The 1,077,674-nt window shown below is 42.7% G+C and overlaps 10 protein-coding genes, 7 long non-coding RNA genes and 1 pseudogene across 38 annotated transcripts; 10 read left to right on the forward strand and 8 right to left on the reverse strand.

Annotated features, from left to right (window-relative positions):
• The first annotated feature begins 96,485 nt into the window (after nt 1-96,485).
• Nucleotides 96,486-128,312, forward strand: LOC133512338 (uncharacterized). The gene is made up of 3 exons (XR_009798169.1): nt 96,486-96,608; nt 122,317-122,519; nt 128,080-128,312. It is a non-coding gene; the product is annotated as an uncharacterized LOC133512338 (long non-coding RNA).
• A 70,798-nt stretch (nt 128,313-199,110) lies between these two features.
• On the forward strand, nt 199,111-219,430 carry LOC133512177 (uncharacterized). Its single transcript, XR_009798120.1, has 4 exons — nt 199,111-199,230; nt 217,874-217,931; nt 218,023-218,386; nt 218,456-219,430. It is a non-coding gene; the product is annotated as an uncharacterized LOC133512177 (long non-coding RNA).
• Nucleotides 219,431-225,861: 6,431 nt separating this feature from the next.
• Nucleotides 225,862-444,869, forward strand: LOC133512158 (contactin-associated protein-like 5). 4 transcript variants are annotated; one of them, XM_061841509.1, is made up of 25 exons: nt 274,078-274,119; nt 287,134-287,198; nt 288,298-288,408; nt 289,643-289,836; nt 320,280-320,427; nt 332,460-332,663; nt 335,918-336,102; nt 337,108-337,251; nt 348,461-348,734; nt 348,898-349,041; nt 350,043-350,196; nt 365,177-365,283; nt 376,460-376,579; nt 383,883-384,083; nt 391,819-391,975; nt 393,104-393,231; nt 394,397-394,567; nt 400,631-400,849; nt 405,559-405,798; nt 429,174-429,392; nt 431,413-431,546; nt 432,699-432,786; nt 432,870-433,070; nt 436,176-436,250; nt 443,937-444,869. In XM_061841509.1, exons 4-25 carry the CDS (start codon nt 289,711-289,713, stop codon nt 444,128-444,130), a joined length of 3,633 nt encoding a protein of 1,210 aa, XP_061697493.1. In that variant the 5' UTR covers nt 274,078-274,119; nt 287,134-287,198; nt 288,298-288,408; nt 289,643-289,710; the 3' UTR covers nt 444,131-444,869. The 4 variants fall into 4 exon arrangements, with proteins under 4 accessions (XP_061697491.1, XP_061697492.1, XP_061697494.1 ...); XM_061841507.1 differs by lacking the exons at nt 274,078-274,119; nt 287,134-287,198 and adding an exon at nt 225,862-226,066; XM_061841510.1 differs by lacking the exon at nt 287,134-287,198 and having other exon boundaries at nt 274,048-274,119.
• On the reverse strand, nt 371,839-375,837 carry LOC133512159 (uncharacterized). Its single transcript, XR_009798113.1, has 3 exons — nt 375,760-375,837; nt 375,380-375,526; nt 371,839-372,980 (listed from the first exon to the last, which is right to left on the reverse strand). It is a non-coding gene; the product is annotated as an uncharacterized LOC133512159 (long non-coding RNA).
• A 23,165-nt stretch (nt 444,870-468,034) lies between the features above and the next one.
• Nucleotides 468,035-468,153, reverse strand: LOC133512776 (5S ribosomal RNA; annotated as a pseudogene).
• A 4,304-nt stretch (nt 468,154-472,457) lies between these two features.
• ndufa10 (NADH:ubiquinone oxidoreductase subunit A10) lies at nt 472,458-489,958 on the reverse strand. Its single transcript, XM_061842253.1, has 10 exons — nt 489,794-489,958; nt 488,838-489,006; nt 482,152-482,367; nt 481,987-482,073; nt 481,792-481,913; nt 473,581-473,660; nt 473,324-473,378; nt 473,162-473,247; nt 472,718-472,826; nt 472,458-472,639 (listed from the first exon to the last, which is right to left on the reverse strand). Exons 1-10 carry the CDS (start codon nt 489,866-489,868, stop codon nt 472,571-472,573), a joined length of 1,068 nt encoding a protein of 355 aa, XP_061698237.1. The 5' UTR covers nt 489,869-489,958; the 3' UTR covers nt 472,458-472,570.
• A 14,459-nt stretch (nt 489,959-504,417) lies between these two features.
• LOC133511848 (uncharacterized) lies at nt 504,418-512,280 on the reverse strand. The gene is made up of 3 exons (XR_009798047.1): nt 512,142-512,280; nt 507,543-507,695; nt 504,418-504,817 (listed from the first exon to the last, which is right to left on the reverse strand). It is a non-coding gene; the product is annotated as an uncharacterized LOC133511848 (long non-coding RNA).
• On the forward strand, nt 512,143-602,133 carry LOC133511847 (aryl hydrocarbon receptor-like). 2 transcript variants are annotated; one of them, XM_061840833.1, is made up of 11 exons: nt 512,143-512,281; nt 527,724-527,914; nt 567,599-567,702; nt 569,848-569,937; nt 575,332-575,440; nt 577,542-577,669; nt 577,752-577,954; nt 580,881-580,990; nt 581,087-581,228; nt 587,657-589,124; nt 595,403-602,133. In XM_061840833.1, exons 1-10 carry the CDS (start codon nt 512,223-512,225, stop codon nt 589,113-589,115), a joined length of 2,595 nt encoding a protein of 864 aa, XP_061696817.1. In that variant the 5' UTR covers nt 512,143-512,222; the 3' UTR covers nt 589,116-589,124; nt 595,403-602,133. The 2 variants fall into 2 exon arrangements, with proteins under 2 accessions (XP_061696817.1, XP_061696818.1); XM_061840834.1 differs by lacking the exon at nt 595,403-602,133 and adding an exon at nt 594,437-595,329.
• A 20,943-nt stretch (nt 602,134-623,076) lies between these two features.
• On the forward strand, nt 623,077-676,919 carry LOC133512490 (aryl hydrocarbon receptor-like). Of its 3 annotated transcripts, XM_061842198.1 has the most exons (11): nt 623,077-623,466; nt 625,501-625,688; nt 648,349-648,458; nt 656,998-657,087; nt 657,673-657,805; nt 660,299-660,432; nt 668,967-669,169; nt 669,249-669,358; nt 670,427-670,568; nt 670,721-672,317; nt 674,794-676,919. In XM_061842198.1, exons 1-11 carry the CDS (start codon nt 623,228-623,230, stop codon nt 674,932-674,934), a joined length of 3,087 nt encoding a protein of 1,028 aa, XP_061698182.1. In that variant the 5' UTR covers nt 623,077-623,227; the 3' UTR covers nt 674,935-676,919. The 3 variants fall into 3 exon arrangements, with proteins under 3 accessions (XP_061698182.1, XP_061698184.1, XP_061698183.1); XM_061842200.1 differs by lacking the exons at nt 623,077-623,466; nt 625,501-625,688 and adding an exon at nt 625,744-625,879; XM_061842199.1 differs by lacking the exons at nt 623,077-623,466; nt 625,501-625,688 and adding an exon at nt 642,960-643,084.
• Nucleotides 676,920-699,289: 22,370 nt separating this feature from the next.
• On the forward strand, nt 699,290-700,862 carry LOC133512585 (uncharacterized). The gene is made up of 2 exons (XM_061842357.1): nt 699,290-699,572; nt 699,729-700,862. The coding sequence occupies exons 1-2, from the start codon at nt 699,518-699,520 to the stop codon at nt 700,688-700,690; spliced, it is 1,017 nt and encodes a 338-aa protein (XP_061698341.1). The 5' UTR covers nt 699,290-699,517; the 3' UTR covers nt 700,691-700,862.
• A 904-nt stretch (nt 700,863-701,766) lies between these two features.
• Nucleotides 701,767-944,263, forward strand: kalrna (kalirin RhoGEF kinase a). Of its 2 annotated transcripts, XM_061842646.1 has the most exons (68): nt 701,767-702,039; nt 739,918-739,992; nt 741,815-741,929; nt 743,074-743,266; nt 743,349-743,522; nt 745,325-745,408; nt 745,595-745,726; nt 747,391-747,513; nt 754,583-754,705; nt 754,781-754,972; nt 766,323-766,454; nt 775,338-775,436; nt 778,220-778,351; nt 788,413-788,535; nt 801,370-801,561; nt 814,197-814,366; nt 815,135-815,309; nt 816,915-817,176; nt 821,613-821,779; nt 823,090-823,209; nt 823,553-823,621; nt 824,253-824,402; nt 824,475-824,624; nt 825,320-825,434; nt 827,118-827,233; nt 827,457-827,579; nt 828,373-828,555; nt 828,649-828,770; nt 829,400-829,466; nt 830,009-830,118; nt 835,010-835,079; nt 835,155-835,244; nt 836,806-836,898; nt 836,990-837,101; nt 841,637-841,827; nt 847,149-847,468; nt 848,854-848,956; nt 874,186-874,264; nt 874,357-874,524; nt 891,400-891,606; nt 892,970-893,043; nt 894,049-894,195; nt 895,455-895,550; nt 899,148-899,266; nt 899,355-899,421; nt 899,706-899,809; nt 899,893-899,962; nt 900,050-900,136; nt 900,583-900,675; nt 900,748-900,798; nt 900,899-900,976; nt 901,310-901,495; nt 901,683-901,854; nt 901,946-902,154; nt 904,415-904,701; nt 912,646-912,811; nt 915,461-915,523; nt 915,675-915,702; nt 917,319-917,481; nt 917,557-917,678; nt 920,179-920,310; nt 920,371-920,532; nt 927,040-927,118; nt 927,221-927,272; nt 929,239-929,387; nt 935,598-935,736; nt 935,830-936,043; nt 936,132-936,269. In XM_061842646.1, the coding sequence occupies exons 1-68, from the start codon at nt 701,973-701,975 to the stop codon at nt 936,137-936,139; spliced, it is 8,805 nt and encodes a 2,934-aa protein (XP_061698630.1). In that variant the 5' UTR covers nt 701,767-701,972; the 3' UTR covers nt 936,140-936,269. The 2 variants fall into 2 exon arrangements, with proteins under 2 accessions (XP_061698630.1, XP_061698629.1); XM_061842645.1 differs by lacking the exon at nt 895,455-895,550 and having other exon boundaries at nt 935,830-944,263.
• LOC133512722 (uncharacterized) lies at nt 746,290-762,834 on the reverse strand. Its single transcript, XR_009798273.1, has 3 exons — nt 762,337-762,834; nt 752,636-752,777; nt 746,290-747,491 (listed from the first exon to the last, which is right to left on the reverse strand). It is a non-coding gene; the product is annotated as an uncharacterized LOC133512722 (long non-coding RNA).
• On the reverse strand, nt 841,037-842,620 carry LOC133512721 (uncharacterized). Its single transcript, XR_009798272.1, has 3 exons — nt 842,190-842,620; nt 841,633-841,764; nt 841,037-841,537 (listed from the first exon to the last, which is right to left on the reverse strand). It is a non-coding gene; the product is annotated as an uncharacterized LOC133512721 (long non-coding RNA).
• Nucleotides 862,280-864,657, reverse strand: LOC133512720 (uncharacterized). Its single transcript, XM_061842647.1, has 2 exons — nt 863,839-864,657; nt 862,280-863,696 (listed from the first exon to the last, which is right to left on the reverse strand). Exon 2 carries the CDS (start codon nt 863,477-863,479, stop codon nt 862,547-862,549), a length of 933 nt encoding a protein of 310 aa, XP_061698631.1. The 5' UTR covers nt 863,480-863,696; nt 863,839-864,657; the 3' UTR covers nt 862,280-862,546.
• Nucleotides 944,264-959,183: 14,920 nt separating the features above from the next.
• Nucleotides 959,184-970,464, forward strand: LOC133512176 (uncharacterized). Of its 2 annotated transcripts, XR_009798119.1 has the most exons (4): nt 959,184-959,504; nt 966,299-966,696; nt 966,800-966,913; nt 967,042-970,464. It is a non-coding gene; the product is annotated as an uncharacterized LOC133512176 (long non-coding RNA). The 2 variants fall into 2 exon arrangements; XR_009798118.1 differs by having other exon boundaries at nt 959,185-959,504; nt 966,800-970,464.
• Nucleotides 970,465-979,385: 8,921 nt separating this feature from the next.
• Nucleotides 979,386-992,197, reverse strand: si:ch211-67e16.11 (uncharacterized). 3 transcript variants are annotated; one of them, XM_061841851.1, is made up of 8 exons: nt 991,105-992,197; nt 986,631-986,819; nt 982,139-982,369; nt 981,887-982,057; nt 981,629-981,760; nt 981,379-981,545; nt 980,990-981,262; nt 979,386-980,227 (listed from the first exon to the last, which is right to left on the reverse strand). In XM_061841851.1, the coding sequence occupies exons 1-8, from the start codon at nt 991,439-991,441 to the stop codon at nt 980,051-980,053; spliced, it is 1,677 nt and encodes a 558-aa protein (XP_061697835.1). In that variant the 5' UTR covers nt 991,442-992,197; the 3' UTR covers nt 979,386-980,050. The 3 variants fall into 3 exon arrangements, with proteins under 3 accessions (XP_061697835.1, XP_061697834.1, XP_061697836.1); XM_061841850.1 differs by having other exon boundaries at nt 986,541-986,819; XM_061841852.1 differs by lacking the exon at nt 986,631-986,819.
• A 2,104-nt stretch (nt 992,198-994,301) lies between these two features.
• On the forward strand, nt 994,302-1,027,875 carry ttll4 (tubulin tyrosine ligase-like family, member 4). Of its 8 annotated transcripts, none has more exons than XM_061842589.1 (24): nt 994,302-994,475; nt 995,721-995,756; nt 998,710-998,809; nt 999,590-1,000,470; nt 1,001,534-1,001,951; nt 1,002,026-1,002,152; nt 1,005,923-1,006,002; nt 1,006,115-1,006,178; nt 1,007,627-1,007,745; nt 1,009,774-1,009,884; nt 1,011,388-1,011,464; nt 1,011,539-1,011,730; nt 1,011,811-1,011,893; nt 1,012,064-1,012,192; nt 1,012,297-1,012,419; nt 1,017,506-1,017,604; nt 1,017,701-1,017,835; nt 1,020,515-1,020,652; nt 1,020,778-1,020,874; nt 1,023,120-1,023,330; nt 1,025,426-1,025,493; nt 1,025,576-1,025,646; nt 1,025,729-1,025,875; nt 1,027,761-1,027,875. In XM_061842589.1, exons 4-24 carry the CDS (start codon nt 1,000,135-1,000,137, stop codon nt 1,027,873-1,027,875), a joined length of 2,940 nt encoding a protein of 979 aa, XP_061698573.1. In that variant the 5' UTR covers nt 994,302-994,475; nt 995,721-995,756; nt 998,710-998,809; nt 999,590-1,000,134. The 8 variants fall into 8 exon arrangements, with proteins under 8 accessions (XP_061698573.1, XP_061698577.1, XP_061698578.1 ...); XM_061842593.1 differs by having other exon boundaries at nt 999,871-1,000,470; XM_061842594.1 differs by lacking the exon at nt 995,721-995,756 and adding an exon at nt 999,147-999,165 and having other exon boundaries at nt 999,871-1,000,470.
• Nucleotides 1,027,796-1,072,963, forward strand: prkag3b (protein kinase, AMP-activated, gamma 3b non-catalytic subunit). 5 transcript variants are annotated; one of them, XR_009798261.1, is made up of 14 exons: nt 1,027,796-1,027,878; nt 1,044,093-1,044,150; nt 1,052,384-1,052,535; nt 1,052,648-1,052,729; nt 1,062,874-1,062,932; nt 1,063,097-1,063,142; nt 1,063,245-1,063,299; nt 1,063,375-1,063,501; nt 1,065,560-1,065,725; nt 1,066,857-1,066,894; nt 1,067,058-1,067,204; nt 1,070,501-1,070,594; nt 1,070,658-1,071,048; nt 1,072,081-1,072,963. XR_009798261.1 is itself a non-coding variant. In XM_061842597.1 (13 exons), the coding sequence occupies exons 1-13, from the start codon at nt 1,029,336-1,029,338 to the stop codon at nt 1,072,167-1,072,169; spliced, it is 1,131 nt and encodes a 376-aa protein (XP_061698581.1). In that variant the 5' UTR covers nt 1,028,874-1,029,335; the 3' UTR covers nt 1,072,170-1,072,963. The 5 variants fall into 5 exon arrangements, 2 of the variants coding, with proteins under 2 accessions (XP_061698581.1, XP_061698580.1); XR_009798262.1 differs by having other exon boundaries at nt 1,027,826-1,027,878; nt 1,052,429-1,052,535; XR_009798263.1 differs by lacking the exon at nt 1,027,796-1,027,878 and adding an exon at nt 1,046,074-1,046,126 and having other exon boundaries at nt 1,044,091-1,044,150.
• The last annotated feature ends 4,711 nt before the right edge of the window (nt 1,072,964-1,077,674 follow it).

Raw genomic sequence — 1,077,674 nt, forward strand, 5'->3', positions numbered from 1 at the left:
AGTGCAGCACAGTGAAGAAAATAAGCATTTGAACACCCTGCTATATTGCAAGTTCTCCCGCTTAGAAATGATGGATGGGTCTGAAATTTTCATCGTAGGAGCATGTCCACTATGAGAGAGATAATCTAAAAAGAAAAATCCAGAAATCACAATGTATGATTTTTTTTAACAGTTTGTGTGATACAGCTGCAAATAAGTATTTGCACACCTGTCTATCAGCTAGAATTCTGACCCTCAATGACGTGTTAGCCCACCTTTAAAAGTCCACCCCAACTCCATGTATTATCCTAAATCAGATGCACCTGTGTGAGGTCATTAGCTGGATAAAGGCACCTGTCCTCCCCATACAATCAGTAAGAATAAAACTTGTAACATGGCCAAGACCAAAGAGCTGTCCAAAGACACTAGAGACAAACTTGTACAACTCCACACAGCTGGAAAGGGCTACGGAGAAATTGCCAAGCAGCTCGCTGGAAAAAGTTCCACTGTTGGAGTAATCATTATACAATGGAAGAACTCTGACGTCATGGTTTGAAATCATGCATGGCACGAATGTTCCCCTGCTTAAACCAGCACATGTCAAGGCCCATCTTAAGTTTGCCAATGACCATTTGGATGATACAGAGGAGTCATGGGAAAAAGTTTTGTGGTCAGATGAGACCAAAATGGAACTTTCTGGTCATAATTCCACACATCGTGTTTGGAGGAAGACCACTCATGAGTTCCATCTCAAGAACACTATCCCTACTGTGAAGCATGGGGGTGGTAGCATCATGCTTTTGGGTGTGTTTTCTGCACATGGGACAGGACGACTACACTGTATTAAGGAAAGGATGACTGTGGCCATGTATTGTGAGATTTTGGGGAACAACCTCTTTCCCTCAGTCGGAGCATTGAAGATGGGTCGTGGCTGGGTCTTTCAACATAACAATGACCCGAAGCACACAGCCAGGAAAACCAAGGAGTGGCTCTGTAAGACGCATATCAAGGTTCTGGCATGGCCTAGCCAGTCTTTAGACCTAAACCCAATAGAAAATCTTTGGAGGCAGCTGAAACGCTGTGTTTTTCAGCGACAGTCCAGAAACCTGTCTGATCTAGAGAAGATCTGTGTGGAGGAGTGGGCCAAAATCCCTCCTGCAGTGTGTCCAAACCTGATGAACAACTACAGGAAACGTTTGACCTCTTTAATTTCAAACAAAGGCTTTAACATTGGTTTTCGTAGGTGTTCAAATACTTATTTGCAGCTGTATCACACAAATAAATCATGAAAAAAAATCATACATTGTAATTTCTGGATGTTTTTTTTAGATTATCTCTCTCACAGTGGACATGCACCTACGATGAAAATTTCAGACCCCTCCATGATTTCTAAGTGGGAGAATTTGCAATATAGCAGGGTGTTCAAATACTTATTTTCTTCATTGTAAATGTCCCGCAGCAAGGGTGGAGAAATTCCAAGGAGCTTCTCAGCTGCACTAAGTATGTGATGGAGAGTCTTATGGCAAGATGGGGTGCAGGCACCACACCACATGTTGATGGAGTTGGTCAGGATGCTCTCTAGATTCAGATTCAGATTCAAACAACTTTATATATCCTGTATACGGAATTTGTTTACTGCTTCCAGATCCAGGTGCACATTCAGCCACAACAAAAAACCCAGGACAAAGTAAATCCTTTGCAGGACCATTGCCGAGGATTCATAAATAAAGCGATAATGTAAGAATAATACAACATGTTAAAGTTACATGGGAAAAAAAGGCTTAATTTAAACAAAGAGGTTCTACTGTTGAAAAGCCTGCCAGCAGAAGGAATGAAGTACTTTTAATTTCTGTTTGTCCTTGTTTGGAACACTCATTAACGCTAACTGGAGGGCATCAGGATGAACTCTGTGGCACGATTATATTCTTTTACCTAAATAATTTCAATGGCTTTTTCAGCCACCTGATTCTCACAATGAGGTTCCAAATCCCTCTGTGTGATTCCAGTAGTTTTGGAACACACTTTAACAATACTGTTTATAGATTGTTCTTGTCCTTGACTGACAGCCCATTGAACCAATAGATAAAAGAGAAGGTGAAGAGGTTTTTGATAAAATAATTATAAAACATACATAAAACGGTATCACAGGAGTTGAGCTTTTGTAGGAGGTAAATTCTTTGTTGACCTCATTTTAACACTGCATCTGTTCAAGTCAAACTTTTAATTTGGACTTAGACTACCCTGGTACTTGTAAGATTGTGCGAGCTGAAATTCTTCATTATGCACAATACTTGGTTTTGGTATTTCAGTGTTCTATACAAAATCAATAATCATTTCCTTAGTTTTCAAAAGACTAAGATCCAAACAATTTTTGTCACACCATTGGAAAGAAGGTGGTAAAGCATGACCGTGATCATTAATTATTTGGACATTCAAGAAAGGACAGGAGGGAAGAATCATCAGTGAACTTCACCGTATAACTGCCCCCCTGTGATCCTCTACAACTGTCAGTATATATTTTCAAAACCAATGGTGACAGCACAGAGCCTGGAAGTGAACCTGTAAATGCATGGCTGGTGTTTGACAAAGATCCATTCACCCAAACTTGTTGGACTCTTATCAGTGAGAAAGATTAAAAGCAACAATAAAAGGTGAATAGGTAAAGTAAAATAAGATGCAAGACGCTCAATTAAAATATGGGGCTGCATCTTATTAAAAGCAGAAGAACAATCTGCAAATAAAATCTGAGCATAATCCTTGGCATTCTCAAGATGTTTGAATGGTTCATCCCCTCAAAGTATAGCATCTTACAAACATTTACCAGCTTGATAAACTGTAAAGGGTCTAATTTGCCATCTACTGTATAAGAGGGGCCGCCATACTTTTGTTTATTTTTTCAAACATATTCATTACCAGGGATGGAAGTGCAACTGGTTTAGAAATTGGTATAATAGTGACACATTGTGAACGACAGGTAAGGGCATCTTCCTCTCATTTCTGAGGACTGGGTCTCAAATCCTGGCCCCGCCTGTGTGGACTTTGCATGTTCTCTCTGTGCCTGCCTGGGTTTCTCTGGGCTCTCCAGTTTCCTCCCACATCCCCAAAACATGAATAGTAGGTTAATTGAATACTCTAAAATGCCCATTGGTGCAAATGTGTGAATGAATGGTTGTTTGATGAGATGTGCCATGCGATTGGCTGACAAACAGTTCAGGGTGTATCCTGCCTCCTGCCCAAAATAGCTGTTGTAGGCTCTAGCACGCCTACGAACCTGAGGCTTAACGACTCAGAAAATGGAGAGATAGATATAAAAGTGGTTGTTTTCCAAATTGTGGGTATTTTTCCCCGTTTCAAACACATTTGAAATAAATTTGTGAAAACGGCACTTAGTTGTATCACAGTTTGTGCCCACACATGGCATCAGGGTCTGCACATTTCCTTTTCTTGACCCGTTTGAGTCGATACAAGATTGTGTGTAATGTCTTTCAAGGATACAAGTGTATTTTTCAAGTTAGCCACATTATCAAGAAAATCATTCTTTTCAAACCCAGAAAAATTTTAAACGTGTCTTCCAATTCAACGTCGTCTACTCCTCTGATCTTAATTAGTTCCTTCCCTCATTTATGCTTTGATTTATGAATGCCATCATTTTGATTCCCTGCCATGCAGCAGGGAGATTCCCACTGCTGTACTATATCTTTTTTTTTCTTTAGACTTTAATTTAGCGTTCCCAATTTAATTTCTTACCTTCTGAGCAATAGTTTTTTTTCTCATCAGGATCTCTTATAAAATATGTACATTTATTTTTCTTGACTACTGCTTTCAGTTCTCTTGTTACCCAAGGCTTTTCTTCTGTTGACTTATAACCACAACATCAGTCTGTGGACTCCATACTGTCTATGCTTGGAGATCTGAGATCCTCAACCCAGACCAACACCAACATAATTTTCACCTGAACATGGATTCGAGAAACACACTTGAAAATTCTGACCTGATTGTGTGGCGTTTTCATGTTCTCCACATGGCTGTATGGGTTTCCTCTCTCTCCCACATCCCAAAGTCAACAACAACATTTGACTGGTTGAATCATTATACAAATTGGAAGAGGGCCGAGGAGAGTGGGAAGAGGGACTTGACATGGTGTATGACCAGCCACTCGAAGCACTTCATCAGGATGGTGGTGCGTTTGACGGGAAGGTATTCATTGATGCAGGAGGGAGACAATTTCTTCAGAACGGGGATGATGGTGGTGACTTTAAAGCATGTGGGGACAACAGTGACTCAAGGAGGCGTTGAAAACGTCTGTGAAGACTTCGGTGAGTTTAGCTGGACGGTCCTTCAAAACATGACCAGGTTTGTTATTTAGCCTTGGGGCTTCTTGTGTGTTGGTCCCAGTGAGAGAACTTTTCGAGCTGTCCCGAGTCAAAAACAGCACTTGATCACTTGTGTGGGGGGGTGCGGTTGTGTGCCTCAAAATAAGCAAAAAAGTCCTTCAGCTCATTTAGCAGGAAGGTAAAGCTGTTGCCATTCTATGCTAAGATTTTACAATCTGTAAATGGTCTGAACACCTCGCTACATACTCCTAGTGTCACCGCTGTCACTATAGCGGTGGGCGATTTTCCTCTCCTTTTAGCCTTGCTGACACCATGGGAAGGATTGGCCCTGGCTGTTCCTAGGCTCGCCTCATTCCCAGACCTAGAGTAAAAGCCACATTGCTGACCTGGAATAGTCTCTAAACCTCCCCTGACAGACGTGGCTTCTGATTGGCACGTACAGTGCTGAATTTAGTGTTGGTGAGATCATACATACACTTGCTGATTTAGGCAGTATTAATCTTTGTGTACTCCTGATGGGTTATGACAGAGTTGTAGGTGGCAGCCTGTTTGATTATGGTCCAGTCTGTGATAGCAAAAGTGTCTCAAGAGACCTTTCTGGCCTCATTCGTACCTGCTTCCCAACTGTTTAGGAGACTTTAACCAATGGTCTGTAAACCATTATAAACATAACAGTGAAATGGTGAGGGGTGCCAACGTTGGGGTGGGGAAGGGCCTTGTAGGCAGTGAATACCTTCAGTAAATAAAATGACCAGGACTTCAGAGCCATAAACTCCAGTTGCGGTGTGAAGTTTTGACTGACCAAGATAGAGACCCGTCACCAGGCCTCATTGATTAGTCTTTCCTCCAACGAGACCTTAATGGTGCTGTTTGAAATGCTGGCGTTAATACATTGTTCCACAAACACAGAAAACCACTGGACTCTACCAATGTTTTAAGAGGAGAGCACAGTAGCCAAATATAATCCACCATGTGGAGGTAATGGGGGGGGGGGTAGCAAGCTTGTGTGTTTTAGCCGCTAGGTTAGCTCAGAAACATCCGCACATGCCCAGTCAACGTCATTATTTATGTAGCCTGCCAAAGCAAATCAAGTGTATGAACTTCCATAACTGCTGCTGAAATAAGTATAAAGATGGAAAATATTAGTTACTGATGGTGTAATGGTACACTCACCTGACCGGGCAGCGTGGGTTCAGTTCTCACTCAGTGACAGTGTGAGCGTGAATGGTTGATCGTGTCTATACGTTCCCTGTGTATGACTGGTGACCAGTTCAGAGTGTAGTCAACCTTTCACCCCATGTCAGCTTGGATAGGCTCCACCCCATGACCATGACTATACATTATGACTAGACTTAGCGGTGTTGAAAATTGACGGATGGGTTTCAAATATGCGTTTGTATTATAAATATATAAGGTGCTAAATTGACCATAAATGTAAGTAAGAGTGTGAATGGTTGTTTGTTTATATGTGCCCTGTGATTAACTCCAGACCAGTTCAGGGTTTACCTCGCCTCTCATCCAAAAATAACTGGGATAGGTTGTAGCACACACCTGACCCTAGTGAGGTGAAGTGGTACAGGAAATGGATGGATGGATGGCATATATAATAAATGGTGTCAATGATGCCATCCACCATGGTGGAATGAAAACAAGTCTTCCTGATTGGCCTCTGGCTTGATAGTATAAGAGGACGTGAAAGGATATAGCTGAGCTTGCCTCGAAGATTACGTGTCACAACAAAAGCCGGGTGTTTGAGAGCTTAGTGAGAGCGATAGGTAGATGATAACTAAATAAGTACTTTGTTATCGTTTGGGGTTTTTTTCATCTCCCTGCCTTTCTTCGTTTAAAATATATGACAACAAAAACACATCATCCTCTGGTGAGTGTGATAATAAACGTGAACCTCAGGGCTGAATCATGAACTGAATCAGGAAGCCGTTGAATAATTCCATAAAAAAAGAATTGAATAATTCAGTGAATGAATCCTTTGGCTCGTTTTGGAAGGGACTGATCTCCCTCTGTCTTTTCCTCCAGCTGGGCCTCCCTCTTTGGTGATGCCCGTGGTTGGTACGGGGTTCTTCAACAGCCCCACCTGATACGCCACATTAGTTTTTGTAGGATGGTGCATCGTCTCACCCAGTGGTTGAAGAGCTTGGTAAACGAGGCCTTCCATCGCTCCAGGATGTAGACCCAAACTTGGGTGCTGACATCAAAGTCTTTCCCTCTGCAGTGAACGTCATCTGCCTTCTTCAGACGACAGCTGGCTTGGGTGAAGGTCTGTCGAACCAACTCAAGTACCCCCCAAAGTCGTTCCCACAGCTGACCGTAATAGTCCATGCTGGCTTTGCCCTTCACCTCTTGCTCGGGAAGGGTTTGGAACATAAGTTCAATGGGGGTCCGAAGCTCTCATCCAAACAAGACAGATGCTGTGGTGCATTTTGTGAACTTTTGGACCACCGTCCAGTATGCCCACATGACCAGAGGCAAATGCAGGTTCTAGTCATGTTGCTGGTAGCTGGTTAAGATGGCGGGGTGGGTGGCCAGGGTGTGGTTAAACTGTTCCATTAAGCCATTACTCTGGGGGTGTAGTTGCGTGGTGTGGGTCTTCATTATCCCAAGTCTTTCACAGACCTGGCCAAAGACCTTGATCTCGAAGTTCCACCCCTTGTTCCTGTGCAAGTCCTCTGGAGCAACAAACTGGCAGAACATCTTGTTTGCCAATTGCTCGGCGGCATTGGTTGAGCTTTGGTCAGGCACTGCAAATACTTCAAAAAGTCCATTGCCATCAGGACATAGTGGTTCCCTCGATCTGTGGTTGGGAATGATGTCAACGGCCGCTCCCTCTATGGGTGCCACCACCTAGTATTGCTGCATGGGGCATGCAAGCACTGGGTTGGCCATTCTCTGCTTTGGAGGTGTTTCCCAGTGACTGCAGAGTCTTTGTGCCACTGAAGTGACCAGTTCGAGCCAAGCCACTGACAAGTCAGGGCACTTGCATCCTCAGGTTACTGGGCAACAGGAGTTGAAGGACTTAGCGGGTCCCGCCCAGATTCTTCCGCCACCAGTAGAGAAGCTGGTCGTGGAGGACAAGGCTGGCCTACTGCAAGTCCTCAAAGATGGCAAGGTCGACCTCTGCCATGCCTGGAACCATTGCTGTCAATTGGTGGGTGGTGGTCGCTTCTCTCAGGGCCACTGCCACTGGTTCTCTTTCCTCCTGGGATTGTGCAGAGCCATCAATACAAAGCATCAGTGTTGGTGTGCTGGTGCCCTGGTTGATGTTGGACTTGGAAGTCATAGTCCCACAATGTCTCCATCCATCTGAGTATGAGTATCCATATGAGTCAAGGGGCCAGGGCCCTGATGGGGTCGAGGGTACCCCACCAGGTGCAGGGAGTCGGGCCAAAGGGGGCCGCCCCCAGCGTGGGTGGAGGGCCAACCACCTTTGACAGAAGGGGGGCACTCCCATTTTTGTCGATGAGGTGCCTAAGGAACTCGATGGAGGTCACCCCAAAAACACACTTCGAAGTGTTGCTGATCAGGCCTTGCCTCACGAGTTTCGCGAAGAGGTCCCGAGGGTGCTTCACATGTTCTTCCTCCGAGGACCTGGCGACAAGGATGTCGTTCAAATAGACGAACACAAAAGGCAAGTCTCTGAGCACCGAATCCATTAACCGTTGGAAAGACTGGGCCACATACATACGGCATCCTCAGAAACTCGAACAGGCCAAATGGTGTGACAACAGCCGTCTTGGGAACATCTGAGTGGTGAAAGGGGACCTGGTGATAACCGCGTACCAGGTCAACCTTGGAGAACAGGCATTTGCCCAACAGGTGGTCCGAGAAGTCCTGAATGTGGTGGACAGGGTAATGGTCGGGTGTAGTAGCGTCGTTAAGGTGGCGGTAGTCACCAAATGGTTGCCACGCGCCCTCTGGCCAAGGGACGAAGTGTAGCAGCGGGGCCCACAGGCTAACCGAGCGGTGGACGATGCCCAGGCGCTCCATGTTGGCAAACTCGGACTTAGTGACTGCTAGCTTCTCGGGCTCGAGCCGTCAGGCTTTAGCATGAATCGGGGGGGGCTTTGGTCTCAATGTGGTGCTTGACCCCATGTTTAGTTGCAGCAGAGGAGAAAGTGGGCTGTGTCAAACCGGGGAACTCACCAAAGAGGAGCTGATACTTGGTACCATCTGAGAGTGAACTGGAGAGACCCCCATAAGTCGCCTTGTTGCGGACACAGGCAACAGAGGAGAAAGTCAGTGCCTCCACCAGACGGCCCTTCTTCACATCCACTAGCAGCTCGTGGGCACAAAAAAAAATTTGCACCGAGGAGAGAGAACAAGACATCGGCAGTGACAAAGTCCCATTTAAAGCGCCAACCCCTGAAACACAAGTCCACAGTCTTTATGCCATACATGCGGATGGGGGAGCCATTAGCGGACAGTAGGGGTGGCCCCTGAGTCCCGCCAGCGGCATCATCCACAGCGGCAGTCAGGACACTCCTCTGGGCGCCGGTGTCACAAAGGAATTTGCGCCGGGAAAAGGTGTCCATGACGAAGAGCAGCCGGTTCTTCCCGCCCACACTCACGGCCGCTACAGAGCGCGGGCTTTGGTGTTTCCCCGCCCCGTCGTTTCACTCACAATGACAGATGTAAGCAAGTCATTATATGTATTCTCCATCACGGTGTCACATCCTTAGTGCCGCAAAGCATGCTGGGAGTGCCTCCAACCTCCCAGCACGGACATAGTTTTATTCCAAAATAATAGTTTAACAAATATAAAATCTGATTTGAATATTAGAAAACTGTCTGGTAGATTTAGTCACAACACAAAGTAAGTGTGTGGCGGTCGCATGTTCCCCCTGGAAATAAAAGCAGTACCGAATATTGTTCTTGTTACTTTAAAACGGCTTACTTTAATTAATATGAGGGCCTTCTTAACCAGGTTTCAGTGCCGAAAAATGTGCAACCTTGTGCTCTGCACTTCCAGCTTAATCAACAAAAAATGCTTCTGATTTTATTTGATATTACAGTAACAAAGCATTTATACTCCGTTACATTTACAAGACTAGTTGTAATCCAGCCCACTAAAGGACACAGGTGGTTGTGGGTCTGTATATGGAATTCCATTTACACTTCCCCAAGGCTCTTTTGTTGAGTTAGGCGGAATCAACCAAAAAAAAAAAAAAAGCAACTGTTCTTAAGCTGGGCAGTTACTGATGACTATTATTAACACTGCACAGAGATGATGTAAATAATGGAGGTTTGCCAGTGTCCCCGAATACTTCTCTGCTTTACGGACTTTTCTGAGGCTTCAAAGATTCATTTTCTTGTTTACATCACGTGTCTCTCCAGACGTGACATCAAGTGTTGTCACAGCACGTAGAGATCTTCATCAACAACTATCGAACGCTATGACCCTGCTTCGCATGCAGACGAGGGGATTTGTCGTAATTGCCTTACCGTGAGTTGTGTGATAACGCTGGCAAACATTGTGCTTTCTGGTGGCGTCCATCAGAGCGGTGGTCTATTTTGCCGCTTTGCTGTTTTTACACCAGGCAGGACAGAGGAGGTAAGAAGAAAAAAAGGGGAGCCCACTACTTTTCCTTTATTGTCAGTAGTGAAATATTTCGGTTGCTGGAAAAAATAGTAGGGATTTATTGCTGTTCATCCATTTTCTTTAACTCTTTCTGTTGGTGGTCATGGTGATCTGTAGCCAATCCCAGTTCACTTAAAACTAAATGCAGAGTACATCCAGGATTGGTTGGCAGTCAATCATAGAGCACGTGTAGTGATGGACAACCTCTCACACTAGCATTGACACTCAATCACTGAGATGTAATGGAATCTATTTCTGTCTACAACGGTCAGACAAGTGAACCTCTGGAAACCATGCATCTCTTGCTGCTTAAGCAGGAGTGCAGAACGACAGCTTGTGTAAAAACGTATATATGTATGTATGTATGCAAATGTTTTAGACCTGCACCCATAGTTAGCACATGCAAGTTAATGTAGACTGCCAAAATTACTACTTTTTTAAATTTTCTGTAATGGGTGCGTATGAGTCGGCATGGTGGCACCAGTGGTTAGTACATCTGCCTCTCAGTTCTGAGGACTGAGGTTTAAATCCGGCCATGCCTGTGTGGAGGTTGCATGTTCTCCCCCTACCTGCATGGGTTTTTTCTGGGTACTCCGGTTTCCTCCCACATCTCAAAAAGAGACATATCTTCATTTTATTTTTTGTGATGTTCCACTGTCAGGTCAAAGAGAACCAGGAACTCTATTATATCTATATGTGCCCAAAAGTGATTCGTGAGAAAAATATGTACAGTGAATTGTGAGAGTCTGTGCTTGATGAGTGATTAAGACCCATGGCTCCTGCAGGTTAGGTTCATCAAGCCGGACAATCACCGGCAAGGGGGGCTGCCCAAAGCACACCTACAACACCGAGCCTGGGACCCTCCCTCTCCACCCACATCCGTAACTGCCCCCAAGTATGAGAGATGGTTCCGCCCTCACAGAAGCCAGAATTGCTAAAGCAGGAACTAGGGAAGAAAGTCCATATTCCATGTATGTGCCCTTTCAACATGCAAACTGATCTGAAAGGTGTGGGAAAAGAACCATAACCAAGCAAATAGAATAATGATAAACAACAACAACTTTGACAACAAAGAATATAGACATCTGAAGTTTATTTTCCAACTTAAGAAAATATTTTTTTTATTGTCAGAAGGCCCCCTTCCTTGGCAAAGGAATCAAGAGTCTAGATTTAGCACATTGAGGAAAGGTGAAGAGCTCTCGTAAGTATTTATGTAATTGATTTCTTTCATTCTGCTGACCCTTTTTTGAAAGCAATATATTATATGATGAGATTTAGCCATTGATTTATATTGATAGCTAGTTTATTTAATCAGTTTCATAGAATTATTTTCTTAGCAATAGTTAACATGACAAGTAAGGATGGTTCATAGGAAGGTCTATAATCAGAATCAGAATCAACTTTATTGGCCAAGTGTGTAAAAACACACAAATAAAGTCGCACATGCACAATCTTGGGGAAACAGAATACTAAAATCCAAAATGTGAGTTTTTGTCTAACCAAGGACTAAAATCATTGAAGTGGCGTGCATTCTTTGATAGCATGAAAATAGTTGTATGGTGTATTTTTGTTGTGTTGCACTCATATATTAGATGGAGAAACCCCCATTTTATGCATAGTGTACTGAGTAAAGTGTTTGCTATGAAGCAACTTGTATTGTATAAGCATAGATTTGTATTTTTAGTCATTCTAAACTGTTTATTACATATCTGTATCCCATAGTTATAGTCAGCAGACATGGAATGGTCTTCTCGTTTGGTGATCGGTCGGTACATTGCATTAGAACATGATTTTTTTATTGCTGCTTTTAATTTACTGTATTGAAGACAATTTCTGCTGGTTATTTCGAATTTTTGTTGTATGTTTTTGGGATCTGGGAGGAAACCGGAGTACCCGGGGAAAGCTCATGCAGGCACGAGGCATGAGAACATGCATAATCCACACAGGCGGGGCCAGGATTTGAACCCCAGCCATCAGAACTGTGAGGCAGACGCTCTAACCAGTTGCCCCACCATTCTGCCTGTCCTAAAAACATTAAGAAATAGTTGTGGTAGAAGATCATTTCCATGTTGTTCCCATGTACTAAAATGCAGGCGTATATTGTTAATTTCAAAACAAGTGTTGTGCTAAATCAGGGAAACACATACTGGGAGCTAATTGAGATCGTGTGGATTCTGAACTTGGCCACTAAGCCATTAACGTGTATGCAATTATTGTATTTTTGAAGCATTTCTACCACTTAAGACTTATAGAAATAAATGCGAGTTTTGGGAGTTTGATGTCATTGTGGTTTATCTGCTTCAATTCTAACCAAAGATTAATTAATTATAAAATAAATATAATGGATTACAATATTTAGATGTAAATTGTGCTTCTACTGATGAAAATTTCATGATACGAAGCGACTTCCAGAACGGATTAATTCCGTAAGTAAAGGTAACACTCTATGTCATGAATGTCGGTACACCAGGGTTCATGATCAAGAACACGGGAGTGCAGCAATGGGGCATGAGTTGCAACGATCAGGATTTATCATAAGATTAAAATCACCTCCCATAATAATTATACAATTGGCTGAAAAGGTGAGTCACTGATGGTGTAGTGGGACACACGCCTGACTTCGGTGCAGGCAGTGTGATATCGATTCCCACTCAATAATAGTGTTGATATCTCCCCTGTGACTGACTAGCGACCAGTTGAGGGTGTAGTCCACCTTATGCTGGAAGCTAGCTGGGATAGGCTCAGGCTCTCCCGGGACTTTTCTGAGGATGAGCAGTTTGGATAATGGATGGATGGTTAACAAGTTTCACAGGTGTGAAAAGAGCATGTGGAAAAAGGCTAGATCATTTTTATTTGGAAGGTATACATTAACAATTGTGTAATGGTTGCTAATTACTGTGGCCTGTGTAATTATATATCGGCCTTCTGGATCTGCGACTGTAATATTTATTGTTAAAAGTCTTCTTTTATGGACCAATATTGAAATTCCTCTTTGTCTGCAATTATAAAAGGCCAACAAAACCTAACTGAAATTAGAGTCGAGTCATTTTTCTTCTAATTTAATAAAATGCGTTTCTTGTAAAAGGAGAAGGTCTGTTTTAAATTTAGTATTATAATCCATAATCTTAATTTTAATTAACATTCCAAGAAAAGAATGTTAAGTGTGACATTGATATTGATGTGTGTATCAGTTTAAATAGATTCGGTACCATGCATTCTTTGTTGTGTTTTTGACAGTTTTCGTTTTGGGGGAGTTGGTATTGTGTTAACAAATGTTTTTTTGAGAGACGGTGCTAATGATGCTGTATTTACGTAATGCAAAGTCAGGGCATATAGAAGTGTAAACACACAAACAATGAACATAGAAAACAACCAGTGATAAGGGGATATTATGATGTGTAGTGGTGATGGTTTGTGGTATGGAAAGATAATTTTGACCAAAATATTTGTCCATTGACATTATCTTGTCAACAATTTACCATGTTCTTGTGCCCTTGTCCAGGTAAATCCTCATCAAGGGGTATAAAATGTTCCCCTCTCATAGATTTCCTTTGTAAATTTATCATTCATTCCAAATGGAGTCACTTCGAGCTCTTGACTATTGGACTTCATAAACACTTTCTGCTGATAGTGTTGAAGCTTTCCAAGTGATAGCACATGGTCGGTTTCCTGGATGAGGCCCTCCCAATCGGTGACCACGATGAAAGGTAATCTTATCGACTGTACCTTGCTGTTCCTTGAGCGCAGACAGCATAGACATTTTAATCTGATCTTTGGGGTCTTCTGAAGTATTTTTTGCGATGCTGGAAAGAACAATGGTCGTGCAGGCTTCTTGATTGAATATTGAGTGTAGTTTCTTTCAAAATTTTATGTTCCAATGTAAGCATTTGTCGTTTTCATGTCGACAACATGCTTGAGTGGAGTGTGGTATTATCTAATCTTAGATTGTTCACTTGCTGCTCCATGAATTCCAAACTCTTCCTGAGTTTGGCTAACTCCTGGCAAAGCAAATCAAGTGAAATTGACAATTTCTTGTGTTGTATTTCTGTGGAGTCCCTGAAATCCTCTGTTTAAGTGGAAGAATGTTTTTTTTTCCTTCTTTTCAGCACCAACACGACACTTGAGGTTGATCCCTCCATGCTCTGAGACTTGTTGGTATCTGGCACGACTGCATAGGTGGCAAGTGGCTCTCTTACAACTTACCGCTGCAAGCAACGCTGGTGAAAGAAAAGAAAACAGAATAAAACGACTATCTGCCGACAAAATAAATTGTGAAAAAGTTTTTTTTTTTCCTGTTGTAGTTGATTTTCCAATCTACGTAAGAGGCACCGTCATATTCCATTATCTTAGCATGGTCCCAAGAAACGCATCTTAAAAACAACAGAAAGCGGCAGGCCCAGACTTTGTGACCCCCATCCTGCCTCATAGTCTGCACAGAAACCCCACTTCACTCTTCACAGAGATCTCCAATAGATCTCTGTAACTGTGCAAAGTACCATCCTGATTCAAATGCTCCACCCCCATCTCAGTCACCAAGAAACCTGCAATGTCGGGATTGAATGACGACAGACCTGTCCTCTTGACATCTGTGGTCATGAAGTCCTTTGAACATCTTGTGCTGGAGTACCTCAAGAGCATCACAGGTCACCTGCTGGACCTCCTGCAGTTAGGGTCTGTCAACATGGGATAGCACTTCATCATAGAGCATCTTGACACCGCGGGGACTGACGTGCTCATGAACTTCAATTCTGCATTAAACACCATCATCCTGAACTCCTCTCCTCCAAGCATCTCCATCTAAGCATCTTGTCTTTCATCTGCCAGTGAATTTAAAGCCGAACAGGACATAGCGGGTGATGCTGGAGGACACAATTTAGCCATACAAGCCATCAGCATTGAGGCACCCCATGAGTTGTGTGCGTTCAATCATTTCCCAGTCAATGTATAGTTTTTATATACACAATATTATACAATAAATAGAGTATAATATAGTAGTGTATTCCCTTGAACACCTGATCGACCTCAAACATGCGTATCTGTCAATTCACCAAATAAAGTGTATGCGTAAACGTCTGTAAATGTCTCAAATGAGTTTTGTTGCACGGAATGCAAGCAATACTTGACCGACAGTCAGGTCAGGACTACACACAGAATTCAGACACAGATATCAATTATAGAGTGCAGGTTTTGTTGTACACACCAATGAACTCTTAACTGTCATGCTCCTGGCTTCCTGCCCAGGCTGGGCAGGGCCAGCCAATCAGCCGGAGCACAGGTGCACCTTGTTACAACTGATGACGCCCAGTATATATAGGACTTGGGGGACGACTTGTCCTGCGCAAGATCGTCGTCCTTGATGCTTCGTTCCCTCACTCCTGTTCGCCTGACTGCTGCTCTCCGTGTACCGACTTCCGCCTGTTCCCTGACCCCGCTATTGAGCCTGCCGCATGAATACTTCTGCCTGGTTTGGACTGCCTAACTGAACACTGACCTTGGACTGAATAAAGGTTTCCTCTGCACCGTCTGCGTGCCTCTGGAGTTGTGCATTTGGGTCCGCCCTCGTACCCCGTTCGTGACAGAACGATCTAGCCATAACAACTCAGAAGCCCTCCGCCGTGTGCTGCAAGTTCAGGGCAAACGCCTGTTTGAGCAGGAGGCTGCTCTCCAGGTTACTGATCAACGGATCCATGAGCTCTGTGCCCAGCTGTAACCGTGTCTAGCTTCTCAAGCTAGCGCAGCTGCTACGCCAACGAGGGTCGTTCTGCCTGTTACGGAGCCTCCCCATGCCTGCATAACTCCGCTCTCCCGACCAGAGTGGTTCTCAGGCAACTCCGGCAACATCAAGCCCTTCCTGGCGCAGTGCGACCTCCATTTTGAACTGCAAGCGTCCGCTTTTCCCAAGGACCGCTCCCGTATCACCTTTGTCATTTCCCACATGACAGGGAGGGCGGAGGCATGGGCCACTGCCGAGTGGAGTCGTAACTCGGAGATCTGCCGTTTATGGTCGAGGTTCCTCTGCGCGCTCACCCAGGTTTTCCAATACGCGGCTCCGGAACGCCAGGCGGCGGTCTCGCTCATGACAATTTGTATCCGACTACGCGATTGCATTCCGGATCCGGGCTGCCGAGAGCTGTTGGAACGAGGAGGCCCTCCATGACGCGTTTTACCAGGGACTGTCCCCACAGATCCGTGGCCACTTCGTTGCCATGGATCTTCCGCCTTCGCTAGACTCCCTCATCGCATTGGCCCTCAAGGTGGATCAGCGCCTGACCCTGCAGGGGCAGATGGACGGCCTGAGGGAGGAGGAGACGGAAAGGCTCAGCCCGGTCGCTTCCCGGCCACCCACGTTGTCTTCCACATCGTAACCCATGCAAGTGGAGAGGCTCGACAGCCCAGCGGAGGAGCACTTACGTCGGCAACGAGAAGGGCGCTGTTTCTATTGTGGTCGTTTGGGACACGTAATTGCCCGCTGTCTGACTCGGCCGAAGCGCCCCGTCCTTGGGATCTCAACGCCGGTGAGTGTGCGGTATACTGGCGCTAAGTCGGGGCGATCGCTGTTGCACCTCACAGTCGGGACAGACGCTCATTCGTGCTTAGTGACCGCGTTCATTGACTCCGGTTCGGATGCGAACCTCATACATCCTCGGATAGTCGAAGTGTTGCGGGCGGCAACCTTCCCCACACAGCGTCCTCGTGTTGCTTACACCGCCAACGGCAAGTTCCTCTGCCACGTAACACACCACACGCAAACAATACGTATGGACTTTCTGGACATGCACACAGAGCGCATTAGTTTCCACGTTTTCAATTCTAGCAACAGTGACATAATCCTGGGGAGCCCGTGGCTCAAGAGACACAACCACCACATTGACTGGGTCACGGGTCGGATTAGGGCATGGAGTGAGGACTGTTGCAAGCAGTGTGGTGTCGCCAGGGAGGACGGAGGGATCCAAGTTGCCGAACTTAGCACCGCCGCCGAATTAGCCACAGTACCCTCTTGCTACCATGATTTGAAGGAGGTTTTTTTGGAGTCTAAAGCAAGATCTCTGCCGCCGCATCGGCCGTATGACTGTGCCATCAAACTCCTCCTGGGTATCTCACCCCCCAAAGGGAAACTGTTTTCTTTGCAGGACCGGAGCACCAGGCAATGAGGGAGTACATCGAGAAGTGCCTGGCGACCGGACTAATTCGACCGTCATCCTCACCAACCGGCGCGGGGTTTTTTTTCATTAAGAAAAATGATTCCACCTTGCGACCCTGCATCAACTACAGAGGATTGAATGACATCACGGTCAAGAACAGGTATCCCTTGCCCCTGAGAGCTACAGCCTTTGAACTCCTCCAAGGAGCCCGGATCGTCACCAAGCTGGACTTGCGCAGCGCGTATCATCCGGGAGGGCGACAAATGGAAGACGGCTTTCAACACTCCCAGGGGGCATTACGAGTATCTCGTGATGCCCTTCGGACTGACCAACGCCCCGGCCGTCTTTCAAAACTTCATTAACGACGTGCTTCGGGAGTTTCGGAATAAATCTGTCTTTGTATACCTGGATGACATTCTCATCTTTTCGCCAGATCTAACCTCTCACATTCGACAGGTCAGAGAAGTGCTCCGGCGTCTGCTGCAGCACCAATTGTACGTTAATATGGACAAGTGTGAGTTCCATCGGGCATCCGTATCCTTTCTGGGCTTCGTCCTGGCCGAGGGAGAGATACGTATGGACCCCGGGAAGGTCAACGTGGTGCTGCGGTGGCCTACACCCGCCAACAGGAAGGACGTACAGAGGTTTTTGGGATTCGCTAATTTCTATAGGAAGTTCATAAGGAACTTCAGTTCCGTGGCCGCTCCTCTGCATGTGCTCACCTCGCCACACACCACCCTCGTGTGGTCCAGGACCTGCCAGGAGGCCTTCAGCAGGCTAAAGGCAAGTTTCACTGCTGCACCCGTTCTCCTTGTTCCGGACCCAGATAACCAGTTTATGGTGGAGGTGGATGCATCTAATTCAGGAATCGGCGCCGTCTTGTCTCAGAGGAGTCCCAGGTCTAGGAAGCTGACCCCGGCAGAGAGGAACTACGACCTGGGAGATCGGGAACTGCTGGCGGTCAAGAGCGCGTTCGAGGAGTGGCAGCACTGGCTGGAGGGCTCGCAAGTACCGTTCGTTGTCTTCACGGACCATAAGAACCTTGAATACCTGAAGTCTGCGAAGAGGTTGAACGCCCGCCAGGCCAGGTGGGCCCTGTTTTTCACCCGCTTCTGCTTTATGCTGTCCTTCCGCCCAGGCTCCAAGAACGGCAAGCCGGACGCACTCTCGCGGAACCACGAGGGAGGGAGCACGGATTCAGAAGCCGCTACTATCCTGCCAGAGGCGTGCTTCGTGTCCGGCTTCACTTTGGGGGTCGAGTCGCGGGTAAAGGAGGCCCTGGGAGAGGTTCCGCCGCCCGCGGATTGTCCGTCGGACAGCCTTTTCGTTGTTCAGGCTCTGCGGGGAGAAGTTGTCAACTGGGCTGATACCAACAAGACGGTCTGCCATCCGGGTATGGCGAAGACCCACTCGGTGGTCGAACAGAGATTCTGGTGGCCTAGCCTGGGCAAGGACGTGTGGGACTTCGTCAATGCCTGTCCGGTATGTGCGGCCAATAAGTCGTCTCGCTTACGACCGCTAGGCGAGTTGCGGCCGCTGTCCATTCCCTTCCGCCCGTGGTCACACATTGCGCTGGACTTCGTTACCGGCCTGCCGCCCTCCCAAGGGAACACAGTTGTGCTGTCTGTAGTGGACCGTTTCTCCAAGATGGTCCACTTCGTGTCGCTTCCGAAGATCCCGTCGGCCAAGCAGACAGCCCAGTTGGTGTTGGACGAGGTCTGGAAGGAGTTCTGCAACCTCATCGGCGCCTCAGCTAGCCTGACATCGGGTCATCACCCGGAGTCTAATGGCCAGACGGAGAGGATAAATCAGGAGTTGGAGACCGGTCTTTGATGTCTGGCATCCAGGGACCAGAGCACGTGGAGTCAGCACATCAAGTGGGTAGAGTATGCCCACAATTCTCTACCCTCCGCTTCAACAGGTATGGCTCCACTCCATGTTGTGCATGGCTATCCTCCGTCCCTGTTTCCTCCACTGGCCACAAACTCCGCGGTCCCGTCGGCCCTGGCCGTGGTGCGACGCTGCAAACGGACCTGGGAAGCAGCTCGGAGGACACTGCTGCGGATGAGCAGCGCCTACAAGTCTGCAGCGGACCGCAAGAGAAGGGCTGCACCAGAGCTCAGGGTGGGACAGCGAGTGTGGCTTTCCACCAAAGATCTTCCGTTGTGGACGGAATCCCGCAAACTGGCTCCCAGGTTTGTTGGCCCGTTCCCGATTTCTAAGATCATTAACCCGGTCGCCGTCTCGCTGAAACTGCCCAGGTCGATGAGGGTGCACCCTACGTTCCACGTCAGCAGACTTCGTCCGAATCGCACTTCGGCGCTGGTTCCTGGGCAGTGCCAGCCAATCAGCCAGAGCGCACCTGCACCTTGTTACAACTGATGACGCCCAGTATATATAGGACTTGGGGGACGACTTGTCCTCTGCTAGATCGTCGTCCTTGATGCTTCATTCCCGCACTCCTGTTCGCCTAACTACTGCTCTTCGTGTACCGACCTCCGCCTGTTCCTTGACCCCGCTATTGAGCCTGCCACATGAATACTTCTCCCTGGTTTGGACTGCCTACCTGAACACTGACCTTGGACTTAATAAAGGTTTCCTCTGCACCGTCTGCGTGTCTCTGGAGTCGTGGATTTGGGTCCGTCCTCGTGACCCGTTCGTGACATTAACAAGATGACAAAACAGTCAGCTACAAAAGTACTCTAGAGGTCCCAGGGGGATGACCATGCTCTCAGAAGAGAGGGGTCTGTCATTGCATAAAAAGGAAAAAAAAAAAATAAATAGCAGAAAAACAAAAATCACTCCAGGAAGCGAAAAGGGGAAACAAAATCTAAGTACGGTTTAGCAAAGAGAAAATTGTTGCCAAGGGACAAAAAAACAAATGTCATGAAATAAATGACAAAATCAATATCACTCCAAAGCAATGTTCCCTCTATTTTTTATTTTTTTTTGTTTTTGTCTGAGCAAATACACTAACACCCTGAGTGGTCCATTTGACTACTATGAGGAACACCAGATGTGTCATCCATTGAAGTTACATGGTTTGTTAAAATAACCAGATTACAGCATTTACATTCCCATCAGAACACTTTTGTTAAGAACAATTTCATTTATATATTTGCAAACTTACAATGAAAATGTCAACAAACTTTGATTATTTTAAGTACACAAAAAATACATTTTAACCATACAAAGACAACTAAAAACTATAAATATGAAAGCCTGCTTCCAAATTTATTATTATTTTTTTTAATTTGTAATCATATCCTGATCTTTTTTTCTTGGTATAAACCCGAATTATTGCTTGCACAATATTCCTTTGTAGTGCATGCAGACAGCTGAATTATGGTCCCAAACAGTTTCATGCCGGATGTTATTTTGCTCCCTTTATTTAAAATACAGAACTAAGTGTTTGTGCAGTGCTGTGATGTTAACCCTGATGAAGGTGTGCCAAGGTGGAACATTATCATTACCAGTTGAATGATTAATTGATCAATTACATTGAGTAATTGAATTAAAAATGTCAAAGGCATAACTTTCGCTACGTCAGTTTTATGGTACTGTGAATTTGTTAAACTGACTGCATCCAGAACATGAGATTTTTAACTTGCTCTGGGTTCGATTTGTTTACGAGTGTCAGGTCATTCGTTTTCTCTTTGGCAGTCTCTCCCAATGAAATACCGATCCCGATTCCCAATTTACATCTGCATAAAATTCTAATTGCTTTCAAATGACTTGAGGTAATGCTTGAGGTAGTCCAGCTTCCATTCTATCTACAAGTTTTGCAACACATTTTTCAGACCAGACCTTTCTCGCTCAAAAAAGAGGAAATCTCATCTGGTTTGTTAGTTTTTTCATTCCGTCATTGCATCTTAAAATAAAAGCTTTTTTTTGCCTTTCACCACGACGTTAAACATAAGTAGCACGTCTCGCTCGTCTTCGCTCCACTATGCCCAGACCGCTTTGCTAGCTCAACAAAGGTGAATAAGGACACTGTCATTGCAAATGTAAGTTGACTGGCAGCACAAGAATGTATATGAATCCGATGCAGCCAATTATTCCTCACTCAGTGAAACACATTGCAAAATGGCACAGTTGTATGTTATATTGTAGAATCCAGAATCTCTGTGTGGAGAGACCACATCAGCAGTGCGTAATCCCGCTTAAGTGCAGCTAAGAGGGAACATTCCTCCAAAGTAGGAAAACCAAAGGCTATGTTATCAAAGACAGATGGCAAGAAAGAAACCAAGCTGTGTAAATTAAAAACTAAAAATCACTTGTTTCGAAATTAAAAGATGGATTTGCAACAAGGGCTGTGGGAATCGACCAAATGGATGAAGACACTCTGGGACCAGACAAGGGAGACACATACTTTTTAAGCACACGAGGGTAAATGTAAGGTGTCAAGTTGCGATAAAAAAAAAAAAAAAAAAAAAACGAGAGTTCAAACTATCTGCTTGGACCCGTTCTTCACTTCCATACCACACTTACCATTGCTCTGGATTGTTGACCCCAAGTTTTTAAAGTCATGTCATTTGCTATCTCTTCTCCATGGAGCCTCACTCTTCCTCCTCTGCCCATCTCATGGTGCAAGGGGATTTCAGTCTAACCTCGTCTGTCAGCCTATCCATTACCGCAGCAAACAGGAAGGCGCTCAGAACTGATCCCCAAGGCAAATAATGCATTTGCTGTACTCTTTATAGGCATGAAACCATACTGTTGTTTGCAGATACTTACTTCTGTACAGAGTCTAGCCTCCACTGCTCTTTCCCATAACTTCGTTGTGTGGGTCATCAACTTGATTCTTCAAAAGTTCTCACGCCTCTGCAAATCATCTTTGTTCTTGAAAATGGGAACTAACACACTTTTCCTCCATTCTTCAGGCATATTCTCGCCTGCTAGAATTCTGTTAAATACGTTGCTCAAAAGTTCCACAGCCATCTCTCCATATTGCTTTAATACCTCTACCGGTATGCCATCAGGACCAACTACCTTTCCATTTTTCATCCTCTTTAGTGCCTTCCTATCTCCCCCCTTACTAATCATTGCCACTTCCTGCTCCATCACATTTGCCTCTTCTACTCTTCCTTCTCTCATTTTCTTCGTTCATGAAATCCTCAAAGTATTCTTTCCATCTATTTAGCATACTATTAGCACCAGTCCACCCATTTCTATCTCTATCCTTAATCACCTTTACCTGCTGCACATCCTTTCTACCTTTGCCCTATGTCACGTCTCAATGTATTCCTTTTGCCTCTCTTCAGTCCTCTCAGTGTCCCACTTCTTCTTCACTCACCTCTTTCCTTGTATGACTTCCTGTGTTTTGGAGTTCCACCACCAAGTCTACTTCTCCCCTTTCCTACAAGAAGACATGCAAAGTACTCTCTCCTCTGTCTCCCTAGTAACCTTGGCTGGAGTAATCCCGTCTTCTGGGAGCACCTTCTGTCCATCGAGGGCCTGTCTCACTTCTTTCCAAAAGATCACAGAACATTGTTCCTTTCTCAGCTTCCACCCCATGGTTTTCTGCTCTACCTTTGTTTTTCTACACACCACCAACCTAAGCTGTTGAGCTACACTCTCTCCTACCACTACCTTACAGTCAGTAACCTCCTCGGATTACATCATCTGCATAAAATGTAAAGCACCTGCATGTTTCTACCTCTGCTCCTGTAGGTCACCCTATTTTCTTCCCTCTTGTGGAAAAAGGTGTTCACTAGTGCCATTTCCATCCTTTTTGCAATGTCCACCATCATCTGCTCCTCAAAGTTCCTTTCCTGGATGCTGTACTCATGCATCACTTCTTCATCGCCCCATGTCCATTACAATCTGCACCAATCACAACTTTCTCTTTGTCTGGGATGCTCAGAACTACTTCATCTAGTTCCTTCCTGAATTTCTCTTTCAACTCAAGGTTGCATTCTACCTGTGGGGCATAGCCGCTAATCACATGATACATACTACCCTCAATTTCAAATTTCAGCCTCATCACTCGATCTGATACTCTTTCACCTCCAAGACATTCTTAGCCAGCTCTTCATTTAAAATAACCCCTGCCCCAGTTATCTTCCCATCTACTCCATGGTAGAATAATTGAAAGCCTGCTCTTAAACATCTAGCCTTAGTACCTTTCCACATGCTCTCTTGGATGCAGAGTATATCAACCTTTCCCTAATCATCATGTCAACCAACTTGTGAACTTTTCCTGTCATAGTACCAACATTCAAAGTCCCGACACTCAGGTGTAGGCTCTGTACATTCCTCTTCTTCTTTCGCCGATGCGTCTGGTAAAACTGGAAGCAAGCAAAGCTCAGTTGGAACCATATGTATTTTGCAATTGTAGCTCAGTAGGAAACAAGCATAGCTGAGTGAAGAATCAAGAGCAAGAAAAACAGAAGTGAGTGTAGAAATCAGAATGTGAGAGGTATAAATCAAAAAGTGAGAGGTTGGATTGCAAAATTGAGCGAGCATTTTAATTGTGTGTGCCCTCCCGCTTTTTTGATGAGCCCATTCCATCGATGAGTTGCTGGTCAAACAAAGCTGTTCGGGATTCGGCTGAACCGGAGCACATTTTTCCCAATGCCCAACAGCTATTCTGCTGTTTGTTGTCACAATAGATGACACAGTTTTTCAAAGAGATCATACTATGGAATACCAGACGAGAAAAGATCGATGGATTTCGGCAATTAAACGGGATGGATGGTGCCCAACGAAATACACACGCCTGTGTAGTGATAATTTCCTTTCAGCTAGGAATTATTCTTCTCAATCTTGAATTATAAAGAAGTATTTATAATACCAAGTTCACTCATTTGAGAACAATGTGTATTTAAAAAAAAAAAAAAACATGACACAGAGAGGTTTACTTAGGTGAGTGTATGGCAGCAATATGCTTCCATGTACGGAGGTTAAATTTTGTTTCCAGTCATAGTTAATGAACGTGAACGAGTTTGTGTAAAACCAGGGGTCATTTATTTAAATATTGGTCTTTGTACTGAAAAAATCTGAATGTATCCATCACTATGTGGGATTTATTCTTGATTGAGAACAGAGCCAGCAACGAAGTATTTGTATGTGTCCAGACTTTTATAATTTTTCAAACTTTTTCGTGTAAATCTCAATGACTTACTCACCAGATACATGTGTATATCCAGTTGTCAAAGACAAGTGGAAGCGAATTAACAGTCTTTCAATTTCTTATCGGCGAAAACATCGACTTTTGCATTAAGTATGGATCCTGTCTGCCAAGTGTCTCTAATTTTTCCACGTACCTTTGTTTATTATCACCTTATAAATGTTTAACGGTATCGGACAAAACTCTAGGTGTCGTGCTGTAAGACATATTTTTGTTTCGTCTCAATGGAAGTAACTTGCAAGAATGCTTTGTTTGACCGGCAATATGGCGATTTCACGTGATTTTATGACGTAGGTGCACGAGCTCTATAAGACAGTCTGAAGGAGCTGAGCAAAGTGCAGACTGGGAATCCCAACTCTTTACACACACTTTGAATAAATTAGCAGCTCTCCCAGATACCACAGCCAAAATAAAAGACACAGGCCCATTTATTCCTTTTATCTGGGACAATGAATGGAGCACAGGTGACACCCGCAGGCGGGGAAGAGCTACTGCATCCAGGATTAACGAATTACAATCTTCACTGGACTGTATGTAATATTTTAAGAACTTTGCATGAACATCACTACTGTTTCCATCAGAATAGTTCCACTCGTGATTGTATTTCTGCAAATTTGAATGTCTGTCAAATCAGTTAAGAGATGTTTCCACCCACACAACACACACAACAATTATATCAGATATAATCATAAATATTTAATCAGAATCAGGTTTATTGGCCAAGTATGTAAACAACACACAAGGAATTTGAGTACTAAAAACAGTAGAAGGACCTTCAATTAACAATTTAGGTATAGATTAAAAATGAAAAGAAAATCACATTGTATAGTCTTATACATGTACATGGGTTGTTACAAATGTATACATTTATATTTCAATATGATATTCAATGTCTTATGTTACACATTTATAAGTATTACGGTAATGTCCACCGCAAACATGAGATTCCTGACCTGCTTTTGAGAGTTTGCCATTTTACGATTGTAAGCATAGCATATTAGTTGTAAATGCACCAAACATGACTTCCCGTGAATTTGTTTTAAACTAAGACAAAAAAAATATCGACTCCAAGGGCTAATTATGCAGCTGCTTTTAAAAGAAAAAAAATCATAATTTTTGCCGAAAAGTGAAAAACCGCGAAGAAGTGCAGAAGTTCAAAATGGCTGAATCGAATATGAGATTGTTGAGCCAGATAAAAGAGAAAATATTCCATCAAAAAGCACATGGAAGAGTTTTGGGATGTTGCAGTTCCCAGAGTTGGAAGAAGAGTTGCTGCAGATTGTAGCTGAACAAAGGGCAGGAGTCTTCCCTATTAGCACTGTGGAGCTTTGCCTCAAAGCGCTGACAATAATGCGGAATAAAGCGAACCAAGACTCTTGGGATTCAAAAATTGTTTCTTCACAAACCCCATTGATGCCACAGAAGATAACATGCTGTGAGAGGTAGATGGGATCACTGTTAATGATGCAATGCAGGAGGCACCGGAACTGGACCAAGTCATCAATGAGGAGTTCCACAGTGGTGCACCAAAGGTAGCTACTATGGATCTTTTTCAGATTGGATATGCGTCAGATGCTTCATTTGAAGGGTTGGCCAAGGATTTGTAATGTAGTGGATAAACTGCACTATTTACAAATATTTAAACCAAAAAAAAAAAAAGGTTCAGCATAAAGTTTAAGCTAAATAGTGTTAAATTGTTGATTAATTTAAGACTGTAATACATGTTAACAGTATGCATAAAATGTTATACAATCATTGAGCATTTATTTTAGTTGGTTGAGGGATTCTGTTCTGACAATTGCAGGGACCAGGACAAGCGTGTCCTGTGGCCTGTCCCGAGATATATATTACCGCTACATCAGCACAGATTATTATTAATGATTGTTGTTCAGAGATTTTTTTGAAAAATAATACAAGTACAAAAAATTTAAGTCCAAATTTAGCAAAACAGAAATACAGATAATTCCTAATATTTTGAGCATATGGATTGCAGAAAATTTTTGGTGGGCATTGTACATTGGCAGAAGGGTTTTCATTATTTTTTTAGGTTAACTTTGGGGTGCCCATGATATTTCAGGATGCATTATGCATGAAAAATTATGGTAATTAAGGACATAATTTACTTTAACTTGGTGGGAAAAATAAAACCAATTTTGAAATCTGAACAGGAATCTGAAAAAAACCCTCAAATTCCTTCATGCAAAAAGCATTTTCACCAAAATACGTGACTATGGAGTTTTGATAATGCAACACTCTACATCCAAGTCAAATACTCCTTAAATTTGTATTTGGTGTATGTCTTACATTTTCACCAAACTTAATGTTTTTCTATAACAGAAAAAAGTCAATACAAAAAAAAAAAAATCAGTGAGTGAGTTATAATGCATTCTGTGTGTGTAGATCAATCCCACGACAAATGGATTTGTTTGATTTGCATTTTGCTTCTCTGAGCATTCACACGCTAAAAACATCTGAATTTTTACTCTTTAAAATAATTAGCAATCAAATAATGGTTGCTATTGCAGTTGGACTTTGCATTGGTGTTGAGCTACACTGCATCAGATGCACATGTGGGAAGTTGAACAAGTAGAGGAACACTAAATTGGGGTGAGGCGCAAGTTCTGTGAAGGAACAGGTTCACATTAAATTATTGATAAGTTATGAATTAAAGTTTAACAACTGATCTCCCACGAGAGACGACGTGTCGCTTTGTTGAACCTACAGCCGCTAAAGAAGCGCTCTGCATGTTCATTGCTCAGGGTTTTGAAGATAAAAACACTGTTTTTTTTGCCATACAATGGCATCTTTTTAAAACTGTGGGGAAGATAAAGAAGCTCACGCTAGCAAGGTTGAGTTCAATATCTGAGGCACACACCGCAAGCAATTTCCAAAGTGGAAAAATGCGCTGTTGCAGTCTCTTGGATGCTACTGGATCTGATGTACGACACACAAAGAGCGATCAGGGGGCCTAGCCCACAATAATGGCAGCATTCGCTCTGTGTCGTGTCCTTCCACGCACAAGTCTGCTCATTATCAGCAACACTGTTGCCCTCCACATGTGAATTATTCAGCCACATTTCTTTTGACATGCTGCGCCCTCTGACTCCTTACATTACATCCATTCATTTTTAATTGTGCTAAATTAATCATACTGTAATTTTGCTCATTTACTTCACTTACCCTCATTAGGTCCATGAGGTAATCGATTACCATTAAGACTGTGGGGGGGGGGGGGGAACAGCACAACCACTTCATTATGTTTGCGTTATTTTTAGCCACAGCAACACATGCCCAAGCACAGAGTGAGGCTTCCTCACAGACTATCATTGTCTGTTTACACTATTCAAGAAAACACAAAGAGCCTGATTTACTAAAGATTTGCGCATGTAAAAATAGACACAAACTTAATTGCACAGATCGAAGATAATCTGCTAATGGGATGTACCCAGGATTGTGTCTTTCAAATTTCAGGGTTGTTCATTGTGTATTCTTTTTAATTTATTTATGTTTTTACTGATGTTCTGGGAGGAGAGTAAACAAATAAATTAAAGCTACCATATGATCAGAATCCCTCTTGTTCCTTTTTTTTTTAATGCATAATCAGTTAAAACCAGTCTGTGACCAAGTTTGATCTATGAATTGTCGATTGAATGCAAAAGGTAATAAATGGCATAAGGTTTACAACAAGTGTATCAGGTTTCCATGTTTGTGATATAAATAGTTGCTAATTGTTGAAGTACCTGCTCACTTTGTGGTTCGTACATACTGTACCCGCTCAACTTAATTGAACAGTTAAATGACACTTGAGGATTTAAGCAAGCAAGTCTGAGCCACCGCCAAGCTATAAAAAATACACTTTGTAAAGCATTCATGTTGTTTTAACACAATGCTTAACTATGTTTATAATTTATCAAGTAACTAAAGTAACTGTTGCCCAAATTTATGTGAGCAATGACCATACCACCCCAGTTATATTGAAGTGAGCGTAGCAGAGGACGACACTTTTATAAAGATATTCCTTGCGCCTTTTATTTTCACCCACATCTGTTTCAGCTCACATTTTGCATTAGTGGGCTGACTATACAACACTTGGTGATTTCTGCTTCAGAATCAGATTAAGACTCCACATCGAAGGATCTACAATGTCACCCTGAATACTTTACTACCACAAGATGAGGTGATTTCATCAAAGACCAATCAAAACAAAGTTGCTTCCGTCAGTTAAATTTAAAGTAACAGAAAGCCCATAAGAGCAATGTATATTTAAAATTTAATAATAATTGCAAATGTGGTCATCTCAGTTGCCAGGTTTAAAAGTCCAACAAAAATAAAATGAAATATAGCATCCTGGGCATTTCCAACCCAAATTATCATGTACATCAAAAGACATCAACATTTTCAACTCGAGACAGATTTTCGCCGAATGGCAGTCAACCAGCCCAATGCCCAAACATCCACACTGTGGCAAGTATGGCTCTTTAAATGATGATGATGGTGGTTCCACTCTTCTTTGTGACAACTTTACTGAAAGGTATGTAGAAAATAACTGGAACTTAGAGGAAAGTTTTTAGTTTGTTGTTTAGTTTTTTTATAAAATGTTCCTATCATGCATTGTAATATTCCTGGCGCCAGTGTTTGAGCGTTGCAGTGTAAATACGGAATTGAGTAAAAACTAGTGGCAAGAAAATATGATAAGAAAAGCAAGAGGATGATCACAAAATTCTATTGCATGGAAACACTGAATATTAACAATGTTGCACGTTTTCAGAAAAGCATTGTTGTATGCAGTATGGTCATAGTAGTAGTATATTTTCACTGCCAAAAGCTTTCTCTAGATGTTAAAATACAAGAAAATCTGTAAGCAGATCTCAAAAGGGATGTGAGAGCAAGGCAACCGACAAACTTGACTCAGTTAAACCAGTTCTGTCAGGAGGAATGGCCCAGGATTCCAGCAGAGTACTGTCAGAAGCTTGTGGAAGATTATCCAAAATGTGTCATACAGTTCAAAGGAAATGCTACTGGATACTTAGAAAATGTATGTAAACTTTTGACCCGAAAAAAATAATACAAAATTCTCTAAGAAATTATTTGTCATTATTGTGGCATTGAACAAAATTAGCTGATTTTGGTGATCCTGATTGACCCGAAATAGTAGAGGTTTAGTCTGATTTGACTTCATACAGTGTATCCATTATTTGATTTTCCTCACAAGGTTCCTGGGACCGCCAGAGCCTAGCCTAGGCAGACGGCAGGGTAGCGCCTGAATTGGTTGTCAGACAATCGCAGGTCTATCTATCTATCTATCTATCTATCTATATCTATCTATCTATCTATCTATCTATCTATCTATCTATCTATCTATCTATCTATCTATCTATCTATCTATCTATCTATCTCTATCTATCTATCTATCTATCTATCTATCTATCTATCTATCTATCTATCTATCTATCTATCTATCTGCATAAATATGTATATCTATAAATATGTATATGTATGTATAAATATGAATACATGTGGATATATTTTTTATTTCATTTTCATATACGTCGTATATCTAAAAAAAAAAAAAATAATGCAGCCCTATGGGGGCACAAACCAGTGCAATCTGTAGGCCGGTCCCAAGCCCGGATAAATGCAGAGGGTTGCGTCAGGAAGGGCATCCGGCGTAAAAACTGTGCCAAACAAATATGAGCGTTCATCTAAAGAATCCCATACCGGATCGGTCGTGGCCCGGGTTAACAACGCCCGCCCCCGGCACTGCTAACCTGCAGGGCGTCGGTGGAAATTCAGCTACTGTGGGTCGAAGACAAAGAAGAGGAGGAAACCGGATCCAGCGTCAGAAGAAAAAGAGGAATGCACAGAGCCTACAACTGAGTGTAGGGACTTTGAATGTTGGGACTATGACAGGAAAAGCACAGGAGTTGGTTGACATGATGATTAGGAGAAAGGTTGATATTCTGTGCATCCAAGAGAGCAGGTGGAAAGGTAGTAAGGCTAGAAGTTTGGGAGCAGGGTTTAAATTATTCTACCACGGAGTAGATGGGAAGAGAAATGGAGTCGGGGTTATTTTAAAGGAAGAGCTGGCTAAGAATGTCTTGGAGGTGAAAAGAGTATCAGATCGAGTGATGAGACTAAAATTTGAAATTGAGGGTGTTATGTATAATGTGGTTAGCGGCTATGCACCACAGGTAGGATGTGACCTAGAGTTGAAAGAGAAATTCTGGAAGGAACTAGATGAAGTAGTTCTGAGCATCCCAGACAGCGAGAGAGTTGTGATTGGTGCAGATTGTAATGGACATATTGGTAAAGGAAACAGGGGCGATGAAGAAGTGATGGGTAAGTACGGCATCCATGAAAGGAACTTTGAAGGGCAGATGGTGGTGGACTTTGCAAAAAGGATGGAGATGGCTGTAGTGAACACTTATTTCCAGAAGAGGGAGGAACATATAGTGACCTACAAGAGCGGAGGTAGAACCACGCAGGTAGATTATATTTTGTGCAGACGATGTAATCTGAAGGAGGTTACTGACTGTAAAGTAGTGGTAGGGGAGAGTGTAGCTCGACAGCATAGGATGGTAGTATGTAGGATGATTCTGGTGGTGGGTAGGAAGATTAAGAAGACAAAGGTAGAGCAGAGAACCATGTGGTGGAAGCTGAGAAAGGAAGAATGTTGTGCGGCCTTCCGGAAAGAGGTGAGACAGGCTCTCGATGGACAACCGAAGCTCCCGGAAGACTGGACGACGACAGCCAAGGTGATCAGAGAGACAGGCAGGAGAGTACTTGGTGTGTCATCTGGTAGGAAAGGGGAGAAGGAGACTTGGTGGTGGAACCCCAAAATACAGGGAGTCATACAAGGAAAGAGATTAGCGAAGAAGAAGTGGGATACTGAGAGGACTGAGGAGAGGCGAAAGGAGTACATCGAGATGCGACGTAGGGCAAAGGTAGAGGTGGCAAAGGCTAAACAAGAGGCATATGAAGACATGTACACCAGGTTGGACACGAAAGAAGGAGAAAAGGATCTCTACAGGTTGGCCAGACAGAGGGATAGAGATGGGAAGGATGTGCAGCAGGTAAGGGTGATTAAGGATAGAGATGGAAATGTGTTGACTGGTGCCGGTAGTGTACTAAATAGATGGAAAGAATACTTTGAGAAGTTGATGAATGAAGAAAATGAGAGAGAAGGAAGAGTTGAAGAGGCAAGAGTGAAGGACCAGGAAGTGGAAATGATTACTAAGGGGGAAGTCAGAAAGGCACTACAAAGGATGAAAAATGGAAAGGCAGTTGGTCCTGATGACATACCGGTAGAGGTATGGAAGCAATTTGGAGAGATGGCTGTGGAGTTTTTGACCAACTTATTCAACAGAATACTAGCGGGCGAAAAGATGCCTGAAGAATGGAGGAAAAGTGTTCTAGTTCCCATTTTTAAGAACAAAGGGGATGTTCAGAGCTGTGGGAACTATAGAGGAATAAAGTTGATGAGCCACACAATGAAGTTATGGGAAAGAGTAGTGGAGGCTAGACTCAGGACAGAAGTAAGTATCTGCGAGCAACAGTATGGTTTCATGCCTAGAAAGAGTACCACAGATGCATTATTTGCCTTGAGGATGCTCGTGGAAAAGTACAGAGAAGGTCAGAAGGAGCTACATTGTGTCTTTGTGGATCTAGAGAAAGCCTATGACAGAGTACCAAGAGAGGAACTGTGGTACTGCATGCGTAAGTCTGGTGTGGCAGAGAAGTATGTTAAAATAGTACAGGACATGTATGATGGCAGCAGAACAATGGTGAGGTGTGCCTTAGGTGTGACAGAGGAATTTAAGGTGGAGGTGGGACTGCATCAGGGATCAGCTCTGAGCCCCTTCCTGTTTGCAGTGGTAATGGATAGGTTGACAGATGAGGTTAGACTGGAATCCCCTTGGACCATGATGTTCGCAGATGATATTGTCATATGCAGTGAAAGCAGGGAGCATGCAGAGGAACAATTGGAAAGATGGAGACATGCACTGGAAAGGAGAGGAATGAAGATTAGCCGAAGTAAAACAGAATATATGTGCGTGAATGAGAAAAGTAGAGGGGGAAGAGTGAGGCTACACGGAGAAGAGATAGCGAGGGTGGACGACTTCAAATACTTGGGGTCAACAATACAGAGCAATGGAGAGTGTGGTCAGGAAGTGAAGAAACGGGTCCAAGCAGGTTGGAACAGCTGGAGAAAGGTGTCTGGTGTGTTATGTGACAGAAGAGTCTCTGCTAGGATGAAGGGCAAAGTTTACAAAACAGTGGTGAGGCCGGCCATGATGTACGGATTAGAGACGGTGGCACTGAAGAAACAACAGGAAGCAGAACTGGAGGTGGCAGAAATGAAGATGTTGAGGTTCTCGCTCGGAGTGACCAGGTTGGATAGGATTAGAAATGAGCTCATTCGAGGGACGGCCAAAGCTGGATGTTTTGGAGACAAGATTCGAGAGAGCAGACTTCGATGGTTTGGACATGTTCAGAGGCGAGAGAGTGAGTATATTGGTAGAAGGATGCTGAGGATGGAGCTCCCAGGCAAAAGGGCGAGAGGAAGACCAAAGAGAAGGTTTATGGATGTGGTGAGGGAAGACATGAGGGCAGTTGGGGTTAGAGAGGAAGATGCAGGAGATAGGCTAAGATGGCAAAAGATGACACGCTGTGGCGACCCCTAACGGGACAAGCCGAAAGGAAAAGAAGAAGAAGAAGTATATCTAAAAAAATAAGTCACTCCAGGTTGCCATAAAAATGCTATAATTACCACAGAAAATGTAATTTCATCAAAATGCAAAATTTTTTCATTTTATTACAACACAGCTGTACTGGGAATTTATTTCAAGAACTTAGGGTTCAACCATATTATTCTATGTATTTTAACGGTGAATAAAGTTGCTGCAGTTTTTCAATCAAACTCAAAAGTAGTGACTTTTCTACTCATGTGCGTGTTATTTTATTTATTTATTTTTTATATTAGAAGGGGCTTCAATAAGAGCATTTTTAAAATATTTGTGACCTCTCTTCAGTCTACAGAGATATACAACGTTCTTGTTTTATTTATCATGTGGAGTGCACAATATAAAAGTCCATCTGCCGAAGATTGCAAACACTGCTGGAGATTGAATGCATTGCTGTGAAATGAAAAAAATACTGAGAAAAAAGAAGTGCAAGTGAAGTTTTCCAATGAATGTTTCCAAGTCATGACGTCATTATGCACACTCTCAGTCACTTTCAAGATATATATTTACTTCGACTAGCCATATTCACCCTTAGAATAAGTTGTAAACAAATCAATAATTAAAGGTAAAGTAAGATTAATAATGTTTTATTATTTAGTTAACCATAGGAATTTCACCAGAGCTAAAAGCACTGCTTGACAGGCAGGAGACAGGGGGCAGGGGCAGGAAAACACAGATGCGAAAGAACTGCTAGTGGATAACCAGCAGCCTCAGTTTATCAAAATGACTTCGACTTCTTTTTCAGAGTGAACTGCAAGCAGCTCTCATGGAAAAAAGTTCAAGAGAATCTATTTCACGAACTAAACAAACTCGGGGTAGCAGATCAATGCTTTTACACTAACAAGCAAGCCAGAAAAAAAAAAAAAAAAAAACATCATCTACAGTATGGTAGTTATGTCGACAGTCGATTGTGGTGACACCATTTTAAATAGGTCACAGCTGGTGGACAGCAATCTGCGTTCAGATGCAGACGGAGTCCATTATGGACAAACACCATAACCACACAAGAAGTGGAGTAAAAGACAGAGAAAGACCAGAAAATGACAGATGAAGCCCGAGAATAAAACGAAAATAGAACCATCTGTCATTTTTGTTTGTACTTATGAAAAGTGCATCTATGGAATGTGAAATACCATTATAAACCGAAACAAAGGTTTTGAACAACATTTCTAAAACTGTAATGTCGTTAAGATTTATTCAATTAAAATATGTAATGTTTAAGGGTAGCGTCAAGATGCCAAGCAGAAAAGGTGAAGTTCCAACTTTTTCATTTTCCTGGAGTTAAACACTTTATTTGAACATGTAATGGTAGTACTTTTTCTTTTCATTTACTTGCCTATTGTGAAAAGCAGCCCTACTTTTATTTACTAAATCAGAGAACAGTTGTGCTCATGTGTTTGATTACCAGGGCAGAATTTTTTAAAATGTGTACAATTCTATCACAAGCATGCGACAAAAGATAGGACCCAAATGCAGGACTCCAAGGCAGGGACTATAGTCGCACAGACACGCTGGAACAGAGGAGATACACTACAAGGCGCTTGCATGCTCACACACAATGATGCAGAGTCAAACACAAGGAACTGACACCTGAAAGTGACAAACTCAAGGCTTATATGCCTGGCCTAATTAGCGTCCATACAGAGCAGGTGTGGGGCTTCTGCCAGAAGCAGCTCCACTCATGGCAGTGTCTTGGCCATGCCCCTGACACAATACTACATTATGCTGTAGTATTATCTTGGTGGCATACAAAAAAAAAAAAAAAAAACATCAACAATACTCCCCTTCTCGAACCGTCACCTTAACGTGGGGGAGGGGTTTGTGTGTCTTGATGAGCATAGGAGCTACATTGTCTGGGGCTTCATGCCCATGGTAGGGTCACCCATGGCAAACAGGTTCTTGGTGAGGGACCAGACAAAGTACGACTCCAAAACCCCTATGATGACTATAAAAATTGGATCTTGGTTTCCCTTGCCCGGGCACAGGTGACCGTGGCCCCCCTCTGGAGCCAGACCTAGAGGTGGGGCTCGAAGGAGAGTGCCTGGTGGCTGGGCCTGCACTCATGGGGCTCAGCCGGGCACAGTCCGAAAGGGTAACATGGGTCCCCCTTGCCATGGGCTCACCACCTGTGAGAGGGGCTGTAGGGGTTGGGTGCAACGTGAGCTGGGCAGTGGCCAAAGGCGGGGACCGATCCCCGGCTACAGAAACTAGCTCTAGGGACATGGAATGTCACCACTTTGACAGGGAAGGAGCCCGAGTTGGTGCGTGAGGTCGAGAAGTTCCGACAAGATATTGTCGGACACGCCTCTACGCATCACTTGGGCTCTGGCACCACTCCTCTTCAGAAGGGTTGGACTCTGTTCCACTCTGGAGTTGCCCAAGGGGAGGGACGCTGAGCAGGTGTGGGTATACTTATTGCCGTCTGGCTCAGGGCCTGTACGTTGGGGTTTACCCCAGTGGATGAGAGGGTAGCCTCCCTCCACCTGCAGGTAGGGGGACAGATCCTGACTGTTGTTTGTGCTTATGCACCAAACAGCAGGTAAGAGTACCCACCCGTTTTGGAGTCCTTAGAGGGAGTGCTGGAGAGTGCTCCCTGTGCAATGACAGCGAGACCTGGAAGGGCATGATTGGGAAGAACGGCCGCCCTGATCAGAACTCGAGTGTTGTTCTGTTATTGGACTTCTGTGCTCATCACAGATTGTCCATAACAAACACAATGTTCAGGCATGAGGGTGTTCACGTGTCTACTTGGCACCAGGACACCCTAGGTCACAGTTCGATGATCGACTTTGTGGTCGTCTCATCAGACTTGCCACCAAAATTCTTGGACACTCGGGTGAAGAGAGGGACGGAGCTGTCAACTGATCACCACCTGGTGGTGAGTTGGCTCCGATGGTTGGGGAAGATACCAGTCTGACGTGGCAGGCCCAAACGTATTGTTAGGGTCTGCTGGGAACAGCTAGCAGATTCCCCTGTCAGAAGAAATTTCAACTTTGCTCACGTCCCAGAGGAGGCGGGGGACATTGAATCCGAGTGGACGATGTTCCGTGCCTCCATTGCTGAGGCAGCTGACCAGAGCTGTGGCCATTAAGTGGTCGGTGCCTGTCATGGTGGCAACCCACGAACACATTGGTGGATACCAACAGTAAAGGATGCTGTCAAGCTGAAGAAGGAGTCCTATCAGGCATTTCTGGCCTGTGGGACTCCCGAGGCAGCTGATAGATATTGGCTGGCCAAGCGGAATGCAGCTTCGGTGGTTGCTGAGGCAATAACCCGGGATGAGCATGGGAGGAGTTGGTGAGGCCATGGAGAATGACTTCAGAACGGCTTCGAGGAAATCCTGGTCCACGGTCTGGCATCTCAGGAGGGGGAAGCAGTGCACCGTCAACACTGTGTATAGTGTGATGGGGCGCTGCTGTCCTCAAGTCGGGATGTTGTGAGTCGGTGGGGAGAATACTTGGAAGACCTCCTCAATTCCACCAACATACCTTCCCATAAGGAAGATGAGTCTGGGTTCTCTGAGGCGGGCTGAGGACAAAGCTACTTGGTGCCAGGGCCCCGGGGGTGGATGAGATTCGCCCGGAGTTCCTAAAGGCTCTGGCTGTTGTGCGCTGTCCTGATTGACACACCTCTGCAACATCGCGTGGACATCAAGGACAGTGCCTTTGGATTGGCAGACTGGTGTGGTGGTCCCCCTTTTCAAGAAGGGCGACCGGAGGTTGTGTTCCAACTATAGAGGGATCACACTCCTCAGCCTCCCTGGTAAGGTCTACTCAGGGGTACTGGAGAGGAGGGTCCGTCAGGAAGTTGAGTCTTGGATTCAAGAGGAGAAATGTGGTTTTCGTTCTGGCCGTGGAAAAGTGGTCCAGCTCTTCACCCTCAGCAGGATCCTCGTGGGTGCATGGGAGTTCACCCAACCAGTCTACATGTGTTTTGTGGACTTGGAGAAGGCATTCGAGTGTGTCCCTTGGGGAGTCCTGTGGGGGGGGTTCTTCGGGAGTATGGGGTACTGAATCCCCTGATACGAGCTGTTCGGTCCCTGTACGACCACTGTCAGAGTTTGGTCCGCATTGCCGGCAATAAGTCTGACTCATTTCCTGTGAGAGTTGGACTCTCCCAAGGCTGCCCTTTGTCACCGATTTTGTTCATAATTTTTATGGACAGATTTTGTAGGCGTAGCCGAGGTGTAGAGGTTGTCCGGTTTGCTGGCCTCAGCATCACATCTCTCCTCTTTGCAGATGATGTATTTCTGTTGGCTTCATCAAGCTGTGATCTCCATCTCTCACTGGAACAATTCGCATCCAAGTGTGAAGCGGCTGGCATGACAATCAGCACCTCCAAATCCGAGACTATGGTCCTCAGTCAGAAAAGGGTGGCATGCCTTCTCCAGGTTGGAGAAGAGATCCTTCTCCAAGTGGAGGAGTTCAAGTATCTTGGGGTCTTGTTCACGAGTGAGGGAAGAATGGAGCAGGACATCGATGGAGAGATCGATGCAGCATCTGCAGTGATGCGGACTTTGTATCGGTCCGTTGTGGTAAAGAGGGAGCTAAGTCGAAAGGTGACGCTCTGAATTTAACAGTCAATCTACGTTCCTACCCTCACCTATGGGCGTGAGCTGTGGGTCGTGACCGAAAGAACAAGATACCGGAGACAAGCGGCCAAAATGAGTTTCCTCCACAGGGTGTCCAGGCTCTCCCTTAGAGATAGGGTGAGAAGCTCCGTCATCCGGTAGGGCCTTAATGTTGAGCCACTACTCCTCTGCATTGAGAGGATCCAGATGAGGTGGCTGGGGCATCTAATTCGGATGCTTCCTGGATGCCTCCCTGGTGAGGTGTTCCAGGCATGTCCCACCGGAAAGAGACCCCGAAGATGACCCAGGACACGCTGGAGAGAGTATGTCTTGGGAACGCCTCGGGATCCCTCTGGAAGAGCTGGAAGAAGTGGCTGGGGAAAGGGAAGTCTGGGTATCCCTGCTGAAGCCACGTCCCCTGCCACTCGACCCGGAAAAGCAGTAGATAATGGATGGATGGATCAACAATACTATTGTGTATCATGAAAGTGTTTGGTAAAATAGATTATTCTAAATGTGCACACGTGATGTCAATATTTAGAGAAAAAGCAATACATAAAATTATTGTACAAATACAAATACCATTAAAAAAAGAGTAACAACTGCAATAAAAATCTCCAATTTAGCAGGACTGTGAAACACATAATGGAAGATTATTACGTCTGTATTCCATGATGAAAAGTTTCAGGGAATCATTGTTCCATTGACATGCACATACCAGGATCCACATAGTCTTGAGTGCAAAATGATCAATACACTAGCAACTATACTGCATCTGTCTTCATGCTGCCACACTGAAAAAGCTATATCCTTGGAATGTACATATTCAAAATGCAGCATCACTATTGTACATGAAGGAGCAATACTTGATAATGTAGCACTAATACAATAAAATTAATTAAAAGGACTGACAATGTTGCACATGTATAAATTGTTTGTAATCTTAGCCTGGTTTCCATAGAGCCTAATATTCTCATGAGAATCGGGTAAAGAACCCAAACTGAACAGAAATGTTCCAGCACTCCCGCGACCCTAGTGAGGATAAGCAGCTCAGAAAATGGATGGATGTCCAGCTGCACTATTAAGCGTACCGAGTAGACAACATAACAGCGTAACGATAACGCATGGGATGGTTGTCTAACAAACCTAGAAACAAATATTATGCACGGTATTACCGGGAGAGAGCGAGAAGCCACAACATAACAAGCAAGCCTGTGACGGAACTAATAGAAGTAATATCCATGCATTAATCCATCCATCCATCTTCTACCAGTTTTCCGGGTCAGCTCACGGGGGCACTAGCTTTAGCAGGGATGCCCAGACTTCCTTTTCCCCAGCTAATTAAATCAGCTCTTCCAGAGGGATCCCAAGTTGTTCCCAGGCCAGCCAATTGAGGTAGTCTCTATAGCGTGTCCTGGGTCATCCCTGAGGTCTCTTTATGGTGGGACGTGTGCAGAACACCTGACCAAGGAGGCGTCCAGGAGGTATCCGGATCATATGCCCCGGCCACCTCATCTGGCTCCTCTCAATGTGAACGAGGAGCAGCTTGACAGTGAGCCCCTCCCGGATGACCAAGCTTCTCACCCTATATCGAAAGGAGAGCCCGACACCCTGCAGAGGAAAGTCATTTTGGCCATTATATTTGGTTTATATAAAATAGAACATTTCCAAGACACAAGGGGACGATATTCTTTACCCTAAACATGCATCCATTTTCTTAGCCGCTTATCCTCACAAGGGTCATGGGGAGTGCTGGAGCCTATCCCATCTGTCAACGGGCAGGTACACCCTGAACAGGTTGCAAGCCAATCACAGGGCACATAGAGACAAACAGCCATGGTCACAATCAAATCTAGGGGCAATTTAGAGTGTCCAATTAATGTTGCATTTTTTTGGGATGTGGGAGGAAACCTGAGTGCCCGGAGAAAACCCAAACAGGCACGGGGAGAACATACAAACTCCAGACAGGGAGGGCTGGGATTGAACCCAGCTCCTCAGAACTGTGAGGCCAACGCTTTCCAGCTGAGTCATGAAGTATCTCTTATGCCCATATTTAATCATGACTCCATAATTTCCTCATGTCCTCACTGGAGCTCTGTAGCCAGATGTGTCCTCGAGCACATCTCTGCACATAGGCTGACCTTGATGAACTGCATACTGGACACTTTGTAATCACCCCTTTCCAGCTAGAACCGGTTGAGACAGAAACCCTTTGTCAAAGTGGAAAGCCCCGATCCCACAGGTTTGATACCACCCATAGTCCACCCTTCTGAGAAGATAAAGGGTATGTGCTTTCTCTATGTCTTCTCACTTCTGATCTGCTCTCTACAGCCATTGTCTGTAACTCATAAGTGCCCAGAATATTCTGTAAGTAAATTCTTCGAAGAAACTGTTAATCATCTCCAGCCTTTATTTGGATAACCAACATTCTCACTACCCGAAATTAAATGAACACGCGGAGGGAAAAAGCGTCCTCCAACAATTGGTGACCTCAACGTGATTTCAGACTGAGGTGTTGGTTGACAGACAGAACATCGGCCGGCCAACAATTGATAAGGTAAGAGGACATTTATCCTCCAAAAGTGATCTTCTGTCTGTTAAGTGGGGTTGAAGTGCATGTCACGTTTGAATTTGTGACATTGTGAAATTAGTCTCTGGCGGGTTGAACAGTAGGGGAAACTTTGGGTGGTATAGTCGTATGAGTAGAGGTTGAAAAGCCGTAGATTGTGTGGGCGTACCACTCTCGAAAGGGTTTAGACGAGCCCTGTGTTCGGAGGTTGTGCCGACACAAAAAGGTTGTAAATCCCATGACTGCCAGACACACCAGTAGGTTGAGGGCCAGTCCAAAACTTTCTGGACCGAGAGGTGTTCTTGTTCTTTTTGGAGAATCCCAGAGACTAGAATTCCTCATTCGAAATCAAAGGACTGTAAAATAGAGAGGCTCGAGCAATTTTTAAATAAATAAATAAATAATAATAATAATAATAATAATCCATCTGAGGGATGACATAAATTGTAGAAATTAAAGTGACCTTAAAAAAATGGCCTAAGATGGTATGACGATACCCAATGGTAGTTTAAAAAAAAAGGAGTGTCCTTCGGCATCTGCTGGCTCGCGGGTGAATGTCTTGCATGCACACACACACACGATTGTAGCGCAGTGAGGCAAGCCTGCGTGTGTGTATGTGTGTGTGAGTGCGAGATCAACGGAGGCACCACTGCTTGTACGTCTGCTGTTCTCATTCCTGTTTTTTTTATGTATTTGCAATTTTAAGGCTGAGTTCTTTGAGTTGTTGGCTGCGTGCGTGTGCAAGGTGGCCCACTCTCTCCGTTATTGTTGCTTTGTCACTTATCTGGCTCTCTGTTAGTAATAGAAAGACCTGTTGACTACAAAAAAAAAAAAAGAGAGAGAGAGGGGGGTTCGATTTAAAACAAAATGCAGGGACAGTTTGGTAGGGAAAGTGAATGAATGGTTCGATTTGCGGCAAATACCAAACCATTCTGAACAATTGTTGCTAAATGTACAAATGAGAAATGCATGTGATGTGTTGGAGGGTTGCCTGAAAAAGAACGAGATAGTGAGAAAGAATAGTTGAAAGAATGGATGAAATGTTGTGAGAATGTTTCCCTCCATTGTCTTCAACTGCGTGTTTGATGACATTAATGAAAGAAACGGAATAAGCTAATGTTAAAAGAGTGGCGGCTCTAAAGTTGGAAGTGGAAAAACTTAACAGGTTCTCTTCAAAACGTAGAAACGTGAGGGAGAATACTAAAAGTTGTGGAAATGAAAGCGAGAGCAAGAATGATGCAATGGGATGTGCGTTAAAGTTGTCACATTTGTCTGTCAAGGAAGAAAGTCTTGGTCTGGTACGGTCAACACCCAAACTGCCCTCCACGCCTCCTCCTTACTTGGAGGAGAAACGGCCTTGGGCGTTGTCTCCAATTAACCCATTTGTACCATCACCTTACCATAAACCAGGAAAGCTTTAAATGAATTTCAGGCTCCTGTCTTGAACGTAATTGCGGGCCAGCTCATAGTAGCTGTAGAAGATCAAAAGTCTCTCACTCATGCACAACAGACATCGAACATGAATACAGTTGCGGAAACTTTGACTGCTGGAGTGACCACCCCCATTAAGGAATTTGAAGGCAGATTGGAAAAAGTGGCCAATTTGAGAGCTGACCCATTCACACATTTGACTCAGCTAGGACTGTAGAAGGCAGAATTAAACGGACACCAACAGGTTCCATAAAATATCAGAAATCAACTTAAGAGAACCGGTACTAAACATGAAGATAGAGTGAACGTTGAAGCGGAAAAGCAAGACCCTGCCCTTCGCGCTAAACAAGAAGCAGTCCAACTGAAAGGAGTAGCAGGGAGTTGCTGTCTATGCTGTGGAACACGCAGCTCGAGGCTCTTCAAATGGGGAAGCAGTAAACAGGATGTATGTTGCTCAGTTACAATCAATGAGCAGAATTAAAGTCTCATGTCCAGAATCTTTCAGGTGCCCACCCTGACTCCATTTTGGATCGAACCAGAGGTCCTGAATACCCAGTTGAATCTTCCAAAAGTCCAGCTTTTCCTCCTCGTCGGTGTGTGACTCGTTCCCAAATCTTGCAGGCACCCATGTTAGCCAAAGTTGACCCAGCTACTGGTAACTCTGCTATGTTTTACAAATCTTTCTCTCCCACTGATGTGAGTATGTTGCTGCAGAAACTTCCACCCATGCAATCTGGTGGTGCCAATTGGCTTCAAGCACTGCAGAGATCGGTTACGGGACAAATATTAACAGTGGTGACATCTGTGTTCTCCTTACACAATCATGTCCGCTTTCACAGTTGAATATGATGATGCAAAATTCTGTTTTTTCTTCTCTCCCCGATCATCGGGCTCTTACACGAGCAAATTATTTGACCTTGTCTACAGTGTTAGATACTTTATTCCCGCTCCCTGAGTGTGTCATTCCAGATTTGGTTGCTCCCAAAACAGATGAGGAGGCTGCAGCTTTTCTTGACCGAGCCCTCACTGTTTGCACTCTGAAAACAGGAAACGCCCCTACAGCCTCCCCTTTGCATGCGCAAGTGTTCCGAGCAGCCATTTTGAAGGGTGTTCCCAAGTCTGTGGCGCAAACCATGGAGGCCAATCCGGACCTTCCTGCTGCTGAGGTTGACTGGTGGTAAACATCATTTGTGGAAACATGCTAAAGATAAGGTAAAGAAACAAAAACTTCAGAAACACAACTTGCCATGTTGCAGTTGCAAAATCTAAAAAGCAGGAAGAAGCCGCTCTTGCTCTGATCTCCTCTCCCTCTGTCGGTGCTGAGTGCATGATGTATCAAGCAGGTTCATTCATGGGTCGAGGTGCGCCCCTGGTGGCCGTAACGTGTACTTCAATTGTGGACAGCCTGGTCATTGGGCCCATGAGTGCAGACAGGGACCTCAAGCATCTGAATGGAGCATCTGGCTACAATCAAGGAGGTTACAACCAACCCCAAGAGAGTCAAACCAACAGTCACAGACTCTTTTGCCTTCTTTTGTGTTTGCATCTATCTGTCCAGTCAATCTTTTGGCCAGAGATCTCTTCATCGCCACATGCCCTCTCATCAAATGCAGCCTTGATGGACTCATCCTGGAATTTCCAGATGGTAACACCTAATGCTGCTCTGCCTCCAGTGCCACCTCCCAGTTCCCGCTTGTTGAACAATGCCCTGTGGCACGCGCCACTGCCAACAACTACTGGGAAAGAATAAATATTGACTCCTGTGGTTGGCTCGAAGCTGAACAATTTTGGACTCTCTGGTCACCTTGGGTTCTCAACCTCAGATTTTATGATATGGTAACTGATTGTATCCATTGCTCTCTGTACTATGACAGATCAGGGGATGAGATGTATAGTTAGGCATTTCAGGAAATTGAAAACAACATATGGGAATTGAACATGGGTGATTTGTTTGCAGGCAAGGCAGGTGTCACCTTTTTGGTGTTCCTGACTCCTGAACAACTCAAATGCTACAGGATGGCGGATCTCCTGGATCCTTCTATGCCTCCTTGTCACCCACATGTCTCTTTGATGGTCTCGCCTCACCACACAGCGAAGGATCTCGGTCTGTTTGTCCTGGCATGCACACAGTCCTCTGATTGGCAAAATTCATTTCACTCTCTGTTGCTCTATTCCCTGTCACTTGATGCTTATTGGATTCAGTCTAACATATTTTTACCCACTTCTGTTTTGGAGCACCAACTTCTGGATAGTGTTGGTGCCAAGAATTGTTGGATATTATTTTAGATCAATAATAGGCACCAAGGGCGTGAAACAACCGACAGCGATTTTGTTGGTCAATTTCATGATTCCCATCCCACATCGCTGTGGTCCTAACCCTAACCTAACCTAACCTAACCTAACCTAACCTAACCTAACCTAACCTAACCTAACCTAACCTAACCTAACCCTCCCACTGATGTTGGTCTCTGCAATGTATCACCTGTTTTGTTTCAGATGAAACCAGGACAAATATATGTTCCCCAATACTCTGTAAAAGAGGCTGGGATGATTGGCATTTCGGGAACAATTGACAGCCTGCTCAAAGCAGGGGTGTTATGTGAAATTCCTGAATCTGATTATAACACACCAATTTTACCCGTTGAAAAGAAAGACACTGGAAAGTTTTGCATGGTCCATGATCTGCGAGCAATTAATGCGGCTGTTTTAACTCCCACTTTGCCAGTCCCGAACCCTCACTCGACACTGTCCCAAATTACATCAGCCCACACTCATTTCACTTGCATTGAATTGGCTAATGCTTTCTTTTGCATCCGCTTCATCCTTCAATGAAGAATTTTTTTGCTTTCACTTGTAATGGTGTTTGCTATTCCTACAATCGCCTGCCTCAAGGCTTTATCATTTCACCTGGACTCTTCAATGACTGTCTTCGTCAGTTGCTGTCTCCGTTTGAATTGCCTCATGGGGTTGTCCTGGTGCAGTATGTGGATGACCTCTTGCTGGCGGCTCCATCTGAAACTTCCTGTCTTAAAGCCACTTGGTCTTTGCTTGCTCATTTGGCCTCTGTTGGACTGAAGTGTTCTAAGTCCAAACTCCAGATTGCAACTATTCCAGGCATCATGTTCCAAACATTGCTGAACTCACTCACCCACTCCGATGGATGGTCAATGAACAAGGTATGCGCAATCTTTCTAACACTCTTTGTTGGACTACGGAAGCAGATACTTCCTTCATCTCCTTGAAATAACATCTTTCCAGTGCCGCAGCTCTTGCAATTCCTGATTACAGTCGCATGTTCTATCTTGGTGTGTCTGAAAAGATCAGCAGTGTTTCTGCTGCTCCCTATCAGAAAGGGGAAGGAGGAAGTCGACAAGTTTGTCTCTCTGCACTGGACTCTAGGAAACACCTCTTGACAACCCGAACTTGATTCTTTTCACAGACGGATGTTGCTTCAAAGGCAACGATGGCCTACAATCTGGATTTGCAAGTAACCCAACCCACAGACACAGGTTTTGAAGAAGTGCAAGCAAAAAGAATTCCAGGCTCCCAGTCAGCACAAAGAGCAGAAATTTTGGCATTAACGGCAGCTCTCAAGTTGGCAAAAAATCAGTCAATTAACATTTACACAGATTCGGGGTATGCACACATGACACTTCATGTCGCATTCAAAGAATGGCAGCGAAACGATTTCCAAACTGAAACCGGTACACCTATTAAAAATCAGGACGATATTCTCGAATTGCGAGATGCTTTAATTCTCCCGACAGCGGTTGCAGTCCTTAAATGCAAAGGTCACTCTCGAACTAGTGATTTTGCATCAGCAGGAAATGAATCAGCAGATCCAGCAGCAAAAAACGTTGCGCGGTACCGACCAACACTCCCAGCTAACTGTAAGTGAGTCTGAATGTGACAATCAACAGGAGGTGACAGTAGAAACAGTTAAGTTGGAGCAGGAATAACCAAGTCCAGAAGAAAACAGTGTGTGGAAGTCAAAAGTTGAGGATGGCATATGGTGAAAAGAGGGTAAGTACATTCCATCTCAGACACAATTGAAAAATCTAATTTTTGAAGCCCATGGAACATGCCATGTAGGTGGGGATGAAACACTGAGACGACTCCAAACCTGGTGGCATCCTTTCATGAGACAAATTGTTATAGGTGAACTGCAGGACTGCAGCATTTGCCATAGGTATAACAGTATGCCTAAAACGAAATCACCACAGGGAGTCCACGATCCGGACGTGGACGCCTCTGGTCAGGTGATTTCAATAGGATTTCACTGACATGATTAAAACAGTGTCAGGTTACCGGTATTTCATGTCATAGTAGTTTTCTCTTTGGAATGGCCAGAGCCATATCCCTGCAAATCTGAAACAGCAAGCATAGTGTTAAAACATTTGGTTTATCACTTCAGTCACAACCAGACACTCCCCTCAAAATGAATATTTGGGAATCTGTGTTGTTAAAAGTAACTAAACGTAAATAGTCTGAACCTAGGTGAACAGGTCCCTTTCAGGTCAGAATGGTTGGGGTGCCTTCTGTCCGTACAGGCTCAATTTCATCTTACAGTAAATGACAAAGACTGTCATAAGCACACGACAAGGGATAGAACCCTGTGATAACCACAGCACGGAGTTGGACCCAAATACACGACTTGGGAAATGAGGAGGCAGTTTGGGAAATATCTTAATTCAGTCCAGCGTCGGTAACCAGGCAGGCAGTCCATGAGAGCAACAGTGATAATGACGTCAGGCTTACAGGGTAGGTTGGGAGACAGGCAGGGGTCGATACGCCGGGAGATGAGATCAGAGACGATGAAGTGCGGGAACGAGACATCAATGGCAATGATCTGGCAAAGCCAGAGCGTCCGCTGTGTACTGCAGGTAACTAATGGGGATGAGGTGCAAGTGTGCACCTCGTGATGACTGCAGGTGTGTTGGGGGACCTGCACAGCCAGGGCTAGGACCAGCAGGATCATTACAGATCCAAATACATATCTTCTTCTTCTTCTTTTCCTTTTGGCTTGTCCTGTTATGGGGCGCCACAGTGTGTCATCTTTTTCCATCTAAGCCTATCTTGTGCATCTTCTTCTCCAAGACCCACTCTCCTCATGTCCTCCCTCACAACATCCATCAGCCTTTTGGTCAGCACAGTATATATATATATATATATATATATATATATATATACACACACACAGTGAAGAAATTTGTATTTGAACACACTGCTATATTGCAAGGTCTCAAACTTAGAAATCATTGAAAGGTCTGAAATGTTCACTGTAGGTGCATGTCCACTGTGAGAGAGATAATCTAAAAAGAAAAATCCAGAAATCACAATTTATGATTTTTCTTAATTTATTTGTGAGATAAAAAGTCTATCAGCGAGAATTTTGACCCTCAAACACCTGTGAGTCCGCCTTTAAAAGTCCACCTCCCCTCCATGTATTATCCTGAATCAGATGCACCTGTGTGAGGTGGTTGGCTGAATAAAGACACCTGTCCACCCCATACAATCAGTAAGACTCAAACTTGTAACATGGCCAAGACCAAAGAGCTGTCCAAAGACACTAGAGACAAAATTCTACAACTCCACACGGCTGGAAAGGGCTACGGAGAAATTGCCAAGCAGCTCGGTGGAAAAAGGTCCACTGTTGGAGCAATCATTAGAAAATGGAAGAAGCTCAACATGACGGTCAGTCTCAATCGCAGTGGAGTCCAATGCAAGATATCACCTTGTGGGGTCTCAATGATCCTTAGAAAGGTGAGGAATCAGCCGAGGACTACACGCCAAGACTTGGTCAATGACCTGAAAAGAGCTGGGACCACCGTTTCCAAGGTTACTGGTAATACACTAAGACGTCATGGTTTGAAGTCGTCAATGAAATGGAAGGTTCCCTGCTTAAACCAGCACATGTCAAGGCCCGTCTTAAGTTTGCCAATGACTATTTAGATGATACAGAGGAGGCATGGGAGAAAGTTTTGTGGTCAGATGAGACCAAAATGGAACTTTTTCATCATAATTAACTAACCATGTTTGGAAGAAGATGAATGATGAGCTCCATCCCAAGAACACTATCCCTACTGTTCATCATCATGCTTTGGGGGTGTTTTTCTGCAGATGGGACAGGACGACTGCACTGTATTAAGGAGAGGATGACCGCGGCCATGTATTGTGAGATTTTGGGGAACAACCTCTTTCCCTCAGTCATAGCATTGAAGAGTGGACATGCACCTATGATGAAGATTTCAGACCCCTCCATGATTTCTTAGTGAGAGAACCTGCAATACAGCATGGTATTCAAATACTTATTTTCTTCACTGTATATCTATCCCCTAATGGGACAAGGTGAAAGAAATATCTATCTATCTATCTATCTATCTATCTATCTATCTATCTATCTATCTATCTATCTATCTCTATCTATCTATCTATCTATCTATCTATCTATCTCTATCTATCTATCTATCTATCTATCTATCTATCTATCTATCTATCTATCTATCTATCTATCTATCTATCTATCTATCTATCTATCAGGGTCGCGGGGAGTGTTGGAGCCTATCCCAGCTGTCAACGAGCAGGAGGCAGGGTACACCCTGAATTGGTTGCCAGCCAATCGCACGGCACATTGAGACAAACAGCCGCACCTACAATCACACCTAGGGGCAATTTAGAGTGACCAATTAATGTTGCATGTTTTTGGAATGTGGGAGGAAACCCGGGTCTTGGATTGAACACAGGACCTGCACATGGGCAGCAATATGGTAGATGTGGCCATTAGGCTTGACAAGGAGCATTACAGTTCAGATAATGGTGCTGATAAATTGTCAAGATACACTTCGCACCAATACCACATCATTCACCACACTGACATATACAGTATCTTCTGGTTATGAGTCAGTTGTATGTGTATGGAGATACTTAATGGACATGGATAGATGGTGTAGATATCTGCCCTATCGAAGGATCGAAGTGGAGGTCAAATTTGAAATTGAGCAAGTTGTTTCACTGGGAAAGGCTGAGGAGGACATTGATGAGTTGGTCCAGGAGCACCACAAGGATCTTTCAATGTTCAGGAGCACAATGAGGATCTTTCGACGGAGGAACTGGAGGCGATGCAACACATGGGAATGCAGGATCAATTTAGTGAGGATAACAGAGGAGGAGTCAGCCACTATTCCGTCACCTAGAATAAAATAAGTGTTGATGAAGTTATATGACATTTGCGAATTTATTCGAAGGAACTATCCAGAAAATGTATTAACAAGTTGGGCTAATACTCACTTCGATGACGTTTGCCTTGTACATTTCCACAAGGTTATTGAAAGCTGTCAAAGGCAAACATCCTTGGATTGGTATATCATGAAACATTGAAAGGTAATGTTAATGTTTGTTTTGAATTTGTAGTTTGTGGAGTTTATTGATTTTTAGTGGAGTTAAGTTGTGTTCATGCCTAAGCAAAGGAGTTGAGCATCCTGACTGCCTGATGGAAGAAATTGTCTTTACGCCTGCTACTTTTGGCCTGAAGGGTCTGCAGTGACCTCCGCAGCAGTCTAAAGAGGCAGTGGGATAGGTCACCTAGGAACTTGGAGGCCTTGAGGGTGAGGCAGGTGTGATAAATGTCCAGAAGGGAGGGGAGAGAGAAAATCTTTTCAGCTGCTCTTACTATGTGCTACTAGATCTTGTGGCAGGAGGCGGTGCAAGCGCAGTACTACACAGTGATGCTGTAAAAAGGATGCTCTAGATCGTCCCACTGAATGAAATCATGGTGGGTGATGGGGCTCTTGCTCTTTTCAGTTTCTACAGGAAGTAGAGCCACTGTTGAGCCTTCTTAGACAGTGCAGTGGTGTTCATGATCCAGGAAATGTCTTCTGAGAAATGAACACCCAAGAATTCGGCATTGCTCACCCACTCAACTGCAGCACCATTGATGGTTAGCGGGTATGATGAGTGCGGCCTCTCCTAAAGTCCACTATGATCTCCTTAGTCTTGTCCGCATTCAGGTGGAGACTGTTGTCCTTGCACCATCTTGTTGTTGATGAGACACACCACAGTCGTCTGTAAACTTGATGAAGAGTTTGAAGCTGCATGTGGGTGCACAGTCGTGGGTCAGCAGAGTGAAGAGGACGGGGCTCAGCACAAGCCCTTGGGGTGGGGGGTGTTCAGCATGATAGTGTTGGAGGTGTTCATGCTGCCCCGAGTTCCCTTCGGTCTTTCCATCAGAAAGTCACAGGAAAGTGTTGGGACCCAGCCAGTCTAGTTTGAAGATTAGCTCTTGGGTTGATGGTGTTGAATGCTGAGCTGAAGTCGAACAGCATTCTGACATTTGAGTCTTTGGGACCGATATACAAACTGGCAAAGATATGCAAACTGGTAGGGTTGCAGCATTTGATGAGATCCATGTCGAGTGGAGTCCCGGTACATGCTCCTCGGCAGTTGCGACCGACGCCTGTGCTGCTCCCCGACAGCTGCGACAGGCCTCCATGCCTGCTTGATCTGACAGTGCCGCCTTCGTAGTCTTCAAAACTATGGTTTTTACAGCTTGTATCATGCCGTAAAAACAATCGTATTTATTAAAAATATGATAGACTCTTTAAATGTCACTGGAAATTGAGTTTATACACCAAGTAATAACTTTTCTGCTGCATGCCCGTCAAAACCATTAAGATAAAACAATCCAATGAAAAACAGTACAGTGCTAGCTGACCAAGCCTTCATGTACCCCATGAAAACGTGTTCTTAACACATCTGTAACCTTAATGTATGTTGGTACCAACATGAACAAAAGACCCCCTGTATTTTTTTTTTATGATCTGTCCGACCCACCCAAAATGGCTCAACAACCCACTTTAGGGCTATCAGCCAGTTGAAAATCACTCCAAGTGTATGCCTAACAACAACTATCCTTGACTTGCGGCAACAATACTCTACATGTCGTAGCAATACCCAACATGTAGCAAAAATACTAGATGCCCAGGAAAAATACACAATACATTGCAACATTTACAAACAGTACTTTGTATGTACTGTAGCATGGCTCCTGTGTGGCCTACAGTAGATCAAGAAAGAGACACCTTAAACGCATCTCTGCTTTGCCTTTGAAAAACTAATTTTCATCCTTTTATCAGAATATGCAGGAAACTTTCACAAGTGCTCAAGCGCTTCCCCAAATTAAATTCTCACCACCGGCTGCACGCGACGATGACTCACCCTTGCTGGGCGCTATTCGCACGACCCAGACAAAGCTGCAATCAGAGAGGCGTCAAGAGATTACGCTGATCTGTGAGACCTAACCTCTAAAAAAGAATAGAAAGAAAGAAAGGGAAGCTTGTTCTTTGCTCTGTAGCATAACAAGTGCATCAAGAAGATAGCGGCTCGCAACTCCAGCACCGCAGCATTAATTAGAATCAACTTAAATTGGCCTAATTGGAGCCTAGCTCCCATTACAAGTCCTTTTTTAATTCTAACATAAATCTTGTATTGAAATTGTACAAAGCTGCTATCGTTAAAATAAATGTATCTGAATTTTCTCGTCTGGATTGAGCACCACAGTCTTAAATGTGACTAACACATTCATGAAACCAGCTTGCTAACGACGTTTCGTTACGTTGTACTGTATTAAACTTTTGCAATCATCATAAAACTGCATATTTGAAATGCTTTCTGATGTCATTGTAAGGTCCGCTTAGTGTTCAATGATACTCGTTCTAACTCTTTCCTATTTTATGTCACTGGTTCACTTCTGTGGTGGCAGTTCAAAAACTATAAAAGTGAAAAAAATATTGGAGTTTCTTTTGCATGCTCAGATAAGGGGACACACAACCTAATGCGGCTTTTTTGCAGGGCATTTTTATTAATATTTTGGTTGAACTCCAAACTCCAACTTTCATTTGACTTTGGAAGTTTCACTGTTTTCGAACGTCTTGGTTTTCGTACATATCGGTTCTCAAACGAAAATTTCGAGATTTCTTTGCTTTGGTTTTCGAACGAAAATCAATGCAGCCCTATGGGGGCACAAACCAGTGCAATCTATAGGCCGGTCCCAAGCCCGGATAAATGCAGAGAGTTGCTCAGGAAGGGCATCCGGCGTAAAAACTGTGCCAAACAAATATGAGCGTTCATCTAAAGAATCCCATACCGGTTTGGTCGTGGCCCGGGTGAACAACGCCCACCCCCGGCACTGCTAACCTGCAGGGTTTTGGTGGAAATTCAGCTACTGTGAGTTGAAGACAAAGAAGAGGAGGAAACCGGAGCCGCCGTCAGAAGAAAAAGAGGAATGCACAGAGCCTACGACTGAGTATAGGGGCTTTGAATGTTGGGACTATGACAGGAAAAGCTCAGGAGTTGGTTGACATGATGATTAAGAGAAAGGTTGATATTCTGTGCATCCAAGAAAGCAGGTGGAAAGGAAGTAAGGCTAGAAGTTTAGGAGAAGGGTTTAAATTATTCGATCACGATCAGTACCAACTTGAAATACAAGGATGCCCTCAAAGCAAGTGATGTTGCTAAAGAAGCAACCATGTTGACGAAGCAGAGGCCACAGATCTTGGAGGAAGTCGAAAAGTTGCTTCTTATTTTCGTGAATGAGCAGCAGTTAGCTCTGGATAGTGTTGGCGAGGAAGGGAGGAGATGTCATCTGAGGAGGGAAGGCAGAAAGGATGTCTCAAGTGCCGATATTAAAGCGATCTGCGCTAAATGGAACATCCATAATTTTGTAGATCATCATCACCTGAATAAAGCTGAATCTTGCAGAGCACTGCAAAATTTTAATGTTGTTATGAGCCACTTCAGAAAAGTGCTTAAAAGACAGCAGAAATAAACAGATTCATTCTTTGTGAAAAAAGGGGCAATTCACCCCCACTGAAGACACTTGAAACTGTTATTTTGCATTGCTTTTTTCTTTTGTTCCATTAACCCTACCTCTAGCTGAAAGTTGTTTTTTTTTCCCATTACGTACTTTCTGTGCAAATAAAAAACAATTTGTTCCCCCCCTCGTTGGTTTCTTTCAGCTTGTCCCTTTTTTTGGGGTCGCCAGAGCGTGTCATCTAAGATGAACGCACATATTTGTTTGGCACAATTTTTACACCGGATGCCCTTCCTGACGCAACCCTTCTCAGGGAGTGGAGGCCCCCAGTGGGATACAAACCCACAACCCCTGGTTTACCAAACCAACCCTCAACCCCTGGTGTACCAAACCAATGCTCTAACCACTGAGCTACGGCCCCTCATTATTGCTTGTTTAAAGATTCTGCACTTTTGTTAATAAAAAAAGGTTTACAAGGCTGGGGGCCGAGTCGCTACACATACGGCAATGCACTCCCAGCCTAGCATACTCTACTAGGCTCAAGCATACATTTTAAGCAAAAAATAAATATATTTCTTAAATGATTTAATTATGTAAAGTATTTAAACTATAGATGTATCTCTACTATCCAGTTTATTATCAGGAAAAGCAAAACAAATATCTTTAAAAGACTATTTATTTAGGCTTAGAATGCATTATTTCCTTTTGCATTCATTGTAATGGGAAAACATGCTTGGGTTTTTGAACGTTTTGGTTTTTAACCAGCCTTCTGGAACAGATTGTGTTCGAGAACCAAGGCACCACTGTATTTAGTCTGCTCCAAGATCAAACTTTACTTGGAAAAACTTAAAGAACAGCAAAGGCAATGTTTATAGAGACACATAAAATACTGATCTACTTAAAAGAGAGAGAGAAAGTGTGTGTAAGAGAGGAAGAGGAAGAGGAAGAGAGGAAGAGATCGAGAGATGACCAGAACAGGTTAAAAAGAACAAAAAACAACCTCAATCCAGAAATCACCTTATTTATTGTAAAATGTTTTATTTTGACACAAAAATCTACATCATTATTTTAAGTTTCGCATCATCTTTTTCAACTGTTCTGGAGGTCTAGAATCAAGCATATCATGTTGAAATTAGAATGTTAATCACTCCAAAAATAGCTTACGAACAATTTAAATTTCACATCATCTTAACATGATTTTTGGGAGATGGAATTTCAAAATTCTTGGCAAATAATAAAAATAACTTTCTGCATTAAAAAAGACAAGAGATTGTGGAATAAAGGACATCTACAGACCTTAAATAAACGTCCATCCATTTTCTGAACCACTTGCAGTAGTGGTCAAAATAATAGTAGTCCAATGTGACTAACGAGATTTCAGTAGATTTTTTTTATTGCTGCAAAAAAACAACAAGACCCAGCATTTATGATATACACACTTGAGGTTGTGTAATTGGACAATTTGTTGAAAGAGGTATGTAGGTATGTAGGAGATAGGCGAAACTCAAAACTATTTTGTACAAACTTTTTAGTTCATAGAATTTTGAAATTGTTTGAGTCACTAAACTAATATTTAGTTGTATGACCACAGTTATTTATTATTTTTTTTATAACTGCTTCACATCTGTGTGGCGTAAATCAACAAACTTGTGGCACCTTCCATCTGTTATTCCGATCCAAGATTCCATTACGACATTCCAAAGTTCAATTGGGCAATTTGTTGAAAGGCGTGTGTTAAAAAACAGCAGTCTGCCATTGACTTTACAAACTCAAAACTATTTTGTACAAACTTAGTTGTTTCTCGGATTTAACAATTTTATATTTCATGGTTTTTCTTCAGAAACAGCAATTTTGATGTCATCCCACAAATTCTCGATTGGATTAAGGTCCGGGGATTGGGCTGGCCACTCCATGACATTAACTTTGTTGGTTTGGAACCAAGACTTTGCATGTTTACTCGTGTGTTTGGGTCATTGTCTTGTTGAAACACCCATTTCAAGGGAATGTCCTCTTTAGCAAAAGGCAACATAACCTCTTCAAGTATTTTGACATATGCAAATCGATCAATGATTCTTTTTATGCGATAAATAGGCCCAACACCAGTGTAGAAGAAACATGCCCATATCATGATGCTTAGCACAACCATTCTTCACTGTCTTCACCGTGGGTTGAATTCATAGTTTCGAGGTTGTCTCACAAACTGTCTGGGGCCCCTGGACCCAAAAAGAACAATTTTACTCTCATCAGTCCACAACATGTTCCTCCATTACTTTTTTGGCCAGTTGATGTGTTCTTTGGCAAATTATAGCCTCTTCTGCACATGCCTTTTTTTTTTTTTTAACAGAGGGACTTTGCTGGGGATGCTTGTAAATAGATTAGTTTCACACAGACATCTTCTCACCATCACAGTACTTACAAGTAACTCCAAAATGTCTATGATCATCCTAGGTCTGATCATTGGGTGATCCTTTGTCATTCTGGTTATTCTGTGATCCATTTTGGTGGTTGTCTTTAATTTTATGCCACGTGTCTCCAGTTTTGCTCTCCATTTTAAGGCATTAGAGATCATTTTATCTCAACAACTTTTACTTTTCATCTCTTTATAAGGTTTCCCCTCTCGAATCAAACTTTAATAAAAGTACTCAGTTCTTCTGAACAATGTTATGAACGACCCATTTTCCTCAGGCTTTCAAGGAGAAATGCATGTTCAACAGGTGCTGGCTTCATTCTTAAATAGGGGCCACCTAATTCACAACTGTTTTTCACAAAATCGATGACCTCACTGATTGAATTCCACACTACTATTTTTTTCAACACACCCCTTTCAACAATTTGCCCAATTGCACTGCCTTAAAGGGCCACTGACATGCCGATAAACATTCTAAAATAGATATTGTAATGAAAAATACAAATAACATTATTCACTTCAATATCTATACGAAAAAATAAATATGAGCGGAGACCATGTCATCCATGCACAAAGTTGCAAAAGTCTCACTCGACATCCAAGTGGTAGTCATATTGCCTGCAACATCATCAGCAGATGTCACACTGGGACATTCGCCATTGAAAACATGGAGTGGGACCTGCTATGGGAGAGGAACAAAAGAGATTTTCTGATGTTTCCGACGCCCCTTCTGACACGGAAGCTCTTTTCAAAGAAGAGAACATCTCATAATCGAGTGAAGTGACCGGGGCAATATTATCCTATCATTTCGAGCCATATTTAGATGATACGCAGATCACTTCTCACGAACAATAGACTCCCCGACAGTATGTATGACAGTATGTAGCGTACTCAGGAGGACCCATGCTGAGTGAAACACCGGTGGCCGGTGAGGAGGGAGAGCTCCTTTCACCTCCCACACATGCCAAACCACCTCCCGCCCGATCCACCTTTGCGGCAGTGATGAACAATGGCACAGGCGAGCGACGATAATGAACGCCGCAAGCAACAACAATGAACGCCACGGCCGTGAGCGACGACAACGGAAGCCGTGACGAGCCACCCCGGCGATGCCGCGAACTTTTTCGTCGCTCGCTGACATAAGGATTATGTCTACCCCCAAACTATTTCTTTAATAGCTCTATACACACCTACCTGTCATTTGGAACCCATGAAGCTCTGGTCCTTTGCACCTGTACAATCAATTTTTCACGATGAACTGGGTCTTTTGGAAAAGTATGAAGAGCGAATCCATCCTCCCGAGTGTTCGAACAATGTCCACCAATACAACGAGCCAGCATTTTGGCTAACACGAAGGACAAAGACCTACCTTCCCGCAGATAATACTAGTATAGAGCTTGTGCACATGAGGGCAGCATATTGCCGTTAAAAAGAGCTGCTCAGAAATGTGGGGGACATTGAACCGGAGCAGAATATTTACAATGGCCGAGACTTGTTATTCTGTCGGTTACAACAGACGAGACAGATATTTAAAGAGGTCATTCTATAGAATACCAGCTGTAAAGACAAGAAAAGATTGATGGATTTCGGCAATTGAACGTGATGGATGGTGCCCAACTAAATACACACGCCTGCGTAGCGATCACCTCATTTCAGGTAGGAATTATTCTTCTCAATCTCAAATTCCCAAGAATTATTTATAATGCAAATTTGGCTCATTTGAGAACAATGTGTTTAAAAAAAAAATACGACAGGGAGTCATCTCCAATGTACACAGAAGTGTGTTGCGGCCACATGTTAAACTTCGGTAAACCTCTCCTCGACAGAAAGTAAATATGCATTGTTCTCAAATTAGTTCAATGCATTTTTAAAAAAAGAAAACAAAACGTCTGTCGCACAGAAGTTAAATAGGTCAACATGTGGCCGCAACATGTATCCGTGTACAGGGGCTGAAGCCTAGCCCAGCGTTTTTTGTTGTTTTTTTTATACGAATTGGACTCATTTGAGAACAATGCATATTTAAAAAAATGTCTGCCATGAATAGGTTTACCGAAGTTTAATGTGTGGCCGCAACACGCTTCGTGTACGCCGGAGCTGACTCGCTGTCTTTATTTTCCAATCATAGTTAATGAATGTGAGTTTGTGTAAAACGAGGGATCATTTATTTAAATATTGATTTTTGCATTGAAAAATCTGAGTGGCTCCATCACAATGTGAGATTTATTCTTGATTGAGCACAGATCCAGCAACAAAGTATTTTTATGCGTCCAGACTTTTATACGTTTTCAAACTTTTCCGTGTAAATCTCAATGACTTATTCACCTGTGCATGTCCAGTTGTTCAAGACAAGTGGAAGAAAATTAATAGTCCAATCTCTTATCGGCGAAAACATCGACTTCGGCATTAAATATGGATCCTCTATGTGTCTGTCATTTTTCCATGTACCTTCATTTATTATCTCCTTCTAAATGTTTCACGGTATCGGACAAAGCTCTGGGCGTCGTACTATAAGTCATTTTTTTGTTTCGTCTCAACGGACTGAGCATTGAACAATGCTTTGCTTGACCAGCAATATGGCCAGTCACGTGATTTCGGTGACGTAGGTGCACGAGCTCTATAAACACACGACCCCGCCTGAGTTGCCATCTGCTAATAACGTCACTTCCTGCTTCTTCTCCAAAACAAATCCCTTGAGAGCATTTTCATGGTGGGAGTTACAAAAAGCCATATACATCAAAATCATGTTGTGTGGTGAAAAAACGGATGGGCCCATTCCGGCTGCTTTTTTTTTTTTTTTTAAACATCCGAAAACTCATGCTTTTCATGTCTGTAGACCTTTAAAGACTGTGTATATCATGAATGTTGGGTCTTGTTAGTTTTCTTAGAATCTACTGGACCTACTGGTAACTGCAGAAAATTAAGAAATAAAAAATATACTGAAATTCTGGATTAATCTGGTTCGTCACATTGGACTTCTATTATTTTGAACACTCCTGTATCCTCACAAACGTTGCAGGTGTGCTGGAGCCTATCCCAGCTAAGTCTAGGCAAAAGGTAACATCCTGAACTGGTCGCCAGCCAATTGCAGGGCACATGCAAATATACGATTCGGACTCACATTGACAACTACGAGCAATTTAGTCTGTTCAATTAACATATGATTCATATTTTTGTGATGTGGGAAGAAATGGGAGTACCCAGAAATAACCCACACAAGCACAGGGAGAACATGCAAACTCTATACAGGCGTGGCCCACAATACAGAATCCAGGTCTTCAGAACTGTGAGGAAGCCATGCAAACTAGTCGACTATTGTGCCGTCCCATACATACACCATTGGAGAACATGAACAATTTAATTTTGGCAGTTTCCAGCAACTTGCATAACCTTACTTGGGATGCAGGTCTAGTACTTTTGTTAATCACTGAACATACACACAGAATATCCTACTTGATTTTATGAGCCAAAAAAAGAAGCACTGCTGCAAGCATTGTTGACTTGGGCATAATTACATCATTCATTTTCTGTGATAAAAAGCCTCTGATTTGAACGCAAGGAAGAATGGGAAGCTACCTCGTGAAGTGCTGAAAAAATAATTAAAGTTCGAGACGTGATTATCGTTGCGATCACTAGTACAACAAAGAAGTCACTCATCAAGCTGTCCACCCCACCACCCACACACACCAATTCATGATGTGTCTGATGCCACAAAGAGAAAAGGATTGTGTTCAAGACTATACTTTTGCTATATATTTTAGCTAGCCCAAAAAGGTTGATTTAACCAAAGTGTTATTTTTGGTCAGCACTATATATATATATATATATATATATATATATATCGGGGTTGAAATCCCAGCCACACCTGTGTGGAGTTGTGCCAAACAACAACAAATGTGCGTTCATCTGAGATGACACGCTGTGGCGACCCTAACAGGAAAAGCCGAAAGGAAAAGAAGAAGAATTTCTGTGATACAGCTGCAAATGAGTATTTGAACACTTGAGAAAACCAATGTTAATATTTGTTACCGTAGCCTTTGTTTCCAATTACAGAGGTCAAATGTTTCCTGTAATTATTCAACAGGTTTGCACACTCTGCTGGAGGGTTTTTGGTTCACTCCTCCACACAGATCTTCTCTAGATCAGACATGTTTCTGTGCTGTAGATGAGAAACACGGAGTTTCACCTCCCTCCAAAGATTTTCGATTGGGTTTAGGTCTGGAGAATGGCTAGGCCAACCCAGAACCTTGATATGCTTCTAACGGAGCCACTCCTTGGTTTTTCTGACTGTGTGCTTCGGGTCATTGTCATGTTGAAAGACCAACCCAACACTTAACTTCAATGCTCTGACTGAGGGAAAGAGGTTGTTCCCCAAAATCTCTCAATACATCGCGGCGGTCATCCTCTCCTTAATACAGTGAAGTCGTCCTGTCCCATGTGCAGAAAAACACCCCCAAAGCATGATCCTACCACCCCCATGCTTCATGGTAGGGATGGTGTTCTTGAGATGGAACTCATCATTCGTCTTCCTCCAAACACGGTTAGTGGAATTATGACCAAAAGGTTCCACTTTGGTCTCATCTGACCACAAAACTTTCTCCATGACTCTTCTGTATCATCCTCTGTATCATTGGCAAACTTGAGACGGGCTTGACATGTGCTGGTTTAAGCAGGGGAATCTTCAGTGCAATGCATGATTTCAAACCATGATGTCTTAATGTATTCCCAACAGTCACCTTGGAAATGGTGGTTCCAGCTCCTTTCAGGTCATTGACCAAGTCCTGTCGTGTAATCCTGTACTTATTCCCCACCTTTCTCAGGATCAATGAGACCCCACAAGGTGATATCTTGCAAGGGACTCCACTCCGATTGAGATTGACCATCATGTTTAGCTTTTTCCATTTTCTAATGATTGCTCCAACAGTGGACCTTTTTTCACAAAGCTGCTTGGCAATTTCTCTGTAGCCCTTTCCAGCTGTGTAGAGTTGTACAATTTTGTCTCTGGTGTCTTTGCACAGCTCTTTGGTCTTGGCCATGTTACAAAATTGAGTCTTACTGATTGTATGGGGTGGACAGGTGTCTTTATGCAGCGAACGACCTCACACAGGTGCATCTGATTAAGGATAATACATGGAGTGGAGGTGGACTTTTAAAGGCGGACTAACAGGTCTTTGAGGGTCAGAATTCTAGCTTATAGACAGGGGACCAAATACTTATTTGCAGCTGTATCACACAAATAAAGCATTAAAAAACCCTACATTGGAATTTCTGCATGTTTTTTTAGATTATCTCTCTCACAGTGTACATTCTTTTGGCTTGTCCCTTTCAGGGTCGCCACAGCCTGTCATCTCAGATGAACGCATATATTTGTTTGGCACAATTTTTATGCCTGATGCCCTTCCTGACACAACCCTTCTCAGAGAGTGGAGTGGAGGTCCCAGTGGGATACGAACACACAACCCCTGGTTTATCAAACCAGTGATCTAACCACTGAGCTATGGGACCTCTTGCAGAATTTAGACGTTTTAGTAACAGGTATTCTGCTTACCTTTTCGATGTGGCCACTCGAGGAAGGAAGGTCGGATTCGGGGTTTTCTTATTAGGTCGTCACCTGGTGTGGATGTGGGTCCCAACCCTGAGTCCCAGACTCTGTGGTTTTCGCTAAGTCCCAGACTTCTTTACCTTTCTTGCATCACGTCGGGGTCACCAAGAATTGTTGGATATTATTTTTAGATCAGTACAAAAGTCCGTTAATCATCTGACTCCAAATTGTGACCTTCCTTGACCACCACTCATCCAACAATTTGCGCGCTCGTTCTGCAAAGAAAGGACCAGGAAGCCGGCGTTTTCACACGCGAGTGGATTTATTCCTTCAACAAACACCTGGGTCTCGGGTCCCTCTCATTAAAACCCTGTACGTCTCTGTTCCCTCCAGCCGACGTACTCCACATCCGAGTTGCCCAGGACAATTCAAAAGTACAATCTACTAATTCACTATTGGTTATGTGTCTCCTGCAGTTATCCTCAGCGCTCTCTCATTGGTATTTCTTGGTCTGCAGGATGGTGGGCCGACTCCTCCCGCCTGCGGTTGTTGATGTTTTGTTGCTCCCGTCTCCCTCTAGGTCTGGGTCAAGCGTCGTCGCCTGGGTCAAGCGTCGCGTCGCGTCACACCTGCTGATTGTGGTCATCACCACCCAACCGTCGAGAACATTCCATTCTAGCACGCTATCTGCTGTAATCACTTTCTTGCCACATTCTCACACTGCAACATTTCATCCACAGATTTTCACACATTAAGCAGTATTGCAAATACATCACCTTGTTGATTAACTTTTATACATTTCATTTCCTTTAGTACAAAAAAAAGCTACACAATTCTAATCAATACATATTGGGAATACTAGAGTTCATTACAAAAAGTTGTGATTTACAACAAAAACACTACCCAGTAATTTGAATTTGGCATAAAAAATTTCAAATATCGATTGGCTGGCAACCAGTTCAGGATGTACCCTGCCTCCTGGCCGTTGACAGCTGGGATAGGCTCCAGGACTCCCCGGACCCTTAAGAGGATAAGTGGCTAAGAAAATGGATGGATGGATGGATGGATGGATGGATTTGATAAAAAAAAAAGAAAAAGGCATTTAAACACTGTAACGTGGACCCACAAATATTTGTGGTTCACCATTCAGGAATTCCCCTATTCACAGTGTGTAACATCAATAAAATTTATTTGAGAAAAAAAAATATAAATGAAACTAAGGCTCTGGCCCCAAAATTTCTACTTCAAGAAATATTAAATATTTAGCACAGATTTATAAACTGTCAGTAGACCGTATATTCCCTTAACTCAGAGGTGCTCAATGTGTTGATCGCGAGGAAGTTTTGGTCGATCGCAAGACGGCTAGCCGAAAACAATTTTTGGAACATTTTGGAGCACACGGAATATGCTACTCGGCCACACACTCTCCTGCCTAGTTGAAGCCACCCCCCTCCACTCTTAAAAGTTACACTTATAATTGCAAATGTTACAGTACTTACGCAGCCCGTCAATGTGACCCATCAGTGATAGCGTCCTTATGCGCCGCTCACCAAAAGTGCTTTAGTTAGCAACACAGTCTGGACAACGTAGAGCAAAGACAAGCTAGACATGCTGCTTCTGTTTACTCTCAATTATAATGGCAAAAGTAAAAAAAACAAAAAAGAAATGCTGTCGCTTTTAAATGGAATGAATGTCAGAGTATGTGAATAATCAAAGAAAAAGTGGTGAAACTGGATGAGATTTTCTCTTTTTTGAGTGAGAAAGGTCTGGTCTCAAGACAAAGTACAAAAAGTACAGGATGAGATGGTGTATAATGTTAAAATTCCACCTTGGCACAGCCTGATCCAGGATGAAAGCACAGACAATACAGTGCACAAAAAGCTAATTCTGTATTTCAAATATACGAGGCAACATAATATTAACCTTAAAACTGTTTGGAAGCATCATTCAGCTTTCAACATGCACTGCTAAAGCTATTCTACAATAATTCAGTTTTAAACTAAGAAAAAAAGACGGGGATATCATGGTTGATTAAAAAATGAAAAGTGGAATGGAAGCAAGCATAGTTCATAGTTGGTTTGGTTTGGTTTGATTAGCAATGTATTTTTTTGTCTGTTGACATTTTCATTGTAAGTTTCCAAAAAACACAAAATTGTTCTTAAAAATGTTCTGACGGGAATGTAAATGCTGTAATCTGAATCTTTTATTTATATAACCACAGTGCAGAAAATATAGGGTACATATGCAACTAAATAATCCCATTTTGTATGCCAGACACCCGTAACTATATGAAACCATAGCTCTGCATCTTAAAAGACAGTTTTATTGTACTTCATGTGTCTCTGCTCATTTTTGTGCACCTCTGATGTGGGACGCATCAAATACACTCCTAGAAATAAATTGAGATTCACAAAATTCCTATTTTTGGCTTGATATGCACATTTTACTTTCACAATTCTGACTTTAAAGTGATCAATGTTTTGTCATGTAAATGTCATACCTGTATTTGGCCCAAAGAAAGAACATTTTGCTCAAAATAACTTCTCACAAAAATATCGAATATGTATAACAGATATTTTGTGGGCATGTGTGTGTGTTTTCATATGTGCATATATGTTTGTGTTTCTCACCGACAATGTGCTGAAGAGTACAACTATCTGTCAAGTTTATCCCACAAGCATCGTTGGAAAAGTCACTTTTAGGGCATCTGGCATTGACAGGACACTGTAGCATTGTGTTATTGTAGCGGTCAATCTGACTGCTTAATGCTGAAAATAGACTGCTTGATGATATTCAGTTCAACATTCACGCACTCACACAGCACACATGCACACACAAAGACGCACACACCCCTTCTACATTTTATTTTTCTGTCAGATGTCATAAAATGTTTCAGGTGGCAGCAAGATGGTAGAGAGTGTTTTTGCAGTCATTTACCTGAGTGGATTGCATCGCACTACAATAAACACCTGTGCAACTGCCAGCTATAACGTCAATTCTCTTCTCAAAGAAATAGAGCATTATACTTGGTTTAACACATAACCTAGTGTAGAAAACTTCATGCAATACCACAAGAAGAGATTTGCATTGGAAAGTATTTTTTTGCTATCCTTCAAAATCTGTTATTGTCATCACAAAGTAGGCTTATACAGTGAGATAAAAAACAAAAACATTAGTCGATCACCGATTGGATCACAAGATGGCACAACGTGTACTTCATTTACTTTATATACTTGAGTACCTAAGTGGTAAAAAATATATATACTGTATATATGTATATATCATTTTCTTTTTCATTCGGTTTGTCCCCTTTGCTATCCTTCAAAATCTGTTATTGTCATCACAAAGTAGGCTTATACAGTGAGATAAAAAAACAAAAACATTAGTCGATCACCGATTGGATCACAAGATGGCACAACGTGTACTTCATTTACTTTATATACTTGAGTACCTAAGTGGTAAAAAATATATATACTGTATATATGTATATATCATTTTCTTTTTCATTCGGTTTGTCCCCTTATTGGTCGTCTTATCTTTTTCCACCTAAGCCTATCTCGTGAATCCTCCTCTCTAACACCCACTGTCCTCATGTCCTCCCTCAAAACATCCATCAACTTTTTCTTTGGTCTTCCTCTCACTCTTTTGCCAAGCAGCTCCATCCTCAGCAACCTTCTTCCAACATACTCACTCTCACCCCTGAACATGTCCAAACCATCGAAGTCTGCTCCCTCTAACCTTGTCATCAAAGCATCCAACTTTGGCTGTCCCTCTAATGAGCTCATTTCTAATCCTATCCAACCTGTTTACACGAAGCGAGAACCTCAGCATCTTCATTTTTGCTACCTCAAGTTCTGCTTCCTGTTGTTTGTCCAGAGACACTGTCTCTAATCTGTACATCATGGCCGCCTCACCACTGTTTTACAAATTTTGCCCTTCATCCTGGCGGATACGCTTCTGTCACATAGAACACCAGACACCTTCCGCCAACTGTTCCACCCTGCTTGGACACGTTTCTTCACTTCCTTACCACATCATTGCTCTGTATTGTTGACCCCAAGAAGAAGTCGTCCAACTTCGCTATCTCTTCTCCCTGGAGGTTCACTCTTCCTCCTCCGCCCCTCTCGTTCACACACATATATTCTGTTTTACTTCGGCTAATCTTTATTTCTCTCCTTTGCAGTGAGTACCTCGAAATTTCTAATTGTTCCTCCGCCTGCTCCCTGCTTTCACTGCAGATCACAATATCATCTGCAAACATCATGGTCCAAGGGGAATCTAGTTTAACCTCAGTTGTCAGCCTATCCATGACTACCGTGAACAGGAAGGGGCTCAGCGCGGATCCCTGATGCAGTCCCACCTCCACCTTAAATTCTTCTGATACATCAACGACACATCTCGCCACTGTTCTGCTGCCCTCATACATGTCCTGTACTATTCTAACATATTTCTCCACCACACCAGACTTGTGCATGCAGTACCACAGTTCCTCTCTTGGTACTCTGTCATATGATTTCTCTAGGTCTACAAAGATACAATGTAGCTCCTTCAGACCTTCTCTGTACTTTTCCACAAGCATCCTCAAGCCAAATAGTGCATCTGTGGTACTCTTTCTTGGCATGAAACCATATTGTTGCTCGCAGATACTTACTTCTGTCCTGACTCTAGCCTCCACTACTCTTTCCCATAACTTCATTGTGTCTCATCATTTCTCTCTCTCTCTTCTCTCTCTCTCTCTCCTCTCTCTCTCTCTCTCTCTCTCTCTCTCTCTCTCTCTCTCTCTCTCTCTATATATATATATATTATATATATATATATATATATATATATATATATATATATATATATATAGGTCACTGTGGCGACCCCTAATGTATAGGTCGCTGTGGTGACCCCTAATGGGACAAGCTGAAAGAAAAATAATGTTTTATATATATATATATATATATATATATATATATATAGGTCACTGTGGCGACCCCTAATGTATAGGTCGCTGTGGTGACCCCTAATGGGACAAGCTGAAAGAAAAATAATGTTTTATATATATATATATATATATATATATATATATATATATATATATATATATATCCATCCATCCATCCATTATCTGGGCCGCTTATCCTCCCGAGGGTGAAGGGAGAGTGGGAGCCTGTCCTTGTTAAAAAATTTAACTTTTTCAAAATTTCAGACAAACTTCCTCATCACAAGGTGGTGCTTTGAGGTCATTTGGAACACTGTATATTCACACACACACACCCATTTTCCATCCATCCATTTCTTTGCCGCTTATCCTCACAAGGGTTGCGGGGAGTGCTGGAGTCTATCCCAGCTGTCAACGGGCAGGAGGCAGGGTACACCCTGAACTCGTTGCCAGCCAATCGCAGGACGCATAGAGACAAATAACCACACTCACAATCACACCTATGGGCAGTTTAGATTGTCCAATTAATGGTGCATGTTTTTGGGATGTGGGAGGAAACTGGAGTGCCCCGAGGAAACCCACACAGGCACGGGGAGAACAGGCAAACTCCACACAGGTGGGTCCGAGATTGAACTCGGGACTTCAGAACTGTGAGGCCATTGCTTTACCAACTGATCCACCATGGCGCCAAGACCAAATTTTTAAATATTTTTTTTTTCATTAAACGGCACATTTTATAACATGAATGAGTATGTATTTTGAATGTTCTTCTCCAACACAATCGACACATTTTTTCAGGTTTTGCATGTTGCAGGGTTTTCATCTATTACTATTTGTAGAAGCCAGATGCTTTTTTTCTCACCCTTTGTCACAATTGACACAAACCTATTTCTTGTGAAAAGGAAACTAGTTGAGCAGTTCACTAAAAGCCATCAAGTCGATACTGATAAAACAGATACAAAAAAAATCTTCTTTTAATCTATGTTTTTCTTTCAGTTTCATCGCCTCATTTGGACATAGTTGAATTCTGCATGACACTTTCTATTTGCTCTATTAAGGACAGGAGAAAATTATTGTTATCTGCCACAACGGCGGAGGCAGGGGAGCACGCCGCACTGATCCAATCTGGTAATATATGACTGGCGCGCTCTCTTTGTGAGGGATATTTGTCATAATAGTGATGCCGACTGCAGAATGTGGCAGCGGACGCCTGTAAGAGCTCCTCCTCCCCCGCCACCTGGTGACCCTGTCAAACATGAAGGAAAATACTCTTCGTCATACTTGAACATTCCACATTACCCACACAGCAAGAGTGAGACCTTCCTGAACAATCACAGACTTTGTGTTCATATGGAGCCATCAAGGTACAAGAAAGGAATACTCTGGTTTGTGTTCATATCAGGAATCTGCTTACTTGTATATTAGCCCGAAAATGTTATAATTTGTCCGTCACTGGGGTTTTCCACCCAAAGCCGTTTGAATTCCCAGGTCACTGCTCCATCTGCCACCTTGCAAGGCTGTTTCACAGACCTAGCCATTCATCCAAAACAAGTTAAAAAGTTATTATTCCATAATACATCCACTTGAATGTTTTATTTTGCCAAAAAAGGGCTACATTTGATTTTCAGTCACAAAAATTATATATTTGATTGGAAAAGTGGAGTTCTCTCCCACAGAAATGTTATATTTTGGCATTGCAATGCTATGTGGAAACAGCAACGGAGGCCCTGTTTGCTCATGAAAATGTCATTTTGCCTGGAAAATCCCAAATGTATGTGTGTGTAAACCGTTAACATGTTGTGCTGACTCACATCATCGTGCAGAAACATTCTTTTTTTTTAATGCTATTGTGTGGGAATCATCATTAAGTGTGACACGATGAGCAATATAATCATCAACAATCATCGTGCCTTGATGCTTTCATCCTCTGAATCTTTGTGTATGTGTGCGCGCATGCACGCATGTGGACATTTAAGTGTAGTTGCTGTTGCCAGGCAACATAGCATCGACTATGTTTTAATCTGCTTTAAAAAAAAAAGAAAAAAGGGAGTAGCATCCCTTGAAGACACAAACTGATTGGTGTTGCTCTGATTTCAAGTCTTTGCTCTCCTAAGGTTCGGAATTTTAAAAAGCAATAGTAAGTCAAAGTAGAGTAAAAACATCAAGAGAAACAAAAAAGGCTATTTTAGGGCTCACGTTGCGCAAAGCCGTCTTAAAAGACGCAGCTGTCTTTTCATTAACGTCTCTCTGCCGCTACGTGAGGTCACGGTGACTGTGTTCGCCACTGACTGACAACACAACCAGCCTTTCAAACTTAGATGGTAATTGACGTCACACTGTCCATTTGATTTGTCCATCAATCACAGGCTTAAAAAAATAATAAATGAAAACTTCTTTGAAGTGCACCTCAATTCTTGACTTGTTCGCAACACTACTGCTTTATTGTTCATAATACAGCTGTCGAGCATGTAAAGTGGAGTGTATTTTTTTGTATTTGTATTTTTATTATTATAATTATTTTTATTATTCAAGTACAGTCATCACTCTATTACTGATTGTTTTTTAAGAGAGCCTAGGGACCTTTTCTGCCATTCATTTTTTTCTATTTTCAATGCATTATGTCGGATAAATAAGCATAGTCAAAATGGCTGGGACACAGGAGTCCAACTCAAGGCCCCAGCGCATGATCAAGCACCTTTTCTGACTAACCCCCTTTTAAAAACCATTTCAGCAATAATTGAGTTTAGTTTCTTGACGTCTGACTTTAAAACTACTTGTATGTATATGACAAAGGGATTAGACAATAACATGACAAGCCACCTCTTCAAAATCTTAAAGCCCAAGTGTCATCCCTATAAACATTCTAAAATAGATATTGTAATGAAAAATACATATAACATTATTCACTTCAATGTCCATACGAAAAAGTAAATGTGAGCGGAGAGGGCGTCATCCATGCACAAAGTTGCAGAAGTGCCTTATTGGCTGCATCCTCCGTCCGTGACATCACCCGGATATTCGCCAATGAAAACATGCGGTGCACCCTAACTATGGGAGACAAACACGCACCTTCTGACACAGAAGCTCTTTTCAAAAAGGAGAACACCACACAACCGATTGAAGTTACCGGGGCAATATTACACTATTGTTTCGAGCCCTCAGGGAAATATTACACGATTGTTTCAAGCCATATTCAGATGATTGGCGATCACGGCCAAACCGCATCCCCGTCCGATCCACTTCTGCGGCGGAGATGAGCCATCGCGGATGAGCCGGCCGGTGTGGCTTATGACAGAACCGAGCCGTCCTGCTTTAGGGGGGTGTTCACAGACGCTGCAGTACTGAGCAACACAGTCGAGCCGGGTCACTTTATGCGCACACGTGGGTGAGTGAGGCATTCTCGGCTGGGTTCTTCAGAGCTGCCCCCGTCCCCAAAGCCCAACGCGCAGCCTTCGCAGAAGCAGTGACCGCTGAACATGGCGCCTTAGCCACTGTGGCTTATTTTCTGCGCCGTGGTGGCATATAGTGGAGCAGAGCAATGCTTCTTTTAGGGGGATATTCATAGCCGCCGCAGTACTTGTTGAACACCGTCGAGCCGGGGCGCATTACTGCCTACCTGTTATTTGGAACCCACGAAGGTCTAGTCCTCTGCCCCCGTGCAAACCATTTTTCACAACGAACCGGGTCTCTTCCAAATTTATGAAGGCTAAATTGATTCTCCTGAGTGTTCAAGCAATGTCCAGCAATGCAATGAGCTGGCATTTTGGCTAAGACGAAGGAACAAAGAGCTACCTAAACTAATGGAAACAAACGAGTCCACTTGGGGGCGCCGCTGTCCTTTACGTTACTTCGTGCTTCTTCTCGAAAACAAATCCCTCGAAAGGATTTGCATGGCGGGAGTTACAAAAAGCTGTATACGTCAAAATCATGTTTTGTGATGAAAAAAACCGCATGGGCCCATACTGGCTGACGTTTTTTCATTAATAACATACTAAAAATTCCCCATTTCATGACAGGAGCCCTTTAAAGAATAAACCAGGAAAATCCAAATAATCTCTGGAGTTATCCTGTTATGGGTCTGAAAAGGTTTACAAATGATGAAATAGAAGACATAAAAGAGTCTTTCAATCCACTCGTCTACCGTTCTTTCTGCTGTTACGCTGCAGGAGAAAAATATTACTGGTTTGGTGGATGTTTATGGTAAGTGAAAAGCCCTATGGATACAAAATGCGTAAAAAGATAAATGACACCTATTCTTGGAAAACTGATTGTCTGACTTCGAGCAGTACACCAGGAAAAATACCAAAGGCCCACCGGAACTATTTCCATATGGTAAGACGACTTCACAAACAATGACACACAGCGAAATTGATCATTCATATGCACCTGGGAACAACACCCATATTACTCGGAGGATTAAGTAACAGATCACCCAGAATTGAACACATTTCCATAAACAGATCATAACACGGAAGACTTGAAATATGCAAGTAGACTCAGTGAATAATTTCTTCTCATCTCCAAGTGTTGCTATCAAAGCAATGGACAATTGCACAAAATATTTGGACGGAAGGGAAGTCAATTATTCAATTCAATAGCAGAAGTGACATTAGATGCAAGCTTTAATCCTATCAATAGCCATCACATTTTTCTACATTATTCAGTTTACTGTCATTGGCATATAAGAAATGTGGTTGAATAGAGATATCTGTAGATGGCAGAAATTTCAGATTCCAGAGGTTGTCAGCACTGTGACCCTGTCTTCAGTTTGCATGCTCTCCCTGTGTCTGTGTGGGGTTTTGCCAGGTACTTCGGTTTCTTCCCACATTCCAGATTCAGATATTGTGACTGTGAGTGTGAATTGTAGTTTGTTTGTACAGTATGTGCGCTTTGACTGGCTGGCGACAAGTTCAGAGTGTAACCTTCCTTCTTCCCAGTGTCAGTTGGAATGGGCTCCACTATGCCTGTGACCTAGAGAGCATAAGCGGCACGGATAAAGGATGGATAGAGGAGCTTAGGTTATGAGCAACACAAAACAAATATGATGAGGGAGTGGTTCTACATCGATCGATCCATCCATCCATTTTTCCATTATCTTCACAAGGGTCGCGGGAGTGCTGGAGCTTATCACAGCTATGTTCTGGTAGAAGGCAGAGTATACCCTGAACTTGCTGCCAGACAATCACAGGCCACATAGAGACAAACACCATTCACAGACACAATCACACCTAAGGACGAACCCTGCCTCCAATTAATGAATGTTTTGAGGATGTGGGACAAAATCGGAATGCCCGGAGAAAACCTCCGCAGCCATGCCAAGAACATACACATTCCACACAGGCGTGGCTGGTATTTGAACCCCCGATCTTCAGAACTGTGAGGCAGACGCTCTAACCAGTCGCATCACCATCCTGATGTGGTGTTGAACAAAAAAAAAACCTTAAATTCCAAGTGCTCCTCAATAAATAGCTGTAGTTGCTGGAAATGTGTCATAATTAGCAAGGGAAAAAAAGAATGTACTGTATAGCGCCTAGCTCCAGTATCAGTCAACCATGGCCCAATTTGTTAAAATCATCACCTGCCAGTGAAGGGACCAACGTTAAAGACCCCAACCGCACCATCCACTATCATCTCCCGGACTCACAGCTCTGGTGTCCTTGAGCAAGACACCGATAACCCGAACTACACTCCTTAAGTTGCCCACTGTTCCAATGTGTTTTACTAACAAGTCTGTCCGTTCACTGTGATTGTTAAAATGCAGACAACAAATTTTGTGTGTCTTGACAAAAAAGATGATTCGTCATTTTCTTTTGAGGCTTTTACCAGTTTGGTGGATGAATCACGAAACACTTTTTGTCCGTAGGAACTTTAAAATTGAAAAACCAGGCTATAGTCGAGACAGTGTGGACTTGTACCCTAAAATAATTAGCTCCGCCATAACCAGAGCTCACTTGATAATGTACAGACCAGTCATCAATCAACAACACAATAAATGGGATACTTGTGATATAATCAATCACCTACCTGTCTTTCCAGTCTATAATATTGGTTATAAAAATTATCATAAAAAGAAAAAAGAAAATATTGATTAAAATTTAGAGAATGATTTAATAATGACATCATGATTCGTGACTAGGTTGGTATATGCTCCAGAAAAGGTTTGTGAAGAATTTTGGGTTATCGATTACAATAAAATCATTCCTCTAAAAGAAATCAGTAGGAATGTTTAATAACCTGTGTCTGTAGATTACACAAGGCACACTGAATGCATGTAAAAATGAAAGTCCCTTTTACAAAGATTTTGTCACGGGGTTACTGAAAACACGGAAGGAAAGGTAAAAAAACATGGAATACCCAAGTGCAGGGAAACAGGGACGGGAGGCAAGAGTCTCAAAATTAGATTTAATTTACAAGAAAAGCCAACTAAACAAAGAAACAAATAAACAACTGGAAACAAAACATGACTGGTGATATAACTGACCTGACACACTAGTACACAAACAATGGACAGATGTTTGTTTGATTTTTTTTTTGAATGGTCGATCAAAACAGGACCCAAGAAGAACATAGCGCTAGACTCCCTTCCCAGCTCCCCGGCAGCTGCACCAGATTTCTGTCCTGGCGTCGTATCGATCAATTGCCACCACATGTCCCTGATCTGGCGGCGCTCATCCAGCGGATCATCATATTCATGTTCAGGCGGCTATCGTCCATTGGCTTCCACACGTCCCTGTTCCACCAACACCCGTCCAGCGCCCGCCACCCGTCCCTATTCTGGCACCACTCATCCCTGCTCTGGAGGCACTCATCTAGTGGCCACCACCCGTTGCTGTTCTGGCGGCGCTCAGCCGGCGGCCGCCACCCATACCTGTTCTGTTGCCCCTCAACTGGCAGCGCTCAACCAGAGGCTGCCAACCGGCCCTATTGCCTGGCCCCCACTTCACCATTGTGATTGTCATCAGAGACGTCTGCCTGAATGGACCACAAAGACCCTGATGCTTGGTGTACTGGCTGACTTCCTGAACTGTTTAGCCAAGCTCTACACTTTGGGCGTCCTGGAAGCCCACCAGAGTGACCCTGTTAGGTGGCTCTGTGCCTTCCTCTGGATCCCCTTCTGCCTGCCCTGGTTTTATGAGTTTTGTATGGACTATCTGGAGTATTGTCATGGTCTTTGTTTTGGTTTATTTACTTTTTACATTTTCCAATGTTCTCAAACCCCACTGTTAGAGATTTCATGAGAATGAAAACCAAAAATGCGTAAACAAATACATAGTATGTGAAAATATGGTAACCACTATCCAAAGACTCAGTAACTTTAAGTGCCAGATAATAACAGAAATTAACAACACTATAGGAATGTGGAAAACATAGATGAACACTCCAAAGGTAAGCCTACTAACTTTATTGTTGTTCATAAGGAAGTACATTTGTTGTATCGATGTAACAAATAAGATTAATCATTATTTTGCGGGATGGCACAATGGTGTAGCTGTAAAGCATCGGCCTCACAGTTCTGAGGCATCCCAAAAAACATGCATTAATTAGAGACTAAATTGTCTCAAGGTGTGATTGTGAGTGCAACTGTTGTCTGTCTCTATGAGCCCTGTGATTGACTTGGCAACCACTTTAGGGTTGACTCTGCCTCCTGCCCGATGACAGCTGGAATTGGCTCCACCACTCCCATGAACCTTGTGACGATTAGGGGCTTCGAAAATGAATGAATGGGTTATTTTGTGAATCTTGGACCTGTTCCTCTTCTTTTCCTTTTGGCTTGGGGTCTTAGGGGCTATTAGGGGTCACCACTGTGAGATAAACCTTTTCAATGTAATCTGATCTATATTTTTTTTTATTTAAACAAACAAATATGAAGCAGACAGTGACTTTGATGCAAATATTTTTGCCTTCATGACATCCCTAAGATCTGAACAGCAGTTTTATTCCATGACTCAGAAAAAACAACATAGCAAAGGCCTTTCATACCGACATAACAATGACAATTTACTGATACACATGCACCAATACACATGCACCAATATCATGTACATATCTCGGCCATATTATGGACATATTGTTTCGGGGCTGTTTATGTCACCCACAGCAGTGTTGCACCTGAATGAGTTCAATGGTCAAATGTTCATAAACTGGTTCATCCATCCATATTTTGGGTGAATTTAGTTAATTTCAGCCACATGAACGTGATTGAAAAGGCGTTCTTTCTGGCATTTATGAAGAGGTTTCAAATTAAAGTTCATTTCATTTAAGAGATCCAAGTTTTTTTTTACAGCCTCCCAGGACATAACCCATTTCAATACACTATAAACAATCCTTGATATTAAGGGGGATAAATGCTATATTTGCCAACTCATTTAATGGGGCCGCCATTCATGTTTATATGGGAGAGCTGCGTTCAGGGACACTCCATAAACACTGAGGAAAACCATAATTTATTTTACTTTGGAAAATAAATTACAAATATCACCTGCTTCTTAAAATGGCACATCTATAAACAACACATTTTTTATTATTCAAAATCATTATTCAAAATGTGTCCTATTGAGACTGCTAATAGAATCCATTAAGTTCATACTGTATTTACCTGTATACTGTATTTATCCCCCAGATGGTGTGTTTTTTTTTTCATTTAAACCATGCAGCAAAATGCCACCTTTTGCTTTCTGAAAGGGTACCTTAAAGCTAAAATGTGTGTGTTGCTATTGGTATCGGTTAATAGTGTGTACGTAAAAAGATAGCTGGTTTGTACATGTATGTGCTTGCGTCATTCATGTCAAAGTTTTCTTAAAGTTCACACTCTGTTATTACCTAATTCAATAACAAAGGCTTAAAATACCTGAAATGTAATTTATACTTTAATCAATATAGACCAGAATGATGGGGTAATTACTATTTATATGATGTTCAGAATTTTCATATTGGCTCCTGCCATTCCTTTGTACATTTTACATTCTTCCCGTGACTGCAGTGATTTTCTCCTGGTACACTGACTCCATCATTTCAAAAAATATGCATTTAGTTTAATGCATTTTAAATTGTCCAAAGGTATAAGTTGAGCTCGCTGGACTCGATGTTGATATCCTTCATAATCAGCACTTGTTGTTTGAGTGTGGAGCGGGGTAATCACTTAAAAAGGGTCATCAGGTGAGCACCCTCCTTCAATGTTTCATTGATGGGCCTATGACACCTCCTGATAACGATCATTTGAAGCCCAGTTGGAGTCCTTTCTCTTGATCTAGAGCCACCCTGAGCCTGGTTGTAGATTTACCTATGAACTATCTACAACCAAATTCCACATGTAGCACCTATGAATCCCAGTCTTTTCTATTGTGCCTCTGTAGTTATCTCAATGTATTTAAGTATTTTATTTCCATGTTGTCCAGCTTTCACATAAAGTTGTGACATTTTAAGAGAGGCAGGTCGTTGATGAATGTTTTATTTTTTCTTTTCATGTTCAGCTGTTAGATCAAGCAGAATGGAGAATCAGCATCCCCTTTATGGTGGAACAGTTTTACTGTGTCAAAGTGGAATTTTGAGCTTCCTCTGTGATTTCTCTGTACTTTAATACTGTCGATGTTTTATTGAGGATCACTGTCAATCAATCGAAAAGGACAGAATTTCGAGAGGGGTGAGAGAGACAAAGAAAGACAAGGCGCAAACTGTAAACAGAATGGGAAAAGCAAATCATTTCATATCTAAATCAAAGAAACAAATATGAATGTCCCTGCCTACCTCCCCCGAGGTCCCCCAACAACTGGCCATCGGGCAGTGGCACTGACCATTGACACTCTCTTCCAACTCCCCATTTTGAAGCTCTGATGACCATTTCCATACCCATCGTGAAAGAGAGAGCGTTAGAGAGATGGTGCGGGGTGGATTCTATACTGTGCCATGTCTGATGGTATCTCTCTTTGCTCGCCTTGGTAAATCCCCTCCAGGTGGCTGTTCATCTCTCTCTTTGCACCTAGAGAGACCCACTCTTTTCCCTTATGATGTTCCCTTTCACGAAATTGAAGGAAATATCATAGAAGAATGTTTTTGTCCTTGCCTTTCATCGACACTTAACTCGGATGTTTTCTACTCTCCACAGTCTTCCAAGGTTTCTCTTCAGCTTTACTTGCAGACCTGTCGCATTGCATTCTCTCTCCTCCCATGAAGATTTCTTACATCAATTTCTCAGATCTCTCCTCTCCTTCATAAGGTGGTAAATTTCTTGTTGCCTCCTTGACTTAGGAGGTGTTGGTGCTTGTTTGTTTTTTGGTTCTGAACCATTCTGCCCCATAATACTTGATCAGGTCACTTATTCATGATCACTTTTTCCAACTGATTCTTGGAAATTGACTTTGCCAACTTTACCAGATGTCTGAGGCATTGGATTTCCTTCTCAATAGCAGACTGCGGTGGGGTGGGTTCCAGATTGTCAGATGTGGTTGAATTACTTTCAGCCTCTGGATTAATGGTGCTCGTTGTGGGTTGATTCTGCCTGCTGAGCTGCTCACACCTGACTTGACCTTTCTCTTAAAAGATAATGGTTAATGTGAGGTCCTGGCCTTGTCTTATTAAGACCCTGACAGATGTTACATTGGATCTGCTGGAGTTGCTTGTCCTGCAGCTGATGATGTTAGTCTCATGCTGATTATTCTTTTTCTTGTTGTATTCTTTCCTAGGTTTGCCACCATGTAGTCAGTCATTGAGTCATCTTATCGTAAACTCATGTGGTATTTACCTCTAGGTTTCTGTAGCTTGAGTCGGGGGTTGACTCTGTTAGTTCAGCTCATTGGACCTGATGTTATTCTCCCTAATAATCATCACTTTGTCCAAAATAAGATGGTATGAGCTCCAGTTCACCAGCGACCCTAATGAGGATAATCGCAACGGAATATGGATGGATGGTTGGTTCTTCCTTGACCTCTGCCAATGGTGAAATTGTGTCTTGGATCCCAAAAGGGCAATAAGAAAAATGTTTCTTTTTGTGTCCTAGACTTATTGTCACAGTCTTTCCTGTAACAAAATGGCCCCAAGATATCTTTACTTAAATCCACCGCCCCAGCACCGATGTCTGGAATATCAGTGCAGGAGCCCAGAGGAATGTTTTGAAAGCATCAATATTTTGCAAGTTGGCATCATCGTTATTGGCCACGCTAGAGGGTATTAGCTGGTGTTGCCGTCGTCATGGAGGCAACTGATGTAAGATCTCACTAGGGTATTATTCAAAATAATTATGAATAGTGGCCTCATTTTCCTCTGGAACAAAAACCATTATTGGCTGAATAACGGTTTACATTTCAAAATGTCATGGGTTAAGATTTCACAAGCATGGTTTGTCATTTGACTTATAAAAAAAAATGCAGTCAAAATGAACAAAGGTCTTGAGAAAGCATGGAACAATAGAAGGTGCCAAAAATCAAAAACTGCCTGAGTTGTCATTCCACACATGGCTGCAACATTCTGGCACCCATCCAGGACAGCAATTGATAAAACATTTGTCCACTGGTACAATTAAACAAAATGAATAGTTGCACACTGGGAGGCATTGAGATATAAATCAACGTATTGATTAAGCAAACTTTAATGATGATGAACACACAACTAGCTTTTTTTTTTTTTTTTTTAGGATGATTCATTTCAGAGGCCCCTTAAAAGTAATATGTCTTAATTGAACTTTTCATTGCTTTTATTAAGCTACACATCTAGTCCACCAAATGAAAAGGCCATATAAATTTTTAATTATTACTCGATATATGTTTTAAATATATTAATTTAATTTTAAAATGTGTACAGACTTGGAAATTTTAACTGATGAAAGTCAGTCAGTTATTGGGTTCAAATCCGAACTCTGGCCAACATGTGTGGAATTGACATGTTTACCCTGTGCCTGTGTGGGTTTTCTCCAGGTATTCAGGTTATCTCTCATGTTCAAAAACATGCACGTGAGGTTGATTGAAAACTCTAAATCCAGTTTATATACTTTGTAGATATCTGGAAGTGTGAATTTGAAAAGTCTTTTGTCAATATGCGCCCTATGATGAGCTTGTGGTCAGTCCATGGTGTACCCTGTCTTGCAGAAAATCATCTTGGATAAGTCCAGGCTTACCCGTGACCCTATTGATTGATTGATTCATTCATCTTCTATTCCACATATCCTCACAAGGGTCACGGGAGTGCTGGAGCCCATCCCAGATATCTTCTGGCAAGAGGCGAGGTATACCCTGAACTGATAACATGCGCAAGAGAATATAAATGGATAAATGATTCCTGTTTTGGTGTTGTCACTCCACTATAACATATGTATTTAGTATTTGTTCTTGATGCACAAACTGAGAAATGCAATGATGGTGATGCATTGCATGAAAGTCCACATTTTCCCTCTGAAGATCTTACAACTTCCTTCTATGCTGCCAACTTATAAAAACTAATTTTCCACTCCTGATCAATCTTTGAGAATCAGCTGCTGTATCATAATCAAAGTTGCTTGCAAACTTCTTGCTGTTACACTTGTGTTGTATTGTCTTGCTGTTCAGGGCACTGTGACTCATTAGTTTCAAGAGGAGCAGTAAACAAAGCAAAGTGGCAGTGACAGCTCTGCAGGGCTGCTTGGCGTGGGCGAGGATGTCCCTTTCAATCAGGGCAACTGCCAGGGATCTCGCATAAAGTTGTTAATTGAAATCCTCACCTTCGTTTTCTTTGACCGGCACACAAGTCACACACTTTTTAACTTAACTACCTAAACTCACATCGTAGACGTATGATGTACGACCTCATACCCCCTGCTGATTTTGATAACCAGCAACATCAGATGAAGGTATTTGAACTTTGAACTCGGCTACCTCAGATAGCGTGCGTCAGATGCCATTGAATTAAGATCCATTAAAAACTATGAAGAGAAAAAAATAGACAGCAGACTTGGAAACATCCACACTTAAATAGATACTTCAACTATCTGCACTTTATTTGAGTAGTTTTGCATTTACTGCCTACTGTACATTTGTAAACATTAGTTGTGTGTGTGCGTGCATGTGTGTGTAGGTGTGTGTGTGTCTCTCTCTGCTGCGCTTTACACCACAATAGACAAAAGATAAAACCATCATGACATGGTTGCCACTTCAATGCCCCACATTTAACATATGCTAGTCTAGTCACAACAGCCGCCAATTCTGGAATTAACAGAAAAAAAAAAAAAAGAAAAATAGTTTGACATATTCCCACAGTAAAAAAAGTCCATTTCATCCGATATCCATTCTATCAGGGTTCCTATATCATTTTTTTATTTACTGAATGAATGAATTAATGAATGAATCAATGAATACATATTCTCACTTAAGTACTTATACAGCGCATCACTTTTACCTGTGTCATACTGTTATAAAGTAACTTTTGATTCAGTACAAGTTTGGGCTACTTTACACAGTCTTTACACATCGTAACCATCCAACTATCCATCCATCCATTTTATACCGCTTTTCTGGGTCGGTTTGTTACGGAAGTAGTTTCAGCAAGGAGACCCATACTTCCCTTTTCCCAGTCACTTCTTCCAGCTCTTCCGGAGGGATCTCGAGGCGTTCCCAAGGCACCCGAGAGACATATGCTCTTCAGTGTGTCCTGGGTCATCCCCGGGGTCTCTTTCTGGAGGGGCATTCCCGGAACGCCTCACCAGGAAGGTGTCCGGGAGGCATCCGAATCAGATGCCCCAGCAACCTGGCTCCTCTCAATGCGGAGGAGCAGCAGCCTGACACTGAACCCCTCCCAGATGACCGAGCTTCTCACCCTATCTCTAAGGGAGATACTGGACACCTTGCGGAGGAAACTCATTTCGGCCGCTTGTATTCCGGATCTTGTTCTTTTGGTCATGACCCACTGCTCGTGCCCATAGGTGAGGGTAGGAACGTAGATCGACTGGTAAATTGAGAGCTTCGCCTTTCGACTTATCTCCCTCTTTACCCAACCGACTGTTACAAAGTCCGCTTCACTGCACTTCACTCGATCTCCTGCTCCATTCTTCCTTCACTCGTGAACAAGATCCCCATATACTTGAACTCCTCCATTTGAATGAGGATCTCATCTCCGACCCAGAGAGAGCACGCCTCCTTTTTCAACTGGGGACCATGGTCTTTGATTTGGAGGTGCTGAATCTCATTCCAGTCGCTTCACACTCGGCTGTGAATTGCTACAGTGATAGCTGCAGATCACGGCTTGATGAAGCCAATAGAACAACAACATCTGCAAATATCAGAAATGCAATGCTGAGGCGAACAAACCGGGCACACTCTATGCCTCAGCTCCGCCTAGAGATTCTGTCCATAAAAGTTATGAACAAAATCAGTGACAAAGGGCAGCCTTGGCGGAGTCCAACTCTCACTGGCAATGCGGACCAAACTCTGACAACGGTCATACAAAGACGGAACAGCTCGTATCAGGGGGTTCGTGACCCCATACTCCCAAAGAACCCCCCACAAGACTCCCCGAGGTACATGATCGAACACCTTCTTCAAGTCCACAAAACACATGTAGACTGGTTGGGCGAACTCCCATGCACCCTCGAGGATCCTGCCAAGTGTGTAGAGCTGGTCCACTGTTCCACGGCCAGGACAAAAATCACGTTGTTCCTGCTGAATATGAGATTTGACTTCCCAACGGACCCTAATCTCCAGTACCCCTGAATAGACCTTACCAGAGAGGCTGAGGAGTGTGATCCCCCTATAGTTGGAACAAACTCTCCGGTCACCCTTCTTAAAAAGGGGGACCACCACCCCAGTCTGCCAATCCAGAGGCACTGTCCCAGATGTCCACGCGTTGTTGCACAGAAGTGTCAACCATGACAGCCCCACAACATTCAGAGCCTTTAGGAACTCATCCACTCCCGGGGCCCTGCCACCAAGGAGCTTTTTAACCACCTTGGTGACCTCAACCTCAAAGATAGAAGAGCCCAGAAGTCCAGTAACAGAACACCACTCGGGTTCTGATCAGGGGGTCCATTCTTCCCAATCACGCCCTTCCAGGCGTCACTGTCATTGCCCACATGCACATTTAAGTCCCCCAACAGAATGATGGAATCCCCAGAGGGGGCGCTCTCTAGCACTCCCTCTAGGGACTCAAAAAAGGGTAGGTACTCTGAACTGCTGTTTGTTGCATAAGCACAAACAACAGTCAGGGCCTCTCCCTTACCTGAAGGCAGAGGGAGGCTACCCTCTCATCCACCAGGGTAAACCCCAGCATACAGACCCCGAGGCAGGGTGCAATACGTATGCCCACACCTGCTCAGTGTCTTTCACCGTGGAAAACTCCAGGGTGGAACAGAGTCCAACCCCTCTCAAGAGGAGTGGTGCCAGAGCCCAAGCAGCGCGTAGAGGCGAGTCCGACTATATCTAGTTGGAACTTCTTGACCTCACGCACCAACTCGGGCTCCTTCCCTGCCAAAGTGATGACAGAGGTATCCCTAGAGCTAGTTTCTGTAGCCATGGATCGGATCGCCAAGGTCCCTTTGGCCACCGCCCAGCTCATATCGCACCCGATCCCTATGGCCACTCTCACAGGTGGTGAGCCCATGGGAAGGGGGACCCATGTTACCATTTTGCGCTGTGCCCGGCCGATCCTCATGGGTGCAGGCCCGGCCACCAGGCGCTCACCTTTGAGCCCCACCTCTAGGCCTGGTTCCAGAGGGGGGCCCCATTGTCCCCCATCCAGGCAAGGGAAACCAAGATCCAACATCTTCACTTGCCATAGGGGTTTTGGAGTCGTACTTTGTCTGGCCCCTCACCTAGGACCTTTTTGCCATTGGTGACTCTACCAGGGGCATGAAGCCCCTGACAACTTAGCTCCTAGGATCATTGAGACACACAAACGCCTCCACCATGATCAGGTGACAGCTCTGGGAGGGAATGAATAGCCATTCAGAGTATAATATCTCTCATGAAGAGACTATCAAACTTCATGAAGACTCAATACAGACTTTCAGAATCATTGCACTCAAAACATTTTAGCACTTTGAACAGGCAAGAGGAACCTCAACAGCAATTCACCTTCTTGTGCCCGAATTTGAGGGCAGCTATCTGGGTTACAAGCTTAATATAAATCTACTAAAACTATCCTGAAATACAATCTTCTATCCGGAAATAACATCTACAAATTCTTTGAGAATTTGTAACAGTAATAATTATAGTTTCACATTAGTTTGATAACTTCACTTGCTTACCCTGACCGCTCCATAAACTATGAGTTTTAGTGATTACCAAAGTCGTTGGCAAGCGCCTGAAAAATTAGTTTCATATATTTGGCAACCGCTGTACATTGCACATTTTCCAACTGCATGCCACATTGTGTTGCATAAAGCATGATTGCTGAAGTGCAGTACTACCATGTTGATTGTGCTGATGCATTTTAGTTAGATTCTGATTTCAGAGCACTGTGTTGATCTTGGTTTTTAATCAACAGTGTTACCAGTTATTTTCCAACAGAGCATTTTTCCCCTTTTTGCTGATTGTGTGCACTTTAATTATTGTGGTGAATCAAGAAGGATTGGGTGCCATTTGACTCTATAACCTCAGTGCCGATCTCAGCATGATGTTGACTTAGCCAAGCCCACCAAGAGACACAACTGGTCTAATTAATTCTGCGCGGCCTTTAAAATATACAACGAGGTCCGTGAGTACTAGTAGTGAGGACGTTGGACAAGTTGAAAGACTGACTTGAACTTGGCCCTCGGCCCAGACTACCTTTGCTTAGCTGGCTAACAAAGAAACACATTTTGTGATCAAACAGTTGAAGAAGCATCAAACGTGAGTTACTGCATAATCTTGTTCAACCAACACAATTTGGTGGAGGATTGTGAGGACAACTCAACCTGCAACTACTGGAGTTAGAGCCATTGGTTTGAATCTCTTTCATCCCCATATCCTTTAAAGCTACATATCCTTTACATTTTTTTTTCATACTTGAACCTTCTTTCCCATATACCCTTTTAACTTAACGCCCACCCCCCGCACTGTTAATCTGCAAGGCGTTGGTAGAAATGAAGATAATGTAGGTCAAAGGCAAAAAAGAGGAGGAACGCGGCATAGTCGGCAGAAAAAGAAAAGGAATGCACAGACCCTACAGCTGTGTGTAGGGACATTGAATGTTGGGACTATGACAGGAAAAGCTCAGGAGTTAGTTGACTTGATGATTAGCAGAAAAGTTGATATATTGTGCATACAGGAGAGCAAGTGGAAAGGGAGTAAGGCTAGAAGTTTAGGCGCAGGGTTTAAATTATTTTACCATGGAGTAGATGGGAAGGGAAATGGAGTAGGGGTTATTCTAAAGGAAGAGCTGGCTAAGAATGTCTTGGAGGTGAAAAGAGTATCAGATCGAATGATGAGGCTGAAATTTGAAATTTAGGCTATTATGTATAATGTGATTAGCGGCTATGCCCCACAGGTAGAAAGTGACTTTGAGTTGAAAGAGAAATTCTGGAAGAAACTAGACGAAGTAGTCCTGAGCATCCCAGTCAGAGAGAGAGTTGTGATTGGTGCAGATTTCAATAGACATGTCGGCGAAGGAAACAGGGGCAATGAAGAAGTGATGGGTAAGTATGGCATCCAGCAAAGGAATTTTGAGGGGCAGATGGTGGTGGACTTCACAAAAAGGATGGAATTGGCAGTGGTGAACACTTATTTTCAGAAGCGAGTATAACATAGAGTGACCTACAAGAGGGGAGGTAAAAGCACGAAGGTGGACTATATTTTATTATTTAGACAATGTAATTTGAAGGAGGTTACTGTAAGGTCGTGGTGGGTAGAGTGTAGATTGACAGCATAGGATAGCGGTGTGTAGAATGGCTCTGGTAGCGGGTAGGAAGATTAAGAAGGCAAAGGTAGAGCAGAGAATCAGGTGTGACCCCGGACTTGTGCATGCAGTAACACAGTTCCTCTCTTGGTACTCTGTCATGGGCTTTCTCTAGGTCTACAAAGACACAATGGAGCTCCTTCTGACCTTCTCTGTACTTTTCCACTAGCATCCTCAAGGCATCTGTGGTACTCTTTCTAGGCATGAAACCATACTGTTGATCGCAGATACTTACTTCGGTCCTGAGTCTAGCCTCCACTATTCTTTCCCATAACTTCATTGTGTGGCTCATCATCTTTATTCCTCGATAGTTTCCACAGTTCTGAACATCGCCTTTGTTCTTAAAAATGAGGACTACCACACTTTACCTCCATTCTTCAGGCATCTTTTCTCCCTCTAATATTCTGCTGAATAAGTTGGTCAGAAACTCAACAGCCAACTCACCAAATTGCTTCCATACCTCCACTGCTATGTCATTGGGAACAACTGTCTTTCCATTTTTCGTTCTGTTCAGTGCCTTTCTAACTTCTCCCTTACTAATGTCAAATAGGTTGCCATGCCACGTTAAGCAATGGAGCAATCAATACTAATTGGCTTGAGTAGCCAGGGTTCATGTATTGAAGAAGAACCAACTCTTAATTCAGACACTAGATGTCGCCAAACCAAATTATACTTTAACCAGGTCGCCAGCCTAGCAAAAGTCTTTCAAATCAACATTATTCTCCCACAAATTCTTACCACAATACATATACATACCGAGGTCAGGCACCTTAAAACCTGATTGATTTTATATCTTTGTATTCACAACTTATTTTTATAATAAAGATATCAGCAGGATGAATTTCAGCAGCTGTTCACACCCTGTGGTTTGTAGCGGTCAGAATGCTAAAGCAAATATGATGTTTGCAAGCGCCAAAAAAGATGCTTAGAGCACCGTTGAATTGCCAAACAGGATGCTTGCAACACCCTTGAATTGCCAAATAGGATGTTTGCAAGCGCTGATCTTACCTTTATTAAATACAGTTTTGACTTCCTGTTTCAATATACTATTATATTATCTCTCTTATAGTGAAGAAGATGATGCTTTGAAACTGCTTTGTGTAAAAGATATAACTTGTGTATGACTGTCTCTCTCAGACAAGGCAGCACATGATGTGCTACCAACAAGAACAAGCTTGTTGAATGCATGAGGGAATTGCATTCACAAGAATGTTTATCCATTTATTGTTTATTGCTTAGGAATTAAAGTGAAGCTAAAGAAAGATAGTGACTGTATCTACCAGATACAATTATTGCTTATTGTTTAGAGAATAAAGTTATGGAAAGTAATAGTTGCATTTGTGGGTGCCTTTGCCCCATTTTGAGTGAGCTGAAAATGGGCATGTCAAGACATCTCAGGGATGGCGACAGGTACTCGACATAAAAAAAAAAGTACTTCCCACTGGGTGTAGTAAAGCCAAAAACATTAGAATGTTCTCCCAAAAAGCTATAAAAGCCTTGTACACAGAAGTACGGGGCTCTCTGTTCATTTTACACCGACAGGGAGACAATAGGTCCTTCTTTTTGGTTATTATCAAAGGAACATGCTGACGTGAAGAAATCTTCAAGCAATTTAGGATGCTTATTTTTTTTTTTTTTCCTCTTTGATTGTGCACGAGTAAAAAGACTACTACAATAAGGAAATTGCAGTGTAATGCCATTGATATTACATGGATACTTAAGAAGGACAAGTTGGCTGTACAATTAATCCTGGTCGTTAAAATTCCTTATGACTAAAATGGGCTTCGAGCTTGGTAGGACTTGATCACCCCGAAAAGGCTCACTCAAAAACGTATACTTTCCTGATATCCTAATGCTTTTGAATACTTTTAACCTTACTTCATTTTTATTGCTTTTTATTACTTTTATCATTTACTCAATTCTATTTAATCTCAGTATCATCACATTAACATAGATTTTGCCTCAACATTGCAATTGTACCCAGCGTCTGGCAGGAGTAACTGTCGAGTAATGAATTTTATCTGAACAAATATTATCATTTTATTAGATACCTTAAATTCACTTTCATCTATCGTTGTTATTCTTATAATGAGTTGTCTCATTTTACCATAAAACCTCTTTAATGATTGATCGTCGAGGATGGTAATAACACCTTGTTATAATTCCATTATAAAAAAGTAACTTGTTGATAAACTCCGGCTTAATATAAGAACAAATCCGCATGATCCTAACAAGGATTGTTAAACATACTCGGTCAATGACAAGTGGAATCGATTTGAAGAGATGAAGCTACTGTAAAAGTGAAACTATCACTTTGTTATCCTTTTACTCTGTATGGTTACTCAATAAAGGCTAATTATTGAGGGCAGACTGGATTGGCTTTGCAAAACTAAAAGAAGTTAGTTGACCTAGACAAATTCATCTCCACACCGTCTCCCGTCCACCGGCGTATATGGTGTTAGAGCCGGCTGGGGTAAAGGGGTAGCTTAACCCTTTAAATGGAGAGTCGGTGAGGACATTTCTTCTGATTAGTCCTACGGATAAGCAGAATCTGATACCAATCAATGCCACTTCCCGGTCATTCACGCTTGCCTCTTCTACTCTACCTTCTCTCCCATTTTCTTCATTCATTAACTTATCAAAATACTCTTTCCATCTACTGAGCACGCTACTGGCACCAGTCAACATATTTCCATCACTATCCTTAATCACCTCAACTTGCTGCATATCCTTCCCATCTCTATTCCTCCGTCCGTCCAACCTGTAGAGCTCTTTTTCTCCTTCTTTCATATCCAACCTGGAGTACATGTCATGATATCCCTCTTGTTTAGCCTTCACCACCTCTACTTTTACCCTCCGATGCATCTCAATGTAGTCCTTACGCCTCTCCTCAGTCCTCTCGGTGTCCCACTTCTTCTTCGCTAATCTCTTACCTTGGATGACTTCTTGTATTTTGGGGTTCCACCACCAAATTTCCTTCTCCCCTTTCCTACCAGAAGAGACCCCAAGTACTCTCCTGCCTGTCTCTCTGAATACCTTGGCAGTAGTATTCCAGTCTTCTGGGAGCTCTTCCTGTCCATCTAGAGCCTGTCTCACCTCTTTCCAGAAGGCCACACAACATTCTTCCTTTCTCAACTTCCACCGCCTAATTCTCTGCTCTACCTTTGTCTTCTTAGTCTTCCTACCCGCTACCAGAGTCATCCTACACACCACCATCCTATGCTGTCGAGCTACACTCTCCCCACTACAACCTTACAGTCGGTAACCTCCTTCAGATTACACTGTCTGCACAAAATATAATCCACCTGTGTGCTTTTACCTCCCCTCTTGTAGGTCACTCTATGTTATACTCGCTTCTGAAAATAAGTGTTAACCACTGCCAATTCCATCCATTTTGCGAAATCCACCACCATCTGCCCCTCAAAATTCCTTTGCTGGATGCCATACTTACGCATCACTTCTTCATCGCCCCTGTTTCCTTTACCAATATGTCCATTACAATCTGCACTGATCACAACACTCTCACTGTCTGGGATGCCCAGAACTACTTCATCTAGTTCCTTCCAGAATTTCTCTTTCAACTCTAGGTCACATTCTACCTGTGGGGCATAGCCGCTAACCACATTATACATAACACCCTCAATTTCAAATTTCAGCCTCATCATTCGATCTGATACTCTTTTCACCTCCAAGACATTCTTAGCCAGGTCTTCTTTTAAAATAACCCTTACTCCATTTCTCTTCCCATCTACTCCATGGTAAAATAATTTAAACCCTGCACCTAAACTTCTAGCCTTACCCCCTTTTCACTTGCTCTCTTGGAGGCACAATATATCAACTTTTATCCTAATCATCAAGTCAACTAACTCCTGAGCTTTTCCTGTCATAGTCCCAACATTCAATGTCCCTACACACAGCTGTAGGGTTTGTCCGTTCCTCTTCTTCTTCTTCCAATTAAGCCACTTTCCTCTTCTCTTTTGTCTTTGACCTACATTATCTGAATTTCTACCTACACCTTGTAGATTACCATTTCTGGGTGCAGGTGTAGGAAGCCGGGGCTATGACCTAACTGTTGTAAAATGTGTACGATGAACGCTCATATATGTTTGGCACAGTTTTACGCCGGATGCCCTTCCTGATGCAACCCTCTGCATTTATCCGGGCTTTGGACTGACCGACAGGTAGCACAATAATGTACTGCCCAACGGGTTGGAGATAATCAAAAAGAAGCAATCAAAGTCAGCACAAATGATACACAACTTACATACTACCTAATCTATGTTAAAGTTAAGGTCAAATGAAAGCAATCACAATAAACACAGTGACCACATAAGGTACACAAATCACACACTACCTGTGTTAAAAATATAAAGGATATGGCGATTTAAGGGATACATGAATGGAGGGGATTCAAACCACAATGGCCCTTACTCTAGTAGTTCAAGGTTGAGTCGACGATTGATGTTTGGTCCTCATTGTATACATTGTAATAACGTTAGTTCTCTAGGCTTACTTGGACCGAGCAGCTTCAACGCGAACGATACGGCACCAATTTAGGTACTAAGATAAGACTTGTAAAATTTCCCAAGTCCTCACGGCCCTCGTCGTACAAGTTATGAAGTTACTCACGTTGGATGTTTCTTCAACATCCACGTGTGGCGGAGAAATATGTTAGAATAGTACAGGACATGTATGAGGACACCAGAACAGCGGTGAGATGTGCCGTAGGTGTGTCAGAAGAATTTAAGGTGGAGGTGGGACTCCATCAGGGATCCTCTATGAACCCCTTCTTGTTTGCGGTAGTAATGGATAGGCTGACAGATGAGGTTAGACTGGATTCCCCTTGGACCATGATTGTGATGGCCAGAACGACTCGGGAGGCGAAGAGGCAGTTCGAGAAAAGTGTTTATTTTGTCTAAGGTCGGGAGTCAGGCAGGCAATCAGCGGGAGGAGATGTAACCAGAACATCAGGCGTAGAAGGCAGGTCAGCAGGCAGGCAGGGATTGGTATATGTTAGATCAGGAACAGGATTCCGAGAGTGCGGGAACGAGGCATAAAGCAACGATCTGGTAAAAGCCAGACCGTACGTGTGGTCCTATATAACTGAGGCGTAACTACTAGAGAAGAGGTGCAGGTGTGTGTCTCCGCTGATTGCGGCAGGTGTGTGCCCCCTCGGGGACCGGTACAGCCAGGACAGGGACTGGCAGGGCCATGACAGTACCCCCCCCCCCACCTTTAACGGCCGGCCCCAGACAGCCCAGGCGCCTCGGGGTGAGAGTCATGACAGTCTCTGGTGAGAGAGGGATTAACTAAGAACCGGGACGGGATCCATATCGTTCTTCAGGACCGTAGCCCTCCAAGTCCACCACGTACTGGCCACCCCTTCCCCGACGGCGCACAGTGTAGACCAGGCCCCCATCCACCATGCAGGGGGGAGGAGTTCTCCTCTCCTTAACGTCACTTGAAGCAGAGACTGCGTCACCCGCGGCGTAATTCAGACTCACCTTCATGGATACCTTGTGTCCGGAGCGTGCAGGTTTGACTGGGCAGTGAGCCACGAGGTGGTGCACACCTCCGCAGTAGAAGCAGAGACCCTCTTGCCGGCATTGTTCTCATTCCTCTGGTGAGCCGCGGAGCCCCTCGACCTTCATGGGCCTGAATTGGTGGGTGGGCAGTCTGTGGCACAAAGCCCCTGTATTGCAAGCCTCTGGTCGACCCTCAGGGCAAGGCCGATAAATGAGTCCAAGTCTATGGACAGTTCCATTCCGAAGAGGTGACTTTGGATTCCGGGCGAGAGACCCTGAAAGAATAAGTCGAGAAGCACTCCCTCGTTCCACCGCCTCGGCGCCGCTCAGATGCAGAACTCGATGGCATAACCACGATGTGGGGTCGCCTCTTCCGGAGCAAGAACAAGGAAGCCACCGCCTCACATTCCGGAGAAGAATATTGGAACACCTGCGTCATTGCATGCACAAGGAGGTGCATGAGCAGAAGATTTTGGAACCGCGGCTCCATTCGACTGTGGCCCAGGCCTCTGCTCTCCATGTCAGGCGGGATATCATGAATGCTATCCAGGAGCGGTCAGTGGGGAAGGCAGAGGGCTGCAACTCAAAATGAAGATCACATTGGGCGAGCAAGGATTTAATGTTACCCGTGACTCCAGAGAACCACTCGGGTCGGGAGAGTAGTGTACAAACAGATCTCTGGGCTTCCACGCCTGGCAGGGGAGTGGGCGCGGAGAAACGTGGGCTCGGAGCAGTGGTGGCTGACGGCGGACTGGTGTCGTCTGCGCTGGACATGGACGCAAACCATGCATCCAACCGAGCACACATCTCCTGCAACTGGTGATTGGCTGCCTGGAGAAAGGCTTCCTGCTTGGCGATGCATCTGTCTTGGCGCTGCAGGGACTGGCGGAACGCAACTAGTCAACTGGGTCCATGTTATGGCCAGATTGGTCTGTCACAGCCAGAACATGGGGTTGGAGCCAAATGCACGACTCGGGAGGAGTAGAGGCAGTTCAGGAAAAGTGTTTATTCGGTCCAAGATCGGGGATTGGGCATGCAGTCAACTGGAGCAGCGGTTACCAGGACGTCAGGCATAGAAGGCAGGTCTGCGGGCAGGCAGGGATCGGTACAAGGGAGATCAGGAACAGAATTGCGAGAGTGTGGGAATGAGGCATTAAGCAACGATCTGGCAAAAGCCAGACTGTACATGTGGTTCCATATAACTGGGACGTAACTAGAGATGAGGCGCAGGTGTGCGCCTCCGCTGATTGCGGCAGGTGCGTGCCACCTCGGAGACTGGTACGACCGGCAGGACCATGACAATGATGTTTGCAGGTGATATTGCGATCTGCAGTGAAAGCAGGGAGCAGGTGGAGGAACAATTAGAAAGATGGAGGCACGCACTGGAAAGGAGAGGAATGAAGATTAGCTGAAGTAAAACAGAGTACATGTGCATAAATGAAAGGGGGTGGGGGAAGAGTGAAGATCCAGGGAGAAGAGATAGCAAGGGTGGACGATTTCAAATATTGGGGGTCAAAATTACAGAGCAATGGAGAGTGTGGTATGGAAGTGAAGAAACATATCCATGCGGGGTGGAACAGCTGGCGGAAGGTGTCTGGTGTTCTTTGTGACAGAAGAGTCTCCACTAAGATAAAGGGCAAAGATTATAAAAAAGTCATGAGGCCAGCCATGATGTACGGATTAGAGACAGTAGCACTGAAGAAACAACAGGAAGAAGAACTCAAGGTGGCAGAAATGAAGATGTTTAGATTCTTGCTCAGAGTGAGCAGGTTGGATAGGATTAGAAATGAGCTCATTAGAGTGACAGCCAAAGTTGGATGTTTTGGAGATAAGGTTAGAGAGAGGAGACTTTAAAGGTCCAGAGACAAGAGAGTGAGTATATTGGTAGAAGGGTGCTGAGGATGGAGCTCCCAGGCAAAAGAGCAAGAAGAAGAACAAAGAAAAGGTCAATGGACGTTGTGAGGGAGGACATGAAGACTGTGGGTGTTAGAGAGGAAGATGCACGAGATAGGCTTAGATGGAAAAAGATGACACGCTGTGGCGACCCCTAATCGGGATAAGCCACAAGGAAAAGAAGAAGAAGTATATATATGTTGTGAATTGTAATATCAATTAATCCAATGTTGTGAAAAGGGAGATATGTGATGTGATTTTCTCTCAGCCTGTTGGCAAATATTCGTGGGGGAAAAAACAAAAAACAACAGTAAAGATCACACTAAACTCTGAAAAAACAAGTTTGAAAATTTAAAAGTGGTGTACATACAGACTTACATACCTACATATTGTAGATACATTAAAAAAAAATACAAATAAAGCAAAGTTGCAATGAAGACGTCAATTCCAAGTATAATTTTAATTCAACATATTTTTAATTAAGTATCAATATGCCATCTTGAAAAATGTGGGAATGATACTCCCAGTTTTAGCCTTGAAAAATGCATTCTTTGACCCGCTCGAGTTATATTGACTATCAAGTCAATAATTAACATTTGTCGTCGGGATCAATGAGTATTCCCAAAAGTGTCATGATCCTGCCGCTTCAGCACGAGCTGTGCAGGTGTCCGCGCAGGTGCGCTGATTGGAAGGTGCACACCTGCGCCTCATGCAGCCTGATTACGCTGTGGATTTATATGACCGCGATGACAACTGGCCGGGGCCAGTTCGTATGATCTTCATGTCCCATTCATGTGCTCCGGTATCCCTGATCGAACCTGTGTGTACCGACCTTCGCCCGTTCTCCGACCACCCTTGTAAGCCTGACTCCTTTGATACTTCTGCCTGCTTTGATTGTTCCCCTGTGTACCGACTCCTGCTTGCCCGCTCACCTTCTCTCTTCGCCCGACGTCCCAACTACCGCTGCCGCACCGGACTGCCTGCTCGATCCCCTACCTCTGCATATAATAAACGTGTCTCTTCTTGAACTACCTTGCGTCTTCCGAGTTCCTGCATTTGGGTGCTACCCCCGATCCGATGGGACGTGACAGAATGAACTGGCCAAAACCTGACCCAGCAGGAAAGACCCGGCGTCGCCGGGACCGACGCAAGGTAGACCGTCTGCCGGAGGACCAAGCCTGTCCAATCCGGGTAGGCTCCCTGACGTCCTCCGCTCCCGTGTCTTAAACTCCGCCAAAGAGGTATGAATACGTCCCGAACACGACCCGTCCGGCTCCTCATATTCTTCTGGACTCTGACTTTTCGGAATATGAGGAGGCTTTTCATCCCAGTCAGTTTGCTCCGCCTCCCCGCGTTTCCAGCACCCGAGCGACTTCGCCCGGCAGATCCAAGTACACCAATCGGTACGAGGGAACCCGCTTGGCCATCTACCCGGGACCTCCGCGTGGCTGCCAGAGGAGACGCCCCGGCCGGGCGCTGCCTGGTGTCTCTCGCTGCGCGGCAACGAAGACACCGTCCTCCCACTCCTCGCCGGCACGTTCACGTTGCTGTGGAAACCGACCCGCCCCCTCGCCAAGTGCACGTCGCAGTGGGTACGGACTCGCCACCTCGCCCAGCACACGTAGCTGTGGAAACTGACCCGCCTCCTCGCCATTCCCACGTCGAGGTTTTGGCTGTTCCGAGCAGAGTTCACGTGGCAGTTGGAAATGACCCGCTCCCGAGACGCGCCCACGTGTCAGTTTCGACTGACTCTCTGCCGACTCTCGTTCACGTTGCCCTGGAAACGGATTCGCCACCGCGCCATGCCCACGTTGCTGTTCAGGAGGGGACGATGGTGTCGCCACCTTCTCACGTTGCTGTCCAGGAGGGGGCGATGGTGTCGCCGCCTTCTAACGTTCCTGTCCAGGAGGGAGCGATGGTGTCGCCGCCTCTCACGTTCTTGTCCAGGAGGGGGCGATGGTGTCGCCGCCTTCTAACGTTGCTGTCCAGGAGGTGGCGATGGCGATGGGCTCGCCGCCTTCTCACGTTGCTGTCCAGGAGGTGGCGATGGCGATGGGTTCGCCGCCTTCTCACGTTGCTGTCCAGGAGGTGGCGCTGGCGATGGGGTTGCCGCCTTCTCACGTTGCTGTCCAGGAGGTGGCGCTGGCGATGGGGTCCCCGCCTTCTCACGTTCCTGTCCAGGAGGGGGCGATGGTGTCGCCGCCTTCTCACATTCCTGTCCAGGAGGGGGCGATGGTGTCGCCGCCTTCTCATGTTCCTGTCCAGGAGGGGGCGATGGTGTCGCCGCCTTCTCACGTTCCTGTCCAGGAGGGGGCGATGGTGTCGCCGCCTTCTCACGTTCCTGTCCAGGAGGGGGCGATGGTGTCGCCGCCTTCTCACGTTGCTGTCCAGGAGGTGGCGATGGCGATGGGTTCGCCGCCTTCTCACGTTGCTGTCCAGGAGGTGGCACTGGCGATGGGGTTGCCGCCTTCTCACGTTGCTGTCCAGGAGGTGGCGCTGGCGATGGGGTCACCGCCTTCTCACGTTCCTGTCCAGGAGGGGGCGATGGTGTCGCCGCCTTCTCACGTTCCTGTCCAGGAGGGGGCGATGGTGTCGCCGCCTTCTCACGTTCCTGTCCAGGAGGGGGCGATGGTGTCGCCGCCTTCTCACGTTCCTGTCCAGGAGGAGCTGGGGAGTTCTGTGGAGCCACCCTGGAGCTGGAGAGACTTCGGGATGGTGGCGGTCATGGCTCTGGTCCTTCTCTCCATCATCCTATTTGCTCCAGATGGTTCCCAGCCGCTTCATGACCTGGCCTCGTTGGTGACCAATCCACGGCTGCCTACTGACCAAGCCTCGGTGGCGACCAATTCCTGGTCGTCTTGCAACGACGACGTGGGAGGTTCTCGTCCGGAGGAGTGGCCTGCCTCGTTCAGGTTCCTGCTTCGCCGTTTGGTTCCTCACAGAGGTCGTCCGCCCGAATCGCCCCTTGGGGACCCTGGTGCTTGGCGTCCGGGTCGTCCTCCTGACCTGTCCACCCGGACGCCTTGTGTCTGGTGGCCTGGATGGTTCGGGGGGGGGGGGGTTGCCCTCCTCCGGACACCCCTTCCGCCCACCCCTGTCTGTGTTAATTATTGTCTGTTTTTTTCGTTTAGGCACGTCTGGGACCCGTGCCTTTGAGGGGTGGGGGGTACTGTCATGATCCTGCCGCTTCAGCACGAGATGTGGGGGTGTCCGCGCAGGTGCGCTGATTGGAAGGTGCACACCTGCGCCTCATGCAGCCTGATTACGCTGTGGATCTATATGACCGCGATGACAACTGGTCAGGGCCAGTTCGTATGATCTTCATGTCCCATTCGTGTGCTCCGGTATCCCTGATCGAACCTGTGTGTACCGACCTTCATCCGTTCTCCGACCAACCTTGTAAGCCTGACTCCTTTGATACTTCTGCCTGCGTTGATTGTTCCCCTGTGTACCGACTCCTGCCTGTCCGCTCATCTGCTCTCTTCGCCCGACGTCCCAACTACCGCTGCTGCACCGGAGTGCCTGCTCGTTCCCCTACCTCTGCATATAATAAACGTGTCTCTTCTTGAACTACCTTGCGTCTTCCGAGTTCCTGCATTTGGGTCCTACTCTCGTTCCGATGGGACCTGACAAAAAGAATGTTTTTTTATTCAGCTTGCGAAGTCTCTGGAAGTCTTCTGGATATTTGTAACAAAAATAACAGCAGAAGCTGAAACAAGCTCAATTATCCTCTTGGGCAGTACAGTATTTGCAATGGAGGGGAAACATCACGGTGCCGGGTTGTCAATTTGGATTTTGGGCGACAACCAAACTGCCAGACACAACAAATATGCTGACTGACCAGATGTTATGTCGCTGGGATGTCTGGGAGGGCAGGCATTACGGTGAGGAAGCAGGGCTGACTTGGGTTGGCACAGCATACATGACAGTGACAAAGAGCTGCGACTGAAGGTTACCACGGTCATTGCCATCAAAGGCCACCATTCATCAATCGTCAAAGTAATCTCAAAAAAAAAAAAACACAATGGACATTTTCATCTCCAAGTTTGCACATAATTTGCACAATGAATCCTGGGAGCGTTTAATTAGGATTCTGTAATAGGCTGTGGAGCCTATTTTTCCCACTCACATTGGGATCAATGGGCTTTTGCTTATAAATCAACTGCTTCCTGCAGCGGATTGCCCGTGTCCCTCTCTCCCTCCCTTCCAAAAGCAAGGTGCTTACTCAAAATTCAATGCAAAGGACTTTTGTTATGTCCTTGCAAAGTGGATGAGAAGGCTACAGCTCAGATGGCAATGGAATGAGAGAATTCTTGGAAGATGGCAGGATTTGAAGTGGCACAATTTAGAGTTCAACCAAAAATGTTCTGGAAACCTTGTCAGCAAAGAAGTGAATTTAGGAGTTCAAACTATTATCATGTTTGACATGAAACTACACAGTGAGTAGTAGTTCGTAACCTAACCCTAACCTTAATACAAACACAAATCTTAAAGAGCCACTAAGAAATGTTCCAATGAGTCAAAGGTTATTGAGGTCAGTTAGGAGTTTTTATTAAAAAAAATAATAATAAAAATTAAAAAAAAAAAAAAAATATATATATATATATATATATATATAAATAAATAAATATATATATATATATTATATATATATATATATATATATATATATATATGACTTTTGTTCTTTTTTTTTAAATTTAAGTCTCACAATTCGATATATTACTTTACACTACCCAGCCACTGTAGGAGGGTTTAAGAAGGGAGAGAAAAAGAAAAACTGCATTACTGTACGAAGGTAAATCAAGCAACTTGGGATTTTCAAAACTAACATATATATGAAAAAGCAAAACAAATGCTCATTTTTTTTATGATTACTGTATATCACAATGCCTGGTGGAGCAGCTGGTTAGTCATATCCCGGCACCCACCTATGTGGAGTTTACATGTTCTCCCCGTGCCTGTGTGGGGTTTCTCCAAGCAGTTCAGTTTTCTCCCACTTCCCAAGATGCTCTAGACTCGCGACTTTAAATTGCCCTTAGGTGTGATTGTAAAAGTGACTGTTGTTTGTCTGTATATGTACTGCAATTGGCTGGCAACCAGTTCAGGGTGTACCCTACCTCCTGCCAGATGATAGCTGGGATAGGCTCCAGCACTCCGGCAACCCTTGTGGGGACAAGCGGATCAGAAAATGGATGGATAACAATACCTTATTTTCCTGACTGGAAATTCATGCTACTCCATGGAAGCACACTGTTGCTTTATATATTGTTGTTTCATAAAGTCCCAAGGTCCCCTGCTTGCAGATTGACTTCCAGTGCATATAATTTTGTTGTTCTCACCAGTGAATTTTGAGGAAATTTCTCATCAAAATTCCTGTGGTTCATCTGTTTTATGCTTAAGGTGTTCCAAATTAGAAGTCTTTCTCATACTTCACTGCTATTGTCTGCCATATCGTACACAAATTGGTCTTGTTCTGGTTGAAAAAAGACTGAATGGCAAATATTCGGCCCATCTTTGAAATGCCAATTTCACTGTCTACTTTGCATTAACCAGCAAACTTGAAACACAATATTTCCATGTAATTTAGGTTCTGACAACTTTAACTGTTTAAAAAAAAAACAAAAAGTAACATTTGCACTCACATTAATAGAATCTGAGGAACCCAGTAACAGATTGTCTGTGTATCATTGACATCATGACATGTCTGATATAGTTTAGTATTTGCTTCCTGAAAACAGGGACTACTTTTTTCACATAGGGAGCTGTTACGACCCGAGCAACAGATCAGCAAATCATATTTGGACAGCCTGTGTGAGAATTCACTGAACGAGGATGTTTCGATTCATATTCCCATGATTCAAATGAATCGATCTGTGCACGGCTAGCTATCCTCCTGGATGAAATTATGCTGCTTTGAATAGAGCGGCACAGTGGTGAAGCTATTGTCAAGTCAACTAGCAGGAAGAGCACCTGTCCCCCTCCAGACCTGCAGGGAGCAGAGTAACCTCAATCACACAACTCTTCAAACTTCCTGTCAGAGGCCAGGCGGGGCCATATTTCTCACAGACAGCGAGCTTGTGTGGAACAAAGAAAGCCTACCAGCAAAAGGAATAAATCACTAACAAACACCTGAAGCAACTAAAAAACTCAAAGGCACCCCTCAGTTTCCGGTCAGATGCAACTGGTAGGGAAAGGACTTGGATGATAATTGCTTAATTTGTTTCATTTCAGCTACAAGCTATGCTCTTTGTGGTTGTCTAACGTCTGAATTAATCTAAAGTATTCATGGAGACAAAGTCGATGATTTTGTTTGGTTTATTCAATCAGTTATGGTGCTTATTTACTTTTTACTTTGAGTTATGTGTTTGAAGACCAAAGCCCTTTTCAAGTTGGTACAAAGAACTGAGGGAGTTAAAGACAACTTGACAGCTATAAAGCGTTGGCATCACAGTTCCGAGGACCCGGGTTCAATCTGGGCCCCGCCAGTGTGGAGTTTATATGTTCTTCACGTGCCTCCGTGGGTTTTCTCCAGCCACTACGGTTTCCTCCTACATCCCAAAAACACGCAACATTAATTTGACACTCTCAATTGCTCCGAGGTGTGATTTTGAGTTGGACTGTTGTCCTGTCTCCATGTGCCCTGTGATTGGCTGGCAACCAGTTCAGCGTGTACCTCACCTCCTGCCCGATGACAGCTGGGATAGGCTCCAGCACTCCTGCGACCCTTGTGAGGACAAGCGGCAAAGAAAATGGATGGATGCTTTAAATATTTTTTAAAAGGTAATCGATTGTATCAATACTTGAAGGAAATGGATTGGATTTATGCCTGGTAGACATTATATAGTGGTGTGGATGTTTTGTTTCCAAGGAAAAGCATTTCATTCCGTTTACTTGCCATTATTTTTTTTTAGTTAGTACACAGCCATTAGAGTCCAGACCAGCGATAACTTCTTCCATTTGTTTTGTAATTTAAGTAAATAAATTATCTTAATATAGTCAACCAGAGAGGCAAAGATTGCTGAGTTATTAATGTCCTTTCACTATTGGTCCATTCATTCTGTTACGTGTTTTTGGTTGCACGTTATTAACAAAAGTCCCGTTACAGATGCACTCTATGTACAGGGTTCGCACGCGGCCCTAAAAGTCCCTAAAAGCCCTAAATTTACGAAGGTGCATTTAGGGGCTCCTGAAAGTCCTTAAAAATCTGCGAAAACCTGCCAAGCCCTAAAAAGGCCTTAAATTAAAAAAAATCAAAGGGAGGACCTCTACCGCCAAAATTCTCCCTAAAAAAATTATCTTTTATTTTAAAAAAACAGCGATCCGTCTGGCGTCCAAAACAGCCGGAAATTGTCAACGGAAGTCACCGTGTTGTCCATATTCCATTGTTTGTTTCCGTGAGTAGGCATTTCACTTAGTCTTCGTTACGACGTAGCGTAGTTCTTTCATCGATCCAACGTATATCATGGGGAAGTGCATTTTTCAATATGCTTGGGTTGAAAGTAAGGAGTTTGGGAGCTGGGTTCGTCGAGATCCAAAAGATCGGCACATGTTTTACTGCCATCTGTGCTAGCAGAGTTACAGGCTTGAAAAGATGGACGTCAAAGCGCTGGAGTCGCACTGGAAAAACAGGAGATAGCTGATTTGGCGAAGACTCTCTCATCTTTCGTTGGTATGAATCTGTTTCTAAAATATTAAGATAGTGAAGCATCAACTTTAGGCAGTGGTACTAGCAGTGCATGCACACCTACAGTTGTCCAGTCATCGACTTCAACCAGCCGGAAATCAGGCTTTATGAACGTAGTTCAATACACGAAGACGGACTCGTTAAAGGCAGAGATCGTGTGGACTTTAAAAGTGATCTACAGCCATTACAGTTACAAATCTTGTGAAAATAATTCGAAAGTGTTTGCAGTCATGTTCCCAGACAGTAAGATTGCTAAAAACTACCACTGTGGGGAAAGGAAGACTTCGTACCTGGCTACATTTGGCATTGCTGCCCACTTTTCATCTCTACTCCCTCAAAGCCAAAAAAGCCAGAATAGAGACTGACATATCTACGCTTATTGAGAAGGCTGACGGGCTGTGTGAGGAGGCAGAAGAAAACAGGGAATCTGAGGTTTATCACCGAGGCCAATGCACTCAGAGGCAGAGCAAAGGACGAAGAGAGCGAGAAAACCCACACAGGCACTGATGGTTAGAGCGTCTGCCTCACAGTTCTAAGCACCGGGGTTCAAATCCCAGCCCTGCCTGTTTGGAGTTTGCATGTTCTCTCCGTGCCTGTGTGGGTTTTCTTGGGAACACTGGTTCCTTCCATGATCCCAAAAAACATGGATTAATTGGAGACTCCAAATGGCCCCTAACTGTGATTGTGACTGTGACTGTTGTCTGTCTTCATGTGCCCTGCGTTTGGCCGGCAACCAGTTGAGGGTGTACACTGCCTCCTGCCCTTAGCTGAGATAGGCTCCAGCGCTCCCATGATCCTTGGCCTATGGGGAAACCCGGATGATGAGGTCATGGCTTTGGAAGCTCCTTGTAGATTAACTGACACCATGTGAGTTAATTGACAGGATGTATTTATAGCCATACCTCAAACACTCTGCTTCCTTGTTTGAAATGAAAAATCAAAAGAAATCATGCAGGAAATCAGACAAAGAATTCTGGAGTGCTACATCTGACTCATCCTTTGGTCCAGTCTCATGCAGATGCATGAAGGTGCCATGTTCATTTTTTCAAACAATCATACACAAGTATAAATATCATGGGAATGTCCAGCCATCATACCGCTCAGGAAGCAGACAGGCTCTGTGTCCCTGAGATGAACGTGCTTTTGTTTGAAATGTACAAATCACCCCCAGGACAAAAGGGAAAGACCTTGTGGAGATCCAGGACCAGCTGCTCCACCGAGCCGCGCCTTCCAGTAATCACTGTTTAATTTAAAATATTATTTTAAAACAATATAAGAAAAGCTGTGGCACAGTGGTACAGCTGTAAATCTTTGGCCTCAGAGTTCTGAGGTTCTGGGTTCAATCCTGGCCCCACTTGAGTGGAGTTTGCATGTTCTGCTTGTGCCTGCGTGGGTTTTATCTGGGAATTAGTTTCCTCCAACATCCCAAAACATGCAACATTAATTGGACACTCTAAATTGCCCCTTTGGTGTGATTTTCAGAGAATGGTTGTTTATTTTTATGTGCCTTGCGATTGGCTGGCATCCAGTTCACGATTTACCCTGCCTCTGGCCCTTTGACATTTAGGATAGGCTCCAGCACTCCTGCGACCCTTGTGAGGATAAGTGGATAAGAAAATGGAAGGCTGGATAAGAAAAGGCTCAGTCATGTTAATTTTTACCTGTGTTTTGATGTTAATTCCATATACTGTACAGATCTTATTTACTAAACTGAACAAATGTCACAAAGGAAGATGATTAGAACCTGGTGATCTGCAGCAACAACCGTGCTTTTGCATGTGGCCAAACCACCCCCGCTCATGACTGTGTCAGCTTGAGATGCTATGAGAGTCCGTTGTTTCGTAGGCTACCAGATCTTGCAGAGCTGGTCTTTGAAGGATGCAAGCGTCATCGTTACAAGCTCAAAGTCACTGGATGTTGTCATTTCTGCAAGTGCTGGCGATCCTACCCTAATTTACTGCACCTACTGACTATTTTTTGTAGTGTAAGGTGAATAATTTTGTTTGAAAATATCTTTCAGTGTACAAGGTCAATGCAAACAGCAGCCCCTAATATGGGTCTAGGGTTTTTTTTGAATTGGTAAGTGTGGGGTATTTTTTCCCCCAACATTGGGCCAGCAGTTATCATGCATTCCGAATTGGATTGGAAGATTATAAACAACTGCCCATCAACTAAGTGATTTGAAATATTTCCAGTATAAATACCAAAGCTAAGCATTCCTTCTTTCTCAAATGTAATTTAATTTAGATGTTGTTAAAAACAAAAACTTCTCTAAGATCTCTTTAAAACAAGCAATATTTATATCAAGTAAATAATCCATTTGAAAATGTTTGAACGACAAATATTCGTCAATCCATTTTCTGACCCATTTATCCCCAGAACGGTTGTGGGAGTGCGGAGCCTACCCCAGCTATTATCAAGCAGGAGGTGGGGTACACCGTGAACTGATTTCCTGTCAATTACAGGTAACATTGGGGAAAAACAACAGTCATTCTCACAATCACACCGAGGAGCAATTTAGAGTCTCTAACTAATGCATGTTTTGGGGATGTGGGAGGAGACTGGAGTGCCTAGAGAAAACCCACACAGGAACAGGGAGAAGATACAAATTCCACAAAGGCAGACTTGAGATTTGAACTGCGGTCCTCAGAGCTGTGAGGCCAAAGCTCTAACCAGTTGCGCCACCTTGCTGCCTGAACTATAACTTCTACTTTGCCTCCTTTTTTCCTCTCTCTTTCTACGAGCAGGGTATCATTCATTCTAATCAAGAAATATGCTCTTTATTTCATTAACAGGTAAGAATCAAGTACACATTTTTGCTGTGGTATACCGAATCCCACTTTATAGGACTCAATGTAAAAATGAATCCATCAGTGGTGACTAGCCCAAAATGCTGCTCCAGTTCAAACTGACACCAGGACACTTGGCCACAACATTTTTTACACTGGCTTACAATGAGTAAAAGAATAGATTTTAAAATCCAGCTACTGGTCTTCAAAGCTCACAATGGTTTTGGACGTACTGTATATAAATTTGAGTCGAAGGTCTACCTGAACTCCTGAAATTACTGCCAGTCTGAAATCTATTCAGACTGGCAGTAATCTGACCTGAAAACGTTATTGTTGATGTTTCTTTTTTTTCTTAATTTTTTTTTCAACATCTGTCTTACATTTCTTGATTTTACATTCTGCTTGTATTTTTTTACTTTTACATTTTACATTTAGTTTTCATCCTTAAGTTTGATTGTACTTATATTTTTTATCTTAATTTACATCTTTTGATGGACTATGAATTTTCCTTGTATACGAGTGGTGCGTTACAAAAAAATGTGCATTGCCTTTAGATTACAGGTGTCAAACTTAAAGCCCAGGGGCCAGATGTGCCCTGCCACGTGATTTTATGTGGCCCGCGAAGATATTACTGGAAAGTTGAGGTATTACAAATTATTAATATTTTGTTACCAAACATGACCAATAGTTGAAAAACTCACCCTCGATTTCTGATTCCAAAATTAGTTCCGAAATTTCATATGTAAAAATGATTAGGCAATTAAGTATTTTCACATTTTAAGACTCATAACTGCTCTCTGAGGGAAACTGTAACTACAATGTGGCCCGCGACAAAAAATAGTTTGACACACTTGATTTAGATTATTGTCAGGTTCACCAATCGGACATTCATTAAACAGGACAAAAAAGGAAGCAAAGACACCAGTTCAAGTCTCGCGAGGAGAGAGGAGAGGAACTGTCGCGTACAATTCACCATTGCATTCTCTGATTATCCTCTCCTCAGCACCTCTATTTATTTAGTTTTAAAACGCCCCTTATTTACATGGATGTTACAAAAAGGAGACGACAAGCAAAACAGTTTGAAACAAGGTGTACATGTTTGTTCATGTGCGTGTGCATGTGTGAAAGATTGCAGAATACATGTGTGGTCATCATTTCTTTAACAGGCAGCAGTTCTAACAGTTCTGATGATTAGATGTTTTTGTTCTTGCTATCTCCTGCGAGGAGGCTGCCATGTTATCTAGGGCAGAGGAAAGCATTTCTTTATTGGAAGCAAATGTATGATAATTATGATCACAATTATTCCTACATTTCCCCCCTGTTTATGCTACATTTGCTACCACATTTTCTAGAGCAGAGCAAAGCATTCTTCATTGCAGGCAGAGACCGTAACTGAATTGGAGCAGAGCAAAGCATTTCTTCATTGCTGGCAGAAAAAGTAACTGAATTTGAGCAGAGCAAAGCATTTCTTCATTGCATGCAGAAACAGTAACTGAATTGGAGCAGAGCAAGGCATTTCTTCATTGCAGTCAGAAGCAGTTACTTAATACTATCTACAATTATTTCTACATTATCCTCCTGTTTATCCTACATTTGCTCAAATCCTTAAATAATCTAATAGATCACCCTTTCTGCTTACAGTGGAGGAAAATATAGCACTAATTACTTGTAATCTTCTGGATCAGAGAACAGGTCTGGAAGAGAAGTCATAACATCATCATCGTGGTCAACAATATCACTGTCATTACTCTGTTGTGCCAATAGTGGATATATTTCTACCAATTTTGAATTTGTCGGCGCAATAGCAGTGGTTATAAGTTGGTTAAGTGATGCCTTTAGGCAGGGAATACAAAAACATCCACACAATGCAAGAATAGCTGCAAACAGCGATAGAAACTAGGACAGAGAACACCAAATTTTTAGATTTGCCAAACTTTTTTTTTTTTTTCACCACTCAGACCTGGCTGATGTGTTTGCACCAGAGTGCTCCTTCATCTTGTGGTTCAGGGTGCGGAGGCCTTGAATGGCCCTTGTGTGTGACCCATCAGGTGCTGTGATATTTGGAATAAACAACACTGGTCACCGAACATTGAGCAGTTGCCACCCTTCTCGGCCGGGAGCATGTCGACCGCTATGCGGTTCTGGAACGTCATGAGTGAGGTTGCAGCTTGTTGTTCCCTGATGGCAATAAAGTCTGCTTCCGTATAATTACCTAGTTTCTGTAAATTGTAATGTATGTAGTTGATTCTGTCAACGTTTTTATTTAGAGTTATCCAAAACAAGATGGATTCCCATCCTGCAGCAATCTCGTTAACCAATTTATACTCATCTGGTATGTAGTTGGAATGCCATTTGCATCAGTGTATGTCAGATCTCCATCTTTCCAAGAGGACCTTCGCCTTCGGGAGAACCCAAGTGGAGGTCCAAATTGTATATCCTCTGCTTTGGATGGAAACACAGTCACAGATAAGAGCAGTGATACTATTGTACACGTTCCTGCTGCCTTTATCAGTGTGTCATACAACTTTTGACCAACACACCACCACAACAAATTGCTGCATGGGAGAAGTGGGGCATTTTGCAGATGGATATCATGACACCACGTTTTGTTGAGACTTCCCACCTTAAAATCTGTCCCTGTAAAGCTAACACAGGAGAAATTAGCCAATGCGACATTAGTAGAAAACATCAGTTTATCATTTACTGCCTTAGTTGTTGGATAAACACCTTTTCCATTTCTGACAAGTGGTGTTAGGAGTTGTTTTAGTCATTACATCCAGGGTACATTGTGTTGGGATTTCTGTTGGAATTACACTCATTAGTGGCCCAGGGCCCATGCATGTGATGTAACTATAGTTTACCTTGTTAGCTGCCTTCTACATGAATAACAACCAGTTTTGTTTACCGTTTGTAAAATTGATAATCATAATAATGAAAAAATGTTCCTCAGGCTTTTTCGGTTAAAATACTCCCTCCATAGTATACGTACTCTTTTGTATGACATTTGGGTTTAAGGTAGCATTAAATTGGCAAATGATGAGAAGAAAGTGGGGGTTTCATTTAGGATAAGCCCAAGGATGGAATACCCAGCAGTTAGAGTCTGCCAAGGAATTGAAAAAGTGCTGAACTGATTCACTGGGAGGCACACATGGAGTCCTCCTCTCATGCCTCATGCCTCCCGCTTCGTTGTTTACCAAAGTTATTTGAAATGAGGTTGCGCCTCTTTATCTTATGTGTGGTAGGCATAGTTGACTGAGTATAATTATTGGTTCTGTTGTTATGTATTTTTGTCAGCTTTGCAGGTGTCCAAAAGTAACATATGAACAAAAATATCATTACGGCTGTCAATGTTGCAGCCCAACATGCTATCATATTATTTAGCCATTTTGAAGTCATGTCGACCAAGTCACCCCTAAATGAGTCAAGTGTCTTTTAAATCTTCACCAGCCTTCAGGTATTTTCAGATACTATAAATCTGCACCCACTGTATGCTGGTCTTTGCTCACCTTTGTCCTTGGGTGACTCAGCTGAGATGACCTTTTACAGTGTGTAAGGTGTATCCACGTGTTTCTTTCTGCTCTTTTGTCCATGTCATTCAGCTCTTGCTTAGTCTATGCCAGTGTTCGGATAAAACCATGTACAGTAGATGTTAATTCATAAACAGACATAGGATGAATAAACAAATGGCAGTAATAAGGTTATTCAAGCACAGTAACTTATTAGATTTTTTTTTTTTTTTTTTTTTTTTTTGGTGTAGTGCAGGGATGTCGAACTCAGTGATGGTGTTGACATCTGCACTGCGACTGTCTGGCGACTAGTTTGGGGTGTAGTCTGTAGTTATGTAGTATGTAGTTAGCTGGGACTGGATCCAGCTCTCTCTCTCTGAATAAATGCAGAAGGGTTGCATCAGGAAAGGCATACGGCGTAAAAAAATCAAAAAGACAGTTACTGCCGCACCACCATGACAATGGCACAAAAATGGCTTTACACATCAATGCTGATAAAATTCCCAATTTGTTTCTAGTCCTATCAAATTGATGCATGTGAAATTTCCTAGTGACACGCCATTAGAAAACAGTTTTTTTGTTTTTCAAGAGAAGTTAATGGATACACAGAATCCCCCAACTTTTTTATTTTTTTTTTTTTTTTGCATTCGTTATCAATTAATAGCATTAGTATTATCTCTGGCAGGTACCACTCGAAGAGAAAAATGAAAATAACTGGTAGCGTTTTCATTCAACACCCAACAGTAAAATTTAACTGTTTAGTTGCCATTATGACAGCAGTCTCACTCCCATGTGTAACCGGACTACAGCGACCTTGGCAGTGGGAATGAGAACAGCTATCTTACAAGTGGCCAATAAAAACAAATTAGTTTTGTTTGTGTTAACAATGGTTTAAAAAGCAAAAACTTTCCTACAATGAACAAATGAACTCAAGTACCCCTTTTTGCAATTTTTTAAGATGTTTGGGGTTGTTAATAACTCCTGAAAGGGACCCACTTGTGTTTTTTTTTTTTCCTTCATCATTTGTCTATCTCTCATTGTGTGGAAAATATTGGTAATTGGTATGGTCTCCCAAACAGTGTTTTGAATGGAATGAGACCCTTACGTGCTTGTAATGTATGTATAGTTAGACTAAATCCATCATTGTGTCCAAATTGCCCCTACGTGCGATTGTGAGTGTGGCTGTTTGTCTCCATGTGACCTGCAATTTGCTGGCAACCAGGTCAGGGTGTACCTTGCCTCCTGCCCGTTGACAGCTGGGACAGGCTCCAGCCCTCCCCGCGACCCTTGTGAGAATAAGCGGCTAAGAAAATGGATGGAGGGATGAATGGATGTGTATCTTGACGAAACTGACCACGTTTTGGATGCGCATTCCCTTGTGGATTATGTCGCACACAGATCAAACAAGCCCTACAAAAAAAGTTTTTTTGCATACAAGTTAAATCCATAGATCATGTAATGCCTTTGTACCAGGGCTACCATTCCCGCTGTTGAGACCTGAGACTTCCCATGGCTCAAGATTGCTGCCCACTTAAAAAATGTTTTTTGGTAGAATTTTTTTTTTCTATTTATTTAGTTTTAAGACGCCCCTTATTTACATGGATGTTGCAAAAAGGAGACGACAAGCAAAACAAACAAGGTGTACATGTTTGTTCATGTGCGTGTGCATGTGTGAAAGATTGCGGAATACATGTGTGGTCATTTCTTTAACAGGCAGCAGTTCTAACAGTTCTGATGATTAGATGTTTTGTTCTTGCTATCTCCTGCTAGGAGGCTGCCACGTTATCTAGGGCAGAGCAAAGCATTTCTTTATTGGAAGCAAATGTATGATAATTATGATCACAATTATTCCTACATTTATCCATACATCAAAACTTAATTTGTCATTTTTTTAAAGGATTGTATTTCCTGTATTCACTGGGTGTACCCCGCCTCTCATCTTAAAATATGTTGGATAGGCTCCAACACAGCCATGACCCTTGTGAGGATGAGTGGTGTGGAAGATGAATGAATGAATGTATTTCCTGTGTACAATGGTGGACAAGTGGTTTGCATGACCAGCTCAAAGTTCAGGGGTCATGGGCTCATATTCAGGCTCTGGCCTACTGTGTGGAGTTTCCATGTTCTCTCCATGCTTGAATGGGTTTTCTCCGGCTACTCCAGTTTGTTAATAAGTTAAGACCTGAGGTCTGAGATGTGATTGGGAGGAGGAAAGGATGGCCTCGCCGCCTCGGGCTAGCTTCCCCTGACTCTTCTATGGGCCCCACCTAAAATAGGTATGGAAAATTCAAAGAAGAAAACACCCCCTGAGCCTGTGAGAGCGGCGGCGAAAGATGGACCATCGGCAGATAACATGGTAACGAACACAGGAACAGAAAAGACTACAAGATTGTTTATCAGCATAAACGAAGCTCTGACAGCCAAAGCAGGACTTAAGCTCCATATCTGCATTTGTGGTTGGGCAAAGGATACCTCCACTAAGGGCCTGAAGATACACCAGGGCAGGAAACAGTGCCTAAAGAAGGGACAGTGGGTAGGTCGCATCAACAGCTACTTTTTGAGAAGCAGATCAAATCACTCGGCAGACGTTGAGCAGCAAGACACACTCTATAGTTTGCAGGACATCATTACCCTGTCCCAGTGGAGGAGGAACAAGTTAAACAGTGTAAAATTATTTAAGACTGTAATACGTGTTATCAACAGTATTAATAAAATGTTATGCCACCGTTGAACATTTATTTTAGTTGGTTGAGGGATTCTGTTCTAACAATTTCAGGGACCAGGACAAGGATGTCCTGTGACCTACCTCGAGATATATATTACCACTTCATCAGTAGATCCACAAAGATTATGAATGATTATTGTCCAGATGATTTTTTTCAAAAACAATACAAGTACAAACAATAAAACTACAAACTTAGCAAAATAGAAATACCGATAATTCCCAATATTTTGAGCATATGGATTGCAACAAATTGGTGGTGCACATTGTTTATTGGTAGAAGGATTTTCCTGATTTTTTTTTTTTTTTTTTTTTTTAGGTCAACTTTGGGGGTGCACATTATACTTCAGGACACATTATATTCAATAAATTACAGTAGATCGCCTGATCAAGGAGAGCAAGCAGCTGAAGACGCTGTGGAGGAAGGCCACAGAGCAGGAAGAGGAGGGCGTGTAGGCTGGCAGCACTGAGGAGAGCTGAAAACCTGTGAAAAAACACAGAAGGAAGGAGCGTACAAGATCACACTCCTATAACTATACCTACAGAATTGAGAAGTCTCTTTGCAAAGGAGAAAAGCAGAAGTCTCTCTCTGAAGAAAGCCATCCTGGAAGAACACCTGAAAAAATTTCTGCACGGATGACCGCAATCATGAAGAAATTATGCTCCCGCCGGATATGCCACCAATCGATCCGCCAAAGCACGACCTGGACATCAGTCCACCCAGTTGGGATGAGGTAATCCATATTCTGCATATCAAGCAAGAGCTGCATCAGCTCCTGGTGCCAATGGGGTTCCATACAGGCTCTACAAAAACACCAGATGTCCTGCGATTCCTCTATGAGGTTCGTGTGGCAGAAGAGGGAGATACCAACTGCCTGGCGTGGAGCTGGAGGAATTCCGACAGATCAGCCTCCTAAATGTCAAAGGGAAAATTTTCTTCAGCATACTTTCTCATAGGCTAGCAGAATACCTGCGAGCGAACAACCTGATTGCCATGTCAATCCAGAAAGCAGGAATCCCTGGCTTCTCCGGATGCATAAAACACACTAGTGTCATCTAGGATCAGATACAGGTTGCCAAAACAGAGGGAAGAGACCTTCATGTGGTTTTCCTGGACCAAGGAGCCTGTGAAGTTCAGGCTCTGATGCTTGCAGTACGGATTACTTCCATGACTCCTTTGGGCACAAACCCTCAATGAGATCCCACTCTCAAAGGTGGAACAGCTGAAGAGACTGGTCAGCTCATTTGTGAAGAAGTGGCTTGGCCTTCCCAGGTACCTCAGCAGCATTGGGCTCTACGCTAAGGGGATGTTACACCTGCCTATTTCTAGCCTGGGAGAGGAGTACAACTGCGCCAAAGTCAGACTGGAAATGATGCTACTGGAGTCCAGTGATATGCTTGTAGCCCAGATTGACCCCATCCTGCCCAATGGGAGGAGGTGAACTCCACTGGCTGCAGCTGAACAGGAAAAGGCAGCACTCAGGTACAATGACATAATTGGCTGAGTGCAGAAGGGGAGGAGTTGCTTTGGGCTGGAGGCCAGCAGACCAGTCTAGAGCAAAGCCACTATTGCTGAGAGGAGCAAGCTGGTGGACCAGGTAGTACATCGGGAAGAGTAAGCAAAAGGTGCACCCAAGCTGTCTTGCACGCCATGCAAAGCAGTGGTTGGCCTGCAGAGGAGTGGAAGCAAATAAGATTACCTGAAAATAGCTGTGGGAGATGGAGGCGTTCAGGGCAACCTAGGCCAAAGGCCTCTGCCACCATGAAGCTCAGCTAAAGGCCTCAGCCACCTGGAAGCCTGGCTCGCGGCCCGCCCCCAGAGCTCGCTCGTCAGACTCCGCGTTATTCCCGTCCGAAGAACCATCCACGGTTGCCGGCCCGGAGCACCCAGGGGCCTTTGTTTACGTACTTTGTTTACGCGTGTAGGCCTCCAAGTAATCAGACTCCACGTCATGCCGCCCGAAGAACCATGCGAATAGTCCACATTAATAACAGCCACAGATTTAAATCTGTATGGAAGTATTCTTCCGTCTTCCCGATTAACCGATACTGCTATTTCTTCATCAGATGAGGATAAATCCGAGAAATCAGCACTGGGCATAATGGTGTCCCATGTCATCGAGCATTTGGATCGGCACAGTACACGTCACATACACCCACATAGATCATGTGACTCGCGAAAATGGCAGCGCCCCTGAAAATTCGTAATTGTCGATAAAAATCTTCTCAAAACATCGTTAAATGAGAGGATTTAACATCATATTTTCAAAATAGGGTACATATTACATGACCTATTGTATACACTGTTCATGCAAAGGACTGGATTTCCCCTTTAAGAATGCTCCTCACATCATTTTATGAATAAAGGGACACTTTTTATTTCCCTTTGCTGTACAGAGGGAATATTTGACTGATTTTCATTTGTTTGTTGTTTGTTGATTGGAACCCAGTCCGGATTAGTGGAATCATACAGCTGTGTTGGCTTGACTGAAACAATAATCATAAAAAAACAAAATGTTAATATATTTATTTTTTGTTTGTCCAACTTACTTAATAAAACAGAACACATCATATTAAAATTTCAATAAGTTGTTGAAAGGATGTTGATGTTAAAACAAGTCCCTAGTCCTAAAATATTTCATAATTTAATTCATGCATCTGAGTAGAGTATCAAACAATAACCATATTATTCAGAGCGCACCAGAAAACGTTTCAAAACAGTTTCAGAACAGTATTCATTTAACATCATTATAAGTGGAAGCATGTTTTCCCGTTTAGTATTATTTTCAATGTTCAAATGTTCCAAGTGCCAACACACCATGCATCCATAAATGACCTACCATTGTCTGGGCTTGCAGATCTACGTCACCGGTTTACTTAAATGTATCACTCAACTGACAAAAAACACAAGTGACAAAATGATCTGAGCAGACACGAAACTGGGACAGATTAGCAGTGTTTACATTTGCTCTGGACACGATGAAGAAGTGATGGGTAAGTACGGCATCCATGAAAGGAACTTTGAAGGGCAGATGGTGGTGGACTTTGCAAAAAGGATGGAGATGGCTGTAGTGAACACTTATTTCCAGAAGAGGGAGGAACATATAGTGACCTACAAGAGTGGAGGTAGAACCACGCAGGTAGATTATATTTTGTGCAGACGATGTAATCTGAAGGAGGTTACTGACTGTAAAGTAGTGGTAGGGGAGAGTGTAGCTCGACAGCATAGGATGGTAGTATGTAGGATGATTCTGGTGGTGGGTAGGAAGATTAAGAAGACAAAGGTAGAGCAGAGAACCATGTGGTGGAAGCTGAGAAAGGAAGAATGTTGTGCGGCCTTCCGGAAAGAGGTGAGACAGGCTCTGGATGGACAACCGAAGCTCCCGGAAGACTGGACGACGACAGCCAAGGTGATCAGAGAGACAGGCAGGAGAGTACTTGGTGTGTCATCTGGTAGGAAAGGGGAGAAGGAGACTTGGTGGTGGAACCCCAAAATACAGGGAGTCATACAAGGAAAGAGATTAGCGAAGAAGAAGTGGGATACTGAGAGGACTGAGGAGAGGCGAAAGGAGTACATCGAGATGCGACGTAGGGCAAAGGTAGAGGTGGGAAAGGCTAAACAAGAGGCATATGAAGACATGTACACCAGGTTGGACACGAAAGAAGGAGAAAAGGATCTCTACAGGTTGGCCAGACAGAGGGATAGAGATGGGAAGGATGTGCAGCAGGTAAGGGTGATTAAGGATAGAGATGGAAATGTGTTGACTGGTGCCGGTAGTGTACTAAATAGATGGAAAGAATATTTTGAGAAGTTGATGAATGAAGAAAATGAGAGAGAAGGAAGAGTTGAAGAGGCAAGAGTGAAGGACCAGGAAGTGGAAATGATTACTAAGGGGGAAGTCAGAAAGGCACTACAAAGGATGAAAAATGGAAAGGCAGTTGGTCCTGATGACATACCGGTAGAGGTATGGAAGCAATTTGGAGAGATGGCTGTGGAGTTTTTGACCAACTTATTCAACAGAATACTAGCGGGCGAAAAGATGCCTGAAGAATGGAGGAAAAGTGTTCTAGTTCCCATTTTTAAGAACAAAGGGGATGTTCAGAGCTGTGGGAACTATAGAGGAATAAAGTTGATGAGCCACACAATGAAGTTATGGGAAAGAGTAGTGGAGGCTAGACTCAGGACAGAAGTAAGTATCTGCGAGCAACAGTATGGTTTCATGCCTAGAAAGAGTACCACAGATGCATTATTTGCCTTGAGGATGCTCGTGGAAAAGTACAGAGAAGGTCAGAAGGAGCTACATTGTGTCTTTGTGGATCTAGAGAAAGCCTATGACAGAGTACCAAGAGAGGAACTGTGGTACTGCATGCGTAAGTCTGGTGTGGCAGAGAAGTATGTTAAAATAGTACAGGACATGTATGATGGTAGCAGAACAATGGTGAGGTGTGCCTTAGGTGTGACAGAGGAATTTAAGGTGGAGGTGGGACTGCATCAGGGATCAGCTCTGAGCCCCTTCCTGTTTGCAGTGGTAATGGATAGGCTGACAGATGAGGTTAGACTGGAATCCCCTTGGACCATGATGTTCGCAGATGATATTGTCATATGCAGTGAAAGCAGGGAGCATGCAGAGGAACAATTGGAAAGATGGAGATATGCACTGGAAAGGAGAGGAATGAAGATTAGCCGAAGTAAAACAGAATATATGTGCGTGAATGAGAAAAGTGGAGAGGGAAGAGTGAGGCTACAGGGAGAAGAGATAGCGAGGGTGGACGACTTCAAATACTTGGGGTCAACAATACAGAGCAATGGAGAGTGTGGTCAGGAAGTGAAGAAACGGGTCCAAGCAGGTTGGAACAGCTGGCGAAAGGTGTCTGGTGTGTTATGTGACAGAAGAGTGTCTGCTAGGATGAAGGGCAAAGTTTACAAAACAGTGGTGAGGCCGGCCATGATGTACGGATTAGAGACGGTGGCACTGAAGAAACAACAGGAAGCTGAACTGGAGGTGGCAGAAATGAAGATGTTGAGGTTCTCGCTCAGAGTGACCAGGTTGGATAGGATTAGAAATGAGCTCATTCGAGGGACGGCCAAAGCTGGATGTTTTGGAGACAAGATTCGAGAGAGGAGACTTCGATGGTTTGGACATGTTCAGAGGCGAGAGAGTGAGTATATTGGTAGAAGGATGGTGAGGATGGCGCTCCCAGGCAAAAGAGCGAGAGGAAGACCAAAGAGAAGGTTTATGGATGTGGTGAGGGAAGACATGAGGGCAGTTGGGGTTAGAGAGGAAGATGCAGGAGATAGGCTAAGATGGCAAAAGATGACACGCTGTGGCGACCCCTAACGGGACAAGCCGAAAGGAAAAGAAGAAGAAGACATTTGCTCTGGACAATGCTGCCAGCCAATCCCTTTAACGCTAAGAAAAAAGTTTTTCAGTTTGTTCTCCCTCACTTGTTATAACAGTTGGAATCCTGAAGAATGATTTGTTTATGTCAGGCCATGCTCTGTTGGAGCAGCCAACCACATCACAGAAGTGAACCATACCTGATGGCTGGTTGGTTTGTGAAAGTTTTAAAAAATAATGAAGTCACAGGTGCATGGGGATACAGCCTCTGGTACACTTGTTTGGTTTCCATTATGGCGGACAATTAATGTGCATGCTGAGCAGTGACGTCGGTCGCAAGTCATCTATGTGCCCGCTACTTCATGCCACGTCACGTCACGTGACTAAGAAAGCGTAACAGGACTGGCTGTCTGCTGGGTGTTGGGTTCCGAAATCCTTTGCTAATGTCTGACCAAAAGTAACCCCTTCTTAACAACGAAGTTGTATTTTAACAACAAAGTTGAATTTTAACAACAAAGTTGAATTTCAGACAGCAAATTATTGAATTTAACATTTCAAATTCAAATCCTATTTCAAATTCAAATCTACTTACCATTTCAAATTCAAATCCTATTTCAAATTCAAATCCACATAACATTCCAAATTCAAATCCTACTTCAAATTCAACTGCACGTAACATTTCAAATTCAAATCCTATTCAAATTCAAATCCCGGTGGCTCTAGTCTACTTCCATAATTCCTCACCTTTCTTAGGATCAATGATACGCCACAAGGTGAGATTTTGCTTGGAGCCCTGGTCCGAGGGAGGTTTACAGTTATGTTTAGGTTCTTCCATTTTCCATTAATTTCTCCAACAGTTGATCTTTTTTCCCCAAGTAGCTTGGCCACTGGCCCGTAGCCCTTTCCAGCATTGTGAAGGTCTACCGTTTTGTCTCTGGTGTCTTTGGACAGCTCTTTGTTCTTATCCATGTTGGTAGTTGGAGTCTTACTGTTTGTGTTGGGTGGACAGGTATCTTTATCCAGCTAACGGTCTCAAAAGATGTTTCTAATTTAGAATAATAAATGGAGTGGAAGTTGACTTTTTCGAGGCAAACTAATAGGTCTTTGAGGGCCAGAATTTTTTATTAATGGCAGGTGCTCAAATAATAATTTGCAACAGTAACATCTAAAATACATTATTTTAAAAAAATTCCACTTTGTGATTTCTGGATAAATTTTTTTCTTAGATTATGTCTCTTACAGTGGACCTGCATCTAAAATGAAAATTTCAGACCCTACCATGATTTCAAAGTCAATGGAGTTCTACACATCTTACACATTCTGCCTTGGCAGGGAGGATAGTGGTGTGTGTTCTAATTTACTAAATAAAAGTAGGGCTGTGAATAAAAAAAAAAAAAAGCAAGTAAATAAAAAGAAAATATCACATGTTCAAATTAAGTGCTAAACTTCAATCAAATCAATAAAAAGCCTCTAATGTCATGCTGTGCATACAACGAAATGATGAGTGCTTCTCCACAAGATGCATACATGAATAAAATGGAATAAAAATAGAACATCATCTTTGGTAAAAATAACAGATAACATCAAGGCACAGTTATTGCTAAATAAATAAATGCACAAAAGTGCAGTTCCATAATATTACATTAGTGGTTTTGAGTTCAAGGAGTTGATGGCTCTGGGGAAAAAACTGCCTCTGAATCTGGTTGTCCGTGTTTTGTGGGACCTGTACCGCCTGCCAGAGGGCAGCAGGTTAAACAGGTGATGACCAGTATGTGAAGAGCCCTTTACAATATCAATCACTCACATTTGAAAAACATTTGTACGGGTGTGGTCAGTCGTGCCCGCAGATAAAGTTTTGGGTTTGATTAGCGATGGAATCTCAAAACCTTAAAATAACCTACTGAGTTGTTATACCCGAGTATGTAGTTATTACCTCATACCATAATCATAATTTATTGACATTGCACTGAGACAGACATTTTTAAAGAGGTCAATAGACATGTAATTTCAAAACTAAATATTCACATAATCATAATTTTTTTATTTCATCATGATGTATTGTTATAATCTAGCATAATTTATGGCAATATCTATTGTCAATGCATTGATGAAAGCTAGCAGTAGGTGATCTATCTCTTCCTAAAGCATGTAGAGGGGAAAAGTTTTCAACTTCAAGATAACGCGTACCACGGGGAAAATGACTGTTCACATTTAGATATTGGGAAAGACTAATCTAATGTTAGAACAAGTCAAACTAAATCACAATTTCATATTTATTACAGTTAGATCTTGAAACATTACCTGTGTTTTATCCCAGAATATCTTTACCAATGCATGTTGAAAGATGAATGATGCTCCCAAACAGTTTTAAGGTTAATGTTATGTTTCCACCTATATTTAAAATACAGAATTAGCTATTTGTACGATCAGGCTGTGCCAAGGTGGAATTTTAACATTATACACCATCTCATCCTGTACTGTCTACTTTGGCTTCAGACCAGACCTTTTTAACTCAAAAAGAGAAAATCTCGTCCAGTTTTGCCACTTTTTCTTCTATTATTCACATACCCCGACATTCAATAAAGCAACAGCACTTCTTTTTTTTTTTTTACCATTATTATTGAGAGAAAGCACAAGCAGCATGTCTCTCTTTTCTCTACATTGCCCAGACTGTGTGGGTGGAAGGTGTTTGTAATTACGACTGTACCCCTTTGAGAGCTGAAGGGAGGCGGAGTCAGGTAAACTATCAGGAGATCGAGTGCTTCCGTGTTGGGAAAAAAAAAGTCAGGCTGTGTTTCACTGCGCTGAATTGGTTTTCATGTGCGCTGAGAATGTCCATGTATTTCTACTCGTAACAATTTCTGCACGCGTGATTTTTCGTGCTCGACTGTGCAGATTTGCGAGTGTGATGGCGCGCCCGTCAAATCACAGTGACTGTAATATTAGTGGCTCTGCTGTGATATCGGGAGTTGGGAATGTCCCCTAGGGAGGCCAGAGAGCAGCCAGTGATCTTCTGGCCACTGTTGATCACTCTTTGCAGAGCTGTTCTGTCCCCTGCCGTGCATCCAACATACCACACTGTGATGCAGTATGTGAGCATGCTCTCCACGGTGGTTCTGTAGAAAGCCTGCAGCATCTTAGCTTCCAAGTTGTTCTTCCTGAGCATTCTCAGGAAGTGGAGTCGCTGCTGGGCGTTTTTCACCTCCGCGTGGTATTTACAGTCCAGGTGTGTTTGTCTGTGATGAAGACTCCCAGAAATTTGAAGGAGGACCCTCTCCATACAATCCCCATTGATGAACAGTGGGACCGGGTCGACGCCGCACTTCCGGAAGTTCAGCATGATTGCCTTTGTCTTTGTGGTGTTCAGTGTGAGGTTGTTTGCAGAACACCACTCTGACAATTTTCCAATTTCGTGTCGGTAGGCAGATTTTGTGATGAACCCGATCACAGTGGTATCATCGACAAACTTGATAATGGAGTTGCTGGGATGGGGTGGTATGCAGTCATATGTGTACAGAGAGTATAGCAGAGGGCTCAGTACACAGGCTTGAGGGGACCCGGTGTTGGGGGTGATCGAGAAAGAGAAGTGTGGGCCAAATCTGACAAACTATGGATAGTTTGTGAGGAAGTTTTAAATCAGCAGCATATGGAAGGAGATACTCCAAGGAGGGAGAGTTTTGCAACCAAAATGCCTGGGATGATGGTATTAACGGCTGAACTAAAGTCTATGAAAAGGATCCTGATGTAGTTCCCTTGGCATTCCAGGTGGCTCAGTGCCGTGTGGAGACCTAACCCTTATGGCATTCTTGGTGGACGACTTTCCTCTGTAGGCAAACTGGTACGGGTCGCGTGAGGGACGAGGTGAGCCCCTTTATGTGGCATGTAACCAGCCTCTCAAAGCACTTCATGCTCACGAGTGTGTGTGTGCAACAGGCTTGTAATCATTTTAACTATCAATGGCTGATTTTTTTTTTGGGATGGGGATGATTGTTGCAGATTTCAGGTGGGAGGGAATGGTTGATTGTTTCAGAGATTTGTTGAAGATTTTCGTGAAAACACCCATCAGCTGATCAGCACAGGCCTTCAGTACCTTCCCCGTCATTCCGTCAGGGCCAGCAGCTTTTCTGATGTTTACAATCCTGAGCACACCTCTCACTTCATGTTCTTGAAGTGTCAGTATGCTGCTGATGGGAGGTGGTTGTGATGAGCCTGGGTTTGATCTGTCCATCTCAAAATGGGCAAAGAAATGGTTTAGTTTCTCTGCCAGCGAGGAACACATCTTGTTCTTACTGTTGGTGTTGGTTATGTGTTGTAATCCCTCCCACATCTTTTTTGAGTTGTTTTCTGTGAAGCACTCCTCAATATTTCTTTTGTCGGCCACCTTGGCCACTCTGATGCCCCTCTTTAAATCAGCTTGAGCAGCACTGTACTGTGCCTTGCCTCCTGACCTGAAGGTGGTGTTGCAATGTCTCAGGAGTGCTCTCAGGCCTCTCAGGTCATCCAGGGTTTTTGGTTGGGGAAAACCCGTATCCGTTTTAACAGTCTCTGATGTAAGACAGAACAGTATTATGTGTACCTAAAGATTTTGGTGTTCAGATATTTCCCAAACAGTGCATGAAAAACAGTCCTGAAGCTGAGATTGTGCATTTTCAGGCCATGCTGTAATTGTCTTTGTATGAGGCCTTGTTTGTTTACGAAGGGGGATGTATGTGGGCGTGAGGGTGACACAGAGATGGTCGTATCCAGCAAGATGGGGAAGGGGGGAAGCCCTGTATGCATGTTTAGTGTTGGAGTAAACATGGTCCAGGGTTTTGTCTCCTCTGGCGGGACATGTCACGTACTGGACGAATTTGGGTCATCAGCAACAATCTTATGCCGGGATGCCGGCCGGACATAAACCCTACTACAATGACCAGTGTTAGCTCCCTCGGTAGATAAAAGGGTCTGCACGAGACTGCAAGGACCTCTACATCAGGAGGACAGTGGGTGTCAATGATCCTGCTGTTACAACACCATTCGTTGTGGACATAGACACAAAGCCCTCCCCCTCTGGATTTACCAAAGTCTTTGGTTCTACCTCCTGCCTGTTGAGAGCTCGGTTGGTTCCAACACTCCCATGACGCTTGTGAGGATAAGCGGCTACAAAAATAGATGGATTTGTTTTTAACTTGAGAAAGTGCAAGGCCTTCATGATGTGTTCCGCTTCCGGGTTGCTCATGGGTGAAGAGTAGAGAATTGCCTGTGCATGCAGTGAGTGGGAGAAGAAAGGGGACTGGCATCTGACCACATGGATGCGAAGAAATGTCTCTTGCATGGAAAATTACTAAATTGGACTAACCACTTGTGAATTTTTGGTCAGAAGGCACACACGGTATTTATTTTTTTGATTCTATGTTTTGGTTTCATATTTGTTTGTTTCACTATTGAAATTGTTTGTCTTTTCTTTAGTTTTTCAATGTGACTTCTTGGACATGCCCAGCGATATAAGATTTGCTATTTGCTGTGACAATAAATACCAAATAAAGCATCAGTTGAAGCATGGCTTTCTCTGAACCGAACGAAAAATTTTGTGAGCTGTTACACTAATTGTAAAAGTTGCTGTTTCGGCATAACAAAATCATTTTTAATACAGTAAACTGATTTACAAAACTTAAAAGACTGTCAAACTTAATTCCTCTGAGAGGCCCTTATTTGACAAAATACAAAACGTAAAGTCAATATTTAACTGTGGTGAATTTACACCAGTTGTTTGTGTAAGGTGAATCTCCCCTAGGCAGTAGTTTATGAAAAATAAGGAACATTCCAATTTCCCACCTGATACGATACTGTTGGACATATGAAAGACGAATCAATCGAGTTACAGTGACTACAAAGATAGACGACATAATTTAAGGCAATCAGCAAATCTCAAAATAGGCTCAAAGTTTGTTAATATTGGCAGTAAATTTGAATAACAAACATTAATACTGAAGTAATTCACCCACCCATCCATCCATTCTCAATATCGCTTATCCTGTTCAGGGTCACGGTGTGCTGAAGTCCAACCCGTCTGACTTAAGGCGAACGTCAGACTACACATTCAGCTGTTCACCAGTCGCAGGGTACACATAGACAGCCAGTGACACTCACATTCTCCCCAAGACTGAGTGTACTCAGGCTGGCTGCACCTAAGTCAGGCGAATGCACCATTACAGCATCACAAACTTACTGTAGTACTGTCATCGTGTAATCATCAGAGAGCAATGTCGTTCTGCTAGTTCAACAATTTTCAAGCCTGAAATATTTTTGGAATTCATTCATTCATTTGATTATCTTCTGGACCGCTTATCCTCATTAGTGTCCCAAGCATGGTGGCCTATTTCAGCTATCTTTGGGCGAGAGGTGGGGTACACCCCGAACTGGTCATCACAGGTTATTTTTTTTATTTTTATTTTTGGCATATTTGTTGATTCCATCCATCCATCCATTTTCTGAGCTGCTTATCCTCACAAAGGTCACAGGAGTGCTGAAGCCTATCCCAGCTGTCACTGGGCAGGAGGCGGGGCAACAGGAGACACACAACAGTTGCATTTACTATCACACCTAGGGGCAATTTATAATTTAGAGCAATTTAGATAAATGCATGTTTTTGGAGCTGTGGGAGGAAACCAGAGTCCCTGGAGAAAACCCATGCAGGCATGGGGAGAACATGCAAACCCCACATAGGTGGGGCTGGTATTTGAATCACAGTCCTCAGAACTGTGAGGCCAACGCTCTAACCATTTGAGTGACTGTGCCACCAGTTTGTTGATTTTATAATTTATATTGAAAACAATGCTTTTGGCTCTCACTGTCTTTATGAGAGTTGCTTCATCATAACGTCTTTCAATAGTCATTCCTACCTGTATATTAAATGGAACCTTAAAGTGTTAGATTGAAATTTGTATTCCTTTTATTTCCCAATGCATTGTGAAAAACAGACAATTATTTATCAAATACATTGACACAGTGAGATAACCAACCCCATCACAGAGATGCTTGTCACACACTATTGAGATGGTTGGATGTAAAAAAAAAAATAAATGGAAATTTTGCAGAACTAATTCGAAAGTATAATTGCAATGACAAGTTCACAAACACAATGCACCTTAAACACAATGAACAAGGAAAAGGAACAGAACAACACAACAAACAAAATAACCTCCCTGACTGTCCTCATCTGGTGAAGTCAGGCACTCATCATATTCTGTGTTAATTTTCAGCCTATAACTTCTTATTTGAAAAGAAGAAAATCTGAGCAAAAGTAGTAGTAATGTCACCACATTTGATTTTGCCAACCTGTGATGACTAATCCAAACCCCAGCCAAGGTTAACAACTAGGGCTACATGATATTGGAAAAAAATGACATTGTGATTTTCCTTATCGCAGCAAGATACATTATGCTGTTACAAAAAACACATGATCACATCAACACAATGTGAAAACACAATTCTTTTTCCTTCTCTAGAAAAACTATGGTAAGTTGAGCACAAAAGTATAATGAGTCATTTGTATGAAATCTATCTGTATTCAAACAAACTGCAGTATTGAGCAAAGGCCCAGCCATACAAATCAAAATCACTTCTTTTTAGCCCATTTATACTGTGGTCATGAGCACATTCCTAACACTCACTTTGTTTTGAATCCATCTCTTTTGTGTACGCCTATGTTTTAACATCCGTCCATTTACTGAGCTACTTATCCTCACAACGGTCGTCTGGGTGCTGGAGCCAGCTACAGTATATATGGTTAGGTGGCGGGGTACACCCAGAACTGGTTGCTAGCCAATGACATGGCACATCGAGACAAACAATCGCAGTCACACCGAATGATTATTTAGGGTCTCCAATGAATGCATGTTTTTCGGATGTGGGATGAAACCGGAGTGCCCAGAGAAAATCCAAAGAGGTACAGGGAGAACGTGCAAACTCCACACAGGAGGGGCCAGGATTTCAACCCCAGTCCTCAGAATTGTGAAGTATATGCTCTAACCAGCTGCTCCAACATGCTGCTGATTACATATCAGTGCACTCATATTGTGCCGGACCCCGCGATATGACACTATTGCGCAAACATACATTATGATGACATTGCTTAAACGATATATTGTTAGCCCAACTAAAAACTGTCAGACAACAAATTAGTTAGCTAATAACAATCTTCAATTTAGGTCGCTCCATACTTTTTAAGGTGAACAATTCTTTTATTATAAACCCGTTGTGTTCAAACCTAGAAGTAAAATACTGAGGAGCTGAATGTTTATAAATCAACATTAAAAACACGAAAAGTACTCTCATCTCATCTTCATCAATTCCAGAAAAGACTGTAAGTTCTGTCCGATCACTCTTCTTGGCCATGCTATCCAATAATAAGCTAATAGAAAATAATTTGTACAAATGAAACAGTAACAATGGTGTATTTAGTGAAGGGGGATTCATAAACCCAAAATCAATTACAGAAGGAGATAATGTTCATGATGCCGTTCTACAAAGTAGAGCAATTTTTGTTGTCTAAAAATGCTCAAAAGGTTTCTAAGCATTTGTGCATATCATAAAGGCACGAGACTGCTTGAAGTTCTGGTGCCACTTTGTGAGACTACGTACAACAAATTACTTGGCGCCATCTGTCCTGTGTTTTGTTCTTTCCTTCGAGTGTTTTGCTGTTTAATGAAGCTTAGCAAGATAACTTAACAGCATTCAGAAAAGAGGAGGTTATTGAAAACGAAGGAACCAAATGACATTCTGGACCAAGAAGAGTTCAAATGTTGCAATATGAGAGTTTTTGAGAATGAAGTTGTGTCTCTTTCAAGAAAAATGTTCAATGTTAAATGTATTCATAATAAATAAATGTATAATTTTGGTGCAGGCAACATGGGTTCAATATTCCTATCAGTGATGGTATTGATATTTGCCCTGCGACTGACTGGCGACCAGTTCAGGGTGTAGTCAACCTTTTGCCCGATGTTAGCTAGGAAGGCTCCAGCAGTCCCACGATCCTTGTGAGGATATGTGCCTTGGAAAATGGATGGATAAAAATGGCAATTACGTTTTCATTAAGTTTCTCAATGAATGTGTACAGAATCTTGGAAAAACAATGCTGCAACTTTTTTTAATGTTATGAGACGAAAGAGCAACTAAGATTTTTCAAGAGAAAAATTCTGATGTTACGACTAAGGTCAAATTAAACACGTGGAACAAAACAGTTGCATTTGATTTTCTCAATCCATTTTTGAGAAGCTTTGAAATTCACATACTGTAAGATTCACAAGCACAAAACGTTTTCCTCCACTCACATTCACTATTTTTGTAACACCATATGCTCTTACTTTGATGATCGAGCCTTATTCTCATAACATTTGAGATTTAAAAAAAAAAGGTAGTTCTTCCCCAATTAAAAATGTTGGTTTTGGTTAAAAAAAAATACAACTTTATCTTCCTAAGATTGGTCAGTGGCTGTCAGTAGAATTCTGTTTTGTGACAAGTAAGAACATTATCGGCAAATGGCCACAAACTCATCTTTAAAATTAGAATTGGCCTACAAATGAGGATGTTGGTATCCATGGCAACGCAAAATCATCTCAGTCCATTATGATAAATGAGCACAGTGTTTACAGCTGACATGTGATGAGGAAAACGAGCATCTCTCCCTCTCTCTCCTCTCTCCTCTCTCCTCTCTCTCTCTCTCTCTCTCTCCTCTCTCTCTCTCTCTCTCTCTCTCTCTCTCTCTCTCTCTCTCCTCTCTCTCCTCTCTCTCTCTCTGTCTCTTTCTGTCTCTGGAGGACTTTGCTCTATTTTTATTACATATATTTTTTTTGTATGTTTGTTTATTGGCAGCTCTCAGCCTCTCTGCACTTCCAGTGGTGATAGATGAGCCAGGTGGCACGCTATCATCCCATGGAGGGGGGAAAGAGGCAGAATTGCTGTTCCATCATTTCTGGTGACCTTACATGCCTGATTATGCTGCTGCACATCCCCTTGCGCCTTCTTTCCACCACCTTCATTTGCATAAATGTGCTTAATGATCACATTCTCTCAAGGTATGATTGCAAAGTGCAAATTTGGCACGACTTAACATGGCCATATACTGTATGAAATATTGGAGCGCTTTGTACACAAATTTACCAGACAGCATATGGGTCGTTCTCCATTGTAATTTTTTTCAAATTATCCATCCACAAAACACACAAACATCTATTATAGTGATCTGTTAACAAAATGTTGCAGTCACTATGGCAGAAGTAATTACTTGGTCAAGCTAGTTGGCACCAGGTTTTTCTGCGCTGGACTACGCAAGGAAGTTAGAGGGTGGGCGGCTACGGGCGTGGAGTGTCCGTGCACCAAAGTCCACTGGCAGACCAAAACCATCCTTAAACCTTTTAGAGTTCCAGATAGGAAGTTTGACTATGTGAATGTGGGCCTGGTAGGGTCTTACGCATCTGCTTACTATGGTGACCCATACCATAAGGTGGCCAGAAGCAGTTTGGTTATCCTCCACAATCTCTGTGGACGTGACGCACGCGTTCCTATCGATATGGGTTTCAGGTTTTGGCTTGCTCTTGAACATCACCTCAGAGAGACAGAAGATCCCTTTTTGTGTCAGAACTCCAGTCGGCCTTGACAGATTCTGTATGTGTGCAGGGAAACCGCAATACTTTGTGTTGTGGACACAAAGATGATGGCACTCGGGCAGCCATGTGGGGGTGTCTGAAAACTGTTTTGGCACTCATGTTTGGTTTGGTGCAATCATGTTTTGTTGAGCAGTGTTCTTTGGCAGTCAAAAAATAAAGATGTGTTTGATCCAAGTACTTGCATCCTTCTATGCTGCCACAATATGACAATTAAAATATCTTATGAAAAGTGTACAACTAATGGTTTGAGCTGGAAGTATTCCACCTTTTCATGAACTTCCAGCCTTTCTTGAACATGTAGATATTTAGGCATTGAATAGGAATTGGTCACTTGGACCAGCAGTGTTAATCTTTCCAATAATGAACTGAATTGATGCCCCCTATAGGCAACACTTTGTTCTGCAAGGAGTGTTGCGCTTTTACCCAAAGAGATTTTCACTCCATGAACCCCAGTTTATTTAAAAAAAAATAAGCCCGGCTTTGCTTCGTTGGTAACGTAAAACTACGGCCACTCCAACGAACTGGAAATGTGCTTTAATTTCACACTGCATCATTATCAGCGCTAGAAATTCTAACTCACACAAATGCATCACAGTGTCTGTGGCCCTCTCGAAGTGGGGGCATGATTGAGTTTAAATCCACTGAGTGATCTAAGGGCTTAACAGCAGCTGCAGAATAATAATAAGAGGAAAAATGAATATTTTGGACACGCGTTAGAATTTTAGTGAAGCCTTCTCTTTCACCAATGCACAATAATGAAGTATTACATTCCCTGTCAGTCGGAATTCTCGCAAGGTCGGAGCAATGACAATTTGCCTTCTTGTCACACTTTTCACCGACTTCTGGATTTCTACCAGACACTATTCTCTATTATTTTCAGAAAAACTCACTTATTTCACAAACTGAATAAGAATCAGATTTAGCGGCCAAGTATGTAAACAACACACAAGGAATTTGTCTCTGGTCGTCACTGTTCACTCATTTAATGGGTAGTTAAGTTCCAAAAAATACCCGCATGAAGTGAAATCTGTGTAATAGAAGTTGATTTTATTTTTCATTTCTTGTTTTTTCATTTGCAGGATTTTTTATTTCATTTACAGTAGTGCATGTTTTTTTTCATCTCATATTTGATTTAAGGCTGTTAAACCCCTAACCACCCTCTACCCCCCTCCCCCCCCCACACACACTTTTCTCAGACAGGCATTAACATGTTGTCACATTTTTCTTATATAAACATTCCCAAAGATCAAACCTTTGCAACACTATGGGAGCACAAGCCAGTGCAATCTGTAGGCCGGTACCAAGCTCGGATAAATGCAGAGGGTTGTGTCGGGAAGATCCGGCTTAAAATTTTGCCAAACAAATATAAGCGTTCATCTATAGAATCCCATACCGGATCGGTACAATGTTCGCCCCCGGCACCGTTAACCTGCTGGGTGTTGGTAGAAATTCAGCTACTGTGGGTTGAAGACAAGGAAGAGAAGCTAAACTGCTTCGTCGGCAGAAGAAGTAGTAAGTCTGATTCATTTCCTGAAGGCTGCCCTTTGTCACTGATTTTGTTCATAACCATGATTGACAATATTTGTAGGAATGGCTAAGGTGTTGATGGGGTCCAGTTTGGTCTGACAGTCGTATTTACTCATTTTTTTGCAGTTAATTTAGTTCTGTTGGCCTCATCAAGCTGCAAATTTTAACTCTCACAGGAGCGATTCGCAGCCAGGAGGAGTCAAAGTATTTTGGGGTCATCTTCATGATTGAAGGAAGAATGGACTGGGAGAAGGATAGGTGGATTGGTGCGGTGTCAGTGTACAGAAGAAGGAGCTGACCTGAACGATTTAGTCTATTTAAGTTCCTACCCTCACCTAATGCCATGAGCTGTGGGTCATGACCAAATAAATAAGATCACAATCCACACTAGTGAAATGAGTTTCCGCCGTATGGTGTCGGCGCTCTCCCTTTGGGATAGAGTGAGAAACTCGGGCATTAAGAGGCATTGAAAGTTGAGCTGCTGGTCTTCCATGTAGAGAGGAGTCAGACGAGGTGCCAAGGTCGATTGTTGGGTTTGATGGATAGTATGAAGACTATTGTCAACGATGGAGTCCAACCCAGACCACGCCAAGATCTTCCTCCCATCCCCCCTCGCCTGAAACCACCGTCCACTAAAAAGCAAAAGGCCCCTCCTGCACCCATGAAGACTATCTGTAAATCTGACTGATATTTAACGGGTCTTTTCCAGAATAACTCAGACCCCTATGGACATCACAGATTTTTCATCCTTGTAATTACAAGGGACAGAAAGTTGGTCAAAAAGATTTGGCACCAAAAAAGTAGAACTTCCAACTTAGTGAGGATAAAATGTGAGTCTATCGAACCATTCTCTCCAGCCATCTCTGCGAGGCTAGCTCTTTTTAATATCAGGTCACTGGGTAACAAACTAATGTTGATCAATGACATAATTACAACCTATGGTCTGGATTTTTTATTATTAAATGAAACATGGTTAACTGAAAGTAGCTGTAATACCATTTTAAATGAGGCAACAACAGCAGATTTTAATTTTATGAACAAGTGTCAAACAGGGAAAAAAAGTGGTGGTATTGCTATTTTCAAATCATTATTTCAATGTAAGGAAATTATACTAGATGATTTTAGCTCTTTTGAATATCTATGTTTTTTAGTCAAGGGTGACCCAAAGGTTATCATTTTAATAATTTATAGACCTCCAAGATACAATGTGAAATTTATGGAGGATTTTTAAAAACTGCTGTCAGTTATTTGTACAGAGTACAACTATTTCGTCATAACAGGGGACTTTAACATTCATGTTGACAATAAAATGGAAAAAGCATCCAAAAAAAGTTCTGCAATACTAGACATATTTGAGAATTATTACTATTAAGAGTCCAACTCACACTCAAGGTCACATCTTAGACCTGGTCATTTCTAAGGATGTTGAAATTCTATTGATTGACATTAGGGATATGGGTATTTCTGACCATTTTTGTGTATTTTTGGAATTACAGATTCTTCCAAAAGTTCAGATCTCCGTTATCTCTGTTAGGAAAAGGTACATAAATGAGAGTACTGCCACTAAGTTTATGGAGATTGTGGCTGTGCTACTGACTGTGAATGCTGAGACAGTTGATGAACTTTTGGACAATTTCACCTCAAAAATCACAAATCCCATGAATGCTGTTGCTCCTGTTAAAACAAAGACCATCATGAGGTGACCTAAAACACCGTCGAGGAGCACAATGGTGGTCAAGAGATCTAAATCGGAGTGTAGGAAGGCGGAAATGTTTTCTCCAAATTGACAATGACCTCTACAGACAGTGTCTTTGTAATTTTAACCAAGAGTTAGTTAGAGCTAGACAGCAACACTTTTCTGAAATAATCAGTAAGAATCTCAACAATACTCGTGCTCTATTTGCTGTGGTTGACAAGCTTACAACCCCCCGAATCAGATAGATGCAGAACTTGTAACAGTTGACCAATGCAATGAGTTTGCCTGATATTTTAGTAAAAAAAAATACAATCCATCAGGTCAAATGTCAGCACAAATCAGCAAAAAGATACAATGATCTCACATCTGAGGCCACCCAGAGAAAACTCTATTAACTTGTCTGAATTTGTGATATAAGGTTGAATACTGACTCAGGAAAGGTGTCAATTTTGGTCTTGTTGGATCTCAGCGCGGCTTTTGATATGATATATTACAATATACTGCTAAACAGGTTGGAAACGTGGGTAGGACTAAATGGAATGGTCTTTAAAGAGTTTAGGTCCTACTTGGAGTAAAGGAGCTACTTTGTGACCATTGGAGGTGCTCAGTCTCAGTGAATGGCAATGACCTATGGGGTCCCTCAAGGGTCAGTTCTTTGACCTCTGCTGTTCAGCCTGTATATCCTACTCTCGGGTCAAATTCTTCAAAGCTTTTATTTTGACTACCATAGCTATGCAGATGACACACAGTTACATTTAGCAGTGTCTCCAGATGACTACACTTCAATTGAGGTATTGTGCCACTGTCTAAATCAGATAAACAACTGTATGAGCTTTTTTTCTTCAACTAAATCACACCAAAACTGAGACAATTGTTTTTGGCAATAAAGAAAAGAGAATTTCTGTTAGGCAACACCTGGACTCTCTATCTCTAAAAACCAAAGACCTAGTCCGAAACCTTGGTGTTCTGATTGATTCCGACTTGACTTTAAATAATCATATCAAATCAATCACAAAAACTGCCTTCTACCATCTGAAGAACATATCCAGAGTGAACTCTTGTTTGTGTCAAGCAGACCAGGAAAAGCTCATCCATGCTTTCATCTCAAGTAGACTTGACTACTGTAATGGTCTTCTTACTGCACTCCCCCAAAAAAGAGTATTAAACAGCTGCAGCTCACGTTCTGACCAAAACAAAGTGGTCAGAGCATATAACTCCAATCCTAAAGTCCTTGCACTGGCTTCCAATCAGCTTTAGGATAGATTTTAAAGTTATGCTACTGGTCTATAAATCACAAAATGATTTAGGTCCTGAATACATGAAAGAAATGCTTATGGAATACAAACCCAGTAGAGTTCTGAGATCGACTGAGTCAGGTCAAACAGTGGAGTCCAAAGCAAACATGGTGAAGCAGCACTTAGTTATTATACTGCACACAAATGGAATAAGTTGCCAACAGAGGTGAGGTCAGCCCCAAGTATGAATGTATTTAAATCCAGGTTGAAAAATCTTCTTTTTTCTCATGCTTTTTAGACTATATGTACTTTTTTATATTACTTGCACTCTATGTGGTTTTAAGTGTCATTTTTTAAAATATTTTGTTTGTCATTCTATTGTTTTCATCCCATTTTAAATGTTTTATCTCTGTGTTTTCAAATGCCTTTAATCATGTGAAGAACATTGGGTTCTCGTGTATAAAATGCGCTATATAAAAAAAATTTGCTTTGCTTTGCTTTATTTTGTCAGAATGCCTGCTGAACACTTCCCCAGTGAGGTGTTCTGTGCATGTCCCACCAGGAAGAGACCCCGTGGATGACCCAAGACATAGTGAAGAGATTTTGTTCCGTAAACACTTTGTGAACTCCCCAGAAAAGATGGATGAAGTCCTGGATACCAGAAGTGAATGAATGGATTTTTAAAATGAAAATGTGATGGGCTCCACGACTCCCGCTAAGAAAATGGATGGATGGATGGATGGATGGATGATGGATGGATGGATGGATGGATGATGGATGGATGGACGTTCGTATGGAATTGCCATGTTCTCACTGTGAGTGTGTGGGTTTTCTTCGGGTACTGCGGTTTTCTCCCACATCCCAAAAACATGCATTCATTGGACACTCCAACTTGCCCCTAGGTGTGATTGTGAGCATATCTGTCTTCATATGCCCTGCGATTGGCTGGCAACCAGTTTAAGGTCTACCCTGGCTCCTTTTGATGACACTGGGATCGGCTCCAGCACCTCCATGACCCTCGTGAGGATAACCGGCTAAGAAAATGGATCCCAAACGGATGAATGGATACCACCCACTATGATAATCGGGTTTTAAACTGTCAAATAAAGAAATTACACCTAACCCTAATCAAATTTTCATTTTGTGAAATTACTGAAAATAGTGTTCTAAATTCTTAATCCCAATAGTTAAAATGAAACACTCTAAATGTCCCATAGGTGGGATTTTGAATGTGACTGTTGTCTGTCTCCATGTGCCCTGTGATTGGCTGGCAACCAGTTCAGGGATGTTCTGCCTGATGACAGCTGGGATAGGCTCCAACACTCCTGTGACCCTTGTGAGGATGAGCAGTTGAGAAAATGGATGGATGGATGGATGGATGGATGTATATGTACTTGCAATCTCCCCGTTTAATGTACAGTTGGAGCCCATCTTTGAAATTGCCACAACAACTTTTTCATCCTTCAAACTTTTTAAGTCCATGGATAGTTTTTGCCTTTGTCTCCATTGAGGATGGAATAATCATTTTACATAGATATTGCATCCTCATAAGTCATTCTTTTTAAGATGTTCTACGGGTTTTCACAAGGTTCGAGATCAGGTGAGGCTAGTCATGCCTTTAATTTTTTTTCCCCAAGATGTATAATTTTAACAGCTAAATCTTTCGAGGTGTTTTCTGGCTGTAAATGGTCAGTTAACACACCACATATTTTGCAGAGGTCATGTTAACAAAATCAGATGACCTAAATGGGCCTATTCATCTTTTTTCTCCATTATTTCAGCCCAAGGTGTACATGGTGGCCATTCTCCATCCACTGAGGACTCCATCCACTTGGACCATCCAAAGTAGCATAACATTTCAACTTCTTCATATTTTCTGAGTTCGCTGTGAATGTTTCTCCTTATGAAACAGGTTAGCGGTGGCCAAAATGCAGCTTTATGAGTCACTGCAAGTTTTTATAGGAACCTGTATTGAAACGTTGTTGTGAATCTAGAGACGACATAAACATGATGCATTTGCCTGGCAGAAACTGTAATGTCTTTAAATGAGTGAATTCATTTGCTCTCTGAAACATTCCAGGATTCTTTTTCACGGTAAAATGCTTGTCTACACATTGCCTTTCATAAGGCATTGGACAATTCCATTATTTTCATCAGGAAGCACAAAGATCCTTCATTTGAAACTGTGATATGGTCAATGTGAAACAAACAACCTGAAGTAAATGTTCCTTTAATTTAATAATTTAACCCTAATAACTTATCAATCATGTATGAGATGTGTTATTTAATGATGTAGTTGACAACTTCAATTATTTCATTTAACTTAAATCCCATGTTCATAATAATTTGGAGCACAGTGTAGTATTCAATTGACTTTCCTTCTTGTTATTCTAACTTTGGTTATTTGAAGTATACCTCTTACAATATGAGGCAATTATATATAGTACATAACCACCAGAAATGCACAGGCACCTTTATGAGATGACACTATTTCATGACAATATAAGGAATCTCAGCAGCCTTTTCTGACAAGTACATTTATTCTTTCTGCCTACAAAGATCTATACTGTTTACATGCTGCCCTTTAAAGTTCACTCTGTATTTATATTCCAAGCACTGTCAACAAATGTGTCCCCCTCCTTCTTTATAGTTTTGTTTTTAACTTTGTTTTTATTTCTAGCTTTTCTGCATTCGCTGCTCTGGTTTATGGGGGATGTAATTGTGTCTTTGGCTAATATGGCTGAAATGCAAATAGTGTGCCGTTGACAACAAGCGTGTTGGTGCTCCATTGGCATGTAAAGCTTTGGCTCTATGGGGTCGATGAACAAAAGCAAAATCACCTTTCTTCTCGTCTTCCCATTTGGTCGTCTTTGAAGCTAACAAGCCAATTATTTTATTGGCATCCCACTTTCGTCTACCCACCGAAGCCTTGGCGGCTGATTCTTTTCAATGTATGCTACTATTCACCAAGATTTAAGATGCACACACAGTATTTACTCAAAATCCAATATCTTATGTCCTAAATAGTGGTTAGTATTTTTATTATGTGGGCCTACACAAAGCTCATCTACTGGGATCAGAGCACACTAATTGTTTTTACTTCACAAATCAATTTTACCATTTTTGTTAATGTGTGCAAACACATCAATGCTTCTTGTTAGGTTGTTTTGACCAGCATATAGTACATAGGATGCATGGCATTCAAATAATAAGGCATTGCACCCCTTTAATTTTACCCATGACGAGTCTTGCAGTGTGCAGCACACAAAACAAAAGTCTGATTGAACTACAAAGCAAAAAAAAAAAAAAAACATTTGCTTTAACAATAACCTGAAAAAAACAAAGCAAACAAAGTACCGGCAGTGTTTGGCAAAGTACGGCCAACCCACTTCCACAAGTGGGAAGACAAACACTAAAACCACTGAATTAGGCTGTGAAGCACTTGCCACACCGGCACCAGCAGTCTAAAAGGAAGACTTTTTCGAAAAAAATAGGAATGGGAGCACACATTAAAAGTAGATGAGGGTTCAGTGTTTCTTTTAATGTCAAAATTATCCACAGATTTCATCGAGAAACATCTCTAAATTGGAAAAGTATTATAGAAATTCCTCTCTCGTTCAGACATTCCAATGACCCCTGCTGGAAAACTGACAGCCAATCAGCATTTGCCACGTCTGCAGTGCTTCCTGTTCTTACCTCGCATTGCTTGTGGATACATTTCACCAAACAGAGAATGTCAAGTATCCGGTATTTTGTGTCTTGTTTTTTTGTGAAAAATAATTCCAAAAAAACAAGACAAAATAACATAATGTACAATTTTCAAGCCTATGCATTTGAGCCACAATAAACACAGCCAGAAATTGATGTGTTGGAAAGGGAGCGTGATGCTTTCGAAGGAGCACAGCAATCACAAAATATGGACCTCAGAGATTTTCCAGACAGGCTCATTTTGAAAGAGGTGTTCGTGCTCTCTTTGTGACCTAATGCCAACTGTGGTGGAATGCCAGTGTTGTTGTGAGTTTGAAAATGTCGAACAAAAAATTTTGCGTATCGGAATGAACCTGGATCATGATCAGCATGTCTCCATAACTTCCTAAGATTTATACGTCGTTGTTTGTTTGGACGAACACATGTTACATATCAATTTACTCATGATCCATGACAGTTTGATGAAAGGACCACTTATACATCCAGTGGAAAATCAGTGAGTACACATTTTTAACCGTGCTGCCTCATAAACTATGATGTTGCTTATACAGTACCAGAACGAGAGGCAATAGCTAGGTGGCTAATAACCAGTAATAGTGATGTAAGCATCTATTGTCCCCCACATAACACATGCACAAATACAACTTCTCTTTTCTTCTGCATTTCTTTTGTCTGTTTATCGATACTTCTTTTGCAGTTCGCTGTTTTTTATGTTAAAAAATAGTAGTATAGGCATCCTCTGTTAGTGTTTTCTTCTGTTTGCTGTAAAGATGTGGTGCAATGGAAAATTTAGGGTCATGTTGCAAAAACCGTCCTTCGAAGTGATCGCTGCAGATGCGTGCAAATTTCGCCGGCTGATGAACGAGCCTCAAATGTGACAGCCACAGCTTTATCCTGTCAGGTTGACCCCATGGGAGGTTAAAAAAGGACAAATTTGGGTGTGTTTTCTCAATTTTGTTGCAGTTTGGTGCACAACATGTCAGCATCTTGGCCTAGTTAGAACAAATTGTCTGTAATGCTAAGCACCAGCAATGTAACAGGGCGGGGTCAAGGATGTTTCTTCCGGGTCTGGCTGTGAAAGCAGGCACATATCCAGTTAATGCATGGATTTTAAAATGTTATTTATTTTCAATTTTGTTTTCAATTAATGTTCAAAATATATGTAATAATAATATCACTTCAGGTTTGAGGGTTTATTGTACATATGAATTTTGGGCAAAGTCCTCCTTTAAGGCGTAGCAAGTTAGATCATACAAGCACTGTCTGTAATTCGTTATATCTTCTTCATATTAAAGGGTTGCACTGACGAGGACATCACAAGGAAAAGACATGGTATTACATTTTAGTCATACAGTATTTAAAATGTTGAATACGAGCAGTTGTGATCAACACACAAAACCAGAAGACGACAGCCATCATAATAGCAAGCTCGCAATCACTGTTGGTAAGGTTACCTTGAAAAATAAATTGGTTTGATGAGAAGCTGTTGTGGCACACAGGCCTGACTTTGGTGCGGGCAGCGTGGGATCGATTCCGCTCAGTGATGGTGTCAGTATCTGCCCTGCGACTGACTGGCGACCAGTTAGGTGTGTAATCCGCATTTCGCCCGAAGCTAGCTGGGATAGGCTCCAGCTTTCCCGTGACCCTTGTGAGGATAAGTGGCTTGGATGATGGATGGATGGATGGATGGAAGGATGGATGGATGGATGGATGGATGGATGGATGGATGGATGGATGGAGGAGAAGCTCGGTGATGGTGTCGATATGTGCCCTGTGACTGATTGGCGGCCAGTTCAGGATGTAGTCAGCGTTTCGCCCAATGTCACGTGAGATAGGCTTCACCTCTCCCATGACCCTTGTGAGGATAAGGGGCTTGGACGATGGATGGTTGGATGGAGGAGAAGCTCAGTGATGGTGTCGATATGTGCCCTGTGACTGATTGGCGGCCAGTTCAGGATGTAGTCAGCGTTTCGCCCAATGTTACGTGAGATAGGCTCCACCTCTCCCGTGACCCTTGTGAGGATAAGTGGCTTGGAAATGTAAATTGACATGGGCATTCAAAGCTTTAAATAAATAAATAGCAATTCCCTAAGACACCAAGTGAACTCATTCATTCAATCATTCCTCACTAGGGGCGTGGGTGTGTTGGAGCCTATCCCAACTATGTTTGGGTGAGAGGCTGGGTATACCTTGATCTGGTTGCCAGCCAATCACAGAGAACATATACACCTACGGGTAATTTAGAGTCTTCATTTTATCTACTGTGAATATTTTTGGGGGTTAGGAGGAATCCAAAATACCGGGAGAGAAAACCCCAAGCAGGTACAGGGAACGGGGATTTGAACCACAGTCTTCAGAACAGTGAAGGAGAGGCTCAAACCAGTCATCCAATGTGCTGTTGTAGGCAACATGCTCAAACAAAAGAATTTTTTTTTTTTTTGTCATCACATTTTGGTAGCAATGATGCAAGACAAAGACACTAAATACAGTATTATCAAATCAGATTCGCACCGTAAAGATTTACCGAAACCTTTTGAAATTGCAAACATGATGAAGGCTTTGGCGGCACGGTAGTTCAGCTGGAAACCATTAACCTCACAGTTCTGATGTCTGATGTTCAATCCTGGACCCACCTGTGTGGAGTTTGTATGTTCTCCCTGTGCCTGCGTGGGTTTTCTCCAGGAACTCTGGTTTCCTCGCACATCCCAAAAACATGCAACATTAATTGGACACTCAAAATTGCCCCGAGGTGTGATTGTGAGTAAGGTTGTTTGTCGCAATGTGCCCTGCAATTGGTTGGCAACCAGTTCAGGGTGTACCCCACCTCCTGCCCATTGACAGCTGGGATGGGCTTCAGCACTCCCGTGACACTTTTGAGCATAAGCGGCCAAGAAAATAGATGGATGTATGAAGGCTTTTGCAGGGAAGCAGGGAGGCAAGGCAGGAGTCCAGGAATCTCAACAAAACATTTCATTTTCCATAAAGGCAAACAAGGTACATGGAAAATAGAATCGACAGCTGTATTCCAATTTGTGTTTTTGCTATGTTTTTATGTCCTATGCTGTCTGTTTAACTGCCCAAATCATTTTCTCTTCCTTTCGCTTTGTTCCCTGAGGGGTCCGCCACAGCGCGTCATCTATTTCCATGGAAGACTATCTCCTGCATCTTCCTCTCTAACACCAACTGCCCTCATCTCTTCCTTCACAACATCCATCAAACCTCTCTTTGGTCTTCCGTTCAGTCTTTTGCCTGGTATCTCCATCCTCAGCACCCTTCTACCAATATACTCACTCCCTCGCCTCTGGACATGTCCAGGCCATCAAATTCTGTGCTCTCGAAACTTTTTTCCAAAACATCAAACGTTGGTTGTTCCTCTAATGAGCTAATTTCTTATCCTATCTGACTTTCTCACTCCTCGAGAGAACCTCAACATCTTCATTCCTGCCCCCTCCAGCTCTGCTTCCCCTTGTCTGTTCAGTGTCACTGTCTCTAACCCGTGCATCATGGCTGGCCTCACCATTGTTTTATAAACTTTGTCCTTCATGCTAGTAGAGACACTTCTGTCACATAACACATCAGACACGTTCCGCCAGCTCTTCCAACCTGCTTGGACGCGTTTCTTCACTTCTTACCACACTCACCTTTGCTCTGGATTGTTGACACCAAGTATTTGAAGTCGCCTGCCAGGGGTGGACGTTGTTAACCCGGGCCACGACTGATACTGTATGGGATTCTTTAGATGAACGCTCATATTTGTTTGGTAAAGTTTTAAGATGGATACCCTATATATGATAACTGGGACACACACTAGGACATTCGACATTGAAAATGCGCTGTTCCACCTACTATGGGAGACGAACACGCCCTTCTGACACAGAGGCTCTTTTTGAAGAAGAGAACATCTCACAACCGAGTGAAGTGACCGGGGCAATATTACCCCATCGTTTTGAGCCACATTTAGATGATATGCAGATCACAGCCAAACCGCATGCAGGCAAACTACCTCCCCGTCCAATTCACCTTCGCGCAGCGGTGATAAAAACCACGCTGCCCACGAGAGACGACGACGATGCCACGGCCAAACCGCCTCCCAGTCTGATCCACCTCCGCACGGCGGTGATAAATCAACGTTGCCCGTGGGCGACGACAAAAACGCAGCCAAACCGCCTCCCCGTTCGATCCATCTACGCACAACGGTGATAAAAAAAAAACACCGCCTGCAAGCGCCGATGATGCCGGGGCCAAACCACCTCCATATCCAATCCACTGCGACGAGCCACCCCGGCCGAAGCCGTGATGACAAGGCCGCCGGCAATCCACAAGGCTAGCTCGGCCCTGTCGACAAGTCCGGGAGTGATCCACAAGGCCGGCGGTGATCCGCAAGGCCGGCGCAGGCCGTCCTTCAGCGGCTGTTGCACAGAAGCCTCCCAATGCGCAAATCGGCACATTTAACACCCTGACTTACCGATTACGTCCCCCCCCAACTATTTATTTTTGTAGCTGTATACACACTGACCTGTCATTTCGAACCCACAAAGCTCTCGTCCTTTGCACCTGTGCAATCCATTTTTCATAACGAACTGGGTCTTTTGAAAAAGTATGAAGAGTGAATCCATCTTCCCAAGTGTTTAAGCAATATCCAGCAATACAACGAGGCGGCATTTTGCCTAACAAGAGGGAACAACGAGCTACCTTCCAGCAAGTAAAACAAGTATAAACAGATGAGACAGCTTGAGTGCGCTACTGACCTGTACGTCACTCCTGCTTCTTCTCGAAAACAAATCCGTCGAGAGGATTTTCATGGCAGGAGTTACAAAAAGCCATATACGTCAAAGTCATGTTTTGTCGTGAAAAAACGGCTGGGTACATACCGGCTGCCGTTTTTTCATTAATAACATATTAAAAATCATGCATTTCATGACAGCGGACCTTTAAGTTAAAACAATAAACTGTGTTGCACACTATATGCAATGGTGAGCAACGTGTTGGAATATGAGGATTTTGAAATACATGAGAAAACCATACATCAAACCATACATTTGAGCCAGGAGGAGGCCAGAACCTGACACTGATGACGATGAACACCCAAGTAACATCGCACGGGCAATAATATGCATCATAAAAGTAGAGATAAGATCACCTATTGCATTCAAATGTCAAGATCTTTCCTTTTGTTACAATAAAATGTAACGGGCATGCACATGGTGGCAGAGAGTTGAGGGGCATCAGAGAGGAAGGCACGTCTTTTTATACAGGAGTGCCAATATTTTTTAGCACGACTATAGGCACTATATATTCATATATCTTGCAATGACGTGATACAAACTGTTACATAGCATACAGTATTCCTTTATATTATGTGTCCCTTGCTTGAATATCTTATAATTTGGAATGGAATGGAATGCTTGCCAAGCACCCAAAGCTGACCATGTTTCTTCCCGTCGAATGACTATCCTTATCTTCAGCCACATAATAATTTTTAACTTGGAAAGCCCCTCCAAAAAACTCTTGCCGCTGCCTGATCCATTTGTACAATCAACACAATAAACAATCGTGAAATCATTAAATCATATGACTTTCAATAACGGGAACAACAGTATGGAACAATAGCACATAACACCAAATGAGCAGGCTGTTTGTGTCATGTGACGTCACAATGCCAGAAAGATCAAGATTGGCATGCGCTAGATGCCAAAAGCAGCAGCAGCAGGCAGAAGCCTCACATTTATCAATTTAACTGCTGTCTATCTTCCATATAATTCCTTCAAAATGGCAGACGTGGGTTGTAAAGGGGTTCTTGAGTAATCAAGTACATTTTTAACATTCTTGTCCTCTGACCGTTGTAGATTAAAAAAAAAAGTGTAGGGTCATGCCTTCACGAACTAACTGGAACCGGGACTATCATTCTGGTTCACCTGAAGTCATTTAAACTAAGATATTTCAATTCCCGATGGCACAGTGGTGAAGTTCCAGGGTTCAAATCCCGACCCCCCCTCTGTGGAGTTTGCATGTTTTCCCTGTGTTTTCCTTGTGCCTGTGTGGGTTTTCTCCGGGCACTCCGGTTTCCTCCCGCATCCTAAAATTATCCATTGATTGGAGACTCTAAATTAATTCTAGGTCTAATTGTGAGTGTCTGTCTTTGCCCTGTAAATCATATCAAAGTTCTGTTTTCAATGTGCGTGCACGCTTTGCTTGAGGTCATTAAGGTAGTTGCATGTGCGCTTTGCTTTCGTTTATTACGGTATTTCACTTGCACTTTGCTCGAGTCTATTACAGTTGTTACAGGTATTGTAACAAGTCCAGTGTGTGTGGGCATATGTATCGATGTGTGAGTGAGACGGGACTCTGCAGGCGTGACAACGTGAAATGACAAGGGAAAAAATGACCCAGTGCAGGTGAAAAGAGTACAAGGTTTAGTGATGGTGACCAGGGAAGAGTAGCGGAATATCAATTAGAGGAGTACACGTTGATCTCAAATGTGCAAAGGAGCCAATCAAGCCATTGGACCAGCAAATCAGTGCTTTATTGTTCCTGACACCCAGTTGAGCTGTGCAAAGGGAAAAGGGAGTGAACCCCAAAGAGGACAACCTCGACCCAGGAAAAAACATCTCCCCTGTGTCTCCCGACCATAGTCAAGTGACCATACCAGGAAAAACTAACAGGATATTTTTGCCAAACTGGCATGCATATTGAATGAAAATAGCTCGTTTCCCAGTCAGATCGTGATCTTTGGAGAAAATGAATTTTCAAATTCACTCTCAAAATGTCAGGGGAATATTCACTGTTAAATCAAAATGTGGATGAACCCAGCACATTTTTCCCAGTGGGACAGCTCATATTTTTTTTGTTGAGGGCAACGGCATGCCACTCTGCCTTTTGTGTCAGACATCTTTATCACATTTTACAGTTTTATATCTTCACTTCAGCTCACTCCATGCTAACATCGATCTGGAACTTAGAGTAACAAGTTAGTCACTTTGAAAAATAAGACAGAAAAGCAGATGAAGTTAAAAAAAAAAAAATCCAGAGACTAACGCTTGCATCTTATTAACTGTCTTGGACCATTGCAAGGGCCAAAAAAAACGTAAAATGAAGGGAAATTTGTAAAAAAAAAAAAAAAAATTGTGATGTCACTGAAATATTGTGTCTTGAAAACAACATTTTCAATTAAACGGTATCAGACCTTCAACTGTCCCGCCACACCATTTAACAGAGAATATCGAACATTAGCATGGCTATTCATTCTCAGTTGCACTCAGACCACTAATCATGTGAGTATTTTATTGTTGAGTGTTGGGACCTACAAGACAAGACTTGGTTGATCTGATCGTGTGTGTTAGAATTATTGTAAATACATTTATCATGCATTTGCTACAAAGCCAGACAAATTATTATGCTTGCTCTGGACAATTCTCCATGTGAGGGGGAAGTGTCACCCAGCCGCATCTTGGAAGGAGATGCACCCTGATAACTCGAGCAAATTGGCCAGGATACACCATAAACGCGCTCGGTAGGAGATGCCCCCTGCTGACTGTTGAAGGACTGTTGTTTTTTGCAAGAATCTGCTTGCGTTGCAATCTGTTAGCACTATTACCCCATTTGGTTCTAGTGACCTAGTGACCTTGTGACATGAGAAAAGCAATAAAAAGAGACAGAATGGAGAGGCTCATTCAGAGAGGGGTTGGAGATTTTAGCTTGTCAGCCAATCCCGTTCTCCTCATGAGTATTTGAAAAGACATTTGTCTTTTTCACTTGTGTGTTCTTCCAGCAGTGAGGTGATAAACCTTACAGTTTGTCTGTGTGACACAGATCCTACAATTTTTTTTTAATTACTAGCATGTGGTTTTGGTAGTCTGTAGGTGTCGATTTTTCTTGTTATCATGTTGGTGTCTGATATTTACAATAAATCTGTCCGAGCAAAGGTATGTGTGTGAAGAGGGAATGATATTCATGTCTATGGTGTGGGGCGGCAGGGTGGGGCAAGTGTAAAGTATCTGTCTCACAGTTCTGAGGTCCAGGGTTCAATCCCAGCCCCGCCTGTTTGGGATGTACATATTCTCCCTGTGCCAGCGTGGGTTTTCTCGGGGTACTCCAGTTTCCTCCCACATCCCAAAAACATCCAAAATTAATTGGACAAATTGCCCATAGTCCGGTGATTGCGAGTGCAACTGTTGTCTGTCTCCATTTGCCCTGTGAGTGGCTGGTAACCATTTCAGGGTGGACCCCGCCTCCTGCCAGATGACATCTAGGATTGGGTCCAGCAATCCTGCGACCCTTGTGAGGATAAGCAGCTAAGAAAATTGTCATGGCCGTGCCGGTCCCTGTCAAGGGTGTGCCGGTCCCCGATGTGGTGCCCACCTGCCTCAAACAGCAGATGCGCACAATGGTGCCTCGTCCCAGTAATTACAATTCACAGATACATGGCCACGTGTGCAGTCTGGTCTTTGGCAGATTATTGTGCTTATGCCACGTTCCTGCAACTCCTTGTCCATACATTATACAATGTATGTGGTCAAGCCTTGCTCATGACAGTCCATGGTCTTGCTACCCCGTTTACCGAACCCTGCCTTGCTCTTGACCTTCCTCTCATGACTGCCAATTCTGCTACTGCTGTCTCCGTGGACTGCTTGCTGGTGTTTTGACCTTGGACTGAATAAAGAGGCTTCCCAAACTGCTCCTAAGCCTCGTGAGTCGTGCATTTTGGTTCAGCCATGAGTTCTGGCCACGACAGAACGATCTGGCCATAACATGGACCCAGCCGACTAGGATCTGGTGTACCATGCTCTCCAGCTTCAAGGTCAACGTCTCGCCGAACTTGAAGGAGCTCTCCAGATGGTTGGCCACCAGCTACAGGAGGTAATGACCCAGCTCGCATCCTTGTCCACATCCTCGTCCAGTGGAGCTGGCGCCAGTCCGGATCCAGCAGGTGCTGGGGCACTTTCACGTACCCCCGAGCCAGCTCCGTCACTGGTGTCCAACGCTCAGAGAGCCTTCTGCTCACTGCTCTCCCGCCTTGAACGGTTTTCCGGGGACCCGGGCCATATTAAGCCCCTCATTGTCCAAGATGAGCTGCACTTTAAGTTGCAGTCTGCCGCCTTTTCCGCTAACTGGTCCAAAGTTGTGTTCGTGATCAGAAGCCTGGGCTACCGCGGAATGGAGCTGCACCACAGACACGTGCTGAACGTGGGCGTCCTTCGTCACGACCATGGCATAGGTCTTTCAGTATGCATCCCCTCACGCGTGGCAGGTTCGACGCAGAGTCTCCAATTAGGTGAACAAGATGGAGAGGGAGGGAGGACCTCTGTTTCTACTGCGGTCAGTCGGGGTGCACTGTGACCCGCTGTCCAGTCAAACTAGCTCGAACCTCACCCGGAACCTGGATGAGGGTGCGTTTCAACCTCAATCAGGACAGTCACTCAAGACGACGGCATGCATAGACTCGGGTTTGGATGCCAATAGATACTTTTCAGTGACGTCGCGCCGAACACGTGTTTTTTGTTTACAACGGTATTTTGGACGGCAAGATCGTGTCTACTTATCATAGCGGACTAGTCATCATCGGACCTAACTCGACAGTTTTATCAGATATTGCACAACCGTTGGACAGTTATCACAAACAATGATATACAGAAAAGATACAATCCCCCTAATCCCCTCACCACCACCACCACCAACATACATATGTACAGAACATATACCTAGCAGAAATGAGATGCTTTGCACAAAGCATGCTGGGAGTGCCACTGAGAGCATGTAAATTGCAATTAAAGTGCATGTTTTGTGACTTTGGTGTAGAAGAAAAACAATCAGCGAAAAAAACAGAAAAAAAATAATTTGTCAGTTTGAAAAAGAGTCAGAAAGACGGTGAATTGGGACCATCTTCAAAATCCGACCATTTCAGAATCTAGAAGTTAGTGGAGATGAAACAAAAGACTAATATGGAACATGAGCATGAGTGGAGGACACCATTGAAAAGGACAGTGAGGAAATAATGATGGCCCTTATTTGATGAGGGTAAGTTTAGTCGGCAGGCTTAGGCTGATAACAAGCAGACTGGCGGCGTGCAGGGCAACGCTATGTGCCTCCCGCTCGGTCCGTCTTTGGTCATTTCATTCTGTCAGAATTGTACATCTTGGTCGTGATGCAGTGCAGGCAAAAGTTCAACTCAGATGTGGGGAAGCAGGAGATAAAGAGCAGGCATAATTTCCCAAACATTTCTCTTGAAAAAAAAAAAAAGGCAAACAAGGTTCATGGAAAAATTTAAATACTAAATTTACATAGTTGCCCACAAAAAAAAAAAATCAGTCAGTCAAGAGTCAAGATAAAAAAAAAAAAAAAAAAAAACTTTAATTCATTCATCGATCCAATTTCTGAGCCGCTTATCCTCACAAGGGGTTGTGGAAGTGCTGGAGCTTCTTCTAGCTGTCATCGGGCAGGAGGCAGGGTACACCCTGAATTGGTTGCCCGCCAATTGCAGGGCACATAGAGACTCAGAATCACATCTAAGGGCAATTTAGAGTCTCTAATCGATGCATTTTTTGGGGGGATGTGGGAGTAAACCGGAGTGTACCGAAAAAATCCACGCAGGCAGACATCACAAAACAAAGAAAAAAAAACAACTAGTTGACAAAACACTCATTACTGCCAAAATATATGACAGGCCTAAGAAAGCATAATGTATGACAAGAACAACAATGGACTGACACAGACTGAAAGAAAGCAGGAAACTGAATACAAAAACTGCAGAGGCAAAGTTGCACACCAGGACTGGACACAAGCGGCAGGAAGGGGCTGATTGGTTGACATTGGGAACAGAGCTAACAAGGACAGGTGAAAGTGAAAACCCAACAAGTAGACGAGAGATGAACAAGTGACACAGAAAAACATGAGATAACATGAAACAAAACAATTTAAATTTACAGAAACAGAAACAAAACAAACAAAAAAACAATCATGACAAGAAAATTATATATATATGTATATATATGTGCACATATGTGTGTGTGTGTGTGTGTGTGTGTGTGTGTGTGCGTGTGTGTGTGTGTGTGGTGTGTGAATGTGTGTGTGTGTTATTTTTGTCAATGATGAGATGTTTCCACAGAGAAACTCATCATTTGTTTCAAGACAAAGGACTTACTTGTACTTGTGGGCTAGACTATCTGATGGTGACTTGTGTGATGGTTAATATAGCCTTGGCAGCCCAGATTTGGCAGTGGATTTCCTTCTTGTAAATGAAAGTGTTGATAAAGCAGATAAATCAACACTAATCTCGACATGCACATCAGCAAACAGTGATAAGATGCCCACATGCCAGATGAGAACCAGGTTTTCAGGTACATCTCTCAGAGTTGAATTCCGGGATTGAACCCAGAACCTCAGAGCTGTGAGGCCAACGCTTTACCAGCTGAGTGACCGTGTCGCCCCTTTTAAAACATCTCCACAAAATTTGGTTCAATAATGTAACCACATTAAGACAAATGACTCTGTTTTATGAAAAGCAGTAATATGGTACTATTTTCCAAAAACATAAATTCCTGTATACCAACCAATCATTTCATAAGAATGGGAAAATAGCTGTCATGTACTGCCCTGCTAAATCTATTAAACAAATATATGTTATATTACCTAAAATAAATCTATTAGTGTAATCGCGGTGGAATGGTGAAGCAGCTGTAGGGTGTTGGCTTCACAGTTCTGGGGACCGAGGTTCAAATCCAGGCCCCGCCTCTGGAGAGTTTACATGTTCTCCCCATGCCTGCATAGGTTTTCTCTGTGCACTGGTCTCATCTCAAGAAGTGAGTGTGAAGGATTGTTTATTTGTGTCCTGCGATTGGCTGGGGTCCTATTCAGAGTGCTTCTCGTCCAGAATTAGCGAGAATAGGCTCCAACACGCCTGGAACTATCGTGAGGATAAGTGGTATGGAAAATGCATGAAAGAATGACTTCAATAGCACACCGTGTGATTCATTGGAAAACAGTCCAGAGTGGAACAAAATCAGCTGAGAGAGGCTTCAACCGTAAGCCTTAATGTGGACAAGTGCTTGATGGATGAACTTCAATAACCGAGACATAATGCAAATGTACGTCACTTGTAATAAATTAAAACATTTTAAATCCAACTAAAAGTTATTGAAGCCATCATCACAAGGAAGAGTCCACTAAATGGCATTCATTCATTCATCTTCCATTACACTTATCCTCACTAGGGTCACAGGGATGCTGGAGCCTATCCCATCCATGTTCGATGGAGAGGCAGGCTACACTCTGAATTGGTTGCCACCCAGTCGCATGGCACATACTGTCCTATAAACCATTCACACCAACATTTACACCTATGGGCAATTTAGAGTCTTAATTTATCCTACACTGCATATTGTGGGGATCTGGGATGAAACCCGAGTACCTGGAGAAAATCTATGCATGGGAAGGCATGCATACTCCACACAGGCAGGGTCGAGATTCGAGTTCCAGTCCTTAGAACTGTGAGATAGATGTGCTAACCTGTCATTCAGTATGCCATCTGCTAGATTACAAAGAAACAAAACCTCAAAAATTGTACATACAAGTTAGAAACACAGAAATTTGTATCTCAGACGAAATACAATCTTATATACATAAATGAAAACTGGTAAAAAAAAATAAGTTAAACTATTCATGTTGGCAGAAGTAAACTACGGTACTGAGTAAAAAAGGTATGGAGCCAGTGCTGGAGGGTGGTGCTCACTAATGAAACAGAATGGGCCTTCAAAATCTTCGTTTGCCGACACTGTTTTGCCATTGGACTCAGGGTATGAACCAGAGGAAAGGCTGTAATAGGTACACATAGCTTTGAAGAATACCCTCTACACCATGAACTGTTGTCCAATGTACGAGACCAGGTAGAACAGAATGCAACATCCACCCATTCATCCATTTTCTTTTCTCCTTATCCTCAAGAGGTTCGGGGGAATGTTGGAGCTCATCCCAGATGTCAACGGGCAGGAGGTGGGATACACCCTGAACTGTTTGCCAGCCAATCGCAGGGCACATTGATACAAACAGCCACACTCACAATCACAAATAGGATCAATTTAGAGTGTCCAATTAATGTTGCATGTTTTTGGGATGTGGGAGGAAACCGAAGTGCGCAGAGAAAAACCACGTAGGCATGGGGAGAACATGCAAACTCCACACAGGCGGGGCCTGGATCAAACCCAGGTCCTCAGAACTGTGAGGCCAACGCTTTACCAGCTGAATCACCATGCCGCCCAGATTGCAACAGAAGTGAAAAATGTATTTCACAAGGATTTAAGATGTCTCCAAGGTGGAAGCCAACTTTGGAGAAACTGTGTAGTGTGCCACAATGGAAACACTGTCCACTACATTGAAGAGGATTCAGTTGCCACATGACAAAGGAAGACTGGTGATAAAATTGAGGAAAATATGGGACAAGGGGTGGGTAGGGAGGAGATTTGGTTGTAAAAGACTAACTGTGGGACAATGAGTGGCACAGACAAAGCCAGCGGCAATTAATTCTCTAATGTCCTTATTTAGACCCCAGTTTCAACCGACGTCCCTATGGTAGCACTTCAGCACGTAAATCCACAGGGACAAAAGTTAGTTGTTCAGAACAACGCTGTAGACCCTGTAAAAGCTGTCTCGAGTTTCTGTGGGGATGGTCTGTAGGTAATAGCAAAATGAAAACTGTCAAGAATCGATAGCTTTCTATTCCCACCGTCATAATTATACTCTGTTAAACTACTTTTGATTGACTTGGGGTGGCTGGAGTGGAACCACTCTCACTCCTCTATCAAAGTTGTCAACCTCTACAAAATATTAGCGACCTGGATCACGGTCAGTAAGAACAACTGAAGTGGTAAACAACCACTTAAGCAGCACAAAGGCAGATTCAATTTCTGAGGTCTGGACAAAAGGAAATTTTGTGGATTTTAACAGTGTCAAAAGTTCAATTTTAATACTGTAATTATAGATTAATCACCTGTAGAAATTGGTGAAACCCAGACACCTGAGAGCTTGAGTAAGACAAATGTACTGCTGAGCTGACGGGTTCATCTGCTGCTGGAGTGACACCCCCAACCCCCTCACAACCATGCTAGTCACTGGGTCTGTAGCGAAGATGCGAAAAATGGTTAGGACTTGGTGGTTGATGGCTCCTTAAATTCCCACGGACCAGTGACCAATCTGATAGATGGCTTGGTTATGCCTGTGAATATTCTCATTCATCCAGGTCATTTAATTCTGAGGGGATTCAATAGAGTCCAATTGGATTGTTCAGGTTGTTGTCCAATTAGTTTCTCCACACTCGTCTCATCTTGTGAGGCCAGTTTGTCCTTCATTTGGGAATGTCATCTAATTCACTCTAAGTTACTAAGTCATGGAATGAGAAGGCGTGTAAGGAAACCAACTCAAGTCTTTTTGTGACAAGTTCTAAAGAAGACTCGATCTTCCTTGCATTTGATCAGGTAATAGAAAACCTTCTTCAGTTTTATGAGGAAAGAAGGGAGTGTAAAATGTTCTGCGGGTCCATGATTACTAACCTCCATTGCACAAACTGTTATGAGTGAATAAACTCATGATAGATGCCTCGTTACATTTATCACGATAATAAGTAAGTAGTTGTTGATCGAAGATTAGGGAGCACTAATAAAAAAAAATGATGACAAAAGCAGAGTAGCATCACGAGAGGGATGAGGAATATGAGGTTTATGATTATTAAACACAATTACACTTACTCCACATGGAGCAACTCAACCAAACGCCACTGAACCTTTGTTGAATGTGCAGTTCTTCATCTAGTTTTCATGAGTCGCTAACCATTTGACATGATTCTGTATATCTGCCATCATGATCTGTTTTTTTGTCATTCTTTCTGCAGTCACCTTAGAGATGTGGCGGCTGGAGTACTCTGGCCTTGCACCTGCCAGCGATTACAATTGGCAGGGCATTTAGACACTGAGGAGACGGAAGGAAGATGCCAAATTATTGGTGTGCTCATTCTCATTGCCACGGCATTCATTTAGCTCTTACTTGTACTTCCATGTTACCGTTTAACATTGTGTCTGAATGGTATTTCTAACAGTCTCTATGGTTTTATAAATATTGTACTAGTGTGACATTCTGTTTCCCGCATATCTGCCTTGTTCAGTTCAGTTTTTTATTTATTAGTATTTTATTTTATTTATTTATTTATTTTACAATTTGGCATTTTACCACCCTGACACCCTTGGCCATTATTATTGCCCAAGTTTGGAATTCTCACTCCCTGCCTTTCTTTGTTTAAATATTTGGTCATTTACAGCATATAAAAAGGAAGTCTCACATTCACGGCACATTAATTTTTGTGCATTTATTTTATACTACACAAAGTAAAGCTTGTGAATGACTGTCTACTAATATCTGTGAATGCACTGGCCCTGGATCAGTGAATGCATTACAGAGTTATTGTGAACCCTAGGCCTGAATCATGAACTCAATAACCAACAAAAGAATGATTTGTTGAATGAAGGTTTTGACGCAATCATTATATTGAGCTGATTCTATTGGTTCAATTTAGTCAAATGAGCCACCACTCCTCCCATCACTTCAGTCGAAAGTAGATAACTTTTCATGATTTGTTAATAAAAATGCAATAAAATACTCAATCTTGACTTGAATAATGTGCTCTGTGGTTGACTAGAAAACAGTCCATTGTGTACTGCCTAACACTCTGATCACCTGCAACTCTAATGAGAACCACTGTCAAGAAGGGATTGATGACCCTCAGCAACAAAGACAATATGTGAATGTCAGTGGTCATTTTCTTAAATTAATTCTCATGAAACATTATCCATCCATTTTCTACACCACTTACAGTAAACCATTATAGGTTGCGGGGCACTGGAGCCTATTCCAGCTGATTGTGACCCAAAAGCAGATCAAATCATTAGTCAATAACATCCATCCATCCATCCATACATCCATACATACATCAATTTTCTCTGCCTCTTATCCTCCCGAGGGTCATGGGAGTGTGGGAGTCCGTCCCAGCTATCAACGGACAGAATGTGGGGTAAACCCTGAACTGGTTGCTAGGCGATCGTAGGGCACATAGAGACAGACAACAGTCGCAACACAATCTCACCTCAGGGCAATTTAGCGTGTCCAATTAATTTGCATGTTTTTGGGATGTGGGTGGAAACTGTATGCCCGGAGAAAACCGACGCAGGCACGGGAAGAACATGTAAACTCCACACAGGTCAGGCTGGAATTTCAACCCTGGTCCTCAGAACTGTGAGGCCAGTGCTCTACAGCTGCGACGCCGTGCTGCTTAGCCAATAACAGAGCATATATAGATAGATAGATAGATAGATAGATAGATAGATAGATAGATAGATAGATAGATAGATAGATAGATAGATAGATAGATAGATAGATAGATAGATAGATAGATAGATAGATAGATATAGATAGATAGATAGATAGATAGATAGATAGATAGATAGATAGATAGATAGATAGATAGATAGATAGATAGATAGATAGATAGATAGACAGCTATTTCTTTCACCTTGTCCCATTAGGGGTTGCCACAGCATGTCATTTTTTCCATGTAAGCCTATCTCGTGCATCTTCCTCTCTAACACCAACTGTCCTTATGTCTTCCCTCACAACATCCATCAACCTTCTCTCTAGTCTTCCTCTTGCTATTTTGCCTAGCAGCTCCATCCTCAGCACCTTTCTACCAATATACTCACTCTCTCGGATCTGGACATGTCCAAACCGTTGAAGTCTGCTCTCTCGAACCTTGTCTCCAAAACATCCAACGTTGTCTGTCCTTCTAATGTGCTCATTTCTGATCCTGCCCAACCTGCTCACTCCTAGCAAGAACCTCAACATCTTCATTTCTGCCACCTCCAGTTCTGTATATATATCCGGAATTTGTGCCCTGCTGCACATGACCAGTCTATGAAATATATATATATGTACCCTGAACTGGTTGCCAGCCAATTGGAGGGCACAAACAAATAACCATTTGCACTCCTAAGGGCAATTTAGAGTTTCCAATTAATGTATTACAACATCCATCCATTCTCTGAACCACGAGGGTCACGGGAGTGCTGGAGCCCATTCCCAGTCGGGATCGGGCAGGATGCAGGGTACACCCTGGACTGGTTTCCAGCCAATCGCAGGGCTGTAATACAACATGTAAATGAAAAATATGTCAGATATGAAAGGGTTCTCATGTAAAGATGTAAAAGAGTTACTATTTTCAATTAATCTTAAACAAATGTGACTTCATCCCAACCCCCTGCTCTACCTTCCCAATTATGGTTATGTAAAATGGACGCATACAGATGATACGCAAAATGAGAATAAATACGTGGTGTCATCTTTCCTGCTAACTTTCTGAGAGGGTATGAAACAAAAGTGTCTTCACGCTGCAGAGGATTTCCTTGTTGTTCAGGTCAAGGCTGAATGAATCTCCATGAATCTCAATTACAAGAGCGACGCTTGTCAGCTTCTCTTTCATTCGCCATGTTTAACGCCGGATGCTCGGAGGGCGCTGAGGAAGGTTAGCCGGAGCTCAGTGCTGTCACGCGCTATTTCTGTCAATGTGAAAGTCGCAATTACTGATCCAATTAAGTAGAAAAGGACATCACCCCCCCATTATTTATTTATGGAAGGCCTAAAACCTTTTTATACGCATGTTAATCTAAAACTTCCAGACTATTCTCTTCGTAGGACTTTTTCATAAGGTGTCCAGACTTTGTCCTTTAAATTAGACCTTTAATTTTCTCATGGATTAAATCAAACTGGGAATTTAGCTTAATTGTGGGAGAAGGTTTCATTGCAAAGCAGCTTGCAATGGGAGCATATTATTTTTAATGATAAAAACATTTTTTTGGGCAATTGTTGGAATTATAGTCCAAGAAAAAAGTAGATTTTGAAAAAAATAACAATTACAAAATTAAAAGGTCATGAGAATTTTCTTCAATGTGTTCGTACAAATGTTTTTCTGAAATGTTAAATTGTCACAATAAATGGCCCTCAATTTGGCCAGACAGATTCTTGGGTATTGATAAAATTAGACCTTTTTTTCACATTTTTAAACAGCTCCGAGGGTGTCTTAGCATGTGGAGAACTTTATGTGATGTGCATTCAGGAAATGAGCTAAAAGATAATCATGTTTTACACCCTATTACTTTCCTGCAAAATTCAAGCCGTGTTGTCTCACACAAATTAGCGAGCCTTCATTCTGCCCCACATAGTGCAAGCCCAATGGCGATCCCGACTTCCATTAAATTGACAACCGATAAGGTGGATCTGGTGTGCCATCTCCTCTTCCACCTCGCTGATGACTCTTCGCTTTAGTTGGCTTTTGCTCTCTTCAAGCCAAAGCAAAGCCCCAACTGTGGCAAAAAAAAAAGTTAGTGCCCTTAGCTTTTAAAAGAATGAAAGCACTTGAATTTGTGGAGGCAGGGATATCTGTCTGAAATATTCATCCATCCATCCATCCATTTTCTTGGGCGCTTATCCTCACAAAGGTCGCGGGAGTTCTGGAACTTTTTACAGCTGTCAACAGGCAGGAGGCAGACTAAACCCTGGACTGGTTTCCAGGCAATCACAGAGCACATGCAGACAGACAACAGTCCCACTCACAATCACACCTAGGGGCAATTGAGAGTGTCCAATTAATTGTGCATGTTTTCGGGGTGTGGGAGGAAACCAGAGTGCCTGGAGAAAACCCACGCAGGCATGAGAAGAACATGCAAATTCTATAGAGGTGGGGCTGGGATTGAACCTGGCTCCTCAGAACTGTGAGGCAAATGCCTTCCAGCTGCGCCATTGTTCCGCCAGCATTCAAATATATGATTTTAAAAAACTTTGAAAGCTTTTTGAGTAAAGAGTGAAATATCACAGGATGTGAAACATTTTTTCAGAGAGAACACCTAGTACAGAGTTAACAGAAATAGCTGTAATGCCATTCTAAATGGCACAACCAGAACAAATTTTAATTTTATGAACAAGTGTTGAATAGGGGGAAAAAGGCAGTGGGTTGTATCGCTGTTATTTTCGAGTCATTATTTCAGTGTAAATAAATTATACTGACTGATTTTAACTCTTTTAATATTGTTTTTTTTTAAAGGTCACACAAAGGTTATTGTTTTAATCATAGACTTTCTAGATACAGTAGAACATTTATGGAGGATTTTTCAGAACTTCTGTCAGTTATTTGTACTGTTTACTATTTTTATCATAACAGGAGACTTTGACATTCAAGTTGACAACATGGAAATAAAATCGAAAGAAGTCTCTGCTACACTGTAATAGTTGACCTCTCTAAAGTCAGTAGTACCATTGTAAAAGCCTGGGTGGTGCCTTGCGCCCTCTTGCCCCCCACTCCTCCCAGCACCTTCCTCAAGCGACGCACCTGTCAGCAATCGTTACCACCTGCCATAAGCCTGCCTGTTCCAGGAATTCCTCACCAAAGTGTTGCAGCTTCTCCAAGCGGTACCATGGCCAACCTGCCACACATGAGCCACACTATTCCTCGTCCACTATAATGACTCATGTGTCCCTCCTTCTTATCAGTGAATCCCCCATGTTCTTGATCTACGTCATTCCTGCCACACCACTGCCAAGCCAGCTCACCACTGCCTGCCACCTGTCCTTGCCACTGCCTGCCAAGGCAAGTAGGACCACCTCTATTACCTTCCATTATAAACTGTTCATCATAACCGATCTGCCTCTGCCTGCTCTTAGGTCCATCGTTCTCTCCATTTGCGACATTAAGAGTCCAACTCAAGGTCACATCTTAGACCTGGTCATCTGTAAGGATGTTGACATTCTCTCAGCTGACCTTAAGGATATGGCTTTTTCTGACCATTTTTTTGTGTATTTAGCACAAGCAGACAATTATGTGATTAGCTGGTATACGTGTAAGCACTTCAGTTGTTAGATTTTACGTTGTGTAATTATTCACATGATTCCTTCAACTGTTACTGGTCAATGGATTTATTCAAATATTGATAGTTAATATTGATATTTCTTGATAACAATTTATGAGAATGACTTATTAGTAGGGCGGCACAGTGGTGCCGCTGTAAAGCATTGGCCTCACATTTCTGAGGACTGGGGTTCAAATCCCAGCCTTGCCTGTGTGAAGTTTGTATGTTCTCCCCATGCTTATTTGGGTTTTCTCCAGGCAGGCCGGTTTCCTCCCACATCCCAAAAACATGCAACATTAATCAGACCTCTGTATTGCCCCTCGGTGTGATTCTGAGTGCAGCTGTTGTCTGTCTCCACGTGCCCGCTAATTGGCAGTTCAGGGTGTACCCTCCCTCTTGCCCATGGACAGCTGGGACAGGCTCCAGCACTCCCGCGACCCTTGTGAGGATAAGCGTGAAGGAAACAGATGGATGGATGGACTTATTACTACTGAACACTGAATGAGTTCATTCATATTTTGCAATTTGATGGTGCATCCACTTTAATTATGAAAAAGTTGTGACAATACTTGCCCTGTACTGTATTTACATATTTGATTGATACAAAATTTCACAATATTTAACACCTTTTAACCTTCCTCTTCATAGTGCAAGTATTATGATTTTTGCACCTCAATTCATCACACACTGGTTCAGGTGTGATACCTGTTAAAGTAAAATGGAATTTTCTATAGTCATTGTCTGGGATCCGGTACAAACAAATGATTATTTTCGATGCAATGCGTGAGAGCACTTAATGAGTTGTCTCTAATTGGTATGAAGTTTCACATGGCTGCAATGTGGTTTAACCAACACGAGCTTTTTTTAAGCAACCCTTCTAATTATTCAGGGGGTGTTTATAGCACTGTAATTTGCAGATACTGATACGCATAAAACATTTCACACAGCCAGCGATAAGTCTCTTTCTTTAATTAAACTCCTCGGAAAAACTCCCTCGGGAGCCTCCTGTGTACGCATGCAAAACAACGGTAAAGAAGCGTGGCCGGCTGAGCATGACAACATTGTAATAGCCTTGATAGGGGAAGAAAGAAATTGCCCGCTTTATAATTTTATTGTATTTACATTTCCAGGAAACAATAAATGAGATGCATGTTTTGTGGTGAATTGCCTCAATCAGTTGTGTTTTTTGTCGTAACAAATTTCAGTTAGTAAACACATAAAGACAGTGCATTAGCACATTACTTAGAACCTCTTTGTTTCCCTTTTATTCCAGCGAGACACTTAAATTATACTCTGATTACTTCTTAATAAAAATAAGCAAGAAAAAAAATTGTTGGATTTTCAGTGACTTTTCTGTTTTCATCATAATAATAAATTTGTTGAAGAAACTTATTCTATGATGAAAATTTTAAAAAAATCACAAACTTTATATACAGACTGATCTGGTATCGAGGACCAGTGGAGTGACTGGTTAGAGTGTTAGCCTTGCAGCTGTGAGGACTGGGTTCAAATCCCGCCCCCACCTGTTTGGACTTTGCATGTTCTCACCGTGCCTGCGTAGGTTTTCTCCACGCACTCCGGTTTCCTCCCACACCCCAATGACATCCATTAAGTGGAGTCTCTAAATTGCCCTTAGGTGTGAATGTGAATGGTTGTTTATTTCTATGTGCAATTCAGAGTGAACTCACCTCCTTCCTGAAGATACCTGGGATAGGCTCCAGCACTCCCCTGACCCTTGTGAGGATAACCGGCTCAGAAAATGGATGCATAGATGATCCAGTGATAACAACTGACGACAAAAATATGTCCATGAAACTATGCATCCATCCACCTGTACACTGATGAAATTCACAAAAAAACACATTCAAGTAGCTGTGCCGGAAGTTAGATGTGGTCTGAGCTGGCCTAGGTTTAGACTGACCTGTCACTAAATCAGAATCCGCTGGAATTTGCGCCCTGCTGTATATGACCAATCTATGAAAATAGAGCCATTTCTATCAAAACAACTAATGACTCCATCTTAAGTCCTCTGTCCATAAAAACATATTTCACTAAAGATGGCACTACCATGTTAACTTGATTCTAAATTGATCAAAACAAGACTAAAGACTAAAGCAAAACTAACTACAAAGTACAGTATCATTATGATTTTTTACATAACCAAACTGCCAAAATCGGCAAAAATCAATGCACTGATTTGAGCTGATGGCATCAGTTGCTGTTTAATGTGAATTGTTATAATAATTATTTAGAACTTCTGAACTGCTTCTGGTTAATATGATTAAATGCAACTTAAAAAATGAATTGTTCTTGCACGTATTTGCTAACAAATGAATTACACCAGCCTTTAATACATGGTAAATGCTACAGCTGCCTGAAATTAAAATCATCTATTACCCGATTTCATTTAATCCACTGGCACGGGAAAACAATATAGTTATTGGACAATGCAAATATGAAAATTGATAACACACAAATTGTACTGAGCATGAATAAAAAGTATGCCTTATACCCAATTATATGATATTGGAAAGAGTCAATGTGGAGAAAGTGTTTCCAATAATCAAGCAGTGTCTTTGTGTGGGAGGTATCTCTTATTAGAAGATGCGATTAGGTAGTCAAGCGCATGCTGAAAAAGCAAAAGCGCGCACAATTTCATGTGATTTGAAACCCCTGCTGTCGCTGGCTCGGTCCCCTGTGACGCCGGATCAAGGATTTAATATTCTGTTGGCATAATGGCAAGAGAATATTTTTGTATTCTCACAGAGATTGCCTCTCTTTTTAAATATATGTAAGATGTACTGGCCCTTGAGAGTGAAAAGACTGATTGACTGCTGCAGTTTCAACTGGATAGCTTCAATCATTGTAAATGGATTTCCTTAATGCCCAAGTAGCTACTTCATAGATTTGCCTTCCGAAGAGGCGCAGCAAACCCATTTAGCCGAAATGTTGCTGACTGCCAAGACACCTCCATGCATTAACACACAATTTCCCCGCATCCCGCCCATGAGCCGGCAATCTTTGACATATTATTTCACAGGCGTGTTGATGCAGCTCAATTACCGTTACTGTTGGAGTAAACTTTCTTTTTCATGACCTACCAACGTGCCACCTTTCTTCTCCTGTGTGTGGAGATTCCCACAGAGGGAAGGCTAATTGCATATTGGAGCCAGATGTTGCTCTTTGATTTCCATCTTTGTAACTCACCAATGGTGGCAGGTTATGAGAGGAAAAGATTTGTTACTCATCACAGATTTGTTTGTTAGCCATCAATTTACCTTTTATTTTTTTTTTGTCCATAAAATCCATCTGTTTATCCACTTAATTATACATGCCATATACATTTGTTATTTAATTATACATGTCATACACAGGTGGCACAGTGGAGCAACTGTAGAGCGTTGGCATCACGGTTTTGAGGACCAAGTTTAAAGCCTGTGTGGAGTTTGCATGTTCTCCAGGTGCCTGCGAGGGTTTCCTCCCAAATCCCAAAGCCATGCTTAATTGGAGACTCTAAATTGCCCCTAGGTTTGACAGTGGATGTGAATGGGTGTTTACTTATATGTGGCCTGTGTCACGGCCCTGCCGGTCCAGCCCTGGCTGTGCGGGTCCCTGCATACTTGCACTGATTATGAGACGCACACCTGCACCTCATCGACAGTGTCACGTCCCATCGGAACGAGAGGTAGGACCCAAATGCAGGAACTCGGAAGACGCAAGGTAGTTCAAGAAGAGACACGTTTATTGTATGGAGAGTTCGGGGATCGAGCAGGCAGTCCGGTGCACGGGGAAACAATGCAGGCAGAAGTGTCAATGAGTCAGGCTTACAAGGTTGGTCAGAGAACCGACGGAGGTCGGTGCACACAGGTTCAGTCAGGAGTACGAGAGTGCTGGAACGGGACATAAAGCTCAACGAACTGGCGGAGGACCAGTCGTCACCGGGTCCTATATATACGGGGGATGATCAGGCCGCATGAGGCACAGGTGTGTGCCTCCCAATCAGCGCAACTGCGCAGCTCGTGCTGAAGCGGCAGGATCATGACAGTACCCCCCCCCCCTCAAAGGCACGGCTCCCAGAAAAAAAAAAAACAGACACTAATTAACACAGGCAGGGGTGGGCGGAAGGGGATCCGGAGGAGGGCACGCCCCCCCCGAACCCCAGACTGGTGGCCATCCAGGCCACCAAACACGAGGCGTCCGGGTGGACAGGTCAGGCGGACGACCCGGACGCCAAGCACCAGGGTCCCCACGGGGCGATTCGGGCGGACGACCTCTGTGAGGAACAAAACTGCGAAGCAGGAACCAGAACGAGGCAGGCCACTGCTCCGGACGAGAACCTCCCACGCCGTCGTTGCAAGATGACCAGGGATTGGTCGCCAACAAGGCCAGGTCCTGAAGCAGCTGGGCGAACTCAGGAGCGAAGAATATGATGGAGAGCAGGACCAGAGCCATGACCGCCACCCCGAAGTCTCTCCAGCTCCTGGGTGGCTCCACAGAACTCCCCAGTGCCTGCTGGACAGGAACGTGAGAAGGCGGCGCCGTCGCCGCCCCCTCCTGGACAGGAACGTGAGGGCGTGCCCGTCGCCGACAGAGCAGGAGTGTGGAGCGTCCGCGGGCCGGTCGCCACTGCCACTCCAGAGCACGGACGAGAAGCGGCTGTGGAGACGTCGCCACCTTCTGGACAGCAACGTGAGGCGGCATCGGGTCGGTCCCCACTGCCACGTGAGCTTGCAGTGCATCCGTAGAAACAGCAACGTGGGCATGGCGCGGTGGCAAATCCGTTTCCAGGGCAACGTGAACCTGAGTAGGCGGAGAGTCAGTCGAAACTGACACGTGGGCGTGTCTGGGAGCGGCTCAGTTCCAACTGCCGCATGAGCTCTGCTCGGAACGGCCAACACTGCGACGTGCACTTGAGGTGCCGAGTCTGTTCCCACTGTGGCGTCCACTTGGCAAGGGGACGAGTCGGTTTCCATGGCAACGTGAACCTGAGCAGGCGGAGAGTCAGTCGAAACTGACACGTGGGCGTGTCTCGGGAGCGGGTCAGTTCCAACTGCCACGTGAACCTGAGTCAGCAGCGAGTCCGTCGCCGTTGCGACGTCAGCGTAGGTCGGCTGGTTCGCCAATCCTTGACGGACCTGGGCCGTGAGAGCCGCCAATTCGGCGCTCTGCCGCTCTATCTCTGCCCGCATTTCGCGGCGGAACGCCTCGTGATTAGGCGGCTCCTCCTCCCTCTGGGCTTGAGGCTTCGCCACCAGCTGCGAGTCTGCCGGTCTCACCGTTGCCGGCGAGGAGTGGGAGGACGGTGTCTTCGTTGCCGCGCAGCGAGAGGCACCAGGGAGCGATGATTAGGCCGCATGAGGCACAGGTGTGTGCCTCCCAATCAGCGCAGCTGCACAGCTCGTGCTGAAGCGGCAGGATCATGACAGACAGTAATTACCCCCTTGTATATATAGGACCCAGCGGACCAATGGGCAGACTGAGAGGATAAACCAAGACCTGGAGACCGACCTACACTGCTTGGCATCGCACGACCACAGCACATGGAGCCAGCACTTCGGAGAGGTGGAGTATGCCCACAACTCCCTGCCCTCCACCTCCACGGGTATGGCTCCATTCCACATAGTGCACGGGTATCCTCCCTCTCTTCTCCATGGTACCATCCGCTTTGGCGGTAGTGAGACGCTGCAAGCGGACCTGGGAAATAGCTCGTAAGACGTTGGTGCGTATGGGCATCTCCTACAAGTCCGCAGTGGATCTCAAGAGGAGAAGGGCACCAGCGTTCAAGGTGGGACAATGTGTGTGGTTGTCCACAAAGGAACTTCCGCTGCGGACGGAATCGCGCAAGCTAGCTCGTGGGTCCGTTTCCCATCAACAAAATCATTAACCTTGTCGCTGTCTCACTGAAGCTCCCCAGATCGATGAGGGTCCACCCCACCTTCCATGTGAGCAGGCTCCGTCCAGCTCGTCCGTCACCACTGCTTCCCCCGGTCAGCCACACCCCGCCCCCCCTCGGGCATGATCGACGGTGGCCCAGTGTACTTGGTACACCGTCTGTTGTCATCTCGTCGTAGAGGGAGGGGGGTTCAGTACCTGGTGGATTGGGAGCTGTACGGCCCAGAGGAGCGTTCCTGGATCCTGTCCTGCTTCATTGTTGACCCCAGCCTCAACAGAGATTTCCACGCATCTCATCCTGAAGCCCCTGGGCCATCTGGAGCCGGCCATTAAGGGGGCGGGGGGGGTGTACTGTCATGGGCCTGCCGGTCCAGCCCTGGCTGTGCGGGTTTCCGCACACCTACGCCTCATCGACGGTAATTACCCCTGGTATATATAGGACCCAGCGGACGCTCTGTCTTTGCCAGATCGTCGCAACCCATTCCTCGTTCCCGCACTTCCGAATTCCTGACACCAACCTCCCGTGTACCGACCTCTGCCTGTTTCCTGACCAACCCCGTAAGCCTGTCGCTCCTGTTCCTGCTGCTTGTTCTGACTGACTCCCCGGCTACCGACATTGGAACAAATAAAGATTTCTCCTAACCGCCTTCCTGTCCACCGAGTCGTGCATTCGGGTCCGCCCTCGAGTTCTGGTTATGACAGACTGCAATTGGTAGGCAACCAGTTCAGGGTATACCCCGCCTCCTGTCCGAAAGATAGCTGGGATTGGCTTCAGGTGAGGATAAGCGGCTGAGAAAATTGGATGGATGGATGTTTGTCATATACAGTACATGCCTGTCAGTCATCTATTAAGCCATGTCTATCTGTTCATTTATTGTCCCATTTATTGATCCATTTTTTTGTCCATCATTGCCTCAATCCATCCAACAATCAGTCATCAGCATCGAACAGTCTGGCATTCCAACTGTCTTTCCATCTATCATTTACCATCCAACTGTACATGAGTCCATCTGTTCAGCCACCCATCTATTATATGACATACAATTAACCAAAACCTGACTCCGAAGAGCAAAAAAAAAAAAAAAAAACACACAGGAATTGTCGCCCAGCCATTTAATTATGTTAAAATCATTCCATGACCAAACCAAACTGTATTTGCTCTAAGATCATGTACCTATTACACATTAAAATGAATCGCTTGCATCTACCAAAAAAGAACACCACAATATTTGTTTTTGTTTAAAAATCCCATTTCATAGCACTATATTGTATGCAAAAACAGGAAAACATAATATAGGAGAACAAAAAGAAATAAACTGGTTTAGATGTGTCTCGACAAGCTGAGCAACAGCAGTAGTTTTATATGGTGTTAAGTAGTGTCTGCTTTTAAGGGGGCATTACAAAATGGCTGATGTTAGGAACATGATGGGTAAGTGTTTGTGAGGGCATCTCAACATGAGTTGTAGCCTACTTAATCATGCATTTTTATTTTGTATTTGTGTTGTAATGTTTCAGGTGTTTGTGGTGGAGTGAAAAAACATGAGAGGGAGAAAACCACATTCACAAGAGTGCTGGGATTTGAAAAAAAAAATAAAAACAGACAAACTTGTTTTCAGTATTCTAGCTGCAAGCAACTTATTTGACTGTAGAGTGACAACAGTTCCCAAAATTGAGACCAAACGTTATGAAAACCTGTGAATCCATCTATGTATGTGTGCAGGTCAACTGACTCAAAGCTATGGAAAGGTGCTGCCCGAAATTGTGTCACATTCACACCAGACTCAAAACCATCGTTGACCTTACGTTACTTCCGTGAGTTTGATCATGAGAGTTGTGTATACACTAAACGTGAATTTGCTTGATTCACATCACACGTAACTAATTCACAGTAAAGTACACCCAACAACAGAAAAAGAAATATGGTAAGAAAAATATAGTTACGAGTTATGTCAACTTCCTTGCTCACCATTCTCCAGGCCTGCTTTTTTTTTCGTACATTTTGGTGGTGTACGTACTTGTATTGGTAGCAGGAGTTATCCAAAGGGTACCCACAAACAGCAACAATAATTAATTTCTTTGATGATTAATGAAAATGTAAATGTGATTTCGATTTTGGCTTCTGACGATTATTAAAACATTAGAATTGAATAAAATCAATTCATGTCCCAAATGGAGCATTGTGTTTCTGCAAGTTCCTGCATTGTAAAGCCACCCTGAATTCAGCTGTTTCCTGCAGCAAGTGTCGTACATGATTTTCTGCTTGACGTTAGCTTGCTTTAAACTTTTCTCTGGCACTTTACGGTAAAGTTAAGCACAACAAGAATAATTACACACACGATATATTTGAATACAAGACAGTTAATTTTTGAAACATCAACAGCTTAATGCTAGCACTCGCTGGAAAACCCTGTTGACCATGAGCAAAAATTTGCATTTGACGTCATGTTGGGTTAGCGAGATGTACCTTCAATTAACTATTCACACACATGTGCTGTAAGTAACACATTCTTACAATATAACAATAGGCTCACAAACATTTATTTTCCCTAATGAGAACAAGAGTCCCAGGGAAAGATTCTTTTAAGGTCCAGCATGCTTGCGACCCTAGTGAGGATAAGCTGTACAGAAAATAGCTGGATGTAAATTGCAGCTTTAGCAGCACTAAAGTGAAAATAATGCCTTTGTAAGGTTAGTAAATCTTGATTGGGCACTAAAGAGTTGGTTGCAGCCCACCCACCACCAGCGTTGTATGATTTATTCCTTCTGATGTTCTCTTTTATTTCTGGCGCAATTAGTTTAATTGTTCAGAAAATAAATGTGAGCCCTAGCTGCATTGCAATTTTTTTTCCAGACACGTCAAAGACTAAGAAGGACCCTGCTATGTGAATAATATGAAATCTTGAGACTCTGAAACATTTCTCCTCCATCAATATTGCCTTTCACCTTTCCAAACAATCATCTGACTTTGTTAGTGTCGTCCCCTTTATTGATTGAAATGTTTTCAAGTATCAAGCTTTCCTGCTCCTGGCAGATTGATGACAAACTAGCTGCACACATGAATTCATTGGCCCATTTTCTCCATGCATTAGGAATGATGCCGGCATGTGTTTGCACAATACGTTTGAGCCAGAAACAACAAACCTAGTGTGACTCTCAGGAAGCACTCACACGCAGCCATTTCTCAAATGCAATTTCCTCTTAATAGCGTCAGCCTCTCTGATATCTGGGGAGAAGCAAACATCATTTTAGGGCAGCTCAGTTACACTTGATTAATTGTTATGGGAAGGGGTAGTGATATGACAATCTCCCAGTGCGGGAACAAGCGAGGTTTATTTTTAGAACATGCAGCTGCCAGGAGTCACATTTTACAGAGACTCTGCAACTCAGTGGCAGATGTTGCCAATGATATATTTTAATCTAGCGCACCCCAGAGTTGCACCAGCCTGTTGAGGAAGGGTCAGCCAATGCAGCGGGTTCTCATTAATGCACACTTAGAAGTATCACAATTAAAATGACAGTGTCCAGACGATTAGCTTCCAATATGGTAAGTATCAATAATAGACTGAGTGTAATCAAATTATGCAAATGAGCATGCGAGGTTAAAAGTCTTTCCTGCAGGATTGTGGCTAAAGTCCTGTGTTAAATTAGTCACGCGACTGAATTATTTAAGGTCGCAGGGAGTGCAGACATTGGTACCTCAACTCAGCATTAAAGGAAAATTGTACCAGTTTTACTGGGCCTTTTGACAGATGTTAAATGTAACAATTAAATACTAATGAGACTGAAGAGCCAAATCTTCCCTTAACAAACAAAATGTAGCCGTGCCTCAGCTCAATGAACAGGCGATACGTTCTCTGAAGGGTGCGTCACTCTATTTGGAGATTGGTCACATCACACACTGTGCACCCATCTACACCATGAAAATTTAATCCAAATAAACATCTTTTTCAAGATCTGGACAAAATATACTGACGAAAATGCAAAAGCCTTTTATTATCACAGAAAATTACCTGTTTCCGCTTGCTAAGGACTCTCATCAAAGATGCGAAATTCCCGGCCCAGTTTTTATGACTGAGGTAAATCCACCACAGTGAACGGCGGAACTGTGCATCAGGGCTAGATTGCACTGACGTTAATTTCGTACAGTAGCACAGCATGGTGAATCACTGTACTTGTGATCACGACTAACTTCGTTCACCACCAACCAACGCAGCTCCTCATTTCCTCTAATTTTGTCGACTGTGCCATCTCTGTGTCGAAGAGGACGATGTGGAATTTCAGTGATCCATACGTGAGTGGAGAATTGTCACCGCTCTTGGGTGGTCTGGTAACAGACAATAAGAGCAGGTACCCTTACTGTACTATGTGCTGAGCTGGTGATAACTGCTATTGACTTAAAGGTCAAGTGTCATCCCTACAAACATTCTAAAAGAGATATTGTTATGAAAAACACATATAACATTATTCACTTCAATGTCTATACGAAAAAGTTAATGTGAGCAGAGAGTGTGTCATCCATGCGCAAAGTTGCAGAAGTGTCATTCTACGACTACTATGGGAGACGAATACGCCCCTTCTGACACGGAAGCTCTTTTCGAAAAGGAGAACATCACAGTACCGAATTAAGTTACCGGGGCAATATTACACCATTGTTTTGAGCCATATTCAGATTATATGCCAAACTGCCTCCCTGTCCGATCCACCTCCGTGGCGGAGAGGAGCCATCGCGGCTCATCGCAGCCGGCCAGTGTGGCTCATCTTCGGCGCCGAGGTGGCTTATACCGGAGCCGAGCCGGACTGCTTTAGGGGGTTGTTCATAGCCGCTGCAGTTCGCGATGAACAACACCGCCGAGCCAGGGCGCTTTACTGCGTTGTCGTCGCACGCGGCTGAGTGAGGCATTGTCAGCTGCGTTCTTCAGAGCCGCCGCTGTCCGCAAGCCTGACGCGCAGCCTTCACTGGCAAAGCGACGCAGCAGCCCAACGCCGTCCGACGCGCACATCGACACATTTTGCACGCCTGTCATACGTACGCGGATCTTTTGTTATGTTATGAGTGACCGATTACGTGGTCCGGCCCAAACTATTATTTTTTTTAGTAGCTGTATACACACCTACCAGCCATTTGGAACCCACAAAGCTCTCGTCCTCTGCACCTGTACAATAAATTTTTCACGACGAACCGAGTCTCTTGCAAACTGATGAAAGGTAAATCCATCCTCCCGAGTGTTCAAGCAATGTCCAGCAATGCAACGAGTCGGTATTTTAGCTAACATGAAGGAACAACGATCTACCTTCCCGGAGGTAAAACTAATAGAAATAAAGGAGTCCACTTGAAGGCGTTCCCGCCCTGTACGTCACTTCCTGCTTCTTCTCGAAAAGAAATCCTCGAGAGGATTTTCATGGCGGGAGTTCCAAAAAGCCGAAAAAACGGCTGCCATTTTTTCATTAATAACATACTAAAAATAATTCATTTCATGACAGTGGCCCTTTAAATACTGTACATCTGTGAACCTCAGTATCTGTCTGCCTGCTCACCAAAATCGCGTTAATGCATTCTATCTTGCACTAGTATTAACATGTGGTCTGATCAAGTGTAAGTTTAGACCCCAATTTTTCACTCCATCAAGTGCATCTTCAAGGACACACTCTGACTGCCCTGCCCAGCTTGGGACAAACAAACCTCACTGACAAAAGTACTGCGAGCCTGGCACAAAAATCAGAATCCACTTGCATTTGCACCCTGTCGCTGATGAAACGGTGTATGAAAATGGAGCTCTAAAACTCTATTTCTTTTTGTATCACTGGTCTGTCCTTGATATTGTCTTGAGATTCAGGACTTACCTTTGCTTTGTGTCCTGAAACAGCTTATTTGATGTTGGTCTGTCTCTGTCCTCTACAATGTCATGACATTAAGGACTTGTGCTTTTCTGCTTTTGGGTACTGAACTTTCTCTAGCTTTGGTCTGTCCTGTACAATTTTATTCTGATTCATGACTCCAGGACTCCCGCAACCATTGTAAAGGAGAAAATGGACATGGATGGATGGATGGATGGATGGATGGATGGACTTGTATTTCTTTACTTTGTGTCCTGAATGGCTTTCTGTAGCTTTTGTCTGTCCTTGACATCTCCTTGAGATTCAGGACTCACATTTCTCTGCTTTTTGTCACAAAACCTTTTTTCCAGCATCTCAGAGAAACAAACATTTTAATCTCTTAATCGAATTTATGTGACATTTTCTTAAAAAAGTTTTTTTTTTTACTAAAATCTTTGCAACGTGAATGACGATCTGATAGTGAATGTTACACAATTGTATTAATTTTACACAAAATATTGCTCACTGACAGATCTTTACATTATGTGTGTGTAAATGGGCAAAACCATAACTATATTATAGGATGTAATTGTGCACATCTGTACACTTTTTTTTTATTCACGTATACACCTATAATGGTTTGTCCATTTCCCTACATACATACATGGAAACTATAAACCTATGTATGTCCATTCATTTACTTACACATGTAAATAGTCCGCTCTGCCAGTTTACATAAACACAGTGTGAGCATCCTAATAAAATAAAGGTAAGTCCATTCACACACACACAATGGAAACATCAGTCTCTCCATTCACTTGTACAAGCATCCATCCAAGACATAAACAATGTGTGTTGTCTGTCTTGTTCACTTATATGGTGTTAAGTAGTGTCTGCTTTTAAGGGGGCATTATATATATATATATATATATATATATATATATAATTCAAATATCCATGTCAGTAAAATTCATTGGTTTTCAAAAGGAATTGTGTCTTTACCATTATAGATCAAATTATATGAAAATGACCCATAAATACATATTTGTAAAATCTTCATTTCCTTTCATATACACGTATACGGTATAATATAAATGACTGCCCATTCACATTAACACACATTGTAATTAATTTAGTGTGTGTGTGTGTGTCAATGCCCATCCCACACATTGTAAACATCATAATAAAAAGATTGGCCTTTCCTTTTACACATATACACACGCACACAGATGCATGCACACACGCACGCACACACGCACGCAATCACACGCACGCACACTAAGTTCAGAGTGGATTTTAAGATAAACGTTTTTGTTGTTGTTGTTTTACTAAAAACAGGATTCGAATCCGAGATCTTATTTCCAGTGCTTTACAAGCAAATACAACAAGACTGTTGTGCTTTACACTTCCATCCAGACAGACTTGGAAGGTGACAACTCTTGCTTCGAAAAATGATCTACAGTATAGTCATGAATTATGGACCCTTTCTCACATATGGACCCATCACCGTTGCGATAAAACCCACCTCAAGGGTATACATTCATGGTGACAGATGAAAGCTCGTTGTGATTGCACTCGTGTTGTTTCGAGGCCTTCAGAGCTGCCAGGAGGCCGCCAAGACATGAATTGCGTCTCGTCTGGTGCCAGCCACGTGGAGCCCGTTGGCCATCAGGCCCGTCTTTTTATGAAGGCTCCTCCTTTTCCTCTCTTCTTCTTCCGCCGCAGGCTCATGAAGGAGGAGTAGATTTGTGCAGCACTCGCTATTCTTGGCTCATTTAATTGAATGTAGTGCTCATTGTCATTGTTTTGACGCATAATTATCTTCAAAGAAGAACAGCATTTATTTGAATTTTTTTTTTTATAAAACGGCCAAAATCAAAGGACAAAAGTTAGCTTTTTTTTGTGTCAGGGCTTGTCTGTTCCAACCAATCATCTTTAAACACCAGCTGTGTTTTGTGCTAAATTGCTTAAAGCTATTCAGTAAAATAATTTAGTTCAAACTGATTGTTCATAGAAGCGCTGGTAAACAAATGAGGCTAGCAAAACCTCATCTGGCTGAAGAAACTCTGCTCAGAAACTGCCCTCCATTTTACATGCTAAATTCTAAGTGAAATTGTATTCATTTATTATCAAGAGTCAATTGTCTTCATTTCGAAGTGTTTCTCTTGGTTGCACTGCTACCAGTACAATTTTATTTTATTCATTTTTTTCCCCAGTTTTCCAGTTGGGCTAGGATGTCTGTAGTGATCACGAAACATTCATAAATTTTATGATACACATCTCTAGTAAATATGAGGTATTTTATTTAAATTAGTTTTCGTCTTGTTATTAACCTGAATATCAACTGTTCCAGGGATGTATTCCAGGAAGATCATGGGAAAAGTAAACAACAAAATTATTAATTCCCATTTAAAATGTGGCGGCACGGTGGTCCAGCTGGAAAAGCGTCACAGTTCTGAGTTCAATCCCGCACTCGCATGTGTGGAGTTTGCATGTTCTCCCCATGGCTGCGTGGGTTTTCTCTGGGCACTCCGGTTTCCTCCCACATCCCAAAAACATGCAACATTAATTGGACACTCTAATTTGGCCCTAGGTTTGATTGTTGAGCGCAGATGTTTGTCTCGATGTGCCCTGCGATTGGCTGGCTAACAGTTCAGGGTATACCCCGCCTCCTGCCCGTTTAAAGCTGGGATAGGCTCCAGCACTCCCCGTGACCCTTGTGAGGATAAGCGGCAAAGAAAACGGATGGGCAGATTTTAAAATGCTCTTATTTCTAATTAGTTTCACGATTATTAATTAGTGGCAGGTTGGGGCAGCTGTAAAGCATTGGCCTCACAGTTCCTATGACCCGGGTTCAATCCTGGCCCCGCCTGTGTGGAGTTTGCATGTTCTCCCCATACCTGCGTGGGTTTTCTCTGGGCACTGCGTTTTCCTCCCACATGCCAAAACATGCCGACCTTAAATTGCGCAAACGTGTGATTGTGAGTGCGACTGTTGTGTGTCTCCATGTGCCTGTCTCCATGCGCTTGGCTGGCAACCAGTTTAGGGTGTACCCTGCCTCATGCCCGTTGACAACTGGAATAGTCTACAGCACTCCCGTGACCCTCGTGAGGATAAGCAGCTAAGAAAATGGATGGATGGAAATGTAATTAATTAATTAACCTAAGTATTTAGAACAAAGCTAAATTACCAGCGGAAACGTCGTTGCTATAATTTGCACAAATGTCAGCAAAACAAAGCATTTTTTGTAATTAGAAGTTAAGTAGAGACTACTATCATATCATTTTAGATTGATGGCATGTTGGAATATTCAATGCAATACTTTAATGTTCAGAGAGTCAGAGCACACTCCATTTTCTATAAATTTACAAACAAGCGTGTTGGACTTTGGAAGGGATTCGTCACGGGATTCACAATATTGAATGTGTCAGTTGTGCCTATCAACATCTCTTCAGTCCGAGCAGAGGGAACATATTCGGCACTTCCACACTGGTGCTCTGAATAACCGAACGGCACACTCTAAAATATTTTTGAGTTTCCGAAGTTTCTGGAGTGAATAGAGTGTGCTTTGAGTGAATTTTCCAATGTTCACTTAGTTGTGCCTCAATATCAATGGCCGCGTTGACTGAGACAGATTTTCTCTTCCTTAGCTCTTTGAAACGGAATAATCAGGCTTTCTCTGATCTGAGGGTCAACCTCCCCTGGGTTTTCATGCAACTTGCTCACTGAAATAACCCCCATCCCAACTGTACATTTTAAAAACCTAATGCAACCTGTGATTGGAAAGGTTTGCCCCCTTCTGGTCTCACTCGGTGTCATTTTGGTTTTCAAAGGTTCACAGCTATTGCAGAAAATGTGTTCGGCAAGTACATCTCATGTCAATCTTTTCTTTTAATCTTTTTAAATTTTATTCATTCATCCATTCAATCATTAATTTTCTGTATCGTTCATCCTCACTGGAGTCGGAGCCTATCCCAACTATTTTCAGGCAAGTGGTGCAGTACTTCATTAAATGGTCGCTAGCCAATCACAGGACACCATTTTTCTCACAAAATGTATTTCCAAATGTTTTATAGACGTGAAAATTTTATGTTAGGAATAACCTAAATAATCCTTACATGAAAAAAAGTAAAACATAAACTCAGAAATTACTTTGTGTGTAAAAATGTGAAATCCTTCCATCTATTTTCCAAGCTGCTTATCCTCACAAGGGTTACTGGATGCTAGCGCCAATCCCAGCTAACTATGGGCGAAAGGCAGACCAGGCCCTGAACTGGTCGCCAGTTAGTCGCATTGCACATAACGACACCACCACTGAGCAGCCCGGTAGTGCAGCCCGCACCAAAGTCAGGGATGTGTACTACTACACCATAGGTGTCAAACTCTGGGGTAGTTATATTTGGCCCGCGAGGCAATTTCAAATTTATATTAGAGCAGGGCCGCCAGTATTACAAGTATTACACACTTGTTTGGTTCCATATTATAAGGTTCATTTGTTCAACCTTGGCCCGCGGCTTTGTTCTATTTAAAATTTTGGAACCACTGTGAGTTTGAGTTTGACACCCCTGTACTATACCATCATTGACTGAAAAAATATGAAATGACGGGGAAAAATTACTGAACACATGAAGAAAGGGACATGCAAAAAGGAATGCTAAGACAACACCTAAAATCTATAAGTAATCCAACAGCAATCCAGCCCCTTGTCGGTGCAAATGAATATCTATACTAAATGATAGCCTACACAAAGGTCTCCTGCCAAGGTGTAAGTCAAGACACATCTCATGACAGGTAAGAGCACAGAGCTGTCTCAAAACCATGTATCCATCCATTCATCCATTTTCTGAGCCGACTATCCTCACAAGTGTTGCGGCAGTGCTGGAGCCTATTCCAGTTGTCTTCGGGCAGAAGGCAGCGTATACACTGAACTGGTTGCCAGCCAAGAGCAGGGCACATTGAAACAAACAACCACTTGCACTCACAATCACACCTATGGGCAATTTAGAGTCTCTAATTAATGAATGTTTTTGGATTGTGGGAGGAAACCGGAGTACCCAGAGAAAACAGACACGGGGTGAACATGCAAACTTCACACAGACGGTGCACAACTGTGACGCAGATACTCTAACCAGTCGACCACCGTGGTGCCTATTTGAATAATGTTTTGCATATCTTATTTTTAATAGCTTCAGAGAATTCATCTCAGACGCCAGGATTCATCTAGATGAAAATCAGAAGAAATTCAATACAATACCCTTTCACCTCTATGTTGTGATTTGAATGGGAGTTGAATTGGTCAGTGAATCAAATCGACTTGCATTCAAACTTTCACATTCACTCATGCATCAGTTTGCTCCTATGCTGCTTCGCATTCATTCTCTGCCACAGTGCTCAATTCTTTTTTTCCCCCATGAATACATTTTCATAGTCACTATACACCCCCAATATCACCTCCAATTACAAGGGAGAAGAAAGTAACTATCTGTTTTTCTTTCTGTTGCCATTCTGAATCAACATATCAGTACTTCATTGATGATGTGTTTTTGTTGCGGTTAGTGTCGGCCTCAGAACACATCCAGGATGGGGGCATTAGGTCAAATGTGGGGCGAGGAAAGGGGGGTTTACATTGTGCCACTCAATGTATGGATTGTGCGCAGTGGCATATGCAAAGCTCACTTGCTGCCCAGAAACAAATTTACTGTGTTTTTATTCCCTCAAAAACCAGAACACCTCAATGAAGATAGGATTGCCTGGTAAAATGTATAAAGGGTTTCTGGGGTTTAACCCTCAACCCTAACCCTTTTGATTCCCGAAAAACATAGTTTGGGGGTCCCCTGGCATGCCCCAGATTTGTGCTGTTTTATTGTGTTTTGTATTATATTGATGGTGTCTGTGAACATGACATGATAGCAGTGGTATTAATGTAACCTCTCACTCGCGCTACAATGCCTCGGCAAGTAATATTTTCTACGACAATTGTTGTAGATAATGCTAATGTCACCATACAGTGTCTGTAGCATACTTACAACATAACCATTGATGAGAATAATTAAGATTAGGGCAACAGCTTTAAATATTTGAACCGTCATTGTTTCAGAGTTTCTTTCCATATCATTTTATTTTGCATAAAGTACATACATCAATTTCCCTATGTCCTAATTATTTAAACGGTCAATGAACCCAACACAAAGGTGCAGTATGTGTACTCACCAAGTTATTTGTATTAAGTGACACAACAGAGAACAGAATTATCAAAATACGTGGTTAAAAACTGTGTTTAAGTTATTACTATGCGTACAGTATTCTAATTATGCTCAATATCATACTGATGGTGTGGTGGTACACAGGCCTGACTTTGGTGTGGACAGCGTGGGTTTGATTCCCGCTCGGTGATGGTGTCAATATGTGCCCTGCAACTGGCAACCAGTTCTGGGTGTTGCTGCCTTTCACTCAATGTTAGCTTGGATGGACTTTGGCACTCCCGTCATCCTTGTGAGGGTTAAAGGCTTGGGAAATAGGTATCATGGCCATATCAAATTCAAAAAGACAAGATCATCAGCCTACAGAAAATGATTCAAAAACTTAATTCCAACGCTACACCTGACACTTAATTCTGAAAATTTCATCACCATAGACAAAATTACAGAGGAGGAAAAATGCTTCTTTGTCTAACCCTAATTGACACTGTGAAAAGGAAGGCTACAATTGAGCACCGCTTGACACATTAGGTCTGGAATCGATACCACACTATAAAATAAGTCTTACCACTACTGGAGGGACCCCAAGTTTTATATGTTACTTTAATAATTCCCTATAATTAACACAGTGAAGTGCTTTATAACCATCCAGCAAACAGATAAGCGTGGAGATGAATTATTCCCGTCAGTATTATCTTTAACAATAAAAATACTCTATCCTGTTTATTTTGCCTTAATGCCAAAGTGGGCTAGTTAGACATTCCAAAGTATTTTATTAAAAATATATTGACATTTTATAGCAATATATAGCTAGACCGCTCCCCCCATCCCAAAAAAAAAACAGGCCGAATTAATATGATTGCCTCATTATATTATAAGACACAGTGAAAAGTCAATTTTTGTTGGCCCTTGCTTTTTATATAATTCGTTTACTTGACATTTTGTTTGACAGAAGTTTTTCCAAGTTTTCGTACAGTTGAAAATGGCTCAAATGTTAGCGGATGCCTACCATTCTCATTTTAAAATGCCTGGCATTTCACATTATGAAAGAATTTACCTTTTACTATATAGCATTTTGCTGTATTTTGAGGTCTCTTATGTTTGGTGATACAATATTGATTTTTCCAGAGTCGAGAATAAATCCTAATGCGGTCATTCAAGTCAACGTTGCTTTTGTGTGATTGAAAAAGATTGTTAAAGCCTTAAATGAGACATAAATGCCCATTGTGACTTTTAGCTGCCACAATAAAAGCCAGCACATCTATTTTATTAGCCTCTTGCGTGCCTGGCTCATCCATCTATGAAGTCTGTCCTAACGGAGCCATACATAAAGTATAAAAAACTATTCCCTACAAAAACTATTCCTCACTTGTTCTTTGTGAAATGCTGCCGTTGCATTTTGTAGCCTCTTGCTCTATTTGCCTTTAAGAGACTTTATTGTGTGGACTTTGGTTGTTTCCTTGACATAAGGCATTTATTTTTATTATTTTTTAGACCTAAAGCAAGAGTGCAAAGAGAATGACTAATTCTGTGTGGTTGTACAATAAATGCCCTCACCAAATTGACGAGGACTTCATAATAAAAACACTCAGCACCTTTGTTTTCGCCACCAGCCTTACAATAACATCCACTTGTCTAAATGCACTTACATGTGTAACCAGTTACACAGTTTGTTTTTTTTTTGATTGCGGAGTGGAAGGGGGGGGTAACTTAAAAAGTGTTTATTATTATACTGAATTCGGTTTTAAAAATTGTGGAAAAGGAATATTATTGCCAACATATCGCTCTTTTCTTTCTAAATATAGAATTTAATGGCCAAATAAAACTTGTTTTGGTCCCAATGATATGTCTCAACAAAGCATTGTTATGACAGAAAAAAGGGCTTGGTTTACTGTGCAAAAATACTTTAAAGACATACTGTATTGCATGTTTGTGGCAAAATATATAATTTTAAAATCTCCACACGGTAGATTTTTTTTCATTAGAGTGCCTCTGTGTGTATTTTCTGCTAGAAGTTACACTGAAAAAAACCCTTGGAATTTACTTACTTTGAATATGTACATTGGTTGCATATAGTTACAAATGTTAAAGTTACAACTATTATTTGGTATTTTGAGGAAAAGCCGTGGAATGTACACCAGGTTACCACAATTGAATCATGCAACTGAAAATTAAGGATTTATTTTTTTCCAGTAGATTTTCATGCTGGTTTTGAGTCACTGACAGTGAAGTGGTTGCGGTTCAATTGCCTGATTTCCTTGCAGGGAGCTTGGTTTCTCTTCCCACGCAGTGACGGTGTGAGTTTCTGTCTGTCTCAATACTGTATAGATACTGTGATTGGCAGCCAGTCGTGGGTGTAGTCTGCCTTTTGCCGGAAGTCAACTGGGATATGCGGTGTTGAAAATGATTTTTGTTCATGCAAAAAACGTTCTAATTTTAACTTTTAATTCCATGCCAAAAGTAGGATTTGAAAGCCAGGTGTGTTTTCAAATATTCATAAAAGCATTTACATTTAAAAAGGCAATGTTTTCAGTCATTTTCTGTGATGACTACCCAAAACTGTCAGTAAACCAACGCAGGTTTTTAGTTTTATGCGAACCCTTTAATGTCAAATGTAAAATAAATTATGATTTTCTTCTGATCACAGGAATAAAATAGTCTGTTTAAACCAATACCACATAAACAATTATGTTTTCATATTTTGGTAGGCAATGAAATTGCACAAGGTAGGGAGGGGAAAAAAAGGGACCCCTTGAATTTAATAACTGGTTGACCCTACTTTGGTAGCAATAACCTCTGGATGGCTGCTGAGAATGGGGTGGGGGGGGGCTCTCATCTTCTTGGCTTCTCTCCAGGTTTTTCCCCTTTATTGTCCCCCTGTTTAGCCTGCACTTGAGTCCACCTGGCGTGAGTCACCATCTCACCCTCCCCTCATGGCTTGGTGGGTTGAGGTGCATCGGCCCCCATTGTCTGAGGACAGCAAGATCTCTGACGATGATTGTGCATGTGAGAAGGCATCAATTCACTTGCATGTGTCCACAGACACACAACCCTGAGACTCAATATCTGGGTGAGGGCTACACCCAAATTGTTATACTGTAAATGACTCTTATGACCTGAAAAACTTGTTGGGATGTCCCTCTCACTTGCAGTCTGTTTCTATAGATGTTTAGAATTTACATAACATCTGCCACCACACGAGTGTTCACTATCTTTGTTCTGCTCTCTTCCCCTCCTGTCCTGTCCAATACTATCAAAAATCGTCCTGTTATTCGCTCTCATTCCATGTTATACTAAGCAATGCATATACAGGGTTCCCTCAATACTTCGTGCTTCACTAGTTTGCGGCTTCAGTGCTTCACGTATTCGCCCTCCCCGAAAAAAAACAGCCAAATCGACATATTGCGGGAAGACGCATTGATACAAGGCACGTTATTGGTCCATGGCGGGAAATCAATCAATTTGAGCATGTGTGGATTTATCATTGAAGCCTCGCCCAGCAACTACAATCCCACCCTCTCCTTTGTTCTTCCTTTCTGACATTTTCTTTGCTGTTGGCTTTCTGTGCGATAACCTCTCGTGTTTACACTGCCACCAAAGCACTGTGTCGATCCCCAAGCTTCATCCGAAGCATCCAAGAAGAAGAAGAAGATGTATATAGCCACTTATTCTCACAAGAGTCGTGGGAACACTGAAGCCTATCCCAGATATGATCGGGCAGGAGGCAAGATACACCTTCAACTTGTTGCGAGCCATTCGCTGGGCACACAGAAAAAGACAACAGTCACACTCCCCCGGTCATACCTACAAGCAATTTAGAGTCTCCAATTAATGCATGGTGGCTAAAGCCCAAGTGTCACCCCATAAACATTGTAAAATAGATATTGTAATGAAAAATACATGTAACATTATTCGCTTCAACGTCTATACAAAAAAATGAATGTGAGCGGAGAGTCATCCATGCGCAAAGTTGCAGAAGTTTCATTCTACGATATCCAAGTGGTCGCCATATTGGCTGCGTCCTCCGTCCGTGACGTCACCTGGACATTCACCAATGAAAACATGCGGTGAAACCCTAACTATGGGAGACAAACGCATCCCTTCTCACACGGAAGCTCTTTTCGAAAAGGAGAACACCACACAACCGAGTGAAGTAACCAGAGCAACATTACACTATTGTTTCGAGCCCTCGGGGCAATATTACACTATTGTTTCGAGCCCTCGGGGCAATATTACACTATTGTTTTGAGCCATATTCAGATAATATGCGATCACGGCCAAACCACATCCCCGTCCGATCCACTTCGGCAGTGGAGATGAGCCATCGTGGCTCATTGCAGCTGGCCGGTGTGGCTTATGACGGAGCCGAGTGGTGCTGCTTTAGTGGATGGTTCATAGACGCCGCAGTACGCGATCAACAACACAGTCGAGCAGGGGCGCTTTACTACGCACACGCGGCTGAGTGAGACTCTTCAGAGCCGCCCCCGTTCGCAAAGCCCGACGCGGAGCCTTCGCAGAAGCCGTGAACACCGAACGCAGCGAGTCAGCCGGTGTGGCTGATTTTCAGCGCCATGGTGGCATATAATGGAGCCGAGCCATGCTGTTTTTAGGGAATGTTCATAGTCCGCTGAAGTACTCGATGAACACCGTCAAGCGGGGGCGCATTTCTGCATGCACGCGGCTGAGTGAGGCATTCTAGGCTGGGTTCTTCAGATTCACCACCGTCCGCATAGCAGCCTGACGCTGTCCGACGCACACATCGACATATTTCGTACGCAGATCTTTTGTTATGTTATGAGTGACCGATTACGTGGTCCGCCCCAAACTATTATTTTTTTTTAGTAGCTATATACACACCTACCTGTTATTTGGAACCCACGAAGTTCTCGTCCTCTGCACCCGTGCAATCCATTTTTCACAACGAACTGGGTCTCTTGCAAACTTATGAAGGGTAAATCCATTCTCCCGGGTGTTCAAGCAATGTCCAGCAATGCAACGAGCCAACATTTTGGCTAACACGAAGGAACAACGAGCTTTCCTTCCCGGAGGTAAAACTAATGGAAACTAACGAGTCCACTTGGGGACGCCGCTGCATTTTACATCACTTCCTGCTTCTTCTCGAAAACAAATCCCTCGAGAGGATTTTCATGGCGAGAGTTACAAAAAGCTATATATGTCAAAATCATGTTTTATTATATTATATTATTTATATATTATATTTTATATTGGCTGACATTTTTTTTCATTAATAACATACTAAAAATCATCCATTTCATCACAGTAGCCCTTTAAGTAGCAACTACCTCAATCAAACGTTTCATGTAGATCAGACGTGCACATTGATCCAGATGAATTTTGGGCCATTTCTCGTTACCAAACACTTGTATTTCAGGAAGATTTCTGGATATCTGATGTGAATAGCTTTCTTGGGGTAATGCCATACCATCTCTATCGGGATGGGAAACTCTGACTAGACCACGCCAAAACATTTTCTTCTTCTGTTGACATTGTTGATTTGCTTCTGCGTCTTGGACCATTGTCCTGTTGCAACACCCATCCTCTTTTAAGCTTCAACTGTTGGACAGATTGGTTTAAGTACTTCTGGACAATGTCTTGATAAACTTCGTTATTAAGTACTTGAGTAATTTTCCCACTGATGATAGGAGGCTGTCCAGGCCCTGAAGTAACAAGCTTGCCCATACCGTGATGCTCCCTCCACCATGCTTCGCAATTGGGACAAGATGTTAATGCTGGTGTGATGTGGTATTTTCCCTCCACACATGGCGTTATGTGTTTTTCCCAAACAATTCTACTTTGCATATGCAAAACTCTTCAGCTAACACTCTTTTATTTACCTCATTAGAGAAAAGTCAGGCATACAGTGAAGAAAATGAGTATTTGAACACCCTGATATATGGCAAGTTCTCCCACTTAGAAATCATGGAGGGGTCTGAAATTTTCATCGTAGGTGCATGTCCACTGTGAGAGAGATAACCCCAAAAGAAAAATCCAGAAATCACAATATATGATTTTTAACGATTTATTTGTGTGATACAGCTGCAAATAAGTATTCGAACACTTGTCTATCAGCTAGAAGAAGCTAAACATGACGTCAGTCTCATTCGGAGTGGAGCGCCATGCAAGTTATCACCTCGTGGGGTCTCAATGATCCTTAGAAAGGTGAAGAATCAGCCCAGAAGTACACGACAGGATTTGGTCAATGACCTGAAAAGAGCTGAAACAATCGTTTCCCAGGTGACTGTTAGTAATACACGAAGACGTCATGGTTTGAAATCATGCATGACACGGAAGGGTCCCTTGCTTAAACCAGCACATGTCAAGGCCCGTCTTAGGTCTACCAATGACCATTTCGATGATGCAGAGGAGTCATTGGAGAATGTTTTGTGGTCAGATGAGACCAAAATGGAAATATTTGGTCATAATTCCACTAACCATGTTTGGAGGAAGACGAATGATGAGTTCCATCCCAAAAACACCATCCCTACCGTGAAGCATGGGGGTGGTAGCATCATGCTTTGGCGGTGTTTTTCTTCACATGGGACAGGACGACTGCCATGCATTAAGGAGAGGATGTATTGTGAGATTTTGGGGAACAACCTCTTCCCCTAAGTCAGAGCATTGAAGATGGGTCGTGGTTGGGTCTTTCAACATGACAATGACCCAAAGCACACAGCCAGGAAAACCAAGGAGTGGCTCCATATGAAGCAAATCAAGGTTCTGGCGTGTCCTAGCCAGTCTCGCGACCTAAACCCAATAGAAAATCTTTGGAGGGAGCTGAAACTCCGTGATTCTCAGTGACAGCCCAGAAACCTGTCTAATTTAGAGAAGATCTGTGTGGAGGAGTGGGCCAAAATCCATCCTGCAGTGTGTGCAAACCTGGTGAACAGCTACAGGAAACGTTTGACCTCTGTAATTGCAAACAAAGGCTACTGTACTAAATATTAACATTGGCTTTCTCAGGTGTACAAATACTTATTTGCAGCTCTATCACACAAATAAATCATTAAAAAAAATAATACATTGTGATTTCTAGATTTTTCTTGTTAGATTATCTCTCTCACAGTGGACATGCACCTACGATGAAAATTTCAGACCCCTCCATGATTTCAAAGTGGGAGAACTTGCCATATAGCAGAGTGTTCAAATACTTAATTTCTTCACTGTATTTTAGGGATCTGGGGAAAAAACAGCGCTCAGTTGAAATAGTGAAAAGAAAATAGTTTGTGTGGTATTTGTTTAGGCAGATTCAGTTTGTTTATCCAAGATTTAAAAGAAGATCAGAATACATTTTACGGCAAATTCATCCAGAAAATTTATAAAATCTTAAGAGTTCAAAACTTCACATACATTTTCCACTGTATTTAGTGATGAAATAAATATATGGCATAAATTTCATTTTGACTCTTTCAGTTTGCAAGTATACATGGTTCCTGATTTGATATATTGTTGATGCAAATACTGTGCATTTTGCTTCATTTCTGTGCTGTTTTAAAAATGTTTGTATGTGAGTGTGATATGGAGTGCCCTGTGAAAGTATTCGGCCCTTTTGAACATCTCAACCTTTTGCCACATTTCAGGCTTCAAATATAAAGATATGAAATTAAAAACATTTTGTCATGAATCAACAACAAGTGGGACACAATCGTGAAGTGAAACAAAACTTATTGGAGATTTTAAACTTTTTTTACAAATAAAAACCCGAAAAGTGGGGCATGCAATATTATTCGGTCCTCTTGCATTAATACTTTATGGCGCCACCTTTTGCTGAAATTACAGCTGCAAGTTGTCATGACCCATCGAAACGGATGTAGGACCCAAATGCAGGAGTTGGGAGACGCAGAGATAATTCGGGAAAACGTTTATTGTTCCATGGTCGGGGATCGGGCAGGCAGTCAAGTGCAGCAGCGGTAGTCAGGACGTCGGGCGCAGAGAGCAGGTCAGCGGGCAGGCAGGAGTCGGTACACGGGAGATCAATCAAGGAAGGCAGAAGTGTCAAAGGATTAAGGCTTACGGGGTCGGTCGGAGAACAGGCGGAGGTCGGTACACACGGGTTGTCGATCAGAGATACAGGAATGCTGGAATGGGCATGAGTTGCAACGATCTGGTGCCGGACCAGTTGTCCCCATGGTCCTATATACACCAGGGCCGATCAGCCAGGATGAGGCGCAGGTGTGCGCCTCCCAATTCACGCGCCCGCGCGGGCACCCGCACGGCCAGGGTTGGACCGGCAGGACCATGACACAAGTGGTTTGGGGTATGTTTTTCACATCAAAGAATGTAATTCTTCCCCATTCTTCCTTGCAAAACAGCTCAAGCTCAGTGAGGTTGGACAGAGAGCATTTGTGAACAGCAGTCTTCGGCTCTTCCCACAGATTCTAGATTGGATTCAGGTCTGGACTTTGACTTGGCCATTCTAACACCTGGATATGTTTATTTGTGAACCATTTATGTTTTGGATCATTGTCCTGTTGGAAGATAAATCTCTGTCCCAGTCTCAGGTCTTTTGCAGACTCCAACAGATTTTCTTCAAGAATGGTCCTGTATCTGGCTCCATTCATCTTCCCATCAATTTTAACCATCTTCCCTGTCCCTGATGAAGAAAAGCAGGCCCTAACCATGAGGCTTCCACCACCATGTTTGACAGTGGGGATGGTGTGTTCAGGGTGATGAGCTGAGTTGCTTTTACGCCAAACATATCGTTTTACATTTTGGCCAAAAAGTTCAATTTTGGTTTCATCTGACCAGATCACCTTCCACATGTTTGGAGAGTCTCCCAGGTGCCTTGTGGCAAACTTTAAGCGAGACTTTTTATCCATGTCTTTGAAAAATGTCTTTCCTCTTGCCACTTTTCCATAAAGGCCAGATTTCTGCAGTGTACAACTGATTGCTGTCCGATGGACAGACTTTCCCACCTCAACTGTAGAACTCTGCTGTTCATCCAGAGTGATCATGTGCCTATTGGCTGCATCTCTGATCAGTCTTCTCCTTGATTGAGGTGAAGGTTTAGAGGGACGGCTGGGTCTTGGTAGATTTGCTGTGGTCTGATACTCCTTCCATCTCAATACGATTGCTTGCACACTGCTCCTTGATATGTTTAAAATTTGGGAAATCTTTTTGTATCCAAATCCAGCTTTAAAGTTCTTCACAACAGTATCTCGGACGTGCCTGGTGTGTTCCTTGGTCTTCATGATGCTCTCTGCACTTTAAACAGAACCCTAAGACTATCACAGAGCAGGTGCATTTTTACGGAGACTTGATTACACAGAGGTGGATTCTATTTATCATCATCAGTCAACATTGGATCATGCAGAGGTCCTCACTGAATTTCTGGAGTGAGTTTGCTGTACTGAAAGTAAAGGGGCCGAATAGTATTGCACGCCCCACTTTTCAGTTTTTTTTTATTTGTTAAAAAAGTATAAAACAGCCAATAAAATTCGTTCCACTTCATGGTTGTGTCCCACTAGTTGATTCATGAGAAAAAAAATGAACATTTTATATCTTTATATTTGAAGCCTGGAAAGTGGCAAAAGGTTGAAAAGTTCAAGGGGGCCGAATACTTTCACAAGGCATTGTATATCATCATTAGAATGGTGATATGAATGAATGCAGTTGGATGTGCTTTGATAGTTATTGGTGGTTCGAGGGACCAGAGCTGCAGAATGGCAGCCATGTTTCTTTCAGACATTCAAAGGCAACAGTAGGGTGTGACTGTGGAATGACTGAATCATGTTTGCAATTGCAAAGCACTTTGAATGCCTTCCCCCCAAAAATATGAACATATAATGTATTATTATGATTATTGTTATGATTATAATTTAGTGGAATTTTCATACTCTTTCACATCTCTAGTTTTTAGGTAATGCCAGCACATTAGCTCTGTATTAGGTCCATTATTTTCTGCTATTTTTAGGGCAGGAAAAGCAAGGACTCCAATGCAATTCCATGTCAGCTAGAGGCCGCAACCTTTTTCTTTTTTTAAAATTATTATTTCAGCAAAGAAAAGAATTTTAAATTAAACTCTTAATACACTCAAATCCAGCAGAGCCCGGCAGAATATGTGATGTGTCACTCTCTTTCTTTTCTTTTTCTTGTGTTGGCGCGGCCAACATCTCAAAGGGTGTTTCATCAAGAACGAGCATGAATAATGCATTCATTCTGTACAATTGACGCTTATGATTGGAGTGAAGCCATGAACCATTTTTTGCATTCTTCGCGGTCACTCAAGGTCAAAGCGTATGAAAGCTAAGTGTGTTGTTTCGTCATTTGGCTGATGAGCTCGGCAAAGTCACATGGACTGATGGATTATGTAGCTTTTCAAACCAAACAAAAGCATTTTTTGTGAACTTGTCTTCATACTACAAATTGCTTTTCCGATAATAATGAAATATGAACACCAGCCCCCAAACATCAATAAAGCGATGGAGAGTGGTGAATTTGTGTTGAGTTATCAGGCATGATAATTGCTCACTTTGAGTTTTATTACTCTCTGACCTGATTCATTTATAATTGTCACAATTTTTGTTGGCCCCATACAAAAGTTCTTATTGCTACAAAGTGAGAAGACTGAGGACAAAAATAGAGGAATGAGCGAACTCAATTTGACATGGTGTCTATGTTTCCATGGAAATCAGTCATCAAATTATATACAAATGAAATCACACTTCAGTGCCATGGTGGATGATCACATCTGCTTCATAGTTCTAAGGACCGGGTCCAAATCAGGCATTGCTTGTGTTCTCATTTGTCTGTGCTGGTTTTCTCCAGGTACTCCAGTTTCCTCTCACATTCCAAAAACATGCATCATAAAGATTAAAAATTGCCCACGAGTGTAAATGTGAGTGTGAATGGTTGTTTGTTAATATATGCCCTGCCAGGAGCTAGCGACCTATTCAGGGATAGCTGAACTGGTCGCAGAACTCTGGCATAGGTTCCAACACGCCCATGACACAAGCAAGGAGAAACAGTACAGGAAAATTAATTAATTAATTCACACATTATATTGTATACAGGACATGCTCCTTTTCCCATTAAGTGGTACTTGTTAAAAAATGTTCCACATATCCTTGATCAAACCAGGTACTTACACCCCGACTGAACCGCGTATCACTCGAAGGTAGCCAATGGGAATTTTTTATTTTTGTTCTTAAAAAGTATTACGTCTCTATCAAATACTGTATGGTTTTGCACATATCAAGCTTGTTTTAACAGGACACACACAAATTTTAGGGGTGCTTGGATTCAATTTCCGGGTGCTTGAGCACTCCCAAAAACGGTCAAAAAAATGCCCGTGAGAATGGTTAAACAATGGTGAGCTCTTCTCTTCTGAGCTTTTCTTCTGAATGCCCAGTCACTTACAGTACCAACAAAGTAAATCTACTCTTTGATCTCAAGTTTGATTTTCTCTGCCTGACTGTGAGTTGATATCAATTCAAGGAACGAAACATTCACAACTTAAGTGTCCACTCCACAGTCTGAGTGCAACAGACCACGTCTCATTTGAGTTGCGCTGCAATTTATAACCAAACAGAGAACCTACCATAATTTCTCAGTGTATAATGCATCCTGAAGCATAATGCCCATCCCCAAAGTTGACCTAAAAAAAAAAAAATCAGGTAAACCATTCTACCAATGTACAATGCGCACCACTAATTTGCTGCTATCCATATGCTCAAAATATTGGGAATTATCTGTATTTCTATTTTGCTAGGTTAGTACTTTTATTATTTGTGCTTGTATTGTTTTTCAAAAAAATTGTCTGTACAACAATTATTAATCATAATCTTTGTGCCTGTACTGATGCAGCGGTAATATATATATATATATATATATATATATATATATATATATATATATATATATATAGCCAATATGGCGACCACTTGGATATCGTAGAATGACACTTCTGGAACTTTGCGCATGGATGACGCGCTCTTCGCTCACATATATTTTTTTGTATAGACGTTGAAGTGAATAATGTTATATGTATTTTTCATTACAATATCTATTTTAGAATGTTCATAGGGATGACACTTGGGCATTTAAAATTCTACAGGGGTGGCCAACCCTCTCGAGCTGCATGTGGCTCTTTGCTTCCTTTTTATGCGGCTCTCGTGAAAGCATGAAACCATATCGAAGTTGTGTTTATCTGTATGCACAGGCTTTGTTTTAGTTCATCACAGTAGTTGCGAGTGAGCATTGCTTGCATTTACAGTGAAGAAAATAAGTATTTGAACACCCTGCTATATTGCAAGTTCTCCCACTTAGAAATCATGGAGGGGTCTGAAATTTTCATCGTAGGTGCATGTCTACTGTGAGAGAGATAATCTAAAGGGAAAAATCCAGAAATCACAAGGTATGATTTTTTTAACGATTTATTTGCGTGATACAGCTGCAAATAATAATTTGAACACCTGTCTATCAGCTAGAATTCTGGCCCTAAAAGACCTGTTAGTCCGCCTTTAAAAGTCCACCTCCACTCCATGTATTATCCTGAATCAGATGCACCTGCGTGAGGTCGTTAGCTGCATGAAGACACCTGTCCACCCCATACAATGAGTAAGACTCAAACTTGTAACATGGCCAAGACCAAAGACTTGTCCAAAGACACCAGAGACAAAATTGTACAACTCCACACGGCTAGAAAGGGCGACGGGAAAATTGCCAAGCAGCTTGGTGAAAAAAAGTCCACTGTTGGAACAATCATTAGAAAATAGAAGAAGCTAAACACGACTGTCAATATCAATCAGAGTGGAACCCCATTCAAGATATCACCTCGTGGGGTGTAAATGATCCTTAGAAAGGTGAGGAATCAGCCCAGGACTACATGACAGGACTTGGTCAATGACCTGAAAAGAGGTGGGACCAACGTTTCCAAGGTGACTGTTGGTAATACACTAAGATGTCATGCTTTGAAATCATACATGGCACGGACGGTTCCCTTGCTTAAACCAGCACATGCCAAGGCCCGTCTTAAGTTTGCCAATGACCATTTGAATGGTACGGAGGAGTCATGGGAGAAAGTTTTGTGGTCAGATGAGACCAAAATGGAACTTTTTGGTCATAATTCCACTAACCGTGTTTGGAGGAAGACGAATGATGAGTTCCATCCCAAGAACACCATCCCTACTGTGAAGCAGGGGGGTGGTAGCATCATGCTTTTGGAGTGTTTTTCTGCACATGGGATAGGACGACTGCACTGTATTAACGAGAGGATGACCGTGGCCATGTATTGTGAGATTTTGGGGAACAACCTCGTTCCCTCAGTCGGAGCATTGAAGATGGGTCGTGGCTGGGTCTTTCAACATGACAATGACCCGAAGCACACCGCCGGGAAAACCAAGGAGTAGCTCCGTAAGAAGAATATCAAGGTTCTGGCGTGGCCTAGCCAGTCTCCAGACCTAAACCCAATAGAAAATATTTGGAGGGAGCTGAAACTCCGTGTTTCTCAGCGACAGCACAGTAACCTATCTGATCTAGAGAAGATGTGGGAACCAAAGTGGGCCAAAATCGCACCTGCAGTGTGTGCAAACCTGGTGAACAACTACAGGAAATGTTTGACCTCTTTAAATGCAAACAAAGGCTACTGTACAAAATATTAACATTGGTTTTCTCAGGTGTTCAAATAATTATTTTCAGCTGTGTCACACAAATAAATAATTGAAAAAATCATACATTGTGATTTCTGGATTTTTCTCTTCATATTATCTCTCTCACAGTGGACATGCAGCTACAACGAAAATTTCAGACCCCTCCACGATTTCTAACTGGGAGAACTTGCAATATAGCAAGGGGTTCAAATACTTATTTTCTTCAATGTATTATGGGTTTTCTATGCGCGCTTTGCTGGAATTTATTATGCTTGTTACAGGACTGCGCATCAGGAGGGTGACTAGGACAAAAAGCACAATGGCAACCGGGGAAGTGTGCTTTTACTGTTGCCGCGACCCAGATCAGCTGTGCAACGAGAGAAGGAAGAGTTAACTCTGAGCAGGACTACCCTAGCACGGAGAATACGTCTCCCCTGCGTCTCCTGACCATGGTCACATGACCACAGCAGGAAAGGTTAGCACAGTTAGTTTTCACAAAACTGGCATGTCCATTGAATGAAAATACCTCACATTTCCCAGTCGGATTGTGAGCTTTGGAGAAAATAATTGCTCAATTTCGCTCTCAAAATGCCAGGGAAAATGCATTTAAATGAAAACTTGTACAGGACATTTTTACCAGAGTAGGAGAGTTGTTGTTGTTCAGCACAACAGCAAGCCACTCTCTGCCTTTTCTGTCAGGCGTCTATTGCATTTCATAGCTTCAAATCTTCACTTCTTCATATATGTTTTTTTATATGGGCACTTACCTGTATGCTAACATGGAAAAAGAAAGGCAGTGGGATATGCTTTTGTCTCAACGAAAAATGGTGCACGGACGTTACAGAGCTCAGCACACACTGCAGTAATTTTCGTTAGCTATAACAACCTAACTATAAAAAACAAAATAGCCATTTACGAAGTGTCTTGAGCAGACAAATGTCTGATCACACTCCACCTCCTTCGTGTTTTTTGTCACATAGAATAAAAGATCAAGGGCACAATACTGCACCTTTGTGACACAGTCTTGAGTCCCATGAAATGTGTATGCCAGTTAGCCTAGTCAGTTTGGGCTTAATGTGCTGTCGGTCGCGTTTTCAATAAATGCAGTTAGAAACAGAATGTCATCCACCTTGCGTATGTATGGTAACTGAGCTCAGGGATAAAAAATGGCCACCGTTCGAGGCAGCACAACGGGTGACGTCACTTGAAAACAACCCATTTTCCCACCAGTAGAGAATAACATCATCACATTCTGCAACAGCAAAGCTGAAACCATCTACCAAAGCCTGCCCTCTGTCAAACGCTTTACATCCAGCCTGTCCCACTCGGCATTTATTAGCCCACACTCCTCTACATTGTCTAATTTCCAACTTCCACAACAGTGTAACTGACATTCGCCATCTCATTAAAAAAATCCAATCCTTTCACCTGTCAGTTTAATTCTCTGCCCACCCACATTGTCAAAGCCCCCTTGTCATCCATCATCACCAATTTAATCTGCTCTTCTCTCATCAGTGGCCTTGTACCATCAGCTCTTAAAACAGATGCAATGACGGACTCTATCAACCTTGAAAAGTCACGGACATTCTCCACTGACCCAATTGTATCCTGAATCCTTGAAAAATAGTTGACAACCAGCGCACCAACTTTTCCACCAACAATTTGTTTGAAGAACTAACATCACTGATACATTAGCACTCAGCTAGCAACTGTTCGACATAAAACTACATTCCTCGGCGTGTCCTTTGCTTCCTTTTCTTCTTCACCTTATTTTGATGTAATAGTGCGTCCTAGAGATCCAACTGAGATACCAGAGTTGGATACGACTTTTCCAAGATGAAAAAGAAAAACGTGTGTTCCTCTTTTTTTTTTAATGAATCGCTTATGTTTTTGACGTTGAAAAGAAATGCCAATTTTAAACTGAACTCTGTTTGAAATTTTGTCACTACAAATGTTTGTAGACAAGAAAATGCAGCTTGCTGCTATTGGGAGTTTGGGAATTTAGGTAAAATAGAGTTGATTTTCTAAAACAGGAAACAATCTGTCATTTATTATGAAGTAAACTGTCTATTTTCTCTTGTGTATTCGTATTTGGTCTTTAACCAAGCAAAATATATATGTTATCCTTAGACTGAATAATTCCAAAAGAATTGTCAGTAGGGTACATGATTTGTAAATACACCAAAACTGAATGCAAATTCTCATTTATGATACTGTAAGAGATTTTAATGTCACTCAGGACTAAAGTGAGAAAAAGGAAGCATACAATTTTCCTAGAATAACTGAAAATTGATTTTGATCACCCCCCTTGTTTTCTTATAAAGGTTCAATGCATTTTTCTTTTATTATTAAATAAAAAAAGATTTTAAAATATCCATGCATCCATCTATTTTCTGAGTCACTTATCCTCCCGAGGGTCACGGGTGTACTGGAGCCAATCCCAGCTGTCGTCGGGCTGGAGGTGGGGTACACCCTGAACTGGTTGCCAGTTCAATCACAAGGCACATGGAGACAGACAACAGTCGCACTCACAATAACACCTCGGAGCAATTTGGAGTCTGCAATTAATGCATGTTTTTGGGTTGTGGGAGGAAATCCTAGAAAACCCGTGCAGGTGCGGGGAGAACATGCAAATTTCACAGTTGGGCATTTGGGCGGGATTTTAGGCCATTAGTGGAAAACAAAAGAAATTGCGCAAGGCATAAATAAGTAACTTTTTTTGGTGAATATTTACTCAGGTCATCTGTTAAAAATATTTTCCTAACTAACAAACAGACAAGCAATTCCCGATATAATGCTTGCTGATTTTTTTTTTATTATTCTTTTAGTTCATCCTTGGTGCAGGTGCCTATTGGAATTATTTGATTACTTCAGTCTGCGTGCATTCTTTGACTGGCTGTGACTTGATGTAGAATGCATTCCAATTTCCTGCATGATCTCACTGTACTGTCCTTGGCTGGCTTCCTTTTTTTCTTCACAAAGTCATCGGTTGGTCACACAGTAAATGTCATTCACGATAGCACCATTACTAATTGGCCGAGTTTGCGTTTTCATGCTCACCAGTCAGCATCCAGCACCTTGCAGCCACTTATGTAACAAAAACCCAACAAATCACCCAGGACCTGACTCTAAGGTGCAGTGGCCATCTGCCTCTATCAGGAAACTGTTATGTTAAGGTATGAAGTGACCTTGACTATGTCTGAAGCTCTGCTGCATTTGATGCCGGTGGTGGCTCCTGAATGTCAGCCAGAGAAGTCCAGTCAGCCTTCAGGGGATCCATCATGCCCGTTGGGTGGGTCGGTTTGTCATGCATCAGAGGGAGGGGGTCATCTGCCTTGCTGACCCCCCACACACTTCAGGGGAGGAAATGACAGTGAATGGGGTGGAGAACCTGCACTGTACACACTACACTGTTTATTTCTTCTCAAAATGAGATATCATTTGGTTTATTACCTTTTTATACAATACAAGGCTACTTTTCTTCATTAAATATGTAAAAAGCTTATTTTTAGGGGAGTAAAACAGATTTTTTAGTTGAGCTACTTTGAATGGTAAAAACTAATTTAATATGTACAAGTAAATTGAGTTACAATCTTTTCAAGGTTTTCAAACTTGTACGTGAAAGGTACCACTGTTCAGATCCGTGAAAAAGTATTTCCCTCTGTTTTTCACCCACAAATTCCTTACTTTCTTTCAAATCAAACACATTTAATTGATTTATTCATCTTCCATTTTGCTTATCGTCACAAGGGTCGTGGGAGTCCAGGAGCCTATCCCAGCAATGGCAGGGTACACTCTGAACTGATTGCCAGGCAGTTCAGGACACGTAGAAACAAACAACCACCTAAAGGCAATTTAGAGGTCTAGTGTCATCCCTATTAACATTCTAAAATAGATATTGAAATTAAAAATACATATAAGATTATTGACTTCAATGTCTACATGAAAAAATAAATATGAGCGGAGAGCGCATCATCCATGCGCAAAGTTGCAGAAGTGTCATTCGACGACATCCAAGTGGTCTTCATATGGCTGCATCCCCTGTCCGTGATGTGACCCTGGACATTCGCCACTGAAAACACACTGTGCCACCTACTATGGGAGACGAATACGTCCCTTCAGACACGGAAGCTTTTTTTGAAAAAAAAAACATCTCACAACCGAGTGAAGTTACCGGGGCAATATTACCCTATTGTTTCTAACCATATTTAGATGACATGCAGTATGCAGTAACGGCCAAACCACCTCCCTGCCCTATCCACCTCTGCGCAGCGGTGATAAACGCCCACTTCCGCGGTGGACATGAGCCACCGTGGCAACAAGCCACCCGCCCAACAGGGCCAGCAGCAGGCTGCTGCATGGAAGCCTTCCGATGCGCACATCGACACATTTAGCAACCTATGATTTTTTTTAGTAGCTGTATACACACCTGCCAGTCATTTGGAACCCAGGAATCTCTGGTCCTTTGCACCCATGCAATCCATTTTTCACGACGAACCGGGTCTCTTGCAAACTTATGAAGGGTAAATCCATCCTCCTGAGTGTTCAAGCAACGTCCAGCAATGCAACTAGCCAGCATTTTGGCTAATACGAAGGAACAACGAGCTACCTTCCCACAGGTAAAACTAACAGAAACAAATGATTCCACTTGAGGGCAGTCCTGCCATGTACGTCACTTCCTGCTTCTTCTCGAAAACAAATCCCTCGAGAGGATTTTCGTGGTGCTAGTTACAAAAAGCTGTATACGTCAAAATCATGTTTTGTGGTGAAAAAACGCATGGGTCCATGTCAGCTGCTGTGTTTCCATTAATAACATACTAAAAATCATGCATTTCATGACAGTGGCACTTTAAATTCTCCAATTAATCCATGTTTTTGGGCTGTTGGAGGAAGCTGCAGTGCCTGGAGAAAATTTAAAAGTAAGCAAGTTAGTAAACATAAATGAGCCACCGTGGCAACGAGCCACCCGGCCAACAGGGCCAGCAGCAGGCTGCTGCATGGAAGCATTCCGATGAGCATATCGACACATTTAGCAAACTATTATTTTTTTAGTAGCTGTATGTACACCTCATTTGGAACCCACAAAGCTCTCGTCCTCTGCACCTCTACAATAAATTTATAAGTAAGCAAGTTAGTAAACATAAAATGCAGCTTTTAAATGGTGATGTTATTTCTTAAGGAAAAAGATATCCAAAGCTACCTGGGCATGTGAGAAAGTAACTGCACCCCACTAACTATGGCTAATCATATTTTTGGAAAGCACGAGTTCATTTTGATTGACCATGGCCAAGCATTAGAGTTAGTTAGCGTAAGGGTTAGTTACCTCTAGATCTGTTACTTAAGAAATGTCTTAAATAGAACCTATTTGATGAAACCATACAATATTCAGGCCACTTATCCTCACAAGGGTCACGGGAGAGTCGGATTGATGAAACCAAGAGGGCCAAAAAATCTCAAAATGCTGCAACAAAATTCCATGATCCAAAGAAATTCTACAACAAAATAATTCCCCTTAGTAAATAAAACAACCAATTTAAAACTGTTTTTTGTCAGGTAGTGACATTTATTTGACTTCAAATATGTAACTGGCAGAAAACAAAAAAAAGACAAAAGTTGAAAAGATTGGCAAATACTTCCTCACACCACTGTGTCACTCAAAATGAACTCAGATGCCATATCTACCATTTCTGGTTTTACAGTTTTTGTCTTTTTCATCACTGACACTCTTCTGTGGTGGCATCAGCGAAAAACGAAACAGAAAAAGCAACTTGGACGTTAATCATTAAGAGACCCATTTTTTTCAGAAATCATAGGTTTAAAATTTGAATACTTTATGGAGTAAACCCCTAACCCAGTCTCTCCGGTGGCCGTTGAGACCAACGAAAGCAGGGTGTTTGGTTGAGCACTTCAAAAGATTGGCAAGTACAGAAAGCACAAGGTTCACTATGGGGCTCTCTTGGGCAGGCGTCTGCGAGAAGTGTGCCAATGGTAAAGTAGCAACCAAACAGGAGCAGGTGACAGCTGCAGGTGAAGCACCACAAAGGCAAGCATGAGAAGCAGTGGCTGGTGCTGAGGCATGGTCGAGATGTAGCTGCTGTTGCTGATCAAGCACTGCCGAGGCATGAGCAGGAGGGGGGCTTCGGGTCAGGCACCGCTGAGGCAGGAGCAAGCGGCGGTTTCCGGTCATGACGTAGAATAAAAACTGGAACGCGCACTCTGCATCCATCACTGGTTCCGCCATGGTCATCAGGCTCTGACAACTGGTCAGGGCAAAAAGTATGGTAATAAAACGGACTTTATGGAAAATTATGCGATTAATATATAACTAATTATGAAGGTTAAGATGAAACACACTTACTGGTGAAAAGTTACTTCTTTGTGACCACCTGCACAGTTTTGACAGCCAACAGCATAACAAAAAAGTTAAACCTCACGAATTCCAATTAAATTCGATGTTATGTTTCACAATTTACAATTGTAAGGATGTCAAAGGACGTCAACTTTTATGTAAAATAGTACCAAAAGCAATGTTTTGCCCTGACCGGGAGTTGATCACGTGAAAGAGGCCTGTGCGAAGTCCAATTTTTATTCTTCATCATTGGGTCATGCACTGCTGAGGGTAGGAGCGAGAGCCGCCTCGGGGTCAGGAACCACCGAGGTACAAGTGAGAGGTGACTGCGGGTCAGGCACTGCCGAAGCATAAGCAAGAGGCGGCTCAGGGTCTGCAGATGCATCCTTAGCCTTCTCCCATCGAGGCTTGGTAGAAGTGGATACAAGAGGGGCAGATTGCACAGGGACTCGGAAAAAGTGAACTAGGAAACCTAGGTGGTATAGAACAAGTTGACTCATAGGCAAATTTTGTGTGGTGTGGCTTGAGCAGAGTGAAGCCGGAGGCATAAAGCTGAGCTCTACTTGAACACTTCCACTGGCCACCACGTGGGGGTCCAGGATAAATGGCCAAACGGGTGTCCCAGAAGAGGACATGGACTTAGACACACATAGGCTAGAGACGGGGAGAGATGACAAATTCACTTGGACAAAAAATCGTGAGGGAAAAAAATAAATCTACATTAAAGTCAGAATCAGGCAGGTGGTTATATAAGTCAAGGTCCTCCTCAAAAATATGAAAAATTCGAGTCTAATAAAACATTATGGAGTTGACCTAGAGTTAACTAGACTTGGCTGTGGTGACACAGGAACGCTGTCTGTGACAACGAGGCAAATGCACAACAACAAGCTTGTATACTCACACAGACTAATGCAGCCTCATACAACGAACTAGCAACTATTGATACGTAGATGCGTAGATAGATGCCGTAATTAGAGCCAATGAAGCGTAGGTGAGGAGCTGCTACTGGAGGCCTGGCCACGCCCCTGACACCCATCAACTTCTCCTGCTCTTCATACCAAAAATATGGTGTTGGGAGCAGTGATGCTTACTTACTTACTTTCACATATTCATACAAGTACACACAAACACACGCACACACACACCCACACACACACAGCTGCCTTCATAGAGCACAATCCATATCCATCTGTCTGTCAGTAAGAGCCTTCAGAGAAGTGTACAGTACTGGGAATAGTGTGCTTGTTTATGTTTAGATACTTACTGTATTGTGTTGTCATGTCAATTCTGCACTTGCAAGTTGCTGATTTTGTCATGACGCATCGAGATGGAGCTAGAACCCAAATGCAGGAGTACACGGGAAACGCAGAGGTAATTTGGGAAAAACGTTTATTGTTCCACGGTCGGGGATCGGGCAGTCAGTCAGGTGCAACAGCGGTAGTCAGGACGTCGGGCGTAGAGAGCAGGTCAGCGGCCAAGCAGGAGTCGTTACACGGGAGATCGATCAAAGCAGGCAGGAGTATCAAAGGAGTCAGGCTTACGGGTTTGGTCGGATGACAGGCAGAGGTCGGTACAAACGGGAATACGATCAGGGATACGGGAGTGCTGGAAAGGGGCATGAACCGCAACGATCTGGCACCAGACCAGTCGTCCCCATGGTCCTTTATACACCGGGGCCAATCAGCCAGCATGAGGCGCAAGTGTGTGCCTCCCACGACCACGTGGGCACCCGCGCAGCCAGGGCTGGACCGGCAGGATCATGACAGATTTAACATTAATATTTACCATAAGTAATTAGTTCATGTTGATGTAACTCTAATCTGTCTGGTGTACATGACCAAGTAACGTGTATGGTTTAGTTTTTTTTTTTTGTTGTTTTTTTTTTTGTAACGTATAACTGCCAACATATAACAACTACCACTTGGCAGCTGCTGTTCCGAAAATTGCTACAGCAAAAATGAAACCAGACATTCGCACTTCACAGACTTCACAGACACCCCCCCCCCAAAAAAAAAAGACAACAACACACTTCCCATTATAAGTAAGTCTATAAATAAACACAAGATAGATCAGTGGTTAGAGCGTTGGTTTGGTAAACCAGCGGTTGTGAGTTCATGTCCAACTCGGGCCTCCACTCCCCGAGAGGGGTTGCGTCAGGAAGGGCATCAGGTGTAAAAACTGTGCCAGCTGTGGCGACCCTCAAAGGACAACCTGAAAGAAACTCTCTCATATATTAATGCTACAATGCTTTTTTTGGTTGTTTATTTTTCATATGTAAGCATCCACTTTTGACTTGGCCCACCAGTCAAAGTTTAAACTTCAATGTGGCCCCTGAGCCAAAAGGTTTGCCTACCCTTTTTCTAGGAGCGAGAATTTGTCTGGGACTTCACGTCCTTGGTAAGGTCACCCATGGCAAGCAAGTCCTCGGTAAGGGGCCAGACAAAACACGGTTGAAACAAACCTACGATGAAAAATATTAACAGATCGAGCTTTCCCTTGCCTGGACACAGGTCACTAGGGGCCCCTGTGGAGCCAGGCCTGGAAGCGGGCTTGAAGGTCGGTTGGTCCCCCTTTCCATGGGCTCACTACCTGTAGGAGGGGTCATAGCACTTGGGTGGAGTGTGAGCTGGGTGAGTCCCAAAGGCAGGGACCTTGGCGATTCGATCCTCAGCTACAGAAGGCGGTTCTAGGGATGTGGACTGTCACGTCTCTGGGAGAAAAGGAACCCAAGCTTGTGTGTGAGGTAGATATAGTCGGGTTGCCTGCACACAGGGCTCAGGCTCTCGTACCAGTTTTTCTTGGGAGGCGTCAGACTCTCTTCCACTCTGGAGTTACCTGCAATAAAACTTATTGACCCCTGCCACAGCACCAGTACATTGGGGTTTACCCCGGTGGAGGACAGGGCAGCCTCCATCCGCCTTCGGGTCCTGACTGTTGTTTGTGCCTGCACCAAACAGCAGTTCAGAGTACCCAGCATTTTTGGTATCCTTACAGAGGATGCTGGAGAGCATTTTGGCTGGACACTCCATCCTTCTGCTGGTGGACTTCAATGCTCAGGTGGGTAATTTTAGTGAGACCTCAAAAAGCATGATTGGGAGGAAGAGACCCCTAAATCAGAGCCTGAGCAGCATTCTGTTGTTGGACCTCTGTGCTCGTCACAGATTAAGCAAAACAAACACCATGTTCAAGCATAACGGTGTCCACACATGTACTTGGGACCAGGACACCAAAGGCCGCAGTTTGATATTTGACTTTGTGGTCATGTCATTGAACTTGTGTATGCATATCCTGGACACTTGGGCGAATAGATGGCGGCGCTGTCAACTGATCACCACCCGGTGGTGAGTTGGCTCCAATGGTGGGGGAAGATGCCAGTCTGATGTGGCATGCCCAAACCTATTGTGAGGATCTGCTACAAATATCTGGAAGAATCCCCTGTCCGAAGAACTTTCAACTCCCACCTCTAACGGAACTTTGCTCATGTTCCAGGGAAGGTGGAGAACCTTGACTCTGAGTGAACCATGTTCCACCCTCCATTGCTGAGGCGGTTAACCAGAGCTGTGGCCATCATTACGTATCATGGACTTTTGGCCCATGGGACACCTGAGGCAGCTGGATCTTGGCTGGCCAAGCGGAATACAGCTTTAGTGGTCATTAAGACAAAACCACAGCCATTGGAGGATTTTGGTGAGGCCATGGACAAATACTTCCCGGAGGCGTCAAAGAACTTGTGGTTCACCATCCTGCATTTCATGAGGTTGAAGCAATCCATCATCAACACTGTGTCGAGTAAGGATGGAGTTCTGCTGACTTTGACTTGGGATGTCGTGGGGATGATACTTTGAAGACCTCCTCAATTCCTCTGACATGCCATCGCAAGAAGAATTGGAGTTTGGGGTCTCTGAGGTGGGCTCTCTTATCTTTGAGGTTGAGATCACTGAGGTCGTTGGAAACGTCTTTGGTGCCAAGGTTCTGGGATGAAGTAGATTTTCCACGAGTTTCCAAAAGGCTCTGGAAGTTGTGGTGTTGGGGTTGTTGACACATCTCTCCTATATTAAAGAGACACTGAGGACTGTGGCTCTGGATTAGCATTCTGGAGTGGTGATCCCCTTTTTCAAGAATGGGGACCACAAGGTCTGTGCCAACTACAGGGGATCACACTCCTCAGCATCCCTTGTAAAGTCTATTCAGGGGTGCTGGAAAGCAAGGTCCATTGAAACATTGAATCTCAGATTCAGAAGAAGCAGTGTGGTTTTTGTCCTAGCCCTTAATCTATGAAACAGTACTACACCCGCAGCAGGGATTTGGAGGGCACATGGGAGTTCGCTGAAACAGTCTACATGTGTTTTGTGGAATTGGAGATGTATGACTGTGTCTCTCTGGGAGTTCTGAGGGGCAATGCTTTGGGAGTATGGCATACCAAACCCCCAAATGGGCTGTTCAGTCTCTGTGTCCGAATTTGGTCAACATTGCTGGCAGTAAATCTTTATCATTTCCAGTCAGGGTTGGACTGAGCCAAGGCTGCCCCTGTCACCGATTCTCTCCATAACTTTTATGGTCAGAAATTCTAGGTGCAGTCGAGCCATAGCGGACGTCCGTTTTGGGGGCCACAGTATTGCATCCCTGCTTTTTTCAGATGATATTGTTCTGTTGGCTTCAGCAGGCTTTGATTTCCAACTCCCACTGGAGCGCTTCACAGCCAAGTGTGAAATGGCTGGGATTAGAATTAGCACCCCTAAATCTAAGACTATGGTCCTCAGTCAGTCAGTGTGTACTCTCTCCAGGTCAGGGATGAGATCCTGCCCCTACTGGAGGAGTTCAAATGTTAGGCTGTTGTTCACAATTGAAGGAAGAACGCAACGGGACTTCAATAAATGGATCGGTGCAGTGGCTCCAGTTATATCTTCTTTGTATCAGTCCAGTGTGGTAAAGAAGGAGCTATAAGAAAGGCGAAGACCTCAATTTATTGGGCGATCTATGGGCCCCTCTCCTTCACCTGTCGCCTTATTGTGGTGAAGGAGTTTGTGTGTCCTAATGATGATGATGAGTTGAGTTATCTGTGGGTTATTGGCCCCGGTAGGGTCACTCTTGACAAACACGTCCTAGGCGAGGGACCAGACAAAGGATGGATCCAAAAATCCCATATGATAAAAGTTATGAGATCCCGTTTTCACTTGCCCGGGTCTCTGGGTCCAGTTCGGTCGACATTCTTACCCTCATCTACAGTGCCTTGTGAAAGTATTCAGCCCCCTTGAACTTTCAACCTTTCACCGCATTTCAGGCTTCAAACATAAAGATATATATATATTTTTTTTTTTTTTTCAAGAATCAACAACAAGTTGGACACAATCGTCAAGTGGAACAAAATTTATTGGATATTTTAAACTTTTTAACAAATAAGAACCTGAAAAGTGGGGCGTGCAATATTATTTGACCCCCTTGCATTAATACTTTATAGTGCCACCTTTTGCTGCAATTAGAGCTGCAAGTGGCTTGGGGGTATGTCTCTATCAGTTTTGGACATCGAGAGATTGAAATTATTCCCTATTCTTCCTTGCAAAACAGCTCAAGCTCAGTGAGGTTGGATGGAGAGCATTTGTGAACAGCAGTCTTCAGCTCTGCCCACAGATTCTCGATTGGATTCAGGTCTGGACTTTGACTTGGCCATTCTAACAACTGGAAACATTTATTTGTGAACCATTCCATTGTAGATTTGGCTTTATGTTTTGGATCATTGTCCTCTTGGAAGATGAATCTTGTCCCAGTCTCAAGTTTTTTGCAGACTCCAAACGTTTTCTTCCAGAATGGTCCTGTATTTGGCTCCTTTCGTTTTCCCATCGATTTTAACCATCTTCCCTGTCCCTGCTGAAGAAAAACAGGCCCAAACCATGAGGCTGCTACCACCATGCCAAGCATATTGTTTTGCATTGTGGCCAAAAGGTTCGATTTGGGTTTCAGCTGACCAGAGCACCTTCTTCCACACATTTGGTGTGTCTCCCAGGTGACTTGTGGCAAACTTTAAACGAGACTTTTTACGGACTCTCCCACCTCAGCTGTAAATCTCTGTAGTTCACCCAGAGTGATCATGGGCCTCTTGGCTGCATCTTTGACCAGTCTTCTCCTTGTTTGAGGTCAAAGTTTAGAGGGCCAGCCAGGTTTTGGTAGATTTGCAGTGGTCCGATACTCCTTCCATTTCAATATGATTATTTGCACAGGGTTCCTTGAGATGTTTAAAACTTATCAAATCTTTTTTGTATCCAAATCCGGGTTTAAAGTTCTTCACAACAGTATCTCGGACCTGCCTGGTCTGTTCGTTGGGCTCCAGGAACATTTCTGCACTTTACACAGAACCCTGAGATTATCATAGAGCAGGTGCATGTCTTCGGAGACATTACACACAGGTGGATTCTGTTTATCATCATCAGTCAACATTGGATCATTCAGAAATCCTCACTGAACTTCTGGAGTGAGTTTGCTGCACTGAAAGTAAATGGGCCAAATAATATTGCACGCCCCACTTTTCAGTTTTTTTACTTGTTAAAAAAGTATATATATATATATATATATATATATTATATATATATATATCCCCACAGGAGGTTAAAGAACAACAAATTTGGGGGAAAACACGTCGGCATCTTGGTCTAGAAAGAATGGTCTGGAATGCTAAGCCCTGGTGATGTTTCAAAGATGTTTCTTCCAGGTCTGGCTGTGAAAGCTGGCACACATCCAGATATTGTGTGGATTTCAAAAATGTTCTTTATTTTCATTTTTTATCAATTAATATCCAAAATATATGTAACAATAATAATACTTCAGATGGGAGGGTTTATCGTACATAGAAATTCTGGATAAAGTCTTCCTTTCAAAGAGCAGTTATCATTACCAAAGCCCAGTTCGCTTCAAATACAGTCAAGCTAGAATGACCTGTCAGTGAGCAACTATGAGATAAAATTACTGTAAATGCTTAATTTAATTTAAACTCTGAATGACATCCACACAACAGATTGCATGAAAAAATGTTGTTCCTCGTCTGGAATAAAGCAAATTTGAATTGCATGTGTTCTCCACTGCCCCCTGTTCTCTATGCACACAAACAAAGAAAGAAAAAAAATGAAAATAATGGAGTCTGATTTAAGATCACAGAACTCCAACATGGCTTGACTGATGTGAGCAACCAGCGTGAGGGGAGAGGGTGTACTTAAAGTTGCCGAAAGTGCCTGCAGGTCTAGTTTACAGCGATATGTGCCAACTGTCTCTGTTGCCAAAACAGCTTTTGTCCAATTACTGTGATATTTTAAAGGGGAAACACATTTTACTTACTTCACTATGTATTAAAGAAGTTATGGTGTGTTTTGCGCTGGGTGAAACCTGACAGATGAAAAATCAATTTCTTATTTACTTGCATGGCGAAGAAACAAGATCTGAGTCTTCTAAGTTTTGGGAGTAACATCAGTGAAAATAAATCCATACACATATTACTTGTAATGTAGTTATCTCATGATGCAGTGTCACACCTTGGTTGTGTCAAAACCATGCCAAAACCATGTGATGAAAAAAATGCAAAATAAACATTTTGTTTTAAACAGTCCTTTTTCACTCCTACTTTTTAAAAGAAAAACCAGATCACAAGAGATAATTCTTTTATTCTCACTGAACTGAACCTGTGTGATGTCATGCCTGACGGTCACTTTGAATTTCAATTTTAGATAAGTAAAGTGCAGTGAGGTTCATGGCTGGTGAATCACTGACATTGGAGTGAGATTTATTAATTTTTGAGCCAAAATAGCCTATTGAGTGACCTATTTTCTATGAACATCACAGATTGACATTAAAATCTAATAAATTCATGCAATGTACGAAGCCGATCTTGAAGCTCTGGAATTGGACTTTATTGATTAGATGCTATTTACAAAATAAATTCAGTTTTGAGAAAAAATAAGGCTATATACAATGTCTTCCATGATTGGCTTTCATTCAGAGCAACATTGTAAAATCCATGGACTGTAGCTGCCAGATCATTTTGCTCATAACCTCATTAACAAGCTTTTATCAGCATCAAAACCCGAGCCTGCAGATGGCGTGGAACATGGAAAATTCCTTTGCACGGAAAACCAATTGCTATAAAACAAAGACAATTATGAATCTTTAATCATTTAACGAGATATTTAGGGGCCCCTTCAAAACCTTCCGTCCCAGGGAATTGTTAACGTTAACCATTTTCCTCACCTCATGCTTATTTCTCCTGTTTTATGCAATTAGCAAAACTAGAATTTGAACCACACAAATATTAGATAGATTACCCTGTATGTGAAATTAGACACTGTTGGTGTCGTGGCACACACGACTGACTTTGTTGTGGGTTTGGGTTAGTGATGCTGTCGATAGGTGCCCTGTGAGTGACTGGTGACCAGTTCAGAGTGTAGTCCGCCACTCGCCTGAAGTTAGCTGGGATTGGTTCCAACACTTCTGTGACCCTTGCGACTATAAGTGGCTTGCAAAATGGACATGGGAAATTAGAGTGCACATTGAAAACAGTTTCACAGCTTTATATTGGAGGCATGGGGAAAGACAAACAGAGATGCTAACAAATTACAAGCCTCCACAACTCTGCAAGGGATTTTACAATCTGTGGGAGGCTCAGCCACACTGGCACATTGCACATCTTGCCCGTGTATTTGAACAGAAAATTAACAACTTCAGCAATTTCGACGATACATTATGGAGATAATTGGATTTTAAAACATAAATAAAAAGCAATGTGACAAATTGATTGATTGATTGATTGATTGATTGATTGATTGATTGATTGTGGTCAAATATAGGCTCCAGATAGTTGACATTTTCCGTGGTCAGACAGCTTTTTCCAATGAATACTGAGTCCAGCTGTGATTCCAATCTCAGGAGATTGCTGTCATGCAGTCCAACATCTCTTGAAGGGAACAATTCAGGTGCTGTACGATCACAGCTCTGGAAGGAAACACTTGCAGTGCATTGATGCAATGAACATAGAAAAATGTCCTTGTAAGCAAGACGAGAAGTATTTATGATGTCACATGACTGTTGGACTGCATTGGAATTGGAACATGACTCAATCAATTTGTGATTGGCCCAACAAAAGTGCTGGCCCCGTGTCTTAATTATCATATTTGTTTGGATTTTTCTGGGAATGCTTTCTCATCTCCTTCCCTTGGGATCAATAGGCTGCCTGGGGAAAATGAGAGAGGTGGAGATGAGGGGAATTAAAACATCTTTTAAAGAGAATGAGACAACCTACTTTGGGAGAAAACACGACAACCTGGACAAGGCAGACTGCAGCCACCCTGCCAAGGGTGAGGAGATGGCCTCAAACAGGGTTGTGTCTTTATAGGTTTACAGGACAGTAACCAATGAGCTTGCCAAAGTCGACCAAGGCTTTTCTTTGGGAAGGACAAATTCCATTTTTACTTGGAGGGGGAGGGACAAATTCCCGTAGAAACACAGATTTGGCCTTAGGGAATAGAGTAGAACAATTAACGTGTAAAGAAGACTCTGTTGCATCCGTTGTTTTTTGAAGCACAGAGACTCATCATGAAAGCCCTTAAAAGTTCCAAGTACCACTTGGTGCCATCCACTTTTTCTTCCAAGACATTTTGGCTCTGTTGAATACATTATGTATAGTACTAAATTACCCTGACATATGAGTGCCTCAACTCATGTGTTTTGGGGATTTACAAGCCTTCAATTGGCAGATTTTTTGTTTTTTGTACGTTTGCTTTGTGTTGCGCGCCCAGTGAGCCTCAGATAGACCAATGATCGGGCGAAGAGGGTAAATTTTTTGGGAGTAGTTGCTGCACTTTATTGCCTGGGTGCTGTTAGTGATTAAGTTTGCTGTGTCTATGGTATCTGCACAGAAACGGAGCTGATCATATTTCTTTTTTAGGGTATTTTTTCAAAATAATTTCCGGTGAGCACGAAATTATTTGGAGAAGTATGAAGATCCAAACAATGATGTGCAACAGTTGTAGTAATATATACCAGGCCTGAAGTGGCGCTGTAACACTGCCACTGGAAGTCACCAAAAATAGAGAACAAGAAAGTTGGGCAAAAGGAAGAGGAAAGGAGATATTTGTGTGGACTGACAATATAAAACTTTTGCTTCAGAATACAAGTCCCGATGATGCCAAGGTAAAGAAAACTCAATACTGAGGGTCACTATTTTTTTTCATGTTGCCAGAGATAGCGCACTGTTTCCTTGAGAACTGGGATGACCATGCTATTGTCAGTAAAGATGTACATGTGTTTTCCAAAGGGGTTTGCAAAGGAAGCATTTTCAAATGTACTCACTCTGGGACACAGTATCAAAAATTATACTATTAAGACTCCCCAAACGCTGCCTGTGTGGAGTAAACAATGAAACAATAAAATATCTTTGTGGATACACTTTAACAGTTTTGTATGGATGGGGTCTTCTGATCAGCTCAGCGCTACTACTTAGAAGAAGGGGCTTCCCTTGGCTCTGTGTCATCTGTGGTCGCAGAGTGCTATTTGTGACATTGCTGGTAGTCAGTAATAAATCATGGTGAGTATTTACGTGCGTGGGCTCCTCTTGTTGAACAGATGTTTAGCGAGTTTAGGAGAGTTTGGCTGTTTGGTGTCTGTCATCCCAAGCAGTATATCATTTTCAAATGTGTTCTGCTAGTCTGAGGAGGCTGGGGGATGGAGGCGCAGCAGCTGTAAGGGCTTGCAGCTGGATAGTCTAGCAGCTGAAGACCACAACAGCTTGGGAGCTAGCGGCAATTCTGTAAATCTTCGACTGACATGTTTCAATGGTGGTCAACTGGAAACTGTGATAACAGTTGAAAGGTAACCAGTAAATTACCAGCGATATAGGACAAGAGTAGACAGAGTAGAGCAGGTTCAATAAGAATGAATAACATAAGACACAATTTTTGTTACTTCCATTTTGTCCAGATACAGTAGTACCTCTACTTATAAATGGGAATGCGAAATGCCTCCTCGGAAAAATATTGTCTCTAGCTATGAAGGAAAATTCAGGATACAAAAGGCAAAAATAGGCACCGGATTCGCAGCCCCCAAATTCCACCGAACGTACACATCCTGTATCTTGGTTTGAAGTGGTGTGATGAAACTGCTCGCCCATTGGCTATTGCCCTAACATCTTCCTGGCATCCCATTGGCTAGGATGGTTGTCAATCTTTACCCATAATGCTTTTCCTTTCCCTTGGACACTCGAGTTTCACCGAATCACACGCTAACACTTTCACATGCTGTCACACTCTAGCGGACATATAACTTTTTCGTTTGTGTTTATTGCAAGTTTATTCATCTTTGTTCACCATGGGCCGCAAGAAACGTTAGTGGTATTATGTTATCTGCATGCGTATGTAGACAACACCAGGACGACTCTCAAACAGCCAGGAAAGGCTGAGGAGGACATCGACGAGGATAGTGTCCCCACCCCAGTTTGTATGGTGGCTATCCAGGCCACCAAAAGTGAGGAGTTTGGATGAGTAGTTCAGGAGGTCTGCTGGGACGCCAAGCGCCAAGGTCCCTACAGTGCGACTCAGGCGGACGTCCACAGGATGGGTCCCAATGGCAATGCAGGAACCAAACAGGAGCAGGTGACAGCTGAGGATGAAGCCCCGCTGCAGTGTGGTTGAGAGCCAGCTGCTGACGCTGGTCGAGCACCCCCGAGCAGTGGTTGGTAGACGGCGGCTGCTGATGATTAAGCACCGCCGAGGCTTGGGTGAGAGTTGGGTCAGTGTCGAGGGCCGCCGAGGCATGGGCGGGAGGCGGCTGTGGTTCAGGCGCTCCCGAGACAGGACCAAGAGGCGGCTGGGGGTCGGTCGCCACCGAGACAGGACCAAGAGGCGATTGTGGGTCGCTCGCCATGGAGACAGGAGCAAGAGACGGATGGGGCTCGGTCACCGCCGAGACAGTAGCTTGAGGTGGCAGGGACTCGGTCGCCACGGAGACAGGCGCAAGAGGTGGCTGGGACTCTATCGCTGCCGAAACAGGAGCAAGAGGAAATTGGTTGCCGCTTACCACCGAGGCATCAGCCAGAGGCAGCTTGGGGTCAGGCATCACCAAGACAGGAGCAAGATGCGGCTGGGGTCAGCAGGTGCCTTCTCAGCCTGCTGTCAACCAGGCTTGGTAGGCATGGATACGAGGGTGGCAGAGTTTACACGGACTGGGAAACTGGTGAACTGGGAAACATGGGTGGTATCGAATGAGTTGACAGACTGGCAGATTTTGCTTGGTGTGGCTTGGATGGAGTGAAGGAGGAGGCATAAAGCTCTGCTCTACTTGGCCGCCTCTTCTGGCCACCATGCGGGGCCCCCGGACAAACGGCTAAACAGATGCCCCAGAAAAGGTCAGAGGAAGAGGACTTAGGCTTAGGCACACAGGGGCTGGAAATTGGGGGAGGTGGAACAAATTGACTGGGACTAAAAATAGGGAGGGAAAAACAAAATCAGCATCCAAGTCAGAATCGGGCAGATGGTCATATACTATAAGTGCAGGTGCTCCAAAAAATCTTGAGTCGAGCAAAACGTAGTGGTGAACTGGCCAGGTGTGGAGAATAATCATAACACATGGTTGGTGCAGATGGCAAGGTAGGAGAGGACAAAAAGAAAGAGCCCACTCGGCTAGGGGACGCTTGGTCTTCAGGGTGAGTGCACTGGGAGGCAGACCAGTGGTGTGACCGGCGGCGGGACTGGCGACGCCGCGTTTTACCTGCTGGGTCCTGTTCTGGCCAGTTCGTTCTGTCACGAACATACGACATGGGGCTAGATCCAAATGAAGGACTCAGAGGTAGTGACATGATGTTGTGGAAGGGTTTATTCCAGGCAAAGGTCATGCACAGGTAAGCTGTCCAAAAAAGGCAGAGGCACAAAAAGACGAGGCAAAAGGCAAGGTCCAAAAACATGAAAATGTGGTCGAATTACTTTTAAGCACAAAACAAAACTTGACTTAGCTGTGGTGGCACATGAACACTGGCTGTGACAACGAGGCTAATACATAACAGGAGGCTCGTATACTCATGCAGACTACTGTAGTTTCAAACACAATGAACTGGACACTGAGAATGACAAACTCGATGAAATTCCATGACATTTCCGAATTGATTCAAAATAATCATCTGGAAAATGTCTTAACTAGTCGGGCTATTACTCACTTCGATGACGTTTGCCTTGCCCGTTTCCACAAGATTATTAAAAGCTGTCAAAGGCAAATATCCTTGGATTGGTACTTCACAAAAATTGAAAGTTAATGTCAATGTTTTTTTTAATTAATAGTCTGTGGAATTTGTGGAATTTATTAATTTTAGTGGAATTAAGTTGTGTGCGCGCCTCCTGCTCTGTCCCCCATGATGCCTCGTCTCGCACCCTTCTCTTCGCATTGTTGCTCAATGCCAAAGGTAAATGAACATAATTTTTTATCATTCTTTACATTATGTACACTTTGAATGTTTATTTTTAAGGTAAATGAACATAATATTTTATGATTTATGTTACGTATGTACACTTTTATTGGTTATTTTGGAGGCCGGAGGGGGGTCAGGAGGCTTAGAACGCATTAGGCCATTTTCATATAAAATGCGTTTCTATTCACGAAAAATTAAAGTTATGAAATGATTTCCATAATGAATTAATTTCGTAAGTAGAGGTACCACTGTAAGTAATAATTACCGTAATTTCTCAAAAATAATGTACATATTTTTCCCAAAATATTTTCAAAAAGTTAGTAGGAAAGGTATGAATGAAAGATAAAAAATACAATAACATTGTATAGTTGGATACAGGTACATAGAGTGGTTAAAAGAAAGGTTGTACATAAACATTTCGATGTGATATTCAATGTCTTGTGCTACACATTTATATTTATTACGGTAATGTGTGCCCCCAACCGGAACTCTGTGACCTCCTCAGAGAGCTTGGATTTTACGATCGCTAGCATAGCATGTTTGTTGTTACTGCACCAAAGATCAGAAACGACTGTCCACGAGTTTGTTTTAACTTAAACCAAGACAAACAATGTCGACTACAAAGACTAGTTGTGCAGCCGCTTTTAAAAGAAATGTGTCATCATTCGTGCCAATAATGCCGCCAACCCGGAAGTAGCACTGTAGTCCGAAAAAACAATAGATCGCCTCAATGGCTTCAGGTGAGTATAAAATAATGTGTGTGCAAACTACATAATACGAGCATCATGGGCACATTAAAAAAAAAACGCTCACTTTTTTTTATGTGCCGATTACCCTCGTTTCTATGTAGTCTGAGCTCACATTGTTTTGATAGCCACCTCACGCCAACGGAAAGCTATGGCGTCAAGTGGGCGAGAGGCTGCACTGCGGAACCAAAACTCTCAGGATTCAAAAAATGTTTCCCCACAAACGCCATGGATGCCACAGAGGATGACATGCCGTGGGAGTAAAATTGGATCAATGTTCATGAATTCAGGAGGAACTGGACCAAGTCACCAAAGGTAGCTACGATGGATATTTTTCAGATTGTAGATCAGCCAAATGTTGCTTTTCTTTTGAGATCTTGGCCAAGGATGTGTCATGTAGAGGATAAACTGCACTACGCACAAACGTATTATGAACAAATATTTAATGGAAAAAATGTTTTTGTGAAACAGTGTTAAATATGTATTTGAGACTGTAATATGTGTTATCACCAGTATTAATAAAGTGTTGTGCCATCATTGAGCATTTATTTTAGTTGGTTTAGGGGTTCTGTTCTGACAATTACAGGGACCAGGACAAGCGTGTCCTGTGGCCTGTCCTGAGATTATATTATAGCTAAATCTGTCACGACCCATAGAAACGGAGGTAGGACCCAAATGCAGGAGTCGGGAGACACAGGGGTAATTCGGGAAAAACGTTTATTATTCCAAGGTCGGGGATCAGGCAGGCAGTCAGGTATAGCAGCAGTAGTGAGGACGTCGGGTGTGGAGGGCAGGTCCGCGGGCAGGCAGGAATTGGTACACGGGAGATCGATCAAGGAAGGCAGAAGTGTCAAAGGAGTCAGGCTTACGGGGTCGGTCAGAGAACAGGCGGAGGTTGGTACACACGGGAATACGATCAGAGATACGGGAGTGCTGGTAAGGGGCATGAACCGCAACGATCTGGCACCGGACCAGTCGTCCCCATGGTCCTATATACACCGGGGCCAATCAGCCAGCATGAGGCACAGGTGTGCGCCTCCCAATCAGCGCAGCCGTGCGGGAACCCCCACAGCCAGCGCTGGACCATGACAAAACCAGCACATGCAAAATGATTATGATTAATGATTGTTGTGCAGACAGTTTTTTGAAAAACAATACAAGTACAAACCTAACAAAACATAAATACAAATAATTCCCAATATTTTGATTATATGGGTGGCAGCAAATTGTTGGTGCGCATTGTACATTAGTCGACGGGTTTTAATGATTTTTTTTTTTTAGGTCAACTTTGGGGTGCATATTATACTTCAGGACGCATTATACTCGAGAAATTACAATACACTTTTTTCTGTACATTTTACCACCAGCTGGAGTGCCTGGAGAACACCCACACAGTGACGGGGGAGAACATGCAAATTCCACAGAGGTGCCCCACTGTGGTCCAGGTTTTTATACATCCATCCATTTCCATGTCAACGGGAAGGAGGCGGGATACACCCTGAACTGGTTGCCAGCCAATCGCAGGGCACATCGAGACAAACAACCACACTCACAATCACACCTAGGGGCAATTTAGAGTGTCCAATTAATGTTGCATGTTTTTGGTATATGGGAGGAAGCTGGAGTGCCTGGAGAACACCCACACAGTGACGGGGGAGAACATGCAAATTCCACAGAGGTGCCCCACTGTGGTCCAGGTTTTTATACATCCATCCATTTCCATGTCAACGGGAAGGAGGCGGGATACACCCTGAACTGGTTGCCAGCCAATCGCAGGGCACATCGAGACAAACAACCACACTCACAATCACACCTAGGGGCAATTTAGAGTGTCCAATTAATGTTGCATGTTTTGGGGATGTGGGAGGAAACCGCAGTGCGCAGAGAAAACCCACGTAGGCACGGGGAGAACATGCAAACTCCACACAGGCGGGGCCGGGATGGAACCCGAGTCCTCAGAACTGTGAGGCCAACGCTTTATCAGCTGATCCAGCATGCTACCCGTGGTTTTTATACAATGAAGTATTAGTTTAATTTATTTAAAACAACTTAATTTTTGGAGGGCTGGAATGATCTTATGGCATGTCAATTCATTTGAATACAGGAATTTATTTTTCAGTTGATTTTATTCCTTTATTTATTTTCATAGTGTTGTGCCATATGCTTTAACCAGCCTAAAATGCCAAGGCTTATTAAAAGTCCCCAACTGATTTATGAGTATTTTTTTTTGCTGAAGGAGTTATTTGAACAAAATAGTATCACTGTATTTCATCAAGATCAAGCTGAGTTAAATATCACGTGCCTGAAAGCATAATGGCTTATCACTAGCATGAAACGAACCAGAGAAACTTGCCAACCAACAGCATGTTTTTAACTGTGCTGAAAACGTGGTTTTGTTTTATATCACAGGCGACCAGGTTGATTATTAATTATTTAAACAGTACATGTCGACGAAGCAACCACAAAGACCAAGACCAAGATGTGTTCTGAGAGACAAACAGACAGGCAGACAGGGATGCGCAGTCAGAGAGTCAGACACACAGGCACACACATGCCACAGATATATATATATATATATACACAGCATTAATTCCAGCAATACCCATTAAACACCACTAGGTAACAGTGGGTCCCTGCAAAAAACCTTCTTGAAATGAAAACTACAGGTGCAAAATAATTCTAAACATAGTGTTAAATTATTGTCTTTTTGTTTCCTTTAAAATTTATTATTATATTTTTAAAGTAGGATATTTGTATAAAGCTCTTTACCTACCTATCAAATTGGATGGAGCAAAATATTTTGTTGTATTACAATTCATGATGCTCCTGTCAGCATGGCAACAGTTTTTTTTTCTTTCGTACACCAGGAATAAAAAAATATTTCATTTAATTCTTAATGTCCAATGTGACTATATTTCTTTCCAATGCATTGGTTACTTTAGTATCGAGCTACACTGATCTATGACATCTATAGTATCGATCTATAGTATCATAGATCTGTGGTATTCATTGGATCACAATGTTACTTGTTTCATAACAATAGCTATAAATCAGTATCAAATACCTGTACACCCACACAAGCACACACACACACACACACAGGTATGTATCTAAGGTTACAATGTAGTATAATATAGAGATACTGGTCCATGGAGAAGAGATTGGTAATTTTTTTTCCCCTAAGTGTCTATGTCAGATCCTAAAATGGTTGTCAAGGGCCACGCCAACATGCTAATCCATCCATTCATCTATCCATTATCTGATCCGTTCATCCTAACATGGGTCACGGGAGTGCTGGAGCCTATCCCAGCTATCTTTGGGCCGAAGGCAGGATATGTCGCAGGGCACATAGAAACAAACAACCATTTGCATTCACAATCACACACAATTTCAAGTCTCAAATTAATGCATTATGGAAGTAAATATGTGCCACCTGGATTTGAATTAAAAGTGCCACTGAAAATTGTATGTGGTGAAATCCACATTGTTATTGCAAAGTGATTACAGTCACGTGACGTCACATACTAGGAAAGTGTAACTGTATTGGCTGGGTGTTAGGTTCTGACCTGAAGTAACCCTGCCTTCTTAACACTGAATTTAGACGGTGAATTGCAGACAGCGAATTGTAGCCAGTAGCCTCAAAATATTGCATTTAAATTTTAAAGGTTGAATTATTTTATATGGCAAATTTGTTAACATTGAATGTTTAAAACTGAAATACAGCTATTCAAAATGTGATCACTTTGAAATAAAAATGAATTTTACAACGTAAAATTTTCAGTGGCATTTTTAATTCAAATCCTGGTGGCACATATTTACTCATAATGCATGTTTTTGGAATGTGGGAGGAAACTGGAATGCCCAAATAAAACCCATGCACGCATAGGGAGAAGATCCAAAGTCCACACAGGAAGGCTGGGACTTGAATTCCGGTCCTCAGAACTGTGGGGGAGATGCTTTAACCAGTTGCACACCGTGCCATCCTGAGCAATACAACAGAACGGATTCATCTAAATGACAAAATGTTGACATCCAGAAAAAAAGGTACAATGAGGGAACAGAGTGAGGCCACTGACATGCTAATCTCACCTGTATTCCATATTCATATAATAAAGAAGAAATTATTTGAAGACTTAAATTGGCCTAAAGTGTGAATGTGTGCACAAATAGTTCTTAGTATGTGCCCTGCGATTGGCTGGCAACCACTTCAGAGTGGATGGAAGAATAGAATAGAAAATACAAAGCTTTATTGTAACTTTCACAGGAACAGTGCTCATCAGTTTGGCATCTCCCAATTTGCAGCATCCATCCATCCATCCACTTAGCCGCTTATCCTCACGAGGGTTGCGGGAGTGCTGGAGCCTATCCCATCTGTCTTTGGGCAGGTTGCGGGGTACACCCTGAAGTGGTTGCCAGGCAATCACAGGGCACATCAACACAAACAGCCGCACACACAATAACACCTAGGAACAATTTATAGTGTCCAATTAATGTTGCATGTTTTTGGGATGTGGGAGGAAACCGGAGTGCCCGGAGGAAGCCTATGCAAGCATGGGGAGAACATGTAAGCTCCACACAGGCGAACCCAGGACCTCAGAATGGTGAGGCCAACACTTTCCATCTTATTCACCATGCCGCCCCAATTTGCAGCATTGAGGTACAAAAGAAAAAAAAAAAAGAAGTAGGCAAACGATTATGAAAAAACACTTTTTTACAGAACATACATTGTTCACATTTTGGAGGACCATATTATGATATGGTATTCGGTTATTACATAGATAATGATCAAACAATATTGTAAACTCTTTAATTAGATTGCAGTGTGTGAAGAGGGTGATTAGGCAGGAGTGTATCGGGGAGCACATGGTTCTCGACTGTTATTGGCATTATCCAGAGGAGATGGGGGAGAAAAGTGACTGTCCAGGGTGAAAGGGGCCTTTTATGATTCCAGTGTCTTTTTGCATTAGTCTGCCAGTTTTTGTGTCCTTGAGGGTGAGTAGTGTTCCACTAGTCACCCACTGCATTGCTTTCACCACCCGCTGCGGGTTTTTCCTGTCCTTCACAGTACAGTTCCTGAACCAAATTGCAAGCAGAAAGGTCAGGAGATGGTCCATTGTGGATCAATAAGTTTACCACCAGGTGTTGGGGTATCTGAACTTGGTACAGTTTCTTGAAGTACACTTTTTAACATGCTTTCCTCAAATGATGGGAGATTAGTCAACCAGGTGAGGTCTTGCGAGACACCAAAGAACTTGTCTCCATCAATGTGGAGGATGGTGTTTTCAGTTCTTTTGTATTTTCTAAAGGCCATGATCATCTTCTACATCTTGGTTGTGTTCATGTTCTGGTAAATGATTTGACACCAAAGCCTGAGATGTCAGACCTCCTCTTTGTAGTCTGACTCATCATTGTCCTTCATTAGTCTCTACAAGCCCTTCGACTGATTGACGACCAGTTCAGAGGGTCGCCTGATGCTAGCTGGGATAGGCAAAAGGCTCTTCCGTGACCCTTGCGATGATAAGTGGCTTGGATCATGGATGGATGGATGGATGGATGGATGGATGGATGGATGGATGGATGGATGGTCTTTACAATTGGCAGTGGTTTTGTTGTTGGGCTAATTTAGAGAGGAGTCATAGAAATAGGGAAGTAGCAAATGGGGATGAGGACACACCCTTGTGGCATTCACATGTTCAGGATGAGAATGCATTGGGTCTTGTTTCCCACCCTGACATTCTGGGGTCTATTACTGAGGAAGTCTAATATCAGTGTGCACAGTGAGCTGCTAATACCCAGGTGGCTAAGCTTTATAGCCATTTTGTGGGGTGCAACTCTATTAAATGCAGAGCTGAATTCCACAAACAGCATCCTCACATAGGTGTCAGCATTGTGTGAGGGCTGTGTGAAGTGCTGTGCTGATTGTATCTTCTGTTGACCTGACTGGCCTGTACGCAAACTGGTGGAGTTCAAGGTTACAGGGGAAAATGTCCTTGGTGTGAGACAGGATGAGTCTCTCCAGGCATTTAGTGACATGTGTGTTAGAGCAACTGGGCAACATTCATGCGGGCACCTTAATGTGCGCTTCTTAGGTTCTGGGACAATGGAAGTTGATTGAAGACAGGAGGGGACTACAGACTGCTGTAGCATGTGGTTAAATATGGCAATGAAGAATTCTGCTAGCTAGTCTGCACATACTTTTAGAACTTGTAGTGTCAGATTGTCTGGACCAGCTGCTTTCCTTGCACTGACTTTGTAAAGTGTGGCTCCTTCACAGTGTCAATTATTGAATGCATTTATTTAATGCATTATATTTCTATTGTTTTGAATATTTGCTACCGTGTATAAGGTTACTGTTGTTACAATTGGGAAATAAAAAGGTGAAATGTCAAAGCAGTCATGAAAATTACATTAACATACAGTATCACTCATCAAGTGTTATAGACATTGAATGGACAGAGATCCTGAATACCACATATGCATCATAAATCTATCTGGTCGAATAACCCTGTCCATTCACCGATAGGAATTGTATGTAGATACACTGATAAAGTACCACTACATGAATATTATTACTAGATAATGTGTCTATATATATACATTGGAGGGAAAAACAGTATTTGGAGAGCCATTGATTGTGCAAGTTGTCGCACTAAAAAGGATGAGAGAAGTCTGTAATTTTCAATTGTGAGAGATCAATGTGAAAAAAAGTCCAGGAAATCACAGGATTTTGTATCAATGTATTTATTTGTATATTGCTCCAGAGAATATGTAATAAGTTCATCTAACTAAGTTGTAATGAAAAATGTGTTTGCAATTAATGGAGTCAAATGTTTGGTTTAGGTTAGGTTACCAGGTTTCTACACGCTGTAGCAGGTATTTGGGCCGATTTTCCATGAAACTCTCTCCATCCGTCATATTCTGGCGACATTGAAATGCTTCTTACTGGGCCACTTTTTATTTGCTTGGGCTGTGTGTTTATAGTTCCATCTTCAATAACCTTATGTAGGGAAGGAGGTATTTGCCCAAAATCTCCCAATACATGAATTCTCTCCTGAATTCAGATCAGTTGTCCTGTCCCCTTGGTTAAAAAAAAAAAAAAAAAAAGCAGCCCTAAAGCATAATGTTTCCACCCACTACTTCAAAGCGAGTATGGTGTTCTTGGGATGCCTCTCAACATCCCTCTTAATTCAAAAACAGTGAATGATTTTTATGCCATAAACATCGATATTGATTTCATTTGACCACATGCCATTCTCTCAGTCCTACTCTGAATCATCCAGATGGTCACTGGCAAACTTTATACAGGCCTGGAAATGTGCTGGCTTTAACTTTGCGGGCAGTGCAGGATTTCAATCCAAGTTAATTTAGTGTGTTACCAATGGTAACCTTTGTAGTTGTGGTCCCAGCTGTCTTCCGGTCATTAACAAGGTCCACCCATGCAGTTTTGCACTTTTTCCGCACTATTCAGTAGATCACTGAAACCCCATGAGGTGGATTGTCAAATTGTGTGTCGTCATATATTTTGTCCTTCTTTTAATAATCACACCAACAGTTGATCACTTCTCACCAAGTTGCTTGTCTACTATGGAGTACCTTATACCAGCCTTGTGCAGGTCTACAATTTTGTACCTGGTGTCCTGGGACACCTCTCTGGTCTTTGCCGTGGTGGAGAGGTTGGAGTCTGACTGTTTGAGAGTGAGGAGAGGTGTCTTCTCAACAGATTGAGTTAAAACGTGCCATAAATAAGAGTAACATGTGGAGGATAGAAGAGCTTCTACAAGATGAAGGAGCAGGTCTGTGAGAGCCGGACTTAGTGGTTGCTGTTAGTGTCATGATCCTGCCAATCCAGCCCTGGCTGTGCGGGTTCCCACTGATTAACCCCGGTATATATAGGACCCTGGGGACAACTGTTCTTCGCCAGATCGTCGCAACTCATGCCCCGTTCCTGCACTCCCGTATCTCCGATCGTAAACCCATGTGTACCGACCTCCGCCTGTTCTCCGACCGACCCCGTAAGCCTGACTCCTTTGACACTCCTGCCTTCTCTGATCGATCTCCTGTGTACCGACCCCTGCCTGCCCGCGGACCTGCTCTCTTCGCCCAACGTCCTGACTACCGCTGCTCCACTTTGACTGTCTACCTGATCCCCGACCTTGGAACGAATAAACACTTTTCCCAAAATGCCTCTGCATCTCCGGAGTCCTGCTTTTGGGTCCTCCTCCGTCTCGATGGGTCGTGACAGGTGTCTAAGTATTTTTTTGCATTTTTGCACCTTCTCTCTCCAGAAGTTGAAGTATGCCTGTGATGAAAATTACAGATGCCCATCTTTTTAGGTGGGACAACTTAAACAGTTGGTGGCTAGACGAATAACACACACACACACACACACATGCTGATATATAGACATACATGGGGTATGGAAAGTTTTTAGACCCCATTAAAATTTTCACTTTGTTATATTGCAGCCATTTGTTAAAATTAGCAATCCATCCATTCATTTTCTGAGCCCTTTATCCTCACTAGGTTCGTGGGAGTGGTGGAGCCAATCCCAGCTGTCATTGAGCAGGAGGCGGGGTACACCTCAGTGTGCTAGAGACGACAACAGTCACACTCACATTCACACCAATGGGCAATTTAGAGTCTCCGATTAATACATGTTGTTGGGGATGTGGGAGGAAACCGGAGTGCTCGGAGAAAACCCGCACTGGGAGACAATGCAAACACCACACAGACAGATCCAGGATTTGAACCCCGGTCCTCCTTTACTGTGAAACCAATGCTCTAACACTTTGATCCACCATGCTACCTTAAAATAATTTAGATTAATTTTCCCCCCTCATTAATAGGACCCTATATTGAAGGAAAAAAGTAATTGTTGAAATTTTTGCCAGTTTATTAAAAAAGAAAAACTGAAATATCATACAGCCAAAAATTTTCCATGCACTTTTCTGTGACACTCATATATTTAACTAAGGTGCCGTTTGTTTCTTTTGCTCACCCTTAAGATGGATCCACACACCCATTGGAGTGCATCTGTGTTTGATTATACTCAATGTACTTGATTAGGAAAACCACACCCCTTAAGGTCACAGTGCATGTCAGACCAAATAAGAATCTTGAGGTCAACAGAACTGCCTGAAGACCTCAGAGACAATTGTGGCAAGACACAGATCGAGCTAAGGTTACAAAAAAAAAAATTATACTGCACTTAATGTTCCTAAGAGCACAGTGACAGCTATAATCCTTAAATGGAAGACGTTTTGGAAGACCAGAGCCCTTCCTGTCCCGTCTGCCCTAACTGAGCAATCGGGGAGAAGAGCCTTGACGAGAGAGGTAATGAAGAACCCAAAGATCACTGTGGCTGACCTCCAGAGATGCAGTCGGGAGATGTGAGAAAGTTCTAGAAAGTCAACTATCACTACAGCCCTCCATCAGCCAGGGCAGAGTAGCTCAGCTCTCTTTAGTGCAAGACCCATGAAACCCCGCATGGAGTTTGCTAAATAAAAAACGCGAGAAGGACTCCAAGCTAGTGAGGAATAAAATGTTCTTGTCTGATGAAACCAAAATTGAAATTTATCCATCAATATTCTGAGCTACTTTTCCTCACAAGGGTTGCAGGAGTGCTGGAGCCTATCACAGCTATCATGAGGCAGGAGAGGTGCTACACCCTGAATTTGTTGGTAGCCACTCAGAGTACAATTAAAACTGTTGGTTTTAATTCTTAATGGGATATGCGGAGAAAACAAGGCAATGCTCATCAGTTGTCTTATACATTCCCAACAGTGACCCTAAAAGCACACAACTAAAATACCGAAGGATTGGCTTCAGAACAAATCTGTGACTGTTTTTGAATGTCCCAGCCAGAGCCCTGACATAAGCCCAATTGAGAATCTCTGGAAAGACAGGAAAATGGCAAGTCAACCAATGTTCACCATGCAACCTGACAGAACTGGACAGGATCTGCAAGGATGAATGGCAGATGATCCCCAAATCCAGGTGTGGAAAAACTTGTTGCATCAATCCCCAAAACACTCAAGCCTGCCTAGCTCAAAGTGGTTCTTATACTAAATACTGAGTAAAAGGTTTGAATGCTTATGGCTGTGTGAGATATCAATTTTTTTCTGATTTAAATAAATTAGCAAAAATAACAATTTTACCATCAACATGGGGAGCTGTGTGTACAGTAAGGAAGAAAACAAATAACCTGAACAAATAATTTTAGCAAATGGCTGCATTATAACAGTGAAAAATTTAAGGGGTCTGAAAACTTTATGTTCCCCCTGTGTGTGTGTGATTGCGTGTGTGTGCGTAAACACCACAGCACAAAAGATTATACAGCGGTCTACAAAGCCATGGAGTTTTCTACTAGCACAGGCCACCCCAGAGAGTCAGGACAAACGAGGTAACTAGTTGTATATTCCTCTGCCGTGAAATGTGCACTGCTACAGTATTTATTATTGTTACTTTCATTTATGACTGTGTATCGTTATCAGAATAGTTGACGTAAGCACAGGTAAAGTTCTAGTTGGGAGAGTGGGAGTAGTGGGGTTTTTTTTTTTCGTCTTGGTAGCTGTTCAATTCCTTCTTTTTAACTTTAATTTTTTACCGGTGCAAGTGATAGCTTAGGTGCTTTATAAATGGGAGTGCTTGCCTAATGATTGACAGAGTCTTTGGTCACATCTGTTTCTACAGTCTTTGATTGGCTGTTCTTTTAGCACCATGGCAAGTTATTAGATAACAATTTAAGTTAAATTACCCCTCTTTGAGCCGTCACCTTATCATAGTAGAGGGGTTTGTGTGTTCCAATGATCATAGGAGCTAAGTTGTCTGGGGCTTCGAGCCCCTGAGACAGTCACCATTGGCAAACAAGTCCTAGGTGAATGACCAGAAAAAGCTCCAAAAACTCCTATGATTGACAGAATTAATGGATTTGGATTTCCCTTGCCTGAACATGGGTCACTGGGGACCCCTCTGGAGCCCGTCTTGGTGGTGAGGCTCGAAGGCAAGCGTCTGGTGTTAGGGCCTGCACCCACTGGTCGGGCTTACCACAGCCCAGAAGAGTAACGTTGGTCCTCATTCCCACGCAATCACCACCTATGTGAGTGGTGATTGGGAGCAGTGGGAGCTGGGCGGTTGCCGAAAGCGGAGACCTGGGCAAGCCGATCCCTGGCTACAGAAACTGGCTCTCGGGACGTGGAGTGTCACCTCTTTGGTATGGAATGACCCCCAGTTGGTGTGTGAGGTTGAGAAGTTCTGACTAGATGTAGTTCAACTCGCCTCAACACACAGCTTGGGAGGGGTTGGACTCTTTTCCACAGTTGCTTATGGTTAGACATGCTCAGCAGGTATGGGTTTACTTATTGACCCTTGTCTAGGTGCCTGTATGTTGGGGTTCACGCCGCTGGATAAGAGGGTAGCCTCCCTCCACCTTTGGGTGGGGGATGGGTCCTGTTTTTTGTGCCTATGCACTAAACAGAACTTCAGATACTCCACCCTTTTTCTGTTCTTTGGATCAGGTGCTGGAGAGTGCTCCCACAGGGAACACCATAGTTCTGCAGAGAGACTTCAACCCTCAAATGGACAATGGCAGTGAGAATTCTGGCTTTACCACAGATTGTTCAAATACCATTTTCAAGCACAAGGGTGTCCACTTTTGCACTTGGGACCAGAACACCCAAGGTTACAGTTAGATGAATGACTTTGTGGTTTTGTCATTAGACTTGCACACGCATGTCATGGACACTCGGCTGAAGAGAGTGGCGGAGGGTTCAAATGATCACAACCTGGCGGTAACTTGGCTCCGATAATGGAGAAGATGGTGATAATGGGAATTCCTAGGCGGACTCTCCCATCTCTGGGGTTGTGATCATTGAAATGGTTAAAAAGCTCCCCAGTGGCAATGCCCCAGGGATGGAGTCCTGTGGTGGGCGCTTTGGGAGTATTAGGTCCTGAAGCCCCTCATACGGGCTCTTTGGTCCCTGTATGACTGGTGTCAGAGTTTGGTCCACATAGCCAGCAGTAAGTCTGACTCCTTTCTGGTGAGTGTTGGACTCTGCTAAGGTTGCCCTTTGTCCCCAATTCTCTTCATAGCCTTTATTAACAGAATGTAGCAGTCTAGAATGTAGAACAGGTGTAGAGGGGGTCCGATTTGGTGGCCTCAGTATTGTACCTTTGCTTTTGCAGGTGATTTCTTTCCGTTGGTTTCATCAGTATGGAAATAAATGGGCCATCAGGATTTGAATTAAAAATGCCACTGAAAATTTTATGTTGTAAAATTCACAGTTATTTCGGTGATCACATTTTCAATAGCTGTATTTCAGTTTAACTTTTCCATGTTAGCAAATTCGCGTTATAACAAAATTCAACCTTAAAAATTTAAACCCAATATGTTCTTCTCTCCTGAGATTCAACTGACTACAACTTGCTGTCTGCAATTCAACTGGCTACAATTCGCTGTCTGAAATTCACCGTCTAAATTCAGTGTTCAGTGTTAAGAAAACCTGAAATTACCCTGCCTTCTTCACACTGAATTTAGACGATTAATTGCAGACAGCGAATTGGAGCCAGTTGAACCTTCAAAATGCAATTTAACTGTTAACTGTTAAAAGTTAAATTGAAATACAGGGATTGAAAATGTGATCACTCTGAAATTACAATGTAAATTTTTACAACATTACATTTTCAGTGGCTTTTTAATTTAAATCCTGGCAGCACATATTTACTTACATCAGGCTTTGATCTCCAAATTTCAAGCAGCACCTCCAAATCTGTTATCATGGTCTTCACTCAAAAAATCTAGTTCAGAGATGATATCCTTTCCCATGTAGAGGATTTCATTTATTTTGGGGTCTTGTTCTTGAGTGAGAAAAGACTGGAACAGGAGATCGACAGGGGTATTTATGCAGCACCTGCAGTGATGCTGTCTTTATCTTGGTCTGATGTTCTGAAGAAGTAGCTCAGGCAAAAGGTGAAAATCACTCTTTTCCATTTGTACTTCATTCCTACCCTCATCTATGGGTCCAACCTGTGGGTCATGGCTGAAAGAACAAGATCCCAGATTGAAGCAGATGAATTAGATTTCCTCTGCAGGGTGTCCGGGTGCTCCCTTTGAGAAAGGGTGAGAAGGTCAGCCATCTGGGAGCACCTCAGAGCAGAACCGGTGCTCCTCCATATTGAGAGGAGCTAGATGAGGTGGCTCGGGTATCTGTTTATGATGCCCCATGGTCCAGGCACATGCCACCGAGAGGAGACCCGAGGGATGACCCAGGTACGCTGGTGGTTTGCCTGGGAACGTCTCTCACGATCCCCTCGGAAGAGCTTGAGGAAGTGTCTGAGGAGAAGGAGAACTGCCCCCACGACCAGACCTCAGATCAGCAGAAGGGAATGGCTCTATGAAATGATAAATTAGAGGGATTAGATGAAGTAATAGAGTTGTAGCACAGTGCTAAGTCATGGTACTTAAAATCTTGCAGACCTTACTGGGTTAATATGAACTCCTTTATCACCCTTCTACATACTGTTTGATGTAAGTGGATTTGTAGTGACGTAAAATGTGTCTGACGTTTTGATCTTAAGCGGACATTTTATACTAAAGGGAATTCTGTTGATTAACATATTCTAAAACATATTCTAAAACATATTCTAAAACTGAGATCTGAGTTCTCTTCCTGTGATAAATGTTCATATTGGTGTACATTGTTGGATGTAGTATGAGCTGAAGAGATGAGAAAATGTGTTTTGTCTCACAAGAAGAAATGAGGGATGAGATAGATGTGACCAGCAAGAGGAGTTGTGGAGGAGGTGACCAGGATGGACATTCAAAAAAGTTGAGAAACAAAGTGCCCGAGAGAAGGACAGAGCCATCGAAACAGAAGTTTATTCAGAGAACTTCGTCAAATACTGCTTAGTTACCCTTTGAAGGAGTTCGTGTGTAAATCCAGAAGCGTCCCCGAAGGACTTTTTCCTGACACAAAATGTCACCGTTAGGTATGCCAAACGCTAGGCTGTAGCATAGGCACATGGTACGGCTAAAGGTACGAGATAGCATTGCTTGAGAGGAGTGAGACATCAGGATTCCAGTGTTCTCAAGCGTCGGAAAGGATTGTTTCAATATACACAAGCTTCAGAGCAGGATTTTATAATACACTCAGTTTCTTCAACAAGAGTTTATTCAATTCCACGTCTTGAGTTCTGGACCGTGAGTTCTGTGAATGGGTGTAAGAGTGTGATATGAGGCCACCACTGTAAAAAAAAAACAACAACAACAAAAAAAAAACCTGTATGCTATTTAAAAATATTGTGTAACTTTTGTCTACTTAGTTCATTTTTTGTTTTAAATATATTTATATGGTGTGTTGACTCAGAGGTTTTATGTTTTATTCTGGTTTTAACCAATAAAAGCTTGAATCCAAAACAAATTGGGATTCACAACCCACCAAAAAAGCTACTTTAGAGACTTTGTTTTATTCATGAAATATTTTTGTTATCATAATGTTGGATGAACATATTCATGTTCGGAACTTTAAGGGGGGTATGACTGTGGTTTTACCAAAAAGTTACATCATCTCTGGGTCTCATCATTGCTAATTAGGCTGTTTAGTTTGGTATTGTTATTTAGATGTATGCTTTTAAATAGGTGGACCGGCATGGTATCCCCCTGACACCAAACAAACTCAACCGCCTGCCATTCTTCTGTAAGTTCTAACAACACTGAGCACCTGCTCAACACAGAGCAGTGTGCTAAGCCCACTTTTTTTTTTTCTGTCTCTACACCTTCAACTGCAGCCCAGCCCACAAAAATAACATCATCGTCAAATTCGCTGATGACACAACAGTGGTCAGTCTGATCACAAAAGGATCACCCTAGAAGAGAGGAGGTCCAGAAGCTCACAACCTGGTGTACAGACAACAATCTGGCACTGAACACTCTAAAAACAAAAATCATTGTGGACTTCAGGAGGAACAGAAGTATACCAGCTGCGCTCCTCATTAACGCCAAGCATGTGGAGAGAGTTCGCACATTCAGGTTCCTGGGACTCCTGATTTTTGAGGACCTCTCCTGAACAGACAACATCACAGCAGCCATTAAAAAGCTTCAACAGCATCATCACTTCCTGAGAGTCCACAGGAAGAATAACCAGGACACAAGGTTGCAGCTGGTCTTCTACCGCTAATCTATCGAGAGCCTGCTGACATTTTGTGTGTCCGTTTGGTACAGGAGCTGCATTGAGGCAGACAGAGCAACGCTTCAGGGCTCAATCAAAGCAGCACAGAAGATCGTTGGCTGCCCTCTGCCCTACATGCCAGACATTTATTCCTCTCAGTGCCTCAGCAGAGCTCAGAACATTATTAAGGACACTACACATCCTGGCTATCAACTGTTTGAGCTCCTGCCGTCTGGAAGGTATTACAGATGTGCAAAAACAAGGACCAATAGACTAAGTATTTTCCGAGAGCCATTTTCTACCTCGATCTCTCATCTTTCCTCTAGCCACACTATTAATGCAAAGGTACACTGATCTCGATATCTTGAGCAATGCTTTTTATGCACTGTTTTACTCGTGTATTTTTATTTATTTGTGTTATTTTTATTCTTACTTTTATATTGACTTTATATATACACTGACACAGGAGAGGCTCTCCTGTTTTGTTGTACACTCATATAATGACAATAAATGGCATTAATTAATTAATTAATTAATTCATTCATTCATTCATTTATACATACATACACCATGGTATCATGGGTGCTCCAGAGGAACGATTGTTCAGATTTGAATTTTATCCTCCTGTTGAGTCGTACAGAAAGTTTTAACGTGTGACATGTTTTTTTAACTAAAGAATCCACATTTGTGTCATTCGGATTTTCTTATTCTTTGTTTAGTAGTTTTCTCTCTCTTTCTCTCTTTGAGGTAGTTTGTACTGTTACTTTGACCATCGTCATCATATCTTTGTGTTAGTATGTCACATTTTCGTCCTCTTTCTGTTCAGCAAATCTGTCAATTCTTCAATCTTTTGTATGCATGTCAAATATTGCGCGTGTCTGCCTGACTACAGTTTGGAAGTGTTTGAAATGCTATTAAAGTGTTTTGGGATCATAGTTTGGGGTATGTTTATGGTTTAATCAATTGATATAAAAAATTGTATGTGCTTTTAGGGGACTGTCAATCATTTGCGGAAATTCACGTTTTACATTGAGAATCATCCCTATCCCCTGCTAGCAGCAAATTATTTTCAAAGGTAAAGCAATGAAGATGTCTGTAGGTGTTTCAAACACTATTAAACTGTTTTAGCATCATAGTGTGTAGTATAGTTATTTTTTTAACTGTCAACCTAAGCAATCATAATCATCTTTTGGACAGCACCAATTAGTCACAGAATTCTTTATTCTTGGATAGGCTCAGCTATATCCCTCGTGCATAGCAGCGTCAACTCTTCCATTTCACTTCTTGTTAGATCTATATTATGAAAGTGCCACTGTCATGAAATGGATGATTTTTAGTACGTTATTAATGAAAAAACAACAGCCGGTATGGAACCATCCATTTTTTCTCCACAAAACATGATTTTGACATACATGGCTTTTTGTAATTCCCGCCATGAAAATCCTCTAGAGGGTTTTGATTTCAACAAGAAGCAGGACGTGACGTTGGAGGCAGTAGCGTGCTCAAGCGGACTTGGTGTTAGCCAAAATGCCGGGTCGTTGCATTGCTGGATATTGCTAACACTCGGGAGAATGGATTTACCCCTAATAAGTTTCCAAGAGACCCGGTTTGTCATGAAAAATTAATCGCATGGGTGCAAAGAATGAGAGCTTTGTGGGTTCCAAATGACAGGTAGGCGTGTATACAGCTACTAAAAAAAAAAAAAAAAAAAAAAAAAACAATAGTTGGGGCGGTGGGGGCATAATCCGTAAATTAGATGTGCGAAATGTGTCGATGTGCGCACTGGAAGGCTTCCGTGCAGAAGCCGCTGAAGGATGGCCTCTGCAGGCCTTGTGAATCCCTACCGGCCTTGTGAATCGCCACTGGCCTTGTGAATCGCCACTGGGCTTGTCAGCCAGGGTGGCTCATCGCGGCTGGGCCGTGGTGGCTCATCTCCGCCACGGAAGTGGATGGGACGGGGAGGTGGATTAGCCACAGCGTCGTCGTCGCTCGCGGGCGCTTTGTTTTCATCACCGCCGCGCAGAGGTGGATTGGCCGTGATCCACATATCATCTAAATATGGCTCGGAACAATAGGGTAATATTGCCCCGTGTTGGGATTTGCGAGTTAGACCCTACGTGTGGTCACGGATTAAGGAAGAGATGACCAATGATTATACGAGTTAACAGCAAATGGATTTATTACAAAGGAATGTGCAATACAGACGTCTGGGTCTTAGTTAGGCATCTGCTGATCACGAGACGTGTGTCTTCTGACAAGATGGCCTAAGAGGAAGACAAAGTTGCCTGGTAACACAAAGTTGTTTGGATGTATGGGTCCATGGTAGAAGTGGTTGCCGCCCCCAAGTCTGATCCCGAGCCGGAATAGTAACTTTCCACTCCTTATATGGTGTTGTTTGTCTCCTTCACTTGCAGGCGCAGCACGGCAACGCCAGGGCGAGGAGGATGTCAGATCAAGGACAACCATCACGTTGCATAACACATTCTTGTATGATGAGCAAATGGACAACGCCTTATCTGTTGTTTAAATGTATAAGGTCATATTTAAGCATTTATGTAAGTACAATAAAAGTAGAATAGTCTTCAGTGGTGACTCATTAACCCCAATTGGGTGTGAGATGTTCTCTTCTTCAAAAAGAGCTTCCGTGTCTGAAGGGATGTGTTCCATCGTCGGGGCCACAGCGTGTTTTCAATGGCGTATGTCCAGTGTGACGTCACGGACAGTAGATGCAGCCAATATATGTTGGATGTTGAATGACACTTCCGTAAATTTGCGCATGGATGACACGCTTTACACTCATATTTATTATTTCGTATAGACATTGAAGTGAATAATGTTATGTGTATTTTTCATTTCAATATTTACTTTAGGATGTTTATAGGGGTGGCACTTGACTTTTAAGCATGGGACAAAAAAAACCTCTGAACTTAATTTTGCTATCAACCTTAGTTTAGCAGAATCCACCATCTGTTTGGGGGTACAGCCATCCCACCAACCTCCTCAGTGCCTCAATGTGATGAGCTCCTGGGAACAAAATAACACAATAAAGGGTTCAGCCATCCAAAAATTTTCAATACCACTTACTCTGTTCAGGGTCACGTCGTGCTGGAGCCTATCCCAGCTGAGTTTGGACGAAAGACGGACGACATTCTGAAGCAGAGGTGGACAGGAATGTGCTATATTCACTCCATTACACTTACTCAAGTAACATTTTGGATAAATAATACATGTCAAAATAGTTTTAATTAAGCATACATTTTACTTTTAGTTGAGTATTTCTGTACAGAAGAAATGATGTGTTTACTCTTAATATAGTCTACATGGCATTCATTACTTCTATCAATAATTGCAGATGCAATCTACAGTGTTTTTAGACTTAAATTTTCAATTTCTGCATCTGGTGCCATTGCTCGAATCTACCGTGCTTACCACAGTGATGGTATGACTCAAGTTCAAATGACACAAGAAAGTTACATGTCCACTTCTGCTGGGCTTTTTGGGCCAATCAAAGTGAGTTGTGACAGTTGTGCATGAGTCATGTTTACATTACAGACTACAAAAAAAATAACTGCTTTTACATGCAGCATAGCGTTGTTACTGCCCAAATCTCCTTGAGGTATGTTGGAGATGTCTATCCTGTTGTTTTGGCTCTGCATATGCCAACATTAGTTCTTTTATTTATTCACAGGTCAGTGTATGTATCTTCTGCAGTATGTTCTGTTCCCGCTCGCTCCCTCTGTCACACATGATCACTCAGTATGGTCAGAAAACAGGTTCTCCTTTCAGTGATTTTAGTGGATAAAGGAAACAAAGGTAGGTTTCTGTAAGGCCCAATGCATGTGTTGTCCCCCTCCACATAAACATCAAAATGGTGGCAGGTGTGTGTGGACTTCCATTGAGGATGACTTTGAATGTGAACTGTTACTTCTGGACAAAGCCATCTGGCAGTTATAAGAAGGAGTGCATCCTTGTGCAACCAGATGTATTTGTATTTATTTTATTTAAACTTGAGTCAACCAGGTAAAATGCAAACTAAAACAGAGCATGTTTTTTGCAGATACTCTACCCACCTCTGCTCTGAAGCGATCACCAGAGAGTCGCAGACATATAGACACAGACAACCATTCGCTCTCGCAGCCACACTGTCATGGAGTGGGAATTGAACTCATGATGCCTGCACTGCAGTCAGGTGAATTCACCACTACGCAATCAGTGTAAAAGGTTGATTTAATTCGCTATTTGTTTTTAACTAAACTCATAAAAACAAGGGAAACATTCCTTCAGTTCACAAACAGTCTCTCTTTTAGAATGACTAAAGTTCATGATTCCTCTCATCTCGTTTCTCTCTTGTCTGTCTACAACCCACTTAATTGTCAATCTATCATATTGTTAACCGTATTGCTGCCTCTTCTTCAATGTGCCAACTCAACCTCTCTGTACACCAGTTGACTAACGTGCATGTGGTATGGCGTCTATTCACTAATAAGTTCCTTAGACACGCTATAGTCTTGAATTGTTTATGCTGGGACAATTTAAAAAAAAAAAAAATCCCCAAAACATGCGTTTATTGTATATAGACAAAATTTCCCCTAGGTGTGATTGTGAGTGTGACTGTTGTCTGTCTCCATGTGCCATGTGATTGGCTGGCAACCAGTTCAGGGTGTATCCTGCCTCCTGCCCAATGACGGCTGGGATTGGCTCTAGCACTCCCGCAAACCTCGTGAAGATAAGCAGCTCAGAAAATGGATGGATGTTATGCTCTGAGGCAGCTCGGTAGAGCGACTGAATAGATCATTACCCTTACAGTTCTGAGGACAGGGTTCAAATCCCAACCGTGCCTGTGTGGAGTCTCCCCATGGCTTTGTGGGTTTTTTCCCTAGGCACTGTGGTTTCCTCCCACAACCCAAAAACTTGTATCAATTTGTGACTCGAATGGGCTTATGAGAGAGTGAATGGTTGTTTGTTTCTGCAACTGCTGCCCAAAGATACTGAAGCACTCCTGTGACTCTTGTAAGGATAAGCAATTCGAATAATGGAAGAATGTTCTCCTGTGGTTTTTACCTGTATTCCCTTGTCCATTCTGTTCCTTCTTCTTCCACTAAAACCTTTTTCTCTCTGGCTGCATTTTCAATAAACATGAAAGTATAAACAAATAAATAAATACATATGTAAATGAATAAATGAAAAAAAATTAGATAAGCAGAGTAATTCTAACTCCCCTTTTTCACAATGAAACTGTTCCAGAAATAAAGGATACACACTGACCATTACGCACTGCTTTCGATCTGAACACGACAGGTTTACAAAAAAGCCAACATATCAAATAATGTATTATTGCTGTCTGATGTTACACTTTTACAACTGAAACCAGATGTTTACATACAACATATATGAAGGCAAGGCTATTTTGTTCCACTGTCTGTTGAGAAATCAGACTAAAATTTTCCTGTTTTAGGTCACTTGGATTACCAAAATTATTTTATTCGCGAAAGGCTAGAATAATGGTATTATTTTTTCTTTCTTTGTTTTTTTAGACAATGTTACCATTGTCTTTAAACTGTATGAAGTGTACTTCCACAAGCTTCTCACAATTGCTCAGTTTGGGCTCATTCCACCAGACAAAACTTCTAATTGAGCAAAGTTTGTAGCCCGATTGCACGCACACCGACTTTCCAGGTCTGTCCAGAAATGTTTAATAGGACTCGATCAAGACTTTGCGATGCTCACTCAAAAATATTTGACTTTGTTATCCTTCAGGCAGTACACATACTTTGTGTCATTGCCCATTTGGAAGAGCCATATCAGGTCAAGGTTCAACTTTCTGTCTGATGTTAATCAAACTTTTATTTCTTTCTGTTGGAGTAATGCCTTCTTCCTGGCAGTGGGTTTTCAGCTCCTGTCTGTATGATACTTGTTTCAACTATGTATAATGACACACTCTTATCGGTTTCAGCCAGCATTCTTTTCTTCTCGGGTTGATATGGACATTTTGGACCAAAGTGTATTCATCTCTGAAGGACTGTATGCTTGCTAAACATTCCCATGGTGTTTATACTTGTGTATAATTGTTTGAACAGGTGAGCATGGCACCCCATTAAGTTGGAAATTGCACCTAGGGTTGAACCAGACTTGTGAAAATCCACTGCTCTTTGAATCCTTGGCTGTTTTTTATTTTTACTTTCCCACAATATTTTACAATAAAGTGGTGTGTTTCAAGTGTGCTTGGTTTGAATATATCCAGAGGTGTGTCTTTAATTAACTTAATTTCTGTAAAAAGAAAAAAAAAAACAGAAGCTTCCAAAGGAACAACACCATCCACTGTTTTTCCCAAAATCTCCCAAATCAGACTTTGAACAAATTAATGCAAAATGGCCTTTAAAAACATTATCCATTCTGACATTTAGGAAATAAATAAAACAAAACACGCTGGAAATGGATATAAATGTTGGTAATGAACATAAAAAAGGAAAGATTACTCTAGTTTAATGGCATTGAAAGTATTTTTAGTATATGTATGCATCCATCCATTTCTGAGCTGCTTATCCTCACAATGTTTGTCAGAGAGCTGGAGCCTATACCAGCTGCTATCTTTGGGCAGGAGGAAGGATATTCCCTGTAGTGGTTTCCAGCCAATCGCAAGGCACAAAAAAACAACAAACAAAGAAAAAAACAGTCACTCCCTAGTCACACCTTCAGGCAATTGAGTTTTCAATTAGCTCAGGATGAAACTTGGAGTCCCCAGAGAAAACATGGAAACTCCACTCCTTTGCTATTGATCTATAAATATATGGTTATATCCAGTAATATGATGCAGTATTTATAAACCAGCATCAAATATTGATCTATGTATTGATCAGTATATCTGTAGTCTCTGTCATCTATCAATCAATTGTATCAGATCATTGTCATGCATAGGTGGAAAGCACATATTTATGTATTTGATAACGATATCATTCTATGGCATCTGTGCCATCTGTGGCATTAATCTTTTTATGGTCTGTAAGTTATCTTTACAGTATACAGTATTCATAAATTCAAATCAGATACTGTATCTATATGATCACTATCTACGGTGGCTTTGTATGGAATATGATACACACTATATTGCATGTCGGTAAAAGTGATTGATCTGATAGTTGTTGTGGTATCCATACTAACACTACAATATCCATCTGTTTAAAATTGAGGGTCTATAAAAAAAAAATGTGTGCTGCAAGCAGGCGTAGCCCCTTCCTCACGGTGGGTGGGTGTTTTTTTTATGGTGGGAGGAGGCAGGAGGAGGATAGAGGCGGGAGAGGAGAGAGATGCAGGGATGCTGCTGCGTGAGTGAGTGAGTGAGTGAGTAAATGAGTGAGTGAGTAAGAGCGGATGTTGGCTGCCTCAAATCGCTGTCGTTGTTGTGGAGAAAGAGGAGGAGTGTGCAGCCTGTCATCGTCGTGGGATCAGTTTGCTCTCCAACGTCACACTCCTCTCCGTGGACAGAGGAAGATGAGGAGCCTCTCTGCTCCTCCTCACCAAACGCTCACCAACTCACAGAGGATAAAATAACATGTCAAAGAAGGGGAAGACAACAGAAGAACAAGGAAAGATGACCAGGCTGGCTCACATGCTTGCCTTCTGGGTGACTTTCTGCGCCTTACCCGGAGCTTCTGCTGCCAACAACTGTGAGTAATTGCCTCCCATTAAGAAGAAGGGTGTGAGGAAAGGGTTCATCTATGAGTTTCACCACATTTCAAAGTAAAAAAGCTGTTTGATATTTAATACAGTGTCACTGTGGTGAGAGCTTCATCCAGCATGCAGACTGATGCCGCAGCAGCAGGTCAACTTTAGAGACCTCAATAGGAGCACATAAGTTATTTTAATCCTGCTTGGGGAACTGATGTTGTTGATGGGGAAACAGGTGGAAGTCAAAAAACAGTCAATGCGATGCATGTGTTAAGGAGGCTTTGGGGAGTTTCTGTGTGTGTGTCTGTGTGTGTGTGTGTGGTGTGTGTGTGTGTGTGTGTGTGTGTGTGTGTGTGTGTGTGTGTGTGTGTGTGTGGATGGGGGGAGGGGGGGTGTTCATTAAGGCTGCATGAGAAAGTCAATGTGCAAGCTGAACTGCTGAGTGGCCACAAACGTTGCAGAAGGTTACTGTTATTGGTTGGCCTAATGATGCTCCCGCGGCAATGCCCCATTGTTTCCCGCTTTTATTTATCCCGTCTGCATGACTAGGTTCTTTTTTTCCCTTGACCAAAACCAAGCTCAATTTCATTTGTTAGCCACTTTTTCTCATTTCAGACATTTACACGTAGATCCAGGTGAAAATAATGAATGCCACAGAGTCAGGTAAACACTTCCTTACCATTGATACAAACAGTCCTCTGAAGCATCATAGAAAATTGTGCCAAATGACCTTTTTTTTTTATCAAGCATAACCTTGGTGTGAGAAATTGGATCAATAAATACACAGGACAGTAAAGTACAGACCTGAAAATACACCATAAAAATGAATTTGCTCCTCCATACAATGGCTGCAAAAACCAATAAAACCTTTATTGCTTCTGTCAAAAGGGTTATGTACAAAATGTGTGTGCATGTGTGTGTGTAGCTGCCAGATACTATAAAAATTCCAAAGTTTTAAATTATTATAGAGTATTAGTTGAAAATGTTGGCATTTTTTATTTACTGGGGAAAGCTTTAAATAATCTGAATCTGAAAACACATTACTCTACCTTTATTAACTTTGTAGTCAATCTGTTGAGAAATTTAATCGATATTATTATATGTAATGCTGTAATGGGAAAGGCGTCATGAATTTTCTCAGTTGTCAGTTTGTCAATTCTTCACTGTCACACAAGTGTACAAATAAGTTCAACATTGTTAATAATAATGATGTAAATGGAGAGTGTAAAGAAGTCTTAACTGATTTGAATGTGGGTCTATGAACAGCATTTTAACGGTAAATTTTACAGTGTATTTTGGTGGTGCAACTACTGTATGTATTGTAATTCTGTGGTTTAACTTTGTGATGGAAATTAGTGATTATATTCTCACTCTGCTATGATACTCATAATGCAACCACCATAAAGGCACCTCATATCGGCCAATTTGATGTGGCATTGTAATAGCACATGGTAACACCACATTGTGATTCTAAAACGTAGCATCACATTTTAGTGTCCCATTGTAGCGTCACTTTGTCATTTTCTAATTTACCTCAGTTGTACCACTTTTCGTGTATATATATATATATATATATATATATATATATTCTTCTTCTATAAGCACTGCAAAAAAGGCAAAGTAAAAGGAAAGCACTATAATAGATAAATGTGTCATCAATGATGACAGTTCCGTGCCATTTTAAATGACCTATTTTCTGGAAAATATTTGCCAAATAGTTAAATACAACCTAGTCAGTGCTGGACCTGTGATCAGTACTGTATTTTTTGGAAACACACGTCAAGTCTTTTGAAAGATATATTGCATGAATGTTACTGTTGCTGAGAAAATAACATTCTTTTGCCACCCTTTCCCCACTGACACCCCCTCTATGAGTCACTGTTTAGGATAGGCTCCATTAAACATTAGTGAGGGTGAGCAGTGTTGAAAATGGATGCTTAGATAATGGGAAGAATTAACGTTTTCCATAAAGCAAATATCATCAGCATCCCAATGATGCAAATGTGTGGGTGTTTAAATCTAAGTCGGAAGACTGCATTCATAAGTCAGCACAGTTATGTAAGCTTGTTTTCAATCAAAGCCTGCATCTTTTGACCGATAAAAAGTTAATTTTATGATGCTAACATGAATTTGTGCGACCTTGTGCCAATCGGTAAGTTTACATAGTGTGAGGAACACAATTAATTATTGAGTCAGTCTGACTGAAATTAAATTCTAACAGTATATGTACTATATCAAGATTGGAGGAAAACAATATGCCATTATAGATGCGCACTGGTCATTTGTAATAGACGCATAGTACCTTCCATGTCCATGGTTGTAACTGTTTTCCATGTTAGCAGTTTTGCGACAGACCACAGAAGAACAATAGAACCAGCTATGGTAGCAAAGGTGGTTGTACGTTTCTCAACATCTTGCTTGATTCACCATGCACCGAATTTTCTCATGGCCCTGACTCAGAAAAGAGTGTTTCGATTTCAAGGTGCCACAAATAAATTCTTCCTTCAGATATTCCTTCCCTTTTCCCTCTTTGCAAAAAACAAACGTGTAAATCTCATTTGTTCCCAAATACATTTGACAGTGTTAAGTGCAGAGCCCTTTTAAACACTGTTTCTAACCAAAACTGCAGCATGTCCCCGGTTAGGTTAACAGTCTTTTACAGTGGAGATAAACTGCATGTAATAAACTACTTCCCTATAAATAAATAAAGATGAACTTGAACAACGATTAGTGTTCCAGTAGAGCAGACATGTCAAGCTCGTGGCCCGCGGGCCTCTTCTGGCAATTTTGCAGCAATTTCGTCCAGCCTGTGGGATCAATTTGAAGTCAGTGTGATATTGGCCCACACAAAGGCAACAGCCAGACATGTGCACATACTGTAATTCCATGAGCAGCGTCGTCTTATTTGTGTCAACTATTCAGTGCTCAGTGTTTGTGGTGTTGGACAGTTGGCCATTCAGGTGTTGCCAGTGAAACATTTCTGCACATCAACCGACTGCCCCCCAACCCCCACCCTCCCATAATTGACTCCTCCATTGATCAAATCACAAATCAATAAATTGTGCACTCTGTGAAGATGAGAACTCTGACAACTAAAGTGAAAAGCTCTAGTCGGCACCTCGGCAGCAAATTCTCTCTTTAAGCACTGGATTGGGAGGTTTCTTCACTTTCAGCCACAGAGCTAACTTGGTCCCGTTACACAGATACCAGGTTCAAAAGAGCCACATAGCTACCTATACACCACTCATGCGTTTCATGTAATAGTAAATGTTATTGCTAATTTTGGAAACCCTGTTTTGTTGTCGAATAATGAAGACACATTGCCAAAGGACGGTTGTGTCAGCAGATCAGACTGCAAAAAATAAAAAGAAAGAATGAAAGTGACTGGCGAAAGAAAATGACAGAAAGAACATAAACTGACCTATTTAACCGGTGGCAATGGTGTCTTCAGGACACTTTTTTGTTTTCACATTCTTATGGCCTGAGTTTCATTAGTGTTATCTATTACGTGAGTGTTTATTTGAAATTTTGAGGAAAATAAAAATGTTCCATGTGGTTGTTGCAGTGAAAATATGACTCCGAATAGTGTTTTGGGTGTTGAATGGCACACGTTTATTGAAAATGGACACGATAGAAAACTGTATGGATGTGATATTTCTAGTATTTTTCTTGTTTTCTGTAAAGATTGAAGTAAATCTGACGACGCGCTTGCTGTGAGCATCACCCAGAAAATTAACAACTGGAGTATACGTGAATTCAGAATCACCTGAAGATCGGAATGCTGGTGATGCTAAATTACTTTGGGTATTGATTATTTTGGTATCACTAAAAAATTCTATTTTGGCTAAAGTAGCGACTGTCGTACTGTAGTACAGCACATAGTAAATCAATAGTACTGTTACGTATTATTCATTGATACGGTAGTTACTCAAAATACATGCTACAGTGTCGAACATGCAATCAACAACACAAAAGACACGGATTAATAATTTGATATTAAATCAAATATCCATCTATTTTCTGAGCCACTCATGAGGGTCACGGGAGTGCTGGAGCCAATGGACCTTTCCAATTGGCGATATTAAGCTCCGCCTCCTTAGCTACATTTGCGGTATGTTTTATGCCAAATGCGTCAGACTTGTGCAAGAGAGATCTACAGAGAGGTCTCACCTATTTCACGCAAGGATATGTACATAGAATTAAGATTTTGGATGCAGGAGGATGCAATATCAGAGTTACAGCGAAACATTGGCAATCGATGCAAAAACGTTTGACATCTCACAAACTTCATATTGAAATCCAACAGGATAAAATAGTGGAATCGTACTGCACATGTAAAGCAGGGTGAGTAGTTTTTACTTGGAAAGATCATGAGTAATATCATTGTAGTCTTTATAAGTGAGTTTGGTTTGATTTTCTACATTTAAACAATGGGGATTAACTCAGTCAGTACCGTAGTCACCAGATGAAAAAGTTTGACGTGGCTCATAATCTAACCCAGTGCTCTCTCTTAGAAGTCTAATGTGGTACAAATGAGCAAATGGACATTTCTCTTGCATGACATCGCACATGTACGTATCACTAACTGACTCTTCAGCATAAAACATTACACACTTCATTCAGCAGGTCAGTGATACACTAACAACGTGAAAGTTCTTCTCCTGCAATGCATAAAGCACTGATAATAATTAAATCAAACTCAGAGAAGATGCTTCTCCCTTACTTTCAAACATACAGCCTTGTGTTTGTTGATATTCTTCACATTTAGTTGTACATGTGGTCTTCTGCAAGCCTTAATCCATTTTAGATACTTAAGTCAACTGTGTTTTCGCCTTTGGAAAAAGAATCATACAGGCCCTTTGTAACCTAGCAGGATATCTTTCATCAGAATTGGACGTTCCCCAACCGCATCTGACGACCATTTTCTTCGTAACATTAACTTTTCTAAGCACATACTACTGACAACCAGGATTGCTTGTAGGACAACATGGCAGCAGGCGCATGTCATGCCAGGGGTTAAGACAATGCGGATATCTGATTGGCTATTATTGTACGAGTGATTGACAGGTCGTAAAGGTCTATCCCAGCTATCATCAAGCAATAGGCTGGGCACACCCTGAACTGGTTGCCAGCCAATCGCAGGTCACATGGAGACAGACAACAGTTGCACTCAGAATCACACTTAGGAGCAATTTAGAGTTAGTTTAGAGCTCGCGCATTTTGTGGCTCCAGCATTAGTTCTTGGCTCCTCACGGCATGAGACGCATCACTTCCGGCTGACCACTGGCTCATCGCAACACATTGAGGCGTATTCGACTTGTTGCTCATTCCATGATATTCTATGCACTTAGAAACAGCTTGCTGTTTTTTTTTTTTTTTTTTGGTAATGCTCAATAAACAATCATCCCTAACACCTCCCGTTTGCCCAAATGATTTTTTTTTTTTTGTCTTTATCGGGGTGCCCACAGTTGGTCTTGACGCCAAGATCAACTTTTCAGCTCCCGCAATCCTCCCGACAGGGGATGGGGGGTTCTGCGGTAGTGTCTTGCCACACCATTGTGGGGGAGGGTGGTGGTGGTGCACCAGCTTGTTCGAAGGCGCCTTTATCTGCACATGAGCAGTCACGCATGGTTGGTCAAACCGACTGTCACTCAATCAACGTGGCCACACCTGAAGCAACCGACGAGATTGATGATTTTTTTTTTTTATTAGTTTATTTATTTATTTATTTTTGCCACGCAGTCACCCATTTGACCAAAACTGCTTCGGCGATCGACTGGTCGATCGTGATCAACATGTTGGCCACCCCTGCTCTAGATATTTGAATGATTGATTAGATGTTTTTATTTTAACCTTAGAATAGAGATGGTCTTTTTGACCTCCATAAAGAGTTTAAGATGCATTTCATTTTTAAATATTTTTCATGTGACAACATGATAATTTTCTCCAAAGCCTTTGAGATTATTGTGACTTTCGGGTGCAAAGGAAATGAATACAACAACATTAATTTAGTATTTTTTTATGAGAGCCGATGTATTCCTTATTATACTGAGAGCCACAAATGCCTTGGGGCAGTCTGGGCATCCAATGTCTAATCATGTCTTTTTTTTTTCATAGTTGTCAATATACAGTTGTTTATGTAATTATGTGTATGTGCAATCATCCACATCTTAATAAATACTTCATTCAAATAAGACATATTTTCTCATTTTCATGCTCCTAAAATTACTGTCTCATCGCGCCATGAAACATAGCACTTCAGATGGGTCTTACACTGGCTCACTGCTTTCTTAACACCTCACTCTAGTATTTTGCTTAGGTTATTGGAAGCGATGTTTCGTTACATTGATTGTTTGAACATGTACCAACTGGCAACGCTTCTTCCAACTAAAATGCTGCATTTCATATTTATGTTTCTGAATCATTGTGAACTCATTAATTTGGTAATTTGAAAACATTGTAGAAGTCTGTATCAAAGTAGTAGCCTTTAACAGGAACCATACTCAAGACATACGTAGCGCTCAGTTTTAAAAAGGTTGGTGACCCCTGCTTGGCCTACAACACATTTATGTAGGCAGTTTTGAAACAGACAGTTTTGACATGGACAAAGAGCGTGAGAGAGGCCTTTAGGATGACCATTCCAGCAGCTGATTTCACAATCATGACCTACAGGCTTTTTGTCACTCACGATATTTACTGAAAAAGTTTGTCAGTTAATTTGATTTGTAGTCATTACTCTTATTACGTTTTTACTTTATTTGCCAAAATTGGCATAGACATTCAGCCCTTCTGACCCTCATGTTTTTTTATGAAATGTTCTAAGTCCTCACCATTTCAAAATGGAATACAATAATACCATTGAGATTATATTCCCCTGTGCTGTGCTATAACCACAAGGGGTAACAGTGTGTACGAAGTCGACACTCAACACTGAACCTCTCTTGGATGATCGAACTTCTCACCCTATTTCTTAAGGAGATTCCATACACCCTTCGGGGGAAACTAATTTTGGCCACTTATATCAGGAATCTTGTTCTTTCGGTCATGATCCACAGCTTGTGACCATAGGTGAGGGTAGGAATGTAGATCAACTGGTAAATTGAGAGCTTCGCCTTTCGATTTAGCACCCTCTTAACCACAACGGACTGATGCAAAGTCCACATCACTGCAGATACTTCACCGATCCGCCTTTCGATCTCCCACTCCATTCTTCCCTCACTCGTGAACAAGACCCCAAGATACTTGAACTCCACGTCACACTTTTCCGACTGACGACCACAGTCTCAGATTTGGAGGTGCTGATTCTCATTCCAGCCGCTTCACACTCTGCTGCAAACCGCTCCAGTAAGGGTGGGAGATCACGGTTTGATGAAGCCAACCAAACCATATTATCTGCAAAGACCAAAGATGCAATACTGAAAAGTTCTGTCCATTTTACTGGAAAACGGTCAAAATTATTGCCGCCAATTCGGACCAAACTCTGACACCTATCGCAGAGGGACCAAATATCCCATATCAGGGGGTTCAGTACCACATACTCACGAAATGTCCCCCAAAGGACACCCCGAGGGACACGGTCGAACGCCATCTCTAATTCCATGAAACACGAGTTTCAAGTGGTTGGGCAAAGTCCCATGCATCCTTGAGATATCTGCCGATGTTGTAGAGCTGGTCCGCTGTTCCATGGCCAGGAAAAAAACCACATTGCTCCTCCTGAATCTGAGATTTTACATCCTGACGGACCTTCCTCTCACCCCTGAATAGACCTTGCCAGGGAGGCTGAGGAGTGTGATTCCCCTGTTGTTGGAACCACACTGCGGACCCTCTTCTGAAAAAGGAGGACCACCACCCCAGTCTGCCAATCTAGAGGCACTGTCCCTGTTGTCCAAGCAGTGTTGCAGAGGCCTGTCGACCAGGACACCCCCACAACATCCAGAGGCTTTAGGAACTCAGGGTGTATCTCTCCCACCCCCACGGCCCTGCCACCAAGAAACTTTTTAAAGCTGCATTCCGCTTGGCCATTCATAACTATCAGCTGCCTCAGGATTCCCACAGGTCAGAAATGCCAAATAGGACTCCTTCTTCAGCTTGATGGCATCCATCACCAACGTGTCCGGGGGTTGTCGCCACGATACGCACCAACAATCTTATGGCCACAGCTCCAGTCGGCTGCCTCAGCAACTGGTTTCCTTCCACATCCCAAAAACATTAATTGGAGACCCTAGGTTTGATTGTGTTTGTGACTGTTTTCTGTCTTCATGTGTTCTGCGATTGGCTGGCAACCAGTTCAGGTTGTACCCTGCCTCCTGCCTGATGACAGCTGGGATTGGCTCAAGCATTCCCGCAACCCTTGTGAAGATAACCATCAAAGAAAATGGATGGATGGATGGATGGATGGATGGATGGATGGACATTTGAAAAATGTACAAGTGCGGTCAGTCATGCCCGCAGATATAAAGTTATGTGTGTGGTGCACCAGTCATACCCAGCAGATATAAAGTTCCGAGTATGTGTTCTGTTTGTAATTATGAGTGTAAACTAGGAAGTACAAGTAGGCTGAGTAGCAGGTCGTCATTAAAGAGAAAAGAAAGGCTGTGGTGGTTCACTGCGCTGGATCGGTTTTCATGTGTGCTGAGAGTGTGGTGGCACAACTTAGAGGGTACATTGGTCAAGACTACACAAAATAAGTGACATCTGTCATGAACGGGGCTCGAGGGTGGACCCAAATGCACGACTCCAGAGACAAGCAGACATTACACAGGAAACCTTTATTCGGTCCAAGGTCTGGGATCAGGCAGACAGTCCAAACAATCAGAAGTAATAGTACGGCAGGCTTACGAGGGTGGTCAGTGGACAGGCGTGGGTTGGTACACGAAGAGCAGAAGTCAGGCAAACAGGAGTGCGGGAACGAGGACGACGATCTGGCGGAGGACAAGTCGTCCCCCGGGTCCTATATATACTGGGAGGCATCAGTTGGGACAAGGTGCAGGTGTGCGCTGACTAATTGGCTAGCTACGCCCAGCCTGGGCAGGAAGCCAAAGAGCATGACAACATCTTTCAATATCTATGTACTTCTACTTGTAACAAATTTTACGCGCGTGATTTTTCGTGCTCGACTGTGCAGATTTGCGAGTGTGATGGCACACAGGCGCGTACGCGTCCGTAAAATCACAGTGATGGAAATACAGTATATGTTCTGAGGATCCAAAGTCCCGCTTGTGTGGAGATTGCAAGTTCTCCCCGTGTCTGTGTGGGTTTTCTCCTGCACTCCGGTTTCCTCCCACATCCCAAAATCATGCATTAATTGGAGATTCTAAATTGCACTTAGGTGTGATTGTGAGTCCGAATGCTTCTTTGTTTCTATGTGCCTTTCAGTTGTCTGACAACCAGTTCAGGATGTACACTGCCTTCTGCCTGAAGATACCCAGGATGAGCTACAGAACTCCCACAACCTTTGTGAGGATAAGCGGCTCAAAAAATGGATGGATGAATATATAATTGTTATACATTAAAATTTCAACAAACACGTCTAGCAATTTGCAACTTTGTGAAATTACCTTTTGGAAACAAACCTACTAACATTGGTTATTATAGCTGTCAAGGCTCCTTTTCAATATAAATTTGACCCCAAGTTATGTGGAGATACATTCTTTTAATTTTATGGTAACTTCACAGTTTGTGTGCACCCATGTTTATCTTGCAGGAAGCTGATGTGTTTGACTAGTTTGACCCAGTCTGCTTCTACTAGACAAGGCTGGAAGGATCAGATTATTTGCACTTGTTTGTTTCCTCAAAAAAATCCCTTGTTTCCCACAATTCCCTGGTGTCATTACTTTCCATACCTAGAAGCATCCTGTTGGAGGGAACAATGGCCCTCTAGAGAACACACGGCTTGGCCACATGTTGCATTTGTAGAGGATATTTTCATACAAATTCAGCAAAGATATGATGGATGGATGGATTGCCAAATTTCCTGGGGTCAATTTCTCTGAGGAGAATCACTGTTCACACCATTTCTAACAAGCTCTGTGTTTGTGAAATATACCAACACAACGCCCACGATGTAATCTAATTTGAAATTGTAATCTTGTCGTTGGCAGCTTCGTGCATGCTCTTTGGGGCAGAGATTCTCGAACTGTCGTACACGAGTGCCCTCCAGGGGATGTGTGAGATTAAGAGTAGTGTTGTTGTCGCATAATAATTATGTATACGTAAATTCACTTTTAGTTACTTGGTTCACTTTTCAGTCACTTACTGCATACAGACATAAGAGTTTACCTTGCAAAGAAATATAACGCAATTAGATTTCTGAATTACATTGCAAAGTTACTTGGCAAAGTTATGATGTGATGTATTATGTAGGTAATTCACAACAATACCTGACAACCTTACATATATGACTTGACATTAGATATTAGTGTACTGTCAAACTGTGGCTTAGTTGCTGGAGCGAGTCATCCAGTGAGCAGGGATCAGGGTTTTGAATACAGGCTCTGACTGTCAGCTTCCTAAGTGTCCTTGGACAATAAACTCTGAATGGGTTATTTTGAGCCTCCATAAAGGGGATTGTGAATGTGATAGAGAAAGCACTACAGAAGTGCTTTCAATTTAATATTTACAGTCGTGTATTTATAAAGTTCTGTAACAGAATTGTATTGCAAAGTTTCATTATAAAGTTCTATTATGAAGTTATGTGAAGAGGTTAGGTAACGGAGTTAGAATACGAAGTTATGTTATAAAGTTACATTACAGGATTATTTAACGATAACATATTAGGAAGGTACGCTACAACGTTACTCTAAAAAGTTACAAAATTAGTATCTAATGACATTATGACATATAGATTCGGTCATTCATCCAATATACAATTTTTCTTAATATTGTACAGTGCAAATGGGGAGTGACTTTTACAAGTTGTGGTCTCCAGTAATACAAACTAACTTTATGACGAAACCAATTGTGGAGGTGAAGTAAATAATGGGATAAACAGAGGAAATGAGATTTTCAAAAAGAAGAAGGCTTAAAGCCTGTGCTAGAGCCTGGGTCAGATGAGGGGCCAAGCCAGAGACTACAGCAGGTTGATTCCCCTGCTGTGGGGGCAGTGCCAACTGCAGTGGCACATCAATGTCAGATCGGAACGGGGCAGGCTGCGGTGGAATGTTTGGACGGGGACAAAGGTGTCGGCCACCCCCCTAGACAGCCAGATGAGAGATGGGAGACCAGAGGGCTGCAGCATCTGGGTTTTTCAACTATTGTTCATGTTTGGTAATACACAAATGCCTGCAATATCTCAATGATGATGATTATCTCAATTTATGATCCCACAATTTGAAATTGTAGTCCATAAAATAACAAAAATCCTGAAATTGACACACATGACTTGTCTTTGCGGGCCACATAAAATCATGTGAAGGGCCAGATCTGTCCCCTCGGCCTGAGTTTGACATCTGGGGATTAGTGGGTTGTAGTGCAGTGGATCTTCACACCCAGACCATCAGTGATTTCCATCCAGAGCGCCGCAGTGAACAGTGTACCCCTGTTAGAGGTAAGGTCGACCAAAATGCCAAACCATCCAACCCTGGATACGATCAATGTGGGGGGTACTTCTGTTGAGGTAATGGACGACAGGGGAGCAGCTTCTGGAAACCTTTTTGTTTTCCTTTCCACCATCGTGAGGAGGTGAGTGAATCCCCAGGAAGGATGCAGGGGTCCATGTTCACATGGTTGATACACATTTCGTGCACTAGAAATCATGCCAAAGAGGCCCTGGTAAGGCATTGTACCTTGGCATACTGACACACAACGCAGGAGACAGCCCACATGGTGACTTGCCTTTTGAGACCCACAAGCATGGGCGAGGCCTTCATAACCATCCGGGAAATGCTTTTGATGGTGTTTGAAACACTGTGCCACCAGTCAATAGGTACCATAGGGTATGGTTGGTCACTGGAGACATCACAAATGAGTGTGAAATTGACTTTATTGACTCTTACCTCTTCTCGATGCTGGCCACTGGGGGCTGTCTGGAATTCTTGAATTTCAGCATCTGTGGCATCGTCAGCAGACATGGCAGTGTATTCAAGTCCCAAGTGAACGGACCCAAGGACTGACCAGGAGAAGCAGTCATCAACAGAGTTGTCCTTGACAGCCATATATTGGATGTCCATAGTGAACATGGAAATGGTGGAGAGGTGACATTCCTGTCGATTAAACCACGGCTCAGAGGTCTTGTCTATGACAAATGCCTGTGACTTGTGGTCCACAAAGGCAGTGAACCTACAAGAGGTATCGGAAGTGTCTGGTGTGTAGGAAGAGGCCTATGAGCACCCTCTCAAAGGTGCTGCACTTCCAGTCATTGTCACCAACTGTCTGCTGTAGAAGGCCAGTGGCCTGGTCTCACTCACACACCACAATAGATGACAGCCCAAACCTTTATTTAGCTGGGTTGACGATGAGGCTGTGCTAACTGAGTCTTGTGAACAGCACCCATAGGTCTGTCAGGTGCTTTTCCACATTTGTGCTTTCCACTTAAGTTGTCATCCAAGTAGACAGGAATTGCGTGTCATGCAGCTGTGGTGGTGAATTGTCTCCTCTGAGGCCTTTAAGGGCCAAAAGCTTCTGCAGAAATTAAAAATGGAAAAGCGATGTGGAAAAGGGAGTGGAAGAACACTTTTTTGGGCACATCGAGTGGCTCTACCCATACCTGATGGTAGCCGCAAACCAGGTCCATCTTGGTAACGATGGTATCCCCGCAACTTGGGCAAAAGAGTTCTGTATGTGTGGGACGGGATACCACTCGGAGGTTGTGCCCTTGTTTAGGGGGTAGCAATCACCACATGGCTGCTAACCACCATTAGCCTCAATCAGCATGTGCAGAGGGACTCCCTATGGGCTCTTCAAGCAGCACAGAATGCTATGGTGTTCTATGGTGCCAAACTTGTTCTTGGAGATCACAACCTTGGCTAAGTCGAGGCACCAAACATCAGCTTAGATCCAGGGGTGTGCAGCGGTGATGTGGTGATCCATGCCGTGCAAAGCCACAGCTGCTGAGATTGTCTTTGTGATCTGGATGGGAACTTAGAATGGGCGCGGGATACAGGTCCCCTGCGGTGGACGTGTTTTACTGTCAGAGTGCTGCGTCCCTTTCAAGCATGCAGGGCTACGTAGCAAAAGAAACAGCATCAATCTCGTGGCAGTTCACACCCACTAGCCTGTTGGAGATACAGCAGCCATAACAAAGGAAAGGTTGTTACTAGTCCTTGCCTCAAATTCCTGCAGCTATTCAATCAATCTTATCCAATTCTTAGTCAAGTCACAGTTTTTTGTCCTCTGTCATCACTATGTTGAGTGGTGCATTTAATGTCTAGGAAATTTTTTAATATCCTACTTCTGACTGATCCACTACCTTATTAATAACATGATGTTAAAGATTTCAGTGGACTATGGTTTATGAGATGTGACAAAGAAAATGACGAGAAAACCCTATGAGAACAGCCATCCATCCATTTTCTGTATCACTTATCCTCACTAGGGTTCGGGACTATCTCAACTGACTGAGTGAGAGTCATTGTACACTCTCAAAGTTGCAGACCACAAATAAACAACCATTCGCCTTAATGTTCACACCAGTTAAAGTCTTAAGTTAATGCATATTTCCTTGCCTACCATGTATGTTTTAGGAATGCGGGGGGAAACTGAAATACCCGGTGAAAACCCAGACAGGCTTGGGACCTACTACAAAAGTTTAACTTCAATTTGGGTTGGTACATTTGTGAGGCACACTTGTGCAATCATATTATTCCACCTCTGATAGATTAGTTATCATCTCATTTGAGTTGTACAGGTTTTAAGTCACGTTAATGGTGGAAAAAGTTTTGAAATTATTTTTTTTATTAGACTTTTGTCATTTCACAAAAACCTGCCATTTGAAAAGAGGTGTTTAGATTTTCATGTCCACTGTTGATGGATCCACACTCTAACTAATGTGTAATTTAGTGGTTTAGAGATAAAGTGCTGACTCTACTTGTATGGTTTCATGGGTGCAGGAATGCTTTCATAATTTACTCAGTGCTCCATGCTACTTGGCATGGTAATGTAAACTGTACTCAGCATTGACCATACTATGTAGGGGGTAGAATGAACAGGGGTTAATTTGCATGTAACGGGACTTCAAAAAGGCAATTTTGGCGAGGCAAAAAATGTGGTCTGTAACTTTGAAAAACCTTTGGTATTTTGACAAAACCCTGAAAATGTTATTAAAACACCTGGGAACTTGTTCAAATTGAGGGGAAACATTTTGCATAATTTGTCCTCTTCTAGGCGACACAGTGGTGCAACTGGTTAGAGCGACTCCGTAGCAGTCTGGAGGACCGGGGTTCAAATTCCCTGTGTAGTTTGCAGGATCTCCCTGCACCTGCACCTGCGTGGGTTTTTTTCTGGGCATTCCATTTTTTTTTTTTTCTCTCATATACCCAAAACACGCATGGTAGATTCATAAGGGACTCTATAGTTATGTGTGCCCTGGTACTGGCTGGCAACCAGTTAAAGGTGTAACCCGCCTCCTGCCCGAAGATAGCTGGGATAGGCTCCACCATTCCCGAGACCCTTGTGGGGATAAGCAGCTCAAAAATGGATGTTCTTTTGTGATTCATCTGATGGACTGTTTACATGCTTCAGCAGGTGCTTGAGTGTCACCATGTGTGTCTCAATGAAGACATGATGTTACTTACAACAGTTATTTATCCTAGGGGGAAAATAAGAGGACATCTATTTGGGATAGAGTGGGGAAAAAAGGCAAAGTTCTGATTCAGCCTTCTAACATAAAAAAATCAGGTTGCTTTGGCCTTTTTTGACCTTTCTTGTCACTGGCAAATCTCAAAGGTACATCTTTGAAGACTCCCAATGTGACATCACTTGTTATGTGATATGACATCAGTGATGTGTTGGCCCATCACTGATGTGTGTACAGGAACATGACTCCGGCTAAGGAGACCAAATTTGGCATGGAAGTGACCACTACTCGCTCATTTATGACAGCTGGCTGCTTCTCAAATGTGAGTCGTGATGGCGTCTGACACGTCTCTGGTGTGATGAATCGCCACAATGCTCCAAAGAGCTGCCCTCAGTGTTACCGGCTGCAAAACAACACAGGAAGGAGTGATCAGGCTACTCGGTGGTGGGTTGAACATGCGTCACGTCCTCTTTGTCCCATCTCTTCAAGTTGGGAGGGCTTTATAAAAATACCATGAAAAAGAGCAGCAGTGCATAGACCAGCGTCTGACAGAGCAGAAGATCATTAATACCCGATTGGACTGACCTTTACTGTAATTGACGAGGAGCTAGAGAGTTATTAGACTATGTAGTCAATCAATAATTTCTCCCGTTACTGTCCACTGAAGTGGAAATTGATTTCTGTTCGTGGGGCAGAACGTCTACAAGACATGATGTTTTAAGTTAACACTTTGAGCAAACACTAGAGTCTTAACTGGCAATACAAATAGTGTTGGGTTATTTTACACATCTTACTAAATCTAGTAATATAGTACAAATATTCTTCTGATTAGTGATTGTTTAAAGTACACAAAGTACCGGTAGACAATGAAAGGCTAAGAAAGATGAAAGAGTACAATGCTTAACAAATGCATGAGACCACCAAATAATGCAATTACACAATTCCCCCTTTGGATGGCCGTGGCAATGTATTGTGAAATTTTGGGGAACAAGCTCTTTCCCTCAGTCAGAGCATTGAAGATGGATCGTGGCTAAGTCTTTCAACATGACAATTACCTGAAGCACACAGCCAGGAAAACCAAGGAGTGGCTTCGTAAGAAGCATATCAAGGTTCTGGTGTGGCCTCGCCAGTCTCCAGACCTAAACCCAATAGAAAATCTTTGGGGGGAGCAGAAACTCAGTGTTTCTCACAGACAGCCCAGAAACCTGTCTGATCTAAAGAAGATCTGTGTTGATGCGTTGGCCAGAATCCCTCCAGCAGTGTGTGCAAACCTGGTGAACAACTACAGGAAACATTTGACCTCTGTAATTGCAAACAAAGGCTCCTGTACCAAATATTAACATAGGTTTTCTCAGGTTTCCAAATACTTATTTTCTTCACTGAATCTACCTCACAAACAGAGATGTCCGCCTTTCCTTTCTGCTACTGAGAAAGTGTTGTTAACATTACAAACAAGAGTGTTTGAACAACTGGGTTTTCTTCACGGAGGCAACTAATCAGAGAAAAGGGGATGATCTTAACCAAATATGGATCAAGTGGATACAAAACTTAGCCAAGAAGTAGCTTTTACAGGGGCCTTTTCTGGACACTCGCTAGACAAAAACAAGGTTGTTTTTTTTTTTTTTGTCTGTTTTTTTAAATGGAACTGGCACTTTTATCCTAATTCCATATTAGAGAGTTGTTCTATGGAACTCTAAATAGCTAAAATACATGCATGACCTTTAAGGCTTTCTCTTGATTTAAATTGTAATACACAAATGTTGTCTTTTACATTATTAATACATAACCACAAAAAATAGCTGCGCTCATCTCCAACTGAAGACCTTCTCCTTGCCAATTATTGGTGGAAATACGATGGATTAAATGTTTTGTTCATCTTACTCTCTAGAAGTGAAGATGTGTAGCACATGGAAAGAGTAGTGAACATCTGGACTGTTTCCTCTTTTGTATCACAATCAAACTGTTATGGTAGAAGGCGTAATTGAATGTGAACAAGATTAATTTAAGTTTTCCAAATTTTGTTGACTGCCCGAAGATATTATTGATTACATACCTCAAAAGGTAGAATGAGGCTTTTACAAGGCTGGCTACGGCAGATATACTGCCATCCATAATTTAAATTTAATTTAATGCATCCCTGATTTAATTTTCACCGGGTGCATCCCTAATTTAATATCCACACCAAAGTCATTGTTGTGAAAATCTCATGTTACCACATCATTTACACATGATTAGACTTTTTGTACTCTCGCTCTTTTGATCGCACATTATCCTTCGCTGCACAAATTAGTAAGTTATTTTTACTTGAAAGGAAACTTTCAGGTCAAAATTATGGATATAGCCTCAATGCTGCAGAAATCTGTGACATATTTACACACTTGAAGTGCTGTTTTTCATAATTCCATTAATTTTTTATGAGAGTGATTTGTTTGGAAGTATAATTGGTCCAACAATCATCCCACATGAGGAGGCTGTGACAACTGGAAGCAACATCAACTTTTAAAAACTGTATAGATATTTGCATATTGATTTATTTTGTTGTGTTTAATGAGCAAAAGGCAACCTGCTCAGTTTGAGCTGTTTTCTTCAGCGAAAAAAAAAACAATGTACTGAATTTATTTTAGTTAGATCTATGTGTGTTCGAGCATATACTGAAGTACTGCTCATTTCTGGTCAAATACATAAAATTTACCATACAGGAGTTGGGGTTTTGTATCAAATTATTACGGGAATACTGTATTAAGACCAAATGAATAGTGCATACTACATACAACATCGCATCATAAATCACTGGAAAAACCCGTGGGTTACACTGAAGTGTGTACTTACATATCAAGACATTTAAATCAGGCGATCAAATCAATGGGAACTTTTGCCATATCAATATACATACATGTATATAATGATGAACAACAATGATATTTAATGCTGCTTTATCAGTATAAGATTATTGGTGGGTGGCACGGTGGAGCAGTTGTAGAGTGTTGGCCTCACTTTTCTGAGGACCGGGGTTCAAATCCCGGCCCCACTTGAGTGGCGTTAACATTTTTTCCCTGTAACTTTGTGGGTTTTCTCCGGGCACTCCGGTTTCCTCCCACATCCTAAATTGCTCCTAGGTGTGATTGTGAGAGCAAATGTCTTCTGTCTTCATGTACTCTGTGATTGGCTGGCAACCAATTCAGGGTGTACCCTGCCTCTTGCCCGATGACAGCTGGGATCGGCTCCTCCACTCCCGCAAAAATCGTGTCGATAAGCAGCTCAGAAAACGGGTGGATGGATGGAAGATATTTATTGAAAATAATTCTTCTTTTCCTTTCGGCTTGTCCTGTTAGGGGTTGCCACAGCGTGTCATCATTTTCCATCTAAGCCTATCTCGTGCATCCTCCTCTCTAACACCCACTGTCCTCATGTCTTCCCTCACAACATCCATCAACCTTTTCCTTGGTCTTCCTCTCACTCTTTTGCCTGGCAGGTCCATCCTCAGCACCCTTCTACCAATATACTCACTCTCTCGTCTCTGAACATGTCCAAACATCGTAGTCTGCTCTCTCTAACCATGTCTCCATAACATCCAACTTTGCCTTTTCCTCTAATGAGCTCATTTCTAATCCTATCCAACCTGCTCACTCTTTATAGAAAATAATTATATCACAATATTGATGATTCATCCAAGTTTATTGTGAAGGTAACTTTCCAGAATATATTAAAGTAATCTCTCATTTATCACAGGGGTTAGGTTCCGGACCACCCGTGCAATAGATGAAATCTGCGACGTAGGAGCCGCATCATTCACTTACACTAAATCTGCAATGGGTGAATCGCAATATAGCAAGGGAACAATGTATAGTACTTTTTGATGCTTAATGAAGTTCTAATGATCCTGCATTTTTAGAGAAAAAAAAAACACATGCTATATCGTGAAATTCATTTTTGGAGTGATTTTAAAAGTGTGGTACGTGGGCCTCCCTCTAATGAAATGCAAATTGCACCATTCAGTCCTGGGTAGACTCGTAGCCAAAACTCTGGAAACTTGTTTCCTCTATATTCACACTCAGGTTTCGAGTTCAAACTCTGCATGATGTAACATCTGCACTTTTTTTTAAATCCAGTAAAGTACACCTGTGGAGCTCTTCAAAAACACCTGGAATTAGCAGGCACTGTTATCACAAGGGCGGCACAATGGGAAAAGCTGGTTCGCACATCTGTCTCACAGTTCTGAAGACAGTGGTTCATATCCCAGCCCCACCAGTGTGGAGTTTGCATGTTCTCCTTGTGCCAGCGTGGGTTTTTACCTGGTACTCCAGTTTCATCCCAAATCTCAAAAACATGCACGGTAGGTTTGATGTAGATGTAAGTGTCAATTTGACTGAAAATGGTTGTTTGGTTTTTTTTGTGCCCTGCGATTGGCTGGCCACCAGTTCAGGGTGTACCGCATTACTCTCCCAAAGATAGTTGGGACAGGCTGAAGCACCCATGGGAACCTAGTGAGGATCAGCGGTAAAGAAAATGTATGGATGGATGGATGGAAAGTACATTTTTCATGTACTTTGACTTGAACAGTGTATTTTGGAAGTACAGTTCTTGTCACGAAACAGGGCTCGAGGGTGGACCCAAATGCACGACTCCAGAGACAGCAGACAATACAGAGGGAACCTTTATTCGGTCCAAGGTCTGAGATCAGGCAGACAGTCCAAACAATCAGAAGTAATAGTACGGCAGGCTTACGAGGGTGGTCAGTGGACAGGCGTGGGTCGTTGCACGGAGAGCAGAAGTCAGGCAAACAGGAGTGCGGGAACGAGGCATCAAGGACGACGATCTAGCGAAGGACAAATCGTCCCCCACGTTCTATCTATACTGGGCGTCATCAACTGTAACACGGTGCAGGTGTGCTCTGACTGATTGGCTGGCCATGCCAGCCTGGGCAGGAAGCCAGGAGCATGACAGTACCCCCCCCCCCCCAACGGCCGGCTCTGGACGCCCCAGGAGCATCAGGATGAGCCGCGTGAAAGTCCCTGATGAGGGAGCGGTCCACGACGAAGCGGGAGGGGATCCAGGCGTGCTCCTCCGGGCCATATCCCCCCCAGTCCACCAGGTACTGGACCCCCCTTCCTCTGCGGTGGGAAGACAGCAGCCGGCGCACAGTATACACCGGCCCACCGTCGACCATGAGGGTTGGCCGGGGGGGCTTGAGCGGAGGAGCCAGGGACGAAGTGCGATTCGGGCGAAGTCTGACATGGAACGTAGGGTGCACCTTCATCGACCTGGGCAGTTTCAGAGAAACGGTCCACTACAGACAGCACCACTGTGTTCTCTTGGGAGGGCGGCAGGCCGGTGACGAAGTCCAGCGCGATGTGTGACCACGGACAAAAGGGGGAGGGGGGGACAGGGGTTGCAACTCACCAAAGGGCCGTAGGCGGGAAGTCTTATTGGCCGCACACACCGGGCAGGCGTTGACAAACTCCCTTACGTCCTTGCTGAGGTTGGGCCACCAGAACCTTTGTTCCACCACTGAACGTGTCTTTGCCATACCCGGGTGACAGACCGTCTTGTTGGTATGGGCCCAGGCGACGACGTCTCCCCGCAGAGATGGGATGACGAAAAGGCGGCCCGACGGAGAATCCGCGGGCGGCGGTGTCTCTCCCAGGGCCTCCTTCACCCGTGACTCAAGCGCCCAGGTGAAGCCGGACACGAACCACGCCTCTGGCAGAACAGGAGCAGCCTCTGATTCCGTGCGCTCCCCCTCGTGGATCCGCGAGAGTGCATCCGGCTTGCCGTTCTTGGAGCCTGGGCGGAAGGACAGAGTAGAGTGGAAGCAGGTGAAGAATAGGGCCCACCTGGCCTGTCGGGGATTCAGCTGCTTCGCGGTCTTCAGGTACTCTCAGTTCTTGTGGTCCGTGAAGACAACGAACGGTACTTGCGAGCCCTCCAGCCAGTGCCGCCACTCCTCCAACGCGCTCTTGGCCGCTAGCAGTTCCCGATCTCCTACGTCGTAGTTGCTCTCTCCCGGGGTCAGCTTCCGAGACAGGAACGCGCACGGGTGGATCCGACCATCTCTGGGACTCCTCTGAGACAAGACTGCTCTGATTCCTGAATTAGATGCATCCACCTCGACCATAAACTGGTTATCTGGGTCCGGAACAATTAGAACGGGCGGAGCAGTGAAACTTGCCTTTAGTCTGCTGAAGGCCTCCTGGCAGGTCCCAGACCATGAGAAGGTGGTGTGTGGTGAGCGCATGCAGAGAAGCGGCCACGGAACTGAAGTTCCTTATGAACTTCCTATAAAAATTAGCAAATCCCAAAAACCTCTGTACGTCCTTCCTGTTGGCGGGGGTAGGCCAACGCCGCACCGCGTCGACCTTCCCGGGGTCCATACGTATCTCTCCCTCGGCCAGGACGAAACCCAGGAAGGACACGGATGCCCGATGGAACTCACACTTGTCCATATTAATGTACAACTGGTGCTGCAGCAGACGTTGGAGCACTTCTCTGACCTGTAGAATGTGAGAGGTTAGATCTGCCGAAAAGATGAGAATGTCATCCAGGTATACAAAGACGGATTTATTCAAAAACTCCCGAAGCACGTCGTTAATGAAGTTTTGAAAGACAACCGGGGCGTTGGTCAGTCCGAAGGGCATCACGAGATAATGCCCCGTGGGAGTGTTGAAAGCTGTCTTCCATTCGTCGCCCTCCCGGATCCGCACCAGATGATACCCGCTGCGCAAGTCCAACTTGGTGAAGATCCGGGCTCCTTGGAGGAGTTCAAAGGCTGTAGCTATCAGGGGCAAGGGATACCTGTTCTTGACCATGATGTCATTCAATTCCCTGTAGTCGATGCAGGGTCGCAAGGTGGAATCCTTCTTAATGAAAAAAAAACCCGCGCTGGCTGGTGAGGATGACGGTCGAATAAGTCCGGTTGCCAGAGACTTCTCGATGTACTCCCTCTTTGCCTGGTGCTCCGGTCCTGTCAAAGAGAACAGTTTCCCTCTGGGGGGTGATGTACCCGGAAGGAGTTCGATGGCACAGTCAAACGGCCGATGCGGCGGCGGAGCTCTTGCTTTAGACTCCGAAAAAACCTCCCTCAAATCATGGTAGCAAGAGGGTACTGTGACTAATTCGGCGGCGGTGCTAAGCTCGACAACTTGCATCCCTCCGTCCTCCCCGGCGACGCCACACTGCTTGCGACAGTCCTCACTCCATGCCCTAATCCGACCCGTGACCCAATTAATGTGTGGGTTGTGTCTCTTGAGCCACGGGCTCCCCAGGATTATGTCACTGTTACTAGAATTGAAAACGTGGAAACTAATACGCTCTGTGTGCCCCTCCGGAAAGTCCATACGTATAGTTTGCGTGCGGTGTGTTACGCGGCAGAGGAACTTGCCGTTGGCGGCGTACGCAACACGAGGACGCTGTGTGGGAAAGGTTGCCGCCCGCAATGCTTCGACTATCCGCAGATGTATGAGGTTCGCATTCGAACCAGAGTCAATGAACACGGTCACTACACATGAATGAGCGTCTGTCCCGATTGCTCCGACTTAGCGCCAGTATACCGCACACTCACCGGCGTCAAGACCCCAAGGTCGGGGCGCTTCGGCAGAGTCGGACAGCGAGCGATTACGTGTCCCAAACGACCACAGTAGAAACAGCGCCCTTCTCGTCGCCGACGTAAGCGCTCCTCTGCTGGGCTGCCAAGCCCCTCCACTTGCATGGGTTCCGATGTAACAGACAACGTGGGTGGCCGAGAAGCGACCAGGCTCAGCCTCTCCGTCTCCTCCTCCCTCAGGCCGTCCATCTGCCTCTGCACGGTCAGGCGCTGGTCCACCTTGAGGGCCAATGCGATGAGGGAGTCTAGCGAAGTCGGAAGATCCATGGCAATGAGGTGGCCACGGATTTGTGGGGACAGTCCCTGGTAAGACGCGCCATGGAGGGCCTCCTCGTTCCAACGGCTCTCGGCCGCCTGGATCCGGAACTCAATGGCGTAGTCGGACACGCGGCGACGACCCTGATGAATTGTCATGAGCGAGGACGCCGCCTGGCGTTCCGGAGCCGCGTACTGGAAAACCTGGGCGAGCGCGCAGATGAACCTCGCCCATGAGCGGCAGATCTCCGAATTACGACTCCACTCGGCAGTGGCCAACGTCATGTGGGAAATGACGAAGGCGATCCGCGAGCGGTCTGTGGGAAAAGCGGACGCTTGAAGCTCAAAGTGGAGATCGCACTGCGCCAGGAAGGGCTTGACATTGCCGGAGTCGCCTGAGAACCACTCTGGTCGGGAGAGCAGAGTTATGCCGGCACGGGGAGGCTCAGTAGCAGCCGCGCTAGCTTGAGAAGCTAGCCACGGTTCCAGCTCGGCGCAAAGCTCATGGATCCGTTGATTAGTACCCTGGAGAGCAGCCTCTTGCTCGCCCAGGCGTTTGCCCTGCACTTGCAGTGCACGGCGCATGGCTTTGGAGTCAGCTGGGTCCATGTTATGGCTAGATCGTTCTGTCACGAAACGGGCTCGAGGGTGGACCCAAATGCACGACTCCAGAGACAGCAGACAGTACAGAGGGAACCTTTATTCGGTCCAAGGTCTGAGATCAGGCAGACTGTCCAAACAATCAGAAGTAATTGTACGGCAGGCTTACAAGGGTGGTCAGTGGACAGGCGTGGGTCGGTGCACGGAGAGCAGAAGTCAGGCAAACAGGAGTGCGGGAACGAGGCATCAAGGACGACGATCTCGCGAAGGACAAGTTGTCCCCCACGTCCTATCTATACTGGGCGTCATCAACTGAAACACGGTGCAGGTGTGCTCTGACTGATTGGCTGGCCACGCCAGCCTGGGCAGGAAGCCAGGAGCATGACAGTTCTGTTGTATTAAAGTTTAAATAAATGGTTTGTTTTTATGAATGTATTTGGCAACAATTTTCATTTTGCTCCTTTTGGCAATATACTTTAATAAAAAAGTACTTATTTTCATATATAAGTGACGGATAATGGCTTACAATATTATTTTACTTTTTAACCTGTGCCTCTTTTGTTTTTCATGAACACCTGGACTTACTACACTATTCTGTTTTACTGTTGGTCATAATAGTAGTGCTTTTGAACTAAGAATTATTGAGGTGATACCATGTTCAAAAAGTCAGAGAACCACTGTCAACAATCTCACATTTGTTGTCAGTTTCATTTATGCAACTCTTTTCTTAGATGCCGATGTACATAATGAAATAACCTGCACATTTTTCTTCATTAGCAGCCTCATTAAAATGTCTGTACAGAACACTGTAATAACATACCTTGAAGAGTGGTACAATTGTTCATTTATTTATGTATGTATGTATTTATTTATTTATTGCAGCTAATGGTCACCATGTTCTCTCCCCCCTCGCAGACTCACGTTCCTTGCTGCAATTTGTCAAAAATATCACAAGATGTGAAGAACATCCTGGAATACTTTTGGCAGATGCATATAGTCGCTTATAAGCTGTTTGGTACTTCAGTCAAATTTCCCGCAGAGTTTCCAGAATGCTCATTCCTGCCACAGACCGAATCGTCTCTAGAAGAAATGATTCAAGACAGCTGAATGGATGGTGTTTCTCAGATAAGTTGTATTGACGCCATAGTACTTCCTTGAATCCTGCAGCTAATTGTCAGCCGATACCTTGGCTGGCTCGTACAAGTAGAGGTCACCCGACAACGGAGCCCGATAGTTCACGTAAAGTATCAAGTATGCCTTTATCGATAGCACGTGAGGGTTCAGGGGCTGCCGTGCTATGCGATACTGTTGCTGTGCCCTTTGATATTATTGACGCTGCGGTTGGTGACACAGTGAGCGAAAGCATGGCGACACTTGCTTGTTGCAGTTCAGATGAGCCAGGCAAGATATTTTCATCCTTCTTTTGATTAGCACAATAATATAAGATCTGAATTTACAAGTGCAGGTCAAGTTATAAAATAATGTGAAGAACAATGTCATGTGAAGTACACAGTAATGTGAAGACAAATAATGTGAAGTGGGAAACAAAAAGTCATTGATGCCCAAAAAATTGTGGTTGTTTTTCCTGAGTTGGGGCAGAAACTGGTTAATGACATTTCAATTAATTTCAGTGGGGACTACTGAATGGATATAGAGTCAAGAAAATTAACTAATATCCTTGATGAGGGAATAGATCCGCTATATGCAGAGCGTCCCATCACCAACATGGAAAAAAGGATAGCTAACTTTCAGTCTATGGTATGCTAATGAACATAACTACAATTGATGACATGATTGTTTAACGCCAAATTTGCTATAATAGTGTCTTTGATAAAACGTTAAAAACATGTATATCATTCATTTATATGGTATGATTTATATAAAGAACAAAGACTTACATCGGTGGTTGTCATTTTTGTTGGGTCTTGTGCTAAAAAACGACACTGTAGCCATTTTAAAGTTTTTATGGGTACTTGGAAATGGTCCCCTTAACAACTCACCTGAGCGAGACCGTACTGCCTTTACCTGTTTTGCCGAAGGCGGAAGTCGGTTGCGCATAGCATATTAAACCCATTTCAGGGTACCACTGTATTTAGGATATACAGGATCTTATGATTTCAGATCAAGCATTCAATTGACTTTTGCTTGAATCTGTGGATTATTTCTATTTTATTTCTACTGTGCAATATAGCAGTTATCATTAATTACTGCTGCATTATGTAACGATTATATGACATGTACTTAGTCTGTCCAAGAGTCTCATGGACTTTTGTTTTTACTTTATGAATCATTTGTAACAGACTTCTCTATTGTGCCCTAATTGTGTAAAGAGGCAGTTATTCAAAATAATTGGCAGAACTGGCTTTTACATTGTTAATATGACACATTTGAAACTACATTGCATACATGAAAATCATTTAACCTTTTTATCCTAATCTGGATCCAAAGCAGATGCATTACGATTCTTTGGCCTTCAAAAAGGTCTGCATCCCACTGTACCATTATAGATGAAGTTGTAGTCTCCTATAAGGAGTATTTTTAAGGTATTTGGATTGTTGTCAGTAATGGATTAATTGACACGGAGGTCTGATGTGGTCTGAAAGCAAACAAAAGGTGGAGAAAAACACAGTCCATTTCATCTAGTTGCGACACAAAAGGCTGCTCAGTGTGGCGAAACAAACCAAAGCGCCAAAGAAAAGAATCCCAAAACATGACAGGAAGTCAGGTACTCAGCAGAAACAAGAAAGCTTTCGAGCTTTAGAAGTTGTTCAGTTTCGCCAAGGTGCCTTATTTAAGATTCACACACAGACACCCACACCTAAGCACACACACAAACACACACGCGCATGCACACACACACACACATGCACCCACACACACGTAAGCACGCACGAACGCACGCACACACAGTTCTGAGGACTGGGCTTCAAATCCCGGTCCTGCCTGTGTGGAGTTTGCCTGTTCTATAATTATTAGTATGATACTACCGTAAAAATAATATGCCCTGCAACTGGTGAAATGTCTAGCCTTTGTTTAATTTTTATTGTCCTCGTAGACCGTGATAGATGTTTGTCAAGAATGTCTCAGTACATTTTCCCAATTTCTTCCTTTTTCCAATAATGTCAAGTTTACCAGTACCATTTATTGTGAAGCAGCCCCACACCATCACATTCGCACCTCCGAACTTCAGTGTTGGTATGGTGATTTTAGTGTGATGCGCAATGCCATTTCTCCTCCAAACATGATGCGCATTATGGGATGGGTTAGGGTCAATGCCATGTTTTTGATAGTCTTAAGAGAGCGCTCTCCTCTTACCCATCAGAAGATGTGTCTTGACTCACACCTTGGCAATGAGATGTTTTTGTAGGCCATCAATTAGGACTGAATTGAAATTAAGATGACAATAATTTGCAGTGACAAGGGCCTGAATTGCTGTTTGTTTATTGAGAGATTTTTGGAGTTACATATGCTTGCCATTCCTCTTTGCACTTCCCTTTGTTCATGTGTTCAATATTCTTTCCCACGTCAATTCACATTATTACACACAGCATAATTTCTGAGCTCATTTACATACATACATACAAAAAAAGTAAATCTATTTTCTTTGTATGTATGTTGTTACCCCATCTGGTGAAATTTCCAGGTCAGGTAGTACCTTGTGAAGGATATTTAGTGAGAAAAGCGATAATGTGTTAAAAACTTATTTTAACTGGTGTGCACACAAGCTGTTCATTGGTAGAAGAATGTATACCCAGAAAAAGGAGACTTTACGAAGCCATAATTATGAGAAACGATCATTTTCATGGGCTTTAGAGAAAAGTATGCCCGATAAAACCTTGACTGAAACCATTAGGAGAACATGTAAAACGTCTCCAATTTAGATGGTGTTTGTTTCACTCGCATTCCGCTGCTGAATGTCTCCCCAGCTGTGTAATTTGATCCAAAAAGAAAAAGGGAAAAGGAAAACGCATATCTGCAGGTCACTTAGAGGTTATTATTTATCTGGTTCAATAAAAGGTGGTGGTGAAAAATGCCTTGAAGCTGAATTTATGGGCGCACCTGTGCATTTAAAACACAGAATTGATCCACAGGATTAGCCTGCCCCCACTAGTAGCACATCTCTATTTTTAGTTTTCGTTTTTCTTTTTTTTTTATCATCCACCCAAAGTATGCTTCCGGAGACTATATTGCTATGTGGAAACGGCAGCTTCCTCCTACTTGGTGAGAAGCATGAATATCTGATTGGGAACTTTAAATGTACACTCCATGTGGGCAACAAGAAGTGTGTACTCAAGCCAACGCGGTGCAAGAGCGTTCAAGATGAATGTCCACTTTCCGTGACTGACTACTCACAAACACTGAATGAGCCACTGCAATTAATGGAAATGAGTGGGTCGTTGCTTAAAATGCAAAACCTACATAAAGTTTGAAAGTGGTTCTGCACCTGCCATGTCAAAGAATAGATGAATGCAAGCAAATGTTTAACTCCAAGGCTTTGTTACCTGTAAAACCAATGAGTGAGTGACGAACATGACTTCTTCAATGCTGTGAACACTGGCATTTATTTACAGTTCTGAACTTAAAAACAATGTCTGTAGGAATAACCCACTCCCAAATACAGTTTGGAGTAATTTTAGGTTCGTTTTCTCATAATATGCAGCATTTGATTTCCAGACAGATTTTGTTCTGACCACACTTACGTCAAAATTGTGTATGGGCCTGGTGACTTCAGGAGCACAAGGCATGTGGACATTTCCTCATTTAACTAGTCTGTTTTCAGCAGTGTAAATTGTACTAGACGTTATATAATCAGGATTTTTGGGGACGCTGACCAATCAGCAAGTTTTAAAAAGATGACAACTAATCACTGATCTGATCACGAGATGGAGCATTATGTCTGTTTACATGACTTGTTATTTTATTGTACATATGTATACTGGGCGGCAATGCAGCCCTATGGGGGCACAACCCAGTGCAATCTGTAGGCCGGTCCCAAGTCTGGATAAATGCAGAGGATTGCATTAGGAAGGGCGTCCAGCGTAAAACTGTGCCAAACAAATATGAGCGTTCATCTAAAGAATCCCATACCGGATTGGGCGTGGCCCGGGTTAACAAAGCCTCCCCCCGGGCCTCGCTAACCTGCAGGGCGTCAATGGAAATTCAGCTACTGTGGGTCGATGACAAGGCAGAGGAGGAAAACGGATTCGTTGGCAGAAGAAGATGATGATTCCACAGACCCTATAACTGAGTGAAGGGACTTTGAATGTTGGGACTATAACAGGAAAAGCTCAGGAGTTGGTTGACATGATCATTAGGAGAAAGGTTGATATATTGTGTATCAATGAGAGCAGGTCGAAAGGTAGTAAGGCTAGAAGTTTAGGAACAGGGTTTAAATTATTTTATCATGGAGTAGATGGGAACTGAAATTGAGTTATTTTAAAGGTAGAGTTGGCTAAGAATGTCTTGGAGGTGAAAAGAGTATCAGATCGAGTGATGAGGCTGAAATTTGAGATTGAGGGTGTTATGTATTATGTGATTAGCTGCTATGGCCCACAGGTAGGATGTGACCTAGAGGTGGAAGAAAAATTCTGGAAGGAATTAGATAAGTACGCCTGAGCATCCCAGACAGAGAGAGAGAGTTATGATTGATGCATATTGTAAAGAACACGTTGGTGAAGGAAACAAAAGAAGTGATTGGTAAGTACGGCATCCAGGAAAGGAAGTTAGAGGGACAGATGTTGGTGGACTTTGCAAAAAGGATGGAATTGGCTGTAGTGAACATTGTTTTCCAGAAGGGGCAGGAACATAGAGTGATTTACAAAAGCGGAGGTAGAAGGACTCAAATGGATTATATTTTGTGCAGACGATGTAATCTGAAGGAGGTTACTGACTGTAAAGTAGTGATAGAGGTGAGTGTAGCTCGACAGCATGGGATAGTGGTGTATAGGATGACTCAGGTGGTGGGTAGGAAGATTAAGAAGACAAAGGTACAGCAGAGAACCATGTGGTAGAAGCTGAGAAAGGAAGAATGTTGTGTGGCCTTTTGGAAAGAGGTGAGACGGGCTCTCGGTGGACAGGAGGAGCTCCCGGAAGATTGGACTACTACAGCCAAGGTGATCAGAGAGACAGGCAGGAGAGTACTTGGTGTGTCTTCTGGTAGGAAAGGGGAAAAGGAGACTTGGTGGTAGAACCCCAAAATGCAGAAAGCCATACAAGGAAAGAGATTAGCAAAGAAGAGATGGGACACTGAAAAGACTGAGGAGAGGTGAAAGGAATACATTGAGATGCAACGGAGAGCAAAGTTAATGGTGGCGAAGGCTAAACAATTTATTCAAGAAAATACTAGTGGGCAAGAAGATGGCTAAAGAATGGAGGAAAAGTATGCTAGTTCCCCTTTTTAAGAACAAAGGCGATGTTCAGAGCTGTGGGAACCATAAAGGAATAAAGTTGGTGAGCCACACAATGAATTTATGGGAAAGAGTGATGTAGGCTAAACTCAGGACAGAAGTAAGTATCTGAGAGCAACAGTATGGTTTCATGACTGGAAAGAGAACCACAGAAGCATTATTCGCCTTGAGGATGCTTGGGAAAAGTACAGAGAAGGTCATAATGAGCTACATTGTTTCTTTGTGGATCTAGAGAAAGCCTTTGACAGAGTACGAAGAGAGGAACTGTGGTACTACATGCGCAAATCTGGTGTAGCGGAGAATTGTGTTAGAATTGTACAGGACATGTATGACGGCAGCAGAACAATGGTGAGGTGTGCTGTAGGTGTGACAGAAGAATTTAAGGTGGAGTTGGGACTGCATCAGGGATCAGCTGTGAGCCCCTTCTTGTTTGCTGACAGATTAGATTAGACTGGAATCTCCTTGGACCATGATGTTTACAGATGATATTGTGATATGCAGTGAAAGCAGGGATCGGCTGGAGGAACAATTAGGAAAATGGAGGCCTGCACTGGAAAGGAGAGGAATCAAGATAAGTCCAACTAAAACCGAGTATGTGCGTGAATGAGACGGGGTGGAGGGGGAAAGAGTGAGGCTCCAGGGAGAAGAGATAGCGAGGGTGGATGATTTCAAATACTTGGGGTCAACAATACAGAGCAATGGTGAGCGTGGTAAGGAAGTGAAGAAACAGCTCCAAGCAGGTTTGGAACAGCTGGCAGAAGATGTCTGGTGTGTTATGTGACAGAAGAGTCTCTGTTAGGATGAAGGGCAAAGTTAATCAAACAGTGGTGAGGCCAGCCATGATGTACGGATTAGAGACTGTGGGACTGAAGGGACAAAAGGGAAGCAGAGCTGGAGGTGGCAGAAATGAAGATGTTGAGGTTCTCGCCAGGGGTGAGCAGGTTGGATAGGGTTAGAAATAAGATCATTAGAGGGACAGCCGCATTTGGATGTTTTAGAGACAATGTTCGAGAGAGCAGACTTTGATGGTTTGGACATGTCCTGAGGCGAGAGAGTGAGTATATTGGTCGAAGGGTGCTGAGGATGGAGCTGCCAGGCAAAATGACGAGAGGAAGACCAAAGAGAAGGTTTATGGATGTGGTGAGGGAAGACATGAGGGCAGTTGGTGTTAGAGAGGAAGATGCAGGAGATAGATTTGGATCGAAAAAGATGACTCGCTCTGGTTGTGGCAACCCCTAACAGGACAAGCCGAAAGGAAAAGAAGAAGAAGACACTGGGCGGCATGGTGGAGCAGCTTTAGATTGTCGTCCTCACAGATCTGAGGACCGGGGTTCCAATCCCAGCCCCACCTGTGTGGAGTTTGCATATTCTCCCCGTGCCTGGGTGGGTTTTCTTCGGACACTATGGTTTCCTCCCACAACCCAAAACCATTCATTTCTCTGAGACTCTCAATTGCCCCTAGGTGTGATTGTGAGTGCGACTGTTGTCTCTCTCTATGTGCCCTGTGATTAACTGACAACCAGTTCAGGGTGTACCCTGCTCCTGCCCGATGACAGTTGGGATTGACTCCAGCACTCCTGCGACCCTCGTGAGGATAAGCAGCTCAGAAAATGGATGGATACTTGTGTACTTTATACTTAGTATCTTTAAGTGTTCTGTAGTATAAAGTACCCTCATTTAAGACACAAATTAAAACATCAATGACCTCAAGGCGGTATCCAAGGATTGCCCACTGACATACTGCAGTTGGGCAGTGTAGGCCAAGTCAACATAAGAACATGAGAGAATTAATGGGTGCTAATTTACTGTTATTAAATTACTTAATTGCATAAAAATTACTTTATCAAATACTGTTGATGATGTGGTTCCTCTAACCTTCTGAATGTATTGGCATTAAGGACGGGTGATGTCCAGAGTTTGCATCCGTTTGGCTTTTATATATATTTTTTTTGTTTTCTTCTATGCTTCATTGCTTGAATGCAATATGTTACTCCTTGCAAATTTGTAGTGTTGAACCATTTAGATGACATTCGCCACAACGTACTTCCGTTGTAAACAGACTCCAAATTACTTCTGAGACATTACAAAATAGTCCCACACCAACGTGTTTTTTCACTCACAAGACTGAAAAAAACTTTATTGGCTGTCAGGGAGTTACTGGATTACGTCACAAAAGACACAATAAGACTAAAAATAAACTAGCTTTTGGAGTCATATACGACAGCAAAGAGAAGTAAATGTCTTTTAAGAAGCTGATCAATGATGTCATTGATATGCGAATTATGACATGAAAGCCGATCAGCATTAAATGCTAATTATTGGCTGGCAAAGACAGAGTCAATTAGATCAGTGTGAATTCCAATTTGTACCTGTTGTTGAAAGTCTGATGTTGTTGGTTTTTTTTTTTTTTTTTTGCTCTAGTGAGTGAAATTGGTGATTGTGAAACATTTTAGTAACTTGTTTATTTTAAAGTGATCATGGAAATGCCCGATTGCAGAAGGAAGTTAGCCAAATGAGATTAGTTCTCACGGATTCATTTCCACCTATGATTTTGTTTGCTCAATTTAGTATTGGTTCTTTATCTCATGGCACTAGAACTAGATCTTTGGAAGTGAGTTCGTGCGAATGAAGTGACACACGCGATTGCTTTTAAAAGTTTTTTGTATGGTGGTGTGATCGTGTGACTTTAGCGGACTTTGAAGGCTACAGCTGTGTGGTGCCATGATTGTATTGTAGCCCCGAAGAAAAGGGGTCGGAGGCAGAGTGTCGAACACAGAAACAAACCTCGTTTTAATGGCAGACATCAACAGACTAACACCGGAATTGTAACCAACAAAAACATGTGCGGAACCTCATAAACTATCTTGAGGTCCCGTAGGTGAACTATGTAGACCACCACACCAGCCCCCCAAGAATTCACCCATAGTTAAAATCCCTGTGCCATGGAGGGACAATGGCCTGACCCCGGCGGGTATGCACTGGAGGGGCCGAGGGGAGGCGGGGACGCACAGTCCATTGAGTCAAGGGGCTAGGGCCCTGATAGGGTCGAGGGCACGCTGGCAGGTGCAGCGAGGCGGGGCAAAGGGGGACGACCCCAGCGTGGGGGGAGGGCCAATCCCAAAGGACGAGGACATCAGTCCTTCCTTGGGGGTGCACCTGAGCATGACCCACCAAGTCGATATTGACGTGGTCGAAGCTCCGCTCGGGGACAGCAAAGGACTCCAAGGGGTCTTTTGCGTGGCAATGCACCTTAGCACGCTGACCGGCCATGCACAAGCCGACCCAGGTCTGCACCCTGTGGTCGGAGGCCTAGTCGCGCTCATACGGGAGTAGTCAAGACCCAGATGCAGTGCCGATGACTGCCCTGGAGAGGCAGTCCGGGACCACATTGGATTTGTTGGCAATGTGTCAGATATCCGTAGTGTACTCTGAGATCAACGACAGTTGGCATTGCTGGCGGGCGGACCACGGCTCGGCCACCTTGGACATGGCGAAAGTGAGGGGTTTATGGTCCACATATGCCGTGAACTCATGCCCTTTCAGTAGGGAACGGAAGTGATGGTTCGCCAGCCAGGGGCTGAGGAGCGCCCTATCAAACGTACTGTATTTGCCTTCCCTGGGGACCAGCTGAAATAGGCAAGCGGTTGCCAGGCGCTACCGACCCACTGTTCGAATATGGCCCCAACGGCATAGTCCGACGCGTCGTTTGTGAGAGCATTTACAGAAGCAGTCAGGATGCTCCTCTAGGCGCTGGTTTCGCGAAGGAATTAGTGCCCGGAAAGGGTGTCCGTGACGAACAGCAGCCGGTTCTTCGCACCCACACTCATGGCCGCTACGGAGCGCGAGCTTTGGCGTTTCCCGACGCATCGTAAGTGCAAGGGGCAGCTGTGGAAGTAGCACAAGGCTGTGCCAGCACGGCCGTCGGTGGGGATGGGGCCCCTGCTGGATGGCACCAACGCGCCCGGCGGAGAGTAACTGCATGTCGGGGCCAGCACCTCAGGGGAAAAGCGCTGGGTGGCCAGCAAGAAACGGTCGGCCTCCTCAGCCAGGGCATGGGGCTCAGTGATAGTATTGTTAGCAAGCGCCGTTTGAACATGTGCCGGCATGTGTCTGAGAAACAGCTCCACCGCGCCCAGCAGGTTTAGCGTCATTTCCATGAGTTCGGAAGGTTTGCCGTCCCCCAGTCCATTAATAGCCAAAAGACGTCGGGCACGCTCTGGCCGTGAAAGCTCGAAAACCTTGAGGAGGTGAGCCTTGAGCCCAGCATATTTATCTCGGGCCGGGGTTGATGAAACTCACTGCTCTGGCCGTCGTTGAGCTCCCAAGGGTTGAGACAACGTGGTAATCATGCGCAGTGTCATCTGAGATCCCGTGGATGGCGAATTGAGCCTCCGTCTGCGTGAACCACGCTACCGCGGACGTCTCCCAAGACTCCGGCAATTTGAGGATGGCGGTTGCCATGTTTGGTTCAGTCTTGGAAACGCCGGGACTGATGTCAGGGTCACCAGTGTGGCGCCGAAGAAAAGTAGTCAGAGGGGGAGTGTCGAACACAGAAACAAACCTCGTTTTAATCGTAGACATCAACAGACTAACACCAGAAGTCTAACCAACAAAAACGTCCGTGCAGAACCTGGTAACCTAAATCGAGGTCCCGTAGGTGAATTGTGTAGACCACCACAGTATCATTTTAATCAATGACTGCAATAAATTTATGGTTTTTATTGTGTATTAACTTGCTGAAGAAACATCATTTTGGGATGTTCTGTTGATTGTGAGTCTGTAATGCATACCTATCAACTCATACGGTTTAGCCGTAGTTCATACGGATTTTGTGGTGAATTTTACGGATAAAGCTGTACATCACAAAACATACAGATTCTGAACATTTCCGTTTGCTTTTGCCCAGAATGGCGCTAGTCTACTCTATTGTGGGGAAAACCCAAAGCTGGGGAATTCCAAACGTAGCCTGCATCAAAGATTTTTGTTGCAGAAGGCATGATGTTTAGCACAGCGGCAAATGTTGATTTAGATTAGCAAAATACTTTAATTTCCAGTAACTTCCCAGTAAATCCTTGGCCCGGATCGAGCACCGCTGAGACACCTCACCACAGGAAACATGGAGGCTGCGGCCGAGGAGTTGATGGCCACCTCTCGGCTCCCTGTCACAATTGCTCAAATCATTAAAATACTGTTTTGGTGATGCTGACCTATCGAGATAGGAGCTATACGGCGATATTACTTGACTGCAACAAAAACTGTGTCATTTTTTATCTTGACTTTGATCATTTGTGGCTCAAATTAATTTGACTTAGCTCGTAGCTAATGTAGCGTGCATGCTCGCTAGTTAGCTGCCTGGGCATCATTACAAATACAGTACACGGGATTATTGTAGCTGACATTGTTGCTCTCTTGCTACCATTCTATCCCAAGGTCATATTTTTATAACAGCTGACAATAATATAATTGAATGTTGTGTTTTCACCATGAGAGTGTCATATGCATGTCAAGATAGTTGTTCCATTTACTAAGATTGAGAATGGCTTGATAGGAACAATAGCTAATGTCAGTGAGTTCATCTATAGCTTATTGTTAGCCCTATCACACAAATCAGCTCTTTCGTTATTCACTAAAAATAAGGAATTGATCATCGGCATTCAGTAGATATGTAATCTTTCAAAACATTTTTTTCCCCATCTCTCGTTCTCTTTGGTAAATCTCTCTTACAAATATCTGAGGTATTGTGGCCTGGCTGATGAATAGACATCTTTTTGATCATTCTCCGTAGTAGAATTAGACATTAATTTCGGATATTATCATTATGGAGATCTTCAATAAAAATCATAGAAAAACTTTTTTTTTTCCCCCTCCGTTATTTTGACTTATAAATTGCTTCGGTATGTTATAAGGATTTTTTGCTCTCTATAAGGATTTTTTTGGTAGTTTATGCAGGTTGGCGCTCCAAAAGGTTGACAGGTATGGTAATGTTATGTGATAGCTTGGCTAGAGCAAAGCTTGTGAATATGACATCTAGATGCCTTGTTCATACCATTTTAGTTGATCTTACCATTTTAAATTAGCAATTGAACATAATTTGTGTGCTATCATCTTCATCTATGAGTACAACAGTAAATGATAGCAATACAAGCTAAAATACCAACTTTAAAAAAGTAGTGTTTGGAAAAATAACCAAGGGGTCATTTGGTTTTGTTTGGTTCTTTGTTTCTTTTGCTCGAAAACAGATTCATAATATTGGAAGAGACTGACAGTCTAATTTTCTGAGGAATAAAACACAAATAGAGAACTTATGTTTAAGGATGAAACATTTGGATGCGATAGCGCCTTTAAGTCTTGGGTTTAGGGTTGGCGTCAAAGATTAGTTTGAGTTTACAATTTTATTCAATTGTGTGGAAATGACTGTTGATCAATCATATCTTGATGGAAATCACATCTTCATTTCAACTAAATTCTGTTCCTAATTATTATGCATTTTGGATTTCAGTTGAATACAGTTATCAATTGAGTTTTAGGTTTTCTCTGTAAGTTTTTGTATCTTGTTTCTCCTGCGGTAAGTTTTTGTATTTTGTTTCTCAGTTTAGGGTGCTGATATCAGTCTCAGACAAGTTAGATCATTATTCTTCCAAGTGACCGTAATTTAAGAAAATTGCTAAAGTACATTATTCTACATTACTAAGCAAGCTACAAATTTGATGCAAAGTGTTATTGTTGTTGTTGTTCTTGTTGTTGTTGAAAAAGCTGGTCAAGAGTGCAGTGTTGTGCAAATGGAATGAAAAATTACGCTTTTCAAGATACATACTGGTATTTATGTTTTGCGATTCAAAGCTGTAATTGGACATAGATGGAGTTATTGATGGTTGATGGATGGCAACCAAATTCCAAAAAATGCCACAACTGCAGTAAGGTTGTCACTTAGTGATGAAACAATGGAAAGTGAAGTTTAGGGTGCCTGAAGGAGACTTCTGCAAAATATTTTTCTAGCTGATGTTTCCCTGCTATAGAACTAGAACCAACCCTTCCGCATAAAATAATTCCCATGCAAGATAGTGTATCATTCAACACTGCAGAAGATCACATTTAAGATTTAGCTACTATGGATATAAAAGGAAAAATACATTTCTATCATGCCCTGACTTCAATCTGATTGAGAACCTGTCAGGCATCCTTTAAACAAAGATATGCATCGTTACAGAAGTTCTTTGGGATGCAATTTTTTGCCTCCTCAAATGAGATACAGGCAAAATCTATCCATGGAATTGGAAATAAAATACTGCCGATGAGAGAGTTAAGATTATATCAAGATGAGATGTTTTTAAGATTAAAATAGCATTTATTTATTTAATTTCAGACTGCATGGTGGCCAAGCTGTAGAGCGTTGGCCTGGCAGTTCTGAGGACCAAGTTTCAAATCCCGGCCCATCCTGTGTGGAGTTTACATGTTCTCCCCATGACTGCGTAGGTTTTCTAGAGACACTGCGGTTTCCTCCCACATCCCAAAGACATGCATTCATTGGAGACTCTAAATTGCCCCTGAGTGTGATTGAGAGTGTGACTGTTGTCTGTCTTCATGTGCCCTGCGATTGGCTGACAACCAGTTGAGAGTTTACCCTGCCTCCTGCCCGTTGACAGCTGGGATAGGCACTAGCACTCGCTGCGACCCTTTTGAGGATAAGTGGCTAAGAAAATGGATGGATGGTTGTTTCAGACTTCTTTGCACATTTGGAACACTAACCATTATATTCAAAGTAATTTTGGACCCACCAAAACATTGTTGTCATACTGGGAATTTGTTAAAGTACCACCGACACGTAAAGGATGATTTTTAGTTTTTGTTACATGTTTTTAATGATGAATGAAAAAAAGGCAGCCGGAATGGACCCATCCGTTTTTTCGCCACGTCATGATGTTGTCATATATGGATTTTTGTATTTCCCGCCTTGAAAATCCCGGAGAAGCAGGAAGTGATGTTTTTTTCCAGACGCCCACACTGGTGGGTTCGTGTGTCTATACCAGTTTTATCGGCGGGAAAGTAGCTGCTTTTTCCTGCATATTAGCCAAAATGTCATCTCGTTGTATTGCTGGATATTGTTCGAACACTCGGGAGAATGGATTCACGCTTCACATCTTTCCAAAAGACCTGATTCGTTGTGAAAAATGGTTTGCACGGGTGCAAAGGATGAGAGCTATAGAGCTATTAAAAAAAATAATTGTTGGGGGAACGACGTAATCCTTTCAGAAGTAATAACTAAAAAGTAATAACTTATTAAAGTACGTAAGTCAGGGGTGCTAAATGTATCAATGTGCACGGCCGTGGCATTGTCGTCGCTTGCTGGTTGGCGTTGTTCATCGCCGCTGCGCAGGTGGATCGGGCGGGAAGGTGGTTTGGCCGAGTGCGCGAGGAGAAAGGAGCTCTCCCCCCCACCGGCCAATTACTTCGCCTGGCATGGGTCCTCCTGAGTACGCTACATACTGTCATACATACTGTCGGGGAGTCTGTCATTAGTAAGAGATGATCTGCATATCATCGAAATATGGCTCGAAACAATAGGGTAATATTGCCTCGGTCACTTCACTCGACTGTGAGATGTTTTCTTCTTCAAAAAGAGCTTCCGTGTCAGAAGGGGCGTCGAAAAAATCCGAAAATCTCTGTTGTTCGTCTACCATAGCAGGTGGCACAGCATCTTCTCAATGGTGACCCTCCTAGTGTGACAGCTGTAAATGACGTAGCATGCAATATGGCTGCCACTCGGATGTCAAGTGAGACTTCCGAAACTTTGTGCATGAATGACACGCTCTCCACTCTTGTTTTTTCATATAGACATTGAAGTCTATAGATATTGTATGTAATTTTCATAACAACATGAATTTTACAATGTATATAGGGATGCCGGTAGCCCTTTAAATACAATTCAAATTGTTTCAGAAGCAAATGTTACTGTTGTTGACCATAAAAAAATGTTCACTATTTTAACTATCTTGAAGAAAAAGAAAAAACATGCACGCAATGTCACTGCAGTAATTTGTGGTGTACTGACCAATTGGCATCATACACACTAAAATCATACTGTTTGTACCCCACATTGGATCATTGCATCATTCATGACCCCTGAAAGATAGAATGCTCCTATTTGTTCTTTAGTCTGTGATTTTCCAACTGGAATAGTTTGTTGCTGCAATTGAGCCATGTGAGAAATAACAATTTTAAGCAACTTCAAACACGAAGGTGTGAAAAAGTCCCCGCCTGTGTGAGAATCTGCTTTTTATTATTGTCTGCCACAGCTTCTATTTAGGGACTTTTCTATGATAAATGGCACAATGTTCAACACAGAATTCAAAAGAAATACAAGGCATCTTGCAACTGACTGGCTTAACTGCTTACTTGTGAATCCGATTCTCAAAGCTTTAAATATAGACAGATTAGAAGGGACTCAACTGTCCTGATGGTTCGACACTAGAGATGAAATACTTCTTCCCTGTGTCATGTCATATGAATACACACAACTTCATTTCTTATCTTACTGTTCTACTTTCTTTGTATATATGGATTACTTTGGTTATTTCCAACATCTGGTGAAATTTTCATTTCAATATTACCTTTGGAAATACAGTATACCTAATGAGAAATATGGTGATGTGTTGTTAAACACTTATTTCAGGTGGTGTATGATGGAAAATACGACTAATATGCTGATGCTAATGCTTAGTATCGATAGTTGTGTTTTTCGAACCAACGAATATAAGATAAAAACAGAGTCAAATGATAAAGGCAATAGTCAGAGGCATATATATGTTTTATCCTCTAAAAAATTACTATTACATAATTTTAATGAGTCACTTGCTGTAGTAATAGTAGAAGAAGTCTATTCTTCATTTGTGTCATCATGACTTATACTGGACTGCCTTGCGCTGACCAAGGCAAGCACACAAGAAGGAACAGCACAATGACATTTATTGCAGTATTAACATATGCAAACTCTTTAATTCTTTTCATTCTACAACTCTCTTTTTATAAAATAGAATATTATAGATGACTATTTGTCCTTAGGGTTAGGGTTTGTTCCCTCTTGAGCTAAATAAGGACAAAGTCTTCTTCTTTTCCTTTCGGCTCGTCCCGTTAGGGCTTGCGAAAGCGTGTCATCTCAGATGAACGCACATTTGTTTGGCACAGTTTTAGGCCAGATGCCCTTCCTGACACCACCCATCTACATCATGTCTTTATATTTGGCTGCTTAAGACAAAAAGATCTCTACAGGTTAGCCAGACAGAATGATGAAGATGGGAAGGTTCTACAGCAGGTTAAGGTAATTAAGGAAAGAAATGGAAATGCATTGACTAGTCCCAGTAGTATGCTGGATAGATGGAAAGAATACTTTGAGGAGTTGATAAATGAAGAAAAAGAGAGAGAATGAAGAGTACAAGAGGCTAGTGTGGTGGACCAGGAAGTGGCTATGATCAGTCAGGGGGAAGCTAGAAAGGCTCTAAAGAGAATGAAAAATTGGAAAGGCAGTTGGTCCTGATGACACACCTGTGGAGGTATGTACATATCTAAGCTTTGGAGTTTTTGACCAGCTTGTTCAACAGAATTCTAGTGGGTGAGAAGATGCCTGAGGAATGGAGAAAAAGTTTGCTAATTCCCATTTTTAACAACAAAGGCGATGTGGAGAGCTGTGCGAACTATCGAGGAATAAATTAGATGAGTCACACAATGAAGCAATTAGAAAACGTAATGCAAGCCAGACTCGGGACAGAAGTTGCTATTTGTGAGCAACAATATGGTTTCTTGCCAAGAAAAACTACCAGAGATGCATAATTGACCCCTCCGTACAGGGCACTTAACCATGCCTCCTGAAGTTACGTCACCCACGCTTGCTAACCTCAGACTAACAATTAGCAAAAATGGCGTCGCAGGAAGAAAAGACGAGAGCGAAATTGTCCTATTTACCAGCTGATTTTTCACTCGCATTCTTACCGAATAGTGAAATATCGTTGAAGAGCAGACAGCAGGGCTTCAAGTATTTCAGCGAGGGGTATTTCAATGGTATTTCCATGCATATCGACGGAGAAACCATCGATATTAGCACGAGACCTTTCCGGAGTCAGAGGAAGACCGAGAAGCCACATAACATATTATAACCCAAAGACGAATTCGTCATTGACAGTTTCCTATTTTCGTATTACCTATCACACTTGTGTGTAGAATCTGTATGTGTATCTGTATAGCCGTTTGTGAACCGCCGTATGAAGGAAAAGAAGAAGGCGAGGCTTGATTTACGAGTTGTTTCTCTCGTTTTCTTTGTGTAACGTCACACGCTCCCCTCAATAATTATTCTTGAATTAGTGCCGAACCTACGTAAGTCCCGACTGAGTACAACAATCACTACTTTAGTGTCCTCAAACATCCTTCCTTCAGTCTTGGTGTCTCTGTGCATGTCGAAGGCTTTTAGGACTCGCTAGTCCGGTTTAGCTTAGCTCTCTAGCCGCCAACAAAGAGGCACGTTTGTGCAGTCAGGTCCTCGCAAAGTATCGCTCAACACAGATCAAGTGTGTCAATCATTCACACGTAGCTAATGTTATGCAAGCGAAGAACTGCTTATTCATTTATATGAGACATGTATTGAAAATCAGATATAGGGCATACCTTCGTGCAAACATAGTCTGGTTTAGCTTAGCTCCCTAGCCGCCATCAAAGAGACACGTTTGTGCAGTCAGATCATTGCAAAATATCGCTCAACACAGATCAAGTGCATCAATCATTCACACGTAGCTATGTTATGCAAGCGAAGAACTATTAATTCATTTATATGAGACATGTATTGAAAATCAAATATAGGGCTTACCTTCATGCAAACATCCTTTCCGGTTGATTTTAGATGGATTCAGTTGATCATGCGATCTTCCACAAAGTTTGATCCATAGAAGACATTTTTCGTACTCGGTCTTCTGTTCCGGTTGATTTTAGATGGATTCAGTTGATCATGCCGTCTTCCACAAAGTTTGATCCATCGAAGACATTTTTCGTACTCGGTCTTCGGTTTTGGAAAGGGTACGAATTGAACTCCACCAACTAGCCTATCAGGATACCTGTCGTCACTATTACAAAGTCCGTGACTACACCTCTTACCCATATCTATTGTTAAGGAACCCAAATACAAAAATAAAAAAATACAACTAACCCTATACAAAAGCTATACTGGACCATGCAACTTTGTCAGAGGTAATGGCGGACGCCAACAAGGGGCGTGGTTTATGCAGATCTCTGGCCTCTGATTGGTCAGCGACGCAGATGACGCAATTTCTATGGAGGGGTCAATTTCCCTTGAGGTTGATGATGGGAATGTACAGAGAACGTTATAAGGGGCTACACTGTCTCTTTGTGGATATAGAGAATATGTATGACAGAGTACCCGGAGAGGAACTGTGGTACTGCATAAGAAGCAGACAGTGGTGAGGTGTGCTGTAGTTTGGAATTTAAGGTAGAGGTGGGGCTGATCAAGGATCCGCCCTGAGCCCCTTCCTGTCTGCAGTGGTGATGGAGAGCCTTACAGATGCGGTTTCTACTAGATTTCCCCACGGACCATGATGTTCGCGCCTGACGTTAGAATGGTGGAGGCATGCAGGGAAAGAGAAAGGCTACAAGAAGAAGAGATAGCAAGGGAGGATGACTTCAAATATGTAAGGTAAATACAGTTCAGAGCAATGGTGAATGTGGCAAATGTGGTGGACCAGGAAGAAACACGAAATAGAGAAAAAAATGTGTTCAAGCAGGTTGGAACAGGTGGAGAAAGTTCTTAGAGGTGTTATGTGACAGAAGAGTCTCCTGGGAAGAAGAGCAAAGTTACAAAGACAGTCACTGTAATATGACGAGCGTGTATGCGACCACGCACCACTGCACTCGGAAATCTGTACAGTCGAGCACGAAAAATCACATGCGTAAAATTTATTACGAGTAGAAATACATAGATATTGAAAGACATTGTTTATTTTGTGTAGTCTTGACCAATGTTCCCTCTAAGCTGTGCCACTGCACAATTGTCACATACTCTCAGCGCAACAAAAGACCGATCCAGCGACACACGGAAGCACACAGTCTTTAGAAACGAGCAGCTGGTCAGCTACTTCTTCTTCCTAGTTTACCTGACACCACCCCCCCCCCTCCGCTCTTAAAGGGTACACTCACAATTGCAAACAGAAATACACACACAACTTTATATCTGCGGGCATGACTGGTGGACCACACCTGTAACTTCATATCTGACTGACCACATGCGTACATTTTTCTAATGTGAGTGACTGAAGACAATGATGAACCCATCCATGATGTAGGTGTAACCTGGTTAAAAGTTGGTACGGGTAAAATTTCAGTATAATAGAGTAGCAATTAGGTTATAGGTTTTCTTTATGCAATGTTGTGAAATATTAGTTAAACTGAGTGTATTTTATTTTGGAGGGATTTGTATTTAAATGTGTTTGATTCATTTGTTAAAAAGAAATACTTTTGTTTGTCATTTTATTGTAGTAACCATTGTTGAAGAAGGACAGGAAGTGACATGTTGAGGAGACTCGGGAAAAAGAGAGAGAAAAAAATGGTAGACGGAGTGTAAGGTACAAGTGGTTGTTGGAGGGCAACGAAAGGACAAAGAAAGTGAACAGTGGACATTTATCAAAAGTTGATCAACACGTTCGACAAGGACTGTTGAAAGTTCAACTGGGATAGTGTGTCCTTTGAGTGGACTACTCAAATCACGCCGTACCGTGGTGGAGGTATCCGCTACCACAGGGGCTAAGTGCATGCATGGGACTTGCTTGGGCACTAGCAACCGGCTAATGCTAGCTAGCAAGGCCTGTGTGTTGGACCACAAGGGAGCAGACAAGGGTGCTAGCGTCGAGCTAATGCGGCTAGCGAGGCTGTGTTTGGACTTCAAGGAAGAAAAAGGGATGAGGACCGTGAGGACGCGGGACAGAGGAAAACCACCTTCACCTTTCTTCACTCCTACCTTTGGAAGCACCGCAGTGACATTGGGGTTTGAATTTTGTTTGCTTGCTGGCTATATTCATATTTGTTTGGGCCCCTAGCTTAGCATGTGTCCATTGTGTATTGGTTATATTGATTTTGTTTATGTGACTGTTGTGTATACATGTTTGATTTTCCATCCTTTATTTTGTTATTAAATGTTCACAGTTTTTGTTACAAAGCCAAGTTTATTATTTGACTATCTGCAAGATAGTTAAAATAGTGGTGAGTTTATTTGGTAGCTTCATTATTTAAATTAGGATAATATTAACTCATAAGGGGAATTTTTTTTTCCAGAGACTTTTTGATAGGGAATTAAATGCACAGGTAAAGAGTAAAATTGTAATAGACATTTTGAGTAATTAACATTGAGTTAACTTATTAGTTTCATACTTTGGAGTAAGGAAAGAACTCAAGTGGCTAGCTCGTCGAAGTATTTTATACAAAACAGGCGCTACATACGGATTATAGACAGTGGCACTGAAGAGACAACAGGAAGCAGAGTTAGAGGTAGCAGAAAAAAAGTTTTTAAGGTTCTTTCTAGGAGCGTACAGGTTGAATCGGATTAGAATATCTAGCTCATCAGAGGGACAGCCATGGTTAGATGTTTGGGAGAGAAAATTAGAAGGAGCAGACTTTGATGTTGTGGAAACATCCTGGTGAGAGAGTAGGTACATTGGTACAAGGGTGTTTAAAGGAAGACTTTGTCGAAAGTAATAGGAATGGGAGCACACATTAAAAGTTAGTAGATGAGGGTTCAGTGTTTCTTTTTAATGCCAGAGTTATCCACAGATTTCACCAAGAAACATCTCCAAATTGGAAAAGTATTATCGGAATTCCTCTCTCGCTCAGACATTCCAATGAGTCTGGCTGGAAAACTGACACGCAATCAGTTTTCCACCCCTGGATTGCTTCCTGTTCTGACCCCCCATTGCTCGTGGATATGTTTCACCGAACAGAGAATTTCCACGATCTGGCATTTTGTGGCCGATTTTTGTGAAAAAATTACAAACAAAACAAAAATGGCATAATGTACAATGTTCAAGCCTATGCGTTTGAGCAAGAATATACACAGGCGGAACTTGACGTGTTGGAGAGGGGGCGTGGCGCTGACGACAAATCACAACAACAGTTGAAAAATATGGAGCTCAAAGATCTTCCAAACAGGCTCGTTTTGAAAGACTGGGGTCCGTATTCTCTATGTGACCTAATTCCAACTGTGGCGGAATGCCAGTGTTGTCATGAGTTTGCAAAGGTCTAACAAAAAATGGAGTGTATCAGAATGAACTCGGCTCACGATTAACATGTCTGCATAACATAGAATCTAGATAATAGATATGAAGTTGTTTGTTTGGACAAAGACGTGTTACATATCAATTTACTTATGATCCATGACAGTTTGATGAAAAGACCACTTGTACATCTCGTGGAAAATCGGTGAGTACACATTTTTAATGGTCTTGGAATGCTATGTGGGCTATATGAATTTGATGGGCTATGTCCAAAGTTTAATTTAAAAAATGCAAGCTTATTTTCTGAGTATGGCGAAGGACTATCTAATGGTTTATTTATATCTGCAATATAAAATGCAAAAAAAAAGGGACTTCCCTAAAGTGATGACACCTATATATTCATCCATCCATTCTTTTTCTTAGCCGCTTACCTGTGCGAGGGTCGTGGGAGAGCTGGAGCCTATCCGAGCTGTCAATGTGTAGGAGGCAGGGTACCCCTATACAGGCAAGGGGAGAACATGCAAACCTCCACAGAGGGAGGTCCGGGATTCAACCCAGGTCCTCATTACTGTGAGGCCAACGCCTTACAGCTGCTCCACCATGCTGCCTCATACAGTATGTTGTTTCTTATACAATACCGGCATAAGAGGCTATAGCTAGCCGGCTAATAGCCAGTAATGGTTAGATGTAAGCAAATTTCCCCGGTTGATGAACGAGCCTCAATGTGACAGCTACAGCTTTATCCTGTCAGGTTGAGGTTAAAGAAGGACAAATTTGGGTGCGTTTTCTCAGTTTTGTTGCAGTTTGGTGCACAACACCTCGACATCTTGGCCTAGCTAGAACAAATGGTCTGTAATGCTAAGTGCCGGTAATGTCAGGGGCAGGGTTAAGGACGTATCTTCCGGTAAGGCTGTGAAAGCTGGTACATATCCAGAGTTTCTTTGGGTTTCAAAACTGTTCTTTATTTTTTTTTTTCAATTAATGTCCAAAATATATGTAATAATAATACTACTTTACATTGGAGGGTTTATTGTACATATAAATTATAAAGAGTCTTCCTATAAGGGTGATGTGGATGGAGCTGCCAGACAAGAGAGCTAGAGGAACTCCACGGAGATTGATAAATATAGTTAGCAAAGACACAAGGGCAGTTGGTGTTAAGAGAGGAAGATGCAGGAGATAGGCTTAGATGGAAAAGGATGAAACACTGTGGACAAGCTGAAAGAAAAAGAAGAATTTGAGATATTCTATAACACAAGTATCTTTTTCATCATTTTCTGATTTTGTGGGTGGAGCTAAAATGTCACGTGATGTCACGAGGCTGGCACAAATACTTTGTAGTGTGATTTTGATCAGGACATAATCCATCAATTTTATTCTGACATCTGTCCTCCCTCTGCAATTATACAATAAAGAAAATAAGTATTTGAACACCCTGCTACATTGCAAGTTCTCCCACTTGGAAATCATGGAGGGGTCTGAAATTTTTGTCGTAGGAGCATGTCTACTGTGATACAGTTGCAAATAAGTATTTGAACACCTGTCTATCAGCTAGAATTCTGACCTTCAAAGACCAGTTAGTCCGCCTTTAAATGTCCACCTCCGCTCCATGTATTATCCTGAATCAGATGCACCTGTGTGTGGTCGTTAGCTGCATAAAGACACCTATCCACCCCATACAATCAGTAAGACTCAAACTTGTAACATGGCCAAGACCAAAGAGCTGTCCAAAGACACCAGAGACAAAATTGTACAACTCCACACGGCTGGAAAGGCCTACAGAGAAATTGCCAAGCAGCTTGGTGGAAAAAGGTCCACTGTTGGAGCAATCATTAGAAAATGGAAGAAGCTAAACACGACGGTCAATCTCAATCGAAGTGGAGCCCCATCTAAGATATCACCTTGTGGGGTCTCAATGATCCTTAGAAGCCCAGAACAGAGCATTGAAGATGGGTCGTGGCTGGATCTTTCAAAATGACAATGACCAGAAGCACATAGCCAGGGAAACCAAGGACTGGCTCCGTAAGAAGCATATCAAGGTTCCTAAACCCAATAGAAAATCTTTGGACACTCTGTGTTTGTTAGCGATAGCCCATAAACCTGTCTAATTTATGTGCACTGTGCACTAATACAATGGGTAAAATATTGTGTGTGTGTGTGTGTGTGTGTGTGTGTGTGTGTGTGTGTGTGTGTGGGTGGGTGCACTTGTATTGCTATCCTTGTGTGGACCAACCCTTGGCAAAACACCTTTTTTGTGAGGACATTCCGCTTTGTGAGGACATTTTGGATGGTCCTCACAAAGATAATGCTTAAATTAGCTCCATTAGTCCTAATAAATGTTCTGTAAAAGTTTCAAAGAATGTCCTCAGGGAGCTAGAAACCTCAGAACCTATGAGTACACACATGTCCCCTGTGGCACTTGTGGGTACAACAGGTGAAAATTCAATCCAATTTTCTGATTGGTCAAGGCAAGGGAATTTTCTGATTGGCTGTTTCAGTCATGTGACCTCAAAGCCCCATAGAATTGATGCTGCACAACGAGGAAATGAGGCAGACAGCACATTTCAACTGGATAAAAGCTCTAAATAAAGCATTTGTCAAGTAATATAACTTATCTTATAAATTAGTTATATTACTACTTTATTACTTAATATAATATTACTATATACTATATAATAATATTGCAAATGTGAGTCATTAAAAACAATATAGATAGATAGATAGAAGATAGATAGATAGATAGATAGATAGATAGATAGATAGATAGATAGATAGATAGATAGATAGATAGATAGATAGATAGATAGATAGATAGATAGATAGATAGATAGATAGATAGATAGATAGATAGATAGATAGATAGATAGATAGATAGATAGATAGATAGATAGATAGGTAGATAGATAGATGGGTGGAAAAACCACAACCCTCTTTCAAAGTCACATATTAGACCTAGTAATCTCTAAGAATGTTCCCAATTTATCTGTTGACATTAAAGACTTAGCCATTTGTGTTCTTTGCATTTGTGTTCTTTTCTCTTACTATAATGCATGTTTTTGGGATGTGTGAGGAAACTGTAACGCTCAGAGAAAAGCCACGCAGGCACGGAAATTCGTCCTTTTTATATTACTCTACTCTACAGATGAAGAAAAAGAAGACGAGACCAGAGTAGCAGGTACATTTCAACCGGGACATAATAAAGGTAACATTGAAATTTTTACATTATATATGAACCCATAATGTTCTTTAAAAAATGTAAAACTTGAATACATCAGGTTGGTTGCCATGTTAACAGACATTTTGTAACACAATTTGCAAAATTTCACTAGTGATGGTATACTGTATCTCAGGAACTCCTGGATGGATTTGTCTGAAAATAATAATGCGTGAAATGTGATGTTAGGGGCTGCACAGTAAATTCAACTTAATCTATAGACGCCTGAATTTGTAAGATCTCCCCCTAAAAGCTACTCTTTTGGAATCTTTGACAACAATATCTGGGAAAATACCAATGATATGTGGTCAACAATTCTTATGTGGGTAAGGAATCATGCAAAAGGTGGGATTATTCCAAGATGTCATCTTTAGTAGATTTAAATTTCAAGTACAGAATTTTGACCAACAGCATTTTAACATCCACTTGGGTTATATTTTCCCAATATTTACATTTTCTTAAACATTAACATGGGATAACTAGGCTTAAAAAAAGTAATTTGAGAATGAGGCCTAAAAGGATAAAGGCATAACTGAACGACTGATTTTACAGTACAGTAATCCCTTGTTTTTCGTGGTTAATTAGAGACCCACCCGTGAAAAGTAAAAAGCCGCCAAGTAGGGGTAAATGGGTTTATTTATTTGCTTCATAGGTCCTTGTTGTTTCAATGGGGATGCCGCATTACACCCTATCAATACGGCTTCCCGCTACAGTACTGAACTAATTTATGCAAGCTGTTTCATTTATTTATTTTTGGCTTCATTGGTCCAAGTCATGGCGCATTGGTACACAGCGATCCGGCTATTTGTTTTTCTTTTTTTTTGGGGGGGGGGGGCTCAGATATTCGCGATGCACTGAATCCGGTATAGGTGATGCGCAAAGTAGAGAGGGTTTACTGTAATAGTTTTGTGCAATTGAAGATTATTCAGACTTATTTTTGTTCTAATACAGCTTGCCATGATTTTAAAAATCTGGCCATTTAGATGTTTTTTTTTTCTAGTGATTTTGTGATTTGTATTGAACTTTGAAGTTGGTAGTTCTGTACTACTGTCAAGAGGATATCGCAGTAGTGTGTCTATAGTTCTGTTACCATGTCTCTTTAGAACCTCCCTGAAAATAATTTGTGTCAAAAACCATGATTTCAAGTCACTGAAAAAACACAAAATCTTACTCTATGAATTGTTTCTCATTATTTCTTGTTGGAAAAATAGTTACTGTACTTATTTTAAGAAAGATTTAACTTCACTACATAAAACAGAAGAGAAAGACTAAGATCTTTCTTTTCAGAAAACTTAGGTGTAAATTGGCAAAATGGTTAAAAGTAAGTGGAGTAAAATATTTTCACTAGAATTAGGATAAATTCACTTTATAAGATTGTTTTTGCTATGTATATAGCACAGCAGAATTGTCACACTTTTACTGTTTATATAACACAAAACAATTTTCAGTGAGGATGCCAGTACATTTCTTCATTTCTGATTTCTGTTTCAGGTCCGGATCATATATTTTTTCCCAGAAAGAAATGTCATTAGAAGCCTTGTAGTTATGAACCAAATGGAGCAGTATTGTGACAACTAGGAGCATAGAGTTATAATAAATTAAGATGTCATTTGACAAATGTATTTTGTATTTCTTGAGTTATATTAAAATTGGTTTCATGATTTTAAACCTTTGTGTTTGAGATTTATTTCCCCCCCCCCCAAAAAAAAAAGAAAAAGAAATCTTTAGGGGGAAAATAGTTTTTCACGGCACTGTAGATGCAGAACCAATTCTCTGCAATCATGATTGGAGGGATATTCAAAATCAAATTCACAATTCAATTATGTCACAAAAAAGGGGAAAGTAGACATATTTTTTTTAAACAACAATGGATACTAAATACTACAGTTGTATTAAAAAAGGTATTCTGCTATCAAGTCTTACATCTCACTTTCATTTCAAAAAAGCGGAAACTTACAATGGTGAATTGAAAAAAACACATGGTGTTTAATTTAGCTGCACTATATGTTGCTGAAATAAGTCTCCAAAATATGAGCAATACAGTGTCTTTTGTTTGAATAATATTGAGAGAGAAATTTTAAAATCAAACGTGTGTGTCATCAATTCTGCCTAGCAACAAGGTGCCGGTCCACTCAACTACATAAAAAAAAGATTGGCTTTTACTTTAGTTTTTAGTTGAAGTGTTTTGCAATCTAAAGTGATATTCTGGCTCTCTAAACCCCTCTAGTGATGGCTATGTGAGTTGCATCATTCCAGCGAGAGTGGAAGTGGTTGTCCTCCCAATGAACTCAGAGTCATAGTCCACACAAAGTAGCAAATACATTTATGCGTGTGTGTGTAAATGGACGCATGCATACGTGTGGTGTGATACACATGTGGATGTATACATCCATCAATCCATTTTCTGATCCGCTTTTCCTCATGAGGGTCGCGGGAGTATCGCAGCCTATCCCAGCTGTCATCGGGCAGGAGGCAGGGTGCAGTACACCCTCAACTGGTTGCCACCTAATTGCAGGCAGATGCAGAGAGATAACAGCGCACTCACAATCACAATTAGGGGCAATTTAGAGTTTCCAATTAGTGCATGTTGTTAGGGATGTGGGAGGAAACCGGAGTGCCCGGAGAAAACCCACTTAGGCATGGGGAGAACATACACACATACACAGCGAGAGAGATGGTGAGAGAAAGAGCTCGAGAAAGAGAGAGAGCGACAGAGACAAAGAGAGAGAAAGTGGTTTGTTACAATTGAACCCATTGGTACGATTACCTTTGGTCACGTCTGAATCAAACTGGGGTAAACTTGGTTTTGAAGTGAATTTTGATGTCAGGCATTTGGAGTTTTGCATATGTGCCTGTGTTGCAGGTTTCATTTGGTTACACGATTTGAAGAAAATATAGGGGTCAGCCTCAGAGGATTTTCCATTATCCCCGAGGCAGAGGCGCAGCTTTGTGGGCAAATCGCCTTCATGAGCCATGTTTGGCAGAACACCATGTCTACATATTGGAAGGGTCCATGGTACAGTTACAAGGTCTTTGATGCACAACAATGCCATGTTGGATTCATCAAATGACTTGTGGTTCCATAACATTGTTCAGTGGTAACTGAACACAATCCACTCTGTGCAGTTGGGTGATCTTTAGTTCTGTTATGTTTTAAAAGATTTCACATTGCAATCAATTGTATTTGGAACATTTTTCAGAGTTTAAAATGTCATTAAAACGCCATATAAATAGACATTTACTATTTATTTATTACTATTCATTTATAAAAACACTTTACAACATTTCAAAGCGACTGTTCTCATTCTCTGATTCGCATGGTTCTTGTTTGCTTATATCAAGCTTATTTTTTCTCAGTCCAATTTGAAGTTTAGTGTAAAACTGCAACACAAAACAAATGAGAATTAAACATTGTATATTCACATCACATCAAAATGTCCACCCAAACTACAATTTACTCTCACAAAAGTCTTTTAGTTCAATTCAAACATGTAAGATGAAAGGCCATAGGCGGTCCTTCAAACAACTCTTACTTTAAAGTGTCACTGAACAGAAATCTGTACATTAAATATATTTGAAGTGCTGAAAATATATTCAAGCACTTATTAAACTATATTTCTGTCACGACCAATCGGAATGGAGGTAGGACCCAAATGCAGGAGTACACGGAAGATGCAGAGGTAATTTGGGAAAAACGTTTATTATCCCAAGGTCGGGGATCGGGCAGGCAGTCAGGTCCAGCAGCGGTACTCAGGAAGTCGGGCATAGAGAGCAGGTCCGTGGGCAGGCAGGGGTCGGTACACGGGAGATCGATCAGAGCAGGCAGAAGTATCAAAGGTGTCAGGCTTACGGGGTCGGTCGGAGAACAGGTGGAGGTCGGTACAAACAGGAATACGATAAGAGATACGGGAGTGTGTGCTGGAACGGGGCATGAGTTTCAACGATCTGGCACCGGACCAGTCGTCCCCATGGTCCTATATACACCAGTGACAATCAGTCAGGATGAGGCGCAGGTGTGCGCCTCCCAATTAGCGCGGCCACCCGCACAGCCAGGGCAGGACCATGACAATTGCAGAATTGTTGACAAAAGAAAAGGTTGATGGATGTTGTGATGGAGGACATGAGAACAGCGGGTGTTCGAGAGGAGGATTCACACGATTAGTTAAGATGAAAAAAAATGACACGCTGTGGCGACCCCTCACGGGACAAACCGAAAGGAAAAGAAGAAGTTGAGATATTCTGTAACACAAGTATCTTTTTTATCATTTCCTGATTTTGTGGGTGGGACTAAAATACCACGTGATGTCACAAGGCTGGCACAAATACTTTGTAGTGTGAGTTTCCCCACTCACCATATAAGGACAAAGGACATTTTTTTCATTTTGCTGTGCTTCTCTGTTGTGACTTAGCTGTGCTTGGCTTCGATAACAAGGCCCATTCTCCAGCACTCAATAAGGAAGCGAACGCCCTGACACCCTGAAAATGCATCTTTGCTGGATGCCTCAATTTATAGAACACCTCGCTGACATGGTGAGGTGCACATCAACACCAGCACCTGACTATGCAGTGCCAATTGTATGCCGAATAGTTTGTAAACTTTCTCAAGAGACAGCATGGCTTTGTGGGTAACTATTGAATGGAGCAGTGGCTCTAAATACTTGGGTTTCCTCCTATTGTCCCACTGTCATCAGGCGTCATGTTCGGCTGTGACATTATGTCACCAGCAATGGGGGTGAGTTGATGTGTGCTTATTTTTATGATTATAGTCCCCATTAACCATTCAAGTTTGAAGTTAGGCCTCATAACCTCATGTTACGTCATATACGATATCACCCCTTCAGTATCTTTGATTGCTTTTGGTGCGTCCGTTCAACGTGCCCACAATGTCTAGGAGCTCGGAGGTAGCCCTGATTATTCAAGTTTTGAAGACTGATTTTATATATTTAGAAATTTTTTTCATTTTTTATATATTTAGAGATTTGTTTTCATTTATTCCAATTTCGTAGGCTTGTTAACATTGCTCCTCTCTGTGGTGTGTTGACTTAACATGAGTAGTATTTTTGGCCCTGCTTAGTGCCACTATAACACACACGGAGAACCCCCACATACATACAATATTCACAGTCATATACAGTATTCTGTCTGCTGTGTGGGGAAATCATATTAAAATATCCTCTCTGTTTTGCACTTACTTAAGCTATATCCCAACCACCAGAGCTCAGTGCTGCCAAGTATATATGTTACTACAAAAACCTCACAAAACTCTAAATTCAGAAATCCCTGTATATATAAAAAAAATGTTGACGGTGGCAATGCTGAACTTTAATATACATTAGCAAGTGAACACTGCGTACATACCAATCGATACAAAAACCTCACAAAACTCTAAATTCAGAAATCCCTGTATATATTAAAAAAAAATGTTGACGGCGGCAATGCTGAACTTTAATATACATAAGCAAGAGAACACTGTGTACATACCTATCAATCAGTGACAGCCAGCTATCTAGTTCCTTCCATGTGGAAGTCTAGAGCTTCATTTAAAGTACTACAACCAATTGTTTGATGCTGACTGCAATGAGGGCTAGTGAGGTGTGCTAACACTTCATGAAATATGATGATGTTATGTATGAGAATGGTTTCGAATGTCCAAAATTACTTCCAAGTTTGCGGTATATTTTTCACAGAAATGTTGCACAATCTTTTAAATTATACAACTGTCTGGGCATTACGGGTACCGCGCTATCATTGCAAGTAGAAACTGCTATAGTCCTGAAGTGGATGAAAAAAATAAAAGTCATCATGCCGTATACGCCACTTCTTAAGTCTTCTAACTGGCTGACAGTTAGTTAAACAATACATATTAAAGTGTTAACACTAGTCCACCAATCACTAAATGGTTTAGGCCCAGGAGACCTTACTGGTATGTGTAAAGAATACAAACAAAGAAAAATCTATTGACTCAGTTTGGCTAAGAGAACCCCAAATGCAAACTAAACATGTTCAAGCAGCATTTATTAGACCTGATACAGCCAAGACTTGAATCAAATGCCAATTCAGGCTGCATTTCATTCAGTCTGCTCAGAAGCCTTTATGGAGATGGAGAGAGCTAAGAAATACTGAATGAGGGTTGACTTCAAAGTCTTCCGATCAAGTAAATAAAAATCATGGTTGCCGAATGTCACCTTTTTGTAAGAACTGATCATTTTACAAATACATTTTTCCTAATAGTGTCATACGTTGACAATTTTGGATCACGTTTCTGCCAAAATGCCCTTCAACTGCCTGGCACCCAGTTCAGGGTGTTCACCGCCTCTCACCGAAAGATAGCTGGGATAGGCTCCAGCACTCCTGAGACCATAGTGAGGAGACGCAAAATGGAAGATGAATGAATGAATGAATGAATTTCCACACCAACTTTCATGGCGAACCTCTTGTGGTAAATGATACATACTAGTGTTTCTAATAACACAGATGAATACATTCTGTCGTTTTAAGGTGCTGTGTTACATCCGATTTTTGCATTTCTGGAATCAAAGTACAAACATTTAAAGCAACCTTTAGCGACAATTAATTGCATCGCCGACTTGTCACAAGTTGGAAATGTGCAATTTCACAGTTTTTCTTGAAAATTACACAAGCTTTGTTCACCCAAAATATAGAACATTATCCTTTAACGACTGCACTTTATTCCCATCATACTGTAGGTTTATTCATATTTTATAATAACAGTCTTAATTTTTTTGCCCCAATGCATTAAAGTTTTATATTATTTTCTATTCCATGTAATTCAGTTAATTATGTATTGTTATTTTAAATATTTAATTTCACTTGTCTTATTTTGCTCTTTTATTTCATTTATGTAAAAGCATACTGAGTCGCCTTTGAAATTGAAATGTGTTATGCAAATAACCTTGCCTATAGCACTCTGTGCAGTGCCCTATGTGGTCAAAAGTATTGGAACAGATATAGGAAGTGAAAAGTGGAGAAAATGCAGCGTTGTTCTCCATTTTAATAATGTCTTCTCAACAACAACAAACAGTCAAACTCAATTTACGAGGACCGAAAACATTTCCCTGAAGAACACTACAGATTAGCATTGGATTGTTTTTGATCCATGTTAGAATGTTTTCGTATACAGTAGAATGTAGATGATGGTGTACACTAATATGGACAAAGGCGTTGGGAAACTGTGAATTTAGAGTTGTAAAAGTGAGCAACATATGGCATTGTCTAAACAATTGACCCCTCCGTACAGGGCACTTAACCACGCCTCCTGAAGTGACGTCACGCCACATGCGCTGACGTAAGACAAACAATTAGTAAAAATGGCAAATATAATACAATACAATACAATACATTATTAACTGAGACAGAGTCCATGCTTCGGATTTCATTCAAATCAACGATATATTATAGATTCTAAATACAATACATTCTTAACTGAGAGAGACGCCATGCTTCTGATTTCATTCAATCATTCACACGTAGCAATGTTACGCTAGCGAAGAACGTCTCATTCATTTATACGAGACGTGTATTGAAAATCAAATATAGGGCATATCTTCGGCAAACACAGTCTGGTTAAGCTTCGGCCGCGAGCCGGCAAGAAAGCGACACGTTTGTGCAGTCCGATCATCGCTAAATATCGTTCAACAAAGAATAAGTGTGTCAATCGTTCACACGTAGCAATGTTATGCTAGCAAAGAACTTCGAATTCATTTATACGAGACATGTATTAAAAATCAAATATAAGGCATACCTTTGTGCAAACATATCTGTTCCGGTTGATATTAGATGGATTTAGTTGATGATGCGGTCTTCCACAAAGTTTGATCCATCGAAGGCATTTTTCGTAATGGGTCTTCGGTTTTGGAAAGGGTACGAATCGAACTCCACCAACTAGCCTTTCAGGATACCTGTCGTCACTATTACAAAGTCCGTGACTACACCTCTTAACCATATTTTTTGTTAAATAACCCAAATACGTGATAAAACGCTAACAAAACCTATACTGGACCATGCAATGTTTTCTGAGAAAATGGCGGGAGCAAAAACGGGCTTTGGTTTATGCAGATCTCTGGCCTCTGATTGGTCAGTGACGCGGATTGCGCAATATCCACGGAGGGGTCAATTAAATGTGTCTCTTACACTCTCTCACCCTCACTTCCTACCAACACGTGATAACGCTTGTTTATCAACATAACTCTGTTGAGTGGGGGATATTGGCAGTGCCCTAATGCTGTGGTTGGCCTCCCTGTGTCCGGCACCCCTCACCTTAAATTAACTGTTTTATGACTGGTATTGTATGCATAAATGTTAAATCAGCACCAGGCCCACCACCTTGTTGACAAATGTCTTTTGATGGTTCGAATTTGCAAATATAGTAACAATAAGAAATGGACACAGGATGGATGAAACTCATAGAAAACATACTAAACACGCTCTAATGCAACTGAGTCAGAGTCAATTAAACATTTGTGTTGTCAATTATAATCCATTGTTCCTGGTGTTTTTTGTTTTGAAGCAATGCACAACTGGGTGACATTATCATGTCTGGAAAGAAAAAATAAGAATGACTGCCAAAAGACACACTGATTACAGCAAGCCTGTAAAAAACAAAGGGTGAACACTGGACTGTAATTCTTCATCCTTGGGTTATTTTAATCAAAGCATGTCACACATAGCAGTGGCTCATTGTCCTGGGCTCCCACAGCCTTCAAGAGGGCTGTAAAAAAAAGGATGGAAAAAAGAAGTGTGCGATGAGCAGGACACGACAGTCTGATTTTAAAAAGGCTATAAAAGGAGGGGGAACGGTGTGATGTAATTCCTGATCCTTGCGTTAGTTTTATTAAAACATGTTTTATGGAGCAGTAGTTCATTTGTGTGACACAGTACGGCTGATTTGAAGACTGCAAGAAGAGAGTGATAACTTATTCTAGATCCTCGCGTTAGTTCGACCAAAAAGCATATCGCAGATATTTTATTAAGACAAGTGGGAACTGTATTAATTTGGAGAAGACATACTTATGGTAGCTAAAGATAGGTCACAATCACAATTGCAAACGGCAAAATAAAATGGCATTAACATGCAAGGAAATGCAAAAGCCACTAGGTAACAACATTGGTCCGGAGCATAGAGACATTAATATACATCGGAAGTGACCTCTATAATTTGTTCTGGATTACCAGGAACTCATATTACCAATGGACCAATGGAGCTCCCTTTTTATTGAATAAATATACAAAAAAAGATGCATTATAACTAAATATCTCAATATATCTCAATATATCCATAACACCCAAAGCTAAAGAAACACATTTCAAAACCTTAACGATATCTATACTTGTAATGATTTTCTGGAACTGAAAACATTGATTGTATCATTAAAATAAAATATTTTGGAAAGTGTTTTATTAATCAATATAAAAAAAGGACAACAAATGAATTAAGATGGAATACAAAGACATTAGTATGGAATAATAATAATACAAAATTAAAAAAAAAAAACAGGAAATGTTGTATAACACCCAAATTATTATTGCTAAACAATGTATCCAAACATGCAGATTCATGAAATTTCACCCACTGTTTTTAATTTTTATGAATAAAGTAAAGAATGGGGGCGCCACGGTGGTAAAGCTGGTAAAGCGTTGGCTTCACAGGTCTGAGGTCCCGCGTTCAATCCCACACCCGCCTATGTGGAGTTTGCATGTTCTCCCCGTGCCTGCATAGGTTTCCCTCGACATTCCAAAAACATGCAATATTAATTAGACACTCTAAATTGCCCCTAGGTATGATTGTGAGTGGGGCTGTTTGTCTCAAGGTGCCCTGTGATTGGCTGGCAACCAGTTCAGGGTGTACCCTGCCACCTGCCCGTTGACAGCTGGGATAGGCTCCAGCACTCCCCATGACCCTCGTGAGGATAAGTGGTGAAGAAAATGAATGGATGGGATATAGTAAAGAATGGCGGCACGGTACTCAACCGGTGAGCACATCTGCCTCACAGTTCTGAGGACCTGGTTCAAATCTGGCCACAGTTGTCGCCTGTGTGGCATTTGCATGGTCTCTTCTTGCCTGTGTGGATTTTCTCCAGGTACTCTGGTTTGCCAGTTCTGGGTGTTCCCTGCCTCCCACCCGGAGTTGGCTGGGATAGGCTCCAGCATGTCCACGGGCCTAGTGAGGATGAGCAGTATGGAAAATGGAATGGAAAAATTGATGAACCTGAAAAGAAAACACACTGAAATGGGTGAAATGCAAACAAGCCTTAAAATGTGTACGATGGTAGGCATGTTTTCTTTTTCAATTAGGCCACTTACTTTTTAGTTGTTTGTTCATTTTTATCTTTCATGATCTTGTTACATGTTCTCCTCTGTTCATGTTTTGTGAATTTTTCTTCATTCATCCATTCATTTTCTAACCTACTTATCCTCACAAGGGTCACGGGAGTGCTGGAGCCTATCCCAGCTGTCATCTTGTAGGAGGCAGGGTACACCCTGAACTGGTTGGCAGACAATTGCAGGGCACATAGAGAGAGACACCCATTTGCAGTCAAAATTTAGGGCAAATTAAGTCTCCAATTAATGCATGTTTTTGGATGTGGGAAGAAACCAGAGTGCACATAGAAAACTCACATAGCCACGCGGAGAACATGCAAATTCCACATATGTGGGGTCGGGATTTGAACCCCGACCCTCAGAACTGTGAGGCCAATGCTCCAACCAGTTGCTCCACTGTGCCTTTTAGATACTTAAGTAAAATAAAAAAAAATAGAGTAAGCCAGTAATGGTGAAGATACAAGAGTGACTTGTACTGTTATCTGGGTAAAAAAAGTGGCATCAAACATCCCTGCTGTGAACACCATGAATCTACTACTATATATTTGTCTATTATTCCATGGATACAACAAATGAATGGATCACTAGTTTGGAAATCAGAGGTCAGTCAAACATTATTTGCTCATATTTTTAAAATATATTTAAAAATGGAGACTATTGACAAAGAAATGCTTGCAATAGCTCAGTGGTATTTAAAACAAAGACTATCTGTAATTTTGGTATTTTAGCAAGGGACATGAAATTGAAGCCCACGATTTGATTTGGCAGACCACATAAAATTATGCAGCAGGCCAGAATTGGCCGCCGGGGTTCTTCATTTTTACATTATGAGTTATATAGTCGGAGGGAGTACCGCACTCACTTCAGTTGTATCTTAATGGTGCTGTGTTGTGAGTTAATGTCATGTAATTGTGACGTGTCTCGGCCACCGCTCACACAGTACAATGTCCTCTTTAAGGTATAATAACCCTACAGCAGCACAAACATGAAGCTCAGCCAAGTCTTCACGGTGAAGTGTTGTGCATGTAAACAAATGGAAAGCAAGATAAGACGATGGAGGCTCATCCAAGAAGAGGATCAAAAGTGGGACCAAGGATACTTTTGACAGATTACCAGCTCAGTTCTTGCATAATAACCCCGGCTGTGCTGTGTCAAGATGCCATGCCAGCGCTCTCATTCCCCACCCCCCACCACCCACGCCCTTCCAATGAACATCTGTGAGTGCGGTTGCCGCCCCGCCAACAATTTGAATCTCAGGATAAGACGGCTTGATCCATTTTAGTCACACTTGGAACTCGGGATTAGCGGAGAAATCTCTCGACGAGCGAGTGCAATCAAAGCGGGTCAGTCGGAATGTGGTGGGACGCTCCAAAATGCAAGGGAGCACATGCTGTCAGCATCGTTCATCAGATGGATGGCCTGTTGCCGGGAGAAAAGAAATAAATAAACAAACTTGACCAAGACTTAATACGGCTTTTTGTAGCCTGGAGGCAAAGGGCTCTTAGACGCACAGTGATGGAGCGATGATTGTAATCAAACTGGCGCCAGTTTTCATTACACTCTGTCATTCTGGGTCTGAATGCAACAACTCAGTTAATCCAAGCTGGGAAGTGACTGCTGTTGTTTGACTGGCTGCTCTCATTGTGGCGGGGTTCGGGGTGTAGGGACCAAGAATCAAGGGAGGGAAGGAGGGAGGTAAAAGGGTGTGCGATTGACAGGTTTGGATGGCGAGACTGAACCAGCTCTTGCCTGTTGCATTGCAACATGGGACGCTGATGTGCGCACTCACATGCAAGCACATACTCAGGGGGAGCGTTTTGTGTCTCGTTTGAAGGGTCACTGCATGGGTTAATAGACTGTTTGAAGCATCTGAGAGCTGGATAAGTGAGGCAGCCTTGTTATTTTCTCTAATCCTTGCTTTCAAAGCTGCAACGCCGACAGGTAAAGACGCCCTTTGCACCAAGGCGTCCCACAGCTCGCAACTTCCTTTATTTTCTACCGTCATGCTGCAAACTGGATGAATCCATGTCAGGGCAAACAGTCCTGCTTAATTACTGAAGCATGGATGCAAAAATCAAGAACAGCATATAGAATGTGAACACAATGTATTTTGAAATGCTGGGTTGCAATTGTTTCCCTGATGTAACTTAAAGATAATAATCTGTACAAGAATCATTCTGTTGCCTTTCTAAATCTTAAATATTACTGGTTATGTATTAAACAGGAACAAATTTGGATTTTTTTTTTCTAAGACTGATATAATTTCAAAGACCTATATTTGACAAAATAAAATGCCAATAACTGATTAATCATCTGAGGAAATTGAAATATATATAATGAATATAATAACTTATTTTTCAATGTCTTTACACTTAGAACAATATGTATCCAAATTACAGACAGAATATTTGACTGTATTACCATACATGTCCTTTAAGTTTTGATTATATTTGCAACTCCATCCATTTTCTTTGGTGCTTATTCTCACGAGAATCATGGGGAGTGCTGGAGCCTATCCTGGCTGTCAACGGGCAGGAGGCGGGGTACACCCTGAACTGATTGCCAGCCAATCGCAGGGCATACAGAGACAAACAGCCGCACTCACAATCACAGCTAGGGGCAATTTAGACTGTCCAATTAATGTTGCATTTTTTTGGGATGTAGGAGGAAACCTGAGTGCCCGGAGAAAACCCACGCAGGTGTGGGGAGAACAGACAAACTCCACACAGGTGGGTCCGGGTTCGAACCCAGGTTCTCAGAACTTTGAGCCCAATGCTTTACCAGCTGAACCACCGTGCCGCCGAGAGAAGTCATTTTTTAAAAAAAATTAAAAACAAATACCAGCAACAATAAAATTGGCAGTTTTTTTTTTTTTTTGGGGGGGGGGTGTTTCATTAGGCAGCACAGTGGAACATCTGGTTAGGGCATTAGCTTTAGGGCATTAGTGTACCCCGCCTCTGCCCGATGACAGCTGGAATAGGCTCCAGCACTCCCACGATCCTTGCGAAGATACTGTAAGCAGCTCGTAAAATGAATAAATCGATTAATTTTTAAATGAACATTTTAACTTGTTTACAAGTTTTAAAAAGGTGATTGTCAATTTTAAAAGTAATTCGCCATTTACACTTTTATGTTTTACTTGTGGTACAACTTTTTTCATTCAACAGAATTGGACACTGGTCATGAAAACCAGTGTCATACTTTTTGTTTTCATTAGAGCCCTGCCAAAAACACAACCACTTCTTTTGTTTTTAATGACAAACGTAAGACTGTTTTGAATAATATATTAAGATAGATAATATGTAATAAAGTCAAAAGTCTCACAGAATCCCTAACACACGGTGTAGCGTTTGGCATGTGTTGATGTATGGCTTTAAGGGGCATAACAAATAGGTTGGTTAGTTTTCATTTTGTTTCTCCCATTCAATAAACAGCTGAAAGTGCTTTGTCGACAGTAATACTCAACTTTTCCAACTGAAATTTTCACAACACAAGGCAAAACATCGACCAAGCGACTGTTCATATTTGAAAAAAAGTTGAAATCAATGGACCATTGTATTAGTCATTGTTCATGTTGACCAAAACTAAAACAAAGACGGTCACCTAAGAATGAGGGTATCATTGTCATGAGCATGATTAAAATCTCAGTGTGATGCAGCGTATCTATGTAAATATGCAAGTGAAAAAATTTCAAAGGGTTATTCTAATACAGCCAAATTAAGATTTTTTTTTTGCGGCTCATTAATTCCATCCCTGCTCATTTACATTGTTTACATGTGACTAAAAATAAAAGTCACTGTTGTCACTCTTGTTGTTGTTCCCCGGCAGATAATTGCAACAGCCCTTTGGTGTCCACATTGCTGCGCTCGTCTTTTCAGAGCTCCTCGCAGTCGTCAGTCAGTTACGCCGCCCACCACGCAAAGTTGCACAGGAGAGACGGTGAGTGTCTGTGCTGCGACCAGCTGGTACTTCGGCTGTTTATGTGTTGTTTTTTTTTTTTTTGTAAGATGTTTAAACTTTAAATTGTCCCTTTATGACTCCCCTTTCTTCCACCATGGTGAAACATTTTCTTTGAATACATGCAGACTTGAACTTCACTTCATCCATAAACTCATGTCATCCAATACATGATAGCTTTCCATTAATTCACTAACATTTCGTTAGTGAGGCGGCACTTTGGACGACTGGTTTTAGCGTTTTCCACACAGTTCTGAGCAACAGGTTTCAAATCCCGGCCTCCCCCTGTTTGGAGTTTCCATGTTCTCCCCGTGCTTGCGTACGTTTTCTCTGGGCACTCCAGTTTCCTCCCATTTCCCAAAAACATGCATTCATTGGAGACTTTAAATTGCCCCGAGGTGTGATTGGGAGTGCGACTGTTGTATGTCTCCATGTACCCTGCGATTGGCTGCAAACTTGTCCAGGGTGTACCACCCCTCCTGCCCAATGACAGCTTGGACAGGCTCCAGCAGTCTCTTATGAGGATAAGGGGCTCAGATGATGGATGGATGGATGGCTGGATAGATGGATGCATGGATAGTTGTTAGTTGTTAAGACATATGTCTCATGTTAAGATGTTCCTGATTAGAATCTTGGAAATTGCGAACCCTCCCTGTGGTTGTATAAATTTTATTCTCGTCCTCCCACATTATAAATACATAAATGTATTTGAGATACACATTGAAGAGTTTACAGGTGTGACTGTGATTGTGAAGGGTTGTTTTTGTATGGATGCTCTGACCAATCAAGGCTGATGCCTGCCACAAACCAAGTCAGCTAGAAAAGGCTTCTCTCACCCTCGACCTTATTGAGATGAAATCAGTATCAAATAAAAAAAAGATTGATACAATATAATAAGACTTTGAAGGAGCTAGTGTCTAAGATACTTTAATATGTGGAAAATAAATAATTTTTATTGAGGCCGTTAACCTGAAAGGAAGAACACGGTGGATTTGTAAAGACATCAAATGCCAGATGTTTCGGATACCTGAGTTCAAAGTTCAACACATTCCTTTTAACAGCTCACTGATTTGTGTCAAACTATTTGAACTTTCCATCCGATTTCCCATCTCCCACCCATGAGAATGCAACACAACTGCACCGCAATGCTAGGAGTGACTCAGCTCCAAACCACAAGAGTTGACCAAATCAATGTTGCATCGATTTTTACCGTCAGGGGCCGGTGGCTGGTCTCCGGTGGCCAGCGACAAGGAACCGTGGCTCCAGTTGGACTTCAGGGAGCAGATGGAATTGACAGCGGTGGCCACACAGGGATGCTACGACAGCTGGGACTGGGTCAGCTCGTACATCGTCCTCTACAGCGACACAGGCCGAACGTGGAGACGATATCGCCATGAAAATGGCACAGAGGTCAGTGATTATCATATTGCTATATGTTCTGATAACGCATTGATAAGCTAGCATCAAAAAACAATGCCACACTTTTATATATCAAATCTATGATCTCTTCATTTGACATCTTTTGTTTTTGTGGTACTTTTATCTGACATCTTTGATATCTAATTTGATATCTACTTTATCTATCAATAGTACTGTCAGTGTTTCTATCCAACTATGTTATGGCATGGTCATCTGTTACACATAAAATATTGATAGTCGAACTGAACAGTCTCACACTTGTTTATCATATGTATGGGATTTGTGGTATATATAGTGTATGATGTATGTCACCAGCATAATGATCCCATGTTTATCTATCCACAAGAAAGTAGCTGTATATAATTTCTGAAGTGTTACAGTATATTCAAATTTATTAACGAAGCAAAAAATGTTTTTATTAAAATAAAATCATTCTTCCATTGCATGTTTTTATGAAAAAGAAAGATGAAAAAAAAAAAAGCCTGACTAAAACAAGACCTTTAGACCCAAATTGAGCTGCTAACCTAAGTCAAGCGCCTCAAAATAAAAAACCATTAAACTAAAATAAAACAATAGTAAATAAAATAATAATAAAATGTTCAACCCCTCAAATTTCACTCAATTAAAGCTTGGGTCTCATCAAAACTGTTATGCTAGCAACACTGTGTGTCACAGCTAATGGCAGGTCCCATCTGCAAGAGGCATTGTTCAATAACCTCCAATCAGTTCCACAAAACCTATTGACAACATAGAAAAATGAAAACAAAACTTGATATGTCTGACAAAGACTTAGCTAATTTCGCTATGGCGCCATTGGGCAATTACACGCTAATTGGATTGACAGGTAGAAAAAGAAGCCACGAGAGAACAATTTACCAGCTTGTTAACAGCTTTTGACATAACTGGGACGAATACAATAAAGACTGGATGACATATGCCAATATCAGGGCTATTTTTTCCAAGATGAACTGAGGCCATTTAAAAGAAAAAAAAGAAGGAAAAGATGCATGAACTGAATCTAGATACATACCATATACAGTATATCTGGAAATTGCTGTTACATCAATACCCAATCAGCCTGTTCAATCAATAGGGATTCAGTTATTACATTTTCACACAACTTCTGTTTTCAAAATGGCTAATAACAACTGCGACTGGCTGGCAAACAGATTAGGGTGTACCCTGCCTCCTGCCCCAAGATAGGTGAGATGGGCTCCAGCACTCTCGTGACTCAGTAGCTCAGATAATGGGTGGATGGAAGGGTAGATGGATGGCTGAATATCACCTTCTGGTGAGTCATAGAAGCCACATTGTCCAGATTTTCTTAAATGTTCAGTCGTTTTACCTTGGTTAAAAATTGGTGCTGGAAAACAGTGAAATGCCTTTCTTTCCTGTAATGTTGCAGCCAAACACCAAACAGTAATCCACCCAGGCCTTAGTCTAGGATTAGGAGTTTAGGGATACTGAACTACTGCCCAGGCAAAATAATTATTGCTTTGATATGTATTTTACCAAAGTTTAATTTCTACATTTATTAAAAAGAAGCAAAACGTGTCACTTTCTGGGAAACTTTGCACCAGTGTGTGTGAGACTTTCAATTTGTATCGTAATGGGTTGCATTGTGTGAACCAACGTGGCTTGTCAGTTTGACCTGTTTTTTTTTTTTTTTTAATCAGGGTTATTTCTGCCTCTTTCTGACAACCCAATTACTGAATCATAATTTATGTTTGTGCCTTTTCCAAATTGTCCTTTTGAATTTTGTCCTGTTTTTAAATAAGGGGACATAAACTTTAAGTTTAGAATTTTTTTAAATTAGATTCCTTGAGTAATTGAAAAAAAAACATTGATTTTTAACATAATTGATAATTGCAGCCATAGTTATATTGTAAATAAAATCATCTCTTTGTTCCACCCTCTCTTACTGTCCAAATAAGGGATAGAATACCGTGCTCTATTTTTGTAGACTGTGCAAAGTGCGCCGCATGCGTGTGGTGTATCTTGATTTTTGGGCAAGCACAAGCATAGCTGGGGTTTTTGTAAATTAGGAAGACTGGTCTGAGTCAAGATGGGACACAATGAAGGTGTGTCCTTTGGCATCCGCCCAGCTCATGTGTCTATTTTGATGCTGAAATTCTGTCTGGACTTACTGTATATCTGTGCACACCACATCTAACTTTTGGTTCAGCTAATCAAACGTGGTTTTGGTGGATTTGTTGGGGCACATGCCTGGATTCCGAGATCCATGTTTATGTGGTGTATCAGTCATCTTTCATTGCTAAGTATTTAAATCGTGGACATCGAACACCCTAAATCACTATAGAAAATTCATTGATCCCAATATGCTGGTATGAGCAGGGGGGAGCACAGGAATGATATAGGTAGCAATTAGATAAAGGTCCACAGAAATCATTACATCACCATCTCATACTCTATTTAATCACGTTGCCTGTCACATCAGCCAAGAGCTGTGACAATGCTCCAGTCATGCACGGGTTGCTGAGTCCTCTTCCACACATAGACATCTACACAGAAGACTATTTTAATGCCTTTAAAAGGAATGTAAAATGCTGCTTCAATTTTACAGGATTTAAATCAGCTAAGAAAATACCCACACCTGCATGGACATCTCTCTTTTATGTCACAGCCAAGGCAAGCACAGAAAGGTGTGGAGGACCTAAATTCAGGGAATCAGGAAGGCAAAGCAGGAGTAGAGGAATCTCAAAAATCTCAAATTCTAAAAATAAAATACTCTGAGTGACACAGTATGACTTAAAGCTAAACTAGAAACTTGACATGACTTTCAAAAACGCAACAAGAAACCTGTGACATGATGGTGTACTGGTCTACACGCCTTTAGTGCGGGCAGTGTAGGATCGATTCCTGCTCAGTGATATTGTCGATATCTGCCGTGCGACTGACTGGCAACCACTTCAGGGTGTAGTCCGCCTTTCGCCCGAAGCTAGCTGGGATAGGCTCCAGCTTTCCCGCAACCATTGTGAGGATAAGCGGTTTGGATAATGACATGACATGACAAACCTGTGACAAAGACAAAGACAGGGTGAAAGTAAACAGTTAACTATATAGAGACTGATGAGACAAAAAGAAACCTGGACAGGACACAAGTGGTCGGAGGGAGCTGATTGGTCAATACAAGGGATGAGGGCAATTGAACAGGTGGACACAACTGCCAAAAAATATCAACACACAAGCCATGGAACACAGGAAAATCATAACAGCCCCAGCCTCCATTTCAATGAACAGATTTCAGATGTCCCAAAACAAAAAGTCACCAACCAAGGAGGTCTGGAGAAGGGCACAGTTACCCAACAGGGTCAGTCCGGTGGCTTCCCAGGCCACCCAAAGTTAGGTGTTGTGCAGTCCAGGAGGTCAGGTCAAGCGCTGGTGGAGCAGGAGCTTAAGGTGGAGGCCGCTGGTCAAGCACCCCTGGAACAGTAGTTGAAGGTGGCAGCTAAAGGTCATACAGCGCTGGCCGCATACTCCGGGGAGATGGCACGTGGGTCTGGCGCAGCTGCCGGGGTGATGGGACGGGGGCCTAGCTGGGAACCAGCACTGGAACCTGTCGGGGAGCTGGCACGGGGACTGCAGTTGCTTCCTCATCCTGCCACCATCAAGGCTTGATACGAGAGGCGAAAAGTGCATGGGGACTCGAGAAGGTGAACTAGGAAAGACAGGTGGTACAGAACAAGATGACTCCAGAGCTGGTTTGACTTGACATGACTTTGTCGAAAGGACAAAAACTGAGTTCTACTTGGGCGCCCCTGATGGCCACCACGCAGGGTTCCTGGATAACTGGCCAAACGGGTGCCCCAGAAAAGGTCATATGGACAAGACTTGGGCTTAAACTCACATGAGCTAGAGATGAGGAGACGTGACAAAAATTTACGAGAACTTGTAAAACTGGGGAAGGAACCAGGAAAAAAAAATCTGAGTCTGAATCGGACAGATGGTTATATATATCAAGGACCTCAAAATCAGAAAAATGTGTGTCCAATAAAATGGGAGTTTAAATAGTCTGGCGTGGTGAATAGTTATGACAAGTGGAGGACACTGATGGAAAGGAAGTAAAGGACAAAAACAACAGCTGACTGGAAGAGAGCAGGCTTGGCTGGCAGGCTGAAAACGCTGACAGGGAGACTGGCGGCGTGACCGGTGACACCGTGTTCTTCCCGCTGGGTCCAGTCTCGGTACGTCCATTCTGTTACGGTCGGGGCTAGTGAAGGACAAGAAAGGCACAACAAGGCGTGGAGAACCGAAATGCAGAGAAGCAGGGGAGGAAGGAAAGACTAGAGAAATCTCAAAAATATTCATTTCTAAAAACAACGTAAAGTAACAAAGTATGACTTACAGCTAAACTAGAAGCTTAACATAATTTTCAAAAACACAAGCAACAAAGCAACAAGCAACCTGTGACAAGGGCAATGGACCAACAAGAACCGAAAGAAAATGGGGAGTTAAATACACAGACTAAAGAGACAATGAGAAACACTGGGACAGGACGTAAATGGCTGGAGAAAGCTGATTGGTCAACAGAAGGGAGGGGGCAAACACAAACAGGTGGATACAACCGACATAATCAGCTCTCAGGAACACAGGAAAAAACAAACTAGACCAACCCAAACTGAGAATATAAGATTTTAGATGCTTTAGGGGTACCACAGTCCACAAAATGACCAAAACCCGGTCTATTCTGCCTTCTAGCACCGTTACACCAAGCAGAGCGCTGTATCTGAGTTAGTAATGAAAATAGAGCCCATAATGTTAATGGCCATTCATTCAGCTTGTCAGGACCACTTTGGGTTTATCGTTAACACACACACGACACAAGAGCTGACTTCTCTCATTCCAATTCAAACATACAACAGTGGGGCTATGTTTGATTCTATCGCACTTGGATCAAAGTCATGGTAGGTATAGCGTGTAAAAAAAGAAAAATTGAGAAGGGGATGTCGTATTTCATTGTGTTGAAATGTTGTTTTGTACTGTAAGGTTATTTATTTTTCTTGCTTATTTAAAAAGACCATACAATTTAAAAAAAATATACCAAATTTTATGGTTGCTGGGATTCAATTAATGGGAGTTTGACTTGCCCAAAAATGCCTTTCACTTTGGATAGCAATCAAATTTCTTGATTATAACACTCATTAAGCCCTGGATGGGAAAAATGTGTTAACCTCCAACATGGTTGGATGTTACATCTATTCATATATTACACCACATATCACATCGACAGGATAATAAATACACTCAAAACAGTCCTGTAAGTACAATCTTCTTCACTATTTCGATTATAAGAGTTTATAGCGGGTAATGACTATTGTAACCAGGTGACACGTAAGGTGCTTTTTGGCCGTCAGAGCTGCTAATGATATGGGATGTGACAATGTAGCCAAAAAGCTGTGACTGCTCTCAACAATTTCTCAACGCGTCGCCACAAAGATTCTCGCCACCCACGTATTTTAAACGTAAGGACCTGAATGTGACACAAACAGGTTTTTCTGTCACAGGTGCACTTTGCAAGGAAAGACTGAAAAGTGGCTTAGCGGATTATGTGTTTTGTGTGTGTGGGGGGGGGGGTGAGCTCTTTTTTGATAACATCACATTAGAGAAAATTTATTTTTTTTCAGATTTTTCCTTTATTTGTTTTATATGAATCAAGAAATACAAATGTTTTTATAGTCTGGATAAAACCAGTGCATAATGTAATTGTGACTAATTTGAAACCAATAACTAAAAAAAACAATTAAACAAGTAAAAAAAACATTTCTTGTACAGGCGGCACGGTCACTCAGCTGGAAAGCATTCCCCTAACAGTTCTGAGGTCCCGAATTCAATCGCGGACCCACCTTGACACATGGAATGGGCTCCAGCACTCCCGCAACCTTTGTAAAGATAGGCGGCTAAGAAAATGAATGGATGGATGGATTTTTGTACCTTTTTATCCTCACACCGGTTGTGTGGTTAAATATGGGGCTATAGCCAGATTACAACATGAACTGGTGTAACTACAGCTGTAAAGTATTGATCTTACAGTTCTGAGGACTTGGGTTCAAATCCAAGCTTCCCACTGTGTGGAGTTTGCATGTCCTTCCTGTGCCTTTGTGGGTTTTCACTGGACAGACGCAAAAGAAGATATTTCCATTTTTGTTGTTTATGTAGATTCATTGATTTATATAATACAGGGAGTCCTCAGACTACGATTGAGATCCATTCCCACAGTAGTGACTTAACTCGAATTTCAACTTAAGTCGGATTTCACCGTTAAAGTAAAAATTTACGCTGACTGCCTGGATGGGGTTCAGCATTCCTGGAACCCTCGTGAGGATAAGCTGCTCAGAAATAGATGGGTGTTGGTACATATAAAAAAAACCTAATACTTACTATTAGGGAAGGGAGGCAGACAAGACTCAGGTGTCGTAAAGTTGAAATGTCTTAGGTCGAGGCTGTATTAAACAGAGAACTCCCTGTACATAAATCAAAGAATCTACAGAAACAACAAAAATTGATATCTGCTTTTGCGTCTGAACTCTTCATGCATTAATTGCACACTTTAAATTGCCCCTAGGTGTCATTGTGATTGCGACTGTTGTCTGTCTCTATATGCCCTGGGATTGCCTGGCAACCTGTTTTGGGTGTACCACGCCTCCTGCCTGATGACAGCTGGAACTGGCTCCAGCATTCCCGTGAGCCTCTGTTTCTGAGCAAAATTATAGTGGAGTAAAGTATATTGGAGACTTTAGAGGCGGAGTGGTTGAAGGAGACATAGTTTGCATTTTTTTCATAAATTTAAACATATGTTTTAATATGTACTTTTCTGGGAGGAAAGGGGAGAAGGAGACTTGGTGGTGGAAGTCATTCGAGGTAAGAGATTAGTTAAGAAGAAGTGGGACAAGGAGAGAACTGATGAGAGGCGAAAGGAGTACATTGAGATGCGACGTAGGGCGAAGGTAGAGGTAGCGAAGGCTAAACAAGAGGCACAAGACGTACACCAGGTTGGAGACGAAAGAAGGAGAATAGGATCTCTACAGGTTGGCCAGACAGAGGGATAGAGATGTGTAGGATGTGAAGTAAGTACAGGGGATTAAGAATAGCAATGGAAATATGTTGACTGGTGCCAGTAGTGTGCTAAATTGATGGAAAGAGTACTTTAAGAAGGTAATAAAAAAAGAAAATGGGAGAGAAGGAAGGGTAGAAGAGGCAAGCGTGAATGACCTGGAAGTGGCAAGGATTAGTAAAGGGGAATTTAGAAAGGTACTGAACAGGATTAAAAATGGAAAGACAATTGGTCCTGATGACATACCAGTGGAGGTATGGAAGCAATTTAGAGAGGTGGCTGTGGAGTTTTTGACGAAATTATTCAATAGAATACTAGTGCGAGAGAAGATGCCAGAAGAAAGTGTGCTAGTTCCCATTTTTAAGAACAAAGGTGATGTTCAGAACTGTGGAAACTACGGAGGAATAAAGATGATGAGCCACACAATGAAGTTATGGGAAAGAGTAGTGGAGGCTAGACTCAGGACAGAAGTAAGTATCTGCGAGCAACAGCAAGGTTTAATGCCTAGAAAGAGTACCACAGATGCATTATTTGGTTTGTAGATGCTCGTGGAAAAGTACAGAGAAGGTCAGAAGGAGCTACATTGTGTCTTTGTAGACCAAGAGAAAGCCTATGACAGAGTACCAAGAGAGGAACTGTGGTACTGGATGTGCAAGTCTGGTGTGGTGGAGAAATATGTTAGAATAGTACAGGACATGTATGAGGACAGCAGAACAGCGGTGAGATGTGCCGTAGGTGTGTCAGAAGAATTTAAGGTGGAGGTGGGACTGCATCAGGGATCCACTCTGAGCCCCTTCCTGTTTGCGGTCAAAATGAATAGGCTGACAGATGATGTTGGACTGGAATCCCCTTGGACCATAATGTTCGCAGATGGTATTGTGATCTGCAGTGAAAGCAGCGAGCAGGCAGAGAAACAATTAAAAAAGATGGAGGCACACACTGGTAAAGAGAGGAATGAAGATTATCTGAAGTAAAACAGAGTATATGTGCATGAATGAGCAGGGTGGTGGGGAAGAGTGAAGCTCCAGGAAGAAGATATAGCCAAGGTGGTCCACCTCACATTCTCCACAGCATACCATTGCTTCTCCTTCCTCAACTATAATTATATAGACTTGTTTTTTTGACACTGCATACACATTAATGAAGCAGGGTAGTTACAAAAAAAAATCTAAACTGATAATAACACTCCAAATCAAGACTGAAATTACAAAAGCAATATCATAAAAGGAAAATGCGTTAATGATCATTCCACAACTTCTCTAGAGTTAAGATACAATGGCGTTAAATCCCAACTGACCTGATAATTATCTGTCCAATTATTTCTCAAGATGGAAAGGAAGTGAAAAGGTATTTAAATGGTTTTTTAATGTAAATTAAGACCCTGAGATTTTTCATCAAACTGGACTACGTTTTGATTTCCTAAATCCTCTGTCTAAGCAAACAAGTTACTTTTGTCTTTTAAGCAAGCAAGCAAGCATGGTCTTCCACTTTTGGAAAAGCTAATCTACATTTTTGCCTTTTTTACCATATGTTGAGAAAATAAGACTCCAATCAATCAACAACAAGCTCCAGGTCTTCCCAATTTGAAATTCTAAGGCCCACCAAAACCTTAAATCAAACTTTGATCCACATTAGGAGGCTTGGATCAATAATTTCCCAATGATCCATAAATATGTGTAAAGCAGTAAATGTCTTTGTTTATTACATCCAAATAGCTAGTAAGCAAGCTAATATACTGCAGAAAAATATAAGTCTTTCATCAGGGCTCCGATTTGACTTTAGTCAAAATGCTAACTTGGAATTTGAAACGTGCGGAACAGAGTGGACCTAAGCATAGAGTCACACAAACGTCTCTCTGCAGGTCGACTTGTCACAATCAACAACTCATGCCATGTTACCTCTTCCAATGCTAACATGACCTTGTGGTGTTTACATAATTCACCCGCGGGACCTCGAGTTGGGGTGCGGGGTTCCGCACAGACTGTTATTGTTGTTGCGCTTCCGGAGTAAAGGCTATCAGAGTTCCCGCCGTTATGAGAGTAGTGTTTCGATGTCGAGCAATAAAACAAGTTTTGTTCCTGTTTCCGACACTCCGCCTCCGACTCCTTTTCTCCGGCGCTACACTGGTGACCCCAACGTCAGTCCCGGCGTTTTTGAGACTGAAACAAACATGGCAACCGCCATCCTCAAATTGACGGAGTTTTGGGAGACGTCCGCGGCAGCGTGGTTCGCGCTGACGGAGGCTCAGTTCGCCCTCCGCGGGATCTCAGATGATTCCACGCGTTATTACCACGTTGTCTCAGCACTCGGGAGCTCAACGGCGGCCAGAGCAGTGAACTTCATCACCTCTCCCCCGGCCCGAGATAAGTATGCTGGGATCAAGGCTCACCTTCTCAAGGTTTTTGAGCTTTCATGGCCGGAGCGTGCCCAACGTCTGTTGGCCATTAATGGACTGGGGGACAGCAAACCTTCCGAACTCATGGAAATGATGCTAAACCTGCTGGGCACGGAAGACCCCAATTTCATTTTCATGGAACTGTTTCTCAGGCACATGCCACCGCATGTTCAGACGGCGCTCGCTAACAGTACTCTCACTGAGCCCCGGGCCCTGGCCGAGGAGGCCGACCGTTTCTTCCTGGCCACCCAGCGCTTCTCCCCTGAGACGCTGGCCGCGACGCGCAGTTACTCGCCTCCGGACGCGGGGGTGGCATCCAGCAGGGGCCCCATCGCCACCGACGGCCGTGCTGGCACAGGCTTGTGCTACTTCAATGCCCGTTTCGGTGCGAAACCCCTTGCAACTACGACGCATCAGGAAACGCCAAAGCCCACGCTTCGCATCGGCCGTGAGCATGGCCGTGAAGAGCCGGCTGCTGTTCGTGAAGGACAACCTTTCCTGGCGCAAATTCCTTTGCGACACCGGCGCCCAGAGGAGCGTCCTGACAGCCACTGCGGAGGACGCCGCTGGCGGGACTCATGGGCCACCCCTACTGTCCGCTAATGGCTCCCCTATCCGCTCTTATGGCTTGAGGACTGTGGACTTGTGTTTCGGGAGTCAGTGCTTCACATGGGACTTTGTCACTGCCGATGTCTCATTCCCTCTCCTCGGCGCTGATTTTTTTTTTGTGCCCACGGGCTGCTGGTAGATGTTAAGAGTGGCCGTCTGGTGGATGCACTGACTTTCTCCACAGTCGTCTGCGTCCGGAATGAGGTGACTTATGGTGGTCTCTCCAGTTCGCTCTCGGACGGCACCAAGTACCAGCTCCTCCTTGGTGAGTTCCCTGGCTTGACACGGCCCAATTTCTCCTCTGCCACGACTAAACATGGGGTCGAGCACCACATTGAGACCAAGGGTCCCCCGATTCACGCGAGGGCCCGACGGCTTGACCCCGAGAAGCTAGCAGTCGCTAAGTCTGAGTTTGCCAACATGGAGCACCTGGGCATCGTCCGCCGTTCGGATAGCCCGTGGGCCTCGCCGCTACACAACATCCCTAAACCGGGTGGCAACCGTGTGGTGACTACCGCCGCCTTAATGACGCAACTACGCCCGACCGTTACCCTGTTCCATACATTCAGGACTTCTCAGCCCACCTGGCGGGCAAAATCCTGTTCTCCAAGGTCGACCTGGTGTGCGGGTATCACCAGGTTCTCGTGCACCCCTCAGACTTTCCCAAGACAGCTGTAATCACTCCGTTTGGACTATTCGATTTTCTGAGGATGCCGTTTGGTCTTAAAAACGCGGCACAATCTTTCCAGCGTTTAATGGATTCTGTGCTCAGGGACTTGCCATTTGTGTTCATCTATTTGCCGTCGCCAGCTCCTCAGAGGATGAACATCTAATGCACCTCCGGGACCTCTTCACAAGACTTGAGCAGCATGGCGTGATCATCAACCCGGCGAAGTGTGTTTTCAGGGTGCCCTCTATCCAGTTCCTCGGGCAACTCATAGACAAGAACGGCGCCGCCCCCCTTCTGGCAAAGGTGGAGGCCGTGTCTGCTTTTCCCCGACCTCGCTCGGCTTGGGGCCTCCGGGAGTTCCTGGGGATGGTGACTTTCTACCACCGGTTCATCCGCCGGGTGGCCCACATCATGCGCCCGCTCTATGAGGCTCTTAAAGACAAGGCCCCCAACCGGGACGTTGAATGGACGGCCAAGAGGATGGAAGCCTTCGAGGCTACGAAGGCCGCGCTGAGTCGTGCCGCTATTCTGGCCCACCCGACCCACGGGGCCCCTGTCGCTCTCACTACCGATGCATCCGACTACGCTGTTGGAGCCGTATTCAAACAGTGGGTCGGTGGCGCCTGGCAACCGCTTGCCTTTTTCAGCCGTCAGCTGGTCCCCAGGGAGCGCAAATACAGCACGTTCGATAGAGAGCTCCTCGGCCTCTGGCTGGCGATCCGCCACTTCCGCTCCCTATTGGAAGGCCGTGAGTTCACAGCATATATGGACCATAAACCCCTCACTTTCGCCATGACCAAGGTGGCCGAGCCGTGGTCCGCCCGCCAGCAAGGAAGGAAACCGTCCGTGAGGCTGGTGGCCCAGAAGTTTGTGTGGCGCGGTCTTAAGAAAGATGTGCAGGCCTGGGTCGACTCGTGCGTGGCCTGTCAGCGGGCTAAGGTGCATCGCCACACAAAAGCCCCCTTGGAGCTCTGCGCTGTCCCTGAGAGGAGGTTTGACCACGTCATCGTCGACTTGGTAGGTCCACTTCCTCCCTCGCACGGTTTCACCTACTTGCTCACCATGGTGGACAGAACGACCCGCTGGCCCAAAGCCGTTCCCCTCTCCTCGACAATGTCGTCAGACGTGGCCCGGGCGTTCATCGGCACGTGGGTTGCACGCTTCGGGACCCCATGCGACCTTTCCTCCGACTGTGGCCCTCAGTTTACCTCTGAACTCTGGAACGCAATGGCTGAGAGTTTGGGGGTCAAGCTGCACCGCACTACCGTGTATCACCCCCAGGCGAACGGTCTCTGTGAGCGGTTCCACCGCTCCATGAAAGCAGCCCTGCGTGCCGGCTTGACGGACGCCAACTGGTTGGATAAGCTCCCGTGGGTCATGCTCGGCCTCAGGTGCGCCCCCAAGGAGGACCTGTTGTTCTCATCCACCGAACTTGTCTACGACCAGCCACTGCGGGTCCCCGGCGAATTCATCCCGGACGCCACAGCGCCCTGGTCTGCAGCCAGGCAACAGTCCTCCCTGCTGGAGGCCGCAAAAGGTCACCTGCGCTCTGCAGATTTTGTGTTTGTTTGTCATGACGCCCATCGTGGACCTCTGCGCCCCCCATACGACGGGCCGTTCAGGGTCCTGGAGCACGGGGATAAGAGCCTGCTCATGGACATTGGCGGCAGACCCGAGACTGTTTCCGTGGATAGGGTCAAACCCGCGCACCTGGACATTGCCCAGCCTTTGGGGTTGGCCCTCCCCCCGCACCGGGGTCGTCCCTCTTTGCCCTGTCCCCTGCACCTGCCGGGGTGCCCTTGACCCCGCCTGGGCCCTTGTCCCGTGACTCAATGGAGAGTGCGCCCACGCCCCCCTCGGTCCCTCCAGTGCACACCCGCCGGGGTCGGGTCGTCATACCTCCACGGCACGAGGATTTTGACTATGGGTGAATTCTGGGGGGGCTTGTGTGGTGTTTACATAATTCACCCGCGGGACCTCGAGTTGGGGTGCGGGGTTCCGCACGGACTGTTATTGTTGTTGCGCTTCCGGAGTAAAGGTTATCAGAGTTCCCGCCCTTATGCGAGTAGTGATTCGATGTCGAGCAATCAAACAAGTTTTGTTCCTGTGTCCGACACTCCGCCTCCGACTCCTTTTCTCCGGCGCTACAACCTATTCATTTGCATTTTTTTTCACGCAGATGTTTTTTTCCCCCGAAAATGAGTCACTTTGATTGGCTCATGAAGGCGAAGTGCGCAGGTCATGTGACAGCCTTGTATGGTTTGATTGGTGAATTTGAGTCAGATGACACTACTGATCCCGTTTGAGTGGTGCAACAAAAGCCCTATGCAAAAGTCGAAGATGGAATCTGAAAATAGACACGCACACGGGCTGAAGGAAAAAATTAAAAGTAGATGTCGATTATTCTAAAGGGTAATAGTATTGATCCTTTGTCAAATAAATACTAATGTAAAAGTATAAAGTAAGCATTTAAGAAAGCATTTAAAATACTCTCTCAAGTACAGTTTGTTGAAAATTTTACTTGAAAATATGTAACGCTTTACGACCCACCTCTGTTTTCTTTTGAGCAACTTGAAGCAGTGATTGTATTTCCAATTTTAGTGTGTTAAACTTTGTCAGAGTCATCAATGAGCATTGTGTTTGTGCTGCTGGTACTGCTTAGTACACGAGTTGATTATGTGCGGAAAACCTGCAACAAACCCCTTGGCGTCATTGGCCCAAAAGCTCATTTTACAAATATTCAGCTTTTTTTTTTTTTTAGACATTGTAGTTAGTCGTCATGTGCATTTCTGTTATGGATAGTTCAGAATATAGTCAGAAATTACTGGCTCCACACTTACACAACACTGTATACACTTTTGGTTGATACATACCTTTGCAGATATCTATAATATAAACATATTGGCTTACACTTAGCTCACACCAACACAAATGCACAGCATATTAACATAGGGTGCATTGAGAAATTCACTTTGGGTGAGCTTTCCGCTAACTGCAACCTTTTGGAACTCAGAGAGTTGGTAGTGAGTGTGTACCGGTCGACATAAGTACAACTGACACATTGATTGCAGCAAATGTACTGACGCATCACTACCAATGGTCTTCACATTCTGTAGTAAAGTTATAGAAAGTGGAGCACGCTCAGTCTTCGGGTACTGCTGTCTTGGTTCGCGGTGGGAGCATAAGACTGAATTTCCCAACACACCCCAAACACTACTTTTGACTTGCATTTGTAGAGATGAGATACATGTACTTAACTTTTGTTTGAAGACACTAGCCAAAAATAAAGTTCATCTTAAAAAAAATCATGTCACCAACCCTTGTTATATTTGTTAGCGTAGCATATACAGGAAGTCAGTTATCGCACTATGACATGGAAGCACATCTAAAGGTGTCCATGTTAACAAAAGCAAACTCTTTTTTTCAGATTGCAGTAATCCAAATTGATTATTTACATGCAGCCAACCTCAGAATCAGCTTTACCTGGTCAAGCGTGTAAAAACAGGAGGAATTTTTTTCCGGCAGTCCATGCTGCCCTGGTACGACATTCAGAATAAACAATAAAGTAACAAGAACAAAGAACAAGGACATTTCTGTTTGTTAGGAACTATTCCTTATACAGTGAAGAAAATAAGTATTTGAACACCCTGCTATAATGCAAGTTCTCCCACTTAGAAGTCATGGTGGGGTCTGAAATTTTCATCGTAGGTGCATGTCCACTGTGAGAGAGATAATCTGAAAAGAAAATCCAGAAATGACAATGTATAATTTTTTAACAATTTATTTGTGTGATACAGCTGCAAATAAGTATTTGAACACCTGAGAAAACCAATGTTAATATTTGGTACAGTAGCCTTAGTTTGCAATTACAGAGGTCAAACGTTTCCTGTAGTTGTTCACCAGGTTTGCACACACTGCAGGAGGGATTTTGGCCCACTCATCTACGCAGATCTTTTCTAGATCAGACAGGTTTATGGGCTGTCGCTGAGAAACACGGAGTTTCAGCTCCCTCCAAAGATTTTCTATTGGGTTTAGGTCTGGAGACTGGCTTGGCCACGCCAGAACCTTGATATGCTTCTTACGGAGCCACTGCTTGGTTTTCCTGTCTGCTTTGGTCATTGTCATGTTGAAAGACCCAGCCACGACCCATCTTCAATGCTCTGACAGATGGAAAGAGGTTGTTCCCCAAAACCTCACAATATATGGCTCCGGTCATCCTCACCTTAAGAATGTGCAGTCATCCCATTGTTCACCATTTCTCATTGATATAAAAGCATACTCCACCGCCTTTCGCTTTCCATGCGAGCTCTGCGATGCGGTCCTCACGAGAAAGATGAAAGCCGGGCAGAGTAATGGCGGCATCTGGGACACGTCCACAAAGCCAAGACTCCGTGAAGCAAATGGCAGTAGAACGTCCAAAGTCTTTGCAGGTCTTGATCAGAATCGGAAGTTCATCCATTTTGTTGGTTAGGTTCACGAGATGGATCGACGGAAGCGCTAGTCGATGTCCCCTCTTGCGCAGGCGAACTTGTGTACTGGCTCGTGACCCTCTCCATCGCCATCGATGCGAGGCTTTGAAGAGTGTGCTGACGAGTCACTCTGGAAAAAGATTCTGCTAATTGGCAAGAGATGTTGAAAAAAATGTCCCGAAAAGAAACTCTGATGTTTAGCAAGTCCTCTGCTGTATACTTGAGTCCCGAGACACTCGAAACACACACAAACATAAACAGTACAAGAGAGAACATGCCGAAGGCTGCCACACTGGTAGGCGCCATCTTGATGAATTTTGATGAACATCATTAGATTTATCCATTTATTCTCTGTATAGCTTACTCTGAGTAGGGTCGCGGCTGTGCTGGAGCCTATTCCAGCTCTCTTTGAGCTATAGGCGGGGTACACCCTGAACTGGTAGACAGCCAAATTGAGTACATTACATTCAATGATCCAATTATACAATCCTGTAAGGGCACCTCATTTTTTATAGTTTTAGCTGCATGTTTTCTAATTTTGGTCAGGGGGATTTTTTTGTCAAATCTTCAATACAGAGTATGGCATGTACTGAACGTGCATGTGAATATATGTGGGCAGAGGAAAAAAGGTGGAGGGGGAAGAGAGTTAGGATTCCTGAAAGCCTGATGAATGAAACTGTCTGAGTCGGCTAGTTCGGGCCCACAGACTCCGCAGTCTCATCCTTGATGGCAGCAAACCAAAGAGGTTGTGTGATGGGTGGCATCCCTCGCTTTGCAGACTGCTTTGTGGGTGAGACAGGTTCTGAAAATGTCTTGCAGGGAGGGAAGAGAGGTTCCAATGATCTTCTCAGCTGCCCTCATTATCCAATGGATAGTCTTGTGGCAGGATACAGTGCATGCTCTGTATAACACGGTGATGCAGTTGGTTAGACTGCTCTCTGAGGTCCCCTTATAGAACAGGCTCGTGATGGGAGTTGGGGGTTTGGATCTCGTGAGCTTTTTTGGACAGTGATGAGGTCTTGCTGGTTCATTGGGAGATTGTTGGTGATGTGCACTCCCAGGAACTTGCTGCTGCGCACTCTGGCCACTGCAGCACCATCACCGTGTTCAGGGGAGCATGCTGGGAGAGCGCCCTCCTAAAAATTAGGGATGTTATACAGCGTTTGTAGCTATTTATGAAACCGGGCCAAAGTGTGTGCGTGTGAGTCTCGTTAAATATGCTTTTGATGCGTGTGAAAATGAATGACAGCAATCTGCAATCCGGCTGACACCCACGCTGACTTGTGTAGCGTTTCCCCAAGACCTTTTTGGCCGACGCCAACTTGTCTGTCTGGCATTTTAACCAATGCGCTCAAAGGTAAAGAGGGTGCCAGCCAGAAAGTGAACGGCGGGGCACTAATGAGAGCACCTGAGCTTATCACTTATTCCACGCTAATGCAAAGCTAAATTATCTCAGTGGAAAATTATCTTTATAAAAAGGTTAAAGGTGGAGCCTTCCGCCGATGTCCTGGGCACACTTAAAAAATATGAAAGGGAAGACATGGATAATTTGCTATTTTACTGCTTGATTGATTGGTTTCTCCTAAGGGGAGCACTGGAGAGAAAAGGGCAATAGGGTTATTACCAGTCTCTCTACTACTCTTGAGTGCATAAAAGTGCTGTTACTTGATGAATAATCTATTTTAGTTCTGATAATAATAATAAAAAATTACATTTCGGTGAAACATTCATGGCAGATTTGACAAGGGGATGTATTAGTTTATGACAAGATACATCATTAGAACAGAAGCCTTGAGATGAGTTTGTTCAATGAATTCAACACTTATTGGTTACTCAGACTTATTCAAATTGCTCATCTCAGCACAACATGTTCTTTGAAGAAACAGTTTGAGGAGAACCTTATTTGTCCCCATTGCACAAAGCACGGTACACGGAGGCATGCTTCAAATAGGTGGTGTGGATGAACAAGCTTTTGGAATCCTCATATAACTCAACAAATATAATTCCACAGGCACACTTCATAATCTTGTAGGACGTTTTCCATGGCAAGCTAATATTTTCTGCAGTTTTCAGTTGTTTATGTGATCCAATAACTTTGTGTCACGTCCCATCGGAACGAGAGTAGGACCCAAATGCAGGAACTCGGAAGACGCAAGGTAGTTCAAGAAGAGACACGTTTATTATATGCAGAGGTAGGGGATCGAGCAGGCAGTCCGGTGCAGCAGCGGTAGTTGGGACGTTGGGCGAAGAGAGCAGGTGAGCGGGCCGGCAGGAGTCGGTACACAGGGAAACAATCAACGCAGGCAGAAGTATCAAAGGAGTCAGGCTTACAAGGGTGGTCGGAGAACGGACGTAGGTCGGTACACACAGGTTCAATCAGAGATACCGGAGCACACGAATGGGACATGAAGATCATCGAACTGGCGCCGGCCAGTTGTCATCGCGGTCATATAAATCCACAGCATAATCAGGCTGCATGAGGTGCAGGTGTGCACCTTCCAATCAGCGCACCTGCGCGGACACCCGCACAGCTCGTGCTGGAGCGGCAGGATCATGACACTTTGTCTCTAAGTCTATATAAGTCTATAAGTCTACACTATTTTGCATAGTGACTCAATGCAATCCAAAGTAACAGTTAGACACAATTTAGTGTCAAGGTCCTTGGGGAAATGTTTTCAGTCCATCTGTTTTCATTTAACTTTTAAATAATTTACAGTATAATTCTGTATAGGTTGTAGCATTTCCATAAAATGTGCTCAAAATATCAGTCAAATTATGTACCTGAATGGTGTATTTCTTTGTGATTCATTCTATAATAAGACTCAAACAGTTACCTTTTTATGTAAGACGTACAAAGGGAAGAGCACTTTTTTCATACACAGTCTGCCCTTGCACATTCATGGTTCACTGTTTGCTGCCCCACATACTCGTGGATTTTGATCTCCAAGTTCTTTTCTTTCTTAATTTATTGTATTTTCACGACCGTAGAGGTCTTAAATTCTCTTCTAAATAGACGAGGCACCACATTAAACATGGTGCCTTACAATGTGGTGCACCTTATGTGCACACTGAGTTCAAACATTTTCAGACGTTGTTGTGTTTGTTGTCCTACAGAGTACACTTAAACACGCTGGTAACGCTGTCAGCATGCATGCTAGCAGATCTTTTAGCCTGTATTTTACATATCATATGCTGCAGTCATGAGGTAGTGATGACCAATTGCATTTCACATCTGTAAGGACAAGAAGCTTACATTGCCTTACACACTGCCTGTATGTAGGACACTAAGGAGGTCTTTAGTGCCACAAAGCATGCTGGGAGTTCCGCAAAAGCATGCTGGGAGCCTGTCAATGGTCTTTAAAGTAGATGTCTTTTGTCGATTTGTTGAGTATTTCTTTCATTTGTTTTATTATTTGCTAGTTATGTTAATCTGTTTGCTGTGGTATGATAATTTTAGTTTAGATGTGACACCATGAGTGTACAGGGGCAAGATGTTAGGCTGTGTGAGCTACTTTGGCTTACTGACCTAGAGAGCAATTACTGCTTTCCTTTGTGCTTAATGATTTCCACGCATGCTAACAAACTAATAAGGTCTTAAAATGTATCACATTGGACAAGTCTTACAACAGATGACAACATGAAGTGCATCGTCCATTTTGGTGAACAGTCAAGACTATTAAGTGCGATTTATAAATGCGAAAGACACAATATATATCATCCATCAAATTCCTTATCTGCTTATCCTTGCAAAGGTCATGTGAGTGCTGTAGCCTATCTCAGCTGTCAACGGGCAAGAGGCACGGTACACCCAGAACTGGTTCCCAGCCAATCGCAGGCCACATAGAGACAAACAGCCGCACTGACAATCACAATTAAGGACAATTTAGAGTGTCCAATTAATGTTGTATGTTTTTGGAATGTGGGAGGAAACCGCAGTGCCCGGAGAACACCAATGCAGCCACAGGGAGAACATGCAAACTCTACACTGGCGGGTCCGGGATTGAACCTGAGACCTCAGAACTGTGAGGTCAGCGCTTTCCAGCTGAGCCCATACCATACATAGGTATATTAATACTGCATCAATTATCTGCAGATTTTCAAACATTTAAAAGCTGCAGTTTCAAATGAGGGTAAAAACAAAACACAAAAGCAATTAAGGAGAATAAGTATGATGTCAGTCAGGTATGCCGGATGTTTCCTTCCTCCTCTGCGTCTTCTTATTATTGGAGTAATTATTAAGCCTGTGTTTTCCACTCGTCTCCCCGATGGGAAATGTGAAAACCTAATGAACCACACTGTTAGAATAACTGCAACGCAGGCACCAAACTATTGTGCTTGACAACAACGAGTCATTAGCATTCTCCCGCAACACAAGAATACCCCAGACAAGTCCATCCTGGCATATGACGTCTGGGTTTTGTTTCCAACAATTTTGAATTTTAGTAATTTTTTTGTAATTTTAATTAATTGAAATTAAATTTTCTTTGCCACTTAACCTCATGAGGGAACAAGATATAAATTATAAATCCACACCCTATGATTAAAAAAAAAAAAAAAAAAAAAAAATCCCAACTTTCACCTGTCTAGCAGAGATGGGTACTGGAGTCATTCTCAGTTTGACTTAAGTTTACTCAAGTCACAATTTTGATGACCTGTGACTATCCATCCATCCATCCATCCATCCATCCATCCATCCATCCATCCATTTTCTTAGCTGGTTATCCTTATGAGGGTCGCGTAAGTGCTGGAGCCTATCCCAGCCAACAACAGGCAGGAGGCAGGGTACACCCTGAATTGGTTGTCAGCCAATCGCAGGGCATAGAGACTAAAAGCCGCACTCTCAATCACACCTAGGGACAATTAAGAGTGTCCAACTAATGTTGCATGTTTTGGGGATGTGGGAGGAAACTGGAGAAAACTCACGCAGGCGCGGGAAGAACATGCAAACTCCACACAGGTAGGGCAGGGATTGAACCCCGTTCCTCGGAACTGTGATGCGAGCGCTCTGGAGCTGCTCCACTGTGCCACCACAAACTACATTATTTTAAATATAAAATTAAGGGGACGGCACTGTAAAGTGTTGGCCTCACAGTTTTGAGGTCCAGGGTTTGATCCCGACCATGCGTGTGTGGAGTTGGCATATTCTCCCTCTGCCTGCGCGGGTTTTCTCCGGGCACTCCAGATTCCTCCCACATTCCAAAAACATGCAACATTAGTTGGACACTCTAAATTTCCCCAAGGTGTGATTGAGAGTGCGTAACATATTTGTTGCTATTGCACCAAAGATCATAAAATGGCAAACTCCCGCGAGCAGGTCAGGAATCTCAGGTTGGCGGCGCACATTACCAGAATACATATGAATGTGTAACATAAGACATATCATCTCCAAATGTAAATGTATACCTTTTTTTTTACTACCCTATGTACCTGTATACAACTATATAATGTGATTTTATTTTTATATTTAGTCTATACCTAAATATAATGTGCTCTATTGACTTTTTGAAAATATTTTTGGAAAAATTTGCGCATTATACACGAAAAATTACGGCATCTCCTGCATCCTCTACTTTAACACCAACTGCCCTCATGTCTTCTCTCATAAAACATCCATCAACCTTCTCTTTGGTCTTCCTCTCACTCTTTGGCTGGCAGCTCCATCCTCACCACCCTTACAGCAATATACTCACTCTCTTGCCTCTGGTCCAAACTATCGAAGTCTGCTCTCTCAAACCTTATCTCCAAAACATCTAAAATTGGCTGTCCCTTTGATGAGCTTGTTTCAAATGTTACTCATGCTGCTCACTTCTAAAGAGAGCGTCAACATTTTAATTTTGCCCCCCTCCAGCTCTGCTTCCTTTTTTCTCTTCAGTGCCACTCTAATAAGTATTTTATGGCTGGCCTCACCACTGTCTTATAAACTCTTTTGTATCAGATCTCACTTACCCCAGGCTCCCCTGCAACTTAGGTACTAAGAGAGTCCTGGGTGACTTTCCATTTAAGGGAAAAGCTCCCCATTATCCCTGCGTTTTACACACTGGACCGTCAATGGCAACAGGATCTCACTGAAGCTGTTGTCGAGAAAGAAATCGCCTAGAATCTAACAGCCACCTGTAAACCCCGCTTAAGTTAGGCCACACCTTGACAGAGTAACTAGGATATGTTGGGCGAAACTCTAACCACGCATCTTTAAAGTTGCTCCCCTCTTTATTATCTTTTGCACTTGTGACTGGTGTGGAATTATTCAACAGTCATTATACTACAATAGGGTCTGTTATTAACTTATGTGATAGTCAAATTATCCTCTCAAAATAGGAGTAAAACTGTTCATAGTATGAGATAAAATATTTCAAGCTAATCCTTTGACGTGAAAACAGAAACAATACAAAAACAACAAGAAAAAGTTAGTTCCATTTGAAGTGTTATTCAATGATGAATGAATACAGTTGAAAATGTTAAAATCCCAAATATTATGAAAAAATATATTCCAATTCAAAAGGATTATTTCAGTTGTATAAGTCATTTTCCTCAATGAGCTTTTTCTTTAAATTTTTGTTCGTATTAGGAAAGGGTTTAGGGAGGAATGATGCAGTCTTTTTCCCTATAATTTTGCAGCCATCCTCAATTTCTTTGCCTAGTCTCTGTCAGAAGATTTTCAAGCCAACTGAAAAGCTGCTTTTCTTATCATCTTACATCTTACACAAAGTTAGAAACATACATGAAAACAGTCGCCGAATCATGCACACTATGTGAACTTCAGTCAGTTTTGGTGGGAAATTGGTCAGTATGCTCTCGCCTTAAGACACTATGTTTGTGAAAGTGACAAGTTATTGCGCTTAACTTGTTTGTCAGCCAATCAAAGACAGTTACTGTACGCCACGGTCCACTTCAACCTGCATTTAACAACCAGGTTGAAGGAGATTATGAAAAGTCATGCCCTTGTCACCGCTCGGACTCGAAAAAAGTAATGGAGGAGCGACCACGATGCAGAGGAATTAAAGTTAGGGGTAGAATGGGTCCAATTGAAAAGGAGCATTAGGCATTGACTCAGGTGCCACAGATCCATTTTCATCCTATAATCATAACGACTTGAAAATTATATATGTAAACATGGTTTGAAAGGGAAAGTTGTAAACTGAATAAGAGAAATCGTAAACATTGGGAAATTTCAGTTAAAAACAGTACATAATAACAATAAGAATAAATCTGTTGAAATTAATTTGTTTGGATATTGTTTTTAAAATAAATGCATGAATACAATAATGATGTTAATAATTAAAAACTACATTTTCCTGTCGCAATGAAACTTCTATGCCAGCATGTAGTGTCCCACTTGGGTCTTCAGCCATGGTGGGATCATGATGAAGCCACATAATTCCCTATCAAATGTATTATTAAAATTTCTTGCAAAGAGAAACATATTGAAAGCTATACTGGTCACTACCAGTACTCCAATTTACACCTCTGGACAATTTAAAGGCTTCAGTTAACCTAGTAGACGGTACGGTGGATGCCTGTTAAGGACAGTTCTGAGGACTGGTGTTCAAATCCTGTCCCCTGCCTGTGTGGCATTTTGAATGTTCTCCCCATGCCTGTGTGGATTTTCTCCAGGAACTCCGGTTTCCTCCCACATCCCAACAAGATGCATTAGTTGACGGGTCTAATTGTCCCTGGGTGGGATTTTGATTGCGACTGTTGTCTGTCTCCATGTGCCCTGCGATTGGCTGGAGACCAGTTCAGGGTGTACCCTGCCTCCTGCCCGATGATGACTTTGATAGGCTCCATCACTTCCGCCACCTCTGTGAGGATAAGCAGCTCAGAAAATGGATGGATGTTAGTTTTTATTTAAGGTCGTTTCTTTTTTTCTTTCTTTTTTGACTAGCTGTTGCATGTCACAGTTCACGAAGTCATGACTAGGGTGACACATAAATATATACACTTAAACATTGAAATAGTTCAAATTGTCATCCCCAACCCCTTTTGGACCTTATAATCAGGGAAAATCCACACCTACCAAACCTCTGACCTCAAGATAATCTTGCGAAAATAATCCTACAAGACATAAAATCATCATTAATGTCCTTGGTTTGGAAAGGACAAAATCAGGACAAAAACAGCTTTATGTCTGTACCAAGTCTTATTGTACCTGAGGCAAGACATTTGTGATCTTTTTTTCCCCATCTCTTGTCTTGAACACCTGCTAGTGGCAATCGACAGAATTCCCTATAGGATCAATTCAATCAAGTGTGACCCCTGGAACGAACAATGTGCATAGGTTCTATGATTTTCGTGGATGGAGTCACAGTGGCGCAGCTGTAGAGTGTTGGCCTCAGAGTTCTGAGGACTGTGCTTCAAATCCCAGCCTCACCTGTGTGGAGTTCCCATGTTCTTCCTGTGCCTGCGTGGGTTTTCTCTGAGCACTCCGGTTTCCTCCTACATCCCAAAAACATGCATTAATTGTAGACTCTAAATTGCCCCTAGGTGTGATTGTGAGTGCGACTATTGTCTGTCTCCATGTGCCCTACGATTGGCTAGCAACCAATTCAGGGTGTACCCTGCCTCCTGTTCAATGACAGCCAAGATTGGCTCTCGCACTCTTGCGACCCTCGTGAGGGTAAGCGGTTAAGAAAATGGATGGATTAGCAGATATATATTATATAATATTAGGTATAGGTAATATTTTTTGTCCCGGGTAAAATTTTGCCTGGATACACCAGTTTCTAAACTTTGGAGTGTTTTTAAGTATGTTAAACGCCCCCAAAATGCAATTTATTAATAAGATACGCTACAGTATTTTCATAGATTCCTCTCATGCATGTAGCCTATTGGCAACATCAAAGTGTTGGAGAAAAAAAAGCCTAAAGGAGCCAAAGATTTTTTTCCACAGGGTTGGGGTGCATAAACAGACGTAACCCCACAGTGACTTCCTTATTGCTATTTGCGCGTGTGTCACTGTGGGATGACTTCCATCCTCATTAACCGCTCCTTCTCTCTCTCTGGAGATGAAATCTCATGTGCCCGTTTTTCCAGTTTTTATTTATTCGGACAAATTCATCTGGGAGTAAAGCCCGTCTGCTCGTTGTGATTGACGCCATTCTGGGTTTCAACTCATCACTGGCCACCTAAAAGAGCCTGAGGGAGCATGGGAGCTGGGATTTTACGACCTTGCCGAGAGTCAAACCACTATGCACATGCATTTCCCTGGAGGACTTCTATACAGTAGCTAACACTAAACCACCATTAGAGGTAAAACTTCAAATAAGGGTTTTGAAATACGTCCATCATATTGTGGTATTCTGAATGCACTGCAGGAGAGAAAAAGCCACATTGGAGCATCGAAGGTCAAACACAATCCTTGCATTATTTCACCAAACAATGAAAATGTTTTATTAATAACTAAATAATGATAAAGGATATTGGGTTGTTGTTACAAAATGATAATCTATCACCGATCTAGTCATACCGTATATACTGGTGTACTGTATACTGAGTATCTTCAAATATATTCTCAGGTCATGTATTGTAATCAGTCAGGTCAAACCAGCATTACAGCATGACAGAAATAATGGGTGCTGAGTATAATTAATTTACTTCATTGTAATTAAATTACTTCACACAGACCGAAAATATGTAGCATGATTCAACTGAATGCAGTCACGTTTACATGCTACCATTAGTGCTAGCATTAGCTTGCTTGGCTACATAATGTATTGTTGGTAGCTTGTGAGCCGTATCGTATTAAAAATACCGGTACGTGCACATCCATAAAGAAATGTTTGAACGGCTTCTCCCAAGCACTGGTGACCACCACCAGAACACGTTTTCCCCCAATTTATTATTTTTTGACAAAACAATACACACACGATCCATTATTGTTGTCGAATGTATCCGGTCGTGTTTAATTTCACAGAGCCAAGTGATTGTAAATTACGTCAAAAGAAGCGACAAGGCTAAAAATAAACTAGCTTTTGGATTCAAATATACGGTAAACGATGGAGACACAAAGGTATATATCTTTTGCGGGTCATTGATCACATCAGCAAATGATGAGGTGATGACACAAGGCACAGTACACCCTGAACTCGTCCCCAGCCAATCGCAGGGAACATACAAACAAACAACCATCCACACTCATATTCACATACGATCTTAATTTGACTAAGGTATAATGCGACACAGAGAGCACATAATCACCTCATAATTTGAATTGTCATACAGTTTTAGGTAACTGCTGTAAACAGAAACACAAGAAACAATAAATAGGGGATCACTCTCTTGACAAATGACAAATACTTATCATGTCAGCGCTATGATCTTTTTGGCACAACTGCAGATTTTACTTTTGAGAGTTTTAATTTGAAAAGAAGGGAGTACAACATATAATCAAGGGGGAAAATGACAAAAAAAAAAAGCCAAGGCAGAACAGAAGTCATAATTAAGTGTTCATCGGCGCTACGGGGGTGTCATCATGTGGTGTTGTTTGTCCTTTGTGTTCTTATTGGCAATCCACTGAGAAGACGCCCACACCTAAGACAACCACTCACAGGAGCAGATGGTGGTATTTCTGTGAAAAGACAAATTTAGTATAACACATGCTAATGAATCATTAAAGGCGTTTTTTAAATGAGTGAATGTGTTCACGTTTGCAAAGAATAAACACGGGTGTTCTCAAGGTAGCCTTTCAGGGGTTGGTAAAGAATCTTCTGGAAAGACTTGCTACATGCATATGTCTGCTAGTATGTTTTGAATTCCTTGATGACTAAACAGTTTTATTCCCATTGAAGTTTTGCTCAACTGCCTTTTATCATTGTCATTGCTCCACACCTACAACAGTTCAATATGGACCCAAAAAACTCAGGCTCCCCGTTGAAACAGAAAAAGGTTATGAGGTTGTTTATTGCCTAGCTGTCGTCCAACATTTGACTTTGGACGTGGAGGACAGACATTGGTGGACATTTTTCCACTTTGACATGTTCTTTTTCTTCATTGGTTTTCAACCTGGCCTGAGTCTTATCTTATTTAGCAAGTGAGTTAAAGTGACTCATCCTGACTTTCCAGAAGCTGAGGCCCAGATTGCTTCTACAGTAGTCTTTCCTCAACAGTTTAGCCTCCAAGTGCTTTGTTCAGTGGCTAGGCCCATGTTTGGTTTTCTCGTGACTTGGTCTTATCTGCTTTCTTAGGTGGAAAGAAATCAGTTTATTTACACAGAGGTTAGCCTTGTTTGTCTTTACATATATACGGTATATATCCATCCATCCATTTTCTTAACCACTTATCCTCACAAGGGCCGCGGGAGTGCTGTAGCCTATCCCAGCTGTCAATGGGCAGGAGGCTGGGTACACCCTCAACTGGTTGCCAGCCAATTACAGGGCACACTGAGACAAACAGCCGCACTCACAATCACACCTAGGGGCAATTTACAGTGTCCAATTAATGTTGCATGTTTTGGGGATGTGGGAGGAAACCGGAGTGCCCAGAGAAAAGCCAAGCAGTGACGGGGGTAACATGCAAACTCCACACAGGAGGATTGAACCTGGGACCTCAGAAGTGTGAGGTCAATGCTTTCCAGCTGACCTACCATGCCACTCATAATTCTCAACTTTCTCCCATTATAAAATGCATTAAATTCCATGTTTTGAATAGCTGGTACTGGTAAATGGAACAAAAATTTTCAGTAAATATTACCATAAATAGGCTACCTGGAATGTGAAATTCTGGTGTATAGGTCAAATAAGAAAATACTCCTAAAGAAGTAATAAACAAAATCATCATATCAGTTCAATTTATTTTTAACTTATTAATAGCTACAAACTGAAGCTCAGACACGAACTGGGGTGCTGAAATCTGGCTGAATGTCTGAGGTAGTGTGCGAAGGACAGCTGAGAGGTGGTCATCGTTGATAGAGGATCTGTGTTTGGATTTATTAAAATTCACCACTGAGAATGTCTGTTCACATATGCAAGTTTAGACAAAGAGGACTAGAATCATCTGAACATGCCTGCCCAGGTGTGGAAAGTTCTCCTCTTTGAGGCAAAAGTAAAAATCCAGCAGTGAGACTGACCCGAAGCGTTCTGCCAGAAATGTGTCAGACTGTGGGTTGATGAGTTCCAGCTGAACATCACTTGATGCGTTATTCACACTGCAGTTTAAGAGAGAAGAAACCATGTACATTTAACTCTGAAGTCTTTTGAAAATCTTGAAATGACCTTGAAAACTCTCCATGCAGTGCGTCTAACATGGATGAGCACTTGTGGAGGTTATCAGCTGATCTTGTTACTTCCTGTAGTGTTGACATTTGGGTGAGAATTGTGTTCTTCACTTGGGTTGAGAGGAGCTACAACTTTCTCATGCAACCCTTCACTGCTCTGTAAATTTCATTTACAAAAAGGCCCTGGCATTGCAGTTTGGCATTGAGTTTATTCAGTGCACTCACATCCACAATAAATCCAAGCTCTGCCAACCAGACTTCATCTCAACGCTGTGCGATGTCCTGTTTATATATATATATATATATATATATATATATATATATATATATAGCCACTTATCCTTACTCACAAGGGGCGTGGAGAGTTCTGCAGCCTATCCCAGCTGTCAATGGGCAGGAGGCAGGGTACACGCTGGTAGCCAGCCAATCGCTGGGCACATAGCGACAAACAGCCGCACTCACAATCACACCTAGGCGCAATTTAGTGTCTCCAATGAGGCGCAGGCACGGGACTCATATACATATGATTATCACTGTACATTAATGTTAGGTGTTTTGATATAATTTACATGTTTTCACAAACAAAATTGCACAATACTGAACTGAGCTGGGCTTTCCTGCCAGGGTTGATATGCTCTCACCTGCTTCCAAGGAGATATATTATACGCTGGCTTATTCTCTGTCATAAATGTAATGGTGCCGGGGCTGGGGAAAAAAAGATAAGGACTGTGAAAGTGTTTATGTTTTGACAGAGGAGGAAATGAGCAGCCAAGCTTTCGGAACCGTTTGCCAAATTGAACTACAGTATAGCAGTGCAAATTAACATATTTGGTCTGTGTTTTAAGAAAAGACTCATTCCTCCTTGGCAGAAGTTCCAATCTCACCCTTAATGGGTGCACGTTGGCCCTCGATTATCTGGCGAGAAGCATCCTCTGTATTTAATGGTACCACGGCTCCGCAGCATCCCGCAGGCGGTTTTCATCTGTGTTTGCGACAAGACAGCAAACTACACCAACATCTCTGTCCATGTCTTGACTGCTTACTCGTCACAAACACCACAAGCAAACATTCATCCTTTGCACCTCTTTGCTTTGCGGCATGATTCCGCTTTGATTGAATATGTCACCTGGCTAGAATCAGTTAGCAGCATCATTAGTCTTTGGAGAGACTCCATTGTCTCTCCCCCTCAGCAGCTCTCTGTTTGCCAGTGTACAGTATATCCCTTTGGCTTTGTACGGAGCTGGAAATGAAATAGACAAATGATGCTTCACAAATGCGGTGTGACATGTTTTGTCACTGGATGTGAGAATGCCTTTTCTTTTCGTCTTCTACCGAACAGATATGAAAGGATATTTCCCAACCACATGATGATACTTATCTTTCAATTGTAAATAGAATAGTGGTGGGTAGTTCAAAGGCAGGAGCAAAGACCACTTCATTGGGTTAGCCTGGGTGTCTGTTAATATTCTAACTTTATTTTTTTTTTTATTTATAGGCTACATTGCATGATGTGCTTCAAGTGACAATGTTTTGATTTTGTATATGAAGAGGTGTGTGTAACATTAAATATGGTGTCTATACTGTATATGCTCCAGTAGCTGTGTAGAGACCATTAAAAATGATGCATCCATGGCATGTTAGAGGTGTATAGAATATTATATAGGATGTGAATATGGAACATTAGAAGTGTGCAGAACATTAAAAATTTAAATTCGGTACAATAGATTTATTGCCTTCTACCACTGATATAAATATTTTGCATTTGAGGTGTATAGACAAGCAAATATGTAAATATTTTACACTAGGGTTGAATAGGATAAATATGATGTTATTGTAGACTCACTGATGGTGTAGTGGTACACACACCTGCCTTTGGCGTGGGATCGATTCCCGCTGATTGATGGTGTCAATATCTGCCCTGTGACTGACTGGCGACCAGTTCAGGGTGTAATCCGCCTTTCGCCCGAAGCTAGCTAGAATAGGCTCCAGCTTTCCCGCAACCCTTGTGAGGATAAGCGATTTGTATATTGACATGACCTGCTGTTATTGTGGTACATTGGAAATGGATTGAAGATTAAATATGATGTTAGTATGTTACCATGTAGGTGCATAGATGAATAAATATAGTGTAAATACTGAACAATAGAAGTGTATAGAACATTAATTCCATAAATATTTCACATTGGATGGATACAGTAAGTTTATAGATATAAATTTAAATTCAGGTTGAAGACACATCTGTTCTCAGCTGCTTTTTCAGAAAGATCCATATTTTTTTTCTAAATGTAGTCATATTTTAGTCAGTTATTTGCTATGATTTTTATCTCGTGTTTGTATTTTAATTTTGATGTCTTTGTTCAGCACTTTCAATCACCTTTTTTAAATGAGCTATACAAATAAGCTTGCCTTGTCTATAAAACATGTAATATTATGTAAAGAAGAGGTGTGTACATTATAATTGTATTTATATGGTGTGTCACGGGTGTCTTGCACCTTAAACATGTTGGAAGTATGAATGATTAGCGGTGTAAAAATCATATGTTGGTACATTTGAGGAATAAAGAGCATTAACCTTAATGGTTCATCATGGCGACAAAAAATTATTCTTAGGACTGGTTTTGCAGTAGAATGGGTTTGATGAACAGTGGATGATCATAATGGAGCACCCCCCCCCCAAAAAAAAAACAAAACAAACTAGTAACTTACAGGAGGCTTAAATTGGGATGTTTTCACAAATTACAATTACGAGGTCACTGATGGTGTAGTGGTACACATGCCTGTCTTTGGTGCAGGCAGCGTGGCATCGATTCCTACTCAGTGATGATGTCGATATGTGCCCTTTAACTGACTGGCGACCAGTTCAGGGTCCAGTCCACTTTTCTCCCACTTTTAGCTGGGATAGGCGCAACCCTTCCTTGACCCTTGTGATCTCATATAATAAGGAAGCCAGTTGCCAGCCTTTGTTATTAATGATTTCCCTGAGCCTAACGTCTTGTTTCTGATTTTCACAGACATTTGTCGGGAATGTCAATTCAGAGGGTGTCGTCCAAAACAAGCTCTCCCACTCTTTGAGAGCCCGTTTCCTTCGATTCGTCCCTCTGCGCTGGAATCCAAGTGGCTGGATCGGCCTCAGGGTGGAAGTCTATGGCTGTTCATATAGTAAGTACCAGAGTCGATGAATTCACTGTTAAGAAGACTGTCAGTAAAAGATCTGATTTTGATCAATCCGTGGAGTTTTTTTTTTCCCAGGTCACACTGCCATGATACCTATGCTATGTCAAGTGTGACCAAAAATGCACAAATGAGTGAAGTGACACATTCGCAGATAGAACATGCCTACACTCACCACCTACAATTTTTCTGAGGCTCAATCATGTGTTTAATTTACCTTTCAATGCCCGCCATGGCATACCTTGTCACTTAAATGTTGAGTGTGTGTAAGTTTGTGTGTAGTCATGCATGTTTGAGGGGAAGACTGAGAGAGGGATAGTGGGAGAGAGAGAGAGAGAGAGAGAGAGAGAGAGCATGTCCTGACATTTCTACTGTGGTCAAGCCAGCTTCCACTTAGATTGTCAATATCTTTTTACTGCAGTTATTTTCTAGCCAATCGAGCATCTCTTTTGGTACAAGGGATGGATTATTAGTTGTATTAGTATGCATGTGTGCTTTATAGTATTATTAGTTGTTGACAGAAAACTAATATTAGCAACATTTATTGAGGAGCAGAATGTATGCATATGTTAATATGTGCCTTTTAATTCTGGATTTTACAATTCCCATTTTATCTTTCCTGAAGGTCATGAGATAGTAAGGTTGTGAAAATGTGCTTCTAAAATCATGTTGCGAGTTCCTTCACTCTGCATTGCGTTAAGGTGCACATGCTATTGTCATACCTGACAACCTTTAGACAAAAGGCGTTTCATGTGTGACACAAGACACATTGCTCTAAAAACCAGGGCATTGTGCATGTGAAATTCAAGATACTAAGCTTCACGGGTTATTTTTTTACATGCAACAAGTTTGTAGAAACATCATTATTTCAAAGTTCATATCATAAAAAAACGGTCACTCTGTAAAGCTCTCTATATAATAAATGTTCAAAATAGATACCCAATGTATGCATACTGTATAATAGTAGTGGGACCAAGTCGCTGCTTTCCAGTCATAATTTGGTCTAGAATCTTTGCCCTCAAGTCAAGTCCCAAGTCGAGACAAGCAAGTCTAAGTCAAGTTGTTTTTGTTCCCCTTCAAAACCGATTATTACATTTTCAGTTATTTAATGAAAATGTAATCTTATGATTTACTTTTTTCCCACTTTATTTCTGAAGTTACATTGCCAATAAACAGGCCCAAACGTATTGTAAATATGACACACTGTAGAAAAGAGTAATGCTAAAGAGCTGGACAATGACTGAATAGATTTTTTAAAAATTGCAAGTACAGTATGTAAAATCAAGCTTCAAAAGGGTCAAGAATTCCATCGTTTGAGCTTCCAGAGACTGTGTTCGTGTCGCTGAGTGCTCTGAAAATCCTGCCTCCAGCTGTTAATCAAATACTGAGAGGAAATAATCAGAGCCAAAGGGCTAGAGAGAGTCCTTCTGGCGCTTTGTTTCCGTTGAAATTCAGTAGGCTGTTAATCGACGGAGGGATTTGTCAGCAGTGACTTGTCGTGAGGAGAAGAAGGGACGATAGGATGCCATGATGCACCCATTATGAGTTGCAGGCTTTAGTGGCAGTGATTTGCCTTCAATGCAAGTTGTTTAGACCCCTTACTCGTTGCACAGGACCTTTGCCATGTACTCTAGCCACTGTCGGGATGGCATGGGGCCGCAGGATGGCAGATCCTGTGTGGTTCGGTGCAACCTTGCAACACAATTAGTGTTGGGCCAGACGGCAGAGACATTTTAGGCCAAATAACATCTAACAGGTTGCACCTCAGGGAAGATGTATTTTTTGAGTTATGGGGATACTTTGATGGCTAACTGCACGCTAGGCTGGTGGAAATTGGTCCATGATTAATGAGGAAGTAGCATTTCCGCAGGATAGCCACTGCATAGAATAAGGGCACTTGGTGTTAATATAGTGGGAGAGAGAATGTTTATTGTATACCCAAACCTCTTGACATCACGAGGATAGTTCTTAGTCTCACTCAAAGATCAGGAAAATATAAATGTGAAGAAGAGTTTTCAGGCATTTCTTATCAATTTAGTACTTTATCGCCCTCAGTCTTTGCACATTTTGAGCAGTTCTCTTCATCCATCCATGTGAGCCGCTAATGCTCACAAGGGTCGCAGGACTGGTTGCCAGGCAATCACAGGGAACATCGACGCAAACAATCATTCGGGCTCACCTTCAAACATATTTGTCTCCTGAGGAGACACCCTGAACTGGTCGGTAGCCAATTGCTGTTTCGTAATAATTTACAAGCCAATTGTTACGTTAATTGTCGTAGTTTTTGTGTATGTCACCAGTGCGTCGTGGAAACTGTAACTTATGTAACTACTACATTTATTTCCAATTTATGTTGTTCTGTGTTGCTAGTGATTTTATTTCATTTATTTTTTTATAAAAGTGTTATACGTCTTGTCTGAAAGAGTGATGACCTGGACAATTCATCGACTTGAACATGCCTATGTTAACGTTAACTGTTAAAAGAAATAAAATCTAATTATTTTTTAGTTTTGTGGAATACTTCCACCAGAGTGATATTTGTTGATAATATCTATTATTCGGTTGCATAAACATTGGAGTAATGAGCTATGGCGGTAGAACTGCAGCGTGTCTGTTCCACAATACTTTGGTAAAAATGGCAAGTATTTTCAGTTCATTTGACTCGGGTGTGAGTGAAATCACGATTCAAAGTCCAGTTGTAGTTGCTGCTCTGGCGACATTTTGTCAAGTCAAGTCTGAAGTCATCAAATTCGTGGCTCTTTTCTGAAACGACTCCTAGTCACAAGATGTGAGTCCTCACCACAGCTTATGTACTCCCTAATACAATTGGAATTGTTAGGGAGTAAGTATTTACATATATTATATAATTTAGTTACAAAATTAATGTAAAAATAATAGTTATAATCCTGAGAGAATCTGTTATTAAATTCATATAATTGCAGTTATTTTTTGGAAATAGATTGCAGAGACTCAGGCTTTTTTTGTTTTTCATATCACTTCCTCCTTCTGAAGCCGGCGGTTTTGATTGGCTCTCTTTGGTCATGTGCCATTTTGTTACGATTTCAAGTGAGACAGATTTCTAAATATGACCTTAACATGCCGCCTTGTTGTGCAATCTATTAGTTTGATATAATTTCTGTGGTTCTATCCACTTTACCGAGGGTTTTGTTGATCCATGCATTCAAAATTAGGGAAAGTAATCAAAATGTAATCAAATGAAAGTAGTTATAATACTTGGAGTAAATATTACTTATATTACAAGTACATTTTCAACAGAGTAACTTGTAATTGTAACAAACTAAATTTCCACAGAAGTCTGCCCATGACAGTATTTATTAAAATTCAGAACACAAACTGCATGAAAAAACATGTGCCTTTATGAAGATAATAATGCGCAATCTTGGATAGGTTTATTCATTTAACAACACGTTTATTATTTTGGTTGCAGTTTGCAGAGGTGTCAAAGTAAACTGCATCATTTGGGGAGTTGTATCCAATATCTTGGGTATTAAACAGCTCTCGGTCTGATGCAACATTGTTGCAAACGCCAAACACCATTGTTAAATTAGTACCAAAAAGTGAGCATTATAATCCTCATGAAAGCCTTTTTGGCCATTATAAATGTAGGTGTACTTAACGAGGTGTCCCTTGAGTTCACATGATAACAGTTTTCCACAGTTGTTAAAAAAAAACAATTCCAACAGATTCACTTGAAAATGGGGCAATTAAAAGCAGTGAGCATGGCAGACAATGTCACAGTGAGCAGTTTTATGGCATCCGGCTGCCTCACGCACACTTAATTGTCAGGGTTAGGCAAACATAAACGCTGTCTCACCGTTGAGGCCGCCGTCGTATTCTTCAGGTGATCAGCTTCGGCCCTCGAAGGAAAATAAGACCGGCCACTTGAGCAGAGATCATTTGTAGCCACATTGTCGTGTTGCGGCCCGCTTTGCCACATCAGAGCCCGGTATTCCACATAAGAAGGATTATGTAACGGTAACAGCCCAAATGCTGCCTTGCCATCAATCAATTGTACGCTCTGTGAGCGATGAGACACGATAAGAAAGGATGAGGTGATCGTCTGAGGCGCCGCGCCGTGAGGGAAGATGTTTGTTAAATAGACATGTCATCTTCATTGTGAGCGTCAATACCTTGCTTTTCTCATAGAGATCACACTGTCTATTATTATTATTATTATCATTGAAGATTCTGCAGTCAGCACCACTGCAGAGGCAGTCCTCAAACAAATACCAACAAAATAATGCAACAGTGGTGGGCATCGTAGAGTTGTGATGAGTGACAACACAAATCTTCATGCCTAAAAAGAGGACATATAATAAAAGTATGTATACAAATAGCCTCTGAAATGTCTGCAAACCTGTCACATGTGATATCAAACAACCAAGTGAAGCTGTTGTTGTCCACCTACTCCGGAAAACAAACTAACTGCTTCTCCAAGGGAATATAGAATTCGTATGTGTGCTTCAAAGCTCACAGCCACCCCGCGCGTCGCCCAAGTTGTCATAGTAACAAAATCTGTACTCGCCGTTGGCCCTGTAGTATGAGGGGCATGATGAGAGCTGACTCACTTGCTTGAGACAGGGAGCCCCCTCAAAAACAAGATCATTTCAGCAAGAAGCGAAATTCCCTACATCTAGAGTAGAAGAAACAGTATAGTGCAATTCTTATGTACGCCGTGCTAATGAGTATAACTACATGTTGATGACATGATGATTTGAAGCTGAATTTTTGATTCTTTTTGGTTGCTCGGTGTCTTTGGACCGAAGTTATTTATGCAAATATGTATACACATAAGATATTGTCATCTTTGGTGACATTGTTTTACGTAAAAGACATTGTCGATGTCGACCAGTATGTCTGGTGGCCACCAAAAACGAGGCGTCTGGCCGGGCAGGTCAGGAGGTCTGCCTGGATGCCAAGCACCAGGGTCCCCACAGGGTGATTCGGACTGATGTCCTCGAGAAGGAACCCAACGGCGAAGCAGGAACCTGATGGAAGCATGCGACTACTCCAGACGAAGACAGGAATGTGAGACGGCCGAATACCTGTCGCTGCCGGCACTGGAACAGAGGGGACCGTAATGTCGTCGTTGCCGGGGTAGGAACATGAGACGGCCGACGAGCCTTCACCGGCACCTGGACAGGAACGTGAGGCGGCCGGGGAGTAATCGCCACTGAGAGAGGGATGTAGAGCGTCCGACGGGCCGTCGGTGCCGACTGGACAAGAACGTAAGGCGGCCGACGAGCTGTCTCCACCGCGGGGACAGAAACGTGGGGCGGCCAACGAGCCGTCACCGCCACGGGGACAGGAACGTGGGGCAGCCGATGAGTCGTTGTCACCGGGACAGGAGCCGGAGGCGGGCGACGAGTCGTTGCTGCCGCCAGGACTGGAACGTGAGGCAACCGACAAGCCCTCGCTGCCGCCTGGAACATAAAGCGGCCGGGAATCTGTACTGTGGTCTGCTTCCACCGCAACGTGGGTGTGTTGCGGCAGCGGGTCATTCGCCACCTCGACATGGGCTTTGCTCCGTAGCGGATTGGTGGCTACCGCGGCGTGAACGTGGTTTGCCAGGAAGTCTGTCACCATCGCAACAAGGATTTGGTGCAGCAGCGGATCAGTCTCCACTGTAACGTGGGCTTGGCTTGGTAGCAGATCGGTGGCTACTGCGGCGTGAACGTGGTTTGCGAGGAAGTCTGTCACCACCTCACCACCGCAATGTAGATGTGGCATGGCAGTGGGTCAGTTGCCATCGCTACGTGAGTTTGGCTTGGCAGCGGGTCAGCCGCAACGTGGGCTTGGATTGGTAGCGGATCGGCGGGAACCGTCACGTGGGCGTGGCTTGGACGGTAGTCTAATTCCCACTGAACCTGGTTCGTGAGGGCCACAAGCTCCGCCCTCTGCCTCACTAACTGCTCTCGCATAAAGCGATCATTGCACCTCAGGGGTCGCGAATCCCTCCTCTCCCTGGGCCGGACGCTTACCAGTTGATTCAGCGTCCATCAGCTTGATCGTCTGTAACGCATCGGCGGGAGTCGGCTGTGGATTGGCCGCCGGCAAAACGTGGGCGGATGTCGGCTGTGGCTCGGCAGTCGCTGGACCGGGATGCCGGTGTGGCTTGATTTTCGGCGAAGCACCGGCCGAGGTCTGCTGAGACTCGGCCGTCGCTGGAGCAGAATGCCGCAGTGGCTTGATTTTCGTCGAAGCGCCGGCCGAGGTCGGCTGAGGCTCAGCCGTCGCTGGAGCGGAATGCCGCTGTGGCTTGGTTGTCTTGGTCGTCGCAGCGTGGAAGACGCCAAGTGGCACCCTGCTTAGGCAGCTCCTCTGGCCGCCACATGGAGTACCTGGATAGATGGCCAAGCGGGTCCCCAGGGAAGAATAGAGGAAGAAGATTTGGGCTCACAGGGCGAAGGCACTCGGAACCTGGAGGTGCGGGACCGCGCAATGAAGTCATCGAGACTCATTAAGGGGAGGGAGAATTCGCCTTCGTTGTCCAAGTCAGAATCAGTCATATAAATTCAATTCTTCCTCATAATCCGAAAAATCTGAGTCCAAAATAATATGCGGTGGTGAGCGTCGTGGTCGGGATGTAATCATGACATGCGGGCGGTGCATGTGACAAGGATGGAGAGGACGATATCAAGGAGCCTACCCGGATAGGATATACCAGGTCCAGTGGGAGGCGGTGTGTCTGGCGTCGTCCCCGGCAACGCCGAGTCTTTCCTGCTTGGTCCTGTAATGGCCAGTTCGTTCAGTCGTGAACCTGCGGTGCGGGGCTGGACCCAAATGCAGGACTCCGGGACGACGGCACTATATTCAGTGGGTTTAATTGTAGGAGTTTCCGCACACTGTAACACAAAGCACACTCACAGACTCTGGGTACAACGACTTGGCGAATGCCAGTGACCAAAACTCCAGATTAAATACACCATTTATTTACAGTCTCAATGTTCAACAGCTGTGAGCTGTGACAGGGGTCACCAGCCTGGGCAGTGGCCATGCCCCTCTTGGTCGTGGTCCAACCTGGCTCATGACAGGCAACACAGTGGCGTAGCTGTAAAGCGTTGGCCTCACAAGGACTAGGGTTCGATCCCGGTCCTGCCCGTGTGTAGTTTTAATGTTCTCCCCATGGCTGTGTGGGTTTTCTCCTGACACTCCTCTCAATCCTCCCACATCCCAAAATATGCAACATTAATTGGACACACTTAATTGCCCCTAGTTGTGATTGTGAGTGGGTCTGTTGTCTGTCTCCATGTGCCCTGTGATTGGCTGGCAACCACTTCAAGGTGTACCCTGTCTCTTGGCTGATGACAGCTGGGATAGGCTCCAGCACTCACGTAACCTTTGTGAGGATTAGCGGCTCTGAAAATGGATAGATGAATGGATGGATGGTTTGCATAATGTTTCATTTAGGGAAATTAAAGGCCGGGATCATTAAAAACTCTTTTGGGGTTAGGGGGCGGGTGTCAAAACTGTCACCTTCATTAACATTGTCATAACCAGGACTCGAGGGCGGACCCAAATGCACGACTTGGGTGACAGGCAAGCAGTAAGGAGAAAGTCTTTATTCGTTCCAGAGTCGGTAACCGGGGAGTCAGTCAGCACAAACAGCAGGAACAGTATCGACAGGCTTACAGGGTAGGTCAGGAGACAGATGTTGGTCGGTACATGGGAGGTTGGCGTCAGGAATGCGGAAATGCGGGAACGAGGCATGCGAGGCAATGATCTGGCGAAGACCAGTCGTCCCCTGGGTCCTATAAGGGCTTAATCAGTGGGGATAAGGCGCAGGTGTGCGCCTCCTAATTAGCGCCGGTCTGCTGGGACCCGCCCAGCCAGGGCTGGAATGGCAGGACCATGACAAACATGGAGCCTGCAGACATCAGATAGCCCCTAAGAACCATATGAGAAGCCTGTGAGCCTATCCTAAAAACAGCTCAGCAGTGATGGGACACTGTGATCGCCTAGTAATATTCTATAAGTGAATTGTAATCAACTGTAAAGATTTATAGAAATGTCCTGCTGTTATTGATAGAGCCATTGTTGTCCCCATTGTTGAGAAGGTGATATTTCTGTGTCCGACTTTGTCAAATCATTATTGATTATAATTGTGAAAAATAATTAACACGATAAATGTCTTTGCATAGATGAATATCATTTATTTTCAGGAATGGATTTTGAGCAAATTTGTTATTTCACTAGTGTGTGTCAAACTCGTACCCTTTCACATTCATCAGTAACCAAGAAGTACCGATAGTTGTCAAATTTTAAAAGGTTGGTGACCCCTGATTTTGAGTCTTCATGGAATCTGACATGGGTGTTTTAGGGATGTGGTAGAATGGCAGAGTACCAGGACCCAGGCACGTGGCGAACATTCAAATTCCATGCAGGTGGCAGCAGAGATTTGAACTCAGAGCCTCAGAAGTGTGAGGCACACATCCTCTAGTGTACTGCACTGACATTATGCATGTATTAGTTTTACAAAGTTAAAATACTGTACATATTTCAATTTCAGTTATACAAGGGCTGGCTTTGGCAGTATGGATGTTTTGGGAAAAAAAAGTTGTGAAAAGGAAAGATGAACAATTTCAATTTCAAATGATCTCCATCATTGTAATTTGTAAATACAATCACACAATCGTCATGAAAATAATTTCATCCATCCATCCATTATCTGAGTAGCTTATCCTCACAAAGGTCACGGCAGTGCTGGAGCTTATCCCAGCTATTTGGGGGCAGGAGATGAGGTACACCCTGGACTGGTTGCGAAAATAGTTCCTTTGTTCAAAATATTTTGACAGTAGGAACAGTACAGTATCAAGCCTGCAATGTATTCTTGCAAACAATCCCAGTTTTAGTCCACCCACAGTCATCTGGGCTCGACTCCAGTTTACCTGAAACCCTGGAGAGGATAAATGGTGAAGAAATATGATGTTTGCATTAGTATATTATTATTTTGTCCCATGGTAATAAAGCAAATGCCTTAAAATGGTGCACATGTGCTTGCATGTGGTTATTTTGATCAATCTCGAGTTACCAAGCAACGCTGTACAAAATAAGCAATGGAAATTTGATGTCTTTATCAAGACATCGACGTTTGTTCGCAGTCCAATGATACAAGTGGAGCACCTGTGCAGTCATGTGGTCCTCTTTTTCATTTGATTCACCCTAATTGTTGTAACTGGGACTCCTGGGTAGCAGGATTTACTGTATTCTAGTCACTTACTTTGATTAGGCTTTAAGTTTGAAGAAAAAATAACAGCTTGTTAAAAAATATTGTTTGTTGCTTTCGTGTGTATATGTGTTTTTCATTCTCGCTCCTCTGCGGAGAGAGCCAACTGCGGAGAGCCACAGGCGCACTCACTTGCATAGCATTACTTTGTATTTATGGAGCACACCATAGCGCTCGAGGCTACACAAAGTGCTTCACAGATCACAAAACAAACAGGAGTGGTATAAAACAAACAAGAGGCCTGCAGAGTTAAAGCACACGGTTGAGGAACAAGTTGCCACCGCTGAAGAGTGTTTTTTCCCTATGTGTGTCATGTTCCTTTCCGCGCCATTGTGCCCCTTCAGAAGATAAGCGGCAGGTCCTGCGATTGCATGCCCCCCTCCTGCCTCCGGGGAGACATGAACATTAACACAGATAATGACCGATTCTTTTGCCCCACAGCTACTGCATATTGGAACCATTTTTCACATGCTGTACTGTAGTAGACCATGCGAATATCCTGATATAAAAATTCCTTTTTTTTTTCCTGGAAGACAATAGAAAAGTTAGTCGAGACTTAAAGTAAGATCATTGCTCTGCATCAAAACAAACACACACACACACAGATAATAAAAACTGTGTAAAAAAATGACCCGTTTCGTTAAACATGAAACACAATCTGTGATACTGGTAGACCATCAAGTTGCTTTGGTTTCATAATAAATATTACTCCAGAAAATGATGTGACATATTTATGTGGATTTTTAGTTGAATTAATCTGTATGTTAAATCACCAGAAAGGCAATTTACTAATAAAACCAAATAAGTGATGTGTTTTCCTCAACCTTCCTAAATCAGAACTACTTACACTTTATGCAGGAGGAAGCATAGTGTCACAGTCAGTTAGAGCATCTGCCTCACAGTTCTTAAGACCAGTGTTGAAATCCCAGCCCCGCCTGTGCGGAGTTTGCATGTTCTGCCCCTGCCTGCATGGGTTTTCTCCACATCCCAAAAACGTGCATTCATTAGAGACTCTAAATTGCCCTTGGGTATTGTTTTGAGTGCGAATGGTTGGTTGTTTCTATGTGTCCTGCAAATGGCTGGCAACCAATTCAGGGTTTACCCTGCCTCCCCGATGATAGCTGGGATAGGCTCCAGCACTCCTGCGACCCTTGTGAGAATAAGCAGCCCAGAAGATGAATGGCTGTTTTACGCCCCATTCGCTCATTTAACTTTGGCATTAATTAAAAATGATGAACCTTTTTTTTCTACGCATTCCTTAGAGTCTGTGCTTACACTCCTACTGTCAGTAAATGAGAGACTACCATGCAACAAATCTTTAAGAAACCAAAAACAAGAAGACTCTCTTGCTCACACAATTCTTCAAAGAAGAGACAAAGCATGCTTGGTTCAAATTCTTTACTTGTCACTCCCAATTGAAGTTTAATTTAAAGCAGACACATATAACAAAATATATTTATTTTTTAAAAACCAAACCGTATGATTTTGTCTTGCAAAGGTTTGCCAGCACAATGCTAAGATTTAATGCAAAAGACCATAGATAGGCAAACAGAAATCAGCACAGATGTTTTGCAACACAGATTTACAGTAATTATGATCCTACAACAACTGCTACTTCAACACCAACAAGCAGCAACACATACAGTACCAGCAGCGCATATAACAATATGTACAGGCATAATGTTCGTTCTGCTTTACGGCAATATCAACCTTTGCTGTTGAATGCTGGTAGTTGTGGACCTTCTCTACCTCTTCTTCTGGCTCTTAATTACACTGCATCTCTTTCAGTAAACCTCAGTGTTGTTGGCATGTTTGTGGATTAACCTACCAGTCATGTTTTGCGGATGTGGGAGGAAGCCCAAATGCCTGGAGAAAGCCCATGCAGGGCTGATAAGAACATGCAGGCTCCACGCAGTGGGGGTGAGTTTTTGAATCCTGGTCCTCAGAACTGTAAGGCAGACGTTCTAACCAGGCATCTACCGTGTTGCCCCCTCCCTTAATATATATATAAAAAATAAGGAAATATTTGAAAATTTTGTCAATTGTGCAGGTTATCTGGAATGTAACATCTGCGATAAATGGGGGATTACTTTTAATGATAGTTACCAAATTTCATTACTCATAGGGCGGCACGGTGGAGCGACTGGTTAGCATGTCTGCCTCACAGTTCTGAAGACTGGGGTTCAAATCCTGGCCCCGCTGCTGTGGCATTTGCATGTTCTCTCTGTCCCTGTGTGGGTTTTCTCTGGGCAATCCGGTTCCCTCCCTCTGACATCCCAAGAATATGCAGGTTAGGTGAACTGAAAACTCTAAATTGCCCGTGGGTATGAATATGAGATCAAATAGTTTGTTTGTATGTGCCCTGCGACTGACTGGCAACCAGTTAAGGCTTTAACCCACCTCTCGCCCAAAGATCACTGGGATGGACTCCAGCATGCCTGCGACCCGAGTGAGGATAACCAGTACAGAAGATGAATGAATGAATGAATGAATGAATGAAAGACTGCTCTTATTATACTGAGCTATCCCAAATACCTCCCTGACTGGTCTGCCACAGAAACACTGGACATTAAAATGTGCAATCTCGAACTACATTCATTTTTATCTAGTATTGCTTATGACCTTTAAACAATACCTAAATGTCCTGACTAATTTTGAAATAAGATCACAGCTATCATTTCGGCTCTATCTGGACTCAATGTCTTCTTTTTCTGCGCCTTCACACTGATGTGAGTATTGTTCTGTTCCCCCAACTCCCAACCCTCCATCGTAGAGTCCTACGTGGCAGACTTTGATGGCAGAAGCTCCTTGCTGTATCGATTTAACCAAAAGTCGATGTCCACTGTGAAAGATGTCATCTCGCTGCTCTTTAAGAGTCAGCAGGCCAATGGGGTTTTGCTGCATGGCGAGGGTCAGAGAGGCGACTACATCACTCTGGAGCTCCACCGAGGGAAACTGGACCTCTACCTCAACTTAGGTGAAGCACATTTTGTGGTTAACACTTCAAACTGAGAACAAGAATTGCATGTTGTGAAAATCCTCACTTCATCATAAGTCAATTGTTGTAAGGAGAGACATACTGTATTGCGGATTTTATTAGCATCATAGCATGTTTGTGTTTTGGCTCCAAAATACAACCGTGTGACAATAAGATATTTAGATGGACGGGACTTAACATCCCACAACCCGTTTAAAAAAACAAGGATAGCATTCACAATGGCAGAGTACTTTAATGCAGACAGTAGTCATTTGAAACTGAATTCATGTTTTTAGCCAAATTTGCGACAGCTTTCAAGCTATGTCACTGATGGTGTTGTGGTACACTCCTCTGACTTTGGTGTAGGCAGTGTGGGTTCAGTTCCCACTCTGTGATGGTGTGAATGTGAGTGCGAATGATTGTCCACGTGTATCTGTGCCCTGTCACTTCAGCGTGTAGTCTGCCTTTTGCCCAAAGTCAGCTTGCATAGCCTCCAGGGCCCCTTACCCTCATGAGGATAAACAGTATAGAGAATGGATGGATGGATGGATGGACAGCGGCGCCATGTTGAGTCATCGCAACCCAGCCACGAGTGTTGTCATCGCTCGCGAAAAAAAGGATTACGTGTCCCTACCCCCTAAACTAATATTGTTTTTAAATAGCTCTATACACACCTAACTGTCATTTGGAACCCACAAAGCTCTCGTCCTTTGCACCTATGCAATCCATTTTTCATGACGAACCAGGTCTTTTGGAAAAGAATGAAGAGTGAATTCATCCTTCGAGTGTTCAAGCAATATCCAATAATACAACGAGCTGGCATTTTGGCTAACACGAAGGGAACAAAGGGCTACCTTCCCGCAGGTAAAACTGGTATAAACACACAAACCCGCCTGAGTAGGTGTCTGCTAATAATGTCACTTCCTGCTTCTTACCCAAAACAAATCACTCGAGAGAATTTTCATGGCGGGAGTTACAAAAAAACGTATCTGTCAAAATCATCAAAATTATGTTGTGTGGTGAAAAAGTGGTTGGGTCCATTCCGGCTGCATTTATTAAAAACATACTAAAAATCATGCTTTTCGGGTCAGTAGATCTTTAAGCACTACATTTTTCTTTTTTTTTTCATAACACTGTACAAGGCAAAGGTCCATTATTGTATTTTAGAGATGGGAATTGCAGGTTTTACCAATATCGGCATCGGTAATGTTTTGGTGCTTTGGAACCATGTGGTTTATGTTGAGTGCTGCTGCTGATAACATAAAATTGTCACATGGAAGTGGTTTCCTGACTCATGTTGAGAGACCCTTGAACAGAGCACCGACCCTAACCCCTAGTTCAAAAGATGCAACACTATTTGTCTGCCCCTTTGCAGTGTATGTGTACTGTTGCTGTTCATTCTCCCCTTGAATGCTTGCAGTCTCTGATCTAGTTCTCTTTATGGTGTTAACCCATTCATGGGCAGGGTGGCAATTTTTTGCATTATTGAGATTAAAGTCTCCTAACAGGCCACAATCAAGGAAATAACATTTTTTTCTCATTTATAGTTAAGTTATATGATAAGTTTACTAATTTATAATCTCATCAGCGCAGTCCGAAACAACTATAGCTCACCTCAATGGCCTCAGGTGGGTATAAAAACAATGTGAGCTCAAGCTATGTAATACGAGTGTCATAGGCACATTGGGAAAAAAAAAAAAAAAAAAAACGGGAGAGTGCACACAATTGAAATGGTCGTTTTTTTTTTTTTTTTAAATGTGCCCATGACCCTGTTTTTCTATGTAGTTTGAGCTCACGTTGTTTTGATAGCCACGTGACGCCATAGGAAAGCTTTGGAACCAAAACTCTTGGGATTCAAAAACTGTTTCCCCACAAACGCCATGGATGGCACAGAGGATGACGTGTTGTGGGAGCAAAGTAGGATCACTGTTCATGAATTCAGGATGCACCGAATTGGAACAAGTCACCAAAGGTAGCTAACGATGGATATTTTTCAGACTGGAGATGAGCCAGATGTTGCTTTTGAAGTCTTGGCCCTAACTGCACTATGCACAAACATTTTATGCACAAATATTTAATGCAAAAAATGTTTAAGTCAAACCGTGTTAAATATTTATTTAAGACTGTAATATGTGTGATCAACAGTATTAATAAAATGTTATGCCATCATTGAGCATTTAGTTGGTTGAGGGATTCTGTTCTGACAAATACAGGGACCAGGAAAAGCGTGTCCTGTGGCCTGTACTGAGATTATATTACGGCTACATCAGCATGTGCACAATGATTATTATTAATGATTGTTGTACAGACAGTTTTTTGAAAAACAATATAAGTACAAACCTAACAAAATATAAAGATAATTCCCGATATTTTGAGAATATGGGGAGCAGCAAATTGGTGGTACTCATTGTACATTGGTAGAAGGGTTTTTTCGGATTTTTTTTAGGTCAACTTTGGGGGTGTGCAATATACTTCAGGACGCATCATACTCGAGAAATTTTCAACAATAAAACAATAGTTACTGGAATTGTCTGGCAAGCAGTTTTGTGCAGTCAACTGGAATAGGCCCCAACTCATAAAAGCACTGTCAAAATTGGATGGATAATCGATGTACGATGAAAAGCCAATTTATCAAGTTAACATTTTCTTAGGATGGAGAGAAAAATAAGAAACAACAGTCATTGAACTATCAGAAGAATATTTTCCTTGGCCTCTGATAAAGACAGAATTGATATATCGTATTGATATTTTGTTTTACCTCGATTTACCAGGAGCTCTTCCGACACGACTACTTCTTCATCAGATTTATCATTGTTTTTCCTTCTTTTTTTTGCAAGGAGCGGTGTCAGAGTGAACGTCCTCACCAACTGTGCTGCACCTCTTTAGCTCCATTTAGGTTATGGGAGATCAACGCTTGCTCAAGGGCAATTTGACATAAAGCAGACGATTACAACAAGGTTGGAAAATGTAATGTAAAAATTAAATTGCAAAAAAGTGCTACACCGCAGGGAGGTCTCTCTGTAAAAACCAAAATGAAATACAACAAGGATTAATGCTAACACTAATGTCTCACTATTTACTACTGTGAAAAAGGTCATTAAAACAACAAATGTAGTGTTTTTGTTTTTTTTAACATTATCTAACAATGGCAAATACACAGTTCATGAATCGGTGTCCTGGATGGAGCTGACCCCACTTCCACACTTTCGACTCACCTGACACCACTTTCCACCATCCCCTGCTGTTTTTTCCAGACGATAACCCTCCGAGGTTGAGCGCCCCCCGCATTGCCATTACGGTGGGCAGCCTTTTGGACGACCAGCATTGGCACGCCGTGCACGTGGAGCGCTTCAACAAGCACGTCAACTTCACAGTGGACGCCCACACACACCACTTCCAAACGCAAGGGGAGGCGTACTCACTGGAGGTGGACTACGAGGTGAGCAAATTAGCATCAAGTGGTCCGAATCAGTTCGTAAAATGGAGTGCACTTGATACATTTATCCCGTAAGCAGAGCATTGGTAACACCACGCATGTGAGAAGTGGTTGAAGTCTTCTCTCTCCAGGACTGCAGGGGGGGAAAAGCCCAACATTTAATAGTGGAGGAAATGTATAAAGTACAGATTGAACACCTCCATGCTCCTTCTGCATTATACATGCAGGCAAGTGCATATTCAGGATTCCCTTGAAGCCTCCTTTTAAAAGTAGTCAGCCGGACATAATGCTTTCAACTCATGCAGCTAGCATTAATTAGCGGGCCAAAGCTGCTAAAATCTCAACTGTTAAAAAGCGATGTTTCAACCATGCATGCCGCGCAAGAACTGGCAGGCATAAGTAATGGTTCAATTCCTGAAAACCTTACCTCTTAATGACCGCAAACTCCAGCCCATTAATAATCAAATGCTGGAACATGCAGGCACAGCCTTCCCGGAAAACGTTTGTCGAGAACCTGTGGGGATTTGTTTCACAGGGATCTGCATCATCTAAGTGAGTTTGTCTTACAATCCACAGTCTCAGAGTTGAGATCGGATGGGTTGATGTTACAGCTCTCAGTTAAGTTCTTGGAACTCCTCTTTGGGAGCTCTCATTAGGGAAAGAAACTTTTAATAACTAGTTTAAGATATCTTAGAATTGAGAGAGTGATGTTTTTAAACGTGCATGGTAACTGAGTATTTTCTGTTTAACCCATGAATCCTGGTTTCTCATAATGGTAGAGTTGCTTGCACTACTTGAATTACTCATACAGCCCAACTTTGGGTTAGCATGCATGGGTTTTCTACGGCTTCCCTTCAACCCCAAAAATAGCTAATTTTAATCACCAATCAGTGCCCTCGACCACGGAGATGTTCCACGATTTGGATGCTGCGTTATATGGTTGCTGCCCACTGCTCCTCGGGCACGAATGACTGAAATAAAGTATATTTCACTTTATCTATGTCACAGCTGAGTTTTGGCGGAATCCCACTTCCTGGAAAACCTGGCACATTCCTCAGGAAGAACTTCCACGGATGTATGGAGAACCTTTACTACAATGGCATCAATATCATAGACCTAGCTAAACGGCGTAAGCCACAGATACACAGCGTGGTAAGTTTAGGATTTTTTTCAAAATATGGTTGTGGCCGTTGTTCAACCGACTTAAAGTGTTTAATTTATTCTTTTAGAGCTTGAAAAACACACTTGCATTTAGGCACAATCTCAGTACCAGTATTGACAAGCATTCTTACTTGTCACATCTTTTTATTGCAAATGTCAGCCACTTGTACCTTAGAGTTCTGCCCTTGGACCATTCTTTTTTGTTAGATGAATCTCTCTGGTTAAGATGTTTTTTCTTTTTACTAATTTTACCCTTCAGATTCCAGGCAGTATCTATTACATGTCTGCAGACAGGAAAAACACAGCAGACCGAATGAATGTGGGTGACCGTGTGAATTATATCTCTGTCGAGCACAACATTTTATTCAGCATTTAGATGAAATGTGAGGAAAAACTTTTGTTAATTGTAGTTAGGGGTAGCATGGTGGACAACAGGTTAGCAAATCTGCCTCACAGTTCTGAGTTCAAATCTGGTCTCGCCTGTGTGGAATTTGCATGTTCTCCCTGTGCCTGCCTAGGTTTTCTCCAACTACTTTGGTTTCTGCCCACATTCCAAAAACATGCATGATTGGTAGAAGTCAGTAGTAACGCATTACTTTTACACAAGTAACATTTTCCATAAACTTGATACCTGCCAGAGACCTTTAAATGCACCATACTTTGTACTTTTACGAGAGTATTTTTGTAAAGAAGGACCAATACTTTTGGTCCGTTACAATGATCAACATGCCATGTAGGGCGTGTCCACACAGGGTGCCCAGTTGTGCCAATCAAACGGATTCAGTTATGTCATTTGACTCTAATTCACTAGTCAGGTGACACCAGGCAGTCACATGACCACACACATAGCCTTCACGAGCCAATCAAAATGACTCATTTCGGGGAAGAACTGTGAACTATGACTATGTATGTTACAGACTCAAAAAAAAAAAAAAAAACGGCTTCATCATGCAGCTCATTAATTGTGACTGCCTAATCTTGGATATTTCAGTCACCTTTTAATTTGAAAAAACACCTTGAAGTTGCAAATCTTTCCATTGTTGTTTTGCAAGTGGAGATGGCAACATTAGCACTATCCATATGGTGTCACACATGCCCACACAATCACTGAGTCTGGTCAGCAAACAGCTTCTTCATCAAATTTTCTTCTTCCTTCCTTTCGGCTTGTCCCATTAGGGGTCGCCACAGCGTGTCATCTTGTATCATCTTTGCCTATCTCCTTCATCTTCCTCTCACCCCAACTGCCCTCATGTCTTCCCTCACAACATCCATCAACCTTTTCTTTGGTCTTCCTCTCAGTCTTTTGCCTGGCAGGTCCATCCTCAGCACCCTTCTACCAATATATTCACTCTCTCACCTCTGGAAATGTCCAAACCATCGAAGTCTGCTCTCTCTCACCTTGTCAGCAAAACATCCAACTTTGGCTGTCCCTCTAATGAGCTCATTTCTAATCCTATCCAACCTGCTCACTCTGAGCGAGAACCTCAACATATTCATTTCTGCCACCTCCTGTTCTGCTTCCTGTTGTCTCTACAGTGCCACCGTCTCTAATCTGTACATCATTGTTGGCCTCGCCACTGTTTTATAAACTTTGCCCCTACATCCGAGCAGAGACTCTTCTGTCACATAACACACCAGGCACCTTCCGCCAGCTGTTCCAACCTGCTTGGACCCGTTTCTTCACTTCCTTACCGCACTCACCATTGCTCTGGATTGTTGACCCTAAATATTTGAAGTCTCCAAGTCATCAAATAATTTAAGCAAATAAAGAAAATAATGTTTTTGTCAGGCACAATGTATGTGCTGTTAGTTTTTGGGCAGTTAACAATTGAAATTGTGGCAGTTGTGTTTTGACTCCTATATATATTTGTATGTATTTTTTTAAATTTTATATGATTTTCATGCTCTTACTGTATATGAAAAAATCAGAAGGTACTCAAAAGTTATTCTTTATTTGAGTAGTGTTTTCATTGACTACTTTCTTACTCTTAAGTAAATATTTGGTTGACTACTTTTTGTTTTGAGTTGTATAATGCTACAATACCCTTTCTTGAGTACAATATTTGTCTATTCTACCCATTCCTGATGGCAGGTTGATTGAAGACTCAAAAATTGAGAATCTAATATGAGAATGTGAGTGTGTATGGTTGTTCATTTATTTGTGTCCTATGATTGGCTGGCAACCAGACAGGATGCACCCCACCTCTCAGCTGAAGATCACTGGGATAGGCTCCAGCATGCCCGTGGACAAAGTGAGGATAAGGAGTCCATAAAATTGATGGATTTTAGTGAGAAAGATTTTTATATACAATATTCAGACCACAACAACTCCCCCAAGAATTACATTTTAACTCTTCATTTTTAAAAATCTTTTCATGTTCCCTTTTTTGAGGCGCATTAGGATGTTTTGTTTAAATGCATGTGTTGTGTGTTGAATACAGTATTGAAAATGTTTTTTTAATTAAACCTGAGGCTAACAAAATGAACTTGAACATTTTTGGAAAATGAGAACTTAAAAGGGTAACTCATTTGTGCTTAATCAGATTAATTCTAATATTGACGGAACAGTGGAGCAACTGGTTAGAGTGTTGGCCTCACAGTTCTGAGGACTGGGGTTGAAAACCCGGCCCCCACATCCCAAAAACACAGTACCACACAAACATGCATACATTAGAGACTCTAAATTGCCGTTAGGTGTGATTTCATTGTGGGTGAGGCTGTTGTTTGTCTCTATGTGCCCTGTGATTGGCTGGAAACCAGTTCAGGATGTACCTCGCCTCCTGCCCGAAGATAGCTGGGATTGGCTCCAGCACTACCATAATCCAAGTGAGAATAAGCGGCTCAGAAAATGTATGGATGGATTATATTAATATTAAATGGATTAGATTATTATTATTGAGAGTTGGATTTTTTTAAAGCATTCATTAGCCCACCATTATTGACACTTTGAAATAAACTAAATATTTTTTCATGGATGTCTTCCAGTGATTAAAGATTTATGGACAACGGATATTTATTTTTTGATGTAATTAAAAACATATGTATTGATCAAAGTGGGTGCTTTCACATAAACACATTCCCAAGCATATATTTTGGATTAAAATGGGACATTTTTGTCCTTATGGAATTTTGGGATGAAAATTGAATGGAGGGACCGTTAAAGCGCCCATCATTTTCAACATGATAGAGCCATTTGGAAGGTTCGAAAATCAGACAGTAACCACCATGCCAACCTTCGCGCAGCATCTCGCCTGGGCCAATCCCTGGCCTTTAAAGTGTGATTGGAGCATTAAAAGTCCTTTGCTGACAACAAAAGCGAGGAGGCAGAGAGAGAGAGCAGCTGCCATGATGGGAGCTATAATGGAATTTCAATGGGACAATCTCCCTGAGGTTGATGGAGGGGAATCTCATTGCGAGTCAAGGAGCTGTGATTGCTCTGCTCTACTCAGCACTGCCCTGTAGACGCTGATAAGTCCTCGGCCCACTCCAATGCCGCCGGTCGCCCATCCCGGACATGACGCCTCCACTGTGCTGGCTTCAACCCTAGTTTAAATTTAACTCATTTGGCTCCATGGCCGATAAATGAAGTCATTTTTGTCAGTTCTTGAGGGATTTTAGAGTCGCTTCTGTGAGGTTTTTCATATAAATGTCTGGGGTTTTATCAATGTCATTCCAGTGACCTTTTTTGGACACGCTGGTTAGAAAACACCCTTGATGCTACTTGTCAAGTAAGTATATAAACTTTAGTAGTTTTTGTAAACTTTAATTATATACAATTCTATTCTCCAAATTGTACTAAAACGCAGCAGGGGGTGTGATGTGTGGCCTGCAGCCTTCACATGCACACATCAGAACACAATGCCAAGTGTAATTCAACAATGTAATAATTAAGTGTTGCCTCCATGAATGAAAACACAATTGTATGAATACTGAGGAAGTAACAGGAAGAGATTCATGTAAACCTCATTCACTTGCAATCTCGACCCAGCTACTCCTCTGACTGCAGCTGAGAGGGAGTCTCCGAAAGTTTCTAATATCACTAGAAAAGGTTGCTAGATTTGCTGCTAGACACTTTCTTGAAAAATATTTGCTGGGGAGGTGATCTTTATAGTTGCAACAACAAAAAAATTCGCTACATTGGCATCACTGTACACTGTCAGAATCAAGGGGTTTTCTTTGTACCTATGAGGGTCCAATGGGATGTCACTGGCGAAGTACCCTCAAGTGTACACCTATTGTACCCCTTAACCAGGGTGCAAATTGGGACCCTTACATTCTGTATCCTTCGGGTAACTTTTTTGTCTACACATGGTTCAGATTAAAAGGGAACATATTGGGACGCTTACAGTTGGCACTTTTAGGGTAAATATTTGCCTACAATGGGTACAAATTGGAGGATACTCCTCCGGTGACAAGCCATTGGACCCTCAAAAGCTATAAATGATGACAAACCTCTGTTCACAAGGTCAAATATGAAATAGAAGAAAATATGATATATTTAAAAAAAAACAATTAACAATTTTGAAAAGATTGGAAAGCATTGGCCTCACAGTTCTGAGGACCCGGGTTCAATACCGGCCCCACCTGTGTGGAGTTTACATGTTCTCCCTGTGCCTGCGAGGGGTTTTCTCCAGGCACTCTGGTTTTCCTCCCACATCCCAAAAACATACATTTAAATTCCCCCTAGGTGTGATTGTAAGTGCGACTGTTGTCTGTCTCTGTGTGCCCTGCAATTAGCCGGCAGCCAGTTCAGGGTGTAGCCTGGCTCCTGCCCGTTGACATCTGGGATAGGCACCAGCTCTCCTGTGACCCTTGTGAGGATAAGGGGCTAAGAAAATTGATGGATGGATAATGAAAGTTTCACTTCACAATGAGAGGAATAAAGGCACAGGAATAAAAATGAATAAAGTTCATTGTTTTGGTTCCAAGCTCCCATTTGACAGTGGATAAATCCGTGAAAAATTAGCTGTTAAAATGCACAACTGGTGGGTTAGGGTTAGGTTAGGTTAGGTTACCCTCCGATCAAGAATCTTTCTTGTAAAAGCCATCTTCCAGTCAAAGGCCACGAACTGTACAGTTGCGTAAAGATTCTCACCATCAGAATTAGAGATGGGCGGGGATGGGGGGAGGGGGATACTTTGTCTCACCCAGGAAAAAGATTTTAAATATTTGCAGTTATTAATAGATTAATTCTCAACATGTTTATCTCTATCTCAAACCAACTTGAAGTGAGAGGGTTGACACTGGCGATGAAAAGGGATGGAGTGACCATGAAGACTCCCACAGAAGTCAACAAATATAGCTTTGTGTGCAACACCCCAGACCAGAAACTGTCTGTACATCTCCCACTGTCATGAATTTGTCAGTCTTCTCTTTCAAGATTTGGGGCAGGAAGAGTACCACAAAACTCAGCATCTACAGTAAAATGAAGAAACAAAAATCATCAGTAATCTTTGAATCCCCCGAAAGCTCTGGTTCAAATTTGGAAAAACTGGATAAACTGAGGCAGCAAGGTGGATGATCAGGAAACTCCGTTCCGGGGCTGGACCCAGATGCAGGACTCCAAGACGAGGACATGATGTCAGGCGTAGTTTTATTCAAGCATACGTGGCACAGAAACACTGTGATCATGATAGCTCAACACTACACTATCCACAGTGGTGGAGATTCCTACTGTTAGTGAATGCAACTCACTAACTCGGAACAATGCACAACAAACTGGCAAATGCCAGTGACCAAAACTCCAACTTAAATACACCATCTAATTACAGTCCCAATGTGAAACAACTGTGAACGTGACAGGTGTCTCCGACTAGGGCAGTGGCCACTACCTTCTTGGCCGTGGTCCAGCCTGGCTCATGACAGAACCCCCCCTTTAAGGCGCGGATCCAAGATGCGCCTAGACAAAAGAAAGCAGAAGTGGCTGAGGAGAAGGAAGTCTGAGCTTCCCTGTTTAAGATGCTGCCCCTATAACCCTGATAAACAAAGGAAAATGATTGATGGATGGGTGTGTGTCAAAACCAAACATTTTTTTTACCATAATTAGTGAAAATATTACATTTCCAATAACATAAATGCATTTAAGGCGACACGGTAGATCAGCTGTAGAGTGTTGGCCTCACAGCTCTGAGTATCGGGGTTCAAAACCTGGCCCTGCCTGTGTGGAGTTTGCATGTTCTCCCTGTCTGCGTCTGTGTGGGTTTTCTTCAGCCACTTTGATTTCCTCACAGATCCCAAAAACACGCATTAATTGGAGACTCTAAATTGCTTCTGGGGTGTAAGTGAGAGTGTTTTCTTTCACCATTTACCTTGCGATTGGCTGGCAACCGATTCAAGGTGTAACCTGCCTCCTGCCAGATGACAACTGGGATAGGCTCCAGCAATCCCATGACCCTTCAAAAAGACACAGTCTTACTTCACTTGATTTTTCAGTTACCACACGCGAGTAACCACTGTCAATACTACATTCTTCTTCATTGTTGATGTCATCGTAGTCTTTTTTCTTTTCTATGAAAGAAACAACAAGTTTGGGCCATGCTGCACTATGTGATTCGTAGGCTTTCTTTCATTGGTTTCAAATTGCACCATTACAAAAGATATTGTAGCACGCTTACGTATACCCAGCATGCTTTACTTAAGTTACCATTATCACATTTGGCAGTTATCAGTGCCTCTTTTATGTGTTTTATACAGACATGCTGGAATAGTTAAAGTGGTGTTGTTTCTATTTGTGTAAAATACAGTTAAATTGTTACTTTTGGTGGTGGTAAACGTTTCACCCTCCTCACAATGTTAATGGAGTTAAAGACACTACCGTAGGTCTCTAGCTTCTGAGTGCAACACATATGTTTGACAGTTTGAAAAGTAGGTGGTGCTGAAAATTGCACAGTCCAGAGTCTGCCCTTATAATGTTTATTCAAGCATTTTGAATGGGCGTAATAAAATGTTTTCATGGGCCAGATGTAATGAAGTAGTGGCTCAGATAAGTGCAGCGGGTCGCAAGTTTGACACGTATCTTCTGGATCCTTGGGGTCTTTTCCCCAAAGCATGTTTTTAGGACAAGTGAATTACCTACCATGGTTCATTTGAGCTGTTGACAATCAAAGTAGCACCGACAGAGGCATGTCAACATTTTCTCAGAGCAATTGTTTTATTTTATTCTCATATGTGTTCGTACAAGTGGATGGCCCTCACCAAATCAATTCCTCCCAATTTTCCCCTTAAAAATCTAAACAGATACAGAAAATGTAATTTTCTAACTCCATGCAGTAGTTGTTATTGTGACTACTGAGTCATTGAAGAGCGTTCGGATGAGCCCCTAAAACCGTAGCAGCAGCAGGCAAGAAAAGACTCTCAGATGACTCCAACTGTGGAGACTTCCCCCGAATTGTAAATGACTTCCCTGCACAGTATTCCAAATCATCTCACGTTATGTGGCGATGGGTTCTTTAATGCCTGTTAGCATTTCAGCAGACTGGTGTCGTTGCTCCACAGTGTTGTGTGTGACTATGTTTATGGCCTGGCGATCTACATGACTTTTACAGTATGTCTCCCCCAGTCTGACTCAGTTTTTCTAAATTATACCAAAAAAGGACAATGTGTTGTGTTGTACAAATAAAGGCCTCTTCCCTAAAAGACACATTGTACAATGTACACTTAAGTCAAGGAACTTGCCCACCAATGATTTAATGACAACTAAAATGTCACACTGAATGAAAAACATTGTGCGTCGTATTCATGTTTTTTTTTTCTGCCCATCTTTTTGTGAGTCAATAGGCACCCCTTGATCATTGCTGAACAGCGTGATTATGATTGAGATGGGTTCTTTGGAAGCATACACTGATGCCACAGTGATAGTTAAAATAAAGTCCTGTTTCTGCATCTTGAGCCCTTTCCTCCAAAAAAACATCATTGTTATAACATTTTAGAGGAATTATTTTCTTGTTTTTGCATAATCCGAACTGTAGCAATCATACTATTTACTGTTTTACTATGTCATCATGGCATCTTGTTTAATTAGTGACAGTGTTTGCATCAAAGTCTTTTTTTCTTCATCTTTAAGATACACCTGAATTACTAAATATCAAATTATTATTTTGTTTTGTTCTGTTCTCTTTGCTTTGGTAAGGTTGGCAATTTCAGTTGTTGGTCTAGTTTCCTAGTTTTCTCGAGTTTTTTTTTTTTTTGTCTTTCATCCCATCTTGGAGGATATTGATTTTTGGCTCCAATTAGCACCTTCTAGGAATGACGGGTTATTTTAGATGTGAAAGGCTGGCCTGGACAGACCCGTCATCCCAAATTATTTGGAGGTGTGAAAGCTCTAAAAGAGATGGTGTTACCAAGATGCGATCAGAGTTGAATTAGCAACACCAATTAACTTAGCCTCTCAGAAAAGACTACAATGGCTGTGTCAAAAAGTCTGCTTTTGCAAAGGTAATGCTCAGACTTGAGTGACAATTAAAAAGAGTTAGCTCATTAATTTGATTTTACTGTTATCTACCACTCCAGAATTTAGGGAAATTAGTTCATATGTAGCTCAGAGCTGTTCATCTATGTTTAGTTGTTAAAACATGTAAATGGCCTAGGGGGGAAACAGCATATTATGATGCGAACAAATGTTTACATCAGCAGGTTTTGCTTCGTTTCCAATAAAAAAAATACATTTTAAATTCACATTTATAGGAAACTAGGATGTAAATGCTGACTAACACACTATCAAGTGTTATGTGTGAATTTAGAATAAATCCCCATGCTCAAACCAGAAAAAAATATAACAAAGCAGTTGTATTGCGTTTAGGACAATTTAGTCACACACAAAACAATATAACACTAAACAATAACAAATAAACACAAAATAGAAGTTCAAAGTCCGTGGCAGCAGCAGTCGTAAGAAACCTCCGTCGACAGTCCTTCTTGTCCTTAAATAGGCACTTCTCGGAACATTCCAAAATGCCGCATCACAAAAGATCCGCATCTTAATAACTCAATAAAGTATGAAAGGAAAATAAAGAGAATAAAGAATAAAAATATACAAACACATAACACAAGCTAGCTAGTGTTTTTGCTTGAAAGATACGCTAATCAAAGAAAAAATACTGACTTCATATTTTAAGAGTTTCCAATATTTCCATTTTGTTCATTATTAGCGTAGCTTAATTTTTTGATATGTTTCTTTTGGAACCAGAAAAGTAAAGTCAGTGGGTGATTTTCTTTTTGGGAAAAAGGAAACATTGACTGAATTTTTTAAAATATAAATCTATTCTGTAAACCAAATCACATTCTAACATTTCTTGTTGTGTTTATCTTCCATGCATCCAGTCATCCATCTTCTACCACTTACTGAGTCGGGTCGTGAGGCCAGTAACTTAAAGAGGGATGCCCAGAGATCCCTTTCCCCAGCCACTTCATCCAACTCTTCTGGGGGGATCCCGAGGTGTCCCCAGGCTAGCTGAGAGACGTAGGATCTGATCCGGGGGGTTGGGGGGGCTTTCGTCCTAATCTCACCTTTCCAGATCTCAGTGTCATTGCCCATGTGAGCATTGAAGACCCCCTAGCAGAACGATGGAATCCGCAGCGGGAGCGCTCTCCAGCACTCCCTCTAAGGACTCCAAAAAGGGAGGGTACTCTGAACTGTTTTTTCATGCAAAGGCTCATACAACAGTCAGGATACATCCCACCACCTGAAGGCAGAGGGAGGCTATCCTCTCATCTGCCGGGGTGAAACCCAAGATATAGGCGCAAAGCCAGGGGCAATAAATATACCCAACCTGTTCAGCGCCTTTCGCGGTGTGCAACTCCAAAGTGGAAGACAGCCCTCTAAATAGGATTGGTACCAAAGGCCAAGCTGTGTGTCGATGCGAGCCCGATTATATCTAGTCAGAACTTCTCAAACTCATACACCAGCTCAGGCTCCTTCCCTGCCTGAGAGGTGAAATTCAACGTCAGTAAAGACAACTTCAGATCGCCAAGGTCAACCAAGCAGCTCACACTGCACCTGAACCCTATGACTCTCACAGGTGGTGAGCCCCTGGGAAGGGAGACGCACATTACCCGAGCCCCGTGGGTGCAGGCCCGGCCACCAGGCACTCACCTTCGAGCCCCGCCTCCAGGCCTGGCTCCAAAGGGAGGCCTTGATGATGTGTCTGGGCAAAAAAATCCTAGATGCAATATTTGTATTCATCATAGGGGTTCATGGAGTCATACTTTGTTTGGTACCTCTCATAGGACACAAACAGGGGCATGAAACCCCAGACAACTTAGCTCCAAGTATCATTGGGACACACATACCCCTCCTCCATGATAAGGTGACGGCTCAAGGAGTGGTGTTTATTTTGCATAATCTAATTTAATGGAATTGGTTTACAATAATATATTAAAGTTTGAAATTGATTCAGTTTTTATGGTTGTTTGAATGTCCAACAAACATTTTTCCAACAAACATTTGACCACAGAAGAGGCCAAGAAAATTGTGATATCAATACAAAGTCTGAATGATCATTTTGAGAGATTTGTTAGGAGATAGTATATCGATGGTGAGACAGACTACCCTGCAGCTGCCTCTATTCAGATGCACAATATCATGCGCTGAATGGACAGTGTACTCTCCATGTATCCGGCTGACTTCCTAAATGGGATTAGAAATAGTCAACAAAAAACTTTTAGATTTATGATGTTTTAAAGCTGTCATAATTTTGGATCAGTGGTACAACTTCAAGCAATGAAAAGAAGTGAGTTAAATTATTTCAATCCTGGTGAACATAAGACATGTATCCAGTTCACTTCACAAAAGCATTTTTGTGTCTTAGATTCATGATCTTTCAAAGGTGTCATATTTTGTAATCAAGTCAAGGCAAACAACTGTCTGCTGATGCATTGCAACAGTTGGTTTATTCCTTTGTTGGGTGAGGAAATCCAACTGACTTCCCGAATGGAAATTCAACTAGTCCACAAAAATTCTTAGATTTATGATGTTTTAAATATGTTGGGTTTTGTATCAACACCTTAGGTGTTCATGCATCGAAACTGTTGGGAGTTTTAATTATTTCGGTCTGGGTGAGAAAAAGGTTTCAGTTGCGGTTCTTTAGCCATATGCTCCGTGCCTGAGCATGTCAACTTGATTTCCATACAAATAGAATTCAATCTCACATGAGACATGCTGTCCTATAAAGAGGTGTAAATTGGAGCCTGTGTCACACTCTAGGGCAACGTGACCTTCTCGTGCTCGCAGCCCCAGCTGGCAGCTTGTACCTTCCTGAGCACCAACAGCAGCTTCCTGACACTTCCGTCAGCAGTAGTGGGGGCGTCTGCCACGGGGGGCTTCTCTGCCCGCTTCCACTTCCGCACGTGGAATGCCGAGGGGCTGCTGCTGTCTTCACCACTCGGCCCGAGCCCCCAGAGAGTGCAAATACACATCCACAACGGCCGGCTGCAGCTGACCCTGCACACCTCCGGGCATAAGTCTGAGGTCTCTCCAGGTGAGTGCAAAGGTGACACCCAAACAGAATTTAATCACCTTGTAAAAGACTGCCATGGAAAAAACATCATTTACTGTATACTCGTCGCCGCTTTGAGGAGCGCATTGAATAAAAAGACAGAACTAATAACTCTTTGGTTGCCATTTCATTAATTCTCCTGCAGATTACACAGTCAATGATGGATTGTGGCATTCCGTGAGTCTGGAGACAAGCAATTTCCTCATTCGTCTGACGGTGGATGGCGAGCCGCCGTCTGAGATCGAAATGTCGACGACTCTGGAATTGAGAGGCAGCCTTTACTTTGGAGGTTGGTGTGTATGAATCTCTTATCACCCACATACACCATTTCAAAATGTTTGCAAACAGTAGGCTATGTACTTCTGAGTGGCAGACCGTTAGAGATAAAACTGACTTGAACTTTAAACAATGAAAAAAACATGTTTGGGGTTGAACTATACTACCAGATACTCCCAAAAGGTTGAGGTTTTTCTTTTCGATATCCTTAAAAAAAAAAAAAGTAATCCATTATATCCTGTTGGTGAAGAGGATCATTCGAGAGGATGTCGTACATAGTTAGTACATAGTGTACATGTACATTGTACAGAAAAGATCGCAAGACTCCCAAATGGTAAAACAAGGGGATCCAAGCAAAGCAGAGGTCTAAAGGCAATCCCTTTCCAGTTTATTTAAAAGGAACAAGACGTTTTAGCCCAAAAACAAGTTAAAGTAGTAAGAAAGGAGAACTTCTCTGTAGGTGACTGGAGTAGAAGGCAGCCTGATGGGGAAATAACTGGCAGATGGCAGCATGGACATAATTGAGAAAGACTGAAAAAGAAAATAAGTTTGATGATTGGAGATAAATTGGGATGGAAACACATGAAACACAGGAAGAGTTGATAAGAGATCATAGGTATCATGTGTACACTGCTGCATCTCTGACTGGTCAGCCACACCCTACATTGCACAAGGAAAGAAGAAAGCACAGCACAGCAAGACCGGACTGTGACCAAAAATGAAAATACCAAAATCTCAGCAAAACACAAATCATAACAGACTCCAATCCAAAACCTACATCATCAGGTTTCAGGAAGACATTTTCTCACAAGTATATATCAATATATTTTGCTGGGTTGTATTTGAATTGTTTAGCAAATGTTACGGGGAGAGTGCTAGCTCACATCAGCTCTATTTTTTTTTGTAATGAAAGGCTCCATTTTCTGCCACCTGGAGGTTCGTGTGACATCATGTTGAAAAGGTCTATAGCACTAGTAAAACTGAAAAGACATACACGGTGTAATTTCCTTCCAGGCTGTCCCGTGACTGACTGTCAGTCTCCAGCCTTCCAGGGCTGCATGCAGCTCATCGCCATCAACAGTCAACCGATGAACCTCAATCATGTGCAACAAGGCATGCTGGGAAACTATAACCACCTTATCTTTGACACGTGCGCCATCACAGACAGGTAGATGCTCGTTTTGATGTTGTGTGATATAAAAAAAAAAAAGTGTAAAATAATGGTCTCCATTGTCATTGATGCCAGTTGCATTGTTGATTCAAAATAAATGCAACACCTTGAATAGGTTGCCTCCTCTAAAGTCAAAACAGGTAATGCGTGCAATAACCAATTGGTCAGTTATGGGTGTAGCAACAGATCATGAGCTTCCATACAGCACATTAATGAAGGGGCCTCTCTGGTAAAAAAAAAAAAAATGTTCATGGGTGGGAAGTGAGGGTAAGGATGGGATAATTTCAGAAATCTATTGTTACCAGTGGCATGGGAGGTGTCATTGTATTTTTGGTCAAAGGGGGCCAGTGGGAGGTGGTGGGTTGAATTGTCCAATTGCCACTGTCTCACATTTTCTCCATGACACCCAAAGCCAGCCAGTCACAGTTTGTCAGCCACAGCCAGCCACCTTCTCTACTTAAGCAGTGTCCAATAGTTGTCTTTGAAAGAAGCCACATCAGTACCCTGTGAATCCACTTCAGTTTCTGTCCACAACTTCTTCAACCTGAGGAAGTTTGCGTGAGTAGTATGAATCAGGGAATAAGGCAACAGTGAAATCAAAGAATTCCTGACATGCTATCTGTGGAATAGAGAACGTTTCATCATAATGCCGAGACAAATTCTTCAAAGCCTGAACCTTTCAGCTGTGAAGTGAATTGCTTTGAATTGACCTGTCACACTGCGATTGGCTGACGACCAGTTCAGGGATGTATCCCGCCTCCTTCCCAAAGGGAGCTGGCATAGGCTCCAGCTCTCCCATGACCCTTGTTAGGATGAGCAGCTCAGAAAATGGATTGATGGGTGGATGAATGACCTGGCACAGTTGATGTAAATTTGATTAATGAAATCTTTTCCAACTTTTTCCCGAGGCTCAGTGTCTTGCACTTTGGTCCTTCACCACACCTGACTCTTGTCACTAATACTGGAGAATTAAGAGATTCACTTTCAAGCCATTCTGGTTATTAATTAGGGCACACCCTGAATTGGTTGCCAGCCAATCACAGGGCACATGTACACAAACAAGCATTCACAGTCATATTTACAACCAAGGACAATTTTAGTCTTCGATTAACCAAGCATGTGTCTGGAGTGAGAGTTGAAACTAGTGCAGTTGGAGAAAACCCATGCCGGCACAGAGAGGACATAAAAACTTTATTCCGGAACCCCTGATTCGAACGTAGACTTCAGAACTTTGACTCGACTATTGCAACCCCTCATTTACCATGCCAGGTCCAAGAGGCTCAATTAGTGGAAAAAAATATGAAATTGAACGAATTTAGACATTTTTCCAAGCAGCAGTGATGAAGTAGAATTTAGGTTGTAAATGTAGGTCAATGCTTCTCATAAAGTTTATACAAGCAGAGAAGGTCTTGCTGGTCCTTATCTCTCACCACCAGTGAATACAGACAAATACCCATGGTGTGAAAGTAACTGGATTTCTACAAATGGCAAAAACGCGATCCAAGACGGTAGCAAAAGTGTGCCGAGTGCTGACTGGAAGCCGACTAGCGAGACACTCCCCGATGGCGGCAGCAAGCGAATTGACAAGAACATCCAATTAAGTGGCAACAAAAAACGGGTGATAGTCTTCCCTGGCACAGGTCTATGCTAACGAGCTTGCTACTTGCTGCCCGGTGTGCAGGGCGCCATCCCTCATTAGATAACTCAGCTGCGGGGCTGCTGAAACAGGTGTGTTGGGATGACCACCTTCGTAAAGGTCCGGATGTGACTGGGATTATTCATAGCTGCTGTTTTTCCTGCTCGTTAACTCCCTGGGGAATGTCGCTCTTTTCCGGTTTCCTCCCTTTGGACATGGTGACTACCACCACACACTAAATATACGCATACTTTTTTCAAATCCCTTTTTTTCCTGTCAGCAATACCTTTGATTTACTGGTGAATTTGAATACAAGGTTTCAAAATAATGAGGCCATTAAAAATGAGAAATGTATTGCTTTATATATAGAGTTGGGTTCAGTATAATGGCAGTGAGCTTGAACATAAGGCTATTTAACATATGAGAATATTACAGTTGCATACAATAATTGTAATTTTGTTTTATTTGTTAGTGGAATTAAACTTGAAACATTTATGCTTTTTGAGAGTGGCTGTAATCCTCTTTGAACAAGTTGGATAAGTTAATGGATTTTCTTAACGGTAAGGAGATGTTTTCACCTAAAGGTGGAAATAAACAATTGAATGAAAACAAGTAATGGCTTTTATTTCCATACATACAAATGTATGTATAAAGTTAACAAATTTATTCTTTTATAAAAGGTATTGAAAAACCAGCAGACCTTGCATTTTCTCCACTACTGCAGAAACTGAATAAAGCTGATTGAAGATTTTGCTTTCATGTGAATTGCACACCTAATATTTTGTTTCTGTCACGAACGGGGCTCGAGGGCAGACCCAAATGCATGACTCCAGAGACAAGCAGACAGTACAGAGGTAACCTTTATTTCGTCCAAGGTCAGGGATCAGGAAGACAGTCCAAACAAGCCAAGGTAATAGTAATGGCAGGCTTACGAGGGTAGTCAAGGGACAGGGCAACGATCTGGCGGAGGACTAGTCATATATATACTGAGAGTAATCAGCCGGGACAAGGTGCAGATGTGCGCTGACTAATTGGCTGACCATGCCCAGCCTGGGCAGGAAGCCAGGAGCATGACAGTTTCAATCATTCATTCATTTTCCACAAATGTTTTTGGGATGTGGGAAGCAATCGTGATCACACGCACACACGCACACACGCACACACACACACACACACACACACACACACAGACACACACACACACACACACAGTTACTCTATACACCACTGTAGGTGGGAGATGCACAATATATTTAGTCTAATAGGAGGTCTGCAGCTCCCCTCAACAACAATAAATGTGTACTGTGTAACAATCGAGAAGTGAGGAAATATTGGCCAGGAGGCGAGGTAGACCCTGAACTGGTTGCCAACCAATCGCAGGGCACATAAAGACAGACAACAGTCATGCTCACAATCACACCGAGGGGCAATTTAGAGTTTCCAATTAATGCATGTTTCTGGGATGTGGTAGAAGACCCACTCAGGCACAGGGAGAACATGCAAACTCGACACAGGTGGGACTGAGATTTGAACCCCAGACCTCAGAACTGTAAGGCAGATTCTCTCACGAGTTCCAGCTCTAATCTGCCCCCCAAAAGCAGTACTTAACGTAAATAACTATTGTGTACTCCTCCATTAAGTTTTATATTTAGCTACACTTGAGGCCATCTGTTGTGTCATACTGCACTGCAGGTGTTCCTAATATTTAGGTGACCTTATTCCTTTACATGATGGGTTCAAAACATTAGAAACTGTCAGCAGGATGCAGTGCAGTTCCACCCAGCTTTAACAGACGCAATGTGTTTTCCAGGAGATAAAAGACGTAGCATTAATCAAGTCTGGCTCCTAATGTAATGCTACTATTTCCGCAGTGGATAAGATATCCTTTGTTAATCATGTATGGGCATTTAATGAAAAACAAGGTGGTTCCTCTAGCGATTGAAGGAAGTGTCTTATGTGTGTTAACCAGGAGGGACTACAACTACACTATGCATCCGGTATACAAACTGAATAATATGCTACGTTGGAAAAGATTGGAAGATTAGTAGACTGCTGCAAAATTGGTTTATGTTCGGGAAACACCTTTTGTTTTGTTCTACAAAGTTCTGAAACATAGCACCCAAATTCCCAACAAATATATTGTCATCTAGAGCAGTGCTCTCAACCTTTTTTGCACCGCAGACTGGTTTAGAGTTGGCAGGAATTTTTCTTCGCGAACCAGCTGTCAAGGTGTGGCATATATCAGCAAAAAGAAATTAACACAACCGGCATAAAAACTAACCATAATGGATAAAAGAAGCTTCCTTTCCTTTTCTTTGAGCTGGGAAGGGCTTCTTCTAGCTACTCAGATGGCCTTTATCCTTTTTAAAAGAAGCTCTTTTTTCTCTTTTTTTCCTCTTGCAATTGATCTTTTTTGATCTTGCAATATTTGTGTGTCAGTGATCCTTGGTGCTGAGTCACCCAGGGTCACCCAGGCCAGGTGAGAGCGCTGACAAAGAACAACACATAAACCTTCTATGATGAACAAAAACAACAGAAACAGGTTTCCAGCATCCCCTCTGGACCCTGGCCTGGAGTTGGGGATTGATTGTGAGCATATGGTGGCAATTCGTGTCCCCATAAGGCCCGGCCGGACACAGCCCAAATAGGTAATGTGAGTCGGTCTTCCCATTGACTCACAACCTCTGGGAGGGGCCAACGAGGTCAGATCCTTGCAGCACTGGGAGGCAGCTGGGTCGAGGGATGTGGACAGTCACATCACTAGCAGGGAAGCCGGACCCTGAGGTGGAGAACTTACAACTTGAGATGATAGGGCTTACCTCGGTACATATTTTGGGCTGTGGTACTAGTTCTCTTTAAAAGGGTTGAACTCAATTTCACGCTGTAGTTTCCCCCAGTATGAGGGACCGAGCTGGTGTTGGTTGGGGCTGATCCCAGTGGACAAGAGGGTGGTGTCCTTTTGCTTGCAGGTAATGACTGTTGTCTCATTGTTCCCATCCAAAATCTTTGTTTCTCTGCTGGACATAAAGTTATTAATCATTTGTGTTGTGTTTTATGTAAATATATATACAGTGTATATATATGAAACAGTCAAAACAGTGAGAGAGTGAAGTCTTTTTTTTATATCTATTATTTTGGGGGGTGTGTGTGTTATGTTTTACTCACTAAGTCCACAAAACCAATGTTTGTTGCCAGCATTGTGATCAACACTGCAGGCTGGGTATTGCAGGGAATAGCAGACTCGATCCATCTGTCTCCAACGACAATGACAGAAATAGTGAAATAGCTTGTAATTAAGCTGCATTTGGATTGCTATGTCGTACTGTATTTGGCGCCTCACTCAGTGGCGGAAAGTGGGTGAAAGTGTTTGAAATTACAGATGTGTGCTTCAAAAAAATGAAAGATGGTTTCAATCAAACGGGTGCTCTTTGTGCTAAAATCCAATAATGGCTATTCTGGTGTCCAGGTGAGAGGAATTCTTTTAACATGCCTCATCTTTTTGCCAAAACTGGACAAGGACACAATCTGAATTATTGTTCTTTTGCTGGCTTTGATCTAAATCTTAGATTAAGGTATGATTGTCAACAGGGATCCTGGGGACTTTGTGTCAGGGCCAGCAGAAGCAAAACAAAGAAGTTCATGCTCAGGAGAGAATGAATGAACTGAACATTCATTCATTCATTTTCCATGCTGTTTATCCCCATAGGGGTCAAAGATGTGATGGAGCTTTTCCCAGTTATGTTCGAGTGAGAGGTGGGTTACGTCCTGAACTGGCCGTCAGCAAATCACAGGTTAACAAAAAAAAATGACCACTTGCACCTATGGGAAATTTCGAGTACCTAACCTACCATGGATGTTTTGGGGGATGTGGGAGGAAACCAGAGTTCATTAGAGCTGTCAGTGCCAGGAGACACACATTGCCATCAGGAGCAGGTGATTGGGCTACTACTGCACAACACCAGGACCTGGGTATTCCTACATAGTCTCCCATCCAAATATTAACCAGGAATAACTCTGCTTAGCCAGACCAGAGAACATCAGACATTTTCAGGGTCCCGTGTGTATATCTTTTTTATCAACTTTGGTTTTAAGGTTAGGTTAGGGTTAGGTTTTAATGTATTTTAGCTCCCTCTATGTAGAAGAAGGGGACTATGAGACCGGGTGATTTCCCAGCAAGCGTCTGCTACGTACCCAGAGTTCCCCTTTTGGTAACGCATGCGCATTAATAACAAGAAGACTTTTCAGCATGGGGGAGCGCTCAGACCGTCACACCTTTCCTCAGAACTGTGAGACAGATGTGCTAACCAGTTGTTCACCGTTACACTGAACAGATCTATCCATTATCCCAGCCGCTTATCCTCACAAGGTTCCCCAGAGAGCCGGCACCTATCACAGCTTGAACTGGTCACCAGTCAGTCACAGAGCAGATACATTGAACAGTAATAGACGCGTCTTATTATTTTGATAACAATAACTATAAGAATTCCTGAGGAATTTTTAAATGAAATTATGACATATTGGAACAGAATTCTTTGGAGACTGGCTTAGCTTGTTGAACTGGTTTCGCGTTTTCTCATTGCGGCTGATGTGCTGAAGGCTGTTGAGATTGGTTGAATGCTAACATGTTAACAGATCATATACAGTACTGACCTTTTGCAAGATGGCAACCACATTACACAAAGATTGATGAGTATTTTACATCATGCCCTTTCGTGAGTCTAGAAGTTCTAAGACAGATTGCAACAATTTAAATTTGGACAACATCAAACCAAAAAATTGCTATTCCAGACTCACCTTTCATTTCAAGTAGGAACATTAGCAGTGTCTTGAGGGAAATTTCATCAGTTACATAAAAATTATGGATTCTTCTTATTTAATGATAGGAGATTTAAGATGGAGGCCAGTTTAACATTATCCGTTATTTTGTTTATTTTTCTTGGTTTTAGCTTAAAGTTGAATATATGAAAAATTTTGCAGCTATAAGGCATGTTATGGATTGTATGGGAACAAATGAAATATTTAATTTGGATTGGTTGCTATTTTAAAAAGTGGGTATTGTGTGATTTTGTCCAAATTTACAAAATTTAAATACAAAATACAACAGAGACATGGCATCTATAGTTGACATTTATGATGGATTTTAATGATAAGGCCCCTATTCGAGCAAATTATATAGTTTGCAAAACAATTTAAAGCCCCAGTGACATGAAATGCATGATTTTTACTTAACTGTATATTTCTTCAATAAGAATTGGTAAAGTACAATATAGGGTGCATTTGTATTTGATTTTTTTTTATTTTCCATTTTCTTTTCTTATTAAACATTAATTTTGCACTGAATATATGAATATGTTTGTTTGTGTGTGTGCATGTATATATATATATATATATATATATATATATATATATTTATGCGGTCACTCACATTTGACGAGCGCGACCGCACCTTCGTGCTCGCAAATCTGCACAGTCGACCACGAAAAATCACACGCGTAAAATTTGTTACGAGTAGAAAGAAAGAAAGTGTAGAAAGATGTCACTTATTTTGTGAAGTCTTGACATTAATCTACGTGTTTATTTCATAAACATTAACTAAACAATCCTGCTCCTAAACAATCAGTATTCACCCGGAAACAGGAAATGGAAGTTAACCGTACTGAGCATGTACGGAAGTGATGCCAAAAGCACATGTTCCGAGCTGCTTCACGTACTTCAAGCACATTTACGTCGAAAGTCATCAACATAATGAGCCATGTCAAAGGAAATTCAGTTACACCATGGGTGCTCAATGCGTCGATCGCAAGGCAGTGTGACGGTATGACAAAAAAAAAAAAAAAAGACGTTAGACTGTCATCCACCTCGTCGCTTGATTTGGCAGGGGTGGCCAAAACGTCGAGCACACAGACATAAAGGCACGATTGAGCAAGCCAGCCTCCTATTCAATCTCAATTGAAGTGGGGCCCCATGCAAGATCTCACCTCGTGTGGTCTCAATGATCCTGAGAAAAGTAAGGAATCAGCCCAGGACTACACTACAGGACTTGGTCGTTGACCTAAAAAGAGCTGGGACCACCATTTCAAAGATGACTGTTGGTAAAACACTTAGACGTCATGGTTTGAAATCATGCATGGCTTGGAAGGTTCCCCTGCTTAAACTAGCACGTGTCAAGGCACGTCTTAAGTTTGCCAATGACTATTGGGATTGGGAGTTGTGGGAGAAAGTTTTGTTGTCAGATGAAACCAAAATGGAACTTTTTGGTCATAATTCCACGAACAATGTTTGGAGGAAGACGAATGATGAGTTCCATCCCAAGAACACCATCCCTACTGTGAAGCATGGGGGTGGTAGCATCATGCTTTAGGGGTGTTTTTTTTCTGCACAGGACGACTGCATTGTATTAAGGATAGGATGACCGTGGCCATGTATTGTGAGATTTTGGGGAACAACCTCTTTCCCTCAGTCACAACATTGAAGATGGCTGGGTCTTTCAACATGACAATGACCCGAACCATACAGCCAGGAAAACCAAGGAGTGGCTCCGTAAGAAGCATATCATGGTTGTGGCGTGGCCTAGCCAGTCTCCAGACCTAAATCCAATAGAAAATCTTTGGAGGGAGCTGAAACTCCGTGTTTCTCATCGACAGCCCAGAAACCTGTTTGATATTGATAAGATCTGTGTGGAGGAGTGCGCCAAAATCCCTCCTGTAGTGTGTGCAAACCTGGTGAACAACTGCAGGAAACATTTGACCTCTGGAATTGCAAACAAAGACTACTGGACCAAATATTAACATTGGTTTTCTCAGGTGTTCAAATACTTATTTGCAGCTGTATCACACAAGTAAATCGTGAAAAAAAATCATATATTGAGATTTATGGATTTTTCTTTTTCGATTATCTCTCTCACCAGGGTGAAAATTTCAGACCCCTCCCTGATTTCTATTATATATATACATGCAACATGAACTGGACACTCTAAATTGCCCCTCGGTGTGATTGTGAGTGTGGTGGTTTGTCTCAATGTACCCTGCAATTGCCTGGCAACCAGTTCAGGGTATCCCCTGCCTCATGCCTGTTGACAGCTGGGATAGGCTCCAGCACTCCCCGCGGCCCTTGTGAGGATATGTGGCTATGAAAATGGATGGAGGTAGAGAGAGAGAAAAAGCCAAAGAGAGAGACAGAGAGAGTCACTGATGGTATAGTGCTACACACGCCTGACTTTGGTGTTGGGTGTGTGGGATCGATTCCCGCTCAGTGACGGTGGTTAAATGTCCTTTGTGACTGACTGGCTTTGTGATGATAAGGGGCTTGATAATGGATGGATACATACAGTGAAGAAAATAAGCATTTGAACACCCTGTCGTGATCGGCTCGTCATGGCCAGCCTGCGGTGGCTCATCCCGCCCGGGCCACGGTGTTGTTGTCGCTCGCTGCTGAGTATGCTACATACTGTGATACTGTCGGGGAGTCTGTTGTTAGTTAGAAGTGAGCTGCATATTATCTAAATATGGCTTGAAACAAAAGGGTAATATTGCCACGGTCACTTCACTCGATTATGAGATGTTCTCTTCTTCGAAAAGAGCCTCCTTGTCAGAAGGGGCGTCGGAAAAATCCAAAAATCGCTTTTGTTCCTCTCCCATAGCAGGTGCCATTATATGTTTTCAATGGCGAATGTCCCAGTGTGATATCTGCTGATGACGTTGCAGGCAATATGGCTCCCACTTCAATGTCAAGTGAGACCTTCGCAATGTTGCACATGGATGACATGCTCTCCGCTTGTATTTATTGTTTCGTATAGACATTGAAGTGAATAATGTTACATGTATTTAGATTACAATATCTATTTTACAATGTATGTAGGGATGTCAGTGGGGCTTTAAGAGATATGTTTTAATGATCATAGAGATGTGCGTTCATCAGAGATGACACGCTGTGGCGACCCCGAAAGGGACAAGCCGAAAGAAAGAGATCCACAAATAACATGTGACAATGCTCCTCTCCTGACTGCAAGCAACATAAAATGAGACATCAAAGCAATCTTCAGTTTCTTACGCCAAATTTATCGAGCCCATGTTAACTTCTTAGACACTGTATAAATGAACGTTACATGAGTGATTCATGACATCCTCAAAATATCCACGCATCCATTTTCTATATTTTATCCTGTTCATGGTTGCACAGAGCTGGAATTTATTCCAGCTGGCTCTAGGTGAAAGGAAGAGTAAACCCTGGCATGAGCCCATACTGTATACGGTACAGTGGAGGCAGAAAACCAATGTCACTCATATTCACATTATCACTGAGGCCTGCACAAAATTCAAGTGAGCAAACCATTGCATCAATAAACTACATTAGTTGATGTAACCAAAACATACATCCATACATCCATTTCCTGAGACACTTATACTCATGAGAGTCGAGGCTGCGCTGTCCCAAATCCCAGCTGTCATCGGGCAGGAAGCGGGGTACACCCTGAACTGGTTGCAGCCAATCACAGGGTATACATCGAGACAAACAGCCACACTCACAATCACACCTAGAGACAGAGACACTTAGAGTGTCCAATTAATGTTGCATGTTTTTGGGATGTGGGAGTAAACTGGAGACCCTGGAAACCCAAGGAAGCAAACATGCAAACTCCACACAGGTAGGGCCGGGATTTTAAGAACTGTGAGGCCAATGCTCTACAGCTGCGCCACCATGCCGCAATAACTAAAGCAGATTTTTTTTTTAAATTCATGATGAACAACTTTTCAAGCAACATAATCTGATGAAAGTAAATGTGTGCACAAGAATTCCGGACATTTTAACTGTCATTGCACAACATATGCATCAGAACTGGTATTTCTTTGGATTATGTGATTTTCTCTGAACTTTGCATTCTACCAAATGTCGAGCGCAAACTTTAACTTGCACTGTACTTGCGCAACTGTTTAATCTCAATGTCACATTGTATTTTTTTTAATTATGAACCAAGTATTCATAAGGCATGAAACATGACGCACAACAATAATGGTGTATTAAAATTAACAACTACTACTGCTGCTAACTGCACATGCAATGTTTCAACGCACATTCACATTAAGAAACATGTATAGTGATTATGTGTGTAAAGTTAACCACTGTAACAAAGATATATACAAATAACCATCCATCCATCCATTCATTTTCTGAGCCACTTATCCTCACAAGGGTCATGGGCATGCTGGAGCCTATCCCAGCCATCATTGGGCAAGAGGTCAGGGTCACCAGCCAATAGCAGGGCACAATCAACAAACAACCATTCGCACTCACACACTCCCGTAGAATTTAGAGTCTTCAATTAACCTAAAATCCATGTTTTGGGATGTTGAATAAAACCAGAATACGTGGAGAAAACCCACACATTACAACATCCAAACTCCACACCAGCGAGAATGGATTGGAACCCAAGTCATTGGAACTGTGAGGCAGTTGTGTTAACCACTGTTGCCGCCCAAAGTTTTTCTAACATTTTGAATCATCACAACTGTTAAAGGGCCACTGTCATGAAATGCATGATTATTAGTATGTTATTAATGAAAAAACGGCAGCCGACATGGACCCATGCGTTTTTTTCACCACAAAACATCATGTTGACGTGTACAGCTTTTTGTAACTCCTGCCATGAAAATCCTCTCGAGGGATTTGTTTTTGAGAAGAAGCAGGAAGTGACATACATGGCAGGACCGCCCTCAAGTGGACTTGTTTGTTTCTATTAGTTTTACCTCTGGGAAGGTAGCTCGTTGTTCTTTCGTGTTAGCCAAAATGCCGGCTCGTTGCATTGTTGGACATTGCTTGAACACTCGGGAGGATGGATTTACCCTTCCTAAGTTTGAAAGAAACCCAATTCGTCGTGAAAAATGGATTGCACGGGTGCAATGGAGGAGAGCTTCGTGGGTTCCAGGTAGGAGTGTATACAGCAACTAAAAAGAACAAAACAATAGGTGGGGTGGGGGGGTGACGGAATCCATAAATCAGGGTTGCTGAATGTGTTGTGCGTATCGGAAGGCTTCTGTGCAGCAGCCGCTGAAGGACGGCCTCCGCAGGCCTTGTGGATTGCTACCGGCTTTGTTGACAATGCCGAGCCTGCCGCCGGCTGGGGTACCTCATCGCCTCGGTGGCACATGTCCACTATGGAAGTGGGCATTTATCAGCGCCCGCACGAAGGTGGATAGGACGGGGAGGTGGTTTGGCCATAATCGCATGTCATTTAAATATGGCTCAAAACAATCGGGTAATATTGCCTCGGTAACTTCACTCAGTTGTTTGATGTTCTCTTCTTCGAAAAGAGCTTCTGTGTCAGAAGGGGCGTGTTCGTCTCCCATAGTAGGGTCCACAGTGTGTTTTCAATGGCGAATGTACTGGGTGACGTCAAGGACAGGGGATGCAGCCAATATGGCGCCCACTTGGACCTCGTCGAATGACAGCTCCGCAACTTTGCGCATGGATGACGCGTTCTCCGCTCATATTTATTTTTTCGAATATAGATTGAAGTGAATAATGTTATATGTAGTTTTCATTTCAATATCCATTTTAGGATGTTTATAGGGGTGACACTAGACCTTTAAAAATAAATATAAAAAACAGCACTCAGGTTTTCTATATTGGTAGACTGCGAAATGCGCGCCAGAGCACAATAGGTACGCTATAAGCCCACCACAAGGCTTGCTGCACATTTTTGCCTGTTCTCTCAGCACGGTCTGATGAACTGGGTGGTGTCAATGCCGCGGAGGGGTGTCCTTTGGCTCCTGCTTGGAGCATGTGACATTTTGGTAACTCAAGGCTCTATTTTCAATGATGCGTCTTCATTTTCGTGCAAGCGCCTGACTGTCTTGCACGTTGGCTGACGTGTTTGTGCCTAGCTGAGTGCTGTCAGAACAAGCGAGGGTGTCCACTTGGTGGAGTGATATATGATTTCAGAACATCCATCTAAACTTGGGCTGTGAATACTACATCAAATTTGTGGTGTGGGGATCGAATGTGATATTGGTCAATCTGCTCTGAATCTTTGTAACTGCATATTTCTTCAGTTAGAATTGGTAAAGTACAATATAGGGTGCATTTGTTTTTTTATGATTTTACATTTTTTTCCTATTAAAGATTAATTTTGCATTGAATATATGAATATGTATGTGTGTGCGTGTGTGTGTGTGTGTATATATATATATATATATATATATATATATATACATATGTGTGTGTCTGTGGAGAGAGAGAGAGAGAGAGAGAGAGAGAGAGAGAGAGAGAGAGAGAGAGAGAGAGAGAGAGAGAGAGAGAGAGAGAGAGAGAGAGAGAGAGAGAGAGAGAGAGAGAGAGAGATCTCGAGAGCTCTCTCTCTCTCTCGAGAGAGAGAGAGAGAGAGCTCTCTCGAGAGAGCTAGAGAGAGAGAGAGATGTTACTGATGGCATAGTGGTACAACGCCTGACTTTGGTGTTGACTGTGTGGGATCAATTCCCGCTCAGTGACAGTTTTAAATGTCCTTTGTGACTGACTGGCTACCAGTCCAGGGTATATTCTACCTTTCACCCGAAGCTAATGAGGATAGGGTCCGGCTATCCCGTGACCTTTGTGAGGATAATGGATGGATAGATACAGTCAAGAAAGTAAGCATTTCAAGACCCTGCTATATTGCAAGTTCTCACTCTGAAATTTTCATCATAGGTGTATATCTACTGTGAGAAATAATCTAAAAAGAAAAATCCATAAATCACAATGAATTATTTTTTTTCACGATTTATTTGTGTGATACAGCAGCAAATAAGTATTTGAAGGGTTAGGTTTACCAACCCATACAATCATTAAGACTCGAATTTGTTACATGGCCAAGACCAAAGAGTTGTCCAAAGACACCAAAGACAAAATTGCACAACTCCACATTGCTGGAAAGGGCGAAGGAGAAATTGCCAAGCAGCTTGGTGAAAAAAGGTCCACTATTGGAGCAATCATTAGAAAATGGAAAAAGCGAAACATGACGGTCAATCTCAATCGGAGGGGAGCCCCATGCAAGATATCAACTCGTGCAGGCTCAATAATCTTGAGAAAGGTAAGGAATCAGCCCGGGACTACACGACAGGACTTGGTCAATGACCTGAAAAGAACTGGGACCACCATTTCCAAGGTAACTGTAGGATATACAGCAAGACGTTATGGTTTGAAATCATGCATGGCACGGAAGGCTTTTCATCTTAAACACCACATGTCAAGTCCCGTCTTAAGTTTGCCAATGACCATTTGGATGATACAGAGGAGTCACGGGAGGACGTTTTGTAGTCAGATGAGACCAAAATTGAACTTTTTGGTCATAATTCCACGAATCGTGTTTGGAGGAAGACGAATGATGAGTTCCATCCCAGGAAAACCATCCCTACTGTGAAGCATAGGGTTGGTAGCATCATGGTGTAAATGTTGACTATTCTCTCTATGACCATGAGCCGAGCATTCAGGTGGCGGAGGCCTTTAGCCAAGCTTCGTTGGTGGCGGAAAACTTTAGCCTAGCTTCATTATCCGGGGCTAATGGGCTCCGCCATCCCCTTCGTTAGCCCTGGACACTGAAGCTAGGCTAAAGGCCTCCCCAGATGTCGAAGCTCAGCTCACGGCCCACCACCGGAGCTCGTGACCCACCTTCGCCCAAAGAACCATCCGAATATTCAACATTAATTACAGCCACATCTGTATGGAAGTATTCCTCCGTCTTCCCGATCAACCGATACTGCTATTTCTTCATCAGATGAGGATAAATCCGAGAAATCAGTGCTGGGCATAATGTAATCCAGCGTTTGGAACGGCACGGTACACGTCACATACGCCCATGTAGATCATGTGACTTACGAAAATGTCAGCGCCGCTGAAAATTCGTAATTGTTGATAAAATCTTCTCAAAACACTATTAAATGAGAGAGGATTTAACATCACATTGTCAAAATAGGGTACATATTACATGACCTATTGAATAGACTGTTCATTCTAGCACTGGATTTCGCCTTTATTAAATACACTGGCTGTCCACATCTGCAACATTCCGTCAACCTGGTCTAACCCACCCTCATGCAGAGATACTGAATGTCACACACCGTGCATGATTTGCACCAATCAGGGAGATAGAAACCTCGATCATGACTTAAATGGCCTAGGTACTGAAGTGTGTAACTTCCTGTTTATTCATTTTCTACTTCAAACAGGCCTTGTTGAGATTTTCAATTAATCCTTTAGCAAATGCCAAGTCTAATAGTTTAACTTTGCTCAAATTCTGAATTGTTTTAGTTTACTGGTGCACATGAGCAGAGGGTTGCCAAAAATGTTGGTGGTGGTTTTGTTGCATGCCAGGTGTGTCCCCAACAAGTGCGAGCATGGCAGCCTCTGCTCACAGACGTGGAGCACCTTCTCCTGCGACTGCTCTGGAACGGGATACTCCGGGGCGACCTGTCATGACTGTAAGTGCTACCTTCCATTTTTACCGCCTTCCTCGCTGCTCAGACCTACACTACATAGCCTTCAGTTTTGCCAATTGCTTTGCTTTTGTGGCTTCCTTCGACTTGAAAGATGGGTTTGACATCAAAAGATGAGTGAGAGACATAAGATCACCATTTCAGCTTTCAGAACCAGGTATTTGTTTATGCATAACAGAAAAAAATTGCATAATGTTAAACAAAACAAAACATTTCTACGCGAGTAAAGGTAATGGGACAGACTGAAATAACAGATTGAGTAGATTAAGACGTATACATAGAAGTTAGTGTTGAACCTTTTCAAAAGACTTTCGCATTATTCTTTTTTTATGCTTTTCTGGGCTTGTTTTTCAGGCTTTCTTCCTTCAGTCTCCTTTATGCAGATGAAATGCATGCTCTACAAGATGTAAATCCGAAAATTGACTTGGCTAGTTGAAAATCGTTTATTTGGGTCAGTTTCTTGCTGCAGATTAGGTGATTCCTGCTATCAGTTTCATTACATTGTCACAAAGACGCTTAAATTTGCTTCTTGGGAACAAAGAAAGAATGCGAGAAAGAAATGCAAATCCCACTCGTGATATTACCGCATTTTACAGATGCACTTTTAAGTTAGAAGTTAGAAATCATGAGCAGAAACCATTCTTTTCCCTATTTTTTTCTGAATAACTTTCTCTCATCAGTTCATCGAACATTGTCCCTGAATTTATAATTTTTTTTCTGTGGTAAATTCCTGCCTGGCCTTCATCTTCATTTTGCTCTAAAGTACTTTGCATCTTTTGATGTTGCAACCGAACTTTCTGTCATCAACTTTTCTCAATCTACCCATTTGATGTCCATTACAGTACATATTACTGGCTATAGAGCTCGTGCACCTCCGTCAAAAAAATCACGTGACCTCGCCATATTGCCGGTCAAACAAAGCATTGTTGCAAGTAAATTTCGTTGAGACGAAAGGAAAATGTCTTATAGCACGACACCCAGAGTTTTATTCAATACCATTAAACATTTAGAAGGTGATAATAAACAAAGGTATGTGGAAAAATGAGAAACACTTGGCATAGAGGATCGATATTTTATGCCAAAATCGATGTTTTTCCCGATAAAATTGTGAACTGTTAATTGCCTTCCGCTTGTCTTGCACAACTGGATACACATGTCGGCGATATTTACGCAGAAAAGTTTGAAAGTGTATAAAAGTCTTGATGCTTTCAAATACTTCGTTGCTGGATCTGTTCTCAATCAGGAATAAATCCCACATAGTGATGGACCTACTCAGATTTTTTTCAACACAAATACCAATATTTAAATAAATGACCCCTGGTTTTACACAAACTCGCATTCATTTACTATGATTGGAAAAAAAAATTCTGACACGGAGTCATCTCCTCCTTACATGGAAGTGTATTGCTGCCACACTCTTACCTCCGTAAACCTCTCTGTGACAGTTTATTTTTTTTTTAAATACGCATTGTCCTCAAATGAGTCAACTTGGCATTATAAATACTTCTTGATAATTTGAGATTGAGAAGAATAATTGCTGAAATCCATCGATCTTTTCTCGTCTTTTCAGCTTGTATTCTACAAAATGATATCTTTGAAGAACTGTCTCGTCTGTTGTGACAACCAACAGCACAATAGGTCTCGGGCAATTTGAAAAATCTGCTCCGGTTCAACGACTCCCACACTTCCAAGCGGCAAGGTTTGACTGGCAATATGGCGCTGTACAAACTGTAACGTCACGTGCACAAGATGTATATTGGGTGTTTGTGAATTCACTGATTGATTGACCATCTTCCCTCTGCTTCACATACATGAAATAGCCCTAAACGTTGCTTCTTTTTAACCCATAGAATGCCTGTAAATGTCATCTTAAAAGCCACAACACCACTCTGAAAGTGACCACAATAGACCTTCAGAACGCCTTGTGGTATGAATAATCAACATGTCACTTGTCAAACTTAAAATAAAATAAAAACCAACACGTTGAGCTCTTGTATCACTTTGAGTTGGATACTGTAGTCATCACATTTGAAAAATGTACCAATGTGGTCAGTCATGCTCGCAGATAAAAATGCGGGTGTGATTAGGGATGGAATCTCAAGACCTTCAAATAACTTACTGGAGTAATATAACATAACTGTAAATTAAAAATAAAATGAACAAATACATAACTAAAATAGAAAACTAAAATTTCAAACTCAGAAATGATAATTTCCAATTTCAACTGATATTAGTAGAACATAATTTAAAACGGTATTTAAAATGTTTCATCAATAAAAATTCTTGATCTGACAAACTTTATCTGAAGAAAAGTTAAATGCACTGGCCTGTCAAGGAATAAACATGAAGTCTATACCTGCAATGTTTTGAAAATGCTTAAAGTTTAGCTCAACATAATTGGCGTTAGTGGCAACAAGGTAGCGATACATTGTAACAAGCATTCCTGTCGGCAATCGTGATGAATTGTTTTGAGGGCGGGGGTCCATGCATCGCCGCGACCGCCGTAAATAGGAGGCTAGCTTCCTAGAACACGCCTTTATGTGCGACGAGGTGGATGATAGTCGCAGGTCTTTTTTTTTTGGGGGGGGGGCACGCCATCACACTGCCTCACGATCGATGCAATGAGTACCCCTGGTGTAATTGAATTTCCTTTGACATGGCTCATTATGTTGATGACTTTTGACGTAAATGCCCTCTCAGTACGTGAAGCGGCTCGGCACATGCGCTTTAGGCCCAACTTCCACACATGCTCAGTACGGTTAACCTGCATTTCCTGTTTCCGGGTGAATACTGGTTGTTTTGGAGCAGGCTTGTTTAATTAACAACGTTTATGAAATAAACGCGTAAATGAATGTCTAGACTACACAAAATATCAATATCTATTTTTTCTACTCGAAACAAATTTTACACGTGATTTTTCATGCTCAACTGTGCAAATTTGCAAGCACGGAGGCGCGCGAGCACAGTCGCGCTCGTCAAATGTGAGTGATACTGTATATGTATATGGCAGAGGAGTATATAAATAGGCATGGTGGTTCAGCTGGTAAAGCGCTGTCCTCACAGTTCTGAGGTCCAGGTTTCAATCCCAGCCCCGCCTGTATGGAGTTTGCATGTTTTCCCCGTGCCTGTGTGGGTTTTCTCCAGGCACTCCAGTTTCTTCCCACATCCCAAAAACATGCAATGTTAATTGGACACTCTAAATTGCCCCTAGTAGTGATTGTGAGTGCGACTTTTGTCTGTCTCCATATACCCTGACTGGCAACCAGTTCGTGGTGTTCCTTGCCTCCTGCCTGATCACAGCTGAGATAAGCTCCAGCACTCCTGTGACCCTTGTGAGGATAAGCGGCTAAGAAAATGGATGGATGGATGGATGGATGGATGGATGGATGGATGGATGGATGGATGGATGGATGGATGGATGGATGGAGTATATAAATACATACATTTGGATTCCAGGGAGGCTGTGTCATTCCATCATCATTGAAACGTGACAAGTTCTGAGTGTCTATGGCTTGATGACTAATCTCACTTTGTGGGTTTGTCCCGCAGGCAATAAATAGTATTATTATTAGACCTCTGTACACATTGACATTTTTGTTATTTTCTTTTAAATTCATTTATTTGTCTGTTGACATCCTGTATCATCACCTTGACATTTGCCATGCAGATGCCTGTACCTCATGCTCCAGAATACTGATTTACTTATTTTTATGTTGGCAAATGTGAACCTTTTTTTTGTTTGTTTTTTAAATGTTTGATGAAACATGACAGAAAAGAGCATCCCTTGAATTAAAGATAGCTAGCAATGAGTATGCATTAAAAGCACGGCCACTGTGGATGAGAGGTGAAAAGAAGTAAAGCGTCATACTGAGAGACACATATACTATAGTTTAGTACATTTTTCAAATCCTGATATGTCACTCTTTATCTACTCCTTGCTTAAAAAGCATAAACTCAAGTGACCCCTAAAGGTTAAACTTTCCCAAGTAGAATCTACTAGGAAAAGCCAGGAATGTTTCTAAAATAAATAAATAATACATGCTACCTGGAGGGGGAAAAATTGTTTAAAACAATCCTGAACATGTATATCCAGAGCCTCTAAAATGTTGCACTGTTTGGCCACAACATTAGAAACACACACATACTTGTTTGCTGAATGCAATATTTGCACAGGTTTTGAGATTTTGGATTCAAGTCCTAAAACAATTCAAAGTGCAGTTCTTTAATCATAATGACACATAATGATATGAGGAAAGCAACAAAATGAAACACTAGCTATTTTGTGACAATGTTACACAAGTGTAAATGAGTGAACTACAGTAAAATGAAACAAAATTATTCACTACTCAACTTTTAGCTACATGCTATTTACATTTGCATCGGTTTGGTAAAATGAGTTGAATGTAATACAGTACATTTTGAATTCATCGGCTTGCTTATTCATGACTGATTTGATGTGGCAAGCTGTGTGGCTATTCATACGTCCATTTTCCATACTGCTTGTCCTCACAAAGGTCATGAGTGTGTCGGAGGCCATTCCAGCTGATTGGGCGGAGGCGGGGTATACCCTGAACTGGTCACCAGTCAATTGCAGGGCACATATAAACAAACAACCTTTCGCAGTCACATTCACACCAATTTAGAGTCTTCAATTAACCTACCACATGTTTTGGAAGTGTTGGAGATGGAGAACGCGGCTTTGAACGCAAGAAGTCCAAACAACTTTGAGGCAGATGTGCTAACTAATGCTCACTAGACTTTTACTCATTAGGTTACCCTTCTAGGGTGGGATCTCAACAACAACTACAAACTACAAAGCTCACTTGTAGATTTAGTCTTTTTAGTGGTCACTGAGCTGATGTCTCAAGAAAATTGCTGACATATGCATTATGATGCTTTTGAACTCATACAGGTCTATGTAATGTTCAGGCTATGAGTATAAGGTTACACTTTAATAAGTTTATTTATTCTGATTTTTTTTTTCAAGTTTGCCAGTTATCAATTTGGATACATCTACTTTAAAAACATTTTAAAAAAAACATTTTGTGAAACTGCCCATCACCTTGAAGTTTGCAGGAGAAAACTCCTGGATCAACATCAAAACTCATCTTAAGTCTTCCCTGGCTCCAAGCCACAAGCTTTCATCCTAATCCGCTCAGAACTTTTTGGATACGTCTTGTTCAAACAACAAACAAAAAGCTCATTGCCAAATAAGTGTAAATATAAATTTTTGTATTGATGCAGAAGCTTCCCAGCCGAGTATAAATCCATCACAAGTGAACATCAACATTATTAGCCCTTCCATTTTGTATTCATATGACCATTCTCCTTAAGAATAGTTTTACTCCTTTAAAGGTCCCCTTTCACCAGAATCATTATCATAATCACATTATGTGTTTTTTTGTCTTATTTGAAAGAAATAGCCTTTGAACCCCTAAACAACTTGTAAACAACAAGATTTGATATTGCCAACGCGGTTTTCACAATTAATAATATTCAAGGCTCTGAAGATTTGAGGTTGGTAAAATTAAGGTCAGCGGCAATTCCACACATGACAAGCGAGACTACAGTCTATAAGTATGCCTCCTTTTTTTTTTTTTTACAGTAAAACTTAACAACTCAATATTTATAATATTTGATGAATCAGAATCCGGCGGCACGGTGGATCAGCTGGAAAGCGTTGGCCTCACAGTTCTTAGGTCCCGGGTTCAATCCCGGACCCACCTGTTTGGAGTGTGCATGTTCTCCCCATGCCTGCGTTGGTTTTCTCTAGGCACTCCGGTTTCCTCCCACATCCCAAAAACATGCAACATTAATTGGACACTCAATTGCCCCGAGGTGTGATTGTGAGTGCGACTGTTTGTCTTAATGTGCTGTAGCCTCTAGCAATTCAATGACAAGAGGGAAGAAGGTATTGGAATGTTTGTTTCTTTTACTTTGTATTGATCGGTAGTGGCTACCTAAGAAAAGGCTCTGGAATAGCTTCTGACCTGACTTTTCAGCAAATTTGGTTGTCTATTCCAGTCAGGGTTTGTCCTTTTTTGTGTCAGGACCAAAACACCAGGACTGATTTGATGACTGTTGTTGCACCTGTAGCTCCTCTCTAGTATAAAATACTTTGACGAGGTAGCCACCTGAGTTCTTTTCTTACTCCAATGTACGAAACTAATAAATTAACTCAATGTTAATTACTCCAAATGTCTATTACAAATTTACTCTTTACTTGTGCATTTAATTCTCTATCAAAAGTCTCTGAAATAATATTTCCCCTTATGAGCTAATATTATCCTAATTTAAATAATCAAGCTACCAAATAAACTCACCACTATTTTAACTGTCTTGTAGATGGTCAAATAATAAACCTGGTAATGTAACAAAAAGTGTGAACATTTCATAACAAAATAAAGGATGGAAAAATCAAACATGTATACACAACAATCAAATAAACAAAGTCAATTTAACAGGTACACAATGCACACATGCTAAGGGCCCAAACAAATATGAATATAGCTGGCAAGCAAACAAAATTCAAACCCCATTGTCACTGCAGTGCTTCCCAAGGCAGGAGTGAAGAAAGGTGAAGGTGGTTTTTCCTCTGTCCGGCGTCCTCACGGTCCTCGTCCCTTTTTCTTCCTTGAAGTCCAAACACAGCCTCGCTAGCCGCGTTAGTTCGATACTAGCGCCCTTTTCCTCTCCTTCGTGGTCCAAAAACACAGGCCTTGCTAGCTAGTTGCTAGCGCCCAAGCCAAGTCCCACTTAGCCCCTATAGTAGAGGCTAACTCAACCACGTTACAGCGTGATTTGAGTAGTCCACTCACACGACATACTATCCCAGTTGAACTTTCAACAGTCCTTGTTGAACACGTCGATCAACTTTTGATAAATGTCCACCGTTCACTTTCTTTGTCCTTTCGTTGCCCCCAACAACCACTCGTACCAGCCTTTTCTCTCTCTGTCTTTTTCCCTGTGTCTCCTCAACACGCAATTTCCTGTCCTTCTTAAACGATGGTTACAACAATAAAATGACAAAGTATTTCTTTTTCACAAATGAATCAAACACATTTAAATCCAAATCCCTCCAAAAGAAAATAAAGTTAGCACACAGTTTAACAGATATTTCACCACATTGCATAAAGAAAACCTATAACCTAATTGCTACTCTATTATACTGAAATTTTACCTGTACCAACTTGGGTTACACACCTGTGGCAGGCCATGCTTCCTCAGAAGCCACAGGAAGTATATCCTCTGCTGGGCCTTTTTGAGGATGGAGTTGACATCGGTCTCATTCTTCAGATCCTGAGAGACTAATTCCTAGGAAGGTCTCAACAGTTGCCACAGAGCAGTTGGACAGGGTGTGAAGGGTAGCTGTGGTAAAGGAGGCCTCCTGAATTCCACAATCATCCTACCATCTTGAGCGTGTTCAGCTCCAGATTGTCTCTGACCCACCAAAGCTCCAACCGCTCCCGTTCCTGTCGATATGCAGACTCATCACCATCTTTGATGAGGCTGATGACGGTGGTCTGCAAATTTCAGTAGTTTGACATCTGGGTGCATTGAGGTGCAGTCGTTTGGAACGAGAGAGAGGGGCAGCAGAGAAAGGACAGATACTTGGGGCGCCCGGGTGTTGGTTGTGTGTGTGGATGAGGTGGTGTCCCCAAGCCTCACTTCCTCCGTCCTGCCTGTCAGGAAGCCACCAGCAGATAAATTCTCTTTGAGGAGAAGATTCTGAGGATGATTTATTATTCATTAATTTTCATTTATAGACACTGAACATTTATTTGCTTCATTTGGAACAGACTGATTAGCTTCTTCCACCTCAGACTACTTCAACAAGTTGTCGGTATGAGCGGCCACGGAGTCCACATCTATACAGTCTGACTTAAGCACTAATGGAGGCAACAACACAATCTATCAGACCCTCTGAAATGGACCAATCAGATCCAAGATAGTTTCAGTTTCCATATTTAAATTAGGGAAGATGAGAAATACAATCAGAGCAAAGATAATTTTACATGTTGCATGATAATGCAAAATCCGACTGTGTCAAATGCCAACCGGGACCAACTAGAAAAGTTTGAAAAAGGGCATTTGGGGCATTTGTATGACTAACCAGTACTTACCATGCAAAACAGATAAAAAGGACATAAAAGATTATCAAAATGAAATAGAAAAACAGTGATGGAAAGGTACCTTTAACTCAAGAGAACCCATTGGGTCACATGTGACTCAGTGTAATTAAGGGCCCACTGTTTAAACCACCGAGGTGTGGGCACGAGTTGGCTGTGGCTCAGTCGCTGGCAAGGTGTGCGCGAGCGTGGGCTATGGGTCGATCGTCACCAAGACGTGGGCGAGAGGTGGCCGTGGATGAGTTGCTGCCGAGACAGGAGCGAGAGGCAGTCATGGATCGGTGGCCGCCGAGACAGGACTGAGAAGTGGCCATGAATAGGTTGCCACCGAAGCAAGAGCTAGAGGTCTGCGGTCAGTCGCCACTGAGGTAAGAGCAAGAGGTGGCCTGGGCTCGGTCGCCACCAAGGCATGAGCAAGAGGCGGCTTGGGGTCAGTCGCCACCGTGGTATGAGCAAGAGGCAGTCTAGGGTCGGTCGGCACCAAGGTGTGGGCAAGAGTCGGCTGTGGATCAATTGCCGCCGCCGCGTAGGCGAGCATCAGCTGTGGCTTAGTCGCCGGCAAGGCATGGGCCAGACTTGGCTGTGGCTTGGTCATTGACGAGGCGCGGGTGAGCATCGGCTGTCGATCGGTCGCCGCCGAGTTGTATAAGTGAGCGTTGGCTGTGGGTCCTTTGCAAGAGACTGCTGTGGATCGGTCGTCGGCCAGGCATAGGCTATAGTCTGCTGTGGATCTGTCGCCCCCGAGACGCGGTGAGAGTCGTCCGTGGATCAGTCCCCGCTGAGATGACAGCAAGAGGCGGCCATGGATCTGTCGCCACCGAGACAGGAATGAGAGGTGGCCGTGCATGGGTCGCCACTGAGACAGGAGTTAGAGGCGGCTACGGATCGATTGCCGCCGAGGCAAGAGCTAGAGGGGGTCCGGGGTCGGTCGCCACCGAAACATGAGTAAGAGGCGGCCGTGGATGGGTCGCCCCCGAGACAGGCGGCCATGGAAGGGTCACCGCTAAGACAGGCAACCGTGAATGGGTCGCCACCGAGACAGGCAGCCGTGGATGGATACCCTGCCGAGACAGGTTCCCGTGGATGGGTCGATGAGGCGTGGGCTGTGGCTCGGTTGCCGGCGAGGCGTGTGCAAGTGTTGGCTGTGGGTCAGTCACCGCTGGGACGTGGGCGAGAGGTGGCCGTGGATGAGTTGCTGCCAAGACAGGAGCGAGAGGCAGTAATGGATCGGACACTGCCGAGACAGGAGCAAGAGGCGGCCGTGGATGGGTTGCTGCCAAGACAGGAGCAAGAGGCAGTCATGGATCGGTCGCCACCCAGACAGGAGCAAGGTTGGTCGCCACTGAGGTATGAGCAAGAGACGGCCTGGGGTCCGTCGCCACCAAGGCATGAGCAAGAGGCGGCCTGAGGTCGGTTGCCACCGAGGCATGAGCAAGAGGCGGCCTGAGGTCGGTTGCCAACGAGGCATGAGCAAGAGGTGGCCTGGGGTCGGTAGCCACCAAGGGGTGGGCAAGAGTCAGCTGGGGCTCGGTCGCCAGCGAGGCATGGGCGAGAGTCGGCTGCGGCTTGGTCCCCGGCGAGGAGTGGGGGAGAGTCGGCTGCGGCTTGGTCTGAGTGTAGTGGGAAACATAAAACTGTACTCTACTTTGGCGCCGCCTTTGGCTACCGCGGGGCCCCAGGTAGATGGGCAAACGGGTGCCCCACAAAAGGTTGGAGGAAGCGGCATTGGCCTGGAAACGAGGGGAGGTGAAACAAATTGAGTGGGACAAAAAACATAATCAGGTTATGAGTCAGAATCGGGCAGGCGGTCATATAAGTCCAGGTCCTCCTCAAATTTAGGAAAATCTGAGTCCAGCAATACGTGGTGGTGAACAGGTTGAGCATGGGGGATAATCATCGCATAAGTGTGGTACAGATGTCAAGTTAGGAGAGGACAAAATGAAAGAGCTCACTTGTATAGGGGACGCTTTGCCTGGAAAGCTGAAAGCACTGGGAGGCAGCCCAGCGGCGAGACCAGCGATGCCGCATTTTACCTCGTGGGTCCTTTTCTGGCAAATTCGTTCTGTCATGCGCATGCGACATGGGGCTGGAGCCAAATGCTGGACTCCGAGGCCAGGTGTTGAGGGTGGTTTTAATTCAGGCAGAGGTCACAAGCAGTCCAAAAAGGCAGAAGCACAAAAACACACGGCAATAAGTCAAAGTCCAAAAATCCTGAAACAAGTTCCAAAAAGTATGAGGCAAAAATTTGAACACGAACAAAACCAGACTTAACGATAGTGGCACAGGAACACTGTATCGAGTGGAATACCCTACAAAATCCTTGCATACTCACACACAATGATGCAGTGTCACACACAATGGCGCATGAAAGTGACAAACTCAAGGATGATATGCCTGGTCTAATTAGCGTCCCTACGGCACAGGTGTGGGACTGCTGCCAGAGGCAGCCCCGCCCAGGGCAGTGGCTTGGCCATGCCCCTGAAAGAATCCATATCAAAATACCCACCAAAAAAATCTCAGAATGAGGCGTATTTCAACAATCAATCAAACAATATTTACAACAAGCAATAATTACAATGATAATCATATCTTCACTCTCTAATGGCAGTCCTTTGTGCCATTTCTAAGTAATTCATATTGGATTATATGTAAAAAAAACTTTTAAAAAATACAAAACTGGCCATCTTGCCACTGAATGAGTATGTATATTTGAAGGATCTCAAAAGAATTTGCACCACAAAACTAAGAATTATGATAATTACAAATTGTGGCTTGTGTGTGTTTTATTGTGTTTGAATGTTGGACTTTCTCTGTAACTATAGGTCATTCGAAGTACAATATATAAAACTATAAGCTGGCCTCACAATCTTTATATGTGCTGCACAAAGACAAGAGGTCAGCCACAAATAGCTGTGGAAGAAATACATCAGAAAACGGTTGGTGAAATGACATCAGGGTTAGGAAGTCCTTGTATTATTTTTCATTCTAACTTAATGGGACTATTAGAGTTGAAAATTGCTCCATCTTTGCAGCCATCTATGAGTCGTCCTGCGAGGCCTACCAGCTGAACGGCGGTTCATCAGGCTTCTATTCCATCGACCCGGATGGCAGTGGACCCCTAGGGGCCACTCAGGTGTACTGTAACATGACAGGTGAGTTCTCCCTTGACGAGCACAATGGGATTCCAATTAGAGGTCTGCGATACTGCAGGTGTCCAATACTAAAGTAAATACAGTGCCAGTATCGCAGAGACTGATATTGATACTTTGCAATGATTGTGGTGGATGCATCATAACATTGGAAAATCTGAAAAAGAAACAGTATTTTTTGTTTGTTTGTTTGTTCCTACCCACAATAACGTTTTGACATATAGCATGGTAAATTACTTCACAAGCATTTGAAGGGATGATCATTCACTCACAAGTGGCAAAGTTTACCAAAAATGCAACAAATTGAAAGTGTAAATAAATATTCACCGATATTTCATTCCATTGCTAGGCCTGAAACTGAAACTAAAGTATCTATCTCATTATATTGGAGAGGTTTTCAAACTTTTTGGGTGCGCGCCCTTTTTGGAGGTTAATTTTTTCCAAACCACCGCCGCTTCAAATTGTTTCTGGCATGGAGGATGGGGGTGATAGCACTGAAAATTATAAAAAAAATTGGAAGCCGGGTGGTGGGAATTGAGAAATTGTCATGCAGGGGGCACGTGTCTCTAGGGAGCAAGCCCCCCAGTTTGAAAACCACAGTTTTACTGTTATCAATCATTATCAAAACGAGTGTGGTCATCGATATTTGAATCGATTTGCTCACTAGAAAAATGCTTGCTTTTGACACTGCCCAGAAAACATCTTAACTTCACACTTTGACATCGCCACCAAAAATGAGATGCTACTGCCTCCTTTTTTTTTTTGTCTTTCGATACATGGAGATCCCTCAACTTGACCTCAATTACAAAATACATCCCAGATGCAAATAGCTCTCAGCGTGACGGCCTGATATGCATAATCATGACGTGAGAAGGGATTTTCTAAGGAAAAGCAAACATCATGTACGGCAAGCTCAGTTAAAATGGACTCCTTATCTAATTTTACTATTCAAACAAAGGATCAGCTAGTTGGGAATATTGCTTATTTGCTATTCTCTTTCTTAGTTTTGGTGTGAAGGGCGGGGGGACTGACAGGTGCAGAGGGGAATTAATTAGGTTTCGCATGGATGGTAAATGTCACCGAATGCACAGATGGGCCTCATCTGTAATGCTGAGATATGTCTGCATTTATAAGCCGGCATCATCCTCCTGCCCGAGTACGAGCACTTTATGGTGACGATCTGTAAATTTATCCAGGATCATTTAGAAATGTTTTTTTTTCTTTTAGTATTATTACTATTATTATTATTATTAGAAAAACACACAGACGAAGAGAACCCAGTCCTGTGGGAGAATAAGAAAAGGACAACAACGTTGGATTTTCAATTCTGTGCAGATCTGATGCTCTTTTTAGGAAAAAACTAACCATTTCTGAGGGCTGTTCATAATGACTAGGCCCTTACATGATGAAAATTGAATGACTTCAAATACTAGAGATTTCATACGTGTACACGTTATACAGTGTAATTATGCAGTCGCAACAGTTACTAATTGTAACCCCTCTCACCGCAGTTGACATAATCAGGAAATCAAAGCATTTTGCAATTGGACCAATAACCACATTTAAAAGAGGGATAAGATTCTTTGAATGGTAACATTCAAAACTTTGAACCAAACCTCAATCATTACTTCTAATGTCCCCCAAAAAATCCAAGAACTTGTGAACAACTGTGTAAATGCTAAGGTACACCTCAGATTTAAAAAAAAAAAAAAAAAAAAGCCACTTGCCGTCCCACGAGACTGGACTCGGGTGAGAATCATTCATCGAAAGACAATGTAATATACACCACAGCTGTCAGTTAACTTGACCCCTCTTTCTACTGGTAGTTGTTACAAGATTTGTCACCAATTAATTTGTGAGTGGACTGCTGTATTAGCCGAGCCGAGTAATCACATTTGAACCGTAGCATTATAAAACACACAGCTGCACTGGACACAAGTTTAAAAAACACTGGGTTCCCTTTCTTTTCATGCTCTACTCACACCAATCTCTGGAGGGCATAGGATTGTGGGTTGAAAGGAGGTTGGCTGTGGGGTCCCTGCTCTGGGTGCCCAGTTTTTGATGCACCTCAACGAGGCCAGTGGACCACCATGGATCCCTCAGTGTCTGAGGTGTCACGTCCATCGAGCTACTCTATGGGTGGACTCCTGCCCCAGAACCCCCAACCCCTCTTGAGTGGGTGGGGTGGGCTCCCCAGCTCCCACGGTACAGGCGCACCATTTACCGGACACTTTTGACGGTTCTTGTGCATGGTAAACACTGTCAGTTCACATGCATGTGTCTGTAGACACACACCCCAAGACTTATTCCGTGGGTGAGGGGCCACTCACTTGCAACAAATCATTTATAACTGCCTGAATTTCTTAGGTAACCACTCACTTGGACTTTGGCCCAACAGATTTTTATACTGTAATTTTCATAGCGACTCCCACCACACTTAAGTTATACAGTTGTCCACGACAGCAGTCCTACATGCTTCTCCTCCTGTCCCTGTCCTGTCCAGTCCTGTCCTAAATTGTCCTGCCCTTTCCTCACAGAGTGTAACATTACCGACCCATACAACACTCGAATCCAACGTTTCAGTCATTGTGTTATGTCACAAACAGACCACAGGGTTGGACCCAGAATGCACAACTCACGAGAACAGGTACAGTTCGGGTACCGTATTTATTCAATTCAAGGTTGATACACAGGTAGGCAGCCCAAAAACGCAACAGTGTCAGAATCACAAGGCAAAGAGGCAAGGTTGTCAATAAGGCAGGGTTTGGTACACAAAGACATCAAAGACATGAACATTGGATTGCAGGAATGTGACATGAAGGTACAACAATCTGGTAAAGGGCCAGACCACATGCATATTGTTTATCATGTGTTTAATTAAAACAATAAACCTGTCAAGCGAAATTTCTCAAAGTGACGTCATTTTGTTCATTTCATCAAAGCGTGGAGGTAGTGTGCATCTGAGCTCGGTGAAACAAACAAAGCTTCCAGTTACGGATATGCCAGGAAAAGTGACGATTAAACAACACGTGGTTAGAAAATGAGTTGTACCGGGGGAGGGTGGCACCTTGCGAGATTCATACTGAGAAACGTTCTCCATGCGGTAAACTCATTAACCTATCTATCATGGGAGGAGATGCGTTGCGAAGTCATATGAAGTCGGCCAAACACATCACAACAATGTCAAGGAAACTGAATGATAAGATGGAGAATTTGATCATTTCCATCCTCTTCCGTGGGAGAGCTGACTCCGGTGAAAATTAATTTGCCATGGCTCTACTGCAACCGTTCCCAGTCGGCTGAAAACTTGAGTGGCAGGTTAGTGTATTTAAATTTTAAGGGTCAACCCAACAAGCGGTGTTGCTGCTGTTGCACATGCTACCATAGACAGAAAAGAGGCATTTTTGAAAATACTAAAGAAGTATAGAGATGGTGCGCGGGATGTTCCCTTTGGTTTATGACACCATTTTACTTGTGCAACAAAGCCGCTCAGTTGTCCAGGAGTGAGTCGCTGGACCATAACAGATTTTCATAATGTTGTGAAACCTGTAGTCCTATTGGTTGTCACAATAGACGAGACAGTTCTTTAAAGATACCATTCCATCGAATACCAGCTGAAAAGATCGATGTATTTCAGCAACCTAAACGGGATGGACGGTGCCCAACGGAATACACCCCAATGTAGTGATCATTTCATTTCAGGTAGGAATTATTCTTCTCAATTTCAAATTATAAAGAAATATATATAATGCCAAATTGACTCATTTGACAATAATGCGTATTTAAAAAATAATAATAATAAACCATCTGTCACAGAGAGTTTTACGGAGGTAAGCGTGACTCCCTGTTCTAATTTTTTTTCCACGAACGGGATATGGATGACCATAATATTTAAAAAACAGCAACATCAGTTTATGAAGTTGTTTTCTTGATTACAGGCATAATAAAGTCTAAGATTCAAACACTTCAGTTAGATTTGATGTCAGTTTAAAAAAATCGTGAGGTCTTCTATATCGGCAATAACCTTAATGCCCTGACTTATGCAAGTTGAATTACACTATGGTACAATAAACATAGATAAGATCTACTATTGCAAGTTGCAACTTACCTTTGCCATCACAAGTTGAGACTTATTTCGTTCCATTCTACAGGACTCAACATCTATGACCCATCCAGCAACAAAGTATTTGTATGTGTCCTGACTTTTATTCGCTTTCAAACTCTTCTGTGTAAATCTCAACAACTTATTCACCAGATACATGGCTATTGAGCTGTCCAAGGTAGGGAAGCGAATTAACAGTCAATTGGAGAAAACATCAACTTCGACATTAAAAATGGATCCTCTATGCCAAGTGTCTCTAATTTTTCCACACACCTTTGTTTATCGTCTTCTAAATGTTTAACGGTATCGGACAAAACTCTGAATGTCATGCTATCAGACATATTTTCGTTTAATCTTAACGGAATTAATATTCAACAATGCTTTGTTTGACTGGCAGTATGGCGGCTTCAATGAAAATCACATGATTTTATGATGTAGGCGCATTCCCCCTATTCACATAATATTTCACAAACATAAACCACAATGTGTAATAGTTACCACTGTGGGACAGACTTTCATGTTTATCATTTCAAAAAGAAAGTGGAGGCTTCTAAGTAAAATGAAATATTTTCATCCGATTTTCAGTAGAAATTTGTTAAGCTGCATACCATCTCAACAGAAACCTCAGAGAACATGATTCTTCAAGTACTTAATTTCCATTTGGAAAGAACGTTTTAAATATCTTGTGCCATTAAGAAAATATAGGCCATGAAAAATTTGACAGTTTTCAAATATTGCCATATTTTTAAAAAATTCATTTGATATATATTTATATCAAACATTTGTTTTTATATTATTTTATTTTCCTTCATAATGGATTTCAGATTCAAATTCAGCATAAAAACAACAGCAACAATGAAAGTCCGATCACATCAAAATCCTGCTCTCGAGCGTTATCCTGCTGCCATGAGCATGATAAACCTCTAATTAATTCAGACTCGACTTCACTATACTGTATAATTATTGGTGAGGACTACATGTGCAGTGGATTTTACACCATGTTGGTCTAGTAGTCTGGGTTGTAGGCAAGTTTGAAGCCCAAGGCTTGCTTGCCTAAAGCCTTCGTAACTGAAGAGAGGTCATAACTCCTCTGAGCGACATTGGTGGGACGACTTACTCACCAAACAAACAGGGCACGTGTTGACATACTGCCTAACGTCCATATTTGATGCATGGCCACCAAAAGGTTTCTATCCATCTATCGCACTCTACCACTGACTGCGATTTGGCCATCCGCTGGGTGACAAACTGTTCGATTGGTATGGCCCCAATCGGCAGCTAGAAGACATACAGCCTGTCATCGAGGTACCCTTGGGGGCTGTGAGAATCCTTCAGCACATCCTGAACCTCAGTCTCAATTTCCCCTGTAAATACTGAGAGAGTTGCGGGGGCGCTGTACCTCCAAAAACCTCAAACCCATGCTCCTAACATGGAGTAAGTTTAAAAGAATGGCATCCAAATCTGAGTCAATGAAATGTGTCGCCTGGAGTGGCTGCCCCCATTAACATAAGGTGACCACAGGCGGCGCCGAGGCAGAGCTGTTTTGAATGAGATTGAGACTCACCGTAGTCAAGGCTAGTAGTGAGGTACCGGCTGGTTTGACCTAGCAGTGGGCCACAGTGTGCCCCGACTGCTGGCAGTGGAAGCAGCGTTCCTCTCTTTGCTGGCGTACATGTTCCTCGGGAGACAAATAGAGGCAGCCCAGCTGTATGGGCTTCTCTGCGTCAGCAGATGCACATGGAAGAGTGTTGGTGTCCCTGGCAAGGAAAAGTGTATTCTTCTGCCAGGCGTTGTCCCACTCACGATCCATGAGCCTTTTGTCAATTTTCTCAGCGAGAGCGATGAGGGAGTCCAGTTCTGTTGGCAAGTCCAGTAAGATCATCTGATCCTTCACAGTGGGGACAGCCCTTGGAAGAAGGCATCTAGGAGCGCCCTGCCAATCACCTAATTTTGGCTGCTAGAATAGTCTATGTTGTAGTTGTAGAGGCTGCGCTTGCCTTGCTGCAGTGTGATTAAGGAATTCACTGCCACACATTCTGGGGTCGCATATTGAAACACCTGCTCCATGGATTTCACGGACAACGTCCACGTCTGGCATGTGTCTCTATTGTGGTTCCACTGTTTCATTGCGCATGCATCCCGTCAGGTGGGAAATGACGAAAGCAATTTTGGCTCTGTAAGAGGGGAAAGGCGGCAGCTGGTAGCTCGAAGTGGAGCTGATACTGTGTAATGAAGGACTTGACATACTTGCATGTGCAGCGGGGACGCCGGGCTGGCAATGGCCCCGCTGGGGGAAGATTCAAGCAGGGAATTAAGCCAGGCCATTACCTGACGCAACATGGTGTCCTGATGTTCCAGCTGGCGACCAAATGTCAGGAAATGTTCTTCATGTTGGTCGAGGCCAAGACCTTGAGCCTGGAGAGCCTTGTGCAAACAGATCAGAGTTGGCTGGGTCCATGTCAAGGCCAGATTGTTCTGTTACAAGCAGACTACAGGGTTGGACCCAGAATGCACAACTTACGAGACCAGGTACAGTTCTGGGAGTGTATTTATTCAATCCTAGGTCAATACACAGGCAGGCAGTCCAAGCAGACGACAGTGTGAGAATCACAAGGCGAAGAGGCAAGGTCGTAAACAAGGCAGAGTTTGGTACACAAAGGATCAAAGACATGAACATGGTACTGCGGGAATGTGTGCAACGATCTGGCGAAGGAGAATACCACATGTGGCAATATATATCGACAGTAATTAGTGTGTACAAGAAGCAGGTGGGCACGTCTGCTCACTGGACCAAGTGCGCACTGGGCCGAGGAAGGACACGCCCATGACATACTTGTTATATAATGGTTTTTCTCATCTCTCATGCTTTTTTTTTCTGTCACTTCCCATTCAAAAACATAGTTTTGTTTGACTGAATGTCTGTAATTCTCAAAATTAAAAAAGAGACCACAGTGGCAACTTCAAAAGTCCAATAAAGAGGGATACATATCTTTCTTTCTGATTGACTTAACAGCCAAACAGGACAAAAAAAGGGAAGGTTAATTATTTAATAGTACTCAACTGGTGAGTCAGACCTGCTGCAGTAATTTAATTGTTGTTCTGGAACACTAACCTGCGTGAAAATGAAACCTATTATTAGTGAGGAAATTTAGAGAAATTGTTTCAAATGGATTTGTTGTCTCAGTTAAAGTTTGTTTCTTGTAGATGAGAAAGTTTGGACTGTGTTGGCCCACAACACCACAACTGCAGTCCGAGTCCAAGCTTCATCACTGCACAGGCCTCACGTCATGGTGCTTGACTACGGTGCCTCGCCAGAACAACTTCACACCATTGTATCAAGGTCGGAGCACTGCCAGCAGGAAGTGGTTTACAACTGCAAACGCTCCCGCCTTTTCAACACAAAAGGTAAAGAATTTTTTGTTGATCTGATTATACAGTACAATTCCTGTCTTGATACACTAGGACAAGTAAGCAGTCGCCATAAACTTTATAAGCTACCCCTTGAATTACTGCCACCTAGTCAGTCAGAACCTGACTTCATGTGACCAAATAGTAAGCACATTACTTCCTATAACCTATAAAGAAAGCACTTAAGTTTCTCGATCCCAATCAGGCAGAACATGACTTTCTGTTATCCAATCAGGAGGCACTGGACACTTTGTAACCCAATCAGGAACTACCTGACATCCCATAACCCAGTAACAAATCAATCTGCTTCTTTTATAACCAAATCAAGAAGTACATTATGACTTCCTGTAACTAAATCAGAAGGCATTTTACTGCACTTTTTAAAAAATCAGCTGTTTTACTCAACATAGCTCATTGAGGTAGCGCATTTGTTCTGCCAGCCCAATCATACAGTCTTCTCACACTTAAAGGTCAAGTGTCATCCCTATAAACATTCTAAAATGGATATTGCAATGAAAAATACATATAACATGATTCACATGTCTATAGAAAAAAATAAATATGAGCATGTCATCCATGCGCAAAGTTGCAGAAGTGTCATTCGATGACATCCAAGTGGTCGCCATATTGCTGCATTCACTATCCGTGACGTCACCCGGACATTTGCCAATAAAAACACGTGGTGGACCCTAATATGGGAGACGAACACACCCCTTCTGACACAAGCTCTTTTCGAAGAAGAGAACATCTCACAACCGAGTGAAGAGACCGGGGCAATATTACCCTATTGTTTCGAGCCATATTCAGATGATATTTTACGGCGTTGTCGTCGCACGCGGCTGAGTGCGGCATTGTCCGAAGCGTTCTTCAGAGCCACCGCCGTCCGCAAGCCCGACAGACAGCCTTCGTCTAAGCCGTGACCGGCGGACGCGGCGCCTCAGTCGGTGTGGCTCATTTTCGGCGCTGAGGTGGTTTATCACGTAGCCGAGCTGGGCTGCTTTAGGGCGTTGTTCATAGCTGCCGCCGTCCATGATGAATAACACTGTCGAGCTAGGACACTTTGTTGTTGCACGCGACTAAGTGCGGCATTGTGGCAGCATTGTTCATAGCCGCCGTCTGCGAGCCCGACCCGCAGCCTTCGCCAAAGCCGGTGCCTCGGCCAGTGTGGCTTATGACGAAGCCAAGCCAGGCTGCTTTAGGGCATTGTTCATAGCCGCAGTCTGCGATGAACAACACCGTCGAGCCAGGGCGCTTTACGGCAGTGTCGCATTGTCCGCAGAGTTATTCCTTCGCTGGCGAGGCGACGCAGCAGCCTTCGCCGGTGAGCCTGACGCCGTCCGACGCGCACATCGGCACATTTAGCACACCTGTCATACGTTACGTTATGAAAAACTATGATTTTTTTTAGTAGCTGTAAACACACCTACCTGTCATTTGGAACCCATGAAGCGCTCGTCCTCTGCACCTCTGCAATCCATTTTTCATGACGAACCGGGTCTCTTGCAAACTTATGAAGCGTAAATCCATCCTCCTGAGCAATGTCCAGTAATGCAACGAACAACGAGCTACCTTCCCGGAGGTAAAACTAATAGAAACAAACGAGTCCACATGAGGGCGGTCCTGCCATGTACGTCACTTCCTGCTTCTTCTCAAAAACAAATCCCTCGAGTGGATTTTCATGGCGGGATGTAATAAAAGCTGTGTACGTCAAAATCATGTTTTGTGGTGGAAAAAAACGCATGGGTCCATGTCGGCTGCCGTTTTTTCATTAATATACTAAAGATTCATGCATTTCATGACAGTGGCCCTTTAAGGTTGCATTTTTATTTGACTACCTTTACCCTAGCCAAGTTACCTCTCATAACCAAAGGATCAATCACACAACTTTCTGTTATCCAATGAATTTTGCTTTCTTTCTGAAATCGAAACCTATTTTTCCTCTGTTTGATTGAGACAAACTGCAACCCATGGAGCATGAAGCTGTATCTCCATAAACATGGCCAGTTTGTTGTATGCAAGATGTTTTCCTTTCAAAATCTCTGTTGGAGCAATTCCAAAACATGTCTTGTGTCGTGGTTAATTGAAACTTGAAGACACAAAGAGCATTTTTGTGGCAGGTAAACACTCTCCCTGCGACAGCATCAAGCGATGTTATGGATGTTTATCGCGTTAATTTACAGGAAAGACAATCAACAACAGCTGTTACAACCAGCCTGCCAGGATCACAGATGCCTTCCTATGCCAAGAACACCTGAGCTCGCATCCAGGCAAGCTCTGCTTGCCGAGTCGAGGAGGCTTGAATAACGTGACCTCCTTCTGCCAGCTTTCCCGTCAGCCTGTGCTGTTCACTTAAAATGCAGATGTTGTTCAGACATTTAATGTCCATGTTTCAATGCGCGATTGTGGATGATTCGAGAAGCAGGTGTTCCTCGCCCCGTCTCATCTGTAATGACTGCTGTTAGTCAGTGGGGGCCATGCAGTCATCATTTAAGATGACAGTGAAGAAGTAATTGTCTTCCAGATTACTGCCAACATCCTGCTGCTATATTTAGCTATTGTGCGATTGCTGACAGTCAAGCATTCACCCAAATGATATTGTGCATCACGAGCATATTTTTCTTCTACTTATTGTGCAAATTCCAGATTTCCATGGGGATGAAAATCTTTACTACTACTTTACTACTTGATTTTGCTAGAATTAAAGGACCCATATTTTGGCTATTTAGACCACCACAGAGTCAAGTCTCTAACATTGACTTATTTTAAAGTATTGATTTGATTTAAAAAAAAAAAAAAAAAAATCATATTAGTGTCCAGAAAAGCACCCTCTGACCGTTACTTCTGTTTGACCGTGTTTTGTATCTGCCTTGTCAATATTTGGCAAAGACCGCCCCCTTCCCTCTAATTGGTTTCCCACATTTGAGAGCACACGTTTGTTATGTTGACACTACTGGCTTGGGATCATAGAGACAGCCGGAGATCTTCACTAGTGAAGTAGATAAGATTCAGAAATTTAAATGACCAGAATTCAGGCCTCTGGGCGGAAAAACGTCTGGAACTCAGAACAGCGTAGACAATTTTTCTTCATATTTCACATCGACTGAAGCACCATACAAACACTATAACATCCCAAATACAATACAATAAATTTGTTTTCAGTAAAATATGACACCTCTAATAACGCATTCATTGCTTAACGCATCAAAACTAAAATCAAAGACCAAAAGGTGCCTCTTCTGGGTATTTAGTTGAAACCCGTTTCTCCTAAGTAGTAGTAGAAAAGCAAAGGTATAATGGGATTGCCTCGGAGCATTTACTAAGTGGCCAAACAAACATTTGTGATGTCATCATCTATATTGCTCACAGCCACAATATTTATTTGTATTTATAATTTAAAATGTGCCTGCAAATGGAAAAAAAGCAAGGATTATGGCCCAAATTTACCCACAGTACTTACTGCAGTTGTTATGTTCAAATGAATGGGAGCCAGCAAGATGCTTTTGAAACACTCTACACTCTTGCATTTATTCTCGCCCAGGTCCACCACCTTTGTCCTTAACTATTAATCTATCATTTTATGGTTGAATGAATGTCATTAAGTACAATACACTGCAATACAAGTACAATACAAAGCATTAAACACCTATACAAGCTTGCGATTCAGTACGCTCATTTATCCAATTCCTCAATATGCAGCAGTGAGTTAGCAACTTTAATTTCTTTGCAATGAGCCAGTTCAGTTCACTTAGGTCGTATCATGCAGGGTGCTGCAAATGCTGATGCTCAAAAAAGTAATACAATTTGAAGATTTGTCACCATCAATTTGTTTATTAGTGTTGTTTTTTTAGATGCAAACATTTGAAAGAAAGAGCAATTTCTCATTTCCTATAACCTAAATCGATTTTTACAACAAAGTATTTAGGTTCCATTCATCTTGCTTTTTTTTGTTTTCTAGAGGTGAACATTTTATTTAGTAAGCAAAAAAGTGGGCTGTCCAGTCATCACCAAAAGGTCGATGTTTTAGCTACAAATCCAATAGAACAACAGGCGTGAAACTGATTACTTTGCAGTTTGTATTTTCGGGATTTTGTAAGCGAGATGTTGTCATTGATAAACACCACAGGCTCAGCTGGCAGAGTTTGGAGCAGCACTTGCTCAACATAATCAAGCTTCTCATTCATTAATTTGCCGTCTCCCCAAGGTTATCGCAACATCTCGTATAGGAAGTATTGATTGTTGCCTTTTCTTGTTTTGCGTGTGCTGATTAGTGTTTTTTAAAATAATTGGCAGACTAATCAAGCCAATCAAGGATGGCAGCTGACACTAAAGACAATAATGAATGTTTTATTTCTAACCTTGGTTGCGGACACGTTATCTTGCACACTAATGTTGTTCTCAACTAAATTACTTTTCCTGTGCTCTTTTGCCATTGCTTACAAAGGAACTTTTTCTCATTTTGGTCTTAATAAGGCATTAGACTGTTAGCCATAGGTCATTGCATCCTATTCAGGGGTGATTTCAGAGAGAATTGCCGGTGTTTGCGTCCCGCTGTGAGTCTTAGACTAATATGACTTTTGTGGCCATACATAAATGCGCTGCCTAATGCGGCCCTAATGCATGCTGGATGGGCAGAGAGCACTGCAGCATGTGACACTTGATTATGTTTAGTGACAAGAGGCTTAATGGGCTTTTGCCTTCATACCAGCTTCATTTGCAACGCAGGCTTATGTGTGTGAGTGATGATTGGGGCCACCGTACTTAACCTCGCAGACAAGGCCCTGAAAGGTCATTTTTTGCTTTAGTTTTACTCGCAGGGGCCTTGTTATGTATCGCTAGCTGTTGCGGCAGCCCTGACACAAGCATTTTTTAAGCACGATCTTTGTGTTTGCAGAGTTGTGATTACTTTGGATTTCAAGGCCCAAAATGCTAAAATGAAGCAGATTTTATTCTCAAAGCCTTGTAGCTGCATTTAAGCATTAATATTTGAAGAGCACATGAACCTAGTGAAGGACTTTAAACTTTAAAAGAGTTCCAGATCTCATAGCTGCTGTCCAAATGCATTGGTATAAACCCTGTGCATGCATGCTGAGTAATGTGTAGATGATAAAAGCATTTTCAGTATTTGCTCCTCCAAATTTAAACCATGTGAAAAAGAAAAACTTGAGATGCAGACAACATAAAAAATACAGTTGAAGGTCAAAGTCATTCTGTATTCACTTTGAGCAACCTCTCAGGTTTTCCATGTGACAAAATAATAGTGAAAATGGTTAAAAAAAAATGATGATCAATTATAACAATATGCCAGATGGTGTCTGAATTCCAACTCAGCATGCTGATCTTTTGCTCATTGCCCAAACTTAGAAGGTTGAAACTGTCGTTTTGTCCTTGTGTGAGGAATACCCGGGTCACGCGAGGGGATGTCTGCTGGGAATCAGTGCACATAACAATGGATGCCCTTCACCTCTTCAGTTCACACATTCAGCAGGTCATTAAATCAGCCTCGTGCCTCAAATCCGTAAAGGACTTACCTAATACTGTAAACATGCAGATAATTCTCTAGTCTGGTCCTAAAATTGATGTCTGCAACAAAATAATCTCCACCAAAATAAACTCAATAGCAATTTTAGGCTTGTTTTCTTACTGCATATTTAATTTATCCACATTTAGGTCATAAGCTTCCACAAAAGCCTTCTGACATCACAAAATGACCAACACATTTCCTTTTGTTCTTGCTGGTTCAGAAAACGTCATGGATAGAAGTAGTTGATATAGCTTGAAAGAAAAAAAAAATCTACAAATACTTTTAAACTCTCAAAATCACTGAAAGGGTACTCCCTTGTTTTGCGGATCTGAGCCATTTGTCAAATTGTCCCCAGCATTTTTTTTTTTAGACAATAAATTCAGATTAAAGGTTAGATGCATTTGAGTAGGCGTGTGTTGATCGCTGCAATACTTTGTTGCAGAAGGAAGTCCCATGAGGTAAGAGCATACAGATTAATTTCCACTTAGGTGTTTATAAACTCAACCAATATGACTTTTTTTGCTTGCAAAGTTGTAATTTTGGAGGTGGGTAGATTCTGCGTTTAAATTCCGAGTAAATATCACCATTTTATAGCATAGTACATTCGTTTGTCTAAACCACCTATGCAGTGCATTTGATCTCCATTTCTGTCATTGACGTCACAGCAAGACATGGAATGCATTAATTTTGGCGATGAAAGGGTTATTCCAAGGGCAATTAGTTCTTGATCAGTTGCTCCCAAACACACTGATAGGATTGGAAATTACTGCCATAACGAGATTTTGTGAGAGAAATACAGTACATTCCATCCGAATGCTATGGGTCCTTAAATTGTGATGAATCAGGATGTATTTTGATTGTAGTGAATACTATCGTGTTGTATCAAAGTAATTTAATACCTACAATGGTATCTTGACTAACAAGATAATTATGTAATTAAACTGGTATTCCTAGCTCAAATGCGAGTTACTAGTGGGATTTTGTGTTTGCTATTCAGCGCCAGCATTTTTTATTTCATACCTCGAATTTTCCTCACAAAACAAAAAATAAACCAAGCGATCGCTCATAGCTCAGAAAACGGGAATTTTGGTGAAATCGCAAGACACGGAAATACTCTGTGACTGGATTATATTATCTTATGTTCTTACACCATGTGGAGCAGTTGAGTGCTGAGACCCGAGTGCTTCCACTGTATGTTGAGATTGTTTTGGTTCCACTCATGTCCTGTAGATGTTGGTAACACACAGCTGGTGTCAAAACAAATATAAAGGTGTTTCTGTCTATAGTCATAAAATCTGAATGTTAAAACCATCCATCCATTATCTGAGCCGCTTATTCATACAAGGGTCGCGACAGTATTGGATCCTATCTTAGTTATTTTCGGGCAGGAAGCCTGAATTGGTTACCAGCCAATCGCAGGGTACATAGAGACAAACAACCATTTGCACTCATGATCAAACCTAAGCACAAAACGGTGCTTCAATTTTTATTTGTGCCTTGATCTGTGCTGAAAATGCAAAGAGATAGGTGCACGTGTAACTTGTAACATCAGTGTTGATCCCAACCAAATGTTTGACATGCCAGAAATTCATCTGAAATCTGTCATTCCTTGATTGCCGCTGCGCACATAGCATGTCCAACTTAACCTCTAATCATTTCCAACTCAGAAGTCAGTTGGCTGACACAGAATCAGGTTTAATCAGGTTCATAATTAATAACTCGGTGTATGCCAAGATTGAGAGGCTTGTGGCTGAAAAAACACGGTACAAATGGAAGATTTTGTCCCAAGAATACTCAAGAATATGTCACATGTTGGGACTGACGTAAACCGATTAACACCTGTATTTAAAAACAAGCAATTAGAAAGTCAGATTTCCAGAGTATATCCTCTTTGATGCTGAAAAATCTGATGAATGATGATATCTTTTGTAATAGTAGATTATCCCTGACTGTCGTCTAATCAGTCTCTGTTGTGGGTAGTCCACGGTCATGACATGGCAGGAGCCAAGGCTGCTGGAGATGCTTAATTCACATAGTTGTTTTCGTATTCATGTGGAGGTTCTTGAAAACTTGAAGTATTCTTGGAGGGGTATAATTACTACATTTGTCTGAAGAAAATGGTTGCATGTTTTAGGTACCTTGGCATACCTGGAAAGGTTTAATTTGCCTGAAGTACAAGATGATCCCTGATTAACTGGTATTTCAATGTAGATGGCAGTCCAATGTCGTGGTGGGTGGACCGCCGCGGTGAGAGGCGGAGCTATTGGGGAGGATTTCTGCCAGGAATCCAGCAGTGTTCCTGCAGCCTAGAAGAGAATTGTGTGGATATGAACTATTTCTGCAACTGTGACGCTGACACAGACATATGGTATGTTATCAATATCTCAGTGACTCCCAGTGATCTCGAGATTTGTTTTGATTCACCTTCTTTCAGTGAAGTTCGGAAAAAATGTGAAAGTATCAGTAAGTGCTTATAATATGTATGCTACTTGTGTGCGTTAATTCAACATTAAAGCTGAACACCACCCACTGCTTTCATGCATCCATCCATACATCCATTCATCCATCCATTTTCTGAGCTGCTTATTCTCACAAGGGTCATGGGAGTGCCTTTCCCAGCTACTTTTGGGCAAGAGGCGGGGTACAGCCTGAACTGGTTGCCAGACAAACAACCTTTCTCAGTCACAATCAAACCAAAGGGCAATTAATTCAGTCTGCAATTAATGCATGTTATTGGGATGTGGGAAAAAAAAAGAGTACCGTATTTTCCGCACTATGAGGCGCACCGCATTATAAGGTGAACTTTCAATGAATGGCCTATATTAAAACTGTTTTTTCATATATAAGGCGCACCCCATTATAAGGCGCATAGAATAGACGTTACAGAAGAGGCTGGGGTTACGTTATGCATCCATTTGGTGGAGCTGCACTAAAGGGTCAATATTGATCCATATATAAAGTACACCGGATTTTAATTTTGAGAAAACTAAAGGCTTTTAGGTGCGCCTTATAGTGTGGAAAATACAGTACTGAGAAAAAAAACCTGAACAGGCACAGGGAGAAAACGCAAACTCCATACAGGCAGAGCTGGGATTTGAACTCTGGTCCTCAGAACTGTGAGGCGAAAGTTCCTACCAGTCACACCACTATTCTGCCCCAACTGATTTCAGATAATATTAAAAACTATTTTTAAATTTTGCAAGGAGTAGCCTTCATTTGAATTTTGCCATATTAAACGCTTGAAGTGTCTTTGCATTTTCTGCATTAATCCACTCCAAACTCCAAATCCAGCCTGGAATCAGCTGTTTGCATATTTCCAAAGGCGCTTGTCTCCCTCACGATGAATTGCTTTAATGTCTTTACTCTTGCCTGATGCGCTAATGCAGAAGAATTGGAGCCTTTATCTCAGTTCCCATCGAGGCATCCGGGCCCTGAGGGACCGCCCTCCCTCTGTTTGTGGTTTCTTCTTCGCTCATTTGTTCAATCTCTGTCACAGGGCCAACGACACTGGCATCCTCTCCTACAAAGACCACCTACCAGTCAGCCAGATAGTGATCGGTGATATTGGCAGAGTCGGCTCACAGGCCATCTACCACATCGGCCCTCTGCGGTGTTACGGGGACAGTAAGTGATGACTCATACACTGAATGACTTGATTCTAGGCAGGAAAATTACTTTTGGGGCAACTTCTCCTGGTCACAAGTAAAAGACCGTAGAACAAACAATTTAATCAAGCCTACAAACTCATTTGTTGTAGTTTTCCATCATAGCTTACGCTATTTTGTAATGTAATGCCTTTAGTCTAATAATTGATCCAACCGTTGATCTTTTTTCCCCAAGCAGCTAGGCAATTGCCCCGTAGCCCTTTCCAGCCTTGTGGGGGTCTGCAATTTTGTTTCTGGTGTCTTTAGACAGCTCTTTGGTCTTCTATAGTATAATAATAGTTGAAGTATTACTGATTGTGTGAGGTGGACGGGTGTCGTTATGCAGGTAACAATCTGGAACAGGTGCTTTTAATTTAGAAAAATAAGTGGAGCGCAGGTTGACAAAATTTTTAGAGCTGGGCTAACAGGTCTTTGAGGGCCAAAATTTTTGCTCATTGTCAGGTGTTCACATTCTTATTTTCAGGAGTAACATACAGATAACTTGGTAAAAAAAATCCTAAAATATAAAATATATATATTTTTTTATTTTATTTTATTTTATTTTTTTAGATTATGTCTCTAACAGCGGGCATGCACCTGAAATGAAAATTTCAGACCCCTTCATGACTTCGAAGTGGGAGAACAAAATCGCAGGTTGTTCAAATACTTATTTTACTCACTGTATTAAAATAAAATGCGCACACATACAGACCCAAGGGCAATTGAAAGTCATCAATTAACCTACCATGCATGTTTTTGGATATGGGAGGAAAATCAGAGTACCCAGACAAAATCCACGCAGGCAGGGGGAGAAGGGGGAGACTCCACACAGGCGAGATCCTCAGAACTGTGACAAAGATGTGCCAACCAGTCGTCCACTATACTGCCCTAGCTAGTAATAGTATAAATACAATGTTAATGATATCAGTACTAATGCATTACTTCAAAAAATGATAACTACTTTTCTCCACAAAAGATTATTCTGTCGATGTTACAACTATATTCCTGTAACATTGGGACTTTTGCACCTTTGTTTCATTTTATTGTGGCCCTAATAGGCTGCTCGTGGATGCTTAGCAGTTCTCTGAGTACTCATTCTACACTCATCCTACTTACAGTAACTACAATCCATGCTTTAATTTCAGGGTCCATGTGGAATGCAGCCGCTTTCTACCAGGAGTCGTCGTACCTCTACTTCCCCACCTCACCGGCCGAGCCCGCCTCAGACATCTCCTTCTACTTCAAAACGAGCGCTCCCTCAGGAGTTTTTGTGGAGAGTCTGGGCCTAAAAGACTTTGCCAGACTGGAGCTCACCTGTAAGCCAACAGTCACACTCCATAACAATGGCGATAATGCAAAGGAGCACGACTCCATTTTTGTATTGTCTACATTTTTGCTGCAATGCATGAATTAAGATATTAAAACCTCCGTGCACAACAAATTGTAATCCATCCATCCATCCATCCATTTTGTTTGCTGCTTATGCTCACAAGGGCCACGGGAGTGCTGGAGCCTATCCCAGCTGTCAACACACAGTACATCCTGAACTGGTTGCCAGCCAATCGCGGGACACATAGAGACAAACAGCCGACTCACAATTTAGAGGGTCCAATTAATGTTGCATGTTTTTGGGATGTGGGAGGAAACCGGAGTGCCTGGAGAAAACCCACACTGGCATGGGGAGAAGATGCGAACGACATCCAGGTGGGGCCAGGATCGAACCCGGGTCCTCAGAACTGTGAGGCCAACGCTTTACAGCTGCAGCACCGTGGCACCCAAATTTAAAATTATTTTAGGAAATCATGGACATTGTAGCCCTGCCTGTGGGCCAGAGGAAAAGAAACATCTAGAGATAGTTATGAGCACCAAGGTGTTAGTGTCTATAGCAAGACTGCACATCTGTGAAAGTACCATCTATGCTGAAAGGTATATACAGGTTTTGGAGCAACATATAGTATGTTGTCTCTGAAGCAATGTCTTTTGGATGGATGTCTCTGCTTAGTAAAATTAGTAGTAGTCGTAAATGAGAGCGAACACGAGACTGACATGCCAACAATACCGACCTATCACTTATTGATTATGTGTGGTGCATTACGAAGCCCAAAATACAGTGGAGATTTTGACTTTGAGTCTGTGGAGTAATTGAAGTTGTACATCAAGCAAAAACGGGGAAAAAAATCCACCTGCAAAGCTTCAAATTTTCATGTCCTCAGTTCCAGAACACTGACTGTTTTTTAAAGGAACGGTGATGTAACACTAGTAAACATGCCATTGTGCCGGTTTTTTGGCAATATATAAAAGGCATCAAATTCAAAATGAGTGAATATTTGCAACCAAAAAAAAAAACCAGAAATGTATCAGTTTGAACATGAAATATATTGTCTTGTAGTGCATTCAATTGACTAGAGGGTGAAAAGGATGTGCAAATGATTCTACTCTGTTTTCATTGACAATTTACACATTGTCCCAACTTCATTGAAATTGGGGTTTGCATCTTTTTCTTTCGGCTTGTCCTGTTAGGGGTCGCCACAGCGTATCATCTTTTTCCTTCTTAGCCTATCTCCTCCATCTTCCTCTCTAACCCTAACTGCCCTCATGTCTTCCCTCACAACATCCATCAACCTTTTCTTTGGTCTTCCTCTCACTCTTTTGCCGGGCAGCTCCATCTTCAGCACCCTTCTACTCATATACTCACTTTCTCACCTCTGGACATGTCCAAACAATCGAAGTCTGCTCTCTCGAACCTCGTCTCCAAAACATCCAACTTTGGCTGTCCCTCTAATTATTTCATTTCATTTCTAATCCTATCCAACCTGGTCACTCCGAGCGAGAACCTAAATATCTTCATTTCTGCCACCTCCAGATCTGCTTCCTGTTGTTTCTTCAGTGCCACCGTCTCTAATCCGTACATCATGGCTGGCCTCACCACTGTTTTGTAAACTTTGCCCTTCATCCGAGCAGAGACTCTTCTGTCACATAACACACCAGACACCTTTCGCCAGCTGTTTCAATCTGCTTAGACCTGTTTCTTCACTTCCTTACTGCACTCACCGTTGCTCTGGATTGTTGACCCTAAATATTTGAAGTTGTCCAACCGTGCTATCTTTTCTCCTTGTAGCCTCACTCAGCCCCCTCCACCCCTCTCATTTACGCACATATACTCTGTTTTACTTTGGCTAATCTTCATTCCTCTCCTTTCCAGTGGATGTCTCCATCTTTCTAATTGTTCCTCTGCCTGCTCCCTGCTTTCACTGCATATCATATTATCATCTGCGAACATTATGGTCCAAGGGGATTCCAGTCTAACCTAGTCTGTCAGCCTATCCATTACTACTGCAAACAGGAAGGGGCTCAGAGCTGATCCCTGATGCAGTCCCACCTCCAACTTAAATTCTTCTGACACACCAATGGCATACCTCACCATTGTTCTGCTGCCATCATACGTGTCCTGTACTATTCTAACATGTTTCTCTGCCACACCAGACTTACGCATGCAGTACCACGGTTCCTCTCTTGGTACTCTGTCATAGGCTTTCTCGAGATCCACAAAAACACAATGTAGCTCCTTCTGACCTTGTCTGTACTTTTCCACTAGCATCCTCAAGGCGAATAATGCGTCTGTGGTACTCTTTCTAGGCATGAAACCATACTGTTGCTCACAGATACTTACTTCTTTCCTGAGTCTACCCTCCACTACTCTTTCCCAAAACTTCATTGTGTGGCTCATTAACTTTATTCCTCTGTAATTCCCACAGCTCTGGACATCGCCTTTGTTCTTAAAAATGGGAACTAGTACACTTTTCCTCCATTCCTCAGACATCTTTTTGCCCGCAAGTATTCTGTTGAATAAGTTGGTCAAAAACTCCACAGCCATATCTCCAAATTGCTTCCATACCTCCACCGGTATGTCATCAGGACCAAATGCATTTCCATTTTTCATCCTTTGTAGTGCCTTTCTAACTTCCCCCTTACTAATCATTGCCACTTCCTGATCCTTCACACTTGCCTCTTCTCCTCTTCCTTCTCTCTGATTTTCTACACTTGCCTCTTCTGCTCTTCCTTCTCTCTCATTTTCTTCATTCATCAACTTCTCAAAGTATTCTCTTGATCTATTTAGCACACTACTGGCACCAGTCAACACATTTCCATCTCTATCCTTAATCACACTTACCTGCTGCACATCCTTCCCATCTCTATCCCTCTGTCTGGCCAACCTGTAGAGATCCTTTTCTTCTTCTTTTGTGTCCAACCTGGTGTTCATGTCATCATATGCCTCTTGTTTAGGCTTTGCCACCTCTACCTTTGCCCTGCATCGCATCTCAATGTACTCCTCAGTTTTCTCAGTGTCCCATTTCTTCTTCGCTAACTTCTTTCCTTGTATGACTTCCTGTATTTTGGGGTTCCACCACCAAGTCTCCTTCTCCCCTTTCCTACCAGAAGACACCCCAAGTACTCTCCTGCCTGTCTTTCTGATCACCTTGGCTGTCGTAGTCCAGTTTTCCGGGAGCTTCTGCTGTCCATTGAGAGCCTGTCTCACCTCTTTCGGAAAGGCCGCACAACATTCTTCCTTTCTCAGCTTCCACCACATGGTTCTCTGTTCTACCTTTGTCTTCGCAATCTTCCTACCCACCACCAGAGTCATCCTACACAGCACCATCCTATGCTGTCGAGCTACACTCACCTCCATCACTACCTTACAGTCAGTACCCTCCTTCAGATTACATCGTCTGCACAAAATATTATCCACCTGCGTGCTTCTACCTCCGCTCTTGTCGGTCACTATATGTTCCTCCCTTTTCTGGAAATAAGTGTTCACTACAGCCATCTCCATCCTTTTTGTAAAGTCCACCATCATCTGTCCCGCAAAGTTCCTTTCCTGGATGCCGTACTTACCCATCACTTCTTCATCGCCCCTGTTTTCTTCACCAACATATCCATTACAATCTGCACCTATCACAACTCTCTCTCTGTCTAGGATGCTCAGAACTATTTAATCTAGTTCCTTCCAGAATTTGTCTTTCATCTGTAGGTCACATCCTACCTGTGGGGCATAGACGCTAACCATATTATACATAACACCCTGAATTTAAAATTTCAGTCTCATCACTCGATTTGATACTCTTTTCACCCCAAGACATTCTTAGCCAGCTCTTCCTTTAAAATAATCCCTACTCCATTTATCTTCCCATCTACTCAGTGGTAGAATAATTTAAACCCTGCTCCTAAATTTGTTGCCTCACTACATTTCCACCTGCTCTCTTGGATGCACAATATATCAAATTTTCTCCTAATCATGTCAACCAACACCTGAGCTTTTCCTGTCATAGTCCCAACATTCATAGTCCCTCCACTCAGTTGTAGGCTCTGTGCATTCCTCTTCTTCTTCAGATGACAAATCTGGTTTCCTCCTCTTCTTTGTCTTCGACCCACAATAGCTGAATTTCCACTGATGCCCTGCAGGTTAGCGGTGCTGTGGGCAGGCGTTGTTCACCCGGGCCACGACCGATCCCCTATGGGATTCTTTAGACGAATGCTCATATTTGTTTTGCACAGTTTTTACGCCGGATGCCCTTCCTGACACAACCCTCTGCATTTATCCGGGCTTGGGACCAGCCTACAGATTGCATTGGCTTGTGCCCCCATAGTGATGCATTGTTTGCATATAATAAAATGTCCCATATTTTTGCAATGAAGAAACACAGGCTTGAAATTGTTGATTTCATTTTCATGGTGCCTCTTAGAAATTAAGATTAACATTTTCAGATAAAGGATTTGTATTATTAAATTTAAATTGTGATTATCATGACTATTATTATAACAGTTAATTTTTATTTGTATTTTAATGCTGCATTAAAATTTTTTATTCAATTTCCAGATAAATTACATGTGAAGATAAGTGGTCTGATAGATATTATTTTTTAATTTCATTCTTTCATTCTTATTCATGCAATCATTAATTTACTATCCATTAATTTATTTCTCAATTTATATTATAAATATATTTCTGTTCTACCCTGCCAGGCACAATCAGTCAGGGTTATTAACATTTAGGTCAAATCTGTATTCCATTGCTTTGAAGAAAAATGATATGCAGTCGTCTACACATTTATTAATATACATACTATACAGCCTACATATCACCTATATCGGTCTTTCATTATAACAAAACTAACAACACTTGTATCTGCTCTACTATTTACGTAATGTGCATAAATACTGTATATACACATACATACATATATATATATATATATATATATATATATATAATATATATATATATATAGAGAGAGAGAGGAGAGAGAGAGAGAGAAACCTTTTCTTGATATGATATTTAATTTCAATTGTATATTTTTTTAATATAAAATCATTCTTTAAGGCAAAAGGAATATTCTACTCCTGTAAAACGAAATTCCATTCCGAATTCATGAACCATTTTGTTTATTTACATAATTCCATTTGAAAAGGTAAACGTTCATAAATTTTCTCGTTTAAGCATCTTCTAGTATCCATTTATTTGTTTTTACATAATTTGGGCTTCCAGCTCATAAAAGTCACAAACTCAGGAATCCCAAAAATTATGATATTTATATATTATATATATATAATATTATGATATTTAAATTTCAATTGTATATTTTTTTATTTTTTTAATATAAAATCATTCTTTAAGGCAAAAGGAATATTCTACTCCTGTAAAACGAAATTCCATTCCGAATTTCATGAACCATTTTGTTTATTTACATAATTCCATTTGAAAAGGTAAACGTTCATAAATTTGCTCGTTTAAGCATCTTCTAGTATCCATTTATTTGTTTTTACATAATTTGGGCTTCCAGCTCATAAAAGTCACAAACTCAGGAATCCCAAAAATTAGACCACTGTTCAGAAACCAGCCCAAAATTTCCCATACATTATATACACATGCGTGTGTGTGTGTGCGTGCGTGCATGTATAAATGTATAATATACCTCAGCTGAATGGGTAAAAAATGTTGAAAGTACTTGAATTTGACCTCGATAAAGGCATACAAAGCCAGCAAGAGCTTTAGAATATTAGAAGCCTTCTTTGAGGGTAATGCAATCTGCTATGAAAATGTATGTAAATAATGAAAGAATGCACTCGGGGCTCTGTGAATCTTGTACTTGTCTGCCAGCAACCCGAGTTCATGGTGCATTTTTATTCAAAAGCATGTGCTCTTGTGGATTGTTGTAGTGGAGGTGGTGTTATTTACTGTTGATTACAGCGGAGGTTTGTCGACAAACCTGAGCGAGGGGATTGCACTGCTGTGTTGAATGCAGAATACTCAGCCAACTCTTGTTCATCCTATTGTGTCTGTGTGTGTGTGGGTGTGTTCGTGCGCATTTGTGGCCCGTCAGCTCCATCCATGGTGTCGTTTTCCTTCGATGTTGGAAGTGGCGCGGTGGTCCTATCCATCAAGTCGCACGTACTGCTGAACGACAGGCAATGGCACTACGTGAAGGCTGAGCACAATGTCAAGGAAGCCTCGTTGCAGGTCGACCAGCTTCCTCCACGCTTCCTGTCAGCTCCCGCAGACCATCAGCTGCCCTTAAAGATCAGCAGCCAGCTTTTCGTAGGTATGCCCACTCTCTTACACAGCTGAGTTATAAAATTTGACCCTGTCCATGCAAATCAATTCATGAGTAAAGATTTTAATCTTTAATCTTAATTTCTCAAACTGTGAAATAAATCCACATGGAACACTCAGTTGTGCTTTTGCCTTGAATGGTGTAAACATCATTGGTGAAAAACATTGGTGATTCTCAAAGTGTGGTACAAGTACCACTTGCTCTACGCGAAAGACACACTGGATAAAATACAAATAAAAATTGCAACACTAAAACACAAGAGACAATCAAACAGAATGAAGCATTTGGCCATGCAAACAGCCTTTTCAAACATTTGTAAAAAAAATCCAGTCATTATCATCATTCATTAAATTTAAGTACCGTTTAGTTGTACAGTATATTGCAGTCACTGTGATTTGACGGCTGCATATGCGCCTGTGCGCACTCGGAAATCTGCAAAGTCGAGCACGAAAAATCACGCCCGTAAAATTTCTTACGAATAGAAATACATAGATATGGAAAGATGTCGCTTATTTTGTATAGTCTTGACCAATGTTCCCTCTAAGCTGCGCCACTGCGCAATTGCGAACTTGTTGCACACTCAGCCCACATGAAAACCGATCCATCGCAGAGAACCACAGCCTGAACCTCTTTTTTTCTCTTTTTTTTAACACTGAAGCACACGGTCTCTAACAAAAAGCTGCTGTTCAGCCTACTTCTACTTCCTACTTTACCTGACTCCGCTCTTAAAAGGGTACAGTCATAATTATAAACAGAATACACACCCGCAACCTTGTATCTGCGGGCATAACTGGTGGACCACACCCGTAACTTTATATCTGCGGGCATGACAAACCACACCTGTACATTTTTCAAATGTGAGTGACTGATATAGCTTTTAGGTACAGTACATTTGAAGTGAATTAATCTGTAATAGTTTAGTGTAAGTGCTATGTCTTGGTTTTTTGAAGGCAAGGAAGGAAAAGCAAAATATGAAAGACCCAAGTGCAGGGAGGCAAGGCAGAACTCTCATAAATCAAATTTTATTCCAAATCAAAGGCAAACCAGATCATGGAAAAAGCTATCTGAATAAAGTCACAAAACTGATAAAGTAACAAAGAGACCGTGAACAAGACATGACTGGTGAAACTACAACGTGACAATGAACTGACAAGAACTAAAAAAAAACTGAAATAAATACAAACAATACAGACAATACACAAGTGGCTCGAGGGAGCCGATTGCTCGACACAAGGTAGAAGGTTGAGAAGAACAGGTAGACACAACTAAATAAATGAGCACACAAGATAGGAAAACATTAAACAAAAACAAACACAATGTGGATCAAAACGTAAACCATGATGGTATCACCATGTCTGTGATCCACATCACAGACAGAAAAATAATTGAAAAGAAACAAGAAAGAAAAGGATTTCAAACCAAATTCCAACGAAGATGGGGCGCTGTGTTAACATGAAGCAAAACACAATGATTTGCAAATAATGTTCAACCTGTATTTAATTGAATAACTACAAAGACAGGCAGCACAGTGGGACAGCTGTAAAGCGTTGGCCTCACAGTTCTAAGGCCGGGGTTCAAATCCCAGCCCTGCCTTTGTGGAGTTTGCATGCTCTCCTTATGCCTGCATGGGTTTTCTCCAGGCATCCTCCCACATCCCAAAAATATCCATTGATTGGAGACTCTAAATTGCCACAAGGTGTGATTGTGAGTGTGGTGGTCTGTCTCCATGTGCCCTGTGATTGGCTGTCAACCAGCTCAGGGTGTCCTGCCCGATGACAGCTGGGATAGGCACTTGCATGCCCATGAACCTTGTGAGGATAAGTGGCTATGGAAATGGACGGATGGATAAATGTATGCATTGTTTTTATTTGTTTAACACAATGTCCCAACCTGATTGGAATTTGGTTTGTGTTATAATAATAATAATAATAATAATTAAAAACCCTAAACTAAAATATAATAATGAGTAATAATCAGGGTGGTCCTTTGTCATGAGTTTAGAGGCATCCTTGTGAAGATAAGCAGCTTGGAAAATCAACATGGACAAAAAACAAGATACTCTAATCGTTGATGGTGGTATTTTTTGGAAAAACCCTCTAAAAAAATTTGTCATGATTAACGTGTCACTTAAAAAAAAAGGGTCACCATCGTCACTGGTCATCTGCACCCCATCATCAGGCACGGGGAGAACATGCAAACTCCACACAACTGGGGCCGGGATTTCAACCCCATTCCTCAGAACTGTGAGGCCAATCTCTACAGCTGCACCACTATGCCGCCCATTGTTACCATGTAATTTTTTTTTTTCTTTCAAGAAAAAAAAAATTCACTGTCCTCATGTCCTCCCTCACAACATCCATCAACCTTTTCTTTAGTCTTCCTCTCGCTCTTTTGACTGTTGTAAATAATTATGACTTTAATAATTATTACTTTTTCCTTTCCAAATGCATCTAATAAAAAAAATTACATTCACACCCTGTACAAGTTAAAGGTCAAGCGTCATCCCTATGAACATTCTAAAATAGATATTGTAATGAAAAATACATATAACATTCACTTCAATGTCTATACGAAAAAATGAATGTGAGCGGAGAGCGCATCATCCATGCCCAAAGTTGCAGAAGTGTCATTCAACGACATCCAAGTGGTCGCCATATTGGCTGCATCCTTTGTCCGTGACGTCACCTGGACATTCGCCAATGAAAACACGCGCTGCACCCGACTATGGGAGACGAACACGCCCCTTCTGACATGGAAGCTCTTTTCGAAAAGAACACCACAAAACCGAGTGAAGTTACCGGGGCAATATTTCACGATTGTTTTGAGCCATATTCAGATGATATGCAATCACGGCCAAACTGCCTCCCCGTCCGATCCAGTTCCACGGCGGAGATGAGCCATCGCGGCTCATCGCAGCCGGCCGGTGTGGCTCATTTTCGGCGCCGAGGTGGCTTATCACAGAGCCGAGCCGTGCTGCTTTAGTGGGTTGTTCATAGCCGCCCCAGTACGCGATGAAAAACACCATCAAGCCGGGGCACTTTACTGCAATTTTGCCGCACGGGGCTGGGTGAGGCATTGTCGGCTGCGTTCTTCAGAGCCTCCGCAAGCCCCACGCGGCGCCTCAGCCGGTGTGGCTCATTTTCGGCGCCATGCTGGCTTATAATGGATCTGGGACGTGCTGCTTTAGGAGGTTGTTCATAGCCGCCGCAGTACGCGATGAACAACGCCATCAAGCCAAGGCGCTCTACTAGGTTGTCATCTCACGCAGCTGAGTGAGACTTTGGTGCTGCGTTCTTCAGAGCCACCGCCGTCCGCAAGCCAGAAGCGCAGCCTTCGCTGGCGAAGCAACACAGCAGCCCGACGCCGTCCGACCTGCACATTGACACATTTCATACGCGGATCTTATGTTATGTTATGAGAGACCGATTACGTGGTCCGCCCCAAACTATTTTTTTTTTTTAGTAGCTCTATACACTCCTCCTGTCATTTGGAACCCACGAAGCTTTCGTCCTCTGCACCCGTGCAATCCATTTTTCACGTCGAACCTTGCAATCTTATGAAAGGTAAATCCATCCTCCCGAGTGTTCAAGCAATATCCAGCAATGCAACCAGCCGGCATTTTGGCTAACACAATAGAACAACGAGCTACCTTCCAGGGGGTAAAACTAATGGAAACAAGTGAGTCCACTTGGGGGCGCTTCTGTCCGTTACGTCACATCCTGCTTCTTCTCGAAAACAAATCTCTCGAGACGATTTTCATGGCAGGAGTTACAAAAAGCTTTATACGTCAAAATCACGTTTTGTGGTGAAAAAACTCTTAGGCCCGTATTGGCTGCCGTTTCTTCATTGATAACATACTAAAAAGCATCTATTTCATGACAGTGGCCCTTTAAGCACCGCACACACTTTATATTCAACAAGGGGGTTTACAGCCCCTTCTATTCTCAATGTACGTAAAGCCACATTTTGAGATCTCATGCATACCAATGTTTTTTAGGGGGGCTGAATCAATCAAAGGCTACTCCGTCTAAAGAGTAGAAATGTTTGTAAATATGACTGCTCGAGGATGCCTGTAAATATTAAACTAAATATCAGTTAACTGTATACATATTCTATACACTGAAAAATGCTTTTGTTCTTTCCATAATTCACATTCAACATTAATTAATACATGTACATGCTGTATCATAAACATCATTTCAATACACCTAGCATGGTTATGGCCCGTGGTCACTCCGTTTTGGAGAAATACAAATACTTCTTTATGCTGTCTATTCACTTGGTGCTACTCTGAGCCTCTGACCGCTTGGGATGCACACACAGTTAGCGTAGTGCTAAATGTCATTGGCCTTGGTCCAGTAAGTCAGTCTAGGTGTAAAAGGTCAAACGTCTATCATTTGAGGTTTGGTGAAATCCATGATTGTAGGTTCTGTCCAAATTGTCTTCCAAGGTACTCATAGGAGATTTTGTTGGGCCTCTGTAACTTGGGCAAAACTACAGATATTTTATTTGTCAGAGTGAGAAGCCAATTGATTTAGAATGGGCCAGTTTAAGACGAGATAATGAGGCAGCATTTCAAATACATTCATGAATGTTCCACTCTCCTGCAGTTAATTAAGTTAATCCATAGTAACGTACCATAAAATTAAGCAGTTAATTTGTCACGACATGCGGCGGCTAAATCGCTGTCATCGCAGGCGGAACGACATCACTGCAGCGGGGCTTCTTGGGCTGCATGAGGAGTCTGATGGTAAATGGGCAGAACTTCGACCTGGAGGAACGGGCCAAAGTGACACCGGGCGTGAGTGCTGGGTGCCCCGGGTACTGCAGTGGATCCAGCAGCCTGTGCCATAACAGGGGACGCTGCATCGAGAAGAGCAATGGCTACACATGTGATTGTTCTCAGTCAGCCTACGCTGGATCTTCATGTAACCAAGGTGACGCTCCAATCACTCCTTTATATTCAAGGCAGAATTGTCTGTTACATAAAAAAATTCATATTCCAATTCCAACTAGCCATAGTGTTACAGTCTCTAGAAATCCAAATCCCTCCATATATAATACCCCCGACTAAAAAAATGTCTCCCACTTTCTTTCATGATATCGCTGCTGAAAAACATGACTTTCCACTGATTTAAAAAAAATTACAAAATATAAAGATTCCTGATTGCGTTGGACACCAAAAATATAGAAATGAAAACATATTTTGTTAAATTCTGGAATCGGCTCCCACCTTTCCTCCACCCGCACACTGAGCATCAGCTTACCACAGGGCAGCATGCTGAGCACCCTCCTGTACTGTCTCTACAACTGCAACTGCAGCGCAGTCCACAAAAATAAGGAAAGGAAGATCAGGCACCCCGCAGAGAGGAGGTCCAGAAGATCACAACCTGGTGCTTACGATAACAGTCTGGCACTGAACACTACAAAATCAAAGGAGATCATTGTAGACTTCAGGAGGAACAGAACTGAACCAGCTCTGCTATTCATCAACAGCGAGTGATTGGAGAGAGTCCGCACATACAGGTTCCTAGGAGTTCTGATCTCTGAGAACCTTGCCTGGACAGACAACATCTCAGTGGTCATCAAGAAGGTTAAACAACGTCTCCAATTTCCTGAGAGTCCTCAGGAGAAACACCCTGGACACAAAGTTTTGCCTGGCATTCTACCGCTTGTCCATTGAGAGCCTGCTAACATACTGTGTCTGCATCTGGAATGGGAGCTGCACTAAGACAGACAGAGCCAGACTTCTGAGGACAATTAAAGCAGCACAGAAGAGGATTGGCTACCCTCTCCCCTACGTGTCAGACAGTTACTCCTGTTGGTGCCTTAGCAGACCTCTGAACATTATTAAGGACACTAGACACCCCGGTTCTCAAATGTTTGAGCTCCTACCATCTAGAAAGGTTAGGCTTTAGAGCGTTGGACTACAGATGCGCAAAAGCAAGGACGAACAGACTGAGGATTTTTTCCCTGAGTGCTGCCAGGCCCCTGAACACTCATCTTTCCTCTAGCCACGCGATTAATGTGAAGGCACACTGATTTCAAAATCTTGAGCATTACATTTTATGCATTCTATTTTATTCATGTAATTGAATGTATTTTTTACTTATTTTTATCATTTATTTTTATTCTCTTGGCACCGTAGAGTGACTGGTGAGAGTGTTAACCTCACAGTTCTGAGAACTGGGGTTCAAATCCCAGCCTCCCCCTGAATGGAGTTTGCATCTTCTCCCCGTGCCTGCATGGGTTTTCTCCGGGCACTCTGGATATTTTCCTCCCACATCCTGAAAGCGTGCATTAATTGGCATCTCTAGATTGCCCCTTGGCGTGATTGTCAGTGCGACTGTTATGTCTCCATGTGCCCTGCAATTGACTGGCAACCAGTTCAGGGTGTAACCTCCTCCTGCCCGAAAATAGCTTGGATAGACTCCAACACACATGCGGCCATAGTGAGGATAAGTGGCTCAGAAAGTGGATGGATTTTTATTCCCCTTTTTATTTATTTTTACCTTGTATAATGACAATAAATGGAATTCATTCATTGATTTCATTTGTTCATTTTTTTCTGCGATCCTAAGAGATATTCTATTACACCAAAGTGTTGAACCACCAACAATACTATTGCCATTGTTGCTCTTTGATCAACAACAAACTTGCATCCACAATGTCCCCTGTGTTCTGTCAGCGCTACCAATTGTAGCTATGCATGAACCTGTAACTGAAAAATTTTATTTGTGCTTTGGACAAAATAGAAAAATAAAAATTATAGATTACAAACATTATCTTTATTGGACAGTGACGATATCCAAAAAAAACCTATTTAGTGTCTCACCCTTGAAAAACAAAATTAATCAAGGTATAAGATTTTCATCAGACTCAAATCTTAATGCAAAAATATAAGAAAAAAGTGCCTTATATCGATATTGTGGGTTGATCAATAAACTTCACTGTGTTCTCAGTGTTGCATGTCTCCGTGTCCATTGGAAAATATCCAACCAGATATTTTCTAGAGTTTTTGTTCTGATTAGAATCTGCGGCAAGCTCAGCTATCCCAGTTGACTTCCAGCAAGAAGTGGGGTACAGCCTGATTTTGTTGCAAGTCAAACATCAGACCAATTTTTAATCGTCCTTGCGCACGTCCAGGCCCATCTTAAGTTTGCCATGACAATTGGATGATCCAGGGGAGTCATGGTAGATAGTTTATGCGATCAAGTGAGTCAAAAATGTAACTTTTTGGTCTTCATCCCACTTGCCGTGTTTGTAGGAGGAAGAATGAAGAATACCATCCCAAAAACACCCTCCCTACTGCGAAGCATAGGAGTGGAAGCATCATAGTTTGGGGGTGTTTTTCTGTACATGGGACAGGACGACTGCACTGTATTAAGGAAACAATGACTGGAACGCTGTATGGCAAGATTTTGGGCAACAACCTCTTTGTCTCAGTAAGAAGACTGAAGATGGGTCGTGGCTGGCTCTCTAAAATGACAATGACCCTAACCACGCAGCCAGGATAACCAAGCATATCAAGGTTTTGGAGTGGCCTAGCCAGTCTCCAAGCCTAATTCCAATAGAAAATCTTTGGAGGGAGCTCAAACTCCCATGTTTTACAGCAACATCCCAGAAACCCATCTGATCTAGATAAGATCTGTGTGAAGGAAAAAGCCAAAATCTCTGCTGCAGTGTGTGCAAACATGATGAAAAACTGTAGAAATGTTTCACCTCACTAATTGCAAACAATGGCTACTGTATCAAATATTAACAATGATTTTCACAGGTGTTCAAATGCTTATTTTCAGCAGTAACATACAAATAAATTATTTTTAAAAATCATCCATTGAGATTTCCAGACCCTAGTTTCGATAAGCAATATGGAGAATAGATTATATTATGACAAATCAAGTCATATTCCGCAAAATGTTATATCATAAAAATAGTCATATTTTTTGACATCTTGTATCGTCTTTTTTAAAAGTTGCATTTTATCATATTTGCAAGAATATCGTTCCCATTATGAGAATAAAGTTGGGTAGTAACCGAAAATGAGTTACAAAAGTTAAGTTGTACTGTATATTTGACAAAATAATCTGAGAATTTCCTCACTGTATATGTCACTGATGCTGGGGTTCTGTCTCACAGTTCTGAGAACTGGAATTCAAACCCCGGCGCCGCCTTTGTGGAGTTTGCACATTCTCCCTGTGCCTGCAGAGGTTTTTCCGTGCAGTCCGGTTTCCTGACACATTCCAAAAACATGCATGGCAGTTTAAATGTAGACTATAAATTGCCTGTAGGTGTAAATGTAAGTACAAATGGTTGGCCGTGTTTATATGTGCGATTTGGACTGACTGGAGACCAGTTTGGGGTATATTCTGCCTTTTGCCTTAAATCAGCTGGGATAGGCTCCAGTGCATCATCTATCTATCTATCTATCTATCTTCTATCTATCTATCTATTATCTATCTATCTATCTATTATCTATCTATCTATCTATCTATATCTATCTATCTATCTATCCTATCTATCTATCTATCTATCTATCTATCTATCATCTATCTATCTATTCTCCCTCCCTCTCGCTCTCTCGCTCTCGCTCTCGCTCTATCTATCTATCTATCTTCTTCGCCGCTTTTCCTCACAAGTGTTCCCAGGCCAGGGAAGAGAGTGCAACCACTCTCAAGAGGACTGGCACCAGAGCCCAAGCCATTGGTTGTCTGCCAATCGCAGGGTACATGGAGACAGACAACAGTCGCACTCACAATCACAGCTAGGAGCAATTTAGAGTGTTGAATTAATGTTGCATGTTTGTGGAATGTGGGAAGAAACCGGAGTGCCCAGAGAAAACCCACGCAGTCACGGAAAGAACATGCAAACTCCATTCGTTCCTCAGAACTGTGAGGCCAATGCTCTACAGCTGCTCCACCGTGCTGTCTTTAAATTTCTAATTTCTGCCAATTTATGTTCATGGAAGACAAACCCACAACGGTGAGAGAAATTGAATCTGATATTGTATGTTTAAAAAAAAAAAAAAAAAAAGATATTAACATGAAAATGAGACATTTTGAAATGTGGTTCAACAGAATATTTTTTCAAAAACAAACTCATGTAACAGACATGGATATGAATGATGATACCTTTAACTTAACATTTTATAGCCCAACATTTTGAGGGAATCACTGCAATCAAACTTTTTTTTTTAACTTTCTGGTGAGACTTCTGCACCTCTTAGCAATTATGTTGTCTCTCTCTTCAAGAGCAAACTGCTTCGGTTATCTCTGGCCTTATCAGAATAGTACAATGTTTAGCTTTTAGCTCATACTAGGTATCTTTAGAGGGTTTTTGTGTGTGTGTGTGTGGTGTGTGTGTGTGTGTGTGTGTGTGTGTGTGTGTGTGTGTTGTGTGTGTGTGTGTGTGTTGTTTGTTTGTTTGTTTGTTTGTTTGTTTGTTTGTTTGTTTTTTGGGGTCATTATTCCATTGTAAGACCTATGACCTGCAACTGAGACCAAGGTTTCTGAAATTGAGCAGCACATTTCTCTCTGGAATACTTTTCTAGTCTTAAGATTTCATTGTACCCAGCACAGATTGCAGACACCCAGTGCCAGATGCTTCCAAAATCTTTTTGGCTTGTCAACATGCAGTTTGGTGAGGTCCAATCCCGCTTTTTTATTATTTCTTTTGAACAGTGGTTTCTTCCTTCCCCTCCTGAAAGCCATCACCTTAACCTGTTGGAAGGGCCTGTCTTCTTCTTCTTTTCCTTTCGGCTTGTCCCGTTAGGGGTCGCCACAGCGTGTCACCTTTTTCCATTGTAGCCTATCTCCTGCATCTCCCCCTTTAACCCCAACTGTCTTCCCTCACAACATCCATCAACCTTCTCTTTGGTCTTCCTCTTGCTCTTTTCCTAGGCAGTTCCATCCTCAGCACCCTTCTACCAATATACTCACTCTCTCGCCTCTGAACATGTCCAGTCTGCTCTCTCTCACCTTATCTCCAAAACATCCAACTTTGGCTGTCCCTCTAATGAGCTCATTTCTAATCCTATCCAACCTGGTCACTCCGAGCGAGAACCTCAACATCTTCATTTCTGCCACCTCCAGTTCAGATTCCTGTTGTTTCTTCAGTGCCACCGTCTCTAATCCGTACATCATGGCTGGCCTCACCACTGTTTTGTAAACTTTGCCCTTCATCCGAGCAGAGACTCTTGTGTCACATAACACACCAGACACCTTTCGCCAGCCGTTTCAACCTGCTTAGACCTGTTTCTTCACTTCCTTACTGCACTCACCGTTGCTCTGGATTGTTGACCCTAAATATTTGAAGTTGTCCAACCGGGCTATCTTTTCTCCCTGTAGCCTCACTCAGCCCCCTCCACCCCTCTCATTTACGCACATATACTCTGTTTTACTTTGGCTAATCTTCATTCTTCTCCTTTCCAGTGGATGTCTCCATCTTTCTAATTGTTCCTCTGCCTGCTCCCTGCTTTCACTGCATATCATATTATCATCTGTGAACATTATGGTCCAAGGGGATTCCAGTCTAACCTAGTCTGTCAGCCTATCCATTACTACTGCAAACAGGAAGGGGCTCAGAGCTGATCCCTGATGCAGTCCCACCTCCAACTTAAATTCTTCTGACACACCAATGGCATACCTCACCATTGTTCTGCTGCCATCATGCATGTCCTGTACTATTCTAACATGTTTCTCTGCCACACCAGACTTACGCATGCAGTACCACAGTTCCTATCTTGGTACTCTGTCATAGGCTTTCTCGAGATCCACAAAAACACAATGTAGCTCCTTCTGACCTTCTCTGTACTTTTCCACTAGCATCCTCAAGCCGAATAATGCGTCTGTGGTACTCTTTCTAGGCATGAAACCATACTGTTGCTCACATATACTTACTTCTTTCCTGAGTCTAGCCTCCACTACTCTTTCCCAAAACTTCATTGTGTGGCTCATTAACTTTATTCCTCTGTAATTCCCACAGCTCTGGACATCGCCTTTGTTCTTAAAAATGGGAACTAGTACACTTTTCCTCCATTCCTCAGACATCTTTTTGCCCGCAAGTATTCTGTTGAATAAGTTGGTCAAAAACTCCACAGCCATATCTCCAAATTGCTTCTATACCTCCACCGGGATGTCATCAGGACCAAATGTGTTTCCATTTTTCATCCTTTGTTCTAACTTCCCCCTTACTAATCATTGCCACTTCCTGATCCTTCACACTTGCCTCTTCTGCTCTTCCTTCTCTCTCTTTTTCTACACTTGCCTCTTCAACTCTTCCTTCTCTCTCATTTTCTTCATTCATCAACTTCTCAAAGTATTCTCTCGATCTATTTAGCACACTACTGGCACCAGTCAACACATTTCCATCTCTATCCTTAATCACACTTACCTGCTGCACATCCTTCCCATCTCTATCCCTCTGTCTGGCCAACCTGTAGAGATACTTTTCTCCTTCTTTCGTGTCCAACCTGGTGTACATGTCTTACATATGCCTCTTGTTTAGCCTTTGCCACCTCTACCTTTGCCCTACGTTGCATCTCAATGTACTCCTTTCGCGACTCCTCAGTCTTCTCAGTGTCCCATTTCTTCTTCGCTAACCTCTTTATGACGTCTTGTATTTTGGGGCTCCACCACCAAGTCTCCTTCTCCCCTTTCCTACCAGAAGACACACCAAGTACTATCCTGCCTGTCTCTGATCACCTTGGCTGTCGTAGTCCAGTTTTCCGGGAGCTTCTGCTGTCCATCGAGAGCCTGTCTCAACTCTTTCGGAAAGGCCGCACAACATTCTTCCTTTCTCAGCTTCCACCACATGGTTCTCTGCTCTACCTTTGTCTTCTTAATCTTCCTACCCACCACGAGAGTCATCCTACACACCACCATTCTATGCTGTCAAGCTACACACTCCCCTACCACTACTTTACAGTCAGTAACCTCCTTCAGAATACATCGTCTGCGCAAAATATTATCCACCTGCGTGCTTCTACCTCCGCTCTTGTCGGTCACTATATGTTCCTCCCTTTTCTGGAAATAAGTGTTCACTACAGCCATCTCCATCCTTTTTGTAAAGTCCACCACCATCTGTCCCTCAAAGTTTCTTTCTTGGATGCCGTACTGACCCATCACTTCTTCATTGCCCCTGTTTCCTTTACCAATATTTCCATTACAATCTGCACCAATCACAACTCTCTCTCTGTCTGGAATGCTCAGAACTACTACTTCATCTCGTTCCTTCCAGAATTCCTCTTTCAACTCTAGGTCACATCCTACCTGTGGGGCATAGCCGCTTACCACATCATACATAACACCCTCAATTGCAAATTTTAGTCTCATCACTTGATATGACACTCTTCACCTCCAAGACATTCTTAGCCAGGTCTTCCTTTAAAATAACCCCTACTCCATTTTTCTTCCTATCTACTCCGTGGTAGAATAATTTAAACCCTGCTCCTAAACTTCTAGCCTTACTACCTTTCCACCTGCTCTCTTGGATCCACAATATATCAACCTTTCTCCTAATCATCATGTCAAACAATTCCTGAGCCTTTCCTGTCATAGTCCCAACATTCAAAGTCCCTACACTTGCTTTCCTCTTTTTCTTTTTAAGACGAATCCAGTTTCCTCCTCTTCTTTGTCTTCGACCCACAGTAGTTGAATTTTCACCGACGCCCTGCAGGTTAGCAGTGCTGGTGGTGGGCGTTGTTAACCCGGGCCACAACCGATCCGGTATGGGATTCTTTAGATTCTGTGTGTCCCAATTATCATAGGAGCTAACTTTTTGGGGTCTTCATGCATCTGCTATGGTCACCCATGGCAAACAGGTTCTAGGTGAAGGACCAGACAAAGTATGACTGTGAGACTCCTATGATGAATGAGCTAAATGGATCAAGGTTTCCCTTGCCCGGACACGGGTCACTGGTTCCCTCCTCTGGACCCAGGCCTGGAGGTGGGGCTCGAAGGCAAGCACCTGGTGGCCTGGCCTGCACCCATGGGACCTGGTTGGGCACAGCCCGAAAGGCTAACATGGGTCCCCTTCCTAAGGGTTCACCACCTGTGGGAGGGGCCATAGTGATCAGGTGCAGGGTGAGCTGGGCGGTGGCCAAAGGCAGGCACCTAACCGATCTTATCCCCAGCTACAGGAGCTGGGTCTAAGGACATTGAAATTCCCCTCTTTGTAGGAATGGAGCCGAAGTTGGTGTGTGAGATCAAAAAGTTCTGACTAGATGTTGTCGGGCTCGCCTCCACACATGGCTTGGGCTCTGATGCCAGTCTTCTTTAGAGGGGTTGCACTCTCTTCCCCTGGCCTATTAACACCTTGGGATCCCCCCAGAAGAGCTGGATGAAGTGGCTGGGTAGAGGGAAGTCTGAGCATCCTTGCTTAAGCTACTGCCTTTGCAACCCGACCTCGAATAAGCGGAAGAAGATGAGAGGGATGGACAGATGGATAGACAAATGGACAGACGGGCGGAAGGATGGATGAATGCATGGATGGATACATAGATGAATGCTTTGTAAACAACCATAGAGGGTCCAATCTGACACTGATGTACCTTGACCTTTGAGGTTACCTTTAATTTCAATTATCTATTTCTAATAGATATGTTGTTGTTTTTTTTACCATTTGTAGTTTCCGTCTCATCAATTAGTCATTAAATATTCTTCCGGCGGGCTTGTCTGAGGAGGTTGGCTACAGTCCTGTGGATGTTCAAATTTTTGAGTAATATGTGCAATTGTCATCACATGACTATTAAACTTCTTGGACATTGTCTTATAGCTTTTACCTTTCACAATTTTCTTGTTTTCCAAGATATCGCTCTCCTGTGCTTCCTCTGGTCCATGTCTAGTGTGGTACACACCAATGCCTCCAAGCTGCAAAGTGATCACTTGTCACTCTTGAAAGGCACCGATTTGATTCAAAATACACCGATTTGAAGAGTTTATTTTTGGCTATTATTCCAGAAACACATTTGGAACTCTGAGAATTGAGCGATGAGAGAATTTTGAATGGAGGAACTTGGCTGGCCTCCACAGCGTTCTGCCCTCAGTCCAATAGAACACTTTTGGATTGACCTAGTGGATATTGAACCAGTCCTTCTCATCCAACATCAGTTTGTGACCCTACAAACACAAAATGTTTCTGGACCAATTTCCACAAACTCACTCCTTAACCTTGGTGAAAGCCTCGCCACAAGAAAATAAATCTTTTACAGTTGCAAGAGCAAGACAAACACCACATTAAACCCATATGGTTTTAGAATGGAATATCACTTAAAATCTTATGTGAGTCAAGGCAGGTGAAAGAATACTTTTGGTGCGTACAAAGCAAAAGCCTAAACAACATTTGTCCTCAACATGTTATCGAAGTGCATTTATTGAGGTCCAGCTGTCACCTTGACGACACATTACGTGACATATTTTTGTCCTCTCTTGCCCCCATCCTCTGCAAGGATTAAGGCAAGCTTCTTATTTCTCCAGAAGCCCGAGTCCAATCATTTGTTCTCTTTTTTTCCCTGTAGTGTGGAGATTGTTTTGGCCATGTTACTTTTTTTTTTTTTTTTTTTTTTTTTATTTATTTTTTTTTTTTAAGAGCACCGTTGGGCTCCATTTATTTTATCTACCGAGACCCGCTTCTTTTATCTTGGCAATTCGGTCGGTAGATTCACCTAAACGACTTACTGTTTCGGATCATTGGCTTTTTCTATTCCTACCCCCCATGCCCGCCTTTGCAAGAGAAGACTCTTGAGAAAGGCACATGTTTGCCTTCTTGTGACTACATTGTTACCTGGGACCAATTCTGCTAAAACACGGTGATGGCACACTATCAGATTTAGGCTACAGAGTGCTGCAAGGCAGTGCGAGCTCGGAAAAAAAATGCATAATTACTTTCTGAGCAACAGGCTCAGTATCTGTCCCACAACTATAATGTGAAAATCAACTCCAAATTTAATCCCTAATAAGGGTCGCCATTCAGCTGGATGATATCCCACCTGACATCTGGACTGGTCACATTTCCATTGCAGGGCACATCGAGTGGAGTGAAACCCTGTTGAATCCAGGGAATACATTCCAGATTCACCTGCACTAGGTGAAAATCTTAGGTATAGAGACCATATGAAAAATATTTTTGAAAGAGTTTTAACACTATCACTTGCCTTATGACACATTTAAATTTATTATAACACACTTAAACTTAAACAACGCAGTATGCCTTCCAACCCATGTTCTCAATCTTGTCTCCAAAATTCCCCAAATAAAATTCAAAATGTGCTTTCTTCAAGTTTACCATTTCTCTTCTACAATTGAAGTCTACTAAAAGGAACTGACATATGAAAGAAATGAGAATTTAATTTTGTATGTTCAAACACCAAAATATCCAACCAAACCAAGTAACTTTGTCAAACAAAAGTCTGCTAGTGTAATGCTATGATATAATGCAAAAAAACAAAGACTGGGCAAAAGAAATTAGCAGCGCTATCATGGTCATTATAAACCTTCCAACAGCTCCTGCTTCAACACATACAACACAGACAGAGGACAGAACATTCACAGCAAACGATAAATCATGGTACTCTATACATCTATTTTGTACTACTTTTCCGGGCCTGGTCACAGGGGCAGTAGGTTTAAAAGGGAGGCCCAGATTTCCCCTTCTAAAGCCATTTCATCCAGCTCTTCTGGGGGTATCCTGAGGCGTTCCCTGGCCAGCCGAGAGATGTAGCGTCTCCAGCATGTCCTGAGTTGTCGCCTTGGTCTTTTTCCAGTGGGACATGCCCGGAATATCTCACCAGGGAGACGTCGAGGAAGTATCAGAATCAAGTGCCCCAGGAACATCATCTGGCTACTTTCAATGCGGAGAAACGTCTCAACACTAAGCCATTGCTGGATGATAGAGATTCTCACCCTATCTCTAAGGGAGTCCCTGGACACCATGCAGAGGAAACTCATTTTGGCCGCTTGTAACCTAGATCTCGTTCTTTCGGTCATGACCCACAGCTCGTACCATAGGTCACTGTAAGAACGTTGATGAACTGGTAAATTGGGAGCTTCACCTTTCGACTTAGCTCTCTCTTTACCACAACAGATTGGGACAGAGTCCGCATGACTGCAGACGATGCAGTGATCCTTCTGTCTCTTGTTCCATTCTTTCCTCATTCGTGAACAAGACCCCAAGATTCTTGAACTCCTCCACTTGGGGCAGGATCTTATCCCCGACCCAGATAGGGCACGCCACTCTTTTCCAATTGAGGACCATGGTCTCAGATTTTGAGGTGCTGATTTTCATCCCACCTGCTTCACACTCGGTTCCGAACCGCTCCCGTGAGCACTGGAGATCTCATCATGTTTTAATAAAGCCAATATAACCACATCATCTGCAAAAAACAGGGATCTAAAAATGAGGCCACCAAACCAGACCCCCTCTGCGCCTCGGGTTCACCTAAATATTCTGTCCTTAAAAGTTATAAACAAAATCGGTGACAAAGGGCAGCCTTGGCGGAGTCCAACCCTCACTGGAAACAAGTCCGACTTACTGCCAGGATTGCGGACCAAACTCTGACACTGGTCGTACAGTGACCAAACAGCTAATATCAAGGAGTTCAGTCCCCCATACTCCCGAAAGAGCCCCGCAGGACTCCCCGCGGGACACGGTCAAAACCCATTCTCCACGTCCACAAAACACATGTAGATTACTTGGGCGAAGTCCCATGCACTCTCTAGGACCCTGCTGAGTCTGTAGAGTTAGTTCCCTGTTCCACAGCCAGGACGAAAACCATATTGCTCCTCCTGAATCTGAGATTCGACTTAACGATGGACCCTCCTCTCCAGCACACCTGAATAGGAATGTGAGCCTCCTACAGTTGAAACACACCCTCCTGTCCCCTTCTTAAAAAGGGGGAACACCACCCCAGACTGCCAATCCAAAGGCACTGTCCCCGATGTCCATGCGATGTTGTAGAAGCCTGTCAACTAGGACACCTCCACACTTTGACCATATCTCATCCACCCTTGCCACCGAGGATTTTTTTAACCACCTCAGTGATCTCAACCCCAGAGATAGGAGAGCCCCCCTCAGAGAACCAAGGTTCTGCTTCCTCATGGGAAGGCACATGAGAGGAATTGAGGAGGTCTTCGAAGTATTTTCCCCACTGACTCACAACATCCTGAATCGAGGTCAGCAGCGTCCCATCCTCACTATACACAGTGTTGGTTGTGCACTGCTTCCCTCTCCTGAGACGCTGGACAGTGGACCGGCATTTCCTCCAAGCCATCTTGAAGCCATTCTCCATGGCCTCACCGAACTCCTCCAAAGACTGTGTTTTTGCCTCAGCGACAACCAAAGGTGTAATCTGCTTAGCCAGCCGGTACCCATCATCTGCCTCAGGAGTCCCACAAGCCAAAAAGGCCCCATGTTTGCTGAAGAGTACTCGGATGTTCCTCAGCATTATTGGCAAAATATTATGCGAACAGATGAAACCAAAGTTGAATTGTTTTGGAGGAATACACAGTGCCAAGTGTGGAACAAGTTTGGCACATACACTAATGTATCAAAATTTTAGCCCAAATTTGAAGCATGGTGGAAGGAGCATTTTGGCATGGCTGTGCTTTTTTTTTTTTTTTTTTTTTTTTTTTAGCTCAGGGCCTGGACAGCTGGTATCAATGGAAAAATCTATCTAAAAGTTTATCAAGATAAGTTGGAAAAGAACTTGAGGCTACACTCCAACAGTTTAAGATCAAAATAGACTTGGTGCAACAGGACTAAAATCCAAAACACAGAAGCAAATCAGCAACAGAATGATTTCAGAAGAAAAAAAGATATTATTTGCTGTTTCCCATTTAAAGTCCTAAACCTAACCCAATAGAAATGCTGTGGTGTGTTGTGTACCATGAGAGCTATTCACACCAGACATCACAGAAATCTTGTTAAATATCAGCTGTTTTGGGAAGAGGAATGGTCCGAAATCGATCCTGATCATTGTCCACATCTGATTTGCATTTAGTTGAGGTTATTGTTGCCAAAGGAAGATCTACCAGTTCATAAATCCAAGCGTTAGGTGACTTTTTGCTGCCCTCTTCTGTGAAGCTTTACGTCTTTTGCTCTATAAAAATATTAAAACATAATAATTTGTGTGGTGTTAATTTAAGCACTCTGTTTATTCTCATGATTTAAGTGAAAATCAAACAACATTTTCCAACCAATTTGTACACAAATTTAAGAAATTCCATAGGGGCCCCACCACTGTACATGTCTATGACGGACAGCTCACTATTTAGTGAAAGAAGCTAAGGTTAATAGTCTAAATCCTAATTCAAGTACTCCTTCTTGTCATACAGCACAAATAACTGGAATAAAATGCAGAATAAGTCACAAATATGCAATTAAAATCTTTGGATTACATCAATCACTGTCCATCATGCAGGATTAATCCTTTGATACATGAGTAACACTGATATTTCTTATGACAGGACTGTTACCCTCAAGAGCTCTGCTTTTGGGCTATGATAAAAGCAGAGCTAATTCAGGATCCATATTTGCGATGGATTTTAATGCATGAAGTGTCATCTTGGACAAATGTCTTAGACCAGTCAACCAGCCTGGAGAGGAAATATGGTATCCAAAGTCAATGATGTCTACATGTAGAGAGAAAGAAACCATGTTGTTTGGTGGGAGTATCATATAAATCAAGTGTGACTTCACATCATGACGACAGTTGCTCGATTCTCATTTGCAGCCGCTGTCGTTTACGGCAAACAAATTGTTTTTGGGTGGGGGGTCAAGTTGGGAACAAAGGAATGTCCTGTGCTCTCGCCGAAAACATTTCACGATGAAACTATATATATACCATACTATTAGATCCAAACCATTCATGAGTAGGGTGGCAATTTTTTGCCTGATTGAGATAAAAGTCACCTAAGAGGCCACAATCAAGGAAATAACACTTGTTTTTCATTTAACGCATAAAAAAAAGGACAAAAAGATGTACACTCTCAGAGGCAGTGTCCCAAAACTGGGACGGGTATGTTATCAATTCTGTGAAGTGGTACATACTAGAGATATGTTTATTAATTAATTCTTTTTCTAGAACGACACTTACGCATTAATAATACTGATGGGTTAGCAATTTGAAGACAAATTTAGTTGCATACTGACCTTTCTCCCTTTCTTCTCTTGGAAAACGCTCCATGTGTACTTCAGGCAGCCATGACGGGTCAGGAAGGAAAGGGAAATAACTCCGTGCTAACTTTGACCAATGAATTATCCTCTCCTGATACCAAATTATGGCTTCAGATTAAAACACTTAAGTATTTTGATATGCTGAAGGATATAATGTGTGAAAATCATGATGTCCCAAAAATGGGACGCTGCCCTCGAATGGGTTAATGTGGAACATGATACCGAGACCTTAAATTGAGCCGTTAATGATGGTTGTTATTTTCACACCTAATGAAGTTGCGTTGAAGTAAAATAAACATGAGAACCCTTCAGGAGTAACAAAGAAATGTATGGAAATTAAAGGATGTGCTGTTGAGCAAAAAGGAGGCAGAAGACTTTCGATGTTTCAATTACATTTTTTTAATGACAATACATATGAGGTTCTTTCAATACTTTTATATTATCATCCAAAGGCATTTCAGGAATGTTGAGAAAGACTGCAAATCATCTTCAATGTTTAAGGGACCATCTATGTCAAGATCAATTTGTTTATAGTTTACAATGTTTGTTAGTCTTCCACGTGAACACAAACACAAATATATCATTACTACTCTGGGCTTCGCAGTTTAGGCTGCTGTTCCCTCAACCTGGCCCGGATACTATGGAAACAGTTTGATTATTTAGCAAACTATTTTAATTCTGTTAAATCCCACAATTATGAGAGAGAGATTTTTTTTTTACAGAATTTTATATTATTTTCTTCAGGGTCAAAAGTTTACATAAACAAAAAGTACTCCTTTAGTACTTTAAAGAACCTGTGGAAGAACAGATGATGATGTTATGGCTTTGGAAGTGAATGTGACTGAATTAGTGCTTGTTTTTCTGTGCCCTGCGATTGACTGGCAACCAGTACAAGGATGTACCCTACCTCCTGCCTGACGATATCTGGGATAGGCTCTAGCACTCCCGTGACCCTTGTGAGGAGAATTGGCTCAGAAAATGGATGGATGGATGGATGGATGGATGGATGGATGGATGGATGGATGGATGGATGGATGGATGGATGGATGGGTGCAAGATCAAAATGAAACTTGAAGTAATGGAACTCTAAGTGTTATGAGATGAAGCAAACAAATATATTATTAAGTTACAGAAACTATTACTTGGATACTGTAATTTGGGGAAAACCAGCAACCGCATAAAATCCATGCATTTTTTTTATATGCAGTAACCTGTCTCAAGTCCATGGCAATTTGATTTATTTACTAAAGCAGGCTCTTAAACTTCAAGTCTCTTGACCAATAGAAATACTTTTAGGGTTAACGAAAATATTTTATGTATATAAAAGTTGCCCTGTATATACTGTAATAAACTAAGTGAAGAAAATAAGTATTTGAACACCCTGCTATAGTGCAAGTTCTCCCACTTAGAAATCATGGAGGGGTCTGAAATTTTCATCGTAGGTCTATGTCCACTGTGAAAGAGATAAAATAAAAAGAAAAATCCAGAAATCACAATGTATGATTTTTTTAACGAGTTATTTATGTGATACAGCTGCAAATAAGTATTTAAACACCTGTCTATGAGCTAGAATTCTGACCCTCAAAGACCTCTTAGTCCACCTTTAAAAGTTCACCTCCACTCCATGTTTTTTCCTGAATCAGATGCACCTGTGTGAGATCATTAGCTGCATAAAGACACCTGCCCACCTCATACAAACAGTAAGACTCAAACATGTAGCATGGCCGAGACCAAAGAGCTGTCCACCAGAGACACCAGAGACAAAATTGTAGAACTCCACACGGCTGGAAAGGGCTATGGAGAAATTACCAAACACCTCGGTGAAAAAAGGTCCACTGTTGGACCAATCATTAGAAAATGGAAGAAGCTAAACATGACGGTCAATCTCAATCGGAGTGGAGCCCCATGCAAGATATCACTTCGTGGGGTCTCAATGATTCTTAAAAAGGTGGAGAATCAGCAGGACTACGCGACAGGATTTGGTCAATGACCTGAAAAGAGCTGGGACCACCGTTTCCAAGATGACTGTTGGTAATACACGAAGACGTCATTGTTTGAACTCATGCATGGAACAGAAGGGTCCCCTGCTTAAACCAGCTCATGTCAAGGCCCGTCTTGAGTTTTCCAATGATCATTTGGATAATATAGAGGAGTCATGGGAGAATGTTTTGTGGTCAGATGAGACCAAAATGGAACTTTTTGGTCATGATTCCACTGACCGTGTTTGGAGGAAGACGAATGATGAGTTCCATCCCAAGAACACCATCCCTACTGTGAAGCATGGAGGTGGTACCATCATGCTTTGGGGGTGTTTTTCTTCACATGGGACAGAACGACTCCACTGTATTAAGGAGAGGATGCCATGTATTGTGAGATTTTGGGGAACAACCTCTTTCCCTCAGTCAGCTCTGTAAGAAGCATATCAAGGTTCTTGTGTGGCCTAGTCAGTCTCCAGACCTAAATCCAATAGAAAATCTTTGGAGGGATCTGAAACTCCATGTTTCTCAGCGACAGCTCAGAAACCTGTTTGATCTAGAGAAGATCTGTGTGGAGGAGTGAACCAAAATCCCTCTTGCAGTGTGTGCAAACCTGGTGAACAACTACAAGAAACGTTTGACCTCTGTCATTGCAAACAAAGGCGACTGTACCAAATATTAACATGGGTTTTCTCAGGTGTTAAAATACTTATTTGCAGCTGTATCACACAAATAAATAATTGAAAAAATCATACATTGTGATTTCTGGATTTTTCTCTTCATATTATCTCTCTCACAGTGGACATGCACCTATGATGAAAATTTCAGACCCCTCCATGATTTCTAAGTGGGAAAACTTGCAATATTGCAGGGTGCTCAAATACTTCTTTTCTTCACTGTACCTACCGGTGAGTCACTGATGGTGTAGTGGTACGCACGCCTGCCTTGGTGCGGGCAGCATGGAGTTGATTCCAGCTCAGTGATGGTGTTGATATGTGCCCTGCAATTGACTAGTGACCAATTCCTGGTGTAGTCAGCCTTTCACTAGCTGGGCTAGTCACCAGTGCTCTTTCGACCGACCAGTACACATATATAAGTGAAATTAGTGAAGTACTTGCCACAATTGACCCCTCCGTACAGGCCACTTAACCACGCCTCCCGAAGTGACGTCACGCCACGTGCGCTGACGTAAGACAAACAGTAAAAATGGCAAATACAATAAGATACATTCTGAACTGAGACAGACTCCATGCTTCTGATTTCATTCAAATCAACGATATATTATAGATTCTAAATACAATACATTCTTAACTGAGAGAGACGGCATGCTTCTGATTTCATTCAATCATTCACACGTAGCAATGTTATGCTAGCGGAGAACGTCTCATTCATTTATACAAGATGTGTATTAAAAATCAAATTTAGGGCATATCTTCGTGCAAACACAGTCTGGTTAAGCTTCGGCCGCGAGCCAGCAAGAAATCAATACGTTTGTGCAGTCCGATCATCGCTAAATATCGCTCAACAAAGAATAAGTGTGTCAATCGTTCACACGTAGCGGTGTTATGCTCGTGGAGAACGTCTCATTCATTTATACGAGACGTGTATTAAAAATCAAATTTAGGGCATATCTTGGTGCAACTACAGTCTGGTTAAGCTTCGGCCGCGAGCCAGCAAGAAATCAATACGTTTGTGCAGTCCGATCATCGCTAAATATCGCTCAACAAAGAATAACTGTGTCAATCGTTCACACGTAGTGGTGTTATGCTAGCGGAGAACGTCTCATTCATTTATACGAGACGTGTATTAAAAATCAAATTTAGGCCATATCTTCGTGCAAACACAGTCTGGTTAAGCTCCAGTCGCGAGCCAGCACGAAATCAATATGTTTGTGCAGTCCGATCATCGCTAAATATCGCTCAACAAAGAATAAGTGTGTCAATCGTTCACACGCAGCAGTGTTATGCTAGGGAAGAACTTTGAATTCATTTATACGAGACGTATTGAAAATCAAATATAAGCCATACCTTCGTGCTGTAGCGCCGGAGAAAAGGAGTCGGACACAGGAGCAGAACTTGCTTTATTGTTCAACATCAAAACACTACTCCCTAACGGCGGGAACTCTGTTAACCTTTACTCCGGAAGCGCAACAACAAAAACAGTCCGTGCGGAACCCCGCACCCAAACTCGAGGTCCCGCGGGTGAATTATGTAAACACCACACAAGCCCCCCCAGAATTCACCCATAGTCAAAATCCTTGTGCTGTGGAGGGATGATGACCCGACCCCGGCAGGTGTGCAGTAGGGGCCGAGGGGGGGGGGCCGCACTGTCCATTGAGTCACGGGACAAGGGCCCAGGCGGGGTCAAGGGCACCCCGGCAGACGCAGGGGCACAGGGCAAAGGGGGACGACCCCGGCGCGGAGGGAGGACCAACCCCAAAGGCTGGGCAATGTCCAGGTGCGCGGGTTTGACCCTGTCCACGGAAACAGTCTCGGGTCTGCCGCCAATGTCCACGAGCAGGCTCTTATCCCCGTGCTCCAGGACCCTGAACGGGCCGTCATATGGGGGAGAGGTCCACGGTGGGCTTCATGACGAACAAACACAAAATCCGCAGAGCGCAGGTGACGGGGCAGCCGGGCAGCTGGAGTGCCATGTTGCGACGTGGGAACCGGCGCGAACCCTTTTGCGGCCTCCAGCAGGGAGGACCGTTGCCTGGCTGCGGACAAGGGCGCTGTGGCGTCCGGGATGAATTCGCCGGGGACCCGCAGTGGCTGGCCGTAGACGAGTTCGGCGGATGAGGACAACAGGTCCTCCTTGGGGGCGCACCTGAGGCCGAGCATGACCCACGGGAGCTTATCCAACCAGTTGCCGTCCATCAAGCCGGCACGCAGGGCTGCTTTCATGGAGCGGTGGAACCGCTCGCAAAGACCGTTCGCCTGGGGGTGATAGGCGGTAGTGCGGTGCAGCTTGACCCCCAAACTCTCAGCAACTGTGTTCCAGAGTTCAGAGGTAAACTGAGGGCCACGATCTGAGGAAAGGTCGCACGGTGTCCCGAAGCGTGCCACCCACGTGCCGATGAACGCCCGGGCTACGTCTGACGACAACGTCGAGGAGAGGGGAACGGCTTCGGGCCAGCGGGTCATCCTGTCCACCATGGTGAGCAAGTAGGTGAATCCGTGCGACGTTGATGTGGTCAAACGTCCTCTCGGGGACAGCGAAGGGCTGCAAGGGGGCTTTTGTGTGGCGATGCACCTTAGCCCGCTGACAGGCCATGCACAAGTCGACCCAGGCCTGCACATCTTTCTTGAGACCGCGCCACACGAACTTCTGGGCCACCAGCCTCACGGACGATTTCCTTCCAGGGTGGGAGAGGTTGTGGACCGCCTCGAAAACAGCTCTTTGCCAGTTTGCAGGGACCAGCGGCCGAGGCTGGTCAGCCGAGAAGTCGCACAGCAACCTGACGCCCGCGTCACCAACCACGACTTCCTCCAGGCGCAAACAAGTGTCAGAAGCCTTGAGGGGCTGCACCCCGTGGTCCGAGGCCTGGTCTGCGCTCATGCGGTAGTAGTCGAGACCCAGATGCACAGTGCCGACGATCGCCCTGGAGAGGCAGTCCGCGACCACATTGGATTTGGCGGCGATGTGTTGGATGTCCGTAGTGTACTCAGAGATGAACGACAGTTGGCGTTGCTGGCGGGTGGACCACAGCTCGGCCACCTTGGACATGGCGAAAGTGAGGGGTTTATGGTCCACATATGCCGTGAAGTCACGGCCTTCCAATAGGGAGCGGAAGTGGCGGATCGCCAGCCAGAGGCCGAGGAGCTCTCTATCGAACATGCTGTATTTGCGCTCCCTGGGGACCAGCTGACAGCTGAAAAAGGCAAGCGGTTGCCAGGCGCCGCCGACCCACTGTTCGAATACGGCTCCAACAGCGTAGTCCGATGCATCGGTAGTGAGAGCAACAGGGTCCCCATGGGTCGGGTGGGCCAGCATAGCGGCACGACTCAGCGCGGCCTTCGTAGCCTCGAAGGCTTCCATCCTCTCGGCCATCCATTCAATGTCCCGGTTGGGGGCCTTCTCTTTAAGAGCGTCATAGAGCGGGCGCATTATGTGGGCTGCCCGGCAGATGAACCGGTGGTAGAAAGTCACCATCCCCAGGAACTCCCGGAGGCCCCGAGCCGAGCGAGGTCGGGGAAAAGCGGAGACGCCCTCCACCTTTGCCGGAAGGTGGGCGGCGCCGTTCTTGTCTATGAGGTGCCCGAGGAACTGGATAGAGGGCACCCCAAAAACACACTTCGCCGGGTTGATGATCAGGCCATGCTGCTCAAGTCTTGCGAAGAGGTCGCGGAGGTGCATCAGATGTTCATCCTCCGAGGAGCTGGCGACGAGGATGTCATCCAAATAGACGAACACAAATGGCAAGTCCCTGAGCACAGAATCCATTAAACGCTGGAAAGATTGTGCCGCGTTTTTAAGACCAAACGGCATCCTCAGAAACTCGAACAGTCCAAACGGAGTGATTACAGCTGTCTTGGGAACGTCTGAGGGGTGCACGGGAACCTGGTGATACCCGCGCACCAGGTCGACCTTGGAGAACAAGATTTTGCCTGCCAGGTGGGCTGAGAAGTCCTGAATGTGTGGAACAGGGTAGCTGTCGGGCGTAGTGGCGTCGTTAAGGCGGCGGCAGTCACCACACGGTCGCCACCCGCCACTCGGTTTAGGGACGATGTGTAGTGGCGAGGCCCACGGGCTATCCCAGCGGCGGACGATGCCCAGACGCTCCATGTTGCCAAACTCGGACTTAGCGACTGCTAGCTTCTCGGGGTCAAGCCGTCGGGCCCTCGCGTGAATCGGGGGGCCCTTGGTCTCAATGTGGTGCTCGACCCCATGTTTAGTCGTGGCAGGGGAGAAAGTGGGCCGTGTCAAGCCAGGGAACTCACCAAGGAGGAGTTGGTACTTGGTGCCGTCCGATAGCGAACTGGAGAGACCACCATAAGTCGCCTCATTGCGGACGCAGGCGACCGTGGAAAAAGTCAGTGCATCCACCAGACGGCCCCTCTTAACATCCACCAGCAGCCCGTGGGCACAAAAAAAATCAGCGCTGAGGAGAGGGAATGAGACATCCGCAGTGACAAAGTCCCATGTGAAGCGCTGACTCCCGGAACACAAGTCCACAGTCCTCATGCCATAAGAGCGGATAGGGGAGCCATTAGCGGACAGTAGGGGTGGCCCATGAGTCCCGCCAGCGGCGTCCTCCGCAGTGGCCGTCAGGACGCTCCTCTGGGCGCCGGTGTCGCAAAGGAATTTGCGCCCGGAAAGGTTGTCCTTGATGAACAGCAGCCGGCTCTTCGCGCCCACGCTCACAGCTGCTGCGAGGCGTGGGCTTTAGCGTTTCCTGACGCGTCGTAGTTGCAAGGGGCGCGGCACCTCTTCGCTTTCGCACCGAAACGGGCATGGAAGTAGCACAAGCCTGTGCCAGCACGGCCGTCGTGGCGATGGGGCCCCTGCTGGATGCCGCCCCCGGGCCCGGAGGCGAGTAACTGCCCGTCGCGGCCAGCGTCTCAGGGGAGAAGCGCTGGGTTGCCAGGAAGAAACTGTCGGCCTAGTGACAGTATTGTTCGCGAGCGCCGTCTGAACATGCGGTGGCATATGCCTGAGAAACAGTTCCATGAAAATGAAATTGGGCTTTTCCGTGCCCAGCAGGTTTAGCATCATTTCCATGAGTTCGGAAGGTTTGCTGTCCCCCAGTCCATTAATGGCCAACAGACGTTGGGCACGCTCCGGCCATGAAAGCTCAAAAACCTTGAGAAGGTGAGCCTTGATCCCAGCATACTTATCTCGGGCCGGGGGAGAGGTGATGAAGTTCACTGCTCTGGCCGTCGTTGAGCTCCCGAGTGCTGAGACAACGTGGTAGTAACGTGTGGAATCATCTGAGATCCCGCAGAGGGCGAACTGAGCCTCTGTCTGTGCGAACCACGCTGCCGCGGACATCTCCCAAAACTCCGGCAATTTGAGGATGGCGGTTGCCATGTTCGTTTCAGTCTCGAAAACGCCGGGACTGACGTCGGGGTCACCAGTGTAGCGCCGGAGAAAAGGAGTCAGAGGCGGAGTGTCTGACACAGGAACAGAACTTGCTTTATTGTTCGACATCAAAACAGTACCCCCTAACGGCGGGAACTCTGTTAACCTTTACTCCGGAAGCGCAACAACAAAAACAGTCCGTGCGGAACCCCAACTCGAGGTCCCACGGGTGAATTATATAAACACCACAGTGCAAACATATCTGTTCCAGTTGATATTAGATGGATTTAGTTGACGATGCGGTCTTCCACAAAGTTTGATCCATCGAAGACATTTTTCGTACTGGGTCTTCGGTTTTGGAAAGGGTACGAATGGAACTCCACCAACTAGCCTTTCAGGATACCTGTCGTCACTATTACAAAGTCCGTGACTACACCTCTTCACCATGTTTTTTGTTAAATAACCCAAATACGCGATAAAACGCTAACTAAACCTATACTGGACCATGCAATGTTGTCTGAGAAAATGGCGGAAGCAAAAACGGGCTTTGGTTTATGCAGATCTCTGGCCTCTGATTTGTCAGTGACGCGGATTGCGCAATATCCACGGAGGGGTCAATTTCTCATGTATGATGGACATTGTTTTCCACCCACAGAAGGAAATTGAAAAAAAACTTAATTTTTATAATTCTGTGCATTATCTATTATGAAAAAGCTTTACATTATCTATTGTGAAAAAGCTTTACGCATTTTTATTCCAAAATGCTTCCGCCACCTAAAGGTTATGAGAAAGGTGTACAGTTCAATTCTAATATGCCATTACTACCAAGCAGTACGGTATCCTAATGGTATCCTACACTCTTATTCCAGTATGACAGCATGGCTAGGACTTGGTTATGCTCATAGTTTTAAATACACTGGCAGAATTTGTGTTTATTTATTTATTTATTTATTTATTTATTTATTTATTTATTTATTAGATGACTGCTGCCTTGGAAAAATCGTGCATGTGTATCATACATTGGTGTGCACTTTACATGAGAAATTATAGTAAATTATTTTGCTTTGTTTTTTGTGTCCAGTCCTCTTACAGTGTATCTGTTCTTTGCCAATCACTTGTGAATTGTGGTTGTGGTGTTTCCACAGAGGTGTCGGTCTCCTTTGACAAAGAGTCATCGCTGACCTATACACTCCAGGAGCCCTTCTCGGTGATGCTGAACAAAAGCTTGCAGGCAGAGAGCAGCAGCATCAGTCGGGCCAGGGAGGACTTTTCATTCAGCTTCATCACCTCGCAGACACCCGCCATGCTGTTGTCTGTCAGCACCCACAGCCAGCAGTATATTGCTGTCATTGTGGCCAGGAATGGTGCGTGCATAGATTGGTTAGCATGTACGAATGGAACAGGTTTGAAGTTGTTTTTTGTACCCCTCTATGCTACATTCAAGTAGAACATTGCCGTTAAATTGAAATATATGAATCCATCCATCTATTTTCTTAAGCGCTTATCCCAACAAGGGTACGGGCCGTGCTGGAGTCTATCCCAGCTGTCAACGAGGAGGAGGCAGGGTACACTCTGAACTGGTTGCCAGCCAATCACAGGGCACATAGAGACAAATACCCACACTCACAATCACACCTACGGGCAATTTTGAGTCTCCAATTGATGTTGCATGTTTTTGGGATGTGGAAGGAAACCGCTGCCAAATATATGAATCATCTTCAATATTTACAAAAACACATGACAAATTGTCACAAATATGTAATTTCAATACAAACATTTCTGAAATGTTTACAAGATACATTCACAAAAGACTAACCATAACTATCCTCAAATTTTGCATAAACAAGTACAGTGCCATGAAAAAATATTCGCCCTTTCCTGTTTTCTTTTATACATATCTATCACACACAGAGGTTTCAAATCACCAAACCAATTTTAATATCACTCTGTGATAACCCAAGTAAATATATAAAATGCAGTTTTCCAATGACAATTAAATGCATAAAGGCACATAGCTGACTCGTTGTTCCGAACTTTTAAAAATAAGTCGGAAATATTATCTTCAATCAAATCTCTGCAGCTGTAAAGGAGTACAGTTACACGGCGCTGTGAAGCCATGGCTGATGTGTGGAAGGACATTGGCGATTGTGAGTGTTTCTCACTGCAGTTGGACGAATACACTGATGTGAGTGACATAGTCAAGGTGTGCATTTTCATTCGTATGGTATTTAGTGATCATTGTGAACTCAGAAAGTTACAAAAAAATGTTTAAAGTTCATTATGTTGTGTAATATTGGCTCATGCGGTTATGCAAGGCACACAAACATACATTTACACATAAAGAATCCTCAATATAGTTTAAAATAAATATGTTTTGCATTTTTGTAGTGGGTAGATCTTTGTGAATGGGTCATTCTATTTCATCATTGGTCATTCTTAAAAAAAAAAAAAAAAAAAAAAAAGTCAACCCCCCGTCGATCGCAAGAGGCTTGATGCTTGAGAAGTAGATCTTGGGGTTAATAATTCTGGGCACCCCTGATTTAACGGAAAATTGTCTTCAATGTTTATGAAAATTCTATGTTTCACTGGTGTGACCAGTTCAGGGTTTACCTCACCTTTCGCCGATATATAGCTAAGATAGGCTTCAGCATACCCATCCCCGACTCTACTCTGAGCTCCTCCTGGATGACCAAGCTTCTCACCCTATCTCAAAGGGAGCGCCCAGACACCCTGCGGAGGAAACTCATTTCCTTCTTGCATGCCATTCTTCCCTCACTCATGAATAAGAGTGCTGGATACTTGGGGCAGAATCTTATCCCCTACCTACCCCATCCTGAGACGCCAGATGGTGGATCAGATTTTCCTCTCACCTGTCCGGAAGTCTTTCTCCATGGCCTCAATGAACTCCTTCCATGCCCGTGTTTTTCTTCAGTGACTACCAAAGCTGCTTTCTGCTAGACCAGGCAGTACCCATCATCTGCCTCGGGAGTGTGACGGGCCAAAAAGGCCCGTTAGGAGTCATTTAGTGTTTGGAAATTGCCACTACAACAGGCACCGACGAACTTATGGCTCCAGTCGGCTGCTCCAAGCAATGGACACGCAGAACATCGTCCACTCTAACTTGATATCCCCTGCCTCTCTCGGAACATGAGCAAAGTTCTGTCGGGTTCCTTTAAAAAATTTTAAAATTTTCATTTTTTTGAAAAGGGACTTTCTTCAGTGTTGACAAAAACACCTAGGTCTGCACAGCACTGCAGGTTTCTTATATCCACACAGTGCTTGTTTTTCTCACATGTCACTTCCATCAGATGGACATGAATTTAGTGTAAATAAGACAAAAGGGCCATAGGGTTCACATTTGTGCTATGCGTGCATTGTGTCCAGGGAGTCTGCAGATCTGGTACCACCTACAGACAGGCAGGAAGCCAGATGTCTTCAGCCCAGCTGCCGCTAACCTGGCAGATGGACGACTTCACCGAGTGCGAATCCATAGAGTGGAGGAGAAAATCTACGTACAGGTGAGGCAGGCACATGTGGGTGGACCCATGTTCAAATGTCACGCTTTTATTCCAGCAGCAATGTGGTGTCTGTCAGAATGCATTAGCATTGATTAATTACTTTATTATGCAAATGGAGACTTTTTCATAAAGGGCTCGTGGCCTGGTATTAATGAGGACGCCTGGGCTCTGGAAAAAAAGCTCCCTCAGGAAGATCTTTTCAAGTGTTTCAAAAGTGCTGTAGGGCATGTGGAGCCAAACACTTTGAAAATGCAATGGCAAATAAAGGATGTAATGTGACCTACTGACTAAGCGTAGCATTGACGGCCAGCTGAGTTCATCACTTTGAAAGGGCAGCCAAACATCATGGACCCGTTACAGCGTAAAAAAATGTGTCAAGGATAACATGAGTGACTTCCGTGGTGGTGCGCCTCCAAATTCCAAGTTAGCGCCTCAGGTCAGATGCTAATGTGGTAAACCAGCTACACATCCGGTACTTTTTCATCCCTAAGCCGGGCCCGATACTTAGATGAGCAATCAAATGTCTTAATTTAGTCCTTCCATCAGTTTTTAACAAATGTGCAAGATGCAGTTGGGTCAGTAGAGCTAATACTTTTCAATCAATACTTTTCATAGATGACTCTCAATTTAGAAAATTTCAGTCAGTTGACCAAGGGAATACATTTTGACGGTTTACTAAATTGCAATCATTAGGTTCATTGCGCCTTGCTTCAAAGCATGCAATGCTTCATTATCATCCATTAGCTAGCAGAAAAACAAGCACACGCACCAAAATCAAAACATTTTCTCTTTTATAGTCCCGCTCCTGTTTCTAGCATTTAATAACAGAGCCAGTGCTCAATGGGTTCCAATGTAAATTGAAGGACAAAATAATGTGCAGCTTTTTCTGGGTCAGGTGAGCTAGTGTGTCTCTTGGGATGTTTTGGGGTCTAAAAACGTGAGCTCATTGACAGATAAGCATTGATATCAAAACAATGAGCATCCACTCAGATTGCTCAAATGTCAGTAGCCACCACGGTAAATAGCAATATGATAGCTATAATATGCTGTGAGCAATATTGTACTCAATTATTTTAAAATCTTTTGCATCATTGCCGCATTCACACATGGGTTTCATTGTGATACAATAGTTTTTATTTCCTCTTCAAACAGGTGGACCAGGACATCCACACAAAATACACGCTATCGTTTGACAGCGAACTCGTCTTGATCAGAACTTTGACACTGGGCAAAGTCATCAGTAAGTCCTCCATATTGTTCAAGGTGCCTAACAAAATCCACAACCAGGTCCAAGCAATTGTATAAAAATCTGCATGTTCACAGGGTTGGATGCATTCCACAAGGAAGTAATCGAGGCAGCTTCAAAGGGTTTTGTGGGATGCCTCTCATTGGTGCAGTTCAATGACGTGGCACTGTTGAAGGCTGCGCTGACCAATCCCGGAAGCTCATTGGTCACTGTGCACGGCCCGTTGGTCCAGTCGAATTGTGGTGTGCTGGCAGACTCTTCATCAAGATCGTTGCAAGGTAAGCAGACAGGTTGAAATTTGGTGTTTCTACTCTACTTTATATCTCAACACAGGCAAACATGCTTTCATTTCACAGTTTGTTTGAAAATGAATTCAATATTGCTTTTACCCATAGTGACAGTATACATTTTTTTTCTTTTTTTGCAAATGCATAACATGGGCCTCACGGTGGAACAACTGTAGAGTGTTGACCTCACAGTTCTGAAGATCGGGGTTCAAATCCCGGGTCAACTGTGTGGAGTTTGCATCTTCTCCCTGTGCCTGCGTGGGTTTTCTCCGGGCACTCCAGTTTCCTCCCACCTTCTAAAAAACATGCATTAATTGGAGACTCTATATTGCCCCTTGGTGTGATTGTGAGGGTGGGTGTTGTTTGTCTCCATGTACCCTGCAATTGGCTGCCTCCTGTCCGATGACAGCTGGGATTGGTTCCAGCATTCCCACAACCCTCGTAAGGATAAGCGGCTTAGAAAATGGATGGATGGATGCCTAACATGAAAAAGACAAATCACATACACAACTTTGAGTATTCATAGCCTTTGCCTTGAAGTTCAAAATTGACCTGATGTGCATCCTGTTTCTGCTGATCATCCTTGGGATCTTTCGACAGTTTCATTAAAATCGAAATTCAGGTGATCGGACAAGATATACAAAAATACACCTGTCTCTATAAAACGTCCCACTATTGACAAACCAAACAAGTATGAAATCAAAGAAAGAAAGGTACATGTCAGCTCACATAGTTTGTTAAAGAGCATGAGATAGAATCTTTGGTTTGAGGAGGCAAAGATTTAAGTCAATGCCATTAATTCCAAATTTGCTCCTTCTCTATCGTGAACAATGATGTGGCAGCATTCTTTTCAACGGCAGGAACTGGGAGACTAATCAGGATCCTGGGGATGGTGTTGCGGGTCTGGAAATGGCGGGCCTCTTCGTCAGTGGTTGTCCGGCTTGATGGGCCTGACCTGCAGGAGGCGTACCTCTTAATCACTCAATTAGCACACACTCACGCTATCCACTCTACATGCTTTTTCGCACATAGGGTTAGAGTCTGTGCACATATCCATGTCAAAAGGTTCCTGGTTTCTGCTCTGCCTGCCCCCCTAAATTTTAAATGTACTACACACATACATCCCATTTCCCTTTTAATGCACCACATACACCCATCTCTGGGGGGCGGTGGGTTATGGGTATGTATGTGGGTTGGGGGGAGGTTGGCTATTAGGCAGCAGTGCCTGGCAGCCTTGCCTTCCCCACTCAGCTCACCGGCACTCCAGAATTTAAATGCACCACCATTCGGGGAGGGGTCCTGATTCACAGGGTAGGGACAATGACTGCCAGTCAAGGACCTGACCATAGTAACAGTGGGGAGACTTGCCTACATGGCAGTGCTCCTGAGGCCAGGATGGCTGCTTGGTGTGGGAGCTCCCCTTTCATGGCCCGTGGTTGCTCCCCCTGGATGTCTGGGGCCGTAATGTTGGGGGGGTAGCTGGGGCGATAGCATTGGGTCCTTGCGGCCAGTTGTCAAGGTGGCTCTGAGGGGCTGACAGACCATCCTAGGTCCCTTAGTATGGGACGTGTCCTGTCCACAGGTTTGCTCTCGGGTGGACCCCTGGTCCCAGTTCCATCCTTGATTTATAGGGTGAGGTCCTTCGCCTCTGCGTTGCCGACACATCAATTATAGGACATTTCTGTCACTCGTTTTGCACGCACCATGGTGTGAATTCACTTGTGTGTGTCCATAGGCACACAGCCCAGGTATTGTTTCTCTGGGTGTGGGACTACAGTGGTACTCACTTATTGGAACTAACAACTCATGTATACATGAAGAGCTCATGTATCCCACTTATATTCTTGTTCTATAGACTTCTATAATTCACTTCGTCAGTCCAGTTGTATAGTCAGGTTCACAATTGTTGTCTTGCATGCTTCTTCTCCTGTCCTTGTCCTGTCCCATCTTGTCCTGTTCTTCCTTCACAGGGTGTTGCACGACAGTCTCATGCAACATCCATGTTTCAGGTTTCTTTGTTGTAGATATGTTAGTTTTGTTTACAGCTAGCGCTTTGTCATTTTTTCTCTTCACACTCTTATAAAAATTCAACTCTATTCGACTGATCGACTTTGATCCTCAATAGAATTTCAATTAAAATATGATGAAATCACTGAGGAAGGTCAAAAACTCCAATAAAGGTGTTGCGGCATAAAATGTGCACTATTTTCATCCATCCATCCATTTTCTTCACCGCTTATCCTCAGGAGGGTTGCGGGTAGTGCTGGAGCCTACTATCCCAGCTGTCAATGGGAAGGAGGTACACCCTGAACTGGTTGCCAGCCAATCACAGGGCACATATAGGCAAACAGCTGCACTCACAATCACACCTAGGAGCAATTCAGAGTGTCCAATTAATGTTGCATGTTTTTGGAATGTGGGAGGAAACCGGAGTGCCCAGAGAACATGCAAACTCCACACAGGCAGGTCCGGGGTTGAACCCGCGACCTCAGAACTGTGAGGCCAAGGCTTTCCAGCTGATCCACCGTGCCGCCGCACTATTTTCATATTTTGCTTTATTTTCAGAATTGTCGTTGCGGTAAAATAAGAAAATTAAATGAAATGTTTTTTAACCTTAAAGTTGTGGAACACCAATTCCTTTTCATTTTTTTAGGAACTTGATACAAGAGTCATTGAAGTGTATTTTTTTTAATTGATGCTTCTGTAATCATATTCAAGTAAAGACTATTAGTGTTGTTGCAATGACTGTACACACCAGTGCATTCAATGAGGCTCCCGCTAAGGGTGATAAATACACGTTGGAAATAACACTCAGGAGCTAGGCAGTGTTAAAATCCACTCTTGTGTTCAAGCAGCTGCACGGAGAGTCAGCTTCTAGCATCAGCTAGCAGGAGGAGGCTAATTTCATTCATGTCATGTTGATTTATGAACATGGGACTGTGTTTACACCTGGGTGAGATGCAATTGCAGCAAAAATGAGCCTCGGCGTACTTAGATCGCACCCCCTGGTCGCAATAAAACATACAAATATCACATTGCCACATTTTACAACAATCATAAGTCTCCATTCAGGAAATGTTTTTGTTTTTTTTCCAGATCAAACTGTGACGACAAATAATGGAAAGAAGAAGCATAGCCGTGATACACAGAATGATGTGGCTATCATAGCAGGTATGTTTTATGTTTTCACTCAAAACATTTTTTTTATTAAATATATGTTAATATGGAGGTCTCTACTTACCATACAATGATGAGTATTAAAATTGATACATGCAAGACTTGATGCATTTATTACTTCACTGCAATAATAATTTTGACAAAAATCTGGATTTTGTTTTCATCTTTTGACTAAAATGTTAAATTGTATTGACAAAGTGTTGGGAAACTACTTCAAAGTTCAGTTGTAAAAATGAACTAGTTCAGTTCATGGCTAATCATTAAACATTTTGAACCAAGTTCACAGTTCCAAAAATGAATGTTTTTTTTTTTTTTTTTTTTAATTGGTGATGGGATATTACTTTCAAAATACTAGCATTTCATTTCCCCATTCTTGGGACACATTCTGCTTCTATCTTTCACCCTACAATCTCTCACATGATTAAAAACATGTTGCCTTAATGGTATTTTTCAAAAATAAAGAACTAAAACAAAATTGGGGCTGTTTCCCACATTTACAAAAAAATAAAAATACGCAGCACAGTTCAAGATAAATGAAAGTGAACATTTGCATTCCTTGCAGCTCTGACTATAAACAAAATAAGAATATATGAAATGACAACTCTTCACAGACGCCAGAACAAACAGTCTCTGTAATCCTAATCGGGCAGAAATAAACTAAATTCAGTTTACGTTCAACCAAAATATGAAGTAGTTCATGACCTTTAAGTTTATTGAACTCTTTCAGATACAACACTGAGTTGAGTTTTAGTTTTAAGTTTATTGAACTCCTTCAGATACAACACTGAGTTGAGTTTTAGTTTTAGTGTAGCTTTTGTTCATAAAACCTTAAGATGATTGTTGATGAAAATTTAAAAAAAGTAGTTGAATAAATTAGTGACAAGGATATACTATAGTATATATGTAAAATTTCCCTTCAATTTCTGAAATAATTGCATCCACCTAGATCAGTGGTTCTCAACGTTTGATACAAGAGCCACAAGTTATACAATGTGGCCTTGCTCTAGTAGTCCATTAAGGAATCGCTGAATTAAATGTTTATTATGTTATAATAGTTCAAGCTTCTTCTTTTTTTTATCTAGAAGAGTACATTTGTAAAATAAAGCGCAACCATGGTAAGTGTACACCCCGCAACTGAAGGTTTGCCTGTTCATATCATTGGTTGAGCTCATGTCTTCGTTGTGACATAAGGCAAGACATTTAATCCATTTTGCCAATGAATGAAGGTGATTTGATGTTTGGTAGTGGTCGGAGGGGCCATAGGCACAGAATGGCAGCCATGCTTCCCGACGCCTGCCTCAGGGCTGTTTTGGCAACAAGTAGTTTACCACCACTCATTTGTGACTGGAGGGAATGAATAACGCATGCAAAGCATCTTTGAGTTCCTTGAAAAGCACTATGTAAGTCAAATGCATTATAATTTCCATCCACCCATTTTCTGAGCTGCTTATCCTCACAAAGGTCACAGGAGTGCTGGAGCCTATTCCAGCTATCATCGAGCAGGAGGCAGAGTACAGCTTGAACTGGTTGCCAGGCAATCACATGTGTTATAATTACTATTATTAAATATAGTTGTATTTAACTTGCGTTAAATGTATTAGAATATATATTTTGTAACTGTTTTCAAATATCTATTGCAGTACAATTTTAATGTAACCTTTGAGTGCAATGTGTCGTGTAGGAGAGCAGGACCCAAGAGCAGGAGGAGACTGGTGGGAAATGATGCACAATTTATTGAAGTAAAGGTAATAGAGCTCATCCTGGATGCGTCAGCGGGCGGCCAGAATCAGGTGATCAGCTTTGTGTCTGGAACGTAGCGTAGAATTAAGAGCAAAAAGACAAAAGGGTTACCAGCGGAATGAGAAGTTGCAAGACTTACTAGAAATGTGGCCTTGGTACCACTGTAAGGATCTGCAATACTTTGGCATCGAACCTGAGTAACCAGCAGGCTTAAATGCAGTCGTAGTGGTGATGGCTGATTGACAGGGGAGGGGGGAAGCAAGCACAAGCATGCTGCGGGGGGCAGTACATGACACAGTACATCTTTCAATGACTCCTTTACGTATACAGTCGTTTATTTTTCCATATTCAATAATAGTGTTTATGTTCACACTGTGTATGCATGTTGCAGTGGTTTACAATATTAAAAACAGCTTAAATGAATGCAACCCCCTGCTAAGTTTTTAGTCACCACTGTGGACATTTTGACGTCTGTATTTTTTTTTTCTCGTAATGGTGGCACTTGGAGAGTTAAGTATTTTTCATGGACGGTACTTGGTATCAAATGTTATGAACCACTGACCAAAATGAAATTAAAACCCCATGAATGTGTTAAGAAACGGTACAATATGTAATTAGCATACATTTGTGAGTGCTGCTTGAGAATAACTGCATTTTTATTGCACACAAAGTCCAAGGCACCTTTAGCGATGCTGTAAAAAGATCTATAAATATTATTTTACATTTTGGTAGCATAAAATGGTCTTACAATAAAATATGTGTAAACGAAAACAATAAATATTGCAGTAAACCAACATCTTGGTCTTTTTGAGGAGGCGGTACCTGCCAGCAGCTTTTTAGCTGGTCACGACCCAGCACTCCTCTTATCCTAACTGGTCTCTTTTTGTTGCTTTTGTTGATCTTTATTTCATTCCTTTTAACCTGTGTGTCTGTTAACTTGCAAGTGACCCAGCGATGTGGTTTGCGAGCACTTTTATTCACTTGATTATAACTTTGAGCGTCGTAACCCCACTGCCGCTTTAGCACCTGTCACAATGTGGATGTGGACTTTCTCCCTGCCAGCTGCTGCGACTTTTTTAATCTCCCTACGCACTTCGATCGGCGGTGACTAATACAGCTGAAGTCCAGAGATATAACACAAAAATGGAAAAGGAGGAAGAGGACCGAAAAATGTCTTCCTCTCGCGTGTTCTAATGCACTCGTCGCCAGAGATTTCATAGTTATTTTATGTTTCTATAAAGTAGCTCACTGCTAACAGCAGCTCGCGGCCACTGGATTCAATCTCAGTGAATGAATGAATAAATGAATCAGTGCCATTTATTGTCATTATGCCACTCTACAACTTCTCCTGATCAGTCCATACATAAAAGTATCCCAGTTATTCGCCAGCCTTGGTGAAGGTATCAGAGACTTGATAACATTGTGAAAAAGCAAATTTTAAAATAAACAAAATTAGGGTATTTAAAGTGGGCCTGTCATGAAATGGATGATTTTTGGTATATTATTAATGAAAAACCCACAGCCAATATGGTCCCATGGGTTTTTTCACCACGAAACATTATTTTGACGTCTACAGCTTTTTGTAACTCCCGCCATGAAAATCCTCTCAGGGATTTGTTTTAGAGAAGAAGCAGGAAGTGACGTAAAGTACAGCGGCATCCCCTAGTGGACTAGTTTTTTTCCATTAGTTTACCTCTGGGAAGGTAGCTCATTGTTCCTTCGCGTTAGCCAAAATGCCGGCTCATTCCATTACTGGACATTGCTTGAACACTCGGGAGAATGGAATTACCCTTCATAGGTTTGAAAGAGACCCTGTTCGTTGTGAAAAATGGATTGCACGGGTGCAGAGGACGAGAGCTTCGTGGGTTCCAAATAACAGGTAGGTGTGTATTCAGCTACTAAAAAAAAAAATAATAGTTTGGGGCGGACCACGTAATCGGTCTCTCATAACGTAACAAAAGATCCCCGTATGAAATATGTCGATGTACGCGTCGGATGGTGTCGGGCTGCTGCGCGGATGGCAGCGAATCTGAAGAACCCAGCCAACAATGTCTCACTCAGCCTCGTGCGTGCAGTAATGCGCCCCGGCTCGATAGTGTTCATCGCGTACTGCGGTGGCTGTGAACAACCCTCTAAAAGCAGCACGGCTTGGCTCCATTATATGCCACCACAGCGCCAAAAATCAGCCACACCGGCTGAGGCGCCGCGTTCGGCGCTCACAGCTTCTGCGAAGGCTATTCGTCGGGCTTTGCAGACGGGGCGGCTTTGAAGAACCCAGCCGAGAATGCGTCACTCAGCTGCGTGATCGGACAGGGATGCGGTTTGACCGTGATTGCATATCATCTGAATATGGCTCGATACAATAGTGTAATACTGCCCTGGTCACTTCACTCCTTTGTGTGGTGGTCTCCTTTTCGAAAAGAGCTTCCGTGTCAGAAGGGGTGTGTTTGTCTCCCATAGTAGTGTGCACCGCGTATTTTCATTGGCGAATGTCTGGGTGAGAGGATGCAGCCAATATGTTGACCACTTGGATGTCGTAGAAAGACGCTTTCTGCAACTTTGCACATGGATGACGCGCTCTACGCTCACATTTATTTTTTCGTATGGACATTGAAGTGATTACAATTACAATATCTATTTTAGAACGTTTATAGGGATGACACTTGGGCTTTAATAATAATTGCCATGGTCATCCGACAGAAGCACAAGTCTTTATGTCCGTCATGTCCGTCGGTGTTAATCCTTTCTCTGTTTTGTTTTTTTTAATGATGTTAAGCTTCAATTCCACATTTAAAGAAAAACCCAGGCTTCTTCTTTTGGGCCATAATGTGTATAAAGGTAGGCGAAAAGGGCAAATAAACTCACGGCGTACAAATACAGTAAAGCCATATGCAGGAGCTCAGCAGAAACACTGGTGCTGGGGCCATAATGGCAGACAAGACAGTCGACGTAAAGTTGAAACATCTTAGGTCGAGACCGTCTTAAACCGAGAACTCCCGGTACTGTACTTGAAAATATTGCCAAAATTAAAACAGAGACAACAAAAAAAAGATAAAATTACAAAAACAAAACAAACATATTATGTGGGGATTTGAACCCTGGTACTCATAAGTGTTAGCCAAATGTTTTACAGCTGCACCACCGTGCCACAGTAAACCAAGAGAATACTTCTAAAATTTAGATTGTAAACAAAACTGTTCCTAAACTGGTGCGCCTGTATATATTTAAAATGTTTAGATTATTGTGTTTATTATTGTTTTCAACATTTTGCTGTTAGATTGAAAGTACTTAACCACATACAACAACACAACATTATCTTTTTGTTTGTGTCGCTGCAAATGTCATCAGAGAAATCGCACGTTTACGGGTGGAGGGAAATTGAAGAGAATCCATTCATAAATGAGTCTTCGATAGCACAAATATGGATTTTTACGCCACTAAATAAATAGACGTCCCACAGTGTTCAGAATGCTCAATAATTGACAGTGTTTTTAACATGCAGTAGAACACAAAGTTTCATCGTATTCTCATCGCTACCTCATGCCTCCAACATTGTGACTTTTTGATTTACTGTATTTTATTCATCCAGTGGACTTAGAAAGGCATTTAAGATTATTGAAGTTTTAGTTGTGCTATGTAAGCTGAAGCCCCATAGCTCAGTGGTTAGAGCATTGGTTTGGTTAACTGGGGGTCATAAGTTCGTATCTCACTGGGCCCTCTACTCCGCAAGAGGGGTTGCGTCAGGAAGGGCATCTGGTGTAAAAACTGTGCCAAACAAATATGAGCGTTCATCTGACTGAGATGTTTCACTGTGGCAACCCCTAACGGGACAAGCCGAAAGAAACTTGACTTTTAGTTGTGCTATGTAATAGACAGAATATCAATCAAAAACACTTAACATGTACAAGATAAAACTTTTAAAATGTTTTTGTTTTATTGAGTGAAAACAAAGTGTTTGATCTCCACGCAAAAGATAACAGTGCACTTCTGGAAAAACCCTTTTTGGCAAGCTCAGGGGTGAGACAGCTTTTGCATAAAGTGCTTCATTTTTGAGCCAGTCCTTGCTTTGTTGTCCTTTGTATCATTTAGATGCTCACTGGCAAACTTAAAGGGGGCCTGAACATGTGCTTTTTTAAGCAGGGGAACTTTGCACATGCTGCAAGAGGATTTCAGTCCAGTACGTGTTATGTGTTTCTAACCGTTCTCTTAATGCCTTGGTTACCAACTGGCTTCCAATAAATAAATAATCACATCCATCCATTCATCCATTATGTGAGCCGATTATCCTCAGAAGGGTTGCAGGAGTGTTTGGAGCCTTTCCCTGCTATCTACGGGCAGGAGGGGGGTACACCCTGAACTGGTTGCCAGCCAATTGCAGGGCACATAGAGACAAACAGTTCACAATCACACCTATGAGCAATTTATAGTCTTCAATAAATCCAATACATTTTTGGGATGTGGGAGTGCCCGGAGCAAACTCACATAGGCATGGGGAGTAGATCCAAATTACACACAGGTGGGGCCGGGATTTGAACCCAGGTCCTCAAAGCTGTGAGTTAATATATATTAACAGTAGCACTCATCATTCAGTCATTTACAAAGTACAGTACATGCATAGCTAGCTAGATAACTGTACACTGTAATGGTTTTAATTACATAGTGGGGAACAAAGGACTCATGCCGGTCTCCCAACTACTGGGCAGCGCGAGTTCTTATACAAAGGGGAAGGGACAATTAATGCTAGATGCTATAGTACATCACTGCACCCTTCTACCCTAACCGAAAGTATTTTGGCACAGAAATGAAGTGCAATTTTACACAAATAGCTATGTTACAGAAAATCAACCCAGCCATTTTTTCCACAATTTACAGTTGATCATGATGTTCCAAGACATGCCAAGGCTTGGGAGCGTGTGTCGAGTAATTAATGAGTTTTGAGTGAGCTCTTCGGCCAAGTGTGTATCGAGCTATGATTCATTTAGGGGAGGGGCCGGAAATGATGCCGTACCACAAGACTGATTTGGGAAGTGGTTCAGTATTTGTCACAATGTTTGTACAGTAATAAAAACTCCTCAGACTCTGACATTAAAATGCTGGCTTTTTGGAAAGTTGCAGTCATTTCAGAGTATGGATAGTGTCCTTGTATTTCAGAGTTAGAAACTAAAAACATTACACAAACCTCCCATTGGCCAAAAGTTTCCACAAGCAAACCAAAACATGTAAAGAGTACATGACATATTAAAAGAGCTGAAGATGGAAATAACAAAATCAGACACAATCACCAGGTTTGAATTTTTTTTATTATATTTGCATTTACACAACTAAAATTGTTCCAAAAAGGGGTGCAAGATGCAGAGGAATTGTCAGCATAGAAGCCAGAGAATAGATATTGTGTTCATTTGTACACAACAATCTGAAGCAGCCATTACAAACTGCAACCTCAATAGAGTTCTTGTATCAGCTGATATCAGTGTATTACCCAATGTAGTGCCGCATTTTTTTATTGTAACCTGAAAGTCTCACATGAGTAGCTTGAACAAAAAAAAAACTGTGGCGGTAAAAATAGCAATACATACATCACAAAGTCGTACGTATGCACATTGTGTGAAGAGAGTTGATTCGTGACGACCTCTCGAACGAAGCAATAATCAATAACAATCCATTCAGCTCCAAATAATTTTCATCGTCAGCCTTGGAAACATTTGCTCACTCTCCCGTAACATCGCCTTCTCCCCCGCTGCTGGCACCATTTACCCCCTCACATCCTGGCCTTTTGTGCAGCCTAACAGCGTGCCATCCTAAATGACTTTCCACGGGAGCATTTGCAGTCATTTCACGCAAGTCTTTATTTATGAGCGTGTTAACAAAAGATGCTTCGCAAATGTTGATTTAATGATCTTTTTTTTTCTAATGGATGCCCCCCCCCCCCCTGTTTCTTAGGAGTGGTCACAGCAGCAGCCTTCATTGGCGTGTGCGCTCTAGCCGCCACGACGCGCCTCCTCTATCAGCGACGGCAGGCCCGGCGTGACGACGTCGTCAAGCGGGAGGGCGCCACCGCCGTGTACATGGACTACAGGACTGAGACACGCCCCCATGGCTCGGTGCGGGAGAACATGAAGGAATACTACATCTGAGCACCCAAGTCTGTTGTACTGGAGCATCCTTCATAAATAACAATTGAACGCCCGCCTCGGAAGTCTCTGAGAGACATCCCTGGATTGGAAAAAAAAAAAAAAGATTAAAAGCTCAAACTGGAACGAAAACCACCAACGTGTTTCAGCATGCGGCAGCGGTGTCTGTATTTGATGTAGGTGGAACTGTGATTGCAGTTCCTCTCTTGTACACAGCAGAAGATGAATGTTCGCCCTGAGGGGACAGCGCTGGTGAAAAAAAAGCGCATTATAAGCTTTCTGACGTGTCAGATAGTCCTACATTTCCATGGGAAGTCCTAAGGGGAATATGCACGTGGCCACCATCGGAGAAGGAAAAACGTTGGTGCTGACTTAAAGTGTATGAGTGCCTCATTTAAATACCAACCTTTTAGAAAAGGAACATTTGAATTTTTCTGACGCTCACCTTCGTTGTTCGGACATTATAACGAGCAGAGGACACAAATTAATCCAGGAGGCTCAGCTCTTTTGTTGACCTTGTGCACGGATCTGAACCCCTTCATGCTTGGGACTGTTTCTGGGTTTCATGTTAGCTCCCTTCGGGGTATGTACGTTTAGTTGTAGGCTGCCAATTCCTGAATGTGTGTTCTACCTTTGATTGCTGTGCTCCTTCTTCTCTTAATGTATTCTTAATTTTTCCAGTGTAAGGAAAAGATGTACATTTTATCAGGAAGGCAACAGTGTGGCAGATGATTTAAACAGAGTAATCAAAGGAATACAGTATGTGAATAAAAATGAATAATGACTTCTACACATTAGTAGATGTGTGTCTCTTGAGTGAGGTCGGGACAGAGTAAGAGGTCGTCCCAGTGACAAGAAGGTGCCTTGGCAGCAGATGGTGAAACCGTGGCTTCAACATCTGGTAAAGACCCCAGACCATGCCTCAACAGATGACTGAATATTTGACCAGGTCTTGACATCTGATTAGGGATAAAACATCAGAACAGGCCTCGACATTTGACCATGCCTAACCAACTGACAACCAATTTAGCCTAAAACACCCAAACAGGGTTCAAAATCTAACTCAAGCTGTGAGCAGCCATCAGTGAGCATTCAGAGGTCTGGCCACATTGTGGGACTGGGACATTAAGGAGCCAATGAAAAGGGATGGAAATGACATTTGTACATTGCAGGCCACCCAAAATGACCGACACAAATGTGGAGAAGTTGTTTTGTAAGAAGAACACACACTTGCGTACAGGAATAACGTAACTTTTCATGAATGCATAAGAGGATGAACAGGGGCAGAGCAGGGGAATAATGTACGATACCTCCAAGGACTCCAATGAATACCCATCAGATATCAAAACACTTCAGGTGGAATGATGACATTCATTCATTGGTCCGTTCATCTTCCCATCCGCTTATCCTAATCAGGGTCGCGGGGGTGTTGTGGCCCATCCTGGATATCTTCAGGCAAGAAGCGTGCTCTACCCTCAACTGGTCACTGGTCAATTGCAGGGCACATATGGACAACGATTCGCACACACATTCACACATGGGTAATTTATTCTTCAATTTTGGAATATGGGAGGAAACCGAAGTACTGTACCCCGTGAAAACACACACAGCCACTGGGAGAACATGCAAATGCCACACAGGCAAGACCGGGATTTGAACCTAGGTTCCTAAAACTGTGAGGCGGATGTGGTAACCAGTCGTTGACAGTGCCGCCTGAAATGACATACCCAACTATCAATGATCCGAGACACTTATGCAAAACATCTAAGCTCACCATGACAATAGCGTTCAAAGAAATACAAAGTTTTTTCATATTTCTTTTTATGAAAAACCCAAACTTTGAAATTGGGTGCAATAAAATCTGTAAGAGTAGAATAAATTAGGACGTTGATGAACGCGGACAATAATGCAACATTTGAAAGAAAATTATTAACGTACTTGCCTACTTGTTTAGGGCGGGCCTACCATTGACTTTTTTTTTTTTTGCAACACATTGGGTTGTTACATATGACTTCCTATTTTCATGATTGAGGTCAATCGTAAAGCTTGGGGTGATTTGTGAAAAATTAGTTAGGGGGGGACTTCTGAGCCATTTTTCAACAATTGCACAGCTTTTATTAAATTTTAATGTCTCAGGTCTTGAGAAGGTACAGAGCCATGAATGTGCCAAAACACTCCAAAATTGTGCATGTAAAAAAATGCTCACTCACTTCCTGTTGATTTTATGATACAGTATGACTTCTACTGACTTTTTTGTACGTGACATGGGGGCAGATATGCTTCTCAATTTTTGAAGGCTTATGTCAAACATCCATCCATCCATTTTATTTTCTGTTCTCACAGCCACAGCTAATGTACAGTTGCACAAAAGAGCCATTTTTTGTAATGCTGTATGATAACTTTAAAATATCAAATTTTTGGACCAGGCCAGATGTGTTTGCAGTTTTGTTCATTTTGGTTTGTGTTTCGGCACTGGGAAACGTGATTCACTGTGATGATAATACAGGGACTTCTCAGTTTAAGACAGTCTCAACCTAAAAGTTTTGATTTTACGACACCCGAGTCTTGTCCGCCATTATGGCCCCAGCACCATCGTGTATGAACACTGGGAGTTTATTTGCCCCTTTTCGCCCACCTTTTTACACATTATGGCCATAAAGAAGCAAGTGAGGTGTTTTTTTTTTTTTTATTGTGGAATCGAAGCTTAACATAATTTAAAAAAAAAACAACAACAATGGAGAAAGGATTTACACTGACGGGCATGACGGATATAAAGACTTGGGCTTCAGTCAGATGACCGTGGCGATTATTTTATAAGGATAAACCCCGTATTTTAATACACGTGGAGGGTTTCGCCCCTATGAGCGATACAGTGATCACAAGCAACTTTTTTTGTGAAGAAAAAAAACGAAGCAACGGGATCAACGTAGGCTTAATATCAGCCTCGTGTTCATTATGGAAAATGGCACTGCGAATTCGCTTAACTTTGAAAGAGCAGAAAAGAAGGAACGCCGAGGAGGAATTTACCGCTACCAACGGCTACCTGCACTTGGTTACGTAGCTGAGCGCGCCTGACTTCATTCTTCACCATCCCAGCCTCTCTTCCCTAATAGTAAGTGAAGCATCTTATATTTTTTACTTTAATGTCTTTTAGTTTTTTTATATGAAGTACCAACACCCATCCATTTCTGAGCCCTTATCCTCACGAGAATCACGAGAATGCTGAAGCCAATCCCAGCGGTCATTGTAAATTTTGACTTTAACGCTGAAATCCGACTAAAGTCAAAATCCGAGTTAAGTCGCTACTGTGGGAACGGATCTCAGTTGTAAACGGAGGACTCAATGTAATTTCATTAAACCAGTTGATGTGGCCGTAATTGGGTTTTAATCTTGAAACTTCAACATAACCCTAAAGAGTTCAATCTTTAACCAGACAAGAACAAATCTGACGACGTTTTGTAAGAAATCTCAACACTGAGACCTGCAGCTAGAGAACCCAACTAAGCCAAAACAATGTACTAAGTCTACATTTATAGTTTCTTTCAGCTTGTCCCTTTCGAGGTCACCACAGCATGTCATCTCAGATGAACACACATATATGTTTGGCACAATTTTTGCACCAGATGCCCTTCCTGATGCAACCCTTCTTAGGGAGTGGAGGCCCCAGTGGGATACAAACCCACAACCCCTGGTTTACCAAACCAGTGCTCTAACCACTGAGCCACAGGGCCTATACTAAGTCTACATTTATGAGAAACACAAAACATTTGATTTTAAGTACCTTCACATCTGATCAGGCGTCAACAACGGACAAGGCCTCACCCTCCATCGAGCAACTTTGACAACTGTGAAGGACAGGCCACGGGGCTCAAGAAGATGTTGACTGTATTATCTTCATCCATGGTCTGTTGATAGAATGAATAAGAACAAAAGATTGGATGACATTGGACCTCACAATGGTAAAAATGTGTTCCAGTCAGTCCATTGTTCAATTGTTCTGTCACTGACAATGGAGTAGTTCATTCACCTGATTTTGTGCAGACAGTGTGACTTCAGTTACTACTAAGTAACAGTGTGAATGTGATTTTTTTTTTTTTTGGGGGGGGGGGGGCATCACTACGTGCCCTGGGTGGACTACCAACCAGGCCTTCGTGTGGTCTGCCTGTCATAGTGCCAAGTGGGATACTGTGACCTTCCTTAAGAACAACCACGTAGAAAATGAGGTGGTACAATTGGTGATGTAAAATCCTGAAATAAAGACAATTGGCAACATCTAGAATTTGGACCGTCCCTTTGCATCAGGTCTCTTAAATCTCGAAGAACAGCTTGGTATTGGCTTTTTCATTGGCAGGATCCAAAAAATGTGACCATATCCACTTTTAAAAAATGGATTCCTCAGTCACCTGAAGTATTCCCCCAAGGAAACTGTGATTCATTGCCCTATGATGCCAAATAGGTAATTGATTTCAGTTACCAGTAAACTCGCAGCAACATCATTACGGTTCATCGTGTGTAATGCCGCATATTTATTAGAGTAAATTTATTTACCCAGGAAATGAGTTCCCTCTGTCAGTTCAATGGTAAATATACAGTTGGCGTGTGCAATTACGGCAGGAGACGAGAAGTCCAGGAGGCAAAAGATGGCATGGAAACATATCAAGGTACAGTAAATATGTTTTATGGAGGCTTTTTGCCAATAAATATGGTTGTTTAACTGATAAGTGTGACATAACATGATTAAACAAACAATTTTACAATCAAGATAGAGAAGGCTATCCATGCAGTTTCCATAGGTGGTCTTTCCATACTGTGTTCCAAATTATCGTGCACATGATTTAAGTTAAACAAATATTGAAGTTTTTGTTTATGTGGGGATGTTTTTACATGTGCTGTTGCTTCTCTATTTAGATCGCTGATATTCAGTACATCTTGGACAACTTTGATAAATCATATCCCAGGTGTGTCTGATTAAATGAAAATGATGTAAGGAGGTACAGTGAAGAAAATAAGTATTTGAACATCACACAAATAAATTGTTAAAAAAATCATACATTGTGATTTCTGGATTTTTCCCTCACAGTGGACATGCACCTACGATGAAAATTTCAGACCGCTCCATGATTTCTAAGTGGGAGAACTTGCATTATAGCAGGGTGTTCAAATGCATATTTTCTTCACTGTAGTTCCACATTAGTAAGAAAGCTAACAATTTTCCTGCATTCTGTGTATGAAAAAGGGTCTTTCTGCTAATTAAAAGCTCAAAATAGTCCACTGAAAACAATGAAAATGTTGGACAATTAAAGAAAAACATCTTCCTGGTGAATGATTTGAGTCTGACACAAATGGCAAAATGGTGTCTGATAAAGAGATATTAGGGGGGGGTACTACACAGGAAGCTGTTTTTAGAAGCTGCTGGTGTCTCTGGAGTCTCAAGAACCTCTTAATGGTGGATCCCCCGTAGGCGTGCAGTCATGCATTAAAGTTATGCTCTGGCCACCCCCAACCAATCTCACAAGGAGAAACAATTGCAATGGGCTTTGAAACTATTCAAGACTCATTTTCAAAGTATTATTCAATGATGAATGGTACTTTGAATGGTGCAAATTATAGTCCGTGGTCCAGATAATAATCTGAATTTGAGAGTTATGTGCCACATGAATCAAAGTGCGCGTGTAGTTGAGTGCAGATTCTTCTTATTTGGCTCTGATGTGCCAATTTAGTAGAAACTGTTCAATGGGCTACTGCCCATGCGATAACCTTTATCATTAGATTGTCTTTATTAGTCTGACAATGAGGACCTTTGCATTATTTCAATAGCAATAGTGGGTACATCCATCCATTTTCTGAGCCGCTTATCCTCACAAGGTTCGTGGCAGTGCTGGAGCCAATCCCAGCTTTCATCGGGCAGGAGGCAGAGTACACCCTGGACAGGTTGCCAGCCAATCGCAGGGCACATGGAGACAGACAACGGTCACACTCACAATCCCACCTGGGGCAGGTTAGAGTGTCCAATTAATGCATGTTTTGGGGATGTGGGGGGAAACCCACCCAGGCACAGGGAGAAATGTATACTGCACACAGGAGCGCCCGGGATTTGAACCCTGGTCCTCAGAACTGTGAGGCCAACGCTCTTCAGCTGCTCCACCATGTCGCCCCCCGGAGGGCACAACGTCCACAATTTCCCAAAACAATTTGAGACACGGAATCAACGGACAGAACACTTTTCCACTTTGCATCAGCCCATCTTAGATGAGCTTGGGCCTAGAGTAGCCGGCTGTGTTTCTGGGTACTTGTTGATCAATTGCTTTTGCTTTGCATAGTGCAGTAGTCCTATATGAAGCTTTTATTTTGAAGTTGCCTATTTCATTACATTCGTGAATAGGTGGCATGTCCTGCTAAAACAGTATTAACAATCGTTGTCACGGTTGCCTTGACTTCAGCTTTCCAGCTGGCCTGACCACAATGAAAAAAAAAACATCTGGAGTGAATTGAGAGGAAAATCACAACTGTCAAGTTTTTTGCAGTTTGTGACTGTGCATTGCTGACCAATATACAAACAGAACAGTATTAACACAATCTCTCAACTTCATTGGGTTTGAACAAAGTGTAGAGGGAAAACAGGTTCACGCAGTGCTTCTTGAAGAGCCAAATCCAGTGTTAGAGCTGTTAGTCATGACGTTGTAAACACCAGCATTAGGTCTTGGAATTGCCCTCTAAATCCGGTTTCGTTATTAATGTTGACAGTAATGAATGACTTCTGAATCAGAACGTAACTGCTACTCCTTTTACTACTCTAAAATAAAAACCTGTCATAGTCGAACTAATGAAAAATCTATTTTGATTATTTGAAAACTATCAATTGAACTGTAAAGAGAATATGCTGGTGTAATTTGGCCCCTGAAAAATTTTGCTTTGTACATTGAATTGACTTATTTTAACCAGGATCCAGTGCCATCCTCTGTCCAAAATTAGAAACCAGGCTGACTTTGCAACTGTCTCTGTGCAAAGCCCGAAGCAGCAGTCTTGCTTTCGAAAGGTCCCTCTCATGTCAGGTTAGGCCTGCAAGCTCCTCCATTCTTAGAAGACAGGTTGATATTGTCTCTTCCTCGCTTTACTATTCCCCTCTTACTGCTCAGCTCATGAATGAAGTTTTAGCACAGAGTGCAAGTCGCTGATTTTAACATTAAACGAAGAATCTGGCTCTGGCTCTTAGCCAGTAAAAATTGTGAGTCCGTGTTTAGAAAGTAGAAGCAAAACATCATAATATATGTAATCATATAGCAATGAATCGTCGACTTCTTTCCCATGTTGCCGCTTTATGTGAAAGGCTCATTACATTGCTGGACATTGGTTGAACACTCGGGAGAATGGAATTACCCTTCATAGGTTTGAAAGAGACCCTGTTCGTTGTGAAAAATGGATTTCACGGGTGCAGAGGATGAAAGCTTCGTGGGTTCCAAATAACAGGTAGGTGTGTATACAGCTAATTAAAAAAAATAGTTTGGGGCGGACCACGTAATTGGTCTCACTCATAACGTAACAAAAGATCCGCATATGAAATGTGTCGATGTGCGCGTTGCCCAGTCAACAATGTCTCACTCAGCCTCGTCTCGATAGCGGCTTTGAACATACCCCTAAAAGCAGCATGGCTCGGCTCCACCTCCCCCTTTATGCCACCATGGCGCAGAAAATCAGCCACACCGGCTGAGGCGCCGCGTTCGGCGGTCACAGCTTCTCCGAAGGCTGCACGTCGCGCTTTACAACGGGGGCGGCTCTGAAGAACACAGCCGAGAATGCGTTACTCAGTCGCGTGCGCGCATAAAGCACCCCGTAATCAGTAGTAGTATTGCGGCGTCTGTGAGCACCCCCATAAAGCAGCACTGCTCGGCTCTGTCATAAGCCACACCAGCCAGCTGCGATGAGCCGCAATGGCTCATGTCTGCCGCGGAAGTGGATCAGACAGGGATGGGGTTTGGCCGTGATCGCATATCATCTGAATATGGCTGGAAACAATAGTGTAATATTGCCCTGAGTGCTCGAAACAATAATGTAATATTGCCCTGGTAACTTCACTCAGTTGTGTTGTGTTGTCCTTTTCGAAAGAGCTTTGGTGTCAGATGGGGTGTCAGAAAAATCCAAATATCTCTGTTGTTCGGCTTCCATAGTAGCAGGCACTGCGCGTTTTCAACGCCGGAAGTGACGATGACGTCAAGGACAGAGGACGCGACTAATATGTTGACCACTTGGATGTCAAGGGACACTCAATTGTACAACTTTGCGCATGGTTCACGCACGATCCGCTCACATTTATTTTTTTGTATAGACTTTGAAGTGAATACTGTTATATGTATTTTTCATTACAATATCTATTTTAGAATGTTTATAGGGATGACAGTCCCACTTTAAAGCCCTCATTATTTTCGCGGGTGGGGCAACTGCGCTGACATCACTGCCGCTAAACTGTGTGTAGTTTGACTTTATGCTTGAGTGCAACTCGTGCCCACAGTTGTGAAAATCTGTTCCAGTTTTTCTACAAGTTCCAGGTGTTACTACGGGTTGGTAATGTTAGGACGCCACAGGGTGGAGTTTCCTCAGCACCTTTTGGTCATGTCCGGTAGCTGTTTTTACTTTCCATAATAAGGAACAAAGAAACAACAATGGCAACCGTGGAACGGGGCCTGCTTGAAAAAATGGAGCTAAATGCCGAGACGATTCATTTAAATATGGTGCAAAACCAATCAAGAAGGCAGTGGTACGTGGACAGGGGATTACGCAGGGTTGCTGTACAGGGCAATGCGTAGGTCACGTGATGCAATACAGACATTGACAACCGCACTAGCACGGGAGTATAAAGAGGCCTTTAGATCCCTGACACTCACTTCTGCTGTGTTGTTTTGAAACCAATTGGTGCTGTTCAACCATTATATTATAGTCACACCATCCATCGGCTGTGAAATTCTAATGTCTGAAGGGTACTGCCTTTGATATGCCAAATTTCTTTCAAAACCGTGTCTCCAACTGTTTGGGATTATTGACCACTAATCAATTCCAAGTCCTTGAACAGTAACAGAGTGAGAAAAATTCACAGATGTTTTTTCCAGAAATATTCTATTAGATATTCATAGATTGGGGATAGCCTAGAAAGTATGATAATGAACACATCTCCTGAACGTTGACTTTGAAATGTGACTTTGAAACATCTCGCATTGTACTTTAGTCCATCGAGGTCGGAACCATTGGAGACCAGCCTGAGCCCCGAAGAGGAGTCAACCTTCAATTGGGGATTGGCACGATAGCTTCAGGCTATCTTGACAGGATGATCCCTTGTGTCCAGAAGGCTCAGCGAGTAAGCGTCATGGCAGCTGCTGTGTTAACGGGAGTGTCAGCTTGTATGGCAGATGGTCTTGTTATCGGCGTAATACCATTTTTCATGTGCTCCTTTCACTGGAATTCCTTCATCTAGGCTCCTGTGCACTAGAGGGGACGCAATGTGGACTTCCATCTCCATCTGTGGTCATGAGGGATGCGATGCTTAATTCGTCGTAACGGTCTCCCATTAAATTGGCAGGAAGTCTACTGCAGCTCTGTAGGATGACGATCATGACTGGTAACAACCATGCAGCTGGTACTCGTTAAAAACCACTCACATGTATCCCGTCTGCTGTTATACAAACACACAACGAACCACAGAAGCATGAGGTGGATAAAATCCTCTCGGTGGTTTTGATGCCATCTGTTTTGACTCGGGGCCCACCCCCACTCAAGAGCTCCTGAGAGAAGCAACGCAGTTTTTAGCTTTTAGACAACTCGCAGACAACACACACACACACACACACACACATACAAGTCCTCCCCTCGTGACACCTCTGAGTTAATGAGCTGTGGCATGCAGGATGCACTTTCAAGCTACTTCCTGCAAGAGCGGAGAGAGCTAAAATAGCGAAAGACATCAAGACAGGCCCTGCACTCGGCAGGTGGAAACTCAAAATAAGAACGAAGTCACACGCCGGAAGGATTGCGGGAGACTGTACGCTCTACAATAACTTGTCTTAACTTTTCATGCTCTTGTCTGGAAATGTTGGCGCTGATGAAAAGATTCCGGCACGGTGAGCGTGAATCAAACAACACCCACGCAACGGCTTGTCTATCAATCCATTTGTCCAAATATGGAAGCTTTACTCCTCATTTTAGTGTTCCAAGAGAGATGTACAGTATGATCGTCTTCTTCCATCATTAAGAATGACTTGTGCTTTCCGTAACCTTTTATTTTATTTTTATTGTATTGTTTTTCAGATCACGCCTCATTAGTTTCTGCTGGTCTCATCAGTCTCCTCCTGATGTATCAGCCAGTCAGCTCCCAGCATAACGTTGTGCAAATTAGAAATGAAAACACATTTTTCTCTTCTAGGTTCTACAACAGGGAGCCTGAGAAGACAAATAAATGTGATCAGGTTGGAATACAAACGGCTTTTTTCATATTATACTGTGTGTTAATTAAAGCCTGTTTTTTCCCTTGTACCTGTTCAATACAAAGGGTACTCATATGGAATGGGGTTGAGGGGTGTTTTGGCGAAGGCGGACCTTCAATTTGCTGTCTTCTGAGGTATTATCAGAGCCTGAGTGAAGGGGAACACAAGAGATTCATGGTTTACAACAGTCCCATTGATGTAACCCAAATTCTATCAATAACCTACGCTAAGGCAAGACAGATGTTATGGTTATTGTTGTCATAAAGACCATGAATATAAAATTAAATCACTTTACTTCGGTGGTTGGAAGCTGCCGCACAAACTGCCCAATATTTATACACTTGAAACTTCTAATATCATGGTCGTTGTAAACTGAGCACCCCTGTAATGAAATCATAACGGTAAATATTTCCATGAAAAACTTGTGGGTAATAAAGTTGAAATGACAGATATGAAAAGAAGAGTAGATGCGCCATAGCTCTGTAGGAAAATGACGTGCCAAAATGCCACGTTGGCAGCGGCCACGTTGTCATCATAGGCAATGCATGGACATTGAAATTAAGTAGTAATTTGCTCATTTCTCAACCGATGGTTGGTTTACTTTTTTGTCAAAGCCAAAGCATGTGCTATGAATTCATAACATTTTGAAAAATAAGGTCCATAAATGTTGCTGCCAGTATGCTTGATCATTTGTTTGTTTTTCTTGCAGTACACACAATGGGTTGAAAACGGTGCCTCTATTTCCTTAGCCTCGATTTAGGCATGCAACAAAGAAGTGTCTGGTGTCTACCTATGCTCATATATATAGTTGAAATAATCGACAGTAACAAAGAGAACGGGCCTATTTGATTAATCAAATTTCCACCTTTCCTCAACCTTTCCGTCATTGTGTGAAAATGAGATGAAAAGAAGCTTCCTTTTAAATACTGCTCATATAAATGATTATTGGTAACTAATTTCCTTTAGTTAACGCTGGTCAGGAGTAACCTATGCTAAGGTGGGTTAAAGGTTGGATTGAGGCACTTTTTCTCAACATTTTAACCATTTAAAACAACGTTTCTTCCAAATACTTCTGGGTCCTCTTTCTTGGATAGGAGTGGAAATTAAAAGTTCCGAAGCCAAAAACAGAATCCAAGGAGGCCCAACAATTCCTTTACTTTGCTCTTGTGGATGATCAGCACACTGGGAGGGGGCAAGTCTCACAAGACAAAATACGTACGTATGCTTATGTTATTGCGATAACTTCTTTCTATTTACAATGCAAACATTACTCGGGCCACAGGATACTGTATTTTGTTCGTACATCATCATCATGATCAACGTGTATTCAATAGTCATATCACAGGGTCCGAAATGTTTAGCAAAAGCAAAACAAATAAAATATTTACAGAAGTCATTTCATACGGAAGGTGCATTGCATAAGGAAACCATTTAAAACAAAGGGGGAAAACATCTTAAAAAACATTTAAAACAAATACAACAAATTAGTACAATAAAAAGAGCATACAGTGAAAGAAACCCATCCATCCATTTTCTTTTGCCACTTATCCTCAAGAGGGTTGCAAGGAGGGTTAGGGGATAGGATAGGGTTAGCTCTATCCCAGCTGTCAATGGACAGGAGGCGAAATACACCCTGAACTGGTTGCCAGCCAGTCACAGGGCACATCGACACAGTCAGCAGTCGCACTCACAATCATCTACTTCTTTTTCCTTTCGGGTTGTCCCGTTAGGGGTCGCCACAGCGTGTCATCTTTTTCCACCTTAGCCTATCTCCTGCATCTTCCTCTCTAACCCCATCTGCTCTCATGTCTTCCCTGACCACATCCATAAACCTTCTCTTTCGTCTTCCTCTCGCTCTTTTGCCTGGCAGCTCCATTCTCAGCACCCTTCCACCAATATACTCACTCGCATCTGAATATGTCCAAACCATCAAAGTCTGCTCTCTCGAATCTTGTCAGCAAAACATCCAACTTTGACTGTCCCTCTAATGAGCTCATTTCCAATCCTATCCAACCTGCTCACTCTGAGCGAGAACCTCAACATCTTCATTTCTGCTACCTCCAGTTCGGCTTCCTGTTGTTTCTTCAGTGCCACCATCTCTAATCCGTACATCATGGCCGGCCTCACCACTGTTTTGTAAAGTTTGGCCTTCATCCTAGTAGAGACTCTTCTGTCACATAACACACCAGACACCTTCCGCCGGCTGCTCCAACCTGCTTGGACCCGTTTCTTCACTTCCTTCCCACACTCACCATTGCTCTGGATTGTTGACCCTAAATATTTGAAGTCGTCCACCCTCGCTATCTCTTCTCCCTGTAGCCTCACTCTTCCCCCTCCACTTTTCTCATGCACGCACATATATTCTGTTTTACTTCGGCTAATCTTCATTCCTCTCCTTTCCAGTGCATGTCTCCATCTTTCTAATTGTTCCTCTGCATGCTCTCTGCTTTCACTGCATATCAATCATCTGCAAACATCATGTTTCCATCTCTATCGTTTTTCACCCTTACCTGCTGCACATCCTTCCCATCTCTATCCCTCTGTCTGGCCAACCTGTAGAGATCCTTTTCTCCTTCTTTCGTGTCCAACCTGGTGTACATGTCTTCATATGCCTCTTGTTTAGCCTTTGTCACCTCTACCTCTGCCCTACGTCGCATCTCGATGTACTCCTTTCACCTCTCCTCAGTCCTTTCAGTGTCCCACTTCTTCTTCGCGAATGTCTTTCCTTGTATGACTCCCTGTATTTTGGGGTTCCACCACCAAGTCTCCTTCTCCCCTTTCCTATCAGAAGACACACCAAGTACTATCCTGCCTGTCTCTCTGATTACCTTGGCTGTCGTACTCCAGTCTTCCAGGAGCTTCTGCTTTTCATCTAGAGCCTGTCTCACCTCTTTCCGAAAGGCCACACAACATTCTTCCTTTCTCAGCTTCCACCACATGGTTCTCTGCTCTACCTTTGTCTTCTTAATCTTCCGACCCACCACCAGAGTCATCCTACACACTACCATCCTATGCTGTCGAGCTACACTCTCCCCTACCACTACTTTACAGTTAGTAACCTCCTTCAGATTACATTGTCTGCGCAAAATATAATCCACCTGCGTGCTTCTACCTCCGCTCTTGTAGGTCACTATATGTTCCTCCCTCTTCTGGAAATAAGTGTTCACTACAGCCATCTCCATCCTTTTTGCAAAGTCCACCACCATCTGTCCTTCAAAGTTCCTTTCCTGGAAGCCCTACTTACCCATCACTTCTTTATTGCCCACTGTTTCCTTTACCAATATGTCCATTACAATCTGCACCAATCACAACTCTCTCGCTGTCTGGGATGCTCAGAACGACTTCATCTAGTTCCTTCCAGAATTTCTCTTACAACTCATGGTCACATCCTACCTGTGGGGCATAGCCGCTAACCACATTATACATAACACCCTCAATTTCAAATTTTAGTCTCATCACTCGATCTGATACTCTTTTCACCTCCAAGACATTCTTAACCAGCTCTTCCTTTAAAATAACCGCTACTCAATTTCTCTTCCCATCTACTCCGTGGTTGAATAATTTAAACCCTGCTCCTAAACTTCCAGGCTTACTACCTTTCCACCTGCTCTCTTGGATGCACAGTATATCCACCTTTCTCCTAATCATCATGTCAACCAAGTCCTGAGCTTTTCCTGTCATAGTTCCAACATTCAAAGTCCCTACACTCAGTTGTAGGCTCTGTGCATTCCTCTTTTTCTCCTTTTTCCGGTTTCCTCCTCTTCTTTGTCTTTGACCCACAGTAGCTGAATTTCCACCGACACCCTGCAGATTAGCAGGGGCACGACCGATCCGGTATGGGATTCTTTAGATGAACACTCATATTTGTTTGGCACAGTTTTTACGCCGGATGCCCTTCCTGACGCAACGCTCTGCATTTATCCGGTCTTGGGACCGGCCTACAGATTGCACTGGTGTGTGCCCCCATAGGGCTTCATTCGCATTCACAATCATACCTAGGGGCAATTTAGAGTGTCCAATTAATGTTGCATGTTTTTGGGAGGAAACCGGAGTGCCCAGAGAAAACCCACGCAGGCACGGGGAGAACATGCAAACTCCACACAGGCAAGGCCGGGATCGAACCCGAGTCCTCAGATCCATGTTGCTCAGTGAAATAAATATCACAGAAAAGTGGAAAAGCTTAAAAAAGCAGAAGACTTGGACTTGAAAAAATATTCACACTTGGGGGTGATGTCAATTCTGTTTGCAACATATTCCAGTTTTTTTCAGCATAATAGCTGAATGCTGTTTTACCATATTTGTTCGGGGAGCGAGCTCCGCCCCTCAGCTGTAAATAATGTTGAATATTAGGACGGTTCTCCGGGCGGCATGATGCGTAGTCTGATGAGCTCGCTCCGCTGAGCGACAGAACCGTGAGCTCGCTCCCCCGGAGAGCACGGAAGCTCGGTTAACGGCCTCCCCAGTCACCGAAGCTCAGGTAACGGCCTCCCTGGATGCCGAAGCTCAGCAAACGGCCACTGCCGCCGCCGCCGGAGCTCGTTCCTCAGACTCTGGGTCATTCCCGTCCGAAGAACCATCCGCGGCTGCCGGCCCGGAGCTCCGGGGGCCTTTGTTTACGCACTTATGTCCCGTGCGTAGGCCTCTTAGTAGTCAGACTCCGCTTCATTCTGCCCAAAGAACCATCCGAATATTCAACATTATTTACAGCCACAGGTTCAAATCTGTATGGAAATATTCCTCCGTCTTTCCGATCAACCGACACTGCTATTTCTTCATCAGATGAGGATAAATCCGAGAAATCAGCGCTGGCGTAATGGTGTCCCACGTAATTCAGTGTTTGGAACGACACGTAACATGTCACACCTGCCCACACAGGTCATGTGACTCACGAAAATGGCAGCGCCCCCAAAAATTTGGAATTGTCGATAAAAATCTTCTTAAAACACTGTTAAATGAGAGAGGATTTAACATCACATTGTCAAGATAGAGTACATATTACATGACCTATTGGATTCATTGTTAATGCAAACCACTGGAATTCCCTTTTAACCCCAGGAACGCTGCAGGAATAATTGTGATCATAATTATCATACATCTGCTTCCAATAAAGAAATGCTTTGTTCTGCTCTAGATAACTTGGCAGCCTCCTAGCAGGAGAGAGCAAGAACAAAAGCGTCTAATCATCAGAACTGTTAGAACTGCTGCCTGTTAAAGATATGATGACCACACATGTATTCAGCAATCTTCCACACATGCACACGCACATGAACAAACATGTACACTTTGTTTCCAACTGTTTTGCTTGCCGTCTCCTTTTTGTAACATCTATGTAAATAAGAGGTGTCTTAAAACTAAATAAAAAGAGGTGCTGAGGAGAGGATAATCAGAGAGTGCAGTGGTGAATTGTACGAGACAGTTCCTCTACTCTCTCCTCGCGAGACTTGAACTGGTGTCTTTGCTTCCTTTTTTGTCCTGTTTAATGAATGTCTGATTGGTGAACCTGACATTTACTTGGTCCTTCGAGCCGGATCTCAAGATACCTGAGGTTTCCAGGGGCTGAGTTGACGTCCAGGCAAAGACCGTGGCCACGGCACTTGAGATTCTTTCCGGGACTGGGCCTCGACTTTGCATCTGGAGGCTGAGGGTTGACGAGAAGCCGAAGGAAGTAAAGGCATCTCTGGTGAGTAGGAAACTCCCACACTCATGAGGAATGAGTGAATGCGCGTCTGGGTGACTCCGGCAGAACCAAACCTCGAGAATACTTGTCCCTATCGAGTAGACTAATTAGTGTATAAAACTGAGAAAAGGGCAAGGTGTGTCCTGTACGGGAGCCCCGTGAAACGTGTGCATGTGTAAAAGTGTGAGTGGAGGTTCGCGACCTCATTTGAACAGGAAATTGAGTGACAACTGTTTGAGGTAAGAATTCTCCACCACTTCTGGAAGAAGCTTGAGAATTACCTCAAACAGAACGTAATTGTCACCCTGTTCAGGGGGAAGTTAGCCACTGACTCCAACAGGGAAAAACAAACAGCAAAATAGTTAAAACAGAACATCTGGGGGGGAAAAAAAATAATGTGTAAGGACTAGAAATTTGTAGAAAGCCAATGTCCTACTAAAATAAAACATCTAAATTTGTGGATAACACAATATAACTTTGCTGGCCAGCTCAACATACAGACAAAAAACATATGTAATTAACCTGCAGGATAAAATAATAAAGAAACACACACACACAAAAAAAACCCCAAAACAAAAAACAACTGGACTCAAGATGATGTGAAAACGGCCATTAAAGGTATCACATAGCAAATTTTTCTGCCATTGGAAGAGCAAAATAAAACAACAATGAACCATTTGAAGAATATAGAATTGGAATGACTGCATGTTTTAAATCAAAAAGTGTCATTCCTGAAGATCATAATCCAGGGAGTGTGTATCAAGGGCAATTAAAAAATGCTCTTCATGTGAATTCAAATAATCCCATAAAACAATGGATTGAAAAACATTGTGTTGACAAACCGACTGGCAGCCTCTAACAATACGTTAACCAAGCACTACACGCAGAAAGAGTGCTACAAAATAAGAAAAGGAAAATTGACACCTTTCTGACAGAGAAAGGAGAAATTTATGGAGCTTTATGCGAAACATTTAATTATTGTGGCCGCAGATGAGGAAGAGAGCAGCCATCTCCCCATCAAAAATATCACAAGTAATGCTCCCAAAATGCAACTTTTTAATTTGTCCCATACATTTGTTGGGAAGAGATGGCTTGCTGAAACTAGGACTGGGCTTAATTCCCTCTCTGACAGGAAATATAGAAGTAAAAATTAAAAAAAAAGGAATTACTGGGAGGACAGTTTGACATCCCTCCACTACACCATCAGAAAAAAAATGTAACAAGTTACTGTGCTTTAATAACTTTATTACTGCCATTTATCTATTCATTCTATGTCTGTTTATGAATTAACATCTACTTTACATGGAGTTTTACCAGAACACTGGCATAGACTGAGCAAGAGCTGAATGACATGGACAAAATAGCAGAAAGAAACACGTGGATACACCTTACACACTGTAAAACGTCATCTCAGCTGAGTCACCCAAAGGGAAAGGTGAGCAAAGTCCAGCATACGGTGGGTGCAGATTTATAGTATCTGAAAATACCTGAAGGCTGGTGAAGATTTAAAAGACACTTGACTCATTTAGGGGTGACTTGGTCGACATGACTTCAAAATGGCTAAATAATATGATAGCATGTTGGGCTGCAACATTGACAGCCGTAATGATATTTTTGTTCATATGCTACTTTTGGACACCTGTAAAGCTGACAAAATACATAACAGAACCAATAATTATACACAGTCAACTATGCCTACCACACATAAGATAAAGAGGCGCAACCTAATTTCAAATAACACTGGTAAACAAATATGCGGGAGTCACCGAGGCATGAGAGCAGGACTCCATGTGTGCCTCCCAGTGAATCAGTTCAGCACTTTTTCAATTCCTTGGCAGAGTTTAATTGCTGGGGATTCCATCGATGGGCTTATGCTAAAGGAAACCCCCACTTTCTTCTCACCATTTGCCAATTTAATGCTACCTTAAACCCGAATGCCATACAAGAGTACGTACACTATGGAGGGAGTATTTTAAGCGAAAAAGCCTGAGGAACATTTTTTCATTATTATGATTGTCTTTTTTTTACAAATAGGAAACAAAACTGGTTGTTATTAATGTAGAATGCAGCTAACAAGGTAAACTATAGTTACATCACATGCATGGGCCCGAGGCCACTAATGCGTGTCATTCCAACAGAAATCCCAACACAATGTACCCTGGAGGTAATGACTAAAACAACTCCTAACACCACTTGTCAGAAATGGAAAAGTGTTTATCCAACAACTAAGGCAGTAAATGATAAACTGATATTTTCTACTAATGTTGCATTGGCTAATTTCTCCTGTGTTAGCTTTACAGGGACAGATTTTAAGGTGGGAAGTCTCAACAAAACATGATGTCATGATATCCATGTGCAAACTGCCCCACTGGTCCCATGCTGCGATTTGTTGTGGTGGTGTGTTGGTCAAAAGTTGTATGACACACTGATAAATGCAGCAGGAACGTGTGCACTGGTATCACTGCTCTTATCTGTGACTGTGTTTCCATCAAAAGCAGAGGATATACAAGTGGCCCCATCCATCTTTGGACCTCCCCTTGGGTTTTCCCGAAGGCGAAGGTCCTCTTGGAAAGATGGAGATCTGACATACATTGATGCAAATGGCATCCCAACGGCATACCAGATGAGTATAAGTAGGTTAACGAGATTGCTGCAGGATGGGAATCCATCTTGTTATGGATAACCCCGAATAAAAATGTTGACAGAATCAACTACATACATTACAATGTACAGAAACTGGGTAATTATACGGAAGCAGGCTTTATTGCCATAAGGGAACAACCAGCTGCAACCTCACTCATGATGTTCCAGAACCGCATAGCATGAGAAGAATGCTTTGCGCTGCCTGCAATGAAGAATGCTTTGCTCTGCTCTAGAAAACGTGGTAGCAAATGTAGGATAAACAGGGGGGAATTGTAGGAATAATTGTGATCATAATTATCATACATCTGCTTCCAATAAAAAAATGCTTTGCTCTGGTCTCGATAACGTGGCAGCCTCCTAGCAGGAGATAGCAAGAACAAAAACGTCTAATCATCAGAACTGTGAAAGAAATGATGACCACACATGTATTCAGCAATCTTCCACACATGCACACGCACATGAAACAAACATGTACACTTTGTTTCCAACTGTTTTGCTTGCCATCCCCTTTTTGTAACAGCCATGTAAATAAGGGTCGTCTTAAAACAAAATAAATAGAGGTGCTGAGGAGAGGATAATCAGTTCAGTGGTCAATTGTACAAGAGAGTTCCTCTCCTCTCTCCTCGCGAGACTTGAACTGGTGTCTTTGCTTCCTTTTTTGTCCTGTTTAATGAATGTCTGATTGGTGAACCTGACAAACGCCTATAAGAGAAAGTCAGAAACACCGCAGCATTCACTTCTCCTGCCCTGCTGCATTCAAGTAGTTTATTGTGTCATACAGTCAGCTCCAGCCGGGATACCTGTGCATTCCACCCACTGTTTTCCCTCATGTCTGATTGAGTACTCACTATTTTTGGGAATGAATCCAAAATGCACTGTAACTTTTAAAGGTGGACCTTATTTAAACTTATCTAAACTTTTGAATCCACATATCCATCAAGCATTAATCACCACTATATACAGTTGGTTTTTTTCCTAGTTAGAATTGAGTTACATCATTCTTCCATTTTTATTGTAGTATAATTTTGTGAGTAAAATGGAAATTTTATTAAATTTTTACTTGCGTTGGGCTGATGGACAAGTTTTCCTCGGAGAAAAGTTTCATTTTGTTATTCATATTTTCTTACTTAGTTGCTGCTTACTAGTGATTATTGATCACCCTTTTTTTTTCATTAGGCTTTTATGTCATTTGCATCTGCTCCATAGGTTCCCCCCTGGCTTTAATTAGATTTTATTTTATTGATGCTACACTGTACATTGTACAGTACAGTGTTGCACTGTACAATGTACAAGCTTGTATTGTCATTGCCAAGTATTTGCACAGAAGAATCCAGGACAAAACTGTAGGCTTTGAAAAAATAACAGGTATTCCAATGTTGATGCTAGAGAAAGTACAGCTGTTAGAACGGGAATAACTCGATTTTTTTTTTTGTCTGTTAGGGAATCTCCAAATGTCTTTTGAATTGGCCATCTGTTTTAATTACACATTTACTTCGTGGGGTGTTTCCTCTGCTTGTATCTATGAGCAAGGGAGAGGTAGAGGGGATGATGAAATGATAAATTCTAGTCTATGGGTATTCAGGTTTTGAGATTTTTTTAAATGACTGTTACTTTTTTTAATTAATTATTTCAACATGGGGCGGCACGGTGGAGTAGCTGGAAAGCGTTGGTCTTACAGTTCTGAGGTCCCGGGTTCGATCCCGGACCCGCCTGTGTGGAGTTTGCATGTTCTCCCCGTGCCTGCGTGGGTTTTCTTCGGCCCCTCCGGTTTCCTCCCACGTCTCAAAAACATGCAACATTAATTGGACACTCTAAATTGCCCCTAGGTCTGATTGTGAGTGAGGCAACCAGTTCAGGGTGTCCCCTGCCTTCTCCCCATTGACAGCTGGGATAGGCTCCAGCATTCCTGCGACCTTTGTGAGGATAAGCAGCTAAGAAAATGGATGGATATTTCAAAATGTGTTTTGAGATTGTTTGCAGATGTGCTTCGTTCTGGATTTTTTCTTCTCTGTGATGTTGATGGGTCACGTAGTTTTAAACGGCCCTTAGTGTCCATATGGGCAATATTTAAAGCAGAACTGACAGTCATATATGCATTTTAAAATAGATATTGTGATGAAAACGACATATATATGTATATATATTATCATTATTATTACAATGTTTATACAAGAAAAATAATGAGCGGAGAGCAAGTCATTAATGTGCAAAGTTGCAGAAGTCTCACTCGACATTCCAGTGGTGGCCATATTGCCTGCAACATCATTTGCAGAAGTCACACTGGGACAGTCACCATTGATACGATGCTGTGCCTCCTGCTATGGGAGATAAACTAGAGGAATTTTTAGATTTTTCCAACACCCCTTCTGACATGGAAGCTCTTTTTGAAGAAGACAACATCACACAATTGAGTGACTGGGGCAATATTACCCTATCGTTTCGAGCCATATTTAGATGATATGCTGATCACTCCTAAATAACAACAGACTCCCCGACAGACGGACAAGGAACCTGATGAAATATTCAAAATGACGGGCCTATAATTGTTCAATTTCCTCACTCTTTTACAAGTCTTGTTTATGTAGCCTACTCAGGAGGACCCATGCTGGGTGAAGTACATCAGGTGTGCCCAGACACCGGTGGCCAGTGGGGGGGTCTCTTCTTTCTCCTCCCTGCACGTGGCCAAAACACCTCCCAGCCCAATCCACCTATGCGTTGAGGTTATCGCGGGCGGTCGATGAGCGACAACGATGAGCCGCCGGTGGACAACAATAACGCTATAAACTGTGAGACAAATTACACCCCCACAACCATTACTTTTTTAAATAGCTCTATACACACCTACCTGTCATTTAGAACCCGCAAAGCTCTCATCCTTTGCACCTGTGCAATCCATTTTTCACAAATAACCGGGTGTTTTGGAAAAGTGTGAAGAGAGAATCCATCCTCCCGAGTGTTCAAGCAAAATCCAGAAATATAACGAGCAGGCATTTTGGCTAACACGCAGAAAAAAAATATTTTATATATATATATATATGTATATATATTTCCCAAAATATCGCTTCATTTTGGAGCAAGTGATAAATAACCAAGTACCCTGGGAACACCCCAAAATCGATATGCCGTCATATTTTGATGTGACGTCAGCAACACACTTGTGTTCACTCCTTTTCATTACCAAAATCAATATGCCGTCATATTTTGATGTGACGTCAGCAACACACTTGTGTTGTCGGTCCCAGGGCAAAAAGTATGCTAAAGATAAACATGTTGTTATGGAAAACAACGTGATAAATATATAGTAAATAATTATGAAGGTTAAGGTGAAACACACTTATCGGTGAAAAGTTACTTCTTTGCGACCGCCTGCACGGTTTTAACAGCCAACAGCGCAACGAAAAAGCTAAACCTAATGTATTCCAATTAAATGTGAAGTTATTATGTTTCACAATGTACAATAGTCCATCCATCCATCCATTTTCTACCACTTTTTTGGGTCAGGTCATGGGGGAAGTAGCTTCAGCAAGTATCCCCAGACTTCCCTTTCCCCAGCCACTTCTTCCAGCTCTTCTGGAGGGTTCCTGAGGCATTCCCAAGCCAGCCGAGAGACATAGTCTCTCTAGCGTGTCCTGAGTCTGGGGTCTCTTTTCGGTGGGACTCCTCACCAGGGAGGTGTCCGGGAGGCATCCAAATCAGATGCCCCAGCCACCTCATCTGGCTCCTCTCAATGCGGAGGAGCAGCGGCTCGACACTGAGGACCTCCCAGATGACCGACCTTCTCACCCTATCACTAAGTGAGAGCCTACGGAGGAAACTCGTGTCGGCCTCTTGTACCCGGGATCTTGTTCTTTCGGTCACGACCCAAAGCTGGTGCCCATAGGTGAGGGTAGGAACGGAGATCGACTGGTAAATTGAGAGCTTTGCCTTTCGATTTAGTTCCCACTTTACCACAACAGACCAATACAAAGTCCGCATCACTACAGACGCTCCACCCATCCGTCTGTGGATTTATCACTCCATTTTTCCCTCACTCATGAACAAGAACCCAAGATATTTGAACTCCTCCACTTGGGGCAGGTACAATTGTAAGGATGTCACAGGACATCAACATTCACGTGAAATAGTACCCAAAGCAATGTTTTGCCTTGACCGGAGGTTTACCACGTGAAAGGGAAAGGGGTCTGTCTGCAGTCTAGTTTTTATTCTCAATCATTGGTTGTGACCTTAAATACATCCCCAGATGTCGTATGATGTCACACTGATTTATTGTGTGGCATTTGGTTGTAGAAATGGTTCATGCAGCGGCAAGAGTTTTTTGGAGACTTTCTAAGTGAATAAGGAATATGTGACCAAGGGATAGGGAAAGTCATTCGACAAGGCAAGAAACGAAGTCAGCTGTGAGTGCCTAGCAAGTATTCCAAGCTGTGGTGATCACTACGAAGCGGCATCTTTTGAGAAAGCCTTCGGAGAAAGCATTGGATGCAGAGGTAAAAGCTGAAACCACCTGCGGTACCAACTATTTTTCCTACAGCCGGGACCTTCTCCACCAGCAAGACCTCTCAATGTCGCTGATGCCACAATGCAGCAGTGAAGCTCTGCAGAGAAAAAGTGAGCATTTCCTTGTAGTGTATAGACCCACAACTCTATTATGCTTACTATGCACTGGGGAGTAGGGACTCACACAGTACTTTTCAGTCCCGTCATCTGTGCTTTTGCTTATATGACACAGCAACAGATACACAGAGAAGACTTTCTGTGAGGCGTGTTATAACGCTACTCAAGTGAGGGGCACACAGATATAGAAATACTGCATTCTATATAAAAGCTAGTGCCGTGCCACTGAAACATATAGGAATATTTATCTATAGTCATACCCCTGGGGTGGCATTATGACATCCCGCAAGTGTATAAAAAGAAATACTTTTGACATACCGTCAGATCGAGCCATGGGCCCTCTTTTTCCGTTCTACTTATATATATATATATCTTCTTCTTCTCCTTTCGGCTTGTCCCGTTCGGGTCGCCACAGCGTGTCATCTTAGATGAACGCATATTTGGCACAGTTTTATGCCGGGTGCCCTTCCTGACGCAACCCTTCTGCATTTAGCCGGGGAGAGAAGCTTACAGCACCTGGTATTCCCAGGCGGTCTCCCATCCAAGTACTAACCGGGGCCAAACCCGCTTACCTTCCGAGATCTGACGAGATCGGGCGTTCTCAGGGTCGCATGCCAGTAAGCTATATATATATATATATATATATATATATATATATATATATATATATATATATATATATATATATATATATATATAATATATATATATATTATATATATATATATTTCAATTCATTAAGGCACCAAAAATTCCAAACCTTTCTAGGCATCTGTGACAAAGTAATTGTACCCTTTTGAGAAATCACATACTCACTAACCACAAATTTGGGAATGGTGGGTTCAGTTTCACAACCCACATCCAAACTTGTTGAATCAAGAAATCATTTAAATTGAATCTGTCAGAGAACGTGGACTAAGCTACAAGATCTCAAGAACCATCCAAAGAAATTCAAGAAATGAGATCTGTGTGGAAAAGGTTACAAACAATTTCCAAGGCTTAGGGGTCCAGCGAACCGCTGTCAGAGCCATCATTCACAAATGGAGAAAGCTAGGAACAGGGGCTAACCTTCCCAGGTCTGGAAATGAGAGTACTTATCCAGAGGAAATTGATTTTATTTGTCTATCTTGCAAATGTAGCTAAAAATTTAATTAAAAATATTTTTAAAATTCTCAACACAACAGAAATGAAATAAATTTGCACCAAAGTTCACATTTTCTTTGTAATCCAAATGCCTCCCATGTCTGTTTCAAACCGAGGCTCTGTTGAAGCTGCTTCCGTGTGACGTCACACCTAGACAACCCCAGTAAACAATTGCTTCCAACATAGACAATCATTCTTGCATGTGGAATCTAGAGAAGATAGACAGCGGTGATGAAGTTTTCATGGGATGTGTAAATGCTACTGGCTTGTTGTGCGTGCATATGAGATCACACAGGTTTCCGAAGCAATGAGTGTTTATAGAACTCCGAGGACATGGAACACATAGACTGCCGCAGCTAAATAACTAGAACAAAGATAAGGGACCCAACCCATAACACCGAGGAGAGCGGTATGCCCCGACTCGGCATCGTGACAAACAACCAATAATCTACAAAATGCTCTGTGGAAGAGATGGGAACTGAAGAGGAGGCATATTCTTATTCTTCCCATGTTCGAAAAACATCCCATGCAGGTGTAATTCAACCAATTTCAAAGCAGTCCTCCGTGAAATGCTCGGAATATATTACTGTCCACTTTGATTTGTATGTGCAATGCGCCGGCTTTGTTTTCACAAACCTGGTCCATAACCGCCTATATGTTAATCTTACGGCCATTCATGTAAGGTGACTCCATCAGTGTTTGACGTAGAACAGCCATATACAAAACACTTCCTCACTATCTTTGCTAGCTTTTTCACTCTCTGGCTAAATTTTGTTTGGATGTGACATCACATTCCGGGGAGTTACGGAACTTGGCAAGTGACATCTTTAACAAAATTTTGAGAGTGACGTTGACGCTAATTTATTTCGTTTCTGTTGTGTTAAAAATAATAATAATTTTTTTAAATGAAATTTTAGCTAAATTTGTATGATAGACAAATAAAATACATTTCCACTGAATTAGTAGTTTACAAAAGTCCAGATTTAAATCCAATTCAGACGATGTGGTGAGACCTAAATCAGCAGTTCATGGTAGAAAACCCTCCAATGTGGTCGAGTTGAAACTATTCTGCAAAGAAGAGTGGGACAAAATTCCTGTAGAGATGTGAAAGACTCCTCCTCATCACCAATTTTTGCAAACACTTGATTTCGGTCTTTGCTGCCAACGGTGGCACAACCCGTTATTAGGTTCAGTTGGCGATTACTTTTTCACAGAGGGTCAGAAAAGTTTGGATTTTTGTGTGTGTGTGTGTGCCTTAATAAATTGAGTTGTCATTTGAAAGCTGCATTTTGCATTTCCTTGGGTTGTCTGTGAGAAAAATCGGTTTGTTTTGAAATTTGTGTGCGATAGCTATGCCAAAAAAAAAAAAAACCTGAAATGGGGGAATGCAAATACTTTTTCACAGCACTGTTTTCCAACATGTTGCCGTTGCGTCTCGTGTGTAGCGCACTGTTTGGCACTCGTAACATCACTTCTGGTAGTCCTTCCAGTGGATAAGAGTAACCACCCCCCTTGAGGTGCCGGGTCTGTTCGGGAGGACTCATTTTTAGCTAAACTATAGTTCATAACTTGTTATAAATTACTTGCAAGTGTTACATAACAAATAATGCAAATGTGAATTTTAACCTTTTCAACATTTTTTTTTTTTTGGGGGGGTACACTTTGATCATGTTTACATGTCAGTTTGGTGCTGGTTTTAACAAGAGTATGTGCCTGGCTAAAAGCAATGTTTGCAGAGGCTGTTCTACATGCAAAATAAACATTTTTGTGCTCATATTTTCATTAGGAAAAACAGTGAACAGGAGGTGCGCCAACAATGGATGTTAAAGTCAGTGCATGGTTTATTTATTTTAAGAAATGGCTGATGTAGACGATTCCATGTGATGATCGTCCCTCTTTTCTGGATACCTTCAAGCGAGCCTGAGAGCAACATTACCACCTAGTGGCTGTAAAGTGACGCCCAGCATGGTCATCGGTTATCTTTGGCAACATCAGGAGTAGGCCGAATGCGTTCACCAGTTCTAGCTTGTCCCGGCCCAAAAAGGTTGTGGCAGTCGCCTCTGTGGCTCAGAGTGATGGGAGTGAGTGCCGCCATTGCTAATCCGCCTTCAGATTAATCTCTGCACCGAGCAAACACCGTGGGCAACAATTTGTAGCGTTAAATTAGTTTTTAGACTTTTTCCCCAATAAAGAAAAAAAAAAGTTAACTCTTGTATGAAGGGCCTTTTCAGACTTTTAATAACGGCTAGGGTAAGTGGCTAAAACACTTTGCGAGTTATTTACCGCCACTGATGTGTGTTCTTCAATTATGTTTCATGTACTGGATGCAATGGCTGGTCAAACCTGCAGACTGTGGGCAACTTGTGTGTTTCATTGTTCCATGATGGAAAAAAAAAAAAACTCCGAAAGGCCATTATAAAAAGATGGAAAACTTGCTCTTCTCAGATGTCTGCTGCCTTCCTTTCCTTAATCAAAATTGTCAGGCAGGACTCAAGGGAGTCTTCTTTTTGTTTGTGTGCGCTAAATAAATATGCCGTATCAAACTTTTCAAATAGGAACAAATATTTAAGCAGAATAAAAGCAAATCTCATGTATGTCGTCTAATTTAATATGAATTTAAAAAAAACGAATGTAGATAACCCCCAAATTTATGCAACTATCCAATGCATTTAAATAGAGAAAATAATTGTCTTCAGCAACAATGAAGATAGAATGATGGACATTTAGGTCATATACCAAAGACCACACCCCCCCTCAAAAAAAAAAAAAAAAAAAAAAAACAAGGACATAGCTGAACCTTTGATTTTCCAAGCACCAGCCAAGACACTTGGAAAGATTTAGACCGTTTCTGTGAAGAGGAGTGGGCCAAAAGCCATCCTGAGCTGTGTGCAAACCTGCCAGTCAGCTCCAAGAAGTCTCATATTGCTGTATTTACCAACAAGGCTTTATCCATCAAGCACTAAGTTGTTTTCATTGTAGATGAAAATTGCATTTCATTCAATAAGATACAGTTTTCACAACTTTTATCATCCATGTTTTGCACACATGATTTACTGATATTCTCTGTAACAAAATAAAACCATGAGAAATTGAGACTAATTTCTTTTTGAACAAAATCAGCAGGATCAACTTGCTCCACAATCCTGGTTAAATATATTACTTTAAATTCAAAACCAATTTTTGAGCTGTTTGCTCATCAGGCAATAAAGTATTTGAAAATGTTAAGGGCACTGTGACCTCCAGGTGGCACCACAAAACAGAGGGATTTTTTTTCATCCTTGTCAGCAAAGTTGGATCTAAATGCATGGTTTAAAAAAAAAACAATACTATATATTATCCAGGCATTGTAGACTTTTGGCTTTTAGGGCTTTAATGTTGATTTTTGAAATGATAATAATTACATTTTAAATGGTATATGAAAAACATTTGTGACATCATCTTATACATTAAGACAAAGGTAAAACCAATGCAATTTTTTTTTTGTAAGTGTATTCCAATGGAGGGGTGTGTCATATAAATTTGCACCTTGGGCACCACATAGGGTACAGAATAACCAGTGAAAATAAATAGCAGCGTGAACCTTTTTATGACATTTATTTCACGATTGGGTCAAAATCTTAAGTTACGTGCAACCACAATAATGACCATCGCGGCATTATTTCTACTGACCGAGCACTTTCGTTGTAAAGGCTGACAGTTTTTATACTGGATCTTATTAGGTAGTGAAGGAGTTTCTAATGAAGTGCCTGGTGTGTGTAAGTACACTCCAATATCACGTCATGGATGTGTTCGAGAACATTTATTATTTTAATACATAATGGGACCTACAAGTGGAGAAAATATGCTAACATTTGACACTGCGAGATGATTGGTCGCTGGTGACCCAGAAAGTGTTCCTCACTTGAGCCAGATGTATTTGTCTCCGACATCTGCGTTATAACCCTGTGCATATTTCTTCCCAGGAAGCTAAAAAAAAAAAAAGAAAGACAAAGCACAAATTAACACTCAACAAACAACAGCTGAAACTATGTACTGTCTTCATACCGATTTAAAGGCGTAGTATTTTTCATCGTAGTCGTGAGCCCCGATGGTGATCTCCGGCAGAAACCTAGGTATGTGGGTCAACGATGCCACCATCTGTTTGTCTTCAACACTGAACACAGCAAACATACTGTACTTAAAACCAGGAAACTGCTTCCTGTTTTCTTCTGTACAGTGAACCCCTGCCGATTCGAGATACACCTGTGGAGAACTCACCAACTTGCAAATATTTCCATACAACCTAACTTTTTGCACAAAAACTCACCCATCGTGCTCTTTCAAAGCCATCATAGTGGAAGAGTAACTAGCCTTTACCATCAGATGACAGCACACAGCAACAGATTGAAATAATCCAATTACTGGTGAATGTTTGCTATTTGCATTGGCCCCAAGCCCCACGAATAGAAACAGTTCACTGTACTTTCATTTCAATGACATAGATCTCACAGTATTCTCATGTGATGGTAGGTGACGTCGTCCTGTTCCAACCATGGGCCTTTCTCAAACTTCAAATACTCAATGTCCTCCACCACCTGATGGGGCGAAAACCTGTCAACCTTATGTACCACAGAGACAGTTTGCAGAGGTCTTTCAGTAATGGGCTCTCACCTTCTCCACGTCTTGCACTTGGGTCGCGTCATACATCAACAGCTCAGACTTTTCACTAAACCAAAAAAGACCACACTTGCAGTCAGCTGGTACTACACAGCCACACAAAATTGTTCAAAATTGAATCATCCAATCCTGACAAGTTAATGTTAAAAAGGGAAAAAAAATACCATCTTAGTCAGAACAGATACTAAGAATGACCAAAAATGTCAACTTTTTACATTTTCAACTATAGAATATAAACATGCATTGCCGACCTGATTTGTGGGAGGAAAGTCTTCTTGTAGCTGTCCTCGATGCTTTTCAGATACGCCAATGGCACATTCTGAAGATACGACTTGGAAGAAACAAAGACATTCCATTTCAAGTGAATGCAATCAAGACATCATAATATATCCGCTCAAACAGGAAAATACTGTTGGTTACCGGCATGATGAATCCACTGAATCAAACTCCTGTGTATCAGTTTCTGCTGTGTGCCGTTTCTATACACTTAGGTGTCAGTCATGCTTAGAGCATGGAGTGGATTTTCTTTATGACCTTGTTGGGTGGAAAAAAAGCTTACTACTGAGACCTGTGCGATATGTTTGTAACAATACAAACAATGTCCTTTCCCATGTTTGAAAAGGACTTTTTCATATATCCTACTTCACAAAGGTTAAGGAAAGATGGCATGACCGTGAAGGGCTCATTAGGAGATCTGACTTTTGTCTCGATGTTACATGTTCAAAAACAAAGGTGCCAATTGGCTGAAGAGGACAGTGTATCTGTAATGTTTTCCTTTTCTTTAAATACCTGGAGGTCTGTCAGTGATACTTTGAAACTGAATCTGATTTGACAGAACAGAATGTGAAAATATATACTGTAGTTTCACGACTATAAGTCGCACTAAAGTCTTGAATTTTCCCCAAAATGGATGGAGAGCTTTATAATGCGAAGCGCCTGAAATGTGAACAGACGTCCAAAATGTGTTACTGACTGGGAGGGTCTCCTGCTGAGACGCTAGGAAAAGAGAAAAAGCGGATGTGTGAGAGGACAGCATGCGAAGTTTGGGCGTGGGAGAGGACACTAAAGACACACACCCCAGAAGGTATACAATGCTGGTATGTGTTTTGTGCTAAACTATAGTTTTGGCTAAGGACGCCCAAAAATGGCACCAATGAAGAGACATGCTGACGAACCACAGTTTAAACTACAAGCTGTCAGTTACGCGGAGAAACATTGGCATCTAGCAGCCGCGAGAGAATTCAAGATGAACAAATCCATGGTGTTAAAGTTGAAGGAGCATGAACACAAGCAGTCACTGTGATTTGACAGGCGCATATGCGCCGGCGCGCCATCGCACTTGCAAATCTGTTCAGTTGAGCACAAAAAAAAAAAAAATTTTACGTGTAGTAATACATAGATTTTGAAAAACGTCACTTATTTTGTGTAGTTAATGTTCCCTCTAAGATGGGTCATCGTGAACTTGTCGCACAGTCTTAGCACACATGAAAACCGATCCAGCGTAGTGAACCCTAGCCTGACGTTTTGTTTTGTTTTTCATGACTGACCACACCCGTAAATTTTTCAAATGTGAGTGACTGAACAATCTTTGCTAAGTCAAGAAGACGAAACTGAGACTGAAGGAATGTATTAAGGATCAAACAACTGCTGTGAAAAAAACAAGTGCAACAAATGAACTCAGAGTTTGCTATTAACCTTTCCGACCTGCCAATCACTCGTACAGTAATAGCCAATCAGATAGCCGCAATGTCTAGCTCCCAGCTTGACATGCCCCTCTCACCACATTATCCCACAAGCAATGTTGGTTGTCAGTAGCGTGCGCTTGGAAAAGTTCATGTTACGAAGAAAATGGTCCTCAGATGCACTTGGGGAACATGTAATTCTGATGAAAGATATCCTGCTAGGTTACAAGGGGCCTGGCTAATCCATTTTCCAACGCCTAAAACACAGTTGACGTGTCTACGATTGATTAAGGCTTGTGGAAGACCGCATGTACAACTAAATGTGGACAATATCAACAAACACAAGCCTGTATGTTTGAAGATAAGTGAGGGAGAAGTATCTTCTCTGAGTTTGATTGAATTATTATCAGTGCTTTATACATTGCAGGAGAACAACTTTCACTTTGTTATTGTATCACTGACCTGCTGAATGAAGTGTGTAATGTTTTGTGCCAAAGAGTTGGGTTAGTGACTAAATGCGTGATGTCATGCAACAGAAATGTCTATTTGCCTATTTGTATCACATTGGACTTTTAAGACAGAGCACTGGGTTCGATTATTACCCAAGTCAATGAATACACCCACTCACTTATAAAGACTACAATGATATTACTCGTGATATTTCCAAGTAAAAAGTACTTACCCTGATTTACATGCGCAGTACGATTCCACTATTTTATCCTGTTGGCTTTCAATATGAAGCTTCTGAGGCGTGAAACTTTTTTGCATTGATCGCCAACGGTTCGCTGTAACTATGACAATGCATCATCATCCGTCCAAAATCTCAATTCCGTGTACATATCCTTGCTTGAAATAGTTGAGACCTCTCTGTACAACTCTCTTGGACAAGTCTGATGCATTTGCCAAAAAATATACCCCAATATTATCTGGAATACGCGATAGGGAATAGACTTCAAACATGTTCTGCTCCATCGCCATTTTGAAAGCTGGGAGTGATGGATGACAAATGGCGAACAGAGCTTTATTAAGAGGCGGGGGAGTCAGTGCCGGGCCAGATATGCCACAATTTGTGAATGGATTGTTGATGCATGGGTTAATTTGTGTCTGCTTCCACTGTTGTTCAAAAAGCCAGCATCATATTTGAGGAGCTGCACGGCAACAAGACTGACAATGACGAGAGAGAACCTGGCGTGTTTGATTAAGAACTTGGCCCGCTGTTCACTTTGGATACAGAAAATATGGACTTTGATGGATTTGTGGATGAGGATTAATTAAAACTTAACCTGAGTACATAAAATGTTAAACACCTCAATAAAGTACAACCGAACTCACTGTTTAGATTATTTAAAACATGAATAAAGTACAAGTCAACTCAGTTTTGCTCCCGGTGCCTTTTTAAATAGCATGCATGGATGCTACCGCATGTAAGATAGTGTCGCGACATAGCTACATGCTTTGCAGCGCTATAGATATATGTGAATAGCTTTTTAAGTGCATGTTTTGTGTCTATTTCTTCGCTCATCATATTGGTGGTTTTGTTGTCTGCTGGTGTTTGCTGTGGTGTAATGATTTTGGTTTGGTGTGACACTGTGGTTGAGGATGGCATGTTGACTAGTGACTTGCTTGTACTGGTTGTAGTGGGAGGAAAAAAAAAAGTATAAGCTTGTTCTTCTGCTAACAAAAATAGAGGTACAATTGTGCCTCATTGTCTTGTGAGCGGCACCATGCCTGCACCCAATAATACGGTGTGCCCTACGTGTGTAAAAATACTAAAATTGCGAACACATCTGAGACTGCGCCTTTTAATATGATGCGACTTATGGTCGAGAAAATACGGTAGTTAAATTTCCACTGAGGATCACTTCGCATTTTGTGCGGAGACGTGCCTGCCTATGTTAAATCGATTGCTCAATATAGTGTTTTTCTTCTAAAAGATGAAGGTTTGTGTGTCCTTGTGCGGTTTTTCGACAGTTTCTTTTACCAGCTCAACTTTACCACATTTTTTGAGATTGTGCGACGGGCGGCGGAATACAAACTCAGTGGGGCTCTGACATCGACTGACTGAGGACTTATAATGGAGTGCAGAGTCCAAAGCAAACACTGTGAAGCAGCATTGAGCTATTATGCTGCAAAAAGAATGGAATAAACTGCCAACAAAATGGACGTGAGACCGAAGTGTTAGTGTTTTTAAATCCAGATTAAAAACGCATTTTTTCTCATGCCTTTGGAACTTCCACTTTTCAGTGATATTTCTTGCACTAAAAGCAGTTTTAATTATACTTTTTCAAATGTTATGTATTTGAATCCTTTTAAATCATGTAACGCGCATTGAGTTACTTTGTGTATGAAATGCGCTATACATATTAATTTGCTTTGCTTTCTATTTAAATAAAAAACAAACATTCCATTTATTTTTTTCCTTTGACTGTTTTGGTCTTAAAAATGATTTTATAAAAGAACACTCTCCTTCCAAGCACACAGTCATCACCAGATATACATACTTTAATTTACAGATCACTTGCCTCTGTCCATCCCTTATCCCCAACAGTGTCACTTCACTCCTGGATTCTGCCAACGCTCTCCTCTTTGTTCTCCACCACAAGTCACCACATTAAATACAGTACCTCCAGAACTCCACTTTCCATACCATCACAAGGACCCCCCTGTACTCATGCAACTTTTTCACTGGCTCCCTGTCCAGTACCACATGTTTTTTATCCAATGGAACATGAATGACTAAATGAATGATAATAATGAGTGGGCTTTCTCAGGGCACTCCAGTTTCATCCCAAATTGCAAAAACATGCATGGTGGGTTAATTGAAGACTCTAAATTACCCACAAGTGTTAATGTGAGTGTGAATAGATGGTTGTTTGTGGAATATGTGCCATCCGATTAACTGGCAACCAATTCAGGGTGTACTCTACCTCCTGCCTGAGTTGGTTCCAGCACTGCCGCAACCCTTGTGAGGATAAGCGGCTTAGAAAATAAAATAGTGATCTGCACCTTCAATGCCATTAATAACCTTGTATCGCTGTATATTGTAGGCGTCTTTGACCATACTCGACCTTCCTGCGCTCATATCTTCATCCTCCATCCACTTCTCCATCCCTTCAACCCATCTGTTGACCATCTGGGACAGATCCTTCAGCAACTCTGCCCACTGTGGCACTCACTACGACCTGACCACTAAAATGCAGACTCATTAAACCTCTTAAAACTCTGTTCAAGACACACCTAGTCCAGACTGCCTATGCATTTAAATATTTCCCACATTACTTGCCATTGTAATGGATGTTTTGTTCATTTGTATTGTGTTACTTGATTTACTTTAAAGTAAAACTTGCCGACCAAATAAATCTTGAAAATTTCACATCACAGGAAAGTCTTAAGATAGACAACGAATGAATACAAAAAAATATCGTTAAGTATACAAAATCAATATGGACAAAAACAGACATTTTATCAGCTTGCAGATGCTGAGGGTGTGATGCTGAAAACTTTAAAATGTCTCCCTGGAAATTTCAACTGTCAATCAGGCCTATGAACTGAACTGAAGTGAACTGACTGTTTGCCTTAAAAGGCGTTCTCACTCTCCTGAGCGCACACTTTATCAATTCATGCCGTACATGTTATGAGGTATGCCTCTTAAAGGTCAAGTGTCATCCCTATAAACATTCTAAAACAGATATTGTTATTGATATTGTTGATAGAATAGATACACTATTGTTTCGAGCCATATTCAGATGATATGCTGCTTTAGGCGGTTGTTCATAGCCGCTGCAGTACACGATGAATAACACCATCGAGCCAGGGCGCTTTACTGCGTTGTCGCCACACGTGGCCGAGTGAGGCATTGTCGGCTGCGTTCTTCAGAGCCGCCGCCGTCCGCAACCCCCGACCCACAGCCTTCGCCGAAGCAGTTTCCGGCGAACGCGGTGCCTCAGCCGGTGTGGCTCATTTTCGGTGCCGTGGTGGCTTATAATGGAGGCGAGCCATTGTGCTTTGGGAGGTTGTTCATAGCCACCGCAGTACGCAATGAACAACACCGACGAGCCGGGGCGCTTTACTGCGTTGTTGTCGCACGCGGCTTAGTGAGGCTTTGGTGCTGCGTTCTTCAGAGCCTCCGCCGTCCACGAGCCTGAAACGCAGCCTTCGCTGGCGAAGCGACGCACACATCGACACATTTCGTACGTGGATCTTTTGTTACGTTATGAGAGACCGATTACGTGGTCCGGCCCTAACTATTATTTTTTTTAGTAGCTGTATACACACCTACCTGCCATTTGGAACCCACAAAGCTCTTATCCTCTGCACCTGTGCAATCCATTTTTCATGACCAACCAGGTCTCTTGCAAACTTATGAAGGGTAAATCCATCCTCCCGAGTGTTCAAGCAATGTCCAGCAATGCAACGAGCCGGCATTTTGGCTAACACGAACAAACAACGAGCTACCTTCCCGGAGCAACTGATGAAGAATCTCAGATGAGAAGTGAAAAGTCTTCTAAGACAAACAGAACAGGTCAGTTGTGATCGATTTAATGCCCCGAGAACCGTCAATTGAGTATATGCCTTCTCTCACACCCTCATTGCACACCCTCTCAAGGACAGCAGTGAAGCAGCCTCTGAGCCGGTATAATGACCATAAGCCGCGCCACCAGGAGAATTTTCCCTCTTTTGAAATTCAGCAGGACAACATCTCTGTGCCTGCCGCAAAGTGCCCCATCACCATCCACAGCAAAGGACTCACAATGGTACCACTAATGAAATTTCTCTTCTGCATTCCTGTCCCTCCTTGTCCTTTGAGTTACAGCCAGCAGCTGTGAGGCTGACAGGTCTAACGCTGTTGTGCCGGACCACCGGCAGGTACTCTAACCGGTGTAAAGCTGGCAAGGGGCTATACGAGGCTCTGCATTCCATCCGGTTTTCTGCTGCCTTGCAATGCGCCTAGGGTTAAACGGCAGTCACCGTGTAGCCCAACTTACAAATCATATTACATTTGAAGGAAGATGTACAGTATTTTTTCCAAGTTGTGGGCATACTTTGGACAGTTGCACACAATGGTGGTAGTAATGGATTAAGGGTTACAAAGGTTTTAATGAATTAGGAATGGGTAATTCCGCTGAAAGGGTTTGGCATGGAATAAGAGCACTTGATGATTATACAGTCCCATGTAAAAGTATTGAGCCGCTTCTCAGATTCTTACATTTTTCATAGCTTCCCCACGTTAACGTTTAAGATTATCAAACAAATGTGAAGATCATACAAATATAATCAAACTGACCTTTGAATTCATTTTATAAATAGGTTGATTTATTAAGGAAAAGAAACTATTCAGAGTTACCTGGCCCTGTGTGATAAAGTAATTATACCTCTTGTTGTTTTCCTTTGGGCTAATATCAATTTTTGGTTAAAAACCAACCCCAAAAACCTGCAACAATATGAGATGGTGTAAAGAAATTCTAGAGCAGTCAAAAAAATAAAGTAATTGACAATCAGTCTCAAAAGGGTTACTAAAGTCATTTCGAAAGCTTTTTGAGTCTGTACGAACCATTATCCTCAAACAAAACATGGAACAGCAGTGAACCTTCCCAGGAGTGGCTGCCCCACAAATACTACTCTCAGAGAACAGCAATAATTCATTCAGGAGGAAACAAAGGAATGGAGAAAAAGTTGTAAAACAAAAACTCCAGGCCTCCTTCACCCCAGTTAAGGCCAGTGATTGTAGGAAGAGACTGGGAGGAAAAAAATGGTACCCGTGGGATTTTTTTTGGGCAAAAAACACTGCTGACGAAAAAATAAAGATCTTGTTACTTTTGTAAAAAATAAATAAATCTTAATGATTCCCGAGTCTTTTGGGAAAATACTGTATTATGTGAACAGATGAGATGAAAGTTGAGCTTTTTGGAAGGTGTGCGTCTCATCTGGCATAGATATAGCACTGCGTTTCAAAAGAACAGTTTTGGGCTGCTAGACTGCTACACAGATCTAGACAACTTGCTGTGATTGATAGAACCATGAAGTCTGGTCTTTCACAGTAAGTCCTGCAAGAGATTGCTCAACCATCAGTTTGTGACCTCAACCTGAAGCGAACTCAGATTCTGCAGGACAACAATGATCCAAAATACTAGCAAGTAAACTTTTGGATGGCTTGAGGGGAAAAAAAGAAAAAAAAATAAACTTTTGAAGTGGTAGTCCATGTCCAGAATTGCATCTCTTTGGAATGCAGTGGCATGACCTTAAAAAGTTGTTCATGGTCAAAGACCCTCCATTTTTACAGAATTAAACCACAAGGAAGAATCAACCAAAATATCTCCACAGTGATGTAAAAGGCTCATTACCAGTTACTGTACAGAAAACGCTTGATTTCAGTTGTTGCTGCTGAGAATGGACTAAACAGTGAATAGGTTTAAGGGGGGCATTACTTTTTCCCACAGCCAGGTAACTATGAATAGTTTTAGTTTTCCTTAATAAATGAAATCCTCATTGAAAAACAGGATTTTAAGTTCACCTGTGTTATATTTGTCTCAATTACATTTTTGGGTAATCTTAAAGTGCGGAAACTATGCAAAAATAGAATTTCAGAAAACAACTCCAGCTGAAAACAAAGTGCTACACACAAATAAGAAATCAAACTTAAGAAATAAAACATTTTGGAGATAATTAAATCTACAAATAAAAAACATGCTGAGCCTTAAATTGGGTTGAAAGCCAAACAATAAAAATGAAAAAAAGTCATTGATTTAGCACAAATTGAGCAGTGAAGCTAGTGACGCTTACCTTGCCGCTTTGTGTTAACTTCTTCTGGACCTCGTCAGCAGGCACGTCCATATAAATGACGAGGTGCGGAGGGAGGAACTCGCAGATGCTGATGTGTTTGATCTCATTGTAGTGCTGCACACCTGCAAGTGGCAAGGCAGTGTTGACGGCACATATGGAGGTTTGAAAGTGCATCATCAAGGACAACGCACTTACACTCTTTCCTGATATAGCCCTGTTTAAACATGGCGTCCAGGAAAACCATGTCGCTGAAGGGGGAACGCTCCACGACGACACCTTGACCTTCAACAGAGAATAATGATCTCAATGTGTGCGAGAAGAGTGACAAGACATCATTTTTGTAACCGGTCTTCATGCTACCTGTGGTGAGCAAGTGTTCGATGGCGTCTGAGTAGTGCAGCAGGCGCATGGTGTACATCCACAACTGCAACCTGTAACTGTTCCCGTCGGCAGCTTTCGGGTCCCTGTAGAACTTCTCTAGGCTGCACATCCCATTGAATTCGACCGGGAGGGTCTCCTTCTCCCCCGACATCTTGTCCAAATAGAAGGTGTCTGGTTCGGGCATGTAAAGCATCCCTAAGGAAATACAACAACATTAACTTCTTGAGGAAAAAGAAGCACTAATCTGTACGTTATACAGGACTGTGAGACCTTACAGCAGAAATGAACAGAAGGAAACAACAATGTATCTCAGAGGGGATCCTTGCATGTGTTCTGTTGTGGATGATAACACTACACGTGTACTTACACCAGTTAGTGGTGAAAGTATGTGTGTATGTGGCGTCACCCATCCATTTTCCATAACATACATGTTTTAGATGTGGGTAAGCTACCATATGATGGCACTCAAAAGGCAGTGAGAAACAATTGCAATTTTACATTTTTAAGCAGAAGAACCTTGCATTGCCCCACATACTGTCAGTGTAGGCAAGTCATTACTCAAGATGTTGTTCACACTAAGTTTCACATCGAAACTAAAACCACACCACAGCAAACAGAATAGAATAATTAGCATATAAAATGAACAATAACTAAGGAAATAATTGTCACAAAACATGTACAGTACTTTGAACACTATTGAACTTGATCAGGACACTAAGGACCACCTTAGTGCCACAAAGCATACTGGGAGCATGGTGGATGAAATTGCGTTTAAAGTGTCCAATCGCAGTTACGTTTTCTTAGTCACGTGATGTCACATACAAAGAAAGCGTAACTGGATTGGCTGGATGTTCGGTTCTGACCTGAAGTAAGACTACGTGGTGGGAGAGACGGTGAATTTTAGACAGCGAATTGTAGCCAGTTGAATTTCACACAGCAAGTTGTAGCCAGTTCAATTGTTAACATTGAAAAGTTACCCTGAACTACAACTATTGAAAATGTGATCACTTTACATTTCAAATTCAAATCCTGTTTTTGGTGGCATTTCAAATTCAAATCCTGGTGGCACTTACTTACTTCCATAGCTTACATACATGCACACAAGTTACCATGTATACAAACAACATAACCAGTGGGTACTTCATTGGACAAGGCACATGACAACATTTCCAGATTTTGGAACTCATTGTGGACATAAGGTGCCCCGTCTATTTGGAGAGAATTCAAGATGTCTAAGTGAGCATTAAAAATACGCTACATTAGGGGTGCTCAGTGTGTTGATCGCGATCGGAGGCAGTTTTGGTCTGACGGCGTGACAGGGGAAAAAATAAATAAATAAATAAATAAATAGGAAAAATCCAGCTTTTTTTTTTTTTTTTTTTAAACATTTCGGCAGCAGACAGAAGTTTCTGTAACAACAACCTGCTGCTTGGCCACAGTTTCTCGATGCACCACCTTCACGCTGCTCTTAAACGGATACACTCATAATTACAAATGTTACAGTACTTACGCAGCCCGTCAATGTGATTTATAATGACAGCATCCTTACTGCCGCCCACCACAGGTGCTTTAGTTAGCAACACAGTCCCGCCAACATAGAGCAAAGACGAGCTCGACGTGCTGCTTATGTTTACTCTCGATAATAATGGCAAAAGTGAAAAAAAAGAAATGCTGTTGCTTTAAGATACCATGAATGTCGGAGTATATGAATAATAGTGGGAAAAGTGGTGAAATTGTACATTCTCTTTTTCGAGTGAGAAAGGTCTGGTCTGAAGCCAAAGTGGAAGGCGCGAGATGAGATGTTGAGCAATGTTAAAATTCCACCTTGGCACAGCCTTATCCAGGATGAAAGCACAGATAATACAGTACACAAAAAGGTAATTTTTTATTTTAAATATAGGAGGTAACATAACTTTAAAGTACTAATCCAGAGGAAATTGATTTTATTTGTCTATATTAAAAATGTAGCTAAAATTTCAGAAAAAATATTTAAAAATTTTCAACACAACAGAAATAAAATAAATTAGTGTCAAAGTCAGTCTCAAGATTTTGTTCAAAATGTCACTTGGATTCGTCAAATTCCGGTACTCTCTGGAATGTGACGTCAAGACACGACAACATTTAGCCAGAGAGTGAAAAAGCTAGCAATGATAATGAGGTGCGTCAAACGCTGACGGAGTCAGTTTACATGAATGGCCAAAACATGGATAGGCAGGTTATGGACCAGGTTTGTGAAGCCAAAGCGGGTGCATTGGACTTACAAATCAAAATGGACAGTAATATGTTCCATGCATTTCAAGGAAGACTGCTTTGAAAACCCGGTACAGCGTTCACTTGGCTTCGGTAGCAAGTCAGTACGTACGTGTTCAATTGCTTAGTATTGACAAGTATCTACCTTGTTTTAACTGTAAATACTATACCGATACAGATATATATATCAGCCAATATCCGTATCTATGTGAAGTTTGGGAGGTGACAAAATTTGGACACTGTATATAATTAGTGTACTGTTGACGCTGAGGTCTTACTGAACTTCAACTATGGCGGTGTGTGCTCTAAAGTGTTAGGTGCATTATTTAAAATACGGGCTAAATCTTTAACGATATGGAAGGTTTTGATTTTTGTTCTACGCAGACTCAGTTGCTAGTACAACAACAAACGACACGCTGTTGTGTGCAAGCAGCATCAGACGTTTAAACTAAATGAATTAGATTATTTCGTCAAGGCGTACGTAGATTTCTTGAGGCACCTACCAGTTTGTCTTTTGTGTGTGAAATTCCACGTCAACTTTGCCAAGTCTCGCCAAATCCCGTCGTTGTGTTGCATTTGATGCTCAGACCATCACACCGGTTTGAATATATACGGTTGAATTACACCTGCATGGGATGTTTTTCAAACATGGGAAGAATAAGAAAATTCCTCCCCTTCAGTTCCTATCTCTTCCACAGAACATTCTGTAGAGTAATGGTTGTTTGTCACGATGTCGAGTAGGGGTATACACCTCTCCTAGGTGTTATAGGTTGAGTACCTTATCTATGTTCTAGTTATTTCCTGCGGCAGTCTATGTGCAGCCGCTCACTGTGTTCCATGACCTTGGAGTTCAATAAACACTCATTGCTTCGGAAACCTGTGTGATCTCTTATGCATGCAGAAAAAAAACAGTAGCATTTACACATCCCATGAAAACTTCTTCATCACTGCTATCTTCTCGAGATCCCACTCGCGTGTATGATTGTCTTTGTTGGAAGCAATTGTTTACTGGGGTTGTCTAGGTGTGACGTCACACGGAAGCAGCTTCAACAGAGCCTCGGTTTGAAACAGACATGGGACCCATTCGGATTTCAAAGAAAATGTGCACTTTGGCGCTAATTTATTTCATTTCAGTTGTGTTGAGAATTTAAAAAAAAAAAAAAATAATACATTTTAACTACATTTGCATGATAGACATAAAATAAATTTCCTCTGGATTAGTACTTTAAAATTGTTTGGTACCATCATTCCGCTTTCAAAATGCATTGCTAAAAATATTCTGCAAATAATAATTGTATTTTACACCAAGAAAAACAGACGGGATATCATTGTGGACTTAAAAAATGTAATGAAGTTGGAAGCGACCTTTCAAATTTATCATTCATACTTGGCTTGGTTTGGTTAGAAATGTATTTTTTTGTTTGTTGACGTTTTCATGATAAGTTTTCAAAAACACAAAATAAATTGTTCTTAAAAATGTTCTGATGGGAATATAAATGCTGTAATCTGAATCTTTTAATAAGACATGTAACTTCAATGGATGACACTGATCTGCCCACAGTGGATACATCTGATGTTGCTCACAGTGGTCAAAAGGAGAGCTCCCGGGATTAGTGTTTGCTCAGACGTAAAAAATTAGAGGGAACGTTGACGTCAGCCTATCATTCATCTTGTTGCTTGATTAAAGTGTGGCACATACGTCAAATGCAAGCACATAAACACGAGTTCTAGCAAGGTGGTCTCCTATTTACGGCCTCTCTTTTGCTTTTTCTTAGCCAACACCTTATGTCCCTATCTTGCCTAAAAGTCTTCTCAAAGATCTTCAACAGGTCTCTACAACTATGTGAAGTACCAACCTGCTTCAAACGTTCCACCATTACACTGGTCCCCAAAAAAGCAGCACTATCAAGTCTTAATGACTACAGGCCTGTTGCCTTGACATCTGTGGTCATGAAGTCCTTTGAAGGCCTTGTGCTGGACCACCTCAAGAGCGTCCCAGGTCCCAGCTGGATCCACTGCAGTTTGTCTATCGAGCTAACAGGTCTGCGGATGATGCCGTCAACATGGGTCTGCACTTCATCCTTGAACATCTTGACAGCGAGGGGTACCTACTGTGAGGATCCTGTTCGTGGACTTCAGCTATGCGTTTAACACCATCATCCATGAACTCCTCTCCTCCAAACTTCTCCAGCTCAGCGTCTCGCCTGCCATCTCCCGGTGGATCTACAACTTCCTAATGGGAAGGTGGCAGGTGAGGCTGGGGGACACCACCTCATCCACACGCAATATCAGCACCGGGTCACCCCAAGGTTTGTCCTCTCCCCTCTGCTCTTCTTGCTCTACACGAACGACTGCACTTCGTGGCAACCGACTGTCAAACTCCTGAGGTTCACAGATGACACCACGGTCATTGGTTTCATCAAAGGCGGCGACGAGTCTGCCTATTGACAGGAAGTGGCGAGATTGGAGCTTTGGTGTGGTCAACACAACCTGGCGTTGAACACTCTAAAGAGTGTAGAGATGATTGTGGACTTCTGGAGACATCCTTCACCACAGTTGCCCCTGACGCTGTCCAACTCTCTTGTGTCAACCGTCCAGACCTTCAAGTTCTTGGGAATTACAGTCTCAAACGGACAATCAAAACCGCTAAACGGATTGTCCACTCTATCCACTATTGAGGACTTGTACACAATGCCAACTAGGTCCAGATCAGGCAGGATTCTTTCAGCTCCTGATCCTGGCCACAAGTTCTTCCAGCGCCTTCCGTTGGGAAAGCGCTACAGATCAATGAAAGTCAAAATTAGCAGGGATTCGAACAGTCTTTTTCCTCTGGCAATTAAGTCATTAAATTCTTGATCAACGAACCTACTATTTTTCTGCCTTGTGCCGTGTTAGGACACTCACTCACATCCTGCTGGTCCAATCAGTATTAGTATTAGTAATGTATTTTGGGCGGCCCGGTGGAGCAGCTGGAAAGCGTTGGCCTCACAGTTCTGAGATCGCAGGTTCAATCCCGGACATGCCTGAATAGACTTTGCACGTCCTCCCAGTGCCTGCGTGGGTTTTCTCCAGGCACTCCAGTGTCCTCCCACATCTCAAAAACATGCAACATTAATTGGACACTCTAAATTACCCCTCGGTGTGATTGTGAGTGCGGCTGTTTGTCTCTATGTGCCCTGCAATTGGCTGGCAACCAATTCATGGTGTACCCCGCCTCCTGCCCATTGACAGCTGGGATAGGCTCCAACATTCCCCACAATCCTTGCGAGGATAAGCGGCTAAGAAAATGGATGGATAAAATATATTTTGTAGATTATCGCACAATTCATCACTTTAAACTGCTCACTTTTCACAATTGTCATTGCACTCGTCTATAACGGGAACCGCGAACAGGTAAACTGTACAAGCTTTACACAATGTGTGATGTTGACACACTGATCTCTTACCTGTTCTAAATGAAGAAGATTTTACATCATCATTATCTTATAATGAAAAGTTCCAATAAACAGAAATGTCTCTTTTTGCTTTGTTCTGAATGTCGTATGAGGGAAGCAACGACTGCTGAAGAAAAATTCCTCGTGTTTTTACACACTTGGCCAATAAAGCAGATTCAGATTCTGAAGGGAAAAAAACAAGGGAAATCTGTGAATATGTGGGGCCGTGAACGGTGAACCACGAATGAGCAAGGGCACATTGTATTTGCAAGCAACAGTATGGTTTCCATGCCTAGAAAGAGTAGCACAAATGAATTATTTGCCTTGAGGATCTTACAAAGAATGTCAGGAGCAACTAGATTGTGTCTTTATAGATCTCAGGAACGCCCATGTACAACAGACTACGTAGAGAGGAACTGTGGTACTCCAAGTAAAGATCTGGAGTAGCAAGGAAATGTGTTCGAACAATACTGGACATGTATGAGGCCAGCTCAACATTTGTGATGTTGATGTGACAGATGAGTTTAAGGTCAACGTGGGCCTGCATCAGGAATCAGCCCTGAGCCCCTTCCTATTTGCAGTGGTGATGCATAAGTCGACAGATGACGTTAGACTGGAATCCCCATGGACCATGATGTTTGCAGATGAGATTGTGATGTACAGTGAAAGCAGGGAGCAGATGAAGAAACAGAAAGATGGAGGTTTGAACTGGAAAAGAGAGGAATATATTCTGTTTACCTGATTCTAACAGAATACACTGAATATATTCTGTCATACTGATTCTGATTTAGGGGTGGGATCTGATGATTTTTTTTTAGTTCTACCTACTCCGTGTGAGCAAACTGTATATATTATACATCATTTTTGTTGTTGCTGGTTTTTTTTTTATTGATCAAACTTGTATCAATTTTTGATTGTTTTGTTTTCTGTTTATGTTCAATAAACACAAAAAATATATACATATGCACACACACGATTTACCAAGCTTGTCAGCCAGCTTCTGTGCCAGTGCTCCTTTGCCTGATGCGATATTACCGTCCACTGAAATAATCTTGCTGGACTGTTTCAAGCGTGGCGTGGTCCTCTCACCCAGTGCATACGCCCACCAGCCATACTTGAGATACCTCACCGCAGTCATGTGCACAGATTCCTTCGATGACAAAATAGGCAATGCAGATACTAGTGTCAAGTGTGCCTTTAGAGATAGAACTTGATGATGATTCCTGAAAATTGAATTTTCAGCTTGTAGCATTTAAGTATACATAGGTTTTTCCAAGTGACACTCATGACTGGCAGATGTTTAACAGAAATAATTGTGCGATAAACGTTCTGTTTTTTAGTGCATTTTCATTGTTAACCTAACCATAACTGTTACTGAACAAAACTATATGTAAATTAGTTAACCAATCTGTACAACAGAAAAAAAATGGATTTGGGGCCTGTTCTCATGTATTTAATCAATGAAAGGGTTGTAGGAGCAGCAGAAGAAATGTTTTCCCACTTTTATAAACTTGGCAATAACTTCTATTAAGGCCGATTGCTCAGTGCACCCATACTAATAGCAATATATATATATATATATTGTATGGTATATTTTAAAAAAATTCTGAATACTTTATACAAATAAAGATGCCATGAACGTCTAAATTAAATTTGGATGTTGAGGGTAAACTATAAAATATGCCGTTTATTTATTTATTGACTAATCTAGCTTCAACGTGGCTTTTAGCCTTGTAGCTAAAATTAGTTAAAGAAAACAATAAGAATTTTAACAATATTTGTTGTGGCACTCCAATTCACGCTCACTATATTTTTTGCAAAAGCTGTTTAGCGACAGTTTGTAGACCAGGTAGCTAGACGGCTAATTTAGCATGTCCTTGTGGGACCGGAAACAAAAAAAAAAAAAAAACGAGCGTTCGTGCATTTTGTGTCCGTACCTTCTGAACAACTTGAGCGGTTTTGAAAGCGGTTGCCACCGATGGCAAAACCAACCGGATTGCCCTGAAGGCCATGATCAGCTATCCAACAGAAACCCTGTACACTGACCTATACTAGCAGAGCAAGCTTGTCGCTGAAATAGTACGTCATAGCAGTTGGGCCCAAACATGTGTTGTCTCGGACAATGTACGTATGCAGGTGGATACTCCTTTGCCTGATATATTTTGTTTAATGATAATTTGACGAACGGTTTTTTAAAGTATATTGAATATGAATTCGTATTTTAGAGGATAATCACGTAGAGTATAAATTATTAACATTATAAAATGACAGAAAACAATTGCTGTCTTCCATTTCGCCTGCAGGGGGTAGTATTTAGGCGGCTAACAGTTTAACCCGAAACAAAAAAATTGGGTGAGATTTTCTTTGACAAAGAATAAATAAATAAAAATGAACAGAGCCACCATTTACATTTGTATGTTGGTCTCCAGGTGCCCACGAGAAAACCCACGCAGGGACAGGAAGAACATGCAAACTCCACACAGGTCGGGGGAGGATTTGAACCCTCGTCCTCAGAACTGTGACGCCAACGCTCTACAGATAAATCAGCGTTCTACCCGACCTTTGTCATTTTTTTCAGGTCATGTTCTTTCCACATCCTTTCTATGCGCAGTGCGATTGGCTGGCAACCATTCTAATATTGGTGCTCTGTTTACAGCACGGCAACTACCTGTAGAGTGTTGGCCTTAGAGTTCTGAGAACCAGGGTTCAAATCCTGTTCCTGGCTGTGTGGAGTTTGCATGTTCTTCCCGTGCCTGCGCGGGTATTCTCCGGGCACACCGGTTTCCTGTCAATCCCCAAAACATCCATTAATTGGACACTCTAAATTGCCCTTCCGTGTGATTGTAAGTGCCACTGTTGTTTGTCTGTATGTGCCCTGTGTTTTATTTGAAATTTGAAAGCCAAACCCAAGACACAAAGCCTCATATTTGGAAATGAGGAAAATCCCCTTTATTATTTTACTTAACAGTATAGAATTATCTATAAACAATTGTAGGGCATCTTTTTTAACTATAACTCACATAAATGCATGACTGTCAACAACCACCATGCATTCAACAGGGCATCACCAACTCCAAAGGTTTATAATATTTTCCATGTGGCATTTAAACCAAGCATGTTACATTAACAAGGTCAGTTCAAGTTCAACTCCTAAGTGTCTTTTGATGTATTTGTAATTTATGAGGAACAAAAGTGAAGCGAATTCATGGCCAACATTAACTAGAGCAACCCAGTGGGAATGGGAATCAACCAATATATGGATATATATATTTATTTATTTTTTTTTTTTGAAATGTGACTGATGAATAGTCAGTCGTCTTGTGCTCCTCATTCCCTAATGATTCCTTATACTTGCCCCTGCAGCTCTCAGCTGACTGCTCATACTGAAGACTTTACATAAGAGCTACTCCGAGGCGTTTGTGTGCGTGCATGCGGACGCGTGTGTGTGTGTGTGTGTGTGTGTGTGTGTGTGTGTGTGGTGTGTGTGTGTGTGTGTGTGTCTAAGTGTTTGACTCAATGGCTCGCTCAACTCTTAAAACAATGGACATTCACCTCATTTCATGGGTGGGCTGCTACACTTGAGTGCACAACTGTTGGGATTAAAACCAAAGTGAATGAGCACCCTTGTAAAGACTAATAAATAAGGCATAAAACAAAAAAAAAGTCACTTACTCTGACACATGTAGGAGGATGGTGGAGCATATGGTCTCTTCAACCTGGATACCATGAAATCAAAACAATGCATTCTGGAGTGAAATTTGCCAAAGAAAGTTTGGTCTCAGCTGATGATTATGGGTCCTCCAACAGGGTAATGACCCAAAACACACAGCTACTGTAAATATATCTGAGAAACCCTAAGATCATTGTACTATTCTGATGAGCAATCATATTCAACATAATTTGTAAAAGGATCTGAAACAATAGCATTTTGGGGAAGACACCTTCACGCCTGACAGAGCTGGGGCAGTTTCCACTTGAGGAGTGAGCCACGTTCACTATAAAATATGCTCCTGTTACTTGTTCTTTTCTTTTTTGCCCTACATATAATGTTGCTCTAGATTTCTCCAGAGTGACACGTGTATTTATGAGGAGGGTTCCTGGATTGCAATAAGTAGAGCAAGAATTAAAAAATGTGTAAAACTGGTTGCACGATGGATGACTGGTTGGCATATCTGCCTCACAGTTCTAAGGACCGGGCTAAAAATCTGGCCTCGATTTAGAGTTTGCATGTGCTCCCCATTCCTGCGTGGGTTTTCTCCAGGTACTCCGGTTTCCTCTCACATACCAAAAACATGCATGGTAGATTAATTGGGGACTAAATTCCCCATACGTGTGAATGTGAGTGCAAATAGTTATTTACTGTATACTAAATGTGCCCTTTGATTGGCCCTGGACTTGTTTAGAGTTTACCCCACCTGTCGTCTCATGTAAAAAAAATTACCTTCAGGTCGACCAACTTCAGTTTGTGGTTGGCTAGCTGTTAAAGTGTAATACACTTTTGTCTTGGGCCAAGTTCAGTCCAATAATCGCTTTTTAGTTGTCAACAAGTTTTTATGTTTGTTTTTGTATTTTGCTTGAGTGAGTAGACTGCGACCCTCTGTCACTTTATCATTGGGGGGGGGTGTACTGGCTTGTGGTTTGTTATTGTTTTCTTTGTTTTTAATTTTATCTTGTTTTGTGTTCTGGAATACAAAGTGTCACATTCCTTGACATATACGTGTACAAAAGCCAGTGGATTTTATTATTTTTGTGCTTGGCAACACAAATTGTCACGTCTCATCGGAATGAGAGTAGGACCCAAATGCTGGACTCGGAAGATGCCAGGTAGTTCAAGGAGAAACGTTTATTATATGCAGAGGTAGGGGATCGAGCAGGCAGTCCGGTGCAGCAGCGGTAGTTGGGACCTCGGGCGAAGAGAGCGGGCCGGCATGAGTCGGTACACAGGGGAACAATCAACGCAGGCAGAAGTATCAAAGGAGTCAGGCTTACAAGGGTGGTCGGAGAACGAGCGAAGGTCGGTACACACAGGTTCGATCAGGGATACCGGAGCACAGGAACGGGACATGAAGATCAACGAAGTGGCGCCGGCCAGTTGTCATCGCGGTCATATAAATCCACAGCATAATCAGGCTGCATGAGGCGCAGGTGTGCACCTCCCAATCAGCGCACCTGCGCGGTCACCCGCACAGCTCGAGCTGGAGCGGCAGGATCATGACAGTACCCCCCCCCCCTCAAAGGCACGGCTCCCAGACGTGCCTAAACGAAAAAAGACAATTAGCACAGGCAGGGGTGGGCGGAAAGGGTGTCCGGAGGAGGGCAGCCCCCCCCCCACCCCAGTCAGGCCACCAAACACAAGGTGGACAGGTCAGGAGGACGACCCGGACGCCAAGCACCAGGGTCCCCAAGGGGCGATTCGGGCGGACGACCTCTGTGAGGAACCAAACGGGAAAGCAGGAACCAGAACGAGGCAGGCCACTGCTCCGGACGAGAACCTCCCATGCCGTGGTTGCAAGACGACCAGGGATTGGTCGCCACCGAGGCTTGGTCAGTAGGCAGCCGTGGATTGGTCACCAACGAGGCCAGGTCATGAAGCGGCTGGGAGCCATCTGGAGTGAATAGGATGATGGAGAGAAGGACCAGAGCCATGACTGCCATCCCGAAGTCTCTCCAGCTCCAGGGTGGCTCCACAGAACTCCCCAGCTCCTCCTGGACAGGAACGTGAGAAGGCGGGGACACCATCGCCACCTCCTGGACAGCAACGTGAGAAGGCGGCGACACCATCGCCATCGCCACCTCCTGGACAGCAACGTGAGAAGGCGGCACCAGTGCCACCTCCTCCTGGACAGCAACGTAAGGCGGCTGGGGAACTGTCGCCACCTCCTGGACAGGAACGTGAGAAGGCGGAGGCGGCATCACCAACTCCACCTCCTCCTGGGCGGGAACGTGAGGCGGCTGGGGAACCGTCGCCGCCTCCTGGACAGGAATGTGAGAAGGCAACGTCAGTGTCACCGTCGCCACCTCCTGGACGGGAACGTATGGACGTGCTCGTCGCCGACAGAGCAGGAACGGGGAGTGACCGCGGGCCGGTCGCCGACGAAGCAGGAGTGTGGAGCGTCCGCGGGCCGGTCGCCACTGGTACTCCAGAGCACGGACGAGAAGCGGCTGTGGAGACGTCGCCACCTCCTGAACAGCAACGTGAGGTGGCATCGGGTCGGTCCCCACTGCCATGTGAGCTTGGAGTGCATCTGTTGAAACAGCAACGTGGGCGTGGCGGTGAATCCGTTTCCAGGGCAACGTGAACGAGAGTCGGCAGAGAGTCAGTCGAAACTGACACGTGGGCGTGTCTCGGGATCGGGTCAGTTCCAAATGCCGCGTGAACTCTGCTCGGAACAGCCAAAACCTCGACGTGGGAATGGCGAGGAGGCGGGTCAGTTTCCACAGCTCCGTGCACTTGGCGAGGTGGCGAGTCCGTTCCCACTGCGACGTGCACTTGGCGAGGGGGCGGGTCGGTTTCCACGGCAACGTGAACGAGAGTAGGCAGAGAGTCAGTCGAAACTGACACGTGGGCGTGTCTCGGGAGGGGGTCAGTTTCAACTGCCACGTGAACCTCCATCAGCAGCGAGTCCGTCACAGTTGTGACGTCAGCGTAGCTCGACTGGTTCGCCAATCCTTGCCAGACCTGGGCCGTGAGAGCCGCCAATTCGGCGCTCTGCCGCTCTATCTCCGCCCGCATTTCACGGTAGAATGCATCGCGATTTGGCGGCTCCTCCTCCCTCTGGGCTGGAAGCTTCGCCACCAGCGGGTCTGCAGGCTTCGCCGTTGCCGGCGAGGAGTGGGAGCACTGTGTCTTAGTTGCCGCGCAGCGGGAGGCACAAGGGAGCGCCCGGACGGGTCGTCTTCTCTGGCCAACACGCGGAGGTCCCGGGTAGATGGCCAAGCGGGTTCCCTCATACGGATTAGTGTACTTAAACCTACCGGGCGAAGACGTTTGGGTGCTGGAAACGCGGGGAGGTGAAACAAACTGGGATGAAAGATCGGACGAGCAGATTCATAATCAGAATAATCGGAGTCGTACTCCGGCAGCCGGTCATACAAATCACGGTTCTCCTCATATTCCGAAAAGTCAGAGTCGAGAAGAATATGAGGAGCCGGACGGGTCGTGTTCGGGACGTATTCATACCTCGCTGGCGGAGCGTAAGACACGGAAGCGGAGGACATCAGGGAGCCTACCAGGATCGGACAGGGTTGGTCCTCTGGCAGACGGTCTACCTTGCGTCAGTCCCGGCGACGCCGGGTCTTTCCTGCTGGATCCTGTATTGGCCAGTTCGTTCTGTCACGTCCCATCGGAACGAGAGTAGGACCCAAATGCAGGAACTCTGAAGACGCAAGGTAGTTCAAAAAGAGACACGTTTATTATATGCAGAGGTCAGGGATCGAGCAGGCAGTCCAGTGCAGCAGTGGTAGTTGTGATGTCGGGCAAAGAGAGAAGGTGAGCGGGCAAGCAGGAGTCGGTACACAGGGGAACAATCAAAGCAGGCAGAAGTATCAAAGGAGTCAGGCTTACAAGGGTGGTCGGAGAACGGGCGAAGGTCGGTACACACAGGTTCGATCAGGGATACCAGAGCACACGAACGGGACATGAAGATCAACGAACTGGCGCCGGCAAGTTGTCAACGCGGTCATATAAATCCACAGCATAATCAGGCTGCATGAGGCGCAGGTGTGCACCACCCAATCAGCGCACCTGCGCGGGCACCCGCACAGCTCGTGCTGGAGCGGCAGGATCATGACACAAGTCGTATAACATTATAATTATCATTGTTATTTGTTGTTATTAATTATGTTTGACACATTGATTGCCACAAAGCTGGAATATATAGATACACTTAGAGGTAATTTGAAAGGCTGCAAACATCCATCCATCCATTTTCTGAGCCACGTATCCTCACAAGGGTAGCAGAAGTGCTGGAGACTATCCCAGCTGTCATCGGGGCGGAGACAGGATACACCATGGACTGCTTGCCAGCCAATTGTAGGGCACATGGAGACAGTCATGCTCGCAATCACATATAAGGGCAATTTAGAGTGTCCAATTAATGGATGTTTTTGGGATGTGGGAGGAAACCGGATTTCCCAGAGAAAACCCATGTAGGCATGGGGAGAACATGCAAACTCCACACAGGGGTGGCCGGACTTTGAACCCCGGTCCTCAGAACTGTGAGGCCAACGCTCTACAGTGGCACCAGGCTTCAAACAGAGCACCAATATTAGAATTATCATTGTGATACATATGATGATTGTTCTACAAAAAAATTAATGTTTGTAATTTTGAACTCTATGGGATACTCTCATATTTGAGTGGACATATGCAGTGATATACTATAGACGAAGTTGGGCACATTTTTCATAGGGTTCGGGTTATACATATTACAAATTAGAAGACTTGTAGACAATAAATCGGAATCAGAATCAGCTTTTTTGGTCAAGTGTGTAAAAACACACAAGGAAACCACTACACTTGATTGCACATCATTAGGTATAGATGAGCAGAAAAAAACCTGAGCAATGACCAATCATGTTATCTGAATAGAAGCGCGCAAACGTGCGCCTGTGCACGTAGGCATGATTTGTCATGATCCCGCCGCTTCAGCACGAGCTGTGCGGCTGTGCTGATTGGGAGGCACACACCTGTGCCTCATGCGGCCTGATCATCCCCCGTATATATAGGACCCGGTGACGACTGGTCCTCTGCCAGTTCGTTGAGCTTTATGTCCCGTTCCAGCACTCTCGTATTCCTGACTGAACCTGCGTGTACCGACTTCCGTCCGTTCTCTGACCAACCTTGAAAGCCTGACTCCTTGACACTTCTGCCTGCGTTGATTGTTTCCCCGTGTACCGACTCCTGCCTGCCCACTCATCTGCTCTCTTCGCCCGACGCCCCAACAACCGCTGCAGCACCGGACTGCCTGCTCGATCCCCGACCTCGGCATACAATAAACGTGTCTCTTCTTGAACTACCTTGCGTCTTCCGAGTTCCTGCATTTGGGTCCTACCTCTCGTTCCGATGGGACGTGACATGATTCAGCAGAAGAATAGAAGATGACATCCCAAGTAAATTGTAGGGTGGTCAAACCCTTCCTCGGTGGTTCAGCATAAATTTAAAAAAATTGTTGTGATAAAAATGTGTGTTAAAAAATTGTTAATGCGCCAACTTTGACAGTTGACACAATTTTGAACTTCACAAAGTGTGACATATGACAAGCTTCCGTGGTTGCATGAACTAGTCACCACTTCTATTAACGTTACTTCTTGGGGTATGAGATTTTGGTTTCTCTACCCACTTCATGCAGCAGGCTCTCACAATCGCTACAATCGTTATGTTTGCACTTACGCGTACATGCCTAATGCAACAGCAAATTAACGTTGTTCCCTTATCTCCCAACTTATTATCTCTCTTTCCTTGCTCCCTAAGTTATTTTATTGATCAACAAGCTCTGAACCAAACCATACATGTAGAAATCGGTTCCTCTCTGCCTTACGTTAGTGTGGCCACGATGGATTATGACAAGGGTTGTAAATTCCCTGAAGATTCAGGGCAGGACCCTTTATTTCGGCCAATTCACATTCATCCAGGAGCGAAATGTCACTGCTTCGGAATGAATGACACCCTATGCGTCCACCGTGAGTTTGTGGGAGAGGTACCTAACTCTTACTGTCAATCTATATCTGTTCCCTGGACAACTTTTGTTTCTAACACTTTTTCAAACTATTCTCAAGCCCTTCAATGTACCATTTGTGTTCCTTCAGGGGTCCTTTATTTAAATACTGGTATTTGTATTGAAAAAATCTGAGTAGATCCATCAGTATATGGGATTTATTCTCGATTGAGAACAGATCCAGCAACAAAGTATGTGTATGCGTCCAGACTTTTCTATGCTTTCAAATTCTTCCGTGTAAATGTCGACGACTTACTCACCAGATACATCTGTAGATCCAATTGTCCAAGACAAGTGGAAGCGGGTTAATAGTCCAATTTCTTATCGGCGAAAACATCGACTTCGGCATTAAATATGGGTGCTCTATGCCAACTGTCTCTCATTTTTCCACATACCTTTTGTAGCGCCTCTCTAGTATAAAATACTTGCTAATAGTGGCAGATAGTCAAATAATAAACCTGGTCATGTAACAAAAAGTGGGAATGTTTAATAACAAAATAAAGGATGGAAAAATCAAACATGTATACACAACAGTCAAATAAACAAAGTCAATTTAACAGGTACACAATGCTCACATGCTAAGGGCCCAAACAAATTATGAATATAGCCGGCAAGCAAACTAAATTCAAACCCCAATGTCACTGCGGTGCTTCCCAAGGCAGGAGTGAAGAAAAGTGAAGGTGGTTTTTCCTCTGTCCGGCGTCCTCACGGTCCTCGTCCCTTTTTCTTTCTTGAAGTCCAAACACAGCCTCGCTAGCCGCGTTAGCTCGACGGTAGCACCCTTGTCCTCTCCTTCATGGTCCAAGCCAAGTCCCATGCATGCACTTAGCCGCTGTGATAGCGGCTAACTCCACCACGTTACGGCGTGATTTGAGTCGTCCACTTAAATGACACACTATCACAGTTGAACTTTCAACAGTCCTTGTCGAACACGTCGATCAACTTTTGATAAATGTCCACCGTTCACTTTCTTTGTCCTCTCGTTGCCCTCACACAACCACTTGTCCCTTGCACTCTGTCTAGCCTTCTTTTTTTCTCTTTTTCCTGCATCTGCTGAACACGTCACTTCCTGTCGTTCTTAAACAATCGTTACAATAATAAAATGACAAACAAAAGTATTTATTTTTCACAAATGAATCAAACACATTTAAATACAAATCCCTCCAAAAGAAAATACAGTCAGCACACAGTTTAACAGATATTCCACCACATTGCATAAAGAAAACCTATAACCTAATTGCTACTCTATTATACTGAAATTTTTACCTGTACCAACTTTTAACTGGATTACACTTTGTTTATTATCACCTTCTAAATGTTTAACAGTATCAGACAAAACTCTGGGTGTCGTGCTATCATTCCATCTCCAACCGACTTAGCATTGAAGAATGGTTTGCTAGACCGTCAATATGACCAGTCACGTAACTTCGGTGACGTAGGTGCTTGAGCTCGATTGCTTTTACAGACCACTCATACATTACCTTTGCCACAACCTGTTTCCATCGTCGCAGATAGGTCCAATTTAAAGAACATAATGCACCAAATCAAGTGTTTTGTTTTACTCTTTATCCACCCTGGAAGCATTTAGAGAGTTATAACTTGATGAATTATTGTTGATTTTCCACCGTATATCATCTATCTTCCTTGAGCACATACTGTATAGACACCACTCAACTATCCTTAGATGTGATTTCTAAGTTCAAATGGCAGCCTGACTCCATGTCATGTTTACATGATAATAATAATAATAAATTGTATTAGACATCTTAATAGTCAAAGCTCGACATACTCAAATGTTGCATATGAGATGGAGCATTGTTTGATTTCTCTTTATTGAATCATTTAAGTGACTGACTAACTCAATGCAGCTCTTATCTCATTTCCTGTTGATATTAATCCTTGTGGTCCATCGACAGACATATTTCCATGTGGAATGCATTGTTCATCCTGTAGCCACAGTTGAGCAGAATTGAGGGCGTGGGAGGAGTTTCAAGTTTATTTTCGAGTTAAATATCTGTGAAAATAAAGTTTTAATGCGTTCTTATTTTTGTCTTACCCTCAGTAGTAAGATGGGATTGAAATAAAACATTTATCGCTGCCATCAGGCGGAAACCTTGTACCAATGCAAAAACAAAAAGCACGTTTGTCGAGGAGGCTTTAACATTGCATCACCAAAGGGACCAAGCCATATCAAACACTTTAGATTGCTAAATCCATCCATCTATTTTCTTTGCCGCTTATCCTCACAAGGGTCGCGGGAGTGCTGGAGCCTATCCCAGCTGTCAACGGGCAGAAGGCAGGGTGCACCCTGAACTGGTTGCCAGCCAATCGCAGGGCACATAGAGACAAACAGCAACTCCCACAAACACACCTCGGGGAAATTTAGAGTGTCCAATTAATCTTTCATGTTTTTGGGATGTGGGAGGAAACCGTAGTGCCCGGAGAAAACACATGCGTGCACGGGAAGGGCATGCAAACTCCAAGAGGGATTTCCCATAAGAAATAATAGAAACAGATTCCCGTTCAGTGATGGTGTTGAAATGTGCCCTGCGACTGACTATCAACCAGTTCACGGAGTAGTCTGCCTTTCACCCAAAGTTACCTGGGATAGGCTCCAGCACTCCCGCAACCCTTTTGAGGATAAGCATCTCAGAAAATGGAGGGATGGAAATCAAATTGTTATGCCTGTTGTCGTTTTAGTTAATCTATACAAAAAAATCTTACTTTGAAAGTTGGGCTTTTATTGTGACACGACACAAGCACTGAAAAGGGAGGATTGGGGCTCTGTGAGTGAAAATGCTAAAGTGACCCCTGTACTGTATGTTTAGTCAACCACTCGTTTTCATTTATGTGTGTGTGTGTGGGGGTGGGTAGGTGTGATGTTTCTTATCCTCATTAGAATGGTAGGTTTGCTCAGTAATTACACGTGAAAATGTGCTGTTAAAAACAAGTTTGTGAGGGTTTATGGAATGTTTATTACAATGCATGAGTTGGGTTTTAAAGCTAGTTTGATGTATCCTAAGAGTTGGAGAAGGTGATGCAGAATCGTTTATACAGATTCACGCTTACCTAATATAAATTAATTGTGTTTTTTAGGTAAAATATGGCATTTTGGCGGCACGGTAGAACAGCTGTAGACTGTTGGCCTCACAGTTCTGAGGACGAGTGTTCAAATCCCAGCCCTGCCTGTGTGGAGTTTGCATGCTCTGCATGCCTGGTACGACATTCAGAGCAAAGAACAAAGAATAACAAAGCAAGAAGAACAAAGAACAAGAGACATTTCTGTTTGTAAGAACTATTCCTTATAATAGTTGTGCAAGATAAAATTTTCTTTATTTAGGACACGTAAGAGATAAGAGTGTCAATGTCCCACATTGTGTTAAGCTTGTACAGAGTGCTTTTATCCGTTTGTGGTTCCTGTTATAAACAAGAGCAATAACGAATTGTGTGATAGTCTACAAAATATATTACTAATACTAATACTGTCATGATCCTGCCGGTCCTAGCCCTGGGTGTTCAGGTCCCTTGACACACCGGCAGTCATCAGGAGGCACACACCTACGCTTCATCCCCGGTAATTACCTACAGTACTTATCGGACCCAGCGGACAGTCTGGCTTTGCCAGATCGTTGCCATTGATGCATCGTTCCCGCACTTCCTCGACTCTGATGTCGACTCCCGGCGTACCGAAACCTGCCTGTCTCCCGACCTACCCCGTAAGCCTGACGTCTTTATCACTGCTGCTCTCGTGGACTGCCTGCCTGGTTACTGACTCTGGACTGAATAAAGATGTTTCCCGAGTCATGTATTTGGGTCCAACTCCGCGTTCTGGTTATGAAAGAACAATCTGGCCAAGACATGGACCCAGCCGACTCAGCTGAGATCCATCGCTCCCTACACATCCAGGGCAGACGCCTGGCCGAACAGGAGGCTGCTCTCCGGGTAAAGAATCAGAGACTGCTCAAAATATGTGCTCAATTGGAACCATGGCTGATGTCCAGGACCAGCGCTGCCAACGTCAGTCCAACAACACCCACTGCCGCTCCGACTACAGCCCTATCCGCGCCCACCTTCCCGCCGGTCACAGATGTCCAGCGGTCAGTGTGCACGCCACTCTCTCGCCCCGAGCGATTCTCTGGAGACACTGGTAATATTAGGCCCTTCCTCGCCCAGTGTGATCTCCATTATGAATGACAGGCTTCCGCCTTCCCTACTGATCGCGCACCGATTGCCTTCGTGATATCCCACCTGACGAGGAGGGCGGAGGCTTGGGCTACTGCCGAATGGAGCCGCAATTCCGACACCTGCCACACCTCCTTCGTGTGTGTGATGATCCAGGTGTTCCAGTACACTTCCCCGGAACGTGAGGCGGCGGCTTAATTGATCACGCTTAGGCAGGGGCAACGTCGTGTACCATCCATCGAATTCCGCATTCGAGCAGCAGAGAGTCGGTGGAATGAGGAGGCTTTTCTTGACGCCTTCCTTCCTTCGACATGGATTCGTAATCATCTCATCGCAGTGGAACTGCCCACTACGCTGGACTCGCTCATCACCCTGACCCTCAGGATCGAACAGAGGCTCGCAATTCAGGAAAGGGTTGAGGCATTATAGGAAGTGGAGCAAGTAGCCCTCACACCACAGCCCGCGCTCCAACCGGTGCCATCACCTGAGACAGAGCCTATGCAAGTCGAGGGGCTTAATGGAGCGGCAACGACGCAGACGAGAAGGTTGACGCTACAACTGCAGAAGGCTGGGTGACCTAGTGGGCCGTTGCCCTGTCGGGCCAACACGCTCCGCTCTCAAGATATCCACACCGGTGAGTGTCAACTACACTGGGACTGGCTCGAATCGCTCTCTGCTTCAGATTACGCTAAGCGCAAGTGGATCTACCTGCATGCCTACTGCATTCATAAATTCCAGGTCAGACGTGAACATGCTAAATCCGCGTGTCGTTGACTTGTTGGATGCAGAGACATTCCCGACGCAACAACTCCGCAACACTTATGCGGCTAACAGAAAATTCTTGTGCCGAGTGACGCATCGTACGCAATCCCTGATCATGACTTTTCCGGACGCACCGAACGCATAAGTTTTCACGTTTTTGACTCCCGAAACAGTGACATTATTTTGGGGAGCCCCTGGCTCAAGAGACACGATCCACACATCGATTGGTCCACATGGCCAAATTATAGCATGGACCGCAGCACGCCTTGCTTCGGGGCTCCAGAAGAGGGGAATCCGCAGGTCGTCCCAGTAGAGCTGCGGGAGCCGCAACCAGAATCGGACTTGTCACTAGATCTGTCTTGCTATTGGGACTTAAAAGAAGTTTTTTTCCGAAACAAAGCCCAAGTCCCTTCCGCCTCACCGACCTTATGACTTCGCCATCGAGTTATTGGCGGGCATCTCACCCCCGCGTGGGAGGCTTTTTTCGTTAACAGGGCACCGGAGCACCAACCCATGAGGACATATGTGGAGGAGTCGCTGGCGATGGGTCTCTTTCGACCATCGTCTTCACCTGCAGTAGTCGGTTCCTTTTTTGTCGATAAAAAAGATGCCACCTTACGTCCCTGTATCGACTACCAGGGATTGAACAACATCACTGTCAAAAATAGATACCACCTTCCCCTGATCGCCACGGTGTTTGAGTTGTTGCAAAAGGCCCGGATTTTCAGCAAACTGGATCAACAAAATGCATACCACCCGGTGCGCATCAGGGAAGGGGATGAGTGGAAGACAGCATTCAACACACCAACACCCCGGGTAAGGGACACTCTGAAAAACTCTCCCAGGCTGGCTGGATGTCTCGCTGATTGACTTATCGTTGTACCCTCACTGAGGGTGAGTGTCCCTCTAATAGGACCGTTTGCCATCCAGGCATGGCTAAGACAGGTTGGTACTTTACACATGTTGCCCACCTGCTGTTACACCAGCAGCCTGTTATTCGTCTCAACATAAAGGAATTTGTAAATACCCTCAAGAAGCTGCATGTGAAGAAGAGCCATATATAGTATTACATCCATCCATTTCCTGAGCCGCTTATCCTTACAGGGGTCGCGGGGTAGGACTGGATAATTATGGACAAAATAATAATCATGATTACTGTCGTTTGATATTGAAATCACAATTAATAAACACGATGTATTGATTTTGAAACGTAGTATTTATCTAGCTACCAAAACTCAACTTTAAATATAGTTCAAAAGAGCAACCTGAAAATAAATTGGTAACAAGTACAATAACGTAGTAATATATTTCTTTCAGCTTGTCCCGTTAGGGGTCGACACAGCGTGTCATCTCAGATGAACGCTTATATTTGTTTGGCACAGTTTTTGCACCAGGTGCCCTTCCTGACGCAATCCCTCTGCATTTATCCGGGGAGAGAGCTGCAGCCTATCCCAGCTAACATCGGGCATAGGCAGACTACACCCCGCTCGAACTGGTCGCCACCCAATCGCAGGGCAGATATAGACCTCATCACTGAGCGGTAATTGATTCAATACTGTCTCCACCAAATGCAGGCGTCTGTTCCACTACACCACTAGTCACTCGGTAACATGTACAATAATAATATATTGTAAAAAAAAAATAGAGGGGGCTTGGTGTAAAACTGGTTCACGTATCTGCCTCACAGTTCAGTTTTCCCTAATTCAAGCCAGCCTCGCGTGCATTTAATTTGTATGTTCTCCCCATGTTTGTGTGGGTTTCCTTCAGGTACTCTGGTTTCCTCATAAATCACAAATGCTTGCACAAGTGGTAAGGAAAAGTATGTATCTGTGTAAATAAACAATAAAAAATAAATACAGGTTTTGCTAAAAACATTGGGACACCTATGGTGACTTTATTGTCTGTTACAGGGGGAGGTAACCCATAGCTCTGAAGTCACATGTGGATCTTGAGCGTTCTGCAGAAAGACACAAGCAGTTTAGCTTTTAGATTGTTCTTCCTGAGCACTTTCAGGAAGTGGAGTTGCTGCTGGGCCGTTTTCACTCCCGCCATGGTATTTACAGTCCAGGTGAGTTTATCTGTGATTTAGATTCCCAGAAATCTGAAGGAGTGGTCTCTCTCCACACACTCCCCATTGATGAACAGTGGGTCCGGGTCCATGCTGCACTTCTAGAAGTCCAGGATGATTTCCTTTGTTTTTTGTGGTTTTTAGTTTGAGGTTGTTTGCTGAACACCACTTTGACGGATTTGCAATCTCATCTCTATAACCTGACTCTTCTCCTTTTGAGATGAGCCCAGTTTCTGGAGGAGGAGAAACACGATTTAAACATTCTTAATTTTTTCTAATACTGTAAAAACGTGTGGAATAAAGATTACATTTCAACTTTTCTTTCAATGAAGATTTGCATCATAGCCTGCGACACATGCTTCTTTGAGCTCAGCATGGCAGGTGGGTGTCGCAAATAAACCGGCGGGTGATGGGCCATGGACCGCAAAGGGAAAAAGAGGAAGATAGCTGAGGAGAACCGAGGATTCAACAGTTTTTGGACCGAATAATTTGCTTTGATTGCCAATGTAGAAGGTTTGCCTCCATTTACAGCTGAGAAGTTGCCAAATCACAAAAAGTAATGTGCAAAGACATTTACAGGGACGGTAAGCTACATTTGGGGCTGAATTCCTTGTTGGGGGTGAAAATGTCACTCCCCAGAAAGCCCAGCTTACCCAAAGCCACAAATGGAGCGACAGTGAAAGTCTTGCAACACCTGAGAAACTTGTTTGAAACATGGTATGGTCTTCTTGACAGTTATAAGAACATGAAGAATATGCATACCTGTGTGAGCAGATTTTCAAATATGAACTATATTAAATCCAAATATCACAACAGCCTCACAAATGATCTTGCACTCATGTTTCAAGATTAAAGTTACATTTTACACGCCCAAATTTGAATAGCTGTCCAGTGATGTCCAAAAGCAGAAGTAACATTCAACAGGTAAGAATACAATTCTGTCTAAAGCAGATATTTAGCAACAAAGTGCCGGTGTTTATAAAGTACTTTCAGATTTTTGTCAGTATATATTTGGAATGGGGTACTATTGTGTTTTGTTGCTCAGGTCTGACGATGCCTGTGTTGTATTGTGCTATCAGAAGAGAAGAGGATGCAATTTGTTTTTGTCTTTGTGTCTGTTGCCACCATGAGGGTGGAAAGAGAATCCATCCATCCACCCATTTTCTTAGCTACTTATCCTAACAAGGGTCACGGGATTGCTGGAGCCAATCCAGGCTGTCAACGGACAGGAGGTAGAGACTGGGTACACCCTGAACTGGTTGCCAGCTTTTTTTTTTTTTTTTTTTATAATTGCAAGTTGGTTTTGATACACTGGGTCTGTTGCCCAGTGAGGGGAAAAAGAGAAGAAGACTGCATTTTATTTCCATATGGAGGTCTGAAATTACAGGAGGCATGTTCCATTCTTTTTTTTTTTTAAATCTTCCAAATTAATATGACATCAAAAAAAGCATTCTTCCTGATATTTAGACGATTTCATCATTGCAACTAAACATGCGATCAATAATGGCACAGAGTCGTCCTGTGATTTAGAATTCTCAGATACGTTGCAGGAAAAATCAACATTTAATCATGAATTCTCATTATGCCATATAGGGGCGAATATAGACACTTACAGCATGTGTTGCCTTCATCATAAGGCTTAAAGCTTTTATTGTTTTTGAGGGTTAATATGGCTTTTAACATTTTGGTTTGTGATCCCTGGTATATGTCCTGAATACATGACCTGAAATGATATTAGAATATAGACCAGTCAGGCTCTGAGATTGTCAGACTCAGATTTTTATTCCGTATAATGGATGGATGGATGGATGTTATTTACAAATATTTTTTGTTCTAATGTGTGCAAAACATTTGTGTATTGAAGTGTGTCTTCTGCTCATATTTAGTCATGACTGTATAACTCATGTTTGAAGCATGCCAACTCATCAGATAACCTTAAGTGAATCTTGCTGAAATGTTTACGAGAGACCAGGACGTAGGAATATGCCCGTTATTACCGGATAGATTTGGTTTAGTCATTATGATTGCTGATATTTTGTGATGCTCTTTGCTTAATGATGCGATTCTCATGTGATGCTCTTTGTTTTCCTTTCATACTTTTGTGATGCGGACCCTTCTGATAGTATAAGAATGCTGCAAGTCCTTTGTATCTTTGCACTTCTGATCGTATAAGAATGCTGCAAGTCCTTTGTATCTTTGCACTTCTGATCTCCTACAGCCGTTGTCTGTCACTCATCTGTGCCCAGAATATTCTGTAAGTAAAAGCTTCGAAGCTGAGGGCCTGGTCATTGGGCCCGCGCTTGCAGACAGCGATCTCAAGTGTCCGGATGGAGAGGCAGAGGCAGAGGCCAACAACCTGCACGTGGCTACAATCGACGAGGTTACAACCAATCCCGAGAGGGAGGACATCTTGGACAGCACCAGCAGCTACCGCAGCAGTAACAGAGATATCCCTCAGTGCCAAACCAGCAGTATCTACCACCCTCTGGTGGACAGTTTACGCAATGATGGTGCCCTGAATTCACATGTTTAGGCCTGCAGCAACCTTTGATGATCCCGACGAGATCTCCTCATCGCCACGTGCCCTCATCAAATGCAGTCCTGATGGACTTATTCTGGAATTTCCGGATGGTAACACGTACTGCTGCTCTGCCGCCTCTGCCTCCGGTGCCACCTCCCAGTTGCCGCTTGTTGAACAACGCCCTGTGGCATGCGCCACTGCTGACATCTATTGGGCAAGAGTGGATATTGACTCCAGGGGTTGCCTCGAGGCTGAGCACTTTTGGACTCTCTGGTCACCTTAGGTCCGTAATCTCAGATCTTATGATATGGTAACTGATTGTATGCATTGCACTCTGTACTATGACAGATCAGAAGAAGAGATCTATAGCGAGGCATTTCAGGACATTGATAACAACATATGGGAATTGAACATGGGTGATTTGTTTGTGGGCTTACCAGGTGTTGCCTTTTCGGTGTTTTTGACTCCTGAACAACTCCAATGGTATAAGATGGCGGATCCTCTGGATCCTTCTATGCCTCCTTGTCACCACACATGTCTCCTTGATGGTTTCGCCTCAGCACACAGCGAAGGATCTTGTTCCGTTTGTCCTGACATGCACACAGGCCACAGATTGGAAAAATTAATTTCACTCTCAATTGCTCTATTCCTCATCCCTTGATGCTTATTGGATTCAGTCTAACACATTTCTGACAACTTCTGTTTTGGAGCACCAGTTTCTGGATAGGCACCATGGACGTGAAACAACCGACAGTGACTTTGCTGGTCAACTTCTTGATTCCCTTCCTGCGTCGCTGTGGTCTACGAATCCCACTGATGTTGGCCTCTGCAATGTCTCACCTGTTGCGTTTCTGATGAAACCAGGACGAATATATGTTCCCCAATACTCTGTAAAAGAGGCTGGGATGGTTGGCATTTCGGACACAATTGACGGCCTGCTCAAAGCAGGGGTGTTATGTGAAATTCCTGAATCTGATTATAACACACCAATTTTACCCGTTGAAAAGAAAGACACTGGAAAGTTTCGCATGGTCCATGACCTGCGAGCAATTACTGCGGCTGTTTTAACTCCCACTTTGCCAGTCCCGAACCCTCACTCGACACTGTCCCAAATTACATCAGCCCACACTCATTTCACTTGCATTGACTTGGCTAATGCTTTCTTTTGCATTCCTCTCCATCCTTCAATGAGGCAATTTTTTGCTTTCACTTGGAATGGAATTTGTCACTCCTACAATCGCCTGCCTCAAGGTTTTGTCCTTTCCCCCGGACTCTTCAACAACTGTCTTCGTCAGTTGCTGTCTCCGCTTGACTTGCCGAATGGAGTTCTCCTGGTGCAGTATGTGGATGACCTCTTGCTGGCAGCTCCATCTGAAACTTCTTGTCTTGAAGCCACCAGGTCTTTGCTCTCTCATTTGGCCTCTGTTGGCCTGAAGTGTTCCAAGTCCAAACTTCAGATTGCCCGACCACAGGTTTCCTTTGCCATGGCACAGGAATGTCTCCCTCTCACAAAGATGACATCCTTCATCACCCAAAACCAATGAATGTCAAAACCATGCTGGCCTTTCTTGGGCTTTGCAACTATTCCAGACATCATGTTCCAGACTTTGCTGAACTTACTTACACGCTCTGACAGATGGTAAATGACCAGGGTATGCGGAACCTTTCTAATATTCTTTGTTGGACCACGGAAGCAGATACTTCATTCATTTCCTTGAAACAGCATCTTTCCGCTGCTGCGGCTCTTGCAATTCCTGATTACAACCGCATGTTTTATCTAGACGCATCTGAAAAGGTCAGCAGTTTGTCTGCTGCCCTTTATCAGAACGGGGAAGGAGGGAGTCGACAAGTCTCTCTGTATGCATCCACTCCATTGGAAAAATACGAGCAAAGACATCCAATGTGTGCTGCTTTCGCATCTGCTCTAGCCAGAGTGATTCAGAAAACATCTCACATTGTTCTCCATCACCCACTAACTGTGCGAACATCACACAGTACATCACAAGTCAAGCTTTTACAATGACCGGAGGAAGACAGAGGAAAATTGAGGCAATTTTAACACAACCACATATTCTCTTTATTCATGGAGTAAACATGGCTGAAGGTCTGGTTGAAGGAGAACCACATTGTTGTGTACGAAGAACTAAGGAAGAAGACTTATTTCAGACTGAACTCTATGAGACATCGCTTGAGAACCTGGACTTCATTCTTTTCACAGATGGATGTGAAATTTTACCATTGACAGCAGCTCTCAGGTTAGCAGAAAACCACTCAGTAAACATTTACACAGATTCAGCGTATGCACACATGACAGTTCATGTTGCATTAAAAGCATGCCAGCGAAACAATTTCCAAACTGCAACCGGTACCCCCATTAAACATCAGGACGACATTCTCAAATTGCGAGATGCGTTACTGCTCCCAACAGCGGTAGCAGTAATAAAATGCAAAGGTCACTCTCGAACTAATGATTTTGTATCAGCAGGTAGCGAATCAGCAGATCAAGCAGCAAAAAAGGCTGCAGGGTACCGACCAACACTCCAACTAATTGTAAGTGAGTCTGAACGTGAAAATCAACAGGAGGTGACAGTAGAAACAGTTAAGGTGTGGCAGGAAAAGGCAAGTCCAGAAGAAAAGAGTATGTGCGAAAGGGGGTGTCAAAGATGAGGATGGCATATGGCAAAAAGAAGGTAAATGCATTCCATCTCAGACACAATTGAAAAATCTAATTTCTGAAGCCCATGGAACATGCCATGTAGGTGTGGATGAAACATTAAGACGACTCCACTCCTGGTGGCATCCTTTTATGAGACAAATTGTTAAAGGTGAACTGCAGGACTGCAGCGTTTGCAGTAGGTAATAACAGTATGCCTACAACAAAACCACCGCAGGGAGTCCACGATCCGGACGTGGACGTTCCTGGTCAGGTGATTTCAATTGATTTTACTGACATGATTAAAACAGTGTCAGGTTACCGGTATTTGCTAGTTATAGTAGATTCTTTTTCAGGATGGCCAGAAACATATCGCTGCAAATCTGAAACAGCGAGCGTTGTGGTAAAACATTTGGTTAATCATTACATTCCAACGCACGGGTTCCCTAGGAAAATTAGATCAGACAATGGAACTCATTTCAAAAACAAACATCTCCAGGCTGTAGAAAAAAACGTTAGGTTTGAAACATCATTTTGGTTCTGTGTATCATCCACAATCGCAAGGTCAGGTTGAGCGCATGAACAGGAACATTAAGGAAAAGATGGCTAAGGCGTTAGCTTCATCCACACTCAATTGGTTGCAAGCTCTTCCATTGGCATTGATGAACTTACGGATGTGATTAAATTCTTCTAAATGGTGGACTCCATTCGAGTGTCATACTAACAGACGTGACGGGTGACGTTCCAGGGCCACCTGGGCTCAGGCAAGTAACCATTAATTTCTCCCATTTAACATACAGACTACCAGACGGTCCCCTCGAAATGAACATTTGCGAATCTGTGTGGTTAAAAGTGATTAAACAATGGTCTGAACCTAGGTGGACAGGTCCCTTTCAAGTTACTGAGCGGACAGCCACAGCAGTACGTCTTGAAGGAAAGGGGGACACGTGGTACCACATCTCGTCTACACGACCCGCCAGGTCCACATCAGGCTCAGGAATCCCTCCACCTGACAACTGAAAAACTGCGTCTCCAGTGCTGGCTGGCACCCTTTGATGACATCATTCTACAAGGGTTGATTTCACGGTACAATGGGCAGAATAATCCCGGTGAATCAACTTGGGACCAGGTAGTCTAACCCCAAGGTCCTGAAGAAGCCGACTGCGCCCCAGCTCGACTCATCCCAGAGGAAAAGATCGCTGTGTCAGCGATTGATTACTGCCGCCATTGAGAATGGATGAATTGCTCCCCTCCCCCTTCATGCCCAATGCACCAGCCCCTCCCGGTTTCAGGTGTCGGACTCTTTCGAGTCCGAAAGGGGGATTGAAGTGTGTCTTCTGCTCATATTTAGTCATGACTGTATAACTCATGTTTGAAGCATGCCAACTCATCAGATAACCTTAAGTGAATCTTGCTGAAATGTTTACGAGAGACCAGGACGTAGGAATATGCCCGTTATTACCAGATAGACTTGGTTTAGTCATTATGATTGCAGATATTTTGTGATGCTCTTTGCTTAATGATGCGATTCTCATGTGATGCTCTTTGTTTTCCTTTCATACTTTTGTGATGCGGACCCTTCTGATAGTATAAGAATGCTGCAAAACCTTTGTATCTTTGCACTTCTGCTCTGCTACAGCCATTGTCTGTCACTCATTTGTGCCCAGAATATTCTGTAAGTAAAAGCTTCAAAGAAACTGTTCATCACCTCCAGCCTGTATTTGGATAACCAACATTCTCACTACCCGAAACTAAACGAACACGCGGGGAGGAAAAAAGCGTCCTCCAACAGTATACGTAATTGAGAGTGGGAAAATTCTATTTAGTTTTGTAGCCTACGAGGATTTCAGTCAAGTTTTTCAGAAGTAATACTAATACTTTAACAGTCTTCCCCCCAGGTTTCTGTGAATCTCCTGGAGGACGTGCTCCAGGAGATTCACAGAAACCTGTACAAAGTATGGGTGCAATATAGCCACATATTTTGGTCCTGAGCTGAAGGTTTGAGAGTATGGGATACAAGCATTCGCCTCCACTACCATAGCAGCAAAGGTCTATCTTGCATCTTTTAAAAAGAAAGTCATATGCTGTAAGTAGGCTGTGCTGTTTATGCAAAAAAAAAAAAAAAAAAGGGAGGGTTCAATCCCCCCCCCCCCCCGAAACTGAACTTTCCCTCCTCATTCTCCTCCACTTCGTCAACAGCTCTTCTGCTTTTACACACTACAGCAAGGGGAGCCACATTGACTTACAGAGGAACATGTCAACACGTCACCAAACCACCGCGGGTTCATGCGATTAAGTTGTTTCGTGTTGCCTAATATGGCGGGTGGATGCAGTCGGGAGTGACTCAATTTCACACGTCGTGAGTGTGAAAAGTGTGTCCTACCGAAGGAGAAGAGGAAAGGTCGTCTCCGCGGTGGCGAGCTGACAAGCTTCAGGCGAAGTTTGCGTGGCAAGCGGCACAAAAATGTTGGCTATCTCTGGAACTTACGCCAACAAGAAGAGGAAGAAACCTGTCCTGAAACAGTAGGTCTAACCCAGCCTAGGGAACTTCATTGTTGTAAATGCTCAATTGTGAAACTTTAGGGGCAGACATTTTAAAAACCTAGCGGTCATGTATGGGCATGACGCTTAAGTAAAATGTGATAAAGTGCAGAATATTGCAACCTTCAAAGTCCCTATAAATATTTGATTTTTTTAACCTGTAAGACTTTCTTGAGGTGGGATGTTGTAAAAGTATGTAATGTACGGCTTTCAGTGCACGGACGAACCGTGTAAAGTGTGCGGTGATCTGTCAACTTCTCCACTGTACTCACTGTTAACGACACGTAATTCATCTGTCTTGGTGGTGGATTATTACATTTCATAAGAGTAAGCAAATATTGGTTATGTTGAATTGAACGACGGTGGATTGCAACACTAGGTCTGGACCACTTGAAGCACCTTCTCGCTCGCTGGGCTCTGGCACTGGTGCATTGCCCTGACGCATTAATCACAATCAAGTTGGAGAGTCGACTGCTGCTCTCACGCGATGTACCGGGAAGGGAGGGGACCGTCTAGCGCCTGGCTCTGTTATTGTAATCTGATATGTTCCCTTTCCTCCCCCCTCTCTTCCGTGCTTCAACTTTCTTCGAGCCTTTCCCGCTTCCTCTTTGGTTTTTCCTGTACTGTACTGTGAAGAACTTTGCCGAGTTTGATATTCGTGGATGCTTGTAGGCTTGTCAGACTTTATATATTAAGTATGCGTGGCAAATTTACAAAAAAAAAAAAAATATTTACATGAGACCAGCATTATCAGACGGATGTTTTAAAGATAATTTCCTCATTTCCCCCTAACAAATATGATGACCTAAAACCAGTAAAATTACTCCAATTTCTGGCCAACCTCTTAATACAACGTCAATAGGGGTGGAGTGGATATTTTAGGTGTGATCTTTTTTTTTTTTTCCAAATCTGAGTTTAATCTTTATACTATTTTCAAAGTGGCACAGTGGAACAGCTGTAAAGTGTTGGCCTCACAGCTCATCGGACCCAGGTTAAATCTAAGCCCTGTCGATGTGGCGTTTTCATGTTCTCCCTGTGCCTGTGTGGGTTTTCTCTGGGTTTTGTCTGGGTACTCCGGTTTCCTCCCATATTCCAAAACCATGCAAACATAATGGACCTTTCTGATGGCGACCTTAAGCTCCGCCCCGTTAGCCATGCCCCACAAGCTTTCAAAATGATGATTGAACAGAACATATTTGAAGTCGATTGTCTATTGCGTATTCCAGATAATACTGCGGTATGGTTTTTTACCAAATGCGTCAGACTTGTCCAAGAGAGTTCTACAGAGAGGTCGCAACTATTTCACGCAAGGATATGTACACGGAATTAAGATTTTGGAAGGAACAGGACGCAATGTCAAAGTTAAAGCGAAACGTTGGTGATCGATGTAAAAAAGTTTGACGCCTCACAAACTTCATATTGAAATCCAACAGGATAAAATAGTGGAATCGTACGGTGCATGTAAAGCAGGGTGAGTACTTTTTACTTGGAAAGATCATGAGTAATATCATTGTAGTCTTTATAAGTGAGTGGGTGTATTCATTTGACTTGGCTCGTAATTGAACCCAGTGCGCTGTCTTAAAAGTCTGATGTGATACAAAGTCAAATAGACATTTCTCTTGCATGACAACACGCATTTACATCTCACTAACTCTTTGGCATAAAACATTTGACACTTCATTCAGCAGGTCAGTGATACACTAACAAAGTGAAAGTTATTTACCTGCAATGTATAGAGCTCGTGCACCTACATCATCAAATCACGTCACTGGCCGGAAGTGTCGGTCAAACAAACCATTGTTCAATGCTCAGTTGATTGGAGGTGACGCGAAAATACGTCTTATAGCACGACGCCCAGAGTTTTGTCCGATACCGTTAAACATTTAGAAGGTGATAATAAATGAAGGTACATGGAAAAATGAGAGACACTTGGCATAGATGAGACATATTTAATGCCGAAGTCGATGTTTTCGCCAATAAGAAATTGGACTATTGCCCCGCTTTCGCTTGTCTTGGAAAACTGGAGCTACACATGTATTTGGTGAGTAAGTCTGCGAGATTTACACAGAAGAGTTTGAAAGTGTAGAAAAGTCTGGATGCATACAAATACTGAGTTGGTGGATCTGTTCTTATTCAAGAATAAATCTGAAATAGCGATGGAGCCACTCTGATTTTTTTCAATACAAATACCAATATCTAAATAAATGACGCCTGGTTTTACACAAACTCGCGTTCATTAACTATGATTGGGGGAAAAAATAAAGACACCGAGTCAGCTCCTCCGTACACGAAGCGTGTTGCGGCCAGACCTTAAACTTAGGTAAATTTCTCTGTTACAGACTTTTTTTTTTTTAATATGCATTGTTTTCAAATGAGTCCAATTCGTATTTAAAAAAAGAAAATAAACCGCTGGGATAGGCTTCAGCCCCCTTACATCAAAGCGCGTTGCAGCCACACGTTGAACTTCGGTAAACCTCTGTCTGACCAACATTTTCTTTTCTTTTTTTAAAAACGCATTGCACTCATTTGAGAACAATGCGTATTAAAAAAAAAAGTCTGCTGAAGATTAACGTATGGCTGCAACACGCTTTGTGTACGTTGGAGACAACTCCATGTTTTTTATTTTTTTTTTAATGCATTGTTCTCAAATGAGCCAACTTGGCATTATAAATACTTCCTGGGAATTTGAGATTGAGAAGAATAATTCCTACGTGAAGTGAAGTGAAGGCTACACAGTCGTGTGTATTTTGTTATCATACCTGAAGTGAAGTGATGGCTACACAATCGTGTGTATTTCGTTAGGCACCATCCATCACGTTTAACTGCCAAAATCCATCAATCTTTTTCTCGTCTTTTCAGCTGGTATTCCATAGAATGATCTCTTTGAATAACTGTCTCGTATGTTGTACAACCAACAGCACAACTAGTGTCCGGCATTGTGTATATTCTGCTCCTGTTCAATGTCCCCCACACTGTCGAGCAGCTCTTTTTGACCGGCAATATGGCGCCGTGAAAATTGTGACATCACGTGCACAAGCTCTAGAAAGCACTGATAATAATTCAGTCAAACTCAGAGAAGATACTTCTCCCTCATTTACCTTTAACATACCCAGTCCTCTGCCTTAAAAGTCCGATGTGATACAAATAGGCAAATCGACATTTCTCTTGCATGACATCGCCCATTTAGTATCACTTACCCGACTCTTCGGCATAAAACATTACAGAGTTCATTCAGCAGGTCAGTGATACACTAGCAAAGTGAAAGTTGTTCTCCTGCAATGTATAAAGCACTGATAATAATTAAATCAAACTCAGAGAAGATACTTCCCCCTCACTTACCTTCGAACATATACAGCCTTGTGTTTGTTGATATTGTCCACATTTAGTTGTACGTGTGCTCTTCCGCAAGCCTTAATCCTTCGTAGCCACTTCATCAACTGTGTTTTGGGCTTTGGAAAATGAATCAACTGGGCTCCTTTTAACCTAGCAGGATATCTTTAGTCAGAATTGCACGTTCCCCAAGCGCATTTGAGGACCATTTTCTTCGTAACATTAACTTTTCAAAGCGCACGCTACTGAAAACCAGCATTGTTTGTGGCACAATGTGGCGAGTGGGGCGTGTCAAGCCAGGGGTTAGGACAATGCGGATATCTGATTGGCTAATATTGTACGTGTTATTGATAGGTCAGAAAGGTCCATTGGACATTCTAAATTGCCCCTTGGTCTGATAGTAAGTACGTTATCTGTCTCTGTGTGCCTTGCAATTGACTGGCAAACACCTCCGCGACCCTTGTCAGGATAAGCGGCTAAGAAATGGATGGATGGATGGATGGATGGATACTATTTTCAAAAGGCAGGTATCACTGTAAAGAAACAGACAACATAGGGTTTGGATTAACGGATTTCCAAGGTGGACAAAACATTGATAAAATAATGGTGAAGAGCTTAATTTAATGAATTTGTCACTGAAACCTTGAATTGGAAAAAAAACAAGGCTTGTGAATGAATAAAACAAAATACAGAATAAAGTATAAAATAGCACAGTTTGAAAGGGAGTTGTACTTGATAAAATTCATGAAATATGAGTTGGAATTGACAGAAAATATGAGCCATCATGACAGGAAAGGGTAACATCACATGGGACTTGGGCATTAGAGAATAAAAACACAAAATGTCTGCGGACCGACTGTCCATCCATTCATTTTCAGAGCCACTTATCCACAAAAGTTCACAGGAGTGGCTGGGTACACTGGCTGGTTCCCAGCCAATTGCAGGGCACATATAAACAAACAATCATAAGAACCCATATTCACACTGGCAGGCTATTCAGAGTCTTCACTTACCGTATTTTCTGAACGACACCACGAGCTCCATCTCTGTGTAGCGTTTTTTTAATTTTTTCATTTTTTTCCATACACGAGCTGCACCTGGCCATACGTGTATATACAACGTATGTACTGGTAACGTTATGAAATTAGGTGTTCACACAGAAAGACTTTGTAAATGATTACTTACATACGTTGTTTCAAAACATTGACTTTAACACAGTAGTTAAACGGCTCAATCATAATAGAAACATTGTTTTTATTCACCGTTTTGTTGATAGTTTGTGAGCCCTATCCTATTAAAAGTATGTGACCATACCTCAAGCAGATCTCACACAAAATCTCCTGTCCTGAACACCGATGACCACCAGCACACATTTTCCCCCCATTTTCTTCTTATAATAAGTCGGCATGATCCTTTTGCATATTCATCCCAAAAGTCGCATTTGAGTTGACAAGATAAACCCCAATGATTGTAAAAAATGGGAATACTTTTCGTTTTGCTTTTTTACTGTACAGAAAGGCGATAAGGAGTAAATGTCTTTCTTGGAGTTATTGCCATTATTGATTGGATTGGCGAATTCTATGACATCAAAATTGATTGGTCGATCAGCAAAAAATTATCAGCTGATGCGATCCGGGTGATCAAATCAGTGTAAAGTCCAGTTTGTATTTTGTAGTATGGCCTGTATGTTTTGTCTGTGGAATTTTTCTTCCAATAGTGGATTTTGATACGTTTATCAGTGCCCTGTGGAGGTTAGTGGTGATATAATTTCTGTTTGGTTGTTTCTTCACAGCTTTTGATTTTTTTTTTTTTTTTAAAGTTCTCCTGAATGGTTGATCTGTTGTGCACAACATAGACTGTCTGTGCACAGAGACCACATCAGTAGTGTGCATTTACTTGGAGGGAATATTGTTCATGGCTGTCATATTTCATTTTATTTTTTAATAAATTGTTTTGCCCTGTTATTTTGTTGAAGAATATCACTAACATTTTCATTGTAAAAACTAAAGATGCAATATTGGACAGTGGCTGGGTGGATGACTAGGTAGCAAATCTGTCTCACAGATCTGAGGAATGGGGTTCGGCCCTCTGTGCCACCTCCGTGGAGTCTGCATGTACTCCCCGTGACTGTGTGGGTTTTCCTCCCACATCCCAGAAACATGCTATGTTAGTTGAAGACTCAAAATTACCCAGAGGTGTGAATGTGAGAGCAAATGGTTGTTTGTTTGGATTTGCTCTGCGATCGACTGGCACCTGGTTCAGGGTGTACACCATATCCTGCAGTTAGGTGCGATGGGTCCAGCATACATGTCCCAAGTAAGGATAAGCAGTGTAGAAAACAGATGAATGGATGGATAGATGGCCGGTCGGACTGATCGATGGAATATTGAGCTGCCATTTGCTTTTTAATGTTACACACTCAGTCAATGGTCATGCGCCACAAACATTAGGAATCCCTGTATTAGGTAAATACATTCGCATTGCCAGGTCCCATGAAGTATAAAATATCTGAAGAGAGTGATATTAAAAAGAGTAAAAGAGATACGTTTATGCCGTCCCATTGAAAAATTTTCAGTTCTAGGCGGTGACAAAGAACAAAGAATAGTGGAATATGGGAGGTAGTGATGCAAAAATGCTAAAAAAGGCTGCCTTTGTATGAATTAAAACATGATTCTTTTGAAGTTATTTGGAGTCACTTAGGAATCATTCAAAATCATTGGTTACCAAAATGCAACCTTTGTCATAACACTCCACGACACACACCATAACACTCCACGACGCACACACAAAGGTGTGGCGACGACCCAAGTAAAACAACACCCAGTCAAAAGTAACACAGTGGGCTTTTGTTCTCTGCTCTTTATTTCATTGAGAGAATGCTGACACACACCTGACACCTGCATCTCCATTTTTTTCTGATTATGCTTCAGATTAAGCCCAATTAAAGTGCATGTAATTTATAGTCTCAAACATTTGTATGATGCACTGAAACATCAGGGAAAGGGAACAAAAACAACGTATGATTTTCATCTGCTCTTCTTATTTACTGGCCATACCATTTGTAAATGGTCCCTCCTCTAAATTGCAATCGATATTGGTCAGCAGCCCCTGCCCCCCAACAAAACCCTGCATCACTGAGTCATTCCACCGACACTAACTAGCGTCAAAGCACACAAAGTGTGCTTGTGTGAGACAAAAGTGTTATTTTGCTGCATATGGCATTTACAGCTATGACAACTTTCTGTTTGTGAGAAGATGGCAGTGCTGTCAAACTACTAAGTTTTAAAGTGTATCCAAATCAGGGCCATGCATAGATTTTGAAATGTATTCATTCATTCATTCATTTTCTTAGCCGCATATATTCACAAGGGTCACGATGGCCAATTAGAGTCCAAAATTAATGCATGTCTTTGGGAGGAAACGAGAGTGACCTGAGAAAACCCACGCAGGATCTGCGAGAACATGCAAACTACCTACAGACGCGGCCGGGATTTGAACCCTGGACCTCAAAACAGTGAGGCCAAGTGTCAAAGCAATTTCTCCACTGCCCTGCTCATTTTGAAGTTGTATTAAATAGAATTTTACTAGGTAAGTCAGTTAAGATTTTTTTTTCAATTAATGTTTTTTCTGTTACTGTGGTACTTGTACTTGTGAAAAATCTCTACTAACAAAAGATTGGAGTTATGAAAAGCCTCCCTAGAAAATGTTTGTCTAAGATACGAAAGGAAAACTTTGGCGCTGCAGGCATGAGCATTTCACAGAAATGATCGTTCCGTTACCGTGTCGTTACCCAGCCTGAGAAAAGTGGAACCGAAAGTCCGTTTCCCAGATCTTAGGGCTTACTTTTAATAAAATTCGCCCATGCGTGGAATGTAAAACAAGTTCTCAACGCATTACAACAATCTGTATAAAACGAACCCACATGAACCCCTTTATTTTTAATGATTCAAACGGCCAGCTTTGGCACTGTGGTTTACAAACACCACCAGTTTCTTATTCTGAGGTACAAGTAAAAACCGGTTCCCATGAGCATTATCAATGGGAACCAAAAAATCGTTTCCCACCGTTTCCCAGGACAAAAATCAACGGAACCGAAAGATCGGTTACCATACTTGCCACAATCCTCATGCCTGCGCTGGATTCCAACAAATGTAAACATCCTGTACTGTATCTTGGTTTGAAAGCAGTGCGATGGAGCTGCTCTCCCATTGGTCACCGCCGTAGCATCTTACTGGCATCACATTGCTTAGGAGGTATGTCAGTCTTTAGCCATGACGCACATCCTGTCTCTTGGTATGTGTGGTGCAATAGAGCAGCTCCCCCTTTTGGCTATTACTTTGCATTTTCCTGGCATCACATTCCTCCATTGGCTAAGAGCAACATCAATTTTTTTTTTTTTTGGGACGTCAATCTTTACCCCTGACGCACTTCCTGTATATTCATCAATGAGTCCATTGTCATATGCTCGCGCACACTCGTACTTATTCAACTTTTTTCACCTTAGGCCCCAAGAAATTGATGGCCAGGGCCAGTGAGGAGACGAAGAGAGTTGTTTTATCCATCAAAACAAAACAAGAAATCGTCGAGAAATATGAAAAAGACATGCGTGCATGTGGCGTCATGCTGCTGCTCGTCTTGAACGGATAAGGCTATTAAAATGTAAAAGGCGTTTCTACTTGATGAAAGTTTCATGTTACGAAACGACTTCCGGAACAGATTAATTTTGTAAATCAACTGTGTTTTGAAATTATAACAAAGCAGTTAATTGCAATTGCAATAACACTCCAATATGATAAAACACCATTTGGCAATCGCAAAGGCTGTGATTTGAGTTCTCATTGGAAGTAGTCCCTAGACGTTACAGTTTTGAAATAGGTAAGCATTTTATTTTTATACTTTGCTGGCATCGGGCCAAATCCTTGCATCTACAAAGACGTCAGAAAACCAAAAATCTTGGGCTATCAACATTGCACCATCAAAGATAGCAAACTATTTTTAACACTTTAGATTGGTCACTCATTTGTGAAAATAACAGGCCCATGCAGGGAGTAACCACTAGTATTGATTCGTGAAAAAAATAACCAAATATAGACATCAGAGGTTTCAGCACTGCACCAGTTCTATAAATTTTTTGGTTACTGATTGATTTATTGATTTATCGACTGTCTAAATAAGTTCGGTGTTCAAGACAGGGGTGCCCAGACTTTTTTTACCCCAAGATCTACTTTTCAACCATTCAGCATCTTGCGATTTACCGACAGGTGGGGGTGGGGTATGCACGACTCGCCACGACTGCCGTAGAGAAAGCAAAAGAGAGACCGTAAATAGGCCAGCTTGCTAGAACGCGCCTTTGTATGCGTGTGGTTGATGAATTGGCCACACCTGAATCAAGCAACGAGATGGATGATAGGCGGACGTTTTTTCTGGGCACGCCATCACATGATCGACCAAAACTGCCTCGGCGATTGACTGGTCGAGCTCGATCAAGACATTGAGCACCCCAGGTTTAAGAAGTGCAGTTCACATGTTGACCCATCATGTTTCATGAAACATGAAAACTTGGACATGTTGAAGTAGTAAACCCACAGATTTGTTGGCCTTACACTGGGAATGCTTTCCTCCCCATAATAAAGGAAAAAATAGTAAAACGGAGAGAAAGACAGAGCACTACAATCAGCGTATACTGATTTGCAAGCATTTGATGATCGTAGCATGTAATAAACAGTTATCGTTCTCTGAAGTGTCACACAGGGCACAGCTGTGATGAGTTGGAGGGACCCCCATGCCTTTGCTTTGGACCACAGCCAGCAACTAACGGGTCACTGGCAGGTTGGTCTGCAGTGGCCATTTCTAACACCAAAATTATTCCATCATAAAAAATGCATCCTGTTCATATCCACCAAAGTGCATAACCAAGTAGCCAAACAAAAACAAACATCCATCCATCTACTACCACTGTTCCGGGTCGGGTCGTGGGGCAGTAGTTTTAGCAGGGATGCCCAGACTTCCCTTTCCCCAGCCACTTCATCCAGCTCTTCCGGAGGGACTCCGATGCATTCTCAAGCCAGCCGAGAGACGTAGTCTCTCCAGCGTGTCCTGGGTCGTCCCTGGGGTCTCCTTCCAGTGGGACGTGCACTGAACACCTCTCTCCCGGGAGGTGTCCGGGAGCCATCGAAATCAGATGCCCCAGGCACCTCATCTGGCTCCTCTCAATTTGGAGGAGCAGCGGCTCGACATTGAGGCCCTCTCGGATGACTGGGCTTCTCTTAGGGAGAGCTCGGGCACCCTGTGGAGGAAACCCACACTCATTTCAGCTGCTTGTATCTGGAATCTTGTTATTTCGGTCACGACCCACAGCTTGTGACCAGAGGTGAGCGTAGGAACGTAGATCGATTGTTAATTTGAGGACTTCACCTTTCAATTTAACACCCTCTTTACCACCATGGACAGATACAAATTCCACATAACTACAGATGATATAACGATCTGCCTGTAGATCTCCCGCTCCATTCTTCCCTCACTCCTAAACAAGACCCCAAGATTCTTGAATTCCTCCACTTGGGGCAGGATTTCATCCCAACCTGGAGAGAGCATGCCACCCATTTCGTTCACACTCGGCTGTGCACCGCTCCAATGACCGTTGGAGATCACGGGTTGATGAAGCCAACAGAACCACATCATCTGCAAAGAGCAGAGATGCAATGCTGAGGTCACCAAAGCGGACACCCTCGACCCTTCGACTGCGCCTCAAGATTCTGCCCATAAAAGTTACGAACAAAATTGGTGACAAACACCCTTGGCGGAGTCCGAATCTCACCGGAAACAAGTCCGACTTACTGCCGGAAATGGGGATAAAACTCTTGACACCGGTTGTTCAGGGACCAACGAGCCCATACCAGGGGGTTCGGTACGCCATACTCCTGAAGATACATAATTCATTTCTCATTTTCAGGTGTTGAAGTAAAGTAAGGTAGAGTGATGGAGCAAGTTGAGTACAGAGGAGTCATCAGGTTCCTGTATTTAAAAGGTCGCACTCCGACGGAGGCATTTGATGAGATGAACGAAGATTATGGGGAGGATGCCCCATCATATGACGTTGTCAAACACTGGCATCGTCAGTTCAAGTGTGGACGTACATCAGTGGAAACGGTCCCAATTCCTGGGCGCCCACAGACCGCCATTGATGATGCCACCATCCAGCATGCCGAGGTCGCCATCTTGGACGATCGTCGTATAACAGTACGCGAACTAGGCAATGAGGTTAAGATCAGTATGTGGTCTCTGGAAAAAATCATCCATGAGCATCCTCACCATAAACTTCATCACCTGTCAACCATTCCTAGCAGACCCTCACAATATGTTTGAGCCTCCCACATCGGACCGGCATCATCTCCCACCATTGGAGCCAACTCACCACCCCGTGGTGATCAATTGACAACTCCGCCCCTCTCTTCACCCGAGTGTCCAAGACATGCAGCTGCAAATCTGATGACACGACCACCTAGAACCTGTTTGCCCTGGGTGACCCTACCAGGGGCGTGAAACATCAGACAATTTAGCTCCTTGGATCATAGGGACATACAAACCCCTCTAGCATGATAAGATGCACTTAAGGAGGGGCAGAAACAAACAAAAAAACAAACAAGTACAGTGAATGATTTGAAAAGCCTTTTCAAATGTAGAAAATATAACTATACAGTGGTGCCTATATTCACAAAATTAATCTGTTCTGGAAGTTGTAAGCATTCAAAGTGTACATAATGTAAATAATAATACAAAATTATCTTAATATACGTTAAAAAAGCATACAAAATACAATAATACAGTGGTACCTGTACTTACGAACGTCTCTAGTAATGAAAAATCCAGGTTACGAAAGGAAAAAAAAATAGGTGCTGTATTCCCCAAATTCCACTGAACGTAAACATCCTGTATCTTCGCTTGTGTAGCGCGATCAAGCTGCTCTCCCATTGGCTATTGCCATAGCATCTTCCTGTCACTTCATTGGCTAGGAGGGATGTAAATCTTTACACATTATGCACTTCCTTCATCTTGGTTTGTATTTTGCGATAGATCTTGCACTTCCTTCATCTTGGTTTGTATTTTGCGATAGATCTGCTCATTTGTATAAATGTTTTCTCTCGGCTGTCCCAAGTTTCCCTCCTCCTCCATCCACCCTGATGCCATTTTGCTCACTCACCCTTCTCTTCGCATAGTTGCCCAACGCCAAAGGTAAATGAACATCATTTTTTAAAAGTATTCTTGACATTATGTACTTTTAATTCTTATTTTTGGTGGGTGGGGGCTTGGAACAGATTACGCTATCTACATGTAAAATGTGCTTCTACTCACGAAAAATTCACGTGACGAAACAACTTCCAGAATGGATTAATTTCGTAAGTAGAGGCACTACTGTACAAGCACAAATGTCAATATATAAAGCAACACTACCCACCTGACAACTAACTTCTTGTCATCCAAGTCTTATCAGAAACCCTCTTTTAAATACCCTTTGACACCACACATTTTATAAAGTATGTGACGTGAATGTTTTCAGCATTATGCTTAACGATAATGCTGCCATTTTCCAAAATGAGTGCATTAACAACTGTCGCAATTTGGGTTGGGATCATGGCTGCAAAAATGGCACTGAACTCACCTGCAATATTTAATCAAAATTCAGTCTTTGAAATGTGGATATACAGTAATTCCAATCTGTAGGGTTGGCTATGCCAACCTTATAGATTGAATATACCCTGCCTAATATTGATCGAAATAATTGTGATTATTATTCTGGGCATTATTGTGCAACTCTACCTCAGTCTTTAAACTCTTCGATAGAATGTGATTCAAGTCATGTTGAAAAGTTTTATCAATAACTGCTGCATTTTGTTTGTATTCTGAATTTCCTTCATGAGAGCAGTCTAATTGTAGAATGGGAAAAGTATTTTTGTTTCACATGCAATTCATTTGGTAGAACGGAAATTATTATCCCACAATATAATAGTTTTAGTGCCCTGGGATTGGCTGGCAACCATTTCAGGGGGTACCCCGTCTCCTGTCTCTTGATAGCTGGGATAGGCTCCAGCACTCCCTGTGACCCTCGTGAGGATAAGCGGCAAAGTAAATGGAATGGAATGGAAATTATTATCCCATAATAGAATTGGTTTAGTGCCCTGCAATTGGCTGGCAACCAATTAAGGGTGTACCCCGACTAAGCCCTCAAAATAGCTAGGATTGGCTACAGCACTCAACCCTTGTGAGGTTACGCTGCTCAGATAATGGAAGGATGTTTTAAATTTAACAGCTTGCTGTTTTTAACGTTGGCCAAATCATAAGAAAGCTACAGGATGTTAATGAATTAAACAACACATACAAATCTCACTTTACTGCCTAGTTGTTTACCGTGTTTTATAAATGTAGTGTCAGAAGTGTGTCTGGTTCAGGCTCATATCTTCAATGCCGCTTGGCTTTCACAGTTCCTTACCGTTCTATTTTTAAATGGAATCAAGACGAGTTAAACCAAGATGAATGTTTGCAGCAAAAGTGTCTTAATTTTCCTTTGAGCCTTAATTAGCCATTTTATCAATAAACCATTGTTTGCATCTGCTGGACACTAAACGTTCAATTAAACAGACCTTGGTGTGAACATCTGGTTGTTTTTGGAGCATATTCCAGTTGTTCCCACCCAAGACCTTCCCTTTGCTGTTATTCTCCACCCAGAGCATGTGTGTCTGATTTCAGTCATGTGTGACCATTTGGCACTGGATGCCTCTTCGTCAGCGACAGTAGAGCATAGTGAATGCAGCTTTAAATAGGTCAGAGGTGACTGCTGTTTTAGCAACGGTGGCATGAGGAGTGGCCATGGCTAGGAATGAAAGAAGCCCAGCGGTACCATCAAACAGACTACTTTTGGCAATGTTAAATAGTGATATTTTTCTCGTTTAATCTTTCAAAAATACCAAGATAACTTAATTCATCTCTTTAAAAAAAAGTGTTTCCTTTCAAAGGATTTATTCCACATGGTTCTACTGTCCCATTTGAGTTTCTTACTCTACTGTGGGGCCTGTTCGCATGGATGGAATCAAATGTCCTAAAGAAAGTCAGATATGAAAAGGATATCTGGGAATGTGACTGTAACGTCGCATGTAATTAGTCTTAAATATCCTTCCTTCTTCTTTCGGCTTGTCCCTTTCGGGGTCGCCACAGCGTGTCATCTCAGATGAACGCACATATGTTTGGCACAATTTTTACGCCGGATGCCCTTCCTGACGCAACCCTTCTCAGGGAGTGGGGGCCCCAGTGGGATACGAACCCACAACCCCTCGTTTTCCAAACCAGTGCTCTAACCACACAATTAATGACTTCACTAAAATCATTGACCTCCAGAAGCTGCGCCCATGGATGTTTTTCTAAGGAAATACTGATTTTATAGGGGAAATGTGGATGTGGCAGCGACAACTAAAATATAATAAGTCTTAAATATGCTGATTGATGATGTATATATGAACCTATCCAAACCACGTTTCTGTGATTAATCAAAAGTTTTTAGTTTTATTATTGTCCCTTCCAAATGTATGTTAGTTTTGGGTCACTTGAAATTTGACCAACCCCAGGTCTGTGTTGACAATTGCTAAGCTTGCAAGTTGCTAGTGGTCTTTCACAATCTGATTTCCCAACACCTGAAACATGATATGGTTGTCTTTTTCCATGCCAAATTATTGATGTTTTAAAGGAGATAAAATGCAATAACATCACTTTTATCACAACCTCTAAACAGCCCTTTTTGGAAAAGTTGGTTTCAGGGGCTACCCCTTGTTTTTATTTGTTAGAAAACATGGCTCCCAGGAGAGAGTATTGTATAGTCAGAGCCAGAGCTTTAGAAGACTCTTGAACTTAAAGAGTTCGCAAGATATTCTGCTTGAATATGAATTTTACCAATTTGTGCTTCTCTTTGTATGTTAACACGTAATGAAGCTGTAGCTCATTAGTTTTCTGACTGTCGTGGTTTTGCTAGTGGCTGCTAATGTTATAGTGAAGAAAATAAGTTTACAAACACCCTGCTATATTGCATGTTCTCCCACTTAAAAATCATGGAGGGTTCTGAAATTTTCATCATAGGTGCATGTCCACTGTCAGAGAGATAATCTAAAAAGAAAAATCCAGAAATCACAATGTATGATTTCTGAGTTGCTCAGCGACAGCCCAGAAACCTGTCTGATCTAGAGAAGATCTGCGTGGAGGAATAAACCAAAATCCTTCCTGCAGTGTGTGCAAACTTGGTGAACAGCTACAGGAAACGTTTGACCGCTGTAATTGCCAACAAAGGCTATTGTACCAAATATTAATATTGGTTTTATCAGGTGTTCAAATACTTATTTGCAGCTGTATCACACAAATAAATAATTAAAAAAATCAAACATTGTGATTCCAGGATTTTTCTTTTAGATTATCTCTCTCACTTTGGACATGCACCTACAATGAAAATTTCAGACCCCTCCATGATTTCCAAGTGGGAGAACCTGCAATATAGCAGGGTGTTCAAATACTTATTTTCTTCATGGTATTGTGTTTTTGAGCTGGGTACGTGAAGCTCAAGATGATAGGGCTGTTAGTTCCCACTTATACTGCATCAAACAAGGCTGAAATTATCCTTAGCTTTTGGCTGTTACATTACAGTTTCATGTCCAGTATTTCACCCACTACTTGGAAAAAGGCCAATGGTTGATCTTAGCCCTAGTTACTGCCTCTCCATGGAGTGGTATACCACTCTATTTTTTTGTACCACTCATATTTTGGGGGGTAAATTTAGGAAAGGGTTCTATCTTAAGAACTGCTAACTGCTGTTTTTTTCCGACAGAGAGCTTACAAAAATATACTTTGTTGTGTAATTTCACAATTGATGAGTGAATGTGTATGTGTATTTCCTCAATTAAAAAGTATTTTGTCCTTATGTGCCCTTTAATGAATGCATTTGTATCCAGCATTTATGATTTGTGCTGCATATTTGTTGTACAGGTTATCAAGTTTACTGGCTCAAACCCACCATATTTGATCAATCAATCACATAATTTTGTTTTTTCTTGATCCACAGAAAAAAGGTTAAGGATGGGAGTGAAATCATCAAATCAAACCCGTCCAAACGCCACCGGGACCGGCTGAATGGGGAGCTGGACAGACTGACTGACCTGTTGCCCTTTTCTGAGGATGTTCGCTCTTGTCTGGACAAACTGTCCGTTCTTCGCCTCAGTGTGGGATACCTGCGAGTCAAGAGCTATTTCAGAGGTAAGTTATTGGTTTTAGTATGCATTTTTTTTTTACCATCCATTGAGAAAAGGTTTGTACAAAACTTGTACAAAAATAAATATATTGCGGTCACATTGACATCTCCATTACTGGTTGGGTTGGAACTGGGGCGTTGGGGGGAACACAAAACAACTGAATTGGTGAATTGATTAGGATGAACAAAAAAGCCAAGGAATTGTTAATTAATGGTATGCTACTTGGCTACAACCAACAGAAAACGGTGCTGATACCACCAACTAGTTTTCTGTTGACCATGATCTGAATCAAGGCCTACATCCATGCAGACACGCAGTTATTGAGAATTCTCTCAATTTTTCCTGTCAAATGGATGGAGTTGATTTGTTGATTTAATGATGCCTTGAAACAATTGCAGCAAATTTGCGGCACTATTCATGAAATAATGGAAATAACCCATTTCCATTAAAAACTAATCAGTTTTTCCAATTAGTTTCCTTCTTTTTCAAGGGAATCAAGGAAATGTAGTTATGTACTGCTGAAGTACACTACTAGAAATGTAAAGTTTTAATCATTTCTTTGACTTCATTTGTCACCAATGTTGTGGTTTGAGGCACATGAGAAAAATAATTGACATGAATTGAATTTCAGACTCCGCAAGCTGTAATGTCACGTCGTCACAGGTGTAGTAAAATTCTGGTGCTGACTGTTTCCACAGCCTTTCACCTGCTTTGTTGTTGCAGTTGCACCATTTATGTCTCATTGTAGCTGCCATCATCATAGCTATCTTATGATATATGGAAAGATACTTTGAGAGTAGAAGAATTAGGGTTTACACAATCAGGATTTTTGGGGCTGATCACGATTAGCGACTTTATTAAACAAATAACCGATCATCGATCTGATCCCAAGATGGAGCAATGAGTCTATTTACATGACTTGTTCATCCATGCCTTCATTTTCTGAGCTGCTTATCCTCACAAGGGTCATGGGAGTGCTGAAGCCAATCCAAGTTTTCCCCTTTATTCGTGTGAGTTACGTTTCTTATACCACGCGAATAATGTAAATCTGTGAATATTGGATGCGCTATTAATATACCTATGTAGTTATGTACCATATTTTTGCAACTATCAGATGCACTTAAAAGTCTTACATTTTCTCCAGAATGGACAGCATACCTTATGTCCACAATTGCTGTGTGACTTGTCCAATAAAGTACACTTGACAGTGATGAAAGTCCTCCGGATTTTCCCGGAATTCCGGATTTTTAAATTTTCATGAAAATTGCTCCGGAAAATTAAGGAAAAATTGCCTAAAATTAATTCGGATATTAGTTGACAACATTGAACGAACATGCGTTTGAGTTCGTTGTTTTGCTTTCACGAGCTTAGCCATGTTGAGGCACGAACACGAGTAATAGTAATGCCCCTCCCCTCGCATTCTCTCAAGACGTCGCTTATTTTGTGTGGTCTTGACATCCCTGCATTACACCAAACAAGCCAGGTCAGGTTCACCAATCAGACATTCATTAAACAGGACAAAAAAGGAAGCAAAGACACCAGTTCAAGTCCAGCGTGGAGAGAGGAGAGGAACTGTCTCGTACAATTCACCACTGCACTCTCTGATTATCCTCTCCTCAGCACCTCTATTTATTTAGTTTTAAGACGCCCCTTATTTACATGGATGTTACAAAAAGGAGACGACAAGCAAAACAGTTTTAAACAAGGTTTACATGTTTATTAATGTGCGTGTGCATGTGTGGAAGATTGCTGAATATATGTGTGGTCATCATTTCTTTAACAGGCAGCAGTTCTAACAGTTTTGATGATTAGATGTTTTTGTTCTTGCTATCTCCTGCTAGGAGGCTGCCACGTTATCTAGGGCAGAGCAAAGCATTTCTTTATTGGAAGCAAATGTATGATAATTATGATCACAATTATTCCTACATTTCCCCCCTGTTTATCCTACATTTGCTACCATGTTTTCTAGAGCAAAGCATTCTTCATTGCAGGCAGAGACAGTAACTGAATTGGAGCAGAGCAAAGCATTTCTTCATTGCAGTCAGAGACAGTAACTGAATTGGAGCAGACCAAAGCATTTCTTCATTGCAGGCAGAAACAGTAACTGAATTGGAGCAGAGCAAAGTATTTCTTAATTGCAGGCAGAAACAGTAACTGAATTGGAGCAGAGCAAAGCATTTCTTCATTGCAGGCAGAATCAGTTACTTAATACTATTTACAATTATTTCCACATTATCCTCCTGTTTATCCTCCATTTGCTCAAATCCTTAAATCATCTAATAGATCACCCTTTCAGCTTACACTCGGAGGAAAATATAGCACTAATTACTTGTAATCTTCTGGATCAGAGAACAGGTCTGGAAGAGAAGTCATAACGTCATCACCGTGGTCAAGAATATCACTGTCATTACTCTGTTGTGCCAATAATGGATATATTTGTGCCAATTTTGTATTTGTCGGGGCAATAGCAGTGGTTATAAGTTGGTTAAGTGATGCCTTTATGCAGGGAATACATCAACATCCACACAATGCAAGAATAGCTGCAAACAGCTATAGAAACTAGGACAGAGAACACCAAATTTTTAGATTTGCCAAAGTTTTTTTTTTTTTTTTTCTTCCACCACTCAGACCTGGCTGATGTAGTGCTCCTTCATCTTGTGGTTCAGGGTGCGGAGGCCTTGAATGGTCCTTGTGCATGACCCATCAGGTGCTGTGATATTTGGAATAAACAACACTGGTCACCGAACATTGAGCAGTCACCACCCTTTTCGGCCTGGAGCATGTCGACCGCTATGCGGTGCTGGAACGTCATGAGTGAGGTTGCAGCTGGTTGTTCCCTTATGGCAATAATGCCTGCTTCTGTATAATTACCTAGTTTCTGTACATTGTAAGGTATGCAGTTGATTCTGTCAACATTTTTATTCGGGGTTATCCATAACAAGATGGATTCCTTTCCTGCAGCAATCTCGTTAACCTACTTATACTCATCTGGTAGGCCGTTGGGATGCCATTTGCATCAATGTATGTCAGATCTCCATCTTTCCAAGAGGACCTTCGCCTTCGGGAGAACCCAAGGGGAGGTCCAAAGATGGATGGGGTCAATTGTATATCCTCTGCTTTTGATGGAAACACAGTCACAGATAAGAGCAGTGATACCTGTGCACACGTTCCTGCTGCATTTATCAGTGTGTCATACAACTTTTGACCAACACACCACCACAACAAATCGCTGCATGGGAGGAGTGGGGCAGTTTGCACATGGATATCATGACATCATGTTTTGTTGAGACTTCCCACCTTAAAATCTGTCCCTGTAAAGCTAACACAGGAGAAATTAGCCAATGCAACATTAGTAGAAAATATCAGTTTATCATTTACTGCCTTAATTGTTGGATAAACACTTTTCCATTTCTCACAAGTGGTGTTAGGAGTTGTTTTAGTCATTACCTCTAGGGTACATTGTGTTTCGATTTCTGTTGGAATGACACGCATATAGTGGCCTAGGGCCCATGCATGTGATGTAACTATAGTTTACCTTGTTAGCTGCATTCTACATTAATAACAACCAGTTTTGTTTACTATTTGTAAAAAAAAGATAATCATAATAATGAAAAAATGTTCCTCAGGCTTTTTCGCTTAAAATACTCCCTCCATAGTATATGTACTCTTTTGTATGGCATTCGGGTTTAAGGTAGCATTAAATTGGTAAATGGTGAGAAGAAAGTGGGGGTTTCCTTTAGCATAAGCCCATCGATGGAATCCCCAGCAATTAAACTCTGCCAAGGAATTGAAAAAGTGCTGAACTGATTCACTGGGAGGCACACATGGAGTCCTGCTCTCATGCCTCGGTGACTCCCGCATATTTGTTTACCAATGTTATTTGAAATGAGGTCGCACTTCTTTATCTTATGTGTGGTAGGCATAGTTGACTGAGTATAATTATTGGTTCTGTTGTTATGTATTTTTGTCAGCTTTACAGGTGTCCAAAAGTAGCATATTAACAAAAATATCATTACGGCTGTCAATGTTGCAGCCCAACATGCTATCATATTATTTAGCCATTTTGAAGTCATGTCGACCAAGTCACCCCGAAATGAGTCAAGTGTCTTTTAAATCTTCACCAGCCTTCAGGTATTTTCAGATACTATAAATCTGCACCCACCGTATGCTGGTCTTTGCTCACCTTTCCCCTTGGGTGACTCAGCTGAGACGACCTTTTACAGCGTGTAAGGTGTATCCAAATCGCTGCATGGGAGGAGTGGGGCAGTTTGCACATGGATATCATGACATCATGTTTTGTTGAGACTTCCCACCTTAAAATCTGTCCCTGTAAAGCTAACATAGGAGAAATTAGCCAATGCAACATTAGTAGAAAATATCAGTTTATCATTTACTGCCTTAATTGTTGGATAAACACTTTTCCATTTCTCACAAGTGGTGTTAGGAGTTGTTTTAGTCATTACCTCTAGGGTACATTGTGTTTCGATTTCTGTTGGAATGACACGCATATAGTGGCCTAGGGCCCATGCATGTGATGTAACTATAGTTTACCTTGTTAGCTGCATTCTACATTAATAACAACCAGTTTTGTTTACTATTTGTAAAAAAAAGATAATCATAATAATGAAAAAATGTTCCTCAGGCTTTTTCGCTTAAAATACTCCCTCCATAGTATATGTACTCTTTTGTATGGCATTCGGGTTTAAGGTAGCATTAAATTGGTAAATGGTGAGAAGAAAGTGGGGGTTTCCTTTAGCATAAGCCCATCGATGGAATCCCCAGCAATTAAACTCTGCCAAGGAATTGAAAAAGTGCTGAACTGATTCACTGGGAGGCACACATGGAGTCCTGCTCTCATGCCTCGGTGACTCCCGCATATTTGTTTACCAATGTTATTTGAAATGAGGTCGCACTTCTTTATCTTATGTGTGGTAGGCATAGTTGACTGAGTATAATTATTGGTTCTGTTGTTATGTATTTTTGTCAGCTTTACAGGTGTCCAAAAGTAGCATATTAACAAAAATATCATTACGGCTGTCAATGTTGCAGCCCAACATGCTATCATATTATTTAGCCATTTTGAAGTCATGTCGACCAAGTCACCCCGAAATGAGTCAAGTGTCTTTTAAATCTTCACCAGCCTTCAGGTATTTTCAGATACTATAAATCTGCACCCACCGTATGCTGGTCTTTGCTCACCTTTCCCCTTGGGTGACTCAGCTGAGACGACCTTTTACAGCGTGTAAGGTGTATCCACGTGTTTCTTTCTGCTATTTTGTCCATGTCATTCAGCTCTTGCTCAGTCTATGCCAGTGTTCTGGTAAAACTCCATGTAAAGTAGATGTTTATTCATAAACAGACATCGGATGAATAAACAAATGGCAGTAATAAGGTTATTAAAGCACAGTAACTTGTTACATTTTTTTTTTTTTTTGATGGTGTAATGCAGGGATGTCAAACTCATTTCTCTTGCGGGCCACGTTGTAGTTCGGGTTTTCCTCAGAGGGACATTTCGAGTGAAGGCAGCGTGGGATCGATTCCCGCTCAGTGATGGTGTCGACATCTGCACTGCGACTGGCTGGCGACCAGTTCGGCGTGTCGTCTGCCGCTGCCCGAAGTTAGCTGGTATTGGCTTCAGCTCTCTCTCCGAATAAATCCAGAAGGGTTGCATCAGGAAAGGCATCCGGCGTAAAAAAAAAAATCAAAAAGACAGTTATTGCCGCACCACCATGACAGTGGCACAAAAATGGCTTCACACATCAATGCTGATAAAATTCCCAATTTGTTTCAAGTCCTATCAAATTGATGCATGTGAAATTTCCTAGTGACACGCCATTAGAAAACGTTTTTTTAGTTTTTCAAAAGAAGTTAATGGATACACAGAATCCCCCAACTTTTTTTTTTTTTTTTTGCATTCGTTATCAATTAATAGCATTGGTATTATCTCTGGATTTGTGCAAACACTACAATCTTTTGGACACGTTTTTTGTATGTAGTTATCCAATTTGTTTTGTTTTTATTTTATTTATTTTTTGGGGTGGGACCTTGAGTTTCACGGAGCTCCCGTACAGGACACACCTTGCCCCTTTCTCAGTTTTATAGACTAATTAGTCTACTCGATAGTAACTAGTATTCTCGAGGTTTGGCTCTGCCGCAGTCACCCAGACGCGCATTCACTCATTCCTCATGAGTGTGGGAGTTTCCTACTCACCAGAGATGTCTTCACTTCCTTTGGCTTCTCGTCAACCCTCAGCCTCCAGACGCAAAGTCGAGGCCCAGTCCCGGAAAGGGTCTCAAATGCCGTGGCCACGGTCTTTTCCTGGACGTCGACTCAGCCCCTGGAAACCTCAGATATCTTGCGATACGGCTCGAAGGACCAAGTAAATGTCAGGTTCACCAATCAGACATTCATTAAACAGGACAAAAAAGGAAGCAAAGACACCAGTTCAAGTCTCGCGAGGAGAGAGCAGAGGAACTGTCTCGTACAATTCACCACTGCACTCTCTGATTATCCTCTCCTCAGCACCTCTATTTATTTAGTTTTAAGACGCCCCTTATTTACATGGATGTTACAAAAAGGAGACGACAAGCAAAACAGTTTTAAACAAGGTGTACATGTTTGTTCATGTGCGTGTGCATGTGTGGAAGATTGCTGAATACATGTGTGGTCATCATTTCTTTAACAGGCAGCAGTTCTAACAGTTCTTATGATTAGATGTTTTTGTTCTTGCTATCTCCTGCTAGGAGGCTGCCACGTTATCTAGGGCAGAGCAAAGCATTTCTTTATTGGAAGCAAATGTATGATCATTATGATCACAATTATTCCTACATCTGGAAACAGGAAATGCGAGTTAACCGTATTGAGCATGTATGGAGCATGTACGAAGCGCATGTTCAGAACTGCTTCACGTAATGCGAGCGCATTTACGTCGACAGTCATCAACATCATGAGCCATGTCAAAGGAAATTCAGTTACACCAGGGGTGCTCATTGCGTCGATCGCGAGGCAGTGTGACGGCGTGAAAAAAAACAAAAACAAATAAAAACATTCGACTATCATCCACCTCGTCGCTTGATTCAGGTGTGGACAAAACGTCGAGCCCATGCATATAAAGGGTTCTAGCAAGCCGGCCCATTATTTACGAAAGCCCTGTGGTGCGTACCCCCTCCAATGTATCGCTAGCTTGTTGCCACTAACGCCGATTATGTTGAACCATACTTTCAGCATCTTCATAACATTGCGAGTATAGACCGTTCATGTTTATTCCTTGACAGGCCAGTGCATTTAACTTTTCTTCAGATAACGTTTGTCAGATCAAGAATTTTTATTGATGAAAAATTTTAAATACCGTTTTATATCATGTTCTGCTAATATCAGTTGAAATTGGAAATGATAATTTCTGAGTTTGAATTTTTAAAAAATTTTAGTTATGTATTTATTTTATTTTAATTTACGCTTATGTTATAATAATCCAGTAAGTTATTTTAAGGCCATCCCTAATCACACCCGCAACTTTATCTTTGAGCATGACTCACCACACCTGTACATTTTTCAACTGTGAGTGACTGTGTGTGCGTGTGTGTGTATATATATATATGTATATGTATATATTACAACTGATTATACTATTATTAGATCTATATCTAAGATAGTGAGAAATGTGGTCGAGTGTATCAGTACAACGCGACGTTACAAGTTTGAGACTTAAACGTTAATCGTAATTACAACAAGATCAACTTCTTTAACGTGTTTTGCTGTACGGTGTAGAAATTCTAAAATATATTTTTGTGTATATTCTATATCTATACTATAATATGTATAATGTGGGGAAAAGGACAATTTTAGATGTTTTTTTACTGAATAGTTCACTTAATTCATTTCTCTTGAGATAAGATGGCATATTGTAAGCATATTTTAATGACAAATGTGATTTTGTGCCATCCAGTGATAGGGGGATGGGGGGCAAAAAAATCTGGGCTTGACCCTTGGGGAACTTGTGCCCAATTTTTTTTTTGGGTCAGGACTTAGAAATTTTACTTTCAATTTTTGTCTGAATTTTGTTCACAGCTATTGCCAGAATGCACCATAGCCATCCATTTTTCAAAAATTTCATATGGGGGCATGCCCCATGTCCCCCTAGTGCTCATATTTGTATTTTCAGGAATTTTCACAAAAGTCCACTTCCATCTCTAACTTCAACACACTGGTTACTGTTAGCATGCATGCCAGCACGTGTTTTAGCTTGTATGTAAGCCACCATGTGATGGCGTTCACGAGGCAACGAGGAACAAATACATTTTACATCTGTTAGCAGAAAAAGCTTACATTGTCCGCACACTGCTCTAAGAGTGCCCCAAAGCATTCTGGGAGGAGGTATAGCTAAGAGGACATGTTTTGTGTCACTTTTTTTGTAAGTCATTCTTTTGTTTTAATATTTGCTAGTTGTGCTATTCTGTTTGCTGTGGTGTAATAATTTTAGTTTCAATCCGACACTGAGTGTGTACAACATCATCAGTAATAACCTGCCTACACTGGCGGTGTGTTGGGCAATGTAAGCTTCTTTTGCTTCCAGATCTGAAATGCAATTTTTCCTGACTGCATCATGAGCGCCATTTGATGGTAGCTTACATACATGCTTAAAGACATGTATGCTAGTATTGTAACCAGTGTGTTGAAGCGGCAAAGAAGATGGATGGATGGTTGGATGGATGGATGATGCATGGATGGATGGTTGGATGTTGTAATTATACTTCACGGAATCGACTTATAATTGACATTTTATGCTGGTCGGTTTTAATGTCATAATTGGCTGATCCAATCAATGGCATCATTGATTTCTTCGCGTCGCAGTCGTGCACAATATGTCTGAATCCAAAAGCTGGTTTATTTTACATTGTAGTATTTATATATTTTATTAATGTCTTTTGACATAGTACTTTAAATATAAATAAAGTTATTTAAACAAAAACATGTTTGGTGGTATTGGGCTGAAAGCAGGTAATGCCCGGATCACACTGCATGACAACTTCGCCCTTTAACGATTGCAATGTCAGACAACTGCAATAATGTCTTATTTTCCTATAATGCTGCCTACTGTTTTTTACGATCAATGGGCTTTGTCTTGTTGATTCAAAAACGAGTGGATACATTCGATACCATGGGATCACAACACGAGTAGTTTGCGCCGACTGTATAAGAAGAAAATGAGCGAAAAAACGTGTTGGTGGTCACTGGTGCTCAGGACAGGAGATGACATTCGTTAAAGGCTTGCTTGCTTGTACACTTACTTTTAATACAATACGGCTCGCAAGAAAGCAACAAAACATTATGTAGCCTAGCAAGCTAGTGCTGGTGCTCGTGATTGTGTGTAAACATGGTGAAGTTTATTGCATATATTATCTGACCAAAGTCATGAATTCCAACCTTTTTGGCGCTAAGGCACAGACTTAGCAGGTGAAAAATCTCACGGCACAGAAACAACCAAAAATTTCACAAAAAGTAGATACATTAATTGCTCTATGTACTTACTGCCATCTAATAGAAGACCATGCATTTGTTCTGTCTGTCACTATGCCTCACTGGCATAAATAGATGAACAAAGATGCATTAGCGGTATTTATTGTAAATATATATTTTTGAGAAATGAAATACACAATTAACTACAATGAGTCCTCGGGTTAAGACAGCCTTGACCCAAGACGTTTTGACTTTACAATGGCTGCCCTCCGTCAGCCATTTTGTCTTGCTAATGCTTGTTCATATTTGTGCGCCGGGAGTATCTTCGCATTTTTTGCCCTCCTTTTTAGACATTATTGCCCTAAAGATGAAAGCTGTGTCTTTTAGCAATGCTTCTGCAGCCAAAAGAAAAGATCATAAAAAGATTGGAGAAAGGAGAGACATCAACCTCACCAAGGCTTCAGTCAGTCGACTGTGGTGACAAATAATAAAGACAAAACCCGTATTTTAGCTCATGTAAAGGGTTCCATTCCCATGTCAGATACAATGATCACAAAACAAGGTTCTTTGATACTTGTCGAGATGGAGAGGTTTGAGGACCAGGTTCCTTGGCAATAGCTAAGCACAGCCTCCCCTTCTTCTTCTCCATCCACCTCTCAGCAGTAATCCTAAATACATCATCGTGTTTATTTCAATGTATTTGTTTTTTATACAAAGTATTTTGATGTAAATTCTGACTTTAATGGTGGAATCCGACTTAAGTAAAAAATTCAAGTTAAGTTGCTACTGTCGAAAAGGATCTCAGTCATAGACCGAGGACTCATTGCTCCATCTTGTGATCGGATCAGTTATCCCTTTTTTAAACTTGGTGATAGGCCCTAAAAATCCTGATCGTCTAAAGCCTAGTTGTAATATGGATGCAGAAAAACGTCAGATTTAGATAAAATGTGTCGGAAAGAGCACATTTGGACCAATCTCAAGGTCATTTCATGTTTCCTCATATATATTAGTGGTAATTAGAATCATTAACCCCATTCGATGTTTTCCATAAACTCTCGTGTTTTCACTTGGACATTAAAGATTTAACTGGTGAGTCCATTCGTTCTCTGTCTCTATACCAAAACCGTCACTCTTTAATTAAGAACTTCAACAATCTTTCAGATTTAAGAGTGGAGTTTTAACCTTCTTGACACACCACCTTCCTGCGTAGTATTGGATTATTTTTCATAATCTGGAGACGACCTCTGTAATGTTGATTAATACTCCAGTGTGATGTTGTTTTTTTTTTTGTCTCCAGTGTTGGGCTTTTTTATACCTCCACTTCTAATTTTAAAATATGAGTAATATTGTTTCATATTATTCATAAATACTATGCCACGTTTGCAGAAATTTGGTACATGGACATCCAGTGCAAGTGGTATTCCTATGAACGATTTCCATAGTTTGTTCTCAACGCAGTCACATTGGCAACTTTTCTTTACTCTTTTCCACTGGATTTAAATGGATTGAACATAACCCTACTTGTAATTACACAAATTTACAGTGCATATAGTGATTATACACGATTCAAGACACAATGTCTTGCCACATGCTTTGTTGTGTGTATGCATGAGATCACCAGGGCTGCCTCTGATGAGTACTCCTGGTCAAAACACCAACCTTGGATGGTTTCTCAAGTGGGGACATGTCTCAGACTCCAGAATTGCTGAGTTCAAGAAAAGAACAAACATGGCCGGCACGCGGGAGATTTAAAGAGACGATAGTGTGTGACAAGCTATTTGTGGTGTTAGACTTGTAGCGTGACTGTATGAGGCCAAGCTGGATCTTTTTGAAAGCCTTGTGGCGCACTGCTGCTGACATATTTCTGTTAAAAGAAAGAAGGGGGGAAAGGGCCCATTGAAAACATCCAGGGCCTGTTAACAATCAAGAGGCAATGTGGTAACAGCCTCGTGTGCTAGTGTTTGGGATATCTGAAGCATGTACGCACAACCCCAAACATATGACACAAATGGAACATCTATAAAGACCAGCTTGTTGTGTCCTGCCGGTTCCCTGGAGGTAGTGTGTACAGGGGGAAGCCCGCTCTTGCAGAGATGTAACTTGTGAATAAATTGCCAGGACTTAACTGGGTTTCCTCTTGATTCATGTCTCGCAGTTTGAGGATGGCGTGAGAATGCGAGTAACCACTCATTTTTTCATTGTTTCCATACACCATTCCACAGAGGTCTGGGCCTCCCAAGCACTACATCCCTTATGTTTACGGGAACCCAACTCAGAGTGTTGTCAGTGTCAAATTTAGGGTTCAAGAAGTTTGTTTTTCAAACACAAAAATCTTTTCTTTTTTTCATTTTTTTTTCATTTTTTTAAAGAAGTTATTTTAATTGCAATTTGCTGGCAGCCAGTTCAGTGTGTACCCTGCCTCATCCCTGATGATAGCTGGAATAGGCTCCATCGCTTCCGTGACCTTTGTGAGGATAAGCGGTCAACTCAAAGTCAGGGATTATTGTTGATTCTGAATTGTTTGGAGTCTGTCTCTATGTGCCCTGGAATTGGCTGGCAACCAGTTCAGCGTGCACCCTGGTTCCTGGCCATTGACAGCTGGGATAGGCTCCAGCACTTGTGAGTATAAGCGGCAAAGAAAATGGATGGATAATCCTACAAAGAATGTAGTCAAGTGAAAAACAATGTTTTCTAAATCTGAAACACCGGAGAGAATTGTGTTAAAGGTTCACTTCCATTAAAATCTTTTTTTTTCTAGTTTTATTTAAGTTTGTCAATAGAAAGGGTTTTTTTCACTGACGTGACATTTTTTGCCATTTAACCTCCCTACTTAACCCAATGTGGAAGTCTACAGAATACTCTCGGTTACTGTTTGTGTTTTTATGTTTCACGGGCATCTCGGGACTCAAGCACACAACAGAGGACTCGCTAGCCTTCAGAGAGCCTCTTCCACCTTTTTTTTGATAACTCTAGCCAATTCGCTGAAGCTTTTCCAGAGTTGCTTGTCGGTGTGCTCTTCAATGCCTCGCGACGAAGAGGCTCGCAGTCCGGGATACAAGTCCGACTTCGAAAGCGGGGACATTGTCTAACGCTTCCGACAAAAGACTTTGGACGTTCTGTAGCTCTGTGCTTCATGGAGACTTGGCTTTGTAGACGATTGCCTGACGCTGCTATCCCGCTGCCCGGTCTCAACCTCCATTGTGCTGATGTGTCACCGAGCTAAGCTAAAAAGCTTAATCGATACTCTTACTTCATAACATTACAGTTAAGATCGTTTTTTGTTTGTGAAATACTGGTTTTGTTTATTATTTTGTCTTTCTGCCATTGTCATCAAATTTTAAACAAATAATAAACATTTCGCTTTGCTTGTGAACTAATATACAAATTTTACTTTTTGAACAAAAATGGAATAAATTGAGTTTTCCTCTATGAAAAAAATAATATTCCACCGGCTTTCGTTTTCCCTGTTAGCATACGGGTAAGTGCTCTTCCTTCCTGATATCTGTCACATAGAGTAAAAGATTAAGGGCACAATACTGCGTCTTTGTTACCCAGGCCTGAGTCCCATGATGTGTGTATGGCAGGTAGCCTAATAGTCTGGGGTTTATTGTACTGTCGGTCGTGTCTTCAATAAATGCAATTTGAAACATAATCTTGTCCACCTTACCTATGTATGAGTAACGGGATCTCAGGGATCGAAAATGGCCACCATTCGAGGCAGCCCAAGGGGTGACGTCACGTTAAAACAACCCATAGTTGATAGCATAATCGATTCTAAAATAGATTATTTCTGGACTATTCCATCCAGTAGTTGCACCGCCCATTCTTTTAAATCACTTATATTCATTTTAATCTTCAACCGCTATACATAAAGTGCATCTTGTTCTTCTTTTTCCTTCGGCTTGTCCCGTTAGGCGTTGCCACAGCGTGTCATCTTTTTCCATCTAAGCCCATCTCCTGCATCTTCCTGTCTAACACCAAGTCCCCTCATGTCTTCCCTCACAACATCTTTCAACCTTCTCTTTGGTCTTCCTCTCATTATTTTGCCTGGCAGCTCCATCCTCAGCACCCTTTTACCAATATACTCACTCTCTCGCCTCTGAACATGTCCAAACAATCGAAGTCTGCTCTCTCGAACATTGTCTCCAAAACATCCAACTTTGGCTATCTGTCTCATGAGCTCATTTCTCATCCTATCCAACCTGCTCACTCCGAGCGAGAACCTCAACATCTTAATTTCTGCCACCTCCAGCTCTGCTTCCTGTTGTCTCTTCAGTGCCACAGTTTCGAATCTGGACATCATGGCTGGCCTCACCACTGTTTTATAAACTTTGCTCTTCATCCTAGCAGAGACTCTTGTCACATAACACACCAGACACCTACGGTCAGCTGTTCCAACCTGGTTGGACCTGTTTCTTCACTTCCTTTCCACAATAACCATTGCTCTGGATTGTTGACCCTAATTATTTGAATTCGTCCACCCTCGCTATCTCTTCTCCCTGGAGCCGCACTCTTCCTCCTTCACCCCTCTCATTCTCCGGCATATATTCCACTTTACTTTGGCTAATCTTCATTCCTCTCCTTTCCAGTGCATGCCTCCATGTTTCTAATTGTTCAACCACCTGCTCCCTGCTGTCACTGCATATCCCGATATCATCTGCGAACATCATGGTCCAAGGGGATTCCAGTCTAGCCTCATCTGTCAAACTATCCATTACTACAACAAACAGGAAGGGGCTCAGTGCCGATCCCTGATGCAGTCCCACCTCCACCTTAAATTATTCTCACACCTAAAGCACACCTCACCATTGTTCTGTTGCCATCATACAGTGAGTCCTGTACTATTCTGATATATTTCTCCGCCACACCAGACTTATACATGTTCCTCTCTTGGTACTCTGTCATAGGCTTTCTCTAGATCCACATAGACACAATTTAGCTCAGTTACTGTGATTTGACAGGTGTGTATGCGCCCACACGCTATCCCACTCGCAAATCTGCACACCGACCACAAGAAATCACGTGTGTAAAATTTTACGAGAAGAAATACATAGATATTGAAAGACGTTTCTTATTTTGTGTAGTCTTGACCAATGTTCCTTCTAAGCTGTGCCACTGCGCAATTGCGCACTTGTCAGACACTGTTTAAACAGGCCATTTTCACATTTTTCAATAGTGCTGTTGGATTGTGAAATAAGAAAATTCGATTTACTTCAAATGTCACAGACAAAAATGAATAATACTGTACTCAGTTACCACCACAGTTATCTATTATGTTCAAATTTTAAAAAAGTAGATTTTTTTCCAAGTCAAAATTGAGGAACATGTTCCTGTTTGTCAGAACCACAGAAAATATCCAAATTTCCAAAATCAAGTGGTAAAGGGATTTCCCAAAAATGTAATCTGAAAACAGAAACTACTTTCATCCCTCATTTTTCACAGTTAATGGGGACCAGACCGTACCGCGAAATGTGAAAAAAACGCGAAGTTGGACACTCACCCTTCACCACCCCTTCTCTTCAGGCATTTTCATGTATCTGTATCTGGGCACCAGAATTATTAAAATATCATATATTTATATATTATCCATATTTGAGACTAAGATTACAAGACGACATGTATTTACTTAAATCTTTAATTATAAAACATTTGTTAATCTTTCCTGTAACTGTCACATGACTGTGGTTGGGAAACGCAGGGGAGACGTATTGGTGGTGGGAACAATAATGGTACGAAGTACCAGTTTGCTGGAAGGCTTTATTAGGTTCCTTTAAGCACACAGCAACAATGTTTGCTCTCAAACACTACTCCTCCCCGGTCGCCGTCGCTAAACTTGTAAACTGTACACTAGCAACTGCTTGCGTTGTGTTTCTATTCCTTCTTACTTTCAATGCTTCATACGCCTGTCATGATCCTACCGCTTCAGCATGAGCTGTGCGGGTGCCCGCACGGCTGGGCTGATTGGGAGGCGCACACCTGCTCCTCATGCGGGCTGATCAGCCCCTATATAGATAGGACCCGGTGACGACTGGTCCTCCGCCAGTTCGCTGAGCTTTATGTCCCGTTCCAGCACTCTCGTATTCCTGACTGAACCTGTGTGTACCGACCTTCGTCCGTTCTCTGACAAACATTGTAAGCCTGACTCCTTGACACTTCTGCCTGCGTTGTTTCCCCGTGTACCGACTCCTGCCTGTCCGCTCATCTGTTCTCGTCGCCCGACGTCACAACTACCGCTGCTGCACCGGACTGTCTGCTCGATCTCCGACCTCTGCGTACAATAAACGTGTCTCTTCTTGAACTACCTTGCGTCTTCCGAGTTCCTGCATTTGGGTCCTACCTCTCGTTCCGATGGGACGTGACAGAACGAACTGGCCATCACAGGACCCAGCAGGAAAGACCCGGCGTCGCTGGGACCGACGCAAGGTAGACCGTCTGCCGGAGGACCAAGCCTGTCCAATCCGGGTAGGCTCCCTGACGTCCTCCACTTCCGTGTCTTACGCTCCGCCAGCGAGGTATGAATACGTCCCGAACACGACCCGTCCGGCTCCTCATATTCTTCTGGACTCCGACTTTTCGGAATATGAGGAGGACCCCGATTTGTTTGACAGGCTGCCTGAGTACGACTCCGACGACTTTGATTTTGAGTCTCTTTGCCCGGCTTTTGATCCCAGTCAGTTTGCCCCGCCTTCCCGTGTTTCCAGCACCCGAGCGTCTTCACCCGGTAGATCCAAGTACACCAATCGGTACGAGGGAACCCGATTGGCCATCTACCCGGGACCTCCGCGAGACGGCCAGAGGAGACGCCCCGGCCGGGCGCTCCCTGGTGTCTCTCGCTGCGCGGCAACGAAGACACCATCCTCCCACTCCTCGCCGGCAACTGTGAGACCGGCAGACCCGCAGCTGGTGGCGAAGCCTCAAGCCCAGAGGGAGGAGGAGCCGCCAAACCACGAGGCGTTCTGTCGCGAAATGCGGGCGCAGTTAGAGAGGCAGAGCGCTGAATTGGCGGGTCTCACGGCCCAGGTCCGGCAACGATTGGCGAACCAGCGGAGCTACGCTGATGTCGCAACGGCGACGGACAAACTGCTGACTCAGGTTCACGTTGCCGTGGAGACCGACCCGCCCCCTTGCCAAGTGCACGCCACAGTGGGAACAGACTCGCCACCTCAAGTGCACGTCGCAGTGTTGGCGGTTCCGAGCAGAGCTCACGCGGCAGTTGGAACTGACCCGCTCCCGAGACACGCCCACGTGTCAGTTTCGACTGACTCTCCGCCTACTCAGGTTCACGTTGCCCTGGAAACGGATTCGCCACCGCGCCACGCCCACGTTGCCGTTTCAACGGATGCAGTGCAAGTTCACGTGGCAGTGGGGACCGACCCGACGCCGCCTCACGTTGCTGTCCAGGAGGTGGCGACGTCTCCACAGCCGCTTCTCGTCCGTGCTCTGGAGTGGCAGTGGCGACTGACCCGCGGCCGTTCCCCGTTCCTGCTCTGTCGGCGACCGGCCCGCGGCAGCTCCCCGTTCCTGCCCTGTCGGCGACGGGCACGCCCTCACGTTCCTGTCCAGGAGGTGGCGACAGTTCCCCAGCTGCCTCACGCTCCTGTCCAGGAGGAGGTTGAGTTGGTGATGCTGCTGCCGCCCTCTCACGTTCCTGTCCAGGAGGCGGCGACGGGGTCGCTGCCTTCTCTCGTTCCTGTCCAGGAGGCGGCGGCGACGGGGTCGCTGCCTTCTCTCGTTCCTGTCCAGGAGGCGGCGGCGACGGGGTCGCTGCCTTCTCTCGTTCCTGTCCAGGAGGCGGCGGCGACGGGGTCGCTGCCTTCTCAAGTTCCTGTCCAGGAGGAGGCGGCGACGGGGTCGCTGCCTTCTCAAGTTCCTGTCCAGGAGGAGGCGGTACTGGCGCCGCCTTCTCACGTTGCTGTCCAGGAGGGGGCGGCGACAGGGTCGCTGCCTTCTCACGTTCCTGTCCAGGAGGGGGCGGTACTGGCGCCGCCGCCTTCTCACGTCCCTGTCCAGCAGGAGCTGGAGAGACTTCGGGGTGGCGGTCATGGCTCATGTCCTGCTCTCCATCATCTTCTTCACTCCTGAGTTCGCCCAGCCGCTTCAGGACCTGGCCTCGTTGGCGACCAATCCCTGGTCGTCTTGCAATGACGGCGTGGGAGGTTCTCGTCTGGAGCAGTGGCCTGCCTCGTTCTGGTTCCTGTATCGCCGTTTGGTTCCTCACAGAGGTCGTCTGCCCGAGTCGCCCCGTGGGGACCCTGGTGCTTGGCGTCCGGGTCGTCCTCCTGACCTGTCCGCCCGGACGCCTCGTGTTTGGTGGCCTGGATGGCCACCAGTCTGGGGTTCAGGGGGGGGGCGTGCCCTCCTCCGGACCCCCTTCCGCCCACCCCTGCCTGTGTTATTGTCTGTTTTTTCGTTTAGGCACGTCTGGGAGCCGTGCCTTTGAGGGGTGGGGTACTGTCATGATCCTACCGCTTCAGCATGAGCTGTGTGGGTGCCCGCACAGCTGCGCTGATTGGGAGGTGCACACCTGCTCCTCATGCGGGCTGATCAGCCCCTGTATAGATAGGACCCGGTGACGACTGGTCCTCCGCCAGTTCGCTGAGCTTTATGTCCCGTTCCAGCACTCTCGTATTCCTGACTGAACCTGTGTGTACCGACCTTCGTCCGTTCTCTGACCAACATTGTAAGCCTGACTCCTTGACACTTCTGCCTGCGTTGTTTCCCCGTGTACCGACTCCTGCCTGTCCGCTCATCTGTTCTCGTCGCCCGACGTCACAACTACCGCTGCTGCACCGGACTGCCTGCTCGATCCCCGACCTCTGCGTACAATAAACGTGTCTCTTCTTGAACTACCTTGCGTCTTCCGAGTTCCTGCATTTGGGTCCTACCTCTCGTTCCGATGGGACGTGACAACGCCTGGGCAGTTCCAGCTCTCTCTCTCTCTCTCTCTCTCTCCTCTCTCTCTCTCTCTCTCTCTCTCCTCTCTCTCTCTCTCTCTCTCTCTCTCTCTCTCTCTCTCTCTATCTCTCTCTCTCTCTCTCTCTCTCTCTCTCTCCCTCTCTCTCTCACACACACACATGACTTGTAGAGACTTGAAGTTCACTCACCTGCAGCATTCCCATATGATGATCATGAACACAGTCCTTGAAGACGTACGCATCTTCCAAAAAAAGCCCGTTTCATCATGTTAAAAACTTCCGGCCGCCATCATTCACTGATGAGGTTAGGAAACCTAATGATGAGCAGCACCATACAGAGGGACATTTTTTAGGCCGTACATTTTTTTTTTTTTAACCAGCCTCGTCCTCAAGGGGGCAAATCAAAGCGCAGTAGATACCACAATGCCTGTGCCATTTGCTGCAGAAAGTGGTTGATTCCTCCTGGTGGATCCCAAAGAGGATAAAAGTGCTCCCAAATAGGAGGCTATTCCTCCCACTGGATCCCTAAAAGGATAAAAGTGCCCGTGGAGTTACTACTTCTTGGGCGCTGCAGTGGAAGCTTTCACTGGGGCACAACGCTGAGGTGGTATTGTAACTACATAATAAAAAATAAATGCTATTGCTTAAAAAAAAAGTTATCACAAACACAACACCAAGATACAGTACATATGCGAAAGGGTCACAAGCGTGGATGAGACAACAGGAAAACAAGGAACTGGGTGGGACAAGGGAAGTTGCAGGGTGAGGCCTCGATGATGCACAACTAATCAGTTCATGCGATAAAGCCACCTCAATGTCGCGCCGGGAACCAATCACGCGTCTTGTATCAATATATCTTTCCGCAATATTCCGATCTGGCTGTATTATTCTTTTTTTAATCAATAAACCCTCCGAAGCACTGAAGCTGCAAAAAATGAAGCGCAAATTAGTGAGGGAATCCTGTATTACCTTGTGTGAAAAAATAAGAAAACACAATTTTTATGGACCTGGAAATTCACATGCCCAAAATTTGACACAGCGAAACAGAATCGAGGTTGTTTTTCTGGACTTTTTGTATTAATGTAATTTTACTCCTTACCTGAGTGCAGTATCCATACATCCATTTTCTTAGCTGCTTATCCTCACAAGGGAGTGCTGGAGCCTATCCCAGCTGTCAACTGGAAGGGTACATCCTGAACTGGTTGCCAGCCAATCGCAGGGCACATGGAGACAGACAACAGTCCCGCTCACAATCATACCTAGGGGCAATTTAGAGTGTGCAATTAATGTTGCATGTTTTTGTGATGTGCGAAGAAACCAGAGTGCCCAGAGAAAACCCACGTAGGCACGGGGAGAACATGCAAACTCCACACAGGCAGGTCCAAGATTGAACCCGGGACCTCAGAACTGTGAGGCATACGCTTTCCAGCTGCTCCACCATGCCACCCCTGAGTAATTGTGTATAAAATGTCCCTGGAGAGGTGCTGTGATGTAAGTGGTTGTATTCTTTGTTAATACAGCACAATCATCCTTAAGAAGTTAAAAAAAAATTCCTTTCATATTACTTTTGGGAATGGTCGATGTCTTCTTTTTGTGTGTGTTCTGTTCAGCTATTTGATCAAGCAGAATGGAAACTCTACATTTGCTTTATGCCAGAACAGTTTTACTGTGTCACAGCGGGGCTCTTGAACTTCCTCTATGATTTCTTTGTATTTTAATTGAAGTTTTATTGAAGATCAGAGTCGATCAAACAGAGAATTTCTGGAGGGGAGAGAGGAAAAAAAAGATAAAGACATAGTGCTAACTGTAAACAGAGAAAAGAAAATCATTCCATATCTTCAACAAACAAACATTAAATATGGATGCTGCGTGAGACTGGACGGTACACCCTGTGAAGTAAGAACAAAGGACAAGATAGGACAGGACAAGGACAGAAGAAGAAGCATGCAAGACAAGGATCGTGAACCCAGCTATGCAACTAGAATGTGGTGGGACTGACAGAGTGAATTATAGAAGTCTTATCGAACAAGAATATAAGTGGGGTAATACATACAGTCAGCACTTTGTGTTTAAATGAATTATCTGTCAAAATAAGTGAGTAGTCCCACACCTAGATTAAGATTTTTTTAATAGCTATTTATGCCACATTCCTCCAACTCCTTATCCATGCTCTTGCTACCCTATGTACCGAACCCCGCCTCGTTCTTGACCTTCCTCTCATGACTGCCAATTCTGCTACTGCTGCCTCCGTGGACTGCCTCCTGGTGTTTTGACATTGGACTGAATAAAGACACTTCCTAAACTGCTCCTGAGCCTCGTGAGTCGTGCATTTGGGTTCAGCCTCGAGTTCTGGCCATGACAAACACAAGGAATAAATTATTCGTATCACCAACACGACATTGGATACAGCGAAAAAATAACTCGTTTCCCTAAATTTTTTCTCATACAATGATGAAGGCAGCTCACTGTTATGCCTGCAAGAACTAATGTGAATGAAATGCAGGGCACAATGACCTAAATTTCAGACTTACATTGCAGGAATTCTTCAATTAGGCGCCAAGTGACATTGGTTCCCATGTGCCCTGACGTAAGGCTCCCCCAGGCGGGAGACTTGGAGAACCTATCTGGGGAGCAGCTGGATAGCTACACTACAGAGAATGGGCTCAGTGAAGAATAGAATCATTTTATGAAGTGTAGGGGGGGGGGGGGATAAGCCTCTAACAATGTTCAGACAGCAGAATGAGAGCACTGAATGTAACTTTTATCAGGAAAGGGTTTTGACTTGGATGATTTTGATTCGCTAGCATGAGTAGTCACTCCACTACATCCTGTTTCAATTAGGCGTTGGTGAGCTGGTGACCAAGCAGTGAACACTCCACACTTTAGACATCGTCGTTGTTTTTGGTTGTATTTTTCATTGGGGTAACACCGCGTGCATCTGCAATAAATGTCCATGTGAAACTTGGAGACATGGTTCCGGCGGAGTTTTAAGGCAGACTTGTCGCATCGACATATTTTTTAAGTCAACTTAATGCACTTTTTTCCCCCTAGCCCTAGTTTTATGCATTACATAGGTTAAAATGAGCCTGACATGGTTTATGTTTATCATCTATGCAGTTGGTCAATAGGATGCAAAAGGTAATAAACGGCACAAGTCTTACAAACGACCCGATCACATTGCTGTGTGTGTGAGACATAGGTTGGTATTAATTGTTGATGTACCTGCGATTTTAGTGGTCGTTTCCCATCCACTCAGCTCAATTGAATGGTTCATAGCATTTCTGGTTTTTAAGAAAGCAAATCTCATCCAGCACCATACAGTACAAATGCACTTTATAAAGTATACATTTTTTTGTGTTTTCCTTTTTTTTCAAAACTATTTTATGATGTAACTGTGGGTAAAATAGTGACGTTTATCGGCAAAATATTCCCATGAATATTCAAAATAAGTAAATGTGAGCAAAGGCAGAAACTAACCTCAAAGTATCTTTTCTATTTTCACCCATCCTTTCAGCTCACGTTCTCTTTGAGTGGCCCAAAAAGCCAACACTTTATGAATTGTTTTTCACAATGAAAATAAGATAACAAGGGATTTTAGGTAGGTTTTAAATGATCACGATTTTTGCGGACGATTAGGGAGTTTGATTAAATGAGAACCGATCACCTATCTGATTACAAGATGAGGCAATGAGTCTATTTAAAGGTCTACTGTCACGTAAAGCATGATTTTTTTGTATGTTTTTAATAGAAAAAAAAAAACAGCCCGATTGAACCCATACGTTTTTTTTTCACCACACGTCATGATGTTGTAGTACATGGATTTTTGCATCTCCCACCATGAAAATCCTCTCGAGGCATTCGTATTGGAGAAGAACCAGGAACTTGCGTTTTGTGCAGTAGCGGGGTTAAGTGTTTATATTGGTTTATACCTACTGTGCCGGCGAAAAATTCTTTTTTTTTTTTTTTTCCATCGTGTTAACCATAATGCCAGCTCGTCGTATTGCTGCATTTTGCTGGAACACTTGGGAGGATAGATTCACTCTTCACACTTTTTTAAAACACCCGGTTCGTTGTGAAAAATTGCACAGGTGCAAAGGACAAGAGCCTTGTGGGTTCTAAATAACAGGGAGGTGTGTAGAGCGCTATTAAAAAAACAACAGTTTTGGGGGACTAATTTAGAACAAAGCACTTGTATTGCGTTTAAGACAATTTAATCACACAATTCAATACAACAGAAAACAACAAAATAGAAGTTTAGGAACGTGTAACACAAGCTAACTAGACATATAGTCACCAAACGTGAACAACTTCTCCAAAACCAGCAATAATAAAAAGCTCCGTCCGCGTCCGTCGACGTAATCCTTCTCTCAGAACGTAACAAACGATCCGCATCATATCGGTAGTGTCCGTTTACATGTCCGTTAGCAGCAGGATGAATAAAAAGCTCCGTCCGCGTCCGACGACGTAATTCTTCTCTCACAACATAACAACAGACCTGCGTCATAATAACTTAATAAAGTACATAAATCAGGGGTGCTAAATATGTCTGTGCGTGGGCTGGCGTTGTTGTTGTTCCCCGGCATTGTTGTCTGCCAGTGTTGTTGTTTACCGCTGTTGTTGTTGTTCACCGGCATTAGCCTTGATACAGAGGTGGATCGCGTGCGGCACCCCTGAAGTAGTTACTTTGCCCAGGCATGTGTCCTCCTGAGTACGCGACATACACTAGACTTGTAAAAGAGTTAGGAAATCAAACAATGACAAGGATGTCATTTTGAATATTTCATTGGGTTCATCATCCGTGTGTCGGGGAATCTGTTGTTAGTTAGAAGTGATCTAAATATGGCTCGAAACGATAGCGTAACATGGCCCCGTCACTTCACTCGATTCTGAGATGTTCTCTTCTTCAAAAAAGAGCTTCAGTCTCAAAATGGGCATCAGAAAAAGCCAAAAATCTCTCTTGCTGATCTGCCATAGCAGGTGGCACAATGTCTTCTCAATGGCGACTGTCCCAGTGTGACATCTGCAAATGATGTTGCAGGGAATATGGCTGCCTTTGGGATGTTGAGTGAGACTTCCGCATCTTTGCACATGAACGACACGCTCTCCGCTCATTTTTTTTTCTCATAGACATTGAAGTGAATAATATTGTATGCAGTTTTCATAACAATATCTATTTTAAAATGTATATATGGACGTCGGCGGCACGGTGGATCAGCTGGTAAAGCGTTGGCCTCACAGTTCTGAGGTCCTGGGTTCGATCCCGGAGATGCCTGTGTGGAATTTGCATGTTCTCCTGCCTGCGTGGGTTTCCTCCAGGCACTCCAGTTTCCTCTCACATCCCAAAAACATGCAACATTGATTGGACACTCTGAATTGCCCCTTTGTTTGATTGTGAGTGCGGCTGTTTCTCTCGATGTGCCCTGCGATTGCCTGGCAACAAGTTCAGGGTGCACCCCGCCTCCTGCCTGTCGACAGTTGGGATAGGCTCCAGCCCTCCCCGTGACCCTCGTCAAGATAATTGGCAAAGAAAATGGATGGATGGATGTATGGATGTCAGTTGAGCTTTAAATTTTCATTAAAGTATATATTTGTGTACTTAACTGTTCAAAAATATATATTTACAATAAATAATGTATTTTTGTTCATCTATTTATGCCAGTGAGGCATGGTGACAGACAGAACAAAGTAAAGTTCGTTTATTAGAATGCAGTAAGTACAGCATACAGCAATTCATGTATTTACTTATTTAAAAATCTTTAGTTGTTGGTGTGGTGTGAGATTTTTCAATTGTAAAGTCCATGCCTTTGCTCCAAAAAGGTTGGAATTCTCTGCTCTGGTCAGGTAATCTGTTCGACACAACCACAAACAGTAGCAAAGGCTTGCAAGGGTACATAGCTTGCGAGCCATACCACATTAAAAGTGTGTGAACATACAGTGGAAAAAAAGTATTTGAACACCCTGCTTTATTGCAAGTTCTCCCATTTAGAAATCATGGAGGGGTCTGAAATTTTCATCGTAGGTGCATGTCCACTGTGAGATAGATAATCTAAAAAAAAATCCGGAAATCACAATGTATGATTTTAACGATTTATTTGTGTGATACAGCTGGAAATACTTATTTGAACACCTGAGAAAACCAATATTAATATTTCAGTCACTGTGATTTGACGGGCGCCATCGTGCTCTCAAATCTGCACAGTCAAGCACGAAAAATCACGTGCGTAAAATTTCATACAAGTAGAAATACATAGACGTTCTCAGCGCACATGAAAACCAATCCAGCGCAGTGAACCATAGCCTGACTTTATCTGCGGACATGACTGACCACACCTGTACATTTTTCAAATGTGAGTGACTGATATTTCGTATAGTAGCCTTTGTTTGCAATTACAGAGGTCAAATGTTTCCTGTATTTGTTCACCAGTTTTGCACACACTGCAGGAGGGATATTGGCCCACTCCTCCACACAGTTCTTCTCTAGATCAGACAGGTTTCTGGGCTGTCGCTGAGAAACACGGAGTTTCAGCTCCAAAGATTTTCTATTGGGTTTAGGTCTGGAGACTGGCTTGGCCACGCCAGAACCTTGATATGCTTCTTACGGAGCCACTCCTTGGTTTTCCTGGCTGTGTGATTTGTCATTGTCATGGTGAAAGACCCAGCCACGACCCATCTTCAATGCTCTGCGTGAGGGAAAGAGGTTGTTCCCCAAAAATCTCACAATACCTGGCCACGGTCATGCTCTCCTTACTACAGTGCAGTCATCCTGTCCCAGAAAAACACCCCCAAAGCATGATGCTCCCATACCCATGGTTCACAGTAGGGATAGTGTTCTTGGGATGGAACTCATCATTCATCTTCCTGCAAACACGCTTAGCGGATTTATGACCATAAAATTACATTTTGGTCTCATCTGACCACAAAATGACTCCTCTGTATTATCCAAATGGTCATTGGCAAACTTAAGACGGGCCTTGAGATGTGCTGGTTCAAGCAGGGCAACCTTCCGTGCCATGCATGATTTCAAACAATGATGACTTAGTTTATTACTAACAGTCACCTTGGAAACGGTGGTTTCAGCTCTTTTCAGGTCATTGACTAAGTCCTGTCGTGTAATCCTGGGCTGATTCCTCACCTTTCTAAGGATCACTGAGACCCCACGAGGTGATAGCTTGCATGGGGCTCCACTCCGATTGAGATTGACCATCATGTTCAGCTTTAGTGGACCTTTTTTCACCAAGCTGCTTTGCAATTTCTCCGTTGCCCTTTGAAGCCGTGTGAAGTTGTACAATTTTGTCTCTGGTGTCTTTGGACAGTTCTTTCGTCTTGGCCATGTTACAAGTTTGTCTTACTGATTGTATGGGTTAGATAGGTGTCTTTATGGAGCTAACGACCTCACACAGGTGCATCTGATTCAGGATAATACATGGAGTGGAGGTGGACTTTTAAAGGCGGTCTAATAGGTCTTTGAGGGTAAGAATTCTAGCCTATAGACAGGTGTTCAAATACTTTTTTGCAGCTGTATCACACAAACCGTTTAAAAAAAAATCATACATTGTAATTTCTGGATTTTTCTTTTTAGATTATCTCTCTCACACTGGATATGCACCGACGATGAAAATTTCAGACCCCTACATGATTTTTAAGTGGGAGAACTTGCAATATAGCAGGGTGTTCAAATACTCATTTTCTTCACTGTACCTCACGCAAGCATTACACAAACGGCCTTTCCTGTTCTGACCACCGGTGACCACCACCATGTCCCCCACCCCCTTTGTTTTTTGGAATAGTTGTCTCCCATTGTGCCGATGTTTTTTTTTCCTTTTCGTAACTTTATTAAAACCCAGCGATGACTCCTTTTTCTCATTGACCTTTACCAAGGACATTACAGCATGGTTGACATAGAACGGTCATATTTCTTTGCCAAATCGCTTACTCGTACATCCTGTTTGTCTATTTCTATTATTTCACAATCATCAACATCATACTCTACTTCTCACCACTTTCCTTAGCAATTGACCCCTCTGTAGAAATTCCACAATCCGTGTCACTGACCAATCAAGAGGCCAGAGATCTGCATAAACCACGCCCCTTTTTGGACCCGCAGTTTTCTCAGACAACGCTGGATGGTCCAGTATAGCTTCTGTTGGCGTTTTATCGCGTATTTGGGTTCTTTAAAAATAGATATGGTTAAGAGGTGTAGTCACGGACTTTATAATAGTGACGACAGGTATCCTGAAAGGCTAGTTGGTGGAGTTCAATTCGTACCCTTTCCAAAACCGAAGACCCAGTACGAAAAATGTCTTCGATGGATCAAACTTTGTGGAAGACCGCATCATCAACTGAATCCGTCTAAAATCAACCGAACAGAAGACCGAGTACAAAAATGTCTTCGATGGATCAAACTTTGTGGAAGACCGCATGATCAACTGAATCCATCAACCAGAACAGATATGTTTGCATGAAGGTAAGCCCTATATTTGATTTTCAATACATGTCTCATATAAATGAATTAGCAGTTCTTCGCTTGCATAACATAGTTAAGTGTGAATGATTGACACACTTGATCTGTGTTTAGCGATATTTTGCGATGATCTGACTGCACAAACGTGTCCCTATGTTCGCGGCTACGCGGCTACAGTAAACCGGACTGTGTTTGCGCGAAGGTATGCGGAATATTTGATTTTCAATACATGTCTCATATAAATGAATTAGCAGTTCTTCACTTGTATAACATAGCTAAGTGTGAATGATTGACACACTTGATCTGTGTTTAGCGATATTTTGCGATGATCTGACTGCACAAACGTGTCCCTTTGTTCGCGGCTAATTAGCTAAGCTAAACCGGACTAGCAGTCCTAAAAGCCTTCGACGCTCACCGAGACACCAAGACTGAAGGAAGGATGTTTGAGGACACTAAAGTAGTGATTGTCGTACTCGGTCGGGACTTACGTAGGTTCGGCACTAATTCAAGAATAATTATTGAGGGGAGCGCGTGACGTTACACAAAGAAAACGAGAGAAACAACTCGTAAATCAACCCTCGCCTTCTTTTCCTTCATACGCCGGTTCACAAACGGCTATACAGATACACATACAGATTCTGCACACAAGTGTGATAGGTAACACGAAAATAGGAAACTGTCAATGACGAATTCGTCTTTGGGTTATAATATATTATATTATGTGGCTTCTCGGTCTTCCTCTGACTCTGGAAAGATCTCGAGCTAATATCAATGGTTTCCTCGTCGATATGCATGTAAATACCATTGAAATACCCCTAGCTGAAATACTTGAAGCCTTGCTGTCTGCTTTTCAACGATATTTCACTGTTCGCTAAGAATGCGAGTGAGAAATCAGCCGGTAAATCGGACAGTTTCGCTCTACTCTTTTCTTGATGCGCCGCCCTTTTTGCTAATTGTTTGTCTGACGTAGGCGCACGTGGCGTGACGTCACTTCAGGAGGCGTGGTTAAGTGGCCTGTACGGAGGGGTCAATTGTGTTTTTGGGCTGCATGGTGGAAAATTTACTTGTACAAAATGCAAAATGACAAAATGCGAGCACAGCTGCACAGAGATTCGACCGAGGCGAGGTGCACAAACAAAAAGACCAAGTGGAGCTCGAAAAGCTGAGTGAAACCTATACGTTTCAGCGTCTTACCTATGATACAGCCTCTATAAAACATGAAAAGTGAACATTGACACGCGGCAAGTCTTACTGCTTTAAATACGATTGTCTTCACAGAACTTCCCTTGTAGATTCTTTTCTTCTACATTCTTCTCTTAACACTCCTTGTTGCGGTTGCTCCTCTTTTGCAATAACTGTTCATCTCACCTCATAGAGCCTTTTCAACAGAGTATTCTTGCATCATCTCCCTGTCCTGGTGTGATCTCTTGCTTTCAGTCCATTCACTCACATGAACTTGAACTTTTTCACTGCTTGTAGTTGACTTAAGTTTCGCCTGTCCTCATGACACAGCTTGTCGTTAACTTTGTCTAAAAAAGTTCACAATTCATACAAGGCAAAAACCCTGTCACAAATAAAATTACAGTCCATGATTCACAAAAGCTGTCTAACACAAAACGTACATTAACGATTACCTTTGCTTTGAGATTCTCCCAATATTTTACTTTTTTTCCCCTGTCATGAGTCAAAACAGTCATATCATACATTTTAGTTTATATAATATTTATTGGGGCAGTCATTGCCAACAGCAGCAAGTGTCAGACTTTTTAAAAAAAATCATTTTCATTGAGTTGAGGATTAATTGGAATCATCACAGTGAAACAAGTCAACAACTTGGTTTTTCCTCTGCATCAAAAGCCTGCCGAAACCTGATTTCTCTTCATTCAGATACAAAGAGCACAGACAACAGAAAGCAGTTCAGTGTTAATCAAAAGGCCACATGTCACTGGACACGCTGCGCGCTCCACTTTCACCGCCACATAGTTATTGTGTACTGAATGGGACATAATTAATCTTGATTTACATGCGGATTTGTCTTATAGAGGTTAGCCTGTAGCCCCAGAAACTACTGTACCTCTTTCTGAGTTGTGGAACATGCAGCATGGTTTGAATGTACAGTACGTACGGCAGGATGGGATGACAAATGACGATTGTGGAGTGTCGCGTCTGGCAATGTTAAAATCCTATTGACTGGATGAGAAACCTCCTGCGTTTTATTGGCCAGTTCTTTGTCACCCCCCTCAGTCTGAATAGCGCTGTCTTTAAGAAGGCAGTGGTGGTTATCTTTATCATCCATCCTTGCATCCATCCATTTTCTGACCCGCTTATCCTCACTAGTATGAGCACGGGAGTGCCAGAGCCAATACCATCTGTCATCGGGCAGGAGGCAGGATGATACACCCTGAACTGGTTGTCAGCCAATCGCAGGGAACAGACAACAGACAGACAACAACCACACTCACAATCACACCTAAGGGCAATTTAGTGTCTCCAATTTATGCATGTTTTTAGGATGTGGGAGGAAACTGGATTGCCCGGAGAAAACCCACGCAGGCACAGAGAGATCATGCAAACTCCACACTGGTGGGGCCGGGATTCAAACCCCGGTCCTCAGAACCGACGCTTTACAGCTGCATCACCGTGTCGTCTCGTTATCTTTTTGTCAAATTAATCCGTGCAACTTTTTTATGCTTGTTTCATCAGATAAGTAAAGAAATCTTGCTAAAGTGGCGACTGGAATGCAGGAATCAGGAAGCTGCACTCTCCATAACAAAATCCATTCCAATTTAGTCTCCATCCTTTCTTTTGAAATGTCTGCATGACACTTATAGAATCACCAAAATAAAAGTTTCCTGTGTGGACGCCCTGAAAGTAAACTGGGTGATTTGTTAGAAGACTGAAGGGATCATTGAATCTCTGAAGCGAGCAAGTAGCAACAATGCTGGCAGCCATTTGTAGCCCTTTCCTTGCACATATGCGTGAGAACAGCAATCTCTGTACAGGATCAACTGGAACTAAATGTTTTCACATCAAGATAATATCCCCCTTTGCATTGCCGACATGCTTTATACTCTCTCACAGTCTGGCAGATCTCCAAGCCATGACTGCATTTCCTTACCCCGCCCCTCCCCTCTTCTTTCCTTCTGACTCTTTGTGTGCTCCAGTGACAGACAATGCTAGCGCTCTCAAGAAGACTGTTTAAGTTGCATATATACGGGGCCATTGAACTTAATTTAAACAAAAATGTTGTTTTGGCCATTTATTAACATGACATCAGCATTTTGGGTGCCTGAAAACACAAACATGGGTACCTTACCAATAATTGTATATCACTGAAGGCCATTCAGAGGACAACTTTGTTTAAGAGGACAAGAAGTTTGTCAGGTTTTTTTACAAAGTGACTTTTTTACAACTCACATCCTGGGATTAATATTAGTTTTTTCAGTTGTGACCTCCAAGCACATGTAGACAAGGAATTATTTTTTACAGTCATATGTGTATTTGTTTGTTGTTATGTAAAGTTAAATTTGTAAAGACCCACCCAGTAATGGATTAACATACCAATGACCCACCAACATCAGACACTATGAATGCAGCTCATTCCCAATGTAACAGCAACGTTTGCCTAGAGTCATACATGTTCATTTCTCCATTCCCAAAATGGCCCATCTTGTGCAAAGAGGAAGGAGAAGAGGGCCTCTTGTGGTGTCTTATTACACTTGACTTGGAAAAACACACAAAGTACTGGAATAAGCTCTCTGGCTGCATTTTAAGTACGAGCTCACAGTAGAATATGATACAGCCTTTTTAGTTGGTCAAAGGCAAAACTGATGAGGGGTGGGCGGCGTATGGTTGTTGGAGGGCTGATCTCTATCTCTAGCCTCATACACACGCAATTTGAATCGCACTACTCTTGGTCATGAATGGTGGTAAACATAAAATTTTAGATTCATCCTTTCCTCTTAAGAAGGAAGTTGTATTAAACTGTTTTGTTTATTTATGTTTTAATATAACCCAGTGAAGGGTCATGTTAACTGTACCCCTAACCAATATCCCGCTTATTGTATTGACTCTGAGATGAGTCATTTGCCTTGAATCTGACTCACGATACTAATTTTAGAATTTGGGACTTAATTATGATACACTTGACTTAGACTTGAAAGACTTGAGTTGAGAAGTCTTTCCTGTTTACAGTTGAAAATCTGCATAATCAGAGAGTGCATTACTGAATTGTACGAGACAGTTCCTCTCCTCTCTCCTCGGAAGCTGTCAAACTTGAACTGGTGTCTTTGCTTTTTTTGTGTCCTGTTTAATGAATGTCTAACCGGTAAACCTGACATCAACAGTGTGCTATATCATTTGATTTTGAAAGATTTTTTCATTTTATTTTTGTTTTGTATGCGTAAACAAAACAATGCACGACCAGCATGCAATGAGGCATTGCTGTTAAAAGTTCTGTATTATGGAGGAAACTAAGCTTGTAACATTTGGCCAATTTATTTATTTATTTACTTACTTATTTTTAATGACATCTGAACAAGGAGGATCTCAATGTCAAAAATGAAGGTTTGTAATTCAGAGATATGATCCAACATACCACACCAAACTTCATTCCTGACAAAAAACAATTAAAAAAAAAGCAGCGATGGGTTGCCTGAGCTATGTAGTTCGGCCTATGTGAACTTCACAACATTAAGTTTCAAGTTGGTCATGGTATGTGTTTAAACTAAGAAGACCAAAATGTAAGTAAGAATACAGAAACCCTACAGTGCCACTGACACAAAAAATCACATTTTAAAATAGGTATAAAACTACAAATTATAGTCATTACTTTGATAATAATTCCAGTCGTAAGAGTGAGCTGGGAGCGTTTTTTAAAACCGCAAAGTTGCGTAAGTATGACTTGACACATTGTGTATCCCGGTGGCGGCCATATTTGTCTATGACGTCATGTCCAGACATCACACTGGTTCCGTGGCATTGAAAACATGGTGTGCCGAATGCAATTGCAGATGAATGAGAGCGATTTTCTGATTTTTCTGACGCCCCTTCTGAGACTGGAGCTCTTTTTGACGAAGAAAACATCTCAGAAGCGAGTGAAGTGACTGCGGGGCCAGACACTGGTGGCCGGTGGTGGGTTTGGGGTGGGGGTGGAGGTCCGTTCACCCCGCCCCCGGTGCAACCGGATGTGCCGGCCCACCTACCCGCCCGACCCACCTCCGTGTCGGGGGAAACGGCGGCCCGTGACCACCGCTAACGGCGGGCATCGACACATTGAGCACCCCGACTTATTATTAATTTATAAAATTATTCTGACGTGGATCTTTTATTATGTTCTGAGAGGACTCCATTACGAACATACGCTGGAAATAACATTTGCCTATTTGGAACATTTATTTGACTTTGGTGACTATACTGGACATCATTTGGCTAGTTAGCATTGTTACATGAAACTAAACTCTCTTTGAAAATCTATTTTGTTATTGTTTTGTGTTGCATTGCTTCTGATTAAATTGTCTTAAACACAATACAAGTGCTTTGTTATATTTTGCCGGTTTGATAAAGGTGATTTATTCCAAATTCACACGTAACATATGCTATAAACTGTGGGACAAATTACATGTACAGACGGGAAATGAACAAGTCATTTATATAGATACATTGCTTCATATTGTGATCAAATTCTTGATCGGTTATTTGTTTTCAAATCTCTGATTGGTGACCAGCCCCCAAAATCCTGATGTATAAAGCCTAGCTAATATTGAGCACTAAGTATCTAAAGTGTCACTGTGTGTGTGCATGTGTGTGTGCATCTGTGTGTGTTTGTGTGTATGTGTGCGTGTGCATGTGTGTGTGTGTGTATGTGTGCGTGGGTGGCCAAATATTGTACTTGATTTAAGGGTAGGGTTACTTGCCAATTATGAGACTCAAAGTAAAAAAGTATTCCTCCAAAACCTACTACAAAGTAGTAATAAAAAGTACAATGATTAAAAACTACTCATGTTGTGAGTAAATGGTAGCTGTGAATTTTTTGAATCAACCTATGAACAGCAATAAAATAAAAATAAACTTATATGTGAATGTGCAAACTGATTTTGCAGTGTGTCTGTATGTGTCTTTGTGTGTGCGTAATTTTAGTTACTTGTGGAAAACAGGACTAATGTGGGTTAATATACACACCCAAAACAAGAAAACTTGCAATTTACCACAAGGTGTTTTCTCAAGTTAAAATTAGACTGCAATATCAACGTTTCGCTAGACTGTGCTAGACAACTACTAACATGTGTGAAAGTAGTTGTTTTTCTTTTTGTAAATCTAAACATGAATTGCATTGCATGCACTGGTAACAACCTTCCTAACATGGTCACCATGCAGGCACATCAATTCGGCTGGCTGGCTGGGTTAGCTAGTGATACTACGAATGCCCAATAGAACAGTGATTAGTGTGCCGGTACAACTCTTTAGAGTTGACGCAGGGAAATAATCAAAATTCACTTAATTATTATTATTATTTATGAAACAATAGATTTTTGTTCATCTATCCATGTCAGCGATTTTGAGTGACAGACAGAACAAATAATGCATCTCTATTACATGTCAGAAAGTACATAATTCACAGCTGTATCACATTATAGTTTCTAGGTTTGCTGTGAGATTTTGTGAGACTGTGAGATATAAAGTGTCGTGGCCCAATGAAGGTTGAAAATCACTGCGATAGAAGATGTTGTGTGAGGTCATGTGACCTCTTTGTGTCATTTGATTGGTGACTAACAACCTTCAAGAGCAGTGGTCGAAGCACGCAGGTGGGTTACATTTTGTGCAGATGGTGTAATTTGAAGGAGGTTATTGACCGTAAGGTAGTGTATCTCGACAGCATAGGATTGTGGTGTTTAGGATGGCTCTGGTGGTGTGGAGAAAGATTAAGACGGCAAAGGTAGAGCAGAAAACCATGTGGTGGAAGCTGAGAAATGAAGAATGTTGTGCAGCCTTTTGGAAAGAGGTGAGACAGGCTCTTGGTAGACAGGAGGAGCTCTCAAAAGACTGGACTACTACAGCAAAAGTGATCAGAGAGACCGGCTGGAGACTACTTGGTGTGTCTACTGGTAGGAAAGGGGGGAAGGAGACTTGGAGGTGGAACCCCAAAATACAGGAAGTCATACAAGGAAAGAAGTAAGTGAAGAAGTGGGGCACCAAGAGGACTGAGGGGAGGCAAAAGGAGTACATTGACATGGGATGTAGGGCAAGGATAGAGGTGGCAAAGCCTAAACAAGAGGCACATGATGACGTGTACATTAGGTTGGACACGAAAGAAAGAGAAAACGATCTCTACAGTTTGGTCAAATAGAGGCATAGAGATGGGAAGGACGTGTAGCAGGTAAGGGTGATTAAGGATTGAGATGGAAATGTGTTCCCTGGTGCCAGTAGTATGCTAAATAGATGGAAAGAATACTTTTAGAAGTTGATGAATGAAGAAAATGAGATAAGGAAGAGTGAAAGAGGCAAGTGTGATGGAACAGGAAGTGGTAATGATAAATAATTGGGAAGTTAGGAAGGCACTTATAGAGGGTGAAAAATGGAAAGGCGGTTGGTCCTGATAACATACCTGTGGGGGTAGGGATGCAATTTGGAAAAGTGGCTGTGGAGTTTTTGACCAACTTGTTCAACAAAATTCTAGTGGGCGAGAAGATGCCTGAAGAATGGAGAAAAAGTGTGCTACTTCCCATTTTAAGAACAAATGTGATTTGCAGAGCTTCAGGAACTATAGATGAATAAAGTTGATGAGCCACACAATGAAGTTATGGTAAAGTAATGGAGGCTAGTCAGGACAGAAGTACATATCTGCGAGAAACAGTATGGGCTCATGCCTCAAATGAGTACCACAGATCCATTATTTGCATTGAGGATGCTTGTAGAAAGTACAGAAAAGGTCAGAAGGAGCTACATTGTGTCTTTGTGGATTTAGAGAACGCATATAACAGTACCAAGAGAGTACAGTGAAAGCAGGCAGGAGGTAGAGGAACAATTAGAAAGATGGAGGCTTGCACTGGAAAGGAAAGTAAGACGATTAGCCGAAGTAAAGCAATATATGTGCGTGAATGAGAGGGTTAGAGGGGGAAGAGTGAGGCTCCAGGGAGAAAATATAGAGACGGTGGACGACTTCAAATACGTGGGGTCAACAATTCAGAGCAATGGTGAGTGTGGTAAGGAAGTGAAGAAACAGATCCAAGCAGGTTGGAACAGCTGGCAGAAGGTGTCTGGTGTGTTTTATGACAGAAGAGTCTCTGCTTTGATGAAGGGCAAAGTTTATAAATCAGTGGTGAGATCAGCCATAAAGTACGGATTAGAGACAGTAGCACTGAAGAAACGGGAAGCAGAGTTGGAGGTGGGAGAATTGAAGATGTTCAGGTTGACTTTAGGGGTGAGCAGGTTGGATAGGATTAGAAATGACCTCCTTAGAGGGATAGCCAAAGTTGAATGTTTTGGTTCAAGAGAGCAGACTTCGATGGTTTGGACATGTGCAGATGCGAGAGAGTGAGTACATTGGTAGAAGGGTGCCGAGGATAGACCTGCCAGGCAAAAGAGCAAGAAGACGGCCAAAGAAAAGGTTGACAGATGTTGTGAGGGAAGAGGGGACTTGGTGTTAGACAGGAAGATGCAGGAGATGGGCTTAGATGGAAAAAGATGACACGCTGTAGCGACCCCTGACGGGACAAGCCAAAAGAAAAAGAAGAACAAGATGCACTTTATTTATAGAAGTTCAAGATTAAAATTAATGTAAGTGGTTTAAAAAAATGACCGGTGCAACTACTGGATGGAATTGTCCATAAATGTTATAAGGGAAGACGTGGGCAGTTGGTATTAAGAGTGGAAGATGCAGGAGATAGGCTTACATAGAAAAAAAGATGATGCCTTGTGGCCCCCCATAACAGGACAAGCCAAAGGGGAAAGATTTGTGGCTAACTAGATTCAAAGATCACTATTGCTTGATTTGGATTGGAGCAAATAGTGCCCAATGCCAAACTCGAAGGCTAAACAGATGGGTCGTGCACACAATAATTGATAAATGAGCAATAATTGATAAATGAATTTGGCAAGTAGCATTTATATCATTATAACAAAGTACAGGTAAATCGTTTCCTTTTAACATCCTGGAAATACTTGAGTAAAATTAAAAGGTATGCAACTACTTTAACAAGTATAATTTATACAAAATGCTACTTCAGTGAATGTAACAGAGTAAATGTAGCACTACTACTACATGCACAAATAACCTAAATATTAGTGTTAAAGCAGACACTTAATGCAGAATTGACATGACAACAAAAAAACATAACATACATAAACAAGGACACTAAACCTAGTCCTTCTCTAAAATGACATACAGTACATACACTAGCTAGATACATGCTGATTGTTCTCTGTGAAGGCAACTACGTGTGTGCATGTGTTTGTGCATGCATGTACGAAAACGTAAAAGTACTGTAAATGGCGGTTTGATATTGTGGGCACACAAACACCCCCCCCCCCACACACACACTTGCTCCCAGCACCGTAATTTTTATTTGAAGAGCAAGAAAAGGTGACAAGATTACGCAACTGTAAAATCAGCAAAATTATGGGTGATTGAAGGCGGGGAGAAGCACTTACTTACATGACGTCAGCCATGCAACGCATTAAACTAGCTCACAGTCCGGACTACAAAGACTTTAAAAGTTCTCACTTTTCATTATAAATATTATTTAAGAGGGCGGCATGGTGATGCAACTGGTTAGAGCGTTAGCCTCACAGTTCGGCAGACCAGGATTCAAATTCCGCCTCCGCCTGTGTGGAGTTTGCATGTTCTCCCCGTGCCTGTGTGGGTTTTCTCCATGCACTCCGATTTCCTAAAGCTCGGACAGGGGTAGGTGTGGGAAATTTAAAATGCTTGCTCATCTCATTTGTCATTTGCTCCTTTGATTGTTTGGATTACCCTAATGAGTTGGTAGACGATAAAAGCAAAGATACTCTAGGCGCACAAAAACAGATAAGCAATATGCATTAGCTAAGCATAAACACAATGGTGCTGGGAACAAAACTGCGGACGAGAGATGGGCATTGTAAAATTGAAATGTTGTAGGTCGAGGACATTGTAACCAGAGCACTCCCTCTATAGTAGCTCCAGCACCCTGTAGGTTAACGACGCCGGTGGCGGACCTTGTTATCCCGGGCCACGATAGATCCGGTATGATATCCTTTGGATGATTTGTTTGGCCAAGGTTTATCCAGGCTTGTGAATAGCTTACAGTTTGCATTGGCTCATAGAGTTGGATTTGTATTTTCATCAGAATGCTTTTGTTAAAAGAATGTAAGCTCAACCAGCAATAATATGGAATTTTTGTTTTGTAATATCAGAAAAGATCAATTATTTTTGTTAATATCAGTCAGAACTGCAGGGAATACGAAATTATAAATGTCCTTCCACAATTGTTTCAACAGTGGTTTTTTTTGGGACATTAAGACAAAAAAAATCCTCCTTTTTTTCAATTCCTCATTTTAAAAAAAGACCATTCAAGCGGCTTGTTTTTCAGAATCTGAATCATCATTATTTGCTAAGTATATCAAAAAACACAAGTAATTTGCCTCTAGTAGTTGGAGCCGTTCTAGTACGATATACAGGTCGAGTACGACAACAGACAGACAGTCAGTTGAGACAAAGACATTGCGGTAACAGTCACGCAGCAATAAGGGTTGCCAGTGAACTGACAATGACAGAACACTTCGTCCCCCTCGTGTTTTTGAAATAGTAGGTTGAAAGTTGCTACTTATGTGGACTTCATGGGTGGCAACAAGGAGAAATAAATGCCAGTATTATGAGTGTAATAGCCTGACAGCAACATATTGGGGGGGGGGGGGGGCACTATGGACTAGTTCGTATTTGGACTGATGAATTTTGTTGAAAATTTGAAACAGTGAGCTGAGCTACTTCATTTTTCGAACAATGAAGTGAACTGTGAATTACTTTCTGTCGAAAATGAACTTTCCCAACACTGATCCTGTATTATTTCACATGGCAATATACAGTATATTGCAATGTTATTTTTTTTTCCAAAATCTTGCAGCCCTCCTCCGTAAACCTCATATAAAATAGCAACAAGGAAAAAGGCAAACAAATGTCACTTTTTACTGCCAGTATAAAATCCTTCAATTGTTAAAATCTTCTTGTTTGCTGTTGTAAAGTCACCAAATAAAGCGGGGTTGCAACTCTGACTTGTACTTCCTAAAATCCAAAAAGCAGGAAATGATTAATTAAAGCAATTTGTCATCTGCGAGAGATGCTGGCAAGAATCTGTGCATTATCGAGCCCATCTTACAAAGAATTCCTGTTGAATGTTCTCACAGAGTGGCACCAGAAACTGTCAAGAAGGTTAATAATAGAACAAGATGGAAGAGAGGGTTCAACCGCTGGGGAAGAAAGTTTGAATGAAAACAAACAGGAGACCCCTCTGAGGCCCACTTACACATGTAAGGTCTGAATGAGGCTGGGAAGAAGGAGTAGAGGGACTGTTAGCTTTCCAGATATGGAATAGGAGTGGCCCGTCTACATTCAGTTTTTCAAAGTGGATTTCTTGATCATGAAAGTTAGTGATAGACCGATACATCTTTTTTTCAGGGTCTATACCTATAATTAGTAGTCAAAGTCGTTCACCAATGATTGGAGCTGATATTCGTTTTACAGTTATAAGGAAAATATTTGTGTCAAAATTTGTAATAATAAACCTCCAACACTGCCTTTTAAGCACATTCATTAAACAGCTTTTCAAATTTGTAACATATTAGTATATTGTATTCAAACTGATTTTACTCTCCATGCAAACTACATCTGCAGTTGAGGACATGAAACTTCTTGATTATATTTTGTCCGCATACATTTAAACTCATAAACCTGAAAGTCACTCAATAGAATTTAGACCCCCGCAAAGGGCTTGCATTCTGAAATATGTCCATCTGACTTATTTCAGTAAAAATGGTGACACACTGTCATACTCCAGTCTTGTAGCTGCCTGTAATATGCATTTCAGTATTTCAAAGTGCCAAACCTTTTTCAGCACAGCTCCACCTAGATGTGGTAGATATCTGTCCCCACACAGCTGCCAAGCAGGTAGACTGTAACAAGAAAAAAGTGTTAAGTCAATAAACTGAACCCATCTGCACTTCTTTCTCCCATCAGCCTCACTCTTTGAAGAACTCATGTGCAAATTAATGATTTCAAACAAAGGTGAACAGTGATTAAAAAAAAACAAAACAAAGCATTGTGCTTGGCGGGGATAAAAAATAAATTACAAATCTCCAGGTTTGTCATAAACTACAATAGTTTTGTAGTTTACAGTAGTTTTAGAATTACAGCCTGGTGGGAAGCGCCTGAAGTACACTGACAAGCAACTCTGCCCATAATAACAATATGCGTACACAATAGTGACACAAGATGCCAAAGCAAATACATGGCTGTGAACCTGACTGGTTGCTGTGCAAGAAGAGAAGCATTGCAGCACATGCTCTCAAATAGTCAGGAGTCACAACTAGGTGTTAATCAGTTTAAATGTTTTTTTCTTTGGTTTGTGGTAAGAAAAATAAGTGGTGTCCTATTACGTTTTGTTCTTTACCTCTTTAAGGACATTCCATGAAAGAGGGGATTACAAAACGAGTTTTGTCTCAAACAAGTCTGGGCACATTTTTTTGCTCTTATGTTTGGATAATCACACAAGCAGTCAAATATCTTCTAACTTAGCAACTTGGTTAAATTGAAATTGTTAAACCAAAATTAATAAGGCCTCTTAAGTATCCCACTTATGATGTCTACCCTTTTTGCTCTCACAGCAACGATAAAGAACAGCACCTGCAGTGGATTTCCTGGACCAAACGGGCCCAATGGCAACAACTTTGCAACTAAAGGCTTCTCTGAAGGAGACCTGCTGCTTCAGGTAATAGAGCAAAATTCAATTGTGGGGGGAAAGGAGAATTGTTTTTTTAATGTAATGTAGAGAGAGTCGAGAACTGAGTGTAACCGGGACCGAAGGTGGGTAGAGTAGCCAAATATTGTCCTCAAGAAAGAGTACTCTTACTTTTGAATAATATGTCTCAATTTAAAGTAAAAAAGTGTCATCTTAATATTTACTTGAGTAAGTGTAAGAGAGTACTCAATGAAAAATAAACCACTCAAATAAAGAGTAACTTCAGCAAAGCAAAGTATGAACCCCCCCCCCCAAAAAAAAAAAAAAAAAAAAAAAAAAAAAAATATACATATATATATATATATATATATATATATATATATACATATGGGGTTCAACACACACCTCCCACCATTACAAATTTTAACTGCACAAAAACCACCAGCACATACACTGGGCCCAAAAGAAATATTTGCTTTAGTCGCTGAAATGACTTCATGAAAAAGCTGAGTGTGAAGCAGCTGGGTTGAGAATCAGCACCTCCCTCTCCGGGTTGGGGATGAGATCCTGCCCCAAGTGGAGGAGTTCAAATATCTTGGTGTCTTGTTTACAAGTGAGGGAAGAATGGAGCGCGAGTTCGACAGAAGAATCGGTGCAGCGTCTGCACTGATGCGGACAGTGTATCGCTCCGTTGTGGTAAAGAGGGAGCTAAGTCGAAACGCAAAGCTCACAATTTACCAGTTGATCTACGTTCTTACCCTCACCTATGGGCACAAGCTGTGGGTTGTGAACGAAAGAACAAGATCCCGGATACAAGTGGCCGAAATAAGTTTCCTCTGCACGGTGTCCGGGTTCTCCCTTAGAGATCGGGTGAGAAGCTCTGTCATCTGGGAGGGGTTCAGTGTCGAGCTGCTGCTCCTCCGCATTGAGAGGAGCCAGATGAGGTGGTTGGGGCATCTCATCCGAATGCCTCTCGGACGCCACCCTGGTGTGGTGTTCCAGGCATATCCCACTAGAAAGAGACCCTGGGGATGACCTAGGACACGCTGGAGAGACTATGTCTCTCGGCTGGCTTGGGAACGCCTCGGGATCCCTCCGGAAGAGCTGGAAGAAGTGGCTGTGGAAAAAGAAGTCTGTGGATCCCTGCTGAAGCTACTTCTCCTGCAACCTGACCTAGAAAAGCGGTAGAAGATGGATGGATGCATTACAAGGTTAACATTGAGCTCAAACTTCGAAGTTCTAACTAGCAACATTACATTAAAATGGATTGAGACAGAATTCACAAACATTTTTTCACAGTGTCAGGAACACTCACCTTGTGCTTCATTAGTGGGTAGGTAAAGGAGTCAGCGTTTTACCGGGAATTCGCTTCCATTCATTATCTTTTTTCATGCCATCTCATTTTACTTTCATAGTCACCAATGTCTTGTGAAGTTACTTTTTGTGCCAAAGTGCTGAGTATCCCATGCAAACATTTCAAAATAATAGCCTTCATGCTCAAAACAGGAAATCATGTTAAAACTTGCACATACAGTATATATCATTTGAGGTGATTAAACGGTTGTGAATAAATATTTGAAGAACATTTTTCCTGAAATATTAATTCATGAATAGTAAATCATTTGGGTTAATCAAACTCACATTGCCTTTTAGTTCATAGGGTTTGACCCTAGTTGTAAAGAGCTCTGAATCAAATGTTCATTTTAGTTGATGCTTGCAGGGTGTTTCTTAGCACGGATGTTTATAATTTGGACACCCCCTATTTCAACCATGCGCACTTTGTTGACACCCCCCCCCCAAAAAAAAAAAAAAGAATTGGAATCGGGAATCGTTTGGAATTTAAATTGAAATATCGATGCACAACACTACTCACCAGCCACATTATTAAGTACACCCGAACACACTAAGAAACTCCAATACAGCAGCTGTACAAAAGGTAACTACCTACACCATTCTATCTAAAAAAGGTTAATTTAATATTTTGGTTACCTTATTTAGCAATGATAGAATATCAAAATCTTTGAATGTATTACTTAATAAATACTTCAACAGTGTCAGTAAAAAAACAACAACCTAGATTTATCTTTGTAAAGGTAGGACTTTTGGATATAACAGGATATATCCAGAAACAGCTGTTAGTTGAAACTTAGGTGTAATTATTTGTTCACACTGCAGGCGTTGAATGGCTTTGTGCTGGTGGTCACTTCCGAGGGGTCTGTTTTCTACACATCACCCACCATCAAGGAGTACCTTGGCTTCCAGCAGGTGACTGTGCTCTTGATTTTTTTTTTTTTTTTAAACCTCCCCTGTTCATATGCATGGGCATGCTGAAAGATGGATTTGTGCTGGAATTTTTTTGCTGTGCCTCAGATTTGGAAATACTCCTAAAGTCTAAAATGAGAAGATGATTTGGTCACATTACATTTACATTGCCCTATGATTGCCTGAAAACCAGTTCCAGATGTACCCCGTGTCCTGCCTGAAGATAACTGGACTAGGTTCCAGCCTTCCTGCGACCCTTGTGAGGATAAACAGCTAAGAAAATGAATGGATGGATGGATGGATGTATTAATTTTCTCTATAATATTCATTCCTTGGCAGACAAGAATCAAGGGTCACCATTTTACTCAAAAGTGACTTAGTTGTCCAGTTGGCTATTACATTTAGCAAAGATATTTTCTAGCTTTACATTAAATAGGAAGATTTTGCAATTGCTTAGTGTTGTTCATCTTGTTCATCTTTCCAGTTTTACTTTTGGAGTTTTTTTTTTTCTTCTTTTAGTGACTGGTCGAATTTTTGGGGCCGATCAGTGAGTGTAAAAATCAATAACCGATCACATATTCGATCAAAAGACGGATTAATGATTCTATTTAAATTATCTGTCCATTTAATGTATAAGTTGTTAATTTGCACAAAAATATAGATTTGCAATAAATAATGTATCTTTGTTCATATATTTATGCTAGTGAGGCATTGTGACAGAGAACAAATTAATAGTCTTCTATTAGATGGCAGTAAGGACATACAGCAATTAATGTATCTCCTTTTTGTGAGATTTTTGTTTGTTGATGTGTCGTGAGAGTTTTCAATTGTAAAGTATGTACCTTGGCTCCATTGTGGTTGGAAATGACTGCTCTGGTCAGATATTGCAGATATTGCAACAGGACATCAGCATTTTTACACACAACCACTAGCATTACCACTAGCTTGCAAGGCTACATAAGAATTTGTTGCCTGCTTGCAAGCCATATCGTATTAAAAGTATGTGAACATACCTCAACCAAGCCTTACAGAGGTGGCCAACCTGCAGCTCTTGAGCCCCCTGCAACTCTTTGCCAGTTTTCATGCGGCTCTCATGAAGGCACGAAAGCATATCTAAGTTCTGTTCTTTTAATGTGCATGCTTGCACACTTTGAATGAGTTCATTACGAGTACAGTGTTCTCTGGTTTTTTGCAGGGGTTACGTTCCTTATACCCCAGTGAATAATGAAAATCCGTGAATAATGGATGCAGTATTAATACACACTAGTTACACTGTCAGCATGCATGCCAGCACATGCGTGTATGTAAGCTACTATATGAGAGTGCGTATGAGGCAGTGAGGAACAATTGGATTTCACATCTGTAAAAGCAGAGGCTTACATTGCCCCACACACTGCTTGTGTATGCAGGTCATTACTGACGATGTTGTACACACTCACAGTGTCACATCGAAACTAAAATGATCACACCACAGCAAACGAAGCTGCATAACTATCAAATAATAAAAAAAAAGAAATACTCATTAAATAATTGACACAAAACATGCACTTTAAACGCTATTTACATGCTCCCAGCATGGTTTGTGGCACTATGGCGGTCCTTAGTGCCGCACCAGCATGCAGAACGGCATGTCATTCTTTTATTTGTTTTATTATTTGCTAGTTATGCCACTCTGTTTGCTGTGCTGTTGTAATCTTCGTTTCAATGTGACAATGAGTGTGGACAACATCGTCAGTAATGACCTGCCTTCACAGGCAGTGTGTGGGGCAATGTGAGCTTTTGCTGACATGTGAAATACAATTGTTCCTCACTGCTTCGTGTGCGCCATCATATGGTAGCTTACATACATGCTATAACACATCCTGGCATGCATGCTAACAGTGTAACCATTGTGTTTAAGTGTACTTTGGAGGACAAGTTATACAACAACATTTGCAAGTGTTGGAACTCAGTGTGCACGTAAAGTTCACCACATTGTAAGGCGCTATGTCTAATGTGGCGCTTCATCTATTTAAGAGAATTTAAGCCCTTTACGATCGTGAAAATACGGTATATTTAAAAATAAATAAATAAATAAAGACAAAAATCCACAAATATGCAGGGCTGCGAACGATGAACCGTGAATGGGCAAGGCCACACTGTATTGTGACAACAAGCTCAGTGTGTGTGGACGTTTGTGTCAATTTGTGAGTAAGATGGGACTGCACAGGAATGTGCAGCCAGTGGCTGAGAAGGAAAAAATGTGCACGTGCAGGTGAAGAGTAAAACGTTTTGTGATAGCGACCGGGGAACATTAGCGGAGTAGTGATTTGGTGAGGACACATTGATGTCGAATGTGGAGAGAAGCCAATAAAGCCATTTGAGCAGCAAATCAGTGCTTTGTGGCTGGCTTTATTGTTCTCGCCACCCAACTCAGCTTTTCAACGACAGGTTGTTCACGCCAAGGAGGACAACATCACCCACGTAGAAGACATCTCCCGACCATGGTCAGGTGACCGTAGTAGGAACGATCAACATGTACAATTTTTTTTTTCTTACAAAATAGTACTCTATGTTAAGTGAAACTTTGTGTTGTGAACCCATTTGTGGTGACAGTTGTTTTAGCCTTAGAAATAATTCTATTATGCATATTAATTAGCTGTAGGAGTGGGCTCTTCCCGTGGGCTCGGTGCTTTTATACAAGCTGTATTTATATGGCTTAAAATTAGGCCTTTATAGCTGTCCTCTATCACAGTTTTGAAAAATTGTGCTCCTATATAAAGCTGTGGAAAATCCCACATTGACTGACGCTCTACCTGTTGGCATGTCATTTATGGTCTTGTGCTTTTCTATGAGAGTTTATGGGGCTAAAGACTTTGATTTCTGAAGTTTACTCGGGGATTTTTCAGTTATTGATAAAAGTTTCAATGTTTTTATTCAGCATATTGTGTGATGAATATAAGATAATTCAGTACAGTATTTTCAGGATAACAGCGCGCACTGGTTAGTAGGTCGTGTTTGTGCTCTCCCGCAATAATGTACCTATCCCTTTTCCCATCTTGAGTCTTTGTATAATTCCAACGGCATTCAAATGACTTTTCTGCTGGATGTGTCGCTTGATGTAGTCGAGCTTCCATTTCGTCCATTTTTTTTTTCATCAGAAAACTCGTTTGCACCTTTAGCCTCACTGCATGTTTTACAGTGGAGACGCTTCTCAATTGAAAAGAAAGGATCTCAACCAGTTTCACCGCTTGTTCTTCTATTTGCACACACTCCGACAGCCTTTCCATCTCAAAGGAACCGCAGTTCTTTTTTACTTTGGTTTGGGGAGTCGACGTGTCACATTCACTGCCCGCTTGTTTCGCCATGATATGAGGTTGTTAGCATTAGCATTACCACCGCTTATATTATGGAGTGTTTACGAGTCGAGCACATGCAATGACACGAGTGGCTGCGTAGCGTAATTTCATCATAGCGTGTGGCTGGCTGGACACCTGTCACTCACTGAATTGCACAGCAAAATGATTCATTTGCAGTGCGTTCACTGCGCTAGATAGGTTTTCTTGTGCGCTGAGAGTGTGCAATGAGTCCGCAATTGTGCAGGTGCGAACCTGAGAGGGAACAGTGCATATAACATTATTCAATGTCTATACGGAAAAATAAATATGAGCGTGGAGCGTGTCATCCATCCGCGAAGTTGCGGAAGTCTCATTCGACATCCAAGTGGTCACCATATTGCCTGTAACGTCATCAGCAGATGTTACACCGGGACATTTGCCATTGAAAACACGTAGTGACAACTTGCTATGGAACATGGAAGCTCTTTTTGAAGAAGAGAACATCTCACAATCGAGTGAAATGACCTAAGCAAACATTATCCGATCATTTCGAGCCATATTTTGATGATACGCTGATCACTTCTAACTAACAAGAGACTCCCCGACAGTATGTAGCGTATTCAGGAGGACCCATGCCGGGCGTGGGAGAGAGCTCCTTTCTCCTCCCACACACGACCAAAGCAACTCCGCATCGGGGCCAACGCAGAAGCCGTTGCCGGTGAACAAGCCATTGCTGGCGGGCTAGCTGTGGCAAGGGAGCTGATGCGCAAAGTGGGGTGCCCAGACACTGGTGCGCAGAAGCAGTCTGATGTACACATTGACATATTTAGCATCCCTGACTTACGTATGCAGATCTTTTGTTCCACTATGAGGATTACATAACCCCCCAACTATTGTTTTTTTTTTTTAGTAGCCCTATACACACCTATCTGTCATTTGGAACCCACAAAGCTCTCGTCCTTTGCACCTGTGCAATAAATTTTTCAGAACAGGTCTTTTTGAAAAGTATGAAGAGTAAATCCATTCTCCCCTTCGAACAATATCCAGCAATACTACGAGCCGGCATTTTGGCTAACACTAAGGAACAACAAGCTACCTTCTAGCAGGTAAAATTAGTATAAACAGACGAACCAGTCTGAGTGCGCTGCTGTTGTTAACGTCACTTCCTGCTTCTTCCCAAAAACAAATCCCTCAAGAGGATTTTCTTGGCGGGAGTTATAAAAAGCCATATAAGTCAAAATCATGTTTTGTGGTGGAAAAAAAACACATGGGTCCATTCTGGCTGCCTTTTTTTTTTTTTTTATTAATAACATACTAAAATCATGCATTTCATGACAGTGGACCTTTAAAGATAACCATTATTGGAAGCTTTTGTACAGTAATGGTGCAGCTGAAAACACACATGAAGTGTGCTCTCTTTCCTGGCTAGTTGTTTTCACCATAATGGATGCCACCCCAGTCTTATTCACAGTTCGAGTTAGAGGTAGGTCGAATGTTAAAGCCACTTCATCCCCATTTATGAGATCGTTTGGTCCGATGGAATCCTCAGCTATTTTTGTTGCAATGAATTTCTGGGAATGTGCAACTATTTCTTCATAGCCAGGAAGGAATTGTTGACAAAGGGTCATCCACGCCCAGATGGACAAATCTTGTTGTCTCATGAAACTTCAACACCACGAGGGTCCACCTTGAAAACCTTCAACACACATTTCGCTGGTGATTTCTTTAGCGCTCACTCAGCTCTGCATGGAGGATACACCTGAGGCTTCTTCTCTCTGTGTGTTCACCCATTCCTTTTTTAAGTTCTTAACTGCATCAAAAAACAGGCCATGGGGTTCATGGCGTCTGAAAAAAGCAGAGGCTTGTCATTCAGAAAATGTGGTAGTTTTAGAATACGTCATTAATATTGCATTATTTCTTTTGCCATTCTAATTTTGTATTGTTGTAATCACAGTTTTTTTTTTTGTTGATACGTTGAAGTTGTGAGAAATATTCCTGATTTATTTTGCTGCTCTTGAAATTTTTTTTTAGCACACTACAGAATCAAGCAGACTGTCACTGACATAGTCTTCCCTCACAGTCAGACGTGGTCCACCAGAGCGTGTTCGAGCTCATCCACACAGACGACCGTGCTACGTTCAGACAGAACCTCCACTTTGCTCTAAACCCACCTGACACGTGTGGAGAAGGTATGTGATCTTGGATCCATCAAAATTGTCAGGCACATGATATTGCCCAACAATGCCATTTTAGGTTTAAAAAAAAAATGCAATTTAAGTGGTGTTCTCCAGGAACAATTTTTGGAATACATCTCGATGTAACTGATGGGGTAAGGGCACGCATGCCTGACTTTGTTATGGGTAGCGTGGGATAGATTCCTGCTCAGTGATGATGACGATATGTTCCCTGGAAATGACCGTAGACAAGTTCAGGGTGCTGCTGCTTTTCGCCCAAAGTTTGCTGAGTAGTTTGGAAAATGAATGGATGGAATTTGAAAGTTGAGTATAATTCATACAGTGAGTACAGAAAGTATTCAGATCCCTTGAAATTTGTTCACTCTTTATTACAGCCATACATGAAAAAAAAATTACTCATTAACATACACACAGCACCCCATATTGATGGAAGAAAACAGAATTGTTGAAATATCTGCAGATTCATTAAAAAAGAAAAACTGAAATATCACACGGCCATAAGTATTCAGACCCTTTGTTTGTATTTTGTAGAATCACCCTTTTGAGCTAATACAGCAATACAGTGAAGAAAATAAGTATTTGAACACCCTGCTATATTGCAAATTCTCTCACTTAGAAATGATGGAGGGGTCTGAAATTTTCATCATAGGTGCATGTCCACTGTGAGAGAGATAATCTAAAAAGACAAATCCAGAAATCACAGTGAATTATTTTTTTTTTATGATTTATTTGTGTGGTAAAGCTGCAAATAAGTATTTAAACACCTGTCTGTAAGCTAGAATTCTGACCCTCAAAGACCTGTTAGTCCGCCTTTAAAAGTCCATTTCCACTCCATGTATTATCCTGAATTAGATACACCTGTGTGAGGTCTTTACCTGCATAAAGACACCTGTCCACCCCATACAATCAGTAAGACTCAAACTTGTAACATGGCTAAGACCAAAGAGCTGACACCAGAGACAAAACTGTACAACTCCACATGGCTGGAAACGGCTACGGAGAAATTGCCAAGCAGCTTGGTGAAAAAAAGTTCACTGTTTGAGCAATCATGAGAAAATGGAAGAAGCTAAACATGACGGTCAATCTCAATCTTAGTGGAGCCCCATGCAAGATATCAACTCGTGGGGTCTCAGCCCAGGACTACATGACAGGACTTGGGCAATGACCTGAAAAGAGCTAGGACCACCATTTCCAAGGTCACTGTTGGCAATAAACTAAGACGTCATGGTTTGAAATCGTGCATGGCACGGAAGGTTCCCCTGCTTAAATCACCACATGTCAAGGGCCATCTTAAGTTTGCCAATGACCATTTGGATGATACAGGGGAGTCATGGGAGAAATGTTTTTTTTTTCAGATGAGACCAAAATTGAACTTTTTGGTCACAATTTCACTAACAGAGTTTGGAGGAAGACGGGGGTGTTTTTCTGCACATGGGACAGGATGACTGCACTCTATTAAGGAGAGGATGACCGCGGTCATGTATTGTGAGATTTTGGGGAACAACCTCTTTCCCTCATGCAGAGCATTGAAGATGGGTCGTAGCTTGGTCTTTCAACATGACAATGTCCCAAAGCACACAGCCGGGAAAACCAAGGAGTGGCTCCATAAGAAGCATATCAAGGTTCTGGCATTGCCTAGCCAGTCTCCAGACCTAAACCCAATAGAAAATCTTTGGATGGAGCTGAAACGCTGTATTTCCCAGAAACCTGTCTGATCTAGAGAAGATCTGTGTGGAGGAGTGGGCCAAAATCCCTACAGGAAGCATTTTACCTCTGTAATTGCAAACAAAGGCCACTGTATCAGATATTAAAATTGTTTTTCTCTGATGTTCAAATACTTATTTGCACCTGTATCACACAAATAAATCCTTTAAAAAAATCATACATTGCGATTTCTGAATTTTTCTTTTCAGATTATCTCTCTCACAGTGGACATGCACCTACAATGAAAATTTCAGACCCCTCCATGATTTCTAAGTTGGAGATCTTGCAATATAGCAGGGTGTTCAAATACTTATTTTCTTCACTGTATAAGAATTTTGAGCTTTACTCTCTGTACTGTGAAATTACTGGTGTGGTCTCCTCGTCTTGTCAGGCCTGGAGGGATGCATGAGCACAGAGCTCTACAATCCTGATCAACTTCCTCCAGAAAACTCCTCCTTCCTCGAGAGAAGTTTTGTGTGCCGCCTCCGTTGCCTTCTAGACAACTCGTCTGGCTTTTTAGTGAGAAACATTATCACATAGATATGCCCAAAAAATTCACTTCACTTAATTGTACAATTTCATACTGTCATCTGTGTGACAGCCTCTCAAGTTCCAGGGACGTCTCAAGTACCTGCATGGCCAAAACGCCTTCAAGGACAATGGATCACAGGGCAAACCCCAGCTTGCACTCTTCGCCATCGCCACACCTGTCCAGTCACCGTCCATTGTTGAGATCCGCTCCAAAATGTTACTCTTTCAGACAAAGCACAAGCTGGACTTCACACCGATGGGTGTTGACAACAGGTGAAACAGACAGCTCGAATCTTCCACCTTTTTTTCATGCTTCCTCTGTCATGTTTGTGCAGGTGGGAGAATGCAAGTGCCGGGGAAGTCTGGTGGAAGTGCAGGAATTACCAAAAAATGACTACTTATAAAAACGGGGAGACATTGGAAAAAAAACCTAAATGAAGTCCCAAAACCTATAATCAAAGTAACAAAAATGGTTGAGGGAACTCAAAACAGAAAACAAGACTTGACTATTGATGTAACTACATGAAAAAACTGTTGACGATGAACCAACAAGCACTAAAAGAAATCAGCCAACTAAATATTAACTAATTGACAAGATGAGGAACACCTGGACAAGACAGGTGTGGCTGGAGGGACTTCATTGACTGACACAACAAAATGGGCGGAACATATGAAACAAAATGAGGCACAGGAACTCATGAGACAAAATAAAACATAAGCTAACCGAAAATGCTGATGATGACATAAGATTCCCACATACACACACACTTTCCCCAAAAGTCATAACCAAAGTGCTCTTAAAAAAAGGGTGGGTGGAAGGGGGCTTGGAGGGAGGTTCAAATTCTTTGCCCATCAAGGCCAGTCTGATGGCCATCCAGAAGTGCGGTGCTTGGCTGGGTCATTTACGAGGTCGGCCAGGATGCCAAGGACAAGGGTTTTCACGGGGCCGTTCAGGCAGACAGCCGTAATGCTGGACCCGACGACGATGCAGGGCCCAGGTAAGATGGTTGGTTGGGGACCACAGCTGCTAGGGTAGTAAGGGGAGCCTGCTGGGGAGCAGGGACAGGATTTGCAGCCGCTTCCTGAGCCTGATGCCATAGAGTTGTGGGAACACAGGAAACAAGAGGGACAAAGGGCATAGGAACTCGTGAAGGTGAACAAGGAAACGGGAGGTTAGAGACAAGGTATTGCAATAGGCATGATATAAAAGGGACAAGGTGACTTGGCGGGATGTTTGGACGGAGGTGACTATGGAGGGGTGGTACGAGGTTTGGAAACTAGTGAAAAGTTTCAGTTTGAAATGGCCAGTAAAAGAGGAGGATGAAATTTTCCCTTTACTTGGAGTCCACCGTTGGTCATCAGGTGTAGGTCCTATATGGATGAAGCGTGACCGAGGAAAGGTCAGAGAGAAATTATTTAGGATTGTACTCACAGGGGTCAGAAAAAAAACCGTAATAAAAACTGACTAGGGGAAGCGCCGTAAAAATCCAAATTGGGGTCCAGTATTAGTGTCGGGAAGAACATTAACTAAAACTTGGCTATGTTCATAATCTGATAAATCAAAATCTAAAAAATAAATCAAAGGAGAACTGTTAGGAGTTGGTGAATAGGACAGGTGGGGGAAACCGGTGAAAAGAATAGCCGAAAGAACGATTCTGCATACTAGAGGATAGTAGGTTTGGTAGGCAGACTGTGGGCACTGGGAGGCAGACTGGCAGCGTACAAGGAGACGCCGTGTGCTCGCTTCATTCTGTCACATTCAGGGTTTCACGTTGTTATCAGGCAAGTAAACACTTAGGGCACCCAAGTGCAGGGAGGCAAGGCAGGATTGCAGAAGTATCTAAAAAAGGCAGGCAAGTCTCATGGAAAAACCCAACTAAACAAAGTCCCGATACCAATAATTACTAACGGGTTAATGATACAAAAGCTTTGGAACTTGTGCCCCTATTGTTGAAGTGAAGTGATTTGAAATGCTGTTGGAGCTTGTATCAAAACACCAGTGTCACTGACCACTGAGCTTTGGACGTCATCCCTGTTTCGCTTTGTGCTTCATCCCTTCAAAATGTTTTGAAGCTTTTCATTGGCTCATAGTCTTTCAGTGTGTGTCATTGGCTCATCGAGTTTCATTTATTCTTTGGAATAATCCTAGAATCAGAATCAATTGTATTTTGCCAAGTATGTTAAAACACAAGGACAATGTCTCCGGTTGTTAGCGATGCTCTGGTATGACAACAGACAGTCAGTCGAGAGAGAATATGTTTCAGACATAAAGACTGTGGGAACAGTCACAGAGGAATAAAAGGTTACTAGTTATCTCGCGATGACAGCGCTTTTCGGGGGTGGGGGGATGTTTGTAATTATAATACATGTGTGAAAGTTGTAAGTTATCTGTTCAAGAAATTCATTGCTAGGGGAAAGGAGCTTTTGGAATATCTCCTACTTTTAGTTGGCATTGTTCGATAGGACACCTGAGAGAAGAAGAGCAAGTGTGCAGGATGTGGAGAATCCAAGAGGATTATGAATTTGTGGGTAGGTGGGTTCCGACAATCTTTTCAGCAGTTTTGATTGTTTTGACTGTCTGGAATGTGTTTTAGACGATAGGGGAGAGGATCTGCATGTTTTATTGGAATGACAATGTTATTATTTGGTATGAATGAAAACACTTGAATAAGATGACAGACTTTTCTGAACTTTCATTTGCTGTCGAGGGGAAACAGTGCCAATCCACCAGATGTCACTGTCATTGAAGCCTTGAAGCTTAGAATCTTCATTGGCACAGTCGTTTGGATAGCCTAAGTGCTTAATGAAGCTTCACTTACCCACTGCTACCAATGATCAAAGTAACAAAGAAACAATTGTATCAACCAAAACAGGAAAAAAGACTTAACTAGTGATAGAACTTTGTGATACAATGAGCGGATGACCGAGCAAGCACTGAAAGAAACCAGGGAACTAAATACAAACAAATTGACGATACAACAAAGAACCCCTCGACAAGCCATGAGTGACTGGAAGGAGCTGATTGCTTGATGCAAGGTAGATGCTTGACGAGAACAGGTGGATACAATGACTAAATGAGCACAAGACATGAACAACGTGGGACACAGGAAAACATGAAACAAAAGTAACCATAATGTAAACTAAAAAAAGAGACCATGACGTCCTCTGTGAAATGGTGTAATCTTGTCTTTCTTTGTAGGGGGAAGATTATTTTGGGCTACTCTGAGACAGAGCTGTGCATGAAAGGCTCTGGCTACCAGTTCATCCACGCCGCTGACATGATGTATTGTGCAGACAATCACTTGCGTAGTATGTCAATTTCTCAACTTGAATAAAAAAAACTCAACACCTTCCATTGATAACTACAGGACACTGTGTACGTGTGTGTATCCGTGCGTTTCACAGTGATAAAAACTGGAGACAGCGGCCTGACGACTTTCCGTCTCCTGAGTAAGTCAGGAAGCTGGGTTTGGGTCAAATCAAATGCCAAGCTGATCTACAAAGGAGGAAGACCTGACTTCATTATCGCCTATCAGCGAGCTTTGGTGTGAGTGTTGCATTCCTCAGTATTTATACTCCTCTTAACTAAAACAACATTCTGGAATGCTGTTTTACTCGCAATTTTTTCATATTTTAACTAATGAGAATGGAAAGAACTGATGCCATAATAAAACCAAAATTATATCTAGAGTCAGAGTCATATTTTAAGTAATATTCCTTGAAGCAGAGCTGTCAAATGTTACCGAACGTTTGTATTTCGTTACGGAAATCACTGAACGTTGACACTTTATGGCTGTGACTCTGACTATTCTGCATATTGAGAGGAAAACATTACCAGCCGGGCCACATTGAACAGCTGCTTGGTCTATGCAATTTTAATATGAATCCCAGCTGCCAATCCGGGGAACCGAAGGTTCTCTTGGCGTCTTGTGTCAATGCATTTTAAATCATTGATCCATGTTAAGCTATGCTAATTGGTAAGCTATCATTACAAGCAGTCGCAAAACAGCGAAATAAGTGATTTGGATAAACAATACACTTGTCACGTAGGTCTAGTTGGAACCATAATTTGTAGACAATTACCGACTGTAAACAACAAAATAATAGGCTTTACACAGGCAGGACTTTTGGGACCAAATACAGAAGATAACCGATCAAAAATCAGATCACAAGATGTGTGATTCATTTACTGTATATGCATACTGTATACAAGACTACACTTCCATTGACAAATATTTTCGATAATGCAAAATCTCATATACTGTACTGTTACTTTGATTCTGGCTGCAACTACAACAACCATTATAAGGTTAATGTATTAAAAACTATAGTGTCCTCAGGGAGAAAATAATCGCGCCTTTTACTGATATTCAGGAGTTTAGTAACTTCTTTCGCACCGTAACATCTGCAGCGAACAGACATTCAGGTTACTGCACACACAAATTGTCACGGACGAGACTCGGGGGTGGACCCAAATGCACGACTCAGGTGAGAGGTAAGCAGTGCGGAATAAGCCTTTATTCGTTCCAATGTCGGTTACCAGGGAGTCAGTCCAAACAAGCAGCAAGATCAGTAACGGCAGGCTTACGGGGTAGGTCGGGAGACAGGCGTTGGTCGGTACACGGGAGGTAGACGTCAGGAGTACGGTAGTGCGGGAACGAGGCATGAGAGGCAACGATCTAGCAGAGTAATAGTCGTCCCCCGGGTCCTATATGTACTGGGTCTTAATCAAAGGTCATGAGGCGCAGGTGTGCACCTTCAGATTAGCTGGCCACGCCCAGCCCTGGCTGGAATCCAGGAGCATGACAGAACCCCCCCCTCAACGGCCGGCTCTGGACGGCCCAGGAGCATCAGGGTGAGCCGCGTGAAAGTCCCTGATGAGGGAGCGGTCCACGACGAAGCGGGAGGGGATCCAAGAGCGCTCCTCCGGGCCATATCCCTCCCAGTCCACCAGGTACTGGACCCCCCTTCCTCTGCGACGGGAAGACAGCAACCGGCGCACAGTGTACACCAACCCACCGTCGACCATGCGGGGGGGCGGGGGGGATTTGAGCGGAGGAGCCAGCGACGACGTGCGATTCGGGCGAAGTCTGCTGACGTGGAACGTCGGGTGCACCCTCATCGACCTGGGCAGTTTCAACGAGACGGCGACCGGGTTAATAACTTTGGAAACCGGGAACGGGCCAACGAACCTGGGAGCAAGTTTGCGGGATTCCGTCCGCAGCGGGAGATCTTTGGTGGAGAGCCACACTCGCTGTCCCACTCTGAGCTCAGGTGCGGCCCTCCTCTTGCGGTCTGCTGCGGCCTTGTAGGCACTGCTCATGCGCAGCAGTGTCCTCCGAGCTGCTTCCCAGGTCCGTTTGCAGCGTCGCACCACGGCCAGGGCCGACGGAACTGTGGATTCTGTGACCAGTGGAGGAAACAGGGACGGAGGATACCCATGCACGACATGGAGTGGAGCCATACCTGTTGAAGCGGAGGGTAGAGAATTGTGGGCATACTCCACCCACTTGATGTGCTGGCTCCACGTGCTCTGGTCCCTGGATGCCAGACATCGAAGACCGGTCTCTAATTCCTGGTTAATCCTCTCAGTCTGGCCGTTGGACTCTGGGTGATGACCCGATGTCCGACTTGCTGAAGCGCCGATGAGGTTGCAGAACTCCTTCCAGAAACGGGCGCTGAATTGCAGACCCCTGTCCGAAACGATGTCCTGGGGTAGGCCGTGGTAACGGACGACCTCGTCTAATGCCAACTGGGCTGTCTGCTTGGCCGACGGGATCTTCGGAAGCGGCACGAAGTGGACCATTTTGGAAAAACGGTCCACTATGGACAGCACCACTGTGTTCCCTTAAGAAGGCGGCAGGCCGGTGACAAAGTCCAGCGCGATGTGTGACCACGGACGAAAGGGGATGGACAGGGGTTGCAACTCACCAACAGGCCGTAGGCGGGAAGTCTTATTGGCAGCACACACCGGGCAGGCATTGACGAACTCCCTTACGTCCTTGCTGAGGTTAGGCCACCAGAACCTTTGTTCGACCACTGAACGTGTCTTCGCCATACCGGGTGGCAGACCGTCTTGTTGGTATGGGCCCAGTTGATGACGTCTCCCCGCAGAGATGGGATGACGAACAGGCGGCCCGACGGACAATCCGCGGGTGACGGTGTCTCTCCCAGAGCCTCCTTCACCCGCGACTCGATCGCCCAGGTGAAACCGGCCACGAAGCACCCCGCTGGCAGGATAGTAACGGCGTCTGAATCCGTGCGCCCTCCCTCGTGGATCCGCGAGAGTGCATCCGGCTTGCCGTTTTTGGAGCCTGGGCGGAAACACACCTTAAAGTGGAAGCGGGTGAAAAATAGGGCCCACCTGGCCTGACGGGCGTTCAACCTCTTCGCCGACTTCAGGTATTCAAGGTTCTTATGGTCCGTGAAGACAACGAACGGTACTTGCGAGCCCTCCAGCCAGTGCCGCCACTCCTCCAACGCGCTCTTGACCGCCAGCAGTTCCCCATCTCCCACGTCGTAGTTCCTCTCTGCCGGGGTCAACTTTCTAGACAGGAACGCGCACGGGTGGATCCTTCCATCCCTGGGACTCCTCTGCGACAAGACTGCTCCGATTCCTGAATTCGATGCATCCACCTCCACCACAAACTGGTTATCTGGGTCCGGAATAATGAGAACGGGCGCAGTAGTGAAACTTGCCTTGAGCCTGCTGAAGGCCTCCTGGCAGGTCCCGGACCAGTCGAAGAGGTATGTGGCGAGGTGAGCGAATGCAGAGGAGCGGCCACGGAGCTGAAGTTCCTTATGAATTTCCTATAGAAATTGGGAAATCCCAGAAACCTCTGTATGTCCCTCCTGTTGGTGGGGGTAGGCCACCGCAGCACCGCGTCGACCTTCCCGGGATCCATCCGTATCTCTCCCTCAGCCAGGACGAAGCCCAGGAAGGACACGGATGCCCGATGGAACTCACACTTCTCCAGATTCACGTATAATTGGTGCTGCTGCAGACGCCGGAGCACCTCTCTGACTTGTTGAATGTGAGAGGTTAGGTCTGCTGAAAAGATGAGAATATCATCCAGATAAACAAAGACAGATCTGTTCAGGAACTCCCGAAGCACGTCGTTGATGAAGTTCTGAAAGACGGCCGGAGCGTTAGTCAGTCCGAAGGGCATCACCAGATACTCATAGTGCCCTGTGGGGGTGTTGAATGCCGTCTTCCACTCATCCCCTTCCCGAATCCGCACCAGATGGTAAGCGCTGCGCAGGTCGAGCTTGGTGAAGATCCGGGCTCCCTGGAGGAGCTCGAATGCTGTAGAGATAAGCGGCAAAGGGTACCTGTTCTTGACTGTGATGTCGTTCAGGCCTCGGTAGTCGATGCAGGGTCGCAGCGTGGAGTCCTTCTTCTTGACAAAAAAAAAACCCGCACGGGCTGGTGAGGATGAGGGGCGAATGAGTCCGGCTGCCAGCGAGTCCTCGATGTAGTCCCTCATGGCTTGATGCTCTGGTCCGGTTAAAGAGAACAGTTTCCCTCTGGGAGGAGAGGTGCCTGGCAGGAGTTCAATCGCGCAGTCGTATGACCGATGTGGCGGCAGAGACTTTGCTTTAGATTCAGAGAAGACCTCCCGTAGGTCATGGTAGCAGGATGGCACTGCGGTCAGGTCCAGGGCGGTACTAGGTTCTGTTAGCCGAACCGGCGCAACTTGAATACCCCTGTCTCTCCGGACAGCGACACAGCGACTGAGACAGTCCTCTCCCCAAGTCTTGATCTGACCCGTGGCCCAATCTATGTGCGGATTATGTTCTTTGAGCCACGGGCTGCCCAAGATGATGTCGCTACTACGTGCGTCGAAGACATGAAAGCTAATACGCTCCGAGTGAGCGTCCGGAAAGCTCATACGTAGCGTCTGAGTGCGATGTGTAACCCGACAAAGGAACTTGCCGTTGGCGGCATAGGCGTGACCAAAACTTTGCGTGGGAAAGGTTGGTGCCCCCAGCTCCTCGACCACGCGGGGATTTATCAGATTTGCTTCCGACCCAGAATCAATGAAAGCCGTCACAGAGCATGAACGGGAGTCCGTTCCCAAGGTGAGGTGAAGAAGGGACCTCCCTGACCCCGTCGCGGTGTACCGCACACTCACCGGAGAAGCGATCCTGATGTCAGAATGCCCTGGTCAAGTCGGGCAACGGGCGATCAAGTGTCCCAAACGCCCGCAGTAAAAACAGCGTCCCTCTCGTCGCCGACGTAAGCGCTCCTCCGCTGAGCTGCCAAGCCCCTCCACTTGCATGGCTTCTGGTGAAGCTGACAACACGGGTGGCCGGGAAGCGGAAACAACCGGACTGCGACTCTCCCTCTCCTCCTCCCTCAGGCCCCCCATCTGTCTCTGCACGGTGAGGCGCTGGTCCACCTTGAGGGCCAATGCGATGAGGGAGTTAAGCGAAGGCGGAAGATCCATGGCCACGAGGTGACCACGGATCTGTGGGGACAGTCCCTCGTAAAACCCGTCATGGAGGGCTTCCTCATTCCAGCGGCTCTCGGCAGCCCGAATCCGGAACTCGATGGCGTAGTCGGACACGCGGCGACACCCCTGGCGAATTGTCATGAGTGACGACGCCGCCTGGCTTTCCGGAGCCGCATACTGGAACACCTGGGTGAGCGCGCAGACGAAGCTCGCCCATGAGCGGCAGGTCTCCGAGTTACGGCTCCACTCGGCAGTGGCCCATGCCTCCGCCCTCCCTGTCATGTGGGAAATGACGAAGGTGATCCGGGAGCGGTACGTGGGAAAAGCGGGAGCTTGCAGCTCAAAGTGGAGATCGCACTGCGCCAGGAAGTGCTTGACGTTACCGGAGTCGCCTGAGAACCGCTCTGGTCGAGAGAGCGGAGTGATGGTGGCACGGGGAGGCACAAGAGCGGCCGCGCTAGCTTGGGAGGCTAGCCACGGTTGCAGCTGGATGCAGAGCTCCTGGATCTGGTGAGTCATACCCTGGAGAGCAGCCTCTTGCTCACCCAGGTGTTTGCCCTGCACTTGCAGCGCACGGCGAATGGCTTCAGAGTCGGCTGGGTCCATGTTCTTGGCTAGATCGTTCTGTCACGGACGAGACTCGGGGGTGGACCCAAATGCACGACTCAGGTGAGAGGTAAGCAGTGCGGAATAAGCCTTTATTCGTTCCAATGTCGGTTACCAGGGAGTCAGTCCAAACAAGCAGCAAGATCAGTAACGGCAGGCTTACGGGGTAGGTCGGGAGACAGGCGTTGGTCGGTACAGGGGAGGTAGACGTCAGGAGTACGGTAGTGCGGGAACGAGGCATGAGAGGCAACCATCTAGCAGAGTAATAGTCGTCCCCCGGGTCCTATATGTACTGGGTCTTAATCAAAGGTCATGAGGCGCAGGTGTGCACCTTCAGATTAGCTGGCCACGCCCAGCCCTGGCTGGAATCCAGGAGCATGACACAAATAAACATTCACAAATGCATTGTTCAATAACAAAATTACCTTTCTCCTCTCTAACTGAGGGCGTATAAACAAAATCCATGGTAATCTCAAAACAGGTACACCATGCAGCAGCTGCACCATGGAAAGGAAAAAAAATATGAGCTGCAAGAGAGAATATCCTGTCTGAAAATTCAAAATAAAAGTTAGTTTTACAAAATAAAGTTCTCTTGTCCTTTAAAGATAAGTACTGAAAATAATATCCCTCCTAAATATTTGTAAAAAAAAAAAAAAAACTGAAATGACCAAATAGGGACAACTGGTCCTTTACAAAATCATTAAAATTACAAATATTAAAGCCATAATTTATCAACTATTGTAATATATTGCACAGAAATGTTCTTGACAAAATTTTGAAAATATAATTGTTTATGATGAGGTTTCATTTTAGGTCATGTTTTTAAAATTTTCCAGTCAAAGCTAGTACCTGTGTAAGGTTCCTAAATGAATGTTCAATATCTTGTCGTTGACTTTTGCTTTGCATGTTCCAGAAACGCTGAGGGTGAGGAGTACCTCCGCCAGAGGAGGATGGAGCTGCCCTTCAGCTTCACTACGGGTGAGGCTGTGCTTTACAACACCGGCCCAACCATGGACCTCACACAGACGCAGTTCAACAAAAAGTTCAACAATAACGATGACATGAACACCAGCAAGGGCACACAGCTTCCTCGCTCACTACTGGACTGCTTCCTCAGGCAGGATGAGTCTGCCTACAGGCCAATGCCAGAAGTGCCATTTCCCGTGGATCAGATCTTTGTGGACAGTCGAGCGCTGGTGAGTGTGCCCAGTGATGCTTGGCAGGAAACAGGTGTGGCGGCCACTTCCAGTGCCCCCATCGTGGTGAAGGAGGAGGCCAAGCGGTCGGTGATGACTGTGATCGAGGGTCTACAGGAGATGGCGCAGAAGGGTGACTTCATTGGTGCCCTGGAGAACCTTGGGGTGGACGATTCAGAGCTGATGCAGTGGGAGGAGTCTGTCAAGCAGTTGGGCCAGGATAGCGACCAGCAGGACAGCGTGCGGTCCGATTTGGACAACATCCTCATCAGCGAGATATTCGACCACATTGATTCAGTTTTGTTCAAGGAGAATGGTCAAGAGTGCTCTGCCACCTGCCTGAAACAGGACATCTTCAATCAACCATCACAGCAGTTTCCTACACCGAACCTGGGTGAGACTTTCCCTCAAACGAACAGCTTCTGTGCTCCAGAGAAAGACCTCCGACATGTTATCTCCGGGGAGATCTTAGTAGAATCTGCTCCAGTATTCAATAGTGCCCAGAAACTTTCCCACTGTGGACCTCTACCAGGTCCTACGAATGAGCACAAAACTCCTCTTCTGCAGCTACAACTTCATGACATTTTCAGCCCAGAAATAGAACTCCCAGAACTTATTGTACCTGATTCTTTCACTGCTCCGGGCCACTTTGCAGGTTTTAGACAGCAGCAACATCCTATTCAACCTATTCGTCACCAGAATAACATCTACTCTGTCACCCAACCAACGATTCCTTGCAATGACTTTAACACTCCCAATGACACCAACCTTGAGCCTTCAACTTGTCCTTCTTTGCGGTCACAGGGTCAGTACAAGCTGCCCCATGTAGCGATGCTGGAAAGCCAAACATTCCCACATGCCGGCCCCTGGCCAAGGGGGGGCGTCAATGGGCTAGACCACACACAGCAAGATGGACTGGCAGGCGTCCAGGCAGCCAATCCCAGCAGCTGCATGTACGCGGAGACCCTGACGCTCCCGCAGTTGTCCTACCAGAGGGGAACATGCCTAGACCAGAGTTCCCTGCAGGGTAACTGCGAAATCCAGTGGGGTGCCAGTCATCCTGTGGTGGGTTCGTCACCCAACAGCCAGGAAAACTCAAGCATCAATCCGATGATAACACCGTCCAACATGTCAGCGTCGCAGCGAGTCTTTAACCTTCAATGCTACCAGGAATGATATGAGCAGGTACAAATATATGCTTTGAGCTTATCTTGTTGTCGATTTCTCCAAATTGACAGATGTTATGTCTAATTTGTTAATTACTTGGTTTCTTACATAGCAAGTTTTGGTGCAAATCCAGAAAAAGCCCAATACATTTATGTAAAATAAGGATCTCACATTGGAAGCAGTAAGTAGCGTACAAACCAACAATCAACTAGTCTTTTTTTTTTTTTAAACTATATGATGCTTCACCATATACATTGAAGAAAATAAGTATTTCAACACCCTGCTGTATTGCACGTTCTCCCACTTGGAAATCATGGAAAGGTCTGAAATTTTCATCGTAGGTGCATGTCCACCGTGAAAGAGATAATCTAAGAAGAAAAATGCAGAAATCACAATGCATGATTTTTTTTAACGATTTATTTGTGTGATACAGCTGCAAATAAGTATTTAAACACCTGTCTTATCAGCTAGAATTCTGACCCTCAAAGACCTGTTAGTCTGCCTTTAAAAGTCCACCTCTACTCTATGTATTATCCTAAATCACATGCACCTGTGTGAGGTCATTAGCTGCATAAAGACACCTGTCCACCCCATACAGTCAGTAAGAATCAAACTTGTAACATGGCCAAGTCCAAAAAGCTGCCCAAAGACACCAGAGACAAAACTGTCCAACTCCACATGGCTTCAAAGGGCTATGGAGAAATTGCCAAGCAACTTGGTGAAAAAAGGTCCACTGTTAGAGCAATCGTTAGAAAATGGAGGAAGCTAAACATGATGGTCAATCTCAATCAGAGTGGATCCCCATGAAAGATATCAGCCCAGGACAACATGACAGGACTTGGTCAATGACCTGAAAAGAGCTGGGACCACCACTTCAAGGTGACTGTTGGTAATACACTAAGACATCATGGTTTGAAATCATGCATGGCACGGAGGGTTCCCCTTCTTAAACCAGCACATGTGAAGCCCCGTCTTAAGTTTTCCAATGACCATTTGGATGATATAGAGGAGTCATGGAAGAAAGTTTTGTGGTCAGATGAGACTAAAATGGAACGTCATAATTCCACTCACCGTGTTTGGAGGAAGATGAATGATGACAGGATGACTGCACTATATTAAGGAGAGGATGACTGCGGTTATGTATTGTGAGATTTTGGGGAACAACCTCTTTCCCTCACGCAGAGCATTGAAGATGGGTCGTGGCTGGGTCTTTCAGCATGACAATAACTCAAAGCACACAACCAGGAAAATCAAGGAGTGGCTCCATAAGAGGCATATCGAGTTTCTGGCGTGGCCTAGTCAGTCTACACACCTAAACCCAATAGAAAATCTTTGGAGGGAGCTGAAACTCTGAAACTTTCTCCGCGACAGCCCAGAAACCTGTCTGATCTAGAGAAGATCTGTTTGGAGGAATGGGCCAAAATCCCTCCTGCAGTGTGTGCAAACCGGATGAACAACTACAGTAAACGTTTGACCTCTGTAATTGCAAACAAAGGCTACTGTACCAAATACCAAAATTGGTTTTCTCAGGTGTTCAAATACTTATTTGCAGCTGTATCACACTAATAAATCGTTAAAAAATCATACATTGTGATTTCTGGATTTTTCTTTTTAGATTATCTCTCTCACAGTGGACATGCACCTACGATGAAAATTTCAGACCCCTCCATGATTTTTAAGTGGGAGAACTTGCAATATAGCAGGGTGTTCAAATACTTATTTTCTTCACTGTATATAAATATTTATTTTTGACCCACCCGTAATCAGTAGTTAATTCTAGGGAATCCATTTTCCTCTATGAATGGTACATACAGTAGGTTCAGGGACACCCCATAATTATACTGCCCTTGGTTTATTTACTGCACGTTTCATCAAATCTTGGAAGTAGACTGTGAGCAAAACATTAGATGGCTAAAGAAAAGGAAACCTTTTAATTTTATGATGGTGAAATTCCTGCGTTGGAGAACGTCTTTGAGTACTGCACAGTTTTTAATAAAATGTATGAGCTTGGTTTACATTTCTTTCCCCAAACTGATTAAAAAATATCCTAATGGTCAGCCGGAATTATGGGTGTGTGATATTTTATCATCATTGCAATATACGTGTGTACAGTAGTCAAATAGCAGGGTCTGTTCAAATGTTGATGAACATAACTGTAATACAACTGTAATATTAAAAGTGACCAGTAGAGGGACCTGTTTGGACATGCTCAAAACAATAAGAGTCAACAATTGCTGGATTTTCCATTTTCCCAATGAAACTAAGATAGGCACACAGCAACTACATGAGTGCATGAAGTGCATTCAAGGACTGCATAAATGGGAGCACGTGTTCTTTTGTAATACAGTGCAGAATTGTAAAAAATTGATTACTAAGAATTATTATTTGTAACACAATCCTTGTGATTGACTGGCAACCGTTTGGGGTATATCCCGCCTCTTGCCCAAAGAAAGCTGGGACAAGCAAGCCTGCAAACCTAGCGAGGATAAGCAGAACGGAAAATCAATGAATACTTTATTTAAAACTCTGTATGATCACGTGATAATATGAAGTTTGTTTTGTAATGTAATAACAGATGGATTTTTTTATTAATGTAATCAGCCAAAGCTCCAAGGAATGCAAATTTACAATGTCCTTTCATCATCATTCCTATTATGCGGTGTTGGATGTTTTTGTTTATTTAGAGCAGGGGTCATCAACTTTTTTGAGGCTGCGGGCTACTTCGTGAAAACTGATTGTATGATTTTTTTGCAGGAAACTTCGGTCATAGTTCATTATACATGGATAAAATATTTTCGTTTTAATTTATTGTATGATGTGACATTACAGGTATTTTAAAAATTTAAATAACAAAAGCTTGTCAGATTCAAAATTTAAAGCTGTGGTATTTTTACAACATACCTCACGGGCACCTTAAATTGTCCTCGTGGGCTACCATGCACCTGCGGGCACCGTGTTGGTGACCCTTGATTTAGTTTCCAATGAATGTTTGTTCCTTCCCATGTTTTGGGGATGTGGGAGATAACTGGAGTGCCTGAAGAAAACCCTCACGGGCAAGAGGAGAACACCTGTGAGCTTCAATCAGAATAAATTTTCAGTTGGAGCAACTAAAACATTGTATATATCAGGTAGCAGACTATGCCCTAAACCATCTGCTCACCACGGGCACGGGCACGCAACTCTTTTCCAACTCAGGACCATAGTCTCAGATTTGGAGGTGCTGATTTCCATCCTGACCGCTTCACATTCAGTTGGTGGAGACAATAGCTTGATGTAGTCAACAGAACCACATCATCTGCAGACCAGAGATGCAATGCTGAGTCCACCAAACCGAACACATTCGACGCCTCGGCTGTGCCTAAAAATTCTGTCCATAAAAGTTATGGACAAAATCGGTGACAAAGGGCAGCCTTGGTGTCATCCAACCCTCACTGGATACAAGTCCGACTTACTGCCAGCAATGCGGACTAAACTCTGGAGGGACCAAAAGCTAGTATCAGGTAGTTCGGTACCCCATAGTCCCGAAGAAAACCCACAGGACTCCCCAAGGCACAAGGTCAAATGCCTTCTCCAAATTCACAAAAACACATGTAGACTGATTGGGCGAACTCCCATGTACCTTTGAGGACCCAGTCTAGGTTGTAGACTCGGTCAACTGTTTCACGGTCAGGACAAAAAACGAACCTCGTCCTGAATCTGAGATTCAACGTAGCGAGTGACTCTCCTATCCAGCACCCCTTAATAGACTTTACCAGGGAGTCTGAGGAGGGTAATTCCCCTGTAGTTGGAACATACCCTCCGGTCCCCCTTCTGAAAAAGAGGGACCACCACCTCAGCTTCCCAATCTGGAGGCACTCTCGCCGATGTCCATGCGATGTTGGTGAGGCATGTTAACCAGGGCAGCCCCACAATTTCATGAGCCATAAGGAAATCTGGGCAAATCTCATCCACCCCTGTGGCCTTGCCACCAAGGAGTTTTTTCAGCACCTCAGTGACCTCAACCCCAGAGATAGGAGACCCCACCTCAGAGACTTCATACGCTGCTTCCTTAAGGTGTTTCGATGGATTTAAGGAGATCTATGAAGTACTCTCATCACCAACTCACTATGTCCCGAGTCGAGGTTAGCAGCATGTTCGTCATTCCTCGGCTTGAGTTGGCTACCCATTTAACATGGTTTCAGCTTTACCTAGGCGTTCGGCCACCGAGAATTGGGTCAAAAGCCACTTTTTTTTTATACATACTTTTCTTACTTTTTGTACAACCACTGAGACGTTCAAACCCTGAGATTCCACTTTATATTGTTAATTTTAGGAGTCTTTTAGCCGTGTCTCATGGCTTATTTTTTTGTGAATTGTATGATTCATCATGGTTCTACTCAAAATGGCATCAGCCATAACGTCTTTTAGTGAGCTAAACCATTATAAACAAATGTCTTCTAAAGTAGCTTTATTTTATTAGTGTTTTGTCCTTCCATCTTTGTACTCGGCTGTCAAGTAGTCAAGTAGCAAAAACAAATATGGTATACAGTACAGTGGTACCTTGGTTTTCAAACATCTTTGTTTTTATACAAATCAGTTTTCGAATGAAAATGAATTTTTTTGCTTTGGTTTTCAAACGAAAATCGGTATTCAAATGCCCCGACCAGCTGATCCACGGCGATTTGTTATTGTGACTTCGGACGCACCTCCGAAAAAAACGGAAAAGACGTAATGCGTGCGACCGCGGAAAAATTCAAAGCCGTGTTTGCCCATTTCGTCACGGCCAATGACTTCCTTCTCCAGCAGGTTTTCCACTGTGATGAAACGGGCCTATTCTGGAAGAAAATGCCACAAAGGACCTACATCACGCAGGAGAAAAAGTTGATGCCACGGCACAAGCCTATGAAGGACAGGCTTACGCTTCTTTTATGTAGTAATGCTATCGGTGATTCCAAGTGTACCATTCTGAGAATCCCCGTGCATTCAAGCAGAACAGCATTATGATCGTACATTGCCTGTTATGTGGTGGTCCAACTCCAAGGCTTGGCTGACCCAGCAATTTTGTACCGACTGTGAAGGCCTATTTGGAGGAGAAAAAGGTTGCCCTTACACTGCCTTCTGCTTATGGACAATGCGCCTGCCCACCCTCCAGGTTTGGAGGACGATTTAACAGATGAATTTGAATTAATCAAATTCAAGTTTCTTCCTCCTAACACGACGCCTTCATTCAGTCCATGGACCAGCAATCATCGCCAATTTCAAGAAGTTGTGTCCAAAATTTTTGTTCCAAAGATGCTTCGAGGTGACAAGTGACACTCAGCTAACCCTTCATGATTTTTGGGTCTCCACAGGATTGTCAACTCATCCATGAAATGGTAATGAGCCAAAATCTCGGTTTGGACATGGACACTGATGATCTTGATGACTTGCTGGAGGGAGCATCGTGTCAAGCTCACTACTAAGGAACTCCTGCACCTTCAGGAGGAGCAGAAGAAGACGTTGGAGGAGGAGATGAGGCTGGAGGCAGGAAGGATGTCTCAAGTGAGGATATAAAATCTATCTGCGCCAAATGGGACAACATCCATAATTTTGTCGAACTCCCATCACCCCAACAAAGTAAAGAATGTTGCAAAGCATTGCAAAATTTCAATGATGTTGTTATGAGGCACTTCAAAAAAGTCCTCAAAAGATGGCAGAAACAGTCTTCATTAGATTGGTTCTTTGTTAAAAAGGGGCGAGTCACCCCCACCGAAGACATTTGAAACAGTTGATTGTTTTGCAGTTTTCTTTCTTTTGTTCCTTTAACCGTACCTCTAGTTGCAAGTTACATTTTTTTGTATGTTACTTTCTGTGCAAATAAAAAACACATTTTCAGTTTTTTTCCCCCTTGTTATTGCTTGTTTCAAGTTATTCTACACTTTTTTTGATAATAAAAGGTTTACAAGGCTGGGGGCCGAGTCTCTACAAATACGGCAATGCCCTACCAGCCTAGCATACTCTACGACTAAAGCATACATTTTAAGCAAAAAATAAATGTATTTCTTAAATGATTTAATTATATAAAGTATTTCAACTATACATGTATTTCTACTGTGCAGCTTATTATCAGGAAATGCGAAAAAAAAAAAAATTTAGGCTTGGAATGCATTATTCCATTTCCCATTAATTGTAATTTCAAACGTTTTACTTTTCAACCGGCCTTCTGGAATGGATTGTGGTCGAGAACCGAGGCTCCACTGTACTTAGTTCTGCTAAAGTTGCATATGTTTTAACTCTTTGTGCAAGTCCTTTCTTGAGTTTCTTTTTTTTCTTAATAGATGGCGCGAGCAGTTGCCACTCGTCGATGACATGCCTGTTTGTGATGTTGCCACGGCTACAGACCAGCAGCACTCCCTCACCCCCGCTTGCAGTATCAGCGTTTATTCGCCGACCCTTACACTTACTTTCACATATATCCTCTTGTATCTGTCTCATATTTAGTCACTTGAAAGTTCTGTATAATAGAATGAAGTATGAAGACATGAACAAAGTCAGCCAAAGATTTCAGTTTTTACAAGGGAAAACCAGCATTGATTGCAGTCATGTTCTCTTACAAAGACACAAATATACATGTATAACTTGTTAAAGCAATCACCCTCAAGATGTTTAGTTATGTATACAGGGTGGGCCTAAAAATTTAAATAGATGGGAAAAATAACATTTGTGAAATGCATCATTTTAAGTTACCTGAAGCATACACTTAAAACAAAAATGTTTGAAGCCATGTGTACATTCACCCATCCATTTTCGAGAGCTTGTCCATATTTGAGTAGCCTGTGAACTAGAGCGTGTACCATCTGACTTTGGGGAGGAGGCAAATTACACCCTGGACTGGTAGCCAGCTCATCAAGGGCACATTCACGCCAATGGACAATTTAGTCTTCAGTGAACCTAACATGCATATTTTTGGAATGTGCTAGGACACCTGACCCCTTAGGAGACCCACACAAGCACTGGGAAAATTGCAAACTCCAGACAAGAGCGCCCACGATAAGATTCGACCGATCACCTCTCGGCTGTGAGGGAGACTTACTAACCACTAGTCGAGCAAGCTGCCCCCAAAAAAATGTGTAGTTTCATGTTGAAAGTGTTCTTTTTGTATTTCCAGATAACATAGCTGTTGTGACAATCTCATTTGTGTTGTGTATGCAGAGCGGCCAACCCTGTACGCTCCACACCCTTTAGGGTGTTGAGTAGTAGCATGGAAAGCACAGCTTTCCATCCATGTGGCTAAAACAACCTTGTGGTTGTACCGGTTTCAAGCATGAGAATCAATGTGGTTGTTAAAGTATGGTCCGCATCAGACCACTCCAATAGGAAAGCTGGAATTCTGATAACCACAAGCATGAGTGACTTGTTTTGTCATTGAAGGGACTCGATCGCCCAAAGGATACCCCCTTTAGGCGAGATCACGTACTTCTGTCATCAACTGTAAACCCTTCCATGTTGCCTTTAAAAAACAGCTTTTCTCTATTACTGCTTTGCAGCTGTAAAGATGTATAAAGGGGACCAACATAGAACAGGTGGTGGGGCTTGAAATAATTTTTTTTTTGCCTTCGGTAGACATCACAAAGGCATGACATCCCACATGCGTAAGGGTATTCCACTGTGGTTTGAAATTTTAACGAGAGCCGTTGAAGCATTGATTCAACATCCTTGATATCCACCTTAAGGTGTGTGTACTAGTACCCTTTTTTCTCACTAGTAAGGCAATTCAGCGCATTAGTAGAACCTGTTGAACTACCATGACTTACGAATATTTTTTCCAACAAATGTTTAAACAACTTTATGGAAATATTCAATATCCGACTTAAGCCCCATTATGAGCGTGCTCTTTGTCCTCACTAGTAGAACAGATTGGGCAAACAAGTAGGAAAATTACATGATACCATTGAAGCAAAAAGTGCACTAGTTGACAACTGGGCACCAACAACATTTAGTTATATTAGCGATGATATAAAATTCTACCAGTTAACACCTAGTGCTGCTCAAGTAGCAACAATGCAAAGTTTTGTCTCGCCTGTAACATGTAGTTGTCCTACTAGTAGTCCTATAGTTGTCCTATACATGTGCAACGTCAAACACAGTGCTGGGAAGATTTTGTTTTAAATTACTGTATTTAAGTTATCTTGTTAAAAACATTGCTTTCTCAAAGTAAAATAACTCATTTCATTTAATTGCATTTTGGCTACTTAATTTTGAATGAATGGATCAACAAGACCCTTAGAGTAAGTACATAAAATGTCTTTGTTGCATTATATATTATACATATACAGAGAGAGAAGAGAGCGAGAAAGAATATGTGCAGGATGTGGCAAACATAATACCATGTTGACGTAATCACAAACATGCCCAATTTAGACGATGGCTTCATATGACAAACCAGATAAACGAATACTTCAGAATAAAATTCAAAAATTGTGAAGATGAAACTGCTCAAAAAGATGAGTTCTTTTGTGTTTAAAATGTAATGTATTAGTGTCTTCTTCTTTTCCTTTCGGCTTGTCATCTTTTGCCATCCTAGCCTATCTCCTGCATCTTCCTCTCTAACCCCAACTGCCCTCATGTCTTCCCTCACCACATCCATAAACCTTCTCTTTGGTCTTCCTCCCGCTCTTTTGCCTTGCAGCTCCATCCTCAGCACCCTACCACCAATATACTCACTCTCTCGCCTCTGAACATGTCCAAACCATCTAAGTCTGCTCTCTCGAACCTTGTCAGCAAAACATCCAACTTTGGCTGTCCCTCTAATGAGCTCATTTCTAATCCTATCCAACCTGCTCACTCCGAGCGAGAACCTCAACATCTTCATTTCTGCTACCTCCAGTTCTGATTCCTGTTGTTTCTTCAGTGCCACCGTCTCTAATCCGTACAACATGGGCGGCCTCACAACTGTTTTGTAAACTTTGCCCTTCATCCGAGCAGAGATTCTTCTGTCACATAACACACCAGACACCTTTCGCCAGCTGTTCCAACCTGCTTGGACCCGTTTCTTCACTTCCTTACCACACTCACCATTGCTCTGGATTGTTGACCCTAAATATTTGAAGTTGTCCACCCTCGCATCTCTTCTCCCTGTAGCATCACTCTTCCCCCTCCACTTTTGTCATTCACGCACATATATTCTGTTTTACTTCGGCTAATTTTCATTCCTCTCCTTTCCGGTGCATGTCTCCATCTTTCTAATTGTTTCTCTGCATGCTCCCTGCTTTCACTGCATATCACAAAATCATCTGCGAACATCATGGTCCAAGGGGATTCCAGTCTAACCTCATCTGTCAGCCTATCCATTACCACTGCAAACAGGAAGGGGCTCAGAGCTGATCCCTGATGCAGTCCCACCTCCACCTTAAATTCCTCTGTCACACCTAAGGCACACCTCACCATTGTTCTGCTGCCATCATACATGTCCTGTACTATTTTAACATACTTCTCTGCCACACCAGACTTACGCATGCAGTACCACAGTTCCTCTCTTGGTACTCTGTCATAGGCTTTCTCTAGATCCACAAAGACACAATGTAGCTCCTTCTGACCTTCTCTGTGTGTTTCCACGAGCATCCTCAAGGCAAATAATGCATCTGTGGTACTCTTTCTAGGCATGAAACCATACTGTTGCTCACAGATACTTACTTCTGTCCTGAGTCTGGCCTCCACTACTCTTTCCCATAACTTCATTGTTTGGCTCATCAACTTGCTCTATAGTTCCCACAGCTCTGAACATCCCCTTTGTTCTTAAAAATGGGAACTAGAACACTTGTCCTCCATTCTTCAGGCATCTTTTCGCCCACTAGCATTCTGTTGAATAAGTTGGTCAAAAACACCACAGCCATCTCTCCAAATTGGTTCCATACCTCTACCGGTATGTCAGGACCAACTGCCTTTCCATTTTTCATCCTTTGTAGTGCCTTTCTGACTTCGCCCTTAGTAATCATTGCCACTTCCTGGTCCTTCACACTTGCCTCTTCAACTCTTCCTTCTCTCTAATTTTCTTCATTCATCAACTTCTCAAAGTATTCTTTCCATCGATTTAGCACACTACTGGCACCAGTCAACACATTTCCATCTCTATCCTTAATCACCCTTACCTGCTGCACATCCTTCCCATCTCTATCCCTCTGTCTGGCCAACCTGTAGAGATCCTTTTCTCCTTCTTTCGTGTCCAACCTGGTGTACATGTCTTCATATGCCTCTTGTTTAGCCTTTGCCACCTCTACCTTTGCCCTTCATCGCATATCTATTTACTCCTTTCGCCTTTCCTCAGTCCTCTCAGTATCCCACTTCTTTGCTAATCTCGTTCCTTGTATGACTCCCTGTATTTTGGGGTTCCACCACCAAGTCTCCTTCTCCCCTTTCCTACCAAAAGACACACCAAATACTCTCCTGCCTGTCTCTCTGATTACCTTGGCTGTCGGAGTCCAGTCTTCCGGGAGCTTCTGCTGTCCATCGAGAGCCTGTCTCACCTCTTTCCGAAAGGCCACACAACATTCTTCCTTTCTCAGCTTCTACCACATGGTTCTCTGCTGTACCTTTGTCTTCTTAATCTTCCTACCCACCACCAGAGTCATCCTACACACTACCATCCTATGCTGTTGAGCTACACTCTCCCCTACCACTACTTTACAGTCAGTAACCTCCTTCAGATTACATCGTCTGCACAAAATATAATCCACCTGCGTGCTTCTACCTCTGCTCTTGTCGGTCACTTGTTCCTCCCTCTTCTGGAAATAAGTGTTCACTACAGCCATCTCCATCCTTTTTGCAAAGTCCACCACCATCTGTCCCTCAAAGTTCCTTTCCTGGATGCCTTACTTACCCATCACTTCTTCATCGCCCCTGTTTCCTTTACCAATATGTCCATTACAATCTGCACCAATCACAACTCTCTCGCTGTCTGGGATGCTCAGAACTACTTCATCTAGTTCCTTCCAGAATTTCTCTTTCAACTCTAGGTCACATCCTCCCTGTGGGGCATAGCCGCTAACCACATTATACATAACACCCTCTATTTCAAATTTTAGTCTCATCACTCGATCTGATACTCTTTTCACCTCCAAGACATTCTTAGCCAGCTCTTCCTTTCAAATAACCCCTACTCCATTTCTCTTCCCATCTACTCTGTGGTAGAATAATTTAAACCCTGCTCCTAAACTTCTAGCCTTACTACCTTTCCACCTGCTCTCTTGGATGCACAGAATATCAACCTTTCTCCTAATCATCATGTCAACCAACTCCTGAGCTTTTCCTGTCATAGTCCCAACATTCAAAATCCCTACACTCAGTTGTAGCCTCATTGCATTCCTCTTTTTCTTCTGACGATGGATCCATTTTCCTCCTCTTCTTTGTCTTCGACCCACAGTAGCTGAATTTCCACCGACGCCCTGCAGGTTAGCAGTGCTGGGGGCGGGCGTTGTTAACCCGGGCCACAACCGATCCGGTATGGGATTCTTTAGATGAACGCACATATTTGTTTGGCACAGTTTTTACGCCGGATGCCCTTCCTGACGCAACCCTCTGCATTTATCCGGGCTTGGGACCGGCCTACAGATTGCACTGGTTTGTGCCCCCCATAGGTATGCATTTAGTGTAATCCCTTCAAACAATCAGACAAATTAATAGATTGCACCGCAAATTGCCATTTAAAGGTCATATTTGGAAAAGTATGCCATGTTTGAGACTATTGCAGATTGGCGCATGACCAAAGAGAGCTAATTTCAAGTTTTTTTGAATGAGAAAGTGATATGAATACAAATCAGGGGTTTTGCTGCTCTTTTTCTAGTGTGCACACGCAGATCAAACTGTTGAGACATCACTTTCATTTAAAGAAAACCTATAGTGGTCAGAGAAATAATTTCCATCTGACAAAAGTTGTAATGAATAAAGATTTTATGAAAATGAACCAATGATAATGAAACATTGCTTTTTAATTGTAGTTTGTCAGAATTATATTAAAAGCCCAACTCATGAAAAAGGCCTGGATAAAAACAATGCTTCCCAAATCACCGCACTCAAACGATTTTTGTAGCTTTCCGTGAGACTTCTGTACCTCTCAGCGGGAGTTTTAGCCAACTTTTCATGCACAAACTGCTCCATTTGTCTCAGGTTTGAAGGGTCCTTTCTCCAGATGGCATGTTTCAACTCACTCCACAGATGTTCAATAGGATTTAGATCAGGGCTCAGCGAAGGGGACTTCAGAATACTCCAATATTTAACTCTTAGCCATTTTAGGGTGTTTTCAACTGTGTGTATTGGGTAATTATCACTCCATCCATTTTTTCGCCCCTGATTCTCACTGGGGTCATGTGGATATTCTGTAGCCTATCCCAGCGAACTGCAGACAGAAGGCGGATTACACTGGTCATACAGCAGTGGGAGACAGTACTGTAGTAGAGGAAAATAGTTCTACTAGACCAGCAAAGTCAAGTCATTCTACTAATACGCTGATCTCTTTTACTTGTGAGGATATTGGGTACTAGTAAAATAACATTTGTTTGCGAGGCTTGCAAAGTAGTGTCATCCTAACTTTGCGGAAGGCTTTACTGCCTTAACGCTAAAGAAATTATTTATAATGTATAATCAGTGGCCTTTACAAGAACATGTGTTTTTGCATCCTTTGTTAAGGAAACATTTTCTTCAGTGGCTTTCCATGAGCAAGAAGTGCACTTAATAAAATGTTAGAAATCCCACTTATGCATCTCACTGTGAAAGCCCTCCAACAACGTGGCAGCTTTGACCAGTATTGATCTCTCACTATTTGTCTGACTATCTGTCTTTCTCACCGTCTCAATGTGTGCGTAAATGCTAGATGGAGAAGAAATGCTGACATGTGATCACTCAGTCGAAACAAAAACCAACCCTAAGGGACGTCCTCTTTAGAGACTGGAGCCACTTAAAAATGACCTCAGCCAAATTAATGTATAAATAATCTGCTTCACTTTCATGTAACGCACTTGTATTACTCATTATCGTGTGTGTCAAGAAATAACCTTTTGTTCCTCTACTATATATTTTTAATAAATATGAATATATGCATATGAGTTGTTGCAGCAGTGTTACTTCCCCCTCATTCGCTGGATAATTTGAAAAAAATCATTCATAATTCATGTTACTGTAATGTCACACACAGTCACACCTGTTAAATGGGTACACTGAGAATTACAGGTATTCAACAAAACAACAAAAACATCCTTGAACCTTGGCGGTTGCTGCCCGAGTCTATAGTTGACCAAAGTCTGGCACATCTGTCACTAGGTGACTGAACAGGAATAACAGGCATGCGATCCAGGGAACTTGGATCCACATGCACTCCTGGTGCACCAGGCTTTATCTAAAAAAAACAAAAAAAAACCAGGACATCTCCCTGAGTACACCCAAGCCAGCTCACCTGACTTGCCTCGTATATTTTAGTTACTCTTTGTCTCATACCAGCTATCTCCACCTGGTTTTGGGGAAACACATGTGCAGCCTCAAGTCTATCCTGCAGCTTCTGGGTGTACTCCAACACTGAATGGTCCTCATCCTGCTGTCCAGTGGTCTTACAAATGCTAGCTCTGCCAGTGTTCATCGCTCCCTGCCCAGGATCGGCAGAGCAGGGGTGCAGCTTTTAGAACTGAATGACTGATCGGCAGGCCATTAGTACCAGTAGATTGTGCCGCTCCCACTCATGCTGATGGTTGGCAGAGAGAATGATAAGCTGCTGTTGCAAGGGTGTGGTGCGTGTCTTTTGCGTGTCAGGTCGTTCACGCAGGACGATGAAAACCCCAGACTCAAAATTCCTGCCCTGATCACTGTGTTGGATGTCTGCAGCCCCAAACCAGGTGAAGTAGCCTCCAGCAGAGTGTCCTCTCACGTCTACGCTTCTTCTTCTGGCAGTATGTACATCTCTGGCCATTTTGTAAAACAGCTTGCACTTGTTCCTGTTTTACATCGCAGGGAAACGGCCCATAACTCTACACACACTAAAGACTGTTGAGATGATTGTGGACTTCAGGAGGCAACCTTCACCACAGTTTACCCTGATGCTGTCCAGCTGTCTTGTGGCAACTGTCGAGCCTTCAAGTTTTGGAGAATTACAGTCTCAAAGGACCTGAGGTAGAAGACGCACATCAACTCCGTCCTCAAAAAAGCGCAGCAAAGGATGTACTTGTGGCTTCTGAAGAATCACGGTCTGTCACATGAGCTGCTGAGTCAGTTCTACACAGCGGTCATCCAATCAGAAGAAAGTTAAGAGGTTCCTGTCCAGGATATCCCTGTACCTGGCTGTGTTGCATTGATGCTGCATGCTTCACTGTTGCGACTGTATTGCGCAAGTGATGAGCAGTGCCTGGTTTTCTCCAATCATTCCACTTAGAATTAAACCCAACCTTGGTGTCATTGGAGCAGAGAATCTAATTTCTCCCTGTCTTGGAGTGCTTCAGGTGTTTCTTCGAAAACTCCATCCGAGCTTTCATGTGTCTTGCACTGAGTAGAACAGAGGTCGGGAACCTGTGGCTTGCGAGCCATTCCTGGCTCTTTTGGTGGTTGCATATGGCTCACGGAGCCCTCATAACAACATATTGTACATGTGATTTCTCTCATGCAGGCAACGCAAATGACGCAGAGAAGGTTTGTCCTAGTGGAGTTGCCGTAGTTTGGTGTGGCAGGCAAAGCAAATGACACAGAGAGTTTGTCCTAGTGGGGTTCCTGTAGTTTAGTGTTGCTGTCGATGTACACAGATGCAGGGTTGAATGCCGATCGTGTTGGAACAACTAATTATGGAAACGCTTTTGACAAAGGTCGCTCAAAGAAACAAACATGAGTACCGAAGTTTTCAACAAGAATGGGTTTCAACAAGAATGGACAGCCTTTGTGGAGAGGGAGGCTTCTGCTGTGTGTCTAAAAGCACATTGGAGAGTATCCCAAAGCATTCGTCCTCAATGTTGCCAATAAACATTTTGACAACTTTGCATAAAGACAAGATAATCAAACGAATAAAAGACATGCCATTGTCCGCAAGAACCGTGCACCATCGTACCATCATAATGGCAAAGCAAATTGAATTACATTCATGATAAATGAATGAACGTCTCAAAGCCTGCATGAAGCTTAATCTAATGACGTATGAAGCACCAGAAGTCACATTAATTGTAAGAAGTACTTTTGTCATTATTGGTTAGCAACATCCTAGCAATGTTATTTAAAATAATTCAGAGACGTATTGTACTCCAAAAGTGTTGGTCTCACATAAATGTGCAAATACACCTGGACTTGGTTTTTAAAATAATGTATGGCTCTTTTGAAATTACATTTTAAAATATTTGGTCTTTATGGCTCTCAGTCGAAAAGGTTTCCGACCCCTGGAGTAGAGGCTTCCGTTGGGCCACTCTACCATAAAGCCCTGACTGGTGGAGGGCTACAGCGTTAGTTGACTTGCTCAAACTTACTCCCGACCGCATCACTGGCCTCAGCCACAGTCATCTTTGGGTTCTTCTTTACCTCTCTCACCAAGGTTCTTCTACACTGAATGCTTTGTTTGGCCACATCCACTGTGAGCTGGAAGGTCTCATATCAACAGGTGTGTAGCTTTCCCAATGAACCCCAATCAGTATAATCAAACACAGCTGGCAGATGTGCTAACCAGTCGTCTGTCATGTGTGCCAGTTCTACACACCGGTCATTCAATCAGTACTGTGTACCTCCATCACAGTCTGGTTTGGGCCGCCACAAAAAAGGACAAACTCCGACTGCAACGGACAATCAAAACCACAGATTGGATTGTCAGCACCACGCTACCCACTATTGAGGACTTGCACGCAACGCGAACTAGGTCCAAAGCAGGCAGGATTCTTTCAGATCCTCCCCATCCTGGCCAACAACTCTTCCAGCTCCTTCCGTCCGGAAAGTGCTACAGATCAATGCAAGTCAAAACTAGGAGGCATTCAAACAGTTTTTTCACTCTTAATCAGCAAATTTACTATTTTCTGCCCTGTGCCATTTTTGGGACACTCACATTCTGCTGGACCAATCAATAACAGTATTAGTACTATATTTTTGTAGACTATTGCACGATTTGTCACATTAACCTGCTCCCTTTGCACAACTGTCCCGTCTATTACGGGAATCGCAAACGCGTAAAGGGACTGTAAAAGCTTTACACAATGTGGGATGTTGACACAATTATCTCGTACCTGTTCTAAACGAAGATTTTACATCTTGCACAACTTATAAGAAATAGTTACTATAAATAGAAATGTCTCTTGTTCTTTGTTCTTGCCGCTTTGTTGTCCTTGGTTCTGTATGTTGTACCAGGGCAGCACTATCTGCGGGAGAACAATTCTTTGGGTGTTTTTTACTCACTTGGCCAAATAAAGCTGATTCTGATTCTGATCATGTCCACAGACACAGCTACCTGCTCCATGGGCGCCCCAATCCCCTTGCTACATGCGACTAGTCTTGGGGTCTTTTGTAAATTACATCCCATCGCAGCGCCTACAGAAGTCTTCAATTTCCCGCCTGTGCTGACCCCGGTAGAGCCCTTGGTGCAGTTGACGGATGGTCTTTGTGCTCCCAAAGTGCCCGAGCCCATACCCCTGTGACATGCTCTCAGCACAGCATCTCTGAGGGACCTGGGCACCACGAAGTCCCACCTACTTCATTGGTGGCAGGCTCTTTCCACGCACGATGCATTATATTATCACTCATGTGTATGACAGCAAACTTATTCCAAAGCCTCATGTGATCCCAGACAGTCCCACCACATTCTTCTATGGCTTCTACCACTCAGGACCCACTGACACACTGGACCAAGATTGCTTTTCTCCTCCTTCTTGACTGTGCCCAGTCTGCAGCATTCACTGCCTCTGAATTGGTTGATGGCCCATCAGCAGTCTTCTCTCCATGCAGGTCCATCCCTCATATGTATCGTCAGTCAGAGTAGCCACAGCCATCCACAGCTCATGGTCTCTGAGAAAGGGCATGAGATCCGGCCCAATGAACCAAGGTGAAGTTGAAAGACCCCCTTTCAGCCCAGACCTTGCTTCTACAGACTTTCACCTGTTTGCTCCCTTGAAAACGTTCATGAGAGGCACAAAGTTTGAAAATGATGAAATCAAAAGTGTTGTGAGCGACTGGCTGGGACGTCAGTCCAAAGATTTTTCTGTTGCAGGAATATGAAAGCTTGTGCACAGATGGGAAAAGTGTGTGACAGTACTGGGAGACAATGTTGAATTTTTTTTAAAAAACGTAAGCTTATGCCGAAAAATTCCCCTTTTTTTTTTTTTTTTTTTTTCAATTGAATGACCCTTATAAGAGGCTAGTCCTAAGAATATTTTTAGTTGCGTCTGCAACTACTCATCTTGTTCCTTCCAGAATTTTTCATTCAACTCTACGTCACATCCTACCTTTGGGGCATAGCCGCTAATCAGACTTCTAATCACTTGTTCTTTTCCTTTTGCCTTGTCCTATTGGGGGGCGCCACAGTGTGTCATATCAGATGAACGTATTTTTTTTTTTTTTTTTTTACGCCAGATGCCCCATCTGCCGCAACCTCTCTGCATTTAGCCCGAGAGAGAAGCTTGCAGCACCCGGTATTCTCAGGTGGTATCTCATCCAAGTACTAACCAGGGCCAAACCAACTTAGCTTCCAAGATTTGACGAGAGCCGGCATTCTCTGGGTAGCATGGCCGTAAGCCCTAATCACATTATACATGCAGTGAAGAAAATAAGTATTTGAATATCCTGCTATATTGTAAGTTCTCCGACTTAGAAATCATGGAGTGGTCTGAAATTTTCATCATAGCTGCATGTTCTGTGTGAAAGAGATAATCTAAGAAGAAAAATACAAAAATCACAATGTATGTTTTTTTAACGATTTATTTGTGTGATACAGCTGCAAATAAGTATTTAAACACCTGTCTATCAGATAGAATTCTGACCCTCAAAGACCTGTTAGTCCGTCTTTAAGAGTCCAACTCCACTCCATGTATTATCCTGGATAAGATGCACCTGTGCAAGGTCGTTAGCTGCAAAAAAAACGCCTGTCCACCCCATACAATCAGTAAGACTCAAACCTATAACATGGCCAAGACCAAAGAGCTGTCCAAAGACACCAGAGACAAATATGTTCAATGTCATGCAGCTGGAAAGGGCTACGGAGAAATTGCCAAGCAGCTTTGTAAAAAAGGCCACTGTTAGAACAATCGTTAGAAAATGGAAGAAACTAAGCATGATAGTCAATCTCAATCGGAGTGGAGCCCCATGCAAGATATCAACTCGTGGGGTCTCAGCCCAGGACTACATGACAGGACTTGGTCAATGACCTGAAAAGAGCTAGGACCACCATTTCCAAGGTCACTGTTGGTAATGGGACAGGACAACTGCACTGTATTAAGGAGAGGATGACCGCGGCCATGTATTGTGAGATTTTGGGGAACAACTTCTTTCCCTCGGTCAGAGCATTGAAGATGGGTCATGGCTGGGTCTTTCAACATGACAATGACCCGAAGCACACAGCCAGGAGAACCAAGGAGTGGCTCTGTAAGAAGCATATCAAGGTTCTGGCATTGCCCAGCCAGTCTCCAGACCTAAACCCAATAGAAAATCTTTGGAGGGAGCTGAAACTCCGTGTTTCTCCGCGACAGCCCAGAAACCTGTCTGATGTAGAGAAGATCTGTGTGGAGGAGCGGGCCAAAATCCCTCCTGCAGTGTGTGCAAACCTGGTGAACAACTACAAGAAATGTTTGACCTCTGTAATTGCAAACAAAGGCGACTGTACCAAATATTAACATGGGTTTTCTCAGGTGTTAAAATACTTATTTGCAGCTGTATCACACAAATAAATAATTGAAAAAATCATACATTGTGATTTCTGGATTTTTCTCTTCATATTACCTCTTTCACAGTGGACATGTACCTACGATGAAAATTTCAGACCCTTACATGATTTCTCAGTGGGAGAACTTGCAATATAGCAGGATGTTCAACTAATTATTTTCTTCACTGTATCACCCTCAATTTCAGATTTCAGCCTCATCACTCAATCTGATACGACCACTACTCCATGATAAATAACTTAAACCCTGCCCCTAAACGTCTTGCCTTACTACCTTTCCAGCTGCTCTCTTGGGTGAACAGTATTCAACCTTTCCCCGAATCATCATGTCAAGGAGCTCCTGAGCTTTTCCTGTCATAGTCCTAACATTCAAAGTCCCTACGCTCAGTTGAAGGCCCTGTGCATTCCTCTTCTTCTTTTGCCAATGAATCCACTTTCCTCCTCTTCTTCGTCTTCTGTTATGTGTGAATTTAGATAAAAATTCTCAATGGCAAATGCTCAAACCAGCAAAATATGACAAAGCAGTATTGCGTTTAAGACAATTTAATCACTCACACAACGATACAACACAAAAACGGTAAACCAACACAAAATAGAAGTTCAAAGACCGAGTAGTTGAGCCAAGCTATGAACAGTCACCAAAGTTGAACAACCAGACTTAAACTTCCTCATCAAAACACCATCCTGGAAGTAATAACAAACTGGAATCTTACTCGCCTCTTCAAAAGAAACAGCATTGGTTGCTCCCTTCTGCAGCTCGACATTATCACTCTGTGTACAAATAAGTTGCTTTCTTGATAAAATGTGATCACCACTCAACAATTTTTCAGCTAGATACACAAGCATTTGGGGAACTAGTGGACTGATTTTTGTACTTGAGCTTTTTGAAAGCACAAATCAAGTGACCAGGCTTCTTACAGTCAGCACAGACGGGACCAGAATCACAAGAGTCACTAGAAGACTTGAGTTTGGAAGAAAAATGTGACTGCTTGTCAGAATAATTTGAACCTGTCTTGTCACCACTTGACCCTGTATGATAAGCAGTCTTTCCCGACGAAAAGTCCTTTTCGCAAGAAAAACTTGGAATTGCCAGGAGAAAGAACTATTGTGAGTCAACAAACAATCTGCCAACACTGCTGCATCATGTAAGGCTTTAACATTCTGTTCATCCAAATAAGTCCTGAGATCCAAATGAACATACTGCTTAAATTCCTCTATCAAAACTAAGTGCCTCAAACTCTGCCAATCTGATACCCCCTATGAACTACACCACCTATCAGACAAAGTTTCCTTTTCCCTAGAAAACTCTACAAAGAATTCTTTTGTTGAATTGTCCCTTTTATAAGTATTTCTAAATTTATGACGGTACGCTTCGGACACTAACTCATAAGCTTCCAGTAAGGTCTTTCTGCCAAATCATAATCATAACTTTGCTCGACAGAATGGGCTGATTATGCACCCTAAGCTTTTCCCTTTAAGACTATTTGCAATGGCATAGTTCATGACTCTTTAGCCCACTTGAGGTTTTCAGCAACTTTCTCAAAGTAGAGGAAGTACTTATCAACTTCTTTATCATTGAAAGGAGGGACCATTTTGGCATACCGTGTAATATCAGAAGAAGAACTAACTGAATCAGATGACCTTTCAAGTTTCTTAAATTAAATCTCTGTCAAATTCTAATTTTCTAAGTTCAATGTATTTCCTTTGTCTCTCTCTTTCAACCTAACAGTGTAATTCCAGTTTTTTTAATTCCAAAACTTCTGAAGGTTCCTCTTTTACCAAGGCCAAAGCATCAGGAACAAAAATGTTCTCATCAATGTAATGACAATTTTCAAAATTTGGAATTTTCTCATAGCAGGTTTGGCATCAAGTCGGAAATGACTAGCAAGTTGCAAAAGATCAGACGTGCGTAAATCACAGACTGATTCAGGAGGAGGGGACCTAATAAAGTGCTCATTTTTCTGGCTTCACAGTTTAAGTTGCAAATATGCAAAAAAAAACAAAATTTAAATGAACAAACGCTTTTATTTTAAACAGATGTATCAAATGTCAAATGAACTCAATCCCGGACAAGCCCACACTTTTACGTGTGAATTTAAACTAAAATCCCCTTGCTCAAATCAGCAAAATATGACAAACCAGTTGTATTGCGTTGAAGACAATTTAATCACACACACAACAACACAACACAAAAATTATAAAACAACACAAAATAGAAGTTCAAAGACAAGTAGTATAGCCAAGCTACAAATAGTCACTAGAGTTGGACAACCAGGGAAATGTTCTTTCCAGCGAATATTCCAAGCAGTCTGGCTTGTACTTGTGTACTTGTCCAAAGAGCAGTGGTAAAAAGCTCCGTTGACGGTCCTTCTTGTCCTTATGTAAGCACTCCTCGGAACATTCCTGAATTCCACATCACAAAAGACGCGCATCATAATAACATCTTTTTCTTTCTGCTTGTCCTGTTAGGGGTTGCCACAGCGTGTCATCTTTTTCTTTCTAAGCCTATCTCGTGTATATTCTTCTCTAACACCCACAGTCCTCATTGTCCTCCCTCACAACACCCATCAACCTTTTCTTTGTTCTTCCTCTCTTTTTTTGCCTGGCAGCTCCATCCTCAGCACCCTTCTACCAACATACTCACTCTCTCACCTCTGAACATGTCCAAACCATCAAAGTCTGCTCCCTCTAACCTTGTTTCCAAAACATCCAACTTTGGCTGTCCCTCTAATGAGCTCATTTCTAATCCCATCCAACCTGCTCGCTCTGAGCGAGAACCTCAACATCTTCATTTCTGCTACCTCCAGTTCTGCTTCCTGTTGTCTCTTCAGTGCCACCGTCTCTAATCCGTACATCATGGCCGGCCTCACCACTGTTTTATAAACTTTGCCCTTCATCCTGGCATATAGTCTACTGTCACATAGAACACCAGACACCTTCTGCCAACTGTTCCACCCCGCTTGGACCCATTTCTTCACCTCCTTACCACACTCTCCATTGCTCTGTATTGTTGAGCCCAAGTATTTCAAGTTATCCACCTTCGATATCTCTTCTCCCTGGAGCTTCACTCTTCCTCCTCTGCCCTTCTCATTCACGCACATATATTTTGTTTTATTTTGGCTAATCTTCATTCCTCTCCTCTCCAGTGCGTACCTCCATCTTTCGAACTGTTCCTCCGCCTGTTCGCTGCTTTCACTGCAGATCACAATATCATCTGCAAGCATCATGGTCCAAGGGAAATCCAGTCTAACCTAGTCTGTCAGCCTATCCATTACTACCGCAAACAGGAAGGGGCTCAGTGCTGAACCCTGATGCAGTCCCACCTCCACCTTAAATTCTTCTGACACACCAACAGCATATCTCACCGCTGTTCTGCTGCCCTCATACATGTCCTGTACAATTCTAACACATTTCTCCGCTACACCAGATTTGCGCATGTAGTACCACAGTTCCTCTCTTGGTACTCTGTCAAAGGCTTTCTCTAGATCCACAAAGACACAATGTAGCTCTTTTGCCCTTCTCCGTACTTTTCCACAAGCATCCTCAAGCCAAATAGTGCATCTATGGTACTCTTTCTTGGTACAAAACCATACTGTATCTCCCAGATACTTACTTCCCACATCATAATAACATAAAACTATGAAAGGGAAATAAAGAATAAAAATACACACACACATAACACATTGACCCACAGTAGCGGAATTTCCACCGACGCCATGCAGGTTTACGGTGCTGGGGCTTGGACATTGTAAACCCACTTGTGTGGGAGCATCTGCATCTTGTTGTCCTTGATTTTTGTAAACATTTTCTTTTCAGAATGGTGAATGATGTACACAGTAAAAAATGTTGATAGCCAATAACTTAACTCCTTTTCTATTTTGACAGAAACTGTCTGCTTTGTAAAGATGTCCAGGCTCCCATTAAGAAAAAATTGTCAGTGAAACCCACGGATAGAGGAGTTCAAACTCTGCTTGACCACTTAACCACTGAAAGCAGCACTTGTCCAACGAAACGTCATGGTGAGGCTAGTGGGAAGTCCTGTAATTTTGTACTCTATTCATCTGTAGTTGTGGAAGCTTGCAAATTGAAGGAACTGTTGTAGCTCCTTGGTGGTTGAGGTGATGGGTCAGTTGAAAAACATCCTGGATATCTGACAGGTCTGGTTGGTGCATCCCAGGAAGTGTACAGAGGAGGTGTGGAACTCACATTTTTCAAGTTTGATGAAGTGGTGATTTTCCAAGAGGTGCTGAAACCCTTGTTGGACATGTTGGTGTTCCTTCAATGAGCATGACAAAATGAGGATGCCGTCTAAGTAGATGTAGACAAACTGGTCTAGCATATCTTAGAGGACATTATTAAAAGTTTGAAAAACTGCGCGGTGTTGATTAATCCAAAGGACATGACGAGGTGCTTCATGATTGGGAGGTACTGAAGGCTATTTTCAATTCATCCCCCTCTTTAATGTAAATGAGGTGATAAGCGTTGCACAGGTGCTACTTAGTTAAGAGCTGAGTGTTGGAGAGGGCTTCAAATATTGTTGTACTTTAGGGCTAGGCCTAAACATGTCACGGACGAGACTCGGGGGTGGACCCAAATGCACGACTCAGGTGAGAGGTAAGCAGTGCGGAATAAGCCTTTATTCGTTCCAATGTCGGTTACCAGGGAGTCAGTCCAAACAAGCAGCAAGATCAGTAACGGCAGGCTTACGGGGTAAGTTGGGAGACAGGCGTTGGTCGGTACACGGGAGGTAGACGTCAGGAGTACGGTAGTGCGGGAACGAGGCATGAGAGGCAACGATCTAGCAGAGTCTCTGTCGTCCCCCGGGTCCTATATGTACTGGGTCTAATCGGAGGTCATGAGGCGCAGGTGTGACCCTTCCGATTAGACGGCCACGCCCAGCCCTGGCTGGAATCCAGGATCATGACAGTACCCCCCCTCTCAACGGCCGGCTCTGGACGGCCCAGGTGCATCAGGGTGAGCCGCGTGAAAGTCCCTGATGAGGGAGCGGTCCACGACGAAGCGGGAGGGGATCCAAGAGCGCTCCTCCGGGCCATATCCCTCCCAGTCCACCAGGTACTGGACCCCCCTCCCTCTGCGGCGGGAAGACAGCAACCGGCGCACGGTGTACACCAACCCACCGTCGACCTTGCGGGGGGGACTTGAGCGGAGGAGCCAGCGACGACGTGCGATTCGGGCGAAGTCTGCTGACGTGGAACGTAGGGTGCACTCTCATCGACCTGGGCAGTTTCAACGAGACGGCGACCGGGTTAATGATCTTGGAAATCGGGAACAGGCCAACGAACCTGGGAGCAAGTTTGCGGGATTCCGTCCGCAGCGGGAGATCTTTGGTGGAGAGCCACACTCGCTGTCCCACTCTGAGCTCTGGTGCGGCCCTCCTCTTGCGGTCTGCTGCGGCCTTGTAGGCGCTGCTCATGCGCAGCAGTGTCCTCTGAGCTGCTTCCCAGGTCCGTTTGCAGCATCGCACCACGGCCAGGGCCGACGGACCTGTGGATTCTGTGACCAGTGGAGGAAACAGGGACGGAGGATACCCATGCACGACATGGAGTGGAGCCATACCTGTTGAAGCGGAGGGTAGGGAATTGTGGGCATACTCCACCCACCTGATGTGCTGGCTCCACGTGCTCTGGTCCCTGGATACCAGACATCGAAGACCGGTCTCTAATTCCTGGTTAATCCTCTCAGTCTGGCCATTAGACTCTGGGTGATGACCCGATGTCCGACTTGCTGAAGCGCCGATGAGGTTGCAGAACTCCTTCCAGAAACGGGCGCTGAATTGCGGACCCCTGTCCGAAACGATGTCCTGGGGTAGACCGTGGTAACGGACGACCTCGTCTAATACCAACTGGGCTGTCTGCTTGGCCGACGGGATCTTCGGGAGCGGCACGAAGTGGACCATCTTGGAGAAACGGTCCACTATGGACAGCACCACTGTGTTCCCTTGTGAAGGCGGCAGGCCGGTAACGAAGTCCATCGCGATGTGTGACCACGGACGAAAGGGGATGGACAGGGGTTGCAACTCACCAACGGGCCGTAGGCGGGAAGTTTATTGGCAGCACACACCGGGCAGGCGTTGACAAACTCCCTTACATCCTTGCTGAGGTTAGGCCACCAGAACCTTTGTTCGACCACTGACCGTGTCTTCGCCATACCCGGGTGGCAGACCGTCTTGTTGGTATGGGCCCAGTTGATGACGTCTCCCCGCAAAGATGGGATGACGAAAAGACGGCCCGACGGACAATCCGCGGGTGGCGGTGTCTCTTCCAGGGCCTCCTTCACCCGCGACTCGATCGACCAGGTGAACCCGGACACGAAGCACCCCGCTGGCAGGATAGTAGCGGCGTCTGAATCAGTGCGCCCTCCCTCGTGGATCCGCGAGAGTGCATCCGGCTTGCCGTTTTTGGAGCCTGGGCGGTAAAACACCTTAAAGCGGAAGCGGGTGAAAAATAGAGCCCACCTGGCCTGACGGGCGTTCAACCTCTTCGCCGACTTCAGGTATTCAAGGTTCTTATGGTCCGTGAAGACAACAAACGGTACTTGCGAGCCCTCCAGCCAGTGCCGCCACTCCTCCAACGTGCTCTTGACCGCCACCAGTTCCTTATCTCCCACGTCGTAGTTCCTCTCTGCCGGGGTCAACTTTCTAGACAGGAACGCGCGCGGGTGAATCCTTCCATCCCTGGGACTCCTCTGCGACAAGACTGCTCCGATTCCTGAATTCGATGCATCCACCTCCACCACAAACTGGTTATCGGGATCCGGAATAATGAGAACGGGCGCAGTAGTGAAACTTGCCTTGAGCCTGCCGAAGGCCTCCTGGCAGGTCCCAGACCAGTCGAAGGTGGTATTTGGCGAAGTGAGCGAATACAGAGGAGCGGCCACGGAACTGAAGTTCCTTATGAATTTCCTATAGAAATTGGCAAATCCCAAGAACCTCTGCACGTCCCTCCTGTTGCTGGGGGTAGGCCACCGCAGCACCGCGTCGACCTTCCCGGGATCCATCCGTATCTCTCCCTCAGCCAGGACGAAGCCCAGGAAGGACACGGATGCCTGATGGAACTCACACTTCTCCATATTCACGTATAATTGGTGCTGCTGCAGACGCCGGAGCACCTCTCGGACTTGTTGAATGTGAGAGGCTAGGTCTGCTGAAAAGATGAGAATGTCATCCAGGTAAACAAAGACAGATCTGTTCAGGAACACCCGGAGCACGTCGTTAATGAAGTTCTGAAAGACGGCCGGAGCGTTTGTCAGTCCAAAGGGCATCACAAGATACTCATAGTGCCCTGTGGGGGTGTTGAACGCCGTCTTCCACTCATCCCCTTCCCGAATCCGCACCAGATGGTAAGCGCTGCGCAAGTCGAGCTTGGTGAAGATCCGGGCTCCCTGGAGGAGTTCGAATGCTGTAGAGATAAGCGGCAAAGGGTACCTGTTCTTGACTGTGATGTCATTCAGTCCTTGGTAGTCGATGCAGGGTCGCAGCGTGGCGTCCTTCTTCTTGACAAAAAAAACCCCCGCACTGGCTGGTGAAGATGAGGGGCGAATGAGTCCGGCTGCCAGCGAGTCCTCGATGTAGTCCCTCATGGCTTGATGCTCTGGTCCAGTTAAAGAGAACAGTTTCCCTCTGGTAGGAAAGGTGCCTGGCAGGAGTTCAATCGCGCAGTCGTATGACCGATGTGGCGGTAGAGACTTTGCCTTAGATTCAGAGAAGACCTAAGTAAAAACAGCGTCCCTCTCGTCGCCGACGTAAGCGATCCTCCGCTGAGCTGCCAAGCCCCTCCACTTGCATGGCTTCCGGTGAAGCTGACAACACGGGTGGCCGGGAAGCGGAAACAATCGGACTGCGACTCTCCCTCTCCTCCTCCCTCAGGCCCTCCATCTGTCTCTGCACGGTGAGGCGCTGGTCCACCTTGAGGGCCAATGCGATGAGGGAGTTAAGCGAAGGCGGAAGATCCATGGACACGAGGTGACCACGGATCTGTGGGGACAGTCCCTCGTAAAACGCGTCATGGAGGGCTTCCTCATTCCAGCGGCTCTCGGCAGCCCGAATCCGGAACTCGATGGCGTAGTTGGACACGCGGCGACGCCCCTGGCGAATTGTCATGAGTGACGACGCCGCCTGGCGTTCCGGAGCCGCATACTGGAACACCTGGGTGAGCGCGCAGACGAAGCTCGCCCATGAGCGGCAGGTCTCCGAGTTACGGCTCCACTCGGCGGTGGCCCATGCCTCCGCCCTCCCTGTCATGTGGGAAATGACGAAGGCGATCCGGGAGCGGTCCGTGGGAAAAGCGGAAGCTTGCAGCTCAAAGTGGAGATCGCACTGCGCCAGGAAGGGCTTGACGTTACCGGAGTCGCCTGAGAACCGCTCTGGTCGAGAGAGCGGAGTGATGGTGGCACGGGGAGGCACAGGAGCGACCGCGCTAGCTTGGGAGGCTAGCCACGGTTGCAGCTGGGTGCAGAGCTCCTGGATCTGGTGAGTCATACCCTGGAGAGCAGCCTCTTGCTCACCCAGGCGTTTGCCCTGCACTTCCAGCGCACGGCGAATGGCTTCAGAGTCGGCTGGGTCCATGTTCTTGGCTAGATCGTTCTGTCACGGACGAGACTCGGGGGTGGACCCAAATGCACGACTCAGGTGAGAGGTAAGCAGTGCGGAATAAGCCTTTATTCGTTCCAATGTCGGTTACCAGGGAGTCAGTCCAAACAAGCAGCAAGATCAGTAACGGCAGGCTTACGGGGTAGGTCGGGAGACAGGCGTTGGTCGGTACACGGGAGGTAGACGTCAGGAGTACGGTAGTGCGGGAACGAGGCATGAGAGGCAACGATCTAGCAGAGTCTCTGTCGTCCCCCGGGTCCTATATGTACTGGGTCTAATCGGAGGTCTTGAGGCGCAGGTGTGACCCTTCCGATTAGACGCCCAGCCCTGGCTGGAATCCAGGATCATGACAAAACATGTTTTAAGATGGCCTCAGCAGATTTGCATCGGTCACATGTAGGGGCAATTTGAGATAATTCCTGCAGTTGGAATTTATGAAGATTGGCTCTGCGCAGGACTTTCAGTTGGATAAGAGAATGTCTTGCACACACTGAAGATGAGTAAATTTTCCTCTAAACCTCCACACAGTATGCTTCATTGATACTGATTTGAAGTTCCTGCTCCCAAGCCAGTTTAGTAATAGAATTGAAAGGGGAATCTGAATAGATCAAACTTACATTTTTTTAAGGGTAGTTTTTCTTGCAGATGAATGCATACCAAAGGGAAAGCAATCTGGTTATTCACCTAATCATTGGACCCTGTCAAAAATCTACAGCCACACTTTTGTCAGCTCCAAGCTAAGCAATCCTTGTCATACCCATACCCCACCATTTTTAGCTCGTTAAACTAAAATGCAAATGTCATTCTGCCAAGATTTAATATGGTAACTTCAGTTTATTTGAAAAAATAGTGCAGAGATTCAATGGGATGACCTCATTTTGGTTGACTTTAAATGGATATTTGGGCAGCACGGTGGTTCAGCTGGAAAGCATTGGCCTCACAGTTCTGAGGTGCTGGGTTCAATCCCGGCCTCTCCTGTGTGGAGTTTGCATGTTCTACCTCTGCCTGCGTGGGTTTTCTCTGTGCACTACGGTTTCCTCCACATCCCAAAAACATGCAACAATAATTGGACACTCTAAATTGCCCCTACGTGTTATTGTGAGTGCGACTGTTTGTCTGTAAGTTTTTTGTTTGTTTGTCAAGTTGTTTGTCTCTCTGCGATTGGGTGGCAACCAGTTCAGGGTGTACCCCGCCTCCTGCCCATCGACAGTTGGGATAGGTTCCAACACTCCCCGCGACCCGTGTGAGGATAAGCACCTAAGAAAATGGATGGATGTATAAATGGATATTCTATTTCTTGCTGACAGTGTTGCTCCTTTATACGGTACTGTTCTCTGTTTATCATCAGATCATTCACTTCCATCTTGATTTGTTTGTGCATAATTTTTTTCATCAATTTGTTATGCTGCTTGGAAAATGACCGGCAGAAATGCATGTAAGTAGGAAATTATAAGAAACCTTGATTCTTGTCGAAAAATATACATGTACATTATTATTTGACACTTATTTGACGCAAAAATGCAGCGTTCATTCGAGCAGTCTCATTTTTCGGGTCACACTGAGCACATGATTGACTTGAAACGTAATGGAAAACAAGAATGAGAACAGTTCATTATATCCATTTAGTTTTCATTTGTGTCCAAATCCAATGAACGTACGATTTTGGATGCTGAAAATCAGCAACATTTTTCTCTGTCAGAACCACAGAAAATCTTACCCGAATCAAAAATTTTAAAAACGGGGTGGTAAAGGGACTTCCCTACAATTGGCGTTTGGGGTTGAAGACTATTTTACTTTTATTGCACTTTCATTATTTGCTTAAATATGACCTTATACATTTAATCAACGGATAAAGTGTTGCCCATTTGCTAATCAGACAAGGATCTGTTGTGGAGCCGGTGGTTGTCCTTGATCTTTGTACGCAGAAAACAGCTGGCGCCATTCTCCTCTCCCAGGCGTTGGCGTGAATACGAACGACACCAGATAAGGAGCGGAAAGTTACCATCCCGGCCCAGGACCAGACTGCGCTGGGTCAGCCACTTTTACCATGGACCCATACATATAAAAACCTTGCGTTACTGGGCAGCTTTTATCTTCTTCTTTGGCTATCCCCCCTGAAGACACTCGTCTCGTGTGCGGCAGATACCTACATAAGACCCGGACGTCTGTATTGCACATTCCTTTGTAATCCATTTGCTGTTAACTTTTTCTAATCATTGGTCATATCTTCCTCGACTCGTGAACGCACGTAGGGTCCAAACCCGCAAATCCTGACAGGGTTTCTTGACAGACCAGTTCCGCCTTTCAGAGGACAGCAGGTCAAAGGTCAGGGGCTGCGTTGGGATTGTCATCTGTGATTGCTTCAGCTCTTCTGTTCTGGCACTAGTGTGTCTACATTTCTCATTATTTATTTTCTTGTTACATTTGGTTTTCCTAGCTATACACAGATTTTAATTACTCTCTATGACTGTATTGTTCAATGAACTGGTTTATCCGCAAATCCAATCAACTGCAATATATATCCACAACAGAATGCTAATGGCCTTACATTTGCACTTGTGTCATCAATTGTTTCTATTCATCCTGCCATTTTCTTTTCCCCTTGTCCTTGTGGCGTACACAGGAAAAAAAAACTTACAGAAACACAGGGAGAGCAGGCAAACCTCACACGAGAGGGACCAAACTGAGATTCTAACTTCAAACCTCAGAAGTGTGAACTATGTCAGTAAGTTATGTTCACTACCCTTTTTTTTCCCCGATACCAGCATGAGTATTCACTCTGGCAGAGAAGATTTCATAGGAGTTAATTACACCTGAAAACCAATTGCTAACAGATGGCACATAGGGGGTTGGTGGCGTGTAGTGTTGTGGTGTTCGATACACACCTTTGGCTAAATGTTTTGATTGTCTTTTGTTCTTTTTGTGTTTGGTGGCACTAATTAAGGTGTACCCTGCTTCACACCTAAAATCTGCAGAGATAGGTGCCAGCATGCCCATGGCCCGGGTGAGGATGAGCAGTTCAGAAAATGGATGGATGGATGGTGGTGTTGTGAGTCAGTAGGAAGAATACGTTGAAAACATCCTCAATTCTACTGACATGCTTTCCCATGAGGAAGCAGAGTTCTCTGAGGCGGGCTCTCCTATCATCAAGGTGGTTAAAAAGCTCCTTGGTGGCAAGGCCCTGATGGTGCATACCATTCGCCCAGAGTTCCTAAAGCCTCTGGATGATATGAGTCTGTCCTGGTTGACACGCCTCTGCATCATCGCATGGTCATTGGGGACACTGCCTCTGAATTGGCAGACTGGGGTGGTGGGGGGACTGAAAGGTGTGTTCAAACTACAGGGGGATCACACTCCTCAGCCTCCCTTGTCAGGTCTATTCAGGGGTACTGCAGAGGAGGATCCCTCAGGAAGTCAAATCTCAGATTCAGGAGGAGCAATGTGATTTTCATCCTGGCCGTAGAACACCGGACCAGCTCTACACCCTCAGCAGGATCCTTGAGGGTTCATGGGAGTTCACCCAACCAGTCTTCACATTTTTTGTGGACTTAGCGAAGGTATTCGGCCGTGGCCCTAATGGAGTCGTGTGGAGGGTTCTTCAAGAAGATGGGGGGTTCGGTCTCCATATGACCGGCGTCAGAGTTCGGTCTGCATTGCTGGCAGTAAGTCGGACTCATTTCTTGTGAAAGTTGGACTCTGCCAAAATTGCTCTTTGTTACCAATTTATTTCGTTCAGAACTTTTATGACAGAATCTCTAGGCGCAGCCGAGACGTAGAGCAGGACCGGTTTGGTGGCCTCAAGATTCCATCTCTGCGCTTGGCAGATGATGTGGTTCTATTGGCTTCATCCAGCTGTTATCTCCAGCGCTCTGCCTTAGACATAGGGTGAGAAGCTCGATCATCCGGATGGGGCTCATTGTTGAGACACTGCTCCTCCGCATTGAGTTGAGCCAGATGAGGTGACTGGGGCATCTCATTCGGATGCCTCCCGGACGCCTAGTGAGACTTTCTGGGCATGTGCCACCGGAAAGAGACCTCGGTGATGACCCAGAAATACACTGGTGTGACTAAATCTCTTAGTTGGCCTGGGAACGCCTCGTAATCACCCCTGAAGTGCTGGATGAAGTGTCTGGGGAAAGGGAAGTCTGGGCATCCTAACTAAAGCTACTGCCCAGGCGACCAGGCCAGGAAAAGCATTAGAAGATGGATGGATGGATGGATGGATGGATGGATGGATGGATGGATGGATGGATGGATGGATGGATGTTGACGTTGACATATTTTATGGCACAGAAGTATGTCCCATTTCCTGTTCTACAGTCAATATCATGTATTTCCTTTTTGCCCTCACTGATACTCTTCATCTTTTGGGTCATTCAACATTGGAGTTTCATGTTGTCACCCTAAATTCCTCATTTGCACAGCTGTCAACCAATTTATTGTCCACTTAACCTTTATCACCATCATGCACATCTGTTTGTGTGTGTGTGTGTGTGTGTGGTGTGTGTGTGTGTGTGTGTGTGTGTGTGTGTGTGTGTGTGACCTGACATGATTGTTGACAGTGAAGCTTTCACACCGACCACAACACAACCCTTTGACTCACTGGCCTAGTTTTGTGTGTGTCTGTGTGTATATACGTGCGTGTACCCTAAGGGGAGTGTGCACCGGTCAAGTGGCCTCAATGTTTGAATTTTAGCACAGAGAAGCATCTTGTGTGTTGTTGTGCTCTGTAAAAATATACGTGTCTGATGGCCGCATGGGCATGCTCACTTGACAACGTAGCCACCATCTTGCTGGGGCCTCCAGACATCATATTTTATCCATTGATTTTCTCTCAATTGCTTTGGAAATGAAAATATTGGGTTCACATCCAAGTCTGTTTAATGACTGATGACGACAAAGGAGTCAAACGTTTGCGGTGTGTCTTCACCTTGCTTAAACCATCGGAAGCAAAGATCTGTGATTAGAATTTTTTGCTTTTGGAGGGGAACCACCACGAACCATTTTCAATATGTCACACTCTCCAATCTCCTTATTTTGGACTGTTCCTTCTTATTCGCGGGCATTCACTTCTTCCTTGACATTTGTCCCATTTTTTTGTGGTCCCCCCCAAAAAATAATACATTACAGTATCTCGTATGTTGAGCATCTACGGAACGTAACAATTCCATGGATGTGAGTCTGTTGACATACGTTACTCATTTGCTTGGCAAAAAAGGGTGACAATTTTTCTCACAATGGTCAACCTCAGTCACCACTTCAATTCAATTCCTGATGATGGTTCATAGTTTATCACAGGCTTGTCAGCTCACTTGGTTCAGTTGTGCTTTTAATGATGTCATGTTTATCGGTTTAATTCCCCATGTGGTCCATAACTTTTAAAAAATGGCAGTCAGAAGCCTCGATTTGAAACCTCATTGTGATAACTATAAACAATATCAAGCTAATATGCGTTTTCCGATAAATGATTGCGAGACTTAATCATGAATCTAAAGAAACAGTCTCCAATCATTTTGTTTTTCCAAGCATTGCATACAAGTTTTGAAAATGCTAGTAGCAATGCTAATGCTAGCAGCACAGAATGTGAGCTTTCGGATTCACCGACTAGAGACTTTTAATTACATATTGTTGCCCTCAAGGTTTTCTGGAAAGCACCAGAGGCCTTGCAACATATTAAGCAGTACAGGCAAGTGTCTAGCGCCCTGCTGATGTCATTTGTTAGCCTGTATCAATTTAAAAAAAAAAAAAGCACCAAGTGCAACTACACGTGTGGCTGTAAAATTCCCTGCAAAAAGGGCCTCCTGAGTGTGGGGATGGTATTCGTCTAAATCAAAGACACACACCAAAATGAACATTTCAATGTCTACAGATTCAAAACCTGACAATGTATGAATGGATTTTAAAAAAAAAACGCAAAAGTTAGTGAAATAAATGTGGCTTTTCATTGCTGAACTCAGTGAGAGGTAAAAAAAAATATTTATTTCACCATACACGTTCACAGCCACGTGAGAAATTGCTTTACCTTTTCTTTTTTTTTTACAAGTTTATATGTCATTTAAGGGATGTTCACATTTCTGATGGCAACAGTTTAACCCTTGAAATGATATATAATTTGTACATTTCTATGATAACGTAAATGATGACCCCCGCAGCCACCGAAAAAAAAAAAATCCTACAATCAAGTGAGGGGAATGGCGCTGCATCCTGTAAGAGTCTCAACCCTGACCCATATTCAGACATAAAACCAACACGGCGCTCATTGGTCCTGGAGGGTCGCACGACGACGCGCCCACGCGCACGCGCACAGGGTCTGTTTCCAGGAGATTCTCAATTTCTCTCAGAACAAGCGAGGTCGCGCGCACGTCGTCAATCTCTGCCGGGCGTGCCCGCCGGTGGAATGCTCGCCCCCGTCGACCCCGCCATCCTCCCCCCGCCTTCACTACAGTTTGAGTTGAGTCGCTAATTTTGCAGTGCAGCGCCGATGTCCGCCTTTAGTTCACCATTTTTATGTTTTGTTTTTTTCTCCCCCCCCCGAACTTTTCATTTATGCTATCTTTAACTAAAATGGAGTGCGCGTGCATGGACCCGACGCGTCTTTTGTGACCGCCGCCAAGTTGGAACAAGTGCATGTCCCCAAATGGGGCAACTATTGTGGATAATCCCAACGATGCTGGAGCGTTTTGATGCATGTTAGGGGGAAGGAAATCCGTCCACTTGGGAGCCCTATTCAAAACCTGCGCCTCCGATTTTTTTCTCTTCGGATTGTTTAAAAAAGAAAATCGATCCGTTAGTGTAATAGTGGAATTTTTTGGGTTGGTCTTCCATGTAGCGCAAGAAAAAAGGCGCAGTGTTTGCGACTCTCAGGCTTACATAAACAGCGGCGTCATGTATGCAGGACGCAAGAGGAGAAAACCGGTCCAGAGAACGTAAGTTGGTTTTATTTGAATAAAAAAAAAAATATATATATATATATATATATATATATATATATATATATGAAAATTAATGTAAAGAAAACGTGCGTGAAAAAGGATTTGTTTTTTTTCCCAGAAAAAGGCAGTGATGTGCAACTAAATATATTTTAAACAAATTATTTATTCAGAACAAAACAAATCAAGAAAAATATGTAGATAATTGAATTTGTATTGAAAGTAGGCGTATTGCTTGTCAACAATGCAAATGAGCTTTCGAGTCACTGTCGTGCACCAGGCAGGCTGTTTTTCTGCTCCAGGATTATTGGGGGCCTGCTACTACCAAGGCCTGATTTTGACCTTCAAAACAAACATGCATGGGGGTGGGCGACACGCGCAATTTTAAGTCATTGCTGTAAATAACTGAACACGAATAATGCAAATTTAATTCTCCAGAATAATGCATTTAGATTCCCTCAATTTTCTCCGTGGGGCGTGTTTTCGTACACCCGTTTAGAATATCAGTATTCAATATGATGGGAAAAAAACCCGATCGATTTTCATCCCCATGACATAAAAAACCTTGATTTTTAGAAATTAAGATATTTAAATGTATCACATCTTTTATATTTTACCTCCAACAGCTTCACATCATAAATTCAAAAAATAATAACGGTTTTTTTTCAATAAAATTATTATCTCGTGTGAGTCCAATGTTCGTTCATGAATTCTATAAAACGCTTTTATACAGAGGCAAAGTGAGTCCAGCGGTAAACAATGAATGTCATGACGCATTATGCCGTCAAAAGATGTACATATTGTTTTTCCATACGTACAATTGTAATTTGACCACTGAAATAAAGAGCGACTTTAGTCATCTAATGTCATCTGTAGGGCGATTTTAAAGTGGAATTTCCGTTTTTAAAAAATAATACAACTTAAACATTCAGGCGAGGGCATTTTCCGCGATTGAATACATATGTGATATGATGCGTCAGACGAAAAGAAAACGAGCAGAACGACACAGGCCAGCAGAGCAGAGCAGGTCAAGCATGCTGACATGCAGTCTAAACTCATCTCATGGTCACTGAGAAAATTCATAAAGGAACATTTTGACTTGAAAGGAAGGAAAATAATCTTCCATTTTGCGTTTTTTTTAAATATGACTTTAGTTCTCCATCACCCTCGTTTCAACTAAATGTTTTTGTATACAACGATTTTAAACAATGAGACAGAATACAAAAGTCTCATTAAACATTGTGAATTATCAGATGCAGTACCTGTACAGTAATATTCTTTTTATTTATTTGTTTATTTATTTATTTATTTATTGGTGCTCGGTGTGATAAATTGCGGTGGATTAACACCATACATATGTTATGTTACAGGATTGGTCTTAATCACACAGCAATTTCTTTTTTGATCAGCTATTTATTAATAGTTTACCGACAAAGCAATCAAATAAACGATTAAAATCATCTGTCAGTATGATGCAAACTGCAAACATTCATTCAAACTACAATCATTTGTTATACTGAGTGTAGTACACACAATTACAGTTGTTACATCACAGGGTAATATTCTTTCAAATTAGCTATTAAACATTCTTTTCCATTCAAGAAGTCTCCTCAAAGCCAAACCAACCAATTAGCGTAAACTGAAAATAAACGTTTGTACAGTCAACGGATTGTATAGTCAATCCTGTGTATGCAGAGCCTCACATGACCAAACGCGGTATACAGGTTCGCTGACTTCCTGTGGGCTCTGGAGCACGACTCCAAAATTGATTACATGATGAGCTTGCTAAAATATTGTCTTCTTTATGGCTGATTTCTTGAGACAAAAAGTCAAGTGTTTATACTAATGAACAAAAGTCTAAACATTAAAGATTGTCATCTTGTGTTTAAAAACAAGGGTACAACATTTGTATGGGGGCCATTCAACTGAGTAAGGAGGAAGTGCTTCAACCTGTTAATCCAAATGTGGAAGTAGGTTGCGCATACCCTATTGTGCTTGTATAATTGAACATAATTTGGTCTCATTCGGCAGGGTGAAACAGCCGCCCAATGAGGGGGCAAAGTCCAACCCATCGAAGCGGCACCGTGATCGACTAAATGGGGAGCTGGAGAGGCTGGCCAGCCTTCTGCCCTTTCCCGAGGAGGTCACGGCCAGCCTGGACAAACTTTCCATCCTGCGACTGAGTGTCAGCTACCTGCGAGCCAAGAACTTCTTCTCTGGTACGTTCCATCCCAAAGTGGGCATAGTGGGTGTTTCAGTGCCAAACAGCTTGTTGGCTTCATCCTCTAGCTGAAGCAATTTGGTTTGCAGCAAAGATGCATTAACACGGATGTTGAAAAATAAATGACACAAGAAGAAGACAAGCGTTTGGTCTGAGACCTTGGAGACTACTTTCCTGCAGATGGCAAAAGTAAGTTAGACCCAAGGAGTTTATGGCAAACGGGTTGCTATAGAAACTGAAACTGACTAATCATGAAAATGAAGATGATTTGACTACTTAGCAGCAACCAACAGTAAGCAGGAGTTGTTCAGGCTTGTTGCCTAAACGAGTCGCAATAGAAAAAAATCGAAACAGAATCCAGACATGAAGATGGCCAGATGCAAGTTGGCGACCCTTCACTACTATAGGGCACAAGACGTTCAGTCCCAAATTGGTTCTCTGGATTGGAGTAGAAGTTGTGGGATGATTGTGATTGTATGTGTGGTATTGACAACTAATTGGAGTTGTTGTGTTTAGCTCCAATTGTTTTAATAGGTTTGGTTAGGGGTGTCCAAACTGTGGCGTGGGGGCATTTGTGGCCCTCCCATTTTATTTATCTATTTATTGTTTAGAAACCTGCGGCTTATACTGAAAAAAAAAATGTTTGGCACAACCTGCGTCGCTCATACTTAAAAAGGGGCCAATGTGAAAAGTGTGTGTCAAAAACTGGTGGTGGCGTTGTGAAAAACTGTACCACAAGCACCAATATATAAGTTTCTTTCGGCTTGTCCCGCGAGGGGTCGCCGCAGCGTAACATCTCAGATGAATACTCCCATTTGTTTGGCACAGCTTTTACACCGGATGCCCTTCAGGACGTAATCGCTGTTGAGGAGTAGAGGTCTCAGTGAGTACATACAGTAGGTTCAGGGACACAGTGACTCAGCTGGAAAAGCGTTGGCTTCACTGCTCACTGTTCTGAGGTCCCGGGTTCAATCCCAGACCTGCCTGTGTGGAGTTTGCATGTTCTCCCGGTGCCTGCGTGTGTTTTCTCTGGGCACTCCAGTTTCCTCCCAAATCCCAAAAACAAGCAACATTGATTGGACACTCTAAATTGCCCCTAGGTGTGATTGTGGGTGTGGCTGTTTGTCTCGATGTGCGATTGGTTGGCAATCAGTTCAGTGTGTACCCCGCCTCCTGCCCGGTGACAGCTGGGATAGGCCCCAGCACCCCCTGCAACCTTTATGAGGATAGGCGGCTAAGAAAATGGATGGATGGATATACATACACACACACACACACATAGAGAGAGAGAGATGTGGGAGGAAACCGGAGCGCCCCAAGGAAACCCATGCAGGCACGGGGAAAACATACAAACTCCACACACATGCGGGTCCGGTATATAACCCGGTAAGGCCAACACTTTCCAGCTGATCCACCATTTTAAGTGCTTCATGAGCAGAGTCACTGATGGTATAGTGGTGCACCCACCTGACTTTGGTGCGGGCAGCGTGGGATTGATTCCTGCTCAGTTTTGTGTTGATTCGACCTTTGCTCATTACAAAAACCTGGATGGATATCTATACACATGAAGAAAATTTTTATTTATTTTTAGCAAGCACACATTCTGCTTCTTGTCAAGCACCTTTTGATTTTTCTGTATGTGTGCCTCGGAGCAAAACGTTTGGACACTCCTCGGCTAGGTATTATCCCAACTAAACAATGGTTTGTTTGCTTTGCCTTTTGTTCTAATGTTGGATGTGCTTGTTGTCTGACATCTTCCATTTGATCGGAGTTGTTATGATGACAAGTGCGAGCGGCCACCACCTTATTCCAATGATTACATCACGGGAGGGAAGTAGCCTCTGTGTTTAACTGGGACAGCATGTCGACGTGCGGCGGTAACGTCAAGTGATCTGAGGGTGAGGATGAAGAGCAACCATTTAAACTTGGCGAGCGCAGTGAGAATCGCACGCCAACCGTCAAGCTTATATGTTCTCCAGTCTACGATTCGCAAAGACAGAGAAGGCACCGTTATTTCAGGCAATGATGTTCCAGAAAGAAAAGCTGCAATGCGGTCATCAGCTGCTCTCGTCTTGATGGATGAATAATTCACAGGAACTTTTGATGTTTAAAAAATGGATGAAATGGAGGCAGAGCGATGTTTGTTTAAGGCGATGGCTGTTTGGGGCGGGACAGTGTTGGACAGGATGAAGCTGGCCAGGATACTTCCATACGGACTTAATGGTCATATGTGTCGGGTTTGAGAATCTTTTCAATAGAAATCTTTTTTTTTTTTTTTTCATCGGCCTTCTTAGTTTCCCCCTTCAACAACATATGGACATTTCAGCCTCATGTGACTGAATTATTGATGATGGCTTTTTTTTCATTGCAATACATCAAATTGTCTTATTAGAAACATAGACTAGTCCTCTTGTCTAACTGCATTACCCTACTTCCTGTACACGCTGACTAAGTAATTAACGAGCTCAAAGGCACTTTCGTAAAGCAAGCAGCTCCACTTGAGGGATTCGTCGCTGTGGGCTGCCTTTGTGGTCAGCCATAATTTGTTGAATGTAAACACACAAAATCTTGCTTGTCAGAGGCATCCCAGTGCGGATGCTTGGAGGAGGAGGTGGAGGAGGGGGTTGTGGGAATGCGTCATATGGTGTTCACGCTGTCGCAAATGCTCATGCAAAAACATCATAAACGATTGAAAGTATTCATACATACATGCATGCTTTTTCTGAGCTGCTTGTCCTCACAAGGCTCGTGAGAGTGCTGGAGCCTATCCTAGCTATCATCTGTCATAAAAGTATTCACATTTTTAAGAACTGTGATGATGATGATTCTTCTGTCTGCTGTATAATTTTGAACAAAACCTCAGCAGTTAAGATGGCATTGTCCAGCGTGTCAGCCATCTTGAATGTTGTCAGGAGCTATAATGGCCTGGCATGTCTCAACCAGGCTGTAGAAGGAAAACAGGGGTGTTTGATGGGAGGGTGGAGATCGGATGGGGGGATAATAATGCATTGAAGCATACAACAACCACCTTGTGTGACCCCCACTTCAAGCAGCAGCCAGGCTCCCATGTGAATTGGAAATTGTTACATTTGATAATTTCAAAATCTTGTGTGAATGTGTGTGTCTTTGTGCGAGGACATCTGTGTTTCAGATCTAAAGATTAACATGAGACAAAAGATCCAGTTTTTATTTTATGGTTTTTATATCTGCAGTATATATTATCTAAGTAATATATACAATACTGTATATATATTCCTTGTTTGAAATCACGTGAAAATCAGAAGAAATCTGTCAGGAAATCAGAGAGACAATTGTGTCTCATCCTTGGGTGCAATTTCAAGATGCTTGAAGGTGCCACATTCATCTGTTCAAGCAATTATACGCAAGTATAAAAATCATGGGAATGTCCAGCCATCATGCTGCTCAGGAAGGAGACAGACTCTGTGTCCTAGAGGTATATGAGTTTTGGTTTAAAATATGAGAATCAACCCCAGAATAAAAGCTAAAGATCTTGTGAAGATGCTGGTTGAATCTGCTAAGAAAGTGTCGTCATCCAAAGTGACATGAGTCCTGCATCGACATGGGGTGAAAGGCCACTGATGGAGAATGAAGCCATTACTTCTGTTGGAGGATGCTTTTTTCCTCCACGTGTTCGTTTAATTTCGTATAGTGAGAATGTTGGTTATCCAAATAAAGGCTGGAGATGATGAACAGTTTCTTCGAAGAATTTACTTGCATAATATTCTGGGCACTTATGAGTTGCAGAGAATAGCTGTAGAGAGCAGATCAGAAGTGCGAATATACAGAGAAAGTACACATCCTTTATCTTGTCGGAAGGGCGGACTATGGGTGGTATCAAACCTGTGGCGTGAGATCGGGGCTTTCCACTTAGACAAAGGGTTTCTGTCTCAACCAGTTCTAGCTGGGAATGGATTATTACAAAGTGTTCAGTGTGCAGTTCATCAAGGTTAGCCTACGTGCAGAGATGCGATCAAGGACACATCTGGATACAGAACAAAACTCTACTGAGGACATGAGGAAATTATGTAATCATGACTAAATATGGGCATAAGACATACTTCACTTAAAAAAAAAACCCCGTAAAAATGGTAGATTAAATTTTTTAAAAAGCCACCAAGACAAAGATTTTAACTCCTGGAGACATGTCCTGTGGTCTGATGAAACTAAAGTGGAGCTGTTTAGCCATCATGACCAACATTACACCTGGAGAGAAAGGGGAAGCATGTAGACCTGAGAACACCATGCCAACTGTGAAATATGGGAGTGGCAGCATCATGTTGTGGGGTTGGTTTGCTGCAGCAGGAAATGGAGCTCTTCATAAAATAGACGGCATCACGAAGGAAGAACATTTGGTTGGTATATTAGCAAAGCAAATGTACTGTATTCGTATAGCACATTTCTTAGACAAGTTAACTCAATGTGCATTACACGATTAAAAGCATTTGAATACAAAGAAATAAAACATTTAAAACAGGGGAAAATAAAATGCTTTACATGGTCTGACCTCTTTTACTGTTCAGAACCTGAGCTGCAGGATTCTGACTGAGCTGCAGCTGTTTAATGCTGCTCCTTTTAGGGAGTCCGGTCAGAAGACCCTTACAATAGTCAAGTCTACTTGAGATAGATTCAAGGATGAGCTTTTCCTGGTCTTCTTGACACACACAAGCCTTCACTCTGGATATTTTATTCAGATGGTAAAAGTTTTTGTGATTGATTTTATATGACTGTTGAAAGTCAGGACAGGATCTATCAGAACACTAAGGTTTCGGAATTGGTCTTTGGTTTTTAATGATAGTGAGTCCAGGTATTTATTAACAGCAATATTTTTTTCTTTATTGCCAAAAAACAATTATCTCAGTTTTGTTGTGGTTTTGCTGAAGAACATTTTGGCTCTATCACAAACAAAGCACCATGTGATGGGACCCAAATGCAGGGGTTCAAGGCAAGGATGTGGATTTATAAGGGTAGTTTAATTCAGGCAGAGTTCAGTAAAGAGGTAACAATCCAAGAAGGCAAAATGCACAAAAAAATCCGTGGTAAAAGGCAAAGTCCCAAAAACGTGAAACTGTATCACATAACGCCAAGGCAAGCCCATGGAACATGAAAAACAGGGCTATGACTATGAGGCATGCACACATGCATGCATGCATACACATGAGCACACGCACACACACAACGAACTGGCCACCAAAGACACATAAGGCTTAAATATATGACATAATTAATAAACAAGGTGCAGGTGAGCAACTGCTGGCAGCCTCAGCCGTGCACAAGCCTGTGGCATGACCATGCCCCTGACAGGCTCATCCAATTATTTATCTGCCGTAGACAGTGACCTAACTCCTCAATTGTGACTGTAGTCATCTGGAGACACTGCTAAATATAATTGTTAACTGCATAGCTACAACAGTCAAAATTAAAGTTTTGAAAAAAATTGACCCAATAGGAAGGGTCTAAAAACTGACTATTGAGGGACCCAATAAGTCACAAGTGTCAAATTCAAGGCATCAGGGCCAGATCCTGCCCGCCGCATGATTTTATGTGACTCGTGAAGGCAAATCATGTGCATCAACCTCTATGGTTTTTGTTAAAACCGTACCAAAATTTCAATTTGTCATATCATAAATGATAACATTAAGCTATTGCAAGCATTTGTGTGTTAAAAAACATCAACAATAGTGGAAAAACCCATTACCTTTGAGTTCTGATTCCAAAACTAGTTCATAAATATCAAGTGTAAATATAATGTGGCAGTTCCATCTATCCATTATCCAACCCGCTGATCCTCACAAGGGTCATGGGAGAGATGGAGCCTAACCCAGTCAGGTTCAGATGAAAGGCAGATTACACCCTGAACTGGTCTCCAGTCAGTCACAGGGCAGATATCAACACCATCACTGAGCATCCACATCCCATGCAGCCTGCACCAAAGTGAGGCATGTCCACCACAACACCATCAGTAACTCTGCTTAGTCCTTTTTTTATAGTTTCAGAGGGTGGGATGGTGGATCAGCTGTAAAGTGTTGGGCTCACAGTTCTGGGGTCCCGGATTCAATACCGGACCCGCCTGTGTGGAGTTTGCATGTTCTCCCCGTTCCTGGGTGGGTATCCTCCGGGGAATCAAGTTTCCTCCCCCATCCCAAAACATTAATTTAACACTCTAAATTGCCCCGAGGTGTGATTGTGAGTGCGGCTGCAATGTGCCCTGTGATTGGCTGGCAACCAGTTAACGGTGTACACCACCTCCTGCACGTTGACAGCTGGGATAGGCTCCAGCACTCCTCACAACCCTTGTGAGGATAAGCAGCGAAGAAAATGATGGATGGTTTCAGAGTCATAACAGATATCTGAGGGAAACCGTAACTACATTGTGGCCCATGCCACTGGTCATTGCCACTTGTTGAGATTGAGCATTTCCAATGGTTACAAAGTATCTCCTACTTCAGGTAGGACCTGAACCATTTAAGGACTGTTCTATTTAGTCTACCCACGTTTCCAACCTGTTCAGCAGTATATTATTATCTACTGTATAAAAAAGTCGTACTGTAATCCAACAACACCTTTCCTGTGTCAGTATTAAACTTTATATATCGTAACATCCGGCATATAAGGCGCGACTTTTTTCACATGCTTTCAACCCTGCGGTTTATGCAGTGATGCGGCTAATTTGTGCATTTTTTTCTAACCGCTGCAAGGGGCCACTCAAGCGGAAAAGGTAAGAGTGAGACTGGAGGTGGAATATATGTGCCGAGGAAGTCACTTTTACCGGTCCGGTTCTGTTAGTGCTGTGCTAGCGTGTTACTGCTGTGTCTCAGTGATTTTTTTACTGCTATGTTTTTTTTTTAACTGGCCGTTAGCGCAGCGGCACTAGCGTTGAACGCTCCGTGTATTGTCTTTCTTTGTAAATATCTCGTGTTTCAATATGGGTTTCAGTGTGGGCCTTGCGGCTTTTACACAGCTGCTGTGTATGTATATACCAAATGGTATTTCCTTTACAAATGTACTGGGTGAGGCTTATAACCAGGTATGCTCTGTAGGCCGGGAATTATGGTAATCGACCATTTTGATAAGAGCACATTCTGTACTGTGTTAAGTCTGGAAACCTGAGAAACAATTGTCAAAAGTCCATTTAAGATCATGAAGCAGAAATTTCTGCGTTGAGAAAAAATAACTTTCTCAACAATCTTTGCTATGAAAGGAAGATTCAAGATGAGTCTATAGTTTGCTTACATGGAAGCGTCTAGCGCTCTTGTTTTTTAGAAGGGGCTTAGCAGTTACTTTAACAGCTTTAGGAAACTCGCCAGGCTGAAGTGAGCAATTGATTATTTGCTGCAAAGCAGCTAGGACTAACTTCACAATAGTTTTGAAAAAGTCAGATGGTATTGAATCAAAACAGCTCGTTGATGGTTTCAGCAGCTGTTTTCTCTCCAGTTTTTTGGTCAACTGTATCAAATTCTAACATGGTAATAGAGTTTTCCCTGGGTGGCTTCAGATGTAATGTCATTTGATCATTTTGCTGATTTGTCCTGATAATTGACCTAATGGATTGTAGTTTTTCACTAAAATAACAAGCAAAGTCATTTTATTTATCATTTGATTTGGGTGGAGGTTGGGGTGTGTGTGAGCTCGTCAACTACAACAAAAAGAGTGCGAGTACTTTTAAAGTTCTGACTGATAATAGAAAAGTTTTTTCTGTGTAGACCTGACTAACTCTTGGATAAAATTACAGACTTTGCCTGTAGAATTCAGTCAGTTTGGAGTTTAGTTTTTCTCCACTTGCGTTCCGCTCCCCTACACTCCGATTTAGATTTCTTGACCATCATTGTGCTCCTCCACGGTGTTCTGGATCGTCTACGGATGGACTTAGGTGAGACAGGAGTGACAGCGTTCATGGTATTTGAGATTTTCAAGGTGAAATTGTCCAAAAGTTCAGCTGTCTCCGCACTCAGAACTCAATTTTTCGAATTTCAACATACTTAAAGATGACCAGGTCTAAGATGTGACTTTAAAGTGCAAGTGTCGTCAAACGGATGATTTTTGGTATACTATTAATGAAAAACCCACAGCTAATATGATCCCATGTGTTTTTTCACCACAAAACATGGTTTTGACGTATCCAGCTTTTTTGTAACTCCCACCTTGAAAATCCTCTGGAGGGATTTGTTTTCGAGAAGAAGCAGGAAGTGACGTACAGGACAGAGGTGCCCCCTAGTGAACTCGTTTGTTTCCATTAGTTTTACCTCCGGGAAGCTAGCTCGTTGTTCCTTCGTGTTAGCCAAAATGCCGGCTCATTGCGTTGCTGGACATTGCTTGAACACTTGGGAGAATGGAATTACCCTTCAAAAGTTTGAAAGAGACCCTGTTCATTGTGAAAAATGGATTGCACGGGTGCAGAGGACGTGAGCTTTGTGGGTTCCAAATAACAGGTAGGTGTATATACAGCTCCAAAGAAAAAAAAATAGTTTGGGGCGGACCACGTAATCGGTCTCTCTCAAAACGTAGCAAAAAATCCGCATATGAAATGTGTTGATGTGCGCATAGAGCTACTCAAAAAAAATAATAGTGTGGGGCGGACCACGTAATCGGTCTCTCTCCTAACGTAACAAAAGATTCGCGAATGAAATGTGCGCATATGTGCGAAGGCTGCGCGTCGGGCTTTGCGACGGGGGCGGCTCTGAAGAACCCAGCCGAGAATGCGTTACTCAGTCGCGTGCGCGCATAAAGCGCCGCGGCTCGACTGCGACTAAAGCAGCACCGCTCGGCTATGTCATAAGGCACACCGGCCTTCTGCGATGAGATTGTGATGGCTCATCTCCGCCGCGGGAGTGGATCGGATATCATCTGAATATGGCTCAAAACAATAGTGTAATATTGCCCTGAGATTTTGAAACAATAGTGTAATATTGTCCCGGTAACTTCACTCGGTTGTGTGGTGTTGTCAACTACAACAAAAAGAGTGCGAGTACTTTTAAAGTTCTGACTGATAATATCAGAAAAGTTTTTTCTGTGTAGACCTGACTAACTCTTGGATAAAATTACAGACTTTGCCTGTAGAATTCAGTCAGTTTGGAGTTTAGTTTTTCTCCACTTGCGTTCCGCTCCCCTACACTCCGATTTAGATTTCTTGACCATCATTGTCACTGGAAAGGAGAGGAATGACGATTGGCCGAAGTAAAACAGAATATATGTGCGTGAATGAGAAAAGTGGAGGGGGAAGAGTGAGGCTACAGGGAGAAGAGATAGCGAGGGGGGAGGACTTCAAATATTTAGGGTCAACAATCCAGAGCAATGTTGAGTGTCGTAAGGAAGTGAAGAAACGGGTCCAAGCAGGTTGGAACAGCTGGCGAAAGGTGTCTGGTGTGTTATGTGACAGAAGAGTCTCTGCTAGGATGAAGGGCAAAGTTTACAAAACAGTGGTGAGGCCGGCCATGATGTATGGATTAGCACTGAAGAAACAACAGGAAGCAGAACTGGAGATACCAGAAATGAAGATGTTGAGATTTTTGCTCGGAGTGAGCAGGTTGGATAGGATTAGAAATGAGCTCATTAGAGGGACAGCCAAAGTTGGATGTTTTGGAGACAAGATTCGAGAGAGCAGACTTCGATGGTTTGGACATGTTCAGAGGCAAGAGAGTGAGGATATTGGTAGAAGGGTGCTGAGGATGGAGCTGCCAGGCAAAAGAGCAAAAGGAAGACCAAAGAGAAGGTTTATGGATGTGGTGAGGGAAGACATGAGGGCTCTTGGGGTTAGAGAGGAAGATGCAGAAGATAGGCTAAGATGGCAAAAGATGACACCCTGTGGTGACCCCTAACGGGACAAGCCGAAAGGAAAAGAAGAAACTGTAGCCACCATCCATGGCCGCTCACTCAGGGCTGAGGCAGTGTGAAATGCAGGCCAGCCGGAATCCTTGGTAAACTGCTGGTGTTTTGGCCGCCTTTTAGTTTTCCACTATATATTGGCATTGCTCCCAGTAAATTCCACAGAGAACTGCTTCATGATCCATTTTTGGTTCCACAGTCCAAATCAGTCCTCATTGTTGAGCGAAGTGGCTGTGTGTTATCACACTTCTGCTCACCATCTTGAGACATCAGCAGAGTGTTTTCATCTCCCTACTATCAATTAACATCCACATACACATCAAGACGGCAGATTTTTATATACAGGATTGACATCCTTTGCAGTAGTCCGTGATAGTCGTCAGTGGAAACACAAGGCATTTTGACGGATGGTCTTGTTGCTAACGTTAATTAGCAGGCCATTTTCACGTAATGATGAGAGGGTATCCGAAAACACCGGAATATGGCAAAAACCATACATAAAAAGAAAAAAATGTAGTTCCACAGGTTTAAAAGTACCCAGTAGTCGTTGCTTTTAAAACAAGCTTATCAGCAAAAAAAAAAAAGTAAACAGAGGCAGAGCAAGGAAGAAGCATCTGCACTGAACGAGAGGGAGCAGGAAAGAAAAGGCAACAACTCATATACCGTATTTTCATGACCATAAGGCCTTAGCTTAGCTTGCTAACAACGAGACGCGTTTGTGATCAATTCGTGAATGTTGAAGAAACATCGAACGTGAGTAACTTCATAACTTATACGACGAGGGCCGTGAGACAAGACAACATGCAGAGTCAGGAGCTACTGCAGTTTGGTGACCTGCATGTTTGCAAAACCTTTTACAGAGCACAATCAGACAATGTGGATTGGGACTTCTGCTCTTGGTAATTTCTCCACCGCCAAGATCCTGACGAGATTCAGGATGACACAAGTAAGCCAATAAGGGCTTTCCTTGCTTTCTCAAAAGTGGAAACACTCCTCCCCACCCCCTTGCCTTAAACCCACGTCACATGATCACAACAACGTACCTATCATTCTTCATAGTGCATGTCACATGGCCATTATTATGCTGCTACTCAAGACGGCATCCTTCATGTTGCGTGATATTGATATTGTTATTGAGTGGAGTCTTTAGTGGTGGCATATAACAATAACAATTGCTATATTTTGAGGTGTTTTGGTTCACAACATCACTTCAAAGGCTGGGTGTCATCCCCATAAACATTCTAAAATAGATATTGTAATGAAAAATACATATAACATCATTCACCTCAATGTCTATATGAAAAAATAAATGTGAGCGGAGAGCGCGTCATCCATGCACAAAGTTGCAGAAGTGTCATTCTACGATATCCAATTGGTCGCCATATTGGCTGCATCCTCCGTCCGTGTCGTCACCCAGACATTCACAAATGAAAACATGCGGTGCACCCTAACTATGGGAGATAAAGGCGCCCCGTCTGACACGGAAGGTCTTTTTGAAAAGGAGAACACCACACAACCAAGTGAAGTTACCGGGGCAATATTACACTATTGTTTCGAGCCATATTCAGATGATTATCATCTGAATAAACCTCATCCCCGTCCGATCCACTTCCGTGGCGGAGATAAGCCATTGCAACACATTGCAGCCAGCCTTGTGGCTGATTTTCTGAGCAGTGGGGGCATATAAGGAGGAGGTGGAGCCGAGCCATGCTGATTTTAGAGGTATGTTCAAAGCCGCCGCAGTACTTGTTGAACACCGTCGAGCCGGGGCGCATACCTGCCTACCAGTTATTTGGAGCCCACGAAGCTCTCATCCTCTGCACCCGTGCAATCCATTTTTCACAATGAACAGGGTCTCTTTCAAATTTAAAGGTAATTCCATTCTTCCGAGTGTTCAAGCAATGTCTAGCAATGCAATGAGCCGGCATTTTGGCTAACACGAAGGAACAACAAGCTACCTTACCGGATGTAAAACTAATGAAAACAAACGAGTCCATTAGGAGGCACCGCTGTCCTTTACGTCACGTCCTGCTTCTTCTCGAAAACAAAACCCTCGAGAGGATTTCCATGGCGGGAGTTACAAAAAGCTCTATACGTCAAAATCATGTTTTGTGGTGAAAAAACACATGGGACCATATTGGCTGTGGGTTTTTCATAAATAATATACCAAAAATCATTCATTTCATGACACTTGACCTTTAAGTAATAATTACTCAGTTATTTTGGAGATTGAGATTTTCTTAATCTTCTTCTTCTTTTCCTTTCGGCTTGTCCCATTAGGGGTCGCCACAGCGTGTCATCTTATTCATTTTAGCCTATCTCCTGCATCTTCCCCTCTAACCCCAACTGCCAACATGTCTTCCCTCACCACATCCATCAACCTTCTCTTTGGTCTTCCTTTTGCTCTTTTGCCTGGCAGCTCCATCCTCAGCACCCTTCTACCAATATCCTCACTCTCTTGCCTCTGAACATGTCCAAACCATCGAAGTCTGCTCTCTCGAATCTTGTCTCCAAAACATCCAACTTTGGCTGTCCCTCTAATGAGCTCATTTCTAATCCTATCCAACCTGCTCACTCCGAGCGAAAACCTCAACATCTTCATTTCTGGTATCTCCAGTTTTGGTTCCTGTTGTTTCTTCAGTGTCACCATCTCTAATCTGTACATCATGGCCGGCCTCACCACTGTTTTGTAAACTTTCATCCTAGCAGAGACTCTTCTGTCACATAACACACCAGACACCTTCTGCCAGCTGTTCCAACCTGCTTCACTTTTCTTCACTTCTTTACCACACTCACCATTGCTCTGGATTGTTGACCCTAAATATTTGAAGTCGTCCACCTGTGCTATCTCTTCTCCCTGTACCCTCAGCTTCCCCCACCACCACAATACTATGAACGCAGGTCAATGGAAGAGAGAACCTGTTAATCACCAATTAGCCCTCCAAAATCCCATCACCCCCTAACCCTCACCCATCGGCAAATATGCAAGCTTGTGATGGAGCAAACCTCAGAAGTCATGAAAACTGCACAGGACTTTCCTGCAATAGTGAACATTGTTCATTTTCATGCGAGTTGCGTGTATCCATATATGTGTGTGTGGGGTGAGTGTGAGGGTGTACATTGTGTTCACGCTAGTGTTTTTTTTTTTTTTTTTTTATTTTTTGAGGTTACCATGCAAAGTAAATCACAATTTATTTGATAGGAGCGAAAACATCTCAAGTAGCGTCGTGTAGTGTAGTGCACCTAGTCAGTCAACTTGTACATAAGTGACTACATAATGTGGTCAAAATCGCATTTAAGTCAGGTCCACACAAAGCAATTTTTAAGCGCTTAAAAGATTCTTAAAATGTGAAAAGAAAAAAATCGCTGTGTGTGTCCCTACTAGAATGACAAACTATTGTGTCATGGCAATGATCAGCTGAGCACATGACAAAAAAATATCTCATCTGGTAATCGTTAGTCTCCCACAACCAGATGTTTGTTGTAGTATTAAGAGCGAGCTGGGTGAGAAAGCATGGTGCCACATACAGACTGATGGAAAAAATAAAGAATATATAAGAAAATAAGAAATAGTAGTTGATGTAGAAGTTCTGGTGGGGCTAGTAATAGAAGCAGTAGAAGAAGAGGTAATTTTTATCTGATCTGGACTGCATTGCATTTTTCAATCTCTTTTTTTGGGGGGGGGTTTATATTATGGTAAATGGGTGGCATGGCGATTGACTGGTTAGAGTGTCTGCTTAACAGTTATGTGGACCGGGGTCCAAATCCTGGCCCCACCTGTGTGGCATTTGCATGTTCCCCCCATGGGTTTTTTGTGGGCACTCCAATTTCCTCAAATATCCCAAAAACATGTAGAGTGAAGAAAATTAGTATTTCAACACGCCGCTTTATTGCAAGTTCTCCCACTTGGAAATCATGGAGGGGTCTAAAATTTTCATTGTAGGTGCATGTCCACTGTAAGAGAGATAATTTAAAAACAAAAATCCAGAAATCACAATGTATGATTTTTTTTCATGATTCATTTGTGTGATACAGCTGCAAATAAGTATTTGAACACCTGTCCATCACCTAAAATTCTGATTCTCAAAGAAACGTTAGTCCGCCTTTAAAAATCGACCTCCACTCCATATGTTATCCTGAATCAGATGCACCTGTGTGAGGTGCTGGATTTTACTTTTTAGATTATTTCTCACAGTGGGCATACACCTACGATGAAAATTTCATACCCCTCCATGATTTCTAAGTGGGAGAATTTGCAATATAGCAGGGTGTTCAAATACTTATTTTCTTCACTGTATTAGTTGAAGACTCCAAATTGGTCAAAGGTGCGAATGTGAGTCTAAATGGTTGGTTATATGTGCCCTATAATTGGATGGCAACCAGTTCATGGTGTACCCTGTCACCTGTCCGAAGATAGCTGTGGTAGGCTCCAGCTCATCTGCGACCCTTGTGAGGATATGCAACTCAGAAAATGGATGGATGGATGGATGGATGGATGGATGGATGGATGGGAAAAAAACAAAACTATATTTTCCTGTATTTATGTCCCGCAACAGTGCAAGCTTTAGGTCACAATCTAACTGTCTATTATTCACATTTAGCGTCCATGGCTTGGCCAAATTTGGTGTTTAGCACACCCATTTGGATTTTTAAAAAATCAGCAGGTTTGACAGTTTACATTTTGGGTCCAGACCATGTCCTGAGCAAGTCATGGAGTAAAATCGCTTTCACCACACCACTGACCACAGAATAACTGTGAAAGATCATCTTTTGGGCACAACCAATAAGACCTTGCTAGTCACGAATAACTCTCCTGACCGTGTCAGTGTGACAGCTGTAATGCTTCCTCGCCCTCCCCACACTACGCCACTGCTCGGGCACAATTAGCTCTGCATCTAAGCAGAGGTTAAAGGCAGCTTAAGTGTGTTTAGTTTCGACTCTGGGAACAGCCAGTAATCCCGAATCAGCCGACCTCCAAGAGGTCTGCAATGTTTCATAATGGGTCAGGCGGTCTGAGAAGTATTTGGGACCTTATCCAGTCACTGGTTTTGAGTTTTGAGATTGATTCTGTAAGAAACTGCCAGTTAGTAGCTCTCATAGTCCATCCAGCCGGTGGCCCAGTGTGTGGGATTCAAACTGTTAACTCTCTGGTTTCAAAAATCAAGTTAAACAATAAAACCTTTTCATTGTATTTTGGGGAAAAGAAAAACAAATTTCCGCAAAATAAATATATTTTGTTAGAAAGAAACATTTTATCTCAGTTGTTTACTTTTAAAATTCCAGGTTATGGATATTTCAGAAGCCTACTGATAATACAAAACTGTGTCTTATAATTAGCAGCAAAGCTTATTCAACACCTGGATCTGATAAATAAATCTGCCTCAGAGGTTCTTGCATAAAACAGCAGGAAACCTTTCCACAATGACGCCTACTTTCTCCTGTGACCTACATTTTCGACTCTGGCATGCAGCCAAGCTTGATTGGAGTCAACTTTGTTGAACTTGCGGGTTTATTTTTAATTTTGGCACACATTCTGACATGTTGTGTCTCGGGACATTGGCTTTGGATCGTTTGCCGTAATTCTCCGAATGAGTGCATGTTATTTTGAACCCAGAAATGGTCCATGGATTCTGAAAGTATTTTGTGCTGTTGAAAATTATTGTGGTCAATTTCCTTCCAGCACACGTTTTTTTTTGGGTTGTGTGGGCGGTGTTTTTGTCACTCTTCATCACCAGTCCAGCCCCGCCTGTATCAGGCTTAATACGGCAGGTTAATACCATCCAAAAATAGCACAGTTTCATGATTCAGAGTGCTGCTATTATTATCTCATGTGACCCGACAGTGGCGACATGCAATAAGGGATATAAACAAACAGGTTCATTCTCAACAAAGCGAACAGTGTTTTAATTATGTATCACCTTTTATGCCACAAACTTTTCCATCATGCGAAAGTCGAGTGAATCCATACACCTAAAAATGTGTAACCATTTTCATTTTGGAACAGCAGCTTGTTGTCAGAGAAGATTTTGCTAAGTCTTCTTTGGCTGGGTTGTATGTTTTTGTTGTCAAGCGGCATGCTGGGATGACGCCAAGATGACATGTAGGGATTGGAGAGGGAATTGAAGCAGCACAAGCCCAGAACATCCCCACTAATCCGGTTGTAAATAGCATGATGGAACAAATTGAAAATGCTCAAATATTTTGTAAATATTTGAAGTTGCTTCAGTTTAGAAAAAGGATATTAATGGGTAACCGAGGATGCGTGTAGCTCTGCATGGAGCCACGGTACTAAGCTTCAAGCTGGAGGCTGTTGACCGAAGCCAAGATGGACTTTCTGCAAAAATGATGTTCAATCCACTTCCAACAATGTCTTTTTTTTCTCGTTTGTTTACCTATTGCAAATTGTTAACATTTGGGAGAATTAAGTAGACATATTGCATTCTATGTGAATCAAATATTTTACTTTAAGTGTATTATTATTCATTCAAGTGTGAATGTTTTTAAATCCAGGTTGAAAACTTTCTTTCTCATGCTTTTTAGAGTATTTCCACTTTTTAATCATATTTCTTACACTGTATGCAATTTTAATTGTGCTTTTTTGTTTTTAATATATATATATATGTTGTCATTTTTTTTCTTTTTATCCCATTTTAAATGTTTTATCTCTTTGTATTCAAATCCTTGTAATCATGTAAAGCCCATTGAGTTACCTCGTGTATGAAATGTGCTATACAAATTTGCTTTGCATTTCTTCACTTAAATCACATTGTTTTATTATAAGTATTGGCTGGTCAGTGGATGGTACTTGGGTGCCGCCCTAATGGTCCACTGAGTCACGCTGAATGATTAAAAAATTGCATGAAAATAAAATTAAAAATCTATAAAAGCTAAAATAGGTGGCATGGTGGTGCAGCTGTAGAGTGTTGGCCTCACAGTTCTGAGGACCAGGAGTTCAAATACCGGTACTACCTGTGTGGAGTTTGCATGTTCTCCCCTGTGCCTGTGTGTGTTTTCTCCTCCCACATCCCAAAAAAATCCAGTAATTGGACACTCTCAATTGGCCCTAAGTGTGATTGTGAGTGCAATTGTTGTTTGTCTCCATGTGCCCTACAATTTGCTGGCAATCAGTTCAGAGTGTACCCGACCTCCTGCCAGATGATAGCCGGAATAGGCTCCAGCACTCTCGTGAAGCTTGAGGATAAGCGGCTTAGGAAATGGATGGATGAATTGTTGATAGATTGTTGGTTCAAGTTGCACTTTAGGTAGTGTGTGAAAGACTGACCTATTGGTCAATTTCTCAAAGCTCTGTTAGTCCGCCTTTAAAAGTCCACCTCCACTCCATGTATTATCCTGGATAAGATGCACCTGTGCAAGGTCGTTAGCTGCAAAAAAAACACCTGTCCACCCCATACAATCAGTAAGACTCAAACTTGTAACATGGCCAAGACCAAAGCGCTGTCATGAGAAAATGGAAGAAGTTAAACGGTCAATCTCAATTGGAGTGGAGCCCCATGCAGGATATCACCTTGTGCAGTCTCAATGATCCTAAGAAAGGTAAGGAATCAACCCAGTACTTCACGACAGGACTTGGTCAATGACCTGAAAAGAGCTGGGACCACCGTTTCTAAGGTGACTGTTGGAAATACACAAAGACATCATGGTTTGAAACCATGCATGGCACGGAAGGTTCTCCTGCTTAAGGCAGCACATGCCAAGGCCCGTCTTAAGTGTACCAATGACCATTTGAATGATACAGAGGAATCATGGGAGAAAGGTTTGTGGGCAAATGAGACGAAAATTGAACTTTTTGGTTATGATTCCATTAACTGTGTTTGGAGGAAGACAAATGATGAGTTCCATCCAAGAACACCATCCCTAATGTGAAGCGTGGGTGTGGTAGCATCATGCTTTGGGTGTGTTTTTCTGCACATGGAACAGGACGACTGCACTGTATTAAGGAGAGGATGACTGCGACTATTTATTGTGAGATTTTGGGGAACAACCTCTTTCCCTCAGTCAGAGGATTGAAAATGGGTCGTGGCTGGGTCTTTCAACGTGACAATGACCTGAAGAACACAGCCAGAAAAGCCAAGAAGTGGCTCCATAAGAAGCATATCAAGGATCTGGCCTGGCCTAGCCAGTCTGCAGACCTAACCCCAATAGAAAATCTTTGGAGGGAGCTGAAACTCCGTGTTTCTCAATGACAGCCCAATAACTGATGTAGAGAAGATCTGTGTGGAGGAGTGGGTCAAAATCCCTCCAGGAGTATGTGCAAACCTGGTGAACAACTGCAGGAAACATTTGAACTCTGTAATTGCAAACAAAGGCTACTGTACCAAATATTAACATTGGTTTTCTTAGGTGTTCAAATATTTATTTACAGCTGTATCACATAAATACATCGTTAAAAAATCATACATTGTGATTTCTGGATTTTTCTTTTTAGATTATCTCTCTCACGGGGGCGTGCACCTACGATGAAAATTTCAGACCCCTCCATGATTTCTAAGTGGGAGAACTTGCAATGGAGCAGGGTGTTCAAATACTTCTATTGAATTGGATCGATCGTATTAAAGGGTGCCTGTCATTACTATTTCTATTTTTTGGTGCCTTAAATATTTTGAAAAAAAATTTGTTTGCCTTTAACTGAGTGACAGATGAGTTAATATCCATTGAAAAAAATTAATTAGACCTCTATTTAGTGCAAAGTCAACATAACAGGCAATAAATTCCAAAAACCTAAAGAAGGCAGCTGAAGAATGATGAACTGTTTGATTTTCAGGGTCACTGCTTATCTGTCAGCTTTCATTTATCAATCATCAGAGCATACGTCAAAGCTCATGAAGTCTTCCTTGTTGTCCAAGCACATTAATGATGATATCAATATCTTATTGAAGTGTACGTTCATTTTGTTCAATCAAGATCATTGTCTGACAGTAATGAGGTGCTCACAAAGTTGCTTTTGTATGCTAATGGCAAGCACGCACAAATGCTGTAGCTGTTGTTGCTAATCCAGTTTTAAGATTTTGACAAAGAAATAGCATAGAATTTTCTGAAATAGCTCAACCGTGACAAACAATATGGAAAACAATGTTGAAAAATGGGTAAAAGCGTATTCAAATTGACTTCTGACATTTGACTTTGCATGGTTGGGTGATTGGCTATCGGTGTGAATGTGAGCTAAGGGACTTGAGTTACACAAAGTCTGTTGGTGTTCATTTAAAATGGCTTATGTTCCACATGCAATTTCATCAGTTGCAAAATATCACTCAAATATGTTTGTTTCTATTTTGAAAAACAAAGTAAGGTAAAGCTTGAAAGTAGCTTTGAAAGTCATGTTGCACTTTTGTCTGCTTACTTCTTCCATAAAGTGTGACTGTTCAAAATCAGACCCTGACCATGGAAATTTTTACTTTCATGTTTTAATTGCTTGGTTTGCTTCTTTTGTGGTTCTTGTTTGGTCTCCATTAAGCTAATAAAAGAATAACAAATACAGTAATGGAATTGGGCGTGGGGGATGAAAATTCATGCTCCTAACCTCCGGAGCAAAGACAAATATTGTAGTCGAGGACGCTAATGTTGTAGTGTCGTTCATACAAGGTCAGTCGGGCCTTTTCCACGTCTATTCTTTGCTTTTGTGGCACCCCATTATGCTAAAATGAGCCCATTTGGGAACGGCAAGATGTTCCATGCAGTTCACTGGAAACGCCCGTGGCTGATTGCTGCAGTGCTCGCTATTATGCCACATGTATGTTGTGGGAGTGGGGGAATGTAAATTTTTCATAGCGTACTCTTCTGCCCACTGAAGCTTGCTAACGGGAGCTTCTCTTTGTCCTCCTTTGGCCATTCAAGAGGCTTTGTGCTGGCCCACTTTTACGAGCTGGATTAAGCTACTTCGTTACATGTTGCTGTATACTTTCAATTTAAAATGTGTTGGGTATACCAAAATATGACAGGCATTAAGGTACTACGAGTAATACGATTAGAGTATTTTGGAGTTCTTTTATTTACAGTGCAGTATTTGTATTATGTTATTTTTCTGGTTGTTTAAATTAGTCTTGTTACAACCTTTTGGTTTGCATTATATTCGACATCTCTTGTACCGTATTGCTAATGATTGTGTAAGTCTACCTAATCAGGTATCCAGAGTGGTTTTAATTCATGCTGCTATCCATTTTCTATAGTGCTTGCCCTCATTACTGTCACAGGTCAGGTGGACATCCTATTCATCCGTCAGACATCCTATTCATCCGTCATTCATCATTCATCTGTCATTTGTTGGGCGCAGCCAGTATAGACAATAAACCATTCATATTTTTGTGCAATTTCGCCGTCAGGTAAACCCCAGGCAGATTCCAAACAGGAGGTCCTGAGCCTGACCAAGCCAAACCCAGGACCTCTCAAGCGTGAGGCATCATAGCTAGGATGCTCCTAAATGAGTTCTTCGACATTGTGAGACAGAAGGGCTAGTCCAGTGGTTCCCAAACTTTTTTGCAGACGCCTCTTTTTGAGATGAAATCTTCAGCTCTCTGCTTGCAAAGTATCAAACATGAACAACAGCTGGGTGTAATTTAATCATTAAAAATATTCTTGGTAATTCATGGTAGCCCTGCACTACCCCTGTCATACATAACACCACACCCCTCTGTTTAAAAACCACTGGGTTAGTCAATCATGAAGGGATGTCATGGCAAAGAGAGCAATTGGGCAGCACATCAATCTCTGACCCCTGCAGGAGCACCATGCCATGACCCATGATGACCGCTGACCTGGGGGTACAGGGGAGTGACGCATGACATGATGGGGCAACGAGGTTTTAGGGTTAGGTGGGTGAACAAGGAATCCCTGTCTAAATGGTGGGTGGGCTTCTTGGCTATCATTTGGACATTCTGCTTTTGGAGCTTCACATGGGACATGGCTTTGGTCCAACGCGCCGCAACCTTGCTCAAACAAACTCCTTGTGACTTATTCCAACACAGTTTTCAGCCAATAGTGTGAGGAGTTTTTTCTCATACTAATTAGTTGCTGTGATTGCCTTATGACTTGTGGAAGTTAGTCACCGGAACCCTATAGCCCCAGACTGTAAGAACAGTTTATCCAGACATGGTTGTGGAGAAAGTTATTTACAGAAAAATCAAAATAGAAATACTGTATTAAGTGAATAGAAAATTAAAATCATCCATGTGAACTGACAATAAGCATAATAAATGCAAACAGTGCCTTTTGTTTGGGGCCTTGTAAATATTATTTCAGACAAAACGAGTTGATCATAATGTATCTCACTCTCGTCTGATGGAGTTCAGTGAGACATTCTCCAATTGTTTTTGGAAGTCCATCCATCCATCCATCCTTCCATTTTCTTAGCCGCTTATCCTCACAAGGTTTGTGGGAGTGCTGGAGCATATCCCAGCTGTCAACGGGCAGGAGGCAGGGTATACCCCGGACTGGTTTCCAGCCAATCGCAGGGAACATAGAGACAAACAGCCACACTCGCAATCACACCTAGGGGCAATTTGGAGTGTCCAATCAATGTTGCAACGTATTTGGGATTTGGGAGGAAACTGGAATGCCTGGAGAAAACCCACACAGGGACAGGGAGAACATGCAAACTCCACACAGGCGAGGCTGGGATCGAACCTTGGACCTCAGAACTGTGAGGCCAACACTTTAGAGCTGTCCCGTGCAGCCCCCTCCTCTCCCACTATTAGTTCATCTGTAACCTGTACATCTCAACAAATAAAAACAGATCGTAGAGGAGGATAATAAAAATAAACAACTGAGATAACATGTTTGCATAAGTACACACAACCTCTTATGAATGGGGATTTTGTTTTGTTTAGAATTATGCAATCATATTCAAACTCATCTTAAAAAGGAGTCAACACACAATTGCCACAGTAAAAAGAGGCCCTGTAGCTCAGCGGTAAGAGCACTGGTTTGGTAAACCAGGGGTTGTGGGTTCGTATCCCACTGGGGCCTCCACTCCCTGAGAAGGGTTGCGTCAGGAAGGGCATCCGGCGTAAAAATTGTGCCAAACATATATGTGCGTTCATCTGAGATGACACGCTGTGGCGACCCCAAAAGGGACAAGCCGAAAGATACTTACTTTTTTACACAATTGCCACAGTACAAATTTATCTAAAATCTCAGCTCTTCTAGTGTACTTTTTTCCCCCTGATATTTTTGTAGTTACATTCAAAGACACAAGCCATGGTGTTCTGCAGCACCCAAGGGGGTTTATTGTTCAAAGGTATTATTTCGTCCTGAGCCTATTACAAAAGACCAGGTGCTTCAGCACCACTTGGGGTCTACATGTGCACGTGCCTATGTTTTTTGAATAACCTTATGATTGGCTGAGCACCAGTCCAGAGTCTCTCACCACCACCGCCTCCCACCAATAGTCAGCTCGGCTCAGCTCCATTTTACCCGCAACCCGAATGTGGACAATTCTGAAAGAAACTTTATTCTCCAGTCATGATATCTCAAGTATTGTTACAATAGAAAAAAAAAAGATTAAAAAATAATCCAGGTGAAATTGGATAGACTAAGAACACAATGCGGGTAGCCCAACACTGTTGTGGGAAGATGAAAGTCTTCAGAAATATAATGCATTCCCAATTAAATAAAATGTTGTCTGTAATGTTGAACGTTTATAATGGCAACCCTCATCAATTTAGGCCAGTTTTGAATTTGGTAATTAAAGATGCAATGAGCTAAAGTACACTAACTTTTACCTCCTGTGCATCACAAGACTAAACTATGTTTGAACCCCCCACCTCCTCCATCTCGCTTCATGTCTCTCTTCTCCCCATCCACAGTGGCCCTGACCAACCGGGACAGACTCACTCCAGTCAGTGAAAATCAAGTCGACGGAAAAGCAGGAGGAGCTATTGATGCTAACATCCCCGAAGGAGAACTTTTGCTGCAGGTCAGTAAAGATGTAAAGTGATCAAATGATATTTTGAAGATGATGTCATGAAATCCCAACAACTGTACATGGGCTGACGGCTTGTCCCACATATTCTATTAAGGCCATCATCAGATGCCAAGGCCCTCATGGTGGCTTTTCCACCCAACATGTCTGGCACTGTGTGTGTCTAAGCAGACATCCTGCTATAAACTGAGACAAATTAGTCCCCCACAACTGTTATTTTTGTTAATAGCGCTATACACACCTACCTGTCATTTAGAACCCACAAAGCTCTCGTCCTTTGCACCTGTGCAATCCATTTTTCATGACAAACAGGGAGTTTTGGAGATGATTGAAGAGTGAATCCATCTTCCCGAGTGTTTGAGCAAAATCCAGCAATATGACGAGCCGGCATTTTTGCTAACACGATGAAAAACACAAATTTTTGTCGGTACAATCGGTATAAACCAATATAAACACTTGACCCTGCTACTACAAAAAACTTTCTGGTTGTTCACAGACACAAATGCCTCGGGAGGATTTTCATGGCGGGGGATGCAAAAATCCATATACAACAACATCATGACGTGTGGTGAAAAAATGGATGGGTCCATTCTGGCTGCCTTTTTTTTTTTAAATTAAAAACATACTAAATATCATGCTTTATTTGTCAGTAGACTTTTAATCTCCCATGCATGATTCTGAGATGTGGGAAGGAACACAAGTACCCAGAGAAAATCCATGGAAGCACGGGGAATATGTGCAACCCCACATAGGCAAGGCTGGATTTGAAACTGGGGCCCCAGAACTGTGTAGAAGGTGTGCTAACCAGTCAGTCACCGTACCGATGGGATCCACTATAGACTATCTGAACAAATGACTGATAATCCAGAAGCAATAAGAACAATTTCTCAGTGGGGCAGATATGATCCTACCCAACATTACCTTCTCATAAGCACCATATGTTCCATTCCTGCATGTACATAAATAGGTATATCAACAATAATGAAGATCGAGTTGACACTTTTCTTTGGATTCTCAGTTGACTTTCATTTTTAATCCAACCAGACATACCCATTTTCATCAAAATCTAGTCATCAGTTTAACATTACATGTAGAGGTCCAAAACTTTGGAATGACCTGGACATATCTTTGAGATCGATGCCATCATACCGAGCCTTTAAATCACATTGGTTCATTATCTTTTTTTTCCCACTGATTGAAATGAAACACATATCCTGCATTCTTGTATTCTTCTCAGGATTTTTCTGCAATTTTAGTTTGTTCCCGATGTTCCTGGGATACAAGTAAATAACACATTCATATGATTTCCCGAGGGTAGCCCGGTGGCATAGCTGGAAAGTGTTGACCCGGGTTCAATCCCAGCCCCAGCTGTGTGGAGTTTGCATGTTCTCCCCGTGCCTGCGTGGGTTTTCTACAGGCACTCCGGTTTCCTCCTGCATGCCAACAACATGCAGTATTAATTGGACACCCTAAATTGCAACTGAGTGTGCCTGTTTGTCTCGATGTGCCCTGTGATTGGCTGACAACCAGTTCAAGCTGTAACCCTCCTCCTGCCTGATGATAGCTGGGATAGGCTCCGGCCCTCCCGCGACCCTTGTGAGGATAAGCGGCAAAGAAAATGGATAGATGGATTTCCTGACTGGACATAGGAATGAGAATGGAAACTTTTTATTGCTGAATGCTGAGATGCAAAAATTATGTTTTTCATTCACGATTTGCAACGATGTTCTGTTATTTACATAGCTGATGTATAAATCGCCTACCTGGTGGTGGTATCGCAGGCTTGATCAGGATTCACCAATCCCAACCATTTTGTGAAACCAAGCAAAGCTGGACCGCATGAGATTAATGACAACTCATGTTTTAAAGTAATGGGGACATAATGCATTTCAGATAGTACAAAATCATCTGCAGCCATGAAAAAGATCATTTTCACAAATCATCGAGAAGCGAGCAGCAAGAGGCCCTATTTTCTGGAATGGTCACCTCCTGTCCAAACCAGTTTCTCCATATGGACTTTCATGTTTTATTATGAGCGCACCAAAAGAATTGCCGACAATAAAGACAGAACGACATCTCCCCTGTAGGATCGGGTAGCAGTGAGTGGGTAGTCAGCTCCTTCCCCTCCTGGAATGCCAGTGTGGTGCACATTGAGAGGAACTGGACTGGAAAATCAATGACTCTAGCAGATCAAAAGCAATCTAACACCCAGTGAGTTTTCGCTCCATCCCATCTCACATACCGTACAAAATTGCCATGAACCAAGACCGGAGCCACTGAGTTTAGCCTTTTTTTTTTTTCGATACTGATTGTACAAATACTAATCTAGTATTGCCAATGTCATTTCTTTTTAGAGGGATGGTATCATTAAAATGGGTTTTGCTATGATAAAGGTCAGTCAGTGTTTACCAGTGTACTAAATAATATTAAATTGGACTTCCAGCAAATGTTCACATTCAATCGCTTGAATTAACCTGATGTGCCTAATGATTGATTTCACAAAACTGTGTGTCCACGTGGTAAAGAACCTGTGTGGAGAAAGGTACAATAAAGACAATTTTTCATAGAGATTTCAATAAACCTCTGCTGTACTCTTATCCATCAGTCAATGTTTAGATTCATATGGCCGTCTCATCCAAGTCATTGATGGTGTTGTGGAGGGATACTCAATAGGAATATGGCACTTTCCAAGATCAGATGAGGTTGCCCGTTGTCAGAGTAGTACTTTGGCCGTAAGCCACACTTGACTTTCCACACCCCAATGCGCAAAAGACCGGCCGGCCCATTCATTGTGTACATGAGGCTGAAAAATTTTTTTCTTCGTTGGGTACCGGTTGGGTCACCATGTGAAGACCAGGACTTCTCTCTGTGCTAACGATACACAGGGAGCCTGTCGGATGTTAATATCTCGAATTCAGGTGCATTTATTATTATATGTCTGTGTTCACTTGTATAAATGTTTTATGAGCGGTCCAGTCCATGTTGCCTGTGCACAAGCAGTGACTTCTGGAAGCAGAGGGTGTGACACAATGTGTTTAAATTAAGTTTAGTTTTGCTTCAATGGCAAAGCAAATGGTGACACACAAATATACTTTAGGTGCCTGTTAGCATTAGCCATTAGTCACTCCACCAGAATGGGTTATTAGAAATCTTTCTATTTTATTTGTTAGTAAACATTCAGCCCACCACACACTGCGTGATGCAGTCCAACCAGAGTGGACCAGACCATTGCATAAAAATAAGAGTTACAGAACCAACGCACCCCCTGTTCATTGAGTGATTACATACAGTGGAAAAAATAAGTATTTCAACACCCTGCTATATTGCAAGTCATGAAAACCAAGGAGTGGCTCAAGTAAGATGCATATCAAGGTTCCGGCGTGGCCTAGCCAGTCTCCAGACCTAAACCCAATAGAAAATCTTTGGAGGTAGCTGAAACTCTGTGTTCCTCAGCGACAGTTTCTCAGCGGCATGTATTGTGAGATTTTGTGGAACAACCTCTTTTCCTCAGTCAGGCCACTGAAGATTGGTCGTGGCTGGGTCTTTCAACATGACAATGTCCCGAAGCACACAGCCAGGAAAACCAAGGAGTGGCTCAAGTAAGAAGCATATTAAGGTTCTGGCATGGCCTAGCCAGTCTCCAAACCTAAACTCAATAGAAAATCTTTGGAGGGATCTGAAACTCCATGTTTCTCAGCGACAGCACAGAAATCTGTCTAATTTAGAGAAGATCTGTGTGGAGGAGTGGGCCAAAATCCCTCCTGCAGTTAATGCAAACCTGGTGAACAACTACAGGAAACGTTTGACCTCTGTAATTGCAAACAAAGGCTACTGTACCAAATATTCACAATAGTTTTCTCAGGTGTTCAAATACTTATTTGCAGCTGTAGCACACAAATAAATCGTTAAAAAAGCATACATTGTGATTTCTAGATTTTTATTTTTAGATTATCTCTCTCACAGTGGACATGCACATACGATGAAAATTTCAGACCCCTCCATGATTTCTCAGTGGGAGAATTTGCAATATAGCAGGGTGTTCAAATACCTATTTTCTTCACTGTATATGGATGTCATAAACAGTGAGCCTGTATAGGCATTTGATGCCGTCTCAAAAGTATATTGTACTTGAACGTTTATAAAAAAGAGAGATTAACAGTTAAGGAAGAAGAGGGTTGCTCAAGAGTGAGGATGTGTACGAAAAGAAAAGCGACAGTGTGGAGTCTCATTAACTTCAACCTATGCAGCGAGGTATGTAGTACTCGTGGAGTTTGTGGTCACAAGTACTTTCTAAACTCTGAATATAGTTAACAAAATATCTATCTAAAACACAACATTTGATGCTATATATAATATTTTTTTGACTTGAGGCGGTACGGTGGCGCGGATCGCTTAAAACCCCGGGTAAAGTATTTTTAGCGTGAAAATTTTTGTGCAAATTTTATTGGATAAGCGGCAACATTGCAACATGTGCACCAGCAATTCAGATTTTGAATCACGGCAAAACTGATGGCAGGCTGATTGAAATCATGAAAGTAGTTGTCAAACCCTGCACACTGCACGACAGCTCAGGTCCATCCACATCCCAAAAACATGTGTTAGCTAAAGGTTCTAAATTGCCCCTAGGTGTGAATGTGAGTCCATACAGTGTTGTTTCCATGTGCCCTGTGATTGGTTGGCAACCAGTTCAGGGTGTACCCCACCTCCTGCCCAAACATACTCTCGCTGGGAAAGACTCCAGCTCTCCAGTGACCCTTGTGAGGATAATGGATGGTTGGATGTAAACAAAAAAGATAAAAGTGAATAAGTACAGAATGCAAACGTCAAACCCCTTTTGTTTTTTCTTTTCCATTGTCAAGACACAATTGACAACTCTCTGTTGACCAATCATCCATCAGCAGGGTATATAGTTCCATCCAGCCATCCATCCATTTATCCTCACAAAGGTCATGGGAGTGCTGGAACCTTTCTCAGCCAACTTCGGGTGAAAGTGGGATTGCTCCCTGAACTGTTCGCCAGTCATTCATAGATAACATAAGGACACCATCACCGAGCTTCACCTTGAGAAAAATAGGAAAATGGAAAATGTCATCTCCAAAAAAGGGGGTGGGGGCTGGGGAAAAAAAAAAGTTTGGGAACCACTGCCTTATACGATGAGGTATAAAACCATGATTGAGAAAAATCACTTCAATGTTATGTCAATACATAGTAATCCAGTCAATCCATTTCATGGTATGACAGTTAGTTGGCCCCTGCAAAAATAATCTCTCAATAAAACAACTCCTTGCCCAGAAAATAATACATTTTAAATCAATATATCTTGATAAATTTGTTTAAAAAGTAATTTATGTTTCCATGAAAAAAATATACTGCTTCTATTTTAAACAGCTTCTCACAATTTGGTGACAGGTAATGTGAAATCCTCAGTTTTGACATTTGGGTGTTGATCTTTATCGTGAATGAAGTGTGGCAAATAATTGTGGCAACTATGTGTATGTTTGTGGGTCCAAAACAATAACATGAAGTCGTCGGCATTAGTCACATGCTCAACCCCCGCAGGCGCCCCTGGCCTGGTTTAGAAACGAAATGCCTGCACTTCAATGCATGTTAGTGTTGACATTTTTGTGGTTTTATTGTGACCTGTTTGTTTACGGAACATTGGTAAATGCAGAAAGGGCATGTGTGCACTAGGTGAGCTGGAAATATCAGCACTCCTGTTCACTTAAAGGGTTTCTTCTTTCCTCCTTTTTCTACTTCCTAAATAGTCAATTTCACTCTCAGGTTTGGCTAGAAACCATTAACAAGGATCCCAAAGCAAACTCTGAACACCGATTAAATAATAATAACAGATCTATCTATCTATCTATCATCTATCTATCTATCTATCTATCTATCTACTATCTATCTATCTATCTATCTATCTATCTATCTATCTATCTATCTATCTATCTATCTATCTATCTATCTATCTATCTATCTATCTATCTATCTATCTATCTATCTATCCATCCATCCATCCAGGCAGCCCAGTTGAGCAGCTGTAGAGCGTTGGCCTCACAGTTCTGAGGACTGGGGTTCAAATCCCGGCCTCGCCTGTGTGGAGTTTACATGTTCTCTTCTGCACGGGTTTTCTCCAGGCGCTCCGGTTTCCTTCCACATCCCAAATACATGCATTAATCGGACACTCTAAATTGCCCGTAGGTATGTTTGTGAGTATGACTATTGTCTGTCTTAATGTGACCTGCGAATGGCTGGCAACCACTTCAGGGTGTACCCTGATTCCTGCCCAATGGCAGCTGTGACAGGCACCAGCACTCCTGCAACCCTCGTGAGATAAGCAGCTCAAAAAACCCTTTTCAGTTTTCAGGGTCTCAAAGCCACTAGTAGGCTCACCCAGGTCCTAGATGGGAGACTAGAAAAAGTGCGGTTAAAATTACATTCTATGACAAATAAAAATATTGGAAAACCTTTTGCTTTTCTGAAGCCAGGCTGAGAGGTGGAGCTCAATGGGAAGCGCCTGGTGGTTGGCAGAGTCTGAAAAGACAATGTGGGTGAGCCCTTCCCATGAATTCACTTCGAGTGGGAGGGGCCAACGGAGTGGATTGTGAAACAGGCAGCAGTCGAAGGTGGGGCCTTTGATGGTCCAACACCAGGGTACAGAGGCTGAACCTATGGCTATGGAATGTCACCTCCCTGACAGGGATGGATATTGAGCTGTTTTGGGATATTCAAAAGTTTTCATTATGTATAGTCAGACTGACCTAAACAAACAGTTAGGGCTCTGAAACCACTCTTTTGGAGTGTGCTTAACTCCCTTCCTATCTGGAGTTGCCCCATGACTGGGGCCGAACACGTGTAGGCAAACGTTTAATCCCCTGGCTCGGTGCCTGTTTGTTGGAGTTTACCCTGTGGGACAGGGTTATAACCCTGCATCTCAGGGTCAGGGGATGGGTCCAAATCGATGTCTGTGGTTATGTACAAAACAACCGTTAAGAGTACCCCCACTTTTTGGAGCCTTGGAAGGGGTGCTGCTCCCTGGCTCAGGACTCCCTTGTTCTACTGGGGATTTCAATGCTCATGTTCCCAATGATGGTAAGACATGGAAGGGTGTTGTTGGGAGAAACGCCTGCCAACCCCTGAGCTTCACCAGGATGGTGTCTTTTTTATGGAATTTCAGTGCTCATCATTGTCCATTGATTGTTTGATTGTCAAAGAGGGTATTCCAATGCACAGTTAGCACCAGGATATCTTTGGGTGTAGGTTCATAATTCACTTTGGATTTGTAGCCACATTTCTTGAACACTCGGGTGAATTAAGGGGTGAATCTGGTGTGTTGCTTGGTATGGTAGGGGATGATGCTGTTCTGACCTGACGGGCCTAAACTCATTTTTAACACATAGCAGGGTCCCCTGTCAGAAGGAAATCCAACACACAACTATGACCACACCCTAAGGAAGGATCTTAGATCAATGTTTCAGCAATTATTGTAACACAATCTTCAGTAGTGCTTGGGCCCAGAATCATTACTGTTTGTGCCCAAACTGTTCTACTGGATGTATATAAGGACTTTGTAGGTTTTGTAGTAGAAAGGGATGAATGTAGTACAAAGTAGTTTTAATCTTAAAGAATTACCTTTTTGTTTTGCCATTATTTGTCCCTTTCGGGATGAGCTATCAATGGCTTTATCCATCCATTATCCAAGCCGCTTATCCTCACAAGGATCGATGGAGAACTGGAGTCTATCCAAGCTACAGTATGTTTGGGAAACCCGACCCTCAGAACTGCGTAGCAGACGGTCAGCCACCATCCCTCATTAGCTTTAAACAGTAAGAATTACAAGTGCTCTTGTTTTATCATTAATTTTTTTTGTTTTTGTTTCATTTTTGTTTTCAAGGTTCATTCTTGTGATGGAATATACATTTATCTAGTAATTCTCTTTGCTAATCCTAATACTGAAGAGAGATGGTGATGGCACAAACACAACCTTGTGGCAGGATTTGTGATCTATTGGCTGAGTTTGGATTTTGATTTTTTTTTCAGCTGCTGTCACTGGGCTATGTTAAGACCACTTCCATATATTGTGTCAGTTGAATTTCTTAACAATATTCACAATTCTGGAGCAGTTTAGATCTCCTTGTAGGATTTATTTCCACTCATACTGTACATACCACAAATACACTGCCATCGCTAAATGGATGATTTAAAAAAAAAAAAATCATGGACATTGCATTTCTTAAATATTTTTGAAGATACAAAGCTTTGACTTTTAGTCACGTTTAGTATGGCTAAAGAATTACCAGTGACCTTTTAACACTGGATGCTCAAAACCACAAAATATATACTTTACCAACCTCACACTGCATGTTATTACAACTTGAGATGGCCTAAATGCGCTCACTGATGTCTGTTGTGATCATTTCATTCTGCGTAAACATTACGTAACAGTCATACATGACTAAAATTAGCACGATGACTTTGCCACTCTGCTCACTGCTGGAAGACTAAACACTAACCCCCATGCTTCCTCCTCAAGGCCCTCAACGGGTTTGTCCTGGTCATCACAGCCAGTGGTACCATCTTCTTCTCTTCTCACACCATCCAGGATTACTTGGGCTTCCACCAGGTCAGTAAAAGCATACGCTGTATCATTAAATCGGATACAATTTAGCTTTGTCTTTATCATCCCACTTTGCATGGATATGTTGCGCGCAACATCTGCTAGAAGGTGCTTAGCATCTTGTTTTTCACTACCTGCATGGTGCAGAGAATCACAACCTCCAGCCAACTCTCAAAAGGAAAAAAAAGAGATTTTATCAGGTTTGGCCTTTTGCAAAAACACCACTGTTCCAGGGCAGAGGACCACACCAATCACTGATCTTAAGTACTCTGTTTCCCAACGTATATTGAGCCAAAGCAGTCAGGTTCATGATTTTTAGAAAAATCTTACCAGACGCCAACTAATAAAAATACTGAAATAATTATCTCTTCACTTATGTCTTTCAACACAAATGGATGCTCATTGTGAACTCACAGATATCATTCCATGTAGGATCTCACTACCATTTAATTCTCTTCAGCGTATTCAATTAGTGTCCTTCAGCTAACTGGAGGGGAATATTAGTCATCTACCTGTTAAATTTGGAATGCTGGCATACCTCAGTTTGTTGTGGCTCATACTTTCACACCCCACTTGTTCCTTTTTCCTTAGACCGATGTGATGCACCAGAGCGTTTATGAGCTAGTCCATACAGAAGACCAACAGGAACTCAGGAGAAACTTACACTGGGCATTGAATCCACCTCCTGCAACTCCATCCGCCATCAGCCAGAACTCACCTCAAGGTTATTCATTTCTTCCAGGGGCGTGCACAGAGTTAAAAGGGGGGCACATCAAGCAAGAGTTTGAAACACCTTAGCACAGCATTGTGGGGTATTCGTAAGAATAGAATAAAAAAACATACTTGCCTTAAGGATACCGGGAATCTCATTTTCTAGCAAAGCTGCGCACTGTTTGAATAGTTGTTAGTCGGAATGGTAAAGTACCGACTGGTATTTTGTGTGCAAATTACACCCGTTTTGTAATCATGTTTTGCGTTTTGTGAGCAGGTCAAAACTACCTTATGTTGTGGCAAAATAGAATTCACATGTCCTCTCTGTAGCTCGGTATGTTAGTGGATTTATTCTCTACAACTATCTTGTTTTCAATGAAGTTATAAAGAGTTTGTTTTCTTACAATGTAACGTCGGACATATTAACTAAGCGACTCCTGCAGGGCAGTAAATAAAACATCTCAATACAGTCATACCACTCCTGATCAGGATTAAATTTATAAAACCAATTTCATAAAAGGAAAATCCATCCATTATCTGAGCTGGTTATCCTTACAAGAGTCCCGGGAGTGCCAGAGCCCAAGCTAGCTATCTTTGGGCAGGAGGCATTGTACTCCTTGAATTAGATGCTAGCCAGTCCCAGGGTATATGAGACAGACAACAGCCCGGGGAAACCCCACTCAGGCACGCGGGGAGAACGTGCAAAGTCCAGGTGGGGCTGGGATTTGAACCCCAGTCCTCACACTTAAGGAAAATGGTAGAACTTCGATTGAGTTATAAATCCAATGGCTGGATAATCAACTGTCGAATTATGAAATACAAATGAAAAGGAAGTGAACAGGAATGGAACCGCTTTTTATATTCGCTGTAAATTGGATCACATTCTGATTTCTTTACTCTTATGTCAAAGCAAACAAGTTACCTTGTTTTTTGTTTTAAAGCAAAAAGAATTCACCTTTTTTAAAAGTGAGGGGGATGATTATCTATTTTCTGACATGTTTATAATGAAACTTTCAACCAATTATTCCCAACAAGTTCCAGGTCTACCCAATTTGAAATCCAGACATCCATCAAAACCTTAACTCAGAACTCTGATCAACATACGAGACTAAAATTTTAACATTTTCCAATGTTTTAATGTATAAAATATATGCAAAGGAGGAAGTGGCTTTGTTTTACCATCCATCCATTTTCTGAGCCGCTTATCCTCACATGGGTCGAAGAAGTGCTGGAGCGTATCCCAGCTAACTTCGGACAGGAGGCAGGGTACACCCTAAACTGGTTGCCAGTCAATTGTAGGGTACATGGAGACAGACAACAGTCGCACTCACATTCACGCCTAAGGGTAATTTAGAGTCTCCAATTAATGCATGGTTTAGGGATGTGGGTCGAAACTGGAGTGCCAAGAGAAAACCCATGATGGCACAGGGAGAACATGCAAACTCTACACAGCCAGGATATTAACCCCAGTCCTCAAAACTGTGAGACCGACGCTCGAACCAGTTGCCCCACTGTGCCACTGGCTTTGTTTATTACATCCAAATAGCAATCAAGCAAGCTAAGCTGTAGGTAACAATACTACATCTGTCATTCATCAGATTTGAGTTTCTGAGACCGAGTTAATCAAAATGATAGCTTTTGATTTGGGGGGTGTGGACTAGCATGAGGTGGACCGGACCACAGAGCCACAAAGACATCTCCTACCAACTCTTTCCAAATTATCATTCTTAACGCTAACATGACCAATTCATTTGTCATACATTGTCTATATATGGCCAGCACGGTGGATGACGGGCTGGAGCGTCTGCCTCACAGTTCTGAAGTGGTGGGTTTAAATCCCGCCATGTTCTCCCCATGCCTGCCTGGGTTTCGTCCGGGCACTCCGATTTCCTACCTCATCCCAAAAACATACATTCATTGGAGACTCTAAATTGCCCTTAGGTGTGATCGTGAGTGTGATGGTTGTCATATAAGACAATGCTAGAAGACAGCAGTGTGTGGTTTGTAGTAGAAGGCAATTCCCATTTTTCAATCATGACTTTACAAACAAGTGCCGGTGTCCAAATTAGGAATTCAAAATCAGGTGGTTAAGTTACACATGGTGTAGGCAGTAAGCCATAAGAGGTCAGGTCGTGTCACATGACCTGGTAATCTTCAGTCAGCTTACGAGGTGAAGTGGTCCCCGTCTGTATTTTGGTTGTAAGATGCTTATGTCTGTGTCTTTGGTTTTTAGTAATGTGTTCAAGATAAGACCTGTAGCTGTGACACAAACAAAGATCCTAAGCCAAAAGTGGCATCACTGTTCTGCAGGTTGGATCTACACACTGTGTTAAAAATGCTGGCAAACCTAAGGTTTACTATGAGTTAACCATTTCTGCCAACAAAATGGTTTCTGTTTTATAGCTTTTGAATCCTTTCGCGCAATGTATTGTATAAAACCAATCAATAATTTAGTCAACATGTATTATGTTGAATTTACCAGCAATATGCTCTTTTCCGATCTTAGAGCTGGAGCCTGGCAGCAGCTCACCCTTGGTAACCTATAACCCTGAGCAACTTCCTCCAGAAAACTCATCATTCCTGGAGAGGAGCTTTGTGTGCCGCTTCCGCTGCCTCCTGGACAATTCCTCTGGCTTCCTGGTAAGTTTTGAGGAACTGTAAACCAAACACAAAAACTACAAAATGATTATTTGAACATACTGAGTAGGACTTCACTAGGGTTGGGCAATTAATAGATCTTATTGATTAAATGAGTTTTGGGGAAAAAAAAAAACCTCTTACCAACCTAATGTGGAATGTTTATATGATAAAAACATGGGCGTGGACAGGGACGATGTACATTCTAAAGGAGGCCCAGTTTCGTCAGTAATCTGGAACTGCTTCAAATATGTAGCATCAGAGAGTGATTAAAAAAAGCTGCAACTGCAACAATGTTTAAGGCTAGTGGCATGCCCAACATATTTCTAGGGATGCCAACAGAGTATGTTTCTAAAGTACATGATACTCATAAAAATGATGTATGCACAGTAAAAATGCATGAAGTGTCCCAAATATACTTTCTGAGCCACATTAGCCATTTGGAGTTTCACGGCTAAATTATGCTTTGCAATGGATGGATCCGCACAGGGTGCCTAAGCCACGCCTACTGAGAGACTGTTGTTAGGCACCCCAGGCTACCGATCAAAATAGCGGCCGCAGTGCGGCCGAACCGTTATGAGCGATTCATTAGGGCAAATTCCAGATAGTATTTCTGTTTCCTTTGTGCCATGGTATCAGAAATATCAACAAAGAGTGGACAGAAAGGCCTGAATTACTTTCAACAGGGATATATTCATAATGTCAAGGTTTCCCAAACGGGAACGCCAGTTAAAGTTCCTGCAACGTGTTGGCCGGTTGGTGTGTGTTGGTGTGCTCTCATATTTTCGGTTTGATTAAAACTCTACAAGGGTTCAAACTCCATAACTTTTCTCACATGCTGTGTGAGCAAAGCTGCACGTCTCTGCCACAGCAGTGGAATAAACCAAGAGGGTTAAAAATCAAACCACTGAGGATGAGTGAAGTAGTTGTAGCTCGAACAACAGAAAGGAGGAAAAGAAAAACGATTCTTTGTCAGACGGATGTGAACTACAGGTTAAAATAATGAAATAAATAATGAATAATAGTGAAAATAATGGGATGGTCTTTGTCAATTTGTAGTGCAAGCCCCTTGTCACATTCCAAGAGATGTTCATCATCACTGTACTTTATAGCTGTTACACCGACTAATTCAGTAACTTGCCTTGCCTTGGAACAAACAGCTTTGTGCTGATTTATCTTCGATACTTTCGGAATGCAGCCCTATGGGGGCACAAACCAGTGCAATCTGTAGGCCGGTCCCAAGCCCGGATAAATGCAGAGGGTTGCGTCAGGAAGGGCATCCGGCGTAAAAACTGTGCCAAACAAATATGAGCGTTCATCTAAAGAATCCCATACCGGATCGGTCGTGGCCCGGGTTAACAACGCCCGCCCCCGGCACTGCTAACCTGCAGGGCGTCGGTGGAAATTCAGCTACTGTGGGTCGAAGACAAAGAAGAGGAGGAAACCGGATCCAGCGTCAGAAGAAAAAGAGGAATGCACAGAGCCTACAACTGAGTGTAGGGACTTTGAATGTTGGGACTATGACAGGAAAAGCACAGGAGTTGGTTGACATGATGATTAGGAGAAAGGTTGATATTCTGTGCATCCAAGAGAGCAGGTGGAAAGGTAGTAAGGCTAGAAGTTTGGGAGCAGGGTTTAAATTATTCTACCACGGAGTAGATGGGAAGAGAAATGGAGTAGGAGTTATTTTAAAGGAAGAGCTGGCTAAGAATGTCTTGGAGGTAAAAAGAGTATCAGATCGAGTGATGAGACTAAAATTTGAAATTGAGGGTGTTATGTATAATGTGGTTAGCGGCTATGCACCACAGGTAGGATGTGACCTAGAGTTGAAAGAGAAATTCTGGAAGGAACTAGATGAAGTAGTTCTGAGCATCCCAGACAGGGAGAGAGTTGTGATTGGTGCAGATTGTAATGGACATATTGGTAAAGGAAACAGGGGCGATGAAGAAGTGATGGGTAAGTACGGCATCCAGGAAAGGAACTTTGAAGGGCAGATGGTGGTGGACTTTGCAAAAAGGATGGAGATGGCTGTAGTGAACACTTATTTCCACAAGAGGGAGGAACATATAGTGACCTACAAGAGCGGAGGTAGAACCACGCAGGTAGATTATATTTTGTGCAGACGATGTAATCTGAAGGAGGTTACTGACTGTAAAGTAGTGGTAGGGGAGAGTGTAGCTCGACAGCATAGGATGGTAGTATGTAGGATGATTCTGGTGGTAGGTAGGAAGATTAAGAAGACAAAGGTAGAGCAGAGAACCATGTGGTGGAAGCTGAGAAAGGAAGAATGTTGTGCGACCTTCCGGAAAGAGGTGAGACAGGCTCTCGATGGAGAACCGAAGCTCCCGGAAGACTGGACGACGACAGCCAAGGTGATCAGAGAGATAGGCAGGAGAGTACTTGGTGTGTCATCTGGTAGGAAAGGGGAGAAGGAGACTTGGTGGTGGAACCCCAAAATACAGGGAGTCATACAAGGAAAGAGATTAGCGAAGAAGAAGTGGGATACTGAGAGGACTGAGGAGAGGTGAAAGGAGTACATCGAGATGCGACGTAGGGCAAAGGTAGAGGTGGCAAAGGCTAAACAAGAGGCATATGAAGACATGTACACCAGGTTGGACACGAAAGAAGGAGAAAAGGATCTCTACAGGTTGGCCAGACAGAGGGATAGAGATGGGAAGGATGTGCAGAAGGTTAGGGTGATTAAGGATAGAGATGGAAATGTGTTGACTGGTGCCGGTAGTGTGCTAAATAGATGGAAAGAATACTTTGAGAAGTTGATGAATGAAGAAAATGAGAGAGAAGGAAGAGTTGAAGAGGCAAGAGTGAAGGACCAGGAAGTGGAAATGATTACTAAGGGGGAAGTCAGAAAGGCACTACAAAGGATGAAAAATGGAAAGGCAGTTGGTCCTGATGACATACCGGTAGAGGTATGGAAGCAATTTGGAGAGATGGCTGTGGAGTTTTTGACCAACTTATTCAACAGAATACTAGCGGGCGAAAAGATGCCTGAAGAATGGAGGAAAAGTGTTCTAGTTCCCATTTTTAAGAACAAAGGGGATGTTCAGAGCTGTGGGAACTATAGAGGAATAAAGTTGATGAGCCACACAATGAAGTTATGGGAAAGAGTAGTGGAGGCTAGACTCAGGACAGAAGTAAGTATCTGCGAGCAACAGTATGGTTTCATGCCTAGAAAGAGTACCACAGATGCATTATTTGCCTTGAGGATGCTCGTGGAAAAGTACAGAGAAGGTCAGAAGGAGCTACATTGTGTCTTTGTGGATCTAGAGAAAGCCTATGACAGAGTACCAAGAGAGGAACTGTGGTACTGCATGCGTAAGTCTGGTGTGGCAGAGAAGTATGTTAAAATAGTACAGGACATGTATGATGGCAGCAGAACAATGGTGAGGTGTGCCTTAGGTGTGACAGAGGAATTTAAGGTGGAGGTGGGACTGCATCAGGGATCAGCTCTGAGCCCCTTCCTGTTTGCAGTGGTAATGGATAGGCTGACAGATGAGGTTAGACTGGAATCCCCTTGGACCATGATGTTCGCAGATGATATTGTCATATGCAGTGAAAGCAGGGAGCACGCAGAGGAACAATTGGAAAGATGGAGACATGCACTGGAAAGGAGAGGAATGAAGATTAGCCGAAGTAAAACAGAATATATGTGCGTGAATGAGAAAAGTAGAGGGGGAAGAGTGAGGCTTCAGGGAGAAGAGATAGCGAGGGTGGACGACTTCAAATACTTGGGGTCAACAATACAGAGCAATGGAGAGTGTGGTCAGGAAGTGAAGAAACGGGTCCAAGCAGGTTGGAACAGCTGGCGAAAGGTGTCTGGTGTGTTATGTGACAGAAGAGTGTCTGCTAGGATGAAGGGCAAAGTTTACAAAACAGTGGTGAGGCCGGCCATGATGTACGGATTAGAGACGGTGGCACTGAAGAAACAACAGGAAGCTGAACTGGAGGTGGCAGAAATGAAGATGTTGAGGTTCTCGCTCGGAGTGACCAGGTTGGATAGGATTAGAAATGAGCTCATTCGAGGGACAGCCAAAGCTGGATGTTTTGGAGACAAGATTCGAGAGAGCAGACTTCGATGGTTTGGACATGTTCAGAGGCGAGAGAGTGAGTATATTGGTAGAAGGATGCTGACGATGGAGCTCCCAGGCAAAAGAGCGAGAGGAAGACCAAAGAGAAGGTTTATGGATGTGGTGAGGGAAGACATGAGGGCAGTTGGGGTTAGAGAGGAAGATGCAGGAGATAGGCTAAGATGGCAAAAGATGACACGCTGTGGCGACCCCTAACGGGACAAGCCGAAAGGAAAAGAAGAAGATCTTCGATACTTTCGGCTGGTCATGAGATCAAACACAGGCCTTAATCCACCGTTTGCATTTCTATGGATAGTGCTCGTCTCCATTACACGTTCCCCAGCCACATCGAAGCAACATATTTCCGAATCAGATGTAAGCAGGATTATACACTCGCAATTCAAAGTAAGCATGCGCTCTCTTTGTTTGTGGGTACAAGATTCCGGATCTGGATAGTATGGACGGAGTTCAGATAATGACGCTCACTGATTGGTCAAAAGGAAGCTGTCAATCATTCTCACGGATCCATCCATTGGTTGATCAACTCTGTTTGGTTGGCAACTAGACCCCCATAATAAAACTCTGATGCGGGCAGCTTCCCGACGAGCCGCAAAACAAGCACTGAGTGTTGGGCCGCAACACCCCGCAATGCACTGGTTGGCTCTGGGCGAGGCACCTCTGGCTCACTAATCCAGTCACCTATTTTTGTTACCGTCGTGGCTCCACAGATAGTCCTAAATTACAGAACTTGAGCAAATATAACAGTAAATACAGTACCATGAAAGTTGTCCCATCATAGATTAATAATAAATAAATGAAAGGGATGTCGTTAAAGGAATAATTTACTAGAGTGCAGTGAAAGGCAATCACAGTCAGTCATGCTGCACATTCCCAAAGGCATGGTACCCATTTAATAAACTAATAAAATAGTATCCAGTTCAATGGTGGAAGCAGCATAAAATAAACTCCCCATGGCTGAGTAACAAAGCCAAGAAATGTAAGTGCGCCACCACCTGAGGGGGTTTACAATGTCATTGGTGGCATTGAAACAGTAACAAAGCATGCCTACTTAAAGGTCTCATATTCTGGCTATTGAGACGTCCACAGAGTGACTCTCTGACATGGACCTGGTATAAAAGTGTCCATTTCATTTAAAAAAAATACCTTGTTTTTGTTATAATAGGGTCCAGAAAAGGCCACTCTGACAGCTACTTCTGTTTGACACAGTTTTGTATCCACTTAGTCCATATTTGGGTAAGACCGCTTCCTTTCTTGTGTCAGCTCACATTTTTGTTAAGTTGACAACGCAGAGATCTAGTGACATAGAAGCTTGACAAATCCTAATGACCTCATTTCAGGTCTTGGCAGAAAAACGTCAGGAACTCGGAGATTACGTGGACGATAAAAATTCACATTTTACATCTTTAATGAGGCACCGCAGAGTCAATATTACATGCTAAATACTAGAAAATTTTGGTTTGCAAAATACAGGACCTTTAAGCCTGATGTTGTAAATGGGCTTGTTTTCCTTGCCAAAAAATTAGTATTAACGCTCAGCACTGTAGAACTACCTGGAGTGCTGATACATATAGGTATGCAGGATGTAGTTGGTTTCCATTTTAATGCACACTATGAAGCTCCATGTAATACAATAATGTAGTGCAAATACTTTGTTACTGAATTTATGTAGAATTTGTGTGTATGTACTGTACTTAATTATCCATATTTTAGGCAATTTAAACCAAGAAAAATGTTCGGATGGGTGAGAAGAGTTCTGCCTTTAACGACTTAAAAAGAACCTGGCTGACTTTGTGTATTATTTATCCCGGGTCGCTCTGCCAAGGGCATAAAGACCCAGAGCATTTCACACCCAGACAGAAACCAATAAACCATGATCATATAATAATGTCTCTATGCCAGGGTGTTCGGGTTACAGTGGTAGTCTTAGTTTTGTGGACTGAGGTTCAAATCCCGGCCCCGCCTGCAAGGAGTTTGCATTTGCTCCCCCATGCCACGCCAGTTTCCTCCCACATCCCAAAGACTTCAATTCATTGGAGACTCTAAATTGCTCGTAAGTGTGATTGTGTGTGTGACTGTTGTCTTTCTCTATATGCCCTGCGGTTGGGATTGGCTCCAGCACTCCCGTGACCCTAGTGAGGATAAGCGGCTTGGAAAATAGATGGCTGTCTCTATGCCTCACTCGGCATAAATAGATGAACAAAGATACATTCCTTACTCAAAATACATATTTTTGCGCAATTAAGCACACAATTACAGTGCCTTGTGAAAGCATTCGGCCCCTGTGAAGTTTTTAACCTTTCGCCACATTTCAGGCTTCAAACAAAGAAAAAAAAATCAAATGTTTTTGTCAAGAATCAACAACAAGTGGGACACAATTGTGAAGTGGAATGAAATTTATTGGCTATTTTAAACTCTTTTAACAAATAAAAACCTGAAAAGTGGGGCGTGCAATATTATTTGGCCCCCTTGCATTTATACTTTGTAGCGCCACCTTTTGCTGCAATTACAGTTGCAAGTCGCTTGGGGTATGTCTCTATCATTTTTGCATATTGAGAGACTGAAATTTTTCCCCATTGTTCCTTGCAAAACAGCTCGAGGTCAGTGAGGTTGGATGGAGAGCGTTTGTGAACAGCAGTCTTCAGCTCTGCCACAGATTCTCAATTGGATTCAGGTCTGGACTTTGACTTGGCCATTCTAACACCTGGATATGTTTTATTTGTGAACCACTCCATTGTAGATTTGGCTTTATGTTTTGGATCATTGTCCTGTTGGAAGATAAATCTCCGTCCCAGTCTCAGGTCTTTTGCAGACTCCAGCAGGTTTTCTTCCAGAATGGTCCTGTATTTTGCTCCATTCATCTTCCCATCTTCCCTGCTGAAGAAAAGCAGGCCCAAACCATGAGGCTGCCACCACCATGTTTGACAGAGGAGAATGTGTGTTCAGGGTGATGAGTTGTGTTGCTTTTACGCCAAACATATCGTTTTGCATTGTGGCCAAAAAGTTCGATTTTGGTTTCATCTGACCAGATCACCTTCTTCCACATTTTTGATGTGTCTCCCAGGTGGCTTGTGGCAAACTTGAAACAAGACTTTTTATGGATATCTAAATGGCTTTCTTCTTGCCACTTTTCCATAAAGGCCAGATTTGTGCAGGATAGACTTGATTACACACAGGTGGATTCCATTTATCATCATCAGTCAACATTGGATCATTCAGAGAACCTCACTGAACTTCTGGAGTGAGTTTGCTGTACTGAAAGTATAGGGACTGAATAATATTGCACGCCCCCTTTTACAGGTTTTTATTTGTTAAAAGGGTATAAAATTTCCACTAAATTTCCTTCCACTTCAGAATTTTGTCCCACTTGTTGTTGATTCTTGAAAAAAAAAAAAAATTCCATCTTTATGTTTGAAGCCTTAAATGTGGAGAAAGGTTCAAGGGGGCGAATACTTTCACAAAGCACTGTGTATACAGTAAATGAACAGGTCAAGGCGACACGGTGATGCAGGTGTAAAGCGTTGGTGTCACAGTTCTCAGGGCTAGGGTTGAATCCCACCCGTGTGGAGTTTGCATGATTTCCTCGTGCCATTTTCTCCAGGCATTCCGGATTCCTACCACATCACAAAAATATCCATTGATTGGAGACTTTAAATTCCCCCTAGGTGTGATTGTGAGTGTCACTGTTGTTTGTCTCCATGTGCCCTGTAATTGGCTGGTAACCAGTTCAGGGTGTACTCTGCCTCCTGCCCAATGGTAGCTGGGATGGGCTCCAGCACTCCCACGACCCTTGTGAGAATAAGCGGCTAAGAATATGGATGGATGAACAGGTCATTTAAATACACGCATTGCTCCATCTTGTAATCAGATTGGTTATCTTTTTTTTTTTTTTTTTTTTTTTTTCCAAACAAGCTGATCAGTGATCAGCCCCAAAAATCCTGATCATGTAAAGCCTAGTTTTATTTTAATGTATTAAGGATTGTATTTAAAATTACTTTCTCTCAGAGGAAGTACTTTTGCTTTCACATGATTTTTTTTTTAACATATAACGTGAAAGCAAAATTGGAAGTTGATACAAGGTAATGCTGAGTTTAAAAAATAAATTACTGGAAAATAATTCAAAGCCTCATTTTGGGAAATGGGTGATTTTATTGTAAATATAAAGTACCACCCAGCTGTGTAATACATTGTATTTGGTACAAAGGAATCACCACCACAGAATATTGGCGCTATTAACATGGCTCAATGTAGGTATGTAACAGCTTGCCATTTAAATTCTCCCACTCTAAACTTCTAGTCGAGTGAATTTAGCATCTGGCTGTTAGAAGTCCTGTCAACTGCAGCACATTTTCTCTTGCCCCATCCAACCACCCCATCCACCACCATGTTCTGCTGTGTCAATATGATCACAAGTCACCTTTCTTGTCCTCATAGGCTCTCAACTTCCAGGGTAGGCTTAAATTTCTACACGGACAGAACCAGCGGCAAGAAAATGGGGGAAAGGCACCACCACAGCTTGCACTTTTTGCCATCGCAACTCCTCTGCAACCTCCATCCATTCTGGAGATCAGGACCAAGAACATGATCTTCAGAACCAAACATAAACTGGACTTTACACCGCTGGCTTGTGATGCAAAGTAGGTTATAAAAAATTGGGTTCCAATGCAGGAAATGGAACATTTTAAGATTGTCCTGTTATGACTGAATTCTCTTCAGGGGGAAGATAGTCCTGGGGTACACAGAGGCTGAACTGCGGGTACGAGGATCTGGTTATCAGTTCATCCATGCAGCAGATATGTTGTACTGTGCAGAGAATCATGTCAGAAGTAAGTTGTATTTGATTTCAAAACACAAATCATGTTATCACAGATGTAAATCAGTGGTTCCCAACCTTTTTTGCTCAATGGATGAAGCAATATTTTTTTAAAATCATAAAATTCTCAGCATAATTAGTGGGACCCTTGTGCTCATTTCTCTGCAACGGGTTTTGCCCATCTTGGGGTAAGCTGTTTTGTAAAAAAAAAAAAAAAAAAAAATACTGGTGCCAGGTGCTTGTTCCCCATGTGCCAAAGCAGTTTTGAAGGCTTCATTGCCTCATTTCCAAGCCTGTTGCCGCATATTACACGGATTACACAGAGTGGGCTAGCAATAAACCCATATTGTAAGTAAAGACTGTTGATATTGTTCATTAAACTTCTTTTTCCTGGAAATTTTAGGCTCTTCTTCAGTCTTATTAACCTTTCTGATGCTCCTCAAAGTCTTGTGTGTTGCTGTTCTTTTCCTAAACTTTCATTTGCTTTGTTGCTTACTTTTTAGTCTAATTTGACATGTACAGAGGCACAGCTAATCCAACTGATTTTGAGAGATAAAACTTGTTTCAGGGTGATGATCAAAAAACAACAACAAAAAAGGTTCAGTCTCTCTGCGTGGCAGGTACTAAATGGCTCACTGATCTAAATTAACAAACACTTAAAAAGTAGACGGTGGCGGTTCCCGAGATGTCCACATGAAACACAAGTATTTTGAACACAGTCCTGTCAAAAAAGTTCAGGATGACCAGTCCAACCCAGTAGGAGAGTTAAAACAGCTTTTCCTCATAATCCTCGGGGATTACGGAGCAGATTGAGTAAAGCTGTAGAACTACCAGAGAAGAAGATGGGAAGGGGGGGCGCACCTACAAATCCTCTGCATAAACAAAGCATCAGAGATGACCCAACACCAACACATTATCAGGACGAATAATTCAGATGCCAGATAGGTTACTCTCACCAGTGCAGTTCAAGGGTCAATGTACTTTAGTCAACGCGGAAAACAAGACTGCGTATGAATCCAAACCACCCTGCAAGGCTCAGCAGGTGCAGCAATACTGATTGTACAGTATGTGTTTGTTGTAGTGATGAAGACAGGGGAGAGTGGACTGACAGTATTCAGGCTGCTCACCAAGGAGAATCGTTGGAAATGGGTGCAGGCCAACGCTCGGCTGGTTTACAAAAATGGAAAACCCGACTACATCATCGCCACCCAGAGGCCGCTCTTGTATGTTTCTGTACTGTTAAATCTAAAACTTAAAAACGTGATTTCTATTCATATAATAATACAAAGGGAATTTTTGTTTTACAATTGAAGACACTCAAATTGTATCATACTCAAATTAGTATCCACTTATTAAACCCATTTTCTTTTTCCAGGGATGAAGAGGGAGGTGAACACCTGCGTAAACGTTCCATGCATTTACCCTTTACATACGCTACGGGTGAGGCCTTACTTTACCAGTCGAACCATCCCATTGCGGGCTTCAGAGATGGTGTTTCTGAGAAGAATGGTAGTAAGTCAAAGAAAAGCCGGACTGACAGGTTGTTGAGGGATGGTTTGGATCCAGGCTCACTTCTAGGGGCCCTCATGAGCCAGGATGAGTCAGTTTATGTTTGCCAGCCTGCCCTGGAGCCCAAAATCTCCTTTCACAGCAGCTTGTTTGGAGACCAAATGGGCTTCTCTGACTCCAAATCTGGTTTTCACAGAAGATGGGATACACCAAGCAATGGTGATCTCAATCAAAGCATCACAGAACAAGGCACCAGCTTTGACCCACTACTTGCTACTTTGGACTCCCTGTCACTGGAAGGCCAAGGTGTCTTGGATTCGGAGGATGGTGGCTGTTCGAACAGGGAGTTATTTGGAGCTCTTGAGGGTTTGGGGCTGAGCGCTGAGGACCTGGAGCTTCTCCTGTTGGATGAGAGGATGATTCGAGTTGAAATCGACCCAGAGCGTGTGCCCACCTTGGATGACCTTCTGACCAATGATGAAATTCTTTCATACATTTATGACTCCATTGAAGGAAAGATTGATTCTGCAGACCAGGAAGAACAGGTGCCACCTTGTGATCCTTCAGCAAGTGCAACAACAGTATTAGTATCTGAAAGTACTCTAATCTCTGACCCAAATGTGAAAATGCAATTTCCTCACCATAAGACTCCCATGGTGTCAAAGGCTCCCATTGTCCAATTGTCCCAGCAAATGCAAAAGCACCTCAGCATGTGCTCTGGCAAAGGGGGACACAACTGGGGCCACCAGAGTGAGCATTTAACCAATACAATTGTTAATGGAGACCTAATGGAGCATGTTGAAGCGCCCTCAAACCGACAATGGTCAGCCCAAGACATTCTCACGAGTGCAGGGATACAACTGGAACACATGAACTCCCGACAGACTGCTTTCAATGGCAAGACATCAGAATTAGACGGGGAGCTTCATCAACCGCATCAGAGCTACCTGCAGCAGCAACAGCCATTGATGCAGAACCAGCTCTCACAGCAGCGCCATGCTAAACAGAAGGTAAACAATTTAAATGGACTGTGTGCCATCTCCAGCACAGAGCAGAAAGCAGTAAAATCACCATGGCAGGACTTTGGCATCACAGAGAGTCTGGGTCCATGTCTCAATAACAGGGAGAAACCTATTGCAGACATTTCATTAGATTCCTGCACGGATTACAGCATGCCCAACATTGACAATTCGGATTATTCCATGAACGGAAGTGGTGTGTTCGGGAGCAGTACGCTCCAGCACAGGGCCGAGTCCCCAATTTCAGCGTTACCGGGGATTACTCACAAGCGGCAGCAGGAGCCAATCACAGTTCCTTTGGCTCAAGTCCTCACCAGCCTGTCCCAGTGTCCCCCTCCGAATGCCTCGCTGGAACAAATCCTGGCAGTCGGCAAACCTTGTCGGCAGTTGGACCACTATGCCATTGTGGCCTCAGACCTGCCTCAGGAACCCAGTCATGGCAAAGTAAGGAACAAAAAACTTAGATCTGGTACGAGTCAGGGAACCACATTTAAGGTGATAATCAGTAATTCTTGGGACGTTTACTTTAATTTTCCCACACCAAATTTGATTTCATTTTTTTATTCACTGCAACCATAACGCTTTGGTGATTTACTGAATGCCTATTTAACTTGCAAACAAACGATGCACACACACACACACACACACACACACACACACACACACACACACACACACACACACACACACACACACACATACACACACACACAACATAAATGATTGAGGCAGCATTAGCAAAGGACTTAGAAATCAAATACTTCCACCTGGTTCCTGATTTGCTATAATAAATTAGAAAATTATTTTAGTAGTGTCGAGTATACCATTATTCCTACCATTCCATTTATACAAGAAATATAACTACAGTATACATGGAACCTAGGTCGAACAAACTAATGAGGGCTTCCAAAATAGCCAATTGCCATGGTATTGAAGCAATATTTAATGGTGCAATGAAAATTAATGTTTTGTAAGTTTTTTTTCATGACCTAAAATGCCCAGTCCGGTCCACTGATATAAATTAGTCTATTCTATCGAGGTTCCACTGAATATATAACTGGAAGTATAAATAAAGTACTGTAAAATTATATCTCACAAAGACACTATAGTACACCCAAGGTTTAGTGGCTTAAGTTTTTGTCCAACCATCAACTGGTCATTTTACCACCCCTTTTCACCCATTTATTGTATAGGACATTAAAAAGATGTTCAAAGTAAATGGTCATCAGGACTCCTTTGGTGGAGATAAAATCTTCATATTTGGCATGCTGCAGATAAAGATTCCAGTCAAATGAGTAGCAATTGCCACAAAGTTTTACTTCAGTAACAAATCCACCTTCAAGTGAAGCGTGCACATCCTTGTTTTGCCTTTTTTTCCACTCTCACTTCAATTCTTTGTATATTTTAGACGACAAGTCCAAAAGCAAACACATTTGCTCTGAACTCTGCTAGTGCCGGCTAGGGAACGGTATATGATGCATCTCTCTGATTTGTCAGTTTTCAAGTGCTGTCATTGCAGCCCTTGCTCATGCTAATTTTGTGCTCTTTGCGCCGCACTTGGAGCACCTGGCGGTAGCAACATATCAACAGTCATTATGCATAATGTAAAGGCAAGTGCTTACCCTAGTGCAAAACATGGCCCTTCATGGAGTATGGGGCACTCTGCACACATCCATGCTCGGCATTTAGGGAGAGGTGGCCCTGGTACAGCCTCGAAAGCCTATAGAGCTCATGCATGTACTGGCCATATTGCCAGTCAAACAAAGCATTGTTCAATGCTAAGTCTGTTGAGGTGAAACAAAAATTTGTCTTATAGCACGAGACCCTGAGTTTTGTCCGATACCGTTAAACATTTAGAAGGTGATAATAAATGAAGGTACGTGGAAAAAATAGAGACACCTGGCATAGAGGACCCCTATTCAATGCTGAACTCGATGTTTTCGCTGATAAGAAAGTGGACTGTTAACCCATTTCCGCTTGTCTTGGACAACTGGATCTACACATGTATCTGGTGAGTAAATCGGCGAGATTTATACAGAGGAGTTTGAAAGCGTAGAAAAGTCTGAACGCATACAAATACACGGAAGCGGATCGCTGCAGCAAGTAAACCTCTTTGCAACAGACGGTTTATTTTCTTGTTTTAAATATCCATTGTTTTCAAATGAGTTGACTTGGCATTATAGATACTAATTAGTCATTTGAGATTAAGTATAATTCCTACCTGAAATGAAATGATCACTACACAGTCGTGTGTATTTGGTTGGGCACCAGCCATCACGTTTAATTGCCAAAATCCATGGATCTTTTCTGGTCTTAACAGCTAGTATTCTGTAGAATGATCTCTTTGAATATCTGTATTGTCTGTTGTGACAACCAACAGCACAACAGGTCTCGGGTATTGTAAATATCCTCCTCCAATTCAATGTCTCCCACAAAGTCGAGCAGCTCTGTTTGACCGGCAATATGGCACAGTGAAAATGGTGACGTCATGTGCACGAGCTCTATGCAGTCTCCCTCTTAAGGGAATTCAAATCTCTCAATGCGGTGGTGTGAGAGGCCAACTGTCTTTTTTTTTTTTTTTTTTTTTTTTGCGGGTTTGTCTGCATTTCGCAATGTGTGTGATCCTTACCGGAACAGAATCAGAATCTCCAGGTGCACTAGGTTAGTGTAAATTACATGCCACTAATTCCAGTGTATATGTAGAGGAATTATTGTTTTTTATAATGTCAGCCGCGATCCTAGTGAGGATAGGATAGGGAAAATGGATAGATGGCTGTGTCAGAACATGACATGTCATTACTGTACAGTACATCTCTTGTCAGCTCATCAATAGAAAGTTATGTGAATGTCAACATGATATCATATACCCACCAAGTTATATCATTTCCTGCCTTCTGTTCTTACCTCCTGGACTGTGCAGACAGAGAACGGCCATATCCTGACAGCATCTTACCCAGCAATGCCCAATGGGAATGGTGCAGTGCCCCCTGCTGTCCAGATACCCTGCCCGGAGACTTTGTCTGGCCTCCCTGATCCAACAACCACCGGCTTCTACCTCTGACCAGCTGTCCCTTGCACCGCAAATGGGCAGAGACACTCATACATACACAACCGGTGCACACGCGCGCACAGACACACACACACACACAGATTGGACCAGCCTTATGACACAAAGATAAGACAACAGACAAAACTAATAAATGCTGTCCTGTTTTGTTTTTTTTGTTTTGTTTTTTTGGCCAAGGGGGTTGAGCGATCATTGTAATACTTTTCAAGTCATATTATCATAAGAGTCCTTTGTTTACAGCAATGCAGTTAGAGAGTTATGTGAATGAATACCGATGTGACAGATTCAGTTTTTTTTTCCATTTTATTTTAGTGAAGAAGTTGCAGATAAGTCAAGACATTTTGAGCCAACTTATTTGTCTGCGTTTCCTGAATGTACAGACACTCAAGTGTAAAAAGGAAGGGAGGCTTTAGCACGAAATGCAACTTTTACTTTATCCACAGTTTTACAAATATCTTCGAATTTTCCTGTTGATAACATAACTGTACACCCACCGACCAGTTCATTAGATACACCTGGACAGTCAAATACATTTTGAAATCATGCTGTTTACTTATGGTTGACATGATATCATCAGGTATAAGATGGTTGGGAGGGGAGGAGGATTAACAGTTATCACTATACTTCTACTGGATTTAATGTGGTGGTGCAGTCAGGTCCTGCCACGTTCCTTAACCTACTATGTAATAAAAATGTCAAAGTGCAACGGTCATGCAGCAAAAAGTAATGCACCTCTGCCAAGGTTAAATCATCTTGTTTGATCCAACTTGTCAACAAGTTGTAGAACTTCAATATATGCCTGAGTCGGCTTGTCCATCCAGATTTACACCGTAATTGAATACCCTCGTTCTTTGTCTTTGTAACATCCTACAATAAAGATCCATGATAATTGCTAAAATACAAGCGGCAGTCAAAATGTACTTAGCCCAATTTAGTTGAACTTCTCATAGTTGATTCTTTTTTTCAGGAATTTTAACGTCTTGTGGTTTGAATACCTGAGTAATGGTTATTTTCTTTCCAGCCTGTTCTCTTTCTTTCAGCCATTTAGGGATGGCTCTCTGCAGAAGAGACCTATAATGAAATTTCTTGCTTTGGAAGGGGAACCAGCAATAAACATTTTTAAACGTTTTCAAAATGTGTACTGGGAAGCTGAAATTGGATAGAGCACAAAAAGCGGGTGTCCAGAATCAAAGGTGAAAAAAAGGCCTCAATGACAAGCAAAGGAGCTCATAAAGTCATCAGTTCTGTTGGGTGGAACGCTCCAACCCATCCCCAAATCTGGCACCAGCGGTATTGAGAGAAAGTGACATATTATAATCTAGAGTAACAATGAAAGCCACACTTTTTGAGCTTCATCTCACTGCGTAGATTGCATTTCTATTACAATAAATAAAGCTTTGGTAAAATTGGGCTCATTACTTTTTAACTGCCCCTCACAGTTTCGCATATTTCTGATTACTAATAATCAAATAAAACATCTCCTTTGGTTGGAAGTACATTAGAATGTTTCTGTTTATAAATGGCATACTGCGGTACAGGTGTCCCTAATGATGTGTCCAGGTGAACATTATTTGCTTCACTTTACATCTTGGCGCTCCAAGAAAACACACACACACACAAAAGCGAGCAAACAAAACAGTTGTCCATTGTACAACTAGAATGTAGTGCTTCATTTCTTTGTTGAACTAATTAACAATGAGATTAAATGTTTGAAAGGAAGTATAGAATATGGAGAAAATGATGCTAGATGATATCTTGCACTTTATTTCAAGCAGCCATTTAATGCAGCAGCTTTGCAGTCAGGTCAAACAAAGCCTGATTCTTTTTTTTTTTTTTTAATTTGATTTATGAAGTTACTAATGCTAACTAGACAAGTTGGCATCGATTTTCAGATGACGCCCTCAAAAGCACAATCACTTCTAAACAATTGTTCATGTACTCTTTATATTTCTCGCATTATATAGTGTGGAAGATTTTCACCCACCCCCTTTTATTTTACTTTATTTTTTATTGTTGACAATGTTGATCAAAGTTAGCCTCTGGGTAATTTTCACCGTTAAATGCATTGAACTGACCTGGGTAAGAGGAATGATTTAGAATTTTTGTTTTCTTCACAGTCTGTGGGAATTATGGGTTTTTGATTGTTCTGATAATAAAAAAAAAATACATTCTCATACACGCATGAAAACCATGAGAGAAAAAAAATTGCTTCGACATGGAGTGGCGTACAGTGGTTTGGCTCGCCGGTGCTCCCAAATTCCACCAGACTTGTACTGAGCTTTTTTTTCCCCCTCTTTAGAGCCACTGAATTTCTCGCTCATGTTCAGAAAATTTACAAACTACTGTACAATTGTTTGAAGTATTACACATCACTTTTTTTTCCGTCAACAAGGAATGCAACTGACGGTATTGGAAGGAAAAGAAAATACAGTACGATACAGCTAAATGTAGGTTAGTACCCAGTCGCAGTAGTGGATAGCAGAGCGAGACAGCAACTCGGAAATGTACTTTTTTTTTAAATGATTACTGTCGAACGCAATCACTTTCAAAATTCTGCTTGCATGCCAACTTCTTTGGATTAAAAAAAGTTTAAATTGTATTGCAAAATTGAAAACTGTTGTGATAAAAAAATTATTATTTTTTCGTGCGAAGTTTTAAGAAATATTTAGACACTCTCAAGTCGCATAAAACAAATCCATCTCAAGATTATCTAAGACGTCAGGATGGTGACATTTTTCACAGAAGTGTAAAAGTTCACCATAGTAAAAAAAAACAAACAAAAAAAAAAACCGTTTAAAATCAACTAACAATAACAGCTGGCCGGATGGCGGAGTGATGAACATTCAGTATCAGAGTATTTGTACAGTTTTTGACCCCCCCCAAAAAATGGATGGTTAAATTGTTTGGGGTACACATTATGCAAATATATTTCTTTCCTCCTTTTAAGATTTCACTCTATTCACAGACCCTCTCATTGCTACGCCACTTTGCTTTTGTAAAATTTGAACTTTTCTCAAATGCACCCCAGAATTCATCTCGGTACCATTTAGGGATTGGCATAACAAGTGAATAGTCGACTAATCGATTAAGTATTTCGCCAATTGTGTAGAAGTGACTTTGGATCAGTGATGGTGTGTTTGACCAAGCCTCAATCAGAAAATACTATACAGCATGGACTTAAAGTATTCAGACGCCCTCAAATTTTTCACTCTTTATTATATTGCAGCCATTTGCTAAAATCCTTTAAGTTCTCCACCCCTCCCCTTTAATGTACCCACAGCACCTCATTGACAGAGAAAAAAACAAACTCTTGTAATTTTGACAGATTTATTTAAAAACAAAACCAAAGTATCAAACAGCCAAAAGTATTCAGACCCTTTGCTGACTATTTAGTTGAAGCACCCTTTGAGCTAATATGAGCTTGAGTGTTTTGGGGATTTATGCAACAAATTTTTCACACTTGGATTTAGGCCTCTGCCATTCATCCTTACAGGTCCTCTCCAGTTTTTCAGGTTGAATGGTTAATGTTGGTGGAACGCCATTTTCAGGTCTCCCCAGAGATGCTCAATTGGTTTTAAGTCAGGGCTCTGGCTGGGCCACTCAATAACAGTCTTGGGGTTCTTCTGTAGACATTCATTTGTTATTTTATCTGTTTTCTTTGAGTCATTGTCTTGTTGGAAGTTGAACCATTGGCCCAGCCCTGAGTGCCCTGAAGAAGGTTCCTGTCCAGGATATCCCTGTACCTGGCTGCATTGCATTGATGCTGCCACCATCATGCTTCACTGTTGGAACTGTATTGCGCAAGTGATGAGCAGTGCCTAGTTTTCTCCACTCATTCCACTTAGAATTAAGGCCAATCTTGGTGTTATTAGAGCAGAGAATCTTAATTGTCACCGTATTGGAGTGCTTCAGGAGTTTCTTTCAAAACTCCATGTGAGCTTTCATGTGTCTTGCACTGAGTAGAGCAGGGGTTGGGAACCTATGGCTTGCGAGCCATTCCTGGCTCTTTTGGTGGTTGCATATGGCTCATGGAGCCCTCATAACAACATATTGCACATGTGATTTCTGTCATGCGGGCAACGCAAATGACGCAGAGAAGGTTTGTCCTAGTGGAGTTGCCGTAGTTTGGTGTGGCAGGCAAAGCAAATGACACAGAGAGTTTGTCCTAGTGGGGTTCCTGTAGTTTAGTGTTGCTGTCGATGTACACAGATGCAGGGTTGAATGCCGATCGTGTTGGAACAACTAATTATGGAAACGCTTTTGACAAAGGTCGCTCAAAGAAACAAACATGAGTACCGAAGTTTTCAACAAGAATGGACAGCCTTTGTGGAGAGGGAGGCTTCTGCTATGTGTCTAAAATCACAATCGAGAGTATCCCAAAGCATGTGACCTCGATGTTGCCAATAAACTATTTGACAACTTTCCATAAAGACAAGATAATCAAACGAAAAAAAGACATTGCCGGCAAGAACCGTTCACCATTGTACCATCATAATGGTAAATCAAACTGAATTACAGTCATGATAAATGGATGGAAGTCTCAATGACTGCATGAAGCTTAATCTAATGACGTATGAAGCACCAGAAGTCGCATTAATTGTAAGAAGTACTTTTGTCATGATTGGTTAGCAACCTAACAATGTTATTTAAAATAATTCAGAGACTTATTGTACTCCAAAACTGTTGGTCTTACATAAATGTGCAAATACATCTGGACTTATTTTTTAAAATAGTTTTTGAAATTAGATTTTAAAATATATGGTCTTCATGGCTCTCAGTCAAAAAGGTTTCCAACCCCTGGAGTGGAGGCTTCCGTCGGGCCACTCTACCATAAAGCCCTGACTGGTGGAGGACTGCAGTGTTAGCTGACTTTCTCGAACTTACTCCCATCTCTCGACTGCTTCACTGGCCTCAGCCACAGTGATCTTTGGGTTCTTCTTTACCTCTCACCAAGGTTTTTCTCCACTGAATGCTTTGTTTGGCCGGATGCCCAGCTCTAGCATTGGTTATGGTCATCCCAAACACCTTTCTTTTAAGGATTATGGAGGACATTGTGCTCTTAGGAACCTTAAGTTCAGCAGAATTTTTTTTTTGGAACCTTGGCCAGATCTCTGCCTTGCTATAATTCTGACTCTGAGCTCATCAGGCAATTCCTTTGACCTCATGATTCTCGGTTACTCTGACATTCACTGTGAGCTGGAAGGTCTCATATTGACAGGTGTGTGGGTTTCCCAATCAAGCCCAATCAGTATAATCAAACACAGCTGGTAGATGTGCTAATCAGTCGTCTGTCGTGTGTGTCAGTTCTACACACTGGTCATCCAATCAGTACTGTGTACCTCCAACACAGTCTGGTTTGGGCCGCCACAAAAAAGGACAAACTCCGACTGCAACGGACAATCAAAACTGCAGAATGGATTGTCAGCACCATGCTACCCACTATTGAGGACTTGCACGCAATGCGAACTAGGTCCAGAGCAGGCAGGATTCTTTCGGATCTTCCACATCCTGGCCACCAGCTTTTCTAGCTCCTTCCGTCGGAAAAGCGTGACAGATCAATGGAAGTCAAAAGTAGCAGGCATTCAACATTTTTTTTCCCTCTGGCAATGATGTAATTGAATTCTTGATTAGCGAACCTACTGTTTTTCTGCCTTGTGCCATTTAGGACACTCACTCACTCACATCCTGCTGGTCCAATCAGTATTAGTAATATATATATATATATATATATATATATATATATATAGTTGGAATTTGTAGACCACATGATTTGTCACTTAAAATGCTCCCTTCGCACAATTGACATTGTTAACACACTTATTTGTATAGATTTTACATCTTGCACATCTTATAAGGAATAGAAATGTCTCTTGTTCTTTGTTCTTGTTGCTATGTTGTTCCTTGTTCTGTATGCTGTACCAGGGCAGCACCGACTGCGGGAGAAAAATTCCTTGTGTGTTTTTACACACTTGGCCATTACATCTGATTCTGATTCTCATAAATGCAAATGAACTTGAATGATTTTAAGAAATGGCTGCATTATGACAAACAGTGAAAAATTTCAAGGGGGTCTGAACAATTTCCGTACCCACTGAATGCTGTTAACTCACTCTCAACATTGTATTCTGAACATGACCTCAGCTCATGCTATTTGTTACGTTTAGCATTTGTTATTTTTTTTGTAAAACAATTTACATTAATGTATCATCAAACATATCTGTGGGTGAAAACAATTACATTTAATCTGAAAATTATAATTTACAAATAGAGTAAATGCTTAAATAATCATTTGCGGAAATGTAGTCCGATGCAGATCCTTAGTACTTAGTTACTTAGGATTACCAGGAATCATAAAAACTGAAGATAGATATATACAAAACACTGGACAGACAGAAATAAAGAGATTGTATCAATCTTGTCACCTCACTTGTCATCTTAGTTACAAAAGAGCCTACTCCGCAAAAAATGCACACTTTTTAAGCAGATCCTTTTGCGGCAAATGTGACGCCTATTGATCACTAATATTAATTTTGGGAGAAGTTAGGAAGCAGTTACAAGCAAAACCAAATGTGAGGTTTCAGAGGAGATCCGTGCAGGAAGGACCCAGTTGTGAATGTTTCTTTTTCAGAGTTGGAAAAAAATGGATAAAATTGCTAACGAGCGGCAGCGAAGGAGAGATGCTGAAAAGAGATTTGAATTCTTGAGATCATGTCATTCCTAGTGGTAATAATAATATTGTTTTCTATGTTTTATGTTAAAATGTAATACACACGTGGTTACGTCATTCGAATTGACTGGCTTCCTTCCCTCTTATTTGGTCTTTTTCTACAGCAGATTTTTTTTGCTATATTTAATAAGATTGATGTGACTTATTAAAGATAAGAAGAAAATATGTGTTCTGTATATTTAAGAAAAAACAAATACTGGCATGTACATAGTTTGGCGTCATTCGTTTCATACACTGTTTTGGCAACACTTGCTCCTTTGTCCGTTTTTTTTTTTTTTTTTTTTTTTTTTTTGCTTTGTTGTATTTCATTTTCTAAAGACGTTTAAATAGAGCAGCTCACATGAATGAGAACAAAAGACTATGAGAGCCTGAAATGGTGCCATACTGCTGAGTCTTCTCATGTAGGTAGGCGATATAATGTGAAGTCAACATGCTAACAACGGGACAAGGTTCTTTGCACGTTGTCTTCTGTTCTTCCTTCTTACAAATAAAAAAGATCTCAGTGATCTTATTCTTGGATGAATACATTCATAGTTTGCGAGCCTCTTGACTGACATCCTTCCACAACAAGGAGGTGTGCGACCATTTTTGTCAGTGACTAATTCATGTGTGAGCCTGAACACGTAAAGGTGCTTTGTGTAGCATTTTGACATCAATAAATCATTGCCACATTAAGCTTGGAGTACTGTTTGTTTCGGCACATTTAGTATTTTTTTCCACACAAATGTACAGCAAAATGGTTTTTTTTCCTTCAAGATGGGAAGGATGTGAAGCAGGTGAGGGTGACTAAGGATAGAGATGGAAATGTGTTGCCTGGTGCCACCAATGTGCTTGATAGATGGAAATGCTTTGAAATGCTGATGAATTAAGAAAATGAAAGAGCATAAGAGGCAAGTGTGGTGGACCAGGAAGTGGTAATAATTAGTAATGAGGAAATTAGAAACGATTTAAAGAGGATGAAAAATGGAAAGGCAGTTGGTCCTGATCGTATACTGTACCTGTGGCGGTTCAGCATGGAAGAATCTAGCGGTACTGAGGGAATGCAGGAGGGCTGTTGGTGTTAGAGTGGTAGGCTTCAATGGAAAAGGTTGACAAGCTGTGGGCACCCAAAATTGGACAAGCTGAAAGGTAAAGAAGATCTTTGTTACCTACAGCCTGACCAAAAGTTTAAAGAGCTATTTTAAATCCCCCCACACGCAATTCAAAATAGTCCCTTGGTGCCGTAATTGCATGTCTGTGACTTGCTTTGATCAGAATACCTTGAGAATCAAGAATTATAGTCAGGCATGTTCATAGACAATTTTGGGGGCAGTTACTAAAGTCCAAAAAAGGGCACCCATCACCAAAATTATTAATAGAGTTAAGAAAAAAATAACACTCCTCCATAGTGGAATGGTGGACAACTGCCTTGCACGTTTGCCTCATATTTCAGAGGACTCGGGTTCAAACCAGAATCAGAATCAGCTTATTGGCCAAGTTTGTTGCGTGTGTGGAGTTTGCATGTATTCCCTGTGCCAATGTAGGTTTACTCTGAGGAATCCATTTTCCTCCCACACACCCCCAAAAATGCATTGTTTATAATAATTGAAGACTTGAAATTGCTCGTAGAATGTGAGTGTGAATGGTTGTTTTTGTTATGCACCCTACAATTGGCTGGAGACCAGTTCAGGGTATACCTTGCCTCTCACCTGAAGATAGCTGAAATAGACTCAAAGATGGCCGCGCCCCTAGTTAGGATAAAAGGTTGTAGGAAATGGACGAATGACTGGATGAAATACTGTATTATATGAATGCTCACACATGACTGAATACTGACTATTGATCATCTATGGCAGAGGAAGTAAATGGAGGGGACAGTGCATTTAAAAAGTCCACACACCATTGTTAAAATGGCATGTTTTTGTAAGGAGAAGAAGAAGCATGGAGGGGGGGGGGTTATGAAGTATAGGTACAACTGTACACATTTTTCAAAACATTAATTTTGACTGTCATAGCTATGCAGATGACACACAGTTATATAGTGTCTCCAGATGACTAAAGTTCCATTGAGGTGTTGTGCCACTGTCTAAAGCAGATTAAATGGATGAGCCAGAGGTTTCTTCAACTAAACCACAACAAAACTGAGACAATTGTTTTTGGCAATAAAGAAAAGAGAATTGCTGTTAGTAAACACCTGGACTCTCGAGCTTTAAAAACCAAAGACCGACCAAGTCAGAAACCTTGGTGTTCTGATTGATTCCAACCTGACTGTCAACTGTCATATCAAATTAATCACAAAAACTGCCTTTTACAATCTGAAAAACATATCTAGAGTGAAGGCTTGTATGTGTCAAGCAGACCAGGAAAAGCTCATCTATGCTTTTATCTCAAGTAAACTGACTGGACTCCCCAAAAAGACCATTAAACAGCTGCAGCTCAGGTTATGACCAGAACAGAGGTCAGATTATACTACTCCAATTCTAAAGTCCTTACACTGGCTTCTCGTCAGGGTCAAATTTCAAAGTTCTGCTACTGGTCTCTAAATCGTTAAATGGTTTAGGTCCTGAATACATGAAAGAAATGCTTACGGAATACAAATCCAGTAGACATCTGAGTTCGACTAACTCAGGTCAATTAGTGGAGCACAGAGTCCGAGGCAAACACGGTGAAGCAGCATTTACTGTAGCTATTATACTGCACACAAATGGAATATGTTGCCAACATAGGTGAAGTAAGCCCAAAGTGTGAATGTTTTTAAATCCAGGTTGAAAACGTTTCTTTTTTCTCATGCCTTTTAGGGTATTTCCACTTTTCAATATTTCTTGCACTGTACGTGGTTTTAATTGTACTTGAAAAGAAAATATATTTGTTATAATTTTCATTGTTTTTATCCCATTTTAAATGTTTTATCTCTTTGTATTCAAATCCTTTTAATAATGTAAAGCACAGTGAGTTACCTCGTGTATGAAAGGCACAATACAAATACATTTGCTTCGCTTTACAAACAACACAAATACATTCATATCAGATTACAGAACACATGGGGAAAATTGATGATATATATATTTTAAAATATTGATCAGTGTGTGTGTGTGTGTGGGGGGGGGGGAATTCTGCAGCAAAAGGGGCATTATAGTGATCCACGCCAACATGGCCGGTGCTGGAGCACCACCTCGTGGCTACGTGTGCACGTCTGATTAAAATGCAACTCCTTTCTTGTCTTCCAGAAATCCGCCTTATTGAGAGGACTTCTTATTCTCATGCAATTGGGATTATGCCCCAATTGACCACATATACTGTGGAAACAATAGCGACCACAGTTTTCATTACCCTGAACTTTGGTAGGTGAGGTGGCTGGTGTCACAGCCCCAAATTAAACTGCAAACTGTAAAACACACTTGAGCCCCTGCAAGAAAGTATGAATTCTAGTTTTCCTCGTGGAGGCAAAACTAATCTTGCTTGTCTTTTTTGTCCTGGTTCAAGTGCACTGTGTCATGAGACTTCTCATGAGCCCCGTGGGGCAGTCAAGCGCTTAAGAATCATGACCGTCCTTGTGGAATAGACTGACTGTCATGTGTACTTCTGACCTATAGATGGGGGCAGCACATGGCTGAATCAGGATCACGTCACTCCCATTTGCATCTCAATTTGACAACGAAAAGGTCAACAGAGAGCAAGGTAAACTAAGGGCTTACTGTATATGGAAATCGGAACAGGAATCTGGTATATATTGGGATTTGCCAAACTCAGGGTTGAAAGATTTCAGTATTTGGGGTCTTAAATAACTTGAAGGGAATGTCACACAATGATGAATTGAACTTCTACATCCACATTTATAGGGGTTATCAAGCTTTTAACAACCCACGACGGAAGCTTGTTTAAGCATTTATGTAATGTACTTGATATCCAATTATTACCTGGAGCTTATGGTGGATATTGTTGCCATCCATCTTAAACTGTACGCTCAAGTACAACCTTTGTTTTTACTAGTGAGTCAGTCTTTGGCATAAAATACTTAAATGTAGAGTGCTGTGAAAAAAGTATTTGCCCCCTCCTGATTTCTTTTTTTTTTTTGCGTGTCTATCACACACAAATGTTTCAAATCATCAAACATATTTTAATATCACTCAGAGACAACTCAAGGAAATACAAAATAAAATTTTCAAATGAAAATTCAATTTATTAAGGCACAAAAAAAATCCAAACCTTTCTGACCATCTGTGAAAAGGTATTTTCCCTCCTTCTTAAATCACAATGTCACTGTGACTAACCACACATTTGGGAAAGGTGAGTTCAATTTCACAAGCTACACACAAACCTCATTACAACCATACTTCTCAAATCAAGAAATTACTGATATAGAATCTGTCAGAGAATGTGATGTAGGCTACAAGATCTAAAGAACCAATGCATCATGCCACGATCCAAAGAAATTCAAGAAGAAATTAGAAAAAAAAGTGATTGAAATCCGTCAGTCTAGAAAAGGTTACAAAGCCATTTTCAAGGCTTTGGGGCTCCAGCAAACCACTGTCAGAGACATTAACCACAAATAGAGAAAACAGGGAGCAATGGCAAACCTTCCCTGGCATGGACAACCAAATAAAATTTCTTCAAGAGTGTGACAACAACTCTTCCAGGAGGTCACAAAAGAACCTCGAACAACAAGACCTGCAAGACCTGTTATTAGATTAAAGGGAAATTACTTTTTTGCAGAGAGTCAGAAAGGTTTGAATTTTGTTTGTGCCTTAATAAATTCAATTGTCATTTGAAAACTGCATTTTGTTTTTCCTTGGGTTGTCGCTTAATGATATTAAAATTGGTTTGATGATTTGAAACCTGGCGGCATGGTGGTTAAGTTGGGAAAGCGTTGGTCTCACAGTTCTGAGGTCTCGGGTTTAATCTGGGACCCGCCTGTGTGGAGTCTGCATGTTCTCCCCATGCCTGCATGGGTTTCCTCCAGGAACTCCAGTTTTCTCCCACATCCCAAAAACATGCAACATTAATGAGACACTCTAAATTGCCCCTAGGTGTGATTGTGTGGCTGGCAACCATTTCAGGGTGGACCCCGCCTCCTGCCCGTAGTCAGCTGGGATAGGCTCCAGCACTCCCCGCACCCCTCATGAAGATAAGAGGTGAAGAAAATGGATGGATGGATTTGAAACCTTTGTGTGTGATGGATATGCAAAAAATAAAAAGAAATAAATCAGGATACTTTTACTACTTTTTCACAGCACAGTATAAGGACAGGAGCAGCAGCATGGAACAATACAATGAAGAAGTTGTTTGGTTCATATGATGGATGTCACAGCGCTGGAACGAGATGAAGACTGGAAGGTGGGGGATGCAAAAAGCAGAAGGAACATTCTGTATCATTTTTATCCATTTGACTGCTGGATATCTTCTACATAATCACTTCAAAATGTCAAATGTGTTTTGCAAAGGAGTTCTAGAGATAACAAAAAAAACGTTTTAACATCTTTGTCCTATGTCCTTTAATTGAACATGCAAGGTCGTGTGAAAAATTAAGAAATTATATTTGGTAACATTACAGTTCATTTAAATTCATCCATGTTTTTAAACATGTACCTCCTCGGGACAGGATGTAATAAGCTTCCTGGAATTCACAGTACTTTTGTTCTGAGAGTGCAGGACAAGTTTGACAAATTGACAGTGTCCTGGGAAGGGGAGCCCCTGCTCCTTATACATAAATATTTGTCTCTGATAAACCAGAAAGACGCCATGAAACATTAAATAACAACGGTAAAAGCCCATGTGATGCTTAGCTGGATAAATGAAGGTTAAATAGTGTGCCCTGGTGGAATGATCTTTGGGCCCTTATATATTTTAAATAGCTTGACTGAGAAATTAGTTTTCAGCAACCTATCTGGAATTGTTGACCCCAAAAGAGTTCATTGATTAAAAAAAACATACTGGTAAAAATCACTGAGATGCGGCAGTAACACAGCAGCAACACGCTAGCACAGCACTAACAGGGCCTGTTTAAAAAAAAAACATACTGGTAAAAATCACAGAGACACGGCAGTAACACAGCAGCAAGATGCTAGCACAGTGCTAACAATGGCGCAGCGCTAACAGGGTTGGTTTAAAAAAAACATACTGGTAAAAGTCTCTTCCTGGGCAGATATATTCCTCTAGTCTCACTTACCTTTTCCGCTCGAGTGCCCCCTTGCGGTCGTTAGAAAAAATGCACAAATTAGTCGCATCACCGCATATGCCACAGAGTTGAAAGCGTGTGAAAAAAGTCGCCGTTTAGAGGCTGGAAATTACGGTAATTATGGAAATGCTTTTGACAAAGGTCGCTCAAAAAAATAAAATCGGAGGAGTACTGAAGTTTTCAACAAGAATGAACAGCCTTTGTGGAGAGGGAGGGTTCTGCTGTGTCTCTAAAATCACAGATGGAGAGTATCCCAAAGCATTCATCCTCAATGGTGCCAATAAACATTTTGACAACTTCACATATGCAAGATAATCAAACAAATAAAAGACATGCCTTTGTCGGTTAGAACCATTCACCATCGTACCATCATGATGGCAAATCAAACTGAATTACGTTAACAATAAATGGATGGAAGTCTCAACCCCTGCATGAAAGTGAATCTAACGACGTATGAAGCACCAGAAGTTGCATTAATTATAAGAAGTACCTTTGTCATCATTGGTTAGTAACGTCATAAGAATGTTATTTAAAAGAATTCAGAGACTTATTGTGCTCCTAAAGTGTTGGTCTTACATAAATGCGCAAATACACCTGGACTTACTTTTTATAATTACTGTATGGCTCTTTTGAAATAATATTTTAAAATATTTAACCTTTATGGCTCTCAGTCGAAAAGATTCCCGATCCCTGGTCTAGGCGATTATCTCAACCTCCCCTCCCTTGTCACTCTGCAGCACTCACACACGCACGACAAGACACACACTTGCGCCTGAGTCCTGTATCTGTGTGCACGAAGTCAGATGACAGCTTTTATTATTTTTTTTTTTATTGGGCGGGTTCAGTAACGTGCAACAATGGAGTTATACTGATAGTTCATTAGTTAGATTACCCTTTACTATAAAAAGTAAAGGCATTAGTAACGCTGTTTATTTAAATGCCGTTATTCCCATCACTGCATTTGACACACTTTTGCTCTGTTTTGACTTGAAATGTTTTATCACGATGTGTTATGGAACCAATGGAATGATGTTCCTCACTCAAAAAGCCACGGGAGCTAAATAAACACACGGCATTTGCGAGTAAGTCACAGCATGGCAACCTTCTGTAATTATTTTTCACAGCTTGTCACAGTCAATCCTCGTCAAACTCAAAGATGTTTCCAGCAGTCAGCCGGCCGATGGGCCAACTAGATATGAGGTGTTTTGTGAACTGTGAAAGTCTGTTGTGTTTCTTTCTCACACTTTTATCAAAAAATATTTGAAGCAGATGAATCAAGACGGTCGTAACAGTGGACCTCTGGAGGCTTTGGTTTGGTGCTTTGCTTTTCATGAAGTTAAGTCTCACATATTTCAAGTTGGGGGCACATAATGTTTCACATGCAGTTCAGATGTTGCTATCAACAACTGCTGTTTCTGAAAGTTCATTCATTGCTACAATTGCTCAATTGTTTGCATTGTGTTTTGTAAGGTATCATATACAGTTCCTTGTGAAAGTATTAGGCTGCCTTGAACTTTTCAACCTTTCGCCACATTTCAGGTTTTAAATATAAAGATATAAAATTGCTTTTTTTTGTCAAGAATCGACAAGTGGGACACAATCGTGAAGTGGAACAAAATTTATTGGATATTTTATACTTCATACAAAGAAAAAAAACTGAAAAGTGGCGCGAACAATATTATTTGGTCCCTTTACTTTCAGCGCAGCAAACTCACTCCAGAAGTTCAGTGAGGATCTCTGAATGATCCAATGTTGACTGATGATGATAAATAGAATCCACCTGTGTGAATCAAGTCTCCATATGAATGCATCTGCTCTGTGACAGTCTCACGTTCTGTTTAAAGTGCAGAGAGCTGCACGAAGACTAAGGAACACACCAGGCACGTCCGAGATACTGTTGTGGAGAAGTTAAAAGCCAGATTTGGATACAAAAGATTTCCCAAGCTTTAAACATCTCAAGGAGCACTGTGCTAACAATCATATTGAAACAGAAAGAGTATCAGACCACTGCAAATCTACCATGACCCAACTGTCCCTCAAAACTTTCACCTCGGACAAGGAGAAGCCTGATCAGAGATGCAGCCAAGAGGCCCATGATCACTCTGGGTGAACTGCAGAGTTCTACATCTGAGGGGGGAAAGTCTGTCCATAGGACAACAATAAGTCGTGCACTGCACAAATCTGGACTTTATGTGGAAGAGTGGCAAAAAAAAGCAATTTCTCAAAGATATCCATAAAACGTATCATTTAAAGTTTGCCACAAGCCACCTGGGAGATACACAAAACATGTGGAAGAAGGTGCACTGCTCAAATGAAACCAAAATCGAACTTTTTGGCCACAATGCAAAATGATATGTTTGGCGTAAAAGCAACACAACTCATCACCCTGAACACACATTCCCCACTGTCAAACATGGTGGTGGCAGCCTCATGGTTTGGGCCTGCTTTTCTTCATCAGGGACAGGGAAGGTGGTTAAAATTGAAGGGAAGATGAATGGACACAAACACAGGACCATTATGGAAGAAAACCTGTTGGAGCCTGCAAAAGACCTGAGAGTGGGATGGAGATTAATCTTCCAACAGGACAATGATCCAAAACATATAGCCAAAACTACAATGGAATGTTTCACAAATAAACATATCCAAGTGTTAGAATGGCTAAGTCAAAGTCGAGACCTGAATCTAATCGAGAATCTGTGGCCAGAGCTGAAGACAACAGTTACACTCACAGTCACACCTTAAGGCAGTTTAGAGTGTCCAATTAATGTTGCATGTTTTTGGGATGTGGGAGAAAACCCATGCAGGCACGGGGAGAACATCCAAACTCCTCACAGCCGGGTCCGGAATTGAACCCGGGACCCCAGAACACGTTCCAGCGGAGCCATGGTGTATATATATATTTTAAACATTATTCTAAATGAGAAATTTAATTTCCTTCAACACCAGAAAGCTGAATTTTTTGCTTTTCCCTGCTTTTAATATTTGTTTTTTTGTGTTTAACCTGTCCTGTTCATCTGCGCCAATAACAATAGATTGTTGTGCCTATTGTGCTGGAACATTTTTGCTGTATAATGAGGAAGTATTAAATACTCTCTCTGATTAGTTTATTCATTATTTGTATTAATTATTCTTTTGTTTATTGGAGATGCAGTTTGACAGAAAAGGGATTTAGGGAGTAGACGGTAAAACAGACCAGAGGAAAAGGGGTGTTAACCACAGCAGAAAGATCATTAGAGATTTTAGACATTTGACAAAAAGTAACATTGCAAAGTCAAATTGCATTGTTATATGTGGACAGGGGTGACACCCGTTGAGGACATGCAATAGTTAATCAGTAAGACAAGATGAGAGAGAACAGGATGTGCGAGATGATCAAGGCAATGCTCCTGATTGTTGGTATGCTGGAATGCTTTTATTGTTCAACTTGGAACCTGTGAGTTGATATCGAACTTGTTATTGCAAGTTGTCCATGAGTGTCCATGTAACCTATTAGTTAATAAATACCACATCACATGCATGTTGATCAACTGGTGGATAGAGTTGCTTTGCCAGCACATTAATGAAGGGCAGACTCAGCCCCCTCCCACCTCAAGGAGGGGCCAAGCCAGCACACTTTTCGCGTGGGGAAATCTGAAAGGGAGATGCCAAAGTATTCCAAAGACCCAGGACAGTCGCCGAGTTTAATTGGACCGGCCTAACCAGCCCCCAAGTGGGGCAAGAGGACGAGACCACCAACCCCACACCCAATCCCCTCCAACCTAATCCACTGCACCCCACCTCTGACACCATGCCACGTAAAGCACGGGGGCCCCCGTCAACAACAGGATCTAACACAAGACCTAGCTACCTCCTGAGAAGTCAATTGCCTGCCACCACAGAGCCCATTCATGCACTACTGACAAGCAATGTCTTACATGTTTCATGTAATTGTTTGAATTGTTGACTCACTCATATGGAACCTGAAGTTTTTTTCAAACATACAGTAATGCATTTGTGAAAGATTTACCTTCAGTATTAACAGGTAATTCGAAACAGCTTGTTTTTTACATGCAATAGATAAAGAAACATAGTGCTGCTTGAAAATTTATGAACCCTTCTGACATGAACCTACTTTAGGTAATGGTCATGGCCCTGCTGGTCCCTGTCCTGGCCGTACCAGTCCCCAGGGTGCCATGCACCTGCCGCAATCGGCGGAGGCGAACACCTGTGCCTCGTCTCAAGTAATTACGTCCCAGTTATACATCCTTATACAACCACCCGTACGGTCTGGCATTTGCCATATCATTGCTTCATGCCTCATTCCCGCACTCTTACAATCCCGTCCCTGATCTCCCATGTACCGACTCCTGCCTGCCCACTGACCTGCCTCCTATGCCTGACGTTCTTGTTACTGCTGCTCCGGTTGACTGACACAGGACCGAATAAACACTTTTCCCGAACTGCCTCTGCATCTTCCAAGTCGTGTATTTGGGTCCAACCCCGTGTTCTGGTTGTGACAGAAAGATCTGGCCAAAGCATGGACCCAGCCGACTCAGCTGCGTTCCGTCAGTCCCTGCAGCTCCAGAGCAGACATATCGCCGAGCAGGAAGCCACTCTCCAGGCAACTAATCACCAGTTACGGCTCGGCTGGACACCTGGTTTGCGTGCATGTCCAGCTATGCTCACGCCAGTCCGCCGACAGCCGCTGCCACCCCGGGCCCAAGTCTGTCCGCACCCGCTCTCCTGCCAGTCGCGGAAGTCCAGCGGACCATGTGTACGCCACACTCCCGACCCGAGCGGTTCTCCGCCTTCCCCACTGACTTCTCCCGGATAGCATTCGTGATATCCCACCTGGCAGGGAGAGCAGAGGCCTGGGCAACAGACGAAAGGAGCCACAGATCCGAAACCTGCCGCTCCTGGACCTCCTTTGTGTGTGCAATAACACAATTGTTCCAATACGCTTCTATGGAACGTGAGGCAGTGGCTTCCTTGATCTTGCTCCGGCTGGGGAAAGGCCGCGTCGCGGATTACGCCATCGACTTCCGCATCTGAGCGGCGGACAGCCGGGGGAACGAGGGAGCGCTCCTCGACGCATTCTTTCAGTCTCTTGCTCGGAATCCTAAATCACCTCGTCGCAGTGGAACTGCCCACAGACCTGGACTTGCTCACCGCCCTTGCCCTGAGGGTCGACCAGAGGCTCGCAATACAGGGGTGGGTTGATGCGCTACAGGGGGACGTACAATGGAGCTTCGCATCACAGACCGCGCGTCAACCAGTTCAAGCTGTTGAAACGGAGCCCATGCAAGTTGAGGGGGTTCACGGCTACCCGGAGAAATGCCGTGGCTCGCTGCTCAGTCAAACTTGTACGACCCACACTCAGGGTATCCACGATGGTGAGTCTGAATTACACCGCGGACAGCCCCGCAAGTAAATGACTTTTTGGGTTTAGAGATTTCTCACCGCACACAGACTTTAAGCATGACGTTCCCAGACGCACACACTGAATGCTTGAGTTTTCACGTATTCGATTCATGAAGCAGTGACATCATTTTGGGGAGTCCCTGGCTCAGGCAATATATACCTCTCATTGCCTGGCCACCCGGACAAATGAACTCATGGGGTTCTAAATGCGAAGGCGCGTGCTTCACATTCCCTAATAAGGAGGGCTCACAGGTCACTTCAGAAATCTCCGCGGGACTCTCCACAGGAGAAGGATTTTAACCTTGGTACTTGACTGCTACTCTGATCTGGAGGAGGTGTTTTCTAAAGCTAAAGCTAACTCCGTAAGTCCTCACCAGCCGTATGACTGTGGTATTGATTTACTGCCCGGCACTTCACCCCCGTTGGGGGAGACTCTTCTCTCTTTCAGGCCCTGAACACCAAGCCATAAGGGACTATGTGGAGGAGTCGCTGGCGGCGGATCTCATCAGACCCTCGTCATCACCATCCGGAGTGGGCTTCCTCTTCATAAAGAAAAAGAATAAATCCCTGCGTCCCTGCATTGACTACCAGGGGCTGAGTGACATCACCATAAAAAACAGGTACCCTCATCCCCTAATCGCCATGGCCTTCGAGCTGCTGAAGGGAGCCAGGGTATTTACTAAGCTGGACCTGAGGAACGCGTACCACCTTGTCCGTATTAGGTAGGGAGACAAATGGAAAACTGCCTTTAACACACCCACGGGGCACTATGAGTGCCTGGTGATGCCTTTTGGGCTGACGGATGCACCAGTGTTGTTCCAGAACTTCGTCAATGACGTACTGCGCGAGATGCTCAATAGGCATGTTTTCGTGTATCTTGACGACATGCTGATTTTTTTCCCTGGACGAAGATTCTCATATCAGGCACATCCAGTCCATGCTGCAGCTACTATTGCGGCACGATCTGTACGTTAAGGCAGAGAAATGCGAATTCCACCAACCCTCCGTCTCGTTCCTGCGTTTTATCCTGGCAGAGGGGGAAATCCGCATGGATCCCGGCAAGCTCGAGGCCGTCCTTCAGTGGCCCACTCCCACGAATCGCAAAGAGGTACAGAGATTCATTGGGTTTGCCAACATTTGTCGCAAGTTTATTCGGAATTTTAGCCCCATAGCTGCCCCCTTGCATGGACTCACCTCTCCCCGCAATGCCTTCGACTGAGATCCGGGCTTTCAGGCGGCTTTCAGCAAGCTCAAGGCTCACGTCAGCCCCAGTCCTCATACTGCCTGATTGGCAGTTTATTGTCGAGGTGGATGCATCCGATTCTGGAATAGGGGCTGTCCTCTCTTAGAAGAGTTCCGGGGATGGGAGACTACACCCCTGCGCTTTCTTCTCCAAGAGGCTGACTCCGGTAGAACTATGATATCGGAGACCGGGAGTTGCTTGCCGTCAAGACAGCCATGGCGGGGTGGAGACACTGGTTGGAGGGGAATCAGGTCCCTTTCCTAGTGATGACAGACCATAAAAACCTTGAATATCTAGAAACCGCCAAGAGGCTGAACGCAGGCCAAGCGAGGTGCCCCTTTTCACTAGGTTTCGCTTCACTATGTCCTACCGGCCGGTGTCCAAAAATGTGAAACTCGAAGCGCTGTCATGCATATACGAGGGGGAGAGGCACCAACCAGATCCCGCTCTGATTCTTCCAGACCCCTGCTTCATGTCGACCTTCACTTGGGAGATCAAGGTCCAAGTGAAAGAAGCGCTTATCTGAGGGGGAAGGTGATTGACTGGGCCCACACAAACCGCACTGTGTGTCCCGGGCATGGCCAAGACGGGTTCGGTGATTGAACAGCGTTTTTGGTGGCCGAACATCAAAAAAGACGTACGAGAATATGTCAATGCGTGCCAAGGTTGCACTGCCAACAAACCCTCCTGGTGACGGCCCACGGGAGAGCTTCATCCACTGCCCGTTCCTCAACGCCCATGGTCCCACATCTCCCTTGATTTCATGACCATTCTTCCACCTTCACAAGGTCACACCGCTGTGTTTTCAATAGTGGATCGCTTCTCAAAAATGGTTCACTTCATCACGTTGCCAAGAATCCCCTCCGCCAAGCAGACCGCCGAGCTTCTTTTGGACAAAGTGTTCCAGTACCATGGCTTGTCAACCGACGTGGTGTCGGACAGGGGACCCCAGTTCGTTTCATGATTTTGGAGAGAGTTTTGCTTGCTTATTGGGGCCACGGCGGGTCTGTCCTCGGGTCAGCACCCAGAGTCCAATGGCCAGACAAAAGGGTTGATCAGGATATGGAAATCGATGTCTTTTGCCTAGCCTCCTGCAACCCCGCCTAATGGAGTCAGCAGCTCGGCTAGGTGGAATACTCCCAATCTCCCTTCCCTCGGCTTCGACATGTATGTTGCCCTTCCATGTGGTGCATGGCTACCCTCCCTCTCTCTTCTCATCTCTAGACACTGACTCACCGATTCTGTCGGCATTGGCCGTGGTAAGGCGGTGTAAGCAGACCTGGGACCTAGCCAGACGAATCCTCCTACGTATGGGGCACACCTACAAGGCCGCAGCGGACCACAACAGGTTGAGGACTCCGACCTATAAAGTTGGACAATGCATCTGGCTGTCGGCGAGAAGCCTCCCGCTACATTTGGAATCTTGTAAGCTGCAATTTATAGTGTCCAATTAATGGTGCATGTTTTTGGTATGTGGGAGGAAACCGGAGTGCCGGAGAAAACCCACGGAGACACGGGGAAACATGCAAACTCCACACAGGCGAGGCCAGGATTGAACACTTGACGTCAGAACTTTGAGGGCAACAATTTACAGTGCCGCCTTTTTTTTACTTTAAAAAAAAAATCATGGGGAGAGGGGAGTCAAAACAAAACAACTGATATAATATTTTTGCATAAATACACACATGCTCTTGTAATTGATGATGTGACTGTGTTCAGAAGTAAATACTCCCATTTAGACTCATAGAAATGAGAGTCAGCACACATCTGCCACCAGTTAATAACTCCATTTAAAGGTCTACCAACACATATGGCATGATTTTTAGTATTTTTTTATTAATAAAAAAAAGGCTGCTGTAATGGACCCATCCGTTTTTTCACCACACGTAATGAAGTTATCGTATATGGATTTTTGTATCTTCCGCCATGAAAATCCTCTTGAGGCATTCATTTTGGAGGAGAAGCAGGAAGTGACGTTTTTTCCAGACGTCCACATTCGTGTGTTTGTACCATAAACCGGTATAAACTGGTAAAACTGGTAAAAAAAACGGTAAAACTTTACCGGTAAAGTAGCTGTTTTTTCCTGCGTGTTAGCCAATATGCTGTCTCGTTGTATTGCTGGATATTGGTCGAACACTCGAGACGATGGATTCACTCTACACACATTTCCAAAAGACCCGGTTCGTCGTGCACAGGTGCAAAGGACGAGAGCTTCGTTGGTTCCAAATGACAGGTAGGTGTATATAGAGCTATTAAAAAAAAAATAGCTCTCAGAAGTAACAAAAGATCCGCATCATAATAACTTAATAGAGTACGTAAGTCAGGGGTACTCAATGTGTCGATGTGTGTTGTCGTTGCTCGACAGCAGCGTTGTTCATCGCCACCGCCGAGGTGCATCGGGCGGGGAGGTGGTTCGGCCGCGTGCAGGTGGAGAAAGGAGCTCTTCCCCCCCACCGGCCAGTTACTTCATGGGTCCACCCGAGTACGCTACATACAGTCATACATACTGTCGGGGACTCTGTTGTTAATTAGAAGTGAGCCACATATCATTTAAATATGGCTCAAAACGATAGGGTAATATTGCCCTGGTCACTTCACTGGACTGTGAAGTGTTCTCTTCTTCGAAAAGAGCTTCCGTGTCAGAAGGGGCATCGAAAAAATCCAAAAATCTCTGTTGTTCGTCTCCCATAGCAGGTGGCACGGCGTCTACTCAATGACAACTGTCCCAGTGTGAGAGCTGTATAATGACGTAGCAGGCAATATGGTTACCACTGGGATGTCGAGTGAGACTTCCGCATCTTTGCGCATGACATGTTCTCCACTCATTTTTTTTGTATAGACATTGAAGTGAATAGTATTTTATGTAATTTTCATAACTAACATCCCTATATACATTGTAAATTTGTTGGTAGACCTTTTAAAATTGAGATGTTATCATATATATAGTATAAATAGAATCTTAGCTTTAACGTAATTTAGAATGCTTGACAAACATTAAGCAAAAATTTTGGGAATGACTGTGAGTGATTTATATTAAGCATTGATTTAATGTGTTCTGTATTATTTTATTTCTATTTTAATGATGGACACTCAGTATGAAGCCAAAAATAAGAAAGCTTTATTTTGAACAAATCTCTTGACTCTTAGTAATCAGATGTGAATAATAAACAATTTAACTTCATACCGTGTTTGTGTGGATGCTTTCCATTCACTCAATTAAAAAGAGAAACCCATGGGCTCACCACCTGTGGGAGGCGCCAAAGGGGTCGGGTGCAGTGTGAGCTGGGTGATGGCCTCAGGCACGGACTTTGGCAATCTGACTCACGGCTATGGAAGCTGGCTTTATGGACCTGGACATTTAAGGGATGAGTTCAGTGAGGCCACTGAGAGAGACTGCGACACAGCTTCAAGGAAATTGTTGTTCACCTTCTGGCGTCTCAGGAAGAGGAGGCAGTGCACCATCAACACTATGTATAGTGGGAATGGGGCGCTGCTGACCTTGACTCCTGATGTTGTGAGACTGTAAGGAGGATACTTCGAAGACATCTTTAATTCCCCTGACACACCTTCCCATGAGGAAAGAGAGTCTGGGGTCTCTGAGGTGGTGAGGTCACCGAGGTGGTAAAAAACTCCTTAGTGGCAATTCCCGTAAGGTAGATGATATTCAGCTGGAGTTCCGAACGGCTCCAAATGTTGTGAGGCTGTCCTAATTGACACGACTGCAACATCACATGAACATCGGGGACAATACCTTTGGTTGACAAACTGGGTTATATGTGCATTTTTATGAAGGGGGACCCCAGGGTGTGTTCCAGCTCCAGGGGGATCATTTTTCTCAGCCTCCCCGGGAAGGTCTGTTCAGGAGTGCTGGAGAGGAGGGTCTGCTATGAAGTCAACAGGGAGAAGGTGGAAGAGTCCTCTCCTACACAGAAAAGTATCCATGCGAGACTGTGAGTGTGCCACATTTCAAGCGAATGAGAGGAGCCGTTTGGCTGGTAGTGAGTAAAGTAGATACACACAAAGTGGCGCACCCAGGCTACTCACAAATCCACCATAGTGCGATGGATTATGAAATTTACAAAACCAGTCTTACCATTGAATGGCGACCAGTTCATGGTGTACCTCACCTCTCGACCAGAGGTACCATGGGTGTGCTCCAACTCACCAGGAACTCTTGTAACTCTGGTGGTCTTGTTTCAACCCAGAAACGGGTTTACAGTATTCGCTTAATTTGTAGAGTAGAAAGAACTTGCTTGTTGTTACTGTAAGCTATGGGAAGCTCTGATGACCAAACACGAGGATAGAAGTAGGACAGGATTATGGAATTTTTCTATAAATAATATGCATCTTTGATGAGTACAACATATCTTATCAGAGCTGGTATATTGTAGTGTCGACGTTTGTACTTTTATTTCTTGTTTTAGTCAGAATTGTAGACATGTAATGACCCCCGCCACACCTCTCTCTCTTTCTCTGTCTCTCTCTCTCTCTCTCTGTAATGACATACATAGTTATATTGCATTTTTGTATATTGTTTTGTAATGTGATAGTCGTGAGATGAAGTTATGGATTTGGAAACCTCCACTGAAGTCCCATGTCCGAAATGCACTGCAGTTTACAACTATGTGCAGGATGTATGGATCTATGTACTGTATATATAGCAACAAACATTTTTGTCAGGGTCCTGCCGGTCCAGCCCTGGCTGTGCGTGTCCCTGCACAGCTGCACTGATTAGGAGGCGTACACCTGCACCTCATCGGCAGTGATTAACCCCTGTATATATTGGTCCCAGTCCACGGTCTGGCTTGGCCAGATCATCGTCACCCATGCCTCATTCCCGCACTCCCGCATTCCTGATCGTGAACCCTGGTGTACCGACCTCCGCCTTTCCTCCGACCTGCTTGTCTGCGGACCTGCTCTCTACTCCTGACATCTTAGTTACCGCTGCTCTACTCGACTGTCTGCCAGATCCCCGACCTTGGAACGAATAAACACTTTTCCCAAACTGCCTCTGCATCTCCGGAGTCCTGCATTTGGGTCCTCCTCCGTACCAATGGGTCGTGACAGAACAATCTGGCCAACACAGGACCCAGCAGGAAAGACACGAGGTAAACCGACTGCCGAAGGACCAAGCCTGTCCTATCCGGGTAGGCTCCATGATGCCATCCCCTTCTTCCGTGTCACACGCACTGCATGTGTGTCATGATTACGTCCCGACCACAACCCGCCCACCACCTTATTTTCTTTTGGACTTTGATTTTCAGAGGTGGCGATGGTTCTCCAGCTGCCTCACGTTCCCGTCCAGGAAGTGGCGAGGGCTCCGCAGCCGCCTCACGTTCCTGTACAGGAGGTGGCGAGCGCTCCGCAGCTGCCTCACGTTCCTGTCCAGGAGGTGGCGAGGGCTCCGCAGCCGCCTCATGTTCCTGTCCAGGAGGTTCTGATGGGTCTGCAGCCGCCTCACGTTCTTGTCCAGGAGGTAGCGATGGTTCTGCAGCCGCCTCACGTTCCAGTCCACGAGGTGGCGATGGCTCGTAGGCATCCTCACGTTCCTGTCCAGCAGACGCCGATGACATCACAGTCGCCTTCGTTCAAGTATCGGCAGCGACCGGCCTGCAGCCTTCCCCCGCCCCTGTCTCAGCGGCGAGAGGTCCCTGGCCGCCCCGCGCTTCTGCTTCGACGGCAATCAGTCCGCGGTCGTCACACACTTCTGCTCCGACGGCGACCGGTCCGCGGCCGTCCCACGCTTCTGCTCCGACCGCGAATGGCACACGGTCGTCCCACCCCCCTGTCTCGACGGCGACAGGAGCTGGGGAGTTCAGATGCCCCCCCCCCCCACTCCCGAAACTGGAAGGGCATCTGGAATGCTATGATTGTGATCATGGCGGTCATGGCTTTGATCATTTTCTTCGTCGTCCTCCTCACTCCTGATGGTTCCCAACCGCTTCATGACCGAGCCTCGGCAGCGACTGATCCCCACCCACTTCATGATGAAGCCTCGGTGGCGACCGATACCCGGTCGTTTCGCAACCGCGTCGTCTTGGGAGGCCTTCGTCCGGAGCAGTTGCATCCTTTTGTCTGGTTCCTGCTTTGCCGTTGGATTCCTCCTCGAGGACGTCCATCCAAATCACCCCGTGGGGACCCTGGTGCTTGGCGTCCAGATCATCCTCCTGATCTGTCCAGCCGGACGCCTTGCTTTTTTGCTTGCACCAGACAGACTAGGGTTTAGGAGGGGGGGGGCAGGGGGTCCCCGCACAGCTGCACTGATAAGGAGGCGCACACTTGCGCCTCATCGACAGTGATTACCCCCTGTATATATTGGACCCAATTGACGGTCTGGCTTGGCCACATCGTCGCCACCCATGCCACGTGTAACGACCCCTGCTAGCCCGCAGACCTGCTCTCTACGCCTGACGTCTTAGTTACCGCTGCTCTACTTGACTGTCTGCCTGATCCCCGAACTTGGAACGAATAAACACTTTTCCCAAACTGCCTCTGCGTCTCCAGAGTCCTGCATTTGGGTCCTGCTCCGTACTGATGGGTCGTGACATTTTTATTCCATTTCATGACATTTTGTTGTCAATGTATTTGTGTGAAAACAAATATGTGGTTAACTCCGAAATATCATCTTGTGTTAAAATAGACTTTTTAGAGGAACATTCAAGGGTGCTGTTGATGCATTCATTCATTCCATTCCCTTTTCCAAGATGCTCATCCTCACAAGGGTTGCAGGAGTCCCAGTGCCTGTCCCAGCGAACATCGTGCTGAAGGCTGTCAACCCCCTGAACTGCTCGCCAGTCAGTTGCAGGGCATAAATATCAGCACCATCATTGAGGAATTGGTCCCATGCAGCCTGCACCAAAGTCAGGCATGTCTACCATCAGTGACTTGCATTCATTCAAAATTAAGAGAAATAATAAACACGTTATCACATGTAGTAAGATATATTAGTTGAGAACACAACTGAAATAGTTACACTACTATATATATAGTTATATATATATATATATATATATATATATATATATATGTATATATAATTGTAGTATGTAATAGTAACTTGTAATAGTGACCAACTCCGTTTCTGAAGTAATCTTACCAAGAATCCCTTTATACTCAATCTCTGTGTCAGCAGTGAAGATTGAACTACACGCGTTAACCGATGCATAAAGTACAGTATAACGCTAATAAAGGTTTGAATTGAGGGAGGCAGGGGTGGAGGGAAGGAGAAGGCGGGCGGCTGGAAGGAGGGAGGGGAGGCAGAGAGACCCTGGCGGAGCAGCGGGGTGGTTGCACAGGGAACAATAGAGAAGGAGCGCCGCCAGCCTTCAGGCTCCGAACAAACGGACAAGGTGACAGAAAGCCAACCGGGAGCGGGATGGAGGCCGCCTAAAGTGGACCGCGGACATGTGACGACCAACACCGACTGGATATTTGGGTTTTGGTAACCCCGCGCCTGTCTTTTGTGTGGACTCATTTCTCGGTGGGGTTGTGTCGAACCGGAATCCAGCATGAACCCGGGAGAAGCGGCCGAGGAGGCGCTCAGCGACACCGACACTGATGCCTTCTTCAAAACAGGTAGGAGTGAAGGGTAGGCGAGGAAATTATACCAAAGTGGGATATGGGACATCAACGCCTGTTTCCAATGTGACGAGGGAAGCTCGTTTGTGGGCTGCTGCTGTTCATCAGCCCGGTGTCCTTGTGCAGATTTTAATATCTCGTCCCCAGTGTCTTTTAGCTGGGTGTGCACTTTTGCGTGCGGGTGTGTGTATGTATATGTGTGTGTGTGTGTGTGTGTGTATATATATATATATATATATATATATATATATATACGTGTGTGTGTGTGTATGTATGTGTGTGCGTGTTTGTGTGCGCGTGCGCTTTCACGCGTATGCGTCAAGTAAACGAGGAGACTCGCATTCTTGAATCAGCTGCTGCAAGACGCCAGGAAATGTGTTGCTCGCTAATGTGCAACACAATGACGTTATCTCAATGATGTTCAAGCCTTTGCAGACTGGGTTGCGTGCACGCGCGCGCACGAGCCTTTCGTCTGTGTCGAGTGTTTACGGATATGTCACGTGACTGTGTGCACATATGATGGCATCAAAGTGAAAAAGCGTCATCAACGTTTTTCTTTCTTGGAACTTTGGAGTGTTAATCAATCGATGGGCTTGGGGATCGATTGGTTTTGTTGATCAGTTGGAACTGGTCGTCAAGTACTGAGAGAGAAATTAATGGAAACTGTTTAAGGGTATTTTAAATAATTTTTGTAATATTTCATAAATTGGAGGGATGGTGCATGACTTGTTAGTCCGTTTGCCTCACAGTTCTGAGGACTGGGGTTCAAATCCTGGCCCCGCCTGTGTGTCTTTGTGGTTTTTATCTGGGCCCTCCGGTTTCCCCGAAAAAATAAAAACCGTAGGTGTGAATGATAGTGCAAATGGGTGTTTGTTTTTGTGTGCCCTGCGATTGGCTGGCAACCAATTCAGGCTTTACCCCGCCTCTTGCTCGAAGATAGCTGTGATAGATAAGATGGTCAGAAAATGGATGGATGGATTTTACAAATTGGAAAATGGACTAATTTAATGTTCATAGGAGGTATTAAAAGAGCTTAACTCTCCACCCCTGACGAATTGCAAGGTAAAGTCTTGTTTTGTGACTTGTCTTGCTTTAGAGAGCAGAGGCTCTCGTTCTTCTTGAGCATGTCAATTGATGCTCTTTATCAAACTACTACAAGCTGCAGACCAAGTTGCCACGACAATACAGTTTGATCAAGTTAAAAGCATGGATATATTCGCTGATATGTCAAAGATTTACAGTACATGTACAGACGCAAGAGCAGATTCATTTGTGTTGGATTTTTCTATTTCAGCTGTAATTGTTCAGAGACACAATAAACAGCAACATAAATTGTGTTCTTCATGAAACTGTGAATTAGGCTTGACTGTTTTGAAAAACACCAAGGTTCACTATAACACCCATGAAAAGACAATGATATTAACAAGGCTAGACAAGGCAACATTAATGAATAAATATGAAGTCAATTGGGTTAGTTTTCCACACATTTGGTACATAGGTTTGTTAGTTATACTGTTTGTAAAGAACTCCAAGTCAATTGGTAATTTTGTCCATGCTGCAGGCTGCTAAGAAAATAAATGTTTACTTCTTTAACCAGCCACATGAAAGAATTTAAATCAAGAATCGTTTGGAACTGGAATCGAAATGAAGAACCTGAATCGCTCACATTCTAACAATGCCCAATCCTAGTTTTGAGTTAAAAACATGATTATGTAAAATACCTCTTTACTTTACTCTTTACTTGTCTTCTTAATAAGAACATTTTACAAACAGTGAAATGCCTCGTCACTTCTCCGTTTGCGCATTCAGCCGCACAAAGCTCGTTAACAAGGCATACGTATATCCATTTCCTTCCAGTTCCCGGGTAGGTTAGCTGTCTATTGTTAATCTGCAATGCATCTCAGCCCCTTTGACACCCTAATGGATGCGCTCTGCGTCTTGAATCTGTCAGGTTTAATAATGTCTTTTCAGCAGCGCTGTGTCTCTCACCTTGAGACTCTTGCGAGATCGCATTAGCGGTGGCAAAGGTTTCTTGCAGTCACTCAGTCCCTTCAACAACCTGAAATTGCCCCTGGGTTTAATTTATAGTGTTAAAGATAACTGATCAAGAAACTCATGGCAGAAGAGTGAAAGATTAAAAAAAAATTGCGTTGAATTGGTTACACTGTAGTTGAAAAAAGTCACTGGTGGTGTAGTGGTACACACGCCTGACTTTGGTGCAGGCAACATGCGATTGATTCCTGGTCAGTGATGGTGTTGACATGTGCCCTGCGAGTGACTGGCAACCAGTTTTGGGTGTCATCCTCCTTTTCCCCGAAGTTGGCTGGGAAAGGCTCCAGTGCTCCTGCGACCCTTCAGGATAAGCGGCCTGGAAAATGGAATGGAATGGGTGTGGTTATAGTTGATTAAAGGTGCTGTATGTTGTAAGATGGTTGATAGTTTTCTACTAGTTAAACTCTTACAGTCAAGCTGTTATTAATTTTTCACAAAAATGAACAGAAAGTCAGGGTTGTGACCCTGTAAACCTACATCTGTAACTTGTGGGACATTCGCATCTTGTTGTTGTGCTCTTGAGATCACATCACAATACTACCTTCGAGAAGAAGTCCTTGAATAAATAATCATATTCTCTCATTCAATCACAATCCCATTATTGAAGAACAAAGTAGATAACTTGAATATAACCAACTGTGAATTACTTTTTTTTAATTAGTTGAAGATTTGTTTTGGTGAAGCTAACCTGCTCCGGAATGTTGTGGAAACTCATTTTTGCAAAATCCAACTTCCAAAGTCAAATCGCCTTCAAGTTGTATTTTTCATAAATGACCAAAATTTTGCAGCAAATCATCCTTCTGAGTTTGCAGAAAACTTTGAAAATATAGCCGCTGTCATGAATCCCACATCCAAGCAAGAATTAACTTTGGTTCGGTTTTGCTTTCGATTTTTGGGGCTTTATTTGTTGCACTTATTTTGAAAAGAAACCTTATTGCTATCAGAGTTATGATAAATATCAAAATGCTCCATAAACACTTTGTGTGATAAATAAAGGTTTTATTATGATGATCGATTGACTCCAGATTTGACCTATTTCAATTTTTTCTCTGGGATTTCTTTTCCATATTCAGAAAAAATTAAATATATGCAAATGAGTCACATTTGCTGATGAATGAGTACCAATTGCAAAACAGCACAATAGGAGTTGATTGTGAGTGCATGCGCATATTAAGTATGCACACAAGGAGAAGAAATGCTGGATTAATGTTAATCAGCCATTTTATAAAAAGAAGCTATAATTATCAGTCGGAGACAGGAAATCTCTCTCTCTCTGACACGCACACACACACACATGCACACCCACAAACAGACAGACACACACCTGTATATCTACATGCATGCTCTTTAGCAGATGCCAGATGCTAATTCCAATATGGTCGCATATCAATACCTTCTTGTTGTTGGTTTTTTTTTACAAATGATGACTCACTTGTTTTTTTGAATGGATGAAGATTTCTGTGTACTGTTACTAAAAGGCAAAGAACACGATTATCTTCAGCTCTTTGCATAAAATTTGTCTTCAGCTTGAAATCCAACACGTTTTGTTGGTTTGTATTATTTATGGGGTTACCAACAGTCACAAGGGCAACAGAAGCGCCAGGTTGTCCACTGATTGGCTAGTAATGTTTGTCGACCTTTTGGACAAGGCCAACGATGGTGGGGGTGCGTCATCCTGCTGAGTATCATCTTGTAGCCTGAACTGAGATGATGTCACCACTCTTAAAATCACCTCGGATTGTGCATTTCAACGATTACGGGATTTAGTCTATCATATGTTATCCATAAACTAGAGGAGATGATCCATATTTGTATTACATAAGTGTAGTTCTTGATTTATGTTGAACGACACGCGTCCCATCATAGTTGGCTGCAAATGACACTTTAAAATGAAAAGAACTCTTTGCCCCAACCTTATCAATGCTATCTGGATAATGTAATTAGTTAATGAAGTTGGGCTAGAGCCCTGAAAAATTGTTTTTAGTTTTTAAAAAATGCTAGACAAGTTAAAATTGTGAGTCACTGATGATGTAGTGGTACAGGCTCCTGGCTTCCTGAGCAGCACTCTGAGGTGGCCAGGCAAGGGTGACGAACCAGTCTCTTCTGTGATGTTTTTTTTTGTTTCCAAGTCTAGTTAGCTCTGAGCACATCTTTAAGCAGATACACGCAGGGGCAAGGACAGGGTTGTTGGTGGAGGAGACTCCATTCAAAAATTGCAAGCAGTTTGAAAACTGCGTCATCTCCTTTCAATTCCAAATTCTTTATCTTTACAAAATATTTTGAGCGATATCATTGCTTCCAACAGTTTAGGGAAGTCTATTTTATACTTTATAGCACACAAAACCAGCTTGATAAAGCCATGTTTAAACAGCATGTCTAGCCAGGCCACCTTTTGTTTTGGCTGGACACATCCAGAATGAAGTGGCTGTCACGAACCTGCGGTGCGGTGCTGGACCCAAATGCAGGACTCCAAGACGAGGACATGATGTTAGGCATAGTTTTATTCAAAGCTGAGGACATACACGGTGTAAGCAGTCCAAGAAGGCAGAGGTACAGAAACGCTAAGTAAAAGCAGGATCCAAATACGAGACGCGAGGTCTGATGACTAGGCGACAAACGATGAACTCGGACTTGACTATGGAACATAAGTTAAGACAGGACATTTTTGTTTGTATGTGCTCTATGATTGGCTGGCAGCCATTTCAGGGTGTACACCACCTCCATTTGGGAGAGGCCCCCGCACTCCCCCGACCTTATGAGGATAAGCAGCTCAGATAATGGATGGCTGGACTTCCAGAATGACATTGACGTGGGCCTGAAAGTGGTTGTGTGTGTGTGTGTGTGTGCGTGTGTGTGCGTGCGTGTGTTTGTGTGTGTGTGTGTGTGGGTGTGTGTGTGTGTGGGGGGGGGGGGGGTGAGCAGAGATGTTACACGGCCGAGTAACCGGTAATCAGTTCATTGACTTTGAATTCAAACACATATAAAGCACATTACTTTCCCCCAGCTTTCAGACAGATGAACCTTCAATTTGAAGCAGATGGGGGAGGGAATGTCTAATGATGTGATTTATTTGGAGGAAGGTTGGAGGAGGGTTCATATTACTAATCAGACTCTCAACTGGTGCTGCAGCATCCAATTTGTTGGATCAACTTAATCCATTATGGAGTTCATATAAATGTATTCGAGCATGTAACAAAGACTTTTGTTTGCACACATATAAATGAGAGCTTGTCAGCAATTGATTAGATTCATACAATAATGAGTTTGAAGGTATTTTCTTCATAGAAATGAATGGAAGCAGAAGTAATCTGTATGTTTGTATCTGTATGAATCATCATAAAATCTTAATTGACATTATATGCACATTTTTAGTGCATTTCTAACATCAATTGTTTTTTTAAGTGTATAAAATTTGGAAGGTTAGGCACTGTTCATTGTACTGTATGACCAACAGAATTTTGAAAAGGCCATAACATAATAACATAATAACGGCTCAGAACATCATGTAATAACTGACTAATAACGTAGTAAAGGTTTGGTACCTAAATGTCATAACTTTTGGCCCATTACTTAATAACCTATGTTATTGCCTGGTTATTACTTTATTGGCTGGGTTCTTTGCAAATGTAATAACTTTGCCCACCAGGCAAGGAATGTCGAACTAATTTTTGTCACGGGCCACATTTAAGTGTGGCCAGGTAGCGTGTTACACCCTGAACTCATTGCCAGGCAATTACAGGGCACAAATGAACAAACAACCATGCACACTTTCATTCATATGTACGGACAACTTTTAGAGTCTTCAATTAACCTATTGTGCATGTTTCTGGAATGTGGGATGGAACCCCAGTAAACTGGGAAAACTCATACTGGCACTGGGAGAACTTGCAAACGCTAGACAAGCGAGGCCGGTGGCGAGGCTTTCACCATCCCACCCAAATATATGTCACATATAATTTATGCAACAAGTGATGAATAACTGTTTTGAAATCAGAAACCTAGAAAAACAGTGATTATTTTATTTCTTTTAAAAGGGGGATTGGCAAAAATCAAATGCTTGTAATATTTAAATGTTATTCCAAGTGAAAACAATTGACAATTTTGATATTTCTGTAAGAAACATGGCAGCATGGTGGTTTGCCTGGAAAGCATTGGCCGCACAGTTCTGAGGTCCCGGATTCAATCCCCGACCTGCCTGTGTGGACTTTGCATGTTCTCCCCGTGCCTGCTTGCGTGGGTTTTCTCCGGGCACTCCGGTTTCCTCCCACATCTCAAAAAACCATGCAACATTAATTGGACACTCTAATTTGCCCCAAGGTGTGATCGTAAGTGTGACTGTTGTCTCTATGTGCCCTGCAATTGGCTGGCAACCAGTTCAGGGTATACCCTGCCTCCTGCCCGTTGACAGCTGGGATAGGCTCCACCACTCCCACAACCCTTGTGAGGATAAGCGGCTAAGAAAATGGATAGATGGATAGATGGATGGATGGATGGATGAGAAACCTGTAGACGACGCACATGAGTTCCTTTCATGAACCACATAAAAAGATCTGAATCTGAACCCTATCCCACCAGTTTGAGACCTGTGGACTACTAATATCGCTTTAATTTAAGTTTTATTTCTGTGAAATTGAATTTAAGTTAAAAATTAAAACTATGAAAATTCATATCCTCTCATTTGTGTGTCTCTCTCTCACTCTCCCTGTCTTTGTGTATTTATCTATTTAAGTTAATGATGAGGGTGATCTGTAGTCCTGTCTGCTGATCCTTAGCCTTTCAAGTGATGCTGAGCTAAGGTTTAAAAAGCAGTGAAAGCACTGTTTTGGTAGAAACAGCAAAACACTCCAGTGTCACTGTGAAATAATCATTATCAAATATTCTTTTCAGGACATAAATTATCAACACATTGAAAGATTTTATTACTGTAGTAGCGATGTTCAATGTAGCAGAGTTTTTTTTCTTTTGTTTTATTTCCAGTTGTTGTCTTAGGCATTCACTGTTAAACATTCCACTCTATTTAGGATATAAAGTTCTGTTCCAACGTAAAAGGACGCTGTTTCGTCTGTCAGAAACCTGTACATTGGTAAAATCCCCATTATTGTACAAACACGTATACAACATAAATGTCATTGTGTCAGAGTCGTAGACTTAGTACCTCTATACTAATATTTGGGTTAGCTGTACTGGCCGTTTGAGTTAGATTAGGTGAAAATGTGCTGTATACTTGACTATGACTCAACTTTTATGTCTATTCTCCATGTAGCTTAATATTCACATGTATCATCTGCTAGTTAATGCATAATGTAGTGATTTCATCTTAACAATCCCTGTTGGTTATCATGCATTTCTATGCATTCCAGTCGATGGCTGTGTATAACGATGGTATTAGTGTGATAACTGCACAACGCATACTGCGCCAATTCTGAACATGCCAAGGAAACTAGCGGAAGTGTCATGCTCCTGGCATCCTCCCCAGGCTGGGTGTGGTCAGCCAATTAGTTTGCACACACCTGCACCCTGGTTTGGGCTGAGTACACCCGGTACTTATAGGACACGGGGGACAACTAGTCCGCCGCCAGATCGTTGAGCTTCATGTCCCGTTCCAGCACTCTCGTATTCCTGATCGACAACCTGTGTGTACCGACCTTCGCCTGTTCTCCGACTCACCCCGTAAGCCTGACTCCCTCGATACTTCTGCCTGCTTTGAACGTTCTCCTGTATACCTGACCTGCCGTGCACCGACCCTCGCCTGTCCCCGCACCATCCAAGTAAGCCTGCCTCTTCTGCTACTGCTGCTCTTACGGACTGACTTGCTGATCATAGACCTCGGACTGAATAAAGGCTTTTGTACTCTACCTGCTTGCCTCTGGAGTCGTGCATTTGGGTCCGCCCTCGAGCCTCGTCGTGACAGGAAGAGATATTTTGAGCTGCTTGATATGGGTAATATTTAAAATCAATATGATTCTTGCCAAGGTTGCTTGTCAAAAGTAGATTGAAAATTATTAAGTTTTGGTGCTGTTTATACAGAAGAGCGGCACAGTAGAAAGGTAGAAAAATGGCAGTTTCTACAGACAGTTTAAAAAGATACAGGCACTGTCCAGTTGCTCTTTGGTATGACCTCTGACGAAGGAATATTGCATGACATTACAGTACCCTTTCTAGAGAACAGCAACACCCACGCACAAGAAGAACTATAACAGTTCTGTAGACAGTGTAAAATATGCTGGAAATACCTCTGATTAAAGCACAGGTCAACTTTGTCAACTGCATCTCTGTTCTGTATGGGCAGGGTGAGCAAAACGCGGAACATTTCTCATTTGTGCAATTTATATGGATAATACTAACTTATTTATATTTTGGGAAAAAGTGGTCAAATGCTGCTTTTCCAAATCAGTGTACACAGGTGCCCCCCTACATCAGAAAGCAGAATATTGTTGAGATGACTTCAAAGTGCCATTTATCCCTCTGTTAACCAAACCGGGTTCCAGATTATCTGAAATTGTCAATAATGGCAAATGCCAAGTCGGTAAACTGGAAAAGGGCCCTAATGTACCATGTGCAAAAATGCAACATGGGTCAACAGAGGGTTAAACAGTATGTAACAGCGGATAAATGTCATCTTATACAAGCAGCATAAATGATCCTATTGGCAGCATCCCCTGCCTGTTTTACAGCTCTGACATTCCCTGTACAGTATTACATTGCCTTGCGATTGGCTGGAGAACAGTTCAGTGTGTACCCCGCCTCGCGCCCAAAGATGCTGGGATAGGCTCCTGCATGCCCACAACCTTAGTTAGAATAAGTGGTTCAGAAGACGAACGGATGGAATATTACAAAATCACCTCTTTAGAAGCTCACTCGCGTCAGTGACGTTCTTCTATGGCGACAGTGACACAGATGGGAAATAGTAAAATGTCAGCGTCTCCAGACTGTAAAAGGTGTCGTCCTGCCTCTGTTACATTACTGATACTACTTGTGAAAACAAATGTTACAGAGGTGTTTTGCTGTTCCACCACCCCACCCCTTATTTCTTGTCACTACCATTTAGAGAAAAAATGGCAGCTTTTACAGGCAGCATTAATGCATCTTCAGTCCTGGTTTAAGCCATATGATCCAATCACTTCCTGTCACATGTTCAGGGTCAGAGTGTGCACCAGCTGGCCACCGCCCTGTTTCCTGAGTCATGGCAGGGACACTCACAGGGATGTCCTACTGAACTGTGATTTTTGTGTGTGTGTGTGTATGCGTGTATCTGTATTCTGCCATCACAAACAATGCGATGGTGCTGACAAGAAAGCAGGGAATCCCTCCCTCCATCTATCCCTTTGTCTCCCATCTTCACACCCACTTGCAAAAGGGTGTGAAGTAGTGTGTGCGTGTGTGTGTGTGTGTGTGTATGTAAGTGTCAAGCAGAAACAAGTGCTTCTTGTGTGGATTAGCACTTATTACCCACTGGGGGACGAGTGAGCGTGTTAAATAGATAAATACAAAGAAAGGACTTCCTTTCCCCTGCCTCTCCCCCCCTTCTTCTCTTTGTCTCCTCTCTTTCCATAAAAGCTTCCTCCTCTCCACACACACATGCAGCCATATGGTATGTGCGAGGGGACTGTGTGCGTTAGTGTAATGAGCATCTGTTTTCAATGTAATCGATCACAAAGAAGTCTAGTGTGTTTGTGTGCACAAGGGATTGTGTGTGTTACTAGCTGGTTACCCGGGCTAGCTAATAGATCCTGATGTTATAAACAGTTGTGAGCAGGTGTGTGTGTGTGTGTGTGTAATACCTGTGTCCCAGGATGCTTTTATGCTTTTATTTTGGAGAACATCTCGGGAGTTGAAAGGATCACACGATCAAGTCTCCCCTCTAGTACAAAATAAATAAAATCAGGATTTTAAATTAAATTAAGTTACCTTCCTGTGTGGAGTTTGCTTCTGATCTCTGCTCTTGCATGGGTTTCCTTGACGTACTTTGACTTCCGCACACATATATTCCAATAGAATAAATGTTAGGTTGATTGAGGAGTCTTTCGTTGTGCATAGATGTGAGTGTGACCATGTTTTTTTATATCCTGTGATTGGCTGGTGACTAGGGCAGCACGATATAAAAAACAAAAGACATTGTGATTTTCTTGTGATGTTAAAAAATACAGGATAACATATACATAATGTGAGAAAACCAGCACCCATTTCTTGTCCCTCATCTATAGCTACTGTTTTACTAAGCAACATTCCAGCCAAACATGAAGTTAAAATAACCTCTCGTCATGACCACATTCTCAATACTATGCATTTGTTTTAAGTCATTGATATTTTGGAGTAAGCTGTTAACATATACATTATGATTTCTATATTTGAGTGCATTAGTTTAAGCAAGGCAGCACGATGGATCAGCTGGTATAGCGTTGGCCACACATTTCTGAAGACACAGGTTCGATCCTGGTCCCGCCTGTGTCAAGTTTCTCCCCGTGCCTGCATTGGTTTTCTCCGGGCACCTCAGTTTCCTTCCACATCCCAAAAACATGCAACATTAATGGGCCACTCTAAATTGCCCCTAGATGTGATTGTGAGTGCAGCTGTTTGTCTCCATGTGCCCTGCGCTTGGCTGGCAAACAGTTCAGGGTTTACCCTGCCTCCTGCCCATTGACAGCTGCGATAGGCTCCAGCAATCCCCGCGACCCTCGTGAGGATAATCGGCAAAAAAATTAATGGAAGGATAGTTTAAGCAAAACAAATTGTTGTGTATATGTATCCCTTCAATAATGCTGATCTCTGCTCCCCATGTACACTCTGTTGAAACATACATTCATTTGTCACAAATTCCGAAGAGCGAAACAGAAAATGCTGGAATATGACTGTTTACTGTGTCCTCACTAAAAGTTATTATACAAAAAGAACTACCATAATTTCTCGTGTGTAATGTGTCCTGAAGGATAATGCACACCCCGAAGTTCACCTAAAAACCCTTTGACCAATGTATAATGTGCACGACCAATTTGCTGATATCCATATGCTCAAAATAGTAGGAATGACCTGTATTTCTATTTTGCTAGGTTTGTACTTTTATTGTTTGTATTTGTACTGTTTTTCAAAAGATTGTCAGTACAACAATCATTAATAATAATGTTTGTGCATCTGCTGATGTAGTGGTAATATATATCTCAGGACAGGCCACAGGACACGCTTGTCCTAGTCCCTGTCAGAACAGAATCCCTTAACCAACTAAAATAAATGCTCAATGATGGCATAATATTTTATAATACTGTTGATAACACGGACTGCAGTCTTAAATAAACAGACTATTTAACTTTGTTTACCTTAAACTTTGTGCATAAACATTTTTTGCATTAAATATTTGTGCATAAAGTTTTTGTGTATAAAATGTTTGTGCATAGAGCAGTTTATCCGCTATATTACACATCCTTGGCCCAGCCTTCCCCTCCTTGAGCCGTCACCTTATCATGGTGGAGGGGTTTCTGTGTCCCGATCATCCTAGGAGCTAAGTTGTCTGGAGCTTCATGCCCCTGGTAGGGTCACTGATGGCAAAAAGGTCCGAGGTGAGGGACCAGACAAAGTACAAATGGCATTTTTTAGCCTGCGGGACTCCCTAGGCAGCTGATCGGTACTGGCTGGCCAAGCGGAATGCAGCTTCGTTGGTTTACTGAGGCTAAAACCTGGGCGTGGGAGGAGTTCGGTGAGGCCAAGGAGAACGACTTCAGGATGGCTTTGACGAAAATCTGGTCCACCATCCTGCGTTGCAGGAGGGGGAAGCAGTGTACCGTCAACACTGTGTACAGTGGGGATGGTGTACTGCTGACCTCAACCCAGGATGTTGTGAATCGGTGGGGAGAATACTTTGAAGACCTCAATTCCATCAACACGCCTTCCCATGAGGAAGCTGAGTCTGGGTTCTCTGAGGCGGGATCTTTTATCTCTGGGGTTGAGGTCACCGAGGTGGTTAAAAAGCTCCTTGGTGGCAGGGCCCCGGGGGTGGATGAGATCCGCCCAGAGTTCCTCAAGGCTCTGGATGTTGTGGGGCTGTCCTGATTGACATACCTCTGCAACATTGCCTGGACATCGGGGGCAGTGCCTCTGGATTGGCGGAGTGGGGTGGTGGTCCCCGTTTTTAAGAAGGGGGACCGAAGGGTGTGTTCCCACTGTAGGGGTATCACACTCCTCAGCCTCCCTTGTAAGGTCTATTCAGGGGGGCTGGAAAGGAGGGTCCGTCGGGAAGTCGAATCTCAGATCCAGGAGGAGCAATGTGGTATTCGTCCTGGCCGTGGAACAGTGGAACACCTCTACAACCTCGGCAGGATCCTCGAGGGTGCACGGGAGTTCGCCCAACCAGTCTACTTGTGTTTTGTGGACTTGGAGAAGGCGTTGAACTGTGTCCCTCGGGAGTCTTGTAGTGGAATCTTTGGGAGTATGGGGTACTGAGGCCCATGATACGGGCTGTTCGGTCCCTGTACGACCACTGTCAGAGTTTGGTCCGCATTGAGGGCAGTGTGGTTCTGTCGGCTTCATCAAGCCGTGATCTCCATCACTCACTGGAACGGTTCGCAGCCGAGTGTGAAGCTTCTGTGATGAGAATCAGCACCTCCAAATCAGAGACCATGGTCCTCAGTCGGAAAAGGGTGGCGTGCCCTCTCCGGGTCGGGGATGAGATGCTGCCCCAAGTGGAAGAGTTCAAGTATCTTGGGGTCTTGTTCACGAGTGAGGGAAGAATTGAATGGGAGCTCGACAAATGGATTGGTACAGTGTCTGCAGTGATACGGACTTTGTACCGGTCCATTGTGGTGAAGAAGTCGAAAGGCGAACCATGTCCCACCAGAAAGACACCTCGGGAAAGACCCAGCACATGCTGGAGAGACTACGTCTCTCGGCTGGCCTGCGAACGCCTCGGGATCCCTCCGGAAGAGCTCGAAGAAGTGGCCGGGCAAAGGGAAGTATGGGTATCCCTGCTGAACCCACTTCCCCGTGACACAACCCGGAGAAGCAGTAGAAAATGGATGGATGGATGGATGGATGGATGGATGGATGAATGGATGGGTGGATGGATGGATGGATAGCCCAGCCTTCAAAAGAAGTATGTGACTCATCTCCAGTCTGAAAAAGATCCATAGTAGCTATCTTTGGTGCATTGATGTGGAACTCATCATTGAGGACCTGGTCAAGTTCTGGTGCCTCCTGCATTGTATCATGAACAGTGATCCAAGCATGTAATCCTCCCTGCCATCCATGGCGTTTGTGAGGAGACATTTTTTGAACCCCAAGAGTCTTGGTTCCCTTGGTTCCTCATTATTGTCAGCACTTTGAGATGAAACTCCACAGTGCTAATTGTGCAGCCTCTTGCCCTCCGTTTGGCTACAATTTGTGGCAGGTCTTCTATCGCATCAGGTCACTATCAAAACAACGAGAGGTCAAACTACATCGAAGCGAGCGTAATGGGCTGATTAAAAAAAGTGAGTATTTTAATTATGTGCCCACTCCCATTTTTTTTTCAAATGTGGTAATTACGCTCATTTCTGCGTGGTTTGAGCTCTCCTTGTTTTGATTGCGACCTGACGCCATACTCTTCCTCCATCTCTGGTGATGTGAGTGATGACACTTTTCTTTTAAATGCGGCTGCAGCCCTTGTCGTCGTCGTCGTCGTTTTTGTCTTAATTTAAGTTAAAACACACTCATGCACACTTCCTTTTTGTTTGGTACAGTAGCAACAAACGATTGTAAAATGGCAAACTCCTGCAAGCAGGTCAGAAATCTCAGGTTAGTGGCGCACATTTTGAAAATATTTTTTTTAAATTCTGCGCATTATACACGAGAAATTATGTCACATAACACTCCAGGTCACAATGGATCAGCTGGAAAGCGTTAGCCTCACAGTTCTGAGGTCGCGGGTTCAACCCCAGTCCTGCCTGTGTGGCATTTGCATGCTTTCCCCATTCCGGTGTCGGTTTTCTCCGGGCACTCCGGTTTCCTCCCACATCCCAAAACCATCCAACATTAATTGGACACTCTAAATTGCTCCCAAGTGTGATTATGAGTGTGATTGTTTGTCTCTATTTGCCCTGTGATTGGCTGGCAACCAGTTCAGGGTGTACCCCACCTCCTTCCCGTTGAGAGCTGGGATAGGCTCCAGCACTCCCCATGACCCTTGTGAGGATAAGTGGGTAAGAAAATGGATGGATGTGTTGTGTTACTGGTCGCCAGTTTGTTGTATGAGACTGTGTGAGTATCGTGCAGTACGAGTTTCTTGTATTTGCCTTGTTGCCACATTCCAGCGTTCCTGTCGCACTGTAGCCAAGTATAGTTTACCCTTGTTTTGTATTATAGTTACGTTTTTCATGTTTTTGGACATTGCCTTTTGTTTTTGTGCCTTTGTCTTTGTTGGACTGCCTTCCCATGTATGGCCTCTACCTCCAATTAATCCACCCTCGAAATCATGTCACTGCCTCGGGCACCTGAATTTGGGTCCTACCTCTTGTCCCATTTTCATGACCAAAAGTGAAAAAAGGCAGTGTTATTGCTGTTAATTTTAAGTTATTATTTCAATGCAAAGAAATTATACTGGATGATTTTAGCTCTTATAAATATCTGTGTTTTTTTTAGTTAAAGGTGGCCCAAAGGTCATTGTTTTTATTTATGGGTCTCCAAGGTACAATAGAAGATATTCGGATGATTTTTCAGAAATGCTGTCAGTTATTTGTACAAATTATAACTATTTTGTCACAACAGGAGACTATAAAATGTATGTCGACAATAGCATGGACAAAAATATCTGGAGAACTATCTGCTATAGTCAACACCTTTAACCTCTCTCAACATATTAAGAGTCCAACTCACACTCAAGGTCACATCTTAGAAGGATGTTGAAATTCTATGAATGCATAGGTTTCCAATGATGTCACCACCTCCCTTAGACCAATAGGATGAATTAACGATAGAAAAAAACTTCATGCTTCACCTATCACCTGTGTTCTTTGACCTCCATGACACACAAGATGGCGTAATTGGAAACCTGTCCATTGACAATTGATATGGCTATTTCTGACACTTTTTGTGTATTCTGTAAATTACAGATTATTTCAAGCACAGCAAGTTGTGCAGGAACTAAATGCAGGAATGCAAGGTAGGAGTCGAGGAATCCCAAAATAATAGGACTTATTTTTTTTATAGACAACTTAAAGTAACCACCAAGAACATGCAAAGTAACAAAGAACCAATCAATAAACCTAAACTATAAACTTGACATGACATTCTAATGTTGTAGGTATTGTGCCCACGCAAGAATTACAAATAATAAACTTATCATTGATTGTACTGTATTTGACCTTTAGAGCTTCATCTTTTCTGGAGTCTTCTGAATTGTCCAGGAAAGGATTGGTTGGTTTGTGGAAAATACAGTATTGAAACATTTTGTGGTTTGTCAATGAGTGTTATGTTCCATGGAACTCCATGTCACCAAATGACGAGGAAGTCTGAAGTATAATTGTTGGCATGAGGAGGAAGAGCATTGGAGCAGCAAATGATAATGAATACATCTTGATTGGTTACATCGAAATAATCTGTACAGCATGTTTCTCTGTTCCAAAATTGCCAAGTCTTCCTAGAGTTATTCAGTTTTTGAGAGAGAAACACAACACAATCAGCCACAAATTTGGATAGGGTGAGGGTCAAGTGTAGGAAAAACAAATGCAGGAAAAAAACTACTATGCTAAATGGTCGAAATCATCCTGAAATTGTCTGCAGCTACTCGCAACTGGCTTACTAAACTTACAGAAGACTTCATTACTGTACATCGTCGTACTGTCATTGTTGTCAGTCATACTTGATGGGTTCACAGCCCTCACCCCTCCCCCATGCTGATCTGTATTTTAAATTCTGAAATATACACCAGATTAGTTTATATTGATTGACTGGTTCATTACTGGCACGATCAGCAACTAGTTAGCACATCTGCCTCACACTTCTGAGGCCCCAGATTCAAATCTTGCCTCGGCTGTGTGAAGTTTGCATGTATTTCTTGTGCCTGCTTCGTGTTTTGTAAGGTATTCTGGTTTCTTCCCACATTCCAAAACATGCATAATAAATTAGTTGAACACTCTAAATTGTACGTGTAAATGTAAGTGCGACTGCTTTTTTCTTTATGTGTGCCCTGCAATTGAATGGCGACTAGTTCAGGGTGTACTACTACCGCTCGGCCAGAATCAGCTGGGATAGGTTTCAGGATGCCTGCGACCCTAGTGATGAGAAGAAGTGGTACAGAAAATCATCCATTGTGATTTCAGGATTTTTTCAAGACGGCATTGTGGATCAGATAGTAAAGCGTTGGTCTTTCAGTTCTGAGGTCCCGGGTTCAATCCCGTACCCGCCTGTGTGGAGTTTGCATCTTCTTCCCGTGGAAATGTGGGTTTTCTTCAGGCACTCCGGTTTCCTCCCACATCCCTAAAACATGCAACAATAATTGTACACACTAACTTACCCCGAGGTGTGATTGTGAGCGCGGCTGTTTGTCTCGATGTGCCTTGCAATTGGCTGGCAACCAGTTCAGGGTGTACTCTGCCTCCTCCCCATTGACAGCTAGGATTGGCTCCACCACTCCTCGCGACCCTTGTGAAGATCAGCGGCTAAGAAAATGGATGGATGGATAGATTTTTTAAAATTTAGATTATGCCGATCACTGTGCTTGCACCTAAAATGAAAATTTCAGACGACTCCATGATTTCAAAGTGGGACAATTTGCGAAATCACACACTGTTTAAACACTTATTTTCTTCACTCTTGAGATGTTCTGATGAAAGTCTGAATTTTGCGCGTTGCCGAAAGAACATTCATTCTTACTTTTCAAGAAAGTACAGACTACATTTCTGTAATTAAAAAAATATTATAGAATGGAGAATGGAGGCATGGTGGGGAAGCGTTAGCCTCAGAGTTCTGAGGACCTGGGTTCCAATACCGGCTCCGCCTGTGTGGAGTTTGCTTGCGCTCCCGTGGCTACATGGGTTTTCTCCGGGCAGTTCAATTTTCTCGCACATCCCCAAAACAGGCATTCATTGGACACTCTAAATTGCCTCTAGGTGTGATTGTGAGTGCAACTGTTGTCTGTCTTTATCTGCCCTGCTATTGGCTGGTACCCAGTTCAGAGTGTACGCTGCCTCCTGCCTGATGAGAGATGGGATTGGCTCCAGCACTCCCGCGACCGTTATGAGGATAAGTGGCTAAGTAAATGATTGGATGGAATAGAATATTAATAGAAAGAATTGACTATTCCCTGAAGATGAGCTTCGTTGCAAACTTTAGTTAGACGAGTTTCCAGGATTGTTGTAGCATGGTCATGTAGAGGGGAAGAAAGACTGCCTTTTGATTCTTTAATGAATTTTGGATGAAGCGAAATTAAAGCATCAAACGGTGAGCCGACATTGCCAGAATACCTCGAAGATCACAACATAATTGAGCCCTTTTCGACCTGCTCATATCCTGGATTAATGTTTCCACTCAGGCTTGCTGTGTTCTATTAATATGCTACATCCAACCGAGTTCTGTCTGCTCAATTACATATGTTCCTTTGCTTGTGTGTGTTGGCTCACGTTGACTGTGCTTTCATTCTGAATCCAATGCAGGGTGAAAGAGAAATGAAAAAAAAATGTAAAAAAATTGCGAGCTACATGACAACGCAAAGACACACAAGAGAAGGCGATAGATAGAAGCACTCACTGATGGTGTGGTAATACACACGCCCGACTTTGGTGCGGGCAGTTTGAGATTAATTCCCGCTCAATGATTGTGTCGATATCTGCCGTGCGACTGACTGGCGACAAACTGATAGTGAAGTCTGCCTTTTGTCCGAAGTTAACTGGGATAGCCTCCAGCTCTCCTGTGACCCCTGTGAGGATAAGCATCTTGGATGATGGATGAATGGATAGATAGAAGCAGTGTTGAACTGGCACCATCTGATTAATTCCTTCCTTCATTCTACCAGCAACTTTTTGAAAATGAATGAAAATTGATTGGTTTAAAATGCACAATGACACACCAGTACTGCAGTACTCACATGCAGACTGCACACACACACCACAATGGTTGCATCCCCTATGAATTTCTATCACATTCACATTTAATGTTCTTCTTCTTCTTTTCCTTTTGGCTTGTCCTGTTAGGGGTCACCACAGCGTGTCATCTTTTTCCATCTAAGCCTATCTCGTGCATCTTCCTCTCGAACACCCACTGTCCTCGTGTCTTCCCTCACAACAACCATCAACCTTTTCTTTGGTCTTCCTCTTCCTCTTTTTCCTGGCAGCTCCATCCTCAGCACCCTTCTTCCAATATTCTCACTCTCTTGCCCCCCGGCATGTCCAGACCATCGAAGTCTGCTCTCTCGAACCTTGTCTCCAAAACATCCAATTTTGGCTGTGCCTCTAATTATCTAATTTCTAATCCTATCCGATCTGCTCACTCTGAGTGAGAACCTCAACATCTTCATTTCTGCGACCTCAAGTTCTGCGTCCTGTTGTCTCTTCAGTGCCACCGTCTCTAATCTTACATCATGGTTGGCCTCACAACTGTTTTGCCTTAGAACTTTGCCCTTCACCCTAGCAGAGACTCTTCTGTCACATAACACACCAGAGACCTTCTGCCAGGTGTTCCAACCTGCTTGGACCCGTTTCTTCACTTCTTTACCACACTCACCATTACTCTGGATTGCTGACCCCATGTATTTGAAGTCGTCCACCCTCGCTATCTCTTCTCCCTGTAGCCTCACTCTTCCCCCTCCACCGTTCTCATTCACGCTCATATAATCTGTTTTACTTCGGCTAATCTTCATTCCTCTCCTTTCCAGTGCATGTCTCCATCTTTCGAATTGTTCCTCTGCATGCTCCCTGCTTTCACTGCATATCACAATATCATCTACGAGCATCATGGTCCAAGGGGATTCCAGTCTAACCTCATCTGTCAGCCTATCCATTACCACAGCAAACAGGAAGGGGCTCAGATCTGATGCCTGATGCAGTCCCACCTTAAATTCTTCTGTCAGACCTACGGCACACCACACCACTGTTCTGCTGCCCTCATACATGTCCTGTATTTGCTCGCAGGTACTGATTTCTGACCTGAGTCTACCCTCCACTACTCTTTCCCATAACTTCAGTGTGTGGCTCATCAACTTTATTCCTCTGTAGTTGCCACAGCTCTGCAAGTCCCCTTTGTTCTTAAAAATGGGAACTCACACTTTTCCTCCATCTTTCAGGCATCTTCTCGCCCGCTAGTATTCTGTTAAATAAGTTGGTCAAAAGCTCCACAGCCATCTCTCCAAATTGCTTCCATACCTCTACCGGTATGTCATCAGGACCAACTGCCTTTCCATTTTTCATCCTTTGTACTGCCTTTCGAACTTCCCCCTTCCTAATCATTGCCACTTCCTGGTCCTTCACACTTGCCTCTTCTACTCTTCCTTCTCTCTCATTTTCTTCATTCATCAACTTCTGAAAGTATTCTTTCCATCTATTCAGCACACTACTGGCACCAGTCAACACATTTCCATCTCTATCCTTAATCACCCATACCTGCTGCACATCCTTCCCATCTCTATCCCTCTGTCTGGCCAACCTGTAGGGATCATTTCCTCCTTCTTTCGTGTCCAATCAGGTGTACATGTTGTCATATACCTCATGTTTAGCCTTCGCCAATACGAACTTTGCCCTACATCGCATTTCAATGAATTCATTTCTCCTCTCCTCAGTCCTCTCAGTGTCCCACTTCTTCGCTAATCTTTTTCCTTGTATGACTTCCTGTATTTTGGGGTTCCGCCGCCAGGTCTCCTTCTCCCCTTTCCTACCAGACGACACAACAAGTACTTTCCTGCCTGTCTCTATGATCACCTTGGCTGTAGTAGTCCAGTCTTCTGGGACCTCCTCCTGTCCATCGAGAGCCTGTCTTACCTCTTTCTGGAAGACTGCACAGTATTCTTCCTTTCTCAACCTCCACCACCTGGTTCTCTGCTCTACCTTTGTCTTCTTCATTTTCCTACCCACCCCCTGAGTTGTCCTACACATCACCATACTGTTTTGTCAAGCTACACACTCCCTTGCCATTACTCTACAGTCAGTAAACACATTTAATGTTCTAGCCACCTCCAATCTACATCATATTTTATGGTCTGTGCATTCCATGGTTTCCTCATATTTAATCTTGATTCATCTGATGTCATTGGGACAATTCTTATTAAAGTTTTAATACATGTCCATTCCTCCATTTTCTATATCCTTTATCATGGGCATTTCTAGCCCATTATTGTGAGCGCTCAGACACACACACACACACACACACACACATACACATACACTCATGCACACTCAAACACACACGTAAGATTCACTGCAGTGCTCCTAAGATTAAAGAGATTAAAAAAAAAGTAATGTGATTTATAAACAATCTCACTCCACACAGGAAGACCAAGAGCAGCCATTTAAAACCCAGAGCCCAAGAATTGTGAGGCAGACATGGTACCCACTATGTGACTTCATTTTATGTCACTGTGCTGCTCCATGATAGACAGAATTTACACAATATCTCATATTCTGTATTGTAATATTCTGTACCTAAACATATGATGTGCAATGCATCACATATACCAACAAAGGGTATTGAGAGCATAGTTTGGCCTATGACCCCAAAGGACAAGCACTTTTTGCGCATGTGAGAGGTTGTTGCTTGAGCCATCACTTTTAATTTTATTTTGTTAATTAAAAACATGCACTATCTTCTAATGTGTGTCGCCTCCACAAACACACCGAACTGCCCCTATCCTTTCTACACACATTTACATGCATGCAGTCTAGGTTTAACTACTGCTTCTCCATTGTTTTCCTTTTGCCAAACAGCTGCTGTCTGCACACTGAAAGTGGATCTTGTGGGCAAGAGACATAGAAACAAACAGAGCGAGTGAGAGAGAGAGAGAAAGAGAGAGAGAGAGGAGAGAGAGAGACTTTCATCTTATAGCTACAACACATGTTCTACGTTTTAATGTTCCCTTCCTCTATGAAAGCACCAATATGGCATCATCTTGACCTCTTACTTTACGGCTTACTCAAGGTCATGTTTAAACAGTGCTTGCTTATTTATGTGTTTAGAATAATACGTGCATATTTTCTTCGGGTGTTCATAAATGACTACTGGCGATATATTGCATGGTGCGTGACTTACCTATTGGATATAGCAGCATTTATCTGGTTCATTCTGAGGATAAAATGTTGAATACTGACTGATCATTGTGGGAGTACTGTTATATTTGTGTGTGTGTGTTGTGCTGAGTCAGCAGCACCCAGATGGCATCTCTGTGTGTGGTTGGAGTGTCGCATAAATTACTTCACCGTGCACCTTCAAAACATCATAATGCAACCATCCACTATTCAAGTTTTTATATGATTGGTTCAAGCTGAATGACTCACATGCTGTCGATGGATAAAAAAAAGAGGAGCCACGTACATGTCATACAAAAGCACACAATGTCGTTGTTGATTTATAATGCCTCTGAGAGTTGTGATGTTTTGAGATCTGCATTTATGGAAGCATGTTACTGGGAAAGAATGACAACCTTGAGGGATTAATAGTAGGAAGAGATCATTGTTATTCATTTTCGCAATGGATACACAAGGCAGTGCCAACCTGACACAGGCCATCTTGCATCACTGGCAGTGAAATGATTTTGGCACAACATCAAACTGCTTCACTCCTTTGAAATGGAATCATGCAAATGGGAATATCAGTGCAGTATGAAGAACAAGGAGCGCAGTGCAAACAGAACTTGCAGTCTCTTTCATGCTCTTCAGATCAAGGCAAATAATATAACAAACAAGACAATGGAATCCCCTTGGATCATGATGTTCACAGATATTGTTTTCTGGAGTTAAATTAAGGAGCAGGTGGAGGAACAGTAAGAAGAGTTTAGTCGTGCACTGGATAGGAGAGGAAAGAAGATTAGCTGAAGTAAAACTGAATATATGGGCATGAAAAAAGAGATGGAGGGAAAGAGTGAGGCTACAGGGAGAAGAAATAGCGAGGGTGAATGATTTCAAATACTTAGGGTTAACAATCCAAAGCAATGGTGTGTGTGGTAAGCAAGTGAAGAAACGGGTCCAAGCAGGTTGAAAGAGCTGGCGGAAGGTGTCTGGTGTGTTATGTGACAGAAGAATCTCTACTACGATGAAGGGCAAAGTTTATAAAACAGTGGTGAGGCCGGCCATGATGTACGAATTAGAGAGGGTGGCACTGAAGACAACAGCAAGCAGAACTAGCAGAAATTAAGATGTCCAGGTTCACTCTCGGAGTGAGCAGTTGGGATAGGATTAGAAATGAGCTAGAGGGACAGCCAAAGTTGGATGTTTTGGAGACAAGGTTTGAGAGAGAAGACTTCGATGGTTTGGACATGTCTGGAGGCAAGAGAGTGGGTATATTGGTAGAAGGGTGATGAGGATGGAGTGCCGGGCAAAAGAGTGAGATGAAGATGAAAGAGAAGGTTGATGAATGTTGTGAGGGAAGACATTAGGGCATTTGAAGTTAGAGCGGAAGATGCAGGGGAGAGGTGCACATGGAAAAAGATGATCCGCTGTGGTGACGAGCATGCAGCCCACACCACCCCCAAAAAAAGGAATATCATGGAAAGCTTTATTTCTTCCCATTCAAAAACTTTTCATAGATTGTAGATTTAGGGCCCTAATTTAAACAATTTCAGATTTGTTTAATTTTACAATGAATGAATGATTGGCACATTTGTCATTATACCACTGCACAACAAGATAGGAGAACTCCTTTTAAGTGAATAAATAAAAGCAATAATATAAATAAGGATAACAAATGATAAGTAAAAATAACTAAAAATAGATGGGTAAAACAGAATGCATAAAATGTATGACACAAGATGTTGAAATCAACGTGCTTTCACATTAAGAGCACGGCTAGAGGAAAAATGAGAGTTCAGAGTGGTGATGGATCAACTATTCCTCAGCTTGTTGGTCCTTGCTTTTGTGCATCTGTACCGGCTTCCAGATGGGAGGCGGTCAAACAGTTGAAAATGAGGTGTGTAGTGTCCTTAAAATTCTTCCGAGCTCTGCTAAGGCAGCGAGAGGAGTAAATAAATGTCTGCCACTGAGGGTAGAGGGCAGCCAATTGATTCTCCTCTGAAGCCTTCCTCTGTCTGACCCCCGTGCAGCTCCCGTCTAGATGGAGAAACAGCATGTCAGCAGGCTCTCGATAGATGAGCTGTAGAAGTCCAGCTCCAACTTTGTGTCATGGTTGGTTTTTCTCAGGATTTTTTGGAAGTGAAGACACCATTGAACCTTCATGATGACCACTGATCTGTTGTCTGTCCAGGAGAGGTCCTCAGACAGCAGGACTCCCAGGAACCCAAATGTGCAGACTCTCTGCACACACTCGCAGTTCATTAAGAATAGAGCCAGTTCGGTTCTGCTCCTCTTGAAGGCCACAATGTTCTCCTTTCATTTTTTAGTGTTCAGTGCCAAATTTTTGTCTGACTACGAGGCTGCGAGCTGTTGGACCTCCTCTCTTCTAGGCTGTCTTGTCTCCCCTCAAGATCAGCCCAACCAATGTTGTGTCGCTATGGCGATGGCGTCCTCTGTCATTCAGGTGAAGCCTGGTCTCTGTTATAATGAGGATGCAGGAATCACGAACATAGCGATTATCTGTAAATTGCAATTCCAGTTCGTCCATTTGGAACTGACCTTGGTGAGGTCCAGGGTTGGAATAGGCGGTCTGTGCGAGTTGTTCTTTAGCTTGAGCTAGCACCTGGACCAACAGCCCCAGTTCTGCTTCCTCTCAGCCTTCCACCTGCGCCACAACGTGTCATGCTCCTGACATCCTGCCCAGGCTGGGCGTGGCCAGCCAGTTAGTCGGCACACACCTGCACCCTGTTTCGGCTGATTAAACCCGGTACTTATAGGACACGGGGGACAACTAGTCCTCCGCCAGATCGTTGATTCCCATGCCTCGTTCCCGCACTCTGGAATACCTGGCCTACCATGTACCGACCCTCGCCTGTTCCCTGACCATCCTTGTAAGCCTGCCTCTTCTGATACTGCTGCTATTCCTGACTGACTCGCTGATCATTGACCACGGACCGAATAAAGGCTTTCTGTACACTACCTGCTTGCCTCTGGAGTCGTGCATTTGGGTCCGCCCTCGAGCCTCGTTCGTGACAGAACGATCTGGCCACAACATGGACCCAGCCGACTCTGAAGCCATCCACCGCTCGTTACAGTTCCAGAGCAGACACCTGGCTGAGCAGGAGGCTGCTCTTCAGGTAACGAATCAACGTCTGAGATCTGTGCCCAGCTGGAGCCGTGGCTAGCATCCCAAGCTACCGCGGCTGCTACGCTGACGATGGTCACTCCGCCTGTCGCTCCGAGTCCACCCGTTCCTCCTGTTACGGAGCCCTCACGTGCCAGCATAACTCCACTCTCCTGACCGGAACGTTTCTCAGGCGACTCATGCAACGTCAAGCCCTTCCTTGCACAGTGCGATCTCCATTTCGAACTGCAGGCGTCCGCTTTCCCCACGGACAGCTCCCGGATCGCCTTCGTCATTTCCCACATGACGGGAAGGGCAGAGGCTTGGGCTACAGCAGAATGGAGTCGCAACTCATAGATCTGCCGTTCATGGACGACATTCGTCTGCGCGCTCACCCAAGTATTCCAGTACGGAATTCCGGAACGCATGACAATTCGCCAAGGCCGTCGCCGCGTGTCAGATTACGCTATCGAATTCCGGATCCGGTTCGCCAAGAGCGGTGGAACAAGGAGGCTCTCCATGACGCCTTCTACTAGGGACTTTCCCCACAGATCCATGGTCACCTCATTGCCGTGGATCTTCCTCCTTCGCTGGACGCCCTCATCGCACTGGCCCTTAAGGTGGATCAGCGATTGGCCGTGCAGGGGCAGATGGATGGCATGACCAAGGAGGAGACGGAGAGGCTCAGCCCGGTTGCTTCCCGGCCGCCCACGCTGCTTACTACGTCGGAACCCATGCAAGTGGAGGGGCTTGGTAGCTCAGCGGAGGAGCGCTTACGCCGCCGACAAGAAGGGCGTTGTTTCTACTGTGGTCATCTTTGACACTTAATCGCCCGCTTCCCGGTTCGACCGAAGCACTCAGACCTTAGGATCTCTACGCCGTTGAGTGTGCGGTATACTGTCGCTGAGTCAGGGCGGTCGCTTTTGCACCTCACCGTAGGAACGGACTCTCACTCATGCCTAGTGACCACGTTCATTGACTCCGGTTCGGACGCCAACCTAATAAATCCCCGTGTGGTCAAAGCGTTGCGTGCGGAGTCCTTCCCCACACAGCGTCTTCGTATTGCTTACGCCGCCAACAGCACACGCAGTGCATTAGTTTCCACGTTTTTAACTCTAGCAGCAGTGATATAATACTGGGGAGCCCGTTGCTGAAGAGACACAACCCCCACATTGACTGGGTCGCGGGTCGGACAATGGCATGGGGTGAAGACTGTCACAAGCAGTGTTTCGCCCCTCGGGAGGACGGAGGGATTCAAGTTGCTAAACTGAGTACTGCTTCTGAATTAGCCACAGTGCCTTCTTGCTACCATGATTTAAAGGAAGTTTTTTCTGAGTCCAAGGCAAAATCTCTGCCGCCGCATCGTCCTTATGACTGTGCTATTGAACTCCTCCCAGGCACCTCACCTCCCAGAGGGAGACTGTTCTCTTTGACAGGACCGGAGCACCAGGCAATGAGCGATTACGTCGAGGAGTCTCTGGCAACCGGACTCATTCGGCCGTCGTCCTCACCAGCCGGTGTAGGGTTTTTTTTCGTTAAGAAGAAGGGCTCCACTTTACGACCCTGCATCGACTACCGAGAATTGAATGACATCACAGTCAAGAACAGGTACACCTTGCCCTTAATCGCTACGGCATTTGAACTCCTCCAAGGAGCATGGATCTTCACCAGGCTGGACTTGCGCAGCGCGTATCATCAGGTGCGGATCCGGAAGGGCGACGAAGGGAAGACGGCTTCCAACACTCTGACGGTGCATTACGAGTATCTGGTGATGCCCTTCAGACTGACCAATGCCCCGGCCGTCTTCCAAAACTTTATTAATGATGTGCTTCGGGAGTTCCTGAACAAAAACGTATTTATATACCTTGACGACATTCTTATCTTTTCACCAGACCTGACCTCCCATATCCGACAGGTCAGAGAGGTGCTCCAGCGAACCTCTGCACGCCCTCACCTCTCCGCACAATGTTTTCGAATGGTCCAGGACCTGTCAGGAGGCCTTCTATAAACTTAAGGCAAGTTTCACCACTGCACCCATCCTCATTATCCCGGATCCAGATCGGCAGTTCATGGTGGAGGTGGACGCGTCGGACTCAGGAATCGGAGCCATTTTGTCGCAGAGGAGTCCCAAAGACAGAAGGATCCACCCGTGTGCGTTCCCGTCTAGGAAGCTAACCCTGGCAGAGAGAAACTACAACTTGTGGGATCGCGAACTGCTGGCGGTCAAGACGGCTCTGGAGGAGTGGCGGCACTGGCTGGTGGGCTCACAAGTACCGTTCGTGGTCCTCACCGACCACAAAAATCTAGAGTACCTGAGGACCGCGAAGCGGTTGAACGCCCGCCAGGCCAGGTGGGTTCTCTTCTTCACCCGCTTCCGCTTCACTCTTTCCTTCTGTCCAGGTTCCAAGAACGGCAAGCCGGACACCCCCTCACGGATCCACGAGGGGGAGCGCACGGAGTCAGTAGCGGCTCCTATCCTGCCAGAGGCGTACTTTGTGTCCGGCTTCACCTGGGTGGTCGAGTCGCAGGTGAAGGAGGCCCTGGGGGAGACGCCGCCACCCGCAGATTGTCCGTCTGATCGCCTGTTCGTCGTTCCATCACTTCGGGGAGATGTCGTCAATTGGGCCCATTCGAACAAGACGGTCTGCCACCCGAGTATGGCAAAAACTCGTTCTGTGGTCAAACACAGATTCTGGTGGCCCAACCTCAGCAAAGACGTGAAGGAATTCATCAATGCCTGCCCGGTGTGTGCGGCGAATAAGACGACCCGTTTACGACCGGTGGGTGAGTCGCGGACTCTGTCCATCCCTTTCCGCCCGTGGTCACACATCGCCTTGGACTTCGTCACCGGCCTGCCGCCCTCTCAGGGAAATACAGTTGTGCTGTCTGTAGTGGACCAATTCTCCAAGATGGTTCACTTCGTGCCACTTCCGAAGATCCCGTCGGCCAAGCAGACAGCCCATCTGGTTTTGGACAAGGTCGTCCGCTACCACGGGTTCCCCCGGGACATCGTCTTGGACAGAGGTCCACAATTCAGCGCCCGCTTCTACAAGGATTTCTGCACACTCATCGGCGCTTCGGCTAGTCTAACTTTGGGCCATCTTCCGGAGTCTAACGGCCAAACAGAGAGGGTAAACCAGGAATTAGAGACCGGACTTCGATGCTTTGCATCTAGGGACCAGAGCACGTGGAGCCAGCACCTCAAATGGGTTGAGTACGCTCACAACTCCCTACCCTCCGCCTCAACAGGTATTGCTCCACTCCACGTTGTACACGGCTATCCTCCCTCTCTGTTTCCTTCCTTGGCCACAGATTCCGCGGTGCCGTCGGCCCTGGCAGTGATACTGCGCTGCAAACGGACCTGGGAGGCAGCCCGCAGGATGCTGCTGCACATGGGCAACATCTACAAGTCCGCAGCAGACCGCAAGAGGAGAGCTGCACCAGAACTCAGGGTGGGGCAGGGAGTGTGGCTCTCCACCAAGGACCTCCCGTTGTGGATGGAATCCCGCAAACTTGCTCCCAGGTTCATTGGTCTGTTCCCGATCACCAAAATCATTAACCCGGTCGCCGTATCACTTAGACTACCCAGGTTGATGAGGGTGCACCCTACTTTCCATATCGGCAGACTACGACCGGATCGTCCTTTGGCGCTGGCTCCTCTTTATGGAAGGTATCAATGATGGTCTTCTGGCCAGTTGTCAAGTCTGCAGTCTTCCTCACATTGAACCCAACTGACACAATCGAACCAAACTGAAGCAACGCCTGGGGAAACCTGTGCAAGTGCTTTGAGTTTAGTGTGCGATACTTAGTTTAAAACATTTATAGCTTGCAAAAATTGGTCTTATTTCTTCAGAGAATTTGTATTTTTGTATTTTTTAGTTTGGGGGTTTTAAGAGCTTGAATCTGCTGAGCTGGAATTTATAAACAAATAAATATTTCAAATGGGCTAAATTTTGGGCCCTGAATTTATGATCTAATGAACTTTTTGAATGGAATTATGGAAATAAATAAACTTTTCCATGATATTCTAATTTTGTGGAAAGGTCTGTAATAAATCAGACAGCTCAAACTATTACACTTTTCTAAAACAGAAAGGCTTAAGATAGTATTGAAAACAGTACAATTTGTTGAAACAAGCTTCTGGGCAATACATTTTATACCGTTGGAAAACTAACTTCCCAATTGAAATAGGACCACACTTATAAGGAACATACACGTGCTGTGCACATGAAAAAAACAAATCTTCTCTGCCATTGACAAAATGCTTACTTTGCTGATGCTATTGACTTGGGGTTTTTTTTTTTTAGCTTCTGGTACCCCAAAGTCATCATGGGCCCCTGCTCCGTTGGGCAGTAGCTTGAACCAAATTACACAACATGTAATTGTGAATAAAAACCTCTTCCTTACACATATGAGCACTCAAACAGCCACGGGGTAGTGCCAACTACTGGTGAGGAGGATTTACTTGTCAGATTTTTTTTTTTTTTTTTGCATAAGTATCGGTTGCTGGTATCGACAGCCTTCACATGGACCCAAAACCTTGAAATAAAGCCGATATGGGGCAAATACCGATAACTGGTAGTGTTGGTACTTTTCCATCCTAAGAATACATACCATAGTGTATATCACTGATAATATACAGTAGATGATAACATACTGTTTTTCATTGTTTCTGCAGTGTGTTTGTGACCTGGGTGTGATGCCTGGCAAGCGCTTAAGCATTTTAAAGCACTATTTCTCTTAGTGTGTGTCCGAATGTGTGTAAGCGTATATATGTGTGAGATAAGTGTGTGGTTTGTGTTATGTAGAAGAGTGATGGATGTGGTTTTCCTCTGCAGCTCTGCAGGGAAAACTGGTGCCAAAACCGTAAATATGTGTGCATGTGTGCGTGTGTCTATGTGAGGATGTGTGTGTGTGTGTGTGTGTGTGTGTGTGTGTGTGTGCATGTGACGGGAAATTCTCACATGGAGCTTGGAGCATTGAAATACGCACGCGTTAGTAATATGTTATAATATTTAAGATATTAATTTTTCTGCAACGAAGTATCCATTTGGTTTCTTGGGATTTAAACCACTGCCATCACTGTAGTGGAATTCTGATCCATCATACAAATTTATGCACGCCATACCTCCTATTGGTTTGCATTTCACGTGGAAACTGATGGAATCTGTGAAATGATTTAGAGGCATATGCATTTGCTTAGGCGGCACGGTGGCGCAGCCGTAGAGCGCTGGCCTCAAACTTCTGAGGACTGGGGTTCAAATCCCGGCCACGCCTGCGTGAAATTGGGTCTTCTCCGGGCACTCTGGTTTCCTGCCACATCCAAAAAAACATGCGTTAATTGGACACTTTAAATTATCCCGAGGTGTGATTGGGAGTGTAACTGTTGTCTGTCTTAATTTGCCCTGCAATTGGCTGGCAATCAGTTCAGGGTGTTCCCTGCTTCCTGACCGATGACAGCTGGGATAGGGTCTCGTGACACTTGTGAGGAAAAGTGGCTCAGATAATGGATGGATGGATATTAGTGTATGTCTTTATTAATATTTTATGTATTATTTTCCCATTATGATTGCACTCTTTGTCAAATTGTGCTGTAAAAAAATTCTACCGTCATTGCTAGATTGCTGGTAGTCATTTGTTGCTCAGTAACTGTTCTCCCAATGTCCTTGTCTCAGATGTGTTCTATGTCATCTGTCTGTCTGTTGTCGTACTCGAGTGGCTCCAACTACCGGAGACTAATTCCTTGTGTGTTTCTGACATACTTGGCAAAATAAAGATTCTGATTCTGATATAGGTTCACTGTCAGCCCTTAGAGGGAAAGAGTAACTACAATGTGGCCTTTGAGATCCTGCAAAGGTTCCAATTAAATTATAGGAAGATGGTAGTGAAAGTGCGTCGCTATCATTTGTAATTATAAGTATTGTAATTGTTGCTGTTATCAATAATTTACAGTTATGATATATTTGTGTGTAATCTGTGCTACTAGATTAATGTGCTCAAAGGGACCCCAGGGGAAGCTGGGAAGTATTGTGCCGCCACATGCATAGCAGTCTTCTATCTAAACTCAATGTTATATATCCTATACATATGCAGTATATGCATTAAATAAGTATTACATGTATTTAATATGGATGTTGACTATCGCTACAGACCTCCAAGTGACACTTTTTTTTTTTTTACATACACAATGATACTAAGTTTCCTGGTGAACATAATCGGTGACAGAGTTTTGCATTGTTCCACGTCAACAGTCTCCGGCTGAGTAGGTGACCTCCTGTCACCGTGTCAACAGAAGTTCTAGCAGCTGGTTGTCATGGCAGCTGTTCCCAGCCTGTGTGCTGCCTCACCTGTTGCCCTCTAAAGACATGTAGACAGATACAGTCTAACTGGGGGTGATGGTATTTTTCTCAAGTGTACTAGACAAAATTTTGATATGACAAGACGCACACGTGCACGCACCTGTAATTTAGTTGTCTGAGTGTCATCTGTGTGCTGATGTGATTTTGTGAGCACAATTTAAAAGCTGGTGATGCCTATGCGTTATGGGTAAAGAAATTGTCAGTCCCCCTACCAATCGGCCTAGGTTATCATTTACCGTGTAAGTGTGTGTGGATATGTGCGTGCGGTGGGGGGTGTCATTGTTAATGGCTACAGCAGGGCTGCATGTAAACCTTTAACATGGACGTGTCTGGAAACATTGAGTGAGTGAATGTATGTGTGTGTGTGTGTGCGTGTGTAGTAGCAGCGACTGTGATGTGACCTTTCCCCTGCTGTTTGTCGTTTGAATAGTTGCTGATAACACAACGCACACCCACATATGCTGTAAAATCTCCACCTAGGCCACAATATTAGTTACACTAACATAAGCTAATGACCTCAGGATAATTAATTTTTATTTTTGGTGCTCTACTAGTCACAGTTGTGATTTTAATATACTTTGACTGAAGCAGGCATAATCTGGATTGTTTAGTTTCCTCCATTCCTGACATATAAATGAGGTAAGTGTAAAAGTTAATTTGCGACAGTCATTCATTCACGCTTATTAGAATTCATTCACTTAGTGGTTTTGTTTTTACTCGAAAGTTAAAAAAAAGTTTCTCTTTCCTGCTTGTTTTGTAATTGGTAAGTGTGAGTCTGAAGGCTAAAAAGAATTGCAGAAAATATGGATTTTTGTCATCTATGGTTAGATTTGAGCATCATTTGAATTTGAGCGATTCCGATTCCTTATTTTGATTTCAGTTCCAAACAATTCTCGATTCCGATAATTTTACGGGGCTGGGTCAAAAACAGTTTGCATGGTTAAAATAAAGTCTGTCGATATTATCAACATTTAACATCAACGTTTAATTATGATGCATAATCGTTCAAAAAGGCGGCGGTGTAGGTGGGACATGGAGCAGGGAAGAACAGCGATTATGTCAACACAGCATGTGACTAAAATGGAGCAATCACAAGAGATGATCTCTGCTGCCTTTTTTTCGCACATTTCGGAACATGTTTTGATCAGAGCACGGCAAGTTACACCGAGGTTCTGTACGGGGCAATGCACGGGTAAATGTCGAGCACGGGAGTACAATCAGGCCTTTGCTCTTAAGGGGCCACTGTCATGAAATGCATGATTTTTAGTATGTAATTAATGAAAAAAACACCAGCCGACATGGACCCATACGTTTTTTCACCACAAAACATGATTTTGACGTATACAGCTTTTTGTAACTCCCGCCATGAAAATCCTCTCGAGGGATTTGTTTTTGAGAAGAAGTAGGAATTGACGTACATGGCAGGACTACCCTCAAGTAGACTCATTTGTTTCTATTAGTTTTTCCTCCGGGAAGGTAGCTCGTTGTTCCTACACGTCAGCCAAAATGCCAGTTCGTAGCATTGCTGGACATTGCTTGAACACTCGGGAGGATGGATTTACCCTTCATAAATTTGCAAGCGACCCGGTTCGTCGTGAAAAATGGATTGCACGGGTGCAATGGACAAGAGCTTTGTGGGTTCCAAATGACAGGTAGGTGTGTATACAGCTACTAAAAAAAATAATAGTTTGGGCAGGACCACGTAATCTGTCTCTCATAACGTAACAAAAGATCCGTGTACGTATGACAGGCATGCTAAATGTGTCGCTGTGCGCATCAAACAGCGTCAGGCTCACTGCCGAAGGCTGCTGTGTGGCCTCACCAGCAAAGGCTGCCACGTAGGCTCGCAGACGGCAGCGGCTATGAACAACGCTCCGACAATGGCGCACTCAGCCGGGTGCGATGACAACGCAATAAAGCAGCCCGGCTCGGCTCCGTGATAAGCCACCTCGGCGCCGAAAATGAGCTATCCCGGCCGAAGCGCTGCGTCTGCTGGTTACGGCTTTGGCGGAGGCTACGCGTCAGGCTCACGGACGGCGGTGGCTCTGAACAACGCTGCCGACAATCCCGCACTCAGCTGTGTGCGACGACAAAGTGCCCTGGCTCGGCGGTGTTGTTCATCGCGGATGGCGGCGGCTATGAACAACGCCGTAAAGCGGCCCGGCTCAGCGCCATGATAAGCCACCTCGGCGCCAAAAATGAGCCAGCCGGCCGCCGGCCTTGTCGGCCGTGATGGCTCATCTCCCTGCGGAAGTGGATTGGACGGAGAGGCGGTTTGGCCATGATCGCATATCATCTGAATATGGCTCGAAACAATAGTGTAATATTGACCCAGTAACTTCACTCGGTTGTGTGATGTTCACTTCTTCGAAAAGAGCTTCTGTGTCAGAAGGGGCGTGTTCGTCTCCCATAATAGGGTCCACCGCGTATTTTAAATGGTGAATGTTCAGAATAACGTCACAGAAAGGGGATGCAGCCAAAATGGCGACCACTTGGATGTCGTCGAATGACACTTCCTCAACTTTGTCCATGGATGACACACTCTCCGCTCATTTTTTGTCCTATAGACATTGGTGTGAATAATGTTATATGTATTTTTCATTCCAATATCTATTTTATAGTGTTTAGGGATGATAATTGACCTTTAAGGTACACTTTCGCACCCAAAGATAGCTGGGATAGACTCCTGCACACCCGTGACCCTACTGAGGAGAAGCGGTATGGAAAATGGATGGGTGGGTATGGTTAAAGATGAAAAATATGTCAAGGGTTTGAAAATATACTACAATCAATTCTGTCCTGATTTCTGAGACCCTTCTGTTAGGGTACTTGGTAAAGTATAAGGTTAGTTAAAAGACCGGACAGAGAAAGCTCATTTGCAAGTTGGAAAGATGATGATAATAAAAACCAACACTAGTCTTCTTGTGATAAAGAAACATGTCGAGAAAAAAGATGTACCAACTTTTTAGCAAATTCTTTGCCTGAAGGCTGCCACGCACAAGGCAATGTGGTCGAACCTGCCTGAACTCTCACACGGTTTACTGGGCTCTGTAAATATTTTTGTGAGTGCCCAATCACCCAGCCGCTGGTTTAGGGTTAGGGTTTGCTGTATTTATAATTTATATAGGGGTCCCACAATCAAATCTTTTTAGAATTGATCATTCTATAGATATTTCATCCACTAATTGAGGAATAGCACAACCTGCCCCCCAAGAGTGATTTACTAATAATCAGGTTACGTTTACGTAAGTGTTCCAGTCTGGATACACACATAAGACATCTTTGGATATACCATTGTGAAATGTAGAGCAAAGAACTGAATTAAAAGGTGTGGTGAAAATGCAAAAAAACAAACAAACCTCAAAAATAGTGAAAATACGGTGGAAAAATTAAAACCTTTAAATTCGGCAAATTTGTGAAAAAAAAAGTGTAGAACCGTGTTGAAAAAGAAGTGAAAATGTGTGTAAAACTGAGTTGAAATATGATGAAATTGTTTTGGAAACTTTAAACATGTTAATATGGAAATGGTGGAAACAGATTGGAAATGAAAATGGTCATGGTCATGATGTCATCCTGTAAAGGAAACCGTTACCCCCATCAGGAGTTAAACTTCCAAACTGTACAGGTAGAGACATATTGTCTCAACATATTGTCATACTCTGAAAATATGTTTGGAAATTTGAAGAATTGTTGAAAGTATATAATATGCGTGAAAAAGTGGAAAACATTGCAAAACAATCCCTGCCCCCAGCACCGTTAACCTGCAGGGCGTCCGCGGAAATTCAGCTACTGTGGGTCGAAGACAAAGAACAGGAGGAAAGAGGAAGAGGAATCCACAGAGCCTCCAACTGAGTGTTGGGAATTTGAATGATGGGACTATGACAGGAAAAGGTCAGGAGTTAGTTGACATGATGATTAGGAGAAAGGTTGATATATTGTGCATCCAAGAAAGCAGGTGGAAAGGTAGTAAGGCAAGAAGTTTAGAAGCAGGGTTTAGATTATTTTACCATGGAGTAGATGGGAAGAGAAATGGAGTAGGGGTTATTTTAAAGGAAGAGCTGGCTAAGAATGTCTTGGAGGTAAAAAGAGTATCAGATCGAATGAAGAGGCTGAAATTTGAAATTGAGGGTGTTATGTATAATATCATTAGCGGTGATGCCCCACAGGTAGGATGTGACCTATAGGTGAAAGAGAAATTTTGGGAGGAACTAGATGAAGTAGTTCTGAGCATCCCAGACCAAAAGAGAGTTGTGATTGGTGCAAATTGGAATGGACATGTTGGTGAAGGAAATAGGGGGGATGAAAAAGTGATGGGTAGATACGGCATTCAGGAAAGGAAAACAGACAGTTGACAGAGGCGAGAGAGTGAGTATATTGGTGGAGGGGTGCTGAGGATAGACCTTCCAGACAAAAGAGCAAGAGACCAAAGAAAAGGTTGATGGATGTTGTGAGGGAAGACATGAGGACAGTTGGTGTTAGAGAGGAAGATGCAGGAGATAGGCTTGGATGGAAAAAGATGACACACTGTGGCGACCCATAAAAGGACAAGCCGAAAGGAAAAGAAGATTAACATGACTGAAGTGTGTTAGGAAGTGGTGAAAACGTCATGGAAATATGGCACTATGATGTTATGATGATGTTTAGGTAATGGTAGCTGTTGTGGAAACAGTTGAAAAATGACGACAAAAAGTGCTGCTATGTGGTAAAAACGTGATAGGCAAACAGGCAAAACGTCATTTGGTTTGAACAGCGCTTGAATAGTACTGAGTGATGAAAAAAACACGACAAAAGTCCATGTACGCATGTGTTGTTACCTGTTTGTTCTCCTGGTGATCATGTTTGTGTGTGTGTAGTCAGTTCATTGGCAACGGCCTGTTTTGTTTTACATCCATATGCTGCCGCAATCATGTCTGTATGGCTTCTGTGTGCACAAGCGTAGATGGAGAAAACACACGCTGGAAGAAAGTTGGGGATATGAGACAGAAAGGGAAGACAAAAACTACTCGAAAAAAATATTTATGATGAGACCAAGAAGGTTTGATGAGGTGAAACCAACATTTTGGTCCTTTTAGTCGTGTGAGAGATCATGGCAAGAAGTGTCTGTGTTAAATTTGTTCAACATTTTAACATTAAAAAAAAACTGTGACAGTTACAGTTACAATGAAAAGAGATAACAAGCTCATCATATTGCTGCTTTTTACTATGGTAAATGACCTGTACGACAACAAGTTGGTCCACTTTCTGTCTGGCAACAGTGCCAGGCCATCTTTCAGTTGCATGTCACAGTCACGGAGTCCATGGTTGCCCTCGTAAGTACTGAAAACATAGGTATGGATGTCCTCATCACAATTTTTTTTTAGGTTAGGTGTTTCATTTTAAGTATGTGCCTCACCTTGACAATGCATTAAAAAAGAGCTTGCATTCAAATTTTCTCACATTACATACATATGGGAATGTGGCTGGTGACCAATTCGGGGTGTACCTTGCCTTTTGCCAGCAGATAACTAGGGATAGTCTCCAGCACGACATTCGTGACGATAAGCAGTGCAGAAAATAGATGGAAGGATGGATAATACGTACAGTACATATGGGAATGTACCGAGTTACGCATAGCTGTATATAGGGCTGCAACAATATAATTGATAAAAAATGCAAATAAAAGTGTTGGCAATGAATTTCATTATAATTTCATTGTGCTGCATGATTATGACATGTTTTATTCACTGGGTTGTTATGACGTCAGCCACCCCTGTTGCACATAGCAGTGGACCCAGAAGCTGCTGATGGGCATGGCATATTTTTATCTCTAAATCAATCAATACGTTGAATTTGGAAGGTGTCAGCACAGTTGGTTAATGAATGGATCTTGATTAACATATCCTAATCAAGTACTTACAGTTTCATGGAGGGACAATAGCTGCCGATATTCTAAGTCGATGTAAATGCTCATTTTGAAAAACTTACGCTCCATATAAATTTAAGTCTGACAAGGAGGAATATGTAGTTATTTTGAAAATATATCATGTAAAGTTGCATGTAGCAGACAAAAACAGGGGAACAGTGATGATTTCTTCATTCACTTTATCGTGAAAACATTAATAAATGTGTATATTTTACAGGTAAAGTATGATATCACCATTCATTTATTCATGGTAATAATGGGAACAAGTTGCTTCTTTGCGTTGTGCCCAGCCGGTCCTCATGGGTGCAGGCTCGGCCACCGGGCCCCTACCATCAAGCCCCACTTCCAGGGCTGGTTCAAGAGGGAGGTGTCCTGGTGTTGTGCACCCCGATTATTTTCATTGTTATAGAGCGTCTTTGAGTGTGCTTCGTCTGATTCCTCACCTAGGATCTGTTTGCCCTCGCAGGGGCGTAAAACTCATTTTATTTTTTGTAATTTTAAAATACCTTCGTCTTTGTCATCTTTGCCTTCTTCTTCTTCTAACACCCCGAGATGACGGAGTCTGCACCTTATTTGGAATTAGTGTTGCAAAAATAGCCAAAGAAAAACCAAAACACATATGAAAAGATAACCGTATGATGTTAGCAGAATCTCATGTGATACAATTAAAATTCAACTTCAGATGCTCCACTTCATTACAAAACTGGCTCACCTTATCATTAACGTGCATACAAAGGACTTTCAAAAGTCTTTCATTGTCTTTATTTGATAGTATTTGGGTCATGTTCGCTAATACAAAGCTGGGAAAACATTTTGTGAATGAATTAATGTGTGAAGTTGTGTGAAGGCAGCGGTGAGAACGTCATCTTTTAATTCGAGCAGGGATTTAAAAACATTCATCGTAAGAACAGAACAAAGTGGACATTCAGTCACACCCCCCGCCCCTCAAGATATACTTTAAAAAATTATGATCTTGAGAAAGTGCAAAATGATTGTGGATTAGAAACCACATTCTATTTACAAAACTCTCCCACAACTGCTGAAGTTTCAAGTGTTCAGTTTTGAAACATAAAAATGTTTTTTGAAAGACAAGCAGAAGCAGCAGCATGGGAACACTTTTTCCACCGCATTTTCAGAAAGCGCTTGTGTCAGCATGTGGCTCCATGTTTTTCCCTCAAAGGAATGTTGATCTGATCATTGGATTAATTATAAAAATCTTAATGCTCCACTGACTGTCTCTTTCACGTCTTTTTTTTGGTCTTTCGACAGTGTCACAGAGGACTGAAGGCATCAAGGCATCTGATGTTCTGCCCGTCTTGAAGGAGAAAGTGGCTTTTGTGTCTGGTGAGTGTCATTGGAAACCCTTATCATTCAACTTGACTTTTCAATATTGAAATAAGAGTAACATATATAGTTTTAAATCCATGAATATTCAATAGTGAGGCAGGAATGCCAACAACTATTGTTTGCATTGTCCATCCATCTATTTTCCATACTGCTTTTTCTCACATAGATTATGTGTGAGCTGGAATCTCAATCACCTAACTTGGCAAGAGGCGGGGTATACATTTAACAGGCAATTGGCAGTTGCAGGGCACAGAGTAGAGACAAAAAGATTTACTTGCACATTCACAAAAGACAATTCAGTTTATTCACACATAAGGACAGGTTTCTGAACCAAAGAGGCATGTTTTTGGAGTTCCAGAGGAAGCCAGAATACCCGGTGAAAACCCATGGAAACATGTGGAGAACATAACTCCACACATGGAGGCTGTAGCCAAATTCAAACCCCAAAGCTCAGATCTGGGAGGTGGATGTGTTTTTTTTTTTTTTTTTTTTTTACTGTATTTGCAATTAATATACATTTTTGGGGGCTTGAGAAAAAAAATCAGATGTTATTTAAGGTGAGGACATTTTCTGGGGTTTTTGCTGAATAATTTACATTTGGTTATTTTGCGATTGCTGGCATTGATAAGTAAAGCAAAGCAAATATTTATTTAGTACATGTCACATCCAAGGTAACTCAGTGTGCTTTCCATGATTAAAAGCATTTGAAAACAAATGAAAAAAAACATCTTGTAAGCAATGAAAACCAAGGAAAAAATAAAAGCAAAGCAAATTTATTTTATTTAATACACAATACTCACACAAACTCACTGCGCTTTACATGATTAAAAGAGGATGATGATTAAAAGTACAATGCAAGAAATATTTAAAAATGGAAGTCCTCTAAAAAGTATGAGAAAAAAAGAACCAAAGCACCAAATGCTGGCAAAATGTGGTTAATTGAAAATGTTTGACAATGGAAACAGCCAGGTCCATGACCATTGTCCTGCGTCCTTCTTCTCCTGTCTTTGTCCTGTCTTGTCCTTCCCTCAGTGTAGTGCTACAGCCCCATGCAACACTCATACTGTATTCAATGTTTGATTGTTGTATATCAGAAAAAAAGACAAAGGAACCCCCCCCCCCCACACACACACACACACACCACTAACATGGAAAAACTGCACCTTTTGGTGGAATATAAACTTGAGCTTTTTCTGGGGGAGGGATACTATTGATAAATGGAATTGCAGAAAAAATCGTTAGGGTTCTCCCTCTGTGCAGGATTTGACCAGGCAGGAAACGGCCAGGGAAAATCATCCAGGTCGCTTGACACCTTGAACATATGACTACTGTGGAATTGTTGCAACTGGCAGGCGTTAAACATGAGCATGTGCCAAAACAAGCAGATGTGAAAAGTGCCTCACTGCACTTGTCACTCATCTGACTCTAACGCAAATTGCACGCTGAGCTCCTTTTTGTTGGAGGATGCAATGCAAAGGCTCTCTTGTCATTGCTGTTTCTTTTGGCTGCAGTATTTTTATTATTCTTTGGCCAAATCTCTCAAAGCACTCTTTGGAGCTATCCCACTTTTAAAATACCACAAAATTTAGCAGTTGTGTTCATCTGAAATGAACTGTTATGTAAAAAAATCTATCTGTAACATCATCTAGAATTTACAGCCCCAAAGGCTAGTTTAGTTAAACACTAAAATTTGTTCAGCATGTCTAGCACGAGTGGAGCCACTAGGCTTGTTGGTTCTTATTGATTTATGTAGGTCTACCTTGTTGTGTAATAAATATATGTGTGCACCCTGAAGCTAAATGTTTATGTTTGTGCACAGGTGGACGGGACAAACGAGGAGGACCCATCTTGACTTTCCCTGCACGCAGTAACCATGACCGAATAAAACAGGAGGACTTGAGAAGGCTGGTTACATACCTGTCTACTGTTCCTAGGTAGACACACAGACACACAAGTTGTTCCCTTTTTAAATAAATGCATTGACAAGAGGTAATTGTGCCAAATTGAAGGAGGATGAAGTGGCTGATGGAGCTCTCGGTAGTGGAATCAAAGCAGCAGATGGAGCCCTGCGTTTGATTTAGATCAGCATGAAAGCACTCCTGTGTTTGAAGCAGACTCTGGAACAAATACTGTGTCACTTCAATCTTATTTAGCGCCTTGGCGAGACTGAACACTCCAGCAATGTTACAAAACAGAATTAAAGCAACAGCAAACAATTACATCAAATGTGTGCTGTCATCAAAGCAAAACAAAGCAAAGTAAATTTATATAGCGTATTTCATTCATAAGGTAACGCAATGTGCTTTACATGATTAAAAGCATTTGAAAACAAAGAAATGAAACATTTGAAACGGGAAAAAATAACGATAAAAAAATATATATACATCAAATGAAAACCAAAAGTACAATTAAAAACAGCATACAGTGCAAGAAATGTTAAAAATTGGAAATACTCTAAAAAGCATGAGGAAAAAAGCAAAGTTTTCAAGCTGGATATAAAAACATTCACACTTGGGCTGACTTCACCTCTGTTGGCAAATCATTCCATTTGTGTGTAGCATAATAGGTAAATGGTGCTTCACACCATGTTTGCATTAGACTCTGTGCTCCACTAGTTGACCCAAGTCTGTCAATCTCAGAGTTCTGGCAGGCTTGTGTTCCGTAAGCATTTTTTTCATGTATTCAGGACCTAAGGCATTTACCGATTTATAGACCAGTAGCAGAACTTTAACATGTATTCTAACGCTGGCTGGAAGCCAGTGAAAAGACGAGAATTGGAGTTATATGCTCTGACCTCTATGTTCTGGTCAGAACTTGATCTGCTGCATTCTGAATGAGATGCAGCTGTTTAATCCTCTTTTTGGGGAGTCCAGTCAGAAGACCATTACAGTAGTCAAGTCTACTTGAGATAAAAGCATGAAAGAGTTTTTCGTGGTCTGTCTGACACATACAAGCCTTCACTCTAGATATATTCTTTAGAGGTTAAAAGGCAGTTCTTGTGACTGATTTGATATGACTGTTGAAAGTCTGGTGGGAATCTATCAGAACAAAAGTGCTCTTAACATGTCTCAATGGCAGTGAGGATGTGTGCAAGAGAGGTTTCACTGTCATCATCGACATGCGAGGCTCCAAGTGGGAGCTGATCAAGCCTCTGTTGAAGACGCTGCAGGAGTTTTTCCCAGTCGAGATCTGCGTGGCACTCATCATCAAACCTGACAACTTCTGGCAGAAGCAGAAGACCAACTTTGGCAGCGCAAAGTTCTCCTTTGAAGTGAGTGGTCTCCTTAAATCTGAAAAGTGACTTTTATTTTGGGAATCTCCTCCTGGGAGTTATTCAAATTGCTTTTCACCAGACCAGCATGGTGTCAGTGGAAGGTCTAGCCAAGTTGGTGGATCCCTCGCAGCTGACAGACGACTTTGAAGGCTCCTTGGACTACAACCACGAGGAATGGATTGACCTGAGAGTCTCCTTGGAGGAGTTTATGTCCAATGCGGTTCATCTGCTGACCCGACTGGAGGACTTGCAGGTGGAATAATGGATTGATCCTTAACTGATGAAAAGTTGGATGACCTGATGATTAACTTGATAAATGGTTGTACAGTCTGTGGGGCCGGATGGAAATATGACATGGTTGTAAGTCAATGAGTGTGTGGCTGATCCATTATTTCATGACAGTTGGCTTGATTGATGATTGCATAGATAACATGACAAATGACTAGTTAGGGATCTTGATAATTAAGTGACTTAATGGAAGAATAACTTCATTAATGGTTGGATTAATTGGTGATTGGATACACAACTGGTTGGTTAAAAAAATGTCATGTAAATTTGACACAACACAGAGAAGAGTAATGTTAACAAGCCTACCAAGATAGAATGAATACAAAAAAAAACACAAAGTGTATACAAATCAATCTTCTAAATTTGAATAACACAGGTTGCATCACACAGTCTACTTATACACATGTATGCATGTACATGTACATCACCTATGCATTTCTCTGCACAGCACCTCTGCATAGGTTGGTGCACACACGTCAGAAAAAGTTACCAGGTACTTAGACAGTCTGCGCTGCCACATTATTTCCAAATGTTTTTCTCCACTTCAGTAAAATCACTGAGCTGCTCTGTAAAATTGAGACACCCAAGCAAAGATGGATTTTCGTAATGTAGCCATTGTTAGCTTGCTAACACCACGATGTAGTGGTAAATGGGACTTGTTATGGTAGCTTAACACAGCAAACTCACAACTCAGCAGCAAAGCCAAAGGAAACAACATCACTTTATCCCAATATAGTGGGGAGGGAACTAGCACTAGAAAGTACACGGCCCAGCCCCGTGATGTCATGTGGCTGTATTTTAGCCCCACCCACAATATCGGTATAGTTCCAACGGTGAAAACGATGCTTAGATTGGATGCTTCAAACATCCAACCATTTTCTTTCTTTCTTATCCTCACAAGGGTTGCGGAGAGTGCTGGGGCCGATACGAGCTGCCAACGGGCAGGAGGCAGGGTACACCCTGAACTGGTTGCCAGCTGCACTCACAATCACACCTGGGGGAAATTTAGAGTGTCCAATTAATGTTGCATGTTTTTTGGGATGTTGGAGGAAACCGGAGTGCCCGGAGGAAACCCACGCAGACACAGGGAGAACATACAAACTCCACACAGGCGCGTCCGGGATTGAACCCAGGCCCCCAGAACTGTGAGGCCAATGCATTCCATCTGAACCACCGTGCCGCCTGACTCAGACATATCTAATGTATATAGAAACAAACGAAATAAACGCTTACTGTCACTTTAAATGCCTTGGTGAATGAATGATAATGATAAAGTAGATAATTTAATGGATAAAGGAAAAAGGAATAGATAAATGCCTTGTGGAATGGTTGACTTAACAGGGTAACGTGTACATGGAAGATTGGTTCGTTAGATGTCTCGATAAAAGAACGATCTGTTTCAGTTAAATTCAAATATAAATAATGGATGAGTGAATGGATTACTAGGATAGATGAATAGATGGAAGTTAAATTACTTGATGAATAAATTGCTGATTCTATGTTGTATTGATGATTTAGATGGATTGGGAAGTGGATGATGTGTTGATGGATGGATGATATGAGGGCTGGTTGGTTGGTTGGTTGGATGGATGAATCATTGAATGTTGTTTAATGTAAGTGTGCTTTAATTGGCTATAATTGGATTGGAGATGACTTCAGATGGCTGTTTACTTCATGAATGGGAATAGGTGGATGAATGGCTGTGTGACTTCATGGAATGATAGAGGGAAGACTGAAATGCATTAAATAATTTGCTCCATTTCACAGGAGGTTTTGTCCAAGAAAGAATTTCCTACAGATGTTGAAGGATCTCGTCGGCTAATTGAGGAGCATACACAGCTGAAAAAGAAGGTTATCACTATCAACATGCTTTTTACTTGCTTTGAGAGGAAAGGTATTCATTAAAAGGTGTTATGCATATAAACTAAAGTGTTCCTCCAAATACTTAATCTTGGTTTTACTTAGTCCATATGTCAAAATCGCCATAGTTTCCGAGATTACTGGTGCTAATCGTCTTTTCCGCCAACTCTACTGAAGGTGCAGAAGGCTCCAGTGGAAGAGCTGGACCAGGAAGGCCAGCGCTTGCTGCAGTGTATCCGATGTAGTGACGGTTACTCAGGAAGAAGCTGCACCTCTGGCTCTGCTGACTTCCAGAGCCTTGTGCCCAAGGTAACATGTTCCATCTCCTCTCAACGCAGTAGGGTGAATATTGCTGCCATTGTAGACTTCAACCACCACGTGTACTCTTTAGTCAACGTAATTGTTGAAGTGTAATTATGCCTGTAGTTCTGTCTACCATCTTAAGTAGATTCTTTTTTTGGACTGACTTCACACATTTCACACATTATGAACTGTAAACAAATTCTCATTATTATAATGATTATGTATATAATCATTTTAATGTGATGCTATGTATGTTTTATCTAAAACATCCATCCATTTTCTGAGCCGCTCATCCTCCCGTGGGTCACGGGAGTGCTGAGGCCAATTACAGCTGACATCGGGGAGGGTATTGGAACTGAAGTGATTCCCAGCCAAATGCAGGGCGCATGGAGACAGACAACAGTCGCACTCACAATCACACTTAGGGGCAATTTAGAGTGTCCAATGAATGGATGTTTTTGGGATGTGGTCGGAAACTGGAGAAAACCCATGCAGGTACGGGAGAACATGCAAACTCCACACAGGCCAGGCAGGAATTTCAACCCCCCCCAAAAAAAACTTACATGGTGAAAAGTTGAAAGCTGTTTAATAAATGTGCTTAAAGACATGTAAATAAAGTGTTTTTTTCATTTTTCATTTCATGTCAAATTTTTCTTTTATTTTCCTTTATATGGCAAAATGAATATCAGCTCTAATTATCAGTTATTGGGTTCCTTGTCTACTAATAATTTGTATTTGCCCCCGGAAAAAAACAACAATCCATGATTAGAGAAAAACAGACTATTTATAATGATCCAAGGGGTACTAATATCTTACAAATACTTATTAATATCCAAAACACATTGCACGGCTTTTACTGCGTGCTGATTGGTAGTTACCGGTGCAGTCGTTGTGCACAGATAACTAATCTGGTGGTGCTGTGGGTGGGACAATGCTGGAGACAGAAGTCACTAAAAGAGATGCTCGCTGCAGCTGCATCAAAGCCAAAATATTCCAGTTTAAAATTATTGGCTGTCAGATTAATTAATTGCTGATGCTGATGTGTGCCAAAATGCCAAATATCAACGCAGTCAGTTAACACTCCATCGCTATTCTTCTCAAAACTACTGTAGCTATAAACAAAGTAAAATATGTAGGGTATTACACTATTTTCCCCTCGTAGCCTGATTTATAATAATCAGTAGATCTTCAACTCAATGCAAAAGTTCCTTGTGGGGCTTTAAGATTCTATTGAAATGCCCCAGGTCTGAGAAAAGGCAGAAAAAAAATTGGATTTTTCAGGAACTGTGAGCACTTTCACACAGCAACTTGGCATACCACAAAGAGATCTTAGAGGATGCCAATGCTACCATCATGTGTGACAGTCATGGGAGAGACAAAAAAATGTCAGGAGTTAAATTTCCTGTCATGAAATTCCCTTATGTGGAGTTGCCATCCCATATGGGAATAGAGAACCGGGAAAGACACAACAAGAACAAATTGTCTCCACATGATGCAATTCAAAGACAGACGACTGCCATCCTGCCTCTGACATAGCTATAAATTTCATATGCACAATGATTTCTTTCTTCTAAATGGCAATACACAAAAAAGTTGGGCAAATTCTGCCTTTTACTGACAGTGAAAAGGGACTAATGAAAGAAATTGTCCTCTGTTTGTCTGTGTTTCAGGTGGCCAGTCTGCTAGACAAGCTCCACTCCACCAGGCAACATCTCCACCAGATGTGGCATGTCCGGAAGCTTAAACTGGACCAGTGCTTCCAGCTACGACTCTTTGAGCAGGATGCAGAGAAAGTAAAGAAAGAAACACTTTTCAGAACTCTTACAAGTGAATAGCAAAGTCTCATGCACACAATTGCAGTCAACCGAAAAGTTGGTGTAAAAATCAACCAATTGGAACAGCTCATTGATCAGCTTTTGTTGTGACTCTAAAGGACTCCATGCATTAACATTCCAGCAGAGGGTCACTTGAACGATATACATTAAAGCGACGTTTTAAAAAAAGATTTATAGGTGCACCTTACTAAACATGGTCATTTCCCCCCCAGCTTCACATTTGTTTTGGAGAACATGAAGTGTTGATGTCTCGTGTTGACTTTCATATGCAAAAAGTCGAGACAGACGAGGTTCCGGCGACAGAGGTGTGTTCTTCCAATAAATATTTACAAAGGGTAGGAATTAAATGCAGCAGTCGGGTCAACATCATGTGAGGGTGGGTGAGAACCTAAGCTTGACAAAGATGCACGTTTTCTGGTGGACAAAGCTTGGAATATGACTGCCAATGGCACAGTAACCACACGTCAGTTCACTTGTGTGAAAATGCATCATAACATTGAATATTGAAATAATGTTGCCTTTACCCATTCAGTCTGATCAATCTTTTTATATAGGGTGGAACAAAATCCAACTCAAATCTATTTAAGTGTTTGACAACAACTGGGACGCTGTACAGGACTCTGGAAGTTGTACAGACCACAATTTGACCTGAGCCTGTAGATCTCAGTGTCTTACTGGATTTATACTCTATAAGCAGTTCTTTCATATATTCAGCACCCCAACCATTTTGTGATTTATAGACTAATAGCAGAACTTTAAAATCTATTCTAAAGATGATTGGGAACCTTTGTCGAGACTTGAGAATTGGAGCAACATGCTCTGATGTCTTTGTTTTGGTTGGAACCCGAACCACAGCTGGTTAATGCTCTTTGGGGAGAGTTTAATAAGACCATTGTTATGGGTAGGTCTACTTGAGACAAAAGTATGGATGAGCTTGTCCTGATCTGCTTGGTACATATAAACCTTCACTCTAAATATGTTCTTCAACTGGTAGAAGGCTTTTTCATTGATTGATTTGGTATGACTACTCAAAGTCAGATGGGAATCTTGCAGCCCAACAAGGTTTGGGTCTTGGTCTTTGGGTTTTTAAAAAGAATGACTAAAGGTTTTTACTAACAACAAACCCATTTTCTCAACTGCCAAAACCAATTAAAAGTAGGCCCTTGGTTTTGGTTCAATAAGTGTGAAAAAGTGTAGTTAGACACTGAAGCTGTTCTCAAATTCCAATAAAACTGAACGGACCTTTCCGATGGCGATCCTAAGTTACGCCCCCTTAGCCACGTCCCACAAGCTTCCAAAATGGCGACTGAACATAACATGTTTGAAGTCGATTATCGCATGTTCCAGATAATGCGGTATGTTTTTTGCCAAATGCGTCAGAGTTGCCCAAGAAAGTTCCACAGATAGGTCTCAACTATTTCACGCAAGGATATGTACACGGAATTGAGATTTTGGGCAGAGCAGGAGGCAATGTCAGAGTTACAGCAAAATGGCCTCACAAACTTCAAATTGAAATCCGACAGTATAAAATAGTGGAATCGTACTGCACATGTTAAGCAGGATGAGAACTTTTTACTTGGAAAGATCATGAGTATTATCATTGTAGTCTTTATAAGTGAGTTAGGTTCGATTTTATACAAGTGCATTTAAACAATGGTGTTTAACTCAGTTAATACCATAGTCACCAGATGCAAACGTTTGACTTGGCTCGTAATCGAACCCAGTGCTCTGTCTTAAAAGTCTGATGTGATACAAATAGGCAAATGGACATTTCTCTTGCATGACATCGCGCATTTTCATATCACAAACCCTAAACTTCGACATAAAACATTACACACTTCATTCAGCAGGTCAGTGATACACTAACAAAGTGAAAGTTTTTCTGCAATGTATAAAGCACTGATAATCTTTTTTTCTTTTCGACTTGTCCCGTTAGGGGTCGCCACAGCATGTCATCTTTTGCCATCTTAGCCTATCTTCTGCATCTTCCTCTCTAATCCCAACTGCCCTCATATCTTCCCTCACCACATCCATAAACCTTCTCTTTGGTCTTCCTCTCGCCCTTTTGCCTGGCAGCTCCATCCTCAGCACCCTTCCACCAATATACTCACTCTCTCGCCTCTGGACATGTCCAAACCATCGAAGTCTGCTCTCTCGAATCTTTTCTCCAAAACATCCAACTTTGGCTGTCCCTCTAATGACCTCATTTCTAATCCTACCCAACCTGCTCACTCCGAGCGAGAACCTCAACATCTTCATTTCTGCTACCTCCAGTTCTGCTTCCTGTTGTTTCTTCAGTGCCACCGTCTCTAATCCGTACATCATGGCTGGCCTCACCACTGTTTTGTAAACTTTGCCCATCATCCTAGCAGAGACTCTTCTGTCACATAACACACCAGACACCTTTCGCCAGCAGTTCCAACCTGCTTGGACCTGTTTCTTCACTTCCTTACCACACTCACCATTGTTCTGGATTGTTGACCCTAAATATTTGAAGTCCTCCACCCTCGCTATCTCTTCTCCCTGTAGCCTCACTCTTCCCCCTCCACCTTTCTCATTCACGCACATATATTCTGTTTTACTCTGGCTAATCTTCATTCCTCTCCTTTCCAGTGCATGTCTACAGCTTTCTAATTGTTCCTCTGCATGCTCCCTGCTTTCACTGGATATCACAATATCATCTGCGAACATCATGGTCCCAGGGGATTTCAGTCTAACCTCATCTGTCAGCCTATCCATTACCACTGCAAACAGGAAGGGGCTCAGAGCTGATCCCTGATGCAGTCCCACCTTCACCTTAAATTCTTCTGTCACACCTAAGGCACACCTCACCATTGTTCTGCTGCCATCATACATGTCCTGTACAATTTTAACATACTTATTTGCCAAACCAGACTTACACATGCAGTACCACAATTCCTCTCTTGGTACTCTGTCATAGGCTTTCTCTAGATCCACAAAGACACAATGTAACTCCTTCTGACCTTCTCTGTACTTTTCCACTAGCATCCCAAGGCAAATAATGCATCTGTGGTACTCTTTCTAGGCATGAAACCATACTGTTGCTCGCAGATACTTACCTCTGTCCTGAGTCTACCCTCCACTACTCTTTCCCATAACTTCATTGTGTGGCTCATCAACTTTATTCCTCTATAATTGCCACAGCTCTGAACATCGCCTTTGTTCTTAAAAATGGGAACTAGAACACTTTTCCTCCATTCTTAAGGCATCTTTTCGCCCGCTAGTATTCTGTTGAATAAGTTGGCCAAAAACTCCACAGCCATCTCCAAATTGCATCCATACCTCTACCGGTATGTCATCAGGACCAACTGCCTTTCCAATTTTCATCCTTTGTAGTGCCTTTCTGACTTCCCCCTTACTAATCATTGCCACTTCCTGGTCCTTCACACTTGCCTCTTCTACTCTTCATTCTCTCTCATTTTCTTCATTCATCAACTTCTCAAATTATTCTTTCCATCTTTTTAGCACACTACTGGCACCAGTCAACACATTTCCATCTCTATCCTTAATCACCCTTACCTGCTGCACATCCTTACCATCTCTATCCCTCTGGCCGACCTGTAGAGATCCTTTTCTCCTTCTTTCGTGTCCAACCTGGTGTACATGTCTTCATATGCTTCTTGTTTAGCCTTTGCCACCTCTACCGTTGCCCTTCGTCGCATATCTATTTACTCCTTTCACCTTTCCTCAGTCCTCTCAGTATCCCACTTTTCTTTGCTAATCTCTTTCCTTGTATGACTCCCTGTATTTTGGGGTTCCACCACCAAGTCTCCTTCTCCCCTTTCTTACCAAAAGACACACCAAATACTCTCCTGCCTGTCTCTCTGATTACCTTGGCTGTCGGAGTCCAGTCTTCCGGGAGCTTCTGCTGTCCATCGAGAGCCTGTCTCACCTCTTTCCGAAAGGCCACACAACATTCTTCCTTTCTCAGCTTCCACCACATGGTTCTCTGCTGTACCTTTGTCTTCCTACCCACCACCAGAGTCTTCCTACACACTACCATCCTATGCTGTCGAGCTACACTCTCCCCTACCACTACTTTACAGTCAGTAACCTCCTTCAGATTACATCGTCTGCACAAAATATAATCCACCTGCGTGCTTCTACCTCCGCTATTGTAGGTCACTTTATGTTCCTCCCTCTTCTGGAAATAAGTGTTCACTACAGCCAGCTCCATCCTTTTTGCAAAATCCACCACCATCTTTCCCTCAAAGTGCCTTTCCTGGATGCCGTACTTACCCATCACTTCTTCATCGCCCCTGTTTCCTTTACCAATATGTTCATTACCATCTGCACCAATCACAACTATCCAGTATCTGGGATGCTCAGAACTACTTCATCTAGTTCCTTCCAGAATTTGTTTTTCAACTCTAGGTCACATCCTACCTGTGGGGCATAGCCGCTAACCACATTATACAAAACACCCTCATTTTCAAATTTTAGTCTCATCACTCAATCTGATACTCTTTTCACCTCCAAGACATTCTGCGCCAGCTCTTCCTTTAAAATAACCCCTACTCCATTTCTCTTCCCATCTACTCCGTGGTAGAATAATTTAAACACTGCTCCTAAACTTCTAGCCTTACTACCTTTCCACCTGATCTCTTGGATGCACAGAATATCAACCTTTCTCCTAATCATCATGTCAACCAACTCCTGAGCTTTTCCTGTCATAGTCCCAACATTCAAAGTCCCAACACTCAGTTGTAGGCTCTGTGCATTCCTCTTTTCCTTCTGACGATGGATCCGGTTTCCTCATGTTCTTTGTCAGTAGCTGAATTTCCACCGAAGCCCTGCAGGTTAGCTGAGGCGGGGGTGGGCGTTGTTAACCCTGGCCACGACCGATCCGGTATGGGATTCTTTAGATGAACGCTCATATTTGTTTGGCACAGTTTTTACGCCGGATGCCCTTCCTGACGCAACCCTCTGCATTTATCCGGGCTTGGGACCGGCCTACAGATTGCACTGGTTTGTGCCCCCATAGGGCTGGATTGTATAAAGCACTGATAATAATTCAATCAAACAATAATCAAAGAGATGATAATTCTCCGTCGCTTACCTTCCAACATACAGCCTTGTGTTTGTTGATATTGTTCACATTTAGTTGTACGTGCAGTCTTCCGCAAGCCTTAATCCATCGTAGACACTTCGTCAACTGTGTTTTAGGCTTTGGAAAATAAATCAACCGGGCCCCTTGTAACCTAGGAGGATATCTTTCATCAGAATTGCACGTTCACCAAGCACATCTGAGGACCATTTTCTTCATAACATTAACTTTTCAAAGTGCACACGACTGACAAAAGCATTGCTTGTGGGACAATATGGCGACAGGGGCATGCAATATGGCTGCATCCTCCGTCTGTGACGTCACCCGGACATTCGCCAATGAAAACACGCGGCGCACCCTAACTATTGGAGACAAATGCGCCCCTTCTGACAAGGAAGCTCCTTTCGAAAAGGAGAACATCACACAACCGAGTGAAGTTACTGGGTCAATATTACACTATTGATTCGAGCCATATTAAGATGATATGTGATCACGGCCAAACTGCATCCCCGTCCGATCCACTTTCGCGACGGAGATGAGCCATCATCTCATCTCATCGCAGCCGGCCGGTGTGGCTTATGACGGAGCCGAGCAGTGCTGCTTTAGGGGGTTGTTTATAGACACTGAAGTACGCGATGAACAACACAGTCGAGCCGGGGCGCTTTACTACACGCACGTGGCTGAGTGAGGCATTCTCGGCTGGGTTCTTCAGAGCCGCCTCCATCTCCAAAGCCCGACGCGTAGCCTTCGCAGAAGCCCTGACCGCCGAACGCGGTGCCTCAGCCGGTGTGGCTGATTTTCGGCGCCGTGGTGGCATATAATGGAGTCGAGCCGTGCTGCTTTTAGGGGGTTGTTCATAGCTGCCGCAGTACTCGATGAACACCATCAAGCCGGTGCCGCATTACCGCACGTTGCGGCTGAGTGAGGCATTCTTGTCTGGGTTCTTCAGATTCGCCGCTGTCTGCGCAGCAGCTAGACGCCGTCCAACGCGCACATCGACATATTTCGCACGCGAATCTTTTCTTATGTTATGAGAGACCGATTTCGTGGTTCACTCCAAACTATTATTTTTTTTAGTAGCTGTATACACACCTATCTGTTATTTGGAACCCACAAAGCTCTCGTCCTCTGCAACCGTGCAATCCATTTTTCACAACGAACAGGGTCTCTTTCAAACCTATGAAGGGTAATTCCATTCTCCCGAGTGTTCAAACAATGTCCAGCAATGCAATGAGTCGGCATTTTGGCTAAAAGGAAGGAACAACGAGCAACCTTCCTGGAGGTAAAACTAATGGGAACAAATGACTCCACTTGGGGGCGCCGCTGTCCTTTAAATCACTTCCTGCTTCTTCTTGAAAACAATTCCCTCGAGAAGATTTTAATGGCGAGAGTTACAAAACGCTTTATACGTCAAAATCATGTTTTGTGGTGAAAAAAACGCATGGGCCCATATTGGCTGACATTTTTTCATTGATAACATACTAAAAATCATCCATTTCATCACAGTAGCCCTTTAAGAAGTGTACTTTATTTTATTAAAAAGCCACATTTACATTCTCCACAATTGGAAGATTTAATTTACTTACTCTTTAGTTACTCTTACTTACCATTCAAGGGAGCCCAAGTACCACCAGTGTTAATTGTATGACATGTGAAGAATCTCTGATGTATAGGTAATGTTTTAGGGCGCCATTTAATATTTTTAGTTCTTGTAAGTGAAAGCAACTGTTAAATTAGAAGATGAATGTTGATGTCTTTTTAGCTATTAAGATCCTATTGATAGTGGTTGGCAAAATAATTTCTCAGAAAATGTGGATAATCTTGTAGTTACACTGTTATTGCAGCATTTTTAAAAAATGCAAAACAGATTAATCAATCTTACAGGTAACTGTAACTCTGATGGAGAAGTGAGTTGAAGCTAGATTAGCTGTCAGTGGTAATCAATTGTTCTTTGTGCAGATGTTTGACTGGATCAGCCACAACAAGGAGTTGTTTCTGCAGAGTCACACTGAGATCGGTCGAGCATACCAACATGCTGCTGAGCTACAGACGCAACACAACCACTTTGCCATGAACTCTATGGTAGGCAACATACAGACACACCCGCATTGTACCACACAAAAGAGACGCCTATTGTTACATTTTTGTCCCTTCTAGAATGCTTACGTCAACATCAACAGGATCATGGCTGTAGCGAGTCGGCTGGCAGAGGCGGGACACTACGCGTCCTCACAGATTAAACAGATCTCAAGTCAGCTGGATTTGGACTGGAAAAGCTTCGCTGCTGCTCTCGATGAACGCTCAACCATCCTCGCCATGTCTGCTGTTTTCCACCAGAAAGCGGAACAGGTGAGTAGAACTAAAAAAAAGTCCTTGACTTTGTTCAGAAAAAAACATCAGTTTTAAGTTTACTTTGATTTGTTGTCTTTTCCTCCATTTTAAATTTTTATAAGGCCTAATTTCATTGCTTTTTCAATGCTTTTAATCATATAAAGCATATTGAATTATCTTGTGAATGAAATGTACGATACAAATAAATTTGCTTTGCTTAAATCCATCAGAGCTCCCCAAGATCTACTCTGGATCAGACAGGTTTCTGGGCTGTCACTGCAAAACACAGAGGTTCAGCTCCCTCCAAATATTTTCCTCTGGGTTTCAGTCTGGAGACTGGCTAGGCCACGCCAGAACCTTGATATGCTTCTTTCGGAGCCACCGTTGGTTTTCCTGGCTGTGTGCTTCAGGTCGTTGAAACATCCAGGCACGACCCATCTTCAATGGTCTGGCTGAGGGAAAGAGGTTGCTCCCCAAAATCTCACAATACATGGCAGCGGTCATCATCTCCTTAACACAGTGCAGTCATCCTGGCCCATGTGCAGAAAAACACCCCCAAAGCATAATGTTGCCACCCCATGCTTCACAGTAGGGATGGTGTTCTTGGGATGGAACGCATCATTCGTCTTCCTCCAAACACTTTGTGGAATTATGTGGAATCATCTCACCACAAAACTTTCTCCCATGACTCCTCTGTATCATCCAAATGGTCATTGGCAAACTTAAGACGGGCCTTGACATGGGCTGATTAAAGCAGGGGAACCTTCCGTGCCATGCATGATTTCAAACCATGACGTCTTAGTGTGTTACCAACAGTCACCTTGGAAACGATTGTTCCAACTCTTTTCAGGTCATTGACCAAGTACTGCCGTGTCGTCCTTGGCTGATTCCTTACCTTTCTAAGGATCTTTGAGACCCCACGAGGCGATATCTTGCATGAGGTTGCATTCCGATTGAGAGTGACCATCATGTTTAGCTTCTTCCATTTTCTAATGATTGCTCCAACAGTGGACCTTTTTTCACCAAGCTGCTTGGCAATTTCTCTGTAGCCCTTTCCAGCTGTGTGGAGTTGTACAATTTTGTATCTGGTGTCATTGGACAGCTCTTTGGTCTTGGCCATGTGAAAAGTTTTAAGCCTTACTGATTGTATGGGGTGGACAGGTGTCTTTATGCAGCTAACGACCTCACACAGGTGCATCTGATTCAGGATAATACATGGAGTGGAGATGGACTTTTAAAGGAGGACTAACAGGTCATTGAGGGTCAGAATTGTAGCTTACGGGGTTGGTCGGAGGACAGGCGGAGGTCGGTACATAGGGGTTCAGGATCAGGAATGCGGAAGTGCGGGAATGAGTCATGGATGGCAATGATCTGGCAAAGCCAGACTGTCTACTGGGTCCTATATATACTCGGGTTCATTATAGCTGATGAGGCGCAGTTGTGCACCTCCTAATCAATGCAGGTGTGCAGGGGACCTGCACAGCCAGGGCTGGACCGGTCGGACCATGACAGTACCCCCCCCCACCCCTTAACGGCCGACTACAGACGGCCCAGGAGCCACAGAATGAGATGGGGGGGGGACAGGACTGGGGGGACTAATGGCGATGGACGAGTTGGTCGAAGCCATCTTACATGGAACGTGGGATTAACCCTCATCGATCTGGAGAGTTTCAAAGAAACAGCGACAGGGTTAATGATCTTAGTGATAGGAAAGGCACCCACGAACCTGGGAGCGAGCTTGTGTGACTCCGTCCGCAGCAGAAGATCCTTTGTGGACAACCATACACGTTGTCCCACCTTGAACACAGGTGCCCTTCTTCTCTTGCGGTCCGCCGCGTATTTGTAGGTGCTCCCCATGCGTATTAGTGTCTTTGGGGCTATTTCCCAGGTCTGCTTGCAGCGTCTCACCACTGCCAATGTGGATGGAACCGCGGAGTCGGTGGCCACTGATGGAAACAGAGAGGGAGGGTAAACATGAACGATGTGGAATGGAGCCATATCTGTGGAGGTGGAAGAGAGTGGAGAGTTGTGGGCATACTCCACCCAACTGAGGTGCTGGCTCCAAGTGCTGTGATCATGCGATGCCAGACAGCGTAGACCAGTTTCCAGGTCCTGATTTATTCTTTCTGTTTGGCCATTGGACTCCAGGTGATGACTTGAAGTGAGGCTTACTTTTGCCCCGGTGAGGGTCCAGAATTCCTTCCAGAATCGAGATACGAATTGCGGTCCTCTGTCCGATACTACATCCAATGGCAGCCATGATAGCAGACGACTTTGTCTAGTAGTAGCTGCGCTGTCTGCTTTGCAGACGGAATCCGAGGAGTTGGCACACAATGGACCACCTTAGAAAACCGATCGATGACTTAGATTACCACTGTGTTTCCCTGGGAGCAGGGTAGACCTGTATCGAAGTCTAGGGAAAGGTATGACCAGGGACGAGAGGGAATTGGTCGTGGCTGTAGCTCACCCATAGGTCACAGGCGAGAGGTCTTATTGGCCATACAGATCGGGCACGCGTTGATATACTCCCTTATGTTCTTTCCCAGGTTTGGCCACCAAAACCGTTGTTCCACTACTAAGCGGGTCTTCACCACGCCAGGGTGGCAGACGGTCTTGTTTGTGTGGGCCCAATCAATGATGTCTCCTCGTAGCGAAGGAACCATGACCAGACGGCCGGGAGGACATTCGGCTGGGGCCGGAGGGTTCCTCAAAGCCTCCTTTACCCGTGTATTGATATCCCAGGTGAACCCGGACACGAAGCAGGCGTCCGGAAGAATTGGAACACTCACGGGCTCCGTTCGCTCCCTTCATGGATCTGAGATAGTGTGTCTGTTTTGCCATTCTTTGAGCCTGGACAAAAGGACAGAGCGAACCGAAAGCGAGTGAAAAAGAGTGCCCACCTGGCCTGGTGAGCATTCAGTCTCTTGACGGTCCTCAAGTGGTCCAAGTTCTTATTGTCCGTAAGAACCAGAAATGGTACTTGTGATCCCTCCAGCCAGTGTCTCCTTTCCTCCAGTGCCGTTTTGACCGCCAGTAATTTGCGATTGCCCACCTCATAATTCTGCTCTGCTGGAGTCAGTCTTTTAGACAGGAGGGCGCACGGGGGAATTCTTCCATCTTTTGCACACCTCTGGGAGAGTACTGTTCCCATTTCTGGGTCCGATGCATCCACCTCGACCACCAACTGCCTCTCTGGATCTGGCATGATGAGGGTAGGAGCTGTGGTGAAACTTGACCTAAGTCTATCGAAGGACTCCTGGCAGGTCCCATCCCACTCGAATGAGTTGCGGGGTGAAGTGAGGACGTACAAGGGGGCAGCAATGGAACTGAAGTTCCTGATGAACTTGTGGTAGAAGTTGGCAAATCCGATGAACCTCTGCACCTCTCTGCGATTGGTGGGAGTGGGCCATTGGAGAACCGAATCGACCTGAATGGGATCCATGCGAATCTGTCCCTCGGCCAAGATGAATCCCAAGAATGTGACGTTAGGTCAGTGGAACTCCCACTTTTCCATCTTGACATATAGATTATGTCGTAGCAATTGCTGCAGCACCTCCCTGACATGCTCAATGTGGGACGCTTCTGTCAGGTTTAAACAGCCTAGGACATCTAAAGTAAAATTATCAAGGAAGGAAGACAAGAGGAACTTCTGGCTCGTGAGGAGAACGTGGGATGTGTCTCTTTCACAATCTCCAACCTGTTCTAATCACATCTCCACGTCTCCACTTTTTTATTCCTTAGCGTGGTCCGTATCACACAAAGCAAAATGTGACAAACAAAGCAACTGTAACAAAAATAGTCCATGTGAGTCTTATGCGATGTCTTCACCATCCTCTGGATATCGTCAGTCTTTGTTGTCTTCTGCATCAATGTCTGGTGTTTCCACGGCACCCAATGTAAATTGATTGCATCACATTGTTAAAGTACATCATAGCAAAGATTCCATGGCACCCAATGTGTCTCTCGATTGCATTGCATCACATAAGCATTAAAAACCCAAGAAAGCAAATATGAGATAACTTTATATCCAATTAATCCAACATTTTCTTCCTGTTTATCAAAAATTTGCTTAAATCCTCACATCACCCAAAATAGACACTTTGCCAGATCTTCGACTATTTTGATACACTCAGAGGAAAAATGGTTGTTTATACATCGTCATAACAGCTGGGATCTGGAAACAGATCAGGCAAGTCAGCCAGAATACTCCCTCATGATTTGTCCCCAGCAAAGGATGCATCTACGTCATTTTGTTCTCCATGGGTGAGAATGCTGTGGCAATAATTCAGTTTCGGCAACAACCACACAAAGTCAAAATAGCTGCAAAAACCGCAATGGAATTGAAATAGATGAGACCAATGCTTTTTATTTGCCGAACACACTCATCCATTTGTCCGACACGGAGGTGTCAACACCAGAGTGCTCATTCACCTTACCGTCAAGGACCCTAAGGCCTTTTATAGCCTCGGTCAGACCACCATCAGCAGCCATACGGTTCAGGATGAAGATGGATCGCTCCCTAAAGAGAGCGCAGACACCACCTTTTTCAGCTCGGCGCATGTCCATGGCTGTTTGGTTTTGAAATGGCATTAAGGGGCTCCAAGTTGTTAATGCACAGCCTCAAAAAACACTTTTGAGTCCAATTTCCCAATTTTGACATTGTGGTGGATGTACTTTTTTCTCTCCACGTTCTTGTTGGTTGCACACCACCAACACACGAAAGATTCAATTCCATTTGCCACTTAGTCAGCCAATTAACACTCTGAACACCACAGGAACACCAATGCGCAGATGTTGGATCGTTTTATCCTTGGCATTCAGCTGCTCTCTTCTCTGCCATTGTTCAAATGAAATTGCCTGTACAGTAGAAGTTGATTCAATAACAGACATAGGATGATTATAAAGTACAATAATGTTACATTCTTGGGCAATTTATTAAAAAGCCGGTTATCTCCTTACCACTACCAGATGTCACTATGTAACAATGGCTTCAATGAATTCTCAATCACCAAAATGATTTTACACATCATTGCTGGTAAATTTCCCAATTTGTTTCTGGTTCCTAGCAAATGGGCGCAAGTGAAATACTCGGTGAGAATCAGAAAACAATGTTTTTCATTTTTCAAAAAAAGTCAATGGATATACAGAATCCCAATTTTTGCATTCATTATCAGGTACTGTTTTACTCATAACTTCCAAGGTGCAGTTATCTGGTAATAGCGCTGGTATAATCTATAAATGTGGTCTGCAAACGACGCAATCTTTTGATAAAGCTGTTGCTGCTTGTTCCACCATAAGAAGACTATTATTATTTTGTCCCAAAATGACTGTTATTACATGAAACCACTCATCAACCTTTAGCTTTTGGATCACCCTAACATTTTCTAATGTTGCTCTAGGAGAAAGGGTGCTAGCTGTTAGCTCTGTGCTACAAAGCATCAAAGGGAAGTGTGGATTACCAGAGATGTAGACCCAGAGGAAAAATCCCCAACATGGATTTTCTCCTTCATTATTTTCATCCGTCACCAAAGTGTCCCAACTCGTGTGCATTCAGATTATTCATCAAAAACCACATAATTTGACTATATTGCTCCTTGTTCCCCTATCTGTCGGAATTGACCATGGGATTATTATAAAATAAATTTTGGATCACCGCACGCTTGGGAACCCAATTGTGGATCATTTAGATTTTAGATTGCCGTAGGTTTTTCGTGCATGGCATGACAACATTAAGACACCCCACAGATATCTCAAAAACAGGAAGACAATTTTTTGACAATCATGTTTTGTTCCATCTCCCGGAAATGGCAACATTTGCTGGATTAAGAGTTGTACATCTTTCTATTTTGATAGAAATGTCATGTTTCGCAGAAGGTGAAACAAAACAGTTAATGCACTTATTTCTATGAAGTCATGAAGTGACCTTTGAAAGTCATAATCTTATCACAATTTGGCAAAATCAAGACCGCGCTTGTCACCAATGCTTGCTTTATGTTGTAAAATGCTTTTTTCGCTTCCGCCCTCCATTTCAACAAGTCAAGTCTTCCTTATTGCATCATTTTGTGTAATGGAGTTGTTAATTTGGCTAATTTGGTACCCAAATTCAGCATTAATTTGTCAGTCCAAAAAATGACAAATTGTTAAATTGTTTGTGGCTTTTGAGTTTGTAAAATGTTTAACTTGCTATTGCCAAATTTGGAGTTTCTTTTTGCTTTGTGCCCGCCCTCAGCCAGATGCTTTAAAAGAGCCACTGTCTTTCACATTTCCTTATCACAGGACGCTATCGCTACATTTTTAAATAAACCAGGGAGTTTAAATTTTGACTCCAAATGTGAATGCAAACCAAATTTGGCATTCTTTACCCACCACTATTACGATGAATATTATTGCATCTGGTCTGAGGGAATTAAAGTGTCAAAGTCAGGCACGCAAGGTAGTCTAATTTTGTATGTCCTCAGGTGGAGTCAGCACACTCCCCTTAAAAAGTTTTGTCCAAGTCCAGTCTGTCTCAGTTGGTCATTATTTTATGATGTCATGTCATAAAGGCGCGTGCACTCACCTCTTTGTTCTTAATTTTCAACTTTCCTTTATTGTCCTGATGTCAGTCCTTTTTTGTCATCATCTCTTCTATGAAACATAATTTAATTTTCTTTCTCTAAAAATTCTCATTTCGCTCTCATGATATTTTCTTCCAATATTCCTATATATCTCTTTATGATTATTTATTTTATTATATATTATATTATATCATATTATATACTCTTGCAAGGTCACTATTTTCTGGCTATTTAACTGACCAGTGAAATTGTGTTGATATCCATTTATATAAATATTATTTTTGTGTCGGATTAATTTTTTCCGGCATATTTCCAATCTTTACATTGCAGTGTGTCTCTAAGTTTTTCCTTACTATTATTATTTTCCCATTTTAGTCACTTTAAAGAGAATTATTGCCATTATTTTCCACAGTGGTGCGTTAAGTTTACAATTGAAGTTTACAACTGAGAGTATACCACTACTTTCACTGAATTTTCTGTAGCACACGGGAATATTGGATTTTATGGAATTTATTGCAAAGATATTTAAACAAGGAATTTAAGTGCGCGACAGGGCTCCGTCACCCTAAGGATGTGTTGGGAATTTTAGGAGCAAAAGCTATTTACACATGGAATTTAAGTGCGCGACAGGGCTCCGTCACCCTCAGGAGGAGCAAAATGTATTTACACATGGAATTTAAGTGCGTGACAGGGCTCCGTCACCCTCAAACTGACATTGACTAGTATAGGACAATGCTTGATCGTGTCTCCTTACACGCTTTAATGACTTCCCGTCATTTACTCTGTGAGCCGATTTCACTCTTTTTAAACCAAAATTGGACTCACCCTCTTGTCTTCCCTCCATCTCTGGATCCCGTCAACCGTCGGATACCAGCCGGCGGGCTGCACACCAGTCCTGTAAAGGGTCTTTAGACTGAGAAAGAGTCTGCCGTGGCCACAGTCTTTCTGGTATTCAACACACCCGCTGGAATCCTCAAGCATCTTGGGATCCGGCTTGAAGGACCAATTTAATGTCAGGTTTAAACAGCCTAGGACATTTAAAGTAAAATTATCAAGGAAGGAAGACAAGAGGAACTTCTGGCTCGCGAGAACGTGGGATGTGTCTCTTTCACAATCTCCAACCCATTCTAATCACATATCCACGTCTCCACTTTTTTATTCCTTAGCGTGGTCTGCATCACATAAAGAAAATTGTGACAAACAAAGGAACCGTGACAAAATAGTTCAAGTGAGTCTTTGCGATGTCTTCACCATCCTATGGATATCGTCAGTCTTTGTTCTCATCTGCATGACTGTCTGGTGTTTCCACGGCACCCAATGTAAATTGATTGCATCACATTGTTAAAGTACATCAAAGCAAAGTTTCCTTGGGACCCAATGTGCCTCTCGATTGCATTGCATCACATAAGCATTAAAAACCCAAGAAAGCAAATATGAGATAACTTTATATCCAATCAATCCAACAGCTTCATCCGGGGAAAAGATCAGAATGTCGTCGGGGTAGACGAACACGTTCTTGTTCAGTCTCTCCCGTAGCACATCATTAATAACATTTTGAAACACCGCTGGCGCGTTCGTCAGGCCAAACGGCATCACCAGGTAGTCGTAGTGGCCTATTGCTGTATTAAAGGCCGTCTTCCACTCGTCCGCTTCTCTGATGCGTACCAGATGGTACGCATTTCGTAAATCCAACTTGGTGAGAATCCGGGCCCCTTGAAGCAGTTTGAATGCAGTAGCAATTAGGGGAAAAAGGTACCTGTTCTTGATGGTGATGTCATTGAGTCCCCTGTAATCAATACAATGCCGTAACGAGGTGTCCTTCTTCTTGACAAAAAAGAATCTTGCTCCAGCTGGTGATGATGATGGTCGGATGAGTCCTGCCGCTTGTGACTCCTCCACGTACTCCTTCATGGCTTGGTGTTCCGGTCCTGTTAATGAAAAGAGCCTCCCATCGAGGGAGTGAGGTGCCGGGCAACAGCTCGATCACACAATCGTACGGGCAGTGCGGCGGAAGGGATTTTGCCTTTGCCTCTGAGAAAACTTCCTTGAGGTCCTGATAACAGGACGGCACTGCTGGTAATTCCGGTACGGACTTCGATTCCTGTAAGTCGACGGGTGTGATCTGTAAACTCCCCTCTTCTCGAGTCCCAAAACACAGCTTACTACATTCTTCGCCCCATGCCCTGATTTGACTGGTGGTCCAGTCAATGTGTGGGTTGTGTTTTTTAAGGCAGGGACTGCCCAAGATGACATCGCTGCGCCGCGAGTTGAATACATGGAAACTTATTTTCTCGGTGTGAGCATCCCGAAATGTCATCCTCAGAGATTGCGTACGGTGAATTGCTCGGCAAAGGAAGTTACCATTGGCCGCAAATGCGTTGCAAAACCGCTGCGTCTGAAAAGTCACAGCGGCCAAGGCCTCGACTACCTATGGATTAATCAGGTTCGCGTCCGATCCCGAGTCAAAAAAGGCTGTGGTGGAATAAATACGGCCCCCTGAGCTCAAGGTGACTCGAAGCAGTACTCGACTCGATCTCGCCGCGGTGTAATTCATACTCATCGGAGTTGTGATCTTGAGGGCGGAGCGCTTGGGCCTGACCGGACAGTGGGCTACTAAGTGACCCAGGCGTCCACAGTAGAAGCATCGACCCTCTCACCGATGTCACAGTCGTTCCTCTGCCGGACCATCGAGTCCCTCAACCTGCATCGGCTCTGTCGCGGGTATGGGCGTCGGCAGCTGGGAAACCGGTGGGGCAGACGCATTCTACTCTCCTTCGAGTAGCGCGTCCACTTGTCCCTGGATTGGTAGCCTCTGGTCGATCTTGAGAGCACGGGCGATGAGTGAATCCAGGGAGGTAGGCAGGTCCACGGCAATGAGGCGGCTGCTGGTTTGTGGTGAGAGCCCTTGGAAGAAGGCGTCAAGAAGCGCATCCTCATTCCATCGTCTTTCGGCTGCTCTGATGCGAAACTCGATAGCGTAATCGGCCACGCAACGCTGTCCCTGTCGTAACGTGATCAACGACGCTGCTGCTTCGTGTTCCGGCGAGGCATACTGGAATACCTGCATCATTGCGCATACAAAGAATGTCCAGGAGTGGCATGTTCCAGAGTTGCGACTCCACTCTGCCGTGGCCCACGCCTATGCTCTTCCCGTCATGTGGGATATGACAAAGGCAATTCGTGCGCGGTACGTCAGGAAGGCGGAGGCCTGGAGCTCGAAGTGAAGCTCGCACTGGATGAGAAAGGTTTTGACGTTCCCTGAGTCGCCAGAAAAGTGTTCAGGCCGGGAGAGAGTTGTGGCTCCAAACCGCTGAAAGCCCACGACTGGCGGGGTAATCAAGCGACCTGGATTGATGTAGGAACCGTGGCGGCTGCTATTGGCATGACGTTAGCGGCGCTACCCTGGGAAGCTAGCCATGGATTTAATCAGGCACAGATCTCGTGAAGCGTCTGGTTAGTCACCTGAAGAGGAGTCTCCTGCTTGGCCAGGTGTCTGCCTTGGATCTGCAATGAACGGCGGATGGCTTCTGAATCGGCTGGGTCCATGTTATGGCCAGATCATTCTGTCATAACCAGAACGCTAGGGCGGACCAAAATGCACGACTCAATAGACAGGAAGGCAGTTAAAGGAAGCTCTTTATTTGTTCCAATGTCGAATGCCGGAGAGTCATTCAGTGGGAGCAGTAGTATCAGGAGCGTCAAGCTTACGTGGTTGGTCGTAGGACAGGCCGAGGTCGGTACACAGGGGTTCAGGATCAGCAATGCGGAAGTGCGGGAACGAGGCATGGATGGCACCGATCTAGCAAAGCCAGACCATCCGCTGGGTCCTATATATACTAGAGTTCATTATAGCTGATGGGGCAGAGGTGTGCGCCTCCTAATCAACGCAAATGTGCAGGGGACCTGCACAGCCAGGGCTGGACTGGTCGGACCATGACAACATTTTGATTTCTGGATTTTTCTTCTTAGATATTCTCTCTCACAGTGGTCATGCACCTACGATGAAAATTTCAGACCCCTCCATGATTTCTAAGTGGGAGAACTTGCAATATAGCAGGGTGTTCAAATACATGTTTTCTTCATTGTACATAAATACATCAAAAAGCAACACCTTTGTCTGCTCAAAAGATAAGCAATGCAACAAAATTTAAAGAAGTTGCCATTCATGTGAGTTCTAGAATCTATTCGTACTATATACTGTACACTAAAATAATGATGTCAGCTGCTCTACGTGCTTCTCATTGTTTGTAATGTAGCATGTAGCTTTTGGTTTTGAATGACTGATAGTGAATAGAGAGCTAGCAGGGTTGGGCGGCTGTGGCTTATTTGGTAAAGCTTGTCGTCCTGTGACTCAGGGGTCACTGGTTAAAATCGCTCTCCTTAAGCAAGACACTGAATCCTAATTTTCTCCCAGTGGGGATAGCAGCCACACATTATTGTGTGAATGTGAGGGTTTCTGAAGCTCTTTGCGCACAATATGGTGTTGATATAGCGTAATAAAAGTTTAGTCCTTGTGAAAGCTTGACGGACTCTTTTTAGCAAGGTTGACATGACAACTTGCTTTGAATCCTGCTCGTCGGTGGTTATTATCTACAGATGTAATTAAATAGGGTGATGAGGAAAAACTGTCAGTTGAGGAGTGGGAGGTTGGGGTAAAGAGCGTGCTTGACTTTAATTAACAGGCCGCCTGGAAGTGAACTTAATTGACGAGAACAAAATGAAGGTGATGGTGAAATAGAAAATTGATATAATGAGGAGGTTTCAGTCAATTATCTAATAACTTCATTGATCCAATTTCTTTGTCTTTGCAGTTCTTGTTGGAAGTGGAGGCGTGGTGCAAGGTCTGCAGTGAAGGGGGGCTCCCAACCGAGATGCAAGAGTTGGAGCTGGCCATCCACCGTCACCAGAGCCTCTACGAGCAGGTCACACAGGCCTACACGGAGGTAAAGAGTACCAGAACCTCAGGAGAACCACATGAGTATCACATAAAAAAAGCCCAAGACCAAAGGAGAAATTTCTGGATTGTAAAAAAAAATGTCCCTATCCCTTCTAATTTTAAGAAAGGCGTTTTAGTTTTAGCCACCTGAAGTCAGTTTAAGCCTTCCAAAAATCAACTGGGCTGTTGTGCAACCAAAAAAAGTCATGTGTTAACTTCAAATTTGTAACTATTCTGTGATTGTGCCCTGATTTTACCTCAGCTATAATATCTTCTACATATTTGTTTCTATTTCATGCTGGGGTTAAAAGGTTCTGGCTAACAGACATCTGAAAAGAATAGCATTATACTCGATCATTGACTTTTTCTTTTAAATAGTCAAATAACCCTTTAAAATTCATAGACCACTAGTCACGTGTAATTTTGAGCACTTGACGTCAGCCATCCGATGTTAGATATCAAAATTAACAGAGGGATTGTTTTGATATGAATCGAAGTTAATAAAATTTTGGGTGGAAATTGGGATTGAAATAGAGCTTTGGTAGTGCATAATATTCTCATTTTCAATTCCTGAGCAGTGATAGATCAATAATTTTTTCATGACCAATACAGATTATGCATAATTCCAGGAGCCTGATAACAAGTAATTGGAGCCAGTACTAAGTCTCCAGTAAAAAGGAAAATATTGGAATCAAAATATTCATTCCTCTTCCATTTCAGTTATCCTCATTATGGCCATCAGCATGTTGGAGCCATTTTTGGTTGAGGGGCAGGATATACCCTTGAACTGGTCACCAGCCAATTGCAGATAGCCCATAGAATCAAACAACTTTTCACACTCATGTGGGCAATTTAGTTTTCAATAAATTTGTGGTTTTGGAATATACTAGGAAACTAAAGTCAGTACCACAAACTCCACAGTGGCAGGCCCGGGATTTGAACCCTCACAACGGTGAGGCTGCTGTGGAAACCAGTCGTCAATTGTTACACCCCATGAAAACATCTAATAAAAACTACAACATGTGACTTTGTGTAAATGCCTGAGCACATTTATTAAACAGCTTTTCAATTTTTTAGTCCAAGTTTTCCAAAGTTTCAATCATTGAAATGTTAATGGTTTACATAATAATAATAGCCCTAGAATTGGCTGGTTTACCCCACCTCTTGCCTGTGGATACCTAAGACCAGGCTTCCGCACTCCTTAACCCTTGTGAGGAAAATCGTTTCAGAAAATGGACAGATGGGTGTATAGTTAATAATAATCATCCATCCATTTTCCGTACAGCTTATCCTCAATAGGGTCTTAGGCAGACTGGAGTTTATCCAGCTGACTCTGGGGGAGTCATGAAATAGACGGTAAAGGCTCTAGCAGGTGTGATTGATTTCCCAGCTTGTGGCTTTTGCTCCATTTCCAAATGTGTTATGCACAATGTGTAAACCACATGCACCGACATTAAAGAGCCCCTTGTCCACTTGCTTATTCATCTTCTTTTGAATTATTCAAAAAAAAATTCCATTTAACATGCGGTCTGCCCATGGACAATTGCAGGAGATTGTGCGGCCCAGTCCCAGATAGCATTTTCCTCAGTTTTAACAGTATGGGCCACTGAGGGACTGCACAAAAATGTCAGAGCCAATGTATAGTATTTGGTCTTTACTTCCGGTACATGCCACAGTCTCTATGTCCATTTGTGTCAAATGCAAATGTTTAATGCGTCATTGAACAGCACAGTGTGCTTTTATTTTTTTACTTGACTTCTATAAGTGGCAAATTCTCATAATGCAGGGCAACTCCGAATGTGCACACTTAACTGCACTTTGTTACATCGTACGCAAACCTACTCACCCTCTGGGTGTCAAGAAACATTAACTTGAAAAGATGACTTATGTCTTCTGACGACTTGAAGGAATAGTGAGAAATATCTTTTTCAACTGCGGCTGTTTGCAGATCCCACAGCTATAGCACTTTGTAGTGTGATAAGTGCACGTGTAACAAAACCTGAAAACTGTCTCATGGAAATTCATTGTCTTCCTCTGCTTCACGTGGCTTACCAGTGCCACCTCTCCCATGTCGGTCACAAAAGATTTAGAGCATGGTCGGCATTTTGCATGTCCTTGCCTAAGGTCTTTTTGTATTGAAATTTGAAATATTTCTTTAGAAAGCCACTCGTTCACTTCCCTGAAATTTTATTCTCTTTGACATCCACGTTCAGAAGATGTTTGAGTATGCCAGTGAACCCTCACAAATGTTGAGACCTGTTGCATTTCTTCTATGGAGGGGTACACTGCTTGAAATACAGCGTTTTGTCAGTTTGAATTGTCCATCCATCAATTTTCTGAGCCTATCTCCGACTGGCTGGCGACCAGTTAAGGCTGTATGTCTCGCCTGAAGATAGCTGGGATAGGCTCCAGCACATCCCTACCCCTAGTAAGGAGTAGCATACAGAAAATAGATGGATTTTTTATTATTATTATTATAATTATTATAAAATGCCCGTCTGGTATTGTGGCTTGGTCAGCCATCAGCTTGCCAACAATCGATGTGAACAGCCCTCTTTATTAGTTCTTTGGTCTTGGCAAAATGCTATGAACCAATATGAGTATGGTTTAATTATGTTGCATAAAATAGAAGGAAATAAAAGAACCCAAAAAGCATTGATGTGAAAGTGGTTTACACTCAATCTGATAACCAAAGGGTTGCATGTAGAAACCAACAGGGCAACTCAAGGTGGGCGTGAATTCTGAGCAGCTGCTGTAGTCATACAAACTAAAGCAGACGCAGCCAAAATGGTCCGCATAAAAACATAAAGTACATAGACGTGAACAAAATGGTCTGTGTAAAAATAAGCATAATTTATCAACTAGCAAATTTGACTGGTGGACGAACCCACAGTGGAAGGAAGACGCCCAAGGGAAAATACAAAGCAAGGAAAGCCAAACCCACACTCTTACCGCACTTAAGCCAACGATATAATACTCATGAGGTGGCATCCACTGGGACAACGGGAGAGAGCAATGCAACGCCGCTATGCAACAAAAGTTGTGCAGACAATTAATGAATCATTTTTACTCTCAAGATCCATTCGTGTCTTCTTCTTGTTTTCCTTTTGGCTTGTCCCATTAGTCCACCACCATCTGTCCCTCAAAGTTCCTTTCCTGGATACCGTACTTACATCAGGTTAACGATGCCGGGGGGGCCGGGGTTAAACTAGGCCACGACCGATCCGGTATGGGATTCGTTTAATGAACGCTTATATGTGTTTGGCACAGTTTAACATTGGATGCCCTTCCTGACGCATCCCTCAGCATTTATCCTGGCTTGAGACCGGCCTACAGATTGCACTGGCTTGTCTCCCCCATAGGTCTGCAGATAGTCAAATAAAGACAATCAAATAAAACACACAAGGAACACAATTCACATACTACCTAGGCTAAGTTAAAGTAAGGGTCCCAACCCATATGACGATAGAAGAGAGAAATAAAAGAGATTCAAACCACAACGTCCCTGCAGTGTTTCACATAATAGGAGTGAAGAAAGTTGAAGTTGAGGGTTGTGTCCACTTGTCCAGAATCCTCTTAGTCCTCACGGTCCTCGTTGTAGTCTTCCTCCTTGAGTTCTGTTACTGCTACTGTTAGCTCGTCGTTAGCATTAGCTCATCGCTGGCTTTAGCTCGTCGTTGGTTAAAGATCCATTCATGTATTATCTAATCAACAGTTATTGCACTCTTTGATAGAGGCATTTACAACGTTTGCACCTATGCAGACTGCATGGTGTGAGAATGGGACTGAAAATGACATGGGCTGACTTGACTTCCCTTCATGGGTGTGAGAGGGTTCCAATGGTAACTCGCTATCTGTATGTTTAACGTTATTGGCTGATGGATGATGGAATTCAAAGCTCTACCTTGGCAATCTTTCTAACTGTACAGGACCCTGCATGTCACAATTTACTGAGCGTTAACAGTGAACTTCTCTGCACCCCAAACCGAATGTGACGCAATGGAAGGAGATAACCAGATATAGACAAAACAATATTTTCTCATTATTGACTGTATGTGTGCCTGTAATCTATAATCATTTTCAGAATCAGAATCAGAATCGGCTTTAATGGCCAAGTGTGTAAAGCAAAGCAAAGCAAAGCAAATTTATTTGTATAGCGCATTTCATACACTAAGTAACTCAATGTGCTTTACATGATTAAAGGCATTTGAAAAAAAAAGAGATAAAACATTTATAACTATAAAAAAGACAGTTAAAACCGCATACAGTGCAAGTAATATGATCAAAAAGTGGATATATTCTAAAAAGCATGAGAAAAAAGAAGAGTTTTCAACCTGGATTTAAACAGAAGGATTTTTTTCTCCAGCAGTCCCCAGTACGACATACAGAACAGAAAAGAGAGAACAAGGAACAACATAGTAACAAGAACAAAGAACAAGAGACATTTCTGTTTATAGGAATTATTCCTTATAAGACGTGCAAGATGGGAAATCTATATAGTGTGTTCACAATGTCAATTGTGCAAAGGGTGCAGTTTAACTGATGAATCATGAGGTCTGCAAAATAAATAAATATTATATATATATACTTATACTAATATTGTGCGTGAGTATCCTAACATGGCACAAGGCAGAAAAATAATATGTTCAATGATCAAGAATTTAATGATTTAATTGCCAGAGGAAAAAAACTGAATGCTTTTGACTTTCATTGGAAGGAGCTGGAAGAGCTGGTGGCCAGGATGTGGCGGGTCCAAGAGGATCCTGCCTGCTCAGGACCTGGTTCACGCTGTGTGCAAGTCTTCGATAGTGGGTAGTGTGGAGCCGACAATACGTTCAGCGGTTTTGATTATCTGCTGTAATCCAAGTTTGTCCTTTTTTGTGGCGCCTCCAAACCAGACTGTGATGGAGGTACACAGTACTGATAGGATAACCGCTGTGTAGAACTGTCTCAGCAGCTCTTGTCACAGGCCATGCTTCCTCAGAATCCGCAATAAGTACATCCTTTGCTGGGACTTTTTGAGGATCGAGGTGATGTTCGTCCCCCACTTCAAGTTCTCTGAGACTGTAATTCCCGTGAACTTAAAGGTCTTGACGGTTGGCACAAGGCAATTGGACAGCGTCAAGGGAAGCTGTGGTGAAGGATACCTCCTGAAGTCCACAATCATCTCCATGGTCTTTAGAGTGCTCAACGTCAGGTTGTGTTGACCACACCAAAGCTCCAGTCTTGCCCCTTCCTGTCGAGACACAGACTCATCGCAGTCTTTGATGAGGCTGATGACTGTGGTGTCATCTGCGAACTTCAGGATGCCACTAACTGCAGTTGTTCGTGTAGAGAGAGAAGAGTAGAGGGGAGGGGACACAACCTTGGGGTGCTCTGGTGCTGATAGTGCGCGTGGAGGAGGTGGTGTCCCATAGCCTCACCTGCTGTGTCCTGCCTGTCAGGAAGTTGTAGATCCACTGGGAGATGGCAGGTGAGACGCTGAGCTGGACAATTTTGGAGGAGAGGAGTTCAGGGATGATGGTGTTAAACGCAGACCTGAAGTCCATGAACAAGATCCTCGTATAGGTACCCTCGCCGTCAAGATGTTCAAGGATGCAGTGCAGACCCATGTTGACGGCATCATCCTAAGACCTGTTAGCTCGATAGGCAAACTGCAGTGGGTCCAGTTGGGGATCTGTGACCCTTTTGAGGTGGTCCAGTACAAGGCCTTCAAAGGACTTCATGACCACAGATGTCAAGGCAACAGGCCCGTAGTCATTAGACATGAAACTGCCACTTTTTTGAGGACAGGTAAAATGGTGGAGTGTTTTGAAGCAGGCTGGTACTTCACACAGTTCTAGAGACCTGTTGAAGATTTTTGCAAAGACAGGAGCAAGTTGGTCTGTGCAGACTTTGAGGCAGTATGGGAACACAGTCTTGCTCTCTTTGTTGATCGAAGATCTGTCAAATGTCCCCTTCATGGCTGCTAAACGGTGGAGAGGAAGGTGGAGTGGAAGGTGGTGCGGCTATTGGGTGCATAGTGTGGAAGTGTCGATTTCAAATCTGCAGTGAAAGTTATTTAGGTCGTCGGCTCGTCCGCTCTTATTTTCTACTGCGGGTGAATGTCGCTTGTCGTTAGTGAGTGATTGTAGACTGTGCCATAATGTTTGGAGTCATTAGTGCCGACAGGTTTTTGTTTGTTTGTTTTTTTAGTGGAACTGCATAGACTCTTTTTCTAATGTTAATTTCTTTCGTCAGGTGATTTCTAGTGCGATTGTAGAGGGCCCCGTCTCCGTGACGATATACTATCTCTTTAGCCTGGCAGAGTTGCCTAAGTCTGGCTGAAAACCACGGCTTGTTGTAATTGAACGTGTGAAAGGATTTTTTTGGAATACACAACTCCTCACAGAAACTGACATACTCAGTAATAACATCCGTGTATTCATCTAGGCTGCACGCTGAATTTTCAGACACTCCAGTCTCTACAATCAAAGCAGCTTTGAAGTTTTAATTTGGCCTTATAAATCCACTTTTTAATTGATTTTAGTACAGGCTTCGCACATTGAAGTGCTTGCCTGTATGTCGGTTTTAGGTGCAGCAAACATTGATCGAAGGAACCAAGGGGTGCGCAAGGGATAACACGATATGTGTTTTTAATTGATGTGTAACAGTGATGTAGGGTGTTATCTGCCCTCGTTGGACATTTCATGTGCTGCATATATTTAGGGAGTCCGTGGTTAAGTTTAGCTGTGTTGAATCTCCTCGGATAATGGGTGAATCTGGGTTACTTTTCTCAATCTCGTTTATCTGCTCGATGAGCGTGAGCAACGCGGCACTCATGCTAGCTTGAGGTGGTATGTAAACACCGACTAGTATAAAAGATGCAAACTCATGTGCCGACTGAAACGGCTTACATTTCACAAACAGCGACTCTAAAAGCGGGCTGCAGTGTGTGATGAGCTGTGTAACGTCTGTGCACCATTCCTCATTGATATAAAAGCATATTCCCCCGCCTTTCATTTTTCCTGTTAGCTCGGGGTCACAGTCCACTCATTGGAGGTTGAAGCCGGGGAGCGTGATGCTGGTGTCGGGCGCTTGTCCACAAAGCCAAGTCTCCGTGAAGCACAGAACCGCAGAACGTCCAAAGTCTTTACATGTTTTAATCAGAAGCTGAAGTCCATCAGTTTTATTGGCTCGTGAGCGTAGGTTCGCAAGATGAATCATCAGAAGCGTTAGACGATGTCCCTTTTTCGCAGCAGGACTTGTGTACCGGATCGCAAGCCTCTTCGTCGCGAGGCTTTGAAGAGTGCTCCGACAAGCAACTCGAGAAAAAGATTCAGCGAACTGGTGAGAGTTGTTGAAAAAAAAGTCAGAAGAAAAGTCAGAAGAAGACTCTCTGATGGTTAGCAAGTCCTCTCTTGTGTACTTGAGTCCCGAGACGCATGTAAAACACAAAAACACAAATAGTACCAGGGAGAACATTCCGGAGGACACTGTTAGGCGCCATCTTTGATCATTTATTTTTTTAATTTAATTTTTCATTAATTTTATACACTCATATGTACCTCTAGAGTTTACTTGTTCTACCCGTGCCTCTGTGGGGTTTCCCTTTACAGTCCAGTTTCCTGCTGCTGCAATGGCTGTAGCAGATCACAAGTGCAAAGATACAGAGGACTTGCGGCATTCTTATACTATCAGAAGGATCCACATCACAAAAGTATGAAAGGAAAATAAAGAGCATCACAAGAGAATCGCATCATAAAATGAAGAGCATCACAAAATATCTGCATCATAATGACTAAACCAAATCTATCTGGTAATAACGCGCACATTCCTACGTCTTGGTCTCTAGAGAACATTTCAGCAAGATTCACTTAAGGTTAACTGATGAGTTGGCATGCCTCAAACATGAGTTATACAGTCATGACTAAATATGAGCAGAAGACACACTTCACTCCCACATCCCAAAACATACATGGTAGGTTAATTGAAGACTAAATGGCCCTTCGGTGTGAATGTGAGTGCCAATGGTTGCTTGTTTATATGTTCCCTGCGATTGGCTGTCAACCAGTTCAGGCTATACCCCGCCTCCTGCCTGAAGATTGCTGGGATAGGCGCCAGCACTTCTGTGAACTTTGTGAGGATAAACGGCGAAAGTGGATGGATGGATGGATTGATGGATGGATGAATGGATGGATGGATGGATGGATGGATATCATGAGCAACCGGCTCGGGGCAGACCCAAATGCAGGACTCTGAGGTGAGGGCATTATATTAAGAGTGGTTTGATTCCAGAAGGAGGTCGAACACAAATAGGCAGTCCAAAACAGGTGGAATCACAAAAACGCTAGGCTACACCCAAGATCCAAAAATGTTCACAAAGTCCGATGACTACGAGGCAAACTTAGAAACATGGACAAGACGTAATCAAAGTAAAGAGGCAAGGATCGCTGTGAAAAAGGAATGCTTTACACTAAACTTGCAAACTTACACACATTAGCGGAGTATACCAAGATGCAGTAATGCAAACACAATGAACTGGCAAATGCCAATGACACATTCACCACTTAAATGCCTGGTCAATTAGTGTCCAAAATGTAATACAGCTGTGTGACTGATGTCAGAGGTGGCACCTCCCAGGGCAGTGGCCTGTCCAGGCCCCCAAAGGAAACACTGCCCACGCCAGTGGCCTGGCCAAGCCCCTGTCAGATGTCTACCTATATGTGAGTCTGCCCTCTATTGAGCAACTGATGTAGCATGTAGTTTCATTTTTCCTTCATGAGATGACAGAAATGAGTACTGTATGTACCTATCTTCAGTAAAGGTTGGGAAAAACTGACAAAGATGAACTTCCATCCATGTCCATCTCATTTTGTCCTTATTTTCTTACTTACTTGTTTCTGTCCAGGTGAGTCAGGATGGAAAAGCTTTGCTGGATGTCCTGCAAAGACCTCTCAGTCCCGGCAACTCAGAGTCACTAACGGCCACTGCCAACTACTCCAAAGCGGTTGGTGTCTTATCGGTTCATCATCTCTACATACCACATGCAGAATGTGGGCTTGGGCTTTTCCTTGTATAGGACTTTTATACCTTCAAGGTACTGAAAGCTTTTTTAACACTTTCTCCTCATTCCCCTATTGACAAGCATCAGGAGCACTTGGGGTTTCAGTATCTTGCTCAAGGTCACTTGGACATGGCCACAGGGTCCAAGGGTCGCAGGGAGAGTAGGTTTAGCAGGGACCCCCAGGCTTTAGTTTCCCCAGTCATTTCATCCAACTCTTCCGACGGGGATCTTGAAGTGTTCCCAGGCCAGCCGAGAGTGTGTCCTGGATCATCTACAGGGACTCCTTCCAGTAGCACGTGCCGAAACACCTCACCGGCGAGGCGCCCCCGAATCATCTGTATCAGATGCCCCAGCTACCTCATCTGGGTCCTCTCAATGGGGAGGAGCAACGACTTGACTCTGAGCACCTCCCAGATGACTGAGGTTCTAACCTTATCTCTAAAGGAAAGCCCGGATACCCTTAAGTGTAAATTCATTTAGGCTTCTCATATCCGCGATCTTGTTCTTTTGGTCATAACCCACAACTCGTAACCATAGATGACGGTAGGAAAGTAGCTCAATGGGTAAATTGAGAGCTCCGCCTTTCGACCTAGTTCCATCTTTACCACAAGGGACCAATACACAGTTGAACACCTTCTCCAAGTCCACAAAACACACTGAGACTGGTTGGGCGAACTCCCATGCATAGCGAGAAACCTGCCAAGGGATGTAGAGCTAGTCCACTGTTCCACAGCTAGTATGAAAACCACATTGCTCCTCCTGAATTTGAGATTTGACTTCCCGATTGACCCTCCTGATCTTCCTCTGGGGAAATCTCATCCATCCCTGGGGCCTTGCCACACATGAATATGAAGTCCCTAAGCAGAATGATGGAGTCCCCAGCAGGAGTGCTCTCATGCATCTATCCCATTAGGGGTCACCACACCGTATCATCATTTTCCATCTAAGCCTATCTCATGCATCTTCCTGTCTAACACCCCCTGTCCTCATGTCCTCCCTCACAACATTCATCAACCTTTTCTTTGGTCTTCCTCTCGCTCCCTTGCCTGGCAGCTCCATCCTCAGCACCCTTTACCAATGAATTCACTGTCTCGCCTCTGAACATGTCCAAACCGTCTAAGTCTGCTCTCTCTAACCTTGTCTCCAAAACATCTATCTTTGGCTGTCCCTCTAATGAGCTCATTTCTAATCTTACCCAGCCTGTTAACACCAAGCGAGAAACTCTGCATCTTCATTTCTGCTACCTCCAGTTCTGCTTCCTGTTGTTTCTTCAGAACCACCGTCTCTAATCCGTACATCATGGCTGGCCTCACAACTGTTTTATAAACATTGCCCTTCATCCGAGCGGATACTCTTCTGTCACATAGAAACCTGTCTATCAGCTACAGTTCTGACCCTCAAAGACCTGTTACTCTGCCTTTAAAAGTCCACCTCCACTCCATGTATTATCCTGAATCAGATGCCCCTGTGTGAGGCCGTTAGCTGCATAAAGACACCCGTCCACCCCAGACAATCAGTAAGACTCAAGCTAAAATGTGAAATGTAAAATGTAAAATGGCCAAAGACACCAGAGACAAAATTGGACAACTCCACACGGCTGGAAAGGGCTACGGAGAAATTGCCAAGCAGCTTGGTGGAAAAAGGTCCACTTTTGGAGCAATCATTAGAAAAAGAAGCTAAACATGACGGTAAATCGCAATCAGAGTGGAGCACCATGCAAGATATCACCTTGTGTGGTCTCAGTGATCCTTAGAAAGGTGAGGAATCAGCCCAGGACGACATGACAGGACTTGATCAATGACGTGAAAAGAGCTGGGACCACTATCGCTAATACACTAAGACGTCATGGTTTGACATCATGCATGGCACCGAAGGTTCACCTGCTTAAATCAGCACATGTCAAGGCCTGTCTTAAGTTGGACAATGACCATTTGGGTGATACAGAGGAGTCATGGGAGAAAGTTGTGTGGTCAGATGAAACCAAAATTGAACTTTTTGGTCATAATTCCAGTAAATGTGTTTGGAGGAAGACAAATGATGAGTTCCAGCCCAAGAACACCATCCCATCTGTGAAGCATGGGGGTAGTGGCATCATGCTTTGGGGGTGTTTTTCTGCACATGGGACAGGACGGCTGCACTGTATTAAGGAGAGGATGACAGCGGCCATGTATTTTGAGATTTTGGGGAACAACCTCTTTCCCTTAGAGCACTGAAGATGGGTCGTGGCTGGGTCTTTCAACATGACAATGACCCAAAGCACACAGCCAGGAAAACCAAGGAGTGGCTTGTAAGAAGCATATCAAGGTTCTGACGTGGCATAGCCAGTCTCCGGACCTAAACCGAATAGAAAATCTTTGGAGGGATTGCACAATTCAATCATGATTGCAATGTTATCAAAATAATAATTACTTTATTATTTACTTACAGTACTTAGTTGTAAGTACACAGGCATGGTTGTGAATTTGTTAGTATTGCCCTACATTCCCGTGTTTAATGCCAATTCTAACCACTAGATTTAACCCAGCTCTCACCTGTATTTGTAAATTATATTACTCCAATTAAGGCATGGGTTACAGGGAAATTAAGAAAAAACATTACCCAAAGACCACCATACAGAAGATAAACACTTTTAAATAAAGAAAATACTTGTCTTGAACCCAAATTAATTATTAATTCATTCATTTATCATCCTTTAAAAAGAAAAATATGCTGTTTTTTATGTTTAGGTTCATTGCATACTTGATGTGGTCCATGAAGTGCTCCACCACCAGCGTCGTCTGGAGAACATTTGGCAGCACCGAAAGGTCCGACTGCACCAAAGACTGCAGCTGTGTGTGTTCCAGCAGGATGTCCAGCAGGTACACACACACACACACACACACACACACACACACACACACACACGCACACATGCGCATATTAGGGTAAATCTGGTCCCCCTTGATTTTGAAAACTTGAGTCTTTTGAACTGAATGTTTTTTTCTAGCGTGAGGCTAGATATTAAAAGTAAAATGGTGAAATTCGGATTGAATATTTCAATGTTTAGGGGTTCCTCATCGCGATGGAAATCTCAACATTGCATCAGTCAAATTGACACATTAAAGCCTACATTTCTACTCACATCAGTGGACTGCAAGCAATAAAATATCCGTGATTTCATAAAAAAATAGCCAAAAGGAAAGATTAAAATGTATTCGTAAAATATTCATTCAAATGAAAATCCATCATTCAAAACATACATCCTGAAATGTACCTACAGAACGCTGCAATAGTAAATTGTTACATTTTTCTCAGTTTGTCTACAGTCTACAAATGCAATTACCAATTTTCAATTTCGGTTTTCATTTTCTTCCGTTGGTTTGGTACAGCTTTCCTGTCATTTTCCACAACTTACAAAATATTTTGGTAGTTTTTTTTTTATTTTAGCGGATTTTAGAAATTCGGCAGCTAGTTTTACACCTCTCTCGGCGCTGTCGTTAGTCACCCTCAGGTTTCCGACGACAGATTGATGTTTTCGGTAGTTTTCCATTGACTGCCATTGTTCAGGATGTTCATGAAGAAAATCAGTGTCTATATCAAGTAATTCAAAGAATTTCCACGAATCGCATGAACACAAATCTTTCAACTTTGTATGTTCTGGGTCAAACCGGGGGAAAATTGGTTTCCCGTAACCAGTCCCGTGCTGACTCTCGTTATGTGGTTTCTTTGGTAATGAGATAATTGTTTCCGCTATTTCACGTTTCTCTGTCTTGTCGAGACTGTCACTGAAGAGACTGAGCGGAATCATTTCTGGCACCAAGTACCAGTAGTGATTCATGAACCCCTTCAAAATGGCTTTAGCTATCACTGGCTCAATATTCACAAATTTTGTCAAATTTTTAGCCAATTGTAAATCATTGATCAGCACTTCCGAGCAAATTGGACACATGAACCACCACGGCACCTAAATATGCATCACAAAAGTCAGAAATCTTGCTACTTTATCCATGACAGACTTTGATAAGAGTCTATCCTTCAAATCGGCGACAGAATTTCTTAAAAGAATCATTTTGATTGCATACAAAAGTTTCACCATCCAGCGAGCTTTGTGTGTCGCACCGGGTTTCTGAGAGTTGGATGTATTGTCCTCTCCTAGGTAAACTAAAACCAAGTCTCGCAGTTCTCGGTAGTCGCCTCGAGGTAACAAGTTCACAGCAGCCGAGTGAGGGTCACCAGTGCCTGTCTTGATGGTTGTTAGAAGTTCAATTACATGATGTCGCTGCTCTAGCATAAAAGGATCCGAACTGCTGTCTCTCGTCAGCTCAGCAGTCAAATCCAGTTCGGAGTACCTGTCCCTGAATTTCGTAAATACTGACACGTCTTTGCTTTTCGATAATTCCACACCCAGAGCATCCCAAGCCTTTGTGAGTAAGATTTCACCCACATGTCTTCGACAGGCGCACCACAACAGAGCTTTCCCGAGGTTTTCCTGGATGCAAATGCAGCTAGCTGTGAGATGTCCCATATTAGCGCTGGTGGTATCAAATACCATAGCTGAAATATTGCCACTATAGTTCCATGTCTCCGCTAGATTGAGCGTAGCTTTAGAAAGAAGATCTCCAGCTCTTTCCGAAGACTTTACAGGAAGGGCAGGAACACCGAGCAATTTGATCCCACCCACGCCTGAAATCAACACGGGAAGATGATCATCCTTTGCGTATTTGTCAGGTAACATCTCCATTAGTTTGCCATCCCAGTGAGTTCCTGCTGGTCGGGAGGAACCCAGTCCGTCTGGATTCTCTCAGCAATGTTGGCGGCCGCGTCCTTCCGGTACTGGTAGGACTGCACCGGGTTCAACTTTACTGCAGATGTAGTGCCATCACATGAGCTGATGAGAGATTCTACGGTTGCCGCTAGCGCAGTAGGAGATATATTCTTCCTCATTGCCGTTGAAATTAATTTCGGTGATTTCAGTACATCAAAGGGGACGTGTATGTCTGAGCCAGTCTTCTTCAGTCTTCTATGGGGAAGTCTAGTCGATGTTGATGGAGCGAATTCGTCTGAATCATCTGTTCCGGATGACTCGTCCAGGTCTTCGACCAGTTCCTTATTCACTTCTGTCTTAAGCTCTCGTTGCCATTCTCTCTCAATGCGCATGGTGTTTTGTTTGATACGCTCCGCGACTTTCTTCTCGGTTGTGCCCAAGTTTGAATCAATGCCTCCCATCACGTTCGTCCTGGTCTCCATCATTTTTCAGGAACAGGCGGTCTTCTTCATTCAAAATACGACATCACGTGGCCAGAATGGAAAACTTCTCCTCCAACCCGGATTTGAAATCTTCGATGCGTTTAAGCGGTCTTCCTGACAATCTTCGATCTTTCTGAATTGCATATCAGCGTATAACGATTAAACCTTCTCCGACATCTTGTTTTCTGCAACTGTTGGTATTCTTGCTTTCTGGTAAAAAATCACGACTTCCTGAACGAAAGATTTTGCGGCTTCCCTGATAGGCTTGGCGACGTCTTGTCTTTGGAATTCCTCTTTTGCAGCAATGAATGACAGAAGAATCTGTTTTCTGGAAGAAAGTTTGGCTCCTTTGATGGCTTTATCATCCGCGGTTGGAACGGTCCCAAGCAAAAAATACCGCAGGTCTTTTTGTTTCACAGCAGCCATGTTGACAGTTCAATGACTTTGCATTAACTGAGAGGTAAACACCAACTAGGGCTGAGAGGTCAACCTGCTCAAGGATTTCATGAGTGCTTCTGAACGTTACGGGGAATGTCCTGACGTTCTCGACGCCACTCGATGATAGTTTAGAAATTTTTTTCCGGAAAACGCCCGCATTGCTGATCGACTATTCTGTACCAAAATCCCAATCATTTCAAAAAATTCATTCTCCATGAGGAACCCCTACACACGATTCGATTTCGTTCAAATTTGAAACACAGCTCTTACATGATGAACCTCACCTCCAGAAAAACGTTTGTTGATTTTGAAAGATGTCGGGGGACCAGATTCACCCTAGCGCATATACTCAATAAATGAATACAATACAAAAAAAATGGGAGCATATTTCTTGAAGCCACAGTGGAATGTGTCATCATGTGGCGACATGTGTTTCCCATCAGCACTCTTTATCCATCAGCTTCCCAAAACCAGGAAAACTTCTCAGATCCAAATGGATCTTTGCTCTCTGCTGGCACTCCCGTTGATGGTGCAACAGACAGTTGGAGGATCGAGATTTAAAACCACCACAAAGAAGAGTCCACTATCAAAAGATGTACAAATATATGGACTAAAGTCCTGAGACTAATTCCACATTAAATTAATCAGTCAGTGGTTTTCCTTCACTTCCCCAGGAACAGGCGGTCTTCTTCATTCAAAAAACGGCAGTGCCAGTGACTTCCCTAATCTCCCAAAATCACAGATGCACTCTAAAATCTAGAATGACTGTAAAATGATATCGAAGAAAAGCAGGCTAATAACTTTATATTTTCACAAGACTTTTTTTGTTGTTGATAGAATTTGTATATACATTTTCAGTGACATCAACTAACAATTAGACGCTATTTTGAGTGGAGTTCCTCAGGCAAAGGTTTTAAGTCCATTAACGCCACAGTTCATTCCCTCTTCACATCCCATGTTGCCGTCGATAAATCTCACTGCATCTAACTTGTATTCAACTTGATTGAAAACCAAAAATCTTATTTTTTTCTGACCGATTTCCAATCAAGTTCCATAAAAGTCAAGACATTCTTCCCCAGTTACAATTTGACGTTTCTGCCAAAAATGTGATTTGTTTATGGCAAATCGCATCTTCTCTCAAGTTTATGAAGGTAAATCTTGGGCTATGTTCTTGCTATGCTAAATTGGCACGCTACGGTAGCTTTGCAATAATGCTACTTAGTGATGCACAAAGCTTTTTGGTAAATATTATGTAAATACATTGATAATGTGAATGCGTTCAGCACACAATACTCACACTCTCGTAACTTAGCAAGAAACCAACATCAGCACCAATAGCCTTGAGAAATATGTGTGTAAGAAGGGGGTGAGAATTCCTTTCCACATATGAAGGCTGCTTATGTGGATTCGGACAGGAGAGGGACACAAGTGAAACACCAAACGGAGAAGAGATCACATAAGCGGAGGTAGTAAATTCAGTGGAGGACACAGTTTTGCCAAAAATACTTGTCACGTATCGGCAGCTACGAGGCCCCGGAGACACCCATTGAGCGAGTGGTGCGTGGCGTAGAGGAGCGCACGTGGAAAGCACAGCACGTTTCCAATGGCAAATAAATCACAGCTGAGCAGTTGATGATGTTTCCCCGCGAGACAGCAAAATGTACAAGCAAAGTTGGAGTTGGAGCATATAAGGTGTGCAGTTTGATTTGCCACTTTCAAACTTCAACTGACCTTGAGCTCCCCCAAACAAATCTTTTTAAAAAGAGCTGATGACATGTTCATGTTGATTTACACTCATTGCTTGCAATGTTTTACTTGGGTAAACCTTTACTTTTGTATTTTCAAAACGTACCTTGACTTCCACGTGCTCCAACTCAGGTTTTTTGGATTATGAGTCATCACCTAGTTAAAATGCTTGTGCTTTGGCTCATGTTGTGAGCCAAAATTTGAGTTATGAGGAAGGGACACACTCCCACCCTCAGGCCAGGCAGGGACTGGCTGTATTGTGGCCCTGTGGGTTGGGAGGACATCTTGCGTTCCTGGGGGTGGAGGAGTGGGAGATGTCGGGGTTGAGCTGGAGGGGCAGCATTGAGTCCCTGCGGCCTCACCTGAGTGCCCGGTTGTCATAGTGCCTCGGTGGGACCTCGGTGTGAGACGTGATCTGTCTGCCGGGCTGTTCTTCTGTGGACTCCTGGCCCCGATAACACCGCTCAATTGATTGGATGGGGTCCTCAGCCTCTGGGGTGGAGGCATAGTAATTACAGGACTCTTTTGTCAGTCATTGTGCATGTAAAACTGCGTCAATTATTTCACATATTTTTGCAGGCACACGTCCTTGGGACTATTTTGCTGAATGCACAATTGCAAAAAATACCTTATGAATATCCAAATAGCCTGGGTATCCTCACACTAACACTGTGGTCTTTTAGACGTGTATAATTTACATAGTTACTTCCACCACACTTCAGTTGTACAGCCAGGTTCAGGACACTTTTCATACATGCTTCCTCTCCTTGTCCTGTCCTTGCCTCACAGGGTGTAAGCACAACGCCCCCACACAATGCTCATATCTAATGTGTCATTGTTCTAGATTAGGGGTGTCAAACAGAGGGCCATTGTGACTGTGAAACCATAAAAATCTTTAATCGTCTCATCATATTTATACACGAAATATATGGTATATGGCGGCATGGTGGCGCAGCTGTAAAGCGTTGGCCCCACAGTGTTTATAATACGTATCTCGTATTTCATTATCATTTATAATATGACAATTTGGAATTTTGGTACGGATTTTCACTAGAATCATGGCAGCTGACACACACGACTTGCCTTCCTGGACCATATAAAATCATGAGGGGGGGCCAGATCAGGCCCCCACGCCTTGAGTTTGACACCTATATTCTAGATATATATGGATTTACATGTCTCATCTTGTTAACAGTTAGTGCTTTGTCCTCTGTTGTGTTATTTTTTCACTCGTCTCCAGAATTCTTGTTCTGTTTGACTGATTGACTCTTGATTCTCGATGCATTATTGTACTAAGAAACTGCAGTGGTAGCTTAAAAACCTCACTGTGACACAGTTAAACTGTTCCAACATAAAAGGGATTCAGGTGCTCCATTCTACTTGATCTAATAGCCAAACAGCATTTAAAAAAAAAAAAAAGAATTATGAGCAGGCTCCAGATACGCTGCTTTTCAAGTGATGGTAATAAAAAAGGTGAGCCACAGTTTTAGAAGCACATTTAGCCATTTTTTCAATGGGACAAACAGTCAAACACAAAGACAATGAAAACACCTTAAAGAATAATCTTGCAACTGATGTTTGTGCATTGGAAACATCCAACCCAACCTACTGCAGCTCCTGACGTCACTCACCAGTCCAAAGCACTTCAAGGCACAAAGTATGTGGATTACTTTTTGCTTTATTACCCTTTATTAAAACAGTTAATATATTCATTTTCCATTTTACTGTTTTTATATTTATTTCTAATAGGGCTTGGACTCACTCTAAAACCTAATTCACTATTGTGTTGACAATAACAAAATAGTAAAAGCAAGTCAAAGCAAAACAAATGTATTTGTAAAGCGCATTTCATACACAAGGTAACTCAATGCGCTTTACATGATTAAAATGATTGAAATACATAAATAACATTTAAAACAGTACAATTAGGACAACTTTTAGAGCAAGAAATGTCACTGAAAAGTGGAACTACTTCAAAACGCATGCCAAAAAAAAAGTTTTTAATCTGGATATGAAAACATTAACACTTGGGGCTGAAATCACCTCTGATGGCAATTTATTCCATTTTTTGCGGCATAAAAGCTGAATGCTGCTTCACCATGTTTGCTTTGGACTCTGCACTCCATTATTAGACCTGAGGTGTCAATCTCAGAGCCCTACTGGGTTTGTATTATATGAGCAATTCTTTCATGTATTCAGGACCTAAATCATTTAGGGATTATAGACCAGTAGCAGACTTTAAACTATGTTCTAAAAACTGACTGGAAGACAGTCTAAAGAGTTTAGAAGTGGATTTATATGCTCTGGTCGCTTTGTTCTGGTCATAACACGACCTCCAGCATTCTGAACAAGCTGTAGCTGTTTAATGCTCTTTTAGGGGAGCCCAGTCAGAAGACAATAGTCAAGCCTACTTGAGATAAACGTATTGGTGAGCTTCTCTTGGACTGCTTGACACATGCAAGCCTTCACTCTAGACATGTTTTTCAGATGGTTAAAGGCAGATTTAGTAATTCAATTGATATGTCTGTTGAAGGTAAGGTCGGAATTTATCAGAACACCAAGGTTTTCATCGCATTTGTCCGCTGTTACGAGTTCTGACGGTATCTGATTCGGGATGGTTATAAGCTAGTTATCTACAGTAAACAGTGCAAGTATTGTTGAGGTCCTTGCTGATGATTTCAGAAAAGTTTTGCTGTGTAGCCCTGACTAACTGTTGGTTAAAATTAGAAAGACACTGTCTCTAGAGATTTTAGTCAATTTGGAGTCAAGTTTTTCTCAATTTGCGTTCTGCTTTCCTACACTTTGATTTAGAGCTCTTGACCATTATTGTGCTCCTCCATGGTGTTTTGGGTTGCCTCAAGATGGTCTTTGTTTTAACAGGAGCAACAGCATTGGCATTTATGATTTGAGAAATTGTCCAAAAGTGCATCAATTGTCTCAGCATTCAGTTTGACTCACAAAACTATCTATTGAATGTGAAAAAAATACACTTACATATTTTGGTTGTTGTTTCTCCTGTTGGTAAAGTATTTCTTTTTTTTCCATTTCATTTCTTTCGTCCTTTTTTTTTTTAGTTTAAAATGGCTTACTTTAACCAGTATCCCTCGCCATACTGTGGCCCGAGGTAAAAGCCAGGTCTGTATTTCACCAATCTTAGTGTGTAAAATGCTTGAATCTGCACTGGCTGAGAACATCTGCTTCCTTTCTTGCCAGCTAGCTAGCTGCTAGCTTGTGATCGCCCTCCACTATATACTGTACGACTTACGTGTAGCTCTTCATCCGGCGATCAACGCCTCCCTTTGGTGATCATCGACTCTGTGATCCATGATCAGCTGCAGGCAGGTCTACATTGCAGTACTGAATGACACAAGTTGCGCATGTCCACTCAAAGGGGTGTTGACCATGAAGATAGTCTAAACATCTTTTTAAGTAAATCCAGCGTGGCAGAATGGCAGCTTTTGTCAGTATAAATTAAGTACCATAGTCTTTCATTCTTTGATTCATTGTGATTAAAATCCTAAAATTATCTGACATTGTTTTTTTTTCATTGGAATCGTATTTAAATTCGCGTCACCACCCATTAGCGAAGCACCCCGATTTTTAATTGCATAGTGCCATAAAACAAGACTAAAAATTAATCAAATTCATTTTATATGTGAGTACATTGAGTTACGAGCTTGGAACAAATTCATATATTAAGGTACTTGTGTATAATAATTTAAAAAAAACACATTTTTCAGTAAACACGATGGTATGCTGCTTAGCATGTCTGCAATATAGTTCTGAACCTTGGGTTTTAAATCTCCAGCCTTCTCTGTGTTGTTTGCGTGTTCTCCCCCTGCTTGAGTAGGTCTTCTCTGGATATCGTACTCCAGCTTCCTCCCACATTCCTATAACCCCTAGTAACGATTCTCAATTCCCCAGGTATGAATGTGAGAGTGAATGGTTGCTTGTCTACTATATAGGTAGTCTCTTATATATAGCATTGGTGACCAGTTCATGGTATACCCTGTCTCTCACCCAATGTTGGCTTCAATAGGCTGCACCTTACCTGTGACCCTACTGAAAACAAGTACTATAGAAAATGAAATAAATGAAAAATAATGAATGTTACAAAAATTTGGGTGGACAAAGTGATTCATACGGCACAGTGGAGCAGCTGTAGAGCATTGGCCTTACAGTTCTGAGGACCGGGGTCCAAATCCCAGCCCTGCCTGTGTGTAGTTTGCATGTTCTCCCCGTGCCTCCGTGGGTTTTCCCCGGGCGCTCCAGTTTCCTCACAGATCCCAAAAACATGTATTAATTGGACACAATAAATTGCCCCTTGGTGTGATTGTGAGTGTGACTGTTATCTGTCTCTTTGTGCCCTGCCATTGGCTGGCAAGCAGCTCCGGGTGTACCCTGCCTCCTGCCCGATGATGGCTGGGATAGGCTCCAGCATTCCCGTGACCCTCGTGAGGATAAGAGCCTCAGGAAATGGGCGGATGGATAGAAGTAACTCCGTGTTGCTTGTTATTAGGCAGAATTTATAGGGCATCATATGCCATCAGAAACTTTGAACAGAATTCAAATAATGATGAATAATAATATATAAAAATGTCCATCCACTGTCAACATCGCTTATCCTGGTTAGGGTCACAGCATGCTGGAGCCTATCCCAGCTGATTTCAGATGAAAGGCGGACTACACCCTGAACTGCTTGCCAGTCACTCACAGGAAACTGAACCCATGCGGTCCACACCAAAGTCAGGCAAGTATACCACTTTACCATCAGTGAAAAGATAAATAATCGAAGAGTAAATAATAATCTTGCAAATTAGTAATTTAAGCATTTTATTGGTAAACTGGATCAAAAAGATCTCCTATCCCACACGCCAGAGAAAGGTTTAGGAGACCCAGAAAGAACAGGATTAACAAAACAACAAATCTATCATGAGAAAACAAAAGTATTAGACCATGCAAATTTTAATAGTGACTCTTCATAGAGTTCCACACATAGCTGCTTCAGTTATACAGTTTCAACTTGAGGCAGATGGCTACCCAATGACACACATCACACAACCAGGTGCCGCCTGTTCAATGTACATCTAACAGGATAACACTCCTTTTTTTTTAATTATCTTTCTGTACAGTTTATGTGAGAACTTTTTCTCCTCATCCAATATATGTTTCTAAAGGTGTGTTTTAATAACGTTAAGGTCTGTGAAGCATGCATGAGTGGTAAAACTGTAAGGACAAAAAAAAAACAACACATTCTTAATACGGTCTCTCTGCATCGAAGATTTTCACCTATAGTAGATAGATCAGGATTATATCCTCAACAATGAACAGGGGTTCACTCTACTACAAAAACTCATAAAGGAATAAAGGAAACATGATACGCATACATTTCTATTATGCCATTTTAGAAACATCTGTTTGATCTTGTGTGGTCGCACCTCATGTAGAAGTGAGTCACTAAATTCTCCTAAATGTGCTTGAAGTTATGAGCTCCTTGTCTACTTGTCAGGTGATGGACTGGATCGAAAACCATGGTGAAGCTTTCCTGAGCAAGCACACTGGAGTGGGAAAGTCTCTTCATCGAGCTCGAGCCCTGCAGAAACGCCATGACGACTTTGAAGAGGTCGCACAGGTTGGACATTTTTATCTCAAGTAAACAAACAAGCAAAAAAATAATATTGTAGTGGTAATAATAGTGTAAGAGTCACTGAGGCAGTTGTGGTACACACGCCTGGCTTTGTTGCGGGCAGCATGGGATCGATTCCTGCTCAGTGATGGTGCCGATATCTGCCCTGCAACTGACTAGCGTCCAGTTCAGGGTATAATATGCCTTTTGCCCGACGCTTGCTGGTATAGGCTCCAGCACTCCTGCAAACCTTATGAGGATAAGTGGCTAATAAAATTAATGGATAGCAATAATAGTTTTAAAATGTTTTTTTGTACAGGCATGCCGGATGACACTTGGAAATGTTTCGTGTAGCGGTGCTTACTTGACGGCTAATCATCAACCGTGGCAAGGGAAAGGTGGTGAGGGTAAATTTTCACCACTAAACAATATTCCCAAAACAGTGGGCGGTACAAGATTCCATTATTAATTTAGTTGTCAATGTTGTTGAAGCAGTGAGGGGAGCATGTTGGGGTAAAAGAAAGCTGTACATTTGATCAAAGAACAACCCTTAATATCATGCAGTTCAACAATGATAAATTATTAATTAAAACTAGGCTTATCTTTTTTCATGAAGGCAGATTTATGTTCAGGTGTACATGTACCTGTAATGAAGTGACTGATCAGTGTAATCATGTTGATAATCATGTGTTAATCCTATAAAAACTCTGCAGTGATGTAATCTAAATTTTACATTGAGGATTAATATTAAGCAATGCAGTTTGCTATGCATCACCATTAACAGCGACAATGGGACAACGGGACAGCAAACATATTGTCCAATGGACAAGGCTGTGACATATTGCTGCAACATATAACAAAAACATACTTAACCAGGGGTGGCCAAACAGTCAGAGATGAAGAGCCTTATTTTTTTACTGTTACAGCAAAGAGCCACATCATACACACCAAGAATCACATCATACACATGAGTACCAAGACCACAGTCCGGTAAAAAAAAATAAATAATAATGTGCTCTTTCTCACACACACACAAACTCCAAGTTCAACCAAGTCTTGTCGTATATGGCACAATTCAAATCTAATGCAACACTAAAATACTCACATGATTGGAGGTCTGAGTGCAACTGTGAATCAGTTGCCATGCTTCATTTTTTTAAAAACCTACCCTTCAATACATGGTTTGCACCGTTCCAAGGCACTTGATATAATGCAAGCATTCGTCTCTAGATCCTTCATCAGTTTTTTAAAAACTATATCTGCTTTTCTGTTTGATTTTTCAAAGCAATTAACGTGTAGCTGGAATGTTTAGTCGCGATTGAAATTCCAGGTCAATGTTTGCGTGGAATAAGCTGAAGTGAAGATTTGAAGCTGTGAAATGTGATAGAGACAAAAGGCAGAGAATGGCTGGCCGTTGCGCTCAATAAAAAAATATGGGGTCTTCCGCTTCTTCTTCGGTCTTGTAAAAACGTCCTGTGTTCATCCACATATTTTCGTTTAATTGTGCATTTCCCCCCGGTATTTTGAGAGTGAAATTGACAAATTATTTTTTTCCAATGATCACAATCTGACTAGAAAGTTTGAGCTATTTTCATTAAATGCAAAAGCCAATTTTATGAAAACATCATGCTAACCTGTTGTGATGACTGTGGTCGGGAAACATCTTCTCTATGCTGAGGTAGTCCTACTTGGAGTTAACGCTTCGATTTCTTGTTGCACAGCTGAGTTAGGTGGTGGGAATAATAAAGCCACTCTTCCCCGGTTGCCATCATGCTTTCTTTTCCATCTCACCCTCCCGCTGCACACACTGCGGAGTCCTGTCTCATTTATCCAATGACGCTTATGCACACACACACTGAGTTTGTTGTGACAATACCCATAACATCCGTAATAAACTCACACCAATACTGAATTAAACGCAAGCAGCATCGCTTGCAACTACCATAATGAAGTCAACCATAGCGCGTATTAGCACATGCCCATAAACAGAACTTCGATATCCTTTCGTGCCTTCACAGTTGCCGCACGAAAGGAGGTAAAGAGCTGCATGCGGCTCGAGAGCCATGGGTTGGCTACACCTGTGCTAAACAATAATGTCGACAACATGGGAATATTTTCAGTTTTCCTCATCAATGACATTTTACTGGCCTTAAAGCAGTGGTTTTCGAATTGGGTTGGGCGCGGTGTCATGACTGGGGGGATAGTTTCAGCACCCCCTCCAACCCCCACCCTGGTGAAAACATTTAAAGCAGGGGTGTGCAGGAGAAGATTTCATCACCAAAAGGAGGGTTATGCCAAAAATAGTTTGGGAAGCACTGCTTTAACGGGTTAGGGTTGGATTTATTTGTATCTGTTCAGTGATGAAAGTCCTCCGGATTTTCTCGGAATTCTGGATTTTTAAATTTTCATGAAAATTGCTCCTGAAAATTGAGGAAAAATTGCCTAAAAATAATCCGGATATTAGTTGACAACATTGAACGAACATGCGTTTGAGTTCGTTGTTTTCCTTTCACGATCATAGGCATGTTGAGCCACTAACACTAGTAACAGGAACGCCCCTCCCCTCGCATTCTCTCAAGACGTTGCTTATCTTGTGTGGTCTTGACATTAATTTACGTGTGTATTTCATAAACGTTGTTAACTAAACAAGGCTGCTTCAAAAAACAACTGGTATTCACCCGGAAATAGGAAATGCAAGTTAACCGTTGTCAGGTTTAAAAGCTTGACTCTATTAAAAGAAGGCGAACAGACAAGGCTTCAAGTGTTACTTCCTGCAAGGGGAGTGACATGACTTCCCTGCTTCCAACCAACTCCAACTTGTGTCTCCTTGCAGCTTCTTTTTATTCAGTGAATCACATAATGAGTGTGTGTGTGAGTGTGTCACAACCATTGAAGGCTTGCGACACATAAACTAAGACGTGTCAGACTGTTTGATTGTTTACATTTGTTAGATTGATTACATCAAGTTAGACTGATTACATCAACACAATGAGTTCAAAGGTACAACCTTGGTGGTGATGTGTAACCAACTACAGTTTGAACAAAATGAGAACATATGGATGATTATTTAACACCGTACTGAGCATGTACGGAGCAAGTTCGAAAGGTCATGTTCAGAACTGCTAAACGTAATCCGAGCGTATTTACGTCGACAGTCATCAACATCATGAGGCATGTCAAAGGAAATACAGTTACACCAGGGGTGCTCATTGCGTCAATCGCGACGCAGTGTGAGGGCGTAAAAAAAAACCCATTAGCCGAGCATCCACCTAGTCGCTTGACTCAGGTCTGGACAATACGTCGAGCGCATGCACATAAAGGCGCGTTCTAGCAAGCCAGCCTCCTATTTACTGCAGTCCCATGGTACGTGCCCCACCAACAATACGTCACGATTGCCGACGGGCATGTTTGTTCCAATGTATTGCTAGCTTGCTGCCACGAACGCCGATTATGTTGAACTAAACTTTCAGCATTTTCAAAACATTGCGAGTATAGTATATACACCTATATATAGTATAGACCGTTCGTGTTTATTCCTTGACAGGCCAGTGCATTTAACTTGTCTTCAGATCAAGTTTGGCAGATCAATTTATTGATTATTGATTAAATTTTTTAAATACCGTTTTATCATGTTCTACTAATATCAGTTGAAATTGGAAATTATCATTTTTAAAGAGAGAGTTTTAAATTTTAGTTTTCTATTTTAGTTATGTACTTGTTTATTTTATTTTTAATTTACAGTTATGTTATATTAATCCACTAGGTTATTTTAAGGCCACTTTATCTGCGAGCATGACTGAACACACCCGTACATGTTACAAATCTTGAGTGACTTCTTCTTTCTTCTTTTCCTTTCGGCTTGTCCCGTTAGGGGTCGCCACAGCGTGTCATCTTTTGCCATCTTAGCCTATCTCCTGCATCTTCCTCTCTAACCCCAACTGCCCTCATGTCTTCCCTCACCACATCCATAAACCTTCTCTTTGGTCTTCCTCTCGCTCTTTTGCCTGGGAGCTCCATCCTCAGCATCCTTCTACCAATATACTCACTCTGTCGCCTCTGAACATGTCCAAACCATCGAAGTCTGCTCTCTCGAATCTTGTCTCCAAAACATCCAGCTTTGGCTGTCCCTCTAATGAGCTCATTTCTAATCCTATCCAACCTGGTCACTCCGAGCGAGAACCTCAACATCTTCATTTCTGCCACCTCCAGTTCAGATTCCTGTTGTTTCTTCAGTGCCACTGTCTCTAATCCGTACATCATGGCCGGCCACACCACTGTTTTGTAAAGTTTGCCCTTCATCCTAGCAGACACTCTTCTGTCACATAACACACCAGACACCTTTCGCCAGCTGTTCCAACCTGCTTGGACCCGTTTCTTCACTTCCTGACCACACTCTCCATTGCTCTGTATTGTTGACCCCAAGTATTTGAAGTCGTCCACCCTCGCTATCTTTTCTCCCTGTAGCCTCACTCTTCCCCCTCTACTTTTCTCATTCACGCACATATATTCTGTTTTACTTTGGCTAATCTTCATTCCTCTCCTTTCCAGTGCATGTCTCCATCTTTCCAATTGTTCCTCTGCATGCTCCCTGCTTTCACTGCATATCACAATATCATCTGCGAACATCATGGTCCAAGGGGATTCCAGTCTAACCTCATCTGTCAGCCTATCCATTACCACTGCAAACAGGAAGGGGCTCAGAGCTGATCCCTGATGCAGTCCCACCTCCACCTTAAATTCCTCTGTCACACCTAAGGCACACCTCACCATTGTTCTGCTGCCATCATACATGTCCTGTACTATTTTAACATACTTCTCTGCCACACCAGACTTACGCATGCAGTACCATAGTTCCTCTCTTGGTACTCTGTCATAGGCTTTCTCTAGATCCACAAAGACACAATGTAGCTCCTTCTGACCTTCTCTGTACTTTTCCACGAGCATCCTCAAGGCAAATAATGCATCTGTGGTACTCTTTCTAGGCATGAAACCATACTGTTGCTCGCAGATACTTACTTCTGTCCTGAGTCTACCCTCCACTACTCTTTCCCATAACTTCATTGTGTGGCTCATCAACTTTATTCCTCTATAGTTCCCACAGCTCTGAACATCCCCTTTGTTCTTAAAAATGGGAACTAGAACACTTTTCCTCCATTCTTCAGGCATCTTTTCGCCCGCTAGTATTCTGTTGAATAAGTTGGTCAAAAACTCCACAGCCATCTCTCCAAATTGCTTCCATACCTCCACCGGTATGTCATCAGGACCAACTGCCTTTCCATTTTTCATCCTTTGTAGTGCCTTTCTGACTTCCCCCTTAGTAATCATTGCCACTTCCTGGTCCTTCACACTTGCCTCTTCAACTCTTCCTTCTCTCTCATTTTCTTCATTCATCAACTTCTCAAACTATTCATTCCATCTATTTAACACACTACTGGCACCAGTCAACACATTTACATCTCTATCCTTAATCACCCTTACCTGCTGCACATCCTTCCCATCTCTATCCCTCTGTCTGGCCAACCTGTAGAGAACCTTTTCTCCTTCTTTCGTGTCCAACCTGGTGTACATGTCTTCATATGCCTCTTGTTTAGCCTTTGCCACCTCTACCTTTGCCCTACGTCGCATCTCGATGTACTCCTTTCGCCTCTCCTCAGTCCTCTCAGTATCCCACTTCTTCTTCGCTAATCTCTTTCCTTGTATGACTCCCTGTATTATATACTACTCCATTTCTCTTCCCATCTACTCCGTGGTAGAATAATTTAAACCCTGTTCCCAAACTTCTAGCCTTACTACCTTTCCACCTGCTCTCTTGGATGCACAGAATATCAACCTTTCTCCTAATCATCATGTCAACCAACTCCTGAGCTTTTCCTGTCATAGTCCCAACATTCAAAGTCCCTACACTCAGTTGTAGGCTCTGTGCATTCCTTTTTTTCTTCTGACGCTGGATCCGGTTTCCTCCTCCTCTTTGTCTTCGACCCACAGTAGCTGAATTTCCACCGACGCCCTGCAGGTTAGCAGTGCCGGGGGCGGGCGTTGTTAACCCGGGCCACGACCGATCCGGTATGGGATTCTTTAGATGAACGCTCATATTTGTTTGGCACAGTTTTTACGCCGGATGCCCTTCCTGACGCAACCCTCTGCATTTATCCGGGCTTGGGACCGGCCTACAGATTGCACTGGTTTGTGCCCCCATAGGGCTGCATGTGTGTATCAAAATATTAAAAGAAACTGATTATACTATTTGATCTATATATAAGATAGTGAGCAATGTGATCGAGTGTATCAGTACAACGCGACGTAACAAGTTTGAGACTTAAACGTTAATAGTAATTACAACAGATCAACTTCTTTAACATGTAGAAATTCTAGGATAATTTTCGTGTATATTCTTTATCTATAATATGTATAAATTGGGGAAAAGGCAAAAACTAAGACCAAAATTGGGTCTTAGTTTTTGTCTTTTTACTGAATCTTCTTCTTCTTTTCCTTTCGGCTTGTCCCGTTAGGGGTCGCCACAGCGTGTCATCTTTTGCCATCTTAGCCTATCTTCTGCATCTTCCTCTCTAACCCCAACTGCCTTCATGTCTTCCCTCACCACATCCATAAACCTTCTCTTTGGTCTTCCTCTCGCTCTTTTGCCTGGGAGCTCCATCCTCAGCATCCTTTTACCAATATACTCACTCTCTCGCCTCTGAACGTGTCCAAACCATCGAAGTCTGCTCTCTCGAATCTTGTCTCCAAAACATCCAGCTTTGGCTGTCCCTCGAATGAGCTCATTTCTAATCCTATCCAACCTAGTCACTCCGAGCGAGAACCTCAACATCTTCATTTCTGCCACCTCCAGTTCAGCTTACTGTAATTTCTTCAGTGCCACCGTCTCTAATCCGTACATCATGGCCGGCCTCACCACTGTTTTGTAAACTTTGCCCTTCATCCTAGCAGACACTCTTCTGTCACGTAACACACCAGACACCTTTCTCCAGCTGTTCCAACCTGCTTGGACCCGTTTCTTCACTTCCTGACCACACTCTCCATTGCTCTGAATTGTTGACGCCAAGTATTTGAAGTCGTCCACCCTCGCTATCTCTTCTCCCTGTAGCCTCACTCTTCCCCCTCTACTTTTCTCATTCACGCACATATATTCTGTTTTACTTCGGCTAATCTTCATTCCTCTCCTTTCCAGTGCATGTCTACAGCTTTCTAATTGTTCCTCTGCATGCTCCCTGCTTTCACTGGATATCACAATATCATCTGCGAACATCATGGTCCCAGGGGATTTCAGTCTAACCTCATCTGTCAGCCTATCCGTTACCACTGCAAACAGGAAGGGGCTCAGAGCTGATCCCTGATGCAGTCCCACCTCCACCTTAAATTCTTCTGTCACACCTAAGGCACACCTCACCATTGTTCTGCTGCCATCATACATGTCCTGTACAATTTTAACATACTTATTTGCCAAACCAGACTTACACATGCAGTACCACAATTCCTCTCTTGGTACTCTGTCATAGGCTTTCTCTAGATCCACAAAGACACAATGTAACTCCTTCTGACCTTCTCTGTACTTTTCCACTAGCATCCCAAGGCAAATAATGCATCTGTGGTACTCTTTCTAGGCATGAAACCATACTGTTGCTCGCAGATACTTACTTCTGTCCTGAGTCTACCCTCCACTACTCTTTCCCATAACTTCATTGTGTGGCTCATCAACTTTATTCCTCTATAATTGCCACAGCTCTGAACATCGCCTTTGTTCTTAAAAATGGGAACTAGAACACTTTTCCTCCATTCTTAAGGCATCTTTTCGCCCGCTAGTATTCTGTTGAATAAGTTGGCCAAAAACTCCACAGCCATCTCCAAATTGCATCCATACCTCTACCGGTATGTCATCAGGACCAACTACCTTTCCAATTTTCATCCTTTGTAGTGCCTTTCTGACTTCCCCCTTACTAATCATTGCCACTTCCTGGTCCTTCACACTTGCCTCTTCTACTCTTCCTTCTCTCTCATTTTCTTCATTCATCAACTTCTCAAATTATTCTTTCCATCTTTTTAGCACACTACTGGCACCAGTCAACACATTTCCATCTCTATCCTTAATCACCCTTACCTGCTGCACATCCTTACCATCTCTATCCCTCTGGCCGACCTGTAGAGATCCTTTTCTCCTTCTTTCGTGTCCAACCTGGTGTACATGTCTTCATATGCTTCTTGTTTAGCCTTTGCCACCTCTACCGTTGCCCTTCGTCGCATATCTATTTACTCCTTTCGCCTTTCCTCAGTCCTCTCAGTATCCCACTTCTTCTTTGCTAATCTCTTTCCTTGTATGACTCCCTGTATTTTGGGGTTCCACCACCAAGTCTCCTTCTCCCCTTTCCTACCAAAAGACACACCAAATACTCTCCTGCCTGTCTCTCTGATTACCTTGGCTGTCGGAGTCCAGTCTTCCGGGAGCTTCTGCTGTCCATCGAGAGCCTGTCTCACCTCTTTCCGAAAGGCCACACAACATTCTTCCTTTCTCAGCTTCCACCACATGGTTCTCTGCTGTACCTTTGTCTTCCTACCCACCACCAGAGTCTTCCTACACACTACCATCCTATGCTGTCGAGCTACACTCTCCCCTACCACTACTTTACAGTCAGTAACCTCCTTCAGATTACATCGTCTGCACAAAATATAATCCACCTGCGTGCTTATACCTCCGCTATTGTAGGTCACTATATGTTCCTCCCTCTTCTGGAAATAAGTGTTCACTACAGCCAGCTCCATCCTTTTTGCAAAGTCCACCACCATCTTTCCCTCAAAGTTCCTTTCCTGGATGCCGTACTTACCCATCACTTCTTCATCGCCCCTGTTTCCTTTACCAATATGTCCATTACAATCTGCACCAATCACAACTCTCTCGCTGTCTGGGATGCTCAGAACTACTTCATCTAGTTCTTTCCAGAATTTCTCTTTCAACTCTAGGTCACATCCTCCCTGTGGGGCATAGCCGCTAACCACATTATACATAACACCCTCTATTTCAAATTTTTGTCTCATCACTCGATCTGATACTCTTTTCACCTCCAAGACATTCTTAGCCAGCTCTTCCTTTAAAATAACCCCTACTCCATTTCTCTTCCCATCTACTCTGTGGTAGAATAATTTAAACCCTGCTCCTAAACGTCTAGCCTTACTACCTTTCCACCTGCTCTCTTGGTTGCACAGAATATCAACCTTTCTCCTAATCATCATGTCAACCAACTCCTGAGATTTTCCTGTCATAGTCCCAACATTCAAAGTCCCTACACTCAGTTGTAGGCTCTGTGCATTCCTCTTTTTCTTCTGACGCTGGATCCGGTTTCCTCCTCTTCTTTGTCTTCGACCCACAGTAGCTGAATTTCCACCGACGCCCTGCAGGTTAGCAGTGCCGGGGGCGGGCGTTGTTAACCCGGGCCACGACCGATCCGGTATGGGATTCTTTAGATGAATGCTCATATTTGTTTGGCACAGTTTTTACGCTGGATGCCCTTCCTGACGCAACCCTCTGCATTTATCCGGGCTTGGGACCGGCCTACAGATTGCACTGGTTTGTGCACCCATAGGGCTGCATTTGTCTTTTTACTGAATAGTTCATTTAATTCATTTGTCTTCAGATAAAATGACATATTTTAAGCATATTTTAATGACAAATGTGATTTTGTACTATCCAGTGATAGGGGGATGGGGGGTAAAAAAAATCTGGGCTTGGCCCTTGGGGAATTTCTGCCCAATTTTTTTGGAGGTCAGGACTTGGAAATTTTACTTTCAATTTTTGCAGATATTGCCAGAATGCACCACAGCCTTCCATTTTTTCAAAAATTTCCCATCCGGGGGGAGAATGCCCCCCGACTCCTCGTGCTCGCATTTGTATTTTCAGGAATTTTCACAAAAGTCCACTTTCGTCTCTAATCTGTTGTCATGGCAACCTTTCTGTCTCTGACCATCACTTTTTGTATTCACTTGACATGGATTATTCTAAATCTGCAATAATCCCTTAACCCTATACTAAACCATTCATGCAGCACAAAGTATTAATCGCCTGTAAATTATAATCTTTATCGTCTGACTAATCCTTCCCCTACACGAGGGAACATTCAGATGATAACTTGTCTCATCCCATCTAAAAAGGCTGACACCTGATGTGTGCCTATGAAGCAGAGGAAGGACACGGACATCCAGCTGTGATCGTTCATAAATAAGAAAACAGAACCACAATGATTCATTTGCCTTAAAAGAGATTTAACTTTCTGCCATTCTCATTTTACGCACACACAGGGTGAAATACTGTCACAAACATGAATCAACATTTCAAATAACTAGATCTATACGCTATAAGAGCCATTGTTCTTATTTGTGTGTGCATTAACAGTATATGTCATTAAACTGGATCATGAGTTTTTTTTTAGTCACTTTTCTTTAACTCTTATTTCTTGCTCTCTGTTTTTTTTTTCTTCCTTTCCAATGAGATTGAAAATTTCTTTTATTTTCATCATGACATCACTGTCAGCAGTGTTGACCAGTTAAGCACATTAAACCAAAGACAATACTTTTTGCAATTTTGATTGAACGTTCTTATTTCATGTTTCAACAGTAAACAATAAGAGTTTGAGAAAATCAATGAATTCACAACTATCATATTTCCATAGATAAATGATGTACATGCATTTAACTTTTGTACGACACCAGCCACAATGCAAGCAATATTTCAGCAAGTGTGGCTTCAAACAATATGTTATCAACCTGTAATTATGCTTATCACCGCATCATTCGCAGGAAGTCTGCTAACCAGTTTTAAATTTACAATAAACCGTCTGGTTTTCAGGCCTTAAGCCAACTTTGTGAGCAGACTGCAGATATTCCAGACGTGTGTTCCACAGACGACTATAATTTCTCAATGCTGCTTTACTATTTTTAATTCTAATTCTGGGAACAAACAATAAGCCTGTCTTTATTGACCTAATTATTTGGCATGTTTCATATGGAAAAAAAAGTCCCGGTTGGTATTTTTATCTGAGACTTGTGAGTGCTTTGTAGACCAAGAGTAAGATATTGAACTTTATCCATTGACTAACAGGAAGACAGAGCCAGGATTAAAGGACCGGTGTAATATGGTCCAATTTCCTCGTGAGAGTTTGGCAGAAGCATTCTGGATCAGTTGAGGCTGGTTGATTGATTTGTTGTTTAAACCAGTAAAGACCCCATTACAATAATCTAACCTACTGAAAATAAATACATGAACAAGTTTCTCTGTCTTTTCTATACATGGAACACTTGATTCTCGCAATGTTTGTTAGTTGGTAATATCCAGATTTAGTAACTGCTTTCCGGTTGTTGTTAAAGCTGAGGTCTGTGTCAATCATGACCCCGAGGTTTCTGGCTTGATTTGGTACCTTTTGTGGGATGGAATTAAGGTGAGCCCTAATCTTTAATCTTTTATTTAGCCCACAGTCTTGTCTGATTTGAGCTGGAGAAAACTTAGACATCAACAAGTCAAGGACTGTAGTCATGTGATGACAATGAAATATGAAGTTGTGCCACATCTATAAAACATGATATTCTATTATCACTGCAAGATACAACGTACATTTTGAATAAAGAAGATTCGATATGGGCCTCTAATTACTTATTACTGTCCCATCCAATTTCCATCCATCCATTTTCTACACCACTTATCCTCACTAAGGTCTCGAATATGCTGGATATTATGTATCCCAGCTAACTGCGAGCGAGAGACTGGCTACATCTGGGGTCAGGAACCTATAGCTCGCGAGCAATACCTGGCTCTTTTGGTGGTATCATATGGCTTGTGGAGCCCTCATAACAACATACTGTACATGTGATTTCGGTCGTGCGGGCAACGCAAATGATGCAAAGAATGTTTGTCCGAGTGGAGTTGCTGTAGTTTAGTGTGGCTGTCGATGTCCACAGGTGCAGGGTCAAATGCCGATCGTGTTGGAACAACTTATTGGCAACTAATTATGAAAACGCTTTTGACAAAGGTCACTCAAAAAAAAAAACATGAGGAGTACCGACGTTTACAACAAGAATGGACAGCCTTTGTGGAGAGGGAGGCTTCTGCTGTGTGTCTAGAATCACAATGGAGAGTATCCCAAAGCATTTGTCCTCGATGTTGCCAATAAACATTTTGACAACTTTGCATGAAGACAAGATCATAAAACAAATAAAAGATATGCCGTTGTCCTCAAGAAGCGTTCACCATCGTACCATTATGATGGCAAATCAAATTGAATTACGTTCACAATAAATGGATGGAAGTCTCAATGCCTGCATAAAGCTTAAGCTAACGACGTATGAAGCAGCAAAAATCGCATTACTTGGAATAAGTACTTTTGTCATCATTGGTTAGCAACATCACAACAATGTTATTTAAAAGAATTCAGAGACTTATTGTACTCCAAAAATGTTGGTCTTACATAAATGCACAAATACACCTGTGTTTGGTTTTTAAAATACTGTATGGCTCTTTTGAAATGACATTTTAAAATATTTGGCTTTCATGGTTCTCTCAGTCGAAAAGGTTCCCGACCCCTGGGCTATATCCTGAACTGGTTGCCAGCCAATCGCAGCCATCCAAATACACCTTTTTTAAGATGTGATCACTACCATTTTCAAGCCATAAGGAAATTACCTTGACTAAAAATAGTTATTTATTATCTGCAGTACATTTGATGCAATTGAATCAACTTGTGAAAAATTTTCAATAGTGTTAAGGAAGCATGTTGATTTTAGATGAGACACATATTCTGGAAAATAAACATCAATCAAAGAACTTAATTTATGTTTCCCTTCCAGAACACATACACTAATGCAGACAAGTTGCTGGAAGCGGCTGAGCAACTGGCCCAGACGGGTGAGTGCGATCCGGAGGAGATCTACAAGGCGGCGCGTCACCTGGAGGTTCGAATACAAGACTTTGTACGCCGCGTTGAGCACAGGAAGCTGCTGCTTGACATGTCTGTGTCCTTCCACATGCACACCAAAGAGGTGAGACAATACATTTGCACCCTCTCAGTGGGTGTTGTTGCTGTTGTTCATTGCACACGAAGCCATGACATTCAAAGAGGGGACCTCTGTGGTCCACTTGGTTATTACATGCTTTACCTTTTTGCATTTAGATGGATTTTTGTTCAAACAATGATCCTGTACTGTTTTGTTCTAACCCTACTCCCCAATTTACTATTAATGTGTGTTAATGTGTGCTAATGCCAACACACGATAATGCTAAGATGTGCTATTGTGTTCTTGCACATGCTGATACTTGGAGCAAACTGATGACTACTCCACTAAAAGCAAGTTGTAGCGAACAGTCCCAAATGATGCTTCTTGGATTTTGTTTCTTCATGAGGAAGCGGAGTTTGCACTCTGCAGCAGCTTTGAAATTTTCAATTTGGATGCACACACATACACACACCTACACGCACGCACGCACGCACACACACATGCACTTTCATACACTCTGAGACACAAGGAACCTTCCACCCACCCTGAAAGTCATTTCTCCAAATTGTCGGCAATAATGTGTAACTAGGGAGCAAAGCAAAGAAAATGTAGTCATACACAAGCGAAGGCTGCTGTGTCGGCTCGCCAGCGTGCGACGACAACGCCGTAAGCGCCCCGGCTTGGCGGTGTTGTTCATTGCAGACGGTGGCAGCTGTGAACAACGCCATGAAGCGCTCAGCGTCATGATAAGCCACGTCCGAAAATGAGCCACCCCAGCCGACAAGGCCGGCAGCCGGCTTAGCAGCATGTCGCGGCACCAGGCCACGATGGCTCATGTCTGGCGCGGAAGTGGATGAGACGAGGAGGCAGTTTGGCTGGATCGCATACCATCTAAATATGGCTCGAAACAATAGTGTAATATTGCCCCAGTAACTTCACTCAGTTGTAAGGTGTTTTCTTCTTCAAAAAAGAGCTTCCGTGTCAGAAGGGGCGTGTTCGTCTCCCATAGTAGGGTGCACTACGTGTTTTCATTGGCGAATGTCCGGGTGACGTCACGGACAGAGGATGCAGCCAATATGGCGACCACTTGGATGCCGTAGAATGACACTTTCTGCAACTTTGCGCATGGATGACGCGCTCTTCGCTCACATTTATTTGTTCGTATGGACATTGAAGTGAATAATGTTACATGTATTTTTCATGACAATATCTATTTTAGAATGTTTGTAGGAATGAGACTTGACCTTTAACTTCCCTTTTCCTCAAACAACCAGTACTTTGCATTTCGTCCAGCTTTCTCACACACTTATTTTCTCTCCCGCTTCTCTCTCTTCAACATCACTTCCTATTCTTCTTAAACACTGTTTACAACACTAAAATGACAAACAAAATATTTGTTACAAATTAAAAAAAACACATTTAAAGAAAAATCCCTCCAAAAGAAAATGAATTCATCACACACTTTAACAAATATTCCACGACCTTGTATAAAGAAAACCTATAACCTAATTGACACTTTATTTATTTTAACTTTTAACTGTAGAAATTTTTCAACCGGGTTTCAACAGTACACAGAAATAAAACATTTAAAAGAAAGAAAAAAAACGTGAAATTAAAATTAGTATTAAAACAGCTTACAGTGCAAGAAATGTCATTGAAAAGTGGAAATAAAGCTAAGTAAAGCAAAGGAGATTAATTTATATAGCGCATTTTATACATAACGTAACTCAATGTGGTTTATATCAGTGGTCCTCAACCACTGGGCCCAGGACAGGTACCTGTGCGTAGATCATTTTGTGCCGGGCCTTTCTTACAGGTGTCTCATTTTGAAAGACAGCCACTTATGCCCTAGTTTTATTTCCGCGTTTGACTCGTTTGCACCTCTTTTTCTTGCATCAGCAATCCAAGCTAACCCTCGTAAAATGAACCACAAAAAGTTCACACGAGAGTTTCTTTGAAAAGGGTATACAAGAGAACGATGAGAAAACAGAGGTGTCACAGACTTCCTGCAAAAAGAAAGCTGTATTTGAAAGAAATAACAAGTTCCTATCTGTGTTACTGGTTCATCGCAACAGGTGATTCACAAGCCCCACACCCACTCTTTGTAATATGCGGTGAGTGACTTGTTAATGAAGCCATGAAATCATCAAAACTGCACTGCCACATGGAGACAATACACGCAGCATTAAAAGAAAAGCACTGAGAATATTTTTAAAAGAAGAAAACTGGAAGATGAAGAACAGAAAAAGTTATTAGAGGCCATTACTTGAACAAATGTGTCAGCGCTAAAAACATCATTTGTGGTCCCGGAACGCATTGCTAAAGCTAAAAAGTTGTCTACTATGGGTTGTTTTCACTGATGTCACATTTTTTGGTGAATTACCCATGCACCACTGCGCACCGCCATTTAATCTCCCTACCTAACACCTACCAGTGTTGTAGCAGTTACTGTTTGTGTTTTTCACGGGCGTCTCACGGCTCAAGTACCCAAGAGAGGACTTGCTAACCATAAGAGAGCCTTCTGACTTTTCTTCTGACTTTTTTTTCACAACTCTTGCCAATTCACTGAAGCTTTTTCCAGAGTTGGTAGTCGGCATGCTCTTCAAAGCCCCACGATGAAGAGGCTCACGATCCGGGATACAAGTCCGCCTTCGAAAGTGCGGATATCGTCTAATGACGAAAGACTTTGGACGTTCTGTGGCTCTGTGCTTCATGGAGACTTGGCTTTGTGGATGAGTGCCCAGCTCTGCTATCATGCTTCCTGGCTTCACCCTCCATCATGCTGATCGTTTCGCCAAGCTAACAAGCTTAAGTGATAGCCTTATCAGAATGCCAATGTTACAGTTAAGATCCTTTTTTGTTCGTCATTTGAAAGATTCGAGAATTTTGTGAAATATTGGATTTGTTTAATCATTTGTCTTTCTGCCATTGTCATCAAATTTTAAGCAAATAATAAACATTTCGCTTTGCTTGTGGTGAACTAATATACAGGTTTTAATTTTTGGAAAAAACATGGAATAAATGGATTTTGCATCTATTAAAAAAAATGGTAATATTCCACCGCCTTTCGTTTTCCTTGTTAGCATACAGGTTAGTGCCCATATATACAGAGCTCAGCACACACTGCAGCAATTTTCATTAGCTACAACAACCTAATAATTAAAAAATAAGATTAAACTAACAATTTATGAAGTGTCTTGAGCAGACAAGTGTCCGATCCCACCGCTCCTCCTCCATGATTTCTGTCTAAGTAAAAGAATAAGGGCACAATACTGTGCCTTTGTGACGCATTCCTGAGTCCCATGATGTGTATATGCAAATTAGCCTAGTAGTCAATCTGGGCTTGATGTGCTGTCAGTCACGTCTTCAATAAATGCAGTTGGAAAATAATGTTGTCCACCTTGCGTATGTATGAGTAACAGAGCTCAGGGATAAAAAATGACCGCCGTCCAAGGCACCACAATGGGAGACGTCACGTGAAAAGAACCCATTGGGGAAATACTGATTGTGCCTGTAATAAAAGGCATTTGTAGCAAACTTTTCAGAGAAGCCGCAATAAAAAAAGGTTGAAAACATACTGCTTTCGATGAACTCAATAAGAAGAATAAATGAAATAGCCAGGTACATCGAGGCACATTTACTTGAGAGGATAACGCATAATGCCTATCCATGATGGTGAGTTGAATTTTTCATGCATTTAACATTCATTTTTAAGACAATTGTGTAAATTTATTTTTGCCGTATGTCTATATATATATATATATATATATATATATATATATTTTTTTTTTTATGAAAAGTCTTTTTTTTTCTTCCTCACTAAACTTAATTGTCAGTTGAAATCTGCATTTTGTATTTCCTTGGGTTGTTTCAGAGTGATAAACTTGGTTTGATGATTTGAAACCTTTGTGTGTGATACAGGTGCAAAATAAAAAAAAGAAATCAGGAAGGAGTGAATACTTTTTCGTGGTACTGAAGATTTGTTTCAGATGGTAAAAGGCATTTAGCAATTGATTTGAAAGTCAGGTCAGAATCTAGTTGGCAGTGGTGCTCTTGTTGTCAGAGTGTGTGCAGGGAGTATTAGCTCCATGATGTAGTTTTTTTTTTTTTTTATTGCACCAAGCAAGGGATCTGAAGTACAATAAATGAACCCATAAGAGACAACATGACACAATTTTTAACAGGGATGAAAAGAAGTGCTCAGTGCAAAAAACCCTACACCATAGCAGATTTATTAATTTTTGTTTATTAAAGGGCTCCTGTCATAAAATGGATGATTTTGAGTATGTTATTAATGAAAAAACATCAGCCAATATGGGCCCATGTGTTTTTTTTCACCACAAAACACGATTTTGACGTATACAGCTTTTTGTAACTCCCGCCATGAAAATACTCTCAGGGATTTGTTTTCGAGAAGAAGCAGGAAGTAACGTACAGGACAGAGGCACCACCTAACGGACTCCTTTTTTCCATTAGTTTTACCTCCGGGAAGGTAGCTCGTTGTTCCTTCGTGTTAGCCAAAATACCGGCTCATTGCATTGCTGGACATTGCTTCAACACTCGGGAGAATGGATTTAGCCTTCTTAAGGTTGCAAGACACCCGGTTCATTGTGAAAAATGGATTGCACGGGTGCAGAGGACAAGAACTTCGTGGGTTCCAAATAACAGGTAGGCAGTAATGCGCCCCGGCTCGACGGTGTTCAACAAGTACTGCAGCGGCTTTCAACATCCCCCTAAATACAGTACGGCTTGGCTCCATTATATGCCACCACTGCGCAGAAAATCAGCCACACCGGCTGAGGCCCCGCGTTCAGCGGTAACTGCTTCTGCGAAGGCTGCGCGTTTGGGAACGGGGGCGGCGCTGAAGAACCCAGCCGAGAATGCGTCACTCAGCCACGTGCGCTCATAAAGCGCCCCGGCTCGACTGTGTTGCTCAGTACTGCGGCGTCTGTGAACACCCCCCTAAGGCAAGACGGCTCGGCTCTGTCATAAGCCACACCGGCCAGCTCATCCGCAATAGCTTATCACCGCCGTGGAAGTGGATCGGACGGCGATGCGGTTTGGCTGTGATCGCATATCATCTGAATATAGCTCGAAACAATAGTGTAATATTGCCCCGAGGGCTCGAAACAATAGTGTAATATTGCCCCAGTAACTTCACTCGGTTGTGTGGTGTTCTCCTTTTCGAAAAGAGCTTCCATGTCAGAAGGGGCGCGTTCGTCTCCCATTTTCATTGGCGAATGTCCAGGTGACGTCACGGATGGAGGACGCAGCCAATATGGCGACCACTTGGATATCGTAGAATGACACTTCTGCAACTTTGCGCATGGATGACGCGCTCTCTGCTCACATTTATTTTTTTGTATAGACATTGAAGTGAATAATGTTATATGTATTTTTCATTACAATATCTATTTTAGAATGTTTGTAGGGATGACATTTGGGCATTAAGTTAAAGTGTTTTGTACAGTATATGGTGCTTCTGAGTTAATGTTGCTGAACTGAATTTGAAGTTATTATTTATTGACTTTATTTAATTTTATTTTTCACTATTAAATGGTGCAATAAGTAGGACAAAAATGTTTACAGTTCAAACAAGGATTTTTTTTTTTCAGGAAAATTGATGTGCTTAAACTCTTTTGTGTTCCAGGCTAAAAAACAGTGAATAAAGTTGTTCTTATACTTTGTTGTCAGTTGAACTATATTTATTTCTAATTTATTTTTTGTTTTCTTTAATGTTAATAAGGATACATTGTTATGAAGAGCTGTACTTATAACAATTTTATAGACAAATGATAATATTTATAGTTGCGGCGGAGAGTGGAGGGGCGCGAATCGTTTTCTTGCTGGGGGGGCGTGACAGAAAGTAATTGAGAAGCACTGAACTATAGTGATCCTGAGACACTGCTAAATATCACTGGGACAGCGGCATAGCTATGATAGCCAAGATTAAAAATCGTAAAATTTTGACCCAAGTTGTCAGGTTTATCAATTAGACATTGATTAAAAAGGATTAAAAAGGAAGCAAAGGAAGCAAAGACAGCAGTTCAAGTATGACAACTCGCGAGGAGAGAGGAGAGGAACTCTCTCGTACAATTCACCACTGCACTCTTTGATGATCCTCTCCTCAGCTCCTCCATTTATTTGGTTTCAAAACGCTCCTTATTTACATGGATGTTACAAAAAGAGACGGGGGAACAAAACATAGTTGGAAACAAAGTATATTTCTTTAATCATGTGTGTGTGTGCATGTGTGTGGAAGATTGAAGAGTACATGTGTCGTCATCATTTCTTTAACAGACAACAGGTACTCCTGGTTCTAACATTTCTGATGATTAGATGTTCTTGTTCTTGTGCTATCTCCTGTTTAAGCGGCTGCCACGTTATCTAGAGCAGAGCAAAACATTTCTTTATGGAAGCAGGTGTATGATAATTATATTCACAATTATTCCTTCATTTTCCCAATGTTTATCATCCATTTGCTGCCCCGTTATCTAAAACAGAGCAAAGCATTCTATCTTGCAGGCAGAAACAGTTTCTTAATTGGAACAAAGCAAAGTTACACTGAGAGGAAAATATAGCACCAATCATTTGTAATCTTCTGGATCAGAGAACAGGTCTGGAAGAGAAGTCATAACATCATCATTGTGGTCAACAATACCACTGTCATTACCCTGTTGTGCCAATAGTGGATATATCTTTGCCAATTCTGAATTTGTTGGGGCAATAGCAATGGTTATAAGTTGGTTAAGTGATACCCTTATGCAGGGAATACAACAACATCCACACAGTGTAAGAGTAGCTGCAAACACAGCTATTGAAACTAGGACAGAGAACACCAAGTTTTGATATTTGCCAAACATTTTTTTCCCACCAGTCAGACTGGGTTCGCACCAGAGTGCTCCTTCATCTTGTGGTTCAGGGTGTGGAGGCCTTGAATGGCCCTTGTGGGTGACCAATCAGGTGCTGTGTTATTTAGAATAAACATACAACACTCGTCACCGAACATTGAACAGACGCCATCCTTGTCGGCCAAGAGCATGTCGACCGCTATGCGGTTCTGGAACGCCATGAGTGAGGTTGAAGCTAGTTGTTCTCTTATGGCAAGAAAGGCTGCTTGCGTATAGTTACCTAGTTTCTGTACATTGTAATGTACGTTGTTGATTCTGTCAACATTTTTATTTGGGGTTATCCAAAAAAAGATGGATTCCCATCCTGCAGCATTCTGGTTAGCCAACTTATACTCATCTGCAGGGTTCGCACGCGGTCCTAAAAGTCCCTAAAAATCCCTAAATTTTCGAAGGTGCATTTAGGGGCTCCTAAAAGTCCTTAAAATCCGCGAAAACCGGTCAAGCCCCTAAAAAGGCCTTAAATTGAAAAAATCAAAGGGAGGACCTCTACCGCCAAAATTCTCCCTAAAAAATAAATTAATCTTTTATTTAAAAAAAAAATAGCGATCTGTCTGGCATCCAAATCAGCCGGAAATTGTCAACTGAAGTCACCGTGTTGACAACTAGTCGCCATCTTGTCGATATTCCATTGTTTGTTTCCGTGAGTAGGCATTTCACTTCGTTTTCATTACGACGTAGCGTAGTTCTTTCATCGATCCAACTTGTTTCACAGGGAAGTGCATTTTTCAAGAAGCTTGGGTTGAAAGTAAGGAGTTTGGGAGCTGGGTTCGTCAAGATCCAAAAGATTGGCACATGTTTTACTGCCATCTGTGCAAGCAGAGTTACCAGCTTGAAAAGATGGGTGTCAAAACACTGGAGTCACACTGGAAAAACAGGAGACACGGTGATTTGGCGAAGACTCTCTCATCTTCCGTTGGTATGAATCTGTTTCTAAAATATTAAGATAGTGAAGCATCAACTTCAGGCAGTGGTACTAGCAGTGCTTGCGTACTAGGGATCACAAAAAAACGCTTACTTTCATAACCGGTTTTAACCGAACAGCTGTAGCAAAAAAAAAAAACGGTACCATAGTGGTGTTTACATAATTCACCCGCGGGACCTCGAGTTGGGGTGCACGGACTCTTTTTGTTGTTGCTCTTCCGGAGTGACGAGCTCACAGAGTTCCCCCCGTTATGTGAGTAGTGTTTTGATGTCTGCCAATAAAACAAGTTTACTCCCATACTTTGGAGCGTTTTCTCGATGCCATGTTTGATGTTTCTTTGATTTAACTGAATGTTCTTTTGAGTCCAACTTTACTCTAACAGCGAAACTTGAAAAAAGTGGAAATGATGTTGAAAAAATAGCACAATGTGGAGTACCGGAACCGGAAGAAATGATTGGAAATTTTAACCGATTTCGAAAGTCCGATTACGATTTAAAAAAAAAAAAAAATGGTTATAACCGGTTATTTGTAAGCGTTTGCGATCCCTAATGAGCACCTACAGTTGTCCAGCCAGAAGTCAGGCTTTATGAATGTAGTTCAATACACGAAGACAGACTCGTTAAAGGCAGAGATCGTGTGGACTTTAAAAGTGATCTGCAGCCATTACAGTTACAAATCTTGGGAAAATAATTCAAAAGTGTTTGGAGTCATGTTCCCAGACAGTGACATTGCTAAAAACTACCGCTGTGGGGAAAGGAAGACTTCGTACCTGACTACATTTGGCATCGCTGCCCACTTTTCATCTCCAGTGCCTCAAAGCCAAAAAAGCCAGAATAGAGACTGACATATCAACACTTACGGAGAAGGCTGACAGGCTGTGTGAGGAGGCAGAAGAAAAGAGGAATCTGAAGTTTATCACCGAGGCCAATGCACTCATAGGCAGAGCAAAGGACAACAGAGCCACTTTAGGACCTCTGGAGCAACAAATAGAGGAGGCACTGGGTAGGCTCAAGGAGCGAGAGTAGAGGTGCTGAAACAGACATCAGTAGAAGACATTTGTGTATATAGTTGCAATTGTAGTTAGAATCTGTTTTTCTGTATACTGTTATGTGAAGATGTTGACAATCGTCATATCAATGAGAACTACCACAAGGGGCGACAGGTGATCACTGTCACAGGTATTGAGGTAGTGGAACATTTGATGAACCAAGAACGGTTGATGGCACAGTTGGGTGAGTCTTTTTTCCTTACTCTTGATTTCCCACGATGGCCCTAAATTTTTCGTGTCAGCCCTAAATTTTTCCCGTGTCAGCCCTAAATTTTTCGTGTCACCCCCTAAGAATGCCCCTAAAAAGCCCTTAAATTTTTTTGGTTAGACTGAGTATGAACCCTGATCTGGTACGCCTCGTGGGATGCCAACTGCATCAATGTATGTTGGATCTCCATCTTTCCAAGAGGACCTCCGCCTTCGGGAGAAACTGAGGGGAGGTCCAAAGATGGTATGCGATCAATTCTATATCCTCTGCTGTGGATGGAAACACAGTCACAGGTAAGAGCAGTGATACCAGTGCACACCTTCCTGGTTAGACTAGACCAAGGAATTAAAATAGTGCTTAAATGATTCTTTGGGAGGCACGCATGGAGTTCTGCCCACATGCCTAGGTGACTGGCTCATAGTTATCAATGTTATTTCAAATGAGGTTGTGCCTCTTTCTCTTATGTGTGGTATTCATAGTTGATTGAGTATTATTATTGGTTCTGTTGTTATGTGTTTTTGTCAGCTGTACGGGTGCTCAAAGGTATCATATGAACAAAAATATCACTATGACTGTCAACGTTGCAGCCCGACATGCTATCATATTATTTAGCCATTTTAGAGTCATGTCGACCAAATCACCCCTAAATGAGTTAGGTTTCTTTTAATCACTTCAGCAGCCTTCGGGTATGTTCAGATTCTATAAATCTGCACCCACCTTATGCTGGGTTTCGCTCACCTTTCCCTTTGGGTGAGTCAGTTGAGATGATCATTTAACATTGTGTAAGATGTATCCACGTTTTTCTTTCTCCTCAGTCTATGCCAGTGTTCGGGTAAAACTGGATGTACAGTAGATGTTAATTCATAAACAGTTGGCAATAATAAAGTTATTACACAGTAACCTGTTGCATTTTTCCCCTCAATTAATCAAAAAGACTGTTACCAACACTTCACCATCAGATGTCTCTATGTGACAATGGCTTAAATGAATTATCAATTAAAAAAAAAAAGGTTTTATACACCAATGCTGATAAATTTCCCAATTTGTTTCCAGTTCCTATCAATTAGATGCATGTAAAATTTCCTGGTGACACATCAGTAGAAAACAATGTTTTTTGTTTTTCGAAAGAAGTGAATGGATACACAGAATCCCCCCCTCCCCACATTTTTTGTTTTTTGTTTTGCATTTATTATCATGTAATAGCACTGGTATAACCTGTGGACCCGGGGAAACAACACAATCTTTTGAACAAATTTTTCATTCTTGTTTTACGATAAAGAGCCAATTAATTTTTTTTGTCCGGACATGCCTGTTGCGATTTCAAACTATTTTTCTACATGTATTTTAGTTTAAATAAGCAATCACCCCCTTTAACCTCAAAACTGTTTCAAAGGCAGGTTTTCATAGTTTGTGATCTGCAAATCTGCACAGGGAATTGAGGATATTTGGAAGACACATTAGCCCTAGTTCCATTCGCAGGTACACATATAGCAACACTTGAAACTCTCATGACCTGATTATTGTCACAAGAAGGTGGTTTTACATTTACGGATCTACCATGTGATTTTAATGAACTCAAATTCAGTTTTTGGTATGTAGTGGATGGTTCCCCCAGGTGCTACTCGAACAAAAAAAATGTAAATAACGGATGGCGTTTTCATCCAACACCCAACATGAAAATTTAAATGTTTAGTCATCATTATGACAGCAGTCTCACTCCCCTAAATACCTCGGTTGGGTTGTTTTCTTCACCGGGTTGAGACGAAAGTGTTCTAAATACCGCAACCCTCTGTGTAACCGGACTACAGAGACTTTGGCAGTAGGAATGAGAACAGTCGTCTCAAGTATTCCTTTTTGCTATTTTTAAAGCTGTTGGGGTTGTCAATAACTCCTGAAAGGTACCCTCCCACTTGACTGAGTTTTTTTGTTTTTTTTTTTTTTTTGGCTTCATCATTCGTCTATCTCTCAAAATTATGTGTGGAAATTATCGGGAATTTTTTATGGTCTTCCAAACAGTGTTTTCAATGGAATGAAACCCGTCGTGCTTCTAATGTATGTATAGTTTGATTAAATCTAGCCAAGGTGTCCATGGTCTGTGTTTCTTCCATGCATTACGTCAGTCTGTTCTTATTTGTACTATTCATTTTCTCACTTTGTGGATGGTAAGAACAGTGGTCTTTCAAGTTAATATGGAACATGAATCCTATTTTGTTGACCACTGTGTTTACAAAGTGTGTTCCATTGGTATGATGTGTTTGCATAATGCTTTAGCTACTGTTAGTGCATCAGGTTGTTTAACAGGGAATATTTCTACCCATTTTGAAAGCGCATTGATAATGATTTAACAGTATTGTTTTCCCTCACTTTTGTTTAGTTCAATGAACTCCATGTGTATTTTCTTAAATGGATATGTAGCCTGAGGAACCTGACTGCGTTTTGGATGCACATTCCCTTGTGGATTATGTCAAACACAGGTCAAACAAGCCCAACAAACATTTTTTTTTATTACAAGTTAAATCCATAGGTCACGTAATGCCTTTGTACCAGGGCTAGCATTCCCCCTGTTGAGACATGAGACTTCACATAGCTCAATATTGCCGCCCACTTAAAAAGATTTTTTTGGTAGATTGGGTTTTGTAATTTTGCTGACATAAATCCCATTTTGTAATGTAGCACCTTTATTTTTCCACATTTTTAGTTCTGCTGGTAAGCTTTGTTATTGCGTTTTGATTAACATGTCATCCGTAAGTATGTCTTTATTTGTTACATGGTCAGCTAATCCCATAAAGGTTTTGGCTGCTACTTCTTTTGCTGTTTTATCTGCAAATGCTGTTTTTTTTTTAATCAACATATAAAATTCTGTCATGGTAGTAGTTTTCCATGAGTGGCTTCATATGTATCATTTTTATCATTTTTCTGATTCGTGCAGGTATTTAACCTGATGGAATGGTAGCGATTTGATCACATTTAAATCAACCATCAATGTCTTAAATCTTTCTTTTTAGGGAGTCCAATTGTTTGGATTCTTTTTGGGAATTTAGGAAGTGAAGGATGGAGACCAGTGCAATGTGAATTATTGTGCTACATATAAAAAAAAATGCTTTTTAATTATTTTAGCTTCATCTGAATCTTTGCTGTTTAAAGTATGTAAATACTTTTTGAAGTTGCATTCGTACTGCGCGGTGTCTTATATTTTTATTTTCATCTATTCCTAGCCATAGGGTCTGGTAGCCAGATGCTAGCATTGTTTACCTTTTTAAGTAAACACTAATATGATGAAATTTGTGCCAACGTGGACTAGTCATTGATTACATCATTATTTTTCATTGCAGGATTATAATTAAAAATGAAAATCACACAAGGAGGGAATGCTGTGTAATAATCTACTTTCACTGACAATGGGAAGCTCATACCCCGAATTTATCAGAAACCTATATGTTACAACACAATAGAAGAGACATCAGGTGGATGATTGTCACATACTTCATGATGGCATTTACAGCCAGAAAAAAACAAATTCTCTTGCTCTGTGTTCTTGCTGCTGAGATATTCAGGTTAACATGTTCCTCACTGCCTTATATTCTGGTCCAGCTGTGGTCGTGGATGGAGGAGCTCCAGAAACAGCTGTTGGATGATGTGAGCTGCGACTCTGTAGATTCTGTGCAGACACTAATCCAGCAGTTCCAGCAGCAGCAGACAGCCACATTGGACGCCACGCTCAATGTCATCAAGGAGGGTGAGGAGCTTATGCAGCAGCTCAGGTAATATAATATAACCGATATATTAGCATACATATATCTTGTACATCACGGGCCCACCTGCAAGAGTTGAAAATCCACCATATAGAGAAACTGTATAAATACTGTATAAAAAACAACGACTCTCACATGCTTCAAACACATTTAAAGTGATTAAAGCATACTTTTTAGAGTATTCATTAGTGTCTGGTCTCAATTGCTTACTGTCAGTAAATAGAATATTGTATGAGGTACAGTAATTAAGGAAATTAAAATGAGATTCGCTCATACAGTTCTCCAAATAAGAGACAAATCATGCTTGGTTCAACCTGTTAATTTGTCACTTAGTTGAAGTTCACTGTACAACTGAACAAAAAAAAAAAAAAAAAAGAAAGAAACATTGTGGATTGAAATGCCGAAATATTTAATCAATCCATTTAAGTCAAAAGAAAGATTAAGTCTAATAGATAATGAAAAACGCCCTAGATGCTCAATAGTAGCATAGATTTTACAATACTATAGAAGGACAGTTACTGGAGCTTACAGTTACAATTATGCTACATCTCCTCCAAAGAGGTCAATGCTGCCTGGTTTGTTGTGGCACAACCCTGCAATTCTAAAGTAGGACCTTCCTGTAGACTATAAAATCTCCTAACCAAAATGATTGCTTTGAAATCTGCGATGTAGCGTGGGTGCGAATGATGAATCAGAATATACCAGGGGTTCATTGTATTAGCCTTCCAGAATGCTATATTTTTGTTTGATGTCTCCATCCGTCTTGCTGTCCTCCAGAGATGCAGCCATGTCCACTAACAAGACGCCACATTGCAGTTCCATCGCTCACATACAGGGGGTGCTGCAGCAGTTGGATGAGGCTCAGGGCCAGATGGAAGAACTGTTCCATGAGCGAAAAATCAAACTCGACATCTTCCTCCAGCTACGCGTCTTCGAGCAATACACCATAGAGGTAATCATCAAATTTTTTGTCTTAAATTAATGCGCAAACTTTAGGTTGTGAGAAAGGTGCCCGACTGGGTACCGCGTCCGCGTCACAGTTCTGTGGACTGGCGTTCAAATCCCAGCTGTGGCTAGGTGGAGTTTGTGTGTTCTCCCCATGCCTGTGTGGGTTTTTTCTGGGTAGTCCGGTTTTCTCTCATATCCCAAAGCCATGTGTTAGTTGGTGTCTTGATCGGATTGGTTATCATTATTTGAAACTCGCTGAACGGTGCCAAAAATCCTGATCATGCAAAGTCTAGTTAATTTTGGTAGAATAGTACAAAAAAATGATATCAATTACATAACACAACTGGATGAAATAAGATAATGAAAATTAATTGTCATTTGTTTTAATTAAAATACCCAATGTACAGACTTATTTCAACTAATATTAAATGAACATTAAATCAATGACTATCAACAGTTTAGAGCAGACTAATTTGTTGCCTAAATGGGCTGGTGTAATGGTATAACCAGGAAGTAAAGAGTAAGGGCATCAACATAACAAAAAGTCAATATATTAAGCCAAGGGTGCTCAGACATTTTTACCCCAAGACATACTTTTCAAGCTGCCAGCCTCTCGTGATCTACAGACAGGGGTTTGGGGCAGGTGCGCATCACCTCGACTGCATGGAAAGACCAAGAGACAGACGGTAAATAGGAGGCCAGATAGCTAGTACTCGCCTTTATGTGGGTGCGATTGATGAATTAGTCACACCTGAATCAAGCAACGAGATGGATGATGGGCTGACATCTTTTTTTTTTCTTGCCGTCACGTGATCGACCAATACCACCTCAGCGATCGACTCAGGATGGACGAGTAATCGAAGCATTGAGTACCCTTGTATTAAGCGATACAAAATCAGTTGCCAAGCTCAATATCAAAATTTCAAATTGTCATTATCAGAAATTATCATTTTTTGTTACTAAACATGAATAATGGTTGAAAAATAGAGATCGGTAGCCCTCCCCACAAATTAGAATACATTTGTGAGTGCCTAACCACAGAGACGTGCCTCACAGAAAAAAAATTGAACCCCTTTAATTGTTATTTCATTGTAAAAAGAAGTTAAACACTGTCAGATAGTTGAAGTGACTATTAACTTTTCCGCAAAATATTTTACTATTAAATGCCTTTTTAGTTAACAACTGAAAATATTATTTTTTATGTTCTTATTATTTCAGCATTTCTTTTCATGACATTTTTGTAAAAATGAATGTATGACTATTTGCTTAACAAGGAAAGGCAAGACAAATTCATTTATATACTGCATTTCATTCACAAGGTAACTCGCTTTACACATTTTAAAACAGTGTGCAGAAAAGGAAGACAGCTTAAGATTGATTGATGATTTAAAAAGAAAGAGACAGTCACTGGAACTGCTTTTACCACAACAGTGTACAATACTTTTTTACTATTCTCACTGCCTGTTCTCTCCTGTTATTATTTTTGTGTTCATTGGACTGTATTTTTAATCAATAAATAAGTCTAAATAAGTATTTGACTACTGGTTGCTGTCATTGTGCTTCAATTGTGCAAACAAGTATGGAATATTAAAATGATCCATTTGCTCAGGTGACGGCTGAGTTAGACGCTTGGAACGAGGACCTGTCTCATCAGCTGAACGAGGTCGGTCGCTCAAGCAGCAGCAGCACCAGCAGTGGCGGAAGCGGAGGGAGCAGCAGCTCCTTCTCTGGCAGCATGGAGGACATTGGCCTGGCTGAACAAAGGCTGAAGAGGCATGCGGAGAGAAAAGCGGCCATGAACAACATGACCTATGAAGTGATGCAGCAGGGCCAGGACTTGCACCAGTACATCATGGAGGTGCAGGCCTCAGGTAGAGTCCTCACCCATTTGGCATTGGTCTTTTTGAAGGCAACAAATTACTTTGATCATTGATTAGGAGCATTATAAATCAATGATTCATTTTAGACTGTTAAATGAACACTATAGTAGGACCTGTTACAGGTGTGCCACCCACCATCCTTTTGTATGTTTGGCCTTCCGTGTCAGTTCTCTTGTCAGTACTGCCCCCAAAGTTTCCACTACTGTAGCACATCTTCTACCTATTCCCCATTTCCCTTGTAGCTTTCCTATATATATAGGTAAATGCCCTGTCCTTAATATTGAACCAAAATATGATCTACTTTATATTATGTATATAATATGTATTCAAGGTTTCAGCAGTTATTATACCACTCCTGTAGTTTGCTTTAATTTGTCCTCCTCATCTCCCATGTCACTAATCACTCAACCTACAGTACATCGCCACTGTATCAATCAAATCTTTCATCCATAGCGTCCATGTCTCTTCTCCATACAAGGTCTTATTCCAGGTTAAGTCTTTTTATGGATCGAATTCTTAGTTCTTTCAATAGTTCTACTGGCGTCAATATCCTTCTTTTTCTTTCAAAAGCAGATTTGGCCAGTGGTGTTGTAGCGCTAACCTCTTTTGGGATTGTTCCACCTGCTGATCATATGTTTCCTAGGTACTTAAAGTAGTCCACTTCTTTTCCATCTCCTTCCTTTGGTACCTGGCTGTCGTAATGGATCCAGTGGACAATATTTGGCAGTGCAAGTTGTTTTCTGTCTTTCTAATCCACTCCTAAATGTTGTAGTGTGTACAATGACTGACGAATTAACTCAATAAAAAGGCCTTTCCGAGATCTACCAAGCATACATTTTGAACATTTCAAGATTAACTAGACTGCCTAAACTCCTAAAGTCCTCCACTTAGGGTACGATCTTGTCCCCAACCTGGAGAGGGCACGCGACCCTATTCCGACTGAGGACCATGGTTTCAGATTTGGAGGTTCTGATTCTCAGCCCAGCTGTTTCACACTGCTGCAAATTGCTCCAGTAAGAGTTGGAGATCACGGATTGATAAAGCCAACAGAACCACATCATTTGCAAGAAGGAGAGATGCTATACCGAGGCCACCAAACTGGACCCCCTTTATGCCTTGGCTGTGCCAAGGAATTGTGACATTAAAAGTTATGAACAGAATTGGTGACAAAAGGCATCCTTTGTACAGCTATCCCAACATTGACAATGTTTGATCAAAATGTTCAAGATGATTTTGGAGCCATGGAATATAAGAATTAATGTGCAATGCTATACCAATCTAATCATATTTAGCCTTTTTTGTATTGCTATCATTATTGTCTGAACAAAGTTTTCTTGACTTTCACTGGGCTCATTTATTTCCTTGCAAAGGAGGATCAGTTCAGTGTGAGACTCTCCTTCCAATGCTTTAACCATTTATTTGAGTATACCATCCACTCTTTGAGCTGTAAGTTATTTTTATTTTGTTTTTGCTCCTGAAATTATTTGGATTATTTTTTGTCCCCGGAAGTCTGGACCTAATTCATACTGGTATAATGGCCAGAGATGGCAGTAAATCACATTTATTTTCATATTATTTACCGTTTTCATCCAGAAGATAATCCATGAACCTAAATGTAATAATTTTTTGAGTTTCCTCTGTGATCCTTGCTTAGTGAGGCAGCCTCAGGCCTCATCTGTGGCAGGGACAGGTTACCAGATTGGTGACATCCACGCCACAAATAATAATTATTTCAAAAACAGAGGACACAATATATAGAGCTCATGCACCTACGTCATAAAATCCCATTTTTTTTTTTACTTTTGGTTACGTCACCATATTGCCATCCTAACAAAACACATTCTTCGATGCTATGTTGGTTGGAGACGACACGAAAATATGTCTTATAGCATGACGCCCAGAGTCTTGTCTGATACCGTTGGACATTTAGAAGGTAAAAATAAATGAAGGTACGTGGAAAAATTAGATAAACTCAGCATAGGGGACCCATATTTGATGCCGAAGTAAATGTTTTCGCCAATAAGAAATTGGACTGTCAATTCGCTTCTGCTTGTCTTGGACAACTGGGTATACACATGTATCTGGTGAGTAAGTCGTTGAGATTTGCACAGAAAAGTTTGAAAGCATTATAAAAGTCTGGACACATACAAATACTTCGTTACTGGATCTGTTCTCAATCAGGGATAAATCCAACATAGTGACGGGTTGACGGCTCGTGAAGCCTGAAGTGTTCGGCCACACGTTAACCTTTACCGGAATCCATCGATGTTTTCAGCTGGTGTTCAATACAAATACCAATATTTAAATAAATGACCCCTTGTTTTACAAAAACTCACATCCATTAACTATGAATGGGAAAAAAAAAGAGGACAGGGTCATCGCCACGGAATGTACATGGAAGCGTTTGCAGCCACACTTAACCTCCGCAAACTTCAGCGAAAGACTTTTTTTTTTAATACGCGTTATTCTCAAATGAGCCAACTTGGCATTAGAAATACTTCTTGGTAATTTGAGATTGAGAAGAATAATACTGACCTGAAAAGAAGCACTTGCTACACAGCTATGTGTGTATTTTGGTTGGGCACCATCCATCATGTTTAATTGCCAAAATCCATCGATATTTTCCGGTCTTTTCAGCTGGTATTCCATAGAATGATCTCTTTGAAGAACTGTCTCGTCTGTTATGACAACCAACAGCACTACACGTCTCGGGTATTGTAAATATTCTCCTCCGGTTCAATGTCTCCCACAATGTCAAGCAGCTCTGTTTGACCAGCAATATGGCGTGGTGAATATGGTGACATGACGTGCACGAGCTCTATTGACAGTATGACTTGTAAAGTTATGTAGTTCAAGTCCAAGTCAAAAAGAGTCTCATAAATGCCAATTTAATGCTAAATCAAATTGCACTCAAGTCCCCCATCTCTGATAATGGCTTTCAAAGTTCTCTTTCATATGGTTTTTCATTTTTTATCAGACACTTCATTATATTCTACCCAGTTCCCTTTTAATACATCCTCGTTTGTAAGTTTCTGGCCATGCTTGTTTTGAATCACTTGTTACAAAAATATGAGTTTACTTGTCGTTTCTCAATTCTTTCAACTTATTTCATCTCCTCCAGTTCCCTTCATAATTGTTCCAACCAAGCTTCTTTAAATTTGCCAGTCTTCCTTTTCAGTCGGTTATTAAGTCTACAATACATCCTTTGTCCCTTCTCTATGGTCACATATTGTATGTATGTGTTCTCATTGCTTAAAGCAGCTCCTGGAATTCATGTGTAATTACTATAGCCGATTTTCTTTTCTGCAGCTTTAGTTTAAGTTTATTCCACCTATTCTCAGCATAATTATTTAAGTGCCTGCCACCTTTTCTCAGCCTTATTCTTCAAGTTGCTGTCTTTTTCAGTTTACATTTTCTTTGTTCTTTCTCTCACACTTTCTTGCTGTAGTATATCAGTCTTCTTCTTTTCCTTTCGGCTTGAACTCTCTAAATTGTCCATAGGTGTAAATGTGAGTGCAAATGGTTGTTTGTTTATATGTGCCTTGTGATTGGCCGGTGACAAATTGAGGGTGTACCCTCCTCTTGCCCAAAGATATCTGAGATATTCTCCAGCAGGCCCGCGACACTAGTAATGGAAGATTTATGAACAAATGAACAGAGGAATGAATAAATATATAAATATTCTTTCGTAAATAAAACATACAGAAGATCTCACTTCACATTGGAATTTGGGTTACAAGAGGTACAGCGTTCTATTCCCTCTTGTTTCGCAGTCAAACATGTAGCATGGAGCAGTTACTAGATGAGAGAGAGAAACATGATTGAGGTCTCTACTGAACAGTATGAGGGCTTGGGATACTGAAACTTTCCTCTTGCTATCAAAGAGCATATGATGTCATGTGTGTTTCTGCAGCACTAGCAAGGGTTGAATGTAAAGAAACAACTGCAATATTCTAACAGCCATTCTTCCATTGGTGAGAAACCTCACATTCCCCATAATGATCATTGGAAGGAATGACTCAACTCTCCAGTCCCCTTTAGTTGCCTCACTCCTACTTGTTTAATATCCTTTTCAAATCTCATGAGGGATGCTTTCCATCCAGAGGGGATGTTAGGCGGCTCAATGTTGCGGGCAAAAGTCCTCACAGTTGTAACATCATTCACAAATGATGGAAAAAAAGTTCAATAGCACTCATAGTCTGCGCAAAAATAACATCACAGCTAAAATGCTGCAATTGTGCAAACGATTAGCATGATGCAAAAACATATTCTAAATGAAAAATAAAAGATGGAAAGTATAACTAAAAGAGAGCGTTAATGCAGCTGTCATAATGATCTGCCAACTCCTATGCAGAGACAATAACAAACGCAGTTAAACTATCACATAATATACCACTATGAGTGATTTTGACAATTGTGTCTGCCAGGCATCGAGCTGACGGGGGAGAAGGACATGGACTTGGCCTCTCAGGTCCAGGAACTGCTGGAGTTCCTGCACGAGAAGCAGCAGGAAGTGGAGCTCAGCGCCCAGCACACACATGCTAGACTTGAGCAAAGCCTGCAACTGCGTCACTTGCAGGCTGAGGTCAAACAGGTACACACATCTTTTGTGTGGAAGTACAATTGAATGGGACTTGACGAAATACGATCTTTGTCTTACAAAAAGCGGCTGCAGCTCTTTATGTGTGACAAGGTCCTCTAGGAAATACATTGCTACTGTTGCCGTTACAGATGGAGGCAACTGATTTATTGATGTGGTTTTATGGGAAAAACACGCCGCTGTCTTTACCTGTCTCAAATGTGTGAGTTCTAGTCTGAATTTCTGATGAAGTAATTTTATCTGACACAGAACTGTGAGGAACCACATGAAAAAATTATGGAATTCTGTAATAATATTCCTAAAATAGCAAGAATTACTTCGTGGATCTTAAACATCAGCTAAAGCCAACAATCCTTCTTGGAGTCTTGCCTGCTGCTTCCCAGTGTGGGGTTTACATATTCTCCCAGCAAAATGTTTGGCTTTATTGCTGGGTACTTCAGCTTCCTCCAGCACTCAAATAATAATAATAATAATATTAATAATGTAAAAAAATATTCAGGCCATTCTTTAATGCAACACTTTTAAGTTATTGTTTGTTTCTAAAAAAAAATCTAATTAAGAACTTACTCTTTGAATGTACATTTTGTTCAGATTAATAGGTCAATAGTAGGTTATAGTACATATATAGTTATATTTTTAATTTGACTGCTTGACAGTTCAGAAATTGTGGGATCTGGGCTCTGGAGTTTGTGTAGAGTTTCTACAGGTACTGCTACATTCCAAAAACATGCATGGTGTTTTAAAGTTAATTGAAGAAAGAAATTGAAATTTTCCATATTTTATTTTGGTTAGATTTGACAAGGAAAGGATAGAATAGGATAGGATCCAGCACTCCCGCAACCCTTGTGAGGATAAGCTTCTCAGAAAATGGATAGATGAAGGGATTAGGCAACCACGTTTGACCAACTAATTTTTATCATACTACTAAGAATATACTCATTTTGAGTTGGAGCTGCATTTATTCAATGAATGGAAAACCTTCCCAATGTATATTTGTGTTCAGCTATGTCCTTTTTAGTTCGACAAACATGCATACCTGCCCCACACCAAGGGACATGGTCAAAACTGACTGAACTGTCCCACATTGTGCAGGGTTTGGCTAGTATCTTTCATGAGTAGCTGACCATTGGCCAGTGGTTTGACATTTCCGGGATTTAGACGTAACTGAACCCAGGTCGGCCAGCGATCACTGTGGCACTGCCAAGCGGAACCATTAAGCCAAACATTGAGCGTTTAGCATTTAGATAGTGAACAGAGTGGTCTTGCTGATGACATCACTCATCATCTCCCCTTCTACTCTGGAGGTGCTCGGATGGATCCGTAATGGCGAGTCCATGTTGAACGCCAGCATGGTGAATGCCAGCTCTTTGTCTGAGGCAGAACAGCTGCAGAGGGAGCATGAACAGTTCCAGATGGCGATTGAGGTGCGTGCGCATGCATACACACTTACTCACACACAATAAACCCACAACACCCACACGCAGAAAATGAAGACTGTTGCCAATCTAACTGTACTTGAACAATAATTATTTCAGCAGCTTTTCAACAGTAGCAGATGTGAAATCTGTTATACACCCACACACTCTTTTGAACTTAAAACATATAGACACACACACACATACACACACACACACCACACACACACAAGCATACACAAGCATACATATACATCACAATATGAGGTAAACTTTGAATCAAATGATGTCCCATTTCACTTAATTGATTGAGTAGTGATTTCCCATTGCTCCCTCTTTTCCTTTCCTTTAGTCTCTCTTCCATGCTAATTCCCTCCAGAAGACCCATCAGAGTGCTCTGCAAGTCCAGCAAAAAGCAGAGGTAGGCATGTAATCAACTATTCAAAATCAAAGCAGCACCAGTAGAAATTTTCATCTTGTCTTTGGAGAACATGAAACAAAAAATGGGGTGATTCATGCTTTTCATTTGAAAATCTATCATTGGTGCATACAGTTATTGTACAATGAAAAGCATGTGTTTTCAGATGTTTGTCTTTGCATCTTTTTAGATTAATAAGCATAAGGTCCATCCCCATTGTACAGAGTATGCAATTAATTTCCTACACCATGATGGAGACTGCTTTTACTCTCAAAATTTTGACACATGACCATTTCCCTCACTCTGTAACTATGACTTGACTTTTCCTGTGACTGGCATTGCTAGTCCTACTTGAACCAATGAAAGCAAAAGTGTATGTCCAGATTTTTGTAGTGTGCTGTTATTTTTCTCTCCAGTCTATCTATAGGTGATGCTATTACACTCCAAAATATGACCACATGCCACATCCTATTGACTTTTTCAGTCCCTGATACGTTTCCTGACCTAATAATTGTAGATTGGCTTCAATTTAGCATAACGTACATCCTGGCTGTTAATAGTGCACTTTATCAGTATTTGAGCTCAGCGTGTTAAAGAAAAATCAGTGCACATGTCAATTGGGCTTCCCTTCCAGATAATGCTTCAGGCCGGCCACTATGACCCAGAGGGCATTCGCAGCTGCGCTGAGGAGGTGGCAGTCCACTGGCAGCAACTTATGCTGAAGATGGAGGACCGCCTTAAGCTCGTCAACGCCTCGGTGGCCTTCTACAAGACGTCCGAACAGGTACACGTGCATGCTTGCGTGTGTCCTATTCACTTATACCATCGCTAATCTGGGTGCTGTGACTACGTCCAGGTTTGCAGCGTTTTGGAAAGCCTGGAGCAGGAATACCGAAGGGACGAGGACTGGTGTGGAACTCATGAAAAAGTGGGAACGGCGACTGATTGTGACCACCTCGTGCCTCTAATCAGCAAACACCTGGAACAGAAAGAAGCCTTCCTCAAAGTAAGTCCGCTCCTCAGATTTCACTGTAAACGAGATAACATGACCTCTAGATAATATTTTAACCTTTATCATCCCGAGCAACACAATGTAATCAGATCCTAAATGACTGTGACCAATTACAAAATGTGTGATATTAGTGTCTGAACACATTGAATAAGTTTATTTAGGTAAATATATAGATCGCCCAATCTGGACACGTTTGGGACTAAAATGGGTTTACATCACAGTTTCCAACCCTGCATATATATATCATCTCAATCACTATGTGAGATCAAAAATAAATAAAAGAAATATAGGACTGTATGTGGCTGCACAGTGCCGACTGGTTAGAGCGTCTGCCTCATAATTCTGAGGACTCAGGTTCAAATTCTGGTCCCGCCTGTGTGGAGTTTGCATGTTCAACCAATGTCTGCGTGGGTTTTTGCCAGGTACTCCAGTTTCCTCCCACATCCCCAAAACATGTGTTAATTGGACACTAAAATTTTCCCCTCGGTGAGATTGCGAGTGCGACTGTTGTATGTCTCCATTTGCCCTGCGATTGGCTGGCAACCAGTTCAGGGTGTACCTACTCTAACTATGTAAAATGCTCACTACTGACTTTTGACGTCACTGATTGTGAATGGGAATGCGAATTATACATGAGAGAGAAATTTCTGTAGGTTTGCTTTTGTAATTACAATGTCTTTGGTCCTTAGGCGTGCACACTGGCCCGGAGGAATGCCGAGGTGTTCCTCAAGTACATCCACAGGAACAACGTGAGCATCCCAGGTGCTGCCAGTCATGCCAGAGGACCGGAGCAGCAGGTCAAAGGTAGAATGACAACACATATTTATTTAGTTTCTGTAAGCTAAAAATTGGACACTTTATTACTTTTGTACTTTTTCACAGTTTCGGAAGAATATATGGCTGAGTACCGTTGTAGTATCCATCTGTATGTGTTATGATAACACTTGTGCGTTATTATTCATTATTTTAAGATATGGCAAATCCCTCCTGTGATCTAATACTAATTTTAGCCAGACATTTCCATTAGAATTAACATATAATAAATGATGTCTTATATTTAAAATACACAATCTATGTAATTCTTTTCATTTTGCCTCTAGTTTTACACTCAATTTTGGCTGGAATGCAAAGGGTGTGTTCAGGAACTTGCATACACAACCCGTACAGTGGCACATTAATAGTTTTTCTTTCAACATAATGTGTAATGTTTTGATCGTGTTAGTCTGTTAGGATAGGTGTTAGGATATAATATCCAGCTGGTGTTTTTCAATTTCATTTTATTCGTTTAAGAATTTTTTAAAAATATATTTAAAGTTCCCTCGATATTTTATCTCCCACACACTACACATTTGAGAATTAGTGAGAATCGATAAAGAATCGAATCGTTACACAGTATCAAAAATGGAATCGGTATCAGAGAAATCTTATCAATTCCCATCCCTAATGGTACCTTGACTTAAAAGTTTAATTCAGTCTGTCACCAAGATTGTCACTTAAATTACTTGTATCTCCACTCAATTCTCCCCATTGAAATTAATTGAAATTGTATTAATCTAATGGGCTATACATACCAAATCCTCCCCCTGAAGAGAACAAACAAGCTGAAGATAATAACAGAGTTTAATAACCATGGAAGCATGATACAAAAAATCGAAATAAAGTTAAAAAATCCAAAGTGGTTGACGTAAAATGCTACAAAAATAAACAAATATGGACGGAGCCCCACTATAAGGAAGACACCAACAAAGGAACGATCAAAACTAAATCTGAAAAAGCTCAGATAGCAAAAACCAAGAAGATGACTCACGTCAATCTGGACAAAATACCGCAAATATCACAACTGGATATAGAAGTGAGTAAGTCCAAAAGTAGAGCAACAATATAAACAATATTGTCATGCAATACAATAACTCTTTGTCACTGTCTGCATATGAGTGCAGGAGGCTTCGCCAATCCATGCCCATCCAAGAATAGGCATGGGAATTCAAATGAGTTTAGAGATTCTTGCCCCAGTATCAATGCTGCTTATTGATATGATTCTTTATCAATTCCACTTAATACAATGGTATCTTGGCAGCACCACGCAGAACTGATTACAACATCTGCTTCACAGTTCTGAGGACACAGGTTCAAATCTGGCCTTGCCTGTGTGGAATTTTCTTGTTCTCTCCATGCCTGTGTGGGTTTCTCCGCTTACGCCAACATCCCCAAAACATCTGCAGTAGGTTCATTGGTAACTCTAAATTGCCCATAGGTGTGGATTTGAGTGTGAATGGTTGTTTATATATGCCCTGCAATTGGCTGGTGACCAGTTCAGGGTGTACCCTGCCTCCATACCCAGAGTAAACTGGGATAGACGTCAGCAGAACCGCGACATTAACAGGAATATGGTGGCGTATCTGAAGATTGTCCGTAACTTAAATTTTGGCTTGCAACCTAAAGCAAGAAATCAACCAAGAAATGACCTTTGTTTTGTTTTTTTCCCAGCTATCCTGAATGAGTTACTGCAGAGGGAGAACAGAGTCCTGCACTTCTGGACTCTGAAGAAGAGAAGACTGGACCAGTGTCAGCAGTACCTTGTCTTTGAACGCAGCGCCAAACAGGTGTGTGTGCATCTATGTGCTTGTGTGTGTGTACATGTGCGTGCAAGCCCTTGCATGCGTCTGCATGCAAACTTTCAATTAAATTGCAGCACTAAAGGGACATCTGGTGTATTTTATGATGGGAAAACGTTTTTCAGAGCAACTATCATATAATAAATATTGTGTCTGACTGTGTGTGTGTGCGTGCGTGCATGTGTGTGTGTGTGTGTGTGTGTGTGTGCAGGCTCTAGAATGGATCCAGGAGACGGGTGAGGTTTACCTGGCCACACACATGTCATCTGGTGACAGCAGCAAGGAAACGCAACAGCTCCTCAATGACCATCATCACTTCAGACTCACTGCCAAGGTACATCTTGTGTGTGTTGCCATTGTCTTACCGAGCCACGTCATTCAGTACACATGCTCATCTGCTCTACACATTCATTTATTTTCCTTACTGCTTATCCTCACAAGGGTCGCAGGCATGCTGGACTCTCTCCCAGCTATCTTTGGGTGACAGGCTGGGTACACCCTGAACAGTTTATCTCCCAATCCCAGACCACATCTGAGCTAAAGAAATCCAATAAAAATTCGGCCTGCTCAAAGATAAAGCCCATTTTTGATTGACATCATCACATAGGCATATTAATTGTCAAACAGAGGAAGACGCTATACGTTGTGGATGTCTGTCAGCATACACTACGTACATGTCGTTGTTGAAGTATAAGAACTGGGAGCTGTTTCTAATATTTTGGTTACCCTTGTTTAGTTTGCATCAAATATTACTGCTCAGTGTGATGCAGGCCGGTTGTGCCCTAAACATAACAATAAACATGCTGTTCAGCTTGAAGGTAATGTTGATAGATTACCTCAATACATTTACAGGGCATGTTTTGGATCTTTCACATGCACAGTTTAGTGTACAAAAATAGATGACAGCGCAATTCTAATACTCCTAAATTCAGTCATACTGCAAACTGACAGCTCTCTTCTCCATATGTATACTCATAAATAAATAAATAAACACAAAATAAGTGGAAACAGCAGGAATAGAAAAAAAAAAATCGAAGGAGATACAATTTTTAGCCCATTTTGAGTGCTCGTACTAAGATCTGATAAAGAAAATGTTGAGCTAATTATTGTGTGGTTTATGTCAACAGCAAACAAAAGAGAAGGTGAAGCTCCTCATCCAGTTGGCCGACAACCTGGTAGAGAAAGGCCATGTCCATGTTTTGGAACTGAAGCGCTGGGTGAGCACTGTAGACCGCCGCTATCGGGACTTCTCCTTGCGAATGGCCAAGTACCAGGAGAGCCTGGAGAGGAGCCTGGGCGTCTCCTCCGAGGTCAGAAATATTTCCAAGGTTACGCTCATCATTTTGTCCTTGTGCAGATGAACATTTAGTCACGTATACTTTTATTTTCCTCATCATTTTCAGGACAACAAGGACTTAGAGTTGGATATTATTCCTGCTAGCTTGTCAGATGACCCCGAGATCAAACTGCGGGAGCCCAATGATGAGGTCAATGAGGAGAAGAGGAAGTCAGCAAGGAAAAAAGAGTGAGTACAACTACAAGCCAAACAAACCGGAGTGATGAATCAGCATTTTTGCTGCAACATAATCGCTTTAACTGAACTTGAAATATGAATACAAAGTGGTCCAGGTTCTGATACTGTATTGCCATTATATTAATGGAGACCAATCAGTGAATCAGTGAGCTTGCAACTGAACATAAAGTAGTCCATTTTTGCTCCGTCTGGTGTTACCATGGTATTGATGGAAGCCCAATCAATGGACTAGAGCGAGAACTGATTCCTGTTATAATTAAACTCACAACGTACAGATTCACTGCTTGGATGAACATTTGGCAGTTTAAATTTTTTGACGTCAATGATGTCTACTGTAACTGGAAAACGTACCAATCATACTGCTACCAAAACATCTTGACAATCTGTGACAAATCTTAGGAGGACCACTTCTGGTAATAAATTGCCTTTCTTTAGTTCTTCATTTTGGATTATAACAACATATCTTGTGCAAACGCACAGAGCATCTTGTTTCATATAATTTTTGTTTAGGTTCTGGATTCTTTGTCTTTTGAACATATCTTTCTTGAGATTTTACCTTTTTTTCTGAGTATTTTTTTTCTTTCCTGGTTTGAAAGTGTGCTCTGTACATCTTTAATTAGGTTCATCATGGCTGAGCTGCTGCAAACAGAAAAGTCCTACGTCAGAGATCTCCAGGAATGTCTGGAAGTGAGAACCCCCCCCCCCTACTATTTCCACCTGTGGACTTTAAATTGTAATAAATGTTGGGTGTAAAAAATTGTCATATCACCAAGAACGCCCCCCCCCAAAAAAAGCCTGTTTTTTAGACATAAACATTACATCATCAAAGAGAACAAAACATTTTCAACGCTTTAATGTACTAAATGTACTAAATTTGGCCATAAGATGTCAGCTGGACACCAGTCATGTAGGACAAAACCATGATTTATATGTGCAGCTTCTGGTTTACCATTTTAAAAACAACATTGTCACATCAGGTTTTAATGTAATTTGCCTATAGGCCAGTTGCATATTAGCCACGTCTGATCCAGATTGCACATTTGTCAGCAAATTGGAGAATCCAATATAATTTATTTCTGATTGTAATTTATGTTTATCCAGGATCGTGTTACATTTTCCCTCCACTTAGCCATGAAGCGAGAAATAGTTTGGCGGAGGGTCTGTGTTTGTGCTGGTGGCGTTTTTGGGGGCAGGATGTAGTATCTGATGTTCATATGTGTTTTTCCCAGACATATTTGTGCGAGATGACGAGGGCCGGGGATGAGACCCCACCTGCCATTGCTAACAAGGAGCACATCATTTTCGGCAACATGCAGGAGATCTACGACTTCCACAACAAGTGAGGAACTTTTAAAAAAATATTTTTGGGTTAATTACATATTGTACTTCATTATTACCATTAAAGAATGGAATATTGTATATTGTGTGCTGTTGTCTCTAGAAGGAAAAAGAAAGGTGTCTTCAAACTTGTAAAGAACACTTGGGGACCCTGAGGAATTCCCCTCAAAATTTCTATGAATTTTGGATCTTTGTTGTACAGAATCATGTAGTATGTGACACACTATAAAAAATGTACAAGTTGGGTGCTGTAACAATTTCCACTTGTCAGGGAGGATTCTTCACAAGATTTCTGAGAGTGTCGCAAATGTTGGTAATGGGACAATGGTTATTCATTCATCCATCCATCCATCCATCTTAGCCACTTATCCGCACAAGGGTCGTGGGTGTGCTGGAGCCTATGTTGCATGTTTTTGATATGTGGGAGGTGTCATGATCCTGGATTCCAGCCAGGGCTGGGCGTGGCCGTCTAATCGGAAGGGTCACACCTGCGCCTCATGATCTCCGATTAGACCCAGTAGATATAGGACCCGGGGGACGACAGAGACTCTGCTAGATCGTTGCCTCTCATGCCTCGTTCCCGCACTACCGTACACCTGACGTCTACCTCCCATGTACCGACCAACGCCTGTCTCCCGACCTACCCCGTAAGCCTGCCGTTACTGATCTTGCTGCTTGCTTGGACTGACAAACGCTCCGGCCGTCTTTCAGAACTTCATTAACGACGTGCTCCGGGAGTTCCTGAACAGATCTGTCTTTGTTTACCTGGATGACATTATCATCTTTTCAGCAGACCTAGCCTCTCACATTCAACAAGTCCGAGAGGTGCTCCGGCGTCTGCAGCAGCACCAATTATACGTGAATATGGAGAAGTGTGAGTTCCATCAGGCATCCGTGTCCTTTCTGGGCTTCGTCCTGGCTGAGGGAGAGATACGGATGGATCCCGGGAAGGTCGACGCGGTGCTGCGGTGGCCTACCCCCACCAACAGGAGGGACGTGCAGAGGTTCTTGGGATTTGCCAATTTCTATAGGAAATTCATAAGGAACTTCAGTTCCGTGGCCGCTCCTCTGTATTCGCTCACTTCGCCAAATACCACCTTCGACTGGTCCGGGACCTGCCAGGAGGCCTTCGGCAGGCTCAAGGCAAGTTTCACTACTGCGCCCGTTCTCATTATTCCGGATCCCGATAACCAGTTTGTGGTGGAGGTGGATGCATCGAATTCAGGAATCGGAGCAGTCTTGTCACAGAGGAGTCCCAGGGATGGAAGGATTCACCCGTGCGCGTTCCTGTCTAGAAAGTTGACCCCGGCAGAGAGGAACTACGATGTGGGAGATAAGGAACTGCTGGCGGTCAAGAGCGCGTTGGAGGAGTGGCGGCACTGGCTGGAGGGCTCGCAAGTACCGTTCGTTGTCTTCACGGACCATAAGAACCTTGAATACCTGAAGTCCGCGAAGAGGTTGAACGCCCGTCAGGCCAGGTGGGCTCTATTTTTCACCCGCTTCCACTTTAAGGTGTTTTACCGCCCAGGCTCCAAAAACGGCAAGCCGGATGCACTCTCGCGGATCCACGAGGGAGGGCGCACTGATTCAGACGCCGCTACTATCCTGCCAGCGGGGTGCTTCGTGTCCGGGTTCACCTGGTCGATCGAGTCGCGGGTGAAGGAGGCCCTGGAAGAGACACCGCCACCCGCGGATTGTCCGTCGGGCCGTCTTTTCGTCATCCCATCTCTGCGGGGAGACGTCATCAACTGGGCCCATACCAACAAGACGGTCTGCCACCCGGGTATGGCGAAGACACGGTCAGTGGTCGAACAAAGGTTCTGGTGGCCTAATCTCAGCAAGGATGTAAGGGAGTTCGTCAATGCCTGCCCGGTGTGTGCTGCCAATAAAACTTCCCGCCTACGGCCCGTTGGTGAGTTGCAACCCCTGTCCATCCCCTTTCGTCCGTGGTCACACATCGCGATGGACTTCGTTACCGGCCTGCCGCCTTCACAAGGGAACACAGTGGTGTTGTCCATAGTGGACCGTTTCTCCAAGATGGTCCACTTCGTGCCGCTCCCGAAGATCCCGTCGGCCAAGCAGACAGCTCAGTTGGTATTAGACGAGGTCGTCCGTTACCACGGTCTACCCCAGGACATCGTTTCGGACAGGCGTCCGCAATTCAGCGCCCGTTTCTGGAAGGAGTTCTGCAACCTCATCGGCGCTTCAGCAAGTCGGACATCGGGTCATCACCCAGAGTCTAATGGCCAGACTGAGAGGATTAACCAGGAATTAGAGACCGGTCTTCAATGTCTGGTATCCAGGGACCAGAGCAAGTGGAGCCAGCACATCAAGTGGGTGGAGTATGCCCACAATTCCCTACCCTCCGCTTCAACAGGTATGGCTCCACTCCATGTCGTGCATGGGTATCCTCCGTCCCTGTTTCCTCCATTGGTCACAGAATCCACAGTTCCGTCGGCCCTGGCCGTGGTGCGACGCTGCAAACGGACCTGGGAAGCAGCTCGGAGGACACTGCTGCGCATGAGCAGCGCCTACAAGGCCGCAGCAGACCGCAAGAGGAGGGCCGCACCAGAGCTCAGAGTGGGACAGCGAGTGTGGCTCTCCACCAAAGATCTCCCGCTGCAGACGGAATCCCGCAAACTTGCTCCCAGGTTCGTTGGCCCGTTCCCTGTTTCCAAGGTTATTAACCCGGTCGCCGTCTCGTTGAAACTGCCCAGGTCGATGAGGGTGCACCCTACGTTCCACGTCAGCAGACTTCGCCCGAATCGCACGTCGTCGCTGGCTCCTCCGCTCAAGTCCCCCCCGCACCCCCGCATGGTCGACGGTGGGTTGGTGTACACCGTGCGCCGGTTGCTCTCTTCCCGCCGCAGAGGGAGGGGGGTCCACTACCTGGTGGACTGGGAGGGATATGGCCCGGAGGAGCGCGCTTGGATCTCCTCCCGCTTCGTCGTGGACCGCTCTCTCATCAGGGACTTTCACGCGGCTCACCCTGATGCGCCTGGGCCGTCCAGAGCCGGCCGTTGAGGGGGGGGGGTACTGTCATGATCCTGGATTCCAGCCAGGGCTGGGCGTCTAATCGGAAGGGTCACACCTGCGCCTCATGACCTCCGATTAGACCCAGTACATATAGGACCCGGGGGACGACAGAGACTCTGCTAGATCGTTGCCTCTCATGCCTCGTTCCCGCACTACAGTACTCCTGACGTCTACCTCCCGTGTACCGACCAACGCCTGTCTCCCGACCTACCCCGTAAGCCTGCCGTTACTGATCTTGCTGCTTGCTTGGACTGACTCCCTGGTAACTGACATTGGAACGAATAAAGGCTTATTCCGCACTGCTTACCTCTCACCTGAGTCGTGCATTTGGGTCCACCCCCGAGTCTCGTCCGTGACAGGAGGAAACCGGAGTGGATTGAACCTTCACCACAGAACTTTGAGGCCAACGCTTTCCAGCTGCGACACCATGCCGCACCACAATAGTCATACAGTATATCAATATATTCTGTTGAATACAGTACAGTTTTTAAATAAAATGGTTTCAATGTGTTTTAGGGGGAAAACCAACAAAAAAACATAGGTTAGTTTTTAAAAAAAATTTCATTAAAACAAAAAATTTGGATGGCAAAATAGACATTTCCGGGGAAAACGACAACTTCCCTGTGCTAACACATTAACGTCAGATTTGAGTATTTCTCTGGTGATGTTTGCCAATTTGTCCTCTCACTGATAATTGGTAACAACAAAATATTCAAAATTTTGAAAAATATGATGATCTTATATAGTTGTTTTTATTTTTTCAAGATCTTTTGAAGCTAAATATCACTTTTGAAATGGCCAATGAATTTTGAAATGTGTTTTTTTCTTTTTGGAGGCACGACACAGTTTTAGTAATGCTGTATATTGTTTTGTATTTCAATAGGATAATACGTAATTTTTTTTCTTAAATTGATCTTTTTTGGGTCCAAGTATAGCACTAGTGGACTGAGTTTTTCTTTGTTTTTTGTAGGCTTATTAAGGCACTCCAACGTCATCCAAACATACATTTATGGTCCTGGCCCTGTGTACTATGAAGACAAAATTAAAAAGTACTCCCATGAAGAGAGAAGCATACAATTGTCCACAATGTCTTGATATGCTAAACTATTAGGAAGGAAAAGTACAGCAAATCCCAAATCTTAGTAATAATATTTAGCCTATTTGTACTCAAAACTAATGTGACTAAACTTAAAATAAGACTCATCAGCGAAAAAATAACTTCTTAGACAATTTTCGTGCACTCATATGAGTGGAGGAATTTGCCACAGACGTAAGAAAATAATTGTACTCCACGGAGAATTATTTTCCACTTATTTCAAGTCAAAGATGTTTCAAAAGATGTTACTCTCAAGGTGACGAGTCTTACTTTAAGTGCAAGCAGATACATTTTTACTATAAATAAGACAAATATTCTTGGGATTTTGCCTTTTGGCAGTGTGATTGGTTCATTTATTGAGGAAGTACTACAAAGTGCCCAGATTTTGTATGTAAGTCACCTCGAAGGCTTGTTTTGAAAAGGCATTGAGGTATTAAGATGAAATCCATCTAAAACATTGGATTAGGTACATGACAACTTATTACAAAACAAATTTGGTTCTTCTGGTTTGATGTTTAAACTCAGAAGCTGTTCAACATGAACTCTAAGTGAACTTTCGGCTCTTTCATTTGTTAAATCCTTTCTTGAAATCCATTATTTCCCAATGTTTCTGGGCTTCAGTGGCAATTTGTCGCTCAAGCTCGAGTCAGCGACGCTTGTTTTTGTTGGAGAACAAGCTTCTAAAAAGAGTGCTGAATTGGGGCCCAGTGTGTTCATTGAGAACATATGATTACTATGTTTGTTCTGTCTGCACTTGCAGTATTTTTCTGAAGGAGCTTGTCAACTATGAGCAGCTGCCAGAAGATGTGGGCCACTGCTTCGTCACCTGGGTAAGACTTGATTAATGTCAAAAGTAGTCTCATGCCATAATTGAGGAATGTCACGACCCCCGTGATTTGATGCAGGCTGATAAATTCCACATTTATGTGGATTACTGCAAGAACAAACCAGACTCCAGTCAACTCATCCTAGAGCATGCCGGTACCTTTTTCGATGTAAGTATTTTTCATTTTATTTTGTTGATTGCACTTCAACCTATAACTGATGAACAGATGGTTTGGACATGTTGAGAGGTGAGAGAGTGAGTATATTGGTAGAAGGGTGCTGAGGTTGGAGCTGCCAGGAAAACGGGTGAGAGGAAGACCAAAGAGAAGGTTGATGGATGTTGTGAGAGAGGACATGAGGACAGTTGATGTTAGAGAGGAAGATGCACGAGATTAGATGGAAAAAGATGACACACTGTGGCGACTCCTAACGGGATAAGCCGAAAGGAAAATAAGAAGAAGATTGCACTTCAACCTATCAGGACATTTTTAACAATTGCAGCTCACGTTACGCAAAGGAGAACAAGCATGATAGAAAATGGATGGAAGAAACTAACTAAATAAAAATGATTATTTATATCAGGGGGGCACTTCTGCCTCACAGTTGAGAGGTTCTTGGTTTGATTCTCAGCTCAGGTCTTCTGTGTGAAGTTTTTATGTTCTCCTATTGCTTATATGGATTTTCTCTTTCTGTCACTCTCCAAAACATTCCTGTTAGATCCATTGGAGATTCTAAATCAGTGATTCTCATAGTGTAGTACAAGTGCCATTACTGGTGTGCAGGGCCTAGCTAGTGGTGGTCAAAAAAAAGTTGTATTTAACTTTTAAATTCAAGCATTTGCAAGAACTTTGTTTTAAAACATTTATATACAGATTACTTACCGTGATTCCCAGCCTACAGAGCGCACCAGGTTACAAGCCTCATCGAGTACAGTAAAGTAAAGGAAATACCATTTGGTACATACATACACCGCAGCTGTGGAAAAGCCGCAGGTGATCACATTGAAACCCACATTGAAACACGAGATAGAAAGAAAGACAGTGCACAGAAAGATTTTGACACTACCACTAAAAAAAAACGTCTACGCCAGACTGGCAACCATTATCCATGTCTCATGATCATTTGTGGTGGGCTGGCGTGCATTAAAATTGGGGAGACTGGTAGCGGTGAAGTTAGAAAGGTCACGGGATCTGCAACCATCACCTCCGTCTTAGGCAACCAGCTCCCTCAAAGGATGTGCGGATGTAAGTGGTGCATTAAAAATCTGCGGGGGGAAGGCACGGTGGGGCAGAGAGCAGAGGGGAATGCAAGAACACCTGGCCGAGCGTCCTCCCCAGCCCACACTGCAATATAGGATTGTAATTTTTATTGTTACTTCTCACAAATTATATTTTTAGGGGGGTAGCAATTATATCCGGAACTTCACTAATGGTGGACTGACAGGGTCCCTATTCTCCCACAGATAGCAAGGGTCCACTATGTTTTGGTCCTCCATGAAAGGGTCAAAACTGTTCTCAGTATAATGCAGTGTTGCACTGCAAACTACAGCCACATTAATAAACATATTGTGAAATGCATATTTTTCCGACAGTGAGCATGATTGTGTGTGAAGTCTGAATTATTAGATTGTCCCTGTTGTAACAAACGTTTGGGCAGATGAGCAAAGTCATAATTATATATATATATATAAATATATATATATAAAATCCTCTGAATGTATTGCATGAGCAGGACATCCAGCAGCGACGCGGCCTGGCCAACTCCATCTCATCTTACCTCATCAAACCGGTGCAAAGAATCACCAAGTACCAGCTGCTCCTCAAGGTGGGACACAAATGTCAGGATAGTAATAAGAATCACCTTGCTTTTACCCCTTGAAGATGATGAATACAGCATGTTACCTGGTGTGCAATAGGAGTTGCTCTCATGTTGTGAGGAGGGCAAAGGAGAGATTAAAGATGGTCTGGAGGTTATGCTCAGTGTCCCCAAGAGAGCCAACGACGCCATGCACCTCGCCATGTTGGAAGGTACTAGCCCAATAACATCTACTATACGGTTTTACAATAATAATGTCCTCTGCACTAAAGGACTTATCACCAGGTTGCATCATACAATTGAAAAAACATTTCACCTCAATAAATGCCCCAAGGCAAGGAAAATGTTGTATTCAAGTCCGAGTCTGTGATTTGAAGTATCTGCTGATACAGAGTCCTGATCTGGTATTTCAGCATTGAATTTAAAAAAAAAAAAAAAAAGTGCACATCCAGAATTTTAAAGTTTTTTTTTTTTTTTTTGGCTCGAAAAAATGTCACATCATTTATTTTCGTATTGGACACTTAATATATTAATTTCATAAATACCAAAACTGTATGGCACAGTTCTAATTTTTCTTTTGCTTGGGTACGCAAATTGACCATAAAGGTATCATGGTATGAGGGATTCCTCTGTTTAAGAATATCGAACAATACATTTACATAATTATAGCATGTCTTTAATGTTGACTGTGGGGCAAATACACTGTGAATGGCTATGTACTGCAAATGCAGGAAAACATAAAACATAAAACAACAGCACAAGAAAAATGCTGCACTTTAAAAATGTTGCAAAGACAAACAACAGGAGAGAAAAATGCTGAAAGCTAAAATCACTGCAATCACAAAAGACAACTGCAGAGGAAAAATTATCCAAACACGTATAGAGCTCGTGCACGTGACGTCCCCATTTTCACGGCGCCATATTGCCGGTCAAAAAGAGCTGCTCGACATTGTGGGAGACATTGAACCGCAGCAGAATATTCACAATGCCCAAGACTTGTGCTGTTGGTTGTCAAAACAAATGAGACAGTTCTTCAAAGAGATCATTCTATAGAATACCAGCTGAAAAGACCAGAAAAGATCGATGGATTTCCAAGGTGACTGTTGGTAATACACTAAAATTTTATGGTTTCAAATCACGCATGGCACGGAATGTTCCCCTGCTTAAAACAGCACATGTCAAGGCCCGTCTTAAGTTTCCCAATGGCCATTTGGATGATACAAAGGTGTCATGGGAGAAAGTTTTGTGGTCAGATGAGACCAAAATTGAACTTTTTGGTCATAGTTCCACTAACCTTGTTTGGAGGAAGACCAATGATGACTTCCATCCCAAGAAAACCATCCCTACTATGAAGCATGGAAGTGGTGGCATCATGCTTTGGTGGTGTTTTTCTGCACATGGGAGAGGACGACTGCACTGTATTAAGGAGAGGATGACCGGAGCTATGTATTGTGAGATTTTGGGGAACAAACTCTTTCCCTCAGTCAGAGCATCAAAGATGGGTCGTGGCTGGGACTTTCAACATGACAATGACCCAAAGCACACAGCCAGGAAAACCAAGGAGTGGCTCCGTAAGAAGCATATCAAGGTTCTGGTGTAGCCTCGCCAGTCTCCTGACCTAAACCCCATAGAAAATCTTTGGAGGGAGCTGAAACTGTGTTTCTCAGCGACAGCCCAGAAACCTGTCTGATCGAGAGAAGATCTGTGTGGAGGAGTGGTCCAAAATCCCCCCTGCAGTGTGTGCAAACCTGGTAAACAACTACAGGAAATGTATGCCCTCTGTAATTGCAAACAAAGGTGACTGTACCAAATATTACCATTGGTTTTCTCAGGTGTTCAAATACTTATTTGCACCTGTGTCACACAAATAAATCGTTAAAAAATCATACATTGTGATTTCTGGATTTTTCTTTTTAGATTATATCTCTTACGGAGGACATGGACCTATGATGAAAATTTCAGACCCCTCCATGATTTCTAAGTGGGAGAACTTGCAAAATAGCAGGGTGTTCAAATACTTATATACTTCACTGTACATGTGTAGATCCAGTTGTCCAAGACAAGCGGAAGCAAATTAACAGTCAAATTTCTTATCGGCAAAACATCGACTTCGGCATTCAATATGGGTCCTCTACGCCAAGTGTCTCTAATTTTTTTCACGTACCTTAGTTTATTATCATCTTCTAAATGTTTAATGGTATCGAGCAAAACTCTGAATGTAATGCTATAATACATATTTTTGTTTCATCTCAACTTAACTTGCAACAATGCTTGTTTGACCGGCAATTTGGCGATGTCACATGATTTTATGATGTAGGTGCACGAGCTCTATATGGCAGCAGAAAAGAAAGAATATATATTTGTGAAACAGACACCAAGTTCCTTTGTCCTAATTTTCTAACGTTCGGTTGTATGCAGTACAATGTTCTGGTATCATTGTAGTTTTGTTTTTTTCGCCGTCCACACGCATGGAATGCGCTGACGACTTTGAAGTACCTAATTTAACGCTACCTTAGGTATGGAGCTCAAAATAAGCTTGTTATATCTACATAGATGTATACAGTATGCCCTTGCCCATTCGCGGTTCACAATTTGTGGTCCCACATACTCACAGATTTTGCTCTCAAATGTGTTTTTTCCCCATAATGTACCATATTTCCAATACCATAAGGTGCACTTAAAAGTCCTACATTTTCGCCTCAAAAGACAGGGTCTCTTATAATGCGTGCCTTATGTTCACACCAAGGTCCAAAATCTGTAAATGTGTAATTACTCTAATGAAGTACACATACACATGCTAGTGTTTTGTTTCAGTATGCAGGAAAGCTACTGTATGATGTGCCTTCTTGAGGCAGTGAGGAACAATTGCAATTTTACTTATATTAGCAGAAGACACTTACATTCCCCCCCAAACACTGACTGACAGTGTAGACAAGTCATTAGTCGACATATTCAAACTCACAGTGTCATATCTTCTTTTTCTTTCGGCTTGTCCTGTTAGGGGTCGCCACGGCATGTCATCTTTTTCTATCTAAGCCTATCTCATATATATTTTTCACCCGCTGTCCTCATGTCGTCCCTCACAACATCCATCAACCTTTTATTTGGTCTTCCTCTCACTCTTTTGCCTGGTAGCTCTATCCTCACCACCCTTCCCCCAATAATCTCACCCTTTCGCCTCTGAACACGTTTAAACCATCTAAGCCTGCTCTCTCTAACCTTGTCTCCAAAACATCCATCTTTGGCGGTCCCTCTAATGAGCTCATTTCTAATCCTATCCAACCTGTTTACTCCAAGCGAGAATCTCAGCATTTTCATTTCTGTTCCCTCCAGTTCCGGTTACTGTTGTTTCTTCAATGCCACTGTCTCTAATCTGTACATTATGGCCGGCCTCACCACTGTATTATTAATTTTGCCCTTCATCCTAGCGGAGACTATTCTGTCACATAGAACACCAAACACCTTCCGTCAACTGTTCCACCCCGCTTGGACACGTTTCTTCACTTCTTTACCACACTCTCCATTGCTCTGTATTGCTGACCTCACGTATTTGAAGTCATCCACCCACATTCATGCAGATATATTCTGTTTGATTTTTACGGCTAATCTTCATTCCTCTCCTTTCCAGTGCGTGCTTCCATCTTTGTAAATGTTCCTCCTCCTGCTCCCTGATTTCACTGCAGATCACAATATCATCTGGTGTCATCTGATGTTCATGGTCCAGGGGGATTCCAGTCTAACCTCATCTGTCAGCCTATCCATTACTACAGCAAACAGGAAGGAGCTCAGAGCGGATCCCTGATGCAGTTCACCTCCACCTTAAATTCTTCTGTCACACCTACGGCACATCTCACCGCTGTTCTGCTGCCCTCATACATGTCCTGAACTACTCTAACATATTTCTCTGCCACACCAGACTTGTGCATGCAGCACCACAGTTCCTCTCTTGGTACTCTGTCACAGGCTTTCTCTAGATCCACAAAGACACAATGTAGCTCCTTCTGACCTTCTCTGTACTTTTCCACGAGCATCCTCAAGGCAAATAATGCATCTGTGGTACTCTTTCTAGGCATGAAACCATACTGTTGGTCGCATATACTTACTTCCGTCCGGAGTCTAGGTTCCACTACTCTTTCCCATAGCTTCATTGTGTGGCTCATCAACTTTATTCCTCTATAGTTCCCACAGTACTGAACTTCGCCTTTGTTGTTAAAAATGGGGACTAGCACACTTTTCTTCCATTCTTCTTGCATCTTCTCTCCCGCTAGTGTTCTAATGAATAAGTTGGTCAAAAACTCCACAGCCACATCACAGTGTCATAGCAAAACTAAAATTATCACACCACAGCAAACAGAATAGCATAACTAGCAAATAGTTAAACAAATAAAACAAATACTGAAGAAATAATTGACACAAAACATGCACTTAAAACGCTATTTACATCCTTAGTGCCACTAAGCATGCTGTGCGCATGCAGGGATGCTCTCCCAGCATTTACTACACCCGATTTATCATATGCATGCATCCATTTTCCAAGCCGCTTGTCCTCACAACGGTTGTGAGAGTGCCAGAGGCAATCCCAGCTAACACCGAGAGCTCTGCAGGAGAGAGGTCATGAGAGGAAATGCATCTTCAGACCTTGGACCAACTGCACAAAAAAAAAAAAAGAAAAGTCTTTAAACTTTGTCAGTTTTCTCATTTCTGATAAGGATCAGGATTATATGTACTTCATGTTCATCTCACCCAGGTTTTGAGGAAAACTTGGAGGTGCAAGGTGAGCTGATCCTGCAAGACAGTTTCCAGGTTTGGGATCCACGCTCACTGATCCGAAAGGGACGTGACAGACATCTCTTCCTGTTTGAGTTCTCTCTGGTCCTTAGCAAGGAGTTTAAAGACTCAGCAGGCAGGACCAAGTACCAGTACAAACACAGACTACTGGTGAGTTCAGCCTAACTTGACCCTCTTCGGATTCTCATTTTTGCTTAGAAACATTCCTTTCCTATCTGCGCAAGACGAACCGACAGTACTTGAAAGATAGATTGTTAAAATTTCAAAAAATGCTTAGCAAAGGTACAGTACCTCAATGCAACCTTTCAATCACCATTAGCATTAGGTTACTCCCGCAGGAAAAAAAATCAATTCATCAATGTACAGTATTGCATGCAATTCTCAATATCGATTCAGCAAATTGTCTGAGTTGAGCCACTTCCTGGCGCTTTGCACCTTTTAATGTATTGTATTGAAACATAGTTACTAAATCAAGTTCTGCTCATTTGTTAACCAAAAAAAATCAAACATACCTTTTTTTTTTTACTTAAAACAGCCCCCCATGTATGCTGATCTTCAGTTAAAATTATGCTGCTGTTACATTCATCAAGGTACAGACATCAATCCATCCATTTTCTGAGCCACTTATCCTCATATGGGCCGCAGGTGTGGTGGGGCCTCTCGCAGATATCTTCGGGAGGAGGTGGGGTTGCCAGTCAGTTGCAGGGCTCATATAAAATGACAACCATTCACACTCACATTCACACATACGAGCAATTTAGAGTATTCAATTAACCTACTGTGCATGTTTTGGGCTGTGGGAGGAAACCGGAGTGCACTGGGTAACCTACGTAGTCGTGGGGTGAACATGCAAACTCCACACAGGCGGGGCGGGGATCTGTTCTCGGATTTGACCTCAAAACTGTGAAGCAGAGGATCTAATCAGTCGTCAACAGTGCTGCCTCAAGGTACAACGTTTATGAAAAGTTTAAAAAACAAATATATGTAAAAACACGCCTGTTGTTCTACTTCAACATGTTTCCATTATGTCATATGAAGTTATATAAAAATGATGATTCTTTTTCTCAGCCACTGTTCCTTGCAAACAAATTTCATATTCATAGTAAAATATTTTCCAGATATACTTTAAAGTATTAATTCAGAGGAAATTTATTTTATTTGTCTATCATACAAATGTAGCTAAAATTTCATAAAAAAATATTTTTAAAATTCTCAATACAACAGAAATTAAATAAATTAGCGCCAAAGTGCACAATTTCTTTGGAACCCGAATGACTCTGATGTCTGTTTCAAACCGAGGCTGTGTTGAACCTACTTCTGTGTGACGTCACACGTAGACAACCCAGTAAAGACAATGACTTCCTACAAAGACTATCATACACGCTGCGAGTGAGAGCTCGAGGAGATAGACATCAGTGATGAAGAAGTTTTTATGGAATGCTCTGTGGAAGAGATAGGAACTGAAGAGGAGGAATTTTCTTATGCTTCCAATGTTCGAAAAACAGGCGTAATCCAACCATATACCTATGTTCGAACCGGAGTTGACGAACGCAACACAAGTACAGGATTCGGCGAGACCTGACTAAGTTGACATGGAACTTTGCACACAAAACATATACAGGTATGTGCCTCAAGAAATCTACGTACACCATGTTAACGAAACAATCTAATTCAAACACGTTTAAAAGTTTGATGCTGCTTGGACACAACAGTGAGTTGTTTCTTGTTGTTGTACTAGCGACTGAGTCGGCGTAAAACAAAAATCGAAACCTTCGGTATCGCTCTGCATTTAAAGATCACTTCTATAGTACACTCTGAGTTGGACAGTACAGTACACTTACATTTACCCAGTGATTATAGTGATTATCGTTATTTAAACCAAATGATCAGTAGTTGTAGCTCATAGCATATACATAGAAATATGTAATTTGTATTTGTATCTGTATTAGAAGGCCAAAAGGGCCAAGTTATAAATTTACCATTCTCCATTTCTTAAGTTTTGTTAAAGTAGCTTTGCATACATTCAAGTAGGTCACATTTTCGTTCTTTAGTCAGAAGATAATGAATGAATAAATGATGGGGCTTTACGCCACAGCGGCATTACTTCAGCCTTATCTTGGCGAACAAAAAATAGTAATGAAATACAACTTTGTTCTTAAAACAAACAAAATGACATTATTTTAACTGATTGTATTTTTTACCCAGGTCTAAATGTGGAAATTGCCAGCCAATGCCTTCCCAGAGAGAATGCCAGTGCTGTTAAGTTACAGAAACCGCCCACAAGTTGGATGGAACCGCCTTGGCTTGCATTGTTAACCATGAAGGCTTTCACCCAGTCTGCCTAAACCCATTTGTATTGGAGACAGCCTGGCATGTCTTTCAATACCATTATGGCAGAAACGCCTTCACAGGAGAAGGACGTCAAAGAAATCGCTACATGGCGTACAGACAGTTGGTAAAGTGGTCTTGAGGTCCTCTTGGCAAGAGCAACAGGGTTGTTATACCAGCATGTGCTGTGCAGAGAATCTGAGCAGCATTTCCACCGCCATGACTTGAAGATGATGCTGCGTTCACAGGATTGATGCCCAGCTGATGAAAATTGCCCTTTTCTTTGCATGATATCCAAAGTGTGGGTATTGATGGACATTGCTGGCAGTATGTCACAGCTTCGACTCTAAAATATCTTTTGTTGTTCTGGTGCAAAATTTGCCTTTCAAATTGATTAATTAGAGTAAGCGAAATGGTTAAATAATTTGTGATATCTGTATCACAGCACTGAAAAAGTTTCTAAACCAAGTTATATTTTTACTAATCACTGAAGGTGAAAACATCATTCAATAAACATTTGTATATGCACATACTAAATGTGATATTGTTTTATTCCATAAAATGTCATTAGGAGCTGGAGAGTTCAAATCCAGAGTATGCCACCTCACCATATTTACAGAGGTTCACACAAGCTGATAAAATGACTATTGAACAGACCAGACTAATGGATTAACTTTTTGCATCATGCAATATGACTGGTTAATCAAGATGCATAAAAAGTTTGTAAGATAAAACTTCTGCTGCTGAAGTTCCATCAGGATAGAATTTAGTTTCACTTTAACAAACCGGACACAGTTTTTAAATCAACTTCTTCAAATTCATACTTTTTTTTTTGTTTTCACAAGATATCATTTCAACAGCTTTGATTTGAAAATCTTGAAAAATGATACCGAATAGCGAAGTCTTTGCTTGGTTTTGTGTACTGGCTGCTGAGAAGTGGTGGTGATTGGGCGTCAGCAGAGGAAGTCATGAGGTCCGCTTCCCGTCCGGAGCTTTTCTAACAAGCGCTCCACATAACCTGAAACATGGAAATTACATTTCTTCATACATATGGAGATACTGCTGTCCTGGTTTATGAGGCATTGAAATTAATTCAAATTCAGATTTATAAAATTTATCTGACCCTCCTATTCACAGATTTGAGGACTACATTACAAAAAAACTAACGTGATGGATTATTAAACTTACTCTTAATCTTTCTCGTTTTTCATAAGCTCGTCTTTTACGTTTGGAGTTACAGCTCTCTTTGTCTGGTGAAAGGCACAAGTGGATAGTTGGACAGGCACGAGGAAGTAAGATAAAATAAAAAAAATATTTCATTCATATTTTCAATTTTGAATATTTTGTCAGATCAGAGTAATGTCTATTGTCTATAGCCCATTCTTCGCGTTATTTACATCCATTTAGCCCATATTTTAAATAATGCACCAAAGATTTGAGAGCACACACTGCTGTAGTTGAATTTGAGGAAGACCTCAGCATTAACGGTACACTAACTTTATAGAGTGTGCAAATTCCGCCACCTCCTAAACATCACATGGATACGGAGTAGCTGACATATATATCTGTATCGGTATTGTACTTACATTTAAAACGAGGTAGATACTTGTCAATACTAAACAATTGAACATGTACGTACTTACTTGCTACCGAAGCCAAGTGAACGGTGTAACGGTTTTCAAAGCAGTCTGCCCTGAAATGCTTGGAACATATTACTGTCCACTTTGATTTGTAAGGCCAATATGCCCATTTTGTCTTCACAAACCTGGTCCATAACCCGCCTATCTGTTCATCTTTCAGCCATTCATGTAAGTTAATGCCATCAGTGTTTGACGCAGAACAGCCGTATACACCACACTTCCTCACCATCTTTGCTAGCTTTTCCACTCTCTGGGTAAATGTTGTCTTGAGGTGACGTCACATTCCGGGGAGTTACGGAACTTGCCGAATCTAAGTGACATTGCGGACAAAATCTTGAGGCTGATTTTGACACTAATTTATTTTATTTCTGTTGTGTTGAGAATTTTTAAAATATTTTTTATGAAATTTTAGCTACATTTGTATGATAGACAAATCAAATACAGTACATTTCCTCCAGATTGGACCTTTAATTAACTCTCACTGATTGTTTCATCCAAAAGTACAAAATGCAATGCATGGTCCAGTGCAATCAATGGAAAAATTTGTACTTTGTTGTGATTTTTTTGTTGTTGTAATTCTACTTCTGACTGGTCACCGATGTTGGCAACACGGGATCGATTCCCGCTCTGTGATGATGTCGTTATGTGGCCTGCGACTGCCTAGCGACTAGTTCAGGGTGTAGTCTGTCTTTTGCTCGACGTTAGCTGGAATACACTCCAGCACTCCCGCAACGCTGGTGAGGATAAGTGGCTTGGAAAATGGATCGATGTGTACTTCTAACTTAATTGATATCGGAGTATTTAAATTAATATCAAGTCGACTTGTAATAAAAAAAAAATCAATATCGAATCACAACTTAAAGATTCAAAATCGAATAGAATCTTGAAATTTTTAACAATGCTCGGCATTACTCCTGAGCAACCTTTACCACAGGACAAGAGATATATTACCCACAACTCCTTACGGCAGCAGTATTTAAAAGAACAAACCACCAAAGATTAGAAACCACATGAAGATTAGTCCAAAGTTTTTTTAACCCTAACTTCAGGGCGCACGTTATTCAGTAAAATTTATCACGACAGGCCTATTTCACATCCCAAATAATTAGATGATGTCAGTGCCAGTGTGTGATGTGACATAAAATACTTTTGGGTGGAAAGTGTTAGGTCTTAAAACTTACATACATGTCCCGACAATGAAGAATACCCTCACACACAGAGGCTGTTACGGGTCTATTACAACATCCAGAACCTCCCAGATTCCCATTCCAAAAGCATGCATTTTTGGTTAAATGAATACTATAAATTGTCTTTGGGTATGAATGAGTACAAATGGTTGTTAGCATATGAAGTGTCTGCAGTCCAGGGTGTGGCCTGCCACTCGTCCTGTAATCTGTGACCCTAATGAAAACAAGCACTAAAAAAAAAGGATGAATGGATGGATGGATTTTATATATTGACACTGCTTAAGTGTTAACAGCACTGTCTTAATTTTTACTGCAGACATCAGAGTTGGGAGTGACGGAGCACATTGAAGGCGACCCTTGTAAATTTGCACTCTGGGCCGGGCGAACCCCCTCCTCGGACAATAAAACCGTACTGAAGGAAAGTAGACGACGCATACGCAGCATGTATGGTAAACAATGTCGGGTAAATTTCATGGTTCTCATGCAGGCTTCCAGTGTAGAAGCCAAACAGGAGTGGATAAAGAACATCCGGGAGGTGATTCAGGAGAGAATGACTCATCTGAAAGGGGCCCTGAAGGAGCCTGTTCAGCTGCCCAAAACGGCAACACTCACCAAATCCCGCAATAATGCCAAAAGGTGACAAGACCCTTGAATTAAATTTGTAATGCTTGTCAGTACATTACAAAATACCACAGCAATCCCCTGATGCCCTTCAAATAAACTATCGGATAACATCACTTTGAGGAAACAAGAAGAATAAGAGTAAGAGGAAGAAGCTTGCTTTCAACTAGACTTTACACAGATTTCGATCGGTTTGGCCAATAATCGTCATTTTTTGCTGATTGACGGATTGGTTTTGATGTCATAATTTGCCTATCTAAGTGACGTCATCGATCAGCTCTGAGAAAGATATTTTCTCGTCACCGTCCTGCACAGTATATCTGGTTTATTTTTGTTTTTCTAGTATATCTATATAGTTTTTTTTCATGTGTTTTGACATAGTAATGTAAATATTTAATGGCCAATAAAGTTATTTAAAAAAAAACAGCGCAAGAAGACGGCTGAGAGACAGCACATAATGCTCAGATCAAACTACTAGACAAATTTAGTCTTTGATTTAGAGTGGATCCCTCCGACTCTATTATAAGAAGAAAATAGAGAAAAAAAATGTGTGTTAGCGATCAAAGATGAACACGACGTTTGTATAAGGCTTACTTGAGGATTCTTCACGGACATTTAATGCGATACGGCTCCCAAGCAGACAACTAAACGTTATGCAGCCTAGCATGCTCATGCTACCGCTGGAACACATTGTTTGTTCAACTGAATTTCAACCTTTATGGAACCAAGGAACATATTTTATACTAGAAAAATCTCACGACACACTAACAAACAAGAATGACCAATTGCTCTAGCTTGTGATTGGTTATTGTCTTTTTAAACTCGCTGATCAGTGATTGGCCTCTAAAATCCTGATCGTGTAAAACTTATTGGTCACTATTACTGAAGTTTAGTAGGGACTTTCCTGCCTCTTTTTCTTGCTCTTAATTATATTGCCGTAGATCTCAGTGCTGCCACAACATGAAACTATAGTGAAGTCTGACTTGCCTGTACATTCTGAAATCTCATTAAAAAAAAAAAAAAATAATAATAATATATATATATATATATATATATATATATATATATATATGTATAGATTCCATTTCTGGGATATAAAGCTGCAGGGTCACAAAAGATGATTGGTGATGTAGCTAGGTCTCACTGTGTAGTGATTTGAAGTAGCATTCAAATATTTTGACACACTTCCCAAGTGAGTGAATGAGACGTTACGGGACGTCCAAATATATGACCACACCCCAGCGTCACGATGCACTTTTCTTTTTTCGTAATGGATATCCTTAATTAATTTCTTGACGTTACAGCTTGTTGATAGAATTTCTAAGAATTTCCTTGCATGTGTTTAAGACCCTTATTAAAGCTGGTCTTCTTATTTGTGCATTGTGCATGTTTATGATCAGGGGTGGAGGTGAGGACGGTGATAGTCAGGGAGATGGCAGCAGCCAACCGGACACCATCTCCATTGCATCCAGAACTTCGCAGAACACAATAGACAGTGACAAGGTAAGGAAGCAAGTTTACACATTTGAGTCATAGGCTGTGTTCAACTTATAATAACTCCCTATCCACGCTACAGTCAGTGCCCTGTAAAGTGAATTTGCCATTTTGTTTGCACATTTTGGTGGAATGCTGTTCGAATGTGTAGTGTGTATTGGTTATTCATTAAAACATGCCCACAATAGATTCCACAATGGATTTAGAAACGCAGTGAACAATTGATGGTCACTACAAAAGTAATATGTCCTACGGTACATTGTACTAATGCAGAAAAGTCATTTTCTGTAACCGTGGTTTTGTTTGACTTTTGGAACGAGACAAATTCATGAGTTGTGTGTGTGTGAAAATATCTTATAGATACACATTGTATCCAACTCAAAGTTAGAGATATTGGGCTTTCGGGTGAAAGTGCAGGTGGGAGGCAGGTTACACCCTGAACTGATTACCAGCCAGTCGCAGGGCACATTTAAAAAAAAAAAAACAACCAATAATTCACACTCACATTCACGTCTTTTCACCTTTTCACCACCCTAGTTCAGTTACAACTAATACTAAACCACAGAACAGTTAGATGTGCATTCCAAAGTTTAGATAATGTTCACATGTCAAGATTATAGTGCATTTTAGCTTCATCTGGAAATTTCACTCTAAAGCCCAGCATGCATCAGCTTTTGTGCGCAGTGTAAGTAGAACAAAACAAACACCAGAGATGGTCAAAAATGGCTTTGTATTAATTCTGTAAATTACATTAGTCTCAAAAGGATATAATGTATTACGGAAGGTTCACCAGCTAATACAATTCTGCAGCAGCGATGACTAATTAGTCGCTCAATTAGTGAATAAACTATATAGCCCACAATATCAAAATCCCAATATACTGATGAGGGAGTATTTCTGTCAATGAGTGAAGGATGTGGAACTGCAACGTGAAAGTCAAATTTGGTGCAGTGCATATAAAATAAATGTACAGTACCTAGAAATTGCTTCCTGACCTATGTGGTCTTTCAGGCAGCTACGAGGGCATTAGCAGGGAGTTTTTCAGTTCATTGAGTGGTCGGAATGACTGTAGTGATGGTTCCACATGTAACGACTCATCGGTACGGAGGAGGACCCAAATGCAGGACTCCGGAGGTGCAGAGGCAGTTTGGGAAAAGTGTTTATTCGTTCCAAGGTCGGGGATCAGGCAGACAGTCAAGTAGAGCAGCGGTAACTAAGACGTCAGGCGTAGAGAGCAAGTCCGCTGCCAAGCAGGGGTCGGTACACGGGAGATCGATCAGAGATAGCAGGAGTATCAAAGAGGTCAAACTTACGGGGTCGGTCGGAGGACAGGCGGAGGTCGGTAGACCAGGGTTCACGATCAAGAATACGGGAGCGCTTCCTAATCAGTGCAGCTGTAACCGCACAGTCAGGGCAGGACCATGACAGCACGAGCTATAGTGCTTGTGCGTGTTTAACAGTTATATCTATATGACTGCACCAAGACACCAGTGGCCATGTAAAACCTGTTCAGGTTGTGTACTGCCGTCTGTCAGGAGTCTTCCTATTAAGTAACAGTCACTCACATTTGAAAAATGTACGGGTGTGGTCAGTCATGCCCGCAGATATAAAGTTACGGGTGTGGTCCACTAGTCATGCCCGCAGATATAAAGTTGCAGGTGTGTGTTCTGCTTGTAATTATGAGTGTAATCCTTTAAGAGTGGAGGGGGGCAGTGTCAGGTAAACTAGGAAACTGTGTTGGGTAAACTCGGAAGTAGAAGTTGGCTGAGGCGCAGCTCGAAGACCCTGTGCTTCCGTGTTAAAAAAAAAAAAAAAAAGACGTCAGGCTGTGGTTCACTGTGCTGGATCGATTATATATATATATATATATATATATATATATATATATATATATATATATATATATATATATATATCGATTTGCAAGTGCGATGGCACGCGGGTGCGTACGCTCCCGTCAAATCACAGTGACTGAATTAAGCAACCTCTCATGTTCAAGTAAGCTCATGAGCTCATGAAGAATGTTTTTATTTTATTGTTTCATTTTACAGTTTTAAGTAAAACAAAACAAATCAATGCATTTGTCTAGTTGTTTCACCAGTAGCTAAGTCTTGGTTTTCTGTGTTACATTTTGAGTGATGGATGAAACTTTGTGCAGGACGGTAGCGGATCTGGTTAGATCATTGGCCTCACAGTTCTGAGGACTGTGGTTCGAATCCCAGCCCACCTGTGTGGAGTTTGCATGTTCTTCCCGTGCCTGCATGGGTTTTCTCTGGGCACTCCAGTTTCCTCCCACATTCTAAAAACAGGGATTAATTGGAGATGAATTGCCCCTTGGTTTGTTGTGAGTGCGTCTGTTCTCTGTTTCCACATGCCCTGCGATTGGCTGGCAACCAGTTAAGGGTGTATCCCGCCTCCTGCCCAAAGATAGCTGGGATAGGGTCCACCACTCCCATGACGCTTGTGAGGAAAGCGGATCAGAAAATTGATGGATGGATGGGGTAAAACTTTGAATCAGATAGAACTATGCAGAAATTGAGAACTGCTTACAGTTATGTATTTAAAGCTCAGCATTCATGTTTTGTCTGGCAAGCTTTACTTGTGAACATTCAGAAAACCTTTAAATTGTTAGAATTTCAAGAGAGTTTGGTGTGGCATTAATTTATCCGCTCTGATTCCAGAGTTTTGAATTTGATGCCTGTAGTTCGTAATGATTTCAAACGATGGAACTTAATGCGATGGAGTTTGGTTTTGTAGTAGTTTATTTGTTTTGGTTCCACACAGTATGGGAATCTTGTTACAGTATGTGCAGGCTTATCTAGAGTAATTTACTATGAGGTGTTTGAAGCAGTTGTGTTCTGATGGTGAAATTTAATTGCACACAAGCGGCAAACATTAAAATAGTTGTAAAGTGGACTCACATATTACACAGTATATCATTCAAAGTAGATTTTTACTAGTTTTATCATCTACTCTTCCACAAATACATACTGTATGACAGTGTTTTTCAACCACTGTGCCATGACACACTACCATGCTGTGTCGTAGAGGCTGGTGTGTGGAGGGAAATCATCCAATTTCACCTAAGGCGATAAAAACAAAAGCTTGTGGTTCCCATTTCCCGACCAACCCTAAACATTCGCGACGACTCAAACATTTTTACATCACGTAATAAATATGTCAGGGGTGTGTTTTTTCATGGCCACTCTCACATTCGCGACGTGTTCTCCGCGCTGCAGCTATAGCACAGAGTAGTCAGGTGTTTGATATGCCGCCACGTCGTGGTGGCATGGCCCTGTGCCACTTCCTCGTGGGCGCTGCTGTACCCTGATGATGTCGTCTATTTAAGGCTTATTTTTCATGCCACTTGTTGCCAGATCGTTGTGTGTATATGCATGTATGTTCACGAGCGTCAGCAAGCATAACTGCCTCGTCCCATGTGATAGCGTGACTGGGCCATATCAAGTCAAGTTACGTTTTTTATGTTTTGTCAGGTATGATTTTTAACATTGACTCATATCTTTTGCACCAACCCTTCAGGAGTATAGATCTCGTTATGCACGCGAGAGCCTAAATTATCAAGAACTGACAAAAAAATGGCAGAACCATGTGCGGGAGACAGAGAAAATAAAAATATACAAAAATAAAATAACATTAACAACAACAAAAACATGCCTACCGTCCCTAGTTCTGAAATGTAGGAAATCGGAACCCCCCCCTTTTTTTTTTTTTTTGCGCATAATTGACGAAAATGAATCCACAGATAATGTGCAATTGCCGACTGTCCGTGCTGTCCAATGATGGGCACAGTAATCATGTAATACCCTTCTATATCAGTAGGTGGCAACAGTTAGCTAATTACTGTGTTTAGTGACACGTCAGGTGGTGGTGACAGTCATATTGTTCCTAGCGAAGCAATACGGTGACAGTAATGGATGGGTTTTTGAAATGGAAAGATGCTAAACCAGAATTGAACAATGGAAAAAAATTCTGACTCAGATGAACGCTCAATTGTGAGTGGAGGTCAAAATAAACCAAAGACAGTTTGCTCGCAAAAAGTGTCTGGTGTGAGGCAATATAACAAAAGCTATCTTTCATTTGGATTTACGCTGACCCGGATCTGACGATTATGACTCCGGACCATTGTGTTTGGTGTGTGGTGAAATGCTATTCAACACTCGAATGGTTCCAATTAATTTTAAACGGCATCTCCAAATGAAACATTCTTCATTTCAGAACAAGAATGCAAAGTTTTTTTTCGCCTTCATGCATACACAGAGGAACGTTGATGAGAAAAAAACATAAGGATCAACGAGAAAGCCCTTAAAGCAAGCTATCACATTGCTGAACTTGTAGCCAAAAAAGTCACACTGTGGCAGAGACATTCATACTTCCCGCCTGTAAAGCCATTGTAAATGAGATGCTTGAACCTAAAGCGGCTAAAGAAAAACCCAAAGTCCCTCCTTCATTTAACACAATTTCTATCCACAATTTCTGTATCTGCAAACGTTGAAATTTTATTTTTGGAAAATGTCCATCAGTGGTTCAGTTTTCATTGCAACTTGACAAGTCCACTGATCTTCGTGGATATGCCTAACTTCTGGCAAATGTTTGGTTTGTGGATGGATATGTGATAAGAGGAAACTCTTTTGCAAACCATTGCAACAACAAACAACTGTAGAAGATTTTTTTGGGGTCCTGTCTGAATATCTTTAACAAAGTGGACTTAAATGGGAAAACTGCACAGGTGTCTTCACTGATGGAGCGGAAGCCTTCGTAAACCATAGTCGGACGCACCAAAGGCTTTGCAAGCAGAGTGAAAGAAAGAGGCCCTCGTAGCCAAGATCTTATCAGCAGACCTATGTCCTGTGTTGGAAGATGCTGTGCGCATGGTGAACTTGGTAAAATCACGACCCGTGAAAAGTCGCATATTTGCATCTTTATGTGAGGAAATGGGCATGGAACAAAAAGCCTTATTGTTCCATATGGATGTTGTCCCGTGGCAAGTAACTGGCCTGTGTTTATGAACTGATGCAGGAAATAAAAGTGTTTCTGAAAAATGAGTAGTCCAATTACGCAAAACTGCTTTTACCTGATGGGTGGTTTGAAAACCTGGCACACTTGGTGGATGTTTTACATCATCTAAATGAACTCAACACATGCATGCAAGGCTGAAATGAAAGCCTGTTTACAACCACAGATTAAATAAAAGGATTCTGCTCAAAACTGCAATTCTGGAAACAACATGGAAAATGGAAATTTCAAAATGTTCATACTCACCATGCAATGGCAAAATATCAATACAGCAGCATTATGTGAGATATTAGTTATACAATTAAAAACACTTGAGGAGAAGATGTCATTTTATTTTTCTTTAGCCATCATTCAATGAGGGACCCATACCATTCAGCATCGGTTGGTGGAAGGGAAATGACTTTACAGGAAGAGAAGGAACTTACTATACTGAGACAAAATGGTCAGTTTTTTATTTTGTTTGTGATTGTTTGAATTGTATTCATTATGCTTTGGTGAGAACGACTGTACATTGTTCATATAGGTGACAGAGGTGGTGGTGTGCTGTGGGACTTTTAGAATTAAAAAAGTGTGCTTTGGCTCGAAAAAGGTTGACAAACAGTGCTGTATGGTATATTAAATGTCATTAGTTGCATTAAAATCTTGCATCGTTGTTTAGAAGTTTAAGTCCTAACTGCTAATTTACATATGTGTGTGCGCATACACACCACACACACACGCACGCACACAACACACACACCACACACACACACGCATACTGATGTCAACCATGGCCATCCTCTGTTGTATTACACAGTGTGGCCTTTTCACTGTGCAACCTCACGCCCACACACTGCTTGGCCCTTAAATGTCAGTGCTGTAAACACTCATGCAGACACATTTTGTGACGTTTGTTGTCACATCTTGTCCTGTATCCTGATGCATTTTTGGATTGTTTTTTATTAGCGAGCTATATTTTTTTCACTCAAGGATCATTTCAGTTTTTAATAGAAAAAGGTTCTCCTAAATTTATGGGGGGGGGGGGGGAAATAATATCGAACAAATGTGTATTGTTTTATCTTGTGAGCATTTGTGGGCTAAATGTTATTGAGCACACCACTGTGGAGCACCTGGTTAGAGCGCTGGCCTCACAGTTCTGAGGACCGGGGCTCAAATCCTGGCCCCACACGTGTGGAGTTTGCATGTTCTCCCCGTACCTGCGTGGGTTTTCTCTGGGTACTCCAGTTTCCTCATGCATCTCCAAAATATGCAATATTAATTGGAGACACTAAATTGCCCTTTAAGTGTGATTGTTAGTGTGACTGTTGTCTGTCTCTATGTCTCTATGTATGCTGCAATTGGCTGGCAACCAGTTCAGGGTGTATCCCGCCTCCTGCCCGGATTAGCTCCAGCACTCCCATGTCCCTTGTAAAGATAAGCGGCTTTGGATAGATGGATATATATAAAGCATAATGTTTTGAATTTCTTCCAATTTGTGTCTATTGATTTTTGATAAAACTCAAAATACTGTCAATGCACCCTGGTATAACAGATTCATCCCTCCGTTCTCTGGAGCGCTTCTCCTCACTCAAGTCTCGGGTGAGTTTGAGCCGATCCCAGCTAATTTTGCGAAAGAGGCAGTATGAAGCCCTAATTGGTCGCCAGTCAAATTATTGCACATACATGTATAGACAAACAACCATTCACACACACATTCAGACCTACAAGCAATTTCAATTAAGCTAACATTCATGTTTTAGGAATTTGGGAGGAAATTGGAGTGCCTAGAGAAAACCTACACAGGCACGGGGAGGACACATAAACTGAACAGAGAAAAGCCGAAGCCCACGTTCAAACTCATGACCTCTATCCTATGAGGCGATGACTGACAGCCTTTCCAAGGTGTAGTCTGTCTTTTGTCCAAATTCAGCTTGGATAGGCTCCAGCTCCCAGTGGGCCTTAACAAGAAAAGTTGGATGGAAAATAGTTGGATGGATTATTTTTTTTTGTGTTTATGCGGAATTTCTTTCGACGTGTCCCATTAGGGGTTGCTACAGTGTTTCATCTCAGATGAACGCTCATATTTGTTTGGCACAGTTGAAAATAAATTAATTTATTTTTAGTCCTCATTCCATCCTAAACATAAAGTTTAAAAAAAATTATTTATAAATGGTATTATGACTTTGTGGGATAAATGTTTTATATAATTTTTCCCACAGTCTGAAGATGCACATCGCTGTGTAACAGTGAAATATTGCCCAAGTTGTCTATTACCATTCACGCATATTAAGTTAGTTCCTTCACGAGTTCTGTGTGTTCTTGGCCCTCTGGCAATGAGAGCATCTTTCTTGGAATTGTGATGGCTCATTTTACAGTCATAAGAAAAGTTGTGCTTTTTTAGTTTATTCTTTTTTCTTTTTTTGGGGGGATCCTCTGTTGTCTTCCTAAGAGGATCAAAGGAGTGTGGAAAAAACATTATCCAGATCCAAACGTAATTTTCTTCATTTAAACAACATTTCATACGGTTATCTCAGGACATCTCTCATGCAAATCACCACAACTTGAATGCTTGGTCACCACTTTTTGTGTAGTGCAGTTATATATAATGTTTTCTGTTTAGCTGTCTTTTACAGTAAGTAAAGAGGCTGAAAATTTAATCGAGAAAAATAATTAAGACTGACTTGATTTCATAATCGCTGAAAATGGAGTGTACTTGGAGGCTTTGTCAAAGGGAAAACTAAAACCTGTTGATGGCATCTTATGAAGGATTTTTAATGATCTTGTAGTACCGCAACACATTGAAAGACTCCAAAGTTAATGATAGCAGCACCACGCTGGCATAGTCATATGTTCCATCGTGTGTTTGTGTGCGTTGTGCGTGTGCAGGGTGAGAAGCTACTGGGACTTGTTGGAAAACTTTGGTTTTTTTTAAACAACCTTGTTTTTTTCTCCTTATTTGAGTAGAGAGTGGCTCCATAACAGTGAAAATTATAAAGTAAAACCTAAAAATAAAATCTGTTCCAGATTAAGATATAGTTTTAAATTTCAAATTACATCACCAGAAAAAATCTGTTCCACCCTGGCCATCGTAAAACATTTCCAGAGGATGTTTCTAGCAACATTTTAATCCTATTGAGCAGAGGTTAGTGTGTCAAACTAAGGTATTAAGTCAATGTATGAGTTTCAAATGACGGTTTCAGTCTCAAATGAGGCTGTCAAGATAGGGTTAACCTTCAAAGTAGTGTTTCAAGCTAATTTTATGTTTTTAGGATTGGTCTTAAAGTCCTAGATTTCACTAAAACAACTTTTTCTAGTGTTTGGGATCTTATATACCCTCTATGATGTATCAGTAAATATGGGAAATTTGGATAAAATCATCGCCCATTAAAGTCCATGCATTCCTGACTTCCCGATGTTATTCTGTTGAAATCACTTTGTTTGAATTTCTCAAGCTTATCCATTGCACAAGTGAACATTTCCGCTCATTTCACAGGATTCAAACCAGGGTGTCAAAGTTTGTATGTTGCATGTTAAGAAACACAAGGAAAAGCAAAACTGCGTATCTCAGATTGCTTGTTGTGCTCGACAGGGTCGACAATGCAATTACATCATCACCAAAAAGGTGGAACTGAAGTGTAGCTTGGCTGCTGGCGCATGAATTCCAATGCTTAGTTGATCAGACAAACGCAAAAAAAACCCCCAGAAAATGGCAAAAATGTGGTAGGCTTTCATCGTGAAATGCAAGGCAGGCACCTGTCACTTATGCTTGTAACGCAGACCTTTCTGTCATGACCCATCGGAACGGAGGTAGGACCCAAATGCAGGAGTACACGGGAGACGCAGAGGTAATTCGGGAAAAACGTTTATTGTTCCACAGTCGGGGATCGGGCAGGCAGTCAGGTGCAGCAGCGGTAGTCAAGACGTCGGGCGTAGAGAGCAGGTCAGCGGGCAGGCAGGAGTCGGTACACGAGAGATCGATCAAAGCAGGCAGGAGTATCAAGGGAGTCAGGCTTACGGGGTCAGTCGGAGAACACGCGGAGGTCGGTACACCTGGGTTGACAATCAGGTACACGGGAGTGCTGGAACGGGGGATGAACTGCAACGATCTGGTGCCGGACCAGTCGTCCCCATGGTCCTATATACACCGGGGCCAATCAGCCAGCGCGAGGCGCAGGTGTGTGCCTCCCAATCAACACGACTGCGCCGGCACCCGCGCAGCCAGGGCTGGACCGGCAGGATCATGACACTTTCTCTCTACTTACGAGTATGATGGCTGAACACTAGCCCAACAAATGGAGGCTTGTATATAGTGTGTTCGGCAATTATACTCAATGTCCTCGTTTATCATCACTAATTCATTGTTGCTCCTTCTATCATTCATGTTTACATAGCAGCTTGGGAGTCCGTCAATTGTGTTCAAGGACACTGTGCAAATGAGTGAATTTGTTGTTTTGTAATACAGGACATAGTTGAATTGATTGTCAGGAATGTTACTATTACTTTTAGAATACCTTAGTGAAAATACTGTGATCACACTGTCATAAAATTGAATTTTTGTTTTTTAATATAAGAATAGACCAGATCAAATATTTTGTTTATATAGTCTCCCAGGGGCAGCACAGTCCCGCAGCTGAAGAGGGTTGGCCTCACAGTTCTGAGGACAAATCCCAGCCCCACCTGTGTGGAGTTTGCATGTTCTCCCCATGCCTGTGTGAGTTTACTCCAGGCATTCCGGTTTACTTTCCCAAAACCCCAAAAACATTCCATAATTGGAGACTCTAAATTGCCCCTAGGTGTGATTGTGAGTTAAACTGTTGTCTATCTTCATGTGCCCTGCAATTGGTTTGCAACCAATTTGGGTGTACCCTGCCTCATGGATTGATTGATGGATAGATTGATGGATGGTCAGCAAGAGCTACAAGGAATACAACCATCATTCCTGTCATACCGTGCTGTTTTTTGTTGAGTAATTTAAGAAAAAAAGCCCCATTTTTGTTTTAATTACTCGTTAAAATAAAGGCCATTCAAGGATTTTCCTCATGTTTTTACTCCTAGGGTGGCCTGAATGTGGCAAAACATCCATGAAATGCAGAAATGAAATGCAAATGTTTTGAGGGCAATAGCCTGTCAGCAACATATTGAGAGAGTGGGAGGGGGAACTAACTGATTTAATTTGGGAACAGTTGAACTGAACTTTGTTTTTTTAACTATTTCACATAGAAAAAGACTTCCTAACACTGACATTACTTACCTACAGGGTAGTTAAAGGTTTTGCTCAGTGAAGTCACTGTGTAGCCAGTATACTACCATCTGATATGTAAGTGGGTAAAATGAGTCATGTTGTCAAAAAAATATAGCAGAAAGGACTCATGGGTAAAATGGGTTATGTACCGAAATGAAAGAAGGTTCCAGACATTACTTGAGTTATTTAGTTAGAGCTCTCAGTTCCATGAGGCACACATTGACCGCAATTGCGGATTCTGTTATCTGTATGTTTTTATGGGAGCAGGTGAATGGCCCACTGCCCAACCCCAGCACCCAGGATCCTCCTTGGTCCATGTACTAACCAGGATCAGTCTGCTTAGCTTCCAAGATTGGGGATTCTCAAAGCACCGCATGGGGGTGGATATTTGAGTACAGTACTAAAATATTCGAAAGCTACTGCCCTGCATTCTTTCAACCCCCCCTGTCATATTTTGGTTAATTAAAACCACTGCTTTGGGTCCCTGTGTTATAAATCTGCCAAACATTGTTCTCAAAATGAGAAGGTTGGTCCTCAAATTGAAAAGTCCTCCTCCTCAAAAAAAAAAAAAAAAAAAAAAAAAAAAAAACACTGCTATGGGTGAAAGGCAGGGCAAACCTTGACAGGGCACTTAAAATATAAAGTGCTGTGAAAAAGTATTGGCCGCCTTCTAAAATTTTTTATATTTTTACAGAGTTTCCCCACATGAACATTGAAGATAGTCAAACAAACCAATAGACTAATATAGCCCAAGTCAACTTAAAATGCTGTTTTTAAATGATTTCATCAATGAAGGACAAAAAATATGCAAAGTCACTTGAACTCGTGTGAAAAAGGTTAGATCATGAATTAATTGTGGCTAATAATTTTTTTTTTCACACCCAAGCCTGATTACCTCCAGACCAGTTCAATCACAAAACCGCTTCAACAGAATCTGTCTCAACAAAAACTTGCACAATAGATCTACAATAGCTGCAACAAAATGACAGTAGTCAAATTAATTCCTGAGCAGTCAAGAAATGAACATCTATTGGTCTGAAAATGGTTCTAAAAGGCATTTCTAAAATCAAAGTGATATATTTTTTTATTTTCTCCTCCCTTAAAATGAAAAATGTATTACTTATCAATTTGTCACGTCCATCGGAAACGAGAGTAGGACCCAAATGCAGGAACTCGGAAGACGCAAGGTAGTTCAAGAAGAGACACATTTATTGTATGCAGAGGTCGGGGGTCGAGCAGGCAGTCCGGTGCAGCAGTGGTAGTTGTGACGTCGGGCGAAGAGAACAGATGAGCGGACAGGCAGGAGTCGGTACACGGGGAAACAATCAACGCAGGCAGAAGTATCAAGGAGTCAGGCTTACAAGGTTGGTCGGAGAACGGACGAAGGTCAGTACACACAGGTTCAATCAGGAATACGAGAGTGCTGGAACGGGACATAAAGCTCAACGAACTGGCGGAGGACCAGTCGTCACCGGGTCCTATATATACAGGGGATGATCAGCTCGCATGAGGCGCAGGTGTGTGCCTCCCAATTAGCGCAGCCGCGCTGGCACCCGCACAGCTCGTGCTGAAGCGGCAGGATCATGACACAATTTGCAAATTTGGCAGATTTAATCCTGGGTGCGCCTGGTTAATAATTAAGAATTAATAATAATAATTAATAATTTGCTATTAAACACTCACTCATACTACATGATTATTTAAAATGTTTTAATGTATTTCATTTTCCAGCAAAATTAAAGAAAAGCCTTACTGTATGTGAATTTTTACTCCCCCTCCCCAGATTTTGGATTTTTTTTCTTTGTGGCAAACAAACAAAAGACTTATTTTTCCTACACTAAATTGATCAGCCTGAGGCGGCATGGTGGTACAGCTGTAGAACGTTGGCCTCACAGTTCTCAGAACCAGGGTTCAAATCCCGTCCCCACTTGTATCGAGTTTGCATATTTTACCTATGCCTTTGTGGGTTCACATCCAGAAATCATGAATTAATTGGACACTCTAAATCAGTGATTCCCAAACAGTGTGCCCGGGTACATTAGTCTGCTTTGAGCGCTCTTCAGGTGTGCCGTGGGAAGTTATCCAATTTTATGTAATTGTAAAAAAAAAATTATTCCAAGAAATAATGTATCTTTATTCATCTATTTATGCCGGTGAGCCACAATGACACACAGAACAAAAAAATCCTCTTCTATTAGATGGCAGGAAGTATATACAGTAATTAATCAATCCATTTTTGATGACATTTACTTTTGTTGTGTGCCATATATGTGCCATGGCTTCTATAAAGGTTGGAAATTACTGTTCTAAATTACCACTAGGTGTGATTGTGAATGTGACTTTTGTCTGTCTCCACGTGCCCTGCGCTTGGCTGGGAACCAGTTCAGGGTTTACCCTGCCTCCATTGACAGCTGAGACAGACTCCAGCACTCCAACGACCCTCGTGAGAATAAGTAAATTAGAAAATGGATGATCAGCCTGATGGGATCGGCTGACAATTGGCATTTTTTTGCTGATCGGTTTTGATGTCATAATTTACAAATCCATCAAGGACGTTATTGATCGGGTCCGCGAAAAGAAATTTATTCAGTGTCACCGACGTGAAATTTATATCAGAATCCAAAAACTGGTTTATTTTGATGTGATAGTATTTTTTTCGTGTCTTTTGACGTATTACGGTGAATATCTGATGGCCAATAAAGTTATTTTACAAAAAACAGTGCAATAGAAGAGAGAAGATGGTTGAGAGACAGCACATAATGCTCAGCTCAGACTACTCGACAAATTTGTTCTTTCACAATTGCAGTATGTCAGAATACTGCAATATAGCCTTGTATTTCGATACCAGTGCATCCTGTTTTTTACGATCACTGTGTTTTTATCTGGTCAACTCATGCAACTGGATACAGTCGTTACCGTGGGGATAATAAAAGGAGTTGTTGCATTTGTACTTCCAGGCTCTTACATAGTTGGATGGAAAATATTTGGTGCCTTCTCTTTCTTTATATATAGATATATTTATTTTTGGTGTTGACACACAGCGAACAGCGTAACAGTCTCTACAGTATAAATCAATACATCCCCTAATGGATCAGAACAAACAGAAATGCGCCCTTACAGGTTATTGGTGTCAGTGGATCACGTGGCCACCCCACTGCATAACTAGTTTCAAAACAACATCCATAAAATAAAAGAAAATATGAGAACAACATATGTGCCTCCCAATCAGCGTGGCCGCACGGGCACTCACACACCCAGGACCAGCAGGACCATGACAGAACCCCCCCCTATAAGGCACGGCTCAGTCGCCGTCGGAGCAGGAGCGTTGAACAGCTGCGGACCGGTCACCGCCGGTACTCCTGGACACGGACGAGAGGCGGCTGCAGAGCCATCGCCAACTCCTGGAGGGGAACGTGAGGTGGCTGGGGAACCCTCGCCGCCGTCTGCTGGACAGGAACGTGAAGTGGCTGCGGAACCCTCGCCGCCATCTGTTGGAGAGGAATGGGAGGCAGCTGCGGAGCTCTCGCCGCCGTCTGCTGGACAGGAACGGGAGGCAGCTGCAGAGCCCTCGCCGCAGTCTGCTGGACAGGAACGAGAGGCGGCTGCGGAGCCCTCACCGCCATCTGCTGGACAGGAACGGGAGGTGGCTGCGGCGCCCTCATCACCTCCTGGACGGAAACGTGAGGCAGCTGCGAAGCCATTGCCACTTCCTGGACGGAAGCGTGAGGCGCCTGTGGTGCCATCGCCACCTCCTGGACGGTAACGTGAGGTGGCTTCGAAACCATCGCCACCTCCTGGATGGGTACGTGAGACGGCTGCGGAACCCTCGCCACCTCCTGGACGGGTACGTGAGGCGGCTGCGGAGCCATCGCCACCTCCTGGACGGGAATGTGAGGCGGCGCCGCCACCGCCAACTCCTGGACAGAAACGTGGGGCTTGGAAAGTGGCTCTTGTGGCACATGTTGCACAGCGCTGCGTTGTTGCTCCCTTGGTGTTCGCCTTGGTACTACTGCATCATTGGGAACAGCCTGGAGCAACGGGGATGACAAAGTCCTCCCCCTCTTAACTGGAGGAAAATAGCTCGCCTCATCTTTATCTGAATTCCCTCCATCCTCACAACTCAAGCCCTCTGTACTACATTTCTGAATCCTGTTCTTTGGGAACACGCACGCTGAAGGCGCTCTGGCAGGTTCATCCTCAAACGCCAATTCCACCATTCTCCTACGACAGTCAGGCTTACGGGGTCGGTCGGAGAACAGGTGGAGGTTGGTACACATGGGTTGACGATCAGGGATACGGGAGTGCTGGAACGAGGCATGACTTCCAACAATCTGGCGAAGGACCAGTCGCCCCTATGTACACTGGGGCCAATCAGTCAGCATGAGGTGCAGGTGTGCGCCTCCCAATCAGCACGGCCACGCAGGCACCTGCACAGCCAGGGCTGGACCGGCAGGACCATGACACCTTCCTGTTTCTGTTGTTGGTAAACGTTCCCTGTGTACAAACATTACAGTCAATTTTTTTGTTACCTGTAATTTTCATACCATCTACCACATGTGATAATTTTAATACATCATCCACATTTGCAGTCTCCCAATATCTCGTGCCATGTTTTAACATCACAAGTTAAACCTACTTTGTTTCTGCGCATGATATCATTTCCAGGGTTATCAACACCTTGTTGTTGGATATTTGCTCTTCTCACGTAGTATAGTCTCTCGTGTTCCTCGATGCAGAATACAGTTCCATCTTTGGTGATAAGTTTATTTTGTCCATCTTGAAAGATCACTTTGGCTCCGTCAGTCGTGGCTGCTTTCACAGAGACAATGCTTTCTTCAGTGCAATAGCAACATTTCTTCCTTCAATGTCCTGAAGAACTACTTCGTCATCACCACGTTTTAATGCCACATTGTTTCTTCTGCTCACATCTGCGAGTTCCATGTAGTGTTTTCTGGATCAAAATCATCAAATCTTGTGAATTTGTGGATCTCATTCATAATGTGTTATGTAGGACCACAATCTATCATCACTCCATTTTCCTTAATGTTGTCTGGGAAGTACTGTTGACTGACTTTGAAAACAAATGTCTCTTCCTCTTCATGTTTCTGTTCTCTTTCTGCAGTTTGTTTGGTATCATCTTTGTACTTGGATTTTCTTCTGCATGTATCATCAAGGGTTAGGAAGTAGTGGGAAGTAGGAGTTAATTTGATGTTATGTCTCAGTGCACTAAATCCACCTTGTGCTATGATCTTCCTTGAAATGCCTTGCACGTGTTCTTATGAATCAAAGGCATTCAATGTATCGTAGCAACCATTTGTCGACTTACGGTTGTTGTATTTTACACACACACACACACACACGCACACACGCACGCACACACAGCAGAATGCTGCTTTCGTCACACACTCCAGCTGTTTGTTCATCAAGCAACCAAGCAAGCAAGTGAGTGAGCGAGTGAGCATGAGGGCGTGTTTGTGCAGCCAAAAGTGGTCGCTGGTCATAGAAGGCGAGAAACAACGAGGATCGCAGGACATGCCAAAGTGGATGAGATTTAAACTGTTCAAAGAGAGCAGCAGAGTGAGTTCTCTTTTGTATTATAATGTATTCGTGGACCGTACTGTTACTCTTGTAGTTTTACTGCATTAGAGTTTCCTGTGCTGGAAGTGACAGCTATTGATAGAATGAATTTGGGGTTTATTAGAAAATCTCACTTTCTATAGTTTGTGACACCCCCCCCCCCAAAAAAAAAAAAAAAGTTGCATAATTTAGTCGACCAAATGAGCATTTAAAAAAATGATTCAGTAATTTCTGTGATCATATTTTAGTCATATAAATTTAGTGTGGAATCATCAGACACATTTTCCAACATTTGTAAATATGTTGTGCAGATGGTGCAGTTTTTATAAATTTGCATCATTAAAATGAGTGGGGAAAGGGCTTTTTTTCTTCGCACTTGAATTTCCAGACTTGTTTGCATTTTTGCATACAAAGTTGCGCTTTCGTGTGTGAAAAGTGCTGCCTGGACGAGTATTTTAAGTCGTTTTTGAAAAAAATAAAATGTTTAATCATTGATTACAACGGCGAACGGGTATTATAGCGCCTTGTTGACATTCACTTAACGTGTTGTAAAAGTGTCTGGCCGGTCAGACAGCTTCGTGCATGCGTGTGTGTGATTGAGAGGAAGATTAATGGTTAAACAGGGCGTGTGTGTGAGCGCCTGGCAGGACAGGCGCAGAGGCAGGAAGCGAACCATTAGCCACGGCCGGTGCAAGACGTCCTCAGTTAAATCTGAGCATCCAGACAGTTTTGCCGTTGGCCTTTTTCACAGCATTCGTTATGGTTAAAAAGTTAAACAGTCATGTCAAATACATGAAGTTAAAAGAGAACGTTTGCTATGTTTTGGTGGGAATCCAGATAAAAGTGGAGCTACACCTCATGTATGCTTGTACATTTACCTATTGATCAATACAGAGATGCAGAATGAGAGCAAGCGCAAGCATTTCAACCTGGAATGTTGACTTGATACAAAAGTAAATTTAGTTGAATTAAACTCTCAAGTCAAGGTACTGTTTTATGCTAGCGTTAAACATCTGCTCAAGTTTAAAGGTCTCCTTCCATCAAATATTTTATTTTTATAACCTTTCCGACATAACCTGTCCTTTTATCACATTTGCAAGATAATTTAACTTGTAAATGCCCAAATTATTGCAGTTGGTCTTTTCCGCTGGCATTAGAGATGGACGGATTTGTCAATATGTGATGTGACTAAGATTTGCTCTCATTGGATCCCTCACTTTCCCCAATTTTGAGTATGGAAAAGAGCATGGCTTTTATCGGTCCGTATCACAGCGTCTGCTATCGTGCATAAGATAGCTTGGACCAGCCAAATCTTCATAGCCACGTTGCATCTTCCGATGTCTTATGATCATTGTGAAGCACAATTCGCCATGTGTTTGGCTTGTTGAACCACTAATAGGGAATGTGAGCTCAAATTTGACTTGGATGAAAATCAAAAGGGAATATTTGAAGATTTATGCTCATCATCTGCTCACATGCTTTGGACTTCTACCTGTCGAAATGACCATCACTCGTGAGAATGAATGCGTGCTTTTGCTATTTCATCCACCACTGTGAATTAATAAATTGTTTTGAATACTTTGGGCAGATTGCAAACTGTATTTCAGGTCGCCATCTAGTGAATTTTCCCAGAAAATCAAGTTCCTATTTATGACGTTACAGATATTGTATGTAAAGTTTTGTTTTTCTTATGGAGTGTATCTCCACTATGAGTTTCCATTTTCCTCAAATGGCTTTTGTTGAAACAGTGCTTTTCGTAGGGGTGACTTTCTTCAGGCCTTTGTTTTTCTGGTTGGTTGCAAAGGCCTAATGGATTGGAGTCACAGTGGCATGCATGTAACAACCTAAAATACTACATCTGGCATAGCTATTCGAAACTAGAACCCCAATATTAACCATCAGTATTTGTGACCCTAACCCATATGTCTAAACCTATTATGGGTTTACAAACTTGTCTTTGCCCATGGTGGAGGAGGGCCATCCAGCCTTGCCCTTTCAGTTTCCCTTACCCTAGCACTGGGCAGGAATTGTTCTAACCCAAACCCTCAACTCCAGTCAGTGCTCTACAATTTTAAACCATCTTCCAACAAAGAAAAACAGGAAATATTTCTCACTTGTGTCTATCATAGCAATGCCTTCCAAAAGTACTAAGAGTGAAAGAACTAGAAAACAGTAGCAATAACTAAAGGAACCATTGAAATTAGTTATGACCCATAACGTCTCAACCTCAGCGTTTCCAACTCACTAAAATTGCACTTCTGGAAAAAAGTACCTCTGAAAAAATAAAGGAAAACCAGTGTGCCCAAAATTTCCTGCATGTTGCAACTCCAATGCAATTGCTTCACAAGAAAACTGACACATTTTCATCAAGGTTTATTTTTATACAGCTGTGTCTGCCACATCTTAATTTAGGACTGTGCAAATGTTTTATGCTACCCTCAGATTTAACAGATTAAAGCGTCTGAAATAAGTAACACGTCACCATTTTTCTCGCTACATATTTCCAAAGGTATTGACGTGAAAATTTTACCACCTGTTGGGAACAACCCAAATAACCCATACGTATGAAGAAATTAGAACAAACAGTCCCAGTAATTAAAATGTCTGTAACAATATGAAATGGCATAGAGAATAATTACTGAACACACCACCTGGTATTCATTAAATACTTTGTTTGCAATGATAGCTTCTAGACTCATCCTGTATGGAGAAACTAACCACATGCAATGCAGTGGTCTGATTTTGGCCCATTCCTCCACACAAGCAGTCTTCAAATCTTAAAGGTTCCATGGGCTTATTTTATGGACCTTGAAATTCTGTTCTTCCTACAAATTTTCAATTGAATTCAAGTCAGTTGATTGGCTGGGCCATTCAAGCAGCTTTAGTTTTTTCTTCTTTCAAACAATTTGAGAGTTTCCTTGGCAAGATGTTAGGATGACCATTATCCTGATTAAACTCTCACACTCGTTTCATTTTCATCACCCTCGTATATGGCAGCAGATTGCCAAGAAGGAACCAGTACCTTTTGCTGAAAGCAATCCAGCACCATCACGTTCCTACCTCCAAACTTCAGTACTGGTTGGGTGTTTTTAGGGTGATGTGCAGTGTCACTTCCCCTACAGACATGGTGTGTATTATGACATCCAAACAGTTGAAGTTTGCTCTCATCAGACCAGACTATGTACTCCTAGAATTTAACTGACAATCTAATGTTGTTCAGCAAACTTTAAACAAGCTTTGACATGCTTTTATTCAGCATTGGGTTTTTCAACGCAGACAGGTCATGGTGGCAGAGTACATTACTCACAGTTTTCCTTGTGACAGGTGTTCTTGAGATTTTTGGAGTTCTCCATAGGTGGTCCATGGCTCTTGGACATCTTTTCTAATTCTTCTTTACTCTCTTCTAGTCAGAAATCTTGCAAGGAGTACCTCATTGAGGCAAATTTATGGTGTTATGATTGTTTTTCCACTTATGTAGTATGGCCCCCACCATGCTCAATGGAATATTCAGAAGCTTGAATATGTGCCTATAACCAAGGCCATCGTCATGTTTTGCAATAATTTCTTTTCAATCATCTTGAGACAGCTATTTGCTTTTACCTATCATGAAATGGGTTCTGACTCACACCTGGGCAATAAGACCGCTTGTAGGCCATCAATTAGAACTAATCTGTCTTATATTCATATGCACTGACAAGGGGGATGGATTGCTGTTATTATTGATCCATTTTGGGTGTTGTCTGGGGTTTCCATTAATGTTCACTCTTCTCTTTCTTCATGTGTTCAATGCTTTGTCCCTGTATCATCATCCATCCATCCATCCATCCATCCATCCATCCATCCATCCATCCATCTTCTTAGCCACTTATCCTCACAAGGGTTGCCAGAGTGCCTGGGGAAAACCCACTCAGGCACCGGGAGAACATGCACAGTCCATACAGGCGAGTCTGGAATTGAACTGTGAAGCCAGTGCATTCCAGCTTCTCCACCGTGCCGCCTCCCTGTATCATTTCAACTTAATTTCTGATCTTATTTGTTCGACTTTCTTTGTACATATGGACTACTTGTGTTGTTTATTTTTTTTAAGGATGGAAGGGTTACAAAAATCCATTAAGTTCATTTGTCAGTTTAGTAGTGATGGTTTTCAGTTTGGTTTGTTATATGTTGACTTATGACAATCAATTGTCTTCTACATTTTGTATTGTTATTCTCGTTATCCTGTATGTTATTTAGATTTTTTTTTTTAAATGAATCAGGTATATATCTTGATCAATGCCAGTGACAGGCAGCATTCAGTGACAAGCAGAAAAATGTAATGCGCTTCCATTGGATGGAAGCGCATTTGGTGAGATGCTTAATTAGATGGTGATTAGACTGACATTAAATTAGATGGGTGGTCTGTGACATGGTTTAAGTTTGACATCTGTATAGTTTCTCATTGCCTTTGAACTCCAAAACTACTTGCAAAGAATAGAACTTGAAATCTCTACAAAGTGACTTTCTTTGTACGTGCCCATTTCGTACTTAGTACCCACCCACTCATTTCATCTTAAGACGAACACAATTTTTCCAGCTTTCAAGCAGTAAGTCTCAGGCACTGCTGAGTCATAAAAATACAGTCTTTAATTATACATACACTCTATATTTTACAACAATACTTTACATCTTTTTTCTTATGCAGAAATACCCTATGAACATTGACGTAAATAAGAAGTGCAATTCACACTGCCGGTTCCTTTCTGTCCTCATTGATACCGTCGACTACCATTGGGGCACTAACTTTGTGACATTTTTTCTTCTTTACACTAAAACGCTCCAAAAAGTGAAAGACATGCCATGTCAGCAATCATGTGATACTTCAGGGGTGCAAACGAGATCCATGCACCACCACATGTGGTCACGTAACTGTTATGGCAGCTGTGGTGATGGGCAACATGGGCTGTCCCACACTGTGAGCTCATACTGGGGAAAAACACGTCATGGTTGGCGCCGCTAATCCAGTCCGTCCTGGGCTTTTCGGAAATCCCCCCTCCAAATGTGTCACTAGAGCTCATTCATTCAAATGCTGTTTGCTTTTGCTGATAAACAAAAACTCATTTAGCAGTAAACTTTGAGTGCATCAAGGAATAACCCAAGCATGTGTGGTGCTAGTTCAAAGGCTTGCTGTCCATAAAGCCAGAAGTCCAATAAATAAAATCAATAGTGTGATTGTGCAGGCAGCAATTTCATTCACTGTTCTGCTGTCACGCTGTACCCTCAAAGCATATGACCCTCACACGCTGGCGGCACACGCACGTGTGCTTCCTGTTGTGTGCAATCACATGACAGCTCACAACAACCAACGCCCACTGACAACGAACACGAGTGTTTGATCAGACTTGAAGCTAGGAAAAAAGCAGAAGACCATTCTTAAATGTTGATGGTGCCTGTTTAAGTTCACATCTGTGTCCTGACTTTCTTGCATTATTTCCCTTCCAGTGCATTTCACACAGAATGAGAGTTCACTGCAAAAAATGAAAATCTTGCAAAAAATGGTTGACACGTTATTAGTCAAATCAAAATAAGAAAATGCATGTAGCAGCTGGTATGCCTGGAAATCTGCACAGTCAAGCACAAAAAAATCACATGCATAAAATTTGTTATGAGTAGAAAAAATAGATATTGAAAGACGTTGCTTATTTTGTGTAGTCTTGAGATTAATTTACATGTTTATTTCATAAACATTGTTATCTAAACAAGCCTGATCCTAAACACCCGGAAACAGGAAATGCAAGTTAACCATACTGAGCATGTCAGGAAGTGATGCCAAATGCTAATGTTCAGAGCTTATTTACATACTGCTAGCGCATTTACGTTGATAGTCATCAACATAATGAGCCATGTCCAAGGAAATTCAATTACACCAGGGGTGCTCAATGCGCCGATCACGAGGCAGTTTTGGTCGATTGTGTGATTGCGTCCCCAAAAAAAAAGACGTTTGACTATCATCCACCTTGTCGCTTGATTCAGGTGTGGCCTATATGTCGTGCGCACACACATAAACGCGTGTTCTAGCAAGCTGGCCTCCTATTTACAGTAGTTGCGGTGATGCACACATGCATCCCCCCACCCTCCTGCCCCACTAACTATAATCAGTAAATAAGATTGTGATTTACTTTGACTTCATCTAAGTTCTAATGGTCATTTTCACCATGGTACGTGTTATCTTGAAGTTGAAAACCTTTACCCTCTACATCTTTTAGGAAGATATCGATCATCTACTGCTCGCTTTCATCAATGGATTGACATTAGATACCGCCATAAATTATGCTAGATTATAACAATACATCACGATTGCCGACAGGAATGTTTGTTACAATGTATCGCTAGCTTCTTGCCACTAATGCCGATTATGTCAAGCATTTTCAAAACATTGCGGGTATAGACCGTTTGTGTTTATTCCTTGACAGGCCAGTGCATTTAACTTTTCTTCAGATAAAGTTTGTCAGATCAAGAATTTTGATTGATGAAAAATTTTATATACCGTTTTATATCATGTTCCACTAATATCAGTTGAAATTGGAAAATATAATTTCTGAGTTTGAAATTTGCATTTTCTGTTTTAGTTCTGTATTTGTTTAATTCATTTTAAATTTACAGTTATGTTATATTACTCCTCGTTATTTTAAGGTCTTGAGATTTCATCCCTAATCTCACCCACAATTTTATCTGCGAGCATGGCTGACCACACCCATAAATTTTTCAAATGTGAGTGATTGATGTAGAACTTTTCCTGACCCTCAGCAATGTGCAATGTTTCTTTTTCTAATTTACTCCGTAAATTGGTATCCTGGGCAGCACAAGATTGTAATGATTAGTTTGACCTATCCATGGTTGCGTGGGTTTTGCTCTGGCTACCCCCGCTTCCTCCCACATTTCAAAACCCCTCCTCTTGGGTTAATTGAAGACTCATAAATCGGCCAAAGATGCAAGTGTTTTTTGTTTATATTACACTGTGATAGACTGCCGACGAGTCCAGGGTGTGCCCTGCCTCTCAGACGAAGTTACATAAGATTATCTTTTATAAATGAGAAAATTAAAAACTAAAACCCAATTTACAAGGTGTTTGTCAATTAGGTTTTAGTTTTTAACACATAAGAACATGTAGCAGTTGCTCCAGCTCGCCAGGATAAGTCAAGACACTTGCTTAGTCTTGTTGTCAGGTCTCAAGTAACCTGCAGCTGAAGAATACCTGCCTGTTGCTATGAGACCTTAAGCCCGGCAAAGAGTGCCTACTTACACACATTAATAAGTGCACGTATATACACCCTCACTCTTACATTTTGAAAGGAGAAGCAAATGATTAGAATCCTTACTGTTTTCAGACACTAAGAAGTAATCATCATAGCTTTGCATTTTGTTCACTGTGTTTGTAGTCATACAAATGCCCAGTTCTGTAAGTCTGTGTGCACCATATGTGACTTTGCAAGCACAACCACAGACCTTGCAAAGTTTTCTCTTTTCATATTTTCAAGGAGCACATTTGTTTGGCTGTGTTGCTTGAACACGGCGGACTCATTTCCTGTGTAATCATAGATGCTAATCATGACTTCAGGCATTAAGGTGACACAAGTCCACATGAACATTGGTAGCAACAGCATATTTTCCCCTACGCCTTGGTCATCAAATTTGTGTCAGAAATGCATGCCAAAACATCAAGTAAAACTGTAACATTGAAATATAGCACCATTTCAGCCATTCATATGCCACAAGTCTCACTCCAGTATATGTGCAACCTACTTTCCTATTTGGCAAAACAGGCTCAGATGAATGGTAAAGGGGACCATGACAAAGCACCCATAGGAACTTTATTTTTCTTTTTCAATCACAAGATGCCACCACAGAGTAACCAAAGATTACATGGGCCAGTTCAGGGTGTACCTTCCCTCCTCCCTGAACCCTAACCCAACCCTTTTGAGTATAAGGAGCTTGGAAATTGGATGGATGGATGGATGTATGGATGGATTAACCCTTTCTCCAAAGACATCGGCAATAAAGAAAACCCAATTTCAGAAAGTTAACCTTCAAATAATCATGTCATCAAATGGTAGAAGTCATGCTTGCTAGTACAGCGTACAGCAAAGCCAGGTTTGGTCACATGACATTCCAGATATAGTTGATTGCAACAGTGGTGAAAATCCCTCATTCACAAGTGGACGAAATTGTTAGGTACCCACACTACCACGCTGGTGGTCAGTTTCAAATTATTTTAGTGAGCTTTGTATGTTTTTCTTTCTTTCACAGAACGTGACCAACAAATGTATCCACTCACAGGAGTGGTTTGATGGTGACCAAGTTAACAACATAACTAGAATGTCACTCATTAGATTGTTGACCTTTGCCAAGGCCCAAAAATTCACAATACAGTATGTCCATCTGGTTTATTTTATTTAAACACGGATTGGTCGCCAGTCAACCACAGGGTGATTGTAAGTGGCCCTTTGAGTGGCAATCAAGTACATGCCAAGATGGAGGTGTGGACCACTTCCCTTCAGATAACGTTTTATATTTCTACTGACTATGGGTGAAGGGTGGACTAATTATAGGGGTTTTTTGGGTGGGGGGGCATTGAAATGGAAACAATGGCATGGTTAAGTCAGCTGGGGCTGTTTGCAAATAATGATTATTGGAATAATAAATTTGTATTTTTTATAAAAAAATATATATATTAAAAAGATTAGTTCAACATGACAGTAAAGGAAATGCACAAACATAAATTATTATGATTCCGTTATTGGTTTGGTCCGTAACATTTTACAAATGTTTTATGTCGATTAAACATGAATAGAATAAGTTTGCTTTCATGGAGGACCACAGAAACCTGAGAATATTTTCATTTGTTAGGCCCACTATCTGAGGGATTGGACAATCTTAAAATATATCAATGATATTTTGATTATGAAAAGAGGTGTTGATGAATGTGGTAAGTGATTCACCTCTTCAGTCAACTATTTAAACAATCAATGACCATTTTCAAAGTCAAGTGTAAATGGTACTGGATGCCAGGCAGTCAGTCACTGGGCACTTACGCATGAATGGAGTGTAATGTGAGAATCAACTTCTCACCAAGTCATTTGGTTCACAGCATTATCAGTGACATATTCGATTCCATTTGACACCCTTCACTAGATCACTAGTCAATCCCAGTGAGGTTGTGAACGGGGCATTGACATTGATTCAGGCCCTCACTTAGCACTGTAAATCATTACAATACCAATGGCATTTTTGCATTTCAGGTCGTTGTTGGGGAAAAGCTGACTGTACTTGGCAGTCAATAGCAGGCTGATTTGTCTTTCTGTCTGCTTTGTGAATTACGACACAACCAGTGCCCGGTTCATCTTTCTTCATTGTTCTGTTATATCTGCAGCTCTCTGGTGGTTGCGAGCTGACAGTTGTCCTGCAGGACTTCACGGCAGGATGTAGCAGTGAGATATCCGTCGGGACTGGTAAGCGTGGCCACGTCCTCTCCAAATTGTGCCTGTGTTTTCTCTAGTGAACATTTTCTCACGACTATTTATGTCCCTCTCTGTCGCTCCAGGACAGACGGTAGAGCTGCTGGAGAGGCCCAGCGAGCGACCCGGCTGGTGTCTGGTCCGGACCACCGACCACAGCCCGCCACAGGAGGGTCTTGTCCCCAGTTCTGCATTGTGTGTGTCCCACTCGCGCTCCAGTGTGGAAATGGACTGCTTCTTCAACTCAGGGAAAGGTAGGCAAAATAAGTACAGCAAGCACTTCAGCGATCACGTGACTTCATATTCATTTACAGAATGAGTCAAAGGTGATAAATATGAATTTTATATATTTTGTAGCATTTTAATGCAGTCAAATGTCTAGTTAGCAACATTCTTTCCACTATAGGAAACCATTAATGGAATTTATCTAAACGTAAAAATGTTTGTAATACTTTTATGACAATTGTGTGTGGCGATTGTGCGATGTCGCATATGCTCATCTTATTTTGTAACATTTTTCATTGTCAAGAATAATGCGAAGTTAGGCACGGCATTACATAAAAGTAATAAAACCTCTTGTCCTTGACAAGTGTTATTTGACTACTTGGGTTTGTTCAACATGATTCTGCCCCATTAATATTCATGTGAACACATTTTCACACCTCGAGCAAACAAACTCCAGGCATGTGTCAACTGCAAGTTGATACATAGTTTGCATGTGCTTAACATGTGTCAATATATCATGTTATAATATTTTATTATGAGTATATTAACAGAATATGTGTAATAAATATATTCTAGTGTATGACATGATTAAGGTGTATTAGGCCAGACTGCAAAGAAAATGTTTCAATTACAAATTCTTATGACAAAAAAATGGTCTTTCCAAATAAAATTGTACTTTTCAAACTAAAATCGTAATTTGATCTGTATATTATGCTATTTTTCTCATGTAGTCCAAATCTAACAAAAACCTTACAGTTAACAGATTACTAATTTTTAAGATGTTTACATTATTCGCGTGATATTCCACCATTTTAACAATATTTGTCTTTATTCTTGTATTATTAATATTGTCCTAAAAATACTGCTCTTGTAAGAATACTTCTTTTTTAGTAAGTAAGTAAAGTATAACTTCTGAGGAAAAAAAAAAGGAATTTTGCACATGTGCAAGCACAGGCGTGCCTTGCTTTTTTTCATGACTACAGGTGACATTCAGGTACCTTTACCTTTACTGACTCCTGTTGTTCCATATGAGACATTACAACATTTTTCTGTCTGTCATGCGTTCCTGCCTAAGAAATAGAGATGCCACCTTTACACACTGAGAACATTTTGTTCAGTGTGGAATATCACAGGACTGGATCTGTATTTGTGGTTGTGGGTGGCGGTGGTGGGTATCTGGCTTGTCCGCAACAAGCAGTGGCTGACTAAATGGGTCCCTCATTTCATATAATTGTAAGACATTGGAAAGATATTCATGTTCAAATAAAAGCAAAGCATAACAAAATACATGCATGTGTTTACATGTATTCCCTGTATTTATTTATTTTTATTCGTACTGTGGGTTAAAAAAGTATTTGGTCAGCCATTAATTGTGGGGGTTATCCTACTGAAAGAGATGAGAGAGGCCTGGAATTTTCTTCATTGGTATTCTTCACCTATGAAAGACAAAATGAGATAAAAATAAAAAAGAAAATCACATAATCTGATTTTTACATAATTTGTTAACAAATTATGGTGAAAATTAAGTATCTGGTCAGCTACAAACCAGCAAGATTTCTGGCTCTCACAGAACAATAACTTCTTCTGCTCATCTCATCTCATTTGTCTTTCATTTGTTATCTGCATTAATCCACCTAGTAAGAACAGAAAGCTCTCAAAGGAGACCAGCTAGAAACAAAATTGTAGATCATCACAAGTCTGGGAAGACTAATTGTCTTGCAGACTGACTCTCCAATAGGTAAGCATCTTGGTCACAGGGCATACACAATATTTGTATTCTTACAAATTTGATCTTGGGTGACAATGTAGTTGGTTTCAAAACATTTAATACTAAACATTGAAAAATACTTTTGTTCGAGCTTTTTCAGAATTATTTTAATGAGGAATCACCGTTTTTATGAGTCCCGTGGAAGTATACAGTGAAATGGGATGCTGTGACTGTTTTTTAGTGTTGGTGGATATGAGACTTAACATTTGCATAGATATAGAAAATTAATTTAGCTTAACTTTAAAACTGTATAATTTTGGACAAAGGAGTCAGTGAAGTTGAGTTGCATGTGAGGGCAGGGGACTTTCTATCCTCAGCGCTGCAGCTTTGGTACGGTTCCTGTTATAGCAGTGTAACCTGAAATTCAAAATGTCATGAAGACTGCACATAGGCTTTTCCGAACATAGAGTTGCGTTTCAAAGCAAAAGTACATAAGTCAAACAAAAACAGCACCGAGCATGCGATGATGGTACGCCATTCCACCTGCTGGAGGAGGATCCCTGGCGATGGGAAGTTTTGATACTGTCGCAAATGTCAATGTTGCTTGCCAGAAGATCAATTCTTAAAGTTAAATATTGATATTTTTGATACTCAAGTCATTTGCGATGATGGAATTATCTTTATCATATCCAAAAGATAATAAATGATATGGCTTATGAGCAGAAACATAAAAAGAGCACATCGTGGCACATTTCTGCTAAGTAAAAGCCAAAATTTAATTGCCATGGCCTGCCGCAAATAAATATAAATGTGGGGAAACCTTCTTGTTGCTTTGTTTACTAAATTAAATATAAATGAAAGAAGGGTGCTGAGGATGGAGCTGCCAGGCAAAAGAGCAAGAGGAAGACCAAAGAAAAGGTTGATGAGGCTATGGTTGTGAGGGAGGACATGATGACTGTGGGTGTTAGAGAGGAAGATGCACAAGATAGGAAAAAGATGACACGCTGTAGAGACCCCTAATCGGGACAAGCCGAAAGGAAAAAAAGAAGAAGAATTCTTGTAGGATTTTTACCCTGTGAGAGACTTCTTTTTCACTCGCTCTCATGCCATACCGACAAAAATGAGGGTGTCCTTTTCTAGGACAGTAAATTTGAAACACTTTCCCCTCACTATGGGAACATCTCAAATTGTACTGACTCAGTGACTAATCAACTTCTCTTTCGAAATGAACAATTTCAAACTGTAAATAACCCTGAGGAGTCTGCCAATGACAAAGAAGCTGTGTGTGTGTTGTGCACACTATACATGTGTGATGACTGTGAATCCAGCAACTTTGAGGCATGGAGATTTTTAGATTTAGTGACACATATTTCCCCTTGTGGAGTGACTACTTTATCATGAAGCCACGGAATTACACTTTTCAAATCATGTGCTGAATTTCACAGAGTCAGAAGCTAGCACTTTTGTGTACGGGTAATCTGTGCATCCACCTAAACTAAATGCAGTGCTGCTTGTATTTTGCCCTTGACATTCCAGTGTTTTAGGGAGTGTAGTCTGGCAGCCAGCTGGACTGTGGTCGTGGCTGGGAATCTTTGCTCAGCTGCCGAGTCATGGCTAGAGAAACCCTTTGTGGAGGCAGTATTATGTCAACTAGTGGAATGGGGATTTCCCCTTTAAGTAGTTGCAGGATTCACTGGTTTGAGGGCGGTAAACTAAAAGCTAGACCATCATAAAATAATAATGACAGCAAATCTCAGAAGGTTATTAAAACAGGAAAAGCCAAAAAGTATCAGTAAAACAAGTTTTATACATTGTTTTACCACTCCTACACACTTTAAATATGTTTATACTTATAAAAATTTACTTTTTAGTTGTTTTTTTCTTCACAAGAGGTTTATTGTATATCCATACATTTTCTCTACTTTGTCATTAGGGTCACCAGTAATGAAAAAAATGTCTATAAAAGAATCCTTATTCAGACCTTTAGCAAATATAAGTTATTTTGGTAATCCTAACAGGATACGTTTAATTTGATTTTAATGTCAGACAATGAGCAGTAAAGTATAAAATTGAGTTAAATGTAAGGTTTCAACTATTGGTATTTAGAATTCTTTCTATTCCAACTATTTCTGAATGGGGTTCGAACCATACTTACATGTACATTTATTGGGATTTATTATTTCTTTATTTATTTCCATAATCATAAAAATAATAAAGTATTCAATATAATGTTTTCTTTTTTTCCCATGGTCCCATTGTTTTGAGTTTTTATTTCTTTATTTTTGGTGGGGTTTTGTGACTCTATTCTTGTTGTCTTAAGTGTGTTTGAAGACCTTAAAGAAATAATCACCGTAAATTTTCTAAAGACATTCCGAGGGTGCATTTAAATCAAGTACAATATCGCCCAATTCTCTTGTTGCAGGTTCAATTCATCGCTGAATCTTTTTGGTACAGTACAGTCACTCAACTGCGTGCCTTCATTAAATATACATTGTTACCGCTGCTAATTAGAATGAATTATACAGGTAATGGATGCATATGAAATACAGTGTTCACTGACGTTGATCTCAAAGCTCTTTTTTGTTTTACCCTATTTTTACGACCATTAAGTAGACTTAGAAGTCTTAAATTTTCTCCTAAATAGACTGCTGCCTGATAATGTGGCGAGCCTTTTATGAACACTGAGTACCAATATCTGTTTTTGTCGTTCTGTAACTAGTTCAATGAAGTTCACCTGAACGCACCAGTTAGATTTTTAGCATGCATGCTAGCTTGTGTTTCAGTGTGTATGTAAGTTACCATTATGATGGTGCCCAAAAGGCACTGAGAAAAGTTTTCAATTTGACATTTGTAGGTACAAGAAGTTGACATTATCCCACACACTGACGGTGTAGGCAAGTCATTATTGACGATGTTGTCCACACCCATGGTGTCAAATCGAAACTGAAATTATCACACCACAGCAAACAGAAGAGCATAGCTAGCAAATAGTTAAACAAATCAAACAAAGACTGAAGAAATAATTGACACAAAACGTGCACTTTAAACATTATTTACATTGTCCCTGCATGCTTTGCGGCACTAAGGACCTCCGTGGTTTGGTTATGTTTGAGAACCATGTGTGCTTTCACCATTGTGGAAGGTTTTTTTTCTTCTTCTAATGACTGAGCGCCTGTACGCACCCTCTTTTTTTTTTTTTTCCACGATCGCCAACCCTAAGTACCAGGACCACGCCACGGCACAACATGGGGTACACCTAAACACATTGGGGCCAGCAGACTAGTCCATAGGGCGGTTGACAATGGTCTCCAGCAGGGGTGCCCAGACTTTTTTACCCCAAGATCTACTTCTCAAGCATTCAGCCTCTTGCGATTGACGGGGGTGGGGGTGACGACTTTTTTTTTTAATGACCAATGATGAAATAGAATGACCAAGTTACAAATGCACAACATATTTATTTTAAAGTATATTGAGGATTCTTTATGTGTAAACGAATATTTGTGTGCCTTGCATAACCGCATGAGCACAACATAATTAAGTTTAAACATATTTTGTAACTATCTGAGTTCACGTTGATGACTAAACACCATACGAATGAAAATGCACACATGGGCGGGTCACTCACATCAGTGGATTCATCCAACTGCAGTGAGAAACACTCACAATCTCCGATGTCCTTCCACACATCAGCCATGGCTCCACAGTGCCTTTACAGCTCCAGAGATTTTATTGAAGATAATATTTCCGCCTTATTTTTAAAAGATCGGAACAAGGAGTCAGCTATGCCTCTTTTACCATCTCTCCGTCTTGGAAGGATTTCTTGTTATTAATGATGATGGGGCAAACCCAGAAACGATGCTTTGGTGGCGGCTTTCGTTGTTGAACTATATTCTGTGAAAAGTGACTGCTGTGTGGCCAATTGGGATTTTAGTTCGTTCACTTTTCTCACTCAAACACTAAAAAAAAGCCTACTATACTGTGGGTAAAAAATACATGTGAAAACAAAAACAAAATAAAATGGTGTAACAGGTGGCCATCTAAAGTGAACTGCGTTGTACCAAGGGGACACTGTACATACCATAAATACTTGGTCGGAACGTTGCAGATTTCATCTTCTGCCGGAGTGATCTTGAATGTTTAGTCCCATGATAAATGAGGGATTACTATATTTCTATTTTTTCGTTCTATTTCTTTTTTGTGGCTTTTCACTCATCACGGGGTGTCTGGAACATACAGTTTGTACATTGCTGTAATCACTTTATTCAAAGTTTCCATGGTCAGGCAGGACTGATAGCATCTCGCAGCATCTGAATTTTAAAACATATGATGTCTATTGCATTGTGAAGGCCATTTGAGCCTCTTTAAGTCCAGATGAAAGGTAGCTGAAACTGAAACTATTATACTGTAGATGTGTGCAGATTGAGAGAGGGAGACTACATTACAACTCCTCCTCTTTCCTCTCCTCTTCCTCTTCCTCCTGCTCCTCCCCCTTTATCAATCTCAGTGCACACTCAGTCAAAAGTTGAGATAGGTGTAAATGTAGCCCCATTTGTGTGTGTGTGTGTGTGTGTGTATGAGAATGAAGCGTGGCTGGAATTGGTGTAGATGGATCTTGGACCGCTGCTGCTGCTGCTGCACAGGTGAGACAAACTGTCTTTGTCGGTTTACACATGTGTAAATGAGGTGAAACCAAAATTGCGATAACAACTGAGACAACTTTGTGGAATTTGTGACATGGGAGTGGAAAACCAGGTGTGTGTTTTTGGGTTGTCTTTTGAACTTTGACATCTCAACTTTTATTTGTCTGGTCATTTGAGTGCTCCACTAAAGCAACATTTAGGGATTCACGTTTTTATATTCCATGTGCACATGTGAACGTGAACGTGTGCGTTCTTGTCTTTCTATCTTTGTCTGACCGGCCCTTTGATGCCGCACCTTTTATTAAAAGGAAAGTTTGACTGGACCATACAAGTTAAATGCTCGGCATGTGTCTAGTCGTGTTCCTACGTGTGTAGGTTTTACAGCCTGAATTATTTTTTTGGAACTTAAAAAATGAGTGCAATTGTTCAGAGTTGGACCAGCTCAAGACATTCCACTGAACTGAAAGTGTGTTTTTTTATTGTTACGTCTCATTCATTTTTATGGAATTCAGCCAGCTCTCAAAGCAATTAAGATATTGGACCTCTAGTTTTTATTTATTTTTTCTTTAAGGTATCCCGGCACATTCCAGTGGAAGTCTAACAAGTGCAAATGATCCCAATGAATAAAGAGAAATAAATAGAGCAGGCAGGATGGGGAGGGTGGAGGAAAGTGGCAGGGTCAATCTGTGACAGAAAATCACCTGCTAAAGTAAAAAGAACGATTTATAGTTTTTCGATAAGACAAGCCATATTTGTGTTTTGAAAATTACGGGTAGAAGACAGGGAACAGATCTGCAAATGGCAGAACTGAAAATGCCAAGTTTCTCTTTAGGACTAACAGGGATGGACGTGATCAGAAATTAGCTTATCAGAGGGACATCATAGACTGGAGCTATGGAGAGGAAAAAAGACAGAGTGGCTTCAGAAGAAGGGTACTGAAAATAGAGCTGCCAGCTATGAGGAAAAGAGCAAAACCAAATATTTTTAGGACATAATTTTTGATCACTGGAGCTACAGCAAAAGATGCTGAAGGCAGGAAGAGAGGATGATTTGCTGTGCCGACCCCAAAAGGGTTTAGCTGAAACGGGCAAAAAACAATGTAACATTTGATGCAACAAGGTTAGAAATTACCAAAGAAACACACATTATAAAATCACCTTGGTTTATTCGTGTGCTGTGATTATTGCAGTATTGTACACCACACTCTCCATTTTACCTTTTGGGGGCGCCTTTTCATGTGCTAACTATGGAGAAAACACTTAAGGGACCAAAATTGCCATCAATCATAACCAACATTTTTGTGACATTTCTTTTTATCATTTCGAATGGACTTTCTATCAAATTAGTTTGGATTCATTGATTGGTCTGTCCACAAAGACAAGCACATGCACAATGTTTATCACGTCGGTCAGCATGGAAGCTAAACGTTAACTTTGTGCACAGCCTCAGCGAACTTTGTCCCATGGTTGCTCTACATTGTGACTGTAGGATTGCTACTAGTTGTGGCCAAACTGGTTGTACTGGTTGCATACTGTCAACCGAAGACAAGTTTGTGCCTATGTGGCGGGCGGTCATCGGCATCGAATGGGAACAATCCCAGTCCCATAAAACATCTCACCTGAGATTTCAGACAATAACCTATATGTGTATTTGCGCTCACAAAAGTGAGCAGTCAAAGTGGGAAAAAAAAATTACTCTCATTCACATTTTCGAAAATTCTGTTAGCTCTGCGCAAATCAGCAATAATAGACTTGTCATTTCATGTACATGATCTTTATGAGTCATTTAATCCCACAAAGTATGCCCTCCCTTGTTTGTTAGAATCCCAAAATGATGACATGTCAAAATCTGTCATATTGCAACATACTGAATCAGGAGGATTTTCGTATTTTTTTTGTACACCCCACGGAATTACTGAAGAGGTCAGAATAAGATATGCAATGCCTCATCTTAATTTACAAAGTCTTGACATGTAACATGCCACCATAAATCCACACTTTATTTAGGTGACATAATAAGATGTTCCTCTTTTAATGTTGCATTTAATTTTAACGTTTATATTTTATTAGGAACCAAAAAAAGAAAGAAAAAGTAATTGAGACATTGGTGTCCATCTCGAAGATGCACACAGTGTACCACACAATACAAAGATTCCATTGCTGGTTTGACTAGAAAAGAAAAGTCAAGTTATTATCTTGTCATTGGCCTCCCCACCCCACAGCATTCTCGAAATACACGGATGAACTCGTGTGTTAAGATGACAGTAATGGTCATACTCATCCGGAAGCATGCAAGGAAGCATGATTTCACCTCAAGTCTGCGTTGAATGTTTAACAAGGATAACTACAAACAATATAACATATAATTATAATGAAATTAATAATGAACATGCCTTCCTTTACAGAAAATTATTCTAGAAGCCTCAAACGTATGGTCACTCCACACAGATGTTTGTGTGAATATTTAACATTTAAAAAAACATAATTCAATTTTACAGTATGTTTTGTCTTTGAAATGTTTTGGCTTGACTCTCAGGCCTCATATACATTAAATACTTAGTAGTATAGTACTTTAAATGAACAAAATGATTTGGGGCTTGTTTGAGATTTAGGCCTGGGGTCCTGTGCCAAGATTATCAGAGCACACAACACAATACGACCAAAATACCTGTTTTTTTTATCCTTACGTGTGGGGTTTGTCACAAATACTAATTTAAGATTTTTTAAAAAACTTATGTATAGACCAGCCCTTAATGAAGTTGTCCATGTAACTTAATCCTTTCTCTGCCTAATTCAGTGGCACCCCCATTATAGAAAATATGATTAGATTTAAAAAAACGAAATAATAACCATGCCAATTTAAAACATGATTTATTTGACAGATTGAACTGATTTAGTAGTTCAGTGAAGTGCACAACCTTTAAAGGTTTTAAAAGCAAAGCAAGTTGTTCAGTTTGCTGCTGATCATCAATGGCGCTCTTCACAGATGTGGTGTTGGGGGGGAGAGGTGTGTTTGGTTTAATTACAGAATGAACCAGGCTGTGTCTGGAGGGGTAGTGGTGCGATGATAGAAAGCGGGCTGACAAGACAAAGAGGGCTGTTCTGTTCCAGGTGAGTGAGTGGCAGCCAATGCAGAGATCGCAACAGTGGTACCGTTGTGTGAGCTCACCTGATTTCAGCAGCAGAATATGTTCCTTAGGCTTCACGCTCTCAGTTTGGTCATGTGGTGATAAACGTGACGATGGCAAAAAAAATTTTCATTCAGCACCACTTTGCATGTGTCTGTCTTTAATAATGTCATTTGCCCAAAAGGGTTCAACTATGACTCTTTTATTTTATGTTTTATTGTAAACAGGATTAGCCAGAAAATACTCATTTCCACTAAATCCTTTTTCAGGGAAGATCTTTCCTCACTTTGTGGAATTTTATATATATACTGTATATATAATTTGTATTACCATCTTTTCTGAGAGTGTCTCGTCCCCAATTCAGCAAAAGTTGAACAAACTGCCCCCTTTTATCACTTCAGATAAAAAAAAAAGGCGAATAGTCAAAGTTCCCTCAGTTCATACAGTAGATGCTATCACTCATTCGACTATTCGTTAACTGCTACACGCAAACCAAATTATTATAGAATATTTCTGCCCAGCTCCAGGTGAGTGTGTAATTTTCCTAAACCACTATTTTCATGCATTTCTGAAGGTATACAACTTTGTTTTGTTATTGGGGCTTGGAGGTGGTTTGTGCTTCCATTCTTGGGGAATGTTATTAGTCAGCTCAGATGTGTGTGCGTATGTGCATGTGTGTGTTTTGTGTTGACAAGCATGTTGCTGTAAAGGACATTGAAGAGCTAACATGGCTTTTGCTGAATATGCACAAGTCACACGGCACTGCATTTGCACAACAGCACTCTAAAAAGTTGTAGAGCAAAGAGCCAGTCTAGGGACAGGTAATTATTAATATTAATATTATTATTATTATTGTTATAATGATACAGAAGACAGAGTATCAACACATCAACACACAGTGAGCTTGTCAAAAATAAAAACAATCCATCAATTTTCTGACCTACTTATCCTCACGAAGGTTCCGTGAGTGCTGGAGCCCACCCCAGCTGTCATCAAGCAGGAGGTGGGGTACACCCTGAATTGGTTGCCAGCCAGTCGCAGGGCACATGGAGACAGATAATAGACGCAATTTAGAGTCTCCAATAAGCACATGTTTTCGGGATGTGGGAGGAAACAGAAAACCCACACAGGCACAAGGAGAACATGTACTCCACACAGGTGGGGCCAGGAATTGAACCCCGGCCCTCAGAACTGTGAGGCCAACGCTCTAACCAGTTGTTCCACCATGCCAGTAAAAACAGTAGAGAAAAGGAACCTTTTTGTGACACCACCACAGGCGGGTACCATAGAAGCAAAAATGGAATTTACTGCGATATTAGAAAGTCTTTAGTTGCTTAATTCAATCACAGAAACTACCAGTAATTAATGAGCAATGACTTTTTAACGAATCTGTGTGTAATGTAATTACATACTGTATGTATACTCTAGCTGCACATTTGCCTGCCTATGTCTGTGTTGATAGGTAGGTAAGTTATATACAGTATGTATGGATGTACCCAAATGACTGTTTGCAACAGTTTCAAAAAGAGTTTTTCCACCACACAACACTTGTTCCACTAGCTCACTATTTGTTGCATCTTATAATCACGCACTGTCACTGAGGCCTTACAGGAAAATGATGCACATTGTTTTTGGGAAACCAAAACACATGTTGGGTAGTCACAACTGACTCCAAGGTGACACACATGCACGCAAACACACACACGCACACATAAAAAATGTAGGCATGGCAGATTTTCTTCCCGTGGCTGAATTTGAATTGAAAAGTAAAGGAGGGAGACAGAGAGAGAGGGAGAGAGAATTTTCAGACCCCCTTAAAATTCTGACTGTTATATTGTCGCCATTTATTTTATTATTATTCATTTGAATGAATCTGTAAACATAAATGTCTTCTAAACTTTTGACTCATAAAATTATCCATCTTGGGCAGATATAACAGCAGCACACACTTGGCATTATTGCTGAAATGGAAATTGAATATTATTCTGAAAGTTCTTCCATCCTCTATTGTGGAAGCTCTCAGAATTGTGTGGGACTTGGCTTCATCGCTTTTCTCCAGTTTGAATTTAAACTTTGAAGACTTTGCCTTTTGACCAGTCAGAAGTTTTAGGGCAGTTTGTTTTTAAATGGTGAGTCTAGTACTTCAAACCGATATCTTTAAATGGTACAAATTATGATAAGTGGTGAACTTCCAGTTGGCGGAAAAAAATATGAATGGCTACCTCAAACTGAAAAATAATGTGGTTAGGATATTCTCACAGTTCTGAGTACCTGGGTTCAAATTCATCTCTGCTTCTGCGGAGTTTTCCTGTTCTCCCCATGCCTGTGTGGGTTTTCTCTGGGTATTCAGTTTCCCAAAAATGTCCATGGTAGGTTAGTTTAAGACTAAATTGCAGTTATAAATATGAATGTAAATTGTTGTTTGTTTATAGGTACTGGCAACCAGTTTAGGGTGTACAGCATTTCCTATCTCCAGTTAGCGGGGATGAGCTCCAGCATACAGTACTGTGACCTTAGTGAGGATAAGCAGTGTAAATGGAGTAAAGAAAAAATGGATGGAGGATATAATAAAGGGGGGTAAAAAAAAATTACAAATTGCAAACAGTGGCTTTTTCTGTTGGAAGAAGACTCCTTTTAAAATTAAAAGGAGCCATGAAAAAGGTGGGGTGGGGATCGCTCCTTGGGGTGACAGGTTTTTTCTTGCATCTGATCTCCTACTTCTTTTCCTTTCGGCTTGTCCCGTTAGGGGTCATCTTTTGCCATCTTAGCCTATCTCCTGCATCTTCCTCTCTAACCCCAACTGCCCTCATGTCTTCCCTCACCACATCCATAAACCTTCTTTTTTGGCCTTCCTCTCGCTCTTTTGCCTGGCAGCTCCATCCTCAGCACCCTACCACCAATATACTCACTCTCTCGCCTCTGAACATGGCCAAACCATCGAAGTCTGCTCTCTCGAACCTTGGCAGCAAAACATCCAACTTTGGCTGTCCCTCTAATGAGCTCATTTCTAATCCTATCCAACCTGCTCACTCCGAGCGAGAACCTCAACATCTTCATTTCTGCCACCTCCAGTTCTGCTTCCTGTTGTTTCTTCAGTGCCACCGTCTCTAATCCGTACATCATGGCCGGCCTCACCACAGTTTTGTAAACTTTGCCATTCATCCTAGCAGAGACTCTTCTGTCACATAACACACCAGACACCTTTCGCCAGCTTTTCCAACCTGCTTGGACCCGTTTCTTCACTTCCTGACCACACTCACCATTGCTCTGGATTGTTGACCCTAAATATTTGAAGTCCTCCCCCCTCACTATCTCTTCTCCCTGTAGCCTCACTCTTCCCCCTCCATTTTTCTCATTCACGCACATATATTCTGTTTTACTTCGGCCAATCTTCATTCCTCTCCTTTCCAGTGCATGTCTCCATCTTTCTAATTGAAGAGTTTGTTTTCAAAACGAAACATTCGGAGCTGTATAATTTTGGCGCGAGTTTCGTAAATCTGAAAAAAATGCCTATTTCTCGTTTTGAAAACAAACTCTTCAATTGTTCCTCTGCATACTCCCTGCTTTCACTGCATATCACAATATCATCTGCAAACATCATGGTCCAAGGGGATTCCAGTCTAACCTCATCTGTCAGCCTATCCATTACCACTGCAAACAGGAAGGGGCTCAGAGCTGATCCCTGATGCAGTCCCACCTCGACCTTAAATTCCTCTGTCACATCTAAGCCACACCTAACCATCATACGTGTCCTGTACTATTTTAACATACTTCTCTGCCACACCAGACTTACGCATGCAGTACCACAGTTCCTCTCTTGGTACTCTGTCATAGGCTTTCTCTAGTTCCACAAAGACACAATGTAGCTCCTTCTGACCTTTTGTGTACTTTTCCACTAGCATCCTCAAGGCAAATAATCCATCTGTGGTACTCTTTCTAGGCATGAAACCATACTGTTGCTCGCAGATACTTACTTCTGTCCTGAGTCGAGCCTCCACTACTCTTTCCCATAACTTCATTGTGTGGGTCATCAACTTTATTCCTCTATAATTCCCACAGCTCTGAACATCCCCTTTGTTCTTAAAAATGGGAACTAGAACACTTTTCCTACATTCTTCAGGCATCTTTTCGCCCACTAGTATTCTGTTGAATAAGTTGGTCAAAAGCTCCACAGCCATCTCTCCAAATTGCTTCCATACCTCTACCGGTATGTCATCAGGACCAACTGCCTTTCCATTTTTCATCCTTTGTTGTGCTTTTCTGACTTTCCCCTAAGTAATCATTGGCACTTCCTGGTCCTTCACACTTGTCTCTTCAACTCTTCCTTCTCTCTCATTTTCTTCATTCATCAACTTCTCAAAGTATTCTTTCCATCTATTTAGCACACTACCGGCACCAGTCAACACATTTCCATCTCTATCCTTAATCACCCTTACCTGCTGCACGTCCTTCCCATCTCTATCTCTCTGTCTGGCCAACCTGTAGAGATCCTTTTCTCCTTCTTTCGTGTCCAACCTGGTGTACATGTCTTCATATGCCTCTTGTTTAGCCTTTGCCACCTCTACTTTTGCCCTACGTCACATCTCGATGTACTCCTTTCGCCTCTCCTCAGTCCTCTCCGTATCCCACTTCTTCTTCGCTAATCTCTTTCCTTGTATGACTCCCTGTATTTTGGGGTTCCACCACCAAGTCTCCTTCTCCCCTTTCCTACCAAAAGACACACCACGTACTCTCCTGCCTGTCTCTCTGATTACCTTGGCTGTCGTTGTCCAGTCTTCCGGGAGCTTCTGCTGTCCATCGAGAGCCTGTCTCACCTCTTTCCAAAAGGCCGCACAACATTCTTCCTTTCTCAGCTTCCACCACATCGTTCTCTGCTCTACCTTTGTCTTCTTAATCTTCCTACCCACCACCAGAGTCATCCTACACACTACCATCCTATGCTGTCGAGCTACACTCTCCCCTACCACTACTTTACCGTCAGTAACCTCCTTCGGATTACATCGCCTGCACAAAATATAACCCACCTGCGTGCTTATACCTGCGCTCTTGTAGGTCACTATATGTTCCTCCCTCTTCTGGAAATAAGTGTTCACTACAGCCAGCTCCATCCTTTTTGCAAAGTCCACCATCTGTCCCTCAAAGTTCCTTTCCTGGAAGCCCTACTTACCCATCACTTCTTTATTGCCCACTGTTTCCTTTACCAATATGTCCATTACAATCTGCACCAATCACAACTCTCTCGCTGTCTGGGATGCTCAGAACTACTTCATCTAGTTCCTTCCAGAATTTCTCTTTCAACTCTAGGTCACATCCTACCTGTGGTGCATAGCCGCTAACCACATTATACATAACACCCTCAATTTCAAATTTTAGTCTCATCACTCGATCTGATACTCTTTTCACCTCCAAGACATTCTTAGCCAGCTCTTCCTTTAAAATAACCCCTACTCCATTTCTCTTCCCATCTACTCCGTGGTAGAATAATTTAAACCCTGCTCCTAAACTTCTAGCCTTACTACCTTTCCACCTGCTCTCTTGGATGCACAGAATATCAACCTTTCTCCTAATCATCATGTCAACCAACTCCTGAGCTTTTCCTGTCATAGTCCCAACATTCAAAGTCCCTACACTCAGTTGTAGGCTCTGTGCATTCCTCTTTTTCTTCTGACGATGGATCCGGTTTCCTCCTCTTCTTTGTCTTCGACCCTGCAGGTTAGCAGTGCCGGGGGCGGGCGTTGTTAACCCGGGCCACGACCGATCCGGTATGGGATTCTTAAGATGAACGCTCATATTTGTTTGGCACAGTTTTTACGCCGGATGCCCTTCCTGACGCAACCCTCTGCATTTATCCGGGCTTGGGACCGGCCTACAGATTGCACTGGTTTGTGCCCCCATAGGGCTGCATTTTTTTTTCTTCTTGCATTTGATGAAGCACGTTTTGGGAAATTGAAAAAAAAAAAAGACATCCATCCACCCATTTTCTGTGGCACTTACCCTCAAAAGGGTTGGTGGAGTGCTGGAGTCTATCCCAGGAAGGCAGGATACACCCTAAACTGGTTGCCAGCCAATCTCAGGGCACATCGAGACAGTCAACCGTCACACTACAATCACATCTAAGGTGTAATTTAGAGTGTACAATGAATGCATGCTTTGGGGATGTGGGAGGAAACCAGAGTGGCCGGAGAAAACTCACAGAGGTACATGAAGAACATGCAAACTCCACACTGGCTGGGCCCAGATTTGAATCCCGGTCCTCAGATCTCTGAGGCCAATGCTCTAGCCAGTTGCGCCTCTGTGCCGCCCATAAAAATATTGAAATGCTTTTTAAAATCGTCCATTCCATGTTCACAAATGTTGCTAAAAAACAAAGGAAAAGAAAAAATACACTCAGGATTAAGGATATTACTTGTCTGCATGATTTTTTTTTCCCTTCTCAGCTTAAGACATGCAGTCTTTAAGGAACTTTTGAAACCACAGGGACATTGTACATGACATTATTGTACATTAATTTGTCAAACTTAATCCAGTATTTACTGCTTTATTCACCTGTATAATTCCAATGTCAACAGTTTGTGGATTTTCCAAATCAGACAGAAAACCTAGAAAGGGAGGAAGAACATACTGTAGATAGCAGTGAAAACATGAGGCTGAGTATGGGGGTCTTGTGGGGGGTATACATCATTGTTCTGCAAAAAAGCACTTCAGGAGATCCCGCTGAACTTTGAACTGTCATTTCCTGTCCAAGACACACTTGCACTGTAATCAGGGCAACAGCCCTACGCTCCCAGCTGTGTGTGAGCGCAGCTGATCCACCGCACTGCTGACACATGACCACACACACAACACATACTCACATTGACTGCAGAGCAAAAACATTTTTTTTTATTCTACATTGTCCTCCGTATCCTCTATAGTCAGACGATTGACAACTGGTGTTTAAACCTGAAACTACGCAATAATGAGTAAGTTTGGAGGTCATCTTGTCATTTTGTGTTGATGCATGTGCAAATCATGTGGCCACATTGCGCAAGTCAAAACAGTAACAAATCGCCTACAACTGTTTTTGATTTCTGGGACTGAAAATCTTGTTTAAAATGTCCTCTAAAAGTCACATTTTGAAAGAAGCTCATTACTGCTTAATACATTCATGAAAACAAAAAAAACACTCTTCCATTGATAGCAAGTAAATGTTCACAAGCTTGCCAACCAATGAAACGCGTGTCCCTCCAAATTTTGAATTTTAATCCTTTAAATAACAAGACTAGTAGGGCGACAAGGTTATTACATTTGGTTCAGCAAACCATTGGAATCTTATTTTGTTGGAGCATTTCAAGTCCTACGACAAGTACCAGGAACTAAAGTTTCCTTGAACTTTAGGTGGAAATGCACCTTTTAAATGTTCACTGGTTGGTTTGTGTTTCCTCCTCAGAAAATTATCCTGTCAGCAGCTCCGATGGGAAGACAGAGTCGGTGGCGAACCTCCAGCCGCAGCCGTCCCTCAGCTCACTGCACTCCAACTCGCCAGGACCCAAACGCTCTGGAAACACGCTCCGGAAATGGCTGACCAATCCTGTCAGACGCCTCAGTCATGGCAGCTCGGTTAAGAAACCCCCCAATAACAAACAGAAGAAGACTGGTAAGAATGGCACCATTCCCATTTGTATTTTAATCCCATGTAGCCAAATTTGGATACATATTCTACGTCACAGAGGTTGCCGTGAATCAGAATGTGTATGACTAGTGATGGTACAGCATATGCACGTGTAAACAGACAACACACTCACATGAATTGGCCTTTCGACTTAGCTCCCTCTTCATCACAATGGACCGATACAAAGTCCAGATCACTGCAGACGCTGGACCGCTCCGTTTGTCGATCTCCCGCTCCATTCTTCCCTCACTCGTGAACAAGACCTCCTGATACTTGAACTCCTGCACTTGGGGCAGGATCTCATCCCGGAGAGGGCACGACACCCTTTTCCGACTGAGGACCATGGTCTCTTAATAAGATATAAATAACAATAATTCTAAATCAGCCAAATATAGGCTTGTTTCACACTGATGAAAACTTTCCTTGTGAAGAGTTACATCGAGCATAACAATGACTTGGACACAAATATATTATATTTTTTGCTTTAGTGACAACTTCTGAACATAACACTGATCAATGGCTTTTTAACATCAAAATAATGTATTACGTTTCAATATTATTAGGAAATATTTACAACAATTTTGTCTCATTTCGATGGCCTTTTCATGCGCAGAACTTTCACTGCCTTACTTGTCTCGCCTTCTTGATTGTGGACTTTAGGCGTTCAAGTGTCAGTTAGTAAAGAAGCTCTTGAACATCTTTCGAGTGTAAACTGTTTATAGTCCAATTTTTCAATATTCTTTTTCTGTCATATCTCTAATCAGCCCTTCCCATCGTAATGCCAGTTGCCCGGCTGTAATTTCAAATCATCGCTGCCCTCTGCAAGCCGCAGCATATCAGTGCAGTTTTTTTTCAAAATCTTTAAACGTATTAAAATATGGAAAGTACATGCTAACTCCATGCAGGAAGCGCGGAGCCTGGATTTAAACCCCCAACCTGAGAAGCGTGAAGCAGATGGAACATGGCTTGGTCGACTTTGCCCTCCCTATTCCAGCAAGCTAGCCCTCAATCCTTCGGGGACACACTCCTGTACTCTAAAAGCAATTAGGACATCAAAGTTCTTTGTCATGCTGCTGTCACATGCGGAGTCCATTCACATCAGCTGACTATCACAAAGTCTTTGCTGCACTACATGACTGCTATGGCCCAGCTCAGATGATTTGGATGGTTATTAACTTGTACTCTTTGCAAATAAAGACAAGACAAGATCCACACAAAGGTACCAATGTTATCTCCTGACCACATTTTCTTCAATGTGGGGCACAAATGGGCTTCCGTCATGAAACAATGCCTTTAAATTCAATAAATGCTGACTCATGAGTTCATGTATTTAATGATGGATTGACAGGTCCCGTGGGAGGAAGAGATGAAAGCCGGAAGGGACAGCCTGACCTTAACCCGCAGGATGACATCATCGATGAGGTTAGTGGTTATGAATTGATCTCCTGTACTACTAGAATATTGTGCATAAACGGTTAGAATCAGGGTCTATACCCGCACTCGCTCTTCATGAGTACGTAAACGAACGAACAAGAAATCAGTTTGATTTGTTACTCCTCATATTATTCCATAATAATAGTCAAACATATAAAACGTCCATTTTGACTGTTTGAAAACTATCTATTGAACCAGTAAGAGAGTATCCTGGTTCATTTTGACTTATAACTAATGCGTTTTATCCATCAAAATAAGAATCAGCTTTATTAGCCAAGTATGTAAACAACACACAAGGAATTTGCCTCCTGTAGTTGGAGCCACCTAGTACGACATATATGTTGAGTATGAAAAACAGTAGACAGACTTTGAAGTCAATTGTTTAACTCAGAGTTGTGCAAAGGATGCAGAATCTTCTATCTTCTTCTGTTTAAAACAGTGAGAATCCCCTTTAGAGCGATAGTCCAGTGGACTGACCTTTGTCTAAAGGGTTTCAAGACTTTAAGGAGTGTATGCATTTTAAAGTGACTAGTTGTGCATGAGTCTATCATACAGTATATAACGCTAATTTCCTCAGCAGGATGTGAACACATACTGGAGGCATAAAATTGGGAGCATGTTGCAATGGAATTAAGTTCAAGAATTTAATTGCAAGAGGGAACAAACTGTTGGAATGCCTGGTAGTTTGAGTTTGCATTGCGCCTACCCAATGGAAGGAGCTGAAAGAGTTGTTGGCCAGGATATGGAGGGCCGAAAGGATCCTGCCCGCTCTGGTCTTAGTTCCAGTGACATGCAAGTCCTCAAGGGTGGGGAGGGTGATGCCGACAATCCTTTCGGCAGTTTTGATTGTCCATTGCAGTCGGAGTTTGGCCTTTTGGCCGAATGAATGATCGTTAATAATCATATGACCCATTCATTCGTAGCACTCTTGTCCACCTAGTCGTTATTTGACAAAAGAAGAATAAATACATGCCTCCTATTATCGCACTTTAGCACATCCTTGGCAAGGATAGTAACCTGCTCTCCAAGACGCCATCAGGCATGCAGAGCGGCGGCGAGGAAGAGCAGGATGAAGAGGCACACACACCTCTGCCTCCACCCATGGAGATCATCAAGGACCCATCGGCGCAGGATGAGAAGGTCACTCATCAACTATAAACTGGACTCCCGTTTGAAATGACGTGAATGCTGAAATTAAATAGTGTTCCCAACTATATTCTGATTGATATTTAATGTCCCTGTTGATTACATATTTTTCAACTGCCCATTTTTAATCAGTTCTACTGTACAGTAAGCTTTTATGACAGGATTATGAAGAAGCAAGAAAAAAAGCAGAAAAGGTCCTCAAGCCCCAGGTTTAATAATTGGTCCTACACAGCACAAATATGTTGTGAGAGTTGTGTTATGCTCTTATGTCGCTGTTTGTGTTAAGTGTAGTTGTTGTTGTTTTGTTTTTTTTTATTATTATTTAAATTAATAATTACCAAAACACTTCTGCAAATTTCCATTTCCGTTCGTATTATTATTACCATTATGCTAGCTTACTTTTGTTGGACAGAATGTTATGTTTTGGTTGAACATTTTGGTGTTTTAATATACAATGTTTAATTCTCTTTTGCTTTACTGTGTGTCAACTTTATGGTAAACTTAAACCAAGATTGACAACAAAGCAAACACAATTTGCTTATTTAAAAAAAAAACTGAGACAAAGAGTGAAAAGAGACACTAATCAATACATCAAAAGATGTTTTATTAAGTTTTGTTGTGTTTTAATAAGTTTCAAGTGTGAGGGAGAAGTAAAACTCTGTAATAAAAAAATGTATTCAGTCAATCGCAGATTTTCTCCAATTACAGGACGTTATGTAAAGTATTTCATGGAATTTTCCCCATGCATCAGACTAATTTAATTAAAAGCTTAGAAAGTGCCATGATCTTCAAGCTTTTCGGGTCATAAGTTCACTGCTGATCAATAAATTATTAAATGTTATTTTTATTTATAAATTTGATATTTATAATTAATAGGAGTGGTGGTTGGGAAAACAAAGTAGACAACCGCCCCAATTCAGCAGCACATTTTTCTTTGAGTGCTCATTGAAACGGTTTCGGTATGAGCGGTACATACTATTTAGATTGAACATGTTGCTTTTCCCTTCATTGGTAAATAACATACTGACAGTGTTGTCTCTCAGCAGTCACACAATTACATTTACGTACAGAAACTGAGGGTATAATTATTCTGACGGCAGTTTTTTTGTGAGTACTCATCCTCTTCTTCGGTAGTCTGGTTTCACTTTGCCAATCAGCTTTTCCTTTTCAAACTTCTTTCTACCTCGACTGTCTCCTGTCATCCTTCCTAACACGCTTTTGTCATTTTTCGTCTTGTCATCTTCCTCTCTCAGTCGTCATCCTTGCTAACGTCTCTCCAGTCGTCCTCTGAGGTGCCCTGCGCCGCAGAGCTGGTTAGCGCCATTGAAAAACTGGTTAAAACCAAGATGGTGAGTGTGTGAATGCATGCGTCTATCTATCTATCTAGCTATCTAACTGTCTGTTTGTCTGTCTGTCCTCCGTCCGTCTGCCTCTCTCTTTCTCTCTCTCTCTCTCTCTCTCTCACACACACACACACACACACACACACACACACACACACACACACACACACACACACACACACATCTAGCTGGTTGTGATTTGTTTTTTTTTTTGTTTTTTTACTTTTCTGTTTAATGTGCAATGTGATGTTGTAATGGTGTAATTATTTTTCGACCCCTCGAAACATGAAAAACTACTTGGTGCACAGAGCTCCTCCAATAAATATGTGGTAATAGAGTGAAAAAAAATAAGTATTTGAACACCCTGCTATCTTGCAAATTCTCCCACATAGAAATCATGGAAGGGTCTGAAATGTTCATCGTAGGTACATGTCCATTGTGAGAGAGATAATATAAAGAGAAAAATTTAGAAATTACAAAATATGATTTATTTTTTTTTTTACAATTTGTGTGATACAGCTGCAAATAAGTATTTGAACACCTGAGAAAACCAATCTTAATATTTGGTACAGTAGTCTTTGTTTGCAATTGCAGAGGTTAAACGTTTCCTGTAGTTGTTCACCAGATTTATACACACTGCAGGAGGGATTTTGGCTCAATCCTCCACACAGATCTTCTCTAGGTCAGACAGGTTTCTGGGCTGTTGCTGAGAAACATGGAGTTTCAGCTCCCTCCAAAGATTTTCTATTGGGTTTAGGTCTGGAGACTGGCTAGGCCACGCCAGACCCTTGATATGCTTCTTACGGAGCCACCCCTTGGTTTTCCTGGCTGTGTGCTTCGGGTCATTTTCATGTTGAAAGACCCAGCCACAACCCATCTTCAATGCTCTGACTGAGGGAAAGAGGTTGTTCCCCAAAATCTCACAATGCATGGCCATCCTCTCCTTACTACAATGGAGTCGTACTGTCCCATGTGCAAAAAACACCCCCAAAGCATGATGCTATCACCCCCATGCTTCACAGAAAGTATGGTGTGCTTGGGATGGAACTCATAATTTGTCTTCCTCCAAATACGGTTAGTGGAATTATGACCTCAAAGTTCCATTTTGGTCTCATCTGACCACAAAACCTTCTCCCATGACTTCTCTGGATCATCCATATGGTCATTGGCAGATTTAATACAGGCCTTGACATGAGTTGGTTTAAGCAGGGGAACCTTCCATGGCATGCATGATTTCAAACCATAACGTCTTAGTGTATTACCAACAGTCACCTTGGAAACGGTGGAGCCAGCTCTTTTCAGGACACTGACCAAATCCTGTAGTGTAGTCCTGGGATGATTCCCCACCTTTCTCGGGATCATTGAGACCCCACAAGGAGATATCTTGCATGAGGCTCCACTCCGATTGAAATAGACCGTCATGTTTAGCTTCTTCCATTTTCTAACGATTGCTCCAACAGTGGACCTTTTTTCACCAAGCTGCCCGGCAATTTCTCAGTCGCCCTTTCCAGCCGTTTGGAGTTGTACAATTTTGTCTCTGGTGTCTTTGGACAGCTTTTTGATCTTGGCCGTGTTACAAGTTTGAGTCTTACTGATTGAATGTGGTGGACAGGTGTCTTTATGCAGCTAACGACCTCACAATGGTGCATCTTATTCAGGATAATACATGGAATGGAGGTGGATTTTTAAAGGCAGACGACCAGGTCTTTGAGGGTCAGAATTCTAGCTGAGAGACAGGTGTTCAAATACTTATTTGCAGCTGTAACCCACAAATAAATCATACATTGTGATTTCGGGATTTTTCTTTTTAGATTATCTCTCTCACAGTGGACGTGTGCCTACTAGGATCGCAAAAAAACGCTTACTTTCATCATCGGTTTTAACTGAACAGCTGTAGCAAAAAAACGATTAACCGGTTTTAAAACTGGTACCATTGTGGTGTTTACATAATTCACACATAATTTATCAAGTCATCTTTGGGTCATACCAAATGTTACATCTCAAAAATCTGCAGGAACCGCTCAAATCGTGTTTGTTTCAAAGATTATCAAGATTGAGGATCAGGACCACCTCATGATCAGGGTTGATGAAATAGTCTTTGTGGCAACAAAATTCCACATCACATTTCATTCATATCACGTCCCAACTTTGTTGCTGTTGTTGCAAAAATGCTCCTGATCACAATCCTAATGAAGTTGAGAAGTGTAAAATGTCAGTGTAGTTTTCAAAATGGGCTAATCTTGATGCATCATTCCTTCTTTACTTGAACCAAAAAAGAGGAAACAAAAGTAATCCATGACACAGTAGGTTTGGTTAAAGAAAAGTGTTTACTCGAATTCAAACTGTAAAAATAAAGTCAATAAAATTGTTTCCACATCGCATGGGCACAAGAAATCCAGGTGAATGAGCAAAAATATGAAGAAAATGATAAGGATTGCAGATGATGACTGATGTTAATGATGCTAATAATGATGATGATGATGGTCAAAAAACTATTTCGCCCCACCCTCTGTGTTTCCACTGTCACTCACTGTTTTTCGTCTAACCTTCGTTCTTCTTCATGACGTCATCACAACGCATCAACTATGTAGCAAACATCAAATCCTCATTTTAAATATCACAGAATGCAATATACTCATCATCCACAGAATACACATAAACAATTATCAATATACAATATCACATCGTTAAAACTTAGCTGAAAGTATTTCACTAATTTTTCTGACTGAAAATATTTGAACAGAATTTATATCTAGGCTGTTACAGTCAGTAAAAAAAGAATAGAATGATTTGCAAATCCTTTTCAATCGGTATTTCTTTGGCATTTATTCAATACATTGCACAGGCAAGATATTTAATATTCAAATTGATGAACTTTTTTTGTTTGTTTTTGCAAATATTTACTCATTTAGAATTTGATGCATGCAACAAATTCCCCCAAACCGTAGTCAAAATTGGAATTCTCTTCCATTCTAGCTTGATGTACAACTTGAATTTCTCCACAGCTCAGGGTCTCGCTTTTCATATTTTGTGCTTCACAATGCACCACACATTTTCACTGAGAGATATAAACGGCATGGTGGCTCAGCTGGAAAGCATTGTCCTCACAGTTCTGAGGTTCCGGGTTCAATCCTGAACCCGCCTGTGTGGAGTTTGTATGTTCTCCCAGTGCTTGCGTGGGTTTTCCCCAGGCACTCCGGTTTCCTCTCACATCCCCAAAAACATGCAACATTAATTGGACACTCTAAATTGCCCCTCGGTTTATTGTGAGTGCGGCTGTTGTCTCTCTCTATGTGCACTGCGATTGGCTGGCAACCAGTTAAGGGTGTACCCCGCCTCCTGCCCGTTGACAGCTGGGATAGGCTCCAGCACTCCCCACGACCCTTGTGAGGATAAGCGGCTAAGAAAATGGATGGCTGGATATATATTTGTGTGTGTGTGTGTGTTTATTTATATATATATATATATATCAAGGAAAAAGGATATAATCCAGATTCTATCCTGACAACACAACTGGTGTTGTCCCTATCTATTTAACTATTTTTAGATTGTGAAAATGAAAATGACCTTGACTCTGAGCTTTTTTTTTTTTTTTTTAAACAGACCTTAGAACCAGGAGCCCACTCGGTCTTTTCCTCACTCTCTCCTCCGGAACAAAGCACTCCAGTCCCACCCCGGGACCCCGAGCTGGAACAGAGAGCCAAAGCCATGAGGGGGCGCATGTGAGTCCCACTCCCCCCCACCTCCAACAGGCTTACGTTTTCATGCATACTCTTCCAAAAACAAGGTGACCTTTGTGTTTCTGCTCAGGTTTGTTCTTAACGAGTTGATACAGACAGAGAAGGACTATGTCAAAGACTTGGGCATCGTGGTTGAGGTGAGTAAGATACACCTCAGTCTTTTTTAACATGAATTCATGAATAGATCACGTTTACATGAGTGAAGACGATTCCTGTTTGCAACCATGTATGGTCCTTTATTTGAAGGTTATGGTGTTGGTGGAATCTGTATCTGTAGTGTTGCTGTTACTGCATTATGTGAAATACAATTGAAAATATGAGGAATAAAAAGAGGAAGTCCATCATCAAGTGCTACTAAGCTGCAAGGTTAACTTAATTAAAAAAAAGTAGTGCATGATCTGTGATATCATCTTCCTTGCAGGGTTTCATGAAGAGGATCGAGGATAAAGGTGTTCTGGATGACATGAAAGGAAAAGAGAAGATCGTCTTTGGGAACATCCATCAAATCTTTGACTGGCACCGAGAGTGAGTCAGTGGGGAATCTTGACATGCAATGTTTTTTTTTTTTCTTTTGGCTAATCGATATCAATGCTGCTCTGCCCTGGCAGCTTCTTTGTGGGAGAGCTTGAAAAATGTCTGGATGACCACGAGCACCTTGCTGAACTCTTCATCAAACATGTGAGTGACCAAGATGAGAACGTCCTTTTTCCTCTGTGAGTATTCGGATGTTGACCGTTATCTGATGGTGCTGTTTTTTTTTCCCAGGAGAGAAGACTCCACATGTACGTGGTCTACTGTCAGAACAAACCCAAGTCTGAGTTCATTGTGGCAGAATACGACAATTATTTTGATGTGAGTTTTTTTTTCATATATATTCTGGTTTCTACTTCACTCTACTTCATCGCTGATTCAGGTGATTGAGCTGTCTTCATTTCACTGTGTTGGCCAAACACCACTTGAGGGAGCCTGAAAGAAAAGACATGAAAAAAAATGTCACATAAGAAACTAAACATTTTAGTGAAACATGTTGACATACACATACAGTAAGTGAGAATGACACAGTTTACTAGTGATAGACGCACAATGTGTACATGCCACCCTCAGACTTCCTACAGTACTCTGTCCACTTCCCTTAACAACAAGTGGCACTAGTATTAAGTAGTAACTTAACTAAAGACTTTTTTAGACTTTTCTACACTTAGGAAAACATTTTAGGTCCACTCATATATTATCAAATGTCATTGTCCTTGTGCAAAAACATAAAGGAACTACACATATCTGAAAATGTTAACTTGCAGGGGGTCCAGCAGGACATTCAGTCCCGGTTGACCATTAGCGACTTCCTTATCAAACCAATCCAAAGAATCACTAAATACCAGCTGTTACTGAAGGTATGTAATTGGCTCTGTATTAATTACGAGTGGAGACTGTGGATTTTGATGCCGTGCTGTGATTCTCCGTAGGATTTCCTTAAGTACAGTTCTAAGGCGGGAATGGACTGTGAACAAATAGAGGTAAAAACAACAATAAAAACCCAACATATCTATGTTTTAATACGGTTATCACGGTGATTTGAAAACAGCATCATCCAATCACTGCGTCCTTCTCTCACAGCAAGCAGTGGATCTTATGTCTCAGGTTCCCAAACTATGCAACGACATGATGAACTTAGGTCGCCTGCAAGGATACGAGGTACGTTTGTTGTATGTGAAAACGGATATACAGTGAACCCTGATTCATTTTGTGGTATAAGTTCCACACACACTCCCTATAGGTTAAGTTCTGCAAACTAGAGAGAAAGAAAATTGTTGGGGTGCAACGTGGTGTTGGACTGGAGGTGCGCAACTACCTACTGACAAGCAGATGGACAGAAATTTACTTTAGGTTTTAGTATGTGTTTATGACCTTTCAGAATGTGCCTGAAGGATTTAGAAAATTATTGTGGCCCAGTTTTAATCAAGAATAACAAGCATATGATCAGCAGGCGCAAGTGACTGAGTGTTGACCAATTGTGTTTCGGCTTAGGGCAAGCTAACCAGTCAAGGCAAGCTGCTGCAGCAGGAGACTTTCTTTGTGACCGAGCAAGATGCCGGCGTCTTGTCGCGCTCCAAAGAACGGCGGGTGTTCCTGTTTGAGCAAATTGTCATCTTTAGTGAGCTGCTCAGGAAAGGCTCATCCACGCCCGGATACCAGTTCAAAAAGAGCATCAAGGTACTTGACACTACAAACCACAGCCATTGTATTGTACTGTAGGAAAAGACAGCAGAAAAATTGTATGTAATGCCAAAATATGTTTATATGTAAACAAAGATATATTAGTATCTGAGAATTGTCATCTGTATCTCAGAATTTTAATATATGAGGGTGTTTCTAGCGCCAATGATGCTTTTAACTTCAGGTGTCATATTTGGGTCTGGAGGAGAGCGTGGACAACGACCTGTGTAAGTTCGTCTTGTCGTGTCGGGGCTCGTCGGAGCGTTTCACCCTTCAGGCGGCCAATGTTGACATCAAGCAGGTCTGGATCGGACAAATCCAGGCGCTACTTGATGCTCAAAGCAATTTCTTGTCTGGTGAGACTAGAAGACTCACATTCAGATTATTACAAAATTTTATATCTAGTTGTAATTAATAGTTGCAAATGTTTGATGTCCTTCAACACAGCACTCGTGTCTCCCATCGAGTACCAACAGAAGCGCGCCGAAAGTTCATCCCTAACCAGAAATCGCTCAACCTCCAGCAATCGCTCAACCACACCCTCTAATAGCCGGCCCTCATCGGCGGTTGGCCTCGGCGAAAAGGAAACCGAGAGAGGGCGGAGTCAGTTGACGACATCCACCTCCAATGGCGGCACACCGTGCTTCGACTCGAGGGTGAGTTTAGTTGACCCTCTCAAGGAACAATAGTTTTACTTCTACCAGAGACTTTTTCATCAGTACTTAGTTTTAGCAATTTCAAATGAACTTTTCGACTGCAATGCACCCATTTGCCTATGCCACTTTTTGCTATTCATAGTTTTTTCAATACAAAAAACAGCTTCTATTTTTATTACAGAGAAGCCCTGCACAGACGCAGTGGGGCATTTATATTTTTTCAAATCTGTCCTCCATTATTTGCTGTTTGCTCATCTATTTAATGTCAGGTCAAAACAACAGAAATAAGATCTCTTGGTGCTGAGGAACTACCGTAATTTCTCTAGTATAATGCATCCTGAAGTACAATGCGCACCCCCAAGGTTGACCTAAAAAATCAGGAAAACCCTTCTACCAACATACAAAGCGGACCACCAATTATCTGCTACCCATATGCTCAAAATATTTGAGTTATTTGTATTTATATTGTGTTAGGTTTGTACTTGTATTTTTTTTAAAAAAACAACCATGTACAACAATCATTAATAATAATCATTGTGCATGTGATGATGGAGCCGTAATATAATCTCGGGGCAGGCCACAGGACACGCTTGTCCTGGTCCCTGTAATTGTCAGCTCAAAATCCCTCAACCAACTAAAATAAATGCTCAATGATGGCATAATATTTTATTAATACTGTTGATAACACATATTACAGTCTTAAATAACAATAATAATTACAGTATTAAATAAATGCACTGTTTGACTTAAACATTTTTTGCATTAAATATTTGTGCATAAAACATTTGTGGATAGTGCAGTTTATCTTCTACATTATACATCCTTGGCCAAGACTTCAAAACCAAAGCAACATCTGGCTGATCTCCAATCTGAAAATTATCCATCGTACCTACCTCTGGTGACTTGATCCAGTTCTGGGGCCTCCTGAATTCATGAACAGTGATCCTGTTTTTCTCCCACAGCATGTCATCCTCTGTGCCATCCATGGCGTTTGTGGGGGATGATTTCTTTAATCCCAAGAGTGTTGGTTCTGCAGCGCAGCCTCTCGCCCACGTGTCACGTGGCGACCAAAACAATGTGAGCTCAAACGAGGTAGAAAAGAGGGTAATGGGCACATCAAAAAAAAAAGTGACCATTTCAATTGTGTGCACTCTCACGTTTTTTTTTTTTTAATGTGCCCATTACCCTTGTTTCTACGTAGTTTGAGCTCACATTGTTTTGATACCCACCTGAATTCATTGAGGCGAGCTATCGTTGTTTCATGCTGCCACGCTACTTCCGGGTTGGCGGTGTCATCGGCACGAGTCATGACAGATTTCTTTAAAAAGCAACTGCTCAACTAGCCGTTGTAGTCGCCATTTTTTTGTCTTGGTTTAAGTTTAAACAAACTCACGGGCAGTCGTTTCTGATCTTTGGTGCAGTAGCAACAAACATGCTCCGCTAACGATCGTAAAATGCAAGCTCCCCGAGGAGGTCAGAGAGTTCATGATGGTGGCGCACATTACCGTAATAAATATAAATGTTTAACAAGATGTCGAATATCATATCGAAATGTATAGGTATTCCTTTTTTTACCACTCTATGTACCCGTATACAACTTTACAATGGGATTGTATTTTTTATTTTTCATCCATAGCTAAATATAATGCGCTCTATTAACTTTTTGAAAATATTTTTGTGAAAAATTTGCGTATTATTTTCGAGAAATTACGGTATGTTGAAATGAATTTAGGGAGGTTCATTATGGGAAAGGTTGGGCATCGCCACACCACCACCTTGTGGCTTTTTCGTGCTAATTAACTGTCGAGGTGTCTTATCAAAGCAGAGTACGTACTCAACCGCAAACTCTTGGACTTTATAAGCAAGCATGCAACTTTTTGTCGCTTTGAATATTTGTGGATTTTTGCCATTCAGTGCAGGGCGTGGTCCCTCTTCGTTCTCACAGCCTTTGGTCTCCAGCAAATGTAAAACACACTGACAATGGATGTGGATTACTTGGATATACATGTAAATAGTATTATATAGTATTGGCACATAGACTAGCAGTGTAAATGATGGCTGACAATATCTGCTGCTCTTCCTCCTCCTCCTCCTCCTTTTCCTTGATTCCGATCTCCACCCCAACTTCCCTCAGGACATCTGTAACGGCATCCCACTGTCGTTCAGCCCTCGTAGATGCACCCTATAACCTTGTCTTCCTCTTCCTCCTCTTTTTCTCCACGTGCTCCCCACCCTCGTTGCCATCCCCCGTCTACTTCAGGAGAGCGGCAGCGGCTGCTGCAACGGCGCTTCGTCCACCATGCGGGTCACTCAGGACTACTCGGCACTCAAAGAGAATGAGATATGTGTCAGTCAGGGCGAGACGGTGCAGATCTTGGCGAACAATCAGCAGAACATGTACCTCGTTTACCGGCCAGCCGACAGTCAGTCACCCGCTGCTGAGGGCTGGGTGCCGGGGCACGTCCTGGGCCCGTCCCACAAGCCCTTAAAAGACTCTTCCTCGGCCACATCCTTCTCTGCAGCAGTGGCCAACACCACCAACATCAAGTAAGTCCCTCCCTCCTGCCCCCACCCTCCCCCCAACCTCCACCACCACCAATACAGCACTTATTTACCCGCAGCATTTGGATGGGATTGGATGGTCTCCGTTTAACAAATCTCCACACTGGCATCATGTTGCCCTCAGTGACGCCTTTTGAGTCACTGGCTGCCAACAAACTCTAGAGCTAGACTGGATAGGATCTTGTAGCTGATCTGGAATGTGGAGCTTAAAAACCGGACTTATTTCAGTTCCTAACACCCTGTCTTTTCTCCCTTTTTTTCTGTTATTATTGCTGTAACTTTTTTTTCTCCTGTTATTAATATTTTCTTTTCAAGAAAAAAAGGAACTGGGTTCTCCGCAGTGGAGATTTCTGTTGTTGTCTGTGGCAATCTTAAGACTTTTTTTTTGTTATCCCTCGTCTTTCCTTATGATTATTAAAGGTTATTTTTATTTGATGGACAAAATTTGATCCTTTTCCTCTTCCATGCTGATTTTTGTTTATTTTGTCAGTAGTTCACTGTACCAATATGTCTCAACTGAGGCTCTAGAGCATTCCTGTTTATATTAAAACAAAGATAGAAAATCCTTTTTGCACTATTTAAGAAGAAATATGAAGACAAGCTGTGCAATATGTTTTCGTCAAAATGGCCACGGTCAGCAGTGTTCTGTTGCAATTCTCTAAGAAGAATAATTTTAACTGTATTTTAAATTTGTAAAATTATTTTGGATGCATGGTGAGCATGTGGTAGCGAACTGAGCAAACGTGATGGGCAAAGTTTTTTCTGTGCGTCACAAAGATTGAGGCAATGGATAGTTTGTAGTTTTTAACAATTTGTAAATAAACTACAACAGCTAACATGCAGCGAACATAAGTCTGCTACTTTCTTTTTATTTCTATCCAAATCATGTAGGTGTGTTGACTTCATAAAATGGCATCTCAATACCTCTATACAATACCTTTTATACCCGTATTATCACCTTTTATTTATTTTCAAGTATTCCAAGTTTTTACTAACATCAACGGTTTGCAACTCCACAGATGGTGTATTGTGTCAGTATACATAGATGTACATAAAAAGAGGAGCTCTTGCCTATTGATTCATTTGATTTGATCAAGGAAAAGACTATAAACCGTTCATAAACAGGTTTTTAACGACTGGCAATATTGTACCATATGATGGTTTGAAAATCTTTACCGCACTGCGGAATATAAAATACGCAGTTTTTATAAATATCCCAATAATTATGTACTTGGGATTCTTTTTTCCCTCCTTCCATAGCAATAATAATGTGAATTCTGGGTAACCCAATCCATAACAAAAACTAATCATGTGACTCTTTGGTGCCATCTTGAGTGAAAAGGTAAATGTCACATCTTTAACATCTTGCCTCTCTTCTTCCCCGATTATTATTTTTGATCAGTGTCAACGATAGCAAAGCGCAACCAACAACTGTCCCTCCTCCCTTTCTCGTGCACCGCTGCAGTCTGGCTACAGCATCAAAAACCCGTGTCACGTCTTCCATGATCACAAACATTTTGACCTAACTGAAATCACATGAAGGCTAAAACTAATGGTAGGAATAAAGCTGTGTGATTAAAAACGATGTCATCAAAGTTGTTATGAACAAATTGTTGCGGATATTCCTAATGTATTCAAACAGGTGCATTTAATTTAAGTACTATATGCATTTTTATTTTCAATTGAAGTTGTCAATTGTTACATAAATCATTTTTTTCAACTTATTTTTATGTCTATTTTTTATTAGGGTTAGGGTTTTATCCATCAGTTTTCTTAGGCGCTTATCCTCACAAGGGTCGCAGGAGTGCTGGAGCCTATCCCAGCTATCAACGGGCAGGAGGTGGGGTACACCCTGAACAGGTTGCCAGCCAATCGCAGGGAACATCAAGAGAAACAGCCACACTCACAATCACACTGGGGGCAATTTAGAGTGTCCAATTAATGTTGCATGTTTTGGGGATGTGGGAGGAAACCGAAGTACCTGGAGAAAACCCACACAGGCACGGGGCGAACATGCAAACTCCACACAGATTGAACCCGGGACCTCAGAACTGTGACACTTTCCAGCAGAGCAACCATGCCCCATGTATTATATTTTAGTTTTATCGATTTTGTTATTATTTACTTTACTCAAATCTTTCTTTCTTTTGTTGTTGTTTGTTGGTGTATTTTAAATTTAATTTTTATATATTTATTCATATTTTAGTCAAGTCATGGCTGTTGCGGCTAGCCTGCACAACCTGCTGACTTTTACAGTTTTTTAATATACTGCCCTCCAAAACCTGGGGTTGAAAACAAACAAAAACATAATTAAATGAGGAATGATCATTCCATCAAACGGTTTCAGATACAGTGAAATCTGTATTTAATGGACCACTAGGGTGAGGGGGTCATCCATTAAATCTGACTGTCCATTACACTGAAGCATTTTTTTGTCGCCTTGGTTTTTTTTTGTGCTTTTTGGTGGCCCAAAAATATCCAATGCAGTACAAAGTAATCATAAAAGCAAAAAAGCCTTCAAATGTTTTGAAGTTTATTCAAACTTACCTCAGTGGTGCATTTTGAGTTCCAACTGGACACTATTTCCAGTCTGTTAAATCAGGGGCCGCTAAATCGTATCATTGTACATGTTTTTTATAGCAATGATAGTATTGCATTAGCAGAATATTTAGGTAGCAGCTATATACAGTGGAACCTCAATATAATGGACTAATAGGGGCAGGTGATCGTCTGTTATAACCGATTGACTGTTATATTGAATCTTTTTTTTTGTTTGTTTGTGGCCGTATGCACTCACATTACTGTAAAGTACTAAATTATTATGTAGGGTTTTTTTTAATAACCTGAAAACACCCAGTGCCCTATATTAACTATTGTAGATAAATATAATACATTTTGAAAATGTACCAGGCTGTTGTGCTTGGTTATGGTGACACTGTTGATTTACCTTCAATCATAGTTAATGATTGCGAGTTTGTGTTAAATCAGGGTTCATTTATTTAAATATTGGTATTTGTATTGAATATTAGCTGAAAAGATCAATGGATTTCAGCAAAGGTTAACGTGTCGCCGGACACACTTCCGCGTTCACGAGCAGTCAACCGTCGGCTTGTTTTTTCAATCATAGTTAATGAATGCATGTTTTTGTAAAACCAGGGGTTATTTATTAAATATTATTTGTATTGAATACTAGCTGAAAAGATCGATGGATTCCCACACAGGTTAGCGTGTCGCCAAACACACTTCCACGTTCACATGCCATCAAAACCGTCACTATGTGGGATTTATTCCTGATGAGAACAGATGTAGCAACAAAGTATTCGTATGCGTCCAGACTTTTATAAGCTTTCAAACTTTTTCGTGTAAATCTCGACTTACTCACCAGATCCATGTTCCAAGACAAGCAGAAGCGGAATAACAGTCCAATTTCTTATCGGCGAAAACGTCGATTTCGGCATTAAATACAGGCCCTCTATGCCGAGTTTATCTAATTTTTCCACGTACCGTCGTTTATTTTCACGTTCTCAATGTCTGGCAGTATCGGGCAAGACTCTGGGCGTCCTGCTACGTGACATTTTTCCTTGTCATCTCCAACCGACTTATCATTAAGCAATGCTTAGCTTGACCGGCAATATGGCGAAGTAAACAAAAATTACGTAATTTTCTGACATAGGTGCACAAGCTCTATACCCACTGTATATACTGTACATGGGAAGAATGTTTTTTTTTTTTTTGTCCCTCATTGAATTAAGTTCACCCACTGACAAAGATGAGTAGTCTACAATTTCAGTCGTAAGTCTATGTTAACAGCGAGAAACAAAATATCTAAAAGAAGATAACATTTAAAAAAGAATTTTTTGCATTTCATTAAGTGAAAAAAAGTATTTGATCCCCTACCAACAATGAAGAGCGATGGCTCCCACAGACTGCTTCTCTAACTTAAGGAAAATACTCCCAAGTCTAAACTTGTTAGCTGTATGCAAAACCTATCTCAACTTGTTACCTGTTTAAAGACACCTGTCCACAGAATCAATCAATCAATCAATCATTGGCAACGCCAAATAACTTTCTAAGGAAATCGGGGCCAAGAATGTAGACCTGCTTTAGGCTGGAATGGGCTAAAAGACCATTGGCAAGAGATGGGTGAGAAGGAGTCAAATGTTGGTCCAATAGTTATAAATGGCAAGAAACATAAAACGACTGTCACTCTCCCTCAGTGTGGGGTTCCTCGCAGGATTTCAGTTTGTGGAGTATCAGTGATCATGAGAAAGGTTAGAAATTAACCTCGATATCCATGAGAGGAGCTTGCTAATGATCTCAAGGCAGATGAGACCACAGACAGATGAAAAGCATTGGTAATACACTACACATTAATGGATTCAATTTCTGCAGTGCCTGTAAGGTCCCCCTGCTCAAGAAGGCACGTACAGGCCCAGCCAAAGTTTGCCAATGAACACCTGAATGATTGGGAGAAGGTGATGTGGTCAGATGAGAGCAAAATTGAGGTGTTATGGATCAATTTACTTGGCTTGTTTGTGGGAAGAGGAATCCAGACTGCAAGAACACCGTCCCAACTGTCAGGAATAGAGGTGGAAGCATTACACTTTGGGGTGTGTTTTTCTGCCAAGGTGATGAGGCAACTTCAAGTGGACAGGTCAACTTCAGTGTATCGAGCCAAATATGGATGGAACTTTGTACTGTGAATGTGTGACTAAAGAAGAAGCACATTAAGGTCATGGAATGGCCCAGCAGGTCTTCAGATATAAATCCCACACTAAATCTGTGGCCAGGGCACATCATCAAAATCTCGAGGATTTGGAGAGCCTCAGCAAAGAACAATGGCTCAAAATTTGTTCCGAGAGGTGTGCACAAATGTCTGGTCAACAAGGGGTTTCCCACCAAGTACCAAGTCATGTTTTGAAAGGGAAGAAGAATCAACTGCAAAATCATTTGAATCATTTATGTGTTTTCTATATGTTCTTTTTGATATTCTATCCCTCCAATTTGAAATAAAAAAATCTGAATTATTGTTATAACTATGACAAAATTAAAGACCAGTCATTGTCTGTTAGTCATCTTTTTCCGTCTAAGCCTATCTTCTGAATCTTCCTCTCTTGACACACACTGTCCTCATGTCCTCTCTCACAACCTTTTCTTTGGTCGTCCTCTCGCTCTTTTGACTGACGGCTCCATTCTCAGCACCCTACTACCAATAAACTCACTCTCTCACCTCTGAACATGTACAAACGACCTAAGTCTACTCTCTCTAACCTTGTCTCCAAAACATCCAACTTTTGCTGTCCCTCTAATGAGCTCATTTCTAATCCTATCCAACATGTTCTCTCCAAACGAGAACCTCAGCATCTTCATTTCTGCTACTTCCAGCTCTGCTTCCTGTTGTTTCTTGAGTGCCACCGTCTCTAATCCGAACATCATGGCCAGCCTCACCACTGTTTTATAAACTTTGCCCTTCATCCTAGGGGATACTCATCTGTCGCAAAGAACACCGGTCACCTTCAGCCAGCTGTTCCACTCTGCTTGGACCACTTTCTTCACTTCCTTCCCACACTCTCCATTGCTCTGTATTGTTGACACCAAGTATTTGAAGTCATCCACCCTCGCTATCTCTTCTCCCTGGGGCTTCAGTCCTTCTCCCCTCACATTCATGCACATATATTCTGTTTTACTTTGGCTAATCTTCATTCCTCTCCTTTCCAGTGTGTGCCTCCATCTTTCTAATTGTTCCTCCACCTGCTCCCTGCTTTCACTGCATATCACAATATCATCTACGAACATCATCGTCCAAGGGGATTCCAGTCTAACCTCATCTGTCAGCCTATCCGTTACCACTGCAAACAGGAAGGGGCTCAGAGCTGATCCCTGATGCAGTCCCACCTCCACCTTAAATTCTTCTGACACACCTACGGCACATCTCACCGCTGTTCTGCTGCCCTCATAAATGTGCTTTACTCACATATTTCTCCCCCACACCAGATTTGCGCATGCAGTGCCACAGTTCCTCTTTTGGTAGTCTGTCATACGCTTTCTCTAGGTCCACAAAGACACAATGTAGCTCCTTCTGACCTTCTCTATACTTTTCCACGAGCATCCTCAAAGCAAATAGTGCATTTGTGGTACTCTTTTAGGGTATGAAACCGTACTGTTGCTCGCAGTTACTTACTTCTCTCCTGAGTCGAGCCTCCACTACTCTTTCCCATAACTTCATTGTGCGGCTCATCATCTTTATTCCTCTATAGTTTTCACAGCTTTCACAGCTTCCACACTCTCCCCCACCATACCTTACAATCAGTAACCTCCTTCGGATTACATCGTCTGCACAAAATATAATCCACCTGTGTGCTTCTACCTCCGCTCTTGTAGGTCACCCTATGTTCCTGTCCACCACCATCTGACCCTCAAAGTTCCTTTGCTGGATGCCGTACTTACCCATCACTTCTTCATCGCCCCTGTTTCCTTCGTCATCATGTCCATTGAAAACTGCACCAATCACAACTTTCTCTCTCTCTCTCTGGGATGCTAAGGACTACTTCGTCTAGTTCCTTCCAGAATTTCTCTTTCAACTCAAGGTCACATCCTTCCTGTGGGGCATAACTGCTAATCACATTATCCACAATACCCTCAATTTCAAATTTCAGCCTCATTACTCAATCTGATACTCTTATCTGTCTGTTAGTAAACTTGTAAAAAAAATCAGTGAGGGAGCAAATCATTATTTTCTCCATTGTATATAGGCCTGGAGAGTTTAAGATTATTTAAGATGATATAGCTTCCTAAAAATGATCTTGATAAAGGATAATACATATATTTTTTTATGCCTCTGAAATCAGCTGCAAGACTCTATGGTCCGCTGAAGGTGCTGGAGACAAGCCCTTCACTGTTCAATCAAATATACTGTACATTAACGTACACCGTAGTCGACTACGGACTGCCGCTGAGGTTATGCTTAATAAACAGTTAACTTTCCAATGTTTGAGTTCATTGTTGACTGATACATAATAGCAGAGTTAAGCCAAGCGCTAATGTTTTAAATGACGTTGGTGTGGTGGAGCGTATTGTTTAGCTCGCGGGTTAGCTTTTTGGCTCACTGCTTAATGAACATATGAAACAGTAAACTTTATTTTTAAATCTGTTGTATGTTACGGGCTTCACATGGAGGTCGTAGACTATTGGACGGCGCAAACACGGCGCTAGTCCGCTGCATTCCACAAGCCCACTCGCAGCCAATTATGAACTAATTTAAAAAGACATCTAATTTTTAAAATATTCCTTCATGTGTGTACAGTCCCATGTTCTCATAGTTGTACTCCATCCTGTTTATTTGTAACGAAAGTCAGCTATCTTCATCTATAATGCAGAACATTAGCATTGATGCTACTGTAGTTCTAAACCTATACATTACTGAACTACTTTAAAACAAATGCGGCTGCAACACAGAAAGAGGGCATATAATACTCAGCATGGATTTTCCTTCCTCAGTGGGAACAACAAATCTTACAGCAGTAAAATGTAGTACTGTATGACAGTAAGGGAATGTACTCTTTTTGTTAATTATGCTGAATCATTTACCGTAGAGTACAATGCCACTTAAGTCCCGATATTTTAAAGATCTGCAATCAAGCAGAAGCCTGAACAATGAGAAACATAAAGTAGTGTGGATTCACCACATCCAAGAAAAACAGATGTCACAATTCTCTGTGAGCAACATGCTAACAAATCTTTTCATCTTCACACACTAATGGGCCAAACACTTAATAATAAACAATGTTACTGTATCTATAAGTTTAGAGTAGGCCACAATCTCTTTTTGTATTATAAAGGTGATGTTGCCTTGCGCACCCAGGACCAGCCAGTCACGTCCGGACTCCTCTGTGATCCTCTGTTGACATGTCTTGTCCCTGTACCGTACAGGAAGTCTCTGTCGTGGAACACGCTGCGCGCCAGGAAGCGTGCCGAAGCCAAGGAGGTATCGGCATTGGGGGTCAGAGGTCAGGTGAATGGCCTCCTGCGTAAGACAAAAGAAACCACGCCCTCTCCCCCGCTGCTCGCCTCCCCTGTTACCAGGGTGAAGGGCAAAGTGAGTAATGGCGACGCGCGCCTGTCTCCTGCCTGCCCCTCACCATGCTTACACTTTTCACAAAAAGTTAGTGATATTCATCTTTCAGGTGAACTTTCATGGTTAAACTAGGAGGCTCCATAACTAATAGAGGTCAATTTCATTTCAGCGTTAAAATTTTGTGTCCAACTCTTCAATGTTAAATACATTTAGCAGAAATTGCAATTCTCTAACATTCTCCAACAATTCACGACAGATCCATGAATTTAGTATTAAATATCCAAGAACATTAACTTCATTTAATGTTGCTCCTCCCACTACTCTCCTTGTATCTATATTGCAACTTCCTGATAAGACCCTGTGACAGCCTCAGTTCAGTGGCCACTCCCTTATACTTGCTTCTTAACGTGTCGACATGCAAATCCTCCATTGTAAGGTGTCGTCTTGGTCTCATGTTGTTAAAATGAGTAGCACACTAAAGAAGAGTGTTAAAATAGCAGTTTTGTGAACCGGGAAATTCAGCGCCTCGTCAGAGAACAGGAAGTTTTGCAAAAAGTACTGAAATATTGAACAGTTTAAATTCATTAAAATTAATTTAAATATTGTAAATTTTACGTTCATCCTGAAATTTCACCTGAAAGCAAATTATCTTTTTGTGAAAATGTAGTTTTATGCTAATGTGTGTGTGCATGTTTGTGTGGCGTGTCCCTACAATGACATTGTGTAACATTTGTGCACAACCCCATTACAATGGTTCCGAACTAGTCAACATTAATGTAGCTCTTGTGGTGACTTTGCATTTGTGAATTGAAAAGTAGCAGTGTCGTTTCTTGTCAATTTGACGACTACCTGGTGAGATTCGCCAAACGTGTTGCTTAGTCGGCTAATATGTCAGTGAGCCGAGAGAAACCTTGCGCGCGGGCTTCTCTGTGTTAATGTTGCTCCTCCAATATTCCATTTTGTTAATTATGACATCATATGAAAACAAAGATGGTCAACATTTTAGGACCACAGAATTTGTAGTTATTTTTTATTTAAATTGTATTTGTTTATTGACCCTATTTTTCACCTTGAATGCACCACATTTTGAAACATAAATGGATTAGCGGACTTGATGTTGCTTTCTGGAATCGAAAATTAGCAATGTGGAGTATTTTTCATTTTCTTGACTACATTGCTATTGTACCTGATTGGATGAGCTGGAGCAAATACTGAATGAATCAATCTAGCTTACCCATGTACGCTAAACTTTGGTTCTAATTCATCATCATCATATGTGAACGTTAACTCCACATTGGATGTGGTGACGTATTTTCTGACTTTGGTGCCAATAATGTGAAGTCTGGTATGTGCATACAGTAATATTGGGAATTTCCAAGGTGAAACCAGCCTTCAAAAAACTTATAAATCTTTTCATTTTAACTTCATTACTCCGAAATAACCACAGTAAGATTTTTTTCTACTAGGCATTTGTTCCCATTATTCAGAATTTAATTGACATAAAGCCCTGAATGAAAAAAGTGAAAACTAAATCCATTTAACAGTAATTAGAAGATTTGATTGAGAGAAGAAAGACAGTTTGACTCTCATTAATTTGGATTTCTCCCTTGCCTTATTTTCCTTTTGTTAGTTGGCTGAAAGTGAGCCACATGAATCAAATAAGCAAACATGAGGATTAAAGTTAGCAGTTTTAACTGGGCCATCAAGTCATTACTCTAATAAGTGTAGCTAATTTGTTGTTAAATGATTAAGAAGTTAATTTGATTCACTAAAGTTTGGTTTTAGTAAAACTTTTTGAGCTACCTTAAGATTTTTTTAAAATTTAGAACATCATTCTGTATTCATTTGCAACCATTTAAACATCCATCCATCCATTTACTTTTGCCGCTTATCATCACTAGGGTCGCGGGGAGTGCTGGAGCCTATCCCAGCTGTCAACGGGCAGGAGGCGGGGTACACCCTGAACTGGTTGCCGGCCAATCACAGGGCAGCATTTAAACATCACACTTGAAAACAATCAGTGTTGGGAAGATTACTTATGAAATGTATAAATACAGTAATTGAAGTAGTTACAATAGCGTGGCGCTTCAAGATTATATTTGGAAAATAGCACATGACCGGAGTGAGACAATTACAAGCATCACCTTTAGAAGGTCGGTGTTCTTGTGAAAAAATAAAACCAAACTTTCCTAAATCAGAATTGTTGGAATTATTTTTCCAACTGTATGTAAAATTTTAATCAATGAAATTTCCATTCGCTAGTACAGTAATTTAATTGCAGATTTTCTCCCAGTAATATAATGGATTATGACAGCATACATTTTGTAATTAATTTATGTGAACATGTAAGGAGTAACTCTGACATTGAAAACAATGGCAATGGGTTAAGACCAACCTTTTAAAAGACATCAAAAAAGTAAGTATCAGCAGCTTCTCTGTCAAACAAACTAAATCTAATCTTCACTTTTTTGTTTCCTCCTGTATTATTTTATTATTTTTATGTATTATTATTCGTACTTGTTCTTGTTACACATGTCCCCTTTAACCCCTGCACTGGTCCTTCAACTTTTTCAGTTTTTTTTTCCCTGTTGGCCTACTCCTCCATCCAACTACTCATTTCAAGTGTTCCGTAATTCTATTTTCCACTCCTTCGCCTTTTTCCCTAACCAGGAGATTCACACTTCGGATGAATCTGACTGTGACGACGACCTCGACCCAAAGACTGGCATGGAGGTACTTGGAAGGAAAAAAAAGATGCACATTGTCGCTATACAATACGAAACATACTGCATCTCCTGTCTGAAAACTGAAAAAGAAATTGGGAATAAATAAGGGGAAAATTTCACAAATGAAATAAATGCTTCTTTTAATATCTGTTTTCCAGCTTCTCAACCCTAACTTCATCCAGGAAGGTAAGAAAAGGACTCCTTAAAAGTAAAGGTACAATAAAGTAAAACATAGAAACACACATCCATGTTGAAATTGAGATTGAAAAGATTTAGACTGAACTATCCATCCATCCAACCATTTTCTTAGTCGCTTATCCTCCCAAGGGTCGCAGAAGTGCTGGCGTCAATCCCAGCTGTCAATGGGCAGGAGGCTGGGTACACCCAAAACTGTTTCCCAGCCAATCGCAGGGCACACGGAGACAGATAACAGTCACACTCACAATCACACCTAGGGGCAATTGAGAATCTTCAATGAATGCATGTTTTTGGGATGTGGGAGGAAACCGGAGTGATCGGAAAAAACCCATGCAGGCACAGGGAGAACATGCAAACTCCACACTGGGAGGGCCGGGATTGAACCTGGGTCCTCAGAACTGTGAGGTCAACGCATTCCACCTGCTCCACCCTGCTGCCGTCCCTGAACCAAAATACAATTAGATAAAAATACATTGCTGGTCAACACATCACATGCTATAGTAAGCCCAGGATGTAGCATGATTACAAGCATATGCCACCTCACTGATGACACTGCAGAAATTATATTGTGTGTTGAGTGGAAGTGAGTGCAATGATCTTCCACAAGTGGGTGAAGCTGATGGAAATATTTCTTGAAATCCTGGATGGAGGCGGAGACGAAAGGGCTGGGCTGGCAGCATTTCTTCTCACTGATCAAAATACATTTGGCCGTGAGTTTGTGGCCACTCAAACCCGTTTGGATCTTGTAGAACTTTTCGTCACTGGAAGTATGGCATGCAGTTGTCAACTAGTGCACAGTTTTGCCGCTTGTCATGCTACCAGTACAGAAAACCAAATATTTCAGGATTTTGTAGTCATTGACAATTTTTAAAGGTGTGTTGTGATGGTAAGTGATGATGCCATGGTGAAACAGCTGTAGAGCATTAGCCTCATGGTTCTGAGGACTGGAGTTCAAATCCCACCCCCACTTGTGAGGAGTTTGCATCTTTTCCCCGTGCCTGGGTGGGTTTTCTCCGGGCACTCCGTTTTCCTCCCACATCCCAACAACATGCATTCATTGGAGACTCTCAATTGCCCTTGTGGTGATTGTGAGTGTGACTGTTATCTGTCTCTATGTACCCTGTGATTGGCTGGCAACGAGTAGTTTAGGGTGTACCCTGCCTTCTGCCCGTTGTTGGCTGGGACTGGCTCCAGCACTGAGCAAACCATTCTGAAACAGAATCATATTAAATCACCATTATGAAGAGAAATGTTCTGGCCTTTGTTGTAATAGGCAAATTGTTTTTTTCTGTGTTTTTTCATATTTAGGAAAGAGCCTTAAGAAACCAATTTAATAGTATTGTAGTCGTTGATGTCAGGGGAGTTATGGCATCCACTACGCTTTCGACACCCGTTTTTTTTAAACTTTTCTTTTTTAAGATGATTGTCAAATGTTATCTTTCTCATAAACCACAGGAAACTAAAAATGAACAGTGGGCCACAAAGGGTCACAGGGGCTGTAGTTTGGACCCCTCTGCTGTAAAGGTTTCTTTCTCAGCATTGACACAATGTCTTATCATCTGGACGCACAACATCTTCTCTGTCTTGATGGCTCCTGTGCCCAGTGGCTCCAGAGTTCCTGTTGCCGCTTTCGGATGTGGTGTGTGCGTTCGGGGAGACGGTAGTCCTCTGCTGCAAAGTGTGTGGACGACCCAAACCGGCTGTCACACTGAAGGGCCCTGACCAGAACCTAGTGACCTGCAACAGGCGTTTCACCATAGACATCAGGTGCCATTGACACTTTCGTCTTTGTAGCTTCTTCCTGTCGCATGCACTCTTTTCTCATCTGTTCTTCATCTCCAGGGACACTGGCGACATCTTGTTAAAGATCTGTAACTTGATGCCGCAGGACACTGGAATCTACACTTGTGTCGCTATCAACGACCACGGGTCGGCCTCCTCATCCGCCTCCATTAAAGTGCAAGGTAATGCACCTCGGTCTAGGGCTAGGCTATGTGGACACCAATTGAGAAGACTCAAAGCCAGGAAGGCCTTTACTGCTAACCTTAACACAATCACAAGCACTGACCGACATTTACAGCTGAATCCTAATATATGGTCAATGCAATTTTATTTCTTTGTGACCGACAAGTTCATTCTCTTCATTCTGTAGTTTTTCTCTATGCTGTTGTGGATTTTAGATGTTTTTTTTCCAATCAAATCACAGCTTCTATCAGCTCCCATATCAATCTAATTTGCCCAAGGTCTTCTGGATCAGAAATATTGGAGAATGATACTTCATGTTATAATTGATTTTTTTTTTTCTGGCACCCCCAACACTGGAATTCAGCATTTCAACATATCCTTCATCACTTTGATATAACGTAAGCTAAAGGCTAGTCCGGCCCCTCCTCATTGCAACCTGGCATGCTTTCTTCTTTCTCTAGGGCTCAGTCGACCTGCACGCTGTCCATGTATGGCCCAACATGTTCAGTCAAATACAAAATTTCAACTTCATCCTTTTAGAGGCCTACAGAGTGGTTCATTGATGGACTGTACAGGACAGTCACTAAGTTTAAAATACAAGTTGAGATTTAGCAAGATGTCTCAGAAAATTATCAGATGGATCAGCATTCTGTCATCTACACTTTTTGTTACTTGGGAAAAAATTACTTTTTTAAAAATTCAAAATAGTTGCGGATTATAGTTTGATATACAATAGACAATATTGTGGTTTAACAACTCGACCAAATTTTAGTTCAAAAATCGTCAAGCATGTAAAGTCGGGCTTCTCAAGAATAGAAAATCATGCTGTTGTGTCCATTCTCAAAGAATTGTTGGGTGTCAACTGTTGTCTATGAAACAAAAGCATCTTTCTTAGCCTGACGCTTAAAGGTCAAGCATCATCCCTATAAACATTGTAAAATAGATATTGTAATGAAAAATACATATAACATTATTCACTTCAAAGTCTATACGAAAAAATAAATGTGAGCGGAGAGGATGTCATCGATGCGCAAGGTTGCAGAAAATATCATTCTACGACTTCCAAGTGGTTGCCATATTAGCTGCATCCTCTGTCCGTGACGTTACTCAGATATTCGCCAATGAAAACACGCGGTGCACCCGACTCTGGGAGACGAACACGCCCCTTCTGACACGGAAACTCTTTTTGAAAAGGAGAACATCACACAACCGAGTGAAGTTACCGGGGCGATATTACACTATTGTTTTGAGCCATATTCAGATGATATGCGATCACGGCCAAACCGGCTCCCGTCCGATCCACTTCCCCACGGAGATGACCCATCGCGGCTCATTGCAGCCGGGCAGTGTGGCTCATTTTGGGCGCCAAGGTGGCTTATCACGGAGCCACGCCATGCTGCTCTAGGGGGTTGTTCATAGCCCCCGCAGTACGCAATGAACAACACAGTCGAGCCGGGGCACTTTACTGCATTGTCGTCGCACGCGGCTGAGTGAGGAATTTTCGGCTGCATTCTTCAGAGCCGCCGCCGTCCGCAAGCCTGACACGCAGTGTTCTCCAAAGCCGCGGCTTTTTGGCGCCGTGGTGGCTTATAATGGAGCCGAGCCGTGCTGCTTTAGGGGGTTGTTCATAGAAGCCACAGTACGTGATGAACAACACCGTTGAACCGTGGCACATTACTGCATGCAGGAGGCTGAGTGAGGCATTCTCAGCTGGTTCTTCAGAGCCGCCGCCGCTGTCTGCGAGCCCGAAGCGCAGCCTTCGCTGGCGAAGCAACGCAGCAGCCCGTCGCCGTCCGACGCGCACATCAACAATTTCGTACGTGGATCTTTTGTTACGTTATGAGAGACTGATTACGTGGTCCGCCCCAAACTATTATATTTTTTCAGTACCTGTATACACACCTACCTGTCATTTGGAACCTACGAAGCTCTCGTCCTCTGCACCCGTGCAATCCGTTTTTCACGACGAACCGGGTCACTTGCAAACTTATGAAGGGTAAATCCATTCTTCCGAGTGTTCAAGCAATGTCCAGCAATGCAACGATCCGGCATTTTGGCTAACACGAAGGAACAGCAAGCTACTTTCCGGAGGTAAAACTACTGGAAACAAATGAGTCTACTTGGGGGCGCTTCTGTCCTTTACGTCACTTCCTGCTTCTTCTCGAAAACAAATCCCTCGAGAGGATTTTCATGGCGGGAGTTACAAAAAGCTGTAATTGTCAAAATCATTTTTTATGGTGGAAAAAACGCATGGGCCCATATTAGGTGTCGTTTTTTCATTAATAACATCCTAAAAATCATTCATTTCATGACAGTGGCCCTTTAACTACCCATCTGAGCCATGTTGCGCTTCGTACATTACTGTACATACGTACATTTGACTAGATCTGTCTCACCCTTGGCTCTGGAAAACTATGTTGTGTCATTGATAACATTAGTTGGCAACTTTGTTAGCAACAACCGCCTGTGTCAGTGATGTATATCATTGTTACCGTTTAGGTATCCCAGCAGCCCCTGGGAGACCCGTGGCTCAGGAGGCCAGCAGTACAGCAGTGATGCTTCACTGGCCACCTCCGGCTTCTTCTGTTCACTGTGCAGTCAGTAGCTATGCGGTGGAGTATCGCCAGGAAGGTAGGATCTTTTTTGTTCTTGACGTTGAATGACTGAGGTTGACCTCTGCTCTTTTGCCAGACTCGCTGCTATGGCATGAAGTGTCCAGCAGCATGGAAGAGTGTGTTCAGATCGACACCCTCATCCCCGGCGGTCACTACCAGTTCAGAGTGCGAGCTTCCAACCGCTGGGGGCTTGGTCCGCCATCTGAGCCCTCCAATATGGTTTCATTGTCCAGCAGTTGTAAGGACAACACACATATGCATACACACACAGAAAAAGAAAAAAACTGACTGGGATGGGGATATTTGTCATGTGATTAATCTTGCATCAATATCATATGTATCGGAAGTAAAAATTAGCAAGGATTAGCAAGTCTACTTGTATTATTCTGTTTTTAGGTCAAACTTCCCTGAACAAAGTTAAATTACACTACCACCACCAACAACAACAAAATAATTATTTACAGTTTACTGTAACACTTATTTGAATTACTTGGATTCCTCCTCCTGGTTGTATTTGTGTTAGGTTTATAACCTAACTTGCTGGAATAGTTGCACAAATAACGGACAAGAAGTCATCTTTCTTCTGATCACGAGGACGTGAGAGACAGGCCAGTTACAGTCTCCAAACACGTTCTGAACCAGCTTCTCACATACTCTTTTTTTTTTTTTTTTTTTTTTTTTTTTTTTTTTTAAATTAGAAAACACAAGGTCAAAAGGAGGGGTGAGCAGATGAAATGAACAAAGGTACAGTTTTGGTGATGATGTGGCACATTCTTTGGTTATGATGGAGTTGTCCTTGGCCACTTCTAGGAAGATACTGTTGCATCTGCATGTGTAGGAGCTCGTCCTGTGAACAAGACTCTTTGAAGCAAGGATGATACTTTGGCTTCGTTGCAAGTCCATAATAAATATATTAACGATAACTCTAACAATTTACCAGTTATTGCTAAACAGAGTCCAGCTCAGAGGTAATTGCCCAATCGGGGCAATGAAGAACTTAACACATCTTTAGTTTTATTTTAGTGGGATTCAAATTCAACTGTTAAAAACATTTCAGATATGCCTTATTCGTCAACAAAACATAACACCAATGAAATTAATGGTTGTTGTTCGGTCATCATCTGCCAGGGTATGTAAATTTATGACCTCTGTTGGAATGAAAGTGAATGGTGCACCTTTTTCATAAGCTCTAGGCGGTGGTGATGTACTAGAATCAGAATCATCTTTATTTTGCCAAGTATGTCAAAGACACACAAGGAGTTTTATCTCTGGTAGTTACTTTACTTTGGAGACATAAAGAAAATGCGAGAACAGTCATGCATCCAACCATTTTCTTAGCTGCTTATCCTCACATGGGTCGTTGGAGTGCTGGAGCCTATCCCAGCTGTCAACAGGCAGGAGGCAGGGTACACCCTGAACTGATTGCCAGCCAATCGCAGGGCACATCGAGACAAACAGCCGCACTCTTAATCACACCTAGGGGCAATTTAGAGAGTCCAATTAATGTTGCATGTTTTTGGGATGTGGGAGGAAACCGGAGTGCGCTTAGAAAACCCACGCAGTCACGGGAAGAACATGCAAACTCCACACAGATTGAACCCGGGACCTCAGAACTGTGAGGCTAACACTATCCAGCTGATCCACCGTGCCGCCACGAGAACGGTCACTGAGCAATAAAAGGTTGCTAGTCAATTGGTGGTTTTTTTTGGCAATTGTGCAGAAAGACGCAGTCCTCTAGCCATTATAGCAGTTTAAATGATCAATAGAACAATAGTCATGACCACCAGGGCGCAGAGACTTCAAGAATATGCAGTTTAAAGTAATGTGATAATCTGAGACATGTCAAGAGTGCAGTTGCAGATCATTTTCAGATAATTCATAGTCCATTGTGCTTGTGGTGTAGATACTATTCAGGCACATGATAGTGGTGGCGCTGGATTCTTCTTCTTCTTTGCCTTTCGGCTTGTCCTGTTAGGGTTGCCACTGCGTGTCATCTTTGATGAATGCTCATATTTGTTTGGCACACTCTTATGCCGGATGCCCTTCCTGACGGAACCCCTCTGCATTTAACTGGGGAGAGAAGCTTACAGTGAAGAAAATAAGTATTTGAACACCCTGCTACATTGCAAACTCTCCCACTTAGAACTCACGGAGGGTCTGAAATTTTCATCGTAGGTGCATGTCCACTGTGAGAGAGATAATCTAAAAATAAAAATACAGAAATCACAATGTATGATTTTCTTTAATGATTTATTTGTGTGATACAGCTCCAAGTAAGGATTTGGAAGCCTGTCTATTAGCTAGAATTCTGACCCTCCAAGACCTGTTAGTCCGCGTTCAAAAGTCCACCTCCACTCCATGACGACTTCAGTGGACTAAAATATTCATCTGTATAATCTTAGTACCTAAATTGTAGCCGTATTCGTTAGCGTTGAAGCTGTGCGGCCTAGCCTCGGTCGGGAACATCAAGCAACATATGTATTCAAATATCTGCTCAGGAGGTGAACATTCAATAGTGAGTACTTCCACGACCTGCAACACCTACATTTTGTTTACAACAAGGACCGTAAGTACTTAGTACTTACTTACTTACTAACTCATACCAATTTAAACTTGCTTATAGGCCCAGACCACCTTAGCTCAGCTGGCTAACAACAAGTAGCGTTTGCGATCAAACCATGCGGTTGAAGAAGCATTGAACATGTGTAAATAATGTGTACGACCTAAAAAACGGGTACAACGAGGGATGTGAGGACTTATAGGAAATTTAACAAGTCTTATGTTAGTCCGCAAATGCGAGCCGTATCGTTCGCGTAGAAGCTGCCCGGCCCAAATTTAGTCTAGCGCCCTCACAATCTTACCTAATCCCTTACATCCACACTTCCTTTGAATTGTCATATCCATTATATTTTCACACAGGTAGTATGTGATTTATGTACCTTATGTCCTGAATGTGTTTATTTGATTGCTTTTATCTGACTTTAACTTTAACATCGACTAGGTAGTGTGTGAATTGTGTATCTTATGTGCTGACTTTGTTTATTTGATTGCTTGTTTTTATCTATCTGCATCCCGAACGCGTGCACAATTCCTGTGCGTCCTGTAGGCTGGTCCCAAGCTTGGATAAATGCAGAGGGTTGCGGCAGGAAGGACACCTGGCGTAAAACTATGCCAAACATAAATGAGCATTCATCAAATGACTTCCATAACTGATAGGTCATGACCCGGGCTAACTACGCCCGCCCCCGGCACTGTTAATTTGCAAGGCATAGGTAGAAATTCAGGTAATGTAGGTCGAAGACAAAAAAAGAGGAGGAAAGTGACAGTCGTCAGAAGAAGAAGAGGCATGCACAGTCCCTACAACTGTGTGTAGGGACTTTGAATGTTGGAACTATGACGGGAAAAGCTCTGGAGTTAGTTGACATGATGATTAGGAGAAAGGTTGATGTAGTGTGCATCCAAAAGAGCAAATGGAAAGGGAGTAAGGCTAGAAGCTTAGGAGCGGGGTTTAAATTCTTTTACTATGGAGTACATGGGACAAGAAATGGAGTGGGGGTTATTTTAAATGAAGAGCTGGCTAAGAATGTCTTGGAGGTGAAAAGAGTATCAGGTCGAGTGATGAAGCTGAAATTTCAAATTGAGGGTATTGTGTATAATATGATCAGTGGCTATGCCCCTCAAGTAGGATGTGACTTTGAGTTGAAAGAGAAATTTTGGAAGGAACTAGATGAAGTAGTCCTGAACATCCCAGAGAGAGAGTTGTGATTGGTGCAGATTGTAATGGACATATTGGTAAAAGAAACAGGGGCGATGAAGAAGTGATGGATAAGTACGGCATTCAGCAAAGGAACTTTGAAGGTCAGATGGTGGTGGACTTTCCAAAAAGGATGGAATTGGCAGTGGTGAACACTTATTTCCAGAAAAGACAGGAACATAGAGTGACCCACATGAGCGGAGGTAAGAGCACGCAGGTGGATTATATTTTGTGCAGACGATGTAATCTGAAGGAGCTTACTGATTGTAAGGTTGTGGTGGGAGAGAGTGTAGCTCGACAGCATAGGATGCTGGTGTGTAGGATGACTCTGATGGTGGGTCGGAAGATTAAGAAGACAAAGGTCGAGCAGAGAATCTGGTGGTGGAAGTTGAGGAAGGAAGAATGTCGTGTGGCCTTTCAGAAAGAGGTGAGACAGGCTCTAGATGGACAGGAAGAGCTCCCAGAAGACTGGAATACTACTGCCAAGGTACTAAGAGAGACAGGCAGGAGAGTACTTGGTGTGTTTTCTGGTAGGAAAGGGGAGAAGGAGACTTGGTGGTGGAACCCCAAATTACAGGGAGTCATACAAGGAAAGAGATTAGCAAAGAAGTGGGACACTGAGAGGACTGAGGAGAGGCGAAAGGAGTACATCGAGATGCGACGTAGGGTAAAGGTACAGCTGGCGAAGGCTAAACAAGAGGCATATGACGACATGTACAACAGGTTGGATACGAAAGAAGGAGAAAAGGATCTCTACAGGTTGGCCAGACAGAGGGATAGGGATGGGAAGGATGTGCAGAAAGTAAAGGTGATTAAGGATAGCGATGGAAATATGTTGACTGGTGCCAGTAGTGTGCGAAGTAGATGGAAAGAGTACTTTGAGAAGTTAATGAATGAAGAAAATGTGAGAGAAGGCAGAGTCGAAGAGGCAAGTGTGAACGACCAGGAAGGAAATAACCCTCCTATGGGAAGACTGTTGGTCCTGATGACATACCACTGGAGGTATGGAAGCAATTTGGAGAGGTGGCTGTGGAGTTTTTGACCAACTTATTCAACAGAATACTAGCGGGAGAGAAGATGCCAGAAGAAAGGGGGAAAAGTCTGCACGCTCCCATTTTTAAGAACAAAGGCGATATTCAGAGCTATGAAAACTATAGAGGAATAAAGATGATGAGCCACACAATGAAGTTATGGGAAAGAGTAGTGGAGGCTCGACTCAGTAGAGAAGTAAGTAACTGCGAGCAACAGTACGGTTTCATACCCTAAAAGAGTATCACAAATGCACTATTTGCTTTGAGGATGCTCGTGGAAAAGTATAGAGAAGGTCAGAAGGAGCTACATTGTGTCTTTGTAGACCTAGAGAAAGTGTATGACAGAGTACCAGGAGAGGAACAGTGGTCTGGTGTGACGGAGAAATATGTTAGAATAGTGTAGGACATGTATGAGGGCAGCAGAACAGCGGTGAGATGTGCCATAGGCGTGTCAGAAGTATTTAAGGGGGAGGTGGAACTCCATCAGGGATCCCGACTGAGCTCCTTCCTGTTTGTGGTAGTAATGGATGGGCTGACAGATGAAGTTAGACTGGAATCCCCTTGGACTATGATGTTCGCAGATGATATTGTGATCTAGAGTGAAAGCATGGAGTAATTAGAAAGATGGATGCACGCACTGGAAAGGAGAGGAATGAAGATTAGCCAAAGTAAAACAGAATATATGTGCATGAATGTGAGGGGCGGAGGAGAAGGGTGAAGCCCCAGGGAGAAGAGATAGCGAGGGTGGATGACTTCAAATACTTGGGGTCACTAATACAGAACAATGGAGAGTGTGGTAAAGAATTGAAGGAATCTGTCCAAGCGGGGTGGAACAGTTGGCGGAAGGTGTCTGGTGTTCTATGCAACAGAAGAGTCTCTGCTCGGATGAAGGGCAAGGTTTATAAAACAGTGGTGAGGCCGGCCATGGTGTACAGATTAGAGACGGTGGCACTGAAGAAACAACAGGAAGCAGAACTGGAGGTAGCACGTCAGGGAGTGGAGCTGGATTATTAATGGCAGACTAACAGGTTTTTGAGGGTCAGAATTCCAGCTAATAGACAAGTATTCAAATACTTATTTGCAGCTGTATCACACAAATAAATCATTAAAAAAAATCATGCATTGTGATTTCTGGATTTTTCTTTTTAGATTATCTCTCTCACAGTGGACATGCACCTACAATGAAAATTTCAGACGCCTCCATGATTTCTCAGTGGGAGAACTTGCAATATAGCAGGGTGTTTAAATACTCATTTTCTTCACTGTACAACAACTTGTATTCCCAGGCGGTCTCCCATCAAAGTACTAACTAGGGCCAACCCCGTTTAGCTTCCGAGATTGGTTGAGATCGGGCGTTCTCAGTGTAGCATGGCTGTAAATTCAGTGGCGGTGGATTATTGGAATGAAAGTCTCCAGTTTTCTCATAACCTCGAGATGGCGGGACACATTTATAAAATGAGGAGGGATTTTTTCACTTTCCCTTTTATCTATGTATAAAATGTACCATTGACTAGATTTTTTAGGGGGGGCCAGGAACAGATGCACATTATAAATGGTGAATTACCTTATACCAGAAAAGCACACAGCAGACACTGAGGAAATAATTCCAGAAATACTTTTTGGAGAATTTTACGAACACATTCTTTCACTAATACCTTATGATTGACCACTGATCAGTACGTTGCCTTTCAGACATTCAGCTGAGATAGGCTTTTCAACTCAACCATGACCCCGAAAAAAATAATGCTTTGTACTAGATTCAAAATACCCTACATACTGTATCAAGGAAAAGCAAGAGCATTTGGTATGGCAGAGAGATACACATGATGAATGTTAAGTCAAGTTGAATGGAAGTTTGAATCCTGCTTCCTGGAGGTTTGACTGTTCATTGACTATAAATGTTAAATATATTATGGTTTTAAGAAGATCTTTCCTTTAATCCATACACTTCCTTGTTTAGACTCTGCTTATGACGGAACAGGAATCCAGTGGAAAGAAAACTTTGAGTCGACATTCTCTGAGATTTATGAAATTGGAAGGTAAATATGAACACAATAAACATTGTTACCTTGTGTTGAAAAGTAGATTATGTAGAAGTAATAGATTACGTGAAATATATACCTTTTGCTGTTTTCACTCAGGGGACGTTTCTCAGTGGTGCGGAAATGTCTCAACAAGTCCACAAAGAAAGAGGTGAGATTTCATGTCTTATGCAGGTCACACAGCACACTATCCAATACATTCTTTTTAAATTCTATTCTTTTTTTTTTTTTTTTGCAAAGATATGTAACAATACTGAGTTTTAATTAACACTCAAAGTTAGCTGGAATATGGTCCGACACTCCCACGACCCTTGTGAGAATAAGTGGCTTGGAAAATAGATGGATGGAGGTATCCATTTAACAATAATATACATATATATTATAGTTGGTATAAATCAACTTGGCACTATGCCAAGAACCGTTTGTAATATTCTGCCTTACTCATGGAACTTAAGGTAGCCAAAATATTAGAAAAGCCAAATGTTGTGTCTTATGAGTGTGAACGCTGTTCATTTATTACGTATTGCATTTTTAAAATATGTTATTCAATGTTTCATTTAATTAATCGAGTTAATTAACTAACAATCGCTGAAAATATGTCTGTGAGGGGCGAGTCACTGATGTGTAGTGGTACACACGCCTGCCTTTGGTGCAGCCAGCGTGGCATCAATTCCCGCTCAGTGATGGTGTCGAAATCTGCCCTGCGACTGACTGGCGACCAGTTCAGGGTATAGTCTCCCTTTTGCCCGAAGCTAGGTGGGATAGGCTTGTGAGGATAAGCACCTTGGATAATGACATGACATGTCTGTGAGGGGGGGCCACGGTGGTGCAGCTGGAAAGCTCTGGCCTCACAGTTCTGAGGGCCCGGGTTCAATCCAAGCCCTACCTGTGTGGAGTTTGCGTATTATCCCCGTGCCTGCATGGGTTTTCTCCGGGCACTCCGGATTCCTCCCACATCCCAAAAACATGCAACATTAATTGGGCAGGTGTGATTGTGAGTGTGGCTGTTTGTGTCTATGTGCCCTGGTATTGGCTGGCAACCTGTTCAGGGTGTACCCTGTCTCCTGTCCATTGACAGCTGGGATAGGCTCCACCACTCCCGTGACCCTCGTGAGAATAAGCGGCTAAGAAAATGGATTGATGTCTGTGAGGGAGCCGTTTTGCCCTTTCGCACCACTGTTATGAAACACCCAGAATAATCAACATGATAACCATCCCCACACCAAGTTTCGCCGCCAATAACGTAGCAGCGAGGGTTCACAAAGAAACACTTTGATGCTGCGGGCATAGCACAACATTGTCATAGCCAAAAGGTAAACAGACCTGCAGGTTTACCACAGATTGACATAAGATAAAAGTTTTCCCAGAATGACCACTCAACCATCTCATATACAGCTTGGCTTCACTTGGGTTACCTACAGATAATACAGTTCAGGTAAGTTATAAGTGTGTGGGTTCCAGGGATTTGTGTATTTCATGCGCCATGCCACTGCAAATGGACAAGTGGAATTCAGGAGTTTGGTGACAAATTTAATTGAATCTCAAAAATGTTAACAAGGTTTTTGCAGCATTTTAAAAAATATTTTCTGCCCTATCTTGGACCTTGAAATTACAGTACTGTAATTTTAGTTGCATTTTTGTTTTTATAATTTAGTTTTTTTGGGTTTATCCCTGGCAAATAATAGGATGCAGGATGATGCTTTTTGATAAAAATGACAAATCACAGCTGTTCCACAAAATTAAAGAAACAAATTGTTGTCGTCAATGACATGTTTTTAAGTACAATGGAGAGAAAAATGGAATCGCTCAACTGCGGGGAATATATTATAGAATCATGAAAAACAAAAAAAGACTACATTACATCGCTAGGACTTAATTGCACTACCTGTGGCTTTTATAACAGCTAGTAGTGCGAACAGTCTTGTTTGACAATTTGGTTGCAACTTCCTCTGATTGCTGTGACCAGCTCATCTTTCTGTAAAGAGGGAGAAAGTTATTGGAATGGAATGTGTGCTGGTTTTCGTGTACATTGTTCATTGGCACCCCCTTTTTTTTAAACAATAACACTAACATTATTGAAAGATTTGGATTAATGTCATGCTGTTCTCACTGGTCAGGTGGCGGTGAAGTTTGTGAACAAAAAAATGCAAAAGAAGGAGCGGGTGGCTCATGAGGCTGACATTCTTCAACATGTGCACAACCACCAGCTGGTGTCACTGTTGGACACCTATGAATCTCCCACATCACTGATGCTGATCCTGGAACTGTGAGTGACCACTTTAAGACCTAAACCTCAAAATGTCCGCCTGGACTTTTTTGGTTATTCTGAACATTAATGGGTCAGAAAATGTCCTTTGAATGGTAGCTTTTGCGCCTTTTCCCCATCAAAATCTAATTTTTTAAAACATTCACAATTTACTATATGTCACAAGTGTGCGATTTAAAGTGAAGAGAAACACAAAAGTGAAATTTTATTGAAAGAATTTTAGTGGGAAAAATAATGCAATTAAATTCTTTATGCTTATAAAGTTGATGTTTCCAAGATGGCGGCGCACAAGCAGTGGCTCCTCTATCTTCATACACAATGGTGTTTTTGTTGTTTTTTTTTTGAAAAAGTACTGAGTGTGTCTGTCTGTCTCCGTCGCACACTCACGCCCATTTGCGCACCTAATCCGAAGTCTCCAGAATCCAGAATCAAAATCTCCAGAAGATTGAGGAGATAATAGTGGACTTCTGGAGAGGGCACACCCAGCATCTCAAGCTAACCTTTAAAGGTGTTGCAATAAAGTGAGTCAAATTCCTGGGTGTACACATCTCCAAAGACCTTTCCTGGACCATTAACACCACAGCACTGACTAAAAAGGCACAGCAACGGCCTATCATGAGCTCCTTCTACAGAGGGACAGTCGAGAGCATCCTGTGCAGCAGCATTACTTTGTGGTACGGCGCCTGTACTACCTCCTGCCGCAAGATCCTACAACACACTTTGAGAGCAGCTGAGAAGATCATCAGTATCTCTCCATTCCGGATAATTATAAAACCCGCTTCATCTGCAAGGCCACCAGGATAGCAGGTGACCCCACTCACCCAGCCCACTGCCTCTTGAAATTGCTGCCATCATGGAGGAAACTGCAGAGTATTCGGGACAAAAACAGCAGGCTCAAAGACAGTTTCTTCAAACTGGCAGTCAGGAAGCTGGGAGTTGAGCTTCCTCTACTTAAACCTCATTATTATTAACCCTCCCTGCCACTCACCTCTCTCGACCAGAAATCAAGCTCAAATACAATTAACAACGGCGCACAGTTCAAGAAATATTAAAAAGTTTTGTTAATTTCTTTTTAACTCTTTAGTCTATTATAGCACCACTGGTCTGAGAGGAATGCTGTTTCAGGTACAGTATGTTGAATGTCACGTATGTATAACACATCTGACAATAAAGTTTCTTGGAACTTGAAAACTATTTACAGTAAAATTTCTGATGCTTTGACTCTAAAAGTGCAAAGTCAGTGCAAAACATGTGAACTATGTCCAGGCGTTTCTTTATCACACAAGGCAATTCTTCCTCTCTCGCTCTTCAAAGCTCTTGGTGGTACTGCCAATAACAGTTCCTGTCTGTCTGTAAATACAGGCTTACATTACAGGTCTGACATATCCATGGAGTGCACTTGGTGCAAATTTTGAAGCGCTATCGGCCCATGGTGGCTCTCTGGGCTTTTGGTCTGTCCACTCCTTGTGGGGGCAGGTACCTCAGCTGGGCTCTTCTGAAGGCCACTTTTCAAGTAAACCCCACAGAGGTATGTAACAAGCTCCTCCTGGAACTGCTGATGGGTCATAGGCCTCTCCTGTAGGCTGGCACAGCGGGTCATGTGGATGACAAGAGTTTGTCACAACAATGTCAACTAAATGCTGGGAAACACTGATGGGCCTTCTCTTGGTTTTCCGGTGGACTGAGTTTGTCCTGATCATCTGGTCCCAAGTGTCCTCTCCTCCCATGTATTGTTTGTGCTCTGAAACTGTGGTGGACAGAAGACTATCATTCAGTAGGTATGGAAAGTATTCAGTTCACTTTTCGTTTTTCACAATTGGTTATATTGGAGCCATTTGCTAAAATCAATCAAGTTCATTTTCTTCCTCATTAATATACATACACCATGCCAAATTAACGGGAAAAACAGAATTGTCAAAAATTTTACAGATTTCTCAAAAACGAAAAAATGATATATCACAGCCATGAGTATTCAGACCTTTGCTGTGACAAATATTTAAGTTGACTGCTGTCTATTTCTTCTGATCATCCTTTAGATGGTTCTACAGTGGTCCCCAAACTTTTTCCTGTGAGGGCCACATAACGTTTTGCTTGTCTGATGGAGCCCAGCATCAGTTTGTAACAGAAAAAAATGTGACTGCAGGAGTACCAAAACGTAAAAATGTATTATATTCCAGAAACCCACACAAAATCAAATAACCTTTTCTGGATTCTTCACAGAACAAAAGTCAGGAAATAAATATTTACACTATTAATTAAATAAATAATAACAAAATAACCCTCCCTGGGTTCTTCACAGGAAAAAAAGCCACAAAATAAATTACACTATTTATGAAATAAATAATAATCAAAAAACCTCTGGGTTTTTACGAAAAAAAAGGAACATAAACGTTCTGTTGTGTGGTACACAATCTTAACAAATTCAATTTTAGCTTGTTTGTTAGAGCGGAATCTTTGATTCAAATAACTCATGAGCAGTCTCTCAACGTTACGGTGTTCCTTCCTTATAATTCTCTTGTAGGTTCCAGTAGGCTTACAGACATCACTGTTTGTAGCGCTTTCTCATCAACGTCCCTGTGAAAACCACAAAGCAAGTACAGTGAAAAACGGAACCCAGTGATACAGCATCTACACAGCACAACCAGTACCACTCCCAGTATGGTTGTGGTGATGATTTTTGTCCCAGCAGATCTTATTTCGATTACATTTCTATATGCTCAGAAAAGTGAGCTTACCTTTGTATGTTCATCAATGTGAACTGTGGGCCTGTGTCTGGCTGGTAAGAAGTTGAATGTCAGGTTCCATTTTAGTCACTGCCAGTCTCAAACAGTGATACAGATGTTCATTTGTCAATCTTCATCTCATTTGGCTTTTCAGCAGTTTCATGCGTGAAAAGGTTTGCTTGCAGATATATGTGCTGCCAAAAAGTGTTGACATCTTCATTGCGTGTTTTCTGATGTTAGGGTACGTGTCATTTACAAGGGCGGCATAGAAGTCAATGAGACTGGTGGCCTTAAATTCCGTCTTTCAGAACATCACAGTTCTGTAACTCGGCCAACTCAAACTGATAAGATGGCTGGGCATCATCACTGTCTGCAACAAGGGGGTCGAGTTGCTGCTCCTCTGCATCAAGAAGACCCAGATGCTGTGGCTCAGGCAACTTGGTGGCCTCGGAATTACCCTCAGAAGATCTGGACAAAATAGCTGGGGGGAGGGAAGTATGGGCTTCCATACTAAAGCTGGTGCCCCTGCAACCTGACCTCAGATAAGGAAAATGGATGCACAGATGGATGGGTGTACATTTTTTTCATTATGAGCATAGCATCATTATTGCTCCAGCAATAATATTATTTTGGATTTATATGGATGTAAACATTGAATCGTTTGTGATACAATTGCACAATGATTTATGTTTTTCACAGAATGTAGCAAAAACCATTGAAACTACCAAAGCCTGTCGAAAAGGACTTGGTCAGCAAGAAAAGGAGCAGTTTTGCTGCATTAGCCTCTCCACCCCACTTTAAACATGACTCTTCCTGCCATACCACAAGCTTTCCAATCGCAACACAGTGAAGAAAATACATTTTTGAAGACCCTGCTATATTGCAAGTTCTCCCACCTAGAAATCATGGAGGGGTCTGAAATTTCCATAGGAGGTGCATGTCCACTGTAAGAGAGATAATCTAAAAAGAAAATCCAGAAGTCACAATGCATGATTTTTTTAACGATTTGTTTGTGTCATACAGGTGCAAATAAGTATTCGAACACCTGAGAAAACCAAATTTGATATTTGGTACAGTAGCCTTTGTTTTCAATTAAAGAGCTCAAACGTTTCCTGTAGTTCTTCACCATGTTTGCAGTCACTGCAGGAGGGATTTTGGCCCACTCCTCCACACAGATCTTCTCTGCATCAGACAGGTTTCTGGGATGTCGCTGAGCTCCCTCCAAAGATTTTCTATTGGGTTTGGGTATGGAGACTGGCTAGGCCACGCCAGAACCTTGATATGGTTCTTATGGAGCCACTCCTTGGTTTTCCTGGCTGTGTGCTTCGGGTCATTATGTTGAAAGACCCACCCATGACCCATCTTCAATGCTCTGACTGAGGGAAAGAGCCAAAATCTCACAGTACATGGCCGCAGTCATCCTCTCCTTAATACAGTGCAGTCGTCCTGTCCCATGTTCCATTTTGGTCTCATCTGACCACAAAACTTTCTCCCATGACTCCTCTGTATCATCCAAATGGTCAATGGCAAACTTAAGACGGGCCTTGACATGTGCTGGTTTAAGCAGGGGAACCTTCCGTGCCATGCATGATTTCAAGCCATGACATCTTAATGTATTACCAACAGTGACCTTGAAAATGGTGGTCCCAGCTCTTTTCAGGTCATTGACCAAGTCATGCCGTGTAGTCCTGGGCTGATTCCTCATTGAGACCCCACAAGGTGATATCTTGGATGGGGCTCCCATCCGATTGAGATTGACCATCATGTTTAGCTTCTTCCATTTTCTAATGATTGCTCCAACAGTGGACCTTTTTTCACCAAGCTGCCCGGCAATTTCTCAGTCGCCCTTTCCAGCCATGTGGAGTTGTACAATTTTGTCTCTGGTGTCTTTCGACAGCTTTTTGGTCTTGGCCGTGTTACAAATTTGAGTCTTACTGATTGAATGTGGTGGACAGGTGTCTTTATGCAGCTAACAACCTCACAATGGTGCATCTGATTCAGGATAATACATGGAATGGAGGTGGATTTTTTTGTCTTCGACCTACAATACCTGAATTTCTACCTACGCCTTGGAAATTAACAGTACCGGGGGCGGGCGTAGTTACGACCTATCAGCTATGGAAGTCGTTGTGCACCCTTTTGGGCTGTAGATAGATAAAAACAAGCAATGAAATAAACAAAGTCAGCACTTTAGATACACAATTCACACACTACCTGGTCTATGTTAAAGTTAAAGTCAGATAAAAGCAATCAAATAAACACATTGAGGACATAAGGTACATAAATCACATACTACCTGTGTGAAAATATAATGGATATGACAATTCAGAGGAAATGTGGATGTAAGGGATTAGGTAAGATTGTGAGGGCGCTAGACTAAATTTGGGCCGGGCAGCTTCTACGCGAACGATACGGCTCGCATTTGCGGACTAACATAAGACTTGTTAAATTTCCTATAAGTCCTCACATCCCTCGTTGTACCCATTTTTTAGGTCGTACACATTATGAATTTACACATGTTCAATGCTTCTTCAACCGCACGGTTTGATCGCAAACGCTACTTGTTGTTAGCCAGCTAAGCTAAGGTGGTCTGGGCCTATAAGCAAGTTTAAATTGGTATGAGTAAGTAAGTAAGTAAGTACTAAGTACCCACGGTCCTTGCTGTAAACGAAATGTAGGTGTTGCAGGTCGTGGAAGTACTCACTCTCGAATGTTTACCTCCTGAGCAGATATTTGAATACATATGTTGCTTGATGTTCCCGAGCGAGGCTAGGCCGCACAGCTTCAACGCTAACGAATACGGCTACAATTTGGGTACTAATATTATACAGATGATGATTTTAGTCCACTGAAGTCGTCATGGAGTGGAGGTGGACTTTTAAACGCGGACTAACAGGTCTTTGAGGGTCAGAATTCTAGCTAATAGATTCAGATTAATAATGTGATTAAACCGAACCGTGAGATATACAGTCGTTATCATTATATCACACCACCTCTCACCCAGAGTAATCTGGGATAGGATCAACATCACCTTTAGAGATCTGGTGTTAAACTACAGCCCGGGGGCCCACCACATTATTTCTTGTGGCCTCCGAAAGCAAATTATGGGCTTGAACCACCATGATGCTTGCTAAACCCTGGAAGAAAAAAAAAAAAGAAACTGTCATATGGATTAAATATTTGCCATCATGTTTTTGTTACTGATTGTTTACAGTTGGTAACTTGAACAACATTTACAAAGTATTGCCCTTTTTGAGTTTAAAATTAGTCACTTGTTTTGTGTGTAATAAAATAAGGTGGTGATGCAATATTTACTGCATGTGATCATAATGGCCCGCAGAGAAAAAGTAACAACAATGTGGCACACAATAAAACTGAGTCTGACACCCCTGCTTTAGAAGAAAATGCAATTTAAAAAAAAACGGATGGATAGTTAAGCTAAATCATTAGCTTAACTTCCATTGAAATATTTGAATGCGGTTGTCAGGTTGGAGGACGGTCGTCTTCTTGAGTACCTAGTCGCCCACGATGAGTTGATGGAGGAAAAGGTAGCCTTCTTTATCCGAGAAATACTGGAAGCTCTGCAGCACCTTCACACCTGCCGAGTTGCGCACCTGGACCTGAAGGTGAGAAACCGCTTTGTTTGGCCCAACATGTTTCAGGTAGATCATGTTGTCTTGTACGTTTCTCGAGTATATGCCTTTTTTCCCCTCTCCAAGCCTGAGAACATAATGGTGGATCTTCACTCTCCTACACCATGCATCAAGCTCATTGACCTTGGAGATGCTGTCCAGCTGTCAGCACAACGTCACTACATCCATTTGTTGCTGGGAAACCCGGAGTTCGCTGCACCCGAGCTCATCTGCGGCACCCCGGTATCTGTTGCCACTGACGTGTGGAGTGTCGGCGTCATGGCTTACGTCATGCTAAGTGGTGTGTCACCGTTTCTCGACGAATCTCCCGAAGAAACTTGTGTCAACATCTGCCGTCTTGACTTTTGCTTCCCGAACGATTACTTCAGGGATGTGAGTCAAGCAGCAAGGAATTTCGTGTCCTCTGCGCTCCAACAGGATTTGAGGAAGAGGCCGACCGCAAACTCCTGTTTGCAACACCCATGGGTGGCCCGTGGAGGCGTTCACGGTGGGGAGTACTCCAAGATACCTCTGGACACAACGCGATTGGGCACGTTTATTGATCGAAGGAGACAACTTCATGATGTGCGTCCCATCACAAACATCAAGGGACTGGTTAGCAACAGTATGGGAAACTCACTGTGATGAAGATGAGTGTTGGAACACTTGGTAGCAATCTGATAAAAGATTGGATTTAACTTGAAATTTATTTATTAATATATGGGGTACCTAAATCATGGAAGTGTCAACTATTACCGGCCTTTCAAACATCTCAGTACTTGATAATATTGTCACTTAACTTTTCTTCTGTTTGGTTGTTGCATTGTTTTAACATTGAAGATCTGCCAGGAGCCCAAAGAATGCCTCAATGTGTTTTTTTAAGATGTTTGTTTCAAAGACACTGTGAATGCTTTTGGATCGAAGTTGTGTTTGGTCCTTGACCCTACTGAATGAATTAAATTCAAGATGCTTTGTTGCTTACCAACACTCTGGAAAAAAAAAGATCAGCACGAACGTTGCACCAGTATTTTTTTAGCTAGAGAAATTGTGCCCATCTGGTAAGTGTTGCCATTCTCGGACAAAAGGAGATGATCTCCAACCCAGGTCTTTAAACCCGACTACAGTTGTTTACCTGAGGACAGCACGTTGGTCAGGGACACTCGGATATTACCTGGACAAGAATGGAGACGTTTTCTAGACAGAGAAATCATCCACACTTGAGGACGACAGGGAGGAGGAGGAGAGCTTGTGTCCTTGAAGTGATTTCACCTTTGGGCAATTTGTTTGTGCCTAGGTTCAGTCAGCTGGAACTTTAATGAACACCTTGGGTAAACCCCTGCCCAGTGCAATTGTCCTTATCTGAGTGAGTGGACAACTGGGAAGAGGCAATCTTCATCTCTGGTTTTCACATAAAGACACCTAGCTGTTGCTCAGGAACACTCAGAATAATGTTTGAATCAGTCTTCTGTCTTTAGTGGGATATTCCACACCTGAAATGAGCACTCTTGTTCAAAAACAAAAGGTAATATATATTTTTTTTCTCTTGTCCTAACCTAACTAGCTGTTTCATGTGAAGGTAATAGGCTGTTGCTCAGGAACATTTGAGTGGAAATGTGATCAGTATTGAAGTCTCTCTCAAGTCTTCAGACTGCGCAAAGGGTCTCTTTGTGAGGAGAATTTTGTCCCTCAAGGCGAAAATGGTGCGCTGATGTTGATTGTGCCTCCTCAAATCCACCTGCATACAATTAAACTAAAGACAATGTACTGTTGCTCAAGGTCACTTGGACAGTAGTTGGATCTCTGCCCTGATAGCCATAGTGGTCTGCTGACTCGCAGGTCAAACAAAGTGAGAGTGTTGTCACTTGTGAAAACGTTATGCCAAATTTCTATTATTTTACATCACCCTTTACTTCCATCATGTAATTGCTACCCATGGTCTTCTTTCGTATTTTGAACGATCTTCAGGCAAGTGAAAGCTAGCGAAGAAACAGTGATTCCCCAGAGTGGAACCTGATCTGTCAATGACAGCCAAGTCTTCATAAATAAATTACAGTGCTAATTGTGTTCATTTTTTTTTAGCTTTAGCAATGACAACATTAGCTTTGGGTGGTAACCTTTAAAAAGATATATGATGCGTTGAGCTACTCTGAAAGTGGAAAACACAAAAGCAAATTACTAAACACATCGGCTGGTAAAAAAAAAAAAAAATAAAAACCCCACCACCAAACAAGTAATCACAATGAAAAATATCTAATGGAATTATATATATAATGTATGCTGATGTTTTGTTTTTTATTTTACTTTATTTATTTATTTTTGCTGTATTGGTCCATGTCGTCGAGCCGGGGATGGCACATTAGTACGTAATTCAGTTGCAGCCACACTAAATGAGTTGGATAATACATCGTTTTTGCAGCGGCATATGAAGGATTGTATGCAGTTTGTCCAGTCGAATTCTCTCCTGTAAGTCCCTGTGAAAATCTGACACTCTTGAATTAAATTGAACCAAACCCTTTACTGACGCTACAAAGAATGCATTCTCAATAATGTTTCTCAGATGGAAAGTTCAGTGGATGTTTGCCCAAAATATGAACAACTTGGTGAACATTTGTTCATTGAAGTCATTCAGGTGCAACATTACTTAACCCTAACTCTAATCCACAATGGCAAGTCAAAAAACACAACACCAGATAACTCACTGTAACAACCAATGCCTAAACACTGCAGCAAATGAAAAATTTAAATGAAATGTAACTACCAGAAGAGGTAGACACTTGGCAGGGACATAAGACTCATCACTGAAAGGAAGAGAGGGAGAACTTGATTGGACACATTGACCATGAATTTATTCCACACCTGTGGTAGTTTTAGAAATAAGCATTACGGGTGATTCAAATGTACTGTATTAGCTGCATGCATCCATCCATCCATGATTTGAGACGCTTTTCCTCACAATGGTAGCGGGAGTGCTGGAGCCTATCCCACCTATCTTCGGGCATGAGGCAGGGTACACCCTGAAACGGTTACCGGCCAATCACAGGCACATAGAAACAACCATACACACTCATATTCACACCTACGTGCAATTTTGCATCTTCAATTAATGCATGTTTTTGGGATGTGGGAGGAAACTGGATTGCCCGGAGAAAACCCATGCAGGCACGGGGGTAACGTAAACTCCGCACGGACAGGGCCGGGATTTGAAACCCAGTCCTCAGAACAATGAGGCAGACACTCTAACCAGTGATCAACCATGCTGCCGTATTTGCTATAATGAAAATGTATTTTTACTCGGGAAAAACAGTATGTAACCTATCTTATATTGTGACTCTGTATTGTGTTCTGGGTTACATAACAACAGCAAAACTTTCTGCATGGTTGACCAGCTCCTGTTACACATAGATACATGAGTGGAATGGAAGGATTTTCTCAGGACATTCAAATAAGTATCTGCCCATGTGACAATGCCTTTAAAGAGGTTGGGCTGCAAAGACAATTTTTTTCCAATGAAGTCGTCCCGTTCATCCAATCTGCGATGAGTCATCTCATCCTCACCAATGCTGTCTACTTTCCGGTGGCTTTTAATATCATTATGTTTAGTTTTTTCAATTGCTGGGATATTTCACTTTCAGTTGTGTTTTGTTATTTTTGTTTGTGACAAGTCTTTTGCTGTTGTTTTTGGTCATTTGTTGTTGTGATGAGTTATCATGTAACATACAGAACGACTTAGATCTTGAAAAATCAATGTTAACTGATGGAATTTTGAGCATCAACAAAACATTTGAATGAGAATGAATTCCGGATGGCGATGGTCGAATGCTCTTTGAAGCTCACTAACAATTTCTACAGAAAAAAACTACTAAAACTTTGCATTAGTAGCATAACTTTTACGCTTGAACAGGAAAAATAGTTTTGGGAATTTTTTGGGAAAATAAAATATTATATTATTTGCTGTGTTGTAATTAGTTAATTGCTTTTGTGTATTGCAGTTGTGTTTTGTGATCTGCTGTTATCAGTTTTTGAGATTACTTATTTGTGATTTTGCATTTGCTATTTGTTTACTTATTTTTCATTATGTTTACTTATTGGCTGTTGTGTTTTGCACTTCAGGGTCGTCATGCATCCCTTAGTTTAATATTTTCATTCTGAGCATTTTCTCTATGTCCAAACTTACCACTCTCACAGATTTATTCGTTTGATTGTTATGTGTACATAATACATGCCACATTGCTCACATTTTATTTAAGGTCACTGCTCTGGCCAAAAGTGAATGAAGGACTTTTTGGGGTGGCAAAATTCAAATAAGTTGACCACATTTACAACTAGACAAGAGTAATTTGACATGGTTGGGGTTTCATCCATTTGTGGATGAAAATCCCAATGCATGTGAAAATTTATATGCAGTGTTCATCTAACCATGCATAAAGAATGTTATAATAAGGGTAAGTCTGTTATTAAATCCAATTGTAATGACAATATGTGAATGGGATTTTGGAGTGCTGATATTATTTCCTCCATGTATGTATAAAGTTTTGATGCATTAGATCAATAATTGTTATTCAACACATCTGTTGTGGCCATATTTAAGGTTTGGATTCTATGGTCTTGATGGACTAAATGCACTATGAGCATTGAATGTTGCTATTGTCTACGGTTTTCTGAATATTTATTTACATTGATGTTGGGGTTGGTGTCAAGTTTTCAAGCATGAGTTTGACCCATCCAATCTGGGCTCACATGACATGACAAAAACTAGTTCACAGAGACAGGCAGAACTGAACTTCACTTTGAACTTTGGGATTCAGGCAGAGGTCGAGAGATTCCCTGATCCAGATATCAAGCTGAGTCCTGGAAGTAATGTGAACACGAGAAAGCCACTATGGATACTTTAGTTTTTAGGTTCAATGTTTACAACTACTCAAATGTGTGGTGTTTTACAGTATGTAGTTTACCGAATTGTAGAATCAGGGCCACTGCATGTCAAATCACAGATAATTTTTGAAAAACCTGAATGTATAACATCTCAATGGTGTGAAAATATGTTCCCACAGTAACTTTGTGCTTTTAATCTACCAGTGTCCAAAGGCTTATATGTATTTACCATCTGAATGTAATTCTGTTGGTAATTTAGTAGTTCTCATAGCTTACCCAAGGCTCTGTTCTGTGACAATGGACCATTTAGAATGGTCCTTTGATTGACTTGCAAACCATTCAGGGTTATTCACTTTTCGTGCCATGTCAGGAACATAGAACCCATTATACTAATGATAATTTCCTTACGACTTTTTCCGTTTGTGGTCGCCTTTTCCATGTGCACCTATCTCTTGTATCCTAACCCCAACTGCCCTAATGTCTTTCCTCACAACATCCATCAACCTTTCTCTTTGGTCTTCCTCTCGCTCTTTTCCCTGGCAGCTCCATCCTCAGCACCCTTCTACCAATGTCCTCAGTCTCTCGTCTCTGACCATGTCCAAACCATCTAAGTCTGCTCTCTTGAACCTTGTCTCCAAAACCTCCAACTTTGGCTATCCCTCTAATGAGCTCAATTCTAATCCTATCCAACCTCCTCACTCCAAGTGAGAACCTCAACATCTTTATTTCTGCCACCTCCAGCTCTGATTCCATTTGTCTCTTCTGTGCCACTTTCTCTAGTATGTACATCCTGGCTGGCCACTGATAAACTTTGCCCTTCATCCCAACAGAGACTCTTATCCACCAATTCCAACGTGCTTGGACTCATTTCTTCACTTCCTTACCACATTCACCATTGCTCTGGACTATTAACACGAGTATTTAAACTCCTCCACTATCGCTATCTATTCTCCATGTTGCATCACTCTTCCCCTCCATTCCTCTCATTTGTGCACATCCATTGTTTTACTTCGGCTAATTGGTTTATTGCTCTGCTTTCAAATACACGCTTCCATCTTTCTACCTGCTCCTCCATGCTTTTACTGCAGATCACACTGTCACCTGCAGAAATCATGGTCCACGGGGATTCCAGTCTAACCTCATCTCTCGTCCTATCCATTATCACTGCTAAGAGGAAGGGGCTCAGGGCTGATCCCTGATGCAGTCCCACTTCCACCTTGAAACTCAAACTCTTCTGTCACATCGATAGCACACCTCACCACTGTTCTGCTGTCCCCATACATGTCTACATATTTATCTGCCACTCTGGACCTCAGCATGCAGTACCTCTGTTCTTCTGTAGGTACTCTGTAATAGGCTTTCTCTATATCTACAAAGAAGTAATGTAGCTCCTTGTAACTTTTGCTGTACTTCTCTATTAACACCCTCAGGAAAGTATTTCATCTGTGGTACTTTTCCTAGGCATTAAACCATACTATTTATTGCAAGTGCTCATGTCTGTCCTGAGTGTTGACTACACTACTCATTCCAATAACTTTATTGTGTGATTAATCAACTTTACTCCTCTGTAGTTTCCACTGCTCTGCACATCACTCTTGTTCTTAAAAATGGACCCTCCCATACGTTTCCTCCATTCCCGAGGGATTTTTTTCACCCACTAAAATTCTGTTGAAAAAAACGTTCAAAAACTGCACATCCACATCTCCTAGATGCTCCTCTCATCGGGACCAACTGCTTTTCAATTTTACATCCTCTTCAGGGCCTTTCAAACTTACGAATCATTGCAACGTCCTAGTCCACCACACTTTCCTCTTCTACTCTTCATTCTCTCTCATTTCCTTCATTCATAAACTCCTCAATATATTCATTCCGTCTATCCAGCACACTGCTGGGACTAGTCAATACATTTCCATCTTTATCCTTGATCATCCTAAACTGGTGCGGATCCACAACTCTCTATCCCTCTTGTCTGGACAATCTGTATAGAACTTTCCCCCATTCTTTTGTGTCTAACCTGACACATACCGCATGTCATCCCAGGCCTCTTTTTTTGGCCTTTTCCATCTCTGCCTTCGCTCTCTGTCACATATCCATGTATTCTTGTCTCCTATCCTCAGTCCTCCGTGTGACACTTCTTCTTAGCTAGCCTCTTTCCTTGTATAATTTCCTGTACTTTGAGGTTCCACCATTAAGTCTCCTTTTTCCTTTTCCTACTAGAAGATACAGCAACTATTCTCCTGCCTGTCCCTCTGAACAATTTGGCTGTAATGGCCCAATCTTCTGAAAGCTCCTCCTCTCCACCGAGAACCTGGGTCACCTCTTTTTGAAAAGCCACACCAGACTCTTTATTTTTCATCTTACAGCACTTGTTTCTCTGCTTTGCCTTTATCTTCTTAATTTTCCTACCCACCACCAGAGTCATCCTACATACCACCATCCTATGCTGTCCAACCATATTCTCCCCTACCACACTACCTTACACTCAGTAACCTCTTTCAGATGACATCATTGAACAAAAGTTATTCCACCTGCATTGTTCTACCTCTGATCTTTTAGGTGACCCTATGTTCCTGAATCTTCTGGAAGAAAGTTTTCACTACAGCCACTTCCATCCTTTTTGCCACTACCACTATCTGTCCCTCGAAGTTCCTTTCCTGATTGGTGAACTTACTCGTCAGTTCTTCATCAACCTTGTTTATTTCACTAATGTGTCTATTACAATCTGCACCACTTTTGACTCTCTGTCTTGGATGCTCACAACTACTTTGTCACTTCCTTATTTTCTCTTTCACCTCCTGGTTACATCCTGTAACACATATCCATTATTTACATTGTACAGTACATAACACCCTCAGTTTCAAGTTTCAGCCTCATCACTTGATGTGACACTCATTTTCATTTCGAATAGATTTTTAGCTAGCTCTTCTTTTTAAATAACTTATATTCCATTCCTCTTCCCATCTATATACTCTAATAGTAAAATAAATGTAACTCTGGCCCTAAGCTTCTCGCCTTACTCTTTCCACCTTTTCTGAAACGGAATCATGTATGTCAATCTTTGTCTTCATCATCATGCAATCAGACTTTCAAGCTTTTCCTCTCAACATTCAAAGTGCCCACATTCAGTTCTAGACTTTGTGTTTTTCTTAACTCTTTCTGCTGAAGAACACGCTCTCCACCTCTCCTTAACCTTTCATCCGCAGTATCTGATTTTTCAATGAAGGTCTGTAGGTTAACAGTGCTGGTGGCAAACGTTAACCTGGTCCCCGACCGATCTGGATTGGAGTTCTTTGAGTAACACTCAAATTTGTTAGGTTAGTTTTACACGAGACATCTCCTCTGAGGTAACCCTTGGGACCAGACAACAATTTGCACTGGCTTGTGTCCTTCATAGGAACATAACAGATTATATAGATGTATACAAATTTTATACACAATCGTAAGCATTTACTTCATAGCAGGGGGCGCCTTTGTTGGCCTTAAAACAATTGTGTTTTGCATCAAATTTCTGAATTTGAATTGCAACAAAGTCTAAACCCAAACCTCCCTTCTCATCAAAAACCTGCTGACCTGAGCAGTGAATTCTGATGATGTTCACACATATAATCCACGCTATTGTTCGTCATGTTGCCCAATGAAGCGACCCATGTCTGTGCATCTTTAACCAATCCACAAGATTGTTATTCTTTACTAATAAATATCTTTTTATCTATATTTAATTCTGTGCCTGTGATTTTATTTATACTACACATACCTCTTATGCAGTGTCTTCCATCCTTTATTGAGCCATGGCACACGTAAAGTTTAAAGTACATAAAGTTTCACTGGGGTCCACAGAACAAAAATATTAAATAATTATGTCATGCCAATTTACACACAAACTGTCTTCCTCAGAGTGAAAAAAATCAAAGATGTTGCTCAAGTCAACTCAATTTAATTTGTACAGTGCTGTAAGAAAAACTGCTGTTCCGGTTGATCCCTAGATGGAACCACACACTTATGTACAGTACAGTACTGGAACAGTAGAAAAAAAAAACGGTATGTACTGTTTTAGTCTGGTCTTTTATGTGCATGCATGTACAAATAAGTACCCGTTTCGCTATATTGTTGTGTCAATATAGTCATTAAAAGTTTTGTTTTAATTACATCTCGACAACATTTAGACTGGAACAAATTGCATTCTGGGGTTAAAACAAACAAACAAAAAAACTTAAATTGTGGGATACTTTTGGGATTATTTCTTTATGTGCAAAAAAAAAATAAAATACTGCTCAACTAAAATAGTTATTTTGAGAATGATTTGAAAAGTCAAATCTGTCAATTTTCAAGACGAAAAATTAAATAGCATATCGCAGTGACGATTATGGTTGATGGTCTCAGACGGTTGGCGGGTTAGGACAGCCGCCTCGCAGTTCTGAGGTTGTGGGTTCAAATCCGGCCTCACCTGTGTCATGCACGGTATGTTAATTCAAGACTCTAAATTGTCCATAGGTATGAATGTGCCCGTGAATGGTTGTTTGTATCTAAGATTGGCTGGCAAACTCCTACACGTAGTTAGCTGGGACAGGCTCTAGCACATATGTGACTCTAGTGAGGATAAGCAGTGTAAGCGAATCACATTTTATCATTATCAATATTTATAAGAAGAAAAATAGGTTTTTGTGTAACTTTATTCTCAAAATATTAAAAAAGAACATTTTTTTGAAAAATAGCATTTTTTACCCCCTCTGAATTTAATGATTCTTTTTTTGGTTGACATGCATGTATTTTTAAACAGCCTCAGAAGGCCTTCAATCTATGTTTAAGGTACTTAATTTGGGGTGGAAAAAAACAGAGAAAACAGTTAAGCCTCTGAAACCGTCGACTTTCCTAAAGCTCTTAAAGTAGCTACCATAAAGTCACTTCGCTAAAAAGACAACGCTGGATGGTTCCGTGTTTAAAAACAAAAAGCAAAACATTGAGGCCATCTATCCATCCAAGTTTCCAATGTCATCGTATGGCAATGATACATGGGGTCCCTCAAGGGGTATGTTCTTGGACCTTCTGTTCAGCCTGTACAGTCTATGCTACCATTATAGGTCAAATTCTTCACATTTATGCAAATAACACACATTTACATCGAGTAGTGTCTCCAGGTGACCACAGTTCTGTTTATCTAAAAATTAAAAAAGTAAATAAATAAATCGGTTGGAACAGTTGTCATCATTGTTTTGGTTTTCTGGTGATCGATAGCAAACAGGTTGGCAGAGGGACTCCGTTTTTTACAAAGTCTGCGTTCAGTTTGTCTTTTCGGGAAATCGTGCGTTTGGCTTTTGGAGAGACATGAAAGCGTAAGCCACTGTGACGAGGAGGAGGAGGCGGCAGTCCGCTTTGTGTCGCGAGGACTCGAGTCTGAGCTTTTTCTGGAAGGTCGCCGCTCCTGCCACTCATGCTTAGGGTGGCATTGGATGCCTTTTGCTGGTGTGAACGCGCCACTACAACGGATGTTTTGTTCCAAAGAGCTTGACCCCCTTTTTCATAGCCCAAAGTGCCAATGAGTTGAAAATTCCCCCTTCAGAAAAATGTTAAAGAGGTATCCAAATTCAAGTCTTCAACATTTTTTTCCCTCTATTTTAATCTATTTCCTCCTCCTCCCTTCATCTGTTCATTTATTCATTTGATCCCAATTCCCATTGCACCTCTTTGACAGTAATGAATGAGAATGTGTGTGCGACTGTACGTCATTGCCTTCTTATGCTGTGCTATTTCATTGGGTTGGTTTCCAAGAATGCTTTGAATGTTCTTCCGGGATGTTCCCCCCACCCCAAAGCAGGGGAACACTGTTATTGAACGTTTTCTCCAAACAAATCCAAGGCAAAATAATAAATGGACCAAATGCCCGGATCACACTGAAAGAAAATGTGGTCTTGTAGCGCCGGAAGTCACACAGCAACCTGACGCCCGAGTCACCGACCACGACTTCCTCCAGGCGCAAACCCGTGTCAGAAGTCTTGAGGGCCTGCACCCCGTGGTCCGAGGCCTGGTCTGCGCTCATGTGGGAGTAGTCGAGACCCAGATGCACAGCGCTGACGATCGCGCTGGAGAGGCAGTCTGCGACCACATTGGATTTGCCGGCGATGTGTTGGATGTCCGTAGTGTAATCCGAGATGAACGACAGTTGGCGTTGCTGGCGGGCGGACCACGGCTCGCCCACCTTGGACATGGCGAAAGTGAGGGGTTTATGGTCAATATATGCCGTGAACTTACGGCGTTCCAATAGGGAGAGGAAGTGGAAGCCAGAGGCCAAGGAGCTCCCTATCGAATGTGCTGTATTTGCGCTCCCTGGGGACCAGCTGACGGCTGAAAAAGGCAAGCGGTTGCCAGGTGCCGCCGACCCACTGTTCAAATACGGCTCCAACAGCGTAGTCCCATGCGTCGGTAGTGAGAGCAATAGGGGCCCCGTGGGTCGGGTGGGCCAGCATCGCGGCACGACTCAGCGCGGCCTTCGTAGCCTCGAAAGCTTCCATCCTCTCGGCCGTCCATTCAACCTCCCGGTTGGGGGCCTTGTCTTTAAGAGCCTCATAGAGCGGGCGTATGATGTGGGCCGCCCGGCGGATGAACCGGTGGTAGAAAATCACTATGCCCAGGAACTCCCGGAGCCCCCGAGCCGAACGAGGTTGGGGAAAAGCGGAGACGGCCTCCACCTTTGCCGGAAGGTTCTTGACGATGAGGTGCCCGAGGAACTGGATAGAGAGCACCCCGAAAACACACTTTGCCGAGTTGATGATCAGGCCATGCTGCTCGAGTCTTGCGAAGAGGTCGCGGAGGTGCATCAGATGTTAGTCCTCCAAGGAGCTGGCGACGAGGATGTCATCCAAATAGACAAACACAAATGGCAAGTCCCTGAGCACAGAATCCATTAAACAGTGGATAGATTGTGCCGCATTTTTAAGACCAAACGGCATCCTCAGAAACTCGAACAGTCCAAACGGTGTGATTACAGCCATCTTGGGAAAGTCTGAGGGGTGCACAGGAACCTGGTGATACCCGCGCGCCAGGTTGACTTTGGAGAACAGGATTTTGCCCGCCAGGTGGGCCGAGAAGTCCTGAATGGGTGGAACAGGGTAGCGGTCGGGCGTAGTGGCATCGTTAAGGCAGCGATAGTCACCACACCGTTGCCACCCGCCACTCAGTATTGGGACGATGTGTAGCGGCAAGGCCCACGGGCTATCCGAGCGGCGGACGATGCCCAGGCACTCCGTGTTGGCAAACTCGGACTTAGCGACTGCTAGCTTCTCGGGGTTAAGCCGTCGGGCCCTTGCGTGAATCGAGGGACCCTTGGTCTCAATGTGGTGCTCGACCCCATGTTTAGTCGTGGTAGAGGAGAAAGTGGGCCATGTCAAGCCAGGGAACTCACCAAAGAGGAGCTGGTACTTGGTGGCGTCTGAGAGCGAACTGGAGAGACCGCCATAAGTTGCCTCATTGCGGACGCAGGCAACCATGGAGAAAGTCAGTGCATCCACTAGACGGCCTCTCTTAACATCCACCAGCAGCCCGTGGGCACAAAAAAAATCAGCGCCGAGGAGAGGGAACGAGACATCGGCAGTGACAAAGTCCCATGTGAAGCGCTGACTCCCGAAACACAAGTCCACAGTCCTTATGCCATAAGAGCGGATAGGGGAGCCATTAGCGGACAGTAGGGGTGGCCCATGAGTACCGCCAAGGTCATCCTCCGCAGTGGCCGTCAGGACGCTCCTCTGGGCACCGGTGTGGCAAAGGAATTTGCGCCCGGAAAGGGTGTCCTTGAGGAACACCAGCCGGCTCTTCGCGCCCACGCTCATGGCCACCGCGGAGCACGGGCTTTGGCGTTTCCCGACGTGTCGTAGTTGCAAGGGGCGCGGCACCTCTTCGCTATCGCACCAAAATGGGCGTGGAAGTAGCACAAGCCTGTGCCAGCACGGCCGTCGGTGGCGATGCGGCCCCTGCTGGATGCCACCCCCGCATCCGGAGCCGAGTAACTGCGCGCCGCGGCCAGCATCTCAGGGGAGAAGCTCTGGGTGGCCAGGAAGAAACGGTCGGCCTCCTCGGCCAGGGCCCGGGGCTCTGTGACTGTACTGCGAGCGCCGTCTGAACATGTGGTGGCATGTGCCTGAGAAACAGTTCCATGAAAATGAAATTGGGCTCTTCCGTGCCCAGCAGGTTTAGCATCATTTCCATGAGTTCGTAAGGTTTGGTGTCCCCCAGTCCATTAATAGCCAACAGACGTCGGGCACGCTCCGGCCGTGAAAGCTCAAAAACCTTGAGAAGGTGAGCCTTGATCCCAGCATACTTATCTCGGGCCGGGGGAGAGGTGATGAAGTTCACTGCTCTGGCCGCCGTTGAGCTCCTGAGGGCTGAGACAACGTGGTAATAACGCGTGGAATCGTCCAAGATCCCGCGGAGGGCGAACTGAGCCTCCGTCTGCGCGAACCACGCTGCCGCGGAAGTATCCCAAAACTCCGGCAATTTGAGGATGGCGGTTGCCATGTTCGGTTCAGTCTCGAAAACGCCAGGACTGACGTCAGGGTCACCAGTGCAGCGCCGGAGAAAAGCAGTCGGAGGTGGAGTGTCGGACACAGGAACAAAACTTGTTTTATTGGCAGACATCAAAACACCACTCAAATAACGGTGAGAACTCTGTGAACTCTCACTCCAGAAGAGCAACAACAAAAACAGTCCGTGCGGAACCCCGCAACCCAACTCGAGGTCCCGCGGGTGAATTATGTAAACACCAGAGTCTCACATGAATGCAAAATGTCAGACTACTGTCATAAATGTCTCAGTCAGAACACTGGCAGCAATATACGACAAACTGTATACACTCTAGCAAAAAGCAGCAATGACAACACTAATTTTAATCACAGCAATGTTTTGTGTTGACAAATAAAGAACAAAAGCACAGTGGGTACTTCGAACTGTTTTGGGCTGCCAATTCTTCAAGGAGAGCTTGAGCCAATGTTCACACACTTTAAACGTTTTTATCGCTAGCAAGCAGGCAATGTAATATGTAGCTATATAGGACCAAAAAGGGAAGAGGAAAAATCAATTTTGATCAGGAAAGAAAGTCAGCACCAACAAAAATCAAACACACTAACTAGACGACCATAGAGCAAAGTGTTGGCGCTGGATTATGTCACACTGCAAAGGGTTTTGTCGTTCTGAGCAAAAGTCGTTTAGCATGGCAAATCAGGCCAATGACAGGGGTAAAAATGGAGGTAAAGTCTCATTCAGGCTTATCAGAAAAGTCATTGCCCCAAAGTCCATTCTCAATTTCTGATCAGATTCCAATTACATTATCGGGGATATAGATGTATGGTATTGCGTGATGCAGTAAAAAGCCTCTTCAGACTTTTACAGTGTTTTAGATAGATTTAGATTAACCCCGCAAACCTACACTACCGTCGTGTGGTATATGCCAGGGATGAAAGCAGCACTGAGAAAACTGATTTTTTTATCACACCCTGTGACTCAACTCAAAGGAAAAACTGGTTGAATATTCATTGAAACTGATCTTTCCCAGAAGCTTCCTAGTTTGTCATGCTGGAACAAGTGTGCGTGGCGATGTGTGTGTTATAAATACATTGTTTTCTTTTTATTGAGACCTTACATCTCAAACACGAGCACATACACGGATACATACTCACATACACACACACGCACATCTGCTGTCTGGACTCAATGCATTATTCAGGAACCTTTTACTATGATTTATTCACAGTGGGGCTGGTTTGTGGTTGTGCGTGTGTGTCTGTGTGTGTGGAAAGACAAGCTGCGTGCGGAAAGAGCAGACAGCAATAAAGGCGAGGAGGGATGACAACACAGACTCATGAATCCAAGAAGTGAAAGGTCACAGAAAAGTGAGAGAGACAAAACAACTCAGTGCATCTTCGACTGACTCTTTAATCCGACATTGACAAGATTAAATGATGTTGCACATGCCTTTTTCATCAAAGTGGTTGTGATTCATGTAAAACAGCAAGCCCTGCACATTTGTGGTTTTGCATTTGCATATTTTTTGCATTGTTTTTTTTTTTTTGGGGGGGGGGGACTCTATTTGCTAAAAAATTCATTTATATTTAGGCCAAAGCATGTCTTGCTGATTTTCGCTGTTGGTGACAAGTCCCTATCTCCTGCAAACTGCGCAATTGGCTGTACTGCAAATTAGGAATATGTCTAGTAGAGTATTTTGATTCTCTTTCAACTATATGAGTGGTACAAGTACAACAAAATCTCCGTGACAAGTTGTTTTATGTTTTTCAAAAGGTGGAGGTGGGAGGCCGGGCCAAAGCCTCATCCGTATGGGCTTTATGTCTTGCGTGCTGCTAGTTGGACCAGTGCCAAGCCAAGCAGTGCAGGGCAGCATAACACAGAGCAGCCCGGTGGAAAGTGAAATGGCATAACGGTTTCCGCTGTTAATATTTTAAGTGATTAGGATGCTTTCTGACTGAAAAATAACCTCTGTTGTTCAATGTGTCTTTACCTGGGGTTGTCTAATAGGTATAGAGTATTCTAGATAGGCTTTTCCACCAACCAGCCCAGGAACCTTTCAACACCTGATAGTAAAAGAGTCATGTGGCCCGTGTAATTCCTACTGGATCTAAAAATCCTGGTATGTCAAGCTTTCAATGTTTTATTTTATCCATCCATCCATTCAGTGCTGGAGCCTAACCCAGCTGTCTACGGGCAGGAGGCTGGGTATACCCTGAACTGATTGCCAGCCAGTCGGAGGGCACATCGAGACAAACAGCCGCACTCACAATCACCACACCTCGGGCAATTTAGAGCGTCCAATTAATGTTGCATGTTTTTGGGATGTGGGAAGAAACCGGAGTGATGGAAGAAAACCTACGCAGGCACGGGGAGAACATGCAAACTCTACACAGCCAGTTCTGGGATTGAACCCTGGACCTCAGAACTGTGAGGCCAATGCTTTTCAGCTGCACCATCGTGCCACCCGTTTTATTTTATTCCAATCTAAATTTCAAATATTTTCCATACTTTCGAAATGAAAGGCTTCATCCAGGTGAGGCAATTTCAACTGATTCAAGTTTCCAATGCCAACCTGGCTGCAGACAGTCTTTGATGTAGGGTGTAACAGGTATTCATCCATTTTCTTAGCTGCTGATCCTCACAAGGGTCGCAGAGAGTGCTGGAGCTTATCGCAGCTCTCATCAGGTAGGAGGCAGGGTACACCCTGAACAGGTTGCCAGCCAATCGCAGGGGACATAGAGAAAAACAGCCACACTCACAATCACACCTAGGCGCAATATAGAGTGACCAATTAATGTTGTGTGTTTTTGGGATTTGGGAAGAAACCAGAGTGCCCGGAGAAAACCCAAGCAGATACGAGGAGAACATACAAACTCCACACAGGCAGGGCCAGGGTTGAACCCTGGACCTCATGAATTGTGAGGGCAGCACTTAACAGCTGCTCCACTGTGCCGCCGGAGTAAGAGGTATATTTAAAAAAATTATATTTATTGTATGTTTTTTTTATTTTTGATTATATACCTGAATAGCTTCCAGATGGCTGTGGGTGTGATTAAGTGGCTGGAAAATGCAATGGAGACACGAGCCTGAGTCATTGCACAGTTCCACTCACTACAAATTTGAGAAGAATAAATAACATCTTTAGTCATCTGCAGGCTACTTCATTTATTCATATATTTACTCATTCGCAAAGAAAGTTACTGGCACGATGGACAAATGCTGAGCACATGTGCCTCACACTTGTGAGGTTCAAATCCAAACAGGTTGAATTTGCAGGTTCTCCCTGTGCCCAAGTGGGTTTTCCCCAGGTAGTACGGTTTCCCTTTCACACTCCCAAAACATGCATTAAAATTGGTTTGTCACTATGCATTTACATGGTCACCAAAAGTTAACATGCCACCTTCAACCAAACGTGCAAGTGCTGGCTGCATGGAGTTAATTGACAAATTCTTAGATAGAATAATTCCTATTTGGGAGAGTTGTTGTGTGTCAAATGTGCAAAACATTTATTCATACTTAGGGTTAGGGTTAGGGAATTTCAACTTGAGAGGCATTATTTTTCTCGGAAAATTTTTGTTGAACTCCAAATTGTTCGACTTTCAGATCTTTTGACTTGATGAGATGTGTCACCGTATTGCAGTGAATGTAGCTGTCTGTACTTCAGCTCAACACACGGACAGTCACATGCACAACACACCCACACTGATCTGACATATTGCCACTTTCCAAGCCGACTGCATCTTTAAGGTGCTTTTGGGCCTTTTGTCAACATTCTTGTGGCTGTTTACCATATCAAGGGCCAGTGAATATGTCAGCCGTTGGGGAGTCTTTTTCCCATGAACACACACACACACAGATTTAGCATGCAATGTGCACAATCTTTCACACACACAAAAAAAAAATCAAGCTTTGGCTAATACTGTATGTCAAATTTAATCTATTTAACACATCTTAAATACTTTAACTTTCCATTTGAATGAACAAATGTTTCCAAAAAAATACATTATCACTGTCCCGAGAAAAGAATGTGTGGTCAATTGCTCTTTTGCTTGGTAACTCAAGTTGGACAGAACAATCCGGATATGGATAGAATATTGATCAGTCGTAGTAACTCGAGATGTATTTTTTCTCCTGTGGAGTAATTTGTAACATTGGTTGTGGTGTGATAAATGTATGCACTTTGGTTAAGGAAAATCCTTAAAGTGTCATGAACTGAGAGGGTGTACACTGCCTCCTGTCTGTTGACAGCTGGGATAGGCTCCAGCACTCCCGTGACCCTCGTGAGCATAGGCGGCTAAAAAATGAATAGATGGGATAGGACCAATGTAATACGGCGTGATCTTATGGGAGCCAGTCTGAAGTGGGTGGAAGGCAGAGGAACTGACCCATCTTGGATTTTGGGGTAGGAGAGCGACGTCGGGCCGTGACCTGTTTGTTGCATGCTGTAGATCAGCTCAATGCCACCCAAAGTTGGGTGATACGATGCTGATGCTCCTGGGGGTCTAAACAACCAGCCATTTTCTGAGCCTCTTATCTTCACGATAGTTGCGGTAGTGCTAGAGACAATCCCAGCTGTCATGCAATCTATTGTTGTGCATTATAGCACATGATAGTGAACTATGGACAACATTCACAAACACACCATGGAAGCAACAAGTAAAGGACACTGCCAGCAAGCCAAAGACTAATGCATGCATGCATGTATGTGTGTGTATGACAAACAAGGAAAAATTAAAAGTGCAACGATGCACAAATGTCAAAAGTAAGTTGTCAGTAGGATGGAAGAATCAGTGCCGGACATGTGACCCAGGCAACATGCATTATGTAGTATCGGATGTACACAGTCATGCAACATTCATGGATATGCAGTACATACCAGTGATTCTCAACTGATGGGTCGAGACCCAAAAGTGGGTCGCACATCCACTTTGACAGGGTCAGCTTTAAAAATTGTTAATTTTTTAAAATTTGCTCATATTTGTATTGTGATTTTTTTTCCATTACAGTATAGCTACACATAGAACATAGATAAATTACATAATATGTTATTCACTTGTACCCGAGTCAATATTTTATTCTGTAAACAAATACAGGCTGCTCCTTGAGCTGTCACATTATCATGGTCAAGAGGTTTGTATGTCCCACAAAGGAGCTAAGTTGTCTGGGCCTTAATGCCCCTGGCAGCCAGCCATGGCAAACAGGTCCGAGGTGAGGAACCCGAAAAGCGTGGCTCAAACACTCTCTATGATAAAAATAATAACAATAATGGATCGACTCGGCACTGAAATAACTATTTGCCCCATTATAATTTGTTTTTGGGTTTTTCGCACATCACACTCAAAGATTTCAAATAATCAAACCAATTTTGATAACACTCAGAAACAACCTAAGGAATTACAAAATGTGGTTTCAAATTTATTCATCCATCCATCTTCTACCACTTCTCTGGGTCAGGTCGAGAGGGTAGTAGCTCTAGAAGGGATGCCCAGACTTCCCTTTCCCCAGCCACTTTATCCAGCTCTTTTGGGGGTATCTTGCGGCGTTCCCAGTGCAACCGAGAGATATAGTCACTCCAGCGTCTCCTGGGTCATCCCCGCAGTCCCTTTAAGCTGGGACTTGCACCTCATCAGGGAGGCATCTGAATCAGATGCCCCAGCCACCTCCTCTGGCTCCTCTCAATGTGGAGGAGCAGTGCCTCAATTCTGAGCCCCCCTCAGATGACTGAGTTTCTCATCCTATCTCTAAGAACACAGACACCCTGCAGAGGAAACTCATTTCAGCCGTTTATATCCGGCATCCCTCACTGTTGGTGTCTACCACCGTGTTCGGAGATTCCCACCACGACAAGCATTGACAACCTTGTAGCTACAGCACCGGTCAGTCGCTTCAGCAATGGAGGTGCAGAACACCTCAGACTCAATGTCCCCCACATCCCCCGGAACATGACCCTCATGGCTGTGGCATTCTTCCCAATCACGCTCTCCAGGTCTCCCTGTCATTGTCCACGTGAACATTGAAGTCTCCCAACAGAACAATGAAGTCCCCAGACGGAGTGTTCTCTGAACTGTTGTCTGGTGCAAAGGCACAAACAACATAAATTGGTGATGAGTCTTTCACATCGCTCTGGAGGAAATTTGTACCACTCTTCTTTGCAGAATTGTTTCAACTCCATCATTTTGGAGGGTTTTCTAGCATGAACTGCATGTTTAAAGTTACCGCATAGCAGCTTCATTGGATTTGGCCATGCCAAAACCATTTTTTTTTTGGAAGCATTTCAGAAGTGGATCGATGTGCTGCTGCATGATCCAAGAGCACTTGACGTTGAGGGCAGTGACTGATCACCGGATGTTCTTCTTCAGCAGAAATCATTGTTCCATCAATCACAGCAAGTTGTCCTGGTCCTGAGGCAGGAAAACTGCTCGAGACAATCACACTACCATCACTTTGCTTCTCTGTTGACATAACGTTATTTTTATCAAATGCTACACAAGATGTAATGGGCCGCAAACCTTCCATAAATTCTGGGCTCTCTTCCACTCTAGAGTTGCCCACGATGATAGATGCCGAGCAGATGTGGGTACACTTACCTGCAACTCGCCTGGTAGCTCGGTGCCGGTACATTGGATTTCACACCGGTGGAGCAGAGGGAGGCTACCTTGTCGCGCGCGGGAGGGGGGAGGCGTGGGGGGGATTGCTAATTTTTTTTGGAGGCTACCTTGGCGTGGGGGGAGGGGAGGGATTGCTAAGTTTTTTTTGTATTTATGTATCAAACAGCAGTTCAGAATACCCATTTAAGGGAGGCAGTGCTGGAAAGCATTCCCACTGGGGACTCCATCATTCTACTGCTTTAATGCTTACCTGGGCAAAGACCTAGAAGGGCATGATTGGGAGGAATCCCTCCAGCCCTCTTTCTGATCAGAAGTAGAAATGAGTCCTGCTAATGGACATCTGTGCTCATCATGGATTGTCCATAACAAACACCATTTTCAAGAATAAAGGTCTCCATATGTACACGTGGCACCAGGAAAACCCGGGCTGGTTTTGTCATCGGCCTTGGAGCTGCATGTGTTGAACTTAGAGAGGGACACAGGTGTCAACCGATCACCATCTGGAGATGTGCTGGTTCAGATGGTGGGTGAAGATGGCAGGCCAACTTGGCAGGGACAAATGTATTGTGAGAGTCTCCTGGGGACGTTTGGCAGAGTCCACTGTCAGAAGAAGTTTCAACTCTCACCTCAGTCAGAACTTCACCCATATCCCAAGACACATGGTGGAACAATGAGTCTGGGTGGGCTATGTTACATGCCTTCATTGTTAGGGTAGCAACCTGAGTTCTGGCCTAAAGGTGGTCGATGCCTGTTGTGGAGGCAATAGTAAAACCCATTGTTGGATACCAAAGGTGATGAATGCTGACAAGATGAAGAATGAGCCCTACTGGGTATTTTTTTCCCTGTGAGACTCCCAAGGTAGGTGATGGGTACTAGCCGAGCAAATGAAACATAGGTTTGGTAGTCGCTGAGGCAAAACCGTGGGAGGAGTTTGGTGAGGTCACAGGGAATGCCATCTGGGTGGATTTGAAGAAATTCTTGTCCATCATTAGGCATTTTGGGAGGGGTTAGCGGTCCACCATGGACGGTGTGCATAGTGGGTAATGGGGACTACCCCAGGCATGGAAAATGAACTCTCCCATCATTAATCACTGATACATACTGTATGAGTCACTGATGGGACATGCTACAGGTAGTGTGGGCCCAGTTCCCACTCAGTGATGGTGTCTGTATATGTCCCCTGACTGGCGACTAGTTCAGGGTAGTCTTAGTCTGCCTTTCGCCTGAAGTTAGCTGTGATAGTCTCCAGCACTCCTGTGACCTTTGTAACGACAAGTGGAAAATGGATGGATACCCTGTGTGTGCGCATGTGTGTGTGTGTCTGCGCACACGCAAATGTCCAGAACACAACTACTGTATAAAAAGCTTTAAAAATGGTTTTGTACAATTAAAGGCCTATGCAGTCCCTTAATAATCACCATCATAAATAAAACTATACAATCAAAAATATAAACTGATATCACGTTGACATGGGTGGCACGGTGGGTCAGTTGGTAAAGCGTTGGCCTCACAGTTCTGAGGTCCCAGGTTCAATCCCGGAGCCGCCTGTGTGGAGTTTGCATGTTCTCCCCGTGCCTGCATGGGTTTCCTCTGGGCACTCCGGTTTCCTTCCACATTTCCAAAAACATGCAAAATTAATTTGACACTCTAAATTGCCCCTAGGTGTGATTGCGAGTGTGTCTGGTCGTCTCAATGTGCCCTGCGATTGGCTGGCAACCAGTTCAGCGTGTACCCCGCCTCCTGGCCGTTGACAGCTGGGATAGGCTCCAGCACTCCCCGTGACCCTCGTGAGGATAAGCGGTGAAGAAAATGGATGGATCATGGTGACAATCCTTCAATCATCCTTCCTTCATTCTTTCATTGGCCTATATCCTTTTACCATGTTAGCCTATCTTCTGCATCTACCTCTATAACACCAACTGCTTTCATGTCTTACCCAACTATATCTATCAAGCTATTTTTTTTTATTTAGCTCTCTTGGCAGCTCCATTCTCATCATCCATCTGCTAATACACTCACTATCTCTACTCTGGACATGTCCAAACCACCGAAGCCTGGTCTCTCTAACTGTCTCCAAAACACCTAACTTTGGCTGTCCCTGGAAATGCTACTAGCTTCATGTGTGTGTGTGTGTGAAAGATCACACAGATTTCTGTAGCAATGAACGTTTATTGGAGTCCGAGGACATGTAACACTGCGTGAGGGTATCATGGACTGCCGCAGGTAAAATCATAGAACAACATCAATACACAGATAAGGGATCAACCCATAACACCTAGGAGAGGTGAGACAACCAATAAGCTACAGTCCCTCATATGAGTCTAATCCCTACATCATGGTTGGCCTCACTGTCATGGTCTGTTTTGGTTTTAGTTGTTACATGTTTTTTGTGTTTCATGCTTTTTTGTCTTGAGTGCTGATTTTGCCAGTTGTGTCCACCCATTCACGTTTACCTTCCTCCTTTTTGTTGATCTTGTTGTCGATCCATTGTTTGTTTGCGTCAGTGTCACTTCACTTATATCACCAGTCATGTTTGTTACTTTGTTTAGCTGCATTTTCTTGAAAATTAAATATAAATTTGAGACTCCTCCCTTGCTGCACTTGGGTCCTCCACGTTTTTTGGCTTGTCTTCCTTCCTTTCACTAACCCCAACTGTGACACTCACCAGTCTTATAAAGTTTGCCCTCATCCTAGCAGACTCTTCTGTCACATAACACGCCTGACACCTCCGTCCACCTGTTTCAACTTGCTTGGACTTGTTTCTTCACTTCCTTACTGCACTCACCCTTGCTCTGGACTGTTGACCCCGAGTTTAAATACCTCCACCCTTGCTATCTTTTCTCCCCGTGGCCTCACTCTTTCCTCTCCACTCCTCTCGTTCATATATATATATTACATATTCTACATTGACACATATTCTTACTACAGCTAATCTTCATTCCTCTCCTTTCCAGTTGATGCCGCCACCTTTTCAACTGTGATTCCACCTGCTCCCCACTTTAACTGGAGATTACGATGTCATCTGTGGACATCATGGTCCACAGTGATTGCAGTCTAATATCATCTGTCAGCCCATCCATCAACACTGCAAACAATAAGTGACTGAGGGGTCCCCCCTACACCCAGAACTCATCTGTCACACCTACACCACACTATGTGCTTATAATGTTGATCATCACTGGTATGGCAGGTTGTATACTGCTTTTCTGTCACTTTGGCGAAATGAGCTAAGAGTATTTTGAAAGTTCTTATTGAGAAATAACAGTTTATCACTGTTGGATTAATTGGATATAACATTATCTCATATTTTCTTTCTTGGTTTTTAATGCTTCATTGTAATATGTGATGTGATGCAATGGAGAGGCCCATTGGGCGCCATGGAAATTTTGCTATGATGTACTTAAACAATGTGATGCAATCTAGTTACGTTGGGTGCCGTGGAAACAACAGACAGTGATGCAGAAGACAACATAAAGACTGATGATCTCAAGAGGATGGTGAAGATATCGCAATGACTCACATGGACTATTTTTGTCATGGTTGCTTTGTTTGTCACATTTGCTTTTGTTTTGAAGCGGACCACGCTAAGGAATAAAAAAGTGGAGACGTGGAGATATGATTAGAACGGGTTGGAGATTGTGAAAGAGACACATCCCACGTTCACGTTCACGAGAAAGTTAAAAGAAAATTAAATGATGTTTCATAGAAGAGACGATGACGAGACAGGACTGACATCAGGACAAGAAAGAAAAGTTGAAAATTAAGAACAGAGAGGTGAGTGCATGCTCCTATATACCCCCAACTGCCTTTTTCACAATATGACATGACATCATAAAATAATTACCAACTGAGACAGACTGGACTTGGACAAAACTTTTAAGGGGAGTGTGCCAACTACCTCAGGACATACAAAATAAGACTACCTTGCGTGCCTGACCCTGACACTTGAATTCCCTCAGACCAGATGCAATAATATTGACTGTAATAGAGATAAGTAATGCATTTTTCTCACCCCCAGTGGGTAAAGAATGCCAAATTTGGTTTGCATTTACATTTGTAGTCCAAATTTCAACTCCATGGTTTATTTAAATGATGTACCGATAGCTTCCCCTGATAAAGAATTGTGAAAAGACAGTGGCTCTTTTGAAACTCCTAATTTACCAATAACAGGTTAAACATTTTACAAACTCTAAAGCCACAAACAAATTAAAAATTTGTCATATTTGGGAGTGACAAATTAATGCTGAAATTGGGTACCAAATTAGCGAAATTAACAGCTCCATTACACACAATGACGCAATAAGGGAGACTTAAAAATTACATAATTGTTGAAATGGAGGGCCGAAGTGAAAAAATCATTTTGAAACATAAAGCAAACATTCGTGACACGGTCTTGATTTTGCCAAATTGTGATAAGATTATGACTTTCAAAGGTCACTTTGTGACTTCATAGAAATAAGTGCATGAACTGATTTGTTCCACCTTCTGCTTAACATGACATTTCACTCTGAGGTGACCACAATACTATAAAAACAACAGGCATTTTGAATGGAATCTGCATGAGGGGTTTATGTTGCTGTCATATCTCATGGCAAATTCTGAAGAATTTTCCAAATCAGTCACTTGGTACAGAAATGCAGCCCTATGGGGGCACAAACCAGTGCAATCTGTAGGCCGGTCCCAAGCCCAGATAAATGCAGAGGGTTGCGTCCGGAAGGGCATCCGGCGTAAAAACTGTGCCAAACAAATATGAGGGTTCATCTAAAGAATCCCATACCGGATCGGTCGTGGCTCGGGTTAACAACGCCCGCCCCCGGCACTGCTAACCTGCAGGGTGTCGGTGGAGATTCAGCTACTGTGGGTCGAAGACAAAGAAGAGGAGGAAACCAGATCCATCGTCAGAAGAAAAAGAGGAATGCACAGAGCCTACAACTGAGTGTAGGGACTTTGAATGTTTGGACTATGACAGGAAAAGCACAGGAGTTGGTTGACATGATGATTAGGAGAAAGGTTGATATTCTGTGCATCCAAGAGAGCAGGTGGAAAGGTAGTAAGGCTAGAAGTTTGGGAGCAGGGTTTAAATTATTCTACCACGGAGTAGATGGGAAGAGAAATGGAGTATGGGTTATTTTAAAGGAAGAGCTGGCTAAGAATGTCTTGGAGGTGAAAAGAGTATCAGATCGAGTGATGAGACTAAAATTTGAAATTGAGGGTGTTATGTATAATGTGGTTAGCGGCGATGCCCCACAGGTAGGATGTGACCTAGAGTTGAAAGAGAAATTCTGGAAGGAACAAGATGAAGTAGTTCTGAGCATCCCAGACAGCGAGAGAGTTGTGATTGGTGCAGATTGTAATGGACATATTGGTAAAGGAAACAGGGGCGATGAAGAAGTGATGGGTAAGTACAGCATCCAGGAAAGGAACTTTGAGGGACAGATGGTGGTGGACTTTGCAAAAAGGATGGAGATGGCTGTAGTGAACATTTATTTCCAGAAGAGGGAGGAACATATAGTGACCTACAAGAGCGGAGGTATAAGCACGCAGGTGGGTTATATTTTGTGCAGGCGATGTAATTTGAAGGAGGTTACTGACTGTAAAGTAGTGGTAGGGGAGAGTGTAGCTCGACAGTATAGGATGGTAGTGTGTAGGATGACTCTGGTAGTGGGTAGGAAGATTAAGAAGACAAAGGTAGAGCAGAGAACGATGTGGTGGAAGCTGAGAAGGGAAGAATGTTGTGCGGCCTTTCGGAAAGAGGTAAGACAGGCTCTCGATGGACAGCAGAAGCTCCCGGAAGACTGGACTCCGACAGCCAAGGTAATCAGAGAGACAGGCAGGAGAGTACTTGTCGTGTCTTTTGATCGGAAAGGGGAGAAGGAGACTTGGTGGTGGAACCCCAAAATACAGGGAGTCATACAAGGAAAGAGATTAGCAAAGAAGAACTGGGATACTGAGAGGACTGAGGAGAGGCAAAAGGAGTACATTGAGATGCGACGTAGGGCAAAAGTAGAGGTGGCAAAGGCTAAACAAGAGGCATATGAGGACATGTACACCAGGTTGGACATGAAAGAAGGAGAAAAGGATCTCTACAGGTTGGCCAGACAGAGGGATAGAGATGGGAAGGATGTGCAGCAGGTAAGGGTGATTAAGGATAGAGATGTAAATGTGTTGACTGGTGCCAGTAGTGTGTTAAACAGATGGAATGAATAGTTTGAGAAGTTGATGAATGAAGAAAATGAGAGAGAAGGAAGAGTTGAAGAGGCAAGTGTGAAGGACCAGGAAGTGGCAATGATTACTAAGGGGGAAGTCAGAAAGGCACTACAAAGGATGAAAAATGGAAAGGCAGTTGGTCCTGATGACATACCGGTAGAGGTATGGAAGCAATTTGGAGAGATGGCTGTCGAGTTTTTGACCAACTTATTCAACAGAATACTAGCGGGCGAAAAGATGCCTGAAGAATGTAGGAAAAGTGTTCTAGTTCCCATTTTTAAGAACAAAGGGGATGTTCAGAGCTGTGGGAATTATAGAGGAATAAAGTTGATGAGCTACACAATGAAGTTATGGGAAAGAGTAGTGGAGGCTAGACTCAGGACAGAAGTAAGTTTCTGCGAGCAACAGTATGGTTTCATGCCGAGAAAAAGTACCACAGATGCATTATTTTCCTTGAGGATGCTAGTGGAAAAAGTACAGAGAAGGTCAAAAGGAGCTACATTGTGTCTTTGTGGATCTAGAGAAAGCATATGACAGAGTACCAAGAGAGGAACTGTGGTACTGCATGTGTAAGTCTGGTGTGGCAGAGAAGTATGTTAAAGTAGTACAGGACAAGTATGATGGCAGCAGAACAATGGTGAGGTGTGCCTTAGGCGTGACAGAGGAATTTAAGGTGGAGGTGGGACTGCATCAGGGATCAGCTCTGAGCCCCTTCCTGTTTGCAGTGGTAATGGATGGGCTGACAGATGAGGTTTGACTGGAATCCCCTTGGACCATAATGTTCACAGATGATTTTGTAATATGCAGTGAAAGCAGGGAGCATGCAGAGGAACAATTAGAAAGATGGAGACATGCACTGGAAAGGAGAGGAATGAAGGTTAGCCGAAGTAAAACAGAATATATGTGCGTGAATGAGAAAAGTGGAGGGGGAAGAGTGAGGCTACAGGGAGAAGAGAGCGAGGGGGGAGGACTTCAAATATTTAGGGTCAACAATCCAGAGCAATGGAGAGTGTGGTAAGGAAGTGAAGAAATTGGTCCAAGCAGGTTGGAACAGCTGGCGAAAGGTGTCTGGTGTTCTATGTGACAGAAGAGTCTCTGCTCGGATGAAGGGCAAAGTTTACAAAACAGTTGTGAGGCCGGCCATGTTGTACGGATTAGAGACGGTGGCACTGAAGAAACAACAGGAAGCAGAACTGGAGGTGGCAGAAATGAAGATGTTGAGGTTCTCGCTCGGAGTGAGCAGGTTGGATAGGATTAGAAATGAGCTCATTAGAGGGACAGCAAAAGTTGGATGTTTTGCTGACAAGGTTCGAGAGAGCAGACTTCAATGGTTAGGACATGTTCAGAGGCGAGAGTGAGTATATTGGTGGTAGGGTGCTGAGGATGGAGCTGCCAGGCAAAAGGGCGAGAGGAAGACCAAAGAGAAGGTTTATGGATGTGGTGAGGGAAGACATGACGGCAGTTGAGGTTAGAGAGGAAGATGCAGGAGATAGGCTAAGATGGCAAAAGATGACACGCTGTGGCGACCCCTAACGGGACAAGCCGAAAGGAAAAGAAGAAGAAAGAAGAGTCACTTGGTACAGACAGGCAGTCAGTCAGCTCCAGTGCTAACAACTGAAGGTTGAATGTAGTGACAGTTTCTGGCATATGTAATCGGTGCTGTAGGACAAAGTGGCATGGCTGGTGGGTGGCAATGTACCCAATAGATAAAACAAAACATTCTATCTAAAATGATTTTGTCCCAAGTTTTAACATTACATCTCTGTAAAATATGTATCAAAAGTGGGATTGGGCACAGGGTGCCATTTAGGTTTGGAACACCCCTTGTTACAAACCCATTTCCAAAGAAATTTGTGTAGTGTTAAATACAGTACAAAATTTATTCATCCTTCTTCATAGCCAGTTACGCTCACGTGCGTTATGGGAGTACTGGAACCAATTGCAGCTGTCATCAGGCAGGAAGCAGGGTACACGCTGAATTTATTGTCAGCCAGTCGCAGGGGCAGTTTAGCGTCCAATTAATGTTGAATGCTTTTTGGGATGTGGGAGAAAACCAGAGTACCTAGAGAAAACCCACGCAGGAATGAGGAGAACAAGCAAACTTCACACAGGCGGGGCCGGGATTGACCCCGGGTCCTCAGAACTGTGAGGCCAACGCTTTACAACTGCATCACTGTGTCGCCACACAGAATACAGTGACTTGCAAATCATTTTCAATCTATGAGTTCGGTTTGCTGCTGTGTTAAAAAAAAAAACAACTTCTTTTTTAAAGTTCATATGTGAATTTTGCCATTGGATGTAACAACCAGTCATCCCTCACTCATTGAATCATATTGCAAAATGCCACAAACTGAATGGTTGTATGTCATACTTTTATTTTGAGTCGGATTTTGTTTTTTGTTTTTTTGTGTGCACAGACCACGTCAGCAGTGCGCAATAGCTCAAATGCGTGCATCTTGGATAGAACATTAGTCACAGGTGCAGGCAAAAACAACAAGCAATGTTATTCAATGCCAAAAAATATTACGGTCAAAACATTGTAATTAGGGCAGTTTTTCCAGATAATAATCAAAATATTCTCAGATGTAAAAAAAAAAAAAAGGGGGGGGGGGGACAACTGCTCTTGAGCTACAATGGATTCATCCATCTTCTTTGCTGGTTAGGTCACGGGGAGTGCTGAAGCCTATCCCAGTTGTCAACGGGCAGGAGGCGGGGTACACCCAGAGCTGGTTGCTGGTTGCCGGCCAATCGCAGCGCACATTGTGACAAACAGACACACTCACAATCCCACCGAGGGGCAATTTAGAGTGTCCAATTAATGTTGCATGTTTTTGGAATGTGGGAGGAAACCGGATGCCCGGAGGAAATCCACACAGGCACGGGGAGAACATACAAACTCCACACAAGCGGATCCGGGATTGAACCCGGGACCTCAGAACTGTGAGGCCAACGCTTTACCAGCTGAGCGAACATGCCACCCTACAATAGATTCATTCAATTTATATTCATGTCAATGCTAAACAGTTTGGTCTCTGAACGGAGTCATGGATTGAATTTCACTGACAGAGGTGTCCCTGTACATTAATAGTACAACAGACACACAACAATTGACACCCACTAAAGTCAATAGGTGACAGCGATGACATTGTTTGAAAAACACAGTGCTGTTCTCTCTACATATGGTGAGTAGTTTTACTTTATTGAAATTTCATTTCATTTTTAGACAGTATATGACAGTTAATAATGCTAAAATGTTATTGAAAAGACTGTCTCAACTACTAATAAACGTGTTATGATGGTGACAGTTTGAGTTGAAAGAATATATTTGACAGTGTCATAATTGTGGCCTCCTTCGACGTGATGACACTAATATGATACAAATCTGGTGGGATAAAAGCAAGACTATGTTTGTGTTGGCAGAAAGATGGATTACAGCACACAGAAGAGATGTATCCAGAGATTAGATGAAAAGATGACAGTTCGACAAAAACGGAAACAGATGTCCCATTGCTCAGCCAGAGGATGTATTCCGTAAATCCACTGTGCACCAAAGCTGACAGTATATTCAAGTTAGTGCAAGCATTTTAATCCACGGTGGCACAGTGGAGCAGCTGTAAAGCATTGGCCTCACAGTTCTGAGGACCGGGGTTCAATCCTGGCGCTCCCTGTATTGAGTTTGCATGTTTTCCCCGTGCCAGTGTGGGTTTTCTCCAGGTTTCCTCCCACACCCCAAAAAACATGCATTAATTGGACACTCTAAATTTCCCTCAAGTGTGATTGTGAGTGTGACTGTTGTCTCCATGTGCCTGTGATTGGCTAGCAACCAATTCAGGGTATACTCTGCCTCCTGCCCATTGACAGCCGGGATAGGCTCCAGCACTCCCTTGTGAGGACAAGCGGCTAAGAAAATGGATGGACGAATGGGTATTTAGGAGCCTGGCTCACAATCAAAAGGTTCTGGGTTTGAATCCCGACTCTGATCCACTTGCATGAAGTTTGTACGTTTTTTGGAGGGTACTCCAGCCTTCTTCAACATTCCAAAACCATGGAAGGTCAAATGGAGACTTTCATCTGTGTGTAGATTAGTGTGAGTTGTTTGACTAGAAATAAAACCCTGTGATTTGCTGGCGACCATAGAAAAACGCTATAAAAAATGGATGGCTGGAAAACACCAACAGTTGTCTTTTTGGATCATTTTGTACAAAGAAGTTGAGCAATTAGTATATTGTGTAGATGATATGCAAGCATTTTGGCTAAAAGGGTGGCTGCCTTCACACTATGTATACTACTATAACAAAAATACAAATTTTGACAAGACTATGGCCTGACTGAATGAACCTTCTCCCTTCATATCAACATAGTAGCCAAGGACGGAAGGATCCACCCGTGCGCATTCTTGTCTAGGAAGCTGACCTCGGCGGAGAGGAACTACGACGTAGGAGATCGAGAACTGCTGGCGGTCAAGACTGCGTTGGAGGAGTGGCGGCACTGGCTGGAGGGCTCGCAAGTCCCATTCGTGGTCTTCACTGACCACAATAACCTAGAGTACCTGAAGACCGCAATGCCCTGTTCTTCACCCGCTTCCACTTTACTCTGTCCTTCCGTCCAGGCTCCAAGAACGGCAAGCCGGACGCACTCTCACGGAGCTACGATCCTGATCTGCCAGAGGTGTGCTTCGTGTCCGGCTTCACCTGGGCGGACCGGACTTCGATGCTTTGCATCTAGGGACCAGAGCACGTGGAGCCAGCACCTCAAATGGGTTGAGTATGCCCACAACTCCCTACCCCCTGCCTCAACAGGTATGGCTCCAATCCACGTTGTGCACAGCTATCCTTCCTCTTTGTTTCCCTCATTGGCCGCAGACGGTACGGCGCTGCAAACGGACCTGGGAGGCAGCCCGGAGGACGCTGCTGCACATGGGCAATATCTACAAGTCCGCAGCAGACCGCAAGAGGAGAGCCGCACCAGAATTCAGGGTGGGGCAGTGAGTGTGGCTCTCCACAAAGGATCTTCCGCTGCGGAAGGAATCCCGCAAACTTGCTCCCAGGTTCGTTGGTCCGTTCCCGATCACCAAAATCATTAACCCGGTCGCTGTATCATTTAGACTACCCAGGTGGATGAGGGTGCACCCTACATTCCACGTTGGAAGACTACGCCCGGATCGCCTCTGGAGTTGTGCATTTAGGTCCGCCCTCGAGCCCCTGTCGTGACATAAGGAAGCTGCATGGGAAAAAAAAAAAAAACTCAAATTATGACATTGATACAACTACAAATCTAGAATTCAATACATTACGAGAAACTCAGCAAAAGAGTCAAAAAACTGAACAGGATGTATGGAAAGAAAAACAACTAAAACATCTATGTATGACCAAACAATAAACCAGTTGCTAACGCATGTCTCAACAGGAGGGACAATGGGAGGACAGGTAACAAGGGAAATATTATACTCACAAAAAAACTACAATTAAAATAAACATTCTCCAAATTGTCCACATGAACTTATTTGAATTAAACCAAAGTGAGATTTATTAAATTAAAATAAACATTCTCCAAATTGTCCACATGAACTTTATTGAATTAAACCAAAGTGAGATTTATTAATCAAAATGTGTGTTTATCACACATTTGCTGCAATGAAGAGAAAGCTTCTGCTTGCAAAGAACGCTTTGCTCAGCACATATGTCGTTATCGTACATATTTGTCAGTTTACATATCATAATTTTCCAACAACATGCAGACACATAGTCACACAAACATGTTTTTGCTCGCCCCCACCGTTTAGATTTGTCACCGTTGGTAGGGACCTCCTAAATCTAATAAAAAGAGAGATTTCAAGGAGGAGTGCTTTAGAGCATTCAAGAATTGTACCTGACTCTTCTTCGTTCTCTTTGAGCTCAATTAACAGAAAACAGGTACTCTTTGAGCTCAATTAACAGAAAACAGGTATTCTCTCCTTATTACTTCAAATTGAATTTACCTGACACAATGTGAAAAAAAGTATTGCTTGGTCATTATAGATGCATTTTCAAAATGGGTAGAACTCTTTCCAACAGAGCATCCCGACTTATTGACATCAGCAGGATATCACATTGGTGGAACCAGGAGAATGGATCCTGGTGTGGAGCAATAAGAAGCACTGGTATTTTCCTAAGTGGGAATGTCCATTTCAGGTTTTGTTGAACACTCACAGCTATAAAAATTCGGTTGACTTGGATTCATTTGGCACATTCCAGAAAGGTAATTTCAGTCTAGGATCCGATTGGGGAGGTGAGCTAAAGACTGGTTAACAAGCTGGGTGGAGATTTATAGTATCTCAAAATAGCTGACGGCCAGTGAAGAAATTTAAAGACACTGAACCTATAGGGATACCTAGATGAAATACCTACCCGAAAGTGGTTAGGTCCTGAAATGGGATGCTGTGGAGTGGTCGTAACCATCATAACATTCTTCCTGTTTTTGAGATATCTGTGGGGTGTCGTAATGTTGTCATGCCATGCATGAAAAACCTACGGCAATCCAAAACCTAAATGACCCACAATTGGGTTCTCATGCGTGCGATGATGATCCAAAATGTATATTATAATAATCCCATGGTCAAGTCTAACAGATAGGGGAACAAGGAGCAGTGTTTAGTCAAATAAAATGGTATATGATGAATAATCTGAATGCACACGAATTGGCGCACTTTGGTGACGGATGAAAATAATGAAGGAGCAAACCCTTGTGGGGGCTTTTTCCTCTGGGTCTACATCTCCGGTAATCCACGCTTCATTTTGATGCTTTGTGAAAAGTACAGAGGTAACAGCTAGCACCCTTTCTCCTAGAGCAACATTAGAAAATGTTAGGGTGATCCAAAAGCTAAAGGTTGATGAGTGGTTTCATGTAATAACAGTCATTTTGGGACAAAATAATAATAGTTTTCTTATGGTGGAACAAGCAGCAACAGCTTTATCAAAAGATTGCGTCCTTTGCATGGGTCCCAGATCACTTTTATAGATTATACCAGCGCTATTACCAGATAATTGCACCTTGGAAATTATGAGTAAAACAGTACCTGATAATGAATGCAAAAATTGGGATTCTGTATATCCATTGACTTTTTTTGAAAAATGAAAAACATTGTTTTTTGATTCTCACCAGGTATTTCACTTGCGCCCATTTGCTAGGAACCAGAAACAAATTGGGAAATTTATCAGCAATGATGTGTAAAATCATTTTGGTGATTGAGAATTCATTGAAGCCATTGTCACATAGTGACATCTGGTAGTGGTAAGGAGATAACAGGCTTTTTAATAAATTGCCCAAGAATGTAACATTATTGTACTTTATAATCATCCTATATCTGTTATTGAATCAACTTCTACTGTACAGGCAATTTCATTTGAACAATGGCAGAGAAGAGAGCAGCTGAATGCCAAGGATAAAACGATCCAACATCTGCGCATTGGTGTTCCTGTGGTGTTCAGAGTATTAATTGGCTGACTAAGTGGCAAATGGAATTGAATCTTTCGTGTGTTGGTGGTGTGCAACCAACAAGAACGTGGAGAGAAAAAAGTACATCCACCACAATGTCAAAATTGGGAAATTGGACTCAAAAGTGTTTTTTGAGGCTGTGCATTAACAACTTGGAGCCCCTTAATGCCATTTCAAAACCAAACAGCCATGGACATGCGCCGAGCTGAAAAAGGTGGTGTCGGCGCTCTCTTTAGGGAGCGATCCATCTTCATCCTGAACCGTATGGCTGCTGATGGTGGTCTGACCGAGGCTATAAAAGGCCTTAGGGTCCTTGACGGTAAGGTGAATGAGCACTCTGGTGTTGACACCTCCGTGTCGGACAAATGGATGAGTGTGTTCGGCAAATAAAAAGCATTGGTCTCATCTATTTCAATTCCATTGCGGTTTTTGCAGCTATTTTGACTTTGTGTGGTTGTTGCGGAAACTGAATTATTGCCACAGCATTCTCACCCATGGAGAACAAAATGACGTAGATGCATCCTTTGCTGGGGACAAATCATGAGGGAGTATTCTGGCTGACTTGCCTGATCTGTTTCCAGATCCCAGCTGTTATAACGATGTATAAACAACCATTTTTCCTCTGAGTGTATCAAAGTAGTCGAAGATCTGGCAAAGTGTCTATTTTGGGTGATGTGAGGATTTAAGCAAATTTTTGATAAACAGGAAGAAAATGTTGGATTAATTGGATATAAAGTTATCTCATATTTGCTTTCTTGGGTTTTTAATGCTTATGTGATGCAATGCAATCGAGAGGCACATTGGGTGCCATGGAATCTTTGCTATGATGTACTTTAACAATGTGATGCAATCAATTTACATTGGGTGCCGTGGAAACACCAGACAGTGAATCAGAAGACAAGAAAGACTGACGATATCCAGAGGATGGTGAAGACATCGCAAAGACTCACATGGATTAATTTTGTCACGGTTGCTTTGTCACAATTCGCTTTGTGTGATGCAGACCACGCTAAGGAATAAAAAAGTGGAGACGTGGAGATGTGATTAGAACGGGTTGGAGATTGTGAAAGAGCCATATCCCACGTTCTTCTCGTGAGCCAGAAGTTCCTCTTGTCTTCCTTCCTTGATAATTTTACTTTAAATGTCCTAGGCTGTTTAAACCTGACAGAGGTTGTGTCAGATGGGGCGTGTTTGTCTCCCACAGTAGGGGCCACAGTGTGTTTTCAATGGCGAATGTCTGGGGTGACGTAACAGACTGTAAATGCAGCCAATATGGTGACCGCTTGGATGTCGAATGAGACTTCCGCAACTTTGCGCAACTATGACATGCTCTCCACTCATAATTATTTTTCGTGTAGACATTGAAGTGAAAAATGTTATATGTATTTTTCATTTCACTATTTTAGAACGTTTGTAGAGATGACACTTGACCTTTAAGAAAATGAGCACACGAGACATGGAAAACAGGAAACAAAACAAACCCAACCCACACAAAATGCAGACCATGACTGAAACATCATCATCAAAAACAATTTCTTAATCACACCAGCCAATTAGGTATTTTTTCATTTTCATTGAATGCATTGGCACTCAAAATATTTAACATTACTGATTGCTCGGATGATTTTAGTTTATCATTTGGTTTTCAATGAAACCCTCTACTTTGGAGTTAAGTGGTGTCATCATAATATTTCTTGAAGTCTATTTGCTGGCTAATCCTTCAATAGCAGCACCAGATGGGCTGTTGATTTTTGGATCAAGGCCCTAGTCATATCTAATATTGGATTATGGGAATCCTTTGTCTGTTTCTGACAGCTTTCCGTTGATAAAATTCATCCCTAAACCTATTAAAAACAAAAAAGCTTTGCACATGAGAAGTGTGACATCTTGTGTCATCAGACCTTGAGAGTGTTTCATTTGAAAAAGTGACGGGCAAACTGATGGAAAGATTAATAATATTAATTGATACCATTAAGAGAATGGTATTTTAACTGTATTTTGGGAAAATGTTTTAAAATAATTTTTTTCAAAGTGACACAAAAAGAGGGGAGTGGATTAGTTTTAATCAGGCTGGGGAAAAAGGTCTTCTTGCAAATATAATCTATTTGTAGTTTTATCCCTGATGAAATCTAGATAATTCTGAATGCACTGCACAACCATTTTCACAAATAGACACAAAGATCAATAGATACAGTGTGATGAGAATAACAGCATAAACAAGAAAACTCTCAATAAACTTTGCTGATACACACTTCACGAGTTTAAAATAGTGGTCCTATGGAAAATGTTCTATTTTCCTTGCCTTTGTAACTTGAGAAATGAAAGGAACTCATGCGGCTGCATTGTTCTCTCCAATAAAGTTCATGAGAAAAATTGGGATGGAGGTGATCCAGATTGCGATCTTTTGCAAAATCTTTTCTTCCCGTACCCAAATAACAAGCCTTGCATTACCAAAGACATCAGGGATGTCGCAATTGGGAAAAAAATTACATTCAAAGATGGAGACCATGACAAGGTCAAGCAATTGCAGATGAAACTAGTGGTCTTGTCTCCAGGAGGCCAAAGAGTCCTAAGGCTACAGCACACTAGAGGGAGACACTGAAAAATCAAACCAACTCAATCACAGTTCTATATCAGGTTTGATGATGAGGCGACGACTGCCCTCCATGCTCAACACCCACTAGGATTTATCAGGAGGGCGACTTAGCTTGACTTTGGTTAATTTTTCGGTAAAAAATTATTTTGCAGGTAGTTTGCAGTTTGCCCTGCTTTAAGAATTCAGTTATGTGTACTTATGTATCTCTCCATCCATTTTCTGTACCACTTATTCTCACTATGTTCACGGACGCGCTGGAGCCTATAGTACCCCTCTTCGGACGAGAGGCAGAGTTCACACTGAACTGGTCACCGGCCAATCACACCGCACATATAAACAAACTACCATTCACACTCCTACGACTATTCACTTAACCTATCATGCATGTTTTTGGGATGTGGGCGGATCCTTCCTTCTTTAATGTGAATTTTACCTGTACCTTTTCTTGAAAAGCAGCCTCATAACATCATGTTCCCACCTCTGAACTCCAGCATTAGTACAGTGTTTTTAGGGTGATGTGCAGTGCCATTTCTCCTCCAAACATGGTGCGCATTATGGGATCCAAAGAGTTCAATTTTGCTTTCATCTGACAAGACTACAGTATATTCTACCAGTATTTAACTGGCTTGTCCAATGCAGCCCTATGGGGGCACAAACCAGTGCAATCTGTAGGCCGGTCCCAAGCCCGGATAAATGCAAAGGGTTGCGTCAGGAAGGGCATCCGGCGTAAAAACTGTGCCAAACAAATATGAGCGTTCATCTAAAGAATCCCATACTGGATCGGTCGTGGCCCGGGTTAACAACGCCCGCCCCTGGCACTGCTAACCTGCAGGGCGTCGGTGGAAATTCAGCTACTGTGGGTCGAAGACAAAGAAGAGGAGGAAACCGGATCCAGCGTGAGAAGAAAAAGAGGAATGCACAGAGCCTACAACTGAGTGTAGGGACTTTGAATGATCTTTTTAACACATTTTAATTATGTTCAAATGAAAATTAAGTATTTTTTTTTCTCAGTGACCATACACTGCTGCTGCAATACTTGAACAGAATATCAAAGTTGGTTGGCCTATTGACTCAAAGTTAGCTGAAAGTGCCCATCAGAGTTTGCCTATCTACCTACGCTACATCCACTTCCCTATAAATGAACATTTATGATTCTTGTTATAGTTATTGCCAAATTTTATATACAGTTTTTGCTTTGGCATGCATTTAACAGCCTGAAAATGCATTTTCATGTTTTGTAAACCCTTGGGGCAGATTTTGTATATCCTAATGTAGTTTAGTATAGTAAAATATAGCCATCAACATAACCTGAATGGATGCAGCACAGAGCCGCAGCAGTCTGAAGTCTCTGTGGGGGAGACATATTTTTACCTGTGACCCAGGTTTTCGATTAAATATTGAGTTTGGCCATCCAAAAATAGCCTCACTGTCATGCGAGCAGAACTGCAACTGATGGCATCTTAAAGTTACATTCAGCCTTTTAGAAATCCTTTTATAAACTCCACCTTTTCCAGATTTGACAACACTTTTCAATGTTTTATTTTCTGGTAAATGTCACCATAGACAGAACTTCATCAGAACCTTGACGGAAACACCCAAAAATTTACGCAAAAGTTAAAAGAGAATCTGATTCTTGTCTGTCTTGTGTTTAAATTGTTCATGGTGGCACTAATTCAGATAAGTACTGGTTTAAATAATTTAAGTTCATAGAAACACCTTTTGGTAGAATGCAGTACAATTGTACACCACTACATATTACAACCACAATTATAGGCATATTGTCAGTTTGGTGGCGGCACGGTGCCACGACTGGCTAGACCGTTAACCTCTCAATTCTGAGATCTGGGTTTCAAATCTTGGTACTGCCTTTGTAGAGTTTGCATATTCTCCCCATGCCTGTGTGGGTTTTCTCTGGGCACTTCACTTTCCTCCTGCATCCCAAAAACATGCATTAATTGGGGACGCTAAATTGCTCTTAAGTGTGATTGTGAGTGTGTGTGGTTGTTTGTTTTATTGTGCTTTGTGATTGGCCGGCAACCAGTTCACGGTGTACCCTGCCTCCTGCTCGATAACATCTGGGATAGATTCCAGCACTCCTGCAATCCTTGTGAGGATAAGTGGCTAAGAAAATGGATGGGTGGATCTTCACAAGACTGTAAATGATATATCCTGCATGCTAATCCACCAGACTCTAACTGTTTCTGCCTGTTGTTGAAATGAAACCCACAGAGAGAAATGTAAGAATTTCTGTTATCTTTGTGTGTTTGTGCATGTGCATGAGTGTGTGTGTACGCGTGCGTGTATGCCTGTGTGACATGCTTGACTAATTGTGCTTCCTGTGCAAATCAAAATGTCTGTGCATGTTTGTATGTGTACCCTGAAAACTATTGGTGTCTTTTTCTGGCCCAGAGGCCCCCAATACAACACACACACACAGGCATACACGTGCGCACACACAGTTGAGGGGCCACTTTAACTGCTGAGCCGTACAGCTCTTTGATATAGGAGATGAGTAGGAAGACTTCCTTTCTCACACACAGGGTTCACACACAAACGTCCTTTTTTGTTTTTCTTTGACCAAATGGTGACTCTCTAAAATTAATGGAAATAATCAGGACCTTCACAACCGTGTGCAATAAACTGATCAGGCTTTAGAGACATAAAACTACCGTACAGTATTTTGCAGCAAAACAATCGCTAAAACATCAGAGACAAGAGACCCGTGTGTGTCTATATGTATTTGTCTCAATGTTCGAATATTGTTGGTGTACTGATTACTACTAATATCCATGTTTATGGGCTTTCTCCAGTGTTACTTTAACCATGCTGCACAATGTCAATGGGTCATGAACAGATGACTCATTTGAAACTGCAGACCTGAATATATCTGTATACATGTTCTAATATATGATATGATAAGCATCCATGTTAACTGATCCCATCCCAGAGCTGTCCTAAGCGGCCTTGTAAAACAGCGGCCACCCATTAATTATTTTAATCATTGCTAAAGATAACTGTCAACTTTCTGAAAAAAACTCGTAAAAAAAAAAAAAACATATACACATGGCGCAGACAATAGATGATGATTTCCATGTCAATACCTGCAACTCTTAAGGTTATTATGCACTGGGCAGTCGGGGGAAAAAGACTCATACGGTACTGTACTTTTGCCGGTGGCATCGTAGCTCAGCTGGTAAAGAGTTGGTCTCACAGTTCTGAGGTCCCGGGTTCAATCTGTGTGGAGTTTGCATGTTCTTCCCGTGACTGCGTGGGTTTTCTCCGGGCACTCTGGTTTCCTCCCACAACCCAAAAACATGCAACATTCATTGGACACTTTAAATTGCCCCTAGGTGTGATTGTGAGTGTGGCTGTTTGTCTCCATGTGCCCTGCAATTGGCTGGAAACCAGTCCAGGGTGTATCCCGCCTTCTGTCCGTTGACAGCTGGGATAGGCTCCAGCCACCCACGACCCTCGTGAGGATAAGCGGCAAAGGTAATGGCTGGACTGATGGATATATATAGGGATTTAAAAAAAAAGTACTTCCTGCTAGCCTCCCCCATTCTTCAGTTCTTTGCATCATCTATTTTGAAACTTCTCACTCTCCTTTGCTTCGTCTGGCAAGGCAGACAGTAGCAGACTTGTTTTTATTAATTCATAGTAAAGTCGCTTCAAGTCTGCATGACTGTTTTAGAGCATTTTTTTAAGCATAAAGGCAAGGGCCTTTGCCAGCCTGTTTTTATTCAACCATCATTTCTTGTTTTGACGTAACACAGCATAAAACTAATAAATTAACTCCGTAATACAAAAAATAAATGAAAAAATAGCAATATCCAACATGCACTTATTTACTAGGGGTGAAAGGTGTCATTATGGGACTGGCCTTCATTTATCCACCAACACACTTATTATTAAGAATAATATAAATTTGTGTCAAGTAAAAGGAAAGAAAAATTTTAAGAAACACTATTATGGAGAAATGCAAGTAGATTAGAGGCACATTGTGTGTTGCTGTTTCTGTTTCCTTCAAATGAGCTCAACACTTAATGCTCATCTGTGAAGAATTGCATCTATTAATTGAAACAATAAACAGCTACCTGTTTTTCTTCCATCTGATGGGTAAAAGCCTTAAGTGGTCTAATAGAGGGATGTCAACTATTTGAGTAATCATACCTTATTTACAAATTTTGAACAGTTTAAACCGATCTAGGCAACTCCAATTCAAATCTTCTCAGAAATAGGATGCATAAATGGATTCAAGGATCCTTTTCTGAACCTCTCTGCTCTCTAAATTGTGTGTTTACGTGACCCACTGAGTTTAGTACCATTGTTTCAAAGATTCAAGCTGCTCATTATTTGCTGAGCCGGTTGTGTTACTGGTCTTGTTTTGGTAAAAACATCCTGGATGGTTCATGAGTGCCTGTGTCAAAGGTCAGTATTTGGAGTAAAACTATATGAGCGGCCCGAGGGTGACTTTGACAGAGACAGATGGCTGGCTGCTATGAGAACAGTATCTCAATGGACCCTGCCAGATAAACTCAACAAGCTACAGAATGTTGCATTTTCTGTAATGTTAAACGAACACTTGACAATGCACTAACAATTCATTTCTAATATGGTATCCAAACTAGCCTGTCAGTAATATACTATAGTTTCTGGTAGTCCAGATGCACATTTTTTCTTCTTCACAGTTTGATGTTTGGATAACTGATCTTTAGCGCACTACATTCACACACGGTTCCAATATGATTATTCATGCATTCTTTTATTATATTTATGCACTCTCTTTTTTTGTTGGGAACACGTGAATTGTTGACTAAACACTGCCATGCTGCCAAGCGCCTGGTCAGGAGCACCCAATCAGGAGTGCCCAATTGGGAGGGGTCAAAGAGGTGCCCCTAAACAGCAGCACTTAAATGGGAGAAACCAAACGGAAGCAAGCACTCATAAACATTCAATTGGATCTTTCCATTAATTTAGACTTATAAGGGTTAAGGAAAAGCACAGCATAAATAGAGCACAGACAGAGTATATATAGGTTTCTATAAGCTCTTTATTGACTAGACTCTGTGAAATACTCTATGCCACTAGAAACATTTCTGCTTAATTGTCATTTTATAATCTGTAAACATCATGTGAATATGCACACACAGCCACATTTTGGACACAAACTGGGTGCTTGGACCAATCTGTCAATCAACACATTTGGTAATGATTCCTTAGCATCCATCTTTTGCTGTAGATTCTGTGAAGAAGCATCAACACAAAAAACAGTTGTCATGCACGATGTGGACAAAAGGATTCAGAAACACAACTTGACTAGTCCAATAAGTACTAAGGACTCTGTTTGGAGAAGGCCTTAGTCTGTTCCCTGTTAGTCCAGTCTGGAAGAACAAGGTCATCAATCATTATTGGAATGAACAAGATAAAAATTCAAATAGACACATCAAAAGTACAGTTATACGAGGAAAGGTTTGCCCAACTTCACTTTGCACATATTGTAACTTGGATTGTGTCCGATTACTTTTGTCCATGTAGTGTCTCTGGTTAGTTGAGCAAGACCAAAAAATACAACATAGCAAGAGGTCATGTACAGCACAGCAGCGATTAAAAGATACACAACATGTTGACAGTGATGAGTTCCTACCAGAGTGTCTGCACTTGTTCAAGTGATTCAGCATTCATGCACACACACACACACCACACACACACACACACCACACACACACACACAGGAACAGTGCCCTTATTAAAAAGCCATGCGCAGCCAGTGTAGCAGTGAGGGCAGTCTCAGTGCTTCATATTTTAATCATGATCGTAGCAGGCCAATCTCAGCTTCTCCGTCCATGTCCTCAGCGTCCCTCACTCTTCGGCACATGAAGACACCTCTGTATTTTAAAATCTGCTATAATTTTGGTATGTCAAACGTGAAAACCAAGATCTCGTTTTGACTTCTCACCATTGTTTTTCAGCTTTTAGGGAAGTCATTGAACCCAAGTAAAACATCTTTTCTTGGGAAAACATCCAACAACTAATCAATTTTCTATACCACTTGTCCTCATTAGAATGAACTGGAGCCATTTCCTGCTACTTTTGGGTAAGGGGTGGGGTGCATCAGCTAAATGGAATAATTCAGTCTACCTGCCCCATAATTCCTCAAGTAGTGGCTGTCCCTCAATATGCCATTTCCCCATCAGTCATCCACTTAAAACATATCAATACCTCCATCAAATACTATATATATGGTCCTTTGTGTCATACCCGAAGGCCCCTAGTAAGTCTGGCCTCACTGGTCTCATCATTATTCACACTTCTGATTGCTTAACAATATGACATAGAGAATAACGTGGAAAAATGTTCAGCGCCTACAGATAGCTGAGCTCACAGTGATACAGTACATACTCCAGGGCAATGACATTGAAAGGGAAAAATATATATTTTTGTGACAGGCTTTGGAACCTTTCTGACACACCTCATAATTATCTCTGCTTATAGTGGTTATCATCGCTACACAGATATGGAAGGGTTAACTTTTGTAACCCATTGTAACTACTTTAGCTACTAACCAAAATAGTGGAATCTACCAAATGTATTTCATTCCCATCAAAAGAATGCTGTACGTGAAAGAGTGAAAACCTACTCATGTTGTAAATGAGTTCCCTGCACAATGTTAAAGATGATGATGATGTCTTATTTGCATTCCAGTAGACTCCAAGCTGCTGTTGCTCCATAATAATTGTCATCCAATTGAATTTTTCATACACCATTCCATTTCTAAGAGTGCAACTCCTCATTTGGGTCACAGGTGAACTGGATCTGGGATACAAAGACTGACAAGACATGAAGACGAACAAGCACTGAAACTCTCATTCACACTCACAGACGATCCAGAATCTTAAAATAATCTAGCGGTGGGAGGAAACGGGAGTGCCCGGAGAAGACCCACGCAGGCACAGGTAGAACATACAAGCTCCACATAGGCGGGGCTGGGATTTGAACCCTGGTCCTCAGAACTGTGAGGCCAACACTCTAACCAGTTGCATCACTGTACCGCCTCCTCCTAGTATCAATTGTCAAATACTGGTATGGTATTTTCATTTAATATCAACAGGGTTTATGACTCCCTTGGCGTATAATGTTTCACGAGTACGAATGGCATGCAATGAACTCGTACACGATCCAACCATAGAAGTGTTTTGTATTTCACACATTTTATTTGGGGTGGGGGGGGGGCATAGAGACTGTGAGTGATCTGACTTGCATAAAGTTCAAGTTAGTTCGGTATCGTATGAATAGCACTCCCTATTCTGTATTTCCCAAATCACATTTTTATTTATTAATTTTTTTTTTACAAATAAAGGATGCCTAAAGTCTGCCTCAAAGTCTTCAGTCACTAGTTGTGGAAATATGGCACTATACAATAAAATAGTGAATATAAAAATGTTCTGGGTTAAAATCTCAATTTCTTTGCCAAAAGATAACAGTCAATAAAGTTGAGAACAAAGTCCAAGTAAAGTACAGCAGGATGGGCAATAGAATAAAAGGACAAAAGGCTAAGTCTATGAGGTCATATTTTTTTTAAAATTAATTAATTAAAAGGCGAGTAGGTGTGAGTGAGTGCTGAATGATGGACAAAAAGAGGAAACAAAGAAAAAATTATGTGGACAAAAATAGGAGACAAGCGATTTGTTGTGAAACGTTAAAGACATGCACGCACACGCATGCCCACCACACACACACACGCGCACACACCCAAGTGAGTGTCCTTTTGCTGAACCTCCACACATATACATATCAGCACAAATGGCGTTCAGGTTCAGGACACCCCTTGGGGTGAGCTGTCATCTCCATGGTTACTGTCCGAGTTCAGCATTAGGGCACAAAACATACACACAACCTAACACACTCTAAACCCACGCGCATTGCACCTATTGTCCAGCTACACATGCATGTGATAAACGCTAACAATATAATTTCTCTGCACGTGAGGTCTTTCCCACTATTTCTCTCTGTTTCTGGTCAGCCTCTGAGGGGGCCTGTCCCTTTTTTAGTTGATTCTTCGGTACTTCCTGTGCCAGAGTGCGGTTGGCAGGTTCTGGCATCCCTGGTACCACCGCCGCATCTCGCTGTCCGTCAGTGGTGGTGTAGCATTGCATGGGGCTCCTGCCATGGTGATGTTTAAGAGCCCGGCCCAGTGGTCCAGGAGGTGGGAAGCACCCGCAGTCTACAATCAGGTTGTTAGTATTGTTATCAGGAGAATTTCGATGGACTTGAAATTGATCAAAGTTTTCTTGAAAATTGTGTATGAATACTGAGAGATGCTATCACCATAACATCAAATATATAATTAATTTAAGACTAATATTTTTGATACACCAAAGGATTTATAATTAAATAAAAACTTTGAAGTCGTTTAGTAGTAGAAATAGTAAACAAGTTATTCTCAACTGGTGAGTCACAAAGCCATTTTAGGTGGGTCTCAAAGAGCTAGCGGGTAGACATTATTTTGACTGTTAAAACTGTGAATTGCTTTAGTCTGCAGACTTCCTAAAAAGAGGGCACAATAATGATGTAGCACTTTCCTAAAGAGAACACGTTCCTGCAAAAACACTGAATTTTGGACACGCAGTTATGGTCATCCTCAGTTTCTTAATAGGATGCTCTAAAAGGCACTTTAAGCATGTAAGCATGATATAGTTAAGTTTGAAAATATGACATTCATATATTTTCAAAGGATATTTCTGAGCAATGTATGCCCTTAATTGTGCCTAAAATCTGTAAAAGTGGTTCGTAATTTGGCAAAAATAGAAAAATTCGTGTTCCAGGGTGACAACAGTTGAGAACCAATGTTCTAATCCACTGTTGTTACTGCTGCATCATTACTTAGGTTTTTCTAATAATTGAGAAAACATCTGATGTAAAACAATGAAAAAGTGTTCCATGTAAGTTTTCTTTGAGTGGTGTTTAGCTCGACTCAATATAATACCTTCTCCAGGTGGTCCAGCAAGCAGGTTAAGGGTCCGATGTGAGCCCAGGTGCTGTCCTCCCAGCCTGTACTCATACTCTGGCTCTGGTAGTTTTGTGTCTGCGTTTTCTGGCTTTGGATCAGAACTACATTGAGATGTTTCTGGGAGCCTCGCAGCCTTTTGAACAGAACACCGCTGTAGCTCTGATCCACGAACAACAAAACGCGGGCTGCCCTACAGCCAGCCAGATCAGTCAACAGCTCGCTGACCGAGTAGCGTTCTTTCAGATCAGCCTTGAAAGGAGAAACAGGTAATTGTGAACAGGTTAAAGTCTTTACTTTAGTTTCTTGGTGCGCTGCCTCAATCTGACTAACAACTGTATCTGGGTTCGTATCTCCCTCTATCTTACAATGCCATTGAGGTTGGCATCCCACAGCAGCATAGTGCCGTCGTTGCGCGTTGGCGAGTTCAGGTAGAGCACCAGTGAGTCGGCGCAGTGCTGTTTTCTGCAGACATATGACACATGGTTGCGGATCACCGCTTTCTCCGTGGCTGAGTGGGCACCCTCCAGGTCTTCTGCAGTGGAAGAACATGGCCAAATAAGTTACTCACACTGTCACATTTAGAATGAAGTAATACTAATGTCTGTATGAACTTACCTGAAATGTGACCACTGCTGGCAAAAAATGTCTTTATATGGTCTTTGTGGAAACCATTGATCCGGAGCATTCTGTAAAACTTCTGAAGATTATGCACATGCCGTTGGAATGTCATCTGTTCCCGCCACCCCCCTGGCAATAAAAAAACAAAACTGTCACCTGATCTATGAAAGGATTGGTCTTCCAACAACTTTCTATTAGAGACTGAGACGAAATGGCAACCGTGCGCAGATTCGTTTGCACATCACTAACCCATACCAGAGATAAGCACAGCATGGTCGCATGTCTGGTAAAGACGGCAGGAGAGGTGAGTGGCCAATGGCTGCTGGTGACAACGTCTGGTGTTTTTGTTCAGTTCACAGCTGGAGATAGGCAAACTGGGGGACCCCATAGGTACCGATTGAGGGCACCTGGAAAATTCTGCATGATCTGTTGTAAACAAGGATATGAGGTCTCTTCAAAATGACACATGAACACGTCCTCACTCTGCTCTAGAGCATCGAAACTTACCAACACATTTAAGTCTCTGGGTCTGGTTGCCATCTCCAACTCCGACTACTAAGGGGAGGAAGTGGACCTCACAGAGTCGTCCATTGACCGGACTGCTAACGGTACCTCCACGTGGAGCTCCGCCCACCCGCCAGCTGTGCCCATGACCCAAAAGCCTCTCAGGCCCAGCCTGTTGACGTTTCAGCTGGTTCTGACACCGACCTTTCAATGCCTGAGTCAAGCACTCCTCTCCTGAAAGTGCATACAATGCATACAAATGTTTCAAAGAGTTCTTGAAACTTTTGTAATGGGATGACAACCATTGTTCCTTTGTAAGAACCATGAAGAAGGACCTATGACTTTACAGTCAAGGTCATGCAGGATATGACTCGAGTCAAGGGTGATAGATCATTTCTTCTTCATTCATTCCAATTTGCATTCATGAAGTGATGTCAGAAATTGCTTGATTTGAAACATTACATTTCCAGTTGTGACACAGGGTGTACTATAACTCTGTACATCCATAATTCCATCTCACCATCCATTCATCCACGCAACCATTACCTATGCTGCTTATCCTTCAAGTCACATTAGAAGCTGGAGCCTGTCCTTGAAAAGGGGAAATGTAGACAAGATCGCCAGGCAGGGTGATTGTGAATGATGTGAGCTAGTCTTCATTGCAATCTTTAATGTTTGAGTAAGAGTTTCCTTTTACGGTGGGGTTGTCCCATTTGGGGGTTTTAAGGTGGCTGTGGAGGCCAATAATTGATCCGCATATACTGCTGTAGTATGGGTATGGGAAGATTGAAGTACAAGGTGTAGGTGGAGCCTTTTCCTGTCTGTCTTTTCACTATTGCCGCTTTGCCGCCGCGGCCCAGCGTGTCACAGACTCATTCACTACACTCGTCCAGTGGTGCCTGTTCAGCGTAAGGTCCTCCTAGTTGCAGGATGTGATGTTGAACTGTTTCAGGTGAGTCTTACAATTGTTTCTTTGGGCTCCCACAGGTTTACTATCATTCTTCTAACTGTGAGTACTTTACAGGCTCCACTTTGGGAAAGATTGTTTGCCCTGCGGATGTCAAAGCCTCTCATCTGGGTTTTTGTTGCATTATAATGGTACTGATGCTGGGCATTTTTGTTTCCTCTGTTTTGGATTTCTATCTCTCAAAGTATTTTTGGAATCAATTTTCCCATTCAGGTTAAAAGAGGTTTAAAGATAGCCAAATTTATCCCTGTCAACCAGCAGGGGGGTTACCCTTGTGTGCCTGTGCATATATTAAAGCCCAAGTGTCCTACAAATGTTCTAAAATAGATATTGTAATGAAAAATACATATAACATTATTCACTTCAATGTCTATACGAAAAAAGAAGGAGCAGAGAACGCGTCATCCCTGCACAAAGTTGCAGAAGTTTCATTCTACGATATCCAAGTGGTCGCCATATTGGCTGCATCCTCCGTCCGTGACCTCACCCGGACATTCGGCAATGAAAACATGCGGTCCACCTTAACTATGGGAGACAAACGCGCCCCTCGTGACACAGAAGCTCTTTTTGAAAAGGAGAACGCCACACAACCGAGTGAAGTTACCGGCGCAATATAACACTATTGTTTCGAGCCCTTGGGGCAATATTACCCTATTGTTTCGAGCCATATTTAGATGATATGCGATCACAGCCAAACCCCATCCCATCCGATCCACTTTCGCGGCGGAGATGAGCCATCGCGGCTCATTGCAGCCAGCCGGTGTGGCTTATGACAGAGCTGAGTGGTGCTGCTTTAGGGGGTTGTTCATAGACGCCGCAGTAGCGATGAACAACACAATTGAACCGGGGCGCTTTCCAGTGCGCACGCGGCTGAGTGAGCCATTCTTGGCTGGGTTCTTCAGAGTCACCCCTGTCAGCAAAGCCCGACGTGCAGCCTTCGCAGAAGCCGTGACCGCCGAACACGGCGCCTCGGCCGGTGTGGCTGATTTTTGGCGCCGTGGTGGCATATAATGGAGTCAAGCCATGCTGCTTTGGGGGGATGTTCATAGCCTCCGCAGTACTCGATGAACACCGTCGAGCTGGGGCGCATTATTGCGCGCACGAGGCTGAGTGAGGCATTCTTGGCTGGGTTCTTCAGATTCGCCGCCATCCACGCACCAGCCTGACGCCGTCCGACGCGCACATCGACATATTTCGTACGCGGATCTTTTGTTACGTTATGAGAGACCGATTACGTGGTCCGCCCCAAACTATTATTTTTTTTAGTAGCTGTGTACACACCTACCTGTCATTCGGAACCCACAAAGCTCTCATCCTCTGCACCCGTACAATCCATTTTTCACAATGAACCGGGTCTCTTGTAAACTTATGAAGGGTAAATCCAGTCTCCCGAGTGTTCAAGCAATGTCCAGCAATGCAATGAGCTGGCATTTTGGGCAATGAGCCGGCATTTTGGCTAACACAAAGGAACAACGAGCTACCTTCCCGGAGGTAAAACTAATGACAATAAACGAGTTCACTTGGGGGCGCCACTGTCCTTTACGCCACTTCCTGCTTGTTCTCGAAAACAAATCCCTCGAGAGGATTTTCATGGCAGGAGTTACAAAAAGCTGTATACGTCAAAATCATGTTTTGTGGTTAAAAAACACATGGGCACATATTGGCTGACGTTTTTTCATTAATAACATACTAAAAATGATCCATTTCATGACAGTAGCCCTTTAATATTTCACTGGTGTATCTTCGTGAGGCACACAGGCCAAATCTACCTGAACATCTGGATGCAACCCTTTCCAAAGTGGGGGTCAGTAATTTGAACTCCACAGGTTAATTTTAGTGGGTTTGCAGAGATCCGATATTCACTTTCTGTCCCTCCCGACTGGACTATTTTATCCTGAAGGACTTTGTTTGCTTTCCCTTTATATCTGTTGTGATGTGTTATTATTCAACCCACCAAAATAACACGAGTTTGCATGTTGTCATGTCAACCCATGAGCAACGTTTGATTTACATGCCTCAAATGGACCAGGACACTGGAAAATAAGAGTCAATATAAAATTAATGGAAAAAAAACAGCTTTGATAATGATAACCCTGTTCATGTATTAATAATTCATGTGTTTACGTTTGTAGCTTTAGTATAAGTGGGGGCGCAGCATTGTACAACGCTGCAAACTACAACCACAAATCATATCACATTAAATTAATACTGTACCTTTTTAAGACTGCCTTTGTCGTCAAGCTCTTGTTGTATATCCAATTAGATACAGTTGTACACAACGTTGCAGTATTTGAGTGTTGAAACATCTTTGTGTATTACTGGCCCAGGGAAGATAACATTTTGCAGAACGTAATGAGCTATAGAAGGATGCTTTAAAAATCCCCCAGTTTCACTGACTCCTCTCCTACTGTTAAAGACAGAATTTTCAAACGTACTAAATAAAATACACTCACTTTGGAATACCACCATGACGATAAGTATAAAAACAACTTGTCATTTACAAGACCGTGAAGTAGAATAACTTTACTCACAATTTGTACCACTTTAACAGTAAATGGAATACTGTAGACTACATTTCAAAGATTTAAAGTGTGTGCATGCATTGTAATTAATTTTGATGTTGAGCACATTCTACCTATTCCATGATGCTGATTGACTTCCAAATCTCACATTATAAAACCTAACCCTCACCTCCACACTCCTATATCTATCTATCTATCTATCTATCTATCTATCTATCTATCTATCTATCTATCTATCTATCTATCTATCTATCTATCTCTATCTATCTATCTATCTATCTATCTATCTATCTATCTATCTATCTATCTATCTATCTATCTATCTATCTATCTATCTATCTATCTATCTATCTATCTATCTATCTATCTATCTATCTATCTATCTATCTATCCACACACATGCATACACACACACACACACACACAAGTATAAAAAAATAACTGAGAAAACTGAAATAAAGTCAAACAACTCATATTTTCAGCACACTTGCTGGAGACATAATGGCAAAGGAACAGGAAGGTGTTTTCAGAGACATATTATCTCAGGTGAATTTCATAGAAAACGGTGTGATAAATGAACTGCATCACATATTTTACTGTCCACCCAGAAGGAGAACCTTTCTTATGTTGCAGTAAGTTTTACTTTTGTCATCAACCTGGTTTGTTCCCTTCTACTGCAGAATAATCATTTTAACTAAACAAACATAATAAGAAAAACACTTTGTGGAGGTGTCTGTTTTGCACCAAAGAAGAAGATGAGGAGTTAAGATGTTCACTTTTGTAACTACGGGTATGCAGCGATTGGGTATCTCAGAAGGATCTGGCTTTTGTGGACATATGCACTTGACTGAGTCCCATTCTAATTTGTGTTTGATCCAAACATGGTGGATTTGAAACACAAATCACCTAGACTCACCCAGGTAAATGCCATCCAGGTGGGAACATCTCCTCTTAGTCACATTGAGGTCCACGTAGAAGAGGCCAACAGGGTGTCCAAAATTCTCACCAGGACTCGGGTCCAGCACTAGCACTGCGTCGTGGGTCATGGAGGCAGGTAAAGGCAGCTGGTACCTATGGCGACTCTCCCTCCCATTCACCATTGGGCTGATGCTGAAAGCACCCCGGAATTTGGAGCTGATCATCCCACTGGAGGAGTAAGAGTCCGGGAGGATAGCCAGAACTTTGTCAGAGACACCTGGATCACAAAGTAAATCACTTATGTTCATCCGTCCATTCTCGATGCATCTTCTCCGGTACAGAGTCACAGAGAGCTGGAACCAACTGGGATTTGCCAGTTCTTTGTAATACTATGTACAGTACATATCAGAGACGTTTTACTAGAAAACGTTATGCACAAAAAATCCATTTGAAATTAATTATTCCATCCATTTTCAAAGCCGCTCATCCTCATGAAGGTCACGAGAGTGCTGGAGCCAGGCCGGACGACAGGCAGGGTACACCCTGAACTGGTTGCCAGCCAATCACAGGTCACATAGAGACAGACAACAGTCGCACTCACAAGTTCACCTAGTGGCAATTTAGAGTTTCCAATTATTGCATGTTTCTGAGATGATGGGGGAGGAAACCGGCGTGCCCGGAGAAAACCCGTGAAGGCACAGGGAGAACATGCAAACTCCACACAGGGAGGGCCGGGATTTGAATCCCGGTCCTCAGAACTGTGAGGCCAACGAGCTCCAGCTGCCTCACCATGCCGCCGTACAAAATTCAATGATTTTTAACTGGAATAAATTTTGCAGTTAAAGGTCACATATTTTAGGCATCTGGACTTCTATAGAGTGACTCTCTAACATGAATTTATTATTTAACGAAAAAAAAACATTGATTTTGTGATACTGGTGGATGTCTAGAAAAGGCCCCCCTGACAGCTACAACTATTTGAACCAGTTTTGTCTTCCCTTTGTCCATATTTGGTTGTGACAGCGCCCTTTCTTTTGATTGGTTCCCTCTGTGTGGAAGACCTCCTTGTGAAAACATGCATGTTTGTTTTGATGACTGGTCTGGATCGCTCGGAGATCTTCACTAGTGACGTAGATACATTTAGCTTAATCAATTCAAATGACTGAATAATGAAGTCAGGTCGAAGCATCTGTGAAATGGAAAAATTATTTAGATCTCACAAGCGTAGCGGGAGTTCTGAAGCCTATCCCACTATCTACCGGCAGAAGGCGGAGTACAACCTGAAGTGGTTGCCAGCCAATAGCAGGGCACATGGAAGCAACTAACCATCTGCTCTCACAATCACAACGAAGGTCAATTTAGTCTCCAATGAATGCATGTTTTTTGGACATGGGATTAAACCAGAGTCCCTGGAGAAAACTACACACAGGCAGGGGGAGATGCATGCAAATTCCACCCAGGCGGGGCCAGGATTGAACCTGGATACTGTGAGGTAGGGGATCTAACCAGTCACATTTTAAAAAATACTGTATATTAAGAAAAGCTGGTTAGGATGTACTTTAAAACTGTTCTTCCATCCAACAACTGTGAATTACCTGTTTATCTAACTTTCACTTTGACATTCTAGTACATATCGATAAAAGGTGTGGAAGGAAACTCTAACCTTAATGTCAGCCTAAGCCCAAACCAACCCCTAAAATGCTTGAAACACTACTGTGAATCCAAAACACCATCATGAATCCATAGTTTCATTCCCGAACATGAAACTCAAATTTCAAACCCTAACCTAATTACAAACTCAAAGTGTAAATTGTGTCTTGAAACCATAATTTGAATCCCTCAAATTGAAACCGGAGCTCTCTCTTGAAACCCTACTTGGAGACACTATCTTGGGCTTGAAACTCCAATTTTAAACATTTGTTGTGGTTTGAAATCCTGCTTTGAAACCCGAATCCTAGTTTAAAACTAACCTTAATGAGAAACCCTGACTCTGTCATTACCTTAACATAAACACTATCCCAGACACAAACTCCAGTCCTGAAACCCTGATTTGTAGCTCTAACATTGAAACCCTAACACTGTACTTGGCAACCCCAACGCAGGCTTTAAACCTGATCCCACAGCGCCTGCACCAAAGTCAGGTATGTCTACAATTAGTAACCTCTGTTTTGAAACCAAAAACTGAAATAATTATCCTTTTATGAAACCCGAACCAGCATTAAAAAGCTTAATTTGAAACCCTAACTTTCCACCCTAACCCCGTGTTGAGACACTAATTTGAAATCCTAAACCTTGTTTATAAACCTACCAGAGGCTTGGGTCCCCAATTTGAACCACTGACCCCCAGTTTCAGACCCTAATTTGAACATGAATCCTTGTTTGCAAACCTAACTGATGAGTGAAACTTCCGCTTGCCACCCTAACTTGAATCCCTAACCCTGCCAGTTCTTATGGAAAATTTATGAAAAAATACAATCCCTCCTTTCATTTTCATTTCAGCAATACTTGTCCTACACCCTGTAAAATATACACCCTGACTGGTTGCCAGCCAATTGCAAGGCACGAATAGACAACCAATCATTCAACCTCACATTCGAACCTACGGGCAATTTAGACTCTTTTCAATTAAGCTACCATGCATGTTTTTAGATGTGGATAGAAACTGGAGTAATCAAAGAAAATCAATGAAGGCACCTACTGAGGATAAATGTCATGCAAGATGGATGGATGGATGTTCGGGGCCTTGTTATAAGTTTCAGTGATGTTTGAATTATTTTTAGAAATACATGGTGTTTTATCCAGCACCTCTGAGTAGACTGTACCTAGGGATGCTAACCCCTGTTGAATACCTGATTATTTTTTTCTCATGAAGTTATCACTTCTATGTCATTTTCATATAATTTGATCAATGATGACAAAGACATGAACCACTGAATTTCCTTTTCAAAGTCAATTTATTCTACAGATGTGAGTATATGAATAATTCGCATTTTTTATACATCAAAAGCTCATAATCGTTTCCATGAAGAAAAACAAAAGTTTTCAAACTCTTAATTCCAGAATATATTTACTGTTTGGTGTCCGAACTCGAATGTTATGATTTCCAGTATGTGTTCAGAAAATGCTCATTGCATTCTGGGATATATTGTATTTTTCTTCTATTGCTTTATATTACTTTTCCATGAAAACTAATACAACTTCATCTTAGTGACTTCATAGTTCCTTTTTGTTGTTGTTATTGTTGTTCTTTTACAAACGGAGCTTCTTTGTCACTCAAGTTGTCTTGACAATTAATCTCACAGGAGAAAGCCTCATTATGTTGTTGCAAAAGACTAGAGGGCTCTGAACTGAAGATGAATAGATGAACTGAACTGCTAAGATGTGGTAGCATTTTGTGTTCACACAATAACAGACAGCAAAATATCATTCCATCCCTCCATTTTCTGAGCCGCTTAACCTCATGAGGGTCGTGGGACTGCCGGAGCCAATCCCAGCTGTCATCAGGCAGGAGAAAGGGTACACCCTGAACTGGTTGCCAGCCAATTGCAGAGCACATCGAGACAAACAGCCGCACCCACAACCACACATAGGGGCAATTTAGTCTCCAATGAGGGCATGTTTTCAAGATGTGGGAGGAAACCGGAGTGCCTGGAAAAAACCCCATGCAGGTACGGGGGGAATATGCAAACGCCACACAGGCGGGGCCGGGAATTGACACACGCTGTAGCCACACCACCGTGGCACTTCTAGCAAAATATTATTTATTATTTCTGAGACGTGAATGAATGTGTATGTCTTCAACATTATGATTATATAGAGTGGAATGGTTTAACGAGTTCTAAAGTAATCTATGCACTTATATCTGCCGATTTTGAAGGGCAACATGTAAATTGTGGAACTCGAGATATTTATGAAGCTTTTTGTCTTTAGCTCTGTCAATAAGGATTGGCTATACTATGAATGCCTACCCCTTCATTATCTGTGCCACATATCCTCACTAGGGTCACAGGAATGTTAGAGCCTATTGAATGCCTAAAAAATTAAACCATCAATAACTTTTTCGAACAAAAATAGACATTTTAAGTGTGGTTGTTTCAACATGGGAGGAAAATATATAATCAATGCAGCATTAGTTTTGTTCACTTTACCAATAAAATTCATCCATCCATTCCCTTAACTGTTTCTTCTCACTAAGGTCGCATCTGTGCTATTGCTTCCCTCAGCTCATCTTTGGGTGCCAAGCGGGGTACACACTGAACTGGTTGCCATTTACAGTCACATTCACACCTACAGACAGCGTCTTCAATAAACCTGGCATTTATGATTCTGGAATATGAGAGGAAACGGAAAACGGAGAAAACCCAGGCAGGCACAGGCAGAACATGCAGTCTCCACACAGGAAGCCCGCGTTTGAAAATGCGACCTCAGAACTGGGAGGCAAACGTGCTAATTGCTTGTTCTCCGTGCCGCTTGCCATGAAAATGACCCACATATTCAAATTAGAAATGTTTAGGAATGCTGTCTAACAATATTTATCGAAGGTACGACCTTTGATCTCTCACCTGCAGTGGCAGTATGTGGTTCTGAGGCATAGACTGCCACAGTGGAAGGAGGCAGGTGGGCGAGACGCCTGCACTCGGTCTCGGAGTGAGAGGCAGCGTGGAGGCAGCGGTCCAACTGGTCCCACTGCAGGGACTGCAGGCCCGAGCGCACCCAGCGCTCCAGCTGCAGCTGGGGCGCACCTTTCGCCATCAATGCCACTGCCATCAAGTGGAGGGTGAAAATCAGGAAAGGATGTTTCATTTTTCCACTCAGCTTCTTCTGCTTCTTGATTTGTTCTGTCTTTGAGCTTTTTTTCAGATCACTTTCTATTGTTGCTCTCTCGTCTTCTTTTGTCATCCCTTTCTCACTTTAGCTTTTTTTTTACTCCCTTTCCCTATCTCCTTTTGCCTTTCAATAATAATTTTCTGTTTTTACTCATCCATTTTAAAACTGGTTCCTTGGGATTACACCTTGGTTACTAGATCTTCTGTGACTAATGTTTCTCTAACTACCATTTCCTTAATTTTCCGATTTTTTTCCAAAGTGGGGTTCGTTGTGTCCCTTTTACTCCTTAAACATGTCCTTTGAAATCTCCTTTTTTGTCTTCCACTTTTTTTTTTCTCTGTTAGCTTAAAATTGATTCAGATATACTTCATAGAAGATATTTGGATCATTTTAATGTCTTTTTCTTCTTTGAGAAATCACAAGCAAATTTTTTTTCTTCATTTAGTTTCCTTTATGTCTTTGTCTTTATTCTTCTTTTCTCCTGGATGTTGAAGACAAAATTGTGTTCCATAGTCATCCCAGCACAGGACAGAAAGTGTCTTTTTTTTTGCCTTTAATTTAAAGATTTTCCCTTTCCAATTATATTCCTGTCAGGCTCACAAGTTAAAAGATCATCCAGGAGGAAGACAATTCCATGTTTCATCTTCTTTTCTTTTTTAGTGCTGTTCACTCTTGGCTCTCAGTGACTGGACTGTAGCGACTCTTCAACCCCCTCTTTATTTCTCACTCTCTCTCTTGCAAGGTCGGGCATGCTGGGAAAGAGAAAGGGGGGGAGAGAAAGAGGGGGAAGGAAGGGAATGCTGATGGGGAAAGGTGAGATGGAGAAGAGAGAAGAAACTAAAGTGGGAAGTAGACCAGATGGATGAAAGATAGAGTACAGGACAGAGTTGACAAAAAAGGTTGTGGAAAGCAGGGAAGGAGAAAGACTCAAGAGTGTTGAGAATAGAATAGAATAGAATAGAATAGAATAGAATAGAGGTTACAGGTTCAAAACTGGGCATTCCTGTGTGGAGTTTGCATGGTCTCCTCCGCTTCCTGACACATTCCAAAAACATGCCTTTTAGGTTGATTAAAGACTCAATTGGAAATTGTTCTTTGTCTCCATGTGCCCTATGATTGGCTGGCGTTGTTGGCTGGTGACCAGTCCAGTGTGTATCCCACCTATTGCCCAAAATCAGCTGGGATAGGCTCCAGCTAAGTAGTTAAATAGGTGTAGAAAATGTACACTGAATTGTGTTATATACTGATTTGAAATGTGTATACTACTGCTGGATAACTCCAAAAATGTTATGAACAGAATCGTTGACAAAGGCCAACCATCACCAGAAACGAGTTCGACTTACTGCCGGGAATGTGGAGCAAACTCTGACAATGGTCATACAGGGACCGAACAGCCTGTATCTGCGGATTCAGTAGCCCATTCTCCCAAGTGGTGTGTGGAGATGAGTGCGAATATATCGAGTCGGAACAGCAGTCTGCCCTGCCAGAGAGATGACACTCCACGTCCCTAGAGCCAGCTTCTGTAGCTAGGGATCTGATCGCCAAGGACCCTGCCTTTGGCCACCACTCAGGGGGCACTGCACCCAACCCCTATAGCCCCACCCACAGGTGTGAGCCCATGGGGGGGGACCCATGTTACCCTTTCAGGCTGTGTTTGACGGGCCTCATGGGTGCAAGCCTGGCCACTAGGCACTTGCCTTCGAACCCCACCTCCAGGCCTGGCTCCACAGGGGGCCCCCGGTGACCTACATAGAAACAAGGGAAACATCGATCTTTCATCTTTCATCATTGGAGTCTTACAGCCGTGCTTTGTCTGGTCTCGCACCTAGGACCTGTCTCTCATGGGTGACCCTAGCAGGGGTCTAAAACCCCCGACAACGTAGCTCCGAGGATAATTGGGACACATAAACCCCTCTACCACAATAAGATGACCACCTCCAGGAGGCAAAAAAAGCAATAATGATGATAAATGTGTAGGGTTTTTTACATTGCTAATTTCTAACTTTCTAAAGCCATGTAAGAGAAGAAGATAATAATAATGGCTAAAACATTTACATGGAAGAAAAAAAAGGTTTTAAAAAGTATACTCAAGGGTCTCGTGTACACGTTTTTATTCTCTATAAATATTGTGTGTATATTGTACACTTCCCCATACAGACTGAGCCTGGTGAATGTGAGCTTTTATTGAAATGCCCACTCATACAAACATTGCTATTTGCTGCAACGCACTCCCACTTACTCATTTCACATCATTTAAGCCAACGTTCAAATTTTTCGCTTTCATCTTTGATGTCGTCACAAATGCTATATTGAAGTAACAGCACCTTCAATCGTCAAAGATACTGTACTGCAGCATTTAGCTTCTCCGGCACTTTCGTATCATTTTGCTGCGCATCTCGTGGCATCTTTGGGCATTTCATAAAGAGCACCTTAAACAGCGAATATGCAAGGTTTTAGCCAATAACAAAAAGAAAAGCCTAATAGACCAATTCAAATGGGGGGGGGGGGGGGAAACGAAACCTACACATTAATCATTATTTTATTTGCTGAGTGGCTGAATTAATCCACTTGGTTCTCCTACTGCATTTAGCTGGCAAATATAATTTCTATACAAGTAAATTAAAAAAAATGAAATGTGGTAAAAGCAACGCATTTGTCAACAGCGGTATGATGAAAATGATGAGTTATAACTTCGTTTTTAAATAGTTTCATGAAAGAATATACAGCACTTAAAAATTATAATCCATGTAGTTTGAAAAATGTATTTTAATTAAAGCTAAAAGAATGTACGTACGTTTATTAAAAAAAAAAAAAGATAACCACTATGCCGTGGTTTTGATGATTTTGTGGACTGTGTTGACGTTGGAAGCCGGCGGAGGGCGCACCAACCAAGTCGGAGCCGGAAGTCCCTAGTTTATCCGGAAGCAATCGAACTCGAAACGATCTCGAGCTGTGAAGCGTCACTCCGTTTCCGGATCGTCCGGTCGGCATTGCCAGTGTCACTCCAGCAACACTCTGTGACAAGTGAAAGAGCTGCCAGTTTATCCTCTTGGGGTGGTGAGAGGAACTCTGAAACAACGGGCTGCCCCACCTTCAGTACGAGCAGGTAAGTTTGATGTTATTTTTCCAACTTGTACAAAAGCATATGTCTTATCGTTGCGCTTTCCTAGCGCGGAGGCTCTTGTTGCCATGGCTTAGCGGTGATAAACACACGATTGAAAATTAGCTTAAAAGTGGCTTGGTAGCGGCCCCAAAAAACTGAGTCACAGGTGTCTGATGGAGCTATACTTTACATCTTCTTTAACATTTGTTTTAGCGTATTTCTGTGGCATAAAGAAATGTGAATATTCCACAAATCATGAGACTTGAACATGAGCTAACACCTCGTGACTCATCTTCAAACTTGTCATTTGAACTTGTTGGGCTCGAGCACACGTTACAGTAGTCTAGCAACAATCTTTGACGTCACATCCCATTTGTGTTTATTTAGATATAACCCATTCTTATCAAATTAGTACATTTAAGTCATCACAAATGACCCAAAGCAACTTGGGAAATGCAGTTCCTCTTTGGTACACAGTTTTATTTTATTTAAGACTTAGTTTTCCAGTTATGGCAGTTGTGAACAATTTTTCTTTTGCAATGCTGACTTGTCTGGAGACACCAGTATAAAATAAGGCAAAAAAGACAACCCAAACAAATAAAAACATGGAGTATACAACTAACAATATTTTAAGATGATATAGCAGTCACTGTGATTTGACGGGGCCAGACACACACTCGCAAATCTGCACAGTCAGCACAAAAAAACATGCGTAAAATTAGTTACGAGTAGAAATACATAGATATTAAAAGACATTACTTATTTTGTGTAGTCTTGACCAATATTCCCTCTAAACTGCCCCTTGTCTCGCACACTCAGCGCACATGAAAACCGATCCAGCGCAGTGAACCACAGCCTGACTTTTTTTTTTTTTTTTAAACACAGAAGCACACGGTCACAAAGAGCCACTGCTCAGCCTACTTTTATTTCCTTGTTTCCCTGACACTGCCATCCCCCGCTCTTAAAGGGGTACACTCATAATTACAAACAGAACACACACCCGCAACTTTTAATCTGCAGGCATGAATGGTGGACCACACCCATAACTTTATATATGCGGGCATGACTGACCACACTTATACATTTTTCAAATGTGAGTGATATAGATTTGGGGGTGTCAAACATTTAATTTCACAGGCTATATTCACTCATGTTGATCGCGAGTCTGTAGGACTGGTATGTTCTGTGCTTCATAAGATATAAATAACTACAGTGGTACTTCTACTTACGAACTTCTTTTTATTTCAGCTTGTCCTGTTAGGGGTCACCAAAGCAGACCTCAATGTAAGGCCCATTGCTGGTAACCTGTTTGTTGGTTCCGTGTAAATTTGTGATCGTAAACTGTAGGTTACGGAACAATATTCTCTAAAATGTTGTCTAAAATACAATACAGGTGACTCCATTCTTTTTCTGCAATTCAATCAGGTATTTGTAATCAGACATTGAATTCTCACGCATGACCACAGCTAAAGCTGTAGTCATATGATTTCTATAGTGGTTCTTGCTTGCTTTATAGAACATCTGTTGAATGGAGTTCTGTTTGCAAAAACCATGTGTGGGGCCAGTGCTTGCTGTCACAGTACAGTTGGAATCTCAGTTTCTAGGTTGGTCACTTGATGAGGACCCTTGATGACCAGTTTCAGGAGAGGGTTGTGAAAACTTTTTTTATTTGCCCAATCATGGATGGAATCTGACTGTACATGTCTTGTTACATTGCTCTTGTGAATATACTTGACACCATCTACATAGGCCAAAATTCCCTTTAGAACCTACAAATGAAAAGATAATTTCCCGTTTATTTTTAACAAATTACATGAACTCAATAAATTATATCCATTTTCATTAAACTGAAATTAGATCTCACAAATATCATTTATGTTATATAAATAATCCGTCAAATGTCAATGTAGTAAAAAAAAAAACTGAAAACCATCAAATAATTATCAAATTGATTGGAAAGTTATGAAACTGTTAAATTATATCATTAAATCAATACACTTATACTTAGAAATATTCAGTGAACATACATTGGGCTTTCAGTCAGACAGCAATTATTGATTCTTGAATAAATTATATCTACTTAAAATCAATGTAATTAAAAATTATATAACAACTAGCCCTTTTGATTTAACATTTTATTTGACAGTTGATAAAATTAAACATTTTAGGTGTCGCACTTATACTTTAAAACGAAACATGTCGATGTTATGCTCGGAATCAGATTCACATACCTGAGCAGACAATCCTCTCATTTTGACTCCTTTTCGTTTTTCCGTAACATGATTGGAACATATTTTACACTGAAGTAGTTTTAATCGACCCCCTTCATTATCTGTCTCATACACAAAATCTTTGTGAAAGTCCCATGATTGAAACGTTTTAACGGTAAGTTTCCCCACGTACAACATTTTGAAACCGCGCCTTCTTACTGGGAGCTGCCATGTTTGTTTGATAATCGAGAACTCTCGCGATATGGGCGCGTGATCTCGTGTGTCATGAAACAACACGACGTTAACCTGTTAATAACCATTTGTGAGTCGTCTGCTCTCTCTAACCTTGTCTCCAAAACATCCAACTTTGGCTGTCCCTCTAATGAGCTCATTTCTAATCCTATCCAACCTCGTCACTCCAAGCGAGAAGCTCAACATCTTCATTTCTGCCACCTCCATTTCTGCTTCCTGTTGTTTCTTCAGTGCCACCGTCTCCAATCCGTGCATCATGGCCGGCCTCACCACTGTTTTGTAAACTTTGCCCTTCATCCTAGCACAGACTCTTCTGTCACATACCACACACCAGACACCTTTCGCCAGCTGTTCCAACCTGCTTGGACCCGTTTCTTCACTTCCTTACCACACTCACCATTGCTCTGGATTGTTGACTTTAAATATTTGAAGTCGTCCACTCTTGCTATCTCTTCTCCCTGTAGCCTCACTCTTCCCTCTCCACTTTTCTCATTCACGCACATATATTCTGTTTTACTTCGGCTAATCTTCATTCCTCTCCTTTCCAGTGCATGTCTCCATCTTTCTAATTGTTCCTCTGCATGCTCCCTGCTTTCACTGCATATCACAATATCATCTGTGAACATCATGGTCCAAGGGGATTCCAGTCTAACCTCATCTGTCAGCCTATCCATTACCACTGCAAACAGGAAGGGGCTCAGAGCTGATCCCTGATGCAGTCCCACCTCCACCTTGAATTCCTCTGTCACACCTAAGGCACACCTCACCATTGTTCTCCTTCCATCATACATGTCCTGTACTATTTTAACATACTTCTCTGCCACACCAGACTTGCGCATGCAGTACCACAGTTCCTCTCTTGGTACTCTGTCATAGGCTTTCTCTAGGTCTACAAAGACACAATGTAGCTCCTTCTGATCTTCTCTGTACTTTTCCATGAGCATCCTCAAGGCAAATAATGCATCTGTGGTATTCTTTCTATGTGTGAAACCATACTGTTGCTTGCAGATTCTTTCTTCTGTCCTGAGTCTAGCCTCCACTACTCTTTCCCATAACTTCATTGTGTGGCTCATCAACTTTATTCCTCTGTAGTTTCCACAGCTCTGAACATCGGCTTTGATCTTAAAAATGGGAACGAGCACACTTTTCCTCAATTCTTCTGGCATCTTTTGCCTGCTAGTATTCTATTGAATGAGTTGGTCAAAAACTCCACAGCCACTTCCCCAAATTGCTTCCATAGCTCCACAGGTATGTCATAAGGACCAACGGCCTTTCTATTTTTCATCCTGTTCAGTGCAATTCTAAACCCCTTAATAATCATTGCCACTTCCTGGTCATTTACACTTGCCTCTTCAACTCTTCCTTCTCTCTAATTTTCTTCATTCATTAACTTCTCAAAGTATTCTTTCCATCTACTTGGCACACTACTGGCACCAGTCAACATATTTCCATCACAATTTCAAAACTCAGCCTCATTACTCGATCTGATACTCTTTTCACCTCCAACACATTCTTAGTCAGGTCTTCCTTTAAAATAACCCCTACTCCATTTTTCTTCCCATGTTACATAGTAAAATAATTTAAATCCTGCTCCTAAACTTCTAGCCTTACTACCTCAACCTTTCTCCTAATCATCATGTCAACCAATTCCTGAGCTTTTCCTGTCATTATCCCAACATTCAAAGTCCTTACACTCATTTGTGGGCTCTGTACCTTCCTCTTCTTCTTCTGCCGACGAATCCGGTTTCCTCTTCTTCTTTGTCTTCGACCCACAGGAGCTGAATTTCCACCGATGGCCTGCAGGTTAATGGTGCTGGGGGGTGGAATCTGGGCACCCCTGAGTTACATTGAAAACATTTCTGGGATATAATACAGGTAATGTTTCAGTATCTAATTATAATAAGTATGTAATTGTGATTTACCTTGACTTGATCTAAATTCTAACGTTACAATAGTCTGTCCATATATTTAAATGCGAACTGTTATTTTCCCGTGATATGAGTTATTTTGAAGTGGAAAACGTTTCCCCTCTACATACTTTCGGAAGATATAGATCATCTACTGCTATTTTACATCAATGGATTGACAATAGATACTGCCGTAAATTACGCTAGATTATGACAATACATCATGATTGCTGACAGGAATGTTTGTTACAATGTATCGCTAGCTTGTTGCCACTAACGCCGATTATCTTGAACTAAACTTTCAGCATTTTCAAAACATTGCAGGTATAAACCTCTTTTTCTTTTCCTTTCGGCTTGTCCCGTTAGGGGTTGCCATAGGGTGTCATCTTTTTCCATCTAAGCCTATGTCGTACATCTTCTTCTCTAACACCCACTGTCCTCATGTCCTCACTCACAACATCCATCAACCTTTTCTTTGGTCTTCCTCTTGCTCTTTTGACTGGCAACTCCATCCTCAGCACCCTCCTACCAATATACTCACTCTCTCACCTCTGAACATGTCCAAACTATCTAAGTCTGCTCTCTATCGCCAGATCGTTTTACCATCATTATCATTTGCCTGTCTTAGGAAAGGCACACTGTTAGCTAACCTATGCAACCAGTTAATCACACAGACATACATGCGTGCACACAGACATACTGTATATATTTTTGACTAGTTGTAATCCCAAATATTTTTTTGTTGCAGTGTCCCATTCTGACCAGAGAAGTGATCCAGGAACAACAATTAGATGACACATATTGAGGCCATCTCACAAGATTTTGTGCTACCTGAATCTCATGTTAACCTTAGACTTTAATTCTGACCATAAAGAAACCTCATCTTGCTTGATAAGATCTTGTTCCCTGGCTGGACTTGGTCTTGTATACGAGTTTGAATTACTTGAGGAAAACAAAACGATACATAAAATATTCATGCTTGCCTTTGTGGACCTGTCCAGAAATCATTTGATGCTTCCTCTCTTCCAGGAGTTGCTTGCCTTTTTCCTGCTTGCTGACATTTGAGCTTGGATCGCAGTGATGAATGCTATTGCTCACTGGCAACACCAGTTAGCAAGAACTTCCTGTCTAAATCAACTTGGAAAATTCCCAGGCTCTTTAACTTCCAGCTGACGTCTCCACAACCTCAAGTGTCTTTTCAAAGGAAATTCATTTGCCTTTTGGAGTCCTACTATTCCCATCAAATCCTCACCTTGGGACAAAGGGCGCCCAGAGGCTTGCTGAAACGCGACTATGCCTCTTGCTGTATCGGTCAACATCGACCCAAAGACTGTTCCGACTGTTCAAGTGCCTTTTCCTAATCAAGTACGCACCAAACGTCCAGCACCCTCATCTGCTCAGGACCAAGTGTGCTTAACCAAGACCCAATCCTCAGCCATGCCAAGACAGCTGCCGAAGTTTAATGGCAATCCAAATGAAATCAAGTCAACAGGGGCGAAGCTACTTTCCAGCAGTGCCATGGACACAGGCGACCATTCCGCCCTTAAAAGGGATATCCTAAACAGCCCGAGTGATAACACCTTCCAACCAGTCCAAGGGCCTCCCTCTATGCAAAGGAATAAGTCTGAGGTATAAAATAAAGTCTAATCTATAGAGGGGGGGGGGGTACACATTTGTAAATACTAAACTGAATATTTGGAGCATTACTGTAACAACATGCTTATTATTGTGGTTGTAGTGTACAACTGTACTCCGTGTTTGTAAAACATTGACCCTCATATGTTGTGAAATGAAATAAGATCTATTGAAATCAGCAAACTACAATCACAAATGACAGTCCATGACAGTCAAATCAAATGTAAGCATTGTATTTTTTGTAAAGGCAGAATTTGGACACACGTTAATTGGATCTCATTAAATGAGCCCATTGTTGCCATAATCATTTCAAAGTTGGAATTTACAGAAATAAACTGGAACAATTTGGAAATGTAGGTTTAAAAATGTTTTTTTTTCCACACTTAAAAAAAAAATAGAGATATATTCATTTAGCTTGCACGTCCATGTGATAGATTTTGTAGTTCTCCCCTATGGGAGACAAAAAAAAACATTAATTCTCCGTTCATGTTAAATGTCAGGATGAACCTAAACTGCTCTTTAGCCTTTCCATGTGAGTTAACAGTAGTTTGGCCTTTGCATTTTTTTTTTTTTTTTTTTTTGCACAACTCTGTTTTCTTACAAGAAGCCGGCTATCAAATTCATCACCGTTGTTTGATCCACGAATCGACCCGTTCATTTCCTGGTTCCCATAGCATTAGTATTTAAACATTCCTCTTTATTATGCTGTTCACATTTTGACATCATGAAACCAAGACATCACCTAACAATTTATGAACCAGACCATTGTGGGACATTAAACTGGATCTTCTCAAATGGAAGTTGCCACTGAGTTTAGTGTCATGCAGAGAGAGTGGAAGTGTCGCAGCAACAATATAGAAGTGAATTTCTTTGCAAATGTTTCGGTCGAGTCTTGGCTCAAACACCTTTGTGAGTTTTGTGGTTCAGATATTTCCTAGAGAACAACAAGTTGTGCAAAAAGTACTGAAACATTGAGTCTAATCATGACTATTGCTGTATAGAACGGATGGATGGAAGAGATAGTTGTGGTTCTCATTTGGTTATTTTGTCTCCGTAGCTTGAAACTGCAAAACCTTCTCTGATACCTTCAGTGCCTCCCATATGCCTTTCTCCTTTTGAACTCCAAGGGCCAAATATGAGAAAGGATGCCTCCAGCCTTGACAAAGTGGAAATGAGCAAGAGCCTTCTGGTGCCTAATTTCAACCAGCAGAACTCAGCTAACAAGTTCTGTCAGACACAAAACAGTCATGTTAAATCAGATGCAGTGAACAATCCTCTTCAAGTCATAGGTGTTTGTCCACCTCTAATTAGTGGTAACCTTCAAACATCGACAGCCTTGGATGAATACAAATTCCCACAAAGTGCACTGGACGAAAATGAAACTGTATGCATGAAGCTCAATGGTCACATGCAAAATTGCCTCAATGTCAGTGCCATACAAAAGGATAAGCATGGGCTGCCGGGCACCTTCCCAGGTAATCCCAACCAGACCGGTCTTGTAATTTTCCTACTTGTGCACAGCACTCTAAACTACTGTCCCATCCCTCAGGTACTATGATGGGCTCTGTGACCACCAAAATTTCTGCCATTCACCTGACCAACCAGGCACAAGCCACCTCTGTCCCTGCTATGTGCTTGTCATCGACGTCTTGTCAGTGTGAGGCCAGCGATGAGCGGTAAGATTGACAAAAGCTTAGCACATTTTTTCTTGACAGACCCAGTAAGTACCATGAACTGTATTTTTTTTTTTTCATGTGGGTTATTCTAAGAAATATGCTATCTTCCAAATTATACATGCAGTGCTACCTGACCAGTTGAATTTGTTCTCTGAGCCCAAAACACCACAATTTTTTAAGTATAATGAAAACAAAGTCTCTATACTGTTACATATTTAAAAAAAAAAGAAAGAAAATTAACTGGTTTTGAAAAATAAGATGACATATTTGCTGTACTTGTATGCTGACGTGACTTTTCTGGGCACACGGCATGAGTTCTGACTCCATGAGGTTACTTCACAGTCTATTAGCATATTTTCCATCCTCCTTGTTGTTGTGTCTTAATTTTGTACTTGAGTGTTAACCATCCTGTTCATCCATCCATCAATTCATTTTATTTTGCCGCTTATCCTCACGAGGGTCGTGAGGAGTCCTGGAGACTACCACAGCTGTCAACGGGCAGGCGGCAGGGTACACCTTGCACTGTTTGCCAGCCAATTGCAGGGCACATAGAGACAAACAGCCACACTCACAATCACACCTAAGGGCAATTAAGAGTGTCCAATTAATGTTGCATGTTTTTGGGGTATGGGAGGAAGCCGGAGTGCCCAGAGAAAACCCACGGAGGTAAGGGGAGAACATGCAAACTCCAAAAAAGTGGAGCCGGGATCGTACCCGGGTCCTCAGAACTGTGAGGCCAATGTTTTACCAGCTGATCCACCGTGCCGCCTGTCCTGTACATTAAATGTCAAAATTCACAATTCAAATTTTGCCCTAACACAAGGCACCAAACAACACGTGTAAGTCAAGGTGACCATTATATAGGATTTAAGTTTAGGATGTAGGATCACTCTAAAAAATGTGGAATTTCTTACGGAAATTTCCTGTCATGGTATAAAAAGACAAAAACAAAGATGTAACCCTCTTATTTCAAATTTCTCCATCTTGCCATTCTTTAGTAAATAGCAGTTGAACATTGGTAAGTTTCTTGAAAACACTCGTTTCAAGAAAAACTGAGAATGATAACTTTGTGAATGGGTACATTTCAAGCAGAACTTTCAATTTATTGCCTTTTTTTTGCTTTTGTGATACCTCAAATGAAAAAATTAAGTCACGACGAAACTCCGTGTGGCCCACTGGCCGCCCCTTGGTACTGGGAGCTACAATAAGTCGATCAAAGCATCCTGTTTTCATTCAACATTTGTACTACTTTTCTGCAGGCTTTGTCACCAATGGCTACATCTATTGCAATAGTAACGTTATACTTTTTGTGATGTGAACAGATGTGCATCATATACTGTATGCTGCCACATTTGAATTTGCATTGTTGCATTTGTTTATCAGCTTATTAGCGTGAGCAGGATCGCTGCGTTCATCAAGCTTCAATCCAAAATGTTCCATCATTGTGTTGGAATTAGGCATTGCCACTCAATTTTTTGTGACTATGAAGCTATCTGCTCATCATGAGAAAACTTTGTGCATGTGAGTGCCCGTATTTCAAAACCACGTATGCTTGTGCACAAATATGCACACTGACAATCAGATGAAGGGTCCCTGCCCTTCACTATCTCTGCTTGGCTTTGAGAGCATGATGGGTTTCATGTGTTTGTTTTGATTTTTGTTTTCTAATGCGCAACTGAGCACCCAGTTTTTTTTTTGGCTACAATCACCTGCCCTAAGTACAGTAACGCCACTGCAGCACAATGCAGCCACAGCGCAGGGTGGAGGGACAACTGCGGGGCCGGTAGGGCCTCTTCCGCGGCGGTCCGATACCTAGGACAGTGGTCTACAGTCCCTTAGTCAATTGGGTGGGAAAAACATGATGCGGGTTTCCCTCAGTGAATCAGGATGTAGAACACAAAGCGCATTTAAAAAAAAAAAAAAAACTACATACACAATTGCGAGGAAAGTAAACTGCAAACTGTCATTATTTATGCGCGTTCCACCAACTCAGTCTATGGTCGTTAGCTTTGAGGTTAGCAAAGCGTGCGTGCCTTCGAGCCTTCACAGAATGTCATTCCTTTCCTCTCTGATAAGGATGATGATGGGACTTCATATTTTTTTGCTTTAAAAAACTCTGTTGTAGAGTTTGCTGCCGGCATTGCTCCATATTCTCACCACCACACTCATTTCTCATGCCACCTCTCCAGATGGGTTATCACCGGATATGGAGGGTGGGCTTTCTGGACAATGCAGGTTAAATATCTCATCGAAACGACTCCTGCCTTCTAGTATCGATTGATCATACGGAAGCCATTCTCATAGCCTAAATACTTACTGAGGAACTGCACGAAGGCTTTTACAAGAAATAAAAAAAAAACAAAACACTGAAAATGGAACTTCACATCTGTGGCATTAGATTATTTTTTTTTTGGAGATGTAATTTTACGTTCATAGCAAATTAGTTAAACCCTAAAGATTGCATACAGTGAAGAAAATAAGTATTTGAAGACCCTGCTATATTGCAAGTTCTCCCACTTAGAAATCATGGAGGGGTCTGAAATTTTCATCGTAGGTGCATGTCCACTGTGAGAGAGATCATCTAAAAAAAAATCCAGAAATCACAATGTATGTTTTTTTTTTAATGATTTATTTGTGTGATCCAGCTGCAAATAGCACCTGAGAAATTGAACGTTATTTGGTACAGTAGCCTTTGTTTTCAATTGCAGAGGTCAAACATTTCCTGTAGTTGTTCACCAGGTTTGCGCATACTGCAGGAGGGATTTTGGCCCACTCCTCCACACAGATCTCTAGATCAGACAGGTTTCTGGGCTGTCGCTGAGAAACACTGAGTTTCAGCTTCCTCCAAAGATTTTCTATTGGTTTTAGGTCTGGAGACTGGGTAGGCCACGCCAGAACCTTGATATGCTTCTTACAGAGCCACTCCTTGGTTTTCCTGGCTGTGTGCTTCGGGTCATTGTCATGCTGAAAGACCCAGCTACGACCCATCTTCAAGGCTCTGACTGAGGGAAAGAGGTTGCTCCCCAAAATCTCACAATACATGGCAGCAGTCATCATCTCCTTAATACAATGCAGTCATCCTGTCCCATGTGCAGAAAAACACCCCCAAAGTATGATGCTACCATCCCCATGCTTCACAGTAGGGATGGTGTTTTTGGGATGGAACTCATCATTCGTTTTCCTCCAAACAAGCTTTGTGGAATTATGACCAAAAAGTTCAATTTTGGTCTCATCTGACCACAAAACTCTCTCCCATGACTCCTCTGTATCATCCAAATGGTCCAACGGTATACCTTTTTTCACCAAGCTGCTTGGCAATTTCTCCGTAGGCCTTTCCAGCCATGTGGAGTTGTACAATTTTGTCTCTGGTGTCTTTAGACAGCTCTTTGGTCTTGGCTATGTTATAAGTTTAAGTCTGACTGATTGTATGGGGTGAACAGGTGTCTTTATGCAGCTAACGACCTCACACAGGTGCATCTATTTCAGGATAATACATGGAGTGGAGGTGGAATTTTAAAGACGGACTAACAGGTCTTTGAAGGTCAGAATTCTAGTTGATAGACAGGTGTTAAAATACTTATTTGCAGCTGGATATCACAAATAGTTAAAAAAATCATATTTTGTGATTTCTGGATTTTTCTTTATCTCTCTCACAGTGGACATGTACCAACGATGAAAATTTCAGACCCCTCCATGATTTCTAAGTAGGAGAACTTGCAATATAGCAGGGTGTTCAAATACTTATTTTCTTCATTGTATGTGTCTTCCAGTTCAGAGTACATCATGCAGGTGGACGGCAGCATTGAGGAGGAACTGCCTTATGAATTGGAGAATACCTGCAGCGATGATGGTAAAGATCTTGACGAACTAACCCTTGCAATTGATCTACTCGTCAATTCCCCGAAAGCGCCATCACATTTCCTAAAATCCGGTGGCTAATTTTCAGTTGTATTCTTTTCCAGATTGGTCAGAGTCATCCTCTGTCAATGGTATTTCATCCACCCAGTCTCTTGTGCACCTGTGTAGGTAAGCCTTCCTGTTGTAGACAAGCACACACAGAAATATATTAAAAATAATTTGCAAAATACTAATGCGGCCACGTAACTGTGTCAGAAATGTATTCAACACAGTTTTATAGTAGTACATGAATTGTTCCCGTACTGATTAGTGTATCTAAAACAATATGCTTGATAGGGTACCTATAATACCGTGAAAATGTATTTGATTTTGTTTTGTTTTTTTTAGGCATATCTATCACACATACAGGTTTCAAATCATCAAACCAATTTTAATATCACTGCAAGACAACCCAGGGCAATACAGAATGCAGTTTTCAAATAATGATTTTATTTACCTTGAAGGGAAAAATAAATGAACATTTTTATTATTCTTTTCATTTTGTACTTTGAATGCTTATTTATGGTGGGGGGCTTGGAATGGATTAGGGTATTTACATGTGAAATACTTCTACTTATGAAAAATTCACGTAACAAAATGACTTCCGGAACTGATTTATTTTGTTAGTAGGGGTTCCACTGTAAGCCTATACCAGGATTGGCGTAGCACGTTTGAGAGACTTGCACATGACAGGCATTCAAGTAAATTAGACCAGCTCTTACAGAAAATACAGGTACCAGTCTTTGTCTGTTGATTGCACCAGTAAAGAACAGCGGCCAATTCTGGAACTAACAGAATTTCTCCACTGCATGGGAGCATTTTGAGTTTCAATCAAGCACTGCCATTCTCTCCGTTAAATCAAAAGCACATTGGTTCTGGGTGTGTTAAACTGAGGTTGCATTGTCAATGTAAAACAAACACAATATGCAGTATTTTTTTGTTAGAAAAAAAACAAATATCTTTATTTTAGAATCTTTTCAGGTTTATGCCATGGTCAGTGAATGGAAAGCTAGTTGTGGTATATAATTGGCGCCTCCCCCTTTGATGACTTGCACCATACATCTATCAGTTCCTGTGTCCATTCTCTACACAGGCATTGTTATGGGCCTGAAAGCAACAGATTGTGGTGGAAAGCTCTGTAGCATTGTCCACCAAACACTCGTCTGTACGTCTCCGCAAAATGGCTCTGTTATTGTTGACTTCATGTGATTTCGTTAACCTGCACACCCCCATCCAAGCCTGACATCTGTAGCTCGTGCATGGATAGTAAATGTACATTAACTGACTTGAGAGCTAGCAGTGGAGATACACTCATCTTTCATCCATCTATTTATTTGACTTCTCCTATATGACAGTCATGTGAGTGCCTGTCATTTTGATTTCACTCATGATAACTTTCACAAGCAGGTGGATATGACTATGATAGGATATTGTAAGTTCATATGGTCTAGTGATTTTAATCCTTGTGATATGTTTTGCTTGTATGATTTATGACACTTGTATTTTTTTTCATTTTACGGGAATCAAATATACTTCACATTGTGCTAAATCAAATACATTAACTTTTCTTCTTTTAGTGTTAAAGAACCCATGTTGTTGGAGGAGGAGGATAATCAGGAGAAGAAACCGGCACTCATTCCCAGCCTGTTCCCGCTTATCCCTCCTACACTCTATTTCAGTACTGCCAATGAACAAGGTATGCACACACACAGGTGCTGTGAAAGAGCTGTCTCATCCACCCTTTTCTGACACAATACCTAAAAACTAACTTTTCTACCTTTACCCCACTACTCAAATCTAAGTGGCCATTACTAATCTGAGGATGTGAGTCAAAATTTTACCCAACTTTTGATCTCCACTCTAATACAAGTTGTGAGTCATTTAGTCAGCAACAGTGATTAAAAAGGCATAGTAATTTAACTATCTTGCCAACACTCCCGTGACCCTTGTGAGGATAAGCGACTTGGAAAATGGATGGATGAAATCCATATTATTGTTCACACATTTACATTGATCCTCAGACCTTGTCCAAGTTAAACGACCCTTTCAGTTTGATGATGGCCTCTTGGCCATACATAAACGCATTCTGTAATTTTTAAATACATTTTTCATTGTATTTTCTTTTCACCATTATTTTTTTTACAAACACCAGTTTTCATTAGTGGAGACTATGCCTGCCCAGACTTTATTATCTCAAGATGTACTTTTCAAGCAGCCAGCCTCTCTCGAGTTACCGACGACGGGAGGGTGGGGTTAGGGGAGGTGAATATGAAGATGATGATGATGCTCCCAATCCATTTTAAGGTTAATGTTATCTTGCCTCCTATATTTAAAATACTTTGGCTTGAGACCAGACCTTTCACACTCTGAAAAGAGAGAATCTCATCCAGTTTAACCACTTTTTCTTCGATTATTCACATACCCCGACAGTCATTGCATCTTAAAACAAAAGCATTTCTTTAACTTTATCCATTACTATCGGAAGTAAACATAAGCAGTATGTCTAGCTCGTCTTTGCTCTACGTTGCCCAGACTGTTGGTAACTAAAGCAGCAGTGGTGAATGCTGTCATTATAAAACACATTGATGGGCTGCGTATGTACTGTAACATTTGTATTTATGAGTGTACATCTTTAAGAGCGGGGTCGGGGGCGGGTGTAAGGTAAAGTAGGAGACAGAGTTATTAGAGAAAGTTCTGTGTGCTGCCTAAAGAAACCAGTGGCTTCCTCTTTTCATTTTTTTTTCAGTACGTATGTGAATTGTGCCATTGGATGTAATAACCAGTCATCCCTCACTTATTGAATCACATTGCAAAATGCCACAAACTCAATAGCTGTATGTTATACTTTCAATTTGCATTGGATTTTTTTTTTTTTTTTTTTATTGAGCGCCACGCAGAATATCTGCGAAGAAACTGCATCAACGGTGCACAATTGCGCCCACGCACAGTTTAGAGGGAACATTGGCTGACATTTTTTTTGGGCCGTCCCACGATCCACCAAGACTGCCTTGATCGATCGCGATCGACGCATTGAACACCGCTGGTATAGACTATCCATTCATTTTTGTTTGACCTTTCAAATTCCAGTTTGTTTGGAAATATACACGTTGGAAAACAGCATGTACTCGCAATAACGCATTGTCTTTATATGTTAGTAATGTATAATCTTTCCACGTCAACTTCCCAATTAAAATCTAATTCTTATCTATGGTCAACAGAGGGTATCGCCATTATCATTCATTCATTTATTCATTCATCTTCCATTCTGGTTATCCTCACTAGGGTCGCAGGCGGGCTGGAGCCTATCCTGACACTTCTTAGTTCAAATGGCTCCGCTCATTGGTGTCAATACTGGCCACAATAGAGCCAATAGGTGCAATTTGATGTAAACATTTCACAGTATTTATGTATTTTAAGCCTGATCGCCCCCTTGAACTCTTTATAACCAAAAGAGCACAGCAGCACTTACCATTGCATGAAGACAGTCTCTCGATTAAGTGCCCCTACTTCCTATATTCTGAAGGAGGTTCCTTCTTTGATTTTGTGAGATGATCTTGGATTTCGTGGAAATCACAACTTTAACAAGGATTACAATTCCAGTAGACTCTAATTTGATATCTCTGCAATGTTTCTTTCTACCCTTTTTAGGTTTTGGGAAGCTATGGTATTTTTTTGTCACGTCTCTACATCACAGTCATTTTTCATTTTGCTTTGTGTCCTGCAGTTGAAATGCTCCCTGATGAGACAATGCAACTTTTAAAATGGAAGATTAGCAGTGTGACACCCAATGTTGTGAAAAACGCCATCGCCAGGTCCCACTTCGTGCACACCAAGAGTAGGTTACTTCAAGCCAAGTTTTTTGTACACAGTGATGGGGCTGCACGACATTGGAAAATAAAATGGGTTTTTTTTAACCTGGCATTTATATTGAGATGTGAAATAATACAGGATCAGTTTTAGTAAAATGTATCTTAAAAGTGATCCATCCATCCATTTTCTAAGCTGCTTTACTTCACAAGGGTTGAGGGAGAGCTGGAGCCTATCTCAGCTATCTCTGGGCTGTAGTCAGGGTACACCCTGAACTGGCTGCAAGCTGATCTCAAGGCACATAAAAACAAACAACCATTCACTCACAGTCACACCAAAGGGGCAATTTAGAGTCTCCAATTAATGCATATCTTTGAGATGTGTTGGGAAACTAGAGTGCCCAGAGAAAACCCACGTAGGCATGGGGAGAACATGCAAACTCCACACAAGCGGGGCCAGGATTTTCACCTCGGTCCTCAGAACTGTGGGGCTAATGCTCTCCACCGTGCCACCTTTTCTAAGTTGTATAGTTTATAATTTGTTTGAAAATTAACTAGTTCAGTTCATAATTCAAAAATTTTAACCAAGTTCGCCGTTTTTTTTTCCTCTCCTTAATGTGCAAACAAATGTGCAACATGGTGTGACTGGTACAATGATTAGAGGACATTGATAATGTGACGTCCTTAATACAAAACTAAAATTTCACATTATCATAGTGTGATCATATTGTTTTAACTAATGCCTTCTGATACAAATAATTTCCTTTGTAATCAATTTTTACAAAAGAACGTTTTCTCCTTTTTTTTTTTCGCAGCATTCCTGAACACATTTCACACACTCACGTAATTGTGCTTGCCAACAGTAGTTTCATTCTGAAGAGCGAAATAGAAAATGCAACAGGCTTACATTCTTTTTATTAGCATATCCAAACATGTCCCTCTGCTCTTCACCTTTTACGTTACAGTAATTTGACTGTATATTTTGACTGTACACACCAGTGTTTTTAAAACTGGAAGGGGTGCGTTGCTTCCATACACTTTTCATTAAGTTACAACCAGCAGCTAATTTTACTACTGAGCACACAAGCCCACACCAGCCACTGAAATGACTGCAGGAATCCAAGACATTAAATTTTTGCAGAAAAAAAAGTTTGGGTTTTTTATTCTTGGCGGCTTGATAAATTCCCCAGTGTAACTTTTCAATTGTAAAGGTCACCACTGCAGTGATTGTTTATTGCAAGCTAAGCTAATGTGTATTTAGAAAAAAAAAAGCTTGTGTGTGTGTGTGTCTGTGTGTGTGCGTGCGTGTGTGTGGGGTGGAGGGCTTGATCATAATATTTTCTCCAAAAGACGGGCACGGCAAAAAAAGTTTGGTAACAACTCTTATACAGTACACCAACATTGACGAAGACCCTGTGATGCAACTATGGCCCGGACATACATCGTAATGATGGTCAAACTAAATATCGTGCAGCCCTATTGTGTCTTTTGACAAGTTCAAAACACTTACCATTGAGTGTCCAATAATTAAGAAAGCAACGACTGGTTGGGCTGCTGGGGCCACCACATGAAGTCTCCTTGTTTCAGAACTCTTCAAGAGCACCAGAAGGTGAGAACCTTATATTGGTTGGAATAATTCAGTCTAGATAGAATGTCATTTTGTGCCTTTCTGGCATTTCATAGTTGAACCACTTCCCGGGAACGTTCCAGATTGGCAGGAAGGACCGTCTGTGGAAGAATCTGTCCAAGATGGCATGTCGCTTCGGCAAGCAGGAGTTCAATTTTTTCCCACGCACATTTGTCCTTCCTCAGGATATCCTGCAGTTACGCAAGGCTTGGAAGGATGGATCCAGACAGAAATGGATCATCAAACCTGTAAATTCACATTGCATAACTTTATCACAGTTTGCCCCACAATTGTCGATATTTTTCCAGGATTTAATATATCCCAACAGCCCGCTTCAGCCAGAGGAGCAGGAATCCAGGTCATTCACAAATGGAGCCAGATGCCGCGCAAGAAATCATTTCTAGTCCAGAAGTAATAAGTCACAAAGTATATCCTATGAACAAAAGTCTTGGGACACATTATTCTTATTATTACTACGTTGGGGGAGCTGTTAAATATTTCCCAAAACTTTTGTTCATTGATTAAGAAATATATATATTTCCGTCGCAATGTTTCTCAAGCAATGATAAACTCTTTGTCAGGTATCTCCACAAGCCCTATCTCATCAGTGGCAGCAAGTTTGACCTGCGTATCTACGTCTATGTGACATGCTACGACCCTCTCAGAATATATATCTTCTCAGATGGACTGGTCCGCTTCGCTAGCTGCAAGTCAGTGGTCACGAACTGTTTACCATAGTGACATTTAATGTGAAGGAAATGTGTGTGTTAGGGCCAATAATTTGGCTAAACTTTGGTGTTCTCTCCCCCTGCAGGTATTCGTCTTCCATGAAAACGCTAAGTAACAAGTTCATGCATCTGACTAACTATAGTGTCAACAAGAAAAATTTGGAGTACCAAGCCAACAGCGATGACAAAGCCTGCCAGGGACACAAATGGTAACACAATAGGGCAGTACAGTTGAAGTTACATCCAGTTGTACTCATAAGTTTACATACCCTGTCAAATTTTTTTTTTTTGTTGTTGTCAATTTTTCTGAGAATGTGAATGATCACACAAACATTTCTTTCACTTATGGTTAGTGCTTGGGTGGAGCCATTTATGATCAGACAACTGCGTTTATTCTTTTAACATCAAAATGACAACAGAAGCTACACCTATGGCCCTGATTTAAAGTTTATATAGTTTTGGGATTCTGGGCTGATAACACAAGTTGACACAAATGGGTTTGAATGGCTACTAAAAGTATCCATCCACATCTGTACTTGTAATCAGTCTGTATATAAAGGTTCTGTGAATTTCTGGGCTCCTGACAGACCTTCACTTTGACGTTTCTGGATGTTGATTCACGAGGAAAGCAAAAGAATTGTCAAAAGATTAGTTGTAAAATGTAATTGAACAGTATAAAACAAGAAAAGGGTGAAAAGATCCAAGGAACTTTGAATTCCAATTGAAACTAAATAAGAAGTGAAAAATGAGCAATTCTTTTGAAAACAAACAGCTATCAAGCTGACGAACAAAAGTTTCTTCCACAATAGTCAGGAAAATTGCTCGAGATTCAGAAAACCCCACAGATGATGTCAGATGAAATACAGGACTGAAAAAGAGTGGTATGGATGTTTCAAGGTGCATGAGGCACTTGAAGAAAACTGGGCTGCATTGTCGAGTCAGCAAAAGAAACCATGCGAGTTCCACAAGAAAATCACACTTGCAATATGCCAAACAGCACAGAGACAAGCTTCAAAACATCTGGAACACAATCATTTGGAGGGATGAATTTATGAAGAAATAAATTCTCCCTGTGCATAAAAAAAACTTGACCGCAACTGTATGCACCCTCTACCTCACTTTTTTAGAAAATTAATTGGGTGTGAAGATTTAATGTAATTGTGATTTTTTTTTTTTTTTTTTTTTTTTTTTTTTTTTAAGCCTAATAGTAGGCAGTGGCTGAAATGAGCATTGAGAACCATTTTTCCTCATTAAATATAAAGTGTGTAATGAAAACATTCAGGCGCCTATGGAAGTAAATATGTGTAACCAGGATTTGAATTAAAAATGCCACTGAAAATTTTATGTTGTAAAATTCACATTATTTCTAAGTGATCACATTTTCAACAGCTGTATTTCAGTTTAACGTTTCAATATTGACAAATTCGCCACATAAAAAAATTCAAACGCAGTATTTTCAGTCTCCTGAGATTCATCTGGCTACAATTCGGTGTCTCAAATTGACTGTCTAAATTCAGTGTTAAAAAGGCAGGGTTATTCAGGTCAGAACCAACACCCAGCCAATCAAGTTACACTTTCTTAGTCACGTGACATTACATACTAAGAAAGCGTAACTGGATTGACTGAGTGTGGACTCCCTGTAATATATTTTCTTTGAGGTCAAAAGTTTACATAAACAAAAAGTAACATGTCTTTAAAGAACATGGAGAAGCCCAGATGATGATGTCAGGTCTTTGGGAGCTCCTGATAGGTTAACTGATGTGTTAATTGATTGCTGGTTATGAATTTAAGGGGTTTAGAGTTTATTGTGTTTTGGTCCGAAATGTATGACTCAATCCCAGAACAAAAGTTTGTGAAGATGCGAGATGAAGCTGGGAAGAAAGTGTCATTAGCCACAGTAAAACGAATCCTGCACTGAGAATGATGATCTTGAGAATAAATCTATTACTCTTAAAGAAATTTAAAAAAAGCCAGATCACAGTTTGAAGAAAGACACTAAGACACCGATCTTAACTTCTGGAGACGTCTGATGTCTGATGAAACTAAAGTGGAGTTGTTTGGCCATAATAACCAGTTACATCTGGAGGAAAAAGGGGGAAGCTTGTAGACCTGAGAACTCCATCGCACATGTGAAGCATGGGGATGGGGCTGTTTTGCTGCAGGAGAAACTGGAGCTCTTTATAAAATTGACAGCATCATAACAGTCATTGTGATTTGATTTTGCCCACGTGCCATTGCACTCGCAAGTCTGCACTGTCAAGCATGAAAAATTACACGCATAAAATTTGTTACGAGTAGAAATACATACAGTGAAGAAATTATGTATTTGAACACCCTGCTATATTCCAAGTTCTCCCACTTAGAAATCATGGAGTGGTCTGAAATTTTCATCATAGGTACATGTCCGCTATGAGAGAGATGATCTAAAAAGAAAACTCCATAAATCACAATGTATGATTTTTTTCAAGTATTTATTTGTGTGATACAGCTGCAAATAAGTATTTGAACACCCGTCTATTGGCTAGAATTCTGGCCCTCAAAGACCTGTAAGTCCGCCTTTAAAAAGTCCACCTCCACTCAATGTATTTTCCTGAATCAGATGCACCTGTGTGAGGTCGTTAGCTGCATAAAGACACCTGTCCACCCCATACAATCAGTAAGACTCAAACTTGTAACATGGCCAAGACCAAAGAGCTGTACAATGACACCAGAGACAAAATTGTACAACTCCACACGGCTGGAAAGGCCTACGAAAAAATATCCAACCAGGTTGGTGAAAAAAGGTCCACTGTTGGAGCAATCATTACAAAATGGAAGAAGCTAAACATGACTGTCAATCTCAATCGGAGTGGAGCCCCATGCAAGATATCACCTTGTGGTGTCTCAATGATCCTGAGAAAGGTGAGGAATCAGCCCAGGGCTACACGACAGGACTTGGTCAATTACCTGAAAAGAGCTGGGACCACCGTTTCCAAGGTGACTGTTGGAAATACACGAAGACGTTATGGTTTGAAATCATGCATGGCATGGAAGGTTCCCCTGCTTAAACCAGCACATGTTAAGGCCCGTCTTAAGTTTGCCAATGACCATTTGGATGATACAGAGGAGTCATGGGAGAAAGTTTTGTGGTCAGATGAGACCAAAATGGAACTTTTTGGTCATAATTCCGCGAAACGTGTTTGGTTGAAGACAAATGATGAGTTCCATCCCAAGAACACCACCCTAACTGTGAAGCATGGACGTGGTAGCATCATGCTTTGGGGGTGTTTTTCTGCACATGGGACAGGATGACTGCGCTGTATTAAGTAGAGGATGACTGCAGCAATGTATTGTGAGATTTTGGGGAACAACCTCTTTCCCTCAGTCAGAGGATTGAAGTTGGCTTGTGGCTGGGTCTTTCAACATGACAATGACCCAAAGCACACAGCCAGGAAAACCAAGGAGTGGCTCCGTAAGAAGCATATCAATGTTCTGGCGTGGCCTAGTCAGTCTCCAGACCCAAACCCAATAGACAATCTTTGGAGGGAGCTGAAACTCCGTGTTTTTCAGCAACAGCCCAGAAACCTGTCTGATCTTGAGAAGACCTATGTGGAGAACTGGGCCAAAATCTCTCCTGCAGTGTGTGCAAACCTGGTGAAGAACTACAGGAAAAGTTTAACCTCTGTAATTGCAAACAAAGGCTACTGTACCAACAACATTGTTTTCTCAGGTGTTCAAATACTTATTTCCAGCTGTATCACACAAATCGTTAAATCCTACATTGTGATTTTTTTTTTTTTTTCTTTTTAGATTATCTCTCTCACAGTGGAGATGCACCTCCAGTGAAAATTTCAGACCCCTCCCAGATTTCTAAGTGGGCGAATACGCAATATAGAAGGGTGTTCAAATACTTAATTTTTTTCAGTGTAGATATTGAAAGATGTTGCTTATTATGGGTAGTCTTGACATTAATTTACTTATTTCATAATCGTTGGTAACGAAACAAACTCGATCCTAACCAACAAGTATTCACCCTGAAACAGGAAATGCTAGTTAACTGTGCCGAGCATGTTCAGAAGTTATGCCAAATGTACACGTTCCGAGCTTCTTCACGTACTGCGAGCGCATTTACGTCGAAAGTCGTCATGAGCCATGTCGAAGGATTCCAGCAGGGTACTGTTAGAAGCTTGTGGAAGGTTACCCAAAACATTGGACCCAAATCATGCAGTTCAAAGGAAATGCTACACGATACTAAGAAAATGTATGTACATTTTTTACCTCAAAGAAAATATTAAATTCTAAATAAATTAAAGAAAATCTGTCATTATTGTGGCATTTAACAAAATTTAATACTTTTGGTGATCTTGACTGACCCGAAACAGGATAGATTTATTCTAATTTGGCGTGAGATAGTGAGACAAAAAAATTAAACCTGTGTTTTTGGACAATGTATCTAAACCTCTGGTTTCAACTGTATTGAAATGGCTTATCATAATGTTGCACACCAAACTTTAAACAAGCTTTGATGTGTCTTTACTCATCTTGGCAATGAGACCTTTTGTCGCCCATCAATTAGGACTGAACCATTTGCACTGACAAGGGACTGGATTGCTATTTGATTATTGATAGATTATGTTGTCTTGGCCTTCCATGCCTTTTACACCTTCCTTCATATTTTCAATGTTTTTTTTCCCTTGTGTAATTTCATTTTTTACACTTAATTGATGAGTTTATTTGTTCTGCTTTCTTTTTATGTGTGGATTACATGGATTGGATTGGTGACGTTTTCAGGTCAATAGCATCTTTGAAACTGTTTTGAGGGAGGGGTAATTGCCCAAGCCATTTTTGAGTGTTTTTAGAAGAAAAATACCAATTTCACCAAACAGCAGCCGATTCTTTTTGTTTCAGCCTTTGTATTGTACCATGACCTGGCTCACTGAGAATCTACACACTCAAAGGAGGAAAAAAAAATTGGCAAGCACATTGGTATTTTATTGATAATGTGACAATAAATTAAAAATGACTGGGGAATTATGCTATTGAGTTAATAATTTCAAACAAGTTTAAGATTTTTTTTTTTTTTTGCTTGTCCCCTTTTGCGTGATGCAGGGACCGAGTGGGCTGTTACATAGTCATTCATATAAGATGATTTTATTTTTGTTTGTAGTTTATTGGATCACTTCCCAACCATTTCAATGTCTGATACAGTTTTCATGCTCACTGAAATTATTTTAAAATACCATTGGTGTATTTATCACTACGGTATAGAAAAAGAGTTGTGACGTCTAAGGCTGAGTTACACTTGTGTGTTTTCAGGGCTTTGAAGGCCTTGTGGGAGTATCTTGGCTCCAGGGGAGTAAACATCACCTTGATTTGGGAGAAGATAAAAGATATTGTTATTAAAACAATAATTGCGTAAGAGAATTATTTTTCTTTGTTTTCAAAATATTCACTACATTGGATCTCAAAGCCTACTTCATGTCTCTCTCTCTCTCTCATGCATGTGATTAGGTCAGAACCATATGTGAACTCTCTCCTCAAGATGCATGTGCGCACACCTTACAGTTGCCATGAGTTGTTTGGCTTCGATATCATGCTAGATGAAAACCTGAAACCTTGGATCCTGGAGGTCAACATTTCACCCAGGTAACAAACATGCACATGAACAGAAAAGATATCCTATAGTGAAATTTCAAATTTTTGCTTTCATTTATTTGGCTATTCATCAATAAACAACCAAGGTTTTGTGATTAAAACTGTACTCCGCAACTTTTTTTTAAGTTACCCATGGCCAAGCCACTCCTAGAGGAGTTGACATAATGCAGATTTTTTTTAAATTTATTATTTTTGTTCCTGTGCTGTTCTAGGTGGTGGCGCACCACAAATAATGACACAGAAAAGACTGCACGGAAATTACGCATTTTACCAAGCAGTAAGCAAACTGCAGTTATAAAGCTCACTTACTATTTTATTGGTGTCTGGAGCAAAAAAAATAATCATATTTTATATATATATATAAATATATATATATATATATATGAACAACGTATTTTTGCCACCATAAGGCTCATCGTATTTAAAGGCACAGTCTCATTTCCGGGTGCAATTTCAGTATTTAACACATACACAATGCGCACTATATTACTGGCCGCAGGCATGATGCCGCTCATGATACAGTGAGGCACAATTGTTTTTGTACGCAGAAGAACAAGCTTATACTTTTTTTTTTCCTCACTACTATTTCCTCACAAGTTCTAGCAAGTCACCAGTCAACACAACATCATCACCCACAGTGTTAGACAAAGCCAAAATCATTACACCAGAGCAAACAGAATAGCACAACTAGCAGACAATAAAACAACTTGAATGATGAGGGAAGAAACAGGCACAAAACATGCACTTCAAATGCTATTTACATACGTTTTGTGCTACAAAGCATGCAGCGGTGCGATATCACGACACAAGCTTAAAACATACAGTGGCATGCATCCTCACTATTTTAAAAAGGCAGCAAAAATGAGTTTGGTTGTACCTTATTGAAGTATTTAATAATGTATGTGCTCATGTAATTTTTTTGATTAATCCTCATCTACAAATCCACCAAAGTCCTTATTTTCTTTATCTGGAATGTGGCACTGAGCAAGTTCTCCATCTAACACGCCAGGTTCCCTCTCGTCATTGCCAGTCTGTCTCACTGCCATGCACCTTCTCAGATATGTCGGCTTTTCGAACAACAGTGGAAGCAGACACGATAGCCCATGCATCCACAATCCATTCACAAATTGTGGCGGAAGTCGTCAAGGGCTTTTTCCCAGTCTTAATAAAGCTCTGTTTGCCATTTGTCATCCATCGATTCCACACACCCCACAACTTCACTTTGTACACCCTGTTTACGCCGATGTCCAGCGGTTGAAGTTACTTCATCAAGCCTCCCAGTATAATAGCAAGCTCAGAGTTGATTTGCTGCGCTTGTTTGTTCTTTGGTATTTGAGCATTACTCCATTGCTCAAGTTGCTCTTCCAACTCAAGTCACGTTGCCTTGTTTCCGCGGAAGCTCAGCTTCGTCTTCATGACTTGGTGAAGCTCGTTTTCCCTGCTTCCTCCACGTACGCACCATGGATTCTTTGAATTATCTCACAGCTGCTCAGTTCCCTTGTTTTTCTGCATAACTGTTAGCTTGCAGTTTAAACTGCTTCGTAACAGTGTCTCTCCATTGGTGCCATTTTTGGGGGTCCTTGGCTAAAACGATGTTGTCTACAGAAAACACCCGCATTATATTGCTTCTGGGGGCGTGCCTTTAACATCCTCTCCCACGGCCACATTTCCTATATATTAGCTGCGTCAGCAGGAAATGCTCCTAGTCAGTTACAGATATTGAACGTTGGTGCACACATAAGGCCCTCCGCATTATAAGGCGCCCCGTCCATTTTGGAGAAAATGTAGGACTTTAAGTGCCTACAGTATATTTACTTTACTTATGAAAATATGGTATGTTTTTATTAAGCTTTTTTTAATGCACAAAAAAAATCCCAACTATTGTGCTGAAAAAAAAAAATGGACCTCCAGCTTGATAAATGTGACATTCACGACAAAGTGTGCTGGTCACATGGCTGTTCTGATTAAATATAGGTGCACATCATGTATTTACATGATCAGAATGGATCTCATCAAGTGTAAACAGATGACCAAAGATCTTCAGTTGGAATGATAACTGTCGGAAAATTTACATGTAAATCCGGCTATTGTGCTGTAATGTGTTGGTTGGCTGAAGACAGGCCCTTCAGCTGTCAATTAGTATACGTAGACATTTGCTTGAGTTAACGACTGACTGAATAACCTGTGCTACTTAAGATCATTTTTAATAGACTGCTAACATCCCTGTTTGTGTTAGATACTAATAAAAACAAAAACTCTAACATTTTAAATAACTGCTGTGCTGGAGCGAGCAGTTTACCACATTAGCTCGCTAGCTCATTACCTTGCAGGTTACCTCGTTCGCTCATGACACATCCGTCCAACTGTCGGTTCACTGTGTGATCTGCACACCGGCTCACCACAACAATGACAATTTATTGAGTCCAGAAAAGCTATTGTGTTCATTTATTTATTTTACCATAGGATGTCGTAGTGATAAGAGAATTTACAAGCATTACTACTTCCAAATAATCCACTTTTTTTTCCCTTTCTAGCTTTCCCTCAAAACCAAAACAAGATGGATTGCCTACATCTTAAAATGGCTGTTCTCTCTTTTTCCAAATGCATAATTTGAGTTTATGGCATTGTTAAAATCACATATTTACAACATTTTTTGTTTCCGTAATGCAGCCTCCATTCCAACACAGCGCTGGACGTTTCCATCAAGGGCCAAATGGTCCGAGACCTCTTGAACCTGGCTGGCTTTCGTATACCTCAAAGAGAGTATGTAGTAACCTCAAGTGGAAGCACCTCCAGCTCCAGTTGCAGGTATGATGAGAGAATGTACTGCACCAGTGACGTGTACAAATTAAAAATGGAAGTTTGATATTTTTGCATTTGTGTGTGTGTGTGTGTCTGTGTGTGTCTGTGCGTGTCTGTGCGTGTCTGTGCAGTCTGTGCATTGTAAGCAAGGAATCACCCAGTGTGGAGGTCTCAGTTGATGAGAAGTTCAAACGCGCCTTTTACCTCAAGCAACGCTTTGCTGACCAGGTACACAAACAAGCTGATTATTACACAAAATAAACTAACAGTAAAATAACGATTCTCAATCCACCTGTTCAGCAAATCATACAATCTTATCTAATGATTATGCAATTTAACTGGACATGTACAGTGCTGGGAAAAAGTTTTAGCCCCCTTCTTGAGTTCTATTCTTTTGCATAATTTCCCCTTCTTAAGATCATTAGATGTAAATATCAGACAATGGTAACGCAACCAAATGTAAAATGCAGTTTTTGAGTGGTTACATTTATTAAGTAGAAAAAAAAATTCAAAACTACGTGGTCCTCCATGGAAAAATAAATACTGTAACACCTGCCTCTGGAGGTGGGGCTCGATGGGGAGTGACTGCACCCACGGGGCTCCCTGACAAGGGAACTTGGGATCCCCTTCCCATGGGTTCACCACCTGTTTGAGGGGCCAAGGGGGTCGGGTGATGTATGAGCTGGGGAATGCTGGGAACTTGACACTTCGACCCCAAGGTACAGAAGCTGGCTTTAGGAACTTAGAATGTCCCGTTTATAGCAGATTTATGGCAGAGTTTGAGAAATTCCGACTAGACGATAGTCAAGCTGACAATACACAGCTTGGGCACCAGTATCAGTCTTTTCGAGAGGGGTTGGACTCTTTTCCACTCTTTCCACTTTCCCCGTAATGAGAGATCCCAAGAAGGTGTCGGCACACTGATTACCCCCCCCCCCCCCCCCCCAGATCGAGGCCTCTACGTTTGGATGAAAGGGTAACCTGGTGCCACCTCTGGTGTGGTGGGGAAGGGTGTTGTTTGTGCCTGTGGAACACCACCCTTCCTGGAGTCCTTGAAGGGTTTGCTGGAGAGTGCTCCTGCTGTACTGAGGTAACTGCTCATTTATTTTAACAGAGTTAACACTTTTATCCACCGCTGCCATTGGTCACATGAATGGCTTCGTGCATGTTCTTTGTTGGTTGTCAGAGCTCATTTGTTTGTTTTGTCACATTCTTATACAGAGTAACTTACTGGTAATTGATATTTATTTTTTCATTTACTTACTTACTTTAAACGATCGTGGGAGAATGTGTATTTATGGTGGTGGGTGGCCTGGGAGGGAAAGATCAGCATAGTACAGTGTTACCCCATTATATGTGGGGGTTACGTTCCTTACACCCCCGCGAATAATGAAAACCTGCAAATAATGGATGCAGTATTCATAAGATGCACATAAGGCTGAAATTCTCTCCAAAATGGACAGCATGCCTTATGTGCACAGTTGCTGTGTGATTTGTCCAATGAAGTACACTTGAACACACTGATTACACTATTAGCATGTATGTTACTGCTGGACTCCAATGAAGCTGAAGAACTATATTAAGGATGATCTGAAGAAATGGACAGTGCAGAGCAAAGGGTCTAAATATTTAGGGCTGTGTGATATTCCTCCTTAAGAAATCTTCAAAAAAGTTTAACAATTGTTTTTTTTCCCTCAATATTTGCTGTTTTGTGTACATTGAGAAGAACAAATGAAATGATTTTAGCCAATGACTACAATACAACAGAATGAAAAATGTAAGGGGGTCTAAATACTTGCCCTATCCATTGCACATGCCACAAGAGACAATTCTAAACTGATGAGTTTTCTAGGGGTCATAACACCTTTTAAGCTTGATCTTTTCAGACTTGTTTTATTGATTGGGCACAAGGTTGGCTTTCACCTGACTGTTTAGCTCCTAGTTTTTCCCTCCATGGCCTTGGAATGTTTACATGCTAGGTATGACATGTTATTGTGTGGTTTTAGGTTCAGCAGATTTTTTTTCTTTATTGTGAGTCAGGCGATCAGACTGTTTTATAACCAGTTTATGTAGAAATTTAATAAATTCAAAGGGTTCACATATTTTTCCTCCCACTGTACATGTCTGAACTGCTGGCAACAGAAGCAAACTCTTAAAATAAAAGTGTGAATGGGGAGCAGGTATTTTAAATTGGGTGTCATCACTCTTGCATGTACTCCATTCTATTGGTTGTTCAACATAACACCTTATGGCAAAGAACTCTCCGAGGGTCTGAAAAAATGTTGCGCTCCATAAAGATGACCAAGGCTAGTCTAACAAGATTAAGTCCTGTCCCATGAAAAATAATGAGAAAAATGTGAGGGGCGTGTACTCACATTTGTGAGCTACTGTAGAGTAACCGAAACCTATTGCTGCACTTTTTGCAGCCTTTAACCAAGTCTCCAATACATTAAAATTTTCTTTCTTTTGTCAGGGAATCTTGGGAACAGTGTTGGATGTTTTGACTCCCAACGATGTCCGCGTGCTCGCCGAAAGCGAAGATGAGTTCAGCCGCCGCGGGGAGTTTGAGCGCATTTTCCCGTCACAGTTGTCATCCGGATACCTGCGATTCTTTGAATGTCCACGGTACCTCAGCATTTTGTTGGACCAGTGGGAGCGCAAGTACTGGAACAACAGGACAAAAGGTTTGTCATTGTAACAGTGGTATGAAAACGTTTTTGCCCCTTTCCCATCATCAATCATATTCAAATATTACAGGGGTTGTGGGTTTGTATCCCACTGGGGCCTCCATTCCCTGAGAAGGTTTGCGGCGTCCGGCGTAAAAATTGTGCCAAACATATACATGCGTTCATCTGAGATGACACGCTGTGGTGACCCAGAAAGGGAGAAGCTGAAAGAAACACACACTCAAAGGCAACACTATAAACCCAGAATGCATCTGTTAAATATAAGTAGTTTGTCGTACCTGAGTTTATCTGATACTGCCACACCTGTTCTCCATCAAGAAATCCCTTCAGTAGGATCTACCTAACTGTTAAGTAGACCAAAAATATCCTCCAAAGCTAGACATCATGACAACCTCTGAAGAAATTTAGGAACAAATGAGAGAAAAAGTAATTGATCTATCAGTATGGAAAATGTTCTAAAGCCATTTTAAAGCTTTGGGTTTCTAGAAAACCAGAGTGGGAGCCATTATCCACAGATGGTGAAAATACAGAGTAGTTTCAAAACATGCCAGGAGTTACCAACAATTTTGCCTGTTCCTAGTGTATAAATAATAAAACAAAGGTTGTGCAGCAAAATATTTCATCAAGATTCCTTTTTTTCTTTTTTATCCTGCCAGTTTCATTGACTTGTTTTTCATCATACAGTGGGTACAGAAAATTTTTAGACCCCACCCCCCGTTAAATTCTTCACTGTTGCCATTTGCAAAAATAATTTTTCTCCTCAATGTACACAGAACACCCCAGATTGACAGAATTGTTGAAATGTTTGCAGATTAAAGAAAAACTAAAATGTCACACAGACGTACTCAGATCCTTTGCTGTGGCACACATTTAACTCTTAACTAAACTCTTGAATAAAGATAAAAACCTTATCTCAAATTTTTTAATTTCAGTGACTCAATTTAAGATCACATTTGACGGTTTCAAACTTTAGATTCTGCTCTAGTAAATGTTTATTAAAAAATTATATCAATCAGTCCAACCACTCCTCAGAAAAGTAAACGGGGGAGGCCTAAATGCTCTAAAATCTAAACACTTTTATTTAGCTAACCAGTTACAATATCTCATCACCACACCACCACCATTGCACCACAATGAGGAGTGTGAGTCTTGGCTAAAATTGGAACAAATGGACTGCAACATCAAACTCTCAAAACTTCCATTTTTTTTTTTTTCCTACTAGTCTTGAACTCCATAAATGCTTCAAGAATCCAATAATCGCATCCAGTTTAACAGTTTGAATCTACAGGATATCATTTAAATTCCCGTGTTCTCTTCCCAATCTGTCAAAACCTAGATTTCAAAAATTGTGAATATCCACCTTCATTTTAGTACATGAGAACAACGTGGATGATGCGCAACCAATTAGCTCACAGGATAAAGCCACTTATCTCATTGGTTGATGTTGCACCAGGAACCAATCCTTGTATCAACGTGTCTTTCTGCAATAAAAAAAAACCCGCGAAGCACTCAAGCCGCAAAAAGTGAAGCACCCAAGTAGGGAGGGAACCCTGTTGCTGGTCACCTTTCTTCAACATGCTTCTGAGTTGACTGTTTTGGATCTGGTTTTCTCCACACATATCACGTAGAAGTAAGGACAAAAAGTTCTGTCTTGGTCTCATCAGGCCATAGAATCGTTTTTCTCATTGTATTGGGAGTCCTGGTGTAGAACCATCCCAAGGGTGAGTCAGAGAAATGAACAACACCAGAGTTAAATGTGTGTCACGGCAAAGGGTCTGAATACTTATGACTGTGTGACATTTCAGTTTTAATTTTTTTAATCTCCAAGAATGTCAATAATGCCAATCTTTTGTCTATATGGGGTGCTGTGGGTAAAACCATGAGGAAGAAAAATACTTAAATGATTTTAGGAAATGGCGTCAATATAATGGAGTGGAAAAAAATTCAGGGGGTCTGAATACTTTCTGTCACTACTGTAATTGTCTTGGACCACAAAAATGCCTTTTTTTACCATGTCGGACAGCTTGTTTTATTTGTTTTCTTATAAGCTTACAGAACTGACGGAGTCTGGGTTGTCATGGTCTGTGTGCAGGTGCCAATCTGCTCAGGTCTTTGTGTCAGAAGGGAGTCCATCTTGGTTCCACTGATCCCGCTCATATGGTAAGGAACATGACCATGTTTATCTCAATGATTATATTCTGAATTTCAAATGCTTAACCTCTGTGTGAGTGTGTCCATCTAGTGGTCCAAGTCTAGCTACATATCCAAGTTTGAACATCACAGAGAAGCACCTGTCAACCCTTCTAAATCCAGGTGCGCATACTGATAGTGGTGTTCTCAATCTCGGCAAATGCACACATCACAACTCAGAGATGTAATTGCCGTCATCTTCCAGGGTGATGGTCATCCACCAGCCTCAGTCTGACCACATGGAAATGGAGGAAGGCTCAGACGGGGATGCCTTTGTTGCCAGTTCGCCCCTTTTGCAAAGTCCTGCATCCAGCGCCAGCAGCAGTGCCTGTGCTAGTCCTCAGCCCAGCCTGTGAGGTCTTCCCACATGCTCACTTCATGCTCAGTCTTCTACTGCTATCACTAACGTCCTGCGCTCAGATCACTTTGAGCGAGAGCCAAACCTGCAATTCAGACTATTTTGTTGTAACAGTTTTTTTTTGTTTTTGTTTTTTTTTGGGGGGGGGGGCCAAAAATTGAGTTTTGACAACCTATTATAATTGTTAGTGTGCTAGTCACATATTTTCTTGGGGGGGGGGGGGGGAGTCAGAATCAGTACGTGCTTAACAGGTCACAAACACAAACTATCTTAATCTTAATCTTGCCTACCCTGCAATTCTAAAATAAAACAAATACATGTGTTGTATTTTATTATTGATACAGTTTTCTCAGTCTTCATTGAGTGTTTAAAAGGCCCTTAAACAAAATGCTTCAATACAGTACATCACTTGAACTGCGATGCTTGTTGGTGGGAGATTTAATGGTTGTCAAACTATTGAATGATATGGAATGCAGTAATTAACGACCACTTTTAATGCTTTATACTAAGAATTAATGTTTACATTTGAAGTGATTCCCTGACATTTTATTAGAGTGCTGGCATCAAATCACCTAATTTGTTCCTGTAAAACTTGCCATTTGTAACTTTTAATAGTAGTCAAGCCATAATCCGTAATAAGGTTTATAGGAGTTTGAATGTTGAATGGACACTGCATTGTATCCAATTTAACTTGAGTGGAGGTCTATGCAACATGCATAGAATAGCGATGCTCAAAAAAAACCTTCACATTTTGTCAATTTTTGACCACACAAAAAATTTGAATATTTTTGTTGGGCAATAGCTCAAACAGCATAATTAATGGTAGCATAAGGTTTCTGAAAAGTGTTTTTTTTTTTTTTTTTTTACAAGGCCTAGTACCTTTTTAGTGTCTGCATGAATGGGTCTTTACTGGATTACCTATTCTATCTACCTCTCAGATTAAATTTGAGTTATTCTGTTTTTTCAGAAGCAAAATGTCCTTATGAGCACATCCAGATTATTTGGAACCTAATTTGTCAGAATTTCCAGTTTATCAAACAATTTTGTGTTATGGCAATGCTGCGAGGCAGAGTGGCTCCAAAAACTCTTAATGGGATTTTTTTATGGTCCACTTTGGAAAAAGTTCATGTTGTTGATTGTGGAAAAAATGTATTTGCTCCGCACATAACTGAAGTGCAATACTGTAACTGAGGTTATATTTTTTATGAAGGGGAGAAACATAGCATTTCTAAAGGTCTTGAAAATGTTGCTCGGAATAACACTTTCAAAATAAAAGTTTTCACTAAGTTTCAAAATAGAAGTCATCACTTGAAGTGTGTCTGTTTTTTTATGGTGCTGTTGCAGTTCTTGTTTATGATTGTAGTCTTCCACCATACAAAATTTAATGACCATGCTGAGTGGGGGTTGCTCAGCATGTGCAACAGGACATGGTTGTAAACTATTAATATCTTAGCTTTTCACTCTTCAGCAGCAGACCAGTTTGGATAACCAATGTATTAATAGTACGATACCAGAAAACAGCTGTCTTTGCTTTCTGCTTACTGTATGCCACATTACCCCCCCCAAGGTAATTTTTTTTTTTTCATTTTAAGGTTTTTAGGGAGATTTCTTAATTGACTCACTTGAAATTACGGTGGTATGTAAATTACTGGCCGGGTATTTTATGTCTAAATTCATTGTCGTTCTGAACCCACCACTTAGACCAAATCCAGATCTTGTCATCTTTGTCAAGTTACTTGCCTAAAAGAAAAAGAAAAAAAATCTTTGTAATTGTGCAAAACAAAAGTAGCCTACCTGGAGAAAAAGGTTGCCAACCAAGGATTCATAGGAAGCCCATACAATGACTCAAAGAAATAATCTCGTTTCACCTATATCATAGGTTCTGGGGCGGTGATCAGGAAAAGACAAGAGCACAACACTCCCAGGTCCTGGAGCAGCCAAAGGGCCCCTTGTTGTCTGGCAGGAGGCCCAATCCCACTTTTGCAAATATTTAGAAGGTAAACTAGACCGCACCAAAACCCTCATTGATAATTTATTGTTGAAGGTGATGCTCTTTGATGTATGGATGCTCCATAGCTGCCTCGGTTTGCACAGTCAGATTTCTGATTGATGGTTTTTCATTTATGTTGTGTCACACCATTGCTACATCAACTGTTGAAATTTTATGGCCTTAACATAACCGATTTTGGCACCCTGGTATCTAAACTTTGTTGTTGCCATATTTATTGACAAAGATGTCCTCTATTGTTATGTTGTGTGGGGGCTAAAGGTAGTTAGAGAATTTATTGGAATTACTACCTAGATCAGGATTTGCACCTCTAAACCCTACATTTTCTGAGCTGCTTATCCTCACAAGGGTGGCAGGAGTTCTGGAGGAAATTCCAGCTATCATTGGGCAGGAAGCAGAGTTTACCCTGAGGTGGTTGCCAGCGAGGCACAAAGAAACAGTTCACACACACAAGTGCACCTAAAGGCAATTTACGTTGAATTGATGTATGTTTCTGTGATGTGGGAGGAAACCTGAGTCTTCTTTCCCTTTCCGCCCTCCCGTGAGGGGTCGCACGCACATTTGTTTGGCCCAGTTTTACACCGGATGACCTTCTTGAGACAAGTATCTGGAGAAAATCTGCACAGGGAGAATATGCTAACTCCACACAAGTGGAGCTTTGAACCAAGGTTCTAACCGGTCGCGCCACCCTAATGGTGCTTCATATTTGTATATCTGTGTTGATACAGAATTTTTTTTTTGTAGTCACCTCTGTTTCTGTCATAGTGAAGTGTGTGTGATTTTTTTTTTTTTTTTTTTGTCGTCACCAAGTGAAGTGTGTGTGTTTCTTTCGGCTTGTCCCTTTCAGGGTCGCCACAGCGTACCATCTTAGATGAACGCATATATGTTTGGCATAATTTTACACCGGATGCCCTTCCTGACACAACCCTTCTCAGGGAGTGGAGGCCCCAGTGGGATATGAACTCACAACCCCTGGTTTACCAAACCAGTGCTCTAACCACTGAGCTATGGGGCTTCTGTCAATGTGAAGTGTTCACTGTAATAATGCAATCCCGTCAAAGACACACAGCATGACAGCTTCTGTCTTGGACCACATAAGATTTTGTAAGTGGGCCTAATGTTTATACCCTGACTGTTTTTAGCCCCCAGACCTCCCTCCTTCACTACATTTGGCTGCCGCATGTTTTCACCCTGCTCCTCTCACCTCCCCTCTCTGGGTCTCTCGCAGTAAATGCCAGGCCTCCCACCACTTGGTCTAGATTTAGACCTCAGCTCTTCCACGACTTTCAGGCCCGGATTGAATTGTGCTGTATGGCTCCGCTTCTTCACGTCTCATCCTCATTGCTAATATAGCCACAGAACCCTCCAGATGTCAGCCAGTGGTGCGTGGGATATTTAGCTTTTCATTCTGATGCCAAGAGTGTCTGTGTCACCGCTTCCCCAATCATGGAGCCTGATGCAGAGGTAGGACTCCTGTCATCAATTAGTGTGTTTGTGCTCGTTGGAGGCCTGAACAGTGGTTCGTGAAAATTTTTCTAGCATGCCAGCCTGTTCTGGATAACAAATAATGTCTTTTGGGGGGGGTTGTGCAAGTACAATGCCATGAAAAAGTACTGGCTCTGTCTCAAACACATCCATAATTTCCCCTCTTCAGTGTTTAAGATCATCAAACAAATGTAAATATTGGACAAATATAACCAACTTAAAATGCTGTTATCCATCCATTATGGCAGTAAATATGTACGCGAGGCCCTGTAGCTCAGTGGTTAGAGCACTGGTTTGGTAAACCAGGGGTTGGTATCCCGCTGGGGCCTCCACGCCCTGAGAAGGGTTGCGTCAGGAAGGGCATCCGGTGTAAAAATTGTGCCAAATATATATATATACGTTCATCTGAGATGATACCCTGTGGCGACCCCGTAAGGGACAAACTGAAAGAAACTTACTTACTATGGAAGTAAATATGTGTCATACTTGAATTGCCGACAGTGAATTGTGGCCTTTTTAATCTCAGGAGACTGAAAATATTGCGTTTAAATTTTGAAGGTTGGATTTTTTTTATTTGGTGAATTTGCTAACATTGAAAAGTTAAACTGAAATACAGCTATCGAAAATGTCATCACTGAAATAACAATGTGAATATTACAACATCAAATTTTCAGTGGCATTTTTAATTCAAATCCTGGTGGAACATATTTACTTCCAAAATCCATCCGTTCTGCCTATCCTCAGAAGAGTCGCACGAGTGCTGGAGTCAATCCGAGCTGTCATTGCGAAAGAGGTCTGGTGCACCCTCAACTGATTGCCAGCCAATCGCAGGGCACATGGAGACAGACAACAGTCGTACTTATAATCACACCTTGGGGCAATTTAGAGTTTCCAATTAATGCATGTTTTAGGAATGTGGGAGGAAACTGGAGCGCCCGGAGGAAACCCACGCAGGCAGAGGGAGAACATGCAAACTCTACACAGGCGGAGCCAGGATTTGAACCCCAGTCCTCAAAACTGTGAGGCCAATGCGTTAGAGCTGAGTCAGTGTGCCGCCAAATGCTGTTATATATCCACCATCCATCCATTTTCTTCGCCGCTAATCCTCACAAGGGTCGCGGGGAGTGCTGTACCCTATCCCAGGTGTCAACGGGCAGGAGGCGGGGTATCCTAAACTGGTTGCCAATCACAGGGCACATCAAGACAAACAGCCGCACTCACAATCACACGTAGGGGCAATTTAGAGTCTCTAACTAATGTTGCATGTTTTTAGGATGTGGGAGGAAACCGGAGTGCCTGGAGAAAACCCACGCAGGCATGGGAAGAACTTGCAAACTCCACACAGGCAGGTCCGGGATTGAACCTGGGACCTTAGAACTGTGAGGCCAATGCTTTCGAGCTGCTCTAAAGTGGTGCCGCTGTTATTTATCATGGGGAAAAAGCTTCAAAGTTACCTGGCTCTGTATGAAAATCTAATGGCCTAATAACCTGTTAGGCCATCTTCAGCAGAAACAACTGAAATCAAACATTCTCTTTTACTGGCAATGTGTCTTTCACATGTTTGTAAATATCTTGGCCCACTCTTCCTTGGATTCAGCAAAAACGCAGGGGTTTTCAAGCGTGAATGGCCTTTTTAATGTCATGCCACTGCATTTCAGTCTTCAAGTTCATACTTCAACTAAGTAACTCCAAAACCTTCATTTCATTCACTTACTGGTGTGTTTTGGATCATTATCCTGCTGCAGAACCCAAATATTCTTCAGCTTGAGGTTACAAACTCATTGCTGAACATTCTCCTTACGCTGATTGATTCTGAGTGCGACTCTTAGTCTCCATGTGCTCTGAAATTGGCTTCCAACCAGTTCAGGGTGTACCATGCCCATTGACAACTGGGATACGCTCCAGCACTCCCGTGACCCTTGTGAGGATAAGCAGCTGAGAAAATGAATGGATGGATGGATAAATTAAATTACCGTGCAATTGGCGGCTGACCAGTTCAGGGTTTATCCCATCTCTTGGAGGTGTGGATTAAAAAAAAAATAATGTTTAAAAACGGCATTTTAAATTCACTTGGGTTATGTTTGTCTGATACTTGTGTTTGATGATCTTAAACATTAAAGTGGGGAATCTATGAATTTGAGAAAAGGGAGGCAATACTTTTTCACTGTATTTGGGAGACAAATTGGCATAACTGTCTAGTTATGTGACACACCAAAGCTCTGAATTTAGCAATTTTCTTTATCGTTGCTTAATTTCAGTGGATTAGTGCATTCCACCATCCATGAAGCTTAATGTAGTGGTCGAGTAGCATTTGTTATATATGACCAAATAAAATGATTAGCTTTCTGTAGCGCAAACAAAACTAGTACACCACACAGGACAAAAACAGTAGGCAATGGGGCGAGAAGGCAAATGGCCAACTCTCCAACTGGTCCAAATTAATGTTGCTTGAGTGCCGACTAAAATGTGGAAAAGATACACTTGTCCATTGCTCAAATCTGAATTTGAAGTCCTTTTCATCTAACCATCGTACTTCTAAGAGTTATTAGTAGTGCCTTATCAGTATTCTTGAGCGCAAGGTCCCCAGACTTCACATTCACCTGTGATTCTCACAACATCTAAAATGTGAGGCAGAGCTTTCAGCTGTCCTAGAATTATCTGTCAGGATACACTGAGTCCCTCTCGTTTGTTAATGCATCTTTATTGCTAAGGTGTGCTTTCAAAGCAGAGAAAGTTGCGATCTCCCAAAAATTTTCTCATAATTAAAAATGTGATTGTGTGCCGTTTTGCTCCAGTCCACCCAGGTCGCGTCAAGACCCGAGAATATATGATACCTCAATTTAAAGGTGTCAGTCAGCATTTTAGACCATACCAGACAGTTGAACTTGAGACCAGGCACAGCTTTTAGTCACTTGGTTGAAATTTGACAGGAATAAGACTCTTTTGGACAACCCCCGTTGAACGCCTTTTTCGATCGTCACTCAAACTTCATGGTGACAGATGTTTGGAAAACTGAACAGAAGCTCCCAAGGTGTTTAAAGGACTGAAGTCCCCTAAAGCACATTGTACACATACTGACATAATCAGGCCTAATTAGTGGAAAAGTGTTGGTGTATGGAGACCTGCATATGTCAGGTTATTTGTGTGGTGTGCTGGTCAATGCCTCTCCTCACTATGGACCATATTCTCACATTGGTGCTGAGGTCTCTTTTATATGCGCCTGGTCTTGTGTAACTTTAATCTATGCGCATTCTTACATCCAGGTTTCTGATGCACCCACTGCGGATAACCTGGGAATTTGAGGTGTCATGGAATGTGACATTTTCCTGAGACTTATGAGTGTCATTGAAAGCCATTTGCAAAATATAGCACACTTTAAATATGGAAATATGTTATGCAGGGGTTGTGGCGTCATCGACCAGTCAAGGCTTGCGCATGGCTCCGGCTAACACAAAAATTCAAAAGAAAAAGAGGATGTTTTTCCATTCTGAAATAAATAAAGCTAATAGGACAAATGTAATCAGAATACTGTGCAATTTCAAGGTGCATTAATTTAAAAAAGGGATAAATCAGTCACGCTCGAGCTTCCTTTCAAAGCCAACCCGGTAAATCACTCCAATCCAGACATATTCTGGTGGCCTGGATACAAGCAAAAATAAAATAAAATTATATATCAAACCCACCATTGTGCCATTACTAGTACCGTAGTTTTTGGACTGTAATTTCTTGTGTATAATGCACCCCCCCAAAATTGTCAAACGTCAATAATGCACATTATATGTGTGGCCGAGCAGCAACTCTTTGTTAGAGGCAGTGTGGCGCTGTGTTTAAAAAAAAAAAAAAAAGACACTGAAGTTCACTGCGCTGGATCTGTTTTCCTCACTCGTGCTGATTATCGTCAGCAGTAAATATAACAGATAAAACACCTATACCTAATAGCAGACTCACAACGCCTCTAATCAGCTAAGTAAAAATATCTTTGTTCTAATTTTATAGCTTTTTAGATGTCGCATGTGGGATACAGGGGTCTTACAGAATCCAAACTTAAAGTGCAATATGCTGTTTCGCCCTCACATGGCAACATTTGGTACACACGTACAATCCTGCACAATTATCTACGACCACAGCTGTATTAAAAATGTTGCCTAGATGGTGGGAGGTGCAGGAACTTGGCACAAGTGTGCAACCAGGGTACAGCCAGCCACTGACCATACAGCCCGCTGTCACTACAATTTATCAGGAATATAGTGACACTGTGAGAAAGCAATTTTAACTGGAGGTTTTAGTACCACTACATCTTTTATGATTATGATTATCTTGGTGTGGCCAATTGTTTTCATGTTTTCATACTGAGGTAGGGTGGACAACTTGGTTAGCACATCTGCCTCAGTTTTTGATGACCCGGATTGAAATTCTGGCCCTGCCTGTGTGGTGTTTGCATGTTCTCCTTGTACCTCTGTGGGTTTTCACCGGTTACACATCCAAAACATGTTGGATGGATGTCTTTGAATTGTGTATTGCTGCGACCTCGAGTCTGTTATCTATCTCTAAGGTTCTAAGTTGTGTAAAAGTGTTAGACATCTTTCTGATATGTTCAGTTCACTCCTTTAATGTCTCTTCTAACAAGGTTGCCAAAATACAACATATATAGAGAGCATCCTCATATACTGCATCACAGTGGGGTATGCTGGAGGCACAGCAGCAGACAGGAAAGCTCCGCAAAGAGTGGTCAAAAGTCCCCAGCTGCTCTCTGCCCTCCCTAGAGGACATTGCCAACTCCCGCTATCACAGCAGAGCCACTAATATTTGTAACCCAGTTAAAAGTTGGTACAGGTAAAATTTCAGTAAAATAGAGTAGCAATTAGGTTATTATAGGTTTTCTTTATGCAATCTGTTGGAATATCTGTTAAACTGTGTGTGCTCACTGTATTTTCTTTTGGAGGGATTTGTATGTGTTTGATTCATTTGTGAAAAATAAATACTTTTGTTTGTCATTTTATTGTTGTAACCATTGTTTAAGAAGGACAGTAAGTGATGTGTTGAGGAGACGCGTGAAAAAAAGAGAAAAAAAGGCTAGACGGAGTGCAAGGTACGAGTGGTTGTTGGAGGGCAACGAAAGGACAAATAAAGTGAATGGTAGACATTTATCAAAAGTTGATCAACGTGTTCGACAAGGACTGTTGAAAGTTCAACTGGAATAGTGTGTCATTTGAGTGGCCTACTCAAATCACACCGTAACGCGGTGGAGTTAGCCGCTACCACAGGGGCTAAGTGCATGCATGGGACTTGGCTTGGCGGGAGCAACCAGCTAACGCTAGCTAGCAAGGCCTGTGTTTAGACCACAAAAGAGAGGACAAGGGCGCTAGCGTCAAGCTAACGCGGCTAGCGAGGCTGTGTTTGGACTTCAAGGAAGAAAAAGGGACGAGGACCGTGAGGACGCCGGACAGAGGGAAAAACCACCTTCACCTTTCTTCACTCCTGCCTTGGGAAGCACCAAAGTTACATTGGGGTTTGAATTTTGTTTGCTTGCCGGCTATATTCATATTTGTTTGGGCCCTTAGCATGTGTGCATTGTGTACCTGTTAAATTGACTGTTTATTTGACTGTTGCAAATGCAGCCCTATGGGGGCACAAACCAGTGCAATCTGTAGGCCGGTCCCAAGCCCGGATAAATGCAGAGGGTTGCGTCAGGAAGGGCATCCGGCGTAAAAACTGTGCCAAACAAATATGAGCGTTCATCTAAAGAATCCCATACCGGATCGGTCGTGGCCCGGGTTAACAACGCCCGCCCCCGGCACTGCTAACCTACAGGGCGTCGGTGGAAATTCAGCTACTGTGGGTCGAAGACAAAGAAGAGGAGGAAACCGGATCCAGCGTCAGAAGAAAAAGAGGAATGCACAGAGCCTACAACTGAGTGTAGGGACTTTGAATGTTGGGACTATGACAGGAAAAGCACAGGAGTTGGTTGACATGATGATTAGGAGAAAGGTTGATATTCTGTGCATCCAAGAGAGCAGGTGGAAAGGTAGTAAGGCTAGAAGTTTGGGAGCAGGGTTTAAATTATTCTACCACGGAGTAGGTGGGAAGAGAAATGGAGTAGGGGTTATTTTAAAGGAAGAGCTGGCTAACAATGTCTTGGAGGTAAAAAGAGTATCAGATCGAGTGATGAGACTAAAATTTGAAATTGAGGGTGTTATGTATAATGTGGTTAGCGGCTATGCACCACAGGTAGGATGTGACCTAGAGTTGAAAGAGAAATTCTGGAAGGAACTAGATGAAGTAGTTCTGAGCATCCCAGACAGCGAGAGAGTTGTGATTGGTGCAGATTGTAATGGACATATTGGTAAAGGAAACAGGGGCGATGAAGAAGTGATGGGTAAGTACGGCATCCAGGAGGAAGGAACTTTGAAGGGCAGATGGTGGTGGACTTTGCAAAAAGGATGGAGATGGCTGTAGTGAACACTTATTTCCAGAAGAGGGAGGAACATATAGTGACCTACAAGAGCGGAGGTAGAACCACGCAGGTAGATTATATTTTGTGCAGACGATGTAATCTGAAGGAGGTTACTGACTGTAAAGTAGTGGTAGGGGAGAGTGTAGCTCGACAGCATAGGATGGTAGTATGTAGGATGATTCTGGTGGTGGGTAGGAAGATTAAGAAGACAAGGGTAGAGCAGAGAACCATGTGGTGGAAGCTGAGAAAGGAAGAATGTCGTGCGGCCTTCCGGAAAGAGGTGAGACAGGCTCTCGATGGACAACCGAAGCTCCCGGAAGACTGGACGACGACAGCCAAGGTGATCAGAGAGACAGGCAGGAGAGTACTTGGTGTGTCATCTGGTAGGAAAAGGGAGAAGGAGACTTGGTGGTGGAACCCCAAAATACAGGGAGTCATACAAGGAAAGAGATTAGCGAAGAAGAAGTGGGATACTGAGAGGACTGAGGAGAGGCGAAAGGAGTACATCGAGATGCGACGTAGGGCAAAGGTAGAGGTGGCAAAGGCTAAACAAGAGGCATATGAAGACATGTACACCAGGTTGGACACGAAAGAAGGAGAAAAGGATCTCTACAGGTTGGCCAGACAGAGGGATAGAGATGGGAAGGATGTGCAGCAGGTAAGGGTGATTAAGGATAGAGATGGAAATGTGTTGACTGGTGCCGTAGTGTACTAAATAGATGGAAAGAATACTTTGAGAAGTTGATGAATGAAGAAAATGAGAGAGAAGGAAGAGTTGAAGAGGCAAGAGTGAAGGACCAGGAAGTGGAAATGATTACTAAGGGGGGAGTCAGAAAGGCACTACAAAGGATGAAAAATGGAAAGGCAGTTGGTCCTGATGACATACCGGTAGAGGTATGGAAGCAATTTGGAGAGATGGCTGTGGAGTTTTTGACCAACTTATTCAACAGAATACTAGCGGGTGAAAAGATGCCTGAAGAATGGAGGAAAAGTGTTCTAGTTCCCATTTTTAAGAACAAAGGGGATGTTCAGAGCTGTGGGAACTATAGAGGAATAAAGTTGATGAGCCACACAATGAAGTTATGGGAAAGAGTAGTGGAGGCTAGACTCAGGACAGAAGTAAGTATCTGCGAGCAACAGTATGGTTTCATGCCTAGAAAGAGTACCACAGATGCATTATTTGCCTTGAGGATGCTCGTGGAAAAGTACAGAGAAGGTCAGAAGGAGCTACATTGTGTCTTTGTGGATCTAGAGAAAGCCTATGACAGAGTACCAAGAGAGGAACTGTGGTACTGCATGCGTAAGTCTGGTGTGGCAGAGAAGTATGTTAAAATAGTACAGGACATGTATGATGGCATGTATGAACAATGGTGAGGTGTGCCTTAGGTGTGACAGAGGAATTTAAGGTGGAGGTGGGACTGCATCAGGGATCAGCTCTGAGCCCCTTCCTGTTTGCAGTGGTAATGGATAGGCTGACAGATGAGGTTAGACTGGAATCCCCTTGGACCATGATGTTCGCAGATGATATTGTCATATGCAGTGAAAGCAGGGAGCACGCAGAGGAACAATTGGAAAGATGGAGACATGCACTGGAAAGGAGAGGAATGAAGATTAGCCGAAGTAAAACAGAATATATGTGCGTGAATGAGAAAAGTAGAGGGGGAAGAGTGAGGCTACAGGGAGAAGAGATAGCGAGGGTGGACGACTTCAAATACTTGGGGTCAACAATACAGAGCAATGGAGAGTGTGGTCAGGAAGTGAAGAAACGGGTCCAAGCAGGTTGGAACAGCTGGCGAAAGGTGTCTGGTGTGTTATGTGACAGAAGAGTGTCTGCTAGGATGAAGGGCAAAGTTTACAAAACAGTGGTGAGGCCGGCCATGATGTACGGATTAGAGACGGTGGCACTGAAGAAACAACAAGAAGCTGAACTGGAGGTGGCACAAATGAAGATGTTGAGGTTCTCGCTCGAAGTGACCAGGTTGGATAGGATTAGAAATGAGCTCATTAGAGGGACAGCCAAAGCTGGATGTTTTGGAGACAAGATTCGAGAGAGCAGACTTCGATGGTTTGGACATGTTCAGAGGCGAGAGAGTGAGTATATTGGTAGAAGGATGCTGAGGATGGAGCTCCCAGGCAAAAGGGCGAGAGGAAGACCAAAGAGAAGGTTTATGGATGTGGTGAGGGAAGACATGAGGGCAGTTGGGGTTCGAGATGCAGGAGATAGGCTAAGATGGCAAAAGATGACACGCTGTGGCGACCCCTAACGGGACAAGCCGAAAGGAAAAGAAGAAGATTTGACTGTTGCGTATACATGTTTGATTTTTTCATCCTTTATTTTATTAAATGTTCACGCTTTTTGTTCCATAACCAGGTTTATTATTTGACTATCTGCAAGACAGTTAAAATAGTGGTGAGTTTATTTGGTAGCTTGATTATTTAAATTAGGATAATATTAACTCATAAGGGGAAATATTTCGGATACTTTTGATAGAGAATTAAATGCAAAAGTAAAGAGTAAACTTGTAATAGACATTGAGAGTAACATTGAGTTAATTTATTAGTTTCATACTTTGGAGTAAGAAAAGAACTCAGGTGGCTACCTCGTTGAAGTATTTCATGCTAGAGAGGCGCTACATAAATTGGAGGCACCGCTGGGATTCTAGGGAAATTTATTTGTGCATTTATTTTGTTAAATTTGTGCTGGTAAATTTTGATAGCTTTCGTTCTAAAATGGATAAACTGAGTTGACTTACTGAGTTGGTAAAACAATTAAGTGGGTGGAGCTAACAGGAGTCATTAGATCTGGCTCATGCTCTCTTGGTGGTCATGCATGAAGAAGTAAATACTGATGCCATCCAAGAGACAATGGAAACAGTGAAGAGTCTTGGACGTGTGTGTGTCAGAGGGCAAACCTCCAGCCTGCAGCAGAACCGGTACCTGGTTTTGTGTGAATGTAAAGAAGCTATGAAGAGAGAAATGGTTCCCTTTGATGTGTACCCCATTGATGGTGGTGGACCATGGTCTGTTGTCACAGTAGTTAAAGGCCTAGAGACCAATGCAGCAAGTCAGAAGTTATCCAGATAACAGCAAGCAAACTGCACATACAGAAATGAGACACCTACATCATCTTCGTCAGCAGAGGATGTGACCAAATCTACAGCAGCCCTACTACTAGTAGTTAGTGAATTACTCAGCAAGACCAAACCTTTTAGTGATTATGGAAGCTACCGCAGATTACAAAGTTTTTCTGCATTGCTGCCCACTCCACCTGGAGAGGAACCATTTGAACACTGATTAGGTCAAGCACGGCTCATGGTGGAAGAGTTTGAAGGCTCTCCAAAAGAGAAAAGGCGTAGATTAATGGAGAGTTTGAGAGGACCAGCACTTGATATTGTCGAAGCAGCCCGATCCAACAATCCTTCTGTCAGTCTAGAAGACTGCTTAGAAGCACTTGAGCATGTTTTTGGGACAGCTGGATCAGGAGAGGAGTTATATTTTGCCTTTAGTTTGTTACAGCAACAAACAGCGGAGAAGCTCTCTGACTTCCTCAGGCGTCTTGAACAGTCGTTGAATAAGGTGGTTCAGAGAGGTGGTATTCCTGTCACGTGTGCTGACAAAGTAAGGTTAGAGCAGCTGTTGCGTGGCGCTATTGGTTCTGACGTGATGCTAATTAATCTTCGTCTTAGAGAGCGCAAAGAAAACCCAACTACGTTCCTCCAGCTGTTAAAGGAGATACGCGCTGAGGAAGAATATGAATCCTCAAGATGAAAGATAGGTGCAGTTGTACAAAGTGCATATCTATAACAGGGAATGGATGCAAATCATTCAGAAATTCAACAGTTAAAGTCTGAAATAAAGGAATTGAAGTCCTTGGTAGCTGCTGTGGTGTCTACCCCCACGACAGATGTTCCACACAGTACTGTGAAAATTCCCCCGAGTGCAGAATCGCATGACACAGTTCTGAGCCACAAATAGCTCCTTTGAGGAAAGAGTTAAAACACATGCAACAGAAATTGGCCCATAAGGTAGCGGAACCGCAAGCTGCGGTGTCATCCGTTAAGATGTCAAAGTCAGTCAAAAGCTACCCTCAAAAACCCAGATAAGACTCAAACAAGTCCATTTGTTACAGATATGGAGAGGCTGGTCATTTTGCTACAAAGTGTCCAAATGGCGAGAACCAGTCTAAAGTGATCAATAGACTGATTCAAACCCTGGAGCAGACAAAGAGCAATCAACCATCAGGGGATGCCTCATCAAGTGAAGTTAACTGCTCAGTCAAAAGGAGTGCTGTTGATGTGCCCGAGACGACAGGCATTCCTGATGAGCTGGTTGGACCGCCAAGTCTGGTGCCCTTAAAAGTAAATGGGCAACCATGTACGGCCTTAATGTGGGTTGCAAGTGACAATAATGTTTGAGCCCTGGTACAAAGAGTATTTATCTGATATTCCAATTCATCACGTATCTGGTCTATCCATCTGGGGATTAAGTGAACCAGAGGTTATTTACCCTTACCGTGGGTATGTGTTGGTTGACCTTGAATATCCTGCAGAGGTGCTGGGAGATAGTAAAACTGTCACTGTCTTAGCTCTCATATGTCCCACTCCCAGACTAGACGATAAGACTTCCATTATTGTTGGCACAAATGCTAGCCATGTCCGACGGTTGTTGAACCAGTTTGGGGACAAAGCGGAGGTCAGGAATGCACTTGGGCTGAGAGTTAATGGGAAAGAAGATCAGATTAGGGCTGAAAATATTGATTCCCCAGTTGAGGAAGAAGCTGGTTATGTCCGATGAATGGGACCAGGTCCTTTGCTCTTAGTAGAGGCTGCCACACGGGTAGTGTGCAAAGTAGATTTAAAACATCCAGTTGAGTAAGAAATTTTGATGAAGGAGTCCTCAACAGCAGTCACCTTACCAATTGATGTGTTTGTTCATCCAATGGTTGTGCCCAGTGGGGCATTGGAAATCAACAGTTTCTGAGTACTGGTCAAAAATGAATCAGCTAGGGAGTTTTCCCTGCCGTTGAAAACAATGATTGGAAGCATCTTTCATGTCGATTCAGTTGATACCATCCCACCCAGAGAGACGACTTCCTCTGCCTTTGATGACAATATGATCAACTTTGGCAATTCCCCAATATCTGCACAGTGGAAGAACCGATTACAACAGAAACTAGCCGAAAAGTCTCATGTCTTCTCCTTGAATGTGTGGGATGTGGGATTGGCAAAGGGGTTGGAGCACAGGACTCGTCTGTCAGATGTTAGGCCTTTCAGGCAACGGTCACGTCGGTTGCCTCCTGCAGACATTGAAGATGTAAGAAAGCATCTACAAGAACTGCTACAAGCAGGCATAATCAAAGAGTCACGTAGCCCATATGCTTCCCACATATTCATTGTCAGAAAGAAGAATGGGGCTGTGAGGATGTGCATAGACTGCCGAACAATACCTGATCAGTATACAACCCCGTGCATTGACGATGCTCTGAATGCTTTGAGTGGGAGTGAGTGGTTCTCTGTGCTTGATCTACGTTCAGGTTACTATCAGATTGCTATGCACGAAGAGGACAAGGAGAAAACAGCATTTATTTGCCCCTTGGGATTCTTCCAATTTGAAAGGATGCCACAAGCCATTACAGGTGCTCCAGCCACCTTTCAGAGATTAATCAAAAAGGCTGTTGGAGACATCAACCTTCTGCAAGTGCTAGTGTACCTTGACGACCTCATTGTGTTCGGGAAAACCCTTAAAGAACACGAAGAAAGGCTGCTCAAAGTTCTAGATCGTCTTGGAGAGGTTGGACTCAAACTTTCGATAGACAAATGTCAGAACGGTCTCCCGAGAGTAAGGTACCGGGGGCACATAGTATCAGCAGATGGTGTCACCCCAGACCCAGGCAAAATAGAAGCTGTCAACACCTAGCCAATGCCCACAAATTTGAAAACGCTGAAGTCATTTTTAGGTTTTTGTGGTTATTACAGAAGGTTCATCCAGAACTATTCAGCAATAGTAAGGGCATTGACAGACCATACCAAGGGCTATACTCCCACTTCGAAGAAGAAGAATCAAAGCCGAGATGCCAACAAAGTCTATCTGAAAGAGTCGGAGCCATATGGAGAAAGATGGGACAAGTCCTGCATCAATGCATTCCACGAGATCAAATATTGCCTGACTCATGCGCCTCTGTTTGTTTTTGCCAATCAACAAAAGCCATGCATCCTGCATGTTGATGCAAGGTATATGTCACTCGATTAGGTGCTTACTCACAGTGCATTCCAGACCTGTATGTGCACCCCACGCATGTTGAGTTCAAGTCACTCGAACGGATGTCCTAGCAGAGTATTGGAAGAGCTCAAGTGAATGACGAAGCAATCGGACCAGCTGTCAGGGCCTTAACGCATGGACACTGGCCCGAAGCACCAAATAGGGTTAGGGTTAGGGTTCTTTACCCTACCTAACCCACAGTTCTGATGGCTGGGAAGACAGTATGAACACCAGAGCTGAGCCTAGATCTAAACGACCCATTAAGCCTATTGTTAAACTCACTTATGACGAGCCTGGTAGGTCTAGTGACAGGCCTTTAATTATAGTGCATAGGGGTATTATCAGTGAAATAAGAAAACCTTAAAACCCTAGACTTATGCCTCAGAACCCTTATGTTAGTGTCTGGTGAGGACGCAGACCGTTTAAAAGGGGGGAGGGTGTAACCCGGTTAAAAGTTGGTACAGGTAAAATTTCAGTATAATAGAGTAGCAATTAGGTTATAGGTTTTCTTTATGCAATGTGTTGGAATATCTGTTAAACTATGTGTGCTGACTGTATTTTCTTTTGGAGGGATTTGTATTTAAGTGTGTTTGATTCATTTGTGAAAAAGAAATACTTTTGTTTGACATTTTATTGTCGTAACCATTGTTTAAGAAGGACAGGAAGTACCGTGTTGAGGAGACGTGGGAAAAAGAGAGAGAGAATAAAGGCTAAACAGAGTGCAAGGTACGAGTGGTTGTTGGAGGGCAACGAAAGGACAAAGAAAGTGAACAGTGGACATTTATCAAATGTTGATCAACATATTCGACAAAGACTGTTGAAAGTTCAACTGGAATAGCGTGTCGTTTGATTAGCCTACTCAAATCACGCCGTAACGTGGTGGAATTAGCCGCTACCCCCGGGGGTTTAGTGCATGCATGGGACTTGGCTTGGGCGCGAGCAACCAGCTAATGCTAGCTAGCAAGTGTGTGTTGGACCACAAAGGAGAGGACAAGGGCGCTAGCTTCGAGCTAAAGCGGCTAGCGAGGCTGTGTTTGGACTTCAAGGAAGAAAAAGGGACGAGGACCGTGAGGACGCCGGACAGACGAAAAACCACCTTCAACTTTCTTCACTCCTGCCTTGGGAAGCACGGCAGTGACATTGGGGTTTGAATTTTGTTTGCTTGCCGGCTATCTTCAAATTTGTTTGGGCCCTTAACATGTATGAATTGTATACCTGTTAAATTGACTTTACTTGAGTGTTGTGTATACATGTTTGATTTTTCCATCCTTTATTTTGTTATTAAATGTTAAAACTTTTTGTTACATAACCAGGTTTATTATTTGACTATCTGCAAGACAGTTAAAATAGTGGTGAGTTTATTTGGTAGCTCTATTATTTAAATTAGGATAATATTAACTCATAAGGGGAAATATTATTTCAGAGACTTTTGATAGAGAATTAAATGCACAAGTCAAGAGTAAAATTGTAATAGACATTTAGAGTAGTTAACGTTGGGTTAATTTATTAGTTTTGTACTTTGGAGTAAGAAAAGAACTCAGGTGGCTACCTCGTCGAAGTATTTTATCACAGAGAGGCGCTACATATTGTTAAGGACTCTTCACATCCTGGTCATCACCTGTTTAACCTTTCGCACTTTGGCAGGTGGTACAGGTCCCTCAAAACACGGACAACTAGATCCAAGGACAGCTTTTTGCCCAGAGCCATCAACTTGAACTCAAACCACTGAAATAACATGAGTGTAATGGAATATTATGCAACGCCACTTTTGTGCATTTCATTTATTTATTTATTTTAGCAAAACTGCGCCTTGATGTTTTATCTATTGTTTTTACCCAAGATGTTCTTCAATTTTTTTATTGTTTTATTGCACCTTGCAGAGAAGCACTCATCATTTCGTTGTATGCACAGCATATAATGACATTAAAGGCTTTTGATTTGATTGATATTTGGTCTCATTAGAGTGTGCAATTGTACCTAATGATTTGTCTACCGTGATTCTTTAGGTGCCGTTATTTGAGATGGACGAGGATGAGGTGGCTGATGTTGTAATGGCCAACACAGGTAATGAAGATTTTGACTACCCAAGTGTCCTAAGAATGATTAAGCAATTTGCCTTTTAGCAATGACATCACAATTACTATTGAGTGGCAAAATATTTTCTTTGATGGTAACAACCTTCTTTGTCATTTGGCAAGTGCAGATCCATTAAGAAAAGAGGGTAAATGACTTGGAGGATGATTTAAGCTTTCTTTCCTGCCGTACCTTCAATGTTTGAAGTGTCAGTCATAAAGATTCATGGGAAGTATTGCTTAAAAGCACGATGAAAGCCACAATTTACACCATCAACAGGTATATTGATTAAAAAATAGATGAGGAAAATCAGACATACTGAACATAATCATTCGGGGGACAGTTTATCAGAAGTCTTTATCTCTGTTAAAAATGGCTTCTTTCAATAGTAAAATTCACCAATTTTCAATCCCGCTTATTCTCATTCGGGTCACGGGTGTCCTGGAGCAAATCCCAGCAGGGGAAGAGGAACTGGTCGCAAGCCAATCGCATGGCGACTGTAAAATGGACAGCAAATTTGAACACGAATTTAACATCCTTAGAGTTAAAATCAATATTCACCCAGAGTTTTTATGGCAAACACTTTCACAGTTGAATCAGTACTTTTGATTTTTTTTTAATTACATGACTGACGCTGTCACAGTGCTAATAAACAACTGACAGTGCAAAATATTGACACCATATTGAATGAGTTAAAATGATTAGCTATTAAAGTGTTATTTATCAAGTCTGGCAGTGGAAAAATATTGACAGACAGATCAGTACTTCACACGTCATCATTTTTCTCTTTAATGTAACTTGAACATTTCACCAGATGTTGGAAACAACCAAAGCAACCCATACATACCTGAATACGATGCTGTAGTTGTTCAGCATTGTAGGAGAATAAAATGAGGTCGTTAGTAATACGAAGATGGCTCAAATAAGCACTGTTCATTTTTAATCCTTCTTTTCCTAAATGGGCTTTTTAAAACATTTCTTCGAGGCAAGCTGTTAATAGGTTTGGAGACAGTGTGACAATCGTTGATTTATTTTCATTCTTTCGACATCAATTTATATTGAACCAGAACAATGCTTGTATAGCGCTCATGCACCTACGACATCAAATCACATCGCTATATTGCCGCTCTGACAAAGCATTGTTGCAAGTTGATTCCGTTGAGACAAAACGAAAACATGTCTTATAACACGACATCCAGAGTTTTGTCCGATATTGTTCAACATTTAGAAGGTGATAATAAACGAAGGTACGTTGAAAAATTCAAGACAATTTGCATAGATGATCCATATTTAATGCCGAAGTCGATGTTTTCATCAATAAGAAATTGGATTGTCAATTCGCGTTCGCTTGTCTTGGACAACTGGATCGATACATGGATCTGGTGAGTCAATTGTCTGAGATGTGCACAGAAGAGTTTGAAAGCATATAAAAGTCTGGATGCATACAAATACTTCGTTGCTGGATCTGTTCTCAATCAGGAATAAATCCCTCATAGTGATGGACCCACTTGGATTTTTTTAATACAAATACCAATATTTAAATAAATTACCCCTGATTTTACTCAAACTAGCATTCATTAACTATTACTGAAATTTTTTTTAGCCTCAATCTGTACACGGAAGCGTAACGCTGCCACACGCTTACCTCCATAAACCTCTCTGATGTCTGTTTTTTTTTTTAATACCTATTGTTCTCAAATGAGTCAATTTGGCATTATAAATACTTCTTGATAATTTGGTGAACGAATCTATGTTATAACGTAGAGCATATCATGTTATAATGTGATAGTGGCCCTTTTTCTTTTGGGTTTGGCTTCCGTAGTTATTGTCATAGCCAGAACTCTAGTGTGGACCCAAATGCATGACTCGGTACATAGGTAGGCAGTTAAAAGAAGGTCTTTATTCGTTTCCAAGGTCGTAAGCCGGGAGGTCAATCGGAGAGAGCAGCAGTTTCAAGGACGTTAAAGGTCAAGTATCATCCCTATAAACATTCTAAAATAGATATTGTTATGAAAAATACATTATTCACTTCAATGTCTATATGAAAAAATAAATATGAGTGGAGAGCATATCATCCATGCGCAAAGTTGCAGAAGTGTCATTCTACAACATCCAAGTGGTTGCCATATTGGCTGCATCCCGTCTGTGACGTCACCCAGACATTCGGCAATGAAAACGCGCGGTGCACCCTACTATGGGAGACGAACACAACCCTTTTGACACAAAAGCTCTTTTCGAAAAGGAGAACATCACACAACCGGCATTGTTCATAGCAGCAGTACGTGATGAACAACACCATCGAGCCAGGGTGATTTACTGCGTTGTTGTCGCACGCGGCTAAGTGAGGCATTGTTGGCAGCGATCTTCAGAGCCACTGCCGTCCGCGAGCCCGACGCGCAGCCTTTGCTGACCGGTGGACGCAGCGCCTCAGCCGGTGTGGCTCATTTTTGGCGCGCAGCCTTCACTGCCGTCCGACGCACACATTGACACATTTAGCACGTTTGTCATACGTATGCGGCTCCTTTGTCACGTTATGAGAGCGATTACGTGGTACGCCTCAAACTATTATTTTTTTTTAGTAACCGTATGTATCACGACCCATCAGTACGGAGGGAGGACCCAAATGCAGGACTCCCGAGACGCAAAGGTAGTTCGCGAAAAGTGTTTATTTGGTCCAAAGTCAGGGATCAAGCAGACAGTCAAGTGGGGCAGCGGTAATCAGGACGTCGGGCATAGAGAGCAGGTCCACAGGCAGGCAGGGGTTGGTACACGGAAGATCGATCAGAGAAGGCAGGAGTATCAAAGATGTCAAGCTTACGGGGTTGGTTGGAGGACAGGCGGAGGTCGGTACACCAGGGTTGACGATCAAGAGTACGGGAGTGCAGGAACGGGGCATAAGTTGCAGCAATCTGGCCAAGCCAGACCGTCCACTGGGTTCTTTTTATACACCGGGGTAATCACTGCCAATGAGGCGCAGGTGTGCGCATCCTAATCAGAGCAGCTGTGCGGGGAACCAAACCGCCAGGGCTGGACCGGCCGGACCATGACAGTATACACACCTTTGTGTACATTTTTTAGTAGCTGTATACACACCTACCTGTCATTTGGAACCCATAAAGCTCTCGTCCTCTGCACTCGTGCAATCTATTTTTCATGACGAACTGGGTCTCTTGCAAACTTATGAAGGGTAAATTCATCCTCCCGAGTGATCAAGGAATGTCCAGAAATGCAACGGGCCGGCATTTTGGCTAACATGAACGAACAACGAACTGCCTTCCAGGAGGTAAAACTAATAGAAACAAACGAGTCCCCTTTAGGGCGGTCCCGCCATGTACGTCACTTCCTGCTTCTTCTTGAAAATAAATCCCTCAAAAGGATTTTCATGGCGGGAGTTACAAAAAGCTGTATACGTCAAAATCATGTTTTGTGGTGAAAAAACGCATGGGTCCATGTTGACTGACATTTTTTCATTAATAACATACTAAGAATCATGCATTTCATGACAGTGGCCCTTTAAGCTTACGGGGTTGGTCGGAAGACAGGCAGAGGTCGATACACCGGGATTCGGGAACAAAAGCAAGGACGTGCTGGAATGATGCATGGATGGCAACGATCTGGCATAGCCAGACTGTCCACTAGGTCCTATAAATACTGCAAGTAATTACTGGGTATGAGGCGCAGGTGTGTGCCTCCTGATGACTGCAGATGTGTCGGGGGACCTTCACAGCCAGGTTTAGGACCGGCACGACCATGATAGTAAACCCCCCCCACCCGCCCCCTTAACTGCTGGCTCCAGACGGCCCAGAAGCCCCAGGATGGGATGAGTCTCTGATAAGACCGGGGTCCACAATAAAACGGGACGGGATCCAGGAACCCATTGTTCGATTACTGAGGGGTCTTTGCCATGCCGGGATGGCAAACAGTCTTGTTCGTGTGGGCCCAATCGATGACGTCTCCCCATAGCGAGGGTACCACGAACAGATGACCGGAAGGGCATTCGGCTGGGCCGGAAGAGTCCCTTAGGGCCTCCTTTACCCGTGTCTTAATCTCCCAAGTGAACCCGGACACGAAGCAGGCCTCTGGAAGTATGGGAACACTCACAGCTTCCGTTCGCGTCCCTTCATGGATCTGGGATAGCGCGTCCGGTTTGCTGTTCTTCGAACCTGGACAAAAGGACCGAGTGAAACAGAAGCAAGTAAAGAAGAGTGCCCAACTAGCCTGACAAGCATTCAATGTCTTGGCAGTCCTCAGGTACTCCAAGTTCTTGTGATCGGTAAGCACCAGAAACAGCACTTGCGATCCCTCCAGCCAGTCCCTCCACTCTTCCAGCGCTGTCTCGACTGCCAATAATTCACGATCCCCCACATCATAGTTTCATTCTGCCGAAGTCAGTCTCTTTGATAGGAAGGCACACGGGTGAAGTCTCCCATCCCTCGCACACCTCTGGAAGACTACTGCTCCTATTCCCGAGTCTGATGCATCCACTTCCACCACAAACTGACTCCCTGGATCTGGCATGATGAGCACTGGAGCTGTGATGAACCTTGACCTAAGTCTGTTGAAGGCCTCCTGGCAGGTCTCATCCCACTCGAATGAATTGCGGGTTGAAGTGAGGGCATGCAAGGGGGCGGCTATGGAGCTAAAGTTCCTGATGCGGTAGAAATTAGCGAATCCAATGAACCTTTGAACCTCCCTGCGATGGGTGGGCGTGGGCCACTGGAGAACAGAGTCGATCCTCCTGGGATCCATGCAAATCTCTCCCTTGACCAAAATGAAGCCAAGGAACATGACAGAAGGCCGGTGAAACTCACACTTCTCCATCTTGACATATAGGTTGTGTCGTAGTAGCTGCTGCAGCACCTCCCTGACATCTCGATGTGGGAAGCTTCGTCTGAAGAAAAGATCAAAATGTCGTCGAGGTAGACGAACACATTCTTGTTAAGTGTCTCCCGTAGCAGATTAGCAAGATCGAACTGCTGATAGTTCTGGCACAAACTTCGGCTCCCGTAAGTCTACTGGGGCGATCTGAAGGTTCCTCTCTTTTAAACCCCCGAGACACATCTTGCTGCATTCAGCACCCCATGCCCTGATTTGACTGGTGGTCCAGTCGATGTGCGGGTTGTGTTTCTTTAGCCAGGGGCGGCCCAGGAAGACATCACTATTCTGGGAGTTCAATACGTGGAAGCTTATCTGCTCTGTGTGTGCATCTGGAAATGTCATCCTCAGTGATTGCGTACGGTGTGTTACTTGGCATAAGAATTTGCCATTGGTCGCGTACGCGTTACAGAACCGTTGCATCTTGAAAACCTCTGCACTCAAAGACTCAACTACCCATGGATTAATCAGATTGGTGTCTGGTCCCGAGTCAATAAAGGCTGTAGCTGAACAGGTACGACCCCCTGTGCTCAAGGTGACTTGAAGCAGTGCTCGATTCAAAACCGCCGCAGTGTGATTCAGACTCACCTTAGTCATAATCTTAAGGGCGGGACGCTTGGGCCTGACCGGACAGTGGGCTATTAGGTGGCCCAGCCGTCCACAGTAAAATATCAGCCCTCTTGCCGGTGTCGCAGTCATTCCTCTGTTGCATAGGCTCTGTCACGGTTATGGGCGTCGACGGAAGAGGGACCGGTGGTGCGGAAGCACCCTGCTCTCACTCTAATACAGTGATTTCCAACCTTTGTAGAGCCAAGGCACGTATTCTACAATTGAAAAATCCCAAGGCACACCAACAAAAGTAAATGTCACCAAAAATGGATCAATAAATTACTGTATGTACTTCCTGCCATATAATAGAAGAGGATGTTTTTTGTTCTGTCTGTCATTTTGCCTCACTGGCATAAATAGATGAATAAATAGACATTATTTCTTGAAATAAATATTTTTTTAGGAATTACATAAAATTGGATAACTTCCCACGGCACACCTGAAGAGCGGTCACGGCACACTAATGTACCCTGCCACACTGTTTGGGAATCACTGGTCTAGTACCGAGTCCACTTGTGCCTGGATCGCTAACCTGTGCTCGATCCTGAGAGATAGGGCGATGAGCAAATCCAGGAAGGTAGGCAATTCCACCACAATGAGTGGACTGCGGATTTGTGGTAAAAGTCCTTGGAAAAAAGCATCGAGTGTCATGATCCTGCCGCTTCAGCATGAGCTGTGCGGGTGCCCGCGCGGCTGCGCTGATTGGGAGGCGCACACCTGCTCCTCATGCGGGCTGATCATCCCCTGTATAGATAGGACCCGGTGACGACTGGTCCTCCGCCAGTTCGTTGAGCTTTATGTCCCGTTCCAGCACTCTCGTACTCCTGATTGATCCTGTGTGTACCGACCTTCGTCCGTTCTCCGACCAACCTTGCAAGCCCGACTCCTTGATCTTTCTGCCTGCGTTGATTGTTTCCCCGTGTACCGACTCCTGCCTTTCCGCTCATCTGTTCTCTTTCCCCGACGTCACAACTACCGCTGCCGCACCGGACTGCCTGCTCGATCCCCGACCTCTGCATACAATAAACGAGTCTCTTCTTGAACTACCTTGCGTCTTCCGAGTTCCTGCATTTGGGTCCTACCTCTCGTTCCGATGGGACGTGACATCGAGAAGTGCCTCTTCGTTCCATCAAATCTCAGCTGCTCTGATGCGAAACTCGATTGCATAATCTGCCACATGACGCTGCCCCTGTCGAAGTGTGATCAACGTAGCCGTTGCCTCGCGTTCCGGTGAGGCATACTGTAAGCCTTGCATCATGGCACATACGAAGGAGGTCCAGGAGTGGCACGTTTCGGAGTTACGAATCCACTCTGCTGTAGCCCACGCCTCTGCTCTCCCCGTCAGGTGGGATATGACGTAGGCAATCCGTGCGCGGTCCGTCGGAAAGGTGGAAGCCTGCAGCTTGAAGTGGAGGTCACACTGACCGAGGAACGGCTTGACACTCCCAGTGTCTCCAGAGAAGCATTCGGGCTGGGAGAGAGGCGTGTTCCCGAACCACTGAAACTCTGTGACTGGTGGGCTGGCAGGAGCAGCCTGGACTGGGGAAGAAAAGGTGGCAGGCGCCGTTGAAGTAGCGTTAGTGGCGCTAGCCTGAGATGCTAGCCATGCCACTAATCGGGCACAGATCTCGAGAAGTCTTTTCTTTGGTAAGTTGAAGAGCAGTCTCCTGCTCGGCCAGGCATCTGCCCTGGGTCTGTAGAGAGCGGTGGATAGCTGCTGAGTCGGCTGAGTTCTTTTCGTGGCTAGATTATTCTGTAGTAGCTAGAACTCTTGTGTGGACCCAAATGCACGACTCGGTAGGCAGGGAGGCAGTTAAAAGAAGGTCTTTATTAGTTCTAAGGTCATTAGCCGGGAGGTCAATTCGTGAGAGCAGCAGTATCAAGAACATTAATCTTACGGGGTTGGTCGGAGGACAGGCAGAGGTCGATACGCTGGGATTCTGGATCAGATGCAAGGAAGTGCTGAAACAAGACATGGATGGCAACGATCTGGCAAAGCCAGACCGTCCACTGGGTCCTATAAGTACTCCAGGTAATTACTGAAGATGAGAGGATGAGGCCTCCGGATGAGTGCAGATGTGTCGGGGGAGCTGCACAGACCGGCAGAACTATGACAGTTATTACATTAGGCGCTGTTATTCCTATGTGTTTGTCCTTAACAAGTCAGTAACATAATCATTGTTCATAAGGGTAGTTTACAGCCTTTTTTAAAATGTAACAGCTCCCCCCACAAAAAAAATAAAGTAAATTATGATTACATTATGATGGGCTAAATTCTTACATTCTCACAGCATTTATTTATTTATTTTACCTATCCAATAATGTGATAATCTGAAAGTAATTTAATAAAATGTTGCACTCCTGGCCTAAAGTTATGTCATAGATTAAGGACCTTTATTACATTATTGGCCAGTTATTACTTCTACAAAATGGTCTTGCAATCTTCCTTGGACAACAATTTATGACTTCTACCCACTTTATTGGCCTCACCCACAGAATCTGAATGTTTATTTTGTTCATTTTTTGTTTTGTTTTAGTCTGTTCTGTTCTGTTTTGTTCTATAGAAATGAAAAAAAATTAAACCATTTGGGTCGCAGCGCAAACCTAAACAAGTTGTTGTCGTCGTTACAGTTCCGGTTTGTGGTAGTCAGTCACTTTTCTGCCACCCAGAGTTATCCTAGTACCTGTTGTTGACAAGCATTATGAAATAGTCCATAGAACCTTTTGTGCCATTTGACAGGCAGTTGTTCACCTACATGGATGGATGGTGTGGGGTCCCTTGTAGGCCCAGAGCGGGATGCCTTCATTTACATGAACTTCATGAAGAACCACAGCTGCTATGATGCCATGCCTACCAGCTCCAAGCTAGTCATCTTTGACACTGCACTGCAGGTAGTGAAAGAGCAGTTTACTTTAGTGCTTCGTTACTTTAATTAACTGAAATAAAATAAATAGCTAAGAAAAACATGAACTAGCCAGATGTGTTTTGTCATTTCGTATGAAGGTGAAGAAGGCTTTCTTTGCCCTAGTGGCTAACGGCGTACGAGCAGCACCACTGTGGGACAATAAACTCAAATGTTTTGTAGGTGAGTAGTGATTTTATAACACATTTCAATCTTTGTTTCTCTTATCTGCTTCTAAGTGCACACCACTCACTGCTGACTTGTCACATCAGCTCTTCTCAGCTTTCAGAAAGGACACACACATGCACTACCCCCCACCCCCCAAGAAAGTGAAACTGGCAGACATTTCCAATCATACTAAGTCAGCAAACATAAATCAAACTGCCACCACCCAATCATCAAAATTTCCATCGCCCTGATGATGCAGGGAGAGCGATTGCTCATTGGTGTGAGCATTTCAAGATCAGAGGACAAAGATCTTAAACATTTTCTTGATCACTCTACAACCACTTTACAAACTACATTTGCGATTTAAAAGTGATTGTATAACAGATATACATATGACAGTTAAATGCATAAATATAATACAGACTGCTCCTTGTGCTTTTTGCATCCCACACTTACCGGTTTTCATCTCTTTTACACAACCCAAACTGTTTGTTTGGAGTTGGCTGCTATTGTTCCATACTGTCGTTCCCATCCTTGTTTTGTTTTGGTATGATTGGCCACCCTGCAGAAAGGGACAAAAACTACTAAGCAGGTCATTTCAATATCTCATGCCATCGTGGAAGTTTTCATTGTGGCAAACTGTTGTTTTGTGTTGACACAGATATTTGTTTTGAGTAACATCCACTGTTAACCTGTGTTGTTGACTAATAGCCCTGGAATTGCACCTTTTTTAATCATCAAAAGCGATAAGTCAACCATCAACCCAGCAGCACCAATGTTTAAAATGTGACTGTTATTCAGTAATTCTTCAGCAGTGAATTTGGTCTCCACTTCTGCCATTGACGTCACACCATGACAAGGGGAGGGATGTATCAATTTTGCCAGTAGGGAAAAAAGGGATATTCCTAAGGTGTCAGGGGCGTGGCTAGGCCACTGCCCTGTACAGCAGCTACTCGTCTGAGCCTCATTGTCACTAATTATGCAACGTATTTAAGCCTTGTTTGTTGTATTGTTAGTTTCCAGGTTGTTGTTTGGGACTGCATTAGTCAATGTGAGTGTACAAGCTTCTTGTTGTGTATTTGGCTCGTTGTCAAGGCCAGCGTTCTATGCCACGATAGCCGAGTATAAGTCAAGTCTTGTTTTTACCTAGGAGTTAACCGACCTCGTTTTCATGTTTTTGGACCTTACCTTTTGCCACGTTTTTGTGCCTTTGCATTTGTTGGACTGCCTACCTGTGTATTACCTCTGCCTGGAACCACTCGCTGGTCCTTAAACGACAACGTACAGCCTATGTTTTGGTGGGCTCTGACTTCTTCTTCTCCTTCAATCAACTACATAAGCAAACAACCCACCGCCACCTGCTGGGAAGCGGAACATGCAAACCTATCTCACACACACAGAACGTCAACTTAATCCATCGACCCGGTGTCCTTGTTACCTCCTAACCCCGTGGAAGTTCCCACTACAGTTCGGGCGGAGAATGTACGGCTGACGTGAACTGAAACTTGCGGTCACTGTTGGAGCTCATAGCCTGGATGGACGGACTGATAGTTTAGATCTAATTAATAACGATAAAAATTGTAAATCATAATGAACGATTGCTGACGATTTGAAAACTAGGAATGGCAGCATCATGTGAGGTGCATCATGGGGATATTTTCAGACAGGAGTTAGTTGCGTCATCCACAAGGAATCAACGGCGAAACAAACTTTATTTGACAATGTAAAAATTAAACTGTGGAATTAACGTTGAATTTAGGTTGTTCGATGTCGCGACCTAAAACAACGTTAATTCAACGTTGAATCCACGTCTTGTGCCTGCTGGGAAGGGCCATTAAAACTCCACACGCCCTTAAAATCATATACTGGAATACCTTTTTTTCAATCAATTCATTTACTAAAAGCATTTCTTTCGAGTAACAATTTTTTTTGGGAGGGGGGGTTATAAAGTCTTGCATTGAGCATGTAGCACTGCTTTAGGTGGTTAAAAATGCCGTTATTGTCTGTTTTTGTATCAACACGCACAACTTAATTTGCAGTGATAATTGCTACTCATTTTCTTGTCAGACATTACTAAGCCATGATAAGTCCTCATCAACAAACTTTTCAGGCCGTTCTTGTCAACAGTGTTATCTTTTGAGCATTGGACTGTATCTACCATAATTTCTTCAGGGGCAACAGGAGCTTTCAAAGTCCGTCGTGGATAAAGATCACTCCCACTGTACAAAAAACCTTTTGATATCTCAAAAACAAATGCCGTGTTATGTCATCTTCTCAAACTCTTTTTCAAAGGTCACTGAGGCAGTCAATGCAACAATGTGCTGACAAAACCTGTGAAAAGCAGAAATGAATCTGCACGTATATTTAATTAACTTAATAAGGAGTTTGACAAAACAAGCCTACCCAAATGTATGTAGTGTCACTATTTCAAGTGTCCAAGAAAACACCCAGACTTACAGTGTAGACAACAATCACTGCAGATATCCTGCAATTGTTTTCTGTTGCTGACATCTGAAGGATCACGCAAACTGACCTAATGGTGGGCCTGCCAAAATTCGGTTGAGAAACAACTAACCTAAAATACTGCTGATTCCACTTGGGGTGATTTTTTTTTTTAAGCAGACATAGTTTTTACTTTTAAAACTATGGAATAAGTGCCAATGTTTACAGAATTAGACGGGTCCAATTGTCTATTACCAAGCTGCTGACAACTCTTTTTTGTTACAACTGACACGCTGTGGCGACCCCGAAAGGGACAAGCCGAAAGAAACACACACACACATAGGAAGAATAAGTAAGAATATTTTTGGGCTTTTTATCAAAATTTCTGGTTTGGTTTGGTGAACCAAGTTAAGTTTTTTTAGAAACCAAGCTTGTTGAAGTTTATTTTGCTGGCACTAAATTGTCACGTTTATGCCTTAATATACTGTTTAATATTTGTAATACATACAGTATGTTTGTGAGCAGCATGGTGGAAACTGGTGAGCAGGTTTGCCTCACAGTTCTGAGGACATGTTTAAATCTGCCAAGTTGTATTTTGTGTTCCAAACAAGTGGAGCCTGTAACTGTGTCATTTCTTGGTTCAGGGAGTATACTGACATGCACGTCAAAGCTCATCTGACAAAACAGAGGAATTGAATGAAGTAGCGTTGTAGGACTGATGGGAGGCAAATTTTTATCTTTGAAAAAACCTCTTTGAGTCGTCACCTTCTCGTGGTGGAGGGATTTGTGTGTCCCAATGATACTAGGAGCTAAGTATTCTTCATGCCCCTGGAGGGTCACCCACAGCAAAAAGGTCCAAGATGAGGGAGCAGAAAGAGCACGGCTCCATAAACCCCTGTGGCGAATACAAAACTTGGATGATGTTTCCCTTGCCAGGATGCGGGGTCACTGGGGCCCCCTCTGTAGCCAGGCCTGGAGGTAGGACTCAAAGGCGAGGACCCTGGTGCCAGGCATGCACCAAAGAGTCTTGGCCGGGTACAGCCCGAATGTCATGATCCTGGATTCCAGCCAGGGCTGGGCGTGGCCATCTAATCGGAAGGGTCACACCTGCGCCTCATGACCTCCGATTAGCCCCAGTACATATAGGACCCAGGGGACGACAGAGACTCTGCTAGATCGTTGCCTCTCATGCCTCGTTCCCGCACTACCGTACACCTGACGGCTAGCTCCCGTGTACCGACCAACGCCTGTCTCCCGACCTACCCCGTAAGCCTGCCGTTACTGATCTTGCTGCTTGTTTGGACTGACTCCCTGGTAACCGACATTGGAACGAATAAAGGCTTATTCCGCACTGCTTACCTCTCACCTGAGTCGTGCATTTGGGTCCACCCCCGAGTCTCGTCCGTGACAGAACGATCTAGCCAAGAACATGGACCCAGCCGACTCTGAAGCCATTCGCCGTGCGCTGCAAGTGCAGGGCAAACGCCTGGGTGAGCAAGAGGCTGCTCTCCAGGGTATGACTCACCAGATCCAGGAGCTCTGCACCCAGCTACAACCGTGGCTAGCCTCCCAAGCTAGCGCGGCCGCTCCTGTGCCTCCCCGTGCCACCATCACTCCGCTCTCTCGACCAGAGCGGTTCTCAGGCGACTCCGGTAACGTCAAGCCCTTCCTGGCGCAGTGGGATCTCCACTTTGAGCTGCAAGCTTCCGCTTTTCCCACGGACCGCTCCCGAATCCCCTTCGTCATTTCCCACATGACAGGGAGGGCGGAGGCATGGGCCACCGCCAAGTGGAGCCGTAACTCGGAGACCTGCCGCTCATGGGCGAGCTTCGTCTGCGCGCTTACCCAGGTGTTCCAGTATGCGGCTCCGGAACGCCAGGCGGCGTCGTCACTCATGACAATTCGCCAGGGGCGTTGCCGCGTGTCCGACTACGCCATCGAGTTCCGTATTCGGGCTGCCGAGAGCCGCTGGAATGAGGAAGCCCTCCATGACGCGTTTTACGAGGGACTGTCCCCACAAATCCGTGGTCACCTCGTGGCCATGGATCTTCCGCCTTCGCTTAACTCCCTCATCGCATTGGCCCTCAAGGTGGACCAGCGCCTCACCGTGCAGAGACAGATGGAGGGCCTGAGGGAGGAGGAGAGGGAGAGTCACAGTCCGGTTGTTTCCGCTTCCCAGCCACCCGTGTTGTCAGCTTCACCAGAAGCCATGCAAGTGGAGGGGCTTGGCAGCTCAGCGGAGGAGCGCTTACGTCAGCGACGAGAGGGACGCTGTTTTTACTGCAGGCGATTGGGACACTTGATCGCCCGTTGCCCGACTCGACCAGGGCATTCTGACATCAGGATCACTACTCCGGTGAGTGTGCGGTACACCGCGACGGGGTCAGGGGGGTCCCTTCTTCACCTCACCTTGGGAACGGACTCCCGTTCATGCTCTGTGACGGCTTTCATAGATTCTGGGTTGGAAGCAAACCTGATAAATCCCCGCGTGGTCGAGGAGCTGGGGGCGGCAACCTTCCCCACGCAACGGTTTCGTCACGCCTATGCCGCCAACGGCAAGTTCCTTTGTCGGGTTACACATCGTACTCAGACGCTACGTATGAGCTTTCCGGACGCTCACTCGGAGCGAATTAGCTTTCATGTCTTCGACGCACGTAGTAGCGACATCATCTTGGGCAGTCCGTGGCTCAAAGAACATAATCCGCACATAGATTGGACCACGGGTCAGATCAAGACTTGGGGTGAGGACTGTCTCAGTCGTTGTTTTGCTGTCCGGAGAGACAGGGGTATTCAAGTCGCGCCGGTTCGGCTAACAGAACCTGGTACTGCCCTGGACCTGACCGCAGTGCCCTCCTGCTATCATGACCTACGGGAGGTCTTCTCTGAATCTAAGGCAAAGTCTCTACCGCCACATCGGTCATACGACTGCGCGATTGAACTCCTGCCAGGCACCTTTCCTACCAGAGGGAAACTGTTCTCTTTAACGCGACCAGAGCATCAAGCCATGAGGGACTACATCGAGGACTCGCTGGCAGCCGGACTCATTCGTCCCTCATCTTCACCAGCCGGTGCGGGGTTTTTTTTGTCAAGAAGAAGGACTCCACGCTGCGACCCTGCATCGACTACCGAGGACTGAACGACATCACAGTCAAGAACAGGTACCCTTTGCCGCTTATCTCTACAGCATTCGAGCTCCTCCAGGGAGCCCGGATCTTCACCAAGCTCGACTTGCGCAGCGCTTACCATCTGGTGCGGATTCGGGAAGGGGATGAGTGGAAGACGGCGTTCAACACCCCCACAGGGCACTATGAGTATCTTGTGATGCCCTTTGGACTGACAAACGCTCCGGCCGTCTTTCAGAACTTCATTAACGACGTGCTCCGGGAGTTCCTGGACAGATCTGTCTTTGTTTACCTGGATGACATTCTCATCTTTTCAGCAGACCTAGCCTCTCACATTCAACAAGTCCGAGAGGTGCTCCGGCGTCTGCAGCAGCACCAATTATACGTGAATATGGATAAGTGTGAGTTCCATCAGGCATCCGTGTCCTTCCTGGGCTTCGTCCTGGCTGAGGGAGAGATACGGATGGATCCCGGGAAGGTCGACGCGGTGCTGCGGTGGCCTACCCCCACCAACAGGAGGGACGTGCAGAGGTTCTTGGGATTTGCCAATTTCTATAGGAAATTCATAAGGAACTTCAGTTCCGTGGCCGCTCCTCTGTATTCGCTCACTTCGCCAAATACCACCTTCGACTGGTCCGGGACCTGCCAGGAGGCCTTCGGCAGGCTCAAGGCAAGTTTCACTACTGCGCCCGTTCTCATTATTCCGGATCCCGATAACCAGTTTGTGGTGGAGGTGGATGCATCGAATTCAGGAATCGGAGCAGTCTTGTCACAGAGGAGTCCCAGGGATGGAAGGATTCACCCGTGCGCGTTCCTGTCTAGAAAGTTGACCCCGGCAGAGAGGAACTACGATGTGGGAGATAAGGAACTGCTGGCGGTCAAGAGCGCGTTGGAGGAGTGGCGGCACTGGCTGGAGGGCTCGCAAGTACCGTTCGTTGTCTTCACGGACCATAAGAACCTTGAATACCTGAAGTCCGCGAAGAGGTTGAACGCCCGTCAGGCCAGGTGGGCTCTATTTTTCACCCGCTTCCACTTTAAGGTGTTTTACCGCCCAGGCTCCAAAAACGGCAAGCCGGATGCACTCTCGCGGATCCACGAGGGAGGGCGCACTGATTCAGACGCCGCTACTATCCTGCCAGCGGGGTGCTTCGTGTCCGGGTTCACCTGGTCGATCGAGTCGCGGGTGAAGGAGGCCCTGGAAGAGACACCGACACCCGCGGATTGTCCGTCGGGCCGTCTTTTCGTCATCCCATCTCTGCGGGGAGACGTCATCAACTGGGCCCATACCAACAAGACGGTCTGCCACCCGGGTATGGCGAAGACACGGTCAGTGGTCGAACAAAGGTTCTGGTGGCCTAATCTCAGCAAGGATGTAAGGGAGTTCGTCAATGCCTGCCCGGTGTGTGCTGCCAATAAAACTTCCCGCCTACGGCCCGTTGGTGAGTTGCAACCCCTGTCCATCCCCTTTCGTCCGTGGTCACACATCGCGATGGACTTCGTTACCGGCCTGCCGCCTTCACAAGGGAACACAGTGGTGTTGTCCATAGTGGACCGTTTCTCCAAGATGGTCCACTTCGTGCCGCTCCCGAAGATCCCGTCGGCCAAGCAGACAGCTCAGTTGGTATTAGACGAGGTCGTCCGTTACCACGGTCTACCCCAGGACATCGTTTCGGACAGGCGTCCGCAATTCAGCGCCCGTTTCTGGAAGGAGTTCTGCAACCTCATCGGCGCTTCAGCAAGTCGGACATCGGGTCATCACCCAGAGTCTAATGGCCAGACTGAGAGGATTAACCAGGAATTAAAGACCGGTCTTCGATGTCTGGTATCCAGGGACCAGAGCACGTGGAGCCAGCACATCAAGTGGGTGGAGTATGCCCACAATTCCCTACCCTCCGCTTCAACAGGTATGGCTCCACTCCATGTCGTGCATGGGTATCCTCCGTCCCTGTTTCCTCCACTGGTCACAGAAACCACAGTTCCGTCGGCCCTGGCCGTGGTGCGACGCTGCAAACGGACCTGGGAAGCAGCTCGGAGGACACTGCTGCGCATGAGCAGCGCCTACAAGGCCGCAGCAGACCGCAAGAGGAGGGCCGCACCAGAGCTCAGAGTGGGACAGCGAGTGTGGCTCTCCACCAAAGATCTCCCGCTGGGGACGGAATCCCGCAAACTTGCTCCCAGGTTCGTTGGCCCGTTCCCTGTTTCCAAGGTTATTAACCCGGTCGCCGTCTCGTTGAAACTGCCCAGGTCGATGAGGGTGCACCCTACGTTCCACGTCAGCAGACTTCGCCCGAATCGCACGTCGTCGCTGGCTCCTCCGCTCAAGTCCCCCCCGCCCCCCCGCATGGTCGACGGTGGGTTGGTGTACACCGTGCGCCGGTTGCTGTCTTCTCGCCGCAGAGGGAGGGGGGTCCAGTACCTGGTTGACTGGGAGGGATATGGCCCGGAGGAGCGCTCTTGGATCCCCTCCCGCTTCATCGTGGACCGCTCCCTCATCAGGGACTTTCACGCGGCTCACCCTGATGCGCCTGGGCCGTCCAGAGCCGGCCGTTGAGGGGGGGGTACTGTCATGATCCTGGATTCCAGCCAGGGCTGGGCGTGGCCGTCTAATCGGAAGGGTCACACCTGCGCCTCATGACCTCCGATTAGCCCCAGTACATATAGGACCCGGGGGACGACAGAGACTCTGCTAGATCGTTGCCTCTCATGCCTCGTTCCCGCACTACCGTACTCCTGACGTCTACCTCCCGTGTACCGACCAACGCCTGTCTCCCGACCTACCCCGTAAGCCTGCCGTTACTGATCTTGCTGCTTGTTTGGACTGACTCCCTGGTAACCGACATTGCCAGCACATGTTTTAGCATATAGGTACGTTAATTGCAGGGATGTAAGCAATGTAACGGTGGACCAGTGTATAGTTCGGCTCGCCTCCACACACAGCTTGGGCTCTGATGCCAGTCCTCTTGAGAGGGGTTTGACTCTTGTCCACTCTACAGTTTCCCACAGTGAGAGACGCCGGGCATGTGTGGGTATCTTTTTTGCTCCCTGGCTCAGCACCTGTACAGTAGGGTCCAGACACCTGTATACTAGGGGTCACCCCAGTGGAGTCAAGGGTAACCCCCCTCTGCCTTTGCACCAGGACACCCTAGGTCCCAGTTCGATAATTGACTTTGTGGTTCTGACATTGGACTTGGGACCGCATATCTTGGACAATTGGGTGAAGACAGAGGCAAAGTTGTTGACTGATCATTACCTGCCGGTGAGTTCCTCAGATTGTTGGGTAAGATGCCGGTCAAACGTGGAAGACCCCAAACGTATTGTGAGGGTCTGCTGGGAACGTCTGGCAGAATCCCCTGTAAAAAAGAGTTTCAACTCCCACCGCCGAAAGAAATTTGCTCATGTTCCGGGTGATGCAGGGGACATTGAGTCCAAGTGGACCATGTTTCGTCTCCGTTGCTGAGGGCTAAGATGATCAATGCCTGTCGTGGTTGCAATCCTCAAACCCATTGGTGCACACCCGTGGTGAGGGATGCTATCGAGTTAAAGAATTGGGCATTTTTGGCCGGTGGGACCCCTGATACAGCTGAGGGGTACTGGTTGGCCAAGCGAAATGCAGCTTTGGTGGTCCCTGAACCAAAAGCTTGAGCATGGGAGGAGTTTAGTGAGGCCATGGAGAAAGACTTTCAGATGGCTTCGAGGAATTTCTGGTCCATTATCCAGCGTCTCAATAAGGGGGAAGCAGTGCACCATCAACACTGTGTATAGTAATGATGGGGCACTGCTGACCTTAACCTGGGACATTGTGAGTCAGTGAGGAGAATAAATCTCCTCAATTCCACGACATGCCTTCCAATGAGGAAGCAGAGTCTGGGTTCTCTGAAACAGGTTCTCCTATCTCTGGGGTTAAGGTCACCAAGGTTGTTAAAATGGTCCTCAGTGGGAAGGCCCCAGCGGTGAATAAGATTTGCCCAGAGTTCCTAAGGGCTCTGGATATTGTGGGGCTGTCTTGGGTAACACGCCCCTGCAGCATCGAATGGACATCGGGAACATAGCCTTTGTAATTGCCTACTGGGGTGGTGAGCCCCATTTTTAAGAAGGGGAACCGTCGGGTGTGTTCCAACCAAATGAATGTCACACTCCTCATCCGACCTGGTAAGGTCTATTCAGGGGTGCTGGCGAGGAGGGTCCATCAGTAAGTTGAATATCAGATTTAAGAGGATCATTGTAGTTTTCGTCCTGGCTATGGAACAGTGGGGAACAGTGGACCAGCTCTACACCCTTGGCAGGGTTCTCGAGGGTGAATGGAAATTTGCCCAAGCAGTCTACTGTACATGTGTTTTGTGGACTTGGAAATTTCTTTTGACCGTGTCCCTCGGGGAGTCCTGTGTAGGGTCCTTTGGGAGTATGGGATACCAAACCCCCAGATACAGGCTGTCCAGTCCCTTTACGATTGGTGTCAGAGTTCAACCCTTCTTACCGGCAGTAAGTCGGGGCTCATTTTCAGTCTAAGAATGTAGATTACCAGATACCTCTCTCATATAGCCCAGAAGTGTTCTGCAGTTGAACTGTAATCTTTTAGAAATTATGTTTGAATGCAGGAATGCTGACCATCACAGACTTCATCAACATTCTCCATCGTTATTACAAGTCTCCTCTGGTGAGCCAACAGATTGTAATTATTTGATGCAATTAATTCTAATTGTATCAAAATGCACAGGTGTATTCACATTTGTCATATCTGTGGTTGCTTTAGCATGTGTGTTCTTCTACAAAGTAGTGAGCCAATGAACAAGCCAGTTGATGGATTTGTGTTGATTACAGGTTCAGATATATGAGTTGGAGGAGCACAAGATAGAGACGTGGAGAGGCATGTACATATGACATAAGAGTGTAATAATGGCGTACCAAATTAGTGCTTGTCATCAAATTTCATATCCGCTTATGCTGTGAATTTGCTTCCCTTCGGCAGAGATCTATCTGCAGTACTCCACCAACAGACTCATCAGCATCACTCCCGAGGCCAGGTCAACACCCCCCTTTTTTTAAAATGGTAAAAGTTGTTGGATATTTGTTTGAAGACCATATTATCGTCCCTCTAGTCTTTTTGATGCCATCTACTCACTGTTAAAGAACAAGATACATCGACTTCCTGTCATCGACCCAACATCAGGGAACGTCCTCCATATCCTGACACACAAGCGCATCCTCAAGTTCCTCCACATATTTGTAAGAAAAACAATTACAGTGGAACCTCGATTTAATGGACTGATTGGTGAAGGGGTCCTCCATTGTTGCTGATTTTCTGTTATATTGACTTATTTTTAGTTTCTTTTTGGGGTGGGCGGCTTATATATGACAGTTCAGTAAAAAAATTTAGTTCTTTTGGTGGCCTAAAACCTCCAGCGTTGTACAAAGTTATTGTAAATAAATACAAAAATGCTTGAAAATATTATCCAGACTTACCACATTGGTGTGCTTTGTCAGTGGTGACAAGTAGTTGTTGTCATAGACTAATCAAAGCAAGGTGGCTTCCATGATCCACAATGATTTAGAGTACTTCCTATTTCTAAAATTATTGTCCAATATGAACGTCTTGACAAAAAAATGTTATTGTACGAAATGTAGTTTGTTCCAGATTACAGAGATTTGTGTGTCATATTCTTTTTAAAGATCGCCACTGTGTGCATTCCCTCTGCTCAGGAATCTATGGGACATCAAAACATCTGCCATCTTGGCTCCCACATTAATGAAATATTGCCACATTCATAGGCAGGTACTGCTGCTGGCTGTATCTAATAATATTTATGTGTGACCTTGTAATCATGTGTCCTAATCTATGCCTATATTGTGCCACCACCCAGTTAGCAACAGCATCCAATTCTGGAACAAAAAAACTTTGTCAACGCCAGCTGAAGTACCAAGTGGAAACAATTTTACGTAACATGTACTGTCCATATCGTCCGTTAATTTTGATATCCGTTAAATCAGATTCAGTTAAATTTCGGTTTCACTGTGCAGTATTGTCCTGAAAATGTGTAAGCTTGCTATTCGTGGATTTTATTTTGGAACCTATACTCTGTTATTCATTAAAAAAACTGTCCCCTATTCACCATTTTTGTGATCTGGCCAAAAGCCTGTTGAATATATAAGTAGTGGTTGGATGGCATCTTGTAGCATCGCAGTTCAAAGAACATGCAGAGTCTCCCAAAATACACTTCCTTTTTTCTGTTTTGTTTTCAGGATCATTTGGAGAGATGTGATCAAATTTTCGTAAAGATAAGTGGACACAATTGGATTTGACTGCACTTGTCAAGCTGGGTAGCAGTGTGGCACACGCACGTCACTATCCAGAATTTCGTATGCTGTGCATTTTTTATAAGTAAATTCATTCCTTGCCCATAGCACCTCAGTAGCGATGATGTGCAGCTAACGTTCGCATTTGACAAAACATGTCAAAACGCTTCCTTCTAGTTTGGCTGTCAAGAGCTACCAAAAATTACATAATTTCATATTTGTATAAATAAAGGATTTTAACAAGTTTCTAATAAATTTAAAAAGTTCAAAATATCATCTAATCAACCCATAGATATGCTCTGGTGACATTGACAGTCCACTCTCATGTTTTCCAAGTTTGGTCACTTGACTTCTGCATATAGCAGGTTCACTGTGGGACAGCATTGCAAAACTGTCACTTTGCAGCAAGCTTTTCTGTCTCTAATGACAGCTCGGCATGAATTTGGTCACCTTTACTCTTAGCAACTTCGAGTTGTAGAGCATCGTAATCTTCAAACCACCAGACGCTAATCCAAGTAAACCTATCACTTTCTCAAGAACCCGCTAATCAAGCTCTTGTTGATGCTAAATTCCAGTTCTGCCCTTCCCTGTTTTCATCAGTACGTACCTGTGGATGTAGCAGGCCTTCTGCTGCATTGTTTGACAAGAATGGATATTTTAAGAATCTTGACATGGCTAGTATAAATTGTCCTATATGTAAGAGCAATGTGACAAACAAGCACTCCATAGCAGTTGGGGACAGAAAAGCTTCATGAGAGGCAAAAACTTTACAACACTGTTTCAATGTCAACTGGTGATCTGTGGGCAAGGAAAGTGATATGCTAAGAAAAACTTCAAAGTCAAAGCTGTCACGCGAGGAGGGCCTCACAACTGTCCAAATGATGCCAGAAATAAAATAATAATCAAAAAACGTGTACCATGATCAGTGGAGTGGCATGCATTAAGTCTTTTTTTTTTTGTTTGTTTCAATAAATATGTCTCTTTCACCAGGGTTCTATGATTCCAAAGCCATGGTTCCTGCAAAAACAGATCAGTCAGCTGGCTATCGGTACCTTTAAGCAGATTGCAACAGTGCCGGAATCTGCATCGGTCTATGATGCTTTAACCGTCTTTGTGGAGCGACGAGTGTCTGCTCTGCCTGTCGTCAATGAGCAAGGTAATTCACCAATTCACATTCACTCCTCTTTCACGTAGAGAGATCATACTAAATCGCAGCTCTAGGGTCATACTTTTACACACAACTCAGTGAAGTAGGATATTGTAGCAACTGTGTGAGCTTTCACACAGGTGCACATCAGATTACGCGGGATACTTTTTTCAAGTGAAAAACAGGGTGCGTGGCACGGTAGTTAAGGTGTTACCCTCAGAGTTCTGAGGCCCAGGGTTCAATCCTGGCCTCACATGTGTGGAGTTTGCATATTCTCGCTGTGCCTGCATGGGTTTTCTCCGGGTACTTTGGTTTCCTCCCACATCCCAAAAACATGCATTAATCAAGCACTCCCTCGAGCCCGGTGAAGAAAGCAGAAAAAATCTGTCTTTAACAGGATGTGGAAAAAGGGCTACAACAAAACTGGGGTTTTCTTTAACGTGTAAATTAAATTGTTTTTTTCTTAACATCAATGCTGTCTTTCTCGATATGTCCTCATCAAGCAAGTATAGTGTGAAGTTATGCTATAAATGATAACATTTGGATTCCGGTAATTTGCATACTGAATTGACCCATCTTCAGGCCAAATTGCTATTTCCTTCTATTTTAAAAAAAACTACAAATATTTTTAAGTGAAGTTCATCTCCACTAAGTAGAGCAACTTCACTATATTTGTGAATTAGTGGAGAAAAAAATCCAAAGAATGTCTGATTGTCATGAACGGGGCACGAGGGCGGACCCAAAAGCACGACTCCAGAGACACACACACGGTGCAGAGGAAACCTTTATTCAGTCCAAGGTCAGTGTTCAGGTAGGCAGCCCAAACCAGGCAGAAGTATTCGTGCGGCAGACTTAATAGCGGGGTCAAGGAACAGGCGGAGGTCGGTACACGGAGAGTAGTAGTCAGACGAACGGGAGTGCGGGAACGAAGCATCAAAGACAACGATCTAGCGGAGGACAAGTCTTCCCCCAAGTCCAATGTATACTGGGCGTCATCAACTGTAACACGGTGCAGGTGTGCTCTGACTAATTGGCTGGCCACGTCCAGCCTGGCCAGGAAGCCAGGAGCATGACACTGATACAATCCAGTCATCTATGTGCATTTCTCGTATTATTTTTTTTTCTATACTTGTTTCTCAGGTAAAGTGGTGGCGCTGTACTCCAGATTTGATGTCATTGTAAGTTTCCCAAGTTTATACTGTTTGGCAAGCTCTTTTATGTTACTGCAACATCATGTAGTTGGATATGAGGCCTCAAAACTAGTAATTGTGCATCTCATTACATACAGACACATGAAAAGTGAACCCTCCAAAATATAATTCTGCTTTCATCTGTATGAAGAATCTCGCAGCCCAGAAGAACTACAACAACCTGGACATGACCATGACAGAGGCTGTTGCCTCCAGAGCCTGCTGCATGGAAGGAGTTCTCAAATGTTATCCTCATGAAACCTTAGAGACCATCATTGACCGCATTGCTAAGGCTGAGGTAAGAGGATTCTTTTATCCTTGTATTGTTTCGACTGCCCCCTCCTCCAGCTGTCACCTTATTGTGATGGAGGGGTTTGTGTGTCCTGATGATCCTAAGAGCTAAGTTGTCTGGGGCTTCACGCAACTGGTCGGGTCACCCATGGAAAAAAGGTCCTAGGTGAGGGACCAGACAAAGTACAAATCTAAAACCCCTATGATGAGTGCAAATGTTGGAACTTGGTTTCCCTTGCCAGGACGTGGGTCACCGGGGCCGCCCTCTGGAGCCAGGCCTGTCGGTGGGGCTCAAAGGCGAGTGCTTGGTGGCTGGGCCTGCACCGATGGGGTTCAGCTGGGCACAGCCCGAAAGGGTAATGTGGGTCCCCCTTCCCATGGGCTCAACAGCTGTGAGAGGGGCCATAGGGGTCGTGTGCGATGTGACTTGTGTGGTGGCCAAAGGCGATGGCGATCTGATACCTGGCTATAGAACCTAGCTCTAGGGACATGGAATGTCGCTTCTTTGGCAGGGAAGGAGTCCGAGTTGGTGTATGAGGTCAAGATGTTCTGACTAGATAAAGTCGGACTTGCGTTTACATAGTGCTTGGACTGTGGCACCACTCCTCCTGAGAGACGTTTACCCCAGTGGATAAGAGGGTAGCCTCCCTACGCCTTCAGGTAGGGGTACGGGTCTTGATTGTTGTTTGTGCTTATGCACCAAACAGCAATTCAGAGTATCCACCCTTTTTGGAGTCCTTAGAGGTAGTGCTGGAGAGTGCTCCCTCTAGGGATTCCATCATTCTGCTGGGGGACTTCACATGGGCAATGACATTGAGACCTGGAAGGGCATGATTGGGAAGAAGACACCCCCCCCCTTCTCGATCAGAACCAAAGCCTGAAATAACTTCCTGTTCTGTTATTGGACTTCTTTGGTCTTCACAGATTGTCTATAGCGAACACCATTTTCAGGCATAAGGGTGTCCACGTGCACCTGGCACCAGGACACCCTCAGCCGTAGTTCGATGACCTTGTAGTCGTGTCACCAGATTTGCGACCTCATGTCTTGAACACTTGGGTGAAGAGAGGGCAGAGCTGTCAATTGATCACCACTTGTGGTGAGTTGGCTCCAATGGTGGCAGAAGATGCCGGTCCGACGTGGCAGGCCCAAACGTATTGTGAGGATCTGCTGGGAATGGCTGATAGATTTCCCTGTCAGAAGGAATTTAACTCCCACCCCCAAAAGAACCTTTCCCACATTCCAGGTAAGGCGGGGGACATTGAGTCCAAGTAGACAATGTTCCACACCTCCATTCAATGGAGGTGAGGCTGAGGAGGCCGACTGTAGCTGTGGCTGTAAGTTGGTCGGTGCCTGTCGTGGCAGCAACCCCCTAACAGGTTGGCGGACAACAACAGTGAGGGATGCTGTCAAGCTGAAGAAAGAGTCATACCGTGCATTTTAGGCCTGTGGGACTCCCGAGGCAGCTGATAGGTACCGGGTGGCCAAGCGGAATGCAGCTTCAGTGGTTGCTGAGGCAAAAACCTGGGCGTGGGAGGAGTTCAGCGAGGCCATGGAGAATGACTTCAAGATGGTTTCAAGGAAATTCCGGTCCACCGTCCAGCGTCACGGGAGGGGGAAGCAGTGCACCGTCAACACTGTGTATAGTAGGGATGGGGCACTGCTGACCTTAACTCGGGATGTTATGAGTCAGTGGGGAGAATACTTTGAAGACCTCCTCAGTTCCAACATCATACCTTCCCATGAGGAAGCTGAGTCTGGGCTCTCTGAGGTGGACTCCTCTATCTCTGGGGTTGAGGTCACCGAGGTGATTAAAAATCTCCTTGGTGGCAGCTCACGAGGGGTGAATGAGATGGTCCCCCTTTTTAAGAAGACCATAGGGTGTGTTCCAACTATAGGGGGATCACACTCCTTGGCCTCCTTGGTAAGGTCTATTCAGGGGTGCTGAAGAGGAAGGTCCATCGGGAAGTCGAATCTCGAATCCAGGAGGAGCAATGTGCTTTTCATCCTGGCCGTGGAACAGTGGACCAACTCTACACCCTTGGCGGGATCCTTCAGGGTTCATGGGAGTTTGCCCAACCAGTCTACATGTGTTTTGTGGACTTGGAGAAGGCAATCGACCGTGTTCCTCTGGGAGTCTTGTCAGGGGTTCTTCGGGACTATGGGGTACTGAACCCCTCCTCATACAGGTTGTTCGGTTCCTGTACGACCACTGTCAGAGTTTGGTCTGCATTGCCGGCAACAAGTCGGACTCATTTCCTTTGAGAGTTGGACTCTGCCAATGATGCCCTTTGTCACCGATTTTGTTCATAACTTTTATGGACAGAATCTCTAGGTACAGCCAAGGAATAGAGGGTGTCCGGGTTGGTGGCCTCAGCATCGCACTTCTGCTCTTTGCAGATGATGTGGTTCTGTTGGCTTCATCAAGCTGTGATCTCCAATGCTCACTGGAGCAGTTCGCAGCTGAGTGTGAAGCGGCTGGGTTGAGAATCAGCACCCTTAAATCTGAGACCATGGTCCTCAGTCGGAAAAGGGTGGTGTTCCCGCTCTAAGGCGGGGATGAGATCCTGCCCCAAGTGGAGGAGTTCATTTATCATGGGGTCTGAGGGAGGGAAGAATGGAATGGGAGATCGACAGACGGAATGGGGCAGCATCTGCAGTAATGTGGACTTTGTATTGCTCCGTTGTAGTGAAGAGGGAGCTAAATTGAAAGGCGAAGCTCTCAATTTGCCAGCCAATCTACATTCCTACCCTCATCTATGGGCAGGAGCTGTGGGACGTGACCAAAAGAACAAGATCCCAGATACAAGCGGCCGAGATGAGTTTCCTTCGTAGAGTGTCCAGGCTCTCCCTTAGAGATAGGGTGAGAAGCTCAGTGATCCCGGAGGGGCTCGGTGTTGAGCCGCCGCTCCTTCGCATTGAGAGGAGGCAGATGAAGTGGCTGGGGCATCTGATACATACTGTACATCCCCAGGTCTAACAAGCCAGCAGTTGAAATCAAAAGTTCACAAAATAACTATATAAAAGACATGTATGCTTTTTCTTACTCTGATATGAAATCTTTCATTATTCTGGTATTTAGCCAAATGGGAAAAAAATGGTAATCCTAATTGACCGAAAGCAGGAATGAAATCGTGTCAGTCAGTCAGTGTGACTTCTTGTCAGACACTGAAGGGTAAAAAAGTGTTTTTTTATACAGCAAATATCTGGTTTCAACTATAGCTGAGCAAGATGTAAATGATGTAAATAAAGCTGTTCACTATGAAGCAGTCATGTCCCAGTGACTTCTGATGTGGTTTTGCTAGGTGCATCGTTTGGTGTTGGTTGACGGCAAGGATGTGGTGATTGGGATCGTCTCACTGTCGGACCTCCTCCAAGCCCTAGTCCTCAGCCCAGCAGGTATTGACGCACTGTGCACCTAATGCCACCACCGCCGTACGTGTGCCTTGCTTTCTCTCTCAGTCCCACCCCGGATTTGTGGCTGGCCCAGGCCTCATCCACAAAGGCCACGATTGGTTTCTGGTGGTCTTCGTGCCATCTTTTCCACCCCCAAATATTATCACCCTCAAAGTCAAGAAAACATATTTATCTACAAATACATCTAAACCAGTGACTCCACGCTGCTTCAACTTTGATCCACCCTGCTACCTTGATGCTACTATTTCCTGAACTGCCAGTTTACACCACCAGCACTGTGTGCACCTTTGACTTAATCCTAAAAAATAAGGCAACGATCAGTCCTCCACCTTCTGCAATGGTGAAGCCAAGCCAGAGTTCACATCTGCAGCTCTTGCAAATACCTTCATGACTCCAGCAGAAAACGTTAGCAGTTCCTCGGCCTCTCACCTTGCAGGTAGGAAGCCCTGATCAAGCCCGTCGTAACCGTATTTAGTATCTGTCCATTAAGTTTTTATTTTTTCTTGTTGTGAAGTATCGGTACAGCGGTACAGAGGCTTATGGATGCCGCAACCCCAATGTGTGAGTTGCAAACTGTCGCTTAAGCTTGGTGACATAACAAATTAAAGTTGTAAGTCAAGGTACCACCGTGGTTTCAACAATCATCAGTGCACAGTGGAGCCGACAAGACTTTTTCTCGAAAAATGGAGCTTAAAAGACAAAAAACATCAGGATTTCAAACAATCATGATACATGACTAATGCACATCTCCTAGCTAATTCATGCATCATCAAATCGGCAACGCTTGCTTCAGGCAAAGTAAGCATTTACTTTTACTTTTGTTGGATTTACAAAATAGGGTTAGCTTTTGGAAAGCTTTGGCATCACAGTTCTGAGGACCCAGGTTCAATCCCAGCCCTCTCTGTGTGGAGTTTGCATGTTCTTGCCTGTGTGGACTTTCGCCGGGCACTCCGGTTTCCTCGAACATCCCAAAAACATGCAACATTAATTGGACACTCTAAATTGCCCCTAGGTGTGATTGTGAGTGCGGCTGTTTGTCTCCATGTGCCCTGCGATTGGCTGGCACCAGTTCAGTGTGAACCCTGCCCCCCCGTTGACAGCTGGGATAGGCTCCAGCACTTCTGCGAGGATAAGTAGCTAGGAAAGTGGATGGATGGTTAGCTTCTGACAAGCACGGTGAAGTTCTGGACTTGCTGACAGTACAGGTGATTTGTGTTTCTCAACATGTCCATGTACATACCTCATAAAACACAGTATCATGTAAGAACCATGAATTCAAATGCTTTTATTGTAAGGCTGCTCACTTTTTTTTTTTTTTACATACTCTGGGCTCTGCTTCTGCAAGTAAAGAGCACGCTTGGTCGTCAAGCAGATTCTCTTTAGTAAACAACAACAACAAAAGTCTTGTTGCCAAATGTCAGTTACTACAGAAGAATTTTTCATCAGATTTGTCCTTTTTATCTTTCAGGTTTTATGAGTGATCATGTTTCCAAGAGGGAGGAAAATGAGGACCGCGAAGAGTGGTTCAGAACATGTGAGCGACTAAACCCAAGTTAAATTCACCATGGGAAAATGAAAATCAATGTGAATGAAAACAAGACTGCTGAACTTCAATCAACTTTTTTTGAGAAATTTTATTTTATTATACGCAGCACGCCAGTGGAGCTTGACAGAAAATTGCTCATCTCTATTCATTATGAATTATGTGGTGTGCAACAAAAACCATTGTAAGTCATGTGATGTTTTTGTTTGTACATTTGGCCTTTAGTTTGAGTCACTTTGATTCTTTGCAGCTTTTTTTTTCAATTTTTAAGGTACCTACACTAATTTTACAATGCAAAAAAAAATCTCAATTTCTGCACAAAAAATACTTATTCCATAATTCATAGACATGTAAAAGACATTTTCTTCCCCTGACACGATCACGTTCATTAACAGTAGATGAAAATGTCATTTGGCATTTCCGACTTGGGAATGATCTTGCGAAGTGTTGCACATCTTACAGTACATGTCCATTTGTCCTTAATTTAAAGTCGTGTATTGATGCATGAAAATCTTACAACTGACTGTAGACTTTTGTTAAGCATTGTGAAATTATCAGCAAATGCTTTGCTATAATGCTCTCTCCACCTGCAGTGTCATGATTTTTAAACTTTTTATTTACTTAATTGTGAATTAGTGAATTAGTAGATGACATTGTAGCAACGTCTTTCAGTTAGCTGGTGCTGTTTATTTAAAAAGTAAAAACCAATGATAATAATAAAAAAAAATCAAGCCCTATAGTGGACTCTCAGGGCCCTTCACCCCAAAAGGTGTTCAGTTTTATTTGGTCATGTGTATAACAATAAAGAAAAAAGGTCTTCAGTGATATTGTATTTGCATTATTATAACAGATGGTCCATATGAGCTTGCGCTGAGCTGATATTTACAATAGGAGGGTTTGTTAACTCTTGACAGTTTCTTACATCCTGGTCACATGGTTACACCCACATGTACAGTAATTCTCTGCATTGGTATTTAAGAGGAATGTTATTTTTGTAAGGCTTGGGAAGGACAACACAGTCGTTAAGGGTCATAGAATCACTTCGTGAGCTACTATTCTACAATCAATTATACTGTAATACAGTTGATACTTTTTTTTGGTCTATAGCTTAGTACCATTGGAATTACTATCAATCATATTGTACCAAAAAATGTTGCAGAGTTAGCATTTCAATTTAGTTTCACATCAGCGAATTAGGAATTAAAGGGAATGGATTGGCTTTGGACAAACATAAGAAGGAATCAGTCACTCAGCCATTTTTTCTTGAATGTGATGTAACTTTGACATTGTCCAAGCCACACGACCCAGTCACCATCCAGCTGCTGATGCTGACTGCAAACACCCAAAGCCATGGATCCTGCACTCAGGTAAGTCTGACTAATTAACACAGAATGGTCATTTGAATGTTTATGGATTCACACTTCTTAGTGATGTACTTTGGCATACACTCGGCATTGTAGCCTGCTGCCGATTGTGATACATTCTGTGTCATCCTAATATAGAAAAGTAGGGCAGGTCCATGAATTAAAATCACAATCTAACACAACAACAATTGTTTTGTTTAGTATGAGGAGGAGGTTTAACCAGAGCTGAGTAGAAATATAAAAGGGCCGTATGTTTCATGTGGAAATTCACCCTTCAGGTAGGAATTGAATATTCAGTATTCCATGATGACTCCATTCTTGAAAACTTCCTTCTTTGATGTGGCAGTTAAACAGCAAGCGGCCAATTTAGATCTCCAAGTCTTCTTCTTCTTCTTTTCCTTTCGGCTTGTCCCGCTAGGGGTCGCCACAGCGTGTCATCTTTTGCCATCTTAGCCTATCTCCTGCATCTTCCTCTCTAACCTCAACTGCCCTCATGTCTTCCCTCACCACATCCATAAACCTTCTCTTTGGTCTTCCTCTCGCTCTTTTGCCTGGGAGCTCCATCCTCAGCATCCTTCTACCAATATACTCACTCTCTCGCCTCTGAACATGTCCAAACCATCGAAGTCTGCTCTCTCGACTCTTGTCTCCAAAACATCCGGCTTTGGCTGTCCCTCGAATGAGCTCATTTCTAATCCTATCCAACCTGGTCACTCCGAGCGAGAACCTCAACATCTTCATTTCTGCCACCTCCAGTTCAGCTTCCTGTTGTTTCTTCAGGGCCACCGTCTCTAATGCGTACATCATGGCCGGCCTCACCACTGTTTTGTAAATGTTGCCCTTCATCCTAGCAGACACTCTTCTGTCACATAACACACCAGACACCTTTCGCCAGCTGTTCCAACCTGCTTGGACCCGTTTCTTCACTTGCTGACCACACTCTCCATTGCTCTGTATTGTTGACCCCAAGTATTTGAAGTCGTCCACCCTCGTTATCTCCTCCCCCTCTACTTTTCTCATTCACGCACATATATTCTGTTTTACTTGAGCTAATCTTCATTCCTCTCCTTTCCAGTGCATGTCTCCATCTTTCCAATTGTTCCTCTGCATGCTCCCTGCTTTCACTGCATATGACAATATCATCTGCGAACATCATGGTCCAAGGGGATTCCAGTCTAACCTCATCTGTCAGCCTATCCATTACCACTGCAAACAGGAAGGGGCTCAGAGCTGATCCCTGATGCAGTCCCACCTCCACCTTAAATTCCTCTGTCACACCTAAGGCACACCTCACCATTGTTCTGCTGCCATCATGTCCTGTACTATTTTAACATACTTCTCTGCCACACCAGACTTACGCATGCAGTGCCACAGTTCCTCTTTTGGTACTCTGTCATAGGCTTTCTCTAGATCCACAAAGACACAATGTAGCTCCTTCTGACCTTCTCTGTACTTTTCCACGAGCATCCTCAAGCAAATAATGCATCTGTGGTACTCTTTCTAGGCATGAAACCATACTGTTGCTCGCAGATACTTACTTCTGTCCTGAGTCTAGCCTCCACTACTCTTTCCCATAACTTCATTGTGTGGCTCATCAACTTTATTCCTCTATAGTTCCCACAGCTCTGAACATCCCCTTTGTTCTTAAAAATGGGAACTAGAACACTTTTCCTCCATTCTTCAGGCATCTTTTCGCCCGCTAGTATTCTGTTGAATAAGTTGGTCAAAAACTCCACAGCCATCTCTCCAAATTGCTTCCATACCTCCACCGGTATGTCATCAGGACCAACTGCCTTTCCATTTTTCATCCTTTGTAGTGCCTTTCTGACTTCCCCCTTAGTAATCATTTCCATTTCCTGGTCCTTCACTCTTGCCTCTTCAACTCTTCCTTCTCTCTCATTTTCTTCATTCATCAACTTCTCAAAGTATTCTTTCTATCTATTTAGTACACTACCGGCACCAGTCAACACATTTCCATCTCTATCCTTAATCACCCTGACCTGATGCACATCCTTCCCATCTCTATCCCTCTGTCTGGCCAACCTGTAGAGATCCTTTTCTCCTTCTTTCGTGTCCAACCTGGTGTACATGTCTTCATATGCCTCTTGTTTAGCGTTTGCCACCTCTACCTTTGCCCTACGTCGCATCTCGATGTACTCCTTTCGCCTCTCAGTCCTCTCAGTATCCCACTTCTTCTTCGCTAATCTCTTTCCTTGTATGACTCCCTGTATTTTGGAGTTCCACCACCAAGTCTCCTTCTCCCCTTTCCTACCAGATGACACACCAAGTACTCTCCTGCCTGTCTCTCTGATCACCTTGGCTGTCGTCGTCCAGTCTTCCGGGAGCTTCGGTTGTCCATTGAGAGCCTGTCTCACCTCTTTCCGGAAGGCCGCACAACATTCTTCCTTTCTCAGCTTCCACCACATGGTTCTCTGCTCTACCTTTGTCTTCTTAATCTTCCTACCCACCACCAGAGTCATCCTACACACTACCATCCTATGCTGTCGAGCTACACTCTCCCCTACCACTACTTTACAGTCAGTAACCTCCTTCAGATTACATCGTCTGCACAAAATATAATCTACCTGCGTGGTTCTACCTCCGCTCTTGTAGGTCACTATATGTTCCTCCCTCTTCTGGAAATAAGTGTTCACTACAGCCATCTCCATCCTTTTTGCAAAGTCCACCACCATCTGCCCTTCAAAGTTCCTTTCCTGGATGCCATACTTACCCATCACTTCTTCATCGCCCCTGTTTCCTTTACCAATATGTCCATTACAATCTGCACCAATCACAACTCTCTCGCTGTCTGGGACGCTCAGAACTACTTCATCTAGTTCCTTCCAGAATTTCTCTTTCAACTCTAGGTCACATCCTACCTGTGGTGCATAGCCGCTAACCACATTATACATAACACCCTCAATTTCAAATTTTAGTCTCATCATTCGATCTGATACTCTTTTCACCTCCAAGAGATTCTTAGCCAGCTCTTCCTTTAAAATAACCCATACTCCATTTCTCTTCCCATCTACTCCGTGGTAGAATAATTTAAACCCTGCTCCTAAACGTCTAGCCTTACTACCTTTCCACCTGCTCTCTTGGTTGCACAGAATATCAACCTTTCTCCTAATCATCATGTCAACCAACTCCTGAGATTTTCCTGTCATAGTCCCAACATTCAAAGTCCCTACACTCAGTTGTAGGCTCTGTGCATTCCTCTTTTTCTTCTGACGCTGGATCCGGTTTCCTCCTCTTCTTTGTCTTCGACCCACAGTAGCTGAATTTCCACCGACGCCCTGCAGGTTAGCAGTGCCGGGGGCGGGCGTTGTTAACCCGGGCCACGACCGATCCGGTATGGGATTCTTTAGATGAACGCTCATATTTGTTTGGCACAGTTTTTACGCCGGATGCCCTTCCTGACGCAACCCTCTGCATTTATCCGGGCTTGGGACCGGCCTACAGATTGCACTGGTTTGTGCCCCCATAGGGCTGCATTCAATTTAGATCTCCAAGTACGTGCCATAAATTAAATGTAGCGCTTTTGAGCCAATCAAAGAGGTATCAAAAATGTTGTCTGTCTCAAAAATGAATGCTCAGTTTTAATTTACAGACGGGAAGACTTGATTTAAACGTCTCTACTCGTATTAATGCAGTATCTTTCGACAGTAGTATTGTTGAAGCAGTACTTGTACTTGCTTGGTCGATATGCAGACAGACGTGGTTGTAAAAGTGATTTGTTTTCTCTCTCTGCCACAAACAGAAAGGCGAAGTTGATGTTCGGCCTGAAAGGGAAGAAGAAGAAAAAGGCCCAGTCAGACTTGGTGCTAGCAAACAAGGCGGCTCTGGGTACATTTTCACAAACACTAAATGCAAATAAAACTCAGCAGCCTGACTGTGCTAATATTAATCACAGTGTGCATATGTGTTGAGACAGAAACTAACCTTTGTCAAACAGTCACATGGTTACCATCATCGGAGTTCAGTTTTGTTTGTTATAAGCGACCGATGAAATTGGTATTGTACGTTCATTAAATTCACCTCCACAACTGCCTGGAATAGCAGTTCAGATTACCACATGTTGTTGTGCAACACAGATGTGACGGTGTTGTAATGTATTGACTTTTAATAGTGGTTGTACAGAAAAAAAAAAATTAA

Source organism: Syngnathoides biaculeatus, chromosome 14, assembly GCF_019802595.1.
Source record: "Syngnathoides biaculeatus isolate LvHL_M chromosome 14, ASM1980259v1, whole genome shotgun sequence".
In the NCBI taxonomy this organism is placed as follows: Eukaryota; Metazoa; Chordata; class Actinopteri; order Syngnathiformes; family Syngnathidae; genus Syngnathoides; species Syngnathoides biaculeatus.

Coding starts and splice junctions, on each gene's coding strand:
- LOC133512158 (XM_061841507.1), top strand. CDS start 225,952: ATGTCAAAGAAGGGGAAGACAACAGAAGAACAAGGAAAGATGACCAGG. Junction 384,084..391,818: donor CCGCCTTTTCAACACAAAAG/GTAAAGAATTTT, acceptor ATTTCAATGTAG/ATGGCAGTCCAATGTCGTGG. Junction 391,976..393,103: donor GACGCTGACACAGACATATG/GTATGTTATCAA, acceptor TCTCTGTCACAG/GGCCAACGACACTGGCATCC.
- ndufa10 (XM_061842253.1), bottom strand. CDS start 489,868: ATGGCCTTCAGGGCAATCCGGTTGGTTTTGCCATCGGTGGCAACCGCT. Junction 473,248..473,323: donor AAGTGCAAGACGTGGAGAAG/GTGAGAGCCCAT, acceptor TCGCCCCATCAG/GTGGTGGAGGACATTGAGTA. Junction 472,827..473,161: donor TACCATCACATGAGAATACT/GTGAGATCTATG, acceptor TGCTGTGTTCAG/TGTTGAAGACAAACAGATGG.
- LOC133511847 (XM_061840833.1), top strand. CDS start 512,223: ATGTTGGCTATCTCTGGAACTTACGCCAACAAGAAGAGGAAGAAACCT. Junction 577,670..577,751: donor ACAACTCGTCTGGCTTTTTA/GTGAGAAACATT, acceptor TCTGTGTGACAG/CCTCTCAAGTTCCAGGGACG. Junction 581,229..587,656: donor GCCTATCAGCGAGCTTTGGT/GTGAGTGTTGCA, acceptor TGCATGTTCCAG/AAACGCTGAGGGTGAGGAGT.
- LOC133512490 (XM_061842198.1), top strand. CDS start 623,228: ATGTTAGGGGGAAGGAAATCCGTCCACTTGGGAGCCCTATTCAAAACC. Junction 648,459..656,997: donor AAGGAGAACTTTTGCTGCAG/GTCAGTAAAGAT, acceptor TTCCTCCTCAAG/GCCCTCAACGGGTTTGTCCT. Junction 660,433..668,966: donor ACAATTCCTCTGGCTTCCTG/GTAAGTTTTGAG, acceptor TTGTCCTCATAG/GCTCTCAACTTCCAGGGTAG.
- LOC133512585 (XM_061842357.1), top strand. CDS start 699,518: ATGGGTCGTGACAGAACAATCTGGCCAACACAGGACCCAGCAGGAAAG. Junction 699,573..699,728: donor CCCAGCAGGAAAGACACGAG/GTAAACCGACTG, acceptor TTTGATTTTCAG/AGGTGGCGATGGTTCTCCAG.
- kalrna (XM_061842645.1), top strand. CDS start 701,973: ATGAACCCGGGAGAAGCGGCCGAGGAGGCGCTCAGCGACACCGACACT. Junction 899,963..900,049: donor CTGAACTCTTCATCAAACAT/GTGAGTGACCAA, acceptor TTTTTTTCCCAG/GAGAGAAGACTCCACATGTA. Junction 929,388..935,597: donor CTGATGCTGATCCTGGAACT/GTGAGTGACCAC, acceptor TGCGGTTGTCAG/GTTGGAGGACGGTCGTCTTC.
- LOC133512720 (XM_061842647.1), bottom strand. CDS start 863,479: ATGTGTACCAACCTCCACCTGTTCTCCGACCGACCCCGTAAGCCTGAC.
- si:ch211-67e16.11 (XM_061841850.1), bottom strand. CDS start 991,441: ATGACAAAAGAAGACGAGAGAGCAACAATAGAAAGTGATCTGAAAAAA. Junction 982,370..986,540: donor CCTGGATGGCATTTACCTGG/GTGAGTCTAGGT, acceptor ATGCACTTTCAG/GAGAGGAGTGCTTGACTCAG. Junction 982,058..982,138: donor CCAGAGACTTAAATGTGTTG/GTAAGTTTCGAT, acceptor TGTTTACAACAG/ATCATGCAGAATTTTCCAGG.
- ttll4 (XM_061842589.1), top strand. CDS start 1,000,135: ATGCCTCTTGCTGTATCGGTCAACATCGACCCAAAGACTGTTCCGACT. Junction 1,001,952..1,002,025: donor GCTGCCGGGCACCTTCCCAG/GTAATCCCAACC, acceptor CCCATCCCTCAG/GTACTATGATGGGCTCTGTG. Junction 1,017,836..1,020,514: donor GAGGTCAACATTTCACCCAG/GTAACAAACATG, acceptor TCCGTAATGCAG/CCTCCATTCCAACACAGCGC.
- prkag3b (XM_061842596.1), top strand. CDS start 1,056,586: ATGGACCCAGCCGACTCTGAAGCCATTCGCCGTGCGCTGCAAGTGCAG.